The 975,948-nt window shown below is 48.6% G+C and overlaps 29 protein-coding genes, 8 long non-coding RNA genes and 1 other non-coding gene across 99 annotated transcripts; 21 read left to right on the plus strand and 17 right to left on the minus strand.

The window, feature by feature from the left end:
- The first annotated feature begins 4,006 nt into the window (after positions 1 to 4,006).
- On the plus strand, positions 4,007 to 18,888 carry LIG3 (DNA ligase 3). 2 transcript variants are annotated; one of them, XM_064394421.1, is made up of 20 exons: positions 4,007 to 4,153; positions 4,476 to 4,900; positions 5,378 to 5,494; positions 6,334 to 6,528; positions 6,864 to 7,015; positions 7,912 to 8,078; positions 8,698 to 8,775; positions 8,865 to 9,033; positions 10,227 to 10,382; positions 10,793 to 10,924; positions 11,661 to 11,740; positions 12,151 to 12,238; positions 13,101 to 13,178; positions 13,429 to 13,552; positions 13,879 to 14,021; positions 14,777 to 14,851; positions 15,856 to 16,002; positions 16,931 to 17,105; positions 17,760 to 17,851; positions 18,383 to 18,888. In XM_064394421.1, the coding sequence occupies exons 2-20, from the start codon at positions 4,615 to 4,617 to the stop codon at positions 18,617 to 18,619; spliced, it is 2,691 nt and encodes an 896-aa protein (XP_064250491.1). In that variant the 5' UTR covers positions 4,007 to 4,153; positions 4,476 to 4,614; the 3' UTR covers positions 18,620 to 18,888. The 2 variants fall into 2 exon arrangements, with proteins under 2 accessions (XP_064250491.1, XP_064250490.1); XM_064394420.1 differs by having other exon boundaries at positions 4,010 to 4,153; positions 4,362 to 4,900.
- Positions 18,889 to 19,119: 231 nt separating this feature from the next.
- RAD51D (RAD51 paralog D) lies at positions 19,120 to 57,600 on the minus strand. 3 transcript variants are annotated; one of them, XM_064394433.1, is made up of 16 exons: positions 57,474 to 57,599; positions 57,028 to 57,137; positions 56,358 to 56,419; positions 56,087 to 56,205; positions 55,779 to 55,860; positions 55,547 to 55,681; positions 54,593 to 54,688; positions 54,319 to 54,409; positions 53,589 to 53,659; positions 52,605 to 52,772; positions 44,567 to 44,650; positions 25,363 to 25,767; positions 23,783 to 23,869; positions 23,230 to 23,437; positions 22,046 to 22,069; positions 19,120 to 21,537 (listed from the first exon to the last, which is right to left on the minus strand). In XM_064394433.1, exons 2-16 carry the CDS (start codon positions 57,107 to 57,109, stop codon positions 21,356 to 21,358), a joined length of 1,896 nt encoding a protein of 631 aa, XP_064250503.1. In that variant the 5' UTR covers positions 57,110 to 57,137; positions 57,474 to 57,599; the 3' UTR covers positions 19,120 to 21,355. The 3 variants fall into 3 exon arrangements, 2 of the variants coding, with proteins under 2 accessions (XP_064250503.1, XP_064250504.1); XR_010349250.1 differs by lacking the exons at positions 19,120 to 21,537; positions 22,046 to 22,069; positions 23,230 to 23,437; ... (1 more) ...; positions 25,363 to 25,767; positions 44,567 to 44,650 and adding exons at positions 49,952 to 50,231; positions 50,889 to 51,023 and having other exon boundaries at positions 57,474 to 57,600; XM_064394434.1 differs by lacking the exons at positions 19,120 to 21,537; positions 22,046 to 22,069; positions 23,230 to 23,437; ... (1 more) ...; positions 25,363 to 25,767; positions 44,567 to 44,650 and adding an exon at positions 49,952 to 51,023.
- A 2,460-nt stretch (positions 57,601 to 60,060) lies between these two features.
- On the plus strand, positions 60,061 to 69,815 carry UNC45B (unc-45 myosin chaperone B). The gene is made up of 19 exons (XM_064394426.1): positions 60,061 to 60,222; positions 60,494 to 60,530; positions 60,795 to 60,970; positions 61,525 to 61,614; positions 62,060 to 62,227; positions 62,452 to 62,620; positions 62,902 to 63,072; positions 63,925 to 64,096; positions 64,331 to 64,631; positions 64,802 to 64,896; positions 65,535 to 65,676; positions 66,070 to 66,210; positions 66,393 to 66,520; positions 66,934 to 67,000; positions 67,325 to 67,438; positions 67,522 to 67,637; positions 67,965 to 68,082; positions 68,183 to 68,338; positions 69,024 to 69,815. Exons 1-19 carry the CDS (start codon positions 60,061 to 60,063, stop codon positions 69,288 to 69,290), a joined length of 2,790 nt encoding a protein of 929 aa, XP_064250496.1. The 3' UTR covers positions 69,291 to 69,815.
- A 1,278-nt stretch (positions 69,816 to 71,093) lies between these two features.
- LOC135283538 (uncharacterized) lies at positions 71,094 to 73,853 on the plus strand. 2 transcript variants are annotated; one of them, XR_010349255.1, is made up of 3 exons: positions 71,160 to 71,527; positions 72,283 to 72,641; positions 73,735 to 73,853. It is a non-coding gene; the product is annotated as an uncharacterized LOC135283538 (long non-coding RNA). The 2 variants fall into 2 exon arrangements; XR_010349254.1 differs by lacking the exon at positions 73,735 to 73,853 and having other exon boundaries at positions 71,094 to 71,527; positions 72,283 to 72,691.
- Positions 71,731 to 71,828, plus strand: LOC135283955 (Z30 small nucleolar RNA). The gene has a single exon (XR_010349537.1). It is a non-coding gene; the product is annotated as a Z30 small nucleolar RNA (small nucleolar RNA).
- On the minus strand, positions 73,458 to 77,142 carry PEX12 (peroxisomal biogenesis factor 12). Its single transcript, XM_064394445.1, has 3 exons — positions 76,880 to 77,142; positions 75,985 to 76,529; positions 73,458 to 75,327 (listed from the first exon to the last, which is right to left on the minus strand). Exons 1-3 carry the CDS (start codon positions 77,003 to 77,005, stop codon positions 74,928 to 74,930), a joined length of 1,071 nt encoding a protein of 356 aa, XP_064250515.1. The 5' UTR covers positions 77,006 to 77,142; the 3' UTR covers positions 73,458 to 74,927.
- On the plus strand, positions 77,133 to 151,812 carry AP2B1 (adaptor related protein complex 2 subunit beta 1). Of its 3 annotated transcripts, none has more exons than XM_064394424.1 (22): positions 77,133 to 77,227; positions 81,103 to 81,160; positions 83,085 to 83,190; positions 85,098 to 85,233; positions 86,767 to 87,012; positions 99,114 to 99,304; positions 101,171 to 101,392; positions 102,404 to 102,524; positions 104,614 to 104,709; positions 109,151 to 109,266; positions 110,276 to 110,441; positions 110,895 to 110,993; positions 113,758 to 114,017; positions 117,884 to 118,076; positions 127,293 to 127,334; positions 129,059 to 129,205; positions 130,460 to 130,605; positions 133,057 to 133,186; positions 141,321 to 141,405; positions 142,105 to 142,191; positions 150,130 to 150,284; positions 151,303 to 151,812. In XM_064394424.1, the coding sequence occupies exons 2-22, from the start codon at positions 81,124 to 81,126 to the stop codon at positions 151,375 to 151,377; spliced, it is 2,856 nt and encodes a 951-aa protein (XP_064250494.1). In that variant the 5' UTR covers positions 77,133 to 77,227; positions 81,103 to 81,123; the 3' UTR covers positions 151,378 to 151,812. The 3 variants fall into 3 exon arrangements, with proteins under 3 accessions (XP_064250494.1, XP_064250492.1, XP_064250495.1); XM_064394422.1 differs by having other exon boundaries at positions 77,184 to 77,320; XM_064394425.1 differs by lacking the exon at positions 127,293 to 127,334 and having other exon boundaries at positions 77,184 to 77,320.
- Positions 151,813 to 155,413: 3,601 nt separating this feature from the next.
- Positions 155,414 to 164,772, plus strand: RASL10B (RAS like family 10 member B). 2 transcript variants are annotated; one of them, XM_064394451.1, is made up of 4 exons: positions 155,414 to 155,578; positions 158,360 to 158,691; positions 160,965 to 161,089; positions 161,732 to 164,772. In XM_064394451.1, exons 2-4 carry the CDS (start codon positions 158,476 to 158,478, stop codon positions 162,000 to 162,002), a joined length of 612 nt encoding a protein of 203 aa, XP_064250521.1. In that variant the 5' UTR covers positions 155,414 to 155,578; positions 158,360 to 158,475; the 3' UTR covers positions 162,003 to 164,772. The 2 variants fall into 2 exon arrangements, with proteins under 2 accessions (XP_064250521.1, XP_064250519.1); XM_064394449.1 differs by lacking the exon at positions 155,414 to 155,578 and adding an exon at positions 155,924 to 156,429.
- A 216-nt stretch (positions 164,773 to 164,988) lies between these two features.
- On the minus strand, positions 164,989 to 170,148 carry GAS2L2 (growth arrest specific 2 like 2). The gene is given in 8 exon segments (XM_064394427.1): positions 164,989 to 166,618; positions 166,620 to 166,719; positions 166,882 to 167,113; positions 167,452 to 167,548; positions 168,045 to 168,152; positions 168,721 to 168,959; positions 169,563 to 169,932; positions 170,016 to 170,148. Coding segments are annotated over 7 exon segments (2,241 nt in total). The 5' UTR covers positions 169,921 to 169,932; positions 170,016 to 170,148; the 3' UTR covers positions 164,989 to 165,511.
- Positions 170,149 to 171,608: 1,460 nt separating this feature from the next.
- Positions 171,609 to 188,701, minus strand: MMP28 (matrix metallopeptidase 28). Of its 4 annotated transcripts, none has more exons than XM_064394437.1 (8): positions 188,551 to 188,701; positions 180,856 to 180,935; positions 180,009 to 180,163; positions 176,473 to 176,694; positions 175,924 to 176,169; positions 175,395 to 175,544; positions 174,774 to 174,941; positions 171,609 to 173,614 (listed from the first exon to the last, which is right to left on the minus strand). In XM_064394437.1, exons 1-8 carry the CDS (start codon positions 188,638 to 188,640, stop codon positions 173,220 to 173,222), a joined length of 1,506 nt encoding a protein of 501 aa, XP_064250507.1. In that variant the 5' UTR covers positions 188,641 to 188,701; the 3' UTR covers positions 171,609 to 173,219. The 4 variants fall into 4 exon arrangements, with proteins under 4 accessions (XP_064250507.1, XP_064250506.1, XP_064250508.1 ...); XM_064394436.1 differs by lacking the exon at positions 188,551 to 188,701 and adding an exon at positions 181,808 to 181,946; XM_064394438.1 differs by lacking the exon at positions 188,551 to 188,701 and having other exon boundaries at positions 171,609 to 173,504; positions 180,856 to 181,797.
- Positions 188,702 to 194,321: 5,620 nt separating this feature from the next.
- Positions 194,322 to 214,604, minus strand: TAF15 (TATA-box binding protein associated factor 15). Its single transcript, XM_064394439.1, has 16 exons — positions 214,483 to 214,604; positions 211,099 to 211,135; positions 210,222 to 210,270; positions 209,955 to 210,045; positions 209,759 to 209,876; positions 206,959 to 207,242; positions 206,028 to 206,142; positions 199,646 to 199,680; positions 199,021 to 199,053; positions 198,389 to 198,498; positions 197,726 to 197,855; positions 196,404 to 196,493; positions 195,319 to 195,403; positions 195,142 to 195,227; positions 194,944 to 195,046; positions 194,322 to 194,684 (listed from the first exon to the last, which is right to left on the minus strand). Exons 1-16 carry the CDS (start codon positions 214,490 to 214,492, stop codon positions 194,645 to 194,647), a joined length of 1,416 nt encoding a protein of 471 aa, XP_064250509.1. The 5' UTR covers positions 214,493 to 214,604; the 3' UTR covers positions 194,322 to 194,644.
- Positions 214,605 to 215,369: 765 nt separating this feature from the next.
- Positions 215,370 to 224,150, plus strand: RHBDD2 (rhomboid domain containing 2). Of its 2 annotated transcripts, none has more exons than XM_064394443.1 (4): positions 215,370 to 216,139; positions 218,795 to 219,196; positions 219,535 to 219,685; positions 221,816 to 224,150. In XM_064394443.1, exons 1-4 carry the CDS (start codon positions 215,869 to 215,871, stop codon positions 222,219 to 222,221), a joined length of 1,230 nt encoding a protein of 409 aa, XP_064250513.1. In that variant the 5' UTR covers positions 215,370 to 215,868; the 3' UTR covers positions 222,222 to 224,150. The 2 variants fall into 2 exon arrangements, with proteins under 2 accessions (XP_064250513.1, XP_064250514.1); XM_064394444.1 differs by lacking the exon at positions 215,370 to 216,139 and adding an exon at positions 217,458 to 217,629.
- On the minus strand, positions 222,876 to 227,894 carry LOC135283539 (uncharacterized). Of its 3 annotated transcripts, XR_010349258.1 has the most exons (3): positions 227,835 to 227,894; positions 225,564 to 225,659; positions 222,876 to 225,461 (listed from the first exon to the last, which is right to left on the minus strand). It is a non-coding gene; the product is annotated as an uncharacterized LOC135283539 (long non-coding RNA). The 3 variants fall into 3 exon arrangements; XR_010349256.1 differs by having other exon boundaries at positions 222,876 to 225,659; XR_010349257.1 differs by lacking the exon at positions 227,835 to 227,894 and adding an exon at positions 227,775 to 227,803 and having other exon boundaries at positions 222,876 to 225,659.
- Positions 227,895 to 227,967: 73 nt separating this feature from the next.
- LOC135283527 (NADPH--cytochrome P450 reductase) lies at positions 227,968 to 256,826 on the plus strand. Of its 4 annotated transcripts, none has more exons than XM_064394429.1 (17): positions 227,968 to 228,082; positions 230,534 to 230,669; positions 240,607 to 240,799; positions 246,851 to 246,899; positions 247,706 to 247,834; positions 248,239 to 248,388; positions 249,219 to 249,343; positions 250,201 to 250,290; positions 250,732 to 250,830; positions 251,574 to 251,690; positions 252,421 to 252,539; positions 253,612 to 253,793; positions 253,901 to 254,050; positions 254,507 to 254,774; positions 255,221 to 255,366; positions 255,544 to 255,629; positions 255,833 to 256,826. In XM_064394429.1, exons 3-17 carry the CDS (start codon positions 240,621 to 240,623, stop codon positions 255,975 to 255,977), a joined length of 2,034 nt encoding a protein of 677 aa, XP_064250499.1. In that variant the 5' UTR covers positions 227,968 to 228,082; positions 230,534 to 230,669; positions 240,607 to 240,620; the 3' UTR covers positions 255,978 to 256,826. The 4 variants fall into 4 exon arrangements, with proteins under 4 accessions (XP_064250499.1, XP_064250500.1, XP_064250501.1 ...); XM_064394430.1 differs by having other exon boundaries at positions 227,993 to 228,082; positions 230,529 to 230,669; XM_064394431.1 differs by lacking the exons at positions 227,968 to 228,082; positions 230,534 to 230,669 and adding an exon at positions 235,131 to 235,272.
- Positions 256,827 to 257,984: 1,158 nt separating this feature from the next.
- Positions 257,985 to 265,774, minus strand: TMEM120A (transmembrane protein 120A). The gene is made up of 12 exons (XM_064394446.1): positions 265,083 to 265,774; positions 263,232 to 263,350; positions 262,676 to 262,792; positions 262,185 to 262,244; positions 261,404 to 261,499; positions 260,482 to 260,571; positions 260,129 to 260,194; positions 259,957 to 260,018; positions 259,684 to 259,776; positions 259,030 to 259,094; positions 258,376 to 258,444; positions 257,985 to 258,270 (listed from the first exon to the last, which is right to left on the minus strand). The coding sequence occupies exons 1-12, from the start codon at positions 265,155 to 265,157 to the stop codon at positions 258,157 to 258,159; spliced, it is 1,026 nt and encodes a 341-aa protein (XP_064250516.1). The 5' UTR covers positions 265,158 to 265,774; the 3' UTR covers positions 257,985 to 258,156.
- A 150-nt stretch (positions 265,775 to 265,924) lies between these two features.
- Positions 265,925 to 276,686, minus strand: STYXL1 (serine/threonine/tyrosine interacting like 1). 3 transcript variants are annotated; one of them, XM_064394447.1, is made up of 9 exons: positions 276,506 to 276,686; positions 275,010 to 275,071; positions 274,450 to 274,594; positions 274,034 to 274,090; positions 272,998 to 273,143; positions 271,593 to 271,738; positions 270,463 to 270,557; positions 268,722 to 268,831; positions 265,925 to 266,680 (listed from the first exon to the last, which is right to left on the minus strand). In XM_064394447.1, the coding sequence occupies exons 1-9, from the start codon at positions 276,606 to 276,608 to the stop codon at positions 266,549 to 266,551; spliced, it is 996 nt and encodes a 331-aa protein (XP_064250517.1). In that variant the 5' UTR covers positions 276,609 to 276,686; the 3' UTR covers positions 265,925 to 266,548. The 3 variants fall into 3 exon arrangements, 2 of the variants coding, with proteins under 2 accessions (XP_064250517.1, XP_064250518.1); XR_010349251.1 differs by lacking the exon at positions 268,722 to 268,831 and adding an exon at positions 268,529 to 268,721 and having other exon boundaries at positions 266,476 to 266,680; positions 276,506 to 276,685; XM_064394448.1 differs by lacking the exon at positions 268,722 to 268,831 and having other exon boundaries at positions 276,506 to 276,684.
- Positions 272,165 to 273,756, plus strand: LOC135283544 (uncharacterized). The gene is made up of 2 exons (XR_010349268.1): positions 272,165 to 272,341; positions 272,504 to 273,756. It is a non-coding gene; the product is annotated as an uncharacterized LOC135283544 (long non-coding RNA).
- Positions 276,687 to 276,740: 54 nt separating the features above from the next.
- On the plus strand, positions 276,741 to 285,548 carry MDH2 (malate dehydrogenase 2). The gene is made up of 9 exons (XM_064394440.1): positions 276,741 to 276,897; positions 279,250 to 279,418; positions 280,137 to 280,220; positions 281,122 to 281,231; positions 281,762 to 281,887; positions 282,515 to 282,592; positions 283,695 to 283,794; positions 284,141 to 284,292; positions 285,246 to 285,548. Exons 1-9 carry the CDS (start codon positions 276,838 to 276,840, stop codon positions 285,375 to 285,377), a joined length of 1,011 nt encoding a protein of 336 aa, XP_064250510.1. The 5' UTR covers positions 276,741 to 276,837; the 3' UTR covers positions 285,378 to 285,548.
- Positions 285,549 to 294,021: 8,473 nt separating this feature from the next.
- On the plus strand, positions 294,022 to 322,290 carry SRRM3 (serine/arginine repetitive matrix 3). Of its 2 annotated transcripts, XM_064394361.1 has the most exons (16): positions 294,022 to 294,223; positions 294,845 to 295,010; positions 301,891 to 302,120; positions 305,172 to 305,273; positions 308,692 to 308,826; positions 308,936 to 309,016; positions 309,391 to 309,420; positions 309,807 to 309,875; positions 310,168 to 310,203; positions 310,811 to 310,861; positions 310,962 to 311,066; positions 311,878 to 312,049; positions 317,498 to 317,817; positions 318,366 to 318,593; positions 318,834 to 318,971; positions 321,938 to 322,290. In XM_064394361.1, the coding sequence occupies exons 3-16, from the start codon at positions 301,897 to 301,899 to the stop codon at positions 322,152 to 322,154; spliced, it is 1,908 nt and encodes a 635-aa protein (XP_064250431.1). In that variant the 5' UTR covers positions 294,022 to 294,223; positions 294,845 to 295,010; positions 301,891 to 301,896; the 3' UTR covers positions 322,155 to 322,290. The 2 variants fall into 2 exon arrangements, with proteins under 2 accessions (XP_064250431.1, XP_064250430.1); XM_064394360.1 differs by lacking the exon at positions 294,845 to 295,010.
- Positions 322,291 to 325,658: 3,368 nt separating this feature from the next.
- HSPB1 (heat shock protein family B (small) member 1) lies at positions 325,659 to 327,430 on the plus strand. The gene is made up of 3 exons (XM_064394411.1): positions 325,659 to 326,161; positions 326,844 to 326,907; positions 327,122 to 327,430. Exons 1-3 carry the CDS (start codon positions 325,810 to 325,812, stop codon positions 327,279 to 327,281), a joined length of 576 nt encoding a protein of 191 aa, XP_064250481.1. The 5' UTR covers positions 325,659 to 325,809; the 3' UTR covers positions 327,282 to 327,430.
- A 4,332-nt stretch (positions 327,431 to 331,762) lies between these two features.
- On the minus strand, positions 331,763 to 350,327 carry YWHAG (tyrosine 3-monooxygenase/tryptophan 5-monooxygenase activation protein gamma). The gene is made up of 2 exons (XM_064395066.1): positions 350,053 to 350,327; positions 331,763 to 332,740 (listed from the first exon to the last, which is right to left on the minus strand). The coding sequence occupies exons 1-2, from the start codon at positions 350,137 to 350,139 to the stop codon at positions 332,084 to 332,086; spliced, it is 744 nt and encodes a 247-aa protein (XP_064251136.1). The 5' UTR covers positions 350,140 to 350,327; the 3' UTR covers positions 331,763 to 332,083.
- A 10,394-nt stretch (positions 350,328 to 360,721) lies between these two features.
- SSC4D (scavenger receptor cysteine rich family member with 4 domains) lies at positions 360,722 to 371,952 on the minus strand. The gene is made up of 11 exons (XM_064395034.1): positions 371,826 to 371,952; positions 368,400 to 368,435; positions 367,224 to 367,664; positions 366,211 to 366,282; positions 365,598 to 365,912; positions 364,797 to 364,877; positions 364,477 to 364,554; positions 363,233 to 363,544; positions 362,821 to 362,898; positions 362,063 to 362,390; positions 360,722 to 360,999 (listed from the first exon to the last, which is right to left on the minus strand). The coding sequence occupies exons 1-10, from the start codon at positions 371,950 to 371,952 to the stop codon at positions 362,074 to 362,076; spliced, it is 1,857 nt and encodes a 618-aa protein (XP_064251104.1). The 3' UTR covers positions 360,722 to 360,999; positions 362,063 to 362,073.
- A 1,119-nt stretch (positions 371,953 to 373,071) lies between these two features.
- Positions 373,072 to 382,053, minus strand: LOC135283546 (uncharacterized). 2 transcript variants are annotated; one of them, XR_010349270.1, is made up of 3 exons: positions 380,407 to 382,053; positions 374,327 to 374,483; positions 373,072 to 373,812 (listed from the first exon to the last, which is right to left on the minus strand). It is a non-coding gene; the product is annotated as an uncharacterized LOC135283546 (long non-coding RNA). The 2 variants fall into 2 exon arrangements; XR_010349269.1 differs by having other exon boundaries at positions 379,477 to 382,053.
- Positions 382,054 to 382,089: 36 nt separating this feature from the next.
- DTX2 (deltex E3 ubiquitin ligase 2) lies at positions 382,090 to 416,742 on the plus strand. 3 transcript variants are annotated; one of them, XM_064394453.1, is made up of 10 exons: positions 382,090 to 382,183; positions 386,824 to 387,207; positions 391,856 to 392,441; positions 400,419 to 400,477; positions 407,111 to 407,242; positions 414,220 to 414,290; positions 414,863 to 415,021; positions 415,106 to 415,267; positions 415,882 to 415,971; positions 416,080 to 416,742. In XM_064394453.1, the coding sequence occupies exons 2-10, from the start codon at positions 386,901 to 386,903 to the stop codon at positions 416,302 to 416,304; spliced, it is 1,791 nt and encodes a 596-aa protein (XP_064250523.1). In that variant the 5' UTR covers positions 382,090 to 382,183; positions 386,824 to 386,900; the 3' UTR covers positions 416,305 to 416,742. The 3 variants fall into 3 exon arrangements, with proteins under 3 accessions (XP_064250523.1, XP_064250525.1, XP_064250524.1); XM_064394454.1 differs by lacking the exon at positions 382,090 to 382,183 and adding an exon at positions 384,532 to 384,833; XM_064394455.1 differs by lacking the exon at positions 407,111 to 407,242.
- A 4,577-nt stretch (positions 416,743 to 421,319) lies between these two features.
- LOC135283772 (uroplakin-3b-like protein 1) lies at positions 421,320 to 423,533 on the plus strand. The gene is made up of 6 exons (XM_064394848.1): positions 421,320 to 421,575; positions 422,214 to 422,357; positions 422,457 to 422,682; positions 422,763 to 422,839; positions 423,101 to 423,230; positions 423,319 to 423,533. Exons 1-6 carry the CDS (start codon positions 421,422 to 421,424, stop codon positions 423,422 to 423,424), a joined length of 837 nt encoding a protein of 278 aa, XP_064250918.1. The 5' UTR covers positions 421,320 to 421,421; the 3' UTR covers positions 423,425 to 423,533.
- Positions 423,534 to 425,860: 2,327 nt separating this feature from the next.
- On the plus strand, positions 425,861 to 435,779 carry LOC135283692 (ras GTPase-activating protein 4-like). Of its 7 annotated transcripts, XM_064394737.1 has the most exons (19): positions 425,864 to 426,018; positions 430,479 to 430,535; positions 430,979 to 431,092; positions 431,386 to 431,447; positions 431,564 to 431,693; positions 431,966 to 432,047; positions 432,198 to 432,329; positions 432,407 to 432,498; positions 432,740 to 432,863; positions 432,970 to 433,123; positions 433,401 to 433,465; positions 433,661 to 433,773; positions 433,843 to 434,029; positions 434,217 to 434,354; positions 434,458 to 434,781; positions 434,857 to 434,994; positions 435,073 to 435,208; positions 435,273 to 435,393; positions 435,473 to 435,779. In XM_064394737.1, exons 1-19 carry the CDS (start codon positions 425,867 to 425,869, stop codon positions 435,729 to 435,731), a joined length of 2,580 nt encoding a protein of 859 aa, XP_064250807.1. In that variant the 5' UTR covers positions 425,864 to 425,866; the 3' UTR covers positions 435,732 to 435,779. The 7 variants fall into 7 exon arrangements, 6 of the variants coding, with proteins under 6 accessions (XP_064250803.1, XP_064250804.1, XP_064250802.1 ...); XM_064394734.1 differs by having other exon boundaries at positions 425,863 to 426,018; positions 431,966 to 432,329; positions 433,401 to 433,773; positions 435,473 to 435,522; positions 435,610 to 435,779; XM_064394736.1 differs by having other exon boundaries at positions 431,966 to 432,329.
- A 506-nt stretch (positions 435,780 to 436,285) lies between these two features.
- On the plus strand, positions 436,286 to 437,907 carry POLR2J (RNA polymerase II subunit J). The gene is made up of 4 exons (XM_064394747.1): positions 436,286 to 436,440; positions 436,604 to 436,693; positions 436,782 to 436,956; positions 437,399 to 437,907. The coding sequence occupies exons 1-4, from the start codon at positions 436,388 to 436,390 to the stop codon at positions 437,432 to 437,434; spliced, it is 354 nt and encodes a 117-aa protein (XP_064250817.1). The 5' UTR covers positions 436,286 to 436,387; the 3' UTR covers positions 437,435 to 437,907.
- Positions 437,812 to 453,828, minus strand: LRWD1 (leucine rich repeats and WD repeat domain containing 1). 4 transcript variants are annotated; one of them, XM_064394738.1, is made up of 16 exons: positions 453,642 to 453,828; positions 451,756 to 451,898; positions 449,313 to 449,547; positions 447,987 to 448,106; positions 446,628 to 446,780; positions 445,784 to 445,945; positions 444,796 to 445,137; positions 444,043 to 444,169; positions 443,686 to 443,795; positions 443,004 to 443,211; positions 441,459 to 441,531; positions 441,225 to 441,365; positions 440,477 to 440,571; positions 439,752 to 439,913; positions 438,990 to 439,114; positions 437,812 to 438,192 (listed from the first exon to the last, which is right to left on the minus strand). In XM_064394738.1, the coding sequence occupies exons 2-16, from the start codon at positions 451,833 to 451,835 to the stop codon at positions 438,052 to 438,054; spliced, it is 2,274 nt and encodes a 757-aa protein (XP_064250808.1). In that variant the 5' UTR covers positions 451,836 to 451,898; positions 453,642 to 453,828; the 3' UTR covers positions 437,812 to 438,051. The 4 variants fall into 4 exon arrangements, with proteins under 4 accessions (XP_064250808.1, XP_064250810.1, XP_064250811.1 ...); XM_064394740.1 differs by lacking the exon at positions 453,642 to 453,828 and adding an exon at positions 453,200 to 453,582; XM_064394741.1 differs by lacking the exon at positions 453,642 to 453,828 and adding an exon at positions 452,007 to 452,159.
- On the plus strand, positions 453,718 to 457,991 carry ALKBH4 (alkB homolog 4, lysine demethylase). Its single transcript, XM_064394743.1, has 3 exons — positions 453,718 to 453,850; positions 454,408 to 454,605; positions 455,040 to 457,991. The coding sequence occupies exons 1-3, from the start codon at positions 453,755 to 453,757 to the stop codon at positions 455,673 to 455,675; spliced, it is 930 nt and encodes a 309-aa protein (XP_064250813.1). The 5' UTR covers positions 453,718 to 453,754; the 3' UTR covers positions 455,676 to 457,991.
- Positions 457,992 to 458,751: 760 nt separating this feature from the next.
- Positions 458,752 to 476,134, minus strand: ORAI2 (ORAI calcium release-activated calcium modulator 2). Of its 2 annotated transcripts, none has more exons than XM_064394745.1 (4): positions 474,706 to 476,134; positions 472,334 to 472,379; positions 469,245 to 469,485; positions 458,752 to 463,874 (listed from the first exon to the last, which is right to left on the minus strand). In XM_064394745.1, exons 3-4 carry the CDS (start codon positions 469,470 to 469,472, stop codon positions 463,329 to 463,331), a joined length of 774 nt encoding a protein of 257 aa, XP_064250815.1. In that variant the 5' UTR covers positions 469,473 to 469,485; positions 472,334 to 472,379; positions 474,706 to 476,134; the 3' UTR covers positions 458,752 to 463,328. The 2 variants fall into 2 exon arrangements, with proteins under 2 accessions (XP_064250815.1, XP_064250814.1); XM_064394744.1 differs by lacking the exon at positions 474,706 to 476,134 and adding an exon at positions 474,070 to 474,232.
- A 727-nt stretch (positions 476,135 to 476,861) lies between these two features.
- PRKRIP1 (PRKR interacting protein 1) lies at positions 476,862 to 485,282 on the minus strand. The gene is made up of 6 exons (XM_064394746.1): positions 485,141 to 485,282; positions 483,939 to 484,017; positions 482,443 to 482,543; positions 481,605 to 481,690; positions 479,891 to 479,958; positions 476,862 to 477,602 (listed from the first exon to the last, which is right to left on the minus strand). The coding sequence occupies exons 1-6, from the start codon at positions 485,258 to 485,260 to the stop codon at positions 477,487 to 477,489; spliced, it is 570 nt and encodes a 189-aa protein (XP_064250816.1). The 5' UTR covers positions 485,261 to 485,282; the 3' UTR covers positions 476,862 to 477,486.
- Positions 485,283 to 490,254: 4,972 nt separating this feature from the next.
- On the minus strand, positions 490,255 to 514,232 carry SH2B2 (SH2B adaptor protein 2). 2 transcript variants are annotated; one of them, XM_064394412.1, is made up of 10 exons: positions 514,114 to 514,232; positions 513,029 to 513,158; positions 502,943 to 503,830; positions 500,606 to 500,707; positions 496,746 to 496,837; positions 494,580 to 494,674; positions 494,215 to 494,397; positions 493,905 to 494,098; positions 492,962 to 493,133; positions 490,255 to 492,593 (listed from the first exon to the last, which is right to left on the minus strand). In XM_064394412.1, the coding sequence occupies exons 3-10, from the start codon at positions 503,801 to 503,803 to the stop codon at positions 492,280 to 492,282; spliced, it is 2,013 nt and encodes a 670-aa protein (XP_064250482.1). In that variant the 5' UTR covers positions 503,804 to 503,830; positions 513,029 to 513,158; positions 514,114 to 514,232; the 3' UTR covers positions 490,255 to 492,279. The 2 variants fall into 2 exon arrangements, with proteins under 2 accessions (XP_064250482.1, XP_064250483.1); XM_064394413.1 differs by lacking the exon at positions 514,114 to 514,232 and adding an exon at positions 513,891 to 514,107.
- Positions 514,233 to 524,347: 10,115 nt separating this feature from the next.
- On the minus strand, positions 524,348 to 832,287 carry CUX1 (cut like homeobox 1). Of its 13 annotated transcripts, none has more exons than XM_064394617.1 (25): positions 832,144 to 832,287; positions 827,465 to 827,563; positions 745,102 to 745,212; positions 689,740 to 689,787; positions 676,037 to 676,115; positions 661,708 to 661,845; positions 658,212 to 658,335; positions 656,241 to 656,317; positions 655,438 to 655,504; positions 625,667 to 625,715; positions 613,735 to 613,839; positions 611,115 to 611,303; positions 605,548 to 605,606; positions 600,506 to 600,554; positions 599,407 to 599,503; positions 597,649 to 598,014; positions 596,634 to 596,699; positions 595,175 to 595,276; positions 592,150 to 592,976; positions 590,603 to 590,768; positions 589,887 to 589,943; positions 574,140 to 574,442; positions 569,706 to 569,894; positions 564,704 to 564,968; positions 548,276 to 559,713 (listed from the first exon to the last, which is right to left on the minus strand). In XM_064394617.1, exons 1-25 carry the CDS (start codon positions 832,246 to 832,248, stop codon positions 559,011 to 559,013), a joined length of 4,440 nt encoding a protein of 1,479 aa, XP_064250687.1. In that variant the 5' UTR covers positions 832,249 to 832,287; the 3' UTR covers positions 548,276 to 559,010. The 13 variants fall into 13 exon arrangements, with proteins under 13 accessions (XP_064250691.1, XP_064250692.1, XP_064250687.1 ...); XM_064394610.1 differs by having other exon boundaries at positions 597,649 to 598,320; XM_064394613.1 differs by lacking the exon at positions 832,144 to 832,287 and adding an exon at positions 831,767 to 831,796 and having other exon boundaries at positions 597,649 to 598,320.
- LOC135283630 (uncharacterized) lies at positions 794,049 to 802,229 on the plus strand. Its single transcript, XR_010349313.1, has 2 exons — positions 794,049 to 794,291; positions 796,711 to 802,229. It is a non-coding gene; the product is annotated as an uncharacterized LOC135283630 (long non-coding RNA).
- On the minus strand, positions 805,742 to 813,579 carry LOC135283632 (uncharacterized). The gene is made up of 3 exons (XR_010349318.1): positions 812,736 to 813,579; positions 811,240 to 811,424; positions 805,742 to 810,301 (listed from the first exon to the last, which is right to left on the minus strand). It is a non-coding gene; the product is annotated as an uncharacterized LOC135283632 (long non-coding RNA).
- Positions 832,288 to 832,339: 52 nt separating the features above from the next.
- On the plus strand, positions 832,340 to 924,586 carry MYL10 (myosin light chain 10). Of its 14 annotated transcripts, XM_064394632.1 has the most exons (12): positions 832,340 to 832,660; positions 846,674 to 846,800; positions 847,022 to 847,116; positions 848,575 to 848,784; positions 874,743 to 883,095; positions 885,422 to 885,533; positions 910,826 to 910,912; positions 913,672 to 913,747; positions 915,105 to 915,209; positions 918,618 to 918,696; positions 923,575 to 923,623; positions 924,358 to 924,586. In XM_064394632.1, exons 7-12 carry the CDS (start codon positions 910,877 to 910,879, stop codon positions 924,454 to 924,456), a joined length of 444 nt encoding a protein of 147 aa, XP_064250702.1. In that variant the 5' UTR covers positions 832,340 to 832,660; positions 846,674 to 846,800; positions 847,022 to 847,116; positions 848,575 to 848,784; positions 874,743 to 883,095; positions 885,422 to 885,533; positions 910,826 to 910,876; the 3' UTR covers positions 924,457 to 924,586. The 14 variants fall into 14 exon arrangements, with proteins under 14 accessions (XP_064250702.1, XP_064250704.1, XP_064250703.1 ...); XM_064394634.1 differs by lacking the exon at positions 848,575 to 848,784; XM_064394633.1 differs by lacking the exons at positions 847,022 to 847,116; positions 848,575 to 848,784.
- Positions 924,587 to 931,610: 7,024 nt separating this feature from the next.
- On the plus strand, positions 931,611 to 939,083 carry LOC135283631 (uncharacterized). 4 transcript variants are annotated; one of them, XR_010349317.1, is made up of 5 exons: positions 931,617 to 931,718; positions 931,966 to 932,207; positions 932,926 to 933,028; positions 936,413 to 936,507; positions 937,575 to 939,083. It is a non-coding gene; the product is annotated as an uncharacterized LOC135283631 (long non-coding RNA). The 4 variants fall into 4 exon arrangements; XR_010349316.1 differs by lacking the exon at positions 931,617 to 931,718 and having other exon boundaries at positions 931,733 to 932,207; XR_010349315.1 differs by lacking the exons at positions 931,966 to 932,207; positions 932,926 to 933,028 and having other exon boundaries at positions 931,611 to 931,718.
- Positions 939,084 to 952,785: 13,702 nt separating this feature from the next.
- On the plus strand, positions 952,786 to 956,475 carry LOC135283633 (uncharacterized). Its single transcript, XR_010349319.1, has 3 exons — positions 952,786 to 953,245; positions 953,328 to 953,394; positions 955,125 to 956,475. It is a non-coding gene; the product is annotated as an uncharacterized LOC135283633 (long non-coding RNA).
- Positions 956,476 to 975,948: the final 19,473 nt, after the last annotated feature.

The raw sequence follows: 975,948 nt of genomic DNA on the forward strand, positions 1-975,948 counted from the left end.
GATTTTAGTGAGATTCCAGACATTTTCTCAATACCAAGAAGATTGGATTCATTGGAATATAACTCTGACAGAAGTCTTGCAAGGAAACTTTAATTTTAGTTCAAACTCCATTAATTTAAGATACCCCTAGAAGATGTGGACAAGGTGAACCTTTTTTATGAACTATTTTCAACCCTAGTTTAAGATGAAGCTACATTTGGTTTTTTTGCTTCTTAACACTGAGGAAAAACCCTAAAAGCAAAACTTGAGACCATTATTTTGCTTTCATATATATCTTAATTCCTGACAGAACTCCTGATGGCCACTTGGCTTAAGCAAAGACAGACTTAAACATTTAAATCTGACTTTTTGGGCATTATCTTCTTTGTATTAGTGGAATAAACTACTTTAAACAGAGTTCTGCTTTCTGGGGGCCTCTGCTCCTCTGTCACTGCTGCTTTTTTACATAGAGAGCACATTATGGTAAGAGGCTCAGCTCAGCAATTCCAGTATTTGCTACCAAGGGAGACTCCAGCCCTGATTTCTCCCTGATTCTTTGCTAAGCAGCAGGGATTTGTCTCCTGGTTTTCCCTCAGTGTCCTGTGGTTTTGTGGATATATTCACTGGATTTATTGTTCTGCTCACAGCTGTTTGAAGGTACATCTGGCCAAAGGGGGAGCTGGAGGAGTTTATTTCAGCAAGACTCTAAAACCCAAAGTAAGTTTAATTATTCCCCTTGCAAACCTTCCCACCCACAATAAGAACAGTGGATTCACATTGCAATTTCAGGGGAAGAAAATGCTTGCAGGGAACATTTAGGAGCAGTGACCAAAATCAGGGCCTGATAGACCACTTGAAACTTTCTTAGCACTTCTTCGTGCCATCTCAGAGCTGTTAGCCACAAAAAAGATGACAAGATCAGACTGAAAGAGGGTAGATTTACAGCAGATATTGGGAAGAATTTGCTCCCTGTGAGGGTGGGCAGGCCCTGGCACAGGGTGCCCACAGGAGCTGTGGCTGTCCCATCCCTGGAAGCATTCCAGGCTGGGCTGGACAGGGCTTGGAGCAGCCTGGGACAGTGGAAGGGGATGGATGAGCTTTAAGGTCCTCTCCAACCCAAACCATTCTGTGATTCCATGAAGAAGCAAGGTTCAACTTTCTACCAATTCCTTTGGAGCCACAGTAGAAAATCAGCAGAATTAATGCTCCGGGCTGCAGAGTCTTCATCTCCTGCTCAAGAGGAGGAGAGCTGGCATGAAGAGAGCACCAGCTCTGCTGCTGTTGTTCCCAGGCCTCTCCAAAACAACCAAACAGCAGCCGTGTGTGTTTCTCAGAGAGGAAATTTATCTAAAACTCCCAGTTTCTCGTGGCAGCCTTCTGCCACCTGCCTGTGCTCGCTGCATCTCTCACTGCCAGGCCATCAATCTCCAGCCCCTGCAGAGGGGCAGCCTCCGACTCCCCTCCTGTCCCTGCTGCCATCCAAACCCTGCAGGCTGAAAAGAGCCAGGAGCAATTCATCTCACCCTCACTGAGGCCTCTGAAATGTTTCTCTGCTTTCTGAAGAAGGCCTTTAGTCTGAAGGCTCTGCCTTTAGTCATCTGCTAAAATGAGTTTAGCTCATTTAGCCGACTTTTAGACAGTTAGGGCAGCAGATCCCACCACTGCCAGGTTGCTCAGCTGCCTTATTTATTATATATTATAATTTATTATGTATTATTTAAACCTGATCATGATGTGCTGCAGTGTCAGCCTTTGCCTTTCCATCCCTTTTAGCAGGCTCACAGTGAATGGGAGATCTCACCATGGTGCCATGAACTCTGTGCTCTCAGCTAGCTCTGTTGAACACTGCACATCACAGCATCTGAACCCTCATCCCTACCTGGGTTTTGTTCTCTTCCCCTCTAAAATCCCAGTGTTCACACAAACTCTTGCACCCAGCCACTGCTGGTTCTGTAAATCATTTCTCAAAGCAATCTGAACTACTAAAAATCAAGTCACATTAAACTAACACGTTAAAATTTTAATCTGAGTTGGTCAAATGCATGGTCTTGGAGCTGAATGCACTCAGCCAAAAATCTGGAGCGGTGGTGGTGGTCTGGGTGCTTTCCACATAAAGTCCACAACAGGAAGACCTCTCTGAATCCTTCTGCAATTCCTCTTCTGTGACTCAAAGCTCCCAGTTGGATTTGGCTGGGGAAACTTGTTTCTCTCTTTGGTTTTGGAGTTTCCTTCACTCCTGGGCCATGAGGGACAGGAAGGTGCATTTCCATCCTGAGGTCATGGATTGAATTAATGCACTGTCTGTGAGTAAATATTGCAATGTAAAATATTGCAAACAAATGCAGACTCTGTGTTCACAGCCAGATCTCAGTGATCAGAAATGCCTGAGTCACATTTCATCCCAGTTTTGTGACCAGGCACAATTGTTACACTCACTTCCAGCTCCAAACAGTGTGGTTTGTTTGATGTGCTGGGAAGAAGAGAAGACTGCCTGTAGCTTGCTTTGCAACCAGCTGGAGGCCAACAAAAAGACAGATATGTGGCTGGGGAAGCAAATTCTGTACCTTATTTCTCATACTCTGAGGTACAGCAAAGCAGGTCAGAGACTTGGCCATGTGAACCCACACAGCATCCTTTCCATGGCTGAAGGCAACAATCCAGTGGAGCTGTGTACTGCATCCATTCCAGCCTCCTGGCACAGCACAACAGCACTTCCACCAGAGGAACGGGGGTGGCTGCCACCAGCAGAGAGCCAACAGCTGGACTGCAGGCGTGTGTTACCTGCACTGGGATGAAGGGCTGTCCTCAGGAGCCTGGGGTGGTACAGCAGCACCTCAAACCCACACAAACGCAGGGCAAAGGACAATTTCGGCAGGTTATAGGGCAGCACTTCAGGCCTGTGCATGTACGGAGGGCACAGGTGACATGGCAGCACCCAAACCTGCACCAACATGGCACAGCACTCCTGAAAGGGCAGCTTCATGAGGCTGGGGAAAACAGTGCACAAACACTGTTAGAACTCTTGGAGGGACCGTTTTTGTGGCCAGGTGATCCAACAACACCTCAAAGCTGTGTTAACACAGCACAGCACTCTGGGTGAGCCAGTGTGGTTCAGCCAGGAGCAGGGCAGCCCTCACACCCGCCTCAGCTGGGTGCAGTGCTCGGGAAAAGGCAGCTTTGGGAGGTCGGGAATACACCATCCCCTCAGGGCAGGGCACACTGTGGCAGCGGAGCCCCCCCTGCCGTGGGGACCAACCATGGCCTCAGGGCACAGCCCGGGGACTGCTGAGGGCAGAGACCTGCATGGCCTCAGGGAGCAGAACCCCATCGCCCCATGGCACAGACCAGGGGCCACCACAGGGCACAGTCCCTCCATCGGCTCATGGAGGGGGAACTCTCCATTGTCGCAGGGCGAGGACCCGGCGCCACCTCTGCTCCCGGTCCCAATCCTGCCCCAGGGCACGGACCCGGCGCCGCCTCAGGGCACGGATCCAGCGCTGCCCCAGGACACGGTGCCAACCTTCCCTGGCGCCAGGCGCTGTCCCAGTGCCGCCCTAGGACACGGATCCAGTGTCGCCTCAGGGCACGGACCCTCCATGGCCCGGGCGCGCTCCCGGTGCCGCCTCAGGGCACGGACGCTCCCTGGCCCAGGCGCGCTCCCGGTGCCGCCTCAGGGCACGGACCCTCCATGGCCCAGAGCGCGCTCTTGGTGACCGCCTCAGGGCACGGACCCTCCATGGCCCTGAGCGCGCTCCCGGTGCCGCCTCAGGGCACGGGCGCTCCCGGTGCCGCCTCAGGGCACGGACCGTCCCTGGCCCAGGCGCGCTCCCGGTGCCGCCTCAGGGCACGGACCGTCCCTGGCCCGGGCGCGCTCCCGGTGCCACCCCAGCCGGCCCGAGGCGGGAAAACGCTCCCAGCGCGTGCTGGGGGCGGGGCTAGAGAGCCCGAGGGGGCGTGGCCTGCGCGCGTCCGCCCCCTCTGCCTCTCTCCGGGCAGGAAGGGGCGGGGCCCGCTGCGGCGCGCGCGCGCGCGCGCGTGGCTCTACGGAAGCCGGGCCGGCGCGCTCCTGTCCCCGCGGCGGCTGAGGCGGCGGCGGCCCCGGCCTGAGGGGCTGGGGGGGTCCCGGCGGTCCGGGCGGAGCGGGGAGCGGGATGGCGGCACCGTGAGGAGCTCGGTGAGCGGCGGAGGGGCGGCCCGGGGCCTGCGGCGGCGGGAGGAGGCGGCGGTTGGGCCGGGGCGGGCAGCGCGGGAAAGCGGCCTGGGGGCGAGGAGGGGCCGTGAGGGCGCGGGGCGCGGGTGCCGGGCCGGGGGCTGCGGGCGGCGGGCTGCGGGCAGGGTGCCGGCGGGCAGAGGGTGCTCAGTGTCCCCCGTGTCGCTCGCAGCACGCTCCGCACGGCCTGGATGCCCGCGGGCGGCAGGACGCTGTCACACGCCGCCCGCGCTCTCGGCCCGGGCGCGGCGCTGCGCTGCCCTCACGCCCCGCTCCCCTCGCCCAGGCCGCTCTCCCGCCCCGCCGCGGCCCGCCCCGCCTGCTGCTGGCAGCTGCCGGTCCGTGCGGCGTCCCCGCAGCGGCGCGGGGCTGTCGCGTTCGCCGCGTCGCTGCTGCTGGGCAGCTGGCTGCGCTCGGCCGCGGGCATGGCGGAGCAGCGGTACTGCGTGGACTACGCCAAGCGCGGCACGGCGGGGTGCAAGAAGTGCAAGGAGAAGATCGTGAAGGGCATGGTGCGCATCGGGAAGATCGTTCCCAATCCTTTCACCGAGTCCGGCGGGGACATGAAGGAGTGGTACCATGTCAAGTGCATCTTTGAGAAGCTGGACAAGGCCCGGGCCACCACCAAGAAAATCGAGGACATCACAGATTTGGAGGGGTGGGAAGAACTGCAGGATGAGGAGAAAGAAACAATCAACAAGTACATCTCAGGTGAGGCACGAGTCAGGGTCACTTTTCTCCTTATTTTCAAGTTATGCCGGAGGTTGTCACCCAGCTTTGCCTTTGCCATGAAATCCTCATGGATTTATTTGTGTGGCTTAGGGATAAAGCGGGTGGTGCTGCTCCAATCCCTGTCTCAGCCCTGTTGGAAAAGGAAGAAATGGTCACTTCTACAGTGACACTCCTTGATTCATTCATCACAACTGATTGTGGACAAGGCCCAGATGATTAAATTCATGGGAAAATAAAACCCATGAGGAAGCATCTGTTATTTTCCATTTCCACCTTTTTCTGTGATCTTTAATAAATTACATATTCTTCTAACTTTTGTTACCTGAAAAAATCTGGGTTTTTTTTCTCCTCCAATTCCCACTTCTTTTAAGGCTTTTTGCTTTGTAAACTATATAATATGGTGAGGGATGTATGAGGTTATTCCTGACTGCCTCTTTGAACCTTTCTGCTTTCCAGAAGCCAGTTCCAAGACTGGAGGTACCCCAAAGAAAAAGGTGATAGTGCAGGCAAAACTGACTCCCACAGGACAGCTGACCACAAAAGATCCACCAAAGAAATTCTCTGGATTCTCTGGTAAGAATTAAGAAACTGGTTCTGGGAAATCAGTTTGTTTTAATCTCTGCATCAAGAGGTATTTTAGCTTGGCCAGATCGGTTGGTTTTTTGTCTGTAGATGATTTAGGGGTTTTTAATTCTGGTTTGTCAAAAGCTGTCAGTGCTTTCTGAGGCTGGCAGTCTCAAAAGAACACCTTGAAAGATGTTTGGGTTTCCAGTATTCCCAAGGAAACAAAGGTTTTGCCATGACCCACATGTCAGGCTGACTCCATCCCTACATCCACTGGCTCATTCCAGCCAAACTGAAGGTGTAGCCTAAAGTTATCCCATGTGGAGCTCAAAATCTGTAAAAAAACTGCTGAGGGATTCTCAGTTGTCTTCATGGAGAGGAAAACTTGTCCTGAGGAGCAGCTGCCAGCAGGGCAGTCCATGTGTGAGCTCTGACTGCCCTGACACCCACCTGGAGCTCCAGGCTGCCCAGAGCCACAGCACAGCCAAAGACATCAGCTCCTGTAGGGGATTGGTGTCAGGAGACAAAGGGGATGGGGCTGTATTCCCCCATTTTAGAAATTACCTTAGGGAAATGTCTTGCTTTCAAGGGCAAAAGCCTATAAAGTAGAAAAAATATTGATAAAGCAGAGGCATGTTCACCATGGTTTAGTCATATTTTTCTGGTAGAATTAAGATCTAGGAAATTCTGGTGTAATGTGAAGAGTAAAAATAGTTGGAAGGTTTTTATAAAAGTGTTAAATTGTAGCGTTGCCAGCACGCTGGGATTGTTCCCACCTTGCCAGGCAGAGGTAACTTCAACATTTGCTCCGTGTGGTTACAAAACCAGCTTGTGATGTTCTTTGGCAGCCAAGCCCAAGACTGCAGAGGAGGCCCCTGCGGGTGCCCCGCGGCCCAGCCTGTCTGCAGCCAGGTGTGACCCCGGGCACAAGGACTGCCTGCTGCGCGAGTTCCGCAAGCTCTGCGCCATGGTGGCCGACAAGCCCAGCTACAACGTGAAAACTCAGATCATCCAGGACTTCCTCAGGAAGGGGTCTGCAGGAGGTATGGCTCCAGCTGGGAGTGCTCAGCTCCCTCAGGGTCAGCTTCAAAGGAAAGGGGAAATTCAATCTGATTGTTGTGTGGTCCCAGCCTTGTGCTGTGGTGATTTCTGAGCTTCGCTTTGAAAAGTGAACTCTGCAAATACCAAATTCAGACAAAAATGTCTCACTCGGGTGTTGTAGATGCCCAGCTTAGAGGCAAATTGTGGCTATTTTCCCTACGAATTCCAAGCCCCAACTGTGGGTTTTATCCCCAGGATTATGCAAATGAACACGACCAACCAGAGCCTGCACATGAAAATAAATCCTCACTGTTATAATGTCCTTTTTTTTTTCCAGATGGTTTTCATGGTGATGTATATCTGACCATTAAGTTGCTGTTACCAGGTGTCATTAAAATAGTTTACAACTTGAATGATAAGCAGATTGTAAAGCTGTTCAGCAGGATTTTTAACTGCAACCAGGAAGAAATGGTCCGGGACCTGGAGCAGGTGAGTGCAGACAGCAGCTCTCTCAATTTCTGCTGATCAGCTCTTTATGGAAATTCTGTAATGGTTTAGGTTTGTTACTCCTTAGCTTGACTGTTAGAATGGGAGCTGGTGATTTATTTTGGTTTTCCTTAGCTTTAGCAGTTTTCATAGCATTTTCTGCCATCTGGAACCTGTAGAAAATCATGCTTGAATGGAAAGCAGGATAAGAATTCACCTGGCAAAGCTCTAGAAAGCAAGACTAAAATTATCTAGGCGAGGTGGGCTGCATCTGTTTGTCTAAACTCCTTTGCCTTGCACATTCCTCCAGAACTGAGTTCTATTACTCTTTTTGTACCATCACATATCAAAACCTGGGATTCAATTAACAGACCTGTCACTGGCAGCTGCAGTTGGTTAATACAATTAAGCTGCTACAATTGAAGGTGCTCAGTTGTGCATTGAGTCCCTGTGCACAGGAGCTGGTGATTGACTGTGCACCCTGTGATTCACTGCAAGGTGCACGAAAGGGCTGAGTTAGATAATAAAGGTAATTTTTTCGTCTCTGTTCATTGCCTTGCTGTGTACTGCCTTCTAGTGACATCACTAGTCTGTCCCAAGTCCTTGGATTTACAAATGGATTCATCCTGAGGAAATAAAGGGTCTGTGCTGCTGCAGCAGTGAAAAATAGAGCCATGAGATTATGCTGGTACTCTTAATTACCTTTCTGGGCAAATTAAACAGCTGAGCAGCTTTATGTGTCGTGGCAGCTTCCTTAAGTGTTTGATTCCAATTTCTTTGTGCAATCCCAGCATCACTCCTATCCTTTATCCTCACTGGAACCATGCAGAATCCCCAGTGGCACCCCCATTCTCTGGCCATGCCTCTCATCCACACCCTGGTTTTGTTTTTGGAGACAGGGAGATGTTTCTGAGACCATCCGGATCTTCTTCGAGCAGAGCAAGACCTGTCCTCCAGCACCCAAGAGCCTGCTGACCATCCAGGAGGTCGATGAGTTCCTCATCCAGCTGTCCAAGCTCACCAAGGAGGATGACCAGCAGAGTGTCCTGCAGCAGATCAGCCGCAGGTGAGGGAAGGAATCGGCCTCTGGAGGTTTGCCCAAACACTGGGGTGGTTCTCTACAAGCTGGAATGCGCGAAAAATGAATCATGAGCCCCGAGACTGAACTTAATTAGCATCTGTAAGCTGCTGTTAGTGGTGTGACTGAGACACCTTGACAGCAGTGGAGAGCATTTGTGGCTCTTGTTCATGCGAGAGAACTTGTCCCTGCCTGTCAGGACACTTCAATCAAACAAGTGATTTGCAGTGACACCCTAATGGTGCTTAGCTGTTAATTAAGTTGCTGTTCTTAAGCATGTTGGGTAAAGGCTTCAAGTAATTTAGACAAAGATTTTTGGTCTGGCTCAGTTTGTGTTGATCTGAGGCTGAGGATTTTCCGATCAGTTACTCTTGATGCGTTAATTAAGTGAATTTTAGAAGATGCATCAACACTGAGGCAGAGTTAATGTTGGCATAAAGATGCTGGAAAGCTTTTTGGGTATTCCCTCGTGTCTCTGAGGTGTCACTATTAACATGATTGGTTAAACCCTCTGCAAAGGGGGAGCCTTTTTTTGAAGAGTCCTGGATGATTTTCTTTTCAGCTGGAAAGTTCAGTTCATACCTTTGCTGAATTTTCTCTTCTTCAGGTGTACGGGCAACGACCTGAAGTGCATCATCAGGCTGATTAAGCATGACTTGAAAATGAATGCTGGAGCCAAGCATGTGTAAGTGACAGGAACCCAGAAATGCTCATTTCCTGAGGCAGCAGCAGGCCTGAGGCTGATCCATGTTCCCCCCTCTCCATGCCCTGCAGGTTGGATGCTCTGGATCCCAACGCCTACGAGGCGTTCAAGGCCTCGCGGAACCTGCAGGACGTGGTGGAGCGCGTGCTGCAGAACCAGCAGGAGGCTGAGAAGGTGCCAGGGCTCAAGAGGACCCTGAGCGTGCAGGCCTCGCTCATGACCCCCGTGCAGCCCATGCTGGTAGGTTGGGCCCTCCTGGCAGCCAGGCATGGACAGAGACTTCAGCTGGGAGGGTCAGGAGCCAGGGCAGTGCAGTGTTGGCTGGCTCTGCAGGGCTCAGGGTTGTGTGTCCCCTACCTGGGAGGGTCAGGAGCCAGGGCAGTGGCTGTGCAGTGTGGGCTGGCTCTGCAGGGCTCAGGGTTGTGTGTCCCCCAGCTGGGAGGGTCAGGAGCCAGGGCAGTGGCTGTGCAGTGTGGGCTGGCTCTGCAGGGCTCAGGGTTGTGTGTCCCCTACCTGGGAGGGTCAGGAGCCAGGGCAGTGCAGTGTTGGCTGGCTCTGCAGGGCTCAGGGCTGTTTGTCCCCTACCTGGGAGGGTCAGGAGCCAGGGCAGTGGCTGTGCAGTGTGGGCTGGCTCTGCAGGGCTCAGGGCTGTGTGTCCCCCAGCTGGGAGGGTCAGGAGCCAGGGCAGTGGCTGTGCAGTGTGGGCTGGCTCTGCAGGGCTCAGGGTTGTGTGTCCCCCAGCTGGGAGGGTCAGGAGCCAGGGCAGTGGCTGTGCAGTGTGGGCTGGCTCTGCAGGGCTCAGGGTTGTGTGTCCCCCAGCTGGGAGGGTCAGGAGCCAGGGCAGTGGTGTGCAGTGTGGGCTGGCTCTGCAGGGCTCAGGGTTGTGTGTCCCCTACCTGGGAGGGTCAGGAGCCAGGGCAGTGCAGTGTGGGCTGGCTCTGCAGGGCTCAGAGTGTTTAAAGCATCTCCTACCACCAGGCCAAGTATTTGATACACTCAGTACCTGCACCTTTAGTGCCACTGCCAAGCTAAAACCTTGCCTTGCTCTCAGTCTTTTGTATTTGTTTGCTGTCATTGCAGAAGTTGATCCTTCCTCTGGAAAGAGTATAAGCTTTCCAGTGGATTAGAGATTCAAATAAGTCTGGCTTTTTGTGTGAACAAAGCAGAGTTAAATATTTACTTCTGGGTTGAGCACACTCCTACAGAAGGCACAGTGCACATTTTAAAGCACTTGGAGGGGATGAGCACTGAAAAGCTGTAATTATCTGGCCATATGCAGATATTACTAAGTGAATAGTTAAGACAAACTTGAACTCGCTAACAGAGGTTCTGGACAAAAAGCTCTACAAGGGGGTTCATTGCAGCTCATTCATGAGTTAGGTAAGAGTAGCTTTATGTTCCACGTGTCACCTGGCTCTGGCCCCTGTCCCCAGGCTGAGGCCTGCAAGTCCATCGAGTACGCCATGAAGAAGTGTCCCAACGGCATGTACGCCGAGATCAAGTACGACGGCGAGCGCGTGCAGGTGCACAAGAACGGCGACCACTTCAGCTACTTCAGCAGGAGCCTCAAGCCTGTGCTGCCCCACAAAGTAAGCACTGCCTCACCCCCTGTGTGTCCTCTGCATTCCCAATAGTTTCCTTCTGTAGGCAAGGAGGATTCGTTCTCATTCCTGATTTATGTAGGTGTGTAGAATGTGGAAAAGCAGCACTTGAAACTAATAATTTAATTCTGGTGCGCGTTAAGAGCTTGGAATTAAATGTCATCTGTCTGCTGTAGAATCCTCACTTTGCACTGCATTTTGGGAGCCTTGCTGCCAGTTGGGTGACTTGGTTCTGTTTATTAAAGCCTCATTTTTCTATTTGTAGACTGCTGTGGGTACAATAGAAGTGTAGATGTGCCTCATATACTTGAGGAAAATCACCTGCATTGGAGTGAATCCCTCAATTCCTCTCTTCAGCCAGTTATTTTTCTTTTTTTTTTTTCTTTTCCTTTCTCAAGGTAGCCCATTTTAAGGATTTCATCCCCCAGGCTTTCCCTGGTGGGCAAAGTATGATTCTGGATTCAGAAGTTCTCCTGATTGACAATAAAACTGGCAAGCCACTTCCTTTTGGGACTCTTGGTGTGCACAAGGTAAAAAAAAAAATTAAATAAAAATGGTTTTTGTGTTTGGAGGCTGTTACACTGCTGACTTAAACACAATCTGTTATCATAGGATAATTTCAGAGCTCTGGTGCTTGTTAGAGCATCTGGGGAAAAAAATAAGATTATTGAGAAGGCTGATATTGAAAAGCTACTGCTCTAATACAGTAGATTTGATATTAACCTGATCCCTGGCAGAACATTAACAGAACTTAATTTCAGTAATACTAAAAAAAATATTTAGAAAACCTTACAATTGTGTCATTGTTTCCCATGGCTTGAGCAATGTGTGGCAGCCTGGGGGACCACAGGGATGCAGTGATTATTCCATGCAAATGTTATGTAGTGCTTGTGTCTAGACTGAATGGGGGTGAGGAAGAGGACAGGAAAATGAAAATTAAACTATAAGTGCTTAAGTTAAAAGTAGCCATTAATCTGCTGTGTGTAGAAATGTGGTGGGTTTTTTGCAGCAGTAGTGACAGATGTTACATTGCCCAAAACCATTAATATTTTTAGCATTATTTTCCATTCCTAGGAAACGAACATTTTTTATGTTCTCAGCTTGTGCTTGGACACATTCAGTGTACATCTGAATTCTCAGAATGATTCTTTTAGAAGAGGCATGAGCTTATGATACCTTAAATATTACAGAGATAAAAATCCATGCTTTTATTGCTTTGCTAAAACTGTTTGCTGTGACTGCAGAATCCTGTTAATTGTGTTTCAGAAAGCTGCTTTCCAGGATGCCAACGTTTGCCTCTTTGTGTTTGACTGCATCTACTTCAATGACATCAGCCTGATGGACAGGTGTGGCTGCCAGGGGAGAGTGGCTGGGCTGGTTTCCTGGGATGAGCTGCAAAACCTGGCCTGGGAAACCCCACTAATGCAGGCAGACCAGTTCACCTGGGCTGTCAGACTGGCCACTCACTGGGAGATCAGGGCAGTGTGGGCGGGACCTTGCTGTGCCAAGGAGTTTTTCTGTGCAGCTCCTCTTGCTCTCCAAAACGCTGGGATTAGCTGCATCTCAGCTGCTGCTCTCACATCCTCTAAACACACTGTTAACATTGGAATTTCCACCCTGTCACTTCCTGGAGGAAAGTAAGAGCTAGTTGTCCTCTGTGGAGCTCTCTAGGATGAGTGTTAATGCCTTTAACAGCTTTTCTCAGTGCTCCTGTTGGTTTTGCTGCTTGTCCCTCACTGTCCATGCCCTGCTCTAGGCCCCTGTGTGAACGGCGCAAGTTCCTGCACGACAACATGGTGGAGATCCCCAACAGGATCCTGTTCTCAGAGATGAAACATGTCACAGTGAGTGCAGTGTGCCCCTACAACCCTAACCCTGCTCCTCCAGCACTTGGCTTTTTTATATGATTAACTCTGCACATTCACCCTGGCAAAATGGTTCTCCTTCTGCTCTGTGTGCAAGGCTTCTTGAGCTAGCATTGTATTCCCATCTTCTCCTGGCCCCAACCCCTTCAGTATAATCTTGACTTGAATACCTCAGGTTTTCTGGCTTGTTAATGATTTTGTAGCCATTGTCACTCCGACCCTGTTAGGAGGAATTAAATTCTGCTGTCACTCAGTGTGTGCTGTGCAGTGCAGAGCTGTGACTGCAGCCTGATTGAAGGGAGCCAGACTGTGCCACTTCCCAAACTGGCAGCTTCAAGTGCCACACAGCCTTGAGACATCCTGGCTGCTAAAATCTGCATTTAGGCAGCAGCATGCTGGGATTTTCCTTTGATTATGCACAAGCCTGATGTCCCATTATTTTTCTCCATTGCTGCTGATTTCTGTGGTACCTTGGCTTTGGTGGAGAATGCTTGGACATTTTGGGCAGAAGGTGGTTCTTAGGTCCCAAGGCAGTTGGATGGAGAAGGAAGCAGGCACTGCTGGCTGAGCAAGTCTGACCTGGGACATACTGGGGCACAGCCAGTGGGGCAGCCACGTCCCTGAGGGGCATTTTTAACCTTCTCTTCTGGGGACATGTTCCCAGCTTAGTCACTGGGTGTGCAGCAAAGAGAACATGTACAGGATCCTCTTTGGAAAACTGTTGTGAAAGTACCTCTTCCTCTCTGTGCAGCTGCTTTGGGTTTAGTGCTCCAAAGACAAAGCCTGAAGAGCTCAGCCCTTTTTCCAGTCCTGAGCTAACCATGATCCCTCTCCTTTGCAGAAAGCTTCAGATCTGGCAGACATGATCACCCGGGTCATCCGCGAGGGGCTGGAAGGGCTGGTGCTGAAGGATATCAAGGCAAGTTCCCTTTCACTCTGTACTGGTGTCAGCTGGGAATTTGGGAATGACAGCAGAGTCAGCTCTGAGACAGAATCACACACTGAGCATTCCAGAAACATCTCTGGGTTCCTCTCAGTGCTGACACGCAGTCCAAGCTGCTCCTCCTGCTGTGCTCAGGAGCTGCTGAGCTGGATAAGGGCCAGGGCTGTCTGAGGAGCTGTGCCCAGCAGGGGATCTCTCTGAGGGGGCTCTGCCCTTCTTTGCACAGGGTAATTATGAGCCAGGGAAACGCCACTGGCTGAAGGTGAAGAAGGATTATCTCAACGAGGGGGCAATGGCTGACACTGCTGACCTGGTGGTGCTGGGGGCTTTCTATGGACAAGGCAGTAAAGGTAGGTCTGGAGTTGGGTCTGTACACAAGGAACTCCCAAGGTTTTCCCATTCCAGGCCTCCAGAAGGAGGGTGGCTGGAGCAGTGGTTACCTGCTGCAGCCCATCATGTCCTTGCTGTGGCTTTGCTGTGGGCTGGTTGGCTCAGCAGAGCTGCAGGTGTTGGGCTGGGCTGTTGCACAGTGCAGAGGCTCTGTTCAGCTTTCTGAGTGGCCCTGCAACCATCACAAGCCCAGGCCCCTTTGTCTCCCAAAGACACAAAAGGGTTTTGGCTCAGAAGAGCTGTGCCTTGTCCTGTGCAAGGTGTGAGCCCTGCTGTCCCTCTGCAGGTGGGATGATGTCCATCTTCCTCATGGGCTGCTACGACCCCAAGACTGAGAAGTGGTGCACAGTGACCAAGTGCTCTGGTGGCCACGATGACGCCACTCTGGCACGTCTGCAGACAGAGCTGGACATGGTGAAGATCAGCAAGGTGAGAGGGGAGCCAAGGGATGCTCAGCCAAGGGCTCAGCTGCCCTTGAGGTGCTGCTGCACTGCAGGGTGGAAATGCCCTGCCAGGAATGGATCAGAGTTAAAGCTCATCAACCACTTGACACAAGGGAGGTGTCAGAGCAGCCAGCTCCTGGAGGAGGCACTGCCTGGGATCTGTACCCAGACACTGAGTGGGAAGCCAGGCACCATCTGTTTCCTGTTAGGAGGAGGTTTTGTTGGGAAGATCCCAATTTTTTATCTGGATTTTTGGGCACGTTGTGATTGGCAAAGGCAGTCACTAGATGGGGCTGTGGGAGGGAAGTGCTTGGTCAGGCTCTGGTCCCATGGCTCCATAACCTGGGGTTGGAGTTAAGATTTCTGCCAGTGATTTATCTTGCTTTTCAAGACTGGACAAATAAACAGATAAATTTTAATATTGCCTTGATATCCTGAAGGCCATTTGCATCAAGGTTGTAGAATCTTAAAGAAAAGGAGTAGTTTTCCATTAATCACAATTGGATCAACTGTTCTTGTTTCACACACAGAATGACAGGAGCTGAGGGCTGTGTTTCAGGCAATATTTGTGATTTTCCAGATCAGGCTGCAGATCAGTGCAAGTTCCATCCATGCCAAGGCATTGTTATACCTCTATGCTGATCTACTTCTAGCTTGTGTTTCAGCAGTTTCTGTTGCATAATTAGGTTTATATATAATGATATGTGTCAATGATTTGAATTTTGTGCTTTTACTTAATAGGATCCTAGTAAAATTCCAAGGTGGCTAAAAATTAACAAAATCTACTACCCAGACTTCATTGTCCCAGATCCAAAGGTAAGTGCTCTCATAATCACTTCACATTTAACATTTCCCAGCCCTTACTCTGCAGTCTTCTATAAATCCTTTAGAAGGACAACTTAGAAGTTGTCTCTGTTACAAAATAAATCTTCATACTTGGAATGGGAAATTAAGCACAAGTTTTTATCTCTCAATCTTGCAGGTGCATTTGAGGCTAAGAGCTTCATGAAGAAATCACACCTGCAGCAGTTTTGGGAAATATTCTTGTGCATTAAATCCCTTCCAGAAGTGAGCTTGCTTTAAATTTGAGATATGAGAAATCTGACTTGAAAGGGTTGAAACACAACTGCAACCCAGAAGTTGCTGTTGTTGTAGGGAATGTCAGTATGCTCTGTATGCCTGAAGGACAAGGTGTTACTTAGAAATTGGCATTTTGTGTTAGTGAAGTATTGTAAATCAAAGGCGACTCTGACATTGGTGAGGGAGAGAGAATGGTGCATCTGACTCCAACTTATCAGAAGGCTAATTAATTATTTTATTATACTGTACTATATACATTTCATCTAAACTGAATCTGCCATGCACTCACTCTGCACAGAACTGCACTCAACTCTGACTCTCTTGTGGCTGTCTTGTGACAGTCCTGACACACACACACACACACACCCCCAGCCCTGATAGGCCAAGGAAACAACACATCCTCACTCTGGATAAACAGTCTCCATATTGCATTCTGCTTTGGCACAACACAGGCACAGCAGGTGATAAGAACTGTGTTTTCCCTTTCTCTGAGATTCAGAGAATGTGGAACCCAGAAATATTCTTGGGAAGAATTGTGCCTTGCTTTTTTCTCTATGAAGAGAATGTGGCAACAGTGAAGGGTCTCCGGCTTAGAGAGAAAGCCGGGTTTAACAACGAAGGTGACAGCACGGTCACTCTGTGTATGGAGCTGTGCTGGGGTGGAGGGTGATTGGGGTGGGACACTGAGCTGGCTCCTGGGAGAGCCCAGGGGTGTGACGTGGCTTCCCTGCTGTGTTCAGAAAGCCCCGGTGTGGGAGATCACGGGGGCCGAGTTCTCCAAGGCCGAGGCGCACACCGCGGACGGGATCTCCATCCGCTTCCCGCGCTGCACGCGCATCCGCGACGACAAGGACTGGCAGACAGCCACCAACCTGCAGCAGCTCAAGGTGGGTCAGCACGCCCCTGCAGCTTCTGGCACCAGGCTGAGCTTCAGCCTCATCACAGCATGCACGGGAGGCACCGCTGCCTGTCGTGGCACCTCCCGTTTTCCCTTCCTGCCAGGCCCGGGCTGGGCTGTTGTGCTGGAGGCCTCTCAGTCCCTGGAGCTGTTGTGTTGCTGTGCCCTGTCAGAGAAGTCTCTGTGGGCAGTTGGTTCCATCAGCTCTTGTGGCAGGGTGAGGAACTGCTTTCCTCAGAGGTGATCACAGAGTGAACTCTGTTGGAAAAGACCTTATGAGATCATCAAGCCCAACCTATGACCTAACACCACCTCAGCAACTAAACCATGGCACTGCCACATCCAGGCTTTTTTTAAACACGTCCAAGGACGGTGACTCCACCACCTCCTTGGGCAGACCTTTGCTCTCTCCATGCTCACTCAGTTTCCCATCACTTGCTGAGACTGGGAGAGGCATTTGGGAAGTGCCTGTGGGTATCCTGGGGCACAGGGGCCGAGTGGCACTGGCCAGAACCCCCAGGCTGCAGCCACCCCAGTGCCAGCCCTGGGGAGCTCTGTGCTCAGGGGAGCTGCTGCAGTTTGGGGCTGGCAGCAGCTGCCAGGGCTGCTGTGCCATGGAAAGCAGGAGTGATGCAGCCCCAGGGCCTGCCAGGATCCCTGTGGGGGAGGAGAGGGGAACAAATCCCTCTGCAGATGGGCCCTTCCCACAGTGAGCACTGGGCACTGCTCGTCCTGCAGGCTCTGCTCTGGAGCAGATGGTGTGGATGTGGCTTTTGCTCCTCTCTGTGGCTTCCCTTGATGGAGGAGCGGGGTGGAATGCAGGGAGCTGGGACAGAGGTGCAGAGGGGTGCAGGAAGAAAAGGCTTTTGAGCAAACACTGCAGTGTCAGACATGATGAGTGCTGTTTCTCTGGGCAGGAGCTGTACCAGCTCTCCAAGGAGAAGGCTGATTTCAGTGTTACAGCTGGGGAGGAAGATGAGTCCACAGCTGGCAGCAGTGGAGAGAATGATGGGAATTCCAGGTCTTCCACACCTCACAGCAGTATTAAGAGTCCCCCAAGCAAGTCACCTGCAAAAGCCCAGAAGGCAGAAGGTAAGATGATGCTGCTTTCAGGAGGGAGCCTGGGCTGTGTCCTCTGTGCTTGGGACAAGCTGGCTCTGGGCCCTTCCCTTCTGTGAGAGGCTTGGTGATCCCACCTTTCACATGGATCTCAGGGATAATGGGCCAAGCTGTTCAGATCCTTGGTTTGGCCCTGTATGAATTGAGTAGCCACAGCTCTGAGGTGTCCTGGGAGAAGAGGGATGGAACAGCTCTGATGGTGCTGTTCAGGTTGGTGTTCACTGCTCCCGTTCCTGCAGGTCACAGCCCTTTGGTGTGAGCTTGTTGGCCATGAGCCAGTGTTTAATTTGATTTGGATGGAATTCACGTGTATAAAGGGACACGTGGCTGGAGGTGGTTCCCAGGTGAATTGAGCTGGAACGTGAAGCAGGTTGCTGAGCAGCCTCACAGAGGACAGAGTGGTGACAGCATGGAGGGCAGGGGGCAGCAGCAGCCTGGGAATGGGGCAGGAGGCTGCCCCACACCGTTTCCAATAGAAAAATGTGTCTCACTAGTGAGAGTAGTTCATGGGTTTTCCAGAAAGAGGGGAGGAAACTTTTCCCTTCTGCTCTTTACTCTTTCCCCCAACATTAATACACAGGCAGTATCTGGACAGAGCACATGCATGAGTCAAATTCTTGTTTTTAGATAGCAAAGGAGTCACTGGATCCCCTGAAAAATCCGAGGAGAAACGAGGGGAGAAGAGAAAAGCATCTGAGATGGAGGACAACGGGAAGAAGGTACAGCCAGGGGGGCAGGACAGGGGCCACAGCAGGGTGGGGAGGCTGGGGCAGCTGTGGCCTGTTCACTTCATTCCAAAGAATGCCTGCTCCCCTCCATTCCAAGGAATGTCTGTTCCCCTCCGTTCCCAGGAGTGCCCGCTCCCCTCCGTTCCCAGGAGTGTCTGTTCCCCTCCATTCCCAGGAGTGTCTGTTCCCCTCCATTCCAAGGAGTGCCCGTTCCCCTCCATTCCAAGGAGTGCCCGTTCCCCTCCATTCCCAGGAGTGCCCGTTCCCCTCCATTCCCAGGAGTGCCCGTTCCCCTCCATTCCCAGGAGTGCCCGTTCCCCTCCATTCCAAGGAGTGTCCGTTCCCCTCCATTCCCAGGAGTGTCCGTTCCCCTCCATTCCCAGGAGTGCCCGCTCCCCTCCATTCCCAGGAGTGCCCGTTCCCCTCCATTCCCAGGAGTGCCCGTTCCCCTCCATTCCCAGGAGTGCCCGTTCCCCTCCATTCCAAGGAATGCTTTGCCCATGCTGTTTCTCCTTCCCCCAGCTGCCACTGCTGGACATTTTCACGGGGGTGAGGCTCTACCTGGCTCCCTCTGTGAAGGACTTTGAGCGGATCCGCCGCTACTTCATCGCCTTCGACGGGGACCTGGTGGCAGAGCCGGACACGGCCTCGGCCACCCACGTGATTGGGGACACTGCCGAGCACCCCGGGGCGCAGCGGGTGACCCCCAGGTGGATCTGGGAGTGCATCCGCAAGCGCAGGCTGGTGGCACCGTGCTAGCACAGGGCAGTGCTGGCACACAGCAGCTGGGGCCAGGGAGATCTCCATGCAGGGGTGGGTAGGCTGGAAGTGCCCTCAGAAGTAGCTACAGAGATCCAGAGCAGCCCTGTGGAGTGAATTTAAAAAGTTCTCTGATGAAATGTCACTGCTGAATCCCATTTTTCTGCCCACACCATATCCAGGTGCTGGATTAGTCTCCTTGGGTTTTTAAAGTTTGGGTATTTTTATAGATAAATAAAACTGAAGCAGCTTCTCCTTTGCTGTCAGGACTTACTTTCCAAAGGTTCTTCTCTTCCTGTTCAGGAGAGCAGAGCAGCAGCTCCATGGGACTCTTGGCTGTGGTGCCAAGGTCATTTGTGTTGTCAGGTAATTTTTTCCCCTCCACCTCTTCTGTACCCTCCCATCAACAGCATTTCAGCAGCTGGGATCCCAATCTCTGGCTGAGGGTCAGCAGTAGCTGTAGGATCTCTGCTTGTAACAGATTCAGAAACAAACTTAACTAAATCACAATTCAACTTTATTATAAAATTATAAACCAAACTTCTGTACCAAAACTAGTAAGTTGAACTGTCGTAGTACCAGAGGATTTAATAGTGAATAACATGCCCTTTCAAGTAGAATATTAAGTTTTAAAATCTTTAAACAATGTACAGTGTACATAAAGCACATAAATATTTCCATTTACTTTATTAGTTCAGAACATTATATTCCTTTGGATCATTAATCAGTTTCCTCCAGGTTTTGATTTTCCTTTAAAAATAACTCACTCATATCCATAAGTAGAGAATCAATTTTTACAAGGGAAACAAGAAGAGTCCTCCCTTCACAAAGCACATTTTGGAATTCAGGGTGGTTGGATCTTCTCATCCCTAAAATTTCAGGCATTACCTGCAGCTTGATTTAACTGCTGTAGAAAATAAGCCTACCCTCTACAAGGAAAGCACATCTGTCCATAGGGGAATCATCTTCTTCCTGCTACATTCCCCCAGCCCTGAGTTTACTGAAAAATATGACATGAATTTTCACAGTGGATTTCCTCAAAGAGGCTGTTCAGCACATTGTGTATTCCTGCAGCTCCTCCAGGTCCCAGTGCTCTCCAGAGCAAACAGAGTCACTTCTTACCTGCCCTTTCTCTGTCAGGATTTACTGACTTGTTCACTTTGTTCTCCTGCTGGATCTGTTCAACCTTCAGATTAAAGAACAGCCTGACCTGGGACAGAGGTAGGACTCAGAATGCTGAGTTCAGTCAGCAGCAGCTGCTGCAGTTTTGTGGAATTCTGAGATCAGCTCAGTGAGAGATTCCTGGCTCCCTCCTGAGCCATGGATTTCTCATCCCAGGTGCTCTTTTGGCTGCAGCTCCCAGAGCAAAGACCCTGCAGCTGAGCTGCTGCTGGAACTGCCCCTGTGCAGAGCACAGCAGGTCCGTGTGCTGCTGCCAGCACTGCCACTGCCCAGGAGCTCTGCTGCTGTCCCTCAGCTGCACTTCAGTGCCCCAGGAGCTGAGGGTGTCACTGCAGAGCCCCTCTGCCTTTGTGCTGGTCCCTGCTGGCAGCCAGGCTGGAGCCCAGAGCCAGCCCTGGCCCAGAGCAGGGAGGGCACAGTGCCCTGCTGATGGACCCTGAGGGGAAGATACACCAGTTAGTCACCTCCAGCAGGAACTGCCAGACTCCTAGCAAGTCTCCTCCAGCTGAGCACACTGCCAGGAGAGCTGTCAGGGATCAGGCCACAGCCTCTCACCAGCAGAAAGGACAAAACTGCTTTCGGTAAGCAGTGCAAGGTAACAGAACTGTACATCTGGGCCCTGGGGAAGATGGGGGAAGCTGATCTGCAGTGCAGATTGCTCATGGAGCCAAGGGAGACAAAGGCTTTCTTCCATTAGTCCCTTCTAAAAAAAGAAAAAGTCACCTGTACTTAAATATGATTGTGTAGCAATGCAGTCCTCACTATGCAGCTCTGTGGTTCCTCACTAAAGCCTGGGCAAGACTCAAGCCGTGGATTTACAGCTCCATCATCAAGTGGGGGCAGTTCAGTCTGAGCCCCACCCCTGGCACGTGCTGTGAAGTCAAAGTCGACAAAAACAAACCAGAAACCTCCCTCTGGCACAGAAACAAAAACCCAGCAGACAGGGCAAGGCTGAGCCTTCCCAGCCTCCCTCCCCGACAGTTTTCAATAATACAAAGACAACCTTGATACAAAATTACACATTTTTCCACAATTGCACTAGGCTGGAATTAGGGAAAGCAGGGAGGGTCTGCCTGTCCTGCAAGCACAACAATTTTACATTAAATTTTAAAAAAAGTTAAATTAACAAGCACAGTGAGATTTTAATCTTCGAAAATCAAGTTGTTGCTGGGCAGAGCCTGAGCAGCAAAACAAAGGACACTTTTTGAGACCCCAGTTCACTTTTATTATTCAGAGGGAAATACAAAGCCTCTGGAGCTGATCTTCCTGGTGGAAAGCTGGGCATCCATCTGTCCTCAAACGATCCTAGGATGGAGGTGGTTAATGATTGCTGGCAATGAGCTCCAAGGAGTCCAGGCACTGTGGTGTAAAGCACGATGGTGGGATGAGCAGAGCCGGGCACGGCTTGAGCAGAGCACTTTCCCCAGGCTTCCTCTTTCCCTCTTGCAGCAGGGTCCACGCTAATCTCCAAGGTAGCTGTTGGCAGGGATGTTGGCCCTTTCCCCAAGAGCACGGAGGCTGTAAGGCACAGCAGCCCTGAGGCCAGAGGCAGCTCTATGTCCTGAAGACGTGCACGGCCCTGATGACGTACTGGCGGCAGATGGGGCACTCGCTCATGCGCTTGCCGCACTTGGTGCACGTCACCATGTGCCCGCACTCCAGCAGCACGCAGTCGATGGCAGCGTCCATGCAGATCCTGCACAGGTTGTCCTCGCTGCTGGGGGGCCCAGCAGCACCTGAGGGGACAGCAGAGCACGGAGGGGTCAGACACAGGGAGGGGTGGCGGGTTTGTGCAATCCCAGGTGCCTCTGCTGGAGGGATTCCTGAGGGACAAGGTGGGCAAAGGAATTGCGCTTGTGGCTGCTCCATCAGCTGGCAAGGAGCAGAAGTTTTAGCTTTTATACAGTAATTTCTGTGAGATGGAAACAAATACTACTGAGATGAGGCAAATGAAGCAACAGGGGTCTCTCTTCCCAGGTAACAACACAAGAGGAAATTACCTCAAGTTGTGACAGGGAGGTTTAGATAGAAATTTTTCCTGATATCCATTTTCAAAGGGGTTGTCAAGCTCTGTAACAGGCTGCTCAGGGCAGTGGTGGCATAAACAACCCTGGGGGGAGGCAAAAGCCATGCAGATGTGGCATTTGGGGACATGGTTTAGGGGTGGCCTTGGCAGTGCTGATTGGACTGGATCTTGGAAGGTTTTTCCCAATAAACAACTCCATGATTAAGGATCTCACTCACCAGTTTGATCGTCAGTGTCCAAAACTGCAACAGAAGAAGAGAGATTTGGTGAGAATGTGAAAAGCTGGGAAAGAAGTGTTACCAGGCAGGGGCTGAAAACCTGAGGGAGTTGCTAAACCAAAACTGCTTTGTGCTGATCACCATGGGAGGTTCAGGCTGGGCTCTGAGCAGGACAGGTTCAACAACTGACAAGAACTTTCTCTGATACTGAGCTTACAGAACAGTTAAAGCTTCCCAGAGATAAGGGATCCAAAGGGATGTCTCAATTTTTAAGACAGCCTTGGAATGTGTGCAGAGTTTGGCTTCCCAGTGCTGCACCTGCAGCAGCCCCTTGTGCCAGTTCCTCTGCTGTTACACAATCACCAAGTGACTGAACAGACACAGAGAGAGTGAAAGAAAATGATACACTGCATCAAAAGCACAAGGTAATGAAAGAATATAACCCCAAAACTGCTGTCTTAAATCTTGGAACATCCATAGAAGACAAAGCCTAGGCAGACGTGTTTAAGAAAACAACACTACTTTGGACAGCACTGAGAAACCAATGCATGAAATCAAAGTGTTAAAGTAAGTTTCTCTTGTATGTAATTTACAAATATGTGGTTATTTTGAGAAATCCCCTCGAAGTGCAAACTGGCACCTGGAAAACCAAGCCAGACATATTCTCTACACACACACCTGTGTCCCCTCACAGCCACCTGAGCAGGCCCAGGAACACTCTGGTGGTAGAGAGTGAAACCCCAGCTACCCACAGCTGGGCAGCCCTGGGAGCCACTGCTGTGAGCACGTCCTGAATCTCCCAGCTGCTCTTTGGCAGTTTCCTGCCTGGGCAGGGCATTTCCCTGCTGCCTTTGCCAGGTACCACAAGCCAAGAGATAAGAGCTCAGCACATGCACTCATGTACAGCCACCCACCAGCTGCTGTGAGGGTGAGGCAGTGCCCAGTGGGATCTGCTGGGAGCATGCACAAAACCAGGTGTGAAGGATGCACAGCCCTTGTGCTGCTGCTGCAGGGCTCCCACACCTCTCCTCAAACAAGGAGTGGTGAGCACAGCTCAGCACAAACACTCCCCCCTTCCTTCTCGCTCTGCTGCACCAGAAACATCAGCAAAGTTCTGTTTCCTTGTCAGCTGTCTGCAAAAAGGCTAAACCCAGGAACAGGCCCACGTTTGCCAAGTCTCTCACCTAGATGCTGAAGGTCCTTCTCTCTGTAGAGGCGCGTGACCCTCTCGAGCAGCTCCCACTTCTCACAGCAGCCTTTGTAGTTGACGAAGTTGCGGGCGAGGATCTCCTTGAGCTGCCGCACGGAGAGCGCGTTGATGTCCCCGACGCTCGTCAGGTCAGACAGGGAGGCCTTCCTGCCCAGCACCAGGTTATCCTCGGAGTCACTGGACTGGGGGAGCACACAGGGAGTCAGTCATGCCCTCAGCACCCTGCACTATGGTATCAATCAACTCCAGCATGTGTGTGAGCAGGAACTCAGGCTGGATGTAGAGAAGTGGCTACTCTGAATTCATCTACCAGAAACACAAATCTTGAGATAGAACGTAATCATTTCTGCCATGGTGCCCAAGTGACACCAGTTCTTTCTGTATGTGGAGGACAAGATGATGCCACAGAAGGGGTTGATTTGGTTTGGTCATTCTCAGTTACTGATCATGTCTGGTAGCAAATCCAGCCCAGGAAACCTGGTATTCCCTTCCATCTTCCCTGCCATCCACCTCCAGGACACACAAACCTGTATCTCATCCTCTGCTGCTGCTTCTTCTGCTGCATTCTCAGCTGCTGTTCCACAGGCTGGGCTTGGAGGCACATGACCATTGGCCTGGAAGAGGAAATGAAGCTTTCACCAGCTATGGGTTTCTGGAGGGAAATCAACTCCAGGACAGTGTCACTGCAGCCCCTGACCTCTGGAAGGACACAGGCAGGACAAGACACAAGCCAGGCACACTCACAGAGTTTTTGCCTGAGCAGCACTCACACAAAGTAACACTTGCTGAAGCTTTAAAGCCCCAGTACAGAACTCCAAGCTGGAGCAGGAGGAGACCAAATTTCTACACCAAATTTGCAACGTGCAGTCCTTCCCTGAGGGTCACACTGTGCTGCGTGTGATGTCAGAGCTCCCAGTGCAAGGCTCTGCAGAACCCTCCTCTAACAGCTCAGATCTTCACAGTAACCAGGCAAACACCTGCTCAGGTGGGGTCTGGAGAGGGCAAACAGGAGACACCCAGTGAGGGAGCAGCAGTGGCAAGAGGAGAAAAGCTGGGCAGGTGCTTTGAACACTTGATCAAGTGAGCAGTGTAAGTTCAGCTGACTCACCCCAGCAGCCACTGCTCCCTCTGCTTTCCTACTGACAAAGGGACTGTAATGTTACCATCCCACTTATCCAATGGGGACTTGTTAATATTTACAGAGCCCAAGAGTAACAATCAGGATCAAAGAGCCTGAACTGCAGCACCACATCATGCAGGTCAGGACAAGAAGCTGAAATGTATCATGGGGCAGTGCAGAGCTGGTAAAAACTGGAATGGCAATATCCAGAAAACCAGGGAATGAAAATGCCTTTTAATGATTTGTAAAAACCATTCTCCCAGAACTCTTCTTTTGAACTAGATAAACCTGCTGAGGAAGCAGAAGGTACACACATTTTCACAGCTCTGGCCCACAGGGAACTGAATACACCCATTAACTTTGTAACAGGACAAGGAGCAGATGTCAAACACTGAGTAAACTTTCCTTAGCAGAGAGCAGAAAGACAAACAAAGCAAGGTCAATAAAAATAATTAAACTCAAATGCCCCTGCTGAGGTTCATCAGAACTGCAGGTTCATCATAAACCAAGACTTGGCAACAGACTCAGGGTTTGTCTTCTATTGATCTGAGTGCAGGAGACACCAAAAACCTCACCCAGCCCCCATCACCTCTGATCAGCTCCAGCTCCAAAGCTGCTTTAGACTGTCCTTGTTATCTGGCACAGGAATTAAAGAACAGTATCAACTATTTAATTACACCCACTAACACAAGCCAGAAGCCATCAGCAAGTACCAAAGGAAGCAGTCACAGGAGCATCTTGTGGCAATGGAAGTGTGGACCAGAGCACCAGAGAAAACACATCCCAGAGCACTGATGATGTTGTGAGAGTGAATGCTCGAGATATTCAGCACTGCCCACCAAATTCAATTCCATAATGAACAGCACATCATAGTTGGTGACAGCAAGTCACAACTTTACACAGCAAAACCACATGCAACATCCTGGTAGTTAATCCAAAAACAGAGATGAATGAGTTTGCAAAAGTGGTTCTGGCCAGAGATTGTACCTGTTGGTGTTCCTGAGCTTCTGAACTTGAGATGGGATCTGCAGACACTGAGGACTCATCGTGTGAGGTAGGAGAGGCCAGGTTGGTTGGGGGGTGACTCACAAAGTCCTGCTGTTCACGAGCACTGCTATTAAATGTGTTTGTTCTTATCTGATCTTCCTGGGTAATTGCAGGCTGCTGGCCAAGGATCAGGAATACCAGGTCCTCCTTTTCACGACAGAACTCTGTGGAAATCTCATGGAGGGCCAAGTAATCTCGCAGATCCTTCACCTTCATCTTGATCAGCTCCTCCCGCTGGAAGGCCGTGGCTCGGAAGCGCTGGCAGAGGTGGCAGAGCAGGGGCCCACCCTCGGGCTGGTTTGAGCACGACGTGCAGAAGTTCTTCTTGCAGTCCAAGCAGATGTGCTGGGAGAGAGAGGGGAAGGAGTCAGAGGCAGCCCGTGCCCTGTGCCAGCAGCACAGCCGAAGGAAGCAGCAGCTGCTCCTGAAGCACAACCAAACCCTGCAACCCATGAAAAAGTGCCAAGTGGTTACTCATGTTCCATGGGGAGGAAAAGGATTGATCCCTGAGCAACCACCGAGTCCTAGAGAAGCCCCATTCCCACTCCATTTACCCAGAATGAAACGTGAGATCCTGACAAGATTCCCTCACACGACAGGAATTTTCTGCACCTGCTCATGCAGTTTAAGCCAGAGGGAATCAGGAGATTGAGGCAGCAGACTTGTGAGTGAACTCCAGCTAGCTGTGCACATTGTGAACTCCAGCTAGCTGTGCACATTGCTCTGAGCATTAAGAAGCTCCAACATTGAAGGAACTACTTAAAAACATTTCTCTTTCATAAGCACCTGCCATGAATGATGTTCCTCCCTCCATTTTGCTGCAATCACAGAATGAATCTTTCACCAGAAGAGGGACAGGGAACAGCAAGGTCTCACAGACATCAAAGAATCTGATATTTATTTACACAAAAATAGCTTATTTTGAAAACAATACACACACTTTATACCAGTTAGTGCTAGACAGAAGTGTTGGAAGTTTTGGAAATATTATGCCCCAGACAGTTAAAAACTTTACAGATTGAATTCTGTTTTTGATACTGGTTCTGATCTTGTCACTCAGGGCTTGATTTTCACAAGTTCCAAGCACTCACAGTCCATGCTGACTTCTGCAGAAACTTGACTGCTCAACCCTTTGGGAAGGCAAATTCTGCATTTTCCAATAGGAATAGCAGCAGAACAGCCATATTATGTGCCTGTTAAAATCCTGAGGGAAGAAAGAAGTGGTTTCAGTGCTGTTAAAAATGCCAATTCACAGTCTCAGAGGAGCCAAGCACCTCTGTGAAATCCTGACATCCTGATCCTTCAGAGCTGTGCAAGGAAAAACACACAGGTGAGTTGGAGAAGTAATAAATACAAACTCAAAGACAAAACACTGGTTTATGAACTGCTCTAGTGATTGAAGAACATCTCTGTCTTCCCAGCTGACAGAAAGCAGATGTTTTACAGGGTGTAAATACACTGCTTGCTTACAAAAGCTCTTTCTGATGCCCTTTTCAGCCTGAAACCCTCCCTGCTCCCCAGTTAACACCTCCAGGCCTCTCATTTAGAGCCTGCACTACACTCACAGTGACACTTACTGGAAAGAATCCCAATTTCCTGCTCAAGCATTTTAAGACATTAACATTTCTACCACAGAGAGAAACCTTATCTCAAAACTGCTGTTTGGGGGCCTGCCAAGGAAAAGCAACTTTCACCAATCACAAAGCAAGGCAGGAAGGGCAATTTCCACAGAACATCCAGTTTGGAGGAGTTTTCCTTAACTTCATCAGCATAAAAAAATTAATATGTAATTGACTTTTTGTGACCCTATGATTGCAAGAGCAATCCTGTTCCTTGGGGAATTTTCAGGGTAGAGACAGGAACTGATGGCTGTGTGTGCCTAGAGCAGGGGAACAAAACAAATGCACAAAGGCAGAGAAGTGGAAAATAACCCTGTTGGTAACACTTGTCCTCTGAATCCCCCACCTCTGACAAGGGAGAAATCAGATTAAATGAGATTTAAAAACCCCAACAACACAAAAACTGCACAAAACAACCCAAAACCCCAAAGCAGCCCCATTTTCTCTGGCAGGGGAAGCCTCCCCATGGCCTGTGGGTTCCCAAACTGGCTCCAAAGGGACCCCCTGGACTGCCAAGGACCTTCCACCAGCCCCAAAACCCCTACTTGAGCACTCCCACCGTGAGGTATCACAAAGCAAACAGCACAAGGGCTGTTCCATCAAACATGTTCTTGCAATTAACAGCACTCCTGCCTCAGTTATCAAAGGATACATTTGGGAAGTGAAACAAAGCCAGGCATGTCTCTGATTTAGCAGCTCAGCACCAGGATTTATCTTCAGAGAGAAAAACAACCTCCCCAGCCTGTATCTGAGCAGCAAGTGTTTAAACATGGACATTTTGGCTACATCTCAGCATCAAGCAGCTCTCACAGCTTCACTGAACTCTGACTGAAAGGGCATTAATTCAAGGCAGTTCTTCAGAAGGATTGGTTTCAAATGTTGTTGCACATTAAAACTTTCCTGAAAGGTCAGGCCACATCTGTGTGCTGCTCACTGACAGCACAGTCAGCATGGTCACACAGCCCTGAAAGGCTTTATGTGGGGGGGTTTGTTGGTTTGTTGGGTTTGGGCTTTTTTAAAGCAATCTAGGCTATCCTTATGGTCACCAGCGCAGAAGGAATTAATTTTAATCCCCTGCATTTCAAAATAAACATTAACTGGACACTGGAGTTCAAAGGTGCTCCTCTCCCAGGAGAGAATGCAGTTTTCCATGCTGGCCTTGCAGCACTGTGAGATTTCCTACACTGCTCCCTCCATAGCAACAGCACTGAGGGATTGCCATGGCTCACAAACACAGCAGTGTGTTCTAAGGGGTGTTTTCACTCCCTCAGAGCTGATGGGTGAGCTCTGCAGCCCCTCCTGCAGCTGCTCCAGCATTCCCACCTGCAGCACGGGGCTGCAGTCACCCCCAGAGATCACTGCTCAGGAGCTGGGCAGCAGCAAGGTGGAATACAGAATATAAACTTCAATTGGAAGGTGGAATACAGAATGTAAACTCCAATTTCCCTGACAGCCTGGAGCAGGAGCAGCTGGACACGAGCACAGGTAGAGAACACAAAAGCTCAAATTATATGGAACAGATCCCACAGGAAAAGGGGGAAGCTGCTGAGGGCAGGAATGTTTTCAACAGCTTCAGCAGCTCCTCTACAATTTGTGCACCTGAGCACTCCCTCTCCTGTGTGAGTCAGCTCAGCTGGAGCCACTGCTGGCTCTGTACAAGACACTGCTCTAAGGGCAGCCTGAACAGAACAGGTATTTAGGAGATGCTGGGGCAAACAGGGCTGTGCTTCTGCTGTTGAGCTCACAGCTGCCTGAAATGGTTTCATTTCAGAATTCTCTCCATCCACTATTTGCAACCATGCCCAACAGCAAGTGCTGGGTCCAGGGTAACTCCCTGCACAAGTATTTGTGAGGACATGTGGCTCAGCGAGGAGAATGTCAGACATTACAGAGTCAGGAGCAGGGAGGGCCCCACTGCAGCTGAGCCAGCAGCAGGAGGAGCCTCAGCACACTCACACACCCCACAGCACATCACCAGAGTTTGGTTCCTGAAGCAACTGCACTTCTCAGTGCAGAAATGCACCAACATCCCTGCTGCCCTGGGAGTGGAAAGCAGCAGCTCTGCCAAGACTCACCATTCCTCTGATGTGCGTCCTCAGGCATAAATAAAAAGTGCAAGGAAAACCAATTTATGAACTTTCCCATGTAATCTAAAAGGGCTGTGGCCAGAATTCACCATTATTTTTAAATTCTCACATACTTATGTTCAGTAGCTATAGATCAGACACTTCTTAAGCCACAGAGTGTGGCCACAGAACAATTTTCCTCACTGGATCATTTTCAAGCAGTATTAAAGGACCCACCAAGTCTAAATAATGCCCCAGGCAGGGTTGCTGTCGAATTAAGTCTTGTGGTACCAATTATTTTGGCATTTATACACCCACAAATCAAGTTTACAAGTAAGATAAAATTGATCTGGGTTTGGTCTGGGGCTATTTTTGCTCAAGAGTTCTATACACACCCTCAAAAAACTTCACTGGCTTTTACTTTGAGCAACAATTGTTTGGCAAACAGGCAGGAAGATCTCCCTTTACTGAAAGCACAAACATTACTAAACTTCTTGCCACAATATTTATTTTTAAAGGACATTAGTGCTTTTAAATAAGAAATTTAATAACTTATACTCAAGTTAATGCTTCTTTAAGTGATTATCAGCAATTTGGCCTTCTCATTGGGGAACTCTGCTGAAGGATTTCCAGTCACATTAATTGAGGCAGAATGACTGAAGATGCAGAGCCAAGGTGAGCTGTCCTCTGCCATGTGGGGTGTGCAGATCTGAGGACATGTGTGTAAAATGTGTGTCTGTGACTAACTGAAGGCAGCTGGCCCTGGCAGGGCAGGCTCACACTCACCTTGCTGGAGGAGCTGTCGAAGTGCCTCCCACAGGCTTTGCAGCTGTGCTCAGAGGCCGTGGGAGAGGGGAAGGAGCTGTAGCCAGGGTTGGAGTAGGCCTGGGCTGCCGCCGGCGGCTGCATCTCCTCGGGGGAGCCGTCCACACAGAACCAGTTACAGCAGCTCGCCCACATAGTGCCTGCCAGGGAAAACACTGTCAGAGGGCAGGGACACTGCCAGCCCGCCCAGGGACACAGAGCAGGGACACAGCTCAGTGCCCACCCGAGGGGTGCCAGGGAAAACACTGTCAGAGGGCAGGGACACTGCCAGCCCAGGGACACAGAGCAGGGACACAGCTCAGTGCCCACCCGAGGGGTGCCAGGGAAAACACTGTCAGAGGGCAGGGACACTGCCAGCCCAGGGACACAGAGCAGGGACACAGCTCAGTGCCCACCCGTGGGGCATCTCTAACAGCACGTTTGTCAGTTTGGATCCTTCCTCTGACACAGAGCCCACACGCCCAGCCCAGCAGGATGCAGCTTTGGTGAGAAGGGACAAACAGAGATCAAGAGAACTTTATTACTGATACTTCATGGAGTTAAGAGACTACAATGAAGATAAGATAAAATTTATGTTCCACTTGGCTGTATCAGATTCTGAGTTTGCTGTAACAGGCTGTTTCTATTTCACATGAGCTGTAATACTTATCAGGATGTAATAATGCATCAGGAAAAGAACACAAAAGCTCAAATTATATGGAACAGAACAGTTAAATAAAATCAGCAGCAGGATCGTAGATGGCCATTTGTCAGCTTTATCCTAAATCCCTCTACAGATTTACAGCTACAAATCCAAAAAGATAAAATAAAAGCAAGGACAGCCGAGCCACTGATTTCACACACTGCAGCTCTCAGCTGAATTTACAGCATTACAAGGCTGAATCATCTCGCAGCAGGTCAATGTCAGTAATGTAAGTAAATCAAATACTGGCTTTGGTAACTTGCTTAGGAAAACAACTGCAGCTGAGACACAAAATCACTTGTTTATTTTTTCAAGTCAAATTTTATATGTATACACACATATACACACTTACCAAAAATCCTAACACAGTCCAGTGCAAAATGCTCAGTTCCAAAGTCTTCTCAGACCACCTCTGCTGCAATATTCCAGAAATACACTGCTATAAACTTGCTTTTGGGAGTTTACAAAGAAATCTGAATTCATCTGGGCATTCAGTTTCTGGAGCACACACCATGTGTCATCACTTACGGGTAAACTGAATACAAATTGCCTCCTCTGCATTTCTGCTCTCACATGGGAGTTCCTGAGCTGTTTCTTTTATGTCTTAAAAATCAGCTCCCTCACTGATAGTGTTCAGCAACTGCTTGATTTTATAAACTTCTGGAAATAAAACATCCCTCAGCTGTACAGCCAATTCATTGCTTGTTACTCAGTAACTGCAGATTCCCAAGGGAAAGGGGCTGGGAAGGGAATCCTAAAGGTTATTGAGTATAATATGTTCTTTTTTTTAAGCTGTGCTGAAACTTTGGGGCTGATGTACTTGAATTGGGAAGTTTTTGCTCTCTGGGGCTGTTCCAGTATCTGCTGCTTCAGTGGCATCTTTGATCCTTTCAGAACCTGGCTGAATTTGGCTGGTCAGTCCCGGCTGTCCTGGGCCTTTCCAAGCCCCCAGTGGGAGCTCAGCCAGGAGCCCTCCCTGCAGGCTCAGCACATTGCAGAGTTTAAATACAAACCTACACACTGGCACCATGGACTCCTGGTGGGGCTGATGTGCTCACTGCTGCAGTGGGAATGACACCAGATCTCAATAAATAGTGTGGATTGCACTTAGGCTGGCAATGAGATCCCAATAAACACAAGGAGGAAAGCACTGCATGAACAGAAATAATCTACCATCCATCTCTATTAGCTTTGCCCTGCAATCAAACACGCACTTCAGATGGCACAGATAAAAGGAACAATTACCCTTTTTCTCTCTGCATGTTCATTTCCAAGCTCTCTGTCCCACTCAGAAGTTAACAGAGCTTTTCTTTTGCAAAAATACAGAATTTCTACTTGAAATCACGTTCTTTGGGAGGTTTAATTTGTTCCTAGGAATCACAAATCTAAACAACACAAAGCTGCACAGTCCAAGAAGCATTCACAGCCTCCACAGCAGTGGAAAACTGCATCCAGAGTTCAGCTCCCTTCCTGTTTCAAGGACCCCTGCAAGCTGAAGGCCACCCACGATAACAGAATACACAAATGCTACTGCCTGCCCCCAAAAACTTTGTTTTCCTAGAAAAAGACAGCCTACTAATTCACTCTGGAACATTGCAACATGTCAAACACTGGGAAGAAAAACACAAGGCAGTGCACAAACTGGGATAAAATAAGACAGAGCTCAGCATTCAGCTGGGGTTGTAGCTCTGTGATTGCCAGGAATTAAAAGGCCAACAAAAAGCTCAGATGTTGCTTTAGAACAGCCTTAATCCTGCTCAACTACAAAAGCATAGAATAAACAAACAACAACCAGGACTGTCCTCTGATCCATAACATTTTTCCAAAGGTATAAAAAGGAGTACACCTGTAAAACACCTCTGTAGCTGCCTACAGCTGCACTGAGACAGCAGCAAGAAATCCAGGTAATATTCAGCAGCTGCTTCAAGAGGGATTTTCCACTGTTCTGGACAGGATCAGCTTTAGAGCCAAGGAAATGAGCACTGCCACTGACAGAGGACTCCAAGTTACAAGCAGAATGCCTCAGTGGAATTTCAGGATGACAATTTCCTTGATCACTCTACAATGTTTGCTACAGCAAAATTATTCCCTTATTTATTCTCTTACCCATCTGGAGGTACGTGGTCAGCTCAGTCCAGGAACTGCTCATTTCCTGGATGGATGGATGGATGGATGGATGGATGGATGGAACAGATGTGGCAGTCTGAAGGTCAGAACCAGAGAGTCCTGCTCTATACAGATCCTGTCAGTTCCCTGCAAAGGAGCTGCTGTTCTGCACCCAAGGAGCTCCACAGCTACACCAAAGTGACAAATGAATGCCCAGATAAAAGAACACCCAGTGGAAAGAGCTACTTCTGTGTTGTGCTCCAGGGTTGGGAAAATACTTACTTGGCTAATAACAGTGTGACAGCTTGGAAAACTTAATGACAGCATGGATTTCAGGAACATCTTGAATAAAAGACGTGGACTTACTGGCACAGCTGACACTACAGGCACTACTGATAGCAGCATTATCCTTGGACAAGGTGCCTCTACAGCCTCGTGGAGCCACAGAAACAACTGCCTGAGCCACACACAAACCCAGCTGAGCTGGGCTGGGCAAACTGGAAGCTCCATGGCAGGCACCCAACAGTGTCTGCTGGCAGCCAAAAACCACCTGCCCTAAATCCTAAGTGCACGTTGTGCTTGGAGCATCTGCCAGGGCAAAGGGAGAGGGAGTTTCATCAAGGGTGGAGACACAAGATCAAACAGTCTATCCTGGACCTGCAAACACATCCACCCACATGGCAATCAGCACCCTGGGAAGGGGCTGTTTCATCTTCTTTCCTCAGCTGCTTTAAGGAAAGCCAGAAGAAATCCAATAAATGGCAGGGAGAATGCTTGCCATGGACAAAGTGGTGCCAGCACTGCACCATGCTCTGCTGGACTGCTTTTATTGATTTGATTATTTATTTTTTCAGTATGAAGCTGTGCATGCCATTTGACTGGATTTAAACAGGAGAGTGAAATTCATTTCATCACCAGTTCATTAACACGTTCTACACAGCACCACAAGTTCTGTATTACTTTAATTCTGAAGGAAATACCAGTGATACCAAAGTTTTCCTACCATACATAGTTGAAGGCTTAGGTTCTTCTACTTTCCATCTTCATTTAAAAAAGTGTTTGAACTCAGGTTCTGACTCCATATGCAGTATCACTGCCATAACCTTGCTAGCTGGAGTACCAGGGATCACAGCCTCCACACAGGATTTATTACACTTGCTGTTTGGATTTCATCAAAGGCTAGGCTGTGGCTGCAGAGGGAAACTGTGGTTTATGTTTGAATATAAAATCTGCCTTGATTTTCCTAAGGGTACAAACAACAAGAGACTAGAGCAAGCAAAGGAACATCTCAGAATCAATGAGCTTCCAGCTCTGTATAATAAAGCTCTCGAGGACTGGGTCTGGCTCCTTTTCATGACTGCTCAGGAATTCAGCAGCTGGAATGCAGCAGCACCAAGGAGACACTTGAATCCAGGGATCAAAAGGAAATGAGCTCCCAGAAGCAGCTGATTCTACTCCCACACGAGAAGAAACCACAGCAGCAAGTAGTTCTGCTCCTGAGAGGCCTTTAACCACTGGAGCAGCAGGGCTGGTGACCCTCGGGGCTGCTGCAGATGGAGCTGGGTGCCAAAAAGGGAGGGAGATGCAAGAGAGCAGCTCTGCCAGGGCCAGCTTCCCTGCAGTGCTGTTTGCCCACCAGCCCAAGAGCTGCCTCACACCTCCTGTGCCCACCACAGTGAGCTGCTTCCCCATCAGCTCCCTGAACCAGCCAGCTCCTCTCTGCCCCCCATCCATGAGACACCCTCCTTCCTTCCCATTCAGAACCTCCCTCAGCCTTCAGGACCTCAGTGAGCAGCCACAGATGCTCTACACCAACACAGACAACTCCCAACACAGCACACCAACCTGGGATAATGCTGAGCACAAAATCATTAGTTCCTGTCACTTCCAGTAGCTTGAAGACCAAGGCAATTGTTCAGGAGGCCAGAAAAAGGCAGTGTGGCTTTAAAATACTCATGTATTGATAGGTCTTTTTAAAAATTACTATTTTTGTTATTAATCCCTGCTGTAGTCCCTGCAAAATGGATCAGATCTCACTTTGATGAATGCTGTTTGAAATGGTTGAAGCATTTAATGAGTTAATCACCATGGTGCTCCATTAATAGTGTTGCACAATTGCTCATTGTTACAATTTACTACTTTTTTATTTATTTCAACAAACCTGAACTGATAAGAAATGCCTTGCTAAAATTAGTTTCACTAATGACCTACCACTTCCAAATTGAATTCATAGCAAGGTCAAAAAAACAGTATTTGCTTGATAACAGAGCTATAGAATAATCTGCTCAAATGCCACTTATGCACAAAGTATTATTTTTATCAGCCTTTGTTCCAGGCACAGACCTGAATTATGATAAATGGGAGCAGCCATATGTTGGGACAGCTGGAAAAGTCAGCAAATGAGCCACTTCCAGAAGGGACAAGGGAAGGAAGCAGGCTGCCAGTCTGAACATGACATTTACAGACGTGGTGCCTCAACCAGTACAGAGCAGGAGAAAAGGAAGAGATGGGACACAAACCTGTCACAAGGAATGTACATCTAATTTACTGGATAAAATAACTGGACTGAAACTGTCAGATTTTTATATAGGGATAGGAAAAAATATGTTTATGAGTAAAGGTACTACTTCACCTGCCCAAGGTGACAGCATGCACACCTTGAAACAAATGAGTAAATAAATACCCGCACTGGATCACAGCTAGAAACACAAGTGTCCAGGTGGGCGCGGCACAAGAAATTGTGTTATGGAAGGAGGAAAGAAACACTTTTCCATTTTCTTCTGTGCCTTCCAAAAGCCTGGAGACATTTCCCATCTCTAATCATCTAACATCATGCAACAAAGACAAATAATTTCTCACCAGTCTGATCAGCAATTCTGATGTCAGTTTAAAACTCTTCAGGTGAGGCCCTGGTCAGCTACAAAGGCAGCGAGCTCAGGTCAGTCCACACAGAGCAGGGTGTCCAGGACTTCTGTGTCCCTTTGGTTGTGATCCTGTGCATCCAGGAGTGCCTGTACTGCGGGCACATCAGGGGATGCCCTTGAACAGCAGCCACATCCTCATGTCCAGAGGCTGGCCAGAGCAGGCTGGCACTGGCACCCCATTCCAGACGCTGCCTACACCTTCCCCACGGGACGGACACAGTCCCTGGCTGGAAGGGACTGAGCCCACCAGCAACAATCCATCTTCAGCCCCTCTTCAACACAGCTGCACCTGTGCTTCTCCACCCTGGAGATGCCTCCAAAAGCCTCCTGTGTGCGTGGGCTCAGCAGATCCCAGCGATGCAGGCAGGAGCAGATCCCGGAGCGTGGCACACAGCTGGATTCGGCTGCGAGCGTGCGAGCCCAAAGGAAGGGAACCTGGCCACGCACCAGCATTTTAATGAAGGAAGTGACATCCATTTACCACAGAGCACAGAGTAAACAGGGCAGCCCGCTGGGGCAGGGTGCAAGGCAGAGCAGGAAAAGGCTGGAATGGGGCCACAGGCGTTCAGCACAGCCACACACGGCTCTGCTGAAACGCCAGCGCCTTCAGCTGCTGCTGAGCCCAGAGAAGCACCAAAAATCACTTCCCACTCCGTGGTACAGAGGAAACCATCGTGCAGACAAAGCCCCTTTTATGCTGCTATAGCCTGGTTTATACTGAGCAGACCATTTGCCAGGTAAGCCCTTGGAAAATTGGCTTAGCCGAGAGGAAAATTACGAGTTCTTATATACATGACAAAAATCCAGCAAGTATTCCAAGAGCATTTTGCAGCTGTACCAGTGTTTATCAGTACTGCCAGCAACTCTTGATGATGTTCAGGAGGTTTACAGACAGATCTTCACCTGAAATCCCACCAGAACTGTTACAAGCACAAAGGATCTCAGCTTCAAGCACCTCTTTGAAACTAGAGAGCTGCAATTCCCATTTGAAATGGAGAAAACAGTTTTAGAAAGCTGTGGGATTTATGGAGCATTGAGAGAAAGCTAATTCCAAAACAGACACCTTCTCACTTGACTCCTAGCTTTGCACCTGGAATTGCAAACTCAACTCACACACTTTCCCTCTCCTCTGTAGCACAAGTAACACCAAATTCCCCCCACTTTAACATGAGAAGCTTGGAAATCCTGTTTTGTAAGGAACTGGATACCTGGAGTGAGTATTATTTTAATATAAACTGTTTATTTTGACCCAAAGTAGCATTTTATATATTGAAAAACATTTAGATAAAAAGTTCTTTTTGCTATTAACTGTAATTAGGGCTCGAGACATCTGCCAAGATGGAAAGTCAACTGTCTTTTTCTTTTGCAAGTCAGTGACATTCTCCCAGCAAGTTAACAAAAACCAAAACAAAGTGATTAATGAAATCATGTGATTTTAGAAAATTATTTTTCTTACCCAGTCCATCTCAACTCCTTAGTCCCATACCTGTTCCCAAGGGACACACTGTGACCTCGGGCTTATCTCCCTTCCGCTCTCCTGTTACGCTGAAAAACAATTCAAAAAGCTGCTGTGCTCTTTCACACTGCTTTGATATTCATCAGCAAGGCTGAATTAAGCCAGTTGTAATTATAGCATGAGCCAAGACAGGAGGAGAAGAAAGGACACTCTGGAGAAGCAAGATTCCAGAGTACTGTTTTGTTACCATTCCCAGAATCCTGCATGGCTGGATGTGTCTCTATCCTTAGTCTCACACCCAAAAGTGTCACTGAAAGTGGAATCTCTCCACCAAAATGTCAGCAGGAATCCTGGACTATCTCATCCCAGCTCAACCAGTCCTTTTCATTATGGAGAAGAAGCTCCATGCTGGATTTTTCTCTCCATTCATTCCTTTCCTCACAGGTTTTCCTGGATTCAGCTGCACAGGTCACTGCTAAGACTGTAATTCCAACAGACAGCAATAAATTCCCAATGAAAACCTGAACATTTAAATAACTGTGCAGCTTCCCTAATGAGCCCTACTCCAGGAAGGGTCCATCCTGTCCAGATTCCATCTCAAAACCCACCTCAACCACTCTTCCATGAAAGCCACGTGGCAACAGCTGGGGGAGGTTTCCTGGATCTGTGCCCACCTGGAAGTCAGGAAGAGCCTCCAAAGGCACAGCAGGAGCTTTTCAGGGAGTCCTCCTCCTCTCCACACTACAAATACCTCCCTCTCTCAGCACATTTTACAATGCCCAGAATAGAACCTTGCTGAAAATAAGTTTCTGCTGTGCTGCAAAACACTGCTGTGGACCCAGTGACTTCAGTGTTTGGGTATTGCAAACAAACAGGAGCAGATCCACAGTTTCACCAGGGAACAGCCTGGGATCCCCTCTCTGGGAGGTGATTTCACCATGGGAGAAGATAACCACTGTCAGATGGTGTAATGATACCCTTCTCCTAAACGGGGGAATTCAGGGAGCTGGAGAAAAAAGGGGAGGAGAAAGGATATAAATTTGTATTTTCGTCACATCTCCCTACTTCAGGTAAAAAGAGATCAAGCTATTTCCACTGGAATCCCTGGCACAATTAGACATCTTGTTTCATTATGACAACTGCATAAATTACATATTCACAACAGTTTAGCTTTGGAATGAAGCACAAGCATATGGGGGCAGTTGAAAGGAGAGGAGAGAGGTGCATTATCCCAGAGACAGCTCCTCAAATTTGGGATTGGACAAGACTAGCCAGAATTACATTAAGTTTCCCTGAAACTAGAATTACAATTGGCCCTAAAGCTCCACAGACTCTGGGCTATCACTGTGTCTCAGGCATCCAGAATTGACAGTGATTGCTGATAAATTACAACACCAGTTGGAAATCCTGGAAATTATTTGTCATGCCAAGCTATGGGTTTATTTTTAACCAGTAAACTTCTAAATTTCAGCCCTCAAAAATCAAAAGATAGTCTCAAAATTCCTCACATGCCAAACCCACTCTTCTCCCAACCTTATTCCAGGAGCTGCTGGTAGAAAATGAACCTAAATTCCATGGAATTTCTACAAGTGGAAAAGTGTACGTGCAGCAGGACTGGATGCACCACAGCTCTGTGCAGACTGGCAGGCAACCTCTAACCTATTTAACTGGAGCCTGAAAAAAGATAATTTTTATTTGGCTGGACTGAAACAGATCTGGATGTATATAACTGAGGCACATCATAACAAGTACAAACACTGCAGACTCATTTCATAGCTATGCCTATTCCAAATTAATCTGAATTCAAATCCAAACTAGGTGCTGAAATAGAAGAAAATGCAGCTGCAGATCTTCTCCTTCGGCACACACGTACAAAGATCAGCTCACACGTCACATCTGACACAATGTGGGAAGTTCTGCCCTCCCAGGCTGCAGAAATACTTAGAAATTAGTCAGCAGTTAAAAAAAGGTCCAGGATGTTGAATACAAACCTGAGGACTGGTTTGTTCCTGAGATAACAAAAGATAGCACAATAAAAAAGTGAGTTTGTTTATGGTTTAGTCACCTTATCTGTGGACAAGGGAAAATACCCCACTCTCATCTGAAGGAAGTTAATACAGGTGGAACTTTGAGAGGGACTTTGAAGTTGTTCTCTTAAAGCATTTCCATAAATATTATCCTTGTGCCAATCTCCATTTAGGACGGAAGCATTTGAAATTCAGAATTGCTTACACGCAGCCCTGGAGAAGAGCTTGGAAACGGAGGGAAAGTTCAAGCCTTAGCACCCAGTGTGTGCCAGCAGGACAAGCATGGACTCTCTACAGCATTCATGGGACCCATGTTGTGGAAAAGTCCATTCCCAACCACCTGCAGTGTTTGTTTCTAGAGCTGGAAGGTTCCCCATGGGTTCCTTCACCACCATCCTTGTTTCACTGCTGTGCCTCTCTCCCTCCAGCCTCAGTCTCTGCAGAACATTAAGGACTCAGAAATCCAAAACAAAGCAGCCTGAAATCTGGCCTTTATACAAACACAAACAAACACAACAGCCATCTGCTCCCATGGTTTTGGTTGCTGAGTTGAGGGGCACATCCTGAGGAGATTCTGCAAGAGCTCACACAGGGGCTCACAATCCATTCAAGTAAACATTGGTCTCTGGGAACTAAATCACTGATGATCCATGATGCAAAAAAAGATAATTCTTCCTTATTGCCACATCAATTATGGCAGAACATTTAAGTTCTTTGCCTTTAATCACCTGTGTGCAGCACCACCAGAGGCACCATGAGCATCCTTTGATGGCAGAGCTCACTTAACCCACCCAGTTCATGGGATCAAACAAAGTGCTGAACGTGGAGCCCCAGTGGGATCCAGCCCAGAGAATGCATTTGCACAAAGACTGAGAGGACAGCAGGTAAGGAAAGCTTCAGCCAGGGACATCTCCTGGATTCCCACCTTTGTCACACAGGGAAATTTCCCATATATGGCCCAAGCCAGCAGGGTCACATTTCAGTGCAGGATTCTGGCAAGCCCAGACATTCAGACGTGGTGAGTCAGTGCTCCAGAAACCACTGGAGTTTAGAAACCACTAAATCTACTTCATTTTGGTTGGGTTTTTAAGTTCACCTTCTATTGGGGTTTTTTCTTCAACCTTTGCAGTACTCAGGCACCATCACACTTCCATTTTGCTTCTCTGTAACTGGCAGGAGCATTTCTTTCCATTCTGGGGGTTTTTTGCTTTGTAAAATGACAGAGAAGATTTTCATATCAGACTAAATCCTGATGTTGAGGCATGAAGAATAAAACCAGACCAACTATCACGGAGGTTGGGAACTTACTAAGTAGTCTTGTACTTTCACACAGCCCTCTGCAACAAAGAATACTTATTTTTTAAATAAAACCTCAAAACATCGTCACTTCTGTCCTCAGATCCCAAACAAACAACAACTTATCTGACATTTCAGCACAACCAGACAGGACTGCTGCCAGTAAGAAGCTCCCTATGACACAATCTTTTCCACCACTGACCTGATAACATCAGCATGACCTTTCTTCTCTTTTAAACTCTACTTTTCTCAGTTCAATAGTTCAGCAGAAACTGACCCATTTTTGATTACACACACAAAATCAGATACCACATAGTCCTATTAAAAAAATTCAACTCCAAATTTCAAAAAATATCATTGGGTAGCTATTTTCAGATTAGTAATAAATAATGTGGGTCAATTCAGTGTGAGGATTTTTTGTTTCAGTTTCCAGCTCTGTGAGTCTGGGCCACTTCAGTTCTCTGTGCTTGAGTTTTCCATAAGCAAAATACAGATAATGCCCCATCAGGGAATGGAATCAATATTTCATTTCTTTAAAGCAGTGCTGTATTCATAATGGAATAAATACTTTCAGAGAACTACAGAGCTCACAGAAGTGAAGCACTTAAGGGAAGAAATGTGAGTGAACAACCTCCTTGCAATTCTGCAGAGCATCCTAACAGTTTTACAACACAATATAACAGAAAAACAGGACCAAACAAGATGATTTTGAGGCCAAATTCATTTTTGACACAAGTGCAAAAGACAATGCAAGTCCTGTTCATTTTTTGTGGCCTTTTTGTTTGTTTGTTTGAACTCTTTCCCAGTTCACAATGAAAATTATGGCCAACATGCAGAATAAAGAAGCTTGTTTTTACTTAAAGGGGCATTTCAACTTAAAAATGAAAGTTTTACTTACAAATGTGGCCTTTCAAAAAAAAAAAAAACCCTGCAAAACAAAAAAGACAAATATTCTTGGGACTTAAGGTGTGAAGGAGGCAGCATGCTGTCAAACTGCAGGCTACAAAAACACCAAGGATTTTAGATCTCAAATCTTTTGTACATGTTGTAAAGAAATCCTTTTCCTTAGAAGTTCAGAAGGTTTTGCCAACACATTTAGATTGTTTCATCCATTATCAAGGATTAAGGCTGATCAGTCAAGCACACAGTGGGCAGTAACAGTTTTCCTCACATTTTCTTTCATTAGGGGAATTTTTAGGAACTACTACCATGTATTAGATTTAATGTCAAGCCTGCATCTCTTGCTCCTGCCAGAGCACTGAAAGCTTTAGTCCATGTTATGAAGAGCCACATCCAGAAGTAAAAAAGCAAGCTCAGGCCTCCAGAACAATGTGTTACCAAGTGAGTTTGGCTTTGGGCAGAGCAGCACTGAGGGAGACAGGCCTCACTCCAAGAACGATCATCTTACTTCCCTCAGACAAAGTAAAGCCTTTCACGACCCGGGCTGGGCTCTGGCCTACATTCTGTTGGATGAAAAGGCTTCATTACATGCAGTTGGACACATTGTTTGAAAACCTGACAGAAATGGCCTTTACCACAGCAAGAGCTGAACAAACTGAAGTCATGCAATGTTGAGGGTTCCAAGGGACCAAATAGCAAACCTGTATTAAATGTGTTGTGTTTGTGTGTTCTCTCTAAAACACACACAACTGAAACCCTGAAATAGGTTTTCACCCACGGCAGAGTTCAGAGATGGTATCAGGATGATCAGATAAGGTTATTTGCAGATTTAAGGTGCCTCTGAAGGCAGATAAAAAGAAATGCTGCAAGTGTTTTTTTCCTAAGTGTGTTATTTTGCCATAGACAAGCAGTCATTTACAGGTGCTTTGAATTCCAGCTGCACTCTCCCTGCACACCTTGTAGGCATTCCAGTTACTCCTGAAGCCTGGCAGTGAGCTGAACAACATATTTCAGCTCTTTCCAGGAATTCCTTCACTCAGAACAAAAAATGAATTCCTTAGGTATTTCCATTGCAAAAATCTGTCTGATTTGTATTCAGGTCAAAGGGAAAAGTAACAAATAGTATAAATAACAGCAGGAAAAAAAGGTACTTTGCCAAAAAGGACACTGATGCTTTGGGCTTTATTTCTATTAAATTCGTGTTTCAACTCCCTCCTCTTTCTCTGCTGCATAAGAGACAAAATCTTGCTCCTCCTACCCCAGAGCCCTCTGCACAAGAAGATGCACAGTGACAGCTCAGGTCTGACTGAGCTGACAGGGAATTCCATGATCCCCTCCAACAACAGATCAGCCTTTCCATCTGAGAGACATAAGGCATGGATTATGCAATATCAGCCTCTCTGACTGGCAGGAACTGGGCCCTGAGCTCCAAGAGCATGAAACAGCCCCTACATAAAAACCAGCTGAGATTTCTACTCTTTGGATTATACAGTCAAAGGGGACTTGGAAATCTACATTTTACTTGGAATCTGAAAAATAAACTGTTTCCAAACTCTCCTGCAATGCTTGTGCAAGGGCCTCAGGACAGGCAGGGATCTGGCCAGCTGTGCCACCAGCCACAGAAGCTGCATTTTAGAACTCGCCCTTCTGTGGAACAATTGGAACTTTCTCCAGGCTGAGGTCTGCACACAGAGCTCAGTGTTTCCCTGCGAGCACACAACAGCTCCATTATTGTTTAACTACCAAAAACCAGCTCCAACAATCTATCAGGCTTGACATTCTATCCATCTCTGCTGCTAGCCCAGACTGCTGGGCAGACATATAGGAAAAGGTTCATGCATTCAGTAAGAAAAAAGTTATTTTGCTAATCTAAACAGAGATTTCCCCTTTTTTAACCACTAATTTGTCATTTTAAAAACCATTCAGGAACAGAGGCTTGTCTTTCCTCAGATTATCAAATTCAAGTGTCTATAAAGAAATCTATTCCAGCAGATGAATAAAAGCTCCTTTTGAAGACACATACAACACAAATTCAAAGGCAATCCCACAGAGCAGGAGCTGCTCACTGCCTCAGAGCTGCAGCACCAGTTGTGCTCCCAGCCTGGCAATGATTCTTTTAACACCAAACTGCAGCAGAGCACGAAGCTGCTGCTTCTCACCCCCCTCGCCCAGGGACAGCACTGCTGGGCAGCTTTCCAAGCAACCACGGCCCAGGCAAAGTCCTGGGAAGCACCAACACTTCCATGGAAGCAAAATTATTAATGCATGATGCAACCCCTTGGAGGATGACCTCAAACACAGGAATTGCTCATCTGAGTGATGCCAGCAAGCCAAGTCTCTGGGGAAGGACAGCTGGCAGCCATCCTCTGGTGCCAGCAGTCATTTTGCTCTGAGCAAGGTATTTTGACATCAACAAAAAGTAGCAACACATCAGTTTCAGTCTGGAATTCTGTGGGATGCAGTTCCTGACTCATCTGGGCAAAAGCCAAAGCAATAAAAGCTCAAGTGGTGTGGATTCAGTGATGCCACTTGTGACACTGCACTTTGAAATCATCCATGTGTATATATAGAATAAATAATGCCCAAAGGAACCATCCTTCTTGCAGCAGAGGTTACCACGCAACAAGCTACTCCCAAAAGAGAGTATTTTAAATTTAAATTACACTTAATTAATTTCAAATCTCACTTAACATCAGCCTAAACTAAAAGATTCAAAGCATATGCTCCTTAAGTATATTCTTATAAGCACATCCCACAACCTTCTGAATATAAATAAAAAGGTGGCAGCATTAAAAAAGCTGATCTTTAATGAATATTTTAGTCTCCACCAAAATAAAATGTGGAAATTCCTATTCCAAGACTATTTGGCAGAGGAGCCAGAGGGCATTAGAGAAAGAAGCCTGGTTAATGTTTTTGAGTAAACTGAAAACCTCAAGAGCAATTCAAATGAAGAAGTTGTAGATTTTACAGACACTGAGAAGAATTAACAGCATCTCAGAACAACAATTCTTTCTAAAGAAAGTCCCTTATGGGAGCATAAATTGAACAAGCCAAAAAGGCCTTTCAGAGGTTAGAATGAGCCCTCTCAGTTCTGAGAAAACAGCTGAGAAAGAAGCAAAAACCTAATACAAAATCTGAATTCTTGATTTGACAGTCATACTCTTGGTTTCTTAAAGAAAAGGGTAATTTTTCAACCTTGTAATGTTGCTTGAACACTAAATAATCAACTTTAGAGGCACCTACCAGCAGGGGGTTTGAAACCTTTGCATGCAGGTGAGTCCTGGTCCTGACATCAGCCCAGCAGTGACACGACTGGATTGTCCCCACCTGTGAAACAGAGATTCCACTCACTCACTCACCCCTGCAAAGCCTTCCCTGCTCCCTCAATGCCAGCTCAGGGGAGCTCACACTCCCAGCCCTGGCTTTGCAAGGACAGTCCCTGGGAGAGGGAGGAAAACAGGCTTGGGAAACCCCAGAGAGGGATTGTCAGGGATAACGACTGGAATCACTCTGGGGAGCAGGAGCCAGGCTGGGGGTTCACAGTGGGCAGTCAGGGAGGGCTGGGGGAACATCCAGGTAAATCCATGGAAGGACAGGGCACAGCAGCACCAGGGAGCTCAGCAGGGCTCTGGCTGCACCCCCTCCAGAGCTGAATCCAGACTCCAGCACCCAGGTAAAGCTGGGCTGTGTCTGTAGCCAGAGCTGGGAATAGAGAGAAGAACCAATTTCTCTTAACTGCCAGGTACCCAGAGGTTCTCTCTCCCGGTCCAGCAGCAGGTCACACACAGCTGTGTCCCAAAAAAGGGCCACACACCTTTCTGCAGATCTCATTATCCTGCTGCCCACAGTGTGTTTCATTAAGCACAAGTACTTGGTTCAATGTGTTTTGATTTCTTATCTTCAAATCAGGACTGGTCAGAAGGTTTAGAGAAGAGATGGAGCCAGGGGATCTTGAATTAGGTGATCTTTAAGAGCCTTCCAACCCAACCCACTCTGTGTTCCATATTCTATGGAAACCCACTGGAAGGGACAGGACAGTAGCCTAACCTCAATTAAACACCATTTTCCTACAGTGAAACCAGCACAGCCTGGGTGAGGAGAGCACTCTCCCCAGCCAGAGCTGAGGACACAAACTGCAGTGCTGGGTCACTCACAGCCTGCCCAGCTCCAGGGCCCCTCTGAGCTGGCCCAGGACAGGCACACAGAGCAAACACACCATGGAAATCTGCTTCCCCCCTCCAGGCAAAAACTGGTTCAAAGTCCAAACTGCAGGTTTAATAACAGCACTGGAGCTCAGCTCATGCTCCAGCCTAATTGAAGAGTTTACAATCTCAGTTGTTACTAACAACAAACCCTGGTGCAAAGTTGCACAAGAAGTGAAAATTACACCATTTAACAAACAAACAAAACAACACAAACCCACATTGAAGTCAACAACAGTAAACAGAAAACTGAAGATGTGAAGAAGACTGATTTCAGTCCTAAACTCAACTAGTGACCACTAACCTCCCAAAAACTCACATTTTGATTCCTTTGTGCTCTCAGTGCAGAGCAGTGCATTCAGCTCTGATTTTGGGAGCCAAATCACATGGCACCTGCCAGTGGGAAAGACTGAGCCTCACTGGAAGCCATCCTACTTTTTCTACCCTACAATTAAACACGACACTCATGTGATGACTTCAAAACTATCCCAATTCAGCAAAAACTCGAGCAATTAAGCATTAACCCATGAGCTCCACTGTCAAGGCACTCAGCCTTTAATCAGAGGCTCAGTTGCTATAGCTGAGTGGATGTGCAGCCACAGAGTGCTGCAGCTCCAGGATTCCCAGCCCCCAGTGGGAAACACAACAGCCAAAGGTGATTGTTTTGGTTCATGAGAGCCAATTGTGCCACCAAAACCAATTGTGATTACAGAGAACAACTACAAGATCCCTCTCCATCACTGTGGGCACTAAGGAGTTAAGGAGATTCGGTATTTGATGGGTGGAGGTAGATAAACCAAGGATGTGGAATTGTAGGAAACATTTAAAGCTCATCACAGCTTTCTGCTTCACTCCTCAGGTCTGGAAAAAAATGAGGGAACAGTGGGAAAACAAAGCATTAAAACTCTTTTTGTTGATACAATCATGTACATGCCTTAACGATCATCTGTCTTAAAATCTGAGCTTCAAAGTGTTGAAATACAACCCACCAGAGTGTAAACACAACAAATTACCAACTCAAAATGCACCAACCATCTCCCATCCTAATGACATGGAGAGCTAAAAAAGCTCCTTGTAGATCTGCTAAGCTCTTCACCAACTCCCCAGTGAGGCTGGAAAGGACAGAGAAGTGCCACAGGTCCCTGCACTGCTGTGGAGCAGCTCTCCCCACCCAACATCTGAGCTGACATCCTGTGCTCCCCACAGAGGACATGCTGTGTCACAGAGGAGGAAGTGAGCTCAAACAAACACACAAACAAACCCCTTCTGTCTCAGCCAATTAAACATTACCCCGAGCACAGCTCAATCCAAGAAGCATAAAATTAAACCCTTCCTATCTCCCTTTAGTGCTGCGCTTGGCTAAGCACGCCCAGCTGGCCTTGCAGTGCTGGGAAACACCTGAGCTTTTTCTGGAGGGGAACTGCTCCTCAAACACTGAGCCTGTCCATCCTCAGCCTTCTCACCCGAGGAGACCCAGGCAGGACTCTGCTGACATTTATTAACCTGCAGACACCACAACACTGCTAAGAAACCTGAGAATGAGTCAATGCTTTCCCCACAGGAAACACCTTGACCTGCTTACAGGAACAAACTGCTCGGAAGGACACTCCAGCACTTTTATTTTCTCAACAACTTTTGCCTTCTGCAGCAAAGGAAGGACTTGCTCAGCTTTCACTTTGCACTACGCCCCCAGTTTTGAGCAGAGAAGGAAATTTTTTAGGTCCTTAACACCAAATTACACTTTGGACATGCTAAATGCAAAGAGACAATAATTTAAGCAGGGAGCTCTACAGAAGGCTGGTGCTTATCCAGAATTCCTCAGCTCTCATAGCAATTTGAGCAGAACAACCTACTGAACCACAGAGGCCCTCTGGGAGCAAAACCCAGAAAGGGAAGAGTTACTCATCACCCTCTTAACAAGAAAAATGAGGCTGCACCAGAGTCCCACTCCCCCTCATTAGGGAAACCCTGTGAGGGAGCCCCTTGACCCCATCAGCCCAAACCAAAACCCAGGTGCTGCAGCTGCCCCAAGCCCACAGCCCCATTCCCCCCGTGCCCCCCAAACCCTGGCAGCCCCTGTGTGCCCCCAAATCCTGGCAGCTCCTGTGCCCCCCCAAATCCTGGCAGCCCCTGTGCCCCCCAAATCCTGGCAGCCCCTGTGCCCCCCCAAATCCTGGCAGCCCCTGTGCCCCCCCAAACCCTGGCAGCCCCTGTGCCCCCCCAAACCCTGGCAGCCCCTGTGTGCCCCCCCAAATCCTGGCAGCCCCTGTGCCCCCCCAAATCCTGGCAGCCCCTGTGCCCCCCCAAACCCTGGCAGCCCCTGTGCCCCCCCAAATCCTGGCAGCCCCTGTGCCCCCCCAAACCCTGGCAGCCCCTGTGCCCCCCAAATCCTGGCAGCCCCCGTGCCCTCTGTGCCCCTACCCTTGCCAACACCCCAACCCAGAGCCACCAGAGCTCCTGCTCACCCTCAGTGCCAGCTCCACGGCCTCACGGACCCCACATTCACTGCCCCCCTCCCCTGCCCCATCCGCCCTTCTCTACCCTGGCAGCCCCCACTGCCCCACACCCCCAAAACCGGCAGTCTCCTCACTGCCCCACACCCCCAAACGCTCCCCCAAAGCCCCCCACACGTCCCCGAACCCTCCAGCCCCCTCTGCCCCCTCAGGTCTCCACGCTCCCGAACCTGCCGGCTCCCCTCAGCGCTCCACCCCTGTCAGCCTCCCCAGACGCTCCCAGCCCCTCACACCTGGCAGCCCCCCGACCCGAGCCGGGCCGCAGGGGCCTCACCTTCCCCCTGAGGAGCCGCGTCCCGGGTGGCGGCGGGGCCGGCGGGCCTGGGGCGGGCGCTCCCGTCCCGGTGCCTGCGCTCGGCGGCGGCGGCGCTATGGCAACTGCCCGCGGGGCCCGGAGCGGCCCCAGCGCAGCCGGGCGGGGCAGCACCGCCCCCTGGCGGCCGGGAGGACTCCGCGGGGGCGCCGAGATCCGCGGGTTCGAGACCCGCCGCGGGCAGGTGGGAGGAGGAGGAGGAGGAGGAAGAGAAGGAGGGGATACTACGGGGTTCCTGTGCGCTGGGGGCGTCCCTGGGTGCGCACGGCATTGCACGGGAAGGGAGCATACACCGAGAGATCACAGAATCAATCGGCATGCAATACATCTCATCGGCCAGCCATCCAGTCTCTCCCTGAGCACCCCAGGGATGGTGACTCCACCATTCCCGAGTTTAATCACCCTTCCTTCCTCCTCACGTCCAGCCTGAACCTGCCCTGGCACAGCGTGAGACTCCTGTCCTCTGACACCGAGATACAGACTCACAGAGGCATGGACACACATATGTGTGCAGCCCGTACATGCACACACATATGTGCACACAATTTCTGTAAACACACATTTATATGTGTATTTTATATGTATAAAAGATATATACAAATAAATATACAAATATATATATATGTTTTTTATATTTTTTTAATATATATGTATGTTTTTATATATTTAAAAATATGTACAAAAGGACCAATAAGCCCCTAGTGTCAAAAGGCATCCCTGCTGCTCGGAGTGAGAGGTGCCCTGCCTGCCCTGGGATGGGATTCACTGCCCTGCTCCAAGCCTTTCCAGAGGTTTTCCAGCTGTTTTGGGCATTGGGAAGAGGCAGGGGAAAAGAACATCCTGAGCTCTGCATTACAGAGCTGCAGGAGCGCCTGTCTGAGCACGGAGGGGAAAGGCTGAATGAGGATATTTAGGTCAGAAACTCCTTTAAGCCTGATTTTACTATGCAAATTTAGGGCAAATCAGCTTGAGGAGGAAGTCAGGTTTTTCCAGATGGGGTAAGAGATTCCCTGAACTCCCCTGCTGTCCCCACACTGAAACAGCCAGCAGCCACAGTGACACCTTCCCTGCAGCAACACAGCCAGGAATTCAGCACAGCAAGGCTGGAATTTCTCCTGTCCTTTCTCAGGGATCACACATGGTTGGTCTCATGCTGACTCTAACCAGGGTTCAGAGCATTTTGTTCCTCTTCTCATCCTGCTGCTTAAGGGAAGGAAACATCTGGAAAGCTCTCTTAGCTCAAACATAAGCCCAGAGGTTTCTGTTTGGCTCTTCCCTGCTCCACACTCCCCCACAAGAGCTTTGCTTCCCCTGCAGAACCTGAGGCAGAGAGATAAATGAGTAATTAAAATGTGTGTGCACCACCCCTTTATCCACAGCTCCAAGAGAGGAGCTAGGAAGGAATTGACCAACAAGAAATTAGCTAATAAGGTAAATTTCTGCTTGTAAATTCCAGCCACGTCAGCACAGGTCTCCAGCAGACAGGAAAACCATCCTCTTCCTCCTCACCCCAACAACCAGGCTGCAATCCCAGGAGCCAAACCTCCCCTCCTGAGCCTGGAGAGCCCAGAAATGCAAACAAATACACAACTGCAGAAAGTTTTCAGGAAAAAATATGTATTTAATGTGTCAAGCACAGCCTTAGAGGGCTCCAGCAGCTGTGGTGCTGTGCTATTAGTTTAATGAGCATGCCCTAATTAGTCCCAGCCCCCAAATTCTCCATCAGCTGCCTTGAATGCAAGCCATGGCTCAGCTCACCTGGCGAGGAGGCCTCCTAAACTGAGGGCATCTGAGACATCTGGGATCAGGAGGAAACTCCACATCCAAGGCTCCCTCTCCTCAGGAGGTTGCCAAGAGCACACAAGAGCAGCAGGAAAGCACTGGAGCAGGGCAAGATCATTTTAAACATCAGCACATGCAATTGAATAGGTCCTTGAGCATCCAGCAGGGCCAGCTGGTGCCAGCCAGGACCATCTGACCCAGATCAGAACCTCCATCAGTTGGCAGCAAGGCTTTACACAGCCCAGCTGTGCCCCAAAACCACCAGCAGGTCCCCACAGGGCCTGGGGCTCCTCTGGGGAGAGGGGAAGATCAAGGATCTCATTATGTCCCTGCTCATCAGCAGCCTGTCCCACCCCAGGCCTGCTCAACATTTTAATTAAGTTCAGAGCAGCTGTCATTAACTGAATTCCAGCTCTCAACAACCACAGCAATGTGCAACAGCTTTTTTTTTGCTTTATTTCTGAACCAAGGCCACTGAGGGCCCAAGGATGATCAGAACTGCAGAGGGCAGGGAGCCACGGGGGAACAGAACCAGCACAGGGGATTTGTGGGGTTGTGCTGATCCCAAACACCAGCTGAGCACAGGGCTGGCTCTGGGGGTGAGGACAAGGAGGACAGGACCTGGCTGCCCTCACAGCCCAGGCACAGAGGTCTCCAGGGAACCCACATTTGGTTTTTCCACTAGAGATTTTTCTTGTTGGTCCTTCCCGGGGCTGCAGGACTCTCAGTCAGTTTGTAAAACCATCAGTGCTTGCCTGCTTTTGTGCAGCTCTCTTGAACCTTGTGACATCTGCTTTTCCAGCCCATCAGAGTCCCTGTGTGGCTGTCACCAGGCTGGGCTCCAACACGTCACCATTTCCAAGGTCCAGCTCCACCTGGATCCCTGTTGGCTGCAAGGAGGGGCAGAGCAAAGCTTATCCTCACTCTGCTGGGCTCTACATCACTCCATCTCCTGCCAAAATCCCAGTTAATCCCCCTCAGGAATTCCTGCTGCTGGTGCCCCTGTTTTAACTGGGCCTGCTGAATGCAGAGATACAAATAGACAACGCAATTTAGCAAAGAAAGAACATCTTGCTCTGAGACATCCCCAGACACACCATCATTTAGCACATCCAGGATGTATTTCACTGCCTAGCACACCAGCAGTCCCAAATCTGTTTGGATCAAGCAGCAGAGAAGGCTCAGAGCCAGAAGGCTCAGGCAGGGCTGAATGGGGAATTCAGTAGGAATGTGCCCTCTGTTGACTGAGTGACCAAACTGTCCTTTGTCTCCTTAAAAAGGAAAAAATGCCCAGAAGTTTCTCTTCTCAATTAGGTAAAAAGACACCTCATAGGACTTTGGGGACTTCACCTCAAACTTAAGGATAGCTAATTGGACAGAAGCCAAAAAGTCCTGCCTGAGCAATTCACTAGAAAAAGAAGAGAACAAAGGAAAAAATTGCTTTTGTGAGGTGTTTTACCAGGGGCAAGAGCCTCTTGCCCCTGGCTCTGTTTTTTTTTTTTTTTTTTTTCTGTAAAGAGCTTTGTTATTTTGCCTTTTATTAAAACTTTTCTGTTTCCAACATCACCACAGAAGCCCTCCTGCTGATTTTATGCCATCTGAGGCAGGCCTCCAGCTGAAGTCACCTTTGGAGGTGTCAGAGCCATTTCACAGGACCCTCACTGCCCACACACCATCAGGAGAGTGAAACCAACAGCAGGAACACAGTGACCTGGATTGGAAGTGGTGCCATGTGGCATTCACATTCTCTGAAAAAATTCTTTCACCCAGGATTTTTTGCCTGAGAAGCCTCAGAGAAAAGGAAAATAATTCTTGTCTCATTTGCTTCTCCTGTGTTTTGCTCCTTTGGAATGTATTTGGAGATTGTTTACCCACAGGTGAGTGTCTGATTGGATTCTGCTGTGAGTTGTTTTCACTCTTTGGCCAACTGGGGCCAAGCTGTGTCAGACTCTGGAAAGAGTCACGAGTTTTCCTTATTATCTTTCAGCATTCAGTAAGTATATTTTCTGTATTCTTTAGTATAGTATTCTTTAATATAGTATAATAAAGTAATAAATGAGCTTTCTGAGAACATGGAGGCAGATTCATCATTCCTGCCTTCGTTAGGACATTCCCTGTAAATACAGTAGTACCACTCATTTATCCTGCCTAAAAACATCAGCCCAGGCTGCTGGGAACAGATGCTCTGCTCCTCCCCTCTGCAGCACCCAGCCAGGCTGCACAAGCTGCTCTCCCACTGCCAGGCTGGGGATGGAGGGATGGAGGGATGGAGGGATGGATGGATGGATGGATGGATGGATGGATGGATGGATGGATGGATGCAGGGATGGATGGATGGATGGATGGATGGATGGATGGATGGATGGATGGATGGATGGATGGATGATGGATGGATGGATGGATGGATGGATGGATGGATGATGGATGGATGGACGGATGACAGATGGACACATGGATGGATGCTCACTCACCTGCCGGGGTGACTTGGCCAGGGAAGCTGCACGTTGTGTGCTGGGTCTCTCCCAGGGGCCCTCTCTGCTCTCCAGCAGCACCCGGGTGCTGGGCACGAAACTCCAGGAGCGGCCGAGGGCTGGCTTCAGTGGGCCACTGCTGCTGTCCCTTGTCACCTGGTTGGTCACCTGCAGCACAAACAGATTTATCAGTGCCTGGGATAAGCAGTGCCACTTGGTGTAGTGATACACTGGAGGTCACCAGGAAATCCTGGCTGTGCTGCTGCTTCTAGGAAGGTTTCCCTTCTCCTTCATCCTCTCTGCCATCCCTCTGAGCACAGCCCAGGTAATTGCCCAGAGCAGTGTCAGGGAGTTCACTGATTTCTGCAAGCTGCATCTCTGCTGGTGCTGAAATCAAAACAAAGTTTAACTTGGGGCCTCCAAGTGTCCTTCCAGACACACTGTCCTTGTCACTGTACCAGAAGGAAAGGTAGGACCGTGTTGACACCCTCCAGTGCCAGGCTCAGCAGACCACCATCCTCTGGTGTGACATTCCCTGCTCAGACACATTAAGTGTGCTCCCACCCTGCCTGGTGCACTGGCCAAGAGCTGGGCAAGGCTAGAGCAGGGCCCTTTGCAGCTCCTGTGGGATGATGCAATGCCTGCAGCTCTTGCAAGGTGACCAAGAGGTTACCCAGCAGGCTGGCCAGCCCCTTAAATGAACGGTGTTGTATCAAAAATAAACACAACCAGCCTTTCAACCTGCCTGGACTTAACTCTGCCTTGCTCAACCCATGAATGGCTGAGGACAGCAAGAGCAGGAGGCAGCACATCAGCCCAGGTGCTGCCCCATGCTTGGAACAAGACCTCTGCAGGCTGCAGAGATGTCAGAGCAGGGCACTGGGGGGTTCAGGCCTCTGGCTCCCTCTCCCACAGGCTCCAGAGCCTCCCCGTGGCTCCTTGCCCTGCACCAGCACATGAAGGACAAAGCACAGCAACACTCACCACAACAGCAAGGCTGAACTCCCTGGCCAGGGTCTTCAGCTCCTTGGAGAGCTGCATCATGAGGGCCAGACCTGGAGCAGGACAAAGCATCTGGCTGTCTGGGATCAGCCCCCAAAGTGCACCCTGGAAGCAGCTCACATCTGGATTTGCATGAGCATTGGATTCAGGGCCAGCACTCACATTCATGGACACCTTCACTGGACCATTCCCCATCCTTTCCTATCTTAGAAGGCCCAAAAAATCCTACAAAAGCATCAGGAGCTCCAGACAAAGCTGGCCAGGTTGATTTAGCAGGCACAGGACCCATCCCTCCAGGTCACAGCTGCATTTCCTACAGCCCACAGCTGTGAGGGGACCTCCTGTGACAGCACTGGCTGCCACCCAGCTGTGCAAGACCCTCTGGAAGGTGCTTGAGGGCTCCTTGGCATCCTCACTTCTGATTTATGGTCCTTTCTGGCAGAAAGGGCCTCAGAGGAGCTCTGCAAACTGTGCCATGATGTGTTTCTGACACAGTAAGAGAAGTTTTACTTTATGGGCAAAGTCCAGTGCCACCCCTGGATGGGTTTCAGACCACTGCCAGGAGTGACCACACCAGCTGGAGTGTTTGCTGCTAACACTGCAAACACTCCCCTTTTATCCAGTCCCAAGGGAAAAGCTGGCAGCACTCACATGCAGATCTGCCCTGCCCCAGCCCCATCCCAAGCACAGCACACCCAGTGGCCCAGCTCACCCTCTGCCTGCCTGCCCCCCAGCAGAGGGTAAATCACAGCCGACACCGAGTCCAGCACCACCACCTTGAGAGGTCCCACGGAGCTCACAACCTGCAAGGAGGCACCAGCTGCAACGTGGAGTCACAGATCCAGCAGTTCTGGGGGCTGTGAGCTGCACAGAGGCTCCAGCACGCCCAGCATGAGGCAATGTGGAGTCACCTGTCAGGCACACGAGCCCTGCTGGCCTCCCTGCAGCTCTGGGGAGGGGAGAGGGGCCCCAAGGCTCACTCCTACCTGCTGGGAGAGGCGATCCCGCAGCTCCTGCAAGGCACCCAGCACCTCGTAGATGTTGAACACACGTTCCACCTGCACCCGCTGCAGAGCCTCCAGCTGCAGCACAGAACCTGCCTCAGTCTCCCCAGGGTTTCTCCTATTCCTCCTGCCCCAGGGTTTGTCCTATTCCTCCTTATCCAGAACTTGTCCTATTCCTCCTGCCCCAGGGTTTCTCTTATTCCTCCTGCCCCAGGATTTCTCCTATTTCTCCTACCCCAGGGTTTGTCCTATTCCTCCTGCCCCAGGGTTTGTCCTATTCCTCCTGTCCCAGGATTTCTCCTATTTCTCCTACCCCAGGGTTTGTCCTCTTCCTCCTGCCCCAGGGTTTCTCTTATTCCTCCTGCCCCAGGATTTCTCCTATTCCTCCTGACCCAGGATTTGTCCCGTTCCTCCTGCCCCAGGATTTCTCCTACTCCTCCTGCCCCAGGGTTTGTCCTATTCCTCCTGCCCCAGGGTTTCTCCTATTCCTCCTCATCCAGGACTTCTCCTATTCCTCCGGCCCCAGGATTTCTCCTATTCCTCCTACCCCAGGATTTGTCCTGTTCCTCCTGCCCAGGTGCCACCAGCTCTCTGCATTCACACCACGCCACAGACCCTTATTCTTCCACATTTGCCTCCACCCCATTAACACCACTGCCCCTGTGGCACTGATGGAAAAGCAACATAGATTGAGCTCAGGGAACAAAGTCCAGCAAGTCCTGTAAGTCCCTCCCTTCTCCCAAGAAAAACAACAAAGAACAGAGTCTGTCCTGAGCATGGCACCCACTGGGCCATGGAAGGAAAGGTTTGGACTCAAAAAAGCCCATGAGGGCAAAGGCAGAGCTGGAAAGACAAACCACCTCTGGGGTTTCTTGCAGGCAAATGAGCAAAATGAGTTTCAGAGCAAGCAGAGGGACCAGCTCCAGGGGAACTTGCCTGCTCTTCCTCATCCTCTGTCTGGGCTTGGAGCATCTGGCAGAGACGGGAGGCAGTGAAACCCCCCGTGGAGTCCAGAAACAGGACGTGCTGCTTGAGCCCCAGGGACACGCTGGCTGCAATGCCCAGGCACACCTGGGGGACAGGGACAGGGGTCAGCCAGCCCTCACGTGTCCCTCTGTGGGACATCTTCACCCTACCTGTCCTCTCCCCTGTCCTCCACCCCACTCACCTGAGTCTTCCCAGTGCCTGGTGCTCCCATGAGCTCTGTCACTTCCCCCGTGTACAGCCCTGAGTCCAGCAGCTGGTCCAGGCTGTGGGATGGGCACAAGGGGGGATTATCAACACCCCTTCAGCCAGAATGGCAGGGGCACCAGGAGGCAGCAGTCCCCAGGTATCTGTCCTTAAATCCCCTTCCCAAACGCACACAAGTGCATGGGGATGGTCTGGAGAATGAAATTCACAGGTTGTGCTGGCAACCACAGCCTTGTGCAGCAAACCCAGCCCCAGGCAGAGCTGGTGGGGGGGTGAGGTGCCCACCTTGGGCTGCCAGTGGGCAGGATGGCCGTGGAGCTCTTGAGCTCCTCGTAGAGGTCAGCTCCATTGGCAGGGAAGGCAGAGAACTGGGCCAGGAGCACACGTCTGACTGCAACCAGCGCCTGGGGGCAGAGGCACGCCTGGAAATGGGACTGATAACAGCCAGCAGCTGCTGCAGAAGGGCCCCCAGACAAGCCCATCCTTGTCCATGAGCCAAACATGAGCTCTGAGCTCCCTGGTTAATGTACCAGGAGCTAGGAGTAGAACGTTCTACCTTGTAAGACAGGGAACACTTTTGGGCAACATCCTCCAGGTCTGAAGACACAAAGTCCACCACTGTAAACAACACAAGGGACAAGAGGTTGGAAGTCAAACATGGTCAGACCACAAACACCAGAAAACAACCAGCTTAGACAAAACTTGCACCAACAAGCAAAGTGGCTGTGCCCTCTGTCAGCACTGTGAGTGGAGGAGTTTGTCCTCTGAGATGGCCCCATCACTCATCACAGAACAAACTGTTTCTTGAAAAACAGAGTAGGGAGAAAAGCTGGTAAAAAATTTTCCCTGTTTTGCTCAAGAGCTGGTCAGCACCTTTTCCTTCCCCTCCAAGCCAGGAGGTGCCCAGGGTGCAGCATTCCAAAAAGTTGGGCATTTTTCAGAGGGAAAACTGTACAACCATCCTGAAATACCATAAAAAAGCCAGAATTGATCCATCCTCAATGAGCCTCTGCAGGGATCTCTTACCACATCCTTACACTCTCCTGCTCCTTTGGAGAAGTCCTTACTCACAGTATCCACCCAGGAGGACCCAGAAGAAATCCAGCAAGGAGGACACAGAAGGCTATTGCACCACCACCACCCTCCCAGGATGTGGGATGACACAAACCACCAAACACACAGGGGATGATGTTCCCCAAGCCCAGACCCTGATGCCACCCTGTTACCCGTCCTGATGGCATTGGCCCTGAGGAGCTGGATCATGTCTTCAGTGAGACCAGGGCAGAGCCCAGCCCGCAGGAGCACCATCTGCACAGCGGGGGAGAAGAGCAGAGACCTGCGGAGGAGACGGGAGAGTGGGATTCATAGAATCATTAAATTTGGAAAAGACACCCAAGATCATCAATTCCAATCCTCAGCCCTGCACTGCCAGGTCCAACACTGAGCCACGGATGGCGCCTGCCCCCGAAGCCGGGGAGAAGCCACCCAAGCTGTGCTTGGGATGGGTAGGTAAATAAATCTTTGGGGACAAACAGCCCAAAATCCTGCACGGGGGCATCGCTGGGGTGGGGGAGCACAGAGGGCGAGGGGATCCCTCCGGGGGCAAGGGGACTCTCCATCCCGAGCCACCTCCATCCCGATCACCTCCATCCATCAGCCCCACGATGCTCACCCACCGCCCGGGCTCCCCGCAGCCCTGCCCGCTCCCTTCCTGCTTCCTGCCGCCGGCGGAAGGGCCGGGGCCGCTCCTCTTCCCCGGCCCGCCTGTCCCGTCCCGCTGGTGTTCCCTTTCCCCGTCTCGGCTGTTCTGTCCCGCTGGTGTCCCTATCCCCGGCCCGGCTGTCCCATCCCGCTGGTGTTCCCCTTCCCCATCTCGGTTATCCCATCCCGCTGGGGTTCCCCATCCCGGCTGTTCTAGCCCGCTGGTGTCCCCATCCCCGTCCCGGCTGTCCCATCCCGCTGCTGTTTCCCATCCCCGTCCCGGTTATCCCATCCCGCTGGGGTTCCCCATCCCCGTCCCGCCTGTCCCATCCCGCTGGTGTTCCCTTCCCCATCTCGGTTATCCCATCCCGCTGGGGTTTCCCTTCCCCATCTCGGTTATCCCATCCCGCTGGGGTTTCCCTTCCCCATCTCGGTTATCCCATCCCGCTGGGGTTTCCCTTCCCCATCTCGGTTATCCCATCCCGCTGGTGTTCCCTTCCCCATCTCGGTTATCCCATCCCGCTGGGGTTCCCCATCCCCGTCCCGCCTGTCCCATCCCGCTGGTGTTCCCTTTCCCCGGCCGCTCGCCGGGATCAGCAGAGCGCTAAGGTCCCTTCCCACCCAGACCACGCCAATCTGTGACACTCCCCTGGCTATGTCCCGGCTCATCAGCCCCTGCTGCCCTGCAGGTGTTGGGAGATATGTGTCCCTTCTTATCTGCCTTGGTGGCTTCTCCTGGGAAAGCTATTTTTGGGGGGTATTTGTTATTATTATGTTATTATTATTGTTTTTCTTTCCAGCCGAGGCCTGAAGAGGGCTCTCGGCACTCGCTGCTGAGCCTGCCCTGCCCTGCCCTCAGCTCTCAGCAGCAGCTCCCAACACCTTTGGGTTTTGTAACTCAGTTACTGCAGTGCTGCGCTTGTGACAATGGAGCTGTACTCTGGCTGATGTGAGAAAGGCAGTGCTATACCCAACGAGTATTGATATTTCAGCCAGCTGAGCCTTGCCCAGTACCTAAAGCCATGTTGGAAGGAGTTTCTGGTGTGTTAATCCAAATGAATGCTGGAAAAGCCACTGCAATGAGTCTGTCCAAGGCAGGGACAGCATCTAGCACTTTCCACAGCTGTTGTCCTGCTGCCTTGGACCTATTCTCCAACAGATGTGGGAGCTGCTCTTGATGGAGCTGCCTGCAGCTGTGGTGTTGATTTGCTGTGAAGAGATTTACAAATTGACTTGGAATCTCCTCCTGCCCAGATACCAGGGACCAGGTAGTGCTGCTGGTGGTGGGTGGATAAAACAGGAGCCCTGGACAGGGACATTCTGTTGCTCATTCTTACTGCATAAGAGCCACAAGCCACAACACAGATCACACAATTAAAGACAATGATATTTTTGCTCCTGGCAATGTCTTGGTCAGCCCCAGTAACTTCCCCATCCTGCCAGTCCCTGCTTTGCTTTATAGCTGGGATGCTGGTAGGTTCACTGGGGAAGGCAAGGCCTGTGTTTGGGGGAGATAAATCAAAAAGCAGAATTCCTGATTGTGACTGCTGGGTTGAAAGGCTCAGTTCTCTTGGAGCTCAGTGCTGCTCTGTCTCTCAATTTGAGTGCCACTCAAATTGAGCCACTCATCACAGCACATCCAGTACATTCCAGCCCTCTGTGTTAGCCCAGGTCAGAGTTGCTGAATGACCACGTGTGGGGCGGGTGGCAGCACCAGACTGGGGTGGGATTTCAGTGGGATGGGCTCCCAAACACCCTGCAAGAAGGAGGAGGCAGAACTGGGTGTCAGTCAGCTTTCCATCCCAGGGAATTCTGGAAGGTGCTGGGCACTGCTGCAGCTGCTGGCCTGGGGCCACTTGTCCCCGAGGCTCAGCTGTCTCATGCTTCCCTAAATAGAAAGGGAAAAGGGTCTGAGCACTGTGACAGGGGTCAGCCATCCCAGCCGTGGGCTTTTTTGGCATGAACCTCCCCCTTCCTGCTCCCCACACCCTCTGCAGCTCTGCAGGCAGAGGGGAGCTGGGATTTGCCCTGGCAGGGGGGAGAGGATTCCCTCTTGCTGCAGAGGGGGGCTGCTGCCTGCAGCCAGGTGCCCCCCGAGCTGGCCCTGGCTCCTGGCCCTCCCCAGGCGTATAAAGCAGGAGGGGACAAGGAGGGGACAGGCTGTGGTGACAGGTGACGCTGACAGGCAGCAGGAGCTGCCAGGTCCTGCCCAAACTTGGAGTGGGAAGTGAGCTCTTTCCTGAGCCACACGGAAAGTAGTGGCTCTGTAGTGCTGGAGATTTCTTTAATTCCTTTTTTTGTTGTTTTTCTTTTTTCCTTTTTTTTTTTTACTGACTCCTAAGGGTCCACATTGGTGGGAAAAGCTTCTGAGAAGTCACAGCCTTGAAGAGCAATTTAGGTCTTCATTTTCAAAACTCTCTGGCCGGGTAAGCTGCTTTTATTAATGTGTGTTAATTATATGTCAGTCTCATGGTGGAACTCAGCTTGGGGGAGTAGGCAGGCGACCCAGGCAGTTGAAAATGGGACACAAATTGATGTTTTTCCTTCAAGCTCTCCAGATGGAGGATCCCATTCAGCTGAAAGAGGAGGGCAATAAATATTTTCAGGCCAGTGACTACGAGAAAGCCCTTCAAAGCTACACTCAAGCCATAAAGCTCAACAAGGACAAGGCACTGCAGGCGGTGCTGTACAGGAACAGGGCAGCCTGTTTCCTCAAAAAGGTGAGAACAGCTCCCCTCACCTGGGCAGTGCTCAAGGGGGGAAGAGCAGGAGGACAGCCAAGGGCAGTCACTGCCTGTGGACTGGGTGGTTTGTCCATTTATTGAATAGGGTGTCTCCATCTGGTCTGAAATGAAATGTTCTGGGCTTGTGCTGGAGCTTCACTGGGGTGTCCCCCTGGGAAATGGGAACAGAGAGGTCCCAATGTCCATCAGCAATGGGGACATGCCCTGCTATTCCACGGTAACAAATCTCTCCTTTCTGGTTTAACAGGAGGAATATGCCAAGGCAGCCTCGGATGCATCTAGAGGTAAGGAGTGGATACACTTGCTCAGCCTGCTCTCACATCTGCTTTTGGGACACTCTGGCCTTAATCCATGATGTCCACTAACAGCCAAGTGCTGAGGCCACAAGGGAATTCCTGAACGTTCAAGTGATGTTCCAATTTGTTGTGCTGGTGCAATCAGTGCTAATCAAGCACTGCCTGATGCTAATAACAAAGCAAATCACAGTTTGCACAGGCCATTTCCAAGCAGCAAGCTCTGATGCCTGCTGTTTTGGATCCCTTTCCCAGCTATTGACATCAATGCTTCGGATATCAAAGCCTTGTACCGGCGCAGCCAAGCCCTGGAAAAACTGGGCAAGTTAGACCAAGCATTCAAAGATGCTCAGAAATGCGCCACCCTTGAACCCCGCAACAAAAACTTCCAGGAGACCCTGAGGAGACTGGGGGCCAACATCCAGGAGAAGGTAAATGCCAGGGGAACAGTGCTGGATTCACAGACCAGGGGTGGGAAATCCTTGCTGTGGGTTACATCAATGGATTGTTGGTGGTACTGGAAACTCGTGGCAATACAGGGGGATAAATAGGCTCCATTGACTGGAAGTTCATACTTGATGTGTGTAAATCTGAGGGTTGGGTTGATTGGTTAAATTAAAAAGTGTGGTAGCTTCCTCCTGAGGCTGGCCTGGTCCTGAGTGTCTCGGAAATGTCTTGGCACGGGTCTGGACCAGCTTTGGGCTGGGTCTGGCAGTTGCCACATTGCTACAGTTACCTTTACAGGGGTGCTGTGGAGAAATCCTTGCACCACTACCTCCTGTGAAGTCTCAGAAATCAAGGTTTAGAGCTGGCTCTGCCTGTGCCCATGAGATTGGTAATGGATGCTGATTGCTGAGAAATTCTATCTCCTGTTATTCAGTTTAAGCTGCCTGTTGTTTGAGGGGAGGGACTATTCTTGAAGCAAAAAAGGAAATGTGCTCCTCAATTTTCTCCTCCTGATGCTCTGTGCTCTCTCTTGGCCCAGCTGCGCATTCAGTTCTCCACAGACTCGAGGGTGCAGAAGATGTTTGAGATCCTGCTGGATGAGAACAGTGACAAAGAAAAGCGAGAAAAGGTGAGAACTGCCCTGGACTTGGCAAAATGGCTGTTTGATGTCAGAGCTGCTCCAGGGAGCAGAGCCCTGTGTTCCCTTCCCCACCTCCCCTGGATGGAGGATGAAGAAAGGAGCTGGAAGGTGAACTGCACTCAGAGAGAGGGAAAATCACCCCTGTGCTGAGGGAAGGTGGCCCAGCCTCCCAAAATACCAAAGGTGGGGTCAGCCTGGACTTCTGCTCAGGTCCTGCCACCCTCCAGATGTTCTTTCCAAGCAGTGACCCACTCTTCTTGGGCAGAGCTAAGCTGATCCATAAATGCATCTGGATCAACTGTCTGGTGGGGTCTGAGCTGATCTGCTGCATCTGTCAGGAGATGGTTCCCACCAGGATCTCCCAGAGCTGCATGGGGATGTTCTGGAGGCTGGGCTGTGCCACTGACCCCTGGTTCTTCTGCCTCCCTCCTAGGCTGCAAACAACCTCATAGTCCTGGGAAGGGAGGAAGCAGGTGCTGAGAGGATTTTCCAGAATAATGGGGTCAACTTGCTGCTGCAGCTGATAGAAACCAAAAATCCTGAGCTGATCCTGGCAGCCGTGAGGACACTTTCAGGAATGTGCACAGGACATAAGGCTCGGGTAAGGACAGGGAGCTTGGACCTTCACTGCCATTGCCTTTTGCACCTGGGGAGAGGGAAATTGAAAATTGAAATTTGTGTTGTTTGTGGGCAGTCAGAGAAGATTAAAATTCTGACTTCAAGATTCACTGAGGAAAATAATTTCTTTGTCCTAGCTGAGCTGAGAGGACACAGGGAGGAAAGGCCTTTGCTAACACTGTCCTGCTCTCTCCTTCCTGGGGCCAGGCCACTGCCATTCTCCATTACCTGGGCATCGACAGCATTTGCATGTGGATGTCTGTGGACAATGAAGAAATCTCCCTGGCTGTCTGCAACCTCCTGCAGACCATCACCGACTGCCTGCTGGGCCAGGGGAAGGAGGAGCACCACGGCAAGGAGGAGGCTCTGGTGCTAGGTAACAGCACATCACCTGCTCTTCATTCCCTCTGCCTGCAGGAGGAGCGGCCCGGCGGGGAGGGCTCTGCTCCTGGCATTCCTCCTTATTCCTTGTTCTGTGCTGAAGTGGGGACTTTACCCTTCAGCTGTACAGGAGGACACCCTGCAGCTCTTCTCCTCATGGATATCTTAAATACTTCTGTTCCAGCCACACAATGGCTTTCAATGGTTTTGACTGAGCTCACATGCTTTCAGAGGTAACTTCTTGTAAGTGGCTGCTACTGTTTTGCTTCTGTGTAGACACCAAGAAGGATTTGAGGATGATCACGATGCGTTTGCTGGATATGCTGGTCAGTAAGAAAGTGTCTGGGCAAGGGCGAGACCGAGCCCTCAACCTCCTCAACAAGAACATACCAAGGAAGGACCTGAAAGACCATGACAACAGCAGGAGCATCTTTGTCATCGACAATGGTGAGTCCTTGCCCTCCATCCTGTTCTGATTTGGGAGATGTGGAGCTGTGTCCTTGCCTGAAAACCTATAGAATTGGTCCTTCCTGTAAAATAAATCCTCTCTGGCTTTTTTGGTGCATGCAAGCCTGGAGCAAAGTTAGACTTATTAGCAGGGAACAGTACTAAGAGAAAATCAACTGTGTAGGAGAACAAGAATTTTTGAGTTTCTAAGGGACTGCCTAATACCTCTGCTTAGTTTCTCCAATGTATTTGCTAATGTTAGGAGGATTTGGCTTGGATAAACTTTCTGGTTTAGACAGGATGAGATGAGCACCCACTGAGCTTGGTGAACCCATAAATTGATCAATTGTAAAACTAGATGAGGGTGAGGAAAATGTGTGCTGTGTGTTTTTATACTATTTCCAATGCATGTGTGTGTTACCATTTTGATGGAAGTTATTTAATAATAAATCAGCAAGAGGAGAGTTAAGTAATCCAGAATCACCTGAAAGTGGCTGGGTTTTCCTCAACCAGAGCCTCCAGCCTTGGAGGTCAGTAGGTTTAATGTCTCCTGACAAAAATAACAGATCCAGCCAGGGACCTAATGCAGTTCTGCTTATCTCACTCTGAGAACTGGAAAAAAGCCTGATGCTGCAAACCTGCAGAATCACCTCCCAGTAATATCACCAGCAGAAGCTCCTCCCCAGTAAATATCTGAATGTCTTTTTTGCTTAAGACTAATGTGATTAGGCTCCAAAATAATTGTAAAACCATCCAAGCTGCCTATTCCACAGCAAGAAAGTAACTAATGGTATCTTGAATTTTGCACAGACCCTCTCCCCTCTGACAGCCATATCACTCTATCGTTTCCAGGCTTAAAAATGATACTGAAAGTGGTGGGCCAGATTCCTGAGATGCCTGACTGCCTGCCACTGACAGAGAACACCCAGCTGACTGCCTCTGTCCTCCTAAATAAGCTCTACGATGACCTGCGCTGCGACCCGGAGCGGGACAACTACCGGCTGATCTGCGAGGAGTACATCAAGTGAGTCAGGGCTGGGCTGGCCCAGAGGGCAGCAGCAGGGCTTCTTGAGGGTCAGATCAGGCACCTGAAGTCAGCTGGGGCTCTGGGAGATTATGACTTGCTTGAGATGCTGCTGGATCACAGCTTTGCAGGAATTTGCACTCCCAAATATCCAGTGTGATTCAGCAGCACGGCTGAGGGAGGATATCCCCTCCCCACTACTGTTCAATACTCTACTCTCTCAATCCCATGCAGGAGCAAAATCGACCCACAAGACATGGATAAGACACTCCACGCTGTCCAGATTGTGTCTGGTGTTCTGCAAGGGCCCTTTGACTTGGGCAACAAGCTGCTTGGCATGAAAGGAGTGATGGAGATGATGGTTGCCCTGTGTGGGTCCGAGAGGGAGATTGACCAGCTGGTGGCTGTGGAAGCCCTCATCCACGCTTCCACCAAACTGAGCCGAGCCACCTTCATCATCACCAACGGGGTGACACTCCTGAAGGAGATCTACAAGAAGACCAAGAATGAGAAGATCAAAATCCGAGCTCTGGTGGTAAGGATGCAGCCCCAGCTCTATTGCCTGCCACTCTCGGCAGCTTAATCCCAGACTTAGGAGAGGAGGGAGGTTCTGGGGATGAGAGATGGGCTTAGGCTGTTTTGGGGCAGTGACACAAGGGGATTAATGAGCCTTTCTCACTGGTACATCCTTTTTGTCCTCCTCAGGGTCTCTGCAAGCTGGGCTCAGCAGGAGGCACGGACTACGGCCTGCGGCAGTTTGCTGAGGGCTCCACTGAGAAGTTAGCCAAGCAGTGCCGAAAGTGAGTGACTTCACTTCTTCCTTCAGTTATCCCAATCTTTGCAAAGCACAATATGTTCCTCTCCCACGAGATCCTGCCCACATTGCCTTCATTTCCTGTGCTGCCTGCCAGCTGACAGTGCCCCCAGAGCCATTGCACTGGGACGTGGAGCTCCATGTGCTCCTCCTGCCTCAATATCCAGAGGAGCCTTCTCCCTCCCTCACTGCCCATGGGAGACACCAGGTCTGCTGCTTCCCTCTTTGCCAGGGTGGCACAGCCTAATTAATGCTTATCTTGAATATTCACAAGTCCCCTCTGAAGGTGAATTTGCCATGTGGAGTAACCAAGGAGGTGGGATCAAGTTAGGAAGTGACTGAATGGGTGGTCATTCCTGCAGGCATCTCATGTTTTGTGGGATGGAAAAGGCAAAGCAGTGCTGAGTAGCTGTCCTGGTCTGTCATTTGCTGCAGCATTTAGATCCCACAGGTTGGGCCATGGGAGGAAGGTCATGTCTCAAGGGGAAGGATCCCCAGTCTGAGGAGCTGCAGCAGAACCTGAGGAGATATTTGGGCCTCAGTATCTGTTTTTCCTCCATGTTTTTCCACATAAGTTAGTTCTGGCTCCCGAGATAGAAATGAGAGTGTTTTTCTCTCTTCCAGGTGGTTGTGCAACACCAGCATTGATGCCCGCACCAGGAAGTGGGCTGTGGAAGGGCTCTCCTACCTCACCCTCGATGCAGATGTGAAAGATGACTTTGTTGAAGATGAGCCAGCCCTGAAAGCTATGTTTGATTTAGCCAAGGTCCATCTCCTTTCCTTGTTCCCTCATTCCTCTGGTAGCATCAAGTTCTCCCAGCTCTCCAGTCAGAAGGAGCTGTGACCCCAAGCCCTCACCTCTGGTTCAGCAGAACCTCAGTTTTGCCTGTGCCCCAGAGACATCTCAGGGCTGCCACCATCCTGCTCTTCTCCCTAGACTGAGGGAGGTTGCTCCTACCTTCACTGTCAGCAACTTCATGAAAACCAAAGGCACCGAGGTGTTGACAGCACCTGATGATGTCCAGCATCTTGTTTGACCATGAAAACTTTGATGGGGATAAAGCTAAGAACATTTCCACTAGTGAAAACACCATCAAGGCAGTCCAAAGGGATCTGTTTCCCTGCTGTGCCCTCACACAAGCTTTATTTTCCTGTGTAGGCAAGTGACAAAACAATCTTGTATTCTGTGGCTTCTGCGCTGGTGAACTGTACCAACAGCTATGACACCAAGGAGCTGGTCCCAGAGCTGGTGCAGCTGGCAAAATTCTCCAAGCAGCACGTGCCTGAGGAGCATCCAAAGGTGGGTTGTGTCCAGCTGGAGATGCTGTTCAGAAAGGCTTTCTTGGGTGTATCCAATTGTCACAGACTTCAGGTCTCACAGACTCAAGTTGCTTGTTCTCCAACCAGGCTTGGCTGTTAGGTGGCTGGATGGCAGAATGGCAGCTGCTAAGCGCTAACCCTTTCCCAATGTTTCCTCCTCAGGACAAGAAGGATTTTGTGGTGAAGCGGGTGAAGCGGTTGCTGAAGGCTGGGGTTGTCTCTGCCTTGGCCTGCATGGTGAAGGCTGACAGTGCCATTTTGACTGACCAGACCAAGGAGCTCATTGCCAGGTGCCTTCCCTGCAGTTCTGGGAGTGCTGGGCAGCCCCTGTGCCATGGGGATGGACACCTGGGGTGGGGCATTCTGCCTGGGGGGGAGCGTGTGAAGCAAAGATTTAAAAGCAAAGTTTTTGTTCAGAGGTGTCATAAAAATTCATGTTCTGACCTTCAAGCTGTCTTGCTGGAATGCATTTTTGAGTTGTCTGTATTGGTTCTGGCTGGAATAGAGTTCATTTTACAGATCTGAAAACTTCTTCCTCTGCCATTTGTTGCTTCCTCATAGAGTGCAGTGTGCATGTGGTTAAGCACCTGGAATTTACCTGGTGGCTCTGGCACTCCTGCAAAACCTCAGCCCCCTTCCATGAGGGCTGTCGGCTGCTGCTGTCCCCCGTGGCTGTTTCACTGAGTGTTCTGTGCCCCTGCAGGGTGTTTCTTGCCTTGTGTGAAGACCCCAAGGACCGCGGGACCATTGTCGCTCAAGGTGGCGGGAAGGTGATTACTTTCATGTTCACAGTTCCTGATGTGCTGTTAATGTCTGCTGGGAGCCTGGGGTGCTCTCCCGTGAGGGACAGTGACAGAAGAGCACAAGCTGTCCCCCTGGGGCCGTACTGACACTGCAGTCCCACCTCTGCAAGGCTCCAAAGAAGTGATGTTCTTGGAGTGACTGTGTGAGCTACAAGCTCTGGTGGTGCCTATTTAATAACAAAAGCAAAACATCACAGAGGGCTGTGGGATATTTTTAACTTGCTTTAGTCTGTTGAGGCAGTCTTGTAAATCTTCTCAGCACACTGAATGCTTTTTCCTGTGTGTCTCCAGGCCCTGATACCTCTGGCTGTGGAAGGCACAGACGTTGGCAAGATAAAGGCTTCTCATGCTCTGGCAAAAATTGCTGCTATCTCCAATCCAGACATTGCATTCCCAGGGGAGAGGGTAAGCTTAAAAAATAATAAAAACAAAAGCATTGATACTTCCTTTAGCAAATGAAAACTGCTAATACAGGCCTTCTCTTCCAGGTGTACGAGGTGGTGAGGCCCCTTGTCAGCCTGCTGAACACAGAGAGAGATGGCCTCCAGAACTACGAGGCTCTCTTAGGTCTCACAAACTTTTCAGGAAGAAGTGATAAACTTAGGTGAGCTTTACTGCTTTTTAACCTTCCTTCTTCCCCAGGAGTGAATTTGAGTTACTTGTTGGACTGTGAAGACTGGACAGTTTGAGCTACCTTTGGCAGAGCTACAAAGGTCTCACAGCTAAAAGACTGATGAGATAGGAAAAGGAGAGTGGCATATTTTCCTCTAGAAACAGCAAAGACATGAACTTCGTCTGCATTAAACAGGGAATGAACCACATCACGAGCTCCAGACACTGATTTGTTTCAAGGCCTTCCCTGCAGCTAATATTTGATAAGTTGATGACTGCTTGACCTATAATGTGGGGTTTTTACTGCTCTTTGCCACAGGTTGAAGATAGTCAAAGAGAAGGCCCTGCCAGATATCGAAAACTACATGTTTGAGAACCACGACCAACTTCGACAGGCGGCCACTGAGTGCATGTGCAACTTGGTGGTGAACAAGGAGGTAAAATCCCCCTGGGCATGTCCAAGCTCACTGCATGCCCCTGCTCCTGTGAGGAGCTGTCCCTAACTGTGCTGCCTCTGGGTATCTCTGGGTTTTTCAGGTTCAGGAGCGGTTTGTGGCTGATGGCAACGACCGGCTGAAGTTGGTGGTGTTGCTGTGTGGTGAGGATGATGAGAAGGTTCAGGTTGCAGCAGCAGGAGCCCTGGCCATGCTTACAGCAGCACAAAAGAAGCTCTGCTCGAAGATGACTCAAGTGGTGAGGCCATAACTCTGGCTGTGGGCAGTGTGTGGGATGTACCCTGCAAGGGTCCTGGCTCAGACGTGAGGAAGTCTCTCCAAAGGAAAATGCAGTTTACTAGTTCAATACTGAGAAACCTAGAGAAGCTGGGACCTTTGATAAATAACCTGAAATCCAAACCTTGTTACACCAGAAATGAGAAGAGCTTTGGAGATCCCAAAGATGTCCCTTCCCTGCACAGATCTCTAGGCCCTGAGAATCCAGAGCCTGCATGGCTGAGTGTCTGAAGAGCTGTGGTTGAGAACTCCTGAACTCTATTTTGTTGCACACATGATTGGACTCTGGAGCTCATTAAGATAAAATTATTAATCAAGCCAACAGAGAAGCTCAAGATGTTGGGGTGGGGGAGTGTCCTGGTCATCTCAGCTGTGTCTAGACTCTGGTCAGATTCTTTTCACAGAGATTATGCAGCAGACTGAATATGAAAAATGTTCCATGTTGTCCCACTGCTGTGGAAGATTCTGACTTAGGTGTAAGAAAAATTGGGTTAAAATGTTTGGAGTCAGGTTTCCTTAGTCAAAAAAAATGAAATAACCACAAGTGACATGAGTGCTGCTCTTCCTTCTGCTGAGGGAAGCCAAAGTCATGCTTTTGGTTGAGAAATTCTTCAGATCAGTACCAATGATCTCTCTTTCCCTTGCAGACCACCCAGTGGCTTGAAATCCTGCAGAGGCTCTGCCTGCATGACAACATGGAGATCCAGCACCGAGGACTGGTCATTGCTTTCAACTTAATCAGCTCTGACAAGGAGCTGGCAAAGAAGATGGTGGAGTCAGAGCTCCTGGAGATCCTGACGTACGTCGGGAAGCAGGAGGATCACCCCAAGAAGCAGCACATCATCAGTGTGGCACGAGATTGCCTCACCAAGTGCATGGATTACGAGCTGATCAAACCTCTCTCGCAGGCGTGAGGGAATGAAAAGCACCAAAAAAAGGCTGAGTGTGGGGGGAAAAAATGGAGAAATATGGAAAAGTGAGAGCCGTGAGGAGAATCTTGTGCCATTGTCAAGGCACTGAACAGTTTGGGGACAGCTTTGGAGGATCATAAACTGTATGAGGAAAAGGAGGGAATTTGCCTGGGAAATTTGGGACGTGTCCATCTGAGTAATTCCCAGATGGTGTAAATCCTTTCTCTGCCCCCATTCAGCTGATAATGATGAAAGCTTCAGCTCTAAAAGAGTCACTTGTGTTGGAGACGTGTCAGGAGGCTGTTGGAAGGAAACTCAACAAAGCTAAAATTGGTTCTGCATCCACTTCCAGCTCCTGGTACTTCTGGAATTCCCAGCAATGGTGGAACAGGGAGGGTTAGGTGCCTTCTATTCTGTAGTCAGAAAATAGGATTTTAGCTGTGTGCCTTTTTGTTCATTTATTGGAAGCTGTGTGCCAAAGTGTGAGGATGGTGGGTGAACTCTTAATAAATTCACTATTTTGTTCCATGTGGAATTCCTGTTCTGATTTTATTAAGTAAAAGGAGAATTTAAGGCAAGTCTTGCATCACACCTGGAAAAGTGGAGTAATTGGTAACACAGGTTGAATTCTCACTCCTTGCAAACCATCCAGTGCTCCCAAATGCAGCAGAGTCACAAAGGTGTCACACCAAGGCACAGGAATGTTGAAAATATCCCATTTATGAAAAAAGCAGAATGAGAAGCAATCCACCAGTCATCACACATTAAACTTCATTACATAAATATTTTCATTCAAGCACAGGTTATTAATGCAGGCTGTGGACAACACAAAAATCACAGACTGTTGGTTTGGTTCCTGGGGAAAAGTCCCTAAGCATGTAATAAATATAATCTTACTCAATAATAATTTAAATATTAATTCAACCACATTAAAATATTTCTGATAATACTAAATATTAGTGATGTTCACAATAGGCATAGCATGATGAAATGTTGAAATTTTGGAAAAAAAAAAAGGAACCATTAGCATAGTTTTCTCTTGTGTGTTAAGGGGGAAAAAAAGAAATGAAAGTTGTCTCTGATGTCCTGAATTTGGAAAAGAGTGAAAATTTTAATTAATAGGTTTGATATCCTGAAGGCAAGTTTATTTGGAGGGTGATTCCAGCTGTATTGAATGAATGCAATAACTTTCAGTTAAATCGCTGCTGCTTTATAGTCACTTTTGGGGGATATCAGGCCATTGTTCCAAATCGAGGGAACCACATTCTGAGGTGGGAAATATGGTTTGTTTTCTACCATCCTTCAATTTTGGATACCCGTTTTTAGGGCTTTTGAACCTGGCTTTCGAAAGTACTTTACATTACCTCTGTGCATGTTTACCTAACCAGCATCTCTGACGCCAAGACAAAATGCCATTGGTATCGAAAGGCAAAGATTCCCTTCTCCCACTAAAGCTTCTCTTTGGAGCAACCGCGTTCTACTAACTGACTGTTGCTGGAGTTGAGTGGGGAAATAACTTCTGTAAAAGCCATTTATTGGCATTTCTTTTAGCTAAACACGGGCGGAACACGAGTTTTACACTATCGGGACCACCCTCCCCCTCAGGCCCCCTCAGGCTCCCTCAGGGCGGGAAACGCTCGCACCGCCCCCAGCTCCTCTAACGCGCCTTCCTATTGGCTGCCACCGGTAGAACCGCGCGCTGTGATTGGTTGTTACCAGCGGAGGGGCGGGGCGAAGAGGGCGGCTCTGTCCCGGTGCGGCCGGGCCTGCGGGAGTGGAGCGGCGTGAGGGGTGCGGGACCGGGGACACGGGACACCGGGGATCCGGGATACCGGGGGTCCGGGATACCGGGGGACACGGGACACCGGGGACACGGGATAACGGGGAACACGGGATATCGAGGGTCCGGGACCGCGGAGGGGCAGCTGAGGGCTCGGAGCGTGCGGGGATGGGGACAGGGAGGGTGAGGGGACGCGGAAGCGGCTCTGGGGGCTGGTTGAGGAGTGTGAAAACAGCCCAAGTTTAGGGTTTCCTGAGGCGCGGGGAGGATTTCTGGGAGCTCTGGGGATGTTGGATGGGGCACGGCAGAGGAACTGGGGCTGAAGAGCTGCAGGGACCTGGTGGGGAGGATACAGGGAAGGAGATGGGAAGAGTGTAAGCGTGTGTGGCATGAGGGAAGGGAGGGATGCAAACAGACCTCCGGAGCCTCGGAGAGGCGCTGACTGCAGCAGCGTTTGTAGGTATGACACGTTTTTCCTCTTGGGTTTGCTCTGCTGACCTTGGAATGCCGGTCTGTGACCCAGCTTCTGCTCGGCTGTAGAAGGAATGTCACCTCCGTCCCTGTGCTCCCTGCTCCACGTGCTTCACCCTCCTAGGGAGGAGGAAACCTCCAGGCCCTGGCTGGGGAGCGAGCTCCTCACTGGAGGCAAACAGATTTGCCCAGAAGCAATGATGAGCGAAGTATAGTCTGAACTGGTATTGCCCAGACTCCGTGTCTCGGCTCTGACCAGGGCATGATCACTTAATCTTCTCTCTGAGCTACTTCAGGCTAAGCTCGTCTGCAGGGAACAGCTTTGCTGTTCTTGAAACTTCGATGCACCCTAAAAAAAAAAAATACTGAGAATTTTTAGCAATTTAACGGCAGAAAAAGCCTTGATTTGAAAAGTAACCCAAATACTCGTTGCTGCAGCATTGTGTGAGCTTGCAGTGAGGGGGGGATGTGGGTTTATCTCCTGTGTGTCCCATGGATCACAAAATCCAGCTACTCTGCCACTGTGTCTCCTCTGTAAGTGCAATGCAGACTCTTGAGTTGTCTGTCCTGTAGAAGCTCATTAGCAGTTCATTCAGCTGCATTCTCATTTAGTGCTTGCCAGCAGGGAGCCAGGAGTATTTTTTGAACACTCTCCATGAAGTGTAACCCCTTTGGGGTTGAGGGAAGGGCCCAGGAAAAAAAGATGCAGCTATTCTCTAATTCAGTTTTTTCATTCTTTTCCAGATCCTGATGACATCTTTGTATTGATTTCTCTGTCCCTGTGGAGAAGGAAGCATCAATGAGGAATATACCTAGGAGAATGTTTCATTGGTTTTCCCTTAACAGGAAAAGCCACTTTGTTTCTGTGGAGGAAATAACAAAAACTCAGTTGCTTCATGCTCTGATTTTTGAACACTGCCTAGATGAGCTGTGAATGTGCCTTAGATTCACCAAAGAATTTTTAAAAGACTTGCAAGTCAAGTCCTGGCAGTGGATACTGAACAACTCCAGTGCTGCTGTTCATGTTGGTGAAATTGTATTGAGCAACACCAAAGCACCCTGAGGGTGTATGTGGTACATGATTCTGTAGAAATCACAAATTGGTATGTAAGTCCAAAGGTTAGTCTAATAAAGTTGGTGCTCCCTGAAAAAACTGCTCTTGTCAATCTTTAGCCCAATGTGGTTTTAAGAATACAGTTAAAAAGAAGATAAATTGGAATTCTTCTGTGACCCAAATTGGTTTTGTAGCTTAGTTTTAGAGCAAGATACATGACAAATGAGTATTAATGAGGAGGTTTCAAAGGAGTCAAATCCAAGTTGACATCCTGCAGCCATCTCCAGGAACACACAAAATCTGCCAGCTAACTGCTGAGCCTGGCACCATGGTGGGTTTGATGCTTGTCACTCAGCTAAGCTTTACAGGACAATTTATTGTGTAAAAGAGTAATTACAGCTGCTCAGAACTGGGAGGCTTCAGTGTGGGTGGTTCTGTGCAGGTCCTGGAGTTGGCCAAACCCGAGTTTGGCAGGGACAGGGGGTTGTGCAGGAGTGGAAAGCAGCCAGGGCCTGGCAGGTGAGCATCTGCTGGGCATTTTGGGGAGAGGAACAGGCATTAGTCCTGGGAGAAGGAGCTGGAGAGGCCCTGGAGCAGTGTGGGGTCAGGTAAGTGTTGTGTGTTAGTGAATCCTGCATTAGAGGGAGGATGAACCCCCCCAAGAGCCCTGCAGTGCTGGGGGTGAGTGTTCCACGCCTGCCCAGCTTCTCCCTGAGCAGCAGATAACTTGGAAAGTATAGGAAGGATTAAAGGAAAATAAACCTATCCTGAAAAGCAATCTTCAGTCAAATGCTTATTTAAATCAGCTGTTGCACTGGAGTCACCAGGACATTAGCAAAAAATAAGAAGTGATTTGGAACCTCAGAAAATCTCCCTTGGATGTGATTTGTCTTCCAGTAAGATGTGTGTGTTCTTACTGGCTCTCTAAAGGAAGAGGAGTATCTTCATGGACCCCATTGCTACTGGAGAAGAGAGAAATGAGACAGTTTTTATCATTATTCCATAGTGGCACAGGTAGAAGGGCCAGGGAGGTGTACAGAGATAATAAAGCATCAGGAACAAATCTTTATTAGGTGTTTGGGGAAGATTCAAATTACTGCATTTTCCCACATTATTCAATAACCTTACTCTCTTGCTTACAGGTGAAGGAGGATATTGGAGGTTTTTATCTTCTGAAGCAGAGCTAAAGTGGAGGGAAAATGAGATGCCTGGTTCAGTGGATTAAATGTTAGAAGAATCTGGAAAGACCAGAGTGGGGTCTGGACTTTGTGCAGAAAGTTTGCTCTTGTATTCTCTAAGCAGTCACTGTGATAACTGGAGCACTGCTGCTCCCTAGAGTCAGGAAAACAACCTTCCATCCTGAAAAATCAGGTGTCAAGCAAGAGCCAGCCATGTCACACAGCTTTTCTTTCCTCCTCTGTTCAGTGGAAGGATGTTTTGTTCTGATATGAATGTGCTACATGGCTGGGACTGGAATAATTGCATTGTAATGCTCAGACATGAAAGGTTCTCAGCCTACAAAATGCTAATCTTACATCCACTACCATCACATGCAAAGATGAAAGCAGCTTTAGTCTTGTCTCTTGTATGTAAATAGAGCCCCCAGAGGAGCAAACTGTTTTTCCAATAACCAGAAAAGAATTAAATTAGGTTCTCAATCAAGAAAGAATTTCGCTTTATAAAAGCAGATAATAATGAATGCAAAGACTTATTTGACAATAAACCACTCTCATCAGTTGGCAGTTTCTTTTAATCTGGTTTGTAATTTTCTCTCTTGTGCAGAAAATGTCACATTCCTCTTGTCTATCTTGTTCCTTTAAAGAGTTAAAAGTCTTAATTTAGAACTGTTGATGGGAATTAGGAGGGTGATGTTTTCAATTCCAAGGTGAAGAGCAGAGGTTTAAGCCTCTCTCCATCTCTGACAAAGCCAGAGCTCACCCTGGGCAGCACAAGGGACTGGGAAGCTGCCCAGGGAAGAAAAACCTGCCTAGAGAATTTCCCTACCTCTTTAATTTGCTGGCTCATGCCCTCACACAGCACCAGTGCTGGTCTTTGATCCTCACATCTGCATTCCTCTTACCCAAATTAATGTTTCCTCCCTTTCAGCTGGTCTTTTAAGGCATTTCTGTGCTGGCTGACAGGCTGGGGCTGTGTGATACCTCTGCAGCTGCCAGGATGTTTGAACAGCTCATCAACAAAGGGCAGAGCATTGCCAGAACGTGCAAAGGCAGCAAAGCTGAGGAACCCCCGAGTTCAAAGGCGCCGCAGAGCTCACCGAGGAGCTGTGGCAGCCTGAAGCCTCCATGGCATGTACAAAGAGCTGCTGGGAGCCCTTTCAGCTCTCGGGGGAGTAGAGTTTGACCAGGTGCTGCAGCTCTGTGGCATAGCCCGTGACTGGGCAGCGCTGGTGAGCCTTCACGTAGGCGTGGGCGCAGCGGTAGCAGAACACGAAGCCGGAGGTGGCCAGGGCCGTGGCATTCACGCGGACCTTGCGGCACAGAGGGCACACGGTCTTCAGGCTGGGCAGGAGAGCTGGGCTGGGCTCCTGCTCCAGGTGCACAGGGGGTGGGGGCGTGGGGAGGGCCGTCAGGGACTTGATGGTCTCCTGGTTTTCCGAGGAGTACCACCAGTCCAGGAACTGGAGGAAGAAGACGCTGACGGACAGGCCGGTGGACAGCGAGAGGGCGATGCCACCCAGAGCTCTCCTCAGGGCTGACTGCACTCGAGAGGAAAAGCTGCAGCAGAGAGAGCAGGAGAGATGGTTACTGCACATTTATCCACCTGGAAACCACGGGGAAAAGCACCTGGGGAGTGACTGCTTCACACAGCTCCTTAACGCTAAGTTAGTTGGTCAGTGTGAACCATGCTTGCACTTACTAGGATGTTTCAGATTCTGTTTTTATTTTAAGGAAGATCCAAATCCTGGTTTTGTTTTTTTTTTCAGAAGTCTAAATCAGAAGAATTTGGATTAAAGGATCCTGGACCACAGAGTGTTTCACTCCAGGTCACCATTTCACAGGGTATTCAGTGTGCCCATGACTAGCTGCTGCTTAGGAAAATCAAAGAAATAAGTTTCAATCTTTTCAGAACATCACTGCAACTGCTGCCCCTCCTTTGCTGGAAAAGTATAGGGGAAGACTGAAGAGAATGAAGGCTTGCATGGCAAAAAACACCCCCAAACTCTGAAATTTTATCACCACAGAATCATTTCAAGCTAATCCCCGCTACTGGTTTCCTTATTTTCACTCACAATACACACACCCTTTTGGAGCACATTTTGTCAGTGTGAACTTTCATCTTGAATTTTTAGAGAACAGGGCACTTTTACTTGCAGCATCACCTCTAAATTTACACACCCTGGAGGGCAACACCTGAGCCAGGCTCTGCCATACCTGTGTGCTTGGCTTGAGGTGCTTTCAGCCCATTTCTTCTCCAGGGCCTGGATATCCTCTGCAGTCAGCCTGACCAGGCGGACACCAGCCAGCTTCAGCATGGGGGAATGATGCTCAGCCTTGCCCAGGATGTAGCACAGCTGCTGGATAAGAAACCAGCCCTCCCAGGTCATGTTTACATAGGGGTAGGCAGCTAGAAAGGCTCTGTAGAAGCGCTTCCAGGATGATGAGGGAGGGTGGATGGAGTATTCATCCTCTTCTCTCAGGCTGGACACCAGTTTCTCCAGCTTCCCTTTCAGGTAAGGAACAAGAACCAGCAGGAGCAGAGATTTCCAGTGCTGCCTCTTTGGCAGGCCAGCTGTGGCCAGAGGTTGCTGTCTGCCACCTCCCATGGGGACCCTCTTCATGCTATAGAAGTTCTCAGAGAAGGAGGCGCTGCACCTGGCCAGGTAGTGCTGCTGGAGCAGCAAATCCAGAACGACGTAGATCTCATCAAACCACTGCCAGAGGAAGCCATAGCGGGCAGGATTGGACTCGGCAAGCACCTGTTGCAAAAGGGACACAAAACAGGAGGAATCAGAGCGGTTTGGGTTGGAAGGAGCATTAAAAGATCATTAAAGATCATTAAAGATGATGAGGTTCCACCTTGCACTATCCCAGGCTGCCCCAGCCTGGATTTGAACACTCTCAGGGATGGGGCAACCACAGCCTGTGCCAGGGCCCCCCCACCCTCACAGGGAAGGACCTGAAAGCGGAGTAAAGGCTAAATTATAAATCACAGCAGCTATAAGCGACGGCTCTAATCCCCAACACAAGCCAGGCGGCTCACGACCCGCTGCTGCGAGTGCGGCCGGAGTTACACTCCGCCCCCCTCCCCTCCCTTCACCGCCCTCACCTTGACCAGGTGCTGCAGGGCGGGTTTCACGGCGCCCATCAGGCTGTCCTGGGCCACCGCCTCGAACACGGACGGCCGCTCCTCGCCGGCCGGCGCGGCCGTGAGGTGAGCGCCCACCTCCGCCATGACACCGCCACTCCGCCCCGCCGCCAGGGGGCGCCTCGGCGCCGCCCCGCCGAGCGCCGCTCCGCCCCGCCCCCCCGGAAGCGCGGGCCGCCTGCGCTCCGCCCGCTGCCGCCGCTCTATGGTGGCGGGGCGCGGCCGCTCTGGGCGGGGGAGGGTTTGATCTCGCTGCTCGCGAGTCCGCCCGGCCCCTCCGCTTCCGGTTCCGCCGGCGCCCCCGCAGCGGTGAGTCCGGTCCGTGAGCGGCGCCGGGGCTGAGGGCGCGGGGAGCGGCTCCGCCGGGAGCGAGGGCAGCGGCGGGGCACCGCGGCACGGCGGGTACGGGCACTGCTGGGGGGGGACGTTGGTGAGGGGAGGGGTGCTGGGAGGAGGTGTGAGGTGCTGGGGGGAACTGGGAGAGGGCGGGGAGAGAAACTGCTCGGGGAGGGGCTGGGGGATGATGGGAGGGGATAGCGGGGGGAGACCGGGGGGGGGGGACTGGTACGGGGTGGGGAGGGACACTGGGAGGGGTGAGGGGCACTGGGAGGGACACCTGGGACAGGGTGGGGGGGGTACTGGGAGGGGGAACTGGAATGGGATGGGAGAGCCGCTGGGGAGGCACTGGGAGGGGCTCTGGTGATGGACTGGACGAGGATGGGAGCCACTGGGAGGACTGGGCAGGTGTCTGCAGAGGAGATCGGGGGCTGAGGGTGAGGAGTGGGGCCTGGAAGGAGACACTGGGCTGGGAATGAGCACAGCAAGATACTGGGATAGGGGTGGGAGCAGGCAGGGATAAGGGCTGGGAGTGCTGGGGAGGGGAACTGGGATTTGCGGGGAATGCTCCTGTGGCTGGGGGGTGCTGGGAGAGATCTGGGGGCTTGAGGGGGTACTGGGATGCCAGGCTGGAGTGTGGGGGGGTGCTGGGAGTCCTGCTGGAGCTGTGGGAGGGGCTGGCAGCCAAGCTGGGATGGGGCTCCAGGGAGTGGGGACCACCAAGGGGCTGTTTGGTCCCCAGGATGGGAACAAAATCCTTGTGCCAGCACAAGTGCAGGGCTGCAGGCACAGCCCTCCCTCTGCCATGCACTTTCCATTGTTCTGTTTATCTTCCTGCCTCTCCAGGGGCCCTGGGCCACGCTTGGGCTGTCACACAGCTCCTTGAGAGGCTTTCCAGGAAACATGGGTGGCACCACTTCCACTGGAGTTAAACCAGGGATCACTTGAGAGATTTAGGGATTGATGGTGTCAATGCCCAGGAGCTTGCCTTAATCCCAAGGCCCTTAAACCTGCCTCCCTCCCATGTGGGATCAGTGCTGGGGGCAGGTCAGGCTGGCTGGAGTCGTGTGTGGGGTCAGGCAGGTGCTGGTCAGGTTTTCTGTGTGGGTTTGGGCTGAGGAGGCTGATCCTGCTTTGGTTCAGTCTGCATTGGAATGTCAAGCCACTCTTGGTAGCATTGGGCATGGCTGGAGCTTTCTGGAGCCATTCCTCCCTCATCTCTTCTCATTTGCTGGGGGTGGATCAGGAGGAGCTTTTGCTGTCAGCTTTGAACATCTCTTACCTGTTTCCATCTCAGCAAGGGCTGGGCACAGAACAGTAGTGAGGAGGGCCCAGTCTAAAGTGGATTTTTCTTCTGAAAATTTACCTTGGCTCTCCTGGGTTTGGATTGGTGTACAAGGAGCTGGCATTTTCTGCAGTCACACAAACAGCAGTGTTTTAAATATCTGCTTCCATTTGCTGTAAAGCATGCTGAGATTGTTAGTGATGAGATAATACCCAGTGCTGCTGGCAGGCTGTCTCTGAGCAGGGTGCAAAGCAAGCTCTGCCACACACCCAGCAGCAATCTGTGTGCTGGTGACAAAAGCAGCTTTATCCTGTGCTGCACGTGCAGTGGGGCAGGTTGGTTGTTTGGTTATGGACCTAAGGCAGCTCTTTCACATCCATCCAAGGAGGCAGGAAAGGCATGAGCTGTGCTTGGCCCTGAGTGCTTCCAGGATTTTTCATGTTTCCAGCTATATGAAAGGAGAAAAACAACAATATCTGAAAGGAGAAAAACAACAAAATCTGCTGCACTTGGGGTTTAATGACCATCTCTGAAATCCAGCAGGGTTCCTTCCTCTCTGTGTGTGGCTTTATTTAACTGGGCTGATGTTTGCAGTGTTTGGGTTGGGTTTTTTCCCCCCCCCCCTCCATTTTTTCTCTAATCTGCTGCTCTGGCCCCAGTTAAAGCTGTATTAGAGTGGCTCAGCTGAGATGTGACCCTGGATGACAAATCCCCACATAATGCAAACAAAGAACATCGAGGCCACGTTCAGTGCTTTTTGCCTGGCACTGGGCCAAACACTCTGGCAGAGAAAAACATTTTAAGTCTTCCTTTTAAGCTGAGCTCAAACCCAAAGGACTCTGTCAGCAATAATGTTGCAGCTGAACACAGACTCTGATTTTAATTACAAAACAAGCTCCACAGCAGCCTCTGCTTTCAGGAGGGGTGTGAGATTTCTGCTGGAAAAATTGCACTCATTGTGGCTTTCCCAAGCCAGCCTCTGTTTTGGAAAGAGGTGAAACCTCCTCTGCACGAGGAATGTGTTCCCAGAGCTGTCTCCAGGCTTGGCAGGAGCAGAAAGGGAGGGAAATCAAACCAAACCCAGTAATTCAGCCTAATTGCATGAGGTGGAAACCAGGCAGGCACAGGGCAGGCAGCAACTCCAGGAAATAGGGAAAAGCAACAGGTTGATCCTCATCCAGATGTTTGGCAGCTGGACAGGATGACCCCATGAAAAAAGGGTGGAAACTGGGGCATTGTCCCTCAACAACTGCTGGGAATTCAACTGCTGGGGTGTCCAGTGGATGGGGGAAAGTGGGAAGGTGATGGCACTGGGGTTGGTGAAGGGATCAGGGAGGAAAGGGTTAAGGAAGAGCAGTCTGACTGCACTGCTGGGCACTCCTGAGTTCAGAGCTGTGCTGGGCCTTTTGTTGCTGAGCCAGCAAGACCTGCAGGCTTTAGAGGCAGGACAGGCAGCATTTAGGGAACAGATGATTTACTGCTTTGCTGGCAGCCTCTGAGGTCATGGAAGGATGTGTGAGTGAAGGGGAATTGGGGCCAGAAAGATAGAAAAGGGAGGAGAGAAATGATAAAATCCTTTTTGAGATGGTTTTAGGGTCATAGTTCCTAGCATTGATACAGACTTTCATCAAAAGCAGTGAAAGTGCCCACTCCTCTGCTTGTTTTGAAAATTGCTTCATATTTGTCACAGAGCTAGCAATTGTAAGAATAAAATTGTGGATATCCACATATGTTTGGGCAATCCCTGTACTCCAAGGCATTCATTTAGTTCTGTGGAGCAAGAGAAGTGCTGGTGAGACCACTCTCATGGCTCTGCTGAGCATTTCCTGCTCCAACAGCATTTTTCCATCCTGTCCACAGGGGAAAAAAGAAAAAAAAAAAAGCAGAGCAGCACTGAAATAATGAGCTTTGTGTGTGTGTCTCAGAGGTGGGATGTCAGATCTTGGCAGAGAAATATTTCAATTTCAGGCTTGAGAGAACTGAAAAGTAATGGCTTCTCTTTTCAAAAAAACCCACTGTTTTGTATCTGCTGGGAACAAAAGGAGGGGAAGGAATGAAAGGCCTGAGGGTGGGTGTTGCAAGTGGGGTTAATTGTGCCTTCCATCAGATGCAGCACAGGCAGATATCGTTAGGGGGAGATGAGATGACAGTTTCCTTTGTCTGAAACATGGACTTCTCCCTGCCAGGCGAGACACTGGATGTGCTTTTCCTTGGAAAATGAATCTGTGTACCCAGGAAAGACAGCTGCAGTGCATACCAGCATCTGCTGGTTGTAAGGAGCTCAAAAAATGCCTTTTGCCTGCTGAGACTGAGAATTTAGGAAGCTGGGCTGAGCACCACTGTTGTGTTTTTACCAAGCCCTTTAAATCCCTGGCTTTGCCAAGTGAAACCAGCAGCAGGTGCAGGATGAAGATTGGGGAACTCGTGCCTGTGGATGTGAAGCTTTTGCTTCCTCCTTCACTCACCAGCCGTCCTCGCTCGAGTTCCTGCCTCACAAACTGGCTGTTGCCACCAAACAGCCTTTGGAACTGACTTGTTCTTTTTTTATTCTTCATATTCTCAGGTGTTCTAAGGAGCTGGAACCATGACGGACTCCAAATACTTCACGACCAATAAAAAAGGTTGGTGTTGAGCTGGTGCAGTGCATTGGAGGTGGTGGGTGGCTATTTTTACACAGCTTTTTTAACTGCATGCAGGAGAGCTTGTGCTTTTCTGGTAGCTCTGTCCCTGTTTCTCTTCTTAATCATCCAGGGAGAAACTTCCAAAGTAGGTCACATGGTGACAAAAGACAAAACTGGGATATTTCACGTTTTTATGATTCACAAAATGACCCAAATTGCTGCTCTTTCAAGGATCAGAAAGCAAAGCAGTGGGATTTGAGTGCAGATCTAGGCAGAGACAAAGTTTTGGTTATGGGCTAACAAGTGTCAGACTAGGGATGGTTGTTAATTTGGGCATCACAGGATTAAGCTGATGTGAGGAATTCAATATTTTGGATATATGCATTAAGCAAACATAATGGGTTTTCCTGCTGCCGTTTTCTCCAGAGCTGCAGGTGCTCTGTTGGACTTCCCTCTGCCTTTGCTGCAGGTGTGGTGGTTGCCTCACCTCAGGACAAGCTGCTGCCCTTACAGTGGGAAGCCTGGAAATGCTCTTTGAGATCACTTTACTCATTCAGCTGTTTCAGGGCAGGGCTTGTTCTGCTGAGACTGTCCCAGGCAGATCTTCTAACCTGTTCCTGAACAAAACACTGTTGCTGAGTGCAGTTTAAGCCTGATCATTCTCCAGCAGATGTGGAATATGGTTTGCATTAACCTCTCCTTTGCAAAATGGCTGAGTGCTCCCTCTGAATGCCTGCCAGTGAAAAAACCCACACTGTTGGTGTGTTTATGTGTCATTAAGCTTCACAATGAGCTCATAAATGAACCTAATGCAGTTGACATCTTTTGAAGCAGCAGCTCTGAAAGTTCAGAGCTGAAGGCAGGTTTTTGTGGGCTGGCTGAGAGTGGAGCTGTGTCAGCTCTGCTCCAGGGCAGGAGCTCTGGGTGAGTAATGCCAGGCTCTTCCTCAGGCAGGAGGGATGACGAGTGGTCTCTGCACTGCAGCAGCTTCTCTTCTTTTTTGGAGTCCCTGGCAGTCTCTCTGTGTCAGATTTTAATTAGTGCTGCTGCTCTGAGCAAGTGTAGGAATGGAAAATTGGTGCTAGGACTTGTCAGGGATATTTGGATATTTGTAATATGTGCTCAGGCTGTGGCTCCCAGTGGGAATGCTGCTGGCTGTCCTTCCTGAGGAGAGCTGTCTGTCTGTCTGTTGGGAGCATTATCCTTCTCATCCCACTGGCTCTGTCTGGAACAGGCCTGATAAACAGCCTTTTGCACATGTTTTATAACTTGATTGCTACTTTGGTGACCCAGCCTGAACTGGCTTTGTACACAGTCATATCTGGGGGAATTAATGCTGTGGAAAAGGCTGCTTTGGGAGCCTTGGAAGCCAGACAAGCTCTGTTCCATGCAGCTTTTGTTAGTGGTAGCTCTTTTTAGCTTTTTTCCACTGGACTAAACACATGCTGTCCTGTTTCAGGAACCACAGCATTTGGGCTCTGCTCCAGCTTTCTCAGGAAGCTTTCAATGATGAGCAAAACTTTAAAAAGTCTGGGCAAAATTCCTAGCTTAGTTTGTTTCTTGCAGGCACGAATCTGGCATCTCCAAGTATCTTTTCATGCTGGTTATGTAATGGTTGCCTCAGAGAAACAGATGCTCCAGGGATGTGATTTGGTGTCCTGGAGGTGGGAGAGCTGCCACACACAGCATGGTTCTTGTTTGTGGCATTTTCCTCTGCAAGGTGGAGTCAGATCAGTCCCTTGAGTGTTGCAGCTTTGCTTCTCAGTGAACCATGTTCTGCACGAGGTCTGACAGCTTCCAAGTGTAGCTGGGCCAGTTTTATGGGAATAAAGACCAAGAAAGCAAAAATTCACTCTTGAATTATCCCTAAAACAAGACCCTTTTCTTCTGAAAGGTTTAATCTGTTTTTTTTGTCTTCTGCCAGGAGAGATTTTTGAGCTGAAGGCTGAACTCAACAATGAAAAGAAAGAGAAGAGGAAAGAAGCTGTAAAGAAGGTTATTGCAGCCATGACTGTGGGGAAGGATGTCAGGTAAAAGCAGTTTGTACCTGTGGCAGCTCAGGTTGTCCTGGGACTCAGGTGTGGTGAACATGTCCAGGGAACAGCTGAGGATGGCTGTGTCTCTGTGCTGTGCCTGAGTCACAGGTTTCTCAAACTCCTTGCTGTCACTGAAAGCAAGAGAAACAACTGTTTTCAGTGTGGGCTTATCTCAGTGCCAAGAGCCCTTTTTGTTTAAAGCATACCCAGAATTCAGCCATTTTGTATGTCACTTTAGGTGATGTTTTCTTGCTGCTTGCTGTGCTGGGTTTTAGTGTTACAAAGATAATTCCAAGTTTTTCTTAGCCTTATCTGGCACAGCATAAATTCAAGCTGCATTTTAAAATGGCTGATGTTAAAATGGAACCTGTGTCTTGCTGCAGCTGAAGGACACTGGCATTTACTGTCCCCAGTACTGTTTTCTAAGAGAACCAGAAAAACCTGTTGGGATGGATGCTTTCTCTCTTTCTCCCTGCTGTTCTTGGAGCCTAACAGAGAGTCAGTAATTCTGGATTCACAGCAGCCTGGTCTGTTGCCACGGAAATCAATATGAGCTTGCAAATTCAGCATCATGACTTCATCACAGAGTGAAGGAACATACAAACTGAAAGGGAAAAAATCCCCTAATCTTTTCTGCCAGCAGCATTTACCCATCACCTTTAGATCCCCACAGCAAACCTGGGAGCTGCAGAATCTTTGTGTAACTTCCTGTGTTATTCTGCAGTGCTGTTTACAGATGGCTGCTTGACATTTGAGTGAAACCCAGCTTGCAGTGTTTAAGCTTCTAATCACTCTGGACTTTGCTAGTCTGAAATTTGGCAGGTTCTTCATAGGTGTCCTGCCTGACCAAAACATTTTAAAGCAACATTTTTCGTCTTGTGGGTTCATTTCCAGGCCTGGCATGGTAGAATTTCCTTGTTTGTGAACTCCCCAGTTAAAACACATTTAGGAAATGGCAATAGTTTTCACCTCCTCCTATGTTAAAGCCATAGAAGAGATTAAATAATTATTATAAAAGCCATTGCAAACTGCTTTGAATGGGAAGATGACCTTTCATTAAACAGCAGGGTACTTAAAGTGGAACTCCAGTTTTTCTGGCTTCCTTGATATTGTTACTATCCCCTTTGCATGCCATGCAACCTCTGTTTTTTATTTTGTGGGTGGGAGTGTGGATCTGCTGGAGGGCAGGAATGCTCTGCAGGGGATCTGGGCAGGCTGAGTGCATGGCTGAGGCCAGAGTGTGAGGTTGGGTCACCACAGCCCATGGAACACTCCAGGAGGGGGGAAGAGCAGCTGGAAAGATGGAAAAGGACCAGGGGTGCTGGTCAGATGTGGCTGAACATGAGCTGCTGAGTGCCCAGCTGGCCAAGACAGCCAATGGCACCTGGCCTGTATCAGGAGCAGTGTGACCAGCAGGAGCAGGGCAGTGATTGTCCCTCTGTGCTGGGCACTGGTGAGGCCACACCTCACATCCTGGGGTCACTTTGGGGCCCCTCATGACAAGAAGGACATTGGGGGGCTGGAGCATGTCCAGAGGAGAGAATGGGCTGGAGCACAGGTCTGGTGAGGAGCAGCTGGGGGGGCTCAGTCTGGAGAAAAGGCAGCTCACGGGGGATGTGTCACTCTCTGAACTCCCTGCCAGGAGGGTGCAGCTGGGGTCAATCCCTTCCCTCAGGTTACAAGTTACAGGATGAGAGGAAATAACCTCAAGTTGTGCCAGGGATGTTCAGATGGGATTGCAACAGGCAGTGGTGGAGTCACCATCCCTGGAAGAGTTTTAGAAGTGTTTAGATGTGGCACTTGGGGACGTGGTTGTGGCAGTGCTGGGGGAACTGCTGGCATTTCCTAACCTAAACAATTCTCTGATTCCATCCTTGCTTATCCTTGTGTTGTGTATCCAGCTCTCTGTTTCCTGATGTTGTCAACTGCATGCAGACTGACAACCTGGAGCTGAAGAAGCTGGTCTACCTGTACCTGATGAATTATGCCAAAAGCCAGCCAGACATGGCCATCATGGCTGTCAACAGCTTTGTGAAGGTAATCTGCTCCCCTGGCATATCAGGTCCAGCACAGTGGCTGCCAGCACATCTCTTTGTCCATCAGCCTTTGGGAGCTTTATCCCTGCTTTGGGGCTGGGCTCATAGAGGGGGATGCTGAATCCACTAGGTCTGGGTCCTTTCTCTCAGTTGTTCCTTCTGGTTATTGCAGAGGAGGTGACTTCAGCAGCCCTGTGAGTGGCTGTGAGAGAGCCTGCTCCAGGGAAAGCTGCTTCTGCTGTTTTACCAACTTCTGGTACTGGAAAACAGATTTTATCTGTTTCATCTTTCAGCCTTTGTAGTATCTGAGACATGAATATCAAACTTCCTGTTTGAATGTTCCAGCTGTGCTCTGTGTGGAAAACCTTTATCTCTGGTGAAACTGAGAGACAGTTCACTGGGAAAACAACAGCCTCATTGCTGGGTTGCCTTTAGTTCTCTTGTCAGGTTGCCTCTCCTTATCTAGGAAATGTTATTTCAGTCCCATGTTGTGCAAGATAAAACCCAGTGCTTAGAAGTTTGAGACTGCTTGCAGAGTGTTATAAAATATGAGACACTGGGGAATGGGATTGAGTTCCAAGTTTCTTTTGTGGTTCTTGAGGCAGAAGGAGGTGAGAAGACCTGAGCTGAGAGATCTACTCTTCTGGCCGGAGAGGATGTCCCTGTCTTCCTCTCTGGAAAGAATATTGTCTGTCTTTAAAGCACAGTTCTTTTAGAATGTAACAAAATTATATTTTCCATCTCACACCCTGCAGAGGAAAGCCTGGTGTCTCTTTTGGCAGCTGGAGGGACAGGTGTTAGTGAAGAGCAGGTGTTGACACTGGTCTGCACTAACTCAGCACTTCCCAGTTCAAGGTGGGGAATGCACTGGTGGGATGTGTCACTTCTCTTGCAGACTTTAGTTTTTCAGCTGCAGGAAGTTTGAACAGTGAAAGGTAAATGTTTTTGTAGGTCATTCTGTAGCCATCCTTTTACAGGCTGATTTTGGAGGAGCTCAGAGATGCAGATGGATTGGATGCATGGAAAATTATATAGGCTTGGAGTAGGAAATGTTGTATTCCTGTCTGCCTTTCCTTTTTCCTCTTTAGAAAAGCACCTCTAGAGCAGCCTTTTGCTTAGTGCTTCATGTGTTGTAACTTAAGGGATGTTTGTGTTTGGCCTTTAAGAAATGGGCCTTGATGACTGTTGCATTGTGTTTAGTTGCTGATTTTCCCCATTTTATTTCTTGCTCCTTGAAACCAGGAAAGTTGGAAATCAGTAAATTACTTTGTCTGTGGTGAGGTTTTGGGTGCTGAGAGCTGCCTTTCCAGCTTAGCTGTTGGATCATGTTGAAAGCAGCTTTGCTGGGACAACGAAGGGATGCGAAACATCTCGAGACAGCGTAAAACATTTCTGCGAAGCAGCAAGTGCCCTTTTATCCCTGATCTGAAACAACTGCCTGGCTCTTAGCATGCAATCAGAGAGATGCTGCTTAGGTGAGAGCAGCCTGGCTGCAGGGAATGTGCTGGTGCAGATGTGTTTGTGCTCTGTGCAGGACTGCGAGGACCCCAACCCGCTGATCCGCGCCCTGGCCGTGCGCACCATGGGCTGCATCCGCGTGGACAAGATCACCGAGTACCTGTGCGAGCCCCTGCGCAAGTGCCTCAAGGACGAGGACCCCTACGTCAGGAAAACTGCAGCTGTCTGCGTGGCCAAGCTGCACGACATCAACGCCCAGATGGTGGAGGACCAAGGGTTCCTGGATTCCCTGCGGGATCTCATTGCAGACTCCAATCCCATGGTAAGGTGTTCCCGGCACGTTGCTTTACTGTAAATTCATGGTGAGCCCCGTGGCAGGGAAGAAGGATGCATCCAACTCCATGTCAGAAAGCTCATTTATTACTTTATAATACTATATTATATTAAAGAATACTACACTGTACTAAAGAATACAGAAAGGATACTTACTGAATGCTAAAAAGATAATAATGAAAACTCGTGACTCTTTCCAGAGTCTCAGCACAGATTGGCCCTGATTGGCCAATGAGACAAAACAACTCAAACCAGAGTCCAATCAGGCAATCACCTTGGGTAAACAATCTCCAAACACATTCCAAAGGAGCACAACACAGAAGAAGGAAATGAGATAAGAATTGTTTGACTTTTTTCTGAGGTCTCTCGCTACCTTTCAGCTTCCCAGGAGAGAACCCTGGGTGAAGGAATCATGTTCAGAGAATGTGAATGCCACATGCTTGAGTTTGTGTTGTTTGGAAATCACAAACGTGAAAGGTTCTGGGATGATTTTGATTAGGGAACACTTGTTGCCTCAGAAAACAAGGAGTATCTTCTGTAGTTAGTTCTCTTTGGGCTTTTGCCTGTTCTGAATGCTGCAGAAGTGTAACTTCTGGCCAGGTGAGTCAGAAGAGCAAGAAATATGTGATGCTGCTGCCTTGGTGACAGCATGTAGCTCTTGCTTTCCTGCAGGCTTTGGCTCTTCTTGGAATAAGAGTTTGGATGAATTAATTTGCTAATGCAGATAAATCCACTGGCTTGTAATGAGTGGAGAAAATCAATGCTAATGTTTTTAATAAAGTTAAATGAGTTGTCACAGGAGAGGTGGAGATCATGACCAAGAATTTCAGAGGAGTAAATTACTTACTAAATCAGCATTTAATTATGCTTGATGAAGGGTCCACTTCCAAGCCAGGTGTCTCCTGCTATTATCTTGTGACTAAAAAGTGGTGGCCAAGGAACTGAAGTGTCCCAGTGCATCATCCTTTCATTTAATACTGTTCCCTGCTGGAATCCAGGGAGCATACCAATATCAGCCTGACCCTTAGCAGGGAAGAAAACTTCTGCAGCTCAGTTTAAGAATGTGACTGTGTTGGGGTGCACTGCTACTTTTTTAGCTCTTTTAGAGAATGGACTCTGGGTAAAGAAATAATCTCATGTTACTAGGGCAGGTTCAACAGCTCTTTCTGTGGTGCATGAGTCAAACCACAGAATTTCTGTCCTGCTGTATTCTTGGGGCACCTGAGATAAACCAAGTGCAGGTGATAAGGTGCCATCCCCTTTAGCAGGAGAGTGAAGGCTGCTGATTGCTCTTTGTAAGACTTTGTAGAGACAGTGAAACTCGAGGTGTCTGACTGTCACAGGCAGCAGTCTGAGTGGTGGTGTCTCTGAGGAGATACAGACACCTCTTTTCTCTGATACCCAGCTCTTTTACAACTTGTTCTTTTTATCTGCCTCCCTGATTTTTTTTTTTATGCCAGGCTTCTGTGTGAATATTGATGACTGCTTGAAGGTGCTTTCTTTGTCTAGGCAACTCTGAGGCTGGCAGAGAAACACCTGCTGTTCCAGCTCAGTGTGGAGGGTGTGCCTTGCAGCCTCTGAAGGGACTTACTTGGGCTTCTTTAGTTCCACTTCAGTGCTGGCCCTGGTGCTCAGCAGCTCCCAGGCAGGAGTGGAGGTCAGGGACAGAACTCCCCTTCTTCCAGCCTTGGTTCCAGCTCTGTTCTTGTTCTGATTGCAGCCACATGGATATAAGGTGAAGAGTTCTGGCTGAAAAGATATAGTACTTCAGGACAAATAACAGGGTTTTGCTTGCCCTTTGTGCTTGTTGGTCTCTGTGTGACTCAGTGGTTTGATAAATGAACCACTGGCTGACAGCAGAGCACAGATATGTATTTATAAAGTGCATTAACTTAATATGGACTTAAATGAATGGTGAGAAGAAAAATACCAAAGGGCAGTGTGTGTTCCATTTGCTAAATAAACCTCCAAAAGTAGCACAGGGCTTCCTAATAAAACATCAGGAAAACTCATGAGCTCCTGGGTGGTGATGAGGCTGGGCTGGGACAGCTCTCCTGAAGCTGTGCAGGGTCACAGTACCTGCCTCATGTTGTACTCACTGCTCTTTCCAAAACTGAGGATTCACAGCTGGAAAATGCACTTTGGGGAGTGGTGGTGTTGAAGGAGAGCCTCGGGTGTGTTTTCAGGTCTGCAGGCTTTGGGAGGATTCTGTAGCTGGTGTTCTATGAGCTGGATTCCCAGGTTTTACTGTAGATGGGGCATAATGTAGCTGCTTTTTAAGGGTGCATGGGGAGAGGTTTTATCAAAGGCTTGGTGCTCTTAGAGATGATGATTTAATACAATATTTAATCTGGTTACAAGTTTAGTAGAAAAGGAAAAGAAATTTTAGTAGTTAAATCAACTAACCTTTTAGTAAAGTTGATCCTCTTTGAAATTCCTTCCTTTGTGGCACAGTGGCTCCCTCAAAAGTACAGGAATTATCCACCCCTAATTAAGGTTAATCTTCCTGGTCAAACCATCCACTTAATTGCTGCTTTCTCCATGTGAAACTTCCTGATGACCTTGAATTGTGTTTGCCAAATAAGTTATATTTGTGTGCAAGTTGGTATTTATGAAGGTATTTTTCCTTGGAATGCAGTCCTGCCTGGAAGGTCTTTTTTAAGTAAAATGTGTGTATCAGTATTGGCTATCAAAAAGAAAAGATTGCTGGAAGGAATGGTACAGATGGATCTATTCTGATGGCCTATTCCTCTGTAAATGGTGCATCTCAATCATTGCAACCTGTTAGCCAGGCTCATTCATATTTATATTATAAATGTTTCTCCTCTTTTGATGGCTTGTGGAAATGGGCAACATTAGATCCTTAATGAAGCAGAATTTTTGAGATGGGAAATCCACACTTATTCTCTCTTCTGAGAAATGAGGATTTTGAGCAGGAGCTAAAAAAGGCTGCAGCTGAAAAATAGTCTTCAAGAAGGCTTTTATTATGGCTTTGTAATTGGTTGCCTGTAGCACATGGGCAAGCTCTAAGCATTTTAGCTGGGTGTTGGTAGAGGAACATCTCCATCTGTGGTTCACTAATTGCCTCATAATTGTGCAGGGATCAGGGTGCACATTTCCCTGGGCTCAGATCACCTTCATCATAAGGATGCCTAAGCTGGAGGTGACCTTGTCAGAAACATTTTGGGTTTGTTCTTTTTTTTTTCTCTCATATTTTTGGATTGATGGCATTATTCTGTGTTAATAAAGCAGCAGCCTTTGGGGATGTTCAGGGCATTGAGGTGCTGTAGGTGCACAGCCAAGGTTCTTTCCCCTTTATCTGGTTTTTTTTGTGGTCAGGATGTGGCCTTAGTTCACATGAAGTGATCTTCTGTGCAGATGCACCCCCTGGGTGAATTAATTCAAACTTCTAATTGCAGATGTCTTGATAGGGATGTATCTGCTGAGGTGGGCTGGTGGCTTTTGGCATGACAGCAGAGTTATCTGAGTTGTGTTGTGCAGGCCCTGGCCCAAAACCTTTCACAAGGGCAAGGTTCAGTTGCCCTGCAGAAGTTAGATTGTGAAGAAGTCTTCAATCTCATTTGACAGATGGCTCTGAAGTGCCTGTGGCTGCCCTTTGTCACTTGGGATGCTGCTGAAGAGGATCCTTCCATAGAGGGATCCCTCATTTCTTCCCAAAGCTGTCTTAAGGCACATCCTTCTTTTTTCACCCTGCATTTCTGCACATGAAGCTCAGCAGAAGCAGGACTGGAGGAATATAAAGCAGGGCCCTGGCTGCCTTGGGCTGCTGCACTTGCTCAGCCCTCAGCACCTCTCTTGCTGGTAACCTGGGTGAAATGCAACTCAGAAGCCTCTTCTCCCATAATCCTCATGTTCCAACAAAAATATGGCTCCAAAATGAGATTTCTGTGCACTGTTACTGCAGAGCACTGTTCACAGCCAGCAATAGATAACAGTGAGGGGAGAGAGGTGGGAGTGTTTCACACCTGCTGGTGGCCAGAGCTTCTCTGGACTCATGGAAAAACCTTCTTTTGTTATTTTTTTCCTGCTGCTGTCTTGTTCTGGCCTTGTGATGACTGCTCCTCCTTGGAGCATTGGAGGTGCTGAGCCCAGGAGAGGAGAGCAGACCACGAGATGGCAGCAGCTGAAAGCAGAACCAAAGCTGACTATCTTTAGATACTTTATTTTGTAACTACTTCCCTCCTGGTTTTTTATCCCTGCGCTTGGTTTTCTTCAGGAATGTAAATATTAGCAGAAAAACATGAGAGGAAATCCATCTAAAACCTTACTGGTCTTTTAATATTTGAATGGAACAACCTTTCTCTCCAAATATTTTCAATCCTTGACCTTCTAAGGTAACTTTTAACCCATGGAATAGATTCTCTGCCAATCTCTTTTTTATCTACATGGCTTAAGTTAACTGATTCACCTTCTCCTTGCTATTTTTTAGGTTTTTCCTGTTCAGTTTTTAATTCCTTCCTGTAGCATTTCTCCTTCCTCATGCTGGATCCAAGGTTTTTCAGGTGTGGCTGTTCTGTGTTTTTGTGGACTGTACAGACTTTGTGCTTTCACACCCTCTACATCACAATTTATTGTGAGAAACATTCTTGGGACTCAGCACAGAGTAAGCTGAGATCACATAACTGATTAGTAAATGCACCAAGTGTGTGGAGTGTAATTAAACTCTTGTAGCTGGGAGTTTTTTGCCTTTAGCATTAACCAGACTAAGAGGGCAATCTGAGATCTGACAGCTGGGGGTGGTGAGGTCCAGCTTGATCTGATCCAAATTCCCTCCAGCAGTATTGAGTGAGTTTCCACAGCTCACAGATGAGTCTAAAAAGGTGTAGAGATAAATCAGAGTGTTCTCCTGCTGTGCCTGCAAGGGATGTGGGTTCTCTCTCTGCCAGAACTTCAGTGTGTGTGTGTGGGAGCTTCCTGGATGACCCTATGGAGGAAGATGATCTTCCTTTTATTTTTCCTGCTAGCCAGCAAGCAGAATGTCTCTGAGCTGATGTCCTGAGGAATGAGCCTGTTTAGAAACAAAAGGAGCTTTTGCCTCCTGGGCCTGTCTCCTGGAGGAATTTTATACTTCTCTTTCTATTAAAGCTGAGAAGAGAACCCCTTGGTGAGAAACTGATGATTCCCTGAATCCCAAAAGGACTTTGTGGGAGGCAGTCAGGGATGTGGGAATTGTCTTATCCAGCAGGGAGTGGAGCACCACCTTCTCCCTGGGCACAGGACATCACTTGTTTCACATGGGGACTCTCCCAGCCCTGTGTTTTCCCTCTACAGTTGGTGTTTTTTTCTGGTGGGAGGAGTGAGCTGTCACTGCTGGATGAATTCATGATTCCTGCTCATGAAGGTTGCAAGGACTTGACACATCCCAGTGTGGAGCTGAATATTGCTGGGAGCTGTGGGTTCTGCAGCATCTCATCAGCCCAGGCTGCTCCAGGATATCCTTTCTGTCCTGTGGGCAAAAAAATATCCCTCTTCTTTTCAAGCCAAGTACTGCAGATGCAGGCTGGATCTTGAAGTCCTCCAGCCATGTCTGAATCGGTCCTGTGTGTGGTTTGGGGTTTTTTTGTAATGTTTGTGCTGCAAGTGGAGATAATGTTTCCTTCTGGGAGACACTTGATGGCATTTGTGGGTGGAATTTCTTTTACCCAGTGATGGATGTGTTGCAGAGAATGAGAACATTGCTTGGGGCTGTTGAAGAGTGGTGGTGCCACTTTGGAGCTCTCTAATGGATGCTAGTGCTGTTTCCATGAGGCTGTCGAGAAGGAAAAGCAGCACTTTTGGTAAACTATGCACCCAAAAGCAGGAACAAGCTGGGAGAGAGATGGGGAGAAGCTGTGGAGGAGCCTGTCTGAACAGTGGCTGTGCTCATGTGTGGTGGGATGCTAGAGAGGGGAGATGTGGGGGTTTGCCTGGCACTGCAGAAACCAGCTGTGTGTGTGGCAGCAGGCACAGCAAAGACCTAAAGCAGGGAGGAAGGGAGAGCTGCCACCTGTGACTGGTGGCACAGCTTCTGGTTTCCCACTCTGACCCCTTGTTCTGCTGCTGAAACTGGCTTTGGCTTTGGAATGAGCTCCTGCAGGGGAGTCTCACTTACTGGGCAGCTATTTTTATTCTGAAGAGGTCTGAGGGAATTTCAAGCATGCATGTGGGACTTGGGTTTTTGTTTGGTTGGGTTTTGGTATGAAGGATACAGCTCTTGAGCATCTTCCCTCAAAGCTGTGTTTTCAGTACTGGCAGAGAGGTGAGGAGTTTGATAATTTGTGAAGTTCCATGGCTCCAGAGTTTGTCTTCCCAGATCCCTCATTTATAAAGCTTAATTGACAAATTCATCCATCAGAAACTTGTCTCCTTCCAATTGCAGCCACCAGTATGTGCCTAATTTCCAAAGCATTAGTCTTGCTGAACAGATCATTCCAGGATCTCCAACATCAATCAGTGTGCTGGGAATTTTGTTGACGTGTGTCTACATGTTATTTTCCATTAGAACAGACACTTCTAGCTATTGACAAGTATCATTTGTCAGATAATGTTGTGGTTGTGATGTTTTGTAGCTCTGCACCCCCCCCTTTTAGGGCTCTGTAAGGAATGTGGTGCTTAGCTGGTTCTTTTTCTCTCAGCTCAGAATTTGCCACTGGATGGTGCCAGCGAGAACCTCTGCAAGGAAAATTGCAAAAAATAAAGCAAACCCTTTCTGATGTGTCTGGTAGGTGCCTGATCCAGACTGGGATCACACCACAGTGATTTCTGGAAGGGGAACTGGGAGTTGCAGACCCTCTGTGTCTTCCCATGGAGTTTAATTCCTGCACTGAGGGCTCAGCTGTGCCAAGAAGCCCCTTGTGATGGAGCCATCCCTGAGCAGCTTCTTGCCCACCTACCACAAGAGTTTCAACAGCTGGGGGAAGCTTGTTTTCATGCCTTACAGCTCACACATCCTGATTTTTGCAAGGATATGAGAGCAGGAGTGATGTTCCAGTCTGCCACAAAGTGCCATTTTTCTGCAGGGAAGTGCAGAAAAGAAAACCCAGTTAGGGCAAGCACACTGTGGGAAGTATAACACTTAACTTCCCTCTCATTGCCACCTTCATAAAAATTCAGCCCACTTGCAAAAGCAAGCCAGGAGGTCTTCCCCACCCAGGCAGTTCTTGGGATGTGATCAGGAGCTGGGAATGTGTGAATCTCCCAGAGCTTTAAATTATATCTATACATACAAACAAGCATTGGCAGTGTGAGAGGCTGGTGAGGCTCTCTGACTTGCATGGCTGAGCCATTTCATGGAATCATTGAATCACAGAAGGGTTTGGGTTGGGAGGGACCTTAATGCTCAATTTGTTCCATCCCCTGCCATGATCAGGGACACCTTCCACTATCCCATATTGCTCCAAGCCCCATTCAGCACCTCCAGGGATGGGGCAGCCACAGCTTCTCTGTGCAGCCTGTGCCAAGGCCTCACCACCCTCACAGGGAAGAATTACTTTGGTAAAGTAAGAAATGTTAATGGCTCCTGGGCTGGGGAATGGTTCCTGTTTCTAGGGAAGCAAAGTGAGGAGGGCTTGGAGATGAAAGTGAACAGGATGAGGTGTCGTGTTTCCTGGAGAGCCCCTGTTAGGGACATTCTGGGCACACAGTGTGGTCACAAAAATGAGTGGCCCTGTGAACCACCCATCCAAGGATGCTCTGAATCTCCCACCTGGGAGCCTGTGCTCGATGGCACGGATGTTCCCTGCAGGCCCAGAGCGCTCTTTGAAATGCCAGCACCTCTCCACTCCCAGAATCATCTCCTGCAGCCTTGAGGCTCCCTTGAGGGCAGGAGCCTCCAGCTGTGGAGGGAGCGCTGCCTTCCCTCAGCACCTTCTCTGAGCCCCTTCATTTTTCCTCCTTTTCTTCATTTTTGCTTCACTTTAGCGGCGTGGCGAGCCAGAGGTTCCTGTTTCAAGCAGCAGAACGTTGTATTTCATTAACTCCATTACACACTTGGTTTAATTTCCAATTAGCTTGGGATGCTAGGGAAATAATCTGATTGCTTTGACTGGTTGGCGTTCTGGATGTGCCGAGCTTCCCTCCTGTCCCCCCAGCCCCTGCAAAGCTTTTCTGTGTGGGCTGCCAGGCAGACATGCAGCTTTTCAGCCACCCCCTTCCCTCCCTGGTGCTGTTTGATACCATTTGCTCTGAGCTGGAGGTTTGAGCTGCCAGAAGGAATCACTTGGAAATCACAGAGCTCCTACCTCTGCAGCTTCCCTCGAGGTCAGGTCTGGTCTGCCTGGCTGCACAGGGAGTTTGTCTGGAGGTGGATTTAAAACTGTTGGGTTCTTCTTAAAGCTGGGATGTAGATTTGAGTGGAAGAGGTTTGGGCTTGGTTTCTTTTTGGTTTGTTTTTCTTTTTAAATTTTTTAATAAGAGCCTGGGAGATTTTGATTATCCTCATCCCAATTTAGGCTTCTCCAAGAGCCTACATTTATTGGGAAATTCCAATAAATTCTTCCAAATTTGTCAATAAATTCCAATAAATTTCCTCCAATAAAGTCCTCCAAATTTGCCAAAATTCCTCCAGCCAAAAGGAGATTTATTGTCATTCAGCTCATCCATGCTCCAAAGGGATGTTGCTGTGGCTGCATTTGAATAATGTCATTGTGTACCCAGGGTAAACTGATTTACATCAGCCAGCCAGGGACCTGTTATTGTTATTAAGTATTATTAATTCTTCAATCTGCTCTGCATTTTCATTTTCTGGGGGATTTTTAGGCAGATCATAATTTGGTAGCTCTTAGCTTAAAGTTAGTATTCTTAACTGTGAGTCAAATGAGGCATTTTCCAATGGAGTTAACTTGGAATTTTAAAAGCTGTTTCTGTTCATTAGCTGTTTATGCTTCCATATCTGTGGCTACTGGGTTGACTTCTGTTTTTTCATTATTTTTGGGAACTCAATACTACAGCAGCTGTTAGTTTTATGCACTTTAAGTCTGCTTCTTCCAGTCTATGGAATAAAGTGTACAACTGGTTGGTTTCTCATCAAAATGAACATGGGGCATGTTTTGAAGAGCAGAGAACACTTTGTTTCCTAAACAAACTTTGGGGTTTTTGCAATCAGCCTGTGAAACTTGTCTAGTTCCTTGGTCCTATACCATTTGTAAACTTTAGCTTACTTCTATGTCCCCCAGCAATTCCGTAATTTTTTATTTTAAAGAGAAAATAATTTCTTGTAACTGATCACTTTGTCCTTGCTGTTTAATGTAGTTGGGCTTCCTGATGTTGTGTTGCTGTGTTAAGGAAGAAGTGGTAACTGAGCTGAAGACTTAAGGTTCAGCTTTGATGTTGCAGATTTTTTTTTGGCCAAAACCCATCTTTCTAAATATTTCCAGTGGCACTTCCATGAGAGCCAGAGCACACAGTGGGTTAGCAGGTGATGTAACACCAGAATTGGTACCGAGTGGTTCTTTGTGGACTTTCTGCCATACCTGAGTGAGAACTCTCAGTGTGGGGGATGCTGCAGTCTTTGGCCTGACCTCTCACTTGGTGGGAGCAGTTGGCAGAGCAGGAGCTGTGAGCTGGAATTGTGCAGTGCTGCTCTGTGTTCCTGGTGCTGCCTGAGGCACTGGCAGTGCCAGGGAAGAGGTGAGGCTGTGCTCCAGCCAGTGTTTGTGTTGGACTGTTTCCTCAGAGCTGTTTGCATTTCAGCTGTGCTGGGGCTGTGTGAAAAGCCTTGAAGATGCTGATTGTTTTTGTTGGCATAGCACAACACCATAACACATCAATATGTTCAGTGCAAATCGCCAGCAAGTCCTTTTTTTAATAAATATTGTTTGAAGTTTGCATTTATTCCCCACCCTTTCCCTTATCCCCTTTGCTTCAATTATCTCCTTGTCATGGTGCTGAGGTGGGAGCTGAGGACCAGCTTTAACTGTGGACTGTAGATTGTAGATCCCAGCTCCTCTGGCAGGACTGAGCTGTTCCACAACCCCTCCCAGTCCTTTTTCAAACACTCAAGGAGACCACAGCCCATGTCCCTGAGCCCATCTGACCTTCTGCCACTTCCTCATGGATGCTTTGAATGGAATGATGAGTGGACTGCCACGTGCTGTCCCATCCTCAGCTTTGAGCTGGACACTTGCATTTCTGCTGACAGGGACCCAAAAGTTCATTCTCAGTTTGGTCTCTGGGCTGGAGCTGCTGCTCTCCACCCATGGGAGCAGCATTTCTGTGCATCCTCTGCCCTTGGCAAACACAGAGATGGACTCCATGGACCCTGCAAGGAAGGGAATACGAGCACAGGGTTTAGGACATCCTGGAAGTGCCCAAAAATATCTGAATATGGCACCTGGGGACATGATTCAGTGGTGGGTTTAGCAGTATTGGGTTAATGGTTGGATTCAATGATTTTGGAGTTCTTTTCCAGTTCTATTCTAAAATTCTCTATTAGTTACTCATTTATCAATTACTGCAACAAAGTGCCTGGCAGTGTGAGTGCAGTTGCCAGAGCTCCTGTCCCTCTTTATGACTGACAGGTCCCTTTCTCTGATGCTTTGGCTGTGTAATTTTTTTTTGTCAATTCAATTTTTTTTTTCCCAAAGTACCATCATTTTATAAGCAATTTTTGTAAGGATTTTGAACTTTTCAGTGGCTTTTGTGATTTGTCTTCACTGGTAACTTCAAAAATACAATGATACTAAAAATCTTTTACTTCAGTTTTATGCTGTGTCACATTAACCATTCAGGAATTAGGCAAATTAAATAATGAGGAGGATAAGCAGCCTATCTTAATAAGTTCCTCATTAAAACAGTACAAGAAGACAGCAGCTCTGATTGCTAATGATTTTGGTGACAGAAGGCTCATTCAACTAATGAAATTCATAAAATCTTGGATCAAAATCCTATCTCTGACCTCTAGGTGTGAAATGCAGAACAATCAACATTACTGTGCCTGTGCAATGACTTTGGAATATATTGGTTTAATGACAAGCAGGGATGGGAACAAGGCAGGGAAGGTTCTGGTTGTGCTGTTCTTGTTTTCATTGTACTGCATCAAAAGCATCTTCAGCCACCCAGACAATCAGATGATTTTAGATAAGATGTTTCTTTGCCTTAATCTCATAGCAAATAACACCATAAATCTTCATTTGAGCAGGTATTTATTGGGAGTTGGGCTGGACATGACGTCCATTGTAAAATGTCCTGAAAATACCTTTTCATAGGGGATTTCATTTTCTGTGTCAAACTCAGCTTAAATCCCTTTTCCTGTTAGTTTAACAAATAAGACTTTAGTCTCATCTGCAAATTTTCTATTTTGTCTCTATATTCTGCAGTTCTTCTATTTAAAAAAAAAAATCTTCCCATGGAGTCTGTTGAATTTGGGTATGGAATTAAGAGTTAGAAATGTATGCTGCACTCCCACTTCTATTTGTGTCAATCTGGACCCTGGACTTCCTCTCTGTGCTTCATTTCATCTGTGCTTAAAAAAGAGAAGACCTTATATAGTCCTAAATGCAGCAGGAATATTTTCAGAGATGAGTTGTGCTGGAGTGCTTGCTTTACCATGGCTCCATAAAGCCAAAAAGGATGTTCTGGAGACTGAAATTGAAATATAGGTTATTAAACATTTAGCAGGAGTTGCCCATTTTAGAGAAATGGTTTGTTTGCTCTCAAACTGTGTGACCTGCCAGTGCTGCTGCAGAGCTGGAGCCTGCCAGGCACCTGCCAGCTCGTTTCTGGATCACTGCTAAGCCATGTGCCATGGGGAAATTGGGCAAGAGGCACACATTCCTGAATAAATAGGGCAACCAACTGGAGGTTTGGGCACCCTGACTGTAAAGCTGAGCATCCCCTGGAGCTGGGGGAGGATGTGGAGCCTGCAGGGAGGCAGGGGGGTGGTGTCCTCTGTGGGTGCCACAAAGTCTCTTGTGCTTGTCCTGGGTTCCTTTTCCTCCCAGTGAAGCTTTGGGCTCTGCAGGTTGGTTGTGAGGTTGTGCTGCATCCCAGAAGGCTCAGATAACTGCTGTGGCAGCTGATGGAGCTCCAGTTTGCTCCCTGTGTGTCCCCAGCCCCTCCTGCTCTGCTGACAAGGAGCTCTTCTTCCCCCAGGTGGTTGCGAACGCCGTGGCCGCGCTGTCGGAGATCAGCGAGTCCCACCCCAACAGCAACCTGCTGGATCTGAACCCTCAGAACATCAACAAGCTGCTGACAGCTTTAAATGAGTGCACAGAGTGGGGGCAGATCTTCATCCTGGACTGTCTGTCCAACTACAACCCCAAGGATGACCGGGAAGCTCAGAGGTGCGGTGGCTTTTGGTGGCACTTGGGGGCTGCTGGGGGTGGTGCAGCTCTGGAAGCACTTCTGGTAACAGAGCACTGTGGCAGCACAAATAAGACTTGATAAACTAGATTTAAAAGCAAAGCTACTTTTGGTAGCTGGGGTTGATGTTGGAATCCTGCCCCTTCCCTCTGCAGAACCATTTTCTCTGTTTATCTTTTTAAATTTTATTTTCTATTTAAAAGCCTGGTTCTTGTGGGGACTGGCACTACTAAGAAGGGATCAGCCCAAGACCAAACCTGTAACAGTGGAAGCAGTGTTTGGAGGATTTTCTGGTTTAAAGCAGAGCTTTCCTATTTGGTTTTGCTGCTTTGAGAGGCAAGAAGCCTTTATAGGTTTGTGGGTTTCCAAAGTACTGCAGGTCTGGAATATTTTCCAACTGAAAACTAGTCTTTGTTATGATAGAAGTGAAAATAAAGGTAAAAAATTATCTTTCTTATTGTTCCAAATTCACCTTTGTGCTTTTACCTTTAACTGCAATGACTAAACCTATATAGAAAGACTTCAGGGTTTGGGTAGTGGGCTGTTAGTTTGTGCACTTCAAGCCTCTTCCTCATCTGTCTCCAGAATCATAAAAAGCCAGATTGTGTTCCCAAGAAAACAAGGATTCAGCCAGAAAAGTAACTTGGAACAGGGAGACTCTGAGATGATGTATTTAATGCAGCTGATGTGGGGATGGAGGGGGAGGAAGGATCACAAGCCCACGTACAAAATCCTGGCCAGGCCAGTTGGAATTTGATGGGTTTCTTCATTGACTCTTTTTTTGATGCACTGTTTCTAAGAAGCCTCCCTTTAGTCTTGCTGGGTTGTTTTTTTTGTTCTCTTGTGTTCTGTTTCTGTGCCAGAAGCAGCTCTTAATGAGTGCTAGAAACCTGCAGAGCTCTCCAGGGTGTGAGCCTGGTGTTATCCCAGCTCCAGCAGAGGAAGCTCTGAGCACCTGTGAACATGTCCCAGCTCCTCAGCTGCAATTCCTCTGAAGAGTGATTTCTCCTTTTGCTCCTTTGTGTGGAGTTTATTTCCTGGAGTCAGCACTAGGAAAGCCACCCTCCTTTCCAGCAGTGTCACTCCCTTGTGCATGGGGAAACTGAGGCACAGAGAGAGGAAGCAGCTGGCACATGCAGGTGGCCTTGGGCAGAGGCAGCTGGGGGTGCTCTAAACCTGACTTGGAATTCTCTGCTCTTCACTGAGCTGTGCTGCTTCCTTTCCAGCATGGCTGAAAGCAAATCTTGCAGGAAGAGAAACTTCAGGAGGCACAGATGGGAATAAGATTGTTCTGGGTTAGCAATGTGCAGGAGGGAGTGGGAAGAAACTTGACAGATGCTCTAAGAAAGACCATATGAACCCAAACTTCCTTTCTTTTTGGGATGGGCTGTTTAGGATGCTGTTTGATTACAGGATCCATTATGGCGAGTGGGATTTGGGAGGATATTTAGGTCACTCTTTTCTTGTGTATTCAGAGGAACAGAAATCTTTTTCTGTTGAAGTGACAGCAACCCCCCAAGCAAGCCAGAAGCGTGTATCACTTCTGAATGGTTATATGGAGGCTAAAGTGCTTTTCCAGTAGCTGTTTTTGTTAAAGTTATGTTTGTAAGCGACAGACAAGATCACACAAATAGAAAATACCACCAGGAAAAAGCAGGAAGTGTGGAATTGTTCCTGAGCTGACTGGCAGGAGAGAAGTCTCTGTTTCCTGCTGCTTTCAGGAAAACAGAACTTTGCCCATTCATTGTGAACAAAACCAAATCCAAGCAGTGTCTGAGAAGCTATGTGCTGTCTCCTAAGTTTACATTTGAAATATTTGGCACCCTTTCTTGTGCCTCTGTCCCCAGCATCTGTGAGCGGGTGACCCCCCGGCTGTCTCACGCCAACTCGGCAGTGGTGCTGTCAGCAGTGAAGGTCCTGATGAAGTTCCTGGAGCTCCTTCCCAAGGACTCTGACTATTACAACATGCTGCTGAAGAAACTTGCCCCTCCTCTGGTGACTCTGCTGTCTGGAGAGCCCGAAGTTCAGTATGTTGCCCTGAGGAACATCAACTTGATTGTGCAGAAGAGGTAAAGGCTCAGGGGGTTTAATTCCTTGTGTTGTCAAAGGCCATCTGGTTATCTCAGCTCTCCAGATACTGCCACATGCACAAAATTTCTTTTAATCCAGGCTCAGATCCCTTGAGAGCCAGGTTAAACAGTCTCATGACTCTGGTAGCCTGAACTGATTTCCTTTATAGCATACTTGGAATACCTTTTCATGCAGTATTTCTTTACCTGCCTCTCTTCACCTTCTCTTTTTGAGTAGTCAGAATTGGCCTCTATAAATCAAAATGGCAAACAGGAACAGTTCACAGTGACCTGCAGGATCTCGCTGTGCCTGTGTTACTCTGTTCAGCACAGACCCACCAGGCTGGTGACATCCTGGTGCACAGTGGGTTGGGGGTTTTCCTACCACTTTATTCCCATGTTCATGTTTTATTGCTGCTGATCCTTGCTGGAAAGGTGAGATAGCTTGGACAGCTCTTTGTGATTATATTAGGGCAGTTACTGTGCACTGGTATGTTGCAAGGAAAGTGGAAATGAATTTGTGGGTTTTGCATTGAGATAAGGATGTTTCTATTATTCTTTCACTGAAAATATTGTTGTTCACTGCCTGTCGTGGTTGGTTCAGCAGCTCAAATAGAGGAAGCAGAGATATGGCATAGAAAGACTTGAATTATGCATTTTTGCATCTAAATAATCTTTTTGACCAGACTTCTTTCTTCAGATTGGTGTTTGTACATCCTAGGCATAAAATCAGAGTCAGAGAATGGTTTGGGTTGAAAGGGACCTTAAAGATCCTCCAGTTCCAGCTTCCTCTGCAGGTTTCACATTTCAAATTACTGACAGCCCTGTCCAGTTTGGTCTTGAACACTTCCAGGGATGGGGAGTCCATGACCTTCCTGGTCAAGCAGGGCAAAATGACATCATTCAGTTCCTGAGTGGATATTTGGGGAGATTTCTAAAGAAAAGATGCCTGTTGTTAATATAGTTTGGGTTTTTTACCACTCTTGTGTGACAACATTATGTTCCCTGCAGGCCTGAAATCCTGAAGCAGGAGATCAAAGTGTTCTTTGTGAAGTACAACGACCCCATCTATGTCAAACTGGAGAAACTGGACATCATGATCCGCCTGGCCTCGCAAGCAAACATTGCCCAGGTCAGCTGGGGCACTCCTGCTGTGCTCTGGGAGGGGAGAACCCTGCCCTGCTCCTTGTGTGAGGGTGTTTGCAGCTACTCAGCATCACTTTTAGGCATCACTGTGCCTGGTGGAGTGCTCTGTGAGTTCTCTAATGGGAGGTGGTGGAGTTTCCCCCAGAACTGAAATGTTAGGAGTGTGGCATGGATGCGTCGTGACCGTGAGGTGGATCTTGTTTCACTGATGACAATTCCAGGAGGAGAACTCATGGATCCTGTCAAATGAGTCACTGCCAGTGCTGAGGTTGGAACGAGAGCCTTGTTTCAAGTGAGAGGGGTGTGCCTGTAAGGGAGGCATTCAGAAAGGCCAAACATTATTGAAGTGTGAATTTCAAGTTAGTGAAATTGTTATAACGCTTGCACAGGCACTCTTCAGAGCTAAAAAAATCCTGCTTTTGCTTAACTTGCTTCCAGAGTGGGAATAGCACAAAGATGAAGCTGAGCTGAATTGAGATTGACTTTACAGTGTAGATTCTTCTTGTATTTGATGTTGGTTTAATGCAGACCCCTTCCTTGGAGGAGGTGTTCTTGAGTGCACTGCTGGCCATGAGGCCTAACACTAATGCAGAATGATTAATGCCTCTGGTTAGTGCTATTATTGTCCTAGCCTAATTGTCACTGAACAATTTCATTTCATGTGACATTTTGAAGCTGCTCCGTCAGCTCTCTCCTGATGGTTTTTGGAACTGAGCAAGGTAATTCATGCCCTTTTTGTGCTGGGGCATGGAAAATATTTTTAAAATCAGTTTCTATGTGAACATATTCAGAATTTTCTCTTTACTTTTGGTAGACTCCACACCAATTTGAATTTATAATGTTCCAAGAATATGGGCTGTTTGCATGAAAGGCAGTGGTGTCTGGAGGGCAGTCTGAGATCTGCAGACTAATGAATGAATCTCTCCAGCTTCTGAGGAGGCATTCATAAAACAGCACAGGCATTAGCAGGAATATGTCCTGGAATGAGACCTGAGAGCAGCTTCCACCCACATCCCCCTGTGCTGCTGGTGGAGATTCTTCACCCCTGTGCCCATCCTGGAGCAAGGCACCAGGGTGGCTCCAGCCAGGCCTTGGGCAGTGTTTGGGAAGCATCAGCTGCTGAAGGCAGGTGCTCCAAGTGCTGTGCAGTGTACATCATCCAAGGAAATAATAAAACTTCAAAACACAGATGTCCTGTCTCCTCCTTGCAGATTTATCTGTCTGCAGTCTGGCCCTTCATGGCCTCTTTATCTTGTCATTCTTCTGAGCAATTTGCTTGGATGAGAGATTTTTCAAAGGACTGTCTGGCTTTGTGCTGCTCCCCTCTCCCTCACCATCTATTTGTGACATCACAATTAAATCCCTGATGTCATGTTTGGCATGAGAAACTGAAATAAATTGAGCTTTTGAGGGAATATAAATTACATATGGTCTTTTCTTGAAATAATTTTATGTAAGCTAAGTGATTTAAGACAAAGCTTTTTAGTTAAAGGTCTGTAAGATCCCAGCAGATCCTGAGTTTAGCCCTTCATCGCTTTCCATTAGCAAAAACACTGAGACAAAATAATAAATCTTAGTTTTACAAGGGGAAGTATCTTCATGCTGTTATTAATCTGTGTATGGATGTTCCAGGGTGTCCTCAGATCTCCTCTGCATCTTCTGTTTGGATTCACCAGGGATCCAAAGGTTCATCTCAGCACAGAAAAGGAAAAGTCAAAATTGGTTGTTGCCGAGAGCTTTGCACACAGCAAATGTTATTTCAGTGTAGGAAGGAATAAAAACCTTGTAGTTTGGTAGGGCTGATTTTTCCTCAGCTCTTGTTCAGGGGGGTTGAAAATAATCAAGACCAGGCCACCTTTTGACTTTTCCCAGCCTACACCAAGTGTAACCCACACCAGTTTAGATTGCACACCGGTGTCACCAACCCAGTGGGCTGATGGCAGAGTTGGCTGGATGTGTGTGGCAGCTGTGAATGAATATCCTGCTCATCTTCTGGTGCCCAGGCAGCACCAGCTGTGAGGGTGGGCTGCTCTGTGAGTGTCCCAGGGGCTGACATTGGTGTGGTGTCCCCACAGGTGCTGGCAGAGCTCAAGGAATACGCCACCGAGGTGGACGTCGACTTTGTGCGCAAGGCCGTGCGAGCCATCGGCCGCTGTGCCATCAAGGTGGAGGCAAGTATCTCACCCTGGAGCTTCTCTGTGCTTCCCTGTCTTCAGCAGCAATGATGGGCTGTGCCACCTCATGTCCATGGTGCTGCAGTTTCGGTGGTGGCCCTCAAGTGGCCTGGATACATCCTGGATAAATCCTGAGCAGGGTGTGAGCTGTGAGGGCATCATGGGAGGGTGGGGTGCTCCTCTCATCTTGCAGGCAGAGCAAGGCAGGTCATTCATCCTTGATGGAATATTTTATTTTTTTATTTGCTTTAGTGGAGCAATGACCACTTATTCATCCAAATCCTTTGAAAGCTGTGGCCTGACCTTTTGAAGGGGGAAGAAGAAGATATTGTATAGAGAAACTCAGTATCATGAAGCATTTTGTGTCATCCCTCCCCTTCATTTCAGAAGAACAGAAGACAGAGGCAGAGAATTGCAGAGATTTGGGGCACTTAAATGCAATTTATACATACAGGGTGACTCTACTTACGTAAATCCATATAACTTGTGGCTTCATTTGGAGTGTGCTGTCTTTTACCTCAGTGCTTATGCAAACAAGTTCCCAGGAACCTCTGCAGTTATCCAAAACAAGTCTGAAGTGTCCTCTGCCAGTGGAACATCCACCTAAGTGCTCATAATAGAATATTGTTTTTTTAGTGATGTCTGTTAATTTTGCTGTAAGTGAATCTGAAATGCCTGTCAGGAGATCAGAATCCTGTGAAAAGGGGGAAGATTTGTGCTGTGGTGTTGGTACTTTTCAGTAAACTGATGACTGAGTGCAAAATGTCACATAAAGTGCTCTAATTTCAGCTGAGCTCATTTAGCTTTTGCTCAAGTGTGTTCCCATGAGCATTGCCTGACAGCAGATTTAAATAATAACCTAATCATGCCTGCCTTAGTGTGGTGTCAGTGCACAGGATTCTCTTGTTTCAGCTAAACTACTGCAAGCCTGTGCACAGGGGACACCAACTTCTGTCCTCTGGAGAGGATCAGCTGCCCTTCTGTGCAGCTCTCTCTTCCTTCCTTCCTTCAGCTCTCAGAGGTTTGTCACTGCCAGGGGCTGGCTTTGAAGCATGGCCCCATGGAGCAGGAGCTGCTGCTTCTATTTCATTTCTGCACTTCAGAATACCAGAGCACTCCTTCCACGCTGCATCCAGGCAGGAACCTGTCTGGATGGAGCCACAGCAGTGACTGTGGAAAACCCCCCTGAGCATGGAAAAGGGCTACAGAGAAGTTTAAAAGGAGCTGGTGACAGTGCTTTCTGTAGCAGTGCTGTGCTGGCAGGGTGGGAATTTGTTTTAGTACTCAGCAGGGACTTTGGCCCTGTGCCTGTCCTAGTTGCACATGGAAGGTGGTGTATTCCTGCAGCATCAAGGTGTTTCTAGAAGTTTTTACCCTTTCCTGCCCTCATCCCCCACATTTTTCCCCATCTCTGATATCACCACAGTCACATTTGATAAGCAAAGGACTAGTGATAATGCCCAAGTGACCCTATAATTGTAATTGTGCCTCTCCACTAGTAATTTTAACCTTGATTTTTGGCACTGCTCATTGAAGATGCTGCTGCTAAGGGTGAGGTCTGTTTCCTGCTCTGACAAGAACCAGATTTAAAGAGATACCATGACAGTTGTTTCTCATCCCTAGGTTAATCCCTGTCCCCAGTGCATCTGTGTTTACTAGAGGCTGTTTACACTCTGAGTTATGACTAATGGGAGAGCATCCTCACAGCCATCAGTGTCCAAGTTCCCAAAGCTCAGAAATCTCATTTTTGACAGAGGACACAGCCAGTGGGAGCTGTTGATGAACGAGGATTCACAGAGCACCTCAGCTCTGCCTTCAGGGATCCTATCTTTTGTCTAATTGTCACTCCTAGGAGAGTGAGACAGAAATAAACTTGTCTGCTGAGAGTTGCCCTGCAAAGCAAATGTGGTGTTCCCTTTGCTCCTGGTGCTGGTTTGGGATATGGAACCAACACCCACACTGAGTAGCAAGATTTTGCCCAGGCTTGAGCAGTCACATTGTTTTGGGGGGATGTCAAAACATTTTGCATGGATAGGGCTGGATTATTGATAGCTGAGCTCAGAGGTAGCTTGGGTTTATCTACAGCAAACTGTGGTGTAGCTACACTTGTCTGCCTTGTGGATTGGTTTGCTCCAGTGGCAGCATCACAAGACACCATTGTGCCATGCTTTGGTTTTCAGGAAAACAAGCAGCACTCCTGTGGGAAAAGGAAATGAAGTGGATGCAGTAAAGATAGGGATTCCTCTGGAGCAAAGGAGAAGCAGAAGGAGCCATCTTACAGGGATATTTGTCTTGTTTCGAAGAGATTCTGCCAGCAGCCTGGTTCTTAGAAATCATTGAGGCTTATGGCTGAGTGTGCTGTGTGCTACTTCAATAATCTTTGGGCTTTCATTTGGTTTCTGTAGAAAAACAAAGCAATTTTGACATTGGTTGCTTGTTCTTCCTCACTCCAACTTGAAAGCTGTTTGAGTTGGGGCACTCTTTCATCAGTTTGCAGAGCTCTGCTGTCCCCAGGGATGTTCACCTTCAAAAAGCAGTGTGTTTACAAGGAATGGGGTGAGCTGAGATGGGTTTGGTTAGAGGGACTGCTCTTCTAGGCTTGTGCCCACCACTGCTCACTTTCCAAGGGACTCTGGCTAAAAATCATTGCTGTTTATTTCAAAGTGGATGTTGTGCTTTTCCTGGAAGAAATTATGCTTTAAAGCATCTAAAGAAAAGAAAACTAAACTTTAATTTGTTTTTCCTTGAATTGTACAGCTCTTAAAGCTCTGTTAGTTGCAGGCTCTGACAGGGTTGCACTGCTTGTTGCCAGCAGTGACTGGTGCTGTAGATTCTGGAGGATGGATGTGGCACAGATTTACCCCCATCAGGTCACTTGTTAAAACATCAGATGAAAGCTACTGAGATGAAGAGGTGAAATTTGAAGCTCTGAAGCATCTCTCTTGCAAGGACTTTGAGCAGGGCTCCCACTGTGAGCCAGGTCAGTGTGTGGAGCCAGGTCCATGGTCAGTCCCCATGAAGTGGAAGGGTTTTCCAGGTCACAGCCTCAAATCCCCCCTGGAGCAGAAGGGATCAGAGCAGGACATGGTCAGGTTGCCATTCAGTGCCTCTGTAGTGCCATAGTACCCATAAAGCTGAGCTAAGGAGGGAGAGGTATCATAAAAGAATATTACAGCAATCACCCATTTTATGTGATGCCTCTCTGACACCAATTGTATTGGATTTTTCTTCTGTTTGGTGTGAATTTCAGGGGAGAGTTTTATGACTTCTGCCAGTTTGCAAAGACAGAGCAAGTGTTAGTTTGTGGTGATCCTCCCTTGGCTGATCCTCTTGTCAGCCTGTTTGTGCTGACAGGCCCTGTGTGAGATACCCAGGAGGGCAGGAAACTGCCAGAAGGTTTTAGTCTCTGACCCAAATTCTTGAGGTTTGTCCTTGAGATTTTTGCCCATTCTCAAAGAACCGATTCCTGTGACTAAAATGCCATTCCACTCCTCCTCCTCCTCCTGCCCAGCCTTTAAGTGCTCTGTAAGTCAAGGGAGCTGTTAACTCACTGGAATTGAAAAATCCACCTACATTGCTGTTGTTTGTGCCCCACAGTGTTTGTCTCCAGCCTGAATCCTTTATGAGTGTTCCAAAGGCAGTGTTGGGAGCAGTCTGCTTCTCACATTAATCACCAGCTGTGTAATGAGGCTTCATGTGTGCTCTGCTAATAACCAAATCACTGCCCTTATTTGAGACTCTGCTGCTGGAGTTGGTTGCTCCTGTGATGTCCTGCCTCGCTGTAATGTTTGGGAAGAGACCTCCCTGAATTATCTGCCTCTAACTCCACTCCTGGTTCCTGGAGCATGGCAGTGTCCAGTCCTTGTTATCTTGCAGTGCCTGTGAATTGAACTAATTAATTGAAAGCTGCATTAGGAGCAGCTGAATTTCTATTTTTAGCTGTACATTTCACATGTTGTTAGTGACCTCACCCCAAAAATACTGAACCTGTTGCTGCTGGGAGCTGCTTTTTGCTGCTGGTTTTGACAGCACTGTTTTCTCCTGCCTTCTGGCTTTGCTAGAAACTTTCCTGCAGTCCCTGTCAGAGCTTTCCCAGCTCTGATTGCCTGGCATGGGAAGCCCCAGATTGCTCATGTAGTGGCCTGTAGCAGCTCCAGGGTGATACAAATAGCAGTGTAGGTGATGTTCTCAAGCTTTCTCATGTGGTGACCCAACTTTCTGCTGGCACAGTTGCTTCTCTTACTTTCTAGAGGAGCTGGAGCCAGCTGGTGTCCCCACTGTAACAACCTTTTGTTCCCCTGTAGTTCATTTCTGGACAGAGTTTGTAGCTCTTGTCCTCTGGGCCTTTTCTCATACACATACCATGTTCCTCAGCGTGTGCTCTGGGAGCAGGAGTGTTGCTTCAGCTTTTTTAATTGTGTTTTTCTGCTGTCTCCAGCAATCTGCAGAGCGCTGTGTGAGCACACTGCTGGACCTCATCCAGACCAAGGTGAACTACGTGGTGCAGGAGGCCATCGTGGTCATCAGGGACATCTTCCGCAAGTACCCCAACAAGTAGGTGGAAATAGCCTCAGGGTTTTTGGGAAGCACTTGGCTGCCATCGTCAGAATAGAGCAGACTTCAGCTCAGCAGGGCTCTAAAGCCAAGGTGGAAGCAGTGATCCCACTCCTAGTTTGGTAGGATTGAGGAGTTGGCTCTAAATGAGGTGTCAGCCTGAGTTGTTATTAGTTTGAATTGAAAGGTTTTCCTTCCCCACCACTCCATTCTGAAGCCTGGATCAAAAGCCAGTAATGTTCTTGCAGAGGATGCCAGAAGGAAAATTTGGCCAAGTTTACAGCATCAGGCTATTCTGGTTTTAATCCCCTCTAGAAATCCATGAAGTGTACAAGTCTCCTCACAGGGCTGTGAAAGTTCATGGCTCCCAAGGTCTGAGATCCAGTCAGGTTGTGCTGAACAAAGCACTGCTGGTTTTTCCCACCAAGTGTTCCCTCTGGCTTGGGCAGAACTCAGCTTGTCTTCGTTCTGCAGTAAGATTTTGTCTCAGCCACAGAACTGCAACAGTGTTTTTCAGCAGAGACTTCATGATCGCCTGAAAAATAATATGGGACATCTGTAGGCTTCCCTGGCAATTTCTGCTGTCAGTCTCTGCTTGTGGGGCTACCCTCACATGGGAATAGGGAAGCTAAATTAGTGTGGGATATGGTCTGGTTTACAACAAAGCCTTGGGGAGAGTGCAATACCCAGTTTAGAGTTACCAGGCTGGAGCCTCCAGCAAGGCTGCAGGATCTCATTCAGACTCATGGTTTGAATTGTTGGATCAAATATTCCCATTAGCAGACAGAACAGGCAGCTTTGTCTTGAACTCCACATCTGGGTGGTCCTGCTGATGGATTAAACTGCAATGACCCTGTGAGATCTCAGTGCTCAGCTTTGGGAGGAAAAAAAAAAAAAAGTTGAATGAAATGCTGCTTGTGTAGAAACACAAGACATGACTTCAGTGCAGAATGATTGGGGCAGAAATGGAGTGAAAGTTCAGTAATCCACCTGTACTCTGACAAACCAGGTATGAGAGCATCATTGCCACTCTGTGTGAGAACCTGGATTCCCTGGATGAGCCAGATGCCAGAGCTGCCATGATCTGGATAGTGGGTGAATATGCTGAAAGAATTGACAATGCAGATGAGCTGCTGGAGAGTTTCCTGGAGGGTTTCCACGATGAAAGCACTCAGGTAAAGTTGCAATGTGCATTTTATCTGTAGTTGTTTTGTGCAGTGTGTTTATGGGATGGACAGTAAATGTTATTGCAGTGGTCAGACAATACTTGTCGATAAAAGCTTCAATATTGGGCTAAAATAAAACTCTTGGGAATCTGCAGTTTTGCTTCGTTGTCTGTATCTCCAAAAATTCCCATCTTGGAAGGACAAGAGGGGGTTCCAGATGTTGCATATGTCTTGGGGGAATGGCTGTACTGGGGACCAGAACTTAGACAGTGATGGGGTATGACACAAACCTCAGCCTGCTGCTCAGGGACTTCTCTGTGAAAGTGTTTTGCAACAGGCAAGAGTCAGTCTCATTCTACTGGGTTTCACTGGCAGAGAGCAGTGTCATGCTGTGAGGAAACTGAAACCATGTTTAATATCAGTAAAGGAATTTCTAATCCCTCCTGTGCCCCTCTCTCTTAGGTGCAGCTCACCCTCCTGACTGCAATAGTGAAGCTGTTCTTGAAAAAGCCTTCTGAGACACAGGAGCTGGTCCAGCAGGTCCTCAGCCTGGCCACACAGGTAAGCCAAGGTATCCAGTGACCCAGAGCCCTGCAGACACTCTGCTGGCCTGCTGTGTGATGTCTCCCAGCTGCCAGGCCAGGCAGCTTTGCAGCAGATCAGATTCAAGGGTGTTCCTTCTCTCCCAAACAGACTCTATTTAAAAGCTGCTCTGTGCCTGTTACCATCTGGAATCTGCTTTCTCCTTCTTTGCTCTTGCTTTATCTTTATTTTATTCCTTCCCCATTCACTCACTAAATGGCAAGTTAGGGACAGTGTAGAATTATCAAGAAATCAAAATTCCTTCTCCTTGAAGGTGGCTTGCAGTGAAACATCTGGAGCTATAATAGAGGCAAAGAGCCTGGCAGAGACTTTGTTCTGTGAACAGCAAACTTTAAGCAGTGCTGTGAAAAAGAAAGAACTGAGGATTGGGGTTTCTGCCTTTGTACTTGGATGCTGTCAGCCAATGTGGCAGCTTTGCTGGAGGCTGTAGCAGTGGGTTAAGATCATGGATTCATTATGCATGAGATGCTGAGTTATGAGCTCAGATCACTGCAGGCAAGGCTGGGCTTGAGCTGGCAGACACAGCTGCTGTAGTTCTAGAGGACAGAGGTGATGTCCTGGTGGCAGGGCTGGGTAAGAGCTCGGCTGATCTTCCTACGCTCCTGGGCTGCAGTGACTGGGGTAAAGTGCCCAAAAAAACAGCTCCTCTTCAGACCTGCTGTGTCAAGTGATAAAAATAGTCTGCCAGCTGAATGGGCTGTGATTGTTTCTGAGCAGAAAACCTGGAGTCAATCATCAGCTGGCCTTTTTGATCCTCTTTGCTGCAAGAAATCGCGGCTGTGGATTTGCTGCGCTTAAAATTTTTATTCATTCCTTTGTGGAGTTGCATTGGTCAGCAGCAACAAACCCATGACCTGCTTTTCTTGTTCAAAACCTGCTACTAGGCAGGATCTGAGCTGCTCTTCAGAGAGGAGTGGGCCAAGGGCACGCTGTATCATTTGCCTGAGCCAACAGAAGAAAGGTACTAAGTGCTAAAACCCACTGTGCTGACTCACAAAACATTTAATGGCACCCTCAGAATATAACAGGCGTCTGGATTTGTTTCTCTGTTTGTCACAAGTGTTGATTCAGTCTGGCTTTTTGTATTTTATATGAATAATAAGTCAGTGTAGGATAACTGGCTGTAAAACATTGAAAAACCTTGTGCTTCAAGGTCTGATTTCTAGGTAGAGATGGTGTTTTTCACTTGAGTGGGAGAGTAATTACACGTGTGTTTCTTTCCCCAGCTTAGGTATTGTGGCACTTTGAGTGTCTCGGGGCTTGTCTGCACAGCAGACTGCAGGTGGGATTGTAGCAGGAGCCAGCTTCATCCAGCCAGCTCTGGTAAAAATAGCAGTGGAGCAGCTGGGGCTGGCAGAAACACAGGAGTTGAGGTCTCAGACCTCTGCATCCCCATTGCTGATGCTTGGGTGGGGAGCTGGGCTAGCCAGGGTTCATTGTGTTGCTCCACAGGTGTGCATGCAGACCCTGGAGAGGAGAGAAATTGAGAGAGATTTGAGCCTCTTTTTTCAATAGGTTTACCAGTTTCCAGTGTGTTTTTTTGGCTGTGAGAAGAAACAGTCAGCCTTGAATCTGTAGGTGCCTGCAAGTAGGAGAGTGTAGCCTTTCATGTGTGCCCTTGCAGAAACCCTGCCTGATCCTGAGTGCAGAGTCTGGGAGGGATTGTTAAAGTGTAAAGAGTCCACAATTCCACCATCAAACCAAACCAGCTCTGCAGAGATAATGTGTGAGACAACAGAGAGATTAATTTAGGTCCTTACAAGCAAAATGAACTGAGCTCAGTCTCATTCCAAGAAGAGGTTTGAGAATGTCTTGAGGCAGATGGCAGATGTAGATTCTAACAGGGCAGCAATGAGAGCACAGAAGAGAAAAGGAAATGCCAAGAGAAAGGTTAGTGAGGTGTACAATATTTTGCTGGAATTTTATCACTGGGAAAAAAACCTCTAACATTTCTCCTGCTATTCTGCTGATATGAAGATTAAAAATCTGAGCTCTTGTTTCCATGAACAATTCACTACAACGTAAAACCACAGCACCTCCCTCTCCCTAGAACATTATCAGCAAACCATCCCCAGTCACTTTGCTGCTCTGGGCAGAGCTGCTCAAAGACGAGGGAAATAATTAGCACTTCATGCAGAGGCAAAAGTATCTGCAATAAAACAAGGGTATTATTGACAGCTGGAGAACTGATGAAGTACCCTAAGTGTGTATCATTAGCATCTCTCCATACTTCATTAGATAACTAAAAGGCAGGATAAATTAAGATCTCTTTTGCTATAAAGAATATGGCTTATTAAGATGTGGCTCTGCAGCATCGTTTTTGTCCAGCAGTGCCTTGGGAAAGTCATATTTCCAGGAATCTTGGATCATTATGCAGTTTTGTGTGTCTGCTCTTAGTGTGCACTAGTCATGCTCTTTTTAGTGGCAGGAAGTTTGGAAGGAGTTGACAGCTCTGTGGTTTGGGGCAATTGTGGGGTGTAAATCCTGGGATTTCTCCTCCCTGACCAGCTGAGCAGGAAGCCAGGCATTAATACTTTGGTTCTCATTTTTAATTTTAAGATGTTCATCTCAACAAGCAGTTTGTAACATCATTTTGGAAATGATGGCTGTGAAATTGGTGGCTGTGGCTGTGGGCTGGTTGGGGATTTTTAATCCAGAAGAATAAAGTGATTACAGATTTAGTTGCCTTGAGACCTGTGAGTGATGCATTGCTTTGTCTCAGGATTCTGACAACCCAGACCTGCGGGATCGTGGCTACATCTACTGGCGCCTTCTTTCCACGGATCCAGTGACTGCCAAGGAAGTGGTGCTCTCAGAAAAGCCACTGATTTCTGAGGAGACTGATCTGATTGAGCCAACCCTGCTGGATGAGCTGATCTGCCACATTGGGTCTCTGGCTTCTGTGTACCACAAACCACCCAACGCTTTCGTGGAGGGCAGCCACGGCATCCACCGCAAGCACCTGCCAATCCACCACGGGAGGTGAGCTCAGGCAGCCTGGGGATCATGGGCAGGGCTGCTTGTTTCTTTCTAGCAAACAGTCCAAAAGATGCCAAGATCTTTTAAAAGATGCTAGAGGAATTTTGTTGATAGTTTGCAGGTCGTTCAAGGGGCTGTTTCATTGCAGAATGTAATCCTGGCTTTGGAGTGTCCAAGTTCCTGGGTCAGAAGACACAGGAAGTATCAAAGTTCCTGGGTGAGGAGGAGCTGGGATTTTTTTGAGAAGATGTGGTCTTGACATGAATTTGAGTAGAAAAGCAGAAGCTTTGGGTGACTGGTGCAAGGAGGACTAGAGTGAGAGCAGGCATCTTTCAGAAGAATATTTTGTAGGAGCTTTGCTTCAGCAGCAGCTCAGCTTTATGAGCCTGTCTCCTGGAATGCAGCAGCACTTTCCTGGAACAGGAATTACAGGGATCCTGCAACATGAAATAGAGAAGGATTGGTAAAACTTCCTTTCTCACTTGCCTGTAAAGCAAGGGAAGTGCAAAAGCCATCGAAGCCTGTTAGGGCTCAAAAAAGATGGGTAGACTGCCATGACCTTTGTGAGGTGGGGGAAATGCTTTGGCTCGTTGCCTGGTGCTTCAGTGCCTCCCTGGGATCACAGCTCTGGCAGCAGGTCAGCTCTGCAAGAGCAGGCAGTGCCTCGGTCCCAGCTGGGCCCTGCTGCTGTTGGGCCTCTTCCCATGGTCCCTCATTCAGGTGAACAGTTTGCTATTTGCACTAATGGTATTAATTACAAAAATGAGTGTATTTTCCAGCAAGAGGCAGAGTAGCCAGGCTTACCTCTTAATAATATTCCCAAAGTGACATTTGGAGAGCTATTTTTTGCTGTTGCACTGATAAATCAGTGCGATGCTGCTTCTTTTCTATTTTCTGACACCACTTCTCTGCTATTCTTAGCAGCTAAAGCTATTTCTGTGGTGGCTGGCTTTGGGAAGCTGAGTTGTTTTCTCCCTGCCTGAAATCAAGTCTGGCTGCACTGACCTAGAATCAGCAAGTACAAGTGTACCAGTTGGGCAGGAAAAGCAGTGGCCACTTTCCTACCTCTCCTAATCAAAGATTTGTCTCAAAATGAGCTGGTTTTTGGTGTTAGCAGCCTTCCTGTACACTGTTTTTCCAGGTCACTACAGAAAATAGCATTTTAGGGGATTTAGCTCAGAGAATTCAGCTTTTTGAAGGAGCAGTTTATTATCTTCTTGCATGTAGTGTCTCTGTGCTGGACTCTCGTTCCTCATGCTCAGTCTGCTGACCTGAAGTATTTTCTGACTTTGGCAGAACCATTGCTTCAAAAAACCTCAGAAAACAAACCTCCAGGCCTCAGGCAGCAGTGCAGGCTGGGGGAATGTCTGAGGGATGCTCAGCAGAGCGTGCTGCACACTGATCATACTGATGCAGTGATAAATTTAAAAATGAGTGGGGTTAGTTAATGGCACACCAGGCTTCTCTGGTGGGAGCTCACCTCAAGAGGCCCCAGTATTGAGGTTTTCTGTATCAGTTTAAAGCAAATTAAGGGTGCCCAGTGAAAGATCATTCCAAACAGTGAGGTGAGGTGATTTTCTGTACAACTCCTGCACTCCAGTGACCATTCTGGTGGCTGATCCTTGTGGTAGAGACTGGTGGGAATGGGGAGATGTCCACAATGAATGTGGTTTAAGAGGGTCAAGAGAGCACTGCCTTGAGTGGTGCTTCCCTGGGTATAAACCCAGCGGGAGCTCTGGTTGGCAGAACACCCTCCATGGCATTTTGATGGATTCATTTCCCATTGAGAGCACTGTAGGGCAGGTTTCTTGCAGCTCTCAGCTGATGGGAAGACCCATTGAACAGCTCCCAGATGGTGAAATGTTCCTGCCTCTCCAGAGAGCCCAAGTGCCACAGAGCTGCAGATGTATCCTGAGGGTGGGGAGAAATCTGATGGCTTGGCAGTGTTTCCTCCTGTGGTGACTCCCACCACCCCTGCTCAGCCAGAATTCAGCTGGAAATTTGGGGAGATGTTAGCAGGGCTCCTGGGAGAAGCAAGTCTGATTAGACTTGGGCAGGAGTCACTATTTCCCTGTTTCACAGGTGGCTGCAGAAAATTTTTGATTCTGGTTCAGGCTGTGCATCCCTTGTGACTCCAACATCTGGGAGCTGCTGGAGGCTGAACTCACAGGGCCAAATCTCCAATTCCCAAGACTGTAAGGGGGAAAGCTTGTATCAAGTCTTTTTGCCCTTTTTAACCCACATATTTATTAATTTATTTTCTTTCAAAGAAAATCCAAAGTTGTTTATATGAATCTCCTTAAAGAGATTCTTTACAAATGGAAGTCTGGGGTTTTGCTTTTTTTCAAACAAACCAACTGAGCTTCATCCTCTCCTAATTTCTTGTTGGGCTTTGGGGCAGCAGCAGTTACACAAGACATGGAGGGACTTCTGTGTCTCCATCAGGAGAAGATGAGTAAGTGTTGAAGGGGTGGAGTGTTGGAGGGATTATATCCTGGGAAGGAGCTGAGTGGTTTGTGATGTGCCTCTCTCAGAGAGGCTGTTCCTGTTCCCAGCCTGGGGGTGGGAGTGGATCACAGCCACCACCTCTCCTCAGGAATGCTTCAGTGAGCACTTCAGCACACTCAGCACTCTCCCTGCTGAAGGCAGCAGCAGAAAGGACAGCTAATATTAGTGCTATTGGGGCTCTAAAGCTTTCAATGCAAAGAAGCTTTCAAGCCTTCCTGCTGCTGCCTGGTAACTAATTCATTCTGCACTCCTTATGCTCCATCTTTTCCTCCTGGCACTGGCATTGGGAGCAGCTTATACTTTGTCACTGAATCTTTCCCCTCAATAGCTGAATGAGGATAAGAGAATTTTGGCTACTCAGAATCAGAAGCTGCAGTGCTTGCAGAACAGCCCCAGTGTTAAACACCTTGTCAGGACACTAATTCCCACAGCAATTGTGGGCACTTACCTGCTGGCTGCAGTAACAGCTGTGAGCTAGAAATCATTTCCTCAGTTACTGCTGGAAACAGGATATAAAATAGATTTTAATTATCTAAAATATGAGCATCTCTGGAGTTAAAGAATAAATACATTGTAGTGAGCTCCCCAGGAGCTACAGTTATTTTTTACACTCTCCTTGTTATCAAATTCAGTGACAAGTGGATATAGAAGATATAAAAGGTAGCCAGACTGCATATGATGATAAATTTTGGAAGCTGTATAATGAGTGTTTCTAGACTAGTAATTAGCATGCCTGCTAACTCAGAGGAAAGGAAATTATTGATAGAAGGGAGGAATCAATTTTGGATTGAGTTTTTCAATTAGGAAAGACTGATGGACCTTGCTGCTGGTCAGGAGAAGGTGATTAATCTAGATCTGAGGGAAGTGGCGGACTTTGCACTGCTTAGAGTAAGGGCTCAAGGGTTTTATCAATGTTAGATCTATGAGAAGATCTGGATTATTTATTTTTCCCTTTGTTTTCATGTCATTCTCAGTCCCAATGGGCTAGAAATAATCTCTTCAGGTTTCTTCTGGGGTAGGAAATGCTTCTTTTCAATTCTGTAGCCCATGTGGTACCCATGGCTCTGTTTTGGATGCTCTGATTCTCTGGGTGGGTAGGATTGACCCCTTGCAAGATTCCATTTGCTGGGCTGAAAACCACATCCAATGCAGGGAAAATCTTTGTGCTCCAAGTGCTGAAGAGCCACGTGCCATAGCCCTGCCTGGTGCAGGACAGTGGCCACAGCAGCTGCTGGCACCAGCCTCTGCCTGCTTTCTGCTGCTGAGCCACCTCTTGTTGTGTGTCCCCATGCTGGGAACCTGAACTGGAGACTAGAGGTGACTGATATTTGTCTTTTCTGCTTCTTCTTCTCCCCCCACAGCACTGATGCTGGTGACAGCCCCGTGGGCACCATGAACGCCACAAACCTGGAGCAGCCACAGGTCATCCCAACCCAGGGTGACCTCCTGGGGGACCTCCTCAACCTGGACCTGGGGCCCCCTGTCAATGTGCCCCAAGTGTGCACCATGCAGATGGGTGCTGTGGACCTCCTGGGAGGAGGGCTGGACAGCTTGGTAAGCAGCACATCCTCTTTAGCTGATGGCAGATAATTGGAGCTGTGCTTATCTCTGCAGAGCCTTGATCATTTGTGCTTTTAATGCTCAGGGAGCCGAGCTCCCAGTGCTGAGTCCTGAAACTCCAGGAGGATTTAACCAGAGTTATTGTACCAACTTGCAGCAGGCTTTTCCTGCTCTACAGTGAATGTTGCTGCATGCTGTAGAATCCCCATGGTCAGTGGATATATTTGTTCTGGGCTTTTTCTGTCTGTAGAAGAAAACCAAAAAGTTGCTTTAAGGATGTAAAAGTGTTTTGCTGCTTTCTATTTGAATCAGGCTCCCTTTCAAGAAGACATTTATTCCACCCAATTCCCAGCCCTCCTGAATTTCAGTGCTAAAGCTCTCAGGCTGTAACCCTGTGTCTTCCCATTTGTGTATTCTCCAGAGCATGCCATGGTTCAAGATCAGTGACATTTTAATTGCAGTGAGGTCAAGAGGGAGCTCTCTGTGCCAGAGCTGCTCACCAGGCACCTGCCCTGGCACTAACAGGGTCAGGCCCCAGTGAGAGCAATCCCACCTCCCCTCTGCTCTGGGGAGGGAGCTGGGCATGAGCTGCAGTGACAAAATCACTTAGCAGGGAGCAGCAGCAGGGCAGTGCTGTGGTCTGAGGCAGTGAGGATGAGGAGTGCTGACTGGAAGGGCACAGCACACACATGCCCAGCTCCCTGCTGGCTTCCCCGCAGGGGGAAGCTTTCCTGGGTGTATTTGCACCATGTAAATCAAGAAAGACTGCTCCAGGGGATGTAGTTGGATGTTTTTCAGACTTGGAGTGGGTTTGTGTTGCTTGAGGTTTGGTTTGTGGTGGGTTGGGCTGGGTTGTCTCTGCCTGGTTCAGGTGCACTTTCAGCTCTGAGTCAGGCTCTGAATAACAGAGGTATGAGGCAGCTGGATGAACCAATCCTCCAATTCAACAAATCCTTATTAGTCAAATATGTATTTTTTAAAACCACCATAAGCTTACTAAAGCAAATGTTAAACATTTCCAGCTCCAGTGCTTCAAGGCATAATGAGCTGGAAACAATTTAACCCTTAATGACACTGGCCCTCACAGAAGGCAGAGGTGCTGAGGGCTCTGCACTCTAACCACAGGTGTTTGGCTAGCAGGGACACTGCTCTTGCCGGGGATTAGGAAAATGGCCAGGCTGGACTTGTGGGAAAGCAGGCAGTGAGGGCAGAGCAGTGAGCTCTGCAGCCTTTCCCTGCACTGCAAGCTGTGCCTCTAAAAGCCTGGCACTGGGAGTTAAGGAATGAAGGCATTGCAGAAGGTGGTGCTGCCTGGGGTACCACAGCATGCTTTGCACATAAATTCCTCTCTGCTGCCTCCCAGGCCTCTCACAGTAACCCTTTGTTCCTCATTAGTGTCACACAAATAAATGGACACAGTAGAAGTAAAACTTGGTTTTGGGAGAAGAGCTGTCTCACAGCTGGCATTAATGGGCTTAATTTAGTGACCTGCTCTGACAGTGGAGCTGTTAGTTGAAATGGTAGCAGGCTTTTACTTAATATTTTTCTCAAGCCTTAAGCACATCCGTGGGGTTATGGAGTGTGATCTGCCAAAATGATCCTGTCTGGATGGGGAGTAGCTGTGCCTGGGGCTGCATGGCCAGTGCTCTCTCAGCTGAGTAGATGGGGAAGCACTAAAAAAAAAATCTGAATCCTGGTCTGGTTTTTGAAGGTGGATGCTTTCATTGGAGGGCTGTTGCATCAAAGCTCCAGCTTTTCCTTCCTTTGGTCAGTCTCTTTTCTCAGATAACAAGTGACAGGATAAGAGGGAATGACCTCTAGTTGTGCCAAGGGAAGTTTAAATTGAATATTGGGAAATCTGTCTTCACCAAAAGGGTTTTCAGCACTGGAATGGGCACTAGGGCAGTGCTGGGGTCACTTAAACATCATGTAGATGTGGCACTTGGGGACATGGTTTAGTGGTGGCCTTGGCAGTGCTGGTGGAATGCTGTGGAGGTCTTTTGCAACCTAAATGAGCCTAGGATAATAGGCTTAATTAGTGAGTGAATGTGATCTGTGGGTGTGTTTGTTGCTGTGGGCATGTGTTTAACAAGTCTCAAGCTGGGTTAACCCTAACCTGGTATTACCCAAATTGCTGGGAAGTGCCCTGGGCTGCAGGGCTTGCCAAGAGGATTGGCATTTGGATCTCAGGCTAATATTAAACCACGTTTGTGCCATGCCAAAACCAGTCTCAAACTGATCCCACAGGCCTGATTTCTGTGTGTGGGAAGGAGGTGAGACACATCCCAGTGTGCCCCTTGGAGAAGGGTGAGATCATCACCCTTGACCAGGGATCAAAAACGCCTGGGGGCCAGCAATGCCCGAATTGTTCTGCTTTGAAATCTCCCTTTTTGTTACTCCTTAAAGTTTTGGGTTTTTTATGCATTTCTTCCCCTGCTTTGTTGGGCAGACTGACACACACTGTGATGGGGACATTGCCTCAGTCCTGTGAGTGCCTCAAAGGCAGCTGGAGGTCTGCAAGAGGCCAGTTTGTCACACCCACTCAGTGTCATCTGCTGATCCCCTCTTCTGCCCCCTTGTCTTGGAGGGGCTGTCTCATCACAGGGATGTTCTTGCAGTGAAAGTCCCAATGGGACTGACCCAGAAAGACCAACAGTGTTAACTTCCATGGAAAATGCCCTTCTATTTCCATTCCTTAAACTCTGCTTTTCTTTTTCTTCCAGGCATTTAAATAGAGATTGACTGGTGTAAAACTGCACAAACACCAAATTAATATTGTTCATTTGAATTGTCCTCAGCACTGCCAGATATTTATGTCCATGACTAGTGAGACCCCAGCTGCTTGCTAGGTTAATTTCTTTAGTGAGTAAATCTTATTTTATCTCCATAGTGAGTTCTGTAATTGGCATTAAATGTAACATGCATGCACAGATGCTGAGCATGTGTTAACAATTAAAAAGAAGAGAAAAAAGACCTTTGGTACAGGATCATTGCTTATGACCAAAGCAGACTTGCTGTAGGACTTCTGATAGCTTTTTTCTAGGGAACAGGTTGTGCCCTTGTTTGCCACCATGGGCAGATCTTGTTCTTCTCTGCTCAATTTTCTTTTTCTATAAAATGGTGACTAAGCCCACTTTACAAAACAACCTGGGATCTCCAGCTGCACAAGGGAGAAATAAAACATGTGGGAGAGCAGATTGCTAGGTGCAGAGCTGTTCATCCCAAGAGCTGGAGTTTGATGCTTGTTTCCCTCAAGTGGCTGAATTTCATGCAGGTTACAATCACTCTCCCAGCTCCTGTGCAATGGTGCAGTGCTTTGCAGGATGTCTGTCTGTGCTGACATGACATTTTTGTCTTTAAACCTTTTTTGTGTTGTTCAATTGTTCTGCAAATCCAGAGAGCCCAAGAGCCCTGTGTGCACACTGTGCTTCCTGGGAGCCCCTGCACTGTCTGGGAGCAGGGCACTGTGGCCAGGAGCCAGGAAAGCTGGCTTGAAACCCAGGGGCAGAGCAGTAAATCTGCAGGAATGGACAGCCTTGGATTGTCTGTTATGTAAGGATTTTATTTAATGCTCCAGCCACTCATCTACAAGAATATTATTGATTCGAGACTGGCAGCTGGTCAGGTTGATTTATGTCCTAAACAGAAAAGCTGTTTGATAAACACTGAATATCCACAGTTTTCTGTAATGCCTGCACTGGTTTGGGCTGTCACAGGTGGGACTGTGCCCCTCTGTGCAATCTGGCTGGAATTAGGTGGGGGGTCTGACCCCAAAATCCCACAGGTCTGTTCCACACCATTGAGGGCTGTGTCCCATCACTGCAGTGGGGTGGAGAGTGGGAGCTGAGCACCAGCTCACCCTGAGCCCTGGGCACCACAGGCTCAGCAGCCTGGGAGGAAATCCCTATTCCAGCAGTCTGAAGTGCCTGCCTCATCCACAAGGCTGTGGGCAGGGGCTGCTGGTGTCCCTCGCTCCCTGACTGACTGCTTTCAAGTGGAGAATTCAAAGTCTGGCCTCAAGGGACAACACCCTGGACTGTTGGGGTTGATTAGGGACTCACCAATATTGTATAAAAAAAGCCCCAAAGTGACCTTTAGTCTGCCCTGGGGTGCCACATTTCTCCCCTGGCTCTGCAAGTGATTTGCTGTCTATAATCTTGGGAAAGTTACTTCATTTACCTTTTCCTGCACTACAGTGTGAGAGTGGCTGTGCCAGGTCAGCCCCAACATCCATTTTTGCAGTGGGTGTGATGATCCTTTCCCAGAGTGCTCCTCCAGCCTTTGACAAGGAGCTGAGTGACTCCTTTCATCTGGGCTGTGGAGGTTTGATGAGCTATAAAGGAATCTGTTCAGATTTCTGACAAAGGACACAAATCCATTGCTGGGGCAGGGCTGATGTGGCAAAGGAGCTATTTTGGTGGGTCACTCATTCATATCTGATTCAAAGCTGTTGTAGCAGTCATAGGACTGCTAGAGCTTTGTGAGCAGCTTGTTTTTTACACTTTGGAGAATGAAAATGGTTAGGACTCAGTTTTGGTTTGTGATGGAAATCTCTCAGCAGTGCAAAGCATCGGCAGCAAGTGCATGAAACTGGTGACCGTGGTATTGGCAGTGTGACCTGTCCTCCAGCAGCTTTGACACAGCTGTCAAAGTTTGGAGAGCAGCCCTTGTGCTCTGCCATCCGGCCTGGTGTGCAAAGAGACACAAAACAGGCAGCAAACAAGGCCCTGAGCTGCCTCTGTGTGAGCCACAGCAGCGTCTGCAGTGAGATCCCTGCAGCCCAGGCACGGTCTGGCCTGCAGCTCAGGGCTCCCTCACGGGGTTAGCCTGCACCAAGGGGGCTGCAGCAGCTCTGCTCTCAGCATCTCACCCCATTCCTCTTAGGGAGATGCCTTGTGTTCCTTGCTGCTGCCTTACTGAGTGCAGGCAGCACCTTGAGCTGGTGCTTGACTCCTGCCTTGTGGTGTGAGGCAGCTAGAAGGCAATTGTCCCCTGTTAAGCCATGAATTGTGACCCAGGAAATGCACAGCTGCCCTGGAAGCCCTGATTATGCTGTGGGCACAAGGCAAGGCAGTTGCTGAGCAGTAATTGTTGAAGCTTCTGTCCCTGGCTCCACCCTCCCTGTTATTTTTTGGTGCTCCAAAAGCCTCACGTCATTTTGCAGAAGTGATTGTAGCCCCTCAGGATCACATGAACACTTCAGCAGAGTCACTTCATTACAAGCTGCTCTTAAGATGCAAATAAACCCTCCTAATGCAGTAACTCCAGCACTGCTACACTTCATAAGTCAGCATAACTGCTTCCACAGGGCTGGAATTGCAGGGCAGAGGCTCTCCAACTGCAGAGCAGCTGCGGCACCGTCCAAGCCAACTTGTGCAAAGTGAAGGTGCTGATACAGTTTGGGAAAAGGTGCTGGCACTGTTTTTATTGATGCAGCCTCTTCTTTAGACCCATGTGGCTGCTTGGGTGCTGTTGTGGCAGGATAGGTTTGGAGGGAATCAAGAGAATTCCTCTTTGAAGAACTTTTATGCCTCTGGGGCTGATACTCCCTGTCCATCCTCTGCTCATCTCCTGAAGCTGGCAGCTCTTCATCCTGAGGCAGAGGCTTTGTGCTCTTCAGCAGGAGGCAAAGCTGCCAGCTTTAGGATCAGGATCAGGGGTTTGCAGTGCCATGAAGTCCCTTGCACCATCAAGAGCCAGCCCTTGTCCACCACACCTTCACAGTGAGTGGGGCTGGCAGCTGTGTTAGCATGGTCCTCTCCTCTGGGGGGCTGCTCCTGACTCTCCTGTGAGGCAGATCCAGGCTGTCCTCCTGGCAGGAGTGTGTGTCTGTCCATGAGACAAATGGAAATGGTTAATCAGAGCTGCCAGTCCTGGGGAATTGCTTCAGCAGCACTTCATGCCTGACTAATATCTGTTTCTTTCCTTCTGCACTCTGCCTGTCACTCCAGATGGGAGAGGACACTCCGTGGGTAATTGGTTCCTGTTCCCTCTGTCTTCCTCCTTCCCTCTTACTCACACACATCACTGTTACAGTCTCTTCCATCACTCTGAGTGTGGAATAAAGTTATGATTTGGGCATCCCACAGGAGGAAAACCAGACCTGCAGTTCCTGAATGGGGAAAGTATCAGTGCCATGGGAGGGTGACAGGCAAGAAAAACAGCAAAAGAGACTTTGTGCTGCTGCAATGGGAAGTGCAGCCCAAATCTGATGTGGAATTGATCAGTTCTTTATTAACTTCCCCCCTGTAACTTCTGGTGCAGTAGAAATGCTGTTACTTCTCTCTTCAGTCGGGGCAGAGCCAGCTCTGCCTGTAGGGACCTGGAGGAGCTGCAGCTCCCTGGCGCTGGCTCTGCAGCTCTGGAGCACATCTGCAGTGCTTGGGCCCGAGCACAGGAACAGGAGAGGCTCAGGCTGTGCTCTGCAGAGCCCTCCAGCCACTAAAGAGGGGCTGCAGCGGCTCAGAGCTTCCTGCCATGGAAAAGAGATGTTGGGTCCAGTCTGAAAACACACAGAGGCTCCTGGTAAATTCTCTGAACTAGTCAGGGTTTTTCTCTCCTTTTTATGAGAACTGGAGTCTTAACTAAAGCAATAAATCCACATTCTACTTCCCCCCCCCAGGGCCTGACATTTAGGGAAAATGGAAGGCTTGTGGATAGCTCAAGGAACCCTAATATGTCATTCCCTGTCCCTTGCAGCCAACATCAGTGTACGAGCTGCTTCGAGGTTGGGTTCCTACCCTGCAGCTCCTTCTGATGAGTGTAGTAGGAAATGGTAGAATAGTTAACATCTGGCTTGATTATGCAGAATTATTCAGTCATTTCCATAATACCCTTTGTAAAATGCTTGCTGCTTGATAAACCAGCCTTTCTGCTGCTGCAGACAACAGAACCAGAAATCCTCTGTGCATACAATAATACCTGGGAATGAACTGGATTCTTTCTTTTCCCCCAGACTTCGCTGCCTGTCAGTATAAAACTTGAAGTTCATCTGCATGCAAGACTATGAATAGGGATGAGGTGTAATAGTTGCATTTATTACTCCTCAGTGAGCCAGTAACAAGATGTAAATGATCTGATATATTAATCTAAACCATGGCTTGGCTTAGAGAGCAGTCAATAGAACAAAACTCTGCTCTGTCAGGCTGTTTCAGTGGGGGAGACTTGACAGTGTAATAAGCCTTATTTTATAAGCTCAATATTAATTGGATTTGCATCCTCTGCCTGGCTTCCTTTGGTCTCTGACTGAGCCTTCTTTTGACTTGGGAATCATCACTTTTATCTGTTATTTCTTAAGTCAGCTAAGCAAAACTGGACAGCCAGAGTCTGGGCTGCTGTATGGAGAGGCGGCTGTAGAAAAAGATGAGGAATCTCCTCAGCTTCTACCATGGCCTCAAGTAGGGATAAACTGAGTCCCACACAGGAAAAAAGCTCTTAAGGGCTCTTAACAAAAAGCAAATTGTGTGTGATTTGTTCTTTCCTAACACCTACTTAGAGTGGTTAATGTTGCTCCTGTGAGGACTAGGGGAGAGAGAGGTGCCTGGGAATAGGAGAGAGATCCAGGGAAGCACAGGGATTTGTCACATTTTGCAGGTTTTATGGAGGCTGGTTATCATCTGGTAAGTCACTGTCTTACACCTTTGCTGCTCTTCTCAGGGCAATTTATCCTTTTTATCTGTGCTCTGATGGAGAGAGGTATGAAGCTTTATGGTATCTCTTGACCAGCATAAAACACATTTGCTGTGAGATCTCTCAGGGAACAGGCTGGAGGGGATCACAGCAAAGTTAATTTCCAAGTTTTTGTGCAGAGGGAAAAGGTCAGAGCCTTTTTGGCTCTAAGCACAGGCAATCCTGGAAGCTTTTGCTTCAGCTATATGGTGCATTTGTTCAGTATTCTGACACACCAGCATTTATTTGAACAACATCTCCAGAGCCTTTGTTGACCCAGTTTGTCACATGCTTTTTTAAGAGCAAACTAACTCCAAACTAACTCCCCAAACCCTAATCAAATAGAAAGGCAAAACCATCTCTGGTGAGCTGTGATGTTCTGGTCTGCCAATCCAGCCTTTTCCTAATGGGGCTGGCTGTTACCTCACCCCTGCATCATCCTCTGTGTTGGTTGTCAGGTCATGTTCCTTGTCTGAATGTGACCCCAAAAAACCCCTGTTCTAGGCAAAATAAAATTACCCTGGTCTTCAGAAGAAAAGCCTGGGACACAGATAAGCCTGGAGATGTCTCTGCAGTGACTTAACCACTGCAGATCTGTGCTTGTTTCCTCCTGGTTATCTGTTAAGTGCATTTTAAATGTTCACAGGAGTGATGTTGTACTTGCAAACAGCGCTTGTAGCCAAGCCTTGGAGCCTGTCCTGACCTCTGAATTCTCCTGAGCGTGTAGAGTGATGTGGAGGTTTGAAAAATGGGCTGTGTCACTGAGAATGTGGTCTGGGTGTTTTGTGAAGGGAACTTGTGAGGGCAGAGCTTCTAGGTGGGCTGCAGGGGGGCCCCAGAGAGGATTTAGTGTTTCTGGAGGGCTGTTTGGGTCACTTCAGATGTGACTGTGCAGCTTGGCAGAAATTGGTACTGAAATAGCCTGGTGCATTGTGAGGTCTCTTTGCTGTTCGAGTGCCCATTAGATGATGAAGCTGTTTTTTCCCCTGTCTGAGGGAGGGGAGAATCTTCAAAGCCCCCCTCTCTGAGCTGTTGTCAGAGGCAGCACAGATCCCATTCTCTTTCTTCCTCGTTGCTGGAAGGAGCCGCGTGTCAGAGGAGCACAGCCAAGATGCATTGTGTTTGCCATGGTTCATAGCTGTTCCCTAGAAAACCAAAGCTTTCAGGAAGTGAGCCTTCCTGTCAGTTTTATTTTTATGCCATTTCACAGTTACCCCACTGGGTTTTGTGGAGCTGCTTGGGGCCTGCTGGCAGCAGCAGGGCTGAGGGGAAAGCACCAACGCATGGAACATGAAGAAGGGAGGTTTTGGTGCAGACAACAGGCACAAGAAGGGATGGATTTTTGTTCTTATTCACAGTGAAGGCATGGGGTAGTTCTCTAGGTAGCTCTGCTCCCACAGCAGCAAGCAGCCCCTCTGTTCTCTGTGCTTTCCCAGCACTGCATTTCCGTCTGTCCTGTGCAGGAGCGATCCGTGCTCGCCGTCTGACACTTGGCTGAAATTATCTCAGTCTTCCTCTCCTCTCTCTCCTTCTCTCTTTCAGCTTGGCAGTGACCTTGGCGGGGGCATTGGAGGAAGCCCGGCAGTAAGTGCCATTCCATTTTTTTCCCCAATTTCCAAAGCTGCTCAAAGCTCAGGGTTTTTCAGTGTAAGCTCACCCATTGTGTGCTGGAAGGTGCTTTTTAAAGCCCTGAAGATGTTTGAAAATGGATAAATGCAACTGGAACACACGGGTCCCCACCTATGTTAATTTGGATCCAGCTGCCACCTGGGCTTTCCTGAGAGCAGCCAGGGCCAGAGCTGTTCACTCTCTCTGCTTAGCTCTTCTTCCTCAGAGCTTTTAGTTGAAGCAGCAGCGTTAACCCTGGCAGTGCTTCATCCTTGTGCAGCTGCTTTAGCAGCTGAAAGGCCAAGGATGCTTATCCCTACTCACAAAGCCTGGTCTGTAACACTAACCCAGTGTCACCACAGACTTACCTGAACTCAGTGCTTCCTCCTCCCAAATTCCACATAAGATTTTTGCCTAGACATCAGGGTCAGGTGCTCTGAGCTTTCCTACTACGTGTGGTCAGTGCTGCCACCGGCCACCTCCTCTGTGCCTGTGCTTTGGGGTGTCCTCCTGCCTACAGCTCTTGCCAGGACATGGGACAGTTTCAACCTGCTCTTAAAGCAGCCTTGGCTTCAAGTTCATTGCAGCTTCTTCCAGAAAAGCGTGGAATGGGAACAAAACATGGCTTGGAGATGCAATGGGCATGAAGGGAGTGTGCTTCCAACCCACAGCCAGGAGTGGTGTCCCCTGGAAAGCTCCAATCCCTCTTCCCATAACTGTATCAAGTAATTCAGCGTGGAAAGCATACTCAGTTCTGAAGGGAGGGCTTTTCAGAGACCCTTCTTATGGATGCAGTCATTCTCTCTCCTCCTTTCCCTGCCAATCTGGCATTCCTTCCTTCCTTCAGCACAAGGGCAGAGGAGAGCTGGTGGCACAGAACACCTTTACACCCAGGCAGCCCACAGCAAGACATGGGAGATGGTTCCCTGTGGTGATCGTACCTACAAAGCCAGGTCTCTGCCCTCCTGGGCCAGCAAAAACCCAGCAGGCAGTTCTGTCCTGGTCACTCTGGCTGTTTCTGGGCTGCTGGCTGAGGAATCCTGTTCTCAAGCACAGGAAGAGAATTTGGGAGTGTAACTTGAGTGTGACTGTCCCCCCTGAAGCTGGGCACCTAAAGGTTAATATTCCAGCTTTGATGCCCTCATTTAAATCCTGGGAGGGAATGATTGCCCTTCTTGCAGGAAGGTTGTCCTCTGGCAGACTCTTCTTCATGTAATGAACCTTTATGGCCCAAGTGCTGAGAATGCAGAGCTCTGGCTTTGGGTGGGAGTACACAACATGGTCATGACTCCCTTGCTATCTCTGGATATGCAAAATCTTGCAGATTCCTGAAGACTGACGTAGTTGGGGGAAGGTTTGAAGCATTTTGCTCTTTTCCCTGGGTTTGTGTAGGGTAGATCCACAAAGCATATTGTCTTATGAGAAGGAGATGTGGAGAAGAAAGATTCCTCTACAGTGGGAATAGATAACTGGAGCTATAAAAAATGATCTGGAAGCTTGGTTGAGGTGACAGCCGAGTATAGGGATTAGCTGCCAAGAGCTTTGGAATTCAAATGCATAATTTAGCACTATTGATAAATCAGTGGGGAAGCTGCAAATGGCTTTAAAATATTTAGGATATTGCCTGAGTTCATGGTTTATTTAATAAGCAGTGCTCACACGTGATGTTAATGAGTGCCTGTTCTTTCTGACTCCTCCAGGTGGGACAGACCTACATTCCCACTGCTGTGCCAGCTGCCTTTGCCCCTTCTCCCACCCCTGCAGGGGTCACCACTGGACTCAACGATCTCTTTGAGCTCTCATCTGGCATGGGGATGGCTCCTGGAGGATATGTGGCTCCCAAGTCTGTACGTAAGCAAAAACAATCATCCCCAGTTTCTTGCCTTCTCTTGAGCTAGAAATCTCACATTGCTCACTTGTCCTATTTATTGTGGGTTTCTGGTGCTAAAACTTCAACTCAGTCCCATTAGGGGTGCCCTGGGCTTTTCCCAAGTAGAGTAACCACGTGTTGGAGACCATGTTAGTTATTAGTTATGGACTTCTGGCATTTTAGCTGTTCCCTCATTTTACCTGTGACAGCATTTCTCTAAAGAATGGCTTAGATGAGATCCCAGACTTTCATTTGTATCAGAGCAGCTTTCCTGCAGACCTGCTTCTTAACAAGCTTCCCCAGAAGACTGAGGGCAAGACAGAATTTGCAGCAACTTTCCCAGCAGGTTTGTTTGTTTATTTGGAGGAATCCAACATGCCAGTGGAGATAAAATCGTGTGGTTGGGATGATGGTACTGCAGTGGAATGCAGAGAAATGTTCTGTCAGTGACAGAGATCACAGAGGCTTTGGCTGAAGCATGGATTGAGAGGGATCATGAGACACAGAACATGGTTCTGGAAACTGGCTGTGGAGCAGCCACAGGAAGCTCAGGCTCCTGAAAGGGAATAAACAAAAATTAGCACTCAATTAACGCTTCATGGGTGGATAATTTTAAATCATCCTCTGAAATTGAGGATCTCAAGGTACTGCAGATAGTACTCAAAGTTTTTGGTCCTTGCAATTAGTGCACCTTATATTAAAAAAAAAAAAAGACCACAGTAATTTTGAGCTAAATACTGGCTCATTTTGCACCACTCAGATCTGGGTCAGGATTTTTCCCGCAGAGGTGATTTGGGAATCCAGAACCCAAGAGATAATAGTATCAGCCCTGTGATTTTATTTGGTTCAAACTTTAGTGTTGCCCTGCCTCTAATAGCCCAACCAGCCCTTGGAGAAGTCCAGCAGCAGAGTGGGTGAGTCTCATGTTGCTGTGATGGACACAAGCTGTCCCTGCTCTTGTGCCCACCAATGCTATAGTAATTTGATTTCCTCTGTGGGTGCTGTGAACAAATATGGATTAGGAGCAGCAAGCTTATTCCTCAGTGGTGAGCTCCATCCTTTCAACACCCCATGTCCCATCTTCCCTGCCGTGTTTCTTTAGCCTTTGTGGGCTCAGTGTGCCAATCTAGGTGGATTTCTGAGCTCAGGACTTGTGTTTATTGGAAAACTCTGCTTGTTTGTTATCTTCAGGCCAGGCTGCTCACGCTGAATGACATCTCTTGTGTTCAAGGTTTGGCTGCCTGCAGTGAAAGCTAAAGGATTGGAGATCTCAGGCACATTCAGCCACAGACAGGGACACATCTACATGGAGATGAACTTTACCAATAAGGCTTTGCAGCACATGACTGACTTTGCCATTCAGTTCAATAAGAACAGGTAAGAAGTAATTAGCAATGTTCAACAGATTGAACACTCCTGGGAAAGGAGTTTGTGCCCACACTGCTAAATTTAAGGAGGGCTTGTGCTTAGGTGTATAATGCAGTCATTGAAATAGCTTAGGTGATACAGCCTGACTTCTCTATAACACCAAAGTTGTGTGAAAGGGCTGAAAACACAGACTGATAAATCTGAGAGGAAACAGGCAGCAGACAGTGTCATCCCTCTCCCAGCTCTGAAACAGCATCTGCCCCATTGAACCTCAGTGGAGTTTTCCAGCAGCCTCATGAGCTGTTAGGCAGGTTGGTGGGTTTATAGCCAGTAAGTGCCCTGGGCAAAGCCAGACCACAAAGAGGCAGGATCTGAGCTGCACAAATATCAACCCATGATGCCTCTGCCTCCTGACCGAATTGCTCTGCTGCCCCTCAGACTGTCTGGAAGCACAGGACTCTTTAATAAAGCTGCTTGTCACTGAAGGAGCTGCAAGTTGGGAGCCTGTGGCACATGTTCTCCCTGTAATAGGCAGCAGAACAATTTTGTCAGAAGCAGCAGCCACTTGAAAGTTCAGAGCTTGGATGGTAGAATTCAGATTGTTCTTGGAAACCCATCTCAGCCAAAGGACATGACATGGCAGCCCAGCCACAGTGTCTGCCCACAAATACCCTTTCCAGAGAGCTTATCCCGTGGTTTGCTGTGTATTATCTTCAGCAAGGACCAGGCTACTTCTTATCAAGGCTGCAAAGAGTATCTTGTGACTGACATGTTCTCCATAGTCCTTAATATCACTTCACTGGAAAAGGCTTCTCTCTGCTGAAGATCCACTGAAACCATGTCTTTAATCTCACTGCTGCAAATTCAGGATTTCTTGGGACGAATAAGATTTACTTAGAAAAGTCATTATGCTAAATAAGTCTTAGTAAATGTTCTCCCTGGACTGCCATATTTTCTGGAGAGTTTTGCTAAGCTGCTGTATGCGAATGTTTCATGCAAATTAGCCTGGAACAAAAGGCATTTTGTGATTTTTTTTTTCCCCCCCCATACATCAAGCTATACTTTAGCCACACCTGCTTTGAGGATGTGGAAAGTTTAAATACAGTACAATAAACCAGCAGTTTTTCATCTTGCAGCACAAGCTCCATATACAACCTACTACTATTTATTTACTCTCTTACAAATGTTGTTCTCCTGTCAGTGCTTTCCACTGTGCCTGCTGCATTAGAAAGAGCTGCAGAAAGGGCTAGTTCTTTAAGTATAAATATTAAGGTTTCTATTGCTTTTCCCTCCTTTCCTGCTGCTGCTAATGATATTCACTGCAGTCTTGGGATAAAGCATTAAAAAAAATAAAAGAAAGCTAAAGCTCTGGTGTGCTGTAATACCACAGCCCCTTAGTAACCAACTGCATGTTTGGTTTCCCTCTGAGTCCTAGGGAAAACATGAGGGTTTGTGTCCTCCAAGGTGAAATGGCTGCAGAAGGCAAATCATGTGGCTGAGCCCTTGCTAGGAATATTCCTATTTCAGCTTCCTAGAGCTGAAAACTAAGGAGAATCTAAGAAGAATGCCCCAAGAATGGGGCATTTATTGGTTTCTGAAAGAATGACAAACCTGATAAATGTGGCTGACTGTGCAGAGACAGCATCAGGCTTTTAGTGAACAAAATAAAAAAACACACCTATCCATCCTGCAAACACCCTGAGACCTCTGAGCTAATTCTGCTAAAGAGAAATGCATTTATGAGTGGACACCAAAACACCTGGGCTTCCATCTGCCTTTGGGTCCATAGCACAGGAGTGATGTGTTCAGTATGAGATGCTTTCCCTCTTCTCCATGCTAAGCAGAGGTGCCTGTGGAATTCAGTGTTCCTTGGACTGAACAGGCAAGCAAACATTGCTGGGACACATCTCCAGTGAAGGAGCCTCCAAGCAGGCAGCTGGGCCAGGTGCTGTCATTCAGGACCAGGCAGCTGCGTGTGTTGATTCATTTGCTCTGCTGTGCTGTTCCAAGCCACATGTTCCTCCTTGGCTGCCTGTTCTGTGCTGGCTCCAGGTCCCTGTGCCACTGCAGCAGCCATGCAGTGTGTGATGCACCCTGCCTGCAGTGCTCTGCAGCTCAGGAGCAGAGAAACAACACCTGGCTCTGAGTCCAGGTCGTTCCTTGCTGGGCAGGCTGGTGCTCAGCACACAGGCCAGTGCCATGTGGGTACTGGCAGAGCTCCCAGGAGCTGGGCTCTGGGACAGGCTGGTGAATTTGTCAGCAAATGAGTGAGTTTGCCATGCCTTGTCCTACTTTGTCTACTCATTTGAGCTGTGTTCCCTCCCTGGAGCAGCAGCAGGGGCAGCTCAGGAGTAGTGGGAAGACAAGGCAGGTGGTGTTTGACAAAAGGAACATTGTATTTTGGACTTATTTTGGACAATGCAGGGCTGCTCTCACCACCTCTGTTTTTCTCTTGCCCAGCTTTGGAGTCATCCCAAGCACCCCCCTGGCCATTCACACACCTCTGATGCCAAACCAAAGTATTGATGTCTCCCTGCCCCTCAACACTCTGGGACCAGTCATGAAAATGGAGCCTCTGAACAACCTCCAGGTAGGGATTGTCTTGTTCTGGGCAGGGGGAGCTCAGCAGGTGCCCAACACAATGTGGTGGGGCTCTAATCACTCAATACCATGTGTGAACACTCAGACCTCATGGATTTAGGCCTTTGAGTCTGGCCAAAGCTTAGTCCTTTTCCAAGCTTTTCCCAGGAAAACTGAAATGGAAATGTGTTGAATTTTATGACTTTTCAAACACCTCAAACCAACTGCTTGCCTCTGTGTAGATTAAGGGCTTTGTTGCAGTAACACTGCTCTGTAAACTGGGCATGAGGTTTGGCTGGGCTTAAGAAGTGGAGCAGATCTGAACAGAGGAAGTACCTGTGGTGGAGCAGGCACAGAGAGCTGTCAGTAAGAATTGAGGCAATTAAAAGAATTGCAGGGAAGATGGCAAGTGCTAAGTGATTAATATTTCTCTAGTGCTCTTAAATTCCAGGGTGTTTCACAAAGGCACATCCCTGCCCCAGATAGCTTAATCCAAGGCAAACTGTGTGTTCCAGGAAAGGCAGAGGAGAGATGATGTGAGCAGCTAATGTTTCATTAATGAGGGTGTTGTTGAATAGCAGGGACAGCTCTCCCTGGGGGAGCCTCTTTATCAGATTGGGCTGTCAATCTGATAAAGACAGGACAGATCCAGGGAGATATTCCCTTCTGCTTTGGACCAGAGACTGTCTCCAGTGGTCTGGAAGTCATCAGGCAGACAATTCTCCCTGGAAGGAGGCTCTTCCCCACTGCTGCCATGCTGTGGAGTGAAGGTCAGCAACTCCTGCTTCTGCTCTGGAGTTAAATACTGCTAAGCATTTATAACCTTTGGGTCCTCCAGGATGATTTTCCCAGTATCCCAAAATGCAGTTAACTTGCACTGCAGCTGCTTCTCTCACCTCAGGTGTCCAGGAGGTGGAACTGGCTTAGGTTCCTGCAGTGTAGCAGCCCATAGAGAGGAATATTTTGAAGCAGCTCATTCTCTTTTTAGTTTAAGAGAATGCAATGCAAGTTACTATTTATTCTGCCTCAGCAACTGTTTTTTCCCCTTCTTTTGACTTCCATTCTGGGCCTTATGACTTATTGATGAGTCTTTGGGCTAACAGCTTGAAATAGCTTCTCTGGCACTCAAAGGAGCAGTCCCACACTCTGGCTCCCAGCGCAGTCATGCAGCGGAGGAGCCCAGACAGTGAATGAATTCCATGGCCTGCCTTCCACCCTCCTGGGCCCTTCCAGCCTCTGGAAGAGCTGCCCTCCCTCTGCAACCAGGTCATGAAGCTGAGGTGGCATTTGGGTCAGCTGTGGTAAAATCTGGCTCCTGCTCTGAGGGGAATGTGGAGGTGACAGTCCCAGTCAGCCTCCGCAGCACTGGGGACTCTCAACAAGGCCCTCTCAAGTAGCTGCTTCCTTTGATCAGGAGGGAAGTGAAGTATTTGGGTTATTAAATCTCTGAAGGGCTTGGAACACAGTTTGTTTCTTGTAGCATCTCCTGCTAGAACAAAGCTAAGAGGAAAACATGTGAGGAAACCTCCAGCTACCTTGTATTGAGACAGTGGAGCGTTCATTAGTGCCAGACTCAGTTGTTAATTTGCTAACGCTCTCATTGCCATAGAAGTTGGCTGCCCTTTTACAATTGGGGAAGCTGCCATATGGAGTAATAGTATATTTCTCTGCAAAGAGTTGAATCATGATAGCAGATGCCAAGTTAAAAAGAGCACTCCCCTTACTTTTTTGACAGCAGTGGGCTTGATGGAGATCTCTCAATGCCCTGACAGCCAAGGCTCTGGTTTTGTTTTGTGGGTTCATGTGGAAAGGATTTGTCTTGAAACGTTCAGAAATCGCCTTGGTGACCTACTTAGGGAACAATTTATAGCATAATATAGGATAGAGAATACAAATGTTCCTGTATTCATTGAAGAACCAAAACACTCATCGGGTTGAATTTACTTAATGTGTTTTTTTCCTCAGCTAGGGAACATTGAGGCAGATGTAGGGCTGGTTTGAACCTGAGGACCTTATGTTCATCTCCTATTCTGGTGGGAGTTTTTTGTTTTTAGTAACAAGAAAAATAAGTCCTGAAGTAACCAAACTGATAGCTTTCAACTTTTTGTCATGTTAATTATACACTTCAAAGACTAGTTGTACATTCCTTAGGCAACTATTTCAGAAGTGATGAATTCATGTCTTGTTCAGGTTATTTTTATTACCATTTCTAATCTTTCACCCAATACAGCTTACTTAATCTTGACATTTGTAATCATGGAGAGAAACTAAAATATTTGACAAGGTAACAAAAAAGACATTTTTGCAAGAAGATGAGGAGGGCTGAAATATTTTCAGAGGCTTAGTTAGGTAAAATATAGCTGAAGAGTCTTGTGTTTGCTAGTCACCTTGCATCTTGTGATACTGAATGCCAGGCTTCTCCCCTGTATCCCAAAATAATCATGATCATTTTCATGACTTGTTGACTCAGCTTTAACCCCCAGTCAAGCAGAGATTTATCCACAGGGTAGAGCTAGACTGGACACAGCACTGCAGGGCTTAACAAACCCCAATCCCTGCTCTCTGGTTCATCTTTTTAACTTCTGTCAGATTAAAAAGCTGCCTTTGGAGTTTGCCTGTTGCTAAAGCAAATCTGACATAGTTATTTGTGTGCTTCTGATTTCTGGTGGAGAACACCCTTGCAGTGCCTTGTCAGCATTTTTGGGGCTGCCTGGTGCTGTAGTCAGAGCATGGCACCAGTAAATAACAACAATCCCTTGCCCAAAGGTCTGTGAGAGGCTGTGTTGACCTTCCTGGGTGTTTGACAGCCATGGAGACATCTCTGGCAGTTGCTCAGGTCTCCCTGGCTCCTGCAGTGTTTCCTTTTTACAATCAAAGCAGTGGTGACACTGCTGGTGGCATGTGGGCTGCCAGGGCCACACCAGGTGGGAGAGGTGGGCTGGCTGAGGTATCTTTGGCAGCACGTGTGTGAGACCTTCAGCTCTCAAAGAGGAAGGGATCCTAAAACAATCCTAAAACAGGGATTTGCACTGGTGGGAGTGTTGTCTTTCCAAATAGTTCTTCAAGTCAAATTTGGAATTAGAAAATACCTGGCCTGAGAGCCTTTCTATGCTAAAGAGAGCCACTGTTCCTAATAATTGGCATTTTAACAGCTAGGAAATGCTGTGAAATTGGAATTGGAGCACACAAGAATTGCTCCCCTGATCCTGGAAATGGGTGAAGTGGAGCCAACCTGCAGCCAGAGTTTCAGAGCTCAGGCCTGGCCTGTCATGGCACAAATATGATCATCTCTTCTGTGAAATTATAGCCCCTTGCAGGAGACAGTGCAGGTGAAAATGAGCTGCAGGCACTCCTGGAGCAGCAGCAAGTCTGCTGAGGCTGGAGCCACTCTCCTGGGATCCACGTTCAGAATGCACCATCAGTGTGCCACATCCTGCTGGCAGCTGCCAGCCCTGCTTGCTGCAGCTACAGAGCATGCAGCTGAAAAAAACCTGAAATGTTTCAAACTGGTTTTTTTATTTAATTCAGTAAAATTTTCTGAGTGTGGAAAGGGAAGGATCTGCCAGCTGCAGTTCTCCCCGAGGAGGGGCACTTGGAAACGCAGACTCGCTGCTGGGCAGCGTGAGGTGCAGGACATTTTGTCAAAACCTTTTTATAGAGACAGAGGAGGAAGGTGCAGCTTCTTCACTGAGGAAATATCAGTGTTCTAATGCAGTGGATGATGCTTATCCTTCCAGTCTCAGCTCTGCTGTAACTCATCACCTGTGCTCCTCCACGCTCCAGCGTCTCGCGGTGCAGAACCGCTGGAGCTCTCATTCATCAGAGCTGTTAATGCATCTCAGGTCACAAACACAGCACTCAGAACTTGCAGACAGATTTCACACATCCAGCTCTCTGTGGGAATCGGTGTGAGCAGCAATTCCAGCCAACAGATGTTCACCCTCCAGAGCCTGCTTGATAAATGACACAATATCTGCCTGCGTGTGAGAATCCCTGACCAGCCACCACACAGCACCTGTGGGTAGCTAGATGGGGAAGATGCTGCTTGGGTTTGTTGCCTGGGTTATTCTTCAACAGTCTCTGCTTGTGAGAGTCTTATTTCAGCAAAGAACCCTCCTGGGAACACTCTGAATTAAGGGCTTGGATCACAGCTTGGCATCTGTGGCCAGTTCCTCACTCAGCTGTGGAAAGCTGTTGGTTTGGAGGTTAAGAGCACGTCTGCCACATGGTACAGCACATTTATAAATTGTACATTTTGAACTTGAAGTGCAGCAAGGCACAGGAGTGCACAACCCTCCCAGTAACTCTGTGTTCCCTGACCACTGATGTAACCCTTGCTGTGCCTGCACAGCTCCAGGCTCAGCCCTGTGGGAAGAGCACACGGCTGGCAGGGGCTGCAGCACCCCTGGGATCCTGAGAGCCCCTCCTGTCACACACAATGAAGTGGAGGAGCAGCATTCCTGTCACAGAGCAAGCCATGACCTGGTGAGGTAAAAAAAGGCTCTGCAGATGAGAGTTGTTCTTGCCTTAACAGTTTGGCTGTTAGCAGGCTCCAAAGCAAAACCCAACTTAAGTAAATCCTTAATTTAGTGTAGGTGCTAATGGGATTCCAAGTGGGTATGTTGTGTACTTGCTGCTGATGGAAAGCATCTGTGTTGCTTTCAGACTTGACTTTGAAAGTCAATTCTGTTGCTCAAGTCTGAGATTTAAAGCATCAGAAACCTACACTGTTGAAGAAAATAACTTGACATTGTTCCTATGAGGTACTTCTTCCTCAAAATATCATGTTTGGGCTGTCAGAGGGCTGGACTGCAAGAAAGCCCTTCAGAAGGGTGCTCATGCTGGAAGGTGAGCAAATAAATTCCAGGGGTTATTTCTAGAGGTGCTGCTTCCTCTAGTCAGATCATGAGCAAGACATAAGTGATTTGTAACCCTGAGCCAATTTTTAGTGGGCTCACACCTTTTCAACAGTCAAGCACCACACAAAAATCTGACACCTTTTGACTTCTATCCCTCAGAGCTTTGTAGGCTGCTTGATTAAATTCACAAGGTACTAATATTTTTTTCCCCTCTCTAAAAGATCACAGATAGAAAGCCATTTTTATTTAAAATGCTTCTGTTTCAACTCTGAAATGTCTGAAGCTAAAGGTCTAGCTAGAGATTTAATAGTTCGTGTCCAGGTCAGCAGGTTAAAGCAGAGCCGTGAGCAAAGTTAGTCTGGACTGGAGGATTTGTTGAATGCAAGCAGAGGTTCCTTTACAGGCATGTCAAACCTGGAGAGACTTCTCAGCTCCTGCTATCACATCAGATGTCATCACCTGTCTCAGGACAATGTTCCACCTGAGGAGCACTGGATTTTTTTGGAAAGTCACTGTTATTACCTGCTCAGCTTCTTGCAGGTGCTGCTGTGGATCTGCTCTCTGCCTGTGGCTGCTTTTGTAGCCTGTCAGATGGCACTGGATGCTCCTGATGTGGAGCACGACCTTGGGAAGCTGTTACCAACTCAGGGGGGCCTCTTCTTGGTGTGAGTTTTCCCATCCAGGTGTCTGCAGGTGTCTTTTCATGGACCTGACCTTGTGGAGCACAGTTTGGGGGAAGTGTGTGGTGGTGAGCAATGGAAGCTCCTTTTGGGGAGCTTCCCAGTCATGTCCCAGTGCTGTGGGTTAAGGAGAGCTTTTTCCACCCTGTGTGCAGGAGTTATTTGTGACAGCTGATTCCTGCATGGTTACAGCTGCTTGCAAGGTGACATGTGATGTCATTCCTGAACCCAGTGATGCAGTTTGGGAGGAAGGCTTCCATGTGGCTTGGTTTTCCTTTACTGGGAAGAAATTGCACTTCAGAGCATCTTAATTGGGTAGCTCTCCAGAGATAGCCAAAGCAGCTTACTCAGTGTGTTTCTGCAGAGTTGAGAAGCAGGTCAGCAGATACCTTTTTATAGCATCCTTATAACTGCAGGGACAGGGCTGGCATATTAATTTGGAGTGTGCCTCTAGAACCGTGACTGGAGAGAAGGAGCTGCTTTCCAGCCCCTCTTGTAGGAAACTGCTGTTGTATGGCAACAACAATTAGCTACAAAAGCTAAGTAATCTCTGTTGTTCTAAGGCAAGGCAATTAATCATTAAATCAGACTTGGAAAGGATCTTGGGTCGTGCAGTGTAGTCCCTGCTATGCTTTGTTGTTTTCCTACAGTTCCTCTTATTGAGAGCATTGTCAAAGCTGATTTTAAGCATAAGTCCAAGTACTGGAGCTTTTCTCTTCCTCAGAGGAATTTAGTGCTGCTTAATAATTCTCACTGTTGGTTTTCCCAGACATTTAGCCTAAATTTTCCCTCTTCTGGCTCATCTCCATGACTTATATCCAAGCACAGCATCTGGAATGGCTGCACTGCTGTCCCTCCCCCAGCTCTCCCCTCCCAGACTCCGAGGTGCATTTTTGGCTCCTCACCCAATGTGTTCCATCATATTTTGCAGTGGTGAATCACTAAAGTCCACCCACCAATCTGCTTTTACCCCTCTGGTTCAAACACTGAACACTCCAACTCGTGAGCATGATGCCAGCAGTCAGAGCATGTAACAACTCCCTGTTACAGAGAACCAATCCCAGGTTTTTCCTCAGTTGCACCATCACTTACGTGTTTTTGGTGGGCTTTAGACTAATCCCTTCTTAAGCTGGTTTGCACTGTGGGAATTAAATATGAGCTGCTATCTTTAGTGATGGCTGAAAAGTAGAAACACCACAATTGTCATATTAACCTTTCTGCAGTTCTTTGCACTTCTGGCACCTTGCAATTGCCAGGGGAGTTTGTTTGGGAGCTTGATCTCCTTCCACTTGTCTCTGGCTTGCATGCATGTTTGATCTGCTTTCTTCCCCTTCCTTGTCTATCCACAGCTGGTTTTTACCAACATTTGTGGGTGTCCTTCTCAACTTACCCCTATAGGACAATAGATTTTCCTAGTAGGACACCAATATAGGTAATTATTAATGTCAATGAAGTTTGTCTTGCCATAAATCTTTGTAGCAGCAAATTCATTCCTTTGGCTCAGCATTTAGCGTGGTCTGCTTTGTGTTTCAGGGTGACAAATGGGAGAACTCTCTCTGAGATTTTTCAAACAAAGTAAGAGCTCAAATGGCTCCTGAAATTCCCCACACAACCTCAATTGTGGGTCTTTCTTACAAGGCTTAAGATTCCTTCCTTGCAGCAATGGCAGGTGTCTGCTGAGCTGTGCTCCCATGACAGGCTCTCTGTGTGGGCTGACGTGGGGGGAGCATGAGAGGCATGGAAATAAAGCCCAGAGCTGCCTTTCCTGAGCTGAGTTGTGACAGTGCACCTCTCAGACCTCCTGTTTGCTCCTGCTTGCCCAGCAGCTCTCAGCCTGGGGAAAGTGTTAGCAGAGATTAGTGGGGAACATGGCAAGTGTGTGTGATAAAGGCAGAGCAGATAAGGGCAAACTCCCTGGCTGGTGGAGTTTAATGACACTGAGAATTAAGTCTTTTGTCAAGTGTTGTTTTGTTTACCTGATTGCTCTCTAGCAGGGATTTCTTCTTCCAGGAATCAATACCTTGCACATATACCCTGTTTTTATTTTACTGAGGGAAAGGCAGGAATCTTGGGAGATGCTGCAAGGAAGATGCAGACAATGGACCCACTTGAGGCTTTCTAGAAAGTGTCTAGACTGAGACAGGACTAACCAAAAAGGTGAAAAATAAGGAAATGAAGGTGAAAATGAAGAATACTACATGGGGGTTTGGAGCTGGGGAATTACAGGAGTGGGTGATGAAGAAGCTGATGGGCAATGTGACAGACATGATAGCAGGTGTGTGCAACCAAGAGGTTGGGATGTAGCTGTAAGAAATGAGGAGAGGGAAGAGCAGGAAAGAGCCAGGATGCTGCTGTGAGCCCCTGAGTGGAACTGGCTCTGAAGTAGGACAATGAAAGCTTCACAGGAGAAATTTGGGCAGCTTTCAGTGAAAATGGAGAAGGGGACTGGTCCTTTCTGGAACTGCCCAGGAGCTCAATACCATCCCATTCAGAGCTGGCCTCTGCTCAGAGAGAGCACTCCAGGGTGATGAGACTGTGTGTGATCCCTTTGGTTTTCCAGCTGAGAGAGACTCTTTAACCTGCCTGTTTTTTTTTTCTGTGACAGGTGGCTGTGAAAAACAACATTGATGTCTTTTACTTCAGCTGCCTAATCCCTCTCAACGTGCTTTTCGTGGAGGATGGCAAAATGGGTGAGTGCTTTGGGGTGTGTGCTGAGCCTCCTGCAGCCAGGCTGTGCCCCCAGTGCCCAGCTGGCTGCAGGTGTCTCCTGGCTCTGTTGCACCTGTGCCATTGCACCTCAGCAGCTCTGGTCTGGTGGCCTGTCCCTGCTGTCCTCCAGAGACCAAGTCCCCTCCTCTCATTCTCTCAGCCAGACATTCTTCTCATTCTCTTATCCAGGTGGATCTGTTTTCTTTGAAGCTGATTTTTTTTTATTTGTTTGGGTTGGGGTTTTTTGATGGTTTGATTTACTTGAATGGGTCCAGGATTTTCCCCCATCCCCTTTTCACTGGAATTTTTGTATTCCTAGTCATATTTATTAAAGTTTTGTTTGAATTCATTGGAAGTTGCTTGAAAAGCAGCTTTCACTAACATAATCCTAAATGTGTGGATCTCCTTCCTTCTTGTCAGATCCTGCATGTTCTTGGCTTGTAAACAGCTCATATGGCAAAGACTATCTCTCTTTTGGGGGAGGCCAAAATCCATCAAAGCTTTGCTGCTTTTACAAAGAGACCGAGGTTGTTACAGGAGTAAATCCTGGATCTGTCCCCAGCAGGGCAAAAAGTTACCAAAAGCCCATTTGTGTGTCTACTTTGGAATATTCTGTGGTGTGTTAATTAATGCTGGCTCCTGTGAGGATCCCACAGTCTGAGGGGTTTTTTTGTTTCTAGAGCGCCAGGTCTTCCTTGCAACATGGAAGGATATTCCAAATGAAAATGAGCTTCAGTTCCAGATTAAAGACTGTCACCTGAATGCTGGTGAGTAGCTTCATTCTGCCATGCTGAGAGCACTTTTGATGTATTGCCATTAAAAATCACCTTATTAATACCACCTTAGTAAAATAAGCTGATGGCTAATGAAGATGTAAGTATTACACTTCTGAATAGCACAGACTGGGATCCTAGGGCTTGTTTCAGTCAAAAACTTCAGCTGGGTCCCCATAAAAGCACATCTAAAATCCCAAGTCTTTGATTTGACCCATCTTTTTCTTCCTTTCATTCTGGACCTTGTATTCTTGTTTTCCCTTTTATACTTTGCTTCCCTGCAAAGCTGCTCTTGAAATGCAGCTGAATATGGTGTTGGGGCTGTTCAGCAGCTCTGTCCTGCTGCTGTGAGTTCTGATCAAAGTGTTCCAGCCCTACTGCATCACCCTGGGCCACTCACTTCACCTTTTGGCACCTTCTTTCTTCTTTCTTTATGAAATATTTAACCCTGCAGACACTGCAGGGTGTTGGTGTTTGAGGGGGACAGGCCATATGGGAAGGGTGTGCTGCTGTTAGCTGAGATCTTGATGCATTTTGATCATGTTTGGTCCTGTTCAGTTTGTTTGGCTGTAGAGTTGCCTCTGTGAGCATCTTGTACGTGTGACCTTACTACTGCTGAAGGATAAGGGAGTGTAGAAGAGTGGAATGGGGCCAGCTCAGCAGCTCTGCTCCTGTTCTGGAGGTGCTGGGCAGGAGCCAAGTGATTCTACCAAAAGCTGCTCTGTTTCACAGATGAAAGAAGTGTCCCTATTGATTACCAACCCTGTAACCTTTTTATTCTCTCATGCCTGCTATTACACAACGAACACCCTCGTGCTTCAATAGCAGACAGAAACCATGGGTCTCTTTGTACTCATAATTATTACTATTTTGGAATATAAAAGCTGGAGCACACAAGAGGAGGGGAAAAATAGCAGCTGTTGGACCTTATGACTTGATTTCACTGTGGGGTTTCAAATGAGAACAACCTCTGTGCCTCCCCCAGTCCTCCCTCTGCTCCTGCCTGAGCTTGGCATTGCCTCTCCCCCTGCACTGCAGAGCTGCTGCTGCTGGTGCCTTCTGCCCTGGCCATGCCCTCCTGCATCCAGGGCTCTTGATCTCCAGTCAGAAACACTGGGAGCTGCTCATTTTGGTGTTGAGGTGCTGCCTGGAAGGGGATGTGGCTGGGAAAATTGGCAGTCCTGCAGCCTGGCCTCCCCCTCCTCCCTCTGGAAGATGATGTTATGAAACACGGAGTGACAGAATGCTCCCCATTCCAAAAGGGTTTGCCAGCTCAGGGCCAGACTGCTCACCCAGGCCTGGGATGCCCAGGGGAGAGCAGGTTACCAGCTCTCAGGGAGAGCAGGGAACACCAGGCAGTTCCTGTCAGTGGGATCTGCAGCCTTTCCCAGCAGGAACGTGGCTGCAGAGCCTCTCCAGAGCACAGCCCATCCCTGGGGGTGCTCAGGGGAGTGCAGGACCTGCCAGGACCTGCCAGCCTCTTTGGCAGAAAGTGGGTCTCACCTCATAAACAGATTCCAAACACTTCCAGCCACTGAGGCTTCTGTTTCTGTGTTTCTGCTGCCCTCACCACCTTGCAGCTCCTCCCTGACCAGGGCTTGGGCACAGGGCAGGCCAAGAGCTTGCAGGAGGGAAAACCAGGGAAATCTTGTGTGCTTGCCTGAGCCCCTTGTATTCTTTCTACCAGTGCAGCCCTGGCTCAGCCTGCTCACCCTGATTTCCTACAGGCAGTAACCTCCTCTAGCTCAGACTGTCCTAAGAGCACCAAGCTTTGCTTGCACAAGGATCAGCCAAATCCCAAACCCATGGGTGCTGGGGTTCCAGCATCCTCAGGGGTGCACATCTCTCACAGCATGGCAAGTGAGACACCAGGGCAGAGGCAGAGTAGGCTGGGTGAAATCTGGCAGGAGCTGAGTCCATCTTCTAGTTTGCACCAGAGCAAGGATGTGTGCTGGCCATGTGCTTCAGGAGGGTGATAATTTTTAAAGATTCATAATTTTGATTGTTTAAATCCAGTCAAAATAGGCTTAAGACTATCCATTTTCCAGGAAGGGCAAGTCTGTATATAAAATCCTAAGGAACTTGGTCCTTGTGGAGGAAGGGCTGGTTCCTGTTCAAAGACTCTCCTACAGGAGATGTGTAACCACAATAAAGCTCTCAATTTGGGCTATCAGTGGTTGTGGTGTTTTTGCAGGTTTGCAATGCACTCGTGGCAGAGCTGCACAAAACTCTGCAGATCCCAGCAGCTCCTCACCAAACCTGGGGAGAGGCTGGGTTTGTGCAGCCCTCCAGCACAGGAACAGCTCTGGAGCACTGCTGGCTCCTTGGAGCGAGCTGTTATCCCTGCTGGGATCTGCTGGGATCAGTCATTCATCCCTAGCCTGAGCCCACCCACAGGTGGTGAGTGCTCAGACACCATTCATGCCTCAGCTCACTGATCCCAGCCCAGTGACGCGAGTGCAGCTGGAGCTAAAAATACTCAGCTCCCAGAGCTGGGCCCTGACACAGCTCCAGCACCACTCAGAGCCTGTGGAGCAGCTGCGCTGGGAGAGGCTGCTCAGGAGTGTGGTCCCTGCACCTCAGAGCCTGCCTCTCCTGCTCCCAGCTGCAAACAGCCTTTGCTTTCCTGAGTTCTCACATTGTGCTGTGTGAGGAGCAGGGCTGAAGCTCTGTGCAGACATCCTGGAGGCCCTGCAGAGCAGTCAGGCAGGGGGTGCTGCTCTTCCTCAGTGGAGAAACTGAAATTTGAATTTCTGTCTCTCTAAACACCCAGCACTTATTCCCTGTTTTTATTTTACTGAGGGAAAGGCAGGAATCTTGGGAGATGCTGCAATGGAAGATGCAGACAATGGACACACTTGAGGCTTTCTAGAAAGTGTCTGGACTGAGGCAGGACTAATCAAAGAGGTGAAAAGTAAGGAAATAAAGGTGAAAATGAAGAATACTACACGGGGGTTTGGAGCTGGGGAATTACAGGAGTGGGTGATGAAGAAGCTGAGGGGCAATGTGACAGACATGATAGCAGGTGTGTGCAACCAAGAGGCTGGGATGTAGCTGTAAGAAATGAGGAGAGGGAGAGACTGGACAAGAGCAGGAAAGAGCCAGGATGCTGCTGTGAGCTCAGGAACTGGCTCTGAGGTGAGTTAGGCTTGGAACAGGGATTAGCTGGGGGCTGGGATTTGATCTGTCAGAAAAGCAGTGTGTGAGTTTCTTGTACATCCAGAGCTGTCTGTCACAGTGCAACAGTCACCTTACAGCACCTCCTGTGCAAACTGCAGACTTCTCTCCAGGTTATTGCTTTTCTTCTTTCAAACAAAAAGGAGATAAACACAGACAGCAGAGAAGCTTCTGGAGGACTCTGTGCTCCCAGGCCTTTGTAGGTAAAAGATCCATCCTGTACCCACAAGACAAGCAAAACAGGATTGGTTTGAGCTTTGGTGGCTTGTAACAGGGATGGCAGAAAAAGCTCCTGTCCCTGGCAGCTCATCCCAAAGCACTGAGCAACCAGAAAGCCTTGGCTGCTGCAGGCAGCCCAGAGCATGGCAAGTGAAGGCAAGGATAAGGTGCCAGGCTGTGGGATGAGGAGCAGGTCCCTCTCAGTGGGAAGTGGGGTCTGATCTGTGAGCTGATCTGTGTCTCCACCATCTTTGCTTCCAAAAAAAGCAGATCCTGGACCTTTGAAAGTATTCCCACCCTTCCCCAATGACTCAGGGAGAAATGAGTGCTTAATTCTGGATTTGGGGCTCAGGTTCCCAGTGGTGAGAGATGGACCTGGCCTGAGGCTGTTCCTGAGGGCTGTGGAGGAACAAGTCCCTCTGGAGCTGTCAAGGTGTGCTTGGGATGCCCTGCACATCTTGAATTCATCAGAGCTGTTCCATGCATCAACCTCTTAGGAAGAGGTTGGGAAAGTTCCCTGGAGAAAACCTCATTCAGAAATAATGAAAACACAAGGTCATGGTGATAGCCCAGCATTCTCCTCTCTTATTAATCCAGTGCTAAATTAATTGATTTGGATTTTTTTAAATGAAAATACACTAATCTAGTGCGTGAAAATAGATTCCCTAACTGTTATAGCTGAAATATTCTGGGTGCTGTTGGTGCAGCTGAGGTTTCCCCTGTAACTGAGCGTGCACTGAAGCTCAGTTTGCCTTGTTTACACTTTTTTTTTCAACATGCTAAGTTTGACTAAATTCTAAAGGATCACTACATTAGGATATGCAAATCAGATGAGCTAAATGTTTTTCTTTTTCCTAAACACTGCTTACCCAAACCCACAGAGTGAAAGAGGATGAGCTGACTTGCACATGGAGAATTCCTCCCATTTAATGCCACTCCATCAGTTGCTGTGCTGTTCAGCACAGGAATTTTGGTTTTACTTGTTTATCACTGCTCCACAATTTGGTGTGAAACAGCAGCTTTCATGTTTGGAGTTGAACATGGCTTTATTGGTATGCAGTGGTCACTTTGTTTTTCTCCCCCAAATAATTTGCTAATGCCAATACAAAGAAAAATTGGATTTTATTTTGATGAAAAAAACCTGGGGGAAAATCATACGCAAGCTTGCATGGTATGTTGTTTTTTTTAATCTTATAGCTGATAGTTTAATAAATTACAGAACTGGTGCATATTTCATGTCTTGGAAATGAATGTAGTGTCAGAACATTGCCCCAAGTGCCTCCCCACTGGCTCAGCCTGTGCTTGGTATTTGAGTGCAGCTCTTGGCTGGATGCTCAGAACCATTCAGGTGCTGCTAGAAATGGCACAGGGATGGTCTGGGCTAACACAGCATAAAATATAAGCATTGAATTGTACTTTCTGATACAGAGTGCTTGTAGCAGATTGCCACGAAGGTCAGACAAGGTGTGTGGTCAGTGTTGGCTCTGAGTTTGCCTGTCCTTTGTGCAAACCCCCTGCCAGGTGCTCGTCTTGGCTCTCTGAGTTCAGATGTGAAGTTCTCAAGCTGGTAGGCAGAAGATTTAAGCTCATCCTTTGCTTCACCCAGGAGAAAAGTGCTGTTAAAAAAGTATTGGGTCCCTTTAGGGCAAAGGAGGAGACCTGTGAGCTGTTCCTCCCCGTGTCCCTGTCTCCATGTGCACTGCTTGGCTGTGGGACTGAGGGAAAGAATTCTGTTCAGGAAGGAAAATGCAAGGAAAACAAACCAAACAAACCAGCCCTGAGAGCTGGGCTGATGTCAGAGGCTTCCCTGGCCATGGTGAGGGCCAAACCTCCCTGTGTCCTTCCCTTGTGCTTCAGGAGGATTCTGAGAAGAAACCTCGAGACAAAAGAAAGTTGCTGTGCAAGGCCAGCTGTGGCTTGTGCTGCTTTGCTGAAGGGCTTGTGTGCTCTGCTTTGCAGAGTCCCCAGAGTCACCCAGCCCTGCTCCTGCCTCCCTGGGCTCTGGGGCAGGCTCAGCTCCCTGCTCCCAGCAAGATCTGCCTGGGTTGATTTTATTTATTATTTTTTTAAGGCTATGCTGTCACATGGCATTAGTGGTCCTGCTTTCAGCCAGCCACAGCCTGCCACTGTTGCTTAGCAACTCTGATGATCTCCAAAATCCAAATTGCTGATACTCCAGAGCACAGGAGGGATGGGAGCTGCTACCTGGGGGGAGAGGGGCTCAGCTCTCCCCAGGCCTCAGATCTGTGCTCAGAGAGGGGGCAGGAGGGTCAGGCAAGGCAAGCATCAGCTCCAGCCTGCTCACCGTTGCTCTGGCTGAGGCAGGACATCTTTTGGTGGGGCTTTTTGTCCTCTTTGGAGGATAACTGAGGTCAGGGGAGCAGAAAATAGGCTTCCTAGGTTTGCCCTGCCTCACTTTCCCTCTCTGTGTCCTCCCTACAAACACACTCCTGCTCTGAAATGTGCCCCTCAGCAGAGGCTGGGGATGTTTCCATGGCAAGAGAAGCCATCACATGAAGATTTTGGAGTAAGGGCAGCTCCTTTGTGGCTGTGTCTCACCTGCTGAGCTCCCTAGACACAGCTCCCCTGCTCTGCCATCACACCCCGTGCTGGGGTTGCAGCCAAAATTGCAGCTTCTCATTCCAACCCTGCATCCCTGCTCCCCAGGAAATGCCTTTACTCCAGCAGCACCTCCCAGCAGAGGGGAGGCTGCTGTGGCAGGTGTCAGGGTTGCTGGGGAAAGTCCTTGCCAGCAGTTCCACCTTCAGGGTGCACATCCAGAGGGGTGAGGTTTAACCACAGCCTGTCCAAATGGGGCAAACAAAATCCCATTTAATACCAGCAACCCTCTCAGACAAGGATGTCCTGTCTGATCCTGTGCTTGTTGGACACTGTGCCTTCCCAAGGGCCTGGGGGCTGCTCTTGATGCCTTGGGAACATGAGAATGTGGGAGTTGGAGCTTCATTGCTGGTGGTGATGTCCTTTCAGCATGGATTCATCCCAGCCAGGCTCCCTGTGAGCAGGGGACTGCTCTGCACTGCCCATTTCCCAAGTCTGGCTGAGTTTATTGTGGAGAGGAGGAGTATGGGTGGGAGGAGGAGACAGGCAATGAGGGGTTTTAAGCAAAAGATCTCATTAGTAACATATATCAGCCAGTTTCCATAGTAACTGGGGAAGAGAGGATGCCTAAATCTGAGTGTGTCTGGGTAGCTGCATGCCTGAACCATCCTGGACCTGCAGGGAGCTGCTCTGGAGCAAAGGGGTGCAGCAAAGGGTCCAGGCTGCCCTGGGGAGAGCCAGTGCATCCAAGTGTCTGCGCCAGGGTGTGGATTTGCCTTTTGCTTCCTCTTTCCACCATTCCCTGGTGCAGGAACAGCTCTGCTGTCCTCTCTCCAGTCCCTCAGCACAGGCTGGTGTCCCTTCTCAGATGTGGCACCCTGTGGATCTCTGTGTCTGTAGGTGCAGGGATGGATTAGAGCTGCACAGTCACTTTGTGCTGCTCCTCTGCTCCTGTCCTGCTCTCTGTTCTCCTTAGATGGATCCCACATTTCCAGTCTCTGGCCTTTCAGTGGGAGTTGGTTTCAGGCTGTTTCTCTCCCTCACTTTTGGTCAGTAGTGCCCAGCCTGCTCTGAATGACCCAGCACAGATAAAGTGTTAAATTTCTCCTGCTGGACACCAGGAATGGGAATTTGCCAGTGATGCTTTGGGATCTTCCACCCAAAGTGTGACTGTGCCCCTTTACAGGCATCCACAGCCTGATGTTTGCTCTGTGCTGAGGAATCCCTTGGCATCCAGGGCTGCTGGTTTGGGTCCTGGTGTTATATATTTGCCTGTCTTGCTTTCCTCAAAAAGTCCCTTAGAAATAATGTGTGTGACAGTGACACCCATCCAGGTGTGCAGATGAAATCACACCTCGTCTGCAAGGGCTGAGGTCAGGCTGTGTGTTCAAACTGTACCACAGCCCTGTGATGTCTAGAGACTAGACAGTGTCTGGGGGTGGTTTACCCTTTCAAGTAATTGCTTTTTTAAAAAGGGAAAAGATTTTTACTGCTTTGTAGGACATTGATATGGCCAGAAGTGTCTGTGTGTGAGTGAAGTAGGAGGGAGCTCTTGTGGCTGGGACAGGAACCTGAGCAAGCCTCAGGCTGTGATCTTTGTTCTTTTCCACCTTCATCTTCTGACTTTTTGGCTGCCTGGAGGTGGATGGGGGTTGTAGAGGAGGCAGAGTCCTCTTCCCCTCTGAGCAGCCTTTAAAGTCTCACCTTGATCAAGTCCTGAGTAACCCAGGGCAGTGAGAGCCCTGTAAAATGGGCAAATACTTACCAAGAGATCACAGCCTGAAGGGAGTGAGGTGGGTCCATGGAGAGAACTGGATTTTTTTTCTCCTTGTGTCATGTGTGCTCCTGTCCCCAGGGAAGGAGCCAGCATTTCCCTGTGCCCTTGCATCCTGGGAATGCTCCCCAGGGCTCTCCTGTCTCTGCAGATGATGGGTCTGAACTAACAGATGCCTTTTTTTTCCTCCCTTCCCTCCAAAGACACTGTCTCCAGCAAGCTGCAGAACAACAATGTCTACACCATTGCCAAGAGGAACGTGGAGGGGCAGGACATGCTCTACCAGTCCCTGAAGCTCACCAACGGCATCTGGATCCTGGCCGAGCTGCGCATCCAGCCCGGGAACCCCAACTACACGGTGAGGGCTCCCAGCAGAGGGCAGGGCACAGCCTGGCCTCCTGCTGCCTCACCCACACACTCAGCCCTTCCTCCCTGCCCTTCCTCCCTCCCTGCTCGCTCTGTGCTGAGGGAGATGCTGTTAATTTGGCTGGAGGGGTGAGGAGGTGAGGAGTGCTTAACGCGGGAAAAGTGAGGAGCGACAGAACTGCCCTGCTCTGTCACCAGTGAGCTGGGACAGCGCCTGCTCAGCAATGAGCAGTGACTTGCCAAGGTTACCCAGAGATAAAGCCAAGAGATATTAGCAAGGAAGCATTGCCAGGGTGCCCTTCCCCCTCTTATAGACAAGGGGAAATTTATGCCCCGCCGTGTTCCCGGCTGTCTGTGGCCCTGTGCTGGCACCAGCCCGGGGCTGGTGGGAAGCTGCTCTCTGTCCTGCTTCATGCACCCCTGTGACTCTTCTCTTTGACTTCACTGCCCTTCTGAGGGACCTGTGTGTCTCTGGTATTAGAGGATTTATCTCCTGTTGGAAGCTGTGCCAGGAGTTTCAAGAGAAATCTGTGGTCTGGGGAGCTGCGGGGTGAATGTGAGCGTTGGAAGGTGATTTAAAGTGTTTGCACAAGGTTTGGTGCTGCAAGCCTGGTCTCAGCCTGATCTTTGCTTTAGAGAGGAGTGACAGCCAAGTTTGTGTCCATCAGGACTGAGCAGCAGATCTTTAGAAGCCCTTGGGTTTAGTGCTGTGATTTGCAGCCTGAGGACAAGCGCAGGTCCCTTGTCTCAGTTTGGGACCATGTCCCCTTTTTCCTCCTGCCTGTGGGGCCGCCTACATTTGCTGATAATTTGGGAACCCCACAGTGGGAGTTTGCTTTTGTTTTCCTCCTGCTTTCAGCAAGCTCTGAAAGGGCAGTTTGAGGCTGATGATGAAGAAAGCAGGAGAAATATCCTGTGTGATTGTCAGCAGCCGCGTCCTGCCCGTCCCCTGCTGCCCCTGTGGCCGTGGCAGGAAGCTCCAGCACTAACCTCTCCTCTCCTCTCCACAGCTCTCCCTGAAATGCCGAGCTCCAGAAGTGTCCCAGTACATCTACCAGGCCTACGATGCCATCTTGAAAAACTAACAGGAGGTGGAGCCTGTGCCTCACCCTGCAGAAGGAGGGGGGAAAGGGGTCCCCAGAGCCTCCTTCAGCGCCAGCGCAGGGAAAAGCACTCGTAACTGGAAGCAGCTGTATTCATGTGTAGGATTTCAGTCAAAGGCACTGATTAAACAAGGTAGCAATTAGTATCCACGTGCTAACGATGATAGGGAACAAGCCCCTTTGGTATTTTTAGTGTCCATGGAGTTTGTAACCACTGCTTCAAACTACTCCCATGTGCCCCTCGCCCCTCACTCATCCGTTCTCGTGGGCTTCTCTCCATTTTGTGCCAATGTTCAGTGTTTTCTAAATGGCTTTAGGTGTAGTTTGGATTTTGTAAAATAACTGCTCATTGGAAAAACACCGAGCAAAAACCACACAGCTGCTCATTAAAACAAGGCAAAAGTGTCGAAAACATAACACTGCACTTTATTTTATATTTTTATAGGTTTTTTTTTGAGGTTTTCTATTGTAATTGGCTTAAAGAGAAGGTGATTGCAAGGAAGTCTTGGGAGCCCTGCAGGGGCATTGGGCTCTGGCAGGGTGAGCACAGCCTCGGGGAATTAGGAACAGAGCCATCAGTGGGGTCCTAGAGGGGGGATGGAGCCCTAAGGAGGGGTTTTTATTACTCTTGTGCTGGCTTTGATGGTGTTTTCACTCCAGCCATCTCCCTGCCTCATGAGCTGGTGATTTGAGGAGTGAGGCTGCTTTTGTGTGGGGAGCTGCAGGCCTGGAACAGGGCAGGGGTGGATGAAATGAAGGACATGAGCCTGCTCTTAGAGCAAAAGGCTCATGCCAGAGCTCCTGGTGTGGTCTCTGCATCCTCACCCATGTGCAGCCCCCCTTCCTCCCGTTCTTTCTGTGCCTGCTGAGGCCAAGCTGCCTCCTCAGCCATCCCTGAGCTGTGCCCCCCTCTCCCAGTGCTGGCCCTGGCAGTTCCCAGGCTCGTGGTGGCACATCCAGATGTGGCACTGCCTCTTCCCCGGTGGGGCTGCAGTGTCAGCCAGGCCCCCACAGAGAGGGGCTGCTGCTGGCAGTGCCCCAGGGTGCCAGGGGAGTGGAGTGGCTCTCCCTGTTGCCATGCTGTCCCCAAACCCCAGGCTGGGCATGGTGGGAGATGGTTTGGGCTCGGCAGTGTTTGCTGCCTGCCTGCCTGGGGCACTCAGCTTCCAGCTGGGCTGGGTGGAGCAGCTCATGGAAGGGTTTCTCCTGTTAGCAGCTCCACTCTTTGTGCCCAGAGACACACAGTGGCCAGAGCCAGCCAGGTTCCTGCTCTGATCCCTGTCCCCAGCAGCCCCATGCCCTGGCCCCTCTTTTCCAAGCTGTCCCTTAGAGCCAGGAGTGTTTCCCTTCCAGCCCTCAGCTGTGAACTCACCCCACTGCAGCCACCCAGCAGTGAAAGCAAAGCCTCCTGCATGTCCCTGCTCCATCCATAGCTTGTCCTGCTTAATCCAAGCCCCAGTCCAGATCAGCCTCTCCCTCCCCAGCATGCTTGGACATCTCCACCCCAGCTAACAAAGCTCTTGCGTGTCACAACCCCCCTGTTGTCCTTTGAGATGCCACTTTCAAAGTCAGTAAATGTTTCACGGTGGGAGCTCGTTCATCAGGGCTCTGGCAGTGGCTGCAGCCAAGAAAGCAGTGCTGGGAAAAGGTCCCAGTGTCCCAGCAGGAGCCAGGAGCTGCAGCACCCTGAGGAAGGTGCTGTCCCTGTGCAGGAACCCCTGTGCTCTGCCTGGGGGGAAGAAAGTGGGGCAGAGCTGGAACACCCCAGCCCTTGAGCCTTGCCCACGTGTGCTGGGAGGCGATTTGCTCCGAGCCCTGCGGGTGTAAAAATCATTAACGGAGCAATTAGCAGTGATGCTGTGTGGGGCGGGGAGGAGAGCGCAGCTTCGGCGTGGGGAGGGGCTGCTGAGCCCCCTTCTCGTGGCTGGCGTTCCCTCACCCTGCTCGTTCCCGTTCGTGTTGCTCTTCAGGCTTTCCCTGCCCTCCGTGTCAATAAAGTCATTTCCAGCAGGCTCTGGCTGCGTGTGGCTCTGTGGGAATGGGGAGAGGAGCCATTCCCTGGTGCTGGCCCTGCCCAGGGGAGCAGCAGGGCTGCAGGCTGCGTTTGGTGGGAAGGAGACTGTTTGCTCCCCAGGCTTCTTCTCCCACCAGCCACTTCTGCAGCACAGCACCCCTGAATTTGGGGCTTGCAGGAGGAGGTGGCAGCAAGTTTCCTCGGTGCTCCAGCAGCTGCTTCTCCTCATCTCAAAGGGCAGCAGGGACAGACTCAGATGAGGAGCAGGAGATGGATGTAGCCACTTAGCCCTTTTGGGGCTCCAGGGGGGCTGTGTGTAGCGTGACCTGTTTTTCCTGTGGTGAAATGGTGAAATCCTGGGAGTCAGTGATGTGTTTGGATTGCTTTGCACTGGTGCTGCTGTTCCTCAGAGGGCTTTGCCATCTCTGGTCCCATCTCAAGCAGGATGGGTTGGGCTGCAAAACCTCTGTGCCAGGCCAGAGCCAAGCTCAGTACTTGAAGTGGTCAGAAGTCCAGCAGAACAAGCAGCAGGTTTGGGGGTGTTGCTCTGGAGCAGGGTAACCTTTTCCCTCACCCTGTCCAGCCTTGGCTGAGCAGCACCTGGATTTTTGGGAACTTCCAGCCTCTGTGGAAGGCAGGTACCATACCCATCAGTATGCCTTGCGCTGGATGGTTTTGTGTTAGAAGCAAGTGCATGTGTCAGGTAACAATGACAGGCTGGCTTGGGGTCCCTGATCTTGCTGTTGTGTCCCTTCCTGCATCCCTGGAATGCCTGGGACCATCATTCCCTGCTGGGGATGGGCCTGGAGCAGCATTTGGCCCCACAGGAACAAAAGCTGCTGTGGGATGCTCAGGGCTCTGCCCTGTGCGCTGCTGTCCCTTCGTGTCCTGTGGCAAAAGGAAAGGTTTCATCCTCCCTCCCTGCTCTGCCAGGGGCTCCTGGAGAACAAACTGGTCTTTGCTGCTGCTGTGGGTTTGCAGACACTCTGTGCCCTGTCAGCAGGGACACACCAACCCCCTGGGAGCTGGCTTTGTCATCAGCAGTGTCACCCGTGGGGCTCAGGGGACACAGGTGGTGCTCCCTGAGCTGGGAACTGCCAGGGGGGATTGGTCCCCAGAGCCTTCCCTGCTCCCGAGGCCACGCTGTGGGACAGGGACCTCCTGAGCTGCTCCTTGCTGCTCTGCCTGCAGTTGGGGCAAATCCCACTGTGCTGGGTGGGCTCCCCAAAATCCTGCTGCTCCCACTGGCCTCACACCCACCCTGCTCCAGCCAGTGCAGCTCCCTGAGCCATGGAGGGCTGTGGGGGAGGCAGGGACTCAGGGGAGGAGGCAGGAGCTGGCCACAGCCACCAGCTCTGCCCGGCCCCTGCTGCCACCTGCACACGCAGGACGCAGGAGCTCTTGGATGGATGGTTTTAGGTTTGCCTTGCACTCGTGTCGCCGAGGCTGGGATGAACCTCCCAGCCAGCAGGGACATGCCGGGATCCAGCCCCACTCCCCTCCCCCCGTGCTCGTGTATTAAATTTCACACATGAAACTGCAACTGAAGAGCATCTCGGAGGGAGCTGCTAAAAATAGCCGCGAGGCTGGAGCCCGAATTGTGCGGGAGTTCATGTGCAGCCCGGTCCCTGCGCTCTGCCGGGAGCATCCCCGGGCTCGGCGCTGCTCTACGGCCGTGCGGGGAAGGGGAGCAGCGGCTCGGGCTGCTGACAACCCCGGGGACACACGGATATCTCGGGCAGCTCTGCAGGGAAACACCTGCCCGATCTCTGCCAGCCCGGGTGCAGCGCGGGACACGAAGGGCTGTGACCCCAGCGTGGCACCAAGGCTGTCCTTGTGCCCCCAGCCTGGGGCTGTGTCTGCCGCCCCTTGTCCCCAGGAGGGATGTGGCACTGTGTCTGCACCCCCTCCTCCCCCTGGAGAGGAGCCTCCGGAGATGGTTTTTTCTCGCAGCCGAGGCTGGGGGGAGCTCGGAGCTCGGCTCAGCCAAGCCCGTGTGTGCTCGCCGCCAGACCCGTGCGGACACCTCGGTGCTGGCCGCTGTCACTGGGGGCTGGGGGCTGTTCCGAGGAGCGGAGGGGTGCAGGGGTTCCATCAGCAGCGTGTCCCGGGGGCCTGGACCATGGTCCTGGAGGTGCAGGCAGCGTCTTCCCTCTGTCCAGCACGCAGGTAAACGCTCCGTGCGGGGTGACCCGAAATGCAGACACTGCAACAGGAACGTCCCTCCTGCGGCCAGCCTGGGCTCAGGTCCCCCCTCTGGGGGCACAGAGAAGCTCCCAGCCCCTCCAGGGGCCGGCAGGAGGTGAAGCGATGTGCCCCGGAGCGCAGCGAGCGGCGGTGTCGGGGGAGGGAGGGAAAGGCGCCCTGGGAGGGCTCCTGCCCTCCTGCCCCGGGGGAGCCCGGCCCGTGGGACTCGTCCCGGCTGGGCATGAGCGCCCAGCTGCCGCCGGGCGAGGGAAGGGGTGACGCCGCTGCACCCAGCACGCTGCAGGGGGGACATGGGAGGGTCTTTTCCCATCGGCGCCTCCCCAGAGCCCCGGGAGAAGCCGGCGTCTCTGCTGGATTTCTGCGGCTCGCTCTGTGCATTCCCTGCCTCCTTTCCCGGGTGCTGCCTCCTTCCCTCCAGGGCACTGCCCGCATCCTTCCCGGGCATCCTCCGCATCCCTGCCTGGGCAGAGCCTCCTTCCCTCCCCGGGCGCTGCCTGCATCCCTTCCTTCGCTCTGCCTCCCTCCCTCCATCCCTCCCTCTCTCCCTCCATCCCTCCCCAGGCGCTGCCCGCCTCCCGCCTGGGCATCCCCGCCATCCCACCGGGCTCTGCCGCCTCCATCCGTGCCCGGACACCGCCGGCCCCCCCGCCGTGCCCCGGCCGGGCTCGCCGCTCCCCGCCGCCGCCCCCGGTGTGGCCGCGCCGGGCGGGGGCCGGGCCGGGCCGGGGCTCTGCAGCGGGGCCGCCCGCCGGGGCTCGCCGCATGGCTCCGCCGCCCGCCGGGGCGCCGCCGGCCCGGGCCGCCGCCGCCAGGTACGGGGGACCCGGCGGGAAGGGCAGGGCAGGACGGGGGGGCAAAGTTACCGCAGGGCAGGGCCGGGGGTGGCCGCGATCGGGGGACGAGGGGGAAAGTTGAGCGCCGCGGCTCTCCGCTCCCTTCGCCCGCCGGCGCGGCGGGTGCGGGTGTCGTCTCCCCTCGGCACCCCCCGGTCCCCCCCAGCGACCCCCGGGCCCGGGGTGCTGCGCTGCCCAGCGCGGCCGGAGCATCCCCGGGAGGCTCTGCATGCGGGGGGTGCGGGGAACGGGGGGTGCGGGATGTGGGGGGCCGGGATGTGGGGTGAGGGACGCCGTCCCCGCCCTACGGGGCTCAGGGGTTGCTCCTTCCAGTGCCCCAGGCGTGGCAGCGTGGCCAAGGTCGCGGCGGGGGCCGAGCCACCTTTCCCGGAGCCCCCGCCCGGCCCTGCAGCCGCGGAGCCCGGCCTGCTGCTGAGGAGCCGCGGCTGCTCCCTGCCCCACCGCCCCGCCGTGGGGTGCCCCGAAGGCTCCCCCCTCTGTGCCTCAGTTTCCCACAGCGGCTGCTCGTAGGGCCGGGGACCATCAGGTCGGGCTCTGGTGTTTTTGGGGCGCAGCGTCCCCGTGTGCCAGCGCAGAGCGCGGTGGGGCTCTGGCGGAGGCAGAGCGGGGCTCAGCCCCTGCCCCAGTTCCAGCGAGCCCTGCGGGCACTGGGTTTCCAGTTGTGCCGCTCCATCACGCTCCGGGGCCGCTGCTGGGAGGAGGAAGAGTTCGTGGGGACGGGGCTGTCCCTGCAGCAGAGTGGCCCCCGGGAGCTGCAGTGACAGTGCTGACTGCTGGCCGAGAAAGGCCCTGGCAGGGTCGGGATGGGGGCTCCTGCACCCCCCGTTTCCCTGCACCTGGCACAGAAACATTCCCACTGCGGGGCTGGGGACAGCCAGCACCGCGGGGGACGGTGCCAGCAGCACGGGGGGACAGGGTCCCCGATCCTCCGTGAGGGGGTGAGGGTGGTGTGAGCCATGGCCCAGGGAAGGCATCCCGGGAAGCTCGGCCCCTCCAGCACCCAGCAGCTGTGCCCAGGCTCCCCCCGGGGTAAATAACCTCCATCAAACAGGCACAACAGGGTGCTCGAACCTGACACTTCCAGCTGCTGCCCTGCACTTCGGGGGTGGTTTTTAGGGAAAATGGGCCAGAGCATCAGAAATTGGTCAAAGCATCCACACGTTGGGATAAAGCACAAGCTGCTTCCTGGGGATGAGAGCCTGTGGGACCCAGCCCCTCGCCCGCGCCGTGCCCATCACAGCTCCTGCTCGGGAGCCCGCTGCCAGCGGTGTTTGGGCTCCTCAGGCTCAGCTCCCACATCCCTGTGTGTGGGTTATCCCCCCGTGTCCCCCCTGCCCCGGGCCCCTCCGGCCTCAGCGCAGTGGCGGCTCTGGGCTCACCCTGTCAGCTGGCTCGCAAATGAGTCCCCATCAAGTTAATTGCCCAGGCGCTCAAAGCCTGAACGAAACGTTCAAGCTGTCACTCGCAGGCGCGCAGCGATCTCCCCCCGCCCGCAAAAGGCAATTCCGGCTGTCCAAGGCCAGGGAAGATGGATTCCCCGGCTTGGGACAGCCCCGGGAGGGAGCAGCTGGGGACAGTGGCCGTGGGTTGAGTGCCCAGCACAGCCTGGGACCCTGAGCAAACCCTGAGCTGCAGACAGAGCCTTTCCTTGTTCTGGTGCTGAAAGGGCTGAATGTGCCTGTGAGAGCCCTCCTGGAGCAAAATTCACCCAAATCCTGCCTCTCCTTGGCCGCTGGGCTGGGAGGTTCAAGGGACACCCTGAGGTTCTGCAGTGCCAACACCCCTGGGTGCATCGTCAGCTCCTGCTGGATAAAACACCCCCTGGAACACCTCCAGTGCAGCTCCGGGGCGTCTCTCAGACCTGACCGGCTTCCCCTTGGCCTTGCAGTGACGGGGAGCCCCGGAGGGGAAATGCATCCTGAATGGGGCTGAGCCCCCTGCTCGGGAATATGCAGCCTCGGCACCGCGGGGGCAGCACCAGGGCAGCGGCCGGCGCGCAGCGGGATGGTGGCAACCTTCAAGATCGCCGTGCTGGGAGCCCAGGGCGTGGGCAAGAGCGCCATAGTCCGGCAGTTCCTGTACAACGAGTTCAGCGAGGTGTGCGTGCCCACCACGGCCCGCCGCGTCTACCTGCCCGCCGTGGTCATGAACGGCCACGTGCACGACCTGCAGATCATGGACTTTCCCCCCATCACCGCCTTCCCTGTCAACACCCTGCAGGTACGGGGGCACCCCCATCTCTGGGGGTCTGTGTTGACCCCCCCTGTGGTGGGGTTTTGCTGTTGAACTCTGTGGGGTTCCTGTTCTGCCTTTTTCTCCCTCCGTGGCAGGGTTTGGTTGGTAACTGAGGGGTTGTGTGCTCATGGATCCTGCTGAGCAGGTCCTGGATAAAGTGTGTTTTGAAGTTTGGTGGCAGCAAACACAAGAGAGGTGGCATCCCACTCCCAGGAGCTGTGGCACTGCCCACAGCTGGGATCCAGCTGGGTCCTGCAGCACTGGGATCCAGGTCCATGGCTGTCAGAGCCAACAGAACATTTGGGTGAGAGCCACAGCCCCGAGGCACCCACTGCCCAAGCCTGTCTCCTCCTGGGAGTGGCCATCACCCCCTCCAGCACTGCCTGGGCTTGTTCCTGGAGCTGTGACCCCACCAGCTCCTCCTCTGCCCCCTCAGGTGTGCCCAAAGCACCCCCAAAGGGCAGGTGGGGTTGGAAAGTGTTGCCACCAGCGCCAAAAACTTCTGGGTGGAGCTAATGGGGAAAAGGGGATGTTAAGCTCATGCCATAGCCCCAGTGCCAGGGGCACAAGTGGTGTCACCACCGTGGGGAAAGGAGCTGGAGGGTCCCAGCTGTGGCTGCAGCCACACTGGAGGGCAGTGCCACCAGTGGGGCCACCTCAATTAGTCACAGTGTCCCTGTCCCCAGCAGGGATGGGGTCACAGGGGCTGTGTAGTGCTCCAAGAGTCCCTGTGCATCAGGCAGGAGGTGAAATGAGCACTCCAGGGGCGAGGAGAAGGTTTAAAAATTAATGGGAGAGTGCAGGGAAGGAAAGGTCAGCGTGAGAAGCAGCCCAAAATAGCAAAGGGTAATTTATTGACACAGCAGCCGATGCTCACACACTCCATTAACTCCCTGCCTTGCTGCTCTCCAGAGGAGGTGGCCAGTGGGAGCAGATGGAGGTTTCCAGGGAAGAGAGGGTGATCAGAGGGATGGCTCCGAGGGGAAGGAGAGGCCCAGGGTGAGGGATGCAGCTCTGTCTGCTGGGAAACATCGTGGCTCAGCTCCGTGCCAGGAGAAGCATCCCTGCAGTGCTGTCCTGGAAGGGGAGCAGGAGCCAGTGGCTCTCTGACATGCTGCTCCTGCAGTGCAACACTTCTCCAGCTCCAGCATCCCGGGAAACCTGCACTGCTGAGGAAAACCACCCTGGCACGGCAGAGCCGGAGCAAGCTGCCCCCAGCAGGGTGGGATAGCTGCAGTTCCCTGTCTCCTGGATGTATCAGGCTCAGAGGAGCCCAGGGGCTGCTGCTGCACCCTCCTGCATCCCCGGGCCCGAGGGCCTCCCCAGCATCTCCCCTGGGTGGTCGGGGGGGGCTGTGTCCCTCTGCTCCCTGCCAGCTCCTTCCCTCTGTGGCAGGGATCAGCCCCCCTCCCAAAACTCCCTTTGCCCACCTCATTCTGATATAAACTCGGCTGATTCATGGCTCTGAAGGGGTTTGCTGAGGGAGAAGTGATGCCTTTCCTCCCTGGAGAGTCTTTCTCCTTTCAGAGGCACCCAGGAGGGTTTTGCAGTGCTGCCTGCAGGGACTGCTGCTCCCAGTCCACTGCTGGGATGGGAAAGTGCCTGAAGCGAGGCAGACTTTCACTCACAGCATGGAAAAAAAAAAATCCAGTTGTTCCCTGAAACCCAAGGGTTTCCTAACAGCATTAATTTCTTCCAGCTCCAGATTTTGGCTGTAGAGAGGCCACTCCTGCCTGCCTCTGCCCTGGATCCACATCCTGCTCTCACAGACTCAGCTCCTGAGCAGCCTCTGCTCCTCTGCTGTCCCCATGTCCCCTCCAGACAGACCTGCTGTCACCTCCCCCCTCTGACCCACAGAGCTGCTGGTGCATCACCCTCAGACCTCAGAGGGACTCAGCATCCTCCTCACCTTCCCTGCCCCAAAAACCAGGGTGCATCCTAATTAACACAGCTAATTAGCAGCTCTGGAGGAGGAAGCTCTTTCACCCAGAGCAGGGGGCTGCATCCAGCCCCACTCCCAGCCCAGCTCTGTGCTGCAATGAGGCTGCAATCCTCCCTCAGGAGTGCAACTGGGGCTGACAAATCCTCTTGCCTGTCCCCTGCACTGGCAGGGGGATCAGGGATCTCTGGAGGTGGGGATGGCTGCAGGGCTGGGGGGGCACACAGACGGGTCAGGGCAGAGCAGAGGGGGCTGCTGGGGCTGGGGGATTGTGCAGCCACAGAGCAGAGGCAGGGCTGACCCCTCTGTGCTCCTGCAGGAGTGGGCAGACGTGTGCTGCAGGGGGCTGCGGAGTGTCCATGCCTACATCCTGGTCTATGACATCTGCTGCTTCGACAGCTTCGAGTACATCAAAACCATCCGCCAGCAGATCCTGGAAACAAGGTAGGGAGGGGTGGCTTTGGGATGCTGCACCCCACCGTGGCAGAGCCCCTGGCTCCTGGCAAGGCAGCTCAGCACCAAGGGGGTGCATCTTGGCGTCAGAGATGAGATATCAGACTGGCACAGAGCCTTTTGCAGGGATGGGAGCCCAAAGACCAGGAGAGAAGCAGGACCCCAGGCAGGCTGCTCTGAACCCGGGGGGGGCTGGAGGATTCTTTGCTGCCAGCCCCAAAAATGAGCGGCAAAATGCCCAGCCAAAGTTCTGAGCAAAGGGTCACAGCTCCTGCCTCATTCCTGACAGAATTCCCAGGAAAACAGGACTGGCTGCTCTCTATAAATGCCACACCAGCAGCACATCCAGCACCCTTCACTTGACATCCACACCTCTCACTCCAAGAGAGAAAAAACAGGGTCAAGGTTGGCAGAGCTTTGAGGAGCCTGGCTGGGAACTGGCTTTAATTCCAGCTGTTGATTGTGCATTAAGGTGCCAGGCAGGTGGGTGAGCAGCTGCAGGTGGCACGAGGGGTGGCTGGACACAGAGAGAGACACGGGGACAAGGCAAGCCACAGCCAGGAGCCCCTTTGGGATGGGTTGAGCTGTGTGGGCTGTCCCCTGCCATCCTGCCTCACCGCCCGCCCTCCCCAGGGTCATCGGCACCTCGGAGACGCCCATCATCATCGTGGGCAACAAGCGCGACCTGCAGCGGGGCCGGGTGATCCCGCGCTGGAACGTCTCCAACCTGGTGAAAAAGACGTGGAAGTGCGGCTACATCGAGTGCTCGGCCAAGTACAACTGGCACATCCTGCTGCTCTTCAGCGAGCTCCTCAAGAGCGTGGGCTGTGCCCGCTGCAAGCACGTCCACACCACCATCCGCTTCCAGGGCGCGCTGCGCAGGAACCGCTGCACCATCATGTGAGAGCCTGCCCCGGACCCCGGGGCTGCTGGGGCTGCTGGGGCTGCCCAGACCCGGGGATGGCTCTGCTGCACCCTCATGGGAGCCCCGGGCTGCTGGGGCTGCTGCTCCTGGGCTGCCCAGACCCGGGGATGGTTCTGCTGCCCCATCATGGGAGCCCCTGCCCCGGGCTGCCCAGACCCGGGGATGGTTCTGCTGCCCCATCATGGGAGCCCCTGCCCCGGGCTGCCCAGACCCGGGGATGGTTCTGCTGCCCCATCATGGGAGCCCCTGCCCCGGGCTGCCCAGACCCGGGGATGGTTCCGCTGCCCGGGCAGTGGGAGCTGTGCCTGAGGCACCTCCGGGGGTGCTGAGGTGGCATTTGGGGACGGGGCACCTTGGGCAGGGTGGTGCAGGGGGTGGCCAGGCTGCCTGGGGACAGTGAGGGATGTCCCTGAGCTCTCTCCAAGCTCCAGAGCTCGAGGCCAAAGCCACCCCAGGGGGGTTGTACACGGCACTGGAGGGTGCAGGAGGTGACACCTCTGGGGTGCCCCCAGAGCGTGCCCAGATTTTGGCTGCCAGTTCACCCTTGCCAGTCCCTGCCCTGGCAGCACAGGGGCACTGCCTGGTGCTGCCTGCCTGCATCGCCTGCCCCTGGAAGGGAATTATCCAGCGCTGTATCCTGGTGTTCTGTCTCTGGGGAATAGGGAAACAGGAGTTTTCCCCCTGAGGAGCTGGGTTTTCTCCCTGTGGAGAAATCCAGGTCACACGGGCTGTCTCTTGGCTCAGTCAGGTCAGACTTCCAGGTGGAATTTCTGGATGAAAGCAAGAAAGGGGAAAAAAAAGTAAGTCCCAGTCCTGCCCCTGATATCCCCAGGAGTGGGTTCTGCCTTCCCAGGGCTCTGAGCTCCCCTCCGCCCCAGCACAGCCCCAGCACAGGAAGGCTCCTCCTCCCCCAGCCCCTGAACACCAAATAATCTGGGAACACTCCTTGCCGGGCAGGTCACCCCTCTGCTACCTCTGGTCCTGGGCTCAGCAGGTGACCGGCTTTGCACGGCTTCACCCCAGCCCCCGGGGTGTCCCCTGTGTCCCCTGTGTCCCCGGCAGTGCCACCAGGTCTGGCCCCGCCGGGTTTCCCCACAGGGATGCTGCCTCGGCAGCAACAGGGAGCTGGAGCAGCACTTCCAGCTGCATTCTTGGGTTTTTGTGTTTTTCTTTTTTTTTTCTGCATATCCCTAATAGGAAAGTGAGCCCTCCATTTTTTTTTTTAAATTATTATTATTTTTTAATCTTCTGGTTTGTGCTTGCAGCAGAGCTGCAGCTCGCCTGCATCCTGCCCTGCAGGGGGGGTTGGCAAAGGGCAGCCCCTGTTAGGAAATGATGATGGGGTGGTGAAGAGGCTGAGAGGAGTGTGGATTCTCCATGGCTGGTCCCTGTGAGACACAGGGAAACACCATCCTCACCTGCTGAGGCAGGATCTGTGTCTGATCCATCCTCCAGCAAAACCATCTCCGTGATTGCTGCTGTCACAGGGAGCTGGAGGGGTTCAGCTCTGCTCTGGGCAGCAAAGAGGACACCCAGCCCCCCCTGCCACCACAGCCAGGCGCCCACGGCCCAGCAGCTCCACTGTGCTCCTGGAATTGCTTCCCATCAAAGGCAGCTCCAGCTGAGCTCCAGTGCCTCTGACCATCCCACCCCTGGGCCAGGGCTGGGGGTGCATCCTGCTCCCCCCTCCCTGCCTGGGGAATCAAGCTCCTTGCTCCAAAATTTAAAAAAAAAAAATTAAAAAAAAATTTAAAAGGGAAAAAATGAGGAAAGGCAATGGGGGGACACGGGTCCATCTCAGCCAGGAAGGGCAGTGGCACTTGTCACCTTCCCCTGCCTTCATGGCAAACCTGGCTCCCCTGTCCAAGCTCATCCTGTCAGGATTTATTAACACATGTAAGTCCACTTATCGATCTCTGGCTAGAGCTTTATCCCTCCAAATTGTCTGAGAAGGAAATTCCTTGGTAAATGCTAATAAAAAAGCATTTATGAAGTGCTCCGACGTACACATATCAAAGACTAAGCCAATACATTGTTTGTTATAACCCTGTAGCCTGCAGTTTATAGCACAATTAGTTACAGGTTTTTATAGCATCTATTTAGTATTTTGAAGAAAAAAAAAGAAAAAAAAAGGTTATAAATATAATTGTTATATTCTATTGTACTTTATAGACAGAGGAAGTTATATTAGTAATAATAACAACTCTCACTGCTTCGACAGCATTTCCCAGCTCCCGGGAAAACCAAACCAGGGCTACAAAGAGCTACTTTCCCAAGAGCCCAGGAAGGGGTAGGTGGTGGTGGTGGCACCCAGGGAACCCCAGGCAGGAGGATCTGAGGTGTCCAGGAGCAGGGGCTGGAGCACACGGCAGCAGCCACGAGCACCCCACGGCCCTACTCACACCTTACCACAGATTTACCACTCACCCAGCACCCCCTGGTCCTGCTGAGAGCAGCCTGGGCTGGCACAGCCCGGGGTGTCCCCGCTGCTGTGCCCAGGGCAGTGCCAGGGCTCTGTCCCCGTGCTCGTGGAGGTGATGCCTGGGTTTGGTTCGGCCCCACCAAGGATGCTGCCCTCTCCCCCTCCTCCTCCTCCTGCCCCACCGAGCATCCCAGTTGCCTGGACTTGGCTTCCCTTCCCCCCCTGGACTCCTTGTTGGAGATTCCCGAGGTGTCTGCACAGCCTGTGATGCCCTGCACCTCCTTCTTTGAAATTGAATTAAAAATCAGGTCTGTCCCCCTTGTTCTGTACCAGCCTCAGGAGTGTTTTTGCTGGCAGGTTTTGCATTCCCCGACTCCCAGCGCTCACATTTGCAGCTCCTCTGCAGGAAAGTGGGGCTGACTTCATCCTCTGCTGGAAAAGGAGACTCTCCTGGGCATTGTGGGGTTCTCAGAGGGACGTTTGCTGTGCCCACATCAGGATTTTCCTCTCTCCCTCCCCACCCACACAGAAAAGATGTGGAAATAGAGGAGCTGTGGCACGTCTCTATTGCACAAGCAGCATTGCTGGGGCTCGGGGTGCAGCAGTGACCCTCGGGGACAGCCAGCACCCCAGAGGGGACCACGGCCACCACAGGGCTCAGCAAAGGTCCCCTCGTGTGACTCGTGGAAGCTCTTGGAGCTGCCAACACGAGCTCGCTGGTCCCGTGGTGCAGATGGGGAATATTTTGGTATGAGATGTTTTTATGGATGCCAAGGATGGGCTGTCCCCTCTTCAGGGGGGCTAAACCCTTCCTCCTGCAGAAAACACCCCACTCTCTCAGTTCGGGGCTGCGTTTTTCCACCCAAACCAGTGCAAGAGCGCCTGCTTGGCAGGATTACAGCACAGAAAAATCCATTGGGAAGGAGGAGGTGCAGCTGAGCCCCCCGGGCTGCCCGGGGACACCTGGGGCGCTGCAGCTCCACCTGCAGCTCCAGCCCCGCTCCCGCCTGTGGAGGGAGGGGTCTGTCCGCCTGTCCGTCCGTCCCCACAGGCTCTCGGGCTGGGCTCAGACCCACGACTCCTCATCATCCTCGGTCAGCCAGGTGCCGCTGTCAGGCAGGGGCGGCGGGGCCGGGGGGGCTCGGGGGGGCGCCGGGGGTCGGTGCTGGCCCCGGGGGGCAGCGGGGCGATGCCCCAGCGGGGTGGGGATGCGGGAGGGCCGCTTGCCCGGCCGGTGGTCCCGCCGGGGGCGCACCTTGGGCCGCAGCTTCAGCTTGTAGATGGAGGGCACACGCTCGGGCTTCTTGAGGCAGCGCCGGGGCTTGGCCCGCGGGGTCTGGCCCCCCAGCCCCGGCCGCTCTGCCTCCCCCGGGGCCGGGAGCTGCGGGGCCGCTCCTGCGGGGCTCTTGGGGACCTGGCTCCACGTCCCCGCAGGGCGCAGGGGCTGCGGCCCGCGGGAGAGCTCCTCCAGCACCCTGCCATAGCCGGGGGGCTGCGTGATCCCGCAGCACCCCCGCAGCCCCCCGGCCCCACCGCCAGGGCCGCAGGCTGCCCCGGCTTCATGCTCTGCCTGCCGAGGTCCCTCAGCAGCCGCAGCCCCCGGGCTCGGGGCTGGGGGGCACTGCCGGCTCCCCTGGGGAGCCTCCCCAGCAGCACAGAGCTTGCACCCCCCTGCAGAGCGGCCCGGAGGGGTGGGGGGCCGGGGGGCGGCTGGGCCGGCTGTGGGGGGCGGTTTAACGCTGCTGTCCGGTTTGGGGGGTCGGCTGCAGGAATTTCGGGGTGAGGGCTGTCGGCCCCGGCCAAGGGCTCCCTGCTGCCCTTCCCGTGGGGTCTCCAGGCTCTGGGAGTCTCCCGGAGCATCCCGGTGCGAGGAGGGGGCGCAGAGCTTTAGGGGACTGGGGGCACGGGCCTTTAAGGGGCTGGGGGCTCGGGGTGTGGCTGTGCTGGGTGTCCCCGTTTCCCGTGGCCTGGCAGCCAGCCCAGATGACTTTCCCCCTTGCTGGGTGCTTCTCGGAGGCGCCGGTGCCGGCCGAGGGCCGGGTGCTGCGGGCCTGCCCCGCGCCGGTGCCGCCGGGCTCCGGGATTCCCCCGGGCCGGATTCCCCCGGGCCGGTCCCTTGCGGTGCCCCGGGGGCCCCCGCGCCGTTCGGGAGGCTCAGCCGGGAGGGGGGGGGCTGCCCGGCCCCTCGCCCCGTGCCCAGGGGAGCTGCACCGGGCCGGTGAGCGGGGTGGTGGCGGCTGCCTCCCCGCAGGGACAGCGCGGGGCTCCCGCATCCTGCAGGGACAGACAGCGGAGAGGGGCCAGGGAGCTGCTGCAGCCCCCCCGTCCCGCCTGGCGCTGGGCACGTCCAGAAGGGAGGGGGAGAAAATTCCAAGGATGCTCCAAAAGCTGCTCTGAAGCCAGGCAGCTCGGGGCACGGAGCATCTCTGCACTCACCTGCCCGAAGGGACCCTCCGGGGCTCCGGGTGAGGGCTGGCACCCGGCTGGCGACCCGAGCCCTCTGTTGAGGGGGTGGTAGGGCACCGGGCCCCCCAGGAGACGGGGGGCAGGGGGCTCTGGGAGCGGCTGACCAGCAGCGCGGGCTGGGGGCTGCGGGCGCCCGGGCACAGCCGCACCTCGTGCTGCACTTGCTGCTGCGGGCTCCGGGCTTTCCAGGCTTGCTTGTGAGCTGTGGGGACAACCAGGGGGGCTCAGCAGCCCTGTTCCCTTCACCCACCCGCGGGGAAGCCCACCCAGCCTGGCTCAGCATCCAGCCCCCCGCGGGTGCCGGCAGAAAGCTGCAAAGCGGCTTTTGGGGTCCGGCTCCATCCAAAAGTCTTCCATGACCTCTAGTGGCCACCAAAGCCAAAGAAAGTCCCCAAAACCCGACATTCCCCGGCAAAACAACGAGGCATGGCCGTACCCAAGCCTCCCGTTAATGAAAACATCCCCGAGAAGCATGGGGACCAGCCACGGACCCCTCGCCACCCTCAGGCAGCCGCGGGGTTTGGGGACGCGGGGACTCACAGAGCGAGGTGCAGCGACACGGGTCGTGCTTGTCCAGGTAGTGCTCCAGCGTGTCCCAGCCGCCCCCGACCCGCACCATGACGTGCTCCCGCAGGATCTGCGCGGGAATGTCCTTGCCAGGGGACAGCAGCGCCTGGGGGTGGCACGCTCGGCCGGGCTGCCAGGGCTGTGGCTGGCCCTAAGTGCCACCAGGTGTCCCAAAGGACGGCTGCGTCCCTGGCCCAGCTCCTGCGGCCATCCCGACAGGTTCATTTTGTCACCACAAGGAGGGTGAGGGACCCTTTTGGAAAATCCCTTTGTAGTGTGCCGAGCTCTTTGGCCTGGTTTGGGGTGGATTCAGAGCATCCCGGTGCTCCCACTCTGGGTGAGAGCAGGCTGTGGCTCTGGGGGATGTCAGGTTTTGTCCCACACACGTGGATGCTTAAATCCACACCAAATCTATCACAGGGCTGAGCTGCCCTGCTCCCTGCTTTGGGAATAATGATCAGAACTCCCACAGGGGCCCCTTTTGGGGGATTGTGGAAAAGGGGTCATGGCAGCAGAGCAGAATTCCTGCTGCTTTTCCCCTAAAAGCAGGGGTGAAGCAGACTCACCCGGACGAAGATGAGGGTGTCAGAGTCCCCCACTCGGTATTTGCCTTCGGAGATCTTGACCATGGGGAACTGCACAGGGCAGGTACAGCGGCTCACCAGGTGCTGCACCTGCGGGTGGCAGGGGTGGGTCCTCACCAGGGCTGCTGGGAAAGGTCCTGGGGTGGCCATGCCCACCCTCATCCATCTCCATGCCTATCCCCATCCATCCCCATGCCCATCTCCATCCCCATCCATCTCCATGCCATCCCCATCCATCTCCATGCCCATTCCTCTCCATCCAATCCATCTCCACCCCATCCATCCCCATCCAATCCATCTCCATCTCCATGTCCATCCCCATCCATCTCCATCCCCATCCATCTCCATCCCCATCCATCTCCATCCCCATCCATCCCCATACCCATCTCCATCCACCTCCATGTCCATCCCTGTCCATCTCCATCCCTACCCCCTTCCCCATCCATCTCCATGCCCATCCATCTCCACCCAATCCATCTCCACCCCCATCCACTTCCATCCCCATCCCCATCCCCACCCCCATCCATCTCCATGCCAATCCATCTCCATCCAATCCCTCCCCATGCCCATCCCCATCCACCTCCATGCCCATCCAACCCATGCCCATGCCCATCCAATCCATCCCCAAGCCCTCTCCACGCCCCCGTGCCCCCGGTACCATCTGGTCGAGGTTGTTGAGGCCCCGTGCCCTCCTGGGGGCCCGGGGCAGGGCGGGCTCTGGGGGAGGCAGCTCCAGCTCCTGCCGAAGCTCCTCCTCGATCTCCTCCTCCATCTGCACCAGGGTCGGGGCGCGCATCCCAAAGCGGGAAGCGTGGCGTGCCAGCTCCAGCAGGCACAGCACGAAGTTCTTCTCGTTCTTCCTCAGCACCAGGTCCTCTGTCTCGAACATCAGGACATCTGGGCAGGGCAGGGCAGGGCTGAGCCAGGGCTGGCACGAGGGGATGGGGACAAGCGGCATGGGGGACACAGATGGAGGCAAAACCACCCGAAGGGTGCTCTTCACTGGAGCCATCCCAGCAGGAATACGGCTGGGTTCAGCAGGAGCTGGGGTAAGTGATAAAGGAGGAAGAGCCTTTCCTTTTGGGCATCGACAGCTGTTTCATGGCATCCCAAAACCACAAAACAATGTCTGAGAGCCCTGAGGATGTCATGCTCTGTGCCACTCCCCTTCCCAGGCATCCATGGTGGCAGGAGAGGGTGGCAGATGCTCTGCTCAGAGCCAGGACTTCTCCTGCTGTCCTTAGGGCTGGGATCGTGCTGTGCCTGGCAGGGACACACTGTGCCACCCACCCCTTCCTTTGCCATTCCTCCTGTGCATATTTGCACCCAAATGCAGTGGTGCCAGCACCCCGCAAAGCTCTGCCAAGCCTGGAGGACCTTGTACAGGGGATGCCAGCTCAGGGATGCTGGCACACAGTGCTGTCCCATGCGCTGGGTTTGGGGACTCACGGAGGGGACTTGAGCACAGAGACATGGCACAGCTGGAGCCTGGCACCCTACCTTTGATATCCATCTCCTTCCTGCACCACTGGATGAAGTTGGAGACGTTGTCCCTGGCCTGGAAGGTGCCTGGCTGTGCTGTGAGGTTGCAGGGGACGCCGGCCGTGGGCAGGTGGAGGCGCTGGGCCACCTCGGGGCAGGCACGGGCGAACTCCGCGGCCACCTGGGTGACGTGGTTGGCGTGGGAGCACAGCACAGCCCCCGTCTCCAGCACCTCCAGGAAGGTGCCCACCTCGATGTCAAGGTCGTAGAGCTCCTTCAGCCACTCTGCCAGGTCCTCCTTCATGGCGTACAGGTACTGCCCGCTGGACTGGTAGGGACGGATGCTCCGTGCCCCCGAGCCCGCTGTCCCCCACATTCTGCCATAAGACTGGGAGGAGGGAAAAGGGTGATGGGGACACGGGGAGCTGCCCCAGCCCTGTCCCCAGCGCACCTCCCGGCAGCCACACTCACCTGGTGCCAGCTGCTCCCTGCCACAGGGGTGGTGGCAGTGTCCTGCGGGTGCCCAGAGCCCCGCTGGGGTCCCAGGGCTGCTGGGGAGAGGAAATCTCCCTCCTGGGCAGAGGGTGTTTTGTTTCCTTCCCAAGTGCTGATCGCTTCTCCTTGGTGACAAGGGACTGGCTGCCAACACTCCCTGTTAACCCTTCAGCAGCTGCTCCTCTCTCCCAGCCCTGCTCCTCCCCAGCCATGCCAGGGGTGGATTTGCCCCCCACGGGCCCTGCTCCGGGGCAGGAAGGAGTCAGAGAGCAGCTCCTCAGCACCCAGGTGGCTCCCAAGCACACCAGGGGGATTGTCCCCCTTCCCAAAACCCCTACACCCACCTCCACCACAGGTGAGGTGACCTGAGGGTCACAAGGTGCATCCTCAGGGCAGCCTCAGGCTGAGGAGGGTTTATTTTCACCCACCTTTGGGCTTGCTCTGCTCTCTGCTCCTTTCCAAACTCCTTCCCTCACTGCCCACGGCAGCGAGGTCTTTGGGAAAAGCCAAGCTCCTGCAGGGATGGAGTGACTCCAGGAGTTGGGGCTTTAAGGAAAGAGCTGCACATGAGTGGGCACCCCTGGGAATGTGGGATGCTCCCTCCCTAAGCCAGGCCTTGCAGAGCTGCCCCAGCACCCAGGTACTTCTGCAAAAAACAAATCCACCAGGGAAGTGTTCACGCCTCGGGGCCAAAACAGAGCCTCTCCTGGACTTTGTGGGGCTCCCTGCTGAGGTGGGGACCCGTCCTGTCCCTGGAGCCAGCTGCTGATGTCACTGCAGCTCCGTGTCCAGCCGGGGTCATTTTGGGGGAGGGAATGCAGGAATCCCAGCTATTCTGTTTGGGGAATGTGTGGCAGGCCGGAGGAGTCGGAGTCTGATGTGCCCGGCCAGGGAGCCCAGCAGGAGAAAAGAACCCTTGAGAAGCTGGATTTCCATCCAGGGCACCCGGGGGGTGGATTGAAAGGCTCAGGGTGTGAGTTCAGCTCCCCCAGACCCCCCCAGACTGATGGGGTGCAGGGGACACAGTGGAGTGACCCCGGCTGCCCCTGCCAGCAGTGCTGAGCTCAGCCCAGCCCTGGCAGCATCACAGGGCCCCAAAACACCCCACGGGACACAGCCCCAGGAAACACATGGCAGCAAGCCAGGGAAGAGATGGAAAACCCAAAAAGGGGAGAGGATTTGAGGCGGTCCCATCCTCAGCCTCCAGTCACACAGCAGATGGGATGCCTGGCTTTCTGCTAAGGGGACAGGAAAAGGGATAATGAATGGATCAGCCTGGGCAAAAACCCATTAACACATCCCAAAGTGTGGGAAAATCCTCAGTAATGTGGGGATGAAGTAAGAAGGAGAATTTCCATGTTTCCATTGCCATCAGTGAGTTTTCAGTGGGATCCATCTCCCCTCTTTGATCCTGCCAGCATGAAAGCTGAGGCCACATTCAGCAATCCCCTCTCCAACCCCAAACACCCACAGGCATCTCAAACACAGCCCTGTCAGGAAACTGGAGATTTGCTTAAAAAAAACCAACCCAACCCCAAAGTGTGACATGAAAACAAGCACAAACCCCAATGCCACATATCCAGAGGTTGGTTTTATTTGCTGTCAGGTCTCCAAGCCCTTGGGGCTCCCTGCAGGCCACGTCACCTCATTGCCATTCAATTCCTGTGACAATGTGTGTTTCTCTGGCAATGTGGAAAGTCCCCCGAGGTTTTGGGCAGATGAAGACCCTGTGTCTGTGTCTGCTCATGAAGGGCTCACTCACAAGAGTTATGGAGAATGGGAGGAGTGCTGGCTCCCCGTCCTGCCCAACCCACAGCTCAGCTGGCACCAAAAGCCCTTGGGAAGTACCAGCCCTGGCACCCTGCTTAGGGCAAGCCCTGCTCTGCTGGGAAGGTCTGGAAAGGGCAAAGATGAGGGAAAGAGGAATCCTGGAAGCTGCTGGCATCAGGAGGGCACCCTGACATCAGCCCAGCACCCTGACAGTGCAGCAGGACCAGAGCAGTGCTGGGCTCTGACTCCTGGCAGAACCACTGCATAATCGGTTCCAGTAAATCATTCCATAAAGCTGAGCCCTGTCTCGCTCAGCACCAGTGCCTCAGAATTCCAGCCCAGGGAAGCTGAGGTCCGTCCCCAGCCCTGGGACAGGTTGGCCCTTTGCAGACACCTGGTGACCCTGCCCAGGAGCCAGCGGCGTTTCCAGGTGGGGAGTCAGCCTTGGGGAAGGAATGAGGAATGTGCAGCCACGCAGTCCCCGTGAGCCTGCATGCACAGGCATGTCCCTCTGTCCTGCTCCTCTTCCCCTCCTCCCCCAGTAATTTGTCACCCCCGTTCATCCGGGTGGGGCCCAGGGAGTCAGGAATTCCCTGGTCCCGTGTCCCTTGCAGAGGCAGAGGAGCACTGGCACCTTCTGTGCACCCAGTGAGGGCTCCAGGGCAGCACAGCCCTTGTCAGACACGGGGGACCCCAGCCAGGCACCCCAAACCCATCCAAGGCAATGCTCCTGCTGCCTGTGAGCTCCAGCCCCCCCCTTTCTCTCCACCCCAAAGAGGCTCCTACACCAAACCCCGCTGCTTTCAGCCCAAAATCCCACTGTGGTGGTGTCTCCAGCTGCCTCAGCAGAGCACTGGGGTGTGAGCACAGCCCAGCAAAGCATCCCCAACCCTCCATACCCCGGGGTCTGAACAAACAGCAGGGGCAAAGCTCCACATCGACCCAAATCTTTGTCCAAATGTCTCCTTTTTTTGGTTTCAAGCAGGAGACGTTGTCAGTCTGTTATTGAAAACCATCCAAACCCCAAAGCGAGCAGCAGCGAGACACTTCTGCCTGATCGTGGGAAAATGACAGCTATCAACAAGTATCAACAAAGATATCAAAAAGTATCACCAAACCCCAGTCCTGGCTTGAAAAACGTGTAACAATACCTGAAAGTAAACAGAAATGGGTGTGTGTGCAGCCTCCGTGGCTGATACATTTTTCTGTGCTCTCTTATAAAAAACACTGTCCCAAAGGCTGCAGCCGCCTGGCTGTGCCACGCCTGTCCCAGCCGCATCCCAGCTCTGCTGGGTGGCTGCTCCACCATCCCACGGCTCCGAGAGACACCCAGTCCCTGCCCGAGCATCCCGCAGGCGCCCAGAGTCACACCAGGGGATGCAGAGCCCCTCTCACCCCATCCCACTGTGCTCAGGACAGCACCTGCTCGCTGTTGGCGTCCCAGCAGCCCATCCAGGCCAGCTGCGTGGCCCATTTGCCCGTGGCCACCACCTGCAGCTTATCCTGGTCGAACTTCCAGTAGCGGTCATCCCGGAAGAAGTAGGCGGCCCGGTCGCGGTGGGCGAGCGCCCCGGCCGTGCCCGCGGGCAGCCCGGCCCAGTCCCGCAGGCCGCGGGGGTAGTAGGGCTCCAGCCCCAGCGGCTCCTCGCCCACCACGAAGTACCTGGGGCCCTTGAAGAGGACGAGGCGGCGGAGCTGCGGGAAGTAGAGCGCGGTGTCGGGGTGCCGGGGCAGCCCCAGGGCGCTGCACTTGCGGGGGAATCCTGCCTCCAGCGCGGAGCCCGCGTAGCGCCAGCAGCGGCCGCCTGCGGGGACAGGGGTTAGGGCACGTGGGACCCCGCAGGGTGAGCTCCGGGAGAGGGGGACAGGCTCGGCCACAAGGCTTTGTGAAGGGTCAGTGATATCCGTCCCGCTGGTGACCCCACAGGAACCACTGCCCCGAGGACCAGGCTGGGGGAAACTGAGGCACGGCAGCTCAGGGGGTTGGAGGCATGGAAAGGGACCTCCAGGGACAGAGCAAGGCCACCACCGTGCTGCTTCTGGCAAACCTCCCCCCGACCCTGCACAGCGAATGGGACAGACAGAAACAGACCCAGCCGAGGCTGGGGCATCCAAAACCAGCCCTGCAGCAGGAACTGCCATGGGGACCGGGGCTTGGCTGTCCCCACAGCACCCTGTCCCCACAGCAGGGCAGACAAAAGCCCCTTTCTGCTCACAAGGCACAGCCTGACGCACCCTGGGGAGGACGGAGGGAGTGGAGAGGGCTGGGGAGGCAGAGGGGCTCTGGCTCTCAGCCAGCTGCAGCACAAAGCCCCTTTTCTGAGCCACCAGGCACTGCTGCCATCAAAAGCTGGGGCTGACCCTGGCAGCCAGGCTGCCTGCTCTGACCTTCCTGTCCCCATCTGGCTGCTGGGCAGATCAGGGATGGTATCCCAGCTGCTGGGATGGTTTAGGGATGGTATCCCAGCTCCCAGGGCAGCTCAGGGATGGTATCCCAGATCCCAGGGTAGCTCATGGATGGTATCCCACTCCTGGGGCAGCTCAGGGATGGTATCCCAGCTCCCAGGGCAGTTTAGGGATGGTATCCCAGCTCCCAGAGCAGCTCAGCCTCCAGGCACAGCACAGGGATCCATGTGCACCACGAAACCCCCCTGCACCCCCCTGCACCTCGTGTTTTGGGGAGCAGGTTCTCCCCAAGACCCACCACTGCGCCTGGATTTGCTTTGACAATGCTGATGGGGAAACTGAGGCACGAGGAGGTGCTGTGGCTGCCAGGGCCATGTGGTTCACCCACGACAGGGCACCGAGCCCAGGGTTTGCACAGCAATGCCCCAGCTCTGCGCTGGGAGGGACCAGCGGGAGGGGACACGAACAGGAGAGGTGTGGCTCCAGCCAGACCTGCACAGCCACTCTGGCAGGAGCAGTGGCAGCCCCGAGGGGAGTCCCCTGCCAGGCCTCACCCACCTTTGAAGAAGTAGAACTTCCCAGTGAGCTGGGACCAGGCGCAGGCGTCGATGCCAGCAGGGAGGCCAGGCCAGCGTGGCTGCAGTGGCTGCGGGTCACTGGCATTGCCACTGGGTGACACCACCCAGTAGTGGCTGCCCTTGAAGATGTAGAGGTTGTAATCCCCGTCTGTGAGGCAGAGGGAGGGTGCCCCAGGTGAGAAATGTTATTGAGCCACCCTCCACTGCTACCCAGCCCCCCTCTCCTCCCCGTGCAGCCCCCTGGTGCTTTGGGGATCCTCGGGGTTGGGATGCTTCCTCCTGCCCTTCCAGCCACCCCCTCAGCTTCCAGAACCCATTGCTGCCCTCCAGGCATGAGAGGATAAATGCTGGGCACGGTTCAAGGCTCATCTTGCACAGCTGAGCTCCTGCAGTGATCAATCCTTGCCATGGCCCAAGTTTTAGGGTGTTTTCCCTGCTCCTGGCACGTCGCTGTGCCCTCAAGGTGCATCAGTGATGCCAGCAGTGCCAGGAGCTGCGGACCAGTCACACCCACCTTTCCCTCCACTGGGAGCAGCAGCAGCACTGGGACAAGGGCTAGGGGTGCACGTTTTGGGAGGGGGTCACAGTGGCCAGCACCCACCGGCGGTTATGGCGTCGAAGAAGGAGTGGCAGTAATAGGTGCTGAGGCTCCTCTGCTCTCGGTCCCTGCCGTAAAGGTCCGTGTTCCAGTCCTGGAAGTGAGTGAAGACCTTTCCTGGGAGCTGGACGGCCGAGCCCTTGGAGGGCTTTCCTGGGATGGAACAAGGCGTGATGAGTCTGGAGAAGGGACAGAGAAACAACTTTTCCCAAAGCACAGGGCTGGGACTCCCAAGACTCCAAAGACTCCTAGTCCCAATGTCTGGCTCCTATCCCACTCTGCATGATGGTGGCAAAAATCCCTTGGCACCCCAAAAAACATGCACCAGCAGACAAGTGGGCAGCAAATCCAACCTTCCCTGCCCCGGAGGCCCTGGCACTGTCCCACTTCTCCTGCATTTCCTCCCCTCCACACACAGGAACGGGGCTCATGTGAGTGCAGTCCCCTCCCTGCTCCCATCCCTGCTGCTCCCTCCCCACCCCAGAGAACCACCCTGGAGAAATGCAGGGATACCCAGGGAAACCAGGCTCACCGTACAAATTCTGGATGGCCAAGATGTCATCCCAGCTGAGGACAAAATCCTTGCTGAGCTTCTTGTAGTAGGGGGACATGAGGGCGCTCTTGACGGGCGAGTGCTGCAGCCCCAGCGTGTGCCCCACCTCGTGGGCCACCACGATGAAGAGGTTGCGGCCCTTGCCGCTGTGCAGGGACCAGCGCTCGGCGCTGTCAAAGTGGGCTTCTCCTCGCCGGGGGAAGAAGGCGTGGGCCAGGGCACCTCCTGGGGACACGAGAGCCGTCAGGGACCACGGCACACGCGGCTCTGGTTCGCCAGAGTGCGCGTCGGTTTTGGGTCTTTTTGGAGGAGTTTGGAGGTGTGGGGCTCCTTGAGGAACGTCTCAGCCGCCTTGCTGGCGCACCTCAGTTGCAGAGTTGGGAGGGGAGACCCCAAATCAAACAGCAAACTGGGCTGGAGAGGCTGCAGAGCCTCCACCACCCCCAGCCCACCACACCCAGCCCTCCTCCCTGCGGGGAAGAGCCCACGTTGCAAAAGAGAAGCTTACGAGGGGGGAGCGACCAGCACCTGGCCCATCGAAGGCGTTGTTGAGCCCGTCGTTGTGGTCCCCGTGGAAGAAGGTGAGGCGGATGTCAGCGGGGCCCTCCTGGGCCTCCCAGAAGAGCAGGGAGGACACGTTGCTCCAGAGCTGGAAGGCGGCTCTGACGGCCAGGCGCACCTCGTGCCGCGGCAGGTAGGACGGCCAGTTCACCACGCGGTACCGCAGCTGCCGCTGGGGCCAGCGCCCTCCTGCACCCCACAGGCCCCCCCCGGGGATTGCACGTCTCATCAGAAGGCTCATTAATTGCTTTATTATACTATATTATTGCCCCAGATTGCATGGCAAGGTGTATTCTCTCTGCTGTCTGTATGGGAGTTGTCTTCTGTTCAGTGGGCAGTGTTCCTGATCTCTCCCACACCCACTCCTCCCTCTGGGGGGACACCTGCTGATAACAGGCTGTGGAATGTCCCTGCATGGCTGATAAGAGCTACAGCATCCACTGGGAGATGCTCCGCCCAGAGGGAGGAGCCAAGCATTCCTACCCGAATATAATCTTGAGTTCTGGAACACCAGCACGGCTTCTCCGCTGGATTTCCCAGAGGAACAGCAGCTGCCTCTTCCACTGGACCTTCAGGGGAAGACTGCACCCTTCTACAGGATCCCTGCTCCAGCAGAACCACCCCCGACACTCCAGGAGAACTGCAGCCACAATTCCAATGGGACTGCTGCCAGCACCCTGACCCACAGGGTGTCAGGCTGTGTTCTGACTCTGTCAGTGTTGTTTTAATTTACTGTTTACTTGTTTATTTTATGCTTTTATTTTCTTCCCTATTAAAGAACTGTTATTCCTCCTCCCATATTTTTTGTCTGAGAGCCCCTTAATTTCAAATTCATAGCAATTTGGAAGTGGGGAGGGGTTTATATTCTCCATTTCAGGGGAGGTTCCTGCCTTCCTTAGCAGGCACCTGTCTTTCCAAGCCAAGACAATTATTCCATATTATATTACCTCTAAACTGAATCTGCCAAGCACCCAACTGCACTGAACTGCACAGAATCTCGTGACTGTGAGTTCACAGTCCCAACACACACACACCTGGATTCAATTGGTCAGTGAATCAAAACACTCACAGAATCCAATTAGCAATTCCCTTCAGGTAAACAATCTTCCACAGTGCATTCCCCTTGTGAACAACAAATGAGATAAGAGTTGTTTTGATCATTCTTTTCTCTGCTTCTCTCAGGTTCACAGAATGTGAATCCCACACACCTGCCACAGGACAGGCTCGGTGTGGCAACTTGGGCTCATCCTTCCACCCAGGGGCTGCCTGAGTGGAAGAAAACTTCATGAAAATGTCATGGCTTTGCCAAGGCAAAGCTGGAAGTTGAGGCAGCTGCAGCACCACGATTAAATCTGTCTGAAGGTGCCACCACTAGAGCCCACCCAAGGCTGGAAACCCCGAAACCTCTCTGAGGAGATGAGAAGCTGTGGCACCAAGTTTGAACTCAGCCTTTGGCTCACAGAGCCAAATCCAGCACAGGTCCCTGCTGGAGGTCTGCTGCCTGATGCCAGCCTCGAGTCCAGAAGATGGATTGCAGGGGGAGCAATCAAAGCCACCTCTGAAAAGGTGGGAAAAGGCAAAGGAGTGGGAAGGGCTCTCAGCAGCACCTTGGGGGCACAGCTCAGTGCCCAAGGCTTCCTTGGAAGCTGTCAAGGGAGACAGAGCCCTGACATCACCAGGACAGCTGGGGACAAGGACGAAGGGAACAAGCACTGTGACTGCCCCTAAGCTCCTTCCTCCTCTTCCTCCTCCTCCTCCTCCTCCTGGCAGCTGTGGGACCCCAGAGCCCTGGGATTACATTTATCTGGAGGCATCTGGGAGCAGGAAAAAAGCCGTGGGGCCCTGGGGGGATGTGGGTGCCAGAGCCAGTGCTGAGGCGTGGGAGTGGGGCCAGACCTCCAGCATCTGCCTCTGCTCCAGATGTGCAGGAAAACAGGGGGAACAGAGCCGGGAGCACACCAGGGCTCACTGCTCTGGCTCTGAGCTGAGCCTCCCTGGCACACATCCCACCCCAGCTCTGCCTCCTTCTCCCCACGGCTGGGGACACTCTGGGCTAGCTGGTCACACTCCTGGGGACAGAATCAGCTCCCACTGCTTGTCAGTGCAGTCATGGCCTCCAGCTCCAAAGGGACACAGAGCTGCCACTCTGCACAGCAGGAGCTAAAAGCAGCCCTAAAACAAAGCCTGGCATCCCATCCTTCCCTCCACAGGAGCAGAGCATCCACCACCAGAGGAGGATGGGCAAGGCTGGCTTAGCAAGGCTGGCTCTTAGGAAGAGGAGGGCTTGGCTTTGCCCCCGTGCTCCGAGTGTGCCCCAAGCCAGCAGGATGAGGGACACAGGGGCTGCCCAGGGGACATCCCGCTGGGAAAGGGTGGATAACAAAGCACTGTGCTGGCTCAGCTGCCAGGGTTTCCTGCTTCAAGCAGGACAAACAGCACAAAGCCCTCCCCAGCCTTCCTGGCTGGTGCCACCAGCCCTGCAGCACCCCTGGTGCCATCCAGCCCGTGGGTACAGACGTGGTGCTGTCCCATCCCTGCTGCCTGTGGCATCAGATCACCCGAGCAACATCCAGTGCCACACTGAGCCCTTTCTGCCCTTTCCTTGAGCCACTGGGCATCTCTCACCACCCACCCACTTTTTGTGATGCCCAAAAAGGAGCCCCATGAGCCACAGGGCACTGGCTGCTTCTGTCTGCCCACCTCCTGCTGCATGTCCTTGCTGCTCTGCTCACTGCCCACGTGTCCTGGGCTCCTGCAAGGCACACATGTTGGGGCTTTGGAAGGAAATCCAGAGGTGGAGGAGGAGGACAGGGCTCTCCTGGGGCTGTCCATGGCCAGCCCTGCCAGATGCACAGAGCCTGACACGGCACAGAGCTTTTTCTTAATCTCCCCTTCGTTTTTCCCATGTCCTAAGCACAGCTGGCCCTGGCCCTCCTGCTCTCTAGGAATCCAGTTACTCATCTGCAAGCCCAAAGAGAGCTCACAAGGGACGAGAGGCCCAGTCCTGGACACACAGGAGCACAGAAGGATGCTTGGAGCAGAGTTAAACCCCTTAACGTGGGTGAAATTACTCTCGGGTCAGGCAGCCAAGTGCTGGCAGGTTTTTGGCTACTGCCGTGTCCCTAATATGCATTACAAGTCCCAAAGGTCAGCAAAACCTGGAGATCACTGTGTGCCAGCCCCTGCCCTCCAGATCGTGCCAGCCCAGCTGGGTGTGGGGCCACGGTGACCTGAGTGCTCTCTGGGACATCTCCTGCCAGTAAAACCACCCCAGAGAGCTCAATTCCCAAAACTGGGAGTGGAATCTCTAATCACTGCTGCCATCAAGCCACGCAGACCAACCGTAAATAAAGGGCTTTACAAACAACCCCTGAGCGTGCCCTGGGCTGGATGCTGCACCGGCGGGGCTGCACCGCCCACCCACAGCAGCTTCCCCCGAGCCCAGCACGGCAGGGCCGAGCACCCCCGACCCCAGACCCCCCCCGAGCCCCGGCGGTGCTCACCGTGCTGCGCCGTGCGCCGGCGGCGCCGGGCGGGCGCTGCCCCCGCAGCGCGGCCGTGCCCGTCGTCGGTGCCACACCTGGGCCGGGCCATCTGATGGAGGGTGCGGGCATCCAGCACCCCGCTGGGCGGCAGGTGGCTCACCCGCTGGAAATCCCTGCAGGAGGAAGGGAGATAGCAGCAGCCACGTTCAGCACCCCCGCCGTGAGGAGTTTGGGTGGTTTTGGTTCTGCCGGGGGTTTGACCCGAGCCAGGATTTTCACCCTGCAAGCGTCACACCCCAGCGGCAGAACTTCACCCGGGTGGCAAAACAAGAAGGATTTGGCTCTGCAGCCACAGCTGACCTGTAAGTCGCCTCCTAGCAGGGCAAAGGAGCCTAAAAATGGAGCCTAAGAATGCCTTTCCCCGTTTTTAACCCGTTATTTGACTTCACATTTAACTTTGCGTTTGGCTTTGCACAAGGATGCTCCCAGAGCCGAGGTGATGTCCTGAGGAGAAGCCCAGGCAGGAGCTGGCAGCTCGCCCCCCCTGACATGTCCCAGCCGTCCCCAAGCTCGGCCTCCCCGCAGATTTTATTGCAGGCGAGCACCGGGCCATAAAAGGCAAATGAAGCAGCGAGAGCCGGGTGCCAGCAGCCGGCACCCAGCTGCGGGACCGGGCACGGACCCGCCTTCCCAGGAAGGACTGCCTGTGCTTTAGCATCAGACCGTGAGACACAGAGCCCCCAGCTGCCAAAAGACCCCTCTGACTGCTAAAAAATAAAGAAATAAAGCCCCTCGGGGTGCTGGCAGCATCCCTGCAGCTGGAGCTGCCGAGTGTGGAGCGCAGCGTTGGATGAAAGGCTCCTACCTCAGCGCCCTGGTGAACTCGGCGGGGCTGTGTGTGCCGGGCCCCGGCGCCCTGAAGTAGCCGTACTTCTCCAGGAAGAGCTGCAAGAAAAGATGGGAAAGGTGCAGCTCAGACCACGTGTTGGCTTGGGAAGGGGGGAAAAAGATGAGGGGGCAAACAGTGCTGCAAACCCAAACTGCTCCTGAGAGCGCTGCACCTCCAGCAGCCGCGCCCGCACAGCTCCTGTGTCTCCTCCCCATCATTTCGGATGGTTTTTGGCCACGACACAGGAGGAAATGAGAGGCATCAAACCCCTCTGCTGCCATCTCATCCGCAGCCAGAGGCGAGCAGACGCAGAGCTCAGCTGGCCCCGGCTCAAGGCCCGAGGTGCGGGGCCGGGCTCAGCCCCCCCCTCCCCACGCAGGATGTGCTGCTGCAAAGTGGGGTCGCTCCGGGCTCAATTCGCTTTGCCAAACCATTCTTCTTCTTATCGGCCGCTGACACGGACGGAGATTGCCTCTCTGAACTTGCTCCAGCACTTAAATTGTATGTTAAAGAAAATAAACGGCTCGGGCCGGCTTTTGGAGGAGTTAATAGCCGGGGTCACAGGAACGCTCCACGCCCGCCTGCCCCGCCCCAGGGATGTCTGCTGGAGACAAACAAGCTGCCCAGCATCCTGTTAGTGCAGCAGAGCCGCAGTTACAGCAATGAATAATAATCAGAATAAAAAGTGAAAGCGGCGGCTTCCCCTCCCCGCATCCCAAAGGAGAGGTGTGCTGAGCGCCAGGAATGCCACCAGGAATGCTGGTGCCCTCTGGGTGCTTTTAAAGCTGTTTCCCTCCCGGCTCATCCCGGGGGCTGGAAAAGGAAGGGGTTGGAGTGATGACCTCCTCTCAGTGCTGCTCCTGGCTGTGGGTGACCCAGCTCTCCCTTATGTCCCTGCAGGGAGGCAGCAGCGCTTTGTCCTTGTCACCTGGCAAGGAGCAGCAATGGTTTGTGGATGTGGCAGTCCCGAGGTGTGCCAGGGCCTCTCCCTCTCCTCCTCCTGCCCAAACCTTCTGCTTGCCATGAACAGTCATCCTCATGTCATCCCCAAACACGTCACTCCTGCGTGGGCAGGCACAGCCACGTGTGCTCCGCAGCCCTCACCTCCTCTGGTTTAATCTCCTCCACTTTCACCTCCTCCATTTTCATCTCCTCCTTTACACCCCTTCCACCTGGAGCATCCCTCTCCAGCAGAGCACCAGCACAGATTCCTGCCTGGACACGCTCTTTACCCAGCCCCACACAGGGAATTTGGCTGTTTTCCCCACCAAAGCTGCCTGTCCCAGCTGGAGGCAGCAGCAGCTCATCCCAGCAGTGCCAGGCTGCAGCAGCCAGAGCCTGAGCATGGCCAGAGCCTCAGACAGCTCCCAGTGGTCAGTGAGGCAGGATAAATCAGGCTGGTGCCACCCTGGCAGGGAGAGCATTGGTTTGTTGGTCAGGAGAAGCCACACCACCTCTGCCCAGAGTTTAGCATCCAGCCTGGGCTTGCCATTCCCCAGCCAGACCGGGATAATCCACCCTCCCCGGGGTACCAAACCTGGATGGGCCTGCAGGGATGGAGGGGCATCCTGGGGATGGGGTGGCTTGGAGCCCTCTGAGAGTCCTGCAGAGGAGAAGGGATCTCATCCTTTTCCCCTGTGCTTGTATTTCTGTAAAGTTCTCCTCCAGAAGGACACAACCACCAGTTACAGGGTGAATCACCAGTTACAGGGTGAATCACCAGTTACAGGGTGAGGATGCCAGTGGTGACATCACTGCAGGTAAATGTGAGCTGAGAACACCTGGATGGAGAGTCCTGGCTCTCACATCACAGTCTGAACCTTTTCTAACATGATTTTGCATTCACTCAGCACAACCTGAAGCTCTTTCCTCGCTTGTAACCCAACACAATCCCATCACTAAAGCGTGAAAATGGTTTTTCCTCACCATGATCTCATGAAGGCTTGAAACCCCATCTGGGCACGTCAGGGTGCACAGAGAAAAAAGCAACCCCTGTCCCAGCAGCTGCTCTTGAGCAGCACCAGAAGGCACAGAGGCCACTGGCTTTATCATTCCTGCCCAGAGCTCCTCAAGCTTTGCAAGTCCAAGCAAAGCAGCATTTTCTCTGTGGTTTCTGACCTGTGTCAGATTGAGGTTCTCACACACAGGCACCAACTCTCCAGCTGCAAAACCATCAGGAGAAATTCTATTACATTTTCTAGACACATCTGCTGTCAGCTAAGGGTGATGGTGGTCCTGGAAACACAGAGCTGCAGGAGAGGGATGTGCTGATCCCTGTCAGGGATTTATGTGAGCACAGAGCATAAAAACCTAGGGAGATTTTGGGGTCCAGGGGAACCCAAGAGCCCCCTGCCACAGTGTCCTGTGCCCAAACCAGTGCTCAAGGCTCCCCCAGCACTGCACAAACCCCAGAGCCCAGGGCTGGCTGGAATCTGGCACCAGCCCATTAAACCTCTCCAGAGGCTGCAGTGCAAAGTCTGGCCAGGCTGGGAAACCCCCTCCCTCCTGCCCCAGACGGGAAAAACGCTCTTTTCCATACAATGGGAAAAGAAAAACAGCAGGAAACCAAGAGAAACATTAACATGAAATGTGCCCAGCTCCCCCTCTGCATGAAGGAGGGAGAGGAGCACGGGTCTGGCTGCAGGGGAGCCAGGGCTGGGGCACAGAACCTCGGGGGCTGCAGCAGGGACAGCCAGAGGGGCCCTCCCCATCTCAGGGCTCTGATGTGGAGCCTGTTACAAACCTGGGAATCATCTCTACCTTGGCTGAAGCCAAGGAAACACCTTGCCCTCCACCACAGGCATGCCGGGTGGAAGACAGCCAGCGGCAAACACAATCAGCTGGGGTGAGGAGAGTGTGAGACGGCAGGCTCCGCTCTGCCCCTCCCCTGCAGACACAACGCTGCCGGGGCTCCTCTCCACCAGCTGAGTGCAGGGGAAGCCTCACACAGCTCCTGCTGACCGTGGTCCCTCTGCTCTGCCGGGCAAACCCCATCCCCGGCAGGACAGGGAAGGGATCCCATCCTGCCAAAGGCCAGGCCAAAAAGTGCTTATAATGTGTTGTAATTAAGAAATAGTTGGCTTCTGATTGTGATGGTGTGGATTATAACATCTGGGTTGTCTCACCCTTCACGTGAGACTGAAAATAGAATAAAAACACCTCTCAGTTGCTCCATCTCTGGGTCAGAAAAGGGATCAATCTGACACATGTGTTTTGTGTCATGTTTACAGGTGACACCACCACAAGCTGCACCTTTATAGGCTTTTGTTTGAAACCACGAGACAGCTCAGGTGGATCCTAAACCCGGTTCCAGCATTGCCAGGCTCATCCCACATCATCTCACCACCACAATGGGCGCAGTGTTCCTGCTTTCAGCCTCAGTTTCCCCCAGCACACACTCGAGCAGAGCCGGCCCGGGGCGTGTTTTGAGTGGTCACAGAGGGAGCAGCGGCTCCTCCTGCCCATCGGGTCCCTGCTGCCTGCGAGCTGCCCCCAGGAGATGTCTCAGCAATTAAAAACGCTCATTTGCTCCCGCTCGTCCCTGCGAAGCCTCAGGCAGAGCCCCCGCGCCGCTCTTGTTTAAGTGTGTGTGTAAGCATCTCCATAAATATTCCGGCTGTGGACACGGGAGACACACGAGCAGGGGCATTAGCGAGCACGGAGCTGGCTGTGCTCCCGCGGGAAAGGCAGGGCAGCCTCGGCCGGGTCTGTGCGCTCACAGCCCCGGCACCGCCGGGATGCTGGGATTGCCCAGCCCGGCCCGGAGCCACCTCCAGTCCCGCCCACCACCCCCAAAACCGACTTCAGCAGCAAATCATCCACCTGGCACTAAAGATGTGCAGTTGGGGCCTTCTAAACTCCTTCTTTTTATTTTTTTTTTTTATTTTTATTTTATTTTTTAACACTGCATCTTCTAAAGCTGAGAAGCAGTAAGCCTGGTTTAGCTAAAACCCGTCCTAGTTTCACCAACCCTTTGGATGTGCCTTGGAACAACTTGGGCTGGTGGAAGGTGTCCAGGGAGTGCAATGGGATGAGCTTTAAGGTCCTTCCAACCCAAACCAACCCCGGAATCAGTGCTAACTCGCTGGGAAGCAGCTGGCAGCTTTGCCTGGCACCCCCAGCACCCACACCCCGAGGGGCTGCAGCACCAAAACTGCTGAACGCCACCCAAAGCTCATCAGGGAAGACGACTGGGCTTGGAAAACCTTCCCTGCGAACAGCCGACAAACCAGCTGGTCCCGCAGACTGGCTTCGTCGTGTCCAAGGGCAGAAAGGAAACGAGTCCTGCCCCCCAAAAAGGGGAGGCTGCGAGCCGGGGAAGGCGCCGGCCCCGCTGGCCCTGCCCGGCGGGCGGGATGTGCCCTGGCACACAAGGGGGGATTGTCTGGGGGGAAGCAGGAAGAAAGAAAGGCGGGCTGTTTGTGCTGCGGTGACTCACGGGGTGTAAATCACACCGCGGACCGCCGGGGCACATCCGCGCCGGCGGCTGGAGCCGCGGGCTGGGGTGATGCGGGGTTCCCCCTCCTCTGCACCTCTCCGTCCATCGTGCTGAGGCTGAACAGCAGGAGGAGGAATTTCTCCGCCTTGTCTCTGTGCTCTGTGCCCCGGCTGAGCCCCCAGCCCCGCCGGGTCTGCGTGGAGCCTCCCTCCACCCAGCTGTGCTCAGCATCCCGCACCCATCCCTGCTCCTAAAACACCTCAGAAATGCTGGAGCATTTCCCAGCCCAGAGCCCGAAATGGTTTGGTAAGGGGCAGAAGTCAGTGTGCACCAGATGCTGCAAATTGGGAAGGAGAAGGGCAGGACAGGGGGGAAAAAATGATAAAAAAATCCAAAATGAGAATTACTCAGTCTGTTAGTCCAGCTCTCTGTTCCCATTTCCCTTCCCTTCCTCAGTTTTTATGTCCACCAAAACAGACCTGGAGCTTCTCACACAAATCCCTGCAGGGACTTCACTGTCCTTTGTCCAGCACCTCACCATGCTCCTCACTCCCACCGCGGGCTGAGATCTCACATGCCCCGGGTATTTTACACAATTCCCCCGGGATCAGGGAATTTTGGGCATTACCAGCCCCCAGCTGCTGTCTGAGCACAGCCCAGCCAGACACAGCTCTGAAAACAATGTGCTCTCTTACACTGGGCCCTCTCCTATCTGTAATGATAAGATGATTTCACATACAAATGTTTCAAATTAAATTTTCAAATTTTCCTTATTTTTAATGTAGTTTTGGGGGTTTTTTTAACTGCAATTTGTACAGATGCAGTGAAAACATGGACATCAGCCAGGAAAAGCACACAACTGGACATTTGACAGTCTTATGCATCTAAGTTTACACAACATATTGTTGCTAACTATGGCTTTTTAAAAAGAATTTAAAAAAAGTTTTAGAAGCAAAGCCTGGAAGTGCTCTGAAAGCCACAAATCACCAGAACTATTTGATGTTATGCGAGAATTTCAGCTTCCTCCTAAAACAAAATTAACTGCTCAGTTTATTTAGACAAGTTCCACACCCCAGTCTCTGCATTTCCATTGTGTGTGTTGTCCCAAAGTCCTGGGCAGCACAGCACATGCCCTTGGGGAAACTGAGGCAGAGAGACAGGAAAGTCCCCTGCCCAGCACCCCCTCAGGAGGGATCTGCCACAATCCTGGGATCTGTTCTGAAACTTCAAGGGAAAAGAACTCAGAAGTCACCAGTGAGGGGTGGAAAGGCAGTTTGGCTTGTTAAACCAGTTCCCAATCAGTCAGTTTTCTTTTAAAGTGAATTTTAAATTATTGGTTTTCTGAGCATTAAAATCTGTGCAGATTTATTTTTCTCCAGGTGGCAGGAGGGGCTGGCTGAGCTTGTGCACAGTGGGGGAAGCCCAGCTATTAATGAGCTCTCTGAAGCAGCATCTCCCAGCAGAAAGAGCCTGCACACCAAAGCAAGCCTCTGAGCATCCCTGTGCCCTTCTCCTCTCAGAGCTTGTGTCCAAAATCCCAATTAATTCACCAGGACTCGCTGGCTGGGGTTGAAAATTAAGCATTTGTACAAATGTACACTGGATCGATGCCTAAACAAGAAAAAATCCCCAATATGAACCTTTGTTCACCAGCCAGACCTCACACCTTGTCCTTCCAAAACAAACAGGATGGATGGTGGCACGGGGTGACAGTGACAGCAGGACAAACAGAAGAAACCCAGCACAGGTGATGGGGACACCCTGGGGAGAGGCAGGCAGGGGAGGGACTGGCTTTTGTCCCCTCCTGGGGACAAAATGCTGGGAGATGGGAGGGTGTGCACATCACCTGTGGGCACAGCTGGGCACGGGCTGGGAGAGCTGGGGTGGTTCAGCCTGGACAGGAGAAGGCTCCAGGGACACACAGAGCCTCCCAGGGCTAAAGGGCTCCCAGAGACTGAGAGGGACTTTGGACACGGACAAGGAGAGACAGGACAAGGAGGAATGGCTTTAGGCTGAAATAGGGCAGACTTAGGTTAGATATTGGGATGGGATTGTTCCCTGTGAGGGTGGGGAGGGCCTGGCACAGGTGCCCAGGGCAGCTGTGGCTGCCCCATCCCTGGCAGTGCCCAAGGCCAGGGCATGGGGCAGCTTGGGACAGTGGAGGTGTCCCTGCCATGGCAGGGGTGGAATGGGATGAGTTTAAGTCCATTCTAACCCAAACCAGTTTGTGATTCTCTGCCACAGCTCCACACAGCACAGCTGGCCACACACCCTGGCATTCCAACACAAGCGTGGCACAGCCCCGTCCATCTCCAGCTGGCACTGCCACACACCCGTGCCACACACACTGAGTGTACCCAGGGCACACACACATGCACAGGTGCCAGGAGCCCAGGGGCACTCACCTGTGCTGGGGAGGTACCTTGGGGACACACTCGTACCCCTGGCACGGGCACACCAGGGACATGGTGACACCTGGGGCATGGTGACATCAGGACACAGGCACACCAGGGACATGGTGACACCTGGGACCCAGGCACACCTATGGCACAGACACACCAGGGACACGGTGACACCCAGGCCAAAGCCACACCCACGGCAAGGACACACAGGGATAAGCACACACCTGGCAGGACACGGGCACACCAGGGACAGGCACATCTAGAGCGTGGGCACAGTTATGGCATAAAACAGAGGGACATGGGCACACCTAGGGCACGGACTCGGTGGGGACAGGCACAGCTGGGGCACGGGGATGTGGGCACAACGGGGACACACTAGGGAATACACACACCAGGGACACACACACTGAAGATATACACACACCAGGGACACAACAGGGACAGGCAGACCAGGGATACACCAGGACACACACACCAAGAACACCAGGACACACATACCAAGGACACACACACCAGGGACACACCAGGGACACACCAGGACACACACACCGGGGACACACCAGGACACACATACCAAGGATACACACACCAGGGACACACCAGGACACACACACCGGGGACACACCAGGACACACACACCAGGACACACACACCGGGCACACCAGGGCACACACACCAGGACACACACACCGGGCACACCAGGGCACACACACCAGGCACACCAGGGACACGCACAGCCCTGCCGCGGCCACACGGGACACGCGGGGGTCGCACAGCCAGGACGCGCTCCCGCCCTCCCGCTGCCGGTGCCGGTCCCGGAGCCGCTCGTACCTCTGCCTGCCGGCGCTGCGCCGGGGCCGGGCCGGGCTGAGCGGCTGCCAGCAGCCCCAGCGCCAGGGCGGCCCGCAGCGGTGCCGCCATCCCCGCTCCGCTCCGCTCCGCTCGGCGCCGGGGCCGCCGCCCCAGCCGCCTCTCCCCGCCCCGGCCCCGGCCCCGGGGGCGGCCCCAGCCCCGGCTCCGGCCCAGGGCCGGGCTCCGCTGGCAGCCCCGAGCGGAGGGGCTGTCCCTGCTCGGCGCCCCCGTGTCACCACCGGGGTGATGTCCCCTGTCCCCTGTCCCCCGGGAGCATCCCCGGCCGGCGCGCGTCCCCTTCCGCCAGGTGGGAGAGCGGCTCTGCCCGGTTTGAGGCTGTGGAAAGAGGAGAAGGCAATCGCAGCTTTTCCTAACCCCGTGCTCGTCCACAGCCAGCGCTGGCCATGAGCCCAGCAGCGCAGAAGGTGGGCAGCAGTGCAGCCCCTCCTCGGGGCTCTGGCAGAATCCGCACATCACAGCAGCGCTCTCAGGCTTTACACAATAACCACACACTCCGGGCTGTGGTTTTACACTTCAGGGTTGTGATTTACACTCTTTCTGCTTAAATTTCCCTCCCAGGCACTGGATTTAGTAGCCCATGGGCACGGAGGAGCAGTTTGCTGTCAGTGCCACAGCTCTCCTGCAGCTCACACACAGCTGATGATGTCGAGGGTTGCAGGGACAAGTCAACAGCTCTGTTTACTCACAGCAGTATTTTGTTTGACTATTTTGTTTTAATTTGACTAAAGCAAAAGGATGTTTTGATTCTGCTTTGGTTCAAGGGGAAAAAAATAGGATGTGACTTGTATCTGCTTTTGTTTTCATGCCAGCTTCAACCCCACACCTATTTTAAAGCTCCCAGGCTCCTTCCTCCACTTTTTAATCATGCCAAAACCTGAAGTAACAGAAGCATCTGTTGAGTTCAGCTTGAAGAGAGTTGCAGAAAGTCTGTAACACTTTGCTGCACAGCTGGACAGGGATGCAGGGAAGGGAAGCAGGATTTGAGGGAAAAAGTGATCCACATAACGTAGAAAAATAGAGAAGTCACTAAGCTTCATGATAAAAACTATGGGAGAAATGAAGGTTTTGTGGCTGGGCCAGTAAGAACAGACTGAGGAGCTGCTGGAGAGCACAGTGGGCACAGCCTGAGGGGTGGTGTGAGGGGAATACTGGGCCCTGGCAGGAGGGAGAGCCAAGGGATGGCTGCTCCTCACACAGGTCAGCCTCACGCTTCCTTTCAAAACAAGAGCAGCTCTGTCTGCAAACGCATCCGTGTTTGCCTCGTATCTAGGAAGCAACTGATCCATCTGCTCTTCCACTTAAGAATATGGATGATGAGAAAGTGACTGGCTGGGCTCCAGCAGGAGCAGGAAACTCCCTCCTCTGCTCATTGTCATGTGGGGAAGCGTCTGGGAGGGCACCTGCAGCCCCAGCTTTTCCCGGGCATTTCCCGGGGCTGCTGCCTCGGGCCTCAGGGGCTTTGGCATGCAGATGGAGAAGAATTCAGCCCAGCTTTGGGGATGCCAAATCATAGTTGTGTGCAGGCTTTTGGCTGGGAGTATAAAGATGTTTATGCAGCTGCTGTGATCAGAGCGGTATCAGGAACAGAAATGCTATCTCATGGAAAGGTGAGCAGATTTCCGGCTCTTACGGCGTTAGGTGAAAGATCAGAAATGGGGGAAAAAATAAAGTTTCAATCCTTGTAATTTCTACCCCAAAACTGAAACCTGACAAGTCAAGCCTGTGGCAGAGAACTAATGAAGTCTTTTAGTAAAACATTCACTAAGAGCGTGATAAATAGATCCCTACAAGGTCTGGTTTCCTAATTGTTCCCGAGTTCTTGGGTTTCTAGAGAAAATCCCTCCTCCCTTGAGTTTAACTCAAAAGATCTCAGTGCACTCACTGAGCTCAATTTCCAAACCCTTTCCTAAAGACACCTCCCAGCTCAGAGATCCTGAGTGTTGCCAATTTAATACCATTTGCATACTGACCTGTGAACATCACAGAGAACTAAACGCCATCACCACAGGCTGGGGTCTGCAGGGGGGGAGGCTGGTTTGTCCACAGGGGCACGCTGAGCATTGCAGAGAGAGGAGCTGAAGCACCAGTGGATCCCTGTCTGAGGGGAGATCCAAGAGCTCATAAACCAACATTATGAAACAGCTCCTCTGACGTGAGCTTTCTCAGAGCAGCTTTGAGTGTTTATCATAACAGATAAGCAAACAGCAACCCCATTACTCCTCTGTGGCAGCTCCTACCCAAGATGGATGTGATGCACAAGAACCGACCACCAAAAACCTTTAAAGCTCTGCACAGAGAACAGGTTCAAGCTGTTCCCTTTCATCCTCTCCAGAAGAGCCATTCTTCAGGTGTTTGCTGCTGTGCAGCAGCAGGATGGCTCAGTGTGTGCTGTGCCAGGCAATGCCCAAAGTCCTCATCCTGCTGCTGGAAAGTGGCCAGAGGCAGGACTCTGGATCAGGTCAGGCAGGCACAGTCATTGCTTTCCCTCCCAACCCCAGGCTGCAAGAGTCAAATTCTTTACCAAGGCTTGAGCAGCTTAATGTTCCTTGGGCTGTCACAGGAGTGGAGCTTTTCTGCTCAGACACTGTTTTCTGGGTACTTCATTCGTGCACAGCAAGTTCTCACAGGTCAAAGGACTTTCCTGTGTCCTTAAAATGTGTTAGAAAGCCTGTTATGCCCAGTATCCTGTCTCAGACAGAGCCAAGAACAGACACTCACCACAAGGATGTTAAAGAGAAAATGCAAAGTCTGCACAGACTTCCCTTGGCTTTACCTTTTGTGTGTGGAGTTCCTGGAAGTCGATGAGGTCAGGAAGCTGCATCCAGCTGATGAGGCCTCCCACAAACACACCAATTTGCTGGAGCAGTTTGAATCTCACTGCTGTTTGCTCAGCTAACAGCCAAAACCATGCATCTCTTTCTAGGATCTGGGAACCTGAGTTCCAGCAAACATCATCACCTTGGTATGAAAAGTGGAGTTTTAAGCAGTTTTGAGTGCATCGTGGCAGCTGTATTTTATTAGAACAGCTTTACAAGCAACTGCTACAGCAGCATTAGCAACATCATCTACTGGGACATCATCACACGGGCTCTGTTACCCTGGAAATGGGAATTATCAGTTCTAGATTAGGCAAAGCAGCACTGGCTGGAGCCTGGCCTCAAACCCCTGGAGACTTGAGAGATTGGCTTCAGTCACTGCCTCCCCCATATCTCTCTTTAGGACTGTGGTATTTCAGCAACTTAAAGTTGCATTTCTTCTCAGGGTGAGGTGGGTTTGGCTGCAGAGGCCCAGCATGGAAACTATTTGTCTCTGAAAATGTTCAGCTATTATTTTATACAGGAGTGGCATTTCAGCTCTGTAAGGATCACGTGCCACTCCTTCATTGGCATCTCTCTTCTCTCCACCAAGTCCTTGTTGAGCTTGGCAAGTGCTAGACCTGTTTTTATAAATAAACCACCAGCATTCCACACAGGACTGATTTCCAAAATGAAACCCTTGCCACTAAGAAAATGTATTATTGGAGGATGGAGCACAGAGATACAGGCAGCAGAGCTGCTCCCAACTATGCTGAGACCAACCCAAACTGCTCCTTTCTGCTGAGATATTCTCCTGGTTTTCCACCTCCTGACAGGACAGATCTACTGTCCTATCTCTCCTTACTCTGGAATTTTTTTAATAGGAAGTCCTACCAAATCCTCACACAGCACTGAGAACTACAATTAATTCAATCCTTATATAATGTATTTTAAAAGTTTTTTACTTTCCTTTTAACCTCAATTAAAACTTGTCCTGGCAAACTTTAGGCAGCTCTGGAGAAAACCTGCAGGACCCAAGGACTTGGCAGAAGTTGGAGGGCAATGACACAGTTAAACCAGCACAGTTAAATCAGCTGGGTTTGTGTTTTTTAGAGAGCATCTTCCCAGGCCTCTCTGAGCTAATTTAACTCTCACTGCACCACAGGCAAGTAAAACAACCCATCAAGCAGTGCAGTTTCTCTGTCCTGCTGATTTTCTGAAAGATCTGCTGCAGGTGTCTTAAAAATCCTGCAAGAACTCAGGTGGTTTTGTCCCAGTGCAGAACAGAACATAAACAAGTGCTCAGCATCACTGCCAGGCTGGAAGAGCTGAGGAGGTGGTGCCAGCTCCAGTTTTGTGGCTCACTTGGAGACTCATCTACTTGGTAATCCTGGGCAGTGACTGGAAAGTGCTTTTAGCCTGGGGGAGAAAGCAGGGTTGGAAGCCGGGTTGGCATTAAAGGCAGCTACAACTGTTGCTCCCAAAGCTGGAAGCACCAGCTGCTTGGACCACCAAGCCCTTCTCCAGGAGGGAAAAGCCACAGCCCCACCAGGGAACTGCAGGGAGCAGAGGGGTGATGCTGCACCAGCCTTTCCTTGGTTTTGCCCAGCTGAGCTCAGCTCAGCCATTCCCAGCTCTGTGCTCACCTCTGAGGGCTCCAGCTGCTCCCTCAGGAGCTGTTTGTGCAGCACAAGGTGTCAGCCCTGCTGGGAACAAACCTCAGCAGGGACACTGAGGCTGCTCTCAGTGGCTGATTGCTGCTCCCCTTCCATCCCATCCAGCTGGCACCATTCCTGCATCTGCCAGCACAGCAGTGGCAAGAGCACCCTCTAGCCTCTTCCCTTCAAACAGTGATTCCACCTTCAAACCATCAGCATCCAACTTTTCTAGGCCAGCAAAACAGCAGACACTGAATTAATCAACTTTCTGAACCCTCACATGCCATACATTGGATTTTATACTGTCACTAGTACATATATACCTCAGATTCCACTGTTTTAAGAGGAACAGCTATCCATAATCTGTGACAAATGTCTTTTCTAACACACTTTTCTTTCCAGGAGAAACCTGAAGAAGGCCCAGCAATCACTTTTACAACCCTGGGTGATGCTGGTTTGAACTTTGTTACCATGACCATCAATGCACACCAAGCTGGGAGGTGGCTCATAAACCTCAGCAAAAGCCATTTCTGCTCATTTCTCAGTGAATATGGCCCAGCTCTATGCCCAGCTGTAAGCACAGACCCCAAGCACCTGTATTTAGTGCTGCCCACTGGAATGCTGGACAGCCAGAGGTTCTTCCTCAAAGGCCTGTGATGCAGAGGCAGCACTGCATGAGCTGAGTGGGGCAGTGCCACCCTCAGACTGCTCACCTCTGCAGTGACCCATCTGAGCAGCAGGGATAATTAACCTCCCTTCTTCCTCTGGCTGCAGAGCTGAACCCCAAATGCTCACAATGCACCTACTGAACTCCACCTGCATCTGAACTCCAGGATGAAGCAGCTGCACACAGAACTTGTTCCATCACCAACATTCCAAAGGCACCAAGTACAGCAGGATGCAGCAAATCACTTTTTTTTTAAGCTATTCCACCTTGGATTTTGAGCTGTTCTGCCCCCTGGCAGCAGCAGAACACACTCACATTGCTTCTGCCTGCTCCCCTCAGGGTGCAGAGCAAACAAAGCTGGTTTGCAGGCACCACAGGAGGGAAAAGGGAAAGGAGCAGGGGACAAGTCTGGAAAACCAGGACAGAGGGTATGGATAGCAAGGAGGCTCATCACTGACCTGCCTGCAGGTTCTGTGAACACACAGAGCCTGGGTCAGAGCTGCAGGGCCAATCCAAACAAGTGCCTATTTACTCCTTAAGCAGTACCACAGGAACACTGGGAATATGTAAGGAAATGCATGCAACTCAAGTAATTGTGAAACAGCAGGATTTCACAAATAAAACAATCAGCATTTATTGTTGTATTACAAAACACTTCATATTTTGGCAATATTTTACAGTTTATCTTTTCCTTCTTAGGGCCGGTTGAAAAGGTATGGGGAGGGGGGAAGAAAAGAGGAGAATGTGGAAATTAGGATTAAATTTCAATGTCTTGCTTAAAAAAAAATCCTCCCAAACCACCCCAGTCCCTCCCACCAAAATAAAAATCTAGTGTCACTCAATTCCACTATCGAAAGAGGCCATGGGTGAAGCTGCAGGCAATTTCACTATCAAACGCATCAAGAAGACAAACAAAACATTCACAGTGGTCTTCAGTATGGTCTGTTGCGTTGATCATTTCTGAAATCATTTCTGGAAAGGGAAAGAAAAGGTTCTAAGCAAGTCATAAATGAAGCAGATAACAAACAGTCCCTTCAGTCAAACATTTCTGACGTCTGTGTGCTGCTCTGTGTTTACAGAGAGCCCCATCCAGAAACATTCACAGAACTCAACAGACTGAGTGGTTCTCTCTGGAAGCTCCTGTCTGTAGTCAATGTTTTCATGGCAGTTGTACTTGCACACGTAAACAATGCTTTTCCCAGAGCCAAGCAAGGGCAGAGGCTCCTCTCACCTTCCTCCCATCTTGCCCCCATAGCCGCCTCCCCGGTCGCCGCCTCGGCCGCCGCGCCCTCGATAGCCCCGCTCTCCTCCGTAGCCACCTCTGCCACGGAAATCTGGGGAAAAACAGGGAAATGCATCAGCTTTTTCAGAAAGATGCAGATGAGATGAACACTTGAAACATTTAAGAGGTGTAGCTGGTTTTGCACACCTCCTGATGGACGTGAATCTTCTGGTCTTGGCTCCCCACACTGGTTGCAGGAATTCCTGCGAGCGAAGTTCATGTTGCCACAGGAGCTGGAACAGACAAGGATTCATTCCCCAGACTGAGCTGTGAAGGTGAAGAAGCACACACAAAACATCCCACCCCAATAAAAATGACACTTACGGGTTAGGACAAACCCAATCACCGTTTTTGGGTTCCCCACTTCTACCCTGGAAGCCCCCACCTCTTCCATAGCCACCTCGTGAACCTGCAGACAAAATTACAATCAGAATAAAGTTCTATGAACTGTACATGACAAAGAGGTATCAAAGACTGTCACTGCCTTCAGACCCTCAGTGACAGACTTTTCAGGTGGAAGGAGTGTTTAATGCAAATATATTCCCAGTATTTATTATAAATTCTTTTTCAGCAGTAAAGGGAAACCTGATCTGCTTGAATTGCCACTGGGTAAATACAAACATGTTTTAATAAAATTTCTGAAAGATTTAACAAGGTGTAAGATCAGTCACTTATGGCCACACTTAGGCACAGAACAAAAATTTAACAATAAAAGAAGTCTGGATTAATCCCAGGATGCCTCTGACACAGGGACAGCATTCTTGCTTTCTGCATCACAAAATTAAGAACTTTTATACCACGTGAAGTTGTTGAAGAATCCTTTTCCATCAGCCTACAGAACTGCCTGATTTCAGAACCAGAATTAGTTGACAGTCACTGCCCAAAGCATGATTCCTGTTAAATGGTAATGAATACCCAGTGGATTACTGACAAAACTGTATATGCAGATAACCAGGGAGATTGATACAGCCTTGATTAAAGGAATCAGAAACCCAACTGCTGCTCCAAATCAGCAGCAGCTGAATTATGTACTCTGCTTAATCCCAGCTGAAAGAGAGAATCTCAGAGCTTTGCTCTGAGCAAATACTCACTGGGAATTCTCCCTATATATATGGGGATGGTACAGCTCAACATCCCTGTTACTTTCTCTTTAAAAGCAAGGCTGAGACAAGATCTGGAGACTTTCCAGGTCTAAAGGAAAGCATAAATTCTGTGCTGCGCAGAAAAGATTACAGATTTCAGTTTACTTAACTGGTTCAATCCTTATTACTCCCTTTCCTGGCAGAATCCCAAAGGCTCATATATTTGATGAATCACTGCTTCAAAGTCAACTTCTCTTTAATAAATCAATCATAGTGAAAAGCATTTAACTGTGTAAAAACCAAGGATTCTACAGACTTCAGTCCCACCTCGACGCCCGCCACCTCCACCTCCTCTCATGAATTCAGGTCTTCTGGTTGCAAAAGAAACTTTGATAACATTGCCATTGAATTCTTTTCCTGTGGGAGGAGAGAAAGGATTAATACAGCTCCCAAACCCAGCAGAGCATCAGTGCTTTGCACACCCAGACTGAACACAAAACTCTTGAGACACAGGGAAGCTGCAGTAAATCTCTTGGCTTTGAAAGCACTGGTCCAAAGGTGAGATGGAAACCCTGCTCTACTTGTTAAACTCTCCACAAACCCACAGATATTTTAGTTTAAATCAGATCTGTAAGTGGCAACATAAAGACATAAGAAATGTCAAAAAAAATTTGGCCATGCTCACAGGGAAGGAGTTTGGATGTTTGAACTGTCTGTAATTCCACCAAGGCAACAAGGCTTTTGTACCACTCAACAGCCAGCCCAAAACCTAACTCCCAAGTCTATTTAAATAAAGTTCATGATTTTCAGTGACAGTATTCTTCATAGATGCAATGTTTATCACAGACAAACAGCACTGCACATGTGTCTAATATAGTCATATTTGCCTTACCCTCTTAAACAAAAGTAAATTTGCATTTTATTAGCAAATGCAAACAGCAGACAAGCATGCCATGCCAATTTTTCAAAGCAGTATCATTTCCCACCAGATGCATAGCTTTTGTTTCTACTCAGTATCACTAAAATTCTGTGAACACACAAGGTGACAGGAGAAGGTACTTTTCCCTCACCCCCTTGAGTTTATTACTACAAGAGTATCACTGTATTTCCTGCAGTCTGAAGAGTTTTACATCAATATATTTCTGGGACAAATCCATAATTTTGAAACCTTGTTTTTCACTGTATATATACAGAGCACTCAGCACAAGAGTGCCACAACCATTCCCAAACTCTAAGAATGCTCCCACAACACTAAAAATATCAGTGCAACCCTGTAGGGAATCCCTCCAGCTGCTAACACAGATTACAGCTCTGTTGGTCTAAACAAGAAGTGACACAAACACCACCTCTGGTACCTTGTGCATGGGTGCCTGAGGCAGCAAACCCTCAGTTTCACTGCACATTTTTGGTCTAAATCACTATCTGCTCTTTGATGAAATGAGAGAAATCCAACACAGAAGAAACTACGAAATATAGGTCTTTGTTTAAGGGAAAAAACCCCCAACTATAACCCTGATCAGAAACCCCAAAAACCCCAAGCCAAAAGCTACATAAATAGCAGCATTAGGCCTCCAAAAAGGTATTTGATTTGCTTCTTCCACTGCATGTTGATTAAAAAATGGCCAAAGGAACAGGTAACTCTCACCCACCATCAAACCAGTCGATTGCAGCTTTAGCAGAAGGAGGGTCATCAAAAGATACTGTGGCTTCTCCCTTTGGCTTGCCAGTATCCTTGTCTGTGTACAGATTTATCATGGGTTTGCCAGTCTTTTTGTTGGTCTGAAAAGAAAGGTTGTACACTTGGCATAGCGGAAACAGTGGTGAAATCAGTTCAGAGCATAAACTGTAACACTAAGTATCTTTAGTGAGAATATTCTCCTGGAGCTGGCCTGCAGAAACACAGATTTGACTGAAGGATACTGACTGGCTGTTCTCCATTAAGTAATGATGGGTCTAGTTTTAACAAAAAAATGAGGTCAAGTGCACCAAATCCTAATTTAGAGTTGCAGAACCAGAAGCAGCAGGCACAGAACAGAGGCACACGTGCTGCAGTACGAGGGTGGCACAATGGATAGAGTGTCAGGGCTGTAAAGACTAAAGAAGAGACACAATGCAATCTAAATGTCACTGGGAGAAAGGTGCAAGTGCTGCCAGCTTACAAATGAGCTGTCAGCTGGGAACCCAGATAAAATATTATCTCCAACTGCTGGGGAGTCAGAGAGAACTCTGTCTTGAATGATACCAGTACATTTCCAGTGCACCAGCTCCACCAGTTCCCTTCCTTCTGACCCATGATTTCTCGTTTCACATACCTTTATGATACCAATCTGTTTGAAATAGTCTGCCACTTGATCTGTTGAAACATCCTCTCCGAGTCCTTGCACAAAGATGGTGTTGTTATCAGAGTTGTCAGACTCTGAATCTGTGGGAAATTAAGCTACATTTACCATGTGTTTTTAAGGGAGCATCTGCAGCAATACTTCAAGCTCAGTTCTGTGCTGCCCAGTAGCAGACCCTTAAATCCCAGAGGCATTTTGTGTGAAATAAAAGAGGAGCAGGGAGTTTAATTTTGAGGTTAACACCATCAACTGAGTACACTGGGACAGCTGACCTGCCTTACACCCAACATGCATGCAGCTGGGCATCCCAACCCACCAGAGCAGTGTTTTAAATAACACAAGCTTAGCAGAAGTGTGATGGCAGTGAAAGCAGCCACTTGGCTCAAGCACATTCAGAACTCAACAGGAAATTCTTATTTGCTGCATTAACATCCAAAAATTCACATGCACTTTAATTAAATATCTTTCTTTCAAGGAAGGCATGCTTTAGCTAGGTTTCTTTTGAGCCATGGGAACTGCAGCCATATCCATCTTTCTAGATAAACATTTTAAAAGCAGTGACCTAAGAGCTACAATCCACTCCCACTCACTGCTTGTTTCCTTACCAGCATCTGATCTCGGTCCATAATCCCTTTGACCTATGATACGGGTTTGACCAAAAAAAAAAAGAAAGAAAGAAAGAAAAAAGACTATTTTTAGCACAACACATTCAAGTGACTTTTTTAGCAACAAGAAAATATACAAAGAATGTATGCAATGCATCTAAGATCTAAGACATTCACCAGAGATTTAGGGAATATTTAGCTTTAAACGTTCAACAGAAGGTGTCTGTAGGACGTTAACGTGTTCTTTAACTTGCAGCATGTGGCAGTTGCCACACTGATGCTGTGCTGGTGTTTGCTTGCAAATGCTGGTTGTCACATCACCAAGCAGTTTCCCACTTTTTTTTTTTTCTACCTCTAGTACCTTTCTAAGAAGCATTTGTAACAAAAATTAAAAAAAGAAAAGAAAAAAAAAATCCGGTGAACGTCACTGTCTCCACAAATTCTCTCATGCAATTTGACAAAGCAGAAATCCAGTTTATTGCTACAAGTTTGGCTATTAAAACTCGTGAACACACCAGCCTCACCAAAACTCTATAATGCTTCTACTAGATAGTAACAAGATATTGGTGGCTTTTAGATTTATAAAGAATTTCCACTGAAACATTTTTGGATACTCGGCACTTACCACCGTAATTTTTGAAGCCACCACGGTCACCACCACTGCAGAGGAAAAATTGAAGAAATGATTTCTTCCTTAAGTCTCTACATGCTGAGCCCAAGGCTCAATCTACAGTTAACTGATGACAAGTTGAGAATTACTGTCTGGCAGCTAAAGCACCATGTCTATGTTCTCCTCACTACCCATTCATGTTCAAAGATTAAATTACAAAAAAAAGAAAAATCTCTCAGGCTGTTGCACTGGAGAAGACAAGCCCTAAGGAGTATTTTAAACTAACCCATACACATGTGGTTGGTTCAATACTTTCTCCCATCCCATCAGCCAAAATAACAGCTATTCAAAACTGGGGTTTCAAACAAAAATGGTATTTTCATGAAGATTAATGTGGGCTTTAATTGTAGATGTAATTGCTACTTTGGAATAATTAGTACTTTAGTACTTTCCTGGAAGTCAAGAGATCTAAAATTAATCTCTATTGTTATGCATTCATAATAGAGGGGATAATTAGCAGAATGAGCCATTCTCTGAGCAAGGGTCTGTGGGGACCTACTGTACTACAGCACTTGGCATTACAGAGAAGGTGTGTGTGTATGTGAGCTTCAAAAGCAGAGGCCGTGCAGTTTTATTTCATTCATTCTGAAACCTGTGGCACAAAATGTAGACCAAGTTAAGAGAATACACACATCAATTTTCAAAGGTTAGAAGGGGATTTAAAACAGGTTGTTATGCCTGCAATTATGTGCATGAAAATAAACCTTCACTCTTTTTTCACTGGATAGATTTGTACTGCAAGGGTTTTTCACAGCAGCATTTTTAATTGCATCCATGTTATGAACACAATAATCAATACTCAGAGCTGTCAGAAAAAAAACCACTGGGTTTTTTAGAAAGTCAATAACCAAACGTCAGAAGGACTCTCATACTTCCATGTACAACTGCCTGTTTGTCCTCCTTGTCCTGAGGGACACAGCTGCCACCTCAAAATCAGACAGGATCACCTAATCCTGAGAGCTTTCTCCCCATGACAAAGGCAGTGTGAGCTCAAACCCTGCTGCAGAGAAGTATCTCCAGCCTCTGGAGCTATTGTCCCTCTTCACCAAAGACTCTGTGACCAGAAATCACTGCAGGTGTTAATTCCACCTGTCTGCTCACACACCAGTTCAAACAGGGCACACAAGCACCCAGCAAAAGGCAATGGAGTAAAATTAGGGAGTCAGTTCTTTGGCACTCTGTCCATCTGTTACAGCAAATGGAAAGTCATAAATGGAAGCTGCTGATATTTAACATTTATGAGAGAAAATCTGCTCAAAGTGAGGACCAAATAAAGTTTCAACAGGTTATTATCAAACCTGGATTAGCAGACACTCCTTGGAGGGTGACTGACATCTGGGACTGTTTGGCACACCAGACAATATCACTTTTACTGGCACTTTTCTTAAAATAAATTTTTGCTGCAGATTTTATTGCTGTTCCACAGAAGAAATTGGAATGCTAAACTGCATTGTCATTATTCATTAATTCACTCTGCTCATTAAAGATTTTAGAGACCATCAGTGCTGGTCTTTACTCAAGGCTGTCTGTTTTCAAGGACTGATGATTAAAAACACAATGGTGATGATAAAATTTTAAAATTTACTGTAAATACCTTTCTGCCACCTCCAATTCACTTCAGCTAAAAAAAACAAACTTCATTACGACACAACAATTTCTAGTAGGATGCCTGTTTGTCTGGGATTTTAACTCAGAAATACCAACAGTAAATAATATCAACCATCTAAATGTTATGAAAATTTTCCAACTCCAGATTATCAGGACAGCAACAGCCAGAACAAATATACTTTCTGATGTGGAAGTGTATGGCAGTTAGAAAACCCAACAATCTAAAAACTTACACAAAATAAGTTTGTGTCAACACATCCAGGATTTTGCTGGAAGTGAGGGTTTTGTAGGATGCTGGGGTGAAAATGTGTGCACTATAATCCTGAAAAGCAGGAGTTGAATACACAAAATGCAAAGAAGTCATGGTCTAATGCCTTAATTCTGTGATACAGCAGTTCTGCACTCTGCACTAATGAGTGCAATCAATAATTTTGATTAGTTTTTTAATTAATGTCCACAGAAATACATTTTTGCCCAAGTATGCCTCAGCATGTTGTCTTCTGCTTAGGAACACGTGACCAACCCAACAAAAATCTGGAACAACCTACTGAGAGACACCTTTGCCGTGGATTAATGCTTTCCCACATTTTTGTGTGGCATCTGATGTGTGATTTATGAAGCTGCAGTTTGTTACCTTCCTGCAATTGCTGGGCAAAGCCAGCCAAGATTCCCTGGGATCAGGCAGACACCTGCAGCAAGTCAAACACAGAAACTGCAAGCAGCTGATGCCACAGTCTCAGATTTGCTCCTCACTGAGACCCAAAATTCAACCTCAGCAACTGAATGAGTTCCCACACTGCCATCAAACATGTGGAAAATAGAACTGCAGCACTTCACAGCCCACTGCTGTACCAGGCCTGCACACAGAGCTCAGAGATGTGCGACCAGATGGATTTTGGAGTCTTAACATCCTGTGTCAGAAACATGAACAGCCAGTTAAAATTCAGCAGTGCCACCAAGTAAGATAATATTTAAATAAGAGGCTGAACTGCAGGCAGCCAGAACATGACAAGGCACCACTCAGAGTGTGAACTTGCTGCCTCAAGTCCTCAGTTGTTAGTTTCTCCCATATTCAACCATAGATTCATCATCCCCTACCAGACTGTAACTGGACTGTAATTGCTTAATGCAGCTGGGAACAGCTCTTTAAATTAAAGTGCAGGTGATAGAGGGAGCTCAACATACAAGAAATGCATTTTATAGATATCAGATACTGGCAGAAGCAGCACTAACAATTCAGGGACCAAATTCAGCCTGCAACATGTATCAGTCTCACCAATGTGTCCCTAACACCTAAGAGTGTATTTTACAAACAAGAAAGGAATATTTAGTGCACCAACAGTCACTGCCAGATGGTTTTTTTCCCTTGCTTATATTTATTGCCTCTGTACACATTTTTCCAAAGTCTCCATAAGGCTAAGCTCAAGCATATCTGTTACAAGTCAAAATATCAATTCTGAACACAAACCACACTTGTAAAACACATCTGCACTATGCTGCAGTTTCTCTATATCACACTAATAGCTGATAAATTAAGCTGCACAGGTAGCTTGTGTTTATAGTAGATCACCACAAATCTGCACAAGAGAGAAAAAATAATCTCTGCTGAGCAAAGTCAGGATTTCTGTGACAAACCCTAACACAATGGCAAATCCTTTCCAAACTGCATCTCTGTAGCATCCCCTGCACAGTCTGCGTGAGCAGAGCCAAAAGCAAAGCTCCTCTCACCTGCTTTGTTTGTTTCTGTATTTCCCACTCACAGCCTTAACCAAAACAATCCAGTCCCCAGCCACAGAAACCATTAATTCCTTGTTTTTTTCAGATGGGGACTCTAAAAATTGGGGGTATTTCTTAAAGTAAAACTCTGCATTCTCAAGACCTGCTGTTCCTACTTTCTAACCAAAAGATGACATGAAGAAAAGGGAAATATTTTACTTGTTAGCCAGAATAAAAATTCGTGAGATCATTGATTTTTCAAGCTTCAAAACAATAGGGTGGGGAAATTCTACTAAAATCCCAAAAGGTGCAATTCAAGACCATTAACAAAATCTCAAGGATAATTCTGAAACCCAAAGTTATTAAAACTAAAATGTGAACTTCTGACACATGACAAAACATGTGTTCTTCACTGGACTAATATCAGCTAGGAAATCTGAACAGGAATTTCTCCAAAGCCATTTTCTTCTCAGTCCTGGGTGATTTTGCAGAGGCACTAAAGAAAATGAGTGCTGAAAGCATTCAGTCCAGGACATGCCCAAGTCCTTCTGGTTGTCAGAATAAAACTACACCTCTAAAGCTTCTCCCTGTGTCTGAATCAGTCAAGGAAGAATTATTATCAGCTAAGAATAATCCATTCATTGTGTCTCACATTTGATATTGATTTGTTTGCAAAGTCAAGGAGCAGTTTTTACATGTTATTTTCTAAGCACTGTAGAAGTCAAAGCCTGCTGTTATTCCATCCCCTGTTCAAGGCCAGGCTGGATGGAGCTCTGAGCACCCTGGGATAGTGGAAGGTGTCCCTGCCCATGGCAGAGGGAGGGAAAGATTGATTTTTGGGGTCACTTCCAACCCTAAACCATTCTTGAATTCTTTGATTACAGCATCATTAAAGTATCTGTGCAGACAAGACTTTTAGATCACCTCCTGATGGCTATGGAATTTTCATGGTTTAACATTAAAAAGGGATCAGAACAACTGAAAATGGTGGCTACTGAAGATCAACCTGATATTCCTACACATATTTTTTCCCAAGAAATAAACATATAAATATGAGAAACCCAAGAATATAACCCCCAACAAAGAACCCTTACCCTTAAACCCCACATTTTCACAGGACTAAACATGATTTCTTACCTTATTACAAGTTATTTTCCCCTTCATTATAGAGTTTGTTATTTAATTTAACCTTTTAGACTTCTCTAATAAGCATGTCTGGTAAAATATATATGCCAGAAGGAGAATCCTCTGTCACAATTATGCAAAAAGACTGAATAAAGATATATGACACTGCAGATCCAGAACATTTCCACAAAAATACCATTAAAGCCAACATCACTTAACAGAAGCAGACAGAATTCCTAATAAATGCCTTCCCACTGCCCTGAATTCTCCTCCACCTCTTCATTCACTTGCCCTCTTTCCCTTTTTTGGCTTCCCAGCTGAGTGAAGCTCCATGATCTACATGGATGTGTGAGCAAAAGTTTCCTTTCATTTTGGAAAAATATGGCAAGAGGCTTTATTTTCACAGACATTAATACATTTGCAAAGACCCACGTTTGTTTCAAAGTGACAAACTCTATCAGCAGTGTGTTTTTTGAAGCTCACATTCATTGCTATTATTGGAAAGGGCTATGAATTTTTTTTTTTTTAAATAGTTTTTATCACAGGAATGTGGAAAGTCCTCATCCACAAAGAAAATCTAATTTAAAAAAAAGTTTAGTTTTAACTGAAAATTAGAATTAACTTAGAAATTATTTTGCTTGTTATTTTTGCTTTATGTGAGGTACTATATATTACAGAATTCTTTGTTATATATATATTTATGCTTATTTATAGTATATACATTTGTGTTTATTATTTTAAAAATTACAGAAAAAATGCATTAAGTTTATATGATATAAAACCCCAGCAAACATGAAATAACACAATATGATTTTCTAACTGCTACCACACCTAATTAGAAGTCAGGTCCTCCTACACCATTATAAACAAGCCATTAAGTACAATTTAGGAGCATCTCAGACACAGACAGCTTTTAAATACGATTTAAAAAGAAATACCTTTAAAAGTAACCAAGTAGTGGATTATTTTATTTAAATCAGATCAGTTCCAGCAGAAAACACTGTATAATAATGGAGTTTTTCATCTGGAGTTTAGGAATAAGCCAGAGCTGTGCAGCCTTTTGAAGGGTAAGTGGTGCTGCCAAGCAACACCTCAAAGCTCTCTGGAAGCTTCAACATTCCTGCCCTGCATCAGGGAGCCCTCTGCACCCCCAGCCACCCAGAGGGACACAAAGGGGAGCCAGCTGTGTGAGTTATTAATAAATAATATCTCATATGTTTAATTCAGGAGGCTTTAAAGCCAAGATCCCAATTGCAGACCTCGGCATGAGATCATCTGCAAGCACAGAATTAAATATGTGCATAAATTTTCTTGACAGTGCAGGGCCTAAGGCAATGGGGAAAGGGGTGACAGCATTGTTAGTACTTCAGATCTACCCAAAATAAACGTGTTCAGACTGACAAATAAATCAATAATAAAAGATGTGTATTTTAATAGAAGTTTATAACTGAAAAAAAGAAAACGACAAAGAACAAGTAATGTTACTACTAAATTATTCAAGGCCAAAATACTTCCCTGGTAAAATGTGAGCTATCTCAGGTATGAATTTAATGAATTTTTCTCAATCACTGGCTGTTGGTTTCCTCATCACTGAAACAAGTGATGGGCTGGGGCAGTTTTTGTATTGCAACTCATGCAAATAAAATGCAGCTGTGTGTCAAAACAACCAAATGCCTGCTCTCAGTCTGTGTGACTCTAAAAGCTGTTCCCCGAGGCAAAACCCATTTCTGTGCAGTGCAGAAAGGTTTAATTTTAGAAACCTTCCAGTTTTGGAAATCTAAACCTGAACCACCTTAGGAGCAGATGTAATAATAAACAAAAATGAAAACCAGCTAAATAACAGGAAACAAGGGTAAGGAGCTGCAGGCACTGGAATGAGATCACTTACCTGTATCCAGACATATGACCTCTTCCATCCATGTCATAGCCCCCTCTACCTCCTCCCTGTGACCCGCCATATCCTCTATTATCTTCTCCATACCTGCTCTTTTCACGGCGATCATCTGGGAGGAGTCAAACCAAACACAGTCAATTGTAGTGCAAAGTGCAGCACAGAGAAAATTCACACCCTGAATTCCCACCTCCTCTTCATTAACTCTGCCATTTACATTTGAAATGTATCAACTCCTGAATCTCTCTGGCATTCTCCGTGCCAAAAAGGAAATAAAAAACAAAAAGCCAAACCAAACTTTGCTCCATTATCTCCGGGGTCATTGAGTATATCAAAATGTAAAAACCACTCTGTAATTACACTCCACTTTGCAAACATTAAACACACATTGTCTAAAATACAATTTCCAATTGATTTCCATGCAGTCCTCCCAGTTTGCAAAAGACATCACTAAAGACAGAACAAGGATAAATAGAGTGGGTTGTGCTGCTGGTGTGAAGTTAATGCAAAAAAAGGTTTCATCTTAAACTTCTCCTTCTATCTCACAATTCACCTACACAGCATAAAGCTGGAATGTGAAGTGCAGAAGCTCTTCATGACTGATCAAGACATGTCACCCTCGTGCAGGAAGAGGGTTCAAAATAGCTTGGGAAAAAAATCCATCTAGAATTTGCAGAACTCAGGGACAGAGACTCTGCAATGCTGTTCCAACATATCTAAATGCAACCATTTTGGGGCCCCAAGAGATTTTAATCTCCCTACAATGTTTTCAAAGTCTTAAACAAATAAAACATCCCCCAAGAATATCAACATGGAAAAGAATTTAAGTATCCATCAAATCAACTGCTTGCAGAAGGAAAACCAACCATTTCACAGAGCTCCTGGTCAATTGTATTAGCCATCCCTGAATTCAAGGTGTCAATTTTACCTTGGCTGTTGTGGCTATAGCTTCCCTTCTGAGACTGGTAGGATTGCTGGGAGTGCCCATAAGAGCTTTGGTGCTGGTTATAGCCTGACTTTTGGTCATAAGAGCTCTGGTGGCCATAGCCCGACTGCTGGTCATAGGAGCCCTGGTGGCCATAGCCCGACTGCTGGTCATAGGAGCTTGACTGCTGGTCATAAGAGTCTTGGTTTTGTCCATAGCTTGACTGCTGGTCATAAGAGCTTTGGTGCTGACCATAGTTTGACTTTTGTTCATAAGAGCCTCTTCCACTTAAAACAAACAGAATTGGAATTAATAGCTAAATGTTCAGAGAATAGAGAGCAAAGTAACGGCTGAAAATTCATGTCGTTGTTAGAATTTGCTAATTGCAGTTACTCATTATGTAACTCAGGAGATCACTCCTCTCACCTGTCCCAGTCCAGCTGCTGCTTTCCCCCCTCTCCCCAGTGCCACCAGTGGCTGATGGAGAGCCTGTGACCTGCTGAACACCAAATCCCTCCTCTGGACCTGCAGGGCAGAGCCTCAGTGCTCATGCTGGATACTGCAGCTGAGACTTGCTGCCTAAAAAACCCCAACATTTTGCTTTCACTGAATTGCAACCTCTCTTCTTCTGGGCATTCTAAAATTTATCAAGAATTTTTCTAACTGTTCTGGTGGCCTGTAACACACCTACAGTTGTTCTCATTTCAGTGCCATCTACACTATCCCAGCAGCCCTCATCAGAAGCACTGACCAGCATCACATCCAGGATACTCCACCACAATGCAGCTCTACATTCCAACAGGGAGTCATGAATCTTCTCTAAGATTAAGATTAATAACTTCAGAGCAACCACAAGGGAATCTCACCTACACCACACTTGCCTAAGCTGCTTCAGCATCTGAAGTAGAAACTAACGTATTTTGAAAATCTAGATATATGAGACAATAGTTCTCTTAGCCTTTCATGACAAGGCATAATACAGATTTATGAGAAATAAATTGCATCCAGGGAACACTGGCTGTTCCTCATTCCTTTGTTTCCCCCAGGTACTTAGCTGTGCCTTAGCTGTCTTATTTTTTCAGTAACTAAAAAGAATCTCTGACCTCTATCACCTTTTCTTCCCTTCCCCCTCCCTGCCTCCACTCTTTTTTGAAGGATGAGGCACTAGATCTGCTCTCTCCAGTCTTTGGCAATCCCACTTGCTAGTGAAGGTATCTCAAAAAAAGGGGAAAAAAACCACAAGAGCCTCCAGGAAGTTTCCACCAGCTTTTCAAAACACTTTCAGATGTAGTGCATTGGGTCTAACCAATCCCAAAATACCCCATCTGTGTAAATACCATTTAATCTGCTCTCTCCCACTTCTAGCCTAGATCTCAGCTTTAACCTTGCTAATCCCACTGGTAAACAGCTTGTGAAGATTTTTGTTATTATCTTCACTTCAAAAAAGTCAGCTCTGCTTTAGCCTTTGCACCTTTAGCACCAAAGGAAGCATTGTTGAAACCATCCACTATTTGCTGTCTTCCCTTCCCTAGATGTGACAGGTACAGTTTTGTGGCCACCCTCTTCGAAGCTGCCACCATTTAATTTCTCAGTTTCTCCTTATTTGTTACAACCCCACATTGAGGAGCTTCCCTTCAAAGTTTTTTCTTCATTTGCTAAATCACAAACTTGCTGGAGAACCTATGTGCTGTATTTTTCTTCTGCTGGACATCTACAGAGTTAAAAACTACATTATTACCTCTGTACAGCTGTAATAAATACTCAGAAGACAAAGCAAAACAAAACTTAACTGTGTACCTGCCTTTGTTACAGAAGTAAAATGACATCTGAGTGAAAGCACCTATTGCTGGCAGATTAAGATTTTTTTAATATTAAAATGTTTTATAATAAGAACTACAAAACCAGAAACCAAGCAGAGGTTTGCTCAAGTCCAGATTGTTTTATCACCTTGCAAAAAACACAAAACCATTTGGACCTTGGACACGAGGAGGTTGGTACTCAACAGAGAGGTCACACGAGCCTCAGTAAAGCTCTAACACAAGCAGTGACCTGGGGGGGAGGCACAAAGCCTGAAAAGCAGACAGTGGAGCTATTCTAGCATTAAATGGCCTTTTTAGTCATTCTGGGAAGCCAGGCTGTATTTACCAACATACTTTCACAGCTGTATCATTAATCCTCCTGAAACTGAATCCAATAGAACATCACAAGTAAAATACATCTGCAGTAGCACAGAGTGCAGCATGCATGTGCATATTTAATTTCCTGGTGAGGATATAAACCCACCATGTTCTGAGAACTCTACTTAGCTGGAAAACCAAAATATATTTCTTACATGACATTTCTGAATCCCTTCTCTTTCAAGAAAAGGCATTCTGAGCCTGATAAGCAGTCTGCAATCTGAGAGCAGCTAAGAGCTCCCTTGCTAAGAGCTTATTTGAAGTTAATAAAAGAGCACTGTAAGTTTATACAAAAGAATGTGATTGGAGAGGGATTTGATAGGTCTTTCTCCTAACCAAAACACTCTGCCAAGCCCATTCTTCATTGTAGCCATGATCCAAACACTTTAGAAAGTGCCTGTCCCCCTACAGCCTGACTTCAAAACAACTACACCCATCCTTCTCACATAAAGAAATATTCCTCCTGTACCTCCTTTCAGACATTAAACATGTTTCAAGGATGTGGATCTTCAAACATGTGTCTTTTTCTCAGCAATGTTAGCAAGAAATACGTTACAGCTCTAGTTAAGAATGCACAACTACTAGACAATACTTCAAATAGATACTGATAAACTCTGCTTCCTTACCCTCTGGATGACCCTTTCTGCTGCCCCTGGCTGCCATAGGACTGCTGGTTGTAGGAGCTCTGATTCTGATTTTCATAATTGGATTCATCATCGTATCCCTGGGAATCTTGTCCATAACCTGGAAACGGAGGAAGAAAATTTTTAGTCAACATTCACCTTTTAAATGCTGCCAATGAATGTAACAAGGTAGCCAAACCTGATTGATTCTGTCCATAGTTCCCATGATAGCTTCCATAGTTCTGTCCATAGGAGGAATTGTCTCCACTCTGCCCATAACCAGAATATCCCTGGAATTTCAAGAATGTACTCAAATAAGTGTCATTTCCACAGCAGTAAATTACAGTTTTCCTTGGCTAGACACAACTGCAAACATCAAGCTGGAATTCTTGCTGGCCCAGGAACAATTTTTTTTTCACTCAAAGAACATCTGCTTTGAAACCCATAATGGTTTTTTTCAACATACCTGTCCTTGTCCATAATTCTGACTGCTCTGATTGCCATAGGACGAGTAGCTGGAAGAGAAAAATGCATTCAGGAAATGCTTAGAGTGCCCACCACACAGGCTGGAAAGTAAAGGTATTTTTGGTGTCTCTAAGTTTCTCTTCATTCCAAAACAGGTGTTTAATCCAAGTACTGCAGTTCCAGGCATATTAAAAGTGCATCAATGAATTAATGTTGACTGTCAGAAGCCAGAAGAGCTTATTTTAATTTCTGCTGTGTTTCAAATATAAATTTTAAGTACACAAAAACTGGGTTTGCTGTAATTTTATATTAAACTCACTCATTACTCTGCCACTTTAAGCCTTCATGAACTGACAGAAGCAGCACGTGCTGAAATTCATCAGACTGAGATACAAACCCAAACTCAGGCAGTGCTACCAGCACAAAGCCTCATGATCTTCATTAGCACAGGCAGCATTAGCCATGATTTTCATACTTCCAGAAATACACTTGTCTCACTGATTAAAACATGCCCTGCAGCCTTGGGCCACATAACAAATACCATAACCTTTGGGTAAAATCTTAGTGAACAGCTTAAGGCTGAGAAGTACTGCTCTATATTCATGTCATTTCAGAAGTTCTCACTATTACAAGATGTCATTCCAATTTACATCCATTTACATCACATGACTATTGTCTTCTTTCCAGGAATACAGACTGATTTCTCTTTGTTTTATAAGACATCTTGAGAAAGCTTGCACCTGGGCCTTTCTGCATCCTTAATTTCAAAAACCTATCAATACTCTATCCTGAACAGTCAGTCATCATGCTGGGAATACTAAGTGGTCTTTTAGTTTGCAGCTGGAATTGTTAACAGCAAGACAAAAATCCTCACATACCTCTGCTGGCCCCCAGACTGACTGTAACTTCCAGAATCTAGAAAAAGAAATAAGTCACATTGAGAATTTCCAATGAACATTTTAGTCTCTACTTACTACAGAAGAAAATGTGGGGAGAGGGAGAAAGGTTCAAGTACACTGGATATTACAGCTCCATCCCTGCAGAATGAAGCTTCCTCTTCATTAACAAAGGTGAAAATAAGAAGACTGGAATGACAGGAGCAGAGGGTGTGGAGGACACAACACACTTGGAAATGTCCCTTTTGAAGGATCTGAATTCTGTTTTTGAGGAGTCTTTTCAAATACTGAGAACTGTCCCACCCCTCTAATGGCTATTGAGTACAGTGCCATCATCAATGAGCAGAATGCAGCAGCTTAATTAATCAAGCAAAGCTAAGTAGGTCAGTGCAGCTGAACCCCTTTTTGGGATGCTCTAAGAGAGCTCTGCCCAGCTAAAGGGCACAAACACAGGCAGAATGGGAGAGGAAAACCAGGGATGGAGGAGCCACACTTCCCTTTCTCCCACTGCAAAGGAAAATCCCAGCTGAGAGCTCAGCAGCACACGGGACACACACACTGCTCCATGAGCCCCACAGCCACCCCAGCCCAGGCTCCATCCCTCTCCTGGGATGCTGGGATTTACCCCCAGGCAGGGGTCAATCTGCTTGAAATTCCCACCTTCTTGTCAAAACCCAAACATTCTGGATAAGCCCTGCGATTTTTTTCCTCTTCCAATCATTTCAAGAATTTATAGAAATGCTCTTGTGCCATCTACCCCCAGAAGTGCCTAAAACGCTGACACTGAGAATTAATTACAAGGCAGGGTAAATGTCATAAATGACTGCGACCATTTTCCAATCAAAACACTCATCAGTGCTGAATCTGCTCATTATAGCCCCTCAGCAGCTCATAAATCCAACCCTGCCCGTGCTCAGGGACCCTTAACAGAGCTTTGATGAGGGCATCACCCGGGGTGATGGATGTGACATGGGGGGGTCCCACCCCAGATAGTCACACTGGAAACAGCATTTTCCAGCATTTTTAATGGTAACCTATCTCCTCAAAGCAGCACAAAGTATCCAATTCCATAGTCTGTAACAGAAACATTTACCCAACCCTAACACGAGATGAAAGGAGGTTAAATTTCACACGTCCTATAAAGCAGTTTCACTTAGATGTGAATTTCTCCTCCTTTTGAACTGCTACATAAATATTTCATTGCTTTTTCGTATTGAAAAGCAATTAAAAACCCAATGGAGAGGTGCAATTCAAGTTTGTTTTTAAGGGATAAGGTAAAATTATTACAGTTTCCATTTAAATGATCACAAAGATTACTATTAAATAGGTAACACTGTGAAACATGGTTGTGCTTTAACATTTCTATGCCATTGATATTGCTAATTAAAGAATATTAATGGTTGTATCAGAAAATTCTTGAGTAAGGATGTAACTAGCTGTAAATTTAAGAGCTGCATTTCATCTCCTCAGCTTCTCCTTAACAAACTTCCACCAAACCACAACATTTTGGGGAAAAAAAATTGAAAGCAACCAGATAAGGAGCCTGTAAAATATGAAAACACAGAAGCAGAGGAATTTCCTTTATTTATACACTTTTCTACATCCTCTGCTGGGCTACTTACAGACTTCTGATCAATTTATTTTCGTGGGCTCAATGGGGACAAGAGTCTGTAAGGATTTTTAGAAATAACAGTTTATTCTGGAAATTCCTACACTGATTTTTTTTTTTAATGTTTAAAAAGTTCATGGAAAGATTTCCTGTTGATGAAGTGGGATGTAGCAGCGGAATCACCTTGCACTGCTCAGGGGGTTTATTCCTCTCAAGACAGAACAATCTGCTGTGTACATCTGAAAACTGAGATTTTCTTATGAAGTAATTCATATAAAGAAGCAGCAGTGCCTCTCAGTATGCCCCAAAGAAAAAGAACCTCATGTTTGAGCATCACTAAAAGCAGAGGAGACACTCAGGTGCTTGACTGGTGCTGACAGATGGGGGGAAAGGGGATGTAATTTACTGCCAAGCTTTAGTCATTTAATAGAAAAAATCGTGATTTGGACTCATTTTAGTACCTTTGAACACATTTGCTTTTCCCGGTTCACAACTGCTCCTTGACTGAAAGGATTCCCGTCCCAGCCCCTGCTTTGTTTGTACTGTCTATCACTCACAGCAGCACGAGACAACGCCAAAATGGCTCGACCACAACAAAACATGGCTCTCTCCACAAAGCACGGGCAGCTCTGGAATTCCCCTCCCTCTCTGGGACACACCAGCACCCACACGGAGCCAGGGCTTCCCTGCCGGGGGAGCAACCATCCACACCCGCAAGGGGATGAGGAGCGGCACACCGGGGGAGCCGGGCTGTGCCAGCTCCGCCGGGACAGCAGATCCTGCCTCCGGGCTCAGCTAAAACCGCTGGAAAACCAGCCCAGGAGGGGGTGCGAACCCCCAGAGCACACAGAGCAGAGGCAGCACACACCCGGACACAAAGGTGGCTCCCCTGCTGCGGGGTGGGGAGGGCATTTCCCACGCTGAAGACCCAAGCGAGGGGGTGCCTGCATTCCGTGGGGGGCGCTGATGCAAAGGGGGAGCACACAAAGGGTGCTATGGAGAGGGGCACGACCCAGAGGTGATCGATCCCCACCTCACACCGGGATGGGGTGTGGGGGGAGCCAAAACCCAAAGTCGGGGTTCACACAGCAGAAGGGCTGTGAGCCAAAGGGGGAGCATCCCTCTCACACCGGAGGGAAGGATACACAACCCAAAAGTGGGGGACATGAACCAGAACAGGGCCCACATCCCCCACACTTGGGGATACACCACCCAAGGCGGGAGAGCCTACGCTGGGAAGCACGATCCAAAACGGGGTCCACACTCACACGGGGGGGCTGTGGCCTAAAGGGGGGGCTCACACATGCGGTGGGGGGCCCAGACCCCCAAAGGAGGGGTGCACGGCACGCATCACCGGAGCACAGCCCCCACAGGGCCCGGTCCCCACGGCCCCCCCACCGCCACGGGAGGGGGCGCGCCCGCCAGGCCACGCCCCCCGCCCGAAGGGGCGTGGCCCGAGCGGCTCGCGCAGCGGGGCTCCCCGGGGAGGGGGCGTGGCCTCGGCCGAGGGGGCGTGCCCACGGGGGCCACCGGCGGGGGCGTGGCTCCCCTCCCCCTCACCGAGCGCAGGGGTTGGGGGGGGAGGGGGCGTGAGGGGAAAAGCGGGCGCGTCCCCCGCAACATGGCCGCGGCCTTTCCCACATGCGCCACATGGCGCTCGCTCCGCCCGCCCTCCCGCGCCCCACCGCGCCCGCGCTCGGCGGCGGGAAGCGGAGCCGCCGCTGCCCGCTGAGCCCGGCGGGGCTGGCGGCACCTACCCGAAGCCATGGCGGCGGCGCTGAGGGGCGGAGGGAGCGGAAGGAGCGCAGGCACCGACCCGCCCGCCGCGCCGGCCGCGCGCACACTGAGGCACCCGCAGCTCGCGCGGACTGCGGGGCCGGGCGGCCAATCAGAGCGCGCGGCGCCTACCACTCGCTGGGGAAGCGGGGGGGGAGGGGAGGTGAGCTGGGCCGTGCCAAGGTACAGCGGGCGGGGGGGGTTGTGCTGAGGGGAGAGGGTGCGAGGCTGTGCGGGCGCAGCGTCAAAGGATTAAATTAATTAAATTAATTAAATGAATAAACGCGCAGGGCATGGTCAAGGTGCGCAGAGGGAAATTGGGGGTCTGCACGCCTGGCTTTCCGCACTAGCAGCTCCCCTGTTTCCCCCGGTACCCCACTTGTGCATCACCGTTTGTAGCAGATGCTGAATGGGGTTAGAGAAAACATCCAAAATCTGGGTCCTAAAGGAAAAGTAAGAAAGGTTTGCCAGCTTTTCTGAGTATCCTAAAAAGCCAAATATCAACTTGGAGAACGGTTTTCCAAAGAAAGTGACGGGTCATGATATTGGGAGCCACTTCTGTGAAATGTGAGGGCTCGCTTCAGAGAGGAAGAGTGATTAAATGAGAAGACAGCAAAAATAACATTGATTATCTAATCTGATTATTTTTAGAAGTTGTATTGTTTCACATCAAACTAGGTTCTTGTGAGAGTTGGTAAGTTAACAGTTGCACCTTTCTGTCTAGGGACAGTCTGCACATGCACCCCGAGAACAGTGAGGTTTTACCCTGGTTGTTTTTGTTTTGGTTTGGTTTTTTTTTTTTGTTGTTGTTGGTGGTGGTTTTTTTGATTTTTTTTTTTTTTCATTTTAAAGGCAGTGCGGAGCTTTCTCTGATTTCAGCTGAAGGGTTTGAGCAGATTTGCAGAGAAGTTGGGCTGTTTCTTTCCCCCCGGGCGCAGCAGCAGGAGGCAAATCCCACTGCCACAGCCGAAAATAAGTTTCTGCAAAACAAGCAGTGACTGGAATAATTAATTAAAGAAAAAAAGGGAAAAAAAAGGGGGTTGAGCTCCCTGCCTGTCTTTTGGCTTCTCCTTGAGAAACTTCATCTGCTCCAGCCATGATGTCTTCTACTGCTCCCTGAGCCTTTCTGTGGCAGCCTGGCACCTCACAAAGGTGCCCGTGCCATGTTGGGGTTAGGGCAGATCCCAAACAATGCTCCCAGCCAGGGGTCAGGCTCTCAGTAGAGCCTCTTGGTGGTTGTGCACTCCTCAGGGGCTGAAGGCTTCTCAAAGGTGGGAAATGGAATTAATTCAGAGAGAGTTTCAGGCTTATGTGTCTGCCTGCCTGCTGATCTGTGCTGTGGTCCCAAACAAAACTTTGAGGCTGACATGTGGGGAAAACATCAGCCCTTCAACCCTCAGCTGGAAATGACCCCAGCTGCTTCAAATCCTTCTCCACGTTGTGAAATCAGAGGTGGTGTGGGAGGTGGCTTTGTTCTGATCCTTCCAGTCCGAGCCCTTCTGGGTTCTGTGAACCACAGCCAGACTGCGTGGGCACACAGCAGAGCTCCCAGGGCACTCAGGGTGAGAAGTGACCCCTGCAATCACCCAGTCCAACCCTGGCCAAGGCAGGTGACACAGGAACACGTCCAGGTGGGAGGTACAGTTGTCTCCTTTTGTGCAAATATTCTCATTTCCTGCTGCAATATCCACAGCCACATCCCCAGCTACAAGCTCAAGAGGAGGTGCAGTTGTGGGTAGTGCTAACTGTGTGTAAAGCCAGCTAATGGTCATGATCACAGGGAAGCTCTACCCCAAGGGAATCAGATTAAGTTCTGCCTGCTTCATTGTGTTTGGAGGTTTTTATCACAAACAGCCAGCACTGCTGGGGTACACTCCTCGAGCTTTTATTGCAGCATCAGCCTCACTGCATGATTGAGGCAGCAGAAAGATGGAAAAACCTCACGTACAACCAGCAGCAGCCAAAGTTACCTTTACTATTTCCCACATTTCATCATCTCCTTTTGTCCACAAGACCTGCAAGAAATTTGGTATCTTCATTTTTGAGCTGCTGATTCCTGTCCTAGATCTGAGTAGAGCTGGCCCAAGGATGAAGCCAACATTCTGGTGAATTGGAGGCAGGCAATACAAACCCCCCTCGGGGTTTGCCATGAGCATGGCAGGAGCAGCTGTGCTGTGGACGTTCCTCTCCAAATGGAGGGAAACTCCCAGCCTTATGTCCAGTGTCCAGTTCGGGGGCTCTCAGTTCAGGAAGGACATTGAGGGGCTGCAGCAGGGAAGGGAGCAGAGCTGAGGAGCACCAGGAATGGCTGGAGGAGCTGGGAGGGCTCAGCCTGGAGAGGAGGAGGCTCACAAGGGACCTCCCTGTGCTCTGCAATTGTCTCACAGGAGGCTGCAGCCAGGTGGGGGCTGGGCTCTGCTCCAAGGGTGAGAGGATTTAGTCATAAACTGCGTCCCAGCAGAGTCAGGCTGAACATGAGGAGGAATTCCTTCATAGAAAGGGTGATTAGGCAGTGGAAGTGGTGGAGTCCCCTTGCCTGGAGGCGTTTACATTAACACCGAATGTGGCACACAGGGCTCTGGGCCAGTTGACACGGTGGTGTTCATCGGTCACGGGTTGGACTCGATGATCCCAGGATCTTTTCCAGGCTGATGGATTCTCTGCTTCCCAGCGGCCAGACCCCGCGGCTCGGGGGGTCTGGAGGGGCCTCCCCCACCCTGGGACGGCCGTGGGAACACCCCGCCATACCCCAGCCCTGGGCGGGCTCCCAGCGAGACCTCACACCTCTCCCTGGGCTATTTCCCCTTCTGAACAGGGAAAAGATAACCATAATTAAATAAAAACTCAAAAGGGGGGGTGGAGAGAGAGAAAGAACGAGCAAGACCCCCGTCTCCATGGTAACGACCCCACAGCGCCTCCCGTTGCCATGGCAACGGGCAGGCCTTCCGGCGGCGCCCGGAAGCGGCGGGCGCGCGGGGCAGCAATGGCGGCGCCCTGGGCCCCGCCGGCCGCCGCCGCCCTCACGGTGCTGCTGTCGGTCGGTGCCTCCGCGCCCGGGCTGCTGCGGGGCGTCCCCGCCGCCCGCTCCGCCGCCGCGCTGCGCCCCGCAGCCCTGCACGACGGGGAAGGTGAGCGGAGCCGCCGGCGGGCGCAGCCGCTGCCTCCTTGGCCGCTCTGCCCGCCCCATTCCGCGCCCGCTCCAAACCCCAGCGGAGCCTTGGTGCCCCCTCTCTCTGTCCCTTCCCCAAACCCCAGCGGAGCCTTGGTGCCCCCTCTCTCTGTCCCTTCCCCAAACCCCAGCGGAGCCTTGGTGCCCCCTCTCTCTGTCCCTTCTCCTTGTCCTGCCCTGGAGCCCGTGGTGCCCCCCAACCCCCATTCTGTGCATTTCCTCCAGCCCGTCTCCCAGCCCGCTGCTCTCCCCGTCCCGCTCTCTTTTCGTGTCTCTTTTCGTGTCTCGTCTCTTCCCGCTCTCCCCTGACCTGCCCCGGGCCTGCCGGACACCCACCTCAGTCCCTCCATGTCAGGCTGCTCCCCTGCCCCCTCATCCCTGTCTGTGACAGTCAGCACAGGGGATAACACCACTGGGAGCTTGAGGGATTTGCATTTCTCAGTCCCTGTGGTAATTCCAGAGTGATTTCTATCACAATTTTAATCCCCCGTGCAGTGATTTCCTGTATCAGAGGAATCCAGAGTCCAGGGCTCTGAGCTGATGGGTGGATTCCAGCATCTCCTCTCCTGTCTCCAGGGGTTGCTCTGCCTTGTTTTTTTTCTCACTGGTGTTTTTCTGCCTGTGCAACTGAGGTTGATGGGAGGGAGGTGGAGAAGTCAGTCTCAATCCTTGCTGTGTGCCATGGGGAACACCTGAACAGAGGGCCCAGAGGCACTTCTGAGGTGTGATAACCTCCAGACACTTTTGGTGATGGGAATCAGCCTGCCAGCAATTTAGGAAGTGTTTATCTTTTTGCCAAAATCATCAGTACCGTAACAGTTATTTTTATGTCTCTTGCCTTCTCTTTTAATGAGACTGAAATTTACTACAGATGCTGCTGCTTTTTGCCAGGCAGCTTCCCAGGAAGCAGCAGGAGCCAGCCCATATGTTTGTGGCACCCAAGACAGCACTTGTTCTCGCTCTATCTGGTTATTTATGCCTGGTTTTGAAGGCCTCAGGTCCTCTTCTACACCAGGATAGAAATGAAAGCTATTAATGAATCCTGTGGGCTCACTCTGCCTCTGCTCAGGGCTGTAATTGTGTCCCAGCAGCCCCAGTGGTGTCTGAGGTGCTGCTGTGCTCAGTTCACAGGTTGCTCACCTACATCTTCATCTACGAGGACCTGGCCTCCCTGGCCTGTGGTGCTGTGATCACCTGGTACTTTGCTGGCAGCTTTGAGAAGAACGTGGGCACAGTGAAGCACTGCGTCCTCACCGCCGCCTTCTCCGTGCTCTCTGCCCTCCTCTTCCTCCTCCTCCAGCCCCTGGCCTCCAGGCTGCTGGAAGTGGGGGATGCCAAAGGGTTCCTGCCAGTGGCTTTTGCCATGCTGGGGGTTTCCACCACGCGCTCACGCCTCAGGAGGACTCTGCTCTTTGGCTGCAGAGTTCCTGTGCTGCTGGTGCCGTGGCTGGGGCTCTGCCTGGCCTGCTTTGTCCCCCACTCTTCCCTCCTGGGGAACCTGTGTGGGCTCCTGGTTGGGGAGGCCTGTATCCTTTGTGAGAGGGAAGGCCTGGGCCAGAGAGGGATCCTGGTGGGAAGGAAGGGCTGCACTTCTCCTTGCTGCCTTGCCCTGGACTCCTGCCCTGCCCTGAGCCCTCACTGGCTTTTCTCAAGCTCATCCCATCCCATCCTGCATTTGTGTTTCACCCCACACTGCCCCTGCCTGCCGAGGGCATGGGGCTGAGGAGGGGGATGGTCTCTGAGGCTGGTGCTGGGTAGGGCTGGAGAATTCTCCAGAGAAAGTGGTTTGGGAACAGAGGGGACTCTGTGGCTGTGTCAGAAATGAGTGTGCTGTCCTCAGCTCTCCTTAACAAGCTGGTTTCAGATGGTCTTGGCTACTGTTTCTGCTTGGATTTTCCAGAGTCTGTGGGCTCTAAGCTGGACCGGGTGTTCCCTTTCACTCTGCTGAAGAGGATTCCAGGGCTGAAATACATCCCAGGCTCCTCAGCAGAGAGAAGAGCCTCTGCAAACAGCATGTAAGTACAGGAGTTCTGTGAAACATCTTGTAGGGAATTTTGAGGTGTGACTAGAGGCCTGAGATCACCTCTGAAAGCTGTGTTGTGCCTCTCCTGTTCACATCGTGGGTGCCATGGGGAGCAGAGCCACGCACTGATGTTGCACTGGGGACATTAGTGTGGCTAATGAATCCCCACCCATTAACTGAACCAGGTTTTTAGTGAGATGGAGGTTACAGAGCTCTCCTTTGCTGCATGTGCACATGGGAATACTGCAGCTCTGGCTGACAGGAAGGCTGAGTTGTGTAACTTCCCCAGCTTCAGGCAGCTGTTCCTGGCTCTGTGGCTCCCTGGGCCATGATCCTTATCTTTATTTGCCCCACCTTTCCTGCCAGGAATGCTGTGAAGTGAGTTGTGTCCAAACCTACTTAGGACCAGAGCATTGTAAATTAAGGATGGCACTTACAAAGTTCAGTGCAGATCTTTTGGTGTCTTTTAACCTTTCAGCAGCTTTTCAGTGTCAAGGCAGTGTTGCTTTACAGAAAAGAAACCTTGGGGCCCACAGCTGATGTGCAGGAAAGGTTTTAAGTTTAACACAAACCATGAGAATTCACTTGTACTCTAAAAAGCTTCAAAATGGAGGTCAAATATTTACTTATTCTAAGGTGTCCTTTCAGTTTCACAGAGGAAAAATAGCTTTCTATTCAGGGTTACATTCTGTGTATTGTTTAAGCCATCAGCTTGCTGTAAAGTTTTATTTGAAGTGGAAGCATTCCCAGGTGTTTGCACTGCCCTCACCCATGGGAAGCCATAAAAGCAACTCTTGTCTCAGCAGGAGTGTCCATCAGGACACTCAAAACCTGTGAGTGCTTGCAGGGGAGGCCAGGCAGACCCAGAATTTGTGTTTTCCCTCCCTCCCTCCTGTGCAAGAGCAGCTTTTGGGAGCAGAGGGAGGCTGGCTCCGTGCTGAGCCTGTGTCAGCAGCAGTCCCATCCTGCTGTGCACAGCACTCAGTGCCTCAGCCTGCCTCCTTGGGTGAGGTGACACACACAGTTGTGACACAAAGCTATTTACATGAACATTTGACTATCAAGCAGGGCGTGGGAAGGTGTTTCTAGGATGCTTCCACTGCTGCAGCTGAATTTGCATGTCTGTGTCTTAGATACAACTTCTGTAAGCGCTTCTGGAGTTTAATTTTTATTATTTTGATGCTTATTTCCAAGCAATAGCTCTTAATAGTTTGGGATTTGTTTTAATTTTAAATTTTCATAAGGTTCAGGCATTAAAAAGCTGCAAATCAGGAGATATTTCTTTGAAGTCCAGGCCTTGGCATCATGTTTGTGTCCACAAATTTAAAAAAAAAATTCAAACTCAAACCCACATCTCAAATAATTAAGAAGAAATCTCCAAGCCTGAAAATCCCAGCATGAGCCAGTCTCCTCTCCTTGCTGGGAACTTGGCACTCATGGCTTCATGAATATTGCCTGGATTCTCAGCTCCCATCCTCATGTGCGTGGGCTGAGCAGCACTCCTGACGTGCCAGAGGCTGAGGCTTCCAGGCAGATTGCCTCTCTCCTGATAGGTTTTGGCAGGATGAGTCATGCCTTCTGCTGGCAAAACTTCCTAGCCCTTGCTTCTGAATGATTAATTTTATTTCTAACTCTCTCTTTTATTTCTAACTCTTTCCTCCTTCCTTTTTTTTCCCTTTGCTCTGTACTCTGGGCTCTTCCTCGCACCAAAGGCTTTTGTGTTTTCTTGATAAATAACAAGGCAGCTGTAACTTCTCCTGATTAATGACTGTGCAGATGTGTCACTCTCAGGGCAGGGAGGATGTGCACAGGGATCTCAAAGCATGTTGAAATTTGGCTTTGTGTACTCCTTGCACAAAGAGTCTGGGGCCAAGAGCCACGCTCGTTCAGTGGGTGTGGAGTGAGAGTGGGAACAGCTGTCCTGGGAGGCCACTAAAGCCATTTTTTACTCAAGTGCTGCTTATAATAAGAGCTTCTGTGGTAGTGAATCCCTCTGATGGATTGCAGTGATGACCTCTCTGAGCGCTGGTCAGGAGGAAATCTGCCCCCAGGGCATTTCCAGCGCTAATTAGGCAATGTCAGTTCTGAGCACAGTGTAACCCTCTGTTTTCTCCCTGCCCAGGATTAAGGCTGTGCCTGGCACTTACCCCACCCAGAGCCACCACTGCCCTTCCCCTCCGGCTCCTCCTGCTGGCCCCGGGGCTCAGAGCCAGGGCTTTCATCACAGCCACGCTCACCAGGGACACCCGGCACCTCAGCAGGGCCCTGCTGCAGGACACAGCCTCAGCTCTTCCCTCTGCCAGGCCAGAGGTGCCTTTGGAGAGCGCCCTGGGCAGGCCCAGGCTGGAGCCTCACCAGGACAGTGCTGCCAGCTGGGCAGATTGTCTGTGCCACAGCGTGTGTGCCCGCCTCAGGCACAGCCACCCACAGCCACGGGCCTTCTGGCTGCTGCTCAGCAAGCTCCAGGGTGTCCAGCAGCCCCAGTGACCCCTGCTGCAGCTGAATTTACCAGAGTCCAGGTGTACTGATCCTCCAGAGAGCAGCAGGGCTCACACGGGGCAGGGCTGCTGTGTGAGCTTGCAGTGCATTGCTGGATCTGTGCTGTGCCTGGGTGAGTGTTGGTACCTCCAGTGAAGGCCATTCCCCTGCTCCCTGGCACAGTCTACTTGAATTATATTTCCTTCATAATTTTTTATTAACCTTTTGATGTGGCTGGAGGATGGGAACTGTATCACCTCTGTGAACTTCTCATCCTTTTTCTTCTTTGCTGCATTTAGCAGCTGCCTTTTGCCACAAGTCCACTGGAGTTCCAGTGCAGCAGCTCCCCAGGCCAAGGCAGGAACCTCAGTGGCAAAACACTGAGCAGATCTGGGGTTTAGCTAAGCTGCAGCAATAAGCACTTCCCATTTACATTCCTGTCTTTTTTTACAGGTGTGATGTAGCTAGAGCCCAAAAGAGTGGGAATCATATGAGCCTTAGTTTGTAACTTAAAATTAAATGGAGGAGGACAATGTCTGTTGTACTGGTGACTTGTCCACTTGAGAGAGTGCTTTGAAGGGGGCTTGTTACACCAGCCTGGGGCAAGAGGATAGAATACAGAGTGCCTTCTGCTCCAAAACACAGCTCTAGATGCTGAAGGTCCTATGCCTGCATCCATGGATTGCCTTCATTTTTTGAGAGCATTGCACCAGCTCAGCCTGTAGCACCAGCACCTGGCAACCTCAGATGCCTGTGAAGTAGTGAGGGACTTTTCAGTAAGGGATTTTGGCCCTTTGTGGAGCAAATATTTATAAATCCAAGGAGCTGGGAGGGACCTTAACAATGGGTTAGAAGAATTAAGTGGAATGTAGCAGTGCTGTTGGGGGTGTTCACACTGCTCAGCTTTAGAAATCTCACCCACCAATATTAGCACAATCTCTTTTTTCAGAGCTGTGGGCAGGTGTGTGGGAGAGGGGAGTTTTCAGCCAGGGATTTACAATAGGATTCACTGTTTGGTGCCTGAGGCTGTAATGAAGGAGTTTGTCCAGTTGCTGGGATTTGAGCTTTATTCCCAGTTATGTAGCCCACTGTACAGTGCCCAGGAGGAATCTGCTGTCTCTGTGTCTGTAAATCAGCCAGGATCTCAACAATTGCCCTTGACTCTACTGGGAGTTTTGCTGTGCTCCATGAAAAAGTGCTCCAATAAGCACAAAGTGCCATTCCTGCTCCTGGAGGTGTCCTTGCAGTGCCTCACCCATCCCCAGAAGCTCAACAGCCTCGGGGCTCCTCCCTGCTCTCCGTGAGCCTGGCCAGAGGCAGCTCTGGCACATTCCAAACCACATCCCTGCCTCTTCCAATTTTCCATATCAGGGTGTGAACAAGCCCTGTGTTGTCATCCAGCTGCTTTACTTCTCCAGCAGCCCCTCTGGAATGACTGCCATGGTCCCATGTGGGATGCAGGGGCTTCCTTCTGGAGCTGACCAAAGGCAGTGCTGAGGACTTGCACCTCACAGTAAGACATGAGTAAGATGCTCTTCTTGTGAGGGTGAGCACCCCAGGCAGGGCTTTCAGCAGGAGGATGCAGCAACTTGGGAACCAACTTGGATTTGGGGGACAGCTCTGTTTATACCCGATCATTTCCTCTGTGGGATCACAAAAATATTTAATTTAATGATCCTGTTTTTCCTGCTGACAGCAATTGCATTTTTATACTTTTAGTGTGGATCAAGAGCAGGATAAGGAGCTTGTTTGGAATTCAAAAGCATGTTTTTAATACCAGGAAAGAAATGCTAGAGATAACATTGAAATGTTGACACTCCACTCCTGTTAGTGCCTTGATTTTCCCTCCTTGTGAAATCCTTGCCTGTAAACTTGGGAATTTTACCACTGATTTTTTCCAGAAGGGTGATGAGGATCAATAGCAATCACAAATGTTGTGTGTCTCCAAACTGTAAACTTGAAATAGAATCTGAAAGACAGACTGGTTTTCTGTGGGTCTGTTTATGAGTGGGGAGCTGGAGCGTGCCCCTCCGGGGGATGGGTGGGGTGGGATCTGTGGGATTGGTTCTGTGGATGGGATCAGTGGGGTGGGATTGGTGGGATCAGTGAGGTGGATTCTGTGGGGTGGGATCCCTGGGGTGGGATCAGTGGTATGGGATCAGGGGGATCCCTGGGGTGGGATCCGTGGGATGGGATCAGTGGATCCCTGGGGTGGGATCAGTGGATCCCTGGTGTGGGATCAGTGGATCCCTGGGGTGGGATCGGTGGGATCCCTGGGGCAAGAGCAGTGGGATGGGATCAGTGGGATGGGATCAGTGGATCCCTGGGGTGGGATCAGGGGGATCCCTGGGATGGGATCAGGGGGATGGGATCAGTGGATCCCTGGGATGGGATCAGTGGGGTGGGATCAGTGGATCCCTGGGGCGGTATCAGTGGGATCAGTGGGATGGGATCAGTGGGATCCCTGGGATGGGATCAGTGGGGCAGGAGCAGTGGGATCCCTGGGGCGGGATCCCTGGGGCGGGATCCCTGGGGCGGGATCAGTGGATCCCTGGGGCGGGATCAGTGGATCCCTGGGGTGGGATCAGGGGGATCCCTGGGGCAGGAGCAGGGGGATGGGATCAGTGGGATCAGTGGGGTGGGATCAGTGGATCCCTGGGGCAGGATGGGCACAGCTGTGTCAGGCCGGTGGCTTTGGCCGCGCGCTGAGGACGAGCGCTGGGGACACGCGGTACTGCAGGCTGGGAAACGCTGGGATCCGCTGCTTGTTCCTTGTCCATCGGTCGCTCTCCCGCAGAGCTGTCAGAGGGATGGGTGTTTCCAGGAGCACTTTCCTGGCTTTACTTCCAGGAAGGCACCGCGGGAACAGCCCCAGTCCCAGCCACGACCCTTTCTGTGCTGGGACAAGACAACTGCCACAGCCTCCCAGGTGAGCCCTGAGGACCGCACTGAGCACAAAAACCTGGGCTGGATTTTTTTTCTTTCTGCTGCCAGATCTTTTGGGAGCTTCTCGGTGGCCATGGCAGATCACTTGGTCTCTGATTCTACAGCTTCCACCGTGTCCCCAGCAGTGTTCTGAGTCCAGCTGCACCTCCTGGTCTTGTGCAATGTGTCAGACCTGTCTTCAGTGTCCTTCAGATGGATGTTTGTGGAGATTTCTTTTCTGTTCCCTGCTTTTCTGAGGGCATCCATTCCGCAGTGAGAGGCTCTTGGAGAGTGGGGTCCAACAAGTGCCAGTTCCTCAGGGCTGGGGGGGAATTCAGAACTCATCACCCAGAGAAGTGAAGTTGCTGAGAGGGAGGAAACAGGTTGGGATGAGAATTTACAAACGTGTCTAAGGCTGAGAAGGGATTTACATTTGGAAGAGAGGGAGGTAAAAGTCATCAGCTCACTGGGCTTTGGCATCTGTCTAAGCTCAAGTAATGTTACTCATCACACATTGCAGTACCCACTCATTTCCTTGGTGGGGAGACAGAGAATTGAAGTTCCTAAAGCAGGAAAAAAAATAAAATAAAAAAAATAAAAAAAAAAATCAATAACCTCCCAGTTCAGGCTGGGATGGCTGCCCCTGGGGTGACTGCCCTGGGAACGTGCTGTCCCTGGGGGTTTGTTATTCTGTGCCTCTGGCTCATTCCTAGTAAAACTGCCACTTCATTCCGTGCCAGGATTGTGTTTGTCCACAGGGTGTGCAGAGAGTCCAGAAAGCCCCTTGGGCTGCCCCCGTGTCCTCAGAGGGTCACTGCAGGGTGACAGTCTGGGGACAGTGCTGGGAGCAGAGCCCGCTGCTCCCTGTCCTTGGAGTAGCTGCCCTGCCATGGGAAGGATGCTCTGGAAGTCCAAGTCCATCCCCTCTGCATGGTGCAAGGGAAGAGGAGTCAGGGATACTGAGGAAGGCAGCACTGGCTTGGCCTCCATTGCTGCCCCGTGCAGGACTGAGAGGGGACCCGCCAAGTGGGGAGGCTGGCAGGGACACTGATGCTGGAAGAGAAGAGGTTTGTGTTTCTTTGCTTGCCTGGCATTAACTTTTGGCCAAGCACACCCTTGCAGACACCCTGACCGAGGGCCAGGCTCCCTGTGCCAGGGCCAGGACACTGCCAAACACCACCTCCATGGCTGCCCCGTGGTGTCCCCTGTTGTTTGCTGGCACTGTGAGGGCTCTGTGGCCAAAAGTTCAGCCTCCAACTGTGCTGGGAACAGAGGAGAGCTGGAGAGGTGGGAGAAATAGAGAGACAAAGCCCTGACCAAAGAGGTGTCTGTGGGCTGCAGGACTCTGCTGCCTGCCCCGGGGGGGTTTGGGCTGGGTGTGATGAGCCCCCAGCCCCTTCCCTGTGGGGACAGGAGGGGACAGGCTGTGCCGTAATGCAAGTCCAGGCACCTGGTGGGATGAGCCCAGCCGTGGACCTGCTCAGTCCTGCCATCCCCTCAGGGCCACTGGGATCTTTAAGGTGTCCACTCACCCCACGGGGCATGGTCACAGACCAGGGAGCTCCCACGGGCTCAGTCCCAAAGCTGATGTCAGTGGCACCAGTGCTCGGGTGACCTGCCAGCCCTCGACCCTCTGCTCAGCTGCTGTCAGGAAACAGGCTGTCCCTGCAGTTCCTGGGGTCCGTGCCCCCTCCTCACACCTCTTCAGTGCCTGCCAGGCCCAGCTCGAACTTTGCACCTTCCCCAGGTCTTTTATTGACTCTGGAGCGAGCGTCAACACAGCGCTGGCGTCAGGATGGTGACTTTGGATGTGCCAGTGCCAGCAAAGGGAGGGGACCCAGCCCGGGGTGACCCCCCACAGCTGTGGGGCTGCTCATGGGGTCAGGGCAAGCTGTGCCTCTGGCTTTGGCCAGCCTGGAAACAGCAGGGCTGTAACCCAGCTTCCCTCCCCAAAAAGCCAGCAGGGAGGAGAGCAGCAGCCCCTGCAGGAGCCGAGGTCTGGGTTGTGAAATGTCCCACTGGGACTGCTGGGGATGTTCCAGAGCTGCTTGAGCAACTTCCTGGTGTGGCAGCGAGCAAAAGACCACCCCAAAACACCCGAATCAGCTGGGCTGTGGTTAAATCAGGAGCACGGGCTCGCCCCGGGTGAAGCAACCCCTGGCTGCCACGGAGGATGGCAGTGACTGGGTGCCAGCCTCCACTGCAGGGTGCCCTTGTCCCCCACGGGGCAATGACTGGGGGGAACTGGGGCTCCCACACCGTGGGCACCCAGGAGTGCCCACAGACAGGGTCCTGGCTCAGCCCAGAGTTAGTGTCCAACACTGACCTCAGCACACTGGCCCCAGTTCATGGCCCCAGTTCATGGCCCCAGACACGACTCCACAGTGCCCCAAGCCCTGCTCCCACTGTCACCCCAACTCTGACCCTGCCGTGACCCCAATGCTCGCCCCCACAGTCACCCCCGAACTACAATGTTCACCCCAGCCTGCCTCCCCTCTTGAGCCTCCCCCAGACCGAGCCCTGCCTGCACCCACTGTGGCTCTGGGCCCTGTTCTGCACCCTGACCCCACCCGTGACCACCGCGACCCTGACCGACCCCTGACCCACCCGTGACCACTGCATGCCCCAATCCTCACCGACCCCCGACCCACCCGTGACCACCCCAACCCTGAACCCACCTGTGACCACCCCAATCCTCACTGACCCCTGACCCCACCCGTGACCGCCCCAGTCCTCACCGCCCCCTCACGCCGCCTTGCCCCGCCCCTCCCGCCGCTCCTGTCCCTTTAAGACCCCCGTCCTAGGGCTGTACCATGCGCCGCCGCAGAGGGGTGATCTCCACAAACAGGCGCGCTCGCCGCCTATTGGCGGGCGGCGAGGGCGGAGCGTGTTCCCCCGCGCTTGTGCGCGGGTGGTGCGGTCCGCTGTACGTGCCGGCCGCGCCGGGGCCGCGGGCGCCGCCAGCGCCAGACGGGCCGGAGCGGCGGTGGGTGCGGGGAGCCGCGGGAGCGCGGGCTTGCGGCTGAGGGGGGCGCGGGACCGGGGGCCTCTGGGGCTGAGCGGGGGCTGAGCGCCGCCGCCGGGGCCCTCTGTGCTGGGGAGGGGCGGTCCGGTATCCCCCGGTGCGGTTGGCGTGGGGGCTCCTTCTGTGTCGGGGGGACTGGCGGCGTGCCTGGGGTGCCCTGCGCGGGGAGTGAGTGGCACCGCTGTGTGGCGGGGGGATGGATGTGAATGGATCTCTTCTGTGGGACTGGGATGAGCAGAGCCCCCTGTTCCCTGAGGTGTGGTGTGAGTGGGCATCCTGTTAGTGGGGTTACTGAGGCGTTTAAAGATCCTTCTTGCTGGGGGGTCGGGGAGGGCTGGGTGACCCCTCTAATCGGGGCAGTGTGCTGTGGCTGTCCCTCTCTTATTTTGGGGACCGGGATGGCCAGAGTTCCTGTTACCTGGAGAGTCTGATGTGACTAGTCCTCTGTTACCTGTTGGAATTGATTGACCAGAGCCCCTCTTATTTGGGAATATCTGGTGATGCTGAGCTCCTGTTATTGAGGAGACTGGTGTGCCCTGTGTGGAGGGCTGGCATGTGCAAACCCCCTGTTCTTGGGGGGGGACCGGGATGGCCAGAGCTCCTGTTACCTGGAGAGTCTGGTGTGACTGGTTACCTGTTGGAATTGGGATGACCAGAGCCCCTCTTATTTGGGACCATCTGGTGGTGCTGAGCCCCTGTTACTGGGGAGACTGGTGTGACCCGTGTGCCCTGTTGGAGGGCTGGCATGTGCAAACCCCCTGTTTTTTGGGGGGGACCGTGATGGCCAGAGCTCCCTGTTATCTGGACAGTCTGACTGACTGCTCCCCTGTTACCTGTTGGAATTGGGATGACCTGTCTTATTTGGGACCATCTGGTGGTGCTGAGCCCCTGTTACTGAGGAGACTGGCGGGACTGGCGTGCCCTGTGTGGAGGGCTGGCATGTGCAGACCCCTGTTCCTGCGGGTGCCCCACCACGCCTGTCACCCCGGGACACCCCAGCCCCCCTGGCAGGGTGGGCAGCCTGATGCCTGCCCTGCCTTGCTTCCACAGCACCGAAGGGTTGCTCAGCCTTGCCCCATCCCCGGCTGTTGTTGGTTAAAAGCCTTTAACGAGCTTAATTTTCTGGCACTTCCCTGGAGAACGTTATTCCCAGCGTTTAATTGATACCTTTGCTGCAGGCTGGGCTGTTCCGCTGTTGCTCCATCTATTTCACTTTATAAACTGCTGGGGTGTGGGAAGCCTGTTTGATCCTGGCTTTTCCTGGTGCAGTTTGTTAGAAGAGTGAAATTACTCACCATGGGAGTGTGTTTGTCAAAGGAAATAATGGGAATCCCCTGGTTTTGGGAATATTGAGGCTGGAGGGGGTGAAGGTACCTGGCTGATGGTGTTGGGAGTTAGTCATCAGCGTGGAATTGGTTCCTGGGGAGTTGTCTTAGATGCAGGAGTAAGCAGTGCTGGTGCAGCTTGGAGTGTGCTTTGTTCTTTAGGGTTAGCTTTTGGCGTGTGAAAAGAAATGGGAATGCTTAGTGGAGTGTGTACAGAGAACAGGGATCACTGAGGCTCTCTGATGTCAGTCTGGAAAAGTGAAATGGGTTTGTGTTTTTACAGCTCTTTTTAAAAAGTAGAAACATATATCTGGCTGAGAAGCTGGAAAAGTGCAAGGAAGAAGTCGTGTCTGTGTTTCTGAGTTGTGGAAGTGAATCAGTGATAGCGTTGGTGGGGACATCCCCTCCACAACAGAGCTCTACACTTTGTGTGGGCTGTCAGGAGGAGCTCTGGAGTTTCATAATTTTTTTTTTTGCTTAGTGGGGTGCAGTGGTGTACACATCCCTTTTGCTAGATGGAAGGGAATGGGCTTTCTTCCAATATTTCTGTAATTCTCTGAGAAATCCTGAGGAGCTGTTGCACACACTCAGAGCATCTCTCTGATTAATCTGCTGCAAATGAGGAAATCAGTGTTTTGTCTGGGAGGGCTGCTGCGCCAGACCCTTCCTGGAAAATCCAGCATTGTCTCAGTACAAGTTTTTCTCGGGCTGGTTGACAGCACTGAGGCAGGGTGTGCATGGCATGGAGTGTGTTTTGGTTTTGCACATGGGTGTGATGGTGCACAAGAACTGTATTTGCAGAACACTGAGCAGGGAGGATGCAGAGCTGCAGGAAGAAACACCAGTTGAGTGTTTTCTTTTAATCTTTGAGTGTGAAAGGCTTGAACAGTGGGCAGGAAGGAGGGTGTAGTGTCATAAATCTGGCTTAATCCCCTCTTAATTAGTCCTGCTCTAATTGTGACAGAGAAGAACCTCTCGCTTGTCATCACTTTGCAGTTGCCTCCTGTTCAGTCAGTAATTTCTGGGTTTGTGCCTCCTGGAAAGCCAAGTGCCTTCTGCAACTTTCCTTTTGTTTCTTGCAGAGCAGCTGGAGGAGCTCAGCAGGGCCATACAACCAAAACTCTTTGAACTGTCTCAAGGGAGGCTTTCCCTGCTGCTCACCACCCTCCGTGCTGGAGCTCACAGGCCCCACCAGCTCTTGTTTGCAGACCCATAGGTGCAAGGTAACCCCTCTCTGTTGAGTGTCACAGGTTGTGGAGCATCTCTGGGTGCAGTTGGTTTGGGGAGGGTGGCTGGGAGTGGTGGTTTCTTTACCTGCAGCAAAAGCAAAGTGTGGAACTGTCTGACTGAAATCCCGTTTGGTCTTTGCTCTCTCCTTTGCCTGTTGGGATACAACAAAGTTTGTGTTTGCTCAGTTCTGAAGGACTGGGGAAAAAGCTTCCCTGCTCAGGTTTGTGCTCCTGGTATAAAAGAAAAGCACCTGCAGTTACCTCTGTGGCCACTGAACTTTGTTCTGTTTCCTGACGTCCACTCTGCTGCCTCAAAAAACACAGTTCTTAGAACTTGCATAATAAATAATGATCACATTCTTTCCCAATGTGATCGTTTGATCCCAGTGATGAGATTACTTTGTGCACGCTGCTGTGGAGAGTGAATCACCAGCCCTGCAGTGACAGGTGCACCTCTGCCAAGATTGCTTTTTTATAGGCTTGAAAATTTCATAGGTCAGAACAAATAATAATTGCAGGCTGCTCATAATCTCTTGTTGTTTGTCCCCAAGTAAACATTTCAAGTTAATTGCGTGTTGCTATCACCCATGGAATCCAGACAGAGAGATCAGAAGCCGTGTCTGGTGGCTTCTGGAGGGCCACAAGTCCAAAGAGTGGCTGAGTTTGACCCAGGGTGGCAGATTATTGTAGTATTTCTGCTTAGTAATCAGCCACGTCCGTGCCTCCTGTCACTTCTTTGCAAGGAACAGAGGTATTGATTTATTTACCTTATTTTCTTGCTGTGTGGAGTAGGATATGGTGAGGTTTGGAGTTTGAGATGGGGTTGGATTTTTCTCCTTGGTAAAACCTGGCTCTGGCAGTGCAAGGGAAGTCTGCTGGGAAGGTTTAACAACCAGCCTGGGGAGTTGGTAGTTTTGTGGTGCTGGATCTTGCTGTGTGCTTGTGAAACACATCAATTGACTCTCTTTCACGGGTCATTGCTGCATCTCCTCTCTAACTCCAAGCTTTGGAGGAGCAAGTTGATAAAATGCCTGCAAGGATTGTGCAAGTCCTGGTTGTGTAACAGGACTCAATGCATAACTGCTGGAGGTAAGAGGAGCAGCTCTTGTTACAGAGGAACAAAAAACCCCGTGTCAAGTATCTTCTCTTTGTGTTGATTCTGCTGGGGCTTTGGAGAGCTGTGGTTTTTGCAGCTTGGCACCGGCCTTTCATCCTGTGACCCCTGAGTTCTCTGATGCCTTGTGGCCTGTGTCATGTTTTGGGTATGGAATTGATGTTCTGGGGTCTGCTGTGGCTGTGTGTGATTGCAAGGGGCTGGGCTGGGAAGTGGTCTGTGTTTCCCAAATCATTTCAGAAAGGTGAAGTCCAGGTCAGATTGCTGACCCGTGGCAGGCAGGGAGGTTCTGTAGGGTGGTAACACCCTCTCCTGACAGGGCAGCCAGAGCAGGACAGCTCTAGGGCTGAGTTTCCAAGAGGTGCAAGGATCATGCAGTAACACCTCCAAACCCTATAACAATGCAGGAGATGGGCTGTGATGTCTGAAAGCTCTTCCATTTCTTATAAGAAAACTGGGCTTATAAATACAAAATATCCTGACTCCTTACAAACAGTGCTTGGTTTTCTTTAAATAAATAAATAAATCCCCAGAACACACTGTTCTGATCAGAAGTCTTGAAAATTGTGAAAACTTTGCAAGAGTTTAACCCTGTCCCTCTGGTGCTCTTTCAGATGTTGGTTTCAAAGGAAACCTCTCAAAAGAGACCAGCACTGGAGGGTTTTGCTGTTCAGACTTTTCCTGGTGGAGGAGGTCAAAGTCTCTGGCTACTGACCCCATCCACAGGGCTCCTTTCCCAGTGGTGGCATAAGGCAAAGCCACAGCCTGTCACAGCAGCCCTCCACAAACTCAGGCAGAGGGTGAGCAAACAGCCTGTGGGGAGGGGAGGAACTTCCAGCTGTGGCTGTGGCAGCACAGGGTACAGCACTCACAGAAGAGCTGCTGAAAAAACGTCATTTTCCCTCTTGATCTTAGAAAAACATCTTCAGCAGGACCTGAACCATGCAAAGTCCATGCCTGGATGGGTTGCTGCTGAGGTTTAGCAGCCCTCTGAGCAGTTGTTGGCCTGTGGAGTTGGCAACAGGGTGGTTTTAAACTCCTGCAGGCTTGTCCCTGCTCCTGAATATTGGTGCTGGCAAGACCCCTGTTCCTCTTCCAAGCAGTTCCTGAGGTGTGGTGCTCTGGATTTGTCCCTCCCTGGGAGGGGAGGCTGGGGAGCTGTTGGTTCACAGGGGGTCAGTTACTGCCATTCTCAGGTTGTGTTTATCCTGTAACCCTGAACTCCTGCTTTTCTGTGCTGGCTCACATTAATCTGGGAAGGAAGGTGTCCAAGTGCCTAAGCTGGGGAGATCCCCCATGTTTAAAGGTTCAGAGTCAGACTTTTATCACATAAAAGGAAATGTGCAAGTTCAGTAATTCTAGCTTGCTTTAAGGCAGTTTGGCAAGTTTGATTTCATTTTTGTTTGGATAATGCCTTAAATCCTCTGGTTCAGTGCACTGCACAGCCCCACCTGAGCATACCCATAGCATGGATTTCCTTTCTGCCTCAGTAAAACAGTTCTTGTTCTCTTCCTTGCTTTTGCAGCTGCTCTGCTGTCCTTGAATAAGACCTGGGGCCAGAAAACATGCAAGTGTGACACAGTGGAAGCTCAAATATGCAGTATTTCAGGCTCCAGACTGACTGATGCACACTCTGTATCTGTCCTGTGTCTAAAATAGTAGTTTTGCTGATGTCTGATCTGGTGTGTCAGGGTCTGGGTAGAAGACACCTTTCACAGTGAGAGTAACTTTTGTTTCACAAAAAAACCCAACAGTTTTTGTGTTCCCTTCCCTGCTTGAGCTGCTGCTGCAGCCAGCTCCTCAGATTGGATTGGGATTTCTGAGCTGGTGGAAGTGTGCAGAAGCACTTTTCTGGTTTTGTGTGAGGCTTTGCTACTTTCTACCCTTCTTTTTTGAGCTGGTTAATGGGAAGCTGTGGGGATTATGTGGGAAGAGAGTGATAGGGAAGCTGTAGGTGTGGAATCCTTCACACCAGGACGTGTGGTCCCACGGAGGCTGAAGGGGCAGGGAAAGCTGTGAGGTTTCTCACTGTGCCTGCCTTGCCCACGAGCCCAGGGACTCACTGTGTGATGATTCCCACCCCAAGCAAGGAGCCTGTGCAGACCAGGCCAAACAGATCTGGCCAGATCAGCATCCTCTTGTTGATGGGAAATGCAGGCTCTGTGTGGCAGAGCTGTGGAGAAAAGGCTGACCCAAGGCAGTTGTTGAATAACCAGGATCTGAGCACCTGCTTCCATGAACTGCTTTTGTTTTGAAAGGCCAGCTTTTCCTGCCAGCTCTCCTTTTACTAAAAGAGAAAGTAAAAAGAACTCATTTGAGTCTGGCACAGGGTGATGTAAACAGAATTTCTTAGTCTAATTGATTGCATTTCTAAGAGGAATAAGAGAAGATCTGGTTTTGCCCTGAGGGTGTCCTGGCTCAATATCACAAGTCTTGGCTGCAGTGGGGCTCAGAGGAGACCAGGCACAGGAGCCTGGGCAGGAGTGTCACCTCCACCACAGCCCTGCTCCCTCTGCTGCTGCCTCTCCTCCTTCCTCCTGGATTGTGTCTGTGGGGCTCCTCTTCCTGACAGCCTGATGTCATTAGTGGGTGAAAGAAGAAAGCCCTTGGCTGGTCACAAGACTTCCTGTTTGTGGGCAAGTCTCTTCCTTCTGCTGCTGCTGCTGGGAGCAGTGATGGGGTCTCAGTGCAGCTTCCTTTTGGTGCTGCAGTCTCTGTGAGCTCTCCACAAACTTTGCAAACCTGTGAGAGACCTGTCCAGTGGTTTTCTTTTTTCTTCCCAGATGTTTCAGTTGTTTAATCTCTATTTACAGCCTTCCTGTTTTGCCATTGTACCTAAATCTCAGGCTGCAGGTCAGTGCTGTACAAAGAATTGGAGTTTTCATGTGGTTTGGTTCTTATAGTTTATGTGTCTGTTCTGAGGTTGAATTTTGGGGCTGTGCCATGATGCTGGTGGAAAAAATTGGTCTCTGATTTAAAAGTGGGCTTTTTTAAGGCTTCTTCTCAAGGCTGATTGTGCCTTTAATCTGTGTTGTGCCATGGTCAGCACAAGAGGAAGGGCAGTCCCTGGGGTGGGAAGGGAGGTCACACACACCTGCCTCTGCCCTGGGAATTCAGGATGGCCCTTCCTGGTCAGAAAGAGGGGTCTGGCAGATCTGGTGGCAATGGTGACATCCCCAGGCACGCAGAGCTCCCCGCTGGAAATCCTGACAGCTGCACTTCCTCTCTGCTCCCTAACGTGGTGCCTGTGCTGAGTCAGGGACAGGAGGGTCATTGTCACGCGGCTGCAGGAGCAGAGTGCCCTCCCTCCCTCCCAGCAGTGCCCCCTTGTCCCCTGCCCTGGGTGGCTGTGCAGGGCTCTCAGGGGGAGTCTGAACTGGAGAAGGTCAGTCTGGAGGAGCTTTCTGAGTGTGTGTTGCTGTTATATCTGCAGTTAGAGTTGCACAGACTCCTGTTTATGAGAATCTGCAAAGCAGTGCCTTGGTGAGTGTTGCTGCAGGGTTGGGTGGGCTGGTGGCACGGGATGGGTGCTCCAGAGCTCCAGCTGGGACTGTGACGTGAGAAACCAGGGGATCTCATTGCTGCAGGGGTGGTTTGGCTCCAAACCCTGCTGCTGCTCAGCTGAGACAGCCTGGACCTTGCTGTGGGCTGGGAAGGCTCCTGTGCCTGCACCCTGCTGAGCTCCCTTTGGATGGAGCCTGGCGCCGGTGCCAGCCTCGGGCAGAGGGTGGCTGGTGGCATTGCACGCTTGTCACGCAGTTCCTCTGACTCCATCACCACTGGTTCTGCACATGTTGCAGAGCTCTGGTTCCACCTGCAGCTCCTGTGCTTATCTGCAGGTGTCCAAAGGGTGCTGATGCTTGGGAGAACCCTGGGGGTGGGTGCAGCCCCTGTGCCAGCCGTGTCTGCAGGGCGTGTGGGCATTGTGGGGATCCCTCTGGAGTGCTGGGCTGCAGTCAGGGGCTCCTTGGTGCTCCAGCTGCTGCTGGGGGTCCATTATCAGAGGTGGGGGCAGTGAGCAGCCTGGGCTGTGCTTGCTCAGCAGTTTTCCTTCCCCTTCCCCTCTCGGCGAGGCTGACGCTGCACATCAGGGTGTGCTGATGGTGGCACGGGGCACAGTCAAGCACAGAACTTGGTCACTCACTTTTTGGGGCAAGAGTCACAGGATGCAGTCCTGGTCTGGGACTGGGAAGTCCAGCTGAGGTACTTGAAACTGATCACAGATACTGTGTTAAGAAAAAGGCTACTTCAGTCTCAAGAGATACAACTTCCTGCCCATACTGCAGTTCAGCTTCAGAGCCAAGGCTGTTGGTCACCAGGAGATACCACAGGGTGACTTCCCAAAGGGAAATCTCCCAGCCACGTTTTGTGTTTCTGGTTCTGTGTCCCAGGGAGCATCTGATGTACCATCTCCTGATGCAAGGAAGGAGAATAAATCTCCTCAGGTTGCTGACCACTTGGCTTTCATCACTCCTGTCTTGTCTGTTGTAATACTGTTTCTATATGTATTTAAGTATTTTTAACCCTGTGACCTTATAGACGCTTTAGTCTGTATGGAAATCATGGGGAATTTGAGGATGCCTGGCACTGAGAGTGCTTCCAGTCCTTTTTTTTCCAAGGTGTGCATGAGAATGAGGAATACATTTAATTTAATGTGAACATGAGGTACATCTGTTTGCTAGCACAGAGATGTGCAGAGAAGATCCCTGATGATTTGAATTATTGTGAGCTGCCATGTATCAAGAAAATTCTCACATTCAGGGTCTGAAAAGCTGTGCTAAAACACAGCATTGCTTGATAGCAATCTTTCAAAATGTTGTGACTTTTCTGTGTGATGTAAATGCTCACATCTTGCTGAGACTGATGGCTTTGCTTTGTGCACAAGCAGGGATCCAGGAACTGGAGCCACCACTAGAAAAAGCTCCAGGGGTATGGACATCTTGTCTTACTTTGATTGAAGATATAATAAACACTGTGGATAAAATGACCACCCTTGAAACTGCTGTCAGGGAAAGTTTTACTTCTGCATCATAAATTTCCTTTTCCTTTTAAAAACCTATTTTGATTCTACCAAGGGCCTTCCAGAGACTGCAGGATTCCCAGGATAGCTAAATTTCAAGTAAGAGTCAGGTTTCTTTTCACTGGAAGTTAGTAAAGGACATGTATTTAAAAATGACAAATTTGCTGTGAACTTCTGGAAAATCATTGTTACAGCCAGCTAGGTGAGACTGAGATAAACTGAGCAATAATCTTCCTGTGCTGGGTGAAATGAGTTCAGTAGTTCCTGAATTAAGACAACCCTTTAAAAAAGAGAAATGAGACCTAATTTGACATCCATTGCTTTTCCTGAAGGTAGGGGTGGTGAAGGGAAAGCAAGAAGAAGAATGTGTAGCTGGGATATAAGCCTTGAATAACCAGTGTCCAGGACCAGAGGGAGCCCAGCATCAAAATTCAAGCAGCTTCTGTCACCAGGCCATGACCATGTTTCCTCCCAGGGTTAGAGGTTGGTGTGGAAACTTTGTGGTGTGGAGATTGTGGATGAAGAGAGGAGAGCAAGGAGGCTCTGCTCCACACACCAGAGCCATGAGCCTGCTGGAATGCTCCCTTCCCTGGCTGTGGGCACTGAGTGGGTGGCCTGGCTGCAGCTGCAGGGCTCCCCTTTGAAGCCCTGGAGAGCTGCAGTGTGGTCAAGGCAGGGAGATAGCCCAGCTTCCACCCCCACATCCCCCAGGCTGCATTCCTGGGAGCTGCCTCCCCGAGGATGCCTCTCTCCAGGGCAGCACTGCCTGGGAGAGCAGACCACCTCTGGAGGCTTGGGAAAGCCAAACCCCTCTGCTCTGGGAGCTGAAGCTCTGCTGCTCTGAGCACAGAGTTGAATTTTGGCTGGAGACAAAGCCCTCACCTGGCTGAGGAGAGCACAGGCTCGTTCTTGCCCTCATTCTTTGCCCACACAGGGCAGCTCATGAATATCCATGTCTGAGCTGTCTGGAGCTGGGAATTGCTGTGGGCCAGGTGCTGCTCACCACAAACATGTCTGGTTTGGTGGCAAGGGAGGCTGCTGTGTCCTGAGCAAGGAGCCTTTGCCAGGCCTCAGCTGCTGCTGGGTTTGGTGCTCAGAAGGGGCAGAGCTGCAGCTGCTGCCCCAAACCAGCTCAGTGTGGTCTCCATCAGCCTTGTGTTTATTCATGGCTTCCTCTGAGCAAAGGTTTGTCATTGCCTTATGTGCCTTGGGATTTTCAGGGAGAGTGAGTGAAAGACAGGCTGTTCTGAGGGTATTTTACTGACATGGCCATCACTGCCCTGTGTGAGGGGAGTTGTCCACCCTTGTGTAATTTGGGCAATGAAACTGCTGCTGAAAAAACCAAGGCACCTTGCAGGGTTGGAGATATTTGCTCCTGCCTGTGTCTGGGCACTGATTCCTCCCTCTCTTTGCAGAGTTGGGCTGTGCTGTGCACAGGCAGCAGGTGAGGCTCCCTAGGAATCATGGACCACTCAGGGCTTCTTTGCCCTGAGGTGTAATGAGAGTTCAAGTGAGGAGTGAGATGGCAAGAACCAAACCCCCAAAGCTCTGTGAGATGAAGACTGGCAGGTTTTGGCTGAGATTGGCTTAAATTCCTACAGGTTGGGTGGCAGAGGGGAAGAGGAGAAGAGCTTGTAATTGCAATTTCTGAGCTTTCATCAGGAATAAAAGCAATAAATCAGCAGCATTTTTCCCCCACCAGCATATTCCCCTGGTGCTAGCTGCCAGACCAGCTCCTTGGTGATTTACTGGAACCAGATAAGGAGGAGGGGAGGGATCCTCCTGGGAGCTGTGCCTTTTTGGCAACTAAGCCCCAGTTGTGGAGGCTTTAACTAACAGTTTAGTCTACAGTTGTACAGAAGTAACATCCAGCTCTTGCTTGGCTCCAGGATCCAGCCATGGAAAGTTTTTTGCAGGGACGGAGGACAGGGTGACCTGTCTGGTGGAGAGGAATGTGCAATTTGCTTGTCTGCAGTCACACCACATTTATTTTTCTTCCAGCACCCTGCCTTGGTGTCTTCTGTGGGAACCTAACGGGGAGCTTTGCAGTGGTGTTTTACTGCTTTTTGTAACACAGTTACTTGCAAAGTTCTCCACCAAATGAAGCTTCTTGTGGGGCTGTGTCGCCCTGATTTTTTAAGACTTTCTAAAGCCTTCTGATGTTTGCATTCTTGTATGAAACTTTCTCACACACTTTTCTGTAAACAACTTATTGTTTGCATTCTTTTATGGAGGAGGAGAAATTTGATGGACTGTTGGTTTGTCCAGTGTCCCTGGAGAGGTGGCACTTTCACCTTCCAATCCTCTGTCACCTTTGGAAATCTATAAATGTAGGAGTCAGAAAATAAACTCTCTCTTTTCCCTGTCTGAGAGCAGCAGCGTGTCTGCGTCGTGTTGTCTTGTGTCCTGTAGCGACAGGGCTGAGCACTAATTGGGTTGCCAGAGTACCTGCCCAGGGTCACTGCCAGGTGGCTGTGGACTTCTCCCTGTGCTCCACAGGGTGCTTTTTATGGCTGCTGCCCTGTGGCACAGGGCTGTGTGTTGTGTGGAGCTGGACTGCCCTTGTGGGGGTAACAACAAGAGGTTGATCTTTGCTGAAGGTTGTACCCAGTCTCCCTCGTTAGTGCTCCCTAAGCATCCCCTTCCCTTCTCTTCCCAGCTCCTGAATTATTAGCATAACCTTCAACTTCAGTCACTTTTGTCAGCCATGGCTGAGAAATCCTCTCCCTCCTGTGACACACCACGGCTCTGAGTCACTTTTCTGAGTGCAAGTTCAAATGTCCATGGTCTCCTGGGCTGGCAGGATGCCCAAGTACAAAGAGAGTCACTTTGCCCTTCCAAATCAAGTTTAGAGTTAATTATCTGTTTATTTGGACAGAGTGTGTCCTTGCATGTACGGAAGATAATCTTGCCATGTGGATTAGGGTCAGAGGAGTTCAGAGCTTTGGCACAGCAGTGGGAGCGAGGGAGGGATGGGTGGCTCCCAGGGAAAGGACAGGGGCCATGGGGCTGCCTGGCTATTTGAGGACTGGGTGTTCATCCTCCTGCCACCACAGACCCTGGGTATGGCTGTGGGCAGGTCCCAAATTGCTTAAACTCTGCCTTGGTAAGTGTAAAGGAGCAATTCAAGGAGATGGAAGTTAAACTGGGGGAGATCATGGAGGGGGCTGGGAAGCCAAAGGGAAGCCAGGGAGAGATGGATAGCAAATCCAGTCTGCAATGGAGTAAATCAGAAATACTCATCATTTGTGTTGTAACAACCTGTTGTGAGGATGCTCAGGGGGGTTGGTGCCACAGTCCTGCTCTGTGGTTTATCAGCACAGCAGTGGGGCCAGGGCATCCTGTCCCCTTGTGGGAAGGAGGGAGGAAGCCCCAGATCTGTGGGGTGACTGAAGAGTGGGGTCATCCCTCAGTAACACCCCAGGGTTGTGTGGTGAGTCAGGGCTTTAGTGAAGGCTGGCCATGAGTCCTGTTGGGTGTTGCTGGGGTGTCAGCAGGAGCCTGGTTTGGCTCCTTGGCTGGAGTCAGGGGCTGCTCTGACGCTGCTGGCAGAGGGAAGGCACAAACAGCTTTCCCTCAGCTGGATCAGCATGGATACAACAGGAAGGAAAAGCTTGGTGGGACACCTTGGGGCACAGAAGAACCTTGCAGAGCTGTGATGCAAGGCCTCTATCCAAAGAGTTGTTGGGCAGCCTTGTGCTCCTAAGCCTAAGTGTAAAGCAAAACTCATTTTCTGTGTGTGCTTTGATGCTGTCCCATGTGGCTGCCTGGTGCTCACTGTTTTTCCTTGCTCACAGTGCCTCTGACTGCCATGGGGGAGCCCAGCATGGACCCAACCATGGCTGCTGCTGACAGCACTGCACAGCAGGACTCTCTCTTCAGCATGACAGACGTGTTCCTCATCTCCCTCATCACTGGACTTTTTACCTACTGGTTCTTCTTCCGCAAGAAAAAGGAGGAAGTGCCTGAGCTCCCCAAAATGCAGTCAGTGTAAGTAACAGCTCTCAGGCTCTGTGGCTCTAGTGGAGCTTTTCTCTCTTGCTTGTGGTGGGTTCTGGGAGGCTCCGCTGGATTGTGGGAGGTCGGTGAGGGGGCGTTTCTGTGCCCTCGGCTGCTGTGGGTTCTGCTCCCAGTGCAGAAATCCCGGTGGAAGAGCCAGGCTGCAGTTCTGCCTTGCCCCACCGTGTGGCCCAAATTGGGAACTGGCCTTTCCTAAGCAAGGCAGGAAAGCCTCTGGTTGTACTTCAAAACTCTTGAAGGATTTCATTATCGGTGTTTTCTGATAAAAGTCACGTTTAGGTAAATCTGGAGAAAGGTTGCTTGCTCTTAAACAGGTTTCCTACTGGAGATTTTATCTGCCCTTGGCTATGAAGGAAAGGAATAGTCTTGGGGAGCTGGGAGATAGTTCCTGGGATGAGCTGCTTGGCAGCTCCTGTAAAACATGTTTGGCTTTTGATACCAGGTTACCCCTGGAGTGGGAGACTCGATTTGGAGAGAGAGCTTTGTTCCACCCTGTCTTCTGCAAAGGGCTTGGGGCCAGGAACGAGCCACACAGGTGGAGATCTGGGTGCATTTTGTTCCTTGCCTCAGTCACATTCCAAACTTGACTTCAGTTTTCTGCTGGATTTTTTAGCTCGTTCTTTGTTTCTGCTGTTGCAGGAGGTTGGAAAGTACATTTTCTGGCTGGGAGGGTTTTAAAGGGCAGCAGTGTCCCTGGCTGTGCCTTGTGCAGATGGGTGCACACACGGCTGGCAGCAGCCCAGCTGCCTGTGCCAGCCAGCCTTACCTTGGGAATGTGCTCTGTTGGATTGCTGGGGTGCTTTCCCTGCCGTGCCTGCCAGCCAGGGCTGTGTGTCAGTGCACGTGGTTGCCTCTGGAGATTGTAAGAATGGCTGTGCTGCAGTAGAGCTGAGCTGGCTGGGGAAAGGGCACTGTGCATCTGAAATTGGATCCTGCCACGGCACAGCCTGGGCTCCCGTGCTCCCCATCCTTGTGACTGATTCCACCTCCAGCCCATCATGTGCAGCCCTTCCAGAGGCTGTGGTGACCTTGCAGGGAAGTTTTGACTTCTGGTTGTGTGTTACCACCTTGTTCTGCTGCAGGGCCTCAGCACATGGGCTTCCATCCCAGCCTGGCTGCAGGTGCTGGCTCTGAGCTGCCTCACGGGCACTTTGTTTCCCCTCTGGGGTCTGTGCTGCCTTCTCTGTCCCTGTGAGCAGAGAGGGAGCAGCTGTTCCTGGTGGGAGATGTGGAACAGCAGCACCTCGTGTTGCTGATAACCACAGAGGTGAGGTTGTTCAGCAAGTTTTGTGACACAGCTGCACTTTGGAAAAGGGTCAGCCAGGCAGGTGCAGAGTGAGAGGAGGCTCTGGAGTGTTTTTTCCCTGTACCCTGCTGCAGCCCTGCTGTGGTCATCCAGCTGGTCTGAGGGCAGTGTGACCCTAAAGCCAAGGCTGTGGCTGGTGGCACATCCATCCTTCAGGACAGAGACAGTGACTTCCTGCAGCTTTTGCAGTGGGATTTATGGGACGCCTGGAACTGGGAGGAAAATGAGTGGGAAAACAAACTTGGTCAGCCTTGGGTTTCCTTCCCTCCTGTAATCCTTCAGTCTGGGGTGGAGTTTCCTTTCTGATGAACAAGCAAATCAGGGTCCCACTGTCAGCCTGTGCCTGTGGCTGGCTGGATGTGGGGGTGCAGGGAAGCTGTCCCAGACCCGTGAAGGCAGAGAGGCCTCAGTGGGGCTGTCTCTGGCTGGAGTGGAGAGCCTTGACCTTTAGAGGGGTTGCATTTCTTCAGCTCATTCTCTGCAGCTCTGCCAAAGTGCCCTGAACTGCTTTATCTGATGGCATTGGATGATGGTTTCAGTTGTGTCACTTTGGTCCCCCAGTTTCAGCCTCAGAACACTGGAGGATGAAGGTGCTGAATTACAATTCAGACACATCACAGTGGCTGCTGCTTTAGCCATGTGTTTGCAATGCTGAAGAGTGCAAGCAGAGTCTCTGACCTAAACACAGCATCCAGCACCTCAGTGCCCTTCTGAGGTTTTTAGGAGCAGCACACCTTCATCAAACCATGTCAGCTCAGCAGGGTCTGCAAAGGAATGCCACTGTTGTTACTGTCCTTGACTGTGGGAGAGCAGATGTGAGGTTGAGGTGCCCTGGTCTGGATGGCAGCTGGGCTGGGTTCTCTCTGCGTGGCCTGGGAATCATCATGATCGTGCCCCAGCAATGCATCTCCAGGTTCAGCCACAGCTCAGACAGGGAGGAGGCTGCTGATCTTCACCCTTAAGCCAAGTGGAGCTGTTTTCCTCCCCTGAAGTTCCACAGAACCCAGCACATGCAGTGTTTCCTGCATGCGCCGTGTCCCGTACCTGTGACGTGTGACACGTGTGTGTGGGCCAGGCTGGGATCCCACTGACTGAGCACTGCTTGTGTTTTGACCATTTTCAGGCTTAATTAAAACCACCAGAGCAGCCCTCCCTGCAGCCTGCTCTGCAGATGTCGTTAGGGAGAGCAGCTCTGGATCAGCAGCAGCCACGGCCACCACGGCACTTCCTCGCAGGGCCATTGCTGGGGAATGCAGGAATTTATTTTTGCTCTTTGGCTGCTCCTCCTCTGCAAGTTTCTGAATCACAGATTTCTTTCCCTTCTCCTGTCCCCACTCTGCAGACAGTGATCCTGGGGAGATGCAGGTGGGACAGGCATTGGTATGCTGAGTGTCACCCTCTCCCTTCTCCCCCCCTCGTTAACATTGTTTGGGACAGAAACTGGCTTATCTCTATTCTGCAGCTATGCAGAAATCCATTCCCTGGTACTTGTAGGGCTTCCTGTGGCAGGAATTGCTCCAAGTCCTCAGCCTGATTAGCTCTCTGCTGCCTGTGTGTGTGAGAGAGACCATCTCTAATTTAATTTAATAGGATCCTGAGGAAAACAAACTCCTTTGAGCTGCCTCCGTAATGGCACTGCCATAGTTACCCGAAGCATTGCTCACGCAGTGTCTGGAATCGTTTCATTCAGCTACAGCATCAAGCTTTTTTTTTTTTTTTTTTCTTTTTTATAAAAGAGTATATAAAAGCAGCTGTGATATAAACAGTTTCCAGGGGAACGAGGCTGGGGGAGGGTTTTGTGTCCCGTGCCCTGCTCCGTGCGGATGGGAGAGGGACGTGTGCTGCGGAGGATCCTGGGAGGTTTCATTCTCCACTCCTAATTCCTTTCTGCCACTGCTGCCAGATGTTGCAGTTTCTCAGGGCTGCGCAGATCCACTCAGTAACTTCCAAAGCCCCAGCACGAGGACTGGAGTGGACGGCACCACTCCTGCTATGACCCGTGCCGGGACCTTTTGTGCCGGCTCCCTTCTCCTCAACAAAAGGCTGATGCTTGGTTTTAACGCCCGGGAGGAGCAGAATGGAAAGGCCTGTGTGCCTGTGGCTCCAGAGCTGAGTTAGATCCGTCCCCCCAGAGGTCCCTTTGCAGACACAGCTGCCCTGGACTCTTTGTCTGCCTGCTCCCTGCCCTGCCATGGGCTGTGTGTACTCGGCCCCGCGGGAAGAGCCGGCCGTGGCCAGGTGAGTTGCTCTGCCTGATGGGCTGGTGGGGTCCTTCCAGCTCCCAGGCTGGGTGGAGTGGGTGCCTCCTCCCTCTGCAGCAGGAGGGGAAGGAAGGGGAGAGGCTCTGCTTGGAAGCAGGCTGCTCCAGCAGAGACCCTGCTGTCGGTGCTCAGTTTCTGTGCAGCAGCCAGGCTGCCTCCTCACTTCTGGATGCATCTGTGCTTTGGGCAGGAAAGCCATGGGGGCAGGAGCTTTCTGAAGGAGAAGTGTTCAGCTGAGACAGACTTTTGTATTCTTGCTGAGCTGTTGGAAGCTTCCTCCCCTGTCCTTTCTTTCTCCTGAAACCAAAGTGACAGAGAGCCCTGGGAGTCATTTGTGCTGTGGGCTCTCACCAAGGTGGGAGAGCTGTACAAGTTACAGGCTCGCTCTGACAATGGGCTTAATTCCCTTCCCTGCACCCAGTGCTGCTTCTAGTGCTTGTAGCTGCTACCTTGAGCTGTAAGAGCAGTCCTTGCTGAGGACAAACTTTCTCTTCCAAGTTTCCCTGGCAGAGCAGTGAAAATGTGTGTAGTTTCTGCCTTCGGTGCCTGTGTGTTTTCGTTGCTCAGATTTTCAGGCCACCCTGATGAAGCAATTTCAGGGAGTTGTGTAGCCTTTTTTCCAAAGCCAGGCTCATTATTTCTTCTGTATCTGAGCCACAGCCTGTTCTCCAGCACTCACTTCAGTGCAGGGTTGCCTCCTTTGAAAACGGACGAGCTCCATGTGCTGCTCCCTTTTCTCTCCCAAAGGGAGCTCATTGAAAGGATCTAAAAACTTTTCTTGTTCTCCTCCTTTAAAAGCATTTTGTTTAGTAGTTAAACCAACAGTTGTTTTAATTTGATCTCATTTGCAGAGGGCAGGAATTAAAGAAGTTCACCAAGGAGACAAAAACTAAGTGAGAGCTGTGTCTTGAGAGCTCTCCCGAGCCCCTGTCCTGGCTGCAGCGTGGGCAGGGCTGAGGCTGCTCCCTGAAGTTATTTGTGATATCCCAGTTCCCAACAGGGGACAAATGACAACCTGGGGAGGCTGTTAACTGCTGAGAGAGCCAAGCAGGGGTGTGAAGCAGCTCTCCTGGGAGCACGGCTGCCTTGGGGAGCTTTTTGGGGTCAGCTTTGCTTGTCCTTTGTGTGTGCTTTGTCTTTTGTATGAGCCTGTTGGTGCTCAGAGCTGTCAGGCCCAGTTGTGGAGCTCCTTGATCCCTTTGGGTAGCAAGGGGTGCTGGAAGGGATGTTTTGTGAACGTCCCCCACCCTGCTGCTCTCTGCAAATGCCTCGGCACATCCTCAGGATCCCTCCCTCTGGGCTACAGAGCTGAGGAAACTGTTAGCAAGCTCTTCATATTCTCTCATGGGCTGGAGCCAAAACCATTTGTTTTTTGCCTGGAGGCTTCTCTCTTCCCACAGGAGACCCGGCCTTGCATTCTTCCATTGTGGAACGGGAACGGGTCCCACGTTCATCTCTGCTGCTACCAAAGCTGGGGGGAGGACAGCAGGGGAGCTTCTGGCCTGGCCTGCTCTGAAAAGCTCCCAGCATCTAACCTGACTGCAGTTATGGTCACCTCTGCTTGTGAGGTCCCCAGGGTCCCCATGGCTGGGCTGTTTTCACTCCATGACACTGAAAATCCAAAGATGTGCTAAGGACAGCAAAGCTCTTCTGGCTTTCTCCCTAACAGGGCAGCCACAGCAGTGTGAATCCCCACCTCCATGTTTCTGGCTCTGCTGGGGTTTCTCCCCGTTCCAAGCTAGGGAAGGCCACATCTCTACAATAATGCAAGTGTTTTGTGCAGGAGATCCATCCTGGAGCAGGAACCCAGCATGGCAGGAGCTCCACAGGACCTTGGCTGGCAGTGGGGCCATGCTGGAGCTCTGTGGCTCTGATCAGCTGTGTGTGCCTGCTCCACAGGGCTCTGGGGCTCATGGCTGGCACGCTGTTTGGAGGTAGAAACAGCTGATTTTTAGCCCTGTTTGACTTCAGGTTTGGGGGATGTGCCCTGGGGAGCATGGCTCAGGACTGATCCTGCCTGCCCATGGTGGTGTGGGAAAGGAGTGAGTTTTCCATTCCTTTCTTTCAAACCATGGCTTGGCCTCTGAGACTTATCTGCAGACCTGCTCCTGTGAGCCTTTAGCCTGCTCAGTGTGAAACCTCTCAGAGCAGTTGATAAAGGTTTCCTGGTGGGCAGGGCTGTGTGCCTGGGCTTTTCCCATGGGAGGATGCACACACTGGGAGGAGCTCAGCTTTTCCCCTCTGCTCCAAGTCCCTGCTCCATGGCTGTGTGCAGAAGCCCTGTGGCTGAGCAATAGGCATCCCTGGGACAAGGTGAATAACAGTGGTCAGTGGAGATTCACACCCTTTTGGGCAACTTCCCTGAGGTCTGGAGGCCACTTTTCTCCCACTTGCTTATTCCTGACCTGAAAAATGAATGTTTTCATCTGAAAAGAGGTTCCTCCTGTCTTTCAGAGCAGCTCCAGTGAGAGACAGCAGCTTCATTGAGAAGATGAAGAAGACGGTAAGCTGCTGGTTCTGCCTCCACGGCGTGCTGGGAAGGTGGGGGAGCTCATGTCCATCCCAGTTTCCTCTGGAAACTGTCAGCAGGAGGATTGGATACAGACACATGGCTGCTGCAGAGAGGAAGGCTGTGTGAGCAGCCAGGGATAGCTCTCTTGGTCTGTGCCTGAGAGTTGTTCTTAGAGAAGAAATTAAAGTGAAAATTCAGTGGTGGAAAAAAATCATGTAATATGAGATCAAAGTCAGAAGGGAAATGGCAGACACTTTGAAGTCATTGGCTGGCAGTTATTTATCTGTGTGGTTGATTCCCAAACTGGCTGTGCAATGGGAATTGTGCACAGAACTGTCAGCTTTTGACTCTGCTGGTGTGGACACAAGAGGAAGCAAGGGCTGGATGATTTTCCGTTCTACTTCAAAGTAGCTGGCTTGCAGCAGAGCAGGAGCTCTGGTGCTTAGGCACTTGCCCAGAGCCTTTGGCAAGTTCTGCATTCTCATCCAGGGTGTTCCCTGTTTCCAGGAGTCACGCTGCAGCCTCGAAGTTGAGAATAAATCTGGAAAGTTTATTCTTTGCTTTGGGTTTTAGTCTGACCTGAATCTCCCCTCTGAGAGTGGCAAGAGTCATGTTCTCATTAACAGCTCAGCCCTGAGTTTTCTGCCAAGCTCTTGGAGTCCTGCTCAAGTGCAGACTCCTGCTTGCCTTCAGGTTGCAATCCAGGATTCCTGATCTCGGGCATTTCCTTTGTGCTTCATCCATGCATTTGCCAAATGACTAATCACCGTTTAAAAGGGATTTTTCTTTCTCTGCAGGGCCGAAATATAGTGGTTTTCTATGGTTCCCAGACGGGCACAGCAGAGGAGTTTGCCAATCGCCTCGCCAAAGATGCCCATCGCTACGGCCTGCGGGGCATGGCAGCAGATCCAGAGGAGTATGACCTGGTAATTTAGCCCTGAGCAGCCTTGGGATAGTCACAACCTTTCAGTGCCCCCTAAAAAAACCCAATGACCCTGGCCAAGGCACAGTTGTGTCACTTAGGGGGGAAAAGATCAGCCTGAGAGAGTCAGGTGTGGGCTTGGTCCTTGCCATTCTACATTCTCCTGGTCCTTTAAAGCCTTGCATGGAAAATCCCATTGCTTTTCTTTCTGGTGGAGCAGAAATATTGACTTGCAGTCCAGTGAGGATGGTTTCCTTTATTTTCCCAGCCATTTGGGGTGGGTTTGGCCTTTCCCAACCCCTTCTGTAAACACGTGGTGCTGTTTGCACACCTACGCTGTGGGAATAGGAGCTGCCCAGCAGCCACAGTGTGGGATCCTTGAAGATTCCTCCTTTCCTCTGCTTGCAGTCAGACCTGAGTCGCCTCTCTGAGATTGACAAGTCCTTGGCAGTGTTCTGCATGGCCACCTATGGAGAGGGGGATCCCACAGATAATGCCCAGGATTTCTACGACTGGCTGCAGGAGGCTGATGCCGACCTGTCGGGTCTCCGGTTTGCAGTAAGTGTCCCCATTCCAGTTCTTGGGTTGCATTTGGGCAGGAAGGCCAAGAGCCCTCCAGAGTGGCTTGGGGAAAGGCCCAGCACGATGTCTGTGCCTTGTACACCTTGTCTGGGATGAGGTCCCTGCTGTCTTCCTGCCCAGGCTTTGTGGACACCAGCAAATGTACTTCTGGAGGCCTTAAATGCAAATGTCAAAGTTTGCTCTCCACTCCCTAAATCATCAGGGTTTCCTGGTATAAACAGCCCCAAACAGCCCTGCAGGCACTGAATACAGGTTTGTAAATGAGCTACAGGCTGCTGCTGTTCTTCAGAAGCTAATTGAGCAGCCTGGGGCCAGATCTTCTCCCACAAATTAAATCACTTGGATTTAGTGTAGCTCTCTTGCAGTGCTGAGCTGAATAACTGGCTGAGAAACAACCACCTCACCTAAACCCTGGCCAAATTCCTTAGGCAGCATAATATTGCAAATGAGAGTAAAATCCTCTGGTGGAGATGTGAGGCTACTCTGTGTGAAGTGGTGAGCAAGGATTTCTTTACTGTGTGCTTTGTGGGAGGCCAAGGCCAGCAATGGGCCTCCAGGCAGTCCAGGTTCTTACTGGTCCCACAAGGAGATGTGCAGGAGTTCTTGCAAGTGCATCCAGGCTCAGGGGAGGTGCTGATGCCTCCTGACCACACAGTCTCCAGGGGTAGATTCTTACTGGAGAGCTGGGAGAAGTCTCACTGTCTTTGTTCTTCATCCTTTGTGGGGTGATACCTGGCCAGAGGATGTCAAATGGATGGGGAAAGTCCACCTCCTGCTTCTCAATGCTCATGAGTGTTCCCTTCCAGGTGTTTGGGCTGGGGAACAAAACCTATGAGCACTTCAATGCCATGGGGAAGTACGTGGACAAGAGGCTGGAGGAGCTCGGAGCGCAGCGCATCTTCGAGCTGGGGCTGGGAGATGACGACGGCAAGTGAGTGCCTTGGGCTGAGGGGCTGCTCAGAGCTGGCTGAAAGCATCTTGGAAGGACCTTGGCAGGGAATTGGCTCCACTACCAAGGCAGAAATAAGCTCCACAGGGCTTGTTGTTGGGGTTGACGTGTTTGTGAGTGTGTGTGTCTGCTGTGTCTCCCACAATCAGCTCCCTGTGCACAGGGAGTGTCCTGAGGGGTCCTGTGTCTGGGAAATCCCACCTCAGCTTTAAATGTCCATGGGTGCAACTGGAGCAGGCTTTGCAGCCTCCTCTGCCTTTGCCCTGCTGCAGCCTGTGTGGATAAATTCACCCATCCCAGTTAAGGAGGCAGGTTAATCTCCTTGGGAGATGTTTTATGGTGGGAGGCAGCAATTTTCCATCTTGGACAATGATATTTTCTTTTTTTTTACCTCTCTGTGTTCATCTGAGCACCTTGGAACATTCCATCAACCTGTGGCTCTACCTCTAAGGTCTGCAGGGCCTTGTGGGAGGGGTATGACCTGTGTGGAAGGCTCTGAGCCTGGAAAAATAAGCAGTGCCATGGTGGAATAATGACCTTTTAGGAAGGTCCCCTCATGCCAGGGATGTACAACGGGGAGCTGAGTTTAAGTCTGAGCCTAAATAACAAAGCCTTCCTTGGCAGAGCTGGGGGAGGGAGGGGTGTCTGGTGTAGCAGCAGTTCCCCCTCAGTGCTCTGCAGGTGCTTTCCTGGTCATCTGTGGGCATGTCAGGTACCAGAGGTGCCTGGCTCTAAGGCAAATGCCTCTTCCTGCAGTGATGGGAGGAGGGCACAGGGATCTCAGGTGGCTTCTCTGGGAATGGGGCTGTGTTATTGACTCTCTTTTCTGCCCTGGTTAGCCTGGAAGAAGACTTCATCACCTGGAGAGAGCAGTTCTGGCCAGCAGTGTGTGAGCACTTCGGGGTGGAGGCCACAGGAGAAGAGTCCAGGTGGGTTTGGGAGCAGCTTCTCCTGGGTGTTAGAGACTGGCCACCTTGACTGGTGGCTGTGCCATCAGCCCTGGGCTGCTGTTCCTTTCCTCTGCACTGCCTCCCCTTCCAGACTCAAGTAGAGCACTGAGTGGGGCTGTTTGGCCTGAGCCTGTCCAGGTGTGAGTCTGAGCCCTGCTCTGGATTCCTGTTCTGAGTGGGGAGATGATGGCTTTGGTTCCTTTGGGGCTGGCTGTGCTGGATTTGGGGCTCCAGGGAGGCTGAGGGTTGTCCTTGCTTTGGGCTTTCTGCAGAGTCTGCCTGCTCCCTCATGTCTCCAGAGGGGCAAAGGGGTGGAATTTGCATTTGTTTTTGAGCTGCAGCAAATCCAGCAGAGGAGATGATGGTTCCAGCTGTACCCTGTGGGACCAGTTTAACTTTTTTCTTTTTTCTCTCCCCCAGCATCCGGCAGTACGAGCTGGTGGTGCACACAGATGTGAACATGAACAAAGTCTACACGGGGGAGATGGGCAGACTCAAGAGCTACGAGAACCAGAAGCCGTGAGTGCCAACCCCCCTGGGCAGGCTGTACCTGGGGCAGCCCTTGGCTGCTGGCTCCTTGCTGTTTGTAGCAGCACCTGCTGTGCAGGCAGTGCCACTCCTGCAGCACAGCAGGTCTCTGCCCGAGAGAAATGGGCTCAGAGCTGCACTGGGACTCTGAGATTCCCCAATTAATGAATCATTCGTGGTGAGGAGATGGCTGTGCTCACGTGTGCTGTTTGGCTGGTACATCCACAGCATCTCTCCTGAGCCTTTCCTTGCCTGCAGTGGCCAATGCATGATGCCTGCTGGCAGTGTTGCTGGGGGGAAATGAGCTTTAAACATTAATTCCAGCCTGAAATATTTCTTTGAAATGTGACAGTGCCTCCAATCCAGTTCTGTCATGTGTCCTTAATGGGACAGAAGCTGTTGACTGCTGGGCTGTGCAGAGAAAGAAAAGGATCTGTTTTCTGTGCCAGTGTGGGGAGCAGCAGGATCATGATGTGTTTCTGTGCCAGTGTGGGGAGCAGCAGGATCATGATGTGTTTCTGTTCCAGTGTGGGGAGCAGCAGGATCATGATCTGTTTCTGTGCCAGTGTGGGGAGCAGCAGATTGTAAATTGGTTTGTGCTGTGGTGCAGTGTGCTTTGGAACAGGAACCCAATCATGGGAGCTGCTCTGGAGTCAGAGGGAGCATGCCGGGGTACAGGGAGCTCCATGAGCCTGCAGGAGGGAATCCCTGAACTCCTTGGTGTTTCCCTGCAGCCCGTTTGATGCCAAGAACCCCTTCCTGGCTCAGGTCACGGAGAACCGCAAGCTGAACGAGGGTGGGGAGAGACACTTGATGCACCTGGAGCTGGATATCTCCAATTCCAAAATCAGGTACTTCCCTGGGGGAGACTGCTCCTCTGTTTTGTCAGCAGCAAAGAACAAGGGTGTGGCACCAGCCTCATGCAGCACTTAGAAGGGGACCTTGCTCCTTAACACTGCCCCTTTGGACTTCTGTACCAGGTACCCCCTGTCAGGACTTGCTCCCAGCTCTTGAACTGCTTGGGTCCATCCCATCCCACATCCCTGTCCTAACTGAGCATTCCCAGTTGCAGGAATTCTCTAGAAGTCACTCAGTAAATGAGAGGGCAGCTGAGCTGTGAGAGAAGGGAGAGCTGGGGATTGCTCTTGCCTGTATTTGCCTGGTTTAGGTCTATGAGCATAGGGGGAATAAAGCCCTGTTCTTAGAACCCTCTCAGTGGCTTGAATTCATTAAATTGTTAGGAAGTCATGAATCCAGGTGGCTTAACATAGCCACTGCAGAGGTTTTGAGGAGCTTTGCTCTGTTCTATTGGGAAATTGACCTGTCCCTGCTGGAATTCTGGCAAAACTGCTGTTAACCTGGGAGATGCCTTGTAAAAACCCTGGGAAACCATTGTCCCACAATGTCACTGCTGCTGTCACTGCTGGCTCTGTGGATCCTGATGGTGCAGGTCCTGTGCATCAGACCTCAGTGCTGTCCTGCTGCCTCTTGCACCAGCCCCCTTGTCTTCTGGCTGAGCTGCTGGGGGTGGTTGAGGAGTGGTGCAGGTGTTCCATGTGCTCTCCTGCTGCTCTGTGCCAGGTATGAGTCTGGGGACCACGTGGCTGTGTACCCAGCCAACGACTCCTCCCTGGTGAACCAGATTGGTGAGATCCTGGCCACGGACCTGGACACTGTCATGTCCCTAAACAACTTGGATGGTGAGTAGGGATGACCCCTGAGGGTCTCCAGTTCTCCAGCTGTGGCCTCTGTCCTTCACCCTCAGATCCCATGGGGCACCTCCAGATGTGCCACAGCCCCTCTCAGTGTTGTGCTGTTTTAGCAGGGGCTCAGAGCCTGTGTGCTCAGATCAGCTGAAGTGGGTCACTTGTGAAATGTGCTTGGTGAGCCCATTCAACAACAAATTATGTAACAGCACACTCCTGATTACAGAGCATCAGCCCACCAGAGCATCCTTCAGCAGCCCTGGAGCCCCTCAGGGCCCTGAGTGTGTGAGATGCTCTTATTCAGTCCTGGGAGGAGGCACAGGCTTGGGGACTGAACTGCCAGCAGGGAGCACTTGTGCTGATCCAAAGAGCTCCTCCTGGGTAGCATTCCCAGCAGAGCCAGCCTCTGGCAGGGGGGAGATGGCAGCTGCTGCCCATCACAGTCCTGGAGCAGCACAGCCAGACCTGGGCAGCAGCTGTGCTGGCCCAGAAGCCTGAGAGAGCTCCTGGTTCCTAGAGACAAAGTGGATTTAAGGCACTGCTGGAGCCTGTGGCTCCCTGTGCAGTGTCCTGTGCTGTCATTCCTGCCCCTTATGGACCTCTCAAGGCTGAACGGAATGGCTCCAGCCTTGACTGCTGGCACAGCTGTACGTGGCTGACAGAGCCTAAGGACACTCTTGAGGCCAGATCTGATGGAGGTGTAAGTGCCTGAGGCCAAATTAGCTGTGGAGGGCAGCCCCCTGCTTAGCCTGGGGGTTTGCTGGACTGTGCGTGCACATTTCAGGGCAGGGAGCCCTTGGGGAGCACAGGGTGTTGTTTTTGCTGCTAAACTGTCAGGCAGCATCTATGAAACACAAAATGGGCTACTGGCAGATGGAGATGCCTGGGGAGGGAGGTGATTCAGTGTGGAGCTGGGGCTCTCTCCACAGGCTGCTCTCTCCTCCCTGAAACCCACTGTGCTCTGTCTCCAACCCTCACCATGTGTGTAGGAGCCTGCACAAAACCTCTGAACACAACAGCCTGAGGTGGATGATTTTTAATTTTTCTGTCTCTCCTGCTCCTCCAGAGGAATCCAACAAGAAGCATCCCTTCCCCTGCCCCACGTCGTACCGCACAGCCCTGACCTACTACCTGGACATCACCAACCCTCCCCGCACCAACGTCCTCTACGAGCTGGCCCAGTACGCCTCGGACGCCGGCGAGCAGGAGCGCCTCCGCAAAATGGCCTCGTCTGCTGCTGAGGGCAAGGTGGGAGCCTGCCCTTCCCCCTGGGCTGGGGGGTGCCCAAAAGGCACCCAGAGAGCCGAGGGGGTGTTGGCCAGCCCTTGTGATGCCCGTGCTCTCCTTGCCCGCAGGCGCTGTACCTCAGCTGGGTGGTGGAGGCCCGCAGGAACATCCTGGCCATCCTGCAGGACATGCCCTCCCTGCGCCCCCCCATCGACCACCTCTGCGAGCTCCTGCCCCGCCTGCAGGCCCGCTACTACTCCATTGCCTCCTCCTCCAAGGTGGGTGTGCTTCCAGCAGGGAACGTGGCTGTGGAGGGACCTCTTCAGCTGCAGCTCCCCTCAGCTGGGAGCTGGGCATGGGGGGCTTCTCCTGGTGCCATTTGCTGTGAGAGGGGCAGATGTAGTGATCTCCATGCATGGAGTTAGCCCAGGTTCCCACAGGGTCTGTGGAGAGTGCTGTGCTGATACCACCACACTCTCTGGAGCCCTGCTCCTCTTTGCCTGGCAAGGTGGCATTTTAGGGGCTGGTCAAAAGTCCCTCTTGGCAACCTCCAGGGAATCTCAGTGGTCCCATGATGAGTTGAGGACAGAAGCCCCATGAGGAGCACACAGGGAGGAATAGCTGTCCCAAGGTTAACATGAGGCTAAACTTCTCCCACCTTCCTGAGCACAAGGAAGCAGCGTGGGGTTGCTGGGGCTCCTCCTCTGCCTGGTTCCAGCATCTCTTCCCTGCAGGTCCATCCCAACTCCATCCACATCTGTGCCGTGGCGGTGGAGTACGAGACCAAGACGGGCCGCCTGAACAAAGGGGTGGCCACCAACTGGCTGAGGGGCAAGGCGCCTGCCCGGGAGGGGAGCAGCTCCCTGGTGCCCATGTACGTGCGCAAGTCGCAGTTCCGGCTGCCCTTCAAGCCCAGCACGCCCGTGATCATGATCGGGCCGGGCACCGGCATCGCCCCCTTCATCGGCTTCATCCAGGAGCGCGCCTGGCTCAAGCAGCAGGGTGAGGGCCAGGGGCTGGGGCTGCTGCAGGGCTCTTGGTGCCTCCTTTGCTGCTCCTGTTGCTGGTGGGCCCAGCCAAAAGCAGAGTGCTGGGGCGGGGTCAACGGGGCTGAGTGGTTTTGTTCACACAAGGGTTCTTTGTCCTCTTGGCCACAGAGGGTGTTTGGGGGTGGACAGACCTGGGGCACTTCTCTGACCTCTGCCACCACCACACCTCCAAATAATCAGTCTGGCCACTCAGACTTGATTCTAAAGCTTGTGGGCACTACTGGGAATCAGTCCTGAGCTTCCCCTTGTAACCAGCAACCATCGTGCTGCTCTGCAAGCCCAGGGTGGGGGAGAGCACAGGCTGGGGGGCTGCTGGGGGTGTCAGGACAAGGAGAGGTTGTGAAGGGGCAGGGCTGGGGCTGGCAGGGCCCAGCTGATGGGGGCTGTGTGACCCTGCAGGCAAGGAGGTGGGTGAGACAGTGCTTTACTACGGCTGCCGCCGCGAGCACGAGGACTACCTGTACCGGGAGGAGCTGGCCCGCTTCCAGAAGGAGGGAGCCCTCACCCAGCTCAACGTGGCCTTCTCCAGGGACCAGGCTGAGAAGGTACCACACTGTTCCTGCTGCCAGCTGCCCACCATCACTCTCATGGCAGGCAGGAGCACCCAGCTCTTGCCCTGTCTCCCAGAGCCATGAGCACAGACTTGCTTTCCCTCCCTCTCCAAGGTCTGTGGTGTGGGGGCTCTGCTCCTCTCTCCTCACTCCCACCTTGTTTCCTGCCAGGTTTATGTCCAGCACTTACTGAAGAAGAACAAGGAGAACGTCTGGAAGCTGGTTAATGAGGGGATGGCTCACATCTATGTGTGTGGGTAAGTTGGGGGCAGGATGGCGATTTGGGGGCAATTCTCAGGAAAAGGAGCGTGACTCAGTTTCCCCAGCTGTGCATTACAAGCCCTGGGAGGGTCATGCTGTCCTGGTTCAGAGGAGGGCAGGGGCTGGGGGGTGTGTGTCCAGTGGGAGGTGGCAGGGCTCTGAGGCTGTGCTCTGGTGTCTCACTCACCCCTGTTTGCAGCGACGCCCGGAACATGGCCCGGGATGTGCAGAACACCTTCTACGAGATCGTGTCCGAGTTTGGGAACATGAGCCAGCCCCAGGCCGTGGACTATGTAAAGAAACTGATGACAAAGGGCCGCTACTCCCTGGATGTGTGGAGCTAAGAGCGGGGCTGGCGGGGCCGGGGAGAGATCAGGTCCCCAGGCGTGGGCCAGGGGAGCTGGCAGGTGCCTGCTCGCCCACTGCTCTGTGGGTGACAGTGCTGTCCCCAGCCCACGGCTACCCCGGTGTCACTCCCAACCCTTCCTGGGCCTCTGCAGCCCCAGCGGGTGGAAAGGGTTGAGAGGGGCAGGGGGGTAGCTCAGGCTGCTGTCCAGGAGCTGCGGTGTCACTGGCACCTCAGGGTGCACCCCGTGGCACCAGCGTTTGCCTTGAGGCCAGGGACATCAGGGACACAGCCACTGTGGGGCACGAGGGACAGACACTGCCAGGGAGGCCTTCCCTGGACACCAGGTGTTGCCTTATCCCCGGGCTGGAGCCCACCCTGGCCTGCAGGGGCAGCAGAGGGGTGGAGGGGCTGTGCTGGGGCTGGGGTTGCAGCTTTGCCTCCCTCCTGCCACCCCTGTTTGCCCAGCTCTGGGATGTGGGGCTGGCAGCTGGCTCTGGGCACAGAGCTGTGCCATGGCCCCAGCAGCAGATCCTGCTCCATTCCTGCTGCCTGCCCTCGCTCCAGCACCAGCAGGAAGCTCCTCTCCCTGTGGATGAATCAGGATTGGGAGGTGGGGTCTCAGCCGAGGGGGCCCTGCTTGCTCCCCTGAGCCCAGCCCCTCCCTCACACCATGTATGGTCATTTTTTAAATACGGTTTTTATTTTGAACATTGTGATTTAAGCATGGAAAAAAAAAAAAAAGACAAAACAAAAAAACCCCAAAAAAACAACAACAGAAACCCGAGACTTCCAGGCTGTCCAATGATTGTAAATTATTTAAATACATTTGCCCTTGGAATAAAAATCCTGTGTCTGGAGTTTGCTTCCTGCATTCTCTCTGCTCAGCCAGAGGGAAGAAGGAGGCAGGAGGAGCAATGGATGATAACCAGGAGGAAATTTGGGGATGTGGTGGCAGCTCTGGGTAGCCCTTACCCTGAGTGCTGGGTTGTGGGGGGAGGGAGGATGGCAGTGGGGGGCTCTGGACTGGGGTGCAGCTGTGCCCAACCTGCTCTTTGGTTCTTCCAGAGCTCCCGGTGCTGGTACAGCTGGTGCAGGGTGTCTGTTCCCCACCTCCAGGGACACTGAGGTTCTGCTGGGCTCCTTGGGTGGCCACAGCCTGGGATGCCATGGGAAGGAGCACCCCCTGCAGCTCAGGCTGGTGGAGGGGCATAGGGAGATGACTTTTCATAAAATCATGGGCTCATTTAGGCTGGGAAGCCCCTCCAAACCATCGAGTCCAACCCTTGACCCAGCAGTACCAAACCCACCACTCAACCATGTCCCCAGCTGCCACATCTACATGGCTTTTAAATCCCTGCAGGGCTGGTGACTCCACAGCTGCTCTGGGCAGCCTCTGTCAGGGCTGGATGACCCTTTTTTGTGCAGACATCTATCTAAAGCTCCCCTGGTGAAACCTGAGGCTGTTTCCTCTTGTCCTGTTGTAACAATTGTCCTACTGCCCCCCACCTCCACCCTCCTTTCAGGGAGGCTGTGTCAGGACACCCCTTCCTGCTGACCCAAAGCCACAGAGCAGAGTGTGGGAGCAGATCCCAGACTGTCCCGGTGCCCCGGGCAGCTCCTTCCCTTTATTTTCACACCTGCAGCCTCAGGAGCTGCCAGCCCAGGCTGCTGCCTGCACAGCCCCAGCTCCCGCTCCCACCCTCCCGTGCCCCAGCCACCCCTTCCCTGTGGATTGAAGGCGAGGGAGGAGCTGGGCTGGGATCAGGGCTGTGCACAGCCCCAGCTCCTCAACACCAGGGGCTGCAGGGCTGGGGGAAAAGGGGGAGCCCCAGCACCCCAGGAGCTGTGGGAGGCAGTCCCTGGCTGCTGCCCTGTGCCAGTGAGGAGCACCAGCAGCCAGGGAACGTCCCAGTGAGAGGGAGGGGAGCGGCTGGCCCAAGCACCCTGCTGGCTGGGTGTGGAAGGCAGCCAGGACAGGAGGTGCAGTGACTCCAGCAGGGCCCCAGCCCCGTGCTGAGCACGTGGACTGTCCAGGAGCAGGCCCCAGGCTCTGTCCCACACCCAGGCCTCCAAGGAATGGCATGAGACACCAGAGTCCGGACGGAATTGAGGAGATGGGGATTGGGGATGGAGCCAGAGGGCAGAAACAGTCCAGGCCCCCACGGTGCCCCACTTCAGTTCTCCTTCGTGTCCTGGTTCTTGTTCTGAATCTTCTGGTGCACGACACGCAGGGTGGTGAAGAAGTTGCCCAGGAAGAGGATGGAGAAGGGGAGGCCGCACATGAGGACCTGTGGGGGGAGAGGATGGAGTGAGGGAGAGGATGGAGTGAGGGAGAGGATGGAGTGAGAGGCCCTGCCTGGGCCCCCTGCCAGGGCCCCCCGGGAGCTCCTTACCTGCCACTCCTTGCACTCGGGGTGCTGCAGCATGCGGAACAGGGTGATGGCGTTGTAGAGCTGCCAGAACTGCAGGAGAGGAGACTGAGGGCAGCTGCTGCTGCTTCCAGAGGCTCAGCCCCAGGCTGGAGCCTGTCCAGCTGCTCCCTCTGGGTATAAACCCCACACCGAGCCCGTGTGGGGCAGTGAAACCCCTCCAGGCTCAGGGACAGAGGGCTCGTTCCCAGAGGAGCCCAGATGGGACATCCCCCCTGTTTGAGGCCAGCTGGAGCCCAGGGGCCTCAGGGAGCCTCAGAGCAGCCTTTGTCCATCAGCCTCAATGACCCAACTGAGGAAGGCTCGATCCTTGCAGCAGCAGCTCAAGGCTGGAGCTCAGGAGGGCTTTGGAAAGGCTTTGGAAGGGTTCTCAGCACAGCACCCAGCAGAACCACCCCAGCCCCTCCCCACCTCCCTTCCCCAGTCGTGCTGGGTGCTTTGGAGGGAGAGGCTCAGCGCTTGTTGGAAGCATTTCCCTGCCCCAGGCATCCCCCTGACATGGCTGTGGCAGCCTGTGGGCTCTGTGCCATCTCCAGGCCACCGAGCACAGCTGGGAATGTGGCACATCCCACTCCCACCCGAGGCTCTGGCATCTTGCAAGGAACAGGGCAGCCTCACCTGCCCAAAGAAGAGGAAGGGAAGCAGGAACGTGAGGCCTCTCCACATCCAGGACTGGAAGCCCTCTGCAAAGGATGAAGGTTTCTGTGAGAATCTGGAATGGGCTGGGGAGGAGATGGAGCCCAGGGGAGGACAGGGAGCCCAGTGCCCACAGTGCCTGGCTGAGCAGCTCCTGCCATTGCAGCCTCACTGTGGGCACTGGCAGGGGACAGTGGCAGGGACTCCTGATCCAACACAGGGCTCTGGGCTCCAGTGCAGCTGGCCCTCAGCCCCTGCCCTCGGTGTCACAGGGGCTGGGGAGGTGACAGCCCACAGTGCCTGGGGTTTGGAGGGATGTGTCTTGTCTGAAGGAGCTTCTGGGCAAACCTGGGATGCCCAGAGCCACATCCACTGCCACCTCACATCCTGAGGGAGCCAGCTGTGGGCTGGTGGTCCCAGCAGAGCAGGAGTGGGGGGACAATCATCCTGTGGGGTGGTGCTGCCCACAGGAGATGCTGCTCTGGGAGCTTTGGTTTGAATTAGAGCTTTTACTGTTGCTGCCACTGCTGAAAGTGACCTCAAGTCAAAGTGTCACCATTTCCTTCAGTAGAACCCACAGCTCCCAGTGAGCTGAGCACCAGCCTGAGGTCACCAGCAGGGGGAAATCCCACTCACCCACAGTCAGGTCCATGTTGTGCCTCTCTCCCAGCGCTCGCAGCCGGTACAGGCACCCACTCTGGTAGTAATACTGCAGGAACTGCACAAAGCCTGCAGGGAGAGCAGGGCTGCTTCAGGAGCTGCCCAGGGATCACCTTCCAGCCTCAGCACCATCCCCCCAGGCCAAGGGAACTGCCAGGTGAGCTGAGAGCTGCAGCCAGGTCTGCATGTGCTGCAGAGCTCTGCAGGCACTCTCAGCACCCGGGGGTCAGTCCCTGTCCCAGCACTTACTCTGGTACATGGAGAAGGAGAGAAACTGGTTCCTGAACATCTGGTACATGAGCCCATCTGGCCTGTGGAGAGACAGTGCTGGCTGGGGCACGTGGGGCTGGGAGGGGACAGCCAGCCCTGCCTGTCCCCCAGCCCAGGCAGCCCCACCACGGGACAGGGGACACAGACTCACCACGTCAGCATGACACCTGAGAGGAAGGTGGAGATGTAGTGATGGAAAACCCACCAGCCTTTGATCCTGGAGGGCAGACACAGAGAAGCACTGTCACATCAGCAGCCTGCAGAGTGGAGCAGCCCAGCCCCATTTCCCCAGAGCTCCCAGGGCTGTTGGGAAATGCCTCAGAGCAGGACGCAGGGCCTCGGGGCAGGGCAGCACCGGGGCCCTTCCAGCTCCACCTTCCCACCGCCCCCGCTCGGGAGGATCCTGCTGCACTCCCAGCAGGGTTTGCCACGGCCTGAGTGGGAGGGAGCTGCTCCCCCAGGCCTGCAGAGGAGCCAGCCCCTGGCCGGGCCCGGGGCACTCACTTGGAGCCGTTGTTGATGAGGATGCTCTCGCGGATGGTGAGGGTGCAGTAGTACCACACCAGGAGGAAGTTGAAGACGGCGTCTGTCACCCTGGGTCACACAGAGCAGCTGTCAAGGCACGGTGACAGCCCGAGGGACACCCCCAAGGGAAGGGACCTGCTCCCTCTCGGGTTTCCTGCTGCCAGGATGACTGAGAGTCCCTTTTTCCAGCCCGACAGCCAAAGAAAGAGTCGGGATTCTTCGGCTCAGGTTCACAAGGTTGTTTAGTATCTATTATCTAAAATACGTTCTCTCAGACCCACAGAGGTCTGATCTGCACGTCTGTCAAGGGCACGCTGCCTGCCCCATGGCTGGTGTCTACATTTTATACTATGAGTTACATATACTTTATTTGTCATTATTTCCCAATACCTATCACCTATGTTAGACTGTCTCCTTCTACTTAAGGCCAATCTAAATGTGCCATCATCACCCAGAAGATGGAGGCTAGGAAGAAGAAGGAAGAAGCATGGGACAACGCCCATGTCCCTCCATCTTGCCTCCTAGACCCCCTATAACAACATCCCCAAAACTCCATTTTTCACCCGGTGATTAATTCAGTATTACTCTACTTAAACTTCTGTGACTTGTGATTCTTCACACAAGGTTGGTAATTTGCTCCATGGGTTAAGATCAAAATCCCAAGTGTCTTTGGTGTCCTGCCAGGACTCCCCAGCCCCTTGCCCAGGTCTGGAGCCATCCAGGGCAGCCAGAGGGATGTCCTGGGTTCCCCCTGCCCACCACGGCCATGCAGCCACAAAGGCCACCCCACCTCCAGGGGCTTTAGCAGGATCTCCTGTTCAGCTCTGGATATTCCAGGATGGGAGAGAAGGGCAGGGGGGCTCTGGGAGGAGATCTCTGCCCTGCACCAAGCCAGACTCACCTGGAGTTGAGGAGGAACCGACAGGAGAAGGAGACAATGAGGAGGATGATGGTGAGGTAGAGCTTGAACTTCTCGTACTCATCTTTATATGCAAACCTGCAGGGAAGCACAAGGACAGACTTGGAGCGAGGGGCTGCTGGAAATCTGTGTCCTCCCATCCCATCTGCCTGGGAAAAGTGATGTTCTGTTGGGAACCTCTGGAGACACTCAGGAAGAACCTTGCCTTGGGGGTATTTCTGAGAACAGGGCACACCAGGCTGCTTCCACACAGCTGGGACACATCTGGGCACCCCAAACCACCCCAGCCTGGGGGGTGACCCTGGTGGGGGAAATGGGCAGACTGGAATGTGCACACATCTCAGGGGGAGGACTGGGGAACAGAGGGAGAGGGGAGTGGCTCCTGGCTGGGCATCTCTGGCAAGGCAAAGGCTCTGAGGGGCCAAACCAAACTTCTGGTGCTCCCCAAGGGAAGAGGAGGGGACAAGCCACTGTCTGTCCTTCCTGCAAGTTCCTAATACAGTGGAAACAGAGACATGGCTTCTGTAGAGGATCCCATTAACTTGTCAGAACTAATGGTCCAGCCCAGCCCAGCAGCAGGAATGTGAGGGGGAGCCAAGGATTTGGCTGATTCTTAGGAAATGATGCAGAAAACAGCTCAGGAAGGGAATCTACACCAGGTGAGCCAAGCCAGCCCCGTGTCTGCCTGGGAGCAGCTGTTGTTCCTGGTGCCAAGGGGATGCCAAGCCAGGAAAACGAGAGGAGCAGCGAGGAGGGGCCGTACTTGGCCTGTTTGCTGAGCAGTGTCACGTTCACATTGCCGAGCACCAGACTCAGGTACAACCTGGGGAGAGAGCAGAGCGTTAGGACAAGGGCCTGCCTGTGGAGCTGTCCCCTCCTGTGCCACCAGGGATGAGCCCCCAGGTGCTTCCACTCGGAGCTGGCAGGCACAGACCCTCTGGATCCCCTCCCACGGGCAGGGGGACGGGTGGGGGAGCACATCCCACCTCCCACAGGCACTGGGGTGTTCACCAGGGCTTCTCCTGAGGCACAACCACTGTGCACAACCACTGTACAGGGGTGGGTGATGGCCACGAGCAGGCCATGAGTGAGGGGCAGCACTGCTGGCTCCTGCCCAGGTGTCCTTGGGGAGCCCAAGTGGAGCAGGGTGCAGGGTGCAGGGTGACAGCTCTGGGGTGTGTGCTGCAGCCTTCCAGCCACAGGGATGTGGAGGCTGGCCCTGGTGACCCTCCCAGAGCTGAGGTGCCTTCTCACCCGTTCTTCTTTGGCAGATAGGCCTCCATCTCAAAGAACACGTTCTGCCTCTCTTTAATCAGGCTCTGGGTCTCTTGGATGGATGCTTCCTGCTCGGGAGTCGCCTGGCCTTTGCATCTGGGGAGCAAACACAGGCACTGGCACCAGGAGAGCCTCTGTGACATGACCAGCACGTGCTGGCACTCCACAAGTGACTGACTGGGGCAAGGACACCCCAAGGACAGGGAAGATGGATGGGAGGCAAGTCCACAACTCCATCTGCAGGGCGAGCTCCTCTGTCAGTGATGTTGCTCAAGAGAAGGGAGCAAGGTGAGGCCAGATGGGTCTCTCACCCTTAGGAGGGATGGGGAGAGCTGTGTGCAGGAGGGGAGCAGTTCATGGTACCCACAAAACCCCTGAACTGCAAACAGGGCACAGGAGAGGGGGGCTGGGGAAGAGCAGCCTCCCCACAGCCCCTGGCTGCAGAGAGGTTTGCATTTGAGGTGTGAGGGGGCCTCAGCAGCCCTGTCCTTGCTGCTCTCCCCCCCCGCTGTCACAGAGCACAAGTGTCACTCACTTTTTGAGGGAGAGTGACAGCTCCTTCAGCCGCTTCTTCTGCCGGGCGATGGAGCTGGAGATGCCATCCTGCAGCTTGGTCAGCTCCTCGAGTTTCTGCTTGTACAGCCTGTGGTTGTCCTGGGAAGGAGGGACCAGCATGTGTTAGAGCTGCCTGCCCAGACACCCCTGTCCTTGGGCCCTCTGTGATGCTTTTGTTAAAAAATGTCCTTAATTTCACCCACGCTGCTGCTGGGTGAGAGGAGGGGTGGCTGCAGAAGGCCACGTGTGTTTGGGGACAGCCTGCAGCCAGCCCTGCTTCCACGGGGATGCCCAGCCCCAGTCCCAAGCAGGCTATCCACAGGATATTCCCGTGCTCAGGATACCCATGGCTGCACAGGAAAGCCTTGGGAATGAACACGGGGTGGGCCAGGGTACAGCTGTGGTACCACTGGACAGGATGAGCAGCTCCTTGTGCCTCCACATCTCCCAGCTCGGGGCTCTGGGGCTCCACCTGAGCATCCCTGGGGAGCTGCAAGGAGCCTGGCCGTGAGCTGGACAAAGGGGAAGGGCTCCCAGCAGGGCTGCACCAAGTGCCCGTAACCCAGCCACACCTGGACGAGCCTGGGTGCATTTCTCCACTATTTTTAGTAGGGAAAGGAGAGAGCTGCTGGATCAATGCTGCTGCTGCTTGTCCAGCAGAACAGCCTGACCTCGGCCACAGCAGCCTGAGTGCCACCTCCACACGCTGCTCACAACAACCCTTGGACTAGACCTTGGCACAAACAAGTTCTAACCTCTGTAGCTCTTATCAACCACTTGATCGCCAGATCTTAAAAGTTGTTCCCAAAGGAGAAAGGTGAAACCAAGAGCACAGGAGAGAAACCTTCTCCCTCTGGTGACAAACAGTGGCAAGGAGGGAACAGATCCCAGATAGTCCTGGTTCCACAGCAGTGATTTATGCCCCTGATTTATCCTAGGACATTCCCTGCTTGACCATCCAGTTTTCCTGCTGCCACCTAGAGTCACCTCCTCCTGGCTCTGGAGTGAAGTGTGAGCTTTTGTGACAAGTCCTTAGCCGTGCCAGCACGGGAGAGCCTGGGCGAGGAGCGAGGGCGGGAGGAGTGTCCGGAGGGAAGCGCCGGCGCGGAGCGGCCGCACTCAGGGCTCCAAGTGGGCGACCCGGGACATCCACGCAACCCCTATGGAGCAAGAGGAGGTTTCTCAAAGCCTCCCTTGCCCCAGATCTGGGCACAGCAGCGACGTGCCCGCAGCGACATCCGCTTCACCCCGCTCGGGGGGGAAGGACGGGCAGAGGGAGCGGGCGCAGCGCTCCGAGTGACCCGAGCGGCGGCGGGAGGCGGCGGCCAGCCTTCCCCGGGGCGGCCAGTGCGAGCTGCACCGTGCCCGCTCCTCGGCGGGGGATTACGGGGCGCTGGGAGCAGCTCCGGCAGCGGTCACCTTCCCGGCGGTGGCGGGGCTGAGGGCGCCGGGAGCGCGGCTCTGCTGCCGCTGTCCCCGCGGGGCCGGCCGCGCTCGCAGGAGCGACCGGAGCCCGACAGCATCCGCGCACCCCGGCCGCCGTGCCACGCCGGGCACCGCCGCTGCCTGCCACCGGGAACCGGCACAGCCGAGTGCCCGCCACGTCCGCGGCGGGCCGGGCACCGCACAGGGCACCGCGCCGGGCACCCCGCTCCGCCCGCTGCCCCAAGCACCGGCTCGGACCCCACGGGGGAAGCGCCCGGAGCGCGGAGCGGAGAGCCCGCTCCCGCCGCGCCCGCCGGGGATGCTGCGGGGATCCCCCGCCGCCGGTGCCGGCGGCCGCGGCGCGGCCCGGCCCGCTCCCGCCGCGCTGTCCCGGGCCCGGGGGTACCTGGATGCGCTGGTAGCCGTCCTGCAGCTCCTCCCACTCGCGCAGGCACTCGGCGAGCGAGGCGCCCCAGGCCATGGCGGCGATGGCGGCCCCGGCCCGGCCCGGCCCGCGGCGACGGGCGGCGCTGGCCACGCCCCCTTCCGGACACGCCCCGGGGCGGGGCCGGGGCGGGGCCTCCTGCAGCCCGGTGTTCCTGTGAAGGGAGCCGGGAAAAGGAGAAATGCCCTGGAAATGAGAGATTCCCTGAAAATGAGAGATTCCCTGGAAATGAGAGATTCCCTGGAAATGAGAGATTCCCTGGAAATGAGAGATTCCCTGGAAAATGAGAAATGCCCTGGAAATGAGAGATTCCCTGGAAATGAGAGATTCCCTGAAAATGAGAGATTCCTTGGAAAATGAGAGATTCCCTAGAAATGAGAAATGCCCTGAAAAATGAGAGATTCCCTGGAAAATGAGAGATTCCCTGGAAATGAGAAATGCCCTGGAAAAGGAGAAATGCACTGAAAATGAGAGATTCCCTGAAAATGAGAAATGCCCTGGAAAATGAGAGATTCCCTGAAAATGAGAGGTTCCCTGGAAAATGAGAGATTCCCTGGAAATGAGAAATGCCCTGGAAAAGGAGAAATGCACTGAAAATGAGAGATTCCCTGAAAATGAGAAATGCCCTGGAAGATGAGAGATTCCCTGGAAAATGAGAAATGCCCTGGAAAAGGAGAGATTCCCCGGGATCGCAGCCGGTCGCTGCAGCAGGGCTGTGTGCGCGGCTCCCGGCCCTGCCCCCCGTGTCACAGTGAGAAACGCAATCCCAACAACCCCAAACACAGAGTGCTGCAGAGCCAGGGGGGGTTTCTCTCGGGTTTTATTCTGTAATAAATTGGGAGCGCTGTAAGGGAGAGCCCAGTGCTGATCCAGGTACTGGTCGAGGTTTCAGGTGCCAGCACTGAGGGTTTAAAGTCACCACCTCTGCCCAGAGGTTTGGTTGTAGGATTGGAAGGCAGCAAAGGGGAAGGGTGGAATTGTCAACAATCCAGCCAGCGAGTCTGTGAGAGACCGTGGTGGCTGGGAAGGCACTCACAGGGCACAGGGACTTCTGAAACTTGGAAATTCTGTCCTCACCTCTCCGGGCTGGAAGTGGGCACTGTCAGACTCTCAATTTACTATTGCAGCCCACGGGTAACAAACCTTTACAGAGATAACCCTCCTGACTGCCCCACAGCTGTGGCTACAATCCCCTTTGCTCACCAAAGAGCCAGCTGTGTCTGATGGGCCAGTCCTGCAGGACCTGCATTCCCAAACTTCCACCTCCTCCAGCACAGCTGAGCTCCCCGGGAAGCTCCAGAGCTGGACCCAGAATGACATGGAGCTAGAGGAAAGCTTTTCCACCACATTTGGGTCTTTTTTCACGCAGTGTTCAGGTTTCTTTCTCCCCGGATGGGGAAGTGGCTTTTCCCAGGGGATGTTCTCTCTCAGTAATTTGGCTCAGACACGTCTGTGACTGGGAACCCATAGATCTGGGTCTCCCAGGCTGAGAGCTGCTCCACAAAGCCCCGGTGTGGTCTCATGTTCATTTTGCATTTCAGAAGGTATTTCCAAGCTCTCTGTAAACAGAAGGAAAGTGAAGAAGTGTTAGAATTGAACAGAAAGTGACTCTTGGGCATTTTCACAAAGCAGCCACACTTCAGTCAGCACAGCTTTGTATTTGCTGGACAGCAAGAACCTGCAGAGAGGAGTTTGGCACCAGAGTGGGGACAGGCTGGATCCAGGTGTGACCCTGAGAGAAACCTGTCCCCTTCATGCTCTGCCCTCCTGGACACGAGGACAGCCCAGCCTGTTTTCTCTGCTGAGTGTCATTCCTCTCTGCTGGGGCGATGCAATCCTGGATTTTCCACCCTAAAATGCTGTTCCTTCCACAGATGATGAGCAAGCAGTGAAGTATCAGCCATAAAGGTCATAAAGCAATGAAGGTTGTCACGTTTTTGATTGGTGTGACCTGATGTGGCAGAGCAGTTATCCCACTGTATTAATTACAGCCATCTTAATTGTTAGCTCCAAGTAATCACCTAGAAACTCTGACACACACAGGGCAGATCCACCAGCATTACTGCAGCTCCATCCCTGGGTTTTCCTGTCAGTGCTCATCTTCCTGCTCATAAAAGAGCCTGACCCCTGCACTGTAGGGTTGCTTAAGGGAAATGAGACCAAAGGTCAGCAGATAGTGCTCCATTGGTTTGTTTTTCTAATCTTGCTGATTCTGCAGGCTCTGAGGCTGATATTCCAATATTTACTCCTCTGGGGTCACTGTGGGTGTCTCTGGTTCCCCTGCACTCTATGATCTGCTCACATATTGCTCACAAAGAGAATCAGGGGCTGCACACCCCAGCTCTGCCTTGCTTCTGCCTTTCTGAAAGCTTTCAAAGATCTTTGCCTGGATTGGCAGGAGGATCACACAGAAATCTGTTGCACTGCTTTTGTCTGCAAGAAACAAACTTGTCTGCCAGGGTAATCCCTCAGGAAAGCTTTGCCCAGCCAACAGTGGGCAAGCACTGTCCTGTCAATATTTTCTTTCTTTTTTTTTTTTTTGGCATTTAGTAAAATGCTGAGAGCAACCTGTTGATGCCAACTGAGGGGAATGGCAAGGCTCAGGCTTTGACTTTTGCACTGCCATTGGAAGCACACTCTGTGATTATCAGCCTGCAGGAGCAATCACATCCCTGTCAGTGCAGGGACTGGACCCTGTCAGAGCCCTGCTGGCACCCTCAGCCTCTAATTACCCACTGGCACACAGCCATGGCAAGAGCTCTCCTCTTACATTGACATGTTTGCACAAAATCAATCACCTTATCAGATACAGACCCAGCTTTAGTGAGGTTTGGATCAATCCCTTCAAGCTCCTGAACTTTCTGAACAAGGGTGAGGTTTTTAAGGAGAGGCTGGTCAGCTGCCATGGGAACTCTCCTGGAGTGAATTCAGGAATTCCAGGAGATGCTGCCTGGGTGTTGCATGCAAAGGGAGAAAGGCCTGGCACCAGGGGAGAGGCCACCAGGCTCTGGCACAGCCCTGCCATCCCCAGCCACCCTTCATTAATTTATTTCATTATTCAGAGCTATGGAACAGCCTGTGCTGGCCATCTGACCTGTACATCCCCTCTGGGCAGGTGTCATCCCATTGCAGATTTCTGTACAGGAGTGTCTGTGGGAGGGGATTGCTTCTGGAGGAATAAAAAAGGATTTTGGAAGGAGTCAGTGCTGAAGTCAATGGGAAATGGGAGCCCTGCAAACACTGGGTTCTGAACTTCTCTAACACCATGGAATTAAGAGATAGGATTAACTGCAGTAGCTTCCACTGTTTCCCTCAAATCCAGGAGATAAATACCACGTTCTGTATCCACAGCTTTGCTTTTCTAGCCCTTTAGCTAAGTAGGGAAAACAAAAAGAGTAAGGACTCACAGATCCAAAATCACACCTAATCCACCTCCCTAATGGTCTAAAGAAGATGCAATCTCAAATCACAGAATCAGTTCCATCACCAGGTGGATCTTGTGCATGAAATGACAGAGGATGTCTCACAGTGCTGCAGTGCAGTGTTTCAGCAGGAGAGCTGAGGAGCAGAGGCCCTGGGTGGCCTGTGACAGTGACATACCTGCAGGGAGAAGCGGCACGAGTGCATCAGGTAGGCCATGGTGGCTGTGCTGCTGCGGCTGATCCCCAGGCTGGAGAACACCAGCACTGCTCCCACCTCCAGCTGGGCATCTGAGCCAAGAAATGCCAGTCACAGTCAGCGAGCTGGGAAATGCAGTCAGGCACCAGTTTGGTGACAGCTGACAGGGGCTGCAGCCTGGGAGACAGGAGCCCTCAGGAGCCCTGACAGCAGCAGATGGGCACTGCCAGCTCCCATTTCTGTAAGCATCTGCCTTGCTTAGAAATCCACAGTGAAAACGTGGCCTTGAAGAGCAGCACCAATGGCAAGGACCAGTCAGTGCTTCATTGCACATCATGTCACCCCCACAGCAGGGATCTGAGCAGAAATGGTCTTTCATCCCCTACCTGCTGTGGTCAGCATCACAGACTCTCCCCAGACAGCTCTAAAGTATTGAAATTTTATTTTGCTTGGAAGGTTGCATATTTAATTGATAAATTTTAATTATTTCTCTCCCTCTCTAGACAGAATGATGTTTTTAAAATATTAGCAACTGAACTCCAGAATTCATAGAGCAAAACCTTTTCTTTTAGTGCTGTCAAGATGTTTTGTTTGTTTGTTTGTTTTTTTCCCCAAGCACTAAGCCTGCATTTTTAAACTCATTTCTGTTGTGAGATACTACTTCTATCCTAAGATCTGGGCAGAACTGGCCTCACTCCAACATACACCTGGCATGAGGACATTCACACTCCTCCTGGAGCATGTGGAGAGCTTCAGTCTCGTGTTCTGGTTTGAGTAATCTGCTCTCCACTGCCAAACAAACAGTTCCACTATCAGGTAAACAGTGGAACACTTCCACAAGTGCAGCTAATAGGCTCTTGTAGTCTGGTTTGGAAACAGCCACAAATCATGTGTAATGTCAGAAGGAAACTTCTGAAACACCACTGGCAAAAAGTATGAGGCACAAGGAAAGGCAAGTGAGTGAATATCAATATTCAGGTGCACTAAATAATGAAATTCAATTCAGGACTACAGATTTATATCCTCAAGTGTTGTTTCTTTGTGTGCAGCTGTCATGTCTGATATTGTACTTGGATGAAGCTCTGTGGGGACAGGGTGGTCTTTTGCTTCTGGCTCTGTCCAGCACAGCTCAGTGGTCTGTGGCAAGTGTAATTTGATAAGCACAATAAAAGATAACAACATGGTTGGACAGCATCAGGATGGAGCTGCAGGAGCCTCAGCTGCAGGCACTGAGCTGCAGAGTGTGTTTTCTCTTGTCCTAGCTGATGTAATCAGCTGAAGGCAGGTTCCTGCTGTCCAACCTGAAAGTCTTCCTGGGCCCTACAGTGGGTCTGCACTGCAAATCACAAAATTATCAATGCCTCGTGCTGAGCTCTCTAATGTGTGTCACACTCTGCTTCAAATCAAGCTCTGGTGGCTGAAGATTTGGGCTGCTGAGAGTCAAAGGAGTGAGAGGGAATCCTATGAAGCCCTGGTAGATTCCCTGCTGCAAAGATTTGGGTGGAAAGCTCCCTGTTACCAGGGTGAGGCATCCTTTGAAGTGAGCAGGGACACCAGAGTCAGATGTAAAATCTCCTCTCTGTCCATCAGGCTGGTTAGTGAGGCAGCTCTGGTATCCATCAGGGTGTGGGCTTGCTTATCCTCTGCCTGGGCTTCCTGTCACTCCCATCTAATATCCTACAGTGAGCAAGGGCTCAGGAATTCCAGATCAGGATCCACTCACCTATGAAATGAGAAATGGTGGGGAAGGAAGAAAAAAGATCTGCCTCGAGTGAATCAGGAACAGACACATGGAGGGATTTACCTTCTTCTGCAAACCTGGAAAAGAGCACACAGACCACGTGGAGCAGAGGAGCAGCCTTGGCAAGATGTGTTTGTGGGAGGCAAGGTGATCATTTTGTTTGCTGTTACATTTGTGAGTTTTTAATCATTGTCATCTTTCACATGACAAGGGATTTATTATGGTGAGGCACAGAGGTGTTTGTAACACAGAACCAGTATAATCACTGATTTTCCATTTCGATGGTATCAGTATTGATGCCTTAACCTACAGATAGATAACCTACAGAGAGATAAATGAAAACAGATGGACTGAAAGCAGATGTGCTTTCACAGAGTGTGTGTTGGCTGCTTTGTGGGGCCCCCAGTTCCCTTCACGTGGTTTTCTGTGGCAGCATCTCCTCCTTCCACAGGCTCAGAGAACTCATGGGGCAAAAATTGGTGAGGAATTTCCAAAATGTGGAAGCACATCATGCAGGGGACACAGGAGTATTCCCCACAGTGCAGAGACATTCCTCTGCAGAGAGCCAAAGGCATGAGAAATGTCTGCTGGTGCACATGTCCTGGGGTGGGTAACTGCATTAGTTACTTTGTGTGGGTCAGCACCTTGAGAAATGCCACTGGGTTTTTCAGTGTGAAATTGCATTTGCAGCAAGGCCTGCAGTCTGGGCTGTCTGGTCATGGACAGAGCAGGCAAGGAAGGAAGACCAAAAATGGGACATATTGCTGACTTAGCTTTTACGCAGATGTGTTGGTAAGATTTTGCTCTGAAAGCTATTTAGAGACACAGGTTTTTCCTGAAGAGTGGTGGTATGTGATAGACTTGAAATACCAAGGGCTTCCCAGTGCTCCTCTTACCCAATTCACCCGTGGCATGGTCAAGGGCTGCAGGGCTGTGTTGCTGTTGTGCTAACTCTAGAGCAGAAATTAGAAAACAGCATGAAATGGCACTGCAATCTGCAGAGGTTTCCTTGGAAGGCCACAGGCACTGACTCCTCTGCCAATAAACTCTGTCATCTCATTTTTTCACATCACAGACACTGGTGAGGGGAAGCCTTGAACTGTTTAACTTACAGAGTTACAGGCTGTTCAGAGACGTTGACCAGTGCTTTGATCCTCAGATCTTTCTGAATTTGTTTGTCACTGGCTTGCTTGAAATTGCCCATATATAGCTTTGCAGGCAGTATTTCTACAGGGTATGGCTGGAAGGTGTCTAGTTCCTGCCAGAAAGAAACCACAGGCTCAGGTTAGAGTGCCTCTGCTCCCATCAGCTCGATAAGTTCTTAAACAGAAGTCATGTGAAGAGTTGAACAGGCACTTAGTCAGCAGCCCATGACATATTTTAGTGTAATGATTCATTCAATCACCTGGATTTGCTGTGTTTTGAAGTCTTTGCTAGTTTTACTGAGAATAATTAGCAGCCTCACAGTTGTTGTGGCATTACTTGAAGCAAATCCCAACTAAAGAGGAGGTGGAATACATTCTTTGCATTGTGTGGAGGGACAGATTGGTTTGATGTTCTCCCTGGTTACTGTTTGCAAGGATAAATGAAAACATCTGCCACCTGCAGAGCCGCAGGTGCCCTGGAGTGGCACAGCACAAATCCACAGCTGCAGCTGGTGTGGGCAGCCTGGAGGCTCGGGAGGAAAACTCACCAGCAGCCAGGAGCACAAAGGAGGAGCCTAACAATGTAAAGCTTCAGCTGAGAGGCAAGGAGGTGCCTGTGTCCAGCTGAGTCTGAGCAGGAGGCTCAGCAGGGAATTGCCCTTCACAGGGCAGCACAAAGGGAATCGATTTTCTCTCCTGTGCTGTAGCATCCACAGGTTAGCACCGTGTCATGGGAACCAGAAGGGAACAATGGGAACAAAATACACCTTGGGATGAAATGCTCTGTTGTCCAGCACCTTCTTAAGCTGCCCTGCCTGTCCTAAATGTGCAATGAAGGGTAATTGTTTCTCATAAGGTAAATAGATTGATGCTTATAGGTGAAGCCAAGCAATCAGGACACAGTGTTTGAGTGGATGGCTGTTTTCTGCCTGGGCCTATTGAAAGAAGGCACTTGTGACCCTTCCTGATGAAGAGACGTGGATCACAGTGCTTGGTAGGAATTGTACTTGTGTTTGAAAACATTTGCTGTGTAGTATGCCAGATAACCACGTGTGGAGAGCAGCCTGCTTGCTGTCATCACTTGCTACTGTTTGTTCAGTTATCTGTACTCTCCATAGGCCAGTTTTGGGGTTATCAGGGGAACATTCCCAGCTTGTTTCCACGAACTTCCTTTCATGCAATAGAAGAGGAAGAAGTGAGGCTGTAAAAGAATCAGTGGTGAGACTCAGGGCAAGCACAGTAACTCAAATTACATCCAGTTCCTTTGTCTGAAATTTCTGTGATACCAGGTATGCAACACCACCTCACCTGAACTCACCAGCCATCATATTGAATATTAATGTCATCTGCTTGGAAATCAGTCTCATCTCACCTGAGGCATCCACAGTGTCTTGTGGCTCTTCAGGAAATGGTAACAAGCTGAGAAACGCTTGTACCCTCCCTTCAGCAGGAGCACGGGGTGGCGGGTGAAGTGCTCCAGGTTTTTGGCATGGAGGAAGGCATCTCCTCCCTCTGCACCTAAAGACACCAAAGAGCTGTTTGCCTGGGCAGGTTCAGTGTCTCCATCTCCTGACATCCACAGCAAACCCCTTTGCATTCCATCTAATGCTCTGGAGAAAACTTTGTTAAAATTTCAATTTATTCTTTACTTGTTGCTGCAGGACAGTTACAGGGGGTGCTGCTTTTCCCCTCTCATCCTGATCTTTTATTCCTCTCCTGGTTTCTTTTCTAGGACCAGATTTCTTTTCCTCTCCCCGTTTTTCTTTGGGAAATGCTTGTAATAAGTTTCCATAATAGGGAAGTTTTATTAATTTAAATTTAATAATCTTAGCTTTATGGAGGCCCTTTTCTTTAGTCTGCTTTAGGCAAACAGGAAAAAAAGGAAGTGTGTTAATTAAATTCTTCACAAATGTTTTAAACACCCCCCTCAGTGAGGTGGATTACGTGAGATGGCTGCTTCTCCTCCTCCTCCTCCCAAGGAATCCATCCTGCTTCCCTCTAGCTATGTCTGCTTTAGAAATAGATCAGCACAACAGAAACCCAGCTCTGATTCTCCACACCTTCCCTGCACTGCCTCAGCACTTAGGAACCTGCTTGTTTTATTCATTCCCCTTACACCTCCACTATGTTTTTCTTTAAAAAGTGATGTAAATCTTTGCTAAAACTCTGTAGCCTTTGTGAAGGTCAAACAAACAGAAGTGGTTCTGCTCACAGGAGAATCTTGCCAAAGGATGTGTGAAAGCCAAACACTTCCATGGTTCAAGGAAAACTGAACAATGCCATGGAAGTTTCCAGCACTTCACATTTCTTGGTGAACCTCATCAAATCACCTCCCCCATTAAAGGTAAAGCTTTTTAAATATCATGAAGTGAAAGCCTTTTGTGATCCTCAAAGAAGGAAGTACTCACTCTGGGAACACGTGGAATCTGAGCTGCTGGTTTCAGTCTCTGAAGCAGTGCTGCTCCCTGAAAGGCAATGGTTGGACAAGCCAAATCTCAGGGAAATGTGGCAAAAAAAATGAACCCATTCCTCACATGCAAGAAGGAGCTTCAGAGGATCACCCACAGATGGGAAACCAGGGCTGCCAGGATGCTTTGAAATAAAAGCTGGGTTTTTGAAGCCTGAGAGCATACACAGCACAGTGCAAAGCACAGGCACAGCACAGTTTTTCCCATACAGAATCACAGAATAATGAGGTTGGAAGAGACCTCTAACATAAACTGGGAACATTTGCATCTCTTCCAACAAGCTCATAAAATTAAATGAGGAATGGGAAGAATCTCTATCCAGCAGTAAGGACTGCACTGGCACGGGTCACACGTACCTGTTTCTTCCTCCTCCTCCTCCTCCTCCTCCTCCTCCTGATAGTCCGTGGAACCCAAGAAGCCAGTGTCGTGGTCATACACCACACAGAACCTGACATAGCCCAGCTCCTCGGGATTTGGGATCACATACTCCCCCGCGGGACTCTGCCAAAATCACAGAGCAATTCCATCAGGAGCACGGCCCCTCCTCTGGTGCCATGCACACCCCTGGCATCTGGCACTGCTGGGTTTGTAGGGGTGGGACGGCACTGGCAGCCCGGTGGGGAGTCGGGAGGGATGGAATGATGCAAACCCCGCTGATTGCAGCAGCAGCAGCAGCGTGAGGATGCCAGGCTGTCCTTGTGGGGCAGGGCTGCGCTGTGACAGCTCTTGTGCAATGTTTCCCTGATTCAGTGCGGTGTGGCAATCCTCGGGCAGCAGGAGGATTGCTTTGTGACAGAATGCATCCCCCCAGCGGCACGGCCGAGGCAGGGCAGGGGCTGCCACAATTCCCGTGAAGGGTTTCAAATTCTGCTAACTGTAAACCCAGGGGTGGCTCACACAAACAGCAATCCCTCACCTGCTCAATCTTCTGGGCTGTAACGATGTGGCTGTCATCGAATTCAAACTGAGAACGGGCATCTGAAAAAAAAAACAACATAAAACAAAAACCAAGCAAGGCAGAGGAGTTGGTTTTTAAAGCTCAAACAAACAGAGGTGGGTCTGCTCTGGTGGAGGGTGGAATCCTCTTTGTATTATGTCAGTGGGAATGCAGGCATCACCCAGAGAAAGAGGTTGGAAATGTGGCACGTGGGGATATGGTTCAGGGGTGGTTTTAGTGTTGCAGGGTCAGCTGTTGGACTGGATGAACTTGAAGGTCTTTCCTAACTTTGATGATTCTGTGATTTTTATTTTTTTTTTTAGCTACTGAGGCCTTCTGGTGTGGGTGTAACAAACTGCAGGGCTGACGTGAGTCTGTGTGCAACACCAAGTGACACCAGCAGTGTTAGTCCTGGCCCAGGAGTGCTCCTGCAGCAATCCCAGCCTCAGTCCTGTGCCCTGTGCCTGCTCTGCCTCTGCTGCTCCAGAGCTGGGGCACTGCAGAGACCCCAGCCCCCCTCCCAAAGTTCCAACTCCCTCACCAAAACATTCAATGACATTGCACCATCACTGTCACCCTTCTGGGGGCATTGGCACTGTGCAGAATGGAATGGTTATCAGGAATCTTTGTGCAATGGTTGAGCAATCCAGTGCAGTGCCAAAACCTCTGGGAGCAGCAGGGAGAGTGTGTGTCCGTGGGAGTGATGAGAGCAGGCAGAGCTGAGCACGGGGAGAGCCCAAGCAGCACCAGCCCACAGCTCCTGCAGCGGGGCGGGAGCAAGGTCCCGAGTGCCAGGCCCAGACATGGTGAGGGTGATGTGTGTGCTTTTCCCCACACGCCCTGCTGGCTCAGGACATCTGCCTGGGCTGAGCACAGCGCCTGGCTGCTGGCAGGGACAGGGACAGGGACAGGCAGGAAAAGGGACAGGGACAGGGACAGGCAGGGACAGGGATGGGGACAGGCAGGAAAAGGGACAGGGACAGGGACAGGCAGAGACAGGGACAGGGAGAGGGACAGGGATGGGCAGGGACAGGGACAGGGATGGGCAGGGACAGGGACAGGGACAGGGACAGGCAGGAAAAGGGACAGGGACAGGGACGGGCAGGGACAGGGACAGGGACAGGCAGAGACAGGGACAGGGACAGGGGCAGAAGAAGCAGGCGGGCAAGGAGCAGAGAGGGCAGAGACAGGTAGGGACAGGGAGAGGAATGCACAGGGAGGAGGGAGGGGGATAGGCAGAGGAAGGGGCTGCAGCAGCAGGGACAGGCAGGGGGAGAGGCAAGCAGGGGGAGGGACAAGGCAAGGCAGGGACAGGGACAGAGGCAGGGACAGGGGCAGGGACAGGGACAGAGGCAGGGACAGGGGCAGTGACAGAGGCAGGGACACGCAGGGGCAGTGACAGAGGCAGGCAGGGACAGCCATGGACAGGGACAGTGACAGAGGCAGGCAGTGTCAGGCCTGTGCCGCGGCCTCACCCAGCAGGCACAGGTAGTTGGGCTCCGTCAGCCGCGATCTCCACCGGTACTGGTTGATGATGTTGTAGAGGTGCCGGGGCTCGCAGAACACCACCCCGGCCATGCCCCCGGCCCGGCTGTCGCCGACTGTCGCCGACTGTCGCCACCCCGCCCTGCCCCGGCCCGGCCGCGCCGCCCGCCGGTCTCCATGGTTACCGCAGGCGCCATCTCGCGAGACTTCCCCCCCTCCCTTCCCTGCGCGGGCGGCAGTCTCGCGAGAGCGGCGGGCGGGGCCGCGCAGGCGCCGCGCGGGCCCTGGAGGTCGTTGGAGTCACGGCTCGCTCGCTCCCGCCATGCTGTCCCGCCTGAGCGCCGCCGCCGCCCTGCGCCGTGGCATCGCCACCTCCGCGCAGGTACGGCCCTGCTGCGGCTGCTGCCGGGCTCGGGGGAGGCCGGGGAGCAGCCCCGCTGCCGCTCGGCGAGGGGGCTGCGGAGCGCAGGCGCTGCCCGGCGCAGGGCGGGGATGTACGCCTGGTTGTTCTCCGCTCTGCGCCTGCAGGGACACAGCTCCTCCTGCGGGGCTGCGGGGCTCGGGTGGAACGCAGGCCCTCGGTGCGGGCTGCGGGGCCGGGAGGGCAGCCCCGGTGCTGCGCGGCTGTGGAGCCCTGAGGCTCCTCGGAGCGGGGCTCGGTGGAGCCCGGGCCCCTCCTTGGTGAGGGGCTCGAGTGGAGCCCGGAGCCCTCAGCGGAGCGGGGCTGCGGGGATCGAGGGAGCCCAGAGCCCTCATGGGAGTGAAGGGGCTCGGGTGGAGCCCGGAGCCCTCAGCGGAGCGGGGATCAAGGGAGCCCAGAGCCTTCATCGGAGCGGGGCTGCGGGGCTCAGGTGGAGCCCGGACCCCGCCTTGGTGAGGGGCTCGAGTGGAGCCCGGACCCCGCCTCGGTGAGGGGCTGTGGGGATCGAGAGAGCTCAGAGCCCTCACCGGAGTGAAGGGGCTCGGGTGGGGCCCGGAGCCCTCCTCGGAGCCGGGCTGCGGGAATCCAGGGAGCCCAGAGCCTTCATCGGAGCGGGGCTGCGGGTTTTAGGTGGGGCCCGGAGCCCTCCTCAGTGAGGGGCTGCGGGGATCGAGGGAGCCCGAGGAGGGCCCCGTACCCTCGCTGAGATGCTGCGGGGCCGGGAAGGAACCCAGGGCCTCAATGAGGGGACTGTGGCGCTGCGGGGCTCGGGTGCAGCCTGGAGCTCCCGGAGAGGGGCTGGGAGCGTGTGCCGGTGCCCGCCGTGCCCGGTGCCAGCACCGCGGGTCTCGGCCCGGCAGCTGCACCCTGCCAGGCTGCGGGTGTGACAGTGCTGTATGAGCTCCTCGCTCTGACGGTGTGCAGAGGGTGATGGGTGCGCTGCTTCCTCCCTTTAATGCAAAAATGCCCCTGCGTTCCGGAGGTGTTAAGAGCTAAAGCTGGTGGTTGGTTTAGCAGTAATCCTTCGTGTGCCAAAATCCACTCTTCTGGCTCTAGACCACTCTGCTGTGGCTGCAGGGGTAGAGACTGACCTCTGTGCAGTGTTAATAGGGCTGGTGGGGTGTAAAAGACCGATTATTGCAGCTGTAAATAAGTGTGTATAGGAGAGCCTTGTCTAAGTCTTTTCATGGAAACTGTATTTATTAGCAGTGAGATTTTGACCCCACAGTATCAGCTCGGTCACAAATGGGGCTCAGCAGTGACTCATGCCAGACTTTGCTTCCTCTTAAAGAGTTTCATGCAAAATTCTCTTTGCTACAGTAGCAAGAAAACCGGGCTTATCAGAAAACTCAGAAAACTGGGGTTCACCTGGTCCAGTTCTTGGGGAGATTATTTCCTGTCGTAGCACAGTAATTAAGCTGTTCATGAAGGGACGTGGAGCTATTACTGCTTTTATCTGGAAAGATTGTGATAAAGAATGGCTTTCTCAGCAGTAATTGCTCATTACATCTCCACAGGAGTTTTCCATCACTTCAGCAGTGTTGCACTTTAAGGTTGTTCTGGCCTGGAAGGAGCTTTCCTCTTGTGGAGCAGCACTTTGCAAACAGGCATTTGTGAGAGAAATTACACCCTGCCAGTCAGTAGCTGAGTGAGGCTAAAATTGGTCCACGGGGCAGCCAAGCAGAGTTGATTTGACTTGATTCTCAGCTGATCAAAGCTGGAAATTGTAGTCACTTAATGTTCTCAGTCCTGAATGTGCAGGTGCTATTTTGGATTTATATCAGGGCTAAACATGTTCTTCACATATATGCAGTGATTGTTATATTTCTTGTAGTCCATTAAATGTATTGATTTGCCAAATGGAAAGCATATTTTTTTTATACTGGCAACATAAACTAGAAAAATGGAAAGCTTTTTTTTTTTTATACTGGTAACATAAACTAGAAGAATTACAAACCAGATTTGCCCTAAATCAGGCCTGGGCCCACAGGGTGGCAGGCATTAGTCTCAGGCAGGCATTTCTCTTGGGAGAAGGGTGATCCCTTGGCTTCCTTTGCCCTAGCCTTGCTTCCCTTTTGAGTTTCAGATCACAGGTAACCATTTTTTCAAACTTACTGTCCAACCAATAAACCTGTGGGAGGCTGCTGTGAGGGTCATTTTCTGTAGGCTTAAACTCTCAAGTTTACACAGTGCTTGGTAAAAAAATGAGAAACAGGACTAAAAGCAAAGAAAGAATGGTGAAAGGTCGCTGTTGGGAGCGGGGGGTGACTGCCAGAACAGCTCTCAGACGTGTTTGCTGTCTCTTTTGCCCAGAACAATGCCAAGGTGGCAGTGCTGGGCGCCTCGGGGGGCATCGGGCAGCCCCTGTCGCTGCTGCTCAAGAACAGCCCCCTGGTGAGCAAGCTCAGCCTCTACGACATCGCCCACACTCCCGGCGTGGCCGCCGACCTCAGCCACATCGAGACCAAAGCCAACGTCAAAGGTACCTTTGGATCCTCCCACGGGAGCCTCTGAGCCTCCCTGCACCTTGCTTGGGAGGGGAGCTCTTCACCCACTGATCCTGGAGCCCCGTATCAGTTTAAGTAGCTTTTTCCTCAAGCAGTGAATGATTAATTAAGGTTTAGCTGATTAGATTGAGGTGTATGGAGATAAATATGGGCTGTGGTTGCAGTGTTGGAGGGAAGTTTGTGACATCTGGCAGGAAACATTCAGTGAAATTACCTCAGAGTGTTGAATTTAAAAGTTTGACCTATTTTTATAGGTTTACCATTCCCTGGGTGAATTCCATGTGCTTCTTTTCTCTTAGATTCTGATGAAATCAAAACTTAATCTGCTAATCTTTCTGAAGATCACCAAAAGGTGACATTTTACATGAATGTGCCAGTCTGCAATTCTCTGGGGGCACTGACTCTAGTGCCAAGGCTTTTGGAGAGTAAATACACATAGCAGGGGGAACTGAGAGTTTGGGAACAGGTGAATGTGAGATTCTCACCACTCTCATTCTCTAAGTTTTAAAACAAGGATAAAACATCAAATGGGATCCATCCATAATTGTTTCTTTGCTTTTCAGCATCAAGTCTAAATTGAAGGTTAAATTTAAAGAAAAATACTCAGATGCCTCTGGGCATGATTTTCTACTTCAAAGTGTCAACTATTTAGTAACTGTCAGAAATATAATGCCTGAATGTCTTCCATTTCAGGCTTCATGGGACCTGAGCAGTTGCCAGAATGTCTGAAGGGCTGTGATGTTGTTGTTATTCCAGCAGGAGTCCCAAGAAAACCAGGTAGGTTCTCATTGTTGGAAAGCCCCAGGGCTGCTTGGAAGTGGATCTCTGCAGTTGTGCTGCTCAGAGCTGTCTCTTGGGGTGTAAGGGCTCTGTTCATGCTCCTTCCCAGAGCTCCCTGGGGTATCAGGCAGCTCATTCAGCCTCTCCCTTCTGAAATGGGCTAAATTGATGTCTGGAGTTCTTGCCTGGCCTCAGCTGAAAGGCTTTTCATGCAAGTGATCCTAAATCTCCTTTAGTGTTTCTTGTCCCAGAGCAATGCTCAAGGAATAAAAACTGGTTCTTTGTTTAATTTCTCAGAAGAGAAATAATCCATTTTGTTTTGTGTCAATTGTCCAGCAACTTCTTGGGGCATCTCTGAATAAATGCTGTTAAACCTTCCTAGAATGTTTCTGACCTCCTCCATTTCTATTTTCCAGTGTCCTATTAGCAACATAACAAAATTCTAGACTTTAATGCCTAGCTCTTCCTAAATCTTAATTTTTCATGGTTAAAGTGGTTGCTGCAATAGAAATGGGGGGTGGCACTCACCCAACCAGCAACATTTTGCACACAGCAGTTGTCATTTAAACTGTAGTTGTGGAAGTGACTTCAGAGAGGGAGGAGGATTCATCCTGGGGGCAGTGTGCTGCTCTGAGCAGCACTGGTTGGGTTGTGTGGCCACAGTGTTCTCCAGGCAGCCTCGCTGAGGTGGGTTCTGACACTGGCTGCTCCTGGAAAAGGCTGATCTTTAGTAGTGAGAGGAGTCACCTGTGCTGCCAATTCCTTACTGCAACTGGAGAATTTGTTCTTGATCTGTGAAGCTGATGTGTGTCTGTCCAGAGCAGAATATTGGATTTTTGCATTTCCTGCCTGTGGGTAACTGTGGGTAACTTAGAATCCTGCCCTGGCTGTGTTTTAGGTATGACCCGTGACGACCTGTTCAACACCAATGCCAGCATTGTTGCCTCTTTGACAACTGCCTGTGCAAAGCACTGTCCAGAAGCCATGATCTGTATTATTTCTAACCCAGTAAGTGTTTTCTGGAGACCTTGGAATGTAGAGGAGAAACTCCACCAAATTCCAGATACTAGAGTATACCAAATAATAGAGTAATCCAAATTCCTACTAATTTTGAACAGTATCTTTACTCTACACATCTGGAGTGTATTTGCAGAAAAGCCTGGTTCTACTAACCTGTTTTTCTTGGCTATTTTTAATTCAGAGAAAACTTAGATGTAAAAGTGCTTGATATCTCCACGTCTATGTGACTGGTTATAATGCAAGCTGGTGTATTAGCTGGGATAAAAGCCTTAGCTCACTAAGGGAGGAGCCTTTGTAATGGGAATGAACAAATTTATTGTCTTAATGGTTATTTAAAATTAATGATTTTTATTCCAGTCTGACTGTAAATTGCTCTTCAATTTAGGCATTAAAGTAATTGGCTGCAGTTGATTCCAAATTGGGAGTATAGTTCGGGTTGTTAATTGGCTTGTTAAGTTCATGCATTGGCTTCTTTATTAAACTGCTTTTAATCAGTGCTTGCCTCTTCTGGCTTGTAGGTAAATTCAACCATCCCAATAACTTCAGAAGTCTTCAAGAAGCACGGTGTGTATAATCCCAACAAAATCTTTGGTGTCACGACGCTGGACATCGTCAGAGCAAATACTTTTGTGGCTGAACTAAAGGCAGGTCATGGTTAACGTGCAGGGGGAGGGACACTGCCTGCTTTGATCATCAGAGCTATAAAGAAGTGTTTCCAAAATCACTGCAGAGAGCCAAAGGAGCTCAGATTTCTGTGCAGCTAGAGGCAAAGGCAACGATTCCCTATCTCCCTTATTTAGAGGAGCCTGAAGATAAGGTTTCTTGCAAAATGTGGTTCAAGAGACTTTGACCTTTCCTTTTCATAGCTGTGCCCTGCAAGTGAGCTACGTGTTGGCCTTAATTCCCTTGGCATTCCCAACCCTGCCATGCAACCAGAGGAGAGGGTTGAGTTGTGGTGTGTGTTTGCAAGTCAAACTCCGTGCTGTGTCACAGGATACTCTGCAAAGTCTGAGGAGCTGTAACAGGTTACTGCTCCTAATAGCCCTGGTGGTGTTTATGTTGTGCTGCTCTTCATCCAGCCCTGCAGTAATAATATCCTGTAACTGTATGAAGTGATCAGAGTAGCCCAGAGTTCTGCTCTGTAGATGTGGCTTTGTCCCATTTTCTGGAACTCCTGCCCTGTGTGTCCTGATATCCAGGGCAGAGAGTGAAGTCACTTGTTTTTCTTGCCCGTGTGCTTCAGCAGCTGGAAGGTTTTGTGTTTCCTTCAGGGCCTGGATCCAGCTCGAGTAACTGTTCCGGTTATTGGTGGCCATGCTGGGAAGACCATCATCCCTCTGATCTCTCAGGTGGGTCAGGGTGACAGCTGTGTGTGGCAGCACACTCAGCAGCATGGCAGGGTGGATATAAAGTGCCTCTGTGATGGCAGGAAGTGTGCTGGGATAGAGCACAGAGAGTCTTCCCTGCTCTCATGGCTGCTTTCCTTCTGGGATGGGGTGGAAGGCCCCAAATAGCCTAAATCTGAACCCATCTGGGCAGTGTAAACAGTTCCAGCTTTCCTCTAAAGGAGTTTGGGATAAGAACTGAGGGGTAGCATGGGTGTTTAGGTTTCCTGGCACTGTTTGTGACAAGTATCTCATGAGAGGAGAAAAATTGAATTGATTTTGCTGTGGTGGACTGACTGGGAACCCCACTTGAAGCTGCAGCACTGAAAGGCAGAGCTCAGGCTGTGCAGGGAGGCCTGTTCCAGCCATGGCTGGTAGCCTGGCCCTTCAGCCAGGCTGAAATGCAGTTCTGAAGCAGGTGCAGTCTCATGGGGAGATGCTGGGATGTGGCCAAGGAGCAATCTATAACAAAGGCAGAAAAGCTGTGCTCTAAGTGGGGAATAAAGTATCCTCTACAGAAGGATTTTCTTGGGAATAAGAGCAATGGCTTTGGAGCAGCTGAATGCTGAGAGGTGCTTTAGTTAAACAGTCCTTTGGGACAGACACAACTGTGCTTAAGCTGCTGGTGTAGCTGTAACTGAAGGTTCAGTGAATTCCTAAGTACTGCTGGGAAACTGGATCTTCCATAAGGCTTGACTTCCATAATGCTGGGGTGAGCCAAATACTTACAAGAAGACTTTCTGAAATTCCTAGTGCTTGGAGGGTGTGTGTGATGCACAGGACTACACAGTAGTGAGGAGCCATGGCAAGCCCTGGTGTGGCTGTGAAGCTGTGGTTTGTCCCTGAGGAAGCTGGGCATGGCTGGGTTCCTGTTCCAGGCCGTGCACTAACCCCAGCTCTGACTTGTACAGCTGGTCAGTGCCACACAAGCTGAGAGCTGGGGAAACCCATTTTGCCCAGTTGAGAGCTATTGATAACAACTGCAGTGGTACAAAAGATACTGTGTGGTTTATGCTGAATCTCGAGGGGTTCTGGTATTGGTAGTAACTTCTTTTTTCCCATCCAGTGCACACCAAAAGTGGAGTTTCCTCAGGATCAGCTGGAGAAGCTTACAGCAAGAATTCAAGAAGCTGGGACTGAAGTGGTCCAAGCTAAAGCAGGAGCAGGTGGGTTCTTGAGTAAAGCTCCCAAGTCTGTAGGGCTGCAGTCCTCTGCAGTGTGATCTTATTAACAGGTTATGAGCTGCTGGTTGTCAATCTCACTGCTCAGTATGTAAGACTAAATAGTAACTGATCCCACACCACCTGTGGCTTTAAAAGAATCTTCTCTGTCAAATTAAGCTGTTTCTTTTATAAATCTGATCAGTTAGATACATGTAGGTGGCCAAAAGCTGCTGGTCGTGAGCTTGAAGTCAGTGACGCTGCATTATTACTGTGGTATGGAAATCTTTGATGCTAAAGGAGGTATGAAGTTCCAATGTGATCTATTCTGAAAGTGGTTTAACTCTTCCAGGATCTGCCACCTTGTCCATGGCCTATGCTGGTGCTCGGTTTGTGTTCTCCCTGCTGGATGCCATGAGTGGAAAGCAGGGGGTTGTTGAATGTGCCTTTGTTCGATCGGACGTGACAGAGGTCCCGTACTTCTCTACACCTCTGCAGCTGGGGGTATGTACTTACATCACAAGCCTTATAAACAGCAGCTATGGTTGTGTCTCGTGGGTTTTGCTCAGTGGTTTCAGTTCAGCTGAGTGCCTGCTGTTGCTGGAGTTAACAGCTAAGTGTGCCTTTAAGAGCCTGCAGTATTTGGGTGTGGTACTTAGGCACAAAGCTCAGCTTGACAAGGATGCTGCTGCTTTTATCTGCTCTTAGACTGCAGGTCACTGAGTAACCAGAGGTTCAGACTTGGCTTAAGAGGTCACACTAGCCTCAAGTCAGGCCTGTTTACTCTGGGCTTTCATATGATTAACCAGAGTCAGCAATCCTGTCTCCTCAGTTTGATCTGCCACGAGCAAATCCTCAGAAATGGAGGCACATGGGGAGCTACAGCATGGATTAGGATTAACAGCTTGCTTTCAGGGCCTCTGCTGAACTCTGAAAGCAGTGTTCCTTTTGTCACCCATACCCTGGGGGAGTGGAAAACAGTGATGCTGCAGGCCTGTCATGGCTGCTGGGATGCAAAGGGTGGTGTTTGCTGTCTTGGGGGCAGGCTGGTGATGGAGTGGAAGCAGAGGAGTATTAAGAGGGAATCTTGAAAACGTGGGAGTGCCACTCTGAGGCAGTTTGGGATGGCAAGCAAAGGACATATACCAGAGGAGATCCTTCCTCTTGCCAGATGGTGGCTGTGGAGTTAGGAAGGGTCTGTTGGTGTCAGTCTCTTCTTGAAGGAGCTGCTGGGTTGGCTTCTGGTTTCACACATGTGAATGAAGTTTGTGAGGGCTCTAGAAGTTGCCACAGATAGTAAGAGACTTCTTTCCAGGAAGCACAGAGTTGGCAGACTAGAGATGACACAGGTGCCAGGCTGGGTCTCTGTCTCAGCTGGATAATACTTAGTCAGAACTGTTAAGCTACTCTTTAGGTCATTCAATGAATGGTTAATCCTTAAATCCTCTTTCCCTCAGAAAAAAGGAATTGAGAAGAACCTAGGCCTTGGCAAGCTCTCCCCCTTTGAAGAGAAGATGGTTGCTGCGGCCATGTCTGAGCTGAAGGGTTCTATTAAGAAAGGAGAGGAATTTGCAAAGAACTTCAAGTGAAGACTTGACAACGGAGAGGAATTAACTTCCTTAATTTATTAAGGCATCATGTCACTTTTCGACTTCTGATTCAAAGCTCATGCTTTGGTTGAAGTCTGTCTGTATTAGCTTGATGCTTGTTGCCAGTGCAGAGTCTAATCATCAATAAAACAGCCTCATTTTTTCAGTGTACCATGTGGAATTGTCCTGATGTGCTTGTCCTTTGCAAGGTGGAGGCTGTAGGTCTCTGAGAGGGGATTGGTTTCAGGAGGGATGAAATAGCCTTGGGAAGAGGGTGAACTGATTATCCCAAGTCTGCTGCTGCCTGGGTTTGGGCTCCTTGTTCAGCACTGCCACCAGGTGTGACCAGATCAGGATGGGTGTAGGGGCTGCACAAGGGATAACTGAGTGAAATTATGTAAAAGATGTTTTTTCAGGAGGTGGCATTGCCTCTATTACCTTGTGTTACCTTAATCTCTTATGTAATTTGATTTTAAAGGAGTTAGTGAAAGAGCACAGCGTTTGAAACGTCAGTCCTGCACTAAGACAATAATTAAACTGCTGAGAGAGACTCCTTTCTAGTTAGGAACAAAAGCCTTGATTTAGCATCTCCATAAATTTCTCTTACATTCATCCTCTTGTGAATATAAAAATAAATGTCTGCAAGAAGATGGTGATGACGAGCTCTGTTGCTGACTTCTTTGAAGGTAAGCTTTAATGAAGGAAGCTATTAATTCACTCTTCCTCCGTGCTCTGCGCTGCTTACGCTGTTGCTTTGAATTGCTCTCATCCGTGTAGGTTGAATTCTAAGATGAGCAGACTTTTTGATGAGTGAAAGAAAAGCCAAAGCCCAGCACCTCTGGAGGAGCTGAGGTGAATGTTGGTTTGAGCCAGAGAACATGGGGTAGTTGCTTACAAGAAAGATACCTGAAAGTCATAGATACTCTTTGGTCACTGCCTTTTATCTTCCTCCCACATGCATTTTTTTTCTGAGCTCTCTTAACTGTTTTTTTTTTAAATTTATTTTAATTAGTTCTTCATTCTGAACCAGATCACACAGTTGTGACTGTTGTAGATGCATGGAGAAGAAACTATCTGGTTCTTTTCCTGCCCTGTGGAAGATGTAGGCAAGAGGATAGCAAGTGCAGTCCTTGTCACTCCTCTGCAGAAATCCAGCGTGTTAAAAGCTTGGTTTCTTTACAGGAATAGTAATGAAATAGAAGCGTTGGCAGTCGTTACTCAGCAGGCTTGGAACAAAGTAATTATTAGGTGGTATTAATAGAATTAAAGATCGTGTTGGAGGGGGCAGGGGAGGATGTCGGAGCTGGAGGACACTGAGGAGGAGTGACAGGCCACACCTGGTAAATGTGGCAAAGACTGTTCCAAACAATGTGGCAGACTGTTCTAACTGGATGTAGGGGTCTTGTCAGCAATTTCAAACCTGAAATAGGCAGCACAGAGTGTTACAAGCACTGTGTGTGCACCTGCAGAGGGGTGTGTCCAGTCTGGGTGCCCAGGTGGTCCAGGGGAAAGCCTTGCCTTGCATCCTGCAGGACAGGAGCACACGTTTGTTCCAGTCCTATTTTTAATACAGCAGATAGAGCAGATTTCTGAGCACTGGAGACTTTTCAGAACCTGAGGTTCATCGTGTGGCTTAGGTTATTCAATCTTTTCTTGTGTCAGCAGTCCAAACCCAGCAGAGTCTGGGGGAATTGCATGGACAAGCAGAAAGCTTTGCTTGTACCAATGGGGACTCAGGGGCAGCATGGCAAGTGGAGCTGAGGTGGAAGAGGATTACGTCTCAGCACCTGCTGACTTTTAGGTTCTCCAAGGTCTCCTTCAAATCTGAATGTTAACAAAGTCCCTGCACTGATTGGATTTTGGGGTTGTTTCTTGTCTCTCAAATCCCATGCTGCATTTTTGGAGTTGCAGCTATTCCCTGTGCTGGAAATGTGTTCCCTTTTGGGAAAGGAGAGGAGACACCTTTTGTGGCTTTCTGCAGTGAAGTCAGAGGCCAGAAGGACACTGGCTAAAGGTGACAAATGGACTTGTGTCAGTCACTGTGCTCTCCCTGTGGCTGAGCAGTGCTGTGGTGAGTGACAATCCCTCTGGGGGCTGGAGATGGTTTGTAAAGGTGTGGGTCATCCCACCCCTTCTCTCTGAGCAGATTCCCTGGAGGAGGAAGGGATCTGGGGTGTATCCCTCCCTGGGAGGAGTAGGAATCAGCTGGGTGTACCCAGATAAGCCAACCCCCTGTCCTGGAGGTTGTTTCCTGGTGCTGTGGCTGTGACACAAGACCTTCATCCTCTCCAAGTCCTGCAGTGGGGCTGCCCTGCTCAGTCACAGCACTCACTCCAGTGCTGGCAGCTTTGTGTTAACCTCCTGTGGAGGGGGATGACCAGGTCTGGAGGAGGTGAAAAACCTGCCCTGTGCAGATCTCTTGGGTTCCATCCTTTTTACTGAGCAGACTTTTGCCTTGCTGGTCTCTAAGCACCTCTTCCCCTGCAGCATCATTTCTGCACACAGAGCTGCCACCTCCCTGGGCAGCCCAGCCCTGCACCGGGGCACAGATGTCAAGATGCAGAGGAGATGTGCGTGGAGAATAATAAATAAAGATTCTCCAGATGGCCATATGTCAGGTCACTGGGGCCCACCTGCTGCTCCTGTGCTGCTGCAGCAGCATGTTAAATGCAGGAAAGGATAGAAGAAGGAGAAAAGCAAATGCTGAGTGGTGTAACTCAGGCCTCATCCTGATCATCGTTGTCCTGGGGGGCTTCAGGTGGGATGACCACAGCAGCAGGCTGCTATTCCTGGGAAATCTGTTTTCCCTTCCTGGCTCTGTGCAAGGGCTGGTGCTTTGGTGTGGGGGTACAGACCTCCCAGCCCGAGCCCCAGCTGCCCCTGGGGGCCTCTGGGTGCTGGGAGCTGCCAGCAGCCAGGTTCTGGGGTAAGGCTGGTACAGCTGCAGCAGGCGTGGCTGGGCCTGAGGACCATCCATGATGGCATTTCGGTGATATTTGGGAGAAGCAGAAGAAAGAACAAGAGTTTAGTGCAGCCTCTGCCTTTGCCAAAGCTGGTTGCCTTCCCAGGTCCAGCAAAAGAGCAGGACTGGAGGGGCTGCAGGTACTTCAGCAAGGTGCTGGGTAGCTATTGCCCTCTCTCAGGAGCCCACCTCCAAAATTCACAATCTCCAGTGATTCCTCCCCACAGAATCTGTCAGGACAGAGAGATGCTGCTGCCCTTTCCCTTCCCTGGGCAGCCCAGCTTGTGCACCACCAGCCTGGGGTACCCTGTGCTCAGCCTCACGTTACTGGGGCTGCCAGTTCAGAGCAGGCAGCGCATCCTCTGCCCAGGAATGGGGAAAGGAGAGGTGGAAATAACACCCCGAGGCTGGCTGGGTGCAGCTGGGGGCACAGGCAGATCTCCCCCACAGCCAGCTCAGCTTCCCCCTTTCCTTACAGGCCAAGGGCAAAGGGTTTTAACATGAGCAGGAGCGCCACAAACCATCTGAGCTGCGGATTTGGCTTTGCACTGAGCTCTCCCCTCCCCTGGCTCTCCCGCCTGGCCACAGGCAGTGTGAAATCACCACCTTTGCATCCCCTGCTCTTGATTTGCTGCAGTGCCCGAGAGCTGGCACCTCCCTCCTGGTGCCTCAAAGCCGAGCTGAGAGCAGCGCCGAGGCAGGAGGGTTTGTTTGCATTTACAGGGAAACCTGTTAATAAAGGAGACCAAAGGGACTGCTCTTTTCCTGGCTGTGGGAACAGATGGCTGGATAACGCAGCGCAATTAATATGCAGGGAGCCCTGCCGGGGCAGGGATTTGATTGCCTGTTAGGAGAGGTTAGCACGCTCAGGCTGAGCCCTGCCACCACACCGCCCCTCCCTGGCACCTGCTGCCTGCAGGGACTCTGTGGGGACACTGGGACAGCCTGGATGGGGTCACAGATGAGAGCGTGGGCACCGGATGCAGCTGGGGACTCTGGGGCAGGTCTCTGCTCCTCCCGTGCTGGGTGATGCTCTGGGAGCCCTTGGGGTTTGTAAGAGCAAAGGATGGCTCTGCTGATGAATGACTGCTCAGAGGTGTTTCCAGGCTGGAAGGGCAATCTGGATTGTGTTCTTTCTTCCTGGACTTGTTACCTCTGGGTGAGGAGGTGCCAAGGAGGGCAGCAGGCAGGAGCTCCTGGATGAGCTGAGGGAGGTGGGCACAGGAGGTGGGCATCTCCTTGCTGCAGCACAGCGTGGGTACAGAACATTTCCCAGGGCTTCAAAGAGTGACCCAATAAATCCACAGGGAAGAAAAAGCCTTGCCAAGGCCTAGGAGGGTTAGGGAACCCTGAGGAAGCAGGAAACCCACAAACCCACCCCAGCACTGAGCTGGGCCACATGGGTCAAGCCCAAATCGATGGGAGCCTCCAGGCCAAGGTCACCCTGGGCACGTGCAGGGCTGTTCCCATGCCCTGTCCCCATCCCACCCTGGGCTCTGACGGGATCACAGTGCCCCAGCCCCTTCCCCATCATACCTTTGCTTTCCCCCTCCATTTTCTGGTGTTTTCTTCCCCCCCTGCCTCGTGGAGGTTGTTGAGCACCGTGGAAGGCAGCAGGCTTTGATCAGGGCTGTGCCTGTGCCGTGCCAGCAGCCCGCTCTGTCCACCCTTTCTTCTGCATCAGGAGGAGCCTGCTGGAGATGTCGAAGCTCAGCGCAAATCCTCACAATTAGGCCTGTTCTGCTGCCTGCCTCGTTTGATCTCCTTTAATTATTTATCGCCTTTTCTGTCTCCTCTTTCCTAAATCCTCGGTTTCTTTCAAGTGATGATTTCCCTGCTCTCCCCCCAGCCGCGGCTGGCTCTGCCTGTTTGCCTGCAATTACCGACCCTTCTGCTCCTTCCATCTCTCCCCTTTTGTTCTCCACCAGATCACTCCTTCTCGCTGCTCTCGTGGCTTCACCCTGCCCGCCTGCCTGGCAGATTTTTCTCCCTGCTTTTTTTGAATTTTTCCCCACCTGGCTGGCCATTTCCTCTCTCCATCCCGTTCCAGGAGTGGTTCTGGCCGTGTTTGCTGCCCGTGCCAGGGCTCCTGCACCCTGGGCTGGGCTGTGCTCCACCTCCCACTGCTGTTCTCCTGGGCCACTGGTCAAACCCTGCAGTGGCCCTGCTACAAAGCCCTGGCTCCTGGCCAAAAACTGGGATCCCCATGGGGCTCCTGTCCTTGCCATGCCAGCTCTCCCCGTGCTGCTTTTCCATCCCTCATTTCTTTGTTTCCCAGCCCCTGATGCATTATTCAGCGCTGCGGGGTGCTGGGGAGATAATGGTGCTGCAAAGGGCATGGGCTCACACTGGCCATGCTGGGTTTTCTGTCATGGGCTGATTTTCCCCTCCAGCATTAAGCCAGGAATAGTCCTGGCCACGCAGGAGGTTCCTCCTGGGAGGTGACATCTGCTGTCAGCCCTGGGGGGACATGGCAGGGACAAAGGTAGGAGCAGGGGGAGGCAGCAGTGGCCCTGGCAGTGCTCCAGGGGCTGCACCTCCCAAATTTTTTAATGGAGTTTAATAGAGACACAGGTCCAGCACATGGCCCCTCTTTCTGTAGTCCTGACATGGATAATGGATGCAGATGCAGGTTTTGCTCAGCAGATGTAGCAAACCACCCCAAACTGTTGATTAACCCTTGTGGAAGAGGGTGCTCGTGCCCTCCAACCCTGTTTGTGTCTGGGCACTGGGAAGCCCCAGCTGGACCTGTCCCCAAGTCTTGCTGCCACCTCAGCCTGTGCACAGGGACGGGGAGGAAGGTGAGGGGTGGAGGGCTGGTGTTGCTGGCAGCATTTTGGCTCCTGGGTCTGTCCTCCCTCAGGAAACAGCATCACCCAGCCTCCACCTGGGAGCTGTGGAGGCATCCCCACCAGGACAGGCCTCTCCAGCCTGGCTGCCCCCACGAAAGCTCCCTTTAGACCCCATCTCTGGCTTCCCATCCCTGTCCCTGCAGAAACCCCCTGCCCAAATCCTGCTCTGGGGCCAAATCCTCCATGGAGTGACGGCCAGGTGCTCTTGTTGGGCTCTGCTTGGGAGGCTGCAGCCACATTCAGGAGGGAGCTGTGGTCCCAGGGGATGCAGAGCCCAGGCAGTGCAGGGAAACTGAGCCAGGGGTGGGACCAGTGTCCCCAGCCAGGTGTGTTTGGTGTCCCTGCCAGAGCAGCCGGGGTGAAATCAGAGTGTTTTGGGAATATAAACCCTGGCCATGACCACACTGGGCAGTTTTGAGGTGGTTTAGGGGAGGTTTGGGAGCTTTTCCCCTTCTTTGGTTTCACCGTTTCCTGTCTGCTGAGGAGGGCGAGTGCTCGGCACCACTGAAGGAAATGAAAATTAATTATGGGCTCATTAGCACGGACTCATTACCTGAGCTGCGGCACTGGGGATCCCACTGGGGACCCAACACCTCCCAAATCACCACAGCCCCCCAAAGCCCCCACACTGCCAGGGTGGGGGTGTTCCAGGTGCTCCCAGACAGTGCTGGAGAATCAGCTGGGAGCTGGGCAGGGCTGGGGACACTGGGCTGGAACTGGGGGAACTCTGGGGGCATCGTGGTGGGGAGGTAAAGGGTGGGATGGAACTCAGGCTGGAATATGGGGTGGGATGGGGTTCAGAGTGGGATATGAGATGGGATACAGGGTGGAATGAAATGCAGGGTGGGGTTTAGGATGGGAGATGGGATGGGATGGGATGGGATGGGATGGGATGGGATGGGATGGGATGGGATGGGATGGGATGGGATACAAGGTGTGGTATGGGATGGGATGCAGAGTGGAATATGGGATGGGATACTGGGGGGAGCTCTGTGGAAGGATGGGGGCTCTGTGGAGGGATCAAAGGGGCTGTGGAAGAATGAGGGGGGTCTGTGTAATGATGGGGGGCTCTGTGTAAGTTCGGGGCTCTGTGTAAGGATGACAGGGTTCTGTGTAAGTTTGGGGATCTATATACGTACAGGATTCTTTGTAATTTCGGGGCTCTCTGTAAGTTCGGGGCTCTGTAAATCCGGGGTGTGTAATTTCGGGGCTCTGTGTAAGTACAATTCTCTCTGTGATTTCGGGGTTCTCTGTGATTTCGGGGCTCTGTGTAAATTCGGGGTGTGTGATTTCGGGGCTCTCTGTAAATTCAGGGTGTGTAAATTCGGGGCTCTCTGTAATTTCGGGGCTCTGTGTGAGTACAATGCTCTGTGTGATTTCGGGCCTCTGTGTAAATACAATGCTCTGTGTGATTTTGGGGCTCTGTAAATTCTGGGTGTGTGATTTTGGGACTCTGTGATTTCGGGGCACTGTGAATTCGGGGTGTGTGATTTCGGGGCTCTGTGTAATTTCGGGGCTCTGTGTAATTTCGGGGCTCTCTGTAAGTACAATGCTCTGTGTGATTTCGGGGCTCTCTGTAATTTCTGGGCTCTGTGTCAGTACAATTCTCTCTGTAATTTCGGGGCTCTGTGTGATTTTGGGGCTCTGTGTGAGTACAATTCTCTCTGTAATTTCGGGGCTCTCTGTGATTTCGGGGCTCTGTGTAAGTACAATGCTCTCTGTAATTTCGGGGCTCTCTGTAAGTACAATGCTCTCTGTAAGTACAATTCTCTCTGTGATTTCGGGGCTCCCTGTCAGTACAATTCTCTGTGTAATTTCGGGGCTCTGTGTAAGTACAATGCTCTGTGTTAGTACAATGCTCTGTGTGATTTCGGGGCTCTGTGTCAGTACAATTATCTCTGAAATTTCGGGGCTCTGTGTGAATACAATTCTCTCTGTAATTTCGGGGCTCTCTGTGATTTCGGGGCTCTGTGTGAATACAATTCTCTCTCTAATTTCGGGGCTCTCTGTGTGATTTCGGGGCTCTGTGTGAGTACAATTCTCTGTGTCAGTACAATTCTCTCTCTAATTTCGGGGCTCTCTGTGATTTCGGGGCTCTGTGTCAGTACAATTCTCCGTGTCAGTACAATTCTCTCTGTGATTTCGGGGCTCCGTGTCAGTACAATTCTCTCTGTGATTTCGGGGCTCTGTGTCAGTACAATTCTCTCTGTGATTTCGGGGCTCTGTGTCAGTACAATGCTCTGTGTTAGTACAATGCTCTGTGTGATTTCGGGGCTCTGTGTCAGTACAATGCTCCGTGTCAGTACAATTCTCTCTCTAATTTCGGGGCTCTCTGTAATTTCGGGGCTCTCTGTGATTTCGGGGCTCTGTGTCAGTACAATTCTCTCTGTGATTTCGGGGCTCTGTGTCAGTACAATTCTCTCTGTGATTTCGGGGCTCTGTGTCAGTACAATGCTCTGTGTGATTTCGGGGCTCTGTGTCAGTACAATTCTCTCTGTGATTTCGGGGCTCTGTGTCAGTACAATTCTCTCTCTAATTTCGGGGCTCTCTGTGATTTCGGGGCTCTGTGTCAGTACAATTCTCTCTGTGATTTCGGGGCTCTGTGTCAGTACAATTCTCTCTGTGTCAGTACAATTCTCTCTGTGATTTCGGGGCTCTGTGTCAGTACAATTCTCTCTGTGTCAGTACAATTCTCTCTGTGTCAGTACAATTCTCTCTGTGATTTCGGGGCTCTCCAGTGCCGGGGTGCCGGCGCGGCGGGTGCAGCGCGCCCTCCGGGCGGCAGGCGGCGCTGCGGGCGGGGCGCGCTCCCGCGGCGGGCGCTCCGCGCGGGCGGCTCCGTGTGCCGGAGCTGTCCAGCACTTCAGCAGGGGCCGCGCCGGGGCCGCGCGGGAGGGGCCGCGGCCGCGGGACCCCCGGCACCCCCGGCTCCCCCTGCTCCCCGGGCTCCCCCGGCACCCACCGGCACCCCCGGCACCCCCCGGACCGACAGCGACCCAGCGGGGCCGGGCCCAGCGGGACGGCGGGGCGAGGTGAGGCGCGGCCGGGCCCGGGGCTGTGGGGCCGGGCAGGGAGCGGAGCGGGCGGTGGGACCGTGCTGGGCCCTGAGGGGGACGCTGGGAGGGGCAGGGGGTGCGGGAGGACCGAGCCCCCCCCTCCCATCGGGTGGTGCTGGGGACAGGCGGGTGACGACCCCCGGTGTGGGGATTTGGGGGTGCGGGGCTCCTGGGGGGGCTGGGAATGGGGGTCTGCAAAGGGACGTGCATGGAAAAGGCGTGCGTGGTGCTGTGGGTGCCGGGACAGCTGCGGACCCCACCGGCAGGGGTGTGCCAGGGGGTCCCCCCGTGAGGTTGGATGCTCCTGGGGGTGTGGGATGGGGTGAGGAGTCTGGAGGTGAGGCGCTTTTTGGGGTACAGGCGCTTTTTGGGGTACAGGGGGCCCCTCCAGGGATGCGGGTGTGCTGGGGAGTGGCTGGGGGGGCACCCACATCCCTCCAGACAGGCTGGACTGGGACAGTGGGTGACCCCCAGCAGTAGATTTTGGCTGGGAAGGACGGGACGGGGATGATCCCTCAGCAGATGCTGGTGCCTTGTGCGGTGCAGGTTGGAGACGAGGCAGGGACAAGGTTCCCAAAGCCCCTTTTTGTGCTGCAGGGACCCCAGGCTGTGCTGGGGAGGGTTTGGCTGAGGAGATTTCAAACCCTGCGGGTGTTGCACGAGGGAAGGAGAGGGGGCAAGGCTTGGCAGCAAGGAACCACAGCAGCAACTCAACCGCTCGTCTTTTGGGAGTGTTTTGTGCTTCTCCTTCCCAGATCAGGAGGTTTGTCCCCAGGGATGTCCGGGCTGTGCCGTGCAGGGGGCTGGTGGTGGGTCAGGCCGTGGCTCAGGGGGAGCAGGTGGCTTTCAGAGGACACAGGTTCATTCATTTCCTCCAGAGCAAGATTTCAGACTGGATGTGTCTCGGTTTGCCTGTGCTCCCACTGCTGTAGGGGGGTCACCTGGGAGCTGGCAGCATCTGGGGATGTCTCAGGTTGGTGACAAATGTCAAGGACCTTCTCCGAGGGTGCAGATGCTCACTGGTTTCCTTGTCCTGGCATGTGGATTCTTCTCTGGCAGGAGCACAGGGACACCCCCGCTGGGGGGGATTGTGGGGACAGTGTTTGTGTCCCCACACACATCGTCATCTCTGTCCCACTCTGCCAGCGTGGCCTCACGCAGTGCCACCCTCTGTGTCTCATCTGCTTTCCCCAGAATCCCCCTGGCATCCCACCTGCCTCCCCCTGCCCCAGGACCCATCCTGACAGTGTGTGTAGGGAATGTTGGGGGCTTCCAGAGCCACAGGCTGGGCAGGTTTGAAGGGAACCTTTGGTCCTTGGTCACTGCTGGCAATGCAAGCAAGGCTTTTTCCAGGCAGAGGGGCGCAGGGGTCTTGGTTGGCTTTGTCTCTGGCGCCAAGAAAATGATGCTTTTCCCCTGGACAAAGGGTCTCGTGCCCCAGATCCTGTTGTGGGTGGGTGTGTGGCAGCAGGTCCTGGGGGCTGCTGGCAGAGGGAGCACAGGGTGCTCACCCTGTTTCTCTGGGCAGGGGCTGCCTGCGGGGTGCAGGTCACCCTGTGGGATTAGTGCTTATGCTGAGGGTCTGCCGGATGTGGGGGTCCCCCATCCCCAGAGCCCGTTCTCCTCCTCCTCCTCCTTCCTGTCTCCCAGCTCCCGTTTTCCCCGGCCAGGTGGCCCGTGGCTTATATAATGTGCTCAAACCCCGGAATAGCTCCTCCCGTTACACAACCACCCAGCCAGGCACGGGAGGGGGTGCTGGGGGGGATTCCCGGCTGGATGCTCCCCCTGCACTGGCCGTGACCCCCCTCCACCTGCAGTGCTCAGCTCCGGGGGTTGTTCACCGGGATTGTGTCCCCATTGGGGAAGGTGACCTCATTGTGACAGTCATCCCCCTGCTGCTCCATGTGCTCAATAATTGCTTTTATTTGTAGTAGTGTAATTACTCCCCTTCCTCACAGGGGCCTCGGGCTGACTGTTCCTCCCCCTGACTCCTTGCCCAGCAAAGCAAATGGCCCCAAAGGTGCAAAAGCTGGGGTGGCTGTTCCCCCTCTCCATCCCCTTTCCTTGTTTAAGCACCTCCTGTTGGGGAAGGTCGGGCAGGGCATTCCCAAGGGGATGAGGGAAGAGTGGCCAAAGGGGTACAGAGCTGGGGATCCCACAGGAAAAGCCATCACCTGGATCTGCTGCCTCTCCACTCAGCATGGGGGGATTGCTGTTGCCACGTGGATGTGCTGCTCCTTTCCCTCATCCCTGATTCAGGAATGGGGTCACTGCCTGGGTCCTGGGGCTGCTCCCTATCACGGGGTGACCCCTTTCCCACCAGCTCTTCTCCAGCCAGAGCTGAGAATGGAGCTCCTCAATAGCCCAAGGGGTTTGGGCTGGGGGGGCTTCAGCCACGGCATTTTGGGGACAAGAGTAAATCCTGGCTCCTCACCCTCCATCTGCCCTTTTCCCTGGATCATCTCCAGGGGATCTCTGTGCCCACACCCCCGGATGCTTGTCCGGTGTGGGACCAGTCCCCAACCCTGGCTCCCCCATCCCTACATCCCCAAGCCAGGAAGGAGCCCAGTTGCTTAGCAACTGTTTAGCTTCTCCACCAGCCTCCTCATCTATTTTAAAATATATATGTATTTTTATATATATATTATATATATATCTGCACAGACGTAGGTATGCACACGCATCTGCAGCTCCTGACCCCCCAGCCAGCATCCATATATTCTTTACTAATTGCTTTAAAGTCTGTGAGGTGTCAAATTCTCTTCAGGCAGCTATAGGAAAAGATGCCCTGGGCTTGGGGAAACAGGGATGGAAGCACTGGGAGGGCTGTCACCAATCCATTCCCACTGCCCCTTCCCGCGGGCATCCTCCCCATGCCTTGGGGCTGGAGGGCAGCGCTAACGAGCCCAGAATGGCTGCACTTTTAAAGCTACATTTGCCTTTTTTCCTCGCTCTTGAAGGTCTGACTCACAGTTTTTGGCACTGAGAGGCAGCTCCGGAGAAGGTCAGCCCAATTAATGGCAGCAGCCCCGGACTTTTCCTCCTTGTAACTCCAGCTGGGTGTTAGAGGAGGCTGGCTGCCTGGCCATGATGTTCTGGCATATTTTGTGTCCTGAAAAAAAAAAGATCTTCTCCCAGCTGTCGCCACAGCACAGACGGGGAGCAGCCTGGGATGGGGCTGTGCCTGCTGGGGGACAGGGTTCTGCTTTCAGTCAGTGGTGGGGTGTCCTGCTGAGATCCCAACAGGCAGGAGAACCACGGGGACCACCCCTCTCAGCCTCTCTGGAGTGACTGGAGCATCCTCACCTCATCCGGGCTGTCTCTGCCGTGCTGGGACCGAGCTCTGGCACGCTCGGTGCACGAGTGGTCCGGGGAGCCGCCGTCCTGGGCGCTGTGCCCACATCCCGTGCCCGCATCCCGGCACGCGGGTGCTCCCGGCTGGTGCAGCTGGATGTGGCGAGAATTAATGGAGCACCGGCCGGAGGCGGCTTTAATTAGCACCGAGGCACGGCGAGGGGGCAGGAGGACCGCTGCCGCCTTTCCCCGGCGAGGGAGAGACGCCGGGAGAGCATCCAGGCACCCGCGAGGGCATCCAGGCACCCGGGAGAGCGTCCGGGCCCCGCCGGCCCCGCTGCCGTCCCCGCTCCCCCCGGAGCCGCTCCAGCCGCAGTACGGCGGCCGGGCCCTGCGGCGGCTGCTCAGCGCCGGGGCTGCGGGCACGGCCCGGGGCTCAGCGCGGCCCAAGGGGCATCTCAGCAGAGCCGGCTGGGAAGGGGTTTGTTCTGGGATGGGAAATAAAAAAAAAGGCCAAAGCAGTTTGATGAAATAATGCTCTTTCCCCCATCATTTTGCTTTTTTCTTTTCGGGCTGGAGTTCTGAGCCTGTGAGCTGGACAAAGCCAGGTGGGACAGCCCCGGGGCTGGGACATGGGGACGGTCACATCCTGGGGCCACCCCAGCCCACAGGGAGCGAGCTCCATTCAGAGCTTGGCTGGAAACCAGCAGCCCCAAAGCCTGGCAGGATGGTGAGGCTGGGCCTTGCACCCCGAGCTGGCAGGGCCTGTCCTGGCTGTGTGACAGGGGCACAGTGCAGTGTGTCTGTCCTTCTGTCTGTCCTGGCAGTCTCTGAGCTGGTACTGAGGGTGCCCAGCCCTCCACACCCTGGGTGTGATTCAGCATGGCTGGGGAGGGAGGGTGAGGAGGCATGGGATGGAGGGTGAGGAGGAAGAGAATGGAGAAGAGGGATGAAGTTGGTATATGGGGATGAGGAGGAAAATGGACAATAGGGATGGGGATGGAGAATGGGGATGAGGATGGTGGATGGGAAGGATGATGAGGAAGGGGATGAGGAGGAGGATGAGGTTGGAATTTGGGGATGAGATTGAAGATAGGGATGGAGGAGGGGGCATCTCTGAGCACTTCCAAAAGCTCTAATCCAGGTATCAGAAGGCACCTGCAAGCTGAAAAGCTGGATTGACCTCCCCAGGGCCCAAGGTGGCACGTAGGAGGAGGATCAGGATCCCAAAATACGTGGGCGAATGCCTGGTTAATATGGGAAAAGGAGGATTTGCTCAGGAGTCTCCCCAGCAGCTCCAGCCCATGGTGCCAGGGGGTTTGGGCCCTCCTGGGTGGCAGTAAGGGAATTTGGGAGCTGGGAATGGATGCCAGCAACTGTCCCCAGCTACATCCTGCAGCCTTTGGGAGTGTGTGGAGACACAGAGCTCACCCCAGGATCCCTCCTCTCCCTCTGGGCAAGGCAGCCAGGCAGTGGCTGCCAGTGATTGATGTTTTGTGGGTAATTACTGCAGATAATGAAATATTTAACCATCATCTTTATTATCGGGGTAGCGCCGAGCCGGGCGGGAAACCACTGCTGTTTGGCCAGGGCTGTGCTCATGGGTTTGGTGCTGATTTTGGTGCTGGCACAGCCAGGTGGTCCCAGCGGATTGGGGTCGTGGTGGTGGCAGCCACTCTGTGTCCCTGAGCTGTCCCCTGTGAGTGCAGGCATCGCTGGGGCTCTCCTTGTGGGGCAGGGAGAGCACAGACCCAGCTGGGGGACATGGGCTCCCTCTGCCCTGATGCCTTGTCCCCATTGTCCCCAGCAGTGTAGGGCTGGCTCTGTCTGGCACCCAGGGATTTGCCTGGGCACCTTTGGAGAGCAGGGGGAGGGTTGTGGGTGGATTTTCCCCATTCCTTTGTTTCCCTGGCCATGCTGGGGCTGGTGGCAGCTCCCAGGCTGAGGGGACACTGGGGTCAGCACCATGTCTGTCCCCAGGCCAGCTCCACCTGCCTGGCCCCAGCTGCAGGGGGATTTCTCCAGCTCCATCCTTTTCATGGGAGCAGGGAGCATTTCCTGGTGGATCTGCACGCCTCCCCCACCATGCAGCCTTCTCTCACAGGTGCCCATCCAGCTGCCAGCTTGTCTCCATCTACCTGCCCAGCTCTCTATCCCACACACTCTCAAGGTTTTTCAGCAATGAATTTATCCACTGCTGGGCTCAGGATAAAATGAATTCCCACTGGGGACAAGCAAGCAGAGGCTGCTGCAGAAAGAATCCTCTCTCCTTCCCTGAGCCCCTCTGTGGGGAAAGGTTTCTAAGCAGGGAGCTTCCCCCTTTCCCCAACTTCCTTCCAGGTTTTTGGCTTCATGTCCTGATGACAGAAAGAGGGAGAGGAGCCCTCAAGGCAGGTTTTTCTGCAGCATCTCTCTGTTCTCCAGCCTGGAGCCATGCTGGGATATGGAGGGGGCTGGGTTCAGGGTGGGAAGGGAGGGCTGAGCAGGGCTGTGGGGTGTCATGGGGTTTGAAATGGGGGTGCTGCAGGCAAGGGGGGACCAGGGGACCCTCCAGGTGCAGGGATGAGCATCCAGGAGTGCAGACTCCTGGCTGGCTCCTGCTGCACCAGCAGGATCTCCCCTGTGCCTCTGTGGAAATAAAGGCTGCTGACTCCTCTCTGCATGGTAGTAATGGGGGGTGGCAAGGGGAGGAAGGAAAAAAAGCCTTGTAATTAAGCACTCAGCTGCTGTTCTCCCTGGGCAGGCTTGTCAGGAGATAAATGACTGTGTGGGGCAGCCAGAGGCAGCAGGAGAGTCAGGGATGTCCTGTGGAGATGCTGTGGGGTGGGAGACACCTTCTGGCCAGGCTGGGATCCCCACCACACCAGGGGGGGCTCCGGGGTATTTTCTCTTCTCAAACAGCAAAGAAACCTCATCAAATCTTCTTGTGGCTGGTCTGCATTCTCACCCTGGCTCTGTCTCAGCTGGCCTGGCCACAGAAAGCTCTGAACTGCCTGGTGTCCTGGTGGAATGGCACACTGGGAATGACAAACCTTTCCTGGGCTTGAAACAGTGCGGATCAGCCCATGGTCCATCTGCCCTTCCTGCTTCTGCTGGGCTTAGGGATGCCTCCTTCCCCGGGCCAGTGTTTGCCCCATCCTCCATGGGCAGGGGCAAACCTCCATGGGTGTGCCAGCCACCCAAGGATTGCTGTTTCCTGCTTAGGAGATGGCATGCAGGCATCACCCATCCTTGGAAAAGCTTCTCCAGCATGATCCCTGGGATAGAAACACCTCAGAGAAGTGGCTTTTTGTCAAAAGCTGCCTCTCCAAGCCCAAATCCAGCTTGGAGAGTGAGGCAGGATGCTCTGCCTTTGCTCCTGATCGTTTCTCTTTGTCCAGGGCTCCTGTAAAGGCAAGGTGGTGCCTCTGCAGCCTGGTGGAGCTGGTGGTTAAGGCAGCAGATCTCCAGAGGGAGCATCCCATACTCGGGAGAGGGCTGGAGTGCTGGGGCAGGGCAGGACAGCGAGGAATGGGTGCTCAGCCATGCGCTGATGGCCCGAGGGCGCTGACACAGGGCTGTGTCTGTCTGCTTGATCCAGGAGATTTGGGAGCATCTCCTCCCTCCGGCTCGGGGAGCATCAGCCAGAGCCTCAGCACGGCAGTGCTGCTTGGGAACAGTTGTCCTCTTCCAGGGGTTATTTCTGGAGCCAAGTGAGGACACATTGACTGTGTGGTGGAAAGAGGAGCAGAGACACGTGAAGGTGAAGGAGCAGGGAGAAGGCAGGGGGGCAGCAGCTGGTGGGGACCCTCATCTCCCCTTGCAGCCCACACTGGGCCGTGCCAGAGGATGCCAGGCCATAGCCAAAGAGTGCCAGGCCATGGCCCAACAGCATCAGCAAGTGTTTGCTGCCTGAGCCAGACCACAGGATGTCCCACCACTGCAACCAATCCAGCCAGTGCAGCTGGGAAATGCAAGGGGGTATCTGAGGTCTTTGGGTGCCTAGAGGGCTGTGAGGGTGGAGACCTGTCCCTGCTCCAAACCCACACTGGCCCCCCCAATGGGGTTCATGGGGTCCATGTCCTGCTGCTGTTTTGGGCCACACAAACCACCCCTGGCCAGGTTTTTCCAATACAAGGCTGGAGCAGAGCATCCTCCTCTCTTTCCCAGGAGCCAGCCCTCTTGTCATGGTGACAGAAGTAGCCCCAGCCTTGCTTCTGAAGCAAGGTGCAGGGACGTCTAGTCACTGTCCCCATCATCCTGCTTTCAAGACTGATTTTACCCTCGGGTCCTACAGGGCCCCCTCACTGTCACGGGGTGGGAGGGGAAGCAGGGCAGGGTCTGACCCTGACTCCTTCTCTCCCTCCCAGGCAATCATGGCTCTCTACAACAATGGGGCTGACGTGCCTTCGCCCCAGGAAGCCTCCAACGGCTTCCCCCAGCCCGGTGCCTCAGGAACGTGGCACAAGGGCGAGGAGGAGGTGAGGCTGGTGGAGCCCAGCGTGGTGAAGAAGGCTCACCGGGAAATCCTGGACCACGAGCGCAAGCGGCGCGTGGAGCTCAAGTGCATGGAGCTGCAGGAGATGATGGAGGAGCAGGGGTGAGTGGTGGGGACGTCAGGGATGGGATCCTTTTGACCTGTTTGCACCTTGTTCTCCCCCTTTAAGAAATATCTTGATGTGGTAAATGTCACCATTTGGAAGTAAATCCACTTTTGGGTGAACCAAACAGCTTTGGTGGGTTGGTCTGTGGTGGGAAACGCCTAGGAGTTCATCCACTTGCCCTGCTTGGAAGTTTGGGCTCCCAGTTTGTCCTGCAGGGAAAGCTGAAGCAGGAAGGAGGAGTGAAGCTGTTCATGGATGTGCAACTCATCAGTGCCACCTATTCTGTGCCTCACATGCCTGGGATGTGAGATCCCAGAGGAAAGCTGGGGTTTGGTCACAGGAGAGGCTGGTTTGGGGCTTCAGTTTGCCCTGTTTTCCTTCCCCTCCCCAGTTTTGGGGTGATGGCACCCCCGGCCCCCATCCTGCCAGTGCCATGGCCAGGCACTGCAAGCTGCTCCCCAGCCTTTGCTCTCCCCTTGGGAAACAAAGGGATGGGGAAAACCACAAGGGGCTGAGGAACATCCCTTCCTGGGTGGCTAGAAGGGGCTGGGGGGCCAGAAAGGAGACCCCCATCCCTGCTGGGCAGGGCTGTGCTGTCTCTGAGCAGCCAAACATCCTGATCCCTCTGACAGCTCTCTAAAACCCGATGGATGGAGCAAATTCTTCAGCGCACTTGGGTAGATGGGAACTGGTATCAGCTGGGGAGAAGGAAAATGGATTGAGGGAAGGCTTCGCCAAGGCTTTCATTAAGAGTGCAAGCGTGACCTAGAATTAAATTGTCTCACACAGACTGGAATAATGATTGTGCCTAATTTGTCATTATGGAAATAAATAAGGCTGACCTGGCGCTTTGGGGAGCCCAGAGCCTCCTGTCGGGTTCCCGAGCCCTAGTAGGGATCTTACTACTGGTAGTAGCATTACTGCAATGGGTAATAGCAACACTGCAACCAGGATTGTTGTTATTGCTGTAATTGCTTTGCTGTTATTAAGGCTATTAATAACACTGATGATGGTGATACGCCAAAATGATAATATAATTACAGTAATAATCTTGGTCAACCTGCTTAATCCTCTGCCTGCTCTTCCCCTCCACACAGGGGCTTTCCAGGGGGGTTCCATGAGCAGGGATTTGCACCCCTGAGGTTTGTGCCTGCACCAGGGGCAGCCTCCTGGCCATGGCCTTGGGGGAGTTGCTGATGAGGGCAGAGCTCCAGGATGGATGTGAGTGTCAGCAGAGTGGGTTCTGCAGGGATTTAAGCTCTCCCATGTTTCCTTAAAGGCGCATGGCTCCTCCTGCCTGTGCTGGAGCTGGCTCCAGGCTGCCTGCACTGTTATTCCCTGCCTGCAGGCTGGATTCCTTGTCCAGAAAAGAAGTGTCAGCAAATTTTCTTTCTTTCCCAAATCGGTTCTGTATGTTAAATGCAAAAGCAGACCCCCTCCAAGAGGGTTATAAGCAGCACCAGGGGAATGCAGGAGGGAAAGGGCTGGTGATGCTCCTGCCTCCATCCCTGGAGGTGGTGGGGAGATCCTCGCCTTGGCCTCCCCCCACAGATTTGCTAATGGCCCAGCCACAGTGGCCCATCTGTCACCTCCTGTTCGGCCTCATGTCCCCTGTCCAAGAGCACCGGCCGTGTTCTTAATATGCTGCAGCAAATGCTGATCTCGGGCAGACATCTTCCTGCTGCTGTGGGCTGGCTGCTGTCCATGGGATGGCCGGGGCTCTCAGCTCTGTCCTTCTGGGGTGGCCACTCTGCCCAGCTGGGTGCACTGCCATCGAGGGAATGGAGCAGAGCAGCATTTGGGGGTGCTACCCTGGTTTTGGGGCTCCCCACACCCAGGTGCAAGGTGAGGGGAAGCAGGCTGCCTCCATACCTTATTATGAACCTTCCTTCTGTGTGGAGTGTGGCTGCAGAGTTAATGAGAGCCTTTCAGTGCAAATGAGTTTGTTAATATTAATTCCCCTCTCCTTGCTGTTCCCCTTCATGGACACTGCAGGAGGGGTGGGTGGTGCTGTGTGCCCTTCTTCACCCAGGGCACCCAGAGCACTGCAAGGGGCATCACTGTCCCCAGCACGGGCTGTGTGACGTGCCAGCCTTGGGGACTGCAGGGCTAGGCCTGGCTCTGGCATCCAGTTTCCTGACAGTGACACTGACTTCGTGACAGCGATGCTGATAGGGTGTGTTTTAAAGGGTGGGCCACGAGCAGCCCCTCTAGAGGCTGTGTCTGAGGACAGGGACACACACAGTGCCTGACCCCTTGCCTCCCAGGGTGGCAGTGTGGTGGTGACATGAGGTCCCTCTCCCTTCACCCTCTCCCCTGGGATGATGCCAAGAGCATCGTGGCTCTCTCCAGTACATCCTTCTGTTGGGATGTTTTTAGTTGAGGAGGATGCTCAGGTGCCCTTGTGCAGCCACGGGATGTGGCACAGGACCACCCCCACCCAGGGCTGTCACCTGTCCCTTCCCAGGGACACCTCGGGGACGGCAGGAGTGCCGTGGTTTGCAGTGGCTGTTCTCAGATGCCAGGACACAGTGATTAGTGTGTCTCGTTAATGACCCTGCGGTGCCTGAGTCAGCTCAGCAGTAGCACAGAGCTGGCACAGCTCTCAGGGACCCAGAGCATCAGGGGACGAGCAGGGGGAGCTCATGATGGGACAGAGATGCTGAGAGGGAACCCCAAAATCACTGGCTGCAGTGGTGGCACTGCCAAGAGGGTTTGGTGGGCACTTTCCCCAAAGCCTGGGGCGGTCACAGGGAATGGCAACCTCACAGTCATCCTTTTCTTCTCCCCCTTCTTGGTGTCCCTCCCTCTGCCAAGCACTGCTGGGAGAAGCAGGCAAGGGAGAGGAGGACACAGATAGTGGTGGCAGGGGACCGAGCAGAGGTCCTGCTGTCCTCCAGGCCCTGACGACTATCACCATGCCACCTCCCCTTTTGATTGGCCCCTCGGGCCGTGTGTCACTTCCAAAGGTACAGAGTTCCTCTGCAGGTCCATGGGGAGCCCATGCTCCAACCACAGCAGCCCTGACCACATCTTTGCCCATGCAGGTACTCCGAAGAGGAGATCCGACAGAAAGTGGGGACCTTTCGGCAAATGCTGATGGAGAAGGAGGGTGTGCTCACCAGGGAGGACCAGCACGGGCGCCACATGTAAGTCAGGCAGCTTCCAGCTGGTCCATCTGTGTGTCTCATCCCAGAGAGGCACGTCCTGGATTGCCTCTGAGCATCAGTGGGCAGGTGGGTGGGTGGATGAGGGTTTATCTAGGCATGGCTGGATAGATGGATGGACATGGAGAGGGTACAAAGGGATGGATGGATGGATGGATGGATGGATGGATGGATGGATGGATGGATGGATGGGTGTTGGCTTTGAGTCAATGTTTGTTTGATTTGATGGTTGGTTGGTTGGTTGGTTGGTTGGTTGGTTGGTTGGTTGGTTGGTTAATTTGGTGATTTAATGTCGGGTGGTTGATTTGATAGTTTGTTGGTTGATTGGTTTGTTGGTTGGTTGGCTATTCAGTCAGTTGGAGGCAGGAATTGCCCCTCTAAGGCAGTACCCTATCCCTGGAGAGGTTAAAGGTTATCCTGCACTGGTCGTTTGGAGACCTCTGGGTGCTGTGCAAAGGCCAGTGTTGCAATGCTCCAGTCCCAGAGGATGAAACCCAAGTGCAGAAGGTCTCAATGCTTGGCTCACCCTACCGGCCAGGGCCAGGGACCCCATGGAAGAAACTCCTCCAAGGAGATCCTGTACTGTTCCTCTGCTTCTAATCATTCCTCACAGTGCCTGGTCCTGGGGGGCTGCATCTGCCCTGGAAGGGAGCTTAGGGCTCAAGTTTGCTGTCCAAAGCAGCCTAGCTCCTGCTGGGGACATGCCAGTTGCTGCTCCTGCCCTGCACAGGACTATTCCCTGCCTCACCAGGGTCTACCCAGCTCGATGATGATTTATCAGTGCAATGCTTAATGGCCCAGGCAGCATGGCTGGCCTGGCGTGCACCATCCATCAGCCTGGAAACCAGGTCACTTGGGACAGGAATAGATGCTTCAGGTTCACTGAATATTAATGCTTCATTAGGGTCAGGAAATCAGGGCGAGGGGGGAGGCAGGGAAGCCATGGCAGCAGGGAGAGCCTCCCTCACACATGCCAGGCAGGGTGGGACACAGGGACATGGCTCTGCCCTGCCTGGATGTGGCTCATGGGCTTGGGATGGCATGAAACATTCAGGATCCTCCTCTAGGCAGGAAAAAACAAAGCATGGGGGAAACCAACCTGCCCAGGTCACTGAGCATCATGCCTGAGGTGTTAACAAGTGGCCTTTGCTGGTGGGGGCAGGAGTCATCTCCAGCGCATCTTCCTGGCAGGCTCGTTAGGGCCAGCGCTGTAACGAGCACGTGGGGAAAACAAAGGTGCCTGAAAGTTACCCAGGCAGCCCGGGCTGTCACCTTTACAGGCTTGGTTTTGCAAAATGAAGGGTAATCATTAAAGATTAGCCCCAGGGCTATAAATAATAGTGCTGAGCTGGAAGGAGCAGTCTCACAGCAGGGGATTGCTCAGAGGAGAGCAAAGCCAGAGGCACCTGAGGAGGCTCGTGGGAGCTGGGTCCAAAGGAGGTGGCTCCTCATGCTGCAGGGAGGATATCCTGCGTGCCAAAGGTCTCTGCTGCATGAAGAGGCTGGACAAGGGGGTTAAATAAGCTTTAAATAAAGAGCCTCAGCCCTTGTGGTGGCTGGGAGAGTGCTCAGCAGAACATCTTGTGGGCTGGTCCCACTCCAGCACCGCTCCGGGCTTTTACCGCTTGGTCCTTGGCTGCTGGGACTGTGAGTCTGAACCAGCTGGTCCTGTTTCAGAGCCAGTGCGAGGGCTCAGCATCGTCTGCATAACTCCCCAGGGAAAACTGAGGCACCGAGCAGAGCTGTGACCACCTGAGTCCCTGGCTTTGCTCTTTGTGCTCTCCCAGCTCCCGTCTCCGTGTGCACAGCTCGGTACAGCCCGGTCCCCAAGGAGAAGGGTTTGATGGACAGGCTGGTGGGATTGCAGACAAAGGCGAGCGTGTGCTGGGCAGGGAGGGATAATTGGAACAGCACAAGGCTGGTCTTGAGCTGCTGAGCACAGCTAATGGGTGAGATGCTGGCAGCAGGCTCCAGTGTGGAGCTCTGCCTGCTCACAGAGCAAAGACACACACAGAGAATTAACCCCGCTCCCTTCTCTCTTTGCCTCTTTTGTCCCCCTTCCCACGGTTGGGTGGGTGGTTGAAAGGCTGATTCTACCTCTGGGACATGGCCAAAGCAGGAGTCATGTGGAGAGGACCCAGCCAGCCATGGCTGTGGCACAGAAGGGAGCCCGAGTCCTGCTTGAGTGATCACCCATGGTTAGGGGGAGGGTGCCTCGTGCATAGTTTCGGTCCAAGACATTTCTAATTAGGTTAAACAGCCCATGGCCTGCCTGTGGCCAAGGATGCCAACACGTGCCACTGTCAGATCTGCAGTCTGGGACTGGGAGCTTCCCTCTTCTCAGGCAATGGCCAGGCTGCCAAGGGACTGATGCTGTGGGGCTGTGCTTCTCCACCAGCATCACTGACTGCTCCCCTCCAGGCTGGGAAGGGCAGAGGAGCCCACATGAGGTTTCTGAGGGCAAATCTCCCTTGGGAAGCAAACACCTGGGCTGCTGTGGTGTTGGGCACCCTCCACGCCTGTCCCCCTCTCTTAAGTTTCCTTCCAGAGCACCTGGATGTCCTCGTCCCTCTATGGGTGAGACGTCCTACATCCCTCAAGAGCAAATGAGAAGCTCCCTGTGGGTTTTGCTCCAGGGGATGATGGCAGAGCCAGCCCAGGGAGCTGGGGGCATCAGGGAGAGGTTGGGCAGGGACTCCTGAGACTGTCCTAGTCCAGCTGCCAGGCCTCTACCAAGCCCTGCCCACAGCCCCGGTAGTCAATGGCAACCTCATGCCGGTTTCCATGGCAGTGGGAAAAATTAATGCTGATGAAGTCACTCAGGGGAGAGAGAGAGACCCTGATGGCTCTAGGCATGATGTCCCCCCACCCCTTCTTCACCTGGTCCTAGGAGGGACATTGACCTGCCTGAAGCTGCAGTGCTGAGCTGGTGGCACTATGGGGTGCTGGCCTCAAAGCCCAGATCATCCTGGGCAGTTCCCACCTAAATTTCCACTGCTGGTCTTCTGCCAGCTCCTCTCACCTTATCCAGCCCCGCAACCACCTGGGCTGACCCAGCCACCTGCTCAGCCCCAGCACTTGAGCAAAGCCAAAAGGGGCTCAAACGAGCCTGAGACTGGGCCCTGTGGGGAGATGGTGGCCTGAGTCTCACAGTGTCCCTGTGCCAGCCTGGTGGGGATCTCTGCAGGGACTGGAGCCACAGGAATACCCTGAGCAGACCTTCACCCTGGGACTTTGCAGTGTGTGGACATGAAGGGACATGACCAAGATCCCCTGGGGATGCTGTGGCAGAGGCAATGTCCCCCAACCCCTGTAGCTGCTTTGGGGCTGCCCCAGCTGCTCCGCTGGGAAACAGGGAATGGGGATCCCCGAATTAATCCTGCTCTTCCTCCTTTGGCAGTGTGATAGAAAACCACCACGGGGCAGATGGGGAGGAGTACGAGGTGGAGTACCCTGGCTATGGAGAGGGCTGCCTGCTGCAGTGCGACTGCTCGGCCGAGTGCTACCGCGAGGACAGCGGCCACCGCGAGTACAGGTGTGTGTGGATTTTGGGACCTGCTCTGCACAGGGTCCCCATCCAGGCACACAGAGGCCAGGGGCCTGTCCCTTCTTCTTTTCCCAGCCTTGTCTGCTGTCTCCTACAGGTTGAAAAGACGCTCGAGCAGCTCCACCTCTCCTCCACCCAAGAAGAAAAAGAAGAAGAAATCAGGTCACCGCCGGAGCCGGTGAGTCCCCGGCTGTCCCTGCACTGTCCCTCTGGAGGGCAGCTCACCTCCCTGCTCAGCACTTTGCCAGGCTCTGGAGGGGCAAGTCACCCCACTCTGGGGGGCAGTATATCCCTGAATATGTACCCTTAAAAGGTGCAACATGTCTGCATGTATTGATACTGCAACACACGTGTGTACACACACCAACTGCATGCACTGGTGGGACCTTGCCTGGTCCATGTGGGGAAGAAGGTGGTGCCACAGGGCACAGCACCAGGCAGGATATGGCTCTGTGAAGGGTCCATCTGCCCAAAACCTCACCACTTAGCACTGGCTGCCTGGGCAGGATGCTGTCCCTAATGTGCCTTTCTTCTCTGCCTTTCCCATGGCAGCAAAAAGAGGAAACCCGGCTCAGAGCGCAGGTGAGTGAACACTGGGCTGGGTGGGCTGTGGGTCCCCTCTGGGCTTGCAAGGCCACTGGGCACAGGCTGGCCTCTGTCACCCACTGTCCCCCTCTGAAATCCCCCTGGGAATTGGCCACCTTGTCTCCTGCTGGAGGCTGTAGAGCCCACGAGGTGGCAATGAGACACAGCAGGATTTGGGCATTTCAGAATTGAAGGCAGCCAGAGCCCTTCTGCCAAAAGTCCCCCAGCCCAAATCCCCCAGGAAATAACTGTTCATGCATCCCATGGGGTGGTCCAGGGGAAGCAATGTGGCTGGGGGTGGTGGGACCAGGCTCCCCTGGGCCAGGGGGAAGAGGCAGGGGAGTCCCTTGCTCCCTGCTCAAGGGCACCCACTTCCCCTCTAGCTGTGACAGCTCTTCACCCATCCGCAAGGAAAAGAAAAAGAAGACTGGAAAGAAACACAGACGTGACAGGTAGGATGGACATGACAGCAGGCTGGGGACAGCAGGGGTGGTTGGGGACAGAGGGGCTGGTTGGGGCTGCTCAGTCCCTTGGGCTAGGATTTAGAAGTGGATAGGGATGGACACTGATGACTTTTCATGGGGCCATCATCTCCTCACAGCCACTGTCACCTGCCCCATCCAGCAGCCCACCTCTGGGCCATCCCCCTGTCCTTCTCCTCCTGCCTGGAAACTGCCCAGCCTTTGCTCCCCCCTGGCCAGATCAGTGTATCTCCTTCATCTCTGCCTCCTCTTCATCCCTTAGGTCTGAGTCGGGGTCACGAAAAAAGAGAAGACACAGGTAAGAGTGACAGCTACCAGGAGCCACCCCACTGCCACCAGCTGCCAGGGACCTGTGTGCTGCCCTCCTGCTGTCCCCTCCCCTCTGCCCATCGTGATGAGCCTCCTCACCCCACAGCTGGACACTGCTCTGTGTCCTCTGCCCTTGATGTGGCACAGGGCCACTCTGGATGACTGTGGGGCCCCAAATGTCCCCCAGGGGAGGAGGGGGGATCCCAGGCAGCCATGGCCAGGGCAAACCTTGACTATTGCCCTCTGCCAACACTGCTATTTTAGAGTGAAAGGAGTGAAAAACACACAAAGGGTGCCAAAGAGAGCACAGGGCAAAACAAGTGGGGGCACGTCAATGGTCCCCCCTGAGGATGCTGAGCAGAGCCATCCCCCCCTGTCTCTCCTGCCTGGTCTCACCAACCTGACCTGACCCCACAGTCCCCCCAAATCCATCTGGGATCCCCACCACGCTTTGAACCTCAGTGGAGCCCAGCTCCAGAGCAGGCAGGTCCTTCCCCTCGCTCCTCCCGCAGCCTCGGTGTCTCTGGGGGGCTGGGAAAGCCACCCCCAGGTGCTGCCCCCGCTCCCACCTCTGCAGCTCTCGGCTCTTCCCGCAGGTCCCGAAGCCCCAAGAACAAACGGAAAGAGAAAAACAAAGAGCGCAAGAGGTGAGGGGCCGGGCTGGCGGGGGCAGCGGGCTCTCTGTGTCCCCGCGTGTCCCCCGCGGCCGCTCAGCCTGTCCCCCGGCCCCGGCCGCCCTCTCCGCAGGTCCCGCAGCGAGTCCCCGGCCTGGCGCTCGCACCGCCGCAGCTCCTGCAGCTCCCACAGCGCCTCGCTCTCCTCCGACGACAGCGGCTCGAAATCCCCGGGCAGGTAGGGACAGTCCGGGACCCGCCTCCCCACCACCACACCCGGCCACAGCCTCCGCCATGGGACCCTGTGGGGTAGAGGGCAGGGACAGAGATGTCCTTGTGAGGGACACCCTTATGTGGCAGCGGGCAGGGAGGAGGGAGGCAGAGGTGTCCCAGGAATGGGGACCCTGGAGGATGGAGGACAGAAGGTGAGTGACAGAGGTGTCCCAGGAATGGGGACCCCGGGGGCTGGAGGGCAGAGGCAGGGGGCAGAGGTGTCCCAGCGGTGAGGACCCCGGGGGGTGGAGGGATTTGTCATCCTTCAGCGATTCTTACTTGGTTTTGGAAAGCAGAGAGGAGGAGGAGAGGGCCTAAGAAAGGAACAATCCTTCTGCACCCCCTGACAGGAGGGGACAGCTGGGTGGGGACTGGGCTCTGCTCCCAGGGAACAGGGACAGAACAAGGGGAAACGGCCTCAGGCTGTGCCAGGAGAGGCTTAGGTTGGACACCAGGAGCAATTTCCTCATGGCAAGGGTGCTCAGGGGGATTTGGAGTGCCCATCCCTGCTGGTGTCCAAGCAAGGCCTGGAGGTGGCACTGAGTGCTCTGGGCTGGTGACGAGGTGGGCATGGGGCACAGCTGGGACTCCATGGGCTGGTTTGTGAATATGGTCCCCAGACGGGCTTTCGATTTTTAGCTAAAGACAGCACAAAGCACCAATTCTCACCCCATTTCAGGCTTCGGCAAAGCCTGGGCTGCAGCCGGCGGCTCTGCTGGAGCGCGGGGCGGGCTCGGGGCCGGGGTACCTTCAGCTGACGGTGCGGTTCTCCTCAGGCTGAGCCCCAAGCGCCGGCAGGATGGCCCCAAGGGCAGCAGCGCCCGCTCCAGCCGCAGCCCGTCCTCGCCCTCGCCGCAGCGCTCGGCCTCGCCGCACCAGAACGGGCACAAGGGCAGCGCCCAGAACGGCCGCCACAGCCACGGCGCCGCGCTCCCGGAGCCCTCGGATGTACGTAGGCTTTTCTTGGATCACTCTTCGCTTCCCTTCCCTCCCCTCCTCCCTCCACAGGACTGCCCCCCTGCTCTCCTCTCCCCTCCTTCCCCACTCGCTCGGCTCCCCGCCCTGCCCAACCGGAGCACACGGGGGAGATGGGGGGTGCGGGTCGCACCCTCCCAGCACTCACCGACCCCGCGCTGGGTGCACGATCTTCCTGGGGGAGCCAGCCCACCACCCTGAGGCAGGGATCAGGGCAGCCAACAGGTCATCCCCCTCCCAAAGCCACACCTGCGGATGTCACCCCCCCGGGATGACGGCTTGGCAGGCCAGCATCACCTGCCAGGGCCAGCACCGGGCTCGGCACCTCCCTGAGACTGATCCCAGGCAGCCAAGAAATGGCCAAAGCAGGAAAATTCTTGTTTGCCCACCAGCCCCAACTCTCCCTAGTGCCAAGGGGCCTGCACCAGTGCTCAGGACTCCAACACCCAGTCTGGCCAAGTTAGGGTTTGGAGGGAATTTGATGCTGGATGCTCAGATTTTAGGACCTTGAGGTCCCCATGGCAGGTGACATCAGAGCTGAGCATCCCCAGCTCTGCCTCAGCATCCCGAGGTGGAAATCTTGGTGAAACCTTGAGGAGTGAGGCAAAGCCCAGGGGGCCAGCCCCAGTTTAACCAGTGCTGGGCTGGTGAGGAGCCTGCTTTGGCTGAGGGGGGCTGGAGGCAGGGCTGAGCCAAGGCAGGGCGCTGCAGGACTCCACCAGTGGAGCCCACGCAGGTCCCCACCTGCCCCAGGGAACTTTATTCCCACAGCTGATCCCCTGGGCTGGCAGCACCCACCGCTGACACCCCAACACCTGCAGGGCCAGGGGCACCCCGGGAAACGGGGCCGGGAGCCCCTGACCCCACATCCCCTTGGCCCTCCCCAGCCCAGCGCCCCCAGCAGCACCCAGCACCCTGCCCGCCTCTCGGGGCACCTCTCTGCTTTCTTCTTTGCTGCGGTTCGGCGGGGGCGCGGGGGGGTTCGGGGGCCCCGGCCGGCCCCGCTCCCGCCCCGCCCAGCCCAGCACCGCCCAGGCCGCCGAGCTCCCCTGGCTCCCCGGCACCAGCGGGACTTTTCTCCAACAACTTTCTCTCTTTCTCTCTCTCTCTCTTTCTTTCTCTCTCTGGTTTCTATTTTTTATTTTTTTTTCTTTTTAATCCCATCTGTGTTTTTCTTTAGCCTCCCATTTGAAAAAAACCCAAACGGTAATATACACTTCCATTTCTTGCTCAGCAGAAGCAGGGATGAGGGGGAGGGAAGGGCAATGAAACGTGCTTTTTTCCCCGCCCCCTTGTTTTAGTTTCCTTTCTCATTATTTATTTTCTTTTCCCTTGTGATGTACAGAAATGCAAACGATATATATTTCTCTTATTTTTATTTTCCCCCCACCCCGTCGTCGTCGTGTTGTTCTAGAATTTTTTGCTTTTGTGTGTGTTAATGTGGAGAAGAAAAAAAAAAAACAACAACAAAACAAAACCAAAAACCCGATGTGTTTTCTAAATATTTACGGCCGCTGAACATTGTATTTCCATTTTCTATATTTTGAACAAGGAATTTAAAAGGGAAGAGAACCCAGCAGCTCTACACTGCAAAGGAGCGAATTGCCCTTTTCCTCCTCAAATTAGCAATTACCCGGTGTCCTGGGCTGGATCCTGCTGCCGTGGCGAGCTTTTCCTCCCCGCTGCAGGATGAGGCCGCTGGGTGCGGGGCTGTCCCGCATCCTGCATCCCAGAGGATGAGCACCCAGCCCCTCCCCGCCTCCCGCAGCCCCCCAAAAGCTCCGGGCTCGGCCGGGTGAGCCGTGCCCACCCCGCACCCCCAGAGCCGCCGGACCACGGGGCACTGCGCGTTGCCTTCCCTTTTAAATACCCGGTCCTGTCTCCATCCATCCCTGCTTCCTCCTGGGTCTCTCCTCCTCCTCCTCGCCCACACGCACCCTCCGGCCCCTCTCTTTCTCCGGTTTTCTTTGGGCCAGCACCACCCGCCGTCCCTCGCCGTGTCCCACCTCCATCCATCGCCTTCCCTGCATGTTGTCCGGGACTTTGCCATGTTACAGTGACTTTTGAAGAGTGAACCGCAGCCTGATCGGGTTACAGCCACCAGCCAGCCACCCCCCCGCGGCCCCCGCTCGGCGGCCGGCCGCAGCCTTCCAACTAAAACAATAAACAAACAAAACATTTTTAAAAAGAGAATAAAAATTAGAAGCTAAAGAGACCAATTTAAAAAATAATTTAAAATATTCTAAGCAAAGCAAACGGGATTAGCCGAGGGGTCTGGATCGCCATACTAAAGAGTCCTTGTCTTTTTCCCATTCTGCCCTCCAAATGTGGAGATTATTGTTTTCTTTTTTTATTATTGCATTCCTGTCACTGCCAATTCCGAAGGTAGGTATTTTGTCCACCTCTGCACGTTCACTTCTGCAGATGAGCCTGTTGAAAAGCACCGTAGCTTGATTTAATGTTATTTTCTCTTTCTTTCTGACTTTCTTTCTCTTTCTTTCTCACTCCCCTTCTCTGTCTCTCATTTTGTCTCTTTTTGGTGGCTATATATATATATTTTTTATTTGTATGGTTTTCCCCAGTTAGCTGCAAAGCCATGCTCTTCTCTTACGTTCTTTTTTTTTTTTTATATTTTTTTGCCCTGTCCACGTAATATTTTTTTCTTTCTTCCCCCCTTTTCTCTTCCCCGTCTCCTCGTGCTGTCGGTAGAATGCATTTCTGTGTCTTTCAGCCCTCTGAATTTGTGTTGGTTTCCAGTCAGGGGCCGAGCACGGCTGTTCCCTTTCAGTCCCCCATTAGTGGCTGGGTAACGAAGGTGAATATATTTAGGGACAAACAGGGGCAGTGGCCAAGGGTAGAAGTGGGCACAGGGGGTTTTGGGGTGGCTGGACTGGGCAAGAAATGAAAAATCTGGGGAGATGTGTGGGTTCAGCCCCTCTTCAGGGGGACAAAAACACAGCTCAGGGAAAATACTGAGGGAGGCTGCAGTAGGGAAAGGTTTAAATCTTCCTGCGTGGAGAGGGGCAGGTCCAGGACATCCCAGCCTGGAGGGGCAGGTGGCAGCTCCCTGCCCTGGCTGTCCCATCCCCACAAGTGCCCAGTGTGTGTTTTCCCTCTTAGGCTGAGCCTTTGGCAATTTGGGTTTGTTCGGGATGCTTTTACCTTTGCTGCCTTCCTGCACGCCAGGGCAGGAGACTCCAGGGTCTGGGTGGGAACCCTGCATCCCACAGCCCGAGCCCACGGCAGGGCCAGCCAGGGCCAAAATGCCACCCTGGCAGAGAGGAACCCCTCTCTTTATCTCTTCATCATCCTCTTCTTCTTCTTCATCATCTTCTCTGCTTTGATGTTCCTCTCCTGGGATGCGGGGCTGGGCACGGACCCCCTGATCTCCCTTTCTGGGGCAGCTGGGCAGGGCTGATCATCACTGCCAGCCTCCCCCTCGCTGCAGCCATTGCAACAGCAACTGGTTTCTAATAAAACCCCCAAATCCCCCCATTTTGGCTGCAGCTTGCTGCTCTGTGGCTGGAGGGATTGGCTTTTCCATGGGGACGAGGAGGTGGTGGGGTGTGGAGCAGTCTGGGATGCTCAGGAGCATGGAAGCTTTGTGTCCCTTTTGCAGCATCTTCGTGGTGGTCCCCAGAATCCCAGCCCTTCACCCTGCCCCCTTCTTGTCTGGGGGGAGAAAAGTGGCGCTGAGAACACAGTGGGATGGGTGGAGAGAACCTCAGCCTCAAGGACCCACTGACCATTCCCTGGTGTATTTGGGGCAAGGGGATGGTGAGGAACTGGGGTCAGCAGCCCTGGGCGTGGTGGCACAATCCTGGCACCAGCCCAATATCCCTGAACCCCTCTGATCCCCTCGGCTGGACTCAGCGCTGCCCCAGCAGGATTCCCCCTTCCAGGGACTCTCAGGGACCTGGCCCTGGGCTGTGCCTGGGGCAAGGAGACCCCAAAGCCCCCCGAGCTGGGCTTTGCCAGCTTGGGCAGGCCTGGTGTTGCAGGAGCTGTTTCCTCCCATCTTTTTGGTGTTTGCAAAGAGGGGGGGAACACGAGGCAGCGTTTGTGGCTCAGAGGAGCTGAGATATTTGGGAGCCTCAGGGCTGGGCAAAATCCCTTGAGGTCTCAGTGCTCAGAGCTTGGCCACGGTGGTGGCCCAAGGTTTCCCCTCCCCGTAGGAGAAGCGAGTTGGTTTGTTTTATTTCTCCTCTCTCTGGCTCTGTCTCTGTCTCTCCTCCTTCTCTCGCTCTTTCTTTCTCTCTTGCATTTTTGTGAATCTAATGATGCACTTATATTGCCCCGCTTTTCCCTTCTCTTCATACCTTACCTACTAAAGGAGGAAATGCCACTTTTTTGGTAAGTGGATGTTAACCAAGAGGGACTTAAAAAAAAAAAAAAGCATATAATGGAAAAAATAAAAAAAAAGGAAGCAGAAAGCAAAGTCTGTGTTGAGTGCTGATGAGGACTTAGCAGTTCCCTGCAGAGTCACAGCTAACAGCTCAATGCGTGTCCCAGGAAGAGCTCAGAGACATTCGTTTATCTCAGTAACGAGGACATTTGTGAAGTTTTGCTTTGTTTTTTATTTATTTATTTATATTATTTTTTTAAAAAAATTTGATTTGATTTGGATGGTTTTTCTTCTTTCTTTTTGTTGGTTTCTTTTACGCCTTCTCGCCCCCCCCCCCCCCCCCCCGCCTTGCCCTCCATTGTCGCTCTGTGCCGTTTTTTCCTCGTTTCTGGATTTGTTTTAAGCCGAAAGCCGTACTATTGATAAAAACTACACGTATCAGAACATATATCTCTATATATGTGCATGCCTCTGTGTGAGCAGACCCCATCACCTCCAGCCCTCTTTGGTTCGACCCTTTCCCCTCGGCTCAGTCTGATTTAGTCTCCCCCACTGCCCCACCTTCCCTCCTCTCATCTTTTCTTTATTATTATTATTTTCCCCCCATTTTCCTTCCTTCGTTTGGGTTTTATCCCCCTTTTCCCTTCCCCTTTCTTGGTCGGGGCGGGCGGGCACCAGGGTTTGCTTTATCCCCTCTCCAGGTGTTTTTTGGGGTGGGGGGGATGTGTTTGTTTCTTTCCCTTCAAGCTCTCCCTCCCCGACGACTTGGGGCTTTCTTGGATTTATTTCCTTTCCTCCCATCCCACCCCTTCCTTTGGGTTTTTATTACGATTTAAGTTGAGTTCTATTTTTTTGGCGTTTTGCATGCGGAGGTTTGCATGACCCACGTTGTTGAGGGCGAGAGGAAGGTGCAGAGTAGCGTCTGTGTAGCCTGCCTTATGCGATGTGCATTGACGTTGTGATCTGCGCCCCCGGCCCGGCGCCCCCCGCTAAAATCCCCTTTCTCCTTCTTTCTTGTCTTCTTCCTCCCCTTCCTCCTCTCCCTCCTTTTCTCTCTCTCTCTCCCCCCCTGCCAGAGGCCGGCCTCGGCGTCGCCCTCTCCGCGGGCTCACGGCAGGACGGAGCCGCCGTCCCCCCGCTGCCGGGGGGCTCGACACGGCGCCCGCAGCCCCCGCTCGCCCACGCCCGAGCGGGCCAAGCACGGCCACCGGCACCGCTCCCGCAGCGCCTCGCCGCCCTCCCGGCACCGCGGCCCCAGCAAGGGGCGGCCCGCGGCGCCCCGGGAGCCGCCGCCCAGCCCCGCCGGCTACAGCAGCGACTCGGAGGGCTCGGCCGGCTCCCAGCCCTACCACCCGCCCGCCGGCCCCGACAGGAACCACGGCGCGCACGGCAAGAAGTAAGGGAGTCCCGGGGATGGGGTTCTGGGGGAGCTGGGCTCGGCTGTTTGGGGTGCGGCTCCCTTAAATCCGTCCAGGCAAAGCCCTGGGGGCTGAGCTGGGCAGCGGGGCTGGGTTGGGATGCTCAAGGTGTGGGAGTGGGAATAGGGATGGAAAAGGACAGGAATGGGGGTGGCAGTGAGGGCGAGTTGGAGATGGGGATGGGGATGGGGACAGACCCAGGGATGGGGATAGGGAAGGGATGGGCTTGGGGATAGGGAAGAGCCACAGTGGGACAATGGTAGCACACCGTGGGAAGGGTCGTCCCTGCGAGGGATTATCCCACTGCGAACGGCAGGGCCGGGATGGCAGCAGGGATCACAGCCCCCCGCAGGATGCGGGATGCCAAGCAAATGAAAGCCCCGTGCTTCACAGTCAGGGATGCAGCCCAGTCAAAAACTGGCGTCATGGAGGTGTTCCTTATGGGAACCTGGGGTCCCTGGCGGCTGTGGGGACACCCTGCCAGCCAGGACGGGGTGCGAGGCGGCGCTGGCATCTGCCTTCGCAGGGTGAAGGAGCGGCACCACCGGGGCCGGCCCAACAGCAGCTCGGAGTCGTCGGCCAAGCACTCCCGGCACGCCTCGGAGCGCAGGAAGAGCCCGTCGCCCAGCCCGGGCCAGCGCAGCAGCTCCTGGAGCTCCAGCGGCTCCCTCTCCAAGTCCCGCTCCCGCTCCCGGGAGAAGAGAGCAGGACGCAGCCGCTCCCGCTCGCCCTCGCCGAAAAAGCCAGCCAGCAGGTCAGGCCCGAGGGGACAGGGACACGGGGACACCGCGGGTGGGCTCGGAGAGCATCGCGGCTCAGGGTGGCCCCGGCCGCCCCGGGACTCGGGGAGGGGCCGCACGTCATTGCTGGTCACACTGGAAACCAGTGTGGGAGTGTCATCCGTGCAGGGAACTGCGGCCACAGGGTGTCCCTGCGTCCCACGCGGGACCCCAGCCCGCTCCCTGACCGTCCTCCTCCTCCTCCCGGGCTGTAGAGAGAAGGACAACGAGCCCCGAACACGTCACGGTGATCCCGATCCCGCCCGCCCCCGGCGCCGCTCCAGGAGCTACTCCCCCATCAGGAAGAGGAGACGCGACTCCCCGAGCTTCATGGAGCCCAGGAGGATCACCAGGTGCGTCCTGGCAGGTGGCAAAGGCTCTGCCACGGCCACTGGCACGGCCCGGGGCTGGGCTCTGCCCGCTGACCACAAAGGGCACCTGGGTGGGTGGGTGGATGGATGGGTGGATGGATGGATGGATGGATGGATGGATGGATGGATGGATGGATGGATGATGGATGGATGGATGATGGATGGATGGATGGATGGATGGATGATGGATGGATGGATGGATGATGGATGGATGATGGATGGATGATGGATGGATGATGGATGGAGGGAGGGATGGATGAGGGATGGATGGATGATGGATGGATGGATGGATGGATGGATGGATGGATGGATGGATGAGGGATGGATGGATGGATGGATGGATGGATGATGGATGGATGGATGGATGGATGGATGGATGGATGGATGGATGGATGAGGGATGGATGGATGGATGGATGGATGGATGGATGGATGAGGGATGGATGGATGGATGGATGGATGGATGGATGGATGATGGATGGATGAGGGATGGATGGATGGATGGATGGATGGATGGATGGATGATGGATGGATGAGGGATGGATGGATGATGGATGGATGGATGGATGGATGAGGGATGGATGGATGGATGGATGGATGGATGGATGGATGGATGGATGGATGAGGGATGGATGAGGGATGGATGGATGGATGATGGATGGATGGATGGATGGATGGATGGATGGATGGATGGATGGATGATGGATGGATGAGGGATGGATGAGGGATGGATGGATGATGGATGGATGGATGGATGGATGGATGGATGGATGGATGGATGAGGGAGGGATGGATGGATGGATGGATGGATGGATGGATGGATGGATGGATGATGGATGGATGGATGGATGGATGGATGGATGGATGGACGGACGGACGGATGGATGGATGGATGGATGATGGATGGATGGATGATGGATGGATGGATGGATGGATGGATGGATGATGGATGGATGGATGGATGGATGGATGGATGGATGGATGGATGATGGATGGATGATGGAGGGATGGATGGATGATGGATGATGGATGGATGATGGATGGATGGATGGAGGGAGGGATGGATGAGGGATGGATGGATGGATGGATGGATGGATGGATGGATGGAGGGATGATGGATGGATGGATGGATGGATGATGGATGGATGGATGGATGATGGAGGGATGGATGGATGATGGATGATGGATGGATGGATGATGGATGGATGGATGGATGGATGGATGGATGGATGATGGATGGATGGATGGATGGATGATGGATGGATGATGGATGGATGGATGGATGATGGATGGATGGATGGATGATGGATGGATGGATGGATGGATGGATGGATGGATGGATGGATGATGGATGGATGGATGGATGGATGGACAGACGGATGGACAACAGCAGCTCTGTGGATGCGCAGATACTGTGAGGATGACTGGGTGGATCAGCTGGCCCAGACAGATGGGTACCCAGCCTGCCTCCAATGCTGTGACCTTCTGATCTCTTCCTATTTCGAGGCATGAAAACAGGAATTAATTTTAATCCGCTGTGCATATCCCGGCAATGCGCACGTCCGCAATCACGTCTCTCCTGCCCTCCAAAAGCTGGTTTCTCCTCCTCGGGATCCTATTGCCTCAGGATCCTGAGCTGTAAGACAGGCAATATTTCGTGCCAGACAAAACACTGTGTGCATATGTAGCACCTCGTTAAGATGCAGCAGTGGCGGCGGGGCCGTGCCGAGCCGAGATTACCTCCTTCCTGACCTATTTGTCTCTCCCGCTATCAGCTGGGTGATTGGGGGGGCTGGATTTTCAGAAATCTGCCTCCCTCGGGGAGGGATTTTGTTTTGCCTGGGCAGGACTGGAGCTGTCAGGAGGGAGGACAGGAGAAAGGACAGGAGGAACACTGCAGAGCCCACGGGTTAGAGCTCCCCACAGTTCTCCTTGGATGCCCTGGAAAGAGAATGGGCTGGGAAAGCTGCTCCCAGCCCAGCCCAGGTGCCACTGTGTGGTTTTCCGTCCCTCCTGCTCCATCCAGGTTTTCCCAGGATGTCCCCAGAGAGGTGGCAGGGCACGGCTGGAGAACACAGACCAAGGGGACTGTGGGGACTGTTCACCTCAGCCCCATCACCATCCTTGGGGGGGATGGGGGTGGCAGTCCCTGCTCTGCTCGGGGTTCAGGAGGAGCAGAGCCATTTCTGTGAGGTGTAGAGGATGCTGTGGGGAGGGGGCAGCCAGGGAAACCCCCAGCCCTCCCCGCCTGCCCCACAGCCCAGCCAGAAGCCCCAGGGCTCTTCTTTGCCCGCCTGCCCTGTCCCCAGCTCCCATCACGCCCCTCCACCATGTGGTCCTACCTCAGTGATGCCAACTTCTCCTTTTCCATTTCATCCCAAGGTCCCTCCCGGAGAGCATCGCCGCCAGCCTGGCTCCCAGGGTAACCTTCCCCCTTCCTCTTCCTCCTCCTCTTCCTCCCGGACTCCTCTGTGTCTCCTCACACCTCAGGATGCCCTCAGCACCCAGCTGCTCTCTGGTCCCACTAACACCAGGCTGGGAGAAGGGACAAGGGGCCGACTCCCCGTGTCGCTGCCCCCTGTGTCCCCCACCCCCTGTCCCTCCTCATCCTCAGGCGCCAGCGGGCTGCAGCTCACCTCCCGCTAATCCCAAACGTCTCTTTTTCAGCAGCTTTCAATCTTTGGTGTCTGGGAAACACAAAAGCCACATTAACCCGCTCACTTTCTGCCCTCGACGCTGCCTAATCCAGGACTAACACCCCGGGGGAGGGGGCAGGGGAGGAGGAGAGGGATGGAAGGATGGAAGGGGAGGTGATGCCGCACCCTGGCACCCCGCAGCGGGTCTGAGCCCTGAGGCCGCTGGGCCGCTCGGCTGCCCTGGCCGAACGCTTGGCCACGCTTCCCCAGCGGCCGCGGGGGGCCTGACTCAGTTTCCCTTTTCCATTTGCAGCGCCCGCAAGCGCCCCATCCCCTACTACCGGCCCAGCCCCTCGTCCTCCAGCTCGCTGAGCACCTACTCGTACAGCCGGAGCCGCAGCCGCAGCTACGCCAGCTCCAGCTCCAGCCGCTCCCGCAGCCGGACTCGCAGCCCCCCCAGCCGCTCCCGCAGCCCCAGCCGCAGCCCCAGCTACAACAGCCGCAGCAGCTCGGAGAGCGCCGGCTTCTGAGCGCCGAGAGCCCCGAGAGCCCAGCTCTGCCCCCCCCGTGCCACCCGCGCCCCTCGAGGGACGCGACCAGCGCTGGGAAGGAGCCGGGGGATGCCAAGGACGGGGCCGGCAGCGGGGGAAAGCACGGACGGGAACTCAAATGGGTCCTTGGAACGGCCCGGGAGGGGGTGGTTCCCCCGCTCCGGGGTGTTTTGGGGTCGGGATGGGGAAGGGGAGGATCTCTTCTTGTTTCTGCGAGTGCCGGGGTGGGGCGGGGCGGGGCGGGCGAGCACAGAGCGAGGGAACAAATGCTCTGCAGAGACCTTGGGGCCGGTGGATGGGGGTGGCTGGGGACACCCCTGGGGTCCCCCTGTGCTTTTTTTTGGTTTTGTTTGACTGTTTTTTAGCACAAGAGCATCCCGGGGAGGTGGGCAGGGGGGCAGGCTCAGCTGGAGGGTGTGATGCCAGCCAGAGGTGAGCAAGGCCCTGTTTCCCCAGGGAAGTTGTCCCCAGGGTGTCATGGGGCACAGGGGCTCTGCAAAACATTTTGGGGTCCCCCCAGACCTGAGCACACGCCGAGCCATGGATGAACAAAGCCGGCAGCACCTGTAATTCTCTTCCCAAGCGAGGAGATCCAGGGAAAAAACGCTGCTTGTGCCAGCTCAGGGCCCTGGCACCCTCCCACCCAGCCAGTCTGGGGGGCACCCCGGGAGGAGGGAGCTGCAGGGCCCGGGGCTGGGCAGGGGGTGCACCCAGCCATCCCCTGGCCTGTCCCACCTCTGGGCTCGCAGCCCCCCGTCCCCTCCTGCTCTGGGGAAAAGTGGCTGCTTTTTAAACTGAATTATGGGAAGAGAGAGGCAGGAGGGTCCCGGGCTTGGCCCGCCGCCCGGCTTTTGCAGGATTTTGCTGATTTCCCAAAAAAAAAAAAGCCCCCCAGGCGCTGAGGACAGTGTGGCCCCCGGGGGGGTTGGTGGCCCCGCGGTTTCCGGGTGGCTGGAGCAGGACAATGGGATGAGCCTCCCTGGGTGGGAGCAGCTGCCCGGATTAACCCGCTGGCCCTGCATGGAGAGCCGGGCTCCGGCGCTGCTTTCCAGCCAGCCGGGATCGGGAGGCTCCTCCGGAGCTCAGCCTCCTTAGGCGTGGCCTGGTGAACCAAAGCACCCGGGAGGACAGAGAGGGGAGCGAAGGGGTCAGCCTCCCAAAGCTGGCACGTCCCGGCTCAGCCAGAGGCTGAGGAGGCACCAGCCCGTGGAGCAAAATCCCAGGAGCTGGGCAGTGATGGGTGCCAGCCCCCGGGTGTCCCAGCACCCGCTGGACAGACACCTGAACAAGCAGAGGGGTTAGAAATGGGCTAAGGAGGGGACACACTCGTGGCACTCCATGGTGCAGCTTGTCCCCACGTGCCAGCCCCGGGCAGGGTGGCAGCTCTGGATGGAGGAGGAGGAGACAAAGGGTTCTGCTCTCCTGGAGCTTGGGGAGATGGAGGAGGCCAGTTCCCCCCAGCATCCCACAAACCCTGAGCCACGCGCTCCAAAAACCATCCCAGCAATTCCAGCTGCTGCCCCACAGCCCCCGTGCCCCCCGGCCCCACGGGAAGCTCAGAGCGGCCGCTGGAGCCCCCACCCTGCTGGGACACGGGGGAACCCCCTGCCAGCACCCCAAGCCGAGCCAGCAGCGGGGGTTTCCCTGCAGCCCCAGCCCTGCAGCCCCCGCGGCTCCCAAAATCCCGAGCCCCGACTGCAGCGGCGCCGCGGACCAGCCAGCACATCAGGGAAAAATTCCAGTCTTCCTCTTTTACAGCCTCTGTCTCCTGCCGCGGAGGGAGCCAACTGGAACAAATACTCTGTAGAAATACTTCAGTATTTTCCTGTCGCGCGTGCGCTCTCTCTCTGGGTTGTGAGTACAGCTGTAGATGCCGTGAGCTGGTGCAATTATAATAAATATACAGTATATATTGTAAATTACTCTGCTGGGCACCGAGAGGTTTCTTCCTGCCAGGAGCACGGCAGGGTTATCCCGCTCCTTCCGTCCGGCTCCCTGCGGCTCCATCCTGCTCTTCCCTCTGGCTCCATGTGGAGCAGCACCGGGAGTTTTGTGTCTGATCCCACCCAGGGTCCTGCTGTGTCTGTGGGGACCCTCTGCATCCTCCCTGGCTCCCTGCATCCTTCCCTGCGGCTCTCCCCTTTGCCTGCCAGCTCCCATCCGTCCTGCCTGCACCCCTCCCTGCATCTCTGCATCCCTCCCCTCTCCCCCCCATCCCGGCATCCCTCCCATCTGCCTGCAACTCTCCCAACAATTCCATACCTCCTCCATCCCTCTCCTGCTCCCTCCCATCCTTCCCTGCTCCTCCCTGCGTTCCTGCCTGTATCGCTCCCATTTCCCCGCAGCCCTTCCTGCATTCCCACCTGCCACCCTTCCATTCCTCCCCGCATCCCTCCCCTGACCCCTCCCTCCCTCCCAGCATCCCTCCCTGCATCCCCTCCATTTCCTGCATCCCTCCTTGCATCCCTGCCTGCATCTCTCCCGTCCCTCCCCACCCCTCTCGTTTCCCCGCATCCCGCCCATCCCTCCCCTCTGCAGTGCCCCATCTTCCCCTGCTCCCCCCCCAAGCCTGCCGCAGCCCCCAGCCCCACATCACTCAGCCCCCCCAGTCCCTTCCAGTCCCTCTGCCCCCCCAGAGCCCCCCAGCCCCATTATCACCCCCACATTTCCTGCTGCAGCATCCCCCCCACTCCTGGAGGTCACTAATGCGTGCACTGAGTGTGTCAGGGCTCAGCTGCACCCGCCTCCCTCCTCCAGGGCAAACCTGGGGCTGAGGGGATGGGCTGAGAGCTGCTGGGCTGGCACAGCCCTTCCCCAGCGTGCGAGCTGGGCTCTGGCCCCGCATGGGAATCCCTTCCTGTGTGCCAGGGGTGTGGAGAGACTTGGATGGGAGGATCCCCTTCCAGCCCTGCAGTCCCTCTGCCCCGCCAGAGCCCCCCCAACCCCACTATCACAGCCAGCCCCCACTGGCCCCCATCAGCTCCTGCAAGCCCCCACCAACCCCCAGGGCCCCAGGGACCCCACTCCTGGGGACAGGAACAGCCCAGCTGGGTGCTGGGGCTTCCTACCACGGTGCTGAGTGAGCCCTGGAGCCACTGCAGTGCCAGAGGGTGGGGAGGGGGGGCATGGAACCTTCTGGCTGTTGGGTGACCAGGAGCTGGGAAATCTGGAACTTTCTGGCTGTTGGGTGAGCAGGACCCGGGGGCTCTGGAACCTTCTGGCCGGCGGTGACACAGCACAGGGTCACCCCGGGCCTCCTGCACTGACTCACGGGGCCGCTCCCGGGGCGCTGGCCCGGCCCCAGCCCCTTCTCAGCCGCGTCCCGGGGATTGTTTTCCGGGCAGGCGGGCGGGAGAGGCCGGGAGCCGCTCCAAGGGCCATCCATCACTCCCAAGCAGGCCGAGCCTCCCCCGATGAAAGGAGGACGGACAATTCCTTGGCAGGGGGGCCCGGAGCTGCACTCCCACCCCCCCACTGCGGCTGCGTGCGGCCGCCCCAAGCCCGGCCGAGCTTCTCGTCCCTTCCCCGGGGCTGCCGCAATTTCCATTAATAGCCAGCTGAGCAGCCCGGCTAAAAATAACCCCGGGCCCTCTTCAAAAGGCGGCGGTGGCCGCCCCCCGCAGCCCCGCACGCCATGGCCGAGCGCCGCGTCCCCTTCACCTTCCTGCGCAGCCCCAGCTGGGACCCCTTCCGCGACTGGTACCATGGCAGCCGCCTGTTCGACCAGTCCTTCGGGATGCCGCACATCCCCGAGGACTGGTACAAGTGGCCCAGCGGCAGCGCCTGGCCCGGCTATTTCCGCCTGCTGCCCCGGGAGAGCGCGCTGATGCCCGCGCCGCTCGGGCAGGCGCTGAGCCGGCAGCTGAGCAGCGGCGTCTCCGAGATCCGCCACACCGCCGACAGCTGGAAGGTCACCCTGGACGTCAACCACTTCGCCCCCGAGGAGCTGGTGGTGAAGACCAAGGATAACATCGTGGAGATAACCGGTGGGTGATGGGGTGGGGCTCTGCGCGGGGAAAAGGGTGGAATGAGGGGTGGGAATAAGGGGAAGGGAAAGCAGGAGATGGAGGAGAGGACAGGAAAAAGGGAAAGGGAAAATCGAGGCACAGAGGAAGGCTCAGCATTACAGCTCAGTCTCGGGGTGCACTCAGGTGCAGAGACCCCCCACCCCATACGTTGACCCCTTGGTGCTGTTCTGGAGGGACACAGGGAGCCACAGAGGGACCCCGGGGGTGACGTGGGGTGTCATGGGCCCTGCAGCCCCCACAGCAGCCTGGATGCTGTGACAAAGCCCAGACCTGTGGCACGAGGCCAGGATGTGCTTCCTGCTGGGTGAGGGGGGGCCTGCAAGGAATGGGGGCAATTCCCAGACGAATTCAGGGAGAAGGGATTGCTCAATCTGCAGCCCTGCCAAGCTGTGGGGCCAGCTGGACACTGTGGGGCCCCTTTGGCACCCCCAGCTCCTGGCACTGCACTTTCCTCTGCTTAAATCTGGGGGGTGCACCCGGAGTGGCCCTGCAGAGGGTCCCCCCACGTTGCTCCAGGCTGATATTGTGGCAGAAGCCCCAGGACGGGCAGAACCAGCCCCTCACCCGCGTTGGGGTGGGGCAGGAAGGTCCCACCCAGCCAGTCCCTTCCAACCATTGAGAGGTTTCTGTTTCCTTCCAGGCAAACACGAGGAGAAGCAGGATGAACACGGCTTCATCTCCAGGTGCTTCACCCGAAAATACACGTAAGTGCCAGGGAGGAGGGGACACACCTGATGCACCCCTCGATGTCTTTGGGGGGCGTTTTCCCACCCACCCACGCCCTGCAAAGTGCACTGGCCAAACCGGGAATGCTGCTCAGCCAAACCGGGAGTGGGGGAGGCAGCAATGTGGGGCTGGGCATTGCATGCCCTGGGGTGGTGCTGCAGCCCTCACCTCCCCTTTCCCCTCCCCTCCCAGCCTTCCCCCTGGCGTGGAGGCCACGGCCGTGCGCTCCTCGCTGTCTCCCGATGGAATGCTGACGGTGGAGGCCCCCCTGCCCAAACCCGCCATCCAGTCTGCCGAAATCACCATCCCCGTCACCGTGGAGAGCCAGGCCAAGGAGCCGGCCAAGAAGTAGGCGGCACCGAGGAGGAGGAGGAGGAGACGGAGGAGGAGGAGGAAGAGGAGAAGCCGCCGCTGCCCCCCGCCCCCAGCTGCCCCCTCACACCCACCCCCTTTTTACTGTTGATTTTGTACTCGCCCTGCCACTGAGTGCCTTGAATAAATGTGAAGAATCAGCCGGAATAAAAGCTGGTGAAAGAAACCTGTGCTTGTGGCGTGTCTGCCCCGGCACCTCGGCTGTGCCGATCCTGCTGGGAGCACCGGGACGGGGCCAGAGGGGCCAGAGGGGCCAGCAGGGTCCCCGAGCCCTGCCCAGCACCGGGGTCTGTCACCCAGGGCTCCACGTCCCAGGTGCTCTCATCCCAAGTCTCACAGCCTGGCTCAGCATCCTGGGCTCCATGTCCCAGACCTGCACCCCCTGGGTCTCCCCCCCCGGGATATCCCACACCTGGATATCCCACACCTGGATATCCCACATCTCAGCTCTCCAAATCCACCTCCAGCAGTCTGGGGGCTTTACATCCCGGGTCTCCAGCATCTCTGGTGTTCACATGCCACGTCTCCAGCATCCCTGTCTCAGCATCCCAGTTTTCCACAGCCTGGGTCTCCTCCATCCCAGGTGTCTCCAGTCCCAGATCTCAGCACAGTGACTCTCCTCATCCCTGCTCTCCCACACTCAGGGTCTCCACATGCCCTATCAGAGAATATTTGGGATTTCCACACCCTGGTGTCACCATCCTGGGATGCTGCATCCCTGAAAAACAACTACACAAACACCCCCTTTGGGTCAGAGGGCAAATAGGGGCTTCAAGGGCAAGAGCCCACCCCAGCAGAGCCCCAGCCCCGTGGTGTCCCCCTTCCCTCCACCCCATGGTCTGAGGGACTGGCTTGGGCTGAGCAGGGGCTGGGTCGTGGTCCCGGTGCCATTTGGCCCCGGCTGGCCCCGTGTCCCCTGTGCCCTCCCTGCCCCGGGGCTCTGGGCAGGACTGGCCCTACATGGCCGAGGTCGGGCCCACGGCTGCCCTGTCCCCCGATGTTCCTGCTCCGCCAAATCCCACTAATCCCCCCTGAGTCATCCCGCTGGCAGACGGTGACCTGGGAGGAATCCCGCAGCTGCGAGGCCCCTCTGCCAGCCCGGGGGGCTCCTGGTGCCCCTGAGCCCCCGAGCCCTGCCCCCACCCCCTGCCAGCAGCCCGGGCTGTGATGAGCTGGGCAGCTCTCAGCAGGCACTGGGGATCATTCCCGATCCCGGCCATCCATCCCCGCTGCCGGGGGTCCCTCCTGTGCCTGGGGGGTTCCCGTGTGTGGGTGAGTCGGGCTGTGAGGCTCTTCCAGCCCCAGCGTCACTCAGGGGGAGAAGCCCCCGAGGAGCATCCCCGGCCCCCTCTCCTCTCCCGTGGCCCCTCCAAGGTGACTTTTCCTTCCCCAAAAAAGCGTTCCCCGAGCGGGGCAGGGGCTGCGGCAGGACCAGGGCGCTGGGGTGGGGTCGGGGTGTCCCTCCCGGTGTGGGGGTGCCCGGTGAGCCCCAGCCCCTTGCCGGGGTGTCGGCGCTGCAGCCCCGGATCCCTCGCAGGGCGCGTGAGTCAAGGCGCATTTTCTGTTTTTAGGTTCGCGGGGAGGGGAATATTTTTACAGCGTGAGTCACCGCGCGTGTGGCTGCGAGCGGAAAACCATCGGCAAGGGACGGAGGTGGGGAGGACGGAGGTGGGGAAGCGCCCACCCAGCCCCTCCTGAACCCACGGGACCCTCCCGCGGCTCCCACCGCCCCGGGGAGGAGCCGCTGCAGCCGCAGGGATGCGGATCCTCCGCAGCAGCGGAGGGGAGGCGGCCCAGGCAGAGCCCAGGAGCAGAGCCCAGGGCAGAGCCCAGGGCAGAGCCCAGGCCGTTCCCGAGCCCCCCGGTCCCACGGAGCTCCCCAGAAAGTCGAGACAGGCGATAACAATTAAGCAGCGCTGACGTCAGATCTGTAAGTTTATTTGCTCAATGTACGACGGCTACATAATGACTCACATTCATGATATTCCATCACTGAGGAAAAACTGCTAAGAATGGTCCGTGTGTGAAATAATTCCTTACAGAAACACGGAGTTGGAAAAATAATCACTGATTAGACCTTAAAAATAGTTCACTGCATAACATGACAAAAAGCACAAACAAAGGCTCATTCAAAGAACACAGTCATTGTTCTCCTACACTGTAATAGTTATAATTTCACCATGACGAACACCAGACATTAAGATTAAGCTAACACTGGTGTTTTCTTTTGCTTTTTTTTTTCCTTTTTAAAAACAAAATCATATATAATTGCATGTCACTATAGCAACATCCATAACAGATCAGTTTGTTACGATCACTATTTGGTAGAGCAAACTTTACCCCCGAAAAAAAAAAGGAAAGAAAAATAAATTAAAAAACTTTAAAAAATTTTTGAAGACTATTTTGTCATAGGAATACATAACATCTACAGTATAAGTTAATAAATTTCAAGCTACTGTATAGAAATACGACACTAGCATGCACAATATTGTATCAATAGAGTAATGGAGCAGTAATCATTTCACTGGAGAGACAGTATCATAGGCAAGTGCATCTCTTAGAAAATGAAAGAAACCATTCAAGCTGCTTAAAAATCAAGTCCCTGACCCCCACTCCGTTTTTAGCCCTCTTGTGCCATCTCTCCTGCATAAGTTTCCTAAAGCAGCCAGAGCGAAAAAGCCAAAAAGAGTAGCAATTATTTGGAGGACAAAAAAGAAAAGGGGAAAAAAAAAAAAAAAAAGATAGGTTTTGTAATTCCAGTAAATCACTTCCAATTATACAGCTGGGACAACACTGCTCACGGGACACGGGGGTCGACAGAGGGAGCTCAGAAGCCTAAAGCATCTCCCGGTGCCGGCACGCACCGGCAGCACAGCCCTCGCTGTGCCCGCATCCCCTGCGGGACGCTCGGAGCGGGGAACCCGGGCCGGGCAGGGCCGAGCCGAGCCGGGCAGGGCCGAGCCGGGCAGGGCCGAGCCGGGCAGGGCAGGGCCGAGCCGGGCAAAGCCGAGCCGGGCAGGGCCGGGCCGAGCCGGGCAGGGCCGGGCCGGGCCGAGGCGCCCCGGGCAGCGGCGGGGCCGGAGCCGTGTCCGTGCCCCGGGCCCGGCAGCCGCGGTGCCGTGTGTGCCTCACCACAGCCGGGTCGGGCTGGCTCTCGCAAGGGCCAGGGACGGCCGGGTTCCAAAATCTGCGGCAGAATCTCGACAGGGAGCTAAAGCACGAGCGCGGTTTCTCCTCACTGCGCAGCACTCCGCGAGCCAGAGAACAGCACTGAACCTCCAACGACCATGGGAAAAATCCAACTGAAAGCTAAAGTTACTCAAAATGGGGTAAGTAGTACCTGCTAAGCAATTCAGATGCCCCAACTCCCACCCCCGGCCGGATCAGACAGACTGAGAAAAGATTTTGCTAAGAAGAGAACTAAGTTCCTGGGCTCCTGATGGTGGACAGAAATGTCTATGATTGTAGCTCTTCCCTTGAGGAATTCCTCTACCAAATTAGTGTCTAAGCTCCTGAAGTTCACTCATTACACCACAAGCTTCCCCAGGAGAAAGGAAAACACACCCGGCTTCCCTGGTGACAAACAAGGGAGCCCTGGGTGCTGGAGATCTGCTGACAAACCTCATGGTACAGTGGGAGAAAGTCAGGCAGAGTGAAATGGCAGTGCAATCCCTGAGGAAGCAGCTGTGGCACCTTAAATCAGGATGGTCTTTTGAAATACCAAACACAGTACATGACATACAGACCTGAATGCTCTTTTTTTAATATTTTTTTATTGTTTTTTATTTAAGTGGCATTTTTAAGTTTAAACACTTCCCCCTTTGTCTAATTAAGTTCTTAAACCTTTTGCTGTGGACTTAAAATAGTTGAAACAGCCGCTAGCCAAGCACCTGTTAAGCTGTTGACCAAAAAACTAGAGCAGCTTTGATGTTCCTCGGGCGGGCGGTCTTCTTGCCTTGGGCGACACAGAATAGCTAAAGCCAGTCCACAGGCGAGGACTGCTCAGGAAGGCAAGCCAAAAGAACTAGCAAAAGAAAGAAAAACAGACAATCAAAGGCTTGATGTCATATGGCTGTAATGTAGAAATACTGTAAACTGCAATTTAGTGTTAATACTGTAAGCTACCCTAATAAATATCTCAACCAAAAAATTAAAAGAAAGAAAAAAAAAAAAGAAAAAAAAAGATTGGATGGCCTAAATCCCAGGGCTTTGAGAGCCCCAAATTCTTTAGTTTTGTTGGTTTTGTTTTTAATTCCTTCTCAATTTGGGGATTTGCAGCTGTGCCCTGGCAGGCAGAGCGCTGCAGAGAGAGGCCCCGCGGCGTGGCGCGGGCACACGGCACCCGGGCTGCGGAAACAAACGCTCGAAGCCTTACTGGAACCACAGAACTCCCTTTTTTTTTTTTTTCAAATGTTTTTGCGTTGCTTTCCTTAAAAATGAGGGCCATTCCATCCACGCAAATTCGTCTTAAAACCCTTTTTTTTTTTTATTTCTAGCAATAAAGTTAAATTAAAGACAGCTCCACTTGTATTAATAATCTACAGAACAGTCCATATGCCAGTGAGGCTGCTATTCCATACCAGCACAGCCAGCCTGACTTCCACTAGTGGTGTTTTGGCAAAAATGTCAACGAGGCAATCAAAGACAGGTTGTGGGGGGCCTCCCTGGGAAGGTGTCCCCTCCCTTTCCCTCCCCCACCCCGGACCCCCCCCCACTCGTGGGAAAAAAATAAAGACTGCAGTAGTTAGCATCAGCGTGCGGCTGCCAGTCCATCGGGGGGGTCTAGTTGTTGCCTTCTCCGCCGTCGTCGTCTTGCTGATCGCTCGTCCAGAGCGTTAGGTTGTCGCGGAGGAGCTGCATGATGAGCGTTGAGTCCTTGTAGGAGTCCTCGTTGAGGGTGTCCAGCTCGGCGATGGCGTCGTCGAAGGCTGTCTTGGCCAGGTGGCAGGCCTGCTCCGGCGCGTTCTGGATCTCGTAGTAGAAAACCGAGTAGTTAAGCGCCAGCCCGAGCCGGATGGGGTGGGTGGGCTGCATGTGCTCCTTGCTGATCTCATGGGCTTCGCTATAGGCCTTCTCCGAAGACTCCACCACGGTCGCCCTCTTCTCCCCGGTGGCCACCTCGGCCAGGTAGCGGTAATAGTCCCCTTTCATCTTCAGGTAGAAGACTTTGCTCTCGTACTGCGTCTCGCTGCAGTTCTTGATCAGGTAGTTGTCCAGCAGGCTCAGCACATCCTGGCACACCGCTTCCAGCTCCTTCTCGATCTTCTCGCGGTAGGCACGGACCATCTCGATCTTCTTCTCGTTCCCATCCGCAGAGGTCTTCTGCTCGATGCTGCTGATGACTCGCCAGGACGAGCGCCGAGCCCCCACCACGTTCTTGTAGGCGACGGACAACAGGTTCCTCTCTTCATTGGACAGGGGCTCGTTCAGCTCCGTCACCTGTGCCGAGAGAGGGGGACAGAAAAGAGACATTTGGGTTAAGCCCCAGCCTTGTGACGCTCCCATCACACCTCTGGGTGTGCCTGTGCCTCTCTAGAGAGAGGCAGGAGGAGGCAGGCAGCTCGCAAAGTCCCGCTCTGTCATCCAGCTCTGCCTCTGCTCCCCTCCCAGCAGGAGCCAGCTGGGAAATCATGCTGTGGTTCAGACCCACAACAAAAGGAGCAGGCGTTGGGTTTTGTTTGAGAGATCAGCATCTTCCAGAGTGAGAAAAGTCTTCTAGGAAAGAGATGCCTTTCACCTGCAGGATGAGAGTTGGGCGTGGTGATGCAGGTGAGAGGGACAGTGAAAGCAAGAGGGAGGAGATGGTGCAGGGTTAAGAGCTACCTGCACGGATTAACACCACCAGAGCTACAGGGTGTTCATCTCTTCCACTTCCCACAAGCATGGGGCACGCTTCCCAGACACCCAAAGAATCTCTGAGATGGCACAAATACAACTGCCTCAGGCACCTGCACAGATGAGGACTTAAAAGCTCACATAGTGAAGGGGAAATCCCCCACTCTGAGTTTTCCTCACTGAGGTTAACAGTGTTACCTGCCTCATGCACCACAAAAATCACAAAGGGATTACAGAGATGACGAGCACAGAGCTCCCTCAGTAACTGGGGAAGCAGCACTTGGTATCACAATAATCCCATTCCAGCTCCCACAACACCATCACTGGCTGGAGCCACCCAGGCAGCACCTCTGGCCAAGGCTGCAGCAGCTTCCCAGCCCCAGGAGCAGGAGGAGCCCTTGCAGCAGGCAGGACACCACACAGCAGCTGCACAGGGCCGCTCCCCTGAGCTGCTTACAGCTGCCAAGTGCCACTTTGAGCCTGGGCATGGCCACTGTCCCCTTTCCCCCAGGACACGCCCCCACCCCACATCCACACCCTGGGCACAGCCACCTGGGAATCAGGCCACCAGAGCAGGAACCCGTGAGCCACCTCACGGCAGTAAAGGATTAGGTAATGCTTTGGATGTGAAAGGCTTCTGCAAACACTGAGTCACTTTCACAAGGATCTGTAAGGACAAGGTTTGCCCTGGGCCCAGATAACCACATTTATGGTGGGGATCAGGAGGCCAAAGGCCCAGCCCAGGACCTCATCTGAATGGCCTTGAATGACTCACAGTTGCTCACACCATATTGACCTGCACATTCCAGAACATCCACTCCTCCTGCAGCTCTTCAGCCATGCTCTGCCTAATGCCTCCTCCCAAAACCAGCCACAGCCAAGCCTGTTTCCCCCACAGCAAGCAGAGTCTCTGATCAGACCCCCTCAAGGCAGAGGCACCAGCAGACCCTCCACTGCCATCCCCACTGCTGTGTGGATCTGTGCTGCTCCACAGGATGCTCTAGAGCCTGGCACAGGAACAGCAGATGCTCCTTTTCCATATGGAAGAGGGTCTTGCTGTGCAAACCAGCAGAACTGCTTCTGCTGCAGGGTAAGGACAGCGGGAGCAGGGAAATGGGTGTCACTTTATGAGGGCAGGATCTGGGACTATCAGCAGCTGCCAGCAGCACAGGGCAAAGAGCACAGAGCAGGATGCCAGGGCAGCTGCCAGCGCTCCCGCCCAAGGTAAGCAGGGCAGCGATGCCCGGGCCATCCCGCAGCTCCCAGTGCCAACCCTCACACCCCAGCCTAGCCAGTGACTGTTTAACCACAGGGCCTGGGATCCCTGTGATATCCTGCTTCCTGCAGCAGGGCCAACCACAATGTGCCCAAATACCCGTGGTGAGGCACTCACGCTGCCTGCTGCGCTGAGGTCTCACTCTGCAGTTTTACAGAATGTCCCCCTTCGTTCTTCCCTCTCAGTGACACCTCCACAAACACACAGTAATGATTGTGTGGGTTAAAGACCTCTTTGGGAGCACAACCAAGGTGTCCCCCTGCCCCAGAGCTTATGGGTTGTCTGTCCTCAGAGATACCAAAGACTCCATCAGGTTACCTGAAGGCTTATCCCACCCAAGCTGCCCTGTTTTGAGTGAGGGATTTGGAAATAGAAACATCCAGAAATCCCAACCTGAGTTATTCTCTTCCATCTCTAAATGGAGTGTCCAACACCAACAACCATACAAGAGACTCACTGATTCCAAGGGTTTTCTGTCCTGACAGGGGTTGTGGAGATTGATCACCAGAGGAAATTTTGCTTTTAGCAAGGTGCTCCCTGAGAAGAGACACCAGTTGTGAAGTGAAGAACAAGCAGGTGCCCCACAGCCACGTCTGCAGATAGTTATCACTGCAGGAAGAAGTAGATTTACCTCCTCTCAGCAGAAGAGTCTTGCTGGAGGACAGATTTATTAAAACTACAGGGAGTTTCGTGGGATTAGCTTTGCCATAAACATTTTAAATTCAAAGCTATTAAGGATTACGGAGGAAAGTTGCCTGTCAAAATCCTTTCAACAAACTGGCTGACAGATGGAAGGTACACCTGTGGAGACAGCAGATTCCCCTAGGGAGCTCACAGGGAACTTGTAAAAGCAGGAAGGGAGCCTTGTTAACCACGTCACTGCTTTCCAGCAGCACCCAGACTCCCAGGAAGGAGCACTGCAGAGACATGGCCAAGATGTGCCATGGGTGGGGACAAGGACCACGGCCCTCAGCACCAGGAGAGGGAAGAGGCTGTAGTCCCACACATTTAACTTCACAGTTGGGCTGAGGGAGGAAAAACAGAAAACCATCTGGCTCTTGCATTCCCAGCAGGAAGAAAATGCAAGATGCCCAGGACACAAGGTATCAGACAGTAGGGTACATGGAGCTGCCTAACCAGAGTCAGAAAAAGGCAGAAAAGATGTATCCAGGGTCAGCCGTCTTTGAGGACATCTCTGCCCTCAGTCTGCCCAGAGCTGCCTGGTGCCCGCCTGCCTGTGCTGCATTTCCTGCCACAGCCCCCTCCCTGTCACTCTGCCCTTCCCACAGCACTGCACCAGTGCCCATCTCCAGCAGAAACCACTCCAACACCTCTGCACCAGCCTGTCACATGCACGTGGGGCTGTGCCTTCTCTGCAGCCTGTGCTGGCCAAACAAATGGTGGGGTTTTTTTCTTACACTGCAGGATACCAAAACGAAGTGAGTTCAACCAAGCCACTGGCTAAACAGCAGGTTCTGATGCACTGAGTCTGTAGCACTGCACTGAATTCCTCTGCTATAACATCAAATAAGGCAATATCCTGCATCAGGCCTGGATCACACTGCAGCAGTCACATTATGGAAGGGCAGAACCATCCCCCTTCTTAACTCAGACCCTGAAGGGGTTTCACCTCCCCAAAGAAGGGCAGTACCCAGATCAGGTCCCCTGATGCCATTTCCAGCACTGTTACATGGAGTCAGAGACTTCAAATAGCCAAAGGAAAATCTTAGTTTGGCATTAGGAGGGCTTGGCAGGAGCACAAAGCCAGCAGCCCCTGGCTGCAGTCTACCTGCTCTTTGGGAAGCTCAGGCAGTTTAGTTTTACTTCCCTGGCTGCCAGCAGAGAACAGCAGAATTTTTTGCTCTGCAAATCTCAGATACTGTCCAGCCTCATCTCACTCCTGTGCTCGTGGAGACCAGGGAGAGGGGCAGGAGATGCATGAGCCACTGTCAAGTCCTGGATGTGGCATAAACAGCCAAGGACAAGGAGCTGATCCACATGGTGGAAACTTGATAAAGGAAAGTCTTCTAGCTATTCTGGAAAAAAAAAAAAAAGAAAAAGAAAAAAGGAGAACACAGCTGCCAGGAGCAGACTGCACAAGGACAGCCAGGCAGGGAGTGCAGGGAGCCTGGCATGGAGCAGTCCATGCTGCCAGGCTCTGCCTGGGAGGCACGTTCATCACCAAGCTGCAGGACACTGCCAGCTCCAGTCTCACCAGTTCTCTGATGGCACAGTGTCTGATGGCACTGAGACTCAAGGGCCCTTAAGCCACGGGGAAACTCCGTGAGTTCCCGTTGGATAAAAATTACTGGAAGTTTAGGGTTTATACTGCTTGGGAGACCAGAGGCTTGTACAAATTCAAGCCCTCTGATCTGCAACAAAGCACTGCAGAGGCGGCACCATCTCTGAGAAGGTTTTCCTGATTTCCCCACTACAGCTGGAGCTCTGACTCAGCACTCTGCCCAAAACCTGGCAGGCAATGCCCGAGGATCACATTGCAGCCAGGCAAGCTTCAGCCTCTTGAGGAGAAGCCAGGGAACAAGCAAAAATTACCTGTCCCTAATGTCAAGGTATGTAAACTCCAAAAGCCCAAGGGCTGGTTCTACAGCACCTGCTTTCTGGAAGTATCCTGACTAACAGGCTTTGGTGAGACCCACAGGGAAGGTTTGCTCCCAGAGAACAGCAAGTCAGGTTGGTTAGGGGCTTATTCCAGGACTCCCATCCTCCACTTCTCACCCTGCATGAGTAGGTCTGAGTACACATCAGGAAATGACTGTTTTTGAGGTCCTTTCAGTGACTGCAGTGAGGATCCATCACAGGACTTAGCTCTACCTGTTTATTCTTGCACACTTTTCACTTAGTTTGATAATTAAGTGCCCACCCATTTACAGCTCCTGCCTGGCTTTGATGTCTTATCTTAAAGCAGACAGCACTGGCAAGCTGACAGGACCCAGAGATCCTTCCCTGGGGAATACCATCACCATCTGACAGTTTAACCCATGTTATAAACCTCAACACTTGCTCTTCTTATTGCCTAAAAGAGAATCTGAGTCCTTCAGGACATCAGACAGCTACAACAGACTGAAGCTTTCCTGGAGAGACAGAGACAGCCATGAGAACTTCAAACTGTTCACTGAGAAAAGCTTTTAAAGATCATCAGAGCTCGTCTCCCACCAGGATACACAACATCCATCTCCCCTTCAGCACTCATGCTTCCTGTTCTATCTACAGCTCCTGCACCATGTAATTAAATTTGTTATCTCTCCACACAAACCCTAGCAAGTGCCTTGTTTTCCTTCACATGCAGCGTGTTAGTCTGAGCTCTGGCCTGAAGGTCCCCTTCTCTGTTTCAGTTTTTGAAAAGCAAATGTGCTTTTGAAATTATGTTCTGATCAAGTCCAGCCACTGAGATTCCTTCTCTGTGGTTCTGTAGCCACTGGCAAGGGGAGCAACAAGCACACAACCTCTCCAGGCTCAAGCAGCTGAAAAAGGTCACAACTCCTGCAGACATGTCACCTCCCCCATCTCCAGTTGCTGTCCCACAGCTGGGACCCCACCACCCATGTGCAGGGACAAGAGCACACAGCCTCAGGCTGTGCCAGGGCAGGTTCAGGCTGGACATCAGGAAGAAATTCTTCACAGAAAGGGTTGCCAGGCATTGGAAGGGGCTGCCCAGGGAGCTGGTAGAGCCCCCACCCCTGAAACATTCAAGAAATGACTGGACATGGCACTAAGTGCCCTGGTCTGGTTGACAAGGTGGTGGCTGGTTAAAGGTTGGACTCTAACCTTGGAGGTCTTTTCCAGCCTTAATGCTTCTGTGACAAGACCACCTTCAGCAGCCCAAGTGCTGTCATTTGGGAAGGCATGACTGACAGACTGCCTGTTTTTCCTGTCCCCAGCTCGCCCTAGCCTGAAGAAATGGCTGCCCTCAAGCACATGAAAGTGTCACCATTAGCCAGCAGCCTGGTGAGAGTCACGACTCGATGTCACACAGCCTCACCCAAAGCAGCTTCTCCCCAAGCACCAGAGCGAGCTGTCCTACAACCCCATCACAGCAGTCAGAAGATGCTTTTCTTAAGCACTGTCCTACTTTGGCGAAGTAGGCGTGTGTTAAACCAGACCTAGATCTAAAATGTTTCCAGATTGGTTTGGATTCTTTTCCCTGTTGCCTTGCCTTCGCCCCCATGTCACACTTCCAAAGTGGAAGTCACACTGTAACTGCTTCTCTCCTTGCTGACCCCTCCCGCTGTCCTCTGCTCATGTTTTAACTCAGTGTGGCCAGGGGGGGTTTGGGCTGTAGGACAAACCCTTCCTCTCATCCCAGACAAGACCAAAAAAAAGCACGTGCAGGCTGTGGGCAGACACAAGTTCCCCACTGCCTTCTCCTCTGCCTGTTTCACTATGAATAATCCCCTACGAGTTCCCGTTTTCTAAGCTAGCAGGACCAGTTCACATCACAGGCCAGCAGCTGAGGGCAAAGGGATGGCTCTGGCATTACATTCCAAGTTGCTCCCAGTGCCTCAAGGACCAGTGTCTGCAGAGAATTGTTTATTGCTTGTAGCCCAGCTGCATCTCAGAGGCTACTCAGGCGCTCCAGACACCAATTAGGATTTCTGCATGTTCCTACACTTAACAGCAGCTTTCATCTCACTCTGCAGCCTTTATTACTTAAGGCAACTTTGAACCACCCAAGACAAAGTCTTCAAACTGAGATGTGGAAACCAAGAGCTCATTTATTTTATTGGCCTTTGTAGCGTAATAACTACATGTGATTGCACTGCGTTCAGGTTTGATCAGTCCTTGGAGCCTGCAGACCTCCTGCTCCAGTTTCAGTGCGGCCATCATGGATTTCAGTTGGAGGAAAAGCAAATTTCAGCTACTTGGGTCATTCTTGCACATGAAAGGTTGAAGGGAGCCAAGGTGAGAACACCAGGAGGAGCAGCAGAGCTCGGAGCTGCTCCATTCAGTGTCTGGCAGCAGCATTTTGTGTACCAGCCCTTATCTGCAGCACTGCAGTCCCAGCACTTGGTCTAACGACTCCGGGTTTCTTTCCACTACAGAACACCTGGGTGCCACTGATTTGTGCTCCTGACTTCTTCTGCAGCTTGAGATAAGACAAACACGAGGGAGCATCTGCCTGCCGTGGCTATTGTGGACAGAGAGCAGCCCAGACACATCCCAGTAACCAACTGGAAGGAAAAACCCTGGCCTCCCAGTTTTGTGTATGTTCAAGTGCTCTACACACAAATGCTCAAGGAGCTACAAACCATTTCTGAGTTAGCTTTGCACAGCCCTGTTGCAGGGAGCTGCTCCTCTAGCCAGCATGTGCTTTTTGAGCCAGGAAGGAATTATGCTCAAATTTTGTTTTCCTTTTTAACACCATGATTCCCATTAGCCCTACTGACAGGCTATTAAACAAGATGAAAGCTGGCTCTAGGACAACTTGCTTCAGCATCTTGCTGCCACTACCTGCCTTGTACTTATTAAAAACTCTTGGGGAAGATGATTGACCTCTGTTGGCCTAGTGCCTTCCAGCCACCAGATGGAGAGAGCAGCAAGTCCAGCCACATCAGTCCCACATTTCAGGGGATTGTCACTCAGGGCTCATCACACCGTCCCTGGCAGATGGGATACCAGCACCTTTGCCTGCTAACTACAAAGCAACAGAAGGGATGCCAAGCAATTCCTTCCCCGGGATATGGCAGCCTGGCAGCATCATCTGCCCACTGCTGTGCTCTGAGAGTGCCTCAGCAGCAGCACAGCATCACCACCACCCTTCTCCATCACCAACAGCTCGGGTAGCTCTCCTGCCTTGGATTATCTGCTCTGTTCCCTGCTGTTCTCCAAGCTCTCTGCTAAGCACGTGGAAGACCAGTGCCACAGTGTGCCACTGCCGTGAGGGCTCAGATGTGCCCCTGGAGCTCACAGCAAGCTTCAGGAGCTCAGAGATGATCCGTTGGTCCTTTTGGAAGGAGAATGATAATTCATGGCTGCTATAGGCTCTTCTGGGCTGCATTAAGCTTTTCCAGGTGAGAGCTGAAGAGCTCTTCAAGAACAACTGCAGCTCCTTCCTCAGTAGCATTTCTGTACAAGTTTAAAGACTTGAGGTTTTTAAATTTCTCTTTAGGCATTGTTCCTCAGAAGATTCCATCTACTCACAGGCTTTTGAGCTGAAGCAGCCATTCACAGGATGGCTATTGGACATTGGCTATTAAGACTTGGTCCACACAGAGGAAGATGGTTTTTTTTCTTTCCAATTCATGGTAAAGCAAACCCAAGCTAGAGAGATTTCAGGGACTCTAGATAAATGCACCAAGTTTCATGTGGGGAGGGTGTTTAGTGCTGCTGGGAGCATTAGCTGCTTAAAGATTTACCTCACAGCTTCCAAGGGTACTAATCTGGCTCAGATCTTAGTGCTTTCCTGCTCACCTCCAGCCCCACTGCCAGGCTGTAAGAATCCTGCCACCAGATCATCAAATCCTCCCCAGAGCACCAAGTGCCAGCCCTTGTCCTTAATCAGGGGCTCAAAAACTGCCCATGACCTCTACCCAGCTGAGCCAAGTGGAGAGAGAAGACATGATGTGCCATGGGCAGGCCACCCCAAGGCTGAGAGCAGGCTCTGGCTGCTGGGAGAGCCTGTTCCCTGCTGGAGCAGGGATGAACTGGGCAATTCCTGTCTGCTGGCATGGCTCCCTTTGGCACGGCAGAGCCACTGCTGCCATGGCAGCTGCAGGCTGCTGCTCCAAAGGGTGAAATGGGAGAAGCTGCAGCCATGCAGAACTCCCTGCAGCGAGCACGCACCTTTTGAGCTGCTCCATGCCACTCCCACAAACACTTTGGGAACGCCTGGTTGTTGCACATCAAGGTAAGATTCTGGAAATATTAAAAACAAGCACCTCACAAGATTTTTGCTCTAGGTCTCTTGGTCTGCAGATCCAGCAGTTCCTTGGTGTCTCAAACATGTTTTACCAGATTAAGCAAGAGACTTCCCAGAACACCCAGGTGGATTTCTGCATGCCAGCTCCACGATAGGTTTAATTTCTACATCAGTGAGTAAGGTGATTATCCCTCCAGATGTACTTTACCCTCCCACTGCTTCGGGGATTTCAGGCTTGATCTTATACACCTTTAACAAAGACAATTTTATTTAATTTCTTAAATGAACTTACAGAAAAGAAGGAAGTTTTTGCTCTGGCAGCTTTCTGGAGCACTGTAATCGATTTTAAATTACAAGGAGGGTCACTTTACTATCCTAGATCCAACAGTTTAACTCCTCTCACTTGGCTCCAGCCATCCCCTACCAGCCTCTTCTGAAGCCCAAGGGACTCCCACCACAGATGTGACCTCAGTTCACCACAGGTGACAGAACCCCTCAGACGCCAACATCATCTTGACACCACCAAACACAAGGAGCCAAGCTCCCAAATTCTAGGTAATGAAACATTCACCCCATGTAACAAAGCCCAACAGCATAAACAGGCAAAGCCCCACCGCCTGCCCCAGCTGGGTGTAAATCAAAGGCTGCTAATCTCCCCAAGTTCTCATTCACTGCTGCATTAGCCTTTTACAAGCAGAGATCTCCTACAGCAATTGTGGAGCGTGTCTGTTAGCACATGGCACAGCAACAGCTTCTCCACCTACTATTAATAAACTTGATGCTGCTGAGCACCACAACTGTCCAAACAACGTGTCCATCAGCAGCCTCGTTAGCACTGAGGCTGAGACTCCTCACTGGTGTTTTCCTGGAGTCTTGCTGAAACCATCTTAGAGAGGAGTCAGAAGCACACTGACATGCCAAGCAGCTTTGCTTGGTACGTAAACAAAGACACATCCCAAGCAAGCCAACCCATCTAGCGAGATCAGAGGGAATTTGCAAACAATTAAGGAATGGTTTGCACTTGGAATCCCTGCAGACTTGAGCTTGTCCAAGCACAGCTGCCTCAAACACCCATACACGGACTCAATTCCAGCATCTCCTTCACTGAAGAAAAACATTAAGTACTCTAATCCCTAATCTGGGGATCACTTTAAGGGAATCTCACGCCATCACTGGTGACATGTTCTCCAGCTACACTCCCACTGCAATTAACTAATGCACTGCCCCTGGTCACTAGATCACTAGCTAGAGGCCAAAAATCAGGTTTGTTTAATATCTAATTGAGCATGTACTGGGTCATGTCCGAGATGTCACTAAATCTGGGTTAGCACAGAAAAACCTCAAACTGGGGGAAGTTTGCCCTTAAACAGGCAGACAAAGGCTTTTGTTTCACCAGCTACACGAAGGCTTTGCTTTTGAGACAGTCTTGTCAGTGTTTCCTGAGCAGCCCCAGAATTGCTGCCTCATCACTTCAGCTCAATTTTCCAGAATTTACCATTTCTGAGCTTTTCCAGACTATACCAAGATAATCAGCATGAGACTCCAGGGTGAAGACCAACCCTTATGATTTACCAGCCCCAGCAGCTCCCAGGGCTCCAGCCCACAGAAGGGACCAGAAAGATGCAGCAGCTCAGCCTCGCTGCCATTGTGCACTCAGAAAAGATGGACAAAGCCATCCCACTGCTGAGCTCCTCCCCCAGAGCCATGGGTGGGAATCCTACATCTTGACATCTGGATTCTCAAGCACAGTCAGACCTCTTACTTAAGAAAATAAATAAGTTTAAACAGCAGAATAAAAGTCATTTTGTCCCCATTTTCCTTCATTTTAGGTTGGGAGGAAGGACTTTGCTCATTAGATCAAGCAGCCAGGGGGAAAAACATTCCCACAAAGCCATTTCATTTGCATGAGGAAAGAAGAGTTCCCCCTCCAGACCAAAAACTGTACTGGCAGAAGCACAGGCACAGCCTGGCAGCCAGCAGCCACGGCAAAATGTTTTATCTCAATGCCACCATCATAAAACCAGCCACCACCATTTCTCTGGACTGCTTCCTCAAGTCAAGCCAAAGGTTTCAGAGGCTGAAAGACCAAGCCACCCAAAATCCAGCACAGTGACCAATCCACTGCTACTTCCCCTTGTTTTAGCTGGTTTCCAGGCTATAGCTGCCCAGCAGTGACCATCACTAGTCAAATCAAGTCAATACTTATGCTTTCACTCCATTTTTGCTTCCCAGACAAGGTAGTTGCCATTTTTCAGAAAGGGCAGTTGCCATTTCTCTGCAGACATGTGAATCTAACACTGGGGAACAAGACTCAGCTAAGGACCAGTTAGGTTAGTTACCTTTCCAGTAAAGAGCAGAAGTTGTTGAAGGCTTTCAGGTTTCCAGAAGGAAAAGACAAAGACTTGACCAGTGAAGGAAAGAAGGTCTAAGCTAGCTCCAAGCCAGTCAGCACAAAAATACTCCTCCTTTGGAGAAATCTGTCATGAGCTGCAGAGCACTGAAGTGTAGAAGAATGCCTGGAAGCATCGAGGGGGCAGCAGCCACCCATGGCCAACCTCAGCCCTGCTCAGAGCTTTGCCACAGCGAGGTGGAAGATGATGCCTGGATCCTATCAAGGCTGTCAATGGAGAAACGCTTGGGAAGCCAGGCAAATCCTGTTCCACTGTGCTTTGTACTGCAGCCATTTTAATATGCACCCACATTTTTCTGGCGGCTCAGGAGGCTGAACAGGGCAGAAAAGCACAAGGCAGAGTCCTAAATGCCTCAGGCATTGACCCATCTGAGGAAAAGCTCCCTCAGGTAGACTGGAGGCATTTTCCAATGCCTCCTTCCCTGTACCTGCCTCTGAAGAGCCTGGTGTTGGCTGGGACGCCGAGCAGCCAGCTCTGGTCTGAACTAGTCTGACAGTCCTCATGGCTCTTCCCTGCCAGACTGGAATTGAGCTCCCAACACACCACTCACCTCTGCCAAGGGAAAAGCAGCACCAACAAGTTCAGCAGTGCTCCACATCCAAGGACACGTCTGAGCTCAGACAAAGCCACCTCCCAAAAAGCAGCTGGTTACTCAAGCACTTGCAGTTGGGACACACAAAAGCTTGGATTCTTTTTTTCCTAATATGTACCCTTGCACACAACTGGTTGTGCATGGTTTACTGGGCATGAAGCTGCTGCAAATACAAGCTCAAGAGTTCAGTCATAGAGTTGGTGCTTTAGCCCCTGCCAGATGTGTCACCATCCATGGAGTTTTCTCCAGATGTCAGATCATGGCTACCACTCTTCTCCCCAGCCCATGCTCCATCAGCTGCACCCAGAGCCACGTTTCTCCTTCTGTCCTCAAGAGCAACAGCTAGTAGATCCAAGTCTCAGCTACAAGCCTGCTGAGGTGGTAGAAATATCAGGCTTTGAAAAATCCTTGTCCTTAGGATTGTAACCTTGGGGTCACTCACCAGCCTGGGAACAAAACCCAGGCTTCCCCACAGGCTAATGGGGTCCATCAGGTCACTTTTACTCCACCTCCCTGATCTTAAGCTTAGCAAGGCTGAGGCTGCTTATTCCCACTTGGAAAGCCAAGCTGAGCATGCTCCTGAGCAGCACTGATGCTACTGGCCCAGGCACAAGAAAAGCGGCTCAGTAATACACATGAAGAAGGAGAAAAAGTATGGTGGGGATCCTCAAATTAACGAAAATCTTAATTCTACCAGAACCATGTTGTTTTTCATCTCCCTGATCAGAAACCAAACCTTAGCTGCAGAAGGCAGAGGGATACACCAGTTATGTGGACAACCCTCTTAAAAGCACCATCCAGAACACCCATGAGAATCACTAAGAGGATGCCAAAGACATCATCCTGTTGCCAAGCACAGTGTACATGTCCCTAGGTGCTGCAGTTTTCAACCAGTAAACATTTCTGGAGCTGAAGTTCCGTGGTTGTCCCTAAATTGCTGTTCCTGAGTATTCCAGCAAGCCCAAGCACACATCATCAGTGTCCAAGGAGCTTATTCCAGTGAGCAACTTTGGGATCAGCTGGTGAACACAGCTGGGGCAGAAAGGGTTTATCCACTGACATTATGGAACTTATTTGGTGTACTGAAACAATTGAATCTCCTGTGAACCAGCCATCTTTTTATATAAGAAGCAGCAAATAAAGCTGGTTGAAAAAAAATTAATAAATCAAGACAACTCCCACCAATCTTTTTGCACTTTCATGGTTAGACATCATCAACAGATCTGCTGGATAAGCCCAAATAATCCAGGGGTTCATGGAGAGCCCTTGCCCAAGTTTTACTGTTTCTATGCCCCCAGGTACAATTCAACTGCTATATTCTCCCTCATAGTCTCAATATCACTTTTGTTTAGTTCAAGAAGAGCTGTTTCAAGTCCAATCCACCCTGGCTGCTAACTAAGAAACCCAGCATGGTCTTGTAAGTCAGTGACTCTTCCTTAATGGACTAAATAAGGACCCATAGGAGCTCAAAGAGGAATTTTTAAGAGGCTGATGTGCTGAAGACTGGCCAGTTACTGAGCAGTGTCCACTGCAGTCACATACAGGGCACACTATCTGTGGCTTGGGAGCAGATGTGACTCAGGCTACTGCTACAAGGTGCCAGGGCTGAGTCACACAGACACAACCCCACACTGTGACCCTCGACAAGGTCAAGACAGGAGCTCCTGACAGCCACCATCCTGTCCTGACCCCACAGGCCTCCAGGATGAAGCCCTGCTTGTGAGCTCCAATCCCCAGCACCACTGCAGTCCACCAGTGCTCTGCAGGCACCACGAGGCTGGGCAGCATTCAATCTGCCTGCACAAGAGCAACAGTGCTGCCATTAGATGCCAACAGCTAATGACTGCACCATCCACCTCGGCACTGGGAATGCTTTCTCCAAAGCCTTCCCCAGCCCCCTGGGAAGTGCTACTACAGCAGCTCGCACTCCTTGGTCCCCTCCCACCATCACAGATGGCCTGCCCAGCACTCCTCCTGGAGAAGCCTTTCCACCTTCACCACCCTTTTGTCTGTGTACACTGCGAGCAGAAAGCAGCTAATCATCCCTGCTCTGCTTCCTGGGGACTCCCCAGATAGGCTGCATTTGTGTTACCACTTCTTTTTCCAAGGGTGAGCCTGCTGTCTGTGTGAAGCCTTGCTATCACACTGGATGTGGAGGATGGTAACCTGCCCAGCTGGTGACCATCACGGGAGAAGCCCACATACCTCGTGCCAGGGAAGGCCTGCAATTCCCCATCCTCACGCTCCTCCTCCACCCACAATGGCCATTTACTGCACCAAGCTGTGCTGTCTAAAGCTTGGAGCAGCCATCTGCTTTCCAGCATCTCCAACAGTCCCCCCTTCACACCCACACTTGGTGGTCCTTGCATACAGCACAGCCAGGGCCTTGCTGCAGAGGTTGGGCCCCCCAAATTGAGCAGTCAGGTGTTCCCCTCACAGGGGACAGCCCCACACCTACACCACCCATAGGTGCAGTGCAATAATTCTCCCCACACACTTCTAAAAGATCACTTATTTCCTGGTGAAGTTATTGCAATCACCTTGTTCATTCACCTGCACATCCCCCAGCACTGTGGTCCGTGGGGAGGCACGTGCTCTGCCCCTGGGCAGTGCTGGCCAGGGCCCTGGCAGGGCTCCCACCTCCGGCAGCGCCGCTCTGCCAGCTAATGGATATCGATCCCAGCCCTGGCGTGGGCCCGGACAGCAAAGCTCTTCCTGCAGCTGGACCAGACAAAAATACATCCTGCTCCAACCACCAGCACCGTGGGAAGTTAAACTCCAGCAAGCAAGCCCAAGGCCAGTGTCTGACCACACTGGGGACCAGCAGAGAGCTTTCCTGTCCCCCAGCACCTGACAGGGCTGATGGCACCCCCAGGCAGCACTGAGGTGACAAGGGACATGACCAAGGTCATGTAGACATACCCTGGATGGATGGGCCCAGCCCTGCACCCTTCCTGGGTGTGGCATCACACATGTGGTATCACACATTCTGCTCCCTCTGTTAGGTGAGGGGACCATCTGCTGTTTTCAGAGACCCCCCATTAAACCTGCCCTTTTTGGGGGCTGAAGGAGCAATCCTGCTCCTGCAGCAGCAACATCACTGCAGGCAGCAATCAGGGGCACTGGCAGCTAGCACTTGCAAGAAGGAAGGAGATAGAAGTTATTATATATAAATACTATTTTTGAGAAACTATTGCAATCCCAGACATAACTAGATGAATCAGCAGACAGCAAGAACCCCAGCACACCATTTCCATTTTAAACCATTAACACAGCCATTCAGCACAGGCTCCCAAGCACACAGGGCTGAGGCTGAACCCAGCTGCCCCATGTGAGGGAGCCACCAAAATGCAACGGTGAGATGAAGCTGCTGGAAAACGAGCCTCTTGAATGCCCATCATTGCCAGGACAGGCTGGAAAGGAGAAGCATGCAGCGTTTCCCAGCAGGGTGCTAGGCAGGGCCAGGTTTGGAGGGCAGGATGGCTCTGCATCACCTTCGCTAGGCGCAGCCCGCATGCTCTCTGCTACCGCCTGGGTGCATTGCAGCTTGGACCATGGCATATGACATCACTAGGCGTTGCTACGGAAATGAGTGCGAGGTCATCAGCCTCCCGCACAAGCGGGGCTGGGGGCTGGGCAGCGCCCGGGACGGGGATAACCGGCTGTGACACGGCTGTGACACGGCTGTGACACGGCCGTGGCCGCCGCACCGGCCGTGCCCGAGCTGGGGCAGCGCGGTGCAGAAAGGAAGAACAAAGCTCTGCCTTTTGTTTGCTGCTGAAGGGAGGCGTCAGCGCTCCCGCTGGGCATCGTTTCCTTACGGCCAAACCAGCCGGCAGCTGATAAGAGGCGTTAGCCCGGGTTACTGTTTCACCAGGGCCCGTAAGGAAAAATCACACATAGGAGCTCTTAAGAACACCTGGGCTCGAGCAGCCAGCCCGGGGAGGCAGGCTGAGAGAAATTCACAGTGCAGCACGGCTGCGAGTCCCAGGCACATCCCTGCTGGCTTTGTCACGGCGCCTGTATTATCCGTAGGAAATGAGCTGTAGATCTGCTCACACAGCAGGCTTTGCGTTAAAATGAATAGATGCTGCTATCAGAAAATGGTATAAAAGCCATGGTGCAGCAGAGGGATAGCCCGGCTGGTTTAATGTGATAATATCTCGTTCCGATTATCCGTATTTCATTCCTTGATAAGACATCTCCTCCCTCCCCGGGCTCGGGCTGTGACAGTTTTGTCTGTTTGATAAATGCAAGGTTATTGACAAAATGGTGCAATATGGGCAAACAGAGCTGCACCCACGGCAGACTGCGACATTCCCAGATCGGCATTCACTTTTCATCAGCCAGGGAGGACACCCCAGCTCCCAGCAAAGGTTCAGACCTGACTAAGAAGACAAACATAAAGAACAGTTTTCCCCTTTAAAGCACCCCCTCCCTCCCTCCACCCAGTCTAGCCTCTCTGCAATATGACAAATGCAGAATCTTCTGGAATGACTTGATCCTGCCTCCCACGATTGCTTTGTTTGCAAGATCAGATCAGAGATATGTTTTTTTTTCCCTTCTTATATTGTCAAAATGTCAGTATTGAAGGGGAGCGTTCAGTGTCACAAATCAGATCAGCCTGCTATATGCAGAGTCTTTATTTTAAGAGCGTGAAATGAATACAACATGACTCAATTCATAAATCTCCAACCAAGAGCAGTAAAAATAAGAGCTTTGACAGTGAAAGGGCTCCCGATCTTTGGGGTCAGGGGCACACACCAGCCCCGGCGACCACGCGTGGGAAGGGATGCACGGGGAGACGATTTCGGCAGCCGGGAGAGACGCGCACGGAGCCCCCCCAGCCCGGGTCCCCCCAGCCCGGGCCCCCCCTGCCTCGCCCCCCGGGGCCCCGAGCCGGTGTGACCCCCCCGGGCAGCGCCGCAGCCCCGGGGCACGGCGGGCAGGGGGCACCGGGGGGGCCTGGGGCAGAAGAAACGCGGCTGGAAGGGGATGTGGGGGGCTGCAGGAATGCGGAGGGAAGGTGCTCCGAGGCAGGGCAGAGGATGGGGGGGTGCTCCAGGGCAGGGCAGGGGATGTGGGGGTGCTCCAGGGCAGGGCAGGGGATGTGGGGGTGCTCCAGGGCAGGGCAGGGGATGTGGGGGTGCTCCAGGGCAGGGCAGGGGATGTGGGGGTGCTCCAGGGCAGGGCAGGGGATGGGGGGGTGCTCCAGGGCAGGGCAGGGGATGTGGGGGTGCTCCAGGGGATGCGCGGGGCTGGGTGGGGGCAGCAGGGCAAAGAGCAGGGTTTAGAGCAGAGCATGAGGGGCGGCTCTAGGGCACAGAGTGGGGGTGTGTGCGGCTGGGTGGGGGCTCCGGAATAAGGGAGAAGATGCGGGGGGGGGGGTTCGGGGCAGGAGAGAGCGATGTGTGGGGCTGGATGCGAGCCCCAGAGCAGGCGAAAGATGTGGCAAGGGGGCTCCAGGGAGAGGAGCAGGAGGCGTGGGGCTGGCTGGGGGCCCCACTGCAGGGCAGAGGATGCGTGGGGGGCTCTAGGGCAGGGATGCGGGTCGGGAGGAAGCAAAGTAACGCTGGATCGGGAGAAGCGGCGGGATCGGGACCCGGCTGGGGGTGTCGGGGGGCGAGGGAGCGGGGCCCTCAGAGCCCCGCGGGCCCCCGGCCGAGCCCACCGCGGGGAACACGCGGGAAGGGCGAGGGGAGCAGGAGGAGGAGGGGTGTGTGTGTGTGGGGAGCGCGACGGCCGCGGGACGGGACTCACGTTCTTCATGGCGGCCGCCATGTCGTCGTATCGCTCGGCTTGCTCGGCCAGCCGGGCCTTCTGCACCAGCTGCTCGCGGTCCACCATCTTCGCGGGGTCCGGGGGGGAGAGGGGCGAGGAGGCTGCGGGCTCCGGGAGGAGGAGGAGGAGGAGGAGGAGGAGGAAGGAGGAGGAAGAGGAGGACAGGAGGGCGCGGCGGTGTCGGCGCTGCTGCGGCTGAGGCGGCGGCGGCGGCTGCGCCCGGTGCTGTGCGCGCGCCGCGGGCCACCACAACCCCCCTGCGCGCGCCCCGCCCCGCCCCGCCCCTCCCCGCTGCCCCGCCCAGCCCCCGCCCGCGGGGCGCGACGGGAGATGGAGTCCTCAGCCGCGCCAGCGGTGGTGGGTTCATGCCGCCCAGCCTCTCCCTTCAGAACTACATCTCCCGTCGCGCCCCGCGCCAAGGCACCGGCCCCTCGCCCCGCTGGGCCCCGCCTGTGCTGATTCACCGGAGCCCGGCCCGGGTGGGCCGCGGAGGGCGCGGCCGCTCCGGGGAGCGGGGGGCACCGGGGACGGGCGGCCCTGGGCACGGAGCCGCGGGACGGCGCCGGGCACGGCCCCACGCGGGGCAGGGACGCGGCCGCAGGCCACAGGCACAGTCCCAGCCCGGTCCCGGAGCCGTTCGCAGCATGGACGCGCTCAGGGCGGGGACGCTGCCGCAGGCCGGGCGGACTCGGTCACGGCCCAGGCCCGCTCAGAGCCCGCGCACGGCCCGTCCTCACCGTGCCCACCCAGAGCTCTGCCCCACTGAGAGCCCACACGGCCCGTGCCCACCCAGAGCCCCCACACACCACACACGGCCCGTGCCCACCCAGAGCCCACACACGGCCCGTCCTTACCGTGCCCACCCAGAGCTCTGCCCCACTGAGAGCCCACACGGCCCGTGCCCACCCAGAGCCCACGGGCCCTCAGCTCGGAGCCACCCGCAGGCTGCTCTCAGAGCCTGGACCCGCACACAGCCCGGTCCCGCTCATGGCCAGACCCACTCGTGGCCCTGTTCCACTCCCAGCCTGATCAAACAGCCTGAACCCACTCAATCCAAAGCCACTCACAGCCAGATCCCCCTGAAGCCCTGCTCCACTCCAAACCCAGCCCCGCTCCCATGCTGGTCCCACTCACATTCCGTCACCTTTCCCCCATGGAGACCCTGCCAGCGCTGCTGTGCCTGGGGTCTCTGACGCTGTGGCACTGCTGGGCCAGGTCGTGGAACACATCTTGGGGTGAACCCCTGTCCCCTGCTTTCCCTGCCTCCTTTTTCCCACCACAGCCAGGGTCCTGGTCCACAGAGGAGAGCATTCCCACTGGAGATCAACGCTGGATCATGGACAATGCCATGGACATGCCCAGCCACCCTGGGCACACAGTGCACCCGCTCATGGGTAACCCGTGGGATGAAAATGTGTCTGCTCCAGCCATGTGGGGCTCTGCTACATGGGGAGAGCCACTGGGAGTCCTAAGACATCCCACTTTCCTAAAAAAAAAATCTGTGGATAAAGTGATGCTGAGAGGAGGCTGCAGCACTGGGAGGAATGAAAGGGTTTAATGGATCCTGTTTTCCTAAAAAGCCTCTGGATAAAGCGGTGCTGAGAGTATGCTGTGGCACTGGGAGAAAGGAAGGGGCTCTAACAAACAGAGTGATCCCAATGGAAGAGCTTTATCCTGCTTGGAGAGAGCCGGGCAGTGCTGATGCACAGATAAACACTGTCCTTCACGTGCCACGTGTCCCCGGCCCTTCCCAAGGCACTGTCCCTGCACAGGTGCTTTGGGATGTGTGGGGATGAGCTCGGAGGACTCAGCCACCCCCTGTGCCCTGTGGTTTCCTTCTGAAATCCCACAGGAGGCCTGGGTGGCACTGGGACGTGCCAGTGTCCTCGGGGCAATGCTGTGGCTGTCCAGAGCCCGTGGCCACGGTCTCACCCTCGTGGGTGGGGACAAACTGCTTTGGGAATGCTGGTGGTGGTGAGCAGCACCCTTTTGGGGCAAGACCTCTGTCTTTATTATGGATTTAGCACTGCTCTGCAAAAAGCAGAGAATGGCATCGCCTGGATTTGTGCAGCACAGAATCCTCCTTTGCTTACAGCTTCCGAGAGCAGAAGAGATCCCCGCCGTGACAAACAGGGGCAGAAACACGCCCGGATCCTCTCCATTTCCTCCGCAAAACTCGGGCTCCTCGCTGGCACCCCGGCCTCACACCCCGCAGCACACGTGGCTCCCGAGTGAGAACAGCCTTTGTTCGTGCCCAGCCTTTGTTTACTGCCCGGCCGTCCCGAGGAGACGGCCCACAGACAAGGGCAGTTTATTCCTCTCCCCTGATAAAGGCTCTTTCATCCTCCCAGGGGCTCGCTCTCGTCTCTGCAGAGCTCCCACAGCAGGGCTCTGGGTTGTTTTCAGCCTGGCGCCAGTTTTGGGAGAGGGTTTGAGTAAAAAAAGTGCAGAATGAAAGAATTTTACAGGAGTTTGGTTCACAAATTAATTTTTCAGTTGTTGCTGCTATTTCTTATCGATTATCTGGAGGTATCTGTGGGGCATCACCCGAGCCAAGCACGCTCAGGTCTGTGAATGAATGAGAGCAGATTCCCTGCTCATCCCCTTTTGGGTGATCCTGCTGCTGGATATATGCACCCTCTAACTTGGAAAATAAATAATATCATCCCTTGGGTACAATTCCTGGGTTCTCGTGGACAATATTGAACAGAAGCCCAGACCTGAAGAAGTACTTTGCACCTGGAAGATGCTCTGATTTCTCCAAATATATCAACAGTCCCAATAAAAACTGTTGCCTCTCCATACAAACCTTTGGAATCTTATCTAGTATTTTCCATAAACCTGGCACATTCTCAGCCAGCCCGACTCTGCTGATTTACAGTGACCCTGTTTTTGCCCCAAAACGAGCAAATACTGATTTATTTCTGTCAGAGCACCAGAGCCATAAATACATTTCCCAACGCAGATGATTTCCTTCCCCATCACAGGTCAGAACAGGATATTCATGATGCTGTAAATTCTTCAGAGTAGCAATCTGGCTGTAATATTTATCTGCAGTGAATCCAGCCCCCTTTTTGAGCTCTGATGCATAAATCAACACCCCTCACAACACCTAACTCCCCTTCTGCACAGCCTGGGCAGCAGTGGGGTGAAGGTTTGGTGGTGGATGGTCCAAGTTAGAAGGTTCTGGTGGGCAGCTGGAGGTGTTACCTGGCTGGACATCACTAAATCCCCTTTTCCCAGCTCTGGTGCCTGCAGACACCCCTCAGTGAGAGGCTGGGGCAGCTGCTGTGCTGGGAAATCACAATGACCCAAAGGATGTGGGTCTGTTCTGCAGATGTCCCAGAAAAACCTAATAACCTCGATTCTGCCTGCGGGATTAAAAATACTTCTCTGCCTTCAAATGTGCCACTTTGTTAATTCCTGTGGCCTGGAAGAAGAGTCTTTCTCTTTGCATTTTCTTGCCTTCCCTGCTACGTCTTGTCAATGCCTTGTGACACCGTGAGGGAAGGCAGGAAATTCTCTGTGACTTGGAGGTTTGCTTGGGTGAGCTGCTGACTCCTCTGAAAATGGATCCAGAAATCCTCACCCCTCGCTTCCAGCAGGAGAGCAACGTCATGTGCCCCTAGCCTTGTGCCTTTTCCCTCCATGTCTGCCTGCTTGGAGCCAAGGAAATGCCCAGGGAAGGGGATGCTCGGGGAAGGGGATGCCTGGGGAAGGGGATGCTCGGGGAAGGGGATGCCCAGGGAAGGGGATGCCCAGGGAAGGGGATGCCTGAGGAAGGGGATGCCCAGGGAAGGGGATGCCTGGGGAAGGGGATGCCCAGGGAAGGGGATGCCCAGGGAAGGGGATGCTCGGGGAAGGGGATGCCCAGGGAAGGGGATGCCTGGGGAAGGGGATGCTCGGGGAAGGGGATGCCCAGGGAAGGGGATGCCCAGGGAACGGGATGCCCAGCATGGGGGATGCGTGGTGCAGGTGTCCCAGCCTGTCCCCCACACCAGGGGTTGTCTCCACAGGTACACCTGCCACACCTCACACCAGCAGTGACCTGACTGCTTGGTGTCTTCAGCTGGTGGGTGGCAAAGCTGTGAAGGCCAAGGGACACAGGGTGGCATTTCCCAGGGCTGGTGTGTGGGCTGGGATGGGTCCCATCCCTGGGATGCTGCCCAGCCTCACCCCAAGTCCCACTGCCCAGGCAGATGCTGCTTGGATTGCCCTGAGGAAGGGGATTGCCCTGCCCAGGGGAGCACTTTTGTGCCTCTTGCAGTTATGCTGGTGGAAAAACAAGCTGAGGACACCTCTGGCTTCAGTGTCCCCTTCCCTGAGGTTGCAGGACAATGGTGCCCTCGTGGCCTCCCTGCCTGACCCATTACTGGGCCAGACTGCTGTCCCCACCACCCCAGTGCTGTGGCTCCTTTCCCACCGTGCTGCCCCAGCCTGGCTGTGTGACACAGCGAGGGACACAACCCAGGAGCAGGACAAGGCTGTCCCCTCTTCCCCTGACCTCCCCAGCCCCCACGGTGCAGCCTTGGCCCCTCCACCCTGACACAAACCAGAGCTGGGGGGTCACACCCAACCAAGGACCCCACAACCAACAGCGGGGTGAGCTCAGGGGTCACCAACCCTCCCCAAAATGTCCCAGAGCCAGAGGCTGCCTCACCTGGGGCAGGAGGCGCTGGAGGGGCCGTGGCTGCTGGGCCGATGACAGACCCAGGGTGCTTTGCTGGGAGTTTCCTTCCCCCTGTCTGTGGAGCTGCAGTGCTTTGTACCCAGCCCTGGCCTTTCATCTCAGCCTTTCAAAGCACTTTGCAAGCTCAAATTAATTCTGCTGCAGCAGCTGCCCTCCCGTGCTGTTTAGCATAAGCTCTGTCTCGAAGCAGGGCTGCCCCTGCCCCTCGGGGCTTCCAGGAATGATTTTCCCTGGAACCACCTCAAGCTATGGGATGGCAAAGCATCACCCCGTGCCTCCCACTCTCCCCTTGTTCCCAACACCAAGAACTGCAGCAATGCCCATGCCATGGCCCCCTCCTCTTGGAAAATCCCCTCTCAGCTCCTTCCCTGCCCTCGGGAAGATGCTCCCACGTAAGACATGTCCCGTGGGAAGCCGGGGAGCTCTGGGATGTCCAGGCTGTCACAACCCGCCCTGGGTGCTGGTGGGGAGCCGGGGGGGCCTGGGATGCAGGATCCCAGCGGGGAGGTGGGCCCGGAGCAGGCGGGAGTGCTGCTTCCCTGCGGGGCATTAATAATTAAGCAGGCTCGTCAGGCTCAGATGGCAGCTCTTATTTAAGGAGCCGATATAAATACCGCCCAGACGGCACTTACGGAGCACCTAAAAAAAGCCCTGCCTGTCTCGGTCCCTCCAGAAGCTGCTCTGAGCTCTGTGGGGCTGGGAGGCAGCACCAGGCAGGGTGGTCACCAGCGTCCTGTGGGGACAGGGCTGTCCCGGACTCTGAGCCTGAGGAGTGGCAGCATCTGGGGCCAATACTCGGGGCACAGCCCGTGCCTCAGTTTCCCTCTGCGGCAGGGACCTGCCTCAACCTTTCTCCTGTGCGGTAGTAGGCTGGATGCTCAGCTCTGTGTCCTGGGTTGGTGGTGTTGGGCAGGAGCTGGGGGCATCTCTGCCCACCCACCTCCCCACACCAGCCATGCCAGAGGAAATCTGCCCCGTGTTCCTGTGGCTGCTAAGTGTCCTTTTGTGTTTGTGCTGGCAGCGAGTGACCCCCCGGCCCTGCTGTCCCCCGTGTCACAGCTACCCAGGGACACCCCTCCTGCCCTGGTCAGGGACACTCATCCCCCAAGGGCAGCTCAGTCCTCTCCCTGCCCAGCAACTCCAGGACCCCAATCCCGGAGCAGCCCCATCCCTACAGAAGGGCAGGGGGCTGGGGAGGGGCAAGCAGGGTTGGGAACTTCGACACGGCCATGACCAGGGGAGCAGCGGGACCCCCAGCCCGGACACCAAGCCCCATCAGCATCCTGGCCCCAGGAGGAGGCGAGAGCCGGAGGCGGAGGGACAGGGCTGTCACAGCGAGCCGCTTGCTGCAGTCCTGCTCGCAGGCTCTGCAGCGTGACTCAGCACAGCCTCCCCGCTCCCAGCCCCACCGCCGCGCCCCTTCCCCCAGCCCGGGGGGAGCACACCCTGCCCACCTCCCCCCCGCCCTCCCGCAGCCCCTGTCACCCCAGAGCCGCCCCCGGTCCCACTCATGGCTGTGTGTCCCCAGCCAGGAGCACCAGCGGCTCCTCCAGCCCCAGCTCAGGCAGGGACCCCTCCTCCGGGGCCAGTCCGGGCTCCGAGCATGGAGAGCAGGGTGGGGTCGGTCTGCAGGCACCCATCACCTCTGCTGTGCCCAGGGAGCCGTCTGCATCCGGCCCTTCCCACCCAGTGGGGATCCCCACATGGGATCAGGGAGCTGAGCATCAGCTCCTGCTGTGGCACCTCTCCAGGCGCTGGGAGAAAGGATTTGGGTTTGTTTTTCCTGGGGGATGGGATTGAAAGAGATGTCAGGTCACATAGAACAGTCTGGAGATTTTTTTTAAAGGATTTTTTGAGCCTCACTTTTGGGGTGGTTGGAGCCTGCCAGGATCAGCTTGTCCCAGCCTTTCTGTACACATCCTCTCTGGCCATGACCTGGGGGTTACCGGGAGGTGAGGAGGGTGGGCAGAGAAACCAAACAGCGCTGGGCAGGAGGACTGAGACCCCCAGCTGTCCCCTGTGACTGTCCCCACACCCCCGCGCTCAAGGACACTGCGTGGCAGAACGCCACCTCTCTTCGTGCTGTGCCCCGGGGTCAGGTGTCCCTCCACTGTCACAGCAGCCCATCCACACCCCATCGCTGCCGTGGGACCAGCAGGGTGGCACTTGCGGCTGGGGCACCGCGGTGGCCGCGCCCCGGAGGATGCAGAGCGGGTTAAACCAAGCGCCCAGCTGGCAGCAGAGCACCCGGGAATGGCCGGACCCGGGAATACCGGACCCGGGAATACCGGACCCGGGAATACCGGACCCCTCCCACCCGCGGGGCAGCCCCAGGGCCGCGGCATGGCCCTGGGAAGCGCGGCTGGCAGACAAATCCCTCTCCTGCCTGTCCCCAAACGCGAGCTGTGGCAGCGAGCTGGCTCAGCAGCCCACGTGGGGAGGCTCCTGCCAGGGGAGCGACACCAAATTAAATATTAAAAAAAAAAAAAAAAAAAAAAAAAAAAAGGAAAAAGAAAAAAAAGGCAGAGAGAAGGAAATGATGGATGCGAGGATTTGCAGCTGTGGCCGTTTGTCCTGGCGGAGGGACCCTGCAGGCGCAGGGAAGCTGGCGGTGCCCGTGGGGCCGTGGCTGCGCAGCCCCCGGCACGGCACGGCACGGCACGGCACGGCACGGCACGGCACGGCACGGCACGGCGTGGGGAGCAGCCGTCCCCGCGGTCCCCCCGCCGCCCCGCTGCCTTTGCCAGCCGACTAATTGCGCCAGTGACTTTGCAGTTCCCAAAATAGCTGCTGGCTCCGGCGGTGACGTTAGCGGGAGCCGCGGCGGCAGGCCCGGCGCAGCGGGGAAGGAGCGGGGAAGGAGCCGGGGAAGGAGCCGGGGAAGGAGCGGGGAAGGAGCGGGGAAGGAGCCGGGGAAGGAGCCGGGAAGGAGCCGGGGAAGGAGCAGGGAAGGGGCCGGGAAGGGGCCGGGAAGGAGCCGGGCTGTGCGGAGCGGCTCCGCACCCGCCGCGCTCCCGCTCGGTGACCTTGGCACCCGGGGCCGCGCCCGCATGGAGCCAGGCTGGCGGTGCCGCAGGGATGCCGCAGGGAGGTCAGGCCCTCGTCCATCCCGTCCCAGGAGGAGGTGCTCCGGGGCTGTCCGTGCTCTGCATCCCTGCCGCCTGCGTGCCCACGCTCCCAGGAGCTCTGACTGTAGGGACTGGGGCGGGCTGCCCCCCCGGGGGCCAAATCCCGGGGTGAGGAATGCCCCTCCAGCCAGGGCAGCCGGGTCCCTGCAGCTCCCCGAGCGTGTCAATGGTGAGCCAGGGCCACCCTCCCTGTGTCCCCCAGGGAAACTGAGGCAGCAAGGAGGGCACGGTGAGCTGGGGAGCAGAGCAGAGCCCAAGGTCACCCAGGTGGTGCAGGGAGCAGCAGAGCCAGGGATGCTCCCGGCCCAGGCACTGACTCACCCTGCGCCGGATCGCGCCCAGCTCCTCCGGTTACAGGCACACACGGATTGCCTTAATGGGGCACGGCGGTGGCAGGGCTGGCCCTGGGAAGGGCACCCCTGGCACCGGGCACTGACCCACGGGCCCGTCCCTGCAGTCTGCAGTTTGTGTTTGTGCAGTCCCTCCACCACGTCCCAGCCAGAAGCTCTGCTTGTACTGGTCTCATACTGGTCCCAGAATGGATTGCCCATCCCTCGCAGCACAGCTTGGGGGGGATTTAATCAGGGATTTAATCATGAGCGTCCCCTCACCTGCCCCAGTTCCCAGGGAGCAGAGCTCCTGAGCCCCACACCAGCACCCAGCCAGAGGCCAGCTTATTATTCCAGAACGTGGCAAAATAATTAAAGCCTCCTCCATTTCCCCTTGCTCATTTGTGCTCCTTCAGCCTGGATTAATGGGTCTCTTCTCCCAGCACAGACTCATTCCTTATTCCTAATAGCCCATAAATCCCAGCCTCAAAATAACCCCAGCTTTTGCCTGGACCTGCTGAAATATTTATTCTCTCCTCCCTGCTACCCCCCACACCATCCCCTCTGCGGGGATGGGCAGAGGAACTAATCGATGACATCGACCGGAGTGGAGCTGCAGCTGCTCTGGGCGCCGGGAAACAGCTGACGTCGGCAAGAGGATGGGAGCTGGGCAGGAGCTCGGCTTATCCCGGCTCCCACGCAGCCGCTGCAGCCTGGCTGTGCTCCCGTGGTGGGATGCTCCCGCACCCTTGGCACCCCCTGTGCTGCTACTGAGCTCCAGAGCATCCCCTGTGCTGCAACCATGCTCCAGAGCATCCCCTGTGCTGCAACCCTGCTCCAGAGCATCCCCTGTGCTCCCACCCTGCTCCACAACATCCCCTGTGCTGCTGCCCTGCTCCAGAGCATCCCCTGTGCTGCAACCATGCTCCAGAGCATCCCCTGTGCTGCAACCCTGCTCCAGAGCATCCCCTGTGCTCCCACCCTGCTCCACAACATCCCCTGTGCTGCTGCCCTGCTCCAGAGCATCCCCTGTGCTCCCACCCTGCTCCAGAGCATCCCCTGTGCTCCCACCCTGCTCCAGAGCATCCCCTGTGCTGCAACCGTGCTCCAGAGCATCCCCTGTGCTGCAACCGTGCTCCAGAGCATCCCCTGTGCTCCCACCCTGCTCCAGAGCATCCCCTGTGCTGCAACCCTGCTCCAGAGCATCCCCTGTGCTCCCACCCTGCTCCACAACATCCCCTGTGCTGCTGCTGAGCTCCAGGGCATCCCCTGTGCTGCTGCATCCCGCTGCAGAGCCAGGGCATTCTCCACCTCCCCGTTCCTTGCCCCAGGGCATCCCCTTGCTGGTACCCTGCTCCCACCCCGCCTGCCACCCCCTGCTCCCAGAGGAACAGGACGTGATGCCCAGCTTGGCTGTGAGTGTCTGGGGGGATCCCTGTGGATCTCAGCCCATCCCAAGCTGGCTGCAGGAGAAAAGGCTGGAAGACAGGGAGGCAGCTGCTGCCTTTCCTGGCTGGAAACCCTTTGCTTGCCGGATTGCAGGCTGTGAAAGGGAGAAATTCTGGGATAGCAGGACCTGCTCTTCCCAGATCAAAGCCAAGAAGAGCAGGGTGTGGGGTAACACAAAAAAACCAGCCCAGCTTTGCAGCTCAAGGCATAGTCCCCAAGAAAAACAGGGAAAACCCACCCAGCCTTTCTTGTCTTCCTCCCTGTGACACCCCAAGAGGCAGCAGCTCCCAAAGCAGCTCCTGGTCCCACTCCCATCTCCCACAGGCCCAGGGAGGGGACAGCAAAGCTGGAGGAGCCCACAGCACCCTCTGAGCCATCCCCAGTGGGCTGTGGGGATGGGCTGGGAGCTGCTGGGGACAGCTCTGTCCCCCTGCTGCTCCCAGCAGGACCCAGGCATTGCCCAGCTGTCCTGGAGGCAGGAGGCGAGACGGGAAGTGAGGGGGCAGGACCTGGGAGCACAGGGAAAGGAGGATTTTGTTCCCACTCCACCTCCCTGCCCTCTCCCAGGGCCCCAGCAAACCCTTGCCCAGCTGTGCTGCCACAGCCTGCCTGGGAGATGCTTCCATGCCTCAGTTTCCCCACTGATGGAGATCTGGACTGGGATCAAAGTGCTGGGAAAGCTCTGTCCAGGGGAAGTGGAAGAGAAGCAGCCAACAGGAGCTGAGCATGGGGCCCGGGCCACCCCACAGCTCGTGTGACTGCCAAATCCCACTGGGGACAAACCCAAAGCTGGATCCAACCTCAACCCCTGAGCCTGATGGGCTTCAGGGCTGTACCCAGAGCTGGGGTGGGGAAAGGTCCAAGCTGAGCTCTCAGCTGCGTGGGAGTTAAAGGCAGCTTGAGCATTTTGAGGCAGGGATTTGGGACAATTTTTGGCACCAGGAACTGAGCTCTCTCCTCCAGATTTGGGACATCTCCTCTTCTCCAGGTGTTTGCTTTTACCCAGGGCTTTGAGGGGATGACAGGAAAACAAGTCAGCTCTCACAGCACTTTCAAAGGGCTTTTATGTATTCACAAAAACAAACCCACACACGTATAAGAAAAAAAAATTGGAAAACGAAAAAAACCCAACCCAGGAATATGCACAGTCTCTTATCAACAAAATAATTGCACAAACAGAGGAGTGAGCTTTGTGCCACTGCATGAGCCCTTCCCCACCCTTGAACCCCATCCATGAGAACACAGAAGTCATTTTCCCAATGTCCCAGTAGGAATCAAACACTTGGTGGTGAAGGTGACTGGTGCTGCAGGCTGGGTCTTTCCACCTGAGCTGGGAGGAAAACAGCCTTTATACCCCAAAGGCAGGGCACTGGGGAAGGAGCAGGCTCCTGGGTCCCTTTCTTTGCTCTGGGAAGGGATTTGGGGTCTTCCCTATGGTTTTCCATCTGCTTGTGTCCTGTCTGCCAGCTCCCTGCCTGCCCTGGGCACCTCGGAGCATGGAGCTTTGGGGACAGAGCAGCCAAAGCCAGCACGTCTGTGTGGCACAGCAGGGAGAGGGATGGGGGGCTGCAGGGTATCCCCATCCTGCCCCACTCCCCAGGAGATTTTTTTGGGCATGGATTGGCTGTGCTGAAGCCCACCAGGAAGGGAAATCTCATCTGAGCTCTCCTGAACCCCCCAGTGTTTGCAGAAGGAACAGGTGAAACAGGCACAAGGATTGCAGATGGCGTGAGATCCAACGCCTGCATTTCTGCTGCATGGGAATGGGGGAGGAACTGGTATTTCTGATGCCAAAATGGGAAGAAAAAGCTGGTATTGGGATTGCTGGAGGGCTTGCAAAGCAAATTGCAGAACAACAGTAACTCACTGCCGAGCCACTGGAGCATCCTGGTGTGATTTCAGCCCCCTTTTTACATTTTCTGAGTATAATTTAACATCATTTTCACAGCAGAAAATCCATTTTTCTTTCCTCATCTCTTAAAAGAAATGGCTGAAACCAACCAGATTTCACACCAGAAGCAGTTTTGTTTTTCCAAGGGGCAGTCTGGGGGTGGGGTGGAGGGGGTGAAGCTTCAGCCACTATTTCAGGAGCTGAGGAGAACCCAGTCCTCACCCAACTCCTCCCATTCTCAGACCCCAAACATCCAATTCCTGGGCAGCAGAGCTCCTGAATCCCACACCAGCACCCAGCCAGAGGCTAGTTTATTATTCCAGAACGTGGCAAAATAATTAAATCCTCCTCCATTTCCCCTTGCTCATTTGTGCTCCTTCAGCCTCCCATTCTCAGACCCCAAACCTCCAGCACAGCGAGTGTGTCCAGACCAGCACCAAGGGTTCAACCCCTCTCTGTGGCATTGCCACCAGCTCCCTGCAGCATCCCTGTCCCCCCTTACCTGCGGGAGGGTCATAGGATGTCACAGACAGCACCGGCATCCTCGGAGTGGTCGCAGTTGTGGACGTCCCAGCGGATGTGGGAGCAGCGCAGCAGCGAGGGCTCGTGGCCCTTGCACTTGAGGTTGTCGAGGAAGATGTAGCCCGAGCCTTGGCCGTAGTGTGCCTCCCCCCGGGCTGCCAGGGCGTGCCCGCAGCCCAGCTGCCTGCACACCACCCTGGCGTCCCGCAGGTCCCAGGCGTCGTCGCACACCGTGCCCCACTGGGACAGGTAGAAGAGCTCCACGCGGCCCTCGCAGCGGTGGCTGCCGTTCACCAGGCGCAGCGACCCTGTGCAGGGGAGGGGGTGAGGCAGCCCCTGCCCGTGCCCACCCCAGCGCTCTGCCCCACTCTCCCTGCCTGCCCTGGGGTCAGCCCAGGGCTCCCTCACTGCCTTTGCACAGCCAGGAGTGGGGGGTGACGCCCTGCCAGAGCTGGGGGTGACCCTCAGAGCATCACGGAACAATCACCACTATTGCCAGCTCTGCCCCTTTGGTCCATCACCTCCTCTCCCTACCCTGAGGTCCATCACTCAATGGTCCATCACCTCTGCCTGAACCAGCCTTTGGGGCACCAGGAGAGGCTTAACTGTGTCATCAGTCTTTCCCCCTCCTGTGGGCTGCTCCAGATCTCATGCCTCTGCTTGAGCCATTTATTTTTCCACCCTGTGCCAGCCTGGAGCATCCCCAGGGATGTCCCCAGGTGACACCCCAGTACCTACCCTCCTTGGGACGAGTGGGGACCAATGTGGTGGTGGTAGCAGTGGCCTCTTGGTAATGGTCTTCAGTGTCATCAGCACCTGGTGCAGTGCAGGAGAGGTGGGAAAAGTGACTCGAGGGACAGGCTCAGGTCAGAGTCCCCCAGCAGTGGTGTGGGATGGCTGCAGGGATGTGGAGTGGGATGTGCAGCCACTGTGCACAAAGGGGGTGTGCCACACTCCAGCCATCACCCACACCATGGCACCGATTGCCACTGCCCATCCTTCACCCCCAACCCCATTTGAGGGACCCCATTTCCCACAGCCAGCCTGAGCTCGGCCAAAATCCTCCCTACATCCATTCTCTCACTGACCTTCCCACTGAGCTGGGCTTCACCGCATACCCCCAGACGCCCCTCCCACAGCTCCCCCTCACCTCGGCAGATGACCCCGGCGTCCTCGTGGTGGCCGCAGTTGTGCTGTCCCCAGCCCAGGTGGAAGCAGTCCGCCAGGCGCGCCTCGCCGCCGCCGCAGCCCACGTTATCCAGCAGCACGGGCCCGCTGCCGTAGCCGAAGGAGCCGAGCACGGTGGCGGCGAGGGCGCTGCCGCAGCCCAGCTGCCGGCAAACCACCTGGGCGTCGGGGAAGTCCCAGTCGTCGTCGCAGACGGTGCCCCAGGTGCCGCGGTGCCGCACCTCCACCCGCCCGCGGCAGCTCCCGTTGCCGTTCGCCAGCCGCAAGCCGCCACCTGCGCCGCACGACCGGGGGGACCAGGGCTCCACCGGGGGCCGGTGTCCCCTGCTGGCCCTCCACGGGCGTGGGGTGAGCCCCCGGTTTCTGGGGTAACCCCTGGGGGCATGGGTGCAACCCCCTGGGGATGTGGGGCGAACCCCTGTGGGCATGGGGTGAGTCTCTGGGGTGTGGGGTAACATCTGGAGGGCACGGGGTGACCTTCTGGGGTATGGGGTAACATCTGGAGATCACAGAGTGACCCTCTGAGGTATGGGGTAACATCTGGAGAGCACAGGACGACCCTCTGAGGTATGGGATAACATCTGGTGGGCACGGGGTGACCCTGTGGGGTATGGGGTAACATCTGGAGATCACAGAGTGACCCTCTGGGGTATGGGGTAACATCTGGAGGGCAGGGGGTGACCCTGTGGGGTATGGGGTAACATCTGGAGGGCACGGGGTGACCCTGTGGGGTATGGGGTAACATCTGGAGAGCACGGGGTGACCCTCTGGGGTATGGGGTAACATCTGGAGAGCACGGGGTGACCCTCTGGGGTATGGTGTAACATCTGGAGACCACAGGGTGACCGTGGGGATGTGAGCTGAGTGCCTGGGGACACAGGGTGAGTCCTGGTGATGTAGGGTGAAACTGGGTACATGGGCTGAATCCCAAGCTGTGAGTACTATGAGCATGAAGCAATCCCTGGAGATGTGGGATGAACCCTTGAGTGTCATGGGGTGAACACCCAGTGGGCATGGAGGCATGGAGCTCATCTCTCTGGGGATGTGAGATGAACCCTGGGGATGTGAGATAGTTGCTGGGGCATGGATTGAGCACTTGGAACATGGGGTGACCTTTGGGGACATGGAAGGAGCCCTGGGGGCATGGGGTGAGCCCTGGGGATGTGGAGTGACTCCTCCATGGACTAGCAGCAGCTGCACACTTACTTTCCTGCTCGATGGTCAGGAGCGTGGTGGTGACCACCTCGGTGGCCGGGGAGGGCTGGTCCCTGCTGTCTGTCACTGCTGGGACAAGCGTGGGGACATGTGGGCATTGAGGGGTCCAGACCCAGCACCCACCACCCCTGTTCCAGTCCGTGCCAGTGACCACCAGCACCATGGCTGCCCCTGGCAAGACCCTGCCATGGGCAGTGTCACCCCTCGAGCATCACCCACGCATGGCAGGACCCCAGGGTGGCCAGGCTGGGTCACAAGAGGACACAGAGGGCACAGCTTCCCCCCTAGATGAGTGACTGCCCACCTCCTACCTGTGGCTGTGGCTGTGAGAGTCTCCTCAGAGTCCAGGGCCACTGAGGTGGTGAATGATGTGATGGTGGATGTGTCCAGTCCTGTGGTGACACAGAGGGATAGAGGTGACACCTGGGAGATTTATCATCAGGATTCATTACCATTTATGCTTCATTATCCCCTGCCCCTCTGAGCAAGGTGGGGGAGTGATGGTGCCATCGACTCTGTGCCCAGAGGAGGTGCCAGAGGGGATGGGGATGTTTAGGCAGGAAAGGACCAGCCTGAAAAAATTGTCCCTTTTGTCCTACATCATCCCCTTTGTCCATTAATAGTGAGAAAGGGAAAGCACTGGCACTCACTGCTCCCGTCATTAGCCATGATAATGAGGGAATTCAGGGGGATTATTAAGATTGTAAACAGTAATCAGTGGCGAATAGCAGGAATACATCATTCCAGGAGGGGAAGGGGAGGCAGGCTGGGCCTGGCGCGGTGCCCGGCCCCTGGCAGCCGTCCCTCCTTCCGGACACGGGCAGCTCGTTTTCCAGCCAGCAGAGCAGGGAAATGGCAGAGGGAAGTGGCAGGGTGGCAGATGCATTTCCCCTGCAAATCACCACCCTGGCTGTGCTCTGGCTCTTGGCATAGGGCTGCTAATCCAGAGCACCAGGATGAGGGTGGATAAGGAACAAGGATGCTCCCACAGCGCAGAGCCCAGGCCCTGCCCAGCCTTGGGCATCTCAGCACCTCTCTGAGGCCATTTCTGCTGGGAGAACAGGACATCCCTGGGTTTTTCCCCACCCCGAGGGCAGTGCCCTGCCTGGTACCTGCGCAGATGACCCCAGCATCCTCGTGGTGGCCGCAGTTATGGATGCCCCAGCCGAGGCTGTAGCAGGCGGACAGGAAGGGCTCGCTGCCGTCGCAGTTGACGTTGTCCAGGAGGATACGTCCCGTTCCATAGCCAAAATAGGCATTGCTCTTGTAATCCAGGGCTTGCCCACAGCCCAGCTGCTTGCAGACCACGCTGGCATCGCTCAGGCCCCAGTCGTCGTCGCAGACGGTGCCCCAGTTGCCGCGGTAGAAGATCTCCACCCGGCCCTGGCAGGTGTCGGGGCCGCTCACCAGGCGGATGCTGCCGTCACCTGCAGGGTGGCAGCACGAGGTGAGAAGGGTGTGGTGTCCCTGCACCAACGCTGCCACCGTGCCCAGACGCTGCCGTGCCCATCATGGCAAAGGAAATGAGTGAGAAAGAGCGGGGAAGGGATGAAGCTTTAGAGCAGTGGGGCTTGGGAACCTCTGGGATAGGGTGTGGCCATGGCCAGCACAGTTATGGGGTTTGGGGGTCTGCAACTCAGGACTGGAGGGTTGGCAGGCTTCAAGAGGGACAGCAGGCGACAGTAGGGGACACTGCCCTCAGGCAGTGACAGCTGAGCAGCTTACTTTCCCCATCCTGTACCGAGGCTGTGAGGGTCCTGGTGGTGGGTCCTTCGCTGACTTGCGTGGGTGAGAACTCTGCAAAGGGAAGAGGAGAGGTGGCACCTGCTGCTGCTCCACCTCAAAGCTGGAGAGATCCCTCCCACCCCACTGCTCCAGGAGGGTCTGCACCAAACCAGCCCCAGCTGAAAATAGAGAGGTTTGCAGCTGCACCAGAGCTCTCTGCCAATGCCTCCAGCCTCTCTTCTGCCCTCAGACCCAGCTCTTCACCTCCTTTCTCACTCCTTCCACCTCTCCTCTGCAACAATGCCATGATTTAGTTTCCTGCTCAATCCACAACCTCTGTTCTCTGGTTGTTGGTACAACCTGCCAGCCAGCCCAGCATCCCTGCCTTTCCATCCCTCCTTTTCCAAGCCCTGCTTCTGCAGGACGTGGGGATTCACGGAACAGCTGCTGCAGGTCTGCACAGCCTCACTGTCACAGCTCAGTGATGCCTGGCTGATGAGCAAACCTTGCACAGCGAGGGAGGAACGTGTGTGGGGTACATAAGGGTCGTCACAGAGCCGTTCCACTTTTACTTGCCAAGTTCAAACACTTTCCACTGCTTTTCTCACCTTTAGGAACATCCACTGAAAAGCTCAGCAATTTAAAGAAACACAAGTCAAAAGGGGAAAGAGCAGTTGGGCAGCAACTGACTCAGAGGCAGGAGCGTGGGTGGGCATGTGCTCTTTCCCCAGGGATTGTGCTGGAGAGGGCGCAAAGTCCCTGATCTGGGAGTGACAAGGAACACAAAACAGGCTGGTCACCTTATGGAGCACCAGCCTGTAGAGCAAGGAGGTGACCTGGATTTTGAGGAGAAGGGTGAGAGGAGACGGCAGAGGATGTTTGGCTGACCCAGGTCGGAGAACCAGGCTCTGAGATGAGACTCTTGGGCTCTAACAAGGCCCCTGCAGCCCCCAAGTCTTGCACTCCACAGGAACCCCGTGCTCTCCTTGCCCCAAGGAACCCAACCTCGTTACCGTTGCACACAACAGCCACGTCCTCGTAGTGGTAGCAGTTGTGGATGCCCCAGCCGTGGCTCCAGCACTCGCTCAGGGCTGCCTCCGAGCCCTTGCAGTCCACGTTGTCCAGGAAGATGGGCCCACTGCCCTGGCCGAAGGTCATGGCGGCTGGCAGGGTGATGGCATGGCCACAGCCCAGCTGGCGGCACACCACGTTGGCGTCCACGATGTCCCAGTCGTCGTCGCAGACCGTCCCCCAGGAGCCGTTGTAGAGGATCTCCACTCGGCCCTGGCAGCGGCTGGGCCCGCTGGCGAGACGGATCTCTGGGAGGATGGCAGCAGAGAGGGCCCTCAGCAGGCAGGGCCATGGGAGCACATCTACATCAAACTCCTGCTCCTCGGATAGAATCCTGCCCCTCCTCTGTAGCACAACGCGGTTGTTGGCGTGGTGCTGCCCACCTGCTGGTGGGACACGGGCTCCCCTTCATCTGCTGGCAGCAGTGGCTGTGGTGACACAGCACATCTCAGTCCAGGAATGAGATGCACCATGACCAAGGTCAGGCTGGATGGGGCTTTGGACAGCCTGGTCTAGTGGAAGCTGTTCCTGCCCATGGCAGGGGTAGAATGAGATGGTTTTTAGGGTGCCTTCCAACCCAAACCATTCTGTGGCTCCGTGGTGCTCCCATCATCTCGCCTGCTAACGGGCAAAAGCCCAAGGGTGAAGGGAAAAGCAGACACGTGGAACCACATGTTGGCTTACAATAGTTGACAAGTGACAAGATACAATTAGCAAATTCTTATTAGCCTCAACCAATGCATCCAGAGCTGGTCCCACATGAGAGCTGGTGGGATGGACATGATCTCTCAGGCTGCTGGTGATAGGGAGCAGGCATGGGAGTGCCCGGGGTCTACCACATCAAGGGAATTATTTATTTGTGTGTGATGCATGGCACAGGGACAGGGACTCAGCAGGAGGTGGAAAAATTCTCCTCTCAGGATAATTAGCAGAATAGGGATAATAAAGAATCTTTATTTTTCTTTCTGTAAAAGAAGTTTAGCTTCTTCATGCCACTTTTTGTTCCAAACCAATATATTTCCTTTTTTAAATTCCCCAAATCCCTTCTTTTACCTAAAAATGCATTTTTCAGCTACAAAACTTCCTCGAGAAAAGTGACTTTCAAAGAAGAATCTCACCTGGGAATGGCAACATCTCGGGCTCAGAGGTGGTGCCTGCAAGGGAGAAGAGGAAGGATCAGCTCTTCCCAGAGAGGAGGAGGTGCAGCTTGGAGAGTGATGGCAGCAGGGATGGGCTGGGGGTGGTGGGGGCTGGCAGCAGCCAGCAGCCCTTGGATCCTTCCCTTTCCTGCAAAGTCCTGGAGTTTGTAGGGGGAAAAATGAACGCCCTTCCCCAGGGCATCACTTCACCTACTTCATAGGTGAGGAAACTGAGGCAGCATATGAGTGACTGTGACTCTGGTGGGACTGTGAAGCATCAGGTGACTTGTCTGGCTCTAATGAGCCCAATGGCTTGCAGAAGCCACTCCAGGGTGGATCCTGTTTTGGGGACAGTCTTGGGGACCTTTTTTCCATCTCCCTGGCACCATTGCTGCCTTGCTGTGGGCCCTGGGCAGCTCCTGCATCCTCCTGCCCCGTCACTGCCATGGAAAACTTGGGTGGTGAGATGGGAACAAGGAAAATCAATCCTGCCCCGCTTGAGAAACCCACTGGAGATCTCTTGATGGAAGATGCTGCACCCTGTGTGCATTTTCATTGACTTTTTTCCTTTATTTCCCCAGCAAAATCAATTTTTTGGAAGCTCCATAACTACATGCAAGTACCAACACATCTCCTGATGGGGTGCAGCCACCCTAGGGGCTGAACAAACCTCATCCAGAGGGAGGATGAAGGATGCAGGATGTGTCCTCATCTCTGGACCCCCCTCCCACTGCCGGGTGTTATTTGGGCACAAAATCCCCGCTGCTGAGTGATGTGGGATCCTCCCTGGAATGCTGCCAGCACAGGTCACTGAGGGCTCCAGCTTGTCCAGGAGGTCACAACAACATGATCATGGTGCCCTGGGGGATGGCGGGTGGAGATGGGCAGCTGGACTCGTAGACATCCCAGTCCACAAGCACTTGTCTGGTGCTGGAGCCCAGCACAGACCTCCTTGGGCATCTGAGCTGTCCTGGGCTTGAGGCTCTGGCTGCACAACCCTCTCCCATGGGTGACACCTTCCAAAATCCTTCCAAACCTAGTGGATGGGGGGGGGTTTGGAACGAGGTAAGTTTTAAGGTCGCTCCCAACCCAAACCATTCTGTGACTCTATGATGCCTCCATGCTAATTACAGCACCCAAGGGCTGATCAACACCTGTGGCCTCTTTTCCTCCCACTGCCTCGGACCAGCCCCGTGCTGCTTCACGCTCAGCCTACGAGCAGTGACGGGAAGGTCAATCCCAGCTGCTCTGGAGGCGGATGTCAGCGCCTTGAGGAGCACTGTGAGCCTGGGGGGACAGTGCAGCAGTGAACCCACCTCCCTTTCCCTCGCTAGGACGTTGCCTGGGAGACCATTAAGCCAGCCAGAAATCAGGGCTGTCAAAGAAAGACCTAGAAGCCCCAGGAGAAAGGAGAATAAGGCAGCTGGATGTATCCATGACTTAGCAGGGATAGTGGGATGAACATCAGCAGCCAGGGAGCTCCAGCGTGCTCGGTGCTCCTGCCCTACCCAGCTGGACCAGGCATGGAAATCACAGGATTGGAAATCACATGGAAATCACAGGCATGGAAATCACATGGAATCACAGGATGCTGTGATTCCAGCAAGAATTGGGGATTAAACAGGTGAGAGCACGGGAGCAGAGAGGCTCTGCAGGAGAGGACAGGGAAGGATACAGCAGCCCCGTGGGCTGGACAACAGGGTAGAGGTAATTCAGCTCACCCCGGCACAAAAATGGGGAGATGTGTGGGTTTCTAGGAAGAGTGTTTGATCCAGGTTTGTATTGATTTTTAACACCTAGTCCATTCCTGTGCCAAAAAAGAGCAGTGGATGAAAAGGACATTGATAAATATTCATCTCCCTTTGAGTCAAAATCAAAGCTCTGAAATATTCATTTAAGAGCATCCTCCAGCAAAGTCAGGAGAGATCTGAAAAGAATATGCCTGGTGTGTCTACAATAATAAGGAACTGTCTTTTTGAGGAGAGATAGAGCCCTCCATGTTTCTCTGATCCAGCTTCACAAAGCCAAAAGAAAAAGGGAAACTGCTCGAGTAAACACCGCTGCTAAACAAAACCACCACACTGGAGGACAAATGGCCCCTCGTTAGCGACTAATCTGTGCCCATTAAGGCGGAGAACCAGGAGAGCCAAGCGATGCAGGCACAGCGACAGAGCCACCAGCGTCCCCCAGGGTCCCCACACCCGGAGTGTGAGCGCGGATGCTGCCACAGCATCCCGAGGGGGAAGGGAAGCAGCTGAGGGGGTGGGAAGGTAAAACCCGATTTAACTCAATTAGGATGTCTGGCTACATCTGAATTCCCAGCGTTCCGGCTGGCTGTGCCTTGGCGCGGCTCTGTCGAGGCAGGAATGCGGTCCCCACCGCCCGACTGTGGTGACATGGATGGAGTCACACTGGGATAACTACGCTGCCGCAGCGCTCGTGTGGAAAGCCTTCCCGAGCTGGAAAGGCTTTCCCAGGTCTGTTGAAATGCTTCCCATCCTGGCTGGACACCGCCTGCCAGGAGTGAGTAGAGACTGTTCTCAGGAGACGGGTGCTCGTTCCACCCCTTTCCTTGGCAGGACTGGTCCCACAGGTCCTGGGGAGCAACTCCAGGAGCATCCCTTGGCCGTCAGCATCTCCCCATGGGTGCTGCCTGCTCCCATGGGAGCCCAGAACTGCTCTGTCGCCAGTGCTGGCAGCTGCCTGTCCCATTTCCCTGCCTGTCCTGCATGCTGGGCTCGCCATCACAGCCAGGTCACGGTGGGACATAAGAGCTGAACTTGCTCCCTCCATCCCTGTGCACACTCAGCGCTGTAGGGGACACCACAACCATCCTGTGCCTGGAGAAAATCTGCCCACAAATCTGAGAACAGGAGAGGGATCACAGGTGCCTAAAACCCCTCCCACTGCCCCAAGCAGGATCTCACCGGTGGGGCTGAAGAGGATGAGGAGGATAAGGAGTGTGGCTGGCATCAAGGAGAGAGGCAGCTCCTCGGTGTCCGGCCTCCTTGTGCCGTGCCGGGTGTCAGGACAGGGACCGAGTGTCATTGCTGCTCGTCAGCCCTCCTGCAGGTGAATTTCCCTGAAACATGCAGACAGCAGTGTTAGTGGTGGTGGCCTGGAGAGCCTGTGGTCACCAAGGACCTGTCCCCCCTCAGTATTCCCAGGAGCAGTGACCAGAAGACACATGAAAATAATTCCAGCTGGATTCATTGAGAACAAGTGATTTTTTTTTTTTTTTTTGAGTAGCAAGATGAAACTGAAGGGCTGTATCCCACCCGCAAGAAAAAACTCAGCAACAGGGAATGTCAGCAGAAAATGAGGAAGAGATTCAATATCTTAAAGTTTCATTTCCCCTCATTTCCTGCCCACTGCCGAAGGGGTGGGTTTCCAGCTCTGTCTCACTCGCAGGCTCCCTGGGCGGGGGATGGGTGTGGGTCCTGCTGGCCAGGGCTGCTCGGGAGCCCAGCCCCACATCCCCGGGCCCCAGCAGCCGGTCTGGCTGCAGCGTGCGCTGGGGGAGCAGTGCCATCGTGAGGATGCTCCACAGCCGGGCTGCCAGGCTCAGCTCAGCCGAGCCCTAAAATTAATCCCTTCAGCCTAAAATTAATCATTAATCCTGCAGCTGATGAAGCTCCTGAAGGGATGCACAACGACTGCTGCCGCTTCTGCTGGTGGTCAGAAACTTGGGAAAGGTCACTGAAATCCACTGTATCAGTGACCAACCCCTCCTTCCCATGGAAACCCCTCATCCAGCCTTCTGCTGCTCCTGGTTTTCCCATGGGGAGGCATGGCATGAGAAGAGCTCCAAGGTGGGACCGTGTGATGATGTCCACCCAGCCAAGGCCCCTCCAGATCATGGGCTGGGGGAGCTCCAGAGCACCCAGACCAAGGCCTGGACCTTTTGCCTTCACTAGGGAGAGATGGCGGTGGACCAAAGGGTTTCCTGTGCACCAGCAAGAGGTGATGGAGGTGCAGGAAGGAGCCCACATGGACGGGACACGGCCCCGTTCCATCTCCCTGATCTCTGCTCGACTCCTGCTGACCAAGCCTCTGGAGGAGACTCACAGCGGACAGGCAGCTCGGTGATGGGGGCTGAAAACCAATCTACTGGCTGAGGTGGTGGCTTTCAATACTCCATTCATCCCTCCTGCAGCACCGAATAATGTCGCCTTTTGTCCCGCGGGCCCTCCCCTCTCTGCAGCGGGGCAGGGCTGACAGATGGCCCCTCCGCCGCCCTGTCCCGGCCAAACCCCGGCATCGCGTCCTGCTCGCAGGGACGTTGTCATCGCCGGCCACTTTTGTGCCGGAGCCAGCGCGTTCCTGCTCCCTCGCAGGGTGGCAGCGGGCATTAACCTCTGCGGTGCTGTGCCACGGCTGACCCCGCGGAGGGAAAACCCAGCTTTCCTTCTCTGTCTGTGCTTTTCCAGCTCTTCTCAGTCCTCACCCCAATGCTCGAGATTCAGCTGAAAACTGAACTCCCTTCCTTAAACCCAGGGGTGTTGGGGCTCTTTCAGAATTTCCACAGAAAAAAAAAAAAAAAATCTGCTTTTAAGCCACAATTAGTCGTTATGACACTGTAGCAAAACCCAGCATCCCTTTTAATATCAGTCAGAGAAGCTGTGGCTGCCCCATCCCTGGAAGTGTCCGAGGCCAGGTTGGACAGGGTTTGAAGAAAGCTGGGCTGGTGGAAGGTGTCCTGCCCATGGCAGGGGGGTGGAATGGGATGAGCTTTAAGGTCCCTTCCAACCCAAACCATTCTATGACTTTGTGATGATTCTATGATTTAAAGAGTTGCTCAACGTGGGTTTGTGGAAGTCCCGTCACACCAAGGTTTTCAAGCTGTCGGGTGTCCTGTGAAGCCACCCCCCACCACGGACCCGCTGGAAAAGCAGCAAATCCTCCATCAGCCCCATGCTGCACAAGCACTGACCACCAGGGATGGTACAAAACCCACAGGGGAGGATCAGGCCTTTAACGTGGGGCACAGAAAGTCTCTGCTTTCACCCCAAATAACGCACCACAGCAGACACACTGTGCCCAGCCAGCCCTTTGCCCCCAGTGAAAACTCCCTCCTCCCACCTGGACACAGGACCCCACAGGTCCTTTCATCCCTTTTGGTCCTCTTTGGACCCCTTGGCCACAGCTGGAGTGAACCCCAGGTCTCTGTTTATCACTTCTTCCACTTTTTGACTATTCAAAAAACTTCAGGAGAAATCACAGTTTTTCAGCTGCCACCACCCTGCCAGATCATTATTTGTAATTACCACCCTGACCTAAGAAAAAGCATCATAAATCCACATACCTGTTTGGTATTTTCTCTCCAGTGTAAAAATGGGTGTATCAAATCCCAGAAATATCCGTCCTCTTTTGAAATAAACAAAGGAGCTGGCTAGTTGGTTATAAAATATTCAAAAAATAATTATTGAAATTAATATTCCTGGTAAGATGGGATGGGGATAAGGCAGGATTTTTTTTCTTTAGGTGAGCTCTTGCTTAGTAAATTTAAAAAAAAATAAAGAGAAAATGGATCTCATCCATCAACGGAACAGCTCCAGCCTGTCATCCCTTCGCAGTTTTGGGGCTGCTGCTGCTGGTTACAGCAGGATGGCAGCCCTGCAACCCATCCTGGGGCAGATCATCCCCAAAGCAAAGGAGAAAGAGAGGGAGCAGGAGAAGGGCGAAGAGGAGGAAGAAGAAGCAGAAATAGAAGAGAGGGAAGACCGCTAAGGAGACATGGCGGGGAGGGAATGGCTCGGGTTTCAGGGAGGCAGGCAGGGACACATCCTTAAATTGGGTGCTGGCAGAGCCCGGGTTACGCCTTGAGGGGAAGGAAGAAGCTTTTTCAGGGGATTTGGGCTTTTCAGCTCCTTCTCACCTCCCTCCGCGGCTGTCTGAGTGCCCACCTGGAGAGGAAGTCAGCAATAACCACCTGGCTGGAAACGCTTCTGTGCCTGAGCCAGCGCTGGGATGCAGCAGGAGGGGATGGTTCTGACCTCCTTCCCTGCCTGGGAGCCTTGGAGACCTGTTCCTTGGGCAAACCATGATCTTCCCTTCCTGCTCCTAGGCAAGAAATTACCTTTAGAGGTCCCTTTTCACGGGATTTTTCCTGTCTGGCCATCCAAGGCATCTCTGCTGAGGACATTAGAGGGACCTGACCTATCCCTGTGCTCTCAGCCTGTGGTGAGGGATGTCCTGTGGCTGGGAACCTTCCCCATCCACCTCCCCACCTTCTACTCTACACATTCATGTTGTCTTCTTCTGCTCCTGACCAGGGCACCTCTTTATTTTAAAAAGAATTGTGTATATTTAATAATTTTTAACTACTACAGCCTTTAAACCATTTAAACCATCATTGTAAGTAAAAACCAGACAATGTGAAACTCTTGGGTCTTGAAGACCACAGAAAAGGAATCTCCAAACATACTGGGCTGGGTTTCCCAGCCTTATGAATTCTTAAGTTCCCCAGCAATTTTAGGAGCCTGGTGTGCTTTTGGCTTTGAACAAGTTGATTTTATGAGCCACAGGATTCCTGCCCTCATTCTCACAGGAGGCAGAATGTGCCTTGTGGCTTTTGCTGCTGGATTTTTCTCTTGCTCCTATGCAAAGCCCAGACATCTAAATGCCCTAAAAAGTCTGGGTTTTGTATTTTAGCTCTGCACAAAGCCAGTTCTGGCTACAACTGTCGCCAACTGCTTCTGCTGTTCCTTTCTTGCAGGGATTCAGTAATTAGCAATTAGGCACTTTTATTTCCCAGTAGCAGCAAAGTTCTAATTAACCAGATCATGAGCACAAGTTTCAAAGGTGCCTTTTAAGTCTGTTTTGCCTAAACTTTGACAAACTCCCCACCATCCTGGCTGTCTGCCAGGGCCCATGGATGGGAATCATCAGCTCCAGCATCAATCCCCACCCAGGTTTTGCAGACCAGGAGCACAACGTGGACAGGCAGGGATGAGATGCTTCCCACCCTGTCCAGGATTTCTCTGGGCATTGAGGCAGCATCTCAGCCTTTTTCCACGTCTACATCGTTCCTGTGTGTGCTTTGAGTGGCTTGGCAGTATCAGGCTGGGGGATTACGCTGCTCTGAGGAAAAGAAAACACAGCCAGCCTTATTCAAGGAGCAGCCACAACATAAAAAAGGCTAATTATAAAATTCCACAGGACAGCAAGGCTGTTCTCTTGTGTGCCAGGGAAAAAAAAAAGAAGCTCTTTTTGTGCTTCCTGATGGTCCTGCTGCCTAGTCAGGCAGGGACACTCCGGGACACTCCAGGACACTCCAGAGATGCTCACGGGAGAGAAGCTCCTGGAGGACTCAGGGGCACCCCCACATGCCCTCAGCAGCTGCCACGTGCCACCAGCAGCTTCCTGAGGCAGTGGGTGGCACCCCCAGCAGACCTCTTTTCTGGCAGCAGTTTGGCCATGGGTAGAAACTGGGGAAAACAAGTGGCTCATGAAACTGCAGAAAATACAAGGCCTCCAGAAAAAAACCAAAAACCAAAACCAAAACTCCAAAGTGATTTCCCTTTTCAATTAGCTGGGAAAATACAGAGAGGAGAGATAAATTCATTTGTCCAGGCTATACCATGGCCAAGAAATTAATTTGGGATGTAAAGAAGGGCCTGGTGCCATATGAAAAAACATAAGCTGAAACAAAAGGCATCTTCTTGCTGCCAGGAGGGAAACACAGGGCTGAGTGCACCAGTTGCTGTTTCAAGCTATTAGTTGGTTTATAAAGAATTACAGGGCTCCCCTGGTGATTGCTGAGCTAAATCACCGGGTATTTAGGAGGCTCCTGCTGCTGCTTTCACTTTTGGGAGCACCAGCACGAGAAATGCTGCATTTACAGCAGGACGGAGCTTCCCCTCCTTCCTCTGCTCCTCCTGCTCCTCCAGGGCACAGCCAGGGATGGGATCCTGCAGTGTGGGGTCCTGGCAGCTCTCAGCCCCCAAACCAGCAGCCTTTGAAGAAGGGAAAGATATAAATCCAGTACAAGACCATTTTGGTTCCCTGTCCTGACATCAAGCCCCTCCTCGGTGCAGCTGGGGCTGTGCTCCCTGTGCTATTTGGGAACCGCGAGCTAATTTTAAGGTGTTTTCTGGCAGTTTATAAGTACTGAAGGAGGAGCAGGGCTGAGGAAAGAGCAGTGGAAGCCCCCAGGGAGGCTCAGCATCGCCCTGGGCTGCAGGAGGCTGGAGCTCGGGGAGAGGTACCCATCCCCTCCCCAGACAAAATCACCTTTGTTCCTCCCTAATCTGCTTCCTGCTGCAGAAACCACCTCGGGCAGGTGGGAAGGAGCAGCCCAAGGACGCGGCGCTGACAGGAGGCTCTGCTCTCTCCCGAGGGCAGCAGAGCCGTGCCGTGGGCTCCAGCCGCCATCCGGGGCTGGGCAGGAGCAGGAACGGATCCCATCGGGATGGGAAACAGGGAGCTGGGTCCCCTCTGTCACCAAAGGCACTCGCTGTGGGCCGTGAGCTTAGGGTGTGTCTGTAACTCCATTTTCTGCCTGACATTACTTGTGAGGGTGAAAGCTCACCTGCAGCAGGATCCTATGGGACAACAGCCCTTTATATGTTATACATATATGTATGCAGATATTTATATAGGTGTCTTTATTTTTATGACATTGGAACCAGAACTTGGTGGCTTCTCTGCCAGCCCTGGGGAATTCCTGCATCCCATTCCTGCTGCAGCATCGCTGCTGTGAGATGGGACTGCTGCAGCCTCAGTGCTTTTAGATTTACTCCAGAGAGCTCAAACCGTGCCAAACTGGGTGATTGGGAAATGATGACCTGTGCGGGGACAGCCAGGATGACAAGACAGATGGGGCGGACATCGCTGCCTGCCAGTGCAGGATCCTGTGTGGGATGGAGGAATCGTGCCTGAGCGTGACTCTGCATGGAACAGCTCTGGCTGGAAAGGACCTGGGCAGGCTCGTTTGGCTCCAGAAAGCTCCGGAGGGTGGATGGCCGCGCCTGGCGGCTGCCGCGCGGCTCAGCGTGCGCTAGGGGGCACGCAGCTGCAGGGAGAAGCGCTTGCCACAGCGGGAGAGGCCGGGATTCGGAAACAGAGAGGAAAGCTCCACTGGGAAAAGCAGGCAGAAGGCATGAGGGATGAGTTCTGCCCCTAATTAGCATTAATGGCGAGGTGAGCGTGGCCAGAGCAGATGAGACAGGAACTCAACCCAGAGGAGTTGGCTCCAGAGTTTCCCGGCTGCATTTAGCAAAGGCAGGGATGGAGAGAGCCTTTTGATCGGGGTCAGGATGACAGGAAAGGGGCTAGGGGTTCAACTGAGAATGGTAAATTTAGGATTGGCACAAGGAAAGAATGTTTTATGATGAACGTGGTGAGGCCCTGGCACAGGTTGCCCAGAGAATATATAGGGATGCTGGAAGTGTTCAAGGTCAGGTTGGGTGGGGCTTGGAGCAGCCTGGGATGGTGGAAGGTGTCCCTGCCCATGGCAGGGGGCTGCAACAACCTGGGCTGGTCCCTTCCAACATCAGCTATTCAAAATTATGTGATTTCCCCAGGGAAGGCAGGCACTGGAACAGAGAGCTGAGCTCATGGGGCATCTCCCACGAGCAGCAGGGATGAGGAACATGTCCCACTCAGCAGGCAAATCCCAGGAGCTGGACAGCAAAGTCACCCAGCAGGACGAGGATGCCCACACCAGATCCAGCCCTGCTTTGTCTGACTGGTCCCTGGCAGGAACCAGCAGCAGCTGCTGCAGAGGAAAATGAAACAAAATTTCACCTATTATCCTTTGCCTGCAGAGGAATTTCTTCCTAATTCCTGTCACTTTGGGTTTGCCTGCTCAGGGAAATCAATCTGAAATCGAGTGGGCTGTGAATTCCATGTGCTGCAGCAATCCCAGCAGAGCTTGGACAGGCGGTTTCCTCAGTGGCCAGGCTATTCCCTGGAGCACCAGGCTAAGCCTGGCAATTTAACACAGCCTCAAGCGTCAGGTTTTGTAGGCATTAGTGTAGGACCTCGAGCCAAAACCCTGTGAGAGGGAGCAGCCACGGAGAAATTAATTCAACAGCCTTCCAGCACCACTGCAAGGAAAGGAGCAGGGGGAAGGCAAATATTGGGCTGGTTACCCCAGTGTGTGGATGGATCAGACAGGAGGTGATGCCTCCTTGGAGGACTCAGTGCTTTGCATACTGATTTGGGGAGCATGCAGAGAAGGGTGTGGGAAAGAACAGCATGGGAAAAAGGGATCCAGCTGAAAAAAAAACCCAAACCAACAACAAAAAAACCCCCAAACCATAAAGGACTATGTTAAAGTCTGGAGATCATTAAAGAAAAAAACATGTAAAATATAAAATATTTTTGCAGGCAGCAAGGATTGTGAGGTCTGCATCCCTGTGAAGACAGGCTCCTTAGGGACAGCAGGACACTGAGGCTCACCTTTTAGACTCAGGGATCATCGAGGATCCTTAGAGCCACCCTCACAACACACAACAGCTGGAGGCAGTTGTGCAGTGGGGTCTGACAGGCTCAGCTGGTCACCAGACCCCTCATTCATGTTGCCCATGGCTCTGTTGGTCCCTTTCAGGGTGTTGGACCATGGTGGAATGCAGGACAAGCAATGGAGAGGTGTGAGAAAAGGGAGATAAGGACAAGCCATGAACTTGCACTGCTGAGGTGAGGCATCTCAGCCACTCCCTGTGCCTGACAAAACCCTCCAGGGCCCCTGGTGCAAAATCAGATCATGAATCCCTGCTCAAAAATTAAAAATTCAATAAATCCAATGCAATTTAAGACTCTTCCCACAGCCCAGCCACCACCTGGCTGTTTTATCTCCACCATACAGCCCTTCCCTCCACCCAGGAGCTGCACCCAATTCACCTCTGCTCTCCCCACCCTGCTGCCCTTATCAGCAGCACCTTCAGCTCCAGAGCATCACCCCAAGGCCTCGCCCATCCTCTCACTGGGAGCATCCCTTTGTCTGCCAGCCACGCCACAAAGGTCTGCAAGGCTCAACAGAAGCCCTTCTTCACCACCCTCAAATCTCCCTGGAACCTTTTCCTGTTTAGGATCACAGGATATTTAATACCTGTCCACATGGATCACACGGTCTGCTCCCAGCATGGCTTTATGAAGCATTCCTATCTATTTTTCAGGGAAAAAAAAACCCCTCTGCATTGCTCTCCATTTCCTAATTACAGCCGCAGGAGACAGGAATCCCGAGCACCTGAGTTGTAAATGTGAAGCTTATTGCTTAAGCAGACACATTACAAGCAGGCTATCAATCACTTCTGGCAATTATTAGTACTTTGTGAGTGTTTTGAACTCAAGTACGTGACAGTCTCATCCATCCTGGAGCACAGAAATCCATGGCCATTGGCATCCGAGGCTGAGCTGTGGGGGGATGCAGCTCCAGGGGGTTTTCTCTGTGGTTATGTGCTTGGCACTGTACATTTTGGGATGAAAACCAACTTTATTCAGGCTCTGTAAAGATGAGTCTCACGTGTTTAACCCTGGAAGAAGATTTTTATAATATCCCTCCATTCCTGCAGTGTAAAGTGCTTCTATGTGGGTTTTTGTTTTGATTTTTTTTTGGGGGGGTGTTTTTTTGTTTTGTTGGTTTTGGTTTGTTTTGGTTTTTTGTTTTGGTTTGGTTTGGTTTTTGGGTTGTTTTATTTTTGTTTTTTGTTTTTTGTTTTGGTGGTTTTGGGGGTTTTTTTGGTTGTTTTTTTTCTTGCTGTGACTACTGACTCCAAACATAATCTTCTTTATTTTATAAGACTTTTGGGGCAGGAATATCATGGCATGGGTGAATCAGTGCTGCTGGGTGTAAAGTCCAGGGAGGTTCAAGTAATTTGATAAGGACTGGTGAACACTTCCTGGTTCAGAAGGAATTATGGTGATCTTTAGGGTCTTTTTCAACCTAAATGATTCTCTGGTTCTGTGGTTCTTTAGCACTGCTGCTGAGGTCCTGGTGGGGTCCCAGGAAAGGGGAAAACCCAGGCTGGGTCTGACCCACCTCTAAGAGAGCATGAAGAAGTGATGCAGCAGCCTCCAAGATGCTCCAGGATCAAAGGAATTCCCAAATAAACACACACATCTTGCAAGGGTGGCGATGAGGAGCAGCAGCTGGGAGGGAGCAGCACTGTGTCCTTGGAGAGATCTGGCACACAGGGGTGTGTGTTCCACCATCCTCACCCCAGACAAGGAGCAGGCATCTCCAGGGCTTTGCTTCAGTTACTGGATGTAAAGGAACCCTCCAGGTGGTGAGCAGCTGATTAATGCAGGCTGGGGCATTAATCCCGGCTCCAGGGGGCACAGCCACGCTCCCACAGGAGCTGCCAGGGGTGTTGAACTGCAGGGGAGGCTGCACTGGTGGTGTGCAACACACACAAACACACACACACACACACACACACACACACACACACAGAGCCCATCACACACACACCACACACACAGAGCCCATCACACACACACCACACACACAGAGCCCATCACACACACACACACACACACAGAGCCCATCACACACACACACCCCACACACGGGCACACTCACACTCAGAATCCCCTGCACACACATTCTCACACTCACACGGATGGTGTCACACTCCCATGGACAATGTCACACTCGTGCACAGTCACTCACACACCCCCACACCATCACACACTGCCACACTCACACCCGCCAATCCCACATACACACAGCACCAGTTCTGTCTCACAATCACTGTCATTTACACAATCACTTTTCCATATCTATTTGCACTCATTGTGACACGCAATCATTCACACACTCATTATCATACATTATCACTATACACTATCATACTCTGTACACTATCACACTCACAGGCACACTATCACACTCACTAATATACAGCATCACACACACAGTCACTAACACACGCTCATTGTCACACATTGTCACTCATACTATCACACAGTATCCATACATGCTCATTATCACTATCACACACTCATTACCATATTCATTACCACACTCATTACCACCCTCAGTCCTGCACACTCGGTCCTTCACACTCACACCTCTTATCACATTTTCATTACCACACTCAGTCCCTCACACCCTTTATCACATATTCATTATCACGCTCGGTCCCTCACACCCTTTATCACATATTTATTATCACACTCGGTCCCTCACACTCTTTATCACATATTTATTATCACACTCGGTCCCTCACACCCTTTATCACATATTTATTATCACACTCGGTCCCGCACACTCTTTATCACATATTTATTATCACACTCGGTCCCTCACACCCTTTATCACATATTTATTATCACACTCGGTCCCTCACACCCTTTATCACATATTTATTATCACACTCGGTCCCGCACACTCACACCCTTTATCACATATTCATTATCACACTCGGTCCCGCACACTCACACTCTTTATCACATATTCATTATCACACTCGGTCCCGCACACTCACACTCTTTATCACATATTCATTATCACACTCGGTCCCTCACACCCTTTATCACATATTCATTATCACGCTCGGTCCCGCACACTCGCACTCTTTACCACGCTCATTACCATATTCATTACCATATTCATTATCACTCTCATTACCGCTCCCACACCGCCTCACGCTCACCGTTCCTCTCCCTCACGCCTCCACCAATCACGTCCCTCCTTCCCCTATGGCCCCGCCCCCGGCCCCGCCCCCTCAGCTGGCCCCCGGCGGTCCGGCTTGCGCACGCGCGGAGGTTCCGTGGCCGCGGGCCGGGAGCGGCAGCGCCGGGCCCTGCTCGGGGTGAGGGGCCGGGGCAGCGGGGACGGGACCGGGGACAGCGGGAGAGCGGGACAACGGCGCCGGGACGGGGAACTGGGTTGGGCTGGGCTGGGCTGGGCTGTGCTTCGCGGGGCGGGCACTCCCGGCACCCCGTTCGCTGTGCCGCGCGGCCCGGGCCGTTCGTGAGGGACCGCCCGGGCCGTTGCGGCCGCTCCGGGCCCGGCCTGCCCGGCTCCCGTCGGCCCGCGGGCACGGGCGCCGTTCCCCTCGCACCGGGCCCCCGCCCCGCCGCCGCTTCGGAGCGGTCGGTGTCGGCAGCCGCGGGGCCCGGGGGTGTCCGTGGCACCGGCGCCGGTGGGAGCCAGCCGGCGGCTGCGGTGGGCGGCGGGCGCTGCCCGGGGCCGGGGCAGCTCCCTGAGGGGCGGGTGGCCCCCGCCAGGCGGGACCCGGCTTGGCCGTTCCGGAGCTCCAGGAGCTCCTGCCACGAGGGCTCTCACCTCACAGCTCGGGTCTCCCCGCACATAAATCACCCGCCTGGGTGCCCAGAGGGCCCGGGAGCGGTGGGGCTGGACGCGAGGTGCGGTGAGACCCCGTGTCCAGGTGGGATCCTGGGTCTGGGCGTACCTGCCCTTCTCTGGCTGCCTCGGTTTTAAAACTCACCCGTGCCCGAAACCAGCCCTCGGCTTAACTGACGGGCAAACGCTTTGTTCCGCCTCAGTTGCCTTCTCTGTTTTCCCCCTCCGAGGGGAACTCGCTTAAAGGCTTGTTTTGAATGGAAGCAGTCCAGGTTTGGAGCAGACGGGTTATTTCTTCTGTTGTTTTGGCTGTCAACCCAGCCACCTTGTGCCGTGAGGATGGGAGAGGGCAGGACTGGGAGGGATCTGCGTGCTTGGGGTTATTTCTGTGACCCTTCCCTGCTGCCGAGCGCTGTTCTTTCTCTTTGGTTGGTGCTAATCGGTGCTGGGTGCTTGTGTAAGGGGAGGTGTGTTTGGCTATGAATTACCCGGCAACAGCTTCTAACCCTGTTGCATCGGGTTTTGCCGTGCCCAGAAGTGCAGCTCAGCTGGTGTGGGGGTCGGAGGAGGGCACAGGGCACCTGTAATGCTGCTCCAGCCGTGCCCCCTGCTCAGGGTCACGTTTTACTGCAGCCCCGTGGGCTCCCTGTGCTTTATGTGCTCCCCTAATCCCTGTGTAATCTCTTCCCATGGGATCTGTGGTGCCCTCCCAGTGCTGTCTCTCAAAGTGGTGTCGTGATGCTTAACGATCCCCCCTGGGCACTCTCTTTTCTGAACAACCTGCTGAAAAGTCTCTATTTTACCAATATGGTCGTTTTTATTTTTAATTCAGCCAGCTCAAGGGCTCCCAAGGCTCTTTTTCTTTTCCAGGTACGAGCTCGCATTTCGTGATAACTTTTATCAGCGCTGGCAATTCAAGTTCAGAAACTTAACAAAAGGAGTTGGCATTTTTAGAAATCATCTCAGACCCATGAATTTTAAGATCCTGCATTGAAAGCGAAAGAAAAATCTGCTTTCTGGAAGTAGAACAGAGAATTAAACACAGCTTTCAAAGGCTTTAATTCCTGTTCTCCAGTTTTCTCACCACCATTTGCTGGAGCTTGAGGAGCAGGGAGTGAAGCTGTTGGAAAACACATCTGAAATGCACTCAGTTTTTCCTGTCCAAGTCCCCAATTAAAGCCATGTGGACAAATGTTTCAGAGGTTGTGCTGGGTGTAAAGTTCCAACCAAACAAATCCATACTCAAGCTCTGAGCCAGTGTTACCAAATACCTTCAGAGTGAAGGGCGTCTGGCAGGAATATTTAAGTCTGCACTTGAATTAGCCAGGGGTTTGTTTTCACTGGAGGAAAGGTGGCCCAGAGGATTTCTGTCTGGAGCCATGACTGTTTGGTGAATAAGAGCTTTTAGGGTTGATGTGAATTTCAGCTTTTCAAGGTGTTTTAAAGCTTGAGATGAAGTGTTCTAGTCCATGGGATTTAAGTAAAGATGTGAGCTGGGTGTGTAACACATCCCAAACTACATCCCACTCTTCCCCAATCCCTTTCTGCTGTGATGTAGTGCTGAACACTGTACAAGCAGCTCCAGTAATGAATTTCTCAGCTTTCACTATTTGTGCGCTGCTGAATTCTCAAAGAGAAGCCAGGAGCTGAAGCTTTAGGCCTTTTCTTTCTCATTTGCCATAACTCCAGGACTTGTGTAATTCTGGCTTTCTGATGCTCTCCCGCATTCCTCACTTCCCAATCCGTGCAAACAGCTGCTGGCTCCAGCAGCTTCAGCAAGAACTGGGCAGGAGGCTGAAATACGCCCCTCGCTCCTCCTTTGGAGCAGCAGTCCCAGCACAGGAAATATTTTTCCACTCTGTTGGGGAAGTGGATGTTGGAGCACGCGACACTCACGTGCAGCCAGCCCGGGTACCTCCACGTGTGCTCCAGGATTGACAGCATCGCTGCCACCCCGGCGTGAGGGACGCGCTGTTGTCACCCAGCTGCTACCCCAGCGAGTGTGAGGTGGCACGGGAAGGAGGTGGCTTTTCTGCTGCGGTGTGTGCTTGTTTGCATTTCCTGCTGCTGTTTCAGAAAGGAAGGAAAACGAACCGCTGACTCCCTCCTCACAGCCTCCCTCCTCTGCTCTGCGTGCGGCTGCTGATGAGTATTTGGTAACAACTTTGGGGGGAAAACGGTGTTGGTTCTGTGTTTGGGGTTCAGAGCACCTAATGCAGGTGGCTGGGACAGAAAATGCCACAGCCTGGCTTTTGCTCTGAGTCGAGCACGGACGATGCTGGTGGTCCTTGAGCTGGGAAAGTGTTGGTGTGAAACGTGCCATAAAAAGAAGTGGCAGAAGCAGGTGTTGGATTTGATACCTTAAGTCTTAATTTGCTATTTTGAGCAATGAAATAACTGTCCTTGTTGTGTTAGGTGAGAATGGATTAGAAGGAAAAAATTAATAGCAGAGACCAGGGTAGGATCTTGGTGATCTGGAGTGGTTTGTCACCAAGACCAATTGAGCTGGGGGTGTTGTATAAAAATCTCAGAGCAGCTCATAAATTAATTTACACTCAATTCCTGAGGAAACTGTTGCCTTCCTCTTATAAATGCAGACGTGTGGGTGTGTCTGTTCTGTGCTCACTCTCCTCTGTCTTTTTTAAGCTATCAAGCCACACGGGCATGATGGATGGGGCGCTCCACGGAGCGTAGGATCTTCCCCCATCCGGCAGGGATGTCATTCTCTGTGCAGATGGCATCCTCCAGTGGAAGCCACCCACTGCTGCTCTGCCTCTTGGGAGACCTGAACTTTTCCATTGGATGGGAAGGAAGCTCATGGCTCCCTGCTGACTGCTGGGAGTTAAGCGAGCAATCAATGACGCGGACCTCAGAAGGGAGAAGGCGAATTTATTTTAAAACAAAATGAGTTTCACTCATTCACAGCCAAACCCACCTACACACGAGCACCAACGTGGGGATCTCCAAGTGGTTGTCCAGCGTTTGGACTGATGTGTGTGCAGATAGTTTGGACAGGATTCCTTGGAATGACACAACAGACAAGGAATGTCAAATACCAGACCTCTGGTGTCTCTGGGTGATCATGTGATGCCTTTGGATCCGTTCTTTTTACATCCCTTGGGGGCTGAGAGTGGTGATCTCTTCTCGTTGGAATTTATTCACTGTCCTTTGTGTCTTTGTCTGGTCTTTGGGCTCCTACCCTTTCTCTATTCTCCAAATCATCTCTTAAGGGCTTGAGTCTCTAGTGCTGATTGTCCCTGGTTTCAGGGTGTTCCTTGTTTTCCAGCCTGAGAAGCTGCAGATAGGTGTGCTTTGATCTTGAGGACCTACTAAATCAGTGCCCTCAGCACAGGCAGCTGATTATACCCTGTGTTCCTCCTGGTTCTCTTGTACTCCTTCCCGTCTGTTTTTTGCTGGGATCACACTGAACTAAAGAAGGGGGTGTACTGTGATTTGCAAACTGTGCGTTAAGAGTTGTCTTCTGGCTTTGTTTGCGTGTGTAATGCAGCGCTGGGGTCACAGGATTGATCCTGGGCCAAAAAGTGGTCAGAAGCCTGAATGGAGCTGATGGTGTAGCCCCGGAGCTCAGATCAGTGTGAAGAGTTTGGGAACCATTTGTGTAGCTCAGTCATTTCTGTGAATGAGTGTTTGGTCAGCATTTGGCAGCTCACATTGGGGTGGTCAGTGTGATGCTGCCAGGAGCAGTGCTGAGCATGGGGAAGGGGCAGAATGGCAGCTTGCCTTGGCACACTGCTGGCTAGTGAGTGTCTGTCTGAGCTGGTGCCAAGTCTTACAGGTCTGCCTGACACAGATCAGCAGTGGCTCGGGGATGGTTTGGTACAGATCTCTGGGGACTCAGGTCGTGTTTGGTGCCACAAACCACAGGAAACAGTCTCCCTGAAGAGAGCTTGCCCTCAATTAGCAGAAGTTGCCAGCACTGGCAGGGAGTGAGTGGTGGTACCTCACTGACCCTCAGAGGGTTTTGAGGCCAGTCTGCTTCTCTGGAGTCTCTTAAATCCATAGTGAACATCCTCTGTGAAAGTCAGAACTTGTTTCCATCTGAGATGGCTTGTGTGATGTGGATGTGGGGTGGGGCAATTCGGGACATCATTCTCAGCTCCCTGTGCTCTCTGTTTCTTGCTACAGGTCCTCAGGAGAAAATGGTGTAAGGCCAGCTGAGCTGCCACTTGCAGCCGCGGCGTGCCCGGAGCTCAGGGAGGAGCATGGCCGCAGCTCAGGGAGCGGGAAGCGGCTCAGCCGGGCCGGCCGGCCCGCCCGCCTCTGCCCCGGGGCACAGCAGCGGCTCCACGGCAGTGGCCGTGTGGGAATGGCAGGATGAATTTGGCAAGTGGAGGCCCTACCGAGGCAATGTCTGCAGCTACATCGAGCAGGTTATCCAGGCCTATCAGCAGAAGGGCCGGCGCTCGGGGTCGGGGCTGGTCAGCAGCATCCCCTTGGGACACGCGGATCCCGCCCTGGCTCCCTATGTCATCGACATTCCAAGCCTGACACAATTCCGGCAGGATACAGGTAAGGGAGCTTCCCCAGCCCTTCTGCTGGTGTGCTGGGCACAAGCAGGGCCTTGTTCTGTGTGTGAGAGCCCTGCAAAGCTCTGCTGTTTGCTACCATGCTGGGCTGTTGGATTGTGCTTTTTGTTTTATTAGTAGGTTTATGGTTTGATTTGTAATTTGGTAGTTTCCTTTTTGTCCCCGCCTTTTCCCAGAATTTATGTCATCTTTTTCGTTGTTAGTTTCTATTTCTCCAAACTGTTTTTCTTCCCTTGGAATTTTATTGGCTCATACATTGTGATCCCCACCTGGTTTTTACTCCTAATTCTCCTGATTTGTTGAAGATTATACCTTCCCCTGAGACCTGCCCACACATATAATTTTTTTTTCCCCCTTGATTGGGGTCCCGGGAGAGGAAAAGGGGAAGTTTACCATCAAATAAAGTTACCCTGGGACCCTTGTGCTTCCCTGTGTTTTACAATGTGCTCAAACAGCTGACACCTGGGATTCAAACGGAGCTCCAGGGGGAATCTGCTGCCCACCCCCTGCTCTTGTCATCAGCTAGCCGGAGGAAAGAGAAGGGAAGCAGCACTGGGCAGCTCTGTGAGCACATCTGCTGCTCTCCTGATGCTGTCTGCTGCCCAGTGTGGAAAAATCTGTAGAGCTGGTGCAGGCAAACAGCCATGATCTCTTCAGGAGCATCATCATGGGACTCCTGGAGCTCCCAGCCTGTGAGCCAGAGCTCTGAGAGCTGGAAACTTCCCTCCCCCCTCAAATCCATTCAAGATCACTTGCGTAAAAGAGGCTTTTTTACGATTCCAACCCTCCTGCTTGAATCCCTTGCTCCCTCTGGAGTTGGAGTGCCAGCTGCTTTAGCTTGGCATGCAGCCCTGCTCAAGCTGCTTGCGAGTGCCTGCGGCCCCCGCGCGACACCAAAATGCTGCAGCAGAATATTCCCTCCACTTGTGCTGTGTGAGCCTGGCTCGCTTCCTCCCAGGGAGAAAGGGCAGGATGGGCTCAGTAGCAGAATTGAGGCTTGATTTTCATTCTCCTATCTCCTGGGGTCACTGGGAGAAGCAGCTCAGAATTTGCAGAGATGACTCCTGCCCTTTTTGCTCCAGATGTGCTGAGCAGCTGGAGCTTAGAAAAGTGGTGAGGATGGAATGCATGCACTTCATCCCTGGAAAATCCCGGGAGATCCCAAATTACACACCCCAAATGAATGGCTGCTTTGGAAAATTTTCCATCCATCAGTTTCCCCTTTGTCAGTGTCTCTCCCATCACTCCAGGGTGCAGTTGAGCATCATCCCAAGCTTTAAAGAGGGGCATGTGCTGGTTTCTTGCCAGTTGAAACAGTAAATGAGCAATATTTTGAATCAACTGCATGATCAGCCGATTCCGGCAGGAAAGGGAAGTGGTTGGAGCAAATGTGAGTGGTCATCACAGCTGCATCCGTGTTTTTATTCTGACTTGGTGACCTTGGGCTGAGTTTATCTAGTGGTGTCCTGGGTGAGGTGAGGAGCTTTCCAAGCTGGATGCCCTGGCAGGTGTGCTCAGCTTGGCCTGTTCAAACATCTGGAAGGCTGGCTGAGGCTGTGGCTTGGAGTGGTACAGTGTGGACCACCAGAACTGGCACCAGCAGCTGCTTCTCTCCTGGTTTTTTTCATGCCAAACTTGTGAAGGAGCCTTCCAGCCTCTGGCCCTTTCAGCCAGTGCTCCAACCTGTGGACAGCAGTCCTAAACTGTCTGGTGAAGGTGAGCAGAGAGCCTGTGGGGTGGGTGAAATGTGTCCCAGTGAGAATAGAACATTCTTCTCCACAAGTACAACTGTCTGTCCTTAGAGGGTTTGTATCTCTTTAGGTCCTTGTGAAAGATCTCAAAACACTCAGTGAATGTTGTCCACTGGAGGGTGGTTGGAGCTGTTCTTCTCTGGGGGACAGTCCAGTTCAATTCTGGAAATGATGTTGGCTAGTATGATCTCATCTTTCCTTGGTCTAGATCTGTGTTTGAGTTTTTAATACCAAAAAGGCTGATTCTGCTCCACAGCTCTCCTGCAGTGTTTCCCATTGATCCAAAGGGATGCTGATCAGTGGCCAGTGCTGTGAACCTCCCTCCACAAATACCTGTGTGCTCTGCAACGTGACTGTTGGAAAAGCTCTCATATCCCCTTGCCATGGCCCAGTTTTAAGCAAAGCTTTTTCTCTCTGCAAGGCTCTGCCTTAAACGTGAACCTTTCTGAGCGAGCCGCCAGCTGAACTTTGTCATGTGCTGGAGAAAAGAATCTCTACAGGAAACATCCCCATGAAAAATCTTTAAACAGTGCAAAAAATAGGCTGTTGTATTCTGCTCATTAGCTATTAGACAGATAAATAGGCTCTTCAAAGGAAGCCAGGGAGAATAACAGGAAGCCAGTGTTAACAGGACAGCGTCCCCAGCAGCAGGGAGTGACAGCTGTGCGGGGGGATCTTGTGGGCAGGATTAGCGGTGGGCTTCAGCTGCTGCTCAAGGCACATTAGCTGGGAGCGAGTGCAGGGGAGCAGCAGGAGTTGTCCTCTCACCACAGCTGTTTGCCCACCCTGGAGAGGAATGCCAGTTTCCCTGCCAGCCTGGGGGAAGGGAGATGTTTTCTAAGTGCATTGTCTTGGTCTTGTGGACTCCTAAAGAATCTTTCTGATGCTGTTTGAGGGTGTTAAAACAACAAGTTGCTCACAAGTCCTACAGTCCTTTGTGCTGCTTTCAGCTTCTGAGCTGCCATAGGAGCAGGGGAAGCCTTGCTAATCTCCTGAGATGTGTCCCATTGGACACCTTGCCTTACCTGTAGTAGTCCCCTTTCTCTGGGAGCAGATTCCCTGCACCCATTTCTGAATGTAATGCTGCATGTCTCACCATCTCCAGTCCCATCCCTAGTCCTCCTCCTGCTCAGGGGTTCATTCCTGAAGTTACCCACCTATTTGAGGCTGCTTGTGTTTCTGAAACTTGGCAGGACTTGCTGGATAGGAGAAGTCATTGCTAGAGTTTGCTTTTGGCTGTTTAGTCTGCTTTTCCACTAAGACATCAATTCCAGGCTGGGAAGTTCATCTTGGTTCTGCTGGTTTCTGCCAGAGGAAGGTCTGGTCCCACAGGAATCCTGAGCTCCATGGTTGAGCTCTTGAGGAGGTTGCTGTGTTTGACTGGCTGCTAGTAGTGTTTTAAGTGTGCCGATGAGATGTTGTTTGTTGGCTGGTGTCACTGGAGAGTCCTGCTCTGCAATCAGCAGGATGCTTGGTGCTGCTCTGGAACAGAAACACAAGTCCTGGCATTCCTTGGACTGGCCCATCCTGCCTTGGAGAGAGCCTTAGCCTTTGTGTCATCTCTGGAGCTCCAGCAGTGCTGAGATAAGGAAACACAGTTTTCACAACTATTGGGAACAATAACAGCAGCATGATCCTCATGCCAGCATGCAGGCAGGCAGAGCCTGATTTTGGCAGTGTGGAGTTCCACGTGGGCTGTCCTCCCTTTTCTTTGGGATGTGCTTGTTGGGTGTGAAGCTTGCCTGGATTGCTTATGCCCCACAGAGTCTCCAGTGATACCCTGGGGCAATTCTTCTCAGGCTTTAGATGTGGGTACTTGTAAACGTGCCAGTTTTCATCTGGGGTCCTACAAAGTGCCATAACTCTCATGACCTCTTTAGAGACCTCTTTCGCTTTCCTCACAGCTTTTCCTGCTCCTCTTTCTCTCTGCAGAATGCTGCTGAGGGTTTTTCCTGCAGTAGTAGTTTTGACCCTGCTGCCAAGAACCCATTTTTCAAAGGTTACAGAGCTTCTGTCCTGTTGACTGGCTTCCTTCCCTCTCATTAGGCTGCTGCTTTTTTGAAGTAAGGGATAAAGTACCCAGGAGTGAAGTCATCCTGGGAAGCCAGGCTTCCAGGGAGTTCGAGCTCCAGCTGTCGCGGTTGAGCGGCCTTGCAGGAGTAGTGTTTCTCCTTCCATTTCTCTCCCTTTGTCTGAACAGCTGCTCTCTCCAGTTTTCAAGTTACTTCATTGTCTTCCCCTCTCTGGTCTTGCTCTCTCTCCCAGCTGTCAGGAGCCTGCAGAAGTTTGCCCTTCTCCAAAGTCCTTGCCCTTGCCCCTTGTGGGGCTTCACCCACTCTCCCAAGACCAAAATTGCCCCGACCCTTGTGTTACAAAGTGGGTGTTCAGCCCCTTAAGTGCTCCTACAAAGTACTTCCCGATGGTGTCTTGTCTCTATAGTTACTCTGTTGTCAAGGCTGTGGGAGTTGGTTTTTTTTTAACCAGATCTGTGCCTCAGCCTGATTTTTTTTTTCTTTTTCCTTTTTTTTCCTTTTAACGTCAGGGAGGCATATGTGATCACTGTGCCTTTGTGCTTGGGTGTGTCTGCGTCTGCATCCTCTCTCCTTCCCTCCTTTCCCACCCTTCCTCCTTGCAGCTTTTGAACCTGCTGCCAGCCCACAATCAGATTTGGCAGAGGGACAGGGATCTCAGGGATGTTGCATTTTTCTAAGCTTCATGAGCAAACCCAGCCCTGTTGGGAAGAGAAGGTCTTTTAGTGCCCCTCTTGAAGGAGAATGAGAAAGGCCACCCCAATGTAGGCAGCATGGATCTGTGCAGAAACAATCCCTGGGACCACATCACTAAATGGCTGTGTTTGTTCTCCCCTCCTCTCCCACACAGGGACCATGCGGGCCATCCGCAGGCACATCTTCCCAGGGGACTCTGCTGCTGGCCAGGGCATCGTCTGGGAGTGGCAGAACGACGAGGGCGGGTGGTCCCCGTACGAGATGAACGTCTGCGTGTTCCTGGAGCAGGCCCGTGCCACCAACCACCAGCGGGTGGATCTCACTCCCTTGGGCTACAACTACGAGGTTGACTTTGTGGCTCAAGTGCAGACCAACAAGACCACGCGGTTCCGCCGCAGCGTTCAGAGGCGTTTGGACGCCCCGTACCCCGTGACCACCTCCACCACACCCATGCACACAGGGATGGCGTGTTCTTGCCAGCAGTGCTGGCCGAACAGCGGGACTGGCCCCATCACCACACGCTACCGTCACTCCATGACAAACTCTGCCAACTCTTCCACTACTCATCAGGTTCCCGGGAGGACAGCGTCAGTAAGTTCTTCCAACGTCGGCTTCGTGCCCTATAACAAACCCACTTTGACTGGAGCAAGGTCAATGCCAAGACTCAGTGCACAGAACACCTCGGTTTTGGCTCAGACTGGGAGCCTCAGTGCAGCATTGGCAGCATCTAACGGAGTCAGGTACAGATCCTAATTCACCTTTACATACCATATGTGTGTCCAGGAGATCTGCTGTGCTCAGGTCTGCATCCAGGAGCCTCTCTGTCACAGAGGACTTTACAAGGATCTTGTCCCTAGGAGGGAGAGGTTTGTGCCTGTACATCCAGTACAGTGGATGAAGAGACTTCCCCTCTGCTTTCTACCTCTTTTCTTCCCATTTGAAATACAGTCCCTGTCTACCAGTCTCCCTGAACCACAGGGTAAATCACTCAGGGTGAGATTCTGAAGGCTTGAGAAAATTAATAGTGAGCAGTGATATTTTGGGTTAGGTTACAAAAACAACTTTGAGAGGAATTCAGTGAAGGAAAAGGGTACTTGTAAACACAATTAATTCAAATTAGGCAGTAGAGTGGAACACTGCTCTGCTCATTCTAAGCTCTTCCCCTTCAAGGAGGGACCATAGGACTCATTGCATGTGGCTAAGACCTCATGAACTCTCTGTCAAAATCAAGTTATTTTTCAGGCTATGTGGTGAAGAGCAGAGGTGCCACTGGATCCATTTTCCCTGTGGCTCTTCTCTGACAGGGCTGCAACCAGTGTGCATCTCTCAGCCCAGGATTTCAGCTCCTGTCAACTAGAGCCAAAGGAGGGCTGTGTTTGCACCTCACTGGTGGGGGAGGCAGAGCCTCACTTCTCTTCAGGCCTTTTGGTTGCTGCCAGCTCAGTGAAAAGCAGAGCCTTGTGGTCGGACAGCCCGGCTCCTCTCCATGGCAGGGCTGCTGGGGCAAGCCACAGTTGGTTATTCCACTTTCAGCATCTTAACTTTTCCTGTGCTCAAGCCCTTGCTGGCAGAGGTGTGTATGGCCTGTCTGTGGCAGTGCTGGCACCAAGTGTGACCTAGCAAGAGCTGGCTGACTGCTCCCTCTGTTTGTGAATGGCTGGAAGTGGCAGAGCCTTACACTCACTTCACTGGGAGTCATCCAGCTGTTGAACCCCTGAGAAACTGCAGGGGAACTTGCCAGGGCTGACTTACCTGTCCAAGTAAGTACAGAGATAAGAGATCTAGCAGAGTGTTGGAAGCACATTCTGCTAATTGCATGAGGCACAGGGGTTTGAGGTTTGTTTTGAATCTCATTTGTGTTTTAAACAAGACTGTGAATCTTGAGATGTTTTTCTTAGTGTCGTGTCAGGACTTTCCCTCTTCAGGGTCATTCAAGTGAAATGACTTCTGACATCTTGTTCTTCTTTCTCACGGTCTTTTTTTGGTGCTTTTTTTCCACCTCGTGATTTTTGTGTTACCTTAAACATCCACAGTGCTTCCAGTCACCTTCGAGTAGGGCTGAAAATCAGACCTCAGCACTGCCTGCAGGAGCCCCCAGTAAGGCTCTTGCTGTCTCCTGAAGAAGCTGCCAAATTCCCCCTTTCACAGGAGTTGCTGGTGGGTGCGTGGGGCCACTGGGCTGCCTGGAGCCCCATCCCTCCCCAAAGCATTTGCAGCGTGACTCAGGGTGGGGAGTTTGAAAAGGAAGAGCCAAGTGCTGCAGCAGTTGAGCAGTTGCCCCACAAGCCTGTCTGGAGCTGATCGGGGTCTGGGTAGGTTGTGTGCTGCTGCTGGGGGACAGGCTGTCCTGAAAGGAGGGAGGATGGGAGAGAGGTGCTTGGAGGGGGTTGCCATGGGCTCCCGACCGTGAACTGAGCCCATGGCCCAGGCAGTGTGACTGGGAGGAGAGGGCTGGCCAGGAGGTGCCCGTGGCTGCTTGAGGTTGGGCTGTTTGAACCTGTTTTGCAGCTCAGCTGTTTGTGTTGTGGAGGGGGTGAGGTGGCTGGTGTCCTGGCAATCATCTCTAGCCAAGCAGACCTTTCTGGGGGATGCAAAGGGATTGTACAGTTAAATCTGTGCTGGGGACAGCAGGACATGGCACACAGGGCAGGTGGCAGCTCTTTGGATACCTGGGAGTGTGTGAGTGCTGTCAGACTTGTGTAAAACCCACACCCCCCGTGAGCCCCACTCCCCTGGCCACCAGCTGTCTGTTCCTTGGGGTGTGATCTTCAACCCTTTGGGATTAGTTTTGCAACTCTCCTTTATCCCTGCCAGAACAACAAGTGCACACAGGGGGGCAATCTCTGTCTCCCAGCAGGGTGCTGTGAAAGGGTTTTTTTCATCCCCAGCTGACAGCTCGGGATGGCTTTTCCCCTTCAGCCCTGTGCTGGTCGGAAATGCCTCGGAGTGGGTGTAATTGCTCCTGGCTGGAGTTCCAGGCTCATGAAACCCCTGTCCCAGCAGAAAATCCTTTAATTTCTGTGAATTAGGGGAAACCTGAGTAGCAAACTCTAACAATGTGTTTCATTTAATTCCTAAGCCCAGAGCATTCCTGGGTTATTTTATCCATTAGGTTCCTTGTCTTCCCCTCTTGGACATAGTATGGTGGTTAGTTCCCCTTCCCTTGCAGTCAATGCCCCACATCACCCTACAGTCTAACCATTTTGGCTAATTACCCTGCATTAATTATCCTGCCACAGGTTTCTGGCTGTGTTCTCTTAGCTGTGATGTGGAATTCCTGTGCTGGCCCGTGCTCAGAGACCCAAGGGAGGGGGGCACTGGGCCACGGTGGATCCTCTGGTGTCTGCTAAAGGTTGTGTTGTGTTCACCCCACAGGCTTTGGCTCCAAGGCAGCCCTGACAGATTACTTGCTTTTACAAAACTGCTGATCTCCACGAAACTCGCAGAGGTGGCTGAACTGCAGCTGGCAGAGGGCTCAAAAACACCTTGGGAGAGACTGAAAGGCAGTGCAGTTATTTCCACCCAATTTCTTTAGGAAACAGCTAAAAATGGCAGCACCTCTCTCCTGCAGGGCTGAGAACGAGCTGCACTTCATCCTGGAAAGCTGCCTGACTCCCTGTGTGGCTGTTAGAGTTGTTTCTAGCAGGCAAGCAGGCAGGGGTAGCCCCCAGAACGGGCATGCCCGGGCTGCTGTGCCACCGAGGGTGATTAAATGTGTTTCCTGCTTGCTGGAGGGCGGATGCTGGTGTGGGAGCAGGCGGAGCTCCAGCCCTGCCAAATGCACTTTAATTTCCTCCTGCTCTCAAGAGGCTCAAAGCCACTGGAAAAGCCAGAGAGGAGTGCCAAGGCTTAACTAGATGCTAATATGCTTGGCTGTGCTGCTAGTAAATTCCATACATGTGGGCAAGTTATTTTGCTTCTTGGTGCATTAGTTTCCTCTTGTGGATTAAACACAGTTAATGAATCTGGCCTCTCATGGACAGTGCTGGAATCTGCACATGGAGTGTGCCATGGCAAGGGCTGTGTCCTTAGCACTGTTAACCAGGATCCCAGCCCTCTCCTGGCAGGTCCTTCCCATTCCACATGGGAAAGCAGCAGTTCCCTAGGGCAAGAGCTCCCCTGTTCCCTGCACTGTACTAATTACAGAGTAAGGCACTCCTGAAGCACAGTAAGGAGTGCCCTGCTTGTAATATGAGCGAGTAAAGCTGCAGGAAGCAATCTTCTGGGGGATATTAATTAGTGTCCCAGCCAAGCAAATCCCTACAGCAGCTCTGCAGGCTTCTCTGAGCTTATGTGGCTTTGGCTGCTGGTCTGGGTTGTGCCTACAAATAAGACAGGCAGCTGATGGGGGCAGGATTTTGTATAAAATCAGGGGGAATGGGAGTCTTGGGAGCTGGAAAAGCATGCTGACAGAACTGGGGTGCTCTTAAGAGGTGCTACACCCCAAATCTGCCATAGGGAACAACACACAGTCAGTGTTTTGTAGGATCAGGAAGGGCACTAACCTGGGCCTTGCCTTCTTTCTCTCCACCTTTGTATCCTTCAGCTTTGTCCATAGGCATTCCCCTGAGCTCCTTGGGTGGTGAGGAGCTCTCCTGGTGCTGGTTCCACCATGCCCACTGTGAGTTGTCCTGCAGCCCTTTTAGCCAGCATGGGGCTACCACCAGGTGGGGCATTAATGTCACCTGACACAGCCCTGGGAAGGGATTTGGACCTTGAGGAGTTGTGGTAGCACAGAGCCCTGCTCTGTGAGGAGAAGTGTTGGCTGTTGCCCAGAGGGCTACAAAGATGCCATGGTACAGAGATCTGTGGCCTGCTGGTTGTGTCCAGGGCAGAGGAAGGAAGAAAGGGCCATGCCAGCTAGAGAGGGTGAGTGCCTACAGGCTTCCCAGTTCTGCTCCATTGGGGTGTTGTGCTTGTGTGGCTCAGGTGATGGCTCCAACCTGGCCACCCAGTGTTTGTAGTGGCAGCAGCCCTGGATTCCAAGCTGTTGACACAGTTCCTTGCTGGGCTTGTGCTTTGCTGTCTCACTGGTGTTGCAGATTCTTGAAATTCTGGAGAAGCAAGTGGGTTTGTCATGCTGAAAGCTCAGTCTGCCCTGTCTGCCTCCTGTAGCAGACTGCCTGGGAGCCAGTGGTAGGAAATCTTACCAGGATCTTGCTGAATCTCTGAGAACATTGTCATATTTTGTATCCTTTTGTTCACAACCTGGTGATCCCTGTTACACTCAGGACCATCCAGCACACAGAGCAGTGGGAGGGCAGGAGCTGTGGCAAACAGCAGGACAAAATTGAACCAGGAAGGAGGAACTGATAGCAAGACACATTCAGAGGATTCAGGTTTTGACTTTCAGGTGTTGCAAGCACCTGCAAGAACACTTGGCCAGGAGTCAAAGGCACTGCCTGGTGAGGAATCTCCGTGGCAGCAGGAGCAGGTGTCTCAGTGGCTCCCTCTCACCTCTCCACACTGCAGTGCTTGCTCTTGCAGTGATGCTACCCAGATCTCCCTTACCCAAAATATCATTTTTTCTCCTACCTGAGCTGTTTTCAATAAGTGAGCAGGACCTCTCCCCAGAAGCCAGCACTGGTCTGGCAATGCTGGAATATCTTGAGCTTGTGCTGTTCCATGATGGGATGCACAGTCCACCTTACACTACAATAGCAATATCCTTCCTTGTTGCCTCATCCCCTTCCTCCCCCCAAAGCCCCACTTCAGACCCAGGGTAGGCTCTGAGGAGCATTTCCTCACCTTTTTTGGCATGGCAGCACTTCCTCCCACGCACTGTGGCTGCAGACTTGCCCAGACAGTGTTGTGGTACCTCAGAGCCCTGTGGATTTCCCTTGATTTCATCAGCCTTTGGGCTTTCTGCAGTTGTAACAGAGCTCAGGGAGCGTGGCAGCCCTGCTCCCACGGTGCAGAGTGGATGGGTCAGCATGTCCCACAGCTCTGTTAGCTGGGATACTGCTAATGACTGTGTGTATTTAGTGAAAGGAGAAGTATTTGGTTTCTCCATCATCACATCAGTTGGCTCAAAGCCCCCAGCAGCCAAAGATGACACACTTTGCCTTTCCACCAGGAGTGCAGCTGACCAGGGGCTGTTTCCTGGCTCATGGATGGTAATTTATCTGCAGTGCACTCACAGCTTCCCAAACTTGATTGCTTGCAAATGCATCAAGTGCTTCTCTGTTTCTCTCTGCAGATCTCAAGGGCTCTTCTCACTTCTGTTGTGGTTTAACCCAGCAGACATTTAATCACCACACAGCCCCTCTGCTCACTCCATCCTCCCCCAGGGGAATGGGGGAGACAAGTGGAAGAAATAAAGTAAAAATTGTGGGTTAAAATAAAGACAGTTTAACAGGATAGAGAAGGGAAGGAAAATAATAATGCTGATGATAATTGAAACATGCAAAACAAGTGATGCACTAAGCAATTGCTCACACCCACTGACCAATGCCCAGCCATTCCCAAGCAGCAGCCCCCACTCAGTTTTCCCCCTGGTTTTGCTACTGATCATGGCATCCTGTGGTCTGGAATATTCCCTGGGTCACTTGGGCTCAGGTGTGCCAGCTGTGTCCCCTCCCAGCTTCTTGTGCCCCCCAACCTCCCCACTGCTGGGGTGGGGTGAGGAGCAGAAAAGGCCTCACTTAGTGTAAACACTGCTCAGCAGCAACTAAAACATCCCTCTGTTATCAGCATTATTCTCATCCTAAATCAAAACCAGCTACTAGGAAGGAAATTAACTCCATCCCAGCTGAAACCAAGACAACTTCCTACAAGTTCTAACTAATGGATGACTTGGATTTGAGTCTCACAATTAGAAAAGCAGAGTGAAGGACTTCTCTGCCATCTTTTCAAAGCATGGTTACAGTGATCCCCTTCCCAGGGCAGCTCTGGGTTTGGTTTCTCCAGCCTCAGGCGTAATGACCCTGTGCTCCAGCTTGTTAGAAGGATTCCTGCCCCCACCTCTTTTCCTTGTACAGCTGAAGGTTCAGCTTTGTGCTTTATTTTATTTTTACCTTCCATGGGGAAGTGAAAGTGCCCAAGGTGCTGCTTCATCTCAGGGCATGACAACAAAACACAAACTTCTGTATCAGTCACAGGCTCAGTGGTGTCCTCTTGGCTTCTCAGGAAGAAATGAGGGAAGGTCCAATGGCTCTGATTTTTTGGGAGCAGTTTTGTCAAGTTCCTGGCCCTCAAATACCCTTCATGTCTACAGCTGGAGAACAAGGAGTCCTGCTCCTTGCCATCTTCTGAAGAGGATCATAAAGGCAGAGATGAAGCAAAGGAATGAAATAGAGAAATACCTAAGAAAAAGCTGTGACAAAGAGGGTGAATCAGGAAAGAGAGTCATAAAGACATCTGATTTATAGCCCTTTGAAATCACAGGGAAGTTTTCCCCTGGGTTTGGTGGGTTTGAATTGTAGCCAGAACAATCCCTTGCATCATTTGAAGGCATTGCAAAATTTGGGGCAGCAGAAGGGAAAGCACAGCCTTTGAAAGAGGCAGGAGGGAAACCTCTGGTGTCCAGAGAGCCTTATAAGGGTCTGGGGGTGCTGATCTCACTTGGCCAGAGCTGCACCAAGCCCTGGGTCCTGCCCAGGGTTCTTCAGGGAGGCCAGCACGTGTGGGAACCTATTCCAAACTGGGACAGGTAGGAGAGGGGACAGCTGGGGTGGAAAACAGCCTTGTGTCACTCAGAAGTCTTTTCATCCCTGGTCATTGTTATGTGAACCTGAACAAAGATTTTAGCAAGACTGAAAGGAGGGATCTCTGTGGTGCCTTTTTGGGCAGGGCAGCTCTTGCATCCCAGCTGGACACAAGAAGGTTTCCCCTAAATAGTGGGTGAAATTTGGGCTCTTGACCACCTTAGTCCCTGAATTCCTAAGCAGCTGGCCAGGTTTGTGTAATTTTGGAGAGTCCTTGGAGATTGTTGTCTGAATGCACCAGCTGCTGCTGAGGTGCATGAGCCTCACCCATCCCAGACACATGGGCCACCTGAGACAAACTCCATGGGTGCCTTCTCTGTGCCAGTGTTTGGATTTCAAGTGTTCCTGCTCTGCTAATGTGGATGCAGCTTGGTTTCTTCTCTAGTGATGCCCATCAGCATTGCTGCTGCTCCCCTTTGCTCCCTAATTCCTGCTAATGGCATAACCCTGGCTGCCCACCTATCCCAAAGCTGAGGTACAGCTGCCAGCACTGCCAAAACAAGTAGGTGAGGAACCTGAAAGGCAAGCTTGGTGTCCATCTTCTCTTGATTTCCAAATGAAAACAGGCCAAGCTCTTCTAGGTCTCCTTCTGCCTTTCTTCCCTCATCCCCACATCCTCCTTGGATGTGTGGTGCAGGTTGGCTGCTCTGTGGGGCAGTGGCAAGAGCAGGAATGTATCACAGGATCAGAGCAGGGTCCAGCAGGAGGAATGGAGGAGTTAGGAGAAGATGGGGCTGGAAGCAGCTGCATACAGCATGGCCCTGAGGCCCCCCTTGCAGGTAAGGAACTCTGGGAGAGAGCTCTGCAAGGACACAGCTCCTTAAGCACAGCTGCTGGACCAGTGGGAAGGGTGCATGGCTGAGGGTCCCAGCTGGGGCTCATCTCAGCAATTAACCCCTGCTAATATAGCCAGGCCCTGGCCCTCAGCAGGGAGCAGTGCTTTGCTGAATTGTCTTTGGTTTGGCTGTCTCTGGTCCTTGCTGTTAAAGTCACCTCTTTTTTCCTCTCCAGTGCCCAGGCCCTGCCTGTCAAGATGTCCAAACCCAGCAGGGTGAGCCAGGCCCTGGCAGGTAAGAACTCCTTTGTACTTTATTTGCTCAGTGCTTAGGAGTAGGTGGAGGAGAGGTTTGCCTTTCTGTAGCACTTACTTTCTATTTTTGACTAATGGAAAGAGTCAGAAGTGTTGCTGGCGTTTAAGGTTTTAGACCCAAAGATTTTTTCCAGAAAAGCAGAGGACAGATTTGGGGAAGAATGGGGTAGACAAACTTTATTAACTGTTTTTCTCATCCTGAGTCTTTCAAAATAAGTGGGATTATTTGAGGCATGGCTATTCATCTTCTTCTGTACATGTGGATGAGCAAGTAGCAAAGGAAAGGGCATGTGAATCAAGCTCAGTGCTAGCTGCTATTTTTTGCTTTTTTTAAAGTCAAAGGAGAGGAGTGGTATGAGATTTTGTGTGGTTTTAATATGGTTTTTTACAATGTCGTTTTATTTAAAAAGCTCAGGTGGTCTTTAGCTTAACGTGGATTGTGATGCCTTGCCTTGAGAAAGGGGAGCAGAAGTTGAATCAGACATTGTCTGCTGGTGCAGCAGAATACAGGTTTGCTTGTTATCCAAACCTGTGAACACACTACTAAATATACTGAAGAGAATGTCTGTGAGGGATGAAAGTGCCAGTTTTCAATGCTCCTTTTCAGAGTAGATTTGCCTGTTAAAGTTGAAATGGCATTGCCTTGAAAATGACAGTTTGTGCTGTCAGTGTCCCATGGAAGTGTTGCTGTGCCAAAAGCCAGTGGCACCTTTGCTGTGCTTTGGCTCAGCCAGTGCCAAACCAGTGGCCCTGGTGTGGTGGTACTGGGGGATTTGGGTGCTCTGGTTCCAGCTGTGCTCTCAAAACTGTATCATTACCTGGTAGAGGACTGCTAAATGTCTGATATCTGGTATTTTCTGGAGTTTGCTCTGTTTCAGACTCTACAGAATATCTGTTAACCCTCTCCTTCCTCTGTCTCTTACCCATGCATGGTCTCTTGAGGTAGTTAGCTCCTGGGACACCAAACTTTGCTCCTGAGTGAGCAGAGACAGCTTCATTCTTGTTTTTCAAGACAGTAGTTCCTACCTTATTCCAGAAAAGTTGTTTGGTCTCTTTGAGTGCCAGGTTTTACCCTGGCTGAAGAGGGTGCCCAGGGTTGATGTTTCCCTCTGTCTGACATTGGCACCATCCTGAGAACTGCCCTGCATGTGTCTGTAGCCAAACTGGCCCTGCATGAAGGCTAACACAGGTGTCCTTGCCATGCAGCATGCAGCCCTCTGTCTCCTCCTTAGCAAATCACTGGAAACGAGGTGTGAAGTCAAGCTCAGACCTAGTCTAGGTGGGTGACCTGAGCAGAACCCCCTTGCTTATAACAGCTCTGCCTTTCATGCCCTGGCTGTCAGCACTGCCTGTGTAATTAGGAATTTAATCACACCAAGGTAAATAAAGCACAGAGCTGGTGAATCCAGGCTGTGTTAATGTTGGTACCTGTGATCTCATTCTCCTTGTACAGGAGGTGCAGTCTGTTCATGCCTTGTGGTGCCACATTTAGCTAGAAAAGGCAGCAGGAAGTCCCAATAGAATAAATCATTTGCCATCATTTAATACAATAAAATTCTTAGAACTGTAATTGGTATCTCTGTTGTTGCAGTCTGGGGGTGTAAAAGGAGGGATAATTACTCATTTTAATATTCTTTACCTCTCCCTGAGGCAGCCAGCACGAGGCACTTGGAGATGTAGGGAAGTGCAGAAGCAGCTCCCTGGGGCCAGGGTCTCCTTCAGATCCAGGTCCTCACCCAGCACAGCTTTGGGTGCTGTGCTGCCTCCTGCCCAGTGTCCCACACCTCAGAGGTGCAAGGGAGAAGAGAAATCTGAATTTGAGTCCTCAAAGTCACACAGAAGCAGAGGAAAGATTAATACAAGTTAATTAGGGAGTGGAAGGAAGGTAAATCTCTGGGGATATTTCTGGTGAAAAGCAAGCAATGGAGTTCTGGTAAAAAGGAAAAGTTTTACTGAAATATTAATTGGCTGGGCCTTTAGGGACACCTTCTTCCCCTCTATGCTCTGCTCTCTTGTTTTTAGAACCTCTTCTGGGAAGTGGTATTTTGTTCATAATTAAAATCTTGCTGGTGGTGTCCAGGTTACTCATTGCTCAGGTTACTCTCTAACACAGGCTGGGCTCCTTTTGTTTTTCCAGTGCCCACTGCATGACTGCTTCCTATAACATACATGGAGAAGGCTGGGGGGACAGTGTTGTGGGAGGGAGAGAAGTCTCAGATGTAAATGAAGGAGGCTTTATTTTTATTTTTTGGGAAATGTGTCTTGGTCTCCATCCCCTGGCATCTCAGCAGTCTTGGCTCTGGTTTGAAGCTGGACAGATGCAACCCCTGAATCTCATGGGTGATGTTGAGAAATGCTGCAGGTGCAACTCTTGGATGCAGAGGGAACTTCTGGTGGCTGAACAGGAGATGAGGGATCCTGTGAGTCTGAATTAGAAGCTGGGTTTTGTTTGTGTGATGGGTGCTTGGGGATTTGTAACACTGTCAACCCCACGTCTTCTGAAAGCACCTCCTGGGATCCCAGAAATCATGAGGCTGACTTTAAAACCATATTTTCTACCAAAAAGTATAATTTTTCCCTTGCTTTCTGCTATTTTAATACTTCAAAGTGCATGTGGAAACTTGTCTTTAAGCTTTTTCTTTTCCCTCAAGTATTTGATCAGTAGAGTGAAATGCCAAACAGGTCTAAGCAGACTGTTTAACCACAGTGTTGGTGTTTAAGGATCATCTGGACTGACATTTCCTGGGAATAATGGATTTTAGCTGCTGTGCCTTAGGGCTGAGGGGTGACAAGGTGCTCCTATAATGGCCCTTCTAACACTCTGTCTAAGATGAAGTCTGAAAAGGAGCTTTTTGTGAAATAAAACTGGGTGTTTCTTGTTTGCATGATTCCAGGAGCTGGTGCATTTGGGGATGTACTAACCATACTGATATTGCTGGTGGGTATAATTGCACAAATTAACAATTCTTTTCTGAGATTTCACATTATCTGAAGGTAAGCTCTGCCCTGTACCAGTCTGAGGCCTGTGCAAATCCAGGTCAGTGGCCAGAGGGGCATGTTGGGCTGGGTGTGAGTGACTGTGTGGCCAGCCCTCATTACATAATGTCAGGCTGTTTTTCCTGTGCTCAGCTTCTGCACAGGATATTACAAAAAGTCCCTTATTTACACAGGAGGCTGAAAAAAAGTTGGTGGATGTTGTCATAGCTCCAGTGAAAATAATTTTACCCCAAGGAGCCACTAATGTTGTATTTCTGGCCAAATAAGAGGCTTTGAGCAAGAGAAAAAAAGGCAGTTCTGTATGTGGTTATTGCACACATAGAATCAGATCAGGTCCCAAAGGGTTTCTTGCAAGGCTTTCTGTCTCCTCCCTCCTGCAGTCCTTGCAGGAAAGAAACCCAGAGCCCAGTGGAAAGTAGGAACATATAAAATAATATTTTTCAAGCTCCTGGACTAGCTAGTGAGCAGCAGGAAGTCTCACAGGAACATATCCAAAGCAATCTTGGTCTGGGCAAACTTGTCATGTTGCAACTTGTGAGACTTTATCCAGGTCCAGGGCTACACTTGCTCCTGGCATAACTCCTCAGATGCCTGGAACAGGTTCTGGCTTGAAATTGTTGTGAGAATTGGAGACTCAAGCTGCAAATGTGATGTGTGTCTGTATTGTTGTGGCACCTTGTAGGGAAACACTCCCAGCTAAGGCCTGGGTCAGGGATGTCCCTTCCTGGGGACTGCAGTCCCCAAACTTGTGTGAGGGTTGGTCATGCTGAGATTTCCAGTATTTGAACTTTAAAGGCATCATTGCTACTGGGGGTGGACATGAGGCAGCAGAGCAATGTAACAGCAGAGCCTTTCTGAATGCTCTCTTGACTGGAATCTGCAGAACATGATTCATTGCATGTAGCTCCTAAGGCAGCAGAAGGTTTAAAATTGGCCAAAAAAGGTAATTTCTCACTTGCACCTTTTCTTGACCAATTTTAGATAGGAGAACATAGAGTTGGGGTAATTCTCCTGATTCCCTGTTTGCCCTGGCTTGTCTGTGTGGAGTTGTAGATGGGTATGCAGCTCAGAAAAACAAAAGGAAGTTTGTGCAACAAATGGTGGATTTTTGATTGTGGGTTTGTTTTTTTTTGTTTTGTTTTGTGATGATTCATGATGCTGGCAGGCAGTTTTGGACATGTTTTTTCCAGGTATGAGGGGGCTGTGTTGTAGAATAGCTGAACTCACCTGAGGTTCTGTGGCTTCTGCTTTTTGCTTGGTGTGAATTTTGTTGCCCTCTGCTATTGGGAATCTGAAGCCAGTTGTTCAGCCTGTGCTTCTGTTTTCTCCTTTTTTCCTGGGCCCTGCCTGCCAGTGTTAGCAAGACAGTATTGATCTCTTCAGAAGAACACATTAATTTTGCATTTGCCTATCAGACAGCTGTGCGTGGGTGGTGATAATCCCTGCTAGTCTTTGGACTCGCTTTTCAAATGTCAGTCTGTGCCATCAGTGCTACTGCACTGCTTAGAAACAGCTTTTTTAGGGACAGCTTTCCTGCTCCTTTTCTGCACCAGTTCCAGGAACAGTGTGCAGCCTCGGTGGGGTCAGGCTGAGATGATTTCCCCAGCTATGGTGGGAGACCTCCCCTGTCTCTCAAGAATATTGTTCCTCCAGCCTCTCGAGTCAGAGCTGCTGCTGCTCTTCTTGGAATACCCTTGACTTTCCTCTGCTGGAAGGGAAAAGGACCTGAGAGGTGCAGGGGGCAGCTTTGGTGCTGCTGCTGGGCTTTGGGTCTCAGCTGCACTCATGAAAAAAACAAGTAGTTTTTGTTTCTGGGGCCATTTAAGCTGTTCCTTAAGGCTCCCTGGGAGTGGTGGACTGATGGCTTTGATGGGTTGCAGTAGGCTTGTGGCCTTTAGTTAGGATTTAAATGGAGTTACTTTGGGGGTGAAATTTCTGGATCTGGTGAGCTCTCCTTGGCTGTGCCTGGTGCTGCCAGTAGGGCAAGGGGTACTGACCCAGCCTTTGTGTGCTTTGGAGGTCCTCCTCTGGCTCTGCAGCTCCTGGGAGCTGGGAGAGCTCCAGATCTCAGACCTGGATCCCATTTGAGGGTGATGCATTGCTGCCTGGTTACTTGTTTCCATTGGGAAGTGCATGTCACCATCCACTGGGCAGCCTGGTCTTGTGGTCAGTCCAGCTCTTCCAAAAGTCCTTGGGTAACCCTGGGGAAACTCCTGTGTCCCACTCCCTCTCTGGTGAAAGCCCTGCTGTCTTTTGGCCCTTAGATGGGAAAGTTTTAGTAAAAACATTCAACTGTGGCTGTCAAGAAAGGAGTTGAACAGCTTCTGAAATATTTGTGCTCAGACCTTAGGAAAAGGAGGTACAAATTGTGGTCAGCACTGTGTAGGAGTAATTCTGCTTGTAGGGCACTGACACAGCTTTTGCACAGGGGATTTGTAGTCACAGGACACACGTTCTTGACTGGTTGCATATTTCAGGCAGAAAATAGTCTTACCACTTGTACACAAAGCTGATGTTTCCCATCATAACTCGATTTTTCAGTTGTGTGTGGGCAAGGTTCCTCATTTTTGTCCTGAACAAATGTGCTCTAGAATCTTCCTTTCCCCATATGACTGAATAGAGACTTGCAAAAATAAACTTTTGGCAATCTCAGCTTTGGCCATGCATTACTGAGCAGGAATGTCTGCAGCATTAGGATGTGGTCTGCCCTCAGAGGGGATTTCTGGGGAAATGCTGGCTGTTAGGTTTTCTGCTGTTGGTTTGCAACTATAAGCATTTTTCTTCTTTCTGGTGCTAGCTGCTGCAGGTGGGAAGTTGCTCTTGGGAAAGCAAAAGCAGGTGTTCTCTTGGATGTAAGTGTGGTACCTTGGAAATGTTATGATTTGTAACCAGCCTGGATTTCACAGGCAAGCATCATCTTGGATCAGCACGATCAGTCCTGTAGCTTTCTGTGTGCCAATTTTACCTTCAGGGAATGGCTGTCCTTTTTAATGATTCATTAGTTTTATCAAATTGCATCCCAATGATGCAGCTGGCTGGGATGGGGGAGGATGAGGAGTGCATTGCTGCTGGGAGTGAGGGAAAACCAGAGCACCAGGGAGGAGAGGTTGTGGGGCAGCTGTGCCCTGGTGTGTGAAGGCAGCTCAGCTGCACTCTGGGCACTGGTTCAGTGTGACCCTGTTGAAGTGTGTGGCTTTATGGGGAAGCAGCTGAGCAGGACCTTTAGGGCTCATGGGTGCTGCCCTTCATCCTTCAGGCTGCTTCCAGGGCTCCGGTCAGCAGCAGAACTCTGCACCACAGCAGACTCGGTGCCTGAGGAGCCCTAAAGCCCAAAGAGGAAGGTCCTCTTTACCCACCAGCACAAAGACATGCCCACATTTCCCTCCCTTAATTTGCTACCTGGGCTCCTCCCTCTGAAAACCTCCAGATCCTCTCCTTGTGCCGACTCCAACCCTGTTACCTCTCGGACGTTTTATGCCCTCAGAACTAAAGCCTTGGGTTTTATTTCATTTGACTTTATTTTATTTTTATTTTCTTTGAAAGGTTCAAGGTTTTTTTTAATGAATGTGTTTCCCCATTGTTTCCTTCCTGCATGTTGACCTCGTACCCACTGTAGGCATGACAGCTATTCTGATGTCAGCCGCCGGACTGCCCGTGCACCTCACCCGTGTGCCGCCAGCTGCCAGCACCCATAAGGCCACTAAAAAACACAGCTCAGTTAAGGAGGGGAGGAAAGTGTCCAAGAAAGGTAGTTCCTGCTCAAACTGTGATATTTGCTTCCACCTCCTTCTCTTTATCTCTCTGCACCCCTCTTTTCCTCTTGTCTCTCCCCCCACCCTCTTGGTTTGAGTGATGATGTTCATCCCAGCCAGGGGAGAAGCAGGACACGTCTCCCCTGAACTGCAGCGTCTCTGACAGGCTCTAAAATAACATGGTGAAGTAGGTGTGGTCCTTGGTAGGTCAGCTTGTTTCCACACAAAATTAAAGCTGGAACAGATCTGTGCTCTGCATATCGGACTGCAGCAGCCTCCCCTGTGATCCTGCTACACCCTGCTGGGGAGTGTCCACATACCAGGACCTTCTGAGTTGTTGGTGGGATGAGTCTGAGAGCTGAGGGACCATTAAGAACATCAAATCCGTGTGTGCTCTGCAGAGAAGATTTGCTTGTGAGCCATGCTTGTCATGATTGAGTCATGGGATGACAAGGATCTCCCAGACAAGCAGGCTCCTGAGTCATGTAGGGCTTTTGAGGTCAAATTGCAGAGGATTTGTTCTCTCTACCTCAGTCTGGGGTGTAAGGGAGTGAAGTGGAGTGCTCTCAGGTGGATGTGCGCTGGCAGGAAGGGCTGGATTACCTCAGCTCTCTTGCTGAGTGGAGCCCTCTCCAGGGCAGGGCTGTCATTCCTCCTCTTCATCTCTCACTGGCACCCCTCACCTTCACAGAGCCTGGATCCCATCCGTGTGCCTGGGGCTCTGCAGGGGTAGGTGTCAATCCAGCCTGGTGTAGCTGTAGAGGTTGTTTGCCAGCCTTGGCACAGGGGCATCAGCCACCACCTCACCTACAGAATGTCCTCCTTTGGATAAGGCAGGTGGGGACTGGAGGTGTAGCACAGATCTGTACATTTAAGAAAGGAAAGGGCACAGAGGTGGAGAGGAAGAGGCATCTGCCTGTCTAGGGAGTTTTTTTGTACCTTTTTCTCTCTTTGGAGTGCATGAGGCCCAAAGCTGTCTGAAGGAGGCAGGAAGGAAAATAGAAATGAAATGAGAAGGGAGGTATTTTATGGAAATGCATTACGGAGAGAGCTGTGAGAAGGAGTGAGAAAGCAAATGTGGAGTAGGATGTGTGATCAAGGGGGAGGAGAGAGCAGGGGCGGCAGGAGAAGCAGCGAAGAACAGGAGGAGCAAAGGAAAATGGGAGGTGAAGGAGAAGAGCTGAGCAGAGGTGGGTGCAGAGGGGCTGGATGAGGCTCCTGCTCCATGGAGCCAGCTGGCGGTGTGGTGGGGTTGTGTGGCTCCTGGTGCTTCACTCCTGGCATGGGCAGCGTGCAGGGGCAGGAATGAGGGCTGGGTGGGGGGGATGCCCTGGAAACAGTGCCACAGGGGAGCTGTGGTGAGGCCAGGCCTGCACTGATGTTGGTCACTGCTGCTGCTTGGTGACATGGAACAGCTGTGTTTAGGAGACACAGCCTGCCTGGCTGCTGCCTTCTCCTCTGTGGGGTCTGTTGCTCCAGGTGCTGTCTGCTCCAGCATCTAGCCCTCCCTGGCACTGTGTGAGCAGCCAGCATGCTGTGAGGGTGGGATGTTAACAGGAGGATGTGTCTTGTGACTTCTGAGCTGGGTGGGGAGAGCAGCAGTGCAGGGCATGGGAAGGGTGGGACACGGGCTGGGTGGGGAGAGCAGCACACACGGCACTGTGTGTCCAGTGGCTCTATCTGTGCACCCCACCAGCATCACTTCTGCAGCTCCTCAGCCCCAGGGCAGGCTGTCACCTCCCTGCCAGCTCTGCAGTGCCACCTGCTGGGGCTGGGACATGTCTGGAGGAGCAGAGAGGCAGCACCAGCAGGAGAGATGGAATGGGAAAGGAGCATCAAGCATCTCCTTCTCCCATCCAGCACGGCAGGATTTGTCCCAGCTGTCCTCATCCTGCCCAGGATGTGCTGCAGAGGAGAGTTACACATCAGCCCTTTACCACACTGACCCGTGAGAAGGGGAGCCTTTCAGTGGTTCAGGTTGTTAAAATCCCCCCTCTTATTTTAAAAAGCAGGATTCCTGTTGGTGGGGGCTGGGGTGCCAGTCCTGTGGAGTGCCTCCCTTCTGAGATGCAGAATGTGTTCAGTCTGTTCCAGGAGCAAGCTGTGTTTGTACAACACCCCGCAGGGCTTAGGAGCATTATTCTGCAGTGCAGGTACTGAGCCTGACTTTTGGCCAGACTGTTGTTCTCTTTCCTTCACAGACCCTGGTGCTGCCAACAGACAGAGATGGGCTTGTTTTGTGCCCTGAATTTCTGCATTGTGTGTTCTTGGCCACTTCCCTTTAGGATTCTCCATCATGGAGAGCTCAAACAAGAGCTCAGCATCCAGGAGTAGACCCAGCACTGCACTGACCACAGGCAGCTGCTGGTGGGTGCAGTGTGCCCCTGCTGAGCCCCTTCTCCCTCCCTGCTGCTGCCAGCCCTGGTCCCACACGGGTGGAATTGCAGCTGGCTCTGTGGATAGCTGGGGTGTGTTTAACAGAGGCGCTAATTAGTCAGGACTCGTTAGCGTTGCTGCTGCTCTGGCAGGGATGTCTCTGGCACAGCTGGGTGCTGCAGGGCTTGGGGAAGCCGCAGTCTCTGGGCAGGCTCTCTCCATGCTGGCACAGGGCCTGGCAGCTCTGCCATCCCCGTGGGTCAGTGCTGCAGCCGCTCGCTGCCCGTGCCAGCACCGCTGGCTCCTGGCTGCTGTCCGGGAGGCAGGAGGGCAAGTGGCTTGTGCTGCTCTCTCCAAGTGCTGCTTGTGCATGCTGCTGGCCACACAGCTCCCCAGCCTTGCCAGGGAGCTCCAGGGGCTGCTTGGGTCTCCTGTGTCATCTGTTACCCATTTTTCCCCCTGGTGAGGAGGTTTCCCTGCACATCCGTCCTCTGGGATGGGCAATCACTGCAGTGAGGAAGGAGAGGAGCACACTCCTTCCTTGGCATCCTTGACATCCAGCTGTGCAGACTGTGCCAGTGCCTGTGGGATGGGTGGGACTGGGGAGCCCCTCAGAGCTGGGAGATCTTCTTGTTCCTGTGGGGAAACATCTGCTGAAGGAGACAGGCTGCAGAAACAGGGATGCTCTGACCAGAGCAGCTGGTCACTGCATTATCCTGCTGAAATGCTGAATGTGGAGAAATCTATAGACACAGCCTTTGCAAGTCCAGGGAGCAGAGGTGATGGGAGCTGTGTGACTGTCCATGACAATAACTAGGAACAAACCAGTGTCTGGCCTGCAGAGGGTATCAAAAAAAGTCTGCTGGAAACCATATGGCTCGTTTTGGGCTACAGAAGGAGACATTACTGGTGCAAGCATTTGGTTGCCGTGCAAGGATTCAAAACACATCTGTTAAATGTTGCCCATGGAAAGCCCTTGCTGCAGCAAGCAGCTTATTATCTACAGGGAGGAAGGGGAAGCATTAAAAACAATTTGATATTCCTCTCTTTGTAAATGAAAGAATGGTAAACATTCTTTGGCATCCTGGATAAATCCGTAGCACAGCTCTGGGCCAGCTGGAGATAAACGGCTCAGGTCGATTCTTCCAGTCCATTTTCAATCCACTATTGAATCCAGAAAGCTCTGGGGACTGACCAGGCTTTGATGGTCCCAGGGGATGGCTAGAACAAAGGTTTGGAGGCAAACACTTGTATGGAGTAAACAGCCCTGTAAGGAAGTGATTCCCGTGCTGGAGCATGCGTGGCTCGTGCCATGGTCCCAGCCCTCCTGGCTCCCCTGTGCTGCTGGGATGTGGCCAGCCAGGCGTGCTGGGCTGCCCAAGGAAGGCCATGTGGGCCTTGCTACCCTCCTGAAAAAGCTCTCAGCATCAAAAGTCTCTTCTTTGGGCCTGGACTTTGAAAGCCTTGCAGCTGGGGATGGATTTTTCTGAAGTGCCAGGGCTGCCCAGCCCTTTCTCTCTCCAGGCAGCTTTGGTGGCTCTGAATGCATTAGAGCATTGTCACAGCCAAGTGACAGGGACAGATTGCAGATGCCACAGTGCAAATCCATCAGGTGTGGGTTTCCTCAGGGTAGCTGAGGGCTGCATTACCTTCTGCCTCTTAGGTTTCTCCAGCTCCATCCTAATGCCAGCTGGTGAAGTGGTGTAATTCCCAAAATCCCAAGGACTTCCCTGTCTCATTGTTACCCAGCTCTGCACCAGAACTTTTGTCTCCTTTCATTGATTTCATTTGAATGAGCCTGGCCAGTTATTGGGTGAGTTATCTCTTTGTTCCTTGGAGCTGCTCCAGAGAAGAAAAGTCACAAGGGATTCTGTGCAAGGAGCATCCCCCACCACTCTGAAGGAGCTGAACTGCTCTAAAGCTGCTCAGATGTGCTGTGCAGGTGGGAGCAGGTGAGCTGGGGCTTTCAGCCAAGTGCTGGGCAGGTGGTGCTGCCGCTGTAACACCTCCTCCCTGCTCCCTTCCCTCTCTGTCTTCACCTTGGCTGTGCATCTCTTTGGCTTTGCTTCCTCCAGCCCAAAGCCAGAGGAGACAAGAAGGTCACTTCAGAAGGAGCCACATGGAAAATGCAGGTTGGGTGGAGAAGGTCTTGGTGGTCTGTCTGTCTGTCAGGCAGCACAGGATCCACAGAGATGAGAACACAGTGATCATCATGGAAGTGGATGGCCCTAGGGGGACAGTAGCTAGTCCTGCTCACTGCATTCTTCCTAAAACCTGTGAAGCAGAAGAAACTGAGTCCCCTACATCTCCTGTAGGGCCATGAAGGTCTCCAGAGGCTGATTCCAAGTGCCACCCTGTGTGTGCCAGCCTGGAGTACAGACATCACTGAACACTCACCTGGGGGGTTTCAGGCACAGTGAGCTGCCCAGACTGATCCCATCCCCTTCAGACTCATTCCTCCTCTTGATCCTTTGCATGCAAGCAGGGTCCCAGCAGAGAATTCCTGGAGTTTCTTTTGGAAAAGACAAGGAGCCATGTTCCCTGTGAGATCTGGTGATGAGGCCTTGAAGCAGCTCCTGGCTGCTGAACCCTTGGCTTCAAAGGTGGAAGCCTGAGGCTTGCCCAGGCTCCTCCCTGTTTCCTGCTCTTGGGACAGTTCTTGGAAATGCTTTTCCAGGGGATTTTGGCCTCTGAAGAGAAAAACATCTGCTTCTGTGTTGTTCTTTGGCTTAATGCTTAATCCTGCTGCCACCAGTCTGGCTTGGGATCTCCAGAGATTGGTCCTCACAGCCGTGCTCTGCCTGAGATGTCAGCCCTGACATCCCTCCTGCCCAGCACTGGCACTTGGAGTGAATGTCCCTTCACCTCCTGAGCTGCTCTTCTTGCTCTTGTGTTCACCCATCCTCCTGCTACTGCTGCCAGAAATCACGGGTTTCAGGTTGGCCAGGAATCCCCTTCTAAAAATAACTCATCTTAATGACTGTGTTTTCAGTTAAGAGAGTCCAGCCCACAGTTCCTCAGCCTTCTTAGCTAAAGGATGTTGGCTCTGCCTTGCTCTCTTCCATGGTGTTCTGGGGAATGAGGGACTTCTACCTGCTAGAGGATCTGTGCCATCTTTGCCTGTTCAGCACCACTTGTGCCATGGGAGCAGTCCTTCCCTTCTGCTTCATGTTTCTTTCCATGAAAAGTGGTTATCCAGAAAACAGCACCCCCTCCTTCCTGCTGGTGACAGACATGGCTCTTTGGACTGGAATAGCAGCTCCAGAGGCTGCCTCTTGATGTGCAGCTTTTTGAACCACAGAGCCAGTGCTTGTAACCCTCTGTGTTCCCTGAGAGCCCCAGAGGGACGGGGGGAGCTGAAGATGTTGTGCAGTACAGCTGCAGCTCTGATCCCTGGCTGCTCCACATGGTGATGCTCTGTGCCTGCTGGGAACGTGGAGCTGGGAGCAGCAGTGCTCTCCGTGCTAAAGCACCCACCTGGACAGGATGGAGACTGGAGAAGGACGAGCTGCCCCTTGGCCAGCCTGTCTGGCACAGCACTGCTTTCTCCTGGTGTCCCCAGAAGTGGACTCAGGAAGGAAGGATGAGGTTCCCCCAAGCCAAGTGTCTGATCTCCCTTTGCCTCCTGCTAGGTGGGGTTGTAACATCACTTGTGCAAATGTTTCCTTTCCAGGCTGGTGGAGAAGCCTGGCAGCTTCTGTGGCAGGCCTGGTGCCTGGTGAGGAGCTCCTCTCCTCCCACCCAGGGCAGGTGCCTTGCAGAGGCATGGGATGCTCCCTGGCTTAAGCCAAGCCTTGCTAGGCAGCTCCAGGGGGATGGGCTGGGAGTTGAGGTGACCCTGGATGCACTCAGTGGTCATTTGCTCTTGGTGTTGGGTGATGTTTGTTGCTTCAGTGCCTCCAGGGAGCAGCTTGCTGGAGCTGCTGGGCTGCTCAGGTGTCTGTGCCTGGGTGGATGGGACAGGGATTATATTTGGGAAGATGCCAGGATACTGTGTCATGCTGCAAACAGGGTTCATGTTAAAAGCTGGTTTATTTTATACACCTGGTGACTTGCACTGTGGCTTGCCAAGTATGAGGGTGTGGCAGCTCAGGACCAAGGCCACTGTTTCATGTTAAGGCTGTGGAGCTCATTGTGCTCTGTTCAGAGCTGGGCCTGAAGCTCAGAGTGTTGCTGGGTCTCCTTGCTGGCACCAGCTGGGGTGGTGTGGGAATGCCTTTTTTTCTCCTTTGACAGCATAGACTGTGTGATCCTCTATCTCATCAAGGCTGCTGAGTTTGATCCCAGCTGGCTTCTGGTGTGCACAGAGTCCAGCTGGGATGTGCCTGGTGTCACTTGGGGTGTGTGAGGAGAGCAGGAGCACACCAGCTGCAGGCCTGTGCCACTCACAGCCCTAGTGGGAGCCACGGCTGAAAGCAAAGCCTTTGCTGGGCTTGTAGGGATGTGTTGGAGTGTTCTCTTCTCCCCCTCTAACCCTGACCTTCCTCCTTGGCATCCTGGCCAGTGACCTGCTTGTCTGCCTTCTCTCTAGCTCGCCCCGCACGTGCCCATCACACACAGAGTGTCTGACTTCTCTGTCTCATCTCTCCTTGTGCAGCCACATCAACAGAGCCAGAATCGGTGGTGAAGAAGTACCTGGAAGAGCTGAAGGGAGCTCCTGCTGATGAGGTAAGGGGACAGTGGAGCAACTCCAGTTGCCCAGTTCACTGGGGTGCCAAGGAAACCACAGCAGTGCCCAAGGACCATCCTCATCATGTGTCTGGTGTGGTGCCTGGTGCTGCTTGCAGTGGCACTGTTGATGTGTGGTGGAGGGTCCTCAGCACTGCCCAAAATTCACGTGTCAGCAGGTGACTTGTCCTCACCAGAGGACTGTGATGAAGGCACAGTGTGGGTTGAGTAGCTCATCCTCACAGTGCCTCCCCATGTCCTTTGGAGGAAGGAGTTTGGTTTTGGTCTCAGTGCTGAGAGGTCAAAACTAGAGATCAGCCCCTGCACTGGAGCTCCTCTGCAGAGAAGCAGGATGTAACCATACTCTCCTCTCTGACTGATGACAGCTCTCCACCTCCTGGACAAAGCAGGAAGTGGAGTGGAGTGATACCAGCCAGAGAAGGAAACCTGTGCCCATAAATCTCAATTAAAGCTGAAGGCAAACCTTCCTGAAGCATCTCCTTGATAGCTTCCTTGGTGTGTCAGTCCTCAGGAGCAGCCTGTGCTCACAGCACGTGGTGTTTCTCCCCTAGGACTGCATGATCTGCATGGAGAAGCTGTCCTGCCCCTCGGGCTACAGCGACTCGTGCCAGTCCCGCGCCATCGGGCCCGAGGCAGTCGGTCGCCTGAGGAACTGCCAGCACTCCTTCCACATGCTCTGCATGCTGGCCATGTACTCCAACGGCAACAAGGTACTGGGCTGGCCCCTCCTCACCAGGCCCCTGTGTGCACGTGGTGGGCTGTGGAGCTCTGATGTGGCTTCTGTCCCCTGGCAGGATGGCAGTTTGCAGTGTCCCTCCTGTAAAACCATCTATGGAGAGAAAACTGGTACCCAGCCCAAAGGGAAGATGGAGATCTCCACTTTCCCCCAGTCCCTCCCAGGACACAAGGACTGTGGGACAATCAGGATTGTGTATCACATCAGCAGGGGCATCCAGGTGAGTGCCCAGCGTGCTGGCACACAGCACAAGCTTCCCAAAAAAGTCCTGGGATCCAGTGCAGCACCTGCTGGCAGCCCATTGCTGAACAGCCTGTGGTGCCTGGAGCCAGCAGCTGCTCTGGCTGTTCTTCAACATGTGAGGGTCTCCTCCATCAGAGATCTTTTCCTGAGCAGCCCCAGCTGCTCTGATGTCTGTCTGAAGCAGGGAGGAGACTACCCATGATCCCAAGGTGGGAAACATCTTGTCTGGTTTGACAGCTCATGTTGGTTTCAGTGGTGGGAGTGAACTTCCAAAGGTTTGAGCTGAGTGACCTTTTTTAGATGTTACAAGAACACATGGAAAAAGCAGTGTTTTGGGCCTGTCTCACCAGAATTTAGGTAGATTTTAGGTCTGGCTTTGTATCCCAGCATGAGACTGCTTTTGGAGGATCTGTAATACTCACGTGTCCTATAAGAACAAGTCACACATCATGGACTCAGCAGCAATACCTTGCTGCCTCTACATGGAAGAGCTGGTTTGGGATGGGCCTGTGTCAGATCCTGCTGCTGATGGATTGCCCAATTCATCTGAAGATGGATATGTCCATGACAAATCTGTCTCATCTCCTGCAGGGCCCGGAGCACCCCAACCCTGGGATGCCTTACACAGCCAGAGGCTTTCCTCGCTATTGTTACCTGCCAGACAATGAGAAGGGCAGGAAGGTGAGCTATCACACCCTGGTCACATCACCCTTCTTAAGCTGTCAGGCTCCTGACAAGCTGCATTCATGGCACACATCTCCTAGCTTTGTTTTTCCTTTCCCCCTCCAGGTCCTGGAGCTCCTGAAGGTGGCCTGGAGGAGACGCCTGATTTTCACAGTGGGCACCTCCAGCACCACCGGCGAGAGCAACACGGTGGTGTGGAACGAGATCCACCACAAGACTGAGATGGACTCAAACCTCAGTGGCCATGGCTACCCTGACCCCAACTACCTGGACAATGTGCTGGCAGAGCTGGCTGCCCAGGGTGTCACCGAGGACTGCCTGGGCCAGTGAGCCTCAGGGGCCACCTAGTGCACTTATTCCTGATGCCTTAAGTTCCCGTGTCTGACCACCCGTCACCCTGAGCAATAACAGTTCCCTGGGAGCCCTGCACGCTCTTCACATTTTTTTGGTGGGGGTTGTGGGGTTGGGAAGGATATTTTTGTAGAAGCTGTGCTTGTGTCTCTGGGTGGGATTGATGGCTGCAGCCAGGAGCAGCTGGGAGGGGACTGAGGTGACACATGCCCTGTCAGATCCCCGGGGAAGGCAGGACCTTCCTTTGGCAATGCCTGGGGCCAGGATGGGAGGGGAGAGTGCCTTGCTTCCAGTAGCCCCCCTGGAAGTCACACAAGGTCCTCCTTTTGGGACACACCAGCTCCCTGTCTGAGGCACCTCTTGCCTCCCTCCTGCCATGTATCTCTGCTCAGTCCCAATAAACTCTTCATTCTCACAGCACGACCCTGCTCTGCTTCCTTTGGGGTGGCTCTCCCTGGGGAACCAGCCTGCTCCATGGAGCCATGGACCATTCATCCAGCCAGGAGGGGAAGCTCAGCTCTGCTGGAGGGACACACCTCAGAGCAGGCAGGACGCTGCTCCCAGGGGCTGTGGCTCCTGCCTGGCAGTGCTTTGGCCACTGGAGTTGGGTGATCTGTGGCCATGGTGCCAGCAGAGGTGACTTACCAGTGTCCACCCTGTGGGAAGCTGCAGCCCTCTGCTCTTGGCTGTGAGCTGCCAGCCCCCCTCCTCTCATCCCAGCCGTGAGAGGCAGAGCCTGTCCTTCTCTCCCCTTCTCTCAGGTGAAATGGCAGCACTACAGTGCAGGGAGGAGCTGCTGTGCTTTGTGCTGCTGCTGCAGGGATGCTGGTGCCACCAGCTGGTGACAGTCCCCTTCCTCCCAGCAGCAGTGGGGGCCAGCCCGGGTGCCAGCAGCGATGCTCTGGCTCAGAGCCTCTTCCTGCTCTGGCTGCTGGCACCTTGCAATGGGATATTGCCCCAGCCCCATGGCCTTGCTCTATTGTCCCCAGGCTGCGTGTCACGGGAGCTGATGTCCCTTGAAGAGCTGTTTCTTGGGGACTGATATCTGTTGAAGAGCTGTTTCTGGCTCTTCCTCTCCCTGCAGCCAGCAGACCCAGCTGCACATTAAATCCATCTACTCCATCCCTTTGGCACTGGTGCCATCTGCCACTTCAGCTCCCTCCTGGGAACGCTGGGCTGGGACTGGGCTTTGTGGCAGCTCTACCTTGGCCTCCTCCTGGGGCCAGCACATGCTGGACCATAAAAAGCACACTTTGCTTCCTGTCAGGCCAGTATAAAGATTAAAGGCTTTTTCTGAGCCAGTGAGGAGTGGGGCTTTCCCCAGTGTCCATCTTGTGCCTGCAGGCTCTAAGGAGAAGCCCCTCAAACACCCAGTGAAAGCTGGGCCTGCTGCAGGACTGGCAGCTCCTTGGGTGCTGCAGTGACGTGTCTGTGCTGCTAAGCCCTACACAAATGGGCTCTGTCTGCTCCTCTCCCACCCTGCTTGCAAAAGGGAGAGGTCTTGAGTTCAAACCTCAGCTTTGTATCCCTGGATCATGTTATCCCAGCAATCAAAGCAGTGAATTGAAGCAAAAATTGAAGCAGGGTTCACTCAGCCCTGTACAAAGCAAGAATTTCCTGCTGGGCCTGGCCTAAGGCATCTCCAGCAGCTGCTGCTGGGTGTGAATCAGCTGGAGCCTCCCTGCATCTGGGCTGGTCCAGGGCAGGGGCACTGGGCTGTGCAGAGCCAGCCAAGCTCAGCAGCTCAGCCTGACTGCCCTGTTTTTGGACACGAGGCATCTCCTGAAATCCTTGCCCTCTCTGTGCTGGGCCCAAGGTGGCCTAGCCCCCGTGGCAGGGGGATCCAAGGGCTGGGAGGGAGCACAGTCAGGTGCTCAGGCATGGTGGTACAGGGAGATGCTTTGAAAGGTGGGGAGAAAGCATAACCATGGTTCCTCTCAGTGCCAGGAGGGGACAAAACCCCAGATAAAAGCCTATGATGCTCCCAGTTTTCACCAAAAGCCTGTGTCCCCCATCCCCAGCCGGAGCCCCAGGGAGAGGAGAGGGGAGGTGTCCCTCCCAGCCCCGCGGGGATGGCTCATCTGCCACAGGGTGGATATTATTAGCCCAGCCTTGACCCCGCAGCTATGCTGGGTACCGGCAGCTGAAACTGTGACTCACTGTCCCCCTGCGTCACCCCTGCGTCACCCACCCTGCCCCTCACCTTGCTGCTGGCACCCTGCCCGCCGGGAGCACCAGGGAGGGTCGGGGGGCACCGGGGGGGCCCCGGGGCAGGTGTTGCTGTCCCGGTGTGGGGGATAAGGAGGAGCAGGGACGGAGGCTGCAGCTGCGCCTGTTTTTCCCCTCTGCAGCTGCGCGATGTAATAATCTTTGAATGCCCCATTTCCACTTAATCTGAAGGCGCGGCCCCGGCCCCTTGGCAAGGGGGGGAATCTCCTCCCACGCAGGAGTGGGCAGCCGCTCCCCTTGGCAAAGCCGGGGGAGGGAGCGCCCCAAGCCCTGCGCGGGGGGAGCGGCCTCAGGGGCTCCCGAGCCGCGGGCACTCCCGCTCCCTGCCCCCGTCCCGGGGCTCGGAGAGGGGAGAGACGGGGAAATGACAGCTGAAAAGGCCGGGGCTGGGTGGGACCGTTCACCTGAGCGCTGGGATTTGGGCTGGTTCGGGTGTGATGCTCCGCAGCGCTGCCCTGCCCGCGGGGCAGGGCTGGCTGCCCCAGAACCAGTCGGGCACGGGCTCACCCCTGGCTCTGGGGCCCTGCTGGGCACAGGGCATCCGCAGGGGGTTGGGTCTTGGTGGGGCGAGCGGGGGTCCAGGACGATCAGCCTGGCTGCCCCATAGCGCCAACAAAGAGTGTGTCCTGCCAGTCCATCCTGGAACAACGCCCCAGCGCCTCCTGTGCCTCAGTTTCCCCTTTCACATGACTGTCCTGTGTCCTGACTCCTCGCAGGTGCCTCGGGGGTCCTGCAGGACTGGCCCCAGCGGGTTTGGGACCAGCGGGTGACCCGGCACGCCCAGCTGTCCCCCGTGCCCGCGGGCTCCGGCCGGGCCGGCAGAGCCGGTGCAGGAATGCGGGGCTGGGAGGGTCCGGCCCCGGCACAGGCGGTCCCTGCTGCGGGGGCACCGGGGGCGGCTCGTCCCCTCGGCAGTGGGACGGGGCGAGCCGAGCAGCACAGCACATCCAGCGCCACCAGGACGAGGCCATGGAGCTGCCGTGGGTGCTGCTGGCGCTGGCTGCGACGGGCGCGGCCGCGGACCTGGGTGACTCCGGGGGACAGGGCAGAGGGGGACCGGGCCGGGAGGGGTGATGGGGCTGGGCATGGCTGGGGGGTCCCCACCAGTGCTGTCCCCCTCATGCTGGCACCTCGTGACAGCCCGGTGTGCCAGCCCTGCTGTGGACGCGGGGTCAGGCACCTGCTGGGCGGTGCAGAACGGGGGGGTCCCCTGCTCACTGCCCCCTCCCGCAGCCCGGCTGCCCTACGTGCCCCAGGTGCCCCCCATGGCACTGCTGGGCAAGGTCACTGCCACCACCTTCGCGCTGGAGAGGCCCCGCTGCGTCTTCGACGGCCACGCCGCTGCCTCCGACGCCGTCTGGCTGGCGGTGGCCTTTGCCAACGGTGAGCGCCCGCCGCTCCAGCGGTCCCCCCGTGGCAGGGGACGTGGGGACCCTCACCGCAGCCTCTCACCCTCACCTGCAGCATCGGCCGCCTTCAGGAACCCGCAGTCGCGGGCAGAGGTGCCCCGGTACCAGCAGCTGCCCTCTGCCCGCTCCTACATGACGCTGGAGACGGCGGCGGCCGCGTTTTCCTGCTCGGGGCCGAGCCCGGCCGTGCTGCGGGTCGGGGCGGACACGGCGTGCGGGGAGCAGGGCAGGCAGGACCCCTGCAACGGGCCCCTGCCCTCCCCGGGACCCTACAGGTGAGGCCCGCACCCCAAACCCCCCAGCCGGGGTGACTCGGCCCCCAGGGCCTGTTGGTCCCGCGGTGTCACCCCGTGTCCCCCGCAGGGTGAAGTTCCTGCTGATGGGCTGCGGCGGCCCCAAGGCGGAGACGCGCTGGTCCGAGCCCATCCTGCTGCGCACAGGTCCCTGCGGCACCGCCACCCCCTCGGTCCCCTGCACCTCCCTGCCTGGGGTGGTGGCACGGCGTGAGCCCTGTGCCATCGCCCCAAAAGCTGCGGGAGAAGCGATCCCCGATCCCAGCCCGTATCCCTCGTCCTTGCAGCCGTGAGCCCCAGCGCCATCGCCCCCGCCCGCCGGGGCAGTGCCCTGGTGGTCATCGCCTCCGTCCTGGCCAGCCTGGGGGCCGCGCTGGCCACCGCCGTGCTCGGAGCCCTGGGGTACGGGGGGTACGGGGGGCAGCGTCTGCAGGGGCCTCAGGAGAGCGCCCCAACTTGGCAACCCCATCAGCAAGGAAATGGAGATTTTTAACATTGAAAAAGCCTTTTTATTCCTAAATTGGGGGTTTGCCGGAGTTGGCGGGAGAAAAGGCTCCTTGGGGGAGGCTGGTGCAGAGCCCCACAGACCCCATTGATGCCTCTGCTTCTGTCTCCTGCAGTGCCAAGGTGTGGGGCTCCCGGTGCCCCCAGGGCTTGGGGACCGACGCCCTCACCCGCAGATCCTACCGGACCCACCACATCCCCCCGGCCCTGCCCCAGCCCCTGCCCCCCGGCTGCTCTGCCCCCCAGCCCCCTGCTCCGTGTCAGAGGATCGTGGAACACTTTGGGTTGGACGGGACCATAAAGGGACCAGCTCGTTTCAACCCCCCTGCCACGGGCAGGGCCACCTCCCACTAGACATGAAGCGTCCTGGCAAGTAAAATCTGATTTTCCATCTGCAGCCGTCTCCTCCTGGTCTTTGGCCACGCAGGGTGGGACTGTGAAGGTGGGGGACCTCAAAAACCATATTTGGCCCTGGCTTGGTGACACTTGGTGGCGGTGTGGGGGCACTGGCTGCCACTGGTGGATGTGTGGGGCGCATCACCGCGGGCCACCCCCTGTGCCACGGGCGCAGCGCTCTCAGCACGCCTCGCCGGCGGGCGCTCAAACACAACAAAAGCTGCCGGGGAAACGAGCCCAACCTGTTTGCCACGGGGCTGCAGGAATGTGGGCGGCCGGTGACCACAGGCGGCTCCCAGGGCACGCGGAGCCGCGGCAGCCGCACTCGCTCTCTCGGCACCCAGGAGCCCGCACCATGCTCCCGCTGCTCCCGCTGCTCCCGCTGCTCCCGCTGCTCCTGCCCGCGGCACACGGCATCGGTGAGTGCAGCCGCGCCATCGGCACGGGCCGGGACCCCCTCGGCACTGCCGGAGCTCTGGACGCAAGTTTTTTATTTCCTTTGAGCTGTTTATTTAAAGCTGCCGTGGAGGTGTTGTGGCTGGGCCGGGCACTGTGCGCAGGCACCGGGACCCGCTGGGCCTGGGGCGAAGGGCAGCTGATGTCCCCTGTTCTGGGGCCTGTTGTGGTGCCACCTCCAGCCTCTGGTGTCACCGATATTGGTTGACTGGCACAGTGTGGCCTTCTCTGAGGTCCCCACTGGAGTCCACCAGGGCTCCCCTGGGCCTGGAGGAGAAGGGCAGCTGATGCCCCCCATTCTGGGTGCCACCCCAAGTGTCCCTGGTGTCACCCACGCTGGTCCTCCGGGTGCTCCCCCGGGCTGGGAGCATGGGGTGTTTTGGTGTTTTTCTTCCTCTTTTAATGCAGCACATGTCTGAGCCCGCACTGGGGGTGGCAGGGAGCAGAGGCCCCATGCCAAAACCCCAGGGCTCAGCTCCCTCCTGTCCCTGTCCCTGTCCCCACCCCGAGCCCCGGCACGGCTGCTGCCGGTCAGAGCCTCGGTTGGGGGCTGCAGAGGGGGATCCACATCCCCACGGCACCCCCCGGCTTCTCCCCGCAGTCCGGCTGGACTCCAGGCCAGTCCTGACCCGGGAGCCGCTGGAGGGGGTGACCACCGGCTCCACCTTCGTGCTGGAGCAGCCCCGCTGCATCTTCGGGGAGTTCAACAACTCCGTCATCTGGCTGGTGGTGGCCCTGGACAAGGGTAGGTGCCAGCAGCCCAGGGCAGGGCTGTGCAGGGGTCCCTGTGCCCCCCACCAAGCCCCTCCTCACCCCATCCTCATCCTCACCCCCATCCCTGCAGATGCATTCAACAGCAGCGCGGGCCCGGGCACTCCCGAGACCGCGTTCCAGAGCTTCCCTGACCCCGTCCGTGCCTACATGACCCTGAACGCCACCCTGAGCAGCTACCCCTGCCCCAAACCCGCCGGGGACATCACGGTGCTGCGCGTGGGCAGCGAGACGAGCTGTGCCCAGGACCCGACGCGACCCACGTGCAATGGCCCCCTGCCCGGCCCCGGGCCCTACTGGTGAGCCTGCTCCAGGGACTGCCCCCTCCGGGGCTGCCCCCGGCTCACGGGGCCGTGGCCAACCTCCCTTCCCGTCTTAGGGTGAAGTTCCTCGCCCTGGAGGGCTCCGTGCCCGTGGCTGACACAGACTGGTCGGCGCCGATCATGCTGAGGACAGGTACCGGTGCTCGTCCTGCCCCCCACCCAGCCCACAGGGGGATACGGGGTGCTCCCGGGCGTGTGGGGTGCTCCCAGGGGGCTCAGCTCTGAGCGGCAGAGGTTTGGGGTGAGGGCAGCTGGGGAAACTGAGGCAGGGCTCTGCCGCGGGTGTCACTCGTGGCACGGTGTGATGGCACGTTGGGCTGGCACACCGTCACCCCTCCGGACCCCTGGGCCACTCCGGGCTGTGTGTCCCCCCATGCTGCTCCTCTGTCCCCAGCCAAACCAGCCAGCAGCATCCCCGCGACCAGCGGCGGGCACAGCGCCGGCTTGATCGCCATCGCCACCATCCTCTCCATCCTGTTCGCCATCCTCCTGGCCGGGCTGGTGGCCATGCTCGTCTTCTGGGGGTGAGTGCCACCACCTGGGCGGCGCCCGAGGGTGACACCGCCATCCCTCGGTCCCCACCCTGACCCCCGCCCCGCGTTCCCTCCCCAGCTCCGAGTCCTGCGGCGGCAGCGGCGCCTTCAGCAAGCCGGAGTCGGTGATGGTGCAGCGGTACAACACCCACCACGTCTACGACCAGCCCGCAGCCCGGCTCTGAGCCCCCGTGCGGGGTCAGCGACCCGCAGGGCCCCGTCCCCGCGGTGACACCAGCCCGCCGGCCGGGGACGCGGCCGAGCCGCCCCCGCTCGGGGCGGTGCACAGGGACATTAAAGGCTTTTCCGCTTGCTTTGTGCCCGGCCTGTGCCGCCTCTTTGTGACCCCTCGCTGCCCCCCGCAGCCCCCCGGAAAGCCCCACGGCCCCTGCACCCCACTGAGCCCCAGCGCGGGGGGGAGGGAGGGAGGGAGGGGGCTGCTGACAGAGCAGGGCGTGCCCGGGATGCTCTGCAGCGGGAGAGGCTGTCACACCCAGCTGGGCGTCGATCTGTGCCCCCTTCGGACGGGGAAAAGCCCCCTGGGTGAGGGGCAGGAATGCCCCGTGCGGTGGGGGTGCGTGCGGGGGTGCTGCTCCAGCCCCTTTATCCCCAGTGCTTTCTCCCTGACCAAGCCCAGGGCAGGGGCTCCCACACCCCGAAGTGACCCAATCGGGGTCCTCTGAGAGCCATGGGAGCCCAAAAGGGACCCGGCACCCCGGGGTGTCTGATCCTGCCCCGGGGGTGCCCCTGATCCCGATCTGGGGGATGTGGGCTGATCCTGCGCTGGTGAGGGTGCGCTGGGGCAGGGAGGGGAAGCTGATCCTGTTCCAGCGGCTGGAAGGGACCGGCTCCATCACTGCTGATCCTACAGGGGATCTCTGTGGGTCTCTGGTGCTGCTCTCAGGGCTGTGGGGGCCCTGATCCCGCAGCCCGGGCAGGACGGGACCCCGCTGGTGCTGGAGACCATCCGGCTGCGGGCGGAGCCGGGGCAGGGGTGTGTGTGCCTGCACACATCACACACGACATTAAATCCCCGTTTCAGGTGTGTGTGCCTGCACACATCACACACGAACATTAAATCCCCGTTTCAGGTGTGTGTCCCTGCACACATCACACACGACATTAAATCCCCGTTTCAGGTGTGTGTGTCTGCACACATCACACACGACATTAAATCCCCGTTTCAGGTGTGTCCCTGCACACATCACACACGAACATTAAATCCCCGTTTCCCCCGCCAAGGGCAGCATCACCCCGCGGCCCGGGCCGGTCACAGCGCCCTTTCGGGGTGTCCCTGTGCCTCCGGGGGGGAGCAGCTTCCCCCGCTGCCGGAGCCGCCCCGTGGAGCCGGGCCAAGGGAAATGAAGCAAATCCAGCGATTAACTCCTGAGATCAGCGCGGCAGCAGCAGAAGGAGGGTGGGTGGGCTCTCTGCCCTACACCCCGCAATAAAACAAATAAAATAAACCAAATAAAATAAAACAAGTGCTTCCCCCGCAGAGGGCTCTGCGGGTGTCACCTGCCACGCGTGCCTCGCTGGCGGTGGCACATGTGGCCCGAGCGGCCGTGGGATGGAGCTGGCACACGCGAGGCTCGGGGGCGGCGGCGGGGGCTCACCTTGTCCCCTCGCTGTCCCCGTGCGGGGGCGGCGGAGGGGCAGGAGCAGAGCGGGGTGTTCCCGGCGTGTTCCCGGCGTGTCCCCGCGGTGTCCCCGCGGTGAAATGCCAAGGCCCATGTCGGGCGGCACGGCCCTGAGCCCCAGCTTTGGGCGGGTCTCGCCATGGGGGATTCCCCGACCCCGCTGCTCTTTAGGGCTCCAAGCCCCCAGAAACGCCCCCCGCCCTCGGCTGCGCGGCGGCGGGAGCTTTAAAACAAAAAAAAAAACGGGTTTAAATTCAGTAAAGCGGCGGAGGTTCGGGGTGCAGAGCGGCCGCTGCTGCCCCCCCAGTTCGGGGGGCACGGAGGGGCTCGGGGGGGTTCGGTCCGACCCAGGGGAGAGCCGGGCTGGGCGGGCTGGGCTGAACTGCCCTGGAGCCGCGGGCGGCCCCGGGGACCGAGGGGAGAGAGGGGACAGCGGCGACAGACTGGGGGGAGAGAGCGGGGACAGAGCAGGGACACACTGGGGACACACCGGGGCGACATAGCGGGACAGAGTGGGACAGAGCGGGGACACAGCGGGGACAGAGCGGGGGGACAGGGCAGGGACAGACCGGTGACACAGCGGGACAGAGGGGACCGAAGGGACACCGGGGACCGAAGGGACAGACCCGGGGGACACAGCAGGGACACAGAGGGGACAGAGCGGGACAGCGGGGACACACCGGGGGGACAGACCCAGGGGACACAGCGGGGACACAGCGGGGGGACAGACCCAGGGGACAGACCCAGGGGACACACCCAGGGGACACACCGGGGGGACACACCGGGGGGACAGATCCAGGGGACACACCGGGGGGACCCCGCGGGACCCCGGCAGCGCGGGGAGCCCGGCCCCGCCCACCCGCGCAGGCCACACCCCCTGGCCGACAGCCGACAGGATCGCCCAATGGGCGCCGCGGATGTGCTCTGAGCCACGCCCCTTTCCCCGCCCCCGCGCGCTGATTGGCGGCCGCCGGCGCCGGCCCGCACATGGGCGCTGTGCTCGGGGCCGCGGGTTCGAGCCGCGCTCGGCGCGTTGGCCCCGCTCGGCCCCGCTCGGCCCCGCTCCCGCCCGCCATGGCCCGGCGCAGCGCCCTCTCCATCCGCATCGTGGAGGGCAAGAACCTGCCCGCCAAGGACATGTGAGTGCCCCCGCGGCGGCCGGGACAGCTTCGGGGCGGGGGCATCCCGAGGGACTCGCCGCTTTCCCAGGGGGGCTGCGGGGTGTCCCCCCAACAGGTCCCTGATGGGGACACCACCCTCGGGTGGCCTTAGAGCCTCCTCCCTGCTTTGGGGGCTTGCCCAGAATGGTTTGGGGGGCCCCCAGCTGTGCATGTGGCTTAGGGGCTCACTCCCAGGTGGGTTCAGGATCCCCTTTTGGGGTGTCACCCCTCGGGCTGTTCCCTCCAGGGTGGCTTTGGAGTTGTCCTGCATTGAGGATTCCCCCCAGGGAGGCTTTAGGGTCCCCCCCAGCAGTGTGTTTACTTTGGGGGTTCCCTCCAGGGTGCATTTGGGGTACCCCTCCAGCAGTGCATCTGCTTTGGAGGTTCCCCATAGGGTGGCTTCGGAATTCCCCTTGCTTTGGGGGTTCCTCCAGGGTGGCTTCGCTGTTTCCTTTCTTTGGGGGTTCTCCCATCGCAGCTTTGGGGTCCTCTCGCTCGGGGGGTTCCCTTCAGGACCCTTTGTGTGCCCCCAGCAGTTCTCAGCGCTCTGGGGGCTCCCTCAGCAGGGCTGTGATTTGGGGGCCCCCCGGGATGGGGTTGAGGCTCCCCCCGTGCTGTGGGACGCCCCCAGCCGTGTTTTGGGTACCCCAAGGGGGGCTCCCCCGGTGCTGCCCCGGGCAGGGCTGTCCCCACCACGGAGGGACCCTGGCAGGGACCCCAAAGGGGCAGAGACCATCCCAGCGCTGTGTCCCCATCCCGGCTCCATCCCAGGGGCAGCTCCTGGGTCGGGATTTCCCTCCCAGAAATTCCCGGGGCTCCTCTCCTGGCTCTGATCCTTATGGGGCCGATGTGGGGACAGCAGGGGGGCCCAGCCGCCAGCGAGGCAGCGGGAAGCTGCTGAGGAGCGCTCGGCAGCCGGAAAACCAACAAAAATCCCTGCAGCCGTCATGGAAAAAGAGGATAAACAAGGAAAGAAACATGACTTTTTTTTTTTTTTCTTTTTTTAAATCCCGTGTGTCAGGGCCTGATTTTTAAATCCCTTGGCACAGCTCCCCACCGGAGCTTGACCCAGCACGGGCAGGCTCTGGGGTTTTTTGGGAGGTTCTGGGTTTTGGGGGAGCTTTCCGGCCCGGGGCTTTGGGACAGAGCGAGGGAAACCCGAGCGCGACCTTGGCCGGGCTGCCCCGGCCCCCGCCCGGGATCCGGTTCCCGGCCCTGGCACCGCTCGGGGATCGCTGCTTTCCTCCGGGAGTTCCCCCTGCGGGGTGTCCCCGCCGCACGGGCGGCTCGGCCCCTGCTGGCCACGGCCAGGGTGATGGAGCACCCCCAAATCCCCGGGGGGAACCCCCAGATCCCACGGGATTGGGCTCAGGGAGTCACTGGAGCCCCCCCAGCTGAGGCTGCCAAATGTTCGCCTTTATCCCAGGAAAGCAAAGGAAAGGGTCTGGCTGATTTTTTGGAATGGTTTTTAATTTTTTAATTTACTTTATTGCTTTTTAAATATGACATTTAATTTATTTTATTTGAATTTCTGTTTTATTTTTTTTTATTATTTTAATCTTAGGATAATAAATAACACCAATGATTTTTCATCTTTAATTTATCCTAATCTATTCTATTTTTATTTCAGTATTTTCACTTTTGAACTTTTTATTTCATTATTTTTTAAATTCTTTTTTGTTTCCTTTTTGCCTTTTTCCTTTTTTTCACTTATTTATTATTAATTTCTTCACTTATTATACCTTGTTTTATTTTATTATTTTGTTTTACTCTTTTATTTTATTTTTTATTTTATTTTTTTTCTTTTATTTTTCAATTATATTTTAAATTTTTATTCAATTTTTCTTTTGTTTTTCTTTTTATTTATATATTTTTTCTACTTTAATTTTCTTTACTTTTTTAATTCTATTTTTCTTTTCTTTTTTCAAATTCCACTTTCCTTCAATTTATCACTCTATTTTTTCTTCCCTTTTCCAGTTCCATTTTTCATTTCAATCTTTATTTACTCATTCTCACCACCCCCCAGGGCAGAGCAGCACCGCTGCCTCCACCAGTTAATTTTTAATTCCATCCCCGCGCGGCTCCTCTGCCGGAGGGGAGGCTGCGGGTTCCTTCCCCCTTCCCCCAGTCCTGCCTGGGCTCATTTCCTCTTTCCAAAGCCCTTCCCCTTTCCAGCTCCTTCCCCGCACGCAGCCGGGTGCCCAGGCCAGCCCCGCGGTGCCACCAACCCCTGGCGACATCGCGGGACGGGGATGCTGCGCGGGCGGTGCCTCCGGAGCGGGGATCCCTCCTGGCCCGAAGGCTGCGCGGGCTCGGGCGGATTCTGCCCATCCCTCTTTGGATCCCGGCGCACGCCGCGCTGGGGACACGGCTCTGCCGCTGTCCCCGCTCCGGGGACACGGCTCTGCCGCTCTCCCCGCGCTGGGGACACGGCTCTGCCGCTCTCCCCTCTCTGGGGACACGGCTCTGCCGCTGTCCCCGCTCCGGGGACACGGCTCTGCCGCTCTCCCCTCTCCGGGGACACGGCTCTGCCGCTCTCCCCGCTCCGGGGACACGGCTCTGCCGCTCTCCCCGCTCCGGGGACACGGCTCTGCCGCTCTCCCCGCGCTGGGGACACGGCTCTGCCGCTGTCCCCTCTCTGGGGACACGGCTCTGCCGCTGTCCCCGCGCGTTGCCGGGCGCAGCCGGAGCGCGCAGCTGCTCCCTCTCCGCCTGCCCGCTCCCGGCAGCGCCCGTGCTTGGCACAGGGCAGGAAATGTCAGCAAGGGGCTCCGCTGGAAGGCGCTTCGGCCGCGGCTCTCCCGAAAATCCGCTCCGCAGGGCTGGCACGAGCGGAGCAGCGGCCGGGAGCGGCTCCTGGCAGCCGGCTGCATCCCATCCCGCTGGGAGCAGGGGTGCTGTGGTACCCGGGATGCACAGCCCGGAGAAATCCAGAGAAATCCCGAGAAATCCCGGCTGCTGTGCTCAGCAGGGCAGGGAGGCCCCCAAACCCTCTCAGTCCCCTCCAGCCGCTGGTGAATCCCCCAAAACCCTTTTCAGACGCCCTCAAAACCTTTTCAATCCCCTCCAACTCCTTTTGATTCCCTCAAAATCCCTTTTCAGTATCCTCCAAATCCTTTCAAACCCCTCTAACCCCTTTTGATTCCCCCGAAACCCCTTTCAGTCCCCCTCAAAACCCCTTTCAGTCCCTTCTAACCCCTTCTGATTCCCCCCAAGAACCCTTTCAATCCTCCACAAAACCCTTTCAGTCATCTCCAATCCCTTTTGAATCCCCCAAAACCCTTTCAGTCCCCTCAAATTCTTTTTGATTCCCCCCAAACCCCTTTCAGACCCCCTCAAAACCCTTTCAATCCCTTCCAACTCCTTTTGATTTCCTCCAGAACACTTTCAGTTCCCTCTAACCCCTTTTGATTCCCCCAAAACCCCTTTCAGTTCCCTCCAACCTCTTCTGATTCCCCCAAACCACCTTCTGATTCCCCTCAAGAACCCTTTCAATCCTCCTCAAAACCCTTTCAGTCCCCTCCAACTCCTTCAGTCCCACCAAAAACCCTTTGGACTCCCCCAAATTCTTTCAGTTGTCCCCAAAACCCTTTCATCCCCCCCAGCAGCTGCCTCTCCACCTCTCTGGATTTGGGATGTGGAAATCACTCGATGCCTGGGGTCCCCCCACCTGCGCACCCTCCCTGTCCCCAGGACACTCGTGGCTGCCTGGCAGTGCCTCTGGGGTTGGTGTTAATGAGTTCTCCGTGCTCCAAGCTGCTCTGTGCCACTGGGATGGGAGCCACAACCTTTCTGTGATCTTGGCCACCCCCGGTCCTGGCTCCTCTGTCCCTGCTGAGTCCTCACCCCTGACCCTGTTTCTGATCAAGCAGGGCAATAAGCTGTAAAACCGTGATTATTTTTTGGCAAGGGTGACTCGGCTTGTCGCCAGGGAGGAAGCACAGACAAAGCATGGTGGTGGCTGCCCTTCACACCCTCTGCATGCCTGGGGGTGTCCCTAGGGCTGTCCCCATCCCTGGGGGGTCTGGGGACACCCTGGGGCTGGAGGAGGCTGCTGTGGCCTCACTCCCTGCGGGTGAAATTGGGCTGCAGGTGCCTGAAGCTGCTTCGGGGAAAGGGTGGGGTTGTTTGCTCCTTGCCTTCCTGCGTGGAAGAGGAAAAGCCACTTCTGGCAGCGGCCAGACACGGTCAGGGAGGAGTGGCCCTGGTCTGGAGGCCAAGCTGGGGTCACCCTGTGCTGGAGCTGTGGCCGGGTCCCCGAGGGAGCCTTTGGCAGCCTCTGCTGGCCAGCCCCACCCTCGGGGCTCGGTCTCTGCCGGCTCTGTGGGGGCTGTCAGGGCTGAAGGCTTTGGTCACCCCTGGCCATGAGAGCCCTGTGGGCTGGGGGGTGGCCAGGCTGTGGCTGGTGGCACTGACAGAGCTGTCCCTTGTCCTTCCAGCACGGGGAGCAGTGACCCCTACTGCATCGTGAAGATCGACGATGAGGCCATCATCAGGTGGGTGGCCCAGGTCCCTGGCTGGTCCCAAAAACTGCTGGAGCCCCAAACCTTGCTCCTGGCAGGTGTCTCCATCTTTGCTCCTGGCAGGTGTCTCCATCTGCTGCAGGCACATTATTGCTATGATTATTATTAAGATCATTATTCATTATTATTTATCATTCATTATTGTTCCCTGCTTTGGGCTGAGATGCTCCTGCAGACACAGCAGTGTCTAACAGCTCATGGCCCCCTCCCCTCTACCCCAGCCCTGTGTCTGCCAGCCCAGAGGCACAAGACAAGACAAGGACAGGGACAGAGACTCATCCCTGCCCCAGCCAGGTTCCAAACTCTGGCTGCTGCCCCCAGCCATGTGTCCCCAAAAGCTGGGAAGGTCCCAGGGCTGGGGGGTACCCCTGAGAGGGGCCCTGTCCCCTGTGTCAGCAGTGCCACCTGCCCCACAGGACTGCCACAGTGTGGAAGACGCTGTCCCCGTTCTGGGGGGAGGAATACGAGGTGCAGCTGCAGCCTGGCTTCCACAGCATCTCCATCTACGTCATGGACGAGGATGCCCTCAGGTGTGGTGGGGGCTCGGCCTGGGGACTCCGTTGGTGGCTTTGGCTCCCTGCATGCTCAGCCTGGTGCTGACACCAGAGAATCCACACCTGGCCACGCTGCCCTGGCCTTTGGGACACAGATGGGTGAAGTTATCTCCCAAGGACATTGTCCAGCTGGCAGCAGAGGGTGGCTGATGTGCTCCATGGGGACAGACACACCATGGTGGGCCCAGTCCAGGATCCCTCAAACTGGGGGCTGTGCTACCTGGGCACCAATCCCATGCCGTGTCCTGCTTCCCACTTTTGTTTTCCAGCCGTGACGACATCATTGGGAAGGTCTGCATCACCCGGGACATGCTGGCAGAGCACCCCAAGGGTAGGGCAAGAGTGGCTGGGGGGTCCCAGGAGGGACCCATCTCCCACCCCTTGGACAAGCTGGTCCTGAGGGGTTCCCCAATGACCCCTTCGTGGGGACCCCCCCTTTTCCCACAGGATACAGTGGCTGGATGAGCCTCAGCGAGGTGGACCCTGATGAGGAGGTGCAGGGGGAGATCCACCTGCGGGTGGAGGTCCTGGGCAGCCAGGGCAGCCGGCGGCTGCGCTGCTCCGTGCTGGAGGCCAGGTGAGAGGGGACCCGAGGGTGACAGGGGCTGTGTGTGCAGCGGGGACATGGGTGCTGAGTCCGAGCTGCTCCATGACTCAGTTTCCCTGGTGTATCTGCTCCTTTGGGTGCAGAGCACCCTCCTCATCACCCAGCAGGTGCTGGGGCAGGGTCTACCTCATCTGCAGGTCTTTGAGACATAGATCTTGAGATTCCCTGAGAGGGGAGGGGGTGCCACGGGTGCCTGTAGGTATTTTGGGGGGTTGCTGGTAAATTCCCCTTCTTCTTGGCAGGGATCTGGCCAGGAAGGACCGGAATGGTGCCTCTGACCCCTTTGTCCGCCTGCGCTACAACGGGAAGACACAGGAGAGCACCGTGAGTGTGGTGGCTTCAGCATGCCCAGCCTGCCGGGGTGCAGGGGGAATCAACCCACGGGGAAGCCCAGAGCCACCCCTGTCCCCCAGCTTGGTGTCCCTGAGGGATAGACCCACACAGCAAGAGGGGACAAAGCTGTGGCCTTTGCAGGTGGTCAAGAAATCCTGCTACCCTCGCTGGAACGAGACCTTCGAGTTCGAGCTGGCCGAGCCCGCCGGGGAGAAGCTCTGCGTGGAGGTGTGGGACTGGGACCTGGTGGGCAGGAACGACTTCCTGGGCAAGGTGAGCCCCAAACCCTGTCCGTGCTGCCGGGCTCCTGCCCAGCTGCACCCCCAGCCCTCTCCTGCCCTCCCTCCCAGGTGGTGTTCAGCGTCCAGGGGCTGGAGGTGGCCGGGCAGGAGGAGGGCTGGTTCAGGCTGTGCCCAGACAAGTCCAAGCCGACAGAGGACGAGTGAGTTTTGGCACAGGGGGTTGGGGTGTGCTGGGGGTGGTCCCCGTGCCCTCAGGGGCATTAGGGAGGGCGGTTTTCCTGGGAAGCATCAACACTTTGGAGGGGTAGCCTGGGATTTTGGGCCACCATCCATCCATCCATCCATCCATCCATCCATCCATCCATCCATCCATCCATCCATCCATCCATCATCCATCCATCCATCCATGCATCCATCCATCCATCCCTCCATCCATTGCAGGCGCCGTGGCAGCCTGGGCTCGCTGCAGCTGCAGGTGAAGCTTCGGGATGAGACAGTGCTTCCCTCCCACTGCTACCAGCCCCTGGTGCAGCTCCTGTGCCAGGAGGTGAAGTCGGGGCGCCAGGTGAGGGGTCTGTGCCCAGCCCTGCTGCAGCACCCACATCTCCCAGCTCTGTGCCGTGGTGCCTGCCTGCCTCGGGCTGTCACCTTGTGGTGCCTCTTCCCCCCAGGATGGCCAAGTGCACCTGGTCACCCTCCTGGACGAAACCACCACGGCCGAGTGCCGGCAGGAGGTCGCCATCAACTTGGTCAAACTCTTCCTGGGCCAGGGGCTGGTCAAGGAGTTCCTGGACCTGCTCTTTGAGCTGGAGCTGGCCAAGCCCTGTAAGGCTGGAATGGGGAGTGCACCTGGAGGCTGCCTAATCACCTCCTGAGGCTGCAAAATCTCCAGGGACTTTTGTGGGGATTTTTTGGGAGTGATGGTTGAGGCTCAGCCATCACACTGTGGGATCTGTTGGGCTCATCCCAGCAGTTCATGGGGTGAGGCTGGTGGAGGAGCAGGTGGTCTGAGGTTAGGAAATCCCCGTGTCCCCCATGGGGGCAGGGCACAGCCTCTGGGAATGACCCCCATGACCGCAGCTGCCCTGTGGCTCTTTTGCAGGTGAGCCCAACACTCTGTTCCGGAGCAACTCTCTGGCCTCGAAGTCGATGGAGTCCTTCCTCAAGGTGCCACACCACCCAAAACCTGCTCTTCCCAGCTCATCCTGGCCCTGGGCTGTTCCCAGGGGAAGAACTGGGTGGGCTGCTGTGCTTGTGCCTTCCCCTGGGGGTGGGAGGCTGGAGAAAATCCACTGGGTGACCCTGGGGGTGTCGGTGCCAAATCTGTGGCCCATCCCTGTCCCCTGTGGGGTCCCTCGGCAGGTGACAGGGATGCCATACCTGCACTTTGTCCTGGGCCCCACCATCGCCCGCGTGTTCGAGGAGAAGAAATACGTGGAGCTGGACCCCGGCAAGGTGGAGATCAAAGACGTCGGGTAAGGGGCTCGTGGGGCGGCGGGGCAGGGCTGGCACAGCGCTGGGGGTGACAGTGACGGTGCCCGCAGGTGCTCGGGGCTGCACCGGGTGCAGACGGAGGGCGAGGTGATCGAGCAGGGCCGGCAGCACCTCCAGTCCTACCTGGGCGAGCTCCTGGACGCCATCGTCAGGTCGGCCCCGGCGTGTCCCCCGCTGATCCGCGCCGCGTTCCGCCAGCTCTTCCAGCGCGTCGGGCAGCGCTTCCCGCAGCACCAGGTGGGGATGGCGCGGCGACAAACGGGGACATCCCCCGGGGACAGCGCTCTCTGGGAGCGGTCCCCAGCTGTGGTCATTCCCTCCTGGGCGAGCAGCAGCCCCGGCCCCCGGTGCATCGCTGCTCGTGGGGCTGTCCCACGCTGGGAGAGACCCTCACGTGTGTTCCCCACGCCCTCGGTGGTCGCAGCACGCCAAATTTGTGGCTGTCACCAGCTTCCTGTGCCTGCGCTTCTTCTCGCCGGCCGTGATGACGCCCAAGCTGTTCCAGCTGCGGGCCACCCACGCGGACGCGCGGACCAGCCGCACGCTGCTGCTGCTGGCCAAGGTGCGCCAGGGGACCCCGGGCCGCCCTTTGGGGGGCCCGGCTGGCTCCCGCTGCGGCCAGCCGGGTCTCTTTGGGGTGACGCTGCCACTGCCGCGCTCCCCAGGCCATCCAGCTGGTCGGGAACATGGAGCCGGCGGCCGGGCGAGCCAAGGAGCCGTGGCTGTCGCCGCTGCTGCCCGCCCTGCAGGAGGGCACCGCCCGCATGCGGGACTTCATCACCCGCCTGGTGGGCACGGAGGAGGAGCGGGGCGAGCAGGAGGGCGAGGGGCGGCCGCTGGGGCCCTGCCCGGCCGCCGTGAAGGAGGGGCTGCTCCTCGTGCACAAAACGCGGGGCAAGGGGCCGCTGCTCGCTGCTGCCGCCGGCAAGAAGCTCCATTTCTGCCTCACCGGGGAGTCGCTGAGCTTCGCCAAGAGCCCCGGGGCGGAGGTACGGCCGTGCTGGGGGGCGGGGGGCGGCGGCGGGGAGGCGCTGAGCCCTGTGTGTGTGTGTCCCCTCCATCAGCGCATCGGTGCCATCGCCCTGGGCGACATCCTGGCGGCCGAGAAGGTGGAGGAGAAGAGCTTCGGCAGCTCCCACGTCATGCAGGTGGTTTACCTGGCCTCGGGCGGGCAGCAGGAGACGGCGTACCTGCAGTGCAAGGTGCGGCGGGGACAGCCCGCGCGGTGGCACGGCCCGGGGGGCGGCACAGCGTTCCTCTGACCGTCCCCAACCCCGCAGTGTGTCAACGAGCTGAACCAGTGGCTGTCAGCCCTGCGCAAGGTGTGCGGCAACAACCCGCGGCTGCTCCGCTCCTACCACCCCGGCGTCTTCCGCGGGGACAAGTGGAGCTGCTGCCACCAGCGCGACAGGACAGGTACGGGCAGGTGGCCCGGGGACGCCGGGGTGTCCCCAGGTGCGGTGACCCTGCTGTCCCGCAGGGCTGGGCTGCGACCGGACCCGGCACGGCGTCACCCTGCAGGACTGGAGTGACCCGCTGGAGCCCACGGTGGAGGCGCAGCGCCTCTTCCAGCACCTGCAGGGCCTGCGGGACACCCTGAGGTGAGCCCCTGCCGCGGGCCCCCGCCCTTCCCGCGGCCCTTCCCGTGCTGCCAGCTCCCCGTCCTGCCGCTCCCCGCAGGGACAAGTACTGGGAGCTGCTGGAGCCGGAGCGCGCCCGGAGCGGCCAAGGTGGGCTCGGTTCGGGGCGTCCCCGGGGTCACAGGGCTGTGGCGGTGATCCGGGGGCTGTGGGGGTCACCGTGGCTGTGTCCCGCAGGCGCTGCCGTGCCCGAGGCGCTGAGCCGGCTGCTGGCGGCGCTGGCGGAGCTGGAGCGCTGCCACCGGCGGGCGCAGCCCCCTCAGGCCGCGGGCCCGGCGCTGCTGCGGCTGCAGGCCTGAGGGACGCGCTCCTCCCGGCGCGGCCGGCAATAAAGGCGCTTTGTACCCCCGCTGCGGCCTGTCCGTGTGTGTGCTGGGCACGGGGGCGGGCGGGGGCTGCCCGGAGCCCTGCTGCCGGCACTGCTGGCACCGGTGGCACCCGTGGCACCGCTGGCACCGGGGACAGCGCCCGCGGCCTGCCGGGCCATCTCTGCTGGCAGCGCTGCTGGCCGGCTGAAAGCGCTGCTGCGGTTCTCTTGGTGGTGCTGCCGATGGTGGCACTGCTGCCACTGCTTGGTGTCCCTGCTGGGCCATTTCTGGTGGCCCTGCTGCTGGCTCTGCTGGTGCCAGCACCGGTGGCTCTGCTGGCGGCCAGCTGTTGGCACTGGTGGCAGTGCCATGGCGCTGCTGGTGCCGGCTGGGCAGCGCGGCGGTGTCGCAGCGGGGGCTGATGGTGTCAGCGGTGTGTGCTCTCCCCCCGCCCCGGCGGTGCGGTGGCTCTGAGGCGGGAGCTGCCGTGTCTGTGCCGCTGTCCCCAGCCCCGCTGTCCCCGCCGGCGCCATTGCCTGCAGCGCGTCCTCCCGCCCGCCTGGGGGCGCTGTGAGGCCACGAGGATCATCGAGAGGGCGGAAGTGACGTAGAGGAAGCGAAGCGGCGGCCGCCATAGCAACGGCGGGATGAACGCGCCTCCGGCCTTCGAGTCCTTCCTGCTCTTCGAGGGCGAGAAAAAGTGAGGGGATAGCGGGGGGCGGCTAATTAAACACGGGGGGCGACTCACTAAACCCTGCCCAGAGCGCGGGGGGCTGGGAGGGGGGCGAGCCCGGGCCTTACCCCGTTCCCCGCTGTTCCCTGGCGCACCCACCGCTGACATCCCTGTATCCCTGAAACCGCAGGATCACCATCAACAAGGACACCAAGGTGCCCAACGCCTGCCTCTTCACCATCAACAAGGAGGACCACACGCTCGGGAACATCATCAAGTCGTAAGTGCAGGCGGGGAGGAAATGCCGGGGCAGCTTTGGGGTTTTCCTGCCCTTCCTTTCATTCCCTGGGGTTTCGTTCCCGTTCCAGGCAGCTGCTCAAAGACCCGCAGGTGCTGTTTGCGGGGTACAAGGTGCCGCACCCTCTGGAACACAAAATCATCATCCGTGTGCAGACCACGCCCGACTACAGCCCCCAGGAGGCCTTCACCAATGCCATCACAGACCTGATCAGCGAGCTCTCCCTGCTGGAGGAGAGGTTCAGGGTGAGGCCGCTGCTCCCCAGGCTCCCTGGCCGTGCTGTGCTGTGCTGCGTGCCTCAGAGCTGCTGGGCTTTGGTTTGTCAGTTCATTGCCAAAGCCTGGCTGCTCTCAAGTGCATTTTTATTTTCTCTGGGTCTGTATTTTCCCTTCTCATCACTTCTGCTCAGTTTGTTTATTGATTTAGCCCCTGGATGCTCAGGGTTAATCTTCCTCAGACAAAAGCAGGGGGCTGTGACTGAGAAGTGACTCTGGTGTGCTGGGCAAAGGCAGCAGGGCACCAATTTGTAAATCAGTTTTGGTTTCACTTCCAGTGTTCTTTTTCTGGTTGCTGTAGAGATTTCCACTGTGGGTTGCTGTGATCCTCAGGAGAGTCAGGAATGATTGAACACCAACCCCCAGCTCAGTAACAGCTCTTAGCATGTGTGTTTTTGCTTTTGCTTTCCAGGTTGCTATTAAGGACAAGCAAGAAGGAATTGAGTAAAGTGGAGCAGACTGTTACTTCTGAGGCAGAATGCTGTGTCTGTTACTGGATGAAATATTTAAACCTCCATTCATGGCAAATATTTTCCCCCTTGTCCCACCTCTGTTTAATTTTTGACAGCAATATTTTGAATTTTGGTTTGGTTTTTTTTTTCCATAGCAGACAGGCACTTTGCCAGGAGGATAAATGTCATGTTGGATTTGGTGGATAAGTCATTAAAGTGATTTTTAGTTTTCTAATCAGAGCCTTAAGGCAGATATTTGTCCTGGGCTGTTGGGGAGGTTGGTGTGGGTACAATTCCAGCAGGAGAAGCTGCTCAGTGACAGCTGCAGGTGAACTCTCTGCTTTTCCTGCCAAAAAGTCCAGGCACTGCCAGCTGAACTGGTACTTTGTTTTATTAGGTGTCATTTCTATAAAACAAATGCACAAATTGTGAAAACTTACAGTAAAAGAAAGCGGATGTTTACAATGAACTGATGAGTTGAACAAACTCTTACCTTGTTTTATTTTTTCTCCATCTGGCACATAAAGCTGCTCTAGAAAACGTTCATGGGCACATGGGGAACAGTCACTAATACTGCACTAGGTGGAAGCAGGGTGGAGCTGTGGCACGGGGACTAGGATTTCTTCCAGATGGCTGTAATGTTGACACTGGTCAGCACCACCAGGTAGGTGAAGGCAGGGTCAGCCACCACGTTGTTCACCAGGACCTCGGGGGGCTGCTCCCCGTTCACCCGCAGCTCCGGCCACTGCAGGATCTGTGGGAGAGCACAGGGTGGGGATGTGCCTGGGGGACACGGGCCCTGGGCACCCTCAGGCACAGCTCTGCCTTCTCCTGAGGGCTGCTGGAGCTCTGAGGGTTTAGGGCACAAGGGAAAACAGCTGCAGCCCCAAGGAACTGACTGGTGGCTTGGCAGTGCACTTCCAAAAACCCTGAGCAATCACAGAAAACATCTCCCTGTGACTGAGCAGCACCTTGTCACCCAGAGCAGAGCTCAGTGCCACCTCAGGGATGGGGACTCCCTCCCCATACCTGAATAACCCTTTCAGGGAAGAAATAATGGAACACTGGTCACTTCATACCTCTGTAATGTAGCTCCAGCCTTTGGAGTGTTTGTGATTGTGCTTTCAGAGGGACAGGCAAGGGCACAGTGACTGCCCAAAGAGAACTGTCTCCAGAGGGGAATACTGGGCAGGAAAAGGGTGAGTGAGCACAGGGAAGCACTGAGCCCTTTCCTGCCAGGGAATGTTCTCTCTGGCTTGCCTCCCCTCCCTGGGGCTGTGGTGCCTGCACAGCTGTGCCTCTGTGCTCCTCAGTTTAACCAGAACTTTTTTAGGGCTGCTTTAGGAAGAGCTGCAGGGGGTGACAGATTTGCTTTGCAGCTCCTCGTTCCTGTCCCAATGAGTGGCCTTGGCCATGCTCTGGAGATTGCTTTTAATTGTTTGTGAGGGTCAGCTGTGGAAATACAAGGCATGTTCTGGGACAGGCCTGCTTAGGAGGCTGGGATCAGCTGCCCTGGGGTGGAAGGGAGGCCAGAGAGCAGCTCAGCCCTACCTGTGTGGGAGAGATCCTCCGCTCCGAGCGCTTTCCCTTCGGAGAGCCCCAGGCCGTGGTGTAGTTGGAGAGGTTGTACATCCACACACTGCCCTTCTCATCCCCACAGAACACGTATTCTTTTGCTGTGGGAGCAGAAGAAAAAGCTGGGAAATGAGTGTGGAGCTGGGAATCTGCTCTGCTGTAAAGGACAGCTGCAGGATCCCAATGGAGGGTGCCCTATTGCAGCAAAATTCCCTTACTGGCACAAAAACATGTATCTACCTTACTCTGAAAGAATTCATTGAAGATAAACCAGCTCTCTTTAGTGTAGAAAAGCTAGTGCTAAATGCTTTGGGATTTCTCTTGACTTCTTTTAGACAGGTTTTGGGAAGTGCTGACTGGATCACGTTGGTTTGTTCCTTGTCAGTCCAAACCCAGCTGCCCAGGGTGTGACATCCCTGCCTACAGATGCACTCAGCATCCCAGTGGCTCCACAGGGCCAGCCCTGAGCTCTGTGCTGTGAAAACCTGTGCAAGAAAGACCCCCCAGCCTCGACTGTCCCCCCTTATCAGGCAGAAGGTGCAGCTGTAATTGTTTATTACTGGTGGTGTCTCCAGCCAGCTGGTGCTGGAGCTGCACTGCAGAGCTGCAGGGGGAGAGCAGAGCTCTGCTGGGCTCTGAAACCCAGGCCTCTGCCTCCAGCTCCAGGCTGCTCCCATGGATCAAAGGAGAGCCATGGACAACTGGGCAAAGCATGAGGCAGGAAATGAGTGCTCCTACCTGGGCAGGTGCTCAGTGTCAGGTAGGACATGTCTGTTGTGGACCACTCCAGCTCAGCCAGAACAACTGCAGACATTGTCCGCTGGCATCCTTTGCCCTTGGCATCAAAAGACTTGCTCCAGCTCCACAAGTATATGCATCCTGGTTTGGAGCTCTTGGAAACTGGGGAAGAAAGGAGGGGAGAGGCTGTGGCAGCTGCTGGGAAGCAAAGTGCATTGAGACAGAGGTGCTCCATCCAGAATATGGATTTCAAGCCATGGCATCTGATCCACCAGCAACTGTTTGCACCTGCTTTACCTTATTTCAGGATAATTGGAGGTTGCAGAGATATTTTCAGTATTATGCTTATGTTCCTGAGCTGTAGAACAAGCATAAGCTGTTCAGAAAGAGCCAGCCCATGATGTGAAACCCACAATTCCCCTAAAAAAATACTGTTGCCACCAGCCCTTGAGCAGAAAGAGACTCCCCCCTTCCACATTGGCACTGCTTGGCCATGTGTGCTCTCAGCTGATTGCTGGTCCTGTCCAAGCATGGGTTTGCACTCCAGGCTACGTTTTTGGGAAAGACAAGTGACTGTGGGAGACAATTCCATCCTGTGCAGCTCCCCCAAAGCTAAAGAGGCTGTCACACCCCTTTCAGCCCCTCTGCTTGTCACGCTGGCTTCGCCCTGCACATGCTGAAGTGCCCCACTGTTTTTGGGATTGTGCTGTTATGTTTATACTCACCAACGACATCATCATTGAGAAAAGCCAAACCATCAACCCTGTGAGATGTTGTCATGCTTTCCTCACCAGGAAACTGGAATATGGCTTCAAAAGGCCTAGAGCAGGGGGGAAGGGTGAAATCAGCCAAGTGCTGAACAGCCAGCAGTGAAAGGGCACCTGGCTGCAGAGCCCAGAAGGAAACCTGTTTGTTAGTGAGGCTCTTGCCAAGCTCAGGTGAATTCCCAGTTGAATTTACACTTTTGGTCACTTGGGTTTACTAGTTCAGCAGAAGCCTGTTTGCTCAAGAGATTGCTGCACTCCATCAGCATCAGGATATTTGTCAGCAGGGCATGACTTTACTTGCTTCTTCCTTGTAATTTTGTCCTGAGCTCTCACAGGGTCCCAGTTTCCTGGGTTACCTCACGTACCCGGAGCAGGGGAGGCCTCACTGTGAGACTGGAAATCAATCCAAAAGTTTACACTCCGTTGCACTACCTGGAGGTGACACACCCTTAAGTTTTGGGGTATTGGATTACACTCCTGCCAGCCTTCCTGCAAAGCAGCCTGCAATAACTGCAGCTTTAATACAAGCTCTGAACAGTCCTTGAGCATCATGCTCCTATTTTTTCTGGCCACTCTGGGAAGGGGAGGATGTTTTAAGTTTTGCAGGATGTGCAGCTTTTGCTCAGACCTCCTCAGTTAAAAATCAAGCCTTTGCTAGGACTATCGCTTCTTGTTCTGGAAAGCAAATGCAGCCTGTGGTTCTCACCTGCTTTTTTGTCCCTTATCCAGTTTTATGTTCCAGGCAAAACAGCCATTTTCACAGCCTGCCAGCAGGTACTGCTCTGGACAGGTGGGGACCAGGGCAATCCGTAGGGGGATGGAGGCTGTTTCCAGCACCAGCAGCTGGCTAAAGAAAAGCAGAGAACAAGCAGTTAAGTGGTGCTGTGATGTGATAGTTACAGGCTCTTGGACTGGCCACATCTGGTTTTTGAACCTTTACCTTGCTTTGAAATTGTAGTCGCAGTCTGGAATCCCAATATCCCAGAGTGCAATTCGCTTGTCATAGGATGCAGCTGTGGGACACAGAAGAGAAGCAGGTAATGACACCGCTGCTCATCTGGCTCTTCTCGTGCTAGCTGGCACTTCTGCCTGAGCCACAGTCACCCTCTAGGGCTCCAGAGAGCTCATTAAGGCACAGCAGCAGTCCCTGAGCTCCTGGCCCAGCACTTCCCAGCCATTGTCACACATGCACAGTCAGTACTTAGTGTTCTCATCCTGTGCTCTAAAGGGGCAGATAAAACAGTTTGTTTCCTGGTGTCCATTACTGACTTGTGGCTTCACAAGGTCTTTACTTAGTGGCCCTCTGAGCTTGTTTCTGGTCAGGGCTTCAAGTGGAATCTAAAATATGAGTTCCAGCCTCTACTCTCAGGCAGACATCACTTTATTGCACATATCCATGGCTTACTGTGTTCACATCCACAGCAGCTTCCATTGGGAGAGTTAGGCACTGACAAAGGGTGAGAAACATGTCACCAAGCTGATAAAACTGTTTTGCTTCCAGTGTAACAGATTACTCTGAGTAACCTGGACCCTCATCAGATGGCAATCCTCAAACTCAGAATTTATTGGTGTCCCCTCCCCAAAAATGATGCAAAGAATCTCCCTTAATTACTCTCAATTTTTCTATGAAATATAATGAGTCTTGCTGTCCACACCGTTATATGGCTGTGCTACCAACCTCCTTATTCCTTCCACCACCCTCCTTATCCTTTCCTCTGCTTCTGCCTTTGGCACTCCCGAGATTCTTCTTGAAAAGTATCCCCTATTCTAAAAACATTCCACTTTTAATGGTTCATGTAGCACTTTAACCACTCCAGGATGTGGGTAATTGTAGGCAAGAGAAACAATGTGCTGTGGGGTGCAGGTGTGGCCTGAATGGCTCTGTACCAGCTCACTGTACAGCCTGACAATGCAGCTGCAATTTGTAACATGATGGTTCATTACCAGTCCAAGAGGCACAGCCTCTGTGAGCCCTACTGTGTGTGGCAAAGCTCTCCTTGACATCAGGATCTGAATAGAAATCTCTGTCGAGGCATAGAACTCATATTAAAAAAATCAAAGTCAATTAAGCACATTGTTGGATAAAATGAAACCCAACAGCCCATAATAGGCTGCTGTGCTGGAGGAGAGCCCTGCCACTGCCTGGCTCCCAGCTGCCTGCTCTGCCATTCTTCTTACTCATCCCTGTGGAACAGATCCACTACTGGGCTTGTTTGTGGCTAATGTGTGTGTGACAGCCACCCTGAGAGCCAGCAAGGGAGAAACAGGAGCTGCTGCACCTCAGCCAAAGAGGCAGGCTCTGGCTGAAACACGCTGTTCCTGCTGGAGATTGCTGCCAAAGGAGAGGAACAATGTTCTCTCCCTAATGCCTGTCTGTGCCTTTTGTTTGTGTGTCCCTGCTTGCCCTGGTGACAATTCCCCTTGTTAAGGAAGCCCTGACTTTTCCACATCACGACTAAAACCAGAGATTCTGAAGCAGACTTACTGAAGAGGTGGGTCTCCTGGGTTGGACTGAAGCAGACAGTAGCAATGGGTTTTTTGTGAGCCTTTATCTCTCCGTAGCAGAAGTCGGCTGCCACGTGGATCAGTTTGACAATCCCTCTCCTCCCTGCAGCTGCCAGGATGTTGTGAGCTTTCTTGCGGCTGTCGCTGATCACCATTGTGAGGGTTGTCCATGCCACGCTGAAGAACTCCTGGAACACAGGGAAAACAAGGCTGGGGTGACAGAGAACAGAGAACAGCCAGCAGGGTGGTGGCTGTTAGCTCAGAAAAAAGACAACTGTCACAAGTGCTACTCAGGTGGAATGACACGACTGTTTAAGATGGAGCATCAAAACTCAAAACAGCTCTCAGAAGAGCATAAACTAAAGAAAGAGGATGTTTATTACTCTGTGCTGTCAAGCAGGGTCAGCAGCCAGACACACCTGTGTGAGGACTGGCAGGCTAATCTCCTAAACTAATAAGAAAATAAACCCAAACTAGGCTAAAAGGATAAGCAAGCAATGTTTATTATCTGTCTTCATCTTAACATCTGTCCATACTAACACTTTCAGACCTCTTTGTGATATGTATCATTACAGATTGTAATTATTACAGATTGTGGTATTGCAATTATTACAGATTCTGGTATTCCCATTCAATGCTTACCCTTCTCACTTGCAACCCACCTCTGTAGCCACTTTATACTTTTTCAGCACTGTCCCTGTCTCACAATCAATCAGACAGACAGATTCCCCTCCACAGGTTGCCACGGTTCTGGAGGAGCTCACAATGGGATCTGAAAGAGGAAAAGAATGGGTGAGAAGTTCCCAGGTTCAGGGATAACACACGAAGACTGCAGCTTATCACTGCCTGGTGCTCTCCCAGTCTCCTGTTTTCAAAGTCAAAGGAGAAATATGTAAGCAAGTCTCTTCCTGACAATGGAGACTACAGCTTGAAGGAGCAGGGGTCTAAGGCATGGAGTTCCACTGGGATTCCAGAGCCAGGTGGTTCTGGGAATCCTGCAAACTTCTTTAAGAGCTCACCTTTCCTGGCTCCAGAGTCTAGCACTGGCTCGAAGACACAGGACCAGAGCTGCGTTTTAAAATCCTCGCGGCTGTTGCCTTTACTGTGACACTGAAGAAAATGCAATGGCTCTGCACTGACATCCTCCTACAATAAACCATCCACATTTAGAAAATTCATTCCCCTGACACGGTTTGCCTGTGATTGCCTTGACAGAACCCTCTGTTGAACACAGGAATTCGAGTTAAACTCAAATATTTTTCAGCCCGTCTGTGCTATGGAGAACAGGAGAGACTGAGGTGCCACAATGCTCAAGACTCCTAAAGCAGCAGGGAACTGTTTAGCAAAGATATGCCCAGCAGACCCCAGCAGAGAACCCCATTTCCTAGAGCAGAGAAATGTGGAAAACCCTTTAGATCCCCAGTGGCCCAAGCTGAGGGGGAAAACACCTTTCCCCATGCAGCCCCTGAGTTGAGAGCAAGGCTTGCCAGTCCCATTTCTAAGCACAGGCTGTTTCAGTGCACCACCTCGGAGCGCTGGTCCATCCATCCCCCAGAGGGGATCCACTGGGGTCTCCTGGGGGCTTCCTTCTCTCCCTTGATGCCTCTGAGAGATTTAAAACAATGACAAAAAAAAACCAAACCAAAACTCACAATGTATTTGGCCAACTATGAGCTCCAAGCTGTGCAGAGCTCTGAAGAAACCTGAAGGCAGCTCCTCCCCCTATAAACCAAGAGGCCCAAAGCCAGTCCCAAGGGCGCTGACAGACGTACCTTGCGCTTGGAATTCTTCACGGGGGTCAAGATAACCACACTGTTGTCCTGCTCCTGGCTTTTCTGCTCCCCTGTCATCTGGCTGGATCTTCTGTTGCTTTGCCCCTTGGGAAGCTGCTCTCCATTCTTCTGTGTCCCTTCAGCTTCCTGCTCAGGGGTTGCCTCCTTGGCTGGTTGGTTTGATGTTCTTGGTTTATCAGGAGCTGGGTCATCCTCCACATGACCGGATTTTCTGGCATTATCTGCAGCCTCCTCCTCTGTGTTTGCCTGGGTCTTGGACCTCTTATTTCCAGGGCTTGATTTTGAATGATTTCTTTTCCTCTTGCTGGGTGTTACTGTGACCTATAAGGCACGTTGTCGTGTTGTCAGGTTCTGCATAAGGTTTTCAGCTTCCCCGAGATGTGCAGATAATTTGTAAGTTAAAGGCATTAATTATTCAAATGCAAGTATCCTCCCACAGTTACAGACTGGGTTCCAGGAATCAGACAGCCCAGAGCTGCAGGGTTCCTAGAGGCAGAAGCTAATGAAAACTACACAGCCAGACTTCTTTTCAGCTCCCTTCCCCTGTCTCAGTTATTTGCAATTTATAGACGATGTGGAAAAACAAATCTGGCTTATGTACCACAGGGGTTCAGTCTGCAGCCATTTCCAAGCAGGCAAACACCAGCAGAGCCTGGCCAGGCATCAGCCCAGGTCTCTAATTAAAATATTTCTTCCTAGTGGAGAGGTGGAGTGAGTAGGATTGCACTTATGAAATGTTTTTGGTCCCCTATGAGAATGGAAGCCCTCTGAGGGAGCAACTTGACCTTCACATTTCTGGGAAAGCTTCAATCTGGCTGTAAAGAAGAACCCTGAGCTGCTGGATACAGGCTGGAGCCTGAGACTGCCCCTGTGGTTACCAAAGGGTCATAAATGTGAAGTGACAAGAGCTGCTGAATTCCCAGGAAACAGAAAGAACATTGCTAATGTAACTGGAAAAATCACCTACCTGAGCCACGTCTTCTGCAGCTTCCCTGGGGCTTTTTGCAGCTTCCCTGGGGCTTTCTGTGCTTTCTTCCTCATTCTCATCCATCTTTTCCTCTGGTTCACTATCAGAGTTTAACTCCAGACCTAGTGAGTTTGCCAGAAACTCTTCTGCAATCATTTTCACCTGAGAAGCAAATATGTGGATATGTTAAAAAAAAAAGATGACTACAAAAAAGCCACAGCATGTCAAGCTCTGATCTGTCATGGCACAAAGAGCTGCTCTGCTGAGTTTTTAATATCTGCTCCCACTATTCTGTGTGAAGTTCACAAGTGGTGGAGGAGTCCCCAGCTGACATTACATGACCCAAGAGCTTCACTTTGTCATGGGCATCCAGAGTACACAGCTGTGGAAACAACAGCACAGCAATAAAGCAAGACAAAGGAGAGATGGAAGTCTCAATTGTATGTATGAACAAACAAATTAAACAAATGTTACAAACTAAATGGTGTCTTTCCCCACTGGGAGCAACTACACTTCTGTCATTATCTTCACTCTTTCATCAAGAATAAAAGTTACTATTAAACTAATTTGCAAATAAGTAAGTATTAAGGATACTGCAGTCTGATTAATGAGTACAAGTATCATTATTGCTTATGAGTTAAAAAATAATATTTAATGACAGCTATTTCAACTTGGTGCACATTTAGTCCTGGTAACTGCTTAACAAAGCAGTGAAGAAAGAGAAAAAGTGATACCACTTGTGAGCAAGAGCACCCAAACCCATGGAGTGTTTTAATGCAGTCCATGCAGAGCAGGAGCAGGGTCCTTGCCTGGAGAGCAGCAGGGTGGGGGGGTTGTGACCTACCCGCCAGCGGGTGAACTCGCTGAGTGAGCTGGGCCCATGCACCACATTGGTCTGCACTGACTTCAGGAACTTTTTCTTGATGGACTTCACCTGCTCAGCTGTGTATTTCTCAGGGAGTTGGTCACGGAAGAATTTTTTCCAGTGAGCAGTAACCTAGGCAGAAAGATTGAATTATTTCAACAGAAAAGCACAAGAGAACTCGTGAAAGCATTTAAGAAGTGGCCAACCCTGAGTGCTGCACCCAACGTGATGGAACTGCTTTAATTTATTTCTTCATGTTCAAATGACCACTTCAGCTAAGGAGAAAGTCAGTTCCTCTGTACCAAGCTGGAGTGAGTGTGGCTAAGCAGACAAAAGGCTGCTGACCTACAGGATGCTCACCTGCCAGCACAGTTTCCCATGGGAGTTTCTGGTGGGCAGTAACACATCCATCACCATTTGGACCCAACAGACATTTTTACATTGAGGCACAGGACTAAGAACTGGGCAGGCAGAGACAACATCAGGGAAAGGCATCAGGGCAGAGACACCACAAAAAGAACAGCACAGGGGAGTGTTTGGTGTCTCATTAAACAGCCAGCCATGATCAGTTGTCTGGGACAAGAGGCTGAGCAGTCCTCACAGAGACCCTTTGAGGTTCACAGGTTTTACACACACAACACTCAGCAGAACTCATCCCTCAGTTTTCAGGATCTGAGTTTTCCCCCACTGTTACACAGAAGGGATTAAGAAGGTCAATTAAGTAGAATACAAACAGTAAGAGCAATAATACACAAGAACAGCCAGCCAATCAAACCTTTTTCATAACTGAACAATAATTTTGCCCAAGATCACAATGATGCCTTGTGGGGAGAATCTGTCATGAGCTAAATTGTGAGTGAAAATAGAGTTCTAAACATTCACAACCGAAGAAGAAAGAACAAATCCTTGTTCCTGGTGAATGCTGGAAAAAGCAGGATTATCCAGAGCCTGGTTTTGTGCTCCCCATTCCTGGGGCCTGGACAGTAACTTAAATTAGATGGGGAGGTGTTCTGGCAGCACCAGGCTTCTCCCATTCCTGAATGATGATCAGAGTGACCTGAAAAACTACAGGATCAGACACAGAGCTGGCTGGCCCTGCTCCTGACTTAAACCAAAGGCAAATTGCCTGCACAGAACAGGTAGAGCAGATGCCAGCAGTGACCAGTGAAAGCAGCTGTAAAACATCTCCTGGGTGGCCCATTCTGCAGGTTGGGCTCAGATCATACCACAGGCATTGCAAACCACTTGAAACTTGTTTGCAGCTCTGTCACTACACTGAGCACAGGATTTAGTTATTTTTGAGGTTTTTAGAGGCTAAGGAAATAGCCCACATCTTACCTTGCTGGTGAGCTTATGGCTGTTGGCACGTCTCACATGGTTGGCCAGTTTGGTTATGTCCTTGCCATTGAGCAGACGAAGATTTTGCAAAAGAAACATTACTTTATAGTCATCATTGAGCTAGAAAGAGAAAACACTGGAGTTACAAAATTTGTACACATGGTGCATGCTTTACCTTAAGTCCTTGATTAAAATACAGCCTATATGAGAATTATATATTTAGTAAGGAAAAGCCATTCAATAAAATCTCCTCAGGATTTTCAACTTGAATTTCACATTTTAGGTGTGGATTAATGTTCTCCATGAGTTGGGATCTTAAACTGCAGACAGAGCTGCCCAGCCCTCAGGCAGTGCTAACATCCAGCACAAGGTGGGGGCTGTGTAACTGCTCATCTGCTGGGGCTGAGTGCAAGGCTGGGAGCTGTGTTCATATCCCTGAACTCTAACACAGGGGAAGGCCTGTCCTGACAGTCAAGGAATTCCAGCAGGAATTCCTTGGGTCAGATAGGTCACCATGCAGCCACACACATGCTTGTTTGCTGTTGCACACTGTTAGTATGTGGGGATTGTGAGTAGTTGATGCCAGTTTACAGCACAAGTAAAATCAGTTGTGGATGTTTGACTTGTACAGTCAGCAGATCCTCTTGGGAGAAGTCAAAACCTAAACCAGACTAATCATCAAGTTTAAACCCTCATCTGAGGACCCACTCTGCTTTTCCAGAGCAGACAGGGCACTAAACCTAACACAGATATTAGGAAATAAAACTAGCATTAGATACTGGGGAAAAACCCTTTACTGTGGGGATGGTGATGCACTGGCACAGGTTTCCCAGAGAAGCTGTGGCTGCTCCATCCCTGGGAGTGTTCAAGACCACACTGGATGGGGTTCTGAGCAGCCTGGTCTAATGGAAGGTGTCCCTGCCCATGGCAGGAGGTGGGACAGGATGAGCATTAAAGTCCCTTCCAATCCAAACCATTCTGTGATTCTATGTTTCTATAAGGACATCTCTACACAGCCATTACTATCTTTTACACTAGTAAAATTTTTAGTATGAGCATGAGGTACTGTACCTGATACTGCACCTAAGACAGGACTTTGGCCTAGAGAATCAGGAGCTCAAGACACAGATTTTAATATCTGAGTGGTTTTGGGCAAGTCACCTCTGCAGATTGAGAAATAGTGGCACAAAATGGTTAAATGTCACACAAAGGCTGGCTGCTTTCTCAAATGCCCTTGCACTTGCTGCCCAAGAACAATATACAAGAACTTTGCACAAGTGCTGTTTGTTTGCCCTGCTGTTTAATGTAAGGAGGGGGGTAACTCACTGTCAAGTACACATTGTTCTCATAGGTCAGCTCCTCGAGCAGAGGGAACTGTTTCAGAGCAGTTACATCTTCCAGCTTGTTATTGTTGCAGTTCAGGACACGCAGATCAGGGAGGGTTAGGCTGTTGGGAAATTTGTCCAGTAAATTATCAGAGAGATCAAGTTTCTGCAGGTGCCTGAGGCGGGAAAACAAGCGCGGGTCTAAATCTCCAGTCTTCAGCTGCAGCTTGGACAGGCTGAAAACAAATTAAAAAAAAACCAAAAAACACCCATGAACTATCTGCAGCTCACTGGAGGAACAAATGCTGATTTCATAGCAGAGACAGTCCCACCTGGTGGCATCTCAGTCCAGCACAACTCACTGGGTACAACTGACCAATCCTGGTTTTTCTGCTGTGGTTTTTTTTAGGGTTCATTCAACTATCTCTTGAATTATCACTTCCTCACAATGGAAGCACCATTTTGTTAGCTTTTTTAGTTTTTACAAAGATAACCCAAAAGTGTTTTAAACATTTTTATTCTATTATTAATCTCAATAAATAGTAAAACACAATAGATATAAAACTAACTTATTTCTTAGTTACAATACTTTATAAATGTTTTTCGACTTTCTATCAAGTTTTAAGAATTCTTTTCAAATCCATTTCCTACACTGGTGGCAGCATTCTGGATTGTGAGCACAGTGTGGGGCAGATGATGTGTCTGAGCTAACAGCCACCATCAGAGACTCAGGTCTGCCAAAGTACAATTAACCTGCAATTCAGATCATCTCCTAGGGGTTACTGAGCTGTCTGGGAGCAGTAAATCACCAGGAAAGGTCTTATTTTACAGAAAAAAATTACCACACCTTTCAAAGGTTTGGTATTTTATTCCTGTGCAATGTTGATCCAACAAGACAAGCTGTGGCAATTCAAGACACTCCAGCCTCAGTCTACCCTGTCCATAGAATGCACTACAGTCATTATTTCACAGTTCATGCCCAGTGCAGAACGTGTCCCCAAATAATCTGGCTGTTTTCAAAGAAGTAACTTAACAAAAAAGTGTTTTTTCCATTTCTTTTACAGTGAGTTTTGCTGCAAAAGCTTCCAATGGAAAATGTAGACATTCACCTAACAAAATCCCAAGACTGCCACCAAAACAGAATTTTGTCCTGAAAGAAGAAGTGGTACAATTTTGATGAGGGAAAAAGAAATATCCCTTCTCTGTAAGAAAGTGAAAACTGCATAATATAAACAGGATCATTTAGATTTGGTTAGATCATTTAGGTGAGCTCCAAAGGCAGCTTCCAGTCCTGGCAGCCAACATCTCTCGAGGGCACAAGTTTGGGTTCCTTTAACAAACAGAATCTCTTTCTCTAATGACCAGTTAAAAAAATAAGCTTCTAGATATTAATGAAGTGTGAATAAATAAGACAAATAAATCCAGAAAGCAAGATCCTTTCTCCTCCACTTGCCATCTCAGAAGAGCAACCAGCCAGTCAGAGCTGGTAAGACAGGTTGAGGACAACCCAGCTGGCTGCAGAGCTGTGACTGTGGTGTCCTTTTGGGGAAAAACTCAATGGTGCTCCCCAAACAGACCTTCTGAAACACATCACAGTATGAAGATGCATGGAGAAAGCCACACTCCAAAAATCCACAGCTTCAAACATCTCCCCATCAGTCTGTTATCCAGATTACTGCAGCTGATACTCAGAGAAACATGTGAGTCTCTCACTAAAAATAATTACTTTAGCACAAGGCAAACTAAAAGAAATAACATTAAAGAGTACATGTGAAACCCAAACCCCTGACATCAGCAACAAAACAACAAAGGTGCCAGCCAGAAAGTGGCCAGCTGAGCCACTTGGATTGGCCAGCTCTGTGTTAAACATTTGGAAGGACACATATTTACAATGACCTCTGTTAAGGACCTGCATGACAAAATTGTTTTAGTGGTTTTTAAGTGATTCAGAGTTTATTCTCTCCCTCTGCAATGTTTGAGGTAGTAGGATTACTGAATATAGAAGAGATGGAACATGATGGAGGGAGAGGAAAATGAAAGGGAAATAATGCCAAAAATACTTTAAAAACCCTCTGAAACCCATGTTGGAAGATTCTCTTATTCACATTGAGCAATTGCCAGTAAAGATGCAAGGGCTTTGGGGATAGAGAGGATACCTTGGGGTTAGGAAATCAGGATCCAGCCTTGAGGAGTTTCACAGAAAAATGGCAGCAAATACACAATAGAAATGGCAAGAAAAGGTGACATCTGCCAACAACCTCTTTAGTGAACGCAGTGCCACCACTGCTCACTGATCCTGCACTGGGCTTGCCCTCTCAGCTCTGTGCTTTGATACCCTTTTCTTTTAAGTAAAACAAATGTTTAGGGGAAGAAAGACGCCCAGATAAAAAGGCATTGCCAGGCTGAATTCATCTGGAATTTTCCGTGGGCCTGTCTGCACTTACTTGAGCGTCTCGATCTTTCGGAGCCTCGTGGATCTTGGAACTGCTCTTTCCAAAAGAAGTTCTGTGGTAATTTTTGACATCTTTAACCTCCACCTCTCTGCTGGAACCACCAATCAGTCAGCTGTAGGATTTCTTCTGGTTACCTTGATAAAAAAAATAGGAATAAGAGGAAATATTTCAACAGCTCCAAGGGAGGGAAAAATTTTTTTTATGAGGTTATCTAGTGGTTTTGCTGCTGTGTTGGAAGTCACCTTTTCCACTTGGTTGACATGAACATGGCAGAGACTATTATTAGATTGGGCACAGGCTCCCAGCACGCTGATCCAATCCATCTCCAAAACAACAGGGATACATCCCGTGGCTGTTGGAGTGACAGACCTGCTGCAGGTGAAAGCTGCCCATGAGTGATGGCACTCAGGACCAGGACAGCATCACAGGTACCTGTTTGTGCCTCTGCCGGGCTCTGCTCCAGGAATTCCAACACTCTTTCAAACAAACAGCAGCAGTAAGAGTCAATGCACCTGCTGTGAATGGTTTCCTCCCAAGAAAGTGACACTGAGCTCACTGGCCTGGCCAACTGGACTGACTCTTGCCTGATGACTTCTAAATTCCCAAAAATTTTGGAAAACTGAATTCACCAGCAGAAATTCAAGCACACACCAATCAAGGACATCATTTACTCAAGGACAAAAAAAAAAAAAAAATCAACAGAGTTCTCTGGTGATGAACTGATGTTTCAGTAGACACACAGACAGAGGGATATGCTGATATTTGGAATAACAGTGCTGACAGGGCCAAAAGAGCTCTACAAAATGACTGGTCCAGAGCTTCCCACTCTTCCTGACAGAGATTCCAAGAGAGGGAAATAAAAGAGAGCAGAGCTCCAAGGCCAGGCTCGCTCCTGTCTTTCTGTGTTAGATCAGTGCTGCCCAAATGCCACTCCAGCACATCGTGAGGGGCACACGGAGCACTGAGCCGCCCTTGGGCTTGGTTTCAGCAGCACCACACACCCACTGCACCTGCAACATTGTGTGAAGAGCAAGGGGCACAAGAATGTATACACTGAAATATTGTATACAAGCACAAAGAGCTGAACTGAAACCCAGTTCAAAGAGCAGCTGTTTGCGATTTGATCCTTCAAACGACAGAGCTCTCCCTGGGAGTCAAAGCACAGGGTCAGGCTTGTCCAGCCAGGCCTCCCTCAGCTCCTGTGTCCACAATAAAAACGTGACACCGGCGACTGGACGTTCCCAAGGCGCTGTCTGTGGCACACTGACCCAGCTGCACAGGGCAGGAGCCCAGGGAAGGCCAGGCACGGCATGTCCCAGCCCAGAGCAGCGGCGGTGCTGCACGGGGCACCCTCGGTTACCGCGGGGCTGCCGAGCGCGGTCACTGCCCCGGCAACAGGCCCCGCCTGCCCCACCGCGGCGGGCATCCCTCTGACCTGAGCCTGCTCGCCTGCAGCTGCCCCGCACCGCCCGGCGCGGCCCGGGACGCGACGCCGCGGCGGCGACAAGGCCACGGATGCCGGGCTGTCCCCACACGCCGGGCCGCGGGGTACCACCGGCTGCGGGCGCAGGCCGCGGCTCCGCCCGTGGGCAGGGCCGGCCCGGCCGGGCGGGGCAGGTGCGGCCCCGGCCGAGGCCTCGCCCGTCACCGCCGCCTCCGGACACCGAGCACCGCGAGGGGCCGGCGCCGGCCGCGGCCTCAGGCGCCCCCGCGGGGCGTAAACCGCGCCTACAACTCCCAGCGACCCCCGCGGCGCCGAACAGCGGCGCGGAGCCCTGGCACGCCGTGGGGGCTGCTGGGAGCGCGAGTCCGCCCGCACCCCCCTTCCACCCCCTCCGCCCGACCGCGCGGCCTGCGCCCAGCCCCGCCGCCCTCACCTGGAAGCGGCCGGGGAGGAGGAAGAGGAGCCGGGGAGGGAGGAAGGAAGGAAGGAAGGAAGGGCGGGAGGCGGAGCGGGCGGGGGGGCTGCGTGCGCGGCGCAGCCGGCGGGATGCAGGCGGCGGGCGGAGGGCCGGGCTGCGGCTGCAAGGGGATCCGCTCCTGCCTGCTCTGCGAGGGGCCCGCGCCGGCCGCTCCGCCCCCGCAGGTACCGGGCAGGGGGCGGGCGGCGGGGCGGGGCGGCGGCGGGAGGAGCCGGGGGCGGCGGGACCCCGCGCCCCCCGGGATGGTGGATGGCTCCCCTCCGCAACGCTGGGAAGGCGAGCGGGAGCTCACCTGAGCCTCACGTGTCACGGTCACACTCGTTTGTTACAGCTCAGCCCTGTGGCCTCCGAGATTTTCATCAACTTTCCTCATTCAGCATTTATTGCTATGGCAAACCGTGTCTCTGCAGCAATAGCCACCATTAATCTCCTTACACCTGCGGCCCTGAGGATCATCGGTTCTGCCCTGCCTTTCCAGGATAAAGACATCACTAGGAAAACAAACAAACAAAAAAAAAGTGGCTTCAAGCAAGCAGCACGTTGATGCTGCAGCTGGAAAAAAAAAGAACAGGGAATAGTTGTTCCCCAAAAGCAGCTGTAAAATTTCTCTTATCTGCAAGAATACTGTACAGTTTTCATGCTGCAATAGCAAGGTTGCAGGGGTAAATAATGGAAATGTCTTATTACTTTTTTTTTTCCTTTTCCGTTGATATTTCCACAGGGAGAAGATAATTTCACTTACTGTCCAGCAACAGGCCTAGCTAAAGGAAATGAGGACTCGGAATTTGCTGGCTGGGCATTTCCCTTTCCAGGGGTGTTCCTGGTGGAGGAATTCATTAGTGAAGATGAAGAGTGTGAGATAGTGGAACTGATGGATCGAGATGACTGGAAACCATCACAGTCTGGCCGAAAGAAACAGGTTGGACTTTGGAAGCACATCTGATCTTAGATCCCTCTGGAAAAGGAAAGCTGTTTTTCAGTTAAAACCCAAAATATTGAGATGTTTCATTAAGTGCTTTCCTTTGAAAGCTTTTCCTGAAATCAATGGCAAGAATTATCTGTAATTAAAATCAACTTATTGAAAAATACATGATAGTTACATCAGTATTTGATGGTGTGTGTTCAAGCATTAAAGTTCACACAATCTCCAAGGGAAAGAAATGGTTTTTCAGATTTGGTTTTACTTTATAAATCCAGAGAGATTAATGTAGATTTACTGAGTCCTTTTGCAACCTGGCAACCAGGTCACTGGAAGAGATGAGACCAGAACTCTGCAGGAACAGCCTCTCCAAAAAGACTTGTCCTAGATTTTTCCTTTACAATAGCTTTCCCCTCCCTCTTCTTTCCCAACAGGACTACGGGCCCAAAGTGAACTTCAAGAAGCAAAGGCTGAAAGCTGGCAGCTTTACTGGCTTGCCAAGCTTCAGCAGGAAGATCGTGGCCCAGATGAAGGGCTGTGCTGTGCTCAGTGGCTTCCTGCCTGTGGAGCAGTGCAACCTGGACTACAGACCAGAGAGAGGCGCTGCCATCGACCCCCACTTGGATGACTGCTGGCTCTGGGGGGAGCGCCTGGTCAGCCTGAACCTGCTCTCAAAAACTGTGCTCTCCATGTCCTGCGATCCAGAGGACACCATCCCATTATTTCCCATTTCCAGGAAGGAGGAGTTAAGCCCCGCTGCACCTTTCCCGCAGACAGCAGCGTGCAGAGGTGCGGGAGAAGAGGGCAGCGGGTGCTTTCTGTCGCCCAGGCTGGTGCCGGGGAAGGAGGTGAGCGTGGCCGTGCTGCTGCCCCAGAGGTCGCTGCTGGTGCTGCACGGGGATGCTCGGTACAGGTGGAAGCACGGCATCCGCCGCCGGCACATCCAGCACCGCCGCGTCGGCATCACCTTCAGGGAGCTCTCCGCCGAGTTCAGCGCCGGGGGCAGCCACGAGGAGCTGGGCAAAGAACTGCTGCAGATTGCTCTTTCCTTTCAAGGGAGACCCGTGTGAGCAAGAGGTGGCGTTTTGCTTTGGGAGAGGTGTAAAATGAGGCACGGAGTTTGTATGACGAGGTTTATTTCTGAGGTGGGGTAAGGAACCAGGTGTGTGCAGAGATAAGCTCAATAAAATGAAGATTTAACAAACAAGTAACAGGGGTGAGCTTTGAAACCTCCTGGGCAATGAGATCTTTTAAGCCAAAGTCAGAAATGAGAGGTTGCATCCATTACCTGTGTTGTAACAAAAAAGCAAACAACCAGTTCTGAAACACTTAAATGAACCCCAGAAAGTTAGAAACATTAAACAGAGTATCAAACAGCCCTTGACACAGTTTCAGCCCAAGCCCGGGCACAAATTTTAAGCTTTCCTGGCCCATACTTGATACTGTCAGACTGGTTTGAATGTTGCATCCAGCCCTGGGGGTGCAACTGTCCCCTCACCCCCCTCAGACAGGTCCTGTAGAGACCAGGTCCCAGGGGAGGAAGGTAAGCACAAAACACTGAGAACTAATTAAAGTAATTATCATTTGCTGAAGATTCATGCTCTAACAATGAGGATTAATCATAAATTCCATGTGTGACCTGTATCTTCTGGGACCAAAGAGCAGCATTTGCAGAGGGCCAGTGCTGACTCTTCGGGCTTGGACAGAGATCAGACCAAAGGCCTGCACAGACTGTGTTATTTTCTGATCATTTGTCATCTCTGAACCCTGCTGTCAGCTCTCAGTAGCAAGAGTCTGATTTTGGGAATTAGCTGGGCAACAGACTGCAACCCTGGCAGCTATCATTTATTTTCCTGGCACCCCCAGCAGCCAGGTTTGAATCATGCCTCGTACCTAAGATTCAAGCAGTCATTTGCAGCAGAAGCTGATCTGAGGCCATCTGTCTGCTCTGAACAAACTTCTGTGCTCTTGAAAATGAAGTTGTGCCGTGGAAGAAGCGTGATCCTTTAATAAACACAGCCCTTCAGCACAGCCTCACCTGCAGCAGGAAAGCAAAAACACCACCCTGCCACCAGCAGGCAGTGCTGCCTGGCTTTGGGTGGCAAGGAGAGGGGACAGACAGATCTCAGCGTCCTTGCAGTGCTGTGCTCTGCCCCAGAAGTGCTTCCTTGGCTCTGCACAGGATTCCCTGCACAGTGAAGCACTCCTGCCACAGGCACTGCCCTCTCCTCTGCAGGGGAGGGAGCTCTTCACCCAGGACAGGAATCAAATGGGTCAATCAGGATGTTTTTCATCAGTTTAAGCCACAAGCAGAGCCTTTTGTGGGCTGAGGTTCAGTTTAGTGCTAATTCCAGCAGAGATCTACTAGCAGGGCAGTCCCAAACTCCAAACCTCCACCCAGGTGGGCTGGTGAGTGTCCTCAAGGAGCTCCAGCAGCAGTTCCAGCAGCCACAGCACGTCCCCTCCATGGAACCTCTTCACTGCAAACACAGACACACAACAGGCAGGCCACACCTGCTCACAGCTCTGCCCCAGGAAATTCCTCATAGGCTGCAACTGGAAGAGGGTAGGTCTAGATTAGGTATTTGGAAAAAATTCTTCCCTGTGAGGGTGGGGAGGCCCTGGCACAGATTACCCAGAGAAGCTGTGGCTGCCTCTGGATCCCTGGGAGTGTCCAAGGCCAGGCTGGAGCAACCTGGTCTAGTGGAAGGTGTCCCTGCCCATGGGAGGGGGTGGGAACTGCATGATCATTAAATCATTCCAGCCCAACCCATTCTGAGGCGTCCATCTCTCTCCCAAAAGCAGGGAGCGTGCTGAGAGCAGCAGTTACTCACTTTTTCTGCAGCCTGGCATCCACAGGGAGTGGAATATTCCCAGGAGAGCACCTGGAGCTGCTGCTGGAGCAGAGGGGCTTTGTCCAAGCAGGAGGAGGAGCCTGCCAGCCTGGCACAGACACACAGGGAGGAAACCCAGCACAGGCTGTCACAGACAGAGCAGACACTGCACCTGATCCTCCTCACCCTGCAGTTCCAAGCCTCTCCACGGATCTGCTCAGCACACTGCAGCAATCAAGTGTTGCCATTAATGCTTGGCCCGAATTTCCAATGCTCCAATTTTACATTTATATTGTGCTCTCAGGCTGCTAAAACACTTTCTGCGTGCATCCCTGCTGCTCCATTCTCTCCACAGTGAAAGCAGATGATGGATTCTGATGAATCAGATTGCCACAATAACTTACACAGTGTTAGTTCATCTTGTGCTCTGCATTTGCTGGCTGAATTTTTCTGCCTTGATTGAACTATACAGGAAGCTGCTGTTCTTGCCAGAAGATTCCAGCTCTTCCTAGCTGATATCTTAAATGTGAAAAAATGCAAATAATTAAATACTGAGCCAAAAAGTGAGGGCTTTTTCTTGGTGTTTTTGAATTCCAAAACTTAATCTAGTCACTACACAGGCATTGCTGTGCCAGTCTTTTGACATTTTTCACCTGCTAAACAGCCTCTTGGGCATCATCCTCAGATCAAAATGCACACCCATCTGTTCAGTACTACTCCTTATTACTTCATGTACATTCTCTCCTAAAAAGCCAGAAAAAAAACCCCCAAACAAACAAACAAAAAAACCCAAAAAACCCCAAAAAAACCCCAACCAACAACGACAAAAAAACAAACAAAAAAAACCCACAAAAAAACCCCAAACCAAACAAAAAAAAAAAAAAAACCAAACAAAAAACCCACAAAAAAACCAAAAACCCAACCAAAAAAGACAGAAAATCCTGTTTCAGAGTGTTACAAAACATTCACAATTTACTGTCAAGTACCATAGAAATGTGAGAAAGGTATGAAGATGTTAATGAGCTCTTAAAAGTAATTTTGTCCATTAAGCTGCTATTATTAACAGAAGACAAACTTTAATGGTCTTCCTGTTAGAGTTCCTCATCTCCTCAACCTCCTTGTAAGACTCGTGCCAAGACCCAGACCCTCATTAAAAGGAAGTACATCTAATTGTTATCTCCTTGTGCATTGCAAAAGGAGAACGATAATATCTGACCAAACCTTTTTCAAAAAGGCAGAACCCAAGTTAACCCATAAGAAGATGCTGCAGGACCTGAGCTGCCTTTCAAGAAATCAGTCTGAAATCACCAAGAAGCATAAAACTGAGCAAGTTTATCCAGTTTCTCTCACACAGCTGGACAATAACTGAGATACATTTGGTGTTCTACATTAAATATTGTTCATGCAGAGGTAAAACAAGAATAGGCAAAGCTAAAATACAGATGTTTTTTTTTTCTCTTAGCACTCATGGCTGTCACACCTCTGGGCAGAAAGCAAGCTCACAGCTGGACACACAGGGATTCAGGGAAATGCTGTGCAAATCCAGCCAGCCAATTTTAATTACTAAAACTGCTTTGAAATGGCTGCAGGGGAGAGAACCTGCGAGTTAACCACAAAATATCCCCCCTGGCCCAGCTGAATTTGAATGCAGCTTGAGGGGGCGTTGAGGAAGCTGCCTTAGCAGTTGATGCAATGAGATTTAAAAGATAAGGGATCTACAGCAGCAGGGAAACTCCAAGGCCTTTTGTTTGTTTGTTAGAAGGCAGGAAGGGAAAAGAAAGCACATTGTGAAAGGCAGGAGGAGCACCTCCACCCCCAGCCCAGCACAGGTAACCTCGAGGCAACCTGGGACTGCCCATCCCCACATCCCAGAGCCAGGGAACAAAGGGATGTGGAAAGGAAGGATGGGGAAGAAAAGGATGGGAAGGGAAGGGAAGGGAAGGGAAGGGAAGGGAAGGGAAGGGAAGGGAAGGGAAGGGAAGGGAAGGGAAGGGAAGGGAAGGGAAGGGAAGGGAAGGGAAGGGAAGGGAAGGGAAGGGAAGGGAAGGGAAGGGATGTGGAGGGATGGGGAAGGGAAGAGAAGGATGGGAAAGGATGTGGAGGGATGGAAAGGATGCTCTCTCTGCAGCTGCACCCACCCCGGTGCTTTCCGAACTCTCCCAGGTACGGGAGCGCTCAGGGCAGCGCTCCCTCCGCCCGGGGCTCTCGCACGGAGTCGCTTTCATCCATCACATGCTCAAACCCAACACGACTCCGCCTCTCAAAGGGGTCACAAAGTCGCCCCGAGAGCCTCCTCTGCACTGCAGAGGAGCCAGCCCGGCCCCGGGGCGATGTTAAAAATAGGGAGATCACAGAGAGAGCTGCCACTGAATGCTGCAAAGGGAGAACCCGATCCTGCTCCCTCCTGCTCGGCCGTGCCCCTTTTTTACTCCTGCCAAGATGGAAAGGGAGAGAGGAGCTGCCTCCTAACCAAGGCTGGTGCACGGGAATGACACAAAGAACTGTTGTTCCCCTGTCCTTGAGAGTTCCTTCCCTGCTTCAGGGTGGGCAGGCAGGTCCCTGCAGCACTAGAGCCTGCAGAGGCATTTTCCTGCTGGGCAAAAAAAACTGGCCAAAAAAATAATCTGAAGCAAGATCATGGCTGTCCCTGTGCTAAGCTCCAGTGCAAAAATTGGAGAAACAGCTCAGACAAGGCAACAGCTGGTCCAGAGAGCCACAGCCCAGGGGGGCTGAGGATTAGGGCAGCAGCCACCCCAGAGTGCAGCAGCCAGAGCCCAAAGCTGGCACAGAAAGCCAACACAGCCACGGGAGATCCCCAACACTCATCCCCAGCTGAGGGTGGAACCCCTGGGAGAAGCATCTCCATGCAAGCACTGCAGGACTGCAGCCACACAAAACCTGGGACACTCCAAGAACGACAGACACCCCAGGAACGACAGAGAGGTGACAGCACAGGACAGATGTGGCCAGGCACGGCCAGACAAATCCAGACGTGCCACAGAGAGCTGGCAGCCCTGTTGGGACAGCAGTGACAGTGTGGAAAGGCTGGCTTGACTGATGGGAATCCTGCTGGCAGCCACGGGGGCAGCAGCAGGAGCAAGGAAGATTTTCTGGAGCTGGAGCACAGAAACACCCAGCTGGACAAGTACAACATCCCCACTCCCTCCTTTATGGATGAACTCCCATGCCTGGAACCACAGGTAACATTTCTGTGACACAAGCCTGGACCCAACAGTGGTGAAAATGTAAACAAATTGCAGGAAGAGAGGCAGGAGCAAGAACAGCAAGTGCTGTTGTTGGGAGGGGAGAGGAGTTACAGCATGAAGGTGGATGGGTAACCTTGAGAATCAAAGAGCAAAAATACCCCCATGAGCTCCTCATGGAAGGGAGAACTCATTGCTCAGAGAGACAAGAAACAGAGCTGCAAGCAAACACAGGGAAGCAAGTTATTACTCTGTTTTAGGAGCATTTGCCCTTGGGACACCATCCCAAACTGTACCTCAGACTCACCCTGGAGTAAGGTGGTCCCACTCCAGTGACAAATGCATTGACTTGAGACTGATCTTGAATGCAATCCCACCCAAGCCTGAACAAGTTATTCTAAAAAAATCAAAGCAGTTTACGCTGCTTTTCTCAATTTGCTGTTGCAAAAAATTAAATTAATGATCTGCTGTTTCCAGACAAGCTGAATTGCTTTTGCAGCACTGTATAAACAGGGAGAAGTTTTTTAAAAAGATATTGCAAAAATGGTGCAATATTTTCCTTGAGAGTCTTCTGAGCCCCTCAGCACACAAGGTCCTACTATTACTGATGTTAAAGGAGAGTGCAAAGTACAGATGAGAGATTCATCCCATCTGGTCTGGCTCTGGCCTCCCAACAGAAATTCTGTTGGTACAGGAGCTGACACATGTAGCACTTGGCAGAAAACTCAACTCTGATTCTGTTGTATAAACCTTTTAATTTTTATTATGGTAAAAAGAGGAGGGAGAAAGGGCAGAGTCCTGGGGAGTTCATATGAATTTCACGACCACCCCACTTCCTGGAGGACACTCCTTGTTTTTTGCATATGCACATGAGTACAGATTAGTCATTTAGCACACAAAGACTATTTTCTTTGCTGCACATCAGCCAATATGGTACATGCCAACTGCAGCAAGAACAGCAGATGAAAGCCACAGACACAGTGCTAAGCAACTTGTTCAGCAATGCTCACATTCCCATGTAAACAAGAGAGATGAGAGATGGTTTCCCAAGGCCCTCGACAGAGAGGAATACTGGGATAGTCTCACCCTGCTCCCCTGGGGTTGCCTGCACTCTCCCTTCTGGGAAGCTGACATGTATTACACTGCCTTAAATCCCAGTGGAATAAGGGCCCAGGGTTAAATAGAACATTATAAACATCCTTAATGATTTCAGAAACCTATAAGGCCTCGGAGACTCTGAAACTGCAGTTTTGGAGTGCAGAGGAGGAAACTAGCACAGGATCAGGGCCAAGAAAATGTGCTTATGCTTCTTGCAGCCCTGTGTGTCAGAAAGTCTGACTTTCCCTTAAAAGAGCTGATGATTGCAAAACACTCTTTTCTCTCCACAAAGTTACCAAAAATAATAAAATCGGTTTTCTTTTTTACAGAAGTTTTCACCCACAAGGATGCTATGGAATTTACAAGCTTCCCTTGCTAAGCAACAGAGACATGCAAGTGTCATTGTCTCAGCTGCTGAAAAAAGAAATGAGCTCAAAGGAAAGGGATAGCTCTTTAATGGCACACAGCATTCCTGCCGGATCCAGCTCCATCAGGCTCGCCAGAACTGCTCCAGGTTCCATCAGAGAAGTCATTTGCTTTAGTGGAGGAAGAAGGAAGCATTCATTTCTGACAGAAAAAATGCTACAGCCAATTAAAAAAAGAAAAAAAACAAACCCCAAATGATGAAATAACACAGGACTGGGCTTGTTCTCTCCAGCAAACTGAGCAAAAGGCATCACAGCAATGCACAAATGAAGAAGACACTGTGGCAGATTTCTACAATACTTGCTGTCACTCCTCTACCTCCTTGAAACTTGCTTTGTTAGTCCTTCAAAGTCTTGTCTCATTAAATTCCCTGTCACTGTTCTGTTTTAAGAATGTCCTTGTTAAATCTAAAACACCTGTAAGCCTTCCCTGGGCACTCTTGCCTCTTACTGGGAAAAAACACAATCTTGGCACTTACTCAACCTAAGGTGACAGATGCCACTGAAGAAAGTGTGAGAGAACTTCCCAGCCTCCTGCAATTCAAATTTCTACATCCCAAGCTATAAAAATATAGTAAAGAACAGCAAGAAAAGAACATAAAAGCTAAGGCTGTTTTCTTTCTGGTTATGTATTTACAGAATACTTGCTTTGGAACAATGGTGATCAACATTCTCAGTTTCTGTTGTGCTTTCCTGGATGTCCTTGAGTCAGCTGCAGGTACCCACATTAATCAGCTCTGCTCTAGGAATGAGCTGCCAGTTAATTGTGGCTGCACTGACAGCCAGGGAGTTCTGACATGTAAGACAGGTCCTACACACACACACACACACACAGAGGTTTTTGGGACAGCCGACGCAGTTTCACTTTTGGCAATGGAATATTGCATTTGTAAAAAATACAGATTTTTGGCTACCAATGTTAAGGTAGATAAAGTTTTGACTTTGAACACCACGGCAGTGTCAACTTAAGTACCAAGTGTGTGGGACCAGAACCAGGGCAGAGCCCCCAGCATGTGGAACAGCACAAGAACCCACAGCTAGAAATGGCAGGCAAGTAGCATTTACAGATTTAAGCCTCCAGAAAATCCATCCCTGGTGCATCTCACCCAGCAGCAGACCAGGTATTTTGCTCTCAGGCCTGGCTGAGCTGTGTGCAGGCTCTGTCACACCACTTGCATGCCTCTGTCATGCCCATCTAGCTGCACTTTCAGTTTGTGGAGCTCCTCGATCTCCCGGTTGTGCCGCTCCGTTTTGTGCCGCACCAAGGAGCGGTAGAAGTGGATGGTGAAGACGACAAAAATCAGACCCACAGGGACCATGATGATGGTGGACACCAGTGCTGACTGCCACCCCGCGTGGCTGCTGGGCTTCTCCACGTTGGTGGTCTCGTTTTTCAGGATGGAGCCCACTGGCAGGAATTTTATCCAGCACAGGAGCACGACTTCGGCCAGGAACAGGAGGATCCCCAGGACGGTGGAGAAGCCCCAGGCCAGCTCGATGTAGGGGTGCATGCGCTCGTGCGGGGACTCGCTGATGGAGTTCAGGTTGTGGATGTTGCTCACGGCCTCCACGTTGGGCAGGATGCAGGTGCTGATGAGGAGGGCGAAGAGGTGAACGGCCACCAGCACCGTGGTGCAGGCGCTGAAGGCGATCAGCAGCATCTGGGGGTACTTGTACTGCACCTCCAGCTGCACCTCCACCATGGCGACCTGGGCAAGGAACAAAGAGCTTGTCAACACCTGCTGCCTTTCCTCTTTTCAAGGCTTTCAGCCAGAAAAGCATCTTGATTCAGGAAGAACACCTAAGGTCAAGGATGCACTCCAGAGCTTTTTGGAATGGCAGCCCAGAGGGATCGCTGCTGTCACCCACGAGGACGCACACACTGCCTGTGCTGTGGCCCTTCTGAGACCATGGCTTTCTCAAACAACACGTCTCTCCTTGCCACCACAGCCACATGAACTGCCCCAAACCCAGCACACAACAGAAGGAGCTCATTAGATGCCACGTGGGGCTGAGAGGCAGCTAACAGCCTGCTATAACCCACCATCACACCCTCTAGTGCCACTCCTTCCTTGCGGCTGCAGCACAGGAAGTTTCAGCTTCAGGCGTGTAAAGAAATGCAAAACCAAGCAGCTCCTCTGGCCAGTGGCCAGCCAGGTTTCACTACCCACCATGGGAAGCACGCAAGCTACTTTACAGCTGAAGTAGCCCATAGTTAAAATAACTGCCTTCTATTCTCAGAAGAGTTTACATTTGTTTTTATTACAAATATGCCCAGATAAATAACTTTTAAGTTATTTATATCCCCAAATTTCTCCCTTGAGAGGTAATAACTTGGTGATACACCCAGCAGAAGTGGACAGCTACCGGCTTATGGGTGTGCTCAGCAACTCAGGAGTCTGCTTCCCAAAACAGGAACTATCACACAGCAGGTCTCTAAAGCTATTTTTACTTTAACCAAATAAACCTTAAGAAGAAGAATATGTGCAAAAGAGCAGGAAACCCTTTTGAGAACAGAACTGGAGTCCTGTTAACTGGTTTAGCTTAAGAATTTTTACAATTAAGCTACCTGTGAAGCAAACCAGTACTTCTGTGTGGTGGTATCCCTGAAAGGACAGCACTGCTAAGACAACTTTCTGCTAAGACAACTTTCTGCTAAGACAAGACACAAAGCAATGGACAAGATTATCAAACATTTCTCTCTAGCAGCTGGCTTGCATCTGTAGCTGCACTTCATGATTTGCAGAGAAGTTAACTTTCTTGGCAGCAAGGAAAACCTCTGGTGATCCCAGCTGACCTGCTGCTCCAGCACAGCACAGCTTGCTGGAAAGAAGCCCCTCTAAGGAACATCATGAGAAGGCAAAGTTTCAAATATGCACTCGATTCTGGGACACAGAAGGATTTTGCAGAACTGACTCATGATTATGTTATCCAGACTTCACATGAGACTCCCCTGAGCAGCCATTTCAGGCTCTGTATAATCACCTGCACCACTTGCTCTGGCATTACTTGTCCATAATATTATTTAGGCACTGGAAGATTAGGGGTATGCTCATGTTGTCCCTGCTGGAAGCCCTGAAAAGGATTAAAGGGAATGGAAACCAGCTGGCATGACTGCTGCCTTACCTACATTTGCTCTGAAAACCATCAGATCACAGTCAAGTCTGAACACATTTACCAGCAAGCAAGATACAACATGCGTGGAAAATGGCCAATCTCTACAAGCCTGGATTTTATAGCTACATCAACTATTTAAGGCATTAAAGACAGCAAAAATACTGTGACAGTTCTTGGCCATTCCCAGCCTTCTGTTCTGACCATGAGCACGTTGGAGTTTTACCTTTGTTTTTATCAGCTCCTGGTTGCAGTTTACAGTAGTAAACAGTACAGCAGTTCTTGTTGTATAGCAGAGAAAATCCTAACACAGGACTGGCTTTACTATCAATTGCAAGGTCAATTTAATTAGAACAGATTTCATGTTGCCTTGTGTATGTTCCCTTTGCAGTTCCCCTTATATTGATTTGAGAGGGAGGAGATCAGACTTATCCTCTGCTTCACTGTACAATGAATTTGTACAGCACTGTGGCTGCTGGTCACGCCCCATCAGCCAGGAAAAGCTGCAGGTACATTGTTCATTATGGGGTGCTGTAACACCCAGAGACCCAGCTGAATGGGAATTGTACCTGCATGTCCAATTTATAGCTTTATATTAAAGCTGAAAGCCTGGCTGATGTCAACATATCAATTTCTGCTTGTTATCCTTCACATGAGCAGCACTTTTCAGCTAATTGGATGTTTCCTCCCAGACTAACCTATTCCCCAGGGCGAGCTTCAGCTGTGCAATGTGATGAATTTTTAACACTGACTGATGGCTCGGTAAGAGGTATTTCAGTGAAAAACACCAACAATCCAGATAGGGCAGCAAGGCAGAAAAACAGCTCATTTAACCCAAACAAGTACTGAAAAGGTGAGTGAGCTCTTACTGCTTTACCCAGCACAGGCTGTCATGTCATTCCCTGACCGGGATAAGAGAAAGAGGACAAGCTGACATAACCCATTTAAAAAATCATTAAATAAGCTGTCTAGCCTGTAAAACTATTAATATGTCATGTTTGATACAATTATACTCTTCCATGTAATAACCCTCCTTATTTTAACCTCTTCCCAGAAGCAACTTTGCAAGGCTGAATTCTCTGCCAAGCCATGGAATATTTCAGCACAGGTTTAATTTTAAGCTTGAGAATAACCCAGCTGAACTCCAGAATTACAGGATCAAGGGCTCACAACATTTTAGAATTAAACTGCAGTTAAATTACATGCCATGATGGTGGGGCTTAAACCAGTATAGCTCAGACTGTCCACAACAAGGATGTTATTCATTTTGAGAAATTTAGACCAAGACAGATAATATCAAGCAAAAGGATGACAAATGGCTTAACATAAACCATGACACATTCACACAGATGGTTTGGCAGACTGTAAAAACAACCACTCCAGTAGATCTGTCAGGGTTTTTGTTTTGTTTTGTTTTTTTTTAATCAAACACATATCCTGTAGCAATTGGACAAGTATTGAGAAGAATGATTAGCAGTAATAGCTCTTATTTCCATCAGGAAAATTATTAAGGAGGTTTCCTAAGCTGCCTCTAAATTTCCTTTATTTGCAGCCTCCTTGGGGCAGATGCAGCTGCCCTACAGCCCACCTCCAAGCAGATCTGGCACTGGAATGACCCACATCCTCCTGACCTGCCCCAGTGCTCTGCCAGAAATACCAGAGATGCTAACGAGGAAGGTTTGCATTATTCTGCAGCCTGTCCAGAAGGAGCTGGATCAGAGCCATGGCCTGTTGATTAAATATCCATCAGCTCGCAATAATTTCAGCCAATATGGAGCTAGCTAGCATCAAACACACTGACAGGGAAGTAAATAAAGCAATAGCCAAGCCCTGGATGACATTTGTTTATGTAGTCAAATGCACTCAGGCTTTGGGGAAACTGTTTAATAGAATCACAGAATCGTTCAGACTGGAAAACACCTTTCAGATCACAGAATCCAACCATTACACCAGCACTGCCAAGTCCACCACTAAACCATGTCCCTAAATGCCACGTCTACACATATTTATCTCTAAATAACTTCTTTCATCAATAGCCAAAGAGGTGCTCTTATTAGAGAGTAAACATCCGTGTACTAAACTCCTGCGTGCCCGTGGAGAAATAACCCAGGAGGAACAAACACCTCAGCTTTCCAATCAGCTGGGGAAAAAGCTTGCTAATAAAGAGAATTCCTTATTGCAAGAGATTTTATTTCTTAGTTACAGATTTCAGGTCTATTTCTTATGTTAGGCCGGTGAGCATAATTAACACTACTTGTACCTGTGTATATTCAACGGCACTTTAAACAGTTCAAAGAGAATGTGAAACCAGTGGTTAATTTTGTGTGTTTGCCAAGGACTTTCAGTAACTTTCTGCTGTAAGAGCTGAGAAAGCATGATTTGTTTTCAGAGACGTGGTTCAGCCCTGCAGTGTGGGTGGGCTGCAAGCCCCGAGTCCCAGTGGTGCCAGTGACAGCACACCCCAGCAGGGACACCTTGTGGGACCATGCAGGTAGATCAGTCCCCAACAACACAAAATGTTAATTTCATAATTGTGTTAAAGACAACAGTCGCAACAGAACCCCAGTAACCAGAGGCACACAGGGCATGCACATGAGAGGCTTTTTAGAGTAAGAAAACTCCTGCATGAGAGAAGTCTACAGAAGAGCACCCAGCTTTCTCAAAAAGAAGAGAGACATTCCGCCCCTGCAGCACACAAGTTTGGTTACAAACCAACACAGACTTTGTGAAAAGCTTTTAAGAGCATCTTTTGCACACAGCCAGTGAGTGGAGAGCAATGACAAAGCAACTGAGCGCCCTGTCTCCACTCCAGCCTGCTCCCACTGAAACCCCTGCCTGCAGCTTTCCAGCTTCACTTTGGGTGACCATCTTATCATCCCAGGCTGTTGTAATGTTATGGATGATTCATGGGCTGGGGGGCTGGGGGAGGAAAAAGCAGTGGAAGAAGCTAAAATAAAACAAGAAAGGCGATCTGGAAAGTTCCTGAGATGTGTCTTTCCCTCCCAGCTTCTGAGCTGCAGGATGAAACATCTTCACATCATGTCCCACGCCACCCAGGCACTGCCCTCTGCCCCTCTGCTGACAGACCTCGGGAACAACCAGACCTGCCCACTTCCTGAACAGGAAACCTCCCCCAAACTGGTTTCAATTCTCACTCACAGTAAGCAAAAGCTGAGGGGAGATAAAGGGGCTCACACCGACACAGCTCACACAGGCCTGAGCACTGGGCCACTGACTGTCAGTCTTGTTTATTTGCTCACCCCTGACATGGTTCTGACCTATGCAAATCACTTCCAAATAACACCCAAGTGCTGCACAGCGGAAAGCAAGCACCAGGGATCGCTTCCAATAGGCAGCACTGACAAAAATACACCAGGTTTGGCTCCCTGCAGGCTGCAGAGCCCTCTGACACCAGGTCTGAGGCTCAGGGCCTCTTCTCACACCTCAGCGGTAGAACACGATCTCCCTGATCACACTATGCAAACTTCACTTTGGCAGACTGTGACCCAACCTCCACCTTATTTTAGACACCATGACCTGAGAAAACATGCAGAGAAATTAAAATAACGTTCAGGACCATAGCAACCACAGGGGTCTGAAAGTGCTCCACACCCAAGAGCAGCCTCGCATGAGGGCAGTCAGCCTCGGGCCAAAGGAAGTCCTGGATTGTTTAGCAATGCTGCTGGAGCCCTTAGGATCACTTGCAGGTAGGGGATTAGTATTTTTAAAGGGCTGACTCGGGAGTGTGTGGGTTGGCTGTTAGACAGCTCATGTATCCCTGCTGCAGTGACAGAGCCAGCCTCAAACTTTGCAGCAGCAGCCAAACAGAAGCCCCCAGGCAGATGCCTCCTGTCTCTTCAGGAAACAACTCCCTGCTTCTTCCCAGGAGGAAAACACTGATTAATAGTTGATTTGAGGCAACCCAAAACCCTTCACAATTCAGAAAGCTATAAAACACACATTACCATTGCAAATCCAGAGAGCAGAGCAGAGGTTCTGCTGGAGGCTTTCAGTTTGGCTCGGCTCAGGTAGAGTTTTCTCCAGGAGAGGGCTTGCACGGAGTGGTGGTTGGACGTGACCAGTTCCAGGTAGCTGCGCCGGACCCAGTCCCGATAATCCATGCCCTTAGTGCCGGGCTCAGAGCAGCAAGCAGGAGTGGAAGGATCCACCGGAACGTTTAATTCAGAACTCATGGTGAGAGAAGTGCTGAGGGAACAAAACAGTCATGTTCAAGAGGGGGGGTGGTGGAGAGGATGAGCATTAACTACTGGAAAAGCTGCACTTGAACAAAATTGCCCTTGGTCAGTGGAAAATGATGGACCAAATAACATCACACTTGGAATTCAGAACTGAGAAAAGACCATCCATAATTGCCAAAAATGACCATGACAACTAGGAAGGATTACAAAGGTACACTCAGCAACTATCTCAGCAGGAATTCAGGAACGCTGCACACCATCTGGATTTTCATTTCAGAGCAGGCACCTCAACTTTGCCCTTTAATTCCTTCTCGCTCATAAAAAATTGTTTAACATAAATACACTTCGCCCCCATCTTATCTTTGTTTTGATTTGACAATTCATTTCCCAGTGCATCACGGGCTGGCTCCAAATGCACCTCCTTAGAGTATCAAACACCACTTGAGGGAGTCACTTTTTGCTCCTTCTTTGGAAACCATTCCTCCTGGGTTACAATGCGGGGTGTAACCAAACTGAGTATTCTATTATCATCTACGTTATTCCTGATGAACTGTTAATGGCCACTTGCAGGAGCTGCAGGGTGCACACCCGACCCCCCAGGCTGCAAGCTGGGTGTCAGATAAGGGAAGGAGGCAAACCATGCATGGCAGGGCGGTGCTCCATTGTCTTCACAAATTGCTTATCTCAGCCGTGATAGCTGCACCCAGCCCAGGGGTCATCCCTGCCAATGGGCAGCTGTACCACCTAGGCCATAAAGGACTCCCAGAATATCCCGTGACTCACAGCATCACATCATTCCACTGTGAAATTCCTCGCTCCGGGGGAGGTGCTGAACCTTCCTGCCTGAATCTGGCCGTATGTAATGTGGGCAGGCTGGGGACACGAACACCACTGCCACTGGACATGCAGGGGGGGACCTGAACTGCCACAGGAGAACCAGAGCATCCCCAGCACCACTGCTTGGTCAGACTGCAACCATCACCTCAACAACACCGCAACCACTGCTTGGTCAGACTGCAACCACCACCCCGGCCAGCACGGGCCAGGCTGTACTCTGACTTTGTGGGTTTAAGCCATTTTTCATCTTGCATTTACTGCAATCTTTCTATTAAATTGTAACTCTGACCTGAAGTCTGTCTCAAGGTATTTGTGTTGGGGTTCATCTCTCCCCCGGTTTAGTTTCAAACCAGTACACCAGTTTTTCTCAGTTCAACCACTGCTCATCAAAGCTCAGTTTAGAGCAGTTCTCCCCCAATACTCACAGAGCTGAACGCTGTGCAGCGTTAACAAATGAACTTCCCAAGCTTTTGCAGTGGGAAGTTAAATTTCCTGAGCTGCTCACACTCCATTTATCAGCGACATCTGACCAAGAATCCTGTTCCCTTACTTCCACCGGTGGCTCTGAGCAGAGGGCAAGGAAAAGGCAATTCCAAGGGGGAAAGCAAGCTGCTTCCAGGAAATTCCATCACCTTCAGCTTCAAGGAATAACACTGAGAGCTGCATGAAAGCAGCAAGAGTACTTCAGGTGGTGGAAGCCTTACAGCACCATGTCCCCAGGCTGCTGCCAAAGGGCTCTGGTGATCCCCAGACACTGAACAACATCCATGGAATGTTTAGTGCAAAAATGTCTCAACTCTGACACACATCTGAAACTAACCCAGCCTTCCAAAAAATGGAAACCACGATTCCTTGTTTAACCCCCTCACTCACAACTCCACCACTGAGTGCTGTGCTGGTGGCAGACAGAGACACCAGAGCTGCACCTTCTGGCTATAAAACACTCCCCAGCTCCCAGGAGGAGGAGATGCTGCCCAGAATCACACCTGGTGTGGCACTAATTAGTCCCAGCACCACCTCTCAAGGTCACAGGCACCTTTCAGCCCTGCCTGTGTCCCCCCAGCTCCCCAAGAGCTGGGGCCACGTGGGGACGGCTAATAAAGCCATGACTGCTGGGAGACTTGGAGAAGTGGAAAGATCAAAAGGACATCAACTCCCCACAACTCTGAATGCTGTTACTAAAAGGGAAGGAAGCTGTTTCAGGCACAATAACAAAGAATAGCAAAGAAAGCACTGCAGGGCCAAGATTGTCCCTCCTGAACATGGGGGGGCTTTCAGGTTCCTGTCCCCTCAGACATAACAAGGATGGCAGCACAGGATGATTCCTGGGCAGGTTTTGACAAGGCCGTTATTTCAGCCCCTGGAACACTCCAGGAAGGCTCCTGACCCGCTCAGGAATTTTCAAAATATTTAAAAGTAACAAAAAAAAAGCCCCAAACAAACAAACAAAAAGGAAAGGCCCACTAGAATATTCATGCCATAATAAAAACAAGAAGAGAAACAATAACAGGGACAAACCTTCCTGCTTGATCTGTGTTTCCAGAAAAGGCAAAAATCACTTATTTTACAGAATAAAAAAGCCTCCTGGGAGGATTGGAGGAAGAAACAATCTGTGAGCAGCAAAATGATGAAGCTGTTTCCTGTGACAACATCCTGTGTTGATCCTGCAATGTATAGCATGGAGTGAATTCACTCCCTTTGTCCCCAGCTGGGACAGTGATGGCCTCTCCTCTGCCATTTAATTTCATAAAATACTTAGGAACTTTCTATGTAAGAAACTTGACCCCTGGGACAAATTCCATTAAAAAGACAAATGAATTTAGAGGTTACAGAGAGAGGGCAAGAGAACCCAATCACATCTGCTTCTTCCCTTAGAAAAATAAGCTAAAAATACCACAAGGCTGAATTTTCTCTCTGAAGCAGCTCAAGAGATGTTCTCAAATAAGTAAACAGCTTCAGAACAAAATCCATAAACACAAATGTAACCCAAACGAGCAGTGCCAGGATGTCAAACTCACCTTGCTGGCTATGGACATGGAGGGACTGGGTGGAGGGCTCCACGGGCTGAAACACAAGACCAAAGAAGAATTTTACATGCAGCGTAGCTGGAGCAGTTTTACTCTGGAAATGCTTTTCAGCCTGTTATCTGCATCAGGGGAGGCTCATTCTGGAGATTTCACCTTCCTGCCTTGCGAAGTTAAAGGTTTAGGACACTTGTTCTTACAGAAATAACTATCCTACAGGGTCTGACTGCACAGGGCTGTTGAGCTCTGGATGGGGAATGAGGAATTCTCCAGAGCTTTTCCTCAGGCAGCCCTGGCAAGGTCCATCCCAGCTGTGTCTTCCCTCACTTCCCCAGCACCACCGACACATCTGACCCCACTTCATCCCACACTGGGAGCACAGAAAGCTCTCTGTGATTGCTCCCTTATGTGGATTTTCTTAACCTGCCAAGTGCTGTCCGTTGGAAAAAGGGGAAGCCTTTGCCTCCTCCCATCTCAGCGCACGTGTGGGGATTTCTCCACAGCTGGGGATGAAGCCCACACCGGGAGCTGAGCGGGTTCCCTGCCACCACTGCCGTGCTCGGGCACCCACAGAGCGCTGGCTCTGCAGCACCGGCAGCTCCTCTGCCTGGTTTCGGGGTGCCAGCCCCTCCTCAGCCCCAGGTTTCTGCCCCACACCAACAGAGTGATCTGCGGGTTTGTGCCAGTCCCCTTCTTTCCTAACATTGTTCAAGCCCCTGCAGGCCATGGCTAAGCCAAATCCCGAGCCCTGTTACTCCACTCGGATGAGTTCAAGCGGTCTTTGCCATGGGAAACTCCTTCCTATGCTCTCGTCTGGCCTGGGGCTCCTCCAAGCAGCCCTTCTGGGGTGTCAGAGCTCCCAGGCAGGGTGTGAACACCCCACAGGTGTGGCCCCGGTCCCACCGCCACGCTGGGATCTCCTCACAAGGCCCCTCCTTCCCAGCCCCCTCGGCACACCCTGGGCAGGGGGCGATCCCGCACTGCGAGGATCGGGGATCTCCCCTCAACAGCAGCCTCAGACAGGGCATCCCTCAAGCCAGCATGAGACCCACTCCCAGCGAGGACCCCTCCCTGCAAAGACAGCCTGGACAGAGGATCTTTCCTAGGCAGGACAAACCCCCCACCACTGCATCCCGATCCAGCATCCCAGGGATCCCCCACAGCTCCTCAGGCAGGACGGGACCCAACCCCTCCATCCCGTCTTCCAAACGCACCCCGGGCCAGGGTCTTTCCCGGCTGGAGGCGTCTCCCCCGCAGCACTCCAGCGGGAGCATCCCTGTCCGGATATGTCCCAGGGGAGCCGGCCTGCCTTCTGCACCCCTGGCACCTCCGGAGCCCGGCCGGACAGGACGGGACCCCCTTCTCTGCCCAGGGCGGACCCTTCCCGTTCACAGGGGATTGTCCCCAGCGGCAGGATGAGGCGCACATCCCTCCACCAGCACCACGGCATTGCCCCCGGCCGGGCAGGACGGGGCGCGTCCCCCCCGCACCGCCCCGGGCAGGGGAATCCCTGCTCAGGCAGGACAAAAACAACTCCCCCAGCACCCCGGGCAGGACGAGACCCCCTCTCCCGGAGCCCCGCGGGCAGGAGGCGCTCCCGCCTCTGCCGGGCGAGCCCGCCGCCCTCCAGCGCGCCTGAGGGGAAGCCGCCCGCTGCCCCGGAGCGCGGGCCCCGCCGGGGACGAGCCCCTGCGGGCGGGATGCGGCCGCGGGGGCGGGCCGTGTCTCACCGCGCTGCTGTCCGGGGGCCGTGCCGGGAGCCCCGGGAGAGGGACGGGAGCGGAGCCGGAGCAGGAGCGGGATCAGGATTGGGATCAGGACCGGGAGCCGGAGCCGCCTCCGCCGCTGCCACGGCAACGCCGGGCACCGGCCACGTGACCCGCAGGAAGCGGGGGGCCGCGCCGCCACGCCCCCGCACGTGACCGCCCGCTCATTGGCCCGCGGTCCGGCTGGCCACGCCCTCTCGGCGGCGGGGGCGGGGCCTGGGGGCGCGACCCCCGCCCTGCAGCGGCCGGCGCCCCCCGCCCCTGCCCGGAGCCGCGGCCACGGGGGAGAGCCTGGGGGCTCGGGGGTCCCCCAGACCGCCATGGGCTCGGGGGTTACAGGGAAAGGAACCCCCCCCGGCACGGAGCCGTGCCCGCAGCGCTCGGGGGTCCCGCCGTGAGCATGCATCTGTAGGGGGGAAAAAAATGTCTGCGGTTCCCCAAGGTCGCAGTCGGGCTGAAACCCACCCACTGGTAAAGATGGTAGTGGGTCTGGACCTTGCGTTGCCTCTGAATCTTGCCACAGAGAAGGTATTGGTGCAATGGGATGCAAATGTGCTTTTATTACAGTTATTAATTATACAGCAAAAAGTCGCCACTTACATAAGTCAAAAGGCAGCGCTGCTCTGCCTCCGCCGGGCTGAACCTCCTCCGGCTGAGCACAGGCTCCCTGCGAATCCCGACTGCTATCTCCCTGCACTCCTCCGCTATTGACTCAGCAGGAAATCCTGTATAAACCCATCAAAAGGATAGGGACAGCCTTATGGGAAAGAGAGGGAGTTCCTGCCCTGGAAATGAGATAAAGAAAATGCTGAAAGGCAGCACAATGGGTCAGCTTTATAACAGGGTAATCCCATCTTCCTGAATTCCATTCTGCCTGGGGGAGGGAACAAAGGAAAACAATTCTTAAAAACCTAATAAAGAGACAGATACATGTTATCCTGAGTGTGCTTTTCACCTCTGAGAGCAGGAATACCCCTGCTCGGGTTCAGCACAAACACTGCCGTCTCTCAGGCTCCCACATTTGCACAAACACAGGTACACAGCAACTTTAGCCCTTGGAGGGTTAATCTCCATCAGAGAAAGGAGAGGGACTCCTCTAGAAAAGAGCCCAGAGCACGAATTTAGTGTAAGCAGGTCAAACTCCTTGGCAGTTCCAAGCCTGTACCTTATTACTGCTTTCTTGGTGCCCTATTTGGAATAGCAATCAGTTGTAGAGCTGTTCCTATTTTACTATGCACGGGAGCACTTCCCCTTTCCTACTCCACAGATGAGGTTTTCCCCGTTTTGAGGTCACACAGTATTTGCATTTTATTCTAAACGAAGAAACATTCCTTGAAACCTCCCTTTGAAGTGCTTTGTATTCTCAACGAGCTCGTACTGCCACCAACAACCACAACAGTGTTTATGGGAATTCACAGCTACACCTACCAAAGGCAGCTCCTACTGCTACACTCAGCCACCCCGGCGAGACAGAGCGTGAGGCAGATGCCACCTTCACCAACATGCTCTCTTTGCTGTTTATGGATTTCCAACTCAGCATTCCCAGAAAACACAGCATGAATAATTCAGCACGGACATCTCAGGGAGGCAGGATGAGGCCACACAACCTGAATTTATTTAATCACCAAGACAAACTCGAGTTCACCTTCCTCATGGCTGAGGGAAGCGTGTCCTCACTCAGCAGCATCTGCTCTGCTTGATGCAGAACAGCACTCAGCTCAAAGGCCTGACAAGCTCAGAGGCAGAACATCTTTATTTGTGAGGCTCTCAGTTCTTCTCTGCCCATAAAAATCCCTCACGTTTTTGTGGTTCACTCTACAACACAGAATCCACAGGGTTTGCCTGCCCTAAGGGGGATTCGTGTGAAGCAATGCTCATAACTAATCTCTCCACAGGGAAAACGGATCCTGCATCTGAAAGAAACACTGCCACAACTTGCAGCACCTGGCCCCGTGGAGACTGAGCAGAAAAGAGTTCCATGCAGATCTCTAACCTGGGGGCAGTGGGGATATGGACCTGGCAGGTCAGAAGTTATCCAGCTCTGAAGCCCTTGGATATGTACACAGGAACTAGACACAAACATCACTTGCACTTGGCCACATCTGCTTCCCAGCCACCATGGTAACACCATGGAGAAGCCATTACATAAAGCCAGCTCAGACAAAATGCAGGATTTCTGGCAGCAATATTCAACAAAGGCGAAATCTAAAAAGAGATTCTCCCTTTTTACTGTTTTTGCTTAAAATAATCTGGCATTAACCAAGGCTTGAGAAGTAGCACCGCATTCTGGATGCAAGGCTCTGGGATGAGCATGTCTGAAAGCCAGCAGGCACTTCTAATTAAAGATACACTGAAGAGACAAAAACCAGAGTTACAAGTAAAACCACCACTGCATATGCTTTAAGCACCAATAAGTAAATATATAGAGAGATGTTAAGATTCCTACCAGGGAATCCAAGGTGCAAAGCCAAGCGCTCGAGCAGAGAGAAAGGCAGGTGTCACCACAGGAAGCTGAGCACAAGCAAAATTATTCCATTCCAAGCCTTTCTGCCACAGGACTTGGAGGCTTTACACACAATCTCTGGGAAAAGGTATGGTTCCAATTCAAAAGCAAAAAGTGACATGCAGCTAACACCTTTTTCCACATTTTCATGTGTGCCACATCACTTGATCTCTTTGTCCCTTCCTGCAGCACTGCAGCATCTCTTTATTTTACTGAAATCCTCTTCCAAAAAGAAAAATAGAAGACAGAACAATCCAACACATCCCTTTTATTAATTTAGAAAACATGGAAGAAAAGCAATAGGGAAAGTTTTAGCATTAAAAAAGGGATCCAGATTAAAAATCTATAGAACTTGTCTAGCAACATAAACTGATTTTCTTTGGGTTAGAGATGACCCCATACAAAACCCCAAATGCAGAACACTCACAGTGCAGGAGAGTCTGGCTACAGACCACTTTTCTACTTCAGGTTAAACTCTTCCCCTAGATTCATGTATCCCACTGCTACCAGCTTCAAGATAAGTAGAATACGTAGCCTTCACAGTAATATTTCCCTTAAATGGTAATAGTTATGTTTTAGCTTTCAGACAGAAAAACACTCTGGGCCATTTTAGAAAGAACTCTAGGGTCATAGAGACTTATGGCTGACTCTTTAGAGCAAACTTAGAGCAGACTGCACAGCAGTTATACAAGCAATTAAGAAAAAAATCTCTTATTTGGCATTTCTCTATCGTTTTCTCTCAGGCCTGTGACGTGAAGGCCATGCCCCGTTAAGCAGATGTAACGTACGCCAATGGGTTCTGCTTGGCTGAGATGAAAGACTTTCATGCTCCTGAATATAAAGCAATGAACAGTGTTTCCAGCTGTCCCTGGAAGGCCTCATCCTCTTCCCATCACAAAGCTTGGCTCTTCAGCATCATCTTCCTTCTCTTCCTCCTCCTTGCTATCCTCTTCATCATCCTCGCTGCTGCCTTGCTCTTGGGATTGCCCGGGTTCTACAAACACAAACAGGATGAATGGATGAGGTGCTCCCACCTGGCTTCCTTGTCAAGCATTTCACAGCAAAACACTCTCAGGTGCTCAGCAAATGTGGATTAGGTCAGGCTAATTAGCACGGAGGGTAACATATTCCCCTGTGTCTTCCTCGTTAAGCATCTCACAACTAAGCAGTCCCAGATACTCAGGGAACGCAATCAGGTTCTATTAATTCTGCCGAGTGATGAGGAGCTCAGAATATCAAATTCTCCCTTGGGGAATTCCCTTATCTCCAATCCCAAGTCCATCATTAAACAACTTCACCTCCTCTGGAACATTATTTCTTTCTGACAGAGACAAACACTGTGGTGATAGATTATCTCATCCCCAATCTCACCTCTGCAGGCTGGGATGAACTTTGAAGGATCACATTGGGAAGCCACAGACAAGACCCAGTGTATTCCTACAACTTACCCAAATTCACAGAAATTCTACAAGGTGCCATAAACTTTTACAGACTGTTTGCTATACTGTCAGTACAGGAACTCATGAAGATATGCCTAAGGTTAACAGGGGTCACAGAAAACTTGCGAGGTCTGCTAGAAAACCAGGACACATCTACTAGAAATCAAATAACCAGTAACAAAAATGAGGTATGGCATAAACGGGACCTGAAGCCAAGAGCCATTTTTCTGCTCTCTCCTGCTCCTCAGGCCCAGTCACACGCTGTGTCCTGACCACCTCATGCGGGATTCAGGCTCAGTGGTCTGATGTCACCGCGTGGTGAAGTGCTGAACTTTGAGCTTTTATTGGGAGTTTGTTCATTAACGCACTGCAACAGCTGACCTCATTCAGTGCCAACCCTTATTCTTAATGTTTTTACTACAACAAAGATGAAACATGGAAATTCAGAGGTTTCATTTATTCATTCAAAAAAGAAGACAAATGTTTGCCTGCCGTATCCAACAAATACACTTTAATCAACTTGAAAAAACTCTCAGATCACAACCCAGGGCACACAAAACTACAAAAAGGCTGTTCCCAGTTGACTAAAAATGGCTAAGGAGGACTTCTCTCCCCCCTGCTATTATTATTTTGCATAGAGAACTCTTTTACACAGGCTGTAAAGAGTTAAGAACTGTTACAGAGACCAGGGAGTTTGCATTTTGTCTTTCAGGAACTTGTGCCAAACAAAACCACTCCTGCCCCAGAGCTGGTACAGGGCAATCCCATACCACAGTGCCAGTCCCTGATCCAGCTCTCCTCTCTCCCAGCCACTCCCTAAGGGATGGGTATTCTGTTTGTTCACTCAAAATGAACAAATGTTGACTCATACTTAAATTCTCCTCCCAGTTACAATTCATAAATGAGTAGCTTAAAAAAAAAAACAACAAAAAAATCAAGACCAAAACAAAACACCCAAAAAATTCACTCTGCTACATTCACTTGCTGTCACAAGTAAAATTAACCTAACAATTTGTCCTCCCATGTTTACATGGGAGGCTGGCAGGGGTTCAGCTGAAACAGATCCAATTCTGAAAAGCAAAGCACAAATAAGGTAGAACTGTCAGGCAAGCCACTGTTCCAGCAGGATTACCAGAAACTGCTGTAACTTTAAGATTAACCATTTGTGCTAATTCACAAGGGACAACTATTTGAAAGAGTAAGCCAAAATATACTCACTGAAAAGAAGCAACAAGTATGCAAAAGTTTGAGCAAACAGTTACACTGACATTGCTGAACATTAATTTTCAAGAGAGAAATTAATGTTGCAGGAGAACAGAGGCAGTGAGATTTTTCACCTTCATTTCTATTAAATAAAATAGTCCTGTGGAACAGAAGGTACCAAGGTGGCTCGATTTCTTGCACACAAAATTATAACTCTGTTTCTTGTTGCCCAAGCTGTGCATTTTTTTCCACCTGTTTTCCCATATACAATCAAAATATACTTTAAAAAAGCACAGCCTTGAACAATCCTGCCTTTCTGAGCAGGTGAGGTTCTGAATTTGCAGTTCACCAGAATAGCTGGGGCAAAACATCACAAACTCAGATTCCAGAGTTTGCTGTCCAAAATTCCCCCTAATAAATGGAAAATATTCACAAACAGCCAAGTCATTTGTAAGATTAAATCTCAACATAGATGGCTTTCAAAGAGGATTTGGAAACATCAGCTAAAATAACAAGCTTAAGGCTCAGGCTTTAATCCATGTATTGAGAATGCTTGGGATGGGGGGTGGAACAAAACCTTCTAAGCTTCAATGAGGGAACAGAACCAAGTCCTGAGAAAAGTAAACTAAATTTCACTGACCTTTTTCCTGCTTCTTTTGTTCAAGTTTATTTTTCTTAGCTTGCAGTTTCTTCTCTTTTAACTTCTGGCTATAAAGCAAAGAAAAAAGACTCTCTGGCAAACCCAATGTTGTAGAGATTCTGCACATTCATGCACTGATAAAGGACATATTACAGACATCTTGAAAAAGCTGATTTCAGAAGAGAAGCTCAATTTAAATTTGGCCTCAACTGAAAATTTAGCAGTAAACTTAGCATGTGATCAAGAGAAACTTTTCTATGTTGTTTTCAGATTAATGGATTTTTTAAAAGTCTTTCATGATCCACTGCAACCAGAACTATGATGCACAAGAATCTCCAAGAACACAGATGGAACAAGAATGAAACTGCCCCCACATTTTATCTACCTAGGCTAATAAACACAAAGAGAAAATGGTGTGAAAACCCAAACTGCAGAAACTGAACACTGGGGGAAAAAAACACCAGTAATATATCCTTCAATTGAAGAAAATAAAAATAGTGCAGTATGCTCTGACCTTCCTCTTTGGCTGTACTTTCTCAAGATGTCAGGCCCTAGGAATAGCACGGGGGGTAGGAGGGAATTTCAATTCATACAACCCAGCTCTCTTTGCCCAGCAAAGGCAACCTGGCAAATTAATGGCAGATACAGGCAGAGCAGCCTGGCACTCACATAACTGAATTCTCTTGAAACAGAGAGCCAGGCACTTTGTCCTTTTGGGTCAGGACAGAGAAAGGTGGTGAGGGGAGTTAGAGGGGCTCCTGCAGGGCCAAGCCACACCATTAGAGCATAGCAGGGGGACAGGGAGGTGTTAGTGTTCAGGCAGCATCTGCTGTTGGAACAGTTGTTCTCCATCTCAGCCAGAGAAGAGGCAGCAGGCCAGATCTGACTTGCTGGCCATCTGTTGGACCACATTAAATTAAACTAAGATGGCAACAGTGTTTGTGTTGTGCACTTTTGTGTTAACGTGGCAGTGAGCCACTTTGCACAGGCCTTTCCACAGCAACTCTCAGCCACAGCATGCAAAACAGCAAGGAAGAGGCTGCTCAGGGTCAGACCCTGGGAAAGAGCAAAGGCACGATTCCCTGCTATTTCTGAAACCTATCCTGGACACAGAGAGTGGGATTTAAATTCTTGTGGCACTGCACTACAATGCTCAGGCTATTTCTTGAGTGCATCAATCCTGTAACTGCTTCATTTTGTCTAAAATTTAGGAGAAAGATGGATTTAATATTTTTTTAGTATTCCCACCTAACTTATTAGATTTGGCCTGCCAGACATTTCAATGGGGTAGGCAGAAGCAACCTACCCACGAAGCAGCACCCAGTTTTGCACTGAAGCTGCTTGGTATCAAATGATTCAGACATAAACTTAAGCCAGATATAGACACAAACCTTTCCTGACACTGTTAGAACAAATATGCAGCAAGGCATGTTGCAGGCAAGACCACAGTGTCAGCAAAAGCAGCTCAACCAGTCCAAAGTTATCCTGCAAGCAATGGCACGGAAAAGAAACCACCCCAGCAAAGCCTGTCAAGTTTACAGCTACCTTTGGAAACCATACACTGACATTGACAAATTTAATTTCCACAGCCAGACTTCCCAGCTGATAGATGCAGACACAGAATGACAGTGTTTATCCAGAGCATGCAGCTACAGATGAGGCACAGGGAGTGAGGGTTTCCATGTCAAGCCTCCTGGGAAAAATCTGCCCTTACCGCTTCCTTCTGCGTTTTGCTGTTTGCTCTTCTGCAATCATCTTATTCCTCTCCAGTTTCTTCTGGAATTCCTCATCTAGTCTTTGCTGTAATTGATCACATGTCATACTTTGGTCACAATCTAAATTAAAATACTTATTTTAAAAGTCATGTCCTTTTAGGGAGAAGTCTTTTAGCAAAATACAGAAGGGAGCTCTGCCAGATTTTGCCTGGCTTCTTTATACAAAGCCACGTTCCTAGGGATGGCTCCTGTACAGACAGCATTTTTAACCTGCAACCTGAGCCAAACATTGGAACCTTCTGAGGGAGGAATCCTCACCAGAGCAGATGAGGGAGGTTGGGCTTCTGCCCTAATTAACGTTTCAGTAAAAACAAATGAATAACTGGAGACACAAACATTAACATACGGACTCCTCTCGGCCAAGAGAGAGTATATCAATAGTGTTTTCTAAAAGAGGGGGCATTCTACTCAATCAGGACTTAAACATCTGAACTCTGTGCACAGGCACTCCCTTTGTTTCTGTCTGTGCAAGGCAGTGTTATCAGGGATTTCTAGCTTTTAAAGCATTTTCAAGTCAGCCTGAGAACACACACATTCCCATGAGGCCTTACAGCGTGCTAGGACCCCAGGGAACACAGGAGATGGAGCACGTCTGACACAAAGCACCAAATGTTTCAGTACTGACACAGACACCACGGATCACACACTCCTACAGACTCCTCTGACAAGGGGTGGCTCAGAACGGAATTATTTGTACATGACTTTCAAAGAAAACACAGATTTGCAAAGAACAACAAACAGCTGGGGGAGGGGGGAGTTCTAAAGAGTTGTGCTGACCTTCTCAGCCATGGCATCCATGAAATCCTGCCTCTGGTACTCTCGCCGACGGAGGTGCCGGTACACGTGGAACTCCCCGCTCCCAGCCCCAGCACTGGAACCTGCAACAAGGAAGAGCTCAGTCTGCTAGGAAAGGAGGTAAACAGATGTTCACAAACCACTACAGCTGGGTGCTGAGGGGTGGGACACAGCAGAGGGCACTGTCAGATGAAAATCTACCAAGAGCACATGGGGTGTGTCACCATTTTAAACTCAGCTCACAAGCAAAAGCCAGAGTGAGGTGCAAACCCACACACTTTTGGGCCACTGCAGGTGACCCAATGACCCCCCTGGAGAGCCCACCCTCAGCTGCACATCAAGGCAGGCAAAGAACTGGAGATGAAATGCACTCCACAGTCTCTTACAGGCAGAGGTGAGCTGCAATACCCTGCTGATGCTGCTTACAACTGATTTTCAGCATTTCTCAAACACAAAGTAAAGTTCATCAAAAAGGTGGCAAAAGGTGATTTTGTACCTCCCCATGCAAGACAGATCCACTGACAGTTTTCAACTGTTTCTTCATAAATGAAATCCCTACAGCTCTCTCTTCCTGCATCAGCCTGCATGCTGAAGCCTTGCAGGAGCTCTAAGCATCGTGCTCCACTCTCTTCCCCCGTCTCCCGAGCTCTTTCTCAAGGGAAAGCACAGGAATACAAACCTCAAAGGAGAGACCTAATTAAAACCCAGCAGATGGGACTGCAACAGGGGTGCTCTTGATACCAACAGAGCCCCAGCAGGTCAGGTACTCCCAGAAAAACAAAACAATTCACTCAAGCACACAGCAAAGCTATTTGAAAAAGCCATGGGAGAATTGCAATAAGCAGATTTTATTCAGAAGCATATAAAAACCTGAGTCCAAGACCAATTATTCTGAAATAAGAACAGGTCAACCTCTAGAAAGGATGGAGGTCTCAAAGAAAGGACTTCTGCATGCAGCCAGTTTATACCACAGCCACTACATTTACTCCCTGCAGGCAGAAGTAAAGTGTACCCAGAGCACTTGGGTCAGAGTCCTGGCACAGCTGCCAGCTCCCTACCTGAGCACACACAATCACACCTGCTGCACGTGCCTGCTTCTCACAGCCTGAGGCTCAGACTCAAAGCAGTCAAAAGAAGGACTTCACACTGCCAATCTTCCAGAGCACTCCCAGATCCATGGAGAGGACAGATTTACTCATCATCATTTACTTGTCATCACCAGAGCAGCAGCTTATTGCACTGCAGGCAGCCCACGTGCTGCAGTGCCACAGGCTTTGTTCTCTCTGCATTCTGACAGCCAGCAGAAAAGTGGAACCAGAGAACTAAATAAAACTTGAAAAATCAACTCTCAAAGCACATTTAACACCTCTTTTCCCCAGTAAAATGAGCAGCAGAAAACCACCTCTGTCCTTCCCTGCTAAACATTTTTCTAAGTTAACTGGCTGACACCAGAGTTATGTGAAGAACAGAATCTTTACCCATGACATCTCTAACGAACTCCGGGGGAGGTCGTGGTGCCCATTCATTCAGTTTTTCAGGAATTGGTACAGTCTTTTCCTGCAAGAACAAACCAACCAGCCATCAGTATCCTCCAGGAGCAAAGTCTGCAATTTTAACACACTGCTGAAAGGCGGGATACGTCTGACAACAGCCTCTTCCACCAAGTGACAGATCTCAGCAGGAGCACAGCTGCAGCAATTTCTTCATGCACAGGGATCAGGAGCAGGCAGGAGAGGAGAATCAGAAGGGATCCTGTCTGTCCCTCACATGCAGGCAGGTCAACAGACCCCAGGAGGATTAGGAGTGTCTGTGCCTCTTTTCAGCACGGGAGCTAGAAGGAAGCATGTCAGCACTCCCAGGAACTGAGCATAATTCCACTGCCAGTAGTCTGGGAAACGATGGAAGGTGTTTGAGCACCTTCCATGCCAGAGCTAGAGGACAGGGAAGAGCAGGGGAGGGAGAACACATGGTGCAAGGTCAGAGGAAGAACGTGCTGCGGGGAAGCCTCAGCCTGCTCCAGCACACACAGAGCGGGGGCTGAGAGTCCCCTCCTGGCAAAAACCTCCTCAGGAAAGGATCAAAACGCCCAGTTAGAGGACCAGGTCATGCTCCCGCACATTAAAAGCGGCGGATAAAGGAAAGAGCAGCGGGCAGAGCACGGAGGGGCCCCTGTGCTCCCAGAGAAGCGTCTCTCTCCCCACAGCACCCCAGAAAAGACAGGTCCTTGTCCCCTCACAGCAATGCAGTGTGTGGGGGTCGGTCCCTCTCCCTCTGGGGACCCGGCAAGAAGAGGGGGGGCGTGTGTCGATCCCGCCACAGAACCGGGAAGGAAAACGGGGGTTGGCCGGTCCCTCTCTCCTCACAGACCCCCGGGAAGGGGTGTCGGTTCCTCTTCCCTCACGGACTCGGAGAGGAGAGAGGGGAGGTTGGTCCCCCTGTCCTCACGGACCCCGGAGGAGGGGAAAGGGGGTGTGAGTCCCTCTTCTCTCACAGAGCCAGAGATGGGGGATCTCGGTGTCCCTCTCCCCCTCACAGACACCGAGGGCGGCGGGCTCGGTGTCCCTCTGCCCTCACAGACCCAGGGGGTGGGCTGGGGGTCTCGGTGTCCCTCTCCCCTCACGGACCCCGCGGGGGTCTCGGCGTCCCTCTCCTCTCCCGCCGCCCCGGCGGGTGGCCTCACCGGGTTCCTCATGAGGCGCTCGAGGCGGAGGCGCTGCTCCTCGGCCGCGCTCCTGGGGATGACGAGCGGCTGCGGCTCCTTGCGGGGCCGGGGCGGCCGCGGGGCCGAGGGCGCCGCCATGTTCCGGCCCTGGCCGCGCCCCGCCCCCGTGACGTCACGGCGCGCGACGCGGGCGGCCCCGTCATGGCGGGTGCGGGGAGGGCCGGGCGGGGTTTGCGTGAGGGAGCCCCGTGTGAGGGGAGAGGGACACCGGGGGAGCACCTCTGGGGTCATCGAGCCCGACTTCTGCCCTGTCACCACCCTGCCAACCGGAGCACTGAGTGCTACAAGCCGTTTGTTGAACACCTCCACGGATGATGACTCCACCGCCTCACTGGGCAGCCTGTGCCATATCTAGTCACCCTTTCTGTGAAGAAATTCCCCCTCCTAATGTCCTTACTGGGCAGCCTGGACGGAGGCTGAAGGCAGAGTGACCAAACTGTACAGTTGGAAGGGCCCTCTGTAGATCACACAGCCCAAACCCCCTGGCAAGGCAGGGTCACCCGGAGCAGGTGACACAGCAATGTGTCCGTGTGGGTTTGGGATATCTCCAGACAGGGAGACTCCACTGCCTTCCTGGGCAGCTTGTCCCAGTGCTCTGCCACCCTCAGTGGGATTCTTTGAAGGCACAGAGTCACAGAATGATGGTTCAGGTTGGAAATGACCATTGGGGTCACCCAGTCCACCCCCCTGGTCCAGCACGGTCCCCTGAGTGTGGCGCTCAGGGCTGTGTGCAGAGGGCTTTTGGGGGACACCCCACACCCTGTCTGTGCAGCCTGTGCCAGTGCTTGAGCACCCACACAGTGAAGAAGTTCTTCCTCATAGAATCACAGGATGGTTTGGGCCGGAAGGGAATTAAAAGATGTTCCTATTCCAACCTCCTGATGTGGGCAGGAATGCCACCCACTAGACCAGGCTGCTCAGAGCTCTGTCCTACCTGGCCTTGGGCGTTTCCAGGGATGCAGCAGTCAAAGATTTTCTGGGCTATCTGTGCCAGAGTGACACCACCTTCAGAGCAAAGAATTTAATCCTAATATCTCATCTAAACCCACTCTTTCAGTTTGAAGCAGTTCCCCCATTTGTCACTACAAATTTGTGTTCAAAGTCCTTCTGCGTCTTTCTGTCCATTTGGGTACTGAAAGGCCACAATTAGGTCACCCTGAAGCCTTCTATTTTTGAGGCTGAACAATCCCAGTTCTCTCAGCCTTTCCTTGCAGGAGAGGTGCTCCACCCCGCAATCATCTGCTTGGTCTTCTCTGGGCTCACTCCAACAGGGCCCTGTCTTGTTTTTGGGTGGAATTGGCTCTGCTCCATCCTCTCCTGCCATGGCTCAGCCCCAATGAGGAGGGGCTGACTCCAGACACTCAAAAACTCAGATACAGCTTGTTCCCTGCGTCACTCCTCCCGTGTCCCAGCTGTGGCCGTGTCTTCTGCCCCTGCCCAAGCTGTGCTTGCTGGGCTCTGATGTCCCCTGTCCCCTCACACACGTTCTCAGGGCTGCAGCCTGTCCCCAGCAGGCCGCGTTAGCAAGGCAGCTCCGGCATCTGCCGCGCTCTGTCCAGCACAGCCTCAGCAGGGTGAGCATTCACTGTGTTTTTCACTGGCACCCTCAGCCCTGCCAAATCCCGTCCCCGTGAGGGTGTAAGCGATACAGCACTTCCCGGTGCCCCCGTGGCAGGCTGCCTGCGCCATCTGTCCGTGTCACTTTGCTCGTGAACCAGCGCGGCCCGCGGGCTTTGTCTGCTGACAGTGACGAACGGCAGCACCGTGTGGGCAGGTAGCAGGGGGGATGCCGTGCTGTTTGCATCCATATTCACACCTGGGGTTTGCAGGAGCAGCGCTCGGATGAGCTGAGGGCTGCTACACCCAAATCCACGCTTGCCTGACAGAGCTGGAGGAAGACATGGTGGGGAAGAGGAGCCAGAGCTGGCTGCACTACAGGCCTCCAATGCAAGCCAAATTTCGTTTCAAGTCGCTGTGGCCCTACAGAAGTGGCACGGCATGTGCTGTGTGTGCCTGTCGTGGTTTGACCAGGAAGTGAGTTTTTGGGGAAAGTTGTGGTCAAACCAATCAGTGGCCAGATTTGAAATTGGCACCTGGTGTGGTCACTCAGGACCTGGATACGCCTCTGAGAACACACGGGGGTTAAAAGCAGAGCATTCCCAGAGGGACTTTCTCTTTTGAGTCGATCTCACCTCTCCCCTGCCCAGCTGCCCTAGGGAAGGGAGGCCAGAGCCCTGCAAGGTGCAGGGGTGGAGGAGACCTGGGATGTTTGGGCAGCCCCCCCGGGAGGGAGTGATAGAGACTCTGTGCTGGCTTGAAATTTGATACCTTGTGCTGGCACCATGGCCAGGAGGAGTGTTTTGGAGGTGTTCCATTGTGGATTGTTGTGTGTGGTTTTTTTTCCTTTTTTTTTCCCTTTTGTCTCTATGTTGTAGATTAATAAATTGTTGTGTTTTTTCCCTCCATTCCCAAGTTGGAGCCTGCTTTGTTCTGTTTCCGGGTCACATCTCACAGTAACCATTTTGGAAATACACCTTTGATGGGGGCACTGGCATTGTGCCAGGGTCAAACCATGACAGGGCGTCACAGAATTAGCCAGTAAAGGTCAGCTGCAATGGAAGAGGGGCATAAGCCTTTGTGCAGTTTATGGAGATAAGCCAGAGCCGGGAAGTTGGGCTCTGGGTTTCAGACAGCTTCGTGCTGTGCATGTGGAGAGGGTGACAGAAAGGGGAACAGAAAGGTTGGGAATAGCTCCTTCTGAGATTTATAGTTCATTTGTATGGCCTGAATTTATTAAGCCTCCATTCTCTTCCCCTTTCTGTGGAGAAAATCGGAGCTGATCCTCAGGTTCAGCCCTATGTTTACAAAAGACTTTTCAACCTCCGCTGAGGTTGCTATGGAAATCACACTAGTTTGTGTCTCGTGTTTTTCTTACCAACCTGATTTGTAAAAGAATGGTGTGAATTTAGTGCTGGCTGAGTTCCCAGCTGGCCGCTGGTCCTGGAAGGCATCCTTGCAGTCTCAGCCCTGGCTGGAGCAATGCAAACAGCTTCCTCCACGCTGTCTGCCAGCTCCCCGGCTCCTGCCTGCGGCTCTCCCAGCCTTGGGTCGTCTTCAGACAGAAAATTCCAGTGCCAGGCTGGACTCAGCCCTGCCAGGGAGACACCAGCTCTGTTGCAGAGGCCACGGCAGGTCCCCTGTCCCCTCTCGGTCACCACAGACTGTTTTACAAAGCAGAATTGCTGCAAACCGATTGAGTTCCCTCTGCTGAGTCTGAAGCACAACTAATCCCTAACGTTTCACCCTGTTCTTGCTCACAGCCACTTCTCCAAACACACAGCAGGGCTGTGAATGATGAGCTGCCAGGACTTGGCCCTCCCGTGCCAGTCCCCATGGGAGGAAGGCAGAATGGCAGCCTGAGGACTGCAGGGAGCAGCTGGACTCACTTGCCCAGAACATGGCTTGTTCCAGCCACAGCTCACAGCCCCAGGAAACAAACAGGCAGCTGCTGTCATCCGCAGAGCCCTTGCAAACTGTGGGGCAAGAGACCTCTGAACATCTCACTCTCAAACTCAAAGGGAGTTGGTGCAGACTCTTGATGTATTCTGCATGATTTACTTTTAAAAAATAAAAAATATTTTTTTATAAATACTTAAAAAAAAATCTGGGGAAAGGGGCAAGACAGTTACTTAGGTAATACAAAAATAGAAAGTATTTCATCAAAATACAAAGCCCACAGAATGAGTGCTGGGCTGGGATCTGGGCAGGACTGGGGTCAGCGGATTTGCATTAGAACAGGGTTGTGTTTTCATAGGTCAGTTCGAACAAAACTCAGCTCCCTGCTCTTTATCAAAGAAGCTCATTTGTGTTGCTGAGGAGTTCTCTTTCCAAAGGGATCCTTCTGGAAGCACTGCAATCCTTTGCTGAGGCAGAACCTGCACGTCAGGCGGGAGCAGCCGTGGAGCTCCAACACCCACGTGAAACGTGGGCAGCTGCGCTGCTGAAATCCCTTTGCATTTTTGTCCTGCTCGTGGTGCGTGCCAGGGCACAGCTCGGCACCAGCATCCCTGCAGCTAGTCCTTCTCCAGCCCTGGGCAGAGGGCACTGCTGGCATGGAATCCAGCCCACACGCTGAGGCTGCTTTCCCCTTGTGTCGCCATCAAATCTCTGCATTCGGTGCTGTTTTGTCCTGCCCCTGCCCTTCCAGACACCCTGTGAAAGGAAAGGGATGTTTTCCAGCAAGCCTGATGCTGTAATTAGTCAATTTGCTAATAAGCTGAGGTGTGAATGGCTTTCTGCGAGGCAGGAGGAGCAGCTGTCCGCAGGCAGAGCCCTCAGTGTCACCTCCCCAGCTGCCCAGCTCCTGATGGATGAGCTCTCCAGGAGCGGTGAAAAGGCTCTGGTGACTTTTGGGGAGGGAATGTTTTTGTGAATGGATCATGACACAACCATGGCCTGATTACCGAGCTGAGCAGCTCCCTCCACCCCCCCAAAAGCCATGTGTTAGCTGCGTCTGTCACCGCTTAGCTGTCACACTACAGTCTGGGACAATGCTCCAGTTTTCCCAGGGGATTCTCAGCAGAAAAGAGCACACTAGAAAGACACACAACGTCAGAGCATGAGGCACAGTCTCCCAGGAGAGATGAAGGCAGAGGAGGGGGAATGACAGGCCATGGGGAGCTGCTGGGAGATGCTAGCACAGGCCTTTAGCCCAGGGCTGCTCATTCCCAATTATCCTGCTGCTCGGGGGATGGACCACTCCGACTTGCACTACTGACTAACCAGACAAAGTAAATAACAGACTGGAAGGAGAGGAAACCCTGTCCTTTACAGCCTGGAGCCACCCTCCTCCTCCCTCTGCTCAGCAGAGGAGAGAACTCTGCTCTTCCTCCTCTCTTCCCAGTGCACTCCAGCAGGCAGAGACAGACACAGCCTGGCCCCAACTGCCCAGACACAGCAACGAGGTCTGCACACACGAGACATGACAGCATCTTCCCTCTGTTTTTCTTTTTTTTTTTTTTTTTTTTTTTTGGTAGCAAATCCAGCGAAGCCCAAAGCTCTTGCTCAAGTGCTGTTGTTTTTGCAAGTGATTTTATTTTAAAACCGGAACTCGAGTTCTCCATTTGTTTAACAAGTCCCCCCCTCCCCTTTCTTTTTTTAAATAAAATTAATTTATTCTACACAACAGTAAACTCTTCCAGACTCTTCCCTATTTACAAATTAACACTTTTTGCTTGCAGATCATCGCTTCCCTCTCATTTTCCTATCCCATGACACAGAGTGAGAAACAAAGCCAAAATCTGAAGGTCTGTAAGGCGGTGCTCCCATCCAGCCTTCTGGATCCCACCCTTGGGGCTGGGAAGAACCAGAGTGACGATGTCTCTGTCAGAGCTGGAGATCTCCCCTCATCCACCATGCATGCTAAACCCATCAACCAAGAGCATCCAGCCTCTCCCTGCCCCTCTGAGCTGTGCTGTAGCTGGGCTGAGGAAGGAGAAACACCCTCAACAGAGCAAACTGCTCCTGCTGCCCTCTGAAGGGATGTGTGTTTGGGGAGAAGGAATGGGATCCACCAGGCATCTCACACATCCATGGGCCAGAAAGGCAGCTCTCACATCACAGGAGGAGGCAAGGAGCCTTGGAGACACCTCCTCTCTGCTCTGTGAGTCAAGCACTGGGGACATGCTTTGCTAGCTCAGGAAAGAAGGCACCTAAATAAATAAAAACTTGGCCCAACCCAATTCCAGGCAAATCCAAGGGTTTTTTTGAGGTTGTGGCTTGGCTTGTACCTCTTTGAACTAAGTGATAACTTCTAGCAGCTGGTAGGGTCTGCTCTACCTGGAGACCCATCCAGACACTCCAGAGCCACCTGGCTCATGCCCTGTGAGCACTGTCACTCCTGTCACTGCCACAGGAGCAGCAGGTGTCCTGGGGGTGGGTAACACAATCTGTGTCAGCCAAACCAAGGGGGATGTGCAAACACTTGGTCTGCAAGCAAAGCTGCCCTCCTGGAGGGTCTCCCACCCCCCATGAGGCACAAACCCTGGCCAGTAAAACCATCCTCAGGGTTTCCATGACTTGTTGGAATAGAATCAATGTAGTGTTTTTATTCCTGGGAGCCCAGCCAAGCAGGAATACCTGCAAAACAAAGCTCTCCCTCACCTCTGGACACAGCCCCTGGCCTCTGCCTGACCCCCCAGACATCCCAAATGACCAAAAACTGATGTAAAAAAGAGAAGGTGGTGTCATATTTTCCAAGGTTTGCCTTGAGCAATGGAAAATGTTGCCCAGCTGTGGCAGAGAGCAGGCAGAAGGCTGATGACCTTGTGGAGAGCTTAGGTTTTGAAAAATCAAGGGAGGATGAAAGGGTTATCCAGGGATTCTCTGTTAGTACAGCAAGGAGAGAAAGGAAACAAAGGAACAGAGAAGGCAGAACAGCAGGAAAACCCTTCCTTGAATGCAATTCATTAAGCTTTGGACAAAAACCTTCTTCTGTCAGAGGGTAGGAAACGTGCCCCAGAGGGAGCCCAAAAGCCAGCCCAGATAAACCCCCAGGCCTCTGCAGCAGCACCCTCAGTGCTCCATGTGTGAGAGAAGAGTTTCTGCATGGACATCTGCCACATTTCCATGCTCATTCCAAAGCGCCAGAGTCCCTCAGCAACTGGTTTGGAGGGTGATGGTGCCAGGAGGATGCTGGCCATGCTGGGCTCTAGCCCCAGAGGGGACATGCCAAGGTGCTTTGGCTGGAGGACGGAGCCTGTCACAGCTTCGGCTGCCATCCCAGGAGGAGATGCAGGGAGCCCAGCTCAGCCCTGGGAAAGCTCTTGGTCCGGAGGGAAGGAGAGGAGGCTACAAGCTCTAAAATGGCACTGACTCTTTCAGCCTCCCACACCTCCAGCACTGCCCCAACGCCGGGGCTGGCGCCAGGTCCAGCTGGGACACTGCCCACCGCTGACACAGCTCCCAAAAGCAGCGGGGAGCGAGGAGGACGTCCCGGCTGGCTCGCTGGTGGTGGCAGGAGGAGGTGGCGAGGCGGGCGCAGCGGTGAGGGGCACAGCTGCCCGCTGCCCCCACCGTGCAGCCCCAGCCCGGGGGGCTCAGTAGAAGGAGTACTGGTTTTCCACGGCCCGGGTGCGGCTCCGGGCGCTGTCAGCCTCGTGGTAGTCCTCGGCACCGGCCGCAGGGGGCTCCGGCCGGCGCTCGGCGCTGTCGCTGCGGCTCCGGGGGCCCAGGGCACCCTCCAGGCGGTGGTAGGGTGCGGGGACAGGGACACTGGGGGCCACGGGCACCCCCTCAGCGGGTGGCGGCACCGGCGGGCCCGAGGGTGCTGTGCTGCAGAAGTAGTGTGGAGGTGGCACGTCGACCCGGCAGCCCGGGGGCTGCGACACGAGGGGTGGCGGGGGGCCGGTGTCTGCAAGGGAAACGGGAGCTTGACCCCTCTGTGCTGCCTGCGGGCTCGGCCCCCTCCCTCTCTGCTCCTTCCCCACACCCCCTCTCCATCCCTGACCCTGTCCTTCCCGCTCTCTCCCAGCACAGCAGGATGCTCCAAGCCTGCAGACGTGTCTGCTCCTCTCCTGCCCCAGCAGGGCACTGACACCCACAGCCAGGGACAGGGGCCACAGTGCCCGCCTCCCGTGGGTGACACCCACCCTGGCACATCTCCAGAGCCACACACACCAGCAGGGCACTGCTTCAGGGAGGGAATCCCGTGGATTTGCCCCTTTTAGGGACAAGATCCCAGCCCTCACCCAGCCCTCCCTGCCCAGCCCTGGCACCTACCAGGCTGCGGGCTCTGGGCCACCACGTAGCTGCGCAGGGTGATGTCGGCCGCGCCGCCCGACTCCAGCGGGATGGGGTGCGTGTGGAAGTGGCGCAGCATGTCAAAGATGGTCTGGAACCAGAGGTGCTGCACGTGGCACTGCCCGCTCTCGTTCAGCGACAGGCGCAGGTGCTGCAATGCAGGGGGCACGGGGTGAGCTGGGGGTCGTGAGGGTGAGACTCACCCTTCAATCTGCAGGAGCCACCTCCATCAGCCAAGGGAGGTTTGCTCCTAACAGGATTGCTGTGTTTACCCTGCTGCAGGGTGTTTCCTGTAAAACCTCACTTGCTGCAGCCCCAGGAGCAGTTTGACCCCTCCTGGGGATGAACACCATAAAGAAACACTCAGAGAAGGGTGTCTGGGTATAAACCAGGGGCAGCTGAAGCTCTGATTCTGGGGTCACAGACAGCCTGGGGAAGCCTCAAGCCCACCTGAACGACTTCTTGCAAAGTGACAAGAACAGGCAATCTCTGCTAGAAAAGGGACCCAGCAAAAAAATGCTTGTAGTTGGTTTTTCACAGTGCATCTGTGTACTTCAGGACATAGAACAGACAAGGAGGGTAGGGGAAGGTGTGCCAGCCTACACTGAGCCCCCATGGGTATTCATCCATATGCCCACATGACAGGCACTGATCCAGCTGGGAAAGTGTAGAAGGGGCTGGGCAGGACGCAGAGGAATCTTGGGGCACAAGGGCTGGTGGTCCTGAGGGATGCTCTGCTGGGGTGCAGCTCCCTGCAGAGCTGCTGCCTTTGGGGTCACCCACAGAGCAAGAAGGAACCTGAGGTGCTGGGCAGGGCTGGCACTGACATTCACAGAGGAGCAGAGGACAGGGAGAAGCAGAGGGCAGGGAGAAGCAGAGGGCAGGGAGAAGCAGAGGGCAGGGAGAAGCAGAGGACACCCACCTTGGCTTTGCCCTGGAAGTTGAAGGTCAGCACGTACTCCCCCGGCCGCGTCTCGCTCTGCCGGATGACGAACAGGCCGTGGCTGCGGGCGCCCCCGAACAGCACCAGCTGGGCTGCCTTGATCCGGGACAGAGTCCCGTGGAACCAGGGGAAGTCAGACAGGTTGATCTCAGCCTCGGCCTCGCTGTCCTCCCCTGCCCGCAGGGACAGCAGGTTTTTAGGGATCTCCCCCTCTCCTCCCGCCCCCTCCTCCTCTCCCGCTGTGCATCTCCCGAGTGAGATGCTGGGGCTGCATCCTGCATCCCAGTACCTGTGGGGTGCCCACCAGCAGTGGGGGAGGATTCCAGCGTCTGCAGGAAGTTTTCCAGTGGGACGTGGGTGAGGAGCTCCCCCAGGGAGTCCCTGCCCCGGCCGTGGGGCACGGGGACAGAGGTGGCCACGGCAGCGTTGTGAGTGCTGGGCAGGGCACACCTCTCTGGTGGCCTGGGTACCTCTGGAAGGGAAATTGCAGAGGGATGAGTGCATAGCTCAGCATCACCCACCATCACTGGGCCAAGATGGGGGCTGTCCTGCTCTGCAGGCAACTGTGTTGGATAGTCCTGGATCTCAGAGGCACCTGAGGGCTAGGTTATGGCTCTGAGGGAGTCCCAGACTTTCCCAGATGTAGTTCCTTACCGTCATTCAGGAACTCGCAGCTGGATGAGGTTGTCCTGCCTGGCAGACAGGGTCCCTGTGCACAGGACACCAGCTCAATGTCGTCCCCACTGTCCCTGGAGGAGAGCACAGACACACACATGTGGCACCTCCACTCAGTGGCATAGAATGGGGATTTGGCCAAACAAAATTCCAGTGTGATCCAAGAGCACATCCTATTGCCCCTGAATTCCTCCCAAGGGATTGCCACTGCACCAACTGCATTGAGAGGCAAAGCAGCCACCAAACATGACTTTTTGGGGGTGAGAAACCAGCGTGGGAAGGATTAAACCCTTCAAAGCCCACACTGCACAGGTCATGCTGGTCGGTTCCAGCTGCGGGATTTCGTGGGTTTGGAAGGAAAGCTGTTACCTTGACTCTCAGTGCTTTGCACCCACACACCTTCCCACCCGAGGGCGCTTTCACTTTCACCCTCTGCAACGGGAATTACCCACCCACGGGAATTACATCCCTAAAAGACATAAACCACTAAGCCAGGAGGCCTGGAGCAAGACAGCAAGTGGGAATAGAGCCAGGGAGCCACTCAGAGCATCCCTGTTGCCAGCCCTCCCCGTGCACTTCAGCACCCTTCTTGCACAAGCATCCGACTTGCTCCACATCCTATTTTTATCCCAGCCACCAGCAAGAGTCCGGAGCTGCCCACAGCACTCAGCTGCTCTTGCTTCACACGGGCCACGTGGGCACAGGCAGCGGGGAAGCTGCTGAATTATTTAGTGGCCAGTGAGTGAATCAGCCACTGGGAGTCATTCAGCTGCAGCCAGTCAAAAACAAGAAGGGAGGAAGGAAACCAAAAGCAGCAGCGCTGTGCAGAAAAGCCGCGGCTGGGCGCTCCCGGCGGCTCCAGCACGCAGCCCTTGGCAGGAGCTGATTGAGAATTCGCTCTTGGCGCCGAGCGTGTGTGTCGGTGTATTAAACAGCTCATTATTATTTGCTCTGGAGTTCATTATTATTTGCTTTGCAGTCACGTCCGGAGGCCAGAGCGGGCCGGCGCTGGGTGCTAAGCAAACAGAAAGGGCTGGGAGGCTGCCAGGGGCACAGCGGGGCTGCTGCTGCCTCGAGGGGAGCACGGCCGTGGTGCTCTGCTCCAGCTGGAAAACCAGCACTGAAACATGGAGCCAGGGAAAAAAGGCCTTTTCCCAGCCTCACATCAGCAGCCCAGCCTCAGCAGTGCTTCTTGAGCAGCAGAATAACTGGATGGGTTGGGTCAGAAGGGAATTTAAAGCTCATCTCATTCTACCCCAACCATAGGCAGGGATACCTTCCACTAGCCCAGGTTGCTCCAGGACCTGTCCAACCTGGCCTTGGACACTTCCAGATATGGGGCAGCCACAGCTGCTCTGGGCAATCCATGCCAATGAATTACAGATTTCAGAAAACAGCAAAAGGAGCAAAGGTCTGGAGTGCACCAGTGCATCCTCTCTGTGAGATGCAGCCTCCATGGTGACCAAATGCCTCCCTCTAGCAGGAGGGGGCAAAGGCAGCCTGGAGGGAGCAGGAGCTTTTCCAAGCCTCTGTTCCAGGTTTGTGTGATGTTTTCACTGCTACAAGCATGGGCACCTGGATTTTCCAAAACTGTGCCAAGAAAGGCAGTGCCAGGGTTTCCCCAAGGCTGGGCCTGCCTGAGCCAGCTGAATGGCAGCAGCACCAGGCACACAAACCTCCCTAGCACAACTTGCTGCATGTGCTGATGAAACAGCAGATAAGAAGTTCTGGCTGAGTTATGATTCTGATGATAACACTGATGCCACTGTGATAGAAATACAAATAGATCAACCAGCAGAATCTTAAATATATCTCAGATGCTAAGCTGGAAAAAAAAACCACACGGAAAATAGCTCAAATATGGTATAAAAGCTTCAGAAGGTGGGTGTTAGGAGCTTCCTGCTTTGAGGCTGTGTTCCCAGGTCACCTGCCTCTGCCAGGCTGAGGGATATGGGGCAGAGAAGGGTGAACAAATGGCCAGTGCTCTGCACCCCTGGCAGACACAGGCTGCTAACTCTGCCTCCAGACCTCTGCTGGTGTGAACTGGGCACTTCCTGTGACAACACAAAAACTGCATCTGGGTAACAGTCTGTGCTCAGGCACCACAGCTCAGCCCCACAGAGCCCCTTCCCCAGCAATCCTTACCCAGGGTCGATGCAGTCCTGGATGTCAGCCACCCACGAGTGCTTCTGCAGGGAGTCGATGGTCTCCAGGATGTACTCGGCCCCATTCTCCACCTGCAGGCCGTGGGGGATGGAGTCAGCTGTGCCAGGGTGCTGCCCCCCACCCCGAGGCAAAACACACCCCCACAGCCCAGCCAGAGCCCCTGAACAGCACCTCAGCTGAGAGGAGAGGATCAGTGTCCCACCCCAGCACAGGGCTGACCCAGAGGATCAGTGTCCCACCCCAGCACAGGGCTGACCCAGAGGATCAGTGTCCCACCCCATCCCAGCACAGGGCTGACCCAGAGGATCAGTGTCCAACCCCATCCCAGCACAGGAGTGCCAAAGGGTGACCAGAAAGATGCATCCAAGATGACCCCTGACCAAATCTGGAGCTCAGAGGAAAACCCCACCACAGTACTATCAGCAAATACAAGGTTTTTACAAGGTTTTTACAGCCTCCACAATAAAAACACATCTGGATGGCAGCATCAGGGTACATGGCGTTAAGCCCAAGCACAGACAGCACCCCTCACTCCTGGGGCACCTCTGTGTCCCCCCAGAACTAGCTCTGCACAGCTATAGCAGAAGCCACACTGCTCTCTGCCCCAGAACCCTGCCAGACCCCAGGAGTTTTAAACCTCTCCTCCATTATCTTTTCTGCCTGCTTGTCCATGAGGCTTCTGATTGCAACAGAGTGGGAGAGAAACCCCCTTTCACAGGGAAAAAAAAAAAAAATAAAAATTAGGACACAAGAGAGCCTCCAAACTGTCCAGCCCAGAGGAGCTGTGCCTTTCTGAGGCCAGACAGAAGCAGAAGCTCCACATCAGTGGACTCAGATGCCATGGGATGCTGTGTGCCTCTGGCAGGTTTCCCTGCATCCCTCATGGAGCCTTAAACATCATGTTCCCGAGGTGGCAGAGCAGCCCTGACTCCGGGAGGGTGTCACATTGCCAGCTGAGACAACCTCCAAGCAAATTCAATTAATCACAAACAACTGAATCACTGTCCTGAAAATAAGCAGGGAGGGCAAGGAGCAGAGCCCTGGCTGGGGCTGAGCAGTGACCTGGACCCTGTCCTGAGCAGAGGTACAGGGGCGTAGCAAAGATCCCCCTCCCCAGTTTGTTTAACTTAAGAAAGGATCTTCTCTGGCTTTTTGAGGGCAAGGCATGAAGCTGACGTGGGAGATGGGGCTGCTCACTCATGCAGAGCATGACAGCAAGCAAAGCACGTGCAGGGCTTGGGTATTTTGCAAGCACCTGCTTGTGCAATGGAAAAAACTGCATGTGCTTGGTGTCTGATGGGCTCTGGGGACATGCTGGCTGCTCATTTTTAGGCAGTCTGGCAGGAACTACTTCAGTGTGGCCTCCCCAAACAAGGCAGGGGCTTTTCCACCCATAGCAACATCCCTAAATGAGGCGGGGGCTTTTCCACTCATCATAACCTGTGTGTTGAGTGTGAAGGTGGAGATTGGGCTCCACATCACACAAAAAAGGAAACCACAGCACCCAGCCTGCCCACCTACCTGCACCCCAGCACTGAGGGTGCTTCACCCCTCTGCAAGTGCAGCCAGCAAAAGGGGAATGGGAGAGCAAAAAATGTCCCAGCAAAAAGGACCCAGGCAGAAAATGAACCACAAATAATAGTGGATGTGAGAAAAGGGGAGCAACAGCTCCTCTGCCAGCAGCTGGAAGGGGAGAGCAAAGCCTGGCTGGGGGACTCCTTTCTGTGCTTGCTGGCTCTGCTCACTCAAAGGATCAATTGTGACCAATTCCCCTGTGACAGGGTGAGAGCCAGGACAGGGCAGGAGCAGGAGGTACCTGGTGAAGCAGGTATTTTCCAGCTGCCAGGGTTTGGAGCACTCCAGAAGTGCATTAAAGGAATGGCTGGAGCAGTAACCAAGCTGTTAGCAGTGGGAGAGGAGAGACCATGTCTAGCTTCAGAAGATAGGAAGAGGCCAAGTGCAAAATTTCCCTCCAGCAGCCAGAGAAACCAACCCTCAGAGGCACCCAGGAGGCATCCCAGAGCTGGAACCCCCAGAAGGGATCAGCCATGACCGAGCCCATCTGCTCACGCTTGTGACAGCTCCAGGGATAGGGAGAAGCAGTGGCACATCCTGGGTGTTGAACACACTTTGGACAATGATGTGATGCATTTGAGGTGGGGCTTGTAAGGGGGTCTAGAAAACGTGACAAGAAGTAGCTGATGAGCCATATTCCAAGAGCAGAGGTAGATGGCTGGTGGGTTGCCAATGGCCAGTGGTCAAAGGGACTGTCAGTGGCCAGTGGTCAAAGGGATGGGCTCCTTCCCATCAAAGGCTCTCTGTGAGTGCTCCTCAGTGATGAGCACAAAAGAATGTGAGGCTACCTGATCAATTCATGGATGACATCACAATGAAAATGTGTTGGAGGACCAGGCAAGAATTCAAATGAACTTGTCAAAGCTGAAGTGGAAGAAGAAGCTGAAACCAGCCTCCATCTCAAGGACAGGGCTCGGAGTGATCGCTGTGGGAACCACGGCTTGGGAGCAGTTCTGCAAAAACCATCCCAGAGTTACACCAGCCCACAGGCTGCATGTGAGTCAACATCATCTTCATCATCATGGCGTGAGGAAAGCAACTGCATCAGCTTGGGCTGGACAGAGGGGAAGAAGAAAGGAGAAGCAATCCTTCCCATCTGCTCTGGGCCACGGCCCCACGTACACTCTGGGGTGTTCCCTCTCCAGAGGCTGCAAGGAAAGAAGGAGGACCTTGGGCTGATCAGTCTGGAAAATAGGAGACGCTTGAGGCTGGCCATTGAGGCACAGAAAACAACAGCTGAATGAGCCTCTGTGCCCATGGTGGACACTGACCACTGCTGAGGCTGAACAGCAAGAAGCCCCTGGAGAAGGGAAGGTGTCAGAAGTTGTGTGACCTTGACAAGGAGCTGGATTTGATGGAAAGTAAATTTCTCCTGGGAATGTGTGCTGGGGCCAGGTGGATTTCAAGGCCTGGGAGCTTTCACAAAGCCAGGCTCAGTTTTCCCCCTTTTTTCCTTTCATAGTTTTCTAAGCTTTCAAGCAGGTTCATTCAGCTGGGAGCCCTGGCCTTTCTGCTCTGCTTTGCCACACAACTCTTGGGGAGAAGCCTCAGGGAGAGGGGTGTTTGTTTAGAAGAGGTAGAACACAGAAATGCTCAAAATCTAATGGTCCATCACTGTCATGGTGTCCAAGACCCTGCAGAATTCAGCCCTGATCTGCCATGACAGGCTGTTGTCTTCCAGCAGAGCAGGAGGCAGCACTGAGCTAATTAATTGCATGATATGGAAAATTCTGAAGAAAGAGACTTGCACTCTCTGCTCATGCCCCCAGACTCATGTGTGGTTGATCCCCAGGGTCTCATTGGTCCCACAGAGCTGTTCCCACAGAATCACTAAGGCTAGAAAAAGACCTCCAAGACCATCAAGTTCCACCTTTGACCAGATGCCACCTCATCAACCAGACCACAGCACTAAGAGCCATCACACTGTGTCAATGAAACAGCCACCACACGCCACTGATCTGGGACAGCAGCAGCCACAAAACCACAAGCAGCTGCACCAAGCTGCATCTTCCCTTGCAGGTTGTCAGGGGTTGCTGATTTAACCCATCTCCTGGTGACACGGAGAAGCCAAACCCATGGTGAAAGCCAAATCCCAAAACACCCTGGTGCCATCTGGAGCAGGCAGGGATCCAGTGGGGAGCATTCGTGCTGTTGGCAGCTCAGCTCTGAAAGCCAAGGCAACGATCCCTTGGGGACTGAGCCTCCTGCACTGCAGGGTGCAGGTGCAGAGGGGGTTCCTGTAGGGATCCACACGCTGCTCTCACCTTTAGGACAAAGGTGTTGTCTTTGTCAGGCATCTCCAGGGGCATGGTGGTGCGCACCTCGATGATGGCCGACAGCGGGATGCTCACCTTGGGTTTGGAGGCCTGAGAAAAGGAAAAAAAAATAGCAAAGAAAATAAATGAAAAAGAAATCAATGAATTAAAAAAAAAAAAAGTCACTCAATTGAATCAAACTGTCCCTGGGGACAATGCAGCAGGGCTCTCAGAGGCAAGATCAGCTCAGCCTGTGTGGTTATTACAGAGGGGGAATAAACAGCATTGATTTCCCTCCCGTGCCTGATAACTCTGAGCTCTGTGAATTAAACCAAGAGGAGGCCCAGTGGAAGACAGGGAGGTGCTTTTAACTGCCAAACCACCCTGCGTGCTCCAGCGCAGGCTGATGTGCCAGCTCTGCCAACACCACTTAATTTCTCTCCATTTTCAACCCTCTCCCGATGGAGAGAGCTGTGCTATCTGATGGGGGATGCTGCCCATGCAGAAAGCAGCCCCGTTTCTCCAGCACAGGAGCAGCATTTCAACCAAGCAGCTACAACACAGCAGCCTCAGCCATGCAGGGAATTTTAATTACATTAAAATCAAGAAAAATGAATTTCCCCCAGGGCCCCTGGCACCCGCCGGAGCCTCAGTGGGGAGGCAAGACCCAGTGCCTCCCACTCCAAGTGTTTGCTGAGCAACAAATTCCCCAGATATTTGTTTTAATTATAACAAATCCCCACAAAGGAGCTCGTGGAGCTGCTCTCCAGGGCTGGTCCCCTCCAGGGCTCTGGGATTTGGAGCACTGCAGCTGCAGGAAGCAGAGATGAGATTTAGTCACCAAAACCTGCGCCTGGTGCCGTGGATGCAGTGGGTGGGATGAGGCCAGCAAGGAGCTCCAGGCTGCAAGTTACCAATAACGGGCTCAGTTCCCATTTTTATTGGGAAATAAAAATAAATAAATCCAAGACAGAACAGAAACTGCTTTTTTCCCTTGCAGGATGTTTCGTTTCTGCCAGCCCCAGAGCCCCAGTGCTGCCTGCAGACACGTCTCAGCCGTGCAAGGCTCTGCCCATCCCTGGGGAATTTTTCCATCTTGGTGTTTGCACAGGAGAAGGTCAGAAAGGAAGCAGCAGCTACTTTGAAAGGAAAGGAGACAAGGTGATAATTCACCCCTGAGCTAGAGAAGGGTCTTAGAATCACAGAATGATTTGGGTTGGAAGGGACCTTAAAGATCATCTCATTCCAACCCCCTCCTCTCCAGGAGGGCTCTTCCCTTTAAAGGTTTACAGACATGGCCATAGTTTTTGTAGGGTCTATGTAAAAACAAAGCTGTGGGCTGCTGAAGCAAAAAGCAGTTTTCTTCCAGCTGTGCCAGACTGGTGCCACTTTTACATTTGCCAGATGGAAAGCAAGATGGGATGAGAGGAGAAAGCTGTAAACCAAAGTGGGGTGTGATTATAACAGAAGAGCAGACAATGTTCATAAAAGTTGCTATAAAATAATTTCAAAATTGATTTTTAGAGGCAAATCAAGATACACTAAAAAAGGAATCCCTCTATGAGCTCTCTCTTAAATGTTTTAAGAGCAGCAGTTGTTCCATTTTAACCCAAGTTTATTTTCTCTTTGGTGCAGCTGATACACCAGGCTTCATCAGATCCTCCATCCACAGAATGGGTTGGGTTGGAAGGAATCCTTTTCCACCCCCTGCCATGGGCAAGGATACCTTGCCTTGGGCACTTCCAGGGCAGCCACAGCTTCTCTGGGCACTCTGTGCCAGGGCCTCAGCACCCTCACAGGGAAGAATTTCCCCCGTGTCCCACCTATCCCTACTCTCTTTCAATTTAAAGCCATTCCCCCCTGTCCTGTCACTCTCCCCCGCTCTCCCACAGGCTCCCTAGTGGGTACCATAGATACTGGGGTTGTTTCCTTCCAGCCAGACCCCATTCCTGGGCTGGGGAAGCCCCCAGTCCAGCCAGACCCCATTCCTGGGCTGGGGAAGCTCCCAGTCCAGCCCAGAGCAATGCCCACCATCCGTACCCATGCTGGGCTGCTCTCCAGAGAGATGCACTTGAGTTCAAACTCATGTTTTATATTTTCTCAAAAGGTGAGAGGCACAGACCGACACCAAGAGTGCAAGGTTCATTTTGGCCTGCAGGTTGGATGGTTTTCAAGCACATTTTCCCATCCATTTGCACCTCAGCCACACAGCACCAGATCTCCCTCTGGACCAGAGCTGGATTTCAGCCCAGTTCAGCGGTGGAAACAAAAAAAGCCCCAAAACCAAAGCCCAACTGCTGCTTGAATTTCTCATAAAAACAACAGTGAACAAAAGCCAGGACTTACCTTTGGGGGGACATAAAACTCCAGGAGGAACCTCTCTCCTTCCACCTTCACCGCCTTGCGGAGCAGGAGGCGGCACTTCTGCCACTGCGAGCTGCCCACACAGTTCGTGTCATCGGCCACCATGTAGCGCAGCGTCCCCTCCCTCTGGATGTCCACCAGCTCCACCTTGGACGAGGGCACCTTGGACAGGCGCAGCTTGTGTGTCCATTTCTCCCGAGGGTCCCCAGGCTCCTTGCCCCCCGCTGCCCACGGCTCCCTCTCGGCTCTGCGGCCGCCCAGAGCGGCCTCGGCGCCCGGCTCCGGAGAGGATTTGCGGTGCCACATCTCCTTCATGCCATCCACCACGCATAGGCTCATGTTCCTCAGGGAGAAGCCTTTCTTGAACTTGGGCTTGGCAGCAGCGTGGATGGAGACGTCCTCCGAGCTGCGGGACTGCCCGTAGGAGGAGACCTTGTGAGCCTGCACCTGCTGGGCTGGGGTCAGGTACCGGCTGGCGCCCAGCGGGGCGTCCATGCTGTCCAGAGACTCCGTGGACGTCTCCTCCTTCCTCGGGGTGACCTCCCGCCCGTAGGGCACGTGGCAGTTCTGCAGCCCCACGAAGGGCACGATGTTGTACTTGGTGGGCGAGTCAGACACGAACACCCGGCTGACCTCCAGGCTGAAGATGTCCAGGAAGTTGGCGGTGAAATGGTGGGAGAAGGAGGTCTCTGCCCCCGGGGTGTCGTAGTGGGGGTTCTCCTTCAGGAACTGGCAGAACTTCTGGGCGAAGTCCACGGCGGCTGCCTGGGCGTGCAGCTTGCAGAACTCCCTCCAGTCGGGGAGCGGGGAGGAGGGCTCCTGGCACAGGGCATCGCCGTTCATGGCTGCCCCATTCCACCTGCCGGCGGGCTGCGGGCAAGGACACGGCCTGAGAGTGGCACAGACAGGGACAGCCCGTCCTGTCCCCCAAAAACAGGGACACGGGCAACCCGTCCTGTCCCCCAAACACAGGGACACGGGCAACCCAGCCTGTCCCCCAAAAACAGGGATATGGACATCCCATCCTCTCCCCCAAAAACAGGGACACAGACAACCCAACCTGTTCTCCAAAAACCAGGGACATGGACAACCTGCCCTGCTCTTCCACATGGGGACATGGGCAACCCGTCCTGTCCCCCAAAAACAGGGACACGGGCAACCCAGCCTGTCCCCCAAAAACAGGAACATGGACATCCTATCCTCTCCCCCAAAAACAGGGACACAGACAACCCAGCCTGTTCTCCAAAAACAGGGACATGGGCAACCCAGCCTGTCCCCCAAAAACAGGGACATGGGCAACCCAGCCTGTCCCTAAAAACCATGGATATGGGCAACCCAGCTGTTCCCCAAAAACAGGGACACGGGCAACCCAGCCTGTCTCCTAAAAATGAGGGCCATGGACATCCCAGCCTGTTCTCCAAAAACAGGGACATGGACAACCCACCCTGCTCTTCCAAATGGGGACATGGACAATCCCTCTGTCCCCCAAAAACAGGGACACAGACAACCCAGCCTCTCCCCCAAATCAGGGACATGGATGACCTGCCCTGCCCTCTCACCTGGGGACATGGACAACCCATCCTCTCCTCCAAAAACAGAGACATGGACATCCCATCCTGTCCCCCAAAAACAGGGACACGGACAACCCAGCCTGTCCCCCAAAAACAGAGACATGGACACCCCATCCTGTCCCCCAAATGGGGACATGGACAACCCACCCTGACCCCCAAAATGGGTTCACCCCTTGCCATGATGCCACAGCTGATCTGCAGTTCCAGTGCAAAGGAAAATGCTGTGGGAAAGTGTCTGTGTGTCGCCCTCTCTCCACCTCATCCACTAGGAAAAAATCTTGGCCCTGGCAGCAGCCATAAATTGTACTTATTTTACGATTATGACCATGCAAAAGCATTATTGATTTCTCATGAAACCGCTAAGGAGTCCCCGAGTGGAGGAGCCCAGGGGCGTTTGCCTGCAGGATTCCTCTCACTGTGTGTCTGCCTGGGCATGGCACAGCTCTCCACAGGGGGAGGGAGCCTGGGAGTCCTGGAAGTGTCCAGCACCCTCCCTTCTGCACCCCACAGCTGGTCCTTCTCTTTCTCTCCAGTCTCTATTTCTGCCCTCATCCTTTGCCACATCAGTTTTGGGATTTTGCCCTCCCTGCTGAGCATCAGCTGACAGAGAGCCCAGGACAGGGCCTCAGCAGAGGTGGGCTACAGGGGTAAAAGGAACAGAAGCCAGACCCAGGAGCACACCAGAAGATGACAGGAGCTGCAGACCAGACCTGTGAGCCCTTAGGACAAGCACCACTTTGCCCAAGCTCCACGCTGGTCCTTCTCCCAGTGGCTGTGAGACTGGCAGGGCCCGTGTACAGTCCAGCTTGGTGCTCACCATGTTGCACTTCCCAAATCTCTACCTGACTCTGGGCAGCATGAACAGCCTCCCCTGGGGGACCCCAGCATGACTGCATCTCAAAAATCACCTCTGGGTGCCAGAACTGCTCCTGGCTGCGGGTGCTGGTGGGCCTTGGCTGGGGCACTGCTGAACCCATGACCCCAAACATCTGTCCCTGTGTCCAGACACCTTCCTTCCTCCACTCCAGGTTCGGCAAATCCACCTCAGCTGCTCAAACACCGAGCCCAAGGGTGCCTGTGGCTTCCCTGCTCCAGGCAGGCATTGTGCCTGTGGGATCCAGTTCTGGAAGGGCAGGACAGTTCCCCCGGGTTTTGCTGCTCTCCATTCACAGAGCAGCTCTTTCCCTGGATTTTGCTGCTCTCCATTCACAGAGCAGCTCTTTCCCTGGATTTTGCTGCTCTCCATTCACAGAGCAGCCCTTTTGCTGGCGAGGGATTACTCCTGCTAATAAATCACGCGCCGTACCCCGCCAGCAGCTTACACGGCCAGTAATTAATTACTGCTCGGATGAACGGCACCAGCCACGGATCAGGGCGGGCACTGGGGACTGGCATAACCTGCTCCTTGTCCTCCAGACCCCAGCCATGTCATCCCCAGACTCCAGGCAGGGCTGAGCCCTGAAGGCTGGGATTCAGAGCAGCAGCTGTGGCCAGGAGCTGGTTGCCATACCCCCGGCACATCCCTATGGAGAGGAGCTCTCTGGGAGCACCTCCATCCCAGGAAGGGGCTCTCAATCCCCCCAAACACTGAGAAACCCACACAGCCAACAAAATCCCACTAGAAACATGATACATGTGGCATTTCCTCACCTTTAAGGCAAGGATGCTGTGCCAAGGAGGCACTGAGGACAGGCTACACACGGGCCTGCACTGGCTCCTCACATCCCACAACAGCAGCAGAGCTCCAGCTCCTGCAGAAATCCCTGGCAAAGCTCTCCCCAGCATCACAGGGATTTCCCGGAGACCTGAGCAGGGAGCCATGCCAGCTGGGAAAAAACCCATCCCTGCAGTTTAGGAGCAGCCTCTGAATTTCCCCGAGAGACATCAGCAAAGCAGCAGAAAATGCAAAGCTGTTTGTTACCCGCCCAGCAAATGAAATTCCTAATTATCCATCCATCACCAAGCAGAGGATTTAAAGACTCTGCCCTTTGAATTAAAAATTCACAACCCCAGCTCTGCCATGGCCCAGGAGCTGCCCTGGCACCAAGCCATGGGCCAGGAGCATTTGGGCTCAGGGAGAAAAGGGAGATGAAAAGGAGTCTCCTGCTGCCAATCCAAGCAGTGACAGCCAGAGCAAGGGAGAGGGGAAGGGTGCAAAGGAAAAAGAGCAGGAAGGGGCTTCTGGGGGAAAGAGAAAGCCCCTTGGTGATGGGGTTATTTGCATCTGCCCAGGGTGTTGAGCCCCGGGACTCTGCTGGTTTCCCTCCCATGAATTTGGGGGAAAACACAGCCCCCCATCCCTCTCTCCAGCAGGGACTGGTGCTCAGGGCCTGCCTGTTTGAAACCAAGGGATGGCAAGCTAACAGACTCTGAGAGGTTAAGAGGGGGAAAAAAAAGAAGAAAAAGAAAAAAAAAGGCACTTCAAAAAAGATAAAGCCCCAAACAAAAAGCCTCAAGGAGATCCAGGCATGGCAGCCGGGCTCAGGCTCGGAGAGGCGCACGCAGAGGCATCACAGCATCTTCCTTTCATCTGCATGGGGATGACAGACTTTAAAAGGCCAATTTATAAAAATGAAGCCTAGAGGAGAGACATCTGGCAGGTCTGAGGAGGTGGCGGCGGGGATTACTAACCCTGTGCCACATATCCACCCCCCCTGCCCAGAGCACAGCCAGCAGCCCCCAGCCAGGATCCAACAGCACAGCCTGGAGCCATGGGGTGGTTTAAGGGCAGCCCCTGGGACTGCAGAGCCATCCCCGCCCCTGACTCACCTGATTTCTGCAGGAAGCAGGCTCCCAATTATCTGTGTAGATTTACCTTTAATCTGGATGCCTGCACTCCCCTCCATGCCAACAGCTCTGCCCCACTTCTTGAAATAACTTATCATGCCACAGACAGCATCCCCGGGCAGAGCGCTGGAAGCGGAGACGAAAATAAGCTCACGGTGAAAATAAGCAGCAAAGCTGCAACTGCTTTTTGGAAAGGGCCATCCCCTGCCAGCCCAGCTTGCCGAGGCTGCAGCACACTCCAGGCACCTTTCCAAAGAGCCAGATCCCTTTGGAAGTGCCATCAGCCCACTCCAGAAGTGGCTCAGGGGCCACAGCCTTGAGTCCCTGGCCTGGGTGACACAAGAGGACAGAAAAATAAATATACAAAGTGGGTGGTTTGTGAAGGAGCCACGGAGGGGCAACCACAGCATCAGGCTGGTGACAGGCTCCTAACCCACCTGCAAACTCCTCCCAGGGCAGAGCTGTGCCTGCTGCCTCTGTCATTTGGGAAACTGAGGCAAAACTTAAGAAGAGAAGATAAAAATAAAGAACTTCTGGTGTTTGCCAAGTGGAAACCCAGGCTGGGATGACAGGTGAGAGCCAGCTGCAGGCAGTGATTTGGGACACCTCTCCCACCAAGGTGTGCTGAGGCATCCCCTGCTCCGGGGGGGGACACACAGAATACTCTGAAAGCCTAAGTACAGCCACTGACCTCAAGAAGAAATGAAATTTAAACTGTCAGCAGAAGCGCAGGAGACCATAAAAAAACAACTCCCCGGTGAAGCAGGAGTCAGGGAGCAACAACAAAGCCACCGGGATTTGCTGAACCAGAGGCGTGGGGAGGAACCAGCATCTAATGAGGTGTTAATAACCCGAATGCGCAGCACCGGTCATGGGATGGCCAGCACAGCCTGCCCGGCACGGCTGGCTCTGATGGCTTTATTTAAGGAAACAACCCTAATAAAGAGATGTTTCCCTTCCGCCCAGCGCAGCGCAGCCAGGCTGGGACAAAGTGATCCGAAACTGAGCGGGGAAAAGCACTGTCTGCTGGAGGATGTGAGCAGCGAGCTGCATCCCTCCATCCATCCCTACATCCATCCCTACATCCACCTGCAGCTGTGCTGGGAACTGCCGGCTCCACGCCAGAGAGCAACGGGAAAGGGAAAGGCAGCGCAGGAGGCAAAGCCTGGCTCCTGGCAAGGAGATCCCGGCCCAGCCCCGGCTGTCCCAGCCCTGCAAGGCTGCTCGGTTTCCAGCAAGATCGATGCCACTCAAAGCCCCAGCTGGTCACCGCGATCCCGCGGGAGTGACATGAGGAAACCCAGGCACCTGCTCGCCCAGAAAAGCGCCTGACCTAAGCGTGCCATGCCAGAGGAGATCCCCGAGTCACGAGCAGGTCGCAGAGCAAGGCGATACCCCGGCCCCGGCGATGCTCCTGGCAGGCAGCTCTGGCACACGGGCAGCTCCCGGGGGAGCCCGCACAAAGCCCCGGGACAACGAGGTTCATTTCTTGCCCCTTTTCTCTCTTCAAGATGAGTCCCATCAGCACCTCCACCCCAGAACCTTGTCCTGGGGAAGGGGAGAGCGGGGCAGAGCGAGCAGGCTCAGACTGACCATCCCTGCTCCTGCTGTGCAAGCATGAGGGGTGCCTGGAGCTGATCTCCCCCATCCCACAGCTGAGATCTGAAGCCTGACCTCCTCCCTCTGTCACCTCCAGGACCCTTCCCAGCCCTCCAGAGCTTTAACAGCATGCAGAGGCTGAGCTAAGGAAGAGAAAACCAAAAGGAACAAAAGCAGAAGCCACCTTTTGCTTTCACGCCCCCCAGACCCCTGACCACAGCCCTGGCGTGGGAGAAGCTGATTGCTCTCCATGCTCCTCAGTACTCCATGTGCTATTTATACTATTGTGATCTTAAATCAGACTGCCTGTCTGAACCAGAGAGAAATGGAAACATGCCTTGTTCCTCTCATTTACTGGCCATCCCACTAAAATATTAATTGAACAGCATTTTGGCCTTAAATTTTATAGTCAAACCACCTGCCTTGAACCAATCCCTCAGCAGGAGCACGCTTTAACTCCCTGCCCAGATGCACTTCAGGGTCCACCTGTCACCTGCAGCTTAGAAAACATTTTTCTGGAGTGAAAAGGCTCCTTGTGCCTTTTTCTGCTGCCCAGTGAGGGGTCCCACTGGCCAGCCCAGCTCTCAAAAAGGATGCCCCAAAGCACTCAGTAGTGCTGAGTGGCCAGGACAAGGTTTTGGGGTGCAGGTGCTGATGGGACTCATCTTCAAAAGAGAAAATGGGCAAGAAATGAACCTTTCCTCCTCTTGCACATAAGGGTGCCCCCACAGCTCTATGTGATATTCTGATTCCAGTCCCACAGGAACCAATGCTCCTGAAAATGAGCAGATGGGCCCATGAGAGCCCCCAGTAAAACCTGAGATTTTCTCCATTTCCCACTGCTCTGACCATACCACAGGGCTGTTCCTCTCCCTCCCCTCCAAAATCCCCCGCAGTGGATGTTGTACTTCCTGTGCTGACAGCTGCTGGAAAATAAAGACAAGTTCATAGATAAGATCCACTGGATCTTAGATAATCTTTTCTCTGAGTAATTCCATCCAGCTTCTAGGGAGCCACTCTGCCAGCCCACACATGGACATCACCCAAGCCACTCAACCCACTGGTGTTGTGGGACACCTCAGCCATGGGGACAGGGTCCCCAGGGCGCAGTGACAATGATCAGCAAAGCTTTGGTGCATCTGGGCATCACAAATGCAGCTCGGGGCTTGGAGGCTGTGTGCTGTGTCTGGGAATAAAGCACAGACACCCCCACAATGGCCCATAGGAAGAGCTATTGGAAAAATGAAATAAATTAACCCCAGAGCTTTAGGTGAAGGAGGTCAGAGGCTGTTGTCCATCCCCCCTCACTCGGATGCCTCCTCACGTGCCTGTCTCCAGCCAGAGAGCTTCCCACAGAAAACTACCCAGTCCAAAGTCTATTTTTAACCACCACAATAGCAGAGCCTCCCCCGAGGAGCAGCAGAAGCCCTGTCCCCAACCGAGCAATCTCACATTTCCCTCGCTAAGCCTCGATTTCCTTCCGCCCCTCAGCCCACAGCAAAACCCTTCTCCTCCTCCTCTTGCCTTCCCATCCTTGGAAAACTATTTGCACATCCATCCATCCATCCATGCATCCCCCTCCGGGCTGGCGTGCTGTGGGTGCAGTGTCCTGCACACCTGTTACACATTAACCACTGCCCTGGCACCTGTGGGCAGACCCTTCCTGCCACAGAATGCCAAACTGCAGCAGATCCATCTGCTCAGCCCCCTCCCCTGGAGGCACCCAAAGCTCTGGGGATTTAAAGAAAAAGCCCTGCAACACCAACCCAGCTGCACTTCCCAAAGCAAGTGCAAACTCTTTAGAAGAATTTACCCTGGAAATTGCTGTGCCATGGAGGAGCTCTTTGGGGGTTTTGGGGAGAGAGCTGAGTGGATGCTCAACAAAGCAAATCCTGATGGATACAGCACAGTCATCACTGGGGATCCCCCATCATTAGGTCAGAGAAACCCCTAAGATTGTTTTTCAATTACAGCACATAATAAACATGAGATAAAGTTACACAGTTCTGTAGGAAATTTTCTTATTATGTTTTTTTTACGTTGCAGATCTAATTCCCCACACGCATCACTGTCTCATACCCGCCTGCAAACAGCCTTAAACTGCTGCCTAATGGTATCTGAGCTGGGGAAATTCAATTCTACCCAGCGCCTCACCCAGGACTGCTACAATCACTGCTAATTGCTTAAGTGGTGTATTAAGCAAAATAAAAATTCCAGTGGGCTTTGAACCCCCCCCCCCTCAACCAGATGATGCCAAAACACCCTGCTACAGCTGCCAACCCTGGCTGGAGATCCAACCTCAAGTATCTTTTTTCTCTTCACTGTGCAGGGATGCTCCTGGGCAGGCAGAGCTTTGTACCCAGCACGGCCACGGCCACACCAGAGGGATCCACAGGCTGTGTCCAGCTTTGCCATCCCTCTTTCCAGGGTTCTGGGGTGCCACTGCAGTGCCTCTCCTGCCCCAGGGTGCAAATGCTGCCAGGACCCAGCGAAGGAGGGCACAAACATCTGCCCAGTGGGACCCTGGGGGGATGCACACTGGGTGCCTCTCCTGTGGGTGTGGATGGATGTGGGGCTCCTGTCAAGTCTCATCCCAAACCCAGACCTTGCATGAGAGCAAGCAGATTCTCCAAGCCCTTCTGCTTTTCCCTTGAGCAAAAATCAGGTGTGGGATGCAGTTTTAGGCATGTTCTCTCCTCCTCTCCACCGTGGTGGAGCCAGCTGGGACTGAGTTTCTGGGAGCACCCCTGGGGGCAGGGCCCCCATGTTCCCTCTGCCTGCACAAGGACGTGGATCACTGAGCCAGGGACAAATCTCCAACCCTGTCCCAGCACCTCACTGGCATCCACGGGCAGGGAAAGCAGCTGAGGTCAAGTGAGGGCAGCCACAGGCAGGAGGGGAATGGGCAGGAACCTCGGGGCTGGAGGCAGTGCCCTGGGGCATCCCAGCCAGCCTGAGTCAGCAGGGCCACAGATGTGCAACCATCATCTGGTGTCTCTGCTTCTGCTGGGAAGAAGAGGAGGAGGAAGAGGAAAGGCACCAGCCAGGAACATCCTCATCTTGAAGAGACGGGTGTTCTGCCTCCAAGGAGGAAGGACAGGAGGAGGCTGGACAAGACCACGCTGCCATGAGGGTGCTCACAGTCCAGGAGAAGAGGGGACAGACCTCAGATCAGCCAGAAGAGGCAGCCCTGCAGTCAAGCAGCCACTGCAGCCCTGAACCAGCTGAGGAAGGAGGGGATTTTAACCCCAAAGCCTTCACCAGACAGGGATGGGGACCAGGGCTGACCCATGCCCCTGGTGGCACAGGGGTCTGGTCACTGAGCTGGGTGAGACACCAGGCAGGGCTGGCAAACCCGTGTGCTCCCCAGGCTGGGGCAGAGAGGATTATGCAGCTTTTTACAGGAAACACTCAGTGGTAGCCCTGGGCTCCTCTGCTGTGTTACAGTGATGGTGAGACACTGGGAAATACCACTGAAGGACACACAGGGAAGGTGCAAGGGCACTTGCCATCCCATCTGAGCAGATCTCCTGGCAGCACACACCACCTGCCTGTACAAATGTGCCCTCCCCCAGGGACGGGGGGCTGAGCATTTCAGAACAGCCTGTGTGGTTCAGGTGGATGATTCCTATTTAGGAAGGCATCCCCAGAAATCCATGGTCCTTCTCCACGCTCCCAACAACCAAACCAAAAATCCTCAGGAGGGCAGTTCTTAGTAATCATGGAATCATTCCATTTGGAAAAGACGTGTAAAATCATCCAGTCCAACCATTCCCCCAGCACTGCCCGTGTCCCCTAGTGCCACATCCACACCTCTGTTAAATCCTCCATAGCTAGTGACTCCACCAATGCTCTGGGCATCCTGACAACCCTTTCAGCAAAGAGATTTTTCCTAATATCCAACTAAACCTCCCCTGGCATAACTTGAGGCCATTTCCTCTTGTCTAGTGAGCTGTACCTGGCTACACCTTCCCTTCAGGCAGTTGTAGAACCAAGCGGATCCCCCCGAGGCTCCTTTCCTCCAGGCTGAGCTCCCCCAGCTGCTCCCCATCCACTCAGAGCCACAGGAGCAGGGCCCGCGGGGGGTTTTGGGGACACAGGGAGATTTTACCTCCTTTCCCGTTCCAGTTCACAAGATCCCCGAAGCACCGGCAGCGTGGCTCTTGCAGGTCAAACGCATAACTTCAACCGATCAATTTCCACACTGGAAGGAAGTAGCAGAGCGACTCGGAGGGAGGGACCTGGAAGGCGAAGGTTTAGGCTGTCAATCCCTGGAGCCAGAGCAACAAACCCAGGCACACCTCACCTCCCCCAAGGCACAGTCCGGCAGGGCTCGGGCCTGGCTCCGCCAAAAGCAGAAACAAGCAGCAGGGCCGGGCAGAAAGTGCCCCGAGCCTCGCAGGGGCCTTCCCGCGGTGCCGCCCGGGCTCGGCAGCCGCAGCTGCCCCGGGGGCCACGGGAGGCACCGGGGCCGCGGAGCCCTGCGACCCCTCCGGGCCCTGCACCCGCATGCACAGCCCGGCACACAACACTGACCGAAAATAAGCGACCAGCCGTGCGGGGGCTGCGTGTGTGCCCCCGCCCCGGGGCTGCCATCCCCAAACCCCGGGGGAAAACAACCCATGGCTGCAGCCCCCAGCCCCGGGGCAAAACCCCGACCCCCGGGGCTGGAACAGTCCCCAAGGCCGGAGGAGCCCCAGGGACCGGGGGAGCCCCCATCCCCGGAGGAGTCCCCATCCCCAGAGCAGCCCCCCATCCCCGGATCAGCCCCCCAACCTCGGAGCAGCCCCCGGGGCCGGGAGAGCCCCCATCCCCAGAGCAGCCCCCAAGGCCGGAGCAGCCCCCCAACCTCGGAGCAGCCCCAGGCGAGGCTGCAGCCCCGCTCCCCCGGGGCAGAGCCGGCTGTGCGTGCCCCATCACCGCCCCCCGCCCCCGCGGGGCCCGGGGCCGCCCCGAGCGGCGGCGATGCTCACCGGGAAGCGGGGCTGGCCCAGCCGGGAAGGGGGGCGGCAGCCCCGGCCCCGCCGGGCGAGGGGAGGGGGCGGCTCGGGGACCCTCCCGGACGCACCGCGCCGCAGCGGCGGGGGGCGGGACCCTCCCCCGGCCGGGGGAGCCGCGGCTGAGCGGGGGGAAGAACCGCGGATAAACACCCGCCCGCCGGTGCGGTGCCGGTGCCGGTACCGGAGATGCGCTCACCCGGCCCCGCTCGCTGCTCGGTTCGCTGACTCGGTTCGCTGCTGGGTTCTCGGCTCGGCTCGGCTCGGCTCGGCTCGGCTCGGCCGGCCCGGCCGCCCCCCGCCCCGCCGGCAGCGCCGCCCCCCGCACCGCCCCCGCCGCCTTAAAGGGCCCCGCCCGGCCCCGCGCCCCCGCCCGCCGCTCCGGCATGGGCACCGGGCGCTCCGGCATGGGCACCGGGCACACCGGGATGGGCACCGGGCGCTCCGGGATGGGCACCGGGCACACCGGGATGGGCACCGGGCGCTCCGGCATGGGCACCGGGCGCTCCGGCATGGGCACCGGGCACACCGGGATGGGCGCCGGGCACACCGGGATGGGCACCGGGCACACCGAGCCCGGCACGGGCTGGCCCCGGGGCCGTGTCTGCGGGAGCGCCCCAAATTACAGGGGCACCCCGAATGCTCAGGACGAGCCCTTAATCCTCGCACGGGCTCCCCAGCCCTCCCGGGAGCGCTGCAATTCCCTGGGCAGCACCCTAAATGTTCCAGGTGTTCAGGCCCCCAAGATGCTCCAGATCCACAGGTCCTGGCAGGTCCGTGCTCTCAAGAGGGGCTGCAGCCTTTCCTCACCCCATCTACCACCCAGCATTTGTCCTTGCGGTGCCCAGGAGGGGGGATTGGGGTGATCCCCCCCACACCCACATTCCCGGGGGGCACAAGGCGGGGGGGTGTGAGTGGAGGGGCTCCAGGAGGAGTTTTGGGGTCTGGACCCAGTGCCCGCCTTTGTCACCCTGCTGCTGCATTTTGGGCACCTCGCAGAGCACTTTCCCTGCCAGGGGATTCAGGACAGCCTGAACCCCAGGACAGGGTGGGTCAGGATGGACCAAGCCCCAGGACAGGGGCAGTGAAGCCCAGAGAGGTTTAAGGGATGGAGTTGGGGGTCACGCTGCCTCTGGGACCCTGCACAGCCCCCCAGCCTCCCCACGGCGTGTCCATGCATGGATAGGGATGAGTCACCATTAAAAAAAAAAAAAAGGAAAAAAAAGGATTTGGAGGAGGAACAAATCCTTTTTACTCCTGTGAAGCACCTGTAGGATTAAGACAATGCTAGTTATATAAGAGGTGCAGAAGGGTGGATTTTAGCATTATTTTTATTATTAATATTTATTTATTATGCTCCCTCACCGTCCCTGATGGGTGTATTCTGGGGAGATTTGGGGAGAGGCTGGTTTGGGGGAGAAGAAGGAGATTTGTTGCAGGGCTGGTGCAGAGTGATGCAGCATTTGATTTTTCTTCCCCCAAAGCAGCAGGGGCCAAAGTGAACAGTGCAAAAGCACTGCTGAGGAGGCCCAACTGGGACATGGACTCTTGATTTTCTCCATTATGGCTGATTTTGGGTGGATTCTGTCCCTCCTGCTTCTGGCTGGTCACATTTTCAAGGCAAGGTTGGGCAGGGCTTGGAGCAACCAGGTCTGGCAAAAGGTGTCCCTGCCCATGGCAGGGGCTGGAATGAGATGAGCTTTAAGTTTCCTTCCAACCCAAACCATTAAATGTTTCTGACATTCTCTGATTCCCTTCCCAGGGGCACTCTGGGGGTGAATGGATGCTCACAGAGGGGCTGGGTCCCACTGCTGAGTGCAGGTAGCCCTGGGCCACCCACCTCCCAGAGCAGCTGACAACGTGTTTCCACTCCCCCCCCTTCCCCTGCCTCCTCCCCTGAACAGCCTCTCTCCCATTCATATCCATTTTTAAAGAAAACACACAATCAATAGTCTCTCAGGCTGGAATTTCATTAAGGTTTTCATTGCACTCGCTATCGATTGGCAGCAGGGCTGGGAGCTGCAGGGAGCTGATGCTGTGCCCTGCCCTGCCTGCTCTGGGACCCCCAGACCACCCCAAAGGGAAAGGGGCATGTAGAGGGAGGGGCTGCTCCCACGCAGGCAGCAGAAAGCCCAGCTTTTTCTAGATTTTACACAGATTTTACACAGATTTTACACACCACCACTAAGAGCAAAACCAGGAGCCCAGGGAAGGGCTGGGATGCTGGGATTTCTTTCATGAACCAAAACAAATGCTTTGTGATTGAAAAGGCTCTCCTCCATGGGATGCTGCTTGTTCCAGGATGTGTAAAGCCAGCCTGGAATGCCTGGCCTTGCTTCCATCAAACACGGGGGCTGCAAGTGAAGAACACCCAGAGCTCTGGGTGCGGAGAGCATGGTTTGCTCTGCTGCTGGTCAGTCACTTGGAAAACCAAGTGAAAAATCCCAACCTCTAAAAGGGCTCCGTGGGCTAATTTTAGGTCTGGGCCTTGACCAGAGAGATTTACAATAATTGCCAGGGTGAAAGTTTAACTTCTCCCGCGACTTTTCTCAGCAATCCCCAAGGAACCGCGTTCTGCTGTGCAAGGAGCATCCCCGGGCCAGCTCCCCAAATTGCCTTTTTAAGGCTTTATTTTTAAACCAAAGCCACGGGCTGCCTCCAACAGGACAAAAATCCTTCACGAGTTCCAGTCTGCGGCTGGTGGGAGCTCCTGTGGATGGGGATGAGCTTTGGCTCAAATCCTTGTCCCCATTTTTTGGCCGTGCTCACCCCTGTGCCACCCCCTCAGGCACAGAGCAGAGCCCCCATGGACACCCCTGTTCCCCCTCACCCCTAACCCCTTTTGACAGGAGCAAAGCAGAACATGCTGCTTGTAGAACCACGGCCTTTCTGCCATGCTAAATGATTTAAAACTGGTGGTGAATAAACCTCATATCTGCCCACTCCTGCCAATTCTCATTACTCCGGGACTCCCTCGGAGCGATTAGCTGCCTTAAAAAAAAAAAAAAAAAAAAAAAATCGCTGGAAGGAATCAAGCGAGTGGCTCAGCCAGCACTGGGGAGGGCTGCTGGCAGCATCCTGGCTGGAGCGTGGCGTGCCCTTGAATCCTGTGCCCGGAGGCACCCGAGCAGTGCCAGCTCCTGCTCCATCCTCGCCACATCCCGGGAGGCTGGGGAGAGAGCTGAGGCTGATTGCCCAGCAAAACCCTCGTCTGGGAGGCCACAAAGAGCTGCAGAGGGGAGGGGAAGGGGTTGTTTGTGAGCATCCCGGGAGAAGCCTGGAAGGGGAGTGCCAGCCCGTTCCATGCCCAGGCACGGCGAAGGCGGGTGTGTGTGAGCTGTCAGCCAGGCAGATGGGCCCCAGGCACCTCCCGGGCTGTCACAGCTGCAGATTGTCCAGGAGCAGTCCCTAATGGGATGTAAGGCCAGGATTTATTGGAGGGATGTCACAGGGATGAAAGGGGGAAAGAGAGGAAACCTGGAGAAATAGCGGTTTGGGTTTGTGTTTATTTGTGGAGGAGAAATTGTTTTAAAATGTCCTTTGGTGTGTTGGAGAAGGCAAACAGGCAGTGACAGCCCAGCCACGGGGCTGGAGGAGCCTTCACTAAAGGGAAGACCTTGATGTGCAAATTCCCTGCTCCTCCTCACCCTGCATCTCAGGATTTGCCTTTGAGAGGGAGCAAAGCTCTTTCCTTTCAACACAAAAACTGTGTTTAATTTTTCCTCTGTGACCTGAGCTTTTTCTTCCCCAGCATGTTTGTGCAGCCCTGGCTGAGTTGTGCTCTCCCAGGATGACCTCAGAGATGGACAAGCCCAACCACAGACCAGAACAAAGCCAGAAATTCCCTGGGGGAGGATGTACAAACAGAAGGGGATACAAAACCAGGACCACAACCCATCCTCATCTTTCTGTGGGACAACCAGTGCAATTTGGATGGAGATGGAGAGCACCAGCTGAGGCAGGAGCTGTGCTGGCTCAGTTCACCCCACATCCTTTCTGTGTGCACACAGCCTGTCCCTCACCACACGACAGCTTCCCTGTGCTTCAAACATCTGCCCAGGGTTGTGTTCAGCGACCTCTCAGTGTCTGACTCAGATGGGAGGGAGAAATATTTGGGGTTGATGAGTGGGGAGGGAGTGCAATCTCACTGTCAGGTGGAAAAAGGGTTCAGGGCTTGATCCTTCTGCATCCCTGATGGTGCTGGGAGAATCAGGAGCAAAAAGAGGATGTTCAGCTCTGTATCAGCAGACACAATTCAACATTTTCCAGCTCACAGTGGTTTGTTCTGCCTGATTTGGGTGCCTCCAAGAAGGACAAGTCTCTCCTGCTGCTGCTGCTGGGATGGAGCTCACTGGGCCCCTCGGGATGCCAGGGATGTGCACAGCAGGATGTGTTTGTGCTCTCTCTGTGTCTCCTGGGAGCATGTCTGAAGGGAGATGGGTGCATCCCAACTTTCTCAACTGACCCCGCGTTGTCCTGTAATTCTATTTTATTTATGTTTTTTTCCTGCTACAAAGTCACAGAAGAAGCTGAGTTGGGAGGGACCCACAAGGACCATCGAGTCCAGCTCCTGCCCTTGCACAGGAACCCTCCCTGTGCCTGAGAGAGGATTGTCCAAACAGCAACCCCTGTTAGGACACCTCCTTCCCTCCCTGGGGGAAGGCACTGGAGCCTGGCTGTGCTGCTGCTGCTGCTCTTTTTCCTGCTGCTGGTGCAAACGAAGGCGATGCTGTGGCTGTGCCCCAGCCCCTCTGAGCTGGCAGAGCTGAGTGTGGAGCAGCGCCGAGAGCAGGGGCAAAGCCGTGTTGGGGCAGGCACTCCCACACCATTCCTTCTGCTGGGGGATGTCAACTGGCGCTGCAGAACTGAAACTTTAGCAAAAAAACCCCCCAAACCACAGCGTGTTTGCTCCTGCCTCCTCTCACCCCCGGGCTCTGCTCCCCAGGGCTGTGCTGGCCCTGCTGGGGTGAGCAGGTCTGGGTCTGTCCCAGGGGAACAGGCACCTTCTGCACCTTCTCTTCCCAAACACCTCCTGTTCCTGCCGGCAGAGGTCACAGGCTATCAGCTGCTTGGGGGCTGTCTCTTAAATATCCCTTTTCTTTGTGCTGCTCTGCTGGGGCTGTGCCTGAGAAATGGTGTCAGAGCCTTTGTTCTGCCTGCACAGAGACCACGGAGGAAAAGGCTTCCAAACCCTCCCCACAGCCCTCCGTGGCTGTGCTGCCCTGGCCAGGGGGGGTTTCCAGGAGCATCACCCTTCAGTCACCTCCTGCAGCTGCAGTTTGCTGGCCCCTGCCTGGGGACAGCTGCTGCTCCTGTCCTGACCCACAGGGCCACATCCCTGGGGCTGGGCCAGGTCAGATCCTTCCCCTTTGCTCCTTCTGGGTGTCACAGAGCTGGGGACTCCCTCCATGCTGCTGCTCCAGGATCCCATTGTCCCACAGGTCCCTCTGCAGCCTCCAGCCAGCAGGAGCCAAACCCCTGGAGAGTTCAGACACAGAAAAAGGGTTTTCACCTTTCCCACGTGCAAACACTCCAGCAACAGCAGCTCCTTGCACCTGGAAACCTTGGGGAAAACTGTGCAGCTCCTGCTGGCAAAGGGCTGTGCAGGATCTTCTCCCCAGCATTTCTTGCTGCGCTGGTCCAAGTGGCTTTTTCATTGCAGTTTGCCAGGGTTTTGCTTTTCCTACAGGCTGGAAAATGCCCTTCTGGCAACCTTGGCTTTGAAGCAGCCCCACGCTGCTGGGTCAGGCTGGCCGTGGTGCTCCTGCAGTGCCCAGCTCCCTGCAGCAGCTCTGAACGCTCCCCTGCACGTGTGTTCAATAAAAAAAAAGGGAAAAAAGCATTAAATATTAAAGGAAAAACCATAGTTGCCTGGACTCAGAGCAGCTCTTAAAAATGCTAACAGCTCCAAAATCCCAGCCTTGCCTTGGCTTTGAAAGCTTCCATCTTTGCAGCAGCCTGGGGGGAGCTGGGCAAGGTGTGTGAGGAGCAGGGCTGGTGGGCAAAGTGCCCCTGAAGAAGTTCCCAGAATGAAGCCACATGGCCCAAAGCAGCAGGCAGGGAAATTCCACAACCCTGTGAACCTGCAGGGGCTGGTGTGTGCAGGGGAACTGGGAAAAAGCCCTGGAAAATCCCAGTTCTGTGCCAGGGCACTGGGAGGAGTCTGTGTCACCCAGAGGAGGGGGACACCTGCAGGGACAGGGCAGGTGCCATCCTCCCCCCAGACACTCAGGATCTGCTCCTGGGAGAGGTGTTAGAGCCCCCTCCATCAGCAGGGCCCTGAGGGGCTTTTTCTCTGCAGGGGAATGGCAATGCCTTGCTGGTCCCACCCCAATCCCAAACCCATCCCTGGGCTGGTGCGATGCTCCCTGGGATCAGGCTGCAGAGGGGGAGGTTTACAGAACAAAGCCAGGTTTTTAAGGCAAAGAGCCCTTTCCTGGCTGGGCAGGGGGCTAAGAGGATGTTGCACTGTATGTTCCTTGTTGCCCAAAGTGAAGGCTTTAGGGAACATCAGTGGGATCATTCATGTGGGTCCAGCTCAGAGCCCCCCTCTGTGCTGAACATCTTCACCAAGCCTCTAAAACCACCAAGAGCCTATTAAGAAAAAAATCATTATTTCCTAGAGCCCTTTCTTTCCCCAGGAGACTCTTGGGGGGCTCTTCCCTGATCCTGGTGCAGCTGGAACCTGCAGGATCACCTTCCTGAGCCTCCCCTGAGCTCATCCCCTGGGGCAGGCTCACCTGGACCAGCGTGGTGGGAATGGCTTTCCACAGCCACAGGCACCTGAAAGGCTCCAGCTCCCGGGTGCTCAGGGCAAGGATTTGGGGCAGGGTGTGCTGAGGGTGTACCCCAGAGCTGGATTGCTGCTGGGGTGTGGCACGACAGCTCCTCACCTCCTAAATCCCACTGGCATCTCCTCCCTGGGGGTGCCAGTGGATGCTCAGCTCCTGGCCCCGGGAGCCAAATTGTGATTGTGGCCAAAGCCCCTCGGTTCCCCCTGCCCCTGCTCCCTCCAGGGCTGTTTTTTTGGCTGCCACGTGTGGTGGGGATGGTTCTTCTGGGCATGGAGAGATGCCACAGGAGGATGATCCAGGGCTGTGGTGTTGCCTGGGGGCAGTGAGTGCCCAAACGCCCTCCCAGCCATTCTCCCACTGGGAAATGAAGGGCAGGGGCTGTGGTGCCCCCCTGGCACTGGCTGCTGTCCCCTGGCAAAGTGTCCTTGCCCACGGGTCCTTCAGCATTCCCAGTGCCAGCGCAACATTTCCACCTTGTGTGCCCTGTTTGGGTTTCCCTGCCTCAACAGGAACAGGCTTTTGGGGCAGGGGAGCGAGGTGAAGATCCCTCCCTTCCCCTGGGAGCTGGGAAAGCCTGCGAGGAGCATCTCCAGGGAGACTCTGTAAACAGGAGCAGGGGAGGGAGCAGGGGGGCTCTCCATCTGCTGCACCAGCTTTGGGCCTGGCCTGCCGTCAGATGTCTCACACAACAGGAAGCAATAAAAACTTATTACCAGCACGGGGGAGCCTCTTTTGCCTGCTGGAGAGTGGGATTCTGCCCAGAATCCCACCTAGGGGTGGCTGCTCACAGGGTTAGGGGGCTCCCGTGCTGTCAGGGCTGGTGGCAGAGGTGCCCAGCCCTGCTGCAGCAGGGGATGGTGCCAGCCCCGCCGGGATTCCCACATCCCCACATCCCTGTGCTGTCCCAGCATCAGGAGGAGCGCCCTGGCCAAGGGACTCCCAGCACCCAAACCCTGCTGGCCTGTTTAGAGCAGCCCATCCAAGCCCAGCACTCTGCTCCCTGTCAGGGAGGGAATGGGAGGACGATGGCTGGTGGGCTGCAGTGTTCACCCTTGGATGGCAGCTCCTGCCTGAGCTGGAGCATGGCTCCAAGGCAGATGTTCAGCTGGGATTTAAAGGTGGGGAGGCAGCAGCACCATCTCCCTGCCTGCCTGTAGTGAATAATTAGAGCCACATTTCCAGAAATAAGTACCTGTGGCTGGCCTGGCCAGGTTCCTGCTGCCGGATACCCAAACCCTTTATGTTTCACCTCCTTTTCCCCCACAGACGTGTTCCCAGGCCTTTGTGGACATTCCCAAACAGCTCCCACCTCACCCTGAGCGAGCTGTGTCCACGCACTGCCCCGTGCTCTGTTTACCCACCACGCTCCCTGGCACGCCCTGAACTGGAGACAGCCCGGGCTGGCGCTGCCCCTGTCTGTGTCTGAGCTCCTTTCCTGCCGGCTGGAGTCTCCCTGGCATCCTGCAGCCCCGGAGCCATCGATCTCCCCTCCCCATGCCAGCCCCGCTGCCGGCAGGGCCGCGGCGCCCGGACGGAAACCTTTAGGAAATGGCATTATTGGATTTTTATAGCACTGCAATCACTGCTGCTGCAGTTTGCTCGGCGCACAGTGCTCCTTCTGGAGCTGCCAGGGCATTCAGCATCCTGGATCCGCGGGGCTGGAGTGGGATCAGCCCCCTCAGCCCCACATCACTGCAGACTGGCCACATCCTGGCTGGGATTTCTCTCCTCTGTCTCCTTTGCCCACGGCAAAAACTGAACTTGTGACCCAGATGTGAGCAGCCTGTTATCTCGTTAGCCAGCCCAGCTTCCCCAGCAGCCTTTGATTAGCAGATAAACCCCCGAAATTCAGCCTGGGTCTCTGAGATGGGCTGGGAGATTCGCAGGTTAAACAGATAGAAGAAGCACAGGTTTGCCCATAATTATTTTCCTGAATATCTGTCGATACTAATTAAAATAGTTTCCCATAATTAAATTTAAAACAGCAAGGGAGAGCAAGGGGTCGCTGAAATCCATTTCTTTTGAATTGCTCAGGGATAAAAGGGGTTTTCAAATCAAATCAGTAAAAAAAAAATCCAAATCCCATTTTCTCCTCCTGCCTCCAAGAGAGGGACAGATTTGGGGCTGCCCTCTGAGCCTGGCAGGAAATGGGGTTTAGGGGGGTGCTGTGGGTGGCTGTAAGGAAAATTCACTGTGTCCCCAAAACCCAGCAGAGCCAGTGACACCCCAGAGCTGGATCAGGCAGGGAATGAGGAACTGGCTGTGCCCTAAATCCCAGACGGGCCAGGACATGGACAGTGCTGCTGCTGCTCCCCTGCAGGCAAACTCTGCACGGGGTGAGCTGCTTTGGAGCCCTTGCCCAAAGCTGGGGCTCCTGCTCGCTTTATTTGATGCACAATGTCATTTTACAGGAGGAAAGGGGTTTGGACACAGCACTGCCAGCACTTCCCAGCTTGGCTGGGGGTGCCAGGAGGTGTTGGGGGCTGGAGGAGCCATCCCCCTGTTCCTGGCCACTGCAGGACACCCCTCACATGCAGGGCATCTCCCGTGGCACCAAAACTGCAGGATTTTGTTTTGTCCTGAGCAGGAAGATCCCACTGTGCTGGCACACTCTGCTCTGCCCGGAATCACCGGGATCCCCTGGAGCCCAGCACCTCCAGCACAGCTCTGGAAGCAGCTCTAAAACTTGGCTGAGGCTCTGGGCAGTGACCCGAGAGCCCTCCCCAGCTCAGGCTTTCCCTGCCTCGGGACACAGGGTTTGGCAGCCAGAGCTGCACTCTTGGGAGCAGCTCTGGGGACACTGGGACATCCCTGGGCTGCTGCAAGGTCACCAGGGCTGGGGTGACCAGCTGAGGGGAGCAGGGCCATGCCATGGCAGTGGGAGCTGCTGGAAGCTGCAAAACTCTGAGGTCAGGAGAGAAAACAACAGCCCACATCCAACACCTGTCCCCCCCGGGAGGGATCTTGGGACAAATCAGTGAGCTTGTCATTTTTATTTTGGATGGAAGGAGGTGACAGCTCTGCCTGAGGGACAAGGTTCAGCAGCTCCAGGGGACTGGCAAGACCCAGGTATCCTGGAGAGCTGGCAAACCTCTGGCACAGAGGCTGCCCGTGGTGGGGAGCAGCTCCTGGCCCTGCCCAGACCCCCTTGCACAAAGGAAGCTGTGCCTAAAGCCCAAAGCAGCCCAGCTCTGCCAGGCTGGGGCTGCTGGGGTCTCCCAGGGCTGGAACAGCCAGGAAAAAGGAGGATGAGGAAGAGGGGGATCGTGAGCAGCTCACCAAAATTAGCCAGGCAGATTGACAGCGTTCAGCTGTGCCAACAGCCACGTGGGGATATCCGGAATATCTCAGGGTTTGGAGCTGCCTGGGCTCAGTTCCCGTGGTCCCTCCATCCCCAGAAGCTTCCTCAGGCCCCTGGGATGCTGGTGTTGATGGCAGCTGGGACGCTGGCTCCAGCACACGGGGACAGAGGTCCTGCCCTCCCCGGCGCTGCAGACATCACTGCCTGTAGCTGCTGTAATGGGTTTCTAAAATTAGCTGCACACTCTGCCCTTGGACTCGAGCAGGACATTTCTCAGTTGTTTAATATCAAAAGTCCAAAAAAAATAAAAAAGGAAACAGAGCACAAAAGCCAGCCAGTCAATGCATGGCTAAGTTTATTTTATCACTTGTCCAACAGAACTCAACATCTATTTTAAGTCATTTATGAGGAGTACAAGTGTGAATAGCTGCAGAAGTTTTGCAATTCCAAGACACCACATACAGCTGCTAAAAAAAGCAATTTTAACCTTCCCAACAAAGCCTCAAAAAGCAGCCCACCCTTCCCTGGATCGTGTTTCCCATCTAGTGATTTCAGGCAGCCAAAGCTCATCTCCCCCAGATCTGAAGTGGATTGGTTTATGCAGAGGGCCCCAGCCATGGCAGCATCACCCCCTCACTGCTTCCCTTCCACTTGGGCTCGGTTTTCCCTGTGCTGAGCAGGACAGGTGCAGGTTGGTCCCTCGGGGTTTATCCCTCCCTTCAATTTATGAGGATTTTACATTTTGCCATTGGCCACAGCTCCTATAAATAAACCCTGGCTCCCGTGGCAGATGTGAGGCCTTTCCCTGCCTGCACGCTCCGTTAGAGGCCCTGCCTTCCCAGCAACAGGAAGGGAATGGATGGGAGTCTGCAATGAAATATTAATTGGGAGCAATGCTGCTCTCCTGTCTACAGAGAGGAATTTTAATTGAGGACCACGTTAACAAGCTAATACCTTCCCTCACCATGTGGTCACAGCAGGAAGGAGAGATGGCTGCGACCTGCTCTTTTTAATTGGAGCTTTTCCTATCACCTCTGTCTCCCCAAATCAGCCCAAATTAGCAGCCCAGTGCTCATCACCCAGCAAACCCAATCACCAGCAACTGCTTGATTTGACTTGTGGTTTCCTAAGAGGCAGAAACATCTCAGCAAGGAGAGTCTGGAGCATCCCTGTGAGGTCAGGCCTGACCAGCAGCACCTCCCTTCATGCCCTTTAAGTCCTGGCTATTGCTAATTATTCCCACACTGAGGGCTCCAGGTCAAGAAGGGCATTGCCAGTGCCCAGCAGCATGGGCAGGAGACCCCCAGAGCTGGAGCAAAGCAGGAATTCTCAAACAGCACAACACCTGGAAATGCAAGTTCAGGAGGCTGCCTTTCCTCCCCATTTCTGGCTGGATTCAGCCCACCCAGGGCTGCACTGGACTTCAGACAGGATGGAGAGAGATGTGGACCTGGGAGGAGGGGTACCCCTGATCTTGCATTTTCCATGTTCTGGTAAGGGCTGAGCTCTCTGAGGAAAACATGGGAACTGCTGCAGCCCTTCCAGGGCTGGCGATGACTCTCCCTTAGCTGAGGTTTTAGTTTCACGGGTGGGAGTGGGGGGATCATTGCCTTCATCCTACAAAGCAGAGAGCAAAGCACAGCAAGCAGCCGGCAGCGGCGGGGCTGCAGGGGCCGTGCCCAGGGTCACTGCCACATGCCACCCACGTCCCCGTTCTTGTGGAACTCGTGGAGGTGGTCAGCATACCTGGGGAGAGAGCAGAGCCACGTTAGCCTGCAGCCAGCCCCAGGTGCTCGGGCAGCCCAGCACTGACTCCAAGGGGCCGTTCCTTGAGGACAAGCACCGTGCTCTGCTCCAGAGCCAGCAGGGAATTGGAGTCATGGCACGGGTCTGACACCCCCCAGGTCTCCAAGATCACTTTTATAAACCTTTATCATAAATCTTTATCAGGATTCCTCCTGGGCAAGGGCTGCCTGCAGGAAAGGCTTTGGAGAACACCCAACAGAACACAAGCGGTCCCCTGGTCCGTGAGCTTTTTCTCCCCCCTCCCTCACTGGGTTTAAAGCCCAATTAACTGGCCCTGTTTCCAGCACTGGGGTGCCCAAAAAATCTGCTGCAGACCACCAAGGCCTGCCCACCAAGCAAGCCCCGGGGCCGGGCTGGCCCAACCTCTCACTCACTTCTTAGCACAGAAGGCGCTGCAGTCCCGTCCCACGCTCTCGCTCCAGGCGGTTTTGTAGAGCACCTGCAAGGGAAGGAACGGGATCATCTCTGCCCCCACCTCCATCCCAGCCCCTCCTCACTGCAGTCTGTGCCACTGCTGTGCCAGCCTGGCCCTGCCATGCCATCCTGAGAGGCACTTGTGACAGGGCAAAGGAATGGCTTCAAACTGATAGAGGGCAGGTTTAGGTGTGATACCAGGGAGGAATTCTTCCCTGGGAGGGTGGGCAGGCCCTGGCACAGGGTGCCCAGAGCAGCTGTGGCTGCCCCTGGATCCCTGGCAGTGCCCAAGGCCAGGATGGACAGGGTTTGGAGCAGCCTGGGCTGGTGGAAGGTGTCCCTGCCATGGCAGGGTGGCACTGGGGGATTTTTAAGGTCCCTTCCCAGCCACGCTGTGATTCTGTGGTCACCAGAGTGGGGAACCCCAGTGTGCTGCAGGGGCTGCCCTCAGGATGGTCAAGATGACCTTTCCCAGTGGGTTATTTTTACTGGGACAGTGCTGCTGTGGCTCTGGTGGTTTGGGATGAGGCTCAGGGCTGCACATGGATGGAGATGTATTTTTGGAACAGGCTTAAGGAAGGTCAGTGCCTGGCTTGGCTCCTTTTTACCTTCGTGCCTCCGTGTTCCCATTGCAGAGCCGAGGTCTGAGGAGGCAGGAGGCAGTGCTGGGCTTTGGGAAGAGGGAGAACCCTCCCATCCCCAGCTGATTGCTTCAAGCCTTGGGGGTTTGTAAGCTGTTCCACCAGGGAATCACCCTAAGCACACAAACACCCACCAGCACACCCAGAGCAGGGTAACTGGAGTCTCCCAGGACTGTGGCAGAGATGTCACTGCCACTGTGGGGATGGAGGAGCAGGGGCACACACAGTTCATCCCCAGCCAGGCAGTGCTGGGTGCTGGATTTCAGGCTCTTTTGTGTCTAGATGATGTAAGATCATTCCAGCCATGTAATATTTATGAATTTTCTTTTTTTTTCTTTTTTTTTTTGGGTTAGAGCTTTAAACTTTAATGATGTTTAACTTTTTATTTCCTTTGCTCCTTTCCTCACCAAAATAACTTTGAGAGCAGGACAGAAATATTGTTCTGATTTGGCTTTCATCTCACTTCCTTGTTTAATTATTGATGATTGTTTGGCTTTTTTTTCCTCCCTGAAATGACAAATAAACTTCCAGAAACTGTGCAAGGATACATGAGGAGTTTGCACCATGACAAACTCCCAGGAGATCTGGGCTGGCTGAAGCCTCCATACCTCCCAATCCTCTGCTTCTTTCCTTTCAACCCTAATGGGAAAACTTGAAAACTAGAGAAAAACAGAGCCACAGGGCATGTTAGGAGCAGGGGGAGAGCCAGAGCTCATCCCTGGAGAGGCAGCAAATGAATTCCACTGAGCTGGAGGTTATGATGCACCCAGGAATAGGATCCTCATGGTCTACAACCAGGTAGTGTGGGCTCAGGGGCATGCATTTTATTCCTTACTGATGGTATTAGATTAATAATAATTAACCAAAATTTTGCTGCCCACTAAGCAGAGCTTGCTTGGCAACACATTAAACTCAGTGTGAGCTCCTGGCTTGGCACCACCACGATGCCATGGCTGATCCCAGGAACGACATGAGCACACAGACAGCTCCCAGCTCCTGCCCTTGGGCAAGCCTGTGCCCACCCAGGGTGGGGTTTCCACCCTGTGCAGCCGAGGGGACATCCCTTGGCACGCCCATGTCCCACGCTCCATCCCTGCCGTGCCTGCAGAGCCACCGGCACGCTCTGGCTTGGCACAACACCTCAGACCAGCCCAAACCCCCCCTGGAGGGGAGGACAGGGTGTTCTGTCTCAGTGCCCACCCCCGTGGGGCACCCCTCACCAGGAAGACGAGGCAGTGCAGGAGCAGGGTGTAGAAGAAGGCCACGGTGCGAGCGGTCTTGTTGGACAGGATGAGCCGGCCCTGCGGGAGAGCAGAATGGAGATCCCACTTCAGTGAGGATCACTGGACAGCAGCTCCCCTCAAACGGGCTCGGGGAGGTCCTGGCCAGCACTGGGAGCCTGCTCCTGCCAGAGCCTGCACAGACGTGCAGTGAGGTGGTGTTTGCCACCCCCTGTGCCCAGCTCTGAGCAGTGATGCTCCTTCAGAGGCTGCACAAGAGCCCATGCTCTCAGCCCAAACATGCCCAAACCAAGGTGGGTTCAGTGTGGGCTTTCCCCCACTGAAAACCCTTCTGGGGGTTTGTTCTGAGTTGCTTCAGCCCAGCCCTCTCCAGCAGCTCTCCCTGCTCCTGCTGTGCCAGCCCTGCTCCTCAGAGAAGCCCCAGCAGTAATTAAGCTCTGCACATCTTTAATTTGTGAGCTCAAACAACTTTGTGATTTGCAGTGTCCCCTTCTTGCCTCCTGAGCAGGGCACTGGAGCCAAGGCTGTGTTGGTGTCCCCAGAGCTGGGCCCTGGTGTCCCCTTGCTCTGTCCCAAAAGCTTTGCTCTCCACCCTTGCAGAGCCTGTGCCACCCCCAAGCTCACTGGGGGCTGGAAACCTGTGGGGTTGGGATGAATTGCCCTCCACCCCTCATTTTGGACAGGCCACTGAACCACAACCAGCCCCTGATGATGCCTGAGCCCTTTTGGCACAGCACACCAAGGTCCCAGTGGGAAAACCTTCATGCCCACCCCTTCAAAAGCACAAAAACCAGGAGCAGCAGAGCAGTGGCTTCATAGGACGGGTCCTGCCTTCCTTCATAGCCACTCTTTATTCCTGCTGGAACCCAGGGACTCATTATGGACATAAGCACATTCCCCAGACACCACACAGGCTTTCCAAAGCTGGCATTAAAACCCACAGATCTCCCACCAAACCCATTCCGGGCTGAAATCGTCTTTGCTATTCACGGCCACGGCGGAGGCTGCTGTAACAAACAAGATTATGTTCTTAAATATTCCCAAGGAATAACTCCCCTAAGTCAGTTTTTTTTGTGAATGCCTTTCATTAATTCTCCGTGGTGCTAGCACGCCACACAATCCATATTCATGTTGGCATTTGCTTGGTTTTTATGCAAATGACAGCTCTGCCTTTATTCCAGGATATCTCTGTGTTCTCTCAGCCCCACAGTCCCACATTCACCTCCCTTGTGCTGGAGAGCTGGGGGTTAACTCAGCCAAAACCCCGTCCTGAGCCTGCTGCTAATGCCACAAATTCCACTATAAGTCAGATTTCCTCAATAACCATATTTTTAGCTCAGAAAGTTATACCCAAGAGACGGCAGCCCAAGCTGGCAGTGGCAGCAGTCACCTCTGTGGCTCAGACAAGGACCCTCTGCTCTGCAGACACCACAGCTTCCCCAGGATCTCCCCTGGCGCTTTTGTGGAAGGAAGGGCCAGAGCAGGAAGGATCAGGGCTTAGCAAGGGGTTTTTAAGGAGAATGCAATGAGAAGCCAATGCGTGGAGCAGAGATCTTCCCTGGAGTGCTGGACCCTCTGCAGCCCCTCACACTCCTGCTCCCCACATGTTGGGGTGCTGGGGCTCTCTGGGGGGGTCTCTGTGGGGCTCAGGCTTTGCCCCTGGCTGGGGGTGCAGCCTGAGCCCCACACCATGTTACAAACCAGAGGAGAGGTGCTTGGAGTCATAGAACAGAATCACAATTGTCTAAGTTGGGACAGAAATCCTTGAGCCCAACCATCACTGCCAAGCCCACCACCAAACCACGTCCCCAGGTGCCACATCTCCCCGTCCCTGAAACGCCTCTGGGGACAGTGATGCCACCACTGCCCTGGGCAGCAAGGGAGGAAAGGGACTGCTCCTAACCCAAGCTCCAGCTCTGCACCCCGCCCAGGACAGCAGGATGGGCCCTTCCACTGCCCCAGAGCCCCATTCCCCTGCAGGACTGGGCTAAGATCCCCTCAGCTCCCAGCAGTGCTCACCATGCTCAGCGTGGCTTTGTCCCAGGGACTGAGGCTCAGGTACTTCCTCTGGCGTTCCTACAAGGAAACCATACAAGATTTGGAGTCTCAGAAGGCTATTTGGGGTTTGCAAAACACAGAAGGAGCTGTGTGCCCCAGGATGGTTCTATTTGCCCCCTGACCCCAGCCATCATCTGGGCACAGTGACTTTTATTTATTTTGTTTTGTTTTTGAAAGCAAAGGATGTTTGAGTGCATTTCATTCTATCGGAGCTCCCTGGATTTCATCTGGGCATGATCCCAGAGGGGCTGATGCAGAGGGAGGGTGCTGGGAGCCTTTCATACCTTCCTGCTGAAGGAGGAGAAGGGGTCCAGGCGTTCCTCGTACTGCGAGGAGTAGCGCTGCTCCGTGTCATCCCTGCTGCTGCCCTGTGGGAGCAAAGGCAGGTGAGAGCCACAGGGACACCCAGCACAGGAACAGAACCCTGAGCTCCCCCATTTGGAAGAAAACACCCCCAAAGGATGGAGCAGCACAGCCCAGAGCTGAGCCACGGGGCTGACAGCATCTGTCCCCTTCAGAAAGGAGAAGCACAACAGGAGCTGTGGAATAAAGTCCTTTTTTCACAGAATTGTGGAATGGTTTAGGGTTGGTTTGTTTCAGTATTTTGGGCCCTTTCCATGAAATAATTGTCACCTGTGTCATCCTCACAGAGCTCACCTGGGCTGCTGCAAATCCCACCCTGAACTCCCCTGCTGCTGGGCCAGGTGGGAGGGAGACAGAGGCTTAGGAGGAGGAAATCATTGCTCAAACATAGAGCTGTTATAGGCTGGAAAGAGGGCAAGGAAAATGAAGAAAACCCCTTGAAAGAAGGGAAAGATTAGGGTGGGTGCAGACAGGATGGATTTTATCCTTCTCCTGTATAATTCCCCTTACACAGCCCTGCTGCAGGGAGCCCCGAGGATGCTCGTGCAGCCTCCCTGCTCCTCCTTCCTCCACCTCTGCAGGAGCTGCAGAATCCACACCATTCCTGCCCAAACCCAGCCTGGGAAGAGCCCACGCTGCCACCAGCCCTGGGCACAGCCTGCTGCAGGCTCTGGCTCCTTGCTGCACTGCTGGTTCCCTGTCCCAGCACGGCACCACTCCGCAGTGCTCGCACTCCCCCAGGGCTTTCTGGACCTGTTCCTACGTGCACAGGGCTGCCCTGCCTGGTTGTTACACCTCTGTGTAAACCTTTAGTAAGCCTCACACTCTGCAACCCGAGCCTGGGGTCACTGTGGTGAGAGCAGAGCCCGATTTAGGGGTGAGGAGCTGCCGCAGCCTGGCCAGTGCAGTGATCTTTGCTGAGTATTTTTAACGTGTCACATGTCCCATTAGGGGGTGAATTATGCAATCCCCTGCGCTGCTGCCATGGAGGGCTTTGCTCTTTAGCTCATGGCAATGGCATTCAGGGGTTGCCTTGTGGCAGAGGATAAACATGGAGATGATATTCCACAGGAGAAAGGGGAAAAAAATGTCAGAGGGGACGACCTGGCGTCATCACGGGGACATAAAGAAAGAACCAAATAAGGTGCCTCAAGCTGCAGGAGTTTCCCACCACCAAATGCTATTAAAATATCCCTCAACAAAGCAGACTCGGTGCAGGCAGCACGGAAAGGCAGCAGCCAGGGGGAAGGAAGGCAGGGAATGGGTGTCCCCTCTGTGAGTGGCACTTTGGCATTTCTAAGGAAAGCCCGAGGTCAGGAGAGCCTGGCTCTGACAGGGAAGGGCTGGCAGTGGAAAGCTCCCAGGAACTCCTGAGGGACACAGCAGGAGCAGAGCAGGTTGCAGCAAAGTCTGATTCCCCTTCCCAGTCTTCTCCTGCCCTTTCTGGGATGATTTTGGGCTGGCTTCTTCTCTTTTGTCTTCTGGCTGCTCAGGGAGCAGCTCTCTCTGCTGGCTACAAGAAGTTCAGGAATGAGCACAAGTGGGACAGGATGAATTATTTTCCAGGCTGCGCTGCAGGGGTTTGTTGCAGGAGGTCCCAGTTTAACCTCTGGCAGCCTGGTCAGGCAGAAGTACCCCCACCTGCCTGCTCGAGCACCACACTGCCAGCAGTGAGCAGCAGAGCGGGCTGTAGCAGCTCTGTTAGGGAGGATCTTTCTGCCAAAGATCCCTCAGCACAGTTCTGAACTGCCCTCCTGGCTGGGAGAACCTTTCCCACCCCAATTAGCTCCAACTTCCATGCAGGCTGCACACTGGAAATGTGCAATTTCTGTGTCTGGGGCTGTCTGCTGTGTGAGCCCAGCCCGAGGAGGGACAGACAGACGGACAGGTGGACACTCACCCGGCCAGGGTAGCTCTGCAGGAACTTGATCTTCTCGTAGAGCTTGATGTTGTCAGCTCTGAGGGTGTCCAGCTCGCTCTGCAGGGCGTGCACCGTGTGCTGCAGCATCCTGTTCTCCTGCACGGGGAGCAGAGGGACAGTGGCATCCAGCCAGGGGGGACTGGGGGCATCCAGGCATCAGTCCCTTTCCTCCCAGGAATTAAACCCCCCTGGCTTGGAATTCAAATTGCTCCCTAATTAAAACTGGGCCAGGTGTGGCAGAAGGGGGCTCCCAGTCCTGGCCAAGAAGCCCAGGAAGGGCTGGGGTAGCCAAGGAGGATGAGGGGGGCTTTGGGATGGGACATGGCTCCCACAGGAGCTGCAGACACAACCAGACAGCTTGGAAAAGCTCATTTTGAGCTCTACTTCAATTTGTTATCCCAAAATGTATCATCTATGTGCTTTTTCCATGGCACTCCCAAACACTGTGCCAGGAGCACAGGGACACAGGGACAGAGGGACAGTGGGACAGAGGGACAGAGGGGTCTTTTGGGTCCCTGCAGCCCCAGCCCCAGCAGCCTCACCCCCTCCAGCTCCTGGTTCTTGGCCCGGAAGCGTTCCCTCTGGCTGGAGATGATGGACAGCAGGGAGTCCACCTGGCCCTCGGGGAAGGAGGGGCCAGGGGATGCAGGGTGACCTGTGGACGAGGTTTGGTGTGAGAGGTGACCTGGTAGGTGCCCACCACCCACGCCAGGGGTGTGCTCAAGGTCCTCCTGCTGTGGGACCTTGGGGACACCCAAATCCACCCCTGTGCACAGTTATTACAACATAGACTGCTATTTATGTGGTTTTTTCCATTTTTTTGACTCAAAATGAACAGGAAAACCAACTGCATTACTTGGTGCAAGCCCTGGCTGCCTTTCCCTGACTCAAACCCTCCCCATCCCTGCCAGACTCTCTCCTTGGCCTCTGCAGCAGCTGCAGCATTAAAATAAAGCCCCAGAGCCACAATCCTCTCTCCCCCACCCCAACCCCTCCTCCACCACCAGCTTGCTATGCCCAGGACCCCAATTTTTGGGTGTTCCACATGGGTTCCCCCCTTGATGGGGCTCTGTGGGTGCCTGGGGGGCTGTGGCCATCCCTGCTCTTCCTTCCTGGCAGTGGCATTCACAGCCAAGGAGAAATGTGTCCCCAAGGCCATGACTCAACCAGCTGCACTGAGCAGTTATTCATGGAGCAGGATGGGTGGCTGCAGGTTGTTTAGCTTGGTGGGACTGTTGCTGTGATAATGTTTATCTTGTGTTTTCAAAACCTTTCAAAACAAACAAAAAAAGAACCAAGCAAAAAATAAGAAAAAAAAAGGAAAGGATTTTTTTTACCCCCAGAGGAGCAAGGAGTTGTTATTTTTTTGATTCATTTTCTCCTGCAGACCTCAGCACAGGGGCTGATGTACAGGAAATGTTTCACTCTCTGGCTCTGGAGGGGTTTGCTGTGGGAAGAGCAGGAGGCAGAGCACAGAGCTGGTGGGTTCAGCCTGGGTTCTCCAGCTCAGCACAGCCTGGCACGTGCCCGCTGCACCCCTGGGAGCCCCAAAGGATGGCACAGCGTGCCCAGCAGGGAGAGCTGCCCAGAGGGGACCCGGTGAGCAGGAGCTGCAGCCCTGGAGAAGGGACCCCCTGCCCCCCTCACCATAAAACTGCGCCGTGGCCTCCTTGATGGGCTCGGGGATCCTCTCCAGCCCGGGGCTGGCCGCGCCCTGGCAGCACAAAGGGCAGAAATTAAACATTGTCCTGGGAAAGCAGCCCCTGCTGGTGCTGCCCCGGCAGCCGCAGCCCTTCCCTGCAGGATGGGGCTGAGCCAGCGGGGCTAAACGGGGAGGGGAAGGGATGGACGGGCCCTGGGGGACACCGGTGCCACCCCTCCCAGCCAGCACCGCCCCACGGCACCGCCCCTGCTGGGTGAATGATCAGAAAGAAAAGGAAATATAATAATAATAATAATAATAATAATAATAATAATAATAATAATAATAATAATAATAATAATAACAACAATAACAACAACAACAACAATAACAATAATAACAACAATAACAATAACAACAATATTGTATTAGTAATTAATAATAAATAATAATTATAATAATGATAAAAATCAGTAATTAATAATAATAATGAATGTTAATAATTAATTATGATTAATAATAATTTAAAAACCAATGGTAATTATAATAATAAATATTTGTAATTCATAATAAAGAATAATGATAATAACGAAAATTAATACTTAATAATGATAATAATGAATGTTAAAAATCAATTATTATTGTTGATAATAATATAACAATTATAATGATAATAACAAATATTAGTAATTAATAATAAATAGTAATTATAATAACGAAGAAATAGTAATTAGTGATGATGATGTATATTAATAATTAATTATTGTTGTTAAAAATAACAACAATAATAATAAGCGCAATGATAGTGATAATAATAAATATTAGTAATTAAGAATAAATAATGGTAAAATAACGAAAATTAATAATGATAATTATGATTACTAATAATTAAGTAGTAGTTGTAGTAGTAATAATAATAATGAATGTTTAAAATTAATCATTACTGTTAATAATAAATAATAAAATTGATAATGCTAATAATATTACCAATTGATAATAAATAATAATAATAACAACAAAAAGTAATAATTAATAATGATAATAATGAATGTTAAAATAAATTATTATTATTAATAATATAACAATTATAATGATAACATATATTAGTAATTAATAATAAATACAAACGACATTAATGAAAAATTAATAATTAATGATGACTATTTTATTATTATTATTATTATTATTATTATTATTAATAATAATAATAATAATAATAATAATAATAATAATAATAATAGTAAATGATGATAACAACAACCCCAAAAAAACAAAAACAAGAAGGGGGCACGGCCTGTGCCCGGCCTGGGCAGGGTTACCTCAGCCTCGGGGCGCGGCACGGCAGACAGGGCCTGGATGGTGCTGAGGTCGTGCTCCAGCTTGGCCACGAGCTCCTTCTGGGCAGCCAGGGTGGCCACGGCCTCGCTCAGCTGGATCTGCAGCTCGGCACAGCGCACTGCGAAACACGGCCAGGGCTGTCAGCCCGGGCCCGGCTGTGCCGGGGGCACCAGGGAGCCCTGAGCGCCCCGGGGCACCCGAGCAGCTCAGAGCAGCAGCCCGGCTCTCTGCTCCTGCCTGGGGGCACAGCAGCAGCTCTGCCCACCCCGGGGTCCAGCCCTCCCTGGGATGGGCACAGTCCCTGGGGGGAGCAGTGCCACCTCCCAGTGCCAGTGCCAGTGCCACCTCCCAGTGCCACCTCCCAGTGCCAGTGCCACCTCCCAGTGCCACCTCCCAGTGCCACCTCCCAGTGCCAGTGCCACCTCCCAGTGCCACCTCCCAGTGCCACCTCCCAGTGCCACCTGCCAGTGCCAGTGCCAGTGCCACCTCCCAGTGCCACCTGCCAGTGCCACTTCCCAGTGCCACCTCCCAGTGCCAGTGCCACCTCCCAGTGCCAGTGCCACCTCCCAGTGCCACCTCCCAGTGCCACCTCCCAGTGCCAGTGCCACCTCCCAGTGCCACCTCCCAGTGCCAGCTGCCAGTGCCAGCTGCCAGTGCCACCTCCCAGTGCCACCTCCCAGTGCCACCTCCCAGTGCCAGTGCCACCTGCCAGTGCCACCTCCCAGTGCCAGTGCCACCTCCCAGTGCCACCTCCCAGTGCCAGTGCCACCTCCCAGTGCCACCTGCCAGTGCCACCTCCCAGTGCCAGCTCCCAGTGCCAGTGCCACCTCCCAGTGCCATCTCCCAGTGCCACCTGCCAGTGCCACCTCCCAGTGCCAGTGCCACCTGCCAGTGCCACCTGCCAGTGCCACCTGCCAGTGCCACCTCCCAGTGCCACCTCCCAGTGCCAGCTCCCAGTGCCACCTGCCAGTGCCAGTGCCATCTCCCAGTGCCACCTCCCAGTGCCACCTGCCAGTGCCAGTGCCATCTCCCAGTGCCACCTCCCAGTGCCACCTCCCAGTGCCAGTGCCAGTGCCACCTCCCAGTGCCACCTCCCAGTGCCAGCTCCCAGTGCCAGTGCCACCTCCCAGTGCCACCTCCCAGTGCCACCTGCCAGTGCCAGTGCCATCTCCCAGTGCCACCTCCCAGTGCCACCTCCCAGTGCCAGTGCCACCTCCCAGTGCCAGCTCCCAGTGCCACCTGCCAGTGCCAGTGCCAGTGCCACCTCCCAGTGCCACCTCCCAGTGCCAGCTCCCAGTGCCAGTGCCAGCTGCCTGCACTGGCACAGCTGCTTCAAAGGCACCAGCCAGGCATTTTTGGTGCCCGGGGGTACCTGGCAGCATCCTGGCTGGGCAGAGCAGGGGCACGTGGAGGGGATTAAGGGGAGCTGAGCCCAGGTCTGCTCTGCACAGGAAAGGTGATGGAAGAGGCTGTGGGGGCTGGGAGAGGCACTCACAGGGCAGATGGGGCAGCGGGGGCCTGCAGCAGGGTGGGGACACCCCCAGGAGGGGCTCAGGTGGCACCACTCCTGCCCCGGGCACGGGGCCAGGCTGTGCAGCCCCCGGCACTCCCGCTCAGCCAATTTTCTACAAAGGATCCCTCTTCCCAGCTGCCCCCCCAGAGTAAAACCCACACCCTAAACCACAACAGGCACTGCTGGAATGCTCCAGGAGCAAAACAAAAAGCTCTGTTCCCCTCGTGTAACCCCAGATGGGCCCAGATGTGAAGCAGTGAAGCTGCAGCTACAGAGGCACGGGAGCAGCCCCACAGGGCAAGCTCTGTGCTCCATTGGCAAATCCACCCCAAAACTGTCCTGCAGCAGAACTCGACCTGTTTCACCTTTGTCCCTGGCTGCCAGCAGTGTCTGAGGCTCTCCCTGGCTGGAAAACCTGCTCAGCTCCAGGTCCAGAGCTGGTGTTCTGCACTGCCAGCATCTCCACTGTGGGGATGCAGGATTCACCCCTCTGTGCCTGGATTTCCAGGTGGGTCAAAGCTCAGGTCCCATCTGTTCCAGTCCCTCCCTGATAATTCCTGTTGTAATTATTCCCCTAATTTCCAGACAGCTGGAAGGCAAAAAATTTCCTCATTTATCAACAGCCAGGGAGCAAGAAGTGCAGGGGTTGCCTGGGGAGCAGCAAGGGCAGGCTGTCCTCAGGGCTCCTACTCTCACTGAGCCTTCAGACAACGTGTGCACAGCTCAATTCCAGCTCTCCCAGTCTTGCCAGGCTGGGAAATGCTCCACACACCCAGAAACCAGCTGTGGAGAGAGCTCCTGGCACAGGGAGTGATGCCCTGGCCACAGGGCTGGACTGAGAGCAGCAGGGATGGAGGCTCAAAGTGATGCCCAAAGTGACACTGCTTCCCCAGGAATCAGGGTCTTTGCTGGGGCAAATTCCCCTTTTTTTGTAGACGTGGCACTTGGGGACATGGGAGTGATGGAGTAAGGATGATCTTAAAGGTCTTTTTCAACCTAAACCGTAAGAAAGACAATTACTGTGTTGGTGTAATGGAATCTCAGAGTGGTTTGGGTTGGGAACAAACTTAAAGCCCATCTCATTCCACCCCCTGCCATGGGCAGGGACACCTTCCACCTGCTCCAAGCCCTGTCCAGCCTGGCCTTGGGCACTTTCAGGGATCCAGGGGCAGTCACAGCTGCTCTGTGCCAGGGCCTAACCCCCTCACAGAGAAGAATTCCTTCCCAATTTCCAGTCTAAACTTAGACTGGATAAACTTCTTTCTGTTTAAAGCCATTCTCCTTCCCATGTTATTCAGAAGCACCAAGCCTCACTGCAGGGAAAGGGGGGTGGCACATGCTTTGAACACAACATGGATTTATTTTTTCCCCCTCTGATATTTACATTTTAGAGCCCCAATAAGAGACTCAGGATGGAGCAGTAGTTGTGCTAAAGACACATCCCACTGGAGGTCAGTATTTCTCCAGGAATGGGGAATCCCTGCCTGCTCCAAAACATGGGTGGCCTGATGCAAAATATTTGCATCAACAAGATTTGGAAAGAAGAAAACCTCTTCCCTACGGTTAATTATTCAATTGGCTGTCTTTTAAAATTGCATTAAAATGTAATTGGGAAGCTGTTGCTGGCCAAACGTGGGCTGGGGGGCCCAATTCTGCACGAGGCACTGCTGAGCACCCTGCTCAAGATTCACCAGGAGGTTACCTGGGGCAGGAATTGCTCCCTGGCCTCCCACCCTGCCCAAAAATCCTCTGCAGAGCTGAGCTTTGGAGCCTGCAGAAGGAGACCCAGCTCCTGCATCTCTCTCTTAAATGATCCTTTTGGCTTCTGAGTTACATGGACTGAGTTTTTCAATTTAAGAGAAAAAAGGGTCACCAAAGCTCTCAGTTTTAGAGGGATCTGCATCCTTCCTTCCCTGGGGTTTCACTCTGCTTGGCCATGAAACCACCATGAAAACAGAAAAGGCTGCAACCGTGTCTGACACTAAAAGCAACCAAACACACAGAGCTTCCCTCTCATCTCCCTGTCAGTGTCACTCCTCACAGTTGGTTTTTGGTTTTTTTTTTAATCATAACTTTCTCTTTTCACAGGGGCCGCGGCCACCCGCGAGCTCGGCACTTCTGTGCCAGCGACTCTTCACCTGCAGCAGCAGGAGCAGGGCTCTGCCGGGCAGCCAGGGCAGCTCAGGCACTGAATCCAGCAAAAGGAACCTGCCTTTGTGCTCCCTGAGCTGCCGAGCCCGGCTCTGACCCCTCAGATGTGCAAACACCTCAAAGGCCGGGGAGAGAAGAGCTACTGCAGGAGGCAATGGGACAAAGAAGGTGAAGTCCTGGGGAAAATGGGTTTTAAACCAAGTATCTTCAGCCTCAAACTCTGCCAGCTGTGGCTTTTAAAAAGCCAGGCCTGGCATTGCCATGGCCCTATGAAGAAAAGAGCAGAAGTGCAGGGCTGGGCAGCCCCAGCCTGGCACACACAGGGCTGGTTTCCCCCGTCTGATGCACAGAAAATCAGAAGCTGGGACTGGACTATTCCCATCCCTGGAAGTGCTCAAGGCCATGGATGGGGCTCTGGGCAGCCTGGTCCAGCTGTCCCTGCCCATGGCAAGTGTTATGAATAGAAAGTTGTATATTTTTTTTTTTTAAGTTTCAGAGTTAAAAAAAAAAAAAACCAAGCCAGACCGAGTCAGACTTCTTTAGGTTCCCTGCGAAGAAAAGCCCTTAATCACTCGTTGATGGTGGGTGATTAACCGATTGTTTCCCTGATGCTGGCTGCATACCAAGAAGATACCAAGAGAAACCCTCCAGGGTAAAGAGACAACCCTCCAGTGACACCAGAGACAACATGCAAATGAGAAACGCAGTGCACCCTGGATTGTTACAGTTTTACAGTTTTTATAAGAAAAACCCCTAAAATCACGAGCAATAAGTGACTTAAAGTGACGTCTAAGGATGGGAGCATTGTCCCGTACCTGCTTGAATCTTTTTATTTCTCACCCTAACCTGAAAAGAAACTGATTAAAGAGACCCCCTGGGTTTCTAAACCAACAAACCAAGGACTCAACGACTCTCCCGTGAGGACAGAGTCCCCAGTTCTGTCTGCAGACCAGCGGACAAAACTGCATCATCCTCCTGCTTCGTGCCACGCCTGGGAGCAGCGGCGGCGAGGGCGCAACCCGTCGATTTCTTCCCACCTGAGCTGATTCTTCTTAATAAAGGCATTAAAAAGGAGAAAGATCTCCTGCCCATTTATTTCAGCTTGGGAGCTCGTCCGGGATAGCCACGCCTGAAGAGGACACCAGGACTGGGACGGCCGCCCACCCTGGACCTGCAGGACAGCTGGCTATCAGGACCAGAGAAGATCGGCTTGGGACAGTGACACGGAGCAGCGTCGGATAGGTGAGAATATCCGGCGGCGGGAGAGGGAGGCGAGCGAGTGTGTGTGCGTGAGACGAGAGCCGGCAGCTCGGCTCCTCGAAGCGAGTGAGGACCCCTCAGTACCGCGGTTCCGCACCCCCGCGAGGGGGCCGGCCGGGAACAGGGGGAAACGAGTGGAATTGGTGATTGAGGCGCCTCCAAAGGGGTAAAGAGGACCCCCCTCCGGGCGTGCGGAGGAAATAGCTGTGTGAGTGGCACGCACCCCTCCGGGCGTGCGGACGAAATAACTGTGTGAGTGGCACGCACCCCACAGGACCCCCCTCCGGGCGTGCGGAGGAAATAGCTGTGTGAGTGGCACGCACCCCTCCGGGCGTGCGGAGGAAATAGCTGTGTGAGTGGCACGCACCCCTCCGGGCGTGCGGAGGAAATAGCTGTGTGAGTGGCACGCACCCCAAAGGCCCTGATACAGGTCCTAACGAAAGAAGTTAGGGTATCAGGCAGTTTGGCCCAGACAAAGGGCGCCTCAGAAGCCAGGGTTTCGAGGTTTGACTGTTTGAGCCTTGGCAAGGGAAGGCCAAGGTCTCTCTAAGTCCTGACGAAGGAGGTCAGGCGAACCTCAGAGGTCAAGACCTCGAGGATGTTTTTTTGTATTTTGGTTGTTTGTTGAGTCTTGGCAAGAAAGCCAAGGTCTTAACAAAGTCCTGACGAAAAGGGTCAGTGAAATTGGAGTTTTGGCAGGAGGTCGAGACTTCTTAAATAAGATATATTTCATTTAGAGAAAAAGACATCTTGTGATTTGGCAGAAAATAATGGGAGGGTGCGGTAGTAAGAAAAGTGGCCAAAGATTGAAGAATATACCTCCCCACAGTCCCCTAGGTGAACTATTAGAGAAATGGGACTTTATAGAAGGCACAGAAGGATTAGATAAAGTTAAGATGGTACATTACTGTTCAGAAGTGTGGCCAGAATTAGAGGTGCAAGGAGGATGGCCATGGTGTGGGATGAAAGACAAGTGGATGTGTCAGCAGCTGAGTAACTATCTGACGGCCCGAGAAAATAGAGAAGAAGAAAAAGCAATAGCCAAAGCCAAGATCATGCTTGCTATAGCCAGAGAAAGTGTGGGAGCAAACAACCTTTTCCTACAGTACGAGGCCACAAAAGAGTGGGGGAGTACACCACCAGGAGCAGGCAAGAATACGGCAGTACTGTCAGGAACAGGAGGCATGGAGAGGCCTCGAGTCCCTTTGAGTGAAAGCTGCTGCTATTACTGTGGAGCAACTGGACCCCCCGCCCAAGACTGTTTAGCCTAAAGTTGTGAAACCTTTGCTAGCTGATCAAGATAGCAAAGGAAGCAGCTTTAAGACCAGAAGATCTAGTAAAGGTTTTTTTTAAGCAGAAACCACACCCGAGTAGGGAAAAAGAAAAAAAAGAACTCATATTTTGTGAAATTTAAAGTTACATCAAGGGATATGGGGGAGTGGTTAATATCTGACGGACGGGTGTTGCTAAACAAAGCACTTGCTGGGATAGTGCTAACAGAACTACAGAAACTAACCTACTGGGGAGTCCAAGGACTATGTGATTATTTCCTAAGAAATAACCTGTGCATAAGCGGATATGACCTAGCAAAAACAATTATAAAAAAAGTGTTTAACTTGCCAAAAAGTGAACCAGAATGAAATAGTGAATACCTTAGACTCAGACTGAGGTCCAAATTTTGTGGCCCAAACATTGCAAATTATAATTTAAGTTTTGGGAATAAAATGGAGATTGCATACTCGGTGGCACCCCCAGTTCTGGGAGAGTGGAACAAATGAACAAAATTCTCAAAAATTAATTGGCTAAAGTGTTTACCCCTAGCGCTCTTGCGCATCAGGACAAGACCCCGGTCTGATATAAGGATTTCACCTTATAAAATGAGTTTCGGATTGCCATTCTTGTTAACACCCTATAGCACAGGAGACTACCTGGAAGGAAAAATTTGAAGGCCCCTTTCAGGTACTCCTCATCGCTAATTCGGCCGTGCGAACCAGAGAAAAAAGGTTGGACTCACATTACGAGAATTAAAGGACCAGTCCCACCCCCGGGCATTGGACAAGATTCTTCAGTGTCTCCCTCTGGTATTGGACCAGATTCCACACCACCCTCACACTCTAACTCAGGACAAGATTCAACTGCATCAGGAGTTAATTCAGCTGAGTATACTATTATAAAAGGACTCAACTACTCTCCCGTGAGGACAGAGTCCCCAGTTCTGTCTGCAGGCCAGCGGACAAAACTGCATCGTCCTCCTGCTTCGTGCCACGCCTGGGAGCAGCGGCGGCGAGGGCGCAACCCGTCGATTTCTTCCCACCTGAGCTGATTCTTCTTAATAAAGGCATTAAAAAGGAGAAAGATCTCCTGCCCATTTATTTCAGCAAGGGGTTGGGCTCAGTGATGGTAAAGGTTCCCTTCAAGCCCAAACCATTTAATAATTCTGTGATTCCCTGCCAAGCACTGAATGAATCCTCAGAAGGAGCCTCTGCTCAAAGAAAATACTCTGAAGAAATGCCTTTTCTGGGAATTCTGTGCCCAAGGGGATGACACTGCCATGGGATGAATGTTTCTGGGAATAACATCAAGGACCTGTATGGACAGGTCGTGTGGTGGGACACACAGTGAAGAAACAAAACCCAAATTGAGAAGACAAGATTGACACGAGTCTCACACTTCTTTTGTTGTGAAAAACCTGGTCAGCGTCTTGCCATTCCAAAGCTGCAGGTTAAACCCTTGAAGTGATTATTGAAGAAAACAGTCCTGGAGCCCCAGTGGCAGGCTGGAGGGGGCAGAGCCTGGCAGATGCAGGGGGGGCTCTCTGGGAGTGCCCCCGAGCCACGAGCCCAGCGCTGCCACAGAGCAACAGCAACTCTGCCTCCTGCAACAAGCCCCAGCAACTGGGCTCCCTTGGCAAATCATCCAAAATAAACAGCATCTGTTTTCACAGATGGAGAAAATTAAGACATACTAGCAACTTAGTTTGAAGTTATAAGGGCAGACATAAATAAATGAGAGGCAATCTTTCCATAAGATGGTGGCTTGATTACTGAGGGTACAGACAGATGAATAAATCACCTTGGGGTGAGATAGGCTCTAACTTGCTACACGTCCATGGGACCAGGGAAACTGCTCAAGTGGACCCTCAGGGCCCTGAGGAAATGAGAGGTGAGCGGTGTAGCTGAAGGAATGGGGGTAGGAGCACACACATGGGCAGTTATGGCAAATTAGCTGATGCTCTGCGAGTTCACACCCTGATTTGCCTCGTGGAACTTTTTAATCTCCCTGCATTTGCTGTCTGGCCTCCCTGAATTTACATAATGTAAAAAAGAAAAAGGAACAGAAAACAAGCTGAGAAGTGATGTGGCACGCTCTCTTTGAAAAGTCAACTGAAGTGCATTGAAAGCCACGACTTCAAAGGTTTGAAGTCTATTTTATTGACTGGAAGGAAGATGATGGTGAGATAAGTAAACCTTGGAGTGCCTTGGCACGAAGGCTCAAAGCTGGAGACTCACTCAGCACAAACAGGGGTGTCTGAGAGTGCCAGGGGAGGAGCAGAAGCCAAAGGAAGAAGCAGGAAACTGGGTCTGCCATGGACCCTTTGATTTTTCCAGCTCTTTCACCTTTCCCCATGCTGGGCCACTCCAGTTCATGACTGGACAGTTACATCTGGGCTGAAATCATTGCTCTTCCCCATGAAGAAAACGTGCCAAGACTTCTTGGCATCGCTCTCCAGGAGCCTTTTCAAGCCAACAAAGTCTTACCTCCGGCTCTGCCTGATGCCAGAGCTCCCAAGGTTTACACATAAACTCAGGCCCAATTTCAGGCTCTTGAAACACTTGGCATTTAGCGTTTAAGGAAGTCTGGAAAAGGCTGTTATTGCCCAAAGTCCTGCTCCCCTTCCAGGAGAATCAGTGGAGATGACTCGACCTTGACCCCGCTCTTTGCAGCTGGAGGATGGGGAGCACACGATCCAAACGCTGCAGATCCAACCCTGGATGCACAAGATGATTTTCTCTGCTTTCTTTTTTTGGTCTGTGAAGACGCCAAGGCAGAAAGATCTGAGCCAAAACCCTTCCTGCAACAGGAAGGTTGTCAAAGTCCTTTCACCATTGCACAGCCTGATGGCTCCAGTTCTGTCTTGAGCTTTTCATGGTGAGAGAAAACATTTCTACCTGGCTCAGAGTGTGTGGGAGTCACTCAGTCCACCTCAGCTTCATGCAAAGCCTTTTCCTTGGGGCCACCACTGCTGGGAGCTGTCAGCAGGCTGAGGAACAGGACAAGGAGGCAGGGAATGATGGAATATTTCTTTCTACAAGTCACCAGAGCCCTGTCTGTGGGCTCTGAGGTGCAAATCTGCCCAGAAGTAAAGGCTGAAGAGGAGGCTGTAGTAGAAAAGCCCAGCTGAGCATCTCACCTCCCATGAGGCAATGAAAAATCAGTGCCATTCAAAGGGACTGTACTGCTCCAAAATGTCCCCAAAGTAAATGAAGATCAAGTGCTCCAGAGATCTCACCAATACAACAGGAACACAAAGGAATTGGGCTTTTTGGAGATTTTAAAGCAACTTTTGTAGAAATCTCCAGGGAGGGAGGAAAGGTCAGTCAGCTCCAAGAGTTCCTGAGTAGTCAAAATTCCTGGATTATTAGCCTGGGAATCATCTCAGCCTGCAATGCTGCTTCTGGGCTGTCCTGGTCCATCTGTACCTGCCACGAGGGCATTCTCTGACCAGACCCTCTGCAGGGCTTCTGAAAGGGCAGAAAAAGCAAGGAGAGGATGAAAAAGAGGAATGATGACAACTCCAAAAGCCACCTGTAAGTTCTAGCACGACCTCCTGCTCTCCAGGCACAGGGGTCAGGCCTGGAAAAGCTCCAGGAGCAGAGATGAGGTTCCTCTGCAGATACAGAGTTGTAAGAGAAGACATGAAGAACATCAGTGAGGTCCTTCAGGGGTGATACAGGAGATGAGCAGCTCCAGCAAGGGATGGCACTGGCACCAGTGAAGGCAGCAAGAACAGCCCTGCTCAGTTTTACTTTCCTGTGCTGCCAGAGAGACAAGAGAAAACAGGGACAAGTAGAGAGCAGATCACGTCCAGCACTCTGAGAACAACATTTGAGACTTATCTGCCCAAGTGACAAAGGAAGCAGAAGGAAAAGCCCCAGCTGCCATGCTCATTCCAACACCAGCATCCCTCTCTGAGCTCCTGCTGCCCTCTCCTCAGGGCAGGCTTGGGAAATGGCCTTGGGGAAGAGAGAAGGAGCCACCAAAGTGCAGAATGACAGGACAAGGGGGGATGGTTTTGAACTAAAAGAGGCTGATTCAGGTGAGTTCTAAGGAAGTTGGTTTTTTTATGATGAGGGTGCTGAGGCCCTGGCACAGGTGCCCAGAGGAGCTGTGGCTGCCCCTGGATCCCTGGAGTGCCCAAGGCCAGGCTGGATGGGGCTTGGAGCACCTGGGACAGTGGAAAGTGTCCTTTAAAGGTCCCCTCCAACCCAAACCATCCCCTGACTCTCTGGGGGCTCCCTCCCACCTCTCTGGGTTTCTCTGCCACTTGCTGCCAGAAGAGGTGCAGGTGAGATTTCTTCTCCCTCCCCTGCTTTCCTCCCTTTCTTTTCACATTTTGAGGGCCTGCTGGGAAAGGAAGGTTTGAAGGATTCCTCCTTCCCCTTCCTCCTGGCCCAGCCACTCCAAAATAAACAGCCCCCAGCAAAGAAACCCAGCACTGCTTAATAAATTCACCCTGTAAGGAGAGAGATTTCATAGAAGAAGGGATTATTTCCAAGGGTACTAAGATAATTACATGGGTAACTTGGAAGAGTTCAAGAAAACAGTTTGAATTTTCTTATCAGTTTCCCATAGCTTGGAGCAAAAAGAAAATAAAATGCTGTGCTGTAATCAAATCATGTTTTCTGAAGCCCTCTGTTGGCAACTACACAATTCCTTCACCACTTCCATTAAGACAGAAATACTGAGGAGAAAATGACAGCATTTCCAAATGGAAAGAAGTGGGGCTCAGGAGCACCAGGTCAGCCACTCCCAGCTTCTTACCCGGTGGGAACATGTGAAAAAATATCCCTTTTCCCACTGAAAGTCAAACTGGCTCTCACTGCTGGTGGAGCAGAAGCACAGCCAGGACCTTGGCACTGAGGCGTGAACTTCCTCCTGCACCCAAGGATGCCACAAACAAGGACTTTTCCCATAAATCCAGCACATCCCTCTAACATTTCCTATAAAAATCTCACCCATCCAGCCCCAGCAGCAGCTCTGTCCCAGCAGGAACTCCAGTGATGTCCCAGTTCAAACCAGTAAAGGTCTATGGGGACACACAGCATGCACTTCTTCTAAAAAACCACAATTTTACATCCTTTTTAAAGGCTGCCCCAATAAAGTTATGGTGGGAGATCCAACTATCTCCATGGAAGGCCATAAATATCTGCTCCTGACCTCTCAGATGCTTCCTTGTGGTTTGGGTTGCCTTCCTAACTTCCCAGAATTAACTTTTTGAGATTTATACTTGAGAGAACCACCTGGCTTTATCCCAAGATGCAAAATTCTGAGCTACTGTGAGCTTTCTCCAGGTCAGTGCTTTCTCAAGTTCAACACACCCTTTGCTTATGACCACGTGTGACATTTTAGGAGTTTCATGCTGGTATCACCTGAAGAGAAGTGCAGGTTACAAATACACAAATTAACCTACCTGAGGCATGGCATTTTAAAAGTCTAGCTGCTTAGCATAAAGTTTTAAAAAAATTAGGATTAAATTATACACAATATTACAATTTATAGCAATCAACAGTTGGACTAGGTAATAAAAGGAAGGGGAAAAAATAAAAACTGTTAAACCATGAACCTTTCCATCCTGTGGAACAACCTGTCAGATGCTTCAAAATGAGAAAATGCACATTTGTCATGAAATGAAGGCATTCAGTAGCATTTTTAATACATTTTGAGGAGAATTCCCCCACAACTGCAGAACTGAAGATGACAAAGACACAACTGGACACCCACACGGAGCTGGACAAAGTGGGTGGGAAAGCCCAGGCTGAGCCCTGCTCTCAGCACAGAACAGTGTCCAACGTGGCCCTCCAGAACTCCTGTTCCACAGGAGACTCCAGGAGGGGGCTCACGAGAGCCTGGTGGGAGAAATGTGTCAGGGATGCACTGCAGGAGATGGTGGAAACCAAGGCAGGTCCCCCAAATAAACCTCAATTCACAAAAATCCAACATGAGCAGGAAACAGAGCACCCAGGTAAGCACAGACACACACACACATCCTCTGCCTGACACCCAGAGCACCCAAAACATGATTTCTTCCACCACTTTTGAAAACACAATCCCACTGACAGGTTACAGCATCTGCTCCTTACCAAGCTCCTCACTCTGTAAATACTGAGAGTATTTATAGGAACACCCCATAAGGCACTAAATGAGGAATGTATTTTCCTGTAAAGGATCTTTAAAAATAAACAGTGAGCAAAATATCTGGGAAAATTCTTTGACATTTTCATTTCTGAATCTAAAACATTTCCAACCTCAGGTAACTGACATTTTTTTTCTTTTTATTTAGTTGATATGTTGCTGTGGTGCTCAAAACAATCCCTCTTGGCAGTCTCAGACCCCAAATATGTATTTTATGTCTGTGAGGCTGTGCCCACCTCACACTGACTGCAGCAGGAATGGCCACACTTGGATTTCACTGAGCATTTTGAACATCTACCAGTTCAATATTTAAGACACTGGAAACACACACACACTCCCCATAGGAACTGATACACAAAAAGTAAATTTTCCTCCCCGTGGCAAACACAAATCCCACCAAACCATCCCTGTGATCCCTGTGGGCACCACCAGAACCAGAAGCACAATGTAAATGTTTGCTGCTTGGAGTCAGGTCTCACCTCAATAAAAGACAGCCCACACGGAATTGTGTTTGTATAAAAGATATTTACTTCAATTATCACACCTAGGGTGCTAGTGAATAATAATAATAATACATCGTGTGAGTTTCATACAGTGATATTGCTTCTCCATATCATATAGGGACCGTTGTACAGTGCTGAGAACAAACATTTTATGGCTAAACCAAACAAAGACAGAAACAATGCCTCTGCTGACGAGGGAGCGCTGCCCTGCACTGCCAGCCAGATAAACTCTTACTTTTTATGTTTAAACAAATACCAAGAAATAAAATGTTACAAAAGATGAGTCACAGCAACACAATGTGGGCTTCTCAAAGCTACTTGTACAAAAAAAATGACACTTTTTTTTTTTTGGTCAATTGGGTCTTTGTGAGGATCTTTTTTTTTTTTTCTTTTTTCTTTTTTAAAATCTGTGATTGTGAATATAACAAACAAGCTCTAAAAACATCTAAGACTTAGTGCGTTACAGAAAAAATATAAAATACTGCTAAAAATGTAAGACACCACAATACACTGGGGTAAAAACTGAGCTTATTATTAAAAAAAAAAAAGTTCTCAGGAAAAAGTACACCACTTTCTGTTCGAGTTCATCTTGTGCTGTGTTAGTAGTCGGGGCATTTCCAAGGTCTGCCCATTCTCATGGCAAGTAGTTATTGCACAAATGCAAAGAGTTAATTTTTTAATTAAAAAAAATAAAAATGAAAAGGGACATGAGGGAAACAATTAAAAAAAAAAAAAAGAAGAAAAAAAAAAAGAACATCCCCCCCTCCCCAGCCTCCATCTGCTTTGGGATCAACGTCCAAATTTGTATGTGTGACATTCTCACAGCATTTCCAGCAAGGAATGGGAGAAAATGCTTTTCACCACAGAAATGCATAGAGTATTCCAAGAGGAACAACCATTGTTTGGCAGAGCTGATCCAACACTTACACTAGGGCTTCCTTTGCTCTCATTTTCAGTTTCTTTTTGGACTACACCAGAAGGAAAAAGAACCTGACGTGGGAAATTTGCTGGATGTTTTATTTTTTTTTTAAGTGGGACACCCTCGAAAGGCAAAGTGCAAATTTGCTTCCCAAGCCACAGAAGTGGTGCTGTGCCCAGCACCGTCCCCTCTGCCCGTGCCAGGGGGGGCTGGCACAGCTGGCACAGCTGGCACAGCTGGAGCCTGCCCGTCCCTCCCTGGCCGCGCTCCCGCCCGGCCTTGGGGCTGCTCTGCTGCTCCTGGGCCCCCTGGCCAGGGAAAAGCCTGAACACAGCAGCAAAACTGAACCCCCCTGCGTGCCACACAGTGCACAAGGAGGATTTCCAGAGCTCACACCAGGAAAAGTTGCTGCTGCACAAGGTGAGTTATTATTTTTTGCCTTTTTTTTTGTAATAGTTTTTTTTCTTTCCTTGACCAACTTTTGAATGAGAAGGAAATCAGCTCTGAATTCAGAAAGTCAAACATATGGGCAACAAAGATGAACATCACAGGAAACCAGTCTCTCATTTTAAATGAACACTTGTGAGTTAATTGCAATGTGCTCTGACCAGGGGCTCTGTGTCTTTAGCAAATTCTCAGTAGAGGCTCTAGGAGGCTCAGGGTATTTTCTCTCTCTGTATATTTTAAGTCTCTTCTCTCACAACTGAGGCTTCTTATTCTCAGTCCTAAATTATTTTAAAAACTATTTAAATAATATTATTTATTAGGCATTTAGATAAAATACTTTTTTTTTCTTAAAAAAAAAAGAAAAAGATTGCTCTAGAAAACACAACTGGGGCACAATGATATGGATACTACGAGCCAACACCACCTGCTCCATCCCTAGGATATCCCAAGCTTCCTCCAACATCCATTTAGGGGACACAACCTGGTCTAGTGGGAGACATCCCTGCCCATGGCAGGGGGTTGGAACAGGATGAGCTTTAAGTTCCCTTCCAACCCAAACCAATGATATGTAAATACTCCTGTTGTGTTTACATCCAACAAAAAAACAATCCTCGACAAAAAAGAAACTGTTACAAATGAATCTCATAAATAGGAAATATTGGGTTGTTGTCCTAATCACAAACCACCTCTGTGTATTTCACCTCCTGAGGCTGCAGAGAGAGCGAGCTCGGGGAGGGAGGGCTGGGGGCTCTGCACAGCCCCAAATCCCAGCTGCAATGAGTGGGGGGCCTCACCCCCAGAGCCAGCAGTGGCAATGGGGACAGCAGGTGTGACTGGTGGCACAAAGGGCTGCCACAGCTGACGTGCACAGGGCTTTCTTGGACACTCACAGACCCACGAGTGCACAGGGCAGGCTGGGCCCACGAGCACAAACTGCTGGCTGACAGCTCAGTCCTGTCCCAGGAACTGCTGGAACGAACCACTGGGATTTTCTTTCCCTCAGGAGCGTGAATTCCCCTGAAGGAGAACTCACCCCCCTGGCTGTGGGACAGGAACCCCCCAGGCACAGACCCAGAGTTTCTATTGCACAAAGACTCCTCACCCAGGGCTGGATGTGCCCCAGCACCTGCCAGGGCTGGGACACTGGGATGCTCCAGCAGTGTTTGCTCCCCCCCCCAAAAAAATGAAAAGCGTCTGGGAATGCTGCAAGCCAGATCACTGTGCTTTAGATTATTCTCCACGAAGAGATTAGGAAATAAGGCACATAGCTTTCCAAGTAGAGAAAGTGAAAGAGTCAATTTCAGGAAGCAAAACCTAAAGACTTAACGGGAAATGTGGCAACATACAGGATTTGGATGATATGCCTGTGGAGTGAAAATAAAATCATTTCAAGCTCGACTAAAATCTTTCTCTCACAGAAAAAAAGGAATGACCCATGAACTCCATCTCTCTAGAGAAGGTGAGAAGGAAATGGAAGCCCTGATCAAGGAAAAGGGAAAGTACAACACAGATGTGACCTTGCTTATTCCCCAGGCTCCTCCTTCCAAACCAGATGCTCAAGTACTCCCTGCATCACCTGTACCAGCATCCAGAGGTAACCAGGTACTTTGGAAACACTTTTAAAGCTAGTAATAACTTACCCACATATAAATAACACATCAAAACAGCACAAAGGTCCAACACAAGCTAATAAAAGCCAGGGAAGTCTGATTGAAAGACTGATTGCAAAAATATTTTTCCTAGTTACTTGGAGACAAGATTGTACTTCAGAGCAAGTCAAGTGCCAAGGTTTATTTATTCTCCTGAAAGCACAGACACTCGCCTTTCAAGAGGAGCTGCCTAACAGAAAATTTCTACCTCATTCCTACAAATACTTGAATTTTCAGCTAAGGGAGAGCAAGGCTGAGCTGCTTGCTTTAATTCCTTACTTGGCTTGAATTTACTTCATCAGCTGGTTTTGTGATTGTTTTAAAGATGTCTTTACTGTCCACTGCACATTGATAAAGGAGAGAGCACGACACGTGTGCAAATATCTGGGATATGAACTTCCTGCAGGAAGCCAAACCTACAGACAAGGTTTGACCCCTCCTTTCCAATTCCTTGGCTCTTGCACATCTCAGACCCTTGGGATCATTTTTATGTATTCTGAGCATGATCTTCCTGTCCTCATTAGCCAAAGCCATGCATCTCCAGCAGCCTGGTCTCTCCAGTGGCTAATCCCCTCTTTACAGCAGGGAATGGATCTGACAAGTGGGGAATGGCATCCTCTGCCCATTAAAATACATACTGGTTTTAAACCCTCGCTCACCTACATCCCAAATGATTTCACAAATTTGGCTGCAGCAATTCTGCTGCACCATTAAGACCAAAGACACAAATGCTAAATACACAGAGGGGCTTTTCCATCCTGGAATGATGCACAGAGATACATTTCACAACTCCCAAAAATGCATATTAATTACCCACATGGACAGAAGAGAACACAACTCTTCCTGCTGCAAAGAGAGAGGCTGTGCTGTAGTGACACTACCAGGAATTACACAGGAACTGTGCAAAAATCAGGTGTGGCACCACAACTGCAGGAAATTCCGGGCACGATTCTCCATTTCCAAAGAGCTTTGGATGAAGATTGTACCATGTATTACAAATATCTCTGGAATTCAAACAGAAAGCCAAAGGCATCACAGGGGTATTCACTTTGCTGCACTGATCCTGCACTGTTTTGTTGTGGTAAAGGATTCAGCTGCTCTCTGCACTCAGCTGGTTCAAAGTCCAAAGAAACTGAACTGATGTGATGAAACCAACAGATTTAATAACAGGAAATCTACAGAACTGTGGCTAAAATCTCCCAACACCACTGTGAGTAAAGCAAGCTTGAAACTGCCAGAATTGACCTTTACAGAAGAGCTGGACAAGGACAAAATACAATAATCTTACTAGTTTTTTTTTAAAAGGAGGCTTTTCCTTTTAATGCACTTTAGTGCCAGATTTTGTGAAAAGCAATGACAATCAAGCCCAGGAATCCCATCAGGGTTTTTTTCCATTCACAAGAGTTGTAGAAACACAGATTTCACAGAGAGCCAAGGATTTTGGGATGGAGATGGGTGCCCAGGTCTTGGGAAAAGCAGGTCCTGGATTGTACCAGAGGGTGCTGGCCAGGGGCTCACTAATAAAGTTCATTGAATGACTTTCTTCAACTGGAAAATGACCTTATAACTAATAACTGCTATTAAATATGCCACAGTACCACTTGGCTGGGGGAAATCATCCCTGAGGACAGAGATGGCACCACTTACACACCTGTTTTTAAGGCTTTCTGAAAACTTAAGTGCACAGGCCTAACGCTAATCTTCTCCAAAAGGATAAATTTCACGTTCAGAGCATAAAACCATTTTATCCTTGCATATTAATAGGGTAGGGTATAGCCCATGACCTGGTCATGTAGGACAAATCCCTCCCTAGGCATGGTTTAAAGAGCTTTTCTTGCTATAAAGTCCATTATTAACTATACTTTATATATGGCATAGTCAATATATCCTATAAAAGAGATGGGGAGGAAAGCAGAAATTGGTGAAATCATATTTCTACATTTTAGAGCTCAAATATATGTGAAGGAGACAGGGACTGCTACACCCCTTTTGAACTACAAAGGTTACATCAGAAAAGAAATTCAGATCTTGTACTTCCCATGCCAGTGATTCTCCTTGAAATTTAAAACCAGACTTCAAATTTCTGGGGGTGTGGTGGGGGAAATCTTTCCTTTGTATAGAATTTTTAAATTCTCAGAAAAGTCGATTGTATATGCAACACAAAGAAAATGTTGATGTTCACAGAGCACAAAGGGGAAGGCAGAACAACACAGGAATCAACCCAGTCCTGCTTTGCCAATGTTTTATCCATGTGAGTTAAATTTGGGGATAAGAGGCTCCAACCAGCTGGTCACACCAGGGCCAGAACTGCCACACACTCACAGGAAAGCCTTGACTTGGTTTCAGGGAATTTAAATCCAGTCCCCACCTAAGAACCAACTTTCCTTCTCCTCTTGTTCCTGAGTCTCCAAGAGGAGCTCGGCCACACTCGTGGCTGAAGACAGAGAACATCCACGGGGTAAAAAGGAAATCAAGAGAATTTCAGGAACTCCTTTGTAGGAAGAGACACAAATGGAGCAAAAATAGTGCCCTCCATGTGCAGGTTAGAACGTCTACACTCCACTTTCAGTCTGCAACGAATTGCCAAGCTACTGATGTCTCACAACCCTGCTAAAGGCACAGATTGCTGCGGCATTTCAACTGAAATAAAACATTTTGGATCCGAGTGCAAAGTGTCCAAACCCAATTACTTTTTTTCATGTATTCTCATAATTTCTATGTGGTCAAAAATGATTTTTTTTTCTTGTTTCTAACCTGCTCTGTTTTTGCCAGGAGCATTATTATTCATAAAAGCTTCAAGAATACTGGAAATTATTAATTTTAAAATGGAAGATTACAGACTTCTGACAGCAGCTGTGCTTGTAGGGACTGCAACCACTGTTAGCATTTTCCATTATTTCATCACATTAATTTGTCACATTTCCCTCAATCCTGTTTTATGTCAATTTATCAGCTGTGCAGTTTGAATTACCACCAGCATGATGCACTTCTCTGACTTACTATTTCTCCTGTTAAAGGATTGAAAAATAGGGACTTTTAAGTAATTGGATTGGAAAATATTGCATAGAATTCTGTGGTGTTCATGGTCCCCCTGCTCTACACCAATCCCATATCAACAAGTTACATAAAAATAATGCAGAGATCTTTTAGCTAATGAGAAAGGCACATACTTTTTTCTTTTTAACTGTAATATAGATCTTTCCTATTACAGCAAGGACTTTTTTACTAAAGGACTCACTAATTCATGATATGGGCAGAGTGCACTGATCTGGGTTCCTTTAAAGGGTGGCTCTATTCATAGGCATTTCACTGATGAATAAATAAAATGATCAAATTTTATGGCATCAAAAGCAACTGTAATTAAGTGCATTTCTGCCAATAAACATCTACAATGCTGTTGTCTGAAATCTGTATCCTGAAAAATGGAAGTGTATTGACAATTCCACGGCATGACCCTTCTGCCAGGGGATACTCTTTCCTGGCTTTTAGCAAACAAAGCACTGCACTTTTTTTCCTTCCCTAATCATCCAGAGAGAAAAATCAACAATTTAACTGCAATATAAACGTATTTCTATTAAAACAGCCCTGGCCCTTCATGCACAGCATTGGTAAGAGCATGGAACTGGAAACAGAGAGAGAAAATAAAATGCTTTTAAAGAACCTCAGGAAAAACAGAATCTGGCATGATGGATTTCCTGAAAACTGCCTGTGCTTTTATCCATCAGGAAGAGAAATGTCAGCAACGAGGCTCTGCTGCCCTGTGAGATGAGCCCCACGTCACACCTTTCACACATTCCCTTCCCCTGGAATCAGCACCCAAGGGATGACAGCCACTGTGCTGCTCTTTGGCATTTCTTCTCCAATTTTTTATCCTTTGAATTAAGTAAAAAAAAAAAAATAAAAGTTATTCCAAAGCACATTTTCCTCCCAAGGGTGAGTTCCAAATTGATCCCAACTATCTCTCACACCCTTCAGCCTCTAAACTGGGGGGCCTTGGCCAGAAACACCAGCAGGTAACTCATGTCCAACCCGAGAACATCAGCAGTAGTTCAACTAATCCATCCTACTTTCCACTGGAACAGAAAAGCAGCTGTGACCTTGGCTAAACACCGGGACAAAGCCCGGGAGCATCTCTGAGCTCCAGGTCTGGGGGTGCTCCTGGGGCCCTGCCCTCCAACCAGGGGGTCCCCAAGGAACCCAGAGGGACTCAGGGCAGGAGTCACCCCAACAGCATCTCAGCAGGCTAATCCACATTCAACACAGATCATTAAATATGAAACAGCAAAAGGAGCTAAGCCATTAATAAAGTGCCAAAAATATAGGAAATACTGACAGCATTTTATTTGATTAATTTTATAATAGATCCCAATGATAACGCTTGGCAGGATGGAGTGACTTCTGACTTCTGAACGCTGTCTTTAACCAGCAAAATTACATGACTCAAATGGAATAATGGAGCTTAGAATTAACAGTTAGTGTTATGAAAGAAAGATTTCCTCTAGGGCAAGCTACAGATATGCTTTTTAAAAATCATTACAGCATTAAAAACCGGGCGGACACTAAAGAATCCTAAAGAACTAGTGGAAACCTGAAAAGCAAACCAAAAATAAACAGGAAAAAGAAAAAAAAAGAAGATATGTTTCAAGGCACTTACATATTGCTTATTAAGAAGAGAGATTGACCTTAAGTGCTGCATTTGCATGCGACCTGTGAATACAGTTCTGCTGTCGTACAATGCAGCCAGAGCTCTCAGTAAGCATCATGGAATGCAATCAGATAGACACAGGCACAAGAACAGTTTGGGGAACATTAACTTAAAAAACAAAATAAAATCATCAAACAGAAAAAAAACCCCTCGCTATGGAGAAAGCCGAGAGTAACCACTTGACTGCATCCAGCACCTGGGTCTCAAATCAGCAGACAAGGACAGTAGGAACAGACTGGCAAGTGTATTGCCTAGAATCAATTAAAAAACCCAACCTGAACCAAACAACAATGAAGAAAAAAAAAATTAAAAACAATTCAAGAACCTAAGAAAATATCTGCGTCTTCTGGGCAGAAGGTTTGCTCTTGGCTGGAGACGCAGCTCGTCGTGACTTGTACTAAGGTATGTGAGCTCCTACCAGGACGTGCTTATCCACGGAGCTGAGCTTTGGAAGCCAGCCCAGGACACTGGACAGGTACAGAGAGGTCACCCTTGGCTTCACCCCGTTGCCAGGCACTGGCCACGCTCCCGCCAGGAGCGCTGCCAGCCCTGCTGCCACACCCTGGTGTCTGTCACTGCCACTGTCCCTCAGCTCGTCACAGAAAGGGGCAGCTGCTCTCTCTCCCTTCCTCAGCTTTAGTTTCGCACCACGAGTCCCCAGTTACCCAAGGAGGAATCCTGAAACAGCTAGCAGTGAAAATTGGAAATAAATCCCTGCCTTTCAGCCTCCTAGAGCCTTCTTTCCTTAGTCATGAGAAGGATGGATTTTAGTGTACTGATTCTTAAATTTGTGAAAACTTGCGCTAAGTGCTGCTGTCGCATGTTAAGAGACTGTAAATGAAATACATAAGTTCTAAAACATCATGCAAGAAATGTGGTTTCACATCTTACAGTCAAAAATCCTACTAATGAATTAATACAAGCACACTGAGGTGTAATATTGGGAACATACCTTTAAAGTCGGAACTCCTCTCCCCCATCCCTCCCTCCCCCAAAATCAGAAAAGTAATATTAATTAAACTTAAGAAGTAATGAATGCACCATTAAAGTGTCATCAAAAAGATGCTGACCTAAGACAAAAGTTCAATGATACACAATACGGTCAAAAAAGTCTTCAATCAATAATATACAGTATGACAACTACATCTTGTAAATTATACCCAATACTGCCGGCAGTCTATCCCTCTAAAGAATATTTGCCCCCTTTCATCCCTTCCTAACAATCAGATAATAAAATACAGCACCTATAAATAAGCAAAAAAAAATTATATATATATATATTTATATATATATATATATTCCGAAATCATCTATTGTTAGTTTTAAAGATATGGCAATAAAGGAGTCTAAATTAGCAAACTTGTAGAAGCCATAACTGATAAAACAGCTTATTGAAAAAAGGTGGCAGTAATGCACTCTATGTGTGCACAAGTACGTAAGAAAATACACAGACGTATAAAATTGCACGCACACACCCACGCACACACATCCTTCCACGCACCTCTATGCTCACGCATATACATATAGACAACAGGAGGAGTTAGAGACAAGTTAGAATTGGATTTGTACTTTGATCAGCCCTAACCTGTGCATAAAATAATGGGAAAAGGCTGCATGTCTGCAGGGCAGAACGGGCCGGACTGGGACTCGAGAGCACGAAGGTTTTGGTTTCGAGCTTGGGCTGCTTCCACCCCGGTGAGAGCCCGTCTGGGCATTGCCATGTACTCTTTATCCACGCAAAAAAGGAGCTTCCCACAACTAAAACGTATTTAAAATCAGTGCTCGTGGTGGGAAGAGAGTCAGCAAATGGCCACCAACAGCAGGAGAAGGGCTGGGTCTGCGGCAGCTCCAGTCCCTCTTAGTGGTGTGTGACAGCAATCGGACACGTGAGCTGCGTTCCCAAGGATCCAGGGAAGCTGAATGTTCGGGATACGGGCTAGGCCCCCAAGTAGCAGGCTGAAATGTTACTGGCCAACGTTTTTGGAGCGATCTGTCTTTGCTGAAAGGAAATCCTGTACACTACGAACCAAGTGAAATGATCAAGTACATGCTGCTTCTAAGTTGTCTCCTAAACCTCCCAGATATGAGGTCTGATCAGCGTGCTCTGTGGTTAGAGGTTAAAAAGCAGATTATAAAATACCTAGATTCAGATTTTTTTTTTTTTGTCCTGATTTGGCCTAAAATGGAGTGTATTAAACAAATTCTGGGCTGCAAAAGACCAGAATCAGTTAAAGCTATGAAACAATGTGCACTACGTGTCAATATTCTATTTCACTTACAAGAAAACACTAAGTCAGCTACCACAAATTAAGATATTTTCCTGATGTGACTTTTTTTTTTGTTTTGTTAAAAAATATGTGGAGTAAATGTGTTTTTTTTTAATTCAAAGTTTCAAACAACAAGATTCTTTTCTTTTCTTGAAAATATGTAGGAATCCAAACTAGTGTGTTTAGAGTCGGTTGACTGTGCAATCTCTTAGTGGCAACTGAACAGCTACAAAAAACTTTCTTTTTTTTTCTTTTTCTTGAAAAATCTCCCCTTTTTTCCTGGTTTAAGAAGATAATAGTGTATTATCGCTCTGTAGCCATTAGATGGCAGATAAAAAGCCCCCTTTTAATATGTGGGTTTGATTTTTTTTTTAAGATTTTTTTTTTTAGGTTTTTTTTTTCCTGTTTTTCATTTTTTTAAAGCCCCACACCAAAGAGGAGGGCACAAGGCAAAGCTGTATGAGTTATTCCAGAAATTGTGGAAATCACTTAGGGCAATAATAAAAACACTTCAGGGTACAAAAAAGCTTGACTACACATTTCAGTTTTCTTCCTCGAAAACACAAACATAAATTGGGCTTAACGCTCCTTTTTTTTTTTTTTTTGTTTTTTCTTTTTTTGATTTCTATATGCACCTTGGCCTATGGCGTTTTTGCCCTGTGGCCCGCAGGGCGGTTAAGTGCGAACACAATAAAACCAGTAGAGGTCCAGTTTGACTTCCCAGCTCTCCCGAGTTGGGCCAGTTTAATCTCAAAACTCCCACTCCACGGCCTCTTCCCGACTCGCGGCCTTCTCCAAGCGGTGGATGATGTTGTTCAAGTTGGCCGCTTTCTTTTTCCTCAGGGAGCTGTCTCGCGTGTTCCTGGAGCTCGCCGCCTCCGAGAAGCCGAACAAGCTCTGCAGAGAGTTGGCTTTCTGCGAGCCCGAGGCCGGCGTCGAGCTCGTACTTGGCACACTGGAGATTTTCTCTGAACTTTCTTTTGACTTGTAGGAGCTCTCCCCCGTAAGGACTGAGGTGGAGGCAGCTGAGGTAGAGGCATCCCCTTCCGTGGCAGAGTTTGGCAGTGTCTCCAGAGCGTCTCCCGGGCGCTGCGGTGCCGGCGGGGAGCTCTGGCGCGGCGCTCTGAGCCGGCCCTCGTCGTCGGTGTCCTCCAGGCTCTCGGGCTCCGCTCTCTCCGAGGGCCTGGCGCCTCGCAGTGCCTCTTCCCCCGCCTCGAAAGCCGGCTCGGCGGGCCCTCCCTGAGACTTGGCGGCCGCATTGCTGAACTCGTCCGCCTCCGGGCCGCTCGGCTTCCCGTCGGGAGGGCCCTCCGCGTCCACGCCGTCGCAGCTGTCCCCCTCGGAGCTGTGGGCCGCCCTGCTGCTTCTGGCCGAAGGGGAGTCACTCGACCCGGCCTGGCTCTGGCTCCCGGCTTGGATCTCCTCGATGAACAACTCCCGGCGGATGCGGGACCTAGGAGAGAGCGGAGAGGGTGTGAGCTGAGAGGAGGCTGGAGAGGGGCTGGGAACACAAACCCTGAGAGGAACCGCTGAGGGAGCTGGGGGTGCTCAGCCTGGAGAAAAGGAGACTCAGGGGTGACCTTATCACTGTACAGCTCCCTGGAAGGTGCCTGTGCTCAGGTGGGGTTGGGCTCTTTCTCCAGGCAGCACTGACAGAATGAGAGGACGCAGACTCAGGGCTGTGTCAAGGGAAATATAGGTTGGATATTAGGAACAAATTTTTCACAGAAAGAGTGATAAAGTGCTGGAATGGCTGCCTGGGGAGGTGGTTCAGTCACCATCCCTGGATGTGCTTAAAAAAGCCTGGATGTGGCACTCATTGCCGTGGTTTAGTTGAGGTGTTGGGGCTGGGTTGGACTCCACGATCTTGAAGGTCTCTTCCAACCCACTGATTCTGTGAACTCTTTTGAGTCTGCCAGGGTGGCAAGGAGACACCCACCTCCACGAAAAATGCCCTTTCCATGCCACTAAAGATGCCTTTTTGTGGAATCATTAAGGCCGGAAAAGACTTTCGAGACCATGGAGTCCAATTTCCAATCAAGTACCACCAAACCCTACTGCCAAGTGCTGCACTGACCTGTTGTTTGAATGCTTCCAGGGATGGTGACTCCACCACTTCCCTGGCGAGAAGTTAGTATTTGTAACAAAAAATATGAATACAGTTTTAGGAGATCCAGAATGAAGTGGATGGTAAACACAAAACAATTCAGATTTCTACTAGAGATAAGCCAGTTTGCCTAAACAAAAAATAAACCAGGAAAAAGCTGGACAAACGCCAAGTTCTCCTGGACAGCAAGGAGAAATGAAGATGAAACCAAGACTGTTGTGTTGAAAACACTGTGAGAAAGCCAGACTGTGAAAGGCTGTTGGTCTATGAGCTAATCTGACTTTTCCCTCATTTTTTATTTAAAAAATCAAATTCAGAACATGAATAGTGACAAGCCAAGCAGTGCCTTTCATAGGAATGACTGCACTCCATGTGTGGGTAGAATTGCCTGGTGTGCAAGGACACCCCAAACACACCACTTCTGCCATTTAAGTCAGGCCTTCCTCCCTCTTCCTTCTCTGATTAGGAGTTCCCAAAATCCTCACAAGTACAGAAAGGTTTACAGAAAAAACTCAGGCTCTGGGCTAACCCCTTCTCTGTCCTGCTGCATCCATGGGAGAAATGAACACCTTTAAGTCCTAATTTATAACCAAGAGGGAGCCCAAATGATCCGTGGTCAGGGATGGGATCACAGCCCTGGGGAGAGTTTACCAGAACTTACTATTTTTCAGAGTGAAGATAAAAAACTCTTGGTTTCAGCCACAGGGAACTGCCAAGGGGCCTGCAAACCATAAGTGACACGCTGTCCCAGCACTGATGGCTGAAAGGATTTTCTATTTTCCCTTAACTGTGCTGTGGAAGACAGCACACAATGGAAAAACATTCAGCTAAATGGAGAACACCACCTGAATACTGCTTTTGAAGCTATTGATCTTATTGACTTACTTGAAATGCAACAGAGTATTTCAGCAGTACTCGCTGACTCCACACTTTTGAAGGATTTAGGGGGTCTGTAATTTTCCCTAGGAGAATATTACTCACCTAACAGAAGCCCACAGGTGCTAACATTAATTTTCTATTACCATTAACTGCATGCATCCTGCAACATCGATTATCAGGCTCTATTTATGCCTAAAATCTCCCTGCATGAACATTGATCCAGAACATGATGCTTCTGTAACATTCCCCAAGTCAGGAGAGGAGGCTGGTAAGAGCTCTGTGCCTGCATGGCATTTAAAACACCTCAGCTCCAGCAGGAACTGAACCTCACTGAGAGTCTGACCACAGCCCTACAAACATCAAACCTGTGTCTGTGGAAATCCCTGGAATTCACACGCAAGATACTGCTGCTGGAATCTGGTCTGGCTCCTGATTAACATAGTAATTAAATTCTTATGGAAAAGAAGACCTGGTGACAGCAGCTAGAGATTCCAGAGAGCATTCCTCTTGGGGAAGGTGCTGGCCTTGACATCCACACACCCTGCTGGATTTCACCAGTGGAACGCAAAACATCCGAGATCTCCTGGGTGTTTGCTGCAGCTCCCCAGACAAGCCTTCACACAACACCAAAACCAACACAATTTGAAGTTCATTGAAAAATACACTCAGAATTTAGGGTCCAGGAGTGCTGGATTACAATTCTAGAAAGTCTGGTTTCATTCCTGATGCGTCAGTAGTATAATTTCTGTGGCATACTGAGTTTATGTGCCAGTATCCACAGGTGAGGTGGGATAGAAATTCCTCCCTCCTGCTTTTTTCTACCATTCTTAAGACATCAGAGCCTCAAACTCTGATGTGTTCTGTATGTGCTTCACTAGTGCAAAGCAAAAGATATTTATTGTATATTCTGAGAGCTCTGTGACTGGTATGAATGCAAAGCCATAGACTTGGAGAAGTTTGCAGACATGTCAAAATCCTTTATACCTATTTATATTCTGAAGTGAATTATTTCTTTGCCTGCTGAGGATATTTTTTTCAGCGTTTCTTTTTGCTGCAGGAAATAAATGCTAATGCTGACTTTCCATCTGGTGGATATAAGGTAGATTCTGCTGCAGCAACCACGTTTGGAATGTGAGATTTGGGCTGAATCCGAAAGGAAAAGCACCACTGCAACAGGATTCCCAAGAGACAGCAAGACAAACTTGTCCAAATCTGTGCCCTTCCTTATCTAAAGCCACGAATAAAAATTAGTATTAAAGCCCAAGCAGATAGTTAGAGATGTGGAACTGCTTCTGTATAAAAAACTCTTCAGTTTGGAAAAGAAATGGCTTAGGAAGAGCATGAAAGAGATAAATAAAGTTGTGTGGCCTAGAGAAGATGGTAAGAAAGACCACCCATTTCTTACAACATACAAGCTGCAGAACAGTCAGACCCTGCTCCCCTCACAAAACATGGAACCCATCCCTTTCCTGCAACACCCTACACATGATTTAAGAGAAAATCATGCATGACAGCTAAGAAAGTTATTGTCAAGGGGAACAAAAAATAGGTTCGTGTTTTGATTTTTCAGTGCTCAGAGCACACAGGGCTCCACACAGGCCTGAAACAGCTTTTGAAAGCCCTGGAGTCCCAGCAGCACATCTGGGAGCAGGCCCGGATCACTCAAAGCTCAGCCTCGTGCTGCCCCCAGCCCCCGGTTTGCAGGGTTTGATTTTGGGTCCAGCTGTCAGCACCTCCTCCCCGGGAAGGTGGGGCTGGATCACACGCCCAGGCAGGGATGGATCTCGTGGTGACGAGGGAGGTGACACCTGCCACCAGCTCCCGCTCGTCTGCCCAAGTGAGAACAGCACATTTTGCTGTCAGGCCGAAGGGAACATATTTTCATAGGCATCCCTCCAACTTGTGTATAATTGCCTGCAAGTGGGAATTGGAAGAGGCCTGCATTTGGAGAACTCTGAGTGGTGAAAAGAGGCTGCATCTGTACTGAATTCAAGGCAGTGAAATTCAGTGTAAATATGATTACTTGATTTTAAAAAAAATTGTATTGTTTACTATAAACATTATTTAACTATTGTGCATAATATTTCGGAGCTCATTAAACTCTGCTACTTTTGTTTCAGCAACTTCCCTGGTAAAAGCTGAGAAGGGCTAAAGTGAAAAACTACCCTTTAAATGTTAGCAGTTTTTAAAAACAAACAAGTTTAGCAATCTGGACTAATTAGGAACATTACTGGCTCCGAGTGAAGGAGCAGAATAGTATTAAATCTGGTAGCTTAACAGTACCTGTTCAATATTCATTAGCACAAATTTCTTGGAGAAAAGTCTGCTGCATTAATTAGGACTTCCAATCCCAAGCACAGTTGATAATATGTTTATTCAAATCCTTATAATTCTTATGTGCTATTCCAGCCTTGTCTCTTCTTATCGCTGTCTCTAGGCCAAAACCTGCTTCAGGGGCTCAAATGTGAAGAAGTTTCCTCCTCAAATGAGAGAGGAACTGAACAGATCAACATTTTATTTCAGTGGGACTCAGTGATTTAATCATACTAATGAAATAAATCATAGAATTTTGGAATGGCTTGGGTTGGAAGAGACCTAAAAGCTCACCTTGTTCCACCCCCTGCCATGGGCAGGGACACCTTCCACTGTCCCAGGCTGCTCCAAGCCCTGTTCAACCTGGCCTTGGGCACTGCCAGGGATGCAGGGGCAGCCACAGCTGCTCTGGGCACCCTGTGCCAGGGCCTGCCCACCCTCCCAGGGAACAATTCCTTCCCGATATCCCATCTGTCCCTGTTCTCTGGCTGTTTAAAGCCATTTCCCCTTGTTTTGGCACTCCAGGTCCTTGTAAGAAATCCCCCTCTGTGGCCATATCTGACTTCAGGCTTATTGGTTCTCTGTCCTTCAGGACTCCATGAAGCTTCCCAGAACACAGCACAAACACTGTGCCTATTTTCAGAGCTCAGTGACTCAAGACCTAAAAGAAAATCCTTTTTTTTCCCTTCTGATGCAGAAAAATGACACAATGAAAGCAGGGCAATTCTGATGGCATCCAATAAAGGACATTTTGAAGTACCCCCCACCCAGTGACCCAGGGACAACACCCACCACACACCCGACACGTGTCTGTGCGTGTGCACATGTGAGTCAGACAGAACAGCCTGGCCTGCTGCAGTGGCTTCATAAATATTCATCAGTGGACATCTCCACATCCACGCCCACCCCAAAAGCCAGACTTTCTGTTTAAAAGCACTACTCGCATCAATATGTGAGCACTGCTGCTCCTCAGGGATGACTTAAAATTAGTCTGGAGCATTAGCACTGTGTTAGTGAGAACCTCCCTGCTGTCAAAGCTGCCTGCTTTGCACAACCACCCGACAGTGTGCTTGAGGCAGAGCAGCACCTGCCAAAGCCAAGCCAAGCCATCCCTCAGGAGCAGGGCTCCAGGGGGGTCACACACCTGTAATTGTGGAACCAGTTGATCACGGTGCTGGTTTTCAAGTTGAGCTGCGTGGCGAGTTCCTCAATGGTTTTTGGTGATGGGTATGGCTTTTGCTGGTAGGCTCGTTTGAGAGCTTCTTTCTCCTCTGGTGCCAGCACCACCCGGGGCTTCTTGAGCTGGTGCTGGGGCTGGGGGCTGGCGCCCTGGCTGTAGTCGATGCCAGCGGATGAGGACTCGCAGGACTGGCTGTCGCTGACGGAGCTGTGCCGCCGTTTCATGTAGGCTGAAAGAGAAGCACAGTGGATCAGCCCAGGATGAATACCAACGCAGAATCAACGGATTCTTATCTATCAGGGTCTTTTTAACTTGGGTATAAACTTGCTTCTGCGAGAAGGGAAGATGGGGAAAGCTGAGGGATGAACATGGAGACGGCAGGTGGGGGTGCAGGGATGGGCTGCTGGGAGGGGATGGGAAGGATGAGGTGCCACCAGAGACCAAAAGAGGGGAGGATACAAGAGGCAGAAAGAGAAGAAAAGAGGGCAAGTCAGATGGAAACCTGCCAGAGTTTTCTGCCTTTACAATGAACGTGGGACATGAATGACAGGGTTCAGTTCACACGACTCATTTCAGATTCACTCCTCCAAGGGGAGTGAACTCCCACGTAAGGCCCTGACTGGGACAGCTGTGCTTCGTTTTGACTGAAAGGGGTTTGGTGGTTAAAACACTTCAGGTGTACACGGAGGTGTCTCTGACATGAAGGAAAACATGACTGTGGAAGTGGAGCTGCAGCATTCCCAGCCTTCCCAAGCCAGCTCCAACACACGATGGCGCCTGGAGCCCGGAGATGCCAGGGAAGGGCTGAACAACCATCAGGCGTTTGCTGCCTTTCCCTACAGCTCTCTGCTGTGGCACTGACAGGTTATGAAAGAAAACCAGCCCCCAGCACCTCCTCCCCTACACAAAGCTCCTTCCAAAACACAGACACTTTTAAGAAAGCTCTGCCTGCACTGATGGGCTCGGTGAGGCTGATGGCAGGAGCCTGTGATCCTGCCACTGACCTTCCTCCCTGACTGGGAGTGAATTATCCTGGCAAATTCCACAAGGAAGGAGTCCCAGCAAAGGCTGTCACTGACTTGATTGATTTACACTGGGCATGGAGAGGTGGGATTTACTGCACCTGGCAGTATCATGCACAAGCATTGCTAATGAGGGGGCTGAAAACAGCAAATATAGATGAATCTTGTCAATAAAATATTTAACGGCCTGTTAAATACCTTCTAGATATTCAAGAGTTTACGTATTCAAGAGCTAAAATTTGATAACCTCGGGTATTAAGTTCCAGATTACACCAGCCTGACATCTGTAGGCATTAAATCTCCAGCAGCCAGGAGCTCTGGTTGGAGCCAGGGACACTGTGGGGCCAGTCACACTGGTCAGCAACCAAATTCTTCAAAAATTCAATTTTTCTCTCCCCACAGCTCTGCCTTCAGGCTGAGGCTGCACAGTGAATAAAAAATCAGTGCAATCAAATAAAATGCAGTGTTCAACCCCCAGCCAATGCCTCCTGGCAGGGCTCCCTCCAGGACTGGCTGGGTTTTCTGGCTTCAGTGGGCTCCTGCACCCTGCCCTCTCCATGGTGCCTCCAGTGGGACCTTTGGCACTGTGGCTTTACTACCAGGGAAGTGAATTCTGAGCACACTCTGTAACCTTTGGGGGTATCTGCATGGCCCACATTTTGTTTTTCCTGAATATGACAGATTACCTGAGGATTGCCTACTGTGTAAGATCACTGATATGGAACACAACGTGAGTTGCTCGTGATCCATCACTCTGACGTGATACAGCCCTGCACACGTTTGAAATAACCAGAAAAAACAAAGTGGGTTTTTAAAAAATAAATCTCCTTTAAAAATGCACCCATTTAAGTTGTTCCAATTATATGTAAAACTGCAAAAAATCTGCATTATTTCAAGGTGACCCATTTGCCTTATTTTTGCAGTCTTCAAGGAACAGTTACAACCTTCAACCATGGAATTAATCATTCCAGCAAGATAATCTCATATTTCTGTAAGGTGTTTAATCTCAAAACTCCTTCCTGGGTGTTATTTCCTACTTGCATTGACCTGCAAACTACAGCCCAAGCTCCCTTGTTTCCTTGCACAGCAGAACCAAGAGGCTGGAGGACAACATCCATCACCTCAGCAATGGGCAGCAGCTTCAAGGAGGCCACGAGACAAAACAGAACCTGGCATGGGAGATGTGACAGGGCTCAGACCACCTCTAACTGGAGTTTCTGGCATTTGGTCAGGTGGCTGAGTCAGCACGAGACACACAGGGATCAGGATGGGCTGGATCTCCCTCTGTCTGCTCTCCAAAGGATGGGATTTTTGGCAGGGCACAGCTCCTGTCTTAAGCAGCAAAGAATAATTCAGAGCTGTGAGAGCTTGGGAAAAATGTCATTCCTTCCTCTGCTCCTGTAACCTCACACTAGGATCACAAAAGGTGCACTGGCTGAGATGGATTGATCTCATGTTAATGGAACAAATGATATAAAAGCACACATTTCATTAAAATACAAATAAAGAGGAGGATGTCCCACTGTTCTGCCAGAACAATTGTTTTCTGGAGGACAATCTACTATCAGGACAAATTTCCACTGGGCCAAAGGCAGAACTAGGACTCAGACTTCAAGCTTTAATGCTGGTGTCTGGAAACTTAGATGACATTTTTAAAAGCTTTTCCATTTTTATTTTTATTTTTAAACATATGTGCTGCGTGCAGACAACGTAAGGAGATCATTCAGCACATTTGCAGTGACAGCAAGGCTCAAACTGGAATCCAAGTTGCAAGCACACTTCATTTTTGGAGAAGTTTGATTTTTGTCTGTGACCAGTCTCCACTTCTCAGGAGACATATGAAAAAAAAAAAGAAACCCAGCTGTAATTTGGGCAAAGGTCTGGATCTGGGTCTGAGGCTGACTGAGTTACCACCTTTCCCCCCCAGCATCCACCTGTGCCCAGCTAGGGATGGCACAGACACCACTGCACAGCTGCCCACTGAGATAAAACAGAGCCTCTTTTAATATAATTTTTACCTTATGTGGTATTGAACAAGATTATTAAAAAGTGAAATAATGGGGAAATAAAGGGAATTCAATTTTCTTCTGACAGCAGTGCTGTTCTGTGAGGAGTGTGATGTTCCAGCAGCCCAATACCCCAGAGGTTATGAGAGGAATGAACTCCTCCAGGGCAGGAAAGGTGTGCAAATGTCTCAGCCTGCTGAGTACGAAGCCCCAGCTCCCTCCAAAGAGGTTGGTAAGTGTACACTGCAAATTTTCAGAACCTCTTAAAAGGGACATTTATAGCACAAACTTCAGACTGGTGGAACAGAAAAGAAAAGGAGATACGCAGCTCACCTTTATCATAATTATTAATTTACTCCCTTAATAAAATGTGGCAGAGAAATAATTGATAATAATGTTTCACTGGAAGCAGACCCAGTCACATTGTTCTTAACTGACATTAGCTGAAGGGAAAGTTAAATTCTTAATGTGGCTCTGGAGCAATTTAAAAGGTTAAATCACAGGATTCTTACCTGCATGAAAGGATTTTGCAGAAAATACAGGGTTGAATTCACTTTAGACTGCTCTGAGGACAGCACTTGCACAGTTCAGGAGCTCAGAGCAGAGTCTCAATGATTTATGGCCTTATCTCTATTCAGATGCCATCTACAGACCATATGTATTGCTCACTATTTGATAAGAATCCAGTTTAGAAAATCGTTTTGAAAGGATATTGTCAGTACTACTTTTAAATTATTTTTATTTTATTTTGCTGCATTATGGGCAATATTCTCTGTGAGGCTATAAAAATCCAGCTAGTTGACAATTTTATTCCTGCCATGTTTCTAATACAGCAAAACTCCTCATGATTCCCTTTGGTTTACAGTTGTAAGTGGGAAACCCAAGTGGATTTTACTCCCCATGGAAGATCATACACATGCTGAGATACTGCACTGCTTTATTTTATACTGGTTACTGTGACAAGGGCTTAAATTTCTTCTTAAAAGCCTGCAAGACTATAATTTTCCCAGAAGCTCCCTCACTGCAATTTTAAATATAATCACCAAGTTCTTGATCAAATGTGTAAATGCTTTCAGAACATCAGTCAACAGCAGAGCTTTCAGTGTACACGATTAATGATGTCTGTGCTAATATCATTAAGGGGTAGCTCCAGAGATGTATATATCATTAATTAGTTAACTGCTGATAATGGCAGCCCACGAGTCTCTCTTGTAAAATCACATGAATATACTAAAAACAGGGCTCTGAATAACCACTGGGTTTTAGTGATGAATTTAAAATGGAGAGAGTTGGATAAATTTGCAGGATGTACTTCCTACTAAGATACCCAGTAACAACTCAGGGCACTCACAGGTCCATCCCCATGACCCTGTTTTATGTGAGCATAACACAAATTTTATTTTATTAACACAATCACCTTACCCCTCCCTATAAAGGCTACAAATATCATTATTCTGCAATAGCCTTTTATAAAGGCTTCATTTTTCTCTCCTCCCAGCAACCATCAGTGGCAAGGAGCTTTCCCAGGAACCAATGCAGAGTTTTTCCAGCCCAACATCTGTGACCAGCTGCAGCACTATTAACTAATAACCCAAAGCCAGCTCCCACCCACATTTCTCATTTGGTAAGGCAAGTTATCAGTGATACACCAGGGCCCCAGTAATTAATCTATAGGAGAAAACAGCAATGATTCCCCAGCAGCTGGTGAATATTTAGGGTTTGGGGTTGGCTTTTTGTTGTGTGTTTGTTTTCCTTTTATTCTGAGATGGATCTGCTTGAGCAAGCATCAAATAAAAGCTCCAAAAAAAAGCTGAGGTGAAGTCCTTTTGCATAAGCCTCATAACAGTGGATCAATGCTGCCTCTCCACTGTTTCTGGAGGGTTGTAAGAGCCAGGCTGAGGAGTGCAAGGCGTGAGTCAGCACTCTGCTCCCCGTTACCTTTTTTCTCCATGCGCTTCATATCCATCAGCTTCTCCACGTTGTTGGGATCGTTGAGCCACAGCTGCATGCGGACAAAGGGCTCCCTTCCCTTCAGACTCAGCTTGTGCCAGGGCTTGGGGCGAGCCAGCAGGTCTGAGACAGAGCCTTGGGTCAGCCCCAGGATTGTCTCCCCGAACAAACGCTGACCTAATGGGAAATTGAGAAGAGTGTGATTGGCAAAGAACACGAGATCATTCCTCAATTATTCTTACTTCAGAACTGCTTCAAAACCCAGAAGAAACGTTTAGGAGAATAAATGTTCTGCCCCCCACTAGAAAGGTAAATATTGAGCTTTAGTTTAATCCTCAGGATCTGCCTGGGATAAAGGGAGGAGCTCGACACGTTTGGGGAGCGGGACCTTACAGTGAAACAGTGTGCAAAAAATAAAATTAGGAGAGGAAAAACAAACTGAACTTCTAGCTAAGTGAGAGCAGTGAGGCTACTTAGCTCTTATGCAGGAGGGCAGTGCCACAGCTTTGCTCCAACAGGGCAATCCAAACATTTCCAGCAATCAGTGAACCAAGAGCAATGCAACCTGCCCCTTCAGCAATGTCCTCACAGAAACACGTATGGAATTTCTGTGCTGTGCTATCTGTGGGGATCTAACTGTGCCTTACTCACTAGAGAAAATCAGAATTTGCAATACAATTTTTGTTTTACAATCTCTACAGTATTTCTAGTTAAGAATGGTTAATTTTAGTTCTCTTACAAAATGCTGTCATCTGGCAGGGTGAAATCTGCCAATGCTTTACAGTGTACAGTGTTCATATGTGATTGCTGACAATGATTTTATATGGAAAAAGCCTAACTTATCAAGGACTGGGGAAAATGCCTGTGCACCTCAAACCCAGCCACAGAGCTGATTTTCTAACCCCCTTCACTTCAGTGTTTTTCCTCAGCTCCACTGCCTTGATACCAACTTCTGCTACAGGAGAGCCTGGAGTGATCTGAGTCATCAGATTTAAGATACAAGTGCTGCTGCCATGGGATTTCAAGGTAACCCAAAGATCTTTCCATAACCCCCAAATCTGGGGCTCAGGGTCCTGTGTCTGATCTGCAGCTTTTGAGTGCCCTCACTAACACACAACAGAGCATTCTCCCTTCACATCCCAGCACTTGTAGCCAGTGGTAACCAACAGATCCCTAAGGGACAACGGGCATGAGTGGGGGTTCTGACCCCACAGCTCTGCAGGACAAGCCCAAGCCTGCAAAAGCATCACCAGCTCTTAGGAGCCCTTCACAGCCTGCCCTGATCCTGACACAGCTCATGGCAAATATCTGCACTATAGGCCCATCCCCTGCACTTAACTCCAAGATTTCCTCCTCTTTCTCTAAGACTTTTGCCCTGGTGGTTTTTTTTGGTTTTTTTTTTGCCTGTATGGGGAGAGGCACATGGGAATATGGGACCAGTCAGAAGCTGCAGAACATGCCCCTCAGGTGTGAGGGGCAGGTGGGTCTGCAGAGCTTGCAGAGGAAGCAGCTGAGATAATGAGAGGCAGAGAGGGGAAAGGAGAACAGGATTAACATGACACTGCTCCAAATAAGCTCTAAAACTAGCCCTGAAAACAGCTCCTACAGACTGAACAGAACCCTGCATTCAGAATTCACTCAAGTTCCTGAGTAATAAGTGCTTTTCCACTACCCTCAGTATCAGGAAAATCAGACAAAAGAGGTAATTCAGGGGAAATTTTATCAATTTTATCTTTATGTTTTTATCACGTGTCCTGCTGGGGTAACCTGCTCCCTGTTTTTATTTAAAAACATCAGCAAGGACTCATCCATTTCCCTGTAAACCTGCCAGCTACTAACAAGATAACAGAGCCACTTAAAAAATCTGCTATTGTGTTGCCACATGAACAGGAATATGGGCACAGATTTGCAAAAGGGTTGGGAATGAGCAGTGCTGGCAGTGCTGCTGAAGGAAATGAACCTTTAAACTACAGCCTAAAAATTAAAAATGCAAATGTAGAAGGAGGTAACATCATGTTCTCTAGGTGTTAAGAACAAAGCTAAAGATGTTTGTGTTGTTTATTTCGTGTCAGGATATGGCAGGACAGGAGAAAACACCTGAAAGACTCCCAAGCTAAGGGGGAAGGTGTCAGAAAAAATCCTTGGGAGGGAGCAGGTGTATCACGCTCCATCTTCACCAGAGCACCAGGAATAACAGGAATATTTTAAAGCACAGGTTTCCTTAAGCTCCTCCCCACCTTTCATGCCTGTTCCCACTCATGTGGGTCCTAATGGATCTTTCAGGGAAAGTCTTGCCCCTTCCTACAAAATGCCCCATATCTCCTATCCTCAAACAGCTGAGTGCTTCTGCTTCCCTCTGTGAGCTCCGTGCAGCCCAGCAGGGAACCCCTGAGGAACTCTGACTTTTGGGGCTCAGAACACCAGCAGCATGGCAGTGTGAACACTGCCAGCACGGTGTGCTGAAGGCTCAGAACCTTCAGAGAATGGTTTGGGTTGGAAGGGACCTTGAAGATCAGCCAGTTCCAGCCCCTAGTGAAAGGAACACCTTCCACAGTCCCAGGCTGCTCCAAGCTGGGTCCAACCTGGCCTTGGACACTTCCAGGGATGGGGAAGCTTCTCTGGGCACCCTGTGCTGGGACCTCCCCACCCTCACAGGGAAGAATTCCTTCCTAACATCCCACCTGAACCTACTCTACTTCACTTTGAAGCCATTCCCCCGACTGGTGAGGGCAGGAGAGACCCACCCAGCTCAGTGTGAATTGTTTTGTACAACTGTGGTCTCTGGCTGGTGGCACTGGGACACCTCTGCCACCACCAGCTGCCTGTGACAGGTTCACAAGGCCCAGTGGCCTAAAGCAGAGAAACCTGTGCACCAGAAAACCTGGTGCACCAGCACACTGAGGGCACAAAAGGAGACATTGAAACTGGTTCCACACCTAATGCAGAGTTTGGGGCACATTTCCTGGCTCTTCTGCTGCTTTTTAGGCTTGTCAGCCACACTGTAGGAAAACAGAAATCATGGGAAATAAAAAAGACTAAGTAAAAATGGCATCAAAGCAAATGTAAACAAAAATACTTTTTTTTTTTTCAAACCTCTCTGGAACACCAGAGCAGGTACAGCACTCAATAGCATTTTGCCCAAAAACCAGGGGCTTGGATCTGCAAACCCTTACCATGATTTGGGGCTTTATCTCTGCCTTATCTCCACTGAACAAGCAACCACCATCTGCCCCAGCCAAATGCACAGGTAAGGAATTCTGCTGGGCTCAGTGGAACACAATCTCACTCAGAGTCTGTCAGTGATCAGGGCCATTTCCTCTTTTTCTCCCAAATGATGTTAAATGAGAACTTGGGACCTCCCCCATCCCAGTATTTTTTCCCCTTAAAAATGTTTTAAGGAAATAACATGTTACTCTGTGTCTAGATGAAAAAAGGCTTCCTCACAAACTAAAATGGAGGAGTTTTTACTTTCACAGTCATCATGTTCAGATGATATGGATAAAATTCTTCTCACAAAAGAAGACATCATCAGTCTAAATCTAAACTTTTGGTCCTATTTGTAGTGAAGGAAGAGAAGCTGGGGAGCACGTGTCAATCCCCTGAACCCCTGATGCAGGTGGGATGAATCCCTTGCTGAGACCCAGAAGCAGGAGCAGGTGACACTGGCACAGCATTACTGCCCTCCTGCCAGAGCCCTCAAAGGATGCCACAAACATTCCCCAAAGCCTTGTGGGGCAAGCAAGGGTTAAAGACATGAAGAACCAGTGATTTAGAGGCACAGTGACAGATTTAATGTGGACTTCCCATACTCACATCAGGTTGTTCCCTGTGACTATTCCAAACAATCGTGACACTGAAGGCAACAGCCAAAAACCCATCTGCAGGCAAAAGCAGCCTCAGCTTTGCACATCTCTAAGCACAAGAACTGAGTGGCCCTGCACACTTATCTCAGGCTCATCTAAACCTCAGCTGAGTCTGGATGTTCCCTCCCAGCTCTGCAGGACACTGTGCTCCTGCTTGTGGTGCACCTTCCTCTCCAACCATGCTGGCCTCCTCTACTTCACCCAAAATGGGCCTGGAATTTGCAAGTGTGGGGGAAACAGCCTTTCCCAAGGGGAGATCTCCCTGGCTCTGGGGTTCTGGAGATCCTGACAGCCTTGCTGGACTCTGTTTTGGGAGGTGGGAGCAGTACCTGGCTGCTGAGCCAGGAGCAGAGCTTAGGAAGAACAAGGGTGTGATAGGACTTGGAAGTAGAGTGTGACAACCTGAAAGGGGTTTTCCACCAATTAAAAAATCTTTTTAGCAAATTAAAGCTTAGGCCAGGGTCAAACCAGGCATTCTCACAGACATCTACTGTAGCTAACAATAAAACATGAACACTTACACATGATTTTGTCAAGAAATGAGAATAAAGAGATTTACCAAGATTGTTGTCCGTGAGCACTTCCTTGACCCTCTTGGTGATGCCATAGGTGTCCAGCTCAGGGGACATGGCCACCAGTTCTTGGATGCTGAGTGCAGAGTGGCCTGAGAGTGGCAGAGGGGTCGTGGATTGGGATTCAGATGCAGGTGGCTCACTGGATTCCTGGGATTTGCCATCCTTACTCGTCTCTATGGCAGGGCAGGGCTGCTGTACCAACTCAGTCAGGCTTTTCACTGATTCACTGGAACTCATGGGAGACTCAGGAGCAGGACTGCAACTGGCAGAAGTCTTTGGAGTACTTTCTGAAATTAAAAAAAGACAAAAAAGTCCCCACTTTAGCATAATTGTAATGTTTTGATTGCAGGATATTTAACTTTTCTCCTCATTTATATTCTACCTACTTAAAGAAATGCCTAAGTATGCAAAATGCTACTTGCTATGACTTGGATACTAAAAAGCCTCTTTTTAGAAACAAGAAATATTTTCTAATTTTATCTTGAGTCGTCTCTGATTTCTTATGAAGACAAGATGTACAAATACAAATAAAAATCAGGAAAAACTGAAGTGCAATAGTCTGTAAGTTTGCACGCAATTTCCTTGGTCAGGAAATCTCAGTTTTGCTTGTCACAACATTTTTATATAAGGATGGTTTTAAAGCTACCATTCTAGATTGGTTTTAACTTCCTTCTGTGACTTGTAAGAAACTCACTCAGCCACTATTTTGTTCTGTCAATGAGGGATTTTCTACAACTGATACAACTCTCTATCTTGAGAGTGTTATTGATTTCATTTTGTTTCTTATCACACACATCACATTTCTGCAATTCTCTTTGTCCAGAAATAACAAGATTAAAATACAGTTTGTAATTATGTTGTATTAATTAAAGTATTTGAGAATCCAACATAAAGACAGAGAGTGGATCAGGAGACATCCAAATCTGTTATTGTGACACTTGGTTTAAAAGAAAGCTTTCCCAATCTGTTAATTTGCCAACAACAATAGGTTCTGTACAAAATGTTGTTTTCCCCCAATAAATTTATCTCTCACAGAACGTACTGACTGAGCTTGTTCAGAGATTCCAGACATCTGAGGGTACAGGCTGAACCTTTTTTAAAGCCACAACACGAAGGCAACACAAGTGCTTTACAAGAATCATTCAGGAGATAAGGAGCACGGGCGATTTCTCCATCCACAGCTTTTCCCATTTCTGTGGGGCTCCTTCCTCCTCCTTGCTGCCTCCCAGCCACTCCTTGCCAGGGTTAATGGCATGGATTCCATCCTCACACATCCCTGGGGTTGGCTCCAGCTGCCTGGAGGAGGCTGACAAGGAGGAGCCCAGAGTTTCCTGAGCCCTGTGGTGCCACCACAGAGGATTCCCAGGTCCCATCAGGCAGTGGCTGCCAGCAAACCTCACTGGTTTTTGAGTTTGTTATCCAGAATATTGTCAGATCATTCCAGAGCACGCAGCCTGTGCAGCATGGAAACACATCCCAAATGCTGAAGGAAAATATTGCCACAGGAAAAGTCAGGCCCAAACTTGGAGCAGAATGCAGAGGATAATGGTGTTTGCTGTTCAGGGTCCTGGGAGCTTTCCCATGCTGCATTCAAGAGCTTCCCTGATACACTCACTTGGAGTTGCACTCTCAAACATAAAAATCTGACTTTTTCCTTAGTGCTTTATGTGAGATGCAAAAGAGGCAGACAGAAAGTGAGGTGCATGTAAATCTTTAAGGTAAAGGGGATCCTACAAATCCTATTTCTTCTCTCTGCTCACCCTGGGTCATCATACAACCGAAGAGAAACCCTGGGAAATGTTATTTCTATATCAGGAGCAGCAGAGGAATTGTACTGTAAATTTGCCCTGATTCACCCATGCGAGGGACCAATTTGGCAGATCATCCATCTTGTTCACTGTACACTGTCAGGGATGGCATGAATTCCCCACATGATAAACAGATTTCTTCTCAGCAAGGTCAAAATTATGGCTGCCTAGCTAATAAACTGCACAGCACTCGTTCAACTTCCCTCTAATTTTGTCCCTTGTGCCAGCTTATACAAATCTTACTGAATAACTAGAGCAGCTGCAAATTTCCTATACAATTCCTCATCCATGCACGGTGAGCCACATGCACACACAGGGGGGGAAAAAGGACAAAATAATAAAAAAAAACCCAAAAACCAAACCAAACCCAACCATACAGGACTAAACAAAAGCATTTCCTAATGCCTATTTCTCCTTCTCCCTCTCCTTTCCCTGCCCAGCCTAATTATGAACACAACAAAGGTAATCTGTGTTATCATCTATCACTGAGATGCTCTCTGTTGCTCACATATTAGCTTATTTATTTTTTATATCACTTACCAAGAGCTTACTTGAATTTCATTTTTAAGACCAATCTGCTGCTCATTTACTCCAAAAGGTGAGATTATCTGAATCTAATTTTGGAAGGCAGTACAGATGACAAACTGCTTTTTTTCCCCACCAAAAGGCAAGTGTACAGTGATTTCAGGCGAGGCATTATGTACATGTACTACAAATAACTCCAAATATGTTCCCTATTCATTTTTAGCATTTTTCCCTTCTGGAAAAACATTTTCAAGATCACATAAATATTTGAGGAAAAGATCCATTATTTGGGACAGTAAATTCAATAATCAAATAATGCAAACATTTCCCGTTAATCTACTTAAAAAATTAAATAGACATTTAGAGTACAAGTGACTGCTGACAGAACAAAGGGGAAAATTGACTGTATTCACTATTCCAGATTTAACTGTCAATCCACAGCCATTTCGCATGGTTTATGAAATAATTTGTCTGTATTCATTTCTCTCAAGTTCCTCACAAGACAAAGACACAAATTCAGGATATCGGAAAAATATACATTAAGATTTCCAAAGCAGCAATTGAACATTTCCAATGAAAACAATACATTGAAAGCTTATTTCTTTAAAACTGGCTCTGCTTTTTTAACCCCAGACTGCTCTGAATAATAACACTAACTTAAAAGCAATCTAGTTTCTTAAAAGTAATATTCACTGGATGTTTTCACATTTGTGTTTAAGGAGGAAAGGACCATTTTGTCTATATAAATATAACAATCTGCAAACTTCATGGCCACCATTTACTAATGAAATTATTTCAATAAATTCCAGGTAAACTTTGCTATACCAAAGGGGTTTGTTTTCCAACAGCCTGCATCCAATATAAGATGTGAAGTAAAAGCTCCAAAGCTTCAAAAATGAGGTGCTGGAAGAGCTGGATTCAGCAAATCAGCTGAAAACACTCCCCCAGCACAGCCTCAGCCTGCAGAATGTAAGGAACCCCAGGCTCCTCTCCCGAGCATCACCAGGTCTGCAGGAACCCAGCAGCCAGGGACATTTGGACCTGCAGGGCACTGCTCAAGGGGAACCATTTCAGTGATGTCCAGGAACTCTTCCCAAGTCCACAGGATGCATCCAACAGGTGAAGCACAGCTCAGATCCACAGCACTCTTCAGCTGGAGGCTCCTTCTGAAGCTCAGGACATCTCATACAAAGACCTGCAGGTGCCACCTGCTCCCAGCTCCCCAGAAGATCTGAGACATCTACAGGACGTGACACCAGTGCTGCTGTATCCCCCCCAAGGAGGCATTTGGTGACAGAGCAGTGCTGAGACACAGATAAGGTTTCACCAGTCCCAGAGGCATCACGTCTGCCAGCACAGACAGATTCCTCCACTGCTACTTCTCCCGTGCATTTTGAGAGCTGCAGGTTTGCTGCTTTTGCTCAGACCCTGCCTCACCTCTGACAGCAAACTGGCTTTGTATCCAAATCTAAAGTTCAGAGATTTGAACAAGAACATCTGAATCTGTGAATATACAGCACAAGCCCACTCTCAGTCTCTCCTCCCAGCACATCTGCCTATCCATAGAGACACCCTGTGCTCCTGGAGCTGCTGGCAGAGTAACCTGTCCAAGCCTTGCTGGAAACACAGGCTTAGCTAATAAACTGCAAAAGGACTCATGGGGAATGAGGTACGGAACATGGCGAAGCTGAGGAAGACCATGCAAAACACAGAAGGTATTCAGGGGCCTCTAAAAGGATTATGAAAAATATTATATTCTAAAGACAGCAGGCAGACAACAGCTGCCTTAAGTTTCAGAGGGAAGTGGATTGAAAAAATGGATCCACTATAATTTTCAGAGACAAATCTCTGTAGTTTATCTGATCCACTATTTAAATTTCAATACACAGTCCTCTATCTGCAGTAATAATAACCTAAATTCCATTTAGTGTTCATTTGAGCAGTCAGGATAAAGTCATTTCTTATTATCTCCCCACTGTGTAAAAAACAGCTTGAAGGTAGGAAGTCAGCAAGCATTTTCACCAAAAAGTAATTATTGTAAGTGACATTTTTACTGCTGGCATGCCATAAGGCGAACTGCGCATTTGGAAGGACAAGTTGCTAAAACAAAATGACAGGGTACTCTGTGACATTCCAACGAGAACCCAAACATGATTTCACTGCTGCTTGCTTTGATGCACCACTTTTCCCACTGTCCAAAGCTCGGGCTGCAGGTTTGTGCCAGCCCAGTCCACGTTGCCTCCTGAGGAGCTGGGGGAGTGGGAACATCCCACGGGAGCCGGGGCAGCCAGGGCTCTGCTCACTCCCAAATCAGCACATCAGTGGGCAAGATGAAAGCAGACAAATGTGGACAGGAGATTTCTCAGCAACCTCTTAAAAGAGCATTTGCTACTTCAGGGCTGCATTTACCTCCTCGTGCAGATGAGTTAATGGACAACAACAGGCCTGGCAGGTTGCCTGAGATCAAAGTGTCTCACACTGGGACTGGATTAGTTTCTGTTTCCCGATGATGAGGCTGCCCATTCTACCCAATTTGTAGAGCAAAACCTGGTGAATGCTGCCCTGAGAATCAGGGCCTGATCACACATAGCTGAGCAACATCCCCAGGACAGCCCTGGCACTCAGCTTCCCAGGGTGTGAGAATTTCAGGGGGAGATTTCTTCCCTCCAATCTTCTATTTGATTTTACCTTTAGCTATGTCTGCCTTTTCAGGGTCTTATCAGAGAATCACAGAATGATTTGGGTTGGGAGGGACCTTAAATCTCATCCAGTTCCACCCCCTGCCATGGGCAGGGACACCTCTCACTGTCCCAGGTTGCTCCAAGCCCTGTCCAACCTGGCCTTGGACAATTCCAGGGATGAGAAGAAATTAGCATTCTAAAGTTAATCTTTTAAAGCACCATAACAGCAACTCTCCTCACTAACAGTGGGTGCAGCACAAGCCTGAACTACGTAATAAAGCTGAACAGCACTTGTGGGAGAGCAGCGCAACACATCCCTCTTCTGACTAATTAAAGAAAATACGCGTGAAAGCGCCTTCTCCCAGGTAGTGCTTTTGGTGGATTTACTCTGAGTGAGTGAACCTTGCCTAGTCACAATTTACAAATTGATGTGGCTCATGAAAATATGATCCTCCCTACAGTTATAAACTCCCCCAGTTCTGTGTAGGGAGTGCACAAAGCTCCCTGCAGTTTGCATCTCTAATGATGTCAAATACGTAGGTTGGTGCAGTTAGAGTTGTGAGCGCTCGCTGGAGTTGCCACCACTCTGACTGTGGAGAATTTGTTTGTTTGTTTGCTTCATAAATGTTGTAACTTTGGGGAAAATGTTATTTTGGGTCTTGGCTCAGAGGGAAATTTTATGTGGATGGGGGGAGGGATCAAAGGAAAAACCCCTTTAGGAAAGTGTGCAGACGTATGTGTGTCTGCACGGAAAGGGGAGGAACCAGCTTTGGTTAACTCTGCAATTACTGGGGCAATATAAAAATAAAGGTTCCCACTCTGCATATATGTTAAGTGTCAGGAGGACATAAAACTGAATAATCAGGGTAGATGTTAGAATTACCTGAAAAAAACTGCTTTTGAGTCTTGCTGAAGGATTGCTGCAATTTAAGTTGCATTTTCAATCATTGTTTTAGCTTTGCACCTCTATTAAAAAATGTGTTTTCAGCTCTGGAAAGCAGAAGGAGCTGGAGAAACCAGATGAAGTTGAGAAAAGAGCACGTAAGATGGGATCTGGTGATAGACTCATGAGGAGAGATTTACAGCTGGATGTTTAAAACTTGGAGAAATTGGGCAACCAATTCTCCCTTCAACAAACCTGCAGCCACAAACACTTCTGAGTTTTAGAAATCCCATTGTTGTGCCCAAAGCTGCACCAAGACCAACTTTAAGGCTACAAAAAGTGAAACTATCAGACTTTTACTGAGTTAGGAGGAGAGGGGAGCACAGATTGTCTGGAATCCTGTGCAGGAAGATACAATGGAGTCAGTCAGTTCCAGTGAAATCTGTCCTGAGATCTGACTTTGGAGCAGACACACCAAGCCCTGACAACACCACCCCAGGAGAAAACCCTCAGAGGAGAAGAATTAAGGGACATTTTTGCAATGGCCTGGGGGGAAGATGAGGCCTCTGTAACCCTAAGCACTAATTTACAATAAAACACAAAATAAAATGGGGAAACTTAAGAATTTTTTAGCCAGATTTAGACACACAGTTGAAAACATCAGAGCAATGCCCAAGTCAGACCAACAGCCCCAAATTATCCTATGATTCTGTGATTCCTGAGCCAAAAGTGGGATCTTGGCATTGAAAAGTGAATTATGATTTTTTGGTTTTAGAGATGACTCTTAAGCAATAAAAAACCCTTTCTAAAAATAAACTATATTTTAAATGACGTGATTAATGGCAGAATCATGGCTGCTTTAAAAGACATTGCTCTACTCTGCCAACCTTTACTTAATATTCAGATTTTTCTGTGTTTCTGTAACTTAGCTAGAAATCAATATTTAGAAATAACTGCTAGAAAATATTTTCAATAACCTTATTATTAAACCAGCTTGTGTGCAGACGCTTTATTACGGATTTTCTGAATGCTAAAACAAATATGTCATGGAAGCAATCAATCAAGATGCCACAACCCCACAGTGTTATATTTTTAGTATAATCAAGACAAACGTGTGCACAATACCTTGTGGAAAACAGAGTGAGAGCCTCCACGAGGAGGTTCTGCTGCACTTTATGGTGCCTTTGTTGACTTGCTGACCTTGTGATTTGATGTGTTAAACCAACGTGCTTGAATGTGGCACCAATTTTATGGCTGTTTGCTGTCCTCCTGTGTCAGGAGCCTGAGTGTGAAGGTATTTCCACACCCTCCTCTGAGATTTGAACCTTGTGGCTGCTCTGGAACAGAGGCTGCAGCAGGATGCATATGTGCACTGTGCACTGCATTTAGAGAGATCTCCCCCACTAAACCATGTGGACATTCCCTTGCCACAGGCAATGTCCACATGGGATGGATCCCAGGCTAATGACTGCCCTCCCTCCTTATTTTCCTTCTTTTCCCTCCCTTCCTTCCTTCCTTCCTTCCTTCCTTCCTTCCTTCCTTCCTTCCTTCCTTCCTTCCTTCCTTCCTTCCTTCCTTCCTTCCTTCCTTCCTTCCTTCCTTCCTTCCTTCCTTCCTTCCTTCCTTCCTTCCTTCCTTCCTTCCTTCCTTCCTTCCTTCCTTCCTTCCTTCCTTCCTTCCTTCCTTCCTTCCTTCCTTCCTTCCTTCCTTCCTTCCTTCCTTCCTTCCTTCCTTCCTTCCTTCCTTCCTTCCTTCCTTCCTTCCTTCCTTCCTTCCTTCCTTCCTTCCCTCCCTCCCTCCCTCCCTCCCTCCCTCCCTCCCACAGTGACCCTGAGCAGTGCTGCACTCAAGACCCTCCTTTTTGGAGGAGTGCTGGGAAAGTGCTGAAACAAAATGACATTTACATTGCACGCAACAATATTATAAAAGCTATTAAGGTACATTATTTTACACATCCTCATAATCTCTCCATACTGCTTTACTTAATTTGTGATAAAATTGTTGAGAAAGGGTACTTAATGTAGGACAGTCAGTAAAAGTAATTTATCATCTTCCCGCTTCGGTGCTCACGTTATCAGCGAACTCATTTTCTGCATTCATCATGCAATCAGCCTATTATTTGCATATTAATCAGGCAGTGGACCATGAAAGAGCTGCATCCCAGCCAAATGCTGCACTATCTCAGGAGGAACACTCAGTAATTATCATACATCAGTGTTATGATGTGGTAATTGATTATAACATCTTTCTGTTGCCCCTGGGGAGTCCCACTGCTAACCCAGCTTCAGGCATTCTGTGCAGATTTTTCTCTGAAAATTAGAGAAACCATTGCTGTCCTTTTATTAATGTTTTTTACCTTTACAATAGACAGCTCTCTGAGCATTTCCAAGGTACTTTTGCCTGTTTCTTTCTTTTTATTTAATGAAACCTTCATTAGGGAAAACACCTGTCTTGGATCAAAAAAAGTAAAAAAACCCCAGCCAATCATCCTAATCAGTCCCCCCCAGAAAACCCAGTTGGGCTTGTTCATATTTGTCCTCTCTCTTTCAAGGTCTGGTGGCTTTTTAGGTGCTGGTGTTGCTTATATAATGCCCTTCCCCATCAAACACAACAAAATGTTGCAACTTCAATAGACAGTAATTGCAAAGTTCGTATAAAGGCAGTTAAGTTGCTTTATTTAGGTGCCAAATGAGAGGCTAATTTTGGTCCTCTCATAAAGGACAAATGAAACATCTGCCAGTTCAAACTTGCACTATTTTTAGGACCCGAGTTCCAGAGGGGTAAACCAGAGAAACAAACACTAACCACAGCTGTGGTTACACCGTGGTCAATCTCACACCTCCCCGGCGTGGGAGCCCTTCCCAGCAGCATCCCAGGAGCCCTTGGAAAGCAGCAGGAAAAGGGGAGATGGCTCTCAGAAGGAACCACCTCGTGCCAGAAAACAGAGAAGGATGCTTTGACAAGGGCATGGAGGGACAGAACAATGGGGGAATGGATTCCCATTGCCAGAGGGCAGGGAGAGAGGGGATACTGGGGAGGAACTCTTCCCTGTGAGGCTGCTGAGGCTCTGGCACAGGGAGCCCAGAGAAGCTGTGGCTGCCCCTGCATCCCTGGAAATGTTCCAGCTCAGGTTGGACAGGGCTTGGAGCAACCTGGGATAGGGAAAGTGTCCCTGCCATGGTAAGGGTGAGACTGGATGAGCTTAAAGGTCTATCCCAACCCAAACCATTCTGTGATTCTGTGACAAGTTGCCATCAGCAATATCTTTGACAAGTATAAATACTGAACATGTACTATCAGGCCTTTTTTACATTTCTTGTTGTAATTGTATTTTCTCCTTTCCTTGGCTTTTTAATTGGCTTTCTCTTTTCACTTTTATTTAAATTTGATCTCAAATCCACTTTGCTTTGTTTTCAATGCAAGTTGCATTTCTCACCAGATTTAAAATAATCACTGGATTCTTTCACATGCTGTTTCTCTGGAAGGTTGTTGGCAAGTTAAAAAACCCTACAACCCTACATGCATCAAATTATGTGAGACAAATTCCTAAGTTTCTCTCACACTCTAATGTAAAGGACGGGATGGAAGGTAACTTAGAAGACATTAATTTTCTGGTAATCTTCTGTTTTTTCATCTTGGGAATGATTTGCTATCAGGCAATATGTAACTCTATAATCAGAACAGGCTGTTTATTTCCCTGTTTCAGAGCTGCTGGGTGAAGAGGATTTCCATCCCCATTATAAGATGGAAATAACAACCCGCACATTTGGTGCTCACACATCTTTTTCCCAGTATTTTGGGAAGAAAATAGCCCATTATATGTTCTTTGAATTCAAAGCAAGGTAATTTTCATCCAGTGGAGGAGCATTTGGTAATTTGCTGAGCAGCAGTCAGGCTGTTGCCCAGGGAGGGCTGAGGGCACCATGGCCATCTCCATCCCACCGGTGGCCTGCAGCCCCCTTCCTTTTACCACCAGCAGCCAAAAGACCAACATGAACTTCTGCCAGCTGCCAGAATCTTCTATCCCCAGCAGAAAATCATCTGCTCCCTTTGGAGAAGCCTTTCCAAGCTCTTGTGCAGCTGCCAGCCCAGGGGGGACAGAGCCCGGCCGTGACAGCAGCTCCTGACCCCGCCTGGAGCTGCAGAGCCCTGGCCTCTCTGGGTGTCTGTGCTGCTCCACTCAGGCTGCAATTTGCCTTTCCAGCCTCTCAGCTCCTCCTTTTCCACCACCCCTCTGTGCTTTGCAGTTGGCAGCGGGGAGGGGGTGAGGGCCCCTCCCCAGGGGAGGCCGCGCGTCTCCGAATGCGCACGGAGAGGGGAAGGAAAATGCTGGTAATTAATGAAGTGGAGTAAAAAGTAATGAAATGAACAACAGTGGAATTTACAGAGCTAGACTACTCAATGGCCATGGTTTCTCTCCCTAACTACATCCCCTTTTTAGCAACTCTCATGCTAACTGCTACTCTGTGAACTACCTGAGAAGCCTGAGGCGATAATGGTTGGGAAAGTTTCTTTTTTTTCCACACAGCTTAAAAAAAAAATCTTCATTTATTAATTCTGCTCTTTGAAAATAAAGATTTTAAGGATAAGCCATTGCTGTGCCTGGCTCAGTGCTGCTGCAGAGCCACACTTGAACTCCTTGCTTGGGGATCTCACACTAAGGGGGAGTGAGTGTCAAGGACCCACATTCCCAAATTAACCACAGAAATAAAACCTAGCTGCAACCTGACTGGGTAACTTCTCCAAAACAAATGCTAGGAGTCCATAACTGCACTTAGGAGTGAATTAAATTTGCCTTCAGAATCCAGCACAGGTCTCCTCTTTGCGGTATTAACAGGAACATTGTAATTGAATCACAAGGAGTATCAGCCTAGAAAACAGTGTTCACTCCCTGATTTTGTGTTTTATTTTAGCCCTTCTAAAAGCCCTTTAGCCCTTTTCACAGCAAATATGTGACCACAGTGAGAACGGAGTAATCTTTTGCAAATTTAATCACTGGGTGGTTCCATGGACAAAGAAGAATACAACCAGCAGAGGAATTTCTCCACAAATACTGACTATTTGCAAACATCACTGATGGCAAAGGAGCAGGGCTGTGGGAGGCAGCCTGGGCAGGACAGGCCTCAGCAGGAAGCAGGAAAGCCCAGCTGATGGCCAGGAATCAGAGCCAATGTTGTGCTCAGAATCAACTCGAGGCACTGACTTCATGCTGCATTCCCAGGTCTCACTGAGGTGCTCTGACAGCAATTCTCCTGGTTTTATTGATACCAGAAAGGCTGCCAGGCAGCTTTTCATGGTCCAAATGTCAGGGAAGTGGCACAGAAGATGATCACACACGTGACAGACAGACTACAACAGCTGCCCTTATGAGGAGCCAGCTGATACCCTATGGTTTGAAATCAACACAGCCACAGACAACAGCTCCCGAGCCCAATCCCAAACCACACAAAAAAATGTGGAAACTTCACCAGGATGTGCCAGGGTGCTCCAGGGATAAGCACGAAGGTAACTCTTTGGCTGATGTAGTAGTTCAGCTCTGAACTTTAAAATCACATTTGCACCTAGCACAAAAGGCCACAAGTTTCCCAAGTCCAAGACTCAGCAACTGGTCATCAAACACAAAACATCTCTGCAAGGAATTCCAGCAGTCGGCTGTCTGAGCCATGTGATCTCCCTTCTCTTCCATTTCACAGACTACATTAACCACAAACATTTCATGTCATACATTTTTATTAACCTGGAATGCCAGCAAATGACTGCAAAACCATTTCTCTCCCCCTCTTTTTTTTTTTTGCTTCAACAACAAAAACCAGCTCCAATTTGGGAAGGTCTGTCAACTTCACTGCACCAATCACTGGTGATGTCACAGTGAAAAGATTCAGCTCTCCCTGTGCTAATCCCAACTGTGCTCTGGAGCACCATTGCACAGCTCTGCCCACCCAAACAAACCAGAACAATGCAAGAAAAGATGATAAAACACAGGGAGATGGGGGTAAGGGCTTCTCCTTTGGCACCACAAGGCTACTGAGCTGTTCCCAGAAGTGCATCAGGATGGTGTTCTCAAATTGGGCTGAAACATGCTCTCTCCCTACTTTGTTTCTCCCAGAGCAGCCAACATGACAGAATTCTCCTGGTATTAGGAAAATGGGAACATCCACCCAGCACACAGTTAACTACCTGCCCACTCAGCAGCTTCTGTACTGGCCAATGTTACAGGAATCTGTAGTACATAAATGAAAATACAGTGGATACCTGGCTCTGCCATCACACCCCGATCTCTCTGTTGATATCATCCTGAGGTTTTTCTGATTTGTGTCCCCAAGGGATGATAAGAAGTAATCTCCCCGTTGTTGCAAATGCTTTATTTTGAAAAGAAAGCTTTTATGCATATTTTAGTTGATCTAAATACAGTAGATCTCGGGTTTTTAAATCACCAGATAATACGCAATTATCTCAAGCTAGATTCTGATTTTGAAACAAGCTCTAATTAGCTCCCCATTTTATGCTGCTATAATCCTTTCTTCAACTCCCATGAGTGTTACTATTGCTAAGCAGCATGAGGTTAGGAATGATGGATGATACCCAGAAAGGAAGACAAACAAAAGGGAAATTCAAAATCCCCTGAGATCACCCGCAGCTGTATCGGCAAATGAAGATTTCCACATTAGGTCATAAGACGACCCTTACAGAAACACACACCAAAAAGGCACGTCTTCTTCCCACTGAGTATTTGCAAGCCTTTAATGTAGTATAGAGAGAGTATATGTCCTTCACAGAGGATAAAGAAAGAAGTGAATGTAAAAATTCAGCTTTCCTGTGAGCAGCCACGGACGGAACCAACAGCACCAAAAAGGAAACTCTGTCTCAATCTCCTATAGATACGCAGCACAAACCCCCAAAATAAAACCAACTAATAAAAGCTGTGCACAGTACAAGTATTTAGAGAAATATCTGAGCCTTCTCCTGGCACATGGCAACTGTTCAAACCCACCCTGGCTCCCATCAGCAGTAATGCAACTAAATAAGGGCCAAATTCATCAGGAAAAAATGCTGATGCAGTTGGGTGACACTAATTCAACTTTTTTTTCCATGTGATTTGGTCCATGCTTTTGACACATAAATCATTAAAAAGGCAGATTTACCCAAGGGCATTAGAGCATTTAGGTGGAAAGAAATACACAGAAAAAATGTTAGAAAAGGCACAGCAATACTATTTTTGACCACCTAGGGTACAGACACCATTTTTGTAGAAAACATGTTCCCTGAAACTTGCACAAAATTACCAAGCCTTGAGGAAAGCTCACAGGGAGAAAATACAGGTATATACCTGGCTGTCATTTTGGTATAGGCTGTTTTTTATAAAATCCATGAGTTTGGTTTCCAAAGAAGAAAACCAAGCTTGGCTTCCCTTTACTATCTCAACATATATATAAATATATAAAAAATATATATATTTATCCATTCACTATATGAAATACTAATGGGCCCATCTGTCTACACATAAAATGGAAAATTACTAGACAAAAGGTGAGATTTTCATGAATGAGGTGTTAATCAAAACTTCGTGATCCAGAAGTGTAACTAACAGGGCCAGAAATCCAGAAAATCTTGCTGGGTTGATAGAATAGAGCCAAAGAGTAATGAAAATACTCCCAGCTAATAAAAGTTTGAGTCGTTACTATGCATGTTGACACTCTGTACACTGAAGACCTTCTTGGCAAAGCACTCAGGAGCCACTGAGTGTATTAGTTTAATTTCACTTTTTTCCCTTCATGCATTCAACAAGTTCCCAGCCAATTATATTACATGGAAAAGGCTCCAGACCTCTCCTCGTTTCAAAATTGTTCTGATTAATTTCTGTTTTAAAATTACAAGTATGCAACCTTCTCTGCCTTGATTTTCCTGGGAAATGTCTCAGAAGACCAGAAAATTGGAGCTGTCTCTCTCTCTCTCTCTTTTTTTTTTTTTTCCTTCCTGCCCTGGAGTGATGGATCTTTCACAAATGCATAATTATTATTACCTTTTCCAAACTGTTTGCTGCATTTTTAATTACAGAACAGCTGCTAATAAAAGGAAATTACCAAACTGCCCTTCCTCATTCAAATAACTTGGTTTTTGCTCTTTTGTTCTGCCTGGTGTCACAACCTTCCTTATTCCTTCACACAGAGAAAGGCACCAAGAAAAGAACATTTTGTACAACAATTCTATTTTTAATCCTCTGAGAGGAGGTAGAAAAGGGCATGAGCCCATTTGCTCATTTTTAAGTCGGCTTTAAGGAATGAAGGAGGACAATCATCAATAACATGATTTTATTAGCTGATAGGAACGTGTCACCTCACAAAATATTAGCTCAAGGGCAGGAACTGACAAACAACACTGGGAGTGTGGGAGGGAACAAAATATCCCAGCAGCAAAACTGAACTTCCTGAAGGAAATCACTTTCAGCTCCCAGCCATCCCCCCGGGAATCCAGAGGGTGGTTGGATTTTAATACTATGGGCTTGTCGTTCCATCTTTTATAATTAGAGCTAGTCATAAATATGAAGATTAGCAATAACAATGCAGCATCTCCCAGCTCCTCTGATTTCAAATTCCCCCTAAAATGGCTACAATTAATTACTCATATTTTCCACGCCGTCTCAGGCGTTTGTAACTGTGACACTCTTGCACGGCATTGATGCCACAAAAAAAGTACTCAATGGCATGTTTTTAATGAACCATCACAGGAAATTTCCATGTTCCCTAAATGCTTGGCTATAAGTAACAATAGCCCTATGATTGCAAATAATTTTCTCCCATTTTGGTTTTGTTTTCATGGCTTGTTTTTACTGGGGGCATTTTTTTTCCCTTTCTTTTATGTATTTATTTTCAACTGTTCTCCTTAAGAAAAACGTGGACTGAATATCATCACGAATTTTCTTCTAGTAAAATCTTTTAGAATGCAAAATAGTTTCCCCAGTAGAGAGAAAAAAACACTTTAGCTGGGATATTTAGAGTAAAGCCAGAGAGCTGCAGAAAAAAAGGAGTTTTTCAGAATAGCAGAAAGGTGGAAGAAGAGCACAACCCCTCCCTGTCTGTGTCCTGAAATGCAGCAGTTCTCCAGCACAGGGCACTGGCTGTAAGCACAGAGCAGGGCACGGGTATTTTTCTGGAGTGTTTTACGTCAGTGAAGCATTCATTGGTAAGAGGCTGTGTGGGTAGAGTTTGGTATCTAACAGCAGGAACACAGCTGTTCTCTCCTGTCCCAGCCTCCCTCCTATCCTGTGACCATCTCTAAAGCCTTCAGCCACTCACTTCCCTGACACTCAGCTTTGCTGCATCTGCTTTTTAGTTTATTTTTATTTTTTGAAAATGAAAAAAAGAAAAAATAAGGTCAGCTGGGAATATTTAATGAAGCTTGAAACAGACGTAACGTGGTCTGTTCCCCACCTTTGGATTAACAAAGCAGATTTTGTGCAAAGGAGAGTGGAAAAAAACCTACCAGCAAGTGAGGCAGCTGGAGTATGTGGATCACATTACAAACCAAGGGCTTGTTTTACAGCCATTGTCACATGTCACATTGATAAGCTGAACTATGGCAAAAAAAACCCCTTACTGAGCCAATGATCTCTAAGATCAGACAGTCTCTTTACCTAATATATGCAGCTAAATATGTGTGCTCCCTACATCTGCCATAGCAACAAGGAGAGAAGGAGGAATTAACTGCATTAATAAAAAAAACTGAAGGGACTCCTGTATGATACAACAAAATGTGAGAAACCTCTCAGCATCAAAGCAAACGCAACAAAAGCACAGAGAATTATTTCAGAGCAAATCATTGAAACCAGCTGATTACCTGAGCTTGCACATCCCTGCTGTAGGGAATCCTGTAATGATGTCACAGAGTGAAGGACTAGATAAGAGAGGAGAGGAAAATCAGGGAACAATAAAAGGAGATGCCAAACCACAAACTAAACAGTAAGCAGGCTCAACAAATAGCAAAGTGCTGATCTCGGCAAGGGCTCGCTGCTCAGTTAACTCATGGCACAGAAAGGTGCACCCAGGCCAGGCTCCAGCCTGGCTTTTCTGGGTCAATAGGTACTGGGGGAAGAGACAGCCACAATAAAAGTGTCATTGCAACCCAGCATTCCCCCTTTAAAGCTCAGTTTTCCAGCTCACCTCCTGAGACAGCAATCGATATTCTCCCTGGAACAATCCAAATCCCCTGTGCAACCCTAGGAAACAGCGCACAACATTTTCCAGCTCTTTGGCCAAAATTTTTGGGGTTGTGTGTCATATTCATGCCTAGATAATATCACCCTAATGAGGAACTTGATAACTGCTGCTTATCAATTACACATAAACGTTCATAAACATTCCCAGCACGTTCCCTTAGGGACTGGCCGGGCTGCCAGGGTGGGATGGTGCCACTTCCATAACACCTGGACCAGCACTAGTGCAAGGCTGGCTTACTGCAAATTAAAAAAAAAACAAAAAACCCAGAAAATAGAAAAAGAAAAAAAAAACCTCTCCTCCTCCTCAACTCAAACAACATAGTGGAATTTTAATTACCTTGTCCTTGTTGCTGCCCTTGTGCAGGCAGGACACACTGTCCCAGCTCACCATTCAACCAGAGCTGCATACGAATAAATGGTTCTCGGCCTTTTTGGGTCAATTTGCTCCATGGCTTTGGCCTGGAGAGCATGTCACTGACACTTCCTTGGGACAGCCCCAATACCTGAAGTGAAGCAACCAAGAATGGCATGTTAACACACTGGCAGTGGAAACGGGGGGAATTTAAATCATTTTGGTTTCCTTTACTCTATCGCTCAAATTGTTTGTATATGGACAATTATAAAAGCTGTAAAAATTGGACAATTATAAAAACTGCATTCTGTGGATACTTGGATGGAAATGCTTTTTTTCCTGCCGTGTTGCCTTTTGAAGGATGGTGGGTTTTTCCTGTAGGATCTGGGTGGCAGCAGCCTGGTGAGGGATTTGCATGCTTTTCATATTTTGTGTCAAACAGTTTCATCAGTTTTAACAGGAAAAACACCGAGTCCAGGCACACACAGGCAGATGAAACAGGCAATGACTGGCATGTATTTTGTTCTCAAACAAAAATAATTGGGACTTTTGAGACTAGGCCTATATTTGGTTGATTTTTGGGGGATGAATTATAACGATGTGTGTTTTCACCTGTAGCAGCAGCTGCTCCACATAAGTAAATATTTAAGAATACAGCTGAATGCAGGGGGGAGGGGGGAGAATTTCAGACAGGCAGAATGCAATTACTTGCCTGGTATTCAGCACTGGTACAAGAGTTAAAAATCATACTTAATGAAAGCTGCCATGCGATCTTTAATGACCCCGAGAGGTCAGACTTTTCATTTTACATCTTAGTGAGAAGGTAATAGTGCGATGCCAGCTCCTATTACACTTTTATATTGATTCAATTCTTTATAGGAAGAAGAAACAACAAATGTCCAGCACTTTTTACAGCCTGGGAGGGGTTTTCTGGTGTTTAGGGACCCTCAAAAATCCCACGTGCTCAGTGCTTAGGGCTCACAACGTGAGAACTTCAGGGAGCCTTATCTGTAATCAAACATTGCTCTAAAACATCTCAGAGCACCAGGTATTAGAAATAACTTTGAATTCTTGACTTCAGACTAAGGAGAGTTAGGGGATTTTCCATGTGTTTGTTTTAATGCCCTTGTGCACATTTCCAAATAATAACGACAAAGGAAAAGTGCTCTTGTGTCCTTAATCTTCACTTATAACAAAGTTAAGACTCTCCAGTCATGACAATGGTATTACTCAAATATTCCACGAATTCATTACATTAAGCATGAAATATTGAGTCTCAGCAACGTTTGCTTCAGCTTTCAAGTTTTCTAAACTCGGGGCCCCATTCCTAAATCCAAGTGGCTGAAGCCAAACCCTGTAGAAAAACCCTTGCAATTCCTACCACACAGGGAACTAACACTTTGTGAGTTTTGAAACACTTCACACACAGAGCAAAACCATTTTTCCATAGGACCCCTCTGGCTCTGCACCTGTGTAAGGAGCAGAGGGCACAATCACAACACTGGTGAAACAAGAGAGAACCACTTCTTTACCTTTTCCCCAAAGATCCTTTGGCAGATGCCATTCTTTGCTAGCTTTTCCTTGACCTGCCGCGTTAGCTCTATGGTATCCACCTCCTGGTACATATAAATCTCATACTGCTCGGGTGTCAGTGGAGGAACCGAAGGTTTGGATGGCTTGGACAAGGACACGATAGGGGATGAAGGGAGGGGGCTATTCTGTGGTGTCTCACTGCGACTCGCCCCAGTCATGCTCAATTCAGAACTCTGCGAGTACGGAGATTCCACGTTTGGCCACTCTTTCCAATACTCGGAAGAAGACGGTCCTTGGAGCTGGCTACGATCTGGCCTAGTCTGATTGCTGACCTTTTCTTTTCCACCACTGGCTTCCTCAACTTTTATATCTTCAGGAAGAGCTGCATTTCTTCTCTCATGCTGCACAGTATTCCACCAATGGTCCTTCCAAACACCACCACGTCCCAACTCATTTTTAACATGCCTCAACATACCCTGGGCAGAATCACTTATTCCATGAAGCTCTAAAACAGGTGCCTCCTGAGGCTCCTTTTTGAGCCCAGAGAGGTTCTGCAATGCAGAGATACTGGAATCAGTGACAGATGAATGTTTCTTCAGGGATATGGCCAAAGGAGAATAGCTGGAAACCGAAGACATTGCAGGTGTAGACACTAGTTTGGGGGACAGGATAGAAATGTCAGCTTGAGATAGAGGTGGTGTTTTTAAGGCAGGTTCAAGGGCAGCCTGCTGTGCCTCCATTTCCCGTCGGGCTTGTTGCAGAATGGATCGAATTGCATCATCAGAATTGCCACTGCTAGAGGCAGAAGGTGGCTGAGCCGGCTCAGCTATGAAAAACAACCAAAAGACTAAATGCAACAGAGGAAAATGCTTTATATTCAACATGTGCTACTGTAAACATTTCCCTGACAGGGAAAAAAAAAAAAAAAAACCAAAACGGGGCTGAAATACATTTCTGGATGGGAGGGAGGAGTTTTCACTAAGCAGAGATTTGCACTTTTCAAAATAATGTAAGATTTCCAAAGTTCTTCACTGGAAAATACTGAGAGTTGCCAAAGTGCTGGATGTTTGCACGCACAGACTCGGCTGCACAAGTCTGGGATCACTTGCCCTTCCACCATTGTAAAAATTTTCAAATAAATGCCTTTGAAAATCAACCCTTCACTTCTTCTTCCCCCACCCCCACGTGGTCAATAACATTTTATAGCTGCATTTACAAAGTTATTTAACCTTTCACTTCACTCTTTTCTCCACAAATGGATTTAACACGCACTCAGAACTGAACACAGCTGCATTCACCTGGACAGACTATTACAGTATAAATAAGGTGAGACCTTTTAACTTCAAAACCACAACACACAAATTACAACAAAGACAGAACTTTAGGAAGAGATGATCATCCTTATTTCACTTGACAAACTAAATACACTCCTGCTTCCTGTTTTCTTGTACCATGGTCCCAACCACTGAAATAAACAGCTCTACCAGAGCCAGGCTGACACCTGGCCATCACCCTCTCTCTTATCTGAAGCTCGAGGATGGAGTCACAGGTGCTTTCAGCAGAGATAACCCCCAAATGCAGCATTCCAGTGGGGAACCAGGGTTTGGGTGGCTGTGCTGCAGCAGGCGGGGATGAGCAGAGACTGGGACGTGGGTGGGGAATTATCTCTGCAGAGCCAGGAGGTTTTGCAATGGCATCTGCTTCTATTTCAGTCTCCACTGAGGTCCCCAGTGCTTGGAAACCAGTTCCTCTGAAAGCTGCTCTGCAGAGAACAGGCAAAGTGAAGCACCAGGTGGGAGCAGGGAACCCCACACTGCAAGGAGTGGCCCCAAAGTGAAATAAGATTTCCAACGTGCTGTGTATGACTCCAGTAATACTAAAGCTCATCTGAATGCATTTCTGAATTTGCCTCCCTGCATTCCTTCCTGTCACACACTGTAAAATACATGAAAAGCTAAGAAATAGGAAAAAAAGACAGTGAGACTATCTCTGCTGTTTTATCTGCTGGTTTCACAGGGAGTTTTGAGGCCAAATTAATATTTGAAAGGAAGTCTGAGACTCTCAGATGAAACATGCTAGTGAGTAACATTCTTGCAGTTTCCTGCACAAAGCCCATATTTTTTTCTATGTAATAATTTCTTGCATAAAGTTGTATTATTTAGATCATATATTAACTAGTGTTTTATACTCTGCCATGAGATTAACTTAGTTTTCATTTGAAAGACAACTATCCAAAACTGTAAATCAGTATTTACTTTAAAAAATGCATCAGAAGTATTGCACAGTAATTTCTACTTCAGCCCAACAGCACTACTGGGAATTCTTAAAACTGAGAGGGCCATGGACTAGACAGAAATGTTAATTACATGACAGCATATAATGAGAAATTAGACTTATTTCAGGCTAAGAGGGATTTTTTGGGAAAGAGACTGTGTTTTGGATTTGCCAGTTCATTCACTGAATACGTTCTGTAACCAAAAATAAAGTCATCTAAGAGTCAGGACTGAGTGTGCCTATATGAGTACAGGATGTACCATGGTGCTGGGACTGGTAATTGCTGCCTGCAGTGTGACCTTCACCCCAACAAATCCAGCCAGTCCCTCTCCCATGCTGCTGTGTCCCTGGGGCCTGAGCGAGACAGAATGGAAGAGAAAGCAGGAGCTGTTCCCTTTCCAAGGAGCAAACTGGGAGGAGAAAGGATTCTGTAGGTTCCCCTCAGTGACTCCTGCAGGTCTGCAGGGCAGCCAGGAGCTCAGAGCTCTCTTTATCACAGGGACAAAGGTGTTCAGAAACCCCACAGGGAGCAGGGAGAGCAGAGACCCCACCACGCTGGGACACGTGTGACCTTAACTCGGGACATCTCAGAGACAGAAACAACTCCACTAAATAACAACAAAAATCCAAAAAACTCTTCAAACCTATACTGAAGCTTTTAAGAATATAATTAACTGACCAGAAAGCTCATGGCAATTGTTTTAATTAAATTCTGCAGTAAAAGCAGGCAGGGACGAAATGAGGCCGTACCTGTTTTCTGTACTTGCAGCTCCCTTTTGGCTTGTTCCAGAATGGATTTGATGGCTTCATCAGAGCCAGACTCTGCGGTTCGGATTCGTGTGGTTATGTTACCTGGGGAGGAAAACACAACTAATGACACCAGGAAAGCTCTTATTTGGCTGTTTTTGTAACACAAACACACACTGGATGTGATACATGGCCAGCACAACCTGAGGACAACTTGCACAGGACCTTTACCAACATTTACGCCACACAAAAAAGTTCTTAACATAATAAAAGCAAAATATCCTCGTTGTGCCTGTCTCTAGCTGCCCAGAATGGTGAGAACACCAGAGGAAGAACTAGGTGGTCATATATTCCTTTTCTATGGTAACATATATAGATCTATTCTTTTTTCCTTTTCTTTTTGATTTTTTTTTTTTTTGGGGAGGGGAAGAGGAAACAGAAGGGAAAAGAACTGGAGGGGAAAGGAAGAAAGCTAAAAAAAATAAGCCCAGGAATCAACTTAAAAATGGCATCAGCTGCTAGGCAAAGCAGGATGAGTATACATTCAGCCCAAAACAGAATTAAAAAGTAACTAGATAAGAATAATTTTTAACTTTCTAGAGGTTAATACATTAAGAGAAAAGTCATTTAAACGCAGATACCATTTGAAGTACTCTCCAGCTAAGAGCTATTACTTGGTTGTTTAGTTTTGCTTCTTTATTTTGTTTTGTTTGTTTTTTAACCTCTAAGGGGAAGAAAAGGAGGGAAAACTGTGAGTGCTACTGCACTTAACTGCATTTTCCATTATGAGATTATTGTTTGTAAGCAACTGAGGTGATTTGTGACTGGAGTCAAAATAACTACAAACTTTTGATGTACCTGCCTTTGTTTTTCCTTACTTCTGGTCTCACTAAAAGAAAATTTCTGGAACTAATCTACAACAAAAATGTGCAGACTTTCTGTTCAGTGATAATTTATGGATCTGATGTGCACTTATCTTGATGTCTTTTTCATACATAATACTGAACTAAGCATCACACTAATTTAGCAGTGTATTAAAGTGGAATTTGTCAGCATAAGCCCCATGAGAAGAAAGAAGTAAACCTAGAGCAGAAGCAGTATGCAATTGATGTTATAACTGTGCAACTTTCTCCCTCCAAAACCATAAAAATAGCAAAGAGAGCATTTCAATAGATCTGATGACTTTATAAAGCCACTTCCATCTCTTCTCTCTCTTTATCTGTCTTGCAGGGGGGATGGGAGTGGAAGAACTGTCCAAACAGGGTTACGTTAGTACAGCAGCAGCAGAATTAGAAAAAGCAAAGTGTTCATCTAACCCATGGTTTGTTTTATACTTACTGTCTGTTTTTCTATCAGATTCCAGGCCAGAATCAAACTGCACAGTTTTAAGGAAACACACAGCTAAAGCACACTCCACTTCCTAGGGATTGACTGCAAAGAAAAACACCTGCCTGTGACGTACCTTCAGACCCATTTCTTCGTTTCGGTACTTCCTGAAATAGTCTGTTCAGGTTCTGGCCTGGATTCTCTGTTGAAAAACAAGTTTGGTAAGAACAAAACAATCAGGGGATGGTTGCTCTGACATCACGGGCTGTGTGACATGAGGAGCTGGCAGCCTGGCCCTGAGCTCTCCTGGCCCCTTGGGCCCCTGAGCAGGAGGAACTGGCTACTTGGGAAGAAGCAAGGCTGGCTGATTTGTTAATAAAGATTACAGCTATGTTCGGAAAGGAGATTAGACAGATATAAATAAATGTCTAGAGATACCAAAAATGAAGAGGTTAAAGATGGGCAGATAATCCCCTCAAGTACAATCATCAAAAGGAAGAACAGATTATAAATCTAACAGTGTGTGCTTCCAATTAAACAAAATCTAGGAAAACCCTGCCTGTCCTTTCCAATATTTCTTGACTGTAAACAACTTACTTTTCAGTTTCTCTAAATGTAAATCTCAGCCTTAAGATGAATCACAATGAAATGCATGTTACTTCTTAAAATCGCTGCCTTAAATATGCAAAGCTGCTTTAAACTGGGATTGTGTTTTAATTACTCATCTCATGCATCACCTACCCTATTTTGTCAGAACACTTTGTGGAAAAAACATAATCACACAAGACACAACAAAAGCCTGGTCTCAGTAAATAACCTGCAATAAAAACCCCCAAGTTTTTCTGAGGGCTGCTACCCCGAGTAGCTGCTGACCCTTTTGGCTCCGTGTTCAGCTGTGGCACGGAGGGGCTGGGCAGTGAGGGCTGTGAGTGTCCCTGCTGCTCACTCCTGCTGACAGGCACCAACCAGTGGCTAAAAAAAGCATAAGCACAGATACGAACCTGCCTGAGTGCTGCAGAGCTGAACTTGCTGCACCTGGCACCTGACCTGGGTGAGAGCAGCAGCAGCAGTGCACAAACAGCCCCGGATGCAGAAGCTCCTGGTTTGGAATGTTTGGAACTAAGAGGAGCAGGGGGCTGGGGAGCTCTTACCTCTTTGTCTGCCCTGGATGCTGCGAAGAGCCAGGATGTTCTGCTCGTCCGACAGGAACTGCTTCATCTTATGAAATGGCTCCTTGCCTCTCACAGTCAGTTTATTCCATGGCTTTGGCCGGGCCAGGATCTCACTCACAGACCCTTGTGACAGTCCCAACACATAATGTCCAAATATCCGCTGTCCAATATTGTGCTTGATCAACTGCTCTTTCACCTGACGTGCAATTTCGGCCGTGTCTATCTCCTCGCCTTCGGAGATGCTCCCAGCACTTTCTGACTGGCTGGGAGATGGGGCCATGCCATTTACATCCGGGCTTTGTTGTAATGGACTTTGGGAAGATATGGAGTTTGTGCTGTATGGACCTGTTGGAAAAATCATGCTTGTGCTTCCTGCTTCCTGCATTGCCTTGGAGTAGAAGGACTGCATTAGCTGTCGCTGGAGGAGAGAGTTTAGTGCAAATTTTCCTGTGGAGGCCAGGGGTAAGCTGGGGCTCGCCAGGGATGAGCTGAAAAAGTCTTGACTTAAACCCGTTGGTGAGAACTGGTGTGTACCATTAGTATTGGAAGCCTGCTCCCCCGCGTTGCGGAGCAACTGGGAAGGAGGGGAGGCCGGCAAGGTTGCAGGACGCTGACTCTCAGGCTGGTCTTTCCCTTTTCTCCTGGCTGACCCTACAAGGAAGGTCAAACATAATGCATTATGGGGGGTCAAAGAGGGAAAAACCAAGATAAAAAAATGCAAAGTTTGCCCCACAAAGGGAAAAAGTGCAGATTGACACGGGCCAATGGAGTGGCGGTGGGAGTTTTGGTTTTGTTTGTTTTTGGTTTGTTTTCATTTGTTGGGTTATTTTTTTGTTTTTTAATTTTTATCTTTAATTTTTTTTTCCATGATTGAAAATTTTTAAGCCAAACAAGGCCCCCAAAACAAACAACATGCATTTCATGTTTGCACCTTTCTTGTATGTTGCAGCCTGGAGAATCCCCCTTACAGACATTAACACTAGAACATTTACATGAAGTGCAGTGATACAGTTAAATAAATCCAGTTACAGACAGCAAGTCTCTCTGTTGTCTCTCATTCAAGATATGACTCATTGGACCTGACTGAACCCAAATGCAGCAAACATTTACATTTTGGAACAAACCAATTTGAATAAAGGAATAACCATTAGGTGGATGCACCAAGATCGCTCAGTTAAAAGTCATAAAACGCTTCAAAATTCAGTAAACCCAGGGCCAGTGGCAACTTTTAACTTTCTTTCAGCTGCAAAAACCATCATTCAAGAATCTGGAAATTCCATGACTTGCCATTTAAAAAATGTGCACACAAGATGTAAAAGCCCACATTAGGAAAGCCAAACAGCAAACACGCTTCGCTGGGAAGAAAGGATTTTGCTTTCCCAAGCTGACCTGCTGGTGGTATATCCAAGTGTATCAGACAGGGAGACTGTGATCTACATGCAAACCTTTTGCATAACACTGTGTGTGGGGGAAAGAGATGGATTTGTTCCCAAAACAGAAGACAGCCTCAAACACTGGTACAGCCTGTAATCCTCTTCCTTCACCTTTATAGACTCCCTAACTTTTACTTCATTATCCAGCCTATAAAACTACAGAAATCCAACATTACGCAGTGCTCCTGTTGCTTCTTAATCCTCCTGCCATGCATTAGCTCAGGCACTCAGCTCTCACTCAGCCCTCCCTCCCATCACAGGACAGCAGAGGCACCCAGAAGAGCCAAAATTCGGGTGGACCTACCGCTCAGGTCGCTGTTGGTGATGCGCAGCGTGGCGTTCTCCGACTGCAGCGAGCGGTTCTTCTCCAGCAGCAGCACCTCCAGCGGCTTGGATGCATCCTAAAGGAAACCAAAGGGGGAGGTTTGTCTCTCAAAGCATTGAGAATCTCACTCAGGCACTAAAAAGGATTTCAGAGGGAAAAAAATTTTAAAAAAACCAAGTGCTTGACTGGTCTCTGAGGGCAGAGAGGGAATTTGCTGGGCAGAGATTGGCAGGAATCACTCCGGGCTCTGGTGGGAGCCATGGAAGAGATTCACTGTTAAATTTTCACTGTAAATCATTCACCAATTCTGCATTATTTTGAGATGTGTAACAGAACATTTTCTTAATCTTACTTATTTTTAAATGGTCCTGGCATGCTTTCAGTTTAAAAGCTGTAGACTTCTTTTAATCTGATTAAAACAGAAGTTAAGATTATATTATTCCTTCTAGGTCAACTGACCCAAGCTAAGCATTTCCTTGACATGCTGCATTTCAGCAGAAACAGTTTGTTGAAAATAACATCAGTCAGAGAAACCTGCTATTTACTCTCCCCAAAATGTCTAACCCTTGATCATTAAAAATCCCATTGAAAATTAATCCCAGCACATCGATATTCAGTTTGGCTTTCAGAAACAGGAATTTAATTCATAACCTTTAAACTGAAGTAAGATTAATTTGCTGGAACAGCAGAGCTTTCTCAGTACTCCAAGGTTTGTTTTCTTTTGTGAAAAGAAATTTCAAGGCTAACAAATACTTAAAACTGCTGAAGTCCTTGCACAGTGTGCTGCCTGTACACCAACTCCAGTATCTTTAAATGACTCAACTTCACAACATTCTGCTTTACCCACTCCAGCACAGCTGAAATGTCACTTCGTCCTTGACCACTTAAATGAAATTAACAGGCAGAAAAAAAAAGTCCAGTTCAGCTTTTTACATAAGAAAACATCAGGAAAAACAAGGATGGAAGCCTCAACATCAACAGGAAACTGTCAATGTCAACAACAAGGAATTGCAAGACAAAATTTTTGTTAATCAACTGAGCTGCTGAATAAGTAAGAAAACAAAATTAAGTTCAGTACCTGCGCACCAGAGCTTTCAGACGGTGCAAACTCCATGGATTTCAATATACTGTGGAAGGCAGAAAAAAGAAATTATTTTCTATTTCTTCTTTTCATAACAACTCCACTAATGAGCATTAACATTATCGTGTCTGTTCTCCAGCAACACTACAAGTGATGACAACTTTCCTTGCAGTAACACAATCTCCTAATGAATACAGAGTAACTCCTCAAACCAGTTATTGGATAAGAAAATTTTCTCAAGCATCATCTAAATCATTCCATATGCAATCCCACCAGGCCAGTTTAAAGTGTAAATTTAAAGGTTAATAAGGATATAACATTTTAAGCTGTCAGAAACAATATAAATTTATCTGTGAAGCTGGAAGGGAATGAGGAAGTTGTAGCAAAGCAGCAAAAGAGGGGAATCACCACCACAGTACAGCACTTTACAGAATATACACCAGCTCACCAGCAAAGAAAATATGCACAAATAATCCTCCCAACCAAGGCACTACAGGCTAAAAGGCAGTTTTTCATTTTAATAACCCCTTCATTCTATGGCAAAGGGAAGACAAAATGGCCCAATATTTCTTAAGAAATATGAAAGATCCAAATATTTATAAGTACATTAGGAGAAGAATCTGATAGTCTCATTGTCAATATTTTATACAAATAGTGAGTGGTCAGAGGACGTCTCCCTTCAGAGGCTTTCAGTTAGAGCTGTGTCATCTGGCAAACCAGAATCTTACAAGAATCCAGACTTATTACTGCACTTTGTTGGATAATTTTTTTAAAATCAGCCTGATGCAGGCAGGACATGAACTTCCTCAGGCTGAAGCAATAAATGATTTCAGCTTCTCAGTGTATAAAGACAACATTCATTTGGTGAAGAAAAACACATAAACACATATAGATGGTGTTTATACAGCATTTGTCATGTATAAAGCACCAAGAACTCTGTGAGCAGGAACAATCTGGTTAATCATGTATTAAACTGTATTAAAAGCTGTGGATCATGCATTAAAGGTTTTGGAATTGCCCCTGGTTCTCTGGAAGTGTCCAAGGCCAGGCTGGATGGAGCTTGGAGTAGGGAAGGTGTCCCTGGCCATGGCAGGGGGTGGCACTGGATGGGCTTTAAGGCCCCTTCCAGCCCAAAACATTCAGTGATTCCATGAAACGTGGAAACTGAGAGGGAAAAAAGGCAGAAGTGCAGTATTCTGAGTGCCATGAGGAGTTAGCCAGGCACCCATTAACTGCCTGAACCTGTCCCTGGATTAATCCAGAGTTAGATGTGCATTAAGTGATACTCTGGAAATCAGGTCTCTGGGCCATTCAAGATCACTCAAAGTCATAGCAAACCCAAAGGAAAAAAAGCAATTCTGACAAAGAGACCTCATGTATCTTGCATCTGTGCATACTCATTGCACACAGGGTTAATTCTGACAGGCATCCCTAAAATATAATAATTAATGAAAGCAGAAATTTCTGGCAATCACTTTCATTACATGGCATCACTCAGTGTCACCTCTTGCCTGGCTGTAGGGTGGAGCCATCATCCCATACACAACACATAAAGTGATGTTGTGAAGACTCTGTGTGGGCACAACAGCTCAGCCACGTGCAAAACCAACTCTTTTATGTTATCAGTGGACTTGTGCCAGTCAAGGGGACAGGATGTGGACTAATGGCTCGAGTTCTCAGAGACCCTGACATCACTTTGACATCCCAGGTGTGTGACTCAGGTGGCAAATCCCCAAAAGCCAAAGTGTTTCTAGGCACAGCTCTGCATCCCAGGACTCCAAGGAGCTGGGGGAGATAAATGCACAGAGACTCATCCAGGGAAAACCCCAGCCAGGTCTCTGTTCCCATGAATTCTGCAGGGAATGGCCTCTGCAGGGACAGCCCGTCCTAATGCACATCCTCATGATGCCCAAATGAGGACACTGATTTGAATTTCAAACCCAGTTTGAACAGTAAATCATCACGTGGCAAACATCCCATGGGAAATCCCATTTCAGTTCAGACCAGTTGTGACCCCACTTACCACACGTGGGTTTGCCATGTGGAGCAATCCAGCAGCATTCCAAATACCTTCCTTCCTCCTGGATGAGGCTAAACCAGAAAAAGCTGCTCTCTCCCAAAGGAGCAGATGTGAGTGCTGCCCCCAGAACCAGGCTGACAGTGGTTGGAAGCATAAACCTGGTTATGGTTGTATTTGGTTCTCCACACCAAAAATCTGCCTCTAAAGCTCTGATCCTGTCATCCCTCTCCTTGCACAGGCTGATGATTTTTGGTTCTGAGCACCTGCTGCCAGCTGGGACCTTCAGGAAGGATCCTGAGCCTTGCAGCACCTGTGTTTCCAGTGAGATTGGTGCAGGCAGTGTGTATTCAAACCTCGGCTGGAAACTCACTGACCTCTGCCTACCTGAAGGGGATTCTTTGCTAACTGAATTAACTTTGTGACAATTTCACAGGTAATTTCCTATACAGTTGAAACACAAAATATACTAAAAATCAAGCTGATGGCACCTCTAATTGCCCTAAGAGGAATATTCACTCCAGCAGGTTCATTTTTAAAAGAATGTAAAAGTTAAACATGTCAAAAATGACTCTCCAAATGTGTCACAAAAGACAAATTCTCCTCAGGAATATGAGGAAGCACAACGTTTCTTCTTTGGATTCCAGGAATATCTTTGCCCATGAGATCTTGACTCAATCTGTGGCTCAAGATCAGTTACCTGCTTTTTAAAGAGATGATCTTGTGACTTGAATCTGCACATCTAAGAAGACTTGAAAGATCTGACTGTGAAGCAAAGTGTGCATTGGGACAGCTCGACTTTCTGTTCGTCTGATCCCGACTGCAAAGGCAGCAGGGTCAGCGTGTCGTGCTACTTGAGAGGGAACTGAAGGCACACAGAGAGCTCTCAGATCTCAAAAATAGGTTTAGAAGCCATTGGGCACAAAAGCCAAGGCAGAAAGTGAAGAATCCTCCCATCCCAGTTCTTGACATGGGCCCACCTAAGTTCCTACCAAGTAGAAGTTGGCTGATATTGAGACCCTCAGCCCAGCATGCCTCTAACATCCCAGGAAGGGTTAAAGAAAGTACATCAGTGCCAAAACACCTAAAAAATTCATTCTATTCCTGCTCACTGACAAGATCTCTTTTCTCTAGGTGCAAATGTTATGAGCAGCTCATTTCTGTCAGTGTTCCAGGGCACAAGGCAGGTGCAGCAAGATTCAGTGTGAGGGCTCCAGATTTACAGCAACAGACTTCTCCCAGCCTCATTTACAGCAAGTCTCACTCAGACCAGACTGTCACTGCCAGGGGATGCACACTGAGCCTTCAGCACACCTTCTGGACTAGATGGAGCAGGGGAATGGTGTGAAGCAGCTGCTTGGAGGATGCAGCATTGCAAACATCCTCAGTGCTCTCCTGGAGGGTCTCAACCCTCAGACCATCCCACAGGATGGTGATGGGCCCCAGGGCCCTTATAAGCCAGCTATCAATCCACAAATTAAGGATATAAGAGCCGGAACAGCTGGGAAAACAGGGTTAATTTATTGGTGCCCAACCAGGGCCACGTCCAGCAGAGTCTCCCATTTATTTCACTGCAGGCTCATCCTGAGCAGAAGCACCATAGTGTCATAGTGTGACACTTCCTGTGTCACAGCTTCTCTGATCTGCCTTTCCACCCCTGCTCTCATGTAAGTCAGTGTTGTAAAAAAAAAAAGAAAATTAAAATATTGGTATTATCACCAGGAATACAGGGTTTCTATTTAAAGTATAAATGCAAAGTAAATGAGCATATTCAATGAGCAGGTTGGGTTCTTGGCACTTTTAAGTCTGGCTTTAAAGTCCTGGTCCTGTTGTATTAAACCTTTGCATTAAAGCAGGTAGGATTCAAAACTCATTTGTTGTTTCAGCACATTTACACTTAATATCTAATGCAAGAAGCTGGAAGGTTGTGGCTTTATTCCCATTCACTGCTTTACATGTGAGGACATAAACTGGCTAAAATCTGAAGCTTTTCCCTTAACTCAGGAGAGGACGTGGATGTATTTACCCCTAATCACTAAATGATGATGCTATTTTGAGCCCAGGTAATAATCAGGTAAAATGACCAAATAAATGTTCAATTCATTTAATTCCAGTGAAAATTATACCCCTACATCAGGGTGTGCTGCAGCTGGTGGTGAACCAGAACCTCAGCCAGCGTGGCTTGAATAAATCAGCACCAGGGGCTGGGCAGTTGTGGGGCTTGCAAATCCAAATCTGCTTTCCATATTCTCCAGGGACGTGTAAACAAAAGCACATGACTACCAGCCTCATCTGAAATACCTCATTAAACCAGGGAATGGGTTATTTCAGCCTTTTTAAAACACACACAGAAATGCCAGAATGATGAAAGAAGAGATGGGAGTTTCTCGCAGTTATTTAAACCTTGACACTAAACATATTTCCAGTCAGAAAAGTTCTCTTCTGAACCTGACAGCTTATCTTGTTATAGTTTAAAATGAGGCTCTTTTAAGTCTCTTAAGAAAATCCCTTGAAATAGGAAGAGGCTGTTTGTGGCTTTAGTTTAAAACCACAATATATTAGCAAAAATATACAGTGAAACAAGCCCCAGCATTAAAGTGGTAAGTGCTGAGCACTGGCTGGCAGGAGCAGAGCAAAGGTACCATGGCCAAAGGCTCTGCATGTCATTTTTAGTCCACATTACCCTCAGCTGTTGGCTGGAGACTTTGAAATAGTGGTCCACCTAAAACAACACAGATTCTGAAACTTTTTTCCCTTTGTGGACAACAGTTTTAGTGGCTTTTCTTCGTGGACATGTGTTTTATTTGCTGTTGTGATCCTCTGCTGCAACAAAAAGGAGCACTTTCAGATATAGCAGTTCCACTGGCTCTGGATGCAATTTCTGCCACTACTCCCAATTTCCTCATCTTTGTGGTTTTGACTGAATTCTTTATTGTTCCAAGAACACAGATTTGTGGCTTCATTTAACAAGCACTGTTCAACCAGAGTTTGTGAAAAAATTATGTAAGCATTTAACACTTACTTTAATTCTTTCTTAACCTCTTCATAATCAGCCTGTCCTTTCAGTTTTTCTTCCAGTTGCTTTAAAAGAGAGAACATGGATTTAATTATTTACATTGTTTTTTTCCTGCAGGCTTTGAAAATCATCTTCAAATTATTCCATATATACAGCAGCGCACAAGTGAGGGTTAATGACTCATACCTAATTTACATATATTAGAAAACAAACTATAACCAATTAAACGTAAACACAATTATACCTAGCTCATCCTTTGTTTACAGAGTGCCAAGCATGACAGAATCCAGTGGGTCCCAATTTGGCTGTTTGCAATGTCACTGTCATGTGCTCAGGGAAGAGATCGGGGATGAAGGTATTAAAAAAAAATGGGGCAGCAGAAATTTTCAGGGAGATTGAGTAAACAAGCAGGATGCTTTGGCACATACTGTATTCTTAATAGGACAGTTCTTGATAACCTTATCTACATGATAAAAAGAGCAGAGTGAAGAAGCTGTTGTTGACTGGAATGCCTTAGGCTTGGAAGGCTCCTACAGCACCTCGAGCCCACACAGAACAGCTGTACCAGAGGTTTTACAAGCATCACTGACTGCAGTAACCAGAGAGGCAGCACTGAGGCCACCCCAGCAGCTCCTCCTGCTCTGCCCCACCCAGGATGACCCCAAAGGCTTCTCCTGGCTGTGAAGATGCCCCAAAGGATGCCCCAAACTACCACGATCCAGAACGCAATGCCACAGGGTAAATGCTTCAGGAGGCCTAAAACATATTGATACATCATTGATGCAGTCATGTTGCTTGCAGAAGCCACATTAATTTCAGTAATTTCTTTGCTTAGCGCAGGCACACCTGATCTAAGCAATGAACACAACTTACTGGCTTGCAACTTCCATGGATAAATTCAGGCTAACTCTGCTTCAGTTCATTTTTGGTGTTAAAATTGGCACAGAATCCCAAAGGTCACGGGAAACAGAAATAACACAAGGACGTATCACCTCAAAGACAGAGAATCTACTTTGAAAAGGAAAGGAATATATGACATGAAAAAGAAAAATAGGACTTTATGTCCAGGAGAGGCTGCCTTCAGGGGAGAGGGGAATTCAAGATCCTACACCCACTCTGGGGCTGCTCTTTGGATGCAGGAGGAGGGCAGGGGAGGGCTGCTGGGAACTTGGATAATTTTAGCAAAGCTGTTTAAAATGCAGCCCCACACAGCTGTGCAGCAGCCCAGCTATGGGGCATGGAGGCAGGGCTGGGGAAACAGAATTGGGAACCTGTTCCCTGTGCTCTCTTCCCCATAATTCAGTGTGTGGGTATCACAGAGCTGTACAAACCCCAAAATTATGCAGCACAGCACCCACAGGACAGCAAATCCATGGACTGAGTCATCTCAGTAATTTAAATGAGGCTTCTTCAGATGCCAACAGCAGCATGGTGGGGCTTTGTGGGACCTCCAGCTGTTCTGCCACTTTTAAAGGATTTCCTACGCAGCCCTTTGCAGCTCTCACACTGCTGCCATGTCTGCCTTGCCATCAGCATGGCTGTTAAGGAGCAGTGACAAAGTGGACAGCCACGTTACCAATCCACAGCCCTCTCAAGGCCCTGTTCCTGCTGTTTGCCACCACAGCCCAGCATCCTCAGCACTGCTGAGAGAGGAATCTCCTGCAGGAACAGCCAGGCTCAACGAGCAGCTCTTAATGGATCCCAGGAACTGCTGCTCAGTGTGGAATTGGCACTCTCTGGGACATTGATGGAACGAGTGGCCTCTTAAAAAGGTCTCGTGTCTTTTGTCATCAGTGGTTGTGCAGTCATTCCAGTTGTGTTAAAAATAAAAATGAAGTGTCTGTTTTAGTCACAACCATTTTTTTTTTTCACCTGGAATAAATACAGGGCAAGTTTTAGTAGTTTTTTCTGGCGTGTCCTGCCTTTCCAAATTCCTGTCTGGAAGTATAGGAAGCACTGGCTTTGCTTTAGATAGCAGAAAAAATCCTGGTTGATGTGACCAGGAAAATCCTACAAATAATAAAGATATTGGAGGTTTTGATAATTTACAACACATGTTGAAATCTCATTATGGAAATGTACAGTCCCAGGGCCTGAGGTCTCACATTTTGAGGAGGGTCAGCCACAACAGGCAGCTCAAGCCTGTTGTTTCAGGCTGTTTCATGAGTTCAAGCAGCTTTTCAAGCTGCAGCTCAACACTGAGCAAAACAGAGTGACTTCAACAAGACATCCAGGTGGAACTTTTAGTTCATCTGGTCAGGCTGGAGAGAGATCTTTAAATGAAACCAGCGAGCCAGAGAGCCCTTGGTACTGGGGGGAGACTCAGCATCACAGCTGAGAGTTTTCCAAGTGGTCACAGGCAATGGGAGCACCTGCCAAACCCCAGGACATCTTTCTGCTCTCCTTGGTCTTGTCACTTTGTCCTTCTGCCTCTGCAAATCCACTGCAATTCACCCTTTCCTTAACTCTGTGACTTGTAACATTTTGGGTCTGGAGCAGAGGAGCTTTTACAGCAGGAATAACTGGCAATTTATACCAGTTCTCAGTATAAAAAGGACCAAAAGAAATTTAAAACAAACCCCGGATTAATATCTTAGTTACTTATGCAAGGGTATGCTAAGAAAACAACCTTTTGTAGAAACAGAGATAAACCACAGAAAAGTTAATGATTCCCATTTTAATGAATTCTGTATTAAATGTAATTCTGTGCAGGGAAGTGCTATACCCTGGTAGAGTATTTCTGGTACAAAAACACAGGTAGAAAAATAAAGAGAAAAAAGAGATATTGACAAAATGCAGCTGTTTTGGATTCTCAGGTACTTGCTACAGCAGTATGACAACCAGCAATATTTTACTTTGGGTTGTATAAAAAACACACACATCCATCATTCCTAAGCACCTAATACAGAGATTGTTGCCATGGAAAATCTGCACCTAAACATCTATTTACTAAACAATATAAACTAACAACTGAGGATGCAGTGCCTGTGCAGAAACAGAACATTTAGGCACTTGGCATCTTCCCAGTCAATGACTGTTTTAAAATGTATTAGTATGGTAATTGTCTCCAAGAACCCTGTAAAATGCACAGAACATAGGATAACAAAGGTTCAAGCTGTGAGACAATCTGGAGGAACTAATATATTGCACTAAATATCAACCTGGTTAATTCAGAGAAAATATATTCTAATGACCTCCAACACACAAAAATGCGGGAGCCAGAGGGCAGAAGGAATGGACTGGTGGCTTTTCTGCACATTAAATTTGCAAATATCCCATGTTAAAGAATCATCTTGCATCTGTGGTGTGAATAAACCCATGTCAGAGCATGCAGAGATTGGGTCCCTCCTCATGTTATTTAGAAAATACAATCACTACTGTATTATGAACTGAACTGGCACAGGTAAATAGCAGGGGCAGTATTGAGGGGCTTAAAACATTTCAATAACTATTAGATTCACATTGTAGTTCAGTTTAGAGTGATCAAATCACATTACTGAATTTTAACTGGGTAGCAGAGACATTCTAGCACCCAGCCACAAAGGGTTAATACAATTAGAGTGAGAAAAGTCTTGTTACTAGAGGACATGTTTTGATTATTAGATCAGATGAAGATAAAGAAGCAATAATTTTGAAAGTATTTCTGTATTGTTTCATTAAGTCATAGAGTATTAAACAATTCCCCCAAGATACAGGTTGAGAACATTGCTTTAATTTGTGAAACTGTGAGTTGTTTTCTGTGGAGGCAACCATTAAAATCTCTGTTATTTCAGAAGCAATTCCTCCATAATCAAACAGGAGATCAGCACATCATCACTGAGATTTGGTGCTTTGTACAACCTGGGCCTGGCACAGGCTTTGCCAGCACTGTGGGGCAAAAATAACTATTTGGAAATATTTTTATACTTGCAACAAATAAGGTTAAAGAGGGTTGAAATGACTAAAACTTTATCAATAGAGGCACTACATCAGCCACTATCAACAGAGAGCTAAATACAGAGCATTAGCCAGGCAAGGCTATGAGAAAATGGAAGGAGATTACTGAAATGAAAATCAAAGACTTGCTCTGTCATTTCTATGATCCTACTTCCTTTGAAGTTAATGGCTAAACTAATACTGACCTCACCAGGAACATGTTTTATTCCAAGAAAATCTGTCAAGTGCAAGGATTCAAGATATTTTCTATCAGGCTTTATGAAAAAGTAAAATAAAAAAAAAATCCCCTGAACATGGGTGTAGCCAGCAGAATGTGTCCCTCAGAACCAGGGCAGCTCCTTTCTCCCCCAATAAAAGTGGTGCCCACATGGTGACAGGTGGGCAGAGACTGATACTGTCAATGGAGTTACATAATAGGTGCCCTTTGCTCCACTGAATTTTCATAAAAATTCTGCAAAGCTGGCTTAAAGCATGCAGAAAACACTGACTGCAACACTTCAGCTTTCATTCCTAACAGGTCTCTCTCCATGTGAATTATGCTCCACCACAGCAAAACCAGTAACTGCTAAAAAATGTTAGAATTAGAGCAATTTGTAAGAGTTTCAATTGAACATTAAATCATCCTGATAGAGCAAAGCTGCCCACGCCACAGTCAGAGCTGAGTGGGAACTATCACCCTCCTGCTCTCAGAAAACTCAGACTATCAAACCTGCAGAACTACCAAGTCTTTAATGGAATAGATAAATTTATCTTGTTTACACTTCGGAGCTCATAGATGGTGGAACAATGAAGGAGACAGGAGTTACAGGAAACTGATTCATACCCCACGTCAGGAAACATTTCTCATGCTCACTCAGAGATCAGAACTGTGTGGGCTCAGTACAGGGAAAGTGAAACTGCCCAAGAGAGAGGTAAAAGGGTCATTCAGAGAATTCTTAGCTATTCCTTCTGGTTCTAGTGCACTGCTGCTCCTATGCAAATGAGTATAGGGCTAGACTGCTAATTATAAATGGGAATTATTGTGCAGCAAATACACAGTTAAAAAATTTAAATGGTTATTGGTAATAATAAATAAATAAATATTATTTAAATAATTAAATAGTTTTTATATAAAGCCTTCTCCATGTCCTGATTTTACTTGTTCCTATGCCCTAAATGATATACTTCCCATTTCCAGTGGAGAGAACTGGAGGGGGTAGCAGGGACATTGAAAGTCAAACTAATTCCTTGCAAAATCTTCAGTATGGATAACTGGAATGGAAATTAAAAGTCTGAAAATCTAAGAGGGATTTTCTGTGCTATTTCAGTTCAACTGTTTCATTAGATATCTATGCTCAATGCATGTTGGGGTTTGCTGGTGATTTTAATTTTAAAGGTAGCCTTGTCCTGTAAAAACACATTTCAAAACAGTAAGGACTGGGCCATTTAGAACTTAAAAAACCTGTGATCCCTTAAAAACAATATACCCAGGGGGTGTGGAATGGGATGGGTTTGAAGTCCCTTCTAACTCAAACCATTCTGTGATTCCATGAATGCCACAGAAACCAGAATTCCCTGAAGGAGCCAACGGCTCAGGACCACAGGAACCCCCAATACCATCATCTCTGAGACATCCTTTGGGCAGAGCCAAGCCTTACTTTGAGTGTGCTGTTCTTGGCTGTCAGCTGCTGCTCCAGCTGGGAGATTTGGCTGCTGGAGTTCTCCCTCAGCTTGGTGAGGCTGCCCTGGAGCCTCTGGACATCCTCGACGAGCTGCGCGATCTCGCGCTCCTTGGCTGCCAGCTCCACTTCCAGGCTGGAGCGAGTCAGCACCTCGATGGCCTGCTCCTGCAGGGAAAACAGCATCAGGGCACAGAAAGGAAGGAAACAGGCAATTCCTGAATCTGGGACTCCCGTGACTGACAGTGGGAATCTGGAAGATGGAATTTCCTACAGCCCAGGACAGCTCCCTGGGAAAACAGGGATAACGGAGGGAATAAATTTCCCTGTTTCATAAGTGCACTGGAAAGATGCAGCAGTGAAAGTCAAAGGATTCTATTTAGATCTATTTATTATTAATAGCCCAAGTGCTTTGACAACTATGAAAATCTGTGCTTACAAAATACTAATCAGATAAAATATTCTGAAGTAATGGAGCAGAATTTCTTAATCAGGAACGGCAGAGCCATGTGCCTGTGGCTCTCTGCATGCACACTGCACGTTTCAGGCAAAATTGTCAAAAATTGCCCCAAACTGCTACTTCCAATGAACTTGATCCTAGCATGAAAATTGTTCATGTTAACATTATTGCAAGCATCCCTCCACGGGGAAGAAGAGAGATGTGACAGCTCTAAGACAAGGCCATTCTCCCTTTGGTCACCACTTTCAGAAATTCTCTTTCCGAAATCTTCCCTTCTTCCAGTTTCCCACAGCTGTAAAATCTGTCCTCAAGTCTGGAACTTCCTCTCTGGACTGACTTCCTGGGAGGACAAGGAATCAGAGAGGACAGAGAGGTCCAGAAGGAGGCAGAGCCATTCAGAAAAGATAATAGAGACTAATTGCACCATCTCTGTGTGTGCTGGGAGATTACAGCTGTGGTGCACTGGGAGCTCTGAGCCTCCTCCATGGAGAATGTGAGGAAAGCCTCGTGCTGTGTGGGGGGCAGGAGACAGCCCAAGGAGGGGCACACATTCCATTAAAGAGCCCAAAATGCTTCTCACAAAGGTTAATGGTGTTCCTCAGAAGCACCAGTGAAGGAGGAGAGACTCCATTCAGCAAGAGGCAGATGAAGATGGTGAGCACTAAACCAAAGATCTGTGGTGAAAGAGCTGAGAATTCACCCCAGTGACACCCTGACAGCTGAAGGTGACGCTGCAGCAGATTGAAATCTACTCCAGACCCTCTTTTCTGGGAATACAGGAAGAACAAAATCCCCTTTTCCATATCTGCTGAACATTCAGCTTGATTCTCAGTGACTACACCCCGCTGCACTCACAGAAAGCTGCATGTAGGAACAGCAGTTAACAACACTCTCCTATTACACTGAATTATACTTTTAACTTGAAAAAACCTCTAATTTGCTTGCATGAAACATCACAAGTTGTATAATCATCTGCTGCTTGTGCCTATTGAGACTAGAACGTAGAGTCTGAAATAAGATAGATAATGATCATTTTCATCCTGCAGTAGTTGTCATATTAAATATAAATGAAGTGCAGAAGTACTATTAAATACAAGAAAGACCTAATGTTAAAATAATGATAAGACTAGGACACGAGATAGGAAGAGGCAGGTAATTCAGAGTTACAAGTGATATTCAGGCTTTTTCTATTTTGTTTTGCAGCCTACTTGCCTATCTTTTGACTTCTCTGAGAAAATACTGGGTTGTATTAATAGACAACCAAACAGATCTGGAGGACTTATGGTTTGTTACTCATTCTCTGCAAATGATTTTTAAAGGCAGCCATGTGTTCCTCTGCTATCAGTGTCAAGCACGTATAAGGCTTGCAAGGAAAAAAAAAAGCAATGATTTCTTTTGTTTCTTAAATCTGCTGCTTAGAAGTAGACTAAATTTCACTTAATTGCATATTTACATTTAAATACTTCTATTTCTCCTTTGGCAAACAAAAATCAAAATAATCTGGCTGCTCATCTGTGATACCTGCTCGCCCAGGGCCAGCTGGAGCCCCCTGTGCCTGCAGGTCCATCAGCAGCCTTGGCTTTATTCTAAGCACACAGAGGAGGCAACAAGCAGGAGCAGAGGGTATCTTAAATTTCCAGGGATTTATAGGAGTAATTCTCAGTTTAGATAGAGCCAGTGAAAACTGGAGTGGTATCAAGTTTATTTCCAGTTTCTCTCACAGTGCAGACATGGAGTTAGGAGAGGCAGAGAGCTCTGGGTGCCCCTGGGATGGAGCCACACCTCAGGGCCCCACAGGCAGGCACGTGCTGCTGGCCACCAAGGCTCTCTTGCTGCCTCCATTTCTCCTCTGCTGGTGCTCTCAGCCATGTGAAATGATTTCTGAGAGCTGTGCTGTCCACCTGGAGCAGGGAGTGATGGATCACCCCAGAGCCAAGTGACCTCTGTCCTTCCCGTGGTCTCCTCCAGCCACCAACCCCCTCAGAAGCTGAACCCCACCACAATCCCAAGGGAACACCCTTCCCTTTCAGTTAAAATATCACTTCAAACAGCTGTTTTTATAGCTGTGGGCATAAATTGAAGGAGCTGTACTGCAGGAATGTCAGAAACCTGTAAGAGTCAGTAAATATTTTCTCTCACCACATCAGGTGCCTTCTGGATCTGCGTAGCAAGTTGGAGAGATTTGTTAGCTGATGAGAGCTGCTCCCTTAAGGTCTCTGCCTCTCTCTGAGCCACCTCTGCCCTCTGAAGGAAATGAAAAGGGGTGAAAAGAGAAAGTACATTCAGTTTAACAACTGACAATTATTACAAGAACATTCATCAATTCATGCCTGACTGAATATAATTGATTTTCCTAAACACTCAACCTAATAAATGTTAGAAAAAAACACAGAATGTGATGGATTTTTATTTTAAACAGTACAAGGAAGAAATAATTGAGCGATTATGACAGTAATTTAACGCTAGGAGCAAGGAATCCCCTGCTGATACTAATGCTGCGGCCCACTGAATTTCCCAGACTGAATAAATACAAGTGGAAATGGAGTCTTTTTATTCAATTTCTTTCTATTCTCATAGACCAAGCAGATTTTATTGCAAGGCTCCTCATGGGAATAATTCTCACGGGTAAATGCTGAATTAAAAGATATTCTGACCACTCTCTCAAACACACATACAATGTTGTGGGCTGTCTTTCTGCAGTAATTATTCCCTAAAACATGAATTGTTAGATTCTTTTCTTTCAGCAGGTCTGTTTATTCAATAATATTTAACCCTAAAGTGACAATTTTGCACAGCTCAGTTACCAGCTGCTGAGGATTTATGCAATAGCTGATAAGCCTCTGACTTGGCCACTGGTCAAAATTCCCATCTAAATATTGAATAGTGATAGAAAAGAGAAAGAATGATGGGGAAAAATTGTCTGTATGAGAGTTTGGGTAGAGACAGATGGATCAGTAACTTCAGGCAATAAATAGCAGCAAAGTCCTTTTCATAACTGTCTGTAAGCTTCTGTTAGAAACGGAACAAAACCTGGTTCTTTTACAATATACATTCCTCCTGGCAAGACTGTCTTCTCTCTCTTTAAAAAAATGTATTTTATTGTTATAAAAGCACACTGCTTTCCTCCTTGAGTAATCACTGCTTTTTGCCTGGGCTACTCCACGCAAATCATGCTGTGCTTTCAGAAAATAGCCAAAATAATTTTCTATCTCCACTTCCAAGACCTATCAGCAATTCTACCAAACCCATCAGCTGCCACCAGTGAAGGTCAAAACTTTTCTTGACCAGGTGATGGATCCCTTCCTTCATGGAATGACAAATTCCCACTGCCATTTTTAAGCCACCCAAACTTCCACAGACTCCTTGCTAAACCTAGGTCTAAAATCTAAATATAAATCTAAAATAGTGAATATAGAACACAGAGCAAATATAAAACCTGTAGTGAATATAGAAGTTATAGGAAATATAGAATTTACAGTAATATAAAACATATAATGAATATAAAATCTGTAGAAAATATGAATCCTACAGTGAATATAAGCCCTAGAGCCCTGTGTGTGTGTGGTCTCTGACTTCCTCCCCAGCCAAAGCAGACTCTGCATGTTTAATCAATGAGTAAACTAACAGCAATCAAATACTAAACGCATCATCTGCGCTATTTGCTCACAACATTGTATTAAATGATTTTGCATAGGTTCTACAGCTGTAATTAAAATGTGATTGTAAAAAGTACAGTGATGTGGCTCCAATAATCAGAGCAGGGCACACAATATATTGTGTGCTTGGAAAATGTGGAAACAGCAGCAAAAAAAAGGCAGAAAAAGAGGGATTTATGTTGTTTATGTGGCTGATAATATTAGGATAAATACTGAGCTAACAATACACATTGAGATAAATTATTTTCTGGTACTTTATTAGATGTGCAGCTACATATATTGATCTAATAACTGCAGAACAACTCCAGCAAAGCAGGACAAGTTACTACACTGTGGCACTTGCTCCTCCATCTACTGCTGGATAAGTAATGGGTTTTGCAGCCTTGAGCAATTCTGCTGATGGCTTCCATTCAGTGCAGCATTGTTTGGAGAATCCATTCAGCTCGCATGCAAGCAGCCCGCAGAGGATATTGCTAATAGGTGGTACATCTGCATATACAGTGAGCTGTCAGCTGCCCTTTCTGCACAGCCTCCCCAGCCAATTGCCAACACCTGTTGTGATCCTTGGAATAATACCAGACAAGATTTCATAGTAGGCATTGTTAAAAATACATCAGCACAAACTCTGGGCAGTTCTATTTGGGAAATACTGGTCAATTCCCCTTTTTCCCCCCTCTTATGGAAGCTTTTTAGAGGCAGAATTACAGATGTGCTCAGTGTCTGGAAAGCACTTTTGGGTGCTATCACAATATAAATTATAAATGACACACAAAACCCTGTTAAAAGAATGCTAGTTTCAAATTTGAGCACTTACAAGCATGGAATAGCCAAGCCTGAGGCTGGTGCTCAGCCACCCTGTGTTAGGGCTCAGGAGTGGGATGGCACCACACAGGACCTGCTGTGGCTTTTCCAATGACATTTTCCCAATGAGATGCCCTGCTCCATCAGCTCTGAGAGGAACATGGCTTGGTGAGTGATCTTCTCTTTGTCCTCTTGTTCCCTGTGTGACCCCTGCACTTCATTTGCTCCCAGCTAATCCCACTCCCCTCTGCCAATGGCATTCACCTCTACCCCATGGCAGCTCTGCTGCACCACCAGAGGTGCTTCAGGAATTAAAGACTGCACTGGCACGAGCCCTGTCTGGAGCTGTGTGGGTTCCTGGAGCCCCTGGCACAACTCCCTGCACAGCAGCCCTGGCTGGAGGCTCCCAGACCCTGCACAGTGCCTCGGTGCTGCTCCCCTGCCAGACCCTCTGGGTTTGCCTCTTCCATGCCACCCCTCTCTGCTTGTCACTCTGTCCCCTCCTAACTAATTTTGGCTGCTGGAAGCCCCACCTCTGTCTCCTCTGTGCTCCATGGAGCCTTTAGCTCCAGGCAGGCAAACCCCAGCTCGTACCTCAAACCACCTAATGAGCATCCACAGATATCCAGAATGAGCCTTACCCCACGATTTCCTCCTTCCTCTTTTCCTCCTTCCTCTTTTCTCCTTCCTCTTCTCCTCGTTGCTTCTTCTCCAATGTCCTCACAAAAGGTCCTCCAAGTGTCCCTGTCCCCATTCCCTGCCCACCACGAATCCCTCTCCTTGTCCTGCTCCCATGCTGATGTCTCCAGTCATGGCAGGGGCAGCCTGGGGAGGGTCTCCCCTCCTTGTGCCCCCCAAAAATCTCACATCACACCCAGAAAAAGCAAAACCTGCCTGGTGGATGCTCACCCAGCCGGAGCAGTGACTGCAGTGTGCCTGGGACAGGCACCAGCAGCAAAGCCTGAACAAATTCAAACCAGATTCTGCTGAGTTTCTGTGAACTCTTTTTTTCCAGACTCTTATAGGCTGGCCAAACTTGAGGCTGTTTTTTAATTATTATTATTTTTTTTATTTTTCTACTTGAAGTAACAGAAGATACAACCCTGAGAAAAAAGGGAACCATCCCTCATCAAACCCCTTCTATTAAATCTGGGCACAGCAGGCTCCTCACCAAAACAGCAAGAAAAACTCGTAACATCTGGGAGAAAATGGGTTTCTTTTTTCCTAATCTTGTTCTTAAAAATCGTTGAACAATTTTTCCTGAAGTAAGAAAAAAGAGAGCAGCCAGAGACAGGCACCCAGTATGGAAAAATGGCTAAATCTGAGGAATCTTGCACAACTTGGAGCCACTGGAAAGTTCACAAAACCTTCTGTTTGTGTGAAACTGTCCCACTTCAGCTGAGAAATACAGAGAGATTCATAGAATTACAGAAAGGGTTTGGAAGGGAGCTTAAAGATCATCCAGTCCCACCTCCTGCCATGGCAGGGACACCTTCCACTGTCCCAGGCTGCTCCAAGCCCCAGTGTCCAACCTGGCCTTGGGCAGTGCCAGGGATGCAGGGGCAGCCCCAGCTGCTCTGGGCACCCTGGGCCAGGCCTGCCCACCCTCACAGCCAGGAATTCCTTCCCAATATCCATCCAGCCCTGCCCTCTGGCAGTGGGAAGTCATTCCCCCCATGCTGGAACTCCAGCCCTTGTCTCCAGTCCCTCCCCAGCTCTCCTGGAGCCCCTTCAGGCAGTGGGTATTGCACAGCACAGCTGCTTTTCACCAGTCAGTGCTCAAACTCTTGGTTTCTTACTCCCAAATCCTATGCACAGCCTAAAAATAACCCCTGAATGACCAGTGGCAGTCACACTAATGGCCTTGATGAAGCTCATGCCAATCCAGCATTGCCCAAAATCCCGTTTTTCAGCATAGTTCAGTCATACAATTCCTCCTAATTCCTACCACTGTTTTCTAGTACAGAACTACCTCCCTGGTAAGAAAATATTTCAAAATAGTTCCATTTTCCTTCATACAGCAGGTAAATATTGTACTGCTCACAGTGGAGCCAGGAGGTCACGATTGTAACGCTGCTGTGTGCTTTCCAATTAAAAATAGAAAAAAAAAGCCTTTCACAATATATCCAGTTTAAATTATTCTCCTTGTTTCCTGACAAGATAATGAATAGCATGAACTGAGTGCTCTTCTACTTACAGTAAAATGTTAATTTGATCAAAGACCAGTGGTGTGAACAGCAAAATGAGATACTAATGTGAAAAAAAATGTATAACCTTTCCCTTAAAGTTCCACCAGCCAAACTCTATTTCCTTATTCCATGCTAAATTCAGTGCTGTATGTGGGAAAATCTTCCTATGGGCGAGGAGGGGGTATTATCACAAGTAATTCTGCTGCAGTTAATGAGCCTGGTTATGGCAGCAATCACCACGCTTGGAGCTGACATTCAGACTTGCAAGCTGCTGCAGAAGCTGTGTTTCTTGGAGTACAACATCAATTAAAACACACTGGTTCAATGTGCTTTAATTTCCTAACTTTTCAGATAGAAAAAATTGCTATAAAACCTTTAGATGGCCCTAACTTCCACAGAACTTCAGCAAGGTTAGCAGAACATGAAAGATTTTTCAGGGCTCTGGCACCTATATTTTCCAACAATGGAGAATTAATGAAAAAAAGAGAAAAAACTCCACCAACCAGAAGAGGTTGGGCTGTCTTCATTCTTGTCTTCAGGCTATTGCACTTTCCTCTGTGTGCTGAAAGGCTGCCAGATAAATGTATTCCCAGCTGATAGCCAGGCATTTGCAGGAAACCCATGTTTGCATGAAAATAATATTAACCATATTTTGCCTCTATACAGAACTTCTCCGTGCAAGGATCTCAAATGCCCTTTGCAAAGTAAATGTTTTTATTCCCATTTTACAGACAGTGAAATCCCAGGATTAAGTGAATTCCTTCATCTGCCATGAAGCAGTGTAACTTAACTGGATCCATGGATTTGGGCTGGGAAGGAGCTTAAATCTCATTTCATTCCATCCCCTGCCAGGGCAGGACACTTTCACTATCCCAGGGTGCTCCAAGCCCTGTCCAGCCTGGCCTGGGGCACTTCCAGGGATCCAGGGGCACTTCCAGGGATCCAGGGGTAATTCCAAGGATGGGGCAATTCCAGGGATGGGGCAATTCCCCAGGGGATGGCACACAAAGAAAGCACCCAGTCCACTGCCAAGGGAGTCAGAAATCAAAGCAAATCCTCTGGCAGGGTCTGTGGCAGCCTCGGTGCAATGCAGGACTGGAGCAGGATGAATTCCCTTCCACATGGAAGTGCAAAGCCAAGGATGCCCCACCAGGGCTGTGCTGGTCACAGCAAACCCCCCCTGAGCATCAGCACCACCTGTATTGTGCTGCACTTGTGCTGCTGAGTGAAAAGGGGAATTTATTCCATCTGCTGCTCAAAAACATACATATTTTATGGCAATCTCACTTAGCAGGAATATCTTTTGGAACCATTTTCCAATGTGATTTGTTGGAGACAGGAAGGTGCCACACACAAGGAAATAAAAAATAATCTTGAGAGCAGCATTTCTGCTAAAACACCCTAGTGAGGTTTTCTTTCTACTTTTATAGCAGACACTGTTTTATGTATTTTAGTGGCAGTTTGGCTCCAAAAATTGCTTAAATTCACTAACTCTTCCTCTACAGACTTTAAAACCCAACACTACGTTTCTGTGGAATAAATGATATTGATCCAGTCTAGATTCTTTAATAAAAGCTGCTATATTTTAGAAAGTACACTTTTCTTGATTTATTGGTATTAGAAGTTTCTATATTTGACTTTCTTTCCCCAGAAAAAATAAGAACTAGAAATCTGGGAGCACTATCAGCACTGTGAAGATGGAAAGAAAACCAATGAAAACATTTGGCTTTTCCAAAGGGATAACAGAAGAAAAAAAAGTCTCATGTTTTCTTTTTCTTACCACTCTCAGAATCTAAGGATACCTATACTTGAGTCTGCTTCTCAAATCAATTTCCTCTTCTTTCAGATTAAAATACAATAACCCAGGAGCAAACAACCCCAACCAAAGTTCTTCTCTTTTTATTTTAAAAGTGAAAAAGTACCTTCTTCTTTGCAGGAAGCTCAAATTACAAAGCCCATTAGATTTATTTTTTTTTAACTATGCGATCAATGTGTAAAGGCAGGAAAGAGACCTGGACACATCAATGACTCAAAGCCACAAATTCAGACTCAGCATTAAAACCTTAAAATGAGCCCAGCTGTAATTTAAAAAAATTAAATGTATTTATATTAAATATAATATATTTAAATATTCAAATATATTTAAATATTTCTGTTTTCACAACCTAGGAATTATTCTTCTCAACAAAAACCTCTTTTTCTCAGGCACAACTGGATGATTCCAGGTTCCTGGATGAACAGAACAATAATTCATTTGAATAAATTTGTCATCCCAAAAGATTCGTGACTTTGCTGCCATAAACACTGGAAAGGTGTAAACTTGAAAAGGTACAGGAAAGTGCTAACCATAAATATTTGTCTAAAATAAACAGTCACACAACTGTAACTGCTGTGAATGCAGAAATGTATACTGGAGCTTCATTAACTTCCCTGATTGGAAATTAGAATATTCTGGGAATCAAACAATAAAAAATTCAAAGATGCTGTATCCCAAACTATGATAAATCATTTATTTTGACAAGTACGGGTAGTTTAGTTTTAATTATTTATTCTTATACTTCGTAGCATATCAGAAAATATGCAGTGATTTATTGTGCAAAATGAAATCTTAATAAAACGAGTCCCTTCACCAAACTACAGCATTATTAAATCTTCATGGAAATGCAGGGGGAACTCTGGGTTATGTTATCAAGTTTTGTCACTGAGCTGCTGGGTTAATAAAGTGAAAAGGAGCCCTTCCTTTTGTACGTGGCTTTATTGTGCCCTCAGTGGAGCTGAGCCAGAGTCCCACAGCCCTGGGGATGAGCAGAGGATGGACAGGGATGGACCAAGATGGACAGATGGACAGGGACGGACAGGGATGGACAGGGACGGACAGGGATGGACAGAGATGGGCAGATGGACAGGGACGGACAGGGATGGACAGGGATGGGCAGGGATGGGCAGGGATGGACAGGGGTGGACAGAGATGGACAGGGATGGACAGGGATGGACAGATGGACAGGGATGGACAGGGATGGACAGATGGACAGGGATAGGCAGGGATGGGCAGGGATGGACATGGATGGACAGGGATGGACAGGGATGGACAGATGGACAGGGATGGACAGGGATGGACAGGGATGGACAGATGGACAGGGACGGACAGGGATGGACAGGGATGGACAGATGGACAGGGATGGGCAGGGATGGACAGGGATGGACAGAGATTCTGCACCATGGCTCTCCTGAGCCTGGACATGATGGAATTGCACCTTTCCCCATGAAACCAAAGGGGGTTTTGGCTTCAGACCCTACACCGCTCCTAAAGCTCCATGGCAGGAGCTAACAGCTCCCCTCCAGGCAGCTGCAGTTGGACCAGACATTTAATGCACTGTTCTTGCCCTTTTTATATTAAAAACCCTCTCAGGACATTCCAAGGGAAGGGTGACAGCCATGTCACCCTCTCTGCAGCCAGAATGGAGCAGCCCTGCCATAAAACCCCCCTCAAGATTGTGGATTAATGGCACTGAGCACCTGGATGAGCAGCTGAGAAAAAGGGGCTGTCACCTCTCCTCATCTGCAGCACCCAGTGAAGGATTAATTTCTCTCACTGTTATGTTTTGTGGGAAAATTCAGTTTACACCTTGTGCTAATGACACAATGGAGAGGGAGGGAGCTTTGTGGTCACTACCCCTCCCTCTCTCTGAGCAGAAAATTGCAAAGCTCACTGGCATTTAAAGGCAATTATTCTGATGAGCCAGTAATTTGTTCTGGGGTTGGTATTAAGCAAAGTAGCCCAGAAAGCTCCTGCATGAAAAAACTTGAGGATCCAAGTGAGAAAAAACATTGGGAGAAGAGAGGTGATGGAGCTGAAGACGGGAATGGTCCCTGCATCACCCCACAGGACAGGGCTGGGAGCCACAACATCAGCTCTGTCCCTGTGGATTTGATCACTTTTATGGACCCCTGGACCAAGGTCAGGGGGCACATCCCTGTTCCCTGGAGAGGGAAAAGCTCTCCCCACCTCCCAGGAGCCAGAGAGGAACAGCAAGGGAAGTTCTGAAGTGCCAGCTCTGGATTGAAAAAGGGACATAACTGGGAAAGGCATTTTCAAGAAAGGTCAGATATATAAAAAAGTTTACACCAATTTCTTTTTCCCATATTTTTAGTGGAAACATGTAAATCTGTGCTCTGAATCCCAGTCATTTGGGTCAGTGCTAATTCCAGAGCAGCAAAACATCACATCCACATCAGCAAGGCAGTCCTGAGCAAAGCAGGAGTCGTGCTGAGCACTACTCTTTAAAGGTAGCCTTAATAATGGGGAATGAGCACTTACTGAAATGGTAAAAGGAAATGTTAATTTAACTATTAAATACATAATTAGGTTAAGTACTTGTTTCTGCAATTGTAACACTTCAGCCTGATGCAAACTCACTTTCTGGCCTGTGCAATAGATTTAATTTCTTCCAGTAATTTTTTTTCAGCTATGAAGAGGTAAAACACAGGAATTGCTGCTACAGAGATTAGCTATAACTCATCAAAGTGCTTTATAAAGGTAAAGCATCAGGCAAGGCAAAGACTCTATGGGCAGCAAACAAGCTGAGCCCCTGCAGCAGCTCCTGCTCCTCTGCAGGTGAACCTGCCCTTCCCTTCTGCAGCTCCTGCAGGGCCACAGAGTCCCTTTGTGTCCCTTTGTGTCCCTCCTGGGGCCCCAGCACAGCAAAGACACAGAACTGTTGGAGCAATTCCAGAGGAGAACATGCTGGGAGAGCTGGGGATGCTCTCCTGGAGAAGGGAAAACTCCAGGAGAGCTCAGAGCCCCTTGCAGGGCATAAAGGGGCTCCAGGAGAGCTGGAGAGGGACTGGGGACAAGGGGTGGAGGGACAGGACACAGGGAATGGCTCCCACTGCCAGAGGGCAGGGCTGGATGGGATATTGGGAAGGAATTCCTGGCTGTGAGGGTGGCCACAGGGTGCCCAGAGCAGCTGAGGCTGCCCCTGGATCCAAGGGCAGGTTGGACTTGGAGCAGCCTGGGACAGTGGAAGGTGTCCCTGCCCTTGGCAGGGGCTGGGACTGGATGAGCTTTAAGGTCCTTTCCAACCCAAACCATTCCATGATTCTGTGATTTGGGTGCTGTGGTTTCTCCCATGTTTTTTTGAGCTGCCTCAAGCTGCTAAACTCACAGAGAACAAACCCTTCATCCCAAATCCAGGCTTTCCTGCACTTGCTGAGCTCAGTGAACCCTCAGTGAAGGGATCCCCAGGTGCCAGAGCAGCCAGAGGGGGAGGAGGAGGAGAGGGAGATGGGGAAAGGGAGACAGAATCCCCTCCTCTGGCCTTCCAACAGCTCAGATGAACAGCATGCTGCTTTTATGTACAGGCAGATTGTGCAGAACAACAACCAAACTAAGGGTTATGCACATAAGCAGTTGTAAATTTTACCTAATTATAAGAAAAATACCACAATGAAGGAAGAGAAAAAAAAAAGAAACCAGCCTACATTGCAGCTTTGTATCAGTTAGATAGAAAAATAGCATTTCTAGATAAATAGGTATAATCAATTTTTGGAGGCAATGAAGTATTCAGAAATACTGTTCCTTAACTACAGCCCCCTTTAGACTGAGGGGAAAAAAAACCCAGCTACTGGTTAAATCACTGCAAAATGAACTGCCTTTGCAAAAATCACAAAATAATTCTACCAAAACATTTTTAACACCTACATCATTTCTAAAAAGTCTACATATTTCCAAATAATTACTAGCACTTTCATAAATATTTAATGCTGTCTACAAAAGTTCTTTGACAGAACTAAAAACCCACTGCACAAACACCAGTTTGCTTTTACTGACTAAATAATCAACTCAACAACTTACAAATATGATTTTGGCTTCATTAAGACATTAAGATTCTGGAGTGTGTCCAGGGAAGGGAATGGAGCTGGGGAAGGGTCTGGGGCACCAGAGTGGCTGAGGGAACTGGGAGAGCTCAGCATGGGGAGCTCAGAGGCTCAGGGGGGATCTTCTCTCTCTCTACAACTCCCTGGAAGGAGGCTTTAGGTGAGGGCTGGGCTCTGCTCCCAGGTTACAAGTGATAGGACACAAAGAAAACGCCTCAGATTGCTCCAAGGGTTGGATATCAGGGAAAATTTCTTCACTGAAAGGGGTGTCCAGCCCTGGCACAGCTGCCCAGGTGGAGTCCTCACCCCTGGAGGGATTGCAAAGCCCTGTGGATGTGGCACTTGGGATGTGGGTTAGTGGTGGCCTTGGCAGTGCTGGGTGAAGGTTGGACTGGGTGATCTTGGAGGGCTTTTCCAGTGGAAATGATTCTGTGATTTGTATTTTCCCAGTATCCAACAACTAATACAAAGGCCAGCAGCACTTGCTGCAGACTTGACAGCTGCAGCAGGGAGTGTGGGGGCTGAAAGCTGATCTGGCAAAAGGGAAAAGACAAAACAAAACAGCAGCTGGAGCAGGGGGTGCATTTTCAACAGGATCAGTGACCTGGTCTGGCTCACACAACCACTGCTGACAGCAGGACCCAGGGAGGGGAAGGAGCTGCCATATTCCCCCTGGAAGGGAGCTGCTCTGAGGCAAACTTCAGCTGGATTATAAATCCATAGCCTGGGAGACTGAAGATTGCAATCTCTGGTGGTACCTGGCAGCAGGATTAATGAAGCTCACTGATAAGCAAATCCTGAGGTTTTCCTCTGTGAAACCAGCAGCCAGGGGCTTGTGGAATTTCCATTGTCATGGAATCCATACACATCTCCTCCACCACCTCACTCACTCACTCACTCACTCCCTCCCTCACCCACACAGAAGGGTTCTCTGCAAGGCAGGTGGGTTTGTGTTTGTTAAAACTCAGTATTTCTGCCACTCGTGCCAGGAGTGTGTGCACTGGGAGGGGTGGCCAGGGAGACATTTCACAGCCCAAATTAATATCTGCATGAGCAAATGGCAGTTTCTTTGTGGTCCTGCACAGAAAGAACAGTCTGATCCAACCCTTGCTAAAAATGAACAGGCCAATAAAACACAGCAGAAAAGGAAGGGGGAAAAAAAGTCTGGAGAAGTCCCCAAACCTGCAGTCCTGCCACAGCCACAGGGCAGAAACTCCTTAATTTGGGCAAACCATTCACCTGCATGTCTGAGTAGGGGCCAACATGATGGATTTAGAAACATAAAGCCAATAATAACTACAGTGGGAAATGTAAGTTTAAATTATTAGAAGGTAAATATATGGCAAGCACTGCTCTACTGTGCACACAATCCCCACAGAGCATCCCTGAAGAGCTGTATTTTGCTCAAAATTTGCATATTTTCTTACTCCACACAGTTATGACTGCAAAATGCATATAAAATAACTGTCATGAAATCCAAAAGAGAATTTAAGAAGAATAATCAAAGTCACACTTAGAATTTTATAGGGGACTCATTTGAAATCCTACCTGATTGGCTCTTTCAAGGTCTGTCATGATCATCTCGATTTCATCAGCCCTGGAAGAAGGAGAGAGCAGAAGTTTTGTTACCACACAGAGAACGGCTGCTGCACGAGCTCAGGCACAGCAACAGGCACACAAACACCAATATTTATTGTCAATATTGATTTGTAAAAGGACACAGTAGCACTGGGCAGCTTATCTCCTGACTGGTGAGACCCTCTGGAGTTTTCTGGACCACTATGAAAATCTCTAACTTCTTTGCCTGTCCCCCTTTTTGCAATGCAATAGGAAAATTGATATCTGGGCATATGGATTGGATCTTTGAAGGTCTTACTCCCCAAAATTCCAGGCAGTGTCATCTTTCCAACATGTAAAGGTGCTTCCCAAGGGAAAATTATGGACAAGTCAAAGACTGCAGTTCTTCAGTCAACTCCCCACATATACAAAAGCAACCAGCTACCCTTCTGTTTCAATGTGCCCAGAAGTTTGGTTCTTAATTTGGCTAAAAAAAAAAAAATCAAGAGGTCAAAGAGACCAAGAAATTCAATTTTACAATACGTGGAAAGGAAGGTTTTTTTGACATGAATTTATCAAGCTCTAAATTTAGACCCCTAATGCACTTTGCAAAGCTGAATTGGAAAGTCAAAGGGTTGAAAACTATACAAATAGCCAAGGAAAAAAGAGATCCTTCAGATCCCTGTGTTAGGGAGCAGCTCCCAGACCTGACCCCTTAAAAATCAGCATTTCTAATACTTCACTCACACAAATGGAGCCAATCCTTAAGCAATCTTTTCTTATCTTCATGCTCAATCATGGGCAAATATTTCCCACTCAGGCTCTCACCTGGGAAAGGCACCAGGAGAAAGGGCTGACAGCCCTAAAGAATGCTCTGTATCAATATAATAAGACATATTATTCTCCCCAGACATTCTGCCTGTCTTGTATGCCTGAACCATATGGAAGCAATAAACACTGTCCTCATCTCCTCTGAACAGCAGCTTTACCAGCAAGTCCTTTTGCAATCTGCCAACACCATAATGTCTGGTTTTTGTTTTTAATCTGTAGCAGATCATTATCAGTAAAAGCTGTGAAATACTGGAATTCCCTTCCTCTGCCCATGCAGAAAAGTCAGGGTTTGTTTTTCTGCTGATTCTCACAGAAGATCCATTTCCCTGTGCAGGTGTTTGTTAGGAAAGATGGTTAATTGAAGTACATCAGGGTTCTGGCACACTCCACACTGGATCATTACAGTGAATATTGACTTAATCCTCAACAGCATTTTAGGCTTCTGGGTGTACACTTAGTGAAATGCAGCAAAAGATCATAATAAGTAAATGTGCATGTATATAAATTAAAGGAAAATGATTTTTAATTACAGCCTTTAATGTTGTTGGGGCAACATGAACTGCCTTCTGAAAAGATCTTTTGGACAATAATGGAAAACAGATTAACATGTGTTTTCTTATGCAGGAGAAGCTAATGTGCTCTCACACTGGGCAGAAATCCTGCACACCATGTTTTGAATTAATAATAAATAATGGTCATTACTTACTGAACTGAACAACCACTGCCTGGGCAAAAAGGATTCAAGGGAGTAGCCACAAGACTGACCCAGGCACATTAACATCAGCCTGCAATAACACTTTCCATCTCTTTAGCCTCTGCAGTTGTGAAACATCTTTTGTTTTAGACTCCAGGCCCAAAAAAACTTATTAACCCACTTATGGAAATGACAGTATTTCACATGAAAAAGATGTCCCAAAGCCCATGCAAGTGACCCCACTGTATATCTGTACCAGAGACAAGAGGGAAGAGAGCATCCCAACACACTAAAAAGATGCTTCCCAGCATTTCACAAATATTTTTAGCCAGGATAGTTTAAGGATCCACTTTATGTAAGCTTCTGCATTCGGGCTCAATTTATGTGTGAATGCCTCAGGTTATATGGAGCCAGTAAATGATGTCTGGGTTCTGTCACAGAGCAGAGCTGGGAATGTCCCACCCCAGCACGCTGCCTGAGCTGAAGCCAGTGCAGCTCCTCTCCTCTGGAGGGTGGGGAGAACACTGAAATCCCTGCATTTCCACCCAAACAGGGGGTGCCAGGTATCAGCCCAAGGTCTGGAACAACACAGCACCTGGGAGGAGTGACAGACTCGGAAGCAAAAACCCCTGGGATTGAGAGAGGGAGATTGCAGAATTTGGGGTTTCAGCTCAGCCAGGGAAACTTTTTTTTTTTCTGGCAGAAAGGAAGATGACTCTGATGGAGAAAAGATGAGTGGGAAGGGGGGGAAGTGAGAGGGAGTCTGGACAATCCAAGGACCTTCAGCCACCTTGAAAGGGGCAAGGGAAGGGGAGCCAAAGGTCAGGGAACTGGAGAAGACAGAGGAGCAAGGCAAGGAACAGAGGGATATCCAAGGCCACTGGACCAAGGGGAGAGAGGCCCAAGAGCAGCAAAGCAGAGGAGCACCCTGAGCCAGAGGAAAGGTGGGTGGCTGCCAGGGAAACACAAGATGGTGCTGGAAAAACAAGGTAAAAAGACTCAACCCTGCATTTAAAATGGAGAGAAATATTAATACTGGTATTTGTGTCCCATTTTGGCCGGGGTCAGGATTTAAGAGCTCTATTACAGCACTGGGATACACAGCCAATTACAAAAAAAAAAGCAACTGAGGATATAGAATGCCATAAAAATGACATTTGTGCCCTTCAGCGTGCGCAGATAATTCTGACTGAATCCAGTAAAGTGTCAAACTGTAGCCAAAGGCAAAATTGTCCCTTTGTCCTTGTATCCAGACACACCAGCTGACTGATCCTGAACTCCCCTTTCCCTCCTACATTTTTTTCTCCCAAGCTTTCCAGTACACCTAATAAAAGGATGCAACACCTCTAAAAAATTCAAATAAACACCTCCAGCCTAGAGTCTGCACACGGATGGAGGGTAATGCTGCAACCATAAATGCTACCTTTAAGTAAAGTAATGAATTAAATTACTCTGTATTCTTTCCTAGCACAAGTGTCAACAGCATTCAGGAGAATCTTCAAAAGGAATTCAGGCTTTTCATTTTAAAAGCTCGACTATCACATCAGTAGCTGGCACTCAGCAGCCTAAAATCACTTATTTGAGAAAGTCTGTAATAGCTGCACTCACTGTTTGCTTAGCACAAGTATTTATTATAAAATAAATTACAGTTCTCACACCTTTTATGCACTCAGAGAAACAACCTGCATTGATTTATTGTTTACAAAGGACTGTGTCAAATTCAGACCTGTCAGGCACGAGGCAGCTCTGCTTGGCTCACTGAATGAGTCCCACACAGGTCACTTTTGATGTATTCACCCTCTGCTACATTTGCTCATTTTCAGCCCTTCCTGTTTCAATATTCCTCTTTATTTCAATGGAACAACTTGGCAGGCAAAGCATCATCCAGCTCTGGGCTTGTCCTGCAGGCTTGCACTGAAAATCTGATGGGAATCTTGAAGGGAACTTGGAAAGGACTTTGGAAAATCACCTTGTTCCACCCCTGCCATGGCAGGGACACCTTCCACTGTCCCAGGTGGTTCCAAACCCCATCCAGCCTGGCCTTGGGCACTGCCAGGGATGCAGGGGCAGCCACAGCAGCTCTGCCAACCCTCCCAGGGAAGAATTTCTTCACCTAATCAACAAATTTGGGGATACCCAGAATCTATTTGTGACCAAAGTCACCCATGTGAACTAAGCTGACTTTTAGGAACCAGAGATCTTATTATTTCACTTTTTACTTTCTTTGTTCCTTGGCTCCTCATGAGTATCTCAATTTCCCCATCACCCCAAGGGATGAAGGCAATGAGAAAAGTTCTTTCTTCAGACAGATACAGAGAATAAGGGTGATTAATAACAAGAAGATATTTTGCTAAAATACACTGATATTTCTGGTGGGTTACACCAGATTTCCACATTGCAACCCAACATTACTCAGGGTTGGTAAAGGGTGATACTTTGTAAACACCAACACAGATCATGAGAAAAAGAGTGAGGAAAAGCTGTTTTCAGGAATAAAAGCTATCTACCCAGTGTTTTTGCATTCCACAGATAATATAATCATTTATCTGATCCAGTTTCTTGTAATCTCTGTGGCAGAGGAAAAGTAATCATGGAAGCAAGACAGTTCTTCAGGGTGTATTACAGCTTGTTCTAGGTTTCAACATTTTCAGACTAAGGAATTTAGGAAATCAAATTTTAAGCCCAAGCATTTGGAGCTACAAAATCAGCATCACCACGTAAAAAGAATCTGAACTGTTGGAACAGCACGACCATGAAATATTCTATTATTTCTTCTCTCGGTACTGTGTTTGAAGTGAGAAACAAAATGCATTAAAAGCTATGGATTTTACAAGGTATAAGCTTTTACCAGTCATGAAACAGCCCTCAAAGCTAACATGCCATCTATAAAAAACAACTTAAGGAGCTGGAAAAAAACCCCAAACCACCCCACTTTTCAATTCAATTGCTTTGGGGAAATAAAAAGTGCAGAGAGGCTCGATTTTCATTTTGAGATCAAGAAAACCGATTAGGTTTGAAGAGCATAACAAGTCAGCAAATTCAAGGGTTGGTAACAGGGAAGAAGCTCAGTTCCTCTTCTAAATAAAATTAAATCAGATGAAAACCCTGAACACCACAGAGTTATTCACGTGAAGCAAGAAGAATCTGGACTTCATGATTAAAATCCAGTTGATCCAAGCCCTTCATTTAGCTACTAGCTTAAAGAGGCAGAAACAATTCCTTTTTTATTAACATGACAAGTGAATGGTTTGCCAAATCTTGTGGCTACAGCCCCCATAACATTCAAACTTACTCAACCTTGAAGGAAACTGCTGTTGGATTCTTTATACATGGAAGGACTGAAAAATACAGATGACACTTTGGAAATTGCAGTCAGTGGCGTGGCCAAGAAACTTCCCTACCAGGGCAGATTAATACTTTGGTTTGGCAAAAAACAAACAACATTTTTTTCCCACACATTTGTTTTCTTTAAAAACATGTAAAAGTTTACTAGTCAGAGCAAACGGTATATGGAGCCAGTGGGGCTTGTTAAAATGTTCTAATTACCCAAACATTTACGCAGGCAATTTCAAACTAAAAGCAGACATTATCAACTAATGTGCATTTATGTTTAATTAAGGAAAAAAAAAAGAAAAATCCTCCTTGTAACGTATATCTGTGATCAGCACAGAGCAGATTTTTGGCCAAATTAGGTAAACAGCTCAGCCTCTTAAAATTACAGGCAGTGTAACCCAGCACTTGGCCAGCACAAGGCAAAAAATATGAGGTTATTTGGGATATTTGGGAAGGGAAGAAAAGAAAAACAGGGGCCAAAGCATTTAAAGAAAGAAAAAAAAGAGCAAAAGGCAGCGCACTGAGTTTTTTTCAGGTTTCAATGAAATTTTTATCAGGGAAGGTTCCCTGTTCTAGGAAGCAATTTCGGATCACTAAACAATGGCAGAATTGCCTGCAGCCCAATGATCACGGCATTCACTCAGGGCACAAGAGCATTCCAGCATTTGAATATTCAATTTTATTTTTTCTTTAAGCAAAGCAGAGGGAAGACAAATTCCCTACCCACATCCAAACCACTTCCTAAGCTCTGCTGTGGATGCCCTCATCTAATCCCTCCTCCTCAATGACCTGCCCAGGTGCCCAGGATTTGTTGCCTAATTTCTAGGAAAGAAAAAACCAACAAACACTTTCTTCGAAAGCCTCCAAAGGAAGGTAATATGAAAAAACCAACTCATTTTATTTTTTGACACTTTATGAGCATCACTGTAGACACATTTACATGCTTTTTAGAATTCATAATTATTCCAATCCAACAAACATCCACAGTGTAAATTCACAGGATAAGTTCACCTTTACTGCCACTACAAGATGGAATAATAGGCAGAAGGGTTGTACAAAGAACAAAATAAAAAGTGATTTTAGCATAAGATGCCAAAGGGGAAGATGTCACACACCTTTTAGCGCTAAGTTCTCAAATCTACTTTTCAAATTGCAAGAGCTATAGGTTAATATTTTCTTTCAGAGCAACCCTCTAAGGATCTTCAGATCAGATAATCCTTTTTCCAGTGTCATATAAATCCAGGCCTCTTGTAAAAGAATTTCTCTGTTCAGGGATTCATAAATCCACCAAGTTCAGTAATGAACTGGGTGTTTCCTTTCCTAGGAACTCAATTGAAGGAAAAAAAATCCCCTCTCTGCTAAGCAGTGAGAGACTGGAGGCTGTAAATGGAGAGATCAAAGGCAGGCTGGGTTCAGGTGCTCCGGTGATCGCACCCAACGTCATCTGCACTACTCTGGGAGTGGGAAATGTCCACTGGACACTGCCCAGACCCCTTTGTGCAGACACCCTGCACTAAATCAAATTCCTCCCTTGGCAAAAAGCAGAGAGGGCCAAGGCTTTCCCCATCTTTTTTTGTTGTTTTATTAGAATTCATCCTGGTTTCCTCTCGCCGCCCCCACGCACGGATCCAGGCTGGGGAAATAAATCTCAGGAAGGATTCCTCATTAAGCACACCAGGATCAACCAGCCACACCAGCTGCAGCTATGATCTCTAAATAATCCAGGTGAAAGGTATCAAGTATTCAAATATTCAATATCAAATATTGAAAAAGTTTAAAGAAACTGCTTATAAAGCCCAAAATACTGAGCAATACCCTGACAAAACAAGAATCTTAAACTCTCAAGAGAAAAGACCCTATAGAATAAAACATCTTTCACTCCATATGGGGAGTGATTTCCAAGAAAATCTGCACAACACTTTGTTTCCTCTTCAGGTTTTAAGTCAGGATTTCAAGGATAAAACAATTATGTTTGTAATTAGAAAGTTTTAAAGGCAACAGAAATCAGCTTTATTCCAGTGATACACAAGGGAGCATGTTCTAAAGATCATCAGTGTTTTCTTAATAATTTCTGGAGAGAAATTGATATGACTGACACTAATTGATATGCTCAATAAAAGGCAAAGAGGAAAAATAAGAATTATATGTAACAGACAACATCAACTCACAGCACCCCAGAGCTGTAATTCCCACAGTGTCACACACACACAACCTTGGCACACTTGGCAAACCAGAGAACACTTAATGTAAGCAGCTGGAAAAAAGAAAAGATGTATTGCTTGGATTTAAAAAAAAAAAAAACAACCCAATATATAAACAGATGATCCATCTTTTTTATTTGATGGCAATCCTGTTTTCTTGTGTGGCACATATTTGCACATGTTGCATCATGGCCAGTATGAATTTTGGCTCCCCAGACTGTTTAACCCTTCATTTAAAAACCTCTTACTCAGCTCTCATTGTGTTATTCTCTCCCTAAGAACAGATCTCTTGTGAACTCCATGACCAGCAATCACGCTGCCCATCACAAAAAGGAAAAGAAATGCAATAAATCCTTTTTCTCCTGATCAGATATTTTTCTTTAACAGTGTGCTTTTGCTTCACCCTGCAAAGCCCTGTGAGTAGCATTAAAGTCAGAAATTAGGAGTGTCCAGATCAGGATCATTCTGGGTTTCCTCCCATCTCAGAGCACTGGTCCCAATCCTTTGGGCCACAGAGGAGTTCAAAGAAGGTGTTGAATCTTAGGACAATTTTTGCACCTGAAATTTGCAGAAACAAATAATCTTGTCTAAAAATCCATTTCCACCAACTCCTGAGGGAGCTGGTGGGAAATCTGGAACCCCTGGAGCTGTGGGCAGGTTCTCCTGCAGGGGCTGCACTGGGACACAAGCAGAGACCCTGCAATTCCACTCTGCTGTGATCCCTCTGATCAGCCTTTATGGACATGGAGAACAGCAAGGAAGAACATTCTGATCTTTAATTTTTCATGTATTTATGGCAGAATCCCACCCTCACTGAGGCCCTGAGGTTGAGGTGCTGCAGCAGCACAAGCCCAGCAGATTTGCAGGATGGAGTCCTCGGGGAGGGGAACAAAACCTCCAGGTTGTGCCAAGTGTTTGTGCTCAGACTCAGACAAACATTCCCAGCACTGCCAGCCTGCCCTGGGAAGCAGGAGCCGTTCCTGATGTGACAGAATTTCCTGACAACGTGAGATGACATGGATGCAGCAAACTCCCAATTTCCTCGTGCCTCATGGTACAAATTGAAAGAGCTTTCTGCAATTCCCCTCTCCTGACTTCAGCTGATTCAATAACACACCAGAATTTAAACACAGACACCCTTCCCTCTCCCCTCCTTGCACACACAGCATATCAAACCCATGGAATTACTCCTGACTCGGCCTTGAGCAGCCAACACGATGTCAATTTTACATGTTTTATAAAGCAACAGCATGTAGAAAGCAACTCAAATGCAGGTCATATCAAGCATGTGACCCACAGAGCAATCAAAGACTGCCTGAAACTGTCATTCAAGGTTCAATCAGCTTCTTGCAGGAAAAATGAAACATCTGTGGCCCAGAGAATTAAGTTATGTATTGCATAATTCATCTGGTGTCTGCCACAGCAGCCATTTTAATGCTCTAGTGATAAACATGTTTGATTATTTTTGTTTTGTTTCCTGTCGCCTCCATGGTATTTCTATTTATCCACCCATACCACAATGCGGAATGGAGATAACAAATATACAAACCAGTGTTATAGTCAGCTGATAAGATGTGGGAAATCAGCAGCCTTATAAATCACAGCACTGTTATACCCTGTGTTCCCTGCAACTGTCCTCGTTTGGGGTCTTTTGGGTACACTCTGCAGTTAGATTTGCTGATGAAATCATTGTTTCCCAAGGATCCAAACATTTGGATTGAGCTTTAGAGGTTTTTCTATTAGGAAAGCTGCTCTCCTCATACACAAAGCAAGTTCCTCGCTGGTTCCTAGGTTTTTCCGCCCCTCAGTTCTTTCTGATCCTGACACAAGCAGGACAAATGTGCATCTCACACCAGACCCTGGATCCTTCTCCATCCACTTATTCCACTGGTGGGTTTGTGGTGCACACTGGCAGAAACCCTGGTTCATCCTTTGCAAGTCATTTTGGGACGTGATTGTTTTATTAGTGGTAACTTAGTTCACTTTACTCCCAAATGTGTGAATCCTGACACCTTCCCAGCTGCCCTGCACCTCCCTGGTTTCCAGAGCACATTCCTGCAGGGCAGGTGGGGACATGGAGGCTCTGGGTCCATACCTGCTCTCTGGGTGTTTATTCCCCTTGCCAGGGTTGAGCATTTGAGCAGTCTGCTCACAGAGCTTCAGCTGGCAGTTAATTTGCTCCCCAATTAAACATCATCTGAGAGAGATTTAACAGACTTGGGTGACAGTGATTTACTCCAAAAAGCAGCTTTGAACCAGCTGCTGTAAGAAACCAAGGAGCAGCCTCTGAAGTGGTGGAGTCAGGTGGGTTCTGCCCCATTTTTGTGCCTGAGTCTATGGGATTCCTGCAGTGAGGAAATCCTCCCTGCACAGAGCAGCTCTGCTGGGGCAGTTTCACCTGACAGCCAGAGCTGCTTCCTGAGGTGCTGCTGCTGGAGGTGAGTCAGGGATAAAAAACATCCTCCCCAAGGCCCAGGCCAAACAAAGCCCTGCTTCCCATGGATTGTTCCCATAAAGTTGTTTAGACAGCACCTACTGCAACAATATCAGCTGTGCCATCTGGGCTTTTTTAGCTGCCCCCCATTGCTGCTTCCCCTCTCCCCTGAATGTCCCCTCCTCACCTCCCACCCACAAACTGTAGGAAATACAGATTGAAGACGTGGCTGATCAACCTGCAGCCCTCCAATGGGTAATTTTGCCTGCTTTTCCTCCCATCCCCAGCTCCTACAAGCTCCACCAGAGCTCCCCTTGCCGGGGATTTCTAATGCTGTTAATTACTGCCGAAGTCAATCAGCAGCTTCCAAGTTAATTTAGGAGGGGAACTGATGAGCTCCAAGCAGGCTGGCAGTGAAACAGAGCACAGGCTCCTGGAAGCTCCATTTCCTTTGGAAACTGGGATAAAGGCTGTGGTCCTGCAGGGCTGTGGATGCACAAACAGGCTGCTCTGCTCCCAGGACACAGCAGCAGAGCCTGCCAGGTTTTCACAATTTGCCTTTTTTTTTTTTTTTAATTTTACTTGAAAAAATAAGTATAATGAAGTATAAAATAAAAACTTCTTAAAAGAACAAATCTTATTAATTCTGCTTCTACAACTTCTATCATCTCTTTTACAATTCTTTCTCCAACTACCTAAATAAATAGAATTTATTTTTATATACAATATTTAATAATAGTAATAGTAGTAATAACAGTAGAAGTAGTAATAATAATAGTGGAAGTAGTAGTAGTTTGATATTTGGAAAATAAAGACCCTGCAATAATTTACCTATTTTTACTTATGAAATTAAAATAGATGATTTAGCCAAAATTAGAAATCTTAATTGCAGGCATCTTAAGTGTCATTCTCTTTTATTGGAATAGCAATATTTTAGATTGAAGAATCAGCAGGAAGAATTGTCTGTGCTTTGATTAAAGATCCTCTAAAAATACACACAAATATTTAAATTTACTTAATAATATCACTGCAGTTACAATGTGTAAAATAAGCACAAATGTCAAGGATATGGGATGGATTGCTGGTTTTTTTCTGTTTTTATTTTGTTTTGTTTATTTTTATTTTTGTTTTGTTTTTATTAGAATCACCATGTCACATTTGAAATATTCCTTTAGGTTTTGAGCAGTTACAACCCCAAAATGAACAATCTTCCCTCATTCTACACCACTGCCAAAATCACAGATTTCTGTATGTTTGTTTTCTTTAGAGCACAAACAACCTCAAAAAATTGGAGACTGTTCAGAATTTTTACTGTATCAACATTCATATTCCAGATTAATCTTTAGGAGCTTCTTTCCAGAGACACTCAGCATCTCCTCCTTAACCACAGAGAGAGCTGAGGAGCTCAGTAATTTGGAAAAATTAGGTATTGATTGATGTCTGCCCTTATTCCCCTTATTTATTCCGTGTCTTTGTCCATCACTGTAAGAACCCATAAAAGCTTTTCTCTGACTCCCCCCAGTTTATACTCAGTACAAGAGCTTTAAGTCAGTTTGAAAACAAGAGCACAGCCAGAATTCTGTGTACAGGTGTCAGTGCACAGACACAGATCAAAGGTAAATTACTGCATCCCAGCAGAGCAGTGACAGACCCCAGCTCCTGCCTTTGGGAGCAGAGCAATCCCCCAGGGAGCTGAACAGGGGTCAGGGGGATTCTCCCACCCTAAAAAGGGAAAGGCAGACCTGTTCCAGTCACAGCCCAAATGCTCGAGTTCACTGAATTATCTGTGCCCTTACCCAGTCTGACCTGGAACTGCTGCTGTGGAGTGTAAGACAACATCCTGCACAGCCTTTTGAAGGATTTATTGCCAGGAAACACAATGAATGTGTCCACCAGGCCAATAATCTCCAATTTACTATTTCTTACCAAGCTGCTGATGTATGCCTCCAAGCACATTAACCAACAGGCACTCAAATACAACAATATGCTGCTTTCATTGTCAAACCACCTGTAGCACCTGGACAGTGGTTTATGGGCATTATTTAGGGATGGAATCTGCATTAAAATGCAACCTTTTGCCTTTCTCAGTTTAAAGGACATGCATGTTGTGCAAACTGACTGCAGTAACACAGCACTAAAATGGGAGATGTATTTGGAGAATGCTTTAGATGCTCTTGGCTTAAAAGTGAACACAGGTGATGTGCCCATTCTCTGTTAGCTCCTCAAGCAAGATATTTGCTTCTGGCTATTGAAAATAGCATTACATGGTCTTTGATAAAGGCAGCTGATGTCCTTCTATTCAATAACGGGAATGAAAATTGCAAAAAGCATGATAGAGATGTGTTTATTCTATATTTTGAGTAGGTTTTACTTTTCCCAGGAGCTATGCTGAAGATTAACAACCGGGATGATTGCTGTCTTTATAATAATGTATTCAATTACCAATATGGTTTTCTCTCTTCCCAATTTGTCCCCGCTTTGCTCTGAATGGAGACACCACTCCTGTCAAATGGCAATCATGTCAGCACCTTGCAGCTTCACTTCAGAGTTATCAACAACATCAATCTTGCTGACCCCACTGACAAAGCAGCAAAAAACAAAAACAAAACAAAACAAACAAAAAAAAAAAAAAAAACCAAAAAAAAAACAGGCAGAAGGAAACAAAAGGAGGGAATGTGAGACCACAGAGCAGGGAAAACACACCAGGGCAAGGAGAACAGGCAGGTGTTGTCCAAACCTGCACAAGTTCATTATCACTTCATGAGGGCAGGCCCCTGAGACACAGAGCAACCTCCTGGGCTTCAGATGAAGGAGTTGCTCCCTCTCTCTCCTTTCCCTTCACTCTGTGGGACACCCAAAAATCAGGCTCAGCCCCAGAGCCACCAGGAGTAGGTCAAGGAGCTGGATGACAATTTGGCACTGACCTCTGGCTGTGCTGGAGCTTTCCTTGAGCCTCCAGTGCCAGCAGGTTTTATTTTCACATCACTGCTGAATATTTAACTCTGCTCAATTTTCTCCAACTTTAGCATCCAGTTGTATTGGATTGTGAAGGATGCTCACTAATATGACTGACAGATTGCCTGTCTACACAGAATCCAAACTAGACAGCAAAATTACTTTAAATAGTCCTCCATGGCAAACCCCAGCAACACCAGGTATGACTGCAAGCCCTTGGAGGACAGCAGAGCAGGATCTTCTAATTTACCCTTTTAAAATGTTATTTGCAGAAATACTTTTCAAATTCTTTATTTCCCTTTCAACAGTTGTTGAGACTTTAAAATGCTGCTGAAATAAAACAGCTTCAGGCTTGACTAATGCTGTACTCCATGGTAAGGAACTATTTGATTATTCTGTTTTGACAGTTAATAGAACAGATTTAGTATTTCTATAGAAGGGGAATTGGAACTGGAAATATTAGTTTTGTGTTGCTAATGACAATTCCTCAACATTTCTACTACAGCAGAATCCCTGAGTGGATGAAAAAACATCCTTCCCACATAAACAAACAGCTGTAGGAGAGAAGGGAAGTAAGGAAATGCCAACCAACCTTTTGGATTTGCCTGGTTTTTGCTGCAGGGCTAATTCTGCAACCAGCAGCTCTCAGAGCCACAAACCCAGCATTTGCTCAGTGAGTAATTTCAGCCTGCTCAGACCCTCAGTGCCAAACACTGCCCCTGCTGCTCCTGGGCCTGGGGAGGTGTAAAGGTCACCTGTAACCCTTCTGCTGTCCCACCTGCACCCAGCTCCTCAGGGCTGGCAGCTCTGCCCAGCTCTGTGCTGCCCCAGGTCTGAGCCAAGGCTTCAGCTGGGCCCTCCTGGAGCAGGAAGCTGAGAGCAGGCACAGCCATGGAGCAGGGCAATTCCCCCTTCTCTCCCAAAGCACACAGCTTGTGCCAGCACTGCGTGTGTAAAACAGGAACTTCCCAAAAAGAGCTGGTTTAGTCTTCTGCTGTTTTCCCTTTATGGCTCTGGGGGGTAAATCATTACTCCAGGGAACCTCACTTTGCTCCTCCAGGGTTCTGCAAACACTGAGGATGGGGCTCTCTGGCTCTGTCTCCTTCCTCATCACCTTTCCTGCTGCCTGCAGCTGCAGCACCTTCCCAAGCCATGGGCTGAAGCTTTCAGCAGGAGTTTATTTCAGTTATGACTGAAATAAAAGGTGTGGGAGGAGAGGTCTGTATGGGCAGGATGCACAAATACATTGTAAGGCTCATGACTTTAACCCAGGAATGTTTTTTATTAAATTTATTCCAAGAAATGGTCAATAATTAAGTCTTCTACAGGCCCTGGCCATGTAGGTTATTTAAGGGTACTGAATACAGCTAAACTTAGTCCCACTGCTATGGAGGTAGAAGGTGCAAGGGATCAGGAATTAACTAGAGACAATGTGAGTGTAAATGATAAATAATAAAAGTTTAGCTCATACAGATGCCAGACAATATGTGGACTGAAAAACAGTAACAAAAAGTGTTAAGTTTATCCACCATACACTGCACAGAAGGATTGTTAAACACTGCCCTGGGTGAGGACAGGCACGTGCCTGGCAGGTCCCACCACTGCCAGCTCCCTTGATGGCAAGGCAGTGACAGAAATCAATCCAACAGGCAGCAAGACAAATAAGTCATCTGTATCACAGCTAAAATATGGTGTTGATCAATAACAGAAAATGAACTTGCACTCCTTTGCCAAGAAAATAGATTATTTAATCAGAGTACAGACAGATAGAGATGTTACATAATCAAAAATAGCTCGTGCTGCTATATTTAGTGGCCACTGTGTTTTAGAGAGGAGGGCAAAAGTACACCCATTATCAGCTACCAGCCCCCTGCTGAAATGGTTTTCTGATGAGTTAAGTTGCTCAGACATGCTTTAACACCACCATATTGGATATTTAAAACTACAACAACTATGACAGTACAAAGACATTAAATAGAGGAAAGCAAAGGAGCCACTGCTGTCCTATGGACAGAAATCCTCAGGGTTAAAAGGATCAAGTCCCAGCCAGAGCTTGTGCACCAGGGGATCTCCAGCATTCATTTCTGACTTGCAGACTACCTGGAGTTTTCCATCAAAGGATGGAACATTAGTACAGCACATTTGCAGTTTATGACTGGTTGCCTTTCACAGTTATTGCTGTGATTTCTCAGCAATAACCAGTGGAATTGCAGGAATTTGCAGAACACACAGAAAATCACTGATCAGGACCATCAGCACAGAGCTCACTTGATAGCACTGCAGCCTGCCTGGCCATGGCACAGCTGAGAGAGAGCCTTCCTCCATCCCCGAGATCCACAGGGATTTCATCAGAAGCTCAAAGCAAAGCCTGTACATGGATGTTCCCCCAGATGTGAACAACATCACCAACAGGGTCAGCTCTCCCCCAGCTTCCCCACCCAACAATAAACACTGGGGAAAAGAGTGCCATTAGTGCTGAAGCCAAGCACCTCTAATTTTTATGGTTTCAGGTATGGAAAAGTTCAAGAAAGGCACCAGAAAAACCAATAAACTAAGGGCTTCCACCCTTTTACATAAAAGTGGAAGAAAACTCCCTCTTCTGATCCAGAACATGGATAAAAAGAACATTTAGTAGAATAGCCAGTGATTGAACTTGGTAACCACACTTTCTTCTGTTGTTTTAGGGTTCCAACCCAACAAGGAATTACAGAAACTGGGATTTGCATGAAGTTTATAGAGCTGCTTCACACGGGTGTGCAGCCACAGCAGCTCTTGTTTAAAGCAGTCCTGGAAGGTGGTGATTCTGCAGGACCAAAGCTTTGCCATGTATTTTTCCCTGGGATATCCATTTTGCACATCCAAAGGAAGCAAAAACTTCATGAAGACAAAAAATTCTTGGTGAGCATTTTAGAGAGATAAGAAAACAAACTGTCTAAACAGGGATCAAAGGTGCTGTTTCAGTGTAAGATACATTAAAAACCCCTCAAATGTTCAGGAAAGCCAGAGAGGAAAGAAAGCACTATGTCCATTAATACTACTACTAATAAAAGATAATTATAGCTGGCTCCAAATGTTAACAATTTAATAGTTACAGGACCTAAGTACTGTAAATGACTAATGCAGGCAGCAAATGTATTTGCAGCAGTGTGCAAAACAAAGCCCTTAAAAGTAGATAGCTCTGGGAAAGGAAGGATAAACTGCTTTATAACATCAGCTCTGAGCACACGACATGAAGAAGGGCTCTGTAATATCTTCCTTTGGTGACTGGTGACAAGAACATGTCCTTGATTTACCAAGATGATGAAAACCCAATAATGCCCAATTTGGGAGTGTCAGATACCTGCATGATTCCAACAGCAATGTTGTATCTTTACTGTTCTTATCAGAATGATACATGATGGGTGATTTTTTTCTATTTGCACAAGAAGTCACAGCATACTTCCAGACCTCATCCATATGAAAAGCCAAGGAAAGACTGCTGATGAATTTAAGTGACTACAAACTGGAATAAGCAACAAAACTGCTGATTATTTACTACCTAAAACTTCCAGGTTACATTCTCCTGCCAGAAATTGTGTTGAGTAATGCTTTCATTCGATTTGCTCACGATGTTCTCTGTTGATGAATGTATCTGATTTCATGTAAATGTGATTAAATAAATCAGACAGTGTAAGGCTGTATTGAGTCTCAAGAGGTTCTAATTCAAGATGTGCAATACTTGCCCCAATAAGCACAACTGAGCTAAACCTTGTGCATTATTACCTTCTTAACCTCAAAAACCCTCTGCTTGCCTCATTGTTGTTAACATGGGTGTAACATCAGATTTGGCATAAATCACCCACACTGATTCAAAGGTATGTGAGGAGTGAAGAGGAAGGGATGGGAAATGAAAAGGAGAAATAAAGAAGGTGGGAAAATTCCTTCAAAACATCTTTACTTCCTTGGAGCTCCCAGCTCCTGGCACACAGAGGGAGCAGGTAACATGGAGTGAGTGCTGGGGCTGACATTTGCAGGTAGCAGAAATCCAGGGGAACAGCTCTGAAGCCAAGGCTGTTGATAATCACTTGTCTACATGTGATGCTACAAGTCTGATCTTACACAGTACAAGTGTTAGACCTTCACCTGCCACACAGAGTTCTGGGCACACCAATCTCTGAGCAAGGAACACCAGCCAAAGAACACAGCGAGCCCACGCCACATATTCCTTGCAAATTAAAAAAGGTTTTTTGGAAAGGTATTAGATGCATGATTCAGAACAGGAACTGTGTCTGCCACCAGCAAAATGACTCCTGAGGGTGACAAGGTTGTCATTTCCAGCACAACTGTCCTACAAAACTGGGTTTTCTAGGCTCTAAGGAATGAAGGATATGGGGATTTTCCTGACTGTCATTTACTCTCTGTGAAATCAAGTTTAGACCTCACTTGTCCCACAGCAGATCAGTACAGAATCAGGGAATGGCTTGGGTTGGAAGGGTCCTTAAGGATCATCTCATTCCCACCCCCTGCCATGGGCAGGGACACCTTCCACGTGCTCCAACCCAGCCTTGAACACTTGGTCACTTTTTGTTCATGGCAGGAACACCCTCTGCCAAGAGGCAGGAATTTTACCCCTTTGAGTCAATCCCTAGATCTCTCCTAGAGTATGGCACAGAGGTGAAGGATCCCACAGCCTACACACTCTGTGGGAGCCACCCCTGGAATTGCAGCCCATGGCTGGAGCTCTTCCCACCCAAGGAACAGCTCCTGCCACTAAGGCAAGGCTGAGTTTGCACTTAACCAATGGATTAGGGCTCATCCACACCCCAAAAGGGTTTGTTTGCCCTACTGCAGACAAATTCTGATATGAACTGGCAGACAATGCACTGGATGAATGCTGGAACAAAGAGGCTGCTGGTGTCTCCAGCAAGTTAGGGACAACACTAAACAACTCCACTTGTAAGCAGAACATTATTTTCCCCGATATCATACACAGAAGCTGCTGTTTAATTAAAACTAAGCTGCTTAAGCCATTAAACTGGCAAATGGCTGCACCAAATGACTTGTCATTGTTAGCATTCCAGCAGCAGGAGTTGTTTGTTGTCACTCAGATGGCAACTTCCAATGCTAATGCACATTTCCCAACTGGCTCCATGGATCTGAACCAGCCCAGGACAGGGAAGTTATTAAAAGTGCTGCTGCATATTACCAAGGAGTACCTTCTTCAAAGACACCCACATCGTGTGCTCTGCTGCAATTTAATTATTTCCAACTTGTGCCCTAGAAATATGAGCCATTCCAGGCACTCACTTGCATTTTAAAAGGTAGAACAATCATTTCTGTATCAATTCTGGCTTGAGCCCCAAGTCCAGATAAGCCTCCTGATTTAGATCTTGCAGATCTCAGCATCAAAATCTATAATAAAAAGCATAACCTACTACAGCAGCTACTTTATTCTGATTCCATGCAAATAGAAAAATTAAAATACATTTTTAAAAAAATCAACATTTTATCTTGGGTCAGTAACAAGAAAAGATCATTCTGGCCATGCAGACAACCTTCAAAGCCATGGACAGTGATCATCCAGGAATCCAAGTGGAGACATTCCAAAGGACTCTGTTTGCTTATCACTTGGATTTGGGTCAAGACAGGGAGCATCAGGCAGAGGTGTCTCTGGAATCCATGGTAGGACACTCTGCCTCCTCTCCTCTGCAATCTTCCCCTCCCCTAAATGGGAGGGGCTGTGGTGAGGAACAGAAATAGTTAAATTGAATTTGTCCATCTTTTTACTTCCTATGAGTCATGCTCCTCAACTCTACCTGTCTTCGTATAAAAATCTACAGCTCATTAAATAAATATTTCCACTCTGGCTCAGTAAAAGCAGAGGACTCTCACAATAAAGCACCACACAGGTAAAACAATGAAAAAGGGTACAATTATTAAAACAGCCCATCCCAGTGCTCTAAGATGGGGCAGTCAGTGGTAACACAGCATTAATATTATGACAGATGCCATTTGCATCCTTTTCCTTTGGTGTGGTCTTCAGGAAAGAAGAATATTTCCATTCATCACAGAATGACCTAATGGATGTCCAAATGAATGATCAGCAAATGCATTTTATGTGCTTCTATTTATGTACCTTTATTTTCACAGCTACAATGCAAGCACCAGAACAGCACTTCCACTTTCCTACCCAAGGGCTGAAAGACTGCCCACATTAATGCAGTCTGGCCTTACCCTGTGTGCCCTTTTCACATATGGCACAACTGAGTCATCCCCCTTGGTTTAGGTAGTGTGCTTGACACAACAAAAATAAGATGTAGAGCTAATTGCCACTACAGCAATAAAAACAGGAGTGTTCTTTTCATACGCCAGTCTCAAACTGAATTCCTACCAAAATCCAGTGTTTTTTTATAGAAATGAAGTTAATAGATACCTAGAACTACTGAATGAACCAACAGGATCTCTCTGCATTTAGCAGCAAGCCTTGAAAACCTTAATCTTGTGAGTCAGTAATAACAGTGGAGGACGCCAAGCCAATCTTAGGTCTATAATAATAAGACAAGCTGTTTAAAAGACCTCCTCTGAAACAAATGTGTAAACGTCTCACCAAGGCTGAGATGCTGATTTAAGATTACACAGTGTAAATGTACTTATTTTGGTATCAGGAAAGAACAACTCGTGTTTCTCATTCACAAAGGTTTAAGGCAAATGGTTTAACAGCACTTGAGTACAAGCTCCTCACTAAGTCTTTCTCCAAATGCCATTGACACCTTTGCCTGTCCTGTGCCCCAGCTAATTCTCTGTGGCTTTCACCTGTTCTATCACAATTTAAATATATCAGGCTCCTTCTTCATTATCAAAGTTAAACCTACAAATACAAATTTTCCCTTGACAAAATCCTGCTGAGGTCCCCGACGAGGCTGTGACAAAAAGAACCAGCCAGGAAAAACCCAAGGGCTACAGAGAGACAGGGGAGGATTCTGAGAGCAATATTCCTCCACATAATGCATTGGAGTGGTGTTGTTTAAGAAGTGAAGGACTGATACAGCAAAGCTGATGAGCAGCACTGCAGCACTAACTGAGGCAAAGCAGAATTATTATTGCCACAGCTACAGAAGAGTAAAAAGTCCAGACACTAAACCAAGTCAGGTGAAGAGGCAGCTTTACAGCAGATGAAATTCAACACTGATAAACAAGTGCTAATGCCCTGAAGAGTATTTGGGCTACTTTTCTCCACCTCTGGGCCCTCCACTTCCCGCTAGGTAAATCAGGAGATGGACTAATAGAACATCCACATCTGATCACATTCCAAACAGAGCAAAATACCCTTGGATGGACTATCATGACCCACTGCATGAACAGCTAAATGATCCAATCTGGAAGAGCAGGAACCTATGGCAAATTCATCTCCATGATGCATTACAGAGCTGATTTAATCTTTTCCCTCTCTGGCCATCGAGGCTGGGTCATTATCAGAGCCCAGACAGTGGGCAAGACAGCATCCTTTTATCCACTACAGAATGACTGCAGTGTTGCTGAGCCCAGGAAAAGGGAACAGCCTCAAAAAATCCCATTATTAAAAGAGGGAAGACATCCCCTAGATAATTTTGGGAGTCAAAATCCTAGCTGTGTGGGTGCATCTGGAACCTTCATCCCACGTGTGTTAATCTACAGGGAAATGAAGTGCTACACCCTGGGTAAGGCAGGGGTTAATTCTGACTGCTGTCGAATGCCCCAAGTCTGTGCTCTGTTCATCAGAGCATTAAATCTGAAAGCTCAAGAGAGTAGTGCAGCCGTGCTGCAAGGGCTATGTTATAAAGTTCTGCATTAAAAATTCATATCGTAGGCTTGCCACAGTACTCTGCTCTGGCTGAAAGGAGAGCTGCCGGGGAAATATTAGACACCCCACTGTCTTTCTGGCAATTGGAGACATTCCTCAACAAACAGCACCTCAGGAAGGGAATGAAAGGGCAAACAAACCGTGAAACAAATCAATGAGTTCAATTATCTCTCTCTCTCTCGGAAAGGAAACTTTTCATTTTTAAGGCTGTTTCATGAAATCTTTTAATGACGGCCCTGCACACGGGTGCTGGGCACTCTGGCTGCAGAGCTGGCTGCTTGGCAGGGCTTTTTATTTGTTTTACATGAGACACAGATTCCCAAACACAGAGGGTGAAACAGAGAGCAGGGTACAGGGATGTCTCTGCAGAACAAGAACTCTACTTACCCTTTACATTACCACGACCACGTGGGGTAAGAGGCTGTAGAAATTGTTCCCACTTTCCCTGAAGTGTCTCCAGCAAAGAGTGAATTTAGATTTATTAGGATGGTTAGTTACTCCATGGTTAAGTTATGTGCTCCTCACTACTGGTTAAGGCTGTGTGCATTTCACAGGGATTTATGGCAGCCCAACTGGTGGATGACACAGTTCACAATGATGGAAATGGGTGGTATACTTTTATGAAAGCCATATGTGCCCCTCAGGTTATCTGTCTGATGTATTCAGGCAGGTTAATAATCCCCATCCCATAAGTTAGGAAATACATAGGAAATGAAACATCAGTAAATACAATTTCTTGAGGAAACCATGCAAAAAAAAAGTTACCTGCTCACAATCCTCCCCTACAACTCTGCTTAGCACCAACTATAATAGAAAGATTCCCTTTTCCCAGAGCTAAATTTTGACTCGAAGGGAAAGGAAGAAAATAGAAACCATTGGACAAAAGTTGCCATGGCACTTCATCTGTATTTTTATATGTATATATGAATATATCTGGTTGTTAGCATAGTTGAAAACCCAAGTGACTTCAGCCCAGCAATCTGGGTTTCGAGGGGCTCAGCCCCATGAGGAGGGGCAGGAGGGCAGAAATTCATCCAGAGGGTGCAGTCCCCAGGGAACCCAGGAGATTTATGCCCAGCACAAAACAAATCAACACCAGACTAGCCTAAAGCCCCTCACTAATAAAACCTGTGTGGGGGAGGGAATAAACCCCCACTATTCAGCTGGAAGTTCATTAGTTCCATGAAGGAATGAAGACAGGCTGGAGAGCTGGTGATCACAAGTAACCAAAGATCAGCTATTAAAAGGCACTGAAAATCTGCTACAAAAGGTTAGTGACCCCAAGGCAGTGCTTCAGTCAAATTTAATTTTTGCTCAAAATTTCTTACAAACAGGCACTTAGAGCTTGCAAGCAAGCCTTGATCAGCTGGGATTTATTCTGGGTTTCAAGCAGCTGCATCCAAGCAAAAGAAAGGAACCAGAAGTCCTTTCCTCTGTGTACTGCCTTGATTTCCCATTTTACTGGTTGCATTCCAGTGTTCCACCCCTGAGCAATCTCCTGTGACTCAGTTTCTCAAGGTGTTAAAACTCTGGGAGGTAAGGCACAAAATCACAGCCTCTGCTCTGTTCTGCTCCTGCAGAAGCACCACAGAAGCATTAAGGGTTAATAATCTCAGGCTTACAGGATTTGTGTATTATGCATTTGTTTATTTAATGCTTTACATGAATGCTAATGAAGTTATTAACAGGCCTGCATGTTGTCTATTGTTTTTCTTGGGTTTAGTGTCTGCACCATCCTGCCTTATCCCTTCTGTTCCATGAGCTGGCCAACACCCAGCTCTTCCAAATCCCTGAATCAGTGTTCTACCCTGGATTCTCTACTTCCTGATCAAAGACAGTATTTTTTAAAACTCATTTGTTAAAACATTATCTTTTAAAAAAATCTCATCAAGATAAAGCAATTTTATTTCCCCCACACCAGATATCTTCTGTGACACAAAACTGCAATCCCACATGGCCTTATTGTCTTTTAATTAGATCAGAGATATGTAAATGAGACAATATTTCTTAGGTCCCATTAAGTGATGTCTCCAGGAGGATCAGAGGCAGGACACACTCCTCTGACATCCACACCCTCACACTGACCTGCCCCACGCTTCAGCTGCCCCTCAGGAAAGTCTGATTTACTGGAAATGCCACTGTTTTATGGCCTTATTGCTGCCAGAATTGTCCCAAATCTGCAGACCAAACCCTCTTTTCTCCTGCAAGCAGAGCACAGGGCAAATGCAGGGCTGCAGGTGCTGGGGTGACTCCTGCATGGCCAGTGCAGACACCTCCCTGCCAGCCCTGCCTCTGCCACACACATGAGGAAAAGGGCTCAAGGGAACTCAAAGAATTACATGGGAGTGGGCAGGAGAAATATTTGGTTGTTTTAAAGCAGGGATGACCTGTACAGCAGTGCAGGCACAGAACTTCATTCTGCAGCCTTTACCCTGAGAAGTGGGAAGACCCCTGAGCTCCCAACATCAACAGTATGAGCTGATGACACAAATCAGAAATACCTTTTATTTCTAAAGCAGCTGTGGAAAGGATAATATTCCTGCTTCTGCAGTCAGGTGGCTGATAGCTGGGGCATCACAGCAACATTTTAAGGCAGGGATGGGTTCAGACCTACCTACACTTAGGTGCAGGTTTAATGAGATGCTGAAAAACCTTGCTAATGAGGAAACAGCATAGGGACACTTCCAGAAGGCAAGTTGTGGCAGCTGCAGCCTCTGACAGTGATGGCTCACACCTTCCTGTTCTTGGAGAAGGCAAACAAAAAACCCAGCTGAAAGCACTGGGGGAATGTGGAAGTTGTCTGTGTGAAGCAGTATGGGATTGGGGAGCAGGGCTGCCAGCCCCCACAGCAAACACCTGGATCTCCAAAGGGACACAAGGTCCAGGCAGAAGAAAGAGGCTGTTTTCCAGGATACAGAGTTGCAGTGCCTGGGATCTCACAAAGTTTCCTGAAGTTCCCTTCTGGTTCAGGACGTTCTCACCTCTTTCAATAAAGAGGGAGCACACTGCACTTTCCTGACTCATTTCTCTGCCTGCGTGGGAGTGGGAAAAACAGCTGGAATCCATCCCTGGAGCACAAGGAGAGATTCCAGTACACACCAGGGCAGGAAATCACCCATTAAACACATGGCCAGGTAGAGACAAGCACTGCAGCACCTGTCAGTTTAACTCAGCACCTCCTGCAGAGCTCTGCTTTGGGGCTGGGGATGGTAACCCCACGGGGCAGGGCTCCATTGGAAACAGCTGAACCATTTGTTTTTGATGATCCCAGGGTTTCTCTGCTTACCTTCCCTGCCATCCCAGCCCTGCAGGAGCTGGAGCAGGCACAGCCACGTGCCCTCCTGCTGTCACAGACAAGGCCCCACCAGGAAGCAGTTCTGCACCAAAATAACTCTGTTGATTTGCTACTTTGCATTGAAAAAAAAAATTTAAAAGAGACTGTTGTAATTTGCAGACACACATGAAAGAGCTGTGTGGAATCCAGGCGCAGCTGACTGGCAGATGCAAGCCCAAGGACCCTGGCCCTGCTGGGGGCAGATGTGCCTCTGCCAGGAGGTTTTATTCCCTCTGACTCGCTCCTCTTCCTCACACAGCCCTCTCAGGCACCTTCAAAGTTCAGCTACAGGTAAAAGGACCTGCTGAGGTGAGCTGGCTCAAAAAGCTGGAATGTCCTTTGGCTGGCCTCACAGGGAAAGCCAATCCCTGCTGGAGGTTGGGACTGCAGGACACACTCGTGGTCCCTCCTGGACCCAGCCAGCTGCACCAGCCTGCAGAGCTCTGGCTCCACAAGAGCAAGTGGGGACAGGCAGGACAGGGACACAGGGACACTGCTGCCCCGTGTCACTTCACACAGATCCCCTCCATGCAGCTGCATTCCCATGGAGAAGCCCTGGCTGCACCCATGGCTGGGATGACCCCCAGCCTGGCTGGCACAGGAGCCGAAGTGCTTTGCATTTATTTAAAGATTTCCATCTAAGGATCTCATGTCAACCCAAGGTTACAGATAACAGGGTGATGCCTAGAATATGCTGGAATACCCTAAGGCTATGTTTTTCTACTTTGGGTTGTTAAATAACACCAGCTTTTAGGCTATACTAGAAAAAAGAACTGAACAGTCTCACTGGAGGTTAAAACACAAACAAAATAAAAACCCTGGGAGGACCTAGGGCACTTTGGTGCTGTCAGACAGTTACATTAACTAATTTGCAAGCATTACAAGTCTAACAAAAGAGGCAACAGAGCCCAGCTAGCACGAACTCCTACTGACTCCAATGGCTCCATTTACATGGAGTTCTCAGAAATGCAGCCTTAGAAATGAAAAATGAAAATAAATAACCCTTTTGTCAGTTTGTGGTCTATCATTTGCATGTCTGCATATTTCTAGACTCCAGCCAAGGCTTGACTGTTGCCTTTGGGCATTAACCACACTGCTTGTGCCTCAGTTTCCCTATCAAAAAGTAAAGGTTAATGCCAAGTGTTTTACAGGAACACTGAATTCTCCTCCCATGCAACTCTGCAGCTTTTCTGGTGTGACCGAAGGCTGAACCAAAATGTGACAAAAAGGGCTGGTTTCACATGGGCTCCCAAGCCCTCTTTCACACCAAAGCTTTTGGTCAAAATAAGAAGCAGATCTCCAAAGTATTTCCATTAATCTTCACTTGTATGTTTTTAAGCAAAATATTAATGTTATAAAAGTGACTTTCAGCCTGGTGAGTTTTGCATAAGGCTTAAATGTTAAATGCAGACAGAGCTTTCTGTAAGATTCAAAACATTCCACTTTTCTTCACTTTTTTTTTCTTTAAAGAAAATAGTTTTCTGCAACATCTTCCCTAGTTTTTCATCCTCTCATTGTCACCAATCCTGGGGTTTCAGTGGTGGCAGTAGGACTAGGAAAGTGAGGGAAAAACTTGGAAAAGAGACATGGCCTACGAAGTTCCCCATCTCCTGTTTTTAGGGAAATCACTTTAAATACAGCAATAATTCCAAAGCTGAGCATTAGAAGTTAATGACTCATCAAAGGAACAGGAAATAGGGAACTTTAAGACCTTAAAGGCACAGCAAATAGAAGCTATTTCATGTCATGTCCAACACCACCACCCAGTTATAACTGCAGTACTTCAGGCTCAATGGGGGGAAGCAGCATGGAGATCATTTATCACAGTAATTATGTGATGCTGGAGGGAGCACAACTTTATTTTTTATTCAGTTTGACCCTGAGCACCATCAAAATGGAAGACTACAAACATCTGAGAAGTGATATATTGGCACCAGCCAGCACTTAAACAAGAAAGATTTGTTTAAAAAAAATTAAAGTAAATAATTCAATTCTCACTATATACTGGGAATTAATCCCCTGAAGTCCAAGTTAACTCAGATTTGCCCCAATATAATAGCAGATTTCACATGAATACTTCAATTCCACCACATAACTCCAGGCAGAAATAACTCTTCAGGAATTCTCTAAAACTTCTGGTCCCCTGTCTCCAAGCCTAATCCCAGACTCCTTCCATGCTGAAGCACATCTGCAGAACTTTATTCCACACTGATGCCTGAAGGACAGGTTTGTTTGATAATGTGGAAGAAAAGCAGAGTTTACCCCAAAGAGCCAAAAACCACAGGCATCTCCTCCTGTTCCCATTGTCCTCCTGTGTCATCCTTGGCTGTGCTGCCAAAATAAACAATAATCAGTCTGATCTATGGAAGGACAACAATTCTCTGCCCGTATACTGGAGGCAAAATGTTTTTCTACAAGTTATTGAAAGTAGCTGTGTCTGGATGACTGCTTCAGTAAATATGAAAAGCTCCTTCTCTGTTACATCCCTGTGCTACTTTTAGAAGGACAAAAAGTCTGAATCTTACAGAAAATCCACTGGTAATAGAACTGGTGGTGGCAGAGCTGCTCTGACTGACAACCTTAACCTAAACATTTTATGGTTGTGTTGTTTATGAAGGCTTTTTATTGCAAAACTGGGGGGGGGATGGGGAAGTGGGCAGTACCCAAAATCCTCACAAGACTACTTAAAGCTGGCTGGTGAAAATGGAGCATTTCAGTGAAATTCGATATTTTCTTTCATCAAAGGCAGGGAGCCTCAACCCACATGTTAACAGTAATGTAACAAGCCTACTGTATGTGCTGCAACCCAAGGTCCTTTTCCAATTAGAATTCATTTAGGTTGGGGGAGAGCAGGGGTGGGAGCAAAGAGGTGGCTCTGGAATTGATCTAAAACTGGAATCCAACCATTCCGGCTGGGAACTCAGCTGGGAATCCCAAGCACTTGCTTGGATTCTGCAGCAAACCAGAAGTGAGAGAGCACTGTTAGAGAGAACAGTTTGTCCCTGGAAAAGTGAGGAAATGTATACAGAATGTTTCTTTCTCTACAAAGAAAGAAAGAAAAAGTCTGTTGCGGTAAAAAAACCAAAAAACAAAACAATCCCAATATTCTTTAATTTTGCTGAAACTCAAGTCAGAGTTTGCTTTTCAGTTCCAGGTCTGATAGAATCTCCAGATCAAACTCATTAGTGTTGGTTAAACCCAGTTTTGCTGATAGGAACGTGGGGGACAGCAAACAAAATCAGTGTCAGGCCTCAAGAGAGGATGTGCCTCTTTAATTGAAAAAGGCAGAGTAATCATTCATTTATTTAACCCAGAGATGATTATAATCTGAAAACCTTGAAATCCTCTTACACAACAACTGTTTTGGCAAGCCCCTCTATGTTCCAACAAATATTAAACTGTGCTTGCCATTTGTCTAAGGAATCTTGTATTAATAAACATGAAGAAGAACACTTTTACCTCCCACACTCAATGACAGAAGAAAACAAAGACCAGCTGTATTCATCAATGGATCCTTGTTCTGCACATAAAGGCTAATTACATTTTACTTCAAGCCTACACATGGAAAACTTTGCTCCTGCCATCTTGTCAAAGGCAGCTTCTGATATTCCAGCTGACAGACTGCAATGACTGCACATAATAAACTTCTTTTTGTCATTAACACCTTCAGTGCCCGGCCCGGGGCTGTGCTGGGGCTCAGGGAAGGGGCAGGGGCAGCACACACCCACCTGCTGGGAGTTCTGTACCTGGGCATGACAGAATTGCACTGGAAATTTGAACTCCAGCCACTGCTCTCATCTGAAGGTGCCTGGCTGTGCCTCTGTCCCTCCCTCTGCACGTAGAGTACTTTGAATGGGACGTTGTGAAAAGATAAAACAAACAAGTTGACAGAATGATTCCCAACTTTTCAGATCACCACAACTGGGCTCCAGGATAAAATCCAGACTCCTTAATGCTGATAATGAAGACTTCTCACTCTGGAAGACTTCTCACTCTGTATTTCTTTTGCTTCTTGAGGGTTTTTTGCCTCATTTGAAAGATTTTCAAAGTGCAAGTAGTTGAAAGACAGCTTTATTCTGAGACTTAAAATCTTAAAAGCACTGTTAGCTTTTAAATATTGACAATTATCTGTTTTTTTCCTGAAGGCACTCCAATTCATCTGCATCAAATAAGCGTCTGTAAAACTAACAATTCTGGCCTAAGATAAAAATCACATGTTTTTAAAACATAAAATTAAAATTGGCAATACAAGTAGCTTTTCAGACTTAGATCAAAAGAGGGCTTCTTTTAAGAAAAGAATCAAAATGTCTTTCACCCTTTTTATTGGTGTTTTTTCAGCCTTTCTCCCAGTTTTTACAATTAAAATAGATGACTCAATTCCACTGTCTACATTCAGTTCCCTTTTCATGTTCTTCTAGATTTCCATATTGCAAAATTTGGGCTACAAACACTACAGACTGTTGTTATGCAAGAACTGTTCCTGCCATAAATATCCAAAACAATGATAAAATATTTCTGCTGTTATTAGGACCTACAAGTTTGTTTTCACAGTACATTAGTCTGGGAGATAAAGTACAAGCTTAATGTCTGCTTCAGGATTCAGCTCCATGACCACTATATTCCAGACCCAGTCTCCATAATCATTCTGCTACAGAACACAATAAACATCTCGTTACTGCAGATGCTACTAATTTTATGTAATTCTATATAAATTAGCTAAGAGTCATTCTCAAGATCATATAAAAAACAAATATTTCTGTGTGAATCTCCCTGAAAGAGTGAGATTAGAAATGCAAACAAATATTTTAGGGAACAGATTTTGATCAGTGTAAGATAAATTACAGCACTTAGGGAAAGAGTATTAAAAAATTAAGCACTCTGCAAATAAACACATTAAAAAGGGTGAGAGGTTATTAGGTTCAGTGCCTACAACCACTGATCTCTGCCTGTTCTCCCAGAAGTGACTGCAACATGAAATAACAGCAACAATATCAGTTATGTGCAGGAAAAAACAAAGTCAGTCTGCAGGAATTTAAGGCTCCATCTGAACCAGCATTGTTTACATCCCTCAGAGAGGGATGAATCAATGAGAGAACAAAAATACTTTTGATCCCCTTGCATGGAACTCATCTTACATGGAGCTCAAAGGAATCTGGACTTCCAGAGCCAGACCAAAATTCACCTGAAAGATTATCCTGAAGGACATAAAAGGTGTTTAAACTCCAAGTGCTGATTGTTAGAATTACATGGGCTGAATTTTGTGAGCTCCAGCTGGGTTCCCCACATCCTCAGTGGGGAATCAGATCCTCAACAGGCACAGAACAACAGGGTAAGAAATTTTAAACTGGTGCCAGTTTTTAACCCTGGGCAGTGGCACAGGGAGGTGACATTGAGTTCCAGCCCTTCCCTTGAGTGTCCCAGCCCTCTGAAATGGCTGCTTCATTCCCATCCCATTTCCAGACACTGAAATGACTCTGTGCTTAATCCCACTGATCATGAGAATTCCTTCTCATTATTAACTTTCCTTAAATATGAAGGGTTCAAAGGAAACCAGCAGCAGTCTGTCTCTTTTGTTGTTCCCTGCCCTGATGGTTAATAAAACCAGAGGATAATTGGAAACAGTAGCTATTAACAAGACAAGAATATATATTTTTAAGACTACCTTCATGTTCTACTTGAAAACAAGGAAAATCTGCCCAAAATGCTGCTCTCTGTAATTAGGGGTGAACCTGGCAGAGCAAGGACTACTACCCCAAAAGCAGAAAGAACCAGGGTGCCTAAGAATCAAACAGAAATCCTTTACTAAATGAAGCTTTGTTTTCACCAAGATGGGAAGATCACAATGAATACCTTATGTCTGAAACTGTCCCTATTTCTAAATAAAGTACAAGAGACATACAGGGTAAGAGATACACAGATGAAGCACCTGAGAATGAAACCAGGAATGCAGCAGCATGTGTGCCAGGAGAAGTGTCTTGTTGGGGAGAAGAAAATATAAAAACTAATAATCTCTCCATAGGAGGCCAAATTATGACCATGTTTTCCAAAAACTTGGATGCCTGAGCCTCCCTCATCTCATCTCTCTCCAACAGACAGATGCAAAACAAAAAAATCAGTGATACCCTGAAGGAAGACAGAGAAAGAAAACAGGGAAATCTTACTTTGCAGTAGTTTCTTCATCGTATTTTGTTTTCAGATCAAATAGTTCTGTCCTGGTTTTTTCCAAGGCTAAAAGGCATAAACATGAAGCATTACAGTACTGAAATAGCAGTATTCAGTCATAAATAAGGCTGTACATCTCCTAATGAAAAAAAATAAAGCTATACACCTCCATAGCTTTATCCTTCTACCTAGGCAAACCATTATAGCTTAGAAAAAACCATTGGGTTTTGACCTTTTTCACAATTTCTTGCAATACTTCTGTTACATTACAAAAATTTCCAGTTTCTGCTTAACCAAGCTAGACATTATTAGTTTCTTATTAAGCTGGCTAAACTGCTCATTCCTTTGAAATACTTATTGCAGTAGTTCAAGGAATAAAATTTCTTGTGTTCTCATAGTAAACAAAGCCAAATGTGTCCAGACCCGGAATTTTGAAGTGTGCAGAGATGAAAATTAATGGCAAGTCATAGCAACAGGCAAGAAATGGGGTTCACACAGCTCAGTACAGATATTTATCACAGTTTGGAAATGTGTGGAAGCAGAACACACATGGAGGGCGAGTTCCATGGCCTGCTGTAATTCCAGGGATGCTCTGTGTGTGCTCCATGGCCTTGTCCCTGTTATTTGCCAATGGCAGCTGCAACAGGAGTGTTTGTTCTGATTCACAAAGCACATCTGAGCTCTGCTGGACCTCCCTGCACGCTAAGAGCGGCTTCACACCCAGTCCTGACACACCCAAGGATCCCTGTCCTCTCACCTCCCACCTGATCACCTGGGAAAGGTCACTAAAGCCATGCCAAACCTGTTTGCAGAGCTTGAACTTTGTGTTCAGCTTCCTCCAGCTTCGAGGCTGTCGACATCTGGGTCTCCTGCAATTTTCTGTGAAGGGGAGAGGAGAGGTGAGAGCAGAGCAAACAACTCATCTGTGCCTTGCAGATTTGGGGGATGGAGCCATTAAATGTCTCAACTGGAATGAGACAACTGCCAACACCACACAGGCTCCAAGGTGCTTCCGTGGGACCCATAAATGCTGTCACGTTGTGAGATGCTGCTCCTGCTTTGTGGTCCCACTTATTAAAATTTTAACAGTGTAGCCACCTCATAACATAAGCTGTGAACGTTATAAAGAGTTGACTGCTATATAAATGACAACTTCAGTGGAAGGTTTTCTTGAGCATAATTTGTTTTGGAAATGTCACACACATTGAGAAAATTGTCACCAAGCACCCTCTGTTGTACAAAGTTAGTACAAGAAGAATGATACATTTCCATTTTAGTGTCATAATGAAGGAATTTGTTGCCATAACTGATAGAGTGAATAGATGCAGCAGCTGTTTCATCAGAGCTGTAATGGGTGCCAAATGCAGCAATATTATTAGCTACTCTTTAAGAAAACACACATATTTCAAAACAAATCTCACACTGATATTTTCTATAGAACAGGAGCAAAACTTTAATATGCTCACATTTCTTACATCCACAGGCAACATTTTCTTGTTTGTGTCAGTTAAACTCATTTTTACATCATCTGACCAGGCAGCCACTGCACTCCTTGCTAAGGGCCAGGCTGCAGGAGTTACAAAACTCATCTTTGAAAGGAGCTGCTCCAACATCTCCCAGGAGCCGTGCTTTTCACAACACTGCTTTTAGGATATTCTGCAGATCTCGGAATTGTGAAATGGCTTATGAAACTACCAGCATCCTCCCTGCACTCCATAGGGTGCACAAATTCCTCCTCCAACACTGCTGACCAGGTTAATAACTATTTATAGCAAGAATCATGCGTCAGTTCCCTTCATACTGAACCATATATTTTGAGACCTCAAAACCTCTCTTACACACACTTTTATTTGCATTCCATGACCTGCCATTTTGTTTTATTTTTAAGTACATTGAAATTGCAGTTGTTAAAACCACTGCTTACAAGCTGCTTATCAAACAGCAGCCACAGGTATTGATGAATCAAAAACACACTTTGCATTCACTGGTAGATTCTCCTCATTCAGCCCTGAATTTAAACAACCAACCTCCAAGTAAAAAGCTCACGTGAACTGAAGGTTTTCCACGCTGTGTTGAACACATTATAGCTTCAGTGTTATTGCTCCATGGGAGAAATAAATTCTCAAGGCAGGGAATGCAGCCTGAAAGAACTCCCTCTTTAGCCCCTTGGTTTTCTCCTGCCTGATTTATTTGCTCACCAACCTAAAGATTCAAATGCTCCCCGCTCATTTGCAAAAATCAGAAATGCATCCAAAATGTTTTTTTTTAATTGATAATAAATAATGAAAATCCTTCTTAATTTTGGCATGTAGGAAGATGCAAACCTTCCCAGGATAATTCAGGAAGACATCCCCTGTCTCAGGCATTCCCAGGGGAGCAGGGGTGGTGCCTCCCTGGCCCTGGCTGTGGGTGCAGTGGCTCATCTGCCCCAGCCCAGGGCTGCAGAGCCTGTGACACACAGGAACTGCCCTGGCTAATGGAGACAGATCAGTGTCACAGAGCCAGGGGGGAATAAAAGCAGGTTTGCACCCCCCTGAATGTGACACCCCCCTCCACATCACAGAGAACAGACAATCTGTCCTTGTTTCACTTCCACACTCTCCTGACTGTTTTCCTGGGCAAAGCTGAGTATCAAATGATCCCGTGTCAAACACATAAATCGCCAGAATCACTCAGTGGATCAGCTCCAGCCACCAGTCCTGGCTGGGAAGATTAAACAGAAAAATACCTCTCTGCTCCTCCCCAGCACCCCGACACACACACCCACACTCACCTCTCCTTCTCTGCAAAATCATTTTGTAACTTTTGTTCCTTTTCAAGGGCTATGTTCTCTGCTTGGTTCTTCAGGGTCTGTTCATATTCTCGGATTTTCTCCTTAAGTGCTTTTATTGTAACCTCTGCAGGAAAACAATAGGGGAAGAATGAGTTTACACAGCTCCACGTGGTTCCACAACACAAGGCTTGCTTTACCCTGTAGGCTCAGTGTGTTTTAAACTTTAGCTCTTCAACTCTGACACAAAATCAATGGATATGAGTCCCTTTGGAGACCTTTTACTCCCTAAATGTTAAATTGAACTTTAAGTGTTTAGGTTGAGAAGGATCAATGGAGTTTGCTGGAAAGCAGAGTGAAGAAGGTTCCTCTAACATGAATTTTTTTTAAAAAAGAAGGTAAAAAAATCAATTGTAAAATATAATATCCCCTTATTGACTAGCCTAAAATTAGCTGAGTGCTGAGAGAAGATTAATAAAGTCCCAGTGTAGGTTTAAGTATGCATTTACACACAGGACACTTCATTCACCTGACTGTGCTCATGCACTAAGAGGCAGTTCCACCATGGTTCATGCACAGATGCAATCTCACACTAACTGAACACATATCTGGGATACAGCTCTGTTCTGCTTCCCAGCTGATGAGAAAGCCAGCAGTTGGGATCCAACTGCTGCATTCACAGCAGGCACTGGAGCTCTGCATGTCCCAGTTGCTGTCGCTGCCTTGTCCTCCACCCCTGGGTTTACACACCAATATTGACTATTTTAACTTTCTGAGGCACCTGCAGCCTTCCAGGAATTTGCAGAACACTTCCTTAGGATAAAGGAGCTCTCCTGCATTTCCCCATGGCCATCCCAGTGGATGGGAGCAGATGCAGAAACCTGCAGAGCTCCAGCTCAGCATCTCCTTACGTGTCCTGGTGTGTTCCTGTGTGAAAGCCCTGTGATCCCACCCACAGGAAAGGACTGAATCCTTGTAGGGCTCAGAAGAGGAAAAGCAGCACATCCACCAGAGTATGCTTTGTAACAATAATGGAATTTGGAAAAAGCCTTGGACTGCCAGAAGACTCACAGGAGCAACACATTTCAGAGTACTCACACCAGGATGCAGGGGGGGTTAAAGACATCAGCTTATTAACAGATACAATTATTAATGCTTGAGGAAAAAATAAAAACTTTTGGCTGTGAAAAGTTTTATATTTTGCAGAAACATTTTAGGAAAACAAACCCTAATATGAAAAATAAACCCTATGGACTTGGGGGAAAAAAACCTCAATAATATCACACAAACCCCCACGTAATCTTTTTGAAATCCTGCTGTAGAGAGCTGAGCAGGGAGCTGTGAAGCAGACAGGAGGTAGCTGGTGACATGATCTGCTGTCTGGGCACTACCAAAGGCAGCTTGAGCCACTGTGACCACAAAAAAAGGGGGGAAGAGTGGTAAAAATGCTTGCCAGCAAAGCAGCTGCCTCTGCCTGAAGGAGCAGGATTTTGCTGGCTGTGCAGAAATCAGCTGAGGCTCATTACTGAGTAACAGGCCGTGAAAAGGACACGTCACCTTTTTTTTTTTTTTCTTAAGCAAAGGGAAATTCTTCCATGAGATCTGGGAAGTCATACAAATCCTGATCTCTTCCTGAATAAGCAAAGATGCTCCTTTGCACTGACAGTAGGATGCTGCTCCTGTGGGCAAAGGGGGCTGCAATCCCTCCTGGGAACACCTCTGCTCCAGGTGTTTGTATTTTATATAAACACCTTTATATTTTCAGATATAAATCTGCAAAAATATTCTGGTATATGAAGAAGCAGACAGCAAAATAATCTCACAGCAATGCACCTTGACTAAGTTTCAATGTCTGATTTTAAAAGAAAACAAACCTACAAAAATGAACACAAGAAGTGCACAAATGTGGGGGAAAACATAACTTTTGTAATAAAATCTGATTTTACCTTTAAGCACCTAACAACAGACGTGCTGGACAAGGAGAGCTGATCCTCTACATTGCTTGAAGCACTAAGTGCCTTCTTCAGTGCTCAGGTCAGCTACAGCTTGTCAGGCACTGCCATTTCTACCAGTTTTGGAAGAAGTTCTTACAGGCACCGTAGAGCTCATACCAACCCTCCAAACAAAGAGATTAACTGATCAAAGCACCCTCAGCTAACAACAGCCTTTTCCCTGGATAGCTTATTAATCCCTGCTTGAAACTGAGAGGAAAACCACTGCACTGGAGTGAAAAACAACACAAAGGCTACAGTGGGGAAATGGAAAGGAAGTTCCAGCACACCAGGGAAAATCAAAAATGTCAGTTATGAGTGGTTGTAGCAAAAAACTCTATAAGTCAAGAGCTTTTCCACTTTGTGGGATGAACCCCTATGTCATGCTTGGATGTACTGCATGCACAGCCTCAGGAAAACTCTGCACAGTGAACTGCAATGATTGTACATTTCCAGCAAAAAATACAGTTTTGCTTAGAGCATTACAGTTCCAACATGACATCTCCTGCAGTCCAGCCCAAATCCTGGCATGCTGATACCTGTCCTCTCCAGGGGTCACACCCTCTACATTAACAAAAATATTTCAAAAGATATAACTGTGTAGATGTTCCCTCAGCAAAAAATGAGATTTAACAAAATCAACTTAACTGCTAACGCAGCTTTCAAATGTTACTTGGGTGCAACAGTTCCATAATATAAAAAATAAATTTAAATCTCCATTTTTCCAAATGGCAAGCCAATTTACCTTTCCACCATCCAGAACTGGGCATTAAAGATGGAAATGAAAAGTCCCATGGATGGGCAACAAAGTATATGGCTGAGAAATTTTTTTTCCTGGTGCAGGAAACTGAATCACAAGAAAACTTATGCAGTCTTAAAGCCAACAGGCTTTAAATCTCATTGAGATTTTCATGTATTTTCATGTACTTTAGACTCATTAAAACTTAAATAATTTAACAGTAATAGCTTGTATTTACATTGCTCTATGGATAGTCTCCAGAGTAAAAATAAAGTGCATATGCTGAATGTATTCCAGTAGTACATTTAGATAAGTAAAAACAGTACAGAAAAAGTTCCATTTTGTACAGATTCATATGTGGATACAAAACACTGAATTTTTGTGTTTGTCTGTGCAAGCTGTACATCCTGCAAGTACCAACACCCACGTTCAGCCTGATGTCAGTACCAGCACTGCCTCTCACAAAATGTCACAAATAACGTCAGTCAGGTGTAATTTTCAGTGCTGAAGGCTACAACCAAATATGCAGAATAACAACTCCATCCTCTGACTTGGTGCTACAGTAAATGGAACTTTCAAGAAATCCAAAGAGTCTGCCCAAAGCCCATCTCCACACACAAATACAGAAGTGGCCCTAATAGACGATTGCACTTTCTCTACTGAATTTCAATGCTACTGTCACCTCTACCTTTAAGAAATAAAACTGAATTCAATTTCTGTCTTCAAATTTCAGTGTGCATTAAGAGCTGATAATATAGTTGCAACCTACCCTGATTTTTCACCTCGGCGAATTCTTTGTTGTATTCCTCCAGAGTTTCCCTAAGTTTCTGGTTTTCTGTTTCAATATCGTGCATTCGTTGAACCTTCAGCTGAAGCTGCTGTCCTAAATCCAAGGCTGGAACCGGATCTGAAAAAGAAACAGTAAAATAAAATGTAACAGGAACATTTCTGTGACCCAAGCAGTTCAGAGCACAAGTGTCCTTTTTTCTGCATTTTGGTGCCAGCAGGGCCCTTCTTTGAGCTGTTACACCTGTACATTCCTCACATCGTATATCCTGCAAACTTAAAAAAACTAGAAATATTTCATTCTATCTGTATTCTCTTTAAATACAGAACCAGGCTGAGAGGGCTGGGGGTGCTCAGCCAGGAGAAGAAAAAGCTTTTGGCAGACCTTAAAGCCTCTTCCATTGCCTCAAAGGGGTTCCAAGAGAGCTGGAGAGGGACCTGGAGTGACAGGACAAGGGAGAATGCTTCCCACTGCCAGAGGGCAGGGCTGGATGGGATATTGGAAAAAAATCTTGGCTGTGAGGGTGCTGAGGTACCAGCCCAACTTGTCCTGGTTGTAGCTGGAAGTGTCCAAGGCCAGGCTGGACAGGGCTTGGAGCAAGCTGGGCTGATGGAAGGTGTCCCTGCCCATGGCAAGGGGTGGAACTGGATGAGCTTTAAGGTCCCTTCCAACCCAAACCAGTCTGTGATTCCATGAAATTTGGACACAGCTTCTTCATCCTGGCACTAATCCCCAGGACAGTGTTCCTGGGTGCAGACAGTCATGACATAAAGGCACGTGAGAGTTTTAACCTTCACATTTTTTATTGAAAATGAGAATTTTTGGCTGAAAAGCAATCAAACTGCACAGCTACTGTCCCTCACAGGCCTCTGCTGTGTAGGAGTGAATTTCTGAAGTAAACTGTGCCCTATTGCACAGCAGAGCTCAAACAGCTTCTGTGACCATGGAGATCTGGGTGGTACTTTTTCTAATTGACAGATCAATAACAATCAGAAATGTTGGGTGGATGTAATCAATTCCATGAACCTTGGGTTTGGCTCTCTCTTTCTCTTACACTATTAATCAAAAGTCCTCTCAGTACCAATTCTCTGATATTCATCCCCTTCTGGTAAAGAGAGTTCTCAGCACACACCTGACATGTGCATGTGTGATTTATTCTGGGACTTCTTCCCAGTCAGGACAGGAAAACTCTGGAGTGTGATGGACTTATAAAAGATTATTGAATATATTTCTGCTATGGGCGCCAGCATCTCTTGTGAAATGGCTGCAAAGATTTAGTCTCCTGTTGAGGAATGCTAAACACCAAACTCAGTGGATCAACAACAGTATATATTAGGGAGTTCACTTAATTTTCAACCACCACAGTCATTAATTTTTCAGACCACCCTCAGTTCCAGTCTCTGGAAACACATAATAAGTCTATTGTACCTCTGTTAACACATTAAGCATGAGCCTGTGTGTTTTTTCAATATGCCAGCGTTGTTGCATAGTTTATAAAAGAATAGCACTGGGTTATGTTGAACTCAGAGACATTCTAAGTAGCAGCCTGCTGCATTTTGTTACTTGGGTTCTTCAACAGCTTATGGCATTACCCTGTTCATAATACAAAATCTAGGTTGCTTGTCATCTGTTCTCTGTACATACATAGTTTATGACTACATAGCTTTTTCATTTATGCTTTTTAGGCCAAATACTTTTCGTTATTATTATCTGTATTAAAATATTTATAATAAATCAAACTTAAAATGTTATTGTGGCAGAGACAGGGGGGTACAGGTAAGGAATAAAATAGAGAGCTGAAGTGGCAGCAGTAGCACGAGCTGAAGGCTCTGCAGTATTTATGGATGGTCCTGTTACGGTGTGGGCTGTCACAACATTCCCCTGCTCCCATGGCGGTCCCTGACCTTCCTCTGCAAGGAGCGTTTTGTCACACTCCTGCAGCTCAGCATCCCCCAAAGAGCCAGCCCGGGACATTCATCTGCTGAGCACAAAGAAAGGCCGGATTGTCTCGCTCTGGCCACGTCTGAAATTGTTACAGAAACCACGAATCCTATCGGGCCCGGGATCTTAAGCTTCAGCTGTGGGTATTTCTACGAAATAGTGCCACGATGAAAGAGACTGAACTTGACAAAATTGTGTGTGCACTTTCCCCCACCCTCATTTTAACACTGTAAAAAGCCAGGACATGCACAAGAGGTATTTTGCTCCTAATACACAGGGCTTTTTATATTGAAATCAGCAAAGAATTAAAAGACAAAAATAACATGGGCATTATAAAGTGAATAATGACTAAATCTTTAGTCAAATTTGCAATCCCTGAGAAGCTTTGTGTACAAAATGAAAATGCTTGCAATCTCATAATTATTCATCAGGACATGTATATTTAATTTAGCTCTATTAAAGGTTAATGTTCAAGTAGCAAAACAGCGGCAGAACAAACAAAATGTAAAAAAAGTCTCTGTGCATTAAACTTCAAACTTCACTAGAGCCTATTTGAAGGACTAATGGCCTGCAGCCACCAAATACTGCTGGAGGACATGTGAAAAAAAACCCATGGGTGAAGCACCTCTCAGACTTAATTTTTATAAACTGCATTAAAGAAAACTAATTGTTGTACGACAATAAAATGACCAACCAAGACATTTCGGGCGGAGAGAAAAATTGTTTCTCATGGCAAGCTCCAACATGCTCTTTTAGCTTGAAAAGCCTAAAAACCTGTTATTTCTGGGGTATTTATAAACACCAATTAACCCAAAACAAGTATAAACCTTAGAGTCACAATGGCTTTTTTCCTACCTGAGTGGAGCGGATTAAAAATAAATAAAAATACTCTCTTTTTCCCAACACATGCATGCATGGAAAAGCATACCTTTTTATATTAACCAGGTTTGCAAAGTATGTTTCATGTCATTTAACAGGAGGTCACTGAATTTTTAAACAAGCAATGGAGCAAAACTTTCGATTCATTACACAAACAACAGGCATGCACGGCTCAAAAAATCAACTGGACCTGGCTTATGGAGAGAGGCAGCAAAGGAAATGCCCTTTCTGTGGTCTGTAAGAGAGAAAAATCACCTTGCTGAACACTGAAATACGGAAACCTCATCATACATTATTCCCTTGCTTTGAATTTTCTTTTGTGAAATTCCAGAATCCCTGCTGGGCACAGGATAAATTTAAAAAAAAAGAAAATTAGTAAAAGGGATCTGATAATCTAGAACTCGAAGAAGGGTTTTGCAAGTTCATACTGCCCAAGAGTAGATTGAGATGTCTATTTTTACGCTAAATTTGGTGCATTTTTTCCTCCTGCTTCCTATTCTGCTCGTTTTTCCTAATCCACTTGTTGCACGCCATACCCACAGAGAAGCCCCCTGCATCCTGAGCTCGCAGGCAGCCCAGCACATCTGGATCCGATCCCTGACGAGGTTTCCTCCACGCCACCACAGCAGAAACAGAAACCGCCATATTTCCAACCCGCAGAGCCCGTTCCTGCCTCTCCTTCCCAGGACTGCAGAGCTCTGGGCACATCCCTGCTCACTGCTGGGACACATCTCACTGTTCCCTCTTCTGTCCCCACAAAGGAGGAGGGTGGACACGTCTCAGTGGACACAGACATGAAAACAATTAATGGTACAAATGTGAAGTGATTTTTATAGCAGTTAATACTTCACATCAAACGAGCTGGTGCGACACAGACGCAGCAACACCTCTCAGGCTGTTCTCACACCACGCACATGCCCTGATAATGAATCTTTTTTCAACAGCAGGGCAAGGGAACATTTAAAAAAATTTTTTTGCTGCTCTTTAGGTATGTAAAGTACTGACTTCACAAAAAATTTTAACAGAAACACTAAGACTGACTTTGCCCGAGCTACTCATTACACAAGGCAGCCCCTCAGCACCCTGGGCGCAGCTTTGAGTGCCACAATATAAGAAAGATTTAAAGCTGTTAGAGAGTGTCCAAAGGAGGGACAGCAGATGGTGAAGGGTCAGGAGGGGCTGCACAAGGAGCGGCTGAGGGCACTTGGTTTGATCAGCTGGAGGAGACTGAGAGGAGACTCACAGAGGTCTGCAGCTCTGATCTCGGCTCTCTGTGACCAGGGAGAGCAGCAGGGAACGGTCTGGGGAGGTTCAGGTTGGATATCAAGGGAATGTTCTGCCCCAGAGGGTGCTGGGCACTGCCCAGGCTCCCCAGGGAATGGGCACGGCCCGAGGCTGCCAGAGCTCCAGAGGGTTAGGACAATGCTCCAGGGATGCCCAGGGTGGGATAACTGGGGCCAGCTGCACTGATGATCCTTGTGTGTCGCTTCCAGCCCAGGATATTCTGTGCCTCCACAATCCAACCTCTACCCCACATCGCTCAGCCCAAAGCCAACCTCAATCCCGAGTTACAACAGGGCCATCGCTGCCTGCCCGAACTTCCCAAGTGAATTTTGCTGAAGAACCCCCATTCCTCCCTCATCCTGGGGGCTGGGAGAAGGCACAGCTCTCAGTGCCAGCAATCCCATCCCCTGTTTACACCGCGGGTGCTCTCGCAGGGCTGCCCTCCCCGGTCATTACGGCCACAATGACCGCGGCTGCCCCCGTGCCCCTCGCCCGCTGACATCCCACTCCCGCCCGCCTTCCTTTTCGCCAGGGCACTCTGGGCTAATGTAATCATACGATTACATAATTAACCCAGCTGTCTCATTAAGAAAATCAACTGGAATTCAGGGCATAATTAGTCATACAGCAATTAGCATGCTGATGAGCAACTGATGAAAAGCTGTCTCGATATAGAGTATGCTGGGACCACCCTCGTTATTTAAGGAGAGGGGGGAAAAGCCCACCTCGGCTCATGGAAAAGGAGCTCCTGCGGGACAGGGAATGTTTAAAGTTTATGTTTAACCCTTCGGCCGTGGCTGTTGCTGTCGTGAGGGGTGAGGACCCCCGACAACATCGAGGGGCTGATGGCGGGGTTTGCCAAACGGAGTGGAAAAACTGTGTCATTGTTTAAATGTACAATTTGCAGCGCGCAGGGCAAAATTACCCTCTCTCCCCACATATATTTATAGAAATATATATATATATTTAACCCCAGGGTTGCGTAGCGCTGCTGGGAGGGAGCAGTCCCGAGGAACGAGCTGAGATGGGAGGGAGGGAGCACGGGACCCCTGAGGGACTGCCCGGAGGAACGGCCCGGAGCCGCGGAGGTGCTGCCCGGTCCTCGGGAGGGAACGCAGAGACCCCCAAAGGGGCTGTCCGGACCCACAGGGGGACTGTCCGAACCCCCGAGGTGCTGTCCGGACCCGGAGTGACCGCCCGGACCCCAGAAGAAGCCCCGGGACCCCCGGCCGGCCCCGGCCCCGGCCCGGAGCGCGCGGGGAGAGCGGCAAAGGGCGGCCTGGATCGCAGCGCGGCCGGATCGGGCGGCGGCCGCGGGTGCCGGTGCCGTGCCGGGGGGCTCCTCACACGCTGTAGAATCACCACAAACGGGGTTTTTCCGTGCGGTGAGACCCCCACGGATGGGCATGGGGCTGCACGAGAGCACAGCGCTCTGCTCTGCGCTGCACGAGGTTCGTTCTCGGCTTGTTCGCAAAATACATTCATAGAAATCACACACAATCAGAATGGTTTGGGTTGGAAGGGACCTTAAAGCTCATCTCGTTCCATCCCCTGCTGTGGGCAGGGACACCTTCCTCTAGACCAGAATGCTCTAAGCCCTGTCCAGCCTGGCCTTGGACACTTCCAGGGATCAGGGCAGCCACAGCTTCTCTGTGCCAGGGCCTCCCCACCCTCACACGGAACAATTCCTTCCTAATATCTAAATTAAACCTCTTCTCTTTTCCTTTGAATCTATTCCTTTGGTATCATAACATGGAGCTCCTAAAGAGCCTCTTCCAAAACAAAGGACTTGCCTTTTAATAACCCCCCCTCCTCCCTCTTCATTTACAGGCCTGTAACACTGGAAACGATAAGAAAGCAAGTTATGAAACAGTGCCAGAACTACAGGGGCAATTAATAATTTATATCACTGGAAATGTGTTTCCTAAGGTTGGGATCTAAAAATAATTCAAGGAAGGCAATGCGTCTCTTTCAACGCGACTGAATTTCTGTTGCCCAAACCTCGCTGTAAGCAAAGCTCTTGGTGATCACTCACCAGAAACGCCCACACGAAACGATAAGGGAGGGGAAAAAATAATAATCCTCCTAAAACACAACTTTATTAACACGATTTAACTTTTTCAAAGAGCCAGGAGTTCAGCCCCGCTGTCACAACACTCCGGTCATGAAGTAAAGGAAGTTTTTTCCCCGTTCCTAAATGAAATGCTGCTCTTTGCAGGGAACATTCCTGCTGGAGAACGATCCCTGGATTACAGACATGGAAGCTCCACGAGCTTCTGATGCAGTAACTGCTTTCGTGGGAGACTGCATGTCTGAAAATAATCTGAAAATATGTTTTAGAAAAAATAATAATTACATTGTAGCTTTTGAATATTCAAACACCTCACAGCATACTTAATTAATTCATTAATTATTCCCCAGAAATTTCAGGGGTAAATTGAAATAGCCTAGAGAGACTGAGACAAAGATTCCATGGAATAAATGATAGCTTTGCTCCCGTTCCCCTATGACTCTGGTAGCCCAGGGACAGAAGAGTTATAGCCGTAATTCCATTTGAAACAAAGCTCATCATCTCTCCAACTCCTCACTTCATAAAAACCATGAAAAGGTTCTACCTTCAATCAAGAATTATACATATTTTCTTACTCTCCCATCCCACAGGGCTGGGATCTGTGACTTCCTTTTATTTTTTCCCACTTTTTAACAGCGTTCTCCTCACCCTCCGGCTGTCAGAGCGTTCTGTGCTGGCTGAACCGGGGAATTCAAAGCGCCCACAAGAGGGTGAGGGACTCTCATTTTCCTTACCAGTAAAAGAAGAAGAAAAAAAAAAGAAAAAAAAGCCGAATCCCAAATTCTGCCGACCTCTGGAAGCAGCAAAGCCAGACTGATGGGACCCCCCTGCGTGGGGACGGGGGAGCGGCAGCAGACCGGCGCCTTTCCTCCCCATTAATCACGGCACGAGTTCCCCAAAGCTTGCAGGGTTAAATGAAACAGCACGGGATGGTGTGCAGGCAATGTGACCACAGCCATACTGATCCCTCCCAGAGTGTGCTCCTTACGTCTCGTGGGCAATTATTTTAAAACATCCTTTATTTATCTCCCAGCTCGGGAATGGTTACTGCCAGAAAGATACCCCAGATTGAGATGCATCACTATCTTAGAGTCAAAAAAAATCACGTAAAGCAGAGTAAATGATCGACTCCTTCAATAACTGCGCTGCAGTTCCCTCTGTTTTCAAAGGAGTAACCAAAGTAAATCCTCAGAAAAGTTTTAAATATTAAACGTGGGGTTTGCATAATAGGGCAGTATTTGATGGCACTTTGTCAGCTGAAAAAGAACCTAATGAGTTACAAGAGAAGCCACTGCAACTGAAAAGGCTCCAATTTTATTGTTAATGTTCTAGTAATGGCCCAGGACACTGGAATTTCTGCTCATTCTTCGAGCTCTGTGCAAAGGACAGTTACAGAAAAACATTTGTACTTCAACTTTCATTTCTCCTACTTTGAGATTATAAAAGAAAAAAGAGCCTTCTACTATGTTTGAAGGCATTTCTGCTATATTCATCCCTTCTTTCTCCTAAAAGCTTCTGAACAGACTTAGCAATAAACCCTCCGAAAGCTGGGGTTTATTCTAATTCCAGTTCACATTCCTGCAACCGAGAAAGGGAAAGTCCAATACTCCCCGTCCCTAGCACGCTCTGTCTTTTGCTCCAGGCACGGGCCTTGGGGCTGCTCTAAATCTCTCCCTGCAGCAACACCTTCTGAAGGGCTGCGGTGACACCCTGCAGGTGAACACAGCCCCTTCCCGCAGGGATATCTGCTGCGATATCTCCTTCCACCGAAGGTCCTTCCTGCTCCTATTCACTGCATCCTTCCCCTTATCTGCACCTCCCCTCTTCCTTCCGTGCCTCCAGCCTACCAAGTAAAATAGGGCTTGACAACCACACAATAAATTTTTTAAAGTGAATGCTTTAGGGATATTTCTTCCTCTGAATATTTATTCCGGCTTTTACAAAGGAATTTATCCAATTATTAATTCAACAAGAAAAACTAGAGAAAAAAAGTATGTGATCAGACAAGCCCAACTTCAAACCACGTATTCAGGTAACAGAAATATTTTCAGTTATTTTGACATGGGTTTCAAAACAAGGATAAAGTGAATGAGTTCTAAAGATGGGAACTGGCCAGGACTTTGTGCTCCATCTGACAATAGCTGTGTAACACTAACAGTGCTGCCCTACCAGCGTGCACTCACCCTGCTCACATCCCAAACTGCACGTTGTGCTGTGGCTCGGACTCCAGCCCCACGGGGAAGGAGGCTGAAGTGATTATGAGCTACTTGTACATTCCTCAGCGCTGGACTGCCAAGGCTGGAGCAGCATCCCGGGCGATGCGGGATATTCTGGAAAATCAAACGGTGGCAGCTCTGCCCCTGTGAGAGCTCTGCTCAAATCTCCCCTCTGCAGCTGGGGCTTTAAGCTGTCCCTCTCAGCCCCACTCGGGCACCCCTTGCAGATTTGCAGAACAGTATGGGGAGAATCACTAAATTTCTACAGTCTGTAGTTTTTTACAGTACAGACTTGGCTTCCAGATTTTCCCGTTTGTGCAACTCCTTCTTTTTACCTGTTATAAACATGTAGGTGAAAGCGTCAAGGATTTTGGCTTCAGATGGGATCCACTCACGGGCTAAATCACTGCCTGCAGCCACAGGGGTTTATGGCTTTTCACTCTTTCAAGTATTAACTATGCTCAATTTTCTGCTTAATTCTATCAGATTTTCAAGTGTGTTTAGAAAGACACCCGGCTGCTATGTTTGAGGGGTGTCTGTGCCACTTCTGTGTCCGTAAGCGAGTTCATTTTGCTTCCTTTCCCCCTGAGAGTACTCACTGTAATATTGTTTTCCTTTCCCTCTAAGGTTGAGAAAAGGCACGTTATGAATATGCATTTCCCTTGTTCAGTCTGGGGCAGCAAAACCATAAACTTGTTCATTTTACGGGTCTGTCCTTTGTTTTATTCCAACATATTTTACTGGGGAAGGGGTGACAGTTTTGACATGCATTATTAACAAATGAGGAACTGCCTAAAATTTTTCACACTGCAATGATACCAAACATTTCTCAAAAATGGTCTGTGCTGTTCAGCCTCGATGTACCACAAACTCAGGGTTTACTATGACCTGAACTTGCTCTTTAGACAGTTTTGCCAACCAATTAACCATTATCTCAGACAAGAGTACTCTAAGTATTAACATTTTTCAAACTCCTTTTTGTATTCCACTTTGGGACGTGCTTAAACAGTCCCTCAGAGTGAACCTCTTCTCCCTCACCTCTCTTAATTACCCCCTACATTTACATTCACTCAGCTCTCCCTACAGGCAGAAAAGGCTGGGGGTACCTCAGGTTGAAATTTTAGCACATCATGAGTCATCTGGGTCTGTCAAAGTCTTTATTATACAGACTTTCTTACCAGGGCTGGCATTAACCTTTCTGCTTAACATTACGCTTTCCCAAAAAATCCAAACACGTCACAGGATGTACATAAACACAACAACTTCATACACATTTATCACCTCCAACATAAGCAGCAGATAATTTTTCTGGGGGAATAAACCCCCAACAAAATCCAAAATCAAACCTGTTTTTCTCTTGCATCACCTTTAACCTCAGGACATTGATCAAATACACTCTAAATGAAATTTTCTCACAGCCCAAACAGCAGTGCAAGTCTGGAGAGGGTTGTGAGTTGTAAATAATCAAAAGGCAAAGGCTCATAAATGGCTGATTATTTGCAAACACTGCAAATAATTTTCATTTCTGCCTTTAGAAGTAATTCCCTCACACTTATTTAGTGCTTTACTGATCACTTATTCAAAAAGAACTTTGTGTTTTCTCAGGTAAAGCATTCCTTGGAAAAAGAACGCCCTATGCAGGGCAGTTGGAATTTGCAAGGCTGAACTGGGGTTGTGTGTAGACTCAAATACAACATGTAGTGAGAGGTGTGTGGAGAACTCCTTTGGAAGGAGTCTGCTCCTCCTTCAAACCCTTTTGTGAGACACAGCCCCTACGGCTGGGTGTGCAATTTATGATGGCAAGGAGCAAGGGAAAGATAAAATTTCCACTTCAGCCATCTTTCACTGTTATTGCTTTTGATTGTTTTGACAGGGCACATTAAAAAAAAAATCTTATTTTTACTTTCTCTGTTTTTTGTTATACTTCCCTTTGATAGCAGGTCCTCTGAGCTAAAACCCACAGCACACACATTATATAGCACCCAATCTGATCACAGCACAGAGCTGGGAAGAGTCTCCAATAAAACCACACACACATCCCCTTTTACACCCCGAGAGTTGTTTCGTTTCCTGACCAATTTTCTCATTCCCATTAAGGAGAAACAAAACCCATTTCTGGCTCAGCCCTGGAAGGCAGCACAGCCCCTCCAAGCCAAGAACAAACAGTTTGCATTAACCTTCCCTCACTCTCAAACGTCCATATTCTGTAAAAACTCTGTGTTTTCCTGTTCTACAGACTGAACCCAACTGGGTTTAATTGTGCCACATCCAGAGAGCAGAGTTTGTGTTTCAAGGCAGAATTGTTTCTTTGCCTACACAGGAGCAATACTGAGAAAAAACACTGAGCAAATCCAGCGTGGCACTGGGCTGTAACTGCAGTGATCCATTGCAGAAAGAACACTCTATTAACCAATTTATTCAGACACTGACACCTGGCATTCACTTGGTCTCTATGTTTGAACTTTTGCTTGAAAATTACACCAAAGTTTTGTTTTAACAAAAATAAAGTAGTAAACACAGTTCCTTTTTGAAATAAAAATATTTAGCGTTTTTAATGCTTATTAATTTTCCTTTAAAGATTTAGCAGAAAAAAAAAGAAAAAAAAAGAATTTTGAATATACTGTTTCTGCAAGGCAACACGGCTCCTCCAAACACACAGCAAGGCTCCAATTTCACTTTAAGTGCTTGCAAGATTAAGACCCTAAAAGCCAAGGGTGTTAACATAATACACTTATTTTATAAAACTGGAGACCAAGGAATCTTGAACAGATGGAAGAAGGCTTCCTCAAAACACAGACCCAACCTCCCTTTACTTCAAAATAAATATATTCACATTATTTTTAAAGGTAAGTTGTGACAACCTTGTTGATTAGTGCAATTCATGTGGCAGGATTCGCTTTTCCCTTGCTCTGTACTGCATACTGAAAATAAGGCAATTAAATGAGAAAATTAATTCCATTAATTAAAAATATTCAGTCTCAAGCAAGACAGAATGATCTGAGCTGTATAAATGTACATAAACCAAAATGTTTTCCTTGACATGTGCTTTCCTTTAAGAAGGATAAATTTTGCAGCACAAAGCAATGATAATGCTATTTTAACACCATCATAAAGCTGGAGAGAGATATATAAAAGGTCTGTTTTATCTTTTAAAGAGAAACCCCCTGATGTACATAGAAAAATTTACAAGTAAAATACCACCCTTCCCACGAATTCCTTACTGGTGAGCCTGAGTGAAAACTCTGGGCAGGTCAGGAAAAAAAATGATTAAACTTTGCTGAATGCATAAAGCACTGTAGCTGGATTTTCAATACAGATCATTTTATAGTAAAATTAAAATAGAAGCCCTTTTTAATTATATAAAGTGTGCACATTATTACTGAGGAGAGAAATACACGCTTTCCTCAAGAACCATAAAATTGGCTGCTGGGAATTAGACTTCAGCTGCAATTATTATATGGTCCTATAAAGGATATTGAAAGTCTGATAAAATTGCACCCTTGTCATGTAACAGTGATGCTTAATGCTAAATAACCACTCTGCAGCATTCCAGGCATAGCTTCCCCCAAACATCATCCTCCTTTCTCACACCAAAAAGAAAACACAGCAGCACTGGGCAGCTAAAAGTGTACCTAAATATTTGAAATACCAAATGAACAGGTCAAAAGATATGTAAAGCCACAGGGAGGCAAAGCAGCACATGTGATAAATGAACACTGATGGCTGTTTATAAAGGAGAGCTCTCCATGGATACCCACCCAACCCTCCATGGACACTGCCCAGCCCTCCATGGATACTGCCCAGGATAGCAGACTACACAGGATGAGAAGGGGAAAAAAAAGAGCAACACAATGAAGCAGAGTGACAAAGACCAGTGCCATGCATTACTAATGGCTGCTCTCCTTCTCCTTGCAGCGTGTGTTGTAAACTGTGAGTGTTTGTTACGCCTGCACGCAGCTACAGGAGACTGACTGGAGTTCTCCTGGAGAACCTGGAATTTACTTTTACCTCACACTTCCAGGTGAGAGCATGGGCCTAAAACCTGGAGATATTTCTCATCCCACAGACTCCAGTGCACTCCCAACTCAGCCAGGCTGAAGATTTTATGTATATTAGGAATATCAAAGAAATATTTCTGTGACAGGTGACATAAGGCACGCGCAGGGGACGGCGGGGCAAGAGGGAGGCTGTGGGCTGTGGGAGCAGGGCTGTAAATTTTGCTCCTGCAAATGAAAGAAAAAAGAAAATTCTTTCTCCTACAAAGAAGTCCTGACAAAGTCCCTCACCACTTCATATAAATCCTGGTGGGTGGGATATAATCCTACCTTCTCCTCAAGGCTTGGTCTGATCTGCTGCTCAGATCCCAGCACCTGTGATGTGCCAGGCTTCAGCAAGAAGCCTCTGCACAAGAGCACACCGAGGATCCCACACAGCTCTTGTTTGACACCACTTCTCAGTGGTGAAAAAAGCCAGACTGCTCCAACTCAAACCTACTCAGCTTCCTACCAAATGATGGCAGGAAACTGCAGTGAGTGTTCTTGTGGAGATGGAGGGGCTGCAGTGCCTCTCCCCAGTGCTCATGCTGGACTCCCAGGCTGCAGATATGCTGGGAATGTTTCCATGGAGGGGTTTCTTTCCAAGCCAGAGCTCTGGGTGCCCATTCCAGGCCCACACTGTCAGGCAAGCTGCTCGTGACAGTCGGGACCCTCTCTGAGTTATCCACGAGTTATCCACTCCTCCCATGGCATGAGGTGGGCAAAGGGAGCTGTTCTGTGCTCAGCAGAACATTACTGAGAGTCTGAGCAGGAAATAAGTGAAGGAAAACCCACAGACCACAGCTGACTAACCTAGAAACAACATTTCCAAGACAGTTGTGGCCCAGGAGAGTGTGGTGAGTTTCTGCATCCCTACAGAGGGACTGGGCACTGGGCACTGCTCAACTATGAATGGGAAAGCATAAAAAAATACATTTGTTAGCTCAGACTGCATCTGAAAACACTGACCTTTCAACCAGTTAATCATTAAACTAAAACACTGAAAATTTAAATTTTATTTGAAGCATGCATGAAATGCACTCCTTAAATGGTAAAACCAGTAAAGGCCAGGGTGCTATGAAGCTTTAAAAGTATTTAAAAGTATTAATTACACCTCAAAACCTCTCTTGAGGTGTTTTGAATATTTTATATATATATAATGTTTTATAAAACTATAAAATGACACAGGGTCATGTGCCAACAGCTCAGTCAAAATGTGGCAGTGGAGACTTGGGCTCCTCACCCCCTCTCAGCTGTGGGTACAGCTGCAAAAAGAAAAATTTGTTCAGGCAGTTATTTATTTACCACTGGGGAAAACAAAAAAAATCAACTCCCAAAATGTAAAAAGAAATGAACTGAAACCAAATGCCAAACAAAGAAAGTTCGTATGCCAAACAAAAGGGAAGTTGAAAACACATACAATAAAGGCCTTTGAATAAAATTTATGGTCACACTTACACTGCAGAGAACTGAAATTTGGTAGTGATTTACTTTTCAGTAAGGCTTTTTCTTTTGTTTTTCTTGGAAGGCATGACAAGTTTTCTCTATCCTTTAAAAGTACAAATACTGCTTTTTCTTGGTGAAGCTTCGAGATGCTTTTTTTTTTGTTAAAATTGTCTGAACCCTCTAATGAACAAAATACTGAGCATCACAGAGTATCATAATAATATAAATTGATTAATAGAAACATTGACATGTAGATGCAATGAGAAGTCCTGAAATGTGCCACAGTTACAGTTCTCTCCATTAGAAACAATACAGGAGTCTGTCAGTTCCAGAATAAAGCCATTGCTCTATTTACCTTATTAAAGGTAGGGAAGATGCCCAGTAGCATTCACACAAACATGAACCATTAGTTTCTCAGAATAAGGGAATAATTAGCTTACCTGGAACATCAATTAATCTCTTATAAACATTCAAGAAGGCTGCCTCTGCTTCTTTGCTTCGTTTACCCAATGCATCAATCTAAAAGAGGAGATGAGAAAAGAAGCTTTAAGACTTGTTCCAATACAGCTCTCACACTCAGAGCTATAAATATAAATTAATAATTTCATGTAAAACTAGTAAGTACATAAAAAGTGAACCCAGCTCTCCTGTGTACAGCTCCTATAGAAGCAGTTAAAAGACTGCTCCTGCTACATTTGTACTGAATATAAAGTCCATTTTTCAGCCCAATAACAAGCATCAATATTTTCATGACCACTCCTGCCTGTTGTGATTCTTTATTTTAAAAAAAGCCTGGCACTTGCCAGGGTAGATTCTCTCCTCAACAACTGTTTTCCTTTACCACTTTTTGAGATCTAGCACAGCAAACGGAACTGCAGCCACTTCTGATGTCCCACTCTGCCTTTACTGTGGTAAATAGATTTATCTATTATTTCCAATAAGCCCGTGAGGAGATGGAAAAATGAACTTATTGAGCACTCTGTGATACTTAATACTAAATAACTGTGAATCTTCTACATGCAAAGAAGTTTTCTAATACAGCTCAGGCAGTCTGCACTCCAGAGCTCCTCTGACCAGCTTCTCCTTGTGTTCTGTAACACACACAATACTCATCTAAGACTACTTTTATAATTTTATTATTTCCCCCCTACGTCTGTATTTTCATCTAAAACTCCATTGTACAAGGAAAGGCAGCTTAGCAGCTCCAAGAATAAAATACCTATTCCACAGCAACTTTTTTTTGTAAACATGTATTTTCCTATTGTAGTGGAAAGCAGAGGATTTTCTGTTGCTTCATATTGACAATAAACAACCAAACTGACTCAGGATCAGATCCAGTGAATTAATACTCCAAAGCAGAGGGACAGAAAGGGAAACAGGAAAGCCTGACACAGCTCTGCGGCAGCTTACCCAAATCAGGAAACCAAAGGCATGGAGATTATCGTTCCCATATTTTAATAAAAGGCAAGGAAGGATCTGAAGAACTGCGGATACAAAGGCCTGATATCAATTCTTCTGTGTATTTGAAAGGCAGGGAATATTATGGAACCATTTAAAGGTGCGGACGTCACCGCGGCCTAAAAAAAGGAAGGCCCTGTCTGAAAAACGTCCTTGAATTCTTTCTCTACATTATTGATTCATAGATAAGGCAGAAACAATGGCCAGAGTTTACTGTATCTGTATTTCAGGATATTTTATTCTGCAGGAGGGGGATTTGCAGCACTGGGAAGCGTGTGACCAAGCCAGGGCTCTGCCAGCACTCGGGCTCGGGAAGCTCCGGGTGCCCGGGAGAGGAAGAGGAGGGGAGATAAAGCAGGAGGGTGCTGCAGGGTCAGTCCTGGTGCCACTTGTGTTTACTTTGTCCTGAAACGCCTCTGGGAGGAGAAGGGAAAGATTTGGGAAGGGAGAGGGGGGCAATCCTACAACGTGGAAGATTAAATAATGCAGGAGTGGGAGCGCAGCGCGGGACAGCGCGCGGCTGGTGCGGATCAGCCTCACGGCTGGAAAGGGACTGGTCGGGATCATGACGGGCAGGATTAAGGCCACAAAACCAAAGGACAGTCATAGAAATCACACAGAAGCACAATGCACAAGGTATAAGCCAAGAAAAGGCTTGGAGGGGAGGAGGGGTCAAGGAGGGAAATAAGGACACAGGCAGCGGCCACGCAGCGTTTGGCAGCAGCAGCGAGGAAATCTTGGGAGATACGGCGAGAGGCTGGGAAGAGACAACTTCTGGCAACACAATACAAGGCTGTACTTAAAGAAATAAACCAAATTCCTATTCCACTTACATCCCCCCAGGACCTGCATTAATTTATGGAGATGGGTGGAGGTGTGGTGTAACTGACACCTGACCTATTTAGAGCTTATCAAAGGGTATTGGAAAAGTGATAAACGAGCATCAGATGTTGAAGTGATGGAGGATGTGGAGAGCAGATATAAATTCTCAAGAAGAGCTGGCCATGCTGCTCTTTCAGAGTTTATCAAGAAAGACCACAGAAAGACACTGGAATCTCCCAGGGCATCCGACCTGCCACGGAGCAAGGGATTGATGGTCGTGAATAACCCACTTAATAATCTGAATTTGAGCAATCACAGATGGACTGATGCTCATTAGGGAAGGAGAACAGAAGCAATTCGGAGAGAACATTTTCACACGAGGAGAAGCTGAAATGAGCCTGTGGAACGAAGTGCCAAAGGCAGGGAGGCTGGGATGTGTAAATCCATGCTGGGGAGTGTCAGGCACCGCTCAGGGATGGGGTGAGAAGGAAGGGGCACCACCAGGGACACTTGTGCAGTTGAGCTGTTTCATGGGTGCACAGAGACTCTCTGAAGGCCAAAGCACACCATATGTTACACTTCTGGACTTCAACGTTCCCACATACAATTTTCTCTCGCTGCTGCTAGGCAGAGAGCAGCCAAATTTAAATTACTATTATTAAATACAATTAGCATTACAGCACTGATTCTGTACTGTATTTTGAAAAATTCATTTGCCCCTTTTATGAAAAGCAAAGCACTTAAAATGCTTCCATTTCTGGGAAATAACAGGATGGATTTGTTTTCCTATTACAGTTTTTCCACATTTTAATAAAGAGCATTTGTACTTTTATTCTCTCTAAGTATTATAGAAGGTATGGTTTATTTGCTCCTTACCACTTATAGAGTGATGGAAATATAAACCAGATTTGAAACAACATCTTGCAAGGAGATCAGAGACTTTCCAGAGGAAGCAGTTTGTAAATCACAGGTATTTTACACCTTTTTTCGCCCTCAAATTCAAAACCAGAATTCCAAACAATCCCACTAGGCAGAAATATGGTTTTATGTTTTAGTTGTTAAAAAAATAAATCAACCTGTCTGGTTTAAAGTTTTACTAAAAATGAGCACTGCAACTATTTTATATCTTAAAATAAAATGTAGAAAAAGCACCGTGACAACTTTAACTGGAATAAAAATATAATTAGGCATGCCAGCACCCAGGTGCATAAGGAAATAAGGAAATATGGGAGGAAAAAGACATCAAAAATAGCAAAATATAAATGAAGTCCAGAGAGAGAGGAAACAGAGCACTGAAATGACATGGAAATATTTGGAAGTTCACTGAAAATTTTTCAAATTAAAGTAAAATTGTTTTAGGAGCCAACAAGGCTGAGCTGCAATCAGCTCACATTAAAACCGTTGAACTACATTATAAAACTCTTGCTGAACATTTTTATTTGACTCTAAAAACTTCAGGGACCCTGAAAGAAGTCAACTTATAATTACACTCGCGTTGTCTTGACACGAGCTTAGCTCCAAATCTTAATTTATCTAAACCAGGCCCCATTATGTCTTCTCTGAGCAAAAAGAAACAACAGTGACCTCTGTATTCCCCACCACCCCCATAAACATATGTTCACTTTTAAGTTTTGGCATCCTATTTGTCTTGATAATACCACTGGCGCTGCAGTGAGATAACAGAACTGAGACACCAGGAATCCTCCCTGCTCAGCACAGCCTTCATCTCCCTCTTCATCCCTAAAACATCACCACAGCTACACGGAGGAGCTGCAGCCAACTGGGCTGAGACCAGTCCTCCCTTCTTCAACCTTGTTTTTCCAGGTCAGGTGTTCTCCTGAGTTGATGCTCAGGGTACCAAGGTCACTCTGGAGACTGAGTGTCTCCCCTTCCCCTCCAGAATTGTCTCCTTCCAACCTGCCATGAAGATCTCCATGGCCTGATCCCACTGTCCCTTTGCTGTCTGACACTGCTGGCTTGCTCCCCCAAAAACATGGACAGCCTAGTCCAGGAGTACTTGGTCCCAGTCTCATACCCACTGCACCTGGCTGAAATCAAAATATCAACAATGATATTTTTATCACAGATTTATCTCCACATTTACGTGAGCAGCACAAATCTGGCACCTAGGCCAGGGAAGGTGCTGAACACAGATTTATCTGAATGTTGCCTCTTTCAGCTATGTCCAGCCAAGTTCAGAAGGACAGACTGGGGCTTTAGTTTGGGATCTGTCAGTTTTTATGCAGTAGGAGATTTCAGCATTAGCTCAAGTCTGATGTTCAGTGCCCCACAATCTCCTGAGCACGGGTCTGCAGGGCTGGGGTGCTCTGGGCCGTATGAATGGGGTATCACCTCATGAACTGCAGTCAGACTGAAGGATGCACATCTCTGCTCCTGAACTGAAAGATGGAACAGGATGATGAAGCTCTCTGCAAGGAAGCTGGACTGGAAGCCAGATGCCAGCACATCCTGCACTGACACTTGAATTCTGTGAACTGAGGGGTATCCAACACATCTCTGAGCACGAGTCTGACACATGTGCTGCTCCTCTTGGACCCACCTGGATCATTCAGCACAGCTGGAATGTTGGGATGCTCCTTTGGGAGGGTTCCCAGTGCTGTGTCTGTCTGGATTACCAAAGCACTGGTGATTTACTCTCAGTGCCACAAACACAAGTGTTCACACAACTGTGCTAAATATCATCAACCTTGCAGTCCCAGCTCTTCCACTTATCCTCATAGTTCTCCACTTTAGTTCTCACTCTTGTAAACCACCTTAACATGTCTTTTACTGTCCTGCACACAATCTGGAATTAATTTATCAAGTAAAAATAAATTATTTAAAAGAGAAGTTATTTTTCTGTTCTGGTTTTTAATAAATGGATGCTTTAAGGAGACACCCATCCCTATTCCCTTACACGTCTTCTATCGTATTGTTTTGCATCACGAAGTTTTTCCATTTGTCTTCAATTACTACAAGTTACCAAAACACCATTAAGAACCATGTTTCACATGTGAAACAAAGGGAAAAGCACGAGAACAACTCATTAAAGCACCACTCTTTTAAGCCATGCTGTATTCTTGAATAACTGCCCTGGAATCAAATGGTGGCTATAGCAGGAATATTAATGCACCAGTCTTGCTTTGAAGCCTTTAAATACAGTTGGCTTGATTTCTCTTAATACCAAGAGATATCTACATTAATAAATAAATTAATAAAAGTAACATTGTAATTTACAAATTAATGAAAACTTATTCACCATCCCTGTTAACTTATTTTGCGACTGACAAAAGAAAAAATAAACAATTCTTATTTTTAGTTTTGTTGCAATTAAAACCGTTTTGAAGCAAAATTATAAAGAAATTATTTCTGTGCCGTTGCTTAAGGCATATGGCATGGATTTTAGCTGGGCTATAAATTCTTTAACAGAATTAAGGACTTCACAGTAGATCCAACACCAATCTGTTTAACAAAGCTGCTTGGGTTGGGACATAGGTACCAGGAAAGAGCCTGGGAAGGGCACGCCTGCCTCACCAACCTGTTGGTTTAACCTCAAGTTAAGCAGAGAGCTTTAGGAAGCACTCAAACACCTCAACTTTTCAATTCTCTTCCCTCCACTGTGAAACAGCTGCAACCTTGAACCCTTAAAACCTCCTCTTCCTTTCATGCCCAGATAAATCCTGATTTTCCCAGACAAACATCCCTGCCATCCCCTGAGGAATGTTCTCACAGGACAGCTTCTTGCTGCTTTTCCAATCTTTGATCTTCCTTCCCAGTAAAACAGCCCAGCCCAACATGTGCCGGCAGATATTGACAGCAGAGGCACAGCTCTGATTAAATCCTGTTTGCCACCCTGCCTTTGGATCAGCAGCTGTGCTGTCCCTGCTGGACCTCTCCTGGAGCCCTGGATAACCCACCTGCCTCCCTTCTCACCTCTCTGCATTTCAGAGCAGCTTTCCCAGCTCCTGCTCTCACCCAGCTCCCAACCCATCCGTGGGGCAGGCAGGGAGCAGCCCTGCTCCCTCCTCCTCCTCCTCCTGCTGGAGTGTGATTCAGCTCAGTGGCTCAGTGCAAAACTAAGGAAGCAGAGGAAGAATTTATTTTCCATTGTGCTGGCAAACTGAACTGACTCATGCTGTGCATTTGCTGGGCTCAGCACGAGGGAGGAGGTGGGGACCCAGAGCTGGGGCAAGGACACCCATGGCATGGGTCCCTCACCTGTGCAGATCAGCAGGAACAGCACGAAACCAGTGACAAGGAATGGATGGCACAAGGGGGCTCAGAGTGCCAAATGTTACCAAAAATCTCTTTTATCAATCGATCTTCACAGTATGAAAGTGGATTAACTTTGCTCATGTCTATATTAGTTCATTTTATACACTCTGATGTAATGACATGTTACAATTTTCCTGGAGGCTTTGGTGTTTTTTCATGCTCAAGTAAAGCAAATCAAAGGACAGCCTGGTCCTGGAAATAAGGACTTTGCTCATGGAAGGATAAAAGATACTCCTGAACACCAAGCTAATGCCAACATCCCAGCCCCTCTGACACTTTATTCAAACCCTCACAGTGTTTTCTGGTGTCACAAACCAGTAACTCCAGCAAGACTGACTCCAGGGATGCCTGGATCCTATTTCTGTGAAAATAGGGTTGATTTGCAATATTTTACTCCAATTAGTAAGTGTGGGTGTTAGTAATTAGTCAAATTGTGTTGTACCTGAATTTTAAGGGGTGTAACAATCTTGTGTGAAACCAGAATTGGGGTGTCCCAATTTGGCTGTACAATGAATAATTATTTACTTTTTTAAATCTACATTTTGCATCCCAGCCTCTCTCCTCAAGTCAGCACAGGTCAGTGGTGAATTTTCTTAATGCCAAAAAGGTAAAACAAAGAGGTGACATTTGAACAGGGGACACATCCTTCCCCCAAAACTGAAGGAAGATCTTTCCAGTGAATAAATCAGCGAATCATTTATTCTGTCACCAGAGAAGATGTCAGAGCTTGCCAGTTCTGATCCTCAAGGTTCTGTGAGAGCACGAGGATGGAGAACAACTCTGGCCATGCCAGCCCAGCCATGTTTGGGAAATGGGGCAGGGAGGAAGGGGAGGAAGGCAGGACAGCAGCCTGGGCTACCCCACATCACCCCCAGCTCCCCAGCAGCAGGAGCTTTGTGTAGGGTGAGTGGGTGCCCTCACCTGCCCATGCACCTCTCCTCCAGGCTCTGAGCAATGACCTGGAACCCCCAATCACTCCTCTCCCTCATGGATGATCCAAACTTCTGTTTAGTTATTTTAAAAAAATTAGGTCAGAGGAATCTGTGCAAGAAGGAGTTCATTAACCACCTTTGTGCAATAAATACCAAGATGCACACTTTTCCTGGTGTTTTGTACTGAGCTCACCCTCTTGCTTCTCTTTTCTGACAAAGCAAGACCAGAAGACACCAGCTTGTATAGGGCCTCACAGTAACTGTAATAAACAGAGGTAATTCTGTAATAAATACAGAGATAATTCTGTACTTGGAGAAACAGGGACTCAGCAGAATACCTCACCCAGCCCAGCCCTCCCATCCCCATTCCTTCCAGCACACTTCAAGCTCTCTTTTTTTTCTCCTGAGGATGAGAAGACACTCCTGACCCTGTGAGCTGCACCAGTGCTGCCTGTCGGAATCCTGAATAAACTGAATTTCCCACCACTGCTCCCGTTGCCCCCGAGCGCGTGGCAGCGGCACAGGCAGCCCACCAGCTGCCAACAGGAATTTCAGCACTTTGTCAATTATGTAAAAATAAGAGGATTTGGGCTGATCCTCCCCAAAGTTAGCCTGGTAGTCTCTGCTGTCTTGGTACAACTTGCCTGCAAGTTGGAGAGGAACCTGCAAGAGCTTCGGGGAAGGTGCACAGTGCCTGTCGCTGCCTCTGGTGGGATGTGTAAGGTTTGGGACTCTGCCTGTTACCCCCACAGCTGAGAGCTGTCCCAGGAAGGAAAAGGGGATTATTGATATAATATTGATATAAAGGAAAAGGATATTACTGATATATTAGGAAAGGCTCTGTATTTGAGAGTCTCTGCAGTTCTGTCCCTCCCCTGCAGGTCAGTGTCTCCTCTCGGGGATGCTTTTGGCTCTGCAGCAGCCACCCCATGTGCTCAGCAGGGAGAGCTCATCTGCCCCTGAGATGCTGGAGTATATTTAAATCACCTTCCTCAGGAAAGATGTTGTTTAAACTGCAATCAAGCCAGCCAAAAATAAATAAATAATCATTTACACACTTCTGTAAACAAAGAAATGAAAGCACTGTGGAGCTGCCGTTACCCCAAGAGCAGGTCACGGGGAACGGAACTGAGATGAAAAGTGGACTTTAAAGGAGAATTAACTGCCAAAAACATTCACTTTTGGTAAATAGAGGGTTTTGATGAGACCTCCATGGGAAAGCAGGGAGGCTCTGGGCCCAAATACGAGCACTGGATTTTGATGTATGCTGTTGACTTCCCCAACACAGAGCAATTTGTAATAGCTTTGCCACGCTGTTGTTTTCAAAGCTCCTGCTACATCACAAGCATTTATTTCTGACCACAAAATTACATTTATTCAACAGAAAGCAGCTCAGGGTCTTTAAGAGGTTAACTTCTGGAGTGCTTGGCTGCTCTCCAGCCTCCCTACGAGCATCAGTGCTAACGCAAGGCACACAACAGCACCCAGGCTGGCCGTGATTAATAGAGTGCTGAACACGCTGCTTTCCACATACACACACTTTTCATTCCCTTGCTTCCATAGATCATGGACTTATCCTCAAAATATCTGACTGAAATTGAATTTGGCTTCTCTCTCAACCGTTCATTTCCTATGTTATGCAAGGTTATATCCTTTTCTGCATGAGCAGAACCAAACCAGCTGCAGCTTTTGAGAAGAAAATGTGTTTTCAATTATGAAGTTGGCCTGAATATTGAACCACAGTTCTACTGCTGCTCTAATTGAGCCATCATGGAGTGAATGTACAGGAAAGAAATTGTATTAATTAGGTTTGGAAATTTAACATAAGGAAATTAAAGGGGGTAAAATAGAAAAAATATGAGTATCAGCTCAGGAATAGTCTCTCAAAATGCAGAAGGAACGTAGGTCTGAAGTGGTTTAGGCACACACATTATTAGAGTACTCCTTCAAAGACATGATTAGTAGTTCCAGCACATCAAACTGATTTTCAGCTTCTGTTGTCTGCATATGGAAAATTATTAAATTACTGGCTGACCAAATTAATAGTTTAAAGAGCAATTCAGCTGAGTGGGGAGCCAGAGTGGTCTCATCAGAATGGCAATACCCTTAAAAGTACTTGCTCTGGGAGAAGAATATGAGAAATGGCTTTCACAGACATCAAGTCCAGCACGTTGTTTTGGAGTCTGTGCCTTAGAGGGCTCTCCAAATGAGGGATTACTGCATTACTGTTGGACAGTGCTCTTATGCCACATGAAAAGAATGCTAATGACCTCAGGAAATCCTTTCCCAGCCTTAAAATATCTGTCTGATGACTTCACAAATACAGATTCCAACGTTAGACTTCCATACCACAACTTCAGTTCTGTAAATTAACATAGCCCAAGAACATCCCTTCTTTTGCTGCCTTTTTTTTTTCCAGATTTCATGTACAAATATCCATCCACTGATGTACCCATGGTAAAGCACAGTGACCTACCCAAAACACAACTTATTCAGACAGCTGATGGCAGGGATGCCTTGCTAATTATATATAATAATCATGTCGTGATTGCATGGTGAAGCTCTTTAACCTTTCCTGATTCTGTCCTGTATTTAGCCCAGCACAGGGAGACCAAACCATTAATAAGTTGCATCCTCAAGTTAATGGCAAGGAAAAGGAAAAGCAAGACAGAGATTTAAGATCAAAATGACAGGAATTTTACACTTCTGAAATTAATGACTTTTAACTGTCTTGCTCACAATAGCCTATTTACACCACCCAGACCTTAAATCTTCCAGGGAAGGCAGAAAAGTTACCCACAGATTTCAAAAGAACAGTACCATCAGCTCTGAAGCAGACACAACATTCTGTTAAATTAGAAAACTGCCTTTAAATTTCCATTAAGATCCTAAATAAGGAAAAAGTACTATAATAAAACTATTCTCCAGTGATGAATTAATAGGAGCTCATGCTGAACTAGGAATGCATTTGAAAATTTGTAGTATGCTAAATTCCATTTCATAGTGCTTTTACTTTAACTCTTATCATAAAAAATCCAGTTACTTAACGCACTGAGATCTATACAAAAAAAGTTATTTCCAAGTACTAATGGAAACTGAATATTTGATAACTGGAACAGTTGTTGTCTGAATGAATGAGATAAATAACTAAGGAATACAGAACGTTCTGCTTTGTCCGGTATTTATAAATTCATATGATATAAAGGGAAAATACTGGGGGGAAGTATCAACATTCCATGCTTAAACTGAAGAGAAAAATTGGCTAAAGTGACCTGTGGGTTTGTTTAAAAAAGCCAACTGGCCCCAGGTTTACCAGCAGCTCCCATAAATCGTGTTTGGGAGGGGACATAAATACCTGAGCTTAACTTCCCCTCTCTCCAAGTCACGTCAGGCTCACCCAGGCACAGTTCAAGGACAGTTTAAGTCAACCTGAGCTGACACATTTGTGCTGCTCCTGCCCCTGGCTTTGCTCTCCTGGCCTCTCCCCTGCACTGAGCTGAACCCACCTGGTGGGAAACTAAGCCCGCAAAAAGAGGGGAAAAAACCCCAACTTTGTGCTGAACGTGGGCTCACAGCAGAAGGAGAGCTGAGGAAAGGCAGGGGTGGGGAGCAGGAACACACAACATCCATGCAAAGCTGCTTAAACACCTGGGCTTATCAGGGAGCTGCCTCCATCCTCTGATCCCCTGGCCCTCCCTAGAGCCCAGAGCCCCCTGGACAGTTCAGCCCAATGGGATTGCTAAAACACCATTTCCTTTCTGATGTGGAGTCTGGTTTATTATTCCATGCCAAAAGCACCTAATGCTGGCTAAGAGCAGAGTCTGAGCACAGGATGAGGCAGCAGCAGCAGTGCGGGGTGGAGACAGGAGTCAGAGGCAAAAATGTGGTGGAGACTCTCCCACAGGGAAATGGAGAACCTGCATCAAGCAGGAACCTTTCTCCTCAGTCCTGAGTGAGCAGCTGGTGGTGCCCCAAGGTTCCACATTCCCACCCACCATGCCTGTGGGGGCTGCTCCTACAGCATTCCCTACTCCTGCTCCAGGACACTCCCTTCCAGCAGAAGGGGCCCTAAAAAACATTTACTCCCACCACTTCTCCACTTACCTCTGTTTTATTTATTTACTGCTGCTGATCTTTAAAAAAAAAACCAAACCCAAAATCATAGAATCATTGAAAGGTTTGGGTGGGAAGGGACCTTAAAGCCCATCCTGTTCCAGCTCCCTTGCCATGTGCACCTTCCACTAGAGCAGGTTACTCAGAGCCCCATCCAGCCTTGAACACTTCCAGGGACAAATCTGGGGCTGAAAACTCATGTCTGTGTAGCAAAGCAGGGGAACCTCTTGCCCTATTCCTCCTCCCTGCTCACATCCCATCCCACAGGTACTGTGTGACCAAAAGGTCCCTCTGCCAGCTCCTCCCAGGACATTAAATATCACCTGACAGGTAATGAATTATTGCCAGGCAGTCCCAGGGGCTGCTGAGGTCAGTGTCTGTTCCCAGCAGTGTTGCTCCCTGAGCCTCTCAAGGGACAGGAATTGAGGCATCTCCTGTGGTTTTGAAATGGAGAGAAGCCTATTTGCTCAACAAAACTTATTTTTGAGATACCCAGAGCAGATATCTCCTGATGTTTTAGAAAGTCAGCCTTAACAACAACCAGAAACCAGATCTATATCCTGAACAATCAAATATAACTCAACAGAACAGGCTCATCTCCTTGGTATTTTGATTTGTCTCCAAAACAAGATACAGTAATTACATCTATAATCAAATACCATAATTCACAGTTTAATGTGGTGCATTTATGTAGTCAATCATGATTAGTTCAGGTTTTTTAGGTTTCTGAAACCCTGTCTCGATTAGGGAGACTGGAATCACCAGCTCAGAGATTCAGCAGCACAATCTTTTAATGTATTTGTGCTTCATTTACGTAACAGGGGATTACAGCAACAAATTTTACTCTGGTGAGGTTGAATTTATACCAAAATAAACTTCACTTTTATATCAGTGAAGCAAAACTATAGGAGAGGAGTGTGTGTGAGCCATGCCAAGGTAACAGGGAGCTGTCTCCACCAGGGAAGATCTAATGGAAGAATCTCCTTCACTGTAGCCAAATTTAAATTTATGCTTTTTACTTGATCCTCAGACATTCCCTTCATTAAAGAACAGTGCTGAAAGCACACATGCACTTTTCAGTCAGTGCATTGCAAGCTTGAAACTGAAGTGAAAAGGTTCCAAGAGCACTGCAATGCACTCGGAGCAATTTTAAAGTGTAAATTTCCATTGGCAAACGGACTCACGCAAGTCATTCTTTGTTCTCACAAATGTCTGTTGGATATATCAAGGACAAAGTTATCCTGTTTATTTATTTATTTCTAGCAATACTTAGGAAATCAGGTTGTAAAACAAAAAGTACCACACTGCTTTTAAATGAGGGATTATTGCCTAGTTGGGACACAGATTTAGCAGGATGTGGAGGTGATCAGGATTGCAAGCCTCACTAAGGGGAGCTGTGCACTCAAATCCCTACCCTGCAAACATGCTCCTGAACTTCCCTGTGCTGATGGAACTGCCACAATCTAAAGTCAGTGAACAACTCATGGGCTGAGGAAGTGCTGGAACACAATTCTTGAGGGGCAGAGCTGTGTAATGTGTGTCAGTGTGAGCCCAGGCCTCCATCCAGCACCCCACGCAGGCACGGAGCTTTACAAGGACAAATGTAATTTCACCCTCCCTCCCTGATGCTTTCTGAGCAGCAGAACCACGGCTCCCATCTGGCCACTGCAAAAATGGAAAACTCTCTAATTGGCCCAGCTGCCTTTGCCTGTAGAAACCCTTCAGAATAACAACAGTTGGCTTTTAAACTCCTGAGCACTCTGCTCGTGTGTTCTGGGTGAGAGCTGTGAGGAGAAACCCAAGTGGGAGCTGGAGCCTCTGCAGCCTCTCACACAAACCCCTGCCAGCCCAAGGTTTTCCATCAGCCCTCTGGAATACAATGTTTTACAGCTGAAAAGCTTTGCAGGGAGAACAATTTGCAGTATTCTCGTGTTTTATGAGGGCACTACACTGCATTCATTAACAGCTCAAGCTGTAGGGTCAGTGAGGCCCAGGGAGCTGGATGGGCCACCTGGGTCCCTGCCACGGTGACAGGAGGCTCAGAGCAAGAGATGTGACCAGTTTAGATTGCCCAGCACAAACCCTGAATCACAGAATCACAGAATGACCTGGGTTGGAAGGGACCTTAAGGATCATCTTGTTCCACACCACTGCCACGGGCAGGGATACTTGCCTCTATCCCAGGTTGTTCAGAGCCCCATCCAGCCTGGTTTTAAACACTCCCAGGGATGAGGCAGCCACAGCTTGTCTGGATGACCTGTGCCAGGGCCTCCCCACCCTCCAGAAAAGAATTTCTTCCCAATATCCAATCTAAACCTGCTCTCTGTCAGTTTGAAGCCATTCCCCTTGTCCTGTCACTTTGTGCTCTTGTAAAACCTCCCTCTCCATCTTCAGGCTCCCTTCAGGTGCTGGCATTCCCTGCACACACTAATGCAAAGGGCTGAGCCTTGAGGGCTCTGTGGCCACACAGAACTCATGTGTGGCCACACAGGCTCATGTGAAGCAGCACTGAAAACATGATAAGAAGCAGAAGCAGCTCTTACCTCTCCCTGGAAACTCTTCAGTAATGGAGCTACCTGTTTGCGCAGGTCCTGGAAGACAGAAGCAGGATATGGCATCAGAAACACTGGAAAGGACAAGTCAGCATCATGTTTTTCCTGATGTCATTTTCAGTTCTCAAGTGTTACTTAAATTCTGATCGTGTTTTGTGGGAGATTTGATTAAAATAGAATTATACCTGGCGTTCACTTTGAGCAGGTCTGAATTTCCAGTTTGACATACACCTGCATGTGCTGCAAATGGTATTAATTATCCAACTGTGGTGGGGCTGGCTAAGCACTGAATGCCTTCAGTCTCCTAATTCAGCTGAAACATTAATGAGATTAGCAGTAAATGTCTCTATCTACCTCCACAGCAGCTACACCTCTGAACTTATGCCAAGGAAATTCCCACAAATGGAAGCCAGGCTTAAAGGAAGATGATTCTGGACCATCATTTCAACTAGAAGTGTTGCCATTTTGAAAAATTTCTGGTTTATTTATTATTTTCCCAAGAGTGCTCTGGTTTTAGTCATCAGAGAACTGGAGCTCACTGAAGATGACAAGTATTATTTGTTAGTTTCTGTATAACTCAAAATTTCTTCTTCCAAATTACAACACACTCAGTGCTACCAAATTCATTAAAATACTGCCCACAAAATCACTCTAAAGGTTTGTAGCATATTTTTACTTAGCAACTGAGATAATTTAGGACAAAAAAGGTATATTTATTGTACATAAAATTTTCTATGGCTTCACCTCTAAACTGGTTTGGGTCTAATTCACTTACAAATTCAATAATTCAGTAACACACACACAATACTGTGTGTGCCTGAAGAATAAAATCCAGTAACTTTGCAGAGGACACTATTAGTCATGCACAGCCAAGATGCTGCACTCCTGCTTTTGCACTGAGAAGGCACAAGCAGCCACTTCAGAGTGCACTTCCACCTGGAAATGAATATGGAAGAGGATTAAAACAATAACCTGAAGCTGCATCACCTGATGTTGCTGCAGGGAAAGGGTGCATTTCCCATTGCTGGAGATTTCCAAGGCTCAGCTGAGCAGAACTAGTGCTAAATGAGTGCTCAAGACCCATTTTTAAGGCCAGGTGAGATTTGGTCAGACTCTGGACAACCCCTCCAATGCTGAGTCCTACGATGCTCTGGGAATACTGCCCACAACTGGAACAGTCACCACGAAATCTTCCTACCTGCACACAGTCCCTGAGCTGCCTGAACCTCATGCAGGGGGTCACAAAGACATATTTGAAGCATTTTCTCTATATAGAAAAGGGTCTGTTGAGGCCTCAAGCATTTTGGAAAAGAAGGTGACCTTAAAAAGTTGGGAAATTCCCTTTTCCAACACATTTACTTATACATCTACAGTCATGTAACATATTGGATGTTAAACCACTCACCAAAACACTCTCAGCCCTGGGTTTAATCTGATTTTCCTGAAGGAAAAGTAGGCTTTTGAGAGAAGTGATTTTTGTCATTTAAATGACAAGTCATGCAGAGAGTTGGAGTATCAGGAGTTCTCCCACTCCCTGAGAAATGGCTTAGGGGGCCCAAGGCAAATGAAGCTATCAAAGACAAATGATCAGTCAAATTTCACTTGTGACATGGTTATTGCACTAAAATACAGCTTAATCCCCATCAAGTCAAGGATAATATTGCAGCTTTCTGAGCTGCCTCCTCGGACTGAACCAAACTGTGCTTCTGTTCTTAGGCCAAGCCCAGTCACCCAAATGTTTCCTGATAAATCCTGCTGCCTGTTTTGGGACACAAAAAGGTTGGACACTGTCCTTGTGGATCACAAACATCTACAAATCACACTTTACCAAAGCAAACTGGCAGGTTGAGCAGCTTGTCCCCACTCCCTCCCTGCTCAGGGAGACCTGAGGGCTGTGCACCTTTTAGAACATGTTTTCTTTGTAACCTGATGATGATGACATTGAAAAAAGTAACAATAACCACTGATGGCAAAATAAATGCCCACATTCAAGGCCAAAGCCTGGCAGAGGCAGTTTTAGTGCCCAGTGAAATTACAAACAGAATTAGATTTACAGCCCGGATACTGGCACTCTTTATAAAATCAGGAAAAATTATGTCATCCAAGCAAAGCAACTTTTTTTTGAAATAAAAATCTCAGCTGGTCGAAAATCACTGGGTTTAGGGCTTTTGTCCCTGATATTGCCTCTGAATTTACTGACTTGTTTGGCACCAGCCAGAAGAGTGGTGTCAGAAGTGAAGGCAGAAATACAGGAGATGTAACCCCAGATCCAGAGGCAGCAGAATGTCATCCTTGCTCCTGTGTCCATGGCAAGCTCTAGCCAAGATCCTGCTATTTAACTGCCTCCTCTGGCACATCCTGACTTCTGAAAGACAGGATCTGCAGCACTTTTTATTTCAGGATATAAACTATGTCAGGACTTCACCTTCATATTCATCTTGAATAATGAAGGATGTTGTTGTTGGCTGTTTGTAGCAGCAGAGAGGGAGAGAAGGAGGGGTGGAGAGGAATAGAAGGAGCATCCCAAAGCCATAAAAACAGAAACAAAAAGGGAGAAAACCTTTCAAGTGCATTCATTTAACAAATTCAGGGTGCTAAACACTAATCCCAGCAATGAGAACGTTACCAAGCAAAATTCATGCCATCATGGGAAAACGTGCTTGATTCAGACAGCAGCTTGTGGTGGGGGTAAAACTGCTTTTGAAATATTTCCTGATAGAGGAGAAGGCAGCTCAGGGTGGTTCAGCTCCATTGGCAAGCAGTGCTTTACGCCACTGCAATCCATCTGGGGCAATCACAGGACACATCAGAGCACACACCTGAATGGGGGAAATGCTCTGACAACTTGAAATCTTCACAATAACCCGAAATCTGTTGCAGCTGAACAATTGAGACAGAGCATCTCACTGCCATTCCCTTCCCAGAGCAAACAGGCCAGGAAAGGGAACTGCAGGAATGTGATCCAGTGCTTTAAACTCAGCCAAAGGCTCCGTGCAGGTGAGTGGATAAATGGCACACAGCACAGCAAAAGGCATAAACACCTTTTTCACATCAGTTTTTCTTTTCTCCCCTCTTTTCCTGCCTTGCCCTTGGAAAGAGTTTATAGGAAAGAGTTTATAGGGTACTTTTATAATTCCTTCCTCAGCGAAACAACATCAAAACTTGAGACAGCTCACAACCAAAGGGAAATAAAAATAAACAGACAGAAGTCAAGAATACATATGCCTCGAGTCACAGCTCTGCTGGGGAGATTTATTTTTGGCAGTTTGGAAAAATTTCTCATCAGACTTTGTCTCAAAATATTACACTGAACTTCAAACAGAATTTTACCTTCTTTACACTAAATTGAACAGGAAGAAGGACGTTCAGTTCAGACCCAGGGGAATCTGCAGTGTTGGTTAGCAAGGACACTGGGTGATTTATTATCTGTTTAAAGTGTGGTGGCCTTTACTGCCTGGGCTGTGATCAAAACAGGAAAAGCATCCAGGCTCCAGCCCTCACAGAGCTACCAAAACACTGCAGCCAAGCAGAACAGCTGAAAAGGGTCCATGCAACTGAACATTACAACAAATTGTAATTTATCAACACAAACACACTGGAATATTTGAGTATAGGAATACAATCCCATTATTAGCCTATTTTTCTGTGCCATCTAAACACATGCATCCTTTCTCTCTGGATGATTTATCAGGGGTAGAGCAGTTTTCTGAAAAGGGCTCTATCACAGACAAACCCAGTATCTGATGAAGAGCCCATGAATGAGGATGCTGTATCATTATCTGAATCAAGTCTGATGGCTGAAAGCTAATATAGCATTTCCTCTTTACAAGAGTAAAAACAATGAGTTTATATTTTGATCAAGTAGCTAAACAATGAAATCTGAATCCACATAATTTTTAACTCTTTTTCCATTCTCATTAAAAATAACTCCACGGAAAATAAACCAAGAATAAATCTGTGTTAAAATCCTGGGCAACAAATGTCTTTGTGACAACTAAACTACATTATTTATCTAGATCTTAATACCCTGTGTACAGTACAAAGGACATAGCAATGGCCAGGCTGCCAATGCTGTATTTGTAATTTACTTGGGGTCTGAAGCTACACAAGCACCCTCTGATCTCCTCACAGGCTGCTCCATCTCATTTCCCTCCCAAATGCTTATCTCTAAATGTCACAACAAGAGCCCTCCGACCCCAGTTTGATAAATTGGCCCAGCAGAGCTGAGCTTGACCCACACACCTTCATCATCTGCACCAGCACTGTGCTCCTGTAAAACCCAACCCAAACCCTGGGTGAACATTCCAGCCTGGGGCTGCCCCGCCACATTTCCCACCAATTGTTCTGTATTTTGTCTGCTGGAGCCACGCGGGGGCTGGGGAATGTCCCTGTGTCTGGCACAGGGATGCTAATGAGAAGCAGCCCGTGGGTGACATCACCAGTTCAGCTGTCACAACCATTCTGGAGCAGCCTCATCATGGGAGATGCTGTGGATTCCCCTTCCCCTCCCGTGTCCCCTTCCCTGTCTGCCCACGTGGAATAAAGCACTGAACTGCCCTGTGCAATGAACTGGCAGGGGCTGGACAGCCTGACCCCAGATTCTTTCTTGTATGAACTTAAAAAAAGAAATAAAAAGAAAAAAACCAACACAGGATAACCTCCAGACAGCCCGCAGGGTGTACTGGCTGGGCAGGGGGTGTTTGTAATTCCATCAACACCAAACACTTCCCATCCCTGGGCATGTTCAAGGCCAGGCTGGATGGAGCTTGCAGCAACCTGGGCTAGTGGAAGGTGTCCCTACCCATGGCAGGGGTGGAATGAGATGAGATTTCAGGTCCCTTCCACCCCAAACCACTCCATGACTCCGTGATAAGAAAGAGCACAGCTGAAGGGGAGCTCTGCTGTCACAAACTGTGTGCCAGGTTTATGCCCCTCTCCCCTGAGGCAGCGTGCTGGCAGGGTGGATGTCTGTTCCTAGGGGTTGGGAGGATGTTTATCCACGTGCCCTCACAGCCAGGGCTCTGCACACTCCATCCACCCCACTATTATCTCCAGAATGTTGCTGAGCTTCCCATAAACGCAGCTGAAAGGGGGAGAGGCGAGAGGCAGCCAAGCACGAAGGATTTGGGAAGAACGCTGGCATCAACTTCTGAGGTGTGTTTGATTGTTGTGTACTTCAAGGACACAACTTGTCACCATGAAACACACAAATCAGCAAGTTAACTATAATTAGGAGTAAGCAGTTCTGCTGGTTAATTAGAGAGAGGCAGCAAGCACAGATGCTTCGCCCTGCTGTGGGGAAATGGGTGAAGGGGTCGGGATTGCTCAGACACCCACCACTGCAAAATACCAGGTTTAAATATTATTTCTTTGTATTTGGAAAAAATCCAGAGTATTCCAATTTTTTTTTTTTCCCACCAGAAATCCTGGGCACATGTGATTGGGAGTGTACTAAAGGAAACATTTAAGTCTTTATATTTAATTAGTTCCAGCAAGTTCGACTTTGCTTTAATCTAAAAGAGATGAAACTGAAATCCCAGCTAGTTGTTCAAACAGGTATTATACAGTAGCTTAGATGACTTACTTAATGCCTAAAATATAAGGCAAAGTAAATCATATGAGTAAACAATTTGTTGCTCAATTTACACTTTGATTTAATGAGATATAAAACCTCTTATTGCTTAAGGCTGCTGAAGTATTTACTTGAAATCCGATCATTAAAGAATGAATCACAATCATATCAATCTTCTGTGATATTTTTAGTTATTTCAAGACACTAACATGCCAGTGTTTTCTCTGTACAAAAAACCACCCTTTTTAAGTCACATTTATAGATATGTTTCAACCTAGCACAATGATAAATAAAAAATCTTGATTTACAGTAGCAAAACGTACACCACAGTACTTTCGGAAATATTTCAAGCTCACAGATCTTGTGCAAATTCCATTAGCTTTAATTATTTATTAGCAGTAGATTTAGATTACTGTTCTTGACCTATTTTTCAGTGTATGGACCCACCCAGCAAGAAGTGAAAAAATATTCCATTTGTGAAGGGCTGATTTAGTGAGCACAGACTTCAGCTTTGAGTGGAACATGGAGCAAACCCTGGGCACTGTAATTCAGAGAGGTTACAAAGCAGGGCCTGCAGAATAAACACTGAGAGAGGTTCCTTGAAAAGAGACAGATTTTTTTGCTGTTTGACCACTTCAGACAATTTTGCAGGACTTGCAGCCACGTGACAATCCCAAGGGAAGGGACAGCAGACCCCACGGAGAAGTTCCAGGAGTTTCTTTGTGGAAATTCCCTGGTGGGTCCTACTCAGCCATGGGGAGAGGGGTCAAGAGAGAGAATTTTGGGGCTGGTCCTGTGACCCCTTGCAGTGGCAAGGTGCAAAGTGTGCTCTTCCCAAGCTGGGGAAAATGGAGCATCTGGGAAGGAGCCTCCTCGCTGTGCTGGGACTTTGCTTTCAATGGAATTTGCCTGAGTCTTAATGGAATCCTCTTATGGTTTCTTCCAAGTTCAAATAAACAAAAAGCTCACAGGTTTACTCTGGGCCTGTGCAGCCACATCCAAACAGCCTGGGGACCTTCACAACTGTTTAAAAAGCCACCCTGCCAGAGAGGAACTGTTGCACCATATATATGTGTGGAAGTGTGTGTATATATACACACATACACTGTGCAGAATAAAGATTTTTTAACTAACTTTACAAATTAATATGGTGAACTAAGCTTTTCAGCATTATGTGACAACCCTGGTGTAATTTATAAACCAGTGAGTTAACAGTGGCTAGGAAAGACACTGAACAGGAACTATGCAGAACTTTAAAAAATAGAGTTGCAAGGAAACAAAAAAAAACCTTCAAACAAAAATGGTTCAGGTGGAGCTTTGGAAGGAGGTAATTCTAATGAAATGAAAGCCTGGTCACTAAAATTCCAGAAGAGAAAAAAAGGAAAGGATGACTTGTATAACAGTTCACCAGTTCACACAGAAAATCAAGCACCACTTTTAACAAACAGTAATTTAAGAAGCTTCCCACTGGACAGTGGCTCCATGGAGATTGTCCCTCCTGCTCTCTTGTTAAACCCAATGCTGAAGGCTTGAGGTGACACCAAACATGCCATGACAGACCCTTGTCATGGGAAAAACCATGTCTGCATCATCCCAGATCAGCAGAACTCCTTATTTATGTAATGAAAACCCATCTGATACACTAAATAAATATTTCAGAACCTCTGAGGTGCACTGTTCTTGCCAGCAGGACAACCACGTGGCAGTGAAATCCAGGAACTGCCATTCCTAGCTTAGGCCAGGATCCCTACACAGAGCAAAGATAATTAGAGCTTTATTAAGTACCTGCAGATGTTATCAGATGAGCCCATCTGTCCAAAAAATGGGAAACAAACAGATGCATAGTTGTCCATCCCAATATAGTTTTACATCCTCAAAACCAGCCTCACCTACATCTGTCAAATTTTAACCACAACTGCTCTGCCCCTCCATAAATTCCATGTTGTTCCACAAGTTCTGTGCCCCTGTGATTTGTGTTTTCCAGTGAAAAAGATCCTGAACACTCCTCCCAAATCACATCCTGCAGGATTTCATCCTCCATCCACTGTATTTCCCACTCTGAAAGTCTATAAAGTATTCCTAACGCTCCCCTGGTTACAGAATTAATCCCGAATTACAGCCTGCAGATCAGAGGTTTCTCTTCAGTGTAAAATGGGGAACTTCTGAAAAAAGGTAGTTATTATGAGCCCTAAAAAATTAACGTGTCTAATGAGAGGCTAATGACAGGGGCCATGACTGCAGAAGAGGCACCTAAGTGCTGTGGTCCAATTAACAACACCAGTTCAAACACAGCCTAATGCTCCACATGGTAGATTTAGACAGAAGAATATTTAATGTGAAACCATAATTGCAGCTGTAATTTTCCATATTCCCTCCCCACAAGCAGGGCTGGAACCATCCCTACTCCAGCCCTCTGGGATGATGGGTCAGGAGCTGGAGCTGGCTGGCAGCACTGGGCTCCTGGGACTGGGATTTCTCCTCAGTCTCAAGGGAAAGATGGGCAGAACTATTCAGAAATCATGAATCCCAATGTACTGCTTCAGTTAGGAAAAGTGACATTACTAAAAACCATTCGTGTTTTAAAACCTGCTATTGATTTCCAGAATGCAAGGGTCTTGCTTTGAAGTCAAGTTTCCAAGAAGAATAATTCTTAAAAATAATAATGAGGAGCTCAGGGATCCTTACAGGATGTGAACTGGGGAGGAGGCACTGCTGGGACATCAGGTATTGCAAAATTGTTTTCCTTACTTATCTTTTGCACAGAGATTACAAATGTAGCTGTGAGCAGCCCATGCATTAATCACACTCTGACATACCTGCATGTAAGAACACAGGTGTATTTACTGATTTCTATCATTACACTCAGCCTTTTGCTTTGATTTCAATGCAAGAAAATCCAATACTATGCAATCCTCTACTAATCTTTTTATAAGATTTTCTTCTTAATCTTGATCCTGACCATCCAGTTTTATTCAAAAGCCAGTTGCTCCTACAGGAAACAAGTTCTTTCATGAGGACTTGAGTAAAAAGCCTGCTGTCCTGCAAATACATGTCCTATATTTGCTAAAACTCTCATGACCATCATCCCTGCTGTCTTTAGGTTCTTTGTGACTTTTTCCCTGCAGGGAGTGACTGGCTGTGGGTTCAATGCAGCTAACATGATAACTTCAGATCCCAACAAAGATGAGAAATTCAAAGGGAAATAAAAAAAAATTGACAACCTCAAAAACATCAGGATACAGACCCAAAGGTTTTACTACATCTAATTTAGCATACCTGGTAAAAACACCTTGAAATTAATCTGTCATCCTGCTGACCTAAATAAAAAAACACAGCACAGAGCTTTTCATGTTGCTTCAGTGAGTGAAGCAATTCGGAGAAAACAAACTTTTGCTGCCTTTACACTTCCTGGCAAAATTCCTATGGAAACAGGCTCAGGCCCATAATGCACATGCTTTGGGAGCACACAGTAGATAGAAATGAATCATCCAGATGAAAGAAAGCAAGAGCTCACTACAGACTTACTCAATACATTTACTGTTTGTTAGTTGAACTTCAGAAATAAAAAACCCACATAAAGCGCTTTTGAGCAGCAGCATCCCCTCACAGCTGTAATATATACTCTCAGCTGGGATTAATTCCCAAATTCACGTGTTGAACTGTGAACTGCTCCAGTGCTCAGAGGGGGTGGGGAGAGAAAGGAGATGAAAAGAGCAGGAGAAGGAGCCCAGAGGATGGGAGATGAGGAGGGGAGCGAGCGGTTCCCGTTCCCGGCGCGGCTGAGGCACAATCAGCTCGATGGCAGATTAAAATGAGGCACACTTGGATCACAATAAATCAGCAGAATTAATACAGGCTTATCTTCTACCAACTTAGAAGGGGGAGGTGACAAATTGCACTTGAGGACAAACAGTTTGACTGTTGCCAGCATAAGCTGAGTGTCTATAGGAAATGGCTAAATTTAGACAGCCAGCTTTTGATGAGAGCAACGGAAATTAATTAAAGTTTTTTGTCTGTGCTTTGTGTTTTGTTTTGTTTTTTTAAAGAGCTCTAGAATGTTACTCATCTCTTGAAACTCTTACCAAAAGAAGAGACTTCATAATGTACCATCCTCCCTGCCTACTCCCTCCTACTCTTCCCCCTATAAAAGGAAGAATTGCTCCTTTGGGCTACAGCAATTTAGGAACTTAATGCAGTTTAACGAATTCCCTATCTCTTGGCTGGAGCTGTTTGGCTCTGACAGATGAATCAGAGAAGTCCATAAACGTCTGGAGGATTCTTACAGACTTTTTCTTGCATGACTATATATGGCAACTACAGATCAAGTTATCTGCCATCGTTTTAACCTAAGCTTCAAACTTTTTACCTTACTCCTGGCTTTGTGGCAAACTTCCCTCAGCTGCAGCACTGCTAAATTAGACATAAACTGACAACTGCTTTTCTCAAAAGCGTTTTCCCACTCATTTCAAGGCAGTAAAAAGATACACTTAAGTAAAAATTTACTTTTGCCAGTGCCTCTTGCCTCTCAGCAATACATTTCTGTGAGGAGTGACCCAGACTGTGATGCTGTGGAGCTCATGTTCTCATTCACACTATCCTGCTGTCATTGAAGGTGCACCTCACCCAACAGCAGATGTTTTCCATCACTTATTACCTGAAATACCAAGTAACCCCAAGTGCCATGAGAAGTCAAGCACCAACTGACAATAGAGGCAAAATCCACACTTAAAAAAAAAAAAAAAAAGTCAAAACTGCCCGGCTGATGTACAGAGGGACTTACAAAGGAATTCCAGAAATGCCTGCAACACCCTTTATCCAGAGAAATACTCAATAAACTTCTCCCTATCACCATCTTTTATACATCTGATCATTTTTACAAGATGCTGAAGTGTACACATCAAAGCCAGCATGTGATACAATACTGAAGGCTTTTAGCTGCATCCAAAGCAAAGGGTACACCAAGTTCAAGCACCTTCTTTAAGCTAAATATTCCTAACACGCCTCCAAATGGGCATCCAGGACCACTGAGGGCTCAAGGCAGGAGCTCCTCAAAGCCAGGAGTGAAACAGGGTGAGCAAACTTGAAAGACTGGAAGCAAACACTGAGATTTGGATGCAAAAACCACTTTTAAATAAGCAAATATCCAAAGCCAGTCTCTTCCTGGGCAAGAGGATTTGTATTTCTACAAATAATGGCCCTGGTGAAACCTCAGCAGATGATGAAAGTTGCTCTGAACAGTGGGGCAGAGTCACAGAGGGCTGAGAGCTGCCAACACAAAATATAAGCACGGTCATGCTCCGTCTGCTGAAACACTCTTAGGAAATGCAGACAAAATAGTGAAAGAAAAAGCTACTGTTCAAGGAGATTGTATCTTACCCAGCTGCTTATTAACACCGTGCAGTTCCAACAAGTTATTTTAAATTCCTGAAGGCACGCCGTGTCTGGAAATGCAGTGTTTGAATAAGCACTCCTAAAACCCAAAGCGTATCAGGTTTTCCCACCTGACTGCAGCCTTGCAGATGCTGACATTTCTGAGCCACAGAGCTCCCTCTCAGCCAGGTCAGGACAGACACTGAGGAGCACCATGAGGGGGGCAAAAAAAGGTAAAACTGGGCAAGTGACATCATAGAATCTCTGAACTGGTATTGATTAATCAAGCAACTTATCTGATTTTATAACTTCTATTTATTGGATCCTGATCATCCACTTCTAAAAAGATGTAATTGCACATTTTTAAAATTGATTTTGGAATGGCTTGTGCAGCATTCGATGGTCTGTCAGACCTGAGGACTGAGATATTCACCCATGCCAGCGATCCATCAAAACAGACAAGATTCCTTTTGACGCTGCTCCCCGAAGTTTGTACGAGAACAAGGAAACATTTCGGTGCCACCATCAGATAGGGGAAGCATAAACAACTGTTAGCACCTCTGGGCAGAGAGCAGGTATCACTCAGCTGCGTGCCACCAGAGGATTTTCCTTAGGGCAGACGTGGGGAAAGCAGTGCAGACAGAATCTCCTGCAGCTGCGAGTGTGACTCCACAACCAGCTCCCTGCACTGCCAGATGATTTTTCCCAGCCGTGTCAGACCTGGAATCTGAAATTTTAGGGTGGTTCTTCCGGCTGCCCTGCTGGATGAGCTCCCAGGGCTGGGCAGGGATTGTTCCTCAGCCTTGCTGGCACTCGGCAGAACCCTCCTGCTCCCTGTTCCCCCAGCCCCGGCTGCTCAGCACCCTCCTTTTGACCAGGAGTTCACTTTTGGGATAAAGAGGCCATTTGTGGGATCCAGACCAGCCAAGGTCATTCCCCCCATAAACAACTTGTCCAGTGTTTCCTCAAGGACTTTGCTCTCTCTCATTTTTCTGCCCAATTTTTTAAACTGATGCTTGGGAGCATTTCCCATTGAAAACCAGCACACTGAAGTGTGTAATATGTCCCTAAAACATAAATATTTGCCAGATTGTCATACAGAAATACTTCATTATCTTTTCAGTAAATGGGTAAAATGCAAAAACTTAGTTTGCAACAGCATGAAACACTCCTGAAAGTGTGAAAATTATTGCTTATTTTCATGTAAACTGGAGCATTAAAGCATAAATCACACTGTTTATATTAACTGATCAGAAGAATCTAGTTGATGCGAGTAGGAAACTGGAATTATTCACATTTTTTTCTCAACCCGGGTCTGTTAACGAATAGCTTTTTCACCCCTTATCAGCTGCACAAACAACAATGGATTTTAAATCAACTAAATGACCTGTGAACTTCTCCTAAATGGGGGGCACATAATTTAAGGCAGCCCAGAAAGTTTTGCAGGAGTCAGGAAGGCTCCTCAGAGGGGCACATGTGGAGAGAGTTAAAGCTTCAAACCGCTATTTTCTCCCCCCTTACTCAAGTGTCAGCTGTGATAAGCCAAAATTAACAACCCTACACTGAACCACTTCAAATGAAGGGGAAAAAAAATTTCTTCTTGCTATTCTAGGTATTTTAAGTTGCATATGAGCACGGTGGCTAAATATAGACAGTGACAACAAGAGACAGCATTGTCCCTTTGGGCACATTGAATATTATCTCAGAATTCCCATCTTCCTGGGCTGAGCCTCCAGTGCTGGGCTGGGGCTTTTTTTTTTTTTCTTTGATTGTTTTTCTTACTTAGCAAAATGTGTATTAACCCCTACTTCGTTTTAGATGGAGCAGTTTAACAAAGTGTATTTAAAAAGCGAAAAAAGGAAATCCTGATTCTGCAAAAGCACTAGAAAGCTTTCCAATAATTTCCCTTGTTAGTGCACTTAGAGCAGATGCCCCTGCTTTCAGAGAGGATTGTCACTCTGTTTTTAAAACTAGGAGGGCATCAATATGAAGCTTTTACAGCTTAGAAACCACAAAGCCAAGCTGGTATCTTTGGACATAAAATTGTCTTTTTCTCCAGAAGTCATGTGCTTCACTTCCAGCTTTCAATCAGAAGTGTAAGGGACAAAATCAATAATTACTCGTTTCAAAACACTTCCTAGGAGTGCAGCTACATCATCTGGAAAGCAGCAGACTCACATGAGCCTTTAATATTGAACAGGAGCAGACTTTCAGAGGACATGGCTGCTCCTGACTTCTGCAGTATTTAAATACCACTGAGCGACACGAACGTTTCTGCTTAATGTACCCAGTGCACTCAGAGCATTGACAACACTTCATTTTTAAGCCAGCTTCTATATAAAGTTTAATTTTTAAAGCCGTCTATAAATTATCAATGACATCTGTTCTGAAAAATGTCAATTCCTATTCCTTAGGCTGGCAGAATCCATCTATTTTGTGTAACGTCCTCTTCATATTTGAGCAATTTTAAAGCTCTATTGACATATGGTTTTCAAGGGAGATATTGCTCTTGTAGGATTCCGTTATTAAGACAAGTCTTGCTCTAATGTAAGGATGACAATAAATACACAGAGCTGCTCTGGACTGTATCCCCTGCCTCTGACTCCCAAAGGTTTGAGAAGTGACAGCCCCAAACACCCCATAAATACCCGAGTGCAAGGCTCCCCTTCCACGTCACACAAACCCAGGGTGACAAGAGCCAGCAGCTGCAGAAACCAGTTTGTATTTAATCTCCTGATCAATAAAGTGTGGGGGCATCATCATCACTAATTCCTGCAACTCAGCTCGTTTATTGTGACAATGTACAAGCACAGGGCTGTCACCATGGACCCGTCCCCTCAGCCAAACCCTGATTTTGGTTTTTCCAGTCCACCTAATTGTACAACACAATTTAGCACGTCAGTCTTTCATTTCTTCAGCTGTTGGGCACTAACACTGTGGCTTGTTAAAATGCAGTTATGCTTGTTTTTATGCCCTTATGATGTTACAAAAGGAGGGATAAAAATAATTTTCAAATGTCCACAGTCATCTTCCAAACCTTGTGTAATACACAGTGCTTCCACTTTTTAAAGAATACACACATTAAAAATATCTCATCTTTGTTTTCAAGTCTAATACACCCTTTTTGCTTCTAATACACTCTTTTTGCCAATTTTCATTCCCTCACCAGTAAGTTACTGAGTCCCTATCTCAGAGGCATCCCCTGAAATCAAAAATACGTTTCCAGAAAGTCTAATCTTGAAGTAACAACTGCACCACGTGCTTTGGTTCTATATGAACACATAAACTGTCACCACATCCTCTAACAATATTTGTCATTCAGCAGCAAAACAGACACTGCCTGCTTGTGACTCTGTAATTGTGGAGCAGCGTCTGCTGGATGCTGAAATCCTGCTTTCTGGTCATGCCAAACATAAATCAAGGAAAAAAACCTGCTCTATTAAATCTATTTGCTCTGGGAGAACAGGGATTTATCATCCTGTAAAACAAGTGGTCAATAAGATTCAGAAGTGCTTAGAACAGATCTTGATGAATCAGGATGCCACAGGTGACACTGAAATTGTATTTGAAAGCAGAAAGGTGAACGCTCTATTTATTTCAGTCTATAGACAGGCTGGGGATTAAAAGCATCACAAACATAGCAGGATTTTCCCTCTGTATCCCCTCGGGGAGGATCCTTAACAGACTGTCCCAAGGGGCAAAAGCAGTAAGAGAGGACACAGGGCTGCTTTAAGTAAATCTAAAATGGATATTCTTTAGAGAGCCATCACGGATGAAACGGTTTCCAGGAGTTTTTGAGCACCACACAAACCTTGAGCAAGTGCAAAAACCAAGTTCCAGCAGCAGCAGGAGCAGGTCAGGTGCAGGGGCCCCGCAGGGAAGCCTTGAGTCGGGAGACAATTCCCAGGGAATCCCATTAATGACTTGGAACGCTGGGCATAATCCCTGCTCACATCACATGATGATCCCCAGCACAAAAGGGAGCTTGGTTTCTCACCCAGGACAAGAATTTGGTCCCAAAGGACAGAAAGGAAGCTTAAATAGCACAACCACGTAATTAATAACGAAATGAATATAGGTGTATTGTAATGGCAACTTTGGGAGTTATTAAATTAACCACAGACTAATCCCTTTTTTTTTTTTTTGCTGTTTTTGAACAGAGGAATCCAATTCCGCTGCTTTATATATTTGAATGTTGTTCCAGCAACTTATTGTGTGGAATCAACATCCTTCCCTAACACAATGAGCAGCTTTAGTGCAGCACACAGAAATGATAAAAACTCCTCTCTGCCACGGCGTGCAGCCAGCCAGGGCTGGGCTTGGATGGAGAAGCTGCATCTGGTTTCACTTTCCAGTAACAAAACAAAACTCGCAGGCACCATTCATTATCTGCGAGGTCCAACACCAGGGCTTTCAAATGCACTTTCAGAACTAATTAAATGCTTGTTTAAAGCTGAAGTGAATGTAAATACCAAACTGAAAGTGAACTGATTAACTTGCAGCGTTTTGTGCCTGATTATCTCGGTGAAGAATGAGCTCCTGGCACTGCGGCCTTGTGCTGGAGGATCAATTTCCTGTTCACATCAGGGCTGCTGAGGAAACCTTCCCCACATTTGATTCGACTTAGATTCAAGTGTCTGCTTTGCCTTGGACACAGAGAATGTTTTCTGACTGGGTAGGATGTTTTGAATTTAGGGGTTAAACGGTGTCACCTTTGCCATCAGAGTTGAGCCAAAATTCAAGGATGCTCAAGGCAGCCAGAGCTCCCTCCCTGTCACCTGAGGGCTGGGACACCACAGCAACCCCTCGCAGGAGTCTCACAACACCTCTATGGGTCTGAGTTTTAATTCACACTGGTGAGATCTACTCATCCTCTGCATTCGATGTGCTGAGGAGGGAAATGAGATTCATAAGCTGCAGCCTTCATTCAGTTCCAAAGTATTATCTAGTAGCTAAAAAAAGACATAATTTGCTCCTACTACTGTTCCTTTTGCCAGTTCCTTACAAAGCCAGCCTGTCTTGCATCTTTGATGTCAGGAACTCCGTATTTTAAGCCCCGTAACAATCATATATTGTTTGTGTCTGTGCTTCTTTCACACAAAGGTGAAAATTCCTAAATTTTATAAACTCATATTACAGTAACACAAAGAAAAATCCAGAGAACACTCAAGCTGTCTCTGTGCTGCCTGTGCCAGGCGAGGATGCAGCCTTGTATCAGACAGGATATAAGAGCCCAGACAGATGCAGTCTGAGGGAGAGGTACAACCAAAGAGCATTCAAAGGGAAAGCAGGAGAGGCCGCCTCTCCCGAGAGCCAGGAGACATTTTTACACAGCATTCTTCACTGGGAACATCACGGGATAAAAAAATAAATGAGTCCAGTGTTTGCACTTCGATAGATATCCAGTTTCAGGCTGTGACAGAAGAGGCAGCACAACCCAAATTCAAAGCACTGCTAACAGCACCCGCTGCTCTTTTATTGTGATTGTTACAAGTCACATTAGTATAAATTTGTGAAGTGTTTTAACACTTTTTCATTCGAGCTTAATTAATTTTCATAGGAGTTTCAGCTTAATTAATTTTCATAGAAGTTTAAGCTTACTTAATTTTCATAGAAGTTTGCCAATTTTCTCATTTGTTGTTGAAATCACAACACGAGTTTTCCATATGCAAGGCAAATATAATAATATCAGCTCAAAAAGTCATTTTTGGACTTGTTTTTGTATTTCACAACCAAAAATACTTCCAGTGTAAACTGTTAACCGAAGCTCTGACAAGTTTTATTATAAATATTCCCAGCTTTAAAGAGAAATTTGAATATATTCACTTAGTGTATGTTCAAGACAGTTTAGGTCTGACAGCTTCAGATTATGCCTCATTTATATGGAGCAGTGATCAAACTCGTTAATATGTGAGAGAACTGAAGAAGCAGAGGATTGTGAATCAAACAGCATGAGCAAAGTTGTCGAGGAACATGAATAGCTTATGAGGATTTACTTAAGGTGATAGTTTTCATGGTCCCCGTGCCAAGGTTTGAGCAGGAGATGAATAAGCAGGAGGAGGTGGGAGCAGCAGTCCTTGCTCTGCCTTGAGGCCAGGGGGAGGCTTTAATCTGCCCATAATTCACCCCAGGTGTTGCCAGAGATAGGACCCTCTCCCCCCAGCCAAGGTGAGCCATTTGACAAGACAGGTAAAGCCTGCTCACAACTTTCTCCTGGTGGCTTTCCCACTGCCAAGTGTTGTCTGTGCCACAACGGCTCAATAATTTAAGAAGCGTTCGTGCAGGGGAAAATCAAATCTCACTGTGAAGCAGCATCTCCTTAAGATTCATTTAATCTTCTGATAACACAAGCTGTGCACACACAATCACTGAAGATGATAATCTCCTGTATGTAACACTAAGTCTACTATTATTCCATTTATTAAAAAGTGCTATAATAATGTTTTGTGCATACATGTACTAAAAAGACAAGTGGATTAGGAGATGGAAATTCAAGGTGCTTCTTCCTTACAGTGGATGGCTGCCTAATACCTCCACTTTCTTATGGACAGACATGGCTTAGCATGTTTTGCATGAGAGCTCTGCCAACAGCAGCTCCTCCAGCAAGAGCCAGAGGCCCCCGCACCCCTGATTTTTGGGGGAAGGATAACCTCAGATCACAGACACACTCACTCGTTATCAGTTGTTCTTTTTCCTAAGTAAATAAATCATCAGCAGATGCAACTATTAGGGAAAAAGGGAGTGCTGACTGATTTGGCATAGACCCTTGCATTTCTGACATAAAAATCACTGGTTACTGCTGTCCAAAACATGCTCATCAAAGCGACCCAATTTAATCTTTAAGAGGTATGGAGTGGTTTTGAACCAAAAGACAGAGGATTAAGAAATCTCTTATCAATATTATCCAATCACCCAGTTCTTAGGAGCTGTTCAAGTCACAAGGCAGCACTAACTGAGATGTTACTGCTCATGCACAGACCTACAGAGGGACTGTGGGAATGAGAGAAAATGATCATTACCAGGACTGTTGCATTTCTGCATGCAATCTCCAGTCCCCAGGCGCTGCTCGGGGCAGCTGCAGGGAGGAGCTGCCCTGCTGCCCATGTGCTGCACACACAGAGGGGCTGAGCCTCTCTCAGACCCACCCCAAGGGGCTCCCAAACCCCTGAAGGCACTGAGGCACAGGGGGACACTTCCCCCGGGATAAGGCACAGAACGCACCCTGGATGTGCCTTATCCCTGGGATTTCCTGTTCGGAGCAGGGCACCAGACAGAAACCCTGGGATGGGAGCCAGGCTCCTCCAGTGCTGCTGGACAACAGAAGGAAGGAAGGAAGGAATTCCGGAAGGAAGGAATTCCGGAAGGAAGGAATTCCGGAAGGAAGGAATTCCGGAAGGAAGGAATTCCGGAAGGAAGGAATTCCGGAAGGAATTCCGGAAGGAAGGAAGGAAGGAAGGAAGGAAGGAAGGAAGGAAGGAAGGAAGGAAGGAAGGAAGGAAGGAAGGAAGGAAGGAAGGAAGGAAGGAAGGAAGGAAGGAAGGAAGGAAGGAAGGAAGGAAGGAAACTTTTTTTCTTCTAAGTAGGAGAACACCAGGTTTGTTTTAGCACCAAAAATTTCTGTTTATTTCTTTATGTCAGCTCTGTGAACTTTGAGGAACCAGAGTTGTAGTTAAAGACAACACATGCCCAAGTGCAAGTTACTTCTGTTCTGTGTGTGCAGATCTCCTGATCCTCCTCTGCTTTCTCTCCACTATTCCCTCAGCTGGAAGTGAACCCTGGCTGCATTAGCACAATATTCCTTGGGGCAAGAGCCAGTAAATAAAGTTTATTAACATCCCTCAGCACTGACTTCAAACCACTGCGGGCTCTCGCTCGCCCCTGGGCTGATCCCCTTGTACAGCTGCTTATGCAGAAATCTCCACCTGACCACTCTTTTCTACCAGAAAATTAATGGCTATCACATCTTGAATTTTTCAGACAAGTGATACTTAGAAACTACTGACAAAAGGCCACTTCTAAATTACTCTGATGGCAGCTGTCTCATTACACAAGCTGTGAAAAGCTGGTCCCAGCAAGTTCTTTTAACCACACTTACTGGAGACAGGTTTTCTGCTGAATTTTCCTGCTTAAGCTCCACAGTACAAACTGCTAGAAACTGGTTCCAGGTAACTTATTAAACACCCCAGTTGGTATATGTGAAATGGCTTTCCCAACCATCTCAACCTTTTCTGACCTTTCCTGTCCTTGTCAATGGCCACACTGAGTTCCAGCCCTGCTCTCTGGGTGTTCTCAGTGCTTTATCTCTCTTAGCAGTGGTGCAGGGCCACACAAATTGCTGTAATGTGCCATTTCCTGACATTAAGCCAAAAGGGGAAAAGTAAAGGGCAGGATTTCTGATGCATTTCTTCACTGCTTTGAATACAAGCAATCAGCAGGACAAGTAGAAAAATTAGGGTACTGTTAAATTTTTAACGTGGTATTTCATTCCAGCAACCTCACTTCTTTGTAAAAAATAGAGTTCATGAGTGGTCTACAGTCAAGGTATGCAATAACTATGCTCAGGTCCCAATCTTGTAGGATATAGAGAAGTTTCAGGACACTAAGATTGAGTAAGCAGCAATCTCTCATGCTTCCAAGGAAAAAAAGGATTTTGAAAGCATTACAACATTTTTTAGAGTAAGAGTACTTTTGAAAATTAGTACTAAAAATTTAATCCTATGATCTGCACAATTTGGTTTTGAACAATTAATGTCTCTTATGAAATAGCTGCTGTTTTGAGCTCGAAGCCCATGTATTTTAACTGTGTGTCAGAAACATGATTTATCATAGAAGGATTGTGAAAAGCCAAATACTCATTCTGCCAATAGCAGCAGCATTTTGAAGTCCAGCAATGGCCTCACACCCACAAGCTGTGGAGGACAGACCTGGCTGTGATCCCTCCCTTCACTCATACCCCTTTAGCCTCCTGTTTTCTTCCTCTTTCTGCTTTTAAATGGAGCTTAAAGTGACTCTTGATCCAAATATTACATGTAAACCTTAGCAGAGAACATTTAGAAGTGGTAATTACAAACCATTTCCCTCGATAATTAGCTTATAAAAAGGTGTATTTTTAATGTGCATTGCCAAACTCTCCACTAATCATCTCACACCACTTCCCCACAGTAACAATTGTTGAAAAACAGTTTAAAAACGCATAAACAAGAGCGTTTAGCACTCATTTACTTTAGACCAAACGTCAATAAAACCTCAAGACACTGCGGACTGGCTGCGTTCAGGAACCCAAAGCTGGGGCTGGGCTGGAGCTGCCTGTTTAACTTCAGATCCTTGCTCTTTCCCCAGTGCTACCACTCTTCCCAGCTTTCCAGGACTGCACCTCCAGCAGCACCAGGGAAGGAAGCCCAGGCTGCCAGAGCACGCTGGGACAGGAGGAGCAGCCAAGAACTTCTGTGTTTATCCTGCTGCTTGTTCACAGCGAGTTTCTGCAGCCCTTTCCCATCTCCTGCACACCTGGAAAAATAGGTTGGGTTTCCTCCAGCTCTGGCTTTGTCCTGGGAAGAGCAGCAGTGCTGCCTCTGCTGGGGCTGAGGAGGGGAAGGTGGAGGGAGCTGAAAGGCAGCTCTATATCCAGTACACACACAGCAATTTGTTACTGTGAAAAACCATCTGTTTCTCGGTATTACAATCCTCAGAGGGGAAATTATAGCTAGCGTTCAACATAAAACATCAATTTAAACCATCAACTATTCATAATTTCAATTCTTTATTGGAAACCAAGGACATAAATGTCAGGGAATAAAGCAATATTTCTTTTATTAACTGTTCCATTCATCTGGCTATTAAATAAAACCAGGACCTTAATAAATAGCATTAGCCTTTGTACTGACAGCCACCCCAACTAGCACCATAATTCTAAATAAAATGCATTATATTTCTGGTTTCAAAGTAAAAATCAGGATTAAAAAGCATTTCAAACATATGCATAGAGTATTTTTGCAGTGTTGCTGCTCCTGTGTAGTTAAATGCTTTAACAAACAATACTGACCAAATAACCCCCACTACATTTATCTGCAAGTTTCCAGTCAACCACCTCCCCCCTGATGATATTCTACAACATTAATATTACTAAAAGAACAGAAAGGATTCCAGCACTGATGCTGCCTGCCTGTTGCCAAATGGAATTATTCATTTAATCCCCTGCTCCCAGATACGATGCCTGCTACAAAAAATAATAACAATAGTAGTAACATTAAAAGGAGTGGGTGGATGTAGAGTGGGAGAAAGGAAGAATGGCAGAGACAGGGAATGTGTTCTTCATACAGCCTGTCATCACCCATTACTAATGGCACAAAAGTCTGTATTTATGTTGACAGTTATAGAGTATTTCTGCAGTTTGGTATTTAAGAGTTACACACAAAAATCCTGGAGTCCAACAGCCTGGGACAGGGAACGCAGAATCTGTTTGTAATTCTGTTGTGTGGAAATGGAGACAGAGCTGCATTTGCTGCCAGCTTGATGGAGAGCTGCAAAATTTAACTTTGTGTGATTAGATAAAGCTATTGGGGAGCTTCCCTGCACCTTCGAGGAAAAGGAGAATTCTCTGAGAGCTGAGGAGTCCTGAGAAGTCCACAGACTCACTATTAATGTTCAGATAATTGTCCATTATTCCTCCTTAAGAATAGCTCCCCTGCTCTTAGCACGACCAGCATGGGGTACTCAAGAACACCATTACAGGGGAAAGGAAGCACAACTGTAATCAAAACAATGATTACTATCACCTTCATTTAAATGCAGAGTGAGAAATGAATACAAAAATATTCACTTGAAAGTGAAAGCTAAGAAATTAACTTTTTCCCCATGGACATCAGAAACCTAACCTCAAAACCAGGAATTACTTGTAAATTTTTTACATCCCTTTAGAGCACACATTAGTTTCTCCTCCTGCATTTAAATGAAGGCGATGGTAATCATTGTTTTGATTACAACTGTGTTTCCTTCCACCCAAAATGGGGTTCTTAAGGACCCCATGCTGGCAATTCTAAGAGCAGGAGAGCTGCTCTTAAGAAGTAGTAATGGACAATTATTGCAAGTGTTAGCAGTGAATCCGTGGACTCTATTGGCCCCCTCCTCTACTTAATGCAGCATTTCCCTACAATTCCTCCCAACTCCACACACAATAAAACCCATCATGCCAACATTAAGAAAAAAACCAGCATGATTAAAATACACTTGTCATTGTGATAGGATAAAAACATCTCTCTGCTTCTTGTAAGGTTTATTTATGAAGATGAAACCAGGAGTGTAAAGTCAGAATTGGAGCATAACAATGAAGTTTATACCGAGTTTTCATAAATGAAAACTGATAAATGCCGGAACTCACCTCACATCCCAACTTCAGCACATCTTCTATTGTCTCCAGTCATTTCCACCAGCCTTAAATCACTTAACCTCATCCTTACTCTGTGTCCTGGCAATTGGCCACCACCTCCTCCTCCTCCTGCTCAGTTTTCACCACCCTTTTCCACTCCTAGCCCTGAAGTTTGTCCCAGTTCACTGTGCCTGGGCACACTAAAACTTCCTTACATGTGGAAAGCTGCCTTCCAAATACCTGCCTGTTTGTGATGGGAAGAGCCTCCCCAGCTGCCCACAGCAGCACTGAGTTCTGCTGAGGAGGGATTTTCAGCAATATCCTGGTTTGGGGATGATGCTCAGACTCTTACAGACTTTTTTTTTCTACCAATCCCAATCCCACCTGCTTCCCAACACAAGTGGGCAACACCAATTGCAGCAGATATTCCTATTCTACATCCCCAAACGGACAGACATTGGGTTATTGAGGGCAAGTAAGGCTCAGGCTTATTAGCCAGGGTTAAGCACAGCCACAGGGTTAAACCAGAGAATTACAGTCCAAGGAATTGCTGTGGTGCTGTCCCAGGGAGAACTGACACCTACCAGAGCTGGGCTTTTCCTCCAGGTACCTCCTCCAAGCCTTGTGATACCTGATTATCGAATTTCACCTCCTAACAGCACCTTTCCTGTAAGCACTGGGCAGCAAATGATACTTCAGGAATTGTCAGCATGTCTAGTTATCCCAGTTTAATAAGATACTTCATTTCCTTACAGTACCTCCTGCTAGCATTCCCCAGAAAGTTATCAATTCTGCCCTCCCACCCCTTGTCTTCATCAATTATGATCAACGAGCTCCTGAATAAATGCATACACATCCACAGTCCAACTAGGGCTGCAATGCACACAGTCAGGATGGATTTACATCAGTGAATTCAGTAAATCCAATCACAGTGTCAGTAGCACCACCACAGACTTGACTCTGCACATTTGTAAGGAGTAAAAATCAGGGCAATCAAGTTCTGTCACACCTTGTTACTGCTGCTTTCAGGTTTCCTGGCGTGTATTGAGCACAGAGCTGGGCAGAGCCCTGGGATGCCTTGTGCAAAATGCACAGTGAGATGGACACAGGGGAAAGGGGACAAAAAAAGGGAAGGATTGTTTCAAACATCGAGGATTGTAAAAATTTACTCCAAATTTTTTCCTAGCTGTAGGAAAAAAACAGCCTCTAGTCATAGCCAAAAGCAGAGAACAAATATGGGAACTTTTAGAGTCAGAATTTATTCTGAACTCCAAATGAGGAAAATTGGGGAGAGGGTTTTGTGAGACACACACAACTCAAAACAAGAGTAACAAATTCACAAAACTGGTAGATTGAGTGGGGGAGAGAAGTTAAGCAAGAGCATACCAGAATCTTAAATAGCAGCAATTAAAGACAGGTCCAAACTTAACGAGAAGGAGTGTGAAAAGGGCCCAGTGGCTAAAGCAAAGCTCTTCCCTGACCTCAAATGAAAGGGATGAAACACTTGGGTGAGACTGCCCAAGGCAAGTATAAACATACAGCATAAACATTTGGAAATGAAATCAGAAGTGCTCCAGCACAGAATGGGAGAAAACCAGCAAGAAATCCAATAAGCAGCAAGAAAGACATTTTATAAATAAAGGAACAGTGGAATGACAAGGAAAGGGACCCCTGGAAGATCATACAATGGAAAAGGGACATCAAGAGCACAAGGGATGTCTTTTTACATCAGCTTTTACTAAAAGGCCTGTCAGTAGATGGATAACACGAGGAGAGAAGAGGGGAAGGTTTCAAACTTTATCTGAAACAGATTACAAAGATGTCAATTAAATGGTTTAGGTATTTTCAATCTGGTTTTGCTTCATAAACTTTGTCGCTGTGCGTGCTGAAAAACTGGCAAATCAATCAAGACCTTTGTTATTACCTTTAAAAGGACCTAAAAAGGCCAAGTATGCAGCACATTTTCAAAGTGGCAGAAGAAGGAGCAGAGGATAGGGAGGGCTGGGCAATTCCTCAGAAATCAAGGAAAACTAACATGAATCACCACCTGCTCATAAGCACCTAGAGGAAACCCCACAGGTGGCTCTAAAACGTAACAAAACCAACTTGTTAAAGCAAGTTAAAACTGATTTCCTTCTCTGAGATGCTAAGGAGCTTGAAGGATGGAAAAAAACCCAGGGAATTCCACAATTTCAGCTGAGAGAGGCTTCGATGAAGTCCTGCTGAGCACATCCTGCAGGAAGGTGAGGAAACCTGCTCTGGGTCACAAAGCAGCCCAGTGAGAGGTTACCAGCAGGTGTTTATCAAACCCTTTGGTGTGCAGGGAAAGGTTCATGCCTGGGTCTGCCCCACTCCACTGTCCCCAATAACCCTGTGCCAGATAAAGTTATTTAATCTGCAGAGAACAGGAGCCTGGTGTGTACAGCAACAGTGACAGGTGAGGGGATTACAATTCCAAGGGAACTTCACAAACTGAAAAAATCAACAGAAACCCCAACAAGAACAAAAACCCCAAACCCTAAGATTCAATATAAATGTTTAATGTAAAAGACTGCACTTGAGCAGGAACAACTGGGTACTCAGCAGTTAAAAAAAAAAAAAAGTAGTGATAATGCTGGATCACAAGTTGAACATGACTCAACAGTGTCCTTCTGTTTCAAAGGAGGGAGATATCGTTCTGAGAAGAGCAAACCCACACAGAAAGCCAATACGATGTGAAATAATTCTTCTGCTCTACTGAGTGTTGGACAAAATCTTCCAGCTGAGGCTTTGCTGGCTTTGGGTATTGCATTTCAAAACTGATATAGCTCAATTTGAGAACCTCCAGAGCAGTGGAAATGAGAGGCCCAGGAAGCTTCGTCTGCAGTCAAGGCAAGGCAAGGCAAGGCAGGAGGGCAGCTCAGCCTGCTCAGGAATCAGGAAAATGAAAACAGCTTCTCTGGCATCAGCACACACCAGGCAAGGAAGGAACAGGGGCAGTTCTGGGATACAGGAGAAACTGGATAACAAAGCACAGGATGCTTCAAAATAATCCCTGGTTAAAATCATCAAAAGAATGCTGGTTTGGGAAAGAGAAAACAGTGGGGAAAATGGGATTTCAAATGTAAAACACTGCTCCAAAGAGGCAGGGGCAACATGTTCTCCATGTTATGGACAGAGCACAGAGAGAAGTGATGCCTTGAGAAGGCTGAGCTAGAGCAGAGGCTGGACAGAGCTAAAGAATAAAGCAGGGATTTATTAAAAGGATCTCCTCCATGGATCCACCTTGGGCAGCACAAGAGCCCAGCCAGGGCTGCACCCCAGATGAACCAAAATGGTCACAAAATGGACAACTAGTCATGGGGTCTCTCACTTTTATAAGTTCTGCTCCACTTGCATATTGGAGTTCATTGTCCAGTTACAGCTCCAGCCCATGCAGTCCCATCCTTCCTGGTTTTCTCTCTTCATTCCACATTGTTTATAGTCTTGGGCCTGAGATTTGGATCATTTGTCCTTGGTCTCCAGCTAGAGAAGGAATTGTTTTGTCTCCCTGCTCTGTGCAGAGAGCTCACCATCCCCTGATATGAAGCTCAGAACTGCACATTAAAGCAGCACAGAATCTGAAAAATATAAAAGCTGAAACCTGAGGCATCAAAGGAACTAAGAGTAATGCATCACTAAGGAACAAGGCTCCTCTGTCATGGAAAAAAAAGCACCAGAAACAACTGTGTGTGACCCTCCATCAGCGTGGGAATTAACAGGTTAAGCAGACATCTGCCAGGTACAGCTGATGGACCATGTAACCTGAGTTCTGTCCAGCTTTCCTCCAAAAATTCAAGCTGAGCCTCCATTTAACACGTGTGGTAATGCAAGGTGCTGATTCCTCTCTGCTCCACCCAAAGCAACTGTTCTGCACACCCTGAACATCCCTGGCAGGTCATTCAATAGAAACTAATGCAAAACTAAATAAATAAACTAACAAATAAACCAAACCAAGCAGCCCAAAACTTGCAGAGACCTTTTTTTCCTGGACTTTGCTAAAAAGTCTTGCAGAAAAGTCCAACAGAAAGATGAACCTAACTTCCCCTCTCCACAGAAACTGAAATAAATGCTTAAACACCTGGAATTATGGAGCAAGGTCCTCTTTTCTCTACTTGATTCCTACTCACTCTCTATATTGGTGTTTCCAATTTCTACCACTAAAGTGGAAGTTAATTCCTCAAGCACAAGATGAAGCTCATTTATTTTCTCCCAAATGCTCCTTTTTAAAAGCATTTCATATTGCTTGGAGGAAGGCTTTATATCCTAAAATTCATCACCGTGATGGGAGGGTTGCAATTTCTCATGCCCCGCTCAAACAGGAATGACTTCTTTTTTTAATTGGAAGAAAAAATGAATTTATTTGTTTTGAAAGCATTAATGTTTTAAATCTGGCAGGGAAAACTGCCTGAACCTATTTGCTCTCAGCTAAGCAACAAATAATTTGGACTTGGACCTGCAGTCACGTACAGGGAAGATGCAGTGGAAGAATATGCACTTTTGGCAGAAATCAAGGTCATTAAGGAGTGGGAAGCTTCATGCTTCTTTGATACTTTCTACATTTAATAAACCTGAAGTAAAGTTGAAACAATTGCTTCAGTCATACAGGAAGAAAATCAAGACTAATGGTGCATTAAATTCTAGGCACTTTTTTTTGGGAATATTCCATTCAGAGCAAAAGGAATGTGTTCTAAAATAAACAAAAAAAAAAGAAAAGCAGGGGGAATCCACCAGGTCTGTTTTAAAGGTGGTTTAGTTGTTGTTTTGTGGTGTTGGTTTTTTTTAAAAGTAGAAGCAGAAAAACCCCTCTAATCTTCTCCATTACATAAAACATGGTTTTCCACTCTGGCGTGGACAATGCATTTCCTCGTAGAGTCTGGGGACATCCTAAACAGCAAAAATCTCATTTTCCTTTGCTTCCAACCCAGACCTTTCCAGTCAGTGTTCTATGTCCCAGGCCCAGCATTAGGAGTAACATTATTTGCACAAAGGGCTTCTTTGGTCACTTTTTGTTTTCACTACCTTGATCTGACCTGAAGCTGCACGGGCAGAATTCACCTTTTGTCCTGCTTTGGTAAATCTGGGTGCCAGGCTATAAACCCCTCCTGCAGATAATTCTCAACGTGTGGATGGAAAATTGAATAATTTTAGAGACAACTGAAGTGAAACTTTTAGGATGTTTAGTACTAAAATGCATTTCAACATGATTGTATTGCACAACTGAAAAGGCTGTGAAAAATTAAACAAGAAGCTGACTCATGCACCTGTATAATGACAAGAAGAAGCTCCTGTTTGATTTCTGCATTTTGAGCCAAAGCATATGAAGCCATAAAAACAAAGCAGCTCCTTGCAACAGGCTCATAATGAAGCTGGGACCAAACTCCTCTCTCACTTTGCAAAGCTGCTTTCACAACGAAGCCTTTGGGATTCTGGCACAGAACTTGCTCTGAACTATAAAATTCTGAGCATGATTTAACATGAAAATCTGAGGACATCATGGCTTTTGGAGGCTTCCTATATGAAGCTGTAATTTCCTACCGGCTCTTTGTTGGGAGAAGAGAGGCTGTGATTCTTCACTGCTGCTCGTAGGAAAAGAGGAATGGCCACGCTGCTGGGCTGTGTATTAATTCTCTCCACTTCCCCTTCCTCTCTCCCCTGCTGCTGGTTATTGTCATCACTGACTGAGATAATACATGCTGGCATTTTTAGGAACACAAAAATATTTATAAAATCTGCCCTAATTACAGCCTCCCAGAACTACCTGCCTTCCCTCCTTTCTCTCAAGGCCTCTTTGCTAACTGGGTTTTCTGCATTTTCCAGGACCTTGTTCAGCACCTCTGGTGGTACTGCTAATGCTGCTGTGAGGAAAACTAATTTACCTGCTTTTTCCTTCTAAGAAAAAAAGCATTCAAGTCGCTTTTAAATGCCAGAATAACAAGAGCTGCTTTGTGATCTTAAGATGAGCATGAGAGATCCGTGTAGCTCGCTGCAATAAAGCAGGAAGGAATAGATACCCCTACAAACTAACCAGCAGGTTAAAAGACAGGAATTTGAAGTTTTTGCTAACATACCAGCTTTGATCCTGAACAACAAAAAAAACCTGGTTTACAGAATATTAATAGATGCATCTTCCATGTGTGCAGGGAAGTGTTTTACTTGCCAGCACAACGCAGGCAGCCTGTAACATGAATATCTATAACCATGTCAAATGTAACATGCAAAGAGCTTTTTTAGGCAGTGAATTAATGGCCAAGGAGAGACGTTGAAGACTCCATTCACTTATAAAATTCAAAGACTGTAGAGAGCAAAAGCTTGGAAAAAAATAACCCCACAACATGTCTTAGCCAAGCTGGGCATTGAAGGCACTGCAAACTTAACTCCAAGGGATCAGCACTTCTGCTGTAGTTTTTCCACATAAACCAAACTCTTACAGGTCAGAAACTATTGCTGACATAATGAGTCTATCCCCAAAATCAGAAAAGAACCCTTCCTTGAAATCATGCCCATTTTTGTGAAGCTCCTTCAAAGCAATTAAACCCACCCTAATTTGAGACCCACAGAGGATGGGACTGTAAAATGAAATTTCATTTGGTGCTTCAGAGCAGAATACAGATACAATTTCTAGAAGGAGATAAGCTCTTAATGAAAGCAGTTGTGAGTGCTTTCTAAACTTTCATTCTCTGCCTAATCAGTATTAAGAGCAAGTGAAATCAGAGGTGGGGTCACTGCTCCAGGGAAGCCCCTTCCCAGAAAGAAAATTATCCCAGAATACATAATGCAGGAAAAAACCTCCTGTGACAACCCCAGCAATGCCTACAACCCCCTTCTACCTCAGCCAGTCTTTTTGTGAGAAGGAGATCCATTTAACAGAACATACCTATGATTTCTGAGCCACTCCAATTCCAAAAGGAAAAATATTACATTAATCTCCCATGCATGTGGTAGGAGCTGGGAGGCCATTTAGGAATCTTTGCTGAAGAAAAGTGCTCTATAAATATAAAATATGTAATTGACACCTCAATGACCCTATCATGGGGAGCTATTGTGGGGAAGTCTCTTCTCCAGCTGCTTGGAAGCAGTTTCCATCATCCTTTTTGGTACAGAAAGGATAAGTTTTCATCATCATTGAAAATAATGTACTTTTTAGGGACATAAATTCAGAAATCTGCTTGATGACCTTTAAATTTTGATTATAATAGCCTTTTTGTAATTATATATACATTTTTATTGGAGTCTTTAAATGCTATTGAAGATGAGATGAACAGCAGTTAAAAGAGAATGAAATCAATATGGTTATCTATGCAGGTAATCAGACTTTTTTTAAGGCTTCTTCTTTTAACTTTAAGGGGTTTTTTTGTTTGTTTGGTCGTTTGGTTGGGGTTTTTTTTTGTTTTGTTTTGTTTAGCACAAAGTAAAATATCTGTTCTAAGTTACCTAATGGAAAAAAATTTCCTAAATGGCACAGCTCTGTATCACATAATAGAGAAGTACTTTATAAAACAGAACAGAAGAAGATACCAGAAAAATAATTAATCTCATTAAAAGACCTTAGAAATGAGGCCCCTTGCAAACTGAAAAAGGAAGTTCAAACACAGGTTTCTTCAGTAATACCAAAATAATGTGTAAGTAATTAGGATTTTGGTGTTTATTGCTGCATGTCAGGATGTTAAGTGCTCCCACTATAAATGCTCTCAGGATCACTAAAAGGATCTTTCCCACAAATGAAACACATTTTTAAGTCAGTCTCAATAACACTGCTACAAAAAAATCTGGTTGGCACAAGGACTGGGATTATACAGAAAGAGGAGAACTCCTACAAATTTCAACTGACAAAGAAACATGATTTTAATAAAAAGGGGATTTGCTTGAGAAATTGTCCTTTTATCAGCAGTAAAAGTGCTGCAATTTTAAGATGTTGCTCAATCATTTTAAGATTTTAGGAAACTGTTTGAAAGTACTCTCTTATAAAAATATAACCAATAATAGAAGGATGTTGTAGCAACTAAAAGGGTATTAAAATTGTGCTTTTGTTAGTTCTAAGTTAAGGAACAATGGCAGGATTAGCAGGAAACTATTACGAAATTAATCTGATTAATGCCTTATAAATAATGAAGCTGTACTTAAAAGGGTCCACAAGCTCCACCATGTCAGAACATGGGTCTAACCCATGATGCAAGACTAAAAAGGAGAATATTTTCCCTACTAATTAAACAGCAAAAACTGAATCCTCCCAAAAATCAAGTAAGAACAAACAGGGAAGGGAAAATAACAGTATGACTTGTAAAAACACAATAAAATTAACTGCAACCAACTCCACCCTCCTCATAATCAGTCTCAGAGGAAAGAACAAGACCTCATTCTTGTCATGTTGCACACTGTCACAATTTCTCCTCACACAAATATCTCTTCCCCCTGATTTTTTTGTTAGAAGGATGCAAAACTCTTCTGAGCAAAGCACCAGCATGGGCAGGAGAAGGACAGCCCCTCCACAAGGGACAACCACTTTTGGGCACAGCCCTCATCCAGCTTTCCTCAAAACCACAGACAAAAATCCATTTCAGTTATTTCCCATTTTAGGCACCACGGTAAAACCCAGTCAAATGCTGTCCATGTCTTCCTTGCTAAAATAAGTCTAAAATCAGTGATTGCAGAGATCATTCCAACTCCAGTGGAATGAGCTGGGATAAAGGGGAAGGGGGTGGGAAAAAAAAAAATTAGGGTTAGGGTTATCAGGGTTATCAGCTTCCAGTCTGAATGATGGCCCCAGAACTGAATGAATCCTGGTGGTGCTGTTCTGGCAGTTTGGCCCTGGCTCTAAAAAACCTACTTTGGGACTGAAAAAAAAACCCAAACCAAAAAGCCCAAACCACCCCAACAACCTTTTCTTTATTAAAAAAATAAAGGAAGATTTGTTGTGAAGAGTAAAATCATAGAATCATAGATGGTTTGGGTTGGAAGGGACCTTAAAACCATCTTGTTTCACCCCCTGCCCCATGGGGGAATCCTTCATCCAGCCCAGATGCTCCAAGGCCTGTCCCACCTGGCCTTTCCCCTCCTGCTCCATCACTACCAAAATTATATTTTGATTTTAACTGCTATTCAGGATCCTAAAAAATAAGGCAGATTTTGAACAACACCCATAATAAATGACAGCTACCCAAACTCACTTTCTGAATAAACCAAAATCAGGGAAGAAAAAACAGTTTAGAAGTTCCCACCATCAAATCTCTTCACAAGCAGAAGCTGCGTTACTGAAATCCCAACTGTGGCTCCTCTCCTTTCACACCCACGAGTAAATATCACCACTCCAGGAGCTGCCACGGCCCCCATGGAGCCCTGACATGTTCTCCTGTTCCAGCAGGAGATGAAACCAAGCTGTCCTTGCCCACGGCCACAGCACAGCTCCAGCACGGTGTGCTGCGCGCCACTGCAGTGTTAATCCCCAAATCCTGCTGGCTCAGAGCTGTCCTCATCCTGCAAACACCCCGGACATCCCCTGCTGGCTCACAGGCAGCTCTCAGCCTTGCTCTGCTCCTCTGGACTTACTCAGCCTCAGTGCTGTGCCCCAGGCTGCCTAACCCAGGGCATGGGACAATGCTGAGCCCACAAACCCACTGAGCTTCAGCAGCTCAGGAGGAACTGCTTCACGCCTGGCAATCACCCAAAGTGACACCCCTCAGACCTGAGTGAGCCCCCAGTGAAAATATTGTGAGCTGAAGGGACCCTCAAGGATCACTGAGCCCAGCTCTTCACTGAATGGTTCACACAGGGGTCAAACTCATGTTATCAGCACCATGCTCTGAGCAGCTGAGCCAACCTCAGGGCCATTGTTTAAAATATCAACTTAAAAAGAGGAGGGAAGCCAAGTCCTGCTCTGAATTATTACCAGGAACTCAAACAGATCTCTGAACCTGCATGTAAGTAATTATTTTCCAATGGGATACAACTGTGTTGGAGTTTAAGAAGGTCTGGAGGGAAGGTAGTGTGAGGTACTGAATATGATCATTATTCAAGAGACATTAAAATTAAAGAGAAGTTACTCCTGTCCTCACAGAATGGGTCAGATTAAAAGGAACCTGACTGGGTCATCTGGTGCAGCAGGGTCATCCCAGAGCACCTGGCACAGGATTGTGTCCAGACAGTGCTTGAACACCTCCCATGAGGGAGATTCCACAACCTCTCCACTCAAATGCTGTTTAATTACAGCACTCTCTAATATCCAAGACACCACTTTCATCTCAAAACCACCTTGGTATTTTATGTATACTTCCTATTGTTCCTACAGGTTGCTGTACAGCTGCTGCAAAAATTTCCTTCCAAATAAAACTCATCTATCCTCAGACATCATTCAAATAAATTCACAAAACATAAAACAGTACAGAGAAGCAGCACTTTGGAAGTTATCCTACATTTCCAGTCCTGGAAGCTGCTCTGAAATGCTGCTGCTGTTTGACCAAGTGTGTGACACTCTGTGTGCTCTCAGGCCACAGCTCTGCAGGAGCTCCAGCACTGGTGTTCCCAGCTTTCAGCCCAGAAAAGCAAATTCCTCCCTTAAAGGCAGCTCCTGGGCAAGGCTGCAGGGCAAAAAAATCATCTTCTGATAGGTCATCTCAGGATCTGGCAGATCACAAAGCTCACTAGGCTGTTTATATGTATATATATATATTATATTTGTATTCTGAAAGTTTGGTACTATTCTTCTTATTCCTTGCCTTACCAATGAGAAAGGTAAATCTGGGCAATGAAGAAAAAAATCTTCAAATTATGAAGAATCTGGCAAATTATATTTATAGCAAAAGAAGAAGATGCTTAGAGTTACAGCTTCTACATTAAAAGGACAAAGGGATGTGGAAATATTACTTGAGAATACTTCCTGAGAATGAATGTTGTTTTTAATGATGTACCCCAAAAATACTTTGCTAACAAAGCAAATGTCAATAAATGCATCAGTGGCATTGGACAGTTTGGCTCTGAGTTAGCTTTAGTGGGGCTGACCACCCCCAGCACTGTAATCCCATTTAAACACAGATCTTTGACAGCAGTGCTCTAAATTTGCTTGGAAGGAACTGGGATTTTACAACAAGAAATTACTCTGAATCACAGAAGGCAAAAATTGCAGAATGCCACTTACCAGAAAAAAACCATCCTGGTGCCACATTGCTGCCTCTCTGGGCATGGGCCAGATGCAAAAAGGAGGAGGTGTAAAGGGGGTGGGTGTATATATATGTGTGTGTATATATATAAAGATATTTCTTTAAAGGGTACTGCTGTTGTGCCAATCAAGAAAAGTGCAAGTATTTCATTTTGGAAAGTTTTGCAGAGCAAGAATTTTGCATTTCATGCCCATCAGCTCTGGTTAAGGACAGGGTGAAAATCCATGGTAGTTACAGTAGTTATGGCAGTTTCATTAATGACAGTTATAAGTCATAATCAAAGTACAAACTTTATTTTTTGCAGTTGGAATCAAACCAAAGGATTAATCCTAAGGATGTTACCTGGGAACTCAAAGTAAAGCTACAACTATAAAAACCCATCAGCAAATGTGTTTCAATGAACTCCTAACACAACCAATCTTCTTGTCAAAACCACTATCTACCACTGAATTAAAATACCCAATGATCTGGCCCTGGAGCAAAAGTTTGGAGAAATACAGGGGAACACATTAATTCACTTCTCCATATCAGATTATTAATAGGTGACAAACCAGGAACTCATTATGGCAGTGAAACAAGTTTAGGAAGAGATAATCACATTAGCTGAATACTCACAGATAAAAGCTGGATCAGATTGGCTGGGCAGGATCTCAGAAGCCCAGAGCATGGAAATGCCTCCTGTGAGAGCCTCATCCCACTCAAGGTGCTCCAGAGCACATCCAAAAACTACAGATCCCTCCTCTGGATGGGAAATGCCAGAGTTACCCAGGCTGTGCCCCTGCCACCTGCACTACGACACTGAAAGCTGGGAAATAATTCAAAATGCATTATTCTGTCATGTAGATTAACTGAGTAATTTCTTGTCTCAATTTTCTATAACTCCCTGAATTTGGTTGTGGAATGTTTGAGAAAACTGATTCAAGGGAAGAAAAAAAAAGAAATGAACTATTTAAATATGGAACCTGATATTTGTTTGCAACCAGGTATTGACAGGGCAGCAAATGCAACACTCTGAAAGGTCCCATAAGCCAAGTAGAAGAAGAAAAAGCTGGGATTTTTGGAGATATTTTAATTTGCAGCACTGACTTAATCCCCCACAAGAATCTTCATTTAAGTGCAGACACTTAATTCACACTTTAAAAGCTTCATTTAAGTGCAGACACAGTTTTGATCAATCTAAAGATGATCTTTGTGGGTTTTCCCCCCTTTGATCTGTGTTAAATCATATTAAAACTAAGCACAACTCCAGACCTCCTCTATTTCCTTGGTATCCATGCAGTAATCAGATGAGAATTTTCCGGGATGATCCATAACTCTCTTCACAACAGCAATTTAATGGAGCCAAAATAAGAGAATAAGAGAGAGAAATGACAGAATAAGAAGCAGAAAAACAGTGCAAAAACGGTGATTTTGCTACGGGAAGTTGGGACTTGCCACCTCAAATTAGTGGGAGCCGTGAAGTGGCATTAGTGACAAGGGGAATGCAGTAATTGGGGTTGATTTCCTGGCGCTGAGCCCAGCGCTCTGTGAGTTAATTATAGCTCTGGAGGGAGCAGGGACACTTCCCAGGGGTGCAGGACACCAAGGAGCAGCGACCTGCAGGAATTCTGTGAGACAGGAGAGGCAGCAGAACTTTCCTGCTCGGCCCATTACGGGAAATCCACAAGGAAATTCGGAGTTAAAAGGGATAGGAGGGAGGAGAATGCTCAGCCTGTCAGGAAATAAAAAAGGGTCATCGTTTCACCCACTAAAACAAGTCACTTGTAGCCCAAATTCAACAAGATTCTTATCACTAACCCTTGATTTTAAGCAGTAGTATTTAATTAATTTGGCAGAGCTACACAATGCCTTCCTGAGCGATATCCAGCTCCCCTCTTGGGTTCCTTCTGTAATCATTTCCTTTGATTAACTTGACTGTATTTACTCAAATTAACCCGTGTATTTCATACATGTTGCAACAAATTAGAAGAGAAGAATTAAAAAGCAGCCTGCCAACTTAAAAACTGAGTAAGTGGAACTTCTTGAATTAAAGCAGACAGAGTTATTAGCTGATTATTATATGGAGAATGTTCAGAAGAAAGAACATGCCCTTTCCATTTTCATTTTGTATTACTAGTGATTACATGATATATCTTAAATTATAATTTGAGGTAAAACTATGATTAAAAATAATTTAAATATTGCACAACAAGTTAATTGCTCTGGAATTTCTTCATCTTTGTTCCTGTTCTTTGATTCAAAGATCCTGTGTTCAGGGTAACTGATCCAGGAGTCTCACCTGAGGTGGGGGGCAGGACCCTCCAGCACTTCCCTTCGTGGTCTTTACCACAACAGGGGACAAGGGGACACCATCAGGTGCCACTTTTACATATCCCACATTTGCTGCAAAGCATTCCTGTGTGCTCTGGGGCAGAGCTGCATGGCAGTTCCCTTTTCCCACAAAACCTTTCAGAATTAAAAAGGAAAAACGGAATAAAGGAAATGACCAACCCTCTCCCAGCCATCAAAGCTGGGTGAAGTACAAGGAAGGAGAGGTGGAAAAGAGAGCCTGCTTGGTCACTGCGACAAACCAAACGGGTTTAATCACAAATCCTTGTGTTTTCAGGGTTAGACTGATTTTCTGAAAGAGTCCAAAAAAGTCTTCATAACTGAAGCTATAATTCAGGAGAAGATGTTCACCTTAAAGCCATAATCTCTCTTTGCACTGCAAGTGGAAAGCTTTTACAATGGAAACCACCTCCTGTTTAATCACACAGCATCACTTCAGGAAAGGGATCCTGACCCAAATCCTCAGGAAATTCAGATTTCCTCAACCCAGACCTCTTCTCAGGCAATTTCCCTCACTGTGGAATGAGTTGTCTGGGAGAACCATTCCCAGTTAAAACTTTATCAGAACATCTTCCCGTGAAAATCCATTTTGGTCACCTGGAACTTCAAGACAGCTCTTTTATGAGAACCCTTCCCCAAAACCCCTGCTTGGGGAATACTGCACTTCCAGCTTGGAGGCCAATAACAGGCTTACACATGATAAGATGGAGCCAACCCAGAATAAGGCAGTTGGTGAAATTCAAGAGTCCTGTTAGGACCTGCTCGCTGCAGTCGATGAGAAAAGCAAGAACTTCAGGCAACTTTCTGCAGTTGGGGTCAAATCAGGGGAAAGGAGAAGCTGTGAGCTTGGCTGAGTTTTTCAGTGCAACCACAGAGAACTGGTCTCCTCAGAAAGAAGGAATAAAGACCTGTGCAAGGGGAGAAACCATCACAGCTCAGGAGCTCTGCTGAAAGTACTTCTGTTCAATTTTTATAGGGACTTTTATCCTGCAGGATCTGGCTCTTGAGAAACATGTTACACAAGCACGTGCAAATAATCCCACAGAGGATTACTGATCCCTTTGCCAGTCTTTAACTAAATACCTGACTTTTAAGCACAAACAGGTATAGAACTGTCTGCAAGCAAGGGGTAAGAGTGGGCACTGCAGGGTGAGACAACCTGGAGTTGTTCTCCAGGCTGTTGTGGAGAACAACCTGGTTTTTACTGATCTCCTGCAGCAGCACTGCAGCTTGATCTGCTCAAACCATCACAGAGATTCTACCCAGAGGTTTGTTTTTCCAGTTTTTCCTCTGCTTTGCCTTTCCACTTTGCTACTTTACTTGGATTTAAGAGAACCAGCCAGAATAAGTACAAACTGGAGTATTATAAACTAACTTCTTGTATAAATAAGCCACCAGAATTACTCAGAACTACCGACCTGACAGAAATAATACTAAAACTTTAACCATCTCCATGGAAAGAAAACACTACCATTAATCTTGCAAACCAAACCAAACAAAAAAAACCCCAAAACAAAAGCCTAAGCTATTAAATCTCTGGTAACAAACCCATAAGAGACTTATGATGATACTGATCTGATTAGTTGGAATCACTAAAGAGTTGAGGAAAGAGATGGACAAAAAAGAGAGGCCAGGACAGGAGGAAGTTCTCCACTTCCCTGAGAAACAGATTTTCTGTGCCCACTTGGTTCTCAAACTCTGCTCAGCCTCACTCACCATTCTTAAGAGAGAAGGTATTACCTTGTCCTGCAAGCCATGGAAAATTCCACATCTTTGCAGATGAAACCTCTGCCTGGAACTGGCTGGATTCCACAGCAGGCAGGGCTGTGCCTTGGTGGATGCTGCACAGAGCTGCAGGCTTTGCCAGGGGAAGGGTTAATTACCACTGATGGTCAGCAAATAAAAGTTTCATCCTCCAGGCATTTGTAACCCGTATTAATGACAATGCTTCTTGCAGACAGGTTCTTAGAAAGCCCTCTTTGACCCTTCCTGCTCCTCAGCAATGGGAAGAGAATGAAACAAAAGAGCTCCTAGCTGGTTCTCACAGTGCCAGATACCAGAATGAAACACATGGAACTGTAACCTGTAATAATTCTAACAGGACACTAAACACAGACGAGAAACATTCAACATCATATAAAACTTGTGCTGTCATCCCTGACAGAATTTCCCCAGCACAGGAATGTCCTGGATGTGAACTCTTCCCCATAGAAAGTTCCCTTTTGATCCTGCTGCCATCTCATCCCCTGCCCAATAATCAGGAAAATCCAGCTCCTCTAAACTTTTCTCCTTCACAGGGAGGTATTTTTGGGAATTCCAGCCTCTGGCTTCCTCTAATACCAGGTCTAACCTAAGGACCAGAATGAACACAGAATATTCAGAGAGTGTTCAGTAGTCCCAGCAGAAGAGTTTGTTTTAAAAGTCCAAACAAATTTTCATTACACAGATTGAGTGATTTCTTCCCCCAAAAGGTGTCAGAGGATATGGGCAGAAAGCATTTTACTGGCATCACTGAGGATAGGTTTGAAACAAATCAAGGTAAGTGGGCAAGAATCTAACATCAGCCATTAACATAAAAACTTAAGAGTAAATTCAAAGTAAACAACAAACTAGCAAATTCTGTACAACAAAATATCAAATTTATACAACTAGGAAGTTTCCTCAAAGTAATTACGATGCTTTCCACAATGAAAAGGATTCAGAAAAATAATATTTTTTGTAAATTCCAGATTTTATAGATTATCAACCCTAACAATTTAATTTTGAAGAAAAGAACCTATATTGTGTGGAGAACAACCTGTTTTTTACTGTTCTCACCAACTTACCTTGAACCACCTCCTAATTAGCTCATGCATAAAAAACACAATAGAAAGGTGCAGCTGAAATTTTAAAAGCTTGAAGATTTACTGATGGCAAGACCAGAGCTTTCCAACAATCTGTTCTCTCTGGAAAAGGTTTATCTACAAAGCATTTCAGTGTTTATCCATAAAGCATTTTACAAATATTAAAGCAATAGCTACTGCTCTCTTCTCCTTCAGACACACTCACTCTGTCACGTTGTACATAAAAATCTGACATTTACCCCCACTTCAGCAGAAAATACAACACTCCACAAGAGTTATTGAAGAAAGTCAAGATACTCATACTGAAAAAGGTAGTTTTGTTATCTCAGTATATCACAAAATGCAATTTTACACTGAACAGAAATACAAAAATGGGAAATAATAGAAAAATATACACTTTTTCAAAAAACCTTAACTGTTTAGACTGTTTGACCTTTCCCAGTCTTTCCTCACAGGAAGCAGTCTGTGTTGTAGTACAACTAATTTAATTTTCTGTTTCTTCCTTTCTGCTCTTAAATACTGAAGAAAAACCAAAAAGCATCATAGGGCAGATCTACCATTGCTGAAGCAGCATGAACACCTGCCCCAGTAAAAACAACTCCTGTTCCTTAGAATTCTGGGAAACTATTTAGGATATTTTTAGAGTATTGATAAGTGAATAATCTTTGGGTGAAAGAATTCCAATTAAGGAGCAGTTGTTTTCCTTTCTGGGAATTTGCTGGTACCAGTCGAGGAACTCCACCCAGGGGCTTTGGGAATTGTTTTTTTTCTTACTTAGTCATCCATCTCTGGAAAGTCTCCAACCAAAGATCCCAACCTGAAAGACCCTGATTTTAAAAAGGTACATTTCATTATATTTATCTGCTAAGCACCTTTATTTATTTTTTTAATCGACCCACTGCTATTAAGAAAAGCTACTAGAACTCTCAGAAATAGCTCTGTTTCAAAGATTTAAATCCCTTTCTCTTATTTTGGCTCCAGAATGTTCAGCTCATAAAGTGACTGCACTGGAGACCAAACACCAAGGTATCTTTTTACTCAATCTTTTATTAAACAAACACCATTCTGCTGCTGGCACCAGTAATTGCAGATCACTGTATAAAATCCTTACTACAAACACAGGATTTGTTCCTAAACAAGATGGGGGGAAGAGGAGCAGCAGCAGAGTAGTTCCAAATAAACCTCCTTGCCATTTGGAACCCAGGTTGCACTGACATTTTCAAGCCAATCTTTTACTTCTTAGCTGTCAACACAAGAGAAAACGTGCAACTTTTACTAATAGACACTTCAATATTGTGTCCAAGAGTCTTAAATAATTGAATTAAAACCCAGGATGGTTCAAGCACAACAGATCTACCAGTTATCCCTTCATTATCTTCTGTAGTCAATAAATGCAGCTGTTGAATGTTCTGAACTTTAATTCCAACATTAGATTCTGATTCCTGGCACAAATTTTAAATGATTGAACAATATTAAAGCACAGAACACACTAGGTTTTATGTAATATATAAATTATAACATATCTAACAACAGGCAAATCCTTCCATAAGACTGGGATATTGGAATACTAATTGCCAATTTTTCTACTCTGAGAGCAAGAAAAAAATCAGTACACTGGTAAAATTAAATTATTCGTTTCAATAAAAAAATACTTTATTTCTTAACAGCAGAGATTTGGCAATAAGATTTTATATAACATCATTTACACCTGATTGTATTTCACTTCCAATTTTTTTAATCCTGCAAGGTACAAAGCAAATACTTATGAAAGGGACATGCAGCCAGTGCCAAAGTTTCAATTATAGCCTTTCCTCTTTGGCAGCAGCAAGTCAGGACTTGTGGGCCTTGTTCTCTTCCTTCAGATCACTGCTGAGGGAAGAAAGAAACCTGGAGATGCTGCTGGCACTTAAATCTCTGCTTATCCTTAAATGCTGCAGATGATGCTGATGCCAAGCATCAACAGGGGAAAATCCCCATTTTTTCACCCTCTTTTACAGAGCTGAAAATAACACAAACCATCAAAGAACTATTACTGGGAAAAGTCAACTTACAAGGGCTCAGATTTTATCTGCTGTTTCTTCATGTTGCTCTCCCCATTCCCATCTTCCAGGGTCACAAGTACAGGTATAAAGTAGGGGTGTGTTCTAAAAGGTTACACTCCAAAAGGATTGTGTGATTTAAAGAAGTGCAGGAAACAGATAAAAATGCCCTCAAATACCCCAAAATATCAACTCTCTCTCCTCTGTGTTCTAAAGCAGGAAGGTATTTGAAAAAAGAAACAGGATGTGCCTAAAAACTTTGTGTGTGATTATTGCAGTAATAGAGGGATTTTTGGAAAAGTTATTCACGTATTTCATCCAAGGTTTGTGACTAGACAATCCCTGTTTTAAGGTCACAGAAATGAGTGTTATCAGATTTATCAAAATGCTCCTATCCAACCAAAGCTGCTACTGTTCCTGAACAGCAGTCCAAGAACATGCACTCTGCCAACTAATCTCTCCCCAAAATACTTCTAATATTTCAAAAGCTCACAGACAAAATATGTTGTCTCTTTCATCTTTTATTAAAAAAAATTAAAAGGTATGCAGAAATCTTTTCTTTCCTTGTTCCATAATTACACTGATTTGGAAAACAGAACAGCAGTATTTAAATTTGGAACAGCAACAGGTTTTAAGAGTCAATACCCCACAAGACATGCCATCTACCCTTACATATTTTACCCAGTTACTGCTCACTTAAAAAATTCCTTATCAGTTTCTGTTTTCTAAAACTTATTTATAAGTATTCACATATCTAAAAATGTGTCAACACTATTGTTGAGACAGAATTTAGTGGAAAAGCTTGTCCAGGGATTCTGTAACCCACTTGCTCCAAGACACTATCACCAGTTTCATCTTTGAGTAGAGCTACTTTTAATGTGTGTACATACACATAAATATCTATATGCAAATATGCACACAGAGAACATCTGAGTGCCTTTTTGCCAGCTCGCAGTTGGAGAATTCCAACATAAATTTAAGGAAACAACATGAATTCACAGATTACTTTCTTTAATAAGTAATCCTGAAGGCTGGGTTTGGGTTTTTTTAGAGCAAGTTATCACTTCTGGGAGATCTGCAAGCAGCATCCCCCACAGCAGATGGGGTGAGGGTAGAAGGCTGTGGAGATGCAGCTGAGCATCCAACGGCGTGGTGCTCACACCCTGCACTCCTCACACCCAGTGCTGACCCAGGACAGAGGGCTCTGCCACCAGAGAGCCACTATTTTAAGTGTAAAGACACTCATTTTTGGCAAACACTAAGTGATCAGTGGAGCTTGTCTTTCTGTGGCACCATCCATGGGGAAGGAGCCCTCCCGCACTAATCTCGCTAATCTCCGGAGCAGGGGGAATTTATTAAAAATGCTATTTAGACAGACAGGCTTCTCTGCAAGTCTGCTACACAGGCTCATCAAACTCATTAAACCCAGCTTTGAATCCCAGGCTTGGGAGTGTAATCCCTTCTAAGAAGCCTGCTAGACTAGGCTGAGAGAATAAAAATATGGGAGTTGCTGAACTGAAAGGTGCTCGAGCGCCGCTCACCTCGTGGTCAGTGTGGGAGATGGACACCCCATCCTGGGCACCACCAGAGCCACACTACTGCCAGCATGGGCAGGGAAAAATGTCCTTGGAAACTACAAACAGATGTTGTGTCTTCTACCTCAGTAGCAGGAAGGATGGTGACTTGCAGCAGCATCAACCGTGCAGCCTCTCCCAACTCCCTCCCCTTCTCATCTGGATTATACGAAGGTGAAAGTGCTGTTGCAGCTGGCACAGCACAAAATTGGTGAGTGTCCTTCATGGAGGAACAGGAGATGGCTGGAGTGCCACCTCCTGCTGGCAGTGTTTGGGTGGGCAAGGTGAGCTCTCATACCATTCCACACTGCCTTGGAAAAATCCTCCCTGGGAGCTCTAAAATGCTGGGTCACCATCAAACCTTTGGATACCCCAATACCTGACCTTCATCTCCATGCACAGGTGTAAAGCAGCTAATTTCCAAGTTTCCTGCTGCCTACAAAGCTGCTGTTGCTGCCCATGGGGAGCCTGGAAAAACCCAAAGTGAGTGCTGAGGCTGTGAGGAGGCAGCGAGCAACACCACAGGCATTGCATTTGGAGAGAGAAAAGCAAAAGCTGCAGCTTGAAAAGGCTGCAAGATGCAGGAGTTGTAGAGAGAGGTTCTCTGCACAGCCCAGCCCAGCAGCAGGCTGCCTTGGGGAATTCTGCTTATGAAATCATAGCAATGGGATGTTCTTAATCACCCACCCCAGCCCTGAGCAGAGTGCAGGGCTGCAAACTGCTGGGCACCTTGTGTCCTCTCAACTGACCATCAGCTGAAGGCCTGCAAGAAAAAAGCCATGGCACTGAACTGCAGCCTCCTGATTCCAGTGTTTTTAGGTAAATACAACAGCATGTAACTTCAAAATGTCACCAGGAGACTGGATACAAAGCTTCCTTGCACAGTGACTAGACAAAATGTAAAATGAAATGAAATTAGAAGGTTCCCTATGGGGTCAGAGCAGTAAAACTGATTCTGATTAAGTTGCATTACCAGATAGAAGCAGGATCTCAATAATTTACAGCCAGAGACAGGATAAGTGTCCATTAGTATTAGTGTCTATGGATGTACACTTTCTATTTTTCCACATTTTTAAGGCCTCTGAGACCATGTCTGGGCCTCCAGCTTTCCCTCTTCCTGGCTCCAAACCATTGAAGTAAAACCCTTCCCCCCAGGCAGGAAAGGAGCCTCCCTCATCAGCATCCTCTCCACCCCCAAAGGGTGGGTAAGGAAGAAGGCAGGATTATTTGAAATCAATCTGGACACAGTAAATGGTCTCTAATGGTATCTAGAACACAAAATTCAGGATAATTTGAAAAAGTTATGAGGTTGGACATGATCCAAATTCAGATGAGCACAGCACAGCAGGATGTTCTGCAGACGTGTCAGTGCCTCTTAAGTTTAGCAGTCCCCATTTTTTTTTTTGTTTATTTTTCATATTCCTTTCAGCACCAGCAATCTTGGGAAGGGCACACTTACAGCCAAACCAAGAAGTACTAAAGGAAATAAAAAAAATAAGCCAGATCAATGCTTACAGAAACCTGAGCTCATTATATTAATTGTGTCTAAACCTCCATCCATGTGTTTTGGCCATTTTCCCTTGGAGAACCACTGCAGAGTGGCTGCTCTCACTTTGTGCCTCCTCCACTAACAAGCAGCCTCATGCCACTTCAATGCCTCTTCTCTCCCAGGAATCATTACCTCAAGAGTTAGAACCAATTTGACAAAAATCTGTTCTGCACCATCATCCCCAGGTTCTGGAGGTTTAAAGAAACCATTGAAGGCACTTGCTGACAGGTCAGAACAGCTCTCCATCAGTCCCTAACAAAAACAGATGAGTAAGAACATCTGGGTAGAGGTTTGGACTCCTTTTTTTTTAAATAACTGCTTTATATTCAAGGTACCTGCACTTTCCCATGTACATTTTTGAAAGGAGTGGTACAAAGTTACTCCTCTTGCCCCCTCAAATTCCAGAGACTGAGGGATTTTTCAGACTGTGAGTACAATGAAATAAAAAATAAATCATCAGGGAAACAAAGCAGCAAGCCTGCAGTGATGGTTGTTCTTTACTGTGTCCCCAGTTTTGGGGTGGGCAGGACATCCCAGCAGTGGATCAGATTCCCTTGGGATGCACTGGGATCATCCCCAATCTTTTACCCCTCCCTGGGGCTTTCAGGGAGTGAGGATGGAGGGAAAGGAGCTGCCAGACACTCCTGCAGCTGATGAGCAGCAGCCACCCAAGAGGTGCTTGCATGATTTTGTGTATAGAGAGCTTGTAAAGCACTTTGGGAAGCTGAGGGATGAAAAGGACTATATAAATGTAAGATATTATTATTATTAAACCAGTGATCTGACAAGAAGAGACAGCTCTTCAAATCTCTACAACAGCTTGAGCTGAAGAGATCAGGGAGTCCAATTTGAAAAAATAATAATTTGAAACGAATTGGAGGATTAGAAGTGGCAGCTCTTTTGTGGATTCTCCATGGCAGGTAAATTTAGTAGGCTACTTTAATTTTGCATCGTTTTAACTCCTGGCAATGTCCTGTGCATTGAATCTGACAGAGAGACAGAGTGTTTGAAGCTGTCGTGGCTACATTTTAGTCTCCCAATTTTACAATCAGTGTTTGAATCTGCTAGTACAACTCTGGGTACAGAGATCAGAGGCTTATCAAAGAGGCATCCATTTCAAAGACAAGCAGCAGCTTTGACTTCATTCCTTCAATGCTTAAAATTCCTGAAAAAGCAGATGAGCACACCACAAAACAGGTCTGAAGGAAATCTCTCTATCGGCTGTAAACCTATTTCAGTATTAATTTTTTAAGGATCTATTTTGGTCTCAAGTAAAATGAGTGTGTTTAGCAGAGATAATCCTCTCAACAGGTGAGCTTAATATATGCCTTTTCCTGTGACTGACTGAAAGAACATTTTAAACTTATTGCTTTTTCAAGCATTAATTGAAGAACTACTTCAACCAGTTAGATGATTTTGTTTAAATCTTTTTTTAGACTAATAACGTCTACCCTTTCCTAACAAAGCAGCACTTCATTTCTTTAATGCTGCCCTCATTTTACCTGCATGGATGAACCAAGGGCACTGTGGGCAGCAACACGTGCACTTTGCAATAAGGGTATAAAGGTGTATCACACACTGGAGAGCTGCTTTCCACACCCAGCTCTTGGTTTTAAGCTGAGTTTCAGCATTCACATGAGTGATAATATGACTGAGCAGAATGGAAGTGAACCTGGTGATCTTCTTCCTCCTGATCTCACACACACACTGCCTGTCACTGAGACCACTGCCCAGTCCCTGGAACCAAGTGCCTGGCTGAGTTTTGCCAGAAAGCAAGAGGGGATTGCTGCAAAGTGATTTGGGAATCTGACCCCAGTTCCTCCAGCTGAGCACTGCCCAGCCCAGGGCGGCCTGAAAAGCTTGTGCAGGGAGCAGTGGACAGCTTCCCACAGCCAATGGATGGTTTCCCAAGAAGCAGTGGGTATATTTTCAATGGACAGAGCTTCCCAAGGAACAAGGGGTGATCTTTCCAGACAGTCCAGTATCCAGGCACTGGAGGCAGGATAACCTGGCTCCAGCCCAGGCAGGCCAGCTGAGTGCAGCCCCAAACCCACCTCTGGCTTCTTGTTTCCACTGAGTGCTGCCGATTGACCCATCCCAGTCCTTCAGCACCTCATCAGCAGGATGTGGAGGCAAAGGGGATGATCAGCAACAGGTTAATTTGTCTGATTAAGGCCTGGGAGATGTGGCACTGGGAACTCAGTCCCAGCCAGCCTGAAAGGAGCCGCCCGCTGCTGCCAGCCAAGGAAGGCATTAAAGCTGCCTTTGAAAGCCATGGCCATAGCTCAGCACAGCTCCACGGCAGGTGTGGACATGCCCCAAAGTGCACACGAAGTGCTGAAGAGTTGGGCTCAAATGGCTTCTGACAAACAGGACTCAGGAGTTTGAACACTTTGGGGCGTTTTTGAGAGCGCTCCCAGCGCCCTCTCGCAGCGGATGAAAGGTTTGGATTAAAACCAGCTTTGAACCTGCAGGATGTTTGCAGAACGTTTTCCTCAGAGCAGCTCATCTATCAGCATGCAGCCCAGAAACACAAGTTTCTTTTGCAGTATTTTATTAAAAGGTCCTTGGTGCCCACACACACACACACACAAACATTGACAAACCTGACATATTCTTCAAAATACTTTAAAACACTGGGTTTTTACCCAGTAGGAAACAAAGCACATAGAAAACCACAGCAGAAGCTTTTTGTGAGATGTGATGGTGCTGTATCTACCACCCAATTCCACGAACCGCTCTGCTTTCATTTATGAACCAAGCATTTTTCATTGCTTTCTTCATTTCAGAGAACCACACAAAAAACATTTTAGGGCAGAAGTGTCTCAAGTTTGGGTCCTTTAACAGCTGTAATCTTAATAATTAACAATAATAGAATCATGGGATGGGTTGGGACATTAAAGCTCATCCAGTTCCACAGGGACAGAGACACCTTCCACTATCTAGGCTGCTCCAACCCATCCAACCTGGCCTTGGACACTTCCAGGGATGGGGAACCACAACCCCAGAGTCCCTGGGTGACAAGAATGAATAAAGCTGTCCCAGGGGCAGTCCTGTGCCAGGGTGTCCCCAGGAGCAGCACAGAGCTCACTGCCAACTCCTCATCCCTCCTGCTCAACACCGGCCTAGTGCTGCTGCTTCTGAAGAAAAACTTCCTTTTTAAGAAGTCACTGGATGTTCAATAGATAAATAACCACCTCTGCACTTAAAAAGTGCAGAACTATGGCCATAAATAAGCATTAGTGCTTCAAAAATTGTGAAACCACAGCTTTATGGTTTTAAACAGAGACAAGGTGGAATCCTGAATGGTGGCAATGTATTTCAGATGAAAGCTTTCAAGGAGATGAGGAATAGTTACAGGAGCTGGAACCTGAGTAACTACAGTTGCATTAAATTATTCCATCTGCAAGTCCATTAAAAATTGTTAATGGCTTTGTATGGCTTTTATATTTATTGGGTGGGTTTATTCCTATGTGAGTCATACATATTTATTACCACAGGCCAGATAATGGTTATTAATAAAACTTCTTTTATTTGCATACTGTCTTGATGCTGCCCTAAATATTTACAGCTGGTCTATAAAATATAAAGAATCCTCAAAAATTCTAAATAGCACCAGGGATGCATCACAACTTTGCCTTTTGTACTTTTTTTTTTGTGTGTGTGTGTTTTTCTTTTTCAAAACTGGAAAAAACCCCTCAGCCTGGTAAATCCATTTCTTTTTCTCAAGTCAAAAAAGCACTAATTCTTTCAAAGCTTTAAAGCACTATTTGTGTGGAGGAAGTGAGAGGAGATCCAAAGTTAAAGCAGGCTGGTTTTTTATAATTAAGAAAATACATATATTTCTACACATAATTATGAACTGTAACAAAAGCTCGGTATTAAAATAGGTCCACTGAATCCCTGGAATTTTGCCTGCCAACTAAAACACCTACTATGAATTTAGTAATGGGTTATGCAAACATAAATTACAAGGCCAGACGTTTTAAAAGGAAAAAAAGGTGATTTATTGTCACACTGGAGACACGGCAGGATAGAAGCACAATTTCATTTTTCCATATATTCATCAACACTGCAGATGTGTTAATGCAAAAAGAATTCCAAAATAAAAATGACTCTCAACTGCTCTAATTCTCATCTGTCATTTAATTTACGTTAAAATTGTTACCAGGAAGCTTTTTTTTTTTTGTTTTAAGCAAGCAAAACACACTCAAAATTCCTGGAAGAAAATAGGTTTTAAGAGCATTTTACAGACATTTCTTACTTTAAAAATCAACTTCATCCAAAACTGACAACAACTGCAGAAACTTAGGGCATTTGGGAGGGTGTTTAATAGAAAAGCTTCAAACTATCATTTGTACTTTGGGGATTTGGTTTGTGAGTATTTTTACTCCCCATATTAATAGCTTCTGGTTTTCTTTCAAGCAGATCCAACTATTCACTTATCCACTGTCAGAGCAACAAGAATCTCTCGTAACTGGCAACTCCTGTTAAAAGAGTTATTTGTGACAATATTGTGATTTTAATGAGAACAACATGTTCCTTTAATTACACCTGAGTCACTTTGAGGTGGTGCAGATGAGCAGAGGCTTACAGACAAAAAAAAAAAAAAAGAAAAATACTAATTGAAGATGTTTAACTATTTCTTCACTTGGTAAATACACATAGGAAGGAAGAGTAGGGATATTGGTGCCTGTTATTTTTATAACTATTGAAAATAAGTCAAACTATTTTTTATAACTCTTGAAAATAAGTCAAACTTATTGACTTATTATTGTTCAGAGGAAATTTAGGAACTGAACTTCAGAGTCGCTTTGTGAGTGATCTCCATACAAATTCCAAGTTTTATACTTAGCTTACCATAAAATAGAAAGTAAGAATGGCTGGTAATTGTTGGTACCAGAGTGAGAAAAATCTCAGTTATTTCAGCTAAAAAAATGACAATATTTTCCCTTAAAAGCCACTCAATGATACCTCAATAAATCACGTTATATCTTAATGCACACTACATAAAGCCCAACCATCCTGCAGGAGGAAGGATGACAAATGCTCTGTCAGACTCACTTTTTTTTTCCTGGAGTTGTGACCTTGAAAAGGTTCTCCTCTTTCAGCCCTCACCCCCAAGCCTCCCCTGCTCTGGCCACTTTCCAAGTGGGTCAGCCCTGCAAGGTTCAAGCCCAGGCAAGAACAAGCAGGGAAAAACAAACTGTTTGCTTTGCCTTCTTTCAGTGACAGCAGAACCTCACTGCAGCATCAAAGGCTTAACAAGAGAGATTAACTTGTAAATATTTGCTTACAAGTGTGTCCCTTTGTAAACCACAGTAATACCCCAAATATCCCCTTTTCTCCTTTTCTGCAATGGAAAATGCTGCACCCTTGGCATTACTGAAATCCAGCACCTGCAGCCAAGGCTGGGAGAAGAAAAGTGAATTTTTCAGCTCTCAAGAATGCTCAACCAGGAAAATGCTCAAAAGAAACAAATCTACATTATTTACAGTAAGTGACTTCAGAGGAATTAATTTGTTCAACTACACTAATGAGTTTGGTTGCATTTGGTTGTCCCCCTCTTGAGTATTTTTGGTGCTCCTGAATAAAGTAATTGCCTATATATTTTCAGATTTACAAAAATACTTTTGAGGTAAATGTGTTGTAGAAAATTGATTTGACGGTATCTTGAAAGCATATGGAGAGAGAAACACTAACTCAAGGTGGCCTAGGTCATGTGGTTTCAGAAAAATGCCTTAAATTAAACTTCTCTGCCTAAAAACACAACACAATCATGACTTCTGCAGGTCAGGGGAACTCCTTTCCTGGGTTTCAGACCTTTCCAAATGGTGTTTGAAAATCATGAACTATGAAATCCTACAATCCCTAAAATATGGCCTCATTTGCTAAAAGGACTTTCTCAAGCCTTGTTATTCCCAAATATATTCCCAAACTGCACAGATTTTGTTGCCACCCTGCTGCCCTGGGAACAGCACAAGGTAAGACAATAAGGACAATTATTTAAAAAAATAAATTAATGAAGTTTACTGAGTATGGTAGGAATGGTCAATGGAGGTCAGTTTTAGGAGAATCCTAGAAAAATACAACTGTGAATTATAATTGTTTTAGTGTCCTCTCACTTCCAATAAAAAGGAAGCAAGAGATCATAATATAGAAATAGATGTTAGAAACACTGATGTGAAACAGTGTGTGATGGTTTTCTGTGAACAAAGAGATTATGCTAAAGTGAAATATGTATTAAATAATCCATCCAGGATAAGGTTGGACCTGATTTAACCCCTCTGACTCCACAAGACTGTGTTTAGATCACATTTAAAGATATAGAGATAGACTTTATTACTTTTCTGGAGAAGTCACACAATAATAATAATAATAATAATATACTTCTCCATTTAGCTTTTGAAATACCAAGCCCATGTAGTACAAATTATCATAAAAAATAATTTACCTGGCAAACAAAGCTCTTAAGAATAAAAACATGGGAGGGAAGGACATGGGACCTAAATATTATCCTAAAGGAGAGGTATTCATCAAAGGGGGAAAAAAGAGAGAACTGGGAAGGAAAGGGAAAAAAAAGAATAAAAAGGAAAAAAGAGAGGAAAAAGAGGAGGAAAGTGGGAAAAGGAAAAAGGAGGGGGGAAGGAGAAAAGAAAACAATAACAGGAGTGGAACAACCCAGCTGTAGATGGCAGCAAATCAATATTCACCCCTCTGTACACAGACACTGAGAACATCAATTATCCTCAGACAGACTGTGTGTTTTCAGTAGATTTTGTTATCATTTCCACTTTGTCACATAGACTAGACCAAAGTTGACTGTGCAAAGTCTCTGGAAATCAACATTACCCACAATTCTGAAGATCCTGCTCTCATTTCAAGAGCTAATTCAAGCAGCAGAATTATTTAATTTTTTTTTTACCCTTAATTATATTATATTTTGCTGTAGAGACTGGCTATTTCAATAGAATATTCCAGAAACACTGAAGACAAAGAATCTGAGAATTTTCCACTTTGTAAAACTGAGCCTTTCCATAATAACTAACTGTCTTAATTTCCATTACTTCCTTATGACTTACAATTATCATGATTTTTTTTAAAAGCTTGTGGATCTTAAAGATATGCATCACCCTGACACACAACATGAAGAATAAAACCATTACTTGTGTAACAGAAGATTTTGCAGGCATCTTTCTTTCTCTTTGGGGCACTGCAGAACTGTGATGGAGCAGGACGGGGATGGTTTGGGTGACACTGATGGAAAACAGCTTTGATGTAGGCAGGTAAATGTCATTTATTTGAGATGAACCAAGGGCTCAGGTCAGCAGGCTGCCCCCTCCACCCAGTCAGTGTTCAGGTATTATTTTGTTTCCTAGAACTTTCCCATATTCCATTTTCCAGAGCATCTTTGTTTGAGAATTTATGTTTCTGTGCTTAGAGGTTCTCCCACATCTCTCCATAACTCTGCCCACTGAACCTTTCATTTGCTTTACAGGATTCAGGTGGGAATTTGGGCATTTTAAGGTAATCTTGACTTTCTCAACCCCACCAGCTGAGTTCATTTACAACCCAGAAACTGCAAAGGGCAAAACCAGCGAGGAAACACCCATCCAATTTATTATTTTACATCAGGATAAAAACCAGGGCCCACAGCAACAGGGCAAAACTCCTGTCTCTAATTCTGGCCTTTATGCAGGCACCTCACATCTGCCTCATTTTGCAGAGCTCATGATCTCCCATTACAAAATTAGCTGCTTATTTCATTTCCCAAGAGCAGCTGACCCAGTCCCCCAGGCTGGGCTTTTGTCTTGTGCCCAGTTTAATGACCCCTGGCTCAGGTGAGCATGATAAAAACCCCCAGCTCAATATTACCTGGCTTACCTGGCCAAATCCTAGAGAAAAGCAATGAAGAATTACAGGTTAAACAGGCTTAAAAGTGAAAGTATTAGATAAGCTAGTAAATGTTTAAAACAGAAATAGGTAAGCAGAAAGTGGTTACTGAACTAAGAATCTGGGTAAAAATACAAGCAAGGTTATCAACATTAGGAACTCTCTACACTTCATGCCAAAAAATATTAACCTGTGCACCTGGAATTATTTAGAGACTAAAAAACCCCAATTCTCAAAGATGGTAATTCAAACATTCTGTTATTCACACCAGAATTGACATATGAGGACAGGATTAAGTAAAACAAGAATTTGACAGAGGCTAAAATACCCCAGAAATACCACAGTTGGTCACAACAGTTCAGGATTTGTCACTGTAAGAAAATAATCATCTGATGCAGGCTGGCAATTCACATGATATATTTTGAGATGTCTTCCAAGTAACAGTCATGTAAAATTGATGTTTCAAGTAATCTCCTGACCAGTCTCAGCCTTCCACAGTAGCTGTTCAGGGGGAAACAAATTGAGACTGAAAATACTCCAAAACATCTTTGAGCAGCAGGTCTGACATGACCTCCTAAAAGGTGTGAGTAGGCAAAGAGTATTTTTTGCAATAACAGGTTAAGAGCCCTTTCTGAAAGTTTCTGCACAACCACTGCTGAATTTTCTGTTCACATAAAGTTCCCAAACATGAGATCCTTCTTCCCAGAGTCATCTCCCAGTATGCCAAGACAGAAATAGTATTTTAACATTTTTAAATACCAAAAGCCCTAGGGACATTCCTCCAAACATGAAAACATTGTATTGCTTTTGCAGCAATTTGATAATTTGCAAAGAAGGCAGAAATGACCCAAAAAGATCTGTCACAACTTTTAAAGCAAAAAAGAAACAGAAGTATCCTCAACCTCATCAGGAATTTTTGGAATCCTGTTCTGCTGCACAGGAGATAACTTTCAAGGGGATATTATGGAAAGTCTAGAGGCAGCAATGAATAGGGAAGTCAAGGCAATCCACGCTTGTCTCCTGATTTGTGGTGGGACTGGCAAGGGCAGAGGAAAAGAGATGCTGGCACAGCCTAAGCCAGGGCTGCACTGACAGGGATGCAGGCAGGGTGAAACACAAAATGGAAAGTACAGTTCCGAAACAGATTGTTACATTTAACAATTCCATCTTTGTGGCTTTGTTTCTTCTTTTAATGCCAAGAAAGTTGTTACTTCATCGTGGAAATTGAAATTGAGCTGTACACTGGGTGATTTATCTGTCTGAAGAACATTCTGCATCCAGGCTGGTTTTCTCCCACAGAACTCTTTTGTTACGAAAAAGAGCACATTGGGTGTTTTAGGAACTTAAATGTATCAGTTTGGAGATGCCAGTGTCCCCCTGTGCATTCCCTGTCCACCTCAAGGATGCTTCCCATCCTGGGGAGGTTTCCAGACAAAGCTGCAGCTACTGATCCCTCCTCCTGATTTCCAACTGCCTCCCAAACTGCTGAAGTTTTGAGAAATATTCACAGAGCTCCCTGCTCTTTGGGAGTGCAAAAAAACAACTGAAGGTGAACAGACACTGCACAAGCTGTAAGTTTTGTGTGAGGAGGAAATCCAGTGCAGCTTTCCAGTTGGACACCCCCACCCACCACAGCAAATCCCTTGGACAGACCTTCCACACCTGAGCTCTCTCCACACCCCTGGGGACAAAAACTACAGCTCAGGTTGGCTACAGCTGCCTATTCCTACAGTTCAGATACTTCCTTCTAATTCTTTGATCCCATTCTCATTCTTAGTCAGAGGAAGTAGAAGTTGCTCTTCAGAAACAAAGCTACAGAAGAGCACCATGGCAGAGAAGGCAGACAAAGAAAGAACCTAAACAATTCATGCAAGATTCTAAAGGAATGTGGTTTCATAGGGGTCCCAGAACAAAAGATGAGGATGTAGAACCTAGCAGAGATCCCAATTTCCTCAAACACTGGGGATGTTCAGAGTGTTGTTTCTGAATAACTAAAACTCATGTATTCTGGCAGAGAATAGAGGCTACAAAATTGTATTTTGTAAAATAATATTTAAAACCTTCCCATCTAATGACTTAACTTCTGTGTCCTCTTCACTGGAAAGGACTAATATCATTATATTATATATATAACTTATATATATAACTAATATCATTTCCCACTATATCTCAAAGTAATTACAAGAGGATCTGTTTGCCTCTACATTCCTCTCCCACTGAGTTACCAAGGTGCTCTGACAATGCAATTTAAAACTGTAGGGTCTTGGGGGTTTTTGTCTGTTGCTCGCCTTCTGCTCCACATAAATAAAACTGGCTTAGAGAAATCCTCCTGAAACCTGTAACATTCCATCAGATGGCAACTGGCAGCTGCAGTGAAGAATTTGTCATGTTACTTATAGGAACAAAAGGAAGGCAGCAAGAAACAAGTTAAGTTTGGTAGTATGAACTTAATCTTCTAGCAAACAATTGAAAATGTGGCCCCAGAATTCCATGTATTTTCTAGATTCTGTACAATTTCCTATACTCTCCTTCCTCCTTCTGTTCCCAATAGTTTGAAAAGGGAATCAACTCACCCTCTCACAGCTCCTGAACTCACTCTTCAAATTCTTTTACTCCTTTTAAAAAGTCCTGCTCCTTCCAAGCTGCACTCCCCAATTTCTCTCTTCTTCAAAGAGAACTGATTTCTGCCCCACAAAGCCTCCTCAGGGCAGCAGATAAACAACACTGCTCTTCCCCAGGAGCCCCTCCTGCTCCCCCTTGTCTGGGTCAGCATCCCCAGGGTGCAGAGCAGCATCTGCTGCTGGAGAAGCAGCACTGAGGGGTAGGAGAGCTGCCTGCTGCTCCCCTCCCAGGAAGAGCCTTGGAAGGAGTTGGTGCTGGCATATCAGTTATCTGGAACTGGCTTTGAAATGCCACAACATTCCTGGATGAACAGATTGCTGGCAATCAGCAGGGAAAAAAATACCCAAATCCACAAAACAAACAGAGGAGCCAGCCAGCCCTGAGCACTGCTCTGCTTTCAGCAGGGAACCAAGTGAGATTATCTGTGGGTTTGAGGTGACTGCACATGAGGAGTTTAAACACTCCCAGCTTCTCACACATCATATTCACCTCTCCCAGTTTCCCCACTGGTTTTACCCCTGCAAGTTCTACCCCACACCTGTGCTCCATGCACATCCTCCCAGGGGAGCTTGGCTCAGCCCTGACCTTGTTGTGCTTCCAGTGAAATCAACAGCGAAACTTAATTTGATTTTTGATGGAAAAATGAGCATCTTTGAAGTTATGCCCTTGATATAGATTTATTTAGGCAGCGAAATGTCACTTTCTTCATCCAAGTGCTCCGAGGGTTTGCATTGGTGAAGAATTTTTTTTTGCAATTCTCCAGGTTTTATATTATTATATAATTTAGAGCAAGCCTGTTTGAAGGCCAGTGTCAGTGCTTCCTCTAAAAACATCAATCCACATTTCAGTATTTACAGAATGCAAAAGCTCCCTGATGAGGAAAACATCAGAGATAAGCAGGTATAGATAAGGACCTGGCAATACATACAAGAAAATTATAGAAATAAACCATTAAGAAAAAAATCATCACTTCCACGTGCCTAAGACCACCTACTACTGTAACAGACTGGGATAGCTTTTCTCTTACCTCTGGAGTGTTTTTCTTGAACTCACGACTTTGCTCAATAAGTTTTTTCCTGGACTGCTCACTTTCATCTTGCCGGTTCGCCAATATTGTTGCTGTGGTATCGAGCTCCCTCTGTTAAGAAACATAAACAAAATAAACAAAACAAAACAACCAAACAAACAACAAAACCCCAAAAAGATTAAAAACAAACTCAGTCAGAGCTTTGATCATCACAGAAATAAAAACACCCCAAAACCCCTCATACATACATCACATTATTGGGAATATAGAGATGGAAGGGCCAGGGAGCAGCACAGAACAAGCACCAGGCTTCCAGAGATCTGGCCTCCTGAATAACAGCAAATGAAGGGCTGCAGCCTTTGGGATTCCATCTTGCAACCAAAACATCACCATTTTCCTCAAAACTATTCACGGCTCCACCTCAGCATGACACAGGACAGGAGCAATGGCACACAATACACACCTCCTAATAAATTCCCACATCCAGTAAAGATTACAGATCTTGGACATATTCAAACCAGGTTTATTTTCACCCGCCTGCTTTTTAAAGATATTGGTTTTCCCCGTTTTGAGTTATCCTATTATAAACATTTATTAATTCAAATATTGGTTAACCTTATACTTGAATCTGGACTGGTTACACCTCAATCACTCTTCATCTCCTATGACATGCTGTATATAATTCCATACTGCCACTGCAGTGCCCTTTTCTATTTAGGTCTTGCCTTATTCGAATACAAAATTATCTTTTTGGAATATATTCCTCCAAGGTTATTAGCAGGTATATCCATTTCTTCTCCAAAACATATCTTTTTTTAAGCACCTGATGAATGCCAGAGTATCTTCCAACAGCTTCTACTGAGCTGAAGCACAGTTCCAACTGTTTTCCAGCTTTTTCCAAGTGTTTTATCCCCATCCCAATTTCTCCACTCAGTGCTGTGCCTCCAAATGTCACCATAATAGATTGAACGGGTCACTTATCAGTGCATAAACCAACAATACTCAATCTTTTGTGTCACTCTGTGCCTCTTCTGCAGTATTTCCACATAATATGAAAAAAATAAAGGCAAACCTCTCCATTCAGCTACAGACCAGAAATTTGCCACGCTTCTGGAATTTGTTCATAACTCAACCACCTGTAAGGGACCAAAAGCATAAGACTGGGACGCCTGTCAGGTCTAATACCAGACCCCAAATAGGTGGTCAAGTTGCTGACTTGTTACTAGATACAAGTACTACTGTCTAAATACTCTGGAAAAGCCTAATTCCTAATTTTAGATACATTTTTGAATGGGTAAATCCTGGATGGATGAACATGTCTCTTATGGAACTCCATAACTTTACCTCTGGATGGAAAAAAAAAAAAAAACTTTTGAGTTCCTAACTCAAGAGGACCAATATTTTTTCCCCTTTAGGTTTATTAGCACAAAATTAAGATTTTTTTTAATAAACATATGACCAATAGTTATCCTAATCCTTGGAAACCAGCTCAAGATGACAAATGGATTTGAAGCCAAGCAGCATGCTGGAACCAGTGACCTAAATATTGTCCCTGAAATGCTTAAAAATCCTTCTATATCTGACTTTGGGTAAAGAAACAGGGCAATATGTCCACCAGATCTTGGTTTGGAATTCTGTAACATATGTGAAATCTATTGCAGAAAAGTGGGAAATACTTAACAGTTGGATAAACCACATTTGAAATTCATCCCAGCTAAGTTTATGCAAGAAAAAAGAGCAACAGAAACCAATGTGGTTAAGCAGAACTATAAAGAGCAATATAACGGCTAAGCAGAAGGCTTTTAAAAAATATAAACAATCTGGTACGGCCAGAAACTTGGAAAACTATATTTAAAAAGGAAGCACACATTTAGAGCCAAGCAAAGAAAACACAAATCATGAAGTAAGAGGGAATTTCAGTGGAGGAAAGAACCAAGTGCTTTGGTTTCCAATATCAATCCCTAGCAAGGAACCTGACCAATGGAAAAGCAAGGCTTTTAAAGACCTGTGCTTCCAAGTTTAGAGACAAGAAAGAACTGATTAAAAAAGAAATAAATTCCATATTTTGTGCTGCCATGAAGAGTCAGGCAGCAAATGACAAAGGACTTTCTCAGCTCACTGACTGATACTGGTGCCACGGCACACTTACACCAGGCTCCTTCCCATCACTTTCTGAATTCCTTCTGGGACAGGTGTGATCATTCCTCCCCAGAAACATTTCCTCCTGTGACATATCAGGCACAGACAAGTTGCCAGAAGTGCCAGCACAGCAGTGCACGGAGCTGCCTGACTCTGGGGGCTGCAGCTCCAGACCTGGCACTGATGAGCAGCTGAGATGCAATTCCAGCTGAGGAGCAGCAGGTACCTAGCCCCATGATCTGATACAAATAAGGTATTAAATCTTCAAGCCATGTCACAGTTAATAAGACCCAAATCAAAACTATTTGGAAAATTGCAATCTTTTCTTCCTCACTTGATCTGAGCAGTGCACAATGCAAGTTTCATTTATTTAGCCCTAATAATACATACAGCATTACAACCAACAAGGACTAATGGCAGATTTTTCATACTTTTGTGATTTAATCTTATGAGATAGCCCAATCTTAAAAAAAAATTTAATGTGGCCAATGCATTATTTCTGCAAGCAAGCTCATTTTAAGGAGCAAATAGTAGTAACATCAGAATTTCAAACCTGAGTATATTGTAACACTCAGACATAAACACTTCCCCAAGCCTTGCAATCACTCTCTTAAGTAGATAACAAGTAAAAGGAGACATAATTCTGCACAGAGAGTCAAAAATAGGAGCCCACGTCTCCATATCATCCTTCATCCTTCCCTTTGAAATCAAAAGGGCTCCAATGAAAAGCAAACAAAAACCAGGGCTCAAAGGTGTGGCAGCAGTGACCTGGCTGTGGAAGGGATTCAAAGCCTGGAAGCTTCAGTTCCACTGATTCAACACTGGCTAATGAACTTTGTGGCCCAGAGAGCCACCTGCAGAAAGGGAGCTACTGCTTGGAGCACATCTTGAGAGAACAAGCAAGACCATTATCCCTGCCCCTGCCCCAAAGTCCCATCGATTTAGGGCAGGCACAGTTCAGAGATAACTAAAGAACTCTCTCCAGGGTTTCCACTTTGACCCATTTCAACAAATTTACTGGGGGTGGGAGGGAGGCAGTGGGAGGAGAGGAGACAAGAAAGTCTTATGCTCCTAAGTGTGGGAGTCATTAGAAACAGTCCCCAGAAAACAAACATTAAAGGCTTTCTTTCAGGCAGTACAGAAATAAAAAATCTAAAACTAGGAGGGTCAATCCACTATGCAGTGTAACAACAATCACCTTGGAGTGAATTTATGTCCTCTTAACTCAGGTACTTCCAGGCCCTGTTGGACTCCCTGCTCATCCTGCCTCGGTCACCTCAAGGTGACGTGGCTGCATGGGACCCACCAGAGCAGGGGGAGCCTGCTGGAAACACCTCATCCTTCCCTCCCTACCTTCTGCCCTGGACCAGCCCCCCGTGCAGGGCCAGCTGTGCCCACGAGGAGTGGCACCATTGCAGCAGGGAGCTGGGAAAGCCCAGCTGGAGTCAGGGGGCTGTGGAATCCCCCTTTGGGCACCAGCCTGCAATTAGCTTGACCCCAAGTAATTATGAAACTGCAGGCTCACTGCAGGCGAGTTTCAAGGTTGTTTTCCTTTATTGCTGACACATCTTTGCCTACCAGATGCATTCTTTGATAATCACCCAGCAGCAGGCCTGCACCACTGACCAGTTAAACACAACAAGGCCTTTCCTTTCCATAATAAGAAGATTCAAGTCAGCTCTTCCATGCCTGAGACCTGTGGCTGCTCTCAAAGTTGAGTCCTAAAAATTACTCACTTAGGAAAACAATTTCGGAAAGTGAACTTGCTTGGCTATTTATGAAGTTTCTGTTCCCTCACCCACTTCTAACAGTTACTGGCCACTGCCCTGCCATGGGCATTTCACAACCAAAGAAACCACCACACTTCAGCATCCCAATTCCCCCAAAAGCTGCTCCAACAACCAGGACTAGTCCTCAGTCTCTGCTTTGAACCAGAAGTCCCATGGCCCACATGGAAGAAGTTACCAAAACCTGTAATAACCATCTGAAAGCACTGTGACATAACTGTATCCCAAATTTTTGTCATTCTCCCATATTTAAATGTTTAATCCTTGCTGCATTTACCACAAAGCTCCTACAGTGGAGCAAGAAGCACATATGAGAATTTTAAGACAAACTGATTATTGCCTGGTAGGCTTCCAGACATGGGTGTAAAGCCTAAGCTGTGCCTTTGAAAGCCTTAAGCATGGCTGCAGAGATTAACAGGACACCAGGAAGAATTTTTTGCATATAAAAGTTGGTCAAGCCTTGGAACGGGCTGCCCAGGAAGGTGGTGGAGTCCCCACCCCTGGAAAGGTTCAAGAAACAACTGGATGTAGCACTCAGTACTCTGGATTAGTTGTCAAGGTAGAGATCAGTCATAAATTGGATTTGATGATCTCAGAGGTCTTTTCCAACCTTAATGATTCTGGGATTCACTATAAACTCATTTTACTTATTACAAGAACCAACACAAACCACAACTTCATGTAGGGTAGGAATTTTCTACCAGTAAATGTAGCATTAACCACTTTCCCTGAAATCTTGTTTCTGTATACTTAAGGTATTTCCCTTTATCACCAGTTCAATCAGTTCCCCAGTCTACTGATAATCTGCTACTGAAAGGAATTTTCAGAAGTTTCATTTCTGTTTTCATCCTCTCACAGGAGTGCATTTGTCAGATCTATCAAAGCCCTCAATGCAGCTTTTTGCAATTTTTAATTTCCTATTAAAGGAAAATTTCCTGGTGCCAGGATGACACCAATGTAGAAGCATCTGGCACAACTCTGCACGCTCACAGCCTACTTGTCTTGGGGAAATTTTACATTTCCCTGACTGCTCCATGAGGCAATCCACCCTTCAGTCTCAAAAACCCATCATTTGCACCTATCCAGAAATCAACATACCAATTATATAAGTATTTCAAAATATTTCAGAAATTATAAACTGCTTTGCAAGCTTGATGTGTTACTCTGGAAAAACAAAGCCATGTTCACCTGATAAAGCTCTAGATTATGACTGGGGGAGAAACCACAGAGCTGACACTGGGAATTTTTATTAATGTCTGTTTTGACTGTAAAAGGCCAGACCCAGTTCTAAGCTGAAAGTGCTTAGAAAGGTAAAACATTGTAAGGATTTTGTGAGCAGAGCTTGTGTCAGCCTTGCTGTGAAGCCCCTCTAAAACAAGCAAAAGGAAAGACCAAACAGTTCAACAAGAGCACAACATCTCGGGAACCACGATCCCATCTTACAACTCAACAGTGACTGCTGGACAAATAAAATGAGCAGAATACCTGTAATTTACACTCCCAGAGGAAGGGGAAAAAAAAAGTAAAAATCCACAAGCATTAAAACACATTTCTTAGGAAGCATTTTGCCACTTGGCAAACTGATGCAAGTACGTTTCACACACAGAATTAGTTAGAAAATTTCAATAAACACATTTTATTCCGCATACTGAAGTAATTTGACTCCAAGTAAGTTTTTAAGCAAGCTTTAACTGGAACAAATTTAGGGCTCTACGCAATGCTTTTGGGACAGGGAGTCTACGTGTGTGGTGGCCACTGCACAGAACAAAGAGAACAAGAACAGAGGTGGCAATGGAGCCATCAATAAAATTATCTTAATTAGCAGGCTACTAAAAAAAGAGGGAAAAAAAAGGAAAAAGTAATAAGAAAGGGTGTTGTGGCTTTGTCTGCTCACAACAAGAACAGCCAGTGCCACAAATGTAGGCAGAGCCTATCAAACTATCTTGCAAGAGGGGAAAGGTAGCACTGGCTTTTCAAAAGGAGCTGCAATCAGCAGAAAAAAGCCACACAGATATTGATGCCAGCAACAAATGCACTGCAAGGAGAAAAGCTTGGCAGTGCCAGAGCCGAGATTATTATTCCTGTCTTTTCTTCTGCACCTTGAATTCAAAACTTTTTAGAAAATGCAAAGAACTGGAGACTATCCAATGCCAAAGGTCTGTACTGAACAAACCTTTTTTTCTCACTCAAGAAAATAATGAAATGTTGCCCATTTGTTTCAAAAGGTAGTTTTTCTTCTTGCAGCATTATTTACTCCCTTTCCATCCTCCTCAAACCCAGGTGCAGAATGACTGCACAAGTCCCAGGCCCGAGGGTCTCCAGTGGCACCACATGGGTGATGTGCTCTGCCTTCTCTCCAGAAATAAAGCTTGGGCTTCATTCACAGCACCCTGAACCTTCACCCCAAAGCTTCACTCCTCCTCTTTTTGCCCAGTTTCTACCCCAGACCATCACCAATCCCTTTGTTCCCACCAGGTCACTCTCACCTCAGCCCTACAGCAGCACCATTCACCTTGAGCACTGGCTGAGCTAAAACCCACCTGCAGGGTGGATTTTCCCAGAGGCAGCAGCACTCCCTGCCCCTTTCCCAGCCTTCTCCCAAGCTGCTCTCCCCCAGAAACTCCACGGTGTGAAACCACCAGCTTCCACCACCTCACCCAAAGAGCTGCAGTTGGGGCTCGACACCCGGCAGAGAATCTGTCAGCAAAGCCACTCCACCAGCTCCTTAACACTCTGCTCCATTTTGCATTGCAGTTCATCACACTTTGGAAGGACATAAATTTCCTAAAAAGTGAGTGTTTGCTGGGGAGAGGGCTCCCTTGGTTTTGCAAGCACAGCACATCCCCAGCCAGCCACGGCTCCCGTCCCGCTGGGGAGCTGCCTACAGCTTCACCCACTTCCCACACCACCATTTCACACTCTTCCACTTAAAAACAAAAGTTCAGAGTGGTTGCTTCAATACCCACAACAGAAAAAGCCAAAAAGTAATGAGTTAATTTAAGTGTTGCTGCAGTGAGGCCTCCCAGAAGGGAGGATTTCAGATGGATATAGCAAGGGGACAGTGGGAAGTGGTGAGGGCTGCTCCAGCTTGGAGCAATCTGCTCACCCACCATGCACTGGCTGTGGTGTAAAATCACAATACAACCCTGTGAACACCTGCTCAACTGCCCTGTGCTGGCTTTCTACAGCTAAAATTAAGTTCGTCATGTACATGCTGGTTAATCACTGTGAAAGAAACAAAAAAAAAAAAGCCTTAGCTTAATATTTGTGACTTTGAGGGCAGCTATGGGGTGGTGGGGATTCAAACTGCATCTTCTTCTGCCAAATGAAATAAATTATGGGAAACCAAAGGAAAAACTCACTGCTGCTTGCACAGCCCTTGCCTGGGCAAGACCCAGTGCCAAGTCCATCTGCTTGGTCTCCGATCTCGCTGGGTGATCAGAGGCTGACCAAAGCACAAAGCCAGTGGCTGAGCTGACCAGAGCTCTGACCACACCACAGCAGCAATTACCCCGTGGCTGAAGTGGCACAGAGAACATAAAAACCAGCCTTGGAGATGATGGGTCCCAGCAGGCCAGGCTGCCCTTCCCATCCCCTCCACTTCTTCACAGGCAGCAGGGGCAGGAGGAATGTCCCCTGTCCCCTCCTCAGCCCTCCACACACAGGGAATGGAGAAGGACACTGAGGGAGAACTGACAGCTCCACCATGTCTGTGATCCCAGCAAACTGGGAGTCAGGAGATGCACAGCACCCATAAAACACCTTCACTGTGCTCCTGATCCCAGCAGACCAGACAGGAGGTGCACAGCACCCATTAGCCACAAATGAAATTTTTGGTAGATGATTTTAAAACAAGTTTTGGCCCTTAAATTGGAAAAAAATCATATAAATAAAAGGCAACTGATGAATAGGTACAAACTACTGAATGCAGTACTCCTGCCATTGGTCTGAAGCCCAAATGCAGCAGCCCATGCTCAGGAGGAAGGGGATTATTCTGCCATTTTGTAATAACACACCTTCAGCAAATGTCTTACTTCCAAGAAAGATCAGATTCATGAGCTACATTAAATAATTCTTTTGACCACAGATCAAAGTAAAACCTAGTCTTAAAGGAGTGGTTTAAGTATCAGAAAGTTCAACTCTGTAACTAAGCTCTGCTACATCATTTAAAGGATTGAGTTACTCTCGTTTCCAGCCTGAGCTGTGCTGGTAAATGAAGCATGACCAGGCTTTAAGCAAGACACATCCTGTAACACAGACCAGGATTTATAACTTGCTATACAGGTTGCCACCAATAAATCAATAATATATATACACACACAGGTGTGTTTCAGTGTGAGTTCTGGGAACTTGCTGTTTGAAAAAGAAAAAATAAACAAACTCAAGATTTTTTATTTTTAATCTAAATGAAATCAAACTTGTTGCTCAGCTTTTAGTCAGCTTCTCCCAACTCCTAACTATGCTGTCTTCTAGAACAAAAATTCACAATTTTTATTTGATTAAATGTGTTATTAGTTTTAATTTTTTTAACAAGGTTAACTATTACAGACTGAGTCCATCCCAGCCACCACTCAATAATCCTTCAGTCTACAAATGCAATTTCCAATCTCCAAGCTACTTCAGCCGTTTCTTAACATTGGGATATAAAATATTTACCAACAAAAGTATAAATACACACTGAAAAAGCAACCTAAAAATACTTTTAAAACCACATTTCAACAAAGTAATTCCTTCAGGGATGGGAAAAAATTACCACGGACTTGAACTAATCACCTCGTGTTTTGCTCCCTTTTCATGTTTTTGGGCATTGCAGAAATGGGATAATGGATGAATAAACTATCCTACCATGACAAATATGGTTTGGAAAGATGGGGCTAGGCATAACTTGGAATTTTTTGTTGTTATAAGTATAAAATCCTAAACCACAGGCATGTGCACTAGGGAAAACCTATAAAATATATATATAATGGAAATGCTTCCCTTCTAGCAGGCCCAATTTCACCTCCCCTTTTACTGCTGATCCAGGGCCACATTGAAATTCTGATTTTTTCCTTCACTGGAGGTCTCTGCTCAGCAGCCCCACGGAGCAGTGGGCACGGGACAGGGACACACAGGAAGCTGGATGGGGAACTTGAGTTAAGAAATCAGTAGTAACAAAAACAAGATCAGAAGAAAATTACTGGCAAATGAAATTGCTGTTTGATAAACAATTTAAGCAGGAAGAGTATTTGGCAGAGGGTTTCCAGGGAACGGTCCTTGACTCCTGACTAACATGCTTCCTCCCTTGGTCTGAGTTTGTTGACTTTCTGGGCACTGCTGTAAGGTTTAGGCAGTTTCCCATGATGGGAAAAATACAGCTTTTTTTGAGAAGTTGTCTGTGAATGCAATTGGTGGATGTTTTCTAAAAAATTATAGATATAAATAGGAAACAAGAAAGCAACAATTTCTTTATTTAGGCTTTTCCTATTACTAAAAAGTCCCATTTAGGCATCTTAGTATCCTTTCTGATCTAAATCCCAAACATTGACTCAGTTTGGCATGACAACACACCATGAGAAACGTCTATCTGGCATTAATGCCAATAGCAAACGTGACATATTTTGGACAATTAAAGAGAAGACCAGATTTTGAAGCCTTTCAGAGATTTTTTACAGCTTTTTATGTTTAATCTGGATGACTGCAGTCCAGCATAAATAGATACCAACCCCACTTCACACTGAAGTGAAATCAAGAGGCAGAGGCGGTGGAATGCAGAATGCCTTTTCTAGGTGTTTCCCAACAACATATTGCAGTACTTAGTTAAGCTCATTTTCTGTGACATGAAAAGGAAAATAGCAGAATTGACTCATGAAGTAAAATTAGCTGGTGTACAGTCACAAGGAGGCTGGATTGGAGCTGACAGCAGCCAGAACTGCATTTAACAAAAACTAACATGCTTCATGCTAATAATGGTGCTGGTTCAGAGCCACAAGGACTATTATCTGTATTTTTAACACGGACTGTTTTTAAACCAATATTTCTAATAGCATACCCTAAACTGTACATCAGAAAATATTTAAAGACCTTCCAGAAGTGATGCATTAAGAAAGGCATTTATAAAATAGTTTTTAAACACTGCAAATCTGGCATTTCCAATCAGGAGATGCCTCCAAGGAGGCACCAAGCCATGGACAGCCAATATCTACTTGCTCCATGATCACAACTAAGGTAGACAGGACAGCTAAAACACTTTTTTAACCAGGCAAAAAAAAATAATGTTTGGTGATAATTTACAGAATTCCTCCACTATTCACTGTAACAAATCACCCTAGAATGAAAACAACAGATTTAGCTGCAGTGGCACTGTCAACCTCGCTATGATACACTGGCACTAAAAAGTCCTTAATTTTGGCTATCAAATACAATTTCAATTTCTTGCACTTTAGGGCAGTAAAAACAATTCTGTGAAGACTCTGTGTTTACAATCCCGCAGTAAAGAATGCAGCTGTCTCAATCAGTGCTGATTGTCTGTTAATTAGCTCAGTTTTACAAGCTGATGGAACAGATTACTTCATTCCCTCCCCACGCTCAGAAAGAAACTACAAATACAGTTATCTCCAATACAGTAATTTTTGCTTCCCATCAGTTTGGGGAGGCAGATGATGTACCAGGGACACAAGTGATCTCGTTACCAAGAAATCATTTATGTCTGTGTCTTTGCCAGGCACTCTGTCATACAGCAATTTTCAGTCCATATATAAATACACACACATCTCTATCCTGTATGAAAACTGAAATAAAGAGCACCACTTCCTGATAAAATGGAAATACCTCCCCTCCCTTTTACTGTGGCTGAAACCAAGGAGATGATCTTCAAGGTGCCTTCCAGCCCAACTGTTTTATGATTCTAGGATTATCAGAGTCCTTTAGGAACAAGTCAGATCCTCATGAACAGCCTCCTATCTATATTATGTATTTAATCAGAAACACATTTCTGACCCCAAACCAGTTCTGAATTTTGTGACCTAGAGCAGCAAACTGCAGGTTTTTAGTGAAGAGCCTGAAGTTGCTGCTGCCATTCTCCTTCCCATGTGCTTTTTCAGCAAACCACAAATAAATAGCTGGATTACCTCTGAGCTGCTCTCTCAGATTCACTGCCTCTAGTACCTCCATCACTTATCTAGACACTCTTGAAGAGAAGCCAAATTTTAGCTTTCAAATATGCAAACAAGAGGTTGGACACCCTCATCCAAATGCCAGCAAACACTTCTGCTGAGAAAACCGATGGAACACTATAAAGCCCCAGGCCTGACAATATGAAACCGATCCAAAAATGCCTTTTTTGAGATGACACAACATGCTACACATTGTATCAAACAACAGAGGTTTCACTTTGAAACTGATTCTCTTTCTTGCTCAGTTTAGATCCTTCATGATTAGGAAAAGACAAAAAAAAGATGTAGCTAAAGAACATCTATGCATTTAAAAGAAAACTCATTTCTGGGTGTACATGTAGCTACTAAGCTTAATGCAAAAGCAGCAACTGAACAAATATGAAACTCCACAAAACCATGGAATTATCAGACCACCAGAGCTGGGTTTTGGCAGTGTATCTGGGTGATAAGTACAAAGGATAATCTAAATTAAAGAGTAATTTTTTTCTACACAAAGGCATCTGTAGACATCTGCTCTAACAGCAGCATCCCAGAGAGCCTAAAACCTCTTAAGGATTTTCAGATTTTGGTACACAACAAAAAAGTGAGAATTTAATTTTTGCATTATGGAGAGACATCCAAAGCAGATGACTGAGAACACCTTGCAGAAAATTCTCTGGATCCACAGAACCAGTGCTGGGGGAAGAGAAAGTGTGAAATGCAGCAGTCACCTCAGGTTAGAGCTGTAAGCCTGGACAATGAGGGAACCAAGAACAACAACCACCAGCTAATGCCTGAGTATTTCTTCAGCTCCTGTTTTCCACTTAAGTTTAGCTAAATCATATTTCTCAACCCTATAAGCACTTCTTTCACAACACCTAGAAAAAGACATTTAGAATATGATGCTGGCTTCTCAAAGTTCTTCTGCAGACCAGAATAAAAATGGAAGGGAGGGGTGTGTTGGTTTTGTTGGGAGGTTGGTTGATTGTGTATTTTCTAAATAAAGGTTTTATTCTGATACTTCTTTGGCATGTTTTGCTGTGTGTCCCATTCTGAGAGCTGCCTTACCTTAGACTTGAGGACACCAGCTTGGCTTTGCCTCTGAACACCAAACAAAACACCTTTGCTGAGCATGCAGCATCAAGTGCTGCATTTACATCCCCGACTTCTACTGCCACTCCAACGCTTCCTTGGCTTTCACGTGCCAGGGCACAGACAGTTACAGCCCTGGGAAGTTTCACCAGAGTTCCTCTTGAACTGCTGCCATCCCCTTGGCTGCCTGGCGTTGCGACATCCCAGTTGCATCCCAGCCCTTCCCACAGGGGGAGGAGGCAGAGGTGTGAGAACTGGGCACCAGGGCTTGGGGCTCCAGGGGAATCCAGCCAGGCACCCACAGGAATGTTTGATTCCTGCTAGAAAACAGCAATTTGGGAAGGGATAGCTGGCTGCTGTTTGATGTCAACACAGCACTGCTGGTGATTCCTCAGCATCATCTCTGGGTGTACGAGTTACGTGACTGTAAATCAATCTTTAATCTTTGTGCTCCATGTGCAGCCATCCACCTGCAATTGCAGACAAAAAATCCCCAAAGGACTTGCCAGCCTTTCCTCAACCTCCCTCAGCACTCAGCAGGACACCGTTTAGGGTTGATCTGGCTCAGGTTTGCTGTGGGATGGACCCTGAAACGCTGGGAAATGTTTGGGAAGGAGCAAAGCGTGTTACCTCAGTTACTTCTCCAGGGCACCACCATTACTGAAGCTACAAGGCAAAACAAACACCTACACACACTTTCCTATTTTTGTGTAAAGCCTCACTTGATCTGCTGCTCTATCCTCCATGCTTTGTATTTGACACATTTCTAGACAGATAGATTATGCTTTAAAAAACTGTCCATGATAAAAGGGGAGAGGGTGAGGTTGGGAATTATGCTTTCAAAGCAGTACAGTTCCTTCTGTGTCTCTGCCCAGACAAGAACAGAGATAGCAAAAATCACCAACAAGGAGATGAGAAATAGACTCCTCCTTGCCCATCTCTCCACAGGGACTGCAGCAGCCCTGCACTGCTGATCCTGCTCCCCCATTACCACGGGTAGAGGATATTTAGAGAAATCATGCAAAATGCCTTTTCTTCTTTTGACACTCCTGCAGTGTGCCCTAATCTTGTGCTTTAATCCAGCCCATTGTGGGTAAGGAATAAAGCCACTGCTGCATTTTTATACTGACTACTCACATCAGTCAAAAAAACCCAAATATACAAAGTGCCCTAAATAGTCAGTCAAAACAGAATGACAAAATTAAACATTACTTCTGCCATTACATGCTCTCCTTTACCATATGTCTAAGGTAAGCAGAATGCCACCTACATAATGGATTCAGCCCTGGAGTAAGGCTGGACTGCCGAGGCTGGTGAACCTGGGGTAACACTCCATCACTTATTTACTGCATCTCTAAAGCATTTCAGATTCTAAGCTGAATATATATTTCACACAGTACCAAAACTTTTAAATATCCACAGGAAGATTTCATTTTTATAGGCAATAAACATTAAATCTAAAGGACTGGAACATAAAAAGTGTTTTAATACCATATAAATCACCTTTCCCTAGACAGAATAAATCTCTGAAGGTTTTAAGGACTGCAATATAAATTTTTATGGCAAATTATCTACATAGGAATTACTTGCACGAGATGCACTTTCACTTCTCCCTCTCATTTGCATAGTGCTGACAATCTTTTCAATCAAAATGTTCAATCCAATTTGGGAAGTCCAGAGCACAATGTGCAGCAATGCTGGGCTAAATGCTGGGTGGTTGCTTCCTCCTCCTCTTCATCGGGAGTTTTCCAGCTGCTGCTTTGTCAAATTTTGCACAGGTAACAACACCAAGAGGTAAAAATTAAGGCTTAGATGAGTAGCTACGTCCTTGTGCAAAACATTTGTTGACTTTGCTAACACAGGGACCTTCTATAAGGCCTGGGAACTAAGAGCTCATGTCACACTGCAAGCAACACTCTGCTAAATCAGAGTGGCACAGTCTGAATTGGGAGGGTCTGAATTAAGGAGGAACAGCCAAAATCATTCCTTGGGATGCTCAGAAGGGGCATTTTCATTGCAAAGTTGGTACAGAACTGAAAGGTGATGATGGGGGAACTTCATCTGTGGGGATCCCCAATTTCTGCTAGGACAGAGACACAGGTGGGTGACAGGCCCTTCTCAGGCAGGACATCAGCATCCTGCTGGAGATTCCTCCCATCCCATGTGTCCACAATGGTAGGATCTCTCCTTTGGATGCCTCCAAAGGAGCCCAAACCTAAGGAGATGACACCTTCAGTCACAGTTTCATGGTTCTGACTTCCAGCTAACCAGTTAATAACCACAGAAGGTGAGAGGCTGAGTATTTTTCCTGGTGAAACAATAAGAGCTCACTCCCCTGAGCTTCTGTCCTGGCCTGGCACAAACACCTCCTCATGACTAAAGCACAAACATGCACAAGATGTGCAGTTCCTGAGTCTCCAAGTGCACCCATCCTCAAAGGACGGGCTCCTTAGAGGTGTGTGCCACTGTTACCAAAAATACTCAGGTTTATTCACTGTTACATTGCAGTTAAAAATGTGCTGACAAGGATTCTCACAGAAACGGCCAGAATTAGTTCTTGGAAAACCTCCTGTTGCCTTGGAGTCAGGTCTGAAAGTGCTCAGGACTTCACCAAATCCTCCCCTGGGGGAAATCAGGGTACATACAAAGTTAAAGCACCTGAAGAACAGCAAAGTCACAAGGGGGAAAAAAAAAAGTTAAAAAAAAAGTAGGAAGTTTGCAAAGAGAGCTAAGAATAGCACTGCTTTATTTCCAATGTATATTTCCCTTAGAAAATATTTTCAGGACTTCTGTCCTACCAATCAAATGAAGATAACAGAGCAGAGGAAGAAACACAAGTCAGTTCCCAGACGGTTTCCTATGCTTCAAAGGTATTTATTTAATAAGTACCATGTATGGATAAAATGAGATCATCAGCCCAGTCATAAGATGGTTCTCCAGATTTTTAATGAAGCCCTGCAGTGTGTGATTTACAGAGTGATGGTTGGTGCACGCTGACTGCAGGAAGCAGCAGCCCCGAGAGCCAGAACGCCCAGGACTCAGAGGGTGGGAGATTTCTGCTCCAGGAGGGGAGGGAAGGCACCACAGAAATCCATGAAAATCAGGGATTGCAAAATAAAAATGCAAAATAAAAAATTGCAGGGTCATTTCCAAGACACAGAGTTCTGGCCAATGAAATGAGGTATTTGCTTTCTATCTGATGAAGGAGTCAAGTGACATAAAGCTTTATTCCATATGATTTCACAAGCTTTTATTACTTTCCTGAATTATCTTTGAATCTAGAGGATGGAATATTATTTTCTTTTGAAATATCAGGTTGTTGCTAGTCTTCCCACTTGTACAATCCACAAAACCTATTAACATTTTCAGTAATTAATGCTAATACTTGAGAAAAAAAAGCCATTGTGTTAAGAAATGCTTTAACAAGATCAAGAAAGAAAACAAGTGCTTCTCAGACTGTACATAATTTATTTTGCTACATAATTTTTTTTTTTCCACAAAAAACGAAGCAGGGACCACGTATCACTGTGTTCAGCACTCATTTCTTTTCTCTCTTTCCCCACAAGTGCGAATTTCACAAAAACATTTATTTTCTTCACCACAGAAAACTAAACACTTACACAGACCAGTTCCTCTCTGAACTTCCCTTTTGGGGGCAAGAAAAAAAAAAAGAGGGGGAAAAGAGCTTTTGGGCTTTTCTCTGCCATGCTCCTAAACAGTTTGATAGACAGATTTTTCTTTTTAATACTTTGAATCCAGGCCTAATTTATTTAATTGCAAGGATGAGTTTCAAATGCTCCAGGATCACAAATATTTGTATTTGAGGCCCACAGTGATGCAGATTTGCCAGGGGGATCTCAAGGCTGGCTCACCTGGCTCTCCAAAGAGTGCAAGGGCACTTGGGTGAGTTCAGCACACAGAGCAAGAACCAGGACTTCACTCTCAGTCAGGCTGATGAACTTAATCATACTGCAACCAAGACATACTGAACTGGAAAGTCTGACTCAAGTTGTGGCTTCTTTCCCAAACAGATCATGAAAGAATATTCAGCCCTAAACTTAGAGCAGCTCAACTATGTATTTTATAGGATATTTATCTATGAATCAGCAGATCACAGACTCAAAGGCCAGACATTCTTCCCACTCCAGCCTTTAGTCATTTGATCAGGAGAGCCAAGAAAGAACACTGAAGAAGTTTACACCAGTTCTTTTTAGAGGGAAAAAAAAATAAAGGGTTAAAAAAATTAAATAAATAAGGAAATCAGCAAGCCTGAAGCTAGCAAATAGAGAAATTCCAACAGGAAGAAGCACAGATCTGGAATGCCAAGGCAAACCACGCTCGCTGCTTTGGGGTGGGGTGGAGGGCATCTCTAAAATAATTACCTTTTAAGTAGGTTGAGCTCACTGTCAAAACCCCTGGCTAAAGCACACAACCAAAAGGCAGGTAAATTCCTTGGAAAATGAATGATTTTCAATATGAACTGAAAGTTGAACAAAGGTTGGGTACATGGGTCAGAAGAGGCCCTTTAAGCCCACAGAATTCACAAGAATTGCAGAGCACAAGCTGCACTTGACAGATGTGACTCTGTTCCTCCAGCCCCTCTCCTCACATAAACTCACTGCACTCCTTCACCATAGTGAGGGTTTTCCACCCAGAAAAACCTCCCAGGAGAAGAAAAAAATAAACCCCACAGCCTATTGTACATCCTGCTATAATGTGGCAACAGAAGGTGGCACAGACTGCTCAGCATTTTGGGAAGTAAGTTGTTTCTGTCCACTAAAGTATGATTTTAGTGCTGTAAGTTGGAGCCATTTGAACTTAAACATTGCTGAAAATTAATGCAAACCCAAGCCTGCCCACAGGCACCCCCAGCAGATGGGAAGTGAGTGTGGCTGAAGAAAGGCAGCACTCGGTGTGTGGATGGGGACTGGAGGCTTTGCTCTCCATGGCTTCGTGCAAAGGCTGTGCCCAAGCGTCCCCAGCAAGCACCACAACTGCAGTGTGGGCCCAGACTGGCACTTTGGGCACTAAAGGACAGCACAGAATGCCAACACTGGCACCTTCCTCAGTTCCTTACCCTAAAACAATGTGGGTGTTTGTGGAAAACTGCAATCCAAAGCCTAAACCACAAGGCCTTTCTGGATGGTGCTGACGAGACCAGAGCATCTGCTGGCAAGCTTAATGAGTTCCCCCAAAGCTACACACAAACCTCATCTGTAAAACAAATTTTCTTCCCTTCTGGGTCAGTTCTGCAGCTGACTTTTCCACAGACTTTGCCCCTAAGGAATGCCTCAGCTGCAAAGCAGGAGGAATGGGGATGCATGGCATAAACATGAATGTGCTGTGAGAGCACTCTGCTGCTCTGAACTTCAAACATGTTGCCCCATGGAAAGGATGAAATTTTTAATTCCAATCCCACCTCTGAAAAGATAAAATTTGCAGTGCCATCAAGACCCAGACAGGATACCCAGTGACTTCTGGGCAATTCATCTGGCGTGGGTAGGTCTGCTCAACCATGTATCAAACTGCGTTATTGCTCTTCAAATCCACGCAGTAACTTTTCTTCAAGCAGAAGTTCTCCCACATGGAGCAGCCTGAAGGTAACATCCTCTGGTTCTGAAGAACAACCCAAATGCTTCATCCCCTCCCTACACACCATGGAACACCCCAGACTTCACATAACATCACAGACCCAGCAAAAACAACCTTAAGTCTCCCTGGCACAGGTAAGTATTTTGGATACAACAAGAGGATTAATTCTTGCTAAGATTCAGGGCGTGCTGTTCAGTACTTTTAAAATACATATTATCATCTGAAGAAAACCATATTTCTGTGTGAGTAATGACACACTCTGCCCTTGGACAGCTTCCAGCTCTGGGCTGGGGCTGCGTGCTCAGCCAGGGCTCTGAGGATGAGCTCCTGGCCAGGCTCAACCCTAGATGGCACTGCTTATCGCTGCTTGGCACGCTCCTGGCTGCCCGTGCCCTGCCAAGGAACACACTCATCATAGCCAGATTATGCTCCAAAGGTACACACTGACACCTCAGCACCTGCGGGGCTGCTGAGCAGCTGTCCTGGCAGAGGGACACTGTGTCACTGGCACGGCCCAGAGCTGCCAGCACCTCCGCACGGCTGTGACTGGGGGCAGCCACTGCTCAGCCCACTGGGGACATCTGCTCCTGATGCCTTCCTCTAGGACACATATCAAAGCGGATGGACTTGCTGGAAAGTCCATGAATAAACTCCCAAATTATTTCTTAAATATTCCACTGAAATATAAGAACTCTAATATTACTGACACCCCAACACTGCTCTGTTCTGTACAGCAGAAGGTGCAGGAGCAATATCATTTTAAATATATTTTACTCAAATACATGCCAGAATTATCCTATCTAAACCACTGTGAAAAATTAAAACCAGATTTGATCACGGCTATTTTCAGAATACCCCATGACTGGCTGGTGCTTTTCAGGTAACACAGTTATAGTTTCCATGCTAATCCCTCCTCCTCCCCCCTCTTCCTTTTTTAAATAGTTGTTCACTTTTCTACAGAAGCAAAGGATTTTGTCATTTCAGGACAGACTCTAGGGTTCTCATTATTTTCTGCAGAAAACTCTGAAGTAGGAACAAACAAATCCTCTCCTGTTGCTGCCCTGAAAGGATCTGAACTCCAGCTGACAGCACAGGGCTCTGCCCTCCAATTTGAAAACGTCCCCTCATCCCCTGCTGCAGCACCAGCAGCACTGGGCACCAGCTGAGGAAAAAGGGAATTTGTTGTTCCCCCATCACGTGCAAAAATTGAGAAAAGGAACTTACTTACATGATGCTTTTTATAACTCATGATGTTGTTAAACTGTCAGAGATTATTATAATTTCAGATGGATTTGATAATAGTTTTGACACAGAAACACAGGTACTTTTTTGTTTTCAGGAGATTTGAAATGACAAATCAACCTACTGTCAGCTCATGGTCTTGCCTCTCTACTCTGATTTATTTACTTATTTCTACTGTCAGTGAGCCAAGCACTGGGGAACAACTGTACGGGTGATCCTGGAAATAGGGGGGGACTGGGACTTGCTGGAAATCAAGTCAGGAACGCTCAGTGCTCCCTTCACATGTTCATCACCATCCTCCCCTCTGCACTTCAACATCACCCTTCAGCAAGGGGGTTTTGTCACCAGCAAAGAAATCTGGTAAGGAAAAGGAGTTTATTACACTCTGGTTCAATACCAGGTTTAGCACCAAGATGCTGACTGGGGACTCTGTTTTAAGTGCCAAATTTGAGAGACAATTCCCAGTTTCAACCTGCACAAAGTCCTTTTAGATTTGCTAAAGGTGGCCGTCATATAGTTAAAGCAGTCCTCAGATATGGCAGGGAAGTATTCCAAAGGTTGATAACTGACAGTGCTGTTTGAGAACTGAAGTTTGAGAATTACAGTGAAGTTTTAAGGAGCTGAATTCTGTTCTTCTCCATAAAACCAGAAAGTGGATTGAGTTAAAGCTCTTCCAGAGAGCAGGGTGAATTCACAACCAAGTCAATATCCCTCTTCCTCAGAAAAACTAATTAAAAGATGAATTGGCACTACTGAGCTCTAGGGAGAGGTTTAATGATCCAACTTAAAATATCTGGTTAAAGGAGATATTCTGTTTACAAGAAGATCCCAGGTTTTCCTAGATTTTCTTTTTTTTTTTTTTAAGAGTCTGACACCTACATTAAAACATAACATGCTCTCCCCTTCATAATTAACACTGGAGTGACTAAGTCAGAATTTACTTCATTCAAAGCAGGCGCTGTTTTTTAAGCCCTGTTTACAAGAAAGGTCACTGGATTTATCTGGGTAGATGGCTGCCCCAGTGACCCATACCCTCACAACACCATGTAGCAACCCATGTCCAAATATAAATGGAAAGTATGAAACAACGTGGAATATCTCCTACTGCTTGTATCTAAATCAAGAAATACAGAAAAGTCAAGCAACAAAGGACAAGTTTTTCATTTGACTAGAGCACAGACAAAAAAGGCATCTTTAAAACAAAAGAAAAAAATGGCACTAGATACACATCACCTAGCAGGAAATCCTGCCAGATAGCATCTGCTATACAAAACTGGGATTTTTCACTGCAACGACATCATTTGCATAGGTTGTCTTAAAAAAAGAAGATCTTTGAAGAAAAATAGTGCAATCCTACCTGGCCCAGTGCGCTGCACATTGCAGGGCAAAGAAAAAAAGAAAAGGATTCCTCTGAGAATTTAAAAAAAAAAATCATTTTAAATCCCTAATGCTTTATATTTCAGTACAAGAATGTGCTCAGTTTAACTACAAAGATAAGGAGAAGTTGAGAAACCTGTTTACATTTTTGCCTTTGCACAACCCTGTGCATGAGCAGCCCAGCAATAGTAACGAAAGTAACTCGTCACAAACAGCTCGAGCCTGCCAGCAACGAAAATTAATGGGAAGGCAAGGATTTTCTTTTGATGTTGGAAAGACTCCAGTAAAAACTGGTTTGTACATGGGAACATGGTGTCAGACTAGAAGAGAATCAGCTTGTCTGACTTGTGGTTTTCTTGACAACATTCATCTTCTCTTGGCCTGATAGAGAGCAATTAGTGCTTGTCAGTTGAATCATGTGTTATTAAGATCATTCAGGCATTTTTTAATTATGATTACCTAAACAGACAGCAAAAGAAATTCTCAAGCAACTCTAACAATCCACTTCCTTTTCAGATGCTTCCAAGTCTTTTCTCCTTTAATATTTTAGAGTATGGTGTTGGATTTTACCTGCAAAGACCTCGGTACCTTTTCCATTTTAAACACATTAAAAGAAAAGGCACTGCAGCCTAAAATCCGTGCACTATCACTTTACCGGATGCTCTGAGTAATGATCTTTTTTTCCAGTTAAAAAGTAGATCAGTATTCTGTAAAGCTAGTAAGCTGCTCTATATGCCAAGACTTGTTTAGAACGCCTAAACCAATGCCCAGTAAGTTTATAAAGATACAGCATTCCTAATACATCCTGCTTTCTTCCACCATTGCAGATTTCCAATCAGGATATGAACAGTGTCAGCAATGACATCATTCTTGGGTGGTGTTTCAAACTCCTCCCCACAGAAAATGGTTCCTTATCACTGACTTGGACAGTTTTTCCCACTGTAAAGAAAGCTGAAAGCAAGACAAGACTAGACATAAAGTTTCTAGTTATTTAAATTCCAGATATCAGAGTAATTGGATTTTATAGATTTTGCACAGATGAGATCAGGACAGCTTCAGTCCTAGGTTTGAGCTTAGAACACCACTTTTAGAGCAACACTATTGTTTCTTCCGTTTGGCATTTCTCCCTTCTCTTTATCAGGGGATTTTTTAAGTTCCTAAATTAACATTTCCTTTTTTTTTTCCTGCTTGCTGCAAGCCTTGGCCCCCAGAACTCGCGAGCTCTTCTTGCTGTACCATCTGCTCCTGCACGAGGCCAGCCAAGGGCCTGCACAGCATCATTTGGGAATTGGGAAATGAAGGTCCCAGTTCAGTGGAAACCCTGATATCCCTGTGAAGCACTGCTCAGTGCTCTGGAGAGTTGTGCATTTCCTCTGCACGAGAAGCTGTGTTAAAAGGAACACACATTTCCAAACAAACAGGGTAAATATTTAGCGTGTACCTTGATTTTAATAGGCATCAAAATCCTGCTCCTAAAATGAATGATATTCAAGTATCTATTACCAATTCCCAGGAGTACATCTAATGAAGGATCCTTGAGGATTTTTCTTTTTGGAAAGATTCTTCACATTTGTTTGCAGCAACAGCAGGAAAACAGAACAGGCACAAGATGACTCTGCCTGCATCAACACCACATTTAATACTGTATTTGAGGGGGTAGAGTCTCATACAGGGAATAGCCAATATTTTGGGAAGAAAACAGATGATAACAGCCAATTTCCTGGAGTGGAACAGATGCAAGGTAATGGCACATATTCTAATAAACACCTAAAAGCTTATTAAATGGCAACTGGGCAGATGAAGGATGAAGGGACTACTCTGCACATGCAGAAAAAAAACAAACCGTAATTCTTAGGATTATTTTAATCTAATTTTGGTTCTCTTATGAGCCCTGGTTCCAGTATATTATGTGTCTCATTCTTCCATTGGGGAGAATCTTACAGACTAGCTCTGAGGTACTGTGGAGAAAAAAGGAAATTACTCATTTTTGGCTCAGCTCAGTGCAGACCATTATTTGCAGGTTTATGAACTATTATGGAAATATAAAGGCTGAAAAAGGTAATGCTGACCAAACCACTCAAATCTCCAAGTACTACTGCTGATCCCTGGGAAAGCAGATAGAAGAATAAAGCAACATCCAAGACTGCCATCATCTTGGTTTCTGTTTGCTGGCCAAGTTTATAAAAAAATCAGCATTCTGCTTCCTAAATTAAAAAGCTGAGTGAATCCTTTTGCTGCAACAGCTGATCATTATCCACAGTAACTACCATCATCAACATCAGATTGGATATATTCAAGTCATCGTTAAATAGGTTTGAAAAAAACTAGAAATGAGAAGAAACAGGAGTTTTTACCTTGGATTCAGCATCCCTTAGTAACAGGCTATTCTGAGGAACCTGATGTCCCCATTTCATTACTCAGCCTGTGCCTACCTTTAATAACTTCTCCTACTCATGGGTGATATAGTATTTTTATACAAGGTTTGTCTTTTGCATAGACTTGAAATATTTATATGTTTTTTAAAAAAAATCATAGGAATAGAAATTTCCTGCAAGAAGCTGCTTTATGGTTTAAATAATTTAGGCCTATGATAACTACACCTAGAAACACATGAAAGTTCCAGAATTTTTTTTTTTATTTAGGAAGAAACTACTCTTAGAATGACACCTTCTCCTGAAGCCGAAATGTGTATTCAGGATACTCAAGTCACTTAAATTCTTATTTCTAGAACGAAGGATAACATTAAATATGAACAGCAAGACAGCAATTTAGCTGCTGCAGGGAGTTTCTGGATCAAAATGTCTTGTAATTTTTGGTTAAGATCTTTCTGCTCTCTGCAAGAGGGCTAAATGACAAAGAAACACGCTGCCATGGTTTAAATACTGTGCTTGGCAGACAAACACACACAAAGCTCTTACTCAGTGCTGCCAAACCTATTTTGAGTCAAAACCTCAGACTCTCTGCAATGCTGTCCAGTAATGCCACCTTTGAGCAAACTGGTTCTTAATACAGTGGGGTTTGATTATAAGATAAAATTCCTCCCCCTGCCTTTTCCTGTAAATATTCACTCCCTTTGGCTACCAGTAAAACACTTGAGCAAACCAATTCTTGCTAAAACAAATTACATTGCTCAGAAATTCTTCATTTGCAAGATATAAAGAGCTGAGCCTTATGTTACCACCTCAATGGTAAACCCAACTCACCTTCTGTTAATTAAATCCAGCTGCAACAAATACTTCAACTCCCTGCTCTAAACTATTTCTGTTCTCCAGAAAATTGCCTAATATTTGCTGTCATCCCTCTACTAGGTTCTCCCAGTCTTTCTTAGAGAAATTACCAAAAGGATGTCAAGTAAACAATAACTGTGAACTCTACAGCCTATAATTCCTATAATTCTACTTTTCCTGTTCATTAGGCACTTTTAGTTAGTTGTTTAGTATGTTATTCATCCTTGTTTCCAGTCCTCCTCCTCCTGCTGCTGCAGATAACCCAGTGATGTTGATATAATCCACAATACCATCAGTCACATCAGTTTGTGCTGCTGCCTTGAATGCTGCAGCAGAACTCTCCAGGATGCCACTTAGATTAGCCCAGGACGTTCAGGGGATGGCTCAAGGGCAGCCACCTTGCTGCTCATTTAGGGGGGTCAGCCACAAACCCCAGAGCAGGTTCTGCCCACTTGAGCAGCCAGGCTCCAGGGGGATCTGAGCACACCAGAACTCACAGCTCCCGGAGTATCAGCAGAGCCAAACACTCACTTTGGATTATTTAATAAATTAATTATTAATTCAAGTAATTATTTAATAAATTAATTATTTAACAAATTAATCCTTTATTTTAACAAAACCCGTTAAAAGGCACCCAAGTCAGAATATCTGTAATAAAGTGCACTCTGAGAACAATGGAGTTAATTTGATACCATGTGCTGATTTATCTGGAACAACACAGGACCTGAGAGTACAGCAGAATATTTCCATTTACAAGTGAAACAAGCCACCCCTTGAGCAGTATTTCTATGATTTTCACTAGATTCATTTGGCAGCAGTGTGTTCCTAAGGTGGCAACCAACCCCCAAAAAAGTGAGGTAAGCAGAGATAACGGAAAAAGATAAGAACATTTTTCTCCTCTTACTTTACACTCACAGGAGCTGCAGCCCAGGCACAGCTCCCTGCCTTGAAACTCCTCTGCACCACAACAGTGCAGAGAACTGCATTTAAGAAAATGTAATTACAAAACAAAAGATCTGACTAGAAGGCAAAATTCTTAATGCTGGAGATGTCTGTGTTCGTTGTGTGAAGCAGAGTTGGGCTCTCAGGTCAGGACAGACACTGGAGAGAACTGAGGGTGAAGGAAAAGCTTCTCTGATGTTGCCATAAATGCCACCCTGCATAAACATGTAAAAGTATCTGCTAATCCCATGTTGATTCAAAATATATTAAGATTATTCAAAAATTTGAGCTGCCATTTTTATATACTTTAGTATTTAAAATATTTTATTTAATATTTATATTCATTTTGTTTACTATTTTATTTATATTTTTATTTAATATTTTTTTAAAATATTTAATTATTTTAAATTAGTGTTTTCTAAGAGTCCAGACAGATTCCTCTCAATAATCTATAGGATTCACTAAAAAAGCACAATTATTCGAGCACTCCTCAAGAATTTTAAAGTATAGTTTCATAGAAAAAGAGAAATTTATACAAGTAAACTTCTGAGAAAGTACAGAAATAGATTTGGGGTTTTTTCCCCCCCTTCCTTCCTCTTTGTAAAGGGTAGAAAGGAGAATTTGTGCATTGTGCTTGTCTGAAAACTTGACACCAAATTTGGAAGAGGTTCAAATTCACCTGTTAACCAGCTACAGCACGAGATGTATGAACACACAGAGAAGCCTTGTCCCAATTTAAAAACTACTGCTTTCAAAATAATTTGCTTACATATATAATTTATTTGCAGTGCCATCAAGAGCAGCTAAGTTGAGGCAGGCACGCAGAGCTCGCTCTGCAGCCTTCTGGTAGGTATAATTTAGCAGTCTGAAAGGAGTCCTCTAACTAATTTTGAAATGTTAAGCACAACCTCTTGAAATCTAAAGAAAACAGTGAAGCAAAGATAATCAACATAAGTATTTCTTTCACAGCTGAGCATCAGCCAACTCTACATCAGCGCCATAAGAAAACTCCACTGTATTTTACAGAAAACCCAGAAATTTGAGTAGTATAGAATAAATGGATGGTCTTACTGCCTAAAATGAATGACACCAAACATACCCACCAGCTAAAAATACAGTAAGTCATCTGAAAATATATGCCAAGAATCTTCACAGTACCCTGCCCTCCAAGCTAATCCATCCCCTCCTCCCATGTCACTGTAAAAATTTAGGCAGTTTTTAGGGTCTGAGATCCTCACTGGCTTCATTAGGATCCACAGATGTTCCTAAAATGTGTTAAAAAAAGAAATCCAAGTAATTAAATATCTGACTCTGTGTTTTCTTTAATAATAAATGCTTCTGCTGAAACCAGAATTAATTCTAAGGATGACTAAAAGCCTTAAATATTAAGGGCATGAAGCCTGTCACTTTACTGTATTTATATTAAAGACTGAATCACCAAAATTAAAATATTACTGAGTTTATGGGAAGAAGCCATTACTTATTCTTACCTAGAAAAGATCAACCAACAAATCCACGTCTCCCACCGCCAAAGAAAAACCATCCAGTGACTGGGAGCATCATTTTATTCACTACAGGACATTATTATTTGAAAACATTTATCCCTGCATTGCAAAACACAGAACTCAACTCCCTCATCACTTGATAAAACCATTCTAAATCTGTTCTAAAAGGGCCCTATAATGAAAAATCTAAGCCTGCAGCCAGCTGAGCTCTAAGAACAGGCACGAAGGGCTGGAAATTTTATTCCTTGGTATGGGACAATAGTTGGGCAGATATCCAACAGCCAGATCAGCTCTGCAATTTATTTTTATGAAGGGGGGAAATAATAGCAAGGCAGAAGAAGACTGGGGGTGGAAAAAAAAGTGTTTCGGGGATTTGCTTCAGAAATAGCAAAGATCAAGACCAAAGAAATGTAAAGTTTGGCAGGGAGAAGGGGCCAGGTGGTGGAACATGCAATGCAGCAGCCACACAGGCACTGAAGGACCTCAGCAGCAAAACCAATTTTCTAGCAAATAGAGGGACAGCAGAAAAAACCCCTGTGATTTCCAACCTTAGGAAAAAGAGGGAAAGTACCTTCCTGTGCTGTGAACAGAGTGAGTTTAAAATTAATGCACAGTTCCCATGAAAATTACAGATTTTCAGAAGAACAGATCACTTTTATGTAAACAAGTGGCAATATAAAAGTCTGAACTGACCTGCATCATCATTACTCATTTACACTGGAGGAAATGGTGTTTTCCTTACTGGAAGGGGAGAAAAAGAAAAGAAAAAGACAGCACATCCTGAGGGAAACAAAAAAACAAAAAAGAAAAAAAGAAAAAAGAAAGGGCACCTCTTGTGCTAAGTATTATTAGAAAATAGATAAACATTAAAGTGAGTTACAGTTGGGCAAAATATGCACAGAATACCTTTAAAGGCTGCACAGCATCACAATACTATAAACAAGTAATGAGAAAGAAATAGCTGATTTCTGAAAAACAGGCAGTTGTTCTCAGCAGCAGACTTCATTTTTCACTTCCTAAACATGGTCCAAATCACACAAACTCTCAGATTCTTCAATACTTCTTTCAAAAGCAGTTTGCTGTAAGAATCATAAAAACCCTAATTCTTTACACTACTCCTGTCTGATGACAAAAGCAGCAAGATGCTTGGAAATGGCAAAGAATGGGAGAATGGGGATGTGATGCAAAGGTGATTATTAGGCTTTTTCATCTGGAAATCATCTATGGGGGGTTCCAGCACATCTGGGGGGGGTTCCAGCACATCTGGGCACTGCATGGTCCTGCAGCTCCAGGCCATCAGGAGCTGCCATGGGATCCCAGAGGGATCCAGGAGGCTGCTGGATCTGCAGGCATTGGCACAGCCACGGTGTCCATGTCTGAGCAGGGCAAACACAGCATTAGACAAGACACAAAAATTGAATGGATCAGGGAAGAGGAGAGCAGAGCCCTCCTTTCCCAAGCTGCCTCTCTGCACTTTGCAAATGTCTTTTTGTGGTCAAGTCGAGGGTAAAAGCTCCACCATGTGGGAGAAGCTTAGCACTAGCCCAGGTGCTGGTGGTGTTTACTCCAGGGAGCATCCAGGGAGTAATGTGTGTCCTGGCAGGTGGCACACAGCAGCACGGCCACCAGGACACCCACAGCCCCTGCAGACCCAGGGAAGGCTCCCCAGCCACAAACCCCCTGTGATATTCATTAATTTAGAGCACATTGTCACTGCTCTGGGTACCCACACAACATTAATACCTGTCAATTACGAAAATGAGGGAGGCTCAGAACACTTCCTATGCTTTTGTTTTGTGAAGGAGTAACTTTTTCCAGGGCCATGAATAATACTTGGTGCTGTATGACTGAAAACAGTGAATAATAGCAAAAAAAGGAACTGTTCCATGTTCCAGTGAAGAGACAGCCTGCCAAAACAAACATATTATGGCTGCAAAGGAAAGTAATGTGTCTGTAATTTTAAACTCTGTCCACTTTAGTAGTTCAAAAAGTTTTTATCTCACCCAAACAACAGAAGCAGTAAAACACAGCACAGAACCTGCACGAATGGACCTGTATTGTGTGTGTGGTGGTGGGGAGCAGCAGACAACTCAAATAAACTGATACCTGTGAAATTTCAAGATAAATCTACCTTCAAAGACCAACAAAGTTATGCTACACAAGCATCGTATTAATTCTAAGCAATTAGGAAAAAATATTTTAGTAGGAATACTACCTAGTATTTTATGCTCACAAGTAGTCACATAATTCATTGGTAAGCCCCACCCCTCCAAAAAAAGAAATCTATCCAATAATAATCTTACAAATAATATCAGAAAAACTGACAATGTTTCAGGATTGCATTTATACACCAGTAAGAGGGAAGAAGCATTAAGTATTCTTCAGCATCAGAGCAACCAATCTTAAAAGTGTATTTTAAAAGAAAATAATTAGGGAAAATATCTTAGTTGCAGAATTTAAACATATTCACTACAAGTTTTTTTAAAAACAAGAGCCTAATCAGCATACAGGGACTGGGGTTTCAGCAGTGACTACAGATTTTGCAGGTGTTTTCAGTGGCTCCATTTGAACAGCTCCTCTATTTATCCAGTTGATTAAGCACATGTTGGGAACAAGGCAGTGCTGCTGTCAGGGTGTGCATTTGGGAGATGCTTCCCAACACTGCCCAGATCCAGAAATTCCCATTTTCCAGCCCCACTATTTAAGCACACAGATGGGATCACCAGGGAGGGGTCCAACACGGGGGGGCTCCAATGCAGTGAGCCAGCAGAGCATGGAATGGTCATTCCTAAACAGCCCGAGCTCCAGGAAATGCTGCTTTCAGCCTCTATTTGATTTTGTTTTTATAAACATGGGTATCAAGATATGGTTGATGGGGACAGTGAGGAGGGAGGTGTCTGTCACCCTGAGGACCACTGGCAGGTCCTTAGGTCCTCTGCAGCAGCCACAGCCTCCTCCTGACCCCTTCCACCACCCCAGCTCCCCGTCCATGCCTCCACTTCTCCCAGGGAGCAGAGCAGGCACGGAGATCTCCCCTGCACACCCTGGGGTACACCCCTGCTTGGCCTGGCTCCTCTGTCCCCCACCACACCCTGGGCTTCCCAGGGCAGGAGGATGAGCCAGCCCAGCCCCAGGGAGCCGGTCAGCCGTGGCCAGGAGCCCGGCAGAGCCAGGAGCCACCCTGCCACGCGTGTGGAGCTGGGAGACACCGCGGTTAGCAGGCAGATCGAGACAGGTTTGGCGTTTGGAGAGGTGCTCTGCAGTTTTCAACACTGACATGACAAGCTGGCCTGGAGCCACCAGCAGCAAACCTGGCTGGGGAATCACGTAATGCAGAGCTCAGGGTGCTGGGACAGACATCCAGGCACCCAGCAGGGACAGCCACCTCTGGTGGGACATCCCCACGGCGAGATCCCCGTCTGCAACACCACCCCGAGCGAGCCCTCCCTCTCCAAACCTCCTCCCTGGAGCCTGCTCCAGGCTGCTAAGTAGGTTGATTTTCAAGTATTTAATATCCAGTCGGATATTCAGCACTCTGGGTGGGAAAGTGGGGGGGTGGGAGGGAGGGAGGGATAAAAATCAGGCTCTGTCATCGCTCCCAAGAGCGACTCTTATACCCACACAGCCAGTTGGCACCAGCCAACCGTATCTCTGAATTTATGCTAATTCTGTCACTCATCATTACCAGTCAGTCACTCCGAAACCAGCTCTCTGGGAAACACCCCAGTTAGGCTCTATCCTTCCTGAGGAAGGATGAAGATAAATTTTAAGAACTATTTTTTCTTCAATAAGGCTGTAATAGAGCTGAAGTTCTTGAGGCTGGTAGAAAAGGACTGTTCCAATTAACACATCACACAAGCACCTGTTTTTTTCAAAGACAAACTATCTTTTCAAAACTAACTGAAACATTTTAAATGTCTATGAGCTAAGGCCACTTTCACCAGACACATCACTTCCAACCATGTGACTTTTAGAGTCAAACCACCTCAGCTGGCTGCCCCAGGACCATTAATTTGGAGGTCTGCACTCTGAGGTCAGCTAATGGCCCTGCCTCATCCACCTAGGATTTAGGTGTCTTTGTTTTCACAGTGCACAGGATCATTTCATCAAAGCTCTTACACAGCCATGCTCCATTTTAAATTCATGTTTCCCTTTAATCTACACATCCCTCCAGCGAGCTGCTTCTCCAGACATGAGTATCCTCACTGCATTCCCTGGAAAACGCTGCTTCCCACAACATCCCACCTGCCCTTACTGCTTTTATTTGCCCAGAGAACAGTTATGCACCACTTCACTCTTGCTAAGTTTATCACCATGGACAGCCATCATCCTTTTTATCAACATGATGGACTGTCCTGCTCACAGCAGCCATGGAATGGGCCAGGCCTCTCGTGCCCAAGGGAACAGAGCTCCACTGCCTCGTCCCAGAGATGGAGGTGATGGACCCAGCTCCATCACAACGGCACTCTTGTGAAATTTCCTTCCTGTTTAGTAACACATGAACTTCTCTGTATTAAGAATATTAATTGTATAAAGAGTATTAACTAAAGTGTTGATGAAATATATGGGGGAAAGCTGGCAAAACAAACTATTTACACAGAGAAAAAACTGCATGGCTATCTGGATAAAATGCCTCCATGCACACAAAATAGGAAACATTCGGAGATGCATAAATCTATTTTATGTCTCATCTCAGGAATTACCATCATGCCAGCATCTGCAGTGGAACTGGAGCAAACTCAAGAGACATACATGTTGAAATCATCCTCAGTGCCTCCTACAGCAGTGAATACTCATTAAAGATTTGCCATCTAAATACTGATTTGCACTGATCACACTGAACTTGTCAGATGTCTGATGATCCCACAACAAGGCAATATATCCATAATCACTGATTTCAGTGGTCTGTAAGTTTTGGACTCAATACACCAAGCACTGGGGTACGTTTTATTTGTATGTTCAATGGCTATAGAGCAGAATCATGTCATTGTTCAAACTGCTTAATCTGTCTCAGCATTTAAAATTAAAGTTGAAAAGAACCACTAGTGCTTTTAACTGTCCTTAAATTACATTAATTGCGTTGTTAAGCACTTTAACAGCCTTATGAAGGCAGCTAAGTAAATCACTGCTCAAAAGTAAGCCTGTACAAGCACCTCCCAAGCTCCACACAAAGACAGAGCTGTTGATGCCCCAGCCTGAAGAATGAGGATCTCCCATTCATGAGCAATCAAAGCAGAGGCTACTTTTACCCTTTGCCCAGACAATCTCTATGTCAGCATCCACTGCTGGAACATTAATATATTGTGTGCACAGAGAGCACTCAAGTTATGCTGTCATGTTTCTATTTACACCCTGTCCTGCCAGCAGGCAACTGATGTCATACACCTGTATACAACAGAAAAATTCCCAACCTAGAAATTTCTGCTGGCAAGAGATCAACAGCTGTAATGAGCACTGAAAACAAACTATCCAGCGTTCAGCCAGAGCTCGCTGATCTCTGCCTGAACTATTGCACAGGGCTAAAACTTCACTGCTCCAAGAGCAAAGATGTCACTGCCAGGATCAGCAACAGACTGAACAAAGTTAGTGCTGGTGACCACAAACTTTGGATTTTTAGATCTACAGGTTCTCTCTTTGGGATGTGCTTTCTACGTCCCATGTAACTGGAGAATGTACAGGTGTGGTGGTCAAACAACTCGACAGAAGTATTTTTGTGCATTTATAAATAAGCACACCTGTACTGACATGCAGAATATGGAACTTGCACAAAATAGCAGCCAAATTCTTACAGCAACGACAGGCACAAGCTGAACCAAATGCAGACCAGCTTGTTTTAAGAACTGCAATGATATATATATCTCTCATATATATATATATATATAATCTCACATATATATATATCCAGAGATACTTGATATACCGAGAAGAAACAATGGAATGAAATAAAGCAATGTGAAAGTTTGGAGCCATCTGTATATATCCATGCTGAGTATCAAACCATCTGTATTATATTCTTAGATCAGCTAAAGCAAACCACTGGCACCAGTGCCAAGATTGGCAGCAGAGACGATTTGGACCGCCACCAACGAGAACGAGCTACCATGCCTTTTAGAATAAATTTTGTAGCAAACACCAAAAGGGTTGATCAACACAGATTATCACAGCTACAACAAGCCAACTAGTTTAAAAAACAGCCTTTGCCATCCCACAGTGTTTGATTTTATGCCGTATGATAAACTCTACGCCTAAAAAGGAAATTCAGCTTCTCACTGTCCCGGTCCCACAGGGAAATGGCTCAAACCACTCCAGCAGGTTTTGCACAAGAGCACCAAGCACCTGCACAAGGTGACACCAAGCCCATACCCCACAGCAGCCACGGCAGGAGTTCACAGCCACATTCAAGGACACCAAGCCCCACAGGAGTCAGGTGAGAGGCAACTGCACCCCAAACAGAACCCTCAGCAGCATTTTGAGCCACATCCTTGGAAGGTCTCCTGCTCCAGTGTGGGACAAAGTTTCCTTCATTTGAGAGACACCAGCAGCACCAAGCGACCCACACTCATTCACTCCATCTCCTCCAAGCCCAGTCTCTACCATTCTACAGCACCCACTTGTCCCAGGAAATTTCATTGATCCTTTGAAGTCTAGCCTAAATTTCAAAGGCAAAAATGCCAAAATATCCTTGAGGATCAAGTTGCTGATGTAAAGAACATTGGCTAACCCCAATAATTTTATTTTCATATTTTAAAAGAGCCCAAAAATAACTATTCACCACCTTTTCCTCTGCTTGAGATTTTGAGAACAACCCGCCTACCAAAGAGTGTAATTCTCTTAGCACTAAGAATTTTGCATGGGTGGAACTCTTTAGCTAAAAGTGATGATAAATAACACCTCCTCAATCCTGCAATCTCCAGAAACAGTTTACAAGAACTAATACATTAGGCTGATTTGCAATGTTAAACTAGAATTTCCCAACCCTCTGATGTCCACCTGAAGGGTGCCAGGGGAGACATCAAGATCAAGGGAGCACAACACGAAGTTCAACTGTCTGAGGATCTTCCTTCCCCTCTTCCTTTGCTCTTGTGGGAATATCTAACTCTGTGATAAGCTTCTGTGTGGAGAATCAGCAGATATAACACATTGCCACATCCTGAAAGCTCATCCATCACCCCTCCAACAGCCTCACAGGACCCTCGCTCTGCTGGGAAGCACAACACCAGCCTGGAGCTGAAGGTACAACCCTCTAATGACAGATTTTTTTTCAGCATTCACACAGCACTTAGGTGTTAAATCAGCAAAATTAAGCAGCATTTTTTCAACCTTGTGTACAGTTTATGTGCAAATGCTGCTAATTGACAAAAAAACTGTGTACACAGGTTCAAGAACTTGCCTGCACATTCTTGTTACCTCTAGACCTGCCATACAAAGGCCCACACACACTTCCATCAATGAAATGGGTCGCATATGATTTTTTTTTAACTTATGCATACACTCAATGCAAAGCACCTTCTGAAGAGTCCAATAAAGGTATCAAAGAACAGCAGAATAATATCCTTTCCCCAATAAAACATATTTGCACTTTGAACTATGCATATTGTTTAACTCCATTCGGAATCCTATTATGAGAAACTTATTTTATGAGTCTGCCAAAAAGCCTGGTTACCAGAAGCGTAATCACAGTAAGCAATAAAGGCTGACATGGAGGATATTTCTAGGCAATTACAGCAGGTGTTTTAAAGGCATAAAGCTGCAGAGTTATAAATCTATTTAGAGCCACAAACACAAAGAAAGTAAAAGGCAACCAGAAGGTTCAAACTCGCACAGCAGAAAAATATTGTTCCTCTTCCCCTGCAGAATACAGAGACTGCAGGAACAAGTTCACAGTGAATTTCAGCAAGTCAGAAGAAAACAATATAAAATGCTGAGGTACAACAATCACTGCAAAATGAATGTAGTGCCTTCAAAGAAGGATGCAGCATACATACATACATACATACATATATATATATATATATATATAAAATATACAAAGCTCAAAAAATCCTATCTCTTAAGGACTGCTAGATTGCTTTTAAAATGTTGGTTTTTTTCAACTCAATTAAGCAGGGTTGCATGTAATGTCTTCTGTTGCATGATTTGAAGTTTGAAAAGACAATGGAGGGTGCCTACAAAAAGTAAAGTTGTAGATGTGACAAGTCCTATTCAAAAACTTGTACATGAGCTGTATCTACAATGCAGAATTGGTGGAGGGAACTCAGGGAGAGCTGACTTGCCAACACAACACGTAACTTTACAAAATGATTGCTGGTTATCAAAGTTGCATAAGCCAAGAGACAACACCAACTATAAATATGACTACCAGCTATTCCACATAACCCCAAGCATCCTGCCAAGCCCTCCTTCATGTTCTCTCTCACACAGACAAAGGCCTCAAAGCCATGGGACATCTGCCAGGGAAGCAAATGAAGTTAAAAAACCAGAAGAACATGAACATGTACTAACCTAAACTTGTGTGTTCTTTCTTCCCAATTCCTCCCCCTACAAAGACGATGTCTCAGTTTACTGTACTCTTTTCCTTCTCCCAAGCAGTCTTAACTCTTGGACCAATGTTTTAAAGTTTCCCTACCTTTGAAAAAATAATGTTCAGTTCTTAAATGTTTTGCCAGATCTGGACCACACCCTGCCCTCTCCCAAAATCTTGGTTGTTTGTCTCCTATTGCACATAATCAATTATAGCCCTTTCAGGTTTGTATTTTGCATGGTGGGAGCTGATCCAGAAAGGAGATTGTGCTTGTGTGAGCCTGTGTGTTTACACAAACACACACACACGTATACACACCTTGACAGAATTGTTTTGTCTCTATAGAACTTAAGGGGATTTTCCTGAAACAGAGTTTTTCACTCATAAGCAGATAAGCACTTGATAGAAAAAAAGCAGCTGAAAATTTGACTCTTACCAGGTCATGCAAATAACTTAAAATACAAAAAGAGCAGAACCCCCATCACTCTATCACCACAAGAAGTGGGAATCAATCATAAGCAATAAGTACAGAAAAATGCACAGAGACACCCAGCAGAGCTCTCCAGTTGCGCTGTGCATTTCCCTCTCCCCGTTGTTCCTCCCGGATTCAGTGTCAGACACCAACTCCGATGTTTGACAAAAAAGGGATACGGCAGATTGCCCACCAGCCGCAGCGTGTGCTGCCAAGTGAGAAATACAAGCTTGGAAACAGGCTCGAGATTCCAGCCAGGACAGCAAGGCTCAGAGCATCACACCAGTGACATAACTGAGCGTGGTGGGGAGAGGCTGGAGGGGACGTGGGAAGTTATTGCATGAAATAACTCTGCAGTGCATGCAAAGGAGCTGTTTTCAGTACCCAGCAAGACAACTTCATCATTTAGGATTGCCAAGAGATAACTGCAGCTTTCTTCTGATTTTTCTTTTTTAACTAAGTCGAACAGCTAAATCCCTCTTTACTACTCAAATGTGAATTTTCCAGCATAACTTTCCTGTGGATGTTCTGTACCTAAATTTTCTTTATTAGCTACAGTAAAGTGACAATCAGCTTTCAGAGCACTTGGCAGAACAAGGATCACCCTGGGTCTAGTTCACAACTTTGGGCTCCTACAACATTATAAAAGAAAGTTTACATCCTAGAAAAGACAAGAATCATCTTGTTAATTTGTTTGGTACAACAGTGTGAACAGCACATGTAGACAAATACTCAATTTGTCTTCAGACAGTTTTTAGAAGACAGACATTTTATCAGCGGATCTGTTAACACTTTCCTTCAGAAAATATGTTTCGCCTGCCAGCAAACAAACAACAAAATAATGTGTCATATCTGTAAAATGAGGGAGAGAAATAATCAAGATTAGCTTCAAAGTGTTGCAATAAAACAACAATAATCAAAGGCTGGAACACGGAACTCATGTTTCAGCCCTGTGCTCACAATCTCACATTTGCTCTTTTGCTCTGCAGTACCTGCAGACACGGTGGCATTACACGGTGATTCTCTCCAGTTCTGCTATTTAACAATAACCAGGGGAATGTGATGCTCATGAACCCAGCGTGCCGTGGGTTGGAAGGCACTGCTGGAAACCAAAGCACCTCACACGGGCTGTGCTACACCCAGATCATCCCAAAGGCAAATCAGCTCCACGCTGGGAAAGGCACCCGGAGATGGTGCTGCTTGTTCCAACCCTTCTCAAGTCAAGAAGCACCACTGCAACTGATTTACCCACTGGGAAAAAAACCAGCAAAATTCTGTTATCTTTCTGTTTAACTTGACATAATAACTGCTAAAGAAGTTCTCTATTTTGAATTCAGGGGTACAGAGGAAACTTTAACCAGCAAACACTACATGGAAGCATTTTTGAGTAAGGCTTCCAAGATCCTAAAAACATTTTTAGTAAGCTCCATAAATTGTAGTTCTAATCAAGGATTAAATTTGGAGACTAAACACCTCTTTATTTGAGGGCAGAGAGGCTTAAATCTTTTTGTATTAATGCTGAGCTATATCATCTGATATTTTTGCTATGACCAACCTATAAAACCTGTCAGCTTCACTCAGTTTACACAGGGCTTTAATTATGTTTAACTAGAATCTGAATGATCTAATTACTTAAGATCTTACAGCACAAACTACTGAGGACATCTGGTTGAGCAACTGGCAAAGAAGTCAGGGAAATAAAACCACTCTTGTGTACCCTGCTGAGGACCCTGCAAACAGCTCTCCCTCCAGACAGCTTCCTTCTTCCACCCCACCTGAACCTTCTGCTGCCTGAAAACAGCTCTGTGAGAACAAATCATCCACCAGCTCAAAAAAAGTCAGGTGAAGAAAAACTCTTAGTGCCATGAGCAGGACGATGGGACTTTGAAGAAGTTTTTTGTTTTGCTTTGTTCATCATTGGGTGAAAATCCAGATCATGTTCTTGGCCTTTCTGGGCTCCTTCTCCCACCACTCTCCAGGAACTGAGACATGGGGAATCACCCCCAGCACAAGAACACTAAAACTGGTGTCAGCTCACCTACATCAGTGCCAGCATGAAGCTCTCACACCTGCAAGCCTTGAAGATTTTAAAGTGTGTAACCTCTAAGGGAGCAGATCTTAGTAAAACCAGGGAAACTCCACTGGGGGGACCAAGAAGTCACACAGAAAGCCCTGAGGTTAAACTGGGAATAAGCAGCAATATGAGCTGAGGATCCTTTTGTCCACGAACGCTTAAATGGTTTCCATAATGTCAGCCTTGGTCAGAGTCTTTCCCTCGGCCTGGCTCCCTGCCAGGTGATATCACACTTCATACCTGAGCACTGTTCAAAGAAAAGGGTGCCCAAAACACAGGAAGCTGCTGTCGTGACCCATATTGAGCAGACAAGCTCCCACTTTAATCTCTTCGCCGTGAAACCGCAGCGTGCTCACCCAACACATTAACCTGACGTGGTCAAAGAAGAAATAAAACCTGAAAGTTCTGGTTTAAAACCCAGTTAAAGCTGTCGTTTTCTGTCTTTACTTTTCCTTAATGAACAGATGGAAACCAGCAATAACCATCTGGGTAAAGCAGCAATAGCTGTAAAGCACAATAATTCCATAAAAATACACTAACAAGGTCACTTAAGTGTTTCTCTAATTGTCTCTTGCCCGTGACCTTTTTCAAAGATCTCAGATAAAAAAACAAAACCAAAACAACTTATGAAAGATCCTTTGGCATCTCTGACAGCATCACAATTTGATTCTGTATCCTGGGGAAATTCCACTTGGGGAACAACATTCTGCCTTCCCAGATTCCCCCTACTTTCCCCTGACCTCCCAGGAAGAACATCCAGCTTTCCATGCTCCACGACAAAATTGATTATCCCTGAATGAGCAGTAAAACTAAACCATTCCTGTACTCGCAATGCAGCAAATGTTTTGGAATCCTTCAAGATCAAAGCCACTCTATTAATAAACTTATATTTTTATATTCCTTGCAGCTGAAAAATCCAATTAAAACACTACAGTGACCTTTTAGCAGAGAACGACTGTCACAGTGAGGACAGGATCAGAAGACACCCGAAGCAGAGTTCCAGCAAAAATGGGATAGACAGGAAAAGAGACTCTTGCAGTTGTTTTACTTCAGTCACTGGGGTGGTAAAGGGTGGCCTAATTCAATAGGAAGATCTGAGAGGCTTTTATTAGGTCTCCCAAGTAGTGTAACTGACAGTTAAACAAACAAAGTGTCAGGCCTTAAGTCAGCATTTAGAAAGTAAATTTATAATGAAGAGCTGACAATCAAGACACTGTACAAAGGGGCTGCTGCCAACCAACAACTTTAAAAAAAAAAAAGGCAGCTAGATATGGAATGAATATTTCTTACCATTGAAATTAACTTCACAACTGGTTGGTAAAATGATTACAGCAAATAAATAGGGCACAAAACACTGTGAGGTGTGACTGCAGTTTGCCATGACATCCCTGGAAGCAAGGCAAGAGCACAGGCTCCCAGCCCAGCAGCAGTGGCTGTGCTGCCCCACACCAGGCATCCCCACTGCCTCACCAGCTCCCATCTCATCCACAAAACCAAAATGCACCAAAAACTGAAAACCAACACACAGAGCCATCATCTCCTGGTATCAGGAGCTTTCACACTGGCAGGAGAAAGGCTCCAACCTCAATTCCTGCCATCACCTTTCACCAGCCAGGATCCTGGCAGCTATCAGGAGTGCAAAGCCAGGAGCTGGAGACACAACAACCTTTGGCACACAGGCAGCAGCCAAGCACAGAGAGCACCTTTCCAGCCCAGCACACTGTGCTGCAGTCCCAAAGTAACTTTTCAGCCCTTGCAGTGAAGTTAATTTTTAAGAAGATGGCACGTACAACAGCTCTGGTGCACAGTGACCACTTTCTAAGATCCTGAAATCAATCTGAACTATTAAATTCTTCTTCTAATTCCAGTTAAAGTAGGTTTTCACAGTTCCAATTTTAGACTTCAAGTTCTATTTACAGGACAGAAAATCCCAGATAGTGACACTAATCAAGTTTTACTTAGCTTGGCATATTAAAGAACTAACTATTCTCAGGATATGCCAGAACATCTCAGATGCTAACAGATTTTAATTTATCATCTAAACCAAGCTGATCACAGCACAGTGTGTGCGATGTTTTAATAATTTGTGCTGTATTTAACACATCACTCCAAGAAAAAAATCCCACACAGTTCTGGTCTCACTAGTTGATGGCCTGGAGCACAGCAAAGGCCTCACTAAGAGAAAAAAATGCGTATTACGAGTTGTACAGAAGAACTCAGCTTTTACAATAAAGCTTTCCAGCCGTGGGACTGACCAAAACTCTGCCTGCACTTAAATGAAAACGTGAAACCACCTCCTCCTCATGAGCATGGAAACAGCAAACCATTGGACATAAAACTGAGAGCATGGCTTTGTAAGACAGTTTCATTTGATTCCAATCCTGACCTAAACTAGCGAATTAATCCTCAGTCCTGCAGGGGTGAAGGACTGTCAGTAACACTGATGGTCCCCAGAGTTTCACAGGGTCAGGAAAGTACAAAAATAAAATTCTTACGAAGTACAGAATAAATTCTTATAGAACAATTCTTCCCTCCCTACTGTCTGCTTCATCCTGGGAAGCAAGAGCACAGCACCCCCGAGCTCACCCCTACAGAGCCACAAGTACCCACTCACTTTTGGGAGGAATGAAAAAAATATATTCTGAGTTTCAAGTGGTAATTAGGAGTATAAAGTACATTTGCCTAAGAAAACAGACAAATTGTAGTGAACAGAGGCAGAGAGATGAGCTGAGGACACAATATGAGCAAACTGCCCTTTTCCAGCATCCCAAGAATTTCGAAAGCAACACTCCATGCCAAAGAAAATGTGCAGAAACCTATAAGCAAAAGAAAACTAAAGCTCCTGGAAGAAGGGAAGGGAGGAGAAAGCAGTGCACTCAACTGTATTTTTTAAATCCATGAAACACTTGCACTCACCTAAAAGAAACTGAGGTTACAATTGTGTAAACAACTCAGCACAAAAGTCTCTCCACAGAAAATCAATTGCAAGACTGCTGGCTCCTTGTTTTTAAATGTTTAATATTACCCCATCCCCACAATTAATATCAGAAAAGCAACTGTGCTCATACCAGACATACCAAACCAAAGCTGAGTTTTATCAATATTAACACACACAGATCTGCAACAGAAAAACAGATATGTAGTTCACTGACAAAATTAACATTCTTGTGTTTCAGATCCTAGACAAAGGGTACATTTTATTTATGGATGAAAATGAAGCAAACATCTTTAAGTCACAACATGATACAAATTTACTTTGACGTGAACATGCAATAAAACGAGTAAACATCCAATAAAAATAAAATGAAAAATAATTACAGACAAGACACAAGTATAAATTTTATTGAGCTACTGTGACAACATTTGTGTGTCACATCAACGAAATAACAAGAAAATGAATGGAATTGATTAGAAACATGAGATAAAGGCAAAGATGAGAGGCTGCTGGACTAGGATGGAGATACATCTTTGCTCACAGCTTAACCCTGGGCTGGGCAGAAAGGGCAGCTCCTTCAGCCAAGCTCAGCCAGAAACTCTGACTACACACGAGCTAAAACTTCAGCACATGCAGCAATGCTCACTGGGTGTTGTGCTAAACAGGAATAAAGTTTATCGAGCCTTGCCAAGCTCAGGGAGCCAGGAGCACAGCCCCAGCAGGGAGCAGGACACGAGCAGGAGACAGGAGATGGATATTCCTGATGGCACAAGCAGCACAGATAAAGCAAACCCCCAACCCTACTGACAGCACAAGCAGGCTGCTGGTGCACTGCAGAGCCTGGGTAATTGGGATGAAAGGGAAAAGTTAAAAAGAAAAGGTTTCAAGCTACCCCATGCTATGTGTTTGGTGAGTTATGCATTTCAGCCTTCAAGTACAGGTGCAGCACATCATGTAAGAACTGTTCTGCATATCTCCCCTCTCTCCTCTCTTTGGCCATCCAGGGGGCCCAAAGGCTCCCTGTCCTTAAAACTTACTGTCCTTAAAACCACCTTACTGTCCTTAAAACCACCTTACTGTCCTTAAAACCACCAGAGCATGGCTTGGGATGGAAGAGCCTCCCTGCCCCTGGCTGGCTGAGCCTGGCCTGTCCTGCTGGAACAGGGAGCTGTTTCAAACCTTGGGCTGGAGCTTGAAATGATGCAACCACAAACTGCTGAATTTTTAATTCAACATTCATATAGTTTGCTGCCTATAATGTAAATTTTAAACAGCTTTCAATATACAGAGAAATATGAAGGCAAACTTGATAAATTGTACATTACATCAAACAACAGGGAAGTATGTTTTAAAGTAAGTGTGTCTATGTATGAGTAACTCTAGATTATAACTTTATAACCAAGGGCAAGAAACATTTTTTCCAGTGATTTAGTACCAATCACTCTCAATATTCTTTTAGGACAACCAACACTTTTTTCACATTCATTTCTGTAGAAACTGTTTTCAGCAACAGCCTGAAAAGTGCCTACAAATCAGCACGTTCTCTGACTGAGCCATTTAAAATACTGAGAACAAAGGTGCAGAAAATGTAACCACTGAGCCTTGTTTATCTACAAGACAGAATTAAGTAGCAGCAAAACCCAACAGTAACTGCTAACTCACAATCTTGTATCTCAAAGAGGGGCTGGGAGCACTATCAGCGTTTCCCAGATGGAGAAGCAAACCAGCGCAGGGGATGGGGCAGCTCCTGGCAGTGGGACTGCAACTCCCAACTCATCTGAGAGCCACTGCCACCTCCTGACTGTGCTCACGCTGAAGCTGTTCAAGGCTCTGGGTGTCAGCACCACTGCCCAAAGTGATGCTCACATACAGACATTTCTGAAGGGCTCATACACACCAGCTTCAGCTCAGCCTTGGTAAGAGGAATCTTTCGTTTTCGTTAGAAGATTGGTTCAGCAACACCATGAAACCACAAACACCTACCAGAGATACCGAGAGCAGAAGGAGCAAGACTTAACCCATGAAACTTCCACTGCATCTCATCATCTGCAACACTCCCTTTTGGCTTTGCAGTTTTGTTTCTACAGGAATAAGCCAGGTCATTTCTACTCAAAACATACAAGCTCTTGTCATCTAAGACATACTTAGTCTGAGTCTTTATTAAAAAATAAAAAATAAAAAAAGAAAAACAAAAAGGCAAAACGCTAGGAAATTCCCGGGTTTTTTTGCCCCCTCCTTTATTTTTCAGTAAGAACAATAAGAATGTTTCTCCTATTAGTAATACCTGAAAATACCATGCAGGTGGATAGAAAGCTACCAGGAAAGACAAACCCTTGATTGTCACAGGGTAACACTAAAAACTGCCAGTGCACTCTGAAGTCACACCATCACCTCAGCATCTCATGGACAAATTTTCCCAGGATGTTCCCACAAGGACAGCCAGGAGGCAAACCCCAGGTGATTTAAGGTGAGCAAGTGCAGGTGAGGTGGATTTGGTGGCAACACTACAGCCAGGCATTTGTTGGGAGACCCAAAACAGTGCCCTGCCCAATATTTATATAAAGGCTAAAGTAAGCTCTCTTCTCCCATCTGTACTGCAAGAAGTTTCATTTCCAAGTCCTAGGTTTATGCTCACTCCTTACCTCCTTCCTTTCTTCACCACTTCCCTCTACCCCTCCACTCCTTTAAGCAGTGTCATTTCCCCCACACCACTTGTTTTAATTTTTACTTCCCTCTAACACTGCTACCCCTCAGCTAGTCACACGTGAGCCACAGACAGAAACCAACATTTCTCAGCAAGGAAAGACCTCTGCAATGTGTCAGAACTGCTCCTGCACACACCCTTCCCAAGCCCATAAAAGCAATCCCACGGTGACGTGATAGAGCAGCAGCACTGGACCATCCCAGCTCCACAGCTCCAGGGATGTGACAAAATGTGTCCAGGAATCCAAAAACCATGGTTTGGTCTCACCTGAATTCCCACATGCAGTGCACACCCGGGCTCACCTATACAAAATCACTGGATTGAGCAAGAGGAATGGTCACGTTCCCATGGAATTTGTGCAGCCATTTAGCCATATTTCATCCTATCATTCACAGAAAGCTTGTGCTGGCACTCCAGATGCTGCAGTCTCCAGGCTTGCTCATTCACTAAGGTACATTTCTACACAAAAGAGCAGAACCACAGGATCTGCTCAGCTCTGATGTATGAACTCCTCTGAAAAGCCTCGGAGACAGCCATGGCCTACATCCGTACGTGCCTCAGAGTGCTCACAACCAGAGACACAAAGATATGGGGAATTCAAAGCATCTAAACACAGCAGCTTAAAATACTTCTGTGCATCTGCTTTAGAGCCTTTCAAAAATGAGTAATCTTCACCTCTGTCTTCCCAGAGCAGATCACTGGGTCCATGAGGAGGAGGAGGAGGGTGAGCAGCACCCCAGCTGCCCTCCCTGCTCCCCAGGAAAGGCAGCACAGCTCCAGCCCCCACAGAAACTTCCTTATTGCCCCAACTGCTGACAAAGAATAGAATTATTGCAAGGCAAGGGGGAAAGTGAATTGCCAGGGAGGCAAAAAGCTGTTAGACACGAGTGTGACAGGCTCCAGCTGCAAACCCCTGCCTGCTGTAACACACACGGGAGCTGTCGGGCTCCTCCCGGCTTTAACACCTTCATACCAAAAATTATCTTTATTCAGGGTAAATGTTTAACTCTGCTAAGTCACAGGAGGTGCAAGTAACACTGCAGTGTCTTGCTAGAGACAGAACAGAAGCACAACCAGGGTACAGTGGTGGATCTACTACAAATTCCTCACTGCCTAGAGCTTTCCTGGAAATCCAAATTACTGTTGGACAGGAGTGGAGACCTTTGTTACATTCAACAACCGACACCCAACTGTGTTTAATCTTTTATAAAAACTTAACATTCAACAATCTGTCTGCATTCCATGTTCTGCACAATCCAACCAGTGCAATAGCCTGTATTTTCTTCATTATAACTGCCAATAAAGGCAGAAATCACTGATTTGCCTTGTCAAACCAGAGACAACAAAAACAAGCTGAGAACATATGTCACAAAATGAGTAGGATTTATCTTATGTTCACTAATTTAAGGGCACTATTTCTGACTGTGAGGTCCAAGTTTCTCCCATCCTTCCTGGTACGTTCAATGCCATGTGTGAGCACTCCAGTACAAGTCTCCTCACCCAACACTCCTTGTCTTCTGCAAACAATCCCATTCCAGCTTTCCCCCTCTCTCATCCTCAAATCTTTCTCCCCGCTCCCCCATTCCAGCATAGTGGACCATTGTCACTATATTCCCAGTACAGAAAACATAGTATTTTCAAGGCCTTCCCACAAAAAATATGGGAAAGAATCAAGCACAGGTGCAGGAAAAACCTGGATACACAAGATGGGAATTTACCACCCTGCTTACACAGAAAGGCTGCAAGCCAGTGCACACTGCTTGCTCGGTGCCTTAAAAAATACCAATCATCCACATATGTGTCTGTTCTCTACCCAGTAAATAAACTGCCTTTATTCTCAGCCTCAGTGTGATCAAACCGAAACTCTGGATTATGCATTTTTCTACATCCACTTTTTGCATTACAAATCAGCTTGCAAATAAAGAATAACTGTTCGCTGGAATTTTAGACTGCATGTAATTTCTTCCCTAGAAAATGTTTCACCCCTTACTTATTTGGTATTGTCAGACACAGCCAATCAGTGTGATTTTTCCTCAGAAAACTCCCAACCATTACCATACCCCAAATCCTCCCTGCTGCACTTCTCAATACATCATCCAATTAACCACAAACTTGGCACTAGAGCAGAGTGACCGAAGCACGCAGTGACTCTGCCACATTTCTGATGGGCATTATTTCATTGCAGGAATAGAGCAAGGGACAGAAAAGCTCTCAGAGATTTATTCCCGAGGAACAGGACTCAAGGAATCCTATGAAAGACAAGTTCTTGTGCCAGAAGTACATCAAGGGCCTTTCTTCTGGTATGTGACGTGTGCTGGGTGTCCAGGGACATCACCCTGACCGGCACAAGCTGCCAAAGCTTTCCTGCTGCAGGGGAGCAGGGATTCTCTCGGAGTATCCTGGCAGCAGTGCCCTGGCTTTGCCATCCCTCCCTTCCTGCAGGAACACCCAGCTGCTTTCACCTCTCCTCTCCGAGCAGCTGAGGGGAGCAGAAATGGGTTTACAGCAGCTGCAGACTCTGCTCCACATGCACATCCAGCTACCACTATAAAGAGAGGACCACTGACTGCTTTTAGGACAGAAACAATTCTACAATGACCTGCACAGATAGCGAAATTAAACACTCAGACCTGACCACTAATTCCACTGCTGATGAAGCATACAAACTCCTTCACAGATCAGCTTGTGCTCTGGTACCATCAGACCCAACTAAAAGATGCTAACAACTCTGCCTGTTTCTAATTTAGTAACAGAAGTACTTCAGCATTTAAAAGCTATTAATTACAACTTAGTTTTTCCAGATTTTGTTACAGATTTTATAAGATCAATGGTTTACCCTAAACAATTAGTCACAGCCTGCACAGAACTAATATTCTATCCTTACTTTAATCATATATGATGCAATACCAGGATGAGATTTTAAAGAACAGACACATTAACAAGATTTGCCTTTAGATTTTCACTCCCCAGCTTGATGGTAACGAGTTCTGCCATTCTGCTCAAAAGCAATAAGAAACTGTACTTTTTACCAGAATGTGAGCCTCTCCTAAAAAGCTACAATGACATTTTGAGAACTTGTGTTTATTGTCAAAATAACTACAGATAGTTTAAGTTTTCAAACAGTATTAACTTCTTCCATTTGTCCTCAGATCCAGCTCAGAGCTGTGGCTCAAGCTAGATTTACTCCTGCTGGTCAGAGAGACCAGCTGCCTCCTCTGCTATTGATATACACACCCATATTCAGAAATATGAAGCAAACTGTCAAGGAGAGCTGCATGCTGTGCCCACAGGAACACGACGCTCTTTTTCCTGTTCTCCAGCAAAAGGTTGCTTTTAGAGTGAAGGTGATGGGGACACCAAAAACTACAAACAAACCAGGACCATGGAACAGCAGGTTACCTTCACGCTGCTGATCTGATTCCAATCACACAGCTGCTTCCAGACGGGACGTGCAGCTTTAACTGGAGGGCAGCAGCATTTCTCCAGAGATTTCACCTGCATTTGCTGCCACAGCACTCCCTGTTTGTGAGGGGCTGTTTTCTCTGAGCTCTGCAACTCCCTCCCCATCAAACATGGGTCCATCTGCCACCACAGGGCAAACTGAGGCAGCAAAGCCATGCCCATTCCAGTTTCTTTAGGAATCATGCCAGCCTTTACTACAGAAAAGGGTTAATGTTCAGCTGCGTGCCTCGCAGGTACAGTCTCCAGTGAAGAGCCCTGTTTGATACCTGTAGGAAGCTGCCATTTTTGCATCTCATATTCCATTTGTGAACAGACCTTTTTGTTCTTTAATCCAAGTTCTGAATTATTTAATCCTGTCTCCAACACTTGAAACATCTTTCCCTATAAACAAGGGGTTATTTAGTGAAAGGAAATAAATAATTTAAAAAGTCAGACCCTAAAGTGTTCCTGGCTCTGTTTTTAATTAATATTGATACAATCTGGAGAAACCTGCTGCTTAATATTACAAGGCAGGTCGAAGCTCATCAACAGTTAAACATCTTCTTCTAACAGAAGGTGGAAGAGGAAGTTGGGAGCAGCCGGGTACGCGGCGCTGGCTGCCAGCGATCGGGGACTGCCCAGTCCCAGCTCCTCACGACTTTCTCATGCACAGAGAGCTTCAAAGCCCTCACACCCCGAGCTCCACGAGCTGGAGTTCTGCAGGGCTCAGGTGGAGCTGTGTTAAGCATAAATCCTCCAGGCTTTCGTGCTGGAACAGAGAGTACGCGGAAGTATTTTTATTTTCTACAATTCCACGCTCTAAATACGTCAGCGCAAGCGAAGGACGGGGACGGAGGGAGGCATGGACAGTTCTGTGGGACTGAACTTCATCCCTGGGAATGATAGTTTTTATAGCACATTGCTTCATCTGCAAGTGGGAGTAAATATTACACTACCTCTTCGTGCAGATGGGTGGGTAAAAAAGAAAAAATAAAAAGCTAATTTGAAACAAATTAACTATTCTGCATAGGGAGGAAGGTATTCTCGCCCTCCTCGGTCACTCCAGGGCTCTCTGCAGACAGAGTGCATGCAAAGTTAACAAACTCTGTGCTGCTCACAGCCCGCCTGCTGAACCTGCCAACAGGTGAACAGCCTCAATCCGCAGCACGGATAAATAATCACCAGTCCTCAAAAGCAGGTAATGAATATTGTTCAAACAACTCTAAGCTGGCGTTACCAGAATGCTTCAAAGGAGAAGCTACAAGCTGTTCAAGTCAGACTGTCACATTTAGTCTGCAAAAACGAGATTAAGGTTTGTACAGTGATACTCCACAACAGGTTTTACAGTATGCACAGAAATTAAATTATGATAAAAGTGAGCTATTTTTTACTAAAAACAGAATAGAACAATCTATCAAAATGCCATTTGGCTGTGTTCATTACATTTTAGAATTTAATTTACATGATAGATACTTTAGCATAATATGTTTTAATCAATAAGCATTTCTGAAGGCTTTATTTTTACAGGCAATATTTAGACTTGTTCACCGTTAAATGTAACGCCACGGCAGCGATGTTCAGAGCGTTTATTTTCCTATGCTAAGCAAGTACAGCCACACGTACACAGAGGCAAAAGCAAAAGTCCACAATTAGAGATGTCAGACCTTGTTTAACTACATCTTAATTTAATCCATTTTATTTTATACAATTCTACATCTGGATCTCATTTTCTGTATTCCTGTAGGTATTCCGGGTCACTATTAAGAACCCTTTCAAGTTAGCAAAGTTCAGCCAAGTCTACCTTAATCCAAAACCTTTAAAAGAAACAATAAAACGCGAAAGGGGGTGGAAGACGACAGAGAAACCTGAAACAAAACGCTACTTTACCCCACCTCCTAATGCACCTGAAAGTCGGAAGGGACCGGCCTCCCAGCACAGATCCCACGCAGCACTTCCCCTTTCGGGGGCTGCTGGGGTGGGAGTTTTGAATATTATATATCTATATTATATATTATATCGCTCCCGCACGCCCGGCCGAGGGGAAGGGAGGGCGGCAGGAGCCGGGTCCCGCCGCCGGCCCCCTGCGAGCATCCCCTCACCTCCAGCGGGAATGCGGCTCTGCCCAGCATCAGCGCACCATGCCTCCGCCTGCCGCAGCCTCCGGCCGGCTCCACCGCCGCCTCCGCGGGGGCCAGGGTGGGCAGCCGCCGGCTTTCGAGCCAATTTATTTAAACGGGAGGCAGCGGCGGGTTCGGAGAGGCAGGGCAGCGCCTTCCTGCGCCAATCAACTGGGAGACACGCGTGTTGCAATCCCATTCACGGCGGGAGCAGCACCGATACAGCGTCTGACAACCCCCCCGGCCCGCCCCGGCCTTATCTGTAGCCCGGCAACTCAATTAAACCGTGGGGCCGCAATTCCCCCGGGGACGGTCCCCCGGGGGCAGGGGGAGGGAGGCCGGTCTGCGAGGACTTTCCCTCGCAGGAAACGGCACTTCGGGGCTCCCCCGAGCCAGCGCGCAGTAAAGCATCAATATTCCGCTCATCTGTCAGATCCTGGACAGCAGGAGAGGCTGGAGAGCCCGTGAATTATGTAACGTGCCCTCCCGCCGCCGCGGGGAGATGCGCCGCCGTGCCCCCCGCCGGCCGGGACGCCCCCGCGCCCCTCCGCCGCTGCCCTCCCGAGCCCCCCTCTCCGCGCACCGGGCGCTCGCCCCTTCCCCACCCCGCGGGACCCTCCGCCGCTCGCTCGCTCCCTCCCTGCCGGCCGGTGCCACCGCGTCCCCTCCCCTGGCGGCCCGGCGCGGTGCCCGCGGCGGTCGCAGGGCGGCGGCCGGAGCCCCGCGCCCGGCGGAGCGGAGCGGAGCAGAGCGGAGCGAGGGCCGGCACCCCGCGGCGGCGGCGGGGAGCGCCCGCCCGCCCGGCCGGCACCACAGCGCCCCCAGCCCCCGCCGCTCCGCGCCTGCACCGCCAGCCCGCCCGGCGCCCCCACACAAAGTCCCAGCACTCGGTAAACTTTCCCCGGCTCCCGGCGGAGGAAAAGCGGCGGGGACGCGGCGGCGGGAAGGGGGCAGGCGGCGGGGAGGGAGAGGGAGGAGGCGGGCGGGGGATGAGCGGCGGCCGCCGGGAGTCCCGCCGCGCCCGCCGCCCCGCACGGCCCCGCCGCCGGGGGGGAGCGCGGAGCGGGGAAAGAGCAGCCCGGGACGGAGCGGGCGAAGCGGCGGCAGCCCCGGCAGCGGCGGCTCCGGCGCCATCTTGGGCTGATCGATGAATTGAACAAAGAGGATCAATTTCCGATGGGGCCGGTGATCGATGGCGGGGGGGGCGGAGGGAGCGGAGCGCCGCGGCCGGGCGGAGCGGGGGGTTCCCTTTAGGCGGCGCGGGCCGGCAGCGGGAGGAGGAGGGGGAGGCCGGGCCCGAGGGAAGGCGGAGAAGGGAGGGAGGGGGGGTCCGGCGGCGCGGCCCGGCCGGTGCGGCGAGCGGGGGAGCCTGACCTGCAGCTGCTGTAAATCAAAGCGCTTCCAATATTGAAACATCGATCCCACATTGGCCGCCATCTTGAGACATATTGAGACAGAGTGAGCGGCTGATAGAGAGAGAGGGGCTGGAGTTCAGGAGCCGGGAGGGAGGGGGAGGGAGGGAGGGAGGGAGAGAGGGAGGGAGCCGGCGGGAGGGGGGAGGAGGGGCGGGGGGGCAAGGGGGAGGGAGGCGGGCAGGGAGCGCCCAAATCCCGGCCTGGAGCCCGCCCGGAACACGGACTCAGCCCGCGCGCTCCCGGGGTGGGGGGGGGGGGGAAGGGGCGCCGCGTCCGCGCGCTCCCGGCGACCCCGCACCCGCGGGGACACGCGGGGACAGCGCGGGGACAGCGCGGGGACAGCGCGGGGAGGGGACGCGGGACGCGCGGGGACAGCGCGGGGCGCTGCGGGGACGAGCGCGGCCGCGCCGCGCGGGGGGATGCGGGGACAGCGGCGCGGAGGGGACGCGGACGCGGCCGGGCAGCGCGGGGATGCCGGGCAGCGGGGGGATGCGGGGCGGTGCGGGGCGCGGGTGCATGGCAGCGCATCGCATCGCCCGGCGAATGGTGCCCGGAGCCGCGGCGGGGGGGAGCCCGCTCGGGGAGCCGCGGGGCTAAAATTAGCCGAGTGCGGAGAGTTTTGGGGAAGCGGCAATGAAAAAGTGCACCGAGGGCAGCGGGTTCCCGGTGTCCGCGGCCGTCCGGGAGCGCCTGGAACGGGATCTCTTCAGGCGCTCCCTGCCAGGGCCGGTGCCGCCGAGGGGAGACGGATCGCACGGAGGTTGGAAATTCAGGTCCCGGCCCCGCGCAGGATAGCCATAGAAACGGAGATTAAAAGGATGGAGTAACTTATTTTGTTCTAAACAATAATGTTGCTATAAATACGAACATTTTTCTTGTTCCCTTCCTGAAAAGCAAAGAATATTTTAACAGGCTCATCTCCTAACAAAACAAACCAGCCTGCAAGATACCTTGCACCCCTCGAAATCATTCCCTGTTTTTACTGGGAAATGGGCAAACCCACGGTCTGTACCTGTCCCCTCTGGAATCAATAAAGTGCATGGTATTTTTCCAAATAAGCTACTTTTGCTGTTTTGCACTTCATCTGTAAAAGGAAAATATCTCTTCCCCCCCAAGTGAGCGATTCTAGATTTTTTCTCAAATTGTATTTGATCACCGAGTGAATTTAGTGCTCGCTCAAGTCCGTGGGCTGACTGCTTGGAAATGGCTCTGCCTGTCTTTGGAGAAGTTACGGCAGAGACAGCAGCAGAGCAATTGCCACAGATTATTTCCCAATCTGCTGCCGGCCTCCTTTGGAAGAGCACCATCATTTCAGCCTCCATTTCCACTTTTTGCTGAGGCTGCTGCTTACAAAGATACTAATTGCGATGGCGGGTTTTATGTTAATGGGTTCCACGTAATGATCAGCTCGACGACTACAGACCTTCAGATTGTTGGTTGGCTGTGCTGGGAATAAAACTAATGGCATTTGGTTATGAAAATGTCAGACCTCTACGTGGTGATCTAAACTGGGGGCCCAATGGGACCGAAATCCAAGAGCCTCCACATGACTGCCGTGGGGCTGGACCCAGGGATGCCCTTGGAGAGGAAAACTGCTTCTCCCCCAGAAGTGCCATGCTTTGAGGGAGGGCAGCTCCTTGCTGGGATGATGCTGCAGAGGATTGGGGTGCCTGGCTGGGGTACCCCCTGCTCTGGGGAGAGGGTGTGGGGTGCTCGGAGCGACAGCCGGGCACGGAGCAGGGATGGAGCTGCGCGAGCCTCCGAATTCTGACTAACGCCGTAACCGGTTTGGTAGCTCTAAAATAGGATTTTAATCCTGGGAAGCATCATTTCACATTCCAGTGATCTAATCAAAATCCTTTCCTCTAATCTCTCCATGGTCCCCCCTTTCTAGATGAAAGAGGCTGGAGTTCCTGTCTTCACCCTTTCTCCGCTGCCTCCCTGTTCTACCAGTCTGTTCTGTGTCCAGGCAACTGCAAAAAGACATTTCAAAGGCTCCTGCCGTGCCATGTAGATGTTTTCTCTTGTTAGTTTGGACTGCAGGTGTGTAAGCCTCAAGGATGAAGTATCGTGGTGCTGTTTTAGGTTCGGGGCACACAGTCATGGCACAATAAATCACACAGGAACGCTCCGCTTTGAACGCGCGCGCACAGAAAAGGGAAAAGAAAAAAGCATCTGACCTGAATCATTTTCTGGAAACACATCTGGTTAAAATCCAAAGTTTTAAATTGAGTAATATTTTAAAATACATTTGGTAGGTATTAAATTACAGTGTTATATCTGGTAATATTTATGATACTAATGTGTTAAGCGGAGGTTTATATCTGTCAAGAAATATGAATGATTGTCATATGGGGTAACAAATGAATCCTGATATAAATAACATTTTATGATATTTTTAACATTATTGTAGTCTTTTTTTTTTGCAGAAGTTACATTATTGCCAATTTGAAATAAAAGCTCTGTGGCTGCATACCAAAGCTTTTAGCTATGTAATTTTGAATAAGTATAAAGCAGTACGGCTGATTTGGGGAATTACTGAGAAACCTTAACTCTGCTGGAAGACAAACGCTGAGCACCTATAATTCCTATTGTCTTCCATGCAGGATCAAGTCCCTCGTTTGCCATTTTGTGTGGCAGCAAGCCCAAGGAAATCTTGCTTGACAGCTCTGTTTTCTCAAAGTGCTGCATTTCTTCGGGCTGGATTCTGCAAAGATCCTGCAGGCTACAGAGCTCCTTGGAGCAAGTGATAATGTGCTTTGTGTTCCTGCTGAAATGTACCTGTGTACAATGGGAAAGAGAGCTTGGAAAACTGGGTGCAACCCTGGCAAGAAGGTGGTTAGAATAAAGTTTTATTGGGTTATTGTGTTTTGAGGAATCATTCTCATCTGTTCGTTTGAGGAAGGTTTTTCTAAAGTTAGACTTGATCTGTGTAAATGCTAACTTCTTCCAATGGGCACTAATAGAGCACTGAAAAAGGAAGCACAGTGGATTTGAAGTTTAAATCTCAAATGGCGGCAGCAGCTAGTACTGCTTGATACATCCAAAATAATTTTAAGTATGTTGTACAGATTTCTTTTGGGGAATTGGGTGAAAATCGCATTAAAATTTGTTGCTTATTAATATCATAAGATCTCACTGAAACAGCTCTTTAATTAACATATTTGCACTTTGGAGTATCACAGAAAATTATTCTTGTGATTTTAATGTCATCATCTGGAACACTGAGGAAAATGGATCTTTATTCCAAAGGTCCCAAACTGTTGGGAACAGTTCCCTAGCATGGCTGCTCCCCTGGGCATCAGTCTGCATTCATGAGGATATTTTGGACAGTGAGTCCAGTATTGATCACTGGACTTGGGCTTCTCTTTGCCTTAATGAACCTGGTTGATTTTCTTGGCCAGGGCACTGAAAGATGAGGTGCTGCTTCTCCCAGCACCTGTAACTTTTGGGTCTCTTCTCCAAGGATTCTTGTATTTTTTTTCTTCTCATTTTCATGTAAACTGACTCCCAAATTTATATCAGTGCCCTAAAAGAATTCCTCCAGAGCCTTCTTTGTACCTCTGTCTGCTCCTTGTCCAGCCCCTTCCCTCCCCACTTCATGGCTCTCATCTTTCCATTTCCTTCAGCTGATTCTTGTCCCTGGTTCCTGTGCCTGCTGGAAAGGAGCTCCTCATTCCAAAATCCCAGCCCTCTCCACTGTGGAAGTGCCCTTCTGTTCCCCTTAAACCGGATTTGGGATATCCTTTACTGCTCTGTGCCATTGCACAGCAGGATTCCACAGGGATGGCAGGGAACAGAGACAGCCAAACAGATAATTTATGTTCCTGGGAGATTTAGTCCAAATTAAGATCAAAACTCATATATGTCTTCCAAATCACCGATTTTTTTTCCCCCAATTATTGTCAATGACTCTAATTCTGCTTGATTTATATCCCTGCTAGTAGCCAGAGGTTTTGCAGCACATAAATTGCCTGAGGGTTTGGCCAGTGATGTGGATGCTGTGACATGTAGAAGCTCAGGAAAGCCCCTGAGCAGAAAATGGTTGGAAACAGGGAAAATAGCAGGGAGAAGTGTCCCCCATGCCTGCACACGATTATCTGGGTGTCCAGCTGTGGTCACTCAGCTGGATGGACCCCTGTTTTCTCAACCAACATGGCAGTTCCCACATTCTTTGGTAAATTGGGGAAGTTTTAGCAGAAATCATATAGATGGCAGCACACATGATCCAAGCACAAAATCCTGTGATTTCGGTTAGCCCGTGAGCACAGATACACTCTGGCAGGTGGAAGAGAAGAAAGCAATTCTCACAGAGGGCAGGGAAAACAGCCACAATTAAAAGCAAAGTAAATTTGTGTGGTGTGGTTACTTGCTGGTTAACTCTGGAGACGTTTATGAGGATCCAGCATAACCCACAACAGACCTTCCTTGAGGATTTGTGGATTAAGCCACACCAACACAAACATGGAATGGCACTGCAGGGGTGTCTCTGAATGTGCAGCAGGAGGTACTGAAGACCCCAAAAGAGCTCCCACAATATTTCTCTCAAACAGCTGCTTTTCTCACCAAATGTTCCATCCAGATGCATGGTTGTGTTTTGGTGAACATCTGGAACAGCAGAAAGAATTAGAGGAGGAAAGGATCTATTGGGTTATGCATTCCCTGGAGCTGGAGTGAGTAAATTTGATACTGAATTTCTCTCAGGGTATGGTTCACCCCAGTTTTAATTTGTCAGCACTGTCCTTGCCTTCTCATCCTATATCCCATGCACAGGATGGTACCAGAGCCAGGATTTTGTTGGATGGGAGGCAAATTGAGTCTTTTTCTGGCCTCATGCTCTATGAAGTACTCTTCTCTCTCACTTAGGCTGGTCTTGATTTGGGAATTTAGCTTTTCTGCCCTCTAAAGGGATCAGCAGACAAGTTAGTAGATTATATTCCCAGGAAAAAAATCCCACCTTTTTTCTCACTTGAAAACTTTCATGTTTTTTACCTTTTACTGGTTTCTCTTAGAGGTTTGGGGGTTGGGTTTTGCACATCCTTTTTTTTTTTTTATGGTATTTATTTTGCTATTCCTATCATGAACCCTCACCCACTTCATGCAGCCACTTCCTCACTTCAGGTTCTTGCTGTTCCCCTCTCCCTCCCTGCTCAGGTCCATTTTGGCTGTGCTTTTCCTCCACTAACTCTGTCCCAGACAGGTAATTCTCCCAGTTTCTGCTGAATCTTCAGCTCCAATATTCCACATTTTACTTTAGAATAAGCATCTGAAGCCTGTATTATTAGTTTAAATGCTTTTTTGTGTTCTGAACCTCACCTGGGCTTATTCTGTTTGTTTGTGCCGCTGTGCCAGTGGCAGGGGAGCTGGTTTGGTGGCTGTGGCTGGGGACAGCAGCTGTGACATGAAAGGACTTGGTGACATGAGAGGACTCCCTGGGTCCTGCCTCAGTTTCTCCATGCTGCACAGCACCAGTGGGCACTCGGAGATCAAAATCTCGTGGTGGCTGTGGGGCACCTCAAGGGTTGCAGGGCAGAGGAGGAGGAGGAGAAGTACAAATAAAACAGCTCAGAGCTCTCTCTTGCCTCCAGTTCCCCTTTCCTTCCCTTCCACAGAAGTGGGTGAGTGCAGAGCTGAGCTGCCGTGGCAGAGGAAAGAGAAGAAAGGTTTTTCTTTCGCTTTCCAAACACAAACACTTCACGTGGGTCGGAAGAAGGGAACATCCCTCTGCTCCTCTCCTCAGCTGGGCTTTCTGCTCCCACTGTCCCCCAACAGTGGTGATGTCCCTCGGTGGGTCCCCCATGGGCACCTGAGTTGTGATCTGTGGTTTGGGTGTCTGAGGTGGTTTGTTCTCCAGTCATGAGGGTGAGGTTTCATTTGGGGAAGCACATCTTTTCTTAGAAATGTGAGCACTGTGACTGACTTAGCACAACTGTGATTTTCTGCAAACACAACTGTGTTTGGGGTGGTTGCATGCGAATGCTGGGGAAGGAGAAACAGTAATTCTGAATTAATGCACAAAGGGAGAAAATAGACTCCCTTAGAGGAAGCCCTGAGTTCACTGCAGCTGCCACACGCTGGCAAAACTGATGCTGTGTCCCACAGGAAACATTTCAGTGTGGAGAACCTCCTGTTTGAAGAGATCATACCTGTGCTGTTGTGACACATGAGTGAGCCAAAGTGCTTGGGGGAGCACATCAATCCATTCTTTCTTTAGTAACATGTATGAAATAAATTGGGTTTTTCTCCCCCTGGTGTTGCATCATTTCCTATTTGGTGTCCAGATGGTGACAGATTACCAAACAGGGGGAAAAAAAATCCATGTAATATTTTGTATCTAAACATTACCTTCTTCTTTGAAATAAGGAGATCCAGTTTTATTCTGGCCACGATTCTCTACATTTATGTGCTGGCCCTTGTCTGCATCTGCTTGGCATTATCCTGGATTGGGGCTTTAACCTGCTATGAATCCAAAGAAATTATATGGAATTGATGGGATCAGTGTGAATTTCCAGGGGTGTAGGCTAGTGCAGACTCCATCCTATTAATCTTGTTGTGTTCTTTCTGTAAATAACAAGCTGGATTCAGCCCAACAAGAGTGAAACAAATTGGAAGCATTCATAAAGAGAAGTAAATGGCTTTAAGATGTAAGAATAATGTATTGGTGGGTTGTCTCCAAGAATGCAGTTTTTAAAGGTACCAAAGCACACACAAAACTTTAGTTTAATGTGTTCTTAAGTGGCTGCTGTGTGGGGCTAGCTGCTGAAGCAGGGCCATGGGCATAAGACCTGCTTTCATGAAGGGATTATATAAAAAAGGAAAAACTGCAAGAAGGAGAAAAATGTTCAAGGGCAGCCAACCTGGAGGAAACAAATATAATTTAGTTGTGCGAAGTGTTTATAAATGCAGTTTATGAACATGTATGAAAGAGTAATTTTTTATTTTTCAGACTGCAACTGCAACACAGAAAATAAACAATTGCTTATTTGTCCTTTTCAGGGACTTTTAGAGAATACTTTGCAGTTTGGCTACATATTTTGACCTGCTTTTTCCTGTTTAATAGCTTGTTATTCTGTTGATTATTTCAGATTAGCTTTTTGTGTGTGCTCTTCTTTATTTGTGATTGATAGGGAAACATTTACATGTTTTAAAAAACAAATTACATGGTTTATCTGAAAGTGGGAATTGATTTTAAATTTTGTTCAAAGTTTCAGATTTCTACATGCATGGGCTACCAAATTTGATCTATCAGTCTCACTCCTTGGTTCTCTTGCATCATCAGAATAAATGTGAGATGACACAGAATGCCTGGAATTGCAATAATGCAGTGTAACAGAACTGACTATCAAGCTTCATATATAGATTAGATTAATGCATAAATCTAATTTGATATTTTACATTACAGAGCTAATATTTTACAGATGTAATGCCAAGTTGTTAAGTAAATGAAAATCACGGAGAGTCCAATTCTGAAAGGATTACTCAGGCAAAAATCCCTGCAGTCAGAGGGAGTATTGCCTGAACGAAGTCTGCAAAATTAGAACTAGAGCCATATTCCCCAAACAGACAAGCAGATTTATCTGTGAGATCTGCCCAGGAGTTGAATTCTTGTAACAATGAAAGATATATAGGGAAAACGAGCAAGTAGGTAACCTGAAATATAAGGAGAGACTGATAAGATCTGAGCAAGCACTTGTGTGGTTGGTGATGTCAACAGGAGCCCAAGTTGTTTTAATAAACTTGTTCATAGTTGTCCTATAGTGTGTTTTATATACTGAAGTACATAGATCACGTAAGAGTTTAACAAGAAGAGGATTCATATTAAATTTGCACATAAAATACCTCCGTGAAATATGTGAAATGCTTTTCTTTTTTTTATATGATTCCAATAAAACATCTATCATAAAACTCTGCCCTCCTGCTTCTTCATATCCAGTTTCAGCTGTTGCTTTGTGTTTAGACTTGGAGCTCATGACACTTGGCAGATATAATTGTGGGGCACTTCTAATTGGTGAAGAAAGACCCTGGCTCTGCTTGCTCGCTCGGGGGGTATAAATCAGGAGGAACCCCACCAGAGCTGGTGAAATGTTGCATCTCTGCAAGAGGCTCTTGGGCCAAGTGATATAAATGCTTGCAGCTCCTGTGGAACGTGCAGTTGTGTGGCTGTTTACAGCTGCTCAGGGTCTGCCCCACTGGTCGGATGGAGCCAAGCCAGGGATGATTCCTGCCCTTTACCATGAGTTTTGCTCAGCGTTTTGCGCTGTAAATTCTCCTGACTCTTGCTGCCAAGCTCAGCTCCCTCCTTCACAGTTTCATACTCTGAGTGTGAACTGATACTGGTGGAAATCCAAGGGTAAAAAAGTGGTGAGTATAAAGCACAAATCTGTAGCCTGGATCTGAGAGGAACAGCTTGACCACAGAGGAAGTTATTTGCACAAAAAGTATTCAAACAGATATGCACGGTTTACATGTGTTTAGTAAATCTTGTCTGAAAACTAGAACCAGCTGTATGGTGTGTGGAGGCCCCGATCCCAGCCCCTCCTGAGCACTGCTTTATACATGTGGATGATGCATTTCCAGTCACTTTTTCCATCTTTTAATTTGGGGGCTGCTAGGGACTGAAACACGAGGAGAGGGATTTCCATCTCTGTCTGCAGCGCTTGTCAGCATCCTCAGAACCCCTGCTCAGGAAACATCCCCACCACAGCCCTTCCCTGCTTCCCTCCACCTGCAGCCCAGGTAGGGCACAAACCCCCTGTGGTATCTCAGGGGCATGAAAGGAGCTTTTCATGCCAGGCTTGCCATGATCCCAGGGCATTATCCTGCATGACAGCAGCGAAATTGATGGAGCCACTCGGGTTCACTCCTAAATGAGAGATAAACCAGGCCTGAAAGCTAAATTTGCATGCCAGATTAAGAAAGTTGTAGATGCAAGCAAGATCTTTTTCCTTTTTTTCCCCCTTCTTTGTGTGTGTGTGTGTGTGTGTCTAACTATGCAACAAATTTTGTAGCTGAAATTTACATACTTCTTGATTCATGAAATTATGAGCAGCTGCTATTTTGCTACATTCTTAAATTGAAAAGGCAGCGAAGAAAAGAACAGACACATTAGGCAAACTCCATCTGCCCCTCATGTCTATCACTTCCCTTCACTCTCTCCTTTGCCAAACAGGATACAATGGCATAATCAGATGTCTTGGTTTGCCTGGGAGAGTCCCCAAATTCATATAGCTGTCGCCTAAGATGGGATTTTTTGTTTTTCAGACAACTTCTTGACATGGTCTCTCGTTCCCCCCCAGAAACGTGGATACATATTTACAGAGGAAACAGCAAAGCACAAAAGAGCTATGGGGAGAGAATAACCTTCAAGATGGTTTACAGGCTTTTGGAGGTTCCTGGAAGTCTTCAGAGATCATCTTAGGGACCTAAGGGTCGCTGAGAATTAAGAAGCTTTCTTTTTTCTTTTTTCTTTTTTTCTCCCATCTTTTTATTCAAATTACAGCATGGAAAGGTTTCAGGGTGAGAGGGTAAAATACATGATTCATAAATAGAAAAATGGAATTTGCTGCTACCCTTTGCCATGACTCCGAGCAAATCCAATCCACAGGTAGCTCCATGCTTGGAGAGAGGAGCTCTCTTTGGAGATGAGAACTTCTACTCTAGAAGTTTGGCCCTTACTTCACACTAAATGCCACTTTACAGATCATAACACTGCATTTCATCATGGTGCAAATGTATTAATTTTCCAGTTTGGAATTAAAAGATGGAAGCTCAGAATTTTAGACCTATTTAACACCTGGTTAAACACTTAACAAACTAGTAACAGCTGAGTGCATCCCTGTTAAGTGGAGTTTTTTCCTTTTTGTTGCCCCACTTAAGAAACAGTCATTGTCATTCAGTCTCATTAACATAAATAGGTTCCCTAGGAGATGTCCCATTAAAGTGGCCATCCCTATTAAGCATGTCCCAATTAAGTAGTGTTTATTGTATGGCAGGTTCCAGACCTCAAAGCAGAATAATTTTCAGTTCCTAGAGGGAAAAAAATAAGTCAAAGAAATTACATATTTAAAAAAGGCTTAAATTGATACAAACTGATAAGAGCCCAAAAATGAAAAATGAGGGCTGACACTTCAGCCTTTTGTTTACCCTGTAATGCTGCTTTTCTGGTTTTGAGTTAAGAATGTAGCCTACACCCTAACTATGAATTTCTTGGCTTTGATTTGATTGTGTCATAACTTAATGTTTTATGACTTACAATCACATTAGTCATAGGAGTCACTCAAGTTTAGAGATGATGGAAAAGACGTAGGGGATGGACAAATCCATACTGGGGAATAGTCTTGTGACTGAAGCAGTGGGCTGGGACCGAGCTCGCTGTCCAGGCCTGTGCCAAACTGTCCTGCCTCACTGAGAGCACAACTGCAAGGCTCTGTTCTCAGCATTATTTACATACCTGAACAGACATTTAAATATTATTTTGTGCACTCCTGTGCATACATAATCTATTTTGCTCTTAATCAAGGTGGATTTAAGTCGGGGGCTTATTCAAGGTGTTAAGAGACAAGCTCTGGAAAATCTTCCTGCGTTGGCTGAGGATGATACAACTCAGTGTCTGCTGCCAAAGGCTACCCCTTATCCCCCAAATTATATTAGTGTCAGCCACTTCAGCATAAAATCCAGGTCTTTAGCACAAACCTGCCTTCAAAGAGCTGAAATTACCTGCCTTGATTTTGTCTCAAAGCAGGGGAGAAGCAGGCAGGTTCTGTCTGTGCCGTGTCTGTGGGAGGTGACCTCCAGTGCAGAGACTGAGCAGAGGAGGAGGAGGAGGAGGAAGAGGATTAATGCCATCTTCAACAACTGAAGGGAGAGCAGCACATTTACACTTTCTGCCAGGGAATTTGCACCTGCAGGAACAAGACATCCCTTGTGTAGCTTTACCCCAAATTAGACAACCTGTCCTTCCTCTGAAGGAGAAGTTTGTACCTGGGTGGAGTTCAATAAATAAATAAATAAATCATGTTCCAGGGCCACAAACTGAAATCTAGTCATGACAGGACCTCCAGAATTTCCCTCAATACAGGTAAAAATGGAAATGCAACAGATTCAAAGCTTGTCAGAAAATGGAATTTTGATGTGTACACGGACATGACTTCTCTGCATCACCTTATTTTGGTGTTTCAGAGAAACAGACAGTTTGAGTCACACCAACTTATTTTCTTTATTTAACAGAATCACAGAATCATTTAAGTTGGAAAAGAACTTTGAATCCAGGTGTAAACCCAACAGTGCCAAGCCCACCATTAAACCATGTCCCTAAGCTCCATGCCTGGAATCTTCCATGCTTCCCTGAAAAGCAATGTACACCTCTTAAATACTTTTCCTTGGTCTCAATAGTCACTTTTTTTTTTAAGGAATTATCCCTGGAGTACAGTTTCATATCAAAAGATGTGATTTGCACAATGGTACACAAGTGGTTCACACATTTTAATACACAGCCCACACTCTGAAGAACCTTAAGATTCCTTGCATTAAATAAGAGGCACAGTACTTCAAAATGAGGGTTTGTGAGTAGGTGGTAAATTTTTTTCTGGGTCACTGAGTAGCAACTGGATGCTTTGAAAACATCTTGCAGGAGCCAGGTAAGCTGTGGTTGAGCGATGCAGGTGCCCTACTGTGGTCAAATCAGAAAGACTTCTATCCTTAAGGCAGAAAAGCACTTACACCTGGTATCCTCATATCTTACTTCCAGTAAACAGGCGTAGAACAATGTGGCTTTGTAGTGCCCAGTAATAATATCAGGAGCTGGCAGCAAGAGGCTCTGAGAGTCTTTGCAGAGTTTGCTGGAGCCCTGCATAGCTGTGAGCAGGAGAAATGGTTCAGTCACAGGGCTCAGGGGCTCATCTCAGAACCCAAAACTCCAAAGCCTGCTTGGCCAGGGTGAGGATCGGCATGGGAAGTTCTCTCTCACTCCTCAGTGCCTGGTTTGAGGACAGAGGCTGTGCTCACAGCTGTACCCATCTGCAGGGAGTGCAAAACCAAACCCCAAAGAGCTGCTGCCCTGAAGACAAGATCTGAGCCCTTCAAACCTGATCTGAGCTTGGTGTTTGGGCTCTCCAATTCACCTGCTCTTTGTTAAACAGCAATGCTGTAACAGCACTTGCACACCACAAGAAGTGGTGTCAGTATTTCTGGTGTGAGACCATTGGTGTGGGGTTTAGAATTGCCCAGAACTTCCAGAGCAGGAGCCCAGGGCAGCAGAGGAAGACTCCAAAGGCTCTGGTGCAGAAAGGAAAGCCCAGCCATGTACCTGTGTGAGACTTGAATGTATTCTTTCAGCTCTGACACAAATCAACTGCAGGGCACTTTGACACATCCCAGCCTTTCAGAGTGTATTTTTTGAGCTCAGCTCATTATCTGAGCTTCCATTCAGATGCTCTCAGCACAGATGCCTTCCTCATCAGCTCTGCACTAAAACATACAGTAAGTGAAATTCTGCCATATGTTAATACATATGTTTCAGTTTCAATAAGCATTTGATGCAGGGCTGTTTTTATTTTTTTTATTCCCAGGCAACAGAAATTACAGAGTTTATACTATTACCTTCCCTCTTTATTTAAATGTACTAGTGAGCTTAAATAAACTAATTAAAGTAAGGTTAGCTACGTGCAGCATAACCTGTCACAATGGTGGAAACATGTATCGATTCTTAATGGTTCAGCATTTATCTGGTTGGTCCAAACCAGCTGGGGATGGCAGAGTCAAACTGTCTGAGACTCTCTGTGATGTTGTAAAATGATGGAGAGGCAGATAGCCTGGAGAAAAGGTGTAACCGGGATTTTCACTTCATCCCCACCTCAAATTTTCCCATCTGGCATATCACAACATAATGATGTGAGTGATGTCATCAAACTGGGAGAGAGGATCTGAATGGGGCAGTTTTCTCCTTTACTGAACTTTGTAATCTGGCCACAAATTGTAATTAGCAAGTGTCTACAGTTTATTCCTGGCAGAGGCTCAGTCCGTTTTCCACGGGCTGGAATCAGTCTGTTTAGCCACGATGATTCTTTTTGTTTGTTTGTTTGCAAATAAACTCTTGGAAAGATCCTGGGCACATTATGAGATTTACAGATCAGTTGCTCTGCACAAGCACAGTGCTTTTACAGCAGTGCAATACCTCTGAGTAATGCTTTTGATTTAACTAGAGCTACCCTAGATTTGCACCATTGTAGGAGCCAGATTAGGCCCCATAACTCTTGCACACAGACTTGAAAGCATCCAAGCAGTTATGAATGAGAGCAGCATTTGCAAGATAGAACAAAGAAAAACCAGCCAAAAAAAAATATCCAACTTACATCAGCTTTGCCTGCTGGATTCTTTGCTTTACAGCTAGAGAAATATCCAGGCAGACCCTCAGCTAGCAGAAGCTGGCACAGCTTTGTTAAAAATCAGTGGAGCTTTGCTGATTTATATCAGCTGAGAATCACTATCTGCCCCGATGACAAAATGAGGCATTGAAACAGAGTGGGAAGGCAATAGGGTTTATCTATGGTTACAGTATTAAAGCAGCATCATAAGATAAACTAATTCTGTGTAAAGCTTTCAAGAAAAAAAAAAGGAAAAAAAAAAAAGGAGGTGTCTGTGGGGATACAGCACTGACTTGGCTTTCTCAGTGTTAGCTTCTGATCACTGTGCCAAGACTGGCATCTTCCCTTCCCTCAACAAATCAGCTTTGCTGCTGCAAACTCTTCATTGACTGCCAATGCTGTGCTACCAATAATTTACCACGATTGGGAAACATCTCTGCTTTCGCTCTGCACAAGAGAGTTTGCTCCTGCATGCCTGGATCTGTTCAGTACTTACTTTATGAACTTTATTAAAAAGAATCAAAGGATTCTTTTGGGTTCATTTTTCATAAAATGTCTCAAGCATTTGATAAATAAATAATCTTCTACTTAAAATGGGCATGAATTCCCTAAAGACTCAGTGTTACAAGCAGGTATGTGCCAAGCCCAGCTCTCCTCCAGGGGGATGTATATATCTATATACCTGTAATTATAGGCTGATAATTATATCATTCCCTCTATGTATATCATCATTTGTGAATAACTCGGTAAGCTGGCAACACAGAAGGGCGGGACTGTATCATAAGCTAATAAAAAAAAAGCAATTATATTTTCTTTCTGATCCAGTTCTCACCTTCAGAGTGAGATTGGGGCATTGTGCAATAAGTGAGAAATGAGGAACCTCGGAACACTTGGAAGCAAGATAAGCATCCAAATGCCTGACTCTGTCATTCAGAGCTCAGCTGAACTGTTTCACTCAGGAAATTATGGGCTGCCATGGGAACAAAGGTCCCTTCCCAGATTACCAAAAGGAGCCTGAAGTGGGTCAGAAATGTTATAAGAATAGGCTTTCAAATGGCATTTATATTATTTCCCAGGTTAATACATGTTTGAATCTAAGCACTGAAGCTAATGTGAGCAATGTCATTTCAGCTTTATGCAACTCCTCCCTGCTGTACATGCAGTTCACCCCCAAAATGAATCCTGGGAGAAGCTCTCTCCACAGTCCAGCCTGCATCACTCACCTCGAGTTTTATAATAACTTTGCAAACAGCTCAAATAGGGACAATTTGTCATCTGTGTTGATGCAGAACCCTGCAGAAGGTGCTTTTAGAGCTGACATATCAGAAATCACAAAATTTTACATAAGCCTTAAAAATTCAATAAATTATGAACAAGTGCTTTTATTTTCTAATTTACAGTGTTTGTGCAAGTCTCTAATTCCTTTCCAAGATGCACAGTAGTGTGTCCTCAACTGAACCCTAACATACACCCACTATCTTACCCTCCAAATCCTTGGGATGGCTCATCCTCTGAACAGCCTGGAAACAGAGCCCAGTGTCAGGGTAGGACTGAGACTCCAGCACCTAAACCAGAAATGGAACAGATCTGGGCATGTGGGAGATCATTTAGTTGTGCTGAATGAAAGCACCAAAATCCCTCAGTTCTGGTAAATTATTGGTAGCACAGCACTGGCAGTCACTGCCAAAATTGTGTTGATTTGTCAAAGGAGGAAGGGAAGCCAATCCTGGCAGAAGAATTCTGTGCCATGGAAAAGAGAGAAAGGCAGTGTTGTACTTTTACAAACTGTCCTTAGAGCTCTAAGTGAAAGACAATTTTTTTGGAGGTTCAAGTACTGGGAGCAGAGATCACCAAATTCTCTGTCCAATTTATTACAACTTTCTGTCCCTGTGTCCCAGACAGAACTGCTTTACATGTGAAATGAAAATGACTGGAGTGGGACAAATGTGGATCCAAGCTCTCTGTTTGAAGCTGTGCTGGTTATCTCACTCCTAAGGTCCTACTCAGCAGAAACCAAATCAGTATCATCAGAGAGTTTATTTGCACTGGAGTCTCTGTGGCTGTTGCACACTCCTGAGAGGTCTGTGGGAGCTTTTCCTATTGTGTCACTATTACTGCTTTGCCCTGCAACCAGAAAAATCATAAATGAAACATGGCTCAATCCTAAAGGTGCTGCCTCTGGTTCAGCAGAGGGAATATCCTGAATGTAAACACCCAACGATCAGGGAGGCTCCTCATCAACTCATAGCTGAGCATGGCTTATTGCTTTGCCAAAAAAGTTGGCGATGGGAGGTTTGAATGAGGCTCAGATGAAGTTTCTGCTTTGGGTGATCTGTCCTCTATTCAGAATGTGCCTGAAGGGAGAGTGCACACAGAGAAGCAACAAAAGTACCCAAGTTTTGGAAGGGATAAGACCCCCTCCCTCACACATTTGTAGTCCGTAACAAGCTGACAGGGATGACCCCAGCTGTACCTGCAAACAGGTTCTGGGTGTTTCACCCACCTTTGGAAAGGTTTCTCTCCCCAGCGAGCTGCCCATGTTCAGTTCATACCTGTGTTTGTGGGCTCATGCAGCCGTGTGTGTGCAAGGGAACACAGCCACTCCTGAGTGCTGCAAAAGTGAAATGGGTCCATTTTCCCTGCCTTTGACAAAAATGATTGCCATGCTTTTCTACACCTCACAGATAATTAATATATCAAAGGACTCTGAAAGCCTATGCTTGGAAAATAAACAGTTCTCACTGAGGAATATGTCCACAGCCCTACAGGAAAAAAAATCTGGTTTGGATAATATTAAAGTCTGAAGGACTGAAAGTTGGCTGTTGCATGCAATAGAGTAATTCAGTGACTGAGAGAAGTCTGTGTGATAACATCTGCTGAGAGTGGTGTACTGTCAATTCAGAGCACACCAGGATAGGTACTGAAGTGGGTTTTATTTGAGAGAGGATTTTTTTTACCCTTTGGTCAATAAACGTAAGTTAGCCTAAAATAACTTAAAATCTTTCAAAGGAGTATGGTAGGCATATACTTGTTACCCTCCCAGAAGTAAATATGATACTCACTGAACAGGAGTTAAATACTGGGCTGGAACAGGGCTCACGTGTTCTTGTTCTATAAAACTCTGGTTTTTGCTCCCTCCCATGTACAGGGTAGTGCAAAATGCCACAGCAGCACTTTCCTAGGGTTCTATGGTCAAGGACACTAAGAGTCTTCACAAGCAGGAATGAATATTGGCCAAAAAAGAACTCTGTAAAAAGGTTAGGAATTAATATGACAGTATAACACATGGGGGAAAAAAAAATCAGATACAGTTGATTAAGAAATTTTGTGAAAAGTGTCCCAAGTAGTATTTATTTCTTTGTTCAAAGTAGATTAGATTAGTAGTATTCATTAGAGCTCCTGTTGAGTTTATAGCAGTAATAATTCCTAGAAAAATGTATATAGTCACCATAAATGTGGAATATTAGTGTGTTATTCTACTATTGAAAAGGGATAATACACATCCTAAAATACCAAAGTTTTGGGGGTTGTCAGTATTTTTACTAAACAGAATAAAATTTGGCTGCAAAAATTGACTATTTTAGAGCCAGTGCAGCTCTGGAGAAGTGAGAGAGCATTTGCACATCTCCTGTTCACGAGCAAAAAGAAGAGTGTTCTCCTCAGGTACATCTGTTGCTTTTTAGTTTTCAGCTGTCCAAGCTCAGTGAACCAAGCCTGGCATCATTCACTCCTTTATTAAATCACTTATTCAATGAAATTGTTCCAGGCCAAATGATCTTTCTTTGCACGGCACTAACAATTCAGCACTTTTAGCAGAAATAAAGGAGTGAGGAGTGAATGCTTGGAGAAATAACTGTGTTTTGTGCAAAGCTCTCTCTGCAATTCCCTCCTGCGGTGGCAGGAGAGAACGATAGAAATCTATCTGCTCCCAAGGTGAATTTCGTGATAATCTCATCTTAATAGGGTGGGGGCCTTGCAGGATGGGGAAGGTGAGAAGTTTCTTGCATTTCTGAGGGCTAGTCTGGGCTAATTCCTTTGTGCTTGTCGGGAGGTATCAATTCCTGAAAAGGGAGTTTCCTTTCTCTTTCCTATGACTCGTCAGGACGGTGCCTACACGCTTAACATATCTACATACGGGCTGACTTCCCCGCCTGCTTGGTGCCTACTGGCCCCACTCCCTTATCTAATCAAGGTTCAATCAAAGTTAATTAGGGATCTAGTTTTCTGTTCCTGCATTAGGCGTAAAGCAAAAGAAGCTCCTGGGCATATCTGATCAAGGAGCTGATCTGTGTTATAACTATGTAATAACTGGCACAACTGTGTAATTACAATACAGCCCTATCTCAGGTTACATCATTATCATTATGCTTAACACTGAAACAAAGTGTGGTTATCATGATTGGTGTCAACACATTTGTGATGTGCCACCCAGGAAGAGGAGGATATACACATGTCACCCTAGCCCTGCTTGAGCCTGGAAAAGAGTTTGTTCCTGCAGACAGGGCATAAGGAGAAAAAGAAATGCACAGAACACCGACTATTGGGGGTTAAATTTTACCTTCCTTTACCCTTCCTCTTCCCTCCCTATGCCAAGACTTTCACTGTCAATGAGGACTTGACTCTGCAGTCACTGATAATAAAATGTAATCTACCTCCGGGTGTCTGTAGTCTATTTCCACAGGGTAGAGATCTGTAAAGTTTCAAGAGCAGTGTTAACTCAAAGGATTTGCTCTGAGAATGGATTTTTTAGTTTTATTTTTCTGTTTAAATGATAGTTTAATTAACTAATATGTATCTATAAATAGGAGATGCTGTGGAACTTGTAAGAAGTGCAATTCACTTGAAGGAAAGCCAGTATTGAAAATACAGTTTCTGCATCTTCTCCTTCTTGCTGAGATGAGTTATAAAATATTAGAAAAGCCATATTGCACAGCTTTTAGCCACTAATATTTATGTGCAGTCTTAAATATCAACAGCTTCAGCCATTTTTTGTTAATGTTAGGTCTGGATGTGATTTCTTAGCTAAAGACAGCTTCCTTAGCTTACCTCATATCACGGCATCTGGTATCTCTAATTGGAATCATTTTCATAATAACCATGAGCAATATACATTACCATCTAAATATGAAGGCTGGCTGCAATACAGACTTGTCTACAGCTTTTTAAGTATCCAGGATCCTGTCCAAAGCCCCTTAGACTCCAGGGAAAGACTCCTGCTGATGTGTCTTATCTAAATTAGCTGCAATGTATCAAAAAATTCTCCTAGACTCCATATAGGAAACCAGAAATCTATTCAATAATAATAAGTTTCAGGGCAACTCTGTCAAACTCCTCCAGAGGTGGTGTCCCATTGTGTCACTAAATCCGGCCTGATTCAGTCAGGATTTAGGTACTTGCACAACTTGAAATGCCAGAGTAGCTCTGCAGACTTTTAGGGAAGTTCGAGGCATTCAGTAGGCTGTCTCTCACTAGTTTACTACTTACAAGTACTTAATTGTTAAACAAATTTTACTGTTTCATTAGTAATAATAGAAAATTAACTAATTAATAGAGAAACACATGCTCAATACTAATTTTTATGGTGGTATGATCTTGTTTTGAATTAATGTCAGAAAAAAGTTGCACATATGTAACAATCATAAATTCCTAAGGTATCCACAGCCAAAGTTTTCAGCTACTCATTTAGCAGTAGACATTTATGTTAAGTTCCAAGTGTGATGTTTTATATTAATCTCAATCAGCAGTTCTCAATAAGATAAAAATACATCAATTCACCTCAGTCTGGAGAGTTTCTCCAAAAGGGACAAATCCTACTGTCAAATTAAAGGGAAAATAAGGGATTAGAGTCCCCTAACAATCACATGTACAGAGTTTGTTTAAACTGAAATTTTACATAAAAAGGTGCAAATGCTTTTAAAGAGAACCATCCCAGATTGCATTTTCTTGCTCTCTCCCATATAATTGTAAACAGCTTTGATTTCAAAGGGAAAATCAGACAATTATTTTATAATGAGAGGTGTGGTCTAGTGATTCGAGCATCAGACTGGCAGCCAAAAACCACTGGAGTTTTAATCCTGGCTCTGACACTGACACCATCTACTGCCTTGGGCTAATCACCATGGGTTTGACTGAGATCTGCTCCCTGTGGGTGCAGGAGGCAGGGACAGCTGCAGAATTCCTGATTCAGAGCTCCAGAGGTGAGCGAGAACCTTCCTGGTGCTGCTCCCAGCTCCTGCCCAGCACGTCCCTGAGCTGAAGGGCACCATCCCTGACCAGAGGAAGACATTAAACCCACACAATTTCACCTCAGGCAAGATGAGGTTCAGGAAAGCCATAGCTGCTAAGTGCTGTCAATAAAAGCTTTAAAAGCTCTTTGCATAAGCATATTTGAGTAGGTCTGTGCTTTGAAGAAAGCCTGCTGCTTAGGTCGAGGGATGAGTAAAGCCAGTCTTGCACTTAGAACACTCCCGACACCTGGGGAGACTTTTATTTCCTTTAAGCACCTTGTAGTTAAATTTTTAGTCATTGTTTTCTTTCTTCCTGTGTTCACCCATCCCCCAGTGACCCCCAGCTTTTCCCTGTCCTTAGCTTCTCATTACAGTTCCTCCTGTCTCATTGAGTTGTCTGATTTCTTGCCCTTGATTAATACAAACACAGACAAAACTCACATCCTTGGGGATTTTAATTGGAAGCTTGATAGCCTTTTCTTCTCTGCTTGTACATTTTCCATCGCTTCAACTTCCTTGAGGTCCACAGACAGATTTTCAATCTCCCCCTCACATTCACCATCATGTTCTTGATCTTTGCTTGCTTGGGGCTTGACTCCTTCTAATATAAATGTTAGGCATCTTGCCATTTCAGATGACAGATCAGCTCTTTGATGTGTCTAATTATGATGGAGAGGGGGCAGAGAAAGCAGGACCTCCTAAAGCCAGGATAAATTTGCTGTCCATATAAACTCTGAGCAGCAATGTGGCCCTCTGCTTCCCCTCTGGTATGTGACAGCACGCTGGCCTCAAATCCTGCTCAACCTGAAAGAGTTCCATGAACATCCTGTACAAAGGAAGATTTTAGTTTTGAACCTTTTTGATTTGAAAGAGGAAATCTGGCAGCAGCCAGGATGCCAGAATGATGGGGAGGGGTAGCAGGATGGGGAGTTCCACCTCAGCTTTGCATGGCAAAAGCAGAGGTGGCTGACGAAAGCAATCCAGTGAGAGAACCTTGTTCCTCCACCTCGCCTCACTCTCCCTCTGTTGCCTGCACAGAGTAGCAGCAAACTTACACTCAGTATTTATGTTGGTGCTTTGCAAAAGTCATCAAACTCAACCCCACAACACATTTCAACACTGAATTTTCAGTCTGGTTTTAGGGATGTTGCTCAGAGAGAGAAGCTGTGCTGCTCTGAGGGCTGGAAGCTTTGGAGGACAACAGGTTTCAGTCACTTTTCTTGCTCTGAAGTCATTGAGACACTCAGGGCATCCCATGCCATGTTCTCTCACTTCAGTTAAGACCCTTTGGTGAAGCAGGAATAGGGGACTCACTCTGGAGTTTGTGACAAGCAGAGCTGAATTCAGCTCTCAGCTTATGTTCAGGACTCTACCACCATCCCCCTCATTGTTTGGGGAGAAGCCCTTGTTCGGTAGAAGGGAGAGAAGATTGGACAGGCCATTTAAGACTGAGATCTGTCTAAGGGCTGTACTGCTGAGCTGTACAGCTCCTCTGGCACACGTGTTTGCCCACAGAACCCAGGTACAGCTTCTACCTGTGCTGCAGAGACGTGGCTGCCCTGCTCAGACCAGGGCACAGCTGAGTTGTGTGCTTTATAAACACATGAAAGGCCATGGTCCCAGCCCTGAGGTACTTGAAGTCATTAGTAAATCTCACAGACACTTCTTAATATGAATTTATTGTTGATCTGTCTGCCCCAGAGCTTGAAATTCTTTATCTGCCAAACAGGCATAGCAGGAGTTTCAGCATTTCTTCCCATTATAATACCCAGGTAAAATGCTTCAAGCCTGACCTGCAATGATCATCTCTGAGAAGAAAGTTTGGTTTAGTCTTCCTCCTATTCAGCATTCAGCCCTTGATCTTTTTACCAAAATGGGAAATCAGTACTAGTGAAATGAACACTGATCAACACTGACAAAACCTTTCACCTCATTTCGTGTGGTGAGCTGGGGTTGCATTTGTGCTGTTGTCCTTGAGCAAAGTCTTGAGTGGAAATGTTCCTCTGGCCTCTCTTACCCCTTCACTTTCCAGAGCAAATGCAGAAACCTGCTTTAAATGAAGCAGCCCTCAGGTGAAGGGAGGCAATGCTGCAGTGTGCAGAGTGACAGTCTGAAAGGCAGCAGGGAAGGGGATCTCTGCAGCAGCGCTGGAAGGAGAGCAGGGAACATCTATCAATATTTACTGAGCAGCATTGCTTTTCCATTTGGTGTTTCTCAGCCCTTTCTCTTTACAGAGACCTGCCCTGTAATGGCTTTGTCATTATTCCTGTGCATTGCTAAGCAAGAAAGCCAGTTTCTGGGTCTGATTTTTGTTGACAGGGCTGAAGAAGATTGTGGAAGCCTTTCTCTCCATGGGTTCTTTCTGCACACCCTAGAGAGGAGATTAATAGTTTCTGAAAGCATGTCCACCCTACAGAAAGGTCACCACAGTCCTGGGGAAGATGAATAAATGGGGGTTTATCAAGGCTCTGTGGTAACATGGGAAGGACCTCTTCCAACAAAAATATTGCCAAAAAATTCTTAACAGTGGCAATTTCAGAGGAGCTGGAGGCAGACAGGTGATGTTCTGGGTTGTCATTTTTCACACAGTGCAGCACAGTCCAATCACTTCTACAGGTGTATTTTTTTAACAGTTTTGTTTGTATCAAGTGCTTGTCACTGTGTGGCCTGTGACTTGTGGGACATTCTGATTGAGGCTGTAGGAAAACTTGTCCCTGTCACCTTATCTTCCACAGACAGTCAGCTATCTTTTGGATTCACTTGGAGCTGTGAGTTTGGGCACGATTTTGCTTTAGTTATTTTATGCCAACTCTATCACCTTAATATTTATTGTTTTGGCTCTGGACAGTAGAGCTAATTAATGTGTTATCTACTTTGAGTACCCTCTTAGTGTTTCACACATCTTTTGGGGTCTGATATACTGAGATTCCAACAGTATTTACTTCGCCATAAAGTAGAATAAATCTACCAGGAAAACCAGCAGGAGTTCAACTAGAGTAGTGGAAAAAAAAATCTTCTTTTTAGGTTTTCCATTCCCTGATTTAGGCTGGGGTAGCCACATTGTCATGTGTGGTCTTTCTAAGCAGATTCCATACATTTGATGTGTACACACAGATATGTGCAGACACACAGCGTAGGGCATTATCCTAAATTGCAAAATCAAATTACCTGTGCTAATATTCATTTAAAGACACAATGTTAAATAGTCGTGTTGTTGGAAAGAGAGGGAAAAATGTCTGAAATGGACTGATGCAATTTTGTCAGATTATCATAAACTCCCAAAGCTAAGCTACAAGAATAGCTGATCCTGACAGATGCTTGCAGTTGGAGTGCCCACATAGGGAGAAGTCTGATTATGTGACGGGTGGGAGGCAAAAAGACAGAAGAAAGTTGATTTGCTTTATCCTGTCAATCTAATGATTCACTTTGCAGGTCACACTTTATCTACACACAGTGTTTATTTAGACAATGAAACCATCAGTGTCATTGATAGAATCTAACACGCCAACAGAGATATTTTACTTTCTTGGTATTTTTTATTGTTCCTGGAGCATGTAATCCTGCCACAGAAGTCTTTTTATGGAAATAATATTTTGTTATAAGCACTATCATCGTGTATTGTAATTATTATTTTGTTTTACCCTGCCCACACACAAAACTGTTTGCATTATATTCCATTGAAAGATACATTTTAAGTTCTCTCTGGTAGTCATGAATAATGTAAATTGACAAGAACTATTATGGAGGCAGGTAGACAAAGAAACAGAAAGTTAAGTGGTTTCCTTTCTTTTTATGGCAGAGTGACATTTACCTGTAAGTGCATTTGATTTTAACACAATAGGATGAGTCTCTGCTGTGCTGGATTAGGATTGAGGCATGCGGAGGAGTTCAGATAAAGAGTGGGCACTGAGAAATGCCCTCGCCAGACCTCTCCAGGGAGGGTACTTCAGCAGCAATAGCATGTCAGAATGTCTTTTTTTTTTTAAGTCCTTGCATCCAGCTGACAAAATCTTTCCTTGTTTCTGTATCTATAATTCCAAGAGATCTCTCAGTGCTTCCCACAGCTGTCTAATACTTTGTGCTTGTCACATCACTTTCCAAAAAAGGGTCAATGTCACTTTCCCACCCTGACAGACAGAAAATCCAAGGCAAAGAGAAGCTGCAGATGAATGGGGGTCACTTGGAGGCCCAGGACCAGCTCTCCCTGTGTGTGTACCCACGGCCCGGATTGGTGCTGCCTCTCACATTCCAGCTACAGATTCCTCAGTTCCCCTTTTCCTCAGACTTGCCAGAACTGCACTAGTTGGGTCTCCTGCAGTTACACTGAATTTAAATCAGACATAACTCCAGTGGGTTGGATTCTCACTTTTGCAAACGGGAGTGTTCCCCCTAAAACCAGTAGAGCTCATTTTTAGGTCTGAGAAGGTGTAGCTGCTCTCACGTCTATAAACACCCCACTAAGTATAAAATACTTTATTTCTCTAGTGTGACACATTTACCACCTTCCCTGAGCCAGCTTTTCCCTGCAGTGTAACTTTCCACATCCTCAAGGTTACACGGGGTAAGAGGTACAAAAGCCACTCAACCCTTGTCTCCAGTAAAAACCCAACCAACCAAATAAACGAAAGCAAACAAAAACCCAAGTAGGCATCACACCATGATGGAGACATTCCCTCCCCTAGCGGAGTCACAGGTCTGCAGGTGGAGAGCTGAGGTCCTTTGGGAGAGCTGACATACCTCTGCTTTTACAGAGGAGCAAAAAGGAGGACTGTGGTTTAATCTGCCCATATTCCTTGAAGGAAAAACTTCAGAGAACATTGTCCAGGCTGCCTCCCAGAGCTTTTCTACTTTTGTGATCTCTCCTTTAAGTTTCTGTGCAGGAGCAGGACAGGCTCTGGCTCTGACAAATGTGACCTGTCCCACCGAGTTATTGTTGCTCGCTGTGGGGGATGAGCTTTTGCAGTCCTCTGGCTCCTGGTGACGTAGTGCAGGGTGCACACACACACCACAGTTGTGTCTTGGGGCTTCAAATGCCTTTATCTATGTCATGCATTGGTTTTTACAGTTTGCTATGAATCACTGATGCCTGCTGGGAACACATACCCGCTTCTGGTTATTTTTATTACAATGTTATAATGGGCACAAGGACACTTAAAAGTGGAACAACTGAGCATCTCTTGCTAGCCAGTGCTGTGCAACTCTCCTGGGACGCCTGAGAACACTGAGTTGTGCTGCTGAACTGTCTTACTGTAGTGAAAAGAAATTAATTCCAAGATAGTCAGTGTGCTGTGTAGTAACTCTGCTCATGTGAACGATGGAAGAGTAGCTAGAGCCCTGTATCAAGTCCTGGAATATGTGCTCAGAGCCCTTGCTAAGCTGCAGGGTTCCTCAGTGAGGGTGGATCAGTCATTTAGGTGTTCTGGGTATATTTCAGCTGTGGCACAGCTCTCCCTGTTACATGATTCCATGTCCTGGGATGTTCAGGAACTAGGCTGGAAAGTTTTGTGGCCGCCTTCTATCCCTTGGTCTGCTGGCTTTCTCACCAGCAGTAAATCAAGGGGCAGAGCATGAGATGAGTGTCAGGATCTCCTTCTGTTGAAAAACTGAGACATAGCTTGGAAAAACACCTGGACAGCAGGTGAAGGAAAAGGGATTAATGGCATGCTGGGTTATTACGCCATGCTGATGCTGCGTGGTAGTGCCAGGATGAGTACATTAAAAGATATAAGAAATACAATATGAGGGGGAAAGGGAACATACAAACCCCAAGTTTTAACTTGCTTGTCAACGGAGTGAAGGTTTCAGCTTTGAAAGTTGCAGTATTTGAAGGACAAATATTTTTGTTCTCAGATAGAAAAACAGGGAGCAAAGAAACCAGCCTGAGAACTGCTGGGCACTCAGCTCCTTTGATATGAGGGTTTAGTGTTGGGTGATTCCTTAAATGTTTGTTATGGGTCGTGAGCATGTTAGAAAAACATCAAGATGCTCAGAGAAAACTGTAAAGGGAATGACTGAAACACACAATACTCGATATGAAATACCAATATAATCTGGAGTTCTATTTGCTCTGGAGCTCTCAGAGTGGGCTTCATCACCTCCAGTTTAGAAGGTTAGAGACAAGAGAAGAGCTGATTTGTTCACAGCACACAGCCAGCAAATGGTAGAATTGGGACTAGAAACCAAATCTTTTTGCTCTTTACAGGAAGTAAACAAATAGGTTTGTGGTAGTTTCTTGTGGTAGTTTCAAAAGACATGGCTACAAGAGGACTTGAAATAACTGAACTAGGTTTTCTAACCCCATTGCACAGGCTTTGGGCAGGTCTTTGAATTCTGCTTTGTGCTTTAATTCTCCTGTGCTACTGCACACAAAGTGACAGTTACTTTTACAGGAAAATGTTAAGCCCAAACTCTGCCTTTGGGTACAGAAGGAAATTGCAGAGAAGAGAAGCCACTGTGTCCAGCTGATCGGGATAGTGGCCATGTGCCAGACATCATCTTTTGTGGTAATAATTCCTTCCCAATGGCAGCCTGAGCTATTTGCCTGTCATGATTTGTCTTTTTTGTGCTTGGGGAATGCTGGCTGACCTTTGTCTTTGATGTTGCTCAGCCCTTTCCTTGCAATAGGGCAGTTCAGGAGGCCATGACCACATCTGCTTTGGCTGGTTCTGTTATCAATTAATTTGTCCTGCCACATCAAAGAACAGAGATAAAGCTGTAGCATTTCCTTACCACAGATTTTTATCTTCACTCCCCAGTTCACCTCACAACACACGCACCTTCCACCTCCACAGCAAGCGGAGAGAGAGAGAGACAGACACAGAAAGAAGCTGAAATGATATCCTAATAGCCCCCCTCGAGTGCTGATGGCACCTGGGTCTCTGTGTGCTGAGCCTTACACCCACTTCCAATCTGGCCTGGCCACAGCCAGGCAGTTGCTTACTCCCCCAACAAGTTATTTGTTTTTCTCTCTAGACAAATCAGTGATGTTAGAATGACAAATAGCAGTTATAGCTTTGCACTTAGCTGAGTATAATTTCAGCCCATCAGTACCATCTGTCTCCTTTCTTGGGCTGCAGCTCCATTAAGTGACAGTCAGAGATCCTCAAGGACAAAGAGCCCAACTCACAGGGACAGATATCTGAGGGGTCAGAATCTGTGACTCTTTGCCCTCTGTGGTTTACTCCTAGAGTAAACGAAGGTGGGACATAGAACCTAACCCAGATTCAAACTTCCTGAGCTGTGCCATGCTGAGCCTCGATTCTCTTCGTCCAGGAATTCTGTGCTGAGATTGGTGCTAAACACCATCCAAACTTATCTGAAGACTTGCTGGGGTGGTGATGTTTTTTTGGCTTTGGGACAGCAGTCACGCTTATTTCTAGGAAATTTTGTGTTCATTTACTACAAGTCATAGATGACATAAGAAAATGCCTCTGCATAGTAGGTATTTAGTATTAATATTATTGATATTAATACTAAACTTTAGTATTAATAAAATAGCCTAATCTGTTTGTGATAATTTCACCTTGTAGAACTGCCTTGTTTCCCAAGGAGCAATTTGTCTTGTCTCAAGGCACTCACCAGGCAAAAAGATACTTAGTGAAGATTCCAATCTCTGTCAAATTTCAGGAGAAGACTGCTTCTATCCTGTTTAGGTCTTTCCCTGTCTCCAGAAGCATCCTCTTTTCTATTTATGACCTTTCAAAGTTCCTTGTTCCCATTCTCTATGAAGTTCAAACTTCTCTTCTTGTCTATACTGTCTATCAGTAATTTATCTGTCATCTCCTCTGTCTCTGCCTCCTGTTCACCACGTGCCCTGTGGAAACCTGGCCACAGAAAATAAAGTGAGGCATTTTAAAGAGTTTTTAGAATTACTGTAAGGTGGGTCTGTCACAGTGAAGTAAAAAGGCCAAAGTAAAGTACTGGGCTAGGAGCAGTAAGCCAAAAGGAAACACCAGTGAAAAGGATTTGTCTGCACAAATATAAAATAATTTGTTCAAAGTCTTTGGGCACTCTCCTTTTAAGAGCTCAATGCTTATTTAACCACACTGAAAAATGATCAGATTTGCAAAGCAGCTCAATTTGCTGAACACAGTCAGAGTGTTATGTGTGTATGAAAATATGGTCCTTCTGTCACCAGCCATGCTGGGGACTGGGTAGGACCAGCACCTAGGGATCTGTATTCCAGCTTTGGCCTCATGTCCTCAGACTTTCCTGATTTAGTCGTTTTCTTTACAGGCTTGCTTGCTTGTTACTTGCTTGTTTGCTTTCTTTCTTTTTCTTTTCTTTCTTTCTTTCTTTCTTTCTTTCTTTCTTTCTTTCTTTCTTTCTTTCTCTTTCTCTCTCATTTTCTTTTCTCTCTCCTTCTTTTCTTGTTTGTTATGTTTTCTGAGGACTGATTTGGTCAAATCCCAAAACAAGGGGAAAGTTTGGCTTTGGAACCATTTTACATATGCAATGAAAAAGCTCAGTCTTCCCCAGAGTGGCTGGGAATGTCCTTCTCTCTCATTGACTAAAGGCCCTGTGTACCTTGCAGGATCAGTTGCATTCAAAAACCTGTCCTTTCAAATTTGTTTAGGTAAAGTGCAGAGTGCAGATGATTCCCAGAATAGCTCTTCTGGCTTCATTTGGAATGACAGCAAAAACAAATCTGGACTTGGCTTTTCATCTCAATGGAAGGGCATACGAGAAGCAGTGAGAATGTGTCATTGTTCGTAAAGGACAACGTTACATGAGAGCGAGCACAGGAGAGAGGCAGGGAGAAAGAGATTTTTCCTCTCTGCTATATAAGGGCCATTTTGAGGTGTGTGAGGACAGCAGGGGTCAGCGAGTGCTGGAACTGACTCTGAACTTCTGGCTGAACAATCTCCTGGAACTAAACCCAAGAATACCTTTATCTTCAGCAACCTGCCGGGAGATGTTCCACAGCCAGCTTTCTCCACAAGAGCCAGGTTACAGTGTCTGTACATGACAGCAACTGAAGCAAAAGCTTTTGTCTTTTAAAACAGACTGGCTCTCACACAGCAGAGTAGACTCAAGCCTGATATTTAATATCAGACACTGTGCAAGAATTCCTTTGGAACACAAGAGCCATAAACCATGAGATTATTTGCCACATAAGAGGGAGATGGTGGGTGTAGGTGCAGGTCTTCACACACCATGGCTAATTAGAACAGGAACAGATGAGTCACAGGAATTAGAATTCCTTCAGTAAGGATCTGCTCTGCACTCTGGTCTGTTTTGCCTACCAGATACTACCTGAGCCACTTTCCACCATGAACCCAGTCTGTCTGGCAGACACTCCTTCAGCCTCACCTCTTCCCTGTCCTAGGAAGGGATGAAAGGCTGAGGTCTCCATTTGCCAGAAGGGTGCTTGCACTGAACTTCCACATCAATTGCCTGCATCCACAGTCAGTGTCAGAACCAGAAATAAAGTCCAGGAGTGCTGATTCTTAGTCCTCTCCCATCATCCACATTCTCCTGAGCTTGCTTTACCTGCATATCAGGGATTTTGTGGGCAACTACAGAGACAGAGAACAGATTGCACTCAAATGGGGTCTTCAATCACTCAACTTTTATCACTGAGAGACAGTAGCTTCCCTCCCTAGCTCCTTGAAAAGCTTTTAAAATAAACACAGGTACATTAGAACAACAGCCCTTCAAAAAGGGTCCCTTCCTCCCCCTTACCTTCCCTGCTCTCCTGTCATTAAGCAGAGCAGAGCCATCTTTACATGTGACATTTGGACACATTGACTTAAACTATTTACTTTAAGCTTTTCTTCCTCCCATTCAGGATCATTTTCATTCATTTTTCAAGTATTTCAAAATTTCTTCTGCCAAATCCCTAGATCAGGTGATTCAGAAAGAAGCAATGGGACTTGTGCCATTCTGATACAAGCACAACCCTGAAGCTTCCCTACTTTTCCCACAGCCCCCTTCTGTTTACTCCTTAACTCACTAATTATGCTGACAAGAAGAAAATACAGCAGGAGTCATAAAGGAAATATCACTTTTAAAGGCCAGTTTTATTTCTTTACCACAGATACTACCTTGCTGGTTAAACCATTGAGTGATTGTATTCTGGGCTTAGAGTCAGTGGGTCAGATTCTGGTTTGAATTTTATCAATAAAAACAACCACTCTAGGGCAACCTTTCATAAATATTCTTGTTTTCAAACCAGCATGCTCTGCTGCCTGAGGATGCCTTTTAAACCAAATCCTAACCCAGAATTACCACATTAATGTCAGTGGAACTGACAGGTGACAGAGTTCAGACTTTCCCTCACAAGGGTTCTCTCTCTCTCCCAGTGGAAAGCACTGAGCAGCTTTAACACAGCTCTCCTGACTTACACTCCCTGCTCAGCAGAAGCCTGGGAGCTTTGCTGGCTAGGTTGAAGATGCAGTAGCACGGATGTGTGTGTGAAGTGAGGATGTGCTGTGCTGCTGTGGATCCTGCAGTGGCAAGGACTGAACTAAGATCTACCCTCTCATCATGATCTTGGGCAAGGCATTCTCTCTATCAGACCCTTTTTTTTGTTGTTCCTCTCTCGTTCTTATCTGTCTTAATGGCAACAAGAATATTTTGGACATTTCCTCAAGTTCTGTATTAGCTCCACCCAAGGAAAATCTAAGTCACCTCTTTTCAGAATACACAAAGGGTGGTATAGAGGGAAAGATTTAGGGATGAAGGAACAGTTGGAGTGATGTCAAGTGATGTTCCCATTACAGAATGGTCACATCAGTTGTTGGGTAACTGGAACTGCAGTTTGTGGCACTCCTGGAACAGCAACTCACAATAAAGTTAAGGCTTTTTCTGTGCATATAGTTTGAATTAGGGGAAATGCTCAAAATATATAAACAGGAACTAGTCTTGCAGAGAAGATAAGCTTTGGAGTAAGGGGGCTGTCTCTGGCAATCTGTATTTAGTGTCTACTGCAGTGGGGACTAATCTCATGTTGGGCCTCTGGATCCTGGGCCTCTCTTAATGTGTGTACTGCTGTAATACACAGAGCTACTTCCTTCCATTGACTGTCTTTTTGTTGCATTGTTTTATGCAATTGACTCCCTTTTTCATCCAGAAGCCAAAAAGTGATTATTGGAGATTGCCAGCTCCAGACCTGAATTGTTTCATTCAGGAAGTTAATTAAAATCAACCCACCTCTTCAGAAAACCTTTTCAAATACAGTGTGGATGCTCCTTTCATCTCTGTGTTACTCTTTTTTTTTTCTTTTTTTTTTTTTAATCAGTACTCCTTAAATCATGGAAATAACTTGGCAAAGGAGCTGAATTACAAGAAAAATCAGTTAGGAACGTAGGTAAAGGCACATAATAGGTCTTTAGAGGAGAGGAATGAATTTAATTGAGTGAAAGCTCAGAAAACCCAAAAGTAAACTCAGGGTCATCAGCATGCTTCTTTCACTTATCCCTCAGTTGCACTTCATAGATCCAGGCTTCCTTTTGCTCTGCTGTTATCACACTTTCCTTTTGCTGTGATTTATTAACTGTGGAACTGTCAAATTATGAAACTGAGGTTCTAGAAATACTTATTAATGTTTGAGAAATTCATTTCACACTTGAATACTTTTTCTAACACTTACTAATGTCCCTCATTTTGGTCATGTGGGTCTGCAGGGCAAGAAAACAAGGTATCTTATTATATATTTAGCATGTGGAGATGAAGGATGAAAAAAAAATGTATTTTGAAACCCCCTCAAACATCTCAGCAGCCTCATGCATTTGGTCCTTGTGCTGCTGTATGTGGTGGCTGTGCACAAGCAGGGCAATGTCTGTACATTCAGTGACACCATTCCAGCTCTCTTTCAGTCACTATTAAGAAAGCACTTCTAATCCCCTCTGAGGAGCTCGAACATAAAATTCCTTTCATGCCAGTTTTGTCTTCCTCAATTTGGTGAACACTGACCTTCCCCCTGTGATTCCAGTGGAACTTGTAATTCAAAAGGCATTTCTGTTTATTATTACCCTGTTAGTGTACAAGAATCATCAGGGATGCCAGTATTGCTCAGGCAACAAGGTTACTCACTGAGCTCTCTGTTGCAGCTTTGTACTGCAAACAAAAATACAGAGGCCATAGATAAATTATGATTACTTTACTCACAATTTAATAAGAATAATGAGCCAAAACCAATCACTGAATAATTACTTGCCTCAAGATCCTTTGCCACTCTTATTTCCCACACAAGGTTTTCTGATGGAAATTCATTTAAAAACTAGAAACAAAGGCCACCAAAAATGTCAAGGTTTATGAATTTGCTCTTACAGGACTGGAACATTTCTACCTCTTGACACTCAGTTTTGAAATGTGTTATGTTACAACAGTATCAAATTTAACAGTTCTGACTGGTATAGTCTTACTTAAAAGGAGGTTTTCCTTCAAAATATAATTTTGCACAGAATACTGAGCTCTGTGTTTCCATCAGCATTAATGAAGTCAAGTTTTGTATTTAACCTAATCTGCTCAAAGTAGTCCTATTACTCTTCATACTTAGAGAGACATCATCTGATAGGAAATGGCTGCAATACCTCCAGCTTTCCTAAAATACTGACAGTTTCAACCGTTTCTTAAGAAATACTCACTGGGGACTGCAGCTCTAAACACACTTCTGTTTTAAAATGTGACCATCTTCCTTAGCTTAAATGGGGACTCCTCACAACTAAAGCAGTGGTGTTGCTGGCCACCCAAAGGCCGGCCAGAGAAAGGAGTGACCACCAGACATTTTTCTTTGAGATGCCTTTCCACAGTGCTTTTTCCCCTTTGCTACCTCACTGGTTCCACCTATGATTTGTAAATGACCATAACATCCTTTCCTCAGGCAAATATTTCATGCCAGCATTGGGAACATTGTTTTTTCAAAGGAAACTCCAGTAACATTTATAGTCTTTCACATTTGGTAAACTGCTCCTGATGAAAAGAGTGTGCAGCAGCAGCACCTTCTCCAATGCACAGATGTCCACTGCACTCTCAAATTATCAGACAATGATAAGAGGGAAAAAACCCCACCTTTTTGGCAGAAGTAACATGGAAAACATAATTAATTTTTTTTTACCTGCAATAAGAAGAGTGAATTCTGGTCTTGTTTAATCCAGCACAGCAGCTGACAATGGGGTGGGCTGGAGTGTTTGCTCTGCTGTCTCTTCTGTTTAAGCTGAGGACAAGAAAAAACATTAATGCAACAGTGAGTCCTTGCTGGGACCTGACCCTGATTGCAGCTCTGCCCCACGCATCTGCAGGCCCCTCAGTGCCCATGTTTTCAAACCTGACAATATGCTAAGGCTTAATTTTGGTATGTAGGAAAATGCTCATGTGTGAGGGTAACCCCTCTCTAAATTCTGTACACACAAATGCAGCAGCTCTTTCATATCAGTGTGTTGTTCATTTCAAAGTTGGTCTTTCAGCACCTCTCCTCTTTCTCTTTCTTTGCTACTGCCCTTTAAATTTTGTGTCTGTAGACTTGAAAACTTGTTCTATGTGCAAGAGCCTCAGTTACATCAGCTAAAACTACAGTTTCTTCCTTAAGCTGTACACACTGGTCAATATTCACTTCGCAGAATATTCTGCTTTTGATAAATGCAACTTAATTTTTGTGTTTTGAACACAAGTTTTGAAATATTATCTCCACGGACATTTTAAAATTTGACAGGTCTGTTCTACAAATCATTTATTTGTTTTAATGTTTTTAGCATCCCTGAATCTAAAACATTTCATAGATACGTTCCCCTGACCATTTCACTAATAATGATTTAGCTCATAATTAATGTTCCCTTTCACAGAACCAGAAACTGAGATGCAGGCATCTGAGAGAAGTGCTATTGTTTTTAGAAGCATAATTGGATTCTTATTTCTAGAACTCACCTTGCTGAGGGCTCAGCTCTTCTAAAAAAAGCTGTCTACAAGGGTCAGAAAGAAATTATTAAATTGCCTGACACCTATTAATCTACTCCTCTTTTAGGTCCATAGCCGTGAACTGAGCTCATTGAAATAAAATCTCTCGTACTTGTGAGATCATGTGTTAGAAAATCAGTCCTGGTGTGCCCAAAGAGTTGGCCCCACATTACATTATTTCCTTATACAAACAGTAACAAAATACTTTCCCCCCCATCCACTGTATTTTATTTTAGGGAAATGCAACAGGAAAGAACAAAAGTAAAATTCCCATTTGTGAAAGCACAGCATGTGCAACTTCACTGTAACAGGCAGCAAAAGGTCTAAGAGCAAAAAAAGGACTACTGAGACCTGCACACAGAGAGTTGCTCATAAATTAGCTCAGAAAACCAAAGGTAGAGCACTGCATGCTAGAGAAGGCTTGAAGCACAAAATATTTTGAAAGCCCTTTAGCAATATTAAAATTCTGCTCAGAAACAACTATTATAATATGATTTTTCCCTCTCCTTGCTTGTGAATCAATTGTGCAGCCATTGTCTTTGTTAAAATTTTTCAAAACTCTAAAAAAAATGGATTTAGTTCCCACCCTGGAAAAAATGAAGGGAAGTGCTTAATGCATTGGTGTTGAGGCACAAAATGCATTTGTTGTGCTGCTGAATGTAACTCGATCTGAACCAAGGCAGGAGAATGAACACTTTGCAGCCCCTGATGGATTTCAGATTTATTAGACACTGGAATGTTTTTTTTCCCCCTTGTCTATAAGAACATGGTGTGTAAGATGATAAAGGGCAGGAATAAAGGGAGCAGACATTGTAGCCCTTAAAATTAAAAGAACTGTTTCTAGATTTTGAAAGTGTCAATGTATGAAAAAGCAGCCTAAATAGAAGTGTTGCATTATTCAGTACGCTTTCCTCTTGGAAAGAAAAACATTCTGCAACCACTGACAAAGCTATGGACGTGTGACTAATACTACTTTTATTTTCCTATATGGAGAAAAACCCCATCACAAAGCCTAAATGGAATATTTATGCTGTAAGATAATACACTCCTACCTGTAAATTATGAGTGCAAGTTGTAATAATTCATCCTTAGTTTCATTACTCATGCACTATGGATCTTTCAAGATTAGGGATGGATTTGTTATGCCACTACATTCCAGTATATGTTTTCCCTTTTTAACCCTCTCTCTCTTCTCTAGCACACACATCCTGTACAGTAGGAGCAAATTTCTTTGCACCAACACATACAGACTGTCTGAGCTACACAGAACTGGCATCCCTTTCAAAGGACATATTAATGATCCATTTTATGATGTTAACCAGGCTGAAAAAAAATTAGCTCAGGGCAGAGGGATATAATTTCAAATAAATTTGGAGGAAAGTTTCCTATTCAGAGAAGAGCTCCAAGGTGTAACATTAATAAAATGCTGTTGCAGTCTAATGTTACAGGATAGTTCTCTTGAGCTTCCAGGATGGGAACCACAGTGGTCTGCTTGTCGTAGCAGGAGTTCTGTTCCAGTGTCTATGCATTGCTTTATAAAAGGGAATAGCAAAACTCTGGAATGAATTGCTTCAAAGATTAGAATTCCCATGAAAATATAAACAACAAAACTATTCACTGAAAGTGAAGTTATGTTTAATATATAAGCAGAGGAATAAACAAGTTCTGCTCTTCTATTTTTGCCTGTGTATTTTAAGTGTCTGAAAGTGATGTACATCTGACAGAGATGACAGGGCCAAGGAGACAGTTTGGGCCAGTGTTCCAAGCACTGGCACTCCAGGCTCTGCTGGGGTCTGCTCCTTAGTTATTGTGTAATCTTGGCTGAGTCATTTAAATTCTTCATGCTCTGATTTCACCAGTCTGTAAAATAGGTGTAATCCTCCCCCATTTACCTCAAAGAGCAAAAATATCTATAAAACATCTTAGATGGCATGATATGTTCAGGCAAATTTCACTTCAGTAAAACATTCTCTTTATGAGCTGTATTTGACCACAGATCTTTTTGTCCTGCAAATCTCTGCCCCCAGACACACACATTCACAGCCATGTCAGTGTGGCTTGAAAGATGAGAAGATCATGCCTTTACTGTGAAATCAAAACCATCATTCTGCTGCTAAGGCTGCAGAAATTGTATTAACTTTAAGTCTTTTCAAAGACCAGATCTTGCTTGTCTTAATCAAGTGAGAAGTCCCAGTAAAAATCAGTAGGGTACTTCAAGCCATTAAGGAAAGCAGGATCTGGCCTCTTGTAGAGCATTGAGGTAAACCAGACACACTAGTGCAGTTTGCATTGGACAGTTCTCAATTAGAATGTCAAGATTTATAGTGTATTTTATCCGGTTTTCATTCTCCTCTGTTCAGTTTAACTTTTGACCTATGGTTATTGGCAGAAGAGGGCTTGTCCCAGAGGGCCATTAGTCCCTTCCAAAGAGGCCTTCTAAGAAGTGTCAAAAAAGAGGGTGGGAAACAGGTCTCTTTGTAACAGGACTCCTCCTCTGAAATGCCCACTATCCATGGGACAGTCAGTATACAAGAATATAGAAGATCCCACTGGATTTTCTGCACTAAGTAAAGGTCTTGCATTTTTCCTTTTCTCTCCTGTCCTGCCAAAAGATCAGATGGAAACAAGTCCTGTAGAAAGAGTAAAAATTATTTTTTTCCAAAATTTGCATAGAGCCAGAGTAAAAGAAAATTGAGGTTATAAATACAGGGAACATATACTGATATATAAGAGATATAGTAAGGTGTGGCATCCAGGGGTTCTCCAGGGGCTGGAGTTCATAAAGCTCTCAGCCAACATGGGACACAGCATCCTTACCAATATATGATAGAAGAGCATGAGTTGCAGATACATCCTTGAATTTGAATCTAAAAAAAAAAAGGTATGAGGATAAATAGATTTACCCAGGCTGGATAAGCTCTGCTCAATGCATTCCCTTCAAAAAGGGAGATGAGAGCTATGCTGAAGGGGAGTCTGCTGTCTGCTGGTGTGTAACTGGAACTGTTTCTCAAGGCAAAACCTTTCCACTGATAAAAATATCAAACAGAATCAATGATCTTGATGTAGGACTGTGCTGGTGATACAAAATAAGGACAGTGCTGTAAATGTGGAGGGCCACAGTACTCCAGGGGAAAATTCATATAGTCGTGGGCATTCCAGAATTTGGAATGAAATGTAATAGGATTCAAGTCGGGCTGCGTGGTTGGAGATTAATAACAACAATGCTCCGTGGTGAGCAAGATGCTCCTCGATAAAGATGTCCTACAACAGGGAGGTTCTCCAAGGGCCTTCCCATGGACACAGGGGGACAAAAATAACCCAGCTCGCTTTAGGATAGAGCCAGCATCATTTGCAAAAGGATTATATAATGTAGTTGCCTCTAACAACAGAGGACTAGTCTGATGAACCAGAAGGCCCCTTCCAGTCCTATTGTTCCTGCTATTCCCAAAGTTAAATTAACACCAACCTTGCCTGGCAACATTGTCCCTGTGCCTGTGGAGAGGGAGTTTGCCCTGGGGCTCCTGGGACAAGATTTCTCTGTAAATGGGAATTGAAAACCCTGTAAATGGGAACCAGAAGAGGTGCTAGGTTTGTAATTTAAAAAACCCAATAAAAACAACGTAATGGAACTAAATCCTCCTGCTTAGTGGCACAGAAAGGCCTGTGAGGACACAAAACCAGCATTAAATCCCCCTCAGAGCAGCTCATGGCTGACGACACAACACCAGTCCCCTCACAGAGCACCGGCTGTCCTCTGACAGCCTGAAGCCATTGGGGCAGAAACACCAAGTTTGGGAAAATTACTTTTTTCTAGACAGCAGGAATTGAGTCAGGGTTTCCCACCTTTTTCCTCCAGGCCAGCCTTCTCACAGCCATCCTGTCTTGTCGGGATGTCAGGGTCTCCCATACCCCAACAAATCCCTGGCCTGGGAGCAATCTCTCCCACATATATCATATATATATAATATATGTATATATATATATTTTTTTTTTACCTATAATGTGTGTGACATGAGGTGAAATTCAGCTAGGCAGGGCTGCTGGGAGGCTGTGAAGGGCAGGGCCCCTGCCTGGCACCACCACTGTTGAGGGAAGGAGGCGCAGCCCCAGAGTGTGGCTGAGGCCTGGCCGCCGCCGTGAGGGCACCGCTGCCACCTCAGGGGAGCAAAGCTGGGTTAAAACGATACCAAAATGGGGTAACACAGCCCAAGGTCTGTGGGGTAGTGGCACTGCCTCTGAGTCTCTCTTCAGAGCATGATTTTACGTGTAGAGCTGCTCAAGCTGAGTAACAAAATGGAGGGAAAGCTGTTTGCCTGAGAGCCGGCAGAACCATCGGAGCACACAGCCCAGACCAAGGAAGGTGGGTGAAGTAACAGCAATTTAAAAGGTGTGGGAAGAGAAATTCCCCTTCCCTAACTTCCCAGCCCTGTGTAGCTGAGGAGAGGCACTTGGTCTGGCAGGACTCTGCCCTGCCAAGGGTGAATGTCAGCACCTCACTTTTAGGAATGCCCCTTGTGCTGCCTTGTCACTGTCACTGCTCCAGAAGGTGGGTCTGCAAGGTGGTGGTGGTGTTTTAGCCTATGGATATATTTTCCTGGAGAACCTTCAGAATCAAATCGGGAGCCTTCAGAAATGATCAGCTGGCATCTGGGCTCCAGGGCAGTGCCTGGCATTCATCAGCTGGCACAGGCTCAGGCTGTGGGGCAGGAGGCAGGAGCAGGGTGGGGATGGATATCCCCCTCTCTTTTCTCTCTCCATCTTCTCTCATCTCCAGAACAGCAACAGCAGCTTGGGAAGGGGCTGTTGCAAAGACACACGTGTCTGCCAGGTGACATGTCCTTGGATGGGAGCTGCAGGGGGATAAACTGAGGACATTTTCCTCCTGGGAGCAGCAGCCCCAGCCACCAGAAGGTGCCAGCCCCCAGCTTTCTGTTGAAAATCCCAGTGTGGTTCAGCAATGCCCCAGTTTGCTCACGAGACACAGAGCAGAGCCCACCTACTCATTCCTCTGCACAGCCATCCAGCGATAATGACTTTCAGTCAATGGCGTAGCTTGGAACAGATGCCTGGAGGTGAAAGGATCTGTATTCCATTACTAGCCCCTTCAACTAGCCAGGGTCCCCCAGGTTAAATATTTTTAGCAACAGCTTGTTTACATGTCAAACTTGTCAATGAGCTTCTGGGGCACTGCTGCCACAAAGCTGTGTTGGTGGCAGCCCGTAAGCTTTCTCTATGCATGGAGATAATGCCTTCTAAAGGGCTTGTCAGATATTTTCTTCCTACTGTGTCACAGGAGCAAGACTAATTTCAAAGAAATGCTCTTTATTTCTACTTAAAACTGCTAAAGAAAATATCCAGCACTGTCTTTTTTCTTGTCATCTGTTCGACAAGTGTCTCATAAAACAAATTGAGAGGTTTAAATCTCTGAGACAAAAATCAATAAGAGGATAAGTAAAGAATAGGAGGAAGTCAGCAGGCTGAGATTTATTTCATTGGAAATGTTTTTTCAATGGATTTACTAATAAATCTAAAGTGGCTGGTGCAGCTGCCTTTGATATGCAGTATCTCCTTTACTTAGATGGAAGCTGCACATGAAAAGGAGCTTTGAATACTGATTTTTACAAGGGTGTAAATCAGTAAAGCCCCACACGTTACATGTACCACCAGCATCTGCTTCAGGTAGACATTAAGAAAAAGGATTTGCTTTTGTGCCAGAGTTTTCCTCTGTAGCTTTGCCATTTCTTGTTTAATATATTGCAATATTTGTGATCAGGTCCTTGCTAGGCTGGACACCGAATAACTCAATGTAATAAAATCATCTCTATCCCAAAGAGTTGATGGAGTTTCAAGGGTAGGAAATGGCATTGAAATAACAAATCTGGGCTGACCACAAGTGAAATCACAGGGAATGAAGTTTGTGATGGTGGAACTGAGCTGTGATATCTCTTGAAAATCTGCTCCAGTGAGTACTTCCCTTGTGGTGATGGGAAACTGGGAAAAATTTAAATTAAATGAATGATTTGAAACACGCAGATAAAGAAAATGAAATAAACTCTTGAAGCAGTCCAGAGCAGGTCAGCCTGGATTGCCTACCAGTCATAACAGGGTTCCAGGAAGAAGGGATGTTCTCCTGGGTGACGACAATAATGGTTGTCACTGAAATGCTGGCACTTTGATGTGGACAGGAAGCAATGGAAGAGAATGCACCCCAGTCCTGAATGCCTTCCCTCCCTGCTGCACATTGGCCCTGAGTGTGAGCTTTTCCAAAAGCCCCGTGGATGAAGAGGAAGCTATAACGAGCTCCTTGTTGAGTAATAGGAGTGGTTTGCTCCAGTTGGCACACATGACAGATGGCTGTGGGTAGGGAGCGAGTTGCTGGGGTCTGTGTATGTGCATATGTGCTAGGAGGGGTTCCAGGATGGTTCCATGGCTCACTATTCTATTTCAAATTAAACAAATAGTCCTGGATGCTTTTACAATGTCAGATGGGAAATCAGCCAGAAACTAGCTGATATCTTATTGTTCCTTGTTCTTCAATCGATTCTGCATTTTTCAAAGGATTTCTCTGCACAGAACATGTATCAGAACATGGTTAAGCTACGTTGTTCCAGTTCACAAATTTGATGTTAGGAAGAAATGTTGGAAGAGAGAGTAAATCAACAGAAATGGCCATTTTCATCCCCTTATATGGCTTTTCTCAAGTCAACATGAGAAACATTTCACAGCTAACTGTGAAAACTGGCACCTCATTACCTACTTTATTATTTCTTATGACTTATTAAGGGTTATTATCATTGTTCATTATCCTTTTTGATAGTGCCTACCCTGGCTATCGTATCGTGTTATTACTGGGTAGTAGCAGCAAACTCTTACATTTAGGTCACTTTAACAGCTTGTATTTAAAGATTCCCATGGATATTAGTCTGAAGGGTGCAACCAGTGCTGTGATTTGCACAAGGTTCTGAAAATGGAAGCGGGGAAAATGTGGAATGAAATCTGTGTGTGGTTATATGCTAAATGACTGTGTCATGGAGCCATACGCACTGGGGGGGTTGAACTGAAGTTGCATGACCTACCTAAAATCTGTAATTTCCATAACTTTTGAGTGCCCTGCATTGCATCAACACAGTGGTTTTAATGCAGATATGTTTATATACATCATAGAAAAATCACACACATGTTATTGGGAAAAGTCAGACAACCTTCATAGTAGACAGTGCTGCCACTGTTTTCCATAACACACCTTCATAGTTGAAATTGGGATAATATATTCCCTATGTCACAGAACTTTAAGGATATATTATATATTTACAGATGGGTTTCACCATGAGTTCACCATTTTAAATGTCATAAAGTGATGGCCATATTTCATACAATCTCTAATTCCATACCACACATGCAAAGAGGGCAGAACAGTTCTCCAAAGCAGGCAAGTGTGATCTCCATCTCCTTGAGGAGGATGAGGAGAATTGACAAAATCCATCTTGTGAGCCAGCAGCGCAGCTAGAATCAGAACCAAGGTTTCAGTGTCAGTTTTGTCAAAACCTGCCCAGCGGTGTGTCATGGTGGGACTGGCCAGACCTCCTCCCAAGCCAGGAGCAGAACCCTTTACGTTTTGGCAGTTTGCACACATGGATTTGTTTCTCAGATTCTCCATGATGCCTGCAGAGGGAAAAGGCTGCACTCCATGCTCCACACCTCACCACATCATCTCCACGTCATGATGCCCTGTCTGGGTCTGCATTCAAAATCTACCATCCATGACCTGATCCTGTTCGATCTCTTGCAAGATCAAAGTCTGGGGAACTTGAAAGACACACAGTGACAGGATTTATCCTCAGGGGAGCACGATGGCTTCTGAAATTGCCTTCTCCCCTGGATGCCACACACTGTCCCCCTGCCCAGAGGATGGAAATACTGATTTTGTTTCTGATCTGGCTTGTGTAAATATATGTGGGAGAATAGCAAATGTCATTGCACAAGGACACAAAGCAAGAAGTTGAAGGGAAGAGGGGATATTAACTCTTCCGTTCTTTTAGATTTCCAGGCTGCAGGATAATCCTACAAAATTAAATAATATGATCAGGATTTCCCCCTTTCCTCTTGACCTGACTTTTAAGCTAGGGCTAAGAATTGCAGCACATTTCTTTTCCCAAAGCAAAACACGATCCTGGATAAAAGTAAGTTTAGTTGAGAGAAAAAAAGTAAAACAAAAATAGATCTTTTCCATAAACAAAGCTGCTTTCCATTTTGCTAACATAAACAGGCAGATGCATTAAGAGATCATGCCACCCAGGCCCTGGAAAAAGAAGCAAGGAAATATATTTCTGAGTATTTTTCTGAAGGTACAAGGATGGCTGAGCCTAAGGAAAACTGAGCAGGAGGATGAAGCTTTGTAGACAGGGAAGCTTTACAGTTTCACCTGAGACTCAGGAGAGCTACACTTCCACAGATTAGGCTAAATGCAGCATTATCTCCTTCCCAAATGAAATCTCTACCTTTTACAGGCACCTGTGCACTTGTCATGCTCCATATTCACACTAAAATATAGGGTGTTGCAGCAGTCTCTATGGTCGTGCAAACAGAAATTCAGGTCTCTGGGTATGAAACTGGGCAAGTAGTGGCAAAAAAAGCCTTTCAGAAATGCAAGTCTCTCCTTTGCAGACTGAGGGGCTACCATAGGTGTTCTCTGTGTGAATGAAACCCCCCTCCCCAGGGACCAGAAACAAGGGGATGAAGCAAGAAAAATAAGAAATGAGTAGTGTCCTAATTATGGGCTGTTTTTTCTCACAACCAAGTTGAAATCAGGCAGCTGGGATGGACCCTATTACGTTGGAGCCCACATCTTTTACTCTTCTCTCTCTCTTGAAGAGAAATTGGTGAGAAATTCATCCACCTCAACTGAAAGATCCACCTTCTACTTAAGCCATCAAAATAATTTTTGTGTAATTGTCCGAAGATCCCACTCTCTAGATATCTACAGTCTGGAGGCATCTGTATTTAAGTGATGCTTTGCAATAAATCACACCCAGGAGATGTTGCAGCCTTCTGATAGGGCTGGGTTGTGATACATTTCATGTGCTTCAGAGCACAGCTCTTCCCTGGGTCCTTACAGATCCCCTTTTGTTGTGCTTGCTTGTTCTAAAATCTCAGATTCTCTTTTGCAAAGCAATCTGCTAATATCAATCTCCCAACCAGACACTGCAGGGCAAATTCTGCCTTCAGGCCTCCTGCATTTGATTAAAAGCCGGGTGTGTAAAGCTCTTCCAGGGCTTGGTACCATTTCTGATTCAGATCAATTTAACAGACAATGAATAGACCCAGTGCAAAAATGGTTTCTTCTGCTTTGGCTGTTACCAGAAAGGAAGATTTGGTGTTTACTTTCAATATTTGGATTCAGCCTAAACATATGTCCAATGACTCAAATGCTACTTCTTCAAACTGTCTCTTTGGAAAACTACCTTCAGGATCTCAATAGAATAGAGTTATTTCTGTGTTTTCTTGCTTCCTCTTGGGTCACAAATGCATCAAGAAGGGCCTTCTGCAGAAGACTTTGCCCCTCAGTACAGGAAGTTCCAGTCTGTGTGCAAATGAAAAATATTCTAGACAACATTCCATATCTAGGTTGTTTTGTTTCTTGTCCCCCATGTCCCCCCCAGTCTGAGAAGAGGATCTGGTTCTTGCATGAAGTATCTTTGGAGTAGTAGTTTCTCTGATTGATTTTTGGTAATTTTTAGGCACATCTACGGCTTGTCCCAAAATTAAGTGCATGGAAAGAACTAGTTTAGATTATTTTATCCTTTCTGCCACTTTTTGCTCCTTTACCCCCCTATTCCTTTATCCTTCCCTGTTCCTCCACAGCTGCCATTAAGAACAAGTCAGTGACTCACAAAGGCACATTTTCACTCATTCACTACATCACAGCCCTCCACGCTCACCCACTCCAGGGTTCCGTGACGCTTGATCTCTGCCACCAGGAGCATCCAATTCTGCGGCCAGCGCTAAGGCCAAAGGGAACTCTACAAACCAGTTATTCTCTGTTTCCCCCAGGAACAAAACTGTGCCGATGTTACTGCCCTCTAAAGATGTGTGGATCAGCATTAAAGTGCTGACCTGTTCAACACTTCTGGCACCCTTTGAACCGGGGAGCTTTGAAGCCAAGGCTGTAACGAACTCGTGTATAATAAGCTGCTGCCCCATGCCAGGCAAGGCAGAGGTATCAGGGACTGATGGAAGCTTTTGAAGGCACAAAATGCTATTAAAAACTGTGAGGGACTAGAGAAAAAGAGACAGTGAAAAACAAATCTCCCTTCCATGCAGCGATACGTCTAACTTTGGCAAGTTGGAACTAGGGTCACTAAAGCAGATTTAAAGATTGAAAATTTTGGGGTGGCTGGCTTAGGTTTTGGCTTTTCAGCTCCTGTTGAAACTGGGGCTTTACTGGGAGACAGTTCAGTTCAGGGCTTTCCTTACCTTTCTGCACCAGTAAGTTGTTGGGGAAGGGAGAACCAGTCTGCATAGCAATAATTATTATCAATTGTATTGTGCTTTTTATCTTCAAAGTGCTTTACAGACACAAACTAATTATTCCTCTGCAACACCCCTGTGAAGAAGATGGTAAGTATCATTATCTCTGTTTTACCAATGGGGAGACTGAGCCAGAGCATTTAAGTGATTAGCCTGGGGCCACAGGGGCAGTTAGTGTCAGGGCTGGGAATGCAGGAGTGTCTCTGCTCCCAGTCAGCACCAGGCAACATATCTCTTTAGTAGGAACAAAAGGGAACCTTTCTCCAGACTTGGAACCTAAAAGAAGCTCATTTTTTTTTGGCAAGGGATTATAAACTCTTTCTTTAAAATGTAATCATAATTGGAAAAAAGACTGTGGAGTAAGGGCACTGAAGAGGGTTGAAAGCCAGCTTTATGTCTGCTTTATAGGTAATCCTAGAATCTGGAAATTTGGGAAAATTCCTGGAAAATTTATGCAGGGGATGTAGAGTTCTATTTCGGGGGGGTGGGGGGGGAAGTGACATATTTGAAATTTCCCATGGAAGGAAAAGTAAATTATAATATTTTTTAAATATCAAAATGTTTCATTACAGACGTTTTCAAAATGAAACTGAACCTGAAAGTCTGTGCTCTGAAGTTCTCAGTTCAGACATGGCTTGAGGGCTTTTAAATTCCTCCATGCCTATGGGCTCTCAGTGAGGTTCTCAGGGCTTCCACAGGAATGTTACAGCTGAGCCCTGCAGTGCCTCCATTCCACCCCGTGAAAAAATCAGACTTTTAAAAAACCATCAATATCTTGGCACTATTTGCACTGGAACAGAAAAGGAGCAGGAATGGTTGGAGGTCCAGGTGGGAAGCACCCTGTCCCATTCTAGAGCTGTGACCCTGAGGCACAATCCATCACAGGGACGAGTTAAGGATTAGGGACACTGGGAAGGAAGGACACACTCAGAACTCCCTTTTCCAGGAGATTTCCTTTGGTCTTAGGAACTGTAGAGCAATCACAAACCTCAGGCTCTGCCTATGGAGGAGCTGAGTTTTGAGGGCAGGAGAGTAGGAATAAAAGGCATCCTTTTACACTGAGCTTTACATTTTGGTTTGGAATCAAGAGCTAATGGTCAACCCAAGACCTTTTTGCACATCTCATCTCACAGTACCTAAGAGGGGCTAGAACCTGGAAAAATGATAATACCCAACACGGATTCAAGGCAATGCTTTTCACACAGCCCCAATTCCTTTTCAATCTGAAACACTGAGCCAGATCCTCAAACACTCACAAGCTGCCATGAGGGCTGGATCTTCTAAAGAGCTCTGTAGCCCACCAGCTTGGCACTGCTTTAAATCTAGGTAGTGATTTTGGTGCCTAAATGGGAGCTGAGCCCTTTTGCAAACCTGCTTCTGATCGTGCATGCTGAGCTGCTCTGCAAATCCTGGCTATCATTGCTCTGCATTCTTCTGCTTCCTGGTTGAGAGCTGTGCTGGGAGCAAAACTATCAAAGCACCACAAGGAAACCACTCCTGCTATAATCAGGAAGCATAAAAAATCTCAGGAACCAAACTGTTCAGCCTCTATTACTATTTGGGCAATGGCTGTACCTCTGGTACTTCTTTATCCTTACATATATCAAGGCTGTGCGATGGCAGGTACTATAAAACCTTCTAAAATAGAGACAATCCCAGCACTGAATAGTTTATAATCAAAATAGAAGATGAGGCAGAAAGTGTGTGCAACAGATGGACAGATCTGGCATAAGGAATCCACAGGGTAAGTGTTCTAGTGAGTGCCTCCAGTTTGCAGAGCAGAAAAGAGCAGTCAAGGATAAGCTTTGCTGCTTACCTTACCTGACCCCTAAACCTTTTGAGATTTACCCACAACAATTAATTATTCCTTTGACTGGCCAAGATGATTCACAGCTGCTCATGCCATCCCAAAGCTCAAGATCTAAGTAAATGTATTGAAATTAGTGGTGGCTTCGTTCCAGGAAACTTGCATTTAGTTTTGATTCAAAGAAGCTCCGCACCCTTCCCACCTCTTGTTTCTTCCCTCTTCCAGCCCTCAGCAAATGTGGAGCTCTACAGCTTCGATCTAATAGTGGTTGAGACTCAGGAATGGGAGTCATGAGATCTGAGTCCTATTCCTGTCTCTAATACAGGGCGGTTTTCAGTGAGTCACTTCCCCTCTGTCTTACTCAATATCCTTGTTTGTAAATGGGGTTAACAATACTGACCCATCTCATGGAAAAGTTGTGAGTTCATTAATATCTGTGAGCATTGCAGTAGCTGACATTCTGGAGCATCTCCTTGGCTTTAGTACCTCTGTGTCTGCCACTGTCCATGTACTTGTGTGGTGCCAAGAAATTCAGGTGGTGATGGGACAGTTATGGACTGTTAGGGGGTTCTGAATTGACTTAAACTCCTTAATAATTAGTACTGCCAGGAGGGCAGACAAGAGGAAAAGCAGAAGTTAACTCAGTTCTCATTTGCTAGAGGGTTTACCAGCTCCTTACAGAATATATTCACTCTGGTGTTTACCATTATAATGCTGTCTGCAATTTCCCGGGCACCTTCCTCTTTAGGATCAGTCTGGTTTTCAAGTACAGGCCCACACTCATTTCCCTCCTGACCTGAGCTGTTGTCTCCATTTGGTAGATGCTGATGCAGAGTTGCAAATAGGTGAAGCCACTCATCAGGCTCACTCATTGTCAGCTGTCTGGGACAATCTTCCCTTGATGACACTCATTGCACAAAGACCCTTCACTCCTCCTCTTTGATACTTTAGTCTTTTGGGAGAACTAGAAATTATCAATGCCAGACTTCAGTGAGTTGAAAATGGACATTTCAGACTTTTAAATAACACTGTCTTTGAAGCCTTGATCTCACTTGTTCCTTCTTAGGACAGGAACCTACAGCTTTCAGAGCCCAGTTCTCCCTTCAGCAAAGTCAGTCCCAGTAAAAGCTGACACTGTATCCATCACTACCTGCCTTAAAGAAGGTTTCTCCATATTGAGTCAGCGGGCTGGACAGCTTGGAAGTTTGCTTTACTGAACTGTACACAAGTCTTTTGAACAGAGACTGTTGGTGGGCTGGGAGGGCTTGAGGATGGTTCAGTCCAGTGTCTGTCCAACTTCTCCACCTGTAGGAAGGTAGAGGAAAATTCTTTGGGGTTCTCAAAAAGACTGAAACCCCTCACTTTTTCCAGGAAAGAGCGGGTTCATGTGTATTGCACTGCTGGTTGGGCATTTCTGGGTACTTCTCCTTTCCTCTGAGTGCTGCCACCCAGCAGCCTTGGCTGGCTGGTAGCTCCAGCAGCTCACCCTCAGCTGGAGTGTCTCCTCTTGACTGAGAGGGTGGCAGACCTCAAGGACAGGAAGGGAATGCTGCAGAATCATCACCTGCTACAGCCATGGCTGCCTGCAGGACACACAAGAAGGGAGTGAGGGAGGGTCTTTGACTTCCCAAAGCAAACCTGACAAAACTGTGGAGAGAGAGGAGAATCACAAGGAGAAAAGGCAGGTAGAGGAACTAAAACTGGTGGTTTGGGTCTCTACACAGCCCAAGAGAAACCACAGTGCTTTTCTTCTGACAGTGGCTCCCTGTGTATAATTGTGGTCCTGAAACACTGGGGATTTGAAGCTGCATGCAGGAAGATACAGGAGGCAACCCTGACATTGTAGAGTATGTATGTGGTCCTTGCTGAAAAAGTGTATGAGGCAAAAATAAGTGAATGTAACAGATTTTTTTTCCTTTGACTAGATCTTGCTGGTTTTGCCATCTCACTTCTAGACTTGCCATATACAAAAAATTCACAGACTTGTAGGATGGTTTGGATTGGCAGGGACCTTTAAAGATCATCTAATTCAACTCTCCTGCCATGGGCAGGGACCACCTGTGCTAGCTCAGGTTGCTCAAAGCCCATCCAACCTGGCCTTGAACACTTTCCTTGATGGAGCATCCACAACTCCCCTCTGGTTTCCAAACCCAGGCCCACAGCTGTGGTACCACCTCAGCAGGCAGTGGCACAGGGCTGTTCAAGGGGCTCCATGACCACAGCTGATCTGTGGGTACCCAGTGCCATGGGACACACGGAGCCGTGCTGCAGGAATGGGCATTTGGCTCTGCTCCTCTCACCTGACTACCTTCCCCCCCTAGAGTGTGACTGGCACTGCTCAGCTTCTGTGCCCACAACCTGGGCATGTTTCCAGCCCATTATTAGTCACCTTATGTCCATGCTCTTGAGATAACTGCCCCAGTCTTCCCTTATCTTTTTTCCTTTATCTTATGTTATTTGGAAGGCAAACTTTGCGAGAATGATCATGTCTAGCTTAAATTTGTTCATTGCATAGTGCATAAGAAGCATTAATAATAGCAACAGTATAATAAATCACAGCATCACAGTAACACATGAGTTAATGTTCCCTAAAATCCTATGTCAGCTTACTGAATTACAAGCAAACATATTTGATACATGAACTAAAAGACTCATGTACTTGCCAAGGCTCAAGGCCAGTTCACAGATTTACTTCTCTCTCTGACACTGCTGCTCATTGTATTATCTCCCACAACAGTGTAGAGTGGTCATTGTTTCCCTATACCTGGTGCTAGAGATGTTAACAGCTACAAGAAATGCACCTGAAGAAGAGCTAGAACTTGGTTTAAAGGAAGCACTAGTTTTAAAGAAGTTTTGTGTATTTAATGTTTTAAAGTTTGGCTTTGGGATGTCAGCATTTTGGAATTGTAGAAGGGGGCCTTACATATTTCATCCACTCAGAAAGGAATTTCAAATTTCTACTGGTATAAACCACTGTAACTCTGCTGATTTGAAAGAGGAAGGAGACAAGAAGGATGTCCTGGCAGGGGGTAGGTTAATCCCCCTGGGGTTGTCAGACTGATGAACTATTCCCTGTTTTGCTACAGATTTCTTGTGTGACCTTGGGCAAATCACTCTCCCTCTCAATATCACAGTTTCCCATCTGTAAACTGGTGAGAGCAACAACCGCCCTGCCCCAGAGGGGTGTTTGGAGGATAAATATGTTACAGGCTTGGAGCTGCCGGAGCACAATAGTGACAGGGTTCCGACAAATCCTGAAGATAGATAGAAGCTGACAATCAGGCAGACTGCTATTAGCAGCTGATTCATTTTCTCTGCTTAATGCATATTTTTAGCAGGCTGTTATTGACTAGACAGGCATACAAGTCTGTCAATTAACAATGTTATAATAAACTAAATCTCTGCACCAGTAGCCTTCGCAGGGTGAATTCAGAACTCCCCAACCCTGTGGCACCACACCTGCAATACTAATAAAGGGTGAAGCTTTTGCTGAAAGTCAAGTGGAGATGCCATGTGCTGTGTCCAGGCACAACGGGCATTTCCACCGAGGGGTTCTGAGCAGCTTCATGTGCAGTACACTGACAGTTAAGGAGTCTTAGGTGGCCATGGATTTATTACAATGTGTTCATAGGAACACAATTGTCAAGGAACCATTTCAATACAATCATGACCAGACATTCCAGTGATTGGTGCTTAGAGCCCCTCTTGCAAACTGCAATATGATCAGGGAACACTGCTTAATTGTATTTCTTTTACAAAGTGATGAAATGTAAAGCTCTGCTCCCAGCTCGCTGGCTGGCACAGGAGTCTCAGCAAATATGTGATTCTCACACTGCAGCTGGACTCTAATGACATGAAAGGTGCTAATGCAATGCAACTGGAACCTTTAATTATCCTGGTGACTAATAGGAAATCTCTCAAAGGGTCCAGGAGAAAGGGCCTTATTCTTCACTGAGAGTTCTCTGAACTGTGCTTAGAAACGGGGACGGACAAATGGCAAATCTAAATAGACCTGAGTCCCAGAGCTGCAGTGTCTGGCAGAGGGTTTCTCCTTCCTTTGGCAATTAGCTTGTCAGACATTGTAAGTAGAGAGAGGGAGAATAACACTGGACCATTACTGAGCTACAACAATTGGTACCTAAACTTGTTCCACATCCAGCAGGTAACTGGCTAAACCTGCTGATGAAACAAAAAGACCTGGATTGACTTTGAATGTGTTTGTGCTCAAGGAAGAGAAAGAGTGACAGACAGACAGCTGTCTCCCACTTCCTAATTGAGTGGTGACTGTCAGATCTTAATGTACCTTGGGGATCATTTCTGTTTGATACAGACTTTCAGATCCTATTTCTTAAACATTCTTTATCAAAAATCTTTTTATTGCTGAAGCATCCAAGTTGAAAACCATGCAGGCCACATTGCCTGGATTTTATGGAGAAATGCACAATGTATGTAGGGTTGGGTAGTTTGTCACGTTCCTCAGTGCTATTGCTGCCTGCTTTTCAGACTGATGCAGATTCAGCCTTGTGTCACCATCAGCTACATCAATTTTTCTCCACTAATTATGTCAACCATGGATAGAAAGAGAACAAGGGCTAATATGACTTATATGATATTACCTGGCAGCTCAGAGGTAGGAGTAGTCTGCAGACATAAGAGGAAAACTGTGTCTGTGTCTTTATTCACCCTTTCTCTCAAGTCCTTGACAAAACTTGGCAGTGCTGGATAATACACATCAGTTACAGGGATTTTAAGGACAGAATAAATCACTTTCCTGAAGAAATTAAAAAATCAATGCCATTATTCAGACCATGGAATTTAATCCATGCCCCAGATATTACAGAAGTTAGGGAGCTGTTGAGCTGCTGAAGGAGCCCTGGTGGTGCTGAGAGCATTAGGGGTCAAGGCAGAGAGACAAATGCAGATCAAGCCTTGCCTCTCACATCGTGTTCTTGTGGCTGGCAGTTGCACTGCAGCAGTGCAGTGTGTGTGTGAGTGTGTGAGTGTGTAAGGCAGTGTGTGAGTGTGTGCGAGGGTGTGTGAGTGTGCAGCTGTGTGCACATTCGTGTCTGTGCATGGACTAGTTCACTGCCAGGTTCACAGCTGTGCCATGCAAGGCATGGCCTTGGATTTCTCAGGCGAAAATGCTGCTGCGTTCCCTTAAACTAAAGCAAACCAGAATAAGAGATTCCCTGTGCATTCAAAATCACCTTTTACCAGCCAGTTCTAGTCATGAGCCCCCCAAAATGCAGAAGGAGCTCCATCAGTGCCTTTGAAGCCTGTAAATGTATTGTTGCTGCCACCATGCAAGCCCAGGCAGTCCCAAGTCTGTTACTTCTCTCTGTTCCTGCTCTTCTGGTTAAATGCACCTGGGAATAAGTAATTGTTAATATAATAAAAAATTCATCATAAACAAATGGGATGGGCAAGCCAGCTGAGCAAATGGTGGGGAAATGAGTTAAAAAACTCTGGGATTGATATAATTGGTAGTGCACTTCTCGGGATGAAAGCTGCGTATTTTATATGAAAGTAGAAGAAGGGACAGGCACTGTGTGTACCTGGAGAGAGAGAAAGCATTCCATGTGTAACTGTGGCTTGGCAAAAGCATGGGCACTGTTGTTAGAAACACACAGAACAGATCACTGGCAGAGCAGAGGAGTGATGTGATAAGAAATTTAAAGGCCAATTTTAAATCTCTCGCAGCGATCTCTGATTTACATCAGTGCAAACAAGGGCAGAGACATGGCCTAAGTCAGAGCTGTAGGCATTGTTCAAATGTCTCGGTTGTTTTGTTTTTGTTTTGTTTCCTATATAGATAAAAGATAAAGAAAGCATATATTCTTTGTTAAATAGTGCTCAGTGCTAAGGGACTTTCCAGGTCCTAAAGCTGAGGCGGAACGAGTTTGCTTACATGTGGAATTGCAGCTGATCCAAGAGCACAGAAAATAAACAGTGCATGTTCCTCCATCCCTTGAACCCTGTGAGCTACTTTTGCGGTTATCATTCCCTTTGCTGTTGCCTTATCTCTTGCCATGTTTACAGGATTCACCTTGTCTGCTGCCCAGAGCCTCCTGCCAATCACAGAGGATCTGGGAGCACAGGGAGAGAGAGGTTGGATAAGTGCAGCCCTTGGAGTGGCGGCGGCACTTTGATAGCACCAAACACCACGGTGAGGGGACAACAAATGCAATGTCAGTGGGACTGTGCAGGACTGGGAATTAAGGAGCCCTGCTGTAACGGTGTGCTGAGCAGGGAGGCCATTAACCAGGGGGAGTGTGTGCATGGGAGACCCACTGAGGTATCTGATACTCGATGTTGCTGCGGGTTTCCAGACAGACTCAACTGCAGCATGATTAGATTTAGACCATTTCTTCTTTGTCGTTCCATTAGCAAGCAATAAAGCATGATGAATGTGCATGAGAAAAACTAGATCTGGGCTCTAAGGCAGCCAATCATCTCTGCAAACCTCGACCCTTTCAGGGCAGGTAAGAGACTTCAACCACTGCCTTGCTGCTTTTTTTTATTTCCTCAGAGACAGTTGTTATTATGGATGTCCAGCATTTGCACCATGGTGGAGTTCCCCACTGGTGGCAGCCTCTTCCAGACTGTTGGCCAACCTCTGTTACCATTCTGTCACTCCTGTCATGGTCCCAAATGGATAATGCACACACCAAGCTGTAAACACATTTCTTAGCAATTAAGTGTCCTGACTAGAAAACAACCCAATGGCAATATTACATAAATTTAAGTTGCCCAGGAGGTAATCCCATTTTCTTATTTGGCTGCCTATCACTTTATAATTGAATGTCAAGAAGTTCTTGTCATAGCTGCACGTTACATTTGTGTAACCACGAAGCGGCCGCCAAATGGCTGCAAGTCAAGAAGCACACTGAGCCTAATCCTAGGAACTACAGAGCCAGTCAACCCAAGCAGTATTTGGTAACCCTAAAATAACTCTGAGAAGTTAAAAGTGAAAAATATCTGCTAAGATAGAAATATGTTCTACGTTGTAAACAAAAGTGAAAAAATGCAACTTGTAAATGTTTGCCTGAAGATCTCTGGGTGCTGCTGGGTGTTCTGCATTTTGTGTTTGTAACAAAGAACATTCTCCAAGCAGCCTGAACCTCTGCAGCATTGCTCTTGTACACCATGCCATTTGGATTTCTTTTTGGATTGCAAACTTTTCTGTTGTTTGCTTAAACACCTAGCTATTGACATAAGTAATTTAGCTGAAAATTTCCACTTTCCTGGGAAAAAAGTCCTTCAAAGGCTGCTTAAGTGCTTAAAACCGTGGCCTCAATACTTTCCCAAGGTTGCAAAACACAGAGGAAAATAACCCAAACCCCTTTAATTTAAATTGGAAGTTACAATTTTTTCTCAGTCTCATGATTTTTGGTGAGCTTGACCCATTTAGAATGCTTCAGCTTTGCCATTCCCCATAATGTAGACAGCCCCTGCAAGATGGGTCCAAACAGCCTCTTAAAGGTAATTTATTAGTTCTCCCTTCCATTGCCCTCACTTTTGTTAAATGTATTTAATTCATTAATTTACCTGGTCTTTCTGCCTGTAATTTTTTTTCTTTTTAGAAATACTCAGGGATTTAGGGCATCAAAAAAATATTCTTAATTTTTAAAACTGAAAGATGAAAACCAGCATAATGAACTTGCCACTTCCTTAAAGTTCTGGTAACTTGGGTGTGATCTGATGGTACAGAATGATTCATGGGATAAAATTATAGACTTATGCAGGTGTGTACAAGAGCCTGGGTGGGGTGTAGTCAAACAGGGAATTTTATATGTCAATAAACATGGGCATGTGGTATAAAGAAACTGTACTGCCTTCAAAAAACCCTTATTTTATTTTATTTTATTTTTATTTGATAAGGACAAATTGAATGACCAGAATGGCCAAATATAGACATTGCTTTTCTCTTCTTCTGGCAGAGTCCAACAGAGACAGATAAAACTGTGTACCTCTGAGCAGGTGGAACCTGGGTCTGATTCTTAGCAAATGTGCAGCTCATGCCTAGATACTCATTCCTGAAGTCTGGATGGATTTTATTAGAACTGGATGATGTGGAAGAGCCTAAGCTGAGGCAAACCTTCCTCTGCAGAGTGTTTCTGGGGCTTTCTCCTTGCTCTGCCATTGCCACAGTGAGTGTCAGTCTTGTTCTGGGGAGCCCCATCTCACCTGGCTGCTGGACCAAGAGAAAAAGCTCTGCCCTTGTGAGCAGGGAGCTGCAATCTCACACCTGATCAGTGCCAGATACAGTGAAGGTCAGAAGGCCAAAGGTTGAGAAATCTGGCTTGCAAAGCAAATAGAAATGTTTCTGTTTGCAGACAGAAATGCTGACTGTACACAGAGCCACAGGAACTTCCAAACCACAAGAATTGCCTCTCACTGCTTCCCTCTTCATCTTCTTTTCCTCCACCACCAACCTTTTCTCTTTCTTGCTGCTGTTGGCCTGAAATTCTTCTTGCCTGAAGCCCCTGCTGTCTGAGACAGCCTACACATGTCTGCCTGAACTCCTCTGCTGCTTTCAGACTTTGTTAGAAAAGAGATTTTTGAAAAAGAGACACGAACTTGGAAGCTGGTATAAAGTTATACAGCTCTGCTGAAATCAGGGGAGTTAGGCAAATAAGAATTTTTCAAATGTTTTACTTTTTTTTCCTTCATGCAGTTTCTCTCTCTATGGTTTGTTATCATTCAGCTCTACAAAGCTTTGTTTAACTCTAGGAAAGGCCATAGGAGTTGGAATTAGATCCACTTTTGTTTGTACAGGAGTGTGTGGCTAAGGCTGGGCCTTTGAAAAGGGTGCATTATACACTCTGGAGGTTTGGGGAGATTATTGTAACTATTGCTTGAGGGTCAGACAGTACCAGACTCATTTTCTTGTAATATCTTACTCCACAGACAAGTCCCATTTGCCACAGTAAAGGAGTATCCATAGGAGTATCTTTCCTGAGGAAGGATGTCACCTGTGCTAAGAGAACTCTAAGAGAGGTGTGTTTTATGGGATGCACGGGGCCACAGATAGTTCTTGTGTATTAACTATTATCCCCCTGTACTCCAACACTCTCCAGATCATGGCTAGAGCTGTATGTTGGGCCTTGGGAGTTCATGAGCTCCTTAGCAAGGAGGTGACAGAAAATTACTCTACTTTGTACCACCCAGGTGTAGTTTCTGGGCTCTTGACAAAGTTGGGCTGGGTGGAGGAGTGTGTTCACCTACAGCAGCAGATCAGCATTTCCTGATACCTGAATGCCTTCTGCCAGGAGAAGGAGAAGAGATGTGGTGAGGACACAAGTTTAGAGGTACAGATCTCTTCACATGTCACTGCTACCAGCCCAGCATACATCCAGCATAAGTCTATTCATGTGAGCATAAAGCCCACCCCAGACTGTCCGAAAAATAAAATCAGAATGCAGTACTTTCTCTGCGTAAATAGCTAGCAATTCCTGAGGAAATGGGTCCCAGATTTCCCTATGAATTGGGGCCTTAAGTTCTGACATAGGGAGCTATTCATGGAGGAAATTCTAATTGAGTCAGGTTGTGCTTTTTCCACAAATTGTTTACCCACTGTCTGGGTCTTTGCTGGGTTCCTGAAGGGACCTGTGTTGCACCCAGGTGCTGTGGGGGTAAGATGTGGGGGCAGATTTAGGTGAGACCTCTTTGCAAGCAGAAGTCAAATTCTAAGGGTAGGAAACGTGTCTATGGTCCATAAGAGGGAAAGATCATATGGTCACCATCTGGGGCTCAGGGATGGCTCTCTGCACTGAAATAGCAGTTGCTGTGCCTTGCTGTGTTTCCACAACAGCAACCAAATTGGTGACATTGGAGAAAATTAATGCCACCTGTCCACTAATTTCCTGATTATTTGCTATACATGCTCCAGTGTTTTTAAGAAGAGAGACTGCAACATAATGGATCTGTAATCTCATCTCTGACAGGTTTGTGTTGAAGTCAGTGGAGTTATCCTGGTGTAATCTAAGTTAAAAGGCAGAAATAGGCCCTGTACTCTGTGTTGAAATTCTCTCATGAAACGTTTCCCAGAAATATCAAAGAATATTAAAGTTCTTTGGGAGCAGGGACTCTCTCATACTGTGTGTGAACAGTGGCCAACACAATGGGGCTTGCTTTTGGCAGAGACCTCTAGGAGCTGCAGCAGTGCATGTAGTAACACCTAACTACACCTCCAAGACATGGTGCAGGGAAGTACATCGTGTTAACTCAGTTGAGTGCCTGCCTAACCTGTGATTTAGAGGGGCCCCTCCCTCAGTGTTCAAAGGAGGAAATGAAATCTTCCCCAGGGAAGAAGGATTCCGACCTTTCAGGGTCTGTGTGTATCGGCTCCGGGGGAGGAGCAGCAATGAGGACGCTTGGGTTCAGTTCCCCAGTTTGGCTAGCTGGCCTTTGGCAAATCACTTAATTACTCTGGTTTACAATTGCCCAATTGTCATAATAACTCTTTTCTTTCCCATAGCAGGGTGGGGATGGACAGAAGGAAAGCACATTCTTCCTACTTTTATGATTACAGAGTGCTTTAAAGTGCTCTGGAGAAAGGGCAAAGGGGCAGGAACACACCACGTCCATCTCTGCTAGCTGGTCCCTAAAAGCATTCACTAACAGGGCAGGCTTGCTCACTGCCTTCAGTGGTAACTCTGCAAGGACACAGTTGCTTAAGGAGACCTTTTCCAAAGCATCCCAATGAGCATCCCAAATCCCTTTGAAAGTGAAGGAATCTCAGACTTTTCAGTGCAGAAATATACCTGAGCCCACATTGCATTTGAAAACATCTGCATCAAATTTTCCCCATGTGAAGAGTGTGAAATTTTAGGGCCATCAATTGATTCAAGGAATTTAACACTCATAATAGTAAAAGCTAGAAAATGAACATCCCATAACTAACATGTCACTGAGCAGAGAAGATTTCTCTTTATTGTAAAGATCATATCAAAACCCTCCACAGACTTGCCTGATTCACTAGCCATGAAATCTTGGTCTCATCCTTTGATCTTTCTTCAGATACTACTTTATGTAAGAATAAGGCAGACTGCCTTGGCATGCCTCCAGCAGGGAGACACTAAGGGAATTTCAGTGCTTCTCTGGGTAATTAGCCACTTGCAGGACCCCAGAGAAGTGTAATCCAGAGTTTGCCTTCACTACATCCATTCCTCTGAAAGCCTGGATCTTGGGCTTTACTTCAGCACTGTGACTTGTGAGGCTGACAGAGATTTCTAATTCCAAATTACAATAAACTTCCTTCAAGGCCCAGTTCTCATGGAAGAGCCGTTGTGTGGAGACAGGTGAACAGTGTCTAAGGAGGTGTGTAGACACCTAAAGTATTGGATGCTATGGAAGTATTAACTTCCTTCTTCTCTTAATTCACTCCATGGGCTGCACATGAGTGTCTCAGGAATGGAAAAGCAGAGAAACTGTCTGTGGCAAAAGCTGCATTCCATACCCTGAACTTCCAGCTTGCCTCTAAGTTATTTTGCTTTCTTGCTGTATATCTAACTCCCAGGAAAGATCTTGCTGATTCAGCCTGAACCCTTTTCTGTTGAGTCACCTCCTTTAGCTTCCAAATTAAAAGGCCAATAATTGCCCGTATATGAAGATTTAGACAATTGCTGCCTTTTAACCTCAGCATGAGCTGTATGTGAATTTCCTACTGTTCTGTGTGAAAAGCCTAATTTAGGAGAGATTGTAGTTGGAGAACAAACTATTGGATGAGCTGTTCTTCCCTCCATACATGGAGCCAAGGCTCCAGACATCCAGGTCTGCATTCCACACCGAAGACTTCTCAGCACAGCTAGGATGTGATGCCAGATCCCAGCTGCAGCTAGGAGCAGGAATGTGTCTAACATCAGGCAAAGGACAACCTGGCCCTTTTTGCTGTGAGCTCTTTCCATCTCACATCTTCCATCCAGTGCATGCTGACCCCCTCTGCCTTTCTGAGCCCCAAATATCAGAGCTGCCCTAGAACTTTGCTGAGCCCAACACAAATCAGTTCTCAGGAGCAGCATCTGCCTCCTCTGGCTGTCCTCCTGGGTAATCTGACAGTGCTTCCCCTTCCCAGGTCTCTGCCTTTCCTTCCTGTGCTCTCAAGCCCTGTGCTGTGATCACTTCCTCCTGCTAGAGCCTGATTCCTCTTGCTTCTACTCTTGTCAGCCAATATTTATTGTTCTCAAGGGACACTGATGCAGAACATGAACCTCCTTCTATGACCCCTTCACTCTCTTGCTGCTGCCTTGTGTTGGGGCAGGCAATGCTGTCATCTCTAATGGGAAGTGGGAGGAAGGACGTGCTTAAAACACGGAACAAAGAAGAGTTCCAGTTTGAGTTTGTACCTTATTTCTCTCTGCCTGTGTTCCCGGATCAAATTAACACGTGGCATTTCTCTTCCTGCCCTTGGTGCTATGCAGACAAGGGAGGCAGGGTGGTGTATTAGGGTCATGGCAGGGTGCAGCAGGCACTGTCTGCTCCCAAAGACACGGGGAACTGACAGGGATAATGTGGCTGCAAGGTCAGGGTCCTCACCAGCCAGGGCCCACCCCACAGCCCTCAAGGGAGGCAGGCAGGGCTGGCCTGGGAGTGGCAGCCAACCTCAGCCTGGATTCCAGAGCATCAGACAATTTTGTGGAGATGAGGCAGGTCCGACCTCAAGCCAGGAAGTGAATCCACAGGTCAGGATCAGGCCTAGCAAGGCTAATAATGGGCAGGCACAGCCCAGTTATCACCAGGCAGGTCCATAGTGATGAGCTTGGCCTGAGGTCAAGCTGGGAAATTAGTGGATCAAGATCAACAAGGTCCCTGGACAGGCACAGGCACCTCTGTGTGTGAGCTGGGGACAGGCACTCAGCATTGCTCGTTGCGTGGCTAAAGACCCAGGGCTGAGCTTCAGTGAGGCTCCTGACCATGGGCAGAGGGTGGAGGCTGCAGGTCGGACTGATTAGGGCCATTAAAACTTACTAGTGCTCTCAGATCCCTCATAGACAGGGCTCTATATATTTCTGGTGCTGCCACTGATTTCCAGGTGATCTTGAACAAATCCCCTCTTCTGTGCTTCTCCATCTTACCATCTTTAAGCTGGGAGGATGTCCAGGACTGTCTTCTTCTCCAAAGCTTCAAATTAGTAAATAGGAGCAGTGAATGTAGCATTATTTTTCAGTATGCTTGTAATTGCAAGATGTGCACCTATTAGCAGCATGGGAATCACAGTAGCTCCACCACACAAGAATCTTTTATTGTTCACATGAGTAGCTTCTCATATTTTCCTCTAACAAGCTTCTGAGTATTTCCGGCAGAATTCCTGTGAGATTAAACATCATATAAAATGTATTTGTCTCACGCAAGATATGACTTGCTTTTGAACCATCAGCAATCATCCCAGCAATTGCTAGGATACAACTGCATTTTTTTTATTGTTATTACTATTTTTCCATTTTCTGTCCTGGATCTTGTAAGCCACCAGTCCTATCACTAATTATGCTAACAAGGTCCTGAGGTTGATTTAGAGGCTCTGTTATAATGCCAGCCTCTCAGTTTACATCTCAAGTATCGGCATGTTTATTGTAGATGTCTGTTAAGAGAAGCTACTTTTTCCAGGCTTGTATGAGGAGTGAGAGCAGGAGCCACAGTTGGGGGGGAGTACTGCAAAATGACACACAGAAATGAGAAAAAGCAAATTTCTACATCCTTCTGGTAAAAGAACTGACACTGCCACGGCACACAGGGTTTGTCTGGAGCTTCTCATGGACACCTAATGTTCAATATTGTACAATTTTCCCCCAAATACAGACCAAACAGACTCCTGAAAGAAGAGTTCACTCCTGAGGGCCAGCCCCCCGTTTGGTGTGTTGATAACTTCTCAGGGCTGATGTGTGTATTAGTCACCCTTGCTGGTTCATTGCTGATCTGAACGACAGAGGTTAAATAATTGCAAAAGCAGGGCTGATGTCATCATGGCGCCTGACTGGAGCTGCTGCTTGGAACTGCTGAGGGAGATGGATTTGCTTTGCTTTTGCCCAGGAATTGGTCACACTGGGCAGTGGTTCTCACCCTCCCTCAGCCCTGCAGTCCAGTGCACAGTCTGAGTGCCTGAGTCACCCCCACCTTCCCCAGGAGCTCACCAACAGCACCGTGAGGAGCTCAGCTGGACACAGCAGCTTCCCTCTGCCCTCCTCCTCCTCCCTGCTTCTCCCTATTCCTCCCAGTCTACAGTGATCCTGGGGACTTCTGAAAATCAGATGTATGAACCAGGCCCTCCTGTGTATGCTGTACCAGGTGTTCAGGCCCAGCACACAAGTCAGGATCTGTTTTGTTGTGTGTACATGGAGACTTTGCTTGTACAGACCTGTTCTACTGACCATGTCATGTGTGTATCACAGATAGCTGGGCATGTATCATGTAACCATGTGAGCGTAGATGGGCCTTTTTAACTTACTGTTAACACTGAGAACATGTCTTGGCTCTGTATGAGACATAAAAACTAAAGACAGAGCCTGCCCTAAAGAGTTTGTACTCTAAATGTCAGACAGAGAAAAGACAGGATGCACTGTGGTGAGAGAGACTTCTGATGTGTTTGTAATTTAAATAGGAAAAACCCCCTAAACTTGCTTCACAGGAAAAGAGTGTATGCCTGTTTGTTTTTAAGAGGACTTGAGAAAAGAAAAAGTAACAGTTTTATGACAGTTTGCTGGGGGAGAGGCTTCTTTTAACACCTGCACTGAAGCTCAGGAGAAGGAACTAGGTGTACACGCCTGTGTGGTCTGGAGTGTCTGTGCCTATTGTTCCTCTGTTCTCTGAGTGAAATTCAGTTCTTGCTTCTGAGGGCACAACTCGTAGCTGACACCAGGGCTGCCTTTATTGGCACATGTGCCAATCCCTTTACTCCTTGAGCTCTTCCCTGTGGCTCTGTTGCGTTTGCCTGCTCTGTGTCTAATCCCTGTCTTGTGTTGTGTTTTATGCTTTTAATGAGAAGGGATAGACAGCAAAGCAAAACTTTCATGCTGTGATCATAGAAGAGAAGCTATTTATTTCTGTGTTTCATGTGATGCCATGAAAACAGTCAGCAGTCTTACAGGAGAGCTCTGCAGCATCCACGGCACCTTTGCTGATGCCAGCTGACATTCCGTAGCACGTGCCCCTTGGACTGCTGCTCTGCATCCTCAGGCTGTGGAATCAGAAATTAGTAGTGCAAGGGGCCCCTTTTTATCCTTTTTTAGGTGCACAGGTTTCCAGGTCTAAAACTTCTTAGATTCTGACTAGGACTTGTCAACGTTTTTATTATACATGTACACATTTGTATTTTAGGAAAATGAAGTGCTGGGTGTGGGTATGTGCTAATGCTAAAAAGGAAACACAACCATATGAAGCTTCCTAAAGCCTTGTATTAAAATACCAGAAGGGTTTGACTGGGTTGTAGAGGTATGTGGAAAAGCCTTGGTCCACCTTGCTGCTATAAACAGACACTCCCCTGGATTTATTTCACAGTGGTCAAGACCACAGATGTAAGCAGGAAAGTCCTGTGGGCCACACCACCTCAGTGAGACTGTCACAGCTGGAGAGTCCCTTGTGACATTGGGATTTAATTTCACCCAGGAAGCTGTTTCAGGGTACCGGAGCCTGTCAGAAATTTTAATTCCCTCAGTGGTGTCTATCTTGTCAGCTGGAACCTTCAGGAGACAGTAAAGGCCCAAACCCCAGCTTGTTCAAACTGTCTTCACACTGGCTTGGTTTTACTGTGACAGAGACTCAGTTTCCCTGAATTCTCCTCCACAGCTCCAGAGGAAGTGTGAGCACAACTGGGGCTGTTTCTGTGGACAGAAACAGGATTGAACTCAGGATTCAGCAGGGTCCTGAAATTATGTGTGCATACAGGACTCCAGACCAATATACTGCAAATTTAGTACTAATTACAGCAGCAACATCCTGGGGGAGTAAAAAATAATGCAGTGATACCTCCAGAGCAAGGGGCAGGTCCCTGACCCCTCAGAGCTGGCCATTTCCAGCTGCTGTGCCAAAGTACAGCTGGTTTGGTGTGGTTATGGCAGAGAGCACACAACAGTCCAAAGTCCCTGTGGGAAGCTCTGGTTACAGCCCCTCATCCAGCTGAGCTGGATCTGCCCAGGAAAAGGTGGAACCAAACCCTCCTTGCCTGTGTCCAGCTGCAGCCTGGCAGTCAGACCCACTGTTCCACTTTGAGGGCAACCAAAGGAGCTTTGTGGCTGGGCTTAGCTGGGATCCAGGGCTGCTCTGGCCACTGCATCTCTTCTGCATCCTGAGCAGGATGATCATCCACCTTGGAAAGAACTACGTGATTAAGGGAAGAATGCCCTTTTGAAGGAGCAATTTAAAGAAATGTCATTTCCCTTAGCAAATCATCTATTTTTTTGGTCCTTATGTTCACATCCACTACCCTTGAATATACAATTCAGGCCTGTAGACTTCAATTTGTTACTGAAAATAGTGCTTATGACCAGTTTTGATACTTTTTCAATATATTTTTAAAGGAAGTCATAAGACTCTTTACATGAATAACTGGAATTAACCTTCATTTGTGCCTTAATTTGAAGTTCAAACTTAACATAATCAATATTTTGTGGTCTACTGCAATCTGTTCAAGTCCGTTTATCCAAGGAAATTATTTGTTCCCCTTCTGCATTTGAGGTAGAAGTGGACATAATTAATTCCACAAACTATAAGAAACTGAAAGAACCAGAACTCTGAATACAAAGCAATATACCAAGCCCAAATTCAATACCTGTGAAGTGCATGCACACCTCACTTGATTTTTAGCATATAATATACAAAGTGTTTCTCAGCAAAGTGTTGCAGTTCAGCTTTTGTACAATTTTAGCTCCTTTGTGAAGCCTGTTACCCCCCCGAGTGAAGGTGATTGTATCAGGTGAAAATGGTCACATTTGCTGACATCAGACACTGAATGACTGAACAGAGTTCATGTTGTTGTCATGAGGTGTTTTTGGATGAGCTACATTTATAACCACGTAATTTGAACCAATGTTTCATTGTAATTTACCCTCTAGAGAATTCATCATGTCATAAACTTCAGTAGGTACGAGATCAGTTCATTCTAATTTTAAGATTGTATCATAAGAAACATTTAGCGCGTTGTGAAATAAATCCAAGAGGCATTTAATCACCACAAGTCTGTCATGCTCATCTTTGTCATCCTTAACAAACTTAAAAACTGCAACTGGGCAATTCTCAGCTAATGTAAAAAGTAACATCTCGTGGCTTTAACTGCAAGCCAGACAGATGATCATCTTGTGGGGACATGCCTCAACATTTCTGTGCACTGGAGGTTGACAAAATGATAGAGCTTCCGTGAGGCTGACACTCTTGGCAGCTAAGGAGAAGTGATTGAAAACTTTGATTACACAGCTCTCAAGATCAAATGATTGTTTGATCAAATGCTTATTTATAAAATAATTTGCTGTGTTTTACAGAATATGAGGATGCTTATTTTGCTTCCAGCTAATTGCCCAGCTAATTTTCCTGTAATTTATTGATGGCAATGTGTCAAAAAACTAACATTAGTCTTATTAGACAACTGTGAATTACAAAGCTCAGACTATTTGACTTTTTCAATAATTCTCACATTTTCAGATTTTCTCATACAGTTTCACTGTTGCCTTCAAAAACAATAGAACAGATTTGTTTGTTACTGTACAGCTGAGAGAAAAATTATCAGAATACCTCATTATTTCCACAGTTTGAGAATTTGTGTGTGCAGAGCAATGCTAGTGCAAAATCACTTAGATCTAGTCAAACTTATTTTTGCATGTTGTGTTACTATGCTATGTTTAAAATTTGCAATTAATTTTTTTGAGAAAGCAGAAGTTCTTGCTTTTGAGTGAGTGGATGGAATTTGATCTCGTACAAAGTGGGCAGAAGATCTGAAACATTCTGCTCAGATATAGTTCCAGTTAAGTCAGTCAGCAGCATCCCTGTGGGAGTGAGTACCCACATTCAGTCTCCAGGTTGTTCTCAGCTCTCAGCCTCACTGTGGCAGAATCTCCAAGCAGTAAGAGCAGTGTAGGAGTTTACTCCATTCTCCCTTAGTTCTCCTGTAAAATTATAACTGGGTTTTTGTGCTAAACTCAAATGCAGCCATTTCCCTTTTGGTTTCCACCACACACTTCTGATTTTACTTTTTGTAATGATTTTAGAAGCTTGGTGCACACCAGCAATGCAATATAGAAAATCTTTTTATTGGGTAACACAGCAGCTGTTGTGCTCCAGAGCAAACTCAATTTCTGTTCTGCTAGGCTTCGACAACAATTTCTGAAAAGCTCTGGGAAGACCTTAACCTGGAAACATCCCTGCATCTGCTCTGTTCTGCCTCAAGATCTTGTGTTATAGCACTGTGACTTAGTCTGCACAAGGGATCTCCGAGGTCTCTCCTAATCCAAGTGCAATGATTCTTTCCACTGATCTTCTGCAATAAAAGTCATTAGTACCTGTATGCGGCTTAACAAAACTTTCAAACTCCATGGTGGCTTAGAAAAGTTCTGGTTCAACAGGAAGGTGAGTCCTCACTTTGGATTCCTCATTTAGCTTTTTACTTCCCAAGGGCTGGAGACAAAATTGAAGCTGGATATGCGAAATTTCTACCACAGTGGTGAGTTGGCCCCACAGCATCCCCTCAAGTTATCTGTGGAGAAACTGGAAACAGGACCCGGGGGGACCTTCTTTACAGGATTTGGGTTCCTGGATTGGCTTGATTTTGCTCAGACTTCTGATCTTTTGGGAAAACTGGGTCTGGGTGAGCTCAGCTGTACGTTCAGGTGTAGCATTATGTGTCATGCACATCTGATCAGATACATGGGTTTGTGTATTTTTTTTTCTCTTGCAGCTGGTAAAAATCAAAAGAGAGCAAAAAGAGACTGACAGCAGATGTAAGAACCCAAAGCATTTTGAAATGGGACAAACTGGGTGTGGGGAGAGATGTAAAATGGGGGCAAATGTGATAATTTCAGGGCTGTGCAAGAGCGGCAGAGAAACCCCTTGGGGGCAGGGGTAAAATCATCATTGCATTAAATGAATAGTCTGTTGTGATTGCTCTCTGATGCGAAATAGAGTGAAAAATGACAGGATTTTTCCCCTTTAATTTATTGGAAATGTGAATGACTCAGTCTTTCTTTAACTTATTTTGTATCTGGTTTATTCAGTGTGTGCTCTGGATAAACAGAGTTTTCTGTTTTCCTGCTCCTGGAGATTTTGATTATGCCTCACTTTTTTTCTTTTTTTTTTTTTATTTTTTTATTTTTTTCCTTTTTCAGAAAGCAGAGCTAACTCCACAACTTCTCAGAGTCACTCAAAAGGTTCTGCTCATGAGAACTGTATCCAAGCTTTTCTTCCCAGCTCCCTCCTGCATGTTCCCTGAAAAGCAAGAATTATTCCAAACCTTGCTAAGCTCCTGTCCTCTTGCCCAGCAAAGGATGTAGCTGCCTGCAGACATCGAAAGGCTGGGTTTGTGAATCAGCAGTGTGCTCTGAATAAACAGAGTTTTCTGTTTTCCTGCTCCTGGAGATTTTGCTTCTTGCCTCACTTTTTTTTTTTTCTTTTTAATTTTTTCCCTTTTTCAGAAAGCAGAGCTTTAGGTGAAAAGTAGCATTGGAAGGCTGGGTTTGTGCATCAGCAGTGCTCTGGTCAGCTGTGAGCCAGGCTGCAGCGCTCCTGGAGCTGGGCAAGGTGTGACTCCCGTGGCTCTCACAGAGGGAAGGTGACTCTGGGCCAGCCCTTGCTGTCCCCTCCAATGTGACAGAGCTGAACAAGCTCAGCAGCCCTAGAGCCTGTGTCCAGCTCTGATTTTTGGGGTAGAAATCAGACGACATGCAGCTTAAGGCCTGAGTTTGTGTTTAATTAGGGGATTATCTCAAATCTGAAATGGAGCTGCTTTGAAGCGTGTGAACCAAAGCTAGATAAAGACTCCCACAAACCCCTGCACACTGGAAATTTATAGGGTTCGCCCTGTATTTATTTGCTGTGGCTCAGTTGGAGGTGAAAGGTAGAGCTCAGCTGCCACAGCTGGACTTTTTTTTTTTTTTCGGTGCACGTTTCTTTCTGCAGGCTGCTCTAATTTGTTTGTTGAGCAGATCACCGGGAATCAGATTGGCCGGAGCTGGAATCGCTCCGCTCCCTTAGCAAACACACGAGGTCTGGAGAGGTGTCTGCCTGCATGGAACGAAACGAGCTGACTGGCACTTTAGCGTTCCCCTGTGTAGGAGCGTCTTAGGAGTAAGACACTTAATTATTATTAACATTCTAATTGGCCTGTGCGAGCGCGGGTGTGAGCGCGCGGTGCAGAGGATGCATTCCACACTTTCCCAACCTGAAATCAAGCAGAGAGCCTGCATCTCCTCAAATTCCTATCTCAGCCTTCCAGTAGCAAAACCCTAAGCGGACTAAACGTGAGGGGAGAGGGGAGGAGGGGAAAAAAAAAAAAAAAAAAAAAAAAAAAAAAAAAAAAAAAAGAAAAAAGAAGTAACTATTTTAAGGAAACATTGACGCGAAAAGAACACCCTGCGAAGGTCTGCAGATAAGAATGGCAAGAATCGTTCCCTCCGAGCGGTACAGCTCGTGCCATCCCTTAGCGGGAGACGCCGGGGTTTTAACCCAGGGCTCGTCCCGGCGCTGCCGCAGCGCCTCGCAGGCGGCTCCGCTCCTCGCCAGCGGCTTGCCACCACCTAGTGCCGTCGCTGGGAACTGCCCGGGCCCTGCCGCAGCCCTGCAGCCAGAACTGCTCCTCCAGCTCGGGCAGGAGCGGCCGCGGCAGCGGCTCCGGGCCGGAGCGCAGCGGGGCAGGCAGCGGCGATGCCCGCGGGGTTAGCGGGTGATGCCCTCGCACACTCCGCTCCTGGAAACCACACAGCGGCTGTAGTTCCCAGCAAGGGGCTTGCTTCAGTGTGTGACTGACTGTTCTGCAGGGTACAGGAGATTTTTTTGATGCATCCTTGGCTGTCTGATGGAGAACAAACGCTGTTTTTACAAACTCATGATTTAGAGAAACGCAAAAGAAACAGGTAAATTAAAATAGTTTCATCTCTGTGCAGGCCACCTCACTAAAAGACCTAATCTGACCATTCAGCTGTATTTACAGCTCTCTTCTGCTGAGATATACTAAAAACACAGCATTTTCTTCTGCATTTAATTTAACACTAATCCTAAAATCATCCCATCCTTGCACGCTGCAGGAATTGTTTCTACTACTTTTACCCTTGTTAAGACCAGCATTGCACACTGAGCTGTTTTTACAGAAATCAGGGAGACTTAACTACTCTCACAATCAAGTTCAGGGTGCCAGGATCTGATCTAAGGTCATCTTTCTAATGGAGTTAGTGCTGCTTCGGCAGCACCAGTTTTCTCTCTACATATTGCAAAAAAATATTGAACACAGCCTCTAAAAAGTGCTCAACAGCTGAAGTTCCCACCAAAGCCAGTGACTGTTGGATTTGTCCCACGTCAGTCCAGGCTCTGCTCATCATGTTTATTTGACAGGCAATAACCTTTTTATTGAACCCAGCACAGTACACTGATGATCCACTCGTCAGCAAATATGATTGCAATAATCACTCGGTATTTATTTAACAGCCAATTGCTGTCTTTTGGGAAAGAGTCAATTTACATAGTTCCAAATTAAAATTAATACATTTTGTAATGGTTATTTAATAAAGGCCAAGGTAGGGGGCTTGTCTGCTGGGAGAGGTGAGGGTGGGAGACCAGGAATCTGCATGTAGTACTTGGTTCTGCCACTGACTTGCTGGATGACCTTGGGCAAATCACTTTGCTGCCACATTCTTTTTATTCCCTTGTAAAACTGGTATAATAGTACCCTGGTGCCACGAAGCTTAATTACTGTTTGTAAAGGATTTCAACCTCCCCAGCAAGGGGCTGCATGAATTCCCCCACAGCAGCCTGCTGACCCTGGCTGCAGGAAATGCATGCAGCTGTTTATCTGGAGGGATGTCTAGCTAGAAACACATTTGAGGCCAGTGAAGTATCTTTCTTTTAAGATAAAAGAAAACCTTCTTCCTCCTACGCTCGCCACCAATGTCAGAACTTCCTATTGCTTTTAAGTGCAAAGTCTCATTTTCTCTGAATATATGTATTCAGGAGCCTGGCCAACCCCCCTTGGTATCGATTCCCATTGATGAGGCATATAGGAATTCTTTTCCCATCCCCAGCCTGGGTTTTCCTCATGTGATAGCATCAGACTCTCAACTCCTTGTCCTGTTTCTTTCCTCTCCCTCTCCCACTCCTCCTTAGGAATATAAAGCACTTCAGAAATGGGACTGGGTTGGCAATAAGTTACTTTAATTGGATTTTTTTTTTTGGGTATTGGTATGCACAGGTTATCTTTAAATGATTTACTGATGTACTGCCAAGCACTGCTCATTTAACCTCCTTCCTGCTCCCTTTGTGTATGGATTCCTCTAACGATACTGGCAAACAATCTTTCAGAGAGCGTGCCACACATTTCTGCAGTGAAAATCCCAAATGGAAAGCTACAGACACTGCCACTGCAGGGATGGCACGTCCCAGTCTCACAGCTTTTGGCACTCAGTCTCCAGAGGCCTGCACGGGCACCCAGCACCTTGCAGGGTGGGCTCTTACCCACCCCCAGCCCCAGGAAGGTAAAGAAGAGCCTTTTTTTCCTTTTTGCTTATTTTTTATTCTTTTCCTTTTTTCTTTTCTTTTTTTCTTTTTTTTTTTTTTTTTTTCCTCCCTGTGATCGTTGAGCCACTCCGACGTGAATTTATGTGTGTAATCATCTGTGTTGTAATTGGCAGCCTGGCATATGAGTCACTAACCAAATTAACTGAAGTTTCCTTTGGGGAAAAATGTAATCAGTTACTACACTCAGATACATTGCACCAAATTAACCCTTGCAGTTTATAGGGTTGGGGCTGAGCTACCTGATGGTTTCCTTCCCCAAAACACAGGAGAAGGCCAAGAACAGAGAAGGGTCAAAAGCCCCAGGGATGGAGATTTCTTTCTCAAATAGCTCCTGGAATGTAATTTACAGTAGTTTCTACCCTAAGAGTTCAAAAATCACAAATGACATCTGCCCCATATGATGAGATTGACTTTAAAATCAGTAAGATGGAAAAACACATGTTTTGGTTGTTTGGGGCATTTAGTGTTTCACCATATGAGCTTATGTTTGCAACTCAAATTGTCAGGCCTCTACTTTCAGTGGGAAAGCAAGCTGAGATATTCATAGAATCATATGATTCAAGAAGCTGGAGCTTTAAAAGAAACCCACTACTGCAGAACTAAAAGTAAGCTGGTCAGAGTTAGCAACACAGCACTTGTTTGGTTTTTGTCTGCACTGAAATCTATTTGGTGCCCAAATCTAAGCAGCACAGTGGAAATAATTGATAATATTTTTTTGGTTTCTGGCTGCATTAAAAAAAAATCAGTAAAAACTTTATGTGGAATGTAATATTTTATTTGATCTGAAATGAAACATCAAAAATATTTTTGTCTTAAAAAAAAATCAGATGCCTAAATTTAAAGTATCTTCATCTTTCAAGAGTTTCTTCCCCAAGTCAGGTAAACAGATCCAGTTGAGCTTGATCTGCAACTGTCAGAATAAAAAATATTCTACTGAACAGGTCAGAGGGGCTGACCCAAGAGATCTGGTCTGGTGGGTGACTGAGGTGATGGAAGACTCAAAAAAGTGGTAATTGCTGCTTTATAGTGTCAGGGTCACAGCTATACAAACATGTAGGCACCAATCTCTTCAGCTTCAGCCTCTGGAGCTTTGGTATCTGGAATTTTTGGCTTTCACTTCTTGAGGAGTGCAGAACTTCTCACTGAAGTGTTGGTGGAAGGTAAATCCATGAACCAGTATGAAGGGATGTGAAAGGAGGTAATGGTGACTGAGGGACCAGGACAGCTCTGGTCCCTCCAGCCTCTGTCCTGGGACATCCAACCCCAGCCTCCTGGACAATTCAGATTTTCTAGTGTCTTCTGTGTAGGACTGAACCTGGCCAGTTGGAGAAAAACGATGTGTGGAGCCCTGTGGAAGAGGGAGGAGGAAGGCTGCTTGGAGAACACAACCATAACCATGCTGGGCAAAATCTGTAATTCAGGCACAGCCCCCCATTCTGCTCAGGGGATGCCCTACAGGTGCTGGAGGTATAAGCAGAAGATTAAAAAATTTTGGCCCTTGCTCCTTCTGAAGACAGTGAGCTGGTGCAGTGCAACTGCAGTTATGACACCTGCTTTTATTTTAACCTTAAACTCTCTTCAAAAAGAGTCTGAAAAGATGGGAGATTTTTCTTTTTTTTTCCCTTTATTTTCTTTCTTCCTTGCTGCCCCTGCAGAAATATAGCACAGGTGTCTCAGTATCACTGTGATGCTTTAGCATGACTGACTTCTGAGTACACTAATATTTCCTTTCTTTTTCATGTTCTCAAATTTTTTCTTCATGTATTTATTTTAATAGCTAGAACAATCTATTTTTGCAGTTGGAAGAATGCAAAATTCAATTTATCTCACAGAACACCTAAAATGAATTCAGGCAGAAAGGGGGTGGTGGAAGATTTAGGTCCTGCCTGTAAGCTTTTGACTGGAGCCATTTGTCATTTTGCTTCATGGATTGGAGCAATGAAGGTTTTATAGTGTGAGCCCTGAGAGTGACAGAGCTGGATGTGATTTCCCACTGTCGAGCAGGGTTCACAGGCAGCCTGTACAAATCCACACCTGGAGAAGGGCTGGGTTGGACACAGCCCTACTCTCATCCCTTGTCCTGGGTGTGGAATCAGCTGGGGATGAGCACTGGGATCACCTGGGCTGCCCATGGATACCAACATCCTGCACACAGCACATTCCTGGGAGCTGCTCCAGGCCCTGGCTCAGGTCTGCAGGATGCTCACTGGCACCTCAGTGCTGCAGAAATCACAGGGAATCACCTCCTGGAGGTGTGTTCAGTGCTGGGATTGTGTGAGGCCAAGCTGGGTGTACATTCCCACCTTTTAGGGCATTGTCTGGGATCACAGGCTGAATAATCCTTTCCAGAGGTTCTGTCACTCTCCTGCTAAATGGTGACAGTGATTTCAGCTGGGAGGATCAGCTTGCTGGGGCAAAGAACCAACTGTAGCAGAGGCTGTGGAGTCTGGCTTTAGTGGAGCTCAGGGCTGGGCATATCTTCACAAGGCTACCAGAAATCCTCTTTGGAGAAGCCTTGGAAGGAGCAGGTGTTGAGGGTGAGTTGGCTCTTTCAGCCAAACTTCCCCAAAATGCCTTTTCAATGGAAAATGGAGCACAGAGAGCAGTGATGCTGTGATGGTGGGGATGCTTTTTGGCTGCTGTAGGAGTGGGGAGAGCTGGGTGTGCAGACTCCTGATCCTTCCAGTCAGTTTCCACAAGTCTCTGCTTGTCAACACCCCCTTTCCCAAAGTTATTTCCCTTCCTGTCTGTTGCTGAGGGCTCTTGGATCCAAACACCCTGCTTTAGTTCTCACCTGCCACAGAAACCAGCAGTGCTGTACTAAGTGGGTGGGCTTCACTGCTCAGAGCTGTGCTCAGCTGGGGTGGGGACCTGGGTCAGGCCTAACTCCTGCCATGGCTGTCACTGGGACAGTCCCTGGGAGCTCTGGAGGGACTGCAGGGACACCTTTCTCTGCCTTGGCCCTTCCCAGGGCACTGCTGATGGCAGGGGTGGCACAACATCAGCCAGACATCCCAATGATGCACTTCCTTCCCCTGACAGAGGCCAAGAGCTGGCCCCAGCACATCACTGCCAAACCAAGCACCCCCAACCCTCCCACTTCTACTCAGAGCAGGGGATGGAGGCAGAGCCAGGAAACAAGAAGGAAATGCCTGGGAAATGCTCTGCTGCTCACACAGCCCCTGTCGTGCTGCAGCCTCCAGCCTGCTCTGTCTGGGAGTTTGTCAGGCTGTGTGTGGTGCCCCAAGCTGTGAGGGGACAGGGATGTGCCAGCTGATCCTGCCCAAAGTGGCTGCAGTTTCCCTTTTCCTCTGCCTCTGCATTATTAGAATTATGCCAGAGCTGCAGAAAGATCTTTGAGACGTGAATTGTAATCGATGCAAGGCAAAATTTGCACTTGGAGTGGTATAAATAGTGCATAAATATCCTTCTTGCTGTCTGCACTGAGGTGACTCTTGTCTTCAGAACTTCCACTGTTTTTATTGCCTTTTCCCCCTCCCTTCACAATACTGAATTGACTGACTTTATCTTGGCACTTTCTGTGTCTTGCCAAAAGAACAAACTCAAAATAGCTTTCCAGGGTGCATTTTGGACGGCTTTTCTGTGCCACTGAAAGAAGAGATGGTTGTTCCAAAGCATGCAATTTATTTTACCCACTTTCACCCTGAGTTTATACATGGGCCATTAGCTGCCAGCTGAGTGGTAAACACATAAATGGTGGAGGTAATGCCTACATCTTGGATCCACGCGCTCCAAAAGCTTTTCCCTTCTCCCTAGCTGTGGTTATGAGCTAGCAAAACTCACTTAAACCTTTTCCAAGAGCAGAATTAACTTCCATTAATGTTATGAGTGCTTCAGGCAAAAGAGCATTAGTCTGTTACACCTCCTCTGAGAGGCCTCCTCTGCGGGGTTGAACAGGTTGAATGACAAAGCAGCCATTTAAAAACCTGTCTGAAGATCCTTCACCAAGAAGGGGGAGTTTTGTAGCTAAGTTGTTTGGGAAGAGGAAAGTCTCAGTGCAGTTCCCAGATCTTCAGCAGTCTTTTGGCATCAATCTTGCATCTGCAATCTCTGGTATTTGTGACCCACATATGTTTTTGTAGCTCCTTTTTCCTCTGGAAAAGGCTACTGATGAGTGGCCATGGTGGTGGAAAATAGAGACCTTAATCTCCCTGAACTCTGATGGTTTGGGTACGAAAAGGGAGGTAACACCTGTCCCTTCTTGTGCCTTCCCTGCCCTTATTGAGAGTGGGAGACCTGACCTTAAACACAAAGTGCAACACAAATAGGAAATGTAAATGATTTTCAGCATCTTGTGATCTCTTGTCCAGGTAATTTCAAGTTAACTAGTGTTGGTGCAGTGGCTGCAGTCTCATCCTGCACCTTTGTAGGTCAGGTTTCTGTGCAGGTCTCAGTGAATTTCTGCATAGTTACAGGATCCCCAGGAACAGGCAGAGCCTACTTTACTTAGTAATGGAGTAGGTTGTGAACAGGTCTGTTGTTGAAGCATTTATTGTTTTTCAACTTAAGTTATGGTTTCATATAAATAATATATGTAGCTAGTCAATGCTTGGGAAATGCATTCTTTTCCTTGTGAAATATTTATGGACTTCAGTGCCTACTAAGTACCCAGTCAATTTTGAGAATACAGCTCTAGTGAGAAGGCTTGGTTGCCTTTAAAGTCTTGGCCAGGGTGGGACAGACCTGTTAGCTGAGAGATACTGGAAATCTGATTTTTTATCTATTGATTCATTCCCCTCTGTGTGGGGTCTCTCCATCCCCCCTCAGATTTGAAAAGGGAATTGATATTGGTGGTTTTTGTACTGACAGAAAAGACAATGGAATCCTCTACATCAGTAGGGAACATGTATGGTATGACTTGGCAAAAAAGATAATTCACACTGAAATAGAAATCTGCTGGGATTTTCACCTGTCAATAAAATAATAAAAATCATGGGAATATTTTCTATAACAAATTAAAACCTCCAAAATGCTGTCGCTATTCACATGTGGTGCTATTTTTCCCAGTGTGGAATTCCCATACGTGGCTTCTGCATTTCTCACATCTTCTGAGGGAAAATGAGAATTACTCCAGGCATGGATTTACTGGTGGGATTGGCCAGAGTGATTTGGGATCATCTGAGACCCCCTGGGAGCTCTCCAGCCTGGGGAGAGGTGTTCCCATGGAAGAACTGATGATTTAAGACAAAGAAACAACGTGCTCAGCCTTCACCACAGGTAATGATTCAGCCTCCTGATTCACTGTTGGGAATTGTCACCTTTTTGTCACAGGGCTCTGTCCTGCTCTTAGACTGGATGACAAGACTTTGGAATACATGAGGCTTCAAACAAATGGACACCTGAATTTTATTTTGGTTTTTTTTTTTTTTTTTTTTTCCCCAAGAAATCAGAATGTCAGCACTTGAAACAGGCACTTGGGGCGTAGGGGTGGGTGATCACTTTGGAGGACAGGAGCAGAGATGGCTGAAAATCTGCCACAATGGAATTCAGTCCTGAAAAAACATCCTTAACCCAACAAATTGCAAATCTGTTTGAACTGATTGAGGTAATCTGAACCATTAAATAAAATTTTTAGTTTTTTTTTATTGTCCAGCTCTGACTCCTGCAGGCTGGAGCAGCCAGCACTGCCACAGACCAGTGAAAAGCTGCTTTTGCAACACTTACTGCAGTTTCCTGCTCTGGTGGCCTGTGAATGGGAGATTTTTTTTTTTCCTTAATAAACAGCCCTCACGTATCTGTCTGAAAGCCACACCATTAAAACCTTAACTCAGCAATCTAAAATGATGCTTTTTTCCCCCTTACTTACATGTCAAATCATAAACATCAGCCTCAGTAATAAATATTTCTATTTTATATGTATATTTTTATGCCTTTATCCCAGTTGGATTTTCAAGGCTAAGGGCTTCAGTGTGAGATCCTTGCTGCATGTTTAACAAACAAATAGTGAAAAATACGGTATGCTGATGTGGAGATTATTATACATAAATCATTGAAAAATGCTCTTTTTGAGAGGAGAGAATCACAAAAAGAGTCATTGACCTGAATAAAAGAAGCTCAGCTGTACTCCAGAGAATTTGCCATTTTCGATACATGTTAGTGCTTGCTAACAATTGTAATTTATTAATCCTGTTCTCTCTTCTTTTCCTCCATACTTGCACATTTGATTTTTACTGTAAGCAAGAATTGTATTTATTTTCTAAGAGTGCAAATTGATCTTGTGGTCACTGATAAACACTAAAAGCTACTTGATAGTCAAGATAATCTCTCAAAAGACCCATAACCAAAGTAGGTAGAAAAGACCTCCTCACTAGATCATTCCATTTTAATATTTCTAAGAGAAAAAGCAGTATTTGCATCCTGAAACAGAGCCAGGGATATTCTGCCTGATTTGCAGGTCATAACTCTGCTCATGGTCTGTTTGGAAACAGAAGCTCCCTGCCTTGTGCAAATTGATGGAGCTCTGCTGCCCCAAATGAAATACAGCCAGTGCTCTGCTGATGCACTCCAGGATGCAGAGCAGGGAGAGGATTTTTTTTTTCACAATATCTGCAAAACCAGGATGTCGGTTTTGCTATTTAAATGGGAGCTGAACCATTGGAAATTGTGTTTGTCATGCAGAGAAACCAGAAACAGTTTAGAGAGTCCAGGTACTTTATTTTTACTTCTATATCAAATGTACCTGTAATGCAGAGCTGTTGTGCAGGACCTGTCAGGAACTGCTTCCACCTTTGGCATCCCAGAGCTCCCAACTCATTAATTAATATCCATGTACAGGATATATATATATATAAAATATAAAAAAATATATAAACACCATATATTATAATATATAAAATATATATAATAAAATATAAAAAAATATATGTGTAAAATAGAAAATAAATATAATTAATATATAAAGACAATCACATCTGCTAGTGCAGGTAGGCATGTGAAGGTGCCTATATATATACATACACACACAATACACATAAAAAAATATATATATACATATGTATACACATATATATGTATATATATGTGTATATATATGTATACACACACACACACAGATACATACATACATATATATATGCACCTTCACGTGCCTACCTGCACCAGCAGATGTGATTGTCTTTCCCCTCATGTCTCTGTTTTCCACATTTTTGGAATATTTCATCTAGCCAGAACTGAATTCTGCAAAGGACAGGACAGGAATTAGACAGAGCCCAGTGTGAGGAAATCTTACCTCAGTAAATATCCAGTTCTGATCTGTAAGCACCAGGTGTGTGTGAAATAGAAGTTTTCTCTCTCCCAACACTTCTTCCACGTACCTGTAGAAATGCCTTTGAATTCAACTGCAGGCTCAACACAACTTTTTTTTTTTATTTAACAAATCTTGACTTTTTTTTAATAAGAGCTGTTTTTTTCCTTTGAAAATTTACTCAGAATTTGTCTGAGGAGTTTTTCGGAGGTCGTCCTTGAGTATGTTGTAAATTTACTGACAGAAGGAACTGAGTATTTGGCTGCTCATTAGTTCTTGGGGTTCCTCCTCATTCCCCACTCTCTCTGAAGGTGGGCTGTGATGTTCCTGCCACTCCACTCAAGTTTTAAATTTTACTCAGGCTCAGTAAGTACTGTGCAAAGCTTCTTCCCTGGTCTGGAAATGATTTTTTTCCCTTGTTATGTGGTTAAGATGAGGTCCTTGCTTGCTAGAACACCAATCTCCCCCCACTGCTCCTCTTCAGTGCCTGTAAAAAGTATTGGGGGAAAAGAGATGAAATAAACCAGCATGCAAAGAGAAATAACCAGGAAATATGTGGTATATTTCTGTCATATATTTTAGTAAAGTCTTAATGTGGACACAAGAGTATCTGTCTTTGTAGATAAATTTCTGTATTCTTAGCATTTATTGAATCAGCAATGTCCCCATCCATTATGTAACAGCAGCAGCTGGTCAGCCTTTCATGTGATGTACAGTTTCCTTTCCTCCTCATAGTAATGACAGAAAAATACCATTATTCTTCAGCACCTTTCAGCTAATATTCTTTCAGATTGCTATCCTTACTTCTATGTAAATGCAGACCCTAATTTAGAAGAATTAGCTTTGAGTAAAGCATTATTTTCTACTGGTAGGGTTGGGAAAGAACTTTTTTCTGAAAGGGAATTTGAACTGGTTAAAGAAACTTTTGTCAGCATCATCCCTCCTGTGTGCCTGAGCAGTTTTGGAAAGAGGGATCTAATGACTGGCCTCAGCCAAAGAAAGTGAGCTGGAAGTCTGTATTTCACAATCCTCTCCACCACAGGTACCTCTCTGACCCTCTGAGAAAACTTGCCACAGCCTCCCTCAACACTGGGACCTCAGAGGGTTCTCTGGCACATTTCCAGATTATGCCTTCCTTCCCTTCTCTCTGGATTTATTTATTATTTATGTTGAGGAAAATGTGACACTAGTGAAAATTTGATGTTGGTGATTTGAAGCCTTTCTTGCTGAGAGCTCCCTGATTTCCACTCACCTGGTGCATCCCACAGAGGTTTGCAGTTCCTCAGCCCACAGGAGGAGCAGTCAGCACCTGAAGGGAGTTCTGCTCTCCAGCAGCTGCAGAGCTGCAGCAAAGGGATTGTCTGCTCCCAGCTGTGCAAGGACCTTGCACAATTCCTGCCAGTTTCTCTCCAAGACAAGGAACAGAAAAAAATCACCAAACAGCAAAAACAGAAGGCAGAGCAGCAGCCCAGGGACCCTTCCCATGTGGGCTCCTGCTTCTCTAGATGATGGTTTGGTGTAAAGACCACATCTTCTATTTTCTATTAAACAAGCAAACAAACCCAATGACACTTTTTGGGAAATTGTTGGCGTTTGGGGTTTGATTCACAGCCTGGTAAGAGAAAATGCTTCTCATTCTGTATGTATTGTCTTGGGGTTTTTTTAGATTTGATGTCAGTGGCAACCCCAAAGTGGGGCAGATGTTAAATTTTAGAAGAGAGACCAAGGACTCTCTTCTAAAATGCTGAGTAAAGCTGGCTAGAAAGCAGAACATATTTTCGGGAAAACAGGGATATTTTAGAGTTTTTGTCTCATCAAAATGAAAATAAGAAGGAAGGAAGAGCAAGTGAGCAAACAGATTCAGCTCCCAGCATGCCAAAGCCTGAGGATATTTCTGTAGGATTAGGAGACCAGGGTTCATGTTTATGGTCTAAAACACCTCCCTGAGTGGGATCAGTCTGTTGAGCACAATTGCTTGTGTTGGGTTGGTCCTGACTTCATAAAACCCCAGGATGACCCCAAGGTTGGGATATTCGCAGTGGCTGTGGGAAGACTGTGCCAAATCCTTGCTCTGCTTTATTTGGAGCCAACTCAACCTGCCCTGTATCACATGGTGTAAATCCACAGCACCAGGGGATGTGCTGACCACTGGCTATGCCGGGATCCTTTCCCAATCAGTTTTTGTCCATCAGTCTCAAGCTCAGCAAGAAGATTCTTCTCAGAAAGCCTTTTGTGACAATAATGTGTTTCCTGCAAAACGTTTCAGTTCTGAGAAATCAAGATTTTCTTTCCCCCTGCCCCCCAAAATAATGGAAAAACCCAAGCCCCTCTAGTTGGAAAATGCCTAACACCAGCAGTGAGCTCTGATGAGGTCAATTGCCCACTTGCCTCCTTCCAGCATTTGTGTCTTTTTATTTCAAAACAGTTTGAGAGCTGCTCTTCTGGCAGGAAATTGCAAAAAAGCCAAGGCTGCATTTAAATTCAGCTGCAGCTTGCACTGAGGGCAGTTTTGAAATAATCTTTATATAGAAGATGTTGTCTCAACTACCTATTGAACACATTGAACCTCCCCCATGCCTAATCTCCCTGCTTTGCACAAAACATAAAATTTATCTCATAAACACCAGAACCTGCACCTAAGAAAGAGGCCTGGAAAAAGAAGCTTTAGCAATAGAAGCAATAAGTCCATCCCAGAGGGACTTTCACTGTCACATGATGACAAACTGGGAATGTGTATGCTGAGAAGGGAGGGAAGAACTGATAAGGAGGTCAGAGAGGCTGAAAACACAGATTTCATTGGCATTAGAAATGTGACCACTATAAGCAGCATGTCCAGGGATCAGCTTTCCTAGACAGCAGATTACTGGTTGTATTCCTACCTCTGCTGTTGGTCTCTTGAAGGGTTCTCAGATAAATAACCTTCCCCTTTGTGCTCCTGTTTCCCTCACTGTAAAGTGCTGTCAGTGATGTTTGTTGCCTTTGTAAAGCACTTTGAGTTCCATGGCAAAGGGGAGGTGTTAGAGTTGCTGTTAGTTCCAAAAGGGAAAAAGCTGTAAAATTGAGGTCTGAAGTCAACCTTGTTTTTCTATGTCTTTTTCCTCTTAGTAATATTTTATCTTTTGGGAAGAAACTATGATTGCAAACTAGGGAACTTACAAGTGGCCAATAGCTTTGACTCCTGAGTCAAGAGTGAAACCCTCCTGTGGCTGAGTTGTGAGCAGGTGGATGGAAAGCCATTTCCAGGGGACACAGGGTGACAATTCCCTGGGTGTCCCACTGGAAAGCTGGGTCAGGGGCAAGCCAGGGGTGCTGAGATCTAAATCAGATGTTCAGATCCCTCATCAAAACTGTCCTGTGGCTGGTCACAAGATTTCTCCAGGCACAGGGGCTGTCCTGGGATACATCTTCTCTCTGTGTACTCCAGATCCCCAGCCCTGGGCATGTGCTCACTCTGCTCCCTCCTTCAGGTTATTGCAGCTTGTGCCATGCTCAGAGCACTCAGCCCCCCAAGAGGCAGTGCCCATCCTCAGAAGCTTCTCTGTGCACAGCCAGGGCAGACACAAACAACAAATGTGCTTTGTTCATGAGTGAAATCAGACTGAAACAAAAATAAGGTGCATTAAATAGAAATCATATAATATATTAAAAGTCTTCCACATTTTTGTCATTTCCTATACATTAATTATTGCATTTAGGTCACAATAAAAAAAAAAAAAATTCATGCCTTGGAGCCCTAATTACATTGCCATGGGCCTCACAGAAATCAATAACACAGCCAAAGCAGCTGTATTTGGAGACTTTGTTCTGCCATTTGATTCCTAAACAGATTTTTCATGACCAAATTAGAGAATGAAACAAATGCCTATTCAAGAAGGCTTGTTATTGAATGAGGTTCTATAATCCAGTGCCACAGCTTATGGTCCATATGGAAGCCCAGCTGAGAAATCCAGCACTGCTTTATCAGCAAAGCTACAAATATTTACTGAGAACAGAAGTCAAATGGGAAGGACTGTCTGATCCAAGCTATGCATGTGTGTAACTGCCCAAAGCATGAAAACAACAGTCTTTTCTCAATTTTTATTGCTGTATGGGTGGTCCCCAGTGTTATTCATAAATAATCTTTTTTTTTTAAACTTTGTACAGGATAAAGAGGATAATAACCGTACCAGCTTCACCAGCCCGTGGAGAGAACAGCTGAAGAGAGCATGTGAAATTGCTGTGATGAATAGCAGAAGAGGGGAAGGCTTCTTGCAGTGAGAGAGATCTAAGCAGCCCATCAGGCCAGGAGGCAAACTGAGAGAAAACTTTTTTGGCTAGGGTTGAATTAGGAGTGATGTATGGTGTTAAAGAACAGAAAGCCAACAGGTTCTCTGTGCAAAGGAAAACCAAAGAAAAATGAATGCATCAAAATATGTGATTTAAACCTTGTCTAAATTAAGGAAGAAACACGAAAGTGCTGCTCTGAAGAAAGAGCTTGAACTCAGTCAGAGAAAAGAGATTCTAAAACAGTAACAGAGAAACTTCCTCCTCTTTAGAGACAGTGAAAGAGAAAATAGCATGTGCCTTCCTATTAAAAACGTGTCTTTCCAAGGAGAAAAGGCTCAAAACCTGAATACTTCAAAGATATTAACCCCAGTGTGCTCCAGATAACTCCTGCAGAGATGGGCAGCAATGGTGGTGTCAGAACACTTGAAAACAGTGACCTGGAAGCCTCTGTTCCAGAGGCAAGACCAAGCTGTTCTGTCTGCCTAAGACACTGCCCATATTCCTGGTGGGATCAGTGCAGACCACTGCTGCAGCACCCCAGCCTCCCCACTGCCTTCAGGAGCTGCTGAAGAAAAGGCAGCCCAGCCCAGGGAGGTACAAACTGACTGACCCCTTCAGCTGCAGATGCCTCTGGGCTGTTGGCAGGATTTGCCAAGCTGCAATCTGCCTCTGGCCACACGCCACACTCACCTTGTGAAGGCCTCGGGCTGCTTTGAATCCCTGCTACCAGCAGCAGTCTAAATGTTAAAGATCAGCACATTGGACAAATATTAACAGAATTTCAGGCCAACAGCTCAGCAGCAAAATGCTGCCATGTGCTGAGATTTCTTCCTGATCAGTAGCTGTGAGCTTGTGTCAGCAGCCTCTTCTCCATTTCACTAATGACAGCTGTGAACCTCCTCCATCAACAAGCTGGCTTAAGCCATGCCATGACTGCCTCTGCTGCCTCTGTACACTCAGCAAACCCTTCCTCCTGCTCAGAGAGTTCTGGAAGCTCACATACATCATGGTAGGACACTGATTTCACTGCTGGCTCAGTGATGAACTGTCACAGCTGAGACAGCCACGACACACAGAGCACCACCACACAATTCCAGAAGGCTTCAAGCATTCACCCAGAGTAACACCACACAATTCCAGAAGAATTCAAGTATCTGCCCAGACAGAGTAATATCACACCACCTCAAAAGGCTGCAAGCATCTGCCCTTGCTGTTCTCCAGCCCAACCCTTTATCTCCTCACGTTGATGCAATGCCCCTGTGTGCCCTCTGCTCCCTTTGGTGGTTGGGCAGTACCTGGGCACTCCATGGCTCATTGCTTTGGAGCTCACTGGGGATGAGGTCAGGCACAGCCCCACTCCCAATCCCACAAACTGTGTGCCTGCAATGAACAGATGTCAGGAAAAAAGGGTAACAGGAGAAAGCCTGAAAAAAGCATTTTCTACCAGAGGCACTAGAAAAGTGCAGGAGAGTCTTTCCTCAGGTTGTTCAACAGCAATCAGTGCAATGTTGTTTAGGTCATTCTCCTACTGAGGTTTCCTACATGGAAAGTTACTTTGCCACTAGAATATTGGTGGAGCTCCTGTAGGTGACAGTGTGGCCAATTCTGGACTGGAATTTCTATATATTGAATCTTCTCTGAGAGAGGCCTACAACTTCTGGGTAAATACATCACCAAGAGCTATCTGTACACCATGCACAGAAAGCATTATGCATTTCAGAATACACTTGATTTTTAAGTAGTTCTTGAACTCCCAAGTGCTTAAATCACTTCTGAAAGTAAAATAGTGACTCTTGAGTCAGAAGCTTTTGAAAGTATTATCCTCTGTGTTTTCCAGTTTTGTTCCTCTTCAAGCACTTAAGTGATTTTTAAAGGCACTGATCACCCACAGGTTGTGTTGCCGTTCCTGACAGTTGTGAGCAGTCAGCACCTCTGGAGAAGTTGAGAAATTTTGTGCCTCAGTTCATTTGCCTGGATTTTAAAACTGTGGCCTCTGCTTTTATTGACTTTTGAGACAGGTGAAGTTGATAAAGTGAACAATATAAAAAGTGCAGCAGAGCATTAAAAAGCAGGAAAGATGATGAGAAGAGATTGCGGCCAAGATTAAAAGACAGGATTTCATTGGGATGTTTTCCTTATGCCAAGACTTCCTTTTTATTGCCTTTTTTTTCCCCTTCATGTGGAGTTGCACTGAAAAAGCTGCATCCTGACTCTCCCACACCCCTGGATTTTATCATAGTCAGTGATGCACACCCCTGTAAAAAGCACGTTAAATATTTTTGTGGTTAAACGTCACCTGGCTTGGTGGGAGCAGAAGCCTCACATACAGGGCTCATAGGAATGAATCATTTTATAGCTCCCAATCTCTGCAGCTCCCCCTTGTCTGGCCCTGTTCTCATCCTGAACCCAGCCAGGGCCTGTCCCTGCAGTCACTTGGACAAGTTCCTGAAGTCCCCTGGGCTGAGGATTGGTGCCACAACACCCTGCTCTGGTGTCCTGTGGCAGCAGCTCTGTGCTGGGCTGGTGTCTCTGGCTGCAGCTCCTCCTGCTCCTCTGAGGCTCTCTGGGGTTTCATGTTTGATTTTGGAGGTCTGGACAATGCTGCTGCTTGGATCTCCTAAGTTAAACTGGTTAGTTGTTGGATGGAGTGACCGCCAAGGAAAACACCTGCAGGAGGTGTGATGGTGATTCTGGAGGTGGCTCAGTTCCCTCACTCAGGATTGAACTGGTCTCTCCAGGGCCAGAAAGTGAAGAACTGGCAGAGATGACAATTTCCAAAGGTCAGGACAGGATGGAAAACCAATGTCTGTTTGTTTTCTTTGCAAGGGCATGAGGAAAGTTCCTGCCCTAGAAACAAGGCGCCTCTGGTGTGATTAAAGAAGTCAGCAAAACTCTGCTTCTTTAAACTGGGAAATCACTCTTTGAAAAGATCACACCTGTGGGATTCCAGTAGGTCAGAAAACATCCTTAGACTACAGATTCTTAATTTCTCTCCTCCACTCTGGCCATGCAGTCACATTCCCTGCCCACAGCATCAGTCTGTGCAGTGCTAAAAATGCTAAAAATGCTTCTGCCTGCTTTCCTCACACTGCTTACCTAGGAACTGTTCTGCACTATGAGGAATGAAGAGAACAACTACTGAAAGGTTTTTATCCCAACCAGGATTAAAGCAATCACTTCCTGTTCATGGCCAGTTGTTTCAAGTGTCACTTAGAAGAGGTGCAGGAGCAGTCAGGCTCATTGGAGACCTGATACCATCTGTGGCTTGTCTTAGATTGTCACACAGCAGGTGAACTTGGAATGAAATCCTCATTCTTGTTTTATCAAAATCAGTTTGCTCTTTCATCATTTTAGGTCAAACTTTTTTTTTTTTTTTTTGCTTAGCACTTTTCCTAAGTGCTCAAATAGCAATGGATGAGAGTCCTGTAACATAAATCTTTCAACCTCTTTGGACACTTTCCCATGTAATACACCTGGGTCAAAACTTCAGCTTTTAAATGAGAAAAGATGCTGTGGTTCCTCCCACTAAAACTGGTCATTATCTCACTAACATCAGATTTACTCCTGTGAAATATCTTTCTCAAATCAGCATGTTGTTGCAATAACATGTCCTAAGGTGAAATCTGACTTTAGAGTAGATTTTTTTCTTCATGAAGGAGAACTTTCTGCTGATATTCCTCACTTGCACAGTCCATTGATCATTAATTTATTGCATCTTTCTGTGGGACAGTGCTGAATGCAGGCTGGATTATAAGGTATTGAGTCACTGTTCATTACTGATTTATTGAAGCCTGTAATAGGAACAGAATGAAACAGTGTTTGAACAGCCTGTTTGAAACTAAAGTCAAATGAATGTAAAGCATATGCTCAATGTAACATTGTCCCAACAGAAGGATGGATTTCACATCCTTAAGGATTTTAAATCATAGGGGTCAAAATTCAGGATTTGTTTCAGTGAATCAGTCAGCCCAGTGGAAATGAGCTATTTGTGATCTCCACTGATGGCACTTCCCCTGCAGACAGGCACTTGGGTGCTCCATCTCATCTGCTGCTTCTCCTGGTTAGTGCTGCAGCTCTTCATGTGCATTTTTGCCAGTTGCAGCTGGAATTGCCACTTCCTATTTGAGAGGAGAAGGGGGAGTAGGTACAGTTTCTAGATTTTTTGTGGGTTTAGGCATCTTCATGACAGTTTTACTAAGCTTGCTTGTATTATGCTCTTCCTGGCATTTCCTCCTTTTGAAGTCATTAAAACCGATTTCATATTTATAAATAAAGTGTCCTAATGCATCTAATATATGATGAGGTCTGGCTGCTGCCTGATTCTCTTTTTAATGTTTACGCCAGGTGCCTCTTGCTTTCAAGGAACCAAGCAATGAATAAATTTAACAGATATTTCTCTTAATTAGCCCCCAAAGAGCTAGCAATGAAAAACACTATCAGAAATATTCTAGTGCTTTAGAAAATATAAGACTTCTTCACAAAGCCTCTACACAGAATTACAGAACAGCAATAAAATCATCACTTGCATGCAGAAATAGATTGTTTACACAGGGATCTCTTATGAACTGGCATTTATTATGATTAACTTCTAATCACACAAACGTTTCCACACATGCATCTGAGCACAGCCACTGAAATCAGTGGGACAGCTCTGCTGCCTGACATTAGGTACAGGCATTAAAGTTTGTGGGATTAGAGCCCCATTTGTGTGTATCTCAAAGAGCTTTGCCTTCTCTCAGAAGGGGGAAGGAAAATTTATATTCCAGATTGGTGTAATTACTGTAGGACACACAATATTGGCAAACTAGATTCTCTGAATGTCTGCAACATTTCAAAGTAGTTTAAGATAGAGGCTAAAGGCTGACAGTTTCTTATTCCGACTTACATTCTGCCCCCTCTGCTTTTGATTCTGCATTCAGAGCTGCCACAAGAATGTCAGCACTGCAATAAATATGCATTTATGTAGCACCTTTTTTTTTGAAGTTTTCTAAACACTTTACAGACAGCCCTTTATATTCACAGATCTCAAAGTATTTTAGAAATCTCTGTTAGTATTGTTTTATTCCTTTTACTGAGGGAGCAATGGGTTTGTTTCCAGGGGAGCAACTGATCCAGGAGCCAGTGCTTTCAAATTAGCTAAATTAGAATTCTCCTATGAAAATTTTCTCCAAAAGGTCTCAAGTGGCTCTGAGGGAAAACATGAAGTTTTTATTTCCATCTTTCAGTGCGCTGGTATAGGCAGGATTACACAGGGCTAATAAACCTCATGTGTGCCAAGAGTCAGCCCAGAAAATTCCAGTCAACCAGACACACAGTAATTGTGTCTGCCCTATGGTTGGGATATTGGGAAGAAAATCCAAGAATCCTGGCTCCAAAGTTGTTTGTTGCAGGTAGATCATGGGGTTGAGGGAGGTGGTGATTCTGCACTGACTCCCACAGGTCAGTTTTACACGTGGCTTTGTGGGAGACTGAATTTACATCCTTGAGTCTATGTTTTGTGTCTGGTTTATCAGGGTTGCAGTTTAATTGTTCCCAGGCTGTCCAGGTGATAGAGCTAGCTGTGTGGCACCCAAAATATCTTTAAAACCTGGAGCCCTGGGCAGGGGAGAGCAAGGACCTGCACATGGATCTCTGTGCTGCAGCAGAGCCTTTGGTCCCTTTGGTGGCTGCTGCTCTGTTCTCAGGGGGCACATCCCAGGATCCACAGTCCTTCTTTAAGGAGTCACATTCCCCAGCTAAGGAGTGTACAGATCATCCCATTGTATTGATCCCATCCCTGAAACAGCCAGCTGAGGAAAAATCCTCCCTTGTCTCCCCCAGCCACAAGGAAATTCCTTCATTAGAGACCACTGTAATGCTACAGAAATATTCCTTTCCAGCAACAAACTCCCCATAATGTTGTTATGACAAGTGCCTTAAAAGTGGCAATCAATTCTTCTTTGAAGTCATTAACAACCAAAAATGAGTGCAGGACTTGTGAGAGGGCTGGAAATACGAGAAGATTTAAAGTGTATCTCTCAAATGTGCTCCAGCAGAGAGGAGGGAAGGGATCCAATTGCTTTCTTACCCTTGGAATTTCTCTGTTGGTTTTAATAGTCTGATAGCCTAATGACAAACTCCACACACACTCTGGGGTATGTTCTCAGCTTAATCCATGGGGATGCATGTCTGTAATACTCATTAACGTCAGGGAGCGTTAGGAGGAACATAAATCTTTGCTCACTAAGATGTGAATCTAGATTCTGATGTTCACCACACAGCATCAACTGCTGACTGAAGAATAAGAGGAATTCCAGCACCTAGAAAGTCTCCTTGAGAGTTCCTAGACTAAACAATCAATCCAGCCAAAAAAAATCAGGGATGAAATTTCTACTCCACACTTTTGGTTGAAAACACCAGCTGTGATAGAGAGTGATGCATATCCAACAGGCAGGCTCCAGCTCACACAGGAAGTCCATAAAATCCCTGTGAATCCCCAGCTGGCTAGACAAGCTCTCTAGTTCCACCAGAAACCCTGAAAAATAGATAAGCAGTACATTTCTCAGTTAATGGTTAGTGCCCTACAGCCCAGGAAAACATCACACTATGCACATACATAAAGAGGAATTTTGATGCCAAGAAATTAGAACTACTCTATAACAGACTTCTGATTTGTGATTTCTTTGGCACCAAGCCTAACACAAAATCACTGTGATTTCCAACTACAAATATTTTTGGAACCACCAGACTTGGTCCCATGTGTATGTTAAATGAAATGAATGTTCAAAATCCACAATAAAACTCCAGAGGGGAGACTCCGATTAGAATATTAACATTAATCTTAGGAAGTCACTAGGAACCATTCAAGCTACAATAATAAATTGCAATAAAGAAGGAATATAAGGGCTTTTTTTGCTGTCTGTTCAGTAAGCAGGTGTTACTGTGAACACTCTAATCTACACAGCACAGAAGTGAAGTGGTTGCCCTTAAATTTTCCAGTTGTGTAAAACAAATAAATGACATTACCATAATATGTACAACAATCCCTCTTAGAGGAGCTCAAGTGCAGCTCAGGGACTGGTGCAGATACTGAGATCACGTCATGCAGCTCCCCAGGACAAGACTGGAAAGTTTTCAAAAGCAATCCATCTCTCAACAGCCCCAGAGGCAGGAGCAGGATCCTGATTCACTCCCTGTTGGTGGTGAGAGCCATCCCTGGGCCACTTGCTGCTGACAGAGTCCCTGAACTCACCCTGGGGAGTCCCAGGTGTAAGGACATGATGCTGCCATGCTGCTCCAGCAAGGGGCTGAGCTCTGACGTGCTAACTGGACTGAACTTTGATGTAATTTGGATCCAGGCTGAAGTGCTTCAATTTAAATCTCTGAAATGTACCTTAGCAGCAGTGGTTTGATTGTTAAAATGAATGGTCACTTCCAAAAGCAGCTTCCTTTGACTTGCAGCAGCTAATCAGGACTTCTCAGCTCTGTCACCCAGATGAAATGGATATATATCCTCAGTGTTAAACCTTTGTGTTTAGAAGTTTTCACCACCATCTCTAACATGGCAATAAAACTGTGGTTCTCAGCATACAATCTTGGCTTTCAAAATTCAGGAGAAAGAATGATCAGGAGGTGAACCAAACCTTTGACTGGAATATTTTTAGGTTTGGTGTTCTCAAATTTAAGTGGTGACAGAAAAAGTTTCTTGTTATCATTAGAAAATTGGACTCAAGTGGGACTAGCACACGATTCATTGTATTTTCACAAATAGGTGAGAAATGAGGTGTACAGGAATTTCCTAATTCAGTAAAGTGCTGCTTTCCAGTTCAGGCATTGGCTCGTGGTGGTGAACATATTTCTTTTGTTCTGGAGAAGTCATTTTTTCACACCTGGCTGTTTTGTGGTGTTCACTGTACTTCTGATGCAACCCAGATTCCAGGAAGCCTGGGAGCTCCCAAAGCAAAGTCTGCTCTGCAGGATCTGTAGCTCAGCAGCAACAGCAAGGAGTTGGAAGCTGATCCATGCTGAGCTGGATCATTGATTGAATATTTAGGTGTTCTCTCAGAGCTTGTCAGGAAACAAACTCCAACCCTGAAATGCAAAGCACCAAGACTCCTCAAGGAATGTTTTTGATCACACATATCAAGCAATTCGCAAAGAACTGACCAAACTCTGGCTTTAGTGTGTTTGTGTGTCCCTGTGAGGAGTTTTCTGTGTGCAGCCTCGCAGAGCAGCAAAATTGTCCTTCCAGGTATGACACTGCTCTATTAATAGTCTATGAAGTACTAGGAGCACATGAAAGACACTTCAGATGACTCTTGAAAAATGAATCAGTATCTGCTCTGAAATTGGACCCCAAGTATGGAATAGGATGTGTCTGTGAGAGATTATTTTGGGGCCATATGGTTTCTTACTCTGCTCCACCCTCCTTTTCAGGAAACTAACAAATCCCAGCACCCTGTACTCACTGCAGAAGGATATGGGCATCTTCTGGGAGCAGACTTTGTTGGGCTGTTAGGAATTTTGTTCTTTCCTAACAGATAACTGCTCTGCTAATGCCTCCTGACCTGTCTTTGTGGAAAACACTTGTGCAGGGAGAAGCCCTTCTGCACCGATTCCTGTCTTTATCCTACAAATAAGTTGCTGGCTTTTCTCTTCACCACTCTGCTTTTATCTCCCGTCTGTCCTGTCTGACACATCTCTCCTGCTGGCTGCTGGTGGGACAAGCCTGTGATTTGTTCCAAGCAAACACACGTGCACAGTTCCCACCATTGTGTGGTCTCCTGCTCTGAACTTACCTGTGGGTGTTTACTTTGGTGGCATGACCTGGTATTTTGTAGTTCTGTATCTTTTTTTCTCCTTCCTTGATATTTTGTTCCCCTCAGCCACGATAACTCTTCGTCAGAAGCCGCTGCATTTCTGCTTTGATCATATAGAATGCACTGTATAGCCTCGGGTAACACAGTGCTGCTTAATACAGATGAAATAGCTACAAACCCTCTTAGAAGTGGGGTTTAAAAAGGGATACCAGTGAAATCAGATCCCTCTAGCTGGACAGCAGTCTGATAGCAGAACAAGGGCTGTTGTGGTATTTGGCAGCCAGACAGTCTTTATTGTTATTAGATGAAACAAAGCTTGTGATCTTTAGTCCTTGACCTTCACTGCAGCAGCACACTCTTAATCAGACCTTAATTTAACACCTAACATGGGCACAGAAAGGCCCAGCCACGGGCTGCTGGTTTAATTACATATAGCTGATATCATCCAAACCAATTTAACCTCATTGCTGTGTGCTGGGCACGGGATGGGAATCGCAGCACAAACCAGCACCCAACAGAAACAAACAGCAATGGGCTGCTCAAAGTTTTGTTTGTTCACTTAAAAAAAAAATAATTACTCCTCTGGATACTTTGCAGGTGATGTTAAAACCTTTTCAGGCAGAACTGGAATCAGCATGATTTACTAAATCTCTTTGCCCTTTATGCTTTCACTCTGGCATTTTAGGTATTTCTAATATTTAAAGATCAAGCCTCCTGCTGATGGCATTCTCCCATGCACATTCATGGGATCTGTTGCTGTGCAGTAGCATCTGTGTAGCTGGGTAAGAAGGAATATTTATGTATTTCATGATAAGACTTTCACATTTTGCTGCTGCTTTGTGCTCAGTTCTTCACAAACTGACACAATATTTATTTTTGACATTTAAATCTGAACAGTCATATTTTTACATGTTTTGACACAAAATTTGGTCTCTTTCTGATTTAGTTTGAAAATCTGAAAACATCCAGTCTTCTTTCAGAACCAGGATTGTTTTGATTTATCAGGTTTCACTCAATTTTTTTTCACCAAAACCACCATCAGCAAACCAAATAAACAACAAACATTGTAAATAGTCTGCAGCTTTTTGGTGAAATCCCAAATTTTGCATGAAATCCCAGTTAAACACACAAAGATTGTTGCGAGCATCACAGGTTTGCTTGAAAGAGATTGCCTTGAGTTTGCAAGAAGTGGATGCCTACCTCTGGCAGAGCACCTCAACAAAAATACTAATGAATAAAAATGATGTAAAATATTAATGAGCAGCAAGAGCTTGGTCTCTGGGATGTAGAAGACAGAGGTTCCACTGTCAGTGTTTGTCACTGGCTTGTGAAACTTAGCCTGAATCATGCTGCTTCATTCTACAGATGAACACTGGTGGCCCTTAATGGGCAAGAAATGAACATTCTGTGTGCTCTGTCCTACCTGTCTGCAAGGGGACACATCCCCTCTGACAGGTGCCAGCACACTGGCCACCTGTGTCCCCGTGGTGGCTGCATTGCTGCTGGAGGTGGATCTGCCCTGGGACACTGGGCAGGAGCAGGCAGGCACTGGGATGTGCACGCTGTGCCCATGGAAAGGTGAGTGGGGATTGCCTGGCACTCTCAGTAGGAAGCTTCTTACTTCCACTCTGCACAGACATGAAGGACTTCTCAAGATGTAAGAATCAAGCCCCAAGATTTCAGGATGAAAGGAATTTAAAATCAAAATGAACCCGAAACCTCCAAGGGAAGTTCTGAATAAAATTTCTTCTGTTACAGAGGAAAGCAGGACCTTGCCCATGGAAATGCTTTTGTGCTTTTAAGGCCAGATCACAGAAGATCTTCTCTGGTGCTTTCAGGGGCTGTTTGAATGTGAGCTCCAGCTGGACTGGTGAGTACGTGTTGATCCCCACTGTCCCAGCTTTGGAAGGGGACAAGGCCTTTGTGTGTTTAGCTCTCAGTTTGGTTTCTACACGGTGACTGCTGTGTAGTCATGTTCTGGTTCACTTTGCACAAACTTTCCATTGTAGCCCCCTCACACTGACTGAGCTTTGGCTGGGACAAAAGAAGGACTCAGAGTGTCAGAGCCATGGTGGGGCAAGGTTTAATCTCCAGCTGATGCTGTACTTACCCAAAATCAATATGAACAGCAGGCTGTCACTGGAACTGGAAAGAGACTCTCTATGACAGGCTTATGCTTTTTTAAAAACTATTTCAGTTTATCTTGTGCAGCTCTTTTGTATAGGCAATTCTTTCTGTTGCGGGGTCTGCTGAAATGTTCCCAGGCCTGGCTGGAGGATCAGTGTTGCTTTAAAACCTGAATAAACAGTTCTACGCCCTGGTAGCTTCAGATCCAGTAGCCAGAACAAATGACATTTTGCATGAATTCTTCCAAGTGAATTGCTCTGTGACCACTGTAGGCTTTTGAGTTTTTGACTCATGATATAGAAGGCTGTTAGAGCTTTTCTTGAAGAGCCCTGAAATGCCCTTCTTTCACCACCCCGATTGTTTCCCCAGTCAGTGCAGTTAGCTGGGAGCCCAGTATGGTTTCACTACTCCTGTGAGTTATGTTTTGACTTGGGGTTTGGACTTTTTTTGTGATTGAATGTTTTTACAGGGCTCCCTGTGACCTCATGCGAGGGCAATCGCTGTGTTGATTTGCAGGAATGTAGATGGGCCTGCAGAAATGTCAGGGTCTCCCATTAAGACGTTTCTTTCACCTCAGCAGGGGGACTGGGTTACTGGAGTGTTGTTACTGCGGTGCCCTGCAGTCAGTAACACAGCACGAGAGCACAATTGCCCTGATGTATTCCAGCAGCGTGGTGTTAATGTGCCACTGCTTCTCGGGATTTCAGCGCCAAGGCATCACTTCTGTGCATTACAATAACACAGGCAAGTGGGCTTCTGCTTTAGGAAAACTGTCAGTCCCTGCAGCCCTGTAGTGCACTGGGGTAGTGGGATACAATCTGCACTTTTCCCATTGTGCATGGATGTAGGACCTGCTCTCAAAGTCATGAATATAGGACATACCCTCAAAGTCCTGAATACAGGACATGCTCTCAAAGTCCTGGATGCAGGACATGCTCTCAAAGTCCTGAATACAGGACATGCTCTCAAAGTCCTGAATACAGGACATGCTCTCAAAGTCCTGGATGCAGGACATGCTCTCAGAGCCTTGGATGCAGGACGTGCTCTCAAAGTTTTGGGTGCAGGACATGTTCTCAAAGTTCTGCATGCAGGACAAGCTCTCAAAGTTCTGGATGCAGGACCTGCTCTCAAAGTTCTGAATACAGGACATTCTCTCAGAGTCCTGAATGCAGGACATGCTCTCAAAGTTTTGGGTGCAGGACATGCTCTCAAATTTCTGCATGAAGGACCTGCTCTCAAAGTCCTGAATACAAGACATGCTCTCAAAGTCCTGGATACAGGACCTGCTCTCAGAGTCCTGGATGCAGGATGTACTCTCAGAGTCCTGGATGCAGGACCTGCTCCCAGAGTCCTGCAGAGCCTTTTTCACCTTTTCCCTCTGAGGACTGGATCCCAGCTCAGTGGAAGCCAGCAGCACGCTCCCATTGCTCCGGGATATCTCTGGTAGAAGCTGGGTCAGTGCTGCATTTCCCTCTTTCACAGCGCCTAAACATTTGCAATTCCATTCCCAGAGTGCAGTAAATGTTCTATAGGTGCACTCATACATGTGCAGTGCAATGTGTGTGCACTCACACAACATGTTTTGACTGCAGTTCTCTTTCTGTTGGCATTTGTCTGTACCATCTGATGAGTATTTGCTCTACAAAGGCACCTAAAAGAGCAATTATATTTTCCAGAAAGTCTTAGAAGTTCTCTTTATGGGCAGGTATTTGTTATGCTGGGGATTGAACTCTTGCAAAGAAAGCAAAGTTTCAGCTTTCTTGGTAAAGAAAAGCAACGCACCTTGTTCATGTTTTTCCTGATATTTTTTGTGATTCTTATCATGCTTAGTCTTGTTCTTAAGTGTGGAGTTCCCAAAGCTGCATGATTAGAGAATCTTAGCTTGTGTGAAACTCAAAACAGGAATTTTTGAGCTTTCATTATTGTAGAGAAAGGCTTGGGAAAAAATGCATGTGGAAAACAAATAACAGAATGAAAAGAAGGAACCCAAAGTCATGAGCAAAACTGATGCAATATTGTGGCATAGAGACTAATTTAGTCCAAGGTTCCCAATGAAAACTGCTGCTTATTCAGCAAAATAAAAATGTTTTTAATTTTATTGCCTTAAGTATACTTAATCCAGCATCAAAATGGTTTTGCTTATAAGATTTTTTCAATGTCACAAATATTACACCTTACATGAAAACATAAATTTTCATTAGGAGTGAATTTAATACAAAATTTAATATTAGCCTTATTCAGAGGTACTTGTATATCCATGTGGATGTGTGGGTGTCAATTTGTGTCCTTGTCTTCTTATTTTGAGTTAATACTGGTATTTTCATGCCTGATTCATGATTTTTGAATGCTTGAGCTTGGCAGCACTGAACATCTGCCTTAATTGTGGGTACTTAGCTTCTTTGAAATTCTCACCTAAATTTAAAATTTCAGCCATAAAAAAAAAGAATCCTGGACCAGACAAGCCACTTGCCAAATGCTGGGCTATAAATTACAGCCATTTCTTTTTATTACAGAGTTGTACAGTAAATAAAATAAACCCCAAACACCTAAACCCACAAATCTAATTACACCAAATGTGCTCCTTGTCCAAAGCCGAGCTCTGAGCTCAGCCTAGCCCCAGATGGGCCTAATGGTTTAGCTGCAAACTAAACCTCTGTAAAAACAGAAGCTGAAATAGCAACACAACAGTAATGCTGTATTAGCCCTCCAGGGAAGTATCTAAATAAGCAGTAAAAGTAATGAAATAGCATTTATAGCTTTTGTGTCATAAATGCATTATTTGTAAATAAAAGCAAAGCAGGTTCGCTGTGGTAAACTGGCACAGCTTTGCTCCCAGTTCTACTCCCAGTTCTGTTCCCAGCTCTGTTCCCTGCTCTGTTCCAGTTCTGTTCCCTGCTCTGTTCCCAGTTCTGGTCCCAGCAGTGTTCCCAATTCTTTTCCCAGCTCTGTTCCCAGCTCTGTTCCCAGCAGTGTTCCCAGCAGTGTTCCCAGCTCTGTTCCCATCTCTGCAGGGCAGCCCCTGGGATCAATCCAAGCTGGAAATGACGGGATCAGGAGCAGCCCTGAGTGCTGGGCTCGTCCCCCAGCGTGGGCAGCAGGTGAGGGGGATCCTGCCCCTCTCCTGTCTCTGGTTCCCCCCTGGAGCACCACAGCCAGCTCCAGGCTCCCAGCACAGGCAAGGAGCTGCTGGAGGAGGCCAGCCACAAAAATGCTCTGAGGGCTGAAAAACTTCACCTGTGAGGAAAGGCTGATGGAGTTGGGGTTTTTCAACCTGCTGAAGGCTCCAAGGAGACCTAATTGTGGCCTTTAGGTCCTTAAAGGGGACTTATAAGAATGTTGGGGTAAAACCCTTTAGCAGGTCCTGTTGTGACCATGTAACACAAGGAGTGCTTTGTCTTCAGCACTGCTTGAGGGCAGGGAGAAGGGATTTTACTTTTCTAGCACATGAGGATAGAGCTGTGCACATTTGCATGCACTTTGCATTTTCCTGGTAAATGTCCCTGCACTTTGAAAAGTTTAGCCCAGGAAGATACCTAAGAAAAATCAATTTTTATGGAATTTATACTCAGCATGTGAATCCTGTTCCAAGAGGCCTTTTAGAGATGGTCATCTCTGTACATTTGCTTGTTTTGGTTCATAACATGAGGCAGGAGCTGTGTCTTGTTTACTGACTATACCTGGCATAGCCACAGGCTAAATTTGCAAGAGAGAGAATAAAAAAGGTGGAGGCATTAATTGTTCATTACAAAGAGCAAAAAATTGTAACTAATCATGGCACAGCACTGCTGCTAATGCATTCGAAACCTCCCTCCACCCCCCCCAAACCATATGGGGGTTTAAAATGTAAATACAATTTGTAATTGAGAGCAGCATTTTATTACTTGCTTTTAAGAGGCACAGGACGCCTGTAACCCTCAATATGAAATTTCCGCTGGCTAGAAATAAATTCAGCTCCGTGTTTTGTTTTCATTCCCGCCTGGGAAAGGTAAGGGCCGGTCTGCAAGCGCTCAGGCTCTCACTCAACACCCAGGGAGAAGTGGCTGGGAGCTGTGGTTTGCAGTCACACACTGCCTTCCTCACAAGCAGCCGCGCTGCAGAATAAATCCTCCGAGATGCTGAGAGCTGCTGAGCTGCCACGGCTGGAGGCAGTGAGCTGCAGGCACGCAGCCCTTGCCTGGATTTGCTCCTTTCCAGGACTGTGCTGCCCTGCAGGGAGGGCATTCTTGCCCTGTGCTCAGAACCTCGAGTGCTGTGCCCAGCTCTGGCCCCTCAGTTTGGGAAGGACCTTGGGACACTCGAGGGCATCCAGAGCAGGCAGCGAGGCTGGAGAGGGGCTGGGAACACAAACCCTGACAGGAGCCACTGAGGGAGCTGGGGGTGCTCACCTGGAGAAAAGGAGACTCAGGGGTGACCTTATCACTGTACAGCTCCCTGAAAGGTGGCTGTGCTCAGGTGGGGTTGGGCTCTTTCTCCAGGCAGCACTGACAGAATGAGAGGATGCAGACTCAGGCTGCATCAAAGGAAATATAGGTTGGATATTACGAAAAGGTTTTTCACAGAAAGAGTGATAAAGTTCTGCAATGGCTGCTTGGGGAGGTGGTGCAGTCACCATCCCTGGGTGTGTTTAACAAAGCCTGGATGTGGCTCTGGGTGCCAGGGTTGAGTTGAGGTGTTGGGGCTGGGTTGGACTCGATGATCTTGAAGGTCTCTTCCAACCCAGTCATTCTGTGAATTCTGTGAAAGGCAGCTTTCACTGCTGGCTGCAGTTATCTCTCTATCAGCCTTGCAACAGCACCCCAGAAATGAGGTTGGGCTTGGGGTCTGTTTTATTGAGTGTTGCACAGCTGTGGAACAAGGAACAAGCTCTTGGCACAGGGAGAGGCAGATGTGAGGGCAAGGCAAGTGACCAGAAAAATACACAGAAAAAGGATGTGGGGCATTTTTCTTCTTCTGTGATACGGGAGATGTCACAAGGATATATGATTTATAGTTAGATCCTTTAGGGAACCAAACACTCAGGCTGTATTTGACTTAAATTAACCGTAGCAGGATTCCACTTCAAACTTTCAGGATTTTAGCAGGTTTGGGAATGCAAAGTTCTTACATGGAGATGAAGGGTTTAGAATGGCACCACTAAAGATGTTACTCTTGGGTACCTCTGTCAGCCTGAAAATAATCCCCTCACACTTCCTGTCCTCTTTTCTGTCAGCTCTAGCTCTGGGAAGCAGCATGAAAAGAGATCCTCATAAAGAGCACAATAATCCTGCCCTGCAGCTCCTGCAGGACACTGGCAGGGAAAGGAGAAAAGGAATTATTCATATTTTGGCTGGAAGGACTGGTGACCTCCACCTGTGCAGAAGTCAGGAATGTCCAGAAAATTAAAGCACAGTGAGGGTACAGGGATTTAAACAAAGATGGGGAAAAACCTCTAGATTTTCATGTAAACCATTACACCAGCTCACGTGCTGGTTGCTCACTTGGAAAAAGGACAGTTCAGGGCAAAGTGGACATTTCCACAAGAACTGTAGGGGAAGGTTTAGGAAACTGTCCAAGCATGGGTGTTCCTGGGCAGAAGAATTCACATCTCTGATAGAATTATTAGGGCTTATTTTTCAAGAAGGTGAATCATGCCCTACAGTTCTAGGAAAAATACAGAAAATAATCAAAATAAAACTGCAAGTGAAATATATAGTGCTATGAAAGGACTAGGGTGCAATATGGCAAGTTTTGAGACCTTGTGAGGTATGTCATGCCTCCCAGGGTTTAACTCTCTCTTATTCTTCTCTGAGAAATCAAGAAAGTATTAATTGTAAGAGTAAAAAGAAGGCAGCCATGGCAGTGCCTGCCACTTCAGTGAATACAAACTCATTCTGCTACTTCAAGACTTCTCGGCTGAATTAATGTGTAGGACATAATAACAGCCATGCTGAGAGTGAAATATTCCCTCTCTCATTAGAAACCACTTCTATTCTTGTTGAGCTGTATCCTCCCACCTTCATCTGCTCTGGGTTCTATCCAACATTATTTACAATAATTGTATCCACCTTCGCTGTTGGATTTCTCAAAGGAATTGTGGCTAAGAGGGATAAAAGACGTCTACACACTCAGTGGCTTTTTCCTCAAACAAATCAGGAAGTCAAGCATGGTTTACAACGAGAAAGAGCTACTTGAAGAGCTCTGGGGTGTATTTTTTTTAACCACTTAACGTTGCAGGACACCTCGACATCCTATCTTATACATGAGGAACTAAAATTGTACATTCTGTCAAGTAGATAAGTGAGTTGATTAAAAAATCCCTGAGTATCCAAGAGCTCCTACGGAAATCTCAGGATACATAGCACATTCCTTGACCTAAAGACTGGAGTGAGGTAATGTAGGAGTAATGTACCCAGAGTTTGTCCTTTCTTCCATGATCTGTCAGCTTGCTGGTAAGAAGCAGGCAAACTGTCCAGGACAAGTGTGGAGTGATGACTGGATTTGCTGAAGGCAGTTCTTTGCACTTCTATTAGCCTTAAATATTTGCCTGTTTCCTTACACAAAAAATAAAATTATAAACACCAAAAGCAGGATGACATGCAACTGATGCCTCCTTGCACAGAAACTCTTTGCATGTCACACTGACAAACACCAAAATGCAAATGACCTCTCTCTCATCACTAACCCACATTTATCCACGTGGGTTCCTCCACAAGTGCACAGCTACAGTGGCTGAATGAGTGAAGAGGGGTTGGTCACATAAAAACACATAGAACAAGAGATAAAAATAGGTTTTAAACAGACTGTACATTTACCTGCCTCTCTGAAGTGGGCACTCAGCAGGCAAAAGAGTATCTGGATTAATGAGGTTAATGAAAATTGGATTTCCTTCTGCCTGGCATATTTAAGAACCTTAGGTTAGGAGTTCACAGCAGAATTGCCTGGGGGACTTTGTTTGCTTCTGTGCTCTCAATAACTGATACATACAAGTGATCAGTGAGTTCTGAAGGGCATCCTTACTCCTGAAAGTGAACACAGAGAATTTCCTGGGTTATTTTGCATTTTCCCTTTCAATACAGAATGAATTCACTGCCTGTCATTGATGAGGGAGAATTACTCACTCACCATAAGAAAAGTAAAAACTTGAAAAAGGTGGCTATTTGTTAATTCTGTCTTCTGAGGAGCTTGTTAAGTTTTTGGCTCCCTGTGGGAAGTTCTGGTGGCCCTGCTCTGCAGTCATTACCATTCCCTGTATTCCAGCTGCTGGTGGAAGTCAGGCTGGGAGCCACAGTTATTCACGGTAAGCATCTTCTGGTTTAGATTCCAAATATTTTTCCTCTCCCAAAGGAGATTTTCCTCAGTGCATTGCTCTGTACTTCTTCAGTGAGGAGCTGCAGGACATCCACCCCCAGCTGTGCTGAGCAGTGCCATGGAAATGCCTTTCCCAAATGATTTTGGGGACAGTGTGTGTGCTCAGTGCCCCCCTTTGCAGGGACCTGGCTCCAGCTCACCCTGCAGCTGCCTGGGCTCTGGTGGAGGAGAGGAGCCAACAGCTGTCCTCTCCTGCACTTTCCTCAGCAAGGAGCAGCTTCCATCCCTGCTGAGGGGACAGCAGATGGTTTGTGCAGCAGTGTCACCACAACCTGCACCCCACCAGGGCAGGATGTACCTGGACCTGTTTGCTGCTCCTCCTTTCAGGAGAGATTCTGGCTTCTAGAAGCCTTGGTCTTCTACTAAGGTACAACAGGTGTCAAGTTTGTTTCTTATAAAAGTTCAACACTCTGTGCACCCAGATAATTTCAGTTTTGTCTGTTCTCATGTTCTGAGCTTTAGGCTTTGGGATTTAGGGAGTCTCTGTATGGACAGGATGTTGGATTCATGGCTCAGATTGCTTTTCAACCAAAAAGCTCAAGTTAAAGGTATTTTCTTCACAGACAAGGGAGGAAGACTATTTCCTCAAGGAATAATTCAGCCCACCTGAGAGGCAATTACTACAATTTATTGTTATTTTTCAAACCTTGTGTCCTCTAAAACATGACGTTTGGGGTGTGGAGTCCTGCTTTTGGGATACCTGTATGGACTAAATGGGAATATGCCAATGTGTCTGAGTGTGACATTTGCATTTCCTCCTGTTTGAGTGACTGCAGTGTGTATTTTCAAACTACCAGGGGATTTTGTGTTGCATTTCTGAGCACACTGGGGTTGGCTCACATGCATACATAACTAATGTCTGTGTTTTGAAGTGCCAGGAATATAAAATGGGTTAGCAGGAGGACTGAGTGGAGCAGCAGGTCGAGACATGTCACAACAGGGTAATCCATCCCACAGAACGAGGATAGCTTGGGGGGCCCTAAGTTAAAAGAGCCTGATTAGTCTCAGCTCAGAGTAAGGATTAGCACAGACTGGCAAAGGCAGGAGCAAAGACACTCAGGCACAGCTCAGGGGGTTGGATCTGTGGGTTCTACCTACAGCCACCAGAGCACTCAGGCAGTGAGTCCCCAGTGAGGCAGTGTGAAGGTGCTGAAGCATCATTGTGAATGTGTCTGTCTGTTCCATGAAGACCTTCACAGGAGGTTCTCAGCTCTTCTCAGAGCTGGGCACTGTCAGGGTCCCACCTGGGGGTCCTTTACTGGCAGGATGTGCTGTGACAACTGAGCCTGCACTGCCAGGCCAATCCTCCCTCCTGCACATTGCACCTGCAGCTCCTGCTCTGCAGTGGAACCACAGCTTCCAGCACTATGGACAAGCTGATCTTCAAAGCTCCCTTCCAACCCAAACCATCCCATGACTCTGTGAATGCTGCCAAGGGTCCAGATTCTGTCCTCAGTCTCAGGATGGTCAGTCCCAAATAATCTCACTTTTTCTAAGAGGTGACAATGGGTTTATGTTGTTGTTTGTGAGGTCAGAACATGGCACCTTCCTTATGTGCTGTGCTTCTTTTCATTATTTTAAGCCAGGTTTAGGCGTGGGTTGTTTCGTTAGCACAAACAGGAGAGGTTGTTACCATGCCATGTAATGATTCCCCCATAACAATTTTTTAGAAAAGTGCCAAAGGATTGAATTAGGAACTTGTGACATTTACAAAAAGTTGTTAAATGCCTTTGTGGCTCCTGGATTTACAGCTACTTGTGCTGGAGGGATATTACCATGTTCTACATGCAACACCTGCAGAGCAATGCCAACCTACTATATCCATAATTTCCAAAGTGACTATTTCAGCTGGCATTTTCCACTGCATTTAAATTCTTGAATTGTCCTTCATTTGGCAGTCCTTTTTCTAGGATGCTTTTATGGATGGTGTAGTCTAAAATCTGTGCTGTGCTCTGAGGTGGTACTGCTGCCTGTGTCCTATTCCACTCTGTGTGTGTGTCTGCAATGGAGCATCACTGTCTCCAAATCTCCATGTGATGTCACCCAGCCAGCTCTGAGACTCATCTGCAATTAAACCACAAACACCTGCCATGAATTCAGTCACTGAGGCATTATTTAGATACTATTTTCTGTAACAAAATTTTCTGTAAACAAAATTGGATTTTGCTATGCTGAATTTTTTTCAGAGGAGGTAGAACCTTACATTGTAAAATTTCAGGTGAGGAGTTCCAATTGCTCACCTCAAAATTTTAGGAAGCTCCATACCATATTGTAAACATTTGAAAAAATTATGCATGTGTGTTGGTACAGACAGAAATTACAAAGATTAGTTTAGAAAATAAGATCTTGTCCTAACAAAAAATGGCATAGTAGGCCCTAGCAAAAGCTAAATAAAAGACAGAAATATTTAGGTAAAATTTCTGACAGGGAAAACCATTTGTCAAGTTGTGTTCCTTCATTCTTTGAAAGTTTTAAGTGAATGTAATTCCTTTCTGTGGGGATATCTGGCCAGAATGTTGGCAGATGTCTAAACCTCACCTGGTTTCTCAGAGCTCTTTAGCTTTCCTTTAACCTCCCTCCACTCCTGACTTCTGCTTTGCTAAACCTGAACTTCTCAGCAGGGTTTCTGGCCAGGAAGAACAGGCTTTCTCAGCAGAAACTAATTACATTCTCATCAAATCCTATCTTGCAGCAATAGTGTAGTGATCTGTCCCACTGCTTCCAAGGCCCCCCAAATAATCCGAGCAGAGATGGAGTGGCCAGCAGCACGAGCTGGGAGTGCAGGCTGTGCTGGAGTGTGGAATGTGAGGCTCAGTCCACTGACCACCCTCAGAGTCACTGGGGGCTGAATTCTGTCACTGAGGAAGCCATGGCTTCAGTTGGCTTGGCCAACCACCATCAACATAAGATAATATTAATAATAGCCACAACAGCAATGCTTAAAAATAGGTTCTAGCTCAACCAGAAGGCATGGGCTTGAAACTGATATATAAAACTCTACGGCCTGTGTTAGAGAGAAGAAGAGGCTAGAGATGGTTTTTTGGATGGATATGTCTGCAAAACTCTAGAGGAAATTATGGTGGGTTTCATTATAATCCATCAGCTCAATTATTTTGGTTACTGTTTGGTCTCCTGTTTTGGTTCTGCTGGATGGATTCATCACCAGAACAATCCTGTTGTTGCCCAACAATCCATTGTCACCTGTTTGTTTCACAAATGAGGCTCATGCCTGCTTTTTCCACTGAGGACCTGGGCAGGATAAAGTAGCCAGGGAATAAAAATAAAGAATTAATGCAAAAGGCTGGGATTTTGCTGCCTTGTGCAGTAGCCTTGTCTAGGATAGACTTCCCATGGGCCTATAGATGCAATTTTGTGTTTCTGCTCCCTGTCTGTGGAACAAGGAAGGAATAACAGTGTGTTTCAACCTTGTGTGTGCATTGGGAAGATGGATTCAGCCTTGGTTCTGAAATACATATCTACTGTGGTAATTAGAACAATACAATAGCAAATAAAAACAGGAAGGAGAAAACTACCCAAGCCACAAAAGGATTTGTTTGATGTGCAGCAAATGAGATATGGGACCACAGACTACGTGAAGAAGTTAAGAGAAATATTGAACAGCTTCTTTGCTGCACAGTCCTACAAAATGAAATGACATCCTGCAGGAGAAACAGTGCAGGCTCCTTTAGTGCCCAGGAGGGCAGAGCTAAGGTTACAGGGACTGTAACAGGGTTGTCATTTCCTTACTCCCAGGAGCTGCATTTTCCAACTTGATGGCTTTCCTAAACTAATTGCTCTTTATGTGATGATTTTGTACAGCCTGATTCTTGCTAGTGTAAATCAGGAGGAACCCCCAGTAAATCCAACCAAGTGATGTCAGTGCAAAAGTTTTGGGAGCCACATCAGAATCCGGAGTGTTCAGTCTGTAACCTTCTTCTCCAAATTCTGCAATAAATGCCCCATGCTGGAATGGCAAGGAGGTATCAGAGGAAAACACAAAACAATGACAACAGTGCATTTCTCAGTAGCCACATCATATTATGTCATTGATGTCAGGCTGAGTTATATTAGTCTGCTTTTCATTATGTTGTGTTATGCCTTTTGACATTATGCAACACACTGTAAGTAACATAAAGTGACCTCCAAGTATAAAAGAGTACACAGTTTTTGTCAGATTAGATAGTGGCTATGAATTCTCAGAGAGGGAGGGGGGTTTGCATTTACTGTCCTGAACAACAAATGCACAGAGCTTAATTAACAGTTACAGCAGCCCTGGCTGTTTCCAAAACAGTGTTTGTGTCTGCTCAATGGGGAGAGGAGATTCACACTGGGATTTGCACTTTTTAATTTATCTAAAATTCTGCAGAGGTGTCTGTAATAGCTTCTTTTCTGTACCTATACTGCAGGAGCTCTGTACACAGTGAACACAAGGCTCACTTGCCTGAGATTTGCTTTGTTGCCAGGCTCCAAAATTCAGTATTGAGACCAGACTTCCTGAGCAGCACGGGGTAACCTGCCCTCTGTATGAAGAATTTAATCAGCCACGGAGAGAACAACTGTACAGAGAAAAGAAAAGGGCATCATCATGGCTCTTGAAAGAACAGGAGCTTCTGATAAATTTAAGGTGATTAAGGAAAAGTGGGTGGTTCAAGGCAAGTTGCTAATTTTCTGTGGAGGGCTTGAAATCCACCTTAGCTTGGTGGTTGTTCCTGCTGGAATTAGCTGATGTTCTCCCTTTAGTGCTTGGTTCATACTCCTGACCTAGAGTCTGCTCTGCTCCAGGACTTGCACAGAACCTGGAATGCTCTGGTGTGAAGGATGGAATGCAGCTCTCCTAAAGGTCAGGCATTGTCCCCACCTGTTGGCAGGATGTTCCCAAGCCTGACTAACTGCCCTGGCTGTTCCTTTGAAGGCATCCCCTCAAAGGCAGGTCAGGAGACTCTCTGTGGGCAGGAGCACAGTCATGTTGTGGTATGGGGTTGGTCTCAAAACCTGCAATAACCTGCAATGGCCCCAATACTTCCAGAAGTACTTACCACATGTTTCCTACAAAGCATATTCAGCATTAGTGGATTTTTTTTCTGGCTGCAAAAAAAGGCCACATTCCATTTGGCACTGCATCTGGCATCCCACCTCCCTACAAGGATTGTCCCCAAGACCTGTCATCTGCCTTTTTAGATCCTGAATGTTGTACAGATCAGAAACATTCTCCTGATCATCAAACTTGAAATTGCAAAGGCCCCTGAATACGTTTGATGTGGGCTTCCTGAGCAGTAATTGATGTGGAATCTCACTTAAAAAGGTCTTTCAAGATTAAAATTTAACATTACTAACAGGAATAAAGTATAACATTTTGTGTGAAAATACTGCACAGGTGAGCACTTAGAACAGCACAGGAAACCAGAACCCAATGTGTCATGTGCATTTTTCTTTACCATTTCTCCATCTATAAATGCAGCATAAATTATTATCTACCTAATTTCCAGGTACACAACATTCCTTTAAGGTGTATATGGGATGCTGCCCTTGCTCATTAGGCCATTAAATCTCAGAGAATGAGCAGCTACCTCTCCTGAGCAGTGTGCAATAAAGCAGCTCCTCTTTCCACCCTGCCAAGAGACCTGTGCAATCAGACCCCTGTGACACCGACACCCACAGTGCTCTGCAGGACTGCACAGCTCTGCCTTGAAGTATCATTTCGTGGCATCACAGAGTCCAGAATTAAACATGAAACATTCTGCTAATCCTTGTTAAGTTGACAAAGAAAGCTGTTACCCTGCACTTGATCAGCTCCTAAAGAAAATGTTCCCCTTGGTAGGACATCAGACTCTGCTCGTGGCCAGACACAGAGACTGAGCACTGGAAAATGTCACTGAGATTTGCAGCCAGGCTGCATCTCAGGAGACTTCCTATTATTATTTTCTTTACTAATAAATCATTATGTTGTCTCCTTCACAGCACAGAGAGTTCAAATAAACCTGTCCCTGTGACAATCTGATTTTCTGAAGGAGTGTCCTGTTCTGTTGAGTCATGTGAGAGGAAAATACAAAGAAGTAGAAAGACAGATCAAAAAGGGGTAGCAGAAAGGGCCCTGGAGGCAGACTTAAGTTTGGTATTTAATATTTCAGGTAAAATATTCACTTAGCATCAATTATCTTGTTGGGCTCTTTTTTTATTTTTTTTTCCAAATGAAATTGCTTTCTGAATCAGCCAGCTCTCTAATTACCAGATTGAATGATTGAAATTTTTAGGGCAATTAAATTCAAGCCTTTCTTTTTCAGTCCTTATGTTATTCCCCCCTTCTCTCCCTCCCCTCTCCAGTCTGGAGCCTTTCTATAATTTGGAGGCAGTTGCAGAAGCAAGCAGACCTTTAAAGCCAAGATGTATGTCTCCCTTAATTCCTCTGTGGATTTGTTTCACAGACTAAGCAGAGAGGGTTCTGGTCTCTCAGGACATGTGCATTGCAAACACACTGCATTGTGTGGGTTTTATCCCAATGTGTCATGTCATTTAAAAACAGCTTGGAAGGATTCATTTAATATAGAAATTGTGTGAAAAGATAAAGATCAATGCAGAAAATACAGGCACTATTGGAAAATGCCTGCAAAGCAAGCTACAAGACTAAGGAGCAAATTGATAATAACAATGATGATTGATGGTGTACTAGATAAGAGAAAACAAAACTCCCAATAAAACAATACAAAAGTCTGTTAACAGAGCTGCTAGGAGAAAACCATGAAATGGCTGGGTGAAAGGATAAGGATTCTTCCAAGAAAGGACACAAAATTCACAGGATGGAATCCCAGGCCCAGGTGACAAAGCTGCTGCTCATTTGTCTCTATTGTTGGGATTGGGGCATTAATCCTGCAGAATGAGTAACCACATTCTCACATGAAGGTTTGTGAGCTGGTCTGTGGATTTCAGTGGGACTATTCCTCCCTAAAAGTTAAGTGGATGCTTAACAGCTTTGATGAATCAGGATCTAACCCAGTGAACATGCTACATCTTTATTACAATGAACCTTGGAAACTGTGTAGGGCTTGCCTCAGAAACCTCACTCTGAGTGTTTCAGGTTTCCAGACCCAGCCTAGGACACAAACCTGGGGCTGCTCTCCAGGTTTGTGGCAGGCAGAGGGACTGAGGGATTTCTTTTCATGCTCTGTTACACTGGGGATTGGTATAATGTCACTAAATCAGAACGATGAACACCAGGCTAACTTCCAGCGTGCATCCACGGCCACTTCACTAAAGCCAGATGAGCTGTGTTATGCCTATTTATTACCTAATTATCCCTGTAGGTGTTTGAGGTGCTCCACAACACTAAGCAGTTCTTGCCCTGAAGAGCAAGCAGTCAGATCTAAGATTAGAGATGACAGCACTGCAAGGGGCTGGACCTGGAGAAAGAACAAGGTTCTTGTTCAACCAGAAACTTGAACGCACATCTGTCTCAAAGCTCAGTTAATTGATTGAGCACTGCTGTGAATCAAGGTTGGGATGGCTGATGGAGAGAAGAATTTCAGATGCAGGTTCCTGAAAAACCTACTGTTTCTGCTGAATTTAACGTTCTGATGTTCCTGTATGGATACTCTGAGAGACACAGAGATCAGACCTTTAGGAACCGTGATTTCATGTCAGCGGAATTTTGCAATTTCATAGTGGTTAATGTTTTGGCTCATTGCAGTAATTCCAATGGGATGGAATGTGTATTAATGTCCATGAGCATTCCCTGGGAGACACAGCCCTTGTGGCTCCTACGCTGCCTCCTGTTCCCTTCCTGCTCCCACTGCCACATTCATTACCACACACCTCTTCTTTCATGCTCTGAAGTCCATGGCTCTCCACCACTTTGCACTATCTTGGGATATGGCCCCGTGTGGCTGCATTTCTCTTCACAGAGAAAAGCAAGGCACAACTTCCCAAGGATATTTCTGGGATTCACATTCTCTGAACCTCAGAGAAAGAAAAAACAATTCTTATCTCAATTGCTGCCCCTCTTGTTGTGCACAAGTGGAATGCATTGTGGAAGATTGTTTACCTGAAAGGAATTGGTAATTGGATTCTGGTGTGAGTGTTTTGATTCATTGACCAACTGAATCCGTGTGTGTGTGTCAGGACTGTCAGCTGACAGTCACGAGATTCTGTGCAGCTGAGTGCAGTTGGGTGCTTGTGCAGATTCAGTTTAGATGTATTGTAGTATAGAATAATATAATAAAGTAATTAATTAACCTTCTGAGAAAATGGAGTCCTCCTGGATGTCAGGGTTACCCTGTAATTACTATAGCCCTGGACTTCAGGCATGTTTATAGATTCAGGGGAAGAGACCTGCCCTGAGTCACTTCATTGCCATCTGCAGAGAGGTGCTTTTCCTCCCTCCAGGTATAGATGCAGTTCTGCAGTGCCTCACACGTTTTGCTGGAGCTCTGAATGCCTGCAAGAGGCTCTGGGGCTACTGAAGTGGCCAGGATTGATTGCTGGTTTCCCCAGCATTTTCTCAAGGAATGTGTTTCCCTTCCTGTTTTTTCAAGATGCCATGTCCACTTAAAATCTTCCAGTGCATGCCCTGTGCTCATTATTTAGCAGTACATGGGAAAACCCCTTCAGCTCAAGCTTGCTGTGAGTGCTGTACAATTGTATCCCAACTGCCTCCTCTACTTATCTGCTGCATTATTTCTGTGAAAGCAAAAGCTGTGCATGGAACAGATGCTTGGAATGGTATTGGGATCCAATTACTGCACTTTTCCAACCTTACATCTATTGTCTAAACTTGGAGCAGGCATATTTTTATTCCTTGGTGACACTATATAAAGAGACAATTGGCATTGTGTTTGCTGGCTGACTGGTTGGCAGAGCAGGGGTGGAAGGAGCAGCAGCACCATGGTAGGTTTTATCTTTCCCCATGTCTGTTTATCTCTGTATTTCTTTCTGACTCGTGATTCAAGCAGAGCAGGAATGATCACACAGCATCCCATGAAATCTCACCTTAGTATCACATCCAGAATGCTGATACACCCCACAGAGTGAGCTGGGAACTCCCAAGGACTGCTCTGCATGTATTTCACAAACGAGGAAGGCACAGGACACAGATGAATGGGCAGAAAGGAAGGGTTTGTGCTGCTCTGTCCCACATTCACACAGCTGGTGTGGGAGAGAATTAAATCTGCTGTGGTGTGATGGGGACTGAGGGAAAGGGATTGCTCTGGAACTGTGACTGTGTTGCTCTTGTGACCATGAGGAGAAGTAGGAAGAAAATTCTGTGTCTTGTCTTTGCCCTACTCACTGTTGGCTTTTAGCTCTGGGACTGCACCAGCCACCTCACTTGGTGTGATTCCAAAGAGCAAAGAACTCCTGCCTAAGGAACCGTGGGCAGATTGGGCAGATCTTTGTCTCCTGCAAATTCAGAGGAATGACTGCAACAATATTAGGAAAAAAAAAAAGAGCAGGTGATTTTGTCTTTGTTTATTTTGCTCCTTTTTGCAGGCCCTTTTCAGTCTGTCTAAAAGCAATGCTGCCCTGTGGCTCCCTGGGGCTATGGAATATTTGATTGTGGAGAACACCAGAGAGGGAGTTGTATATGAAAAGCTTTCTCAAAGCTTAGTTCAAACTTGATCCTATTTAAGCAGGTGATGAATGCGATCCACGTGCTGTTCTGAGCAGGGCAAAACCACATTCAATGGCATTTCTAAAATCCATGCACAAAACAGGTTCCAGTTTCATCCAGTGCCAGCCCAGTGTCAGTGGTTTCACAGTAATCTTGTTCCTCACCCGTGTTTCAGAAGGGACCAGTGCTTTGTGCTGATTATGCCTCTCCAGGTGTGGATTTACAGGTTTCCCTTTAATCAGCCTCAGTAAAGTCTAAGCCAGCCCTTTTGTGGGGTGGGGGACAAGTGCTGGGTCTTAGCTTTTCTTTTTTCTCTCTTTTTTTCCCCAAGATTTCACTTATCAGTTTTTTTCCTGCCTGTTTAGTTCAATGACACACCAAGACTCATTGATGTTTGAAGATATTCCAGGACATTCTGTGATGAAATGCTTAAGTTAGGAGACGTGAAAATACAGTGAGAGACTCGTCTGTCTCCTCGCTCCCAGCTCAACTGATGATGCTCTGTGGTGGTTCTTTTCATTGTGCCTTTTGTTTTGGGAAAATCTCTTCTGAGGTACCTTACTATACAGGGACACATGAAACAGATTAAAAATGGAAAGAAAAAAATAGCCTTAATGAAAGAAAGCTGAAGAATATCTTTACATAAGGAAGTGATCATTTTTTATTAATCAGAGGGAAATGTATATGTAATTATGCTAGATGAACTCTGTGGGGAGGTTTTTTTCTCTCTTTATGATGTCTTAAGGGATTTATAAATATTACAGAGGTTTTATAGCATCATAATATTTCAGATGTGCAGTAAAGCTACTTTCAAAGGATTAGTGCAGACAAAGCAGCATAGTAAAAAATAATTACAAGTCAGCCAGTGCTACTAGGCTCTGACATCCAGGGCTGATGACAGTGAGAGAGGCAGGGTTCAGGGAGATAATTTTTCTAACAAGAGCAGACCACACAAGTGCTGTGGAATGGAGTTCTGAGAACTGTCTACGGCTCTCTGTTTATTCCAGGGAGTTTCAGACGAGCTGGGTCTGTGATGTCTCCCTGCATGCTCCGTGCTGCTGGGCAGTGGCACAGGCAAGGAGAGGGAAGAGTTTTTCTTATTCCCCAAACATCCCCGTGTTTGCTCAGTTCGAGTGACTCCTCGTAGCACATTTCTGTGCGCTGAGGGGAACTGTGTGCCCAAAAATAGCCGGGATCCTGCTCAGAGGTTCCAGCTCTGCAGGCTGGAACGTGCCACCTGCACTGAGAGCGGCACCGACTGCAGCACAGCCACGCCGAGTGACCCCGCAGCTGAAACAGGGCTGCTGCTGGCACTGCTGGGTGTGAGTGAGTGTGTGACACACTGGGAGTGTCCCTCTGTGTGTGTGTGTGTCAGTGTGACACACTGGGAGTGTCCCTGTGCGTGTGTGTGTGTGTGTGTGTGTGTGTGAGTGTGTGTGACACACTGGGAGTGTCCTGTGCATGTGTGACTCTGTGTGTGTGTGTGTGTGAGTGTGTGTGACACACTGGGAGTGTCTCTGTGCGTGTGTGACTATGTGTGTGTGTGTGTGTGTGTGTGAGTCAGTGTGACACACTGGGAGTGTCCCTGTGTGTGTGTGACACACTGGGGGTGTCCCTGTGTGAGTGTGACCATGTCTGTGTGACACACTGGGAGTGTCCCTGTGTGAGTGTGAGCATGTCTGTGTGATACACTGGGAGTGTCCCTCTGTGTGTGTGTGTGTGTGTGTGTGTGTGTGTGTGAGTGGGTGTGACACACTGGGAGTCTCCCTGTGTGTGTGTCTGACAGCCCTGTGAGTGTCCCTGTGTGTGTGTGTCTGTGTGAGTGTGACACACTGGGAGTGTCCCTGTGTGTGTGTGTGTGTGTGTGTGTGTGTGACAGCCCTAGGAGTGCCTGTGTGTCTGTGCATGTGTGTGTGTCAGTATGTGTGTATGTGTGGGACAGCCCTGGGAGTGTGTGGAGTGTGTGTTTGTGTGTGTGACACACCCTGTGAGTGTTCCTCTCTGTGTGTGTGTGTGTTTGTGTGCGTGACACACCCTGTGAGTGTTCCTCTGTGTGTGTGTGTGTGTGTGTGTGTGTGTGTGTGTGTGTGTGTGTGTGTGACACACTGGGAGTGTCCCTGTGTGAGTGTGTCAGTGTGTGTGACACCCCTGGGGGTGTCCCTGTGTCTGTATGTGTATGTGTGTCTGTATGTGTGTGTGACAGCCCTGGGAGTGTCTCTGTGTGTGTGTGTGTCCCTGTGTGTGTCCCTGTGTTTGTCCATATGTGTGTATGTGTCCCCCCATATGTGTTTGTGTGGCCGTGTGTGTGTGATCATGTGTCCATCCATGTGTGTGACAGCCCTGTGTGTGCACACAGGGACTGCTCATCTCTTCACATGAAAGAGAAGAAGATTTACTGGGTTGGGAAAAGCAGCTGTTGAATTTTGGCCCATCTGCTGGGTTTTGTCCTATCTGCTGGATTTTGGCTCATCTGTTGAATTTTGGCCCATCTATTAAATCCCATTTGTTGGATTTTGGCCCAGCTGTTGGGTTTTGGCCCAGCTGTTGGATTTGGGGTCTTCAAGGTGGAGGATCCTGTGGCTGGACAGGCTGGGGAGGCTCTCTGCTGCTCCGGGATGAGTTTGGGAGATAAAGCCTTCCCTCTGGGTGTCTGCAGGAGGAGAAGGAGCCTGTGACTGGGAAGGGTTCCCTGTGGGGAGGAGGAGAACGCTGGAGTGCCCAGGAGTGTGGAGCAGGGAGGCTGCAGGCCAGCAGATTTTGTATCTAGCAGGGATCAAAGGTGTGCCTGTGTGGGTGTGTGCAGGCTGGGACTACACACCAAATGGAGTGAGGATGGGAAGGGAGGGGTCTGTTTGTGACTGCAGAGCAGGTAATAAGAAGATCTTCTCTTTCCCAGTTCTGATAACGTGGTTTATTTGAATGATCTGAGGCTGCTGCCTGTTTGAAATGCAAATTGTGCCCTTAGAGCAGTTTGTGTTGCTTACTCCTCTAGACTGCTCCCTCCAAGGCATGCACTTGGGTTGGCCTTGTGCTGCTCACCTGCCATGGAAAGGACCTCAACCACTCTAAAAAACCACTCTGTCCATAGCTGGGATGTTTGGTGCAGATGCAGTGTAAATTATCTCAGCAGAGCAAACCTGTGAGACAAAAATCAACAAATATCCTGTCCCATGCTGCAGCAATCCCTTGTCCAGTCCTGAGATGTAACTTCTGATTCAGAAGCTGTACTTGATGATAACAGAAATTTGAAGACAGGAAATGTCAGCACCAAGATCCCAGAGTGGATGAAAAACAAGGAGAGAGTATGATGGATGAAAAAGTAATAGTAACTGAGAGTTGACATCATACAGTGGATCACAGCAGGGGACAAAGTCTGAGCAAAATGATGGATGATTCTGTCTTTTCTGTAGCTGTAGATGTAGTTGCAGAGGAAGGAAGTACAAAATGTGAAACAGTAAAAACCTGGTGGTATCTTATGTCTACTTTGTCCTGGACTGGATAAACACTTAGGGGTACAAGACAGCAGAATCAGGCTCTTAACAGTGTCCACTGCTGCTTCTCCCTGCAGGGCTCTCTCCCTGCTTATCCACTGAGCTGTCTCTGGTAGAAAAATTAGAAGAAGACATAATAAGTGGCTGAGTAGGGAAGTGTTTCTGCTTGTGTTTTTGACTTTGCTGTCAGGAGCACCACACTGTGTCATCACTAATTATTAAGAGTATTTTCTGAGGGCTTAGAGCATGGTGGACTAAACAAGGAAGTGACCTCCCCAAACCACACCAAACCAAATGACACCAAACCAAACCAAGGCTGTGGCTTGTGGCAGAGTGCTGCCCTTCTCTCCTGACTGCCAGTGATGTTCCTGTGCTGCAGGAAATGCCAGGTGCAGGTTGGTTATTTCCTGCTTACTGAAGGGTACGTGTGTGTCCCTGAGCAGCCACTGAGGGACCTTGCTCACCCTACTGCAACTTGCCTGGTTTTCCATATTTTTCTTGGTTGTGTTCAAAATGCACTGAGGAGTGGAGATGATAAAGCTCTGCAATAATCCAGTGTCATGGATCTGCTCTGGCATCACCTCTTTATGAATTTATCAGGGTAAACAATGCCTCATATTCTGAAGTAGGAACAAGGTATTTTCATCTTCTGCCTCCTTTGTATGTAGAGATAGAAACTGATTCCCCACCCCCTTATCTTCTAGGTCACCCTGAAATCAAATTTCCTTCTGATTCCCTTGAACATCACCCCCCTCCCACCTTTGCAGCATATAAAAAATGGATCCCTTTTCTTACATCCAGAGAGGCAAAGGCCACACACACTCATTGTCTTTGCCTGCCTGTGTCCCTGCACACCCTGGCTCTTTCGGGCTCCCTGACAGTGCCAGAAAGGAGAAATATAAAGAACCTCAGTGAGGGAAACTCAGCTCAAAGAAAATGTCTGGTACAACAGAGTTTTCTTGGGACCAGATTTTGGTATGCTTCCATTTCTTCATTCAAAGCCTCTAAAACAAACCAAAACCAACCAAATAAAACAACAACAACAAAAAAGACCCTTTAAAATCCAGGCTAATTGAAAGAGTGCTAACACTGCTAAGACAAATGAGTGATACGCGACAAGCCTGTGGTTTCTCCTCTAAAGTGAAGTGTTGTTTTCTTCACAATGGGATGATTAATACTCTCAGGCAGGAATATTAATAGGCTTGTTCAGTTGTTGCAACATTCTTCCCACTGCTGTGCTATTGAGGCCTCGGAATCCGAGCCCAGGGGACCCTCAGCTCTTCAGTTTCTCATCTGGCACGTTTTGTATGTCAGTCTCACAGCACATGTTGCAACGAGAGCTGCTCTATCTTTGCAAAGTGCAGCCTGGCACACTTTGGTTTCAAGAGTGGGGAAATCAAGGCAGGCAGAAGTGATGTGTCAGTCACCCACTTTCTCCTCTGTGGGTCACCTACTAAATCCTTGGCATCTCAGAAGCCATATGTTTGCTCAGCTCTGTGATGTTCCTTTTAATGTGCCATTCTTTCAGAGAGAGACTCTGGAGTCAGAATCCTGACTGTGTTCATTAAAAAATTCTGGAGTGTTTGGAATTGTCAGACAGCAGCACAGAACTATTCTATTCTCAGAGTTATTCTTTTCTGTAACACAGACCTATTTCTGTTCTCTTAGAGCTGTCTTTTAATTCAAGTTACCCACTAGAAAAACAAAGAACTCTGTTCTGTTCCTACTCCACCTACTTCTCTCTCAGCCTTCCCCCTCACAGCACCTCCCTGCCCACAGCTTGTGCAAAACTGGGGTGTAGTTCTTTCTGTGATTATGAATTTCCTGGCTTTTTAGAGCAGGTAAACTGCATTCCCAGTACTGGGAACTGGCAATCCAAGATGCTCTCTGTTGGATGCTATGAGACTTAGCTTGAACCTGGTGATGAAAACCAACCCCAGCTGGCAGCTGTTCATGGGCCCCTGTGAAATGTATTGGTGGTATCAGCCCCCTCTTATTTATGAGCAGGTCATAAATGGGATCCATATCCAGACCTTCAGCAGAAAAACTAAAAATTGATTGAGCATCATGGGCACTGATCTTCTCTGTCATGCCTGGAGACAACAAACCAGAGAGTAACTGTGAACAAATATGTTAGGATGAATGTTTCTAGTACTTCTTCTAGGCTGGAAGTAAATAATTTTTGAGTTCCCTCTCAACCCAAAACATTTTATGATTCTATGATGCTACAGTAATTGTTCCCTGTATAATCAGTTTTCAATCTTCTTTGCCTTGTCACTAATGTACAGAAGCCTTTTGGGTGGTTTTTGACTTGCTGGTGTGTTTCTAATAGATATTGAGCTGCAGCTTTTGCATTTATCTAATCCTTCCTTACAGCTATAGCCCTTGCTTGGAGCCTTACAGCCCAGAGAACCCAATAAACTGAGGAATAATGGAGGAGTTGCCAGTGTTTGGCATTTAGAAGAGCTGGACCCCACTGTCTGTGGCTGTGGTGACGGCTGAAAAAATGCAGATGGTTTGCTAGCACGGGGAATTTATCAGGCTGAGCATGGATGCTGTGTTTGGCCACAGCAGAGCAGACCACGAGGAGGGCAAAGCCTGTTTTGTGTCCAGCAGAGCAGCTCCAGGAGCCCAGCAGAGCCAGCCCCACTGCCCTGCAGTGCCCCCACAGCTGGCAGTGCTCTCCCCTGGGTAACATCTGCTTCCCCTTTACCTCAGGGAACAAATACATGTAAATACATAGGATTGTTCTGAGTATTTCCATTCGATCTGGAAGTGTTGAAAGCCTCCTCCAGGCACCTCACGTTATGTGGAAGATTGCCCATTACTGCTCAAAATAACACTTATTTCATGTGGAGGAGGAGGAGGGAATCTGTTTATTCCAAAATCAATATTTCTACATTCATTAAAAATTCCACTTATTAACTTCTTTTTTCCATGCCTGTGGTGGCATTCTATCCTTGTTTTTATCCTCACTACAAGTATATTTTCCACTTAATTTCCATTCCTATTTCCAGATTTTAGTTCTTTGAATTAGCTGATAGGAGCTTGACAGGTCTGGAGTGTGGGTATGTGGGAGAGTGTCTGACATTGCCCTAATTTCCCCCCCTTCCATATCCTGGGATCTAAACCAGGGTGGCTGAGTGCAGAAATCTGCCTGGCAAATTAAATTGATCAGACAATGTATGCTTCAAACAGAGTCAAGTGGGAATATTTTCTTGAGCTGCTCTGCTCCTCAGGATATTTGAAATCAGTATTGAATTTGAACTTTCACAGGCTTTTTTATTTTGATGAAAGGAGACAGTAGAAGTTGCCTTCTGTTTCATGCAGAATAGCCCAAACTAAGTAAGACTAATTTTCTGTGACACGAGAACCAGGTGGGACTATGATAATGAAGTTTAAAAGTAAAAATGATAAAGAAAAAAGTAATCTGTCTGGAAGGGAACTCAAAAGGCATTGCAGCTCATTATCCTGCCCCAAGTAAGGATAACACTGTGGTTAAAACACTTCTGTAATCCTTTGGAATCACAGATTTTATTCTTTACTGCAGAACAAGAACTATATTGTCTTAGGCAAGCTGGTTGGGCCCTTATTGAAAGATATTTAATGAAGCCTAGTTCTGACTGATTTTTAGTGAGCTTTAGATTCTTAGATACCATTGTAGCTCTTTCCCCAATCTTGTTCTGTTTCAGCCTCCAGACTTGAGAATGATGATAAAAGCAGTCCTGCCCTTTCATTTGAGATGACTATCTTGAATATTAAAATAACATGGTCTGGTGAGGTGCTGCACTGCAGTGCCATAGGTTGGTGCACGAGTAGAGACTCCAGGAGCAGAAGGTGTTCCTGCTTGGGAAGGCTTAATCTGTTCTGTCAGTGCTGGTCCAGACCAAGCAGATTTCTAAACATTTCTGTGTGAGTAGGAAATGATATAACTTCCCTTTCTAGTTCCTGAGCTGAGCCTTCATGCAGGGCCTTGTTTGGAGTCTGTCTGTCTGTCCCAGCATGGGAACTGGGAAGAGGGAGCCCTTGGAGGTATTTACCTGAATCCTGGAATTTCTTGAGAGCAGCAGGCTGGCAATTCTAGCTCATATCTTCAAGTGACACCACCCCACACCAAGGGCTGTCACCCCTGGGCTCTGCAGAGCCAGTGTGGAGGGGAGTGGTCCCTGTGTGACCTGGGATGCTTTGAGGTGGAGGTGACCCTGCCCGAGGAACAGGCACTCCTGGGGGAGCCAGCAGGGCACCAGGCAGGATGCTGGGTCACACTTTGGGTCCCTCACCTTTTTAAAGTGACAAACTGTCCTGGTTTATCTGAGCTGTCAGGTCCCAGGACACAGCAGGGAGTGCCAAAAAGCCTCAATCTGTTAATAAGGCAGCAGTTTTTATCCCTTGTATAAATATATATCTATTCAATCTTATATATATATATCTAAATCTATCTGTCTATAAGATTGAATTTTAAAACCTTGTAATAACAAAGCACAATCCTCTTGTATTACTTGACTGTGTAGTTTTTACCTCCTGTTGAAGATGTAATTTGTTTTCATGGGTGCTTAACAGACAAAGGAATATGCATTTGATCTTTTATTTGTATTACAGGCTCCCAAAAAGGCAAAGAAGAAGATAGAAGGTGGTTCCAATGTTTTCTCTATGTTTGAACAAACCCAGATCCAGGAGTTCAAAGAGGTTGGTCACTACTCTGCTGTTCTCTATAGTCTCCTGCTATTGCTAATGAATAACATAGGTTTTGTTTGTAATCCTTATTCAATTCTCCATCTGCTTTAATAGAACACACAGTTGTTTTCTGAATCATCCCTGTGGTTTTGGCTGGTAGATCATTTTCCTTGTGTGTTTGTTTGTTCTTTCTTTCATTCTTTCTTTCTTTACTTCCCTCACTCACTCCCCTGTTTCACTCTAGACTTATTTGAAAAGCACCCAAGCCCCCACCCCAAAATAAAGGAAAAGCATCATCTCATCCACTTCAGCCCTGATTCAGGAAAACCCTTGAGCACATATTTAAAGTTAAGTGGTATTTTAAATAAGAATAGTCTCATGTGCTCAAGTATTGTCCTGAATAGAGATGCCAGGCTGAACCAGGGCGTTCATTCCTGCTCTGTTCCACAACAGCAGCAGAAAATATTTGTCTGTGCCCTTCTAATGCTGCCCACAAAGGAGAAATGAAAATGCCAAGAAGCCCTCAGATTTCTCCACAAATGCCAATAAAACAAGACAACATGTGGAGATGAACTAAGCAACTTCCAGCTCCCAAGGGATTTGGTGTCCCAGGCACTGCAGGTTCTTTGACCAGTTACCTGTGGAGAGGTAAAACTGATGGGTGGCCTAAAAGCTGGAGCATATAAAAGACAGATAATCTGTTTGATGAGTTTCTGCTCTTTTTCTGTGGGGATAATCTAGAAAGTCCATGAGACCATCACATTCTTCACTGGTTTGTCATTTTAAATTACTGTTTTTTTCCCCATTTTTTCTAACTCATGTCTCCAAAGCAATTTCCAGTGTGATAAATGTCTGCTGTTTCATGTTGTGCTTTCCCGTGGCTTTCAAGTTTACTTTTCTTGAGGATTCCCACCAGGAATGCTCAGTGATGGAAGAGACCAAACCCAAGGCAAGGCCTGGGAATATGACCCAGCTAAATTAATTGGAATCACTAATAATTTCCCCACAGTCAATGGGAACATCTTTTCTCCCACTTCTTCTCTGTATCTTAGGAACCTCCATTTTATTTTCTCCAGGAATTTGAATTTGAATTGGTTTGAAGATGGACCAACACAAAGAACTGGACAAAATGCCATTATTTGATCTTCTCTAAATATGATAATACCAGGAGCATTTCTAGGGGGATGGTGGCAGAATAATGGCAAAAGCATGAGGCAGAGGAGTGGTCGAGTGAAACCCAAACCCATGTTGTGTCTAAGAACTGCATATCTGGGACACATATTTCTGAAAACCTGGTTTGGATTAGAATATTTTTATCTAGAGATTTCAACCAGCTCATCAACAAATGTTTCAGCATTTGGTTATCTTATTTAAAATTCATCCATTACAATGCCTGATGCTCTTCTGGTCTCCCGTGAGCTGCCTGGGTTTCATTTTGCTCTTCATATCTTCTTTCTCTTTTGCTTCCAAATTATGAGGAATCACCATTTAAAGCAAGGGCAAAACATCTCTAAAGAGTTGGGCTTAATTTTTTCTAAGGGGATGGTTTGGAAGGTAAATATAAGATTATGAACATAATGCTGAATGGAGCCTCATGGGCAAACTGGGCTGTGAGCAGTGAGGCTTTGCAAGAAACTGGAGGAGAAAATACCTGAAGATATGTGGAGATAACTTGTTCATGGGAAGAAATGCACCCTGTAGGGCAGCAGACTTTAAAACTCTGCAAGTTACTGCAATCTCAGGGGAACACTGTCTGAAGAAAGAATAATTCCTGGCCATTGGGATGATACTGTCCCATATTGATGTGCCTGTCTGACAGATAACCAGCTTCAGAGTCATGCCAGGATCAACTCATATTCCCCATGGCATGACCAGGGGAATTTCAGGTCATTAAAATATTTCCAAATCAATGAAACATTATAAGTGTGATGGCAGCCAAGAGATGGACACACAAATGGGTAAACAGAGCAGTTAGCTATCTTGGTAAACAATGGTTAGAGCACACCAAGTCTGTGTTGGCTGAAAATAATAATAAAAAACAAACAAACAAACAGAAAAACAAAACAAAACAAAACAAAAACACCAAAAAAAAACCCCAAAAAACCCCAACTGTTTTTATCTATCAAAAGTTAAATTTTGCCTGACAAGGGTATTTAAGGTCAGCACATCAGTGTCAGTCAGAGCACACAGCACAGTCTCAAAGATGCAGTGTATTGGAAAGGGGAAAAAACTTGGAATAAACAATCTTATGGAACCTACATTTCTCGGTGCTTTTGAAAGTTCAGCTATCTCTGTGTGATGGATCATTCTAAGGCCCAGGAGGAATCGACTTCAGGTTGATAGCAGAGAGATATCCACAGAAATGAAATGTTCTACAGAAACATTTCAGCCTCATTCAAAGAATGGGGTATGGGGAAAGTATAAACACAGAGCAAACTCTGGCTAAATCTGCCCTGACTAAAGCCTCCCTAATTCAAACTTTTATGGGTTAAGGGCTGAATGGCTGGAGCTGCCAGCATTGGCTTCAGCCCAATGCACGCTGCACTGAGCATTAATTTAGTAAGAAGAAGTTTGGGTGGGTTTAATTAAGCCCCTTGCCAAGATACAGTAATGTGTTGAAAGTGAGGAAAGTGCAATGATGTGGAGGAATCAAAGGAAGTAAAATATTTCTTTTTACAGCATGAATATCATCCTCCCATGGACTGACGTGTGACTGGAGCACTGTTCTGTGCCATGGAAATGGCAATTCCTGTTCCTTTTCCTTCCCACAGGCTTTTACCATCATGGATCAGAACAGGGATGGCTTTATTGACAAAGCAGATTTGAGAGACACATTTGCTGCACTAGGTAAACGAATAATTCAGTACTTAAGAGATATGCTGTCTGAATTTCAAACATAGAAGGAAGGTTGGTATTAGGATGACAGTGGGGGAAGAAATGAGATACACAGGGGGCAAAGGGAAACCTGTTCTGTTTGACCTTCCTCCCTGTGGTGGTTGGGATCTCACTACAAAGCTCCAGCTGGAAAGTGTCCTGAGCAGGGAGTGGAATGAAGGTCTGATCCCTCCCCTGCAACTATTTCAGAAGAAGCCCACCCAAGCAGGGGTCCATGCCAGGCATTTCTGATTTGCCTCTGAATCCAGGCTTTTTCATCTGGGAGCCATGGAATATCCACTGATTAGCACTGCAGTCATGGACTAGCTGCCCCTCTGCCCACACAAACCCAGGAGGGCTTCATGTGAAGTTCTGTGCTGCTGGGAGTTTGTGTGGGGTGAAATGTGCATGTCATGAGATTAGGTATTGTCCATTCCATGGCTATCCCAACCTTGATAATATCAAGCAGATCAGAGCAAATCTTCCCAAGGAAATAAAAAATTCAAGCGCTTGTGATCCCAAACCTGGAGTTGTATCCTTGTTGCAGCATTTGAGGCTTGAACAGTGATGTAGGCATTTGGGCTTTTGCCATCTGGAGCTTATTAAAAAGAGCTTGATAAGAATCTTTAGTGCTCCCCGGGGTGGAATCAGACGCCAGCAGAGTCAGTGCAAGGAGCAGAAGCTCCTGAACTCTTTATTGTGACAATGAGGTTTGCAAACTTTGGCCTGTAGCTACTGTTACCCTGAAATATTTATTTCTTAAGGCCAAGTTCTGCTATCTTTCCTGTTCAGTGAAGCTTTTCAATGCCTATAAAGTACATTCCCAGCAAATTACCACTCAATTTGAGGAGGGTTGCCAGGGTCTAAATTCTCATCAATAGGGCTGCACAAGGATGGGGAAGGGATCTCATCCATCTGCCCTCTACTCAGAGAGGTGTCTCAATATCCAGGAGGGCAAAGACTGAGACCTTGGATTCACTTCAGTCACTTTGATCTCTGCTATATTAATATCACTGGGGCCCATATTTCACCTGAGGTAAAAAAAAAAAAAAAGCCCCAACTCAAAAAGCAGTTTATTTGGAAGTTCCCCTTCTCTCGTCCACTGCTGGCCATGTCTGTGTTATTTATCCTTCTTGCTCCTTCAGTCACCCTTTGATCTCAGAGCCAGCTCTGCCAATTTCTTTTTCACTGGGGTATTTGGGAGTTGTGTTCTACCATGTTATTAGCAAAGTTGCACAGAGCCCTGAGCTCCCCAGTGGGAGGAGATGAATGGGAATCGTTTTTTGAAACACAATTTGTGATTTATTATGAAAAATGATCTCTGCTGCAGGTCGTCTGAATGTCAAGAATGAAGAGCTTGAAGACATGGTGAAGGAGGCGCCAGGTCCTATTAACTTCACTGTCTTCCTTACTATGTTTGGGGAAAAGCTGAAAGGTAAGTACCTCTGGGGGATTGGAGAGGTATCTGTCAAAGATCCTCAGCACTGAAATATCTCAGCACCTTGCAAATTAGAAGAATGTCTCCACAGAACAATGCTTAGAGGCAAGGAGGGATCTCCAGTTTTGCAGACAAGGGGAAGAATGAAAGGCTGAGGGACGGTGCAGAGGACAATTTAAAGGTGAGATTTAGCTTACACAAGCTAACATGAAAGGGCTGAGTTGGGGTCCAGAAAGTGATGAAACCTCAGCAGCCTGGAGCACAGTGCAGGGGAGTTATTCACCATCAGAAGGCTCCTGGGCTGAACTCATGCTCATGCTCTAGTCATAGCACTCCCAGTGTTAGCTGCTTTTAAGTATTTCTTAAAAACCCACCCTTTTTGCACTCCTTTGTCACATGGGCTTCCCTCACTTTCTGTAGTCATTGTAACTCAGTGGCCCAGCCTCAGTGTCACTTGAGGTCAATAGTGATTCTGCCATTAGGTGAAGATTTCACTGAATAACCCTTAATGGAGTGGATAAACTGAAATAATTAAATTTCAGTGGACTTACAATGATATGGGAGAGGGATTTTACCCATTGCCACAGAATATATAGGGAACACAGTGGGAAGTTCAGGAAATGTGGGTATTAAATTTGCTGTGTGAGCTGGTAATTTAGTCATGTTTCTTCTCCAGTTAATGGCTGGAAACTGCAAGAGAGGGGGTGTGAGGCCAAGACAGAACTCCAATCATCTTCCTACAGGCATAAGAGAGAGGTGAAAGCCTTCAAAGCAGGGCTAGCCTTAGCCAAGCACATTCCAGAAGTTTGTAAAAATAACTAATGAATAGAAAAATGGAAAAATCTGATCCTATCTTCTTAAAAGCATTTATTGTTTGGTTGATGGACTCTGGCTTTGTATTGCTGAACACAATTCCAGTGAAGGGTTTTCTATGCTTGGAATAGAAAACAGAGAGGTCTGAAAGAAAGAATTCATGTAGTTGGTTCTGGAAGAAAGACACTCTTGCTAAAGAGGGCAGGAAGTCTGGGAAGCACGCGGGGTGATGGAGAAGGCTGGCTGAGGAGGGGATTTTATTGCCCAGACATCAACCTGTGTGTGGTGCCTCCACCAGGACATTCCAGGTGTCTTCTGGCAGAGAAGGCAGTACCCTCCTCCATATTCTACCTCCTGGGATATGTGAATGTTTGTTATGGGGTGCCCTGCTGCCCATTCCATTTGTGAGCATGGAAATGAGCTCTTCATCCTCTCCCCTCTTCCTCCTCTCCCCTCTTCCCCCTTGCCCCATGGAGTTGCTGGAGCTGGCAAAGCCTCTGGCCCTGCCAATCCTGTGGCCTAAAAGCAGAGCCAGCACAGGAAGGTGAATGGCAAAGCAGAACCCTCTTGTCTGCAGGTTTCCTGTTGGCTACTAGCAAAGGAGGAGGGTTTTTTTAATTTCCATTTGGTGAAGGGAAAATCACAGCTGTGCTTGTCATGCCCTTCTGGTTGGGTTTGTCATGCAAAGGAAGCAGAGCCAAAAGACTGCACATTCCCAATCAAAACTAATTGGGATGAAGAGCCTTTGTAGTGCAATTAGAAAGGGAGAAAGGGCTAGAGGAAGTGGATATGGCAATTTTGCAACACTCTTTATTAGCTAAGTACCACTCAGAGAATTTGGTGAAAGGTGCTTTCTAAGTAAAATTTGTTGTGCTATAATTGATTTCTGTCATAAAGGGGAAGCTGGGATTTTCAGGATGAGCTTTAGCTTTGTATGTTGAGATTATGATGCCAGATGAACAGCTAACAAAACTCGGTTTATGTTAATGCCAACCACATGGAGCTGCTTCTACAGGGAGTCAGAATAATACAATTTGTACAGAAAACAGAGATGCCGCACATCAAAGAAACCACTTTATTTACCAGCTAATCAATAAAGAATGCCTGCTGCATTGCTTCTCTTCAAAGCCAAAGTCCAAGGATATGACAGAGTAGAAAATGTAAAACACAGTAAGGAAAAAAATCCCCCCCACAGCGGTGACTACTTAAAATGCAGCCCTCTCCTCTGAGCTGGGGGATGTTTCTCTTCATGGGACAATCAAAACACTCATTAAACACCAATGCTCTTTGTATTGATCACAGATTCATTGCAGTTTGAATACATTGCCTACAGCTTGGCAAAAATAATGTACATGGCCATTGTGTGGCAAGGAGGAGGCCATATAGCCCGAGGTGTGTTCACTATTATATCCTGCAGGATCCTGCTAATCCTTGTGAAATCTTACAAACAAAGCAAACTGTGAAGGCATCAGGAGAGTCTGTAGAGCAGGGAACCTTGGCTGGGTTCTGTTCTGGTTCTACCTCTGCCAAACTTTGAAACAAACTTTGGATCTGCAACCCCTTTGTGCTGTATCCTTTTTAAATCACTCTTTCAGCATACCAAATAGCTTCATTTTGTCCATGGAATCAGTTCATCTGCTTGTAAATTTGGTTTCCTACAGTTACAAAGATTTGTACTGTGTATACTATGGTAATATTTTGAAATATTGGGGAATAGTCAGGAACAGAGTACACAGTGTATCCTTTGGTGTGGGTTGAAAATGAGTCTACTCAGAATCTGCAGTATTACAGAATAGACAGAAGCCCCAGCCAAGATTAAGGCACTGTGAAAACGAGTCCCTGACACAAATGTTTTCCAGTCTAAAGAGATGGGATAGATAATGGAAGGAAGAAAAGGAAGACCATTACAATAATTTTACTGCTGGGAACAGAGGAACAGGAATATTAAAGTCATACCAAAAATCTGTGGCCCAGCTAAGAGCAGAAGCAAAATCTTGTAGCCACAGTCTAATTCTTTAAACCATCCTGTTTCTGTAACACTTAATGAAGAGATACTTAAGGGGAAGGGCACAATGGGATTTAAGTCAGATCACCATCCCACATTGATCATCCTGTTTCCATTGCATTCCATTGGCATTTGGATTTTATGATGAGCTCCATTTCCCTTAGTGAGGGAAATAACCTCTTCTCTATATGGCCAAGAACAAGTAACATCAAAAAGTGTTTTTACAAGGAACGTACAGTGCAAGATTAAAGGAAGCCAGTGAGGGAAACAGTTTGTTATATTTTCATTTCTGAAAGCCACTAATCCTCTGGGTACTGATATTGGAGACCAGTTCCTGGAAGTTTTCTCTCCTGCAGACATAGAATAGATATGAGTTATTATTTTTAAGCTTCTGAGCATTGAACTATTCACCTCTATTGTTTATCTGACATGACAAATGCTGCCGACTTAGAGAACCTTTGTCTTCAAACCCACAACTGCAGAATTCTCCATTTTGCACTGTTTCCAAGCGAATGTAATTACTTAGCAAGTATTCTGCAGCCAGAGAAATACATCCAGCCTTCTAAATTATATTTCATTAATTTTAGGCACGGACCCAGAAGAAACCATTCTGAATGCTTTTAAGATTTTCGACCCAGAAGGAAAAGGCCGCATAAAGGCAGACTAGTAAGTTTATTTCAAATCCTTTAGAAGAATAACAACAATAATAATAATTGCAGAGTTTTAAAGAACTGCTTAAAAGCTGTATTTTTCACAGTATTTTAAGAGGCAGAGAAACATTTAGCTTTGTAAGCCAGAGCTAAAAGTCTGGACTGTTGTATGAATGCATTTGTATACCAAAAAGAGATGTTATTGTCTTCAGACATTGCAAGAGCCAACGGAAATATAATCACATGTAGGCCATTAGATAGCCTCTTTTTGAAGGTCTGGATATAAATCGACACATGACTCTTTGTAAATTAACTCCATATGTAAAATTAAAATGAATGTCTGGTGCCTAACTCTCAGTGCTTGACTAAAATGGGAAAGCTACTCCCCTCTTTAAAAAAGTGATCAATTTAATTAACTCTGAGACATGGTTTTAGTGCTGGACGTTTTCCTTTTTATGTGTTTATCATTTGAGCCTTCTGCTTCTAGAAATAATTTGCTGTAAAATTCCACTAGATACGGTGAGAGCCAAACCAAATAATACTATTAATAATCTGGCAATTATTGTCAATATGGCTATTTTAAAATAAGGAGGCAGAACTTAATTTGTATTCATATCCTGTTGCACCAACAAAGCAATGTAAAAGGACTTTAAGAGGTATTTGCACAAATGCAAACGCTTCTTGCACTGCCAAAATGGTGCAAGGACTTTCAGGTAGGTGAGATAAATGATATCAAATCAGGGCAGGGGATAAGGAGATTATTGCTCCAGAGAAGTGGTTTATGTACCTAGCTTTACGCATATGTTTAAATTTGTTCATATGCTGAAGTTTCATGGTGAATTTGGGGTCTGTACTTCTACTGCAGCAGCCATTTCAGGTAGATTTTATAAAGCATGATATGTATAGGAAATCTATCAGGGAACCATGAGCTACAAAATTGTATTTACATCAATTATTGCTGCTTATGTTGTGATAGCCTCTGCCCAGAACCCCGTGGAGATTTCCACAACATTATCTGCAATAATTGATGAAAGTTAGTTGAAAATGTAAGATTCATGTACAGTATTTCTTTCCTTTTACCAAGGTGGTTTTCTATGGCAGCACCCCAGTGCGTCTGAGAACTTTTGCAATATGCAAAATAAGAGAGACAGTCCTTTGAGTAAGAACTTCCAAATTAATTAAACACAAGTGGATATAGCAATCAATCAGAAGGAACAGAGGGTTAAGAGCTGTCCTGATGGTTTTGAGGTTAACATCACCCAAGCAGCTTGGGAAGAACAGTCAGGGGATCATATCAGAAGTGACTCAAACAACAGAATTAATGTAGCCTTTTGCCACATAGGGCAGATCACACAGTAGTGAAATCACAGCCATGAAATACGAACTTCTGATACTCCAGAACCCATGAAATGTTATATTTCCCACCACTATCTGTAACAATATCCTGCATACAAAATCTGCAGCTTGCCACCCTGTGTCCAGATCTACATTCCTTGGATGCTGGGAGCCAGTTGGAGTTTGGGGCAAATTAGGAATGCAGTATCACACTCCAAAATGAAGATGAGAGAGAAATATTTTAGTTTTCCTTGATGGAAAAGGTCAACCTTGTCCCCACCCCCACTGCACTGCTAACATTAGACAATTGTTTTAGTTCATCACCACAACAGAGCATAATGTTTACTTATTAGACCCGAGGGTAATGTTGATCATTACAGAACAAACCATTAAATCAATTCTGTGGATGTCTTTGAGGTTTAACTTCTATTCATATGCTTCCAAAATGTAGACATTTGAAGTTTTGAAATAATTTTTCTGTTGGCTCATGCAGCCATTTCAATGCGACAGTTAATGCTAATAAATAATATTTCTCCGTATTAAAAAATCCTGGAATGTTTCTCTCAAAAACCAGTCATGCTGACCTTTTAATCAGAACTTCATTTTTATGTTCATGGAGTTAACATCCTTCTGGGGATTTTTATGTCTCTTCCCTCTGCGTGTTTTCACCTCTAGTCTGGAAATGACTCACTTAGTCCATGTGATGGTAGCTGGGATGGAGCCTTCTAACCTTTCCAGAAGCTCCAGGAGTTTATAACTTACTTCCAAATTCAATGACAGACTGTTTGTCTGCATCATTATACCACACATAAAACCCTTCCCACAGCATGATGTCAAAAAGAGAAAAAGCTCCCAGTCCCATTCTCAGCTGGTGTCAACTGGGGCAGAGTTTGGAAAGGTTGGATGATTCAGTCCCAAATGCCACTCATGGGGTAGAGTGAGTCAGGCCAACACCAACTGTGCCTGATGCTGAGGCCAATGAAATTTTTCAGATTTGGGCCAAATGAAAATGGACCCAGGGGGATGGAGGAGGTCCCAGGCATGCTGGACTCTGGAGGAGTTTGGCTGAGCTAGAGATGATTCTCCCTGTATCTGTAGAGCTCTGCTCCTTCCCACTCACCTGGTTTCCTCCAAGACAGCACTGTAGGAAGGGCAAACCCAGAGGAAAACCAAAAATGTCCCAGAGATTTCACAGATAATTTTAAAAAAGGCTTTTAAAATATCAGAGTGAACCAAGGTGTTTGTAATTGTAGAAAGAATTTATGTGAGCCAGGATAAGGGATAACATTTAGACTCCTAAGTCAAGGCAAATGGATTTTTGTGTGTGTGTGTTAGGGAGTTTGGTTTGGTTTGGTTTTTGGGGTATTTTTTGAGAAGATTATAAGATTTCTAAAGAAAACAAGATACAAAAAGAAAAAAAGTGCATAATTTCTGGCTTTGGAAATGGTGAGTGTTTGTTTCCCTATAAAATAAATAATGGAAAATGTGCATAGATCCTTCAGTCAGTCCTTCTTCCTTGTGAGTGTGCCAGAGCCTACTGGGCTGTGCATCAGAAGATTATAATTAGATATTTGATCTTTTCTTTTCCCCTAAATACTTTAAGCATGTGAATAGAAGACACACAGTGCCCAGATCTCTTTTTAATTCAGGCTTGTTTGTGATGAAGTTTATTTGTGACTTCTGACAAAACTGCTGTAAGTGCTTCCTTCTATTCACCAAGCTCCTTCCTGGACCACACTTCCCATTTGCATTTGCTAATACTGTTTGTCCAGGGCATATACATCCAATAATCAATTTATGCTGAGGGGAATGATCTCTCTACTCTTGCACCCACTGATCATTTGAGAATTTGCCTTCAAAAATGCAGTCACATACCAAATGGCCAGAGGAACAGAACAGAAACAGAAACTTGAGACAAAGAGATGAAGAAACTTAGCTAACTACAGAGAATGGTGAAGTAATGCAGGAAAAATATACTAAATAGCTTAAGCTCTGTCTGTTCCCAACACTTGCACAGATATATTCACACTTGTCCTTCTTCATTGGTTTCAATTTTCCCTTTCTGGGCTTCCAAATGTGCATTTTATACCAACAAGAGCTGCAGAAGTGTATGTGCCCCTGCCACAAATGGGATGTGTAGCCTCTTCCTGGAAAAAAAATCACATTTGTCAGAGCTGTGAGTGCCATTGTAGCTTTGCCACCCAAACTGCACTTCTGTCTGGGGGACTTTTCTCATGTGCAGAAAGGGAGGGTTTACTGTTTTGCCTGAAGATTTACACCCACAGTAGGTGAATTTTGCTCCCCTGCAAGTGTTCCTGTTCAGGCATGATTTCTATTATAAATAGTTTTAAATATTCCCTTTAAAAAGCAGAGAGGACTTCTTCTAGAAGAGCTGTCACTCTCACTCCATAACAAATTCTTGAAAAAAGCAGCTTTTTTTTTCAAATCCACAAACCAAATCAGATTTCTATACTTGCCTCAGTTTTTGTTTTTGTTCAACAGATTGCTCACCTGTTATCACAGCTTTACAGTTTGTTTTACTGCTCCAGAGCTGTGTCTGATAATGTATAAATACATTTGGTTGTGACAAAAGGAGACAACTCTGCCTCTTCAGCGTGAATGAAAACTGTGAGATTAATATAGGAATTCTTCTACAGGAAGAGGAAATTATTGGTATTATTGAAGGGATGTTTATGTGAATATAAGTGAGTTTATACTGGTAGATGTCCCAGCACGTGGTGTATGTGCTGCCCTCAGTACATGAGTAACTGGGGGAGGTATAAAGACATTTTATGTACAGGGGATAGACTAGAAACAAAAATAATTCTTCCTGGCTTTTCTATTCATCTCTAAACTTAGGTAAAAAAAAAAAAAAATTACATGCTCAACTGCCTTCCCACAATGGGTTTAAAACAGAGGGTAAATCAGCTGAGAGTCTGCCCCCAAAATATCCTCTTTGATGTAATTGCACGGGATGCAGATTGTGTGTGGGATAAGCTCCGTGTTACAGTGCTGTGACTCCAGATCAAGACAGTGCACCGTGAAATACAACAGGGCTCATGCAGCTCCACAGCTCCCCTGGGAATGGCTGCATGCAAATAAAGCATTCTCGGGTGATGACTCGCAGTAGCAGCTCGAGTTCTCTTTCAAGTCCTCTTTCTCATTTCATGCTCTGTTCCTTTCATCCTCAGATTTTACAGAAAATATTCTCTCTTTTGGTTTTGTTAAGTGATCCAAACTTTAAGCAGCAAGTGAGGAAACCTACCATTTTAGGTTAAGATAAGCATACGAAATTGCTGTATTTCAATTACAGTAATAACCTTAAACAATTTTAAACCTCTATAAAGTGTCACAAAAGAGAAATAAGTTGGCAGAGCGAGGCATTGACACTGATGGGTGCCCACAGAAAATCTCTTACAATATCATGTAAGGATTAACAGCTCTAATTTATGCGGTCACACAGATTTTCTTTCATGCAACTTCAGGAGGGATCTTGCCATCTGAATTGTCATGTGCCATTATCACCCTTTAATCAGGTTATTTCGTTTTATTTGAACAGCATCAAAGAAATGCTCATGACACAGGCAGACCGGTTCAGTCAAGAAGAGGTAAGGAACTTTATTCAAAACAGGAATCCAGCTCCTGTTCCTGTAAGACCTTGCCCCTCTTTAAATGCATGAATTTAGCTGAAATCCAGACTGAGAAGAGGCTGATGCCAGCTCTGGCAATTAGAAACAATTCAAAGCATCTCTTCTGAAGAGCTCCATGGCTAAATCAAAGTCAAATAGATTCTCTGGACTCCCATCCAAGTGCAAGTGTGGCCTATCTCGTGCTGTTCTTCCCCGTGGGCAGCTGGGCAATTGATTTACTGGAGTCCAAGTGGATTTGGGTGGGGACTGTTTCTGGTTTCCATTTCTGTGATTTACTTGGTTTGAAATCTGAAATTAGGTACTTACTTGGTGGTTTGTGTGAGACTGAGCATGGATTCTGCTGGTTGGGAGGAATTTAGGGGGACTTTATTTTCAGAAGAGGAGATGGAGTGGAGCTGGACTGTGAACAGAACAGACTGGACAGTTCCAGTCAGAACAGAGACTGGACATTTATCAACCAGGGCTTACCTGGGCTTCAGTGAGAGCTCTTTTCAACAGGGAGCTTGTGGGATTCTAGCAGGACTTTATTAACCACTCACGTTCCAAGTCTGGTTTCAATTTTACCAAGCCCAAGGAAAACTTCTCCAGGTGCTTGAAGGACCAGGGCAGCAGGGAACTGAGCTGGCTCTAAAATGAAAAGGTGCCCATGTTGCTGTCCCAGCCTGTGACACTTCTCTCTGTTTGCTTGGCAGATCAACCAGATGTTTGCTGCTTTCCCTCCAGATGTCTCTGGGAACCTCGACTATAAGAATCTCTGCTATGTTATCACCCATGGTGAGGAGAAAGACTGAGCAAAGAGAGGAGCTTCTCCTGTGCTGATGCACCCAATTATTTCATGATACACAAGACAAAGGGCTAAGCATCCACGATGTGAAGCCATGTGGTCATTGGAAGACAACCAATAAAATAATTTAAAATAGATTAAAGTTATTTAATGCTCCTGTTTTTATGAAATATCAAAATACCAATTTTGTGAGGGTTTTTCCCCCCATCTTTTTTTTTTTTTTTCTGTCAGTGGTTTGAAATGGAATTTTCTTGATGAGCTGGTGCTTTTGTGATTTATTGACAAACCTAATGTTCACCAGATGGTCCATTGGGCACTGCAGTCTTGCTTAACCTCTTGTCTTTTATATGTAAGCTCCATGTATTAATTGAGAATTCCCCTAGCTTATTGCACCAGGAAGAGTGTCTGGCAAATAGATTTATGTTCCATTCCACAGCCCCTAGCAATGGAAGTGTAAATAAAACAATCTTAAGTTCTTGTGAATATGCAATATGCCCTCCCCATCTCAGTGATGTGGCCAGTTCCTGAAACCACTTGACTCATTTGCTTTGGTGCAAAAGAGCAGAAATAGTGGAATATTGGCTGTTTTTCTCATAGTAAAGTTCACCTAGGTGCACCGAGAATGCAGGAATAATGAATTTTCTCCTTCAGAGACGTCTTTATTACGTGGAGGAGGTTGTCCATGACACAACCTGGTCTGTCATCTTTGGCCATCACCTTTGGGTTTCAGGTGAGACACACACACCAGGGACATGTTTGGCCAAAAATCATCAAGTCTAGGGACAAAGAGAACAATTTGGGAACTGCAGCCTATGAAAGCAGATTACCTCTCACTTTTCTAATCCAAGAGCAGCCTGTTTTTTAAATGGGCTACAGTTTCTTGTATTTAGACTTCTAGGAACGGGACATATTCTGCCTATGTGGAATATTGCATGAACACTTCCTGCGTGGGAGGCAGAAGGGTGCTGCAGCCAAAGGAAAACAAGCTTCTGCTGTTTTAACAGCTCATGAAAATGCTTTCCTTGTGCATCAGTGCTGCTGGAGCCACAGTCCCACAGACACTGAAAGGAAGCAAAAAGCCACTTATTTTCTGTTTCCATCTTCTTAGACCTTGTAGGAAGAGAACTTGAGGGCAATGTGCTGAATTCTGCCCTCATCAAGAGGGGCAGAAATTCCATGAGAAAGCTCTAACATCTGCATGGCTGAGGGGTGTGACATTCACCCCTACCTGCATGTTCTGTTGTCCCAGCAAAATCCTGCACTCTGCACTTCAGTAATAGAGAACAACTGGAGTGAGAAGGCTCTTAGCACACAGAGGATTAATAAAATAAACCTCCCCTTGCCCCTGTGTGCAGGAGTTGTGTGAACATTCCTGCACCAGCACTGTTTTTCCAGTACAACAAGTTGGTTCCCAATTGTATCCAGTAGGAATTATCTCTTTTAAATATATCAGTGGACACAGCTGAGGCAAAATTCGCTCCTTTCCTGCAGGAATCTTGCTGAAGATGTGGACAAGGCTTTCGCACTTCTTGCCACCTGTTCTGTCACCCAGAGCTGTCCCTCCCAACACAATGAGCAGCCTCACTGGGCTTTGGTGACTCAGAAATCTTCTTGAAATGCAAGAGCCCACACGACCTGTCCTTCCACCTCCTGAGCTTTCCTGGACAAGCCCAGCTTTAACCACTGTTTTTTCTCCCCAGAATGTTTTTTCTCACAGTCTGTAACCACTGTCCATGGGATGGGGTTGTAGATTGGCAGTAGGAGTGCATGGAGATTGAGGATTTTCTGTTGGCACAAGCAAAAAGGTGATTTATGTATGGGCTTCTGCTTTAGGCTCTTCTGTAGATCCAAGCAAGTGACAGCTCCTCTCAGCAAAGAACTGAGCTGCTCATGGGGATGCATGTTTCATTTGCAGACCTAATATGGAAATTTTTTGACAGGTGGGTCTGTAAAATGCTGTTTTGTGGCACAAACTCATGTACAAAGTGTCATGCTACCTTGCATAAGCCCCACAAAATCACATTCCCCACCAAGTGAGTACTGAGCTGAAGTCACTCAGGCATCAGATGTCAGACAGTGCTTATGGTTTTTACAGTGTGTGAAGATTTCAGAATGAGGCTGAAGACGAGATGAAACAGCACTCAGGCTTACCTTTGGCCTTCAATCTAGAGAGATTTACTTTTCCTCATGCAGGCTGGTAGGCAAAAACTTGGAGGATAATGCTCTTGAAAGATGAGGTCACACTTTTCCATCAAAGCACAGTTTTTGATGAGTCCTTCTTCATCTGTAACTGCTGCATGACTTCTTCCAGTGCAGCTCCTGTGACTTCTCAGGCTGATGGGAATCTGGTCTCAGCAGTTCCACATTCTCCCCTTCCCCTGGCTGCACCCCCTCCCTCCCTCCAGTCAGCACCAGGGCTCAAACACACACAGCAGGTGCTGACTTAGAAATCTCTTTGCTCCCTAAAATTCCTTTCTGGACTCTGGGAGCTGACATCCCTCCCTCTTTAGTTCTGCCTTCTTTAGATCTTGCCGAGGTCACTTTACCTTGCCCTGCTGCAGGCTCCCTCACACCTGCAGATGGGGCAGGAGCAGGGAGCTGTGGGGAGGATGGAAAGCAGGACCACCTGAGCATGGATTAGGTTAAACCAGGCTTTACCATAAGGAGAGGTTTAGTTTGGATTGCAATTTTGAAGCAAATCACTTGATTGCTCTTACTTACCTTGAGCAACCTGGGTAACATTTTTGGAGGAAGCTAAACCAGAAGCTCTGCTTGGAATTCAGTCCAAATTCCCTTTGGTTCCTGGTGGGACCAAACCTGGGTGCAGCTGTGATGCCCTGCAGCATCAAACAGTGAAGCACCACCAGGGTGCTCCCCACCACCAGAGCTCTGCAGACCCTCTGAAGTGGTTTGTGGCTGTGCAAAGCCCCGGGTTCCATCTGACCCTGTGTGCCTTCAGGCTTTCTGCAGTTCTGCTCCTTCCTTCTTGCTGCACTTTTATCTTGGTTCAAAATCCATTTCTTACTTTTTTTTTCTGTCTGTTACCCCAGAATTATGGCACTTCAAGGGCAGTGCAGTTGAGGAGCCTGTTGCAGAATGCTTGAGGAGATCTTTGGATTGGGCTATGCCACCAATTTGGTTGTACCTTGGACCCTTGGACCATCATGCAAGACAATTTGGGGTTTTCATGCTCCCCCTTCTATAAAGGGGAAGGACAAATATTCATATAAGCATCATGAAAATATTCAAGATTCAAAAAAAGCCTGTATCAACCCCAATTTCATTTCAATCTCCACTTTCATTGGGGGACATAGGGCTGTGCTCATGGGGTTTGGATGCAGATTCAAATAACCAAAGGGAACAAAGAGCTCCGATTAATTCCACAAAACAGATTTTCACCAAGCATCATTAAAATGATCAGATGGGAAATGAACTTGCATGAACCCTGGCAGTTGCTCTTCAATGTCAGCCCTTTCACAAACAATCACTATTTGGATGGGAAAAAACAAAGAAGCAGGGTGGAATTGATAATGTATTTTATTAGCTCTTGCAAGTTTGATCCCATAAACCTTCCTGAAACCTTGTGAAAGGGGAGAGCAGAAAGAGTCTATTTGAAATAGACTGCAGAGAAAGGTTCTCATGAGTTCCCCCAGTTTGTTGTTCTGCTTAGAGGCAGGATTGTTGTTACAAATGTTTGTCTGACCTGTCTAAACTTTGTAGGCAGCCTCAAGTCCAAAGCTAGTCTTAGATTTATGCATTTTTTCCCCCTAACCTAAATCTTTCTGTCTGCAAATTAAGCCAATTTCATCCTTTGCATCCTCTCTGTAATGACGTTAGCACAGTGGAAGCCTGTTTAGTTTTCTTTTTTCAATATTCTTTTTCCAACTTTTCTTCCCAGTAATCTTTTCTCCACTCCTAATTTTTCTTGCTCTCTTTAGGATTACCTTAAATTTGTGCATATTTTGTTTTTAAACATTGTATGCCAACTTGGACACAAAATTCCAGCACCAGCAAGATTGAAATAATTATTTCAGAGGTTGGTTGTTTGTAAAAAGCCAAAGAAACCAATCCCCCCCTCTGTGATTCAGCAGCACTGAAGGTTATGAATGTTTCTAGGCAATGTGGGTAGAAGTTTATTCCAGACCTCTCTTCCTTAATAACTGCTTGTTTCTGATCCCCTTGTAGCTTCTTCTCTCTATCCCAGAAAGTTCCTCAGATCTGATTCCCTCTGCCTCTGTTACCTTGGTAATGTGCCAGCAGGGGTTATCTGAGGATATACCTTGAATTTTCACGAATGTTAACGAGGTGTAGATTGTCTGGAGCCTCCTTTTTCTATTTGAAAACAATGCCAAGAGCATTTAACATTTTCATCAATGATCTGGGTGGTGGTACTGAGTACAACAAATCCATGTTCTTCCCAGCAGTGCCCGTGTACAGGATGAGAGGCAATGGACATGTTGGAATAAGGAAAGCCCCTTTAAACTCTTGGACTGTGAACGTGATCAGCTATCAGAACAGCTTGGCAAGATGGGTTGTGGAGCTCCCAAACATTGCTGGAGACATCCCAAACCCAGTTGGATTTGGCCCTGGGAATCATGGTGCTGCTCTGAGCAGGAGGTTTGGTCTGGACAATCCCCTGTGGTGCCTTCCCACTGCAAACCCCTGAGATGCTGATGTTACACGTGTCAGCACTGTCAGCACAGCCCAGGGGACACTGCCCGTGCTCTGGGGTGACACCTGATCTATCTGTGCTGCACTTTGAACCCCAGATCCCCCCACAGCAGCTACACCCTGACTAATTACTGACCATTACTCCTTGAATTTTACTTTCTTCTAACATGTAACAACCTGCACTGATCTTTAATTCCTTCTCATTAGCTTTCTATCTCCTTTAATTTAAAGCTGTTCTGAATTCTATCCCAATCCTCCAAACTCCACATAAGCTGCCTTAGCTTATAGCCCATCATCCAAAAATTTTGAATGTTCTCTGTTTCAGCCTGCTAAATGTTAATATTGAAGAGTATCTGATCCTGGGACAGTCTCATCCTCCTCCTTTTCCTTGTCCCTTGTCATCTTGAAATGATTTTATCAATGATAATTCACGTTGGACATGTTTTAACTGTACTCAGGGGTACTGGTCTTTAACCTGCCTGCAGCTACAGAGAAAGTTCTGCACCCTTGGGCCTCACCTCATTTCCTCCTCAGTCTGTTTGAATTCAGCTGGTCACCAGCAGGATGTCCATGAGCCACATCTCTCTGAGCCAACCTGTGACAATGCCCAAGGAGAGGGGACTTCCCACTGTAAATGGGCAAAAAACAGCTGCAGTGCAGCTGGGTTAAATGCAAGAATAAATCCATTTGGATTCCTGGAGGGGAGCCTATGGCTTGTATCAGAAAATCTCCAAATCCCAGGGATTGTGAACCCAGGACATGAGTTCCCAGCTGATGAAGGAACACTCCTGGGATGCTGGTGCTGTGCAGAGCTGTCTGTCCAGCTGCAGCACCTGAGGGCCCTTCCCTGCTATGGAGCCCCTTTCCAAACTAGGGAGTTTTGGAGCCATAGGAAGGAGCCAGAATCTGGGTCCTTGAAGCAAATGTGGGCACAGTGTTTGAAACAACAGTTTCCTGAAGTACAGATCTGGGAAGTTTTATCAGGGTTATGGAACTGGGGGGATTCTCACGGGTATTGACTTCACTTTGGTCACTTGGATGTGGTGGATATTCAAGGGGGTTCCTCTCTGCAGGACTTCTCTTCAGAGGCTGAAAGAAGAGAGGTCTTTGAACAGGGATTTTGTGGCACTTAAGCTCCTCTCTCCCCTGATTCAGCCCCTGCAAGCATCTGTCCAACCCCACTGGTTGTAAAGCAGGAGCCCAGGAATGCTAACTCAGGTATTTAGGGTCAAGCATGGCAATACCTCCTTGAGTCCTTATCTGGTGAACTGTTGCCATTTGTTACTGTACCTTTCAGTTCAAATAATTGCTTAATGTGCCTGCTGACCTGAGAAACATAAATTTTTTTGCAAAATATACGAGCAAGCTTGTGTTTGGTCAGCTGCTTCAGCAGGAATACAGAGCTCAGATGCCAGGCCAGGCAGGAATTTTTTTTAATAATGATTAAAAGACAGCAGCTGCCCTTTCCTGGGGTAAGAGGACTTATGTAAAAGTGAGGGGAGATCCAAACAGCCTTGTCCCTTTAAGGTTTGGAAGCTGCAGGTACCACCACAGCTGTGATGAGCAGAAAGTTCATGACCAGAGAGTAGGGTGGGATGGGGAGAGGCTTCCTCTAACAGGCCAGAAAGAGATAAATCTCCATGAACTTCCTAGTAAGCCAGTGCCTTTAAGATATCAATGTAAAAAGGATGCAGATTAAATTGCAGCCAGAAAGGTTTTTTTTTTTTTATTATTGTAGAACAGGCATTAGCCAGTTTCAGCAAGGATCATGCCCCTCCCCAGCCAGGCTGAGTGCAAAGCCTGTGACAGAACTAAATGCTTGGAAAAATAATACTGGTGTGAACCAAGTGCTGAAGCAGTACAAGTATCCGTATTTTGTCTGGAATTGCAAAAAGCCTTGTGGAAATACCAGTGATTTATTTTTAAATTGGTGTTACAGTTCACCCAGGTTTGTACAAACAGGTAATGCTGAAATACAGTGTGTTACTGCCCTGGAAAAGGTGGAAAAATCCAGGTTTGTTCCAAGGTGAAACACGTATGTGGCGGTGTGGGCAGACCCCTGAGGCTGTCACAGCCTGGCTGCTGGCAGTCACCCCCAGTGTCCTCTCTGCTGTGGCACCAAATGCCACCAGGTTTTACCTTCCCACACTGAGCTACAGCCACCAGCTGAGGGCTCTGGCCAGGACCCCTCTCCCTGAGGTGAAAGTGAGCTTTTCCACCTGCATTTTTACATTAAACTGCAGCCTCATGAGTCCATGTGAAATATTTTCAGGTCTGCCAAATTCAAATCCCGATTTGTTAAATACTGTAATGCCTTCGAGCTGCTGCTGAAGACAACTGGCAAGTATTTAATGCAGCGCGTTTGAAACCTCTTTCTTAGCTCCAGTGTTTCTGTACCTTGGGAGAAAAAACACGGGGAGGCACCAGGAGCTGTCCCACAGTTGGAGCTCCTCCAGCCCCACAGGTTAATTAACAGGGGGCTGTTAATGGCAAGGGAGCTGCTAGGGAGGATGAGGAGGGCTCATCCCAGGGCTGCTCCATGTCCTGCCCTGGCCCTGCTGCACAGCCCAGGTGGAGCTGAGGCCTTGGCATGCCAAGGTAAGCCGATGTTTTTTTCCAAGGAGGATTTTAATTAGGGGGTTGGAGGCCTTGGAACAGCCCTGGGATTGTGCCTGGGGAATGGGTTCTTTGGGGAGGAGGGACGGGAAGGTTGTGGGGGTTTTGTTGTTTTGTCTTCCCTTGGCTGTGAGTGACTTTCAGTGCCCTGTTTAGTCAGCTGTGGCTGATTATATAAAGTAACCCCCTGGCTTTTCATATAACACAGAAAGCTTATCACCTTTTCCAGCCACTACAACACTCATTAAAGTCCCTGGAAAAACAACCACCTGCTTTTACTGCTGGAGATCTGCTGTGTTTTGTGCCTGCTGGGATGGGTGAAGCCCTGCGGTGCTGGGCAGTGTGTCCTCACTGCAGGGCCTCTCCAGGCTGCCTGGCTGAAGGAGAAAAAAAAAAATCCTTATTTTTATTCCAGATGGATCCCTCTAGTTATGTTTAAATCTCCAGGTAAAACCAGTGCAAAAAATGGAGGTGAGCTCCTCAAAGGCCTGCTGTCATTGGTTTTCCATGTTAGGACTGGGAGGAAAAGAAGAGGCCTGGGCCAGTTTAACTGCTGTGGGTATTGGTGGCATTCTGGGGAAGGGCTGATGTGAGGAACAGGATTTTTGGTGCTTTTGTTACATTCAGTGTAGTGAGGGATAGACCAGAGGCCACTTCAGACCTGTGAACTACTTCCTTGAAGAGGTCACCCCTCCTCTCATGACCACTGTGTCGGTGGCTAAATTCACCAAATAACTCAAGTGCATTGAATGTGTCCAGTCACTCAAAACTCCGATGGTGTCACTCAGTGCTCCTTGCAAGTACCAAGGCATATTTCTTGAACTTTGGGTTAAAAATCAAGCCCCAGCACTGTGTGGGGGCATGGGGGGCTCTGAGGAAGTGCCCCTCAGCCTTCCCTGTGACCTCCCACCAGCCCTGCTGGCTCCCTGTGGGCAGAAAGGGGCAGGAATGGATTTGGGAACAGCTGATGGAGAAGAGGCTGAGGCACAGCTTCAGCTGCTCTCACCAAGACAAGAGCAGATGTTCCCAATAAAACATTGGCTCCTCAGATGTGGGTGCCAGGCTGATAGCAAACAGCAGGAGGGCCCTGTGCTATTAGACCACAATGAAGGCTGGGGTGGATTCTCTTGTGTCTCATAAACACTTGAGTTTGGTGGAGCCCTCGAGTGCATCTTTGTCCTTTACCCAGCTGCCTGCACTGTGAAACCCACAGGAACTTCATATCTTTGAAACCTCTCCCACTCTGTCAGGCTTGGCTGAAGTTTACATGTGGTTATTAGAGCAGAGGACAGGCAAGTGCATGTTTTATTGTTCTCCATCCCCCCCAGTGTGCTTTTTCATGTGTGTGCATATATCCTGCCGCTCCCAAATCAATTTGCTGTTGAATCCTTGCTTTAGTGTAATTTAACTGGCAGGGTTGGGAACTTGGAGGTTTTCTTTTCTTTTTCTTCTGAATTGTTTCCTTCTACTGTTTTACGAATATTCTGTTGCTCAATAGCGGGAGGTGGAAAATGAAATCCCAAGATCATCTTTTAAAGGATGTTAATGACCATGAATGTAACCAACATAGTTAATAAGAGTCCAGGCAGAGATGGAAGACCATTCCCTTCTTTTGAGTAAGGGCCAACAGAACTTTCTGATTATCCCTACTAGAGAGGGATCTGGATATTAAAGGATAAGTCATGCTAAGTATTTCCTTCTTAGACTCCTTATTCATTTATGCCTACTGGGTTTTGTCATCTTTAAAGGTGTTGTTTAGCCTGGTTTGAATTACTTTAAACCAAAAAGTTTTAAGAGACAGCTCTTGAATCCATGGAGATGTTTGCTAAATCCCTTTATTAAACTGATGGTGTTTTTCATCTTTAAAATACATTTGGAAACAAAAATAAGAATTATTCTTAATTTGAAGTGTGAAAGGGAGGGATGAAGACTTCAGATTTCAGAAAGCTCTTGTTGGAAGGGGTAGCATGTGTTTTATTTTCTTGTGCTTCTCTGAGTTAAACATTGGGAGGCTCAACAGTGACATACTATGTCATGGATCCCAGCATGGAATTCGTAGCGGGGGGGGGGGAAATAGTTTTCTTTCCATAAAGCAAAATCCAGTAGAAACCCCCCATATTTTACCCCTGGAGCAATGAGAAGATAAGGAAGTATTGGGCAGGGGAGAAACAAAGCCCTTTGGCTAAAGAGGCTGCTGCCTCCAGGTTTGTCTCAGCTCCACCTCTTTCCTTTGTCCCTGTATTCATCAGGCTCCTCCTCCAGCCTAGCTGCCTCTTAACCTCATTAATACTTTGCTTTGATGGTCTTAAGTTCTTGACAATTTATTCCAGATGTTTGCTACTTTGAGTGAAATAGATTTCCCAAATTTCCTGTTTACTCTTAATGTCTTTTGTCTTTTTCTTCTTTGAAAGTGTGACATTTTTTTTAACCTCTTAGCAATCCAGACATGTTAGTTCACTGTTCCACCCCCTCTTCCTCCTGGCATCTCCTAAAGTTTGTGGTGCTTTCCACAGAATGCACACTCCTTTTTTGTTGTCTTCTTGTGGGGCAATCTTGATCTTTTTCACCTTCCTTAATTTTGCACAGATGAAAGTCTGACTCAAAAGTTTCTTAGGTGTGTTCAGTGTTGCTTTTTTCCCCCCTATGTGTGCACATCCAGAGGAGAGCAAGAAACTGATGGAGACAGAAAATAAAAAATTCCTACTTTTTGACAGGCTCCAGACCGAATGTCCTTCAAACATGGGTCTTGCTTGTTCCTTCAGGTGCTTTCCATGAATTTTCTGGAGAGCTTTGAGTAGACAGAGTGGGCTGGCACTGCTCCTTGAGCTGCTCAAGGTGTAGAAGTTGTGGTTGCTGTTAACAGGGCTGGCACAATTCCCTGCACCAGGAGTGCAGTTGGAGCAGCACAAGTGACCTGGGAATGGCTGTGCTGTTGGAAGTTCCCATTATGGCAATAAAAATGTGTCCATTTTAAAGTGGTTGTATGGCTTTAATTATTCTCTTGTTTTCTTTAAAAATAAAACCAAAAACGAAACAAATCTTTAATTGAACCAGGTTTTCAAGTACAAAAGCTGTGCCTAGACCAGGCCTTAGGCCTCAGTCTTGCAGGCACTTTCACAGGTGCTTAACTTTACCATTATGAGTAATCCTATTGATTTTCAACAGCACTGCTCAGGCAATAAAGAGTGGATTTGTATGATCTGGGGCTTACCATGGGGTATATCAGAAGTCACTTTTCTGAAATTAATGATTACAGGGGTGTAAGAGGAGTGTCCAGCCCAGGATTTAGTTGAAATTAATAAGACTTTTGCTTGTAGGCTTCCTTTGAAGAATTTAGCTGTCCTGTCTGCTCCTTTGAGTGCTGTATCTTGAAGGCCAGACTTTTTTTTTTTTTTTAACTTTTGTTATGATAACCTTCAGAATAAATATTCAGGTAGGACTTGGTGTACTGTGACTTTCTATCTCTTGGCTGCTTGTAACGTTCCATGGAGGCTCTTCCAAGTGTCAGTGCCTTCACAATGTCATTTTTGTGGTGTCTGACACTGGCTGAGCTCACTCTGCACATTTCCAGCCTCTGGATCTCTCTTTTCCATCCAGTTGCCTGTTCTAAAGAAACTTGTGGCAACGTGACAGCTCTGAAACTCCTGTCTTGCTCTCAAATTGGGCTGAAAGCAACCAGCTCATTCCAAAGTTATTAGAGATGCATGCTCATGCACACCATGATCATATATATTCAGTATTTTTGAAGGAAGTCAGGCAGAAAAAATAAAAAGTGATTTGATTAGGAATAGATGCATTATAACATTTCATGAGCTTGAAAAAAATTACTCTTCTGTATGGCTGGTCTTACAAATATGCTTTACCCCAACTTATCTCTTACCCCTCTTAAAAAAACCAAACCAGACATAAGGCTGCTATTTATGCAAAATATTAGGGAAAGGTTGTTCCCCAGAGGGTGCTGGGCACTACCCAGGCTCCCCAGGGAATGGGCTCAGCCCTGAGGATGCCAGAGCTCCAGGAGAGTTTGGAAAATGCTCTCAGGAATGCCCAGGGTGGGATTGTTGGGGTGTCTGTGCAGGGCCAGGGGCTGGACTGGATGATCCCTGTAGGTCCCTTCCAGACCAGGACATTCAATGTTTCTATGAGATAGAGATGGACAAGCCTTTTTGGAAGCCACAGAAGGAAAATTCCCCTTTTCTATATTTCAACAATATAAGCGTAGGCTTGGCACCAGGGCTGAGAGGGCTGTGCCAGTTGCCAACACAGTAGGTGAGTCATTTCTGCTCAGGTGTTTGCTGGAGAAGGAAATCTTAGAGAAATACTTGTGGGGAAATGGCCCTGTTGTGTTAAAGCACCAGGAATCTGACATCCCAGCCAGCTTTGTCCCAGCTGCCTGCGCAGCAAATCACCAAAAGGAACAGAGATTTGACTCCATCTAGCCTGTCTTCCCCTTTAAAGGGACAATTTTAATTTAAGGAGTTTCAAAATAGGAAAAGAAAAACAACAAAACCCCCTCCTAGGTACTGAGATCAGGAAGAGAACATCCAGCTTCAGCTGGAGCATGCAGGGAAGGAATGTTCAGTGTCAGAGGGTTTGTTCTGAATGGCTGCAGTGCCTTGTGCTGCACAGCACTGGGTGTTGCAATTCCAGCTTCCAAACTGCTGTTCATGCTGCAGTTGTGCAGGGAATGCCACAGCTTTGCCTGGCAAGAACCTCAACTGCAAATTTTGCAGAAATTGTGGTGAATTTCCATTGAGCTCAGCAGGAGCAGGTGAGCACAGGCTCGGTTGGATGCTGCCCTTTGGCACTGTGGGGTGCACTGGGGAACCAGGTGAAGATTAAGCATCCCAAATTCTGTCACTGACTCAATAAACTCTTGAACAAGTTGCTTTTGCACTTGCCCATCTGATTGTCTTTGGAATAATTGTGGCACTTAGAATTCCTGGCACTGTGCAAGTGGGTGCTTTGCAGGAGCCTTCAAGACCCCCAGGAATTGCCAGGTAGATGTTGATAACTTGCATACCCATTATTTTCCTGGCCTGTGAGGAATTTCCTTATCCAAATCCAATCTGTATTTAAGTTCACAGGACAAATGTCAAAAATTCAAGCTCTGAAAATGCTGCTTTTTCCTGCTGTTCAACAGCATTTGCTGCTGGTATTGTTGTTCTGCCTCTGTTTTGGGGAGATCTGTGGGGCTTTGGAAAGGGATAAAGGTTACAGTTGGTTTTTCTCGCTCCTGTAGCTTGTAAGACCAGACTCATGGGTGCTACCAAGAATCTTGTACCTTCCCCATGGAGAAGGATGGAATTTTAGGTCTTGGACAGCCCCAGGGGCTGCTGCCATTGCTTTACTCCTAAGTATTGTTCTTGGGGCACTGCCACTGCTACAGCCAGGATCTGAGGCTCCAGCTCAGCCCCTGCTGGCTCAGATGCCTTTTTCTGCAGCTCTCTGGTCACACAGTTGTTCACTGCAAAGCTGGGGCATGGGAGATTGGGCACTACTTGTCTTAATTTCTTTTCTTTTCTTCACTGGCTGTTCACCATTCTGGAGATGAATATAAAGGGAGACACACTGGGCAGAAATAATGTTTATTTTGGGAATGATCCACGAGGTATTCTTTCAGGCATAGCCTTTGGTTAGATTAGGACTGAATAGTGTGTCCATGTGAGGCCAAACCAATGAATTTGGGTTTGAAGACGCCAAGATCCCGTGAGAAGATCTGGTGAAACTGGAGGTTGGGGTAGAAAAGTGTCTTTATTGGGTTGTTGGAGCTATGCAGCTGTTCTAGGATTTTGCCGTTAGCCTAAAAAATAATTAATTCCTTTTCCCATCTCCAAGATGCCCCCTAGGTCCTGCCTGCAAGGAGCAGGATCAGCCAACATTCTCCATGCTGGACCTTCCTCCGTCCTGTGTCATTTGGCCAAACAACAGATTCTGGTGGAATCTCCACTGCTGGTTACAAAATACTCACAATGGGCATTGAAACACACTGAGTTTGCTATTATGTCTCTTCATAACTTTTATGTCTAGAAACCCCAGCTGTGATCAGGGCCTTGTTGTGTGAGATGTTATGCAAATACATATTTTGTACAAACAGGATGATGAAATCACATGGAAAACTTCATAATCAAAGCAGAAAAAGAGCAACAGGGGCAAGAAAAAGACCACATGGAGTTGCTTCTTCAGAGTCATGTGGTGAGCCACTGGCAAAGGCAGGAGCAGCAGTGGGTCTCCTGGGTTCCAGGCTGGTCCTTATCTGCCATGGCATCCTGCCTCTTCCCAGCCACCCCACTGCTTTTCCAGTGCTCCTTTAAACTCTGCTGCAGAGCTGCAACATGGAGGGGGTTCAGATAATTCAATTTACCCCTGGTTTGTCAATCTGCTCCTCTCCCCAGAGCCCTGTGGCTGCTCTGTGCTGCTGGGAACTGAGCTGGGCTTGTTTGGTTTCCAGAGAGGGGATAGAGCAGAGCTGGGATGCTGCAATGAACCCTGGAGATGCCATCCCAAAACAACTCGTGGTCTCATGCCAGGCTACCTGGCTTTAAATTGTGTCCAACTGCTTGAGCCAGGCAACTAAATACTTCTGAAGCTCATTAAATTAACCAGTTAGACCAAGGCAATATACAGGGTACACAGGCCAAAGAAAGCATTGTGGGTGTGACCTTTTGAAGGAGAATTATAGTTGCTGCTGATCAGGCTGTTACAGTAAATGTAGTGTCAGTGTTTCCATATTGGTCTCTCTTTTTTTCCCTTTTATTTTTTTTTCTTTTTTCCCTGTGTGAAAAGGTTTGCACCTCATGAAAAGGTTTTCATGTGCTGTGAAATGCGATGTGAAACCACTGGATCTTTGTTACCCAAAGAACTTGATCTTTGTGTTACCCAAAGAATCTGTGCTGTTTCTATAGGGAAGGAGCAGCCTTCAAAACTGGGATTCGAACTGGAATTTGATGCCAGCCACCCAAATGTTTGGGGGAATTCAGCTCGCACTTGATTCTCCCTGTTGTGAAAAGCATTCCCTTTGGTTCAGCACTGGAGAGGTGACAAATCCCAGGGTCAGGTAACCCTGTGTGCTTCACTCTGGGGACACAAACAGCTTTGCAGTGTTTGTGATTTGTTTTGGGTGGGGTGGCTGGGAGGAGGGCAGGATGCTGCTGCATCCCCACAAAGGGCTCTGTTACTGGGCAGGCTCTGGCTCAGCCCACACAAACGTGCAGCACTTGATTAATCACCTTCATTATGGTCATATTCTCACCCAGCCGGGAGCAGGGCACTGTGCAGAACCAGCCTCCTTTTGTTTCCCCTGGAACTGCCAACCTGTTTCCCCAGGCCACACCTCCTTTCTAATTTGAGTGACAAAATTAGGGAAAAACTGGTTTGCATCTTGCTCTTCCATCCGCCTGGGCATGTCTGGGAATCCCTAAGAATGACTGAATTCAGTGGTTTAAACCATTTTCTTTTTTTTTTATTGCACACCTCCCACAATAACTCTGAAGTAGCTTCATAATGGAAATGCTGACACGACTGGATGGCCTCAGCCCCGGGAGTGTGTTCCACCTTCTATTGTTTGCCTTGGCCTCTGTAAATTGTGTATTGCCTCAGTTTAATTGGTTAATTTAATAAACTTCTGCAGTGCTGTATCAGTTGCCTGGCTTAGCTTTTATCCACCGGGCTGATGAAGAAAGTATAAGTTTCAAAAGCTTTCCTGTATGAAGTTAATAAAATAAAAGGTATCTCCTACTATACTTTGCATGTATGTCTTGGAAAGATGGCTTGAATTGACACATTTTTACAATTAAACCATTTAACAAAACCCTCTAAAAATCTTTTGTGTAGCTTAAAAAAGGGGAGTATTGCACTTAAGGCTGTGTAATGCTTCAGAAGCCACATCTGAATGATACTGTGATAGATGAGTAATGTGATGGTTGACTCTCACAATTAAAAGGCAAATATCATAAACCTTTTAGATTTTTGGAAGTGAGTATAATTTCTTACAATACCTTAGGCCAGATGGTATTTTAGATGGACACTTGGGACTGCAGAGCAGGCAGAAAAGTGGGGAAAACACAACAGAAATGGTCAGAAGGTATTATGGAATGGAAGTCTTGCACTCCAGCCTTGTTTGGGGCTTGGGTGACCTGCACACATTTTCTGGTTCTGCCTGAAGCTCCTCACAACCACGAGCAGATCCTTTAACTTCTCTCTGCTTTGTTCCCAGTTTTTCCCATTCTGAGAGTCTCATCAATTCCAGTTGTGAGATTTGGGGCTGGTGTGCTGCAGTGGGGCTTTTCCTTTCCTGAGCTGGAGGAACAAAGCTCAGTGCCTTCCCTGTGGGTGCAGCAAAGCCTCTTGCAGGGAGCCCTGGAGAGGCCCCCTGTGAGGGAGTGTTTGTCTGTGCTCAGCACAGTCAGAGCCCAACGCACGTGTAACACGAGCCCATCTTTATCTATTTTAATCCACAGCTCCAGCATCCCAAGATTTAGGGGTATTCATCTATCAAGAGTGATTTAGATATACTTGATCATGCCTCAGGGCAGGGGGACAGCCTAGGTTACTTCTTGATATCCCTTCCAGCCCTGCTTTTTTATGACTCTATTAGATCTGACAACAACAGAATCGTATACTTTGTTCCAAAGGCTCTGTCCATTAATTAGTACTTTGTGGTGCACAGCTCCTCTTCCCTTGAGGAGCTCTAAGAGGTTGACAAGTGCTAATTAAGTCCTACAAGAACTGGTGTGTTGGGTAATTATTATTTTACAGGTAGAGAAACTGAGGTGCAAATGTAACCCACAGGAAGTTTTGGGACAGAGTCTCACTTCGATGCTTAGCATTTTAGCTGCTTAAAATTCTGGCTGAGCTGTTCCTCTGGGCTGCTGTCCATGGAGAATAAGGTGGTGTTTCCCTCCTCCTGCCCACATCTGAGCCAGTCAAGGTTGTAATGGGCTCACCAGCCACATTTGGGCTGCATCAGCATCAGAGGGACACTGCTGGTAAAATGAATCTGGCCTGTGTGCCAAAAATAAGTTTATTTTTTCTCTATTCCATGCTTCCTGGACTTGCAGAATTACACTGAATTTAAAGGGGAGCTGCCTCAGAGCCTTGAATCAGGCCTCTTGTATGAAAGGGAGGTAATCTCTTGCAGTCCATGCCATTTGAGTGTAATTTTCAATCAAACATTTGCCAGTGTAATTAGTCTGCTTCAGAGTTCTCCGGTGTGGAGTGACGCAGCCAAGTGGCATTTGAGAACCCTTGAAGAGGAAAGGGGCTAATTAGTTTAGCTCTGGGTCAACAGCACCTCAGGAGCCAGACTGGGTCTCTACCTGGGTTGCTGCTGTTTGAAGTTCTCTGTTCAGCAGTGCCTGGCTAAAGGAGGGTCTCTGGTGTGGCTGGAAGAGTTTATTTTGTCCTGCAGCAGGGTCATCACCCATTCCTCTCTTTCCATCCGAGAGATGACATCTACTGATTTTTCCATGCTGCTTTTCCTGTGTCTTCTGCATCTCACAACACCTGTTTGCAAAGTTAGGTTTTGTGTAGAATTCCAGGAAAGCTCACCAATTCCAAAAATAATATTTAGTGTCCGTAATCAAATTCTGTCCTGAAGACTCAGTGATTCCACTGACTGCTTTGGGTCAGTGAAACCTGCACAGGGATCTGAATTTGATCAGCTGTGGATTCTGATGAAGCAAATTTCATTCCACCACACCAACCCTCAAACCTCCCATTTGTAAATCATCCAGCTGAATTCCCACCTTAGGTCTACACTCACAATTAAAGATCAATTTTAGGAAAGCCCTTCCTGGCTCCACCTGAAACACACATTAAATGCTGGCAAACCAGGAATGCAGACCTGAGAGTACAAATTCCAGGGTGGTAGCAAATTTGTCCTTGATGTGCTGCAGAGGGGCTGGTTAGACAAGTTAAACTCCAATTAGCAGCTTTCGTGTGATGGCAATTTAGTCTTGCTGCCTCTGTCCAGCCCTGTCACGCTGCTGCACATCAATCCCCTCCCCTCCTCCAGGGTGTGGTGCCCATCAACGTTTGCACGCTGTAATTTGTGGTGCTGCTCAGGTTAACAGGACCCCATTTGCCAGTCCAAGCCGTGCCTTGGTGAGAGGGTGAGGTGCCTGTGGCAACCTGGAGGGTTTTTCCCATTCACACACGGTCTCTGGTAATCCCACAGGGGTGTGATGCAGCTTTGCACGGCAGCACAGCCTGGGAGGGATGGGCTGGTTTATCAGGAGGACAGGAGGAAGTGGTGGGAATGAGCCCCAGAGATGTTTCTGCCTCATTTGTTCTCCCTCATGAAGAAGTTTCCTTGACCAGGACTACACATTTGGGCTTTGCAAGTGATCTTGTCCCAAACTGTGCTGGATGTGCAGTGTTCCCTGTGCTGTGTGAGGCTCCTGCCAGAGCAGCCACACCATGACAGGACAGGTCACATCCACAGAGCTGCTGTGCAGTGCCCATTTTTGGGAATTATGCCACAGGGTTGCAAATCTTAGAAAAACTGTTTGTGTGGTTGGGAACATCTCTCCCTGTATGGGATGTTTCAGAAATGGGGCTCCTTTTCTTTCACATGGTGCTCTGCAGAATGCAGAAAGGAGAGCTGGCATCTCCCAGCTCTTTCCAAGGAAGCAATCCCAACCTGTTCTGCTGGAGAGGCCGCAGCCAGCTGGAGAGGGATGGAGAAGCATTGGGAACAAGTAACAGCCCATGTTTTTCCCATCATTTCAAGCCAAGAAGGCTTGTGAATGGACATTACCAATGAATCCGCCCCCTTCTCCACTCCTTGTGGGCCCAACCTCCTAAACCTGTCCCACTCTGTTGTGTGTCCAAATCTGGAGCCTATTCCCACCAGGACAGGCTGCACGTTATGGCTCTGCAGGAGGATGGGACCACTAAAGGAAGGTTCAGTGGCCAAGGGCAGCAGTTGAGACCCTAGCTGAGCAGATTGAGCAATCCCCAGCTGCTAAGAGAGCAAATCAGTGAGCAGAAATGTCCTTGAGCATTGCCAAAATGGCCAATGGATCCATATCTGTGTCCTAGCAGAGCTGGGCATTTCAGCCTGAGCATTCATGTGGAATCAGAGGTGAAGGGCTGGCAGGGGACAGCAGCAGAGCAGTCCAGGGGATGTTAAACACCCCCTCTGACTGCAGCCAGCCCCTCTGAGCACATCCGTGTCCATCTGGCAGGTAATTAGCTGGAGCTCTGGTGGAAGCATCAGTGAAGGGATCCCTCTTGCCACATCTCCTCGTAAAGTGACTACTCTAATTTTTGTGACATCCAGCTGGAGGGGCTCTGTATCTGTCGTTACAGACCATTACACTCCTTCAGATCCATCTATATATTTTAAGTAGTTTCTGACCCCTGGGTGACAGTGGCTTAGGGGGATCTGACTTTTAAAAAAATTTTTTAAAGGAACAGTTTCTTGGATGGAACGAGTCAAAAAGTTTTTGGCTAAGGAGGGTGCATGTTCACAAGCTCCTGTCCCAGCAGGCTGGGCATGGACAAAATCTGCCTTCCACAGCAGCTTCGTATTTCCCTGAATAACAAAAATCTGTGGGATTGTCCCTGATCTTACCACCAAGTGGGACAGTTTTGTCTCCAGCAAGATTTCCTCCAGTTTCTCAATTTCAGTGGTCTTGATACTGGTAGGCACAAATTTTCCTGGAAGAGGCAGTAAGGAGTGGAAATGCTGCAGGGAATAAGAGCAGTCTGCTTCAAAAAGCTGCAAGGAAAATGTTTCTTAAAAAGCTCCTTGGATTCTGGAGGGATGGTGATAGTAGTGAAGGGACCAAAAAGGGGAATTGGTTCAGGCTGAATCAAATGCTGTTTGACTCAATACATAATGCTTCCTTTCATTAAAGTGCCTGCAGTATTTTCTTGTTAATTGAAATTAATTTATTAATTTCGGTTTGAAAATGTGTAAGCACTTTCAGGCTGATGACTTTTATTTTTTCAGCTGAAGTGACAAATCCAACATAAATTTGCAATTTATATACCTGTTTTCTTTGGGCTGGGATAAAAGTTGGAGCTGAGAAACTCAGCCTGCTTCTGAGCTGGACAACACCTTCTGCCTAAGGATGCTTTCATTAATGAATAAAGGGATAAATAAGGGGAATCAGAGCCCAGTAGATGCTCTGTGAGGGCTGAGGATTTCACACAAAGAAAAATTGAAAGAAATGGGCAGTGCAGATATGTTGAACAAAATTTTTTGTCCTTGTGCAAGGTTTTGTTCTGATTTCTGTGATGGTCCTGCATGCTGAAGTGTCTGTAACAGTGGTGAGCTGGAGATTTGCATAAATAATAATGAATATTTAACAAAGTGTGGAGCAGCAGAGGAGTAGGAGACCTGACTACTCCAAATCACCTTTTCCAGGCCATCTTCATCCTTCACCTTCTAACCAGTGAGGTTAGAATGAGGTCCCAGTTTCTTATTAACAAGCCTTCAACCCCAAAAATTGTGCCCAGCCTATTTTTTTTTCTTTAGCTAAAATAAAGGGTATTTTTTTTTGCCTTTGTAGGACCAGGAATGAAAAGGTGAAGTATTCTTTAGTTGTTGTCTATAACAACAATATTTTCTTCTTGCAAAAGGACAACAGGAAAAGTTTACAACACTAATTGTCAGTGGAAGCAATTTTCTGAAAAAGGGGGGTCTGGGCTCAGCTGTTTAAATGTTTACTTGCTGGTGCTTGATTAAAAGCTAATTAGAGAAGTATGATTTTATGTAGTTTCTAAATCTGTGAAATCTGGTGTCACTCAAGGATTGAGCTTGTAATTATATACCATGTGTAGGAAAAGTCCTATTGACAGTCCTCACTGATGTCCAAAGAAACAGCTGGAGTCAGTGTAAACATGGGACTCTGTGGAAAGGATAACTCACTGGGGGCCTGTAGGATTTTTCTCTAATACATATTAAAATTTTATATAACAAGTATGGTGTATTAATAGATCATATTTGTAAGTTGCTATATAAACAAGTCCATAAATATATATTACCTATATATTAATTTGATTTCATAAACAAAACTAATGAGCTGAAACTTGAATTCCTGCTTCCTGAACTACTTTGCTAGAAATCTGGAGGCTTTGGGGTCTCTCCTGAGAGAGGCAGAACATTTTCCTGGAAGATATTCAGAACTCAAGTGTAGATAACAAAATAAAAGTTGGATTATCAAAAGTGTGTGTTGTGTTTAGTATTTAATAACGCTGAGACTTTTCTGGAAGCTGTTGTGGGGTGTCCAAGTGCAAACCCAGCTCCAGAGCTCCAGCTCTGGTGCCATCCTGAGTCCGTGCAGGGAAGCGCCTTCCCCAAGGGCTCTCCGTGCAAGCCAAGGTTTGGAGCCTCTCTCCACAAAGAACTTGTGTTGCAAAGCTTCAGAAATGACTGAATGTGCATTTCTGCTCTGCTTTAAGACACTTCCTCCTGTCTGGAAATCTTCCACTAAGCCCCTAAAAGCACAGAATAAAAAGAAGGTAAAAATCACTTTGTGCAGGATGGAAAGGGAAGGGCAGAGGAAATATTATTCTGTAGGAAATCAAAATGCACCAACCTTCTACAAATCCAGAGCAGGAGAACAGTTTGCCAGCGACTCCCTAGTTTGGGAGAGTGATGGTATAATCACCAAACCCATTTTGAAATACATTTCTAAATAAAAAAGCGTTTTGTGCAGTTGCAGTAATTACTGGTTGCTCTCTTGCAATAGCCTGGAGAAAAGTAACTCATGCGTTTGACAGCAAACATGAATATGCTTGTAAAAGTGAGGGGAATGGTTAGGCTTGTGTGAGCTTGAGCTCTTCAGAACAGCCCAGGAAGCTGAACAGGCAGCAAGTCACGACTTAGGGCCTCGACTGGAGTCAAGGGGAGTTTGTTGGGATTAAATCCTGCAGAGGGAAGGCCCAGCTCATTCCCAACCTCCCCACTGCATGGGCACGTTATACCTGAGGCCCCAAAAAGCACAGGGATGTTCGGAAGGACAATTGTCAGAGCAGTGCAGCTGTGGAAAAACACAACTTGGTTTCTTAGAAAAACTGGATCTTGCTGTGGAAGATGGTGATTTGAGAATGTTGCCCACACCTCTGGTGTGGTTTTGCCTCTGACTTGCATGAGGGCAACTTCTGTCCAACCCTGGAATTCCTGTAGGAGGAAATGTGATTTATTCATAGGGGTGAAAAGAGGGAGGATTGGGACAAATTGTGCAAATAATAAAAATTTCAAAAAAGCAAACAAAAAGGTGATTCAGTTTGCTTCTTGCTTTGCATGTGCTTACCCTGATTATTCCATCCAGTGAATTTGCAGGCATGAATTTTCAGGAGTATTTACTGGAAAGGCTTATAAGGAAATATGGCAAAGCTTGCACAGAGAGTGAAATAATTTCAAGAAGCTCTGTGTGTTGCTGATTCTCTTTTATACACCTGAGCAAGGGACAGAGACACATTACGTGACCACCCAAAGTTTCTACTTTGGCAATTTGAATATTTTAGATTTTGTTTGGGCATTGGGAAGTTACAAATAGCAAATATCAGTTTACAAATTCTTCCTGAACTGTGGAAAAAAAATCCTCAAATGAAAGCTGGGAGAAAAAGCCCTACTGATTTGCTGGAAGTCTGTTGACCCAAGCGGAAGATAACGTGCTGACTTGTTGAAGATGAGGTGTATGAAGTCTACTGAGAATTATAATTCATGCTATAGAAATTAAACATTTGATCTTTCTCTATTTTTCATTTGCATCACAAAGTGCAAAACACAGGATTTTACAGCTCAAATACCCCAAATTTCCCAATTGCTGGTCAATTTTAAATTTTCTATTTACAGGATGAGTGTTTCACTCCAGGTGAGGAGGAACAAGCAGGTTTTGCTTGTGTTTACAGAGACAGAAGCTCTGCTGCCTGTTGGACCTACCCATGTGGATAGAGAAGGGCAGTGGGAGTGAGAAATGAACTCTTTTCTCCCTAGCAGGGCTGAGCAAAATCCTTTTGGAGCAGGATTTTCATCTTCTTTGTGTTTGTGCTCTCTAATGTTATTTCTAGCTGCCTCCTGCACAGTGTAGGATTGCTCAGTCCTTGGCATTACCTCAGTTATTAATATGACAATTTCCTGATAGATTGTTTATCAAAGAAAATATTATGTCAATAATGTCTAAAAGCTGTAGCAACCCTGCTCCCAGCCCTGAGATGTAAATACTCTGTTATCTCATGGCACAGCCTTAAATGACGCCACACATCTTGAAATAACATGTTCCAATGTGTCAGAGGAAGAGATTGTTAAAGCCTTTGCCTTATATTACGTGCCTGCTAGCAAATGGGTGGTGAGAGACCCAGAGTTTAATTTTTCTTTTCTCTCTTTTTTTTTTTTTTTTTTAATGTCTATTAGGCAGATCATGCAACTATCTAAACACAGTTCTGGAAAACCTGTTTGCTGGCTTACTCACATCCCCAAATGGCTTTGAGTTGCAAGAGTGTGGTGCCTAACCCTTCGGGGGAAAAGAAAAACAGAGCAAACCCAACCCAGTGCACCTTCTAGAACAACATCTTCCGAATTAGTGAAGACTTGGGGGGAGGAGGGAAGGGAAAAATGGTCTGTGTGTGAAACCACGAATTATATTATGTCTGCCAAACCCCTTTGAGAATTGGACCAACTGTCGGTTCAAATGATTTGTGCTTATCCAAACTTTACTCATCAAAGGTTTTTATGAGTTCACTTTGGCAATGGCTGTGTTTTTCCATGTGGTGAAATCATACACCTGGAAAACATGCTGCCAAAATGGTGTGGAGCCTGAATAACTCCCCTTGTTCTCCAAATGCTCTTGAGTTTTAAGCATCATGGTAGTTAAAGTGTTTGTGGTCCTATAAAATTTGTACAACTTTACAGTAAACCTGACTCTTGCATAACCCCTTTGGCCAGTTGATTGGCAGCTTGGTTGTGATCTTGTAACACAAAAGGGAATGAATATTGGGCTTTAGTTTTTACTGTACAAAGGGAAGAAAGCTGAAAATCTTTGCTTTGGTACAAGCTGTGCATGGTGACATGGAAAACATCCTGCAAAGAGGCAGCCTAGGAATAATCCTGTTTTATGGTGTGCTTCACTAACAGTGTACAGAGCCCCATCCAAAAGCAGTTCTGGGGTGGACAACAGCCACCAAGATGATTGCACTTCCCAGAAGTGATGGGGAGAGGCTGATGGAAGATACCAGCAAAAACTCCAAGAGAAAGGGAATATCAACAGCAGCTTGCTGTTGACCTTGAAGTCACCTTAAGCAGTCTGTCTGTTGTTTCTTGCAGCCTGCAGCAAATCCAGTTGTGTTGCCCTCCTCATTTGCAAGTCGGGCCCTCCTGGGACTTGTTTTGAGGCCAGCCTGCCTTTCCCGTGGGCAGGAGGGAGCAGCAGAGCTGGGGAGGAGTGCTGAGGAGCGGGAATGGTGGGATTGTTGTGGGTTGGCTGCTGTGCCTCTTGCCTGTGCTGGCTCCAGACGGGGTTCAGGAGAACACCAGGCTGTAGGACTGGCAGCAGAGGGGAGATCTCTGACCTGTGACTGAGCAAAGGTTTCAAGATCTTGGTGGCAATTTGTGGCTTTGACAACCTCAGTTTTAATCCCATTGGCATTTTGGGCACCGGGAAAGGTCTCTGAGCATGGATGAAGATGTGCAACACTTTAACTGGAGGACGTCCTTCCCCGGCAGTGTAATGGGTTTTTTTCCCAACTGTAATTAAATTGGAGTTGTCTAAGAAAAAGGGTGCAGCATAATTCTCAAAGTGGCTTCATGAAACAAAAGATACATTAAAGTGATGTAACAAATCCAGTGAAATTGCAAAGAATTCAGGCTACAGTGAGCATCAGTTTCTCGCCTGCAATGCCCAGTCACTTGTCTTTCTGTTTACACAACAAAATAGCCTGAAGAGAGTTAATATGTTTAGAAAACGGCACTCGTGTGTTTTTCTAAAGGGAGAGGAAACTCAGCAAATTGATGTGACTCAACAAATTGAGGATACAGAGCCGACCACAGCTCTGATTAGGCCATGTGCAGATTGGTTTGAAGGGCACTGGCCTCTGGCCAGGGAGCTCCTTCTCCCTTGCAGGGAGCACAGGACACTGAGCTGGTGCCTCCGTGCTGTGGCTGAGGATGGTGATCCCAGGCGTGGAGCCTCCACCACACCAGCACTGCAGAGCTCTGCCACAGGGGCCTCGGAAATGGCAGGGATTAAAAAATAATAGGGGCAGCCTAAAAAGGAATTTAAAAGAATGTGAATGGCTTAATACAAAAGCCATGAATAATGGTGCCTAAAACACCCGAGCTATTAGTTCACTTCCCAGCAGTGAACCTGGGCACAAACCTGGGCTGCTCCTGCCTGCTGCAATATAAAGGTCTTTGTTCTTGCCTTTATATAACAAGACACCACCTAATATCCAGGCAGTCTTGCGTGTTTTATGCACACATCTAATTTAGTTGTTTAATATTGCTCGAAAACTCACACGTACACCAAAAGAACCATGTATTGTCAAACTGGTTTGGAATCCCTAAAGAAGCGGTGCTTGGGAAGGGTTGAAAGCTGAAGAATTAAAGAGCATTCCTTTTCATTTAGTGGCCTTGTAATATGTTAGGAGAAGAAAAGAATGAGCCTGGTGGCTCACTGGGGTCTTGTTTCCTCTGTTGACCTGGCGTGGGTGGAGCAGGATGGTGAGGGCGTCTCCAAGCCCTGGAAGGAAGATCCTTGGGATTTAACTCTGAGACAGAGTTGTTGGGTTCACCACCCAGGCTGTTTTCTCCATTTCAAATACATATTAATGCTTCTTACCCTGAAGCTTTAACCTCACAGGCCTGAGTAAAGCCTTCCTTGAAGGGTCTCACTGTTGTGAGATGTGGGACCCTTCCTGTGGTGTCCTGAGGCTGTGGTGGGTTTGGGAGGGTCTGGTCCCAGGGGAGAGGAACAGCTGTGAATTACCATGGAATCACAATAAGGGCAAAACCCTTGGGTTGTCAGAAACCTGAGGGATGTCCATGAATATCAGTGCTGGAATGATTATTTTTTTATTCTTTTTTCTTGGTGTCTCCTATTGCATTAGGGCAGGAATCCACAAAGAAAACTGCAAAGACCCAGCCCTGAGGAGCCAGCAGACAAAGTTAAACAGTTTACGCATGAGCTACATATGAGCTCCCTCAGAGGGGAGGGGAAGATGCTTTTTCATTTTGTGATGAGTTGTTAACTGGGAGTCACTTTGCCATGTGCTTGTGGGAAAGCCCAAGGAGGAGGCTTTGAGGACAGCCCATGGAGTTCCCACTGCTCCCCCTCCTAACCAGTCTTCGGCATGGAAAGCTGATCCTGCTGTGAAAGCACCACATGTTGGAAGTCTGCCACATTTTATGGGGAATTCTGAGGAAAAATGCTCAGTCTGTGCCCTCATGTCCCTCTGCACTGCAGGGACAGCCACTGCTTCCCTACTACATAGGGGGGTTTGCAGGGATCATTCTCATTATTATTTTTAATTTTCTAGGTGTTTGGGATGCTGGAGTGATGGGAGAACCTGCCCCAGCCTTGGGTGATGGGTACAGTGGATTTGGGGAGTTCTTCCCCAGTGAGCAGAGGTTTTTCTGCCTGCTGTGGAGGTGTTCAGAATTACAAACTCTGCAGCTGTGTGGCCGTGGCCACCCCTAGGCTGGTTTAGCTCCTGCTGAAGCTGTGCCCTGTTCCTCACCTCCACATCCTCTCACTGCCCAGCCAATTCCCCACAGAGCTTTTCCCAGAGGCTGCAGAAAAGTTACTCTGCAGCTTCAGTTCTCAGGTGCCCATTACAGATATGTTAAATACATAAATTAAAAACATCCACCCTGCTCCTGTCCTCCCCCACATCGTCTGGAGCACCCATCACATGACCTCCTGCTGGCTGGGGCTGATGATGCAAGGATAGGGATTACTGCTGCTTGCAGGAATTGCATGGCAGCTCCAGCCATGTATTATAATTTTGTGCTGGTTGGCGCCAACACAGTAATCTCTGTGATAGCCTTAGGAGCAGCTTTGCCATGAGATCCTAGGAATGATATGTTGTCTCCCTGTGAAAGTGCTGAATTAAACAAGTATTTGCAAATTTTCATGAATGTGAAATTCCATTCTCCCCCCGAACAAAACCGGGGAGCTTTCTTGAATCTATGAACATGACAGCTGTGGAGAAATCCTGTGGTTAAAGAGACTGCCCTTTTAGAATACCCTGCCCTCTGTTAATTTTGTTTCTCTGGGAGAGATAATAGTTCTAAAATTTCCACCATTATGGTTCAATACATTTTGAGAGGAAAGAATCTGTAAATCTTTTGTTATGAACCCAGGAATTTTGCTCTGTAGTGTTCCAAAGGGGAGCACCTGCCCTGTATTTTACTGAGTGAAGGAAGTGAAGTTTATTAAGCCTTTGTGTTGACTTTATGACTTTGTTGTCACCCAAATTATCAAGTTCTTTGTATTAACATGATAATTTCTACCTGTATTGATAGACAATTATAAATGCAACTGCACTATATCACATGATGATAAATATGTGATTCATCCTTTGTTTCTTGTAAAAACCTGGATCTCCTGCCTTCCCAGGCTGCCTCTAATTTAGGGACTATAAGCTCAAGGCATCAAAATCTGCTCTGCTCTATCTGTGCTTGTCTCAAGGAAGTGGATTTTTCACCCAGTCGGGCCAGTGAGGGGAAGAGCCTCCCTCCAACCTGTAACTCCACTGGGGAGGTGCCACAGCCAAGTCCTCCTGTACCTTTGGCTCTTGTGAGGACAGTGGGTACATTCCTCCATTTAATGTGTATTTAGAGCAGTGCTGCCTTAAGATCAAAAGAATTACTCTGGATTTGTACCAGGGTAGCTAAACATGGAATCATACATAATTCCCAAGCACATTTGTCTTGCAAGAGCCACACCTGATCTGCCTCGGAGCTCTTATTTACATAAGACATCCTCGCCTCGATGTGTTGGGAACATCTGGGGTGGGGCTGCTCCCTGCCAGGGTGGGCAGAGCCTGGACCCCACCTCTCTGTGCCCGTGGATCCCAACTGCTCCCAGCCCTTCCTCAGACAGCAGGAACATCCCTCTGCTGGGCTGTGCATTTCTGTGGTCGTAGCACTAACCCATTTTATCCCTGAACACAATGGGCTAAAATCCTGCACAAGAAAGATGTGTCTCAGATGTTTCCAGGATGTGTACATCAGTGATGCATGTGTAGTTTCTAGCACAGAGAGGATTAGAATAAATGCATTCTTAGTAGATACTGTTTTAATCTTCCAAGCTAAACTTAGATCTCGGACACCTGTCTCTGCAGCAGTCTGTCTCTTGAGCTCATGAATTTTGTGCACAGCTGTCAGTGCTGTATGTGGGGTTCTCTCTTTTCAGCTGGCTCTATTCCCAGTTGGCTGAAAAGTAGGAGCCTGTCTTAGAAAGAGAATTTCCACTCCTGCATACTTTGATGGAAACAAGAAGATATAAAACAAGATTTAATGACCTAGGGTTTTTTTCGAACCATTTATTAGCTGTTCTGTACATACTCAGTCTCTGGGGAACTAAGTTACATATTATGATAAGTATAAAGTGCCTGTTCCCTATGGACTTTGTTTCATGATTTATGTGGATAAAATAAAGCATATAAACCACATAAATTACCTTGGATAGCTTACTTTGAAATAGGACTCCGGGAAGTGCCACGAGGTGGCCAGATGAAATGCTGACCTGAATCAGTGGTGCTAAAATGGGTTCAGCATCTCCTGGCCCTGCCAAGCCCTTTCTGTAACTCTGAGACTGAAGGTTACAAAAGGAGGAGAAGGCTTGTTCTTGGGAGAAACATCCACCTGTGTCATCTTCATTCCTTGGGGACTGATGAGATGGGATATGTCACAAATGGAATGGCTTCACCAGGAGCTTAGGGCCGAGAGGTGTCTGCAGAGTTTTGGAGTGTGGTTGACTGAAATTGGATTTCACTGGGTCTCTTCCAGCTCAGGACATTCTATGGTTCTGTGACTGCCTCCTTTTTTTCTCTGAGAATTGCTCTACTCACCCTCTTTGGATGGGAACAAAAGCAAAGCTGCCCAAAATGTAGAGTTGCCTGGTGGGATCTCAGTTTGTGTGGGCCTTGGGTACTTTCAGCCCTCCAGGCTGGCTCACCTCAGGTGTAGCTCCAGACAAAAATCCAATTCAACCTTCTCGAAAGCAGCACTAGTTGTGTGTTCCTGCTCAGAGGGAAATCTCATTCTCAGACTCTTTGCAGAATTTAAGGAGCCTGGTGCTTTATGAGGGAATGGTAAAAGCCAGGCCTTGCCCTTTGTGGGCAGTAACAGGGATGCATTTCCAGGGGAAGGCATTTCCAGGGGGAGGCTCATGTGGAGATCAGGTTTGCAGAGGTACAAATAGCTGAGATTTTTGCCAATGAGTCATCCTGTGAGGAGAAACAGAGAAGTGGAAACAGGGCCCAAAAGGTGCCACTTTCTGCACAGCATGAGCCAGGCTTGGAGGATGTGGCAAAGCTGGAAGGGCCGGCAGGTTTAGCTGTGCTGGGCTGTCTGTGGAAATGGAGATTTCAGTGCTGAGAAGAGATAACTGTTTTTCCCTCTTTTCTTTGCAGGTTTTCTGTGATAACACTGTGGGCACAGCAACCCTTTTGGAGAAACAGAAAGCAGGGCCTGTCCTGGGTGAGCACGAGCCCAGCTCCACGGGGAAGGTGCCAGCCCCAGCCCTGTATCCTCCCTGGAAAAGAGAAGCAGCAACTGGAGGAATTTGGCTGGTGTTAGATGATACACCTACAGCAGCAGATAATGATTTGATCAATCGGCAGCCTTGTCAGATCAGACCCCAGATAAGGTGGCTGAGTGCCAGGAGCTGGATCAGAGAGACTTTGTTTGATGTTATCAGAGCACAATTAGGTTACATGCTTTGCTCCATGGCACAGGCCAAGTGCTGGCAACCAGGAGGTAAATTTACCTGCCCTCAGAGGGCTGGGCACACCTGGCACCTCTGGTCACCCTCTGCCATGGCTGGGAGTTGCAGAAGGGGTGGCAGGAGGGCACCCTACAGTTCCTGCCCGGGTTTTGGTTCCTGTCAGCCAGCAGATGAGAGAACAAGTAAATTCAGTTTCAGGAGACCTCGGGGCTTAGTAAAAAAGAAAGCTCAAAGGAATTACTCTGTAGAAGAGTAAAATACCAGGTGTAACATGCAGCTAATTATGCCACTGGTTTACAGGATGGATTTTAAATGTTTCTTTCTGAAAAGCCTGAAAGGAAAAAAAAATCAAAGGGGAAAGATTGAAAAACAAGTATGAGAAGATATAAAACAAGATTTATATCTAAATAATTTCCTCTAATTGCTGTTAGAAGACATTAATTTTCCTTTTGATGCTCCACTTTACCTTAGGCTTTGCTGTACCTGCCAGGATGGCAGGGAGTCAAAGAGGATTAGCTCAGCAGCTCTCTGCCTTAGTAGCCTCTGTGAAAGATTTAGCAATGGGAAGAATATACAGGTTTTTAAAAAAATCCTAATTTAAACAGGCCAACGTCAACCTTCGTTTATCCCTTGCAATCATGATGACTTCACCAGCATCCTATGAGTACAAATGAGGTAGAACCTGGGTTCAGAGTGCCAGAGGTGTGTGTGTGTGTTGCTTTTTTAAAATACAGAAGTACCAGGTGTACCTGTGGCTGCAGAGGTGTCAGTGGTGGTTTCAAAATCATTTCAAGTGGGAAATGTTTTGTCCATACAGCCAGCCAGCCTAAAGACCAGCACCAATTAAGGTCTGCCTAAATCTTGGTCTGGAAAAGACTTAAATAATGTAATGCTCAGGGATGAGCTATCCCTTTGCCAAGAGGGGACTCTGCCTGGGGAGAATCCAGACAGAAGCAATATGATAATATTTAATTTGCCCAGATTTTTATAAGCCTTTTGTTCTGGTTTGCACATGTGTGGGCCATCTTTCTGTATCTAGAGTGGCATTTGGGCACTGATTCCCCTGTTGTGCCTTTTTCTGTCTCCTCCATTTGAAGATTTCACAATTTTCTCAACAGAGACTGGGAGTGCAGAGGTTGCAACTCCCCTCAGAATTTGCTGGCTGAGGCTGAGCCTGAGTCTGGCACTGCTGCCAGCTGGGTGGGTCAGATGCTTTTTCTTTCACCTCTTGCTTTGTCAGAACTGTTCAGTCTAGGGGCACTTCTTGATCTCTGAGTGCACCTGAACTGCAGGATTGCTTTCGGTGGTTGTGGCAGCCACTTCCCAGCTTGACTCAGAGGCACCGACAGCCGCTCGGTTTGACGGGAGTGGGAAAGTCCACATTCCTCAGGCTGTGCTGAATATCTCAGCCTGGAAGTGTTGTTTATCAAAACTTCTCTTAGATGAACCTTGTGGTAATTCTCCATTAATTTATTTCCTCCAGTTATTACAATGAGTTCTGCTCAGGGGTATCCTAGAAAACCACTTGGAAGCACCAGAGGAGAGAAATGAAGTGCGGTTGGCTGGAAGGAGCGCCCTATGCCACATCACAAGACTTGATCTCTTATTTTCCCACTGCTTTAATCTATTCTGTTCTCTGTGTAGGGCTTAAACAAAAGTTACCTAAGAAGATCCTGTCTCTTTGTTTTTATCCTGCATATCATTTTGTAGGAGGCAGCAATTCCTGAACACAGCTCACAGCTCAGCAGTGGTGCAGATGGGCCTTCTGGGTGAACAATAAAACCAGTGCAGAAATAATGAGACTCAAAAGCTGCTGTTAAATTGCAGGTTGAAGTTATGAATAAATTCCCTCCTTCAGCTGGAAATATAGAAATATATAGTGTGTATTAACTGTCCAGTTCACTAAGGGCATGGTTTTCATGAGAGTCATTCTCATTTAAGCACTAATAAATACCCAGGCCGTCCAAAGGAATTTTAAGTGTGTTGAAGACAGACACTGGTTGCTGAGCTCTTCTAAAAATCTGGTCCCACTAAATCAAGAGCAGACAGTCTCTCTTATTCAACTCCTTGTCTGGTGGTGGTTAAACAAATGCTTTTGAGTCTGAGGAACATTAAAATTCTGCAGCTTCCATAAATGACTTTGATTTCAAGATGAACAACGAGATGTTCCAATCAAAACCAAAACCACTGCAGAATGTAGCATTTGAAGGAAGCTGTGCTAATTTCTTCAGAAACAAATGTAGAAGTCAGTAACATGAAACAGCTGACCACGAGCCAGATGCTGCAGAGTGATAACAAGGAGTGCAGGAAGCCCCCAATAGCTTTGGCTTTCCAGAGAACTCGAAGATCCATATGTGTACCTTTAGGGCTAGAACTCCTTCACTACATGCAGTGGAGCTCCAGACACAAAAAGAAGAGCAGACTGTGCTTGCAGACACCAGGGAGTGAGCACCTCCTCCCTGTGGGGAGTAGTACATTTGTCCCTTTGAATATCAAGTTAGGAATTCAGTTATTTTGCACAAAAAGCAGCTACAGAGTACAGTTGATAATAACCAAAATACTTTCAACTGCTTTGATATGTTTCATGAATTCCCCTTGCCGTTATATTTAGAATAAGCTCACAAGCCCCTACTAAAATTACGAAATAACTACTCGAGGAAATGTGCATTATTTTCAATTCTGCATTCCTGTTCAAGAAACTATTCAGTGCCCCCAAATATGACCGTGCCCTCTATTAAATCCATTGCATCTTGACTCTATTCTGACCCATTGCACACTCTTTAATCACAATTCGACCAAATTTGACACTGAATAATGGCGCAGACTCTGAATCAAGGAACAGTGGTTGGAATCTTAAGCAATACCAGAGTTACTGTGACTTTCTCATATCAGACATGTTCTTCTGAAGACGTCCTGTTCTGCTGTCAGGCTTTTCATTTTCAAAACAACAGATGAGTGTTTGGGAGTTGAGAGAAAGAAAACCAGTCTCCTACAGGAGATAAGATCTGATATAGAGACCTTGGAAAGAAAATATGGCTAAATTTATGGTTGCTGGAGTGGCTGCTCTGTATCTTCTTTATCATTTTTTACATTTATTCCAATGTATATTTATTGTTTCTCAAACAATTTTGTGCCACTAAAAAAGTTCTTTCCAGTGAATTCAAGGAATGATTTAAGTATTGTAAGAAACGGGCAGAAGCTCATGGAAGCCCCTACCTGAGGTTTTATCTGTTGAGGCAGATGCATTAAGTTGTTGATCTGTGATATTGAGGTTTCTTTGCTCTGGAGGGTGGTGGATACAAATCCATCCCTGGAGGGGCCTTGTTCAGGGTGGGGGCCTGTACAAAACAAAGGGAATCACATCCACGAGCCCCTCAGAATTCACGGGGGTTTTGTGCTCTTGTGTCACACCTGGGATCACAGGCAAAGCCCTTGGGAAGGCAAAGGCAGGAATTTGTCATTTTCCAGTGCTGCTCTGTGTCCCATCCAGCTGGATGATGCACGAGAACTCAGCTCTGGCATCCTGTGTGTGACCCCTTTGCTGGGGGAGGGAGGGGTGCTGGACTGGAAGCACTGGGAGGAAGACCTCACATTGCAGAAGATAGGAATTTGCTAATAGCACGTGTTCATTTTTATCTTTTTTTTTTTTTTTTTCCAGGAGGGGCAGCTGCCAGTCTTTCTCAAAGCAAAACTCTGCAGGACTCACCTTCCTTCTCAGTTTTGAACATTATTACTATTATTTAATCTTTCAAAATAACACTGTGGCTGGAATCCCCACTCTCAAGATGCAGTGCTTCTCAGTCTTTATTCAGCCTGCAGTATAGATCTTTTTTTCATGTTTTTATACCACAAAAATGCTGTGTTATCTCCATGCCTTTGAGTCCTTCTCTTTCAGAAATTTACCCCAGCTCCCCTCAGCTGGTGACTTTATCCAGAGCAATGAACACTCATGACCTTTCAAAGTCAGTCCCAGGCTCTCTGAGTGACAAAAAACAAATTAGGGAGTGATTTGATTTTATTTTTAAGTAGAGGTTTATTTACTTGCCTGGGAGCCTGGGGCATAGCCAGGGAGAGACCCAAAGGTGTTCACAGCCCTGGTTGTGCCAGCTGTGCTAGACAGTGCTGCTGCCTTATATTAGAAAAACTTGATGATTAAAAAGAAACAGCTAGATATATCTAATTTAATAAGATACAACCCATGTGGATCATAAAAGGGAGATCATAGCTGATTAAAACTGCATGAATTGTTTTAAGTGCATTCCTCAATTTTTAGACTAGAACAAAGGAGATGACCTGATTTATCCTAGAATATGGAGATAGATAAGAGCAACTACCTCGACTAGACTTTTCCTGTGCCAATTCAGGATTGTATATTTAAAAACTAGTCTGGACAAACACTAGCTGTGTGCCAAGGAGCAATGTTTCCATCACTTCCCTTGGAAGATTATTCCATACACTAATAGATCTTGTTGTCAGGAGGCTTTTTCTTACAGCCTAAATCATTCACCTCAAAGCATTAAGGAACTCAGACAAGAGTCTAATGGGTTGGGGTTTTTCCCTTGTGCCCTGCTGCTCTCCAGTGTCTCCAGGCTGTAGGCATGGTACATGGAGCTGCTGCTCAGCTGGATTACCAAGAGTTTGGGAAGACTCTGTATGAAACAGGCTGCTCTGAAAGGCCAGCCTAGAGACTGGTAAAAAAATTGGCTTTTGGATGGAAAACAGAGGATGTCTCAACCAGGAAACAGTTCAGGATGGGGAGGTGTGGCAAGGTTCACTTTTAGCTACACTTTGGTTTCCCTTTTACATTAAAATGGTCTTCGCCCATTTTGGGGCTTGAAACAAATTGCTGTTGAGGTAAAAAGAGACCAGAGAGAAGAGGTTTTTCAGTAATACCAGAGCAGTGCCTGACTGACCTGTCTGGGTGTCTGTCCTTATCCCCAGTCAGTCCCTGCTGTGGTTCAGGACCATCAGCCTTACCTGCTGTGGGTTATCTGTAAATAAATACAAGCAGAGCAGAAGTAGTTTGAATAAGCTGCCTTAATGTATTGGTCTGATAACAGATTTATGGGACTGTTTCCACTGCTGTGAATTGGCCCAGCTCCACTGACCGAATTAGGGCTGTGCACATTTACACCAGCCGAGGATGTGGCTCATTGCGTTTAATATACCAGGAACTCTGGGGCCAAAAATAGCCATGGATACCTTGAAAGGAAATGCCATGTGAAATGCTGACTGAGAACAAGGCTGTTGGGAGGAGGAGGAGGAGGAGGAGGAGAAGGAGGAGGAGGGTAATGTTGGGGTGACTAATACTCTGTGGCCATCTGCACAAATTGGCGGCTGTAAAGTAAAGCAGCAAGGTTATTGCAGTATATATGTATATATATAGATACAGATATTGCAGCATTAAGTGTGAAGCGTGTGGATGTTCTGTATGGCAGCATTCAGCATTAATCAGTGGGGAATGTGAAATAAAACACGTAGGCTATTGTGTGAGGGTTTAGTTCCCTCATTACGGGGAGCGTGGCGCACGTTGGAGTGTGCGGAAGGGGCAGCGCGGGGCAACCAAAGTTATTCAGGGATTTGGGGAATGAATTCTAAAGAAAGATTAGCTAGGCTTGGCCTCTATAACTCTGAAACAAGAATTGTTGAGTTGAGCAGCTTGCTAAGGCACGGTGATACTGAATTGGGAGCTCAGGGAAATAATTCCTTATCTGAGCTCTTGGACAGACTTGCTGGAAGAAGCACCATGAAAGATTTGGAGGGTGAAGCTCCATCTCCCTGTGCTGAAGCTGACCCTGGATCCATGTGTGGGATTTGAGTGCAGGGATAGATGAGAGAGCAGGGGGAGTTTAGGCACCTGAATTTCATTCCACATTTGAAGTTATAGGATACTTTTCTGGCGCGGGATCTGAAAGAAAGAGAGACCGTGGCTCTGCTGAAGTTTGGTGGTGCTGACTTTCACCAAGGCACTCCACATTCCTGGTTTGGTACTGGAGTCTGTCATTGGCTTTTCAGGATTTAAAAAGGGTGACCTTCAGGCCTGGCATCAGGTGTGTTTTTATTTTCAGCACATTGTAGCTTTCATTGTGGTATTTCCAGCTGGATTTTCTGGAAAGCATTTTGGAGAAGCCATCCTGTTTAGCCTTTCCATTTTGAGGACCTACTTTCAGCCTACCCTTATTATCCCTGGGAATCAAACCAGAACATTTAACCTGTCCATGACATCTTAGATCCTGTCTATACAGTGAGAACAGAGATGGGTTTACAGTGCTCTGCTGATCTGGATATTTGTGACCATCTCCACATGCGTGGAATTCGTGGCATAATGAACATCTGAAAGGGGATTTGAGGTCCTTGGGTTAAAGGCCCATCTCCTGAAAAACACCCTATTGTGGTTATTATGTTCCACTTGGCTGATGAAATGCCAGAACACCAGTGCCAGCACCACTCCATGGAGCAGCTTCCAGGAATCCTGCCGGGCATGGCTCCGGGAAGGGCCTGGCACCAACACAGGCAGTGCTGCTGCTCCACTGATCAGCTGCTCATCCCAAGGCTCCAGAAATGCTCTGCCCATCACTGTGGGCTCCAGAGCCACTCAGGAAACTCCAGGAGATCCTCATCCACCTGGTGGGAGTCCTGTCCCAAGGCTGTATGGACAAGGCCTGTGTGATTTATTTGGTTTCCTGATTTCCATCTTGGCCATGATGAAAAATGCTTGCACTGGTGCAAAATTGTTCCACACGGAAGCCCAAGGCTCTGTATGTAATTCTGAGTAATTCCCACCATCCCCAGCTCTCTGCTGTCCCATTCAGTCCTAAGAAAGGCTCTTGCAAAATTGTGTGGATGTTTTAGGGATCTGAATTGCAGAAATTCCTGTACCACCCCACAGACAGGCAGGAATAAGTGTTTAATAATAATGGAAATACAGCAGTGTCTGCACATGAATCACAACTTACTGTTTCCAAGGCTGGTGGAAAGGAAGTTGATCTGAAATGGAGCCAGAACACACTGTTGGTGTTTTAGCTGGGGACTCTCTAAAAAATGTGCTCCTTTCTCAGGGCTGAAGGCTCCTGAGGAGCAGGAATTGTGCTGCTGGCAGAGCCAGGCAGGAGTGAGCATGGGAGATTGTTTGGCACAAGCTGTTTTTCCTGGTGTGCCATTGGAAAAGAGCTGATGAAGGTGTTGCTCTGTAGTATCCTGTGGTAGCCAGTCCCACCTCCCCTCTCAGGGTGTCTCTTGCTGGTTTTATGTAGGGGGATGGAGACCACCCCTTTTAAGGTTTATTTATTTATTTATTTATTTTCTTTACCTCACAGTGGCCATTTCTGAATTCAGCAAAGCTTCTCTGTGATAAAGAGAAGCCCAAACAGACTTTGGGCTCTTCCTGTGAGGGGCACCCAGCAAACCCATCCCATGATCTCCTGGGGTTAGCACTGCATGGTGAACTTCAGGTGTCTGGTCTTTACCTGGTGTTGAGGGTTTTTTCTGTTTTGTTTTGGTTTTATACTTTTTTTTCCCCCCCTTTAACCTCAGAACAGTTCAAATGTGTTAATTACTCCAAGGTAAAGGAGACATCTTTTAATGTGAAGGCTACCCCTGCACATGTGAAATATTTAACACTTGGTATGCTGAGACTTGCTCTTCAAAGCATTTTCATTAGCTCCAGGGGTAAATAATGTTTGGCAAGGATGATTTAGCAGGCACCAGAGGGAAGCTGCCACCAAGCAAGGAAATCACTCAGACACCCCTCCAGTTTTCAAACTAATTTCAATACACCCCATGCACCTTGTTGTACTGTGCTGCTGAAACCTGGAAGGTGCAAAGAGCGACACAGACTGTGTCCGTGGCAGGAATCTGATTTCATCTTGTAAATTTTATTAGCATCCTTTAATATGTACCAAATATTCTATTGGCATTTACAGAAAGAAACCCACTAGATTAGATTGTAGAGGCGTGATTTGGGATGTGCATATGGTTAAATCCCTGATGTTTTCTTTACAAACTAATTCCTGGCCAATTTGGCTACGTGAGTCAAAGCCTTAAATGGCTCCCCAGCATTGAAACTTTGTGGAAAATTTTAGTCTCCTTGATGAAAGGCTGTATCCACAACACAGAGATCTTCTGAATCTCGGTATAAGTGCAATGCTGAAGAGTTTGTTTCTTGAAAAAAAAGAAGCTAGAATTAATGCCATAATAAAGCAGACAATTTAAATGCAAAGTAAAAGGAAATTAATTTTAGGGGGATTTTTTTGATCTGCCGTTCCCAAGAAAAGTGCTTCTTTTATGGTTCAGAAATTCAAATACTGAAAAACTCAGGGGTTTGGCCAAAAATACTTTTGTTTTTAGGTATTTGGTTTTTCAGGAAAAATAGGACAAAAATTTTCCACACAAACCAACACTTTTCACAACCTTTCATGTTTCCTTGGAAATTTTCCTTGCAATTTGTTTTTGTTGGAGAAGTCGGGCTCCACCCGCCCCCGGGGAAGGATCCGCAGCCTACCTGACTGGAGTCCTCAAAAGCAGGTTAATGCAAAGTTCCTGCACTTAGCTGAGCTCTGTGGGCAGGGGAGGGTTATCCTTAGCACAAGTCACGGATATTCCTGGGTGTCCTTAACCCTTCTTTTCCCAAGCCTTTGCTGGGGCACCCTCCCTGATCTCCCTGCACAGCTGCCAGGTGGTGACTCTGGGCATCCCATGGCAGCTGTGCAGGGCTTGCAGGAGGGCTGGGGCTCCTGCTTTGGAGCTCTCTCCTAGCTCAGGCTTGGAGGGGACCCCCAGAAATTCCCAGGGAGCCTCCCAGAGTGGTGCTTCTGTCAGTTCTGTGCCCCAGGGCAAGGCTGGCTCAGGTATCAGAACAGGGTAAGGTATCATGCATGGAGAGGTGCAGAAGGCAGCCTGTCCCCACGTGGCTTTGGTGACTGAAGAAGGGCTGTGGGGATTCCCAGGTGGATTTATCTGGGAGCTGGGCAGCAGGAGGGACAGCGTGTCCCTCATCCTGTGCTGATGCACAAGTGGCTGTGAGCCAGCAAGTGCCCCTCTCCCTTGCTCTCCATCCTCATTACCTGGCCCTAACACTGAGCTTTCCATGCCTGGATTCCCTCTGTGCTCCTTTGGCTTTATCCTGTCAGGCTCCAGTTTCCAGAGTGTGTTTGGATGTTTGTCAGAAGCACCAAGATGTGCTATTTTTACAGAAAATCAATGGGGTTTAGCTATTAAGTGCTTTCACCTGAGTCTTTTGAACATGTCCCCCATCAATAACGAAACAAAAGCAGAACCCCATGTGTGAGAGGGCTGGGGGTTTAAAACTGGCTCTGTGCACAGGCCTGGCCCCGAGGAGCCAGGAGGGGCACGAGGACACAGCTGCAGCAGGAGCTGCATTAGCAGTGCAGGGATTTCCACCCAGAAAAGTTCACGCTGCTCTTAAAACGTTTATTCTCACAAAGTGAGGGTGCTGCAGAAGCAAAACACTCAGCCTTTTAATGTCTTGTATAATTAAGGACCACTTTATTTTCTCTTTTTATTAATGACTTACCTTTAATGTTAGCCCGATGACACAGTTGTGTAATTTAATGTGAAATGTATTATTCAGCTCACTGCTGCCTTACAGAAAGGTTTTGACAGGCTGGAAGGGGTTTGGTTTGAGGACAATAAACCATCTTTTTTATACATGTTGGGAAGAAACTTGAAGGAAGTGAGGTGGTTCTTTCAGTAGTTTGATGGGATTAATTTTTTTAAAAGAAAGTGTAGCCAAAGGAGAAAAATCCAGTAAAGGCCCTATCATAACAAAGGCCAATTAGTTGTTCAGTCCCCAAATCATTTAGGCATATCCTCAAGTCTCACTGGGGACTTGCCTCAATGAAGCTTATGCTCTCTTGACTAAACACTGAGTTTAAACAATTATTTACCCTTTGCATAGTGAAATTTAGAGAAAGACATATAACATCTTTTATTAAACCAGTGTTTTGTAAGGCACACCAGCATGGCCTCTGTCTTTGGAAATGCCACTTGGAGGCAGCTGAAGATTAGCAGTTGCCTCGAGTTAAACAAATATAGGAATGTTCCTGTGACTTTGTTGAACTGGGGGGCAGAAATATTAATAATTAAGTGGGCTACATGAAGAGGCTTCCTGTGGGAGCATGCAGTTTGATTCAGTGACCCAGTCCTAAATTCCATTTGCTGAAGCAAAGAGTCATATAGGGAAAAAATGAGAGAAAGTTTGTTGCAGTCTTGTGCTTTAGACTCCCTTCCAACTGAGTGAAAATGTGGAATCTTTTTTTCTGGTGCCATTTTCTTAGGAAGCAGAGCCAGTGCAGTCAGCCTGTGGAGCTCAGTGACTCTGGGTCTGATGGCTGATTTCTTCCAGACTGGATGGAGGTTTTGGCAGAAAGCTGGTTCCTGTGGGATGAGGTGCCTGGGGAAAGGAGAATTCCCAGATCCAAGTCAAGGTCTGCCAAGGGAATCTCAACCCTGAGACACCAGAGCACACCTGGGGCACAGAGCAGAGGACAGGCCCAGGGTGAAGCCCTGCTGGGGAGGAGCACTCAGGCCATGGCACACACCCTTTGTGCAGGGGCTCTCCCAGTCCATTTCACTGGTTTCAGGCTGCCTCAGCCGCTGGCCTTGATCTCTGAGTTCTGTACAGGCAAGAGACTTAGCTGTGCATATGCAAAATCAGATTATTTTGTCTATCCCTGCCTGCATGACAGGGGCAGATTCCTGAGAGTGCTTAGGAGCAGTTTAAATGCAGACTTCTGCCAAAACCCAAGTCTTTGGTACTATATTGTCAATTCCTCCAGCACCCCACCCCTTATGAAGGTAATTTGTATCCCCTATAAACCTGTCCTAGAGTATCCATCCATCCCTGGGGTGTTCCCTAACCTGCATTCCTCAGCCAAGGGGAGGATGCATTATTGCTCTTGTGGTCAGACTAAAGGAGTGACCAAAGGTGCACAGAGGGATCACCTGAACAGAAACACCCCCAGCAGGAGGTTACACCTAAACCACAAGAGTTTTTCTTCATTCCTCCTTGCAAAAAGCAGATAATTCAGAGTCAAACACATAAAGGAGGGAAGAGAGGTCTGCACTTAGGGCAGTGTTTGCTGCCTGCCCTGCAGCAGGGCCCTCCTGGAGCTGGATGCCAGGTACAGGGGAGGCTGTGGAGAGGAGTTGGTCTCACATCCCATCTGCATTAGGCAGCACTGATATGCTTAAATTATGATCTTGCAATTAAAAACTGTATTAAAATCTTCTGCTGGTTCTGGAGTGGGAAGCTGTAGTAAATCAGATAGCTACATGGAGACTCTTAGACAAGTTACAAATTATTCATAACCAATTATGTAAATTCCTCTGGAGCTGTAATAGTAAAAAACATCCCAGAGCCCTGTACAAAAAGTGGGTTGGTTTGGGTACCCCCAGAGAAGGAGCAGCACTATTATTGTTTAAGTCTACTCTGTAAATGTGTTAATGGATCCACTCTGAAGTATCTGAGGGGAGAAAGAACAGACGCAACCTATTAACTGCCCATGTCCTAGTAATCATCGAATAAATTGACTTTTATTGTATCCAAAAGTAAGAAATCTTCTGGGATAAAAAACCTTTTGCTACTTGGCTGCTGATAATTGGAATCAACAACTCAAGGAATTAAGGAGGCTAGATCAGCTACATGCTTTTAAAATGATTTGTAGCTGATGTATTGCCAGTTATGCACTCCATGGGCTAATCTCTAATTGTATTTTCATGTATAGCTCTGGACTGAGTGGGTGATTTATTTGACACGTGGTTTGATCTACTCATCACCAGCCCTTAACATACAGGGTTTGCCATTCCAGATTGAGCTCTTTGTCCAACAAGTCCCATGCCCTGCCTTTAGCAGTGGCTAGAAACACTCTTGCATGGCAAAGGGCTTGGCTGCTGCAGGAAGTGCTGGTGGCAGGGATGGCTCCTGGTGGCCCCGTGGCTCTTCCCACTGTTCAGACACCCTCTTGGGGCCTGACCTCTGTGTGACAGAGACCAGAGGCACATTCCAAGGCTGCTTCAGAGCCAGGAGTCGTTGCCTTTGTCAGTTGCTTGGGAGCCAAGAGGCAGCAGCAGGACCCTCCTGAGTGAGGAACCTGTGTGGGTTAGGCACCAGTTCAGAGGCCAGGAAACTTGGCGAGCTCTGCTGTGGGAGATATTGAATCACTCACTCTCTCTCTCTCTGAACTTGTTTCCACCCACTCCTTCTCTTGCATAATTAGTCTATAAGCTCTCCAGGGCAGGGACCATCTTTTTATAACCTGTTTTGTGTAACACCTAACACACAATGGGGTGCCAGTCTCACCTCAGGCCTGCAGGCACCACGCTGCTGTGGATAATTAGTATTTTTTTAGGCACCACTGTAGTACAAATAACCAGGGTGTTTTGTTGTTGTTATTTATTCTTGGCCAAGGCCTGGTGAAGGCAGCAGATCACAGAGGACTGTGGACAGGCTGAGTTTAGAGAAGAGCAGACACGTGAGCTTGTGGTGAGGGTGGAAGGGCTCTGCAGAACTCTGCTTTATTCCCAGCTCCGCTGCTTCTCGAGTTACTTTTAACTGTCCACTTCATTACTTCTCACCAAAGTTTCCTTGCTATGAAAAGTGCAATTAAGGACCAGCTCTTTTGTGAAGGTCTGTTAGAGGTTTGGCTAGAGCAGAAAGAGTAAGAAATTAGACATGGCAAATTCCGTTTAATTGTTCCTTGCCCTTGCACAGACCAGAGGATGTTCTTACAGCACTTCTGTAATGTGTTTTGCTGTGGGTGGGCAAAAGCTGGGAGAAATCACAGAAGATCAAGTGCCAAAGTGTGTGTGTGTGCTCATCTGACCAGCCGGGTGTGCATCACGTGCGTGAGAAATGCCTCTTTTTTTTCTTTAAATTCACAGAACTGCTCTTTGTTTCCTTAATCTCACCGTGGATGGCTTCCTCTCTGCGTGCCCATGCTGTAATTCCCCCAGTAGACATCTGTCAGGAATACACAAAAACGAGCACAGCTTTGATGCAACAACAGAATCCTGGAAACTAATCAAGAAAAAAAAATTGCCCTTGTAAAACTGGGTCTGTAATTATTATGGGAGCCAAGATATCGAGATAATAAGGAGACAGCCCTAAATAACTTGGGGGAATTACAGAAGGTAATAATGTACTGCACCACTGCCAGACAGGGTTAGACAGACAGAGTGGCTTTGGGTTTTGGCCTGGGTTCTGCATTGTGTTAAGGCTGCTCCAGCTCTGCCAGACCGAGGGAGGAGTGTGAGGAGAGGGCTGTGCAGGCTCCTGCCTTGTGCTGAGCCTTCCTGGGCACCACTGGGGGATCTGCAGCTCCTCACCCCCCTCATCCTGCAGCCTGGGGAAGCTCCAGCCCTGCCACACACCCCAGAGCTGCTGCAGAGAGGCTGAAACCTGCTCAGTTTGGGGGGATCAGCTTTTCTTTCCTACAGCAGCTTGGCCTTGCCATCTCCTACCCACGAGATGCTCCACTCTATGCCAGCAAACCTGCCCTGAGCACAGAAATCTCTTCAGCTGCCCCCCTGCAGTGTGATACCAGAGATGCAAAATAGGCAAAGGGTTACCAAAACCAAAAAAAAACCCAAGCAAAACTGTTGCTGTCTCTGAGGGAGGGAGTGTCAGCTCGGCTTTGCTGGTTATGGTAAACTGTTGTACACAAGCTCCTATCCTCAAACAGGAATCTCTGTGCCAGAAAGTCCATGTAGTCTTGGAAAACAGATGGTGTGGGAGCGAGCTAATCAGGAGTGGTTGCCCTGCTGCATTTGTGTGTTGCCAGAAGAGTCAAGCCAAGCTCCCGTTGCTTTTTCACAGCCACCTTCAGCAGGGCAGGAGCAGCCCAGATTCTCCTGCCGAGAATTCTCTGGCGCTGCCGGAGCGAGGCCCTTCCAGCTCCAGAGAGCTCAGGCTTGGGCAGCTCAGCACTGCGGTGTAGACATATCCTTTGGGTGTAATAACAATACAAAGATGAGATATGTCCTTTTCAGAGGGTTTGGAGCAACAGGGTGTTAAGATAATACAGGCAATCAAGCTCAAAATATATCTGGTGGTGGTTTCTAACCCTGCTGGTATTTCTCCTCAGGGTTCAGTGTGTTAGAAGAGATCAGGGGTGTGTTTTAAAGCATGCAGAACCCACAACCAGGAGTAAAGAATTCCAAGGATCTTAACACTCATCTAGACAAACAGAAATCACCCTGTGCTACAAAGCTGCTCTGCAAACTGGGGGGCTGAACTCATTTGGAAATTCAGCTTTTAGGTGCCATCGATTTGCTAATCATCAAGACAAGATCTCAGCATCTTTTTCAGCAAAGCAAATGCAATTTAAAGACACAAATCCACACTTATATTATTAAACTTATTGTTTCTGTTTTGCAAGGATATTCCAGCTCCAGGATGGGGATACAGAGCTGTTATCCCTTCTGGCTGACTTCAGTCCTCAAAACTGAATCTTAAACAACAACCTCTTCACTTCTCCACTTAATCTTGGAGATGCACTAAAATATTCTGTGCCTTCCTTAAACAGAAGAAGAAACCCCATGAGTTTCAGGTGTGTGAGCACTGCAAATCCCAGTGAATTCCACTGAAGAGTCCCCTGTATAGCAGCACTTTCCAGGGACACTTCCTACCTCTCCTTTAATGTCCTTGCACTCAGTACCTGGAGGAGCATAGCATGCTACTGCTAAGTGCTTTTAAATTAGGATTTTAAAAATTCTCCTGTGGTTGCCCCTGTTGATTACAAATCTGGGTTTTTCTCCCCCCAAGACCCAGTGTTTTGGCTCCAGCACCCTCATCAGTTCTAATTACTGTGCCCTTTTACATGGAAAATATGATCAACTTCAGCTCCTCTGAGCTGCTTCATCCACCTGCACCTGTGGCTATGGAGGGAATGGCTCATGCTGGAAATTCTGACTCCATCAGAAAGGCAATTATTAATCCTAGGAACTGCATTAAAAATATCCCCCTTTTTATTAGCACTATTAAGAGAAATCTTATTCTTGATGATCTGCTAATCGCTTGCCATGATAATTCCAATGTAAAGTATAAAAGCCCTTCTTTAGTTTGAGTCAAAATCATGTGTTTAAAGACACAGGAATATAGTTGATGAATTAATGTGGTTGACTGAGGGTAAATACGGCCAGGGTAGATCTCTTCACTCCCTGCGCTCTTTGAATCCTCTTTAATTCACACAGCAAAATGGCCATACACACTTTGGATTTCAGTGGGGTGTGCTGAGCACAAATGGCCTTTGCAAATCAAGAATTTGAGCTGAGCTTGATGGGGTGTTTTGTGGCACTCTGTTGGTATCAGCCAACTCTGCCTGTCCTGCATGCTGGCACTGCTCACAGTAGGGCTGGGATTCTGCTGTGGCCTCTGGTTCAACAAAAATCTCTCCTGATGAGACCAGGAGGAGCAACTCAAAAGGTTTGCTGGTTTAAAGACCAGCTTTTGGCACTTCAAATAAATCAAGGGTAAAAAGACAAAAGTTCATGGTGTCTATGCACAAGAGGAGAGGGAGAACAGGAGCAGTTCCCAGGTCCTGCAGCAGCCCTGTAAGGCACTGCATGTTTGTTCTCCTCTGCAGCACCAGTTCAGAACCAGAGCCAGCGTTCCCTGGCCTAAGCCCTGGGCTCAGGTTAAACCTGCCCAGGGAGCTGGCATGTCCAGATCAAGCAGCACTTGTGACCTTGTTGCCACTCCCACTGCCCTGCCTGTGTCTGCTGGGCTGTCCCAAGTCCCTGTGTGCATCCCATGTCCCTGAGGCTCCTAAATCTGCTCGCATGCAGCAGAGGTGGGGCACAACAGCCCCTTTTGCAACCACCAGTTTTCCTGCCTCTGCTCCTGCCTGGGTGGCTCAGCAACCACAGCTCTCATCATTAGCAGCCACTGGTGGGTCCCAGATTTAGCCCTGTCACCACAAACCCTCTCTTTTGCTCCCACTTTAGCAAGTGGCAACTCCCTTAATTACACATTTTTCTCTTCTCCACCCCAGCTACTGCACCCTGGGCTGGGGGAAGGCAGAGGAGAGCAAAAAGAAGGAATCAGAGGGGGAATCAAAGTTAAATGAAGAGCAGTGTGGTCCATGCTGCTGGCTATAGCATAACTGTTCCCTGCAGCACGAGTTTAGCAGGAGCCCTGGCCAAGTGTGTTTTCCACTGGGGCTGCAGCTTAGGGCTGAGTTTTGGGGCTTCCCCCACCTCTGTCCTTTTCTTCCTGCTCAGGGAGGCTTTTAGTGTGACTCCCCTTCTCTGGCCTGGTTTGGGGTGAACCCAGCTTTGCCCTAAGCCCACTGTCATCTCCTCAGGCATCCTCCAGCCCTGGCCGGGGCTTTCCAGGTCCCTTGTTCCTCCTTGCTCCTCTTTCTCTTTCCTTTGCTGCCCTCTATCCCCCAGCCTTGCTCTGCTGTCAGGCACATAAACCTCGAATTTGCTGCATAGGCATAAAATCCTTTTTGCACATGGATAGGTCAAAAAGAAGTGTAGCAATTTGCTTGAACATGTGCACGGGCAGTATTAATGCAGATCAGTTGCAAGAAATAACGTAATACAGATTTGCCAACGTATGTATTGCATAAATGCTGACAGGTGCTGACAGAAGTGTGTGCGTAAACATTTAATAGCACTGTTAATTCATAGCACAACAGTTGCTGTTGGCATGGTTTGGAATTTATTATATTTTGCTATTTATTCCTAGTCAGCTTGTTGTCCATCATCCTCCCAGATGGCATGTCTGCCGCGATTCCTTCCTCCTCACATTTGCATGATGCTTTTCCTGGGAGGAAGGCAGGGTGGCTGAGAGCTCAAGTTGTGCTTGCAGGCTCCAAAGCCTCCTTTCTTGTTCAATATAAGCCCACTCAGTAACTGTGAAGAGTTCCCCTAATCTCTTTATATCTTAATTGCTCTCTGTGAATCGGGGGAAATAAATATTTCATTCCCTTATAGATGTGTTTCCCTGTTCTGTTTTTCTTTTCTAATCTGTTCAGATCGCCGCGGTGAAAACCCGGCCCCACTGAACGCAAAGGCGAAACCACCACTGATTTCAGTCCAACAAAGATTCACCTTAAGTGACTCTGCCTAAAAGTCCAAGATAATCATCAAGGCTCCTTTTACAGTCCCTGTCGAAAGACACTGGCACCTCCAGAATCAATCCACCCTCCCTGTCTCAGACAGATACTTTGGGAAGGGATGAATGGCCCTCCAGAGGTGCCAGTTTCCCTCTCCATTCACCACAGCAGAAAGTTCAAACTCAAACTAACTTTTAGGTGGCTGTTTTTCAGTTGGGAGTGGCAGGGATGAGTCCTTGCATGGTCGTAGTCCTTCCTCTCTCCCAGAGTTGGGATGTTCCCTGCTACAAGTACTTACAGCTGGATCCACACTGGTGTGAGATTTGTCCCTCAGCTGTCCCCCTGGGAACAACACCCAGGTGGCCTTGGACAGTGCCTGGCTCTGGCTGCAGGCTGGCACCCCTGTGTTCATCCATGGCAGTTTTCAGGAGCAGCAGGAGGAGGTGTATGGATACACTGAGCAGCCTTTAGCTGGGTATTGCCAAGGGAAAAACTGAACCAGCCCGTAGGTTTCACATTTGGCTTTTCTCAGTGGAAAAACTGGACAATATCAAATGACAGGAACCGCTTTCCAAAAACATTTTCTTTCCAGCAGTGAGTGAGAGGAGCTTTTTCACTATTAATCTCCAAAGGTACACAGTAATTGGTTGTGTTTCAGGTGTGAGGGGCAGTAAATGGGGTCTCTGTGGGTCTGATCATGGTGGTCTTCAGAAACGTGGGAATAATGAATGGCCACGTGTGACAGCCTCTAGGACATGTTCCTCATTGTTTTCCCCCAAATTCAGGATGCTGCTTAGGAGGTGGCAATTACAAGGACAGTTTGATGGGATTAATTCCTTTAATTTCACCAGGAGCCCATAGGAATGGCAGTGTGGCCTGGTTGTGGCAGGGAGTGGTGCTGCCAGGCCAGGGTGGCCATAGGTGCTGAATCCCAGCCCTGAAAGCTGCTGGAGTGTCCTGCTGACAAGTGAGAGGGAGAGAAGTTTCTTGGCTTCAACAGTCACCACACAGGAAAAGTCAACACGGAGAAGAAAATAAAGCCCTTGTTCTTCTGAATTGTGAAAATTGTTTCCTCTGTGGGTGTAAATGGATGGGGGATATTCTGATTTATCAGGTAAGGATCTGCTCTAACGTGCAGTAAAAGCTTCAAGTTCTGGCTGTAAGTCAGGGGTTAGTCCTTTGGGTAGTCACAGAGGAGGTTTTGCAGGGGGATCAGAAGGTAGAGCCCTTGGGAACCCCAGGAAAAATAAACATAGCCCAAAAAGCTGTGAGAGATTGTGTGACAGCCTCTGGTGAATGAGAAGTGACTGAACACCAGGTTTTTCTCTTTCACAGCCATAAACCCAGGCTAAGGAGCCTGTCCATTACATCTCTGCTGTGGTATCACTCCCCGTGTTTGACACTGCTCACATGATCTACGAACTGGGGCCTGGTTTTGATTTAGCACTGTTTATTAACTGAGCAGTGCTGACATATTTTAGTGCAACATATAAAATCTAAGGCTTTTTCTTAAGCTGAGGAAATGAGGTTATGTGACATTGATCCAAAATGGAGGGGAGTATTTTAGGTTTCATGTTAACAGACAAGGGAGCAGAGACAGGGGAAATGCAGTTTTTCTCCTGTCCTCCCTGCCAAGTCCTCTGCAAATGGGGCAGAAACACCAGGTTTCAGTAAAGTCTGGTGCAGATTTAAAACCAGCTGCAAATGGCTTTTGATCATTTTGTCATGTGTGTGAAAGATTGTAAGAATCAGTTTAAAACCTAAATTGAGACAATAAGAAATTCAAAATAACGTCTGCTTGAGTTATTCAGCTCTGAAAAGAGCTGGACACAAATGTCCCATGGCTACAGTGAAGGTACAAGATGTTGTCCCCATTAAATGGAAGAGGAAACTGAGGCCAGAAATGGGGAAATGGTGATTCAATGAGTAGAGAAGAGGCTGGTCCTTCAGATTTTAGGACCTTATGGAATCCCACCAGCACTAGGAATGTCGGCTAAGGGTAACTGATTAAGGAAATCTAGAGCTTACTGGCACAAAATAGTGATCTGCAGACAGGCAATGACAGGCCATTAATAGGCCTGGTGATATGGATTTGCATTAACTTTTTGAGGTGTTTTGTAAGGCCCTTGGCTGCCTGTCAAAGCACTGAAGCTGGTGCATTGTTCCAGCACTGGAGTTGCTGCTGTTGGTGTGAGTCCAGAGCTGCTGTGGTTGTGCAATGCTCCCAGGTCCTTGCTTTTCTCCTGATTACCTCCTGAATGGAAGTCCTTTCCCTGGTTTTGATAACAGCTATTAAATTTGGCTGCACCCACTCAACATTGCTGTGCTTCTCGGAAATAGGGCAGCGCTTGTGTAACTTCCATTCATCTGTCCATGCAGAGCAGTTAATTTCCATTATTGAGGTTTCCCAACATCACAAGAGAGTTGCATTAATGGGGCTTATCTGTGATAACCAGTGCAAACTAGTGCAGGAAAATCTGTGAACAGAGCCAGCCCTGTTTAATTCAGCCTGGTGAGTGAACATTACACCATTACCCTCCACCAGCATCTCTGAGCTTCCTGCTCCTCCCAGGCCTCTCCTGACCTCTGTCGTGGTGCTTGGAAACCCACTGGCTGTACTTTGGTCCCTGTTTCAGCTGGAGCTGCCTGTAAGAGGTTCCCACCATCAGTTACTCTGGGATCTGGGCAAGCTGTGCTGTCATTCCACCAATTCCCTCCAGGAGAGTGGGGTTGCCCATTTTCCTCCTGCAGCCAGCCCAGAGCTCACTGGTGCATCTCCCCTTTGAAGTCCCATCCCTTCAGTCTCCCCAAGAAGGGCTGAAGGAGCTCACACGTTGCCCCATGTAATCTCACTGCTAGCTGACATTTCTCCTCCTCCTCCACTCATTTATCCCAAATCCCTTCCTTTTCAGATCCCTTCATTTCCTCCCGCTCTTGCTTTTTAAGCCTTCTCTTATGTGACTTAGTGTCTAGAACAGTTTCCCTCTGTACTTCTCTCCCCTTTCAAATCCTTCCTTAAACCACAGCCACTTCAGCAAGTCCTCCTTTTCAGAGCAGTAATCCCCAGTTATGCCAGAGCCCACAAACATTATCTGGTGTCATGTCAAGCCTGTGCACAGCCTCTGAGGGAGGCTGGGCAGGTTTCTGAGAGGGAGCAGAGCTTCTAAATGCCTTTGAAATGGAACACAAATCAGGCACCTCGTTCTCTTTGGTGTCAAAGCCCTGTTCTTGTCCCAGGGCAGGGCACGGGTGTGGATTTAGGGACAGGATGCAGCAGCACCGTCCAGAGTGTGAGAGGTTTGTGTGGAACCATAATCCCTTTGGATGTGCGAGTTAAGGGCATGTCCCCAGTGCTGAGATGGGCTGGTTTAGATGTGTCTTGTGAGGGTGGTTCTTGCTCAGTTGCTCATTTCCAGATGTGAATTTTGAGAGAGGCAGAGCTCACAAGTGCTGTCTCCTGTTAGGGATCCCTCCATAGTCAGTCCCCATCTCTGTGTAAGTAACTGGGATTGCTCCCAATGGGATCAGCAGCAGCAGGACTGTGGAAGCTTTGGTTTTGGTCACCAGCTGTGGAACAGGTTTGCTACCAGGGACATTCCCTCTATTCCCAGTGAGGCTGTTGCTGTGGGAGTCCTGTACAAAAGGTGACATTGAACATCGTGGAAATGTCAGGAATACTTAGCCTGCTGTGCTTCTCAAAGAGAAAGAGATGGGATTTAAGATGAGGGTAGTGTAATCAAAAAGGGGTTTAGGCCAGGACTAGGCATGGGTGTGACTATGGGGCACTGTTGGTTGTTGTCTAGAGGGCAGAGCAGAGAAGTAATTCAGAGTCTGCTCCTACATCCCCAAAAAGCAGGGTGTTCACAGGGGCCCAGCAGTCCTGCACTGGGCTTGTGAAAACCCTGTGGTGAAACCTCTGGGAGGGGGCTCTTGGGTCTCAAGTCCTAAACATGTTGTGAGCAATTCCATTTGCTCCTCACGCTGTGATTTCATTCCCAGCATTGTTAGGAGCAGCCCGTGAGTGGATGGGACTCCTGTGGCTGCTCTGGTGCAGCTCCCTGGGGACTCTGCCTGATCAAAAGTGCTGCCCAAGATAATGTGAACTGTCAGTCATGGTTAGGCCTTAACAAGTGCTGGATTCAGCTCAGTTAGAAACCCACTCTAAGGGGGGAAAAAACCCCTCCTATGGCCATGTCTGTCCAGTGGAGTAAAACACAACTCCTGAGAAGGGGCTGTGGTCTGCAAGCTGACAGCAGATCCCACTTGTGGGATACATTCTCCTCCTTTAGAAAGATGAAAGTAAAAGAAGGAGGAAAGGCTATTCCTGCTCAATTGCCAAAATCATAAAATACACAGAGAGGGAGAGAGGAAGAAACCAGCTGTAAATGTAAAAACCAGCACAAAAATCCAGTGGAGCTGGGAATTAAACCCAAGTCTGCAAACTGCAGTCAGTTCCTGTGCCAAGAGGCCCCTTGCCTGTGCTGACTCCCGTGGTGGGGTGGCCAGGCTGGGGCTCCCAGCAGTGCCCTGTGAGCAGTGCAGGTCCTGGCAGCCCTGGGGACAGCAGGGTCACATCCCTTCCTGCTGCCAGGGTGACTGGGAGCACCTCAGAGCTCCCATGGAATCCCTGCCCTGGGCTGGGGTGGTGCAGGAGGAGGAGGAGGATGGGTGACTGGAGAGGATGAACACTGAGTGGGGACAGGTTTCCCATTCCAGCAGCCCTGGATTTATTTCTGTTCATTTGCTGCAAGTCACAATCCATTCTCTTCATTTTCATTCTTCCATGCTGTGACACCCTTAAAATCCGTGGTACATTTAACTTTTTATTTCCATTTAATACCTTTTAAAGTGATCTAATGCAGACAGATTGCAGACAGTGAGGGTTACTGTCCTTTGGTGGAAATACCCTGTTTAATAAAATATTGAGAGACAGACTGGCCCCTCCATGCATTAAAAAAGAAAGATATACTACATTTAGATGCTGTGGCAGTAAAACTTTATAGACTTATCAATTTTGGACAGTCATATTCTCCTGAAGTTTTCAAATCACCTTGCAAAGGCAGCCAGCTCTCCTGGTTTGGAAATCAGAACCAGTTGTTTTTGCAGTTTGCAGTATTTAATGTAGATCTATGTAAATTGCTAGGGGAGGGGGAGGAGAAGAGTTTGATCTTAAAATATAATTTGGATTGTTCTCATCTTTTCTTGTAAAGGCTGTTTTGATCATTT

Source organism: Passer domesticus, chromosome 19, assembly GCF_036417665.1.
Source record: "Passer domesticus isolate bPasDom1 chromosome 19, bPasDom1.hap1, whole genome shotgun sequence".
NCBI classification, from domain to species: domain Eukaryota; kingdom Metazoa; phylum Chordata; class Aves; order Passeriformes; family Passeridae; genus Passer; species Passer domesticus.

Bases quoted from the DNA above. Each gene is read 5' to 3' on its own strand.
- UNC45B (XM_064394426.1), top strand. From the start codon at position 60,061: ATGGAGGATCCCATTCAGCTGAAAGAGGAGGGCAATAAATATTTTCAG. The intron at 64,632-64,801 runs GTAAGGATGCAG...TGTCCTCCTCAG, and splicing joins TCAAAATCCGAGCTCTGGTG to GGTCTCTGCAAGCTGGGCTC. The intron at 67,638-67,964 runs GTGAGCTTTACT...TCTTTGCCACAG, and splicing joins GGAAGAAGTGATAAACTTAG to GTTGAAGATAGTCAAAGAGA.
- POLR2J (XM_064394747.1), top strand. From the start codon at position 436,388: ATGAACGCGCCTCCGGCCTTCGAGTCCTTCCTGCTCTTCGAGGGCGAG. The intron at 436,694-436,781 runs GTAAGTGCAGGC...TTCCCGTTCCAG, and splicing joins CTCGGGAACATCATCAAGTC to GCAGCTGCTCAAAGACCCGC. The intron at 436,957-437,398 runs GTGAGGCCGCTG...TTTGCTTTCCAG, and splicing joins TGCTGGAGGAGAGGTTCAGG to GTTGCTATTAAGGACAAGCA.
- HSPB1 (XM_064394411.1), top strand. From the start codon at position 325,810: ATGGCCGAGCGCCGCGTCCCCTTCACCTTCCTGCGCAGCCCCAGCTGG. The intron at 326,162-326,843 runs GTGGGTGATGGG...GTTTCCTTCCAG, and splicing joins TAACATCGTGGAGATAACCG to GCAAACACGAGGAGAAGCAG. The intron at 326,908-327,121 runs GTAAGTGCCAGG...CTCCCCTCCCAG, and splicing joins TGCTTCACCCGAAAATACAC to CCTTCCCCCTGGCGTGGAGG.
- DTX2 (XM_064394453.1), top strand. From the start codon at position 386,901: ATGGCCGCAGCTCAGGGAGCGGGAAGCGGCTCAGCCGGGCCGGCCGGC. The intron at 387,208-391,855 runs GTAAGGGAGCTT...TCTCCCACACAG, and splicing joins ACAATTCCGGCAGGATACAG to GGACCATGCGGGCCATCCGC. The intron at 415,268-415,881 runs GTGAGTGCCCAG...CATCTCCTGCAG, and splicing joins ACATCAGCAGGGGCATCCAG to GGCCCGGAGCACCCCAACCC.
- RHBDD2 (XM_064394443.1), top strand. From the start codon at position 215,869: ATGTGGGGAAAACATCAGCCCTTCAACCCTCAGCTGGAAATGACCCCA. The intron at 219,197-219,534 runs GTATCCTTTGTG...AGCTGGTTTCAG, and splicing joins GCTCCTGGTTGGGGAGGCCT to ATGGTCTTGGCTACTGTTTC. The intron at 219,686-221,815 runs GTAAGTACAGGA...CTCCCTGCCCAG, and splicing joins AGAGCCTCTGCAAACAGCAT to GATTAAGGCTGTGCCTGGCA.
- STYXL1 (XM_064394447.1), bottom strand. From the start codon at position 276,608: ATGGCCGGGGTGGTGTTCTGCGAGCCCCGGCACCTCTACAACATCATC. The intron at 274,091-274,449 runs GTACGTGTGACC...ATTGCCTTTCAG, and splicing joins GGAGGAGGAGGAAGAAACAG to GGAGCAGCACTGCTTCAGAG. The intron at 268,832-270,462 runs GTGAGTGGATCC...TTCTTGGCTCAG, and splicing joins CACCATTTCTCATTTCATAG to ATGCCCAGCTGGAGGTGGGA.
- RASL10B (XM_064394451.1), top strand. From the start codon at position 158,476: ATGGTGGCAACCTTCAAGATCGCCGTGCTGGGAGCCCAGGGCGTGGGC. The intron at 158,692-160,964 runs GTACGGGGGCAC...GTGCTCCTGCAG, and splicing joins TCCCTGTCAACACCCTGCAG to GAGTGGGCAGACGTGTGCTG. The intron at 161,090-161,731 runs GTAGGGAGGGGT...CGCCCTCCCCAG, and splicing joins CAGCAGATCCTGGAAACAAG to GGTCATCGGCACCTCGGAGA.
- LOC135283772 (XM_064394848.1), top strand. From the start codon at position 421,422: ATGTGGGCGGCCGGTGACCACAGGCGGCTCCCAGGGCACGCGGAGCCG. The intron at 422,358-422,456 runs GTAGGTGCCAGC...CCATCCCTGCAG, and splicing joins GGTGGTGGCCCTGGACAAGG to ATGCATTCAACAGCAGCGCG. The intron at 422,840-423,100 runs GTACCGGTGCTC...CTCTGTCCCCAG, and splicing joins GCCGATCATGCTGAGGACAG to CCAAACCAGCCAGCAGCATC.
- MMP28 (XM_064394435.1), bottom strand. From the start codon at position 181,160: ATGGCAGCAGAGGGGTTTGATGCCTCTCATTTCCTCCTGTGTCGTGGC. The intron at 176,170-176,472 runs GTGCTGGTCGCT...TCGTGTCCCCAG, and splicing joins CAACGCCTTCGATGGGCCAG to GAGGTGCCCTGGCCCACGCC. The intron at 175,545-175,923 runs GTGAGCCTGGTT...GTTCCATCCCAG, and splicing joins GGCCATCCAGAATTTGTACG to GAAAGCCCTCCAAGGGCTCG.
- ALKBH4 (XM_064394743.1), top strand. From the start codon at position 453,755: ATGCAGGCGGCGGGCGGAGGGCCGGGCTGCGGCTGCAAGGGGATCCGC. The intron at 453,851-454,407 runs GTACCGGGCAGG...ATATTTCCACAG, and splicing joins CGGCCGCTCCGCCCCCGCAG to GGAGAAGATAATTTCACTTA. The intron at 454,606-455,039 runs GTTGGACTTTGG...CTTTCCCAACAG, and splicing joins AGTCTGGCCGAAAGAAACAG to GACTACGGGCCCAAAGTGAA.
- RAD51D (XM_064394433.1), bottom strand. From the start codon at position 57,109: ATGGTGCTCCTGCGGGCTGGGCTCTGCCCTGGTCTCACTGAAGACATG. The intron at 56,206-56,357 runs GTAGAACGTTCT...CTCTGCCCCCAG, and splicing joins AGTGTTCCCTGTCTTACAAG to GCGCTGGTTGCAGTCAGACG. The intron at 55,861-56,086 runs GTGGGCACCTCA...CCCATCCCACAG, and splicing joins CTGCCCACTGGCAGCCCAAG to CCTGGACCAGCTGCTGGACT.
- LOC135283692 (XM_064394732.1), top strand. From the start codon at position 425,867: ATGGGCGCTGTGCTCGGGGCCGCGGGTTCGAGCCGCGCTCGGCGCGTT. The intron at 435,209-435,272 runs GTACGGGCAGGT...GCTGTCCCGCAG, and splicing joins CCACCAGCGCGACAGGACAG to GGCTGGGCTGCGACCGGACC. The intron at 435,394-435,472 runs GTGAGCCCCTGC...CGCTCCCCGCAG, and splicing joins GGCCTGCGGGACACCCTGAG to GGACAAGTACTGGGAGCTGC.
- PEX12 (XM_064394445.1), bottom strand. From the start codon at position 77,005: ATGGCGGAGGTGGGCGCTCACCTCACGGCCGCGCCGGCCGGCGAGGAG. The intron at 76,530-76,879 runs GTGAGGGCGGTG...CTTTTGCAACAG, and splicing joins CCCTGCAGCACCTGGTCAAG to GTGCTTGCCGAGTCCAATCC. The intron at 75,328-75,984 runs GTATGGCAGAGC...TCTCTGCTGCAG, and splicing joins ACCTCAAGCCAAGCACACAG to CTTTTCCTCTCGAGTGCAGT.
- PRKRIP1 (XM_064394746.1), bottom strand. From the start codon at position 485,260: ATGGCGGCGCCCTCGGCCCCGCGGCCGCCCCGGCCCCGCAAGGAGCCG. The intron at 481,691-482,442 runs GTCAGCACAACT...GATCAATTACAG, and splicing joins TGGATGCCATGGCTGAGAAG to CAAAGACTAGATGAGGAATT. The intron at 479,959-481,604 runs GTAAGGGCAGAT...TTTGCTTTATAG, and splicing joins GCAAAACGCAGAAGGAAGCG to CCAGAAGTTAAAAGAGAAGA.
- SSC4D (XM_064395034.1), bottom strand. From the start codon at position 371,952: ATGGCACTGCTCCCCCAGCGCACGCTGCAGCCAGACCGGCTGCTGGGG. The intron at 365,913-366,210 runs GTAAGCTGCTCA...GCCACCCTGCAG, and splicing joins CTCGGTACAGGATGGGGAAA to GTGACGGCAGCATCCGCCTG. The intron at 362,391-362,820 runs GTAGGTACTGGG...TCCCCTGCACAG, and splicing joins CCCCACTCGTCCCAAGGAGG to GGTCGCTGCGCCTGGTGAAC.
- YWHAG (XM_064395066.1), bottom strand. From the start codon at position 350,139: ATGGTGGACCGCGAGCAGCTGGTGCAGAAGGCCCGGCTGGCCGAGCAA. The intron at 332,741-350,052 runs GTGAGTCCCGTC...CTCTCGGCACAG, and splicing joins TGGCGGCCGCCATGAAGAAC to GTGACGGAGCTGAACGAGCC.
- ORAI2 (XM_064394745.1), bottom strand. From the start codon at position 469,472: ATGAGTTCTGAATTAAACGTTCCGGTGGATCCTTCCACTCCTGCTTGC. The intron at 463,875-469,244 runs GTAATGTGTGTT...TTCCTTGCCCAG, and splicing joins TGCTCTCTGGATTTGCAATG to GTCGCCATGGTGGAGGTGCA.
- MDH2 (XM_064394440.1), top strand. From the start codon at position 276,838: ATGCTGTCCCGCCTGAGCGCCGCCGCCGCCCTGCGCCGTGGCATCGCC. The intron at 276,898-279,249 runs GTACGGCCCTGC...TCTTTTGCCCAG, and splicing joins GCATCGCCACCTCCGCGCAG to AACAATGCCAAGGTGGCAGT. The intron at 283,795-284,140 runs GTGGGTTCTTGA...TAACTCTTCCAG, and splicing joins CCAAGCTAAAGCAGGAGCAG to GATCTGCCACCTTGTCCATG.
- TAF15 (XM_064394439.1), bottom strand. The intron at 195,404-196,403 runs GTGGGACTGAAG...TTTTGTCTGCAG, and splicing joins TGGAGGTGGCGGGCGTCGAG to GTTCACGAGGTGGCTATGGA. The intron at 195,047-195,141 runs GTGTGCAAAACC...GTTTTTCCCCAG, and splicing joins AGATTCACGTCCATCAGGAG to ATTTCCGTGGCAGAGGTGGC.
- SRRM3 (XM_064394361.1), top strand. From the start codon at position 301,897: ATGGCTCTCTACAACAATGGGGCTGACGTGCCTTCGCCCCAGGAAGCC. The intron at 309,421-309,806 runs GTGAGTGAACAC...CTTCCCCTCTAG, and splicing joins AAACCCGGCTCAGAGCGCAG to CTGTGACAGCTCTTCACCCA. The intron at 309,876-310,167 runs GTAGGATGGACA...TTCATCCCTTAG, and splicing joins AAGAAACACAGACGTGACAG to GTCTGAGTCGGGGTCACGAA.
- LOC135283527 (XM_064394428.1), top strand. From the start codon at position 239,813: ATGGGGCTGCCTGGCTATTTGAGGACTGGGTGTTCATCCTCCTGCCAC. The intron at 246,900-247,705 runs GTAAGCTGCTGG...CTTTCTCTGCAG, and splicing joins TTGAGAAGATGAAGAAGACG to GGCCGAAATATAGTGGTTTT. The intron at 254,775-255,220 runs GTGAGGGCCAGG...GTGACCCTGCAG, and splicing joins CGCCTGGCTCAAGCAGCAGG to GCAAGGAGGTGGGTGAGACA.
- SH2B2 (XM_064394412.1), bottom strand. From the start codon at position 503,803: ATGAACGGCGATGCCCTGTGCCAGGAGCCCTCCTCCCCGCTCCCCGAC. The intron at 494,099-494,214 runs GTACTGGGATGC...CCCTGCGGGCAG, and splicing joins TGCTGGTGGGCACCCCACAG to GGGAGGACAGCGAGGCCGAG. The intron at 492,594-492,961 runs GTAGGTGCCAGG...TTTCCCTTGCAG, and splicing joins GGCCCAGAGCCCGCAGCCTG to ACACCGGCCCCCCGCCACCC.
- LRWD1 (XM_064394738.1), bottom strand. From the start codon at position 451,835: ATGTCAAAAATTACCACAGAACTTCTTTTGGAAAGAGCAGTTCCAAGA. The intron at 449,548-451,755 runs GTAAGTGCAGAC...ATTTGTTTTCAG, and splicing joins CGAAAGATCGAGACGCTCAA to CCTGTCCAAGCTGCAGCTGA. The intron at 441,532-443,003 runs GTAAGTCTGCTT...TGTGTCCCACAG, and splicing joins CCAGGAGACCCACCTCTTCA to CTGCATCCTATGACAAGCGA.
- MYL10 (XM_064394624.1), top strand. The intron at 910,913-913,671 runs GTTGGTCACTAC...TCCTTCCCACAG, and splicing joins AGATCCAGGAGTTCAAAGAG to GCTTTTACCATCATGGATCA. The intron at 913,748-915,104 runs GTAAACGAATAA...TCTCTGCTGCAG, and splicing joins AGACACATTTGCTGCACTAG to GTCGTCTGAATGTCAAGAAT.
- CUX1 (XM_064394610.1), bottom strand. From the start codon at position 832,248: ATGTGGGAGAGATTGCTCCCAGGCCAGGGATTTGTTGGGGTATGGGAG. The intron at 611,304-613,734 runs GTGAGAGAAAAT...TTTTCCCTGCAG, and splicing joins TCCAGAAGGCACCTGATGTG to GAGCAGGCCATCGAGGTGCT. The intron at 599,504-600,505 runs GTACTGAACTTA...GGTTTCCTTTAG, and splicing joins CTGAAAGCTCTGGTGCGCAG to GATGCATCCAAGCCGCTGGA.
- TMEM120A (XM_064394446.1), bottom strand. From the start codon at position 265,157: ATGGCCTGGGGCGCCTCGCTCGCCGAGTGCCTGCGCGAGTGGGAGGAG. The intron at 263,351-265,082 runs GTACCCCCGGGC...CCTCCTTCCCAG, and splicing joins ACGGCTACCAGCGCATCCAG to GACAACCACAGGCTGTACAA. The intron at 261,500-262,184 runs GTACGGCCCCTC...GCTTCCCTGCAG, and splicing joins CTGCTCAGCAAACAGGCCAA to GTTTGCATATAAAGATGAGT.
- AP2B1 (XM_064394424.1), top strand. From the start codon at position 81,124: ATGACGGACTCCAAATACTTCACGACCAATAAAAAAG. The intron at 101,393-102,403 runs GTAAAGGCTCAG...TGTTCCCTGCAG, and splicing joins AACTTGATTGTGCAGAAGAG to GCCTGAAATCCTGAAGCAGG. The intron at 133,187-141,320 runs GTAGGGATTGTC...TTTCTGTGACAG, and splicing joins AGCCTCTGAACAACCTCCAG to GTGGCTGTGAAAAACAACAT.
- LIG3 (XM_064394420.1), top strand. From the start codon at position 4,381: ATGCCCGCGGGCGGCAGGACGCTGTCACACGCCGCCCGCGCTCTCGGC. The intron at 9,034-10,226 runs GTAGGTTGGGCC...CCCTGTCCCCAG, and splicing joins CCCCCGTGCAGCCCATGCTG to GCTGAGGCCTGCAAGTCCAT. The intron at 10,383-10,792 runs GTAAGCACTGCC...TCCTTTCTCAAG, and splicing joins AGCCTGTGCTGCCCCACAAA to GTAGCCCATTTTAAGGATTT.